The sequence below is a fragment of the Orcinus orca genome, chromosome 9 (assembly GCF_937001465.1).
Source record: "Orcinus orca chromosome 9, mOrcOrc1.1, whole genome shotgun sequence".
NCBI classification, from domain to species: Eukaryota; Metazoa; Chordata; class Mammalia; order Artiodactyla; family Delphinidae; genus Orcinus; species Orcinus orca.
In genome coordinates, this window is record NC_064567.1 from 27,492,853 (window position 1) to 28,646,285 (window position 1,153,433).

General features: G+C 38.5%; 9 protein-coding genes, 1 non-coding gene and 2 pseudogenes across 42 annotated transcripts; 8 read left to right on the forward strand and 4 right to left on the reverse strand.

The window, feature by feature from the left end:
- Positions 1–48,370: 48,370 nt before the first annotated feature.
- TAS2R16 (taste 2 receptor member 16) lies at positions 48,371–49,265 on the forward strand. Its single transcript, XM_012531481.1, is given in 5 exon segments — positions 48,371–48,387; positions 48,389–48,693; positions 48,696–48,907; positions 48,910–49,015; positions 49,018–49,265. Coding segments are annotated over 5 exon segments (888 nt in total).
- A 40,681-nt stretch (positions 49,266–89,946) lies between these two features.
- Positions 89,947–90,053, reverse strand: LOC117199781 (U6 spliceosomal RNA). Its single transcript, XR_004481120.1, has one exon. It is a non-coding gene; the product is annotated as a U6 spliceosomal RNA (small nuclear RNA).
- A 28,958-nt stretch (positions 90,054–119,011) lies between these two features.
- On the forward strand, positions 119,012–127,791 carry LOC101274805 (testis-specific Y-encoded protein 1-like). The gene is given in 4 exon segments (XM_033420189.2): positions 119,012–119,075; positions 119,245–119,295; positions 126,766–127,038; positions 127,041–127,791. Coding segments are annotated over 4 exon segments (948 nt in total). The 3' UTR covers positions 127,601–127,791.
- Positions 127,792–134,887: 7,096 nt separating this feature from the next.
- On the forward strand, positions 134,888–630,114 carry CADPS2 (calcium dependent secretion activator 2). Of its 26 annotated transcripts, none has more exons than XM_049714516.1 (30): positions 134,888–135,393; positions 240,197–240,310; positions 297,068–297,400; positions 320,567–320,647; positions 326,679–326,915; positions 332,229–332,350; positions 371,732–371,843; positions 396,718–396,857; positions 436,606–436,672; positions 458,303–458,411; positions 459,454–459,663; positions 470,729–470,865; positions 473,140–473,327; positions 497,972–498,073; positions 507,582–507,645; positions 510,857–510,980; positions 513,047–513,067; positions 532,530–532,640; positions 546,924–547,082; positions 559,521–559,662; positions 559,788–559,907; positions 564,507–564,662; positions 566,033–566,180; positions 566,907–566,921; positions 573,790–573,864; positions 590,846–590,929; positions 591,036–591,068; positions 604,344–604,451; positions 623,546–623,650; positions 629,154–630,114. In XM_049714516.1, exons 1-30 carry the CDS (start codon positions 135,052–135,054, stop codon positions 629,325–629,327), a joined length of 3,933 nt encoding a protein of 1,310 aa, XP_049570473.1. In that variant the 5' UTR covers positions 134,888–135,051; the 3' UTR covers positions 629,328–630,114. The 26 variants fall into 26 exon arrangements, with proteins under 26 accessions (XP_049570473.1, XP_049570474.1, XP_049570476.1 ...); XM_049714517.1 differs by having other exon boundaries at positions 134,913–135,393; positions 573,793–573,864; XM_049714519.1 differs by having other exon boundaries at positions 134,913–135,393; positions 532,530–532,633; positions 546,926–547,082.
- RNF148 (ring finger protein 148) lies at positions 271,815–274,091 on the forward strand. The gene has a single exon (XM_004265505.4). It carries the CDS (start codon positions 272,997–272,999, stop codon positions 273,906–273,908), a length of 912 nt encoding a protein of 303 aa, XP_004265553.1. The 5' UTR covers positions 271,815–272,996; the 3' UTR covers positions 273,909–274,091.
- On the forward strand, positions 276,089–278,018 carry RNF133 (ring finger protein 133). The gene has a single exon (XM_012531470.3). It carries the CDS (start codon positions 276,468–276,470, stop codon positions 277,593–277,595), a length of 1,128 nt encoding a protein of 375 aa, XP_012386924.1. The 5' UTR covers positions 276,089–276,467; the 3' UTR covers positions 277,596–278,018.
- Positions 630,115–645,393: 15,279 nt separating the features above from the next.
- FEZF1 (FEZ family zinc finger 1) lies at positions 645,394–648,766 on the forward strand. Of its 2 annotated transcripts, XM_004265507.3 has the most exons (5): positions 645,627–646,128; positions 646,279–646,500; positions 646,754–646,888; positions 647,145–647,277; positions 647,716–648,761. In XM_004265507.3, the coding sequence occupies exons 1-5, from the start codon at positions 645,700–645,702 to the stop codon at positions 648,051–648,053; spliced, it is 1,257 nt and encodes a 418-aa protein (XP_004265555.1). In that variant the 5' UTR covers positions 645,627–645,699; the 3' UTR covers positions 648,054–648,761. The 2 variants fall into 2 exon arrangements, with proteins under 2 accessions (XP_004265554.1, XP_004265555.1); XM_004265506.2 differs by having other exon boundaries at positions 645,394–646,500; positions 647,716–648,766.
- A 90,516-nt stretch (positions 648,767–739,282) lies between these two features.
- AASS (aminoadipate-semialdehyde synthase) lies at positions 739,283–813,423 on the forward strand. 4 transcript variants are annotated; one of them, XM_004265509.4, is made up of 24 exons: positions 739,283–739,397; positions 748,239–748,460; positions 751,434–751,610; positions 754,345–754,429; positions 757,265–757,332; positions 757,441–757,587; positions 758,505–758,583; positions 758,718–758,845; positions 760,255–760,403; positions 762,649–762,771; positions 763,158–763,269; positions 779,045–779,104; positions 779,294–779,361; positions 781,795–781,916; positions 782,104–782,230; positions 786,397–786,507; positions 786,601–786,709; positions 789,109–789,249; positions 796,064–796,231; positions 803,620–803,715; positions 805,864–805,979; positions 806,644–806,732; positions 807,244–807,420; positions 809,100–813,423. In XM_004265509.4, exons 2-24 carry the CDS (start codon positions 748,254–748,256, stop codon positions 809,216–809,218), a joined length of 2,778 nt encoding a protein of 925 aa, XP_004265557.1. In that variant the 5' UTR covers positions 739,283–739,397; positions 748,239–748,253; the 3' UTR covers positions 809,219–813,423. The 4 variants fall into 4 exon arrangements, with proteins under 4 accessions (XP_004265557.1, XP_049571153.1, XP_033276285.1 ...); XM_033420394.2 differs by lacking the exon at positions 739,283–739,397 and adding an exon at positions 748,778–748,913 and having other exon boundaries at positions 748,357–748,460; XM_049715196.1 differs by lacking the exons at positions 754,345–754,429; positions 757,265–757,332.
- LOC117199725 (alpha-N-acetylgalactosaminide alpha-2,6-sialyltransferase 5-like) lies at positions 800,160–800,543 on the reverse strand (annotated as a pseudogene).
- A 4,304-nt stretch (positions 813,424–817,727) lies between the features above and the next one.
- On the reverse strand, positions 817,728–978,730 carry PTPRZ1 (protein tyrosine phosphatase receptor type Z1). 4 transcript variants are annotated; one of them, XM_004265510.3, is made up of 30 exons: positions 978,285–978,730; positions 926,411–926,476; positions 891,094–891,273; positions 888,791–888,942; positions 885,420–885,515; positions 884,877–884,943; positions 880,478–880,635; positions 880,160–880,310; positions 871,041–871,225; positions 869,478–869,604; positions 863,205–863,251; positions 855,446–859,019; positions 850,325–850,469; positions 843,665–843,756; positions 840,614–840,699; positions 837,695–837,715; positions 837,432–837,528; positions 835,148–835,230; positions 833,678–833,812; positions 832,999–833,133; positions 831,799–831,962; positions 830,056–830,191; positions 828,496–828,642; positions 826,120–826,213; positions 825,723–825,796; positions 823,560–823,688; positions 822,963–823,109; positions 821,215–821,357; positions 820,282–820,417; positions 817,728–818,692 (listed from the first exon to the last, which is right to left on the reverse strand). In XM_004265510.3, exons 1-30 carry the CDS (start codon positions 978,340–978,342, stop codon positions 818,552–818,554), a joined length of 6,966 nt encoding a protein of 2,321 aa, XP_004265558.2. In that variant the 5' UTR covers positions 978,343–978,730; the 3' UTR covers positions 817,728–818,551. The 4 variants fall into 4 exon arrangements, with proteins under 4 accessions (XP_004265558.2, XP_004265559.1, XP_033276286.2 ...); XM_004265511.3 differs by having other exon boundaries at positions 858,020–859,019; positions 978,285–978,725; XM_033420395.2 differs by lacking the exon at positions 837,695–837,715.
- A 54,234-nt stretch (positions 978,731–1,032,964) lies between these two features.
- Positions 1,032,965–1,062,570, reverse strand: LOC101275314 (glutathione peroxidase 7-like; annotated as a pseudogene).
- Positions 1,062,571–1,130,169: 67,599 nt separating this feature from the next.
- On the forward strand, positions 1,130,170–1,130,602 carry LOC101286254 (40S ribosomal protein S26-like). The gene has a single exon (XM_012531501.2). The coding sequence runs from the start codon at positions 1,130,170–1,130,172 to the stop codon at positions 1,130,467–1,130,469; it is 300 nt and encodes a 99-aa protein (XP_012386955.1). The 3' UTR covers positions 1,130,470–1,130,602.
- Positions 1,130,603–1,153,433: the final 22,831 nt, after the last annotated feature.

The following is a 1,153,433-nucleotide window of genomic DNA, read 5'->3' on the forward strand; positions in this document are numbered from 1 at the left end:
CCTAGATAACCATGGTTTGAAATTGGCTTATCATTTGTTCATGTTCGTATATGTTTCTTCAATTTCTGTATTTCCCTTAATATGTATTCAAAATATAACACGATAATACACATATTTCATTCATTTCAATGAATGCAGAAAATTTCTTTGTAAGAATATACCATGAAGTGTTTGTGTCTCCTCCACTGATCTACACTGAGAACATTTGCCGTGTTTCCTTATTATAAATGATATTGCAATGAAAAGCCTTGCGCACTTGTGTGAGAATTTCTGTTCTGTAGACATTTAGTGCTATGTGCTCGTCTTCATCTTCACTGCATATTGCCAAGTGACCCTTGAAAGTAGTTACATCAATTTCAACTCCCACCAAAATTATTGGTAATTTCCCTCTCATTCTTTGCAACAGTTAATAATTGCAATTTTCCAATAAGCCTAGCCAATCTGATGGGTGGATAATTAGTATTTCATTATTTAAGTCTGCATTCCATAATTACTAATAAGAATGAATATTTTTAATTTCTTCTTCTATGAATTGCCTGGTCATATCTTTTTCTGATTTATTTTTCTATTGAGTTGACTTCTACTTGTTAATCTGTAGAGTTTCTTTCTATATGTATATTCTTGCTTGTAATTCTTTGACATTTGTTTGAGTTGCATATGTCTTGTCCTGGTGAATGACTGTCATTACCCTTTGCTTATTTTGTTTTTTATCATATTGAAGTTTTTAGATTTAACCCCTCATTTAAATTAGCTTTAAATTCCAGTTAATTTTTATCAAATTAATCTTTTTCTTTTGTTTTATTCCGTATGTATCTAATTTAAGAACAGCCTTTCCTACTCCTCTATTACAAAGTTATTCCCTACAACTTCCTTTAAAATATTTGTTTTGCTTTTCGCATTTGTTTCTAATCCATTTGAAATGTAATTGTAAATACTGAGACTAGGAAACCTGTTGCCCCAGGAATATTACTTAAAAGGTCTAACATTTCCCCCAATGATTGGTAAAACTACCTTTTTCACATGCCAAATTCCATTATGAGAATAATCCCTGTGTGGGGACTGTATTCTCTTTCATTGATCCTTTGGTCCTAGTTGTTTAAAATAAAGCTTTAGGGGCCTTCCTGGTGGCGCAGTGGTTGAGAATTTGCCTGCTAATGCAGGGGACACGGGTTCGAGCCCTGGTCTGGGAGGATCCCACATGCCGCGGAGCAACTGGGCCTGTGAGCCACAACTACTGAGCCTGCGCATCTGGAGCCTGTGCTCCGCAACAAGAGAGGCCGCGATAGTGAGGCCCGCGCACCACGATGAAGAGTGGCCGCCGCCTGCCATAACTAGAGAAAGCCCTCGCACAGAAATGAAGACCCAACACAGCAAAAATAAATAAATTAATTAACTCCTATCCCCAACATAAAAATAAATAAATAAAATAAAGCTTTAATACAGGTTTTAAATAAGCTTTATTTTTAGAATAGTTTTAGATTTCAGAAAACGCAAAAATAGTATAGAGTTCCCATATGGTTTGCACATTATACATATATATATATATATATATTCTTCTGTTATTAACACCTTCATTAGTATGATACATTTGTTACAATTAATGAATGAATATTGATACATTATTTACTGAAGTTCATTCTTTAGTCAGATTTCCTTAGTTTTTATTTAATGTCCCTTTTGTGTTGCAGGATCCCATAGGGAGGACCACATTACATTAAGTTGTCATCTCTCCTTAGCCTCCTCTAGTTGACAGTTTCTCAGATTTTCTTTGCTTTAATGATTGTGACAGTTTTGAGGAGTACTGGTCAAGTATTTGGTAGAATGTAACTCTACTGAGATTTGTCTAATGTTTTTCTCATGATTAGACTGGGGCTCCATAGACTTTTTTATCTACTTGGGTGCTTCACTGTGTGAGTAATACAACTCTTCATACCCCATTGGTGCTGGTGTGGATTATCAGCCGGACATGTGAACCAGATTTGGGAGGGAAAGGGGTGAGGAAAGAATTAATCCTGCTTCAGTGGTGTGGTCACCACAATTATATTGTTCATTAAAACAAATTTAGACTTTGAATTGAGGTTCTAAACTGCACTCCAGTGAATGTTTACAGAATAACTTAATATTCCTTCAAATTTCTCAACAGGATATCAATTATGAGCCTGTGCTGATAGTTTCTGTGTTTTACCTGTCTGGCTTTCCCCTATGGTCTAACGTGATACTCTCCCTGAGATCATAGCTTTGCTTTTAGTATCTTGGTATTCAATGTAGCTTGAATTTGTCTTGTGCTGCTCTAAGTAAAAGATATAATTTTATTTTTTTTCTTTATGGATAACCAATTAATTCAATCCAATATTGAATGTTCCTGTCTTTCCCCCCTGGTTTGAAACTCTGTCATATAAAAATATTTCCATATACACTGGTGCAATACCACCCACGGACTCCAAGAAGAATTGCCTCTAGCTTAGGATCCATGTTTTAAGGGTCTTTTCTGGTTCCCATCCAGCCATATCCCTTTCTATGGTGAGAGGAGGTGGCCAGGCAAAGGATCTGCCCACCCAGAGCCCATGTTCCAAGTTTAAGCCTATCTAGTGGTAGATATTTTGGATCCCAGAATTTTCTGCCCAACAATTCTGAGCCTACTTATGGGGCCTGCACAGTCTGTTTCCCTCAAAGGCAGACCATACCACCAATAAGCATGAGGCTGGCCAAGTGGAAGCTGTCTTGAAGGATTTGTGGAAAGATCTTGGATGTACAGGCTAAGGCCCTGCTGTCCACACAGATGAGTGCATGAGACCTTTGGGAATGGGAAGAGAACAGGGCTGGGCAAAGGCTTAGGAGCTGGAGTCTGAGGCCTGCTTTTCCTGTGCCATCACTTTCTTTCAGAGAACTCCAGGGATCCAAGAACCATAAATTTAAACTTGCCTTTCAGGTCATTATGAAGGTTTACATGTCAAGGTAAAAATCTAAAACATTTTTTCTTTAATTGTTTGCTAGCTTTATTAAATATTTAAACGTGATATACGGACCTCCATTTGCACCCTCGTCCTAGGTCCCACAAATGTTAGGTGTGTCTTGTGTGTGTTTCTAGGCTTTCTATCATGTTTCATTGGTCTATTTGTTCTTATTCCAACAGCACACTGCCTTAATCAAAATAACAACTAATCAAAAGAGCGATTCCTGTACCAATTTTGTTCAAAATTATCTTATTCTTGTCTTTTTGTTCACCAATAGGAATCTGGGAGTCAGCTTGTAAAGTTCAAAGAAAGCCTCCTTTAAGCTATCACCTTAAAAAAATAACTGTTTTATTCTCTTTTAAATGTGAAAGCTTCCTTTTAGCCAAATTTATGAATTTTATCATATTCAAACTCCCTCACTTTAGTTCTGTCATAACCTGTAAGTCAGTGGTTTTAGATCAGAGGCGATTCTGCCCTCCAGGGGACATCTAGCAATGTCTGGAGACACTTTTGGCTGTCACAACAGAGTGAGGGGTGTCGCTAGCATCTATTGGATACAGGCCAGGGATGCTGGTAGACATTCCACAGTGCACAGAACAGCCCTCCACAACAGTCAGCTTGACCCAAAATGTCAGTAGTGCCCAGGTTGTGAATCTTTGCTCCACATAACACAGGGACATGTAGCGCCCATCACACACACACACACACACACACACACACACACACACACACACACAAGTGTGTTTGTGCGTATGAATGTATTATAATCAGTACTTAGCTAGCTACTTTCTTACTCAATGCCCTTTATCTGAGAATCTCAAAGCAATTTACCAACATTATCTTGGTTTTTTTAAAAGGGTGATTCTATCCAAATTTTGAATTTTATTTATTTTTTTGTACAGCAGGTTCTTATTAGTTATCTATTTTATACATATTAGTGTATATATATCAATCCCAATCTCCCCCAATATTATCTTGTTAATCCTGATCCAATGCTCTAGAAATAGGTGACAACTTGATTATGCTTGTTTTTTTAATTCAGAGATAGATTATGTGTTTTACCAGTGTTCATTACAAAAGAAAAAGTAGTGAAAAACATATTTCATGAAGTTCTGTGTTTCAGCTATTTTGTGGTAGTTGATCGTTTCTTCCTTTCTTCTGCTTATAAAAGTTGGACGACTTTTTTTTTCAGGCAAAAATACTCTTCCTTCTTTTTAACATGCTATTGAATTCTAAGTACCTAATTCTCAGCAACAGAAAGGAATCTAGTTTTAATACACATTTTAAAATTTTATTTGGGCAGGTAGAAATATGTTCATGCTTTAATGAAACTCTAAGGAAAACTTTTATTAAAAAAACTGTAGTGGTTTTAGAATCCTCCAAACAAACTGATATTGTAAAGGAATCACTAATCAGGATAAAGCAATGCCATTAGGCTTTAGACTTCATTAGACTTCATTTCTAAGCTTAATGTTTGAAAGCAAAGCATTTTGCAGTAATTCTGAAGGGATTATTATGAAAGCATTTGATGATTCTCAAGGAATCATATATCTGGATGTGGCTATAAAAGAATATTTCATGCTGAGGTTATTGGTCATAAGGGCAAGTCCATCATCCTTTCTCTCATAGCTGGTAGGTGGAGTTATACTTGAGAATATGTCATGGTTAATTTTATATGTCAACTTAGCTGGGCCATGGTGTCCAGATAAGTGGACAAATATTTCTCTGGATATGTCTATAAGGTCCTTTTGGATGACAGTAACATTTAAACTGGAACTCTGAATAAAGAAGATTGCTTTCGATTATGTGGGTGGGCCTTGTCCAGTCAGGTAATGTCCTGAATAGAACAAAAGACTGACCTCTTTTGAGCAAGAGGGAATTCTACAGCAGATGATCTATACATTAGAACTGCAAAATCGACTCTTCTCTGGGTCTCTAGCCTGCCAGCCTACCCCACAGATTTCGGATTTGCCAACCTCAATAATCACATGAGCCAATTCTTTACAATAAATTTCTTTCTAAATTACATTCACACATCCTATTGGTTCCATTTCTCTGGAGAACCCTGAATGATACAGTATGTAAAGAAATGATTTATGATGTATCAGCAATATGTAGAAAGATGGATTGATAAACATATACCTTGATCTAAGCAGAATTATACACAGTGTTGAGTAGCCAGTTGTGTTTTCTTTTATTCAGACTATTATTTTACACACTTTTTCATCTTCTCTACTCTCAGATCCCAAATATGTGCTGTGAGTATCACAAACATGCTGAGATAAATACTACATATTCAGCCCTCCTTCCTTCCTGGACACATGGGAAACTAAACTTCCTAGGAGTTCTTGCAGTTAGGCAGGCCAGTGTGACTAAGTCTTGGACAAAGAAATGCGAATGGAAAGGACTATGTCACTTCCAGGGTGAGGGAGTGAAAACCTCCCTGTGCAATTCTCCAGTCTCCCCCTTCCTCTACTGCAGCAAACCCTGAAAGCTCATGTCGAAATGTCAATGCCCCCCCGCACTTAATCAGAGTTTTTGAGTGGCTCAGTGGAGCAGATCCTGCCTCTGTCCAGCTTTGAACATGTAACTTGATGCAGAATAAACCTTTATTGTATTAAACCACCAGAATTAATGGCTAATGTTTTACCACAGCATAACCTAGTTTATCCTGACTAATATATATGCCAGTGTTTCCTTGCTGGCATTATATAAATACTGCAAGGAAAGCTGATTGCAACTATATCCTAATGAAACATGGTTGGATTCTCTAAAAGAACAATAAGTTGAATACAGAATTAATATAATAAATAATTAATATAATAAAGTTCTAATATTAATATTACCACTGTTATTTGATGCTTTGACTGAATTCAGATGTATTTAAATCAGTTTTTGAGTATAGACACAACTCTTCTGTCTCATACTTTTTCTGACATTGTCCAAGTAATTTTAATTCCCTGTGCCACTATTTTCTTACCACAATGGTGTAAAAATTAGGAAGATAAGTTTTTGAACAGTGTAAGCTTCTCAAAAGAAAGTACTTAACAAATAACATCACAAGTTTTATTTGAGGCTGATCTTCCAGCACACATACAAATAAAATAGTGGTAGTTACATAATTTTAGACCCATAAATGTATCACAAGGTGACACAAATTGACATTACATACCTGACTTATCTTTCTTCTACTTCCTCTCCTTCTAGAAATGATAAAACACAGATATCACAATATTTCTCTAGTTCCTGAACTAGCCTTGCCACCTACATGGAAGGAAGATTTACTTCTCGGGGGGGGAAAAAAAACACACTGTTAAGCTGAAACCTAACCTAGCAACAAAAGGTCTTAGTCATTGGCACTGCCGGAATAAACCACCTTCCCAAACTGAAAAGTAATGAGAAGGGTGCTGGATTCATCTTACTCTCTGGGTGCAAGCCTTGGATCTAAAAATTATTCTTTTGTGATGCTGAACTAGTCATTTAATCTCCCTCGCCTTCAATTTCCTCAATCCAAAAATACATTTATAAATATGTAGTTATATGGTTTCATCTAGCACTTAATAATTACTCAAAATTATATATTGATTGAAAAAATACAAAAATGCATGGGTGGGTGGTAGTTGTGAAATAAGGTTGAAATAATGTTTGTATAAAATATTTTCTAAGTGATTAAGTGCTGTAGAGATATAAGGTATTATCAGTAAATAAAGTGTTTTGAAAACAATATTTTTAACACTTGTTGGATATGAGTCTAAAAACAGATGGGTTAACAATGTAGAAGAATTCTTAACGAATCCTATAAGCATTTAGTGAATTTGCTCAGAAGTTGGGGAATTCCCTTCCGTAGCAACCTGAGCAACAGAGGCTCCCACGCCCCACCCGCACCTATCCCTGGCGATGCACGTTCACAACATGTTTGAACTTCACAATGGAGTTGGAGTGTCTGCACTAGGAAGATAAAGGTTGGTCTTTTTAAAAATAATGAATCAAAAGAAGTTTGAGTGGGACCAGAGGAAGGATGCCTGTAAACTTCAACCTTCTACACTCACCTCTCAGAGAAGCTACATTACCTTGAAAATTCCCAGTCCTGTGGGGCTCCTGGAGATCTTTCTCCAAGACAATGAATACGTGTGAAAGACTTTTGACCTTGAAGATGTGCCAGGGATTAGGTTTAATCTGTGATATAGTTTAGGGTCTTGAAATCACAGGAACCTCCAAAAGGGGAAGCAACTGCTTCAAACCAGATCTTCAGAGAAAGCCTCTGACTGAATTTAAGCTGAAGTCCTTCAAAACAGTTACAGCTCTGACATCTACGAGTTCTGCAAAAGATCAGTGTGCATCTGATTCTGCTTTGCTATTGATTTAGGGAAAACTGTTTAGTTTGGGGGGGGCGGGATCAAAGTTTGCTTTTGTCATAAACAAGAGTCTCTGGTATCTTATTCCCCCTCAAACCCACTTTATAGCCTCCCTCTGTTCTTCCCAGAAGTCTGAAAGTATTTCATCACCAAGAAAAACTGGCTTTAACTCAGGAGCTTTACTTACAACAGTGGAGATGTAGGCAATTTCCTAGTTATCTGTGAAATGGATCTTCGACATTCAAATAAAGTTATTAAATCATGCTATCATCAATTCCAAGAGGGTAGGACAGCCTAATTAGGCAATGACTGGGGATTACAGTTATACCACTTTTTTTCTTTGTATTATTCTACACTCCACTCCTCTCCCAACACCAGTGCCTCTATCGCCACAACCAAACTCCTTTTTCTTTGGTATAAGCATGTTCAACAGGGGATGGTTTGTAAGATAAACAATACTTTTAAATCTCAAAGCAGAAAGTTCAATTATTGATATATTTAACATTTTAAAAAATCTTTAGAGTTTTAAAAATTTCAAGGAGCTGAATTCATAATGGACAGCTACCAGATACCTACAAATTTGTAGGATGAGCTTCTCTAAGTCCAAAGATGTTTTCCAAAAATAACACTCCCTAGGGTCACTGCCTTAAGTCAACATTAACACAAGGGCAGGAAGTGCCCCCTGGTTTGCAACTTTCCTTGCTCTGGTCCCTGATTTTTGCTTTCAGGGTTCCCCATGACTCTGGCCTGATTTCTTTTAAGCATGCAAGAATGAGGGTGCACCAACACAGCTTGCTCGCTCTCTCTTTCAATCTCTCTCCAACAATCAATAGGATATGGGGGTACAAACACTCTTCTAGGCCCCAGACAATAATGTTCCTGAAAGAAACTAAAACAAAACAATAAATTATTCATACCAGAAACTGTCAAACTACTTGTGATAAGATAGGTACACAAATGTAATCCATGGTTTTATTGTTATTTTCAGTAAAACTGAATAGATGAAGAAGTGGTAGAAACCAATCACTACATGCAAATAAATTTTTCCCTTAACTCAGCCTGTTCCCCATCCTCCACCAAAAAACCTGTTAACCACATGTTCCGTGAGGCAGCTTATAGGGACATCAGAGGCCTTCATGCCCACCACAGACATTCACATTTGGGTGTCAAAGCAAAAATCCCACCAAAGTTAAACAAGTAAGGACGATTTTATTCCAAGCTATTGAAACGGGGGAGCAAGGCCAGAACTGGGTTTGAATTCATCACTACTGAAGCAAAAGGCAGGAGAGTTTTTAAGCAATGGGGTGAGCTTGTGGAAGAGTACTGGAGGACACTGGGGGAAGGTCCCCAATCAACCAAGGGGAAGGTTGGTTAACTTGATGTCTGAAGCCATTGAGTTATTCCTCAGTTTGCAAATATATGTTTTTCTCTGTGATGATGCCACCAACAGGCACCCATAGATGTTAGAAGTCAGGCTCCCACTGTCCAACAGAAAATGAAAGATAGGGGCTTGATCTCCGTGATGACTGCATTTCAACGGGATGACTCCCAGGTCGTGGAGAAAGGCATTCCTGGGTTGTAAAACTGGCAAGAAGCTTCTAAAAGTTTTGTATCTCAAAGGAGCAGAGAAAGAATTTAATGTTTTCTAAAGCAAAAAGGAGGTGAGGAGCCTGGAGTTAGGAAGAAGCCTGTCTAAAGTCAGGCCAGTTTAGGGGAATGTTAAAGCTATTTTAGGTACTGCTGAACGATATGATTTTGACAAAACACAATTTGGTGGAAAATGGACTTCTTTTAACTCTATACAAGAAGGTTTGGCCAGGGGTGGGAGAGGGAGGGTGGGAGGGAGATACAAGAGGGAGGAGATATGGGGATATATGCATACGTATAGCTGATTCACTTTGTTATACAGCAGAAACTAACACACCACTGTAAAGCAGTTATATTCCAATAAAGATGTTAAAAAATTAAATTAAATTAAAATAAATTAATTTTAAAAAAAGAAGGTTTGGCCAAAGAATGACCTCACTGGGGGAAGTTTCTCCTGTAAGTCAGATCTCCACCCAAGTACCTGCTGAAAACTACATGATGTCAGCATGGTTTTCCAGAGCCTTCCTGACTATTGCGATTAAAGCACAAAACTATACTAATCAAAATGATACTAATAAAATAACAAATACTAACAAAAAGTATCTAGTCCCAATGTATCTGAGTTGAGACTTAGCTACTTTGTAGCTAAGTCTATCAATTCTAATACAAATATAGTGCAAGCTACATGTGTAATTTTTAATTTTCTATTAAGATAGTTTAAAGAAATGGAAAGAAACAGATGAAATTAATTCTATATATTATTTAATTGAAAACATTGCCATTTCATCACGTTATACTATCCTCCTATCACATTTCAAGTATGTGCTCAGTCGTCACAGGTGACTAGTGGTTAGGGAACTGGGTATTATAGATCTATGGCAGACACTGTGCCATATTTAGATGTATATTCTCTCTTGCCCAACACAGCAAGTACTCGATAAATAGTAAATGAATAAGCACTCAATAAATACTGTTGAATCAGTAGCCGGAAAAATATCTTGCTTTACATCACTGGGCTTGATCCATTTTTACGTTTTCATCAAGTGTGAGGACTTTTGGTCATTGTCTTCAAATATTTTCTTCTACCTATTCTCATTTTCTTATCCTGGGACTTCAGTAGCATGTATGTCAGACTGTTGGCTATTGTCCCACATATCTCTGAAGCAGTTTATTTTTCTCCAATCTTTTTCTCTGTATTCTTCGGACTGGAAAATGTTTATTGATATATCTTCAAGATCACTAACTCATTCTTCCACTCCCCTAAATCTGTTAAGCCCAGTCAGTGAATTTTCCATTTTATTGATAGTTACCGTACCACTTTTCAGTTCTAGAATTTGCAATATTTTATAGATTCCATTTCTCTGCTGAGATTTCTTATTTGTTCCCTTATGAAGAAAATATTTTTCTTTAGTTATCGGAACATATTTTCCATATTTTTTTTTTGGTAATCTTACTTTAAAATATGTGTCTGATAAATCCAATATGTGGGCTGTTGGCAGGGGGTGTGGGTGGTGGTATTAATGACATTTTTTCCTTGACTATGAGTCATGGCTTCCTGTTTTTCTTTGCACGCCTAATAATTTTTTATTATGTACTGGTCTCTGAGGATGATAGACTGTAGAGACTCTGGATTCTGTTATCTTCCTGTGAATAGACAGTTCAATTATAGGATGATCACCTTGAACTTGAAAAGGTTTGCTCTTATGCTTTGTTTGGTGTATATACGGAATGCCCAAAATATTTCCCAAGCCCCTCTAATTTGGTGGGTCTGAAACTCCAAAGGCTATCTCCCTGATTCTACTCTTTCTACCCTATCTGGGCAACACCTAGAAGGACTTACTTGTTAAAACATAAATAAGAATGTATCACTCCACTGCTTCAAACTCTCCAGTAGCTTCTATTGGCTGTGAAAATAGACTCCTTCCTCCTTATAACTGAGTGGCTTGACTTTTCCTACCTCTTTAACCTCAACTCCTCAACTTTCTCATTAATTTCCTCCTCTCCAGAGGCTTCTCTCAGTTCCTGAAAAAGGCCAAGCTCAATGCTGCCTCAGACTTTATGCACATCTGTCTCCTCCAGACACCTGTATTGTTGGACTCTTATTATTCAGATTTCAATAAAAGTTTGCTGTGCAAGGTCTTGCCTAACCTGCTCAGTTCACTCCAGACATTCCCAATTATATTGCTCTGTTTTAATTTCTTCATAGCAATCATTATTACTTGTAATTAATTTATATTGTTATTTGTTTATTTTGTGTCTCCCCAAACTTGAAAAATAGATTCCATGTGAGGAAGGACCTTGTCTGACTTATATTCCTGGCACCCAACATAGTATCTGAATCACTGTGAGTGTTCAGTGAACATCTGTTGAAAAAAATGAATAAATTCTATTACCTTGAAAATTATCCAGTTTACATATATATTATGTAATATATTATTATATATAGCAAAGTATACAGACATTTATTACAGTGCAGATGCACAACACACATAGGTATGAATACAGGTATAGATAGTCTATATTTGAGTGTGTGTGTACTTGTGTGTTTAGAACCAGCATGAAAATGAGCCTACATTGAAAGTCGTAAATATCCAAAAACCAACATAGCAACATCAGAATTGAATTCTCTCTTCCCACTGCCCCATGGGTCCAGCTTCTTCCAAGGGAGAATGACAGGGTATTTGCCTTTTTTTATCCTATGACTTCACTCTGCCATCAGTTTTCCTTTCTTACTGCAGCTTGAACAAATTGGGCATGGGATGAAGAGATATTTCCTCTCTGGAGTCTTGGTGTTTCTGGATTTACTTCTAAATGTCTCAATCACAAAGAGGTCTGAGAAGTCCCAAGGAACTCTTGCTGAAGCGCTATCAACAATCTGATTTGGAAAACATCTTGCTATTAGGAAAGCAAATTTGGGGGTACCTGGTAGGACCCAGATGCTGAATAATGAGGGGGTGGTGACCCAGCGGAAGGTCTACCTCTCTGCTCACCCAGCACTTGCTGGCTAGGGGTCTGGCTTCAGCAGCCCAGCTTGTGCCTGCCTCACCTCTCTGCCCTCAAGTTCACACCAAAGCTCTGGTCGTAATGGCTCTGTTTAGTCTGAGGCATTGCTTTTATGTTTGTACTTCATTGGTAACTTCACCTGTAGCAAGAATTCAGAGGTTTTGAGGAATATCAAAGTTTGGTAGGAACTCCCGGCCATCTTTGAGACCCGCCTTGGCTGAATGCAGATCTTTCAGTTTCACTAAACTGCACTTCACAACACGCGGTTAACTGGACCCCTGTCAATTTCTCCTAAGCCTAAACACATAGGTCGGACACATCCTGACCCTTCTGCAGACACTCAGGTAGGATTTCAACATGTGAACACAGGAACTACACTCCTTGCTTCATCCTCTGTGGCTGATGAGCATTCTGCTACAAAAATCGAAGTGGACATAATTATTTCCTAATACCTGTTCCTGCGGACTATCCTATTAACCTAAGTCTCTGCTTAGCCCCCAAAGTCTGCAGACCCTGTTACAATTCAATACATTTTCTAAGCATGAAAGAATGTCCTCTTGCCTCAGACCTGATACAGTGATACCTGTGAAATTCCTGAGTTTGGGTAACACGGCAAACAACTTATAGCCGTGTTATCCAAACCTTGACAGCTGAGTCTCCGTAGGATGGTCTCGGCTACTGACAAGGTCCCGGTGTAATAATGAGTGTCAGAGACCTCGGTTCCATTTCCAGGAAAGACTCAAATTCCTAAATAAATTGTGTGTATGAGGGAGGAAAGATAAACATGTTTCCAGCCTATAAGTTTGAAGTAGAGTTTCTTATACTCTTTCACTCTGGGTATCTCACATAACACTGCCTAAACGTAATTCAGCTGTGTGGGGGAAAAATAGACCAGAAACTTTGAAATACGGCAAGGAGGAGATCATCAACCAGAGACCAGGGACTGCCAAGTCTCACTTCTTGACATACCAGTGTACAATTCAACCCAAGATTCCCCCACAGGCATACTCAGGAATTGCTTTAGGATCCACAGTGGAAGGTGAGCCTTTAATGAAAGAGAACAAACTTCATAAGGCCATTATATTTCAAAAGAGATTCAGGTTTGTATTTGAAAAGAAAGTGAGCCAGGAAAATCAGAAGACCAAAGATGAGGTCTATAAAAGGTTTTGATGATTATTCAAGGGAATAAACCATTCAGAACATTTTTCATTGCGATTTTTATGTTTAGAAAGTGTGACAAAGTTCTGTTGATGACAAGAGGGTTGATTTCCTCTTCAGTTCTGTCTAATACATCAAATTCCAGACATTGCATTGTCACAGTGGTCGTAATTCCTATTCTAGACTGGCTTTCATAATCTTCCTCTTATTCTAAGGTGGTTGCCTTCTTTTAAAACCACAAACCAAGCAGCCTGGAAAATGTGATGTTAGAGGCTACCGATTCTATCAGAGTTGTAGGGAGGCAAAGCAAATAATATATCTTAGATTTTAATTTGACCACAATAAAACTTGGTCCCTTGGGGATGCAACATGATGATGCATCAGAAAAACATACACACCACAGAGGTGTGTCTAGCTATTTCTCCTTAAATTTCTACTCTTGGATACAGCTGGTCAAAAGTTGATCTTATTCTCTTTCCACATAATCCTTTTAAAGGCCTGATCTTCCTCTCTCATTTGCTTTCTTTCTTTTCAGGACTGCTACTCAGAACCCCGGCCAACCTGTAGGCCATCCTCCTGCAACAAGTTCTTGCCTTGGGAGGAGAAACTCTCTCCCACTTGGGAAAGAAAGAAAGAAAGAAAGAAAGAGAGAAGGAGGGGGGGGGAGGGAGGGAGGGAGGGAGGGAGGGAGAGGGAGGGAGGGAGGGAGGGAGAGGGAGGGAGGGAGGGAGGGAGGGAGGAAAGAAAGAAAGAAATAAAGAAAGGAGGGAGGGAGGGAGGGAGGGAGAGAGGGAGGGAAGAAAGAAAGAAAGAAAGGAAAGAAAGAAAGAAAAAGAAAGAAAGGAAGAAAAAGAAAGGAAGGAAGGAAGAAAGGAAAGAAAGAAAAAGGAAGGAGGGAGGGAGGGAAGAAAGAAAGAAAGGAAAGAAAGAAAGGAAGGAAGGAAGGAAGGAAGAAAGAAAGAAAGAAAGAAAGAAAGAGAAAGAAAGAAAGAGAGAGAGAAAGAGGGGGGCAGGGAGAGAGAGAGAGGGAGAGAGAGAGAGAGGGAGGAGGAAGGAAGGGAGGGAGGGGACAAAAGCAGGCTCTTTGGAATTCCCCAGCTTGAATGTGTGAAGCAGAGTTTAGATTTTGGCCATCTTGAGCCAAGTGTAAAGACTCATCTTACTGACCTTTCGGGCAATATGGAGAAACCCAATCACTCCCTCTGCCTGGAGGCCACCCCAGATGGTCCTGACTGGGAATATTTTCTCTTCATTCAACTGGGCCTTATAACGGCATATTTGTAAAGTAATGCTCTTCTTTTTTATTTTTTGCAAAATTAATGCTTTCAGGAAGTAATTCTCTTCTTTTATATTTGTTGCAAAATTAATGCTTTCAGGAAATTGGATAAAGTAAATGCACAAGGTAAGTGCAAAGATACAAAACTAAATTCTAAAGTTTTACCGTTGGTCCTGGCTCCTGAGTGGATTTCAAAGTTCAGTTCTAGACTTGGGCTTTCTAGGCTCCCTGTAGGCTTTCCTGTTATCTGATTCTGGCTCCCTGAGACTTGGTGGAGAGGCAGTGTAGCTCAATGGTTACGAAGGCAGGTTCTGAGACTCCCAGCTCCATGCTCCCTGGAGGTTACTTAGCCAGTGCTCTGTGCCTTATTTCCATACAAGAGATGATGGTCAGTTGGACACAGTGGCATCAGAATAACTGCTCAGCTGCCTGTGATGATATCCTGAGGTGCCACTCTTCCCAATTTGTCTGTAGATAAGACCTCATTCCTAAGTTAACCCGACCACATCTCTTCCTTGTAAATATTCTAAGACACTATTGTTCATGTGAAAAAATCTGGAATGCACTCAGACTCTAGATTATTTTTTTAAATGTATGAAACCACTGTAATTTTACCCAGAACAGTTCCAAAAAATGATCAGAAAGTAAATGAACTATCCTGAAAATAATTCTGATGCTTCATAATAGGATTTATTTTTTTAATTTAAGGATACATTATAGATTTCTCTAAAGAACTAGAAAGTGACCTTCTCTCAATTCCAGTGGTTTTGAAAGTGATTTTCTCTCAATTCCAATGGTTTTAAAATTTTATTCTCTAAGGAATTCTAGGCACCCTGGAGGAGAAAGTTATAATGCTTTCATTTAAAGTATCCATATTAGTTAGAAGGAACTAATATAACTTTCTTATTTCCTGAGATTTTTTTTTTTGGTAAATTATCCTTTTTATTACATGAAAACTTTGTTAAAAAAAAATCAAAATATGTAGCAACTAGCTCACCTACTTTCCTTTCCAAAGCATACATTTTTAGTGTCTTGCACAATATCTTCTCTATTCCAGATTATTTTTAGCAAAAGGTTTTTCAACTTGATGTATAATTCAAGATAGGCTATGAACTATTTTCACTGTTAGATTACATATGATTAGGCTTTCAAAAAATTATCATTAACAAATGGTATTTAAATGGCAATTTTAATAGTAAAATATAAGGCTGTGATTAATAGCCATTGTTGAAATGTCAAAATATGACATACTCTTTTCACATCTTATGCTTGTGATTAGCCCATTTGCAGGAAAAGTACATTCCTAATAAGTCGTCTTTGAATTACAGATTTTCCAAAGATTACTTTAGATCATATTTGTTCCAACTTTCTGCTTAAGTGACATTGTCTCAGGAATTAGATTAACTAAAATATCAGATGCCTGTCTGGTATGGGACTTTGCAAAAGCAATGTCTATTCACTGTGCCTTTTAAATCAATCAAACTCAGTGCCATATATTAATTAGAGTCACCTGGGAAGGTTTTTCTTTTTTTTTTCTTGTATTAATAGTGGAGGAACCTAAAGATTTTAATTTAATTGGACAAGAGTAGGCCTCCTAAAAAGAACCAAGAATTGATGAATTGACCACTGATTTTCCCTAAAAGGGAACATTAAAGAGTCAGGAGAAACTGTAAGACCAGGAGTCTGTACATTAGTTTATATCTTTTTATTCCATAAAGGATTTAAGGCTAACCAATGGCACAAAAATCCCTTCTCTCCTTTCATATGTTTGCTATTCCTATAGCCTATATATTCCTACATATTTTCTTAAATTTCATCTACCTGAATTCATGCAGGGCCTTTGTTTTTGACCGAGCACATGGAGACAGCAAATTTAACAGAGAAACTCAGAATGAGCCATCTTACTTTAGATGTGAAACTGACAGACAAGCTTCCTTATGTGGAGATCTGGACCAGAGCTCTTTATACAGTCAGCTTAGGACTTTACCCAGTAGAGTTTAAGGCCTTGTAAACGGTGACAAGCCACAGAATACACTATGCTTCTGATTCTAAAATGGAAAGTCTGGAGAGGTCACGTCTCATCCTCTGCTGATGCAGAAGAAGATAGAAGATCTTAAGAAGCAGGAGATCTTAATTATGCCTGGAGGTGTGGAAGGCCTGGGCAGAAATATAAGAACCCATACTCCCTGTTTTCTAAAGTGTTTGAGTTTGGTGGCATTTTGCTCAGCCAAAGAACACATTTCTGGCAACCTACCCAATGCCTGGCATGTAACAGATGCTCTGTAAATACTTGGGGAATTGATTAGAAAAAATGGCAATTATAAAATCCTTGAATCCACAGGAAAAGAAGTCCTCTTCTGAGCCTCAGATAAAAGCCCACTGGTTTACAATGATTAGGAAATAAATTTTTTTGATTTAACAAACTTGGTCATCTGTGTCCCTAGATTACAGAAAAAAATCTTTTGGAAAGAATGACCAGACTGTTGTGCTAGAAGCTCACGCTGAGAAAAAAGAGCTTATATAAATAAGACCCACAGCTAGAAAAATAGTGTCTCATTGTGTTCACAGTAAAACTGAAACAACTGAAATTTATCCTTGAGTTGCATAAGAGAAGTTTATATTTTGTTTAGAATACTGTGCTTCAGAAGACAGGAAAATATCTAATGTACATTAAGAAGGTGTGACTTAAATATCTAAGCAGCTTAAACATTTGAATAAATTCTAAGCCTCAACTATTTAAAAATTTTAATTATGGGAAACTCATTTTCTGATAAAGCTAAATAGATGAAATGATAGTCTTTTTTTCTTTTTCTATATGAAATTAAGACTCCTGATCCCAGAGCAGATATAGACTCTTCATGTTCCCACTGAGACACAGTAATTGCCACACTTCTTTCTGTTACTGTTCTAGCAATGGATTGAACACCAGTCAGTGTTAGCTACCAACTCCTGGGGGCTTCTGAAGCTTGCATGCTGACTCTGTAATTAAAAGCCTGTGCAAGGAAGCAACTGTCAGCTCAAGCCTTCCCTCCTACTGTTGGATGTCTGTCAACTCAAGGATTTGTTTTTTTAATATGAGGAAATGTCAGTTGCCATCTGAAATAAATTTTTTGATGATTCAAGCAAACATTGAATGCCTGAAGGTTAAATAAGAAAAATACAAAAAATACAGCATTGCTTTGAAAACAAACCCTTTCACATTGTAAAGAGAATTTTCCCCAGGAACTCAGCAGAGATCATAAATGTTACATACTCCCAATTTGTAAATGAAGGAATACACACACACGTTAAATATATATATGTGTGTATAGTATTTTTTAAAGCTTTTGTCTTTATTGAGGAACTGAGCAACCAATTACTGTAAAATTATAAAAATGTGTGATGCTAATATGGTCACTGTTGGATTTTAAGTCAAGAATTCCATTGTCTTAACTGAAGCCCAAACCTTTGAATACCACCCTTTCCTAGTGTGCTAGGGAGTTGGGTAGGGTTAGTATTTTTTAATAGAAGAACCTAGAAGAACTCAAGATCTCTTATCACTACATCTGCTCCTTTGAACACAAAAACATTCTTAGTAGGAAAACACCATGAAGTTTAGTTACAAAGATGATATTAATTCATCATGAGCTTTAACACTCGATTAAACAACAGAAAGCTTATCCTGATCTATACCAAAATAACAGGTTAATATTTTTTAGTTCAGAAAAAACAGTTAGTTCACATGTTATGAATATATGCCCATGGTGGCATTTCTTTACCAAATTCACTCATGTAAGTTTGAGTATATGACTTATCTACATTATTTTTATAAAAGCCAGACCTATGATTTCGATAGAGACAAAGTAATGGTAATAGCTCATTTCATTCTTGTTGTCCCATCAACTAAAACTTAGCCACGCAGATTCCCATTAATTGCTTTTTGGATTTCCATGAATCACAGATGTTCTCAAACAATTGTAATTCTGTAAGACATCACTCCTGCTCCACCGCTTTTGTTCCGCTCAAAGCCTTCTCTAGGAAGGGCCAGTGGGGTCATGTTCTCACAGTGCCATGGCTCGGCCATTTCACGTGTTCTTCCTGAAAATGGGTCATTCTTCTCTCGTGCACATCCCTTCTCCTCTCCTCCTTTTCTTTTCCTTCCTGCCTGGGCCCTTCCAGCCCTTTTTTCTCTAATGTCATAAACAGAAGGCTGCATGCAAAACAGCTCACCCAGGTCAGTTCCTTTAGGGTCTGCCCAAAAGGGCTTGCTGAACTTCTAAGTCACAGGTAGAGTAGCTGGTACATATTCATTTCGTCAACAAGCCTTTGTTGAAACTTTCAAAATTTTCAGTGCATCAGTAAAAAACCAAAACAAACAAACAAACAAAAAACTGTACAAGATGAAGAGTAATGGCAGGATGTTAGGAAAGATAAGCACACTAAAGTACGGGGAGTTATGCTCATTCCTCTTCTTAAACTAGATGAGTAGCAGTAGGGTGTCCATGTGTGGTTATATCCAATACCTGCTTTTATGAATTGCCTCTAGATGACTTCATTATAAACCTTAACAGCAACAATTCCATCTTTATTTCATAGTTGTATGAATATATCTAGAGGCCTATTTGAGGAGTACACTCCATAAATCCAGTTAACAGCTAATAACTCTCTAAGATCGCTCAGTTGTTAAAGGAGGTGGCACATGCTAAGTTTTCATTTGCAGGCACTGAAATAAAATTACATTTTGATTTCACACAGCTAGAGGTAAGGATTACTAAAGATGCTAAGCCCCATTACTCATCTCTTTACTGCACAATCAATAAATACATTTTTGACCTCCTGCCATATAAGAAACTCTGATAGGTATTTTGATGCATTAAAAAATAAAGTCACTGGGCTTCCCTGGTGGCGCAGTGGTTGAGAATCTGCCTGCTAATGCGGGGGACACGGGTTCGAGCCCTGGTCTGGGAGGATCCCACATGCCGCGGAGCGGCTGGGCCCGTGAGCCGCAACTGCTGAGCCTGCGCGTCTGGAGCCTGTGCTACACAACAAGAGAGCCCATGATAGTGAGAGGCCCGCGCACCGCGATGAAGACTGGCCCCACTTGCCACAACTAGAGAAAGCCCTCGCACAGAAACGAAGACCCAACACAGCAAAAATAAATTAATTAACTAATAAAAAAAACTCCTACCCCCAACGTCTTCTTTAAAAAAATAAAAAATAAAAAAAAAAATAAAGTCACTGACTTGAATATAATACCTAGTTTGGGAAGAAAACCATATATATATAAATAAATATAAGACCACATGCTGTATTCCAAGTCTGTAGAATTGATAAAGCTATGGAAATTTCGAGTTTTTTTTAAAAACGGGCACAACATGCCTATATAAGAGCATAGACCCTTGATTACTAACTGTTCAGAGATAAATTCTGTGGTCTTAATCTTTTGCCATAAAAATCTCTATGTTGGGCTTCCCTGGTGGCTCAGTGGTTGAGAGTCCACCTGCCGATGCAGGGGACATATGTTCGTGCCCCAGTCTGGGAGGATCCCACATGCCGCGGAGCGGCTGGGCCTGTGAGCCATGGCCGCTGAGCCTGCACGTCCAGAGCCTGTGCTCCGCAACGGGAGAGGCCACAACAGTGAGAGGCCCGCGTACTGCAAAAAACAACAAAAAAAACAAAACAAAAGGTAAAATATAAACAGTGAAGGATAAATCTCAATTTCTTTTCTCTTCCATAGTTACCAGGCCCCCCTTCTCTGAGCTAATACTTTTACCATTCTTGCATACCTTTCTTGTGTTATGCCTTTGAAAACTATACATACCTACTCTGATTTTAGATATAAATAGCAGCATACTATACACACTCATTTGTACCTGGTTTATTCACTAAATATCATAACTTAGAGTTATTATGATTGTATATTTCCATATCAGTTCATGTAAAAGTGAATATACCATAATGCACTTAATCAGCCCCCACCGAAGGACGTTTAGTTATTTTACAACTCTTGCTGGTATAAGCAATGCTTTCATGAATATCCTTGTACACACATTTCATACATGAAGTGGAATTGCTGGATTAAATGGAGGTGCATTTTAAATTTTGATACATGCAGTCAATTTCTCTCCCACAATAAATGTCTTTAACGGCAAATCACTTATAAGAATAGCAAATCCATAGAAAGTATCTCTACCTTGACATAATGAACCCTCTTGTTCTTTAGGGATGTAAACATCCTTGTCTTAATGAGAAGTGGCACTTAGGATGTGGTAAATTTGTTGAAAATTTATTTTTTAAAAACTATGGAGGGGGAGGGGAAAAGAGAGTTACTTGCTCCCATCTATTCTATAAAAATTAATTAACTCAATGTGCAGATGTTTCTGTGGAGCATCAAACTCTTCTTGCTTTTACTCTGATTCTAGAGTTATCATCTTTCTTGGGATAGGCTTTAGACTTTAAAGCACTGCCAAATGATTTTTGCAGAGTGTCAACAGAAAAGCTCATGACGGTCAAGAAATACCAGGGACATGTAGATCTTCAGGCAAGCTGAACATCTGTTTTCTTATGCAAGAGCCGGGTGGTTTGAAGCCTTACATTTTCAGGTTACATCTATAGCCAGAGTGGTAAAGCCAAAATTATTCAAGACATTTTAAATGTAGCATTTGTCTTTAAAATTAGCCACAGTCCATAAAGTATAATTGTCAAGGGACAAATTTTGAGGACAAATTTTTTGGCTTTTATTTTTAACTAGCACTAAGATCTTAAGCAGGGTAAAATGGGAAATTTTTTGTCAGCAGGATCTATAAATATGGTCTAATAATTTTTCTGAACATTTTTTCAAAGTATTTTTTAAGTCAAGAAGCAATATTTGACAAATATCTACTTAGTCATGAGTTGGGCACTGTTGTAAATAGATACTGGGTATAACAATGAATATTTCATGGCCTCTGACTTCTATTTGTCTATAGCCTTGTACAGGGAGAACAGTATGTTAAGGAAAAGGCGGTGAAGAGTTACAGAAGTGTTAACAGGGATCAATGGATATACAGAGGAAAAGATCAATTACATAGGAGAGAGAAGGAAAGACTTCACAAAGGAGAACACTTGAACTGAGTTTGAAAGGATGAGTTGATATTCAACATGCCCATTAGAGATGGGGATAATGCAAGAAGTAGAGGCCAGGAGGATGAAAACATCTGGCATATTCCATGAAGAAAATTCAGAATAGCCAGACAGAAAGAGATACAGAGACAGAGATAGATATAGATAGATACAGAAACGCACAAACACATATATTAGTATGTAAGTATACACATATGTATTATACACATATATAATTCATCAAATATCTATGATATTTGTGATATATGTGTAATACATCGTGTGTGTGTGTGTATATATAACCATGTATTAGGAAGGGAAGAGCAGAAAAGGAATGCAGCTTGAGATAAGCTTGGAAGGGAAGTAAAGACTGGGAGAGCTTTGTATGACACGTTCAGATATCTTGACTTTGTTTCTTCTAAGTCAGAGTTTCCCAAACAACATCCAATTCATAGACTGATTCTGTTACAGGTACCCATTCCATGAACAACTCAGTTCTGGAGTGTCTGAGGGTGTAATAAAATCACTCTGGACAAGTACTCTCATCCATTTACCCCAAGATACCATCATTTTTTTTTTTTTTTTTTTTTTTTTTTGCGGTATGCGGGCCTCTCACTGTTGTGGCCTCTCCCGTTGCGGAGCACAGGCTCTGGATGCACAGGCCCAGCGGCCATGGCTCACGGGCCTAGCCGCTCCGCGGCATGTGGGATCTTCCCAGATTAGGGCACGAACCCATGTCCCCTACATCGGCAGGCGGATTCTCAAGTACTGCACCACCAGGGAAGCCCAACCATCATTTTCTATGTGTGATGAAAAGGGAAAAATAGAGACATACTCCTCTAGATAGTAAGGAGCTATTTAAGACTTATTTTTTCAAAAATTTTTTATTGAAGTATAGTTGATATACAACGTTGTGTTAATTTCTGCTGTACAGTAAAGTGATTCAGTTATACGTATATATACATTCTTTTTTATATTCTTTTCCACTATGGTTTATCATATTGAATATAGTTCTCTGTGCTATACAGTAGGACCTTGTTGTGTATCTAGACTTTTAAACTAGTAAATTACATAGTTTAGAAGGCTCACTAGCAGCTGCATAAAGGATAAAGAAGATTTAAAGACCAAGTACAGAGTTAAGAATTGCTAACAAGAAGTTACCATTAATATCTCCAAGAAGGCAAAAGGATGCACCCACATTCTGGCTTCACTGACTAAGAGAATAATGATGCCTTTCACTGAGTTGAACAATAAAGATAAGAAAGGGCTTTTGTGAGAAGGATGAGTTGAACGTTAAGAGTCCTCGTATGTCAAATGCCAGTGGGACATATAAGATATATTTGCAAGGTCAAAAGAAGTATCAAATACTACTACTGGGTATATGTGTACTTAAAATCAAGTAATAGAAACTACAGATATGATTATCCTGCTCCCGTTAAAATCTGCGTTTGATCGTGAATAACCAAATATGTGAAAACACGTATTCAACAAGATAGAGATTTTTTTCGTAGGTAGCATGACTGATCTGGAGTTGGATATTCCAGGACTGGATGCCTCAGCTCCAGGGTATAAGCAATGACCCAGGCACCATGGGCTTTTCCACTGTACTATGCTTTCTGATGGTTTCCAGCCTTAAAACCATAAGTTAATGTCATACAATGACCACTGTATTTCTAACCAAAACATTCACCATCCACGAAGGAAGAAGAGCAAGAGGAGAGGATGAAAGGCACAAGTCAGCTGAGTCTAGTCACTCTTTTAAGATTTCCCACAGATCCTACCCAATAACTTCTACGCATACCTGGGTGATGAAAGCTGTGGCATGTTAAAAAAAAAAGGACAAAAAAAACCTGTGACACGTGGCTGACTTTATATGCAAGGGAGCCTGGGAATGTGATTTTTTAGCTGTGCACGTTACTATCTCAAATAAATCTAAGTTCAGTCAGAAAGGAAAAAGGGGAGATTAAATACTGCCTGCATTACTAGTAGTTCCTGGCACTCAGCCTACATAGATTAAAAAGAGGAAAAAATCATTTGAATGCTTATCTTGAAAACATGCTACTCTACAATGACATAAGGGTTTTTTTTTTGCACTTTTCAGAGCACTTTCTCATACATTATCGCATGTGATCCTCACACCACCCAGTAAAATAGGTGGGAAGTAATGCTTTCTCAGTTATTTTAAAGAAGCAACAGAAAAAGCAGAGCTAGTAAGCAGTGAAAATAAAATGAGAAGCCAAATTTTGTAAGATTAGGATTTCTGCCATGGGAAAAAGGAAAAAGACTGACTGGTTTTTAACTGGATTGACAGGACATCTTTAATATTAGGTAGTCTCAGTGTCTCTCTCCATCCTTCAGAAGGTACCGGAAATTACAGTAGTTTATTTTCAAGTTGATATCAACTTGGAAAAAAAAGAGTCTACAATTCGCCTTAATAATTCAAGGGCCAACCCTAGGGTGGCATCACAAAGGCCCTTCAAATGGACGCTAATCAAGTATGAGTTGGGGTAAGGAGCCATCAGGAGAACTGATGATCAGACCGTTTGTTCCCTCTTGCCTTTATTCTTATATGCTTCTTACTGTGACAGGGAGGGGCTTCGGTAATGCAGACTTTGTTCGTTTAATAAAATGTTACCATGAGACACAACTGAATGTGTATATTGTAGATGGTCCATTCTGAAGAGACTAGAAAAAAGAAGCCTCTTGCTTTGAGAGGATGATGAAAACCCGTCACAATCTGGCCATGGGAACTGTCAGTCACCCTTACCCCTAGAGACGTTGAAACTTGCCTCTAGAATAAAGGTGCACCCTGTAAGGGTGACAGAAGTCTAGAGAAGTCAGGGGAGACTCTAGAGGAAAAGAAGGGCAAGAGACTGGAGAAAGAAAGTATCCCCACAGGAGGCAGGCTTAGCATGTACAGAAAGACAACTTGGTATAAAATGTTAACTTTTACCCACCTGTGGGCCTTCATTTTCATCTGAATCAACTTGTAATGGATTTGTTTTCTATCAAATTATTTTGCTACCTCTGAGATTAGAGGTTCTTTCCAGCTGACAATTAATTTAAACATCTTGGTATAGATGGGAGAGATCTTCAAAAAAATTAGGACTTGAACACATGACAACATAAGAAGGTCACAAGATGAGAAATAAAACTAGAACAATCTCCACTGTCTTGATCAGATTAGAGCTCCGATATTTTCTCTGGAATTTTTCAGAAGCTTGCCAACATTTATAGAAGGTCAGAGAAATGGAAGAGAAATAGAATAAAGAAGTGTCGCTTGGGAGCCTTTTAATTCCAGAAAGAAAAAAAAAAATAAAGGTGACTTCATTTAGGGGCAGTCTTTTTCCCAGTGATACTTTCTTTGCTTGTGTCCACTTGCAATGTTTGTTTGCTGGTAAACATGCCTTATAAATCAATTTTTGTAGTTTGTACTCTGGTGTTCCCACTGCCAAATGTTATTAGTACAATGACAAAATTTGCTGAATGTTGCATATCCTTCCAAAAAACCTTTTCATATTCTTTGTCTAAGCAATTGCCCATTAAATAAAAATCACTTATTATGGTCATGATTATTATATAAACAGACCAACTTTTGACACTTCTGCTTTAAAAACATCATATCCGCCAATCATCCTACTCCCTTCAACATTTTTCCTTCAGTGACTCATAAGTTTCTTTTCAATTACCATCCTATTTACCTTTTAAATTAATACTTAGAGAATTAGCGAAAAATGTAAGTGCTATGACAGTGTTATGAAAATAATCCCACACAAAACCTTTAAGAATTTTGTTTTCCATTTACCTCCATTGTGAGAGTGGTTTTCATTTCTTGTGAAAGGCAAATTTATCAACCAAGAATTAGAGCAGTTTAGGAAATGGAGTCATTCCTTATATTTGTGTGTATTCTCTCAGCTCAGAGATATCATGTTCAGACTTCTCTGAGCTGACCACATCTCAATGGTCAGTTGGGTGCTTCACACCCTATGGCTTTCTGTAGTTCCTTAATAATGACGATTGCATTTTTTAAGTGGTAAATATTCTTGGCAGCTCAGGTAACCTTTTTGGGGTTTTGTTTTTGTTTTTGTGTGTGTGTGTGTGTACTTTTGGCAGAACTTGTATCATCTTTTTTTGGGTTTATCTGTTCCTTCTGCCTTCTATTTTCATCTCCTACTTCTGACAGCCAGGAAATATAGAACACGTCTTTACTTTCATTCTCAAACATTCAGTCCTTCACAAAAAGTGAAGAGAAAAATGTCTGAAGTTAATGAAAGGCAATTTTTCCTTCACCCATTGCGGAAATTGAAAATACGACCTTTCGAGAGACAGCTTAAAGTATGATAAAATCTATGACAAATTAAGCGACCCCCCAGCCCTATAATTGCTCATCAAGCTGTTGAACTCAGTCAGGATTACTCAGGAGCCACTCAGTCAGGGTTCCTCAGGAGCCCGCGTATCTTGTACAATTTACAAATACTCTCTCCTTTTCCCCTGTGAATTACCCCTTAGTTTCAGCCCCATTACTTCTCTCTGTCCTTTTTCAGCTTTCACCCATTTGCGGATCAAATTACACATCAGACACCAGTAACCTTGAACACGAATTTCAAAGTAAGTTGAAATGAAAAAGCTCATAGAAATGTCTCCTTTACTTGAGAAGAGCATCTTCATTTTTATGCTGGGAAGAAAGTCTGTGTCCTATTCTGGGTTTAGATATGACTAATAATTTAACCTGCATCTAATCTCATTTTTAAATTATAAAATTATAAAATTATAAAATTTAATTATAAAATCTCATTTTTAAATTATAAAATTATAAAATCTAAAATCCTTTTAGAGTGGTTATGAGAGTAGAAAAAGGTCCTATTACATGATCAATAAAAGAGGTTATAATAAGAATAATAACAGGAAGCCGATGATTGTCTAGCAGTTTCAGCAATGCAAAGGGGTTTCACGTGCAGGTTTCATATATATATATTTTCTAACTTGACCTAGGAAGTAGATAGCTAGTAGATCCCACAGATGAGGAAACTTAGAGACTTCAAGTAACTTCATCAAGGTCATAACTTAAGAAGAACAAACTTGGACTAAAATAGTCATCTGATTCCACTCCCCAAACTGTCTTTCTATGCATTTAAAATAAAAATGAAATAAAATAATATTTAACTAAGTCTATATCTCTTCATTCATAAAATGCTATTGTTCTTTCTGATCATTGAAAAATAAACTCTAAAAATTAGAAAACTCTAACAGCCAGTCTCTCACTCTATCCATAAATCTTTTCCACAACGTATCAGATCCTCTGGATTCTTCTTAAATACCAATGCCAGAGAGCATTCCATCTTGTTTATGGCAGCCTGGTCCAGTGTTAGTTTGAGCTGTCCTATCTTCTACGGAGTCAATATTTTCTTCCCTTCAGCTTCAAAGCATCTATAGCATTTACCCTCTCTATGTAGGGCAATGTGCCAGCATTTGGTTATGGTCTCCAGACTCATTTACCCTACCCCACTGGGTAGACTATGATGGCTCTGCGTATATCGTTAAATGTTTCTTTTCTGTTGTCACTTCCTTCAGATAAATTTCTCCAAATCCTCATATTAGACAGTTATCTGGTTCCTCTCTAGCCTTGGCATCTCTTTTTGGACATTTCCTAATTGTCAAAAGAGCATCTTGTTGAAATCCCAGCTGTCTTCCCTCTAGGGCATTAGAGGAGTAACTTAGACGTGTGATGCCTCCACCACCTTCTCTTGCCCTCCACTGAGGGATGAGAAAACTGCAGCCCAGAAAACTAGGTGATTTGCCTACAAACACAAAGGTCATGGCACAGGATTCCTACACGGCCTCTAGGAGACACTATTCTATTATAATCAAGAGATTAATGATTCTTCCTTCTTAGATCTGCAAATATGAAATACTGAAAAGTCACTAGAATGTTAAAACAATCACCAAAAGAATGCATTCTACTTCCAGGGAAAATTACTTGCGAGACTATTGTAGAATTTCTGCTGCTGACCTATGGAATGACTAAAGGAAATGTCTTCAGTGTCTTCTAGTTACTAAAATTAGGCTATCAAAGGTATTGTAACGAAGAGTATTATATATTTGTACTGTATTTCTAAGATCTTGGTACAAAGAAGTATTAAATACACAAACATTTATTAACTGGTATAACTGAGGAATCGGTTGTTTTAATTACTCTTCAAGCTTTTTGGCTAACTGAGCATTCATCTTATGTAGTAAGGTTGCATAAGGTTTTGCCACAGAAATTTTCTTTTATGTGTGTATAATTATATGGTTTTATTTTTAAACAATGTGTTTTTAGAAATATGGTAATTCTATAAACTCAAACCTGACAGCAAGATAACCAATAACAATATTAATACATTTTAAAGGGAGTTTAATTAAGTAGGGACACAGGAAAAATAAATCCTCTAAATTTTAAATAAATAGAAAGCTTAAGGAATTAATAATAATAATACCAAAAAAGCAATCAGAAAAATAAGAAGTCTGAGGTGTTTCTGAGAAATAACAGAGACAAGTATTTGTGATGGTCACAATTAAAATGCTATAGTTCATCCATCATCCCTGCTTTATCATCTTAGAAGCTACTGGTATGCTTATATAATTAAAATTTACTTCTAAAAATTCTTTATCCCCAATGGGCCAAGACCACTGAAATTTCTAAGAACATATTTACTTTCCTTTGTATCATGGCAATAATACAGATTCAACTTAGAAAATTGGGAAATGTAGAGATGCACATCCACAAAGTTTTATTCAGACTCCATTACTCAAATGTGAACAGTAAAATTTTTGCTATATATCCATTTCTTCCTTTATATATGCCTATAAGTAAATATTATAATATGTAAATTTGAAATTTTAGGGCCATATGGTATATAATAGAGTGTAACTTTTTTTCACTTATGAAAATAAGTTAAAGGCTTTTCAATATTTTTGAGAATCCTTCAAAAATGATTTTACTAAAGATACTGTTGGTATATTATTATGGATATATCAAAATATGTTTAATTCCTCTAGGATGCATGTTTTTCATTTTGTAATTAAATTCCTTTCTGATAAATGTGTATACAATGTCATGTATACACACGTGATACACACGTGATACATGATATATATTGTACACACATATGATACAATCCTTTTGGGTGGGCCAAACGGATATAGCTATTCTGAAGCTCTTTGGCGAATATTACTAAAATGCCTTACAGAATTTAAGGATTTACACTCCCAGACAAGTATGGAATGTGTGTATTTTTTTTAACATCTTTATTGGAGTATAATGACTGTACAATGGTGTGTTAGTTCTGCTTTATAACAAAGTGAATCAGTTATACGTATACATATATCCCCATATTCCCTCCCTCTTGCATCTCCCTCCCACCCTCCCTATCCCACCTCTCTAGGTGGTCACAAAGCACCGAGCTGATCTCCCTGTGCTATGCAGCTGCTTCCCACTAGGTATCTATTTTACGTTTGGTAGTGTATATATGTCCATGCCACTCTCTCACTTCGTTCCAACTTACCCTTCCCCCTCCCCATGTCTTCAAGTCCATTCTCCAGTAGGTCTGCGTCTTTATTCCCGTCCTGCCCCTAGGTTCTTCATGACCATTTTTTTGTTGTTGTTTTTTAGCTTCCATATATATGTGTTAGCATACGGTATTTGTTTTTCTCTTTCTGACTTACTTCACTCTGTATGACAGTCTCTAGGTCCATCCACCGCACTACAAATAACTCACTTCCGTTTCTTTTTATGGCTGAGCAATATTCCATTGTATACATGTGCCACATCTTCTTTATCCATTCATCTGTCGATGGACACTTAGGTTGCTTCCATGTCCTTGCTATTGTAAATAGAGCTGCAATGAACATTGTGGTACATGACTCTTTTTGAATTATGGTTTTCTCAGGGTATATGCCCAGTAGTGGGATTGCTGGGCCATATGGTAGTTTTATTGGAATGAGTGTATTTTTTTTAACTCTCATTGTTTTAGCTTGTATCTGTTACTACTGGTAAGACTACTGTGGTAGGCAGGAGAATGGGTCCCCAAAGATGTCCTTGTCCTGATCTCCAAAACTTGTGAGTATGTTACTTTACATGGCAAAAGGGATCTTGCAGATGTGATTAAGTTAAGCATCTTGAGGTGGGGAGATTACCCTGGATTATCCTAGTGGGCCCAATGTAAATCACAAGGGTCCTATAAATGGAGGCAGGAGGAGTCAGAGAAGGCAATGTAACAACAGAGGCAGAGAAGAAGACGTGGTGACTGAAGCAGAGGGGAGAGAGAGACTTGAGGACTCCACACTCTTGGCCTTGAAGACGAACAGTCTACACGACAAAAAAGGCAGGCAGCCTCCGAAAATCTCAAAAGGCAAGGAAATGAGTTCTCCCTGGGAACTGTCAGAAGGAACACACCCTGCAGGCTCATTCTAGCCTTCTGACCTCAAGAACTGTAAGAAAATAAATTTGTGTTGTTTTAAACCACTAAATTAGTGGTTTGTTAAAACAACAACAGAAACTAATATGGCTGCTTTCATTAATTGTGGTTATTATTAAATTATCACATATTATTTGTATTTTCTGATTTTTGAGTTGCCCAAACCAAGAAATATATAACCTAACTCTTTAAGACTATAAATACATTTGTTTTTTTCACTTCTACATTCATGAACATGCAAAATGCTTGACAAGAGTCTGAGGCCATCTGTGGTTACTACCCAAGGGAATAAAATCATAGGTCTTACATCAATAGAAGAAATAGATTTTCCTTACATATCTGGAGAAACAGAGACTCAAAGACCATTAGCTCTCCAAGGGAATTTAAAGCCTATATAGTCCCACAAAAACTAAACCTTTTTTTTTAATAAGGAATACTTCAAGTTTTTGAAGTGATGCACATTTAGGTGAAAGTTTCATTTCCTTTAACTTTAATCCAAATCATAGTGACATTAAAATGGGTTTTAGCTAGCAGAATCATAATTGTCTGCTATGATAGACATGAAAACAGAAAAATTGCATCTAAGCATCTCCCAACTCTAGGACAGGTGGGAAAACTGGCCAGAACCTAGGATAGAGTCACACTAAATAAATGACTAGGGGAAGAAAAAAACAGTACTTTTCAGGCTTTCCTTGTGAAACAGAAAGGACATGGGGACCATCCCTCCTACAGTGTCCAGCCTCTATTTCACAGATACCGAGTGTAGCGCCCAGACAGATACACCTGAATCAACTCCTCTGCAGAGCTGATGCTGCTTTGGAATCAATCAGTACCTTGCAATGCCCTGCACCAACTTCTTTTAGGACTTTTCCAAAATGGGAATGACACCCCACTTTAGATAGGTCCAATTTAATTGATTTTTTTTAACATCTTTATTGGAGTATAATTGCTTTACAATGGTTTGTTAGTTTCTGCTGTATAACAAAGTGAATCAGCTATATGTATACATATATCCCCATATCCCCTCCCTCTTGTGTCTCCCTCCCTCTCTCCCTCTCCCACCCCTCTAGGTGGTCACAAAGCACGGAGCTGATCTCCCTGTGCTATGTGGCTGCTTCCCACTAGCTATCTGTTTTACATTTGGTAGTGTATACATGTCCATGCCACTCTGTCACTTCGTCCCAGCTTACCCTTCCCCCTCCCCGTGTCCTCAAGTCCATTCTCTATGTCTGCGTCTTTATTTCTGTCCTGTCCCTAGGATCTTCAGAACCATGTTTTTGTTTTTAGATTCCATATATATGTGTTAGCATATGGTATTTGTTTTTCTCTTTCTGACTTACTTCACTCTATATGACAGACTCTAGATCAACTATGGCTGAGTAATATTCCATTGTATAGATGTGGCACATATATACAATGGAATATTACTCAGCCATAACTGATTTTTTAAAATAAACAATGAGATGGAAGCTTTTGAATACCAGGGGATGGAATTCCATTAAAGGGATTTGTCCACTTATACTTTTCAGTACCTACTAAGGCAATTCAGGATATCATTCCACCCTCTGCCTGTCTCAAATTTTTGAGCAAACACCAAGTAACTATGTTAGTCTAGGTTCTCTAAGTAGATATCAAGGTGGGACTAAATGTACAAGGAATGTAATGTAAGAAATAAGTGCCTATGTGAAAAAATAGAGAGGGAGTTGGAAAAGTCTAGGAGAAACTAAGGTGGAAGTCTGACTTCAGGTGAAGGAGAGAACCCACTTTTCTCCAGCCTGCCAGAGACCTCTCCGCACCCTGGAAACAGGAATATCTGGTTCTATATCCCACTAATCTAGATCCCGCTAACTCCACTCCGCTAATTAAAAGTTGTGTGACTGTGAACAAGTGACATCTCTAAAACTTAGTTTGTTTGGCAGTTGAACAGGAATACTAAGAGTGTTCCCCTGCTAGAGCTGTGCTGGTAAATGAAATAATGACTATAATTCAGTGCTTGGCATATGCTAAACTTTCAATGAATACAGCTATTGCCACTATAGCTTGATTAGCTCACTTCTCTTCTAGGTAAAAAGAAAATGGGTTCAAAATAGTATTTCTCTTTTGAGATGCAGCATAGGATAGTGAAAGGTGACATAAAGATATTTTAAAAACATGGGCCTTACAATCCTAGAGACCAGAGTTTGAATCACATTTCAGCCCCTCAAAGTTTACCGACACATTGCAGTAAAATGTCTGAGACCTTCCTCATCTGTAAAATAAGGGTGATAGTAATATCTATAGCACATGGTTGTTACAAGGATTAAATGAGATAAGAAATGTATTCAAAATGCCTACCCAGTGCCTAGCACTTCGTAAGAATTCAATAAATGTTAGTTATCAACAATTATTATTCTCTATTATATAATAGGTAATATACTTTGATGCCTGATGAGTTAAGTAGGGTCATCAAATTCAAAGCTAGGCACTGCAAATTATTATCCTCAAGGTCTAATCATCCCTTTTAAAAATGTTTTTCAATCTCTTGTTATTCGTCACTCATGTACTCAGGAGTCATACTTGGCATCCCCGCCAGTGACAATGTGACCATTGTAGGGCCTTTGTTCCTTCTTCTTAGGTTTTGCTTCTAATCTGCTAGGTGCTTGGTAACCAGAGATTCAAATTTAACCCAATACTGTATAAAATAAGAACAAATATACTGTGATGAGGGTCTGGGAGATTTTCCTTATGGAGTGTTGAGCTTGCATTCCAAGATTTCAGTGAGAAGCATGTTACTTTCCAAAGGCCATCTTCACATGCCTCCTGACTGCACCACTTCCCCATCAGAACTGAGTCTCAGGCAGGTTGCAGTTGCTAACTGCAGTCCTGTGTACATAAAAGATGCCAATAAATGGCCACTAATTGAATGAAATGGATTAACCTGAAATTCAGTAACATTATGCCCCTTCTTTCAGTGTAAGAGTGTTAGACTAAAAGGTCTATAAATGTTCACATTGTTTTATTTCTATCAATCACTTCATATATCTAGTCATGTGCCTTTAGTAACTTTGATTTTCTACCTTTTATACCAACAGAAGAATGAAAACTGTGCTAGTCCTGGCACTTCCTCTGTGAAGACCCATTCCTGTGTCTGATTAGACAAGTATTGGCATATGAACCTGCCTTTAGTCACAGCAAATATTCAATATCTCTCTGCTTATTTGGCTTTAAAAAGTTTATGAAGTGTACGGCTGGGTATCCTCAGCACTTCATTTTCCTTCTTTTCCAAGTGGCATTTAATTCTAAACAAAAACTGATCAGAGGTTTAGAATTATCCTTGGCCCACTGTGTTTCCATGGTTACGGGTCTGTGTTGTTCATCTTCCGAATTCAGCCTCAATGACTTACATTGCCTTTGTGACCCGTGCTTATTAAATCTTGATTACTATGTTCTCTCTGTGTCGGCCTCTTACTTATACACTACAATTGCTTTTAAAGGAGGCAGTCTTCCCACATTGTGATTGAAGCACCTGAACACAAACAACCGTTTTTCAATATTTCTCACCTCTCATGACAAAATCCACACTAAAATAACTGGCCCCTTTTCAAGTTACTCTCTGAGGAAAGCAACATTTTTTAAAATCTCTTTTAATGATGTTATTCCTTCCCTATTCTCTCCAACTGACAAGTAACCACCCATTGTTCTACTTTCTCACTTAGCAAAACTATTTGTTTGTTTGTTTGTTTCTTACCAGGGTAATGAATGGATTAATGTAAAACAAAAAATGAGATCATGTTACCAAATTAGTAGAATATTACAACACTAATTAATAGAAAATATTTAAAAATAAAAATGTATTGATAATTCAACTAATTTGGAGTGCCTGCCATCTTTTGTATGTTTTAGAAAATCTTAGATCAGAAATATAAGTAAAATAGAGAAAATTGAAGTAGATTATCAAAGGAAGGTAATTGAAAAGCAGTCTGTGTCAGAATTAGGCACAGTTGCACATAGCAGTCATAACAAAAATAAGAAGAAAAATAATATCATCTTAAGGAAAATAGAAGTTTATGTTGCTCACAAAAGGATTCTAAAAGTAGGCAGTCCCTGGAAATGAAAGCAGCTCCACGGCCATGAGAGACTTAGGCTTCTTTTACCTTGCTGCCTCAGAAGCCTTAGTGGGCTGATCTATGATCCATTGTGGCTGCTGGAGCTCCAGCTCTCATATCCACATTCCAAGCAGCAAGATGGAGAAAGGGAAGGACTCCTTGATACTCCACACATCATGTGGGCTTACAACCCTTTGGCCAGAACTTAGTTACCTGGTTACATGTAGTTGCAAAGGAGTCTGGGAAATGTAGTCTTTTAAATAGAAACAGTGGTCCCCAACCTTTCTGGCACCAGGGACCAGTTTGGTAGAAGACAATTTTTCCATGGATGGGGGTGAGGCGGTGCATGATTCAGGCGGTAATGCGAGCAATGAGGAGCAATGGGGAGCGGCAGATGAAGCTTCGCTTGCTTGCCTGCCATTCACCTCCTGCCATGCGGCCTGGTTCCTAACAGGCTGAGGACTGGTACTGGTCCGCAGCCCAGGGGTTGGGGACCCCTGGACCACAAGGTAACCAGCTAAAAATCAAGATTCTGTTACTACAGAGGAAGAGGGAAATGGATATTGAGAGCAACTAGCAGTCTTTACCACAAATTCCAAATAATACAGCATTAAAAACATAAAAGAATACAGTGGACAGTAGGTACTACTGACATTAATCATATTAAAATAAGCTCTGTAGCACCACACACACAAAAACTATTTCAAATTCCTTAAAACAAAAGAATATTTGAAAAATTAAATTTAAAACTTTTTCCCCTTCTCGTCTCTCATAGTGTCATGGTATCTTTAGTAGACCACTGACAGTAAAGATAATTGATATTTATTGAGCATTTACTAAGTACTAGGCAATGAACTAAATTCTTTACATGGACTTTTTTTAAACCCTCAAGCCAACCTTTTGATGTGGCTATAACTGTCTTCCCATTTTATAGAAAACAAATTTAATGAGGTATGTAATTTGGCCAAAGTCACAGAACTATTAAGTGGGGAAGCCAAGACTTTAACCCAGTCAATCTAACCAGGGAATTCTGTTCTCATTACACTGTGGCATTCTTCACTTACTGTTAGTTATCATTTGTCTCTTGTGCTACTTCTATTTACAATTCTTATTTCCCTTACCTTCTGCTTTTTACATCCAATTACCTTTTCCTGCTCATTTTCTAACCAACACTCAGTAAATAACCTAAACTTTCTGCATAGAAGCAATCTGGGGTGAGTTAGTGTGCTCACTGTCTAATCCAGCCTCCATACTTCCTAATACAGTCCCTTGCAGAAAGAAGGTGACACTAAATAATTAGGGGCAGAATAATAGAAAGTAATGGATGATATAGTTGTGAGTGGTTTCAGGCAAATGGTGCAGAAAGAAATAGATGATAAAGTGTGAACAGAAATAGAAAACAGAAATTGGGCAAGTCTACACCCTGGAGTTTTGCTTTAAACCGTTAGGGGTTGAAAAAAGGCTATGAGGATTAGCAGGATTTTGCACAATTTTGATTCTGATTGTTTAATTTTTGTTTGTTTTGATTTTGTCACCTGGGAATATTGAGAATGTTTGAGGGTATAAAAAGCCTGAGGAGACAGAAAGATAATATTGGTAAGGGAGAGGACAAAATGTGAAAGTAACTCCAAAGGAAGTGGGACAGGATGAGATGAAGGGGTAATGTGAGGAGCAGAGTCCCAGCAAGGAGAGAAAAATCCATTTCCCTGAAGGATAGAGACATAGGATCAATGAAAAAAATCTCCTTTACAAAGACTTGGTTAAGCGCTATTGTTAGTTGAGGAATCGAGATTAGGAGGGGAAATTAAATAGGAAGGAGGGAAAATGTTGGTAGAGCTATGAAGTGACCCAAGACCTAGACATGGGAGCTTAGGCAGAGAAAAATCGTCAAAGAACATTACTACTGATGGGCAAGTCAGGATGGTGGCAAGAGCAATACTGAAGGGCTGATGAAGTCACCAGGGAAAAAGGAGCAAGTGAAATGGGTGAAAACAAAGGGTACTGAAAACCAACACCAACTGGGGCAGGGTATCTGGAGGAAAAGACTGAGGTATGTCGGGGAGGTGAGAGATAAGTAGACTTTTCCTCTGATAAACATTCTCTAGTCAGGTCACTGCATTCCAAGGTAATTTAAAAAAATGTGCTATTTTAGCACATGACAACAGAAAAGGAAAGGAACATTCTGTACATATCTAATCTTTGAGGATATTCAAAGCAACAGCATATTGTTTATTATCATATTTCATAATCACAGAGTTACTGTACCCAACTGACATTTTTCTGAAGTACTCCTTTTATTTTCCTCACCACCTCTCCATTCGACTTCTGATACTGTTTACAAATTTACCCCTTTGGTGAAATGAAATCTTGGACTATTGCTCCATGAAATAATTAATGAAACAGTACATTCTCCAGATACAAGGCCAAACTGCCACCAGTGGCAACTTTTAGCTGTATAAATGCAGATGCTAGATTTCTCCATGAAGAGACCCCTATGGTTTCAATACCATTATAGCATTCGTGTTGAATTGTTTCCGCAACATGAGATGTACTTCCAATCCACATTCCTTCATCTGCTCCTCTTTGTTATAATCAGCAAAATATTCTCAAGAAGTTAGGAATAGCTTTAGAAAAGCTTAGAGTAGCATTAGCAAAAAATCTTTCAAGAATATGTTCACTGGGCTTATTTTGGTCCCGACACTGTTGTGGGCACTGGGCATACAGCAGTGCTCAAAACAAAGTTTTTGCAATCATGATGCTTACGTTCTGGTGCAGAGAGCAGACTCTAAACAAATAATTTAGTACATGGTATATCAGTTGGGAAGAAATGCCATGAGAAAAAAGGGAGGAGGAGAGGATAAGACCGGTGACATAGGGCTAGGGAAGGAGAAAATGCAATCTTAAAGGATAAAAGAAAGTCTCCTTGTGAAGGTGTATTTGAGCAAAGACCAGAAGGGGTTGAGACAATAAACTAGATATCTGGGAGAAGAAGTTAAGTGAGACTGGGAATAATAATGAAAAGACCCCAAGAGACTCTGCAGTTGGAGCCTGCATAGTCAGAGAAATGATGGAGTTGGAGAAAGGAAGATCTTGTAGGGTCTGGTAGACCATTATAATATGATAAGCTATTGGAGGATTTCATGCAGAGGAGTAGCATGGTAGGGCTTACATTTTTATTTTTATTTTTTAACATGTTTATTGGAGTATAATTGCTTTACAATGGTGTGTTAGTTTCTGCTTTATAACATAGTGAATCAGCTATAGTATACATATATCCCCATATTCCCTCCCTCTTGCATCTCCTTCCCACCCTCCCTATCCCACCCCTCTAGGTGGTCACAAAGCACCGAGCTGATTTCCCTGTGCTATGTGGCTGCTTCCCACTAGCTATCTATTTTACATTTGGTAGGGTGTGTCTGGACACTGTGTTGAGAATAAATAGTGGATGGCAACAGTGGAATCAGACAGATGGTAGAAAGGCTATTGCAATATTCTTGAGGTCAGGAACAATGGCAGCTCACTCCAGGATATTAGTAGCAGAGGTAATAAGAAGTGATAGGTTTTGAATACCTGTATTTGTTAATGGATGGGATTTGGGATATGAAAGAAAGGAGTCAGCAGCGACTCCAATATTTTCGTCATGAGCAACTGAAAAGCTGGCATTGTCATTTGGAGCCATGGAGGTGACTGTAGGAGGGGCAGGCTTGTTGCTTCTCTACGGCTGTTGGATCTAGGAGGTTCAAAAATGATAAATTGGAACATAAGAAATGCCATTAATTCTTCCAGATGGCTGGATTAGCTAGAGGAATGAGAAGGCGGTTGAGGATCGTTTATCGCAGTCCAGTTAAACTGAATATTCATCAAACCCAGACTCTTGAAGCAAAGCCCAATTCATTTTGCTCCAAAGAACAAAGTAGGAGGGAGAGGCACCAGCCCTTATCTCCCCGTACCTGTCACTTGTGAGAGGTTCCTCTCACCCAGGGCGTCCTCCCTCAGGCTGGGAGATGGGGGGGTGGGGGGAGAAATGGCTATAAGGCTAATTGCTCCTCTTGCCATGGGGTTTGATTAATGGTGAGGTCCAGCAACATTTTCATAGCAACAGTGGATGGGTAATAACCAAAACTTGGAAATGGCGCTTAAATTTTTATTGAAACAAGGATGATGCACAGGTCTTTGAGTAGGACTCAGAGTTTCTTACAATCTTTTTTTTCTCCTGCCTCAACCTCAGGAGTAAGAATCTGTACCATGCCGGGCCCATTCACCATCATCCTCCATCCAAGGGTGTTCCATCTGTAGCAAGGGCTTACTTCTAACTTGTTTATTGATTCCCAAGAAAAATCCAATCATTATGGATAACTTTTTTTTATTGGATCAACTAAATTCTCATACTTAATTAAGCAAAGTTAAATGATTCTCAAAACATTTGTTGCTGTGTAAAAGGTGTTATCTACTTTTCTTTACCTCAAATACTATATTACTACCATAAATATCTTTATTTTTTTCCAGTTTTCTATTTCCCCATTTTCCGAGGCAAAACAAAATTTTAAATATCCTATCAAAAAAAAAAAAAAATCTCAGCCTTCATGTTCACTCTCTCTGTTCTGTTTCCTTTTTCCTCACCTTTACTCCAACTGCAGAGTATTATAAGGGATAATAGTTAGGTCAAGCAAAAGCCCGAAGACTCTGATCTGGATTTTGATTCCTCAGAAAACCTGTGTATGCTACCATGAGAATAAAGGTTTTTTCAATAAATTACTAAATGACCAGCTAGTTGACCTAATTCACACATTTTTATTCCTCATATGTCCAGAAAGGCACTTCCGCGTGTCTACCTAGATTGAAAGGAAAGAAATAAGCTGATGCATCATATCCAAAATAATAAATTACATCGTGAAAAACTGGGAAGGGATACTGAAACTGGCATGCTGTATGTTTTAACATAATGTGACTATCTTACATATACATTATAATATTTGAATTCATGTGAGTCTTTCTGTGCCCACTATCTTTCTCTGGAAGGAGATTAAAGGAAGATCTAAGAGACTAAGTTGAAAATATACATATATGTGAAAATGAGAGAGAATACAAATAAGTGAAAATGTAAGCAACAGACTAATCGTCAGAATATGTTATTTACTGGATACAGTCTCCACTGACTTATGTTCTACTTGCTTCGTTTTCTGTTTGTTAATAGAAATATTATAGGATTCACAAGCAAACCAAAGATTGCAAATTACAGTTGGGAAATTTTGCCCTCAAAATTTTATTAGACATTTTATAAGTCTTTCTTTTACTAACCAGATAGAGGCTGAAAGGCTAGTTTGCATATCACTAGCATGCTCCTGGCTGGGCCCTTTGCTAACTGTAAGAATTGGCTAGCTCTGGTAGGGCCAGTCTCTCCCCAGCCAGAAAAGTTTTTCAAGATGTCAAAACATCATAATATACAGAAATTGTATTGTATAGAAATACGGTGTAAAATATACACAATATAAACACAAAATAAATTCCTAAATCCATCAAATGAGAATGTCCCAGGAAGGGGAGGGAAGAGACAAAATACTTTTTCTTGAGGTGAGCAAGTTAAAAAGCTTATGTGGCCTCTTAAGCATGATTTCTTAACAGTAAAAAGAATTTTTAAACATCTAGAGGATCCCAGGAAAAACAAAAAAGCCTTCTGTCTCTTAAGCTCATTCCCCACATGGTTAAAACAAGACCAAGGAATTACATGCCCCAAAACAAAAACAAAAAAAGAAAGTTCATGTTACAAGTAAATCTCACTTCATAAAACAGTAATTTGTGGTATGTCAACAAATGAGTATTCTCTAGATAAGTTGCATGTTAGAGCTTTTAACTTTCCATTTTTTTAAACTTTCAATTATGAAGGTCTAAAATGAGCAAAGATACTACGATAACAAAAATAAGAAAAAATTTCAGATACTTAGGGTAACCCAAAATGTTGGGGTTTTTTGTTGTGGTGCAAACATATGTTTTCTTTCTCTTGGGTAAATAAATACCTAGGAATGGAATAGCCATATCATATGGTAGGTGTATGTTTAACTTTTAAAGAAACCGCCAAACTGTTTTCCAAGTGTCCCAGCATTTCACATTTCCACCAATAATATAGATGAACTCCAATTTCTCCATATTACTGCCAGCACTGGATCTGGTCAGTCAGCTAAAGATGAAACCTTTCAGCTTTCATATGCCTGAAAAAGTATTTATCTGACCTGAATTCCTGAAAGATATTTTTGTGGTTATAGAATTTAAGGTTGAAAGTTTAAAATTTTTCTTTCAGTGTACTAAAATTTTGCCCCACTACCTTCTGGCTTTCATTGTTTCCTACAAGAAGTCTTCTATCATACTTACTTTTCTTCTGTATCTAATGCATCTTTGTTCTCTGGCTACTTATAAGATTTTCTCATTAGCGTTGGTTTCAAGTAATTTTGTTATTATATGCTTTGGCATAATTTTCTTCGTGTTTCTTGTGTTTGGAGTTTATCGAGATTCTTGGATCCGTAAGTTTATAATTTTCATGAATTTGGAAATTTTTCCAACCATTCTGTTTTAAAATAGATTTTATTTTTTTTAGAGGAGTTTTAGGTTTCACAGCAAAATTGAACGCAGAGCACACAGAGTTCCCACATACCTCCTGTCACCCCACCATCAACATCCTGCTCCAGAGTAATACATTTGTTATAATCGGTGAATCTACACTGACACATTACTGCCACCACCCAAAGTCCATAGGTTACATCAAGGTTGACTTTTGGTGATGTATATTCCCTGGGTTTTGCCAAATGTACAATGACATGTATCTACCATTACAGTATCATATGGAATAGTTTCATAGCCCTAAAAGTCCTCCACACTCCCCCAACTCCTGATAACCACTGATCTTCCATAATTCTGCCTTTTTCAGAATGCCATACAATTGGAATTATAGACTATGTAGGTTTTTCAAATTAATTTCTTTCACTTAGTAATATTCATTGAAGGTTCCTTGATTTATTTCATGACTTTATAGCTCATTTATTTTTAGCAGTGAATAATATTTCATTGTTTGGATGTATTACGCTTTATTTTTCTATTTTTCTACAGAGACTACCTTATTTTTCTAAACATATCTTCAAATGTTTCTCTGTTCCTTCCCTTCTCCCCCATCTCATCTCCTTCAGGGATGCCAGTTGCATGTATATTAGGCTACTTGAAGCTGTTCTACAGCTGTGTCCTCTCCCCCTCCCTCTCCCCCTCCCCCTCCCCCTCTCCCTCTCCTCTCCCTGGCTTACCATTTTTTCTGTCTGAGTTTGGTTTCATATACATTCTATTGTTATTTCTTCAAGTTCACTGATCTTTTCATCTGCAGAGTCTAGTTTGTTATTTTTTCCAGCCTTATTGAGACATTATAAACATATACTTAAGTTTAAGGCGTACAACATGATGATTTGATACATGTATATATTGCAAAATGATTACCGTAATAAGGTTAGTCAACACCTCCATCCCTCACATAATCACCATTCTTTCTGTGGTGATAACATTTAAGATCTACTCTCTTAACAACTTTCAAGTATGTTAGATCCCCAGAACTTATCCATCTTATAGCTGGAATTTTATCTCCTTTGACCAACATAACCCCATTTTCCTCACCCCTCAATCCCTGGCAACCACCATTTTATCCTTGTTTCTATGAATTTGGCTTTTTTAGATTTCACATATGTTATACCGTATTTGTCTTTCTCTGACTATTTCACCACTAGTGAAATCTTTAGCAACCAGGCTACCATACTGTGCTAGGGACAATCTGTGCCCTAAATAACCCTCATATTGAGGTCCTCTTTGCCTGCTGGGATATGAGTTTGTCAGTCCAAACCCCATCTGATCACCTGTTTCTCAGACCACTCCTGGTATCACTTATGTTTGTTCAGACTTCCAAAAAGCAGATACCAAAATAGCATTAGATATGCAAGAGATTTATCGGAGAAACGTCTGTGAAAAAAAAGGAGGATGAAGCTGGAGAAGACAAAGATAGACTCCAGACTGAGATGAGACTTGACCTCTATGAAGGGGTGGAGGGAAGCAAGAGGGTCAGGTAGGAAGATTCCTGAGCTGCAGTGCAGTTTTAAGAAAGTCCCGGCCTGAAAGAAGAGTGTCCTTGAGTCAAAGTCACAGTTGATGAGTCCCCCATCTCACGGGAATGAATCAGCCTTATTCCTCCTTCTACCTCTGCCATGCTTAGTCACTAGGTGAGCCCAGCCCATGGGAAGCATGGCTCTTATTGCAAATGTGGTTCTGGATCCAGAAGCTTGGCTCACCAATTACATTCCCAGCAGCAGACAATCTGAGCAGCACATTTTCATAGCCACAGCCGCCACAGCTCCTTGCTGACTAGTCCATGCAAATACTGCCCTCTAGAGTTCTGCAAAGCACAACCCCGCGACGTCTTTGTCTCCTAAATACTGCACAAACTCGCCTCTGTCTTTAAATTTCAATATTCCCATCGCTTCCTCACTCTCAACTCACGGAACCTTGTTTCCCACCTCACTGAAAAACACGCGTAAGAAAGGAACTTCTACATGTTATCACCACGTGTATGCTTCTTTTCCTCCTGCTACTAAGGGAAAAAAATCCTTGCATGCAGCAAAGGCCAACTCCTCTACTTGACTAAGCCCTACCATCTCTTGCTTGCTAAAGACAACACTCCCAGAAGTTGTTTCCCCTCTCTCTCTCTCTCCTGCATCATCCGTTTCCCCTCCTCTACTAGATCATTTGCACCATACAAAAACATGCTGTTACTTATCTTTTAAAAATGTATGTATTTATGTGTATGAAGGTTTGGGGGAAGGTGACTGGCCCTAGACTAGCAGGATAGTCACATGTGGTTTATCCTTGAGAAATTGTTTTCAAACTCCAGGGACATAGTCCCTGCAGAACCTTTCTTGCCTCTACAAATAGGGTTTAGGCAGCCCATGAACAACTCCAAATTCTGAGATGGGACAAAGACCAGGAGGTTTGAGAATGCTTGTCCTCTTTCTCTTCAATTCTTATTCCTTTTTTCTTCATCTTCATCTCTTTCTATCTTGCTGTTTGCACTTTCCCTGTTGTTTTTTTCCTATGCAAATGCTTTGGTGGTACAGAGGTATCCAAGTCATCCCTTGGATGCACAGAGTGCACAGAGTGGGCACCACTGTGTGCACCCAGCACTGGCTGATGAGTTGCTGACCTTGTAGTTGAGAAACATACAGAAGGTAACCAAGTGACGATTTCTCACAGCTCTTCCATAGCCAACCTCTCACTCCCCATCACCACATATTTTTAGTAAATCCCTCTTTGCAACATCTGAAAATTTTATTCTGCCCCAAAACTACACCAAAGAAATTTTCATAGTAGGACATCATTTATTAAAAACAAAACCAAAGATCTCACTTCTTTTATATGTTGAGAAAGTCTCAGCTTGGGCCAAAGTTGGGCCTTCCATTAGAGACTGATAAATCTATTTAAACTGGAGCTTCCTGAGGAGTGGCCACAGGGTAGCCTGTACGTACAAGGACCTGAGTCCTCCCCAGGCTAGAAGGAACCAGATATGATGTGTTTCAATCAATGATTTTCAAACTGAATCAAGCATCAAAATCACCTAGAAGCCTGGTTAAAATTCAGATTGTTGGGTCTCACTCGCAGAATCTCTGATTCAGTAGGTGTGAGTAGGGCTCAAGAATCTGCATTTCTAACTATTCTCCAGGAGATGCTGATGCTGTTAACCCATAGGAATCACAGCTTTAGACACCGCAAGAGAGGAATGTCTCTGAGGGTGGTGTTTATCATTCAATTGCCTTAACCCCACCCAACCTCATGGACTTGTGCTATGTCCTAGGGAGAGACACAAAGTAAAGAAAACATCTCTGAGGCTCTGGAATGTGTTTGTGGCTTTACTTTTCCCCCCTCTCATTGAATATAACAGGAGAGGAGGAGTGTTATTCTCCTCCATGTTACCTCAGATCACCAGAGGCTCTGCACCTTGAGTGTTGAAACGTTCTAAGGCAGCAGGGCCAGTGCCTGGGAAGAGTGATGAAAACAGAGGCAGTGCTGAATGGAGTTCTGTCTGTCACCTGAATCACAGTTGTTTTGCTGTTGATGGTGGGGATGGTCTTTAACTCCTTTTGGCCAGAATTTCGCCTAAGGCCTTTGGATAGCATCATTTTAGTATTAAATTATAGTTCTTGTATTTTCTACAATTTGCAGTTTGCCAACTGAGTGGGTATATGCTCCCAGGCTTTCAGTAATGCGTACATTCAATAAATTGGAGACTAAACAAATTAATGCTATGATTCTTAAAGAATGAGATAAAAAGCAAGAAAAAAATGAACTTGCTTCAGGCTGCACAGGTTGATGGCAGAATTAAAAATAGAAGAGAGAATGAGTTTGGATCCTGTGCTTGGACCACATTAGTTACTATTAGATATTCTTTTCAAATGCTGACCCTTTGGGAGCCATTGCCACGTGAAAAAGATCGATTCTGACTGTTACAGAATTCCAGTAACACAAGGAAGAAAATGTGTTTGGCTAATTGGGAAACATCTGATTCCACTATTTTTTGGTCAAATTTGGGATTGGTTTAACAAGGGTCAAAGGCAAAACTCCACGACAAGCCTGTGGGGAAAATTCTATTTTTCAGGAAAGGGAATTATAAAGGGGAAGGCAGGTAAACAGAGTGTGTTCTTCATTTTAAGGTGAGGATGAAATCATTTTTCCCACAACCTTCAAGGATGAATGCCATCTTCCTCCACAGAACAAATATATCCTGAAAAGTGAGACTAAGCACAGACTGAAAAGAAGCTTCCTGTGCACCACCTGGCTCATGACTCTGATCTGTTCCATTGTATCATCTCCTTCTCCTTCTCACCCTCCTGCCTCCTCTTATAAAGACCTTTGTAGTTACATTGGGCCCACCCAGGTTTTCCAGGATAATCTCCCCACTCAAGGTCGTTAATCACAACTGCACAGTCCCTTTTGCCACATACGGTAACATACTCACAGGTCTGGGGCATTAGGATGTCAATATTCTGGAAGGGGGACATTAACGATGTAAATAAACTACCACGTTGTATTAACAATTGTTGAAGTCACATTGTTGAGTTCATATTGTACTAACTTGGGGTCCATTTGCCAGCCCCACTGGTCCAAACACTGATCAATAAATGCACATTCACAGCAGTGCAGATCATGGGAACCACCCTCCACAATGCCACATATGATGTATAAGAACTTATAATCACCATTTGTCTCATTCAATTTTGAAGCATTTGTTCAAATTAAATGCCCAAGCCACAAGTTTTTCCCTAAAAAATTGTCAATTTGGGCATACTTATATTTTAGCATCTTTGTCAATTTCAAGTATTTGAATGACATAAGAGTATAATCACATGTGTGCATTTCTCTATTATACTAGGAGGCTAGCTTTATGATTTTCAAGGCCCTTACACTTGTGATATAGTAGGACACATGGTCTGCTCTCCTTGTACTCATCATTCATTCAACAGCTATTTTCTAAGTACCTACTAGGGGCTGTTGTGTTCTGGTTGCTGAATCAAGGGACCCCAGAGATTGCTCTGCAGGATTCACAGGCCCACACAAGAAAAGAGCCAGCCTTTGAACTCCTAACCCCAGGGAACATCAACCACCAGTTAGGGACTCAATTTATATGTCTCACATTCAAACTTTCACAAAGAGAATCTGGGTTATTCGATTGGTCACTATCATTATGGAGAGTGCCCCTGTGGAGTGCAGTAGAGCCAGGCCTTGAGGGTTCTCAGAATGAGGCAGTGAATACCGGAGGCAACATGCCTAGTGTATCCAAGACAAAAGGCAGGTGTTAATGCTATTATTGTATATTTCACGTCATATCATTTCTTATTTTTCTCCCTTTTTTTTTTTTTTTGCGGTACGCGGGCCTCTCACTGCTGTGGCCTCTCCCGCTGTGGAGCACAGGCTCCGGACGCACAGGCTCAGCGGCCATGGCTCACGGGCCCAGCCACTCCGCAGCATGTGGGATCTTCCCGGACCAGGGCACGAACCCGCGTCCCCTGCATCCGCAGGCGGACTCTCTACCACTGCGCCACCAGGGAAGCCCTCTTTCTCCCTTCTTATACCTGGATACATCTCAACCAATTCACCTTTTAATTGAAAACTAAAAGGTGCCATCTTCCTTTTAAAATTTCCTGATTCTTGCATTTTGTTGAGAATGCAGATCAGATGCTTTCTAATATTGTTTCCTAGTGTAATTTTTAAGTGTGGTTTACCTTTGCACCATGAGTTCAGTGGTTTCTTGTTTTACTTTCAAGGGTTCTATGACTTTCACTTTGTCTCCCTCATCAACTAGTAATTATCAGAATTATCCTCTCAATTTTGAAGGCACTAATTAAATATTTGGTGTCTATCTGGTATAGCTTTCCAGAACCAATTTCCTGAATTCATTTTCTGGTCTGCATATATAGCTCTGGATTCCTAAATACTGAGTTATTTAGAAGTAATGTGCAGTTTGTCCCTTGTCTAAACCAGCATTGAAAGTCTACAAAATCACAAGCGTCCTGCTTATAGGGATCTTTGTGTCTCTGAGGATTTCAATTACCATCTTCATATTCCAAGGTACCACACACCACCACGCATTCACTTCCACACCAGTGACATTGGATACTTGGAACTGTGGTCCCAGAATCGAGGCAGAAAGAGGGCTTGCTTCAAGAGGGTGCTATTGTAGTTGTTTGGGCAACTGCACGTCAAATTTGCCTCTAGTGAGATTACAAAGAATAGAAGGACTACGGGTTAAGCTTCCAAGTTTCCTCAAACAGCTCAGAGTGTGAATACTCAGCTGCTTCCCCACAGACATCTGGCTGCTCAGCTCGGCCTCAGGGCCTATGGGGTGGAGCTGTGAGCAGCAAGAGCACAGACGGGACGGTGCAGCCCAGGCCAGGCTACACAGCTGGACAGGGAAGCAGCTGCCAAGTGCCTATCCTCAGCAGGTGCCTGACGGATCCGCCCATTCCACATCCACTGGGGTCAGACTTGCTTGTGAGCCCTCATAAGACACTTCCAGAAATACCCAGTGGGGACTTGACAGAGGGCTACAACTTTACAGAACCAGATTACAGCAGGGCCAGGGACATCGAAGTTACCATCAACAGCGATTACCTTTGTCTCCACAGGCTGGTTAGAGAAGGGAAAGCTTGAAGACAATAATACATACACAAACAAATAAAGAGAGCAAGGCTTCTACGCTTCTCTATTCAGTAGACCCCATGCTTCAAAATGGTTTTACTAGTGGTAAGAGGGCCCTCTTTCAATTCATCTTGAGCAATGGGAGCAGTGACAAACAGAGCCTCGCCATGTAAGGGGGAAAAAACTGGTGATGATAATGGAACAAGAACATTTCCCAAACATATGTAAAGCATGAGCTCAAGGCACAGGAATCGGCAGAACAACAGCCAGGGAGGCCACACCTCAATTGTAGGGAGAGTACTGGGGGCACCGTGCAGTGATTTCTCTGAGTTGAGAAATTCAATGGGCAGTAAAGAAAGTGGCCCGTCTTGGATGAGGACACTTGAAGGTCTCAGCTTCCAGCAATTTTGTGGGTGGAATCTCAAAGCAAAGATTTTCTTTATTGTTTTTTCTATGCATTCAAACTTTGATTGTAGCATCCACGCCCAGCTGCTGTAGAAGCTGGGGACACACGGTTTCTGAAGTTGACATTGTTACAGCACTCAATGAGCAGAAATGTTACCCAGGATGTGAATGGACAGCGAAGGATTTATCTATCCTGTGGTTCAAACTTTAGGTTAAAAGACTGAGGATATTCTATTTAAAAGATGGGGAAATAAGCTAAAGACACCTCAGGCAGATAAAGAAGAAATAAACAGCATGGTTACGAAATACGGATGCTTTTTTTTTTTTGCGGTACGCGGGCCTCTCACTGTTGTGGCCTCTCCCGTTGAGGAGCACAGGCTCCGGACGCACAGGCTCAGCAGCCATGGCTCATGGGCCCAGCCGCTCCGCGGCATGTGGGATCTTCCCGGACCGGGGCACGAACCCGTGTCCTGCATCGGCAGGCGGACTCTCAACCACTGCGCCACCAGGGAAGCCCTAGGGGTGCTTTTTATGGGAATAATCAAATCACCTCAGGAGCAAGAATCCACACTCAAACCACATTTCCCTGCATCCAGGCCTGATAACAAACCAGCAGGCAAAGCATAAGCAAATCCTGCAGATAGGAAAATGGGAAAGTCAAAAATAAGCCCAGAAAAATTTGCATCCAGAGGGAGATATTTTCTTGTGTGAAACACTAGTGGGGCCAGGAATCTGGTCCCTACCTGGAAATTGTTGCAGAGATTCTGAGTCTGTGCCCAGGAAGTTTCTTTGGAATAGAAGGATGATAACCATCCAACTCTGTCTTCTTCATGATCATCTATATGCTCAAGCTCTTGACAATAATTATGCAGAGCAGCTTAACTGTTGTAGTGCTGGGCACAGAGTGGGTAAGTTTCCAAAGGCTGTCACCTGTGGAAATGATTCTCACCGGCCTGGGTGTCTGCTGCTTCTGTCAACTGTGGTCATCAATGCTGTACAACTTTTGCTCCCACTTCTACCCTAGTTACGAATTTTGGTACTTCAGTATCGTCTGGGAATTTACTAACATTCTTTCATTCTGGTTGACCAGCATGTTTGCTGTCTTCTACTGTGTCAAAGTCTCCTCCTCAGCCACCCCATCTTCTGGCTGAAGTGGAGAATTGTGAGGTTGGTTCCTTGGCTGTTGCTGGGTTCTCTGCTGACTTCTTGTGTGTCTATCATCTTTGCAGCTGTTGGGCATTACAGCAAGATTCAACTAATCTCCATGAGGCATTTCCCTAGAAACAGCACCATGACTGAGAGACTTGAGATATTCCTGTGGGATTCTTCCATGTGTCACAAGTGGTTGTGTTGATTATTCCTTTCCTCCTGTTCCTGGCCTCCACCGTCTTGCTCATGGCCTTATTATTCCAACACCTGAGGCAGATGAAAGATCATCACACCAGCCACTCTCCAGCCTGAAAGCTCACTCTACTGCCCTGAGGTCTCTTGCTGTCTTCCTCATTTTCTTCACCTCTTATTTTCTGACCCTAATAATCTCCATGTGGGGTGTCCTTTTTAATAAGGGGTCCTGGTTCTGGGCCTGGGAAGCTATCATCTGTGCTCTGGTCTCTATTCATTTGACTTCACGGATGCTGAGCAGCCCTAAACTGAAAAGGGTTTTAAAGGTAAAGTGCTGGGACCTAGAGGCTGCCTGAGGCACAGGGGACAAGAAGACCCCTGGGCAAATGGGTGTTTGCACTGATACAACTAATATCAATAACCTAACCTGCAGGACTCTTGACAATCCCCTGTGTGATGGTGACGCACCATAAATGCAAGCCTCAATCTCTTTCCCTACAGCCATCTATCTCCAACAAGCAATCCCTTCTCTATTCTATGCCACTCCTTTCTTTTCCTTTCCACAGTCCCCAGGTTGGCCCCAACTTTCTCATGACATCTCCATCTCTCCTTAGTCCTCTCTACCTCTGAAATCTTTCTCCCAGTATATTCAACACAAGAGACCCAAAGTCACGGTATCTGCATTTTGTTTTAATTTGACCCATTCCATGATTGCCAATTCTTCATACTAATATGAATCCCTTCCCCACAAGAATTTATTGCCCACATCCTGAATGTTCTCCATGCTAAGCCCTTGATTTACTTTCCATATTTTAGTCAAGAAAAGATCTTGTATCTCTCTCTCCGTTGCTTCTGTACTTTTATTCAATAATATGATTTTCCTTATTTGTGTCTCTTCCAAATACTGTGCCTTTATGCTTTTAATATTCAAGTCAAATTTTAACTATTCTTTTTCTTGCCAAGACATTACTTCCCCCAGAATAGCAGATGACTTACCCAATCTAGGGTCATCCTGGAACCTCTTCAAATATTGGCAATTTAATTTGACCAACTGCACACAGTTTCCATTGGCTGGATTCTTGCCTCTTCATGGTACCACAAGTTGGAATGGACTTTCTAGAAATATTCCCAGATTGAGGCTTAGCTCATTCTCTTCCATACATAACCCAGATATCAGCTGGGAACTCCTCTTTGTAAAATCTGAGTGACATTGGCTTAAGTTTTCTGTAATTTTCTATTCTGTATTCTCTGACAATCCAAAGTCCTTCCCAAATGGATAAGAATACAGGAACCACACAGGAATCGAATTAAAATCACGTATAGGACTTTCCTGTTTTTTAGAAGTCCTTTCAACCTCCCAATCCCACAGGTTTCTCTCACATTCTTTTCCTTATAGGGCTAAGTCCTACCTTATCCCCACGGCATCTCTCTCCTTATTTCTCTCCTCTTCACCCTCACCCACTAGCAACAAAGTGCCTTAGTAATTGCCAACCTCTGGACCTTTGAGTCTCAGCTTCCATCTGTTCCAGGCACTTGTCAAGGTATTTTTCCTAAGGACAGCTTCATCTCTTAAAGCATTCTGATGCCAGAGTTTATGAATATAATTGTTTTCACCTTTTATATATATGGGGCATGTCTGATGAACTGAACTTCTGGTTCTGCCATGAGAAGGCTCAAACACCTCCCAAGGAAAAAACCATCCTACAAGAAAAAGAATGCAGGTATCTCAAGTTTTGACCACAAAAGAAAGCTGAGTCCTGGAAAGGAATAGAAATTCTGATCTGGTCTTGGGTCTATCACTCTGACTTGTCTCCCAGTCAAGTCATCCCTTGAATTCATATTTGAAACTGAGGTTGTGAAGTATAAGTACAAACTGAAAAAACTTTTTCCAAAGACTCTGTTCCATTTGATATATCTCAGCAGCATTTCTACTGTTACATAGAAAGGGGAGTAAAGCGTATTTTCCCACTTCACCGTAGCACCCCATGCAGCCTTAGCATTTCCCAAGCTCCAATGGTTCAACTGGAGTAGAAGGTGGGACAGAGCCTGGTGAATGCAGTAATGTCTGGGGAGCAGAGTCATAACCAGATGAAATGGGACTGGGTAAATACAGGAAAATAAAACATAGATAACAACCGTGTGTTATCTGACGAGATAATCCCAGGAATGCTTAGGAAGCTGGTGGGGTGGCAGGTTGCAAGAGTTTGGGAGCCTACCAGAATAGGTGAGACAAAAAAGCAACTGGAATTTGAATTACTGCTATTGGTCATTTGTATCCACATATTGCATGTTCTAAAAATCTCAGAAAGCTGAAAGAAACAGAAACTGCATTCCACACATATGTGTAAATAGAGAAGAGAGTCAAAAGAAAAACCTTCCCCCTCTGCTCCCAACTATCAAATACACAGATACTCTTCCAGAAGTTGTTAAATATTTGTAATACTCTCGCTGTCTTATTTTGAGTAAGGTGCAATGGAAAAGGTATCCAGGAAGGATATGCATGAGGTAGGGATGTTAGAGCCAGTGGAAGGTATCCAGAACTTAATAAAATAAAATGTAGAAACAGAAATAATAACTGCCTCTTATCATTGTGGTATCTAATAGTTCACAAAGAGCTTCCACGTACATTTAATCATTTTCAACTGGACAAGTTAGGTCATGATCATCCACTCCTGGTAAACAGACCGACAAAAGTCATATGAATTACCTAAGTTCATACTGTTTGTTAATACCAGACCTAAGAAGCAAAGGAAAAGGAAAGGAAATGAAGAGATAAATTTTAAAGAAGTGAAGAGTTTTTTTTGTTTTGTTTTGGTTTGGTTTTTTAGATTATACATCTTTTTTTATTAAAGTGTGTTGATTCAATCTCAAGTGTTTTCAAATGGATGTGTTTGTGGCCCAGGAAATTGCCTTTTGGAACTTATGGCCTGCATAAGCAAAGTCAAATATGGTATTACACACTAGTGTAGGGAAAATAATTATTAAAATAGTGGTTATGCACTCACAAGTTTGTTGTAGGTAGACAGAATTATCAAAAACCCAGATGCTTATAAAAAAGTTTGCATTATTTAGAATTTCTTCCTTAGGAATCAAAGCAGTTGCTTTCTGGAACTACATTTTTCAGAACTGCTCAAAGCACCTCATCTAGATGAGTGTTTTTTAAAAATATATATAAAAAGTCTACCATGAGACTTCAAACATCACATATTTCACCTTTTATAGGCTTTTTATCATGCATCCCTCCCTTTAAAGTCCTTCAGAATAAAATAAACCCTCACATTCCATTAGGAAAAAATGGAAACATTCATGGTCTGAAAATTTTCTGCATTCCCCCAAATCTTGGGTACTATGTGCAATTTCCTCATATACAAGTTTTGAGGAAACCCCTGATCATCTGTTATTGAATATTCAGCTAATGGACATGCCATGGAAAGCTGACATTAAAAGTAGTAAATAGATTAAAATCTATTCCATAAAATAAAAATGTTCTATGATTAGAAGTGAAAAGTTTTAATTTGGATTAAATTAAATCTGGTTAGGATTTAAAAGGAAGATACTTTAGAAAGAATAACAGAGATGTTTGGGCTAAGAACAAGGAAATTCTTTTGAGAGCTTGAGTTAGCTAGATATGAGATTCAGGCACCAAGGGCCTAAATACCTGTATTGTCCAACTTGTAAGCAGTCTACCCTACATAACTCTCATTATTCATAACATCTATTGAGATGATCATTTGAATTTTATCTTTCATTCTATTCATATGGTGTATCACATTTATTGATTTGTGCATGTTGAATCATCCTTGCATCCCAGGGATAAAGTCCTCTTCTTGATCGTGGTGTATGATTCATTTAATGTACTGATGAACTTGATTTGCTTGTATTTTTTTGAGGATTTTTACATCTATGTTCATCAGTGTTCTTGTCTAGCTTTGGTATCAGGGTAAGCTGGTTTCATAAAATTAATTTGAAAGTGTTCCCTCTTCTTCAATTTTTGGAAGAGTTCAAGAAGGATTATTGTTAATTCTTCTTTAAATGTTTGGTAAAATTCACTAGTAAAATCATCTGGTCTTGGGCTTTTTTTGTTAAGAGGTTTTTGATTACTGATTCAATCTTCTTAATCATTGTTGATCTGTTTATATTTTCTATTTCTTCACGATTCAGTCTTAGATACTTTTATGTTTCTAGGAATTTATCCATTTCTTCTAGGTTACCTAATTTTTGGCATGTAATTGTTCACAGTAGTCTCTTATGATCTATGTATTTCTGTGGTGTCAGTTATGTCTCCTCTTTCATTTCTGATTTTATTTGTGTCTTCTTTTTTCCTCAGGTTTGTCCATTTTATCTTTTAAAAAGCAGATAACAGTTTCACTGACCTTTTATCTTTCTAGTCTCTATTTCATTTATTTCCATGCTGATCTTTGTTATGACCTTCTTTCTGCTTACTTTGAGCTTAGTTTCTTCTTTTGTTTCTAGTTCTTTGAAGTGTAAAGTTATGTTGTTTATTTGACATCTTTCTCTTAACATATACATTTATCACTATGAACTTCCCTTTATGAACTGCTGCTGCAGCATCCCATAGGTTTTGGTTATTGTGTTTTCATTTTCATTTATTTTGAGATATATTTAAATTTCTCTTTCGATTCCTTCTTTGACCCATTGGTTGTTCAGGAGTATGTTGTTTAGTTCCCTCATGCTTTTAAATTTTCCAGCTTTCCTCTTGTTGATTTATAGTTTCATACTATAAATCAAAAGGGAACTATTTGTAGAAACCTGTGGAATCTATAATACCCACAAGAGGTGGCAAATGATGATCTCTAGAACATGTCTGAAGGCAGAAGTTGGAGAAAAACTTGTTTCTTTGGAGCTCAGTCTATTCAATAAAATTTTTACAGGAGATGTAAAAGTCAGTAAGATGTTAAATGTGCCTACATTTTCTCTGAGATTGCTTGTCAGGCACTGTGCATTACATTCTCCTTATAAATAGACCCTGAGATAAATTCCTTTCCCAGAAGGAACCAAACCAAAGGCCAAGGTAAAGGTTCACCTCTGATGATCCTTAGTCTTCCTGCCACCACAAACTTCACAATTCCCTCTACTTGAATCCAGACAGAGTAGCCTTAAAGTTTGGACTTGATCACAATAACTTTCAGTGTCTGGTAAATCTTGAGCAGAACATTGAGTTCTGCTCTTTTTCCTGTTTTGGTATTTGTGTTTATATTTTGTTAATCGCGTTACTGTTCTTGTGTTAATGGCCCTCACTGTTCTTGTATTTGTATTGTAAACTATGGCAAGTTCTTTCCAAAAAACTGGTCTTGCTAAAGATAAAGAGCCAAAAGAGAGAGAAAGGCTACCAAGGATAATAGTATGAGTAGTATTGTAGCAAAAAAGCAATCACAGCACACCTGCAATTGTAAACCTTTTAAAAAAATTATCCAGACTTACTTTAATTCCAGAAATGCATATTGAAGGAGAGATTTGGGGGAACTCTTTCTTATAAAGCCTAGAGGAGCATCTATAGTATATTTTACAATCAGTATAAAATAACTTATTCCTGTGACTATTCATAATGTCAAAATGCTTCCTAATAAGAGGGGGAAAGGCATCTTCTTTGATTTTTCTAGACAGAGTTTTTAAATAGAATCACCATTTTTAGCCATGTCTCAAACTCCCCAAACATTTCTTTAAGATGATGTTCTATTTTTAATAAAACTTACAAAATTGATCCTAAGTGTGAATTGACTTTTTGCTAGTTTTGGTGGCTAGTTTTGCTAGTTTTGGTGGCAAAGATATAGTTGTATTAACTATATTGCAGTGCCAAGTTTCTTCAAATAATTTTTTTAGATAGAATATATCAAAAATGACAGGTCACACTGGTTAGAGTATGTAAATTCTAACCTATATCATGACTGAAGTTTTTCTTTAAATTTTAAACTAAATGCTAGATTTTTAAAAATTAACTTTTATTAAAATATGCTAGCTGTAAGTAACTCAAACACAGCCAAGATACAGTCAAAATGACTGGGAATAATCACTTGCATTTGCAGGAAAAAATAGATCTTAAAATTTAAGTTTAAAATTAGAGGGAAGATAAATTTCACAAGCCTTCATTCTTAAAGTCTAAAGACAGACTGTGTAGGTAGATATTTCTTGAGAATATTGGCAGACTGGTGTTGTCAGTATTTGATGGTTTGAATGAGACCCACTCCAAGAATTTGGAAATAAGATTGTCTTCTGAAGGGTAAATCAAGAAATCAACTTTTCTCCCTACCTCTGCTCTAAATGTAGTAACCTAAGAATTAATCAGAAAAAGGGTGGGTAGAACGTACTCCTATCAAATCTCAAGATGTATGTCTAGACAGAGTCCAGATTGTAACATATTACACAGAGAGGTAAAACATGTCTTAAAATAAACTAATAAACACACATAAAAAGGTAAGAAATTTGAATTTCATGATGTTCATCCAGGTCTGCCCATGGTAGGGGGACGTTTTGGTCAACCAACTTGAAGCTTTCTAGTCCTATTGACAAGTCCTTCAAGCTATTATCTGAGAGGTTTGTCACAAGGTCATATAAATCCCTCCAGTTTTTGCTCTATATTCTCTCACTCACTCATTATGATTTAGCATTTCATGTTATGATAGTCTATAACCATGCCGCTAAGTAGACATAAAAAGAAAATTCCTAGGTCCTAAAATGTGGGTACAAGAAAGAGGAGAATCCATGACATACATGAGTATAGCATGGCAAGACTTCAGGACAGATCCTGGATATTAGGACAAGTGTCTGATACCCCACACTGACTGCTCTGCCACCTTTACCACCACCCTGAGACCATCCCCTGAGAAACAGAAGAGAGACTCTGCAAAGCTTGCACTCTTTGTTCCATCTTTGCAACTCTTTTGTAAATCTAAAAGTATTTTTAAATCAAAGTTTATTGTTAAAGAGCAATTAAAATTCCCTAATACTTATAACATTCTTGGTCATTTCTTTGTCTCTTGAGAATGATTTCATTATTCTTCTGTGTTTTTTAATTTTTTATTGAATGCCACGCATTTTGCATAGACTTGTAGAAGCTGAGGTAAATAATATTTGTGTCTAAAGACAGGCATGCCATTTCTTCTGTCAGGGTGTAAGTATGGTGGCTGGCATCTCTTCCTGCCTTGCTCTACATAGCTGATCCATTCCACACATTCCTTCTCTTCTTGGAGGAGGTTGTCCCTCCATCAATTTAAGATTAGTGTCCTTAGTTCTCTGATGGATTCAGGGAAAGTTGTAATTTTTTCATTTATCCAGCTCTTTCTCACTGATAGATGGGAGCATGTTTTTTGGTTTTAGGTTTGTTTGTTTTTCAGCTTTCTACATCCTAGGAGTAAACAGAACTCCAGGGTTTTTTCTCCTTAAGTCTGTCTACACTACAATCAAACATGCATGTAGGAGGAATGAAATTGAGCAAAGTGATCAGAATAATATTTTTTAAAGCAAGAGATTCTGAATGTTTGAAAAATCACAGATTCTAACATTGGAAGGAATGTATTAGAAGGCATCCACCCTAGTTTTAAAATCTTTTGAACCATGTCTTCTTTTGTTAAAATTAAATTTTCACTTCTCGTATTTCCTCCAGGAGAATGCTTCTAGTTAAAAATTACTATGTCTTCTGCATATCTCCATCAGTCAAAAAATACCTGTTGCAATTTTTTCAGCTGATATGAAAAGCACAGAAATAATTTTTTTTATTTTACAAAAAAAATTATATTCTAATATTGAGAATGTTTTCAAATTGTGTACCCCTTTCCTGATTCTGGTTAAAAACACCATATGGAATCTTCCCCCTCCTCGGTTTGAAAATAATTTACTGTACCAAACACTCACCAAACAAATATTTTTCTTCTGTATATTGCCTAGAGAGAGAAGTGTATTATACATCAAATTCTTTACACTGACACATCAGTATAGTAGACACAAGGATGGGGATCTATAAAATGGGCAGAGTGGGGGAGGTCAGGGCTATGCTTTTTTGCAAGGAAGTTAAAAGATGGGCTGGGGCTTCCCTGGTGGTGCAGTAGTTGAGAGTCCACCTGCCGATGCAGGGGACACGGGTTCGTGCCCTGGTCCGGGAAGATCCCACATGCCGCGGAGCGGCTGGGCCCGTGAGCCATGGCCGCTGAGCCTGCGTGTCCAGAGCCTGTGCTCCGCAATGGGAGAGGCCGCAACCGTGAGAGGCCCGCGTACCGCAAATAAATAAATAAATTTTTAAAAAGATGGGCTGTATAAAACTGGGCTGCCCCATCTAAGGACTCAGTGCATCTAAGCCAAACATGGTTAAGCACCGAACAGCCAAAGAACTGAGGTGATGGAACAGATTCAAATCAAGCATCTCTATTCTTCGACCAGAGGCAGAAATCTATGTGAAGAATAAATCAGAAGCATCCACAATGTGATGCCTAAAGAACACAGCACCTCTTCTTTCTCTGTAATTCCTAAATGTTAAAGAAAAAAGCCTGTAATGTTGACAATTGATCAGGAAAATCTAACCTTGTAGCAATGTCCTCTAACCTTTCTTGATCTAAAAAATGACCTGGCTTCTTATTAAAAACAGAGATTTCTGGGAACCATTCCAGATTAAGAAATCAGAATCTCTAGGAGAGGCTCCTCAGAATGTGCACTTTTAACCAAAGTTCATGGGATTCCTCAGATCAGAATTATTAGGGAAACGGTGTTAGAATATACTCTCTTCACAATTTCTTACCCTCAACAGCATTTTTGTATTACTAGCTAATCACTTCTGATGATCAAGGCGTGATAATCCTGACGCTTAACACTAAAATATTAAACGCTAGGAGCTGCTTGTGTGCTTGTTAAATTATAATTTCCTTTCTGGAGGTATAAACAGAAGAAACTCAATACTGAATTCACCTTATAGTAAATTTTAGTGAGAAGCTGGCAGCAAACAAGTATTTTATTTATTTTTTGCCTGGATAATATCCTTTAGAAAATTATTCAAGGATAAGAGATAACCTTTTTAAATTTTAATTTAAAATAACCTTTTAATTTTTAAATGAATTATTCCAATGCATGTAAAATTATATGAGCAGGAACAAAGCAAAATTTATTCACGAACACATGACTGACAGAGGGTAGAATCATCTCTGCAAACCTCTTGAGAGTACATCTCAGACTAAACCTACTTTGAGAGCCTGTTTGTGAAATATCCAGGGCTGTATACTTCAGTGGAAATGTATTTGTTTTACACAAAAGGGAGAGTTTCTAATGAGGACAACTTTGTCTTTTGTAGGAAAGACAAAAAGCATTGAGGCTTGGTTTTAATTTGGGGGAAAGGGATGAAAAGACTGCAGAGAGCTCTGAATTTTCCTGCAAACTACCTCTTGAGCTTTTATTGGTGACCGGAGGCAGTGTTACTTAATGTTTGGCTCAAGACTATCCGAGTCAGAACTATTTGATGAAAGTGTTTAAAATGCTAATTCCTAGGCCTCTGCAGATTTACTGAATTAACATTTCAAGGATGGAACCCAGGAAGCTACCTTTTTAAAAAAGTATTCCAAATGATTTAGAAGAACATTGAGGTTGGAAAATTCGTGCCCTGAAGCAGAAGTCAGCAAATCTTTTCTGGAAAAAAACCAAATACTAAGTATTTTATTTTCTTTTTAAACCACTTTTTTTGAGGTGCGATTGACATGTAAAAAGTGGTACATATTGGGCTTCCCTGGTTGAGAGTCTGCCTGCCGATGCAGGGGACACGGGTTCGTGCCCCGGTCCAGGAAGATCCCACATGCCGCGGAGCGGCTGGTCCCGTGAGCCATGGCCGCTGAGCCTGCGCATCCGGAGTCTGTGCTCCGCAACGGGAGAGGCCACAACAGTGAGAGGCCCGCGTACCGCAAAAAAAAAAAAAAAAAGTGGTACATATTTAATGTACACAGCTTGGTTAGTTTGAGGGTAAGTATACACCTCTGAAATCATCACTACCATCAAGGACATAAACATATCCATATTCAACCTCCCAAAGTTTCCCCCCTCACCTTTATTATTATTATCATTGTTTTTGTATGTGTGTGATAAGAACACAACATAAGATCGATTCTCACAGCAAATTTTGTGTATAATACAGTATTGATAGCTTTAGGCACATCTTATTTATCTTGCTTAACTGAAACTCTGTACCTTTGACCATCACCTCCCCCATTTTCCTCTCCCCCCAGCTCCTGGCAACCACCTTTCTATTTTCTGCTTCCTGAATTTGATTATTTTAGATTTCACATGTAAATAAGATCACATAGCATTTGTCTTTCTGTGTCTGGCTTATTTCACTTAGCATAATGTCCCCAAGGTCTGTCCATGTTATCACAAATGTCAGGCTTTCCTTTTTTTTTAAGACTAAATAATATTTTATTGTACATATATACCACATTTCCTTTATCCATTCATCTGCAGACAGACACTTAGGTTGTTTCTGTATCTTGTCTATTGTGAATAATGAACATGGGAGTGCAGATGTCTCTTCAAGATCCTAATTTCAATTCTTTTGTGTAAATATCCAGAAGTGGGATTGCTGGATCATATAGTAGTTCTATTTTTTAATTTTTTGTGGAGACAATATAGTTTTAGAATGCATTTAGCTAGAGGGATAAACCAAACTCTACTTTTATCCAGAATGTCTTTGTGTTGTCTACTTTAAAAAAAATCTTAATAACTAATTGCATTTTTAATAAGAAAACTCAGAAATGCTAGTCATAATTAAGTGCCTCTTTTTCTTTTTAGCTTATTTAGAAAATGACTATGACTTTTGTAGCTCTGGGGACAGTGTATTATTCCCCTCATTGAAATCTTCACCAATAACTTTTTGGCTTAATGTCTTTTCACCTTATTCTTTTAACATTGTTAAATGAGAGACAGATTAATGTACTTTGATGTTTACAAAATTTATTTCATACCAAATTTCTATAATTTTCTAGATCCAGTATCAAACTTTAGCATCAGCTTTATTTTCATTTCATAGTGAAAACTCACTATGTCCAAGAGGCATAAAGTTCTTTTCAAAGATAAACTTCCCTGCCAAAGGTATTCCTGGATATGGCAGGTTCCCAGCCATCATCTGTTTTCTTCCTGCCTTCACTATTCCCACACCCTCATCCCCATATCCACCACATGTACGTACACACGCTCAAACACACACTCACACTGACGCACTGTACACCCTCCCTTTTGCTACAAACACCTAAACACTGTTGCTTTGCCTATTTCCCAGCAGAATGCTTGCATAGGAGAAAATGTGACTGATGATAACAGAGAAAGAGAATGAAAAAGAATGGAGAAAATGTTTGGGGGTAGCAATGAAATGAAGTGGGAGCTGCATATATATCTCTGCCTTCATGATCTTGAAATAATCTGACAACAGGTATCAGCTGATACAAAATTGGAGAGCTAGAAGAGAACTTCGAGTCCTCTAGTACAAAGCCCTTAGTCAGCAGATGAAGAAAAAAATAAATAAATAGGAGTAGAGAGTAGGTGACTTGCTTCAGGAATTTAAGTAGTTGGTAAGGAACCTAGAATTAGAAACTGTATTTTCCAGTTTTTCAACTGAGATGCTATTTTTTTCTATTCATACATTCTTTACAGAACATACTCATCTTAACCATGTAAGGCAAGACTGACATTTTCAAACTCTCTCTTTCAGGATCGTTCTCATCACAGTAATAGTGGCAGTGTATTCCCCATTGCTCAGGATTATAAGGATCTAGTTCTTTCCAAATTGCACAAGAAACAGAACTATGATTAGCTTATGCTATTGAATCTGGGTTTATTGGATAGACATAAAGGAAGCAAATTAAACAGTAAACGGTATCAACTATCCCATAAAAAGGCTTCACAGAGCACTGGAATGTAAGTACAAAGCAATTCTTTCATTTTCAACCAGCAGCAGACATCCCTTGTTCCCTATTCCAGTGTTCTGATATGATGTTGACTCAGTTAATCTCTATAACTGATGCTCTTGTTTTTACTAGTAATAGATTCCTTTTCCTGTGTGTGTGTGTGACTAATACTAATACCTTAGAAAAATGGCAGTCACCATTCAATATGGAAAACACATGTAAGATAGAGCACTTGTGTGTGGCCATTTCAAAGGTCACAACTTAACCCAAAGATTTGGTTACTCTGGATCAGAAGCTCATCCCTACTTCAATCAGCTCTGGCCATGGTGGTGGCACAAAACATGGCATCATATGACCTAAAGATTCCTCACTGGGGCTTCCCTGGTGGTGCAGTGGTTAAGAATCCGCCTGCCAATGCAGGGGACACGGGTTTGAGCCCTGCTCCGGGAAGATCCCACATGCTGCGAAGCAACTAAGACCGTAAGCCACAACTACTGAGCCCACGTGCCACAACTACTGAAGCCTGCGTGCCTAGAGCCCGTGCTCCGCAGCAAGAGAAGCCACTGCAATGAGAAGCCCACGCACCGCAACAGAGTAGCCCCTGCTCGCTGCAACTAGAGAAAGCCCGCGCGCAGCAACAAAGACCCAACGCAGCCAAAAACATAAATAAATTTATTAAAAAAAAAATTCTGGGCTTCCCTGGTGGCGCAGTGGTTGAGAGTCCGCCTGCCGATGCAGGGGACACGGGTTCGTGCCCTGGTCTGGGAAGATCCCGCATGCCGCGGAGTGGCTGGGCCCGTGAGCCATGGCCGCTGGCCCTGCGCGGCCGGAGCCTGTGCTCCGCAACGGGAGAGGCCACAACAGTGAGAGGCCTGCATACGGCAAAAAAAAAAAAAAAAAAAGAAATTCCTCACTAAGGCCATAGGTATAGCAGCACTATGGTTTCCAGAAGGGCTGTGGTACTGCAAACACTTCATGTGACCCAGTCTGTGCCGAAACCCAAACTTTGAAAAAATAAACATGCAAAATGAATTAATATACAGTATACATGTGTAACACGCATAAAGCAGTGAGATTTCTGGTTGGACCTGTGTGTACACAGTAGTAACTCCTGAAACACATTGATGATGATGATAAAGGAGGAGCGGTGGGGGTGAGGGCAGGGAATAAATCTATACAGACAAAGAGAAAGGGAGAGGAGAGAACAGAAAGATTTTGGAAGCTGGAAAGCAGATGTTTGGTAAGTGACTCACCGTTACTGGGAAAGTTGAATCCTAAACTGGTAATATGGAAAGCCAAGAAGCAAACCAATTTACATCACATAACCCATGAAAGAAATCAAGGCACCAGTCACCTTGGAAACGGGAGTGAAAGTGGAGTAAGAAGAGATTTTGCTAAAGTCTACTGAAGAGAGCAATGGAATCCACAGTTCCTCTGCCAGCCCTGGCAAAGCCTGTAAGTTTATTCTCTAAAGAGGATCAAACAGAGGGTACCTGAAACAGGGGCCATTAGCACAGCCGAGATACTAAAAGCAGACTTGCATCAGGACCCAGGATAGAGAAGCCCAGGAGCCAAGTTTATACCTTCCAGGCAGGAGATTAGACACATTTTCCTGGGAAATTTGACGATGAGGGGTTCCCCCAACAAATGGCCCAGCTAGATCACCAAGTAGTGAACCCCCCATTCAACACACCCCAATCCTGTGCACAGAGCTTCCCGTCAGTGTTTTAGTGCCATGTCCTTTCATACGATTGAATAGCATCTCCAGATATTTGAAAGATCTCCAAATATTTGAAGAAAGCTTCTAATAGGATAATCAGAGAAACAAGAACACAGGGAACAGTAACTTGGTGGGAACCAAAATTAAAAATGACTTTGTGGGGCTTCCCTGGTGGCGCAGTGGTTGAGAGTCCGCCTGCCGATGCAGGCGACATGGGTTTGTGCCCCGGACCGGGAAGATCCCACATGCCTCGGAGCGGCTGGGCCCATGAGCCATGGCCGCTGAGCCTGCGCGTCCGGAGCCTGTGCTCCGCAACGGGAGACGCCACAACAGTGAGAGGCCCGCGTACCGCCAAAAAAAAAAAAAAAAAAAGACTTTGTGGTGAACACACCCCTAATACATCACAGCTCTTCGTGGCCATGCTCTTTGCAAGGATGAATTGCTCATTCTCACATTAGTGTTAAAGTTCATTTCTCCACCCCCTTGAATCTGGGCTGGCTTGTGATGTGCTTTGACCAATAGGCCAATGGTGGGGTGAGAGTATGTTTAAGAAGCCTAGAAGCCTCTGCTCTTGCCTTCTTAGAACTCAGGAACTGCCCAACCTACCCAGGGAATCATGAAAAGCAGTATATTGAATTGGTTTTTTAAACCACTAAGTTTGACATGTTCATTTTAAGACTGCTTGAGATTCATGGCGCTACCTTTTTAAAAATTATACTTTAGCAACAGCCAGGTCCTCTCCTCATCTTTCTCAAGGCAAGAGATAATGCCTAAAACTAGAAAATTTTAAAAAGGCAAAATAGTATGTTACTTAGAAATGAAGGTTAGTTTCAAAAAAATCCATTAAAACTTGAAAATTCTGCTTTTCCCAAAAAGCTTTGCAGAACACTTGTTCTCTTAAAGCCTTACGCATGCATAACTTAGATAAAAACTGAAACTATATTTCAAAATATAAAAGCCAAAGAAAAAAGATTAGGAAGAAAATGCACCAAAATATTCATGATGTTATTGGTTGTCTGAATGGTAGATTGCAAGTGATTTTTATTCTTCATGCCATATATCTATTTTCCAAATATTCAAAAATGAGTACATATTGCTTACATAATCAGAAAGAAAAGAAAGAAAAAAGAACTTGGAAAGACAGAAAAATAAATAAATAAAAGAAACATGGAGATGACCATGTTTCATCCCCAGACTGTCCCATGCCCCATAGCCCTTATTCTCTTTTCAGTTCACTGGCTTCCATCTCTTTCCTGCTCTCATACATGATGAGAAAACAGTCAACTCTTCTAGAATAGTTCAACTCATTCTAGGTTCTTGGTTCCTCCTGAACACAAAGCTTCTCTGAAAAATAAACTGGCATATATATTTTAGCTTTCTTTGATTTCTAACAATCCTCTGCATTTCCCCATAACTCTTTTTTTAGATGGCTTATTTATTTATCATTTAAATTTTCTATTGAAGAATAGTCGATTTACAATGTTGTGTTAGTTTCTGGTATACAGCAAAGTGATTCAGTTTTATACCTATTATATATATATATATATTCTTTTTCATATTTTCATATTCTTTTCCATTATGGTTTATTACAGGATATTGACTATAGTTCCCTGTGCTATACAGTAGGACCTTGTTGTTTATCTATTTTATGTATAGTAGTTTGTATCTGATAATCCCAAACTCCTAATTTATCCCTCCCCCACCCTCCATCCCCTTTGGTAACCATAAATTTGTTTTCTATGTCTGTGAGTCTGTGTCTATTTTGTAAATAAGTTCATTTGTATCATTATTTTAGATTCCACATATAAGTGATATTATACAATATTTGTCTTTCTCTTTCTGACTTACTTCACTTAGTAGGATAATCTCTAGGTCCATCCATTTTGCTGCAAATGGCATTATTCCATTCATTTTTATGGCTGAGTAGTATTCCACTGTACGTATATATACACCACAACTTCTTTACCATTCATCTGTTGATGGACATTTAGGTTGCTTCCATATCTTGGCTATTGTAAATAGTGCTGCTATGAACACTGGGGTGCATGTATCTTTTCAAATTATAGTTTCCTCCAGATATATGCCCAGGAGTGGGATTGCTGGATCATATCGCCAACTCAATTTTTTAGTTTTTTAAGGAACCTCCATGCTGTTTTCCATATGCTGCACCAATTTACATTGCCACCAACAGTGTAGGAGGGTTCCCTTTTCCCCACACCCTCTCCAGTATTTGTTACTTGTAGACTTTTTCATGATGGCCATTCTGACCTGTGAGAAGTGATACCTCACTGTAGTTTTGATTTGCATTTCTCTAATAATTAGTGATGTTAAGCATCTTTTCATGTACCTATTGGTCATCTGTATGTCTTCTTCTCCATAACTTTTGTCTCTACCCTATCCTACCCCCTAAGACTACTGGTTCTGCCTACCCACTCTATCCTCCCCTCCCGCATCAGGAGACACAAACTCTGATCCTCATATCAATGATTTGATTAGCAGTTTAAACATTGATTCAACATATCTGTGTTGAATTACAATCCATTTTCCCAGCCTATTCTCCTCACAATCTGATCCAGTGTTGGCCAGAGGAGTAACAGAAGTTTCATGGTCTCTGGTTCCACTCCCTGTGAGCTCTTTCCAAGGGGAGCTGTGACACTGAATGTCTTCTGTTGGTCACCTTATAATAGCACAGCCCAGGCTGTCTGCACTGTTGCCCAGGTTACCGGTTGATTTGCATGAGACACATATAATCTCCATGAATGGAAGGATCCTACAGAGCTGATCATTTCAGGAGACAAATCATATAAGAAGGGTTTTTGTAGAGTGCTCATTCTTTCATTCTTAGAGGAAAGGCTAATTTCACAGCTAAAACATCATGGAGACAGGGGAAGCCAGGAGGAAAGCACAGATAAGAATTTACCATTCACTAAAACATAAATATTTTATATGTGAAAACTGAGATTAACTTTTGCTCTGGTGTTTGGATTTTATTCTCTGGCTAGAGTTTGTTTTTTCAAAGTGTAGCAGGAAGGTTATAATACAACAGCATTTCCTAACATTGTCACTGTGCTGCACTCAACGTCGTGGCTCACCTCTTTAGATTGTGCTTCAGATTACACATAGAGGTCGTTATTAATACTTCAGATATGTGCTTTATAAATTATGTTCAATATTTGTATTCTTAGTGGAAAAAAGTCTCCCTAGTCCTCTTTCCCCATCTACATGGGGGAGGGGTGGGATTGGAGAAAATGATTATAAACTAAAGACAGGACCATGAATAAAGTATTCACCCATCTAAAAATACATATTTCAGTCATTTTAAATAAACAACTCTAAGAGCATGAAAAGGTCCTTGTGTTTACATGGAGTACAGCTTGTACTTATATGCAATGTAATGCCTCGGTATATAAACACTAGAAGTTGCTGTAGCCTCTCCCTCAGGAAATAATACCTACTTCCTTTGTGCTGAGGGCCTAGGAAGCTCTTTACTGTGTCAGGGAGAAATCATCCAAGGGGAAGGAAGGAAGGAAGGAAGGAAGGGAGGGAGGGAGGGAGGGAGGGAAGGAAAGGAGGGAGGAAGGATAGAATAAGGAAGGAACCCTACTTGTTTAAACTGGATTAACCAACTCGAAGCCACAGCTTAGATTAAGAAAAACATTTTTAGCTTAATATTAAGAGAGCAGGGGAAAGCAAACATAAGATGTCTGGTCACATCAAAAAGAGAATATTAAGTTCTATCTTATGAAACTATGAGCAATAACTATCTGTAATTGAGACTTTGTTTAAAGGTACTACAGAAAATAAAAAGACTGAAAAGAAAATTAAGTTTATATTATATCTCCCTGAGTCTGTGAACACAGCCTGCTGTGCATGGAGTAGTAGCGGGTACTGCAGTAGATGGGCACCAGTCACAGCATACTTGATTTTAGAGAGCTTTTGAAAGAGGACAATCTGTTTTTTTTGTTGGGGGGGTGTGTGTGTGTTTGTGTGTGTGTGTGTTTTCTTAGGGCATATTGAAGTCTTTTAATTTTATAAAATAAAGAAAAAGAAGTCAGAGAGAGAGAAAAATGAATGTGATAGAAACTAAAATACTAAAAGAAAATCCACAAAGAATGGAGATGGGAAGGATGCGCTGCTTACCAGCCTCCATTCCAACTCTTCTGCCTATATTTTATCAGAACTTTTGGATCTCACTTTAAACACAAACTTTATCTTTTCCTGTAGCCCCATTCCAAATTTTCCTTCCCTTCCCTCCAACTTTCCATATCTATCCCTCCACTCTTCTTGATTCTCTTCACTTCTTTTCTTCCTTCTCTTGTCTTTCTTCCTCCAGTTCCTATTTTTCTTCTCCTAATCACCAGAAATATGTGATGTACAAAACACAATGGAAGGACCATTTTTAATGATGATGGAAAAATTTACAGACACATACAGAACATTTGGGAGGTTAGTTCAATTCTACTTCTCCTCTCCTCTGCAAAAGCAGGACAAAGAAGGAAAAAGTGGGGAAGGAGGTGAAGGAAGATGAGGGGGAGGAGGAAGAGGAAGAGAAGGGGAGAGGGAAGAAGAGGGAGGGAGAGGGAGGAGGAGGAGAAGGAGAAGGGGACTTCCACAGAAAATATCCAGTGACCTTTGCGGGCAATTGGACGTAAGCTTGAAGCACTAAGTGATGAAGACAAAACGTGGGAGATCAACAGAGAAAAATAAGAGAGGGTGCCAATGAAGAGAGCAGAGATTAGGATTAGTGGTGAATACAAACAGGAAAATGTGTAAATTGGATTGTTAAAATATATATTCAATGCTTTGAGTGGTTAAAGCAAATATGATAATCCATTATGAAGGCTTTTATTCTAATAGTATCAAATGGCATAACAATTATGAAGTGAAAGTGTGGCTAAGTATGTTGCTTTAAAAATATATTAGTAACACTTAAATGTACAGCATATATAAATTCTTAATGCTGCCCACTCAAAACTATGAATAACTCAGTTTAATATGTAGCTGCTAGTTCAGACAAATGGTTTCAGCACACTTATTTAAGTAATGAAAGACCTCATTAATTATGAAGGTTAGTGGTGGGATAGAAAGGCATTCAAATCGGTTTCTTTCCACGATATGTTCTTATAGGGAATGTTAAAATCCTCTAAGTTTAAGCAAAACTGAGATTTGCAGCCTGTTAGAACACCAAAAACTAAGGGCTGTAATACTGCTAAATATTTATTTGTACTCAATATAATACTATACTATAAGACTTTACCTTTTTTTAAATTTGATGATCATACCCAACAGATTGTGTGATTGTTATATGTCTAATTATCTTGTGAAATTTTTAAAGAATAAATTTTCAGATAAGTGGTAATACAACCAGGTAATTTTTTTTCATTAAATAAAACATACTTTAGGATACACAGAGAGGTTAGCAGTAAATTTAATTTTTATTAATAAGACAACTATGTTAGTGTGAACTAATTCAATAATCTGTAAAGAGTAAATGTGTTTTAAATATATATTATCTAATTTAATTCAGTCAAAATTGCTGATCATCTACTGTTTGTTCAAGACCCTGTATTAGGCACTAAAGTGGACCAAATATTTTAGGTGAGAAACAAAAACATTAATAATTATAAAACCACATTTGCTTTTATGTAGTTCAACAGTACAGTGGAAGAAAAGATGTGGGAGAGATGGGAATAATAATAGGAGGATCTGGAAAATCCTATGGATTGATGAGAATAATGCAGCACCTCCAGCAGATATCACAGGATTAGGAAGTTTCAAGAAGGTGAAAAACAAGAGCTAAGACCCAGAGGTAGGCATGCTTTTACTTTTGAAGCTTCTTCACTGTATCAATTTGAAATCAGTCCTCCTGTGATTTCAACCCACTGGTATTTCTCCTGTCTCTGGGGTCACACACATTAAAACTATTCATTGTGCTAACAGAAAGCTTTTAATAATTACTGATTGTATCTGAGTCTTCTAAAGGTAAAGACCTTCTGTTCCTTTTTAAATGACATTTTTAAAGTGTTTCTTAACTGTCAAAGTTTTGAATCACTTTATTATCTCCCTTGTTTTCTTCTACATAAGTTCTAGATTGATAATACTATTTCAAAAGTGTTGTCAAAACTCTTTTTAATGGTGACAAAGAAAAACTGGATTACAAGATCTCCTGCTCCCAAATGCAAGTTAACCAATAATCAAAAATGACAAATATATTACAATGAAATTGATGAAATCCTAAGAATTCTCACTAATACGGTTAATGTGGAGAGAGATGTACTATAAAGTGCGTGGCAGCAGAAGAAAGCTTTGAAAGTAGAAGCCACGATAATTGACATCAGGCTCTCAGAAGCTCAGGAGAGGCAGAAAATATTGTTAAGGATCATACTGTCTAGGGGTTAATTCCAAAACAAGGGAACAATCCAGGGGTTAATTCTAAAACAAGGGAACAATCTAAAGCCTGAAACTATTGTCTCTTGAAAATGTAACATACCTTGGACTAGATAATGTACACTCTACAAAGACAGGAGTGGGTGATGAACAAAATATTAAACAAGAACTCAGCTCTCAAGTCCTGTGAAGAAGGCTCCAGCTCTCAGATATATTTCAAGTTTCAGAAAGGAGATAAAATACAGTTCCCAGTATTCAAGCAGAAGATAAATCAATCTTAGGTAAAGTGTTAAGGCTGCCAAAAAGAATCCAACCACTTTACATAAAAACATTGAGAATCTGGATAAAACTGCCCACATTAAATATGAGTAAGCTGAGGAAAAAAAGCAAAAAACCACCACAAAGAAAAAGCAATCAAAGATATTAGGGAGAGAACAAGGAGGAAGAGAGGATGAGAACAAAGCATGTAAAGACAGATGAAGAACCCTATATGGAAGAAAATATTATCCAAGGTAAAGAAAAGTCCCCAAAAGTGTTTTGAACCATAGAAAAATAAAATCTGAACAGTAATTCAATAAAACATAAACTCAAAAAGAAGATGATAAAGCAACTATATAAACAGCTTGAGAAACAACATTATTTCAGAACTAATCACTAACTTGGAATCAGCAAGGAACAAAATTGACATGGCTGAAAATCTATTAATTATGCAGAGGAAAGGCTTGAGGTAATCCCAATAAATACAGAAGATACAAAAGGGATTAAAATAATTAGCTAAAACATAATACATATATTACATTAGTAAAAATTAAGACCTGAAGAATAATTTCCCTGAAATGAAAATGCAAATACATAGATCAAATGGGTATGTTGTAATCTAAGAAAAATGAATGTAGGATTATCTATATAAATATGTCCTACTTAAATTGCTATACTTCAAAAATAGAGATTTCTTTATGTATGCATGGTTGGCAGGAAGTATATGGGAGATCTCTTTACCTTCTTTTTAATTTTGCTACAAATCTAAAACTGCTCTAAAAAAAATAAAGTCTTAAAAAATGAGTTCTTCAGTTACTATACACACACACACACACACACACACTCAAAGTCAACATAAAGGGAAAATATTATTCAGTAACAAGTCAGTGAAGTTCTACAAATTTCTGAAATAAGATATATATAATCACAAATTTTATGCTCAGTTTAATTGTCTGCCTTCAGGTATATGAAATTTTTTCCACATAATTTTCTATGAATCTATCCTTGCATAAATCCCTTAATCCTTGAAGTCACCTTTTTTTCCTAGTAACCTGTGTACTGTTTGGAGTGATATTCACCTAAAGTTACAATGGTGATTTCTGAGTTGTGAGTAAAGATAATTTTTTGCTTTTTTCTTTGTACTTCTCTGTATTCCTTGAATAGTTTTAAATTAGCATGTATCTTCAAAAAAAGATTCCACCTGAGATCTGATCAATGATATGTAATTATTATCTACATCACTCCAGGCCCTATACTTCTAATAATGTGGCCTAAAATGACCTACCATTTTGAGGTTGTCGAATCACACTGTTCCTTCATTTTCAGCTAATGCTGGAAAGAGGGGACAGCCTAGAATCCATCAGCATCTCGCGGTCACTGCATAACCACCGTGATCTTCAGAGAGAAATGACCACTGCTTCACTTTTGCCTTTCAAACCTTGTACAGATTCATCCTTTGCCCAACTCTAACCATTGAACCGTACAGTGAATGGAGATTCTGGGAAAAGTAGTTCCCACTTAACCAAGTCAATATGGTTTTAAACCACCTCGTGAGTAGCCTACTGAGTCAATCAGAAGAAATAATGAATACTACAGTGAGAGAGTACAGAAGGCTGAATAATGGCCACCCAAGGATATCAGGTCTAACTCCTTGGAACCTGCAAATATTACCTGAGAAGGAAAAAGGGTCTTTGCCGTTGTGATTAAGGATCTTGATGTGGGGAGATTATCCTGGCTTGTCCATTGGGCCCTAAATCTACTCATAAATGTCCATATAAGAGAAAGGGAGAGGGAGATTTGACACACACAGTAGAGGAGGAGGGAAAAGGAGGCAGGAGGCAGAGGCTGGAGTGACACTGCCAGGAGTGAGGGAACCCTCATGGCCGCTAGAAGAGGCAAGGGAAAGATTCTCCCAGGAGCCTCCAGAAGGAGGACAGCCCTGCTGACACCCTGATTTCAGTTCAGTGAAACTCATTTCAGACCTCTGGCCTCCAGAACTCTGAGAGAATACATTTTTGGTCTTTTAAGCCAAAATGGTCATTCGTTAAGCAGCCGCAAGAAAATAATAGAGAGAAATGACTGCTGCTTCGTTTTTGCCTTCCAAACCCTGCAGAAGTTCCTCTTTTGTCTGGCTCTAACCCGAAACGAGAGGAAAGGGGATTCTGGGAAAAACAGTTCCAACTTTACCAGGCTGATGTGGTTGGCAAACCAACACATTCGCAGCCTAGTGAGCCAACCAGAGGGAGAATGTGTTATGAGGATTATAGTGAGAAACTAATAAGCAAGGAATAGGGCCAATGTTTATGTTTTATTTATTATGTGCCAGGTAACATTTTAAGAATACTAATTCACTTAATTTCCACTATAAGGTAAGCATTATTTTTATCCAAATTTTACAGACTGGGCAACTGAGACACACAAAAGATCATACAATTAGTTAATGGTGGAACCAGGATTTGAACGCAGGAAGACTGGCCTCATTCCACATTTTTAACATTTACACTACATACTAAAGAGAATACTTCATTCACTGGGCATCCTATTCATCTATTGCTGTGAAACAAATTACGGCAAAATTTAGCTGCTTAAAGCAACCATCATTTTCTGTCATATCTCATGATATCGTGGGTCAGAAATCCAAGAGGGGCTCAGCTGGGGAATTCTCTCAATTTGTGGTTTTCAGCTGACAAATGAGCTGATCTGAGGAGTCCAAGGTGGCTTTACTCACAGGTCTGGCACTCACAGGGGTGGTGGGAAAGCTGAGGTCAGCTGGAGCAGTTGGCTTGGAGGCCCTCCACGTGACCATTAGAGCTGGCAGGCTGAGGGTAGTCAAACTACTTAAGTGAAAACTCAGAGAGTGTTCCAAAAGAACCTAGTGGAAGCTTCAAGGATTTTTATAACCTAATCTTAGAAATCCCCTCTGCTATATTCTCTTGGTCAAACAACTTGAAAAGGCCAGCCCAATTCAAGAGGAGACTTAGACTCTACTTCTCAATGGAGGAGTAGCTAAGAATTTGAGACCATTCTTCATCTACTTTTATTTTAATCTACAGATACTGACTTGCCTAAAGTCAAGAACTAGTTCCTTGAACTTTATAGCTCGTAATTATCTTCATGCATTTCAGAATAAAACTGTTTTTAATGACCTATAAATATGAATTACCTCAACGATGAGTTAGGGGACCTAGTTTACAGTCCTCATTTAATAAGTAAGTCATTTTGAGCAAATCACTTAAACACTCCAAGTCTCAATTTTTTTCACCTATAAAAGAAGAATGTTGGGCTATTTTAATTGAGTATTTTCTCTGGAAATCTTGAGATTGTTGCCTGGAGGGTTGCTGGTGCTGAAGTCCTGGAGCAGTGTGTGGAGTGGGCACTGCTCTCCTTCCTGCCCATCTGGAACAGCAAGGGGACTGTGTGTTGCCTGGGCCATGAGAGCATCTGTCGAGTAGGTGCCTGGGTTTAAATGGTCACTAGGTCTGTTTCAGCTTTAAAACTATCATCTGTTACCTGGTACTTTTGATCACATCAAGCTGCATTCATTTAGGGATTACTTCAAAAAATCAGTGGATTAACACAATAAAAGTATATTTCTTACTCGCAGGAAGTCCAATCAGCAGGGCCTGGGGGCAGGGGCTAATTTGCTCCATGAAGTCATCCAGGAACATAGGCTCTTTACATACTATACTCCCACCATCTGTTAGGAACTCACAGACCTCCACTGAGTTCTCCAAAGCCATTTGGCTGACAGAAGGAAAGAGAGAAAACAGGGAAAATCACACAATAGCCCCTTCTGCACTAGCCTGAAAATGGCATATAACCCTTCTGCATTCCATTGGCTAGAACTCCACTGTATCCACTACACTTAAGAACTGGAAATAAGATCTGTGAGGCCAGAAGAAAAAGGAAATCGATTATGGTGAATACACAGCTGTCTCACACAGCTGTCTAATCTTTGAAGCAGGGATGCACCATGGTGTTGTGCAAATCCAGATGAATTCATCCAGTTGTATTTTAGTATGAAAAGAGAATAATTTTTTTCATGTTTCCTGCCTAAGGGATACCTAATATCAAGTGCTAAATGACAACCTGAACAAATGAAACTCTACTTGTTTGATAAGCACTATAAAAAAAGACTTTTTTGTGTGAATGCAGAGGTTTGAATTAAAACTAGAAACGTTCATAAGATGTACTATGGATGGAGAAAATGCTTCAGAACATGCTACAGTTCCTGTTAATGGCAAATTTATGCCAGTAAAATTATCAACCCTTTCTCCATGACCCAGCGCATAAGAGAATTCCTGTTGGGAAGCTCCTATAACGTCTGCCCACACTGCACTTTGCTTTCATAGGCAGCACTCTTAAGCTGCCACTTCTGTAGGCAGCACATTTAAACACTGTTTCATCAGAAATGCATCATTGTGTGCTCACAGTTTTCAAACAAGAACCTCAAAGATTGCTCTGTAATCAGAAGCCATCCAAATTAAACAAATCTATATTTGCTTATAAAATGACCCACTCTCTTTTCATCTTGTTCCTTAGTGAAGCTTATTATTTTCATGTCCAAGGTTAAACGTCCATTCAGGCCTAAACAGTTTGCTCCTGATGTTCATTTCAGATCTGGACCTCAATGAGGTCGTGATTTCACTCTTGGGAACACATATTGGTAAACTGAAGTTACTTTTTAAAAGTACTTAATGCTGGGGCTTCCCTGGCGGCGCAGTAGTTAAGAATCCGCCTGCCAATGCAGGGGACACAGGTTCGAGCGCTGGTCCGGGAAGATTCCACATGCCGCGGAGCAACAAAGCCCGTGAGCCACAACTACTGAGCCTGTGCTCTAGAGCCTGTGAGCCACACCTACTACTGAGGCCCGCGTGCCTAGAGCCCGTGCCCCGCAACAAGAGAAGCCACCGCAATGAGAAGCCTGCGCACCACAATGAAGAGCAGCCCCCGCTCGCCACAACTAGAGAAAAGCCCGCGCACAGCAACGAAGACCCAACGCAGCCAAAAATAAATAATAATATAATAATTTTTAAAAAGTATCTAATGCCTAGCTCAAAAGAAAAATATGAGATGATATAACAAGTAGCAAGGACTTTGAGTCTTTAAGTAGTTGGCTGTCTTCTTATTTACTTTCAGAGCAAGAGACTGACATAGAAACAGAGAGAAACTATACTACATACTGGAATATACCTGATACCCCACCACCCAACATTTTGTCTGATCATTGCTATATTTTATTTATTGATAAGAAACAGAATCAGAGAGCAGAATTTTCTGAAGTGCAAGAATGATTGCACTTGATTGTACTCTTGAATGATTTTGTTTCATGCAGCATTATATAAAATTTAGTCACATAGAGATAAAGATTTTCCCTTTTCAATTCTCTTTCACTTAATTATACGAAACAGTTTCAAGTTCTTGCTAGTGTGTCTTAAACATACCTCTAAATCTAACTGATCTCTTTTAATAAATAAGGATCAGGTCTCGGGTCCAGGGCCTTTGGCAGGTAATAATATTTTGCTATAATTTTTTTAATGCAGTTATTTTTGTAATTACCCTCTACTTACTCTAAGTCACATCAATTTCCATTTACATCAGTTATAAAAAGTCAATTTAAACAAAATGTTAAATAATTAATATTAAAAGTGGACATGAATATGGCAAGTATTATGAAGGTGGTACAATAATGAATGAACTTTGGGGAACAGTGTATGGGGAAATTATGCAACATACATTCCACCATATCTATGGCTGTCATTGCCATAAATAACACGCAAAAAGAGGCAATACCATCAGAGGTCACTTTTTGGTACTAAAGCTATTATATTTATACTTTGTATTGTTCTTCACAGGGGACATTCCATGCTAAGGAATAGTTATTTACACATGTAAAACCAGATTGAATTATCTATGACATAAGTTCACCTGCTATTACTGATCACCATATTAAAAGTGGCTCAGATAGGGTAGAGTTTCTTTCTTTCTCCTCTAACAGTCATACTACAAGTAGTCCAGGAGGTTCCCATGTTTCTTTTTGTTCCTCTTGCATCCCTGGAGCAGCTACAGGTGCAAAGATGCCTCACCACCCTGTCTACATCCCATGTAGCAGGAGGAAGGAAGAGACCAAAAGAGAGAAAGCTCCTTTTCTTTAAGTTCTATATCATTGTAGAGACTAACTCATAATGGCCACATTTAAATATAAAGGAAGCTAGTTGGTTGGCCATATGGTTCACTGAAAATTCCATTCAGATAGAAGAAGAAGAAGAAGAAGATGTTGATGGACAAATAGCAGTCTGTTTAAAGATCCAAGGGATTTCTCAGGACAGAAAAGATGAAATTACATTTAGTACTATTTTATCAATGCAGCATTTTATAATATTTTACTGTTCCATTTCATACCAAATTACATAGAAACTCCTTGGCCTACAGTTCAAGGTGCTTCACAGTTGTCTACAATATAAAAATATGGCATTAAGCTGCAAAAACTGTTTGAAATGGCAATAAGTTAGAGCTGCTTCTTTTTAAAAAACTATACAATGTGACTGACTTTATCTGGGTGAATCTGATAGTTAAGCAAGATGGGAATTTGAGCATTTAAGAGCATGTATATAGGATTTATTTCTTAAAGACAGCAACTGACACTAAAGCCTGGAAAGGTATTTTTATGTTTTTAGCACTGCTAAACGACCAGCAGGTCACAGAAGGTAAACTTAAGACTCCCACAGAAGAGGCTGACACTGACAAATGAAAATGAGGTTAAACAGAAGCTTTATAAAAATCCCTCTGGTAAAACTTCAGAAAAATAGAAGTTAAAGCCAGATGCTTCTGTTACCCAGCTCATCCAATTTAAGTCTACATGAGACTCTAAAAAGCTCGATTCTGAGGCCTCATAGCAATTGCTCAAGGTTTGGGGAGCAGCAGGAGGCTTGGTTAGCATTTGCCCACACTGGGGAATTTTGTATGAGGCCCCAAAGTCATATAACTTAATTTATGGGAAATCCCTAAAATCTGTCCTAGAGATAAGAATTAAATAATATTCATTATCATGATACCACCATTGGGAAAATAACTTCCAACCTCACAATATCCTGGAAATAACTGTGACGTGTGATAAGCAGAAAGGTTAGCCAAATTCTCCGAAGAGTAGCATAGCTTTCATTCCAATATAAAAATGAACATAGCATGGAAACAATGTTTAATAAAGTAGTTACATTATTTCTCATTGCTCAAATGGTATCTGAATATAAGAATGCACTTAAAATTGGTATAGTAACTATGGAAAACAGTAAGGAGGTGCCTCAAAAAATTAAAAATAGAACTACAATATGACCCAGCAATTTCATTTCTGGGTATTTTTCCAAAAAAAAAAAAAAAAAGAACACTAATTCAAAAAGATATATGCACCCCTATGTTCATTGAGCATTATTTACAATAGCCAAGATATGGAAGCAACCCAAGTTCCCATCAATAAACTAATAGATAAAGAAGATGTAGTGCATATATTTCAATGGAATATTACTCAGCCAGAAAAAAGGAGTAATATCTTGCCATTTGTAACAACATGGATGGATCTAGAGGGTATTATGCTAAATGAAATAAGTCAAATAGAGAAAGACAAATAAGATTTCACTTATGTGTAGAATCTAAAAAACAAAACAAATGAACAAACATCACAAAACAGAAATAGACTCATAGATACAGAGAACAAACCGTTGGTTGCTATAGGGAAGAGGGATGGAGACATGAGTAAAATAGGTGAGGGAGATTAAGAAGTACAGACTTCAAGTTACAAAATAAATAAGTCACAGGCATGTAATGTACAACACAGGGAATATAGTCAATAATATATACATATATTTTTGCGGTATGTGGGCCTCTCACTGTTGCGGCCTCTCCCGTTGCGGAGCACAGGCTCCGGACACGCAGGCTCAGCAGCCATAGCTCACGGGCCCAGCCGCTCTGCGGCATGTGGGATCCTCCCGGACCGGGGCACAAACCCACGTCCCCCGCATCGGCAGGCGTACTCTCAACCACTGTGACACCAGGGAAGCCCTAGTCAATAATATTGTAATAACTTTGTGTGATGACAGACAGTAACCAGACTTATTGTGGTGATCATTTTGTAGTGTATAAAAATTTCAAATCACTATGTTGTACACCTGAAACTAAAAGAATATTGTAAGTCAACTATACTTTAAAAAAAGATAAGTACTAGGGATGTAATGTACAACTTGATGACTATAGCTAACACTGCTGTCTGATATATAGGAAAGCTGCTAAGAGAGTAAATTCTAAGAGATCTCATCAAAAGGAGAATTTCTTTTTCCATTTCTTGTTTTCTTTCCTTCCTTTTCATTATATCTATATGAGAAGATGGAGGTTAGCTGAACCTATGTGGAAATCATTTCACAATATATGTAAATCAAACCATCATGTTGTAAACCTTAAACTTATACTGTGATATATATCAATTATTTCTCAGTAAAACTGGGGAAAAAAAGAATTCACTTATATATCAGGACAGAACATGTTCTCATTCAAATGTATGTGACTTAACACCATTTATCTTTCAAATGTAACAAATTGTGTTTTTCCATACTTAAAAGTAATGCTGAAAAGAAGATGTGGTACATATACACAATGGAATATTACTCAGTCACAAAAAAAGAGCAAAATAATACCATTTGCAGCAACATAGATGGACCTAGAGATTATCATACTAAGTAAAGTAAGTCAGACAGAGAAATACAAATACCATATGCTATCACTTATACGTGGAATCTAAAATATGATACAAATGAACTTATTCACAAAACAGAAACAGACTCACAGATTTCAAAAACAAACTTCTGGTTACCAAAGGGGAAACATGGTGGAGAGGGATAAATTAGGAGCTTGCGATTAACATACACACCCTACTATATATAAAACAGACAACCAACAAGGACCTGCTGTATGGCACAGAGAACTCTATTCAATATTCTGTAATAACCTATATTGCAAAAGAATCTGAAAAAGAATGAATTTATGTATATGTATAAATGAATCACTTTGAGGTACACCTGTAACTAACACAACATTGTAAGTCAACTATACTCCAATAAAATTTTTTAAAAAATAATAGTTTAACTGGTATTAGGTATAGCTCTAAACATAATTGCAGAGCAAGCAGAGCCTCTGTCTTCACTTCCAGCCTAGCCGTTCTGCAATTTCCTCTTCTTGCTGGCCTCTTCTGCTAATCTTTCAAGTTCCTGGTCTTCTTACATGCCTGTCTACTCTACCCGCTGTCCCAGCCTCTGACCTGCTCCATTCTAGTTTTGCTCTGAGAAGGATCTTCTAAATAATGACAATAGTACATTACATTTTATATTCAACTTTGGAGAGAAAAGACCATCTATGGACAGGGTGTCCAGATATTTGTTTATGCTTCCATCCCTACCCTCTCCCATCAACAGTACCCTGGTTTCCCATGAAAGAATTCCCTCCCCACTCATTCCTGGTCATGCAGTTTGGGTTGGATAACCCCATCCTCAGCTCTTGGGGTGAGGCATGAGATCACCTCTTGTCATTTGGAATCCAGTGTCTACAGAAGCCAGGTTTTTAGTGAAAATAAAGAGTATAACAACTGTGGGGTTGGTTGATTGCTTCTTTAAAAACTTGAAAAAGGAAAATGATGAGCTAGAGCTTTACATTCCCAGCTCAACGTCAAAGGAATGAACCAGAAAGCTTCCTTAGGTCCTATAGCTAAATGGTTGATATTTCTGAAAACAAACCCAAAGTCCAGTCCTGCAGGCAGCTAAATGATAATGTGCATGGAATTCACAACCATAGATTCTCTTACGTTAAAGTTGAAGCATTAATTGGAAAAGAGTAAGAACCATGAAAATGGGAATGGGCACAACTGGCTAGATTCTAGAGAAGCTGGGGACCATGAACCTCCAAATTCTGCTTTGCCACATTTGCCAGTGGAAGCAGCCCATTCTTGCTGTCTAAGGAGGTTCAACTCTCCTTGCCTAAAGAACCAGTAATGATCTTTCCAAGAGAGAAAATTTTAATCTTCTTCTTGTTACTCCCGACCGATAATTATATTAAAATCCAGGAAATCAGGCAAAAAGTATGACCTGGGAGAACGTGGCATATACAATATTGCAAGACTTTGCCAATATACATTAACTAAAAGCTGGGGAATATTTATCATAATGCATTCTAAGGGGCTGGAATCTGGTAGAAGGAATGCAATACTGGATGAAGCCAAATCTACTGATGCAGGAGGATTAAGCAGAAATTTTGAATTTAATGCATTAACTAAAGTAACTTGGATTGGCTGGTTTGATTGCTTGGCTAAAATTTGGAATCAAATATGGTTTATGCTAACTGGGGTTGAAAAATCAGAACTAACCTAGTGTTAGGGTATCAAATGTTTAAGGAAATTGGAATGTTTTAGTGACTTTATAATCACGTCTTCTATTTATGTCCCTAGGGAACCTCTGGAGGATACCTCTTTTATAAAGGCTCTGAGAAGCACACTAGGGGCTGGGAGCACCAGCACCCTTGAAGACCTCTGTAACAGCTATTCTTTGGAGGCCAGGAGTAACAGAGTGGCAAATGCTGCTATTAAAATAGATTCTCTGCATTCAGTGTGGTATACAAGTGTTGAACAGGTGATTGTCTTTTTTCTCTATACTTGATAGAAAACATCAAGAATAGCTTGCTTTCAGCTCTCCATCACTGTTATATTTAGTTTGCAGGGACTTTGATACCCTATCTATCCCATAGCATATAATGCTGATCTAATGCAATATTATCACATTGATTGAACCTTTCTGGTAAACAGGAAGTAGAAGCCTTTGTATGTCACATGAGGATCAGTGGGTAGGAAATACCCCCCAGGAAAATTCAGGGGTCTGACACCTCAGTGAAATTTATAGGAGTCCAGTGGTCTGGGGCATGTTGAAATAGCCCTCCATGGTTAAAAGTCCTCTTCAGCTACTAAGAAACGGGCTTATTGGCTTCTCCATAATTTGGAGGCATCATATACTTTATTAGAATGTACTGCTCCAAATCATCTACTGAGAAACCAGAAAGGCTGCAAGTTTTAAGTGGGCGCAAAGCAAAAGATAGCTCACCAATAGTTCCAGGCTGCTGTGCAAGTTGTTCTGCCACTTGGTTCAAACAACCCACCAGACCCAGATATGTTTGAAATGTCTGTAGCAGATAGGAGTGCTGTATGGAGTCTTTGGCCAGACCCTATAGGTAAAATACATCACAGACCTTTCAGATTTTAGGGCAAAGCTAAGTTTTCATCTGCTGATAACTATTTTCCTTTTGAAAAACATCTTATGACTTACTAGTGAGGGTAAATGGAGATTGAATGCTTGATCATTGGCCCTCAAGTTGCCATATTTTCTAAGCTGCCCATAATGAAGAGGGAGGTGTCTGACCCCAAGCCAGAAAGTTGAATGTTCACAGCAACAACCTTCATCAGGAAAAGTAGTATAAATGAGATGAGAATTAGGTAGGTCCCAAGACACAACAGCAAATGGCTCAGATTCCCATAAGTCCTACTGGAGCTACATCTTCTTTTTTCTCTCATCCTGCACCAATATCTCATGGGAAATTCACAATGACCAGTTAAATGATGAGGAAAATATCCAGACGATTTTGCACAATATTCTGGCACCACCCGTCTGAAGAGCTGCAGCACTGCAGCCCCATTCTATGGGTAGCCCTGAAGGACAATGGTGAAAGGAAGTTCTCCCTGTTGGCAGAATTTAGAACAGTACTTTTGATTTCTCATTTTGCCTGGAAAAAGAAATGTTCTAATGTGTGTATCTACATTGATTTATAGGCAATGATAATGGTCTGGCTAGCTGTCAAAAATTTGGAAGAAACATAATTAGAAAATTGATGACAAGAAGGTCTGGGGATGAGATAGTGACCTCTCTGAACGAGCACAGAGTGTAAGGATATTTATATCACATGTAAATACATGCGAATGAGTAACTTCAGCTGAAAAGGAACTTAATGATCAATGGAGCCGATAATTCATTATGTAGATGTCAGTCAGCCTCTTTTGAAAGCCACTCCAGCCTTGGCAATGTGTTCATGCATAAAGAGGTCATGACCGCAGGAATAGAGGTTATGCTTTCACTCGGTATCATGGACTTCTTATCACCAAAGCCAATATGTCTATACTACTGAGTTCCCAGGCTGCCAACTGCAGAAACCAAGACCGATTCCCTGAAACAGCATAATTCCCTGGGAGATAAGTGGCACCACTCCCTTATGAAAAAGGAAGCATTTTGTTCTCACTGGAATAGACACCTATTCTGGATATGCATTTGTCTTCCCTACATGCAATGTTTTGATCAAAACACCATCCAAAGATTTACAGGGACTTCCCTGGTGTTCCAATGGTAAAGAATCCGCCTTCCAATGCAAGAGACATGGGTTCAATCCCTGGTCTGGGAACTAAGATCCCACATGCCGCAGGGCCACTAAGCGCAAACATCACAACTACTGAGCTCGCGCGCCTCAACTACAGAGCCCTCGTGTCACAAACTACAGAGCCCACGTGCCCTGGAGCCCATGCGCCACAACGAAAGAGAAGCCTGGGTGCCACCATGAAGAGCCCACGTACTGCACCAAAAAGACCCTGCGTGCCTCAACGAAGATCCCCCGGGCCGCAACTAACACCTGACGCAGCCAAAAAAATAAAGAAAATAAACAAATAAAATAACAAAGATTTACGGAAAACTTATTCATCACTGTGGTATTCCGCACAGCATTGCTCCTGACCAAGGAACTCCCTGTAGAACAAACAATTTCATCAATGGCTTACGCTAATGGAATCCACTGAGTTGGCCTCAGTGTAATTGTAATGCAATGGCCTTTTGAAGACTCAGTTAGTTACAGTGCCACCTAGGTGACAAAACATTGTGCGCATGGCTGATATCCACCAGCATGAGGTAATGCTCTAAACGGCAATCAATATATGGTGATGATTTTCTTATAGCAAGGATTCCTGGGTCCAGGAATCACTATGTGGAAATGAGAGTGGTTCCTCTCTCTACTACCCTTAATGATCCTCAGAAAAAGTTTTGCTTTTCATCACCACAACTTTGTAGTCTGATAGTTCAGTGGTCTTAGTTCACAAAATATGAGTGCTACCACAAGGGGACACAACAATTGTTCCATTAAATTGGAAGTTAAGAGTGCCATCCGACCATGCTAGACTACTTGTACAGCTGAACCAACAGGCAACAAAGGTTACAGCTCCATCTGGAGTTATTAATCCTACCTGTGGAGGACAATTTGGGAGTTTTTTTGTTTGTCTGTTTGCTTGTTTTTTATACAATGCAACAGGAAAGGATGCAGGAGATCTTTAGGGTATGGGTCAGTTTCAATCATTCGGAAAGCATATACTAATACAGTTAGAAATGCAGAAGAATTAAAGAGGGTATTCCTTGAGAAAACTTAAGGAGAAAGGAAGCAGGAATCGGCAAGGAAAGGCTTCAGACCATAACTCAGATCTGATATCTGTGAGTAGAGACTGGTAAATCAAGCCTCTGACTGTGAGACAGCTTGGAAAAGTCCTGGTTAGTCCCGTAAGGATCTTGAGCCAAAGGTTTCCCACACAGAAGTCCCTTATTAGGCCAAACAGTCAGGCCCTAGTACCCCCAGGATGCTCAGTTATTGGCTGGGAGTTCCCTGAAAGCGCATGACCTCAGTCTGAAAGCTGTAGCAGATCCTGAAGGTGCTACCACTGTCAGCTCGCTGCACTCCTTTTGGCAGGCTGTCTCTTGAAGGAGATCAGAGTGGTGCACCCCTATGACTGAAACAGCCCACCCATTAAACTGTGCACACTCATTTCTTCATACACATTCAAGAAGAGATCTTCTGTGGTTCTGCTAAGCCTCTCCCTTTGAGAGGAATTTATTAGAGGGATGAACTGTAGCCCCTATCACTGACGCGGGCCTTGGGTCTGCAGCTGGTACTCAATATCTTCTGTCCCCACTGTGTATGCTAAATTCTTTTCACTCTTAGCCATCACCTAGACAGTTCTCTTATGTACCTGGTGATATGACCTATACCTCCTTCCTAAGACTTCTGGGCCCCTGTTCGCATATGCTTCTCAGGCATAGATTGCTTCATTTGCCCATCTGTAACCCAAGTGGCAGGAGACATCCAAGTGGAACACCTAAATTACATAATTATTTCTACCTGCCCCCACTGTGTAACTGCAGTCCTCCTTCCTCCTTCTGATCAGGGTCAATTATCTGTGCTAAGATATTAGCAACTCTTCTCTACTTGTCCATACACACAAGGAATCCAAAGTGATCAGGTGGTAGGCACGGTTATAGCTCAATGAGACCTTTGTTTTGTCTCATAGAAACAGTGACCATCCTTTGCGGACCAGGACTTCTGATCCTGTAGAGCCCAGAGTTGGGATGAGAGGCAGAAAGTCTCCCGGCAGGTCACTGTGTTAGTAAGTGCAGCCAATCCTGCCTCTATCTCCTGGTTTCTAGACCTATGTGTCCATATTATTCAACTCCTATGCCAACAGGAGACAACTGGACCCAAAAAAACTTAAGTGTTTCAAGTTCCTTAATCTTCATAGGACTTATCTCCTACACTCTGGAGGGTATGTGTCTTATTAATGCTTCTGGCAAGCTAGCCCCTTCTTGCTCATTCTGTCCAACCAGCATGATGTCATCAATGTAACAGATCAATGTGCTATTTTATAGGATGTCCGGATGGTCCACATTTCTGCCTGGGAGGAGTTGGAGTCTCTCACATGGCCTCCACTGACACCACAGGAGGGGTAACCTCAATAGCAACGAGCAGTGGTGAAAGTCATTACTGTCCACTAGGCCTTCTCTAACACTATCCCAGGAAGAGATGCCTCTTTACTGCTGGGTGGTATGGAATCTATTTTCCCCATGAGGTCTTCACTGACACCTTGGGGTGGGAGGTCTCATTGCTCCCAGTGGGAATAAAGGTCCTGGCTCCCTGCTTGGCCTTCTCTAACACTATCCCAGCAAGGGCATTGGAATGCCTCCTTACAGCCTGGCAATGGTAGAATTCTAGGCCTTTGCTGTTGTGAGAGTGGGGGGGATGAAACCATAGCTTTTTTCTCTGTGGTGTTTAGTCAGAGTAGAACAGTTATTGTCTAAAACTTTTCTGTCTTGCTAGCATACCCCTTTCCTGGCCCTTTAACTAGGTGGAACAGGCTTTTGTTGGAGCTATTATTGTCTGTGCCTGTTGGCATTTCCAGGTGTGGATTCTTTAAGTTTGGGATACCTGGGGCAAACATAAAACCCAGAGAATTCACCACCATGTTATTCCTTGAGTACCAAGGTCCCTGGATAGTTGGCCTTCTCTCCACCTTTCAGAGTCTTCCTATGTTTATTTTACATATAAAGGTCAGGAATTTTTAGTTATTAGCAGGAGGAACAGAAAAAAAGCACATCTGCTCCATCTTCCTGGAAGAGGAAGTGCCGTTTGTGTCTTTTAAATTTTAGGTGTGATCGTAACACTCAATGCATTAAACTCTCCAATAACCTCTCTTAATATCTAGAGTAAAACCCAGAGTCCTGATAATGGCCAACTAGGTCCTATACGAATTAGCTACCTGTTTGCCTAATATTTTCCCCCTTACTCAGTCTCCAGTACCTAGAAGAGGACTGGCCCCAAATAGGTAATCAATAAATACTTTTTAATTAATGAATTGAGTAACGTATCTCTTTTTAATACTGAAAACAATCAGTCGAGCACCACATGCCCAGAGGGACAAGTCCCTTGTGTCTCTCTTTGGGCCTGCATTCCCTGAATTATCCAAGAATCCAAGAGGCTTGCTCATTCCAAAGGGGCTGTAGTAGAAAGAATTATAAAAATGTCCCCCCGAGATTTCTTGCCCTAATACCAGGGACTGTATGATAAAACAGCAGGCCCGTGAATACAGCAATGTTGCATGGCAAAAGGGACTTTGCCAATGTAATTAAGGTTACTAATTAGTTGACCTTAGGTTGCTAATTAGTTAATTGACCTTAAGATAGAGAGAGTGTTCTGGATTATCCAGCTGGGCCTAATGTAATTACATCAGCCCTTTAAAAGCAGAAGAGGAAGGCAAAGAGACGGGAAGCATGAGAAAGCCCTGACATGCCATTACTGGTATGAAGATAGAGGGGGGCCAAATGAGAAAAAGGGTGAATTAAGGAGTTGAAAGAGGCCCCTTGGTCAATAGTTAGCAAAGAAACATGAACTCAGTCCTACAGCTGCAAGGCACTGAATTCTGCCAGCAACGCTAATGAGGTTGGAAGCAGATTCTTCCCCAGAACCTCCAGATGAGAGCCCAGCCTTGTTAACACCTAGATTTCTGTCTCTGAGACCCTGAGCAGAGAATGCAGCCATGCTGCACTCAGACTTCTGACCTATAGAACAGTGAGCTAATAAATGGATATGACTTAAACCTCTATATTTGTGGTGATTTGTTACACAGAAATAGAAAAACATATAGGGGGCATTCCTGTGTCCAAGTGACAAACAGAGAAAGTGCTAGAGGAGCTAATTAGTTCCTTATTTCCTCTACACATATTAGTTTTCTGCTGCCATTGCTTCTGTTAATATGTTTACACTATTGCTGTTGAAAACAACTCATCTTGCATGGTTAACACATCCTTGTCCACCAGTGTGGTGAAGCATATGTTGTCCAGCTCTCAGAACAGTGTTATTATTCCTAAAGGAAGCTTGGGTTCACAAGGTTACCATTAAAGAATTACAACCAAAGATTGTACTTACTCACTGGCTCAGTCGTTGTTTTTCAAAGAATGCTGCTACACCACGGTGGCTTGGTCCAGGAGTCCTTCTAGCTGCAGCCATGACTGTGCTGGAATCAGCCTTCCTCAAGAACAGTCTAGGCCAGTGGTAAGAAAATATTGGTCACACAGGATGCAGAATGGTTTTGTTTTGCCATCACACTTAAATACCGTTTAATATGAACGGCAAGTACTGAATTCTGTTCCCCCCGCCCTCCCCGAATCCATATGTTGGAGTCCTAATGATTAGTACCTCACAATGTGACCTTCTTTGGAGATAGCGTCTTTCTAGAAGTAAGTTAAGGTCATTAGGTTGGACCCCAGTGCAATATGCCTGGTGTCCCTTTTTATAATAGGGCCGGGACGGGCACGCTGCCATTACCTTACGGCTGCTAGTGGGAGGCCTTCCTCTCGAAACCATTATCGCGAGACTGTTAGCGCGTGATCCTTAGCGCGAGACTGCGAGACCGCGAGACCGCGAATCCGCGAGACTGCGAGATCGCGAGACTGCGAGACCGCGAATCCGCGTGACTGCGAGACCGCGAGACCGCGAATCCGCGAGACTGCGAGATCGCGAGACCACGAGATCGCGAGATCGCGAGACCGCGAGACCGCGAGACTGCGAGACCTGCAGACCATTAGCCAACGGTTAACCTCGCAGTGGTCCTTTGGGCGGAGAGTGCGGTGAGAGGTAAGTGGCTGCCTTCTCCCCTCGGGGCCTTCGAGGCCCTCCGTGCTCGGGCAGGCGGGTGAGCTGGAGGGTCCGGGGACAGGCTGAGAGCTGTGTTCCGCAGGGCTCCAGAGCCCTCGCCACGGCCGCCCAGTGGCCGGGCCCAGGCCTTGGAGCAGCAGCATACTAATTCTTTACTAAGCTCTCTGAGGTTGCAAGGAAAAGACAAGCCAAGTTAGATGATATTAGGTTATTATAAAGATATCCTAGAAAATAAAGAAGCATGGAAACCCATCACAGCAGCTATATTTATTCAGAAGTGCATCATGACATTGAGGTCCATGAAGAACCAGAACAAAGGCCCATTTTCACCCAGGATATTTAAGACCGAGGCCTAAAAACCCACCTACTATTGGGGCAGCCACCCATTAGTGAGACTATCCAATATGGAACACCCCAATTGGGCTGAATTTTGCACCGAGCTATCTCAGTAGCAGATGACATACCGTTATGTCCATAGCATATAAATTTACATTATGCAGGGCACCTAACCATGGCTGGATCCCTGGGTGCTGTATCTATTTCATTTTATGCACCTGGAATAAACCATGGTGTCTTAGTCGCTCATTTCCTTACAAAGGGTCTGAAAGCTGTACTTGTCTACTATTCCTCTCTGGTATCACTGCTTCTGGAGGTAGGTGCTATCTAAATAACAAAACGTTGGTTCTCAAACATGAGTTTGTAATATTAACCTGTGATGTTTATTTAAAGTGTAGATGTCAATCCACAGTGCCTAGGTGTTTTGACTGGATAGATCTAGAGGGAAACCAGTACGTCCATTTTTTAAAAACACTGTCAGTGTTTCTGATGAAGATAGTAGAGGATCACGCTTTGAGGAATTCCATATAGAGAAAACCCAGGAATAGATGTATTCTTAGTGTGCTTTGCTTTGTCCAGAGCCACTTGAAGTTATTCAGAGTTTAATCTGGTCATATAATCTTGCACTAAGTTTCTTTTAAAGTGTAACATTTCAGAATAGGGCCAAGATACCCATAGAATGAGAAGAGAGCTCCTAAGAGGAAAAACAAAAAGGGTTTTAGATGTTACCTGTCACATCAATATTAGAAAAAAATCTGGGGCTTCCCTGGTGGCGCAGTGGTTGAGAGTCCGCCTGCCGATGCAGGGGACACGGGTTCGTGCCCCGGTCGGGGAAGATCCCACATGCCGCGTAGCGGCTGGACCCGTGAGCCATGGCCGCTGAGCCTGCGCGTCCGGAGCCTGTGCTCCGCAACGGGAGAGGCCGCAACAGTGAGAGGCCCGCGTACCACAAAAAAAAAAAAGAAAGAAAGAAAAAAATCTGTGTCAGAAATGATTCTGTGCAAAGTGGCCGTAATTCGCAATCATCAGCACCTCTACACTGTTAGACGCCATTAGAATGGGAGCCATTAGAAGACTACACCAGCTGGACTTGGAAACTTGATGAGATTGTAGCCCAGTGACAGATGGTAACAGGGAAAATAATGCAAAACACAACTAAATGATAGCTGGAAATGAGGGTGCATATTGAGAGGTAGCACACCATAATCTTTAATGAGAAATTAAGTTCATTTAACTAAGCTTGTCTAAGCCCTCAGTATTAGGTTGTGTGAGATTTTAGGAAAAAAACTTTGCCAAACAAGAATAGACCATTTCTTTAATAGAGAACTTAAACATAATCATTTGTCTTCTTATATTGATTGTTAGATATTTCCATTACCAAGCTTTGTTTGAAATACTTTTTAATTGATTTCTTCTAGGTTTAATAATTAAGTGTTTATAAAGCATCAGTGGGAAATTTTGCTGCTAGGTAGCAGTGTAAAACTTATGAATCATTTGTTAGGAAGCAATAGAGGTGATCTCTCCCCTACATGTAACTCTCCTGAAAAGATTAAATGGGTAATACTTCTAAAATACTGTGGAAGATTTAATTAAAACTACATAATTCAGCATATAGGATTTGGAGAAGCAGTGTTTGTCAGCAAGAATGGGAAGATGGGCTCTGGAAAATAGATCAGAAAGGCTAAGCATGAAAGAAGCTAGGGTCAGTTAAGAGCTAAGACAGCACAAAGGACCCAAAAACAGAGTGGTTGAGAGCATAGGTCATATTTCTCTCTCTCTCTCCCCCCCCCCCCCGCCAAGTTTATAATCCTAACTAACTCTATCTGTTAAGCAGAGATAATAACAATATCTGTTTCATAGGACTGCTGCAAATAGTCAATGAGTTAACACAGGTAAAGGACTTTGGACAGTGCCTGACACATAGTAAGTTTCAAGTAGCTCTTGGCTTTTATTATTAACAGGAGATCCATGCTACTCTAAGACAGAGGGTTTAAATAATAAGACCTTCCCCACAAGCAAGCCAAATCCCTTCTTCTCTTTCAGTTTAAACTCATATTCTCTTATTCGGTCATTATGGCAATAGGGACTAGCCGGCCACTTTTCTCTACATGATGACCCTTCGCACTCTGAATGATTTCATGTAGTCAGAAACATTTGTGGATGTAGAGCTCTTCAGGGAAAAGCGTGTCCCAATCTAATTTCACAAAGTAGTGTCAGGAAGGAAACAATCAATGAGGTTACTCCAAATCAAAGCACTTTAGGGAAACTCTTTTAATCCATCTTTAGGCCAGTGAAGCATGGAGAGAGAATCACTGATGTGCAAAAGATGTGTAAGAAAGGTGTTCTTACAGCTATATTTTTTACTATATGTTGAACTAAAATGTGGGGAAAGGTCTAATCTTTTAAGTAAAAATAATTTAGTGTCTGTTTCCATATTAAGATATCAGAGTATTTGTTTTGAATCTTGGACTTTATAATACATGATTTTAGTTTTTTCTAATCTTGTTTTTAGTCTTCTATTTTAAGTAACAACTTGAAGGCAGAGGACAACACTTACACATATTTAGATTCTCACAAACCCAGGAAATCTTCTACGTATTATAAGTGTTCATTAAACATTAGTCCTCTATGAGTCCATAGTAGTCAAATTAGAAATTTAGGAACTAACTTAATTATTTCTGAGTTGTTTATTGAAAGTAATGGCAACTGGTGAACATCACATGGTAATATAAATGTCCCATAAATATGTTACTTCAAACCATGCAGACAGATAGTAAATAAAATGTAAACCACATTTTTTTTAACATCTTTATTGGAGTATAATTACTTTACATTGTTATGTTAGTTTCTGCTGTATAACAAAGTGAATCAGCCATACATACGTATACATATATCCCCATATCCCCTCCCTCTTGAGCCTAAAATATGGAACGCTTCACGAATTTGTGTGTCATCCTTGCGCGGGGGCCATGCTAATCTTCTCTGTATCGTTCCAGTTTTAGTACATGTGCTGCCGAAGTGAGCACCACATTTTCTTTAATAAGCACTGAGAGTGCTCATGGGCCAGTTGCGGGATCCGTGGGTGAGGCATCCCAGTGCCTCATGGGTGGGGTTTTTGGTGGAGTCTGTGATGCATTTAGTAGGACCCGAGTCCCTTTACTGCCCTCTTCGAGTCCTCTCTCTTCGCCTCCCTCTTCCCCCTAGTCCTGCAGCTCCTGACTCAGTGCTCTGTAGGGAACGAGAGAGAAATGTGCCTCTTTGGCAACATCCCACACAGGGGGGAAGCTAAGTTCTGACTCATGCACTCACTTTCCCTCATGGGAGAAATCACAGGCCAGAAAGTTCCCACTTGGCACTAAGCTGTGCCACTTTTTTTTGGCGGGGGGCGGGGGGCAGGTGACACAGGTAAAGTTCCTTGTAACCTCTGTAATGCATCCTGACTTGTATTGTTTGGCTCCAGTGGTGTGCTGAACTTCTCCACTGGAAACCTGGAAAAAAAAGGCTCTCTCATCCACAGGTGATTGTCTAAGGCACTGTTCTCCCGGGACTCCCAGGCTGCAGCCTAGAGAGGCTGGAGCCCATTCACAGGCCACTGCTGAATTTGTAGACAAAGGCACTTTTGCCTGTGGATTGATGTCAAGTTGTTGTTGTTAGGATGGGGGATACGACAAAGGACGTCTTACTAGCGATGACGCTGACGTCACCATTGAACATGTACTTAACTCATACAGATTCCTCCCTAATGGAGCAATGTGCTTTGCTCCCTTTGTTATATTGTCACATCACCTGTCTCCCTGGAATCAATACCAGCCTCAGGCCTTCCCAGACTTCTTTCATTGTCATTGAGTTCTGAGGTTGTTTCATTAGACTACTCAGATCCCTGTAAGAAATAAATCAGAGCCTTTGACACTACAGACCCAGAGTTCTTCCTTTCAAGTAGTATCAGGATAAGTTTTACATATTAAACATTAATATGTGTAATTCTTCTGCTGTTTCCCACAACACAGAATTGAAAGATATATAACAAAAGAGAATCCGAATATTTCAGGATGATTTTTTCCTAAGAAGTCTAGAATATTTAAAAAAAAATTTTTATCATTCATGTCTTCTCACCCATATGTACTTGGGAAATGGTAAAAGCGTTGCAAATTACAGGAGATCATGTGATGTGAATCTAAATATGAGAATCCAATGAGTACAAACTGAATTATAACTTTGCAATACTCTTCCAGTAATTGCATGAGATTAAATGTTTCCCTTGCATTTTGAATTCTTTTAACTGTAAGGTTAATCTGTTATTTCGTGTTCTATAGAATTTTACTTTGCTTTTGCTCGTGTTTGTTTTCATCTTCTATGTTTGTAGTTTAGGCAGTTCCTTACTAAATTGTCATCTGCCCGTGAGGTTGGTGAATAACTGCTGATATCATTTAAACTGTGGAGAATATATAAGCGCCCCAAATATTCCTTACTTACTGAACTTTCCACTCTTTTAAAATTAAAACATTTCATGTCCCTTAATCTCCTATTAAAATTCAGATGTGATACTTGGAATAAATAATGTTTTAAGTCATTATCATTCACTAACACATCTTGTAATCAACTTAGTACATATACATAGTTCATTGAATCTTAAGTAGGTAAGTTTTATAAATAATTCAATTACTCTTTTCATGGATTTATTATTTTTAGTGCTATTTATTTAAAAACTATTTTAACTTTTGACCAAATTAGAGCAGTTTAATATACAATTCCTGATAGGTTAATGAATACTTATTTCAATGATAGACTTTTTTTTTTTAAATAAAATAAGAGATTGAGATGAGGCAGAGATATTAGCTTAAACTTCAGTGGTACTTACAATATAAGTGTAATATGAACTTAAGAAGTTTATAGGTCCAAGAATCAAACACTAAAACCTAAAATGGAAGTTTAATAAACTCTTTTCAACTGTTACAAATGAAAGAACAACTCTATAGAAAGGGAACAACCCACACACACACGACCAACAAATGTTAAAAATCTTCCAATAAATATTTAAAACTAAAGTGTACATTAAAATAATAATGTGATATCAGAGGGTTTTACCTCTCAATTTGTCATACTTTAAAAGTTGGTAACAACGATTGTACCGAGAAAAAAACAGGTAATCCCTTACATTGATGGAGGCAACGTTAATTGATACAGCCTTCTTGGCAGTTGGATGAGAGGTACACAAACTTTCTGGCAATTAAAAAATACATACCAAATATCTTGAAATACATGTTTATCAGGTCAGAAATACCTCTGCTAAAAAGTTGTTCTGAGAAAATAATGTATCTGCAAAAATTAACTGTATAATTAAAGGCTGTAAGTGTCCAATAATCTGGGTGAAGGAAGTAACTGTGTTTCTTAAATTATTGGCTAACCTTTTAAAATGATGTTCTAGAAACATGTTTATTGACATAAAATTATTTAAAATTATTGCTTATGTGAAAACCCATTTTTTGAAAAGAATATAAATATCAGTGCATGTAAATATATTCCCCAAATTACATACCTGTGTGGTGGGAATTTGTGTAATATCTATATTTTTTACGTTGGTTCATCTATATTTATAATTTTGTTCAGTGAATATGTACTTAAAGTTTTTTAAAGTAATCTAATAATTATTATATATAAATGGAATATGCCTTAAGTATATCATCCAAAAAAAGAAAATCTCCTTAAGCGGTGATCCTTTCTAATGAAGGAAAATCAGAAAATGTATTAGAAACTCTTCGAGCCATACACTCAGCACAATGTCCTCATTTCTGACAAATATTTTTCTTCACCTCAGTGGTAGAGCCCATAGCTGTATTTATAATGGCTAATGCTGGTGGTACGAAGTGAGTACATTTGTGCAAACAAAGCCACTCAGGGTCTCTTCCTCTTCCGGAACTGGAATTCATACTGATCCCAGAGCCAAAGGTAGAGAAAATAGGTTTACTGAGAGAGCTAGAAAGAAGGTGAAGAAAGAGTAGAGAAGATGGGAGACCACAAAGTACCTTTAGAAAGACAAAAAGGACTAATCTTTTTTTTTTTTTTGGTCCGGTATGCGGGCCTCTCACTGTTGTGGCCTCTCCCGTTGCGGAGCACAGGCTCCGGACACGCAGGTTCAGCGGCCATGGCTCATGGGCCCAGCCGCTCCGTGGCATGTGGGATCTTCCCGGACCGGGGCACGAACCCATGTCCCCTGCATCGGCAGGCGGACTCTCAATCACTGTGCCACCAGGGAAGCCCAAAAGGACTAATCGTAGTTTCAGGCTGTTTTCTAAAGCTGACCAGGCCTGATTGTACTTCCTGTCCCAGGATTCCAGGAGAAACCTATATGGTCTGTTTTGTTCTTAACCAGTTTAAGTAAGTTTCTGTTATTTGCAAAGAAAAAGCATAGATTAAGAAATGGTCTATCACTTCAGAAAAAATAGAAATCACACCAACTATTTTAACAAGAGAATGTAATAGAGTTGATTTAGATACTGGAGAGCTGAAAAGACAAAAAAGAGAACACTGAAGTATGGTAGAGGAATCTACCACCCCTAGGGCTGGGATAATAAAGAGAAGAGAGTGGGAATACTAGAAGAAATAGTAGTTTGAGGACAGATTGCCTGGCTGGGGCTTGTAACTCAAAATCCTAGAGGATAGGTGTCAGGGAGCTGGGACTCAGATATGTGAGGAAAGGATACCAGCCAACTGGTGCTCGTCTCTGAGAAGGCAAAATGAGACAGGTTTTTTAAATTTTGGGAGGAGAAGTGGAAACTAGAACCAACTGCTACTGGACCTACTGCCCAGGTGAAAAGTCATTGCTCATATGATGTTGACAGTCACAGGAAGCAAAACAGGAAAGAACATGTCCCTTTTTCCTTCTCCAGGCCTCCAGTCTTTCTTTAGAATTCTCCATTGTCAAAGTCTAACAGGGAGACAACTGGCAAAACAGAAACGTGATTTGCAGAGTCCCAGCCCTAGTAAGATAAGGCAGAATATAAAAGAGTCGGTTTGAAACAGAAAGAAAATGGCTTAATAACAAGTAAATATGGTAAAAGTAAATTTTATGTTACTTCTAAATTTTATGTTTATGCCAAATACACAGTCTAAAAATACTTTCAAAATGAATGAAAGCACTATAGAGAAATCATAGGAACCACTCAACAGATAAATGAACAAATTCAGGGGAAATTTGCTATTTTGGCAGCTTGTGTCCTACTAAAAAGTCTTTTAATTAGCTTTGTTTAGCCCTAAATATAATTTAGTTTGTGAATTTAGAAGCAATTTTGTATGTTTCAGTTGAACAAAAATGAAAAATTCAGTTGGTAATATTTTTGTTCAAACACATTGTATTTCAACAGTACCAAAATGAATATAAGGCCAGAAAGTGATGGACCAGAGGTGATGGATATGTTAATTGGCTTGATTGTGGTAATCATTTCACAGTGTATGCATATATCAAAACATCCATTGTATTCCTTAAATATATGCAATTATTTGTTAAAAAAAAGAACAGAAAAAATTAAATACTCCTAAATCTATTGAAGAAATTGAATCAATTATTTAATTATTTTTATAAAACAAAGAAAAGCACATTCTTCAAAAGCTTCACCAGAGAAAATTTCCATACATTTAGGTAAGAAATAATGCCAATTTTATTCTAAGAGCTTTTTATGCTTTTTTGGGGGGGGGGGTGGGGTGGCCACACTGCGGTATGCGGGATCTTAGTTCCCCAACCAGGGATCGAACCCGTGCCCCCTGCAGTGGAAGCATGGATTCTTAACCACTGGACTGCCAGGGGAGTCACCAATTTTAGATAAACTTTTTAAAAGAGTAGAAGAAGAGTAAATACTTCCCATTTCACTTTATGCCAACATAGATATTACAAGAAAGAGAAACTACTGACCACTCTCTAGATGCAAAAATCCTTTTAAAAATTGTTAAATCAAATATAGGCATATATGAGAAGAATAAGGCATCATAACTAACTGGGGTTTATCCCAGGAGTGCAAAGTTGGGTAAACATTAAAAATTAATCAGTGTAATTTTCTACATTAACAGAATGAAGGAGAAAAGATGATCATTTTAAGAGGTGTCAAAAAGGTATCTGATAAAATTCAATACCTACTCATGATTTTAAAAAGCTGTTAGCATACTGGGACTAGAAAGGAATGTTCTTAAGCTTATAATGGTTGTCTATGAAAAACCCATAGCTAACATTGTACTTGATGATGAAAGAGTAAATGCTTTCACCCTGAAGCCAGGAATAACATTCAAATGCCCACTCTCACCATGTCTATTCAACATTGTACTAGAGGTCCTGGCATGTGTAACAAGACAAGTAAAAGAAAGAAAAGGTACAAAGATCGAAAAAGAGGAAGCAAAACTTTATTTGCACGTGACGTGTGTGTATATTTTTTTAATCCAGAAAAAATATACAGGAAAACTATTAGAACTAATGGGTTTGGCAAAATGGCAGGATTAACAAGGTTAATACACAAAAATCAAGTTTTTTCTGTATACTGGCAATAAATCAGTAGAAAGTAAAATATTAAATGAACATCATTTGCAACAGCATCAAATATCTAAAAGTAAATCTAATAGAAAATACGAAAATCCTCTACAGTGAAAATTTCAAAACTTTATTAAGAAAAATCAAGTAATTAAATATAGCATTCACCACATTTATAGGTTGGGAGCCTTAATATTTTTAGGACATCAATTATCCCCAAATCAACCATGGTTTCAATGCAATCCCAAGCAAAAATCCAGAAAGGTGTGTGAGTGTTTGTCAGAGTGTAAACTGGCAAGACGCTCCTAAGAGTTATATAAAAATTCAAAGAAACTTGAATAGACAAGACAAACTTGAAGAAAAACAAATTTGGAGGACTTAAACTATAATATTTCAACATTTATTATCATGCCACAACAATTAAAACTGTGGCATTAGTGCAAGGACAAATAAATGGAACAAGGGAATCAAATAGCCAAGGCACCACAGCAATTCCGTGGGAAATGAATAGCTTTTCAGGAAGTGGTTCTGCAGTAATTGGATATCTGTATAAATTTTTTAAAGGACCTTGACTCCCTACTTCATACACTATACAAAAATTGAGATTTGTCAAGGGCAAATGTGAAAGGTAAATAAATAAAGCAAATAGAAAAAAATAGTAGTATCTTTAGTAAATATTTTGGGATAGGCAACTATTTGTTGTACAGGACACAAAGAGCAGTAGCAATTGAAAATGGATTTGTTGGACTGCTTTAAAATTAAGAACTTGCGATCATCAGAAGACACCATTATAGGATATGAAAACATTACTGGGAAATGATATTTGCAGTTTATATAACTGTCAGGGGCTTGTATCCAAGATATTTAGGAACTCAAGCAAATCCATAAAAAAAAAAACAACGCAAGAAAATATTGAGCCATAAACTGAAACAGGCATTACAAAAAGAGGAAATCAAAATGGCTAATAAATGTATAAAAATGTGTTCAATTTTATTGCACTACCAACTCCATGAAAATGTCAACATGAAAAGAACAGACAAAGATGACAAGGATGTGGAACAATTGGAACTGTCATACACTGCAGTAGACATTTACATTGATATTATCACTTTGAAAAATTAGCAATACCTACTAACGTGGAATTTACACACACGTTATCAAGCTTCTATTCCTAGATGTGTTCCCACAATGTTTTAAATGTTAATATGAAGAACATATACAAGAACATGCATAGCAATGCTGTTTTAATAGCCCTAAACTGGATAAATATAAATGTCTATTTGCAGTAAAATTGGTAAATTGTGGTATATTTTTTTAAAAGGAACACTACAGAGCAATGACAGTGATCAAACTACAATTTCATGCAACAGCACAAATATACTGTTGAAAGAAAGGCCATAACCAAAAGAATATATGCTAAGGTCCTATTCATAGAAAGTCAAACAACAGACAAAACTAACCAATTCTATTAAGTCAGGATATTGGTTGCCCTTAGAATGGGAAGAGGGGCTGGATGGGGCATAAAGAGGCCTCCTGAGGTGCTGGTAATGTGCAGGGTAAGTGGGTGTGTTCAATTGTGAAAACACATTAAGCCACTCATGATTTGTGTATTTTTAAAATGTAATAATCCAATCATATTTACATTAGCAAACCTGAATGGAAGGACTAAGTAGCTAATTAAACAGAAATGAGGAATAATGTGATAACTGGAAGATAGATCCAAAGAAATGTTGATAAAATCAGAAGAAAAAGATGAGGGATTAAAAGATGCAGAAGGTAGAATGACACGTGCTAATATATAAAAAATAGTATTCCAGAAGGATAGAATGGAGAGAATCAGGGAGAACTAATATTGGAAAAGGTAACGGTTAATCATTTACTAAAACTGATGAAAAACTAGAATGTTCAGTTTGAAGAATCACAAGAAATCCAAATGAGGATAAATAAAAACCAATACACACTAAAGTGTAGTGAAACACAAAATACCAACACACCACACATACACATAAACTCAAAATTTAAGAGAAAGAAAAATTATCTAAAAAAGGAATGACAATTATCCTGGAAGCCAGAAAACCGTGGAAAATATCTTCAATCTAGACTTGTATACCACATGCCTGTACCCTAGATGAAAGTAAATCTGGCTATGTGACTTTACTTGCTTCTTGGGAGGGCTTAATTTACAATGTTGAAAATTACCGAAAAGTAAGAAGAATGTTCAGAGATGTTGGACAGCTCCATCTGATGAATATCCTCTAAATCCCATCCTTTGATTGCCCACCAACAGCATGCTAAGCTTCCAAATATTAATTCTCTCACCCCAGCAGAAGAATGCTGCTTCAGTAAAGGCAAAGCAAAATAAAATGTGTTCATTTGCTCCCTAAAGGGGTTCAGAATGAGCCTCCCCACAAAGTGCCACATTAGCATGTGGAATATTTTGAGCTAAAGGCACCTGAGACCCTGTGGGCTCAAGCGAAACTTCTGTTCCTCCCTTAACTACCTAGAAGAATTTAAATTGGGGGTCTTTCCCAGAATGAGAATTATTACCAGAGATAAATTTTATCTGAGTGACCCATCTGTCTTTCAGGGCAAACATCAGATTACTATACATCTGCTCTTATGGTCCTGTGAATTGCCTTCCTCCCCTTTGAAACCCTAGGCCCTTTTCCCATTCCTTGACTCAGGATAGCATACATCCCTCATTTAACTCCTCTGTCTTGAAATAAAATAAAATTTGTTTTTTTTTCCTGTTAATCTGTCTCATGTCAATTGATTATTAGACCAGCCAAAAGAACCTTTTAAGGGTAGAGGAAAATTCTTTCTCCCCTACACTCCCTAAAAAGGAATGATCCATAAATTTCATCAGTTACTGCATCCAACTCCAATTTCTATATTCCTAGGCCACGTGCTCTTCTCCCCTGGATTACTCACAATGCTGGTTTTGTTTTTTAAATTTTTTAAAATTAAGATTAACGTATAACATATTAGTTTCAGGTATACAACATAATTTTATATTTGTATATATTGCATAATGAACAACACAATAAGTCTAGCTAGTATCCATCACCATGCATAGTTACAATGCTGATTTGGTATTCTATAATTTATCAGCTAAATTCTAAGAATAACCACCAGCCACAAGCCCTATATAAAATCCTAGACGAAGTGGGGGAAATAAAACTTGATTAATACTTTAAATACCATTTTCATTTCTACAAATAATCACTAGACCATAGTTGGTATAACTTCCATCCTTCCACACTATTCATTATTTCCTTTGTCCTCAGCCACCTCAGCTCATTAACACTTTTTGACTGGCAAGGAGAACCAAACTTCATTCATTAGAGTAGTGAACATGTGATGATCCTGCCTGGATGGATATGCTGTAGTGTTCCATTAATTCTAATGAACATGATAGTACAAGAGGACACTAGGGGATCCCAAGGTTCCATCTTACTCCTTCCAGTCCTTATTGTTTACTTTTGTGCAAAATGCTCTGCAAAATGCCTTCTGCTGCTTTTTAGTATCTTGAGAATAGCTACCATTTGTTTGGCACTGCAGCTGGGAATCTTTCGGAAACTTGAGGCCAAAAATACATATAGACACCCCAAATTATCTTTAGACAGCATAAATAATATACCTTCTCCATCTATGTATTGCTATTTTTATAATGTATAGATGCATTGCTGATTAGTAAAGTACAGTTTATTTCATTATTTCACACATTTAACTTTTATTGAGGGGATTTGGTCCATCTCATCACATGAACCAAGAGTAGGGGTGGAATGGATGCCCCTGGGAAAAATTTATTGTTACCAAAAGAAAGGTCATACCTTTTGAGCAGGGAAAAGCAGCAAATAGTCACATGTTTTATTTTCAAAAATCTATATAAGCATGGAAAAATGGGAATGAGAATTGAAGTTTTGAAAATTTGCTAATTCTTATCTCTTCCTCTTGAAGCTCTGTATGCAAATACAATGAAGAAAATGGCCACCATGATAAAGTGTCAAAAATCTTAGATTTGGTCTTGCAATATCACAACAAAATTATTTAATATCGGGACTTCCCTGGTGGCACAGTGGTTAAGAATCTGCCTGCAATGCAGGGGACACAGGTTCGATCCCTGGTCCGGGAAGATCCCGCATGCTGCGAAGCAACTAAGCTTGTGTGCCACAACTACTGAGCCCACGTGCCACAAATACTGAAGCCCATGCGCCTAGAGCCCATGCTCTGCAACAAGAGAAGCCACCACAATGAGAAGTCCGTGCACTGCAAAGAAGAGTAGCCCCCGCTCACCGCAACTAGAGAAAGCCGGTGCGTAACAACAAAGACCCAACACAGCCAAAAATTTTTAAAAAATAAAATAATTATTTAATATCTATGGACATGAGTTTTCTTGTTCTAAAAATGTGGGGGAAGGGCAGGGAGAGAAAGAATTGAATAAGATGAGCTCTAAAGTATCAAAAGCTCTATCACTACCAAAATTCTATGTTTCTTTATCTCTCAAGAGTCTTGATTAGAAAAACCTAATTTTTCCTTTTTCTGTTTAAGAAATTGGCATTTTTAGTATGTCATGCTTCCCAATTATTCAGATATGCCACGGGAATAATCTTATTGTCTGGTATTAGGGTTTGAGTGAAAACAGAGCTGCACTATGTAATGACAAATATATAATGAAAATTTTTTATGGAAGTCTGGTTACATATTTTGTTGGGATTGTTTCTCTGATCTGACTAACACATGATTCGGATGCTTTTGCGGGAAAAGGATGGTGTGTTAGGAATAGATTAGAGCTCATCATTAAAACGTGTTGCACTAACACGAGGTACAGAAATCATGCATTTGAGTCCAGGAGAATAGTGCCAAACGAATTATAATTGTCATTTTTTCAGTGAACCCTAAAAAGGATGCTATAGAACCCTGGATAGAAAGATAATAATCACTATCCTTTATTGAACATCTGCTATGTGACAGCTGTTTTGTATGTTTTCTGTAACACTCTATTATAAACCATATTGAAGTGTTGTATGTAGTGACCACCAGGTAAAATATATGTATGAGGAAATGATGAGATTAGGGCTCAAAGAGATTAATAACATACGTAAACTCACAGATCTGATAATTGGCAGACATGGATCCATTCTCAGGTCTCTTGGATTTTATGAGACCTTTGTCTTTTCCACTTTGAGACCATGACCTTTTGTAATCTCCAAAAAGGGAACGCTATGTTCCCTGTGAAACATCTCTGCCACATTTGTGTAAGGTCGGATCTTAAGCACCGCGAAACAGAGGAAAGCTTCAAGTGAGCTTTATTAGGGAGCGCTCCCGGGCGAGGTTCACTGTTCCGAGAGAAACGGGCCAGAGAAGTCGCACCCGGGCGAGGATTGGGCAAGATTTTATAGGGGAAGAAGGGAAAGGGGTGTGGTGAATCTGGGAGGGCGCAGGGTATTCCTTATTTGGTGGTTTTTTCGGGTATCCTGGGGGACCGTTAGTCCCGCCCCTCGAAAGGCGGGAAGGCTGGGCCGGGTTCAGAGTCCCCAGGTCAGTTCCTGGAACTGGGTGGTCCGGAAAGTCTCCAGGTCAGTTTCTGGAACTGGGTGGTCCGGAGAGTTTCGGTCTGATGCAACCTGTGAATCTGATTGTGTTCCCCTGCCTCGGGCCAGTTGGCCTTACAATTTGAATCTCAGCAAATATACACCGAATGAGGGAAAGTTTATAAAAATGCAGAAATAATATTGAGGGGTTTGGCTTTTTAAGAATTGTTATTTATTATCTGGTGGAGCATATGAAATCTTGACATAAAAAAAGAGCGAACTGGCTCTCATTTCTAAATCCATAAGTGCATTTGATAGTGGTCTTATAGAAGCTGCCTTACTAGAATATCTAGCAGAAATATGACATTTGGTTACAAATTTAGGAGCTGTTTAAGGATAGCAGTTTAATTTCTCTTTGTTTTCCATGGTATCCAAAATAAATGATCTTATTTGGAGGAAGATGCCTCAGAAGCAAGAAGCACGACTAACTCAGCAGCTGAAAGTTTCTTACTCTTAAGAATGGTGATTGTTCCTTATTAAATCATTGGACATGGATCAGCAGAGCTGCCTCCGAAGGTAATTTTGGACAAATCAAGCCCTAAGGGAACTAAGGCAAAGGTTTCATGTTAATTTGAGTAGGCCTCACAGTGCCAAAGGCAATAAAAGAACCCACAGCAATGAACATGTTAAAGTAGCTGGATGTACAAATTGGAAAAGAAAAGACGAATAAGTCACTAGTCCTAGTTCAACCTCAAGATTTTTTTCTATTCTAGATTTTCACAACAAAGTGATTATACAAGCAGAGGTAAATCTCAAGAGGTTGAATAAATGATTCACAAGCCAATTGGAATGTTTCCATTTTAGATATGGTCATTGTTTTGATAATGTCACTGATTGCTTAATTCTGCCGGTTTCTTTAACAGCAAAGGGAAATGGAAACCATTCCTGTAATTGTTAGTCCCCAGCTTAATACAGAAACCAGTTGAACTGGAATGAAAGCAATGCCAGCCTTTCAGTTAACGAGGTTTCTCAATCAATCAGCAATAGTTGCTGAGCGCCTGCTCCGGGAATACTACTCCAGGTAAACTCTGGTTGTTACATTTTCTATGTAGAGCTACAAAGAGTGCCTCTCAAAAACTTGGAAGAAGGGGAAATGAGTTTGCTTTAAGAGCCAAACTTTGAAATCAATGTATTAAGCAGCAATAAGCAAATTTGTCTCAAAGAGGCAAATGGCTCCCCTGGCTACTTGTAACCTGATTGAATGACATAGCAAGGTATTTAAAGGAAGAATGTATTAATGAATGGAGAAATGAGTTTGCTGGCAGGGAAGTGGAGGAAACAAAGTTAGGAAGTGAAAATCCAAGCATCTAGAGGAAAAGGAATCTGGCCAAAACAAGTCTGATGCAAATTAAACATTGGAATATTGTACCTCTAAGGACAAATACAAATTAAAAATAAGAGGCCTAATTCTTCCTGTTGTAGATAAGAGAACTTCTTTCTTCCTTCCTTTTTCTTAGGGTATTTACAAAGTCTGTAAGTTCTTTCTCTCCTCTTCAAAATGTATGTCTTTTCATTTTTCTAATTTTTAAAAAAACTTAGATATAATTGACATATAACATTATATTAGTTTCAGGTGTATAGCATAATTGTTTGATATTTGTATATACAGTCTAGTGTCCATATCCACGGGTTCCACATTTCTGAGTAACGAAAATATTTGAAAAAACATTCCAGAAATTTTCAAAAAGCAAAACTTGAATTTGCCACACTCTGCCAACAATTTATGTATTTTCAATTATTTATAGAGCATTTACACTGTATTATGTATTATAAGTAACCTATAGGTGATTTAAAGTATACAGGAAGATGTGTGTAGGTTATATGCAAATACTATGCCATTTTATGTAAGGGACTTGAACATTCCTGATTTTGCAATCCACAGAGTTCCTGGAACCAGTCCCCAGGATACCCAAGGACGACTGTATTGCAAAATTATCACCACAATAAGTCTAGGTAACATCCATCACCATTCATAGTTACAAAATACATGTCTTTTTTCCCCAGTTTTATTGAGATATAATTACATACAGCACTGTATAAGTTTAAGACATACAGCATAATGGTTTGACTTATACATACATTATGAAATAATTACCACAATAGGTTTAGTGAACATCCCTCATCTCATGTAGATACATTAAAGCAATACAAAAATTTTTATTTCCTTGTGGTGAGAACTCTTAAGATTTATTCTCTTAATAATTTTCATTTACAATGTACAGCAGTGTTAATTATCTTTATCATATTATACATTACTCCCTAGTACTTATTTATCTTTTAACTGGAATTTTGTATCTTTTGACTGCCTTCATCTAATTCCCCTTCCCCCCACATTCCCACCCACCCAGCCCCAGCTCTGGTAGCCACAAATCTGATCTCTTTTTCTATGTTTGTTTGTTTTTGAAGTATAATTGACCTACAACACTATGTTAGTTCCTATTACACAGCATAGTGATTCGATATTTCTATACATTTCAACAGGTATGATCATGATCACTATGGTAAAGTCTAGTTGTCTTCTGTCATCATACCAAGATATTATATAATTATTGGCAGTGTTTCCAACACTGTACACTTTTTCCCTGTGAATCATTTATTTTGTAACTGAAAGTTTGTACCTCTTAATCTCCCTCACCTATTTCTCTCCTCCCTCCACCCCCTCCCCTGTGGTAACCATCTGTTTGTTCTCTGTGTCTATTACTCTGTTTCTGTTTGGTTATGTTTGTTCATTTGTTTTTTAGATTCTACATATAAGTGAAATCATACAGTATTTATCTTTGTCTGTCTGACTTATTTCACCTAGCATAATACCCTCTAGCTCCATCCGTGTTGTCATAAATGGCAAAATTTCATTCTTTCTTATCCTGAATAATATTCCACTCTGTGTAGACACACATACACACACACACACACACACACACACGCGCGCATTCATCTGTATGATAGGCACCATTCATCTATTGATGGACACTTAGGTTGCTTCCATATTTTGGCTACTGTATGTAATGCTCAATGAACATAGGTGTACATATATCTTTTTGAATTAATGTTTTTATTTTCATCAGATAAATACCCAGGAGGGGAATGGCTGGATCATATGGTAGTTCTAGTTTTAGTTTTTTGAGGACTCTCCACACTTTTTTTCATAATGGCTATACCAATTTACATTCCCACCAACACTGTACACGGGTTCCCTTTTCTCCACATCCTCACCAACACTTTTTATTTGTTGTCTTTTTGATAATAGCCATTCTGACAGGTGTGAGGTGATATCACATTGTGGTTTTGGTTTGCATTTTCCTGATGATTAGAGATGTTGAGCATCTTTTCATGTAGCTGTTGGCCATCTGTATGTCTTCTTTGGGAAAATGTCTATTCAGGTTCTCTGCGCATTTTTTAATTAGGTTGTTTGTTTTCTTTGATGTTGAATTGCATGAGTTCTTTGCATAATTTAGATATAAACACTTGTCAGATATATTGTTTGCAAATATCTTCTCCCATTCAGTAGGAGGCTTTTTCATTTTATTGACAGTTCCCTTTGCTGTGCAAAAAGCTTTTTAGTTTGATGTAGTCCCATTTGTTTACTTTTGCTTTGCTTCCCTTACCTGAGGAGACATATCCAAAAAAATATTGCTAATATCAATATCAAAGAGCATACTGCCTATGTTTTCTCCTAGACGTTTTATGGTTTCAGGTCTTACATGTAAGTCTTTAATTCGAGTTTATTTTTGTATATGATTTGAGAAAATAATCCAGTTTGATTCTTTTGCATATAGCTGTCTAGTTTCCCCAATACCATTTATTGAAGAGGCTGTGTTTTCCTCATTGTATATTCTTGTTTCCTTTGTCATAGATTAATTGCCTGTATAAGTGTGTGGTCATTTCTAGGCTCTCTGATCTCTTCTGTTGATCTGTGTGTCTGTTTCTGTGCCAGTACCATATTGCTTTGATAATTGTAGCTTTGTAGTATGGTTTGAAATCAGGGAGCATGATACCTCCTGTTTCGTTCTTCCTTCTTAAGATCGTTTTGGTTATTTGGGGTCTTCTGTGTTTCCATACAAATTTTAAAATTATGTGTTCTAGTTCTGTGAAAAATGCTGTTGGTATTGTGATAGGGATTGCACTGAATCTGCAGATTTCATTGGGTAGTATGGTCATTTTAACAATACAGATTCTTCCAATCTATGAACACGGTGAATCTTTCCATTTGTTTGTGTCATCTACAATTTCTTTCATCAATGTCTTATAGTTTTCCCAGTACGGTCACCAGAACTGTATGCTTTAGTGGTGTCCTCTCTGTGGGCTGCATGGGCCCTTCTATTGTGGTGGTCTGACTACTGTGTGAGATCTGGTGGATGTTGTTGGCCCCTGGTCTGGTTTGTCATCATGCACTGCCTTGTGTGAAGGCTGCCAGCCACTGGTGGGCAGAGTTGGGTCCTGGCGCAGCTGGCTGCATGGCCAGGGGAGTCTGAGTCCTGGTGCCAGCCCTCAGGTGAGTGGGGCCAGGTAATGAGATGACTGGTATATAGCCCCAAGGTTTTCTGGGGCTACTGTTGGCCCACTTGTGGGCAGAGCTTTTTCCTGGGGTGGCTGGCTATGGTGTCCGGAGTGACCCAGAGCTGGTGATATACCACTGGTGGTGGGGCCAGATCCTGAAATGGCTGGCTGAGGGGCCCAAGGTGTCCCAGAGCTGGTGTTGGCCTGCTGTTGGGTGGGGCCAGGGCCCAGGGAGTCCTGGAGCGATTCCCACCTACCAGTGAATGAGGCCAGGTCCTGGGGCTAGTGCCAGTCCACTGATGGGAAGACCAGATCCTGGGGTTTCTGGCTGCAAGGGGAGGGGTCCCAGAGCTGGTGTCAGCCCACTTGTCAGCAGTTTTGGGGCTCAGGGGGACCCAAGGCTAGTGTTGCCCACTGATGGGCAACTGGTCCCAGGGTCTCTGGCTATGGGGCCCTGGGGGGCTCCCAGTTTTGATATCAGCTAGCAGGTGGGTGAAGCCAAGATCCAGGGGATCCAAGGGCTAGTGCTGGCCCCTTGTTGGGCAGAACTGTGTCCAACGGCTAGCTGCAGGCAGCCCCAGGAGTCCTGGGGATAATGCCGGCCCACTTTTGGGTGGTGCTGGGTGCTGGGCCTTCTGGTGGGTGGGGCCAGGTCCCCGGGAAGCTATGGGCTCAGGGGGTCCTAGGGCAGCTGGCCTGCTGGTGGGTGAGGTTGTGTCCCTGCCTAGCTAGCTGCCTGGCTTAGGGCATCCCAGGACTGGTGCCCACATGCTGGTAGGCAGGGCCAATCCTGGTACTAATAAGCTAGAGAAAGGATTTCAAAATGGTGCTTACCAGCTCCAGTGTCCTTGTGGTGGGATGAGCTCTCCAAACTAGCTATTGCCAGAGTCTGCATCCCCAGGGTGAGTTTCAATTGCCTCCTGCCTCCCCTGGAGGCTCTCCAAGATCAGCAAGTGGGTCTGATCCATGTTCCTTTCAAAGTTCCTTTCATGGCTTCTGTCATGGGTCTCAGAGTGTGTGAGATTTTGTGTGTGCCCTTTAAGAGTAGGGTCTCCATTACCCACCACGCTCTTGCTCCCCTGAAAGTAAGTCCCACTGGCTTTCAAAGCCAAATGCTCTGGGGGCTCAAATTCCTGCTACAGAACCCAATGTGGGGCTTGGATTCCTTTACTCCTTGGGGAGAACCTCTATAATTATAATTATTCTCCTGTTTATAGATCAGCTACCTGGTGGTATGGGTCTTGACTGTACTATGTCTTCACCCCTCCTACTCCATCTCGTGGTGGTCCCTTCTTTATATCTTTAGCTGTGGAAGATCCTTTTTGTTAGTCTTCAGATTGCTATCATGGATAGTTGCTCTGTAAATGGTTGCAATTTTGTTGTACCCATGGGAAGAGGTGAGCTCAGGGTCTTCTTGCTTCGCCATCTTGGCCACGCCCCCCACTCCCTACATAAGTCTTTTCGGAAGTTAAATTAGCCTCTTACCAGCTTAAAGACTCAAGAATGTCTTTCTCAAGAACCTGGGGACCATCTCTTGGAAATGTACTAATCAAGGAAGACATCACCCTATCTCCCAGTTTCTGTGGGAGAATCGTGGCCTAACTTCAGTGGGAGCCCCACTCCAAGTTGCATAACTACCTCTTGCCATAAAGATGTAAGAAGACATAAGGTTATTTTTCTTTTGGATAAGGCCAATTAGCTAACACTGCCGGTCACCCCAATTACCAGGTGAACTGAGGATGAACTATGTGTGACAAATGGTGCTAAGTTATTTTACTTCTTAAGAACTTGTCACTGTACATCTTGAGAACAAGTATGTAATGGATTTTACCTGCTTGTCTATATAAAACGGTGAGGATTTTTTTTGTATTTGCATTCTCTTTAGCAGATTGTCTGTGATGTGCATCACATTGTTGATTAATGCTTATTCAATAGTAAAATTGGTTTCTTTCTCTTCTATCTTTGTGGTGAGGTTTACTGAGTTGGGAGGATTTTGTTTCTAATTACATTTTTCTGACACAAATCCCTGTGCTCTGATTCCATGCTCATTCCAAATTCTTGATTATAAATGGTTTTCCCTAAAAAGTCCGAGTTTAATGCCTTAAATAGGTGCAAGAATGTTGATTTGCAAGATTATTCTTATAATTATAAAATAATAAGGATTTGATTATATACTTCAGTCTCTATGAGTTTGATTATTGTCAGCACTCTCTCAAAGAAGAGTCCATTCTTATACGCTATCAAGATTTTAGATTTGTAAATCTGAGACCCAACCTCAAATTCCTGATGAATTGCCAAGATTAATGCTATTCTGTGAGGACTCTTAACAAATAGCCAACAGGTCTTCCCTAGTGAATTCCTTTAGACGTGCAAAATTTCTTCAGAAAGAAGCAGATATTAGATTGGAAAAAATTGTCTCCCTAGCACAAATTGCTAAATGTTAAAATAAATGTTGTCTGTTCAGGTCTTGCTCTTGACTTAAAAGAGGTACCTATTAGGAAGGCTTCAAATTTGTTTCTGTGATAGCCAATTGAATTCATCAAAGCAGAAAGAAACAGGTATTCAATTCAGGAATTAAGAAAACAACAACAACATTATGTTACAGTGTCCCTATCCTAACATCTCTCACATACAGCTGTCTAGCTGATGGAGGACACCAAGCAGGCCTCTTTATTTTGACCTTAGCATGAGGGTTCACTGCTTCCCATATACAACAGTGTAGAGATTACATTTTTGTTCTTTAAGTCAACAAGTCCACCATTTGGAGAACCTGATTCTCTGTGATTTATAGAGATTATATTGTAGGTATCTCTGGAAATATTTTTAGTTCTTGAAAATTATTGTTGAATATTTATATTCTTAGGAAGCATTGAAATAGAAACAATTTTCTGGGAAATTTCAAAATACCATTGATTATCTGGAGTTGACCTTTTACCTAGATAACATATCTGGATCCCTGTTCCTTTGCTTGAAGTTCCAATAACAAGCTCTCATTTCTATCTACTCTTCCCATGCTCATTTTGTCATCCAGCCTCTTAATATGCCAGCACATTTTCTCAGAGCAGCTCATCTTAAGTATATCAGCTTTTCTCTGGACTATGTATAATCTAACACTATGGATATATTTCACCAGGCTATACCCAGGCTGGACATCTCTAAATTGCTTAAGATATATAATCACTGAGATTTATGTTCACTTGAAGTTTGAGGTACTTAATTTTGTTTCTAGATAACCTTACTCTCCAGTTTTTCAATCATTGTTTGTTTTCTAAGAAACCTTTTAGTTTTGAGTCCCTGATTTTGATGTTAGCTTGAATTTTGATTATGATACATTTTGATGGTATGCCCTTGACTAAATTTTATTATTCAAAAGATGAATATTCAGTTATTCACCTCAATATCATCCAAAAACTAAAAATATTTATGAACATAGCACCTAGTTACATTTTAATCTCATCCCTAGTTCCCATGTTTTGTAAGAAAAAGAGTATTAGATGAGTAGGCTACTAATCTGAAAGCCTTATCCCAACTTCAGTCTCAAAGTGTATAAAACATATAATCATTGTCTGTCATACTCATCAAAAGTGAAGAACAACAAATGTAGAAAAAAATGGGCATTTGATAATGGCAAGAATAATTAATTCATAGACTTTTTTCAAAATCTTCCTAATATTTTTTAATGGAAATTAGGCAGAGAGAATGAAGGAGAATAAATATTAAGAACTCAGTTATATAGTTCAAGTACAACTTAAATAGTACTTCTGAACCTAACTATCAATACATATATCACATGCACACATATATAGACATATACATGCATATACACACAATATGATTTATCATTAATTTTCTGAATTCCCCATAATATTTTGTACTCCTCTTAGGATTGAGATCAATGTCTGAAGTTTTCTACCTACAGTTTTTTTTTAAAGCCTTACTAATATTGTTTTTCACTTGTTCAAAAATGTCCTATTTCATCCTATGTTACACATAGTTGTTTACTAAGCCAGCTTTTTGCTTCACTATAAAATTTCATATCCCCACCTCCACTTCCAAACAAGCCCAACCGATTTTTAGTTATTCTTCAAGTGTAAGAACTTGTAATAATGGCCTTAATTATCTATCTTTTCTCACCTTTTTCAGTGCTAATCAAGCAAATTATATACAGAGAACATCATTCTTTCTGGTAAAATAAGATATTTACATTATTACATCATAAGAAATGTGATTTTTTCAAAAAAAAGTATAATAAAATTTTGTGATTTAAATAGGTAATTATATTTGGCAGTTAAAATGTCGTTTCATTTCATATTGTTTTAGAGGGTGTTGAAATGCTATATTCAAACATCAAGACAGGAGGAGAAATTGGATTTAAACCGATAAACAGCAAGATTCTGACAAATAGCAAGATTCACTAGCACTCAGTAGAACCTGACGTGCCATGAAAACTAAAATAAAAATTATTTTCCTCTCTTGTCTTAGTAAACCTGATTCTCAGTCACAAAGAATTCAAATAATCATGTCTGATTACCTCAGTTCTTTTCCAGGCTGGCCGAGTACAGTCAGAAAAAGTTCACTGAAATAAACAGGAGCGCTGATGGTGTCTCTCTCGGGGCCGGGACCTCTGCTTGGTCATGCCCAGCACCAGGGAGTGTCATTCACATTAACAATTGCTCTGGACTTGTGTGTTTATCACCACAGTTGTCTGTCGGGTGGCTGTACTTGTCTTGAGGAAGAGAAGGTTTTCTCCTAATGTGAACAGAAACACCATTCAGGCTGCGGCAAGGCTAGTCTCTGACTAAATACACACTGAAAGTGGTAACACGATAAGCCAGGATCTCTATCTGATTACATTACAGCTTTGACCAAACCTGTATCCTTTGTGAAAATATGTGGAAATTCAAATGTAATATTTCCTTAGGAAAACTAGGGACTTTAATGAGGTTACCCTATTCTGAAATAAAATAATAAAAATGATTAGCTTTTATGGTATAAATATAAATAGAAGTCTAATGAACATATTATTGGTTCCTCCCTGTTGCAGTCAATAGTTCTAGTTTATTTCATTTGAAAAATGCCTAAGAACTTTGGACATCATGATTTGAAGTGGAATACAATTAGGAAATATATTGGGAAAATGTTAATGAACTACATATTTAAAAATAATATAAGAAAGAAAATGAAAACAAATTATAATGAGAAAAATAATGGTACATTAAAATACTTAAGACTATTACAGAGAAGGAAGCAGTTGCCTATTAAATGTTATTAAAAATAATAATGTAGCAAATAGCATGATCTTGAAAGCAATATGTTAATATAAAGCTAAGAGGGAAAGTAATTCCATGCATTAACTCTTATGCACTGGTTTAGAAAATACAAGGAAATAACACTTGTAATAAACTCCCCAAAATAGGAGATCAAAAATTAATATGGAAGAACAGTTATAGGAGCTTGTAATAGAATCAAATAGATGGGGAAGAGACCTTGAATGACACAAAACTAGTGGAAAACTGTCCCATGGTCAGGAGATCTTCAGGGAACTCACAGCAAGAGGAGAGTAATAAAGGCATCAGAATAAACCCAGAAGTAAGAGGAAAGGAAAGAGTGGGCAGAAAGAAAAAAGGGTAGCCCTCAAAGTGAGGAGGAAAATATTCCATGAGGCAGTAGGTATAATCTAGAATAAGAATACCATCTCCGAAGGCTAATGGCTTGGATTTTATCCCAGCTCTGCTGTTCAACTAGCTATGTGACCTTGGGCAAGGTAGTAATCTCTATAAGGATTAAATATGTATATGTGTGATTATTATGGTTTTTGTCATAATAATGTACAGTATGTCCATCCATCCATCATGAATATATATATATATATATATAGAGAGAGAGAGAGAGAGAGAGAGAGAGAGTTTTTATATATAGTATATTATTGTGGAAAAAAACAATGGGAGAAAATATAAATATGGCAACCAGTTTTAGTGTTCAAAAGAATTTTAATTTGAGCCTGCAAGTTCATAGATATAGAAGAAACAGAAGATCCTTCTTACCACACTATTAATAATATTATTAATTATGATTCCTTTTCATTACTATACTGTGCAGAGAGGGAGCCATTCAGAGCTCTCTGTTGACTATACCTACACTTTCTCTTCTTGGGAGTTAGTTTTTCCACCAATTTCCTCAAAATGTCACTAACTATTTAGTTTGTTATATTGATGGTTTTGTAGTTGATGATGGTTGCTTGTCCCTACCATCTGGCCCTTTTTCTCCCTTCCTAATAGAAGTTCATCTTTGATCATAAGACTATTCCTTCTCAAAGCTCAGGTACCTCAGGAGAAACTGACTTTTCCCCCAGCTCCAAGAGTTGGCCTGATTGGTCTAAGAATGCAGGTGAATTGTAATGTATAAAAACATCTAATCACTATGTTGTACACCTGAAACTAATATAATATTATAAGTCAATTATACTTCAATAAAAGAAAACAATAAAGATGAATTCCAGTGATTGGTTCAGGGATCCAGGCCTAAGCCAATCAGCACATGGCACGTCTCTGGCTACAAGATTCAGTCACAAATGGGTATGTAAACAAATTCTGGCTAATTGGGAGAGATTTGCTGAAGGCTTCTGGGGAAAAGAGGTCTTTGATATTTTAAGATGTCCCCCGGAATCCTTTCTACCTTTCCATGGTATGGAGAGAGGTGATGTGCTATAGCATTTTTGCTACCATGCGGGGAGCAGCCTAAGGAAAACCCCAATACTTAGAGAAAGGCACAAGACAGGAAGCTGAAGAAACAGAACTAGCATTACTGAATTAAACAGACCTAAAGTCTGTTGGCCTCTGGACTCGCAGTCACATAAACCTATACATTTTCTTACTGTTTAAGCCAGTTTGAACTGAATTTTGAGATACTTGTGTGTTAATTGAGTATACATATCCAAAGAGCTTCTTGTTCATTCTCCTATCAGAGTGCCCTTGATCCAGTTTGGTTGGCTTCATAAAATACTGTATTTTAGCCAGAAAGACTTTTAGCCATAAAATCTTGAGGGGTCTCCTGTTCAATCACAATCCTACCATAGCGGGGTTGGAGACTGTACCGAAAGATTCAAAACTTCTTAAAGACCATTCTCTTAGGAAAATCTTCCACTTGTTTGCGCTAATTTTCCTTTTTCTTTTGTTCCAGATTAACTACTGAAAACATTAGATTTATTTCTCATGCTTTCTTTTGCTAATGTAGGTAAAGCTTGAATGTGGTACAACACCAAGAGATGTACCCAGTGATTTTCACAAGTCCTTCATCTTTTATATTTGTGTATGGCTAACAGAGGATTTCCATTCAGAAATGTCATTCATAGGAAGCAAGGGGCTGAGAGAGATAAAACAGATGATTCTGACCTGAGACAATTCTGTCTAAATTTAAAAATATGACAAATAAAAATTAAATTAAAATGAATACATTATGAAATTTATACTACTTTTTAAATGAATAGAGATGGTACACATTGTATGTCATGTTAAATATTCTGAAATTCTTACCATTTGAATAATACAAAATAATGTTTGAAATTAATATATACTAGAGGAAAAGTAATGCAGAATTAATGTGTATTTTCGAGTCAGACTCATCATTTTTTTGTCTTTGATCTTCAAATCACTGTCCTTTCAAAATGTATTTGATTTCTAATCCTTGTAAATGCTACAGTCAGCCTTCGTATCGTGGGCTTCACATCTGCGAATTCAACCAAATGTGGATTGAAAATATTCGGGGGAAAAACTTCCAGAAAATTCCAAAAACCAAAATTTGAATTTGCCACCCTCAGCAACTGTTTCCATAGCATTTAAGTAGTATTTATAGTTATTTACATAGCACTTACATTGTAGTAGCTATTACAAGTAACCTAGAGATGATTTAAAGTATACACAGGTTATATGCAGATACTACACCATTTTATGTAAGGGACTTGAGCATGTATGGATTTTGGTATCATTGGTTGTCCTTGAACTAATCCCCCACAGATACCGAAGAATGACTATACTCCTTTTCTTTTACCTTAGTGGGATTTTTTTTCTTATTATTTGTTCACCAGTTCTTAGGTAATTTACTCTCCAGAAATAAGCTTTAGGTGAAAACATTAACAAATTCCAGACTACTAAGAATTTACTTAGTTGCTCTGCCACTGAACCATGGGTTTGATATTAGAACCAAAGGCTCTGCTTACTAGTAATCTTTTGCCTCTGTTTTATTTCTTGTTTCACGGGTGTCTGTTCACATCTTACATATTATTTGCCACGAAAATCATTCACTGATGAATGCTGAGTTCAGATATTACCTCTTCTGGGAAGGCTGTATGGATTCCCCTAAAGCCACTCAGCCTTCCCCTCCTCTGTGCTCCCCTAGTGCTCTCTTCATACCTCTATTGACATTGCATTTACCAATTTTCTTTTATTTAATTTTTTATATAGCTGTCTCCTTCACTAATCTGTGCTCTCTTTGACAGTAGACTCTCAACCTTATAGAATTTTGGGCCTCAATGCCTGCCACAAAAGCTGCCACAGGTGCAATCAATGTTTCTTGTACCCCTGATTACATTTATGTCTTCTAAGGAATGTACCTAGTTTCTGTCATTCTATTTAAAGATTAGAGACAGTTACCTTTCACCTCCTCTGTAAATTGCAACTATTTGCAGTTCATAGTGGCTAAGAGACTGTGTTCTGGAGTAGACTATTTACATTCAAAATCCAGCTCAGCTGTTTACTAGCTGAACAACCTTGAAGAAGTTACTTAACATCTCCAAGTCTCAATTTCTGCAGCTGCAATGTTGATATAATAAGAGAAACTACTTCATGGGGGTTTGTACAAATTCAGTGAGAAAATTTATATCAAGGTCTTAGTAAAATGCTGGCTTACAACACACATTTTCACCTTTATGTAGATGGCAATGCTTCTGGGTGTAACTTCAGCTGTTATTATTACTGTTGTTATTATTAGCTCCTCAAATTTTTTACTTCCAGTGTGATTAGATATTACATTTCCAATAATAATGGAATTTTATTATGGGAAGGAAGGCTATGGACTTGTTAGCTTTGGAAAAATTCCAGGTCATTTTACAGCTGAAAATTAACATTATCAACAAGAAGCATTCATGCCAGGATTGTACTTTTGTTGTTCACAGGCTGTCTGTTTGCAGGAAAGCAAGTTTTATATTTCCAGTCGGTCTTCAACCCATCATTTGAATTCCCTGGTGTCTATTTTCAGGGTATTAGCAAGTGGTTATATGATTACACAAACTCTAAAATTCAAATAAAGAGTTGGCAGTGATAGGGAAAAAACATTAATAGTATTTTGCTGTATATTCAAAATACTGCAAACTTCCCCATATTTCCATGCATGATATATCATTGTGGATAGGTCAGGATTGTGAAAGATTTAGAAAATTGATCTTTAACAAAAAATGCTGATTACTTACTATTGTTCCACTAACTTTAATTTTTTCTTCCCAGTTCCAGCTCTTGAAAATTTGTGAGTGTGATGGAGATATGTGTAGGTGTATGTTTGCCAGAGGAAATATAAATGGCAATGCTTCTAGGTAAAAAGATAATCCCCAGATATGCAGATCCCATTAGAATTCCAAAGAATCTCACTTGACTATGTTTATAGCTCTTTAGCATTAGCCCTCTGAAATCAGGTTGAAAAAATTAAATTAGTTGGAACTTATAGAGACTGTCCTGTTAAAAAAAAAAGTTTAACTGGGACTTTTGGTTGGACTACAGAAAAATTGAGTTTACTTTGGAAATGGACCCATAAACTCTGTTCTTTGTAAATGTCATATTTAGGAAAGAAAAAGCAAATGTAAGATCAACTTGCAGATTCAAGTGTGTCAATTGTGAGGGGATAGCGACTAAAAACCAGCAACTGTCTCCTCAGATATACACTAAACTAGGTCTGAATTGCATGAGCTTTGGTAGGCACTGAATACTGTACCCTGACTTGGGAGTACTTTCCCTGAATTCTGGAGACTGCATGTGAAATATTTAATTCATTTTTTTTGCGTATGAGTACTTCCAATTGCTTTAATGGGAGTACATGTACTACCGCTAGTATTTTATTTTTACACTCGAAAATTCTCACTCCTCCCCCAAATTAACGCTTTTGTGTGATTAGCATTAATCACACAAATAATAGATCTTTTTTCAACATGGGAAGAAGAGCAGGATGAGGAGAGAGAGGGAAAGAAGAAGGGAAAGCAACGTCCATCTGTTCAGCTAAAAGTGGGGAGTAGAGATGAGGCAGGAGGAAGAATTCATAGACTCAGAAAGTAGGAGAGAAAAAATTTTATATTTGATTCTGTGACCCTCCATCTTCTGTGATGTTGATTTTTTAAGCACGAAAGAATTTTTTTCAAGTGTTCAGCAGTATTACTTTTTTTCTATTTTGCAATAAATTATCTGCTAATAAAATGTTAATTCTCTATAGGTCATTTCATCCCATGCCTTTTGGAAAACTTTTATTTTTAAAATCAACTTTATGGAGATATAATTTACAAACAATGAACTACCTACTAACTATAAAATTTTTGAGTTTTGACATATATATATATATATATATATATATATATATACCTGAGAAACTACTGCTACAAATCAAGATATGGATTGCTTTCATAACCCTCCACATATTCCCCATGGCCCCATACAATTCATTTCTCTCTCTGCTTCTGGCTCCAGGCAACCATTGATCTGTCTTTTGTACTGATAGATTAGTTTGCAATTTCTAAAATTTTAATGAAATAGAATGATGTGTACTTTTTGTGTCTGGCTTCTTTCACTCATCATGATATTTTTGAGGTTGATCCATGTTGCATGTATCAGTAGTTCATTCCTTTTTATTACTGAGCAGTATTCAACTATATCAATTTACCACTTTTTTTTTTTTTTTTTTTGCGGTACGCGGGCCTCTCACTGTTGCGGCCTCCCCCGTTGCGGAGCACAGGCTCCGGACGCGCAGGCTCAGCCGCTCCGCGGCATGTGGGATCTTCCTGGACCGGGGCACGAACCCGTTTCCCCTGCATCAGCAGGCAGACTCTCAACCACTGCGCCACCAGGGAAGCCCAATTTACCACTTTTTTTTTTTTTTTTTTTCAATTTACCACTTTTAAAAAAATCCATTCACCTGCTGATGAACGTTTGGATAGCGTCCAGGTTTTAACTTCGTGAATAATGCTGATCTGAGCATTCATATACAAATCTTTGGGTGGACATAGCTTCTCATTCTTCTAGGGTAACAAAATACTTAGGAGTGGAATTGCTGGGTCATATGGTAATTATATGTCTAACTGTATTAGAAACTGCCAAATAATTTTTCAAAGTGGTTACACCATTTTACATTCCAATGAAGTGTAAGCTCCATGAGTTCCACATCCTCACCAAGCACTGGTATTGTTAGTCTTTTTAACTTTAATTCAAATGGGTATATAATACTATCTCACTGGGGTTTTAATCTGCATTTTCCTTAATGGCTAATGATGTAGAGCATCTTTTCATGTGCTCACTTGCCATTTGTATATCTTCTTCTGTGAAGTATCTGTTCAAATCTCTTGCCTATCTTTATGTTGGGTTATTTGACTTCTTATTAATGAGTTGTACAAGTTCATTATATACTCTGGGAACAAGTCCTTTGCCAGATATGTGTGTTTTTGCTAAATTTTTTTCCAATCTGAAGCTTGCCTTCTCACTTTCTTAATAGTGTCTTTTTATGGAAAAAAATGGTTTTAATTTTAGTAAAAACCTATTTATCATTTTTTTCTTTTATGATTTACTTTTTTTTTTGCATCTAATCTAAGAAATCTTTGCATAACTCAAGGTCAGAAAGATTTTCTCCTATTTTTCCTTCTAGAGATTTTATAGATTTTAGCTTCTCTCTTAGGTCTACCATCAATGTGAGTTAATGTCTGTGTATGACATGAGATGATGGTTGATATTTATTTTTTGTATGGGTATCCAGTTATTCTAGCACCATTTGTTGAAAAGATTATTTTTGTGCTACCTTTCCTATTCTGTCCAATGCTGATTTTCTAGTACTAGCCAAAGCTCATTTTTAAAGTATTCAGCAATATTATTTTATACCCATTTTATAATAAGTATCATTATCTGCCAGTAAATGGTTGATACTCCATAGGGCATTTATCCTTTGTCTTTTGGGAATCTTTTTTTCAAAAATCAACTTTACTGAGGTATAGTTTATAAACAGCAGACTGTATCTTTTAGTGAATATCACTTTTGAAAGTGGGTCAGAAGTGAAATCAATGATCTTTTGCTAGGTTCCATTGCTGGCTTCTCCCCAGTTCTATCTAGTGAAAATTATGGATCATTTACCTGTGTCATGCACTGTGTTAGGAAAGAGACAAGAATAAGAAACCATTTTCTAGAGGATTTCATTTTGGGAACTAGGAATAAAAGCATGTCACATAGGATCCAGTCACTGCTGTAATAAAGGTTAAGAAAAAAATATTGACAATCCCAGAGGAAAGAGGAAAGAGTTACAGAAAACTTCACAGAGGTGGCATAGCTTGAATTAGGTTATCTTTATTATAATTCCTTTCGCGTTCTTTTGAAAAAGAAACATTCATCACAGAAAATTTAGAAAATATTTACCTCATTAATCTGGATTTTGGATGTTAGCAATCTCATCTGGATCAGAAAGCTCAGTGACGAGGTGTGCCTTAAATAAAGAAGGGAAACCTGTATAGAGATCTTCCCTATAGAGTATTCATTTATGAATACTCTATGGTTTATGGTTACTAAAGCTAGCTGGACCTAAGTGCAAACTATTTGCCTTGGGCTAAACAAATGTGCTTCCTTGAAGAAAAGGAATAGATACGAGAGGAAATGGGATAGCTGTAAGAGGCCTGGAGGTGGGATTCCATTAAATGAAAAGAGCCATATAGAAATAGCAGTGTCTGTGTTTCCTAGCACTCGCCCTTTGCTAAGCATCCTAAGTGCTTTATTGAATTCTCACAGCAACCTTAGGAAAGATTTACAAAGAGAGAAATTAAGGCAAGAAATGTGAAGGTCTCCGTGGTAGATTACTGTTCAAAAATATTCACCCTCCCTTACTATCACTTCCCCATCCCACTGATCCTTGGTTTGGTCATGTGACTGGCTTTGGGCTCATGGTGGACAGAGTGTACTTCCTTGTCTCTTTACATAGACTTTGGGCCTGGCCATGTGATTCTCTTTAGCCAATTGGATGCTAACAGATATAACACAAGCAGAGGCTTGAAATATGCATGTGTGGAGGGCTTCTCCGCTTATGCCTCTGCCATCACTATGAGATGAACATGCCCTAGGATAGCCTACTGGTCCAAAGAGGATGAAAGACAGGTGGAATGGACTTGGAACCAACCTGTAATTTGGAGCACAGCCCAGCGTGGATCAGGCGACCCACAGATGGTGAGAGAGAATAGTTGATTGTTGATTATTCCACTGAGTTTTATGGTGGTTTGTTATTCAGCCACCTAATTAAATGGCAGAAAGAATTTGAACTCTGACAATATGGGTACAGAGTCTGTATCATACTGCTACTTGTACAGGAAATAATGAGTTCTTTTCAAATGTCTAGGTAAAGATAATCAGTTGGAGGATGAAGAAAAGGTCTATAACTCAGGAGAAAGTAATGGGTTTGGAATTAAGAGAATATTTCATCAATTAAAGAACTAAACCTTGGCAAATTGTTTAATCTCTCTGTACTTTCCTTAAAAGACTATTGTGAAAAATAAAGTACTAGCTGTCAAAGCTCTTTAAAATGTTGAAAGTGTTATGGAAATTCTAGTTTTTCTTTTAAGTCTATTTTGTTTCCTGCTGTATCTCAGTGCCTGGTGTGTCATAGGTGCTAAGTACATATTTGTTAAAATAAATTGAAGTGAATTATTTTCAAACAGTATTCTTAGTTAATAAATAACAAAAGCACAAAGCATATTTATCATTAGGAAAGTAATTAATTTCTATTCTTGACAAGAGTAGGAAAAAATGTCAAGGAAGTTCCTTCCTCTTACAGCAGTAGACTGATATGGAATATACGGAGGATGTTCGTTTCTTATCTCTACTACCCAACTAATGGTACCAGACTGATGTTCTGCAAATCCTAACACTAATGAGAATGTTGCTGCAGTCTTCTAACAGGATACTTTCTGCCCCAAAGAGTGTTTCGTTAGTGGGAAAATATTTGAATTTAATATTTGTTCTGCAGTTTAAAACATTAAGTTTTATTTATAAAATACAGATAATTCAGAAAACAACCAAATGAGCTTGTGAATTCCAAAGTTAGGTCACTATGATAGGAAGAAAATGTTCATTTGTCCTTTTTCCTTCTCTGTTTACCATAAAGCAAGATATAGCCAAATAAGATGTCTCCCTTTTAATACATTTTGCATTTAATTCATTTAGGATTCTGGTCAAGGTTATGCTTAGTTTGGGTTCAGGTTAGGGGGCAAGTTTGTTCCTCACATCAAATCACAGAGACATTAAAGGATTAGAGGTGTTATATAGATTGTTCTACTTTTTATTATAGCACAGGTTGCCTTTTTATCCCACAACTTCTCCCATGATAACCTGAAAAAAATTTTGGTGGTGTAGATAAGGGTTACATCAGCTCTAAACTTTCCTGTTAAAATATTAAATGGGAACATTTGGACAGTATTGCATCACCAATGTGAAACTAACAGTCTGGAAGCAGTAAATTTTACTTAAGTATATTTCATTGTAGTGAGTGCTTCATCCTGTGACAGATATTCTTCAGTGAAGATTTTGGGTGGAGACTTTCTGTCCCCGCTAAAATCCTTTAATAGCTACTCCTAATCCTGAACCAGTTCTGGCCTCCTGTTCACATGTGTTAGGAATGTAATTACATCTATCAGTGTCATTGTTATATTAAGAGTTATAGACTAACCCTAGTACTGAAAGAAGGGAGGGAAAAGTTCAATCTTCTCATTATTTTTGCTGCAGATTTTCATCATAATGATTTCTTTGTTTTATTTATTGTAAATCCATTGTATCTGTGCAAAGACCATATGTTTGCAATTCTTGACTTGGAGATGCCAGAAGATAAAAGGAGGGAAATAAACATCAGAAATACAAATATAACTGATATCCTAGATTCCTTGACAGGATCCAGGGTATTAAAGCTGGTTTTACCCTACTCACAAAAGTTTATCTAATTTTATCGTCCCCACACTCCAGATGAAATAGAAATTAAATAGGAAGAATTTAGCACTCTAGTAGGGACTTAAATCTTTTAAAAGAGACAAAAGGGATTGAAATGCTCAAGATTTCATGGTATAAGAATGATACCAAGACAAAAATGTTATTTTTGAAATGTAAAATTCAAAAAAAAATTCAATTAAAAGAATTTCTTAAGCCCAGTGTTGCACAAACTCCAAAATTTGGGAGACCTTCTTAACATCTTCCTCTCATTTTTGCCTAATATCTATTTGTTCAAGTTATTTCATTTGTACCGCCTATATTTCTTTCCAGTCACTTTCTTTCTGACATTTCCATCGCCCTCAACTATCTTGCCATTTTCTAATCTCAACCTGGCTGATTTTTATTGTAAAAAATAAAATATATGACTATAACTCTGGTGCCTAACACCCATCATTGCTCTTAGGATAAAGGCCAACACCTTTGGGATGGACTACAGAGCTCTTTTCTGTCTGGCTTCAGTTCTCTCCGTTCCGGCCACCCTGGCCTTCTTTCCAGGGTTTGGAACAAACCAAATTCCTTCTTGCCTCAGGGTCTTCAAATATGTTCCTCCTTCTGCCTGAAATACTATATAATAAATATATATATTTATTACCTATAAATATATAAAGTATTTCTTTTTTTTTTTTTTTTGCGATACGCGGGGCTCTTACTGTTGTGGCCTCTTCCGTTGCGGAGCACAGGCTCCGGACGCGCAGGCTCAGCGGCCATGGCTCACGGGCCCAGCCGCTCCGCGGCATGTGGGATCTTCCCGGACCGGGGCACGAACCCGTGTCCCCTGCATCGGCAGGCGGACTCTCAACCACTGCGCCGCCAGGGAAGCCCAAGTATTTCTTTTTGAAATTATCAAACATATTCATATTAATAATACGTGTCTAATCATATTTCATCTATGGCACCACCCACCTTACCTCCACCCCAGATAACTTTGAAGCAAATCCCAGGCATGTAACGAAAGACTCTTTCTAACTCACACTTATCCTCAAGGTCTCTGCTCAAGCGCCACCTGTTTTCCCCATCCCTCTGCCATCTAGGTCATACTGCCTGGTCATATGGTCTCATTGTACCCAGCGCTTCTACTTTAAGAAATCATTTCAGTATGTAATTATATATTTATGTGTATGGTTTTTGTATTAGTGTCTATCTTCATCCTATACTTCATGTCCTATGAGAGAGAAATGGTGTCTTTTTTGCTCATCATTCTACCTGTGCCTGGCTCAGAGTGAATTCTTAATAGATATCCATTAATTAAGCTGTGGGGATTTTCATAATAGAACCCTGCCCATTGCTGCCTTCTTAGCATTCTTCATGGTCTTTTAATATCAAAAGATTTCCTGCATATAGCCCCTGCCCTGTGGTACCTTTAGTCTCTCCAAATAGAGACTTCTATCCTCTCTTTGATTTCTTCTGAAGCACTTGATCAGGTACTATTTTACCAACAGGTGCAGTTGGTCCTATTTTCAAAATGAATGTGCAGGCAAAACTTATAATTAATATTTATCTTCTCAATCTTTTTAATAATCATTAGCTATTTCTTTTACATCATAATACTATTTTCTCCCCACTAAATACAAAACAACATTGTCATAGAAAGCAGTCTGTGGGAAGGTGCCTTCAACATAAACGTTTATTATGTATCGTATAACCAACACTATGGTCAAGTGAATGGAAAAATATTTCATTGAAAGGCTGATAGATTATCTTAATGAAAATGGTTTTCAACAGCATTACTTGATTTTAGTTTCTTAATTTTAAATCACACAGATTTAAGTTTTGCTGTCTTTTATTTATATAAACCCCAATATTATTTAGAGTTTCTATTTCAGTATGAGAAAAATATATATATTAAGGAAAATTAAGAAAGTTAAATTCTGGGAAATTTTTGAGAAGGTGAAAATGTCCCCACAAATCTGGTATCACATATTTCTTAGAGTTATTTTATAACTTTTTAAGATAGCAGTATATTTTGATATTTTGTTGACAGAAAATTTTAGCCTAAATGTATAAGTTCTTAATAACTGGTCACTAGGTTTTGCTATTTTGCAATATAATGTTATATAAGATTCTGTTTATCACTACTTCATAATGACTACTAATCTAGTCAAAGTTTTCAGCAAAATTACAGCATCAGCTTGGATTAAGAGATGTAATGATTGGGACTATCCTGGTGGCACAGTGGTTAAGACTCTGTGCTCCCAGTGCAAGGGGCCCAGGCTTGATCCCTGGTCATGGAACTAGATCCCACATGCATGCCGCGACTAAGAGTTCACATACCACAACTAAGGAGCCGGCAAGTTGCATCTAAGGAGCCTGCAAGCCGCAACTAAGGAGCCCATGAACCTCAACTAAGACCCGGCACAACCAAATAAATAAATATTTAAAAAGAGAGAGATGTAATGATGGTGTAATTCAGAAGATGACACTGTTCAAAGGAAGAGAAAATTATGAGCCATTGCTAGGAAAGCAAATCTATAAAATTAAATATGTCCCCAAATCATAGCAGTAAATTTTTTTTTTTTTTTTTTTTTTGCGGTCCACGGGCCTCTCACTGTTATGGCCTCTCCTGTTGCGGAGCTCAGGCTCCAGACGCGCAGGCTCAGCGGCCATTGCTCACGGGCCCAGCCACTCCGCGGCATGTGGGATCTTCCCAGACCAGGGCATGAACCCGTGTCCCCTGCATCAGCAGGCGGACTCTCAACCACTGTGTCACCAGGGAAGCCCAGCAGTAAACTTTTTATTTGAGATTTTCATGTGGTTATGTGGTGAGGATTTGGTTCTTGTCTTGGACACACCCATATGTTGGTATTATCAACCTTCATGACTCCAAATATTTCCTTTCATGAACACATTTTCCCTTGTCACCTTGTCACCTCCACTGCAATGGCTTCTATTCCTTTGGCATAAGATTGTTCATCTTAAAAATAAAAGATCCTATAACCAATTTTAAGCACTCTATTAAATCTGTTTATAAGTGATAATTAAATGGGATATGAAATATTACTTCTCCTAACTGTATCTCCCTGAATCAGAAATAAATTATATAATTAGCATGTCTTAAATTACTTTTCCCTCACTAGGTAAATAAACTTACTAGAGAAGATTATTGAGTTAATTCCTCTACAGTTCTTTAGCATTTGAAAGGAAGTGCTTACATGCAATGTCATTTCTAATTTCCATCAAATTGGATGTTTCAAAGGACTTTTAAAGACTATTATTGACCTTGGTAGAAATGGATACTGTATATAATTCAACTGCTTCATTTGTCATATGTGGTACGTGCAAAGTGGCTATTATTCAGAAAATGTCAGTTGAAATGAGAATTTCAATTATTTTTTTCACCTATAGTTGGCAACTAAATCTGGGGCAAAGATGCTTTAATAATCTGTGATATATGAAAAATAAGTTATGCAAAGATTCTGATTATACTTATACTGACATCTTTACAGCATAAGACTTTTTAGAGATTAAACTCTAACCTAGTCTTTTAACCACATGTGTAATAGATATATTTTAGCGTTCAAGTATCTGACCAAATTAAAGATACAGCACCATCTTATGGATATTTCTATATCTGTAAAATTTATAAATATAAAAATCTTTTCGAGTTTGGGAATAGAAAGGCTTTATCAGTAAAAAAAAATGTAGGAGGAGAATATTTTACTGTAACAAGGAAAAATGTTGCAATATTGAATAACTTGAATGTGTATGTGTGCGTGCATGTATGAATGTGCGTGTTTGTGATGGCAAGGTAAATAAGAGATTTGTAATTCTTTTTTCCCTTCAAAATTAAGAATTTGAAGAAGACAAACAACAGTTATTACAATACAAATTCATAACTTTGTGAAATAAGACATGTAGCTCAGAATACTGTCAGTCTCTAAATGACTCTGGGACATCACCGATTATCACCTTGCAAAGAAGTGTTCTTATAAGACATGAACCACACTTTATAGAGAGTGATGAGAAATTTAGGTATGATAATAAACCTATTTAACTATCTGCTGATACTATAGAACTGGTAATCAAGTCTCCTTATATTTATCTAGAATTTAAATGTTTTCATAAGTGATTTATGCCCATTATTTGTTCTGATTTTAGATACAGATTTTTCTTTTTTTTTTTTTTTCCTGAGGTACGCGGGCCTCTCACTGTTGTGGCCTCTCCCGTTGCGGAGCACAGGCTCCGGACGCGCAGGCTCAGCGGCCATGGCTCATGGGCCCAGCCGCTCTGCGGCATGTGGGATCTTCCCGGACGAGGGCACGAACCCGTTTCCCCTGCATCGGCAGGCAGACTCTCAACCACTGCGCCACCAGGGAAGCCCAGATACAGATATTTTTGAATAAACACTTCTTAATAATCCTTCTTATTATTTTAATATAAAACACATAGGCAATTTAAGGTGATTATAGAAAGATTGATGAACAAAACTCCGCAATTATTAAGGTGTAGTTACATGGGTATGGTTCATATCCTTCATGCTTAGCTCACTTTAGTTATCATATATAGACCTGAGGCTCTACAAGATTTACCCAGTTTATACGGTGTAAAATTATCCCACTTCTAACCAAAGCACAGATTCAGTAGTTCTTAACTTTTTAGGGTCTTGAACTCCATGATAAAAGCTTTGGAACCTCTCTTTTTTAAAAAGTCCATAGATACGATACATTTTGCACATAATTTTAGGGGCTTCTGGACTCCCTGGAGCTCATCCATGCTCTATGATTTTAAATAGTATTCACCTTATTTTAACATTTATTTCCGTAGGATGTGATATTGACAAGTAAAAGCCAGGAGCTTTATCACAAAAATGCAAGGTCTTCTTGTGGTAGAAGCAATCCATAATTTTTACACACACACACACACACACACACACACACACTCCTATTTGGCTTTAACTCATGTTCTTCCACAACTAAATTATATTGAAGGACCAGTGTAAATAAAGAGGTTATTAGTTTATTTTTATACAGATTTTATTTTCATGTTATTTACAGTGAGATGTAAAAATATGACATTGACTACAAACAGTATAGAATTTTTGGCTTTATCCTCACAGAATACTACAGGTTCTAATAATGTCCTATTATGAATAGTTTTCTATATCATGTAGACGACACTAAATTTCTAATTTTTGTTTCAAATGTAAACTTGTAACTGATTTAATAAAATTAAGTTATTCCTGGATGTCCATATTAATAGAAAAAATACAACATAAAGTTGAAAAATTCTAAGCATACCATATACATATTTTTATGTTTACTTCTGAGATGTAGATAGGTATTTTATAGCTTAATAAGAAATCCAGGGAAATTTAATAGATTTATAATAGTAGCATTATGTTTAAATGCAGATCCAAGACACTATATTAGATGTTAACTTAATTTTTCGTGTTATCAAATGCAGAATTATCATAATGTAAAAATTATTTTATTGATACTCTAGAACACTCGCTAATTTAATAAAATGCTTTAAGTTGTAAAAGCAGATTCCATAAAAATTCATGAAAAATTTAGATATCTGATCATTTAAAACGGTAATGAAAATATTTCCACCACCTATACCTTTAACTGTAATACGATCCATGGGATGGATATATCTGCTGTACGTAGTGTAATACTTACTTTGTCCTTAAAGTGGGAGGAAAGTAAAATGATGAATTAGCCCCGCCCCAATCGGCGCCCCGCCCCCACCCCGAAGTCTGAGGAGGCGCAGGGGGGCTCTAGTCGCTGGGCTACTCTGCAGACCACGTGCTGTGCTCCCACCTCCCGCTCCTTTGCAGCTGCCCCAGCTCAGGGCCAGGGCCACGTGGCGCCGCCCTGGGGACCCTGGGTCATCCTGCGTGTGGGAGGGGGTCCTCAGGAAGCAGGGGCCTGAGGGTCCCCAGATGCGGTGGGGGAGGTGGGTGCCGTGCGGGCACTAGCTGGTGGGTCGGGCAAGGAGGCCACCATTTTCAGGGTGAGGGTCGTGCGGCAAGGCGCGGCCCTGGAGGAGGGAGAGGTGGCGGGGATCGGGGAGGAGTTGGGGCTGTTGGTGGAAGACATCATGCAGGGGGTGGAGGCGGGGGCGGAGGAATAGCAGGAGGAGGTGCAGGTGGAGGAGCCCCAGGAGCAGGGGCAGGAAGAGCCAGGGCCGGGACCCGGGACCCATGACCGCCCGGCCCCTGCTGGTTAGAGCTGAGCCCTCTGAATGCCCAAGCCAGCAGGGCCTACACTTGGCTCAAGCGCATGATGGGTCAGACGCGGAAGCCTCACTTGGATGGAAGAAGGGCCATCATCTGGGGCATCCCTGGCTTCTGGGCCAGAGCCATCATGAACCAACCCCAGATGTCGGCCATGATCAGTGACCAAGATGAAGACATGCTTAGCTACATGATCAGTTTGGAGGTGCAGGAACTGGGCCATCCCAGGCACCGCTGCAAGTTGATGTTTTTCTTTTGGAACAACTCCTACTTCTGGAACGACGTGATCATTAAGGAGTATCACCTTAGCATCGCTGGATATAGGGCGTCTCGTTCCACTCCAGTTCAGTGGTTCTGGGATTATGAACAAGGTGACCCCAGCCGCAGGCAGGACACCACCAGCCTTAACTTCCTCAACTGGTTGTGTGACCACAACTGCCCAGGGTCTAACAGGATTGCTGAGATCATCGGTGAGGGCCTGTGGCCCAATCCCCTGCACTACTACCCCAGGGAGGAAGGCCCCACCGGGACAGACCCATAGATGAAGGCTCTGGGGGAGCCTCAGAGTTTGGCCAAATAGCACAAGAGGCAGGAGGCGTCTACAGATGTGGGGGACGGGTGGATGTATCTACCTATGCGGTTCTGGTGCCCAGGGGAGAAATGAGGAAAGGATGGCCAGTGAAGGTTCCAGAGACCACGGCCCCACGTGCCGGGAATGACACCCAGAGAGACATAAACAAGTTAACAAGTGGAAAAAAAAAAAAAAAAGAATTAGTGATGCAATGGTAAAATTAGAGACCTAACCTTGAAAACTAGGGATTCTCAAAATATGGTCCTCAAACCCCTGGTTGGGGGTGTTCCCTGAGACCCTATCAGGGAGGTCTGTGAGGTTGAAACTATTTTTATAGGAATCCTAAGATCTCCTTTGTCTTTTTCACTCTGTTGATATTGCATAGATGGTGCAGTAACAAAGGTGGATTCATGCCGGAGCTTTAGCATGAATCAAGGCAATGGCACCAAAATCACTTAATAATCATTGTGTTCACAGGCACACACTCACAGAAAAAAATAAGCCAGATTCACTTATGAATATTTCTGATTAAGCAGTAAAAAATATTATTTTTAAAAATCTCAACCCTTGGGTACACATTTAAAAAATAATGTGAAGTGAAATGGGAAGTATACATAAAACACTTCTGCTGCATAACGAAGTACAATGATTGTCTGGAGAACTGAGCTGCAAGCTGAACTATCTGCTTTTTTCATAGAACGCCATTTTTACTTGAGAGAGCAACTTGACAAATTATAGTTACTCAGATATTTGACAGACTTTTTCTCAAATGTGAGTGAAGTGAGCTTGTCACTTTAAGGAAAACAACTGACAGTTTTGTTGTGCCAGTGATAAATTCAAGCTTCCAGGTGAAAATTAGAATTTTGTAAAACGTTATCTGCCAAAGTAAACGATAGTGTTCCAGTACTTAATGACTTTTTTGATGAAATTATTGACAAATGTAATTTGTTGGATACTATATAATAAAATAAAATGTGTCAACTTTTGGACAATCTACATTACCCAATGAACCAGTGTTTTCCAAATGACCAATGAGTGACATTATGAAATCATGCATCAGTAGAAGATCCATTCAAAGTTCAAGACAGACTAATGGATTTTTTAAAATCACAGAGTAAGAAAAATTTACTGATGTGTTTATAGATTCCACATTGCAACTAACCTTAAAGAAACTACCACTCGTTAAGTTTTGGTTTAATATCAAAGAAGAATATCCATAATTACGTGAAACGCTATTAAAATACTCCTTCCTTTTTCAACCACATATCTATATGAGGTTGGATTTTCTTCATCTGTTTCAAACTAAACAATGTATTGCAACAGACTGAAGTAGAAGCAGATATGAGAATGTAGAAGCACGTGAATTCTACTAAGCCAGACATTAAAGAGATTTGTATAGTGTAAAATAGTACAACTCTTCCCACTCAACTTTTTCTTTTGGAAATAGTGTTTTTTTCATAAACATATATAACATGTTATATAATAGGTTATTATTAAAAGAATTAATAGTCATTTCTAAATTGCCTTAGTTTTATCTTTCTAATATTAGAAATACTAATAAATATAACCCACATAACCAAGAGAACTTTGGGGTCCTTACTAAGTTTTAAGAGGGTAAATAGGCCCTGAGAACAAGTGTGTTAATCACTGTTACAGACCAGGGTAATAGTAAATAATTAATAAAGACATATCTTCATTTTCCCCACTTAATATCATTTGACTATCCCTTATAATTTTCTCTGATAAAAACTCTATTTCAATTTAATTTCAGTTTACTTTTCTATTTCAGTTTAATTTTCTTGAGCATTATTGTTGAAATGGTCTAGCTTTTTGTTTTGTTTTTTTAATAGGAGTAGAATTCTCATCTCTTGAGACGTTGGTTGAATTCCTGGTCAATCAATGCAATGCTCTCTTTACAGTGTCCTAGTATAGTGCTTAATATAGACTAGGCACTCAATAAGTGTTACTGACTGGCAGAACATGTGTTAAACAACAAAGTCAATAAAAGTGCAAAACAACTGTGAAAGCTAGAGGGAAAAAACTCCATTTACTGCTTTATCCATTTATGAACATAATTAGTAGATTTTAATCCATTCCCACAAAAAGCGCAGTTTGTGTCTCTATTACCATTTAAAACACAAACAAGCTCTTGCAGGTTAAGTACCTCCTTCTCTAGGAGACCATAATTATCATCACATATATTGTACATCTTGAATTAAGGCAAGACTTTTCTCATGAAATTTTAGGCTCAGAGGTCACAGTATGCTTTTACCTTTCTTTACTCCGTGTACTTTACAACAAACTCATTTCCGTTACCTTCTCCAAATTTCTTAAAAAATGGAAATTGAAAAATGGAACGGTAATCAATCATTGATGAATGCTGACAGATTGAATAGGAACAGAAGGAAAGTAGCTTCGTATTGTGGGCTCAAACCATCTTATAAAAATTATGAAATCCTTAAGATTTTAATAAAACACCTTAACGTATTTGGGAGTTCTTTTAGGCTGGCTGTTTCAAGGCAAATAATTTAGAAACACAAATTATAAGCTATGTAAAAATCAATAAATAAATGCATTGAACCATTTACTAGTTTATCTACAATTTATTTCTATAGTTCTACAGTTAAAAATGAGCTACATAATAAAACAATTACAATAACAATAAAATACTTGGCATTTACTGAGAATTTACTCTATACCAGACAATCTTTTAGTACTTGAATACATTATTTTATTTAATCTTCACAACAAACCTTTGACTGTATCTTGTGTGGGTATCGGTGTGGATTACTCATTTTTCCGGTCAATTTGTGCTGATCATCTGCATATATTTTTACCCTTTATCTGTAAAAGGTGGGGTCACAGAATGATTCTTTCTAGGATTCAAATTCTAACTTGAGAGGCGAAAAAGAAAAAGCTGAGCAAAGTAAGGAGAGGGATTTAAATAAGGTTGCCAGGAGGATTATTGCCTCATAAGATATAAATACTCATCTTAAAGTTTCAAAAAATGTTTTTATCTTACTTTTGCAAATGCATACCCTTTTATTAGCTGGGCTTGTGAGTTGACATTTTTCTCATACATATTTGCAAAACTAGTCCTTCCATTTGACCTGAGAAAGATTCCTCTGTCTGTTTTTATATAATTTTAGCTATAACTACAAAAAATAATAGACTCCCAAAACACTTAAGGGATATTTTGTGAATATTTTTCTCTATGACCACAAGAGCATATATTACCATAACTTCTTATTTTGCTCATGTTTGTTTCATATACGTCCCCTCAGCGACTAAATTCTACTGTTTTTATCTACTCAGAATAGTGCATAGCCTAGAGTGGGTGCCCCCAAAAATGTCTGTTCAATGAAAGAATGATTTCATCTGTGACTTGAAAGAGTTAATACCTTGCTTTCCGGTCAAATGCACAAATCAATTCTCAACGAGAAAACAGACCACCTATAGCTATTCAGGTCACACACCTGTTTCCTTAAATATCATTGCCAAAACACATTTTATATTCTATTTTATTATTGTGCATCCATCGTTCCCTAGCATTAGAGGTGTTTCATTAAAAAGCAGTATAACTTCAATTTGTTTTTATGCTCACCTTGACGAAAATAAAAATGAATCACTGAATAAATTCAAGTGTATTTTATGTATTTTTGAAATGGTACAGACCAATCATAGTCTTATGTTGGGCATCATTTACTCAATTATCCCAGAGCATCAACTGAAGTTATAATTACCTGAAAAGGTAATATTTAAGGTAGAAATTTGGCAAGAACATTAGTATAAGCACAAAGTTGAAAATGTTAATTAATAATTATTAGGGCACAGTTAATGTTTAATGATCGGGTTTTCCTTTCAGATCCCTTTTCTTCAAACCATCTCTTTTTGGAGAAGAGGAAGGGAGGGTTCCTCAGAGACACATCATTGGCCCTTTTCTCAGTCTGAAACATGTTTTATGGACCTCATTATCCATATCTGTCTGTAGCTTCAACTACCACCAATATGCTGATGATTCCTTTATCCAGATGTGAGTTAACAGGTTTGCATTTCCAAATGGGTCTAGGAGCACTCTGATAAGCTCCTCATAACTTGATGTTTCTCTATAGCTACATGTCCTCTAGAAGTTCATATTTCTTCTATTCTCAGTCAAGTTACCCTATCCTGGGAATCATATTCTACCCTTGACCCTCTTCTTCAGCTCCTCATATATGTTCTATTAATTCCTTTGTCCACCTCTTAAGCTTTCTTCCCCCACTCCCACCCCTTGTCCTCATCTTAAATTCAAGCCCTCATTGTTTCTCTCCCAGATTTCCTTAGTAATCTCATTGGTATCTTGCATCTGGTTTCACTGCCCTTACATTGCTCCAGATTGACTCTTCAGAGTTATAGGTCACCTTATGTTGTACCTTACTTAAACCTTTATGTGTATACCCATTTTCTTCAGGACATAGTTTAAATTCCAAAGCATGGCGTACAAGGCCATGGACACCTGCCCACTGTTCTTCTGCTCAAGGCTGAATTTGACTCTGTTCTCTAGCCTCATCTTCCCCATCTTCACATGTAGCCTTTATTTCGGGCATGCCAAGTTTACTTGCAGTTCTCCAAATGTGGCAAACAATTTCATACCTTTGCAAATGTGGTTCCTCTGGTCTATAGTGCCCTCACCCAAACAGCTATGAATCATTCTTCAAAACATATGTCAAGCATCCTGGAAGCCTTCTCTTACTCTATCTTGAATAAGCTACTTTTTCTCTGTATAACCATTATCTCCCAGGTTATTAGACTGATCATCAGATTGCAATACCAATATTTATTTTCTGGGTTTTTTTAGTAAGTGTTTTTCTCATCTGTCATTCTTTAAACTGTAATCTTCTAAAGGTCAGAGACTGTATCTTGTTCTTCTAAATATACCCTGCATAATGTTAACAATGTTAGTTTCTTAACCAATGTATGTTTAACTAATGAAATCCTTAAACATTCTCTTTGTTGTTTTGGATATTTCTTTAATTTATGCCCCTTAACCATTTTCATCTTTATAGAGAAAACACTGTATGTATTATTCTACAAATTATTAGATGTTTTCCAGTGGGATTTCCAAGGCTTGGAGAATCTTTGATAACCTTTTTTTAATAGTAAGAGAATAATAAACTATCACATCAAGCAATTTTAACTAATTAATAAAGGAAGCTGAAAAGATACCTTTCCTTGGCAAGAAAAGGAAGGGCAATAAAGCTGCTGTATATAAATTATACTTTTATGTGCCTAGGAATTAAATTCTTATTTTAAGTATCAGTTTAATAAACATCATACATTTAATATACTGATTTAAATCAAACAAATTGTAATAGTAAAGCTACTATTTGGAAGTAGAGAGGATTCAGTGTGTTGCGTCCTTGTTCCATTAGTTGTTCCTTCTGTAGGGAAGAGGATTCCCTAAGTCTCAGGTTCCTTATCTGTACAATGGAACTAAAAATAAATAGGATAATGTATGTAAAGGGCTTAGTGCGGTACCGGGTACAAAGCATGTAAATGGTAATCATCATCATTATCATCATCATCACTACCTTTCTCAAAAGTTTACTTTGGTGACATTATTCGACAAGCACGTTTACAAAACTTTGCAAAATGTAGAGTGCTATGTATATAACATTAGATACTATAACTTAAATGAATAAGCTTGTTATTTATGGTTTACCTTGCCAAAAAGTGAAAAATATTGCCTTTAAATACATCAGTTTTTGAGATTTGTGTTCCTTGGCAGTTGGAGATCAGCCAGCAGTCACGCCCTCAGTGAACACCTTTCATCACCGTGGGCACCTGTAAGGATTGATAAATAGGCAAGTTTCCCCAGGAGTAAATGCTTCTTTGTATTTCTACATCTTGGGAGACTATGAGTAAATGCAGAAGGAAAGCCTCCCTCATGTGTACCTAACTGCGGAAGTGGCTTGAAAAAGCTACAGCTGCTATTTGGCCACGGGGTAGACGAGCTCAGAGCCGGTAGTTTTACCGGCCGGGTGATATTTGCACTGAGCTTCCATCGCCTCCCTGCCAGTTTGGCCACTGCGCACTGCACCTTATGTTGAATGCACTATTTTCCCTATTTCCTCCTTTGTCCGGATTAACAATACCGGAAAAAACACAGAAAGAAACTCCTAGGTGGTTCTGGTTTGGGACTGAGAAATCTGCGCAGATAAGACAGGCTTCGGATGCAGCTACGAGACGCCCACTTGAGGCCGGAACCGATAGTGACCAAGTGTGTGTCCCAGGGCGCTGCGGGCTCGTCCAAACGCTAACAGTGCTGGACACCGGGCGTGTGCTAAAAAATCTGCTGAATAAATGTCTACACTGCACAACCTGTCTTGAGTCAACCGCATCCTAACCCAGAAAATAAAGCTATGTGTGAGCTGAAGCAGAGTGCCATTTCGCAGATATAAAACCGGTCTCACTCATGCATCTACAGGAATAAAGACAGTTTAAAAAGAAAGCCTCATGTATTTTGTTTTTGCTTTTCTTTTCAAGAATGTTCCTCTGACTTTTACAATTTGGACTTCAGCATAGCGTCAAACAGCAGCAGAGCAGAGCGAGAGACTTTTTAAAGTCTCTTCTCCACGTTATTTGGCGGTAAACGGCTCTGGCCCCACTTTTCCGTGCTGGGGTTCAACCCTGGGTATCAAATTCGGGTTGGAGACTCACGTTCTGGCTGTTCCGCTCACCCGGGGAGGTGGAGAGGGCCAGCTCTCCTGCCCCACGTCCGCCTGTCCCTCAGGAAGCTTGCAGGAGAAAAGGGGATAGGTGGTGGTGGTGGTGTCACGGCAGTCCAAGCGTCCCGGGTGGACGCACACAGAGCCACTGCGCTCAGCGCTCCGCATCTTTGCAAACTACGCGCCTGACACCCGGGCACTCGGCCAGGGTCGCGGCGGCGCCGGCGGCGCGCGCACGCGCACTCCGCGACCCCGTGCCCGCTCCTCAACCTTCCATTCCACGTGTTGCTTGTTGTAGGCGCCACAGGTTCCCCACCTGCACCCGGGCGCTCGGGCGGCTCCGCCTCCGCCGGCGGACGTTGGAGGACTACGGGGCTGGCGGGGCCCGGGCCAGCCGAGCAGTTCACCAGGCGCTCGGGCTCACCCCCGACGCTAACTCCGCCTATTTAATCCCGGCGGCTCCTCCACCCCCCCACCCCCCCCCCCCCCCCCCCCGCTACCAGTCCTCCTCTCGGCTCCCGCCCGCCTCTTTCGCCCTGGTGGTAGGAAACACTCTTGGGTCTAACTCGACGTGTCCGGAAAGCCTCGGCCAGTTTCCCTTTCGTTCTGCGGCCGCTGCGGCCAGCCGCGCGGCTCCCTCAGACCCGCGGGCGCAGCGGCAGTGGGTGAGCCGCCTGGGGGCCGCGGGCCGAGCGGCGGGGTGCCCCGAGCACTATGCTGGACCCGTCTTCCAGCGAAGAGGAGTCGGACGAGGGGCTGGAAGAGGAGAGCCGCGATGTGCTGGTGGCGGCCGGCGGCTCTCAGCGAGCGCAGCCGGCCCCGGCTCGGGAAGGGCGGCGGGACGCGGCAGGGCGCGCGGGCGGCGGCAGCGGCGCAGCCAGACCCGTGAGCCCGAGCCCCTCGGTGCTCAACGAGGGGCGAGACGAGCCCGAACGGCTGCTGGACGAGGAGCAGGAGCGGAGGATCCGCCTGCAGCTCTACGTCTTCGTGGTGAGATGCATCGCGTACCCCTTCAACGCCAAGCAGCCCACCGACATGGCCCGGAGGCAGCAGAAGGTGAGTTGCCGGCAGGACCGGGCGTCTCCAGCCCCACTTCTTCCTCCCTGGGCTTTTCTCGGGCGCCTGCCCGTTGTCCTCCTGCAGGACACTGTATTTTTGTTAGTCTTGGAGGGCAAGGGAATCTTTGGAGGGAGGACGGTGCTTTAGCCCGCTGGGTATCAGGTTGCAATGGACGCATCTTCTCCCCCGCGGTGGGCAGAAGCTGTCAGCTTGGTCGGGACCGAGACCGACCTGACAGCCCGGCGGTGCGGCCGTTGCACCTGGCCGGGTGAGAACACACCTCCCATCAACTTTAATTTCGAAGGGTAGTGGTGCATTCCTGTGCGCTTGGCCCTCCTGGAGCTGGGCTTTACCGTGGGTCTGAATGAGTGTGGAATCTGAACACTTCTGATAGCTAGGGAGAAGTCATTTCTGGGGGGGAAGGTGTAGAAATGTTCCACGAAACAAAGCTAACTGGACAAGTTTTCCTGTATTGCTGGGTAACTAGGACATCAGATCCTAAGGAGGGAAGGTGTGCAGCTTTGGAGAGTTGCTGTGGGTTAGTAATTAACCGGTCTCGGCGGGCCTAAGGAAACACGCTCTTGATGAAAAATAAAGGACTGGTTCATAACTACTTCATCACGAAAGCGCTTTTGTCCCCGTCCCCAAAGAGCTAAAGAGTTTCAGGTGAAATACCTGCCAACTTTAGTTTTAAAACAAGACCCCAGGGTCTAATAGTCTGTAGCAGACGAAAGTGATGACTCAAAATTGCCCGAATTGGGTGAATGTTTTCAATAGAAACTAAGAAATCTTGATAGAATGTTGAACCTAGACGATTCACCAGAAATCTGCACTAGCCCCCTTAGTTTGGGACAGGATGTGGAGACCCAGAGAGATTGTATTGTAATTTGTCCAAAGCATACCTAGTTGCACAGATGTTTGTTAGTTTTCTGAACCATTAACTTAAGAATGTGAAGCATTTCTTAGAAATTTGGAGCATTTCTGAATTGACTTGTGAGAAGCTGGTATTTCAGAGAAAATGCAGTCTTCCCATCACCCTCCCACCCCCATTTACCCAACCTCTTAAAACAGGCCTAAACCAAGCAGCTGTTTTGAATTGCTCCCTGGGAGTACTCAGGGGATGATTCGCTACAGTTGGTGGCTAATTACACAGATCCTTCAAATGCCTAACCCTCTAGGTAAGTTAGTCACAGAATGCTAGAGCTGGAAAAGACCTTGGGATCCAGGCAGGCCCTTCATTTTGGAGGAGAGAAGGATTTCTGAGTAACATTTTCTATTCCCTAACCAATTGGTATGATTGAAGCCACCATTTGTGAGGTCAGTTTTGAGTGCCCTGTGGAGTTTTTGTGAGCCTTCCATTTTGTTCCTAGGTGAGTACCACACTGTGTTATCCTTTGATTGCATTGGGTTGTATTACAGTCACCCAGTGCCTCTTAACTCTGTAGGTCAAGAGACTTTCATCTTCAGTAGTCACTCTTAAACTAAGTAAGTTTTTGTGTATGTTGTATGTAGTCATATAAGTTTATGAATATCATCCAGTCTCCAGTTTTAATATTCATATTGCATTTAAGTTTATTTTCGGTGTGTTAAAGTATAAAAATAACGTTTGGTGAAACTAAGAGTCTATTCCTGTCTGGAATATGATCACTGAAGATGCTTTTGCAAAGAGTCGCTTACTGGTAGCTGATTCTTACTGTACATACTTGTTGCGTTTTGTTAATGAAACAAACTGTTGCTTGTTCAAATAGGGCAGATTTCTCTGACACTCTTGTTTAAATAGAATGTTTCTCCAGAAATTATTTGAATAGGCAAACAGGTGCATTCACAATACCACTGAGGAGACCATTGTTATAACCTCCTTCAGGCATCACCAAAAATAATTCCAAACTGCAAAAAGGAAGCAAAACATTGCGTATGTTCTGTACAAAAATACTTACGACTGCTTGGAAATTTCTATTTTCTAAATATTGAGAGCATTAAATGCTGTGAGATGAAGTTTTGTGACTTATTCTTATATTTTAAGGGGGAGGCCCCCAAACAACTTAAGTGTTTCCCTTATTCAAACTTATTCAAAAGGCCCCCCACTTTTTTTTTTTTTTTTTTTTTAACAAGTTGCTTGTTAAAGGGAGCTGGAGCAATTCTTGGCAGTCGGGTTTCCTCCCAGGACAAAATGAAATGGGAATTTAACTGTATTCCTCCGGATTTGATGCACAAGCCAATAATTAATGACAAAAACTTTGTTCTTGAAGTATACAGTTGGGTTATATAAAAGAAGTAACAGGATAACTAATCCATTATATATATATATACATATATATATATATATTTTTTGGCGGTACGCGGGCCTCTCACTGTTGTGGCCTCTCCCGTTGCGGAGCACAGGCTCTGGACGCGCAGGTTCAGCGGCCATGGCTCACGGACCTAGCCGCTCCGTGGCATGTGGGATTTTCCCAGACCTGGGCACGAACCCATGTCCCCTGCATTGGCAGGCGGACTCCCAACCACTGCGCCACCAGGGAAGCCCCCATTGTATATTTTTATTCTGTATCTTCAAGTAGTCAGACATCTAGTAAAAGGATTTAATAGCTTAAATTGTTGTAATTGAAATGCATATTGCTGCTTACTCACTTCTAACTTTAAGAATTTAGAAACTCAGAAATTGAGATTTGAAAGGGTCCTCATCTTATAAATGAAGAAAATTAATCACAGGAAGATAAAAGCCTTATCCTGGCAGTCAAAGCTGTCTAACTAGTAGGGTTGGTGGGTTTCTGTGAACCAACTGAGCTGCACTGTTTTTTTGTTTTCCCACTTGGCTAAGATGGCCCACAAAGCTAGTAGGAGGTTGTATCCACGAGTTGAAAAAGCTTAATAGCGTTAAGCTCAGTTGACTAAAACATGTCTGTCTTTGCTTTTGGCTGGAAAATTTCAGCTTAGAAGAATAATGGTGGTTAGCTTATGCCAGTCTGATAACTTCAGGCTTTACAGAAAACTCTGGGAGGAGTGTAGACGAGGCACTGACAACGCCTTGTACCGGGTGGTCACACCACCTAAACGGTTCACACATGCTACCAATGTGGAGTAACAAACAGCCAATGGCAAAAATGACTTCAGCTGTGAATAATGCTTAAGCCTCTGATGCTTATTTACGTCGATTACCTTTGCACCATCAGCTAACAGTGATAATGATGAACCTTGGATGATTCTAGGTCATTGGTTAAAGGTGGGATCAGCGTTGAAACTAGGAAACAACAATGATGCAGTTAAAGCTAATCAGTTATTGCTTAATAAAGGCAATTTGTCGAACCTTTGGAAAACATTGAGACGCTGAAGGAAAAATAAAGTCCATGGTGGTTAGAAGGTAGGGAGAATCTGAGAAACATAATGACTACCATAGAAGAGGTTAAGTATGTTCCATAGATGTGGTTTACAGATTGCAGGTCTCAGTTTATAACGATTTCAGGTGTGCATGACTTAAAGCGCTCACGGTTTTGGTTGGCTGGTCTATAGGTTTCTAGTCAGTAGCTGCTTTGTTCATTATTTGTTTTATTAAATTTAGTAAGTCAGATGTTGAAGCCAACTATCTTAAACTAGAAATAATGAAGAGGGAATCAAAAAGACTAAAATGGTATCTAATAACTTAACATGTGATTCATCTGCCCTTGTTCTTTGCATTTTTATGTGTCACTGTAATCTCACTAAACTGCCTTAAACCTGCTTATATAATCACTCCCACCACTTTGCATAATTTTCCACACTAGGTTTGAGAAATGTATACAAATAATGTGAAATTGCAGACGGTGGGGAAGTAACCTCCTTTCAGGAAGAGAGCACTGTGGGGAAATAGCATTGGGTGAAATAATACACAGTGGGTTCTGCACTTGGCGCGTCTGAGTGTTTATACTGCAGTAAAGTGGCCACTTTTATCCCTCTTTGGAAACGGCAGTACTTTCTGTAGCTTAAAAAAAATGTTCTCACTGCTTAGGTGATCCCCAGGCTCAGAAAAGACAATTTTATGAAAAAATGAGCTAGATTTACAAAGGCCAGGAATCACTTACCTTATGCTAGGGGTCATTGTTCCTCAGTGCTATGTTGTGCCATCTTTGGGGCCTAAGATACGACTGTGGCCTGATGTATTCTCAGCGTAGTGCATGATGTAGAAGAACCTAGTTAAATGCTTGTTGGATAGGAAGTGTCAGATTTAGTCCCTGTCTCGAGGAATTAGGGAGGTATAGGGTGGAGGGAAGAATATAAAGGCAAAGAGTCAACCTCTCTTCTGTGGAAATTAATGTTCCTAAACATGTTTTGAGACCACCAGGCCTCACCCCACCCTCTGTAAAGAAAGCCGTAAAAAGGGTAATACCTGTTGGTATAGAACTAATGACTTCGAAGAGAAGACGGTCCCAATGCCACAACCGAATCCGAGAGACAAGCAGTGTAGAAGCCCCACAGCATGCCTTGCTCTCTTGCTTGCAGGTTTCCAGGAGATGTGGTGATAGTCTAAAAAGCCCACCCTCTCAGGGAGTTAGGATAATTCATGCTTTGCTCCTTGCGCTTTGGTACTTTATGATGCAGAAGGGATGGGTTATGTTGTTGGCTGCTTTTAATATGGAGTACATTGTCCTGTGGGGAGTGAGTTGGAAACCACACATTAGAGTGAAACCTCAGACTGGACTTTATCTCAGAGAAAAAAATGCTGCTTGTTTCAATTGATTCATCTATCCCTCCGCAGGGTGTCTTGAGACCACGGCACTTAATTTGGTGGAATGAGTTGTGCTAATGAGAACTGAAATGGATTAAGCGATATTGGAGTTCGCTTCTTTCAAAAATGAAATCAGCTGTAATTTTGGTTTACGTTTACTGCTTATAAAGTGAAGTAAAATATTGTTATGCTGTGTGTTCCCTCTATTAAATGGAAGCAGTTCCCTTCATTTCTACACTCACAAGATAAATGGCATAGTTTGTAAAGTCATGAAAGACCTTCAAAACAAAATTAAGAAACCCAATTGTCAGGCTGTTAAGTATGGGAATTCTGAATGGAAAATTCTACCAGTTATTGTTTTCTAGTGAGGCAGGCCTCTTTTGAGTTATTGTGCTACTTTTTATGCATTTCAGATTAGACCTTTCTTTGGCAAAGAGGGTGGGTTGCATAGTCATGTGTTATTGCCATTTCAGTTTTTAGGCCAGGAAAAAAACTAATGATTGTGAATAGAATAGCATTGGAACAAATGATATTGTTCCAAAGCTTTAAGAGTATTCAAGAAGCTAATCATGGAACTGTCCCAAATCTGTAACATGTCACCTTAGGACCAGTGTTTAAGTTACCTAAGGATTTTGATATGATTTCCTTTTTTTAAAGAAAAAAAAAAAAAGAAAAAAAACCCCCTGGGATTCTTATCCTTAACTGCACATTAGAATCACCTGGAGAGCTTTTAAAAATCAGAGTGAAGTGAGTCAGAAAGAGAAAAACAAATATCGTGTATTAACGCATATATGTGGAACCTAGAAAAATGGTACAGATGAACCAGTTTGCAGGGCAGAAATAGAGACACCGTTATAGAGAACAAACGTACGGACACCAAGGGGGGAAAGCGGGGTGGTGGTGGTGGTGGGATGAATTGGGAGATTGGGATTGACGTATATACACTAATATGTATAAAATGGTTAATAAGAACCTGCTGTATAAAAAATAAATCAAAATTCAAAAAAAATCCCATTATCCAGGTTGTACCCCAGACTAATTAAACCAATCTCTGGGGTTAGAGTCGTAAAGCTTCCCAGGTGATACCAGTGTACGATCAGACTTGATAATCCCTGTTTTAAAGGGAAACTACAGGAAAATGACTTAGTTTATGGCTTATTTTCACCTAGGCAAGGTGAAAGTATAATATTTGCAATAATGAGTGAGATTACTGAGTAATTAAACCCGTTTTACATATTGAGGAAAAGGTAATAGGGGTGCTCTATGCAAGGAACAAAAAACATCTAAATATTTTAGACTCTATTGAACCAATACAGTGGGAGGACAGTGCGTATTTAGACTTTTAAAAGGTCTTTAATTTGGTGATATGCTGGAGGCTATTGAACTACATTATCAATTGTGTAATTTATTCATTACAAAACCACGGATAGATCACAGTGTTTGCAACGGGAAATACAGGAGGGTAAGGCTGAGCGTTTACCATTACAAAATGAACTGGAAAGGAGAATCTAGTGAAATCTCGAAGTTGGAGTTGACCCTGAGCAATGCCTAACTGAAGAGTGAATTTCACAGTGGTCTGGTCTTACAAGATCATTAGCAGGTGGAATGTTTTTTCAGTGTGTGCAGTAGGAATGCATATGGGTTTTTCAAAAAGTAAACCTTGGAAGTCATTCTCTAGTAATTGTTTTAAGTGAAATAATTAAAAACTAAGGACTTACCTAAGAGTGTCTTTATTTTTGTGCTGTTTCCAAAACTCTAATGTTAGGTTAGACAGTAAGGAAAGCCCCTGTTTTCCTCAGATTGCATAATGGGTTAAGTCCTTTGTATTTGGGAGCCTTCTGCTTTGTAGAGCATCCTTGATGCTTTGCTTTGCTTCTTGAAATTTTATCACATTGCTTTGTAAACTTTATGGTTTGAATATTTTCATTTTATAACTTTCGAGTTAGGAATGAATTTTTGTGATGAAAATGTTACTGGGACAAAGGGTATGAATAATTAAAAGGCTATCCTTCTCAGTCTGATAGCTGAGGTGGTATTTAATTTGCTCACTTCTGATTGCTTGGGAGGATGAATGTATATGATCTAATACCCTATTCCTACTTCTTTATTTGAGATTTAGGTGTCACTTATTAATGTGTCCCCGTCCTCGGTATGTTGAAGGTAGCATTCCTTTGTGGAGGGTGTTTCTATAGTCTGCCTTTCTGCCTTTCGTTTCGTTTTTTAGATATAATTCAGTTGATCTTAAAAACTTATTTCTTATTTATATTCTTGGCTAATAAGTTTCCCATCTTGAATTAAAATTTGAATCAAGGAGTTGACTTTTTTCCCCCAAATAGCTAAGCAATTCTTGAAGCCTAACTTTTGATTAAGCTCTACTTCAATTACTAAGGTGTTAGACCAAATCATTTATATTCTTTCCTTCATTAATTGATTGATCAAATATTTATTGAGCCCCTAGTATGTGAGTTTAACCACAAAATGTTCTGAGACTAGAGAATAAAACAAGCAGAAAATTTCTCATGGGATAATGTTCAGTGATGTATAGACTATTTGTATGTATTTCTCTTTATATCTGTTTCTAGGCTACCTATTCTAATTCATTAATCTACTACTTTTTCCTACCATAATTATGATCTTACCATATTTTAATATCTGATGGAAATCACTCTTTGGCTTCAGAGGGCCTGGGCTTCATTATTTTCTATTCATTCACTGTGTGAGCAAGGCATTTCATGTCTCTGGGCCCTGGGTTTTTCATTTGTAAAATGGGGATAATGACCTCGTAGTATTCCTGTTCTGATTAAATGAAGTGATACATATAAAGTGCTTAGTATAGTGCCTACTGCATGGATGTGCTCCAAATTAGGTGCTATCATTTTTAATTTAATCTTGTTTAGGAAACTATATTTTATTACATTCAGTCTTCTAGGAACATAGCATATCTCTTTTTTTTTTTTTTTTTGTGGTATGCGGGCCTCTCACTGTTGTGGCCTCTCCCGTTGCGGAGCACAGGCTCTGGACGCGCAGGTTCAGTGGCCATGGCTCATGGGCCTAGCCGCTCCGCGGCATGTGGGGTCTTCCCGGACCAGGGCACTAACCCGTGTCCCCTAACTGCAGGCGGACTCCCAACCACTGTGCCACCAGGGAAGCCCAGCATATCTCTTTAGTTAAGCTTCTTATGTCTTTGTGATGGTTTGCATTTTCATTATATAGAACCTTTGCATTTATAATTAAGGTTATTTTTAAGCATTTTATAATTTTTGTTTTTACTGTGACATCCTTCCCTGTTTTATTATGGATAAATGTAAAACTCTAATTTTTGTTACAGCTGGTTATATTACAGTACACTACTGACTGAGTAATTAGTACTTTATTCTTCTAGAATTTCTAAGTAGGTGGTTGAATCATCTGCTGATAGTTATAACTTTTGTCTGTTTCAGTAGCTGTACCTCTTTTGATTCACAGGGCAACTATCCTAATACAATGTCTAGAAGAGTATGTGTACTTGTTGCCAATACCTTAGGCTTGGTCCAGGCTTTCCTGGGAATGCTTTTGGTATTCTACCAGTGAATATAGTGTTGGTTAGTGTTTTAGGATAATTTGGTTTTTATTACGTTAAGAGGATAAAATGTCAGGAATGGACTCTGAATGTTATCAGATTTCTGCATCAGTTGAGGTGATTGACTAGTTTTATTTTACTGATGTGACATATTTCTAGGTTCTTATTAAACCATGTTTGCATTGCTAGGGTAACCCCTATTATACGTGAACTTTTGAAACAATTGACTCATGAAATGAACTACATCCAGAACCTATTTTTGATTTTTTCCTTTCCCTAGCCTATTAGATTTTTCTTCTTATTCCAGATTCAATTGTGATGATTGCATAATTTCAGGAAATTGGCCAATTCTAGATTTTCATATATATTAACATAGAGTTGGGCATATTTCTCACTTATTTTCTTAATCTTTAATGTTAGTTTTAAGTCTTCAGATTTTTTCCTTAAAAAAAAAAACTTCACGGGAAGACCTTCAAGATGGTGGAGGAGTAAGACGTGGAAATCACCTTCCTCCCCACAAATACATCAGAAATACATCTACATGTGGAACAACTCCTACAGAACACCTACTGAACCCTGGCAGAAGACCTCAGACTTCCCAAAAGGGAAGAAACTCCCCACATACCTGTGTAGGGCAAAAGAAAAAAGAAAAAAGAGACAAAAGAATAGGGATGGGACCTGCACCTCTGGGAGGGAGCCGTGAAGGAGGAAAGGTTTCCACACACTAGGAAGGCCCTTCACTGGTGGAGATGGGGGGTTGGGGTGGGGGGAAGCTTTGGAGCCACGGAGGAGAGCGCAGCAGTGGGGGTGCAGAGGGCAAAGTGGAGAGATTCCTGCCCAGAGGATCGGTGCCGACCAGCACTCACCAGCCCGAGAAGCTTGTCTGCTCAGCCGCCGGGGCGGGCGAGGGCTGGGAGCTGAGGCTCGGGCTTCGGAGGTCGGATACCAGGGAGAGGACTGGGCTTGGCTGCGTGAACACAGCCTGAAGGGGGCTAGTGCGCCACAGCTAGACGGGAGGGAGTCAGGGAAAAGGTCTGGACTTGCCTAAGAGGCAAGAGACCATTGTTTTGGGTGCGCGAGGAGAGGGGATTCAGAGCACCGCTTAAAGGAGCTCCAGGGACGGGCGTGAGCCACGGCTATCAGCATGGACCCCAGAGACGGGCATGAGATGCTAAGGCTGCTGCTGCAGCCACCAAGAAGCCTGTGTGCAAGGCCAGGTCACTATCCACACCTCCCCTCCTGGGAGCCAGTGCAGCCCGCCACTGCCAGGGTCCCATGATCCAGGGACAACTTCCGAGGGAGAACGCACAGCGCGCCTCGAGCTGGTGCAAAGTCATGCTGGCCTCTACTGCCTCAGGCTCGCCCCGCATCTGTACCCCTCCCTCTCCCCGGCCTGAGTGAGCCAGAGACCCCGAATCAGCTGCTCCTTTAACCCCATCCTGTCTGAGCGAAGACCAGACGCCCTCAGGCGACCTACACGCAGAAGCGGGTCCAAATTCAAAGCTGAACCCCGGGAGCTGTGCAAACGAAGAAGAGAAAGGAAAATCTCTCCCAGCAGCCTCAGGAGCAGAGGATTAAAGCTCCACAATCAACTTGATGTACCTGCATCTCTGGAATACCTGAGTAGACAACGAATCACCTAAAATTTGAGGCAGTGGACTTTGGGAGCAACTGTAGACTTGGGGGTTTGCTTTCTGCATCTAATTTGTTTTTGGTTTTTGTTTATCTTAGTTTAGTATTTAGAGTTTATTATCATTGGTAGATTTGTTTATTGATTTGGTTGCTCTCTTCCTTTTTTTAAAAATATATAGATTATATACTTTTTTTCCTTTTTTCTCTTTGTGTGTATGTGTATGCTTCTTTGTGTGATTCTGTCTGTATAGCTTTACTTTTACCATTTGTCCTAGAGTTCTGTCTGTCCATTTTTTTTTTTTAGTATAGTTTTTAGTGCTGGTTATCATTGTTGGATTTGTTTTTTGGTTTGGTTGCTCTCTCCTTTCTTTTAAATTTTTTAAATTTTTAAAAATTTTAATAACATTATTTTCTTTTCTTTTTTTTCTTTTTCTTTTTTTCTCCCTTTTCTTCTGAGCCTGACAAGGCTGACAGGGTGACTGACAGGGCCATGGTGCTCTGGCTGGGTGTCAGGACTGTGCCTCTGTGGTGGGAGAACTGAGTTCAGGACTTTGGTCCACCAGAGACCTCCGAGCTCCACATAATATCAAATGGCTAGAGCTCTCCCAGAGATCACCTTCTCAATGCTAAGACCCAGCTCCCCTCAACGACCAGCAGGCTACAGTGCTGGACACCCTATGCCCAAACAACTAGCAAGGCAGGAACACAATCCCACCCATTAGGTGAGAGGCTGCCTAAAATCATGATAAGGTCACAGACATCCCAGAACATACCACCAGACGTAGTACTGCCCACCAGAAAGACAAGATCCAGCCTCATCCACCAGAACACAGGCACCAGTCCCCTCCACCAGGAAGCCTGCACAAGCCACTGAACCAACCTTAGCCACTGGGGGCAGACACCAAAAACAACGGGAACTACGAACCTGCAGCCTGCGAAAAGGAGATCCCAAACACAGTAAGTTAAGAAAAATGAGAAGACAGAGAAACACACAGCGGATGAAGGAGCAAGGTAAAAACCCAGCAGACCTAACAAATGAAGAGTAAATACGCAGGCTACCTGAAAAAGAATTCAGAGTAATGATAGTAAAGATGATCCAAAATCTTGGAAATAGAATTGAGAAAATATAAGAAACATTTAACAAGGACCTAGAAGAACTAAAGAGCAAACAAACAATGATGAACAACACAATAAATGAAATTAAAAATTCTCCAGAAGGAATCAATAGCAGAATAAATGAAGCAGAAGAATGGATAAGTGACCTGGAAGATAAAATAGTGGAAATAACTACTGCAGAGCAGAATAAAGAAAAAAGAATGAAAAGAATTGAGGACATTCTCAGACCTCTGGGAAGACATTAAATGTACCAACACTCGAATTATAGGGGTCCCAGAAGAAGGGAAAAAGAAAGGGAGTGAGAAAATATTGGAGGAGATTATAGTTGAAAACTTCCCTAATACGGGAAATAGTCAATCAAGTCCAGGAAGCACAGAGAGTCCCATACAGGATAAATCCAAGGATTTATTCTACTCATTCTACGGGGCTGCCATCACCCTGATACCAAAACCAGAGAAAGATGTCACAAAAAAAGAAAACTACAGGCCAGTATCACTGATGAACATAGATGCAAAAATCCTAGGAAGTGATGAGTCTGGAGAGGTAGGCACGGTGTAGCTTATGTAAGTTCTTTAGGCCATGGGAAGATCAGACTTTAAGCAGGGTGGGGAGCTATTGAGTATTGAGCAGGTTCAAAAAGTGATCTGATTAAGATTCTAAAACAGTCTGTACCTGAGAAGATCCAGTGCCACTACATGGCAACTCCAGGGGCCACCATTTACGTGGAATTTAGGGCAACGCCTGAAGCATCGTCCAGCCTTGAGAATAGATTGTCAAGGCAAGAGTGGAAGCTGGAAGACCAATTGAGAGATTGTGGCAATGGTTCCGGTCTGAAGAGGGTCGTAGCCTTGGGTAGTATAGGATATAGGTAGTATTTTCTCACCATTTAAGTTCGTGAATGTATTATAAATGGACCATATGGTAATAGTGTTATTTTGAAGATGATAATGTGCTAAATCTATTTATGCTATTAAATAAAACATATTCATGTGGTTAAAAATTGAAGCCTTGCAGAACTTGGAATGAAAAGCTGTCTCCTGTCCCATTTCTCCCCAACCCCAGTTACATTTCCTGAGGGAACCCTTTTCACTCTTCCCTATGTTTTTAACTCTTCCGGTGAATCCTTTGTAAGTTGAAATAAGATGCACAAACCACTTTTCGTCCTCCATCCTCCTCAGACTCCAGCCATTACTTCCTGTAGAAGGGGCAGGGTGGGGAGATCAAGCCCACTTACAAGCGTCTGGCTCCTTTCTTCTACTTGGAATGTGGTTAGTTACCATTATTAGTCTGCTAGTTGACCCCAGTATGTTCTCCCCTCCTTACAAGCCACAGACTTTTTAGTTGGGAGCATGGTTACCTTTTCTCATCTTCTCCCCGCTTTTTTTTGTTGTTGTTGTTAACCGTGGGACTGGGTGTGCTTGTCTGCAGAGAATGTGGGTCGAGAGCACAGCCCAGGGGGATGTCGACTTTATTTCTCGCACATGAGTACAGGACTGGGTCTGTTCTCACGACGAATTGCACAGGCAATGTCTCTGTTCTTAAAGAATTCAAGAAGACAGGCTACAGGTGGCTGAGATTTTGCTGAGAAGAGCAGAAAGTGAGTCTTGCCAGGCTAGGAGCAAGTATGTGGCAGACGGACTGTTGCCCCAGATTGTTCTCCTGATGGCTCTGAACAATATGTAACAATCAGGGTCTGTTGTCTTTTCCAGCTTCTTGTGGCTGGATAGAGCTAAAAGACTAAGTTCAGGCAAGTGGGGTATGAATGGAAGTGCCCTGTGCAAACCTTATAGGCCATTCCTTGGAAAGAGGGGCACATCCGCCCTTTTTCTACTGGCTGGAATCCCCACGTCAGTCATTAGAGCAGCCATTTGGATGAGGACATGCTGCCTGCTGAGAGCAGAACATGTCTGAAGGAGCCTGGCGCCCTGATAGCTTTGCAGGGGAGAGCTGCCACATGCTCAGGTCTCAGAGAAAATGAACTTCTGTCATGTTTATGCTAATCTTAAGTGATTTTAATTATAATCTGTTATATCCACATCATACCTACACTTAGCTTTTTAATTTACGTAATATACTCACCCCTTTTATTTCTCAGTTTCTCCTCTGTAGACCTTCTAGTTGTACTATTTCCGCTATGAGTGTTAATTACTTGATGCTCATTTCCCCTCCTCCTCTTTGCTAAGTTTTCAGCTCTAGCTTCCCTGGCAGCTGTGGGTGGCCATGTGACATACGTTCTGGTGTATGAGACAGGAGACAGTCATCTTGTGACTGAGGAAGATGCTAAGGGAATTAGAGATGCTGGGTCAGACACACTTGATTCTGAAACCATTGCCAGTCGCCCCTGCATCCAGACATTTGTGTGAGGAAAATACCCTCCCAAGGTTGCTAATCTACTTTATGTTTAAGAATCATTAAGTAAGAATGATTTTTATGGTAAGAATCGTTAAGTTCTCTGCTCTTTGAGTAGTTGCTTCTAGAAATTCAAGGCCATTTAATGGAGTTTACATCATCAAGACTATTTTTCACTGCAAAACCACATAATGTACTTGGTTGCATTTCTTAAAATTTTATTTTTCTTGGGGTCTTTTTTTTCTTCTTTACCCATCTTGTCTCCCTTCATTGCTTCCTTAAGTTGTCCAAAATTATATACCGGTGCCTATCAACGGTGATGGTAATAACCCCTAGCAGACATTTTAAAAAGTATGGGGTGTTTTTGATTTTCTTGGTTGATTGGGGGCTTGCCACTGGTATTTAGGGGGTGGGATCCAAGGATTCTAGAAATCCTGGAATGCATGCTGTATTGTCCGTCACACATGGCATTTGAATGCCCTGTTGGACATTTCTGTAGTTAAAGCCGGTTTATATTTATAATTATTTGAGCCTAGAGCATAACTCTTCATCTACAAAATGCAAAGTTTTTTTGCATGGGTTTACTAAGTTATTTTTCTAGTGCAACAACTTCTGGGTAAATTGAAGGAAGATTGAACTTTGTCAGGAAGTTTCCTGAGAATTGCTTTTTTTTTTTTTTTTTGCGATACGCGGGCCTCTCCCTGCTGTGGCCTCTCCCGTTGCGGAGCACAGGCTCCGGATGCGCAGGCTCAGCGGCCATGGCTCACGGGCCCAGCCGCTCCGCGGCATGTGGGATTTTCCCGGACCGGGGCACGAACCCGTGTCCCCTGCATCGGCAGGCGGACTCTCAACCACTGCACCACCAGGGAAGCCCATTGCTCACTATTTTGAAAAATGTCACCAACAGTAATGATGCTTCTGATACTGTGTTACCAATACAAGGTGCTTGTGTCAGCCTTCATTTTCAGTTTTCACATTCTCCTTGATTTTATGGATACATATATAAAAACTTCTTAGCCCTTATTTCAAAATGTCAGCACTCTGTTTTTGATAAATTTCAGTTAAATATCGCCTAACTTCCCTTAAGTTCTGACTTCTTCATTATATAAGACTAGATGCATACATCCACTATCTTGTAGACCAGCTACGCCTAAGCATTTACATACTAATATACATGTTATTTCAGTTACTTTGTTTCTGTTCCTGTTAGGATGTTATATTTTTGAAAACGGGTCTGGGCAGGTAATATACCTAGGGATAAATTTCATTGCTGCATAGCAAAAGGGTTATTGTTCTGTTTTTTGCATTTATAGGGGGTTTATTAGTTAGGGCCCAGTAGGAGATAGCCTGTTCCACTCCAAGGGACAGTTCACAAATGAGAGGGTCAGGCAGGTTTAAGGGAACCAGTGACGGGATGGTGAAGCATTCAAGAGTTGGCTACAGAAGGAAGAGCCCTTACTACCCCTGGGTCTCCAAGAGCGGGAGGAGGGAGCTGTGGTCTGAGCTGGGCGGGAGAAAGGCTGCCTGACAGAGGCTGTGGAGAGTCTAGTCACTGAGACTGTGCATGGCAGGGAGGGAGCAAAGGGCACGACTCTGCTGGCTTTGTCTTCCTTCGCTCCGATTCCTCTGATGCTGACCCTTCACCAGAAGGGAAACCCAGAGAGAAGCTGGAGAGCAGAATTGCTTGCTGTTCTAAGTCATTAGTCCCCCAAGGCACAGAACAGGGTAGACAACAGGGGGAAAATAGATCTGGAGGGCAGAGGGGAATAGCTAGCACAGGGGATGTCGTGTCTGATTAGGGTTGAGAGTCACTATTCCAAAGGATAGCATTCATCTCTCTCTCTACCTTTCCCCCCTCGTTTAGCCTTCCTCAGGCGTAACACTAATCTGAACTGGTGTTTGGACAGCAGGCGGAGTTGTCTTTCTCCCTTCTTAGTTCTTTTGAGTTGGCAACACTTTTTTTTTCTTCTTGTTTGAACCTTTGCACATGTGCCTTTGTAAGAGAGAGTGTGATAAATTTCCCAAATCCATGCAAGTCTGTAGTTACCTTTATTTTGGTAGAGAAATGGGCTGGCCATAGAAGTCTGGGTTGAAATCGTTTTCCCTCAGACCTTTGAAGGCATTGCTTCACAAGTGTTGTTAATGAGAAGTTTGAAGTCTGGTGTCGTTTTTACATGACCCAGTTTTTTCCTGTCTCATATGCTTTTACTGTTCTTTATTTTTAGGGGGTTCTAAAATGTTACAACAATCCTTTTGGCTTTTAAAGAATTTGTTGCGCTAGGCACTTATTTACACTCAATATGGCTATAGGAGTGTGTCTTTCAGCTCCTGGAAATTCTTGTATTTTTGTGAACTTGAAAGGGAAGGAGGTTGGGCGGTAAAGGGTGGTATTTGCTTTTCTTTAGGGTGAGACAGCTTCTTAAAATCATCCTGCTGTCTTTATTAGAACATTTAAAGATCTTGGAACGTTCTATTTGGATGAATTTTCTAATCATAATCTTCAGATTGATTGTCATTAACAAACAAGTGTTTTCCTTTCATCTGCCTCTTGGCTTTACTTTAGGAACACAGAGTAATGTACAATTCAGGAGAATCAAAAGATATAACAGTGTTCATATTATGTGCATATTCCCTATTATGTTATAATTTTCTGTGACTTAGTTTTATGCTTGACTCCCCTGTGCATTAATGAAGCTATTAACTGGAATAAGACCCATAGTTCCTAAAATGACCTTGATATGATGGAATATAAACATCTGGTTGGAGAAAGGAATTTCAAAAGGACCGTGCTAGTTCAGCATTTTGCCTCTAGGCATTAACCAGTAATGGTAAAGGTAAGAATAAAATCAAAGGTTCTCATCTAATTAGTTACCCAACTCTTTTCAATCTGTGTGTGTGTATGTGTGACTCCTATGTCCATGAAATTTTATGAGTCTGTTGGGCTATTTAATGTAAAATAGTATAAACTTTCAATTAAATAAAACCCAGGTAAGTTGAATATTTTAAGCAGTTTTAGGAGGAAACCAATAAGGGAGTAATGAGGGGAATCAATTTGTGAGGTATGTGTTAAGGTCAGAGGGAGACCTGAATTCCATTAGTAACTTTTTAGCAAAAGTTACTTGATTCTTTTTATAGTACAAGGCCCTCAGGCCCTGCTCTCTGACCATATCAATAGATAATGGCTTCAGTAGGTAGTACCGTCTGTGTCTTTCCCCCACCAAGAGACAAGTGCCTGACAATGAGAACATTTTAACTTTTTACAAAGCAGCTTCTTTTATTCTCATGAAAGACTGTTCTCTTCAGCAGTATTTGCTTAAATACTGCACTTTTGACTTGGTTTTTTTTCTCACCGAGGACCTTCCTAGGCCCCCAATGTTTTCATTAATTTCAGAATCACTGTACTGCTGTTCAGAGGCCTCTCAGCAGAATAGTCAGTATCTTCACAAAAATATAGAGTCTAAAAATGTCAACTATACATAATGTGCTTGAAATATTAATGTTTACCAGGTTCTGAGATGTTCTTCAGAGCATGAAGGTTAAAAAGGGATAAAATGCACGATGGCTTTTTAAAAGAAATGAGAAGGATTAAATGACATTTTTAAGTCTTGAAGTTTCAGCTTATCTTATTTCTATTTCTGTGTTTGCTCAGAGAATGTAAGCAATCTGCTTAAGGTCATTCAGTTTGTAAATGATGGTGTTTGAGTTCTAACTCGGATCTCTGTGCCTCCAAACCCTTGGATCTTTAATTCAGGTGTCTTTTTAAATTTTTTCTTGCAAGATCAGAACTACTTTGTTTCTGGTATAAGAGCTCTTGTTTAAAATTGTTTTATTAGGTTATACTGAAGTCAGGAGTATGTAGGTATATTGTAGGACAAATCACATGCCCCTAAAGCATTGCTACCTACGATTAAAGGCTAACAGAAGGAAACTTGAGTATTGTTGTGGTCTTCAGCAGTGGCTTTATAAAGGGAGTTAGTTGGGATTGTATGGGAAACTGTTTGAATAGGAAATGTTAAAATGTCAGGACCTCATAATGGGAATTCTGAATTCTCAAACTGTAAAAGAGTCTGTCAAACTGCTAAGGAGGTTATTGATCTTGATCCCAGGTGCCTGCTCTTTGGGCACCTATGCTCAGGGCTTCTCGTTCTGGATCTGGCTTGGGAAAGTTGTCGTTTAAAATAGTTCAACCCGGGGCTTCCCTGGTGGCGCAGTGGTTGAGAATCTGCCTGCCAATGCAGGGGACACGGGTTCGAGCCCTGGTCTGGGAGGATCCCACATGCCGCGGAGCAAGTAGGCCTGTGAGCCACAACTACTGAGCCTGCGCATCTGGAGCCTGTGCTCCTCAACAAGAGAGGCCGCAATAGTGAGAGGCCTGCGCACCGCGATGAAGAGTGGCCCCCGCTTGCCACAACTAGAGAAAGCTCTCGCACAGAAACGAAGACCCAACACAGCAAAAATAAATAAATAAAATTAAAAAAAAATAGTTCAACCCAATTTTCTCTTTTACTATTTGTTTTTACTATCTTTTTCTCTATTACTCATCAATCTCCAGAATTCTTTATATTCTGAATATAGAAATAATATGTGCTTAAAATAAAGTCCAGAAACATAGAGAAATTGGAGGGAAATACTTACGCTCTAACCAGAGGGTAAGGGCGGTGAGTGCTGAACAATTCATCCTTCTCATTTCCATTTCTGTCTTCCCCTGGTGATTATGCTATAAACACAATTTGGTATCTTGCCTTTTTTTTTTCCCCCACTTAGCACTGTATCCTGAAAATTTTCCTATTCAAAACACTCTTCCTGATACTTTTTAATCTTTGTATACTCTTTCCTCATATATACATATCATAACATTTATGCTATGATGAGCATCTGAGTACGTCTTATGGGATGAGGGATGGATTTCACATTTCTAGGCTGAGTATAAAGAATGTGCACATATTGAGATTTGTAATATGTATTGAATAATTCTTGAACAAATGTACATACACATGCCTATGAATAGTTTGTAACAAATATACTTATCTCACTGTGTCCTTGCTAACTTTGAACATTGTCTTTAAGTTGGTTTTTTATTTTTTAACAGACATCTGGTCCTTACTGTTGCTCCATAGCTAGACAGCTTTGTATATTTGACACACATGGTATGTTGTTTTACTGTTTAAAATGCTAACTTTAGTTAAAATGCTAACTTTTCACGTGTTTTTTAGCTATCGTTGAGCCCCACACTGTGAAGGCTCTTGAAGCAGGCTAGGAGCCCAGAACTCGTGTTGGTGTGTCTGAAAAGCCTGTAAATAGAGGTTTGTCTGTCTAAGAAGATTGGCGGCTTGGTGACGGGGAGAGGAGTTTGGTGGCATTTCAGTAGTGTAGGAGAGTATGATTGAAGGTGGTGAATGTAGGGATGGATGATGGAGAAACAAGACAAGGGCTGTAAGAGACGTGTAAGAAATAGAATGAGAAGCCAACAGGGACTGATTGAATGAGGAGGATGTAAAGATGATTCTTAGGATCTTGCTGGTGCCACTTGTGGGATGAGGAACCATTACCAAGATGGGAAACATGAGAAAGATTTGGGTATATTCCAGTGAGGATTATGTTGGCTCTGAACAGAAAGCCTAATAGCTTAAACCACTGGGCTTTATTTATCTCACTTTACAAGACGCACTGGCTGGGATGGTGGCTCAGTGATGCCATCATAATGCAGCCTTCTCCTGTTCGCTGCTGTTCCATCCCTGGCATGCAGCTTTTGTTTGTTTGGTTTTTTTTGCGGTACGCGGGCCTCTCACTGTTGTGGCCTCTCCCATTGCGGAGCACAGGCTCCGGACGCGCAGGCTCAGCGGCCATGGCTCACGGGCCCAGCCGCTCCACGGCATGTGGGATCTTCCCGGACCGGGGCACGAACCTGTGTCCCCTGCATTGGCAGGCGGACTCTCAACCACTGCGCCACCAGGGGAGCCCCTGGCATGCAGCTTTTGCTTTCATGGTTGCAGCTACCTGCAGGTCAGGTATTTGTTCCAGGTAGAAGGAAAGGAGAAGGAGCTGTGGAGAGACTTTATTCTGGAAAGGAGTGTCCCTCCCCACCTCGACTTCTTTCTGTACCTTATTGCCAAACTATAGCTGCAAATCAGGCTGGGATAGTAGTTTTTTCTTACTGGTCTCTGTGCTGGAGGAAAGCAAAGGAGAAAGGGATTTGGAATGAGAGTTAGTTAAGCCATTGACAGTCTGGTAACAAGAGGGCAGAATATAAATATAAATTTTGGCCATGTTTCTAGAAGAAGCTTTTATGCAGTGGAAAATAGCATGTAGATTTCAGAAGTTCTCGGGATTCGGGGACAGATGTAGATGCAGTCTACGTTTGCTTCATATTCAGTCTTGTAACTGAAGGACTTCAAATTCCTGTTTCTAGGTTTTTTTCTTCCTGAGGACCACACCCTGGACCTTCCAACTGCAAGGCCAGACTCCCCATGACATCCCATCACTCTGGTTCCATTTACTGTTATTTCATCCATTGCCCTCAGAATTCTCTTGGATGTACTTATAGTGTTAATGGTAGGGTCCTTTGTCCATGTTTGGAATTCGAATTCCAGTCTGTAATTTATCAGATATGACAATAACCACATTTTTCAACCCCTCTCTGTATACCTTTTCGTATCTGAGGAAATGGATTGTTAGGACTAAATAAATGTATCTACTAACTCACTTCCCATGATTGTGCCCTTCCTGTCTCCCCCTCCACAATTTTGAAAAGAGGCCTAGCGTCCAGGCAGAACACTGCTAAGGAATACTAGTAATACCAATAAGGAAGTGATCCCTCCATGAAATCAGCAGCCCCTTTTTCTAGCATCATGCTTGTTTTCCCATCAGTCTTCCTCTCTTGCAGATGGGGATCAAAGTCACATTTTAAAAAGCTTTCAGACTCCACCACAAACTACTTCCCCTCCAGGGAGAAAGGCTTTTAAGTCATTCAAAGCTTTTATGGGTTATATTTTCATATATAACAAGTCAATAAACATTATCTAATTTTTTTTAGATCTTATGTAAATATAGTGATGTCCCTTTTATACTATGATTTTCAAGGACATGATTCCCTTTTGAATTAAACTAAGTGGTGACTAACAGTTGTAGTGCCGAAGCCATTTTCTCTGTTCACTGAGGGTTTTCCCCGGGTTCAGTTCATCATCCCCTCATACCAAACGGTTATGCAGCACAATATAATCTTAAGTGTCTTTCTGTAGAACTTGTTGCTCTCTGCACATACTCGAAGCCAAATTTTCTGCTGTTGTTGATGCATACATTTATCTGCAGTGATAATAAGTGTTAGCCTTGAGGTTGCTCATGGGAGTTCTCAGCCCTTGCATGTGTGGAGCACGCCTTGTTCCAGCACAGCTAAGCAGCGTGGTGGTGTGGGGTGTCTTGTTTGGCGATGTTCTGTAGCAAACGAGGGTGGCATCTTTGTCTTGACGCCTTAATGGCTTGAACTTCTCTCCACTGACTTTTCTGTGCATACATGTCCTCTTCTGACTTTCTGATTATTATATGCTGCGTGCAAGTACGGAGCTGGTGAAAGCAAGACCCTCTTTTCTGGCAGTTCCTAGGACATTGCTTAGGTAGTGCCTGCAGCCTCCTGATTGTGTTGACTGATAGCAGGCTCTCCAGAAGGACGGGGATGGGGTTTTCTACTAGAGTTTTATGCCAGGAGGCACCTCTGGGGCTTTTGCCTTGGGCTGCAGAGAAAATGTTTGCAAAGCACTGAAGCTGGCACATAGTGCATGCCCTCCACCTCTTCTCCTCCCACCCCCCTGCCACCCCCCTCCCACCCCCCTCCCACCCCATGTCTCCCGCCTCTCCCTGTTTTTTTTTTTTTTTTTGCGGTACGCAGGCCTCTCACTGTTGTGGCCTCTCCGGTTGCGAAGCACAGGCTCCGGACGCACAGGCTCAGCGGCCATGGCTCACGGGCCCAGCCTCTCTGCAGCATGTGGGATCCTCCCGGACCAGGGCACGAACCCGTGTCCCCTGCATCGGCAGGCGGATTCTCAACCACTGCGCCAACAGGGAAGCCCGCACCTCTCCCTTTTCTTCCTTCTCCCCTGCCATCCCTCCAACGTGATTTCCTTGGGAAGGATTGGATATGAATAGCGTGGATCATACGGGATGATATATGATATTGTCAAGGTTATAACACAATAGGAACATTCGTGTATCTTTTGATGGAGGAGTTTATTAGTCAGGATCTAGTCAGAAAAACAACTGTCACAAAGTGGTTTAATAGAGGGAATTGAATATAGGGAACTAATTATGAAGGTATTGGAGAGCCAGAGGGCAAGTGTGGATCTGTCATGCAATGCCTCAACTTCAGGAAACTGCTATCATCGCTTGGGCTAAAGGGATACAGGAAGGAATGGGTGTTGTCACAGCCAGGGAGGGGAGCTGCCTGGTGAGAGCAGAACCCAGGACGTAGGGCTGCCTACACAAGAGCTGGAATAATGAAGGAGATGTGGTGACCGCTGGAGGTGCCACCTGAAGTAGAGGAGGTAGCGGGGGGAAAATACCCTGAACTTCTCCCCCTTATGATGTCCATTCACCTGCTAGGCTCTCAGCAGCCTAAGACACCAACAGCCAATCTGTCAAGGAAACCTGAGCGCTGAAGTTCGTGGGGTTCAGTCATGTGAAGGGGAAAGCTGGGGAGTCTATGGGAGAGCAAACAGAGGACTGGCACGAAGGCCACGGCCTTTTCCTTAGGTGTGGTTGCAATGACTGTTGTCATGCCTTATTTTTCTAGCATAAGGCACATCCCTAATGCACCTTCTATCATTTCCATTTTAGATTCTTTAATTCACAAAACTTAATTTGTGGGATTTTTTTTAAAATAAATTTATTTATTTGTTTATTTTTGGCTGCACTGGGTCTTCGTTGCTGCGTGCGGGCTTTCTCTAGTTGTGGCGAGCAGGGGCTACTCTTCGTTGCGGTGCGCAGGCTTCTCATTGCGGTGGCGTCTCTTGTGGAGCATGGGCTCTAGGCACGCGGGCTTCAGTAGTTGTGGCACGTGGGCTCAGTAGTTGTAGTGCACAGGCTTAGTTGCTCCGCAGCACGTGGGATCTTTCTGGACCAGGGCTCGAACCCGTGACCCCTGCATTGGCAGGCAGATTCTCAACCACTGCGTCACCAGGGAAGCCCCCTAATTTCTTATTGGGTTTTCTGGAGTGGAGATTGCAAAGCAGTCTGCATGCAGGATTCTGCAGTAGCCTTCTAAACTTGTTTTCCAGCTTCCAGCCTTACCACCCCCAACTCTTTACAAACAGAGATTCCTTTACAACACAGGTCAGATTGTTTCTCTGTTCAAGACGCGCAGCGGGTTCCATGCATTCCCAGTACAGGTGAGAGTCTTTCCAGGGGCCCTCGAGGCCCTGCGTGGTCTGCCCACCTCATCTCCTGCTCCACCCCCTGGCACTTTCCCCACTAGCTAAACTCACCTCCTTGCTGTTTGTGGAGCGTGTTCGCATGTTGCTACCTCTGCACCTGTGTTCTTACTGTTCCCTGAACCTTGAATGCTCTTCCTCCAGCTATCCTTCCCTCCTCTCCTTCACTCTTGCTTAATCATCAACTCAGCAAGGCTTTTCTTGACTTCCCTGTATTTTTGTTTTGTTTTTGTTTTTTTTTGCGGTACGCGGGCCTCTCACTGCTGTGGCCTCTCCCGTTGCGGAGCACAGGCTCCGGACGCGCAGGCTCAGCGGCCACGGCTCACGGGCCCAGCCGCTCCGCAGCATGTGGGATCTTCCCGGACCAGGGCACGAACCCGTGTCCCCTGCATCGGCAGGCGGACTCTCAACCACTGCGCTACCAGGGAAGCCCTGTCATTCTGCTTTTAAAGTAGTATCTCATGATCACAAGTAGGTAAAATAAAAGTGTTATGGACAGAACAAAAGGGCTGGAAGGAAATAAATGAAAACGTTATAGTAGTTGTGCATGGACAGTGAGGCTCTTTTTCCTTCCCTAGATTGTTTCCGCAATTTTTTGGAAGGAAATAGATGTCAAAGTACCATACTGCCATTCTGTAGTTAAAGAGGAGCAATGTATTCACAGAAGCTAAGGGAAACAAAAGTAAAGAGAAATGCATTATTTCACAGTCATTAAACTGTTTTGTTTTGTCTTTAGATAAAGACTTTATTATTATTATTTTTTTAGAGTAGTGTTAGGTTCACAGCAAAACTGAGGTGAGGGGAAGGTACAGAGATTTCCTGAATACCCTCTGCCCACACATATGCCTCACCATTAGAGCGGTACATTTGTTAACTGTGAACCTACGTTGACACATAATCATCCCAAGCCCATAATTTACCATAGGGTTCCCTCTTGGTATTGTACATTCTGTGGGTTTAGACAAATGTGTAGTGACATATCAACCGTTACCGTATCACACTGAGTATCTTCATTGCCCAAATTGTCTTTTTAAAAATGCTTAGCTTCATGGCAAAGGGGACTTTGGTGCTTTATAGTCTCAACTATATTATGGCAGTTTCCATACTGTACTGCGATTTCTTCTACAGTTTCGCCAGCCGTGGTTTTGAATTACTCTTACTATATCTATAGCAGCTTTTTAACATTTGTTCTTTTACATATGTGGTGATTACCTCACTTGTCTTTAAACGGCAGCTGGAACCAGACAGTAATACTGCTGTCCACTCCCATGGATATGCTGGTAGATTTCTAGTAACACAGGCAGAAGAGGTCTATTTATGTTCCATCTCCCCTTAATGCAGATGGAAGACTAGACTCAGGGAAATACGCACTTACATCTCCAGATGACTTCGGTACATTTGTGGTAGGATAAGATTAACTTACGGGTAAACAGGCTTTGACAATCTGTATGTCACATTTTTCTTGAGCAAGTGGTACAAGCAAAGGGCCACCTACAAGACCAGATTTCCACATGCTAGTGATTCAGGATTCTTTTGTAAGTTTACACTTTTCTTTAGTATTGTGTGTATGCATACATACGTGATTTTTTAACATTTTTTATATTAGTTTATCGAACTGTTGTACTTAAGACCGTGATTTTGCAAATGGTGGCTTTGCCAGAGATTTTTAAGAAAGTGACTTGCTGATGTTTTTGAGGGAATTACATTATTTGTTTACATGTCATCCTCCACTGGACTAGACTAGAATTCCATGAAAGACAGAACCGACATTTCATGTATATATTTTAACAGTGCTTGGCACATAGTAAGTACTTATTTTTGAATGACTTCAGAGTGAATGAAATACACATGTACATGAACAACCCTATACACTTACAGTGAAGGTATTTTATAGCATAGTTTGTTGCATTCACATTCTCTAACCAGGATGGAACCATTCTCTTATCTTTGGAGTGATGAAATACACTTATACTCTGATAGCTTTTCCCTTTTTCTAGACAGATTTTCATTAGTTTTGAAAGGGAAAGGTTATCATTTATTACAAACTTCAGTCTATTTTATATTTGAGAGCTAAAGTGGTAATCCTAGTGTATGCTTTTCTTCTCTGTGGTGTCCTCTTATCAGCATCTTTGTGCAGCACTCAGTAAAAAGGGATCTCCAATGTTTGGCAAAATTGCTTTAGTGTGACAGTGAGTTTCTTCACAAGTTCAGGCTTTGGCCTGTGCTGAGATGGAAAGTTGGGAGTGATTGAAATTTTACTGGCAGCAGTTCCAGTGACTTAATGTAAAACAACAACCGCCCCCATCCCCACCACAGCAGGAATTGTTGAGGTATTGATACTTCCCCATTTGGGAATATAACTCCCAGATCTGAAGTCCTTTAAAAAAGGAGCTTTATTTGTATATATCCCACTGAAATACAAATGTGATCTTCGGTTACAGATTTTCATCAAAACTTAAGATACTGATGCTTTTGAAGACTGGAATGTTTGTTTTTCAGGTATGAATGACATAGTTACATTTCTATTTTACTGGGCGGGGGGACCCAAAATCACACCAGTAAGCCATCATCATATTTTTTTGCTTAAGGTGATGATGTAATATAGGTCTGAGTTGTTTAATGGTGTAATATTGAACTTGATTTCCCTTTTGCAGTCAGGAGAGGAGCCGAATAACAGCCCCAATTGATCCTACTCAAGGCGGTTGGGGGGTGCGGGGAGTGTGGGGGTGCGGGGGGTGTGGGGGGCGGGGTGGGGAAGGAGAGGGAGGAAGCCTACTTTCTACGTCTTATTAGGACATTGAGTTTTGCCTGGTACTTCCTCCAGCTTCTAAATTTCTCGTGGAGTAGATTAATAGAATGGCCCTTGAATGTTTAATTTCTCCATTAAAAAGAAAACTTTCTAAAAACTTTCTGATGTTAGATTTTTCTTCCTATTTCCACTTAAATCTTCTGGTTTTTTTTTTTTTAATTCTGTTCAGTGAAAGTCCAGATTGCTTTCTTTTAATGATGACATTTTAAAACTATCTTCTTTTGAGTTTCATGGTTTTATAGCTGGACTTTATAAATGGAAAACGTCAAATGACTTTTAAAAATTAAATACAGTAGAATGAAGTTATTTTATAGCTGAAGGGGATATTTAGTTATTGAACTTAGAACTGTCTTTAACCTTCTACTTTTGCTGTCTACAGACTGTTTGCCTTGTGATCTTTTAGCTTTTCTTGTTCTTTTGTCTGAATAACCTATTAAATAAAAATGGAAGATTCCGCAGTGTTCCGATGCAAATTTTTTTGCAGTTATTACAAATCGAAAAATCAACTTATTGAAAAAATATCTATTAAGCCTGTTTTTTCTGTTTGTCCTCTGCTAATGCACTGTATATGGGAGCAGTTATATTTGTTTTTAGTTTATTTTGGTACTTACTGCTTATTTTTAAATAGTTGCATATTATTCTGGATTGTTATCTTTGCAGGCCTTTTGAAATCAGTGGGATTTGCATCCTTTGATTTTAGCAGCATCAGAATAAGAAAGTTTAACTGATTTCATGCTATTTCTGTAGCAGTGTCAGTAAATGGAATGCTATTTATCCTTATTTCACTTAAAATAGAATAGAATCTTATAGACTTTATATTTACTTTACCTGTTTAATCTTGCAATAGACATGCTCCTTTGGTGATTTCCCAGGACTGGAGTGTCTCTGCAGTGTAGTGTTAGGTTAGGAGCCAGGGACTCTGAAGACAGACTGCCTGGATTTGAATGGTCGTCTGCCTCTTACTAGCTGTATGGCCTTGAGCAAGCTAGTTAAACTTTCTGTGTCTAAAGTATTCTCACTTTGAAATGGGGGTAATAGTTCCTATCTGTACTGTTTTATACTATTGTGATCACGGCTATGAAGTATAATGGATAGTTATATAGTATGCCTTGTTTTATAAATTCATAAATATTCTTGCTCTGTGTCACAGTGTTCACACATTTGAAAAGGTGGCTGCTCTTATGCTATTTTGAATGAGGTTGGCCTAAATGAATTTTAGTTATTTTATTGGCAACTTCTGAATTATAAAGCCATCTTTGAGGCCCCATAGATGATTTCTGTTGTTGAAGATTTTTATAAACATAAGCTTTATCTTTTCTGCTGGGCTCATTGTTTTAAGACTTACAAGTTATATATATATATTTTTTGTTTGTTTGGTTTTTTTGGCAGTACGCGGGCCTCTCACTGTGTGGCCTCTCCCGTTGCTGAGCACAGGCCATGGCTCACGGGCTTAGCCGCTCCGCGGCATGTGGGATCTTCCCGGACCGGAGCACGAACCCATGTCCCCTGCATCGGCAGGCGGACTCCCAACCACTGCGCCACCAGGGAAGCCCTCAAGTTATATTTTTAAAGTGGTTCTAAAATACATTTAATACATGAAATGATAAAAGCTGATGGCTTGAGCTTCCCTGGTGGTGCATTGGTTAAGAATCTGCCTGCCAATGCAGGGGACACGGGTTTGAGCCCTGGTCCGGGAAGATCCCAAATGCAGCAGAGCGGCTAAGCTCGTGCACCACAGCTACTGAGCCCGTGCTGTAGAACCCGCAAGCCACAACTACTGAAGCCCGTGCTCCGCAACAAGAGAAGCCACCGCAATGAGAAGCCCGCACACAGCAACGAAGACTCAACGCAGCCCAAAATAAATAAATTAAATAAATAAATTTATATTAAAAAAAGCTGATGGCTTAAGGTTATTTATGAGTGAAGTAGACCATTTAAGTAACTGAACACAATTATAAGCTTTTCCTTCAAAACTTATATGATGTCTTCTTCACATAAGATATAAAAAATAGCTTACTCTGTCTACCAGTTTAACAATCATTCTTCATTCATAGGATAGTTTAAAAAGTTGTTTTCAGTGTGGCTTTTGCATGCAAGGGTAGGAATCTGGGAGGCTCGTTTGGTAATGCTGTTCGCAAGATTTCTTTTGTCTTGAAAAACATTTGTCAAGATATTTGATCTAGTATCTCTTCCTTTGAAATGTGAAAGGAAGAAGATTTAAGCTTTGCTTTTGGATTTTCTGCTTCACTTTTGTGTTGAAGAAAAATAAAACACGTTAAAATTGATTAATGCAAGTAGTATAAATTGCATATATAACCTTAAAATGTGGGTAAAATCAATCAGGTTGGAGAGAGTGGAGTGCTCTTTGACCAAGAGAATACCTGGGTGTTACTACACTGACCTCAGGCAGAGCCCTCAAGGTTGTAATGGCCCTGTTATTTCTTGAGGAAGGACACAATAACGCCATTACCATATGTTTGCTGTTAAAATTGTGGTTTGGAGATGGACGCTTAAAAACTATTTAAAACTTTTATACATTTTAGTTCCAGAAAAAATGGTGTAGGAAACAACCAAAGGAGAACTGTGATAAGGTGAGCAAGATTGGAACAGCACAGTGGCAGGGGGTCTTGTGTCCCTGGCACCCAACAGAAGACCACCCACACTTAGCATTTCTTGACCTGCAGCCCTGAATATTTTCAAGTGCTAGTAGAACAGAACTATCAACTACAAGTTTTATGTTCAGTGAAACTATCCTTCAGGAAAGAAAGGGCAATAAAAAGCTTTTCAGATGAAGGAAAACAAAGAAGTAGTTGCTTAACAGACTTTTGCCCAAAGATTGGCTAAAGTTCTTCAAGCAGAAAGGAAATAATGTAAACAGAAATCTTGATGCATCAGGAAGGAAGAAGAAACAGCATAAATGTGTACAAGAGACTAAGCTTGTCCTCATGACTTTAATAAATAATACTTGATTGAAACAAATCATAATATCAATATGCAAAACAATGATGTTTATAAGCAGGGGAGGTAAAAGGACCTAAATGAAAGTGAATTCTCCACACTTGAGGTGTTAAAATGGAATCAGTAAATTGTTATAATTCATATATATAGTACCCACAGCATCTATTATGAAACTATACAGAGAGATACACTGAAACACTAAAGAAATCAAGGAGTTCTAAAAAAAAAAAAAAAGTAACCTGAATGAAGAGAAATAGGATGAGATCCAGAGGAACGAAGAAAACAAATAGAAAACAAATAATAACATGAATAACATGATAGACTTAAGCACTAACATATCAATTACCTTAAAATTAAGTTCTAAATGCACCGACCATTTGCAGAGATTGGCATAGTGGGTAAAAAAAGAAAAAAAAAACCAATTCTGCTTACGCGAAACTCACTTCAAATTCAATACCAGTGGGTAAGTTGAAAGTAAAAGGATGGAAAAATTATACCCTGCTAACAGTAATAAATAATAGAAATGGCTATATCAGTACCTGATGAGTTAGATTCCAGAAAGGAAGAAAGTTATTAGTTGGACGTTACCTAATGATAAGAGGGTAAGTCCACCAGAAATATATCATGATCCTAAATGTGTACATACCAAACAACAGTGTCTCACAATAAAGCAAAAATTGGTAGATCTGCAAGGAGAAAGAAATCTACAATTTCAGTTGGGAATGTAAACACCCCACTCTCAGCCATTGGTAGAACTACTAAACAGAAATCAACAGGGTTATAGAAGATCTGAACAACACAATCCACCATTGAATGTTGAACTGTTTAGCATCCTTGAACTTTACCCCACCTGATCATAGTACATACTTTCTCTGTATTTCTGAATGCTATCTAATATTTTAAGGATTTTTGCACCTATAGTATCAATATTTTTTGTTCTTTGATATTGGTGTCAAGGTAATGCCAGCTTCATTTTAAAATGGGAAACATTCTCTTATTTTCTGGAAGAGATTATATAGAACTGTGGTTAATTCTTCTCTAAACATTTGCTAGAATTCTCCAGTGAAACCATCTAGGCCTGGAGACTGCTTTTTTTTTTTTTTTAAAGTGTCCTTAAATACTAATTCAATTTCCTTGATAGTTATAGGGCTATTAAGATGATCCATTTCACATTGGGTGACTTGTGGCAGGTTTTGTGTTTTGAGGAATTGGTGCTTTATTTTTGATAAGCTGTTAAACTTACAAAGTTTTTCATAGTATTCCCTCATATTTTTTATGGCTGCAGAATCTCTAGTGATATCTTCTGTTTCATTCTTGACAATTGGTAATTTGTCTTTTTTCACTTTATTTTATTATTACTAGGAATTTATCAATTTTATTTTTCTCCCAAGAATTAGCTTTTTTCATTGATTTTTTTCTTTGTAGATTTCCTATTTTCAATTTCATTGATTTTTTTTTTTTAATTTTCATTTCCTTCTTGCATTGAGTTAACTTTTTTGTAGGCTCTCAAAGGGAGAACTTAAGATTTTTAAAATCTATACATTTCGTTCTATAGCTTCTCTCTCAGCAGTGGTTTAGCTGTGTCCCTCAAAACTAGATATATTGTATGTTTTAATTCAGTTAGATGTTTTTTTTAAAGTGTGTTGCATAGTTTTCAAATGTCTGGAGATTTTCCTGTCGCCTTTGTTACTTATTTGTAGTTTGATTCTTTGTGGTCAGAGAACGTATTCTGTATGACATCAATTCTTTTAAAGTTCTTGATGTTTGTTTTGTGGCCCACGATGTGTTCTATCTTGATGTGTGCTCTCATGACACTTGAAATGAATGTGTATTCTGCTGTTGGGCAGGGTGTTCACAGATCCTGTTAGTTGTTGGTGTTATTCTTTTATAGCCTTGCCTATTTTGTGTGTTTGCTCTAGTAACTGTTGAGAGAGGAGTGTTGAAGTTTCCAACTGTAGATTTGTATATTACTTAGTTTTATGAGTTTTGCTTTACATATTTTGCAGCTCTGTTTTTTTTGGTGCATACACATTTGGGTTGGCTGTGTTGTCATAGTGGATGGACTCTTTATCATTATATAATGTCCCTCTCTGTCTCTAGTAATCTTCTTTGCTCTGATATTGATATCACTCCTGACTTCCTTTAACATTTGCATGGTCTTTTTCCTTACATTTACTTTCAATTGCCTGTATAATTATATTTGAATTGAGTTTATTGTAAGCAGCATATATTTGGGTCATATTTTTTGATCTACTTTGCCAGTCCGTCTTTCATTGATATATTTAAACCACTTACATTCAATATAACCATTTATCTGTTAGGGCTTAAGATTGCTATGTTTTGTTTCTGTCATCTCATTTCATTTGTTTTCTTTGTCTTGCCTTTAATGTTTTTCAGAGTTCTGATTTATCTGTAGTGAATATATCTTTGTATAGCTTTTTTTTTTTTGAGGTTCTAGGTATCACCTAAATACACATAAATTATCACAGTCTACTGGTATCATCCCTTTACCAGTTCATTTGGAGAATAGAAATCTTACCTTCCTTTAGGTCTTAATACTCTCTTTAAAATATTGTTGTAGATATTTCATTTAAACCACATGAGACGTTTAGAAGCGCGTGGGACAATGTTAAAATTTTTGCTTTAGACTTCAAACATAGTTTAGAAAACATACGAAGGCAAGCTTACTGTATTCACCCAGATTTTAGTTTATTCTTTTTTGCTTCCTGATGTTCCGCGGGTTTTTTTTGGCTGGGGGTGGGAGGGGTGTTCTTTTCTGTTTAGAAAACACTTAAGCCGTTATCTTAGAGTAGGTTTACTTGTGAAAAATTTTTCTAGCTTTTCTTTGAGAGCGCCTTGATTTCACCCTTTATTTTCTAAGGATATTGTGCTGACTGTGGGATTGTAGGCTGACAGTTTCTTTGTTTCAGCACTTGAATAACATTGTGCCACTTCTGGCCTCCTTGTTTTCTGATAAGAAATCAATTTTTTCCTATAGGTAAGTTGTCAACTTTTCTTAGCTGCTTTAAAGATTATTTTCTTAATGTTAGATTTCGGAATTCTAATTATGTTGTGTCTTGGCATGGGTTTCCCTGGCGTTACTCTGTTTGGGGTCTTCTCGGCTTCTTGAATCTGTAGATTTGTCTCATGGAAAATTTGGAGAGTTTCTAGCCATTACTTTTTTCAGTACTTTTTCGGACTCACCCTTGTTTCTCTTCCTCCAGTGACCCCAATGACATGAGAGTTAGATTGTTACCATCCCACAGGTCGCTGAGGCTGTGTTCATTTTTTTTTTTTCTTCAGTATTTCCTTTGTTGGTTTTCTAGTCTGTTTCCTAGCTCACAGATTCTTTCCTCTGTCCTCTCCATTCTGCCATTGAGCCCATCCATTGAGTTTTAAACTTTGCTTATTATGTATTTCATTTCTAAAATTTGTTTTTCCTTTATATCTTCTATTTCTGTGCTGAAACTTCCCATTTTTTTGAGGTTTTCTATTTTTTTTCCATGGGTTTTAAATGTATTCATAGATGTTCCCTGAAGTACTTTTATGATGGCTGCTTTAAAAATCTTTGTTAGGTAAACCTAACATGTCATTTCAGTATTGGTGTCTGCTGATCGTCCCTTTTTAGTTTGAGGTCTTCCTGGTTTTTGTTTATGATGAGTGATTTTTCTGTTGAAACTTAGATATTTTTGTATCATGTTATGAGAGGCTCTGGGTGTTGTTTAAATCTTGTTTTAACTGGCTGTTTCTGATGCTGTTCTGGCAGGAGAGAGGGATACTGCCTCATTCCTGCCGCTGGAGATAGAAGTCCAGGTTCCTCACTCAGCCGCAGTTGACATGGAGTAGGGGAATCTTAATCACTGCTGGGTGTGGTGGGATTTCTGCCCTCCTTCTCCCTCACCACGGACCCATGGTGTTCCCACTGGATGATGGTAAAAGTCCGTAGTCGCCACTAGGCCTCCTCTGCCTCCTCCTCTGAGGGGGAGGGGGCCGCCTTGCTGTTTGGGGGCTGAAGTGCAGGCCCCCCACGTTGTCTCCACTGACATACAAGGAGGGCGTGCCATTACTGCCCAGTGGGCATAACAATCTCCACTCCCTACTTGGCCTTCTTGGGCACCACCCAGGCAGGGGTACTAGGGGCCTTGTTAGTCTCAAGAGGGTAGAATTCTAGGGTTGCATTTGTCCTTTGCTGGCACGAGGGGGGATAGTGGTAAAGGCTTTCTGTGGTGACTGGTGGAATAGAGTGGCTGTTGCCTACATGTTTTCTTTTTTGTTAGGTTGCCCGTTTCCTGGTCCTTTGGCAACATAGAGAAGCCTTTTATCGGGGCTTTTTTCTTTTTTTTTGGCTTGGGCCTGTTGGTGTTTCTAGGTTTCCTACATCTTCATCTCCAAATCAGGGCTAATACGAGGTGGCAGATACAACCACCATGTCCTTCCTTGGTTCCCACAGCTTCTAGCCTGTCTACCTTTTTTCTCTTTTCCAGTCTTATGCTTGTTTTACATGGTATCCAGTGTTTTCAGTTGTACTTAACGACGTGAATAGTGAAAAGTATGTCTAGTCAGCCTTCCCAGAAGCAAAAGTACTGTATAGCATTTTTGAAATGACACAGTTTTAGAAATCAAGGACAGATTAGTGTTTGTAAGGAGCTTAGGGACCAGGTGAGGGGTGGCAGGAAGGATATGGATGATATATAAAAGGGCAACTTGAAAAATCCTTATGGATTTTGTGTCTGTAGAGTGGATATAGGAACCTTAACAGGTGATAAAATTATATGCAACTTACTGTGCGCACACAAGGAGTACAGATCAAGCTGGCAAGACTAAATAAGGTAGATGGGTTGTCTGTTACAACCCTGGTTGTGATATCGTACTCTAGTTTTGCAAAATGTTTCCATTGAAGCCAACTGGCAAAGTGAACATTAGATCTCTCTGTATTCTTTCTTACAACTGTGTGATTCTGCACTTATCTCGGCAAAAATTTGAATTAAAAATAAGTTAATGATTTAAAATAGAAATTTTGTTTCCAAAGCTTAAACTACATAGTAAGGCCTAGTCACAGAAATCTTGTTTCCAACCCTGTGCCCTCCCTCTCTCTGTAGGTGACCATATTAATAGTTTGTTTTATCCTTCTGTTGTTTCTTTGGGAAACATTTTCTATTAATTTTGCACCCTCCCCCGATGCCCCCTCATGAAGAATCATGAAACATTATTCTCACCACGCTTGTCATTTAGTAGTTTTTGTTGAGATCACTCTGTATATAGACTAGTCTCTGTAGGGAGCTCAGCTCTTCATCAGTGCATCGCATGGACGAACCATAGTTTGCTCTTACAAGTAATGAGACAATATCCTTGTGCTTGAGTCATTTTGTATTCTTAACAGTGTATTTTGGAATACACTAGAGACAGGATTTTTGGATTAAGTGTGAACGTATTTGTAATTTTGCCAGAATTAATTCTAGAGAGGTTATAAGACATTTAATATCTGCTATGGCTGGACTGCCTTCCTCTTTATGCAATTACTGTGCTTTTTCTGGCTGTTCTTGCTATTTATTTTTCCACCTTGAACTTTTAAATCAACCATTAAAGGGCATCTTGACTGTTTAGTTTTTGGCTATTGGATTGCATCTACATTATTTTGTTTTATTTGTCAAAATTTAGTATCTGAAAAAGATGGCATATCAAATCAGTGAGGAAGAGATAGACTTTAATAAATAGTGTTGGAACAACTGGATAGCCATATGGAAATATAAAATTAGATTTGTTCCTCACATAATACACAAGAATAAATTCCAAATTCAGAATAAATTCTAAATACTGAAAATGAAATAGTACAAGCGCTTAGGAGTGGTGAAAATGTTCCAATACAAGATTCAAACCCCAGAAATGGTTAAAAGAAGACATTAAAACATTTACATGACCAAAGACATCATAAGCAAAGTCAACATACTCAAACTAAGAATTTTTGCTACGTGTCAGACGCAGAATAAGGACTAATCTTGATTTTTAAAGAGCTACCAACTGAAAAGAAAGGGAATAAAACCCATTAGAAAAAAAAGACAAAAGAGAAAAGTGCAAATCGTCTTTAAACATTTGCAATTATATGTCATCCTTAATTAGAAGGGTCTTTTCTTCACTATCGGAGTAGCAAAATTCAAAAGTTTAACATTTCTTTGCTGGCAAAGCTTTGAGAAAGACGGTACTCAAAGACATTGCCTGTGAGTTCAGATTCACCAGTCCTGGGCAAGAGTTGTTTCGGGGTGCAGTGAAGAGCATGGGCATCGTAACTAGATGGGCCTCAGCTCTGTGACCGTGCACAAACTTCTTATCCTCCCTAAGCGTTAGTCTTCTTGTCAATGAAGTGGGGATGGTAAAAATATTTACCTTGGGTGGTTGCTGTGAGAGTTAAATGTTACATGGAAACACTCAGTTTTCATCACTGTTTCCTACCTTTTAGGTTAAACTATGGATATTAATCATTAAGGGACCAGGAAAGTTAAGAGTACTTCATTTAGCTGAAGAACAAGGAGCAAGAGGGTACTTTGAGGTTGAGATTCGGTAATTGCAAGCCAGTGCCTTTTGCCTGAGCGTGTTACGCGCTCTGCTGAGGGAGGTCCAGCAGAACTTCCAGAGAGCTTTTTAAAGACACACAAGCACCACCCCCTCCACCCTTAGTCTGATACTCACCTACTGGAGTAGGTGGTGAGGGACCTGGGTAGAAGAGGAGAAAGAGGAGAGTGGACCCAAGTGCATAATGGTAAACAGACTTTCCTAGAGGCCCAGCTCCAGAGTTAGGTCTCTTCCAGGTTATGCTTTAAGTTTTCTGGAGTGGACTCAGAGGAGTCTCTGTTCCTTGCAACCAAAATAGCCCTTCTAATTGCAGGCAATCTCCATCCATAGTCAATTACAGAGCCCTGCTACTTAAAGACCATGGACATGCAGGACCAGTATCATCCAAGCTTGTCAGAAATTCAGAATTGCTAGCCCCACCGCAAGGCTCCTGAATTAGAATCGGCATTTTAGCAAGATTTCCAGAAGATTTATATGTATATCAGTGTCAGAAGCACTGTCTAATGGATACTTCTACAGTAAAGCTATCAGAAACTCTATACCTAATTTAAATTTTTATTACGTGACTTGGCTACCTTTTCATTCTCAGTATTGAGACACAGGTATATCAGAAATGATCTATTAATCATATAATATGCTAAGGTTGTGTTAAATACTGTATATACATTGTCATTTAATACTTCAAACTTAGGAGTTAGGTTCTAGTCTACCCATTTTGTGGAGGGGGGAAACTGAGGTAAGGAGGTTTTTCCCCCTAAAATGGAATGGCATTGTGCAAATAAGAAATTTGAGATGAGCATCAGATGTTTCTCTACTTCATAAGGATTGAATTTTGAGGGCGCACACTGCTTGACATGAAATTTCTTAAATTTAAATTTTAACCTTTGTGAAAGTAGAACTTCATCTTTTCTTTCAGCTAACAATAACTCAGTTAATTTCTAAGCAAAATAATTTCAATTGGAGCTGCTTTGAGAGGTAAAAGGCAACATTTTTCTGTCACTAGTTTAGAGGCTACTAGTTCAGAGGTAATAACTGAAAGTTTTATAATCATGTGGGAACTCATACAAGCTTATTTTGTATTAACCTCATCAAGGTCTAATGATTCTCTGGAATAAAGCATGAAATTTTGGGTAATCTTCATTATTAGCCATGACTGTTTTTTTCTTCAGATTTATTTGTTGTATTTCTCCACATTTCCACTCTCCTATACCATTTCTTGCTTGAGCCCAAGATGGAATAACTTTTAGAATTGCATATTTTCATTGACTTTTAAATGAGGGTTAATGTTTTGATCTTTGTTACAAATTGCAGTTTTCTGGGGTACAGCTTTGTGAAATTAGCTATATTAACAGTTTTTCTGGATGTGAGGTCAAACCATAATCATTTTAATACCTTTATTAGTTTGGGCATTACTCGGGACCTTGAGCACATTTCTTGCTAGAAGGGAGTTAGCTAGCATTTTGGGTTAGTTAGGAGAGCATCTCCAGTAGGTGAGCTTTTGCAGATCGATGAAATTACAGTTTTGATTAGGGAAAGCAAACCATATGTTCTGTGTAGGATAACTTAATGAGTTGCAGGAGTAACATACTCAAACCACTTTCTTTATTGTAGTTGTGTCGCAAAGTCTGTGCACAACAGGCTCTTTATTTAGCCTCCTCTACGCCTTAACTGCGTCTTGGCTTTTACCTATAAAACTGCTTCCATTTTTTTTTTCCCTTCGTGCTTTATAATTTGAGTTTTGAGCTTTGCGTAAATGCTGTGGGACTGACCTAGGAAGGATTTGCACCCAGCCTTTTACAGTAAGTACGCAGACCTTGAAACGAAAGTGTCTGAAGGAGGTTTTTGGTTAACCAAAATATGACAAACTTAGTAAAACGACAGTTCTGTTTGATGGTTGACATAGTTTCTTGATTCACAGTAATTTCTTTTACTATAAAAATGTTTTTTTTTTATTCCATATATATGTGTTAGCATACGGTATTTGTTTTTCTCTTTCTGACTAACTTCACTCTGTATGACAGTCTCTAGATCCATCCACCTCACTGCAAATAACTCAGTTTTGTTTCTTTTTATGGCTGAGTAATATTCCGTTGTATATATGTGCCACAACTTCTTTATCCATTCATCTGTCGATGGACACTTAGGTTGCGTCCATGTCCTGGCTATTGTAAATAGAACTGCAATGAACATTCTGGTATGACTCTTTTTGAATTATGGTTTTTTCAGGGTATATGCCCAGTAGTGGGATTGCTGGGTCATATGGTAGTTCTATTTTTAGCTTTTTAAGGACCCTCCATACTGTTCTCCATAGTGGCTGCATCAATTTACATTCCCACTAACAGTGCAGGAGGGTTCCCTTTTCTCCACACCCTCGCCAGCATTTAGTGTTTGTAGATTTTTTGATGATGGCCATTGTGAAACTACCTCATTGTAGTTTCACAGCAAGATCCTTTTTGACCCACCTCCTAGAGAAATGGAAATAAAAACAAAAATAAACCAGTGGGACCTAATGAAACTTAAAAGCTTTTGCATAGCAAAGGAAAACATAAACAAGACGAAAAGACAACTGTCAGAATGGGAGAAGATATTTGCAAATGAAGCAACTGACAGAGGATTAATCTCCAAAATTTACAAGCAGCTCATGCAGCTCACTATCCAAAAAACAACCCAATCCAAAAATGGGCAGAAGACCTAAATAGACATTTCTCCAAAGAAGATATACAGATTGCCAACAAACACATGAAAGGATGCTCAGCATCACTAATCATTAGAGAAATGCAAATCGAATTTTATGGTTTTAGTGCAGTGATATTGTGAGAATGCCCCTTTGAGGCCTCCATGCATTTCCAGGCATTTACTTAAGTCCAGCTTTTTGACAAAATTCGGTTTTTAAGAGAATTTCTGCACCTTGATAAGGCATAAGTAAGCAAGGTAATTTACAAGTGATGGTGCTTCTAAGTGTTTTTTGACTAGAGAACTATAAACACTCCATTTACGTTTAATAAGTTGAAATGAGTTATATAATTTCACAGTAACAGTGGCAAAAAGACTTAAATGTAATCATTACAAATTAGCATAATTAAGCATTATAATTCTTACAGGCTGTTGTATAATTAAGTCTAAAAATTGGACTTGTATAGAAAATGAAAGTGTTTCATGATTTTACTTTAAGTATGTCTTTAAATTGGGAGTGGGAAGAATATAAAAATACATAAATGCAGGTACTGACTTAAGATCTTGCAGGGAGGGGCAAAAGGGACTTGGTACAGATAAAGACATAATTAGCTTGCATGTTTCTCTAAGATAGTAAATAACGTTGACTTTTAAAGTCTTTTCTGGCCTATGTTGCTTTGAAATCTGTGTGGACAAAGAGGAATGGGCAGTGGTAGGTCCTTGCCCCTTGGTCCTTTTATCATAGCTTTTCCTGCTCCATTCCACATTGTGTATAACCTCCCGAAGAATTTGCATCCTAGCTTTACGAGAGCCAACTGAAAATAGGTTTTCAGTGTGCATTAACAAGCAATAGCATTGCCTCTGTAACTTCATAGTTAGGCACTATATCAATATTTAAAAAATGACTATAGTAATAGAACTAGGTTTTATTTTTAGCATCTAATTTACTGTAATACCTGGAAGATAGTAAAGACTGAAATACTTAATGAATAAATACTATGTGCTGGGTGCTGTGGAGAAATTCTGAAGGTAGGGCCAATGCCTTATTATAAAAATAACTCCTCACCCCAACCCATACAGCGTTTTAACTTGTAATTCCCATGTTAGAAAGTTCTTTTATACTAGTTTTCTTTTTTGTTTTCTACAACTAGAAGTAAATGCTACTTACGTTTTTTGAAGTTCTGTTTTGTATCAGTGCCATGAAAATCCTTCAGAATAATGCTTTTCCAACACATAAAACCTCCATGCATATATCACTTCCTTCTTATAGATGAAGAATTGATTGCTTAAGAAACCACTGAGCAAGATACTGTTACAAGCAGAATATGTAGTCTTTTGGGACTTCAGTTTCTAAGTTCCTTGAAAGGAGGTATACAGGAGGGAAAGAAATCAGTGAAATCTCCAATTAACTGGGGACCAAGAATACTGGAATCTTAGGAGAAGAGAAGGTAACAGCAAATGATTTAAATGACTGAGTAGATAGATAATGTGCTAAACTCATCTTTTATTTCCCTAATCAGTAGTTAGTCCTGCTTATTAGCACAGTGTAATGTAATAAAATGTTCTTAGAAAAAATTATCTTGCTGTGTAAAAAGCCACTTAGTAATACACATTTAAGGTTTCTCCATGTCTTTTCATGGCTTGACAGTTCATATGTGGATATTTTAAAATACCATATTACAAAGCTGTGTTGTTTTTTTTTTACAAAGCTGTTTTATACTAGGATGTGAAGGAGCATATTTTTATCTCAAAATGTGCTGTCTTTTTAATGTTGCAATTTTAGTTATTTAAAAACACTTTTTAATGATATGAAACAACTTATTTAATATACATACAGAAAACCACATGAAACAAATATAGAGCTTAATGAGTTATTAAAAGCAAGTGTCCCTGTTTTGGTGACAAGGTGATAGGGCCTTGCCAGGTACCCAGAAACCAGCCAGTGTCCTCTCCTACTAAGAAGATAAGCAACTGTAGTCCTAAGCTTAAATTGGAATTATCAGTATGAACTTCCATATATATGTACACATATACATACCTATATATCTGTCTATATGAAGTTAAAGGTATTTAATTAAAGGTAAATAAGCCCATATTTTCTACTTTTTCCTCTTTCTACTGAAAATGCATAGAAACAATAACCTAGTAATAGTGAGTATGCCTAGTGCCAGGACTGAGGTCTTGAAATACTGCTTTCCATAAACTCATCCAGGATCTTAATGTTATTGACATGTATTGTGGCAAATGCTGGAGCTTCAGAGCGTCAGGTGGATAGTTTGCCTCTGTTCAGAGCTATCTGAATTTGGCTTGCTTTATGTTTATGATAAAAACATCAGTTTGGATCTAAAAAGTTAGTTTGACATCTCACTGTTAGTATGCCTTAAAGCGACACTTAACGTATTTGCATGGGTCTTCTGTAGTATCAAGGAGGTGGTTTACAGGTATCTTGTCACTTTAGCGGTACTTTAAGCTGCTGTTACCCAGTTTCTTAGTGTTGTACCACAGGACCTCATGGTCTTGATCAGTAAAGTGGTCATGGTGGTTAAGAGTAATTAAGTGCAGAGAATTCAACAGAATTGTACTATAATTCTGCGAAACTACATTTTACTTTAATTGTAAATCAGTAAAGGTACAAAACTACAGGAATGCTGAAGTTACAAAAATGTGAACTTAGAATGTGAGGGGGTTCCCAGTCCAAACAATGCAACTGCACCATCACTGTGTATCAGAAGGCAGAAACCACAAAGTAATTTGAAGACAAATTTAATAAAAAGGCAACTATAACGGGATTACCCACAAAGGGGTAAAAAGAACTTGAAACAGTGTCTTCATTGGATGAGTGAGAGTACCTGAGTGTTATGGGCCTCATTGTGTCTGTACTTCCCCAAATTCATATGTTGAAATCTTAATCCAAAGGACCTCAGAATGTGACTACTTGGAGATAAGATCTTTAAAGAGGTGATTAAGTTAGAATGAGGCTGTTAGGGTGGGCTCAGATCCAGTGGGACCAGTGTCCTGACAAAAGGAGATGAGGACATAGAGCCAGGGACGTGTACACACAGAGGAAAAACCATGTGAGGACACAGCATGAGGGTGGCCATCTATAAGGCAAGGAGGGAGGCCTGAGAAGAAACTGAACTTTCTGACACCGTGATCCGTGAACTTCTAGCTTCTGGAACTGAGAAAATGAATTTGTTGTTTAAGCCACCTAGGTTAAATTCTCCGTTTCCTATAAACTAACAGTCTGTAAAATTCTTTAGGAATCATTTAAAAAAAAAAAAAAAATTCCAGCTGACTTACTTTGGTTCTAATATTCCCCATCTTCAGATCATAGGCTAAGCTAACAGATTTCTAGACTTGAATACAATTATGAATACCACAGAGGGAAGGATTACGTAGGTGGTAGGTTTGGTAAAAATTCTTAGTGCTGATCTAAGTAACTCATGGTTTGATCATTATGTTCACTGAGATTGCCATATTAGAGTATTTCAGGCTACTTTATGGTAAGCTGTGAGAGAAAGAGAAAATCATTAGGGTTGCTAATGATTAGAGTCTAATGACAAGACTCTGGACGATCAATTTGTTTATCTAGACACATTAAGTTATTTGTCAGTGTTAAAGTAGCATTTATAAATCCACTAAGTGTCCTTGCCAGTGTAGTGAAGTTACTAGAGAAGGAATTAATTGGGCCATAAATTCTAGATCCTGGCCTTTATTTCCAATCAGAACATTGTTAGATGTGTCCATTTTTAGTTTGGGTGCAGGAGAAGGGAAAAAATAACAGGTCAAACTATTCTTTATTGCCAGTTCTAAACAACTTTGTTTCAGTGTAGACCTGAGATCACCACAAAAATGATTTATTCCTTCAAGAGAGAACACTAATATTCCACAGCCTCAGAAATAAGAAAACACTTATGTAGAATCAATTTTTACAGTTTTAAGATAATTTTGTAAATTTGCCTACATTATGAATAGCTTCTGACAGCACAAGTCTCAGGTCTGGTGGCTCTGCCGCAGCAAAAATATCCAAAAACCTGAAGATGCTAAGGTTAGTACCTTTTATTGCTACTTTTAGAAGTGATCATGCGGCAAAGCTTTGCATTTCCAGAGCACTAATATAAATATTAATATAGTCAGAAAGGCATGACTCCTACTTAAACGAGAAAGTACTGTTTTGTTGGAGAAGTCACTTGAAAAACTATATAAAACATCCATGAGGAGCTAGCGTCGTAGGTCAGTGTGCCTCTTTTTATCACCCTATTGAAGTTTAAGCACCGGTAGGAAATTAGTAGTGTCTGTGCACATTGTTTCCCTTTTCCTCTGTTGTTGGCGGAGGGGTTTCTCTGAGTTACAGGGTGCACGTTTCCTGGTAACTGCTGTGTGTTGTAACGTTATCACGGTCACTCTTGGCCTCTCACCGGCCCTTCATAGTTCTGAGAACCTCAGTTGTGGCTTCTCCTGATACTTGTCCTGGTTACCAATCTAATTGCTTGAATTATAACCGGGAAGGACGTTTGTGTGACATGTCAGGGTACATAGAAGCAGTACAACTTACCTTACAAGCTAGTAAATATGGAGGGTTTTGATCTTTGCTTCCACTGTTGACTCATCTGGACCTAAACTATCTAAAATATAAAGGAAGTAAACAATAAGTGTGAGACTTCCTTCATTGTTAATCAAAGCACTCTGCTGGGTGGTAGCTTTGGGAATACAAGGAGGTACTGTGTGGCTTTTGCCCTCAAGGAACTTGTAGTTAATAATGGAAGATAAGACACAGCTAATATTAAATGGGTAACCTATTGCTAACAGTAGGTATAACATAGTCCTCCCACTGAAGTACACAGCTTGTGATGGATAAGAATGCTCCTTTCTAATCCCCGAAGTTTATTCATTGTTTCACACATGGTTCTAACAAACTCACTTACCTAGTTTTTCAGTGTATGATATTAATAATAGCAAATAGGTGAGGATAAGAGATTCTATAGGCAGCAGTAGTGATTAGAATGAAAAATGATGGTTGACTTCAAGGCAGGACCTAGGAACTTAAAAATGTGTCAGTCTAGAAAATCTAGGGAACAATCCAGGAGCTCTAGGGGAACAGACCCTTTATGGTATATTGTGTCCTGAGGGCATCTCTATAATGATTTAGAGTAATAATTGCCATTCATAATAATTAAGTTTAAGAAAGGGTTAAGTATTTTCTGCTTCATCGCCTTGGTACCATATACTCTGGTTATACCAAAATCCTTGTCATTTCCTTAGAATGCCATCGAAGAAAATATTCTATGAAAATAGTAAACTAAATGATCTTTTGTCTTTAAACACAACTCTCAGTGATTCTAAAATTGTCATTCACTTGCACAGTATTTCAGAGACACTAGATGTTTTATTTTATCAAAACTATTTTCCTAAAAGAGTAAAGGTAACTAGTACAGAGTTTATACCTGTGGTTGTGAAAATGCAACATGATAGTCTTCCATGGTTGTAAATACTTATATCCAAATCACAATCTATATACATAGGTCTTGTTCTGGCTTCTAAGAAGTCACTTAAAAACAAACTCACCAGTTTTCCCTTCTTTGAGGGACACTGATTATGCCGGTGGCCTGGCACTGATGTGGGGAAAGGAAACTGCAGGGGTCAGGATTAAAGCTTTGCCCTAAATTTGTCCAAACAAACCAGAGTTGAGGTCCAGTCCCCTCTTCTATCAGGGAGCACAGAGGCAAGAGAATTGATGGCTGGGAATGAACGACCACAGTGGATTACCTCTCCCAGGCATTGACCCAAGTGTGGCTGTCAGTTACTTGAAGCGGTAAGCCTCAATGCAAGCCTGGCAGTGGTTCCTTCCATTTAAGATGGGTTAAAAAAAACACCAGTACAGGTGGGAAGTCAAAACTAGAAAGCCTAAGTATAAGAATTCGCATTTTAAGTAATCCATTTTCCAGCCCCGCTTAAATTTGAGTATAAGTGTATACTAGAAAAACCAGGACTTAAGCGTGTCATTTTGGTTATTCTAAAGCAGCGGTCCCTAGCCTTTTTTGGCACCAGGGACCGGTTTCGTGGAAGACAATTTTTCTAAGGACAGGTGGCACGGGCGGGGTGGGGGGACGGCAGATGAAGCTTTGCTCACTTGCCGTTCACCTCCTGCTGTGCCACCCGGTTCCTAACAGGCCACGGACCAGTACCGGTTTGCGGCCCGGGGATTGGGGACCCCTGTTCTAAAGAGTGTTTTGATAGCTGAGTTTGAACTGTATAATGCTCAGTTGCAAATTACTTGTTAACTAATTAAACCATTAAAGTTTTAAGATGAATTGAGTGTCTAATTTTTCTCTTTGGTTGATGATGGCAGAGGCAAGAGCGACCAAGACACAAGATCACCATCTAGTGGTGAAAGGCTGCTGTGAATTAGGGTTTGTGTCCCATTTTTGTACATGTTTCCAATAGGAAACACCGTGGAAAATGACAAACTCTGTGTTACAGTGGTAGCAATCTAACGTTCTTCTAGATCCAAAAATGAGAGATTCCGTAACAACAAAACCCTTTCTCCCCCGCTCTTCTTTGTACATGACCAGGGCGGGAATTCAGAGGTTTTGTTCTTGTTCCTACCTTGAAAGGGAAGAACTGTATCTTCCTGAACTGTGACTACCCTTTACAGAACAAACACCGGCAATATTTACTTTTTTTCACTTACAACTTGAATTTTTTTAAAGCAACAAGGTACAGGAGAATTAAGTGGATTTCTGTAAACAGCACGGAGCTCTGTGGTATAATTAAGCTCACTGGTATAATTTTCTTTAATATTTTTTTCTTAGTTACATACATTGGGACAAGGGTAATGGAATTGGGAAGTAAAGAGGTCTGTTTCTTAACCATACATATTTACGCATACAGTAACACACCTATATTAGCTTTTCCTTGTTAAAAATCATGGTTACTTTAGAAAACATAAAACATTAAAATAAAAAATACAAAAAAACCACTTGATGTTATTAACCTGAGGTTAGTTGTTGTAAGAATTGTGTGCATCCTTGTTCACATGAATTTGATTACAAAAATGGGATTTTGCTCTACATTCTGTTTTATATACTTTGACTAACAGTCATCCTTATTCACCAACATCACTTTAATGGTTGTATGTTATTCCATTGTACACATGTGGAATTATTTAACCAACCACTTAGACATTGTGATAGTTGATAATAGTGAAAAATGAGACACTGTGTTTTGAGGAACATGCTCAAATTCTTTAAGAACAGTAAGCCTGAATGTCAGTATGCCTGACTGGCATAAATTTATTATGCCAGTCCCTGGAGACGACGGGAGAGACACGATTGCTGTGCTGATGGAGCTTATGTTCTAATGGGAGTGCCAAAGAGTAGGCAGGTGGATGGGATGCCATGGTTATGGTTTGAGATATATCATGGGATAGACCTACACTGGGGGTTCATGTGGGCACGTGTGCGTATCTACATTAGACAAAATCAGAAGGCATTTTTGAGCTGAGGTCCAATGAGTGAGAAGACTTGAGGTACAACGTTTGAGACAAAGGGAGTGGGATGTGCAAAGACTGAGGCAGGAACGTACTCAGCTTGTTGGAGAAAGGGAAAGATCTTTTATCGTCTCTGGTTTTTTCCTCTTTGAACATGAATTATAGATTCAGTGTCAGTCTTAAAAAACTTTTTTTTGTTGTTTTTGCATTTATAGTGTAATTTGGGAGATATTTGACATATTCACAGTATAGGTTCCTCCATAATAGAAACACAAATTTTCACTCCATATATTCAGGTTATTATTATGTCCTTCAAGAATTTCTTTAAAAGATGGATTTTTCCCATATTGTGATAAGTTTTAGACTTTTAAAGATTTTTTCTAGAGATTTAAAATATTTTTAGTTAATTGTATGGTTTATATTTGAATACCTACTGAAGTCTTATTAATTATAGTAGTTTAAAAAAAATTGTTTCTCTTAGCTTTTACATGTAGACAGTTATAGTTTCCAGTAAAGACAACTAAAATTTTTCTTCCTTTCCTGTGTATATTTTTTGATTAGCATTTTCACTTTATTTCATTTACTTAGTGTCTAGCATGTGTCTTAATAGCAGCAGTGATAATAGACGTCCTTGTCTTTTTCCTGATCTAATGAGAGCATATCTAATATTTTACTATTAACTGTTATGTGTGGGGTTTTATGCTAGATATACTTTGGCACACTTTACTAAATGAAGAACCTACCTTGAGTACTGTTCCTTGCTTGCTAGTACTTTTTGTTAGCAGAGGGTGATGAAATATCTGGATCAAATCTTTTCAGGCATTAATATTATCACATGGCTTTTGTCCTTTAATCTGCTAATGTAACAGATTATTAGGACATCTTTTCCATGTTGGACCACCTATGCATTCCTGGCATAAACCTTAGTGGATTTAGGCAGCATCATTATCATCTGGGAGCTTATTAGAAGTGCAGACTCTCAGGTCTCATCTGTGTCTACTGAATCAGAATCTGAATGACTCCCAGATGAGTCCTGTGAATGTTCAAGTTCAAGAATCACTGCTCTGGAACTTGATCGGTGTTTGTAAAGGTTACATGGGTGTTTGGGGGGAAAAAAAGCATTATCTGTGAGGTAAAATTTTCTCTCTAATTTATTTTGACAAGTTGTTAGGTTGAACACTGCGCTCTTTATTTTGATAATCCTGAGATGTGTTAAATTTCCAACATGACTACATTTATCAAAATATTTCTCATAAATAATATATTGTGAATCAAATGTCTGGTAGGAATAAAACTTGTACTAGGACTCGATGTGTTCGCGTATTCATTTATTGAATGCATAATATTTCCTAGTTACTGACCTTGACAGTAGATAAAAACCTTCCGTGTAAATGCCATTTGTGGAGCACCATTTGCATATGATGTTGTATACCTCCCGGGATAACTTGACTGACAGGGGTTACACTTCTTCTTCTGAGGAGCTAGGTGCAGCCTTTCTAAAGTCTTTCTAAAGCTTCTAAATGACACAACCAAGATGTCAACTCACCTCCTGATTTTGTGGTTCAGTAACTTTTCTCCTACATCAGCAAATGTGTTGACTGAAAGAGGTATGACTACGATCAGGCTTTGAACCAAATCCTCCAAAAGAGAAAGTGAACAGCTGACTGTTCAAGGTTCAGTTGTTAGTATATAGTCACTAATTGGATTGTCAGTGTTAACATCTTCATCTCCTTGTCCAGACTCTTTTTGGCACTTACATAGATTTTGTCCTACAATTTGGTTCCACTTTTAATTCCTTTTTTTTGTTTGTTTGTTTTTGTTTTGTTTTTTTGCGGTACACGGGCCTCTCACTGTTGCGGCCTCTCCCGCAGCGGAGCACAGGCTCCGGACGCGCAGGCTCAGTCAGTGGCCATGGCTCACGGGCCCAGCCGCTCCGCGGCATGTGGGATCTTCCCGGACCGGGGCACGAACCCGCGTCCCCTGTGTCGGCAGGCGGACTCTCAACCACTGCGCCACCAGGGAAGCCCTCACTTTTAATTCTTTAGGTTAATTATATATTGTATATTAATGAGCTGCACTCACTTATAACATGCTTCTCTCTTAATCTAAAAAAAAGAATATTGTTTTGTGTTCGGTTTCTTGCATTCACCACATTTTACAGGTAATAGATAAATTGGCAATATTTCAGAGCTGGCACTTAAAGGGAAAGTGCAGTATTCTTGAATGGTAGGAAGATAACAAACGTGAATCTATTTAAGATTTTGTATATAAAGCCATTTATGATTTATGTACCCTGTGACTGTGTGAACATGTGAATAGCATTTTCACAATGGAAGACCACTTTTTTTTAGATAAATTTATTTATTTAATTTATTTTTGGCTGTGTTGGGTCTTCGTTGCTGTGTGCGGGCTTTCTCTAGTTGCGGCGAGCGGGAGCTACTCTTCGTTGAGGTGCACGGGCTTCTCATTGCGGTGGCTTCTCGTCGCGGAGCACGCGCTCTAGGCACGCGGGCTTCAGTATTTGTAGCATGCGGGCTCAGTAGTTGTGGCTTGAGGGCTCTAGAGCGCAGGCTCAGTAGTTGTGGCGCACGGGCTTAGTTGCTCCGCGGCCTATGGGATCTTCCCGGACCAGGGCTCGAACCTTTGTCCCCTGCATCGGCAGGCGGGTTCTTAACCACTGCACAACCAGGGAAGCCTGGAAGACCCCTTTCTAAATGTGAGGTACACCTGGACAGGTGATGCATCTGTCCTCCTTGCAATGCATAGAGGCTGTCTTTTGACTGGATCACACCTAGCTGTCCACAGTAACTGTTAACAAGTGCCTTCTGCAAAGGGAGATTTCTCCCCCTCCACACTACCTGTCTTGGAAAAATTGAGTGGATCAGGCAAATTTGCATAAATAATCTTCTATGAGCTCAGGAAGCCTCAGACGTTCCACCCATAGTATAGTGCTTTTATTTTTCCTCCTGGGACAGAACTTCATGAAGTAGAGTTTATAATAAAACAGAAGTCTCTCTACAATCGAGTTTACAAAAAAGGTCTGTGATGGAAGCAATGGTAAAGTTTCCTGTAGTGATTTCAATAAGATCTTCGTGAAGTTTTTAGTCAAAGATTCTTCTGTATTATTACACATGGAGACTAAAATAAAATTAGGCTTTGTGAAGACTAATCTTTGGTTGGCTTTGCATTATTTGGGATAATAGAGGACATGTGTATGGGTTGATGTAGACAAAGAAGCAATAAACAAATGTCTTCTAGGTATTGATAGCTGTGTTTCCAGTTTAAATAAAAAAAATTATCATTGTTTCAACTAATACTTCACATCTTAGATAACCTAGTTAGTCTATGGGGAAGCTTATATGCTTATTTCGGCTTTGCATCAAGGAGGGTAGCGTTTTTACGGTGACCCAGGGCCTGGGTGAGCTGTAGCCCTGGGCAGGCAGCGATGGTTGGGTCAAGTAGGAAGACAGTGTGCTTTTTTTTTTTTTCCTTGGTAATTGAAATAAGTAATTGGGGAAGGAAAGAGAACTCTTTGGTTAGAGCTTCTCCATGGTGTTAGAGTGGTTTTATTAGACATACTTGAAGGGATTGTGAAAATGAGAATGCTGTGTTTGAACTTCAAAGAATAATGTTCAAAGGGCAGGGGTTGGAGGGATGGACTGAGGAGTTTTAATCAATGGAAGTGGCAATGAGGGAAAATTTGTGAAATCATAAAGCCCTTGAGGGCTTTTTTTTTTAAAGGGAGGATTTTAGCCATGTAACGGTATGGCTGAAAGGTACAGCTTTTTATATTTCTTCATTTGCACTCAGTATTCTTTGAAAAACAATCCAATAGGAATATTATAGTTTCTACGTGAATTATATTAGAACTGCACAAATCCTGTCCATGATGTATTGGACTAGAAGTTAACATAAATAAGCATGATGCTGTTAGGTAAACAGTTGATTTTGAGAAACCAGATGCTTTGCTGTTAGTTGTTTCCTGGCCTGGAATGAGCCATTTACCTTTATTTGTTCATTCTGTTCTTGTTTAAAACAGAACATCTTGTAGCTGGTTCGCTTGCTTTGCTTTGCTTTGCTTTGCTTTGTAAAGAGAATAGACTGTTTGAAAGATCATCAAATCTAATTCACTTAAAATTCAAAATGCCGTGCTGTTAAATACTTTCGAGAATCTTAAGGGTGCTTCTTTTAAAGACTTGCATTTTTAATGAAGTTACTTTAAAATGGTATATTTTTATACACTAGCTTTTTTTTTCCCCAAACGTAGTATGTTACCAGAATAATCATCTCTGTTCACCAAAGGGTGTGCTTGAAAAGTACATTTTGCTTGGTATAATATGTTGGTTTGATTGGCAGATACTGAGTCTGCCTTTTGTTTTAGGTTTCCTCCTTTTCAGTATTCAGCACAGAAAGCTAATGTGATATGTGGGAATTGGTCCGTTGTTTACAGACTGACGTAGCCATTTGATTTAGTTACCTTTAAGGCATCAGCATTAGTATAAAATGTATTTTCTTTGACAGTGATGATTTTGAGACAGATGCATATAAATCATTTAATTTAATGACAATTGAGATAAAGACGCATTTGTCATTTAATCAACCTACTTGGTAGGTTGCCTTTATACTCATACTCATGCCTTTAATTTTGAACAAAATTTTAGGATTATAATTAGATCAAGTACATTTGGATTATAATTAGATCGAGTACATTTAGAAACATTTTTAAATTTACTCTGAAATCAAAAAACCTCCAAGATAGACTGTTTTTTTTTTTTTTTTTTTTTGCAGTACGCGGGCCTCTCCCTGTTGTGGCCTCTCCCGTTGCGCACCACAGGCCCAGCGGCTATGGCTCACGGCCCCAGCCGCTCCGCGGCATGTGGGATATTCCTGGACTGGGGCACGAACCCGCGTCCCCTGCATCGGCAGGCGGACTCTCAACCACTGCGCCACTAGGGAAGCCACCCCCCGCCTTTTCCTTTTGAGTGTTTTCCAAAGTCAAGATAAAGTGGCTGAGGCAATTAAATAGGAGCTCTCACTGCTAATTACTGGGGCTTTGGAGTCAACGAACCAATGAGAGGCTAAACCTTCCTTGAAATGTTTGGGCCTTGGGGAAGTTGGGTAGTAGAGCAATAAGCCTTCCTTTCTGACAGATAAGAAAGGGGTTCTGGGGCTTCCCTGGTGGCGCAGCGGTTGAGAATCTGCCTTTAATACAGGGGACACGGGTTCGAGCCCTGGTCTGGGAAGATCCCACATGCCGCGGAGCAACTAGGCCCGTGAGCCACAACTACTGAGCCTGCGCGTCTGGAGCCTGTGCTCTACAACAAGAGAGGCTGCGATAATGAGAGGCCCGCGCACCGCAATGAAGAGTGGCCCCCCGCTTGCCGCAACTAGAGAAAGCCCTTGCACAGAAATGAAGACCCAACACAGCCAAAAAATAAATAAATTAATAAAAAAAAAGGAAAAGGGTTCTAAAAACACTAAGCCCTGAATATACTCTGGTGCTGCTATAGTTGGCCTTTCTTCCCATCTGAATGATACACTAATAACGAAACCTACCCCCCCCCCCATCCTTCTCGCTCACACGGTATCCAGTGCAGCCAAGCTGAGGGCCAGAAGGAGCCACTAGCATTGCCTCTGCCATCTGACACTTTCCATCTCTGAGGACATATGGATTCTGAGCTTCTGGGATCAAGAGTTGGAGAGAGCAGGGCTTCCCTGGTGGCGCAGTGGTTGAGTGTCTGCCTGCTGATACAGGGGACACGGGTTCGTGCCCCGGTCCGGGAAGGTCCCACATGCCGTGGAGCGGCTGGGCCCGTGAGCCATGGCCACTGACTGAGCCTGCGTGTCCGGAGCCTGTGCTCCGCAATGGGAGAGGCCACAACAGTGAGAGGCCCGCGTACCGGAAAAAAAAAAAAAAAAAAAAAGAGTTGGAGAAGGCAAGTACTATTTCCTCCTTTGTGGTCAGTGTCTGATAGGAGCCAGGGTGTTCTGAGTGTTGAAAACAGTAAGGGTCAGTGAAAGGGAAGTACTGAACTGTTTCTACTGCTGAAGCAGATAATTAATCCTAGCGACTGGCTGAGGACTGATGTCCTGGGGAGGACGAGACCACTTAAGCTTGATTGAACACAGGTGACAAAGTAGAGCCCTGTCATCTCAGGAGACTGGTTTTATTGCATAAGGCTTTGCTTGAGTCTAAACTCATCTTGAGTCATGGAAAGGGTGGTTACCAGACGGCTTCTAAAAAGTCTTGCTGTAGCCCAGTCAGCCTAAGATCATCTGGGACAAAGCTGTAGTCCAACAAGATCACGTGTATTGACTCATTGCAGTGAGGGTGACCACACACCAGAGGAACCCTTCATTGGACTTCTCACCAATGAAAGGAAAATACAGAGTTGTTACAGGATTTTGGAGAAGGAGGGAGTTTAGGTGAAATTTAAATGAAGCAACTTTTTGATAGGTTCGAAGCAGAGCAGAGCTGTTTAAAATGGGTCAGCATCACTGCAAAGTGGACCATGGTCCTGTTTCCTTGGAAACTATAAATCTAAGAGCAATGTGGAATGTTGTATCCAGAAACCTCTTTCTGAAGCTCTGCACCTGGGTTGTAAAGCAGGGCTACTTCTATGTCTAAGGGACTTAGCATTCTTGCAGGCAAGAGTGAAATGCTTCATTCTGACTATAATTTCAAAACAGCAAAGTTGCTGATTGTTTGAAGTTAGAGAACTAAGTTTCTCCATGAGTAAGAAAACAGTAGACACTCAAAGGGATTATTATGGCACTCCACAGTAGCAGAATGTCCTTGAGAAAAATATAGCTTCCTGTTTGACGCCGGTTCTGTCTACGTCTGTTATTCCAGCCTGATGAATGGCTGGGCAGGTTTTTCCTTTGAGTTAATATTTACTTCTCAGTCTCCTGTGGCATGCTGTGTCCTGTGGAGGACATTTATGTTGTCTAGTCTCGTACTGTTTGTCAGGGACCCTTTTCTCTAATTTGATCATTTAAGTACTGCACAAATACCTCTCCAGTTTAAGCTGGTGTTGGACCTTGGGAGGTGTCTTGTTGAGGGTAGGGGATCAGATGTTTGGTAATACTTTGCCTCATTCCCTGAGTAACGTGAATTTTTGCCTGTGATTAAAGATACTGTGGAAGGCTGCCCTGCCTGCTAGTGCCATCCTGGAGTGCAGTTACTTCGCTAGATTTGTATTTACTTCCCAGACACGTAACTGGGAGCCTGCAATGAGCTGTGCCGTGTACTAAGCGCTTAAATTAATTACTACTATGAATACAATGTTGATTCTCTTTTTCAAGGAGCCAGCCTGTACTGGGGTTGATGGATATGGAAGCAGATGGTTGCAGTGTACTGCGGTTAGTATCAAAGATGAACCACCTGTATTGGGGACACAAAGCTGGTGGTGATTCATTGCCCATTTCCAAATGTCCATTCGAACTTTAATCTTCAGTCATCTGGAATGTGGGCTTCACATTGGAATGTATCTGGGCTCAAAGACGAGAGTTACTGTCAGTTTACAGAGTGTGTGCGTCATTCAGAAAGTTTTGTAATAACAAGTAAATAGCTCATAGGCCTGTGGTTTTTATAGTCCTTTCTGCTGTGCCCCAGGGAAGTGTATGTACAAGTTCATGATACTTTATTCTGCTGTCAGATGCTGTCACATGGCATGAAACACAGGTGACCAAACTTTCAGATCTTTTTTGAGGGGGGAGGCACCTTGTAAAACTCTCATGAAATGCAGGGAGGTGAGATATCTTGTCTCAAATCACTCAGCTGGGAAGAGCATGACCTGTTCCTTGTGCTTTAAGTTTTATTCTTTGTGGAATGGCTTACCCAGAGACTACTTACACAAAGGAGTCAGGAAGGATGGTTTCCAAATAGTCCTTCATATTATTAGGGGGTTTAGTTCTTAAATATTAGACAAGGCCTACTTTCGCTAGCAATGGGGATGTAGCTTTGAGAAACATAAAGGCTTCATTACCATGGAGCTTGGTTTCTAGTGGGGAGATGCTTAGGGCTGGGAGCATTGGGTCATAAGCAGGCTTCTGTTTGCCAGTGTGAGCTTTTATTTAAACCCCTTTGGGAAAAAGAATGGTGGGCAAAACAAGTTTGAAAACTACTTTTATAGAAGAAAAGAATGGAATCTGGTGAAGCTTTACTGTCCTTTACTTTTCTTATAATGGAGAGAGCTCTGAAAGTACTATTTGCAATCCTGTCTTGAATATAGGACTCACAACATTAGTAAAAACGCTCACATCTCAAAATTGGAAGGCAACATTATTCACAAAAGTTGTGCTATATATTTCTTACCTAGTGGGTACCATGCACTCACTGTTAAATCTATGAATATCAAAAGTTCTTGATAAATTCTTATAAGCAAAATTTCCCAAGATTGACAGATAATAGAAGAGGTACAAGAATGTCACTCCCCGTTCACTCACTTCTGGCTGAACATCTTTGTTGTATAAACCTAATCTATAAATGTGCTCCTTGTCTATTTGTCTATATCTGTGTATCATGTTGACTTTGCTTCAGGCGTTGTCAGTCCTTTCTCCCAGTCTCCTGACTGCTTAATCCTCCTCCTTCCCTTTTGAAATTTGCTGTTGGCATTCTAATGCTCATTATTAGCTGACTTACCATTTTCCCTCTCGCCCATCACCCAGTGATGCTAATTTGCCACGTACAGCAACAAAAATTGTATTTAGATATTGACTGTAGACGTGGAAACATAAAAGACCAAAGTCCATCTGATCCTTTCTAAGAGGTATAGTTTGAAGGTCTGTGTACGGTTTATTTCTTCTAGAACCTTGTTGCTTGGCTCTTCTGACCAACCCAGGAGGATCTAGAGGCAACTGGGTTAAGCGAGACCTTGTGCCAGGTGGGGACTTCAAGGAAGGGAAATAGTTCATGTGTTTGGGGGTGGGGGGCTTGCTCTAAATGGTGTGAACCTCGCTGGAAGAACACTGTTGGAACCCCAGGATAAAGAGCTTTAAAGAGGCAGATCCGGGGGGAAGAAACCTGGTCTCAGACATCCTGGCAGTAGGGGTATGAAGGTGTGCTGGATTTATTATTTGTAGACCTTTTGATGATGGCCATTCTGACTGGTGTGAGGTGAAACCTCGTTGTAGTTTTGATTTGCATTTCTCTGATAATTAGCGATGTTGAGCATCTTTTCATGAGCCTTTTGGACATCTGTATGTCGTCTTTGGAGAAATGTCTATGTATTGTAGATCTTCTGCCCATTTTATGATTGGGTCTTTTTTTTTGATATTGAGCTGTATGAGCTGTTTGTTTATTTTGGAGATTAATCCCTTGTCGGTTGCAAATATCTTCTCCTATTCTGAGGGTTGTCTTTTCATTTTGTTTATGGTTCGCTTTGCTGTGTAAAAGCTTTTAAGTTTAATTAGGTCCCACTTGTTTATTTTTGTTTTTATTTCCATTACTCTAGCGACGGATCTAAAAAGATATTGCTGCGATTTGTGTCAAAGCGTGTCCTGCCTATGTTTTTCTCTAGGAGTTTTATAGTATTCGGTCTTACATTTAGGTCTTTAATCCATTTTGAGTTTATTTTTGTGTATGGTGTTAGGGAGTGTTCTAATTTCATTCTTTTACATGTAGCTGTCCAGTTTCCCCAGCACCACTTATTGAAGAGACTGTCTTTTCTCCATTGTATATCCTTGCCTCCTTTGTCATAGATTAATTGACCATAGGTGCGTGGGTTTATTTCTGGGCTTTCTATCCTGTGGAGGATGTGGAGAAAAGGGAACCCTCTTGCACTGTTGGTGGGAATGTAAATTGGTACAGCCACTATGGAGAACAGTATGGAGGTTCCTTAAAAAAAACTAAAAATAGAGCTACTGTATGATCCAGCAATCCCACTCCTGGGCACATATCCAGAGAAAATCATAATTTGAAAAGATACATGCACTGCAGTGTTCATTGCACTACTATTTACAATAGCCAAGACATGGAAACCACCTAAATGTCCATCGACAGATGAATGGATAAAGAAGATGTGTATATGTATATATATATATACACATCTATATATAGATATATATACACACACACACATATATACACACACACAATACATATATATGTATATACACACACAATGGAATACTACTCATCCATAAAAAAGAATGAAATAATGCCATTTGCAGTAACATGGATGGACCTAGAGATGATCATAAGTCAGACAGAGAAAGACAAATATCATATGATTATCACTTATATGTGGAATCTAAAAAAAAGATACAAATGAACTTGTTTACAACACAGGAACAGACTCACAGACGTAGAAAATAAACTTATGGTTACCCAAGGGGAAAGGTGTGGGGGAGGGATAAATTAGGAATTCGGGGGTAAAATATACACACTACTACATATAATAGATAAACAGCAAGGACCTACTGTATAGCACAGGAAACTATACTCAAGATTTTGTAATAACCTATATGGGAAAAGAATCTGAAAAAGTATTTACATATATAGTGTGTATACATATATATATAAATAATGTGTATATATATATATATATAAAATGTATAATAGAATCACTTTGCTGTGCACCTGAAACTAACACAACATTGTAAATCATCTATACTTCAATTAAAAAAAAAAGGGTGCTGGATATTTGACTCTCTGAAAATCCAAGAGGAAGCTGAATGGCTAGACTGAATCACCTCTGCTCCTGAGCCCAGGAGAGGACAGGTAGACCTGAGAACAAAGAGGCTTCCCTTTGCAGAGACAGCAACAGGCTGGAATGGGTGAGATTCAGAACAGCATTAGAGCTTTAGTCTCTTAGCTTGACTTACCTGGGGAATTTACATAAGTACTGATGCCTGAGTACTTCCTTCAATTCTCATTTTATAGGCCCTAGGCATTAGGAGTTTTATACTTCCCACTACCCAGGTGAATCTAATGTGCAAATTAGAGCACCAACATCAGACTGGAGCCAAGATAGCAGTCTACATAAAACCTGTAGCTGGAGAGAGGAAAATCAAAGCAAATGAAGTGAGGCAGAAACGTTGGAGGAGACATGTTTGTTAAACACTAGGGAGAAAAAAGTGTACCTATGAAGATTTAATTGTGGCACCTAAAAAATCTTAAGCATGAATTCCCAATTAAAAAGTTTCTGTGTAAAGGGGAGGAAGGTTGGTCATTGTTGAGACCTGATTTAGTGTCCTGGAAGACTAAGTGCAAAAAATATCTCAAATCATAGAGCAAAAATATGAAAAGATAAGATAGAAATCATGAGGAGAAAAATGTGAGTTGGAGAGTAGATTTGAGACCTGAAATGAAAATAACTGGAGTTAGTGATGTGAGTAAAGGACATAAATAGGAAAGGTGATAATTATACAATAGGAGACAATCTTTCTGACCTGAGCTAAAGAAAGAGCTGGGCCTGCAAATTGAAAGGGCTCAGTAAGGTCTAGGCTCACCTGGTGAGAAAGCTCCACAGTCTAGGTATATTCTGGCAAAATTCTTCATTGTCTAACCATATAAATCCAAGAAGAAAAAAAATAATAATTTTAAGAAAATGGTGGGAGGTGGGATCCAGCTGGCCTTGATTTTCTCATCTGCCAGTAAGTCAGAAAGAGATGAGATGGGGGTATCCACACATTATATAGAGAAATGGACCACAATCCAAGAATTTTACTTCCAACCTACATCATTTACCTGCCTAGTTTGAAAGAAACATATTTGAGGCTATGCAGAAATTCAGAACATCACCCACATACCCCATCTATGGCCAGTTGCTAACCAAATAGTAGATGAACTAGAACAGACTTCAAGATGGGAAAAGATAAAGAAGTATTCACAGTAAACCTTAACATTATTGGTTCATAGCTATTTAAACATTAAACCTAAATGGGTGGAGATAGCTGTCTGGGGATTTATAATTTAAGTGCAAAAGAAGGACACAGTAAGCCTCCCTAAAAATATTAAAAGTAAACTTTATCAGACAACCTAACTGTTGGAAGTGGTAGGCAGAGAAGAAGCATTCTAAAAAGATTTTAGGGAGGAGAGTGAGAGGAGAAATTAAAAAAAATAATTATAGAAGAGTGAGCTTACTACGGGATACAAGAGGGTAAATAGAGGGTCATAGTTGGAAAACTCAGTTTCTTAAGCAGAGTAGTTGTATTCTTGTTTTCAAAGAATAGTCATCTGATTATGAGAACAGGGAAAAGGAAGATGGCTACTAATGGAATGGAAGAGTATAGCAGAATTTCTAAACTAATGAGGGGGAAAATAACTTGATCAGCCTCTCAAAAATAAGGAAATGGAACAAAAATAGCAATATAAAATGACTAAAACACAAAGTAAGGTGGAAGGAATAAAACGACTAAAATACCAGTCATTATATTAAGCATGAACAGATTAAATTATAAAATCAAAAGCCAGGTATGAAACTGGGTTAGAAAAGTAAACCCAGCTATATGCTGTGTTCATTGCTTTGTTGTTAGTATGTTTATAAGAATGTTTGAAATACAGAGATGCATTAAAGTGATGCTAGGAAATGTAAAATATGTCAATAGAGCAGTATTAATATTAAAGAGACTCTAGGACAAAGAGATACAGAGTGAAAATGCAAGTTTATCTTGAAGGTAAATTAAAAATGTAAACGCACCAAAAAAATCAGTTAAAACATAAAACAAAAAAAATAAAGATGTGAACAGAACAGAAAACTCATATACATAATTGATTACATTAGCACATTTGGTGCAGATGACCAAATACAAAAGGTAATATGAAAAGCATCTGTTGATGTGTGGTAACTTCATCAGTCATTTCCAATGAAAACTAAGAAAAATAGGAATAGAAAGAAACTTAAAACCAATCTTCAAAATTTAGAATAGTTGCTGCTAGTGTTGTTTCAATACCAGCCAAGTTATCTAGTCATGCTATATTTAACATGTTCTTGAAGATTTTAGTAAATGTTGGTAGTAAAATAGCCTGCAAAGGCATTGAAAGAGAAGATTATCCCTAATACTGATAGATGTTATTTTTTTACCTGGAAACCCAAGAGTCTAGTTAAAAAAAAAAAAAAAAAAAAAAGACAGTTTGATAAGGTTGCTGGATATAAGGTAAATGCACCAAAATCAATAGCTCTTCTTTACACTAAACATCTAGAAATACAAATTTAATTTAGAAGAATGACAAAGCTAAATTTAGTAGTAAAGTCAACAAGATCAACCTAAGACATGTGAGAAGAAAACTACAATTTTTCTGATGTAAAATCAAATCTGAATAAGTAGATGGACATTTCTTATCCTTAGATGGAAGGTTCAGTAGCTTGTAAATATCAAGTCATTCAAAATACACATATTTAAAGACTTTTCATTTCAGATCCTATCCTGTTTTTTTTTAATTGGATGGAATAATTATAAAGTTTATAGAGAAGAATAAGGGCTTGAGAATAGACAACTTACTGAGGAGGAAACTGGCTACTCAAGTTGAAATATTCTCTAAATCCAATACTATAAATTCATTATAATCAATATGGTATTAAGAATAGTTAAGTCAGTGGAACAAAGTGAAATCTAGAAATATATTTTAGAGAATTTAACATATGATAGTGATAGTTCATTACAAAAACAAGAGGATAGATTATTGAATGGTACAGGTGTAGTTGAAGGAAATGTGAATTCTCTTGTGTATTAGAATAAAATAAAGCACAAAGGGGATAAGACATAATATAAAAAATAAAAGCCTAGAAGTAGAGGAGACCTCCTTAACCAAGAAAAGAAATACAGAAACTATAAAAGAACATTTGACTTCATGAAATCTCTTTTGATTAGCAGAGGATACCATAAACAACGTCAAAAGTCTCCCCCCTCTGCAAATATGGTATAGATGATAAAGTATAGCAATTCTGTGGAGAAACTTCTTACTAAAAGACAAGGAAGACAGCAGGATAATGGTTAAAGAAATGAATAGACACTTCAGAGGAGACCAAATTAAAATGAACACATTTATGAAAAGGTGCAAATTAAAGTGGCAAACATGTTGCTTTCTATCACTGCTTTGTCTTTGTCTCTCATGGATGTGGCAGGAAGGGTAGTCTTATATATAACACTTTTTAGAGTGATCTGTCAAAATCTATGAAAATTAAACGTACCTTTTAACTCAGCATTCCCACATATGGGAGTCTACCCGGTAGAGTAAAAGCACTGTTAAGTAAGGGTATACGCATAAGAATGGTTTTTGGTGTATTATTTATAATGTTATAAAGCTGAAAAGAATGTAAGTGCTGTCGGGGGGAGTGGGAGTATGAATTGTGGTGCAGCCGTATATCGCGGACTGTTATGGAGCCCCTAAAAGATGGTTCAGAGCTAAACCAGATTACTTGGAGGAAGGGAGGTTTCCCTGGAGGTACAGTTGAATGAGAAATGAAGCCTACCAAAAACTATACAATTACCCATTTTTGTAAAACCAAAACAATAACCATGATTTAACACATCTCTGTGTGCAGTTCATGTAGTTGTGTGCGTATTTGTATCTGTAGTATGATGAGTGTAGGGAAAAATAGTCAGTTTTATCAGTTGCTCTCACTTAGGGGTGGGGTAGCATGCAGATGGTGTTCAGAGGTTGTTTATAAGACTCAGTATATAAAGAGAAGGCTTGTGAAGCAGTAGTGTGGAATTAGGCAGAAAAGGAAAATAAAAATGATTGTGATATTCATGTATTTATGTAAAATTATGTAATGTATGAAGAAATAGATTAAAATTATCATAGTCTCTCTTTTGGACTTCTGATGTCAAGATAAGTTGAGCCTACACACTTCCCTCCTAAAAATGTTGAAAGGACCAACAAATACATAAAAATTAAAAAACTTGGCAGTAGTGCTAGAAAACATGGAAGGATGCCACCAAGTAGCCTGAGACGTTGTGGAATTTGTAGCAGTTCTGCAGCAGACAGGATCAGATAAAGAGAAATGCTGACTGGCCCTTGAGTCAACACATGGAACAGATGGGACTGCCTAGCAAGTAACCAGTAAATGGATGGGTTTCACCCCAAAGGCTTTAGTCAGTCTGTAGTTTCAGAGTAGCAGTGTATTGGAGCATCATGGGAAGGGGATGAGGTAGTGCATAGGGTGACAAAATGAAGGCTTTGGACATGTATCAACAAATTCTGCACATGTGACTCCTGACTTTGCTTACTGAAGACTGTTGAGAAAATAAATGGGAGATTTGCTGCAGTGGGCTTTGCTTTCCTTTGACCCTCGAATCTTGAAGACCTTGAAGGACTAGTTACTGGAGCCAGGGGAGGGATAGGGGGAAGACTTGACCAAGGAGTCTATACTCGGTTGTATAATTGTAGATGAGTGTCACTTAGGTTGTCCAGCAAATGCTCACTTTGGGCAGAGTGTAGTCCTACCCCTTCACTTAAGCTTGGCCTTTTGACATGTTTTAGCCCATGGAGTATGTGTGGGTATCATGTGAGCAGAGGCTTGAAATGTGCTGTCGAGCTGGGGTTGGCCCCCTGAGAGCTGCTGACCTCCACCATGGGAAGACTGTATCTTCTGCTCCTTGAGCCTGGTCCCAGAATGAGACCAGTGGAACAGTCACCCTGGTCTACCTGCAGCCTGAGCAGAGCTGCTCCAGCTGAAGACCAGTGAGTGTAAGAATAAATGCTTATTGTATGCGCTGCGTCTTTGGCTGGTTGTCAATAGCAGTAGCTGAATGAGACAACTCCAACAGGGGGAAATTATTGTTGTTTTACAGGCCTAGGAACTATCAATATATGCTCATCTAACTTCAGTAGGAAAAAAATTTTTGAACTTGTGGAAGTACCCAAGTGAAAAAAAGAATCATAATGAGGAACAGGAAAGAAGTGGAATGGAAGAAGTAGCAGTGAACACTGAAACTAGTAAAAACATGATTAAGTTTAAATAACCATTCATAAGAAGGTTGTAAATCTTAATGCAGTTAGGAAAAGAGTTTCAAAATGCACAGGCCATCCTATTGGGAAGCACATCAGGAATTTAATGTCAATAAAATTGATGTTGGCCTGGAAGAGAGATTAAAAGTTTGTTTACTGTCGTGTTTTATTAGGGGAAAACATCATATGTGGTGTTTAATTCTTTTTTTAAAATAAATTTACTTACTTTTTAATTTATATTTTTGGCTGCGTTGGGTCTTCGTTGCTGCGCGCGGGCTTTCTCTAGTTGCGGCGAGGAGGGGCTACTCTTCCTTGCAGTGTGTAGGCCTCTCATTGCGGTGGCCTCTCTCGTTCCAGAGCACAGGCTCTAGGTGTGCGGGCTTCAGTAGTTGTGGTGCGCAGGCTCAGTAGTTGTGGTGCACGGGCTTAGTTGCTCTGCAGCATGTGGGATCTTCCTGGACCAGGGCTTGAAGCCGTGTCCCCTGCATTGGCAGACAGATTCTTAACCACTGTGCCACCAGGGAAGCCCTATAGTGTTTAATTCTTGATGGTGATAAGGAAATGTGGGTTAAAATATGCTAAATTAAAGGAAACTACTTGTGAGAAAGACATACAGTATTTAAAAAAAGATATAGTATCTCTTTCTGGCACAGAGGGCAGGTTTGTTTCCTAACTGGGGTAATAGATTGCCTCTCTCTGGGACAAAGTTTGGGTAGATGTGCTTAGTAGCACCTTTAAAAACAAAGAAAAAGTGGCATTCCCTAAACTCCACTATTCTTCAGCTGTAACTCAAACCTACTGTGTGTGCAGCATCCCGTTGAACCACTTTGCGTCACCCTTTGGGGCTTGGGCCAGGGAGAACCCATGAAAACGTGAAGCTAATGCTGCCGTCTGTGTTGTGCATAATAATATGCTTTATCTTTGATCCAGGAGTCTCATGTCTTGCTCCGGTATCTGTAAAGCAGTGGCAGGCTAATTTGTTAGCTTGCAGTTAAGTGAAATTTCACTCTTCACAGACATCGTGCTGTACTGTTCGTTAAATTTTTTTCATATCACACCTGGATAAAAGGTACAGTATACCGAGACCAAGAATAATTGTCCTAAAACTTTTATAATGCAAAACAACGCAGTAACTGAAATACATAAAAGTGAAACTTCTAGAAGGTAGGTTATTTTGTATTTTAAGTCATAGTTGAGAGACTTTAACCAGTTCTTTCAAAATTTAACAACTAGTCAAATCTCCCAAAATTTATATTTGCCTATTGCCCTCAAAAAGCTTGAGTGAGTATATACATTGAATATTTATGGATACATCTGCACCGTATTTAAAAAGTAATGTAGGGCTTCCCTGGTGGCGCAGTGGTTGAGAGTCCGCCTGCCGATGCAGGGGACACGGGTTCGTGCCCCGGTCCGGGAAGATCCCACGTGCCATGGAGCGGCTGGGCCCGTAAGCCATGGCCGCTGAGCCTGCGCGTCCGGAGCCTGTGCTCCGCTGCGGGAGAGGCCACAACAGTGAGAGGCCCGCATACCGCAAAAAAAAAAAAAAAAAGTAATGTAAATTAAGTGCCCGTGAAACAGTTTAAAACATTAAATATAGTTGGTTTCAAACAAAATTTCAATAAAAGAGTAGAAACAATTCAGTCCTTTTTTGCTTGCCTAAATCCATTTAAATTGGGAATTTGAGACAAATAAAAATTCTAACAGAAATTAAACATTCTTCTGAATCACTTGGGGATCAAAGAGGATATCAAACATGAAGTTAGACTGTGGGAATGATAAGAGACATGTTCTGTAGCAAAGGTTATGGTAAGTGGATAAACTATAGTTGGTAGAAAATCTCTACAATGAGGTATCACCTCACACCGGTCAGAATGGCCATTATAAAAAAATCTAGAAACAGTAAATGCTGCAAAGAGTGTGGTGCAAAGGGAACCCTCCTGCACTGTTAGTGGGAATGTTAACTGATACAACCACTATGGAGAACAGTATGGAGGTTCCTGAAAAAACTAAAAATGGAATTACCATATGACTCAGCAATCCCACTACTGGGCATATATCCTGAGAAAACTATAATTCAAAAGGAGACATGTACCACAGTGTTCATTGCAGCACTATTTACAATAGCCAGGACATGGAAGCAACCTAAATGTCCATTGACAGATGAATGGATATAACCTATGCTTTTATTAAACAAAATGACCTGAAAATAAATGAATTCAGGTCTAGAAACCAGGGAGTCTACACTAACTGTTCCTTGGAAATGGTTCTGGTTCTTATTGCTAAATATAAGCCTGTGCTAACACATTGTTCCATTTTTGGAAAAGAAGAAAATATAGCTCTTTCACTTTGAAGGAAATAAATTGGCTTGAGGTGACTTTTTTGTCAGTAAGTATGTTTCCAATGTGTATTTTTTTTTCCAAAAAAATTTAGTAGATTAATTTCTTATGTTCAAAAAACAACTTTCAGTAACTCAAACCTACTGTTAGGGATGAGTGCTTATGTCGCTATGCAGTGGTTGAAATTAAATGAAATTGAAAAGTTATTCTTTTCTCCTTTAAAATCTTAAAATGCTAACAAGACTTTAATTCAGTATCTGTGAACTACATTGATTTTTTCTGGCTGTTTCTGCCTTTTTACAGCCTATTACTAATAAAAAATAGACCTATAATATGCAAAGTTTACACAAGACTGAAAACTAAGCAGACATAAGTTTATAATCTATATAGCATGCAGAGCAAACAGGGTTTCAGAAAATGTGAATGCTAAACAGAGCAAAACTGGTGAGATCTAGCTGTCTTCATTGCTTTAAAATGTAAAAAGTAATTTAAGGAAAGCTTCGTAAGAAAAGTGGGATGAGAATTTGAAGTGCAGTTATAGAAAAATAGTTTGGTTTGCTACAAGTAGAAAAGAACGTTAAATGTTTTGTATGCCAGTCTTTTGCTGACATTAAAGCAATGCCAGTAAAAGTAATACTTGTTCACTGTATTGCATTTAGCATGTGTCTAAACATATAAAAATGTTTTCCTAGCAGAAGCCTTCCCCAAACTTTTTTTTTTTGTGTGTGTGTGTGGTACGTGGGCCTCTCACTGTTGTGGCCTCCCTCGTTGCGGAGCACAGGCTCGGGACGCGCAGGCTCAGCGGCCATGGCTCACGGGCCCAGCCACTCCGCGTCATGTGGGATCTTCCCGGACCGGGGCACTAACCCATGTCCCCTGCATCGGCAGGCGGACTCTCAACCACTGTGCCACCAGGGAAGCCCCTGAACATCACAATTTTGAAGTTGTTAATCTAATCAATAAAATCTTATTGTTTAGTGTGCTTTTCATACTAGAGCAGTTGAACACTTAAAAGTTTTCATTCATATGAATTGTTCATGTCTTTTGTTTTATTCAGTGCTAATTCTAAAAGTTAACTTTTGCCCGTTTCATACGGTGCAGTTTTCTTCCAGTTTGTTTGCTTTTTAGTTTTCCTTGGGATCTGTTTTGACATACAAAATTTTGTACAGTTTTCCTTGGGATCTGTTTTGACATACAAAATTTTGTACATTTAAAAGCATTGATTTTTATTTCCTTTGCTTGGAAAGTTCTTTGCTATCAAGAGCCTTGATTTTTATGTTTACTTTCTTATACCTTTTATGGTGGAGGTATCTTGTCTAGAGAGTCCAGTGTAGTTACTGGATTTCTATTAACTATGCATGCGGATTTGTGAAGAACTGACATCCAGCTTCCCATCCAGAAACATATGGTATGTTTCTCCAATTATTTAAGCTTTCCTTTAAATCTCTTAGTAAAAACTTGGGTTCTCTATATAGATCTTTGAACCTTGCATTTTTTTTCCTATTTTAGTTTGGTTAAATTTTCCAGTGGAATTTTCTATTACATTAAAAAATTATTTTCTTTTCCCACGTAAGTTATTAAATTCATTGCATGATCTGCATGATGTAAGGTAAGTTAGAGATGGGACAGGAAAGAAGGAAAAGAAATGAGCATCTCTTTGTGTGGCTGGCAGCGTATGAACGGACTTGTTACCCATGGCATTCTCAGTAAGTGAGGCAAGGCCCTCTGTGGGTTCAGTTATGCAGACAAGCCTGAGTTCCACTTGTTGGCTCATCAATTCTATGCCCCAGTTTTCTGATTTCTAAAACAGATACTAGTTTCCACTTCCTGGGTAGTCTTGTGGATTAAGAGAGTTAATTATGTAAGTGCTTAGAATACCTGACATACAGACGTGCTTAATAAATGTTAGCTCTAACAGTAATTAGGACAGTTATATTAATTTCACCCGCAAAACAGCCATTTGAGATTTCTGTTGCCATCCCTATTTTAGAAGAGGAGTAAACAGCCTCTGATGTGAGTTAAATCACTTGTTCCAGGTTACCCAGTTAACAATTGTAAGCTTCAGATCCACATCTGTCTCACTCTGAAGCCCACACCTTTCATGGACAGCCCATACTGTGTCTGAAAAAAGATGAGGGTATTGAAACCGTTAGTATTTTGAAGTCTTTAATTAGGAAGGTTTTAGTTTTATTTTATCTAAGAGACCATTGAGGATATTGACTTCTGGCAGAGGGATTGATAGCATTTCAAGAAAAATTGGCTCCATGTGTAAAATAAGTTAGATGAGGAAGGGGCTTTTGTAGGGCAGAGAATGGGCAATGGTGAGGTATGATGGATTTTGAATGAACAAAGTGATGGAGTCAAGGAATCACAGACGCTGTGGCCTGGAGATGTCAAGGAATCCTCAGAATTTTGCCCTTGCAAGCTGTGGATCCAAGGGCTGCTTTCCCAAGGCATGGAGGGCTCTGCCGTGCTATGAATTTGGAGGCAACAGAAATGCTGCCAAAGCCCTGTCAAAGGGAGAGGATGAGATTTGGACTCTATAGCTATGCATTTTAAAACCACGTGTTGGCAGAAGAATAGAGCTAAGTGCCGTCTATCCAGTAATCATAAAACTAAGCTGAATTGTCTGGAGGGGAGTGCTAATCAAAAAGCAGAAAGTCACATTAATGTCTCACTCTTACTTATTGAGGTCTCCAGCTCTTGTGGTATGTATCTCATTAAATGTAGACTCACTTTGACGGTACAGTTTGAATGGCAGCCTTGCTGTGATCTGAAAAAATACATACTTATGGCAGCTGTGACTTTTTTTGGATATTGGCACTTAGCAGCATATGCTGTCTTTCAGGTTATCTGCATTTTTCCATCATAAGCTCTGTGTTTTGCAACTTGGTTGTTATTCCTCATTTGGGTTTTCTCTTTAGAATAAAATATATCTTCTGTGCTCTTGTGACTTTATATGCACGAGATCTTTGGGCTATTCAGTACTGAAATACAAGACATAAAAGGGAAAATATTTGCTTATAAGTATAAACATATGGCTTCCAAAGGAACTGTTATTACTTATATAACTATCCACAATATGATTTTCTTCACATCTAAGCAGAAACTTTAAAAATAGCGTCCATTTTCTTTCTGCAAAACGGAAAACATTATTTTGTCCTTTTTAGGCATTTTGTTTTCAGCTCAAGCAGTTGCAATTCTTTGTGACTGATACAGTTTTAAAGATCACTAGTGAATGTCCAGTGGGTTAGCTAATGTGACACTTCTGAAACCTTTCAGGTTCCTCTTTTATTTGACCTTAGGATTAAGTAACCATCTATTGAGCTCCTATATTTGCTTTTAAATAATTATGGGAACAAAGTAGGAATTGAAAGAAAAAATTCCTATTTTCCTGACAGTATGGTCTGTCTTAGATTTATAATGACTTTGTTGTATGTTTCAGATACGGGCAACTAAGTGGCTCATGTTACCTTCACCCTCGCTACTCAAGCACACCAGAGCCATAAAGAGCAAATGAAGTTCATAACCCTGGATCTGGGCTTGCCAATATAAACTGTTTTCTGTGACTGATATGTCAGATGCTTGTCTCACTCAGCCAGGTTGGCAGTTACAGACACTCAAAGGTGCCTGCTTTAAGCCCTTCTTTATTAAGCGACAAGTTTGGCTTTAATTATCACATTTCCCTTTGCTAATTTGTGATTGACAGCTGGCTGCAGACTATAATAAAAGCTGTATATAAGGCCAGAAACTCATTTTAGCTATCTCTTCCACCCAGTCTTTACCTGTTTTCTAGATTTGTGAATAAAAAGGAATGTGCGCTTATTGTCTCTGCAGTGAAATAACAAAATGAGAGGCAACAGGCCAGTTACAGTACAGCTATCAGGATTCCAGAAGCTTAACTTTGCAGTATAGATTATCTGCGTTCCATTGTGAAATACTTCCTTCCCCCTTTTTAACTATAGTCTCACGAATAGACTGAAAACCTGGGGGTTCTTCCCATCAGTGATAGCTTCCACTGTCATATTGTCCTAAAGGTACTTGGAGTTAGATTATTTGGAACGTCAGTAAGTGACTAATTTACAGCCACTAGAATTGTTGACACACCACACCGTCTAGGGTAAGGCAGAAGGAGTAAGAAAAAGGCACAGTGGGTGTGCCAGCTGTGGAGCATTTAAGCCTTTGTTGGTCTAACTGCATGCCTTTGAATGTGTCTCTCAACTATTGACTTTTCCTTTTAGAAATAACCATACGGTAATCCCTCCCCAACTGGGAAGCTAAACTTTCTTGAAAAGCAACATGGGTGGCACAGCCATGGGCTCTGAGGAAACAGAGAGTTAGGGTAACATGACATTTAAAAACATAGACTTCGGAATCAAACAGACCTGAGCTTGGAATCCCGGCTCTGTCATCTGTCTGTGTGGGCAGTTGCCTTAACTTCTTGAGTCCACATTTTCTTGTCTGTAAAATGGGGGTTATAACGTCTTCCTCACAAGAGTCATGAAGGTTAGATGAGAAGAATGTTTAGCGTGGAGACCTAGGAAACATTCAATCCAGGAAGATGTCTTAACTTTCTAGGAAAAAAGTTAAAAAGACATTAAATGCATATTTAAACTCACTAAATAAAATTTCTAAAAGTGTCTGCTTGGAAACAGTCTATGTTTGATAAGCACTGAAAACCTGCTTTGGTAGGCAGCCTTTTCCTGAATCTTTTCTTACATTGCCTAGGGAATAATGATTTTTTATTAAGTAGTTAACAAGTGCTATACATTTATTTGGCTTTTTTACTTTACATGTATTAGTTTACTTCATTCTTATGTCAGTCCTGTGAAGTAGGTGCTATTATTATCTCCACTTTCCAGATACGAAAGGGAGCTGTAGAGCATATGAGAATGAGTTACTTTCCCGGTAGCTAGCAAATGGTGGAGCTGGGATTTAGCTTCAGCTCCATCAATAGGGCCTGAGTTGTTACCTGTCACTCCTTATCCTGTAAGCTAGGATATCATCTGCTGACTCACCTTCTGCCACATTTCTGTGTTCTGAAAAGCCAGTTTAAAAGCTTTTAAATTGCCCTTACTTGCTTGAGATTTATTGTCTCTTGCACTGGCACATACCCTTGCTAACACTTTTTCTTGGGTGTTAGCAAGATAGCTTTTCAAAATTATCCTGGTGTTAAGGGACATGTTCTTCTTAGCTGAATCTGTCTGTATATGGAAAGGGAAAGGAATGAATAGTTCGCCTTGTTTCCCTACCCTGAGGTCCAATGAGCATGGTCTTTGGGACATGTAACAGTAATTGTTGGCTTTGTTTGAGGAGAGTGAACCAAATGGCATATTGGTAAAATGATCAGTTACAAGAATATTCTTAAATCAGTGTAAGATATTTCTAAAGTATAGCTGGCTAACAAGCACTCCTTTTGTATTCACATGACAGTGGTTCAAATACTTTTTAAAAATCTTCATATTGTTTATCTTTCACGAGAGAAATAGGTGCCCAGAAAACAAACACCTGGGATTGGCTCCACAGTCATCCAACTCTGTGGTTGCCCTTGGAGACATCATCTGCCTGGAGTATGTCTTTCTCAGCGGTAAGACATAATAAGGGTTACCCTATAGGTTTGTTTGGCTGAGCAAGTGGGTTTGCATTTCAGCTCGCAGAGCACATTCTGTGCTGTTGATCGACAGTTGCTCCTTCAGCTATGAGAGTTTTTGTTATTTGATACCTTTCTTTACAGAGAGGACACGTTGTATCCCAAACAAAGAGTATTTGCCCTTAGTTTTAGGAATATTATAGACAGCTTTATTTTTGAATAGACATCGAAGTGGGTGCTGTAGGAAGATAGTCTGGTCACTAGCGATCCATGACTTCCTAACGGCTGCCGCCCTCTCCCAGTGAGTAATTGGTCAGTCACTCATCTGCGCTTATCAGATATTTAGGTTCTTACATCTTCTGTGCACTATTTTTAGCTGCCAGGGTTTGTTTATTTTTTACACAGGTCAGAAGTAAGCAGTGTAAGATGACCAGAATTCTTTGGCCATATTAATTGGTTGTCTTCCATAAGGAGGAAGAATTGTATAGACTATTAGGCTTGAACTTAAAAATCCTTGATTTAGAGATATTGAGGTTACTTGATATCATTCAGATTGGAGCCCTGACTTCTCGCTGGAGTGGAATCCAACCGTGAGCCTTCTGAATCCTGATCTGGCCAGTGCACTGTTTGGCGCGTGTGAACTCTGTTACATGCCAGAACACGTAGCCTTCAATTGGTGTGATCCATCAGTGTCAGATGAACCCCTCCATTTGGATTAAATTCATGAGCGAAAGAGTCAGGGAGTGACTCTGTAAGTCTCAGAAAGCCAGCACGCTTGGCCAACCATCTGCCCCAAGCTGAGCGGTGGTAGGAGGCGCAGAAGCAGTGAAGCCAGGTAGTAGGCTGCCTAGGCTGCAAGTGTTGCTTTTAGTTTAATAGACTCCAGACTGTGCAGATGGGGGAAATAAGGCTTAGAGGGGTGAGATTATTCCATGCCAGCTATTTAACCAGTGAGCGGCATGCCTACCTTGAATGCATCAGGTACATTGCCTTTTCTGGGCCTTGGTGTTTGGCGGTTTCCTCTACCTGGAATAGTCTTCCCATTGATTTGAGTGACTTACTCTCACTTAGCTCTCTAGCTTAATCCTTAAAGAGTTCTTCCTTCTGTCACCATTCTAAAATAGTGCTCTTTCCTATCCCTCTGTATCCTTTGACCCTGCTTTATAACACTCAGCACCGTCTTCCGTTGTGTTTTGTACAAATATTATACATATATACAGCCATCCCCCTGAATCCAAGGAGATGGAGGGCTGACTGAACTATATACCATTTTATATAAGGAACTTGAGCATCTGCAGATTTTGGTATCTGTGGGCTTCCTGGAACCAGTCCTCCACAGGTACCAAGGAACCACTGTATTTGTGTCGTTCCTGTCTCTCCATTTAGAATGTAAGCTCCACAATGGCAGACGATTTGTGCTTTTTACAGTTTTAGTCGCAACGCCTAGAAAACGCCTGACACGTAGTAGGTGCTAAGTAAATATTACTTAAATTAATGAACAAACGTATTTGTTAATCAGACATTTATGGGATTACCAAGTATTATGCTGGTTGCCGAAGGTACGATTATAAGTAGGGTACAGTTACTCTGATCAAGATCTTATTTTCTAGCGGAAGAGAGTCAAAACCAGGAAACTTAGTGTGTTCTATTCTGTGATAGGGATGTGAACAGGGTTCTGTGGGAACACCTAGGATAGGGTCTCCTGCCTTAGGGATCAGAGAAGGTATCCTGGAGAGGTGTGATAACTTAACTTACTGAGTCTTAGAAGCAGCTGAGGAGAAGCAACTTGAATGAAGCAGAAGTGTGGGAAGGGTAATAGGGGAGGCAAACCAGGCAGAGGGAATTCTGAATGGAACTGTCAGGAGAAGGAGAGCTCAGAACATTTTAGAGATTATGTGCCTGAAGGAGTGGATCTTCAAGTTTTTCGGCCGAGTTGAATATATAAATTTTTAGATACACTGATGAAATAAATATATGCTCATAATACTTACTTGGCTACACTAAATCCCATATCATATAAAACAATACATGGAAAATCCTGCTTTTCCTTCTTTAATAATTATCATTTATGCCTTTAATGTGTATTTTCCACGTCAGTATTGTCATAAATAGAACCCCTTTGGTGTTTTCTAACAAAGTTCTCCAGAGCTTGTCTTATTTACCTTACTAGGGCCATTTGTGTATTCATTGAGTAATAAGCATTATAGAGCAACTCCTTTATACCAGGCACAGTGAATAAAAAATTGACAAAATCCCTTATTCTCAAGGATGGAGTTTACATTTTGGATCTTGGCTATACAGTACTTTTTGAATATGGTTATGGTATTACCGTGTTATCTCCATCTACTTGCATAACATTAAGAACGATTTTTGTTTTTTCCTCTTCTGACAATTACTCATGCCCATATTTCTAAATAATGCCCATATACTGGTGTATTGATCAGTTTTAGCCATTATCTCTGCTGATTTCCTATTATCATGGTTTAGGATTTAGTGTTGTTATCCCACAGTTTCCTTTGCTTCCCTTCCGTCCCTTCATTATTCCCATAGAGTTGTGTTCAATTTTTTCTCAAATCACTGTATTATTATGTATATGCAAATACTATTCAGCTGGGAATTGTGTGGTATGATCATATTTCCTATTCTTTTCTCCTGAAGCTAACGGCGACTTGCTTGCTTAGTTTTCACTGCACCAGTTGCAGATTTTCCCCCATGATCCAAAAGCCTCTCAACACAGCCCTCTACAAGGTTGGTCTATGTTCAGGAAGACATCTTTTAATTCAGTTTTTGTGGTTTCATCTCTCTGGAGACCTCCATGTAACTAGCTGGACTGGTTGCTCTGTAGGCAGCCTCCTAGGTCTTCCTTCCTAAAACTTTTCCTTTGCTGCTATTCTAGATACTCACTTTGCCTCTTCTCTGAGTTATTTTTCCTGTTACCTAGATTTCCTACCTTTTTCTTTGTCTTTCCTTTAAGGAGGGACCCATTCTCTCATGGCTTCATCAGATTGAAAAGAAAGTATGACAGCAAAGTGGACGGTGGTGACAACCCTTAACAAATCTGACTTTTAACTCTCTCAGTGCTTCAGTCTGGGCAGGGTAGCCCTCTGGGGCTGGTGCATATCTTTCATCCGAAGATTTCCGCATCTTAGTTGAAGCCTCTGTTTCTACGACCTTGTCCTTCTCTTTCTTGGGAGAGTATCTCATTTTGTTGAAGCACATCCTCCAAAATGTGCTTCAACGAAGCACATTTGGGGAAGGAAGCACATTTGGGGAAGGAAGCACATCCTTCCCCAGAGATGGTGGTGCATGGGAGGAATATTTTTAAAATCCTTGAATATTGAAAAATGTCCTTTTTACTCACCCACTCAATTGATAGGATGACTGGGTAAAGAATTTTAAGTACAAATCAGTGTCCCCCCCAGTTTTTGAAGCCGTTGCTCAGTTGTCTTAGTTGCCAGTGAAGAGTCTGAAGCCATTCTAATTCTTCATCTGTTTATTACAGTGATGCGCTGGATTCGTGTTTATTTTACCCTTTGTGCTGAGAACTCAGCCTTAATCTGGAAATTCACAAGTTTGCTTTCTGGGAGATTTTCTTGAATTAAAAATGATCTGTTAATGATTTGCTTTTCAATTTGCTCTATTCTTTTTTTTTGGATTTCCGATTAGCCTGATTGCCTAGCTCGTCCTCCAGTTCGTTTTCACTTTGGTATTCTGTATCGCTTTTTTTCCCTCTGCTTTCTGGAGGATTTCTTGAACTTTATCTTCCAGCCTGTCTGTGGAGTGCTTCATTTCTGCTACCATATTTTTCAAGAGCATTTTTTGTTGAATATTTTTCATAGCTTTATGCTCTTTCATGTTGTATCTTTTATCTTTTAGACAGTATTAGGGATAGATTTGTTACGATCTTTCTGCATAGTTTGTTTCTTCCAAATTGCCTTTTTCTATTTGTTTTTATTTTCTTTTATATTAGAGGCTTTTCTAACCTCTCTGGCAATCCTTGGTTGAGTATATGTAATTATATATTATCCAAATATATATATGCATTTACAGATATTCACAACTGAGAATTGTTGCGCAATAATTGTATTTCCTTTTTCCCGAAACTAATGATGACTTGTTTGCTTAAGTATACAGTACTTAATAATACATTGATATATACTGTTGATTAGTTAATTATACAGTTTCATAATTATACAGCATATATATATATATATACACCTGTAAATACCTACATATACAGTATGCATATACATACCGATTCTGTTATATTCTCTGTAGGAATTTATTCACTGTACATATGTACCTATATTCATATATTTGCCAAATGTATACATACATACACACACAAATTAAACTTGTGACTGAAATTCTGAATTAGTTGGATAAAGATTCATATGAGCTGTCTTCTGTTTTATATGCTCACTTAAGGAATTAATCTTATTTAGATTTTTCATTTGCTACTAGCTTTAAACGTTTGCCATATGACTTGAATAGAATTAGACAAAGTAATACTAAAATCAAATCACAAAGATAAGTAGCTTTCTTCAGAAATGGTGACAGTTGGATTAATAGCAAAGGTCTAGGCAAGAAGGAATTTTCCATTCCTTCAGTCTCATTTCTGAATAATCAGTTAATCCATTAAAATCATTAAAGTCCGTCTGTGTAGTCTAATGAAATTTCTTCTACAGAATTCAGATGTTTCAAAAGCCTTTTTGCAATGAAACCCCAAATTTCTGAGAATTCAGAAGCAATACCCCTATCATTTTCCTTTAATTTACACTGTGATTTGCTTAATGAAATGTACCAAGGTAATAATTCTTTTCTATTCGTACTTTTGAAAAATTAGAAATGTAACTTCATTAAAATGGTATTTCATTTTCTTTTCTAACTTTTGCATTTCAGTCCATCCTTTGTCTTGTGTTTTAATTCTGCTTTTTGTCCACTGACATCTGCTTTATCACTTGGAGTGTATGCCTTTTCAATAAAATAACTTACTCAATAAGAACCCCTGTAATGCGAATGTTGTTGTGTTTAATGTTGTCCCAGAGGACTCTTAGGCTGTCTTCATTTCTTTCCAATTTTTTTTCTTTATTCTGTTCCACAGCAGTAATTTCCACCATTCTGTCTTCCAGTCACTTATCCGTTTTGCCTTAGTTATTCTGCTATTGATTCCTTCTAGTGTAGTTTTCATTTCAGTTATTGTATTGTTCATCTCTGGTTGTTCTTTAATTCTTCTAGGTCTTTGTTAAGCATTTCTTGCATCTTCTTGATCTTTGCCTCCATTCTTTTTCCGAGGTCCTGGATCATCTTCACTCTCATTATTCTGAATTCGTTTTCTGGAAGGTTGCCTATCTCCAGTTCATTTAGTTGTTTTTCTGGGGTTTTATCTTGTTCCTTCATCTGGTACATAGTCCTCTGCCTTTTCATTTTGTCTTTCTTTCTTTGAGTGTGGTTTACATTCCACAGGCTGCAGGATTGTAGTTCTTTTTGCTTCTGCTGTCTGCCCTCTGGTGGATGAGGCTATCTAAGTGACTTAAGCAAGCTTCCTGATGGGAGGGACTGGTGGTGAATAGAGCTGGGTGTTGCTCTGGTGGGCAGAGCTCAGTAAAACTTTAATCCAGTTGTCTGCTGATGGGTGGGCCCGAGTTCCCTCCCTGTTGGTTGTTTGGCCTGAGGTGACCCAGCACTGAAGGGTACAGGCTCTTTGGTGGTGGGGCTAATGGTGGACTCCAGGAAGGGTCATGACAAGGAGTACTTCCCAGAACTTCTGCTGCCCATCTCCTTGTCCCTGTGGTGAGCCACAGCCACCCGCCGCCTCTGCAGGAGACCCTCCAGCACTAGCAGGTAGGTCTGGTTCAGCCTCCTCTGGGGTCACTGCTCCTTCCCCTGGGTCCCGATGCGCACACTACTTTGTGTGTGCCCTCCAAGAGTGGAGTTTGTGTTTCGCCCAGCCCTGTCGAAGTCCTGCAGTCAAATCCCACTAGCCTTCAAATTCTGATTCTCTGGGAATTCCTTCTCCTGTTGCTGGACCCCCAGGTTGGGAAGCCTGTCGTGGGGCTCAGAACCTTCACTCCAGTGGGTGGACTTCTGTAGTGTTACTGTTCTCCAGTTTGTGAGTCACCCACCCAGCCGTTATGGGATTTGATTTTATTGTGGCTGCTCCCCTCCTACCCTCTCACTGTGGCTTCTCTTTTGTCTTTGGATCTGGGGTATCTTTTTTGTGAATGCCAGTGTCTTCCTGTCGATGATTGTTCGGCAGTTAGTTGTGATTCTGGTGCTCTCGCAGGAGGGAGTGAGCGCACGTCCTTCTACTCCGCCATCTTGAACCAATCTCTCCCTAAGCCTTTTCTTAACTTTTAAAATGTATTTCTGTTCTGTGTAAACAGTATCATGTGGGTAATGGCTACTGTGAGTTTTTTTTACTTCAGTTAATTATAATTTCTTTTTCTCCTAATCTGCAAGTATTTAATAGTTGCTACTTGTTTTTAAAAATTCAACTAGAGATTGAATCCAAAGAAGAGTGTTACTATAAGAGGATTGTTCAGTACTTTCAAATTTCAGCCAGTTTTTGGTGACAGGTATGTCAAGAATGTCTAGAATTGTAACAGAAATTACTACAAAGCATCTAGACCAGGAACTGGAATTCTGAGTTTGGACAGGTGGGCCACAACCAGGGGCATTACCATCCCCTTCTTATGTTGCCACGTAGAGGTCAGCGATGCCAGATGATAGTCCAGAGAGCACTTCGAAAAATAATTGTTTAACTTATGTTAACAGAAGCTGAACAGCAGTGTTTGAAAACATTGCCCCTTGGCCATGTTTCAGAGCTTTCCCACCAGTGTGCTGGAACACACTGAAAAGGGACATTTATAATACATACATATGTATAAATATATGGAGAGAAGGAGAAAGGGGGAGGGGGGAGGGCTGCTTTGCCGCACAATTCCAGGAAGTACCGTTCACATTTATTCCATACAAAGGATGCTCCCCGGAGGTTTGGATTATGGCAATACTGTCTGTACTGCACTGTGAGGCACAAGGTAGAGGGGATTGGGACATGTGAATGGGGTTTGAGGAAAGAATTCATGACTTGATAATATATGATTATGACATGGGAAAACATCCATGTGTTTGGAAATTCAATTACATATTAAAGGTATAAGTTTTAAAACCTAATCTTTTGTTAACAAATGTGCATATTTCTTTTGTAACATGAATGAACTTTCTCATATCAAGATTTCAAAATGACTCTATGAGCATACATAGGTGCTGTTTTACAATGTTAGGATACAAATGATAACAGCAGCTGTACAGGGCTTAGTGACTTGTTTTAATCTCCCTTTCTGACTTTGGATTTTTATTTTGAATCCATTAGCTGTGTCAATATGTGTCAATATATATTTATGGACTCCTTGTAACTTTCAGTTTGTTCATTCTGGTGCTGTCGTGTCAATTAAGTTAGCCATCTTTTGAAGCCAGTAATAATCCAACAGCAAATCTGCAAGGTGGAAATAAAGCATTAACAATTTTCTTAAAAAAACCTTTAGCTTATAAACTCTTTATTAAACCTTTTTGTACCATCAGTATGCTGTGGTAGGAAACAATAAATGATGCTCTGATCCTGTTTCTTCACATAAAAGCTGAAAACAGATGGGACAGTAGCAGCTTGGATTATATTGTACTCACTATTTTGTTAACATAACTTAGTGTGGAATTCAGGCAAACTTCTATAGGAAGCCTTCTTTGGAAGAAAACGATGTGTTAATTGCAATGTTTCCAGAATAAACTCTTGGTGTCAAAGCCTTTACATATTCCTGTCAGTGCAGAACATAAACATAGGCCCTGTTTGTATAATGTCTTATTGGTTTCCTGGTTTTCTTCTACCACACAGACTATTTTATCCCCAGTAGTTTGGATATTTCCCTACAAAACAAGTAGTGTTATTCCAAGCTTTACTTTCCAGTGATTTAATTTTTTTTAAAATAAAATATTTTTAACAGCTGGGGATTCGTTAATATGTAATGGAAATTCTTTTGATTTAATAGTTTGAATTAGTGTTGTCTCTGTCATCTGACATCTTTGTACTAAAAGTTTTGACAACTGACGACTTTCCAGTATCCTTCGCTTCGTTGGTCCCATGTGCAATACAGGGTCCATAATATCAGGTAAGCTGATAAAGTGACTTTGCAGTGTATGTGAGAGATTTTGGTTTTAGCTCTTAGTTGCATGACCTTGAGTTCTTGACTTCAGTATGATACTCTTGTAACCTAACTCGTGAAACAATTGTCAAGCTATTTGAATTTGTAGTTTTTTAATATTTAAGATGGATGTATTCTAGGAAGGTATCAGCCTGGTTTGCTTGGTACTTTTGCTTAACTTGATAATGTTTACATGAAATGAGACATTTTGTTTGCAGAAAATTGTTGGAACACAGAAATCTAGATTTTGTATCGTCCTCATCATATTGCCTAATTAGTGGCAAAACTTTGTGACTGTTACCGGAGGACATTCTGGATTAAAAAGAAAAGTTGTGCGTTTTAGTGGAAAGATCTGTAAAAATTAAATCAGTTTAGATAAAAACTTCTGAAAGAGACTGAGCTGTTAGGAGTTTAGAAACTTGATTTAAAAAATTAAACCTGTTTTCTTAAGAATGTGTAAATAGAGACTTCAAAAAATTAAAAATAGCATTAGGAAATACTGAGATATGAATTTGATCTAATTCAATAGTTAAAATTTAGAAATTCACATATAGATATTACAATCATGAGATTAAAAAATTGAAATATATATTTCAAAATTCTAAAGACCCTTTACTTAATCCTTTTAATTAAATTGCATTAATTATTTTAAAGGCAAACATTTTTCCAAGTTATCAAATTCCTTGGAGTCACTTTGTTTTTGTTTTATTAACCAATTGTAGATAAATTAATAAATAGTTGATAAAATTCACACAATCCTATTCAACTTACAAATACTAATATAAGAAGGTAATGACAATAACAAAATAATAATAGTGATAGTAGTAATGGTAACTTCTTTCTGTGTTAGAAGGAAGAATTGTGAAAAGCAGAAGCAAATTAAATGGAATAAGAACTAAGTACTTCACATGTGTATGTTAAAAAAAAATTTTGATTATAAAGGAATTGTGACAAAACCTTTCCTACTGACAGATTTGGCCAGAGGTCAGGGAGAGATGAGATTTGTGTAGGCCTGCACCTCACTTGGTGGGGGGACTGCTCTACATCAAGTTTTATTTGCCAAAATGACAATTACCTCATTAAGAAAGTTCATGGAGGGAGCTATTTAAATAATATTTAAATGTTATTCAATGGTTTAAAATTTTTGCATAGTGGTTAAAAATTAAACAATTTTTTTTTTTTGTTCACGACCTGCAGACGTTGATTGGAACGCTCCTCCCTGTAAAATATTACCCCCAGTAGGTGGGTAGGGGAGTATATATGCCCACAAGTACATGCAAGCATTTGTGTGTGTGTATATACGCAACTGAGTGTGCTTTAAATTACTCATTATTTTTGACAGCCATGGCTGTTGGGTAATGTGTACTATATTATAAACCAAGATCGTAGGAAGAAAAAATTTTGCTTTCTTCAATCATAACTGTATTTGAACACTCCATTCAGAGTATCAGGTTATTTTACAAAGTATTGGAAAATTAGGATATTTTCCCCCAAAATATCACTAAACTTTTATTTGAAGGTAGGCTTATTTCTTTGTCTTTCCCATCCCTATCACAGTGCTTGGAATGTAATAGGCTCTCGATAAATACTTGTTGAATTGCTCATTTGCTGAATATTTGAAGAAACGTTAAAAGCAACATAGCCTTTCTGAATAAAAGTTGAGACAGTGAATGCTTCCTAAGTATGTAGCATAAAGTGCATCTTTTTCCTGGAAAAGTTCTTCGACTTAATTATACCCTATCAAATTTTATTTCAAAACCATGCTTATAAGATGTATTAATAAGAATCTAACTTATAGATACTAGTTGAATTTAGTGACAAGTAGTCTCTTACCTGAGGACTTCTGATGAACTTGCTGTACTGTAGGACTATCCACTGGGTACTCTGTCCAGATGTCTCTCTTCCGAGAGTGGAAGTGCCAGTCTCAGCATACCAGGCACTCCCACTCATCTTCCCTCCTCCTCTTGCTTCCTTCCTTCCGCCAGCCAGCCCTTCTCTTCTTCCTCCTCTTCCTTTTCCTCTACCTCTCTCGATTCCCAGTCAGCAGGGAAATTTTTTATTTGGTGTGCCGTACCCTTTTAGGAGCAGGTTGTGTCAGCTTAGTCAACTAACATTAAGCTGCTTTTGTGTTGTAAAGGACTGATGGGTTTGCATACTAACCTATCGCAGGAATCTTAACAAGGAAAGGGTCCTGGGAAGAGTACAATACCCCAAAGAGTTTGCCTATCAAAATGTCTGGCATTCTATAATGACAAAGGTAGGGTGTGTGACTAACATTTGGAAAATAAATCACAAAACTGTCACGTGGAAGCTTTTGAATTTGTAAAATTTACCCATTGTCTTTTTCACTTTACCTCATGTAATTCCTTGTGATATACTAATGATTTTGGTGCTAAATTATATTCGTGATTGTTAACATATTACTCTATATTGATCCCTGTATTGATGTTATAATTATTCACCTCCCCTTGTAGCCAAATTTCTCCATGATATCCAGGTACATTTCAGGAATTTGCAATACTCAGGACTTGGGAAAGCTTGTCCACAAAGTACAGAATATGCTGTTCTTTGCTACAAAAAAAATTGGGGGTTGTTCTGTAACTTAGCAATGTAAATAGATAAAGGATAAGTGAGGTTTGTTAACGGAATTTTTGTGAGAGAAATTAACTGAAAAGAACTAACACTAGAATAATGTCTTTAGTGTGAAAAATTTTCGGACCTGCTGTAGCACAAAATATTTAAGTTTTCTGTTCTCTGTATTCACATCCTAGAATATCTTTCAGTTTTTGGCATCTTGAATCACTTTTGAGTTGTTTTGGACATCTGTTTTGTGAATTTAAGTTTTCTCCTACAAAATGGAGCTGATAGTATTTCTGAATATTAATGAATTAAGTAGCGACTCTCCTTTCAAGCTGGTTTGGCTCAGTGTCTCCCACTAGGTGGGCAGCAGATGGACTGGAACCAAAGGCACCCCTTGCACCAGTAGATGGGGTTTTAGGACCAAAATGCATATGTCATGGCCAGAATTACACAGCATTTCACTGTTTTACAAGCCTTTATTTATGCATATTTAGTATAGTGTAGGTTTCCTCTCTAGACCAGTGCTATACGTGGGACATCTGGTCAACAATGAGTGGCACTGTGCAGTGGTCCTTCTCCACCTTTGTTGTATTTGGAGGTTTATTCTGTTTGTGTAGCCAGAGGCTTTCCATGTTTATTTGAATTGCTTTAATTTCTTAGGGTATGGCCAGGATATTAGGGTATTTAAAAATAATAATAATAAAAGTTAAAATTAAAAAACAAGCTTGTGGGTTTAGTATAAACCCACCACTTTTTGTAAGATCCAGACAAGTTAAGGTTAGGTTGTTCCTAATTAGAAATTTGCTTCAGATGTAAGCATTTCTAGGTTTTCCTAGCAGATAAGATGTAACATGTAAGAAGTACTTACGTCTTAAAATATGATTTATAATTATACTAAGCAGAAGATGAATCTGCTCTTATTTCTTTGTCATGAGTAAAAGCCTAATTTAATAATTGGTTTTAGTCCTATCCTGTGTATCGTGTATCTGTCATTCCACTTTAGGTTGGTCAAAAATTAAAATTCTGGAGTTACAGCCAAGTATTATGGTGTGAAAATCTAAATCAATTCATTGATACCTCCCTACCCTTTGATTTAGTTGGGTAGATTTCTTTTAACTAACGAGTACCAGATCCAGCCAATCCCCTAACCTAGCTGAACATCAGACCTCCAGGAACTTAAAAATTGAATAGCTTTCTGGGCCACTCTGTTCAGAATTCAGAAGTAGTAGGTATAGGTAAGGTATTCGCTATGTACATTTTTGAAAAAGCTTTTCAAAGTTTGTGATTAGCCAGATTTGGGAAACTTGTTGGTTTTTTGTTATAGAAAAATGATCAGACTTTCCTCTTCGTGGCATCTCATCTGTTTGCCTGGATTTAATCTTACACAGCAGGTTGAGCTCTGCTATGGAAATTTCCTTTGAGCTTCCTTTTCAGGCAGCACTGAAAAGATTAAGGAGTTTGACGTGACTGGGACTATGAGACAGTATCAAGTCTGAAGAGGCAAAGATAAACTAGGCAGAAACAGTGCAATGAATGAAAGAATGATGTTATCAAAGACTTAGCGTGAAGGTCGAAAGCTATAATACAAATGAAATATAGGATGACCAGTGACATTTTAATTTTAGGTAAATAATGGATAATTTTTACTACAAGTATGACCCAAATATTTCATGAGATACACTTACAGTAAAAATTATTTCAAATTTTTAATGTAAATATTTTATCATTACCTATTTATCTGAAATTGAAATTTAATGGGACATCCAGTATTTAATTTGGCAGCCCTACCTTGGAAGTCCATTAGTGTGGAAGGAGGATATGGCATACTGCTTAGATGCGGCAGTGTACCACAAAACAGCCTTTCAGCTTAACTAGCCCCAGGAGCAGGCTTTATTTTAAAACACCTGTTTTTTAATCTAAAATGAAAATACTACATTTTTATTGAGGTATATTTAATTTATAATATATTCAGGTGTGCAGTGCAGTGATTCTAAATTTTTAGACTTTATACTCCAGAAATTGGCTCTATTCCCTGTGCTGTACAGTATATCCTTGTAGCTTATTTTACAAATAGTAGTTTGTACCTCTTAGTCCCCTACCCATCCTGCCCCTCTCCACTTCCCTCTCCCACTGGTAACCACTAGTTTTTTCTCTATATCTGTAAGTCTGTTTCTTTTTTGTTATATTCATTAGTTTTGTTTTTTAGATTCCACATATAAGTGATAACATACAGTATTTGTCTGACCTATTTCACTAAGCATAATACTCTCTAGGCCCGCCCATGTTGTTGCAAATGGTAAAATTTCATTTTTTATGACTGAGTAGTATTCCATTGCATATATGCACCACATCTTCTTTATCCATTCCTCTGTCAATGGACATTTAGGTTGCTTCCATGTCTTAGCCGTTGTAAACAGCGCTGCAGTGAACACTGGGGTGCATGCATCCTTTTGAGCCATGTTTTTTTTCATATATATGCCCGGGAGTGGGTTTGCTGAATCATGGTAGCTCTAATTTTAGTTTTTTAAGGAAACTCCATACTGTTCTTTATAGTGGCTGTACCAATTTACATTCCCACCAACAGAGTAGGAGTGTTCCCTTTTTTCCACACCCTCTCCAGCATTTATTATTTATAACCTTTTTGATGTTGGCTATTCTGACTGGTGTGAGGTGATATCTCATTGTAGTTTTGATTTGCATTTCTATAATAGTTAGTGATGTTGAGCACCTTTTCATTTGTCTCTTGGCCATCTGTATGTCTTCTTTGGAGAAATGTCTATTTAGGTCTTCTGTCTGTCTTTTGATTGGGTTGTGTGTGGTTTTTTTTTTTTTTTTTTGATATTGAGCAGCATGAGCTGTTTATAAATTTTGGAGATTAATCCCTTGTGGGTTGCATCATTTGCAAATATTTTCTCCCATTCTGAGGGTTGTCTTTTTGTTCATGGTTTCCTTTGCTGTGCAAAACCTTTTGAGTTTAATTAGGTCCCATTTTAAAAAATCTTTGTTCTTATTTCCATTACTCTAGGAGACTGATCCAAAAAGATATTGCTGCGATTTATGTCAGTGTTTTGCCTGTGTTTTCCTCCAGGAGTTTTATAGTATCCATCTGGTTTTACATTTAGGTCTTTAATCCATTTTGAGTTTATTTTTGTGTATGGTGTTAAAGAATGTTCTAATTTTTTTTTTTTTTACATGTGGCTGTCCAGCTTTTCCAGCACAATTTATTGAAGAGACTGTCTTTTCTCCATTGTATAGACTTGCCTCCATTGTTGTAGATTAATTGACCATAGGTGCATAAGTTTATTTCTGGGCTTTCTGTCCTGTTCCATTAACCTATATTTCTGTTTTTGTTCCAGTACCTTACTGTTTTGATGACTGTAGATTTGTAGTATAATCTGAAGTCAGGGTCCTCCAGCTCTGTTTTTCTTTCTCAAGATTGCTTTGGCTATTCGGGGTCTTTTGTGTCTCCATACAAATTTTAAGATTTTTTTGTTCTAGTTCTGTGAAAAATGCCATTGGTAATTTGATAGGGAGTGCATTGAATCTGTAGATTGCTTTGGGTAGCACAGTCATTTTCACAATATTGATTCTTCCAAAACAGTATCGTATATCTTTCCATCTGATTGTATCATCTTTGATTTCTTTCATCAGCATCTTATAGTTTTCTGAGTACAGGTCTTTTGCCTCCTTAGGTAGGTTTACTTCTAGGTAGTTTATCCTTTTTTATGTGATGGTAAATGGGATTGTTTCTTTAATTTCTCTTTCTGATCTTTCATTGTTAGTGTAAGGCCAGTGTTGCCTTAATGACTTTCTGTCTGGATGATCAGTCCATTGATGTCAGTGGGGTGTTAAAGTCCCCTCATATTATTGTGTTACTGTGGATTTCTCCCTTTTGTCTGTTAATATTTTCTTTATATATTTAGGTGGTCCTATGTTGGGTGCATATATATTTATAATTATTATATTTTCTTCTTGGATTGATCCCTTAATTATTATGTAATGTCCTTCTTTGTCTCTTGTAACAGTCTTTGTTTTAAAGTCTGTTTGGTTTGATATAAGTACTGCTACCCTGGCTTTCTTTTTATTTCCTTTTGTATGGAATCCCTTTTTCCACCCCCTCACCTTCATTCTGCATGTGTCCTTAGATCTGAAGTGGGTCTCTTGTTAGCAACATATGTGTCTTGCTTTTGTATTGATTCAGCCACTCTCTTTTGACTGGAGTATTTAAGCCATTTACATTTAAAATGATTACTGATATGTATGTACTTACTGCCATTTGCTTAATTGTTTGGGGGTTGTTTTTGTAGTTCTTTTTTCTTCTTCTTCTGTTCTCTTCCCTTGTGATTTGATGACTACCTTTAGTGTTTGGATCCTTTCTCTTTTTTGTGAATCTATGATAGAATTTTGGTTTTTGGTTACCATGAGGTTTATATATAGCAATCTATAGATATGTATCTCTTAATTTCCAATGTATTTTAACAACCCTCCATTTTAAGTTCTCTTCCTTTCACAATTACTATTTTTGTTTACATCTGTTTTGTGTATGCCTTGATTGCTTATTGTGGATATAGTGATTTTATTACTTTTTAAGAAAACTTTCCTGTGCTAGTATTGTACATAGTTGACTTACTACCTTTACTGCATATTTGCCTTTACTGATGAGACTTTCCCTTTTGTAACTTTTATGTTTCTAGTTTCGGCCTTTTCTTTTTCACCTACAGAAATCCTTTTAACATTCCTTGTGAAGCAGTTTAGGTGGTGCTGAACTCTTAGCTTTTGCTTGGCTGTATACTTTTGATCTCTCAATCAAATCTGAATGAGGGCCTTGCTGGGTAGAGTAATCTTGGTTGTAGGTTTTTCCTTTTCTCACTTTAAATATTTAGTGTTGATCCCTTCTGGCATGCAGAGTTTCTGCTGAAAAGTCAGTTGATAGCCTTATGGGAGGGTTTTTTTTTAAATCTAATGTTGTTTTTCCCTTGCTACTTTCAATATTTTCTTTTTCTTTAATATTTGCCGTGTTAATTACAGCATTTTGGTGTGGCCGTCTTTGGGTTGATCCTGTTTGGGACTCTGTGCTTTGTTTCCTTTCTCAAGTTAGGGAAGTTTTCATGTCTTTAAATATGTTCTCTGCCCCTTTCTCTCTTGCTTCTCCTTCTAGAACCCCTATAACTTGAATGTTGGAACATTTGATGTTGTCCTGGAGGTCTCAAACTGCCTTCGTCTTTTTTTTTCCTAGTTTTTTTTTTTTTTTTTTTTGGCTGCACCACATGGCATGTGGGATCTTAGTTCCCTGACCAGGGATCGAACTCATGCCCCCTGTATTGAAAGCATGGACTCTCAACCACTGGACCGCCAGGGAAGTCCTGCCCTCATTTCTTTTTCTTTTTTCTTCTGTTCAGCTTCAGTGATTTCCATGACTGTCTTGCAGCTCAGTGATCTATTCCTCTGTGTCACTTAGTTTACTGTTGATTCCATCTAGTGTATTTTCCATGTCACTTATTATATTCTTCATCTGTTTGGTTGTCCTTTATAGTTTTCCTTTGTTAAAAAAAAAATTCTAACTTTCTTGCCCTGCTCATCCAGTCTTCTTCTCCTGTCATCTTCAGTCATCTTTACACCAGTACCTTGAACTCTTTCTTGGGTAGATTGCCTATCTCCACCTCGCTTAGTTCTTGTTCCTTCATTTGGAACTTGTTCCTCTGTTGCCTCATTTTGCCTAACTTGTTGGGGCTTTTTTTGTTTGTTTGTTTTGCGGTACGCGGGCCTCTCACTGCTGTGGCCTCTCCCGTTGCGGAGCACAGGCTCCGGACATGCTCAGTGGCCATGGCTCACGGGCCTAGCCGCTCCGCGGCATGTGGGATCTTCCTGGACTGGGGCACGAACCCGTGTCCCCTGCATTGGCAGGCGGACTCTCAACCACTGCGCCACCAGGGAAGCCCTAACTTTTTTTTTTTTTTATTTCTATGTATCTGGTAAGTTGGTTACATTTCTGAACCTTGGAGAAGTAACGTTTTGTAGGAGACAGCCTATGTATCCTGCCAGTGCATTCTCCTCTAGTCACTAGAGCTATACACTCTCGGATTGCCCTCCAAGTGGGCTGTGTGGATCCTTCGGTTGTGACAGGCTGACTGCTATGGGTGGTCTGGTAGGCATGGCCAGCTCCTGATCTGGTTGGCTGCCAGGTCCTGCCTTCTTTTGAGGCTGCCAACTGCTGATTGGGGGGCTGGTTCATGAGGCGGCCGGCTGGGGAACCCTCAGGGTTCCCGGGGCTAGTGCTGGCTCACTGGAGGGCAGAGTTGGGGTCCAGGTGATCCTGAGGTTGGTACCTGCCTACTAGTGAGCAGAGCCATGTCCTGGGGTCTGGCTGCAGGGCCCAGATGTCCCAGAGCTGGTGTTGGACCACTGGTAGGTGGGGCCGCCCCCTAGTTGTTCTGTAAATGGCTGTAATTTTGGTGTGCCTGTGAGAGGAGGTGAGCTCAGGGTACTTCTACTCTGCCATCCTTGAAACTCCCTCTACCTGTTGTTTTTTTTTCCGTTTATCACTTGAAAACTAGCTTCGTAAGTGGTAGAATAGACCCTCATTTTGCTTTTCTCTCTTAATCAGAAAATCATTATATATTCTCCTTATTTGACCTCACTTGGTGAACAGATGTGCTAAGCATTTGCCTTTATTTATCAGCAGTCTTCTGTACTTGAATTCAGAATTGGTTTTAGAATCCAGAAGTCTAAAGCAAATATTTATATCATGCTAGTCTAGGTGTTCAGTTCTTTTAATGTTACTCTTGAAGAGGATTTTTATCTGTTTAATCTTCACAGGTCCTTGAGTTTTCCAACATATATGATGTCTTAGAGGTAGTATAGCATTTTTTTGCTGGATAAATTTTGTAAAGTTAAAGAAGGAAATAAATACGAAATAATTTTCATTGTTAAGGGAGCAATGTGACCCTGGCATTTTTTTTTTTTTTTTTTTTGCGGTACGCGGGCCTCTCACTGCTGTGGCCTCTCCCGTCGCTGAGCACGGGCTCCGGACGCGCAGGCTCAGCGGCCATGGCTCACGAGCCCAGCCGCTTCGCCGCCTGTGGGATCTTCCCGGACCGGGGCACGAACCCGTGTCCCTTGCATCGGCAGGCGGACTCTCAACCACTGCGCCACCAGGGAAGCCCAACCCTGGCATTTTTGTCCCTAAGTATGTAGATACAAATGCAGTAGTCAATATGATTTAACTTATTTTGAAAATTTTAAAGTTGTTGCAGCTAAGATTTCTGTTCTAGGTAGAGGTAGAATTTTGTTATTTCTTAGGGAATTTGTGTTAGACATAAGGAGATATTAGTCTTGATATTTTGAGTGTGGTTTTCCAGTTCAGGCCTCCTTATTGGACAGGTCAGGACAGAACAGCAGTGTGTTGCCCACACAGTAGCCATGCTCTAGCTCCTCTTCTTCCTTAGCAGGCCTTTGGTTTTATTCAGATATATAGTCCCTATTTTTCTACAGGAGTGGCTGGATTCTTCTTGTCTCTGGGTGACTTTTCATTGGTCGGTCATGATATTTCCTTTACTTTCCCTCCCTGGTTCCTTTAGGAATGGATGCATGAATCATTTCTGGCCAGTGACCTGCGGGGGAAGATCTGCTGGAGGGTGTGCTGTTCCTGGGAAAGTTTTCTCCTCCCTCTTTCCATTTTTCAGAATGAAAATATTTTCTTCAATCTTGGTTATTGTTGTGAGGATGCTTTGCGTAGGGTTAATATGGAATTCTTTGGAGGCAGTAGATCTGAGAACAAGCCAGCATATGGAGGATATAGACTTACTGATAAGGCTTGGGTCCTTGGTGACTTCATCGAGTGACCAAGTTAACTGACTCTGGAACCCTCTTACCTTTGGACTTGTTGAGAAATGTGATAATCAGCCTTTTTATTGTTTAACAGGCTATTTTGAGTTGGGGCTTCTGCAACCTTCAGTCAAATGCACCCTCACTAAATTAAAGGAGGAAGGTAGACTTAATGCTTTTCTTTTTAGATTCTACCACTGTGTGTGTCAGAAGGATGGGTCCACAAAGATGGCAAGCTGAAAGTTCCTTACCTTCCTTCCTATTCTTCCGTTTTCCCTTTATAGCGAGACATTTCTCATCCATGACATACCTACTTTAGAATGAAAGTAAAAACTTCAAACGCTTCTTTGGAAAGCAAATTTATATCATGTTTTCTTCTTTCAAAAGGAACTATTTCAAACGACTTAACTGTCTACTGGAAAAGGCCGTTGGGCTTGGAGCTGGTCAGTGTGTCTGAGCTTTTAGGCCAGCATGTGTCTACTGCTGAGCCCGTCTGAATTCCTTATAATGAATATAAAATCACTGTTTCTTGCAAATATGTTTTCAGCATACAGAACATTTTCATGCAATACCAGGTGGTTCTGAGGCACAGAGTTCTTCCTGCCTAAGAACAATATCATCTGCACAACAGAACCACTCACACTGCAGCTCAACCAAGAAATCCTTTGCTTTTTCTTCAGGCTTCACCGAGTCTGGCCAGGAACTTATTATTTGGACAACACATAAGCTATCTTGGAATTCTTTTCTAAGACTGTTTGTTCCCTATTCCTCACTCAGTTATATCACTGCTAGTGTCTTTTGTCAATGGCTGTGACGGGATACATTCCCAGAAAAGCAGTATTGAATGGTGATATTGTCTTCCACTCTGGATTTTCTTCACCAATAGATAAATTCATAATCAACAAACATTGTGCTGAGTGGGGAAGGGGGATATAGAGATGACTGGCATTGCTGTTTAAGGGGTCTGTACCCTAGTAAGGAGAAAGCCACGTTAAGCAAATGATAGATGAATGTATGAGGTGCAGAAGTGACAGAGAGGATGAGATGACTTAATCTGGGGGGAGCTGAAGGAAGATGATTTCTAGGCGGTTTCATCTGAGTTATGTTCCTAAAGGATGAAAGGATATTCCAGGCAGGAGGAAGTGTTTGCAAAGGCTCAGTAATGTGGATGAGAATGAGATGATGTTTTGGAGGTAAATGGGAAGAAGGGGAGCTTTTACTTGCCTCTTCAGTCCCATCAAATCCCACGGTCAGCTTCTCCAGGCTCTGGTAGCCCCGTGTCTTTACCTGGGTATGGAGATGTGATTTGGGGAGTTCCAGAAGAAACCCCAAGGGTAGCCAGTGGCTAAGAGCATGCTAGTAGGTGTACCTGTCCCTGCCCCTAAATCGCACGAACTGGACCACTTTATTTATTTCTCCGGGTCTTCGCTTCCTCCTATTTGAAACAAAAAACCCACCTTCTAGGAAGTTTAAAATAATACTTGTAATGAGGTTAGAAATGTGCTTCTTATGTAGTAAGTTGTCAATTAGTATAACCTATTGGGTATTAGTATAAGCTACTGGGTATTAAATTACACATTAAGTTTAGTCAGGGGGAAATTATATTGTCTCAAAAGGGCAGTTCCCTCATGATGTACCTTGACATAATTCACTAGTGTTATTTGTAGGAAACCATTGACTAGAGTTTGAAAGATGGCTCATGACGACAGACTCTTCTGGCTTTGTAGGACTATAAGGTAGCAAAGCTTGTCCTGAACTATCTCCTATTCCTGTCTTTTTTCCATAGTAAACTTCCAAGACCACTTGGTTGAGGAAGGCTTATTAATTTTTGTCAGACCTTAATGGGGGAAGGAGTGACTTTTGATTGTAGTAAGAAGTTCTCAGAGTAGCTCCTAAGGTTTGTTTCTCTTCGAACCTTCTACCCTGCCCCCCATTCCCAGCCCCCAGTTATCTCTGAATTGCTAGATTGCTAAGGCTGTTATTATTTTTGGTGATTGGTGTATTAGTCAGGGTTCTGTAGAGATAGAAGCCCAATAGGAGATTATATATGTAAACATCATATAGGAATTGGCTCATGCAGTACGGAGGCCAAAAAGTCCCACAGTCTGACCTCTGCAAGTTGGAGAAGCCAGGAAAGCTTGTGGGTTACTTCAGTCTAAGTTGAAAGGCCCCAAGAAGCAGGAGCTCTGATGTCCCCGGGCCAGAAAAGATTGACCTCCCAGCTCAAGGAAAGAGAGAGAATTTGCCCTTCCTTAACCTTTTTTGTTGTATTCAGCTGTCAGTGAATTATGTGGTGCCTGCCCACGTTGGTGAGGGTGGATCTCTTTACTCGGTCTACTGAATCAAATGCTAATCTCTTCTAGAAACACCATGATAGACACACTCAGAAATAACTTTTTTACCAGCTTTCTGGGTGTCCCCTTGTTCAGTCAAGTTGACGCATAAAATTAACCATCACAATTGGTTTTGCTTTTGATGAGGTTATGTTATTAATGGGGACGATTAGAAGTTACTGTCATAGATCTGTTTCACTCTGGTGGGTGAAACAGATGCTAATGAAAAAGCAGGTTTGGGGAGGATAATCACCAACAAGACTTGCCAGTGTTCTCTCTCACCTACCTATCGCCATGTTCTGGAGTATGAGACAGTTCTGTTGAATGACTCCTCAGTACTTAGCTTGATTGTCTTTTGTAAGAGTAGGCTGAATGAAGGCTCAGTCATGTAAGGACGTGCCAGTGGGATGGGGGCACGCAGGGTCAGGTAAAAAAATGTGGGCTTGGATTCAGGAGAGACCTAGGTTAGGGTCCTAGTTCTGTGAGCTAACTGATTTTGTATCTTCACCTCTCAGTTTGTTTTCTTATCCATAACATGGGACTTAATAACACCTACTTCACTGTCTGACAGTGAAAAACGCTAGGCAAATACCTAGGTTTTGCATTTTGGCCTTTGTTCCGTTTCTCTTCAATCAGTTATACCACAGACTTCGTCACAAGCTTTATACTGTGGGGCCTGCTGCTGTGAGTGAGGCCACCCCTGTTTTGCATGGTGCAGCGAGGCTTTGTTCACTTGTGTCTTCAAGGGACATTTCACCATCTCGCACATTTCTCTATACCGGTGCTGTTCAATTGAAATATAGCGGGAGCCACACAGGTACTTCAGAGTTTTCTAGTAGCAATATTAAAACATTATGAAAATGATAAAGGTCATGTTAATAATTTATTTTACCCCATGTATCCAAAACACTTTTTCAACATGTAACCACTATGCAAGTGTTAGTGAGATGTTTCGTAATCTTCTTTTTCTTGTGTAGAGTATTTGAATCGAGGATGTGTTTCGACATAGAGTGTGTGTTGAGTTGGGCTGGCCACGTTTCAAGTGCTCAATAGCCACGTGTGGTTAGTGGCTCCTCGATGGGACAACCCAGCTCCGGACAGTCTATTGTTGATTGTTCATCTGCATCCATCTTTTTTTTTTTAAATTTAATTTTATTTATTTATTTTTTAGACAGCAGGTTCTTATTAGTTACCTATTTTATACATATTAGTGTATATGTGTCAATCCCAATCTCCCAAATCATCCCAACACCCCACCCCCACCCCCTAACTTCCCCCCTTGGTGTCTATACATTTGTCCTCTACATCTGTATCTCTATTTCTGCCTTGCAAACCGGTTCATATGTACCATTTTTCTGGGTTCCACATATATTTGTTTTTCTCTTTCTGACTTACTTCACTCTGTATGACAGTCTCTAGATCCATCCACGTCTCTACAAATGACCCAGTTTCGTCCCATTTTATGGCTGAGTAATATTCCATTGTATGTTTGTACCACATCTCCTTTATCCATTTGTCTGTCAATTGGCATTTAGGTTGCTTCCATGACCTGGCTGTTGTAAATAGTGCTGCAATGAACATTGGGGTGCATGTGTTTTTTTGAATTATGTTTTCCTCTGGGTATATGCCCAGTAGTGGGATTGCTGCATCATATAGTAATTCTAATTTTAGTTTTTTAAGGAACCTCCATACTGGTCTCCATAGTGGCTGTATCAATTTACATTCCCACCAACAGTGCAAGAGCATCCCCTTCTCTCCACACCCTCTCCAGCATTTGTTGTTTGTAGATTTTCTGATGATGCCCATTCTAACTGGTATGAGGTGATACCTCACTGTACTTTTGATTTGCATTTCTCTAATAATTAGTGATGTTGAGCAGCTTTTCATGTGCTTCTTGGCCCTCTGTATGTCGTCTTTGGAGATATGTCTATTTAGGTCTTCTGCCCATTTTTGCATTGGGTTGTTTATTTTTTTAATATTGAGCTGCATGAGCTGTTTATATATTTTGGAGAGTAATCCTTTGTTAATTCATTTGCAAATATTTTCTCCCATTCTGAGGGTTGTCTTTTTGTCTTGTTTATGGTTTCCTTTGCTGTGCAAAAGCTTTTAGGTTTCGTTAGGTCCCATTTGTTTATATTTGTTTTTATTTCCATTACTCTAGGAGGTGGATCAAAAAAGATCTTGCTGTGATTTATGTCTGAGTGTTCTTCCTATGTTTTCCTCAGAGTTTTATAGTGTCTGGTCTTAGATTTTGGTCTTTAATCCATTTTGAGTTAATTTTTGTGTATGGTGTTAGGGAGCATTCTAATTTCATTCTTTTACATGTAGCTGTCCAGTTTTCCCAGCACCACTTATTGAAGAGACTGTCTTTTCTCCATTGTATATCTTTGCCTCCTTTGTCATAGATTAGTTGACCATAGGTGTGTGGGTTTATCGCCAGACTTTCTATCCTGTTCCATTGATCTATATTTCTGTTTTTGTGCCAGTACCAGATTGTCTTGATTACTGTAGCTTTGTAGTATAGTCTGAAGAAAGGAAGTCTGATTCCTCCAGCTCCACTTTTTTCCCTCAAGACTGCTTTGGCTATTCGGGGTCTTTTGTGTCTCATTACAAATTTTAAGATTTTTTTGTTCTAGTTCTGTAAAAAATGCTGCTGGTAACTTGATAGGGATTGCATTGAATCTGTAGATTGCTTTGGGTGGTATAGTCATTTTCACAGTATTGATTCTTCCAATCCAAGAACGTGGTATATCTCTCCATCTGTTTGTGTCATCTTTGATTTCTTTCATCAGTGTCTTATAGTTTCCTGAGTACAGGTCTTTTACATCCTTAGGTAGGTTTATTCCTAGGTATTTTATTCTTTTTGTTGCAGTGGTGAATGGAATGGGATTGTTTCCTTAATTTCTCTTTCTGATCTTTCAGTGTTAGTGTATAGGAATGCAAGAGATTTCTGTGCATTAATTTTGTATCCTGCAAATTTACCAAATTCATTGATTAGCTCTAGTAGTTTTATGGTGGTATCTTATCTATGTATAGTATCATGTCATCTGCAAACAGTGACAGTTTTACTTCTGCTTTTCCAATTTGTATTCCTTTTATTTCTGTTTCTTCTCTTATTGCTGTGGCTATGACTTCAAACTTATGTTGAATAATAGTGGTGAGAGTGGACATCCTTGTCTTGTTACTGATCTTAGAGGAAATGCTTTCAGTTTTTCACCATTGAGAATGATGTTTGCTGTGGGTTTGTCATATATGGCCTTTATTATGTTGAGGTAGTTTCCCTCTGTGCTCACTTTCTGGAGAGTTTTTATCATAAATGGGTGTTGAATTTTGTCAGAAGCCTTTTCTGCATCTATTGAGATGATCATATGGTTTTTATTCTTCAATTTGTTAATATGGTGTATAACATTGATGGATTTGCATATATGGAAGAATCCTTGCATTCCTGGGATAAACCCCACTTGATCATGGTGTGTGATCATTTTAATGTGTTGTTGGATTCTGTTTACTAGTATTTTGTTGAGGATTTTTCCATCTATATTCATCAGTGATATTGGTTTTTTAATTTTCTTTTTTTTTGTAGTATCTCTTTCTGGTTTTGGTATGTTGGTGATGTGGCCTCATAAAATGAATTTGGGAGTGTTCTGCAATTTTTTGGAAGAGTTTGAGAAGGATGAGTGTTAACTCTTCTCTGAATGTTTGATAGAATTCACCTGTGAAGCCATCTGGCCCTGGACTTTGATTTGTTGTAAGATTTTTGACCACAGTTTCAATTTCATTACTTGTGATTGGTCTCAAATTTTCTGTTTCTTCCTGGTTCAGTCTTGTAAGGTTATACCTTTCTAAGAATTTGTCCATTCTTCCAGGTTGTCCATTTTATTGGCATAGAGTTGCTTGTAGTAATTTCTTACGACGCTTTGCATTTCTGCGGTGTATGTTGTTACTTCTCCTTTTTCATTTCTAATTTTATTGATTTGAGTCCTCTCCCTCTTTTTCTTGATGAGTCTAGCTAATTGTTTATCAATTTTCTTTATCTTCTCAAAGAACCACCTTTTTGTTTTATTGATCTTTGCTATTGTTTTCTTTGTTTCTATTTCACTTATTTCTGCTCTGATCTTTATGGTTTCTTTCCTTCTACTGACTTTGGGTTTTGTTTGTTCTTCTTTCTCTGGTTCTTTTGGGTGTAAAGTTAGATTGTTTATTTGAGTTTTGTCTTGTTTCTTGAGGTAGGATTGTATTGCTATAAAATTCCCTCTTAGAACTGCTTTTCCTGCATCCCATAGGTTTTGGATTGTTGTGTTTTCGTTTTCATTTGTCTGTAGGTGTTTTTGGTTTCCTTTCTGAGTTCTTCAGGGATATCTTGGTTATTTAGTAACGTATTGATTAGCCTCCATGTGTCTATGTTTTTTACGTTTTTTCCCCTGTAGTTGGTTTCTAATCTCAGAGTGTTGTGGTCAGAAAAGATGCTTGATATGATTTCAATTTTCTTAAATTTACTGAGGCTTGATTTGTGAACCAAGATTTGATCTGTCCTGGAGAATGCTCTGTGTGCACTTGAGAAGAAAGTGTAATCTGCTATTTTTGGATGGAATGTCCTATAAATTTCAATTAAATCTATCTGGTCTATTGTGTCATTTAGAGCTTCTGTTTCCTTATTAATTTTCTGTCTGGATGATCTGTCCATTGGTGTAAGTGAGGTGTTAAAGTCCCCCACTATTATTGTGTTACTGTGGATTTCCTCTTTTATAGCTGTTAGCAGTTGCCTTATGTATTGAGGTGCTCCTGTGTTGGGTGCATATATACTTATAATTGTTATATCTTCTTCTTGGATTGATCCCTTGATCATTATGTAGTGTGTTTCCTTGTCTCTTGTAACATTCTTTATTTTAAAGTCTACTTTATCTGATAGGAGTATTGCTACTCCAGCTTTCTTTTGATTTCCATTTGCATGGAATATCTCTTTCCATCCACTCACTTTCAGCCTGTCTGTGTCCCTAGGTCTGAAGTGGGTCTCTTGTAGAGAGCATATATATATGGGTCTTGTTTTTGTATCCATTCAGCAAGCCTGTGTCTTTTGTTGGAGCATTTCACCCATTCACATTTAAGGTAATTATTGATATGTATGTTCCGATGACCATTTTCTTAATTGTTACAGGTTTGTTTTTGTAGGTCTTTTCTTCTCTTGTGTTTCCCACTTAGCAAAGTTCCTTTAGCATTTGTTGCAGAGCTGGTTTGGTGGTACTGAATTCTCTTAGCTTTCGTTTGTCTGTAAAGCTTTTGACTTCTCTGTCGAATCTGAATGAGATATTTGCCAGGTAGAATAATCTTGGTTGTAGGTTCTTCCCTTTCATCAGTTTAAATTTATCGTTCCACTCCCTTCTGGCTTGTAGAGTTTCTGCTGAGAAATCAGCTTTTAACCTTATGGGAGTTCCCTTGTATGTTATTTGTGTTATTCCCTTGTTGGTTTCAGTAATTTTTCTTTGTGTTTAGCTTTTGTCAGTTTGATTAGTATGTGTCTCAGTGTGTTTCTCCTTGGTTTTATCCTGCCTGGGACTCTCTGCGCTTCCTGGGGTTGGGTGGCTATTTCATTTCCCATGTTAGGGAAGTTTTTGACTGTAATCTATTCACATATTTTCTCTGGTCTTTTCTCTCTCTCTTCTCCTTCTGGGACTTCTGTAATGCTAATGTTGTGTTTAATGTTGTCCCAGAGGTCTCTTAGGCTGTCTTCATTTCTCTTCTTTCTTTTTTCTTTATTCTGTTCCACAACAGTGAATTCCACCATTCTGTCTTCCAGGTCACTTATCTGTTCTTCTGCCTCAGTTATTCTGCTCTTGATTCCTTCTAGTGTATTTTTCATTTTAGTTATTGTGTTGTTCATCTTGGTTTGTTCTTTAATTCTTCTAGGTCTTTGTTCTTTAATTCTTCTAGGTCTTTGTTAAACATTTCTTGCATCTTCTTGATCTTTGACTCCTTTCTTTTTCCAAGCTCCTGGATCATCTTCACTATCATTATTCTGAATTCTTTTTCTGGAAGGTTGACTATCTCCATTTCATTTAGTTGTTTCTCTGGGGTTTTATCTTGTTCCTTCATCTGGTACATAGCCCTCTGCCTTTTCCTTTTGTCTGTGTTTCTGTGAATGGGGTTTTTGTTCCGTAGGCTGCAGGACTGTAGCTCTTGCTTCTGCTGTCTGCCCTCTGAGGGATGAGGCTATCTGAGAGGCTTGTGCCTGCATCCATCTTAAGATTCAGCTTTGTCTGGTGCTTCTTTAAGTTGTTGAAATAATATCACCATGTGTTTCTTTTTAAGACTTTTTTTTTTTATGTGGACCATTTTTAAAGTCTGTTGAATTAGTTACAGTATTGCTTCTGTGTTTTGTTTTTTTGGCCCAGAGGCATGTGGGATCTTAGCTCCCCAGCCGGGCATCAAACCCTCACCCCCTGCAGTGGAAGGTGAAATCTCAACCATTGGACTGCCAGGGAAGTCCCCACCATGTGTTTCTGACAACAACCCTACTGAATGTGCATTATTACTCTCCTTGCTGTCTCGGTGAACAACTTGAGGTTAATGACCTGTGGAAGACCCTACAAATTGTGGGGGATCCTGGATACAGACAGTAGTCTTAAACCAGAGCCTGTGCTCTTACTCACTCTAATGCCCTGTTAGTCATATATAACCTTATGAAATAATGAAATGAGTAAAGATATCCATAATAGACTGTTTTCTCATCCATTGTAGTGGTTTGAGGCACTATTTTAGTATGGGATTAAGTGCTGTGAGGTACAATGAAGTTCTTATCCTAAAGTTAGTTTTATTGTAGTGGGAGGAGTTAAATAAGCAAATACATGCAGGAATTACATACCTCTTATTGAAAAACAAAAAGCGTGGCTGTGAGGGAAACAGAATAATATGGAGGTTGGAAAGAATATATGCTTTAGATCAGGTTACTGGTTGAGATTCTGCCCTTGTCACTTCCTGGATGTGAAGTTAGGTGAGATGCTTAACTTCCTCATTTGTGAAATGAGGATGAACTTTCTAGAAGATTTAGGGAGATTTAATGAGACATGCGTGAAGTGTGCTCAGTACAGTGCAGCAAGGAAATTCATGGAATCATGGATTTAACTTCCCTAGTTTCAGTGTTCACCAGCAGCTCCCCTCCCCCAAGCCAGTCCCCTGTAGTGACTTGTAATTTTGTGAGGCTTGAATTCAACTAGGAGGTCAGTGAGAGTGTGGATAGAAGTCATACTTAGCAGCTGGGCAAGCCTAGCCTGGGACCCATTTGTTCACAGTGCGATGGGATTTTTCTGCTCTGTACTCATCATTTAGTATAGCTTTTATTATAAAATATGTTAAAGCAGTATTTGCAAATCTGGGGCTTTCTAAAATTTCCCCTTTTCAATACTGTGGGACAATAGAACTCAGGCTGTCAAACTAACTTTATTTTTAGTCTACCTCAGGCACTTAGAATCTGGTGTTCACTGTTCATTGGGGCAAGTTCACTGGATGAGGAGTTTTTCATATGAGATAACATATGGAAAGAAGATTTTGTTGTAGAGTAAATTGAGATAAACCTACTAGCCAGGGATGGTAGTGCTGTGGCATTTTCTCCCTGACGGGGTATCTCATTGGGATTTCTATCAGTTAGGATTTGGTTCAGTCACATATGACCAGTGCACCCAAGCCCAGCTCCCCCTGCCCCCAAGAGTGATCTGTACCTATAGATGTTTCTCTCTCTCTCACATAAAGCAAGTTGGGAGGTGGCAGTCCAGGGTTGTAATGGCTGCTTCACGTTTGGGAGAGTCTCAGGCTCTTATTTGTTGCTTCACCATCTTCATGGGCAAGCTTACATTCCCAGCTAGCACATCAAATTCCAGCCAGTGGGAAAAGAGGAAAGAGAAGGAGGCAAAAAGTGCTTGCTTCAGCTACCGTTTATGGTTTTCTGCAAGTCACATATACTTTTGCTTACATCTTGTTGGCTTTAACTTAGTCACTTGACCATGTCCACTGTCAAGTGAGGCTGGTATTTGTAGTCTTAGGCATATTCACTGTCCCAAGTATCTGCAGCTGTAGAAGAGAGTGAGAAATTATTTGGATAGGAAATTTTTAATAGCAGTGACTCCCACAGGGTATTATAACGTGTGAAATGGGCCAGAGGCTCTTCGTTGTTCTGTTCCGACATGCAGTTTGGGGACGTCTGTTTCAGAAAGGCTCTGATGATTTTGCCTCAGTGGTTTTATGCAGATCTTTCTGGTAGAGTGTCCATAGGAAGGGAAAAAGAAAACAATACCTATCCTATAGTCTTTTCCTGCTGATGTCTTTTGCTATATCTTATTAACGGGTGTTAAAGCTATGCCTTTGTGCATTTCAGAGACTATCTGTGCCTGGAATAAATCCTTTTACCTCCTTGAGAAGTGCTTGTCTTTCTACTTTCTTTAAGGTTTGTGCGTACACCGACACCCACCCTCCCGGAGGAGGTACCTACCCACTGGTCACCTGCCACTGTGCTATAGAGTCTGACCTTGGCCTCCTTCACTTACCAGGAGGTCATGCAGCCCCACCATGAGTGTTCAGACTCATGACGGGGCTGCAGGGCCAGGTAGGCTCTGCACAGCAGTGGTTGCCAGGTTCCTGAGTAGCATAATGGGTGGTCTCCTGCTGCAGTCAAGATCCAGGCATAAGGCTTCAGCTGATCATGACTTAGAATGGAAAGGCTAGGATACAATTTGAACAGGGACAAAAAAAAAAAACCCCAAAACAAAAAACGCTCTAGGTTGCATAAGACATCTCTGAACTCAAGAAATTAAGTATTTTTTCTGAGGCCACTATTATTATGGATAAATTATCACTGCCAGCCAAGATTTATGAAACTTAGCTTTTACTGTCAGTAATTGAAGTGTTCTTTTTATAAGGTAAATCTCTTGGTTGTATTTAGATGTTTGCAAGGATATTTATGTTCCAGTTAAGTTTTTGCAATTTGGTTTCATATAAAAAGCTCTTCTTAAAATTCCCATTAGATAATTTCTGGTGGTCAGTTTTTTTACTTCTGAAAAATATTTTCTTCATTCATTAGTAAATATACTAGGGTGAAGACAGTATATGGGCAAAACTAATATATAGGCTGACTAATAAAACCAGCTGCCCTCCAAAATGTTAATTGGTTGTGTCAGACAGGAGGTATGCATATGACAGGTTTCCCTCTTGCTTAATCCTGAATTGATGAATATTTTTATAATGATCTGGACGATGAAGAATATGGATAGCACATTATTATGTTAGTGGTATAACAAAACTAGGAGGGTTCTTTGGTCACAGGGTGAAGGAATCAGAATTCTAAAGAAAAAACTGAATCAACTGGAACAATGGACCAAATAAATCTAGCCAGGATGGAAACATGGCTCAATGAAGCACATGTAAGAATGTTTTAGAATTTTTGTTGATCATAAGCACGATGTGAGTCAGTTGATGTGACTGCCAAGAAGAGTTAATTTGTTTTTCGTTTGAATTAATAGACATAGAGTACTTAGAATGTGAGAAGTGGCCCTCCCACTTGTCTCTGTGTTGGCCACATGATCCTAGGAGAATCATCATCAGTCTGTTGAGTATATTTTGGAAGGGACATGGCTGTTGTAATGAGTTTCATGATGTTATAGCTTTCAAAGTACTTTCTTATATTTAGTTTTATGTAAATAAGTTTTATTTAGCTATGTAATGCTTTATTTATGGGCAAACTGGAGAGTACTCCTAGGATGCTGGGGGAACTGGTAAAGTTTATTCTAGAAAAGAGAAGACTCAAATAATCTAGTACTTGTCTCCAACTTCCTGAATTGCTATGTTGAAGAAGCAAAGTAACGTTTCGTTTGTTTGGTCTTAGGTAGTATAGAACTAGGATTTATGCAAGGCATAAGGAAGCAGGTTTCAATCCTTCATAGTTGTCTAAAATTAAAGTAGGCTTCATTGCAAGGTATAAAGGTAGGGTGTGTATGTCTGTGTGTATTTTAGTTTCAATAGGCTCAAATGGAGACCGAGAGATCACTTGGTATGGATTTTGTAAAGATTAATGCATTGATTAGAATGTTGAGTAGCATGATTATTATGGTTCTTTTCTGACTCTGTTTCTTTGAAATCCTCAACCTTGAAATGTTAAAAAAAAAAAAAAAAAAAAAAAGGGGGTGGGTGGGTGGATATACAGTCAAGTTCAAATCTTATACCTGAAAGGAGAAATTTAAAAAAGTCAATTGGTTTGTTCAGTCTTTCTGCAGGATGATCAGATTTAAGCTGTCTGCAATGAGTCATAATTGTTCTGAGTTTAAAAATGTGTAAAGTGGCTCTTAAAGCTTAATTTCTTTCTTTCTTTTTTTTTTTTTTTTTTTGCGGTACGCGGGCCTGTCACTGTTGTGGCCTCCCCCGCTGCGGAGCACAGGCTCCGGACGCGCAGGCTCAGCGGCCATGGCTCACGGACCCAACCGCTCCGCTGCATGTGGGATCTTCCCGGACTGGGGCACGAACCCATGTTCCCTGCATCGGCAGGTGGACTCTCAACCACTGCGCCACCAGGGAAGCCCTAAAGCTTAATTTAAATGTAAATTAAAATTTGAGTATGTAAGAAGGGTCCTGTGATTTAAAACTTAAAATGAATAAAGTGATATAGGTTGAAAGATCTTTTTCATCCTTATTTTCCATCTGTCCAGTGTCCAAGGCCATCCTTCTTCCATAGTTTGTCTGTATATGGAAGCAAATACATGTTCTAATTTTTGTCCCTTTTCTATGGAAGTGGTGGCTTATTTTAAATACTGTTCTATACTGTTTCCTTCCCCAAGGTATTTTGAGGATATTTTCACATCAGTACATAAGAGAACTTTGTCATACTTTTTTATAAAGCTAATAGTATTACCACTGTTTGGATGTAGTAGTATTTACTCCTTTATTTATGAAAAGTTAGGTGGTCGGCATTTTTTTGTTTTGTTTTTTGCTAATGTGGGGTTTGAGGGGTGGGAAGTGCTACTGTGCAGAGCTGAAATTGATTAGAGTTAACTGCAGTTTCCAGTCAAGCCTCCCCTTTCATGTTGCAAGCCTTTAAGTATACTCCAGAGTTTCAGAATATTTACATCAGATACATACTGCGGATGCACCTGTTGTCTAGGGTGGGAGACAGATTTCTTTTTTTTCTTTTTTTAAAATTTTATTTATTTATTTATTTATTTTTGACTGTGTTGGGTCTTCGTTTCTGTGCGAGGGCTTTCTCTAGTTGCGGCAAGAGGGGGCCACTCTTCATTGCGGTGTGCGGGCCTCTCACTGTCGCGGCCGCGCTTGTTGTGGAGCACAGGCTCCAGACGTGCAGGCTCAGTAATTGTGGCTCACGGCCCCAGTTGCTCCGCAGCATGTGGGATCCTCCCAGACCAGGGCTCGAACCCGTGTCCCCTGCATTGGCAGGCAGACTCTCAACCACTGCTCCACCAGGGAAGCCCCTGGGAGACAGATTTCTGGTGCTTCCTGCTCCACCATCTTCCCAGGAGCCTTCTGCTCTCAGGTAGACTTCATTTGGAAAAGAAAAATGTAAAGTAAGTTAGGCATGTTTTCATAGCTTGAGTCATTTCTCTGAGTACATCCATGTTGCCTGTCTTTCTGTTGGCTTATAGGTTAGACTCTTGTCAATTTCTAGGATCTATATGTTTGAAAACTAGCTCTTTAGGGTATGAGTTGCAAGTTTTTTGTTTTTTTTTTCTGGTAAGTCTTTTTTTCCAATGATTTTATTTATGGTATGTTTTGCCATGCTAAATTTATTTATTTATTTATTTAAAAAAGGATATATTTGACATAACATTGTATAAGTTTAAGGAGTATAATGTGATGATTTGATACACATATATTGCAAAATGATTACTACAGTACTAAATTTATTTTTAATGTTTAGGCAGCTAAATTTATGACCTGTAGATGTTGATTCATGCTAAAAAAGATCTTTCTCATGCCCGTGTTTAAAGGAATTCTCCCATTTCTTCTAATACCTTTACGGTTTGGTCTTTTTTTACATTAGAAGTTTTCATTCATTTGGGCTGTAACCATGTGTTATGGTCCAACTTAATATTTTTCTCCATGGCTACCCAGTTATTCTAACATCATTGATTGAAGAAACCATCTTTTACTACTGATTTGAGGTGGAATAAAGGTATTTTATAGTACAGTTCTGGTTGTATTTGGATCTGTTTCATGGGTCTATTACATTGGTCTCTATCTGTTGATGTGTAGCATAGTTTATTTTGATAATGCCAATAGCTTTTAGGAAATTCTTTCTGACTGCTTTCCCACTGCTAGATTCTAAATTGCCTTTTTTCCTTCCTATCTCTTTTATGTAGAATTGTAGACCTTTTCTCTGTACTAATGGAATATCCATTTATTGACTGTTTGTATATCGTTATGATATGGCTGTCATTTTATGTCTTAAATGTAACTGCAGTAATTTTTATTCATAAAAAAGTTGAAGCCTGGGCTTCCCTGGTGGCGCAGTGGTTGAGAGTCCGCCTGCTGATGCAGGGGACACGGGTTCGTGCCCCGGTCCGGGAAGATCCCACATGCCGTGGATTGGCTGGGCCCGTGAGCCATGGCCGCTGAGCCTGCGCATCTGGAGCCTGCGCGTCCGGAGCCTGTGCTCCGCAACGGGAGAGGCCACAACAGTGAGAGGACCGCGGACCGCAAAAAAAAAAAAAAAAAAGTTGAAGCCTTATACTTAGCCACGTGCCTCTGGCATGTTTTGTGAACTACACCACCATTGTTAGAGTTTCCAAGAAGATGGTTTGTGCACGTCTCCTTCTCTTGATTCATTTGCTTGAATTTCCCACACCATAATCACCAAAACATAACTCACTGCCACAATGGCTGAACTTAAACACTGGCAGACTAGAAATTGAAAAGATTTAGTTCTTAAAGAATAAAATGCCTCTGAAAGAAGAAAATTGAAGGAAGATATCCCTAGGTTGTAGTTTTTGAACAATATTTACTTTATTTATCGAATGAGGGAGTTGGGACAAATGATCATGAAGGTCCCCTCCAGGTCATTGTCATTCCCCCCTGTACATTTCCATTTCCATTATTTTACCTGGACAGTTGGTTTGCAAGTTGAAGCCCTTCTTGGCGGTTCCCAGGGCTTGGCAACTAGACTGCTCTCAGCCATTTCGTTCTCAGCAGTTGCTGTCCTACTTTCATCTGGTCCCTTTTGTGAACCATGTTTAGAGAGCTAAAGGCATGGGCTTAATTTGCCTTGCTAGTACACATACACGACAGGTTCCTGCTTTCATTCTCTTCATATTATAGAAATGGAGAGTGTAATATAGTGGTGACATTCCTGCTTTTCAGCTTGGTTTAGCTTTCCCTAAAATGAAGAAGGTAACCTTACTAAAGAAATGGAATGGTCTCCTCTCTCCACTGCTCGGGGCAAGGGGTGTTTTTTACACTGCGGCACAATAGGACACTTCTTCATCAGTCTGTTACTACCAGCAGCAGTTTCTTTACAGGCTCTCTTGTTTATTAGACTCCTAAATAAAACCCGTGTTTTGAAAGAGCTTGTCTCATATTTGAATGGCATTTTAGTAAGCCTTTTGAACAGTTTTAAACTTACTTCATATCGGCCTTCTTTTGGAAGCCAAATCATACCAGTTTGTTTAGTCTTTCTAATCCTTTAATCATTTTATCCTCAGCATGTTTCCAAATGCTTCACATCTCTCCGTAGAATCCAGAACTGGGCTGAGTTCTTTAACAGTCTGATGAGGATGACTGAAATGGAAAGATCAGTCCTTCTGTTCCTTATATATCTCAGGATTTGTTGTTTTATCTGCAAGACTATGCTGTCTCCAGTTAAGCATTAAAAAAAAATGCTTCTGCTTGACCTAACGCACCCTGCCTCTAGTGAAGTGGATGCCTCTGTAGTCGGTGCTGGCTTCGTGGGGATGAGCCTGTGCAGCCACATGGGGCTCCTGCTGAGAAGGGTCCCATGCTTTGTTTAATGCTCTTTTGCTGCTGTATTGAACTTAATGTTTTCAACAAGGAGCTTCTCTTTCTCGTTTTGTGGTGCGCCCTACAAATGAAGTAGCTGCCTTTTCTTGTAGTTGATAACTAGAGGACATGGTTAGTAAGTCATGGTTCGTGTCTAACCCACCCTCCGTAACTGTGATGGGTAGACCCAGGGTGAACAAATCTGGTTGTGAACTTCCACTCCACTCCCTGCGTCACGGCCTTCCCCTAGCCTGCCTCCAGATGCACTCACTGCCCCCTGTCGCCTCTCTGTTCGCCTCCTTATCATTCCTTTATCTCAGCTCAGGCACTGAGGTGTGTTTACTCATGGAATCCAGGCTTTTGGCATACAACAGATGTCTTTTCCAGATGATTCTTTCTCTGGGTCCCTCGGTCTTTCCTGTCACCTTTTGTCCAAAGCTGATGGTTGGCCGTTCACCTCCAAGAGCACTTGTCCCTTCTGCTCTCTCTATTCAGGACAGCTGCCAGTTAGTTTCTCATTCGAATTTTAGATTTTTTTTTTCTTCTCTCTACAGAGGGATTAGAGTGTAGTAATAATCACGGGAATTCTGTTTGGGGCAGAAATTTGGATTCCATCGCAATATCAGGTATCGCAGAGTATGTGGGGCAGTGACCTACATTTTTAAAATGACCCATAAGTTAATTCTAGCTATCAAATCTTAGACACAAGTAGCAAATGTAACTTTTAAAAGTCATTATGTTTCATGGATTGGCTAGTTTTTGATCTGATTCCCTCTTTTTTCTTGCAGCTTAACAAGCAGCAATTGCAGTTACTGAAAGAACGGTTCCAGGCCTTCCTCAATGGGGAAACCCAGATTGTAGCCGATGAAGCGTTTTGCAATGCAGTTCGGAGTTACTATGAGGTAAGTTTGAAGAGTCTGATGCCTTTTAAAAGACATTTTTAATGGCTTTCCCATTTTAAGAAGCTCACTGGGATGATAGGATGGCTGTGAATTTGCCACCTTCCTTGAAAGCATTGTCAATTCTAGTTTGCAATTTAAAAACAGATTCCACAGCCTGGTTTTGAGAGATAAACAGAATTGGAAATTATTCACATCCTTTGAGGGAGAAGTAAGCTGTTTAGAAAAATCTTCTGGCAGTGATTGATATAGCTGAGTGTAGCTATCTCTGGGTCCACATGTCTAATTTATCCTTTTTAATCAGGATTTCAACAGTAAATTGCTATCTTGTGCCATTCTGTTCACTAAACTTTATAATATTTAAGGCCAGGAACTAATTTCATGAGGATAAATTGAATTCTTTTCTTCCCGGGGAGATAATACTACAATACCACCTTTCTCTTTCTTCTGATTTTAGTTTCTGAGTCATCAGGAATTCTCTGTGGACTTCCTATGGGCACCAGTTTTCACAGTGTCATTAACCGCTTCAGTGAGTGGCCAGTAGATGTTAAGAGTTCCCTTTTTTCCTGAGGACTTTTAGAGTCATTTGGTGCATGGATTCCTTCCAGTGTGAAGATAGTCTACATCTCTCAGCTGAAGAACAACATACAAAGGTGTATTAGGCTAGTACAAATTAAAAATATAGAGATGCAGCGTGTCTGAAGTTTTCTGAGGCAGGGAAATATCTTTGCAAGAGTAACAAAGTAACTGGATGTACAGATACTTGGTTGGATTAGTAATTAATTGATGGTGTGTATGTATCAGAAGTGGCTTAATGCAACCCGAGGGAGGTGTATGTTATCCCGAGCCTAGGCCTGTCAAACAAGATAAAAGTATAGAAGTCTTACTCACCAGATGTGTGTGTGTGGCAAGAATCTAGTGGCAATAGTGGATGCTGTCTAACTGAACCTTGACTCAGAATATCTTTTTTTTTTTAATTAATTAATTTATTTTTGGCTGCGTTGGGTCTTTGTTGCTGTGTGAGGGCTTTCTCTAGTTGCGGCAAGTGGGGGCTACTCTTCGTTGCGGTGCACGGGCTTCTCATTGCAGTGGCTTCACTTGTTGCGGAGCACGGTCTCTAGGTGCGCGGGCTTCAGTAGTTGTGGCTCGTGGGCTTAGTTGCTCTGCAGCATGCGGGATCTTCCCAGACCAGGGCTCGAACCTGTGTCCCCTGCACTGTCAGGCGGATTCTTAACCACTGCGCCACCAGGGAAGCCCAACTCAGAATATCTTAACAAGTATAGGGTATCCAAAGCTTGAGTCTTTGAGTCAAAGTTTTGCAAGATGAAATCTTGCCTTGAATCTTAATAGATGAAATGTAAGGGCCTATACTTGCATCATGTAGTAAAAGAAAAGCCAAACGTCTGTGTTCAGGAGGAAAGAAATGGGTTAAGTAATTTGTGTAAAAAGATGTAATTAAGCAAACTCATTTTTGGTTCAGTACTGTGGTATTGTACATGTTAACATTAGGAAAGGAAACCGGGTGAGGGGGGCATGGGGGCTCTTTGTACTACATGTGCCACTTTTGTGTAAACCTAAAATTACTCCAAAATAAATATATTCCAAAGTAAGTGTTTTTCGTAAGGGTATTACAAAGAAGTAAGCATAATATGTTGTCGTCAGTTTAGTAAAAGGCACACTTAAGCTGTGTTAATGAGAATATTTTTCCTGTAATAAAGGAGTATCACCATTTGGTTTCTAAACGAGGCTGGTGTGCTCTTCTGGGTACAAACTACAAATGAAAAGATGTGGATAAGTTTAGTGATAACAGATTTGAAACATACCATAACATAGATCACTTGAAGGGCCTAAAGACAGGTGAGGCTTGTGTTGTGTGTGGCCCCAAGGATAAAACTAGAATTAACATGGAAACTGAAGTGGGGGAGATTTCAACCTAATACTATTGGAGTTTGGTTGCACCGCCCAGATACAGAGTGGACTGGAGAGTGCAGCATCACTGGCGGCCAGATTCCCGCCCACTTCACAATCACTTGGGAAGCATTTTGCACAGAGGGGTCCCAGAGCTCTGCCCTGGGCTTACTGAATCAGAATTTCAGAATCTATATTTTTAAAAGCTTTCCAGGTGATTCGCTTACAACTGGTAGATTGCCGACCAATGGAATTAGATGATCGCTTGCTGGGATTGTTACAGAGAGTGATATAAGTACTGAAGAGTGTTCAAAATGGCAGCTGGGAAACGACTGCGGCCTATTAGAAAGTCAGGAAATGTGGCTTCGCATTGAACTCAGATGCTTACCAAACACATAACAGACAAGTCATTGAACCTCTGTGAGCTCCAGTGTTTCTATTTCTATTATCTAATTGGTGGGTAGTAATGTTTAAGTATTGGGCTAGGTGATCCAGGGTTTTCTATTCTTTGGGTAGTATTTCCAACAATTGTTGGCTTGTGAGACTGTAGCTAACTTGTCTTTGTGAAGTTCTCAAAGGGGTTAAGATTTATATTAACGTCTATGGAGTCTATATTCCTGATTTACATTTGGGGAGTTACCATTTCCCAGGTGGCACACATTCGGTACTCAAACTCTTGATAAGTAAATTTTGTTGGAAAAATAAGGTAAAAAAATTGCTTCTCAATTTTTCCTACAAAAGTCTTTACCCTCTTCTTTAAGGATTATACTTTAGTATACTTTGCTATGACTAACAATGCTGGTAGTCTCAAGTGAAGTAAGTCAGAAAGAGACAAATACCATATGATAATCACTTATATGTGGAATCTAAACTATGACATAAATGAACATATCTACGAAACAAAAACAGACAGACATAGAGAACAGACTTGTCATTGCTAAAGGGCAGGTGGTTGGAGGGAAGGACTGGGAGTTTGGGATTAGCAGCTGCAAACCATTATATATAGAATGGATAAACAACAAGGTCCTACTGTATAGCACAGAGAGCTATATATTCAATATCCTGTGATAGACCATAATGGGAAAGAATATGAAAAGAATATATGTTTAACTGAGTCACTTTACTATACAGCAGAAATTAAACAAAACATTGTAAATCAACTATACTTCAATAAAATTTAAAAAACCTGCTTGTAGCCTCTACTATAATTACCTCTGTGGTACTTCTTACAGCTTACCAAAAATATCTATTTTTTCTTCTTCCAGTATCTTTATGCTAAACAGTGAAAATATTACTACCCACAAATTCCGTAAATAGAAACTGAAGCTCACAGAGGTTTCAATGACTTGTCCACTGTTGTATATTTGGTAAGCATCTGAGATCAGCGTGAATCCAGATTTTCTGACTTTCACGGTGCCATTTGAATACACCTGTGCCACGTACTGTGCAAAACACTTCGAAAATGTTTTTATTCTTCAGAATAAACCTTTTAAACAGAATTATTCCCATCTTAGAGACAAAGTTAAGTGACTAGTGCCCAAAGCTGCATAGCTAATAGCAGAGCTAAAACCTCACTCTTTCCACTAAAGCTTATTAAAAACAGATCTTGGGTTCTACCCAATACCTATTGAATCATAATTCCTTGGGATGGAGCATCTGAATTTTGAACTTGCACCTGGGGATGACTTTGGTTCAGTCTGTATTTTGAGAAACATGTCGACCTAGATCTTAATGACTTCTTGAATGTATGTTCCCTGAAGGAACCATTTCTGCCCTGGTTATCATCTTATTCCACAAATGTAGCAAGTATTTTGTGGCACACAAATGCTTTCAACAAAAGCTTGTTGACTAAGTGGATGAGTATTGGAGCACTTATTGTTCTGTGTAAAATTGTATATTTGGGGTTTTTTCTCCATAATTTTTAAATTAAAGTATCACTTCAATAGTGCCATGGAATTTCTTTCCATCATGATCTCAATTTCATGGCTTTGTGCTTCCGCAAAGACGGCAGATGCTTCAGAAGCACAGTTGGGCTTTATTGTTCTTTCTAACCTAGTATTCTATGATTTTATGATCTTTTTTGGCTTATGTATTTCAAGGTCTCCCTTTTCAGGGATGTTACATGTTGTTTCCTGTATACAGCTGTTTTCAACAATTAATCCATCAGTAGCGATTTTCTAATATATTAGATTTTTGGTAGCCTTTAGCTGTGATGGACATTTCTAACCATGGCAGTATGTGTATGTGTGTGTGAATATATCCATATATGTGAAAAACCCTAGTAAACCTGTATCACCAATTAAATTGAAAACATATCTTTATACTCAGGGCTTACAAGTTCTCCAAAGTCTGTCTGCTATTAATTTTTTTAGCTCCATAAATGGTACTCCTTCAGTGATTTTATGAATAGTCTTTTCCATCTTGGTTGTATGTCTGTTTTATATAGACAATTAAGAATTATCTTTTTTTTTAAGCTAAACTTTGTTATTATTATTGTTTTTTGGCCGTGTGGCATGTGGGATCTTAGTTCCCCGAGCAGAGATCGAAATCGCACCCCCTGCATTGAAAGCTTGCAATCTTAACTACTGGACCAGCGGGGAAGTCCCTATCTCTCTCTTCTTAAACTGGTCGTACCTTTGGATATTTGGTTTACTTTACCTCTCTTTAATACTTGGGATCTTGGTGTGCTACTCAATATATTTCTTTTTCTCCACAATATTTGACCAAAAGCATTTCTTCAAAGTACGTTCATTATTTTATTTTATTTTATTTTTATTTATTTATTTTTTTTGCGGTATGTGGGCCTCTCACTGTTGTGGCCTCTCCCGTTGCGGAGCACAGGCTCCGGATGGGCAGGCTCAGTGGCCACGGCTCATGGGCCCAGCCGCTCCGTGGCATGTGGGATCTTCATGGACCGGGGCACAAACCCGTGTCCCCTGCATCGGCAGGCAGACTCTCAACCACCGCGCCACCAGGGAAGCCCACGTTCATTATTTTTAAAAGTATATAATTTCTTTCAACTAGATCGTGACAGGATTGAATCTTTCTGGGTTTTTAAAATGTGGTGCCTTCTTGGGTGTTTGTTCATATGTCTTTGTATATCTATATCTATGTCAGTATTAAATATTTACCGTGAATTTTTTTTTATTTTTTATTTATTTATTTTAACATCTTTATTGGAGTACAATTGCTTTACAATGGTGTGTTAGTTTCTGCTTTATAACAAAGTGAATCAGTTATACATATACATATGTCCCCATATCTCTTCCCTCTTGCATCTCCCTCCCTCCCTCCCTCCCTCCCACCCTCCCTATCCCTCCCCTCCAGGCAGTCACAAAGCACTGAGCTGATATCCCTGTGCTATGCGGCTGCTTCCCACTAGCTATCTGCCTTAGGTTTGGTAGTGTATATATGTCCATGCCTCTCTCTTGCTTTGTCACAGCTCACCCTTCCCCCTCCCCATATCCTCAAGTCTGTTCTCCAGTAGGTCTGTGTCTTTATTCCTGTCTTACCCCTAGGTTCTTCATGACATTTTTTTCCCCTTAAATTCCATATATATGTGTTAGCATACGGTATTTGTCTTTCTCTTTCTGACTTACTTCACTCTGTGTGACAGACTCTAGGTCTATCCACTTCATTACAAATAGCTCAATTTCATTTCTTTTTATGGCTGAGTAATATTCCATTGTATATATGTGCCACATCTTCTTTATCCATTCATCCGATGATGGGCACTTAGGTTGTTTCCATCTCCAGGCTATTGTAAATAGAGCTGCAATGAACATTGTGGTACATGACTCTTTTTGAATTATGGTTTTCTCAGGGTATATGCCCAGTAGTGGGATTGCTGGGTCATATGGTAGTTCTATTACTGTGAATATTATTCAATATGTTATATATTGTAGAAGCATATACTGTGAAGATCATTTTTATATGACAATGCTACTTCTATCTCATCCACTTTTACAAGATAACTTTGGTTTAAATATTGGCCTATAAAATAATAATAATAAACAAGAAATCTGTTTTTGAAATTACATCAGTCTTTTTCCTCATAAAGTTAGCATAATTAGGGGAAAAAGAATGGACCCAAGTGCTAAACCACCTAACTAGGCAAACTTGATGATACAGAAGAACCAGAACAGGAAAAGAAGAAAGAAATGGTAGACAGAATACACAGCTATTGATACTTAATAAAAGTTTAGCAGTTACATTCTTGATAATTTTATGGTTGCTAATTGCTGTTAGATTCTGCAGTACCTTCATCTTTGTTTTTCTTTCATTGAAGTTTTCTTCTTTCCCTTCACGCTCCCCCTGCCCCCCAAAGTAACTCACTGTCTGGAGGAAGACATACAATGGACAGTAGTCCTACAAGTATCTGCCGTTTCTTTCTAGCCATATCTTTTTGCTTGTTCTGTTTTTCAATTTAGGAGACTTCAGCTGATTCTGTGGATGGGTAAACATACGTTTATTGTAGTATGTTACTTTCCAAGTTGTCCTTCCCATCCGACATTGACTTCTGTTCACAAAATTCAGGTGGACTTCATCCAAATACAACCAGTGACAGTGTGATTTATAACAGATACGTGGAAAAGAAAATGGCCTTTCTTTGGAGATTTCCAAAAGACGGTATATAATTGCTTACTAGCTGCTTTCAGCGTAACAAACATTCAGGTTCTGTTATTGTGCAAAAAAATGGATGTTGGAGTCTCTCTTCCCCTTTTTGGTGGGTTGGCTTTGTTCACAACTTTCCGGAAAGGATGTGTATTTTTCTTACTACCTCCATTTGTTTATATTCTCTTCTGGTTCCTGAGAATGGATGAGATGAGAGTTAGAAGTTTTTAATCTTTAAAAATTATCAAAGGAGGACTAAAATAAATCTTGCCCCACCATCACCACCAAAATCACTTGCTTTTCAGATTTTCTACTTGTATAATGATACAAATGGGAATTCCTTCAATAAAGAAAAACTGCCTTCAGTGTGAATTTACAGGTTTCATACAAAAGGAAAAATTACTCATTTTCATCTCAAAATATTGAGCTCCAGTTTTGGCCCTTTTATTGCATACTTTTATTCAAAGTACATTATTCTGGGATTCAGAAGTTTTCTACTTTGATAGTACTTTAAGAACACTTTAATAGAAGTATACTATGACTGTTAGAGAATTTTTACAATATTAAAGAGGAAAACTTCTGTAATCTGAAAACTGCTCTAAAAATAAAATATTAATTATTAAAGAGGAAGTTAAATATCCCCTATAATTCCAATGCCTATAGACAACTGTAACAGTTTGGTGTTTCTCTTTTGTGTATACGAACTGGAATTATTTCAGTTTTTTTACATATGTCATGAGCATTCTTTAATATTAACTATTTTTCAAGAGTGTGGTTTTAAATAGCTGTGTAATAGACCATTGTCTGCCTGTATCTAAATTTTATTCAGTTTCCTTGTTTCAGACGCTTACGTTTTCTCCATTCTTAACTGTTAAAATAAGTGCTGAGATGATCATTTATATTGTTAAATAGGTTCATCTTTAAATTTCTGCAAGTGGTATTACTGGATGATAGAAGATAAACATTGTTTAAGCTCTTATAATACAGATTACCAAATTGTCCTCAAAAGTACTAAAATTTATGCTACCATAACAGTATATGAGAGTGTCATATTTTTTCCCTTCACACTTGGTATTATCATAAAATAAATGCCAAGTGATAGGTTCACTTGCTTTTATTTTACTGTTAGCGAAATTCAACACTTCCATACTGGCCATTCATATTTCTTTCTTTATGAATTACCTGTTCATGCCCTTTGTCCATTTTTCCATTCAGATTTTGGATGTTCATCTTTTAAATACTGATTTATAAGTGTTCTTTATACACTAAGATGACTATTAACCCCTTTTTATGCTGCAATTATTTTCAGGGTTTTTTTTTTTTTTTTCATTTTGCAATTTTAAGTTTCCTTACCTCTGATACTCATTTATTTCCTGTTCTGATAGAATGAAAGACATATTCTCATTCCAAGCAGAGACTGCACCACGTTTTATTTCCTTTGAATTTTCTTTTCTTGTTCATAGGTTATTCGTGCCAGTGGTTTGCATCATACCTTTCCCTCCTCTCCTCATTCCAGCTACGACCCTTTTTGGATTAGTAGCTCTCTGAGTAGAGTGTGTTGGTGTAACTCAGGTGTTTGCTGTGGGCCTGTTTCCCTACCCGTTGAAGGGGGAAGAGGATTTCTAAAGCTCCCTCCCTTTGTGCAAGCCTCTGAGAGTTAATTTGTTTCTTTATATTGCTGTTTCTTCTTTTCCTTGCCCTACACGCTCTCATGTCTCCAAAATGTAAAGAATAAAAAAAAACATGGCTTGATACTATAGCTAATGATACTAGATACTCTAGGACTAATGTCCAGGCCATGGTGTTTGAATTTTTATACACATTTATGTTGGAAAAAATCTATATATCTTCCTAGTCCAGAGCATCAGGAAACTTGACCTTAGCTGTCAGTTTCTTCCAGGGAAATTGGGAATGTCTGCCTTGGCTTCCCACTGCCAGCAATCAGTTTGGTATCATTCCTTTTCTTTCACCTACTTTCTTTCCCTGACGTTATATCCTGACCTTTAATATTTATTTAAAAAATAAGTGCAGTTGTTTAATGGTTGATTTGTGAAAACTGAGAGACTTTTAAGGCTTTTTTGATTTGTTTTATAAAATTACCTTTTTTAGAATTAAAAGGCACCATCCAAGTGTGTGTGTGTGTGTGTGTGTGCAAGCTAGAGGGAGAAGGGCTGGCAGATCTGCATTTAAATATTTTGATGTCAGTTTCTTGATAGCACTTTACTTTGGGATGGAAAGATTTACTGTTCATATTCCAAGGGATGTTTGACCTGTCAAAATCTCTTAAACTTTGAAATAATCCCATGGAAAAGACCTATTTTTCCATAGTGAATTGATGATCGCTAAGTAAACCAGGATTGGCATCCTGTGTCAGGAGCGTATGAAAAATGTCAGCACATTCATAGATGAAATCCAATAACCAGTAATGAGAAGTGAGGTTTTAAATTTTCATTGAGCTCTGCAGATCACATTGTATTTGTTATTTTTGATATTAGCCATTTTATTTCACATCACATTTTCTTAAATTCTAAGTATGGCATTTTAAATTAAGTATTTGGAAATAAAAGTGCTACAGATTTCCAGTATCAAAAAAACAAACAACCCAATCCAAAAATGGGCAGAAGACCTAAATAGACATTTCTCCAAAGAAGATATGCAGATTGCCAACAAACACATGAAAAGATGCTCAACATCACTAATCATTAGAGAAATGCAAATCAAAACCACCTCACACCAGTCCGCATGGCCATCATCAAAAAATCTACAAACAGTAAATGCTGGAGAGGGTGTGGAGAAAAGGGAACCCTCTTGCACTGTTGGTGGGAATGTAAATTGATACAGCCACTATGGAGAACAGTATGGAGGGTCCTTAAAAAACTAAAAATTGAACTACCGTTCATAGTAGTCCAAAAATGGACTACTCTGTGCATTTTGACATGGTTTGTACATGCTTCTATTTTTAAAATTACAACAAACAATTGTAGAGAAGAAATTTTTCTTTCTCCAGTGGCCTTTAATCTCTACATGTTTTGATGAAGCAGTAAGTGATGATTTTCTGCTTTTGTGATGTTTTTGTCCCATTGGAATATATTTAATCCTTTGTGTACTGCTGAGATTGAGATTTTAGCTTGAATACTAAATTCTGTGATCTAAAACTTTCTGTCACATAGAGGAATTTAATTTCATTCCTAGTTTACCTTCATTTCTTATAAAATTATGTGCACATCTGATAGTGTAGCATAGACAGAAGGTGTTAAGCTAGTGATTACAAGTGGATATGAAGGGTCCTTCAAAAGGTAAGGTATTAAATATACTTAACTTTTGTTCCATGTGTGTTGGGAGGAAAGGAGACCAGCCTTCCCTCTTTCTTCCTGTGCCGGTAGCCTTTGTTTTTTAAACTGGCTCTGTTTCATGCTGTAGTGCACTCACAGGTGATAGGCGTGATGTGCACCTGGGCTTCTTTCCTTAGCAGGATAGCCAGAGAAGGTAGATGGTTCTAGCAAGCTAGGGAGCAGAGAGGAGGGCTGCGTTAGGGGACTTGCAGCTTGCTCCCCGCCATGCAGAACTCCACATACGAGTCAGGCTGGCCCCTTCTCGCTCCCAGCCCCTTGTCCCTTCTCTTGCATCTGCTTCCCTTTCCTCCTTTCCCCTCATCCTTCTTCCCCTCTTTGCAGAACTCTCTGCACAGTCAGGCTGGCCCCTCAGGGCCCTGCGAAGTGACCGGTGGTTGGAGGTTGCCTCCTTGCACACTTGAATCCTGACTTGCCCATGGCTAGCGAGAATACAAAGGGAGTTGAGTCTATATAACATAGATTTATATTTTGGCTTTTCCTTTACATGGCTCTTCCGAATTGTGTACATTTATAATGGCATAAGGTAGCAGTCCCTGAAAGTTTTATTATGGAAATAGTAAGTGGCCAGTGATCATAACAGAAATGCAGCAGCATTGGAGAAAGCAGGATAGAGTCCGCCGTGACCTTAGATTGTTACCCTGTGATTGAGAAACAGGTTCATTTCATTGCTTCCGTTCCCTGTTACACCAGACCAGCTGACAGAGTTCTTGGCTTCCCACAGGGTCTCTGAGAAGTAGTCCGTGGTCACTGTGTCAGCTTCTCTGCTCCACAGCGCTGTCTCCTTAAGTGTTGTATTGCGTCCGTTCCTTGCCAGCTCTTACACCTTTATGTCTTAGTCCATTCAGGCTGCTTTTAACAAACCATCAGACTGGGTGACTTATAAGAAACAGAAATTTCTCAGTTCTGGATTCTGGGAAGTTCAGGATCATGGTTCTGGCAGAGTCAGTGTGGTGGCTGGCAAGGACCTACTTCCTGGTGCATAGAAGGTACTGTCCCACCATGTCCTGACACGGCAGAAGGGCTCTGGAGCTCCATGGAGTCTCTTTTTATAAGAGCTCTGACTCCATTCGTGAGGGCTCTACTCTCATGACTTAAGCACCTCCCAAAGACCTCACCTTCTGATACTCTCACATTGGGGGTTAGGATGTCAACCTATGAATTCTGGAAGTACACAAACATACTATAGCACCTGATTTCACTAAACTTCCTCATACATACTTGACTGGTGAGTGATGGGGAGCAAATGTGATTACCTGAATATAATGTACACATCTTGCTTTTCATTACCCTGTGACCTGTTTAAAAGGCTCCTGCCACCCTTATCTACCCAGAGAACCCTTTCTGTCTTGTGAGACTGAGCTCCCCGGTTACATCTCTAGGTAGCTTTCCCTGGTCCCCCAGCCTCCTCTCTCCTTCTACGCCCCCCTCCATCCTCCTTCCTTCTTTTCCCCACCCTCCCCTCCCTTCCTTTTCCCCTTACTCCCTCCCATGATTTTTCCATGTCAAAAAATTTCTAGCTGCGTAGGAATATAATGGAGAATGATGATATAAAATGCTTTGAGTAGTCAGTTTAAAAGGTAATGGTTGAAGTGCTTAATGACAGTCACATAAACTACACATACAAAGTTTCTACTTAGCAAACTCTAAATATGACTTTTTTTTAAAGTAAAGAAGGCAGGATATACTATGTTGTGCTGAGATAATTAAGTAGTATTTCAGTATTTTCTGCCCACTAATTTTACTATGTGGGGAAAATGATTATGCCCTCTCCAGGGTACATTCTTAAATTTAAGGCCTATTAAGCCAAAAGATGGAAGGGTTGGAAAGACTGCAGTTGCTAAATGTTGTGTAAGATTTTCTACAGTAGAGTGTTGTTTCCTCTCCCTAATCTTAAGCCACTTCTTTATTACTATTAACTTTTGGGTGTGAAAGTTATTACCTTTTCACTTGCAAGATATCTTCCAAGTGGGAAATCTAAGCAGTATTATCTGTAAGCTGTTTGTAGCCAATATTTATTGGGAGAAAAAGGCTCTGCTTTTTTAATGTTAATGTACCTTATTTTTGTAAAAAAATTTTACATGGTCTTCTCCATTTAATATATTGTTTATTCAAAATTTTAAAAAGTCTTGTCAACAAGAACTATTTATGGTCTGTTTTTATGCCTTCATACCTTCAATTTACACATTTTTGAAGTTGCAAGGCTCTTCACGCATTCTGCTACATATGTGTCATTCTTGCTTGTTTGGTGCGACCAAACTGAGAAGAGGAGAAAACTTTGTAATTGGGTTCTGACAAGCCTATTTGGGAAATTAACACAAAATGGTAAAAAGTGATAGGTAAATATGAGAATAAGGTAGGATCAGTCATACCCTGAATTCAAAAGTATGAATATTGGGATAGATTAGATAATACAGAGTAGATAATGTTGGGAAAGATTATTTATACTATGAAGTGAGTCTTTGTTTTGCCTTTTAGCTAGTTATAAAGTTTCCTTAAGCTGCAAATTTTGTTGGCATATTGAAAATCAGATATGATACATGTGTTACAGAGTCAACATTTGAAGTGTTACTTTCTGTTGTAGTACAGTGAAAGGTATGTTCATATTCCAAGTAAAGACTCAACTCCATTTTACTTCCTTTGAGCACTAAGTGACTATAAATAGACTCACACTACTTCAAGTCAGGTTTTTGCCCCCAAATGAGTTTGCTGCAAACTTATGAAAAAAAAAAATTCTTAGGGGTTTTCATGTTGAATTGTGTGTAAAAGACTGTGGCCCTTAGTAAAATCTAGGGGAACACAATCATATGTTTTTGTCAATGTTTCTGTTAGGTCCAGGGCAGACTTTAAGCTTTGATGGTACCTTACTAAGAGTAGAACAAGCAGGGACTTGACTTTAGAGCTTTGCACTGTGTTTCGTTTTTATAGGTGTACAACTTGCTTTCTTTCTCACAGATTATGTTCATTTTTAAGCCTTATATGGTGGAGAATTTTGACCATGGCAGATGATTATAGCTGGTTATGTCCATGGGAAAGCATCCCTTTTTTTAAATGTAGGACCAGTACTACACTCCAGACCTTACTCAAAGGAGCATGAACTCAATTTGAACTGCAGGTGGGCCATGCAGTTAGCCTTGGTACACAGGCCTGGAATGACACCGGTATTTTCCTAGGAAAAGGTGTATGGAAGAGAATCTTTTCATATCCTTTAGGTGTAGGCGGAACCATATCTGTTGCTTTGAAATTGCAAGGAACAGAAATCCTGTGTGGCTTATAGAGGAGCCACACTTGGATTCATGTGGCTTGCCCAGAGGCTCAAATCGCCCCCCACCAGTTTGGCTCAGGAAGGAGAAACCTTCTCCAGGAGGAAGGGTTGTGAGGACTGACCAATCCTAACTAAAAGCAGTGGGAAGTCCAGTAACGTTCACTCACTTAAGAGTTGTGTCCTGTCACTAGAGAGAACTCCCATGCCGTTCAGTACTGGAGAGATGTAAGGTTAAGAGGTTTGGTATATGGTGGAAGAGATCAAGAACCTCACATAAAACCTGAAAACAGGGGCGGTCATCCTTGTAAGGAAGGAAGCGCAGTCTCATGCCATTTCAGAGGAGATTGTGTGTATAGGTGGGTTCTTCCACCACCCAGACTTGGTAAATTCATAGTGCCAAAATTAGCCTCTTGATGGGAGTGTTTAGGTTCATAGGTCATGGATTCAGAACAATCCTGTGAACTGACTAGCATTTGGCAAAGCTAAAAGCAAGGCTGTTTACCTTTTTAAACTTACACTCTTCAGTCTTTGCTGTAGTGTTTGCTGAATATACTATTGTCTGAGATAACTGAACTATTGCTGTCTGAGCCTGGGAATTCACAAACTTATGAGGAGTGGAAAGAAATAAACATGCCAAAAACAAAGATAAAATAGAAATTTTAAAATAATAAACAACTACTTAAAGAATTAGTTACATGAGAAGACTTGAGACAAATGCTACCAAGATTGATGAAAACATGAACAAATAAATGTAATTAGGAATATAAAAATGAGATTTAACTACAGATAGAATAATTTAAACATCATAAAATTACTTTAAACAGTGTTATGCCATTAGATTATGAAACTTAAATGAAGTGATACTTTTGTTGAAAAACAAGACTGACCCAAGAAGAAAGAGAAAACCTGAACTGTTGTCCATCAGGACAGTGAAGTGATAATCCAAGTCTATTCTACCAAAAGAGACTAAGCTCAAATAGTTTTACCAAACCTTTAAGGAAAGATAATTTGTAAGAACTGTTTCAGAAGTTAGAAAGAGAAAGCTTATTTGAGGCTAGTATATCTTTGCAAATAACCAAATTGGGAAAATGTAAGAATAGAAAACTAAGGACCAGTCTCATTTTGCATGGATGCAGAAAGCCTTAATAAAATATTAAATTTCAGGGATATACATGAAGATGAAGTATGTCTTATCCTATGAGTATGTGAATGATTCAATATTAGAAAAACTATTAATATCACCTACCACATTAAGAGGTGAAAGAAAAATCATGTGGTTACATTAATGTAATAGAAATGGCATTTAATAAAATTCAGTACAACAAATCTATTCAAGATAAAGCACTTCTAGAAACTTCTTAAACATCAGAAATGTACAGAAAATATCACTTAATGGGGAGTGAAGATTTTGAAGTTTTTGAAAAATCAGGAGTAAGACAAGAATGGCTGTCATCACTTACTATTACATACAGGCATACCTCCTTTTATTGTGCTTCACTTCATTGCTCGTTACAGATATTTACATTTTTATAAACTGAAGGTTTGTGGCAATCCTGTTTGGAGCAAGTCTTTTAGTGTCATTTTTCCAACATCTGTTGCTCACTTTGTGTCTCTTTCACGTTTTTGTAATTCTTGTCATATCTCAAACTTTCATTATTATATTTGTTATGGTGGTCTGTGATCAGTGATCTTTGTTACTATTGTAATTGTCTTGGGTGCCACAAGTCATGGCTGTATAAGATGGTGTGTGTGTTCTCACCGTTTCACCTACTGGCTGTTCCTGGTCTTTTTTCCCTCTCCTTGGGCCTCCCTGTTCCCTGGGACACACGAGTATTGAAATTAGGTCAATTAGTAACCATGCAGTGGTCTCTAAAATAGTCAAATGAAAGGAATAGTTGCACATCTCTCACTTTAAATCAAAAGCTAGGTGTGATTAAGCTTAGTGAGGAAGGCATGTTGAAAGCCACGGTAGGACAAAAGCTGGGCTTCTTGCACCAAACAGTTAGCTAAGTTGTGAATTCAAAGAAAAAGTTCTTGAAGGAAATAAAAAGTGCTAGTACAGCGAATCACTCCTTGTGAATGATAAGAAAGCAAAACAGGCTTGCTGCTGATAAGGAGAGAGTTTGACTGGTCTGGATAGAAGATCAAACTACCCACAACATCCCCTTAAGCCAAACCTAATCCAGAACAAAGCCCTAACTCTCTTCAATTCAATGAAGAGGTGAGGAAGTTCCAGAAGAAAAGTTTGAAGCTAGCAGAGGTTGGTTCATGAGGTTAAAGGAAAGAAGCCATCTCCATAACATAAAAGTGCAAGCTGAAAGCAGCAAGTGCTGATGTAGCAGCTCCAGCAGATCCATTCATTGGCCTAGCTAGATACAGAAGATCTCGCTACGATAATGAAAGTGGCTACAGTAAACAACAAATTTTCAGTATAGACAAAACAGCCTTAAATCAGAAGATGATGCTATCTAGGACTTTCATAGCTGCAGAGGAGAACTCAATACCTGGCTTCAAAGAACAGGCTGGCTCTCTTGTTAGGGGCTAATGCAGCTGGTGACTTTCAGTTGAAGCTAATGTTCATTTACCATTCTGAAAATCCTGGGTCGTTAAGAATTGTGCTAAATCTACTCTGCCTGTGCTCCACAAATGGAACAACCAAGCCTGGATGACAGCACATCTGTTTACAACATGGTTTACTGAATATTTCAAGCCTACTGTTGAGACCTACTGCTCAGAAAATTCCTTTCAAAATATTACTGCTCATTGACAGTGTACCTGATCACCCAAGAGCTCTGAAGATGTACTACAAAATGTTTTCATGCTTGCTAACACAACATCCATTCCAAGAGAACTAGAATTAGAAGTAGAGCCTGAAGATGTGATTGAATTGCTGCAGTCTCACGATCAAACTTTAATTGGTGAGGAGTTGCTTCTTATGGATGAGCAAAGAAAGTATTTCTTGAGATGGAATCTACTCCTGCTGAAGCAGCTGTGAAGATTTTTGAAGTGACAACAAAGAATTTAGAATATTACATAAACTTCATTGAGAAAGCAGTGGGAAGGTTTGAGAGGATTGACTGCAGCTTTTAAAGAAGTTCTGTTGTGGGTAAAATGCTATCAAACAGCACTGCATGCACCAGAGAAATCATTTGAGAGAAGAGTCAATTGATGTGGCAGACTTCATTTAAGAAATGGCCACAGTGACCTCAGTTGTCAGCGACAAACACCCTGATCAGTCAGCAGCAAAAGAAAACACATTGAGGAAGACCCTCCATCAGCAAAAAGATTATAACTCGCTGAAGCCTCAGCCAATGGTTAGCATTTTTTAGCAATAAAGTATTTTTAAATGAAGGTACATACATTTTCTGACGTAATGCTACGTAACACTTACTAGGCTACAGTATACTGTAACCGTAACCTGTATGCATTGGGAACCCCCCCCCAAATCTGTATGATCCGCTTTATTTTGGTGGTCTGGGACCACACCCACAGTATTTCCAAGGTATGCCTGTATTGTAATGGAGTAAGAAAAAGAGCATCGTTAAACTTGTAGTGGTAAAGTTATACCATCTGCATATATAGAGAGTTTATTTTCCATGTGGACAATTTTAAGGGGACCTATAGAGAAACTAGAAAAAGTAATGACTTCAGGAAGATTATCTAGTTTTTACCCAGCAGACGTACAGAAATCTGTAGCAGTTTTTTTTAACAAATAAAATATATGTTTTTAAAACAAAATTACAATACTGAAAGTTTATCTTGCTTTTTCACTTACCAAGAGAATTTTCTTAGGTTGGTAGATAGACTTTATAAATTGAATTTTATAGAGAGATTATTTTATTTTGAAAATACATCATAATTTACTTAACTGTTCACATATTTTGGGCTAATTAGATTATTTCCATTTTAATTATTATAAATAACATTGAAATCAATATAAACAACCCTTTTTAATTTCTTAAGCTAGATCAGAGAGGTAGAATTTCTGGTTCAAAAAAAAACTTTGAAGTTTTTTTTTTTTTACCATCTTTATTGGAGTATAATTACTTCACAATGGTGTGTTAGTTTCTGCTGTATAACAAAGTGAATCAGCTATACGTATACATATATCCCCATATCCCCTCCCTCTTGCGTCTCCCTCCCACCCTCCCTATCCCAGCCCTCTAGGTGGACACAAAGCACCGAGCTGATCTTCCTGTGCTATGCAGCTGCTTCCCACTAGCTGTTTATTTCACATTTGGTAGTGTCTATATGTCCGTGCCACTCTCTCACTTGGTCCCAGCTTACCCTTCCCCCTCCCCGTGTCCTCAAGTCCTTTCTCTACGTCTGCATCTTTATTCCTGTACCACCCCTAGGTTCTTCAGAACGATTTTTGTTTTTAGATTCCGTATATATGGGTTAGCATATGGTATTTGTTTTTCTCTTTCTGACTTACTTCATTCTGTCTGAGAGTCTCTAGGTCCATCCATCTCACTACAGATAACTCAATTTTGTTTCTTTTTATGGCTGAGTAATATTCCATTGTATATATGTGCCACATCTTCTTTATCCATTCATCTGTCGATGGACACTTAGGTTGCTTCCATGTCCTGGCTATTGTAAGTAGAGCTGCAGTGAACATTGTGGTACATGACTCATTTTGAATTATGGTTTTCTCAGGGTATATGCCCAGTACTGGGATTGCTGGGTCGTATGATAGTTCTATTTTTAGTTTTTTAAGGAACTTCCATACTGTTCTCCATAGTGGCTGTATCAATTTACATTCCCACCAACAGTGCAAGAGGGTTCCCTTTTCTCCACACCCTCTCCAGCATTTATTGTTTGTAGATTTTTTGATGATGGCCATTCTGACTGGTGTGAGGTGATACCTCATTGTGGTTTTGATTTGCATTTCTCTAATGATTAGTGACATTGAGCATCCTTTCATGTGTTTGTTGGCGATCTGTGTATCTTCTTTGGAGAAATGTCTGTTTAGGCCTTCTGCCCATTTTTGGATTGGGTTGTTCGTTTTTTTTGATATTGGAAATCTCTAGCACTTTTATTAAATAACAATAACTTACTAGAAAATGGCAGTAGGAAAAAATAATTCATTTTCAAAAACATCAACACATAAAGTAACTCTTAAAATCAAATCCCACCCTAATACTCAAGGCCCCTGGGGAGAAATATTATGAAATATTACTGAAGAACATAAAAGAGAAATATATCTTGTTTTTGAATGGGAAGAGTCAATTTCATAAAGATAGCATTTATCCTCAAGTTTGTCAGTGAGTCATTACAATTACAACCCCCTAGCAGAGTTTTGCTTTACATCACTTGATAAGATGATACTGAAATTTATATGGGAAAGCAGAGGGTCAGCAATAGCCAAGACTATATAGAAAAGGAGGAGGAGTGACAAGGGGCGATTTGCCCTACCAACGTTCCAAGTTACTGTAATTGAGATAGACTGGTATTAGTAGAGGGGCAGGTCAGAAATAAACTCACACATGGACATAAACTTGATATGCTTTACAGGTGGCATTATACATTTTTCAGAAAGTATCAGTAGACTGATGAATAAACGTTGCTAGGATAATTGGCTACCCATATGGAATTAAAGATAATACTGGAGTCTGTCTTCGCATTGTGCACAAGTATATTCTAAATATATTAAATACAGAAATGGGAAAAGCAAAAATTTAGAAGAAAAGATGAGAACATGTAAAGAATAGAACAGGATTTTTTTTAAAGCCAAAGAAAATACAAATCATATGAAAGGTTGAAAAGTTCTCCTAAAGTGAAGCTGAAATATTTAATGATAAGCAAAACAAAGTGGGAAGATAATAAGACTGAGATGATATCACAATGCCTATAATTAACATAGGCTTGATATCTAAAATGTATACAGAGCTCCTGTATAACTGTGTGAAAAGGCAAACAATTCTTGAACAGATAAAGGATAAATAATTCAAAGAATAGGAAACCTGAATGGCCAATAAACTGTTAGTTTCATGTAGCTGCTGTAACAAATTTCAGCAAACTGGGTGGCTTAAAGCAAATCTATTCTCTCACAGTTTGGGAGGCCAAGTATCTGAAATCAAGGTGTAAGCAGGGCTGCACTCCCTCTGAAGGCCCTAGAGGAGGATCCTTTGTGTTTTTTTTTTTTTTTTTCTTGCGGTATGCGGGCCTCTCACTACTGTGGCCTCTCCCGTTGCGGAGCACAGGCTACGGCTGCGCAGGCCCAGTGGCCATGGCTCACGGGCCCAGCCACTCCGCAGCATGTGGGATCCTCCCGGACCGGGGCACGAACCCGTGTCCCCTGCACTAGCAGGCGGACCCTCAACCACTGGGGGAGGATCCTTTGAAGCCTCTTGCAGGTTTGGCTGTTGGCATTCTTTGACTCCTTGCCTTAGGACCACGTCCCTCCTGTGCCTGCCTTCGTCTTTACATTGCCTCCTTCTCTTCTGCCTGCCAGCTTCCCTGTGTCTCTTATCAGGACATTTGTCCTTGGATTTGGACCCAGCTGATAATCTAGGATGATCTTTTCATGTCAAGATCCTTAATTTCACCTGCAAAGACTTTTTCCAAATAACATGCACAGGTTCTAGGAATTTGACATGGACATATATTCTGGGGAGTCATCCCTGAACTTGGTACAGTATAAAGAGATGGTTAACATCCCTTGTGATCAAGGATATTCACATTCAAATCCTGAAATACCATTTGTCTTCTTTCAGTTTTACAAGTTTGGAAACATTAAACTTGAATAAGGATATAGAGGGGTAAGTACTTCCATGCTTCTGGCCAAAGTGTAAATCTTCGCAAACACTTTGGACAGTACTTTGGTGCTGTCTCTTTAGCTTGAAGATGCCTAGCGCCTCCACCCTGTGACCTAGGAAGTGAACTTCCAGGAGTATACTCTAGAGAAATTCTAGCACAAGGAAACCTATTCAGGAATGTCCACTGAAGCATTGTTCAAAATATAAAAAAAAGTGAAAACAGCTCAAATATCCATCAACAGATGAGTGAATAAATATACAGTGTGACATATTCATAAGATAGAATGCTATAAACGAGTGAATCTCAAAAACAATGAGCAAGAGAGAAAAGCTGCAGAATGATTGGTGTAGTAAAGTTCTATTTATATAGAGTTTTATAACATGCAGCGTAAATTTTCTATATTGATTACGAATGCATGCACATGGAACTTCAATGGAATCAATACCGTCTTCTGGATACGGTTTATCTCTGAGGATTCTGGAAGGATTATTGGTTTGGGGATTGGTGTATAAGGACCTTCGACTATATCTGTAATTTTCCTTAAAAAAAAAAAAAAAAAAAAAAATCCTCCCCAGAACCTTAGAATGTGACTTTATTTGGAAATAAGGTTGTTGCAGATGTAATTAGTTAAGCTAAGGTGAGGGTGAGTCTAATCTAATCGGATGAGTATCCTCATATAGAGGAGACTGAAACACAGGGGGGGAGGACACCCTGTGAAGATGAAGATGGAGACAGATGTGGAGCGACTCATCTGCAAGCCAAGGGACGCCGAGGATTTCTGGGAACCCCCAGAATGTAGTGGAAAAGCATGGAGCAGATTCCCTGAACCTGTGGTAGGATCCAACCCTGCCAGCATCTTGAATTTTCGATTTCTTGTTTCTGGAACTGTGGGGAGGGGCGGGATGGGGAATCCCTGTCATTTCAAGTCGTCCGGTTTGTTTGTTACAACAGCCCTAGGAACTGAATACATATCCAGAATGTTCAGATTTTAAGTTGGGTGATGAGTACTGGCGTGTTACAGTATTCTCTGTATTTTTCTTTCTTATATTGTGTCTTGAAAATATTTAAGAGCAAACAGACCCACAGTAATCTGAATTTTTGTAATTAACCTTTCTGATGGAGTTAAAGAGTAAAATAGATGTGTGAGTAATTGGCAAAATGAGTAGTGCTCCGTATATTACAGATGGAATCAGAGATGATACCTGTTACAAAACCCAAACAGTATGTTTCCTAGGGTCAGTTAATGGTCTTAAATTAGAGTGGGGGACTAGCTCAGCAGTGAAAGAGCTGCTCTTGTCCAGTATCCAGTATGGAAAATAAGTATGTCTGGACCTAGTTATAAAAACAAAAAACAAAGGTAATTGGGCTATGAGACATCAAACATTGGGATAAAATCCTGGTTCAGGGCTTCCCTGGTGGTGCAGTGGTTGAGAGTCCGCCTGCCGGTGCAGGGGACATGGGTTCGTGCCCCGGCCTGGGAAGATCCCACATGCCGCGGAGCGGCTGGGCCTGTGAGCCATGGCCCGTGAGCCGTGGCCCCTGAGCCTGTGCGTCCGGAGCCTGTGCTCCGCAACAGGAGAGGCCACAACACTGAGAGGCCCGCGTACTGAAGGAAAAAAAAAAAAAAAAAAATCCTGGTTCAGCTACTTAATAGGTTACTTGCTTAGCTTCAGTTTTTAATTTCTAAAACAGCTTCTCACAGTGTCTACTTCATTGCATTATTGTGGTTATCAAATGAGCTAGTACATAAAGTGCTAAACACCAAGCATTCAGTAAAGACTCAGATTGAAGCTTGCATCGTCAATAGCAATAGCATTGTAAGTTACTATAATTCAAATTATAAAAGTACTACACTTGAAATATCAGCTAGGGTAGTTTGTAAGGACACTGCACTAATCACCTTGGGAGTAGTTTTACTCTTGTGTATGGCAGTGGGTTTTGTTCTAGTTTGCTCCCAATCTGCGCCCCACACCTAGTAGTCCATTTTGCATATATGTATTTTTTTTTGAGACATAATCATAAACCAGATTTTGTGTAGTTCAGTCTCTCCAGTTTACTATTGATTCTTCCTGTAATTGTGTCACCTATGGCCCTATGAATGAATGTTCGATTTTACTCAATTTTTGATGAGAGAAAAGTATTAAAGAAAAAAATTTACCAAAGAAATTAAAGTGACATGTAGAAAATCAAGTTAAAAATTTAAGACATCTAGTCTAGAAACAATTCAAAAGTTGTAGAGAGGATGGGAACAGTAAATTCCATGTCCACTTTATATACTTGTAGGTTGGGAGACTGTCACATGTATTTTTTGGTTAACTGTATGACTTTTCCTCTCGATTTATGTAGAATATCGGTCATTTAGTTTTCCCACCTGCATAATCTTTTAGTGTAATCTCGATCAAATGGACATTAGGACAACAGTAATTGAGTTCTAGGTCTTGCCCGGAACCTAGTGTTATATGTGGATATTACAGACACTTTTGCTTTCTCACATGATAACCTTTTTGTCTTAAGTCTCAAATTAAACCTTGAGTCACTGGTGACATGAATGCTCTTCTTGCAGTTTGACATGGATTACTAATGTAACAATTACTTTGTGAAACAAGGCTCTTTTTCAATGTATTGAAAAATATTGTGCCAGGAGAGCTAATCAAAAGCTTTATTTTGTTTTGCTCTTGTTTTCATGGGAGGTCTGTGGGTGTGAAGGAACAAAAAGGACCTGTTTTTGTTTTGTTTTGTTTTTTTGGTGGTACACGGGCCTCTCACTGTTGTGGCCTCTCCCGTTGCGGGAGCACAGGCTCCAGACGCACAGGCTCAGCGGCCATGCCTCACAGGCCTAGCCGCTCCGCGGCATGTGGGATCTTCCCGGACCGGGGCACGAACCCGTGTCCCCTGCATCGGCAGACGGACTCTCAACCACTGCGCCACCAGGGAAGCCCAGGACCTGTTTTTTGAAGTTGGCATATACATTAAGAGGATAATATTCATAATAAGCAACTCTATTATCATGCATCCTTTATGAATCATGAAATACTTTCTCTAATGGGCAGTCACTGTTTAGCTGCAGATGTTAACAGGCATTTATGCAATAGATCAGTAGTTATGTATGTTATATATGGAAAAGTGATACTAAATGTTTTATGTCAATATAGAGACTTCCTTAGAATTAAAGGATTGAGAAAGTCCCTTAAAGACCCTGACATCACTCTTATCTAGTAAAATAAGTGAATAAGACTATAAAGATGATGGTAGTGGTGGTAACACTATCGGTCTGTGTATGAGCCAAGCAGTGTTCTGAATGCTTTAGATACTGTACATTTATTTGTTTAACCCTCATAAGAGCTCTAAAACTTTGGTACTGCTAATTTCCCCACTTTACAGGTAAAGAAACCAGGGCATATAAGTTCAAGTAAGCTGCCCAAGGTTGCAGAGCTAGTGTAAATACAGGATTTAAACCCAGGCAGCTTAGCTTCAGAATTAATTAAACCTGTGAAATTTAAGTAATTCCTATTCCTGTTAAAACTAATGAGACCTACTGTGAAACATGATACGAAACAAAGATTTGTTTTTAAATATAGAAATTTAGCAGCTCCATGAGCTTCATGAACCTGAGTCAAGGAAGCTTTGTGATCACATGTGCTGTTTGGCCTGCTTTATTGTAAACTGCATGAAACATACTAGTGAATGTGGTACCTTAGCTTAGGGTATCCGGACAGTGTGTGAATAAACTGCTCCATCTTAGGGCAGGAATTATCCTTTCCTACTGCTCTGCCGTTTACTTCACATTACTTATTTATCACATCAGAGTTCTTGGGTGAGATACAACCTTGACCTCATTCATCTTTGAATCCCCAGATACACAATAAAGATTGATTCATGAATATAGAAAATTGGTTTTTTGACCACTGCTGTAGCCTCAGCACTGAGAACTGTGCACATAGTAGGTTCTTGATAAATACTTGGCGTGAATGAGTGAGAGAATCGTGTAGGTATTGAGTAAGTGGTTCTTGGATTGTCATCCTGGAGCGTATGTGAAAAATAGGACTTGCCAAGTTCTTCATGTCAGAGAATCACTTTTATCATGGAAAATCAAATAAGTAATTGATTTTACACAAATCAGTGTACTAGGCTCTGTAGGAAGACAAAGGAATATAACAAAATCCTACCCTCAAAGAACTTACAATGGAGAATCAAAAAAGCCTTTATTAGAATGAAAAGTAAATTAATGTTGTTTCAACACCTGTGGAAAAATATCACCAGGTAGTATGTAATTTCCTAAGAAAGGATGTGGAAAAATGAAGAATAGTATTTTTTTCTTAAAAATGTACATAGTACTTGATTTATTTTTATTTTAAAAATGTATATATATGATATATACTGCTTTTACTCTAAAGTATAACTACAAGTTTTTTTAGTGATAAAAAGTTAGAGGCAGTTCACAGTAGAAAGAACATGATTTGTACCTGGTTAGTCAGATGGTTTCTAGGGGTTGCAGGATTTGAGTGTGTCTTGGGCCGGGAATAGAAGGCCTCAAGGGTTGTTGAGAAAGTTAGTTGCTTTAACTATTACTGCTCATATGATGATAGGGCTTTCTTTGAGGCACTGAAATGAACAAAATTATTCTGATACTTTTCTCTGGATAATGACTATTTGGCTTATGACTTGATACATATCTATATAGGTATGTGTGTGTGTGTGTATATATATATATCTTGATATATAAAAGATAATTAAAGGAGCATTTAAAATATTGGAGAGTCTAGTTGCTTATATATTAGAAATAGTTGTTAGTTTATGGCCGTAACTCAGTTTTTATATCATTTTTCAGATACAGAGATGTGGATGGAATTCTTGACTTTTAGAGAGAAAATGTGAGACACATGGCCTCTGATCCTGTGATGTTAAATAAGCCTTTTTCTGGACAACTGTTGTCAAAGTAATTCTTAGCTGAGGGATGACATGGCAAATCATTGCCGGTTCTATTTTTTTTAATGGATGACTGTATAATGCAGAGGTTGCCGAAAGCTGCTGCTATGTCTTAACATTTTGAAGAATAAGTGCTTGAAAAGTCACACATTGGTTGGGGACCCTGAGCAAATTTTATTGTGCTGGGAACAAGGGAAGGAAACAGGATTTACAGAAATAAGATGACATTGCTTCTTCCAAGACATTCTAAATCAAACAAAAGTATAGCCAGACATATAAGCATCTAACTACACTATATAATATATGGCAAAATTAAATGACTGTCAAATAGACACAGAAAAATGGGAGCACGTTGTTTTGACTGGGATGATTGCAAAAGGGAGATGGGGATCAGCCTTGAAGGATGAGAAAATATTATTAGGTGGAAAACAGGAAAGAGCCTTCATAAAATTGGAAGGGGGAAAGGGCCCCTTTGCTGAGCCCCTGCCATGCTAGCCGTGTGCTTAGTGAATTACAAAGAGATGTGAAATAGGTCATCTGATACTCACTGTGTACCAGAGAGGCGGTCATTTACTTCCCCATCTTACAAATGAGAAAACTGAGGCTCAGTGTGACTTACGTCACACAGCTAGCACATGGCAGAGACTGGGTTTCATGGCAGGTCTGTCGCACGTAACTTTGTGTTTCAGTACAGTTTCTGCTAGTGTGATGACTCCATATTCTTGTTTTTTTCTTCTCTGCTGCTTCCCAGGAGGGATTAAATTACCTAATAAATGAGTAGGGTTTTGTGACCTGTGAATCGGAAAAACGTAAGGGATCTGAGTGGGAAAATCTTAATCGCCGCTGCCTTGCTATTTCTGACTGCTAAGAGCTCACTCAGAGTTAACCGCACTCCAGGGGACTGGTGTTAGGAAGACAAAGCTTATAAAAACCTTCAGTGAGGGCTTCCCTGGTGGTGCAGTGGTTGAGAGTCCACCTGCCGATGCAAGGGACACGGGTTCGTGCCCCGGTCCCGGAGGATCCCACATGCCGCGGAGCGGCTGGGCCCATGAGCCATGGCCGCTGAGCCTGCGGGTCCGGAGCCTGTGCTCCGCAATGGGAGAGGCCACAGCAGTGAGAGGCCCGTGTACCGCAAAGGAAAAAAAACAAAAAAAACCTTCAGTGACCCCGATTGTGGCTTAAGAAGGTCTAGAATCTAAGGGTTTTAGGGCAACTTTGAAATGACAGGGCTCCAAAAGCAGGCTCCTCATCCTTGGCGGTTCTTAACTACAGGAGCAAAATAGTCTGTTCAGAGAACAGGGCAAGTTCTGGTGGTTATTCAAAAGATTCTGCTTTTATTTATTTATTTTTTTTCCGTTTTTGAGTATGTTGCCTTCTCTCCGCCCTTTCGAACAAAAATCCAGTCTAAATGATTGAGTTAATACTAAGATGTATTTTGTCCTAGGCTCAAAGAAAGAGAACAGTACCACCAATTACCGTCCTTAGTCTTTAATCTTGTGTTTGCTGAGGAATATTCAGCTACTTTCCCTGTCCTCTGAGTGCACAGGCTGTGGTGTGAGGTTTTGCCCCCATTACTTTCCAAACTACTAGTAATGTTTTTCTACTCTGTTGATTGCCATTCTGTCTTGTAGCTTGGCAGATTGAATGAGAAGGAAAAGTTGTTTTCAATTTAGTGTTAAAGTTTTGTAGACCTTGAGTTGAATTCAGAATGTGGAAGAGAGTGCAATTTATGTAGTTTGATTTATACCCATTAAAGTTTAAGATAATTTGGTCACATTCCAAGTGCTCATTTATCTTATTAGAATTCAGGTACAGCTATAAGAAATTCAGTTTTATGAGTATTAAATCTGTGGAAGAATTAAAGGTTAAACTTATTATGTATATTTAACTATTGCTCTAACTAGAATGATCACCCTGACGAAGATAAAATTAAGTAGATGCATTATTGCATGAGTAATATTACAGGTTAGAATTTGGAGGATAAGACGCTATCAATTTAATTAACTTTCATTGAGAACTTAACAATGTGCTGGAAACTGAGTATTGAAAGAATGAGAATAAGATTTAGTCCCAGACCTGGAGACTAATGGAGTAGATCATTTTGTAGAGGGAACTATATCAGCTGCTGTATAAAAACTCACTGTATATAAGGGCAGTATTCTTTTATAAACTACTTTTTTCAAAGGTCAGTATCTGTCATTGCTCAGGAGTCTAGATAGGCTAAGCAACTGAGGTCTCAGCTGTACTGAGTCATGAATGTGTGGTCACCTCAGGATTATGGAGACATCTCTGCTCATCTTGGGTGCTCGCATGTTTGCCCATCTGTAGGTTGACTTAGGGTAGCCTCAGCTGGGGCACCTGCGTCCTTCTCTGTCAGGCTGACCTTATTTGTTGGAGGACGGTGGGGTCCCAAGAGTGAGGGGAGGAGTGCAAGGCCTCCCGAGGCATAGGCTCGGAACTCGCACATCATCACGTCCGTGCCAGTCTGTTCACCAGCTTGAGTTATCAGGCCATCCGAAATCAAGTGGTATAGAGGTAAATCCCACGACCTGATGGAAGGACCTGCTAAGTCACATTGCAGAGGGCATCACTGGGAGGGAAGTAATTGGGCCATTTTCTGATTACTGTTCCTACCGTAGGGACAGAGTTCTGTAAAAGGAACAAAGCCTGTCTAAGGGCTTATATAGTGACTGCTGCAGTAGGAGCCCAGGAAACTATAAGCCCTTTGAATTGAAGAAGCATACATTTCAGGACTGATAACAGGTAGAAAATGAGGCTGGATTGAAGGAAAGAGGACCAGGTTGGAGAGGCTTATATTTGCATTTCTAGAAGCTTGGGTGTTACCCTTTGGATAGAGGGAGCCATCTAAGGTTTTAGGCAAACAGGAATGCCATTGTAAATGTCATTTTTTTCTGTAGGTTGCTCTGGCAACAATGAATTCAAGGTGAGCAGAACATTGATGGAAGATTAGATGCTGTTGCAAAACTCTAGATTGTGGAAAGATTATGAAGGCCAAACTAAAGCAGTGGAAAGAATTCAAGCGTGGTAAACCTGATCATGTTAATCATTCATTCAGACAAACTTCTTTGAGCCAGGTGCTGTGTTAGGTGTTTGAGAACCATCAGTGAGAATTCCCTTTCTTTAATGTTGCAAAGGCTTCTTGGAGCTTTGGACTTCTGGAGCTCTTACACGAGTTACCCTTTCATCATCCATCCCACTGTTAGGCGTGCAGATAAGTAGAGGGGAATAGTAATCCTGGCTTACATAGCGAAGAAATCGTGGCTAGTGATATGGTGATTTAAAATGTCTGTCTTGGCTATTTTTACTTTCTAGTATACTTAGTTACCAGAGATTTTAGTGATATTGAAAGTTATTTTATTGGTTAATACAAAGAATAATGAATAGGAGCCTGAGTAAATTTTGTGACTTTCACACATCTGTACCTGCCTCTAGTATAGTGTGTGATTGTGAAAGTAATTCAAAGATTTATTAGTTTTTTAATTTACTGTATTTCATTTTAGCATATTCAGAACACTTTCCTGGGTTCAGAAATATTAAGTGGAAAAAGTGTATTTGTATGTGGAGAATAATTTTTTTATTGCATATGTCTGGGAGAATATGTGGGAGTAGAGACTAATTTACAGGAGAAATTTAGAAGAAATTTTTATAAGGATTTACCAATTTGCAATCAAAGATAATAACGTTTTAAAGTAAGTTTTGCCTTTAAAAATCTTTAGAAATAAAGATATCTCTTTCACAGAATATCATTAGCATTACTTGCTATTTTGTTGTTCTCAGTGAACTACTTAGAGTCAGTGTTTTTTTCCTGTCAAATCCCATTATGATGCATTTAATTACTCACAGAAACCCTATACAGTTGTTTTCTCAAGATTAAATGCAAATCCAGTGTGCTTTGTGGATTCCTAGAGATCTCTAATAATATCATAGCCCTGGATACGGTGACTTGGGAGGTAATTTATTGAAGTCTCTTCAGGGTTCCCTGCATTTAGAGATACAATTACAAAGCATTGCCCAGAGAGTTTTTGGCTATTTTTCTTCTCAAAGTAGAGATTTCTGGACTCTTGAGCATTCTTAACAGAGGTTGATGAATAGTGGAGGGATAGAGATCTGCTGATTCCCACCCCCCCCCCCGCCAAGTTAATGAAATTGATAACCTTCTTGAATTTTAATTAGAACCTAGAAGTTAAGATATATATATATATATATATATATATATATATATATATATATATATGCATGTACCTAATTGGTGTATTACTCTCTTCTTCTACCTAGATGATGACCCCTGAGAGCAGGGCCGTGCTGTGTCCCTGGTAACATAGGCTCCAGCTCATATCAGTACCTTGTGTATAGTGAATATTATGTGTTTGCTGTGGTTAATGGTTATTTAAGTATCATTCCTTTGGGTAAACCTCAGGAACTTTGTTTACCTACTCACCTTCCAGTTCATACCTTTTCCCTTTGGGGGCAGGGCACTGATTACCTTCGTGTTCCCTCCTGCCATGTGCTCAGTCAGGGAAGAGATTTTCCATAGCAGGATAAATCGTGGTTAACCTTAGCTGATCATGATAATTCTGCTCTGATTTCCAGGGGTTCCATTAAGCATGGGTCTCTAAAGCACTGCTAGCCAGAGAGACCTTGAAGGAGGTCTAGTAGGTTTCTGGAAAAGAAAATTGCCTTGCTCTTATATAGAGAGATGGGAGAAGAAAAGTCTCTTTGTGCTTCTGAATGTGGTCTGCCTGGAACAGCAGCAGCCACCTTGGGGGATAATGAAATGGGCCTGTGTAAGAGAAAAATCAACATACTGTCCTTAAAGAGGCAGAGCGGCAAGGTGGGACAGGCAGGCATTTTTGAACGTGATCAGCCAGCCTTAGTATATTTCAGTCTCCTTTGGTTGAACCTGGCAGGTAGGCTAATGAAAACCTCTTTAATACTTGGCTGTTAAGAAGATAGAAAGTCTATATATTGAATAAATGGTCTAAAAGTCACAGATTAGAGTAACACGAGTTATCCAGTTTCCACTCCTTCTCCCACCCCCACTGCCCACTTCCCTCCTTTCCTGTTCAGACATCCTGGCCCCAGCACAGAAGACTCTTGGATCTGGTCCTGATCAAATGGATGCAATTTTTAATCAGGCTTCATGGACTAATAGGCACTCATGCAGGTGTCCACTGTTTCTATTTCAAAGACAACAGGAAGTGGAGACTGGTTGAGGAATCCTCCTTGATGGATGTTTTGCCAATTATAAACTTTGTGATAAGAGCTCAGGCCTCATTTCTCAGGGACACGTGAGTTTGGGGATGATTCCTCCCTCCCAAGGCTATTATTGACATTTTGGGTCAGAAAATTACTTCCTGCACAGGGCTGTTTCGTGCATTATAGAATATTTATCAGTGTCCCTTACCTCTACCCACTAGATGCCCATTGTGATGATCAAAAATGTCTCCAGAAATAGCCAAATATTTCTTGGGGGGTAAAAGTATCCCCCACTTGAGAACCACTGCGTTAGAGATAAAGGATTGTTTTTTGTAGGTGCGTTTGTCCTAAGACTCAGGTGAAAGAGAGGGGGGAAGTTCTAACTTCCATTGCCTTAACTGCTTCCTCATATGGTGAGAAAATACAATGAATTACTACGTTTTTCAAACTGGTCTTTTCAACTATATGAAGAACCTTTAGATTTGAGATGTTTTGAGCTGACATATAGTTACTGCTTAAACTCCTTCAACCTTGAAAATCAGCAAACCAGAAAAGCAAAGTTAGGATTTAAAAACTAATGTAATTCTATCTTTAAATGTTAAATAATCGTATATTTAACAAACAGCCTCTGATATGATGATAACTGTCGTCGTGGTAAGGCTTCACTTTGCTAATAAATAAGCCAGGATTTCACACTGTTTGAACTTGGGAAAAGTCTACATGTAAAGACAGTTCAGATGTGAACTGAAATGTTGCCTGCATAAAATTCTGTGCATGGGGCAAGTTGATTGGTTCCAATTTTATTTTTAACAGCAAATGTTAACTAAAATATTACAGACCAGGGAGTACAGTAATTCCTTTTGTGAAAATGACAGAATTCTTAACATGCCTCTGATTTAAATGTTGCTGTCTATTTCACACACAAGCAAATGGAGGCTGTCTTTTCTTTTTGACATGCGTAGCATGTGTCCTGTATATAGTAAATAATGTTTGAATGAGTGTTGCCAATTTATTGAATCCTTGAGTGAAGTCAGGTGAAGATTTAAAATAAACGCAAACAAGCATTAAAGCAACTTTAAAGCAGTAAAGATTCTACAGTTTGCATCAACTAAGTAATGTAGTGACTTGTGATAGCTGTGGTCATCCTTTGCTCTGCCCACTACTACCCTTCCGGTTACCACGTATGTTAATTCAACCTTTAAAGTAACTTGATTTGTCTGTCTCTACATCCTTACTGCTATTTCAAGAGTCCCAGCCACTGTCTTCTTTTGCCTAAAAGAAGACACTCATCTCATCAATTTATTCTCCTCTTCCTCCAATCCATTTTCCACTTCAGGAAGCCAAAGTGCACTTTTAAAAAAGTGAACATTTTGAAACACTTAAGTCACCTCCCCAGGTTGAAACCCATCAGTGTGTTTCTCTGGTCCTTGGGACATAATCCAAAATCCTTAGTCTATGGTTCATGATCCTGAACCTCTGACTGCTGTTGGCCTTGCCTCCCCTCATCACCTTAACTTTTGCCTCTCTTGCTTTGCCAAACTCATGTTCCTTCAGATCCTTTAACTTGCCATGTCCCTTGCTATCTTAGGGTCTTGAAATTGCCGATTCCTCTGCCCGGAATCTTCTCAGCTCACACTTTGCTTGGATAATTCTGATGTATCTGTCCAGCCTCAGACTGACTATCACTTTCTTAGAGAGCAATGCCCTGGGCCTCTGGCCTCGAATCAAAGTTTGGATCCCCTTTACATTTGTTCTTTCTTTTGATACTCTGTTTTCCTTTCAGAGCTCTTATCACAACTTGCAGTTACACATTTGTGTTTTTGTTTAAAATCTGCCCTCACCAGATAATCTCCACAAAGTAGGTGTACGTGTCTTCTCCAACATGTGACCCATACTTAGTACTTGCTCAGCACATAGTATAGGTTCTTGGTAGTGATTTTAGTGAATAAAGTTGAATTCGCCTTGCAAGATGGCAATATATCAGACTAACAGTATAAGTTTATATTACATTACCCTCTTTAGGCCTGGGATAAGCATTTAATGTTGGAAGAGAGAGGGAATGATTTGTTCCTGCTTCCAATGGAATGGCATATTGGGTAGCACGGAACCATATCTGAGAACTGGTGACTGGACAGGGACGTACACTTATACATGAACGATTTCTCCTTTGCCTTATATATAGGAAAACAATGAGCAAAAAGTGTTGAGGCAGATTTTCAGGCTATCCAGAAGTAGAAAAGAAACTCGAGGTATTTAAAAAAATTATTATTTTTTTGCTTTAGAGTTTATTCAGGTTGGTACATGAGTCATTGCTGCCTAGCTTTTTGGCCAATAGGATTTCAGTATGCAGTGCACTAATATAAACTCTTGGATTGGCTAACTACCTCTGATGTCACAATTTCCCCATTAGGAAGTCACAGTTTTCTTGAAATAACATTGTACCAATAGCAAGTCTTGTTATTCTGTTTCATTATGAGAAAGATAATCTACCAAAAGTAAAAATGCTAGAAGGAGCAAGATAGAAGGCCTTTTCCATTTATGTGCTTTAATGATCTACTGCCAACACTTGAAGGTAGCTTCTTGACTTTCTTTTACAACGGATGGTTTTTTTTCCTTCATGTTTGTCAGTAAATAGGCAAATGGAGGAATGAGCCTACTTAGAATTACTCCTTCAATTCGTATTTCTGTTTCATCTCAACTGTGGAGGCTTGGCATCTTTCTACTACTTAGCCTTCCTGACTCAAAAGGAAAAGCCATTTGGACAGCCCACCTGAATATAACGTTTCAGGTGGGAAATCAGAGTATATCAGAATTAGGAGAGAGTGGCGTGTTTGGGAATCATTCTCCTCTGGAAAGGGTGTCTGGTGTGGTGGTACTTCCCGAAGGATGGAATCAGAACGCTTGTAATCCTATGACCAATTTCAGCAGGCCTGAGCGAGCAGACTCTTGGCTGGCCCTCATTGAAGGAGGAGGCTGTACTTTCACACACAAAATCAACGTGGCAGCAGAGAAGGGGGCAAATGGGGTGATCATCTATAACTATCCAGGTACGGGCAACCAAGTATTTCCCATGTCTCACCAGGGAACGGAAAATATAGTCGCAGTGATGATAGGCAACCTGAAAGGCATGGAACTTTTGCACTTGATTCAGAAAGGAGTCTGTGTGACGATCATCATTGAAGTGGGGAGAATGCACATGCCCTGGCTGAGCCATTATGTCATATCTCTGTTTACCTTTGCGGTTGCCACAGTGGCCTACCTGTTCCTGTACTGTGCCTGGAAACCTCGAGTGCCCAATTCTTCCACCAGGAGGCGAAGACAGAGAAAGGCAGATGTGAAGAAAGCTGTTGGACAGCTTCAACTGCAGGTGCTCAAAGAAGGGGATAAGGAACTAGATCCAGATGAAAACAGTTGTGTTGTTTGCTTTGACATATACAAGCCTCAAGATGTAGTACGTATTTTAGCTTGCAAACATTTTTTCCATAAGGCATGCGTCGACCCCTGGCTCTTAGCCCATAGGACATGCCCCATGTGCAAGTGTCACATTCTGAAAACTTAAGAAACCCAGAGAATCTCCTGAAGATGTAACTGAGTCTTACCAAAGGTTACAATGAAGATGAATTCTCTTTTAGCACTTTATGTAGAGAGAAAATTCAACTGCAGCTTGTCTATGCAAGTACTAAAGAGGGTGACATTTGTGTACTTTAAAAATAAAACTCCATATCATCTCCATCTATTTGAACTTGTTTTCCTAGTGTTTTGTTATACATTTTTGCCTTTATCTAAATAAGGATGTTAGTATACATTAAAAGCAATTTAGTCTTGATTTTCAAATTACAATGATTGTGACATTGATGCCACAGAGAGTTAGTCATAATATTTTAAAGTTTCTTTATACTCATTTTTATACTTTGCTTCCATATGTTTGATTTTTGATATCTAATAATACTTCTGTTCAGTAAACTTCATTATAGGTTTAGATCTTGATTTAATTTTCCGTGGTTAATTTTATTAATACCCAGAAAATCTGGTTGCCAAAGCTATTGACTGGGTAGGTAATGTGTTCCAAATAATTATTTTAGATGGTAGCACTTCTGGTTATGTATCTAAAAATATTTTAAATTACTATAGGCCTAATTTAGGGCAGCATTATAAAAAAAAAGACACCTTTGTTTGCCAGAGCCCTTTAAATCCTAGCATAGTGAATCGGCTGTGGTTGCAAATTTTCCTTCTAGAATTGACTCTAGTAAATGCTCCTCTTAAGATGGTGGTATGTCTCTATTTGGGACGTTTTGATAATATAGACCTAGAGCAGAACTGCAGTTTTGTTCATTTGCCTTTCCAAATTGTATCTCTTGCCTTATTTTGCCTCTTCCTTTTTTCTGGTAGATAAACACCTGTATAGCAATGAGAGGCCTGAAGACGTGGGTTTTGTTGTTTTGATGAAAATCTCTCTGGATAATATGCTAAAGCATTGATGTCCAACTCCAGTGGCAATTTGTGAGTCAACCCACTGTGTGCCTCACTGTCTTTTTTAAAGAGTGGGTGTGTGGAAATCAGATTAATGGTCTTTGGGAAAGAAAATCGACCACTGTGAGCCAGAGGTGTCACATCAATGTTCTTTTCTTTTAATGCCACTTGGTGTTGGGCCTTTAGGTACCCTTCCTCCTTCCTCTTTTCTACTTTGAGCTGTCACGTTGTTGACTGATATTTCGTAAGAATACACTAGCTCCCGTAGTCCTGGTGAGACCCAACCTGAAGTGTCTCTTAGTACCCTATGCATAGAGGTCAGAGACATTTATGTCCAAGGTCAAAATCCTTGGCTTTGGTTTCCTAGCTGGTGAATGAGAACCACTGAGAGATACCCCTGAGAAAGCGTATGGCAGTGCCAGTGACTGCCCATATTTGTTAGTTCACATGTCATTCTTTGGCTTTGAAGTCATGTTGTGCCATTGGCCGAAGTGTAGCAGCATATAGGCAGAACTGACAGTGTATGCGGGGTCTTCCACCAACGATGTTTGTCGATTTTGGCAAACATTTTGTTAAAAGCATCTATGACCTTTAACAGTCACTGCTGTCAGTGGTTAAATTTAAGTGAGGACCTTGAAGTTTTTCTTTTTAAAATCTATAGCTACATTTTGGATCAAAGTAAATTGTGCTAAACTAATATTGCTCTATTTAATCTTTTCCGCTGTACCCGTCCTCCTCTTCCCTCAAAATATTGTGAGATTACTAACAGATGTCTCTGCAGACCCAAGGTCTGCAGAGAAATGAGATTAGGCTTTTTTGTCTTTACTGCTGTCATCCCTAGGTATAATCAATGTAAGAGTGAGGGTAGTGAGGCTGAAGTAGTTTAACGGGATGCCCTGCTTTTAAAAGTTAAATCAAAACCAAACCTGTCCAACAAATTTCTGAGCAAGCTTTATTAAATAAATTCAGTTCAAAAATTTACATGATAGATAAATTTGCACTGTGACCAAATGTGAGTTAAAAACAGTGTTACTTACCACTTTTATCCCATATCTGGTCATAGTGCTAATTTTTAACTCTCATTCATGGTTTTGAAACTTGCCATTTTGTTACAGATACTTACTTCACTGATTGTGAAGGAGAGTGTTAATCGTATGGTCTTTCTTGCATATGCTTTCAGGTTTTAAAACGCGTTGCATTATACAATTTTTAATATTCTTTAGTTTAACGTGATACCAGGTAACATTACATGTAGTAGCTCAAGGATTGAATCCATCCTGTAACAACACTGAAATTACCCATAACAACATTTGAAACAGTCAAGCCAATAAAGGTACAGCATGCTCTAAGCTCTTACCTAATTGGCCGTGTTGTCTTTTATGTCATAATCATGCCACCCAACAGTAAGCAGTATGTAGAGTTACAGTAGTGAGACTGGGATTTTTTTTTTCAATCTAAAGTTTTTCTCTTTCTCTCAAAAAAACATCTGAAACTCATAAGACATCTTTCTTACAAAAACATGCTGGAAGACAGTGGAACTTGTTTTCACCCAGAAGGTTTTTTTCACTTTAATATTTTATGTTGATTGTCAGCAGATGTGGAAGCCACATCTTTTTGTTGGGTTAGTCCTTCAGGCAGTAAGAGAGAGATGCATCTACTCAAGATTGGCACTCAGAGAAACAGCACTGCCTCTTCCTGGCTCATGAAATTCAGTTTCCTTTGGCTGCTTAGCCAGCACTGTTGCAGAGCCAGAGCTGTTTGGACTGCATACACGAACATATCATTTCACGTTGGGAATCGCATGTTGTCAGAGTTGGGGGAGACTGGAGTGTTTGGAAGAAGCTCTGCTCTCAAGAGAGTGGCGGGAGTTATCGTGCCTCCAGAGGGAAAAACGCAAAACGCATGTGCCCCCGGTACCAGTTTCAGCACATCGAAGAACTCGGAGACATGGCTCGCACTTGTTGAACGGGGAGGCTGTACCTTCACACAGAAGATCAAGGTGGCCGTGGAGAAGGGAGCCAGCGGAGTGATCATCTATAACTTCCTAGGAACTGGCAATCGGGTTTTTCCCATGTCTCATCAGGCGTTTAAAGACATCGTCGTGGTGATGATTGGTAACTTGAAAGGCATGGAGATTTTGCATTTAATTCAGAAGGGAGTTCACGTTACAGTCATGATTGAGGTGGGAAGAAAACACATCATCTGGATGAATCACTATTTTGTCTCTTTTGTGATTGTCACAACCGCTCCGCTAGTGTATTTCATCTTTTATCATATTCAAAGACTTTGGGTAGCAAGGATTCAGAACAGGAGATGGCAGCGGTTAACAAGTGATCTCAAGAAAGCATGTGGCCAGCTTCAACTTCGGGTACTTAAAGAGGGGGACAAGGAAGTAAGTCCAAATGGAGATAGCTGTGTAGTTTGCTTTGAACTCTATAAGCCTAATGATACAGTTCGTATTCTGACTTGTAAACATTTTTTCCACAAGAACTGCATTGACCCCTGGATTCTAGCCCGTGGGACATGCCCCATGTGCAAATGTGACATTCTTAAAGCTTTGGGGATTCAGGTGGATGTTGAAGATGGAACAGAATCTGTGCAAGTTCTAATGTTGAATGAATTGCCTGGTATCCTGTCACCTCATGAAGAGGGCACAAGTAATGAACTTCCTCCTGCGGGAAGGTCAAATAAAGGGACACACGTGGAGGAGTGCCCTACTTCTCAGAACGATGGCCCGTCTAATTCAGTAGCAGCAAACGTTCATCGTCCACCTTGACAGCATGGCCTTTGAGGAAGTGGATTAAACCTGTCTGTGAAATCAGGTCCTAAGTACTAACAAGCAGTTTGTCTGAAGTGTGGTTTCTGTGTCTTTTTTTTTTGTTACTTCGGTAGTTTTCTACATGCTTTGTCCAGTCTCAGAGACAGAAGAAAAGTACTAGCAGGATTTTTTTTCCCCGTTTTTCACCTTTACTAAATGTAACTTTTTGTCAGTGTGTGTTACTCCTGTGAGTATATATGTTTATTTCTGTATGCACATGACCAAGGACGAACTTTGCTTTTTATTTTTTTGGCCACAACATGCAGCTTATGGGATCTTAGCTCCCCGACCAGGGATCGAACCCAGGCCCCCCGCAGTGAAAGGTGCCAGGTCTTAACCTCTGGACCGTCAGGGAATTCCCAACCAAGGACAAACTTTATTCCCTAAATTTGTGTGTGTGTGTGTGTGTGTATATATATATATATATATATATATATGGCTTTATTTTGGTAAGAAAATTAACATATTTACACATTCCTTATATTACAGAAACTATCGATGAAGTTTGAAAAACATAAATTACCTTTTATATACTAGGAAGAATAAAATGTGTCTTTTGATATTTATAGTACAGTATACTAATTTTGAGGTCATTGTGCTGTGTTTTCTTCATTCTTGGCATGAAAATTTTGTTGTATAGAATTTTAGTATTTTGACAAATAGTTCTGTTCAGCCATGAGTACATCTTATGTGATCTGCGTATATATAATGATAGAAATTTTAATAAAATACTAGCACTCCTTAAGTGAATAGGAGCGATTTCAGTGCCCAGTATTGCTTATCATAATTGTTACATGTTCATAATGTATAGAAAGACTTAAGTGAAGAATTCCTATATTTAGTAATTGTGTATTTATTTCCCATGTGTCCCACCCTACTCCCTAGCAATTAAATAAGGCACTTTAATTATGTCATATTATTTTGTAGATAAGTACCACAATGTAGAAGTTATTATGACATATTGGGATTGTTTGTTTTGTTCACTGTATTCTCAGGATGCAGCACAGTGCCGGACCCTCAAATATTTGAGTAAATGAATAATTATTATCTTTTAAATAATGTAACTATTATGTGTTAATCTGAAAAACTGGACAGTTTTATCCCAGTCATACAAAATAATGGGAACATAATCCTGAAAATTTTCATCCCAAATCGCTTTGGAAAATATAGAAAATTACAATTTTTAGCCCAGAACTCAGTATTACAATTTAGCATGTGTAATTTTAACAAAGGGCTTTGAACTCTCCAGGGCTGACACAAGGATTTGATTTCTTGTGCAACCCTAGAGAGAGCTTTATTAAGAGGAATTTCATGAGTTGCTCGGTGCTAACGATACTGGAATCCAGAGACTGGCAGGAGGGCAGTAGTTGATTCTAACTGCAGTGCCAGAGAAGACTGTTTAAAGGAGGAAGGACATTCCTCGAAGGCCAGGGAGAACTGAGACACAGCACAAACTAGGCAGACGGCCAGATGGGGGTGATGCCTTGCTTGGTAGATACAGGGTTTTTTTTTTAATACCCAACCGTGGAGAGGTGTTTTGATGAAATTAATCCCAAGAGCTGCTCTTTGAAGGACTTGCGTAGCACCAAGGCTGCTGAAGGGTTTAGCAGGAACACTGTTTCATGTGTCTTTCTGAGTTTATCTTCAGAGTAGAGTCCTTTCCTGAAGGTCCACAGATCACACTGAAGAGACAGGACACGGAGGACCCCATGGGAGCCACATCTGGTAGGATTCCCAAGCCAGAATAAGCTGTCATTCTCAGACTGGCCGCTGTTGGCATCTCTGCCACGAGGGGCTGGCAGCTTATAGGGGTGGCTAGACTGACTTTCTCCGGTTACCTGCTGGAATCATCGGAGCAGTGGAAATGAATGCATCTGGTAATGCTGGCAGTCCCCAAGCCCAGGGTTCTCAGGTTATTATAGTTCTGTGTAATTTCAGCAGATTCATGTGGGGTACATGTTCCGTGATAGACCCAACACTTGAGGAATTTATTTGCTCTTCACACTGACACCAACATTGTTCTTTCCAGCCTTCCTCTGCACTCTCGTTGCTTTCTCCTTTTCTTTCCCTCCTTTTCTTCCACTTTGTTCATCATTGTCAATCTTAGACCTGACTTAACCCTCATGTGTAAGAAATTCGCATGTAATGTCTCTTGTTAATGTGAACATCAAACATTGAACACAGTGTGCTTGTGGTCTTGATTTGAGAATTTTCAACAGATGTTCTTTAAAGGGTAGTTAGAATCTGTGTTTGAAATGGGGAAGGAAAGCTCACATCAGTGAACTTGGGAACTGTCATTGCTGAGTGCCTACCATGTAGCAGGCAGTGGACTAAATTCTTTCCATAGCTGTTTCTTATGTCAGAACAAAACAGCAGTTTTAATCCTTGTCTTTAGAATGCTGTAAACAGATCAATAAACCGCTTTCACTCTGGGTTTAATAACTAGAACCTGGAAATAGCACTGCTATGTCAAATGTTAGGTATTATTCATTGTAATAGATTTTTACCTATTTTGTGGGCTACACCATTTTCTCTTGTACCTAGTGATGCAAATGTATTTTGCCATAATGGCATGGGGCTATAATATGAATTATTTTGCCCCCAATACCAGTGTCATAATGGATTTCCCTTGCATTTCTCCTTTGCATATATTTTTGCATTTCTCTGGTAATTGATTCCCCCTGCTCACCTCACTAGGTAGGGGTTTGATACTCCTTATAGAAATTAAACTTTTTTCCTTATAACTGGGATAAATTGGATTTACTATCTACTGAAGTGAAAATGATTCTAAAGCACTTGACCACTGATTGGGCGATGCCATAGGTGAAGTTACCTGTATAGTTCCTCGTATTATGTGACACTACACTGATCGTATTCCTGTCTCTTGCTATAGAATTGTTGTAACGCAGTTGTCCTGTAGAGATGTTGGTCAGCCATAATATTTACAATAATGTATTTCAAAGGATTTAGTGAGCCAGGGTCTGGCATTTCTGATGGTATTTAAGCTTCGTATATACAGTTAAAGTGTTTTCTCCTTCTGCAAAACTCACTGGTTTTTGAAGCAGCATGCAGGAATCAAGTGGGAGAAAGGATCAGAATTTGAAGATGCATTGAAGTACAGAGGAAGCCTTCACACGTTGAAACTGCGAAGGAGTCCATTTAATGGCAACTCCATGTTCCCACTCCATCATTTACTGTGAGCACTGGGGTTTTTTGTTTTGTTTTTTTAGAATTTATTTGGTTTTGTACTTCATTTTAAAAAATGTTTAGTGCTTAGTAATGAAAAATAAGGATTATTACAATTACTGAGACAGAAATATCTTAAGATACATACCTGGTTTTCTAAACTGTAAGAACTTTTTTTTGGGGGGGGTGGGTAATGTACTTTAAGTTGGAGAGATGAGCTGGTCCCTGGGCACAGGTGTTAGAGTTATTCCATCACAATCTCTCCAAAAAACATCCCTTTTTTTAATAACTACACCACAGCTTATAACACCTCTCTCTGCAACTATGCTGTCATCTTCGTCAGACCTCCAAGATATGCGTTCTTTGACTTCAGCTGCTGATAGGAATTTTCCTCATCACTGTTGATAAGCAGGGTAACCCTGATTTGGAAACTTCCCTACATCTGAAACATTCGTTGCTGCCCCAGAAGTTCTGTCGTCTTTGAACACCTCCCAACTTACGGCGCCTTTTTCAGAATTCCTTCTCTGAATTCACTTGACCTCATTTCCACCACTTGCTCTTTGTTCTCATTCCAAGCCTAGTTTCCCTTAACCATCCTTTCCAAGCCCATCTCATCTTCTCCAACTTCAGCCTACAGCCAGTTGTAAGCCATTTTAGTCCTACTCTGTCTACGAAGTGCTACTGAATTCCTTGACTTCCAGACTTTTTTTCTGCAGTACCATTTGCCTACCCTGAGTCATCTCTACTGATTTCCACCAGATCTTTACTGCTATTTAAGAATCCTTTATTAATCTCAACTCCTTTTTATATTCCCCATAGAGCAGTACTTCTCAGCGTTGGCTGCATGTCAGAATCACGTGAAGGGATTTGAAAATGCTCAGTGCCCTTGCTGTACCCAAGACCTCTGGGGTGGGGCCCAGGTACCTGGTATCCAGGTGTTTCCAATGTGCAGACAAGATTGAGAACCACTGCCATAGGGCTCTTCCAAAGAGTCTTTATGTTAGTCAAGTTCTAGTTTTATCCTCTGATTCCTTCAGCTTTACTGGTTTTTACTTTCCTGAAAAATACAGGTAAAAATCTAAATGTCAAGTTATAAAGGGTTACATTTCATGGAGAGGAATTGTTAAAGGCTTCTGGGAGTATGAAGGAGTGGATTTCAACTGGAAAGGCAAGGAATGCTTAAATAAGAAAATAACATTTGAAATGGAACTACTGGATTGGGACAGAGGGCATGCTCCTGGAGGGAACAGTGAATAACAGTGTTTTTTAAAGAAGTTTTAAGTGTAATGTAGAATTTTGGTTTAGGAAAATGAAGACCGGGAATTTTGCGGGTAGTTGCAATAATCCAGGCGTTGATAAGATGAAAATATGAACGAAAACAGTGACGGGTGAATTGGGTGAGATGAATAGAAGGTGGGTCATGTCCAGGGTAATGTTCTTTGATCTCATTTTCTGATAGGAATTTTCTACTTCATTTCTTACTGACCACAGTCACAGTGGTTTGAAAACTTGCCTATACCTGTAGCTTTCATCTTCAGTTTAGCAACACATAGTGGATACAGAAGAGAAGGGTATGGGTCAGAAGGAGTTGAGAAAAAGAGTCAAGGATGACTCCTTGGTTTCTGACCTGGGCCAGTAGGAGGTGATGGTGTCATTCATTGAGGTAGAAAATAGTTAGATGAAGCAAGTTTAGGGTGGAAGGTGAGTTCAAATTTTTAGTATGCTGGATTTGAGGAACCCAAAGAACTTATAGGTGCTGTTCATTACATAGCTGAAAGTATAGGTCTGTGCTAATTAAATGAGATACTTGGAACAGTATAGCAAAAGGCAGTACATAGTTGTTGTAATTTATTAACAAGACAATTCACATTAATTGTAATTTACCATTATGTGAAATTTAATGTTACTATTTTGGACCCGTATCTCCAATTACAAAGTTGTATGACTTTTTCTCTCAAATGTGTAGCAGCCTGAGTGAAGCTGATGATTGTGAAGGTGGCAATGAGGTGGCTGTGAAAAATAACAGCTGCAGTATACCCGTTATATGCACTTAACAGCTGCAGTATACCTGTTATATGCACTTAACAGTAGAAAGCCACTTAGTCCTAACAGCAACTCTGAGGTAGATGTTATTAGTACCCCCATTCTTTAGATGAGGAAACTGAGAGCCAGGCTAAGTAACTTGCCCAAAGTTAAACAGCCAGTATGTGGCAAAGCCTGTATTTGAACTTGGTCTGGTTCCACAGCTCCTGGTCTTAACCACTACACTGCAGGTAGCTTGGAAAGCTACTTTTTAAGTAAAGGAGAAAGTGTTTAGGTAAGTCTCGTGTTGAGGACTTCAAGGATGAGGCCTTGGAAGAAAAATCCCAGCTAGAGGTGTTGAAAGTGCTAGCAGCAGGATGGTTAAAGCAGTAACTCCTGAGATCTCAAAATAAATAATTAGGAAAGAGGAGTGTGGGCAGGGGAGGGTGTGGGGAGGGTGTGTCTGAGTGAGGGAAGAAGGACAGTCAGGCTCTAGGAAAGGATACTTCCATTTAGGAGGTACTGATTCTGGAATTGGTAGTTCTCTTGTGTAAAAACTTCAGTCAGAGGGGTTTTATAGAGCCTTCCTTTCCTCTGAAGTTGGAAAGGGGCAAAAAGTAATTTTTATAATTCTCTTAATAATAGCAGTTTGTTTTAAAAGTTCAGGCCTAGGAAGCACAGTTGCCTATTGAAAAGAACACCAAGCCTTTACATCAGATGGCCTGCACATTCATATCCTTGCCCCAGGGCAGAGCATCTCGGAACAGTGGTCCTCAGACCGGCAGCATCAGCATCACCTGGTCTTGTTGGAACTGCACATTCTTAGACCCCACTGCAGACCTGTGAAGTCAGGAACTCTGGAGGACCCAAGAGTCTGTTTTAACAGGTCTTCTAGCTGATTCTGATGGACCTTCCAGTTGAAGAACCTCTTCTGTCGCAGAGGGTCAGTTCATTTTCACAGAAGGATGCATCATACGGTTGTCATCAGAAATAGCGTAAATGAAAATAAGTGTGAATTTTAAACCATGACACAAATAACAGTTGCTGTTAAGTTTTCTAGAGACACATTTAGGCATATTTCAGGTATCCAGCTGCTCTGTTATGCATGGCTTGTGCATTAATGCTTGCCCCTTTTCTCTCCCGGTTCTGGTTTCTCTGCCACCATTATCACATTGCCAAGGGAGTTGTGAGGAGATGAATAGATTTTAGACGGTTTATGAATTTCAAAGCATAAGGATAGAAAAAAACCTGAGAAGCAGAAACAGCTTAGGGCAATCCATGCACTGGACTGAGCAGTCCGCGCTGGCAAAGGATAGTGTTTAATACCACCTGTTCACTAAAGGTCTGAAAATAACATACTAAAATGGTGGGCTGTAGATGAAATTCAAAAAAAGAATCATGTAGGGGCTTCCCTGGTGGCGCCGTGGTTGAGAGCCCGCCTGCTGATGCAGGGGACACGGGTTCGTGCCCCGGTCTGGGAAGATCCCACATACCGCGGAGCAGCTGGGCCCGTGAGCCATGGCCGCTGAGCCTGCGCGTCTGGAGCCTGTGCTCCGCAACGGGAGAGGCCACCACAGTGAGAGGCCTGCGTACCGCAAAAAAAAAAAAAAAGAATTATGTAAATTCCTCGGTTTGGATCCGTAAAACCAGCTTCACAAACACTGGAGGGAGACTCAGTTTACTATCTTTAACATTGTAGCTGAAAGTAAGTACAAGAGGAGGACCATCGAGCATCTAAGCAGGCCATCTTAAGGTGTGTGGCCTTTCCTACTGCATTAATAGTAGCGTTGCTTCTGTAACTAGAATTGCTGTCCTTTTCTTCACATTAATGGTGAGAATTTACTTATGTGGCAAATTCATTGATGAATCATTTCATGCGTTCATTCATTAAATATTGGTTTGCCCTGGAAATACAGGGGTGAATAAACCCAATGCCCTCATGGAGCTTACTTTCTACTTTCTAGTGGAAATAAATTATATTAAAAAAATTTAATTTATTGAATAGTTATAAGTGCTGTGTAGAAAAACAATACAGGATGGGAACTTGTCAGAGGCAGAGTTGCAGTTTTAAATAGAGAAGGCTTTGTCAAGAAGATGAACAGCTGGACAAAGGCCTGAAAGGAGCGAGGGCCCTGTGCTGGAACACAGAGAAAAACTGGGCCATGTGCCAGGAGAGCCCTCACGTTGGTGAGGGCGCCCTGTCATCTGAGGAGTGTTTAACCTGGAAGGTTGAAGACAGCGTTAGCTGACTTGAACACCTGAAGAATGGCCTGGGGAGAATTTAGATTGTCTTTTCTCTTGCAGGGGTTACAAGTAGGTAAGAGAGTGACAGCTACAGGGAGAGCGTTGCCCCTTGGAAACAAAGAACTTTCAGGTAGTGGGTCCTGCCCATAGACAGGCCATTGCCTCCGAGTGCCGAGAGTTTCTCTTCCCTAGAGGAGTTTGGTGGTTTGGATGTCGTTTTGATGGTGGTGGCAGCAGCAGTGGTGAGGGAATTCAAGCTCTGGAAGGGTGACTGGATTTATACCTTTGAAGTCTTGCACAATCCTGAAAATCACATGTGGAGATTAAAATCATTGTTATTCCACCCATAGTTGCCATCTGGTGGAAAAACAAATAACTACAAGGTATCGTTCAACAGATATTTAGTGAGAGTCATTATAAGCCAGGGAAATGTAGTTCAGAAGGTTTGGGGTTTATTTTTCTCTGACTTAACAGAATGTTTGCTTTTAAGATTGATTGACTTTCCAGAAATTCTTTTTTCATTTTGGAACTTTGTCTGCTTGTAGGCTCTTGGCTTATCCGGAGCAAACCCCTCGCAATCCTCAAGATGCATGTTTTATAAACCTTCCATCTGAAAGGACAGTAGCTCATTCTCTGGTAGGCTGATAGTGTTGTGGAAAATATAATTTGGTTTTTAGAAATATCTGCTCCCAATTTCTGTGTCAACATTAGGACATCATCCATCTTCTCAAAAAAAAAAAAAAATTTTGAGATGATGTATCTGCAGCAAAGGACCTGTATTATTTTCAATCCATTGTGGATTATTTTGTAAAAACACAAGATCATGCATTTCACTAATTCTGAAATGTATAGTGAAAATAATTTGGACTGATGGAGGGGACGGATAGTTATGTGAAAGAAAAACTTGAGTAAAATGTTATTCGTGGAATCTAGGTTGAAGGTCAATGTCGGAACAGAAGAGATCGTTTGCTGTGGGTTTTAACTTAATGATTTCTTCACATTTGATAAAGGAAGGAATAGGATCAGTTAAGTCAGTGATTTTCAAACCACTACAAACTTTTTTCAGCTTTTCTGTATGTTTGGACATTTTCATAGCAAAATACTGGTACAAAATCATGTATCAGGATGTCATGGCAGTGTCACATCACTGCAAGTTTCTACAGACATACTCTCTGTACTTGTCGGGGGACAGGTTACAATCCGTGGCATTGGTCCACGGATCACACTTCGCATAACTGATGAAAAGCTTATTTTACTGTATTATGTCATATAATACTCAAAAAAACTGTTTGAAAAAAGGGATATAATTCCTGTTCCACGAGTGGCAAAACTGCTCGAGAACAGTTGAGTCTCTCAGCTTGTGTCACACCTTGAAGGCTCTTGGCTTATCAGGAGCAAACCACTCAGGTCTGATTTCCTTCCAGGTTTTGGTACATTCTTTCCTCGTCGAGAGGAGAGCAGTGCAGCAGACGTGAGGGTGAGGTGAACAGCATTACACAACCGGGGTTGGAATATTGTAAACGTGTAAACAGCACATTTTCTTCCATACAATAAAGATAAATGATTTTAGGGATTTACTGAACATTAGATAGTATAAGACTGTAAATGTAATATACATTTAAAAAATTTACTTTCTGTATCATTATAATGAGGACAAACTGCGCCCCCCCCCCAAAAACAAACAAACAAACAAAAAACCTCTTCATAGAAGAGGCAGAACAAGGCAGCCCAACCCAGGAACTTGTAGAGTTTTCTAAAATTTTCTATAATACCATGAAACATCGAATGAAATAGGGGAAGGGTGAGGGGATTGATTAGGAGGGGGTGATGCCTTCTTTCACTTTATGTATGCATACAGAAATTGACTTCACAAATTTACATTTATCATGCTCCCTTTTCCACTGTGAACATGATCTTTTTTTCCCGTTAAGACTTTCAGTCTGTGCAGATTGGAAGCCTGGCCAGTGCTCAGTGATCCTGCTTCTCTGTTAAGATTTGTGCTCGGAGTGAGTGGTTTGGTAAATTCTTCAGTTTCTGGCTCTGTAGTTACAGGGTTAAGGAGAGTTTGCCATCGGCTTAGGGAGATTTAAGCTAATCATTGAGTTGGAAGATATCTATAAAGGAAGACTAAAGGATCTGCTATTAGCTAGTATTAGAAGAAAAAAGCTTTATAAAAACCTTGTAATATTGATGATGGGAAGAGCATGTGTATTCTTTTTTCCATAAAAATAGTTTTATACTTCTCAAATCACATTTACGTTCATTTGGATGTAAACTCGCCTCAATTCCTACCCGCAGATAATGCGAGAAGCCTTTGGTAGTTTAGGGGGTTTAGGTTTGCTTTAAGGGCTTTAGAGTTGATATAAGGGATTTAGGTAAGTTATAAGGCGGGGTCTTTTGTGAGCACCTGCTTCCTAGTTTACACATAAAGGTCTAGACATATCACAAAGGTCTAAACACATATCATATGTTTTTTTTTTAAAGATTGCTATCAGTTTTAAGGTATGATTTCTTAACATTTGAAAAGGGAATGGGATTGGTTAAATCAGTGGTTTATAAACCTTGGGAATTCATGGATTTAAAAAAAAAAAACACCAATGTCAAATATAGCCTCTTAGTTTTTTGCCAAGAAAGATCATTAACCACTACAACAAAAAAACTAACCCACAATCTACTGTTAATAACATTGTATTACATAGAAGTGACTTGCACATACGCTTTCTACTGTTAAAATATGGAGGAAATTTAGCTTTATTAGAATTACTTTGTAATCTTTATGTTCATTTCTTTACATTGAATCAGTGAAAACCTCATTCCACACTGGTCAAAACTACCCCCCCCTTTCGGATTTAATAACTTTCCAAAATCCATTACGACTATAAGAACCTCATTATTTTCTGTAAAATTTGAATATCCAATGATACCAGACCCTGCAGAGGCTTTAAAGGTGCAGTTCTAATGCAGTTCATAGTCTAAGCAGGGGAGAGATACAGTGATGCTGTACAGGACTTGCTTGCTTGAGGACAGGTATATTTCATACCTTCAGAGAGGATGGGAAGTGCTAAGAAGGCACAGGATGAAGACCTGGCATAAGCTGGGGAAAGTGTCACAAAGGAGCAGAGGATAACAGGAGTGCATTCGGCCTCCTCATTCTCTGCATTCTCCCGGCTCCTTGCTCTGTCCCACTCAGTTTAATGAGCCACGAGTTGATCAGTCACCACACTTGATTGCATGGTCTGGGCTTAGATTTTCACTCCTCTGCAATCTGGCTGTGTGACCTCGGACAAGTGTCTTTACCTCTCTATGCTTTTGTTTCTTACCTTTAAAACAGATGCTAACACCTACCTTATGTGTTTGAGGGTTAATATAAATAAAGCCCCTAGAGTAAATTTTAGCTGTTTTCAAAATGCAGTCTTGATCATGTGACTCTCTGACAAATATTTGGGTGGCATTCCCTGCTCTGGGGATAAAGACCAGATACCTTTCCAAGGCTTATAAAGACTGTCCCTTCTCTCCAATCTCTTCTCACACCACTATAGCCTCATTCCCTTTACTGAAGCCCGCTGAGACCAGCCGTGTCCCACCCTACCCCATGGTCCCTTGGTCTCCCCTCGTTTTCCAACTGATTCCTCTTGGTCTTCATGCCTCCATTGACCTCCTCAGATAGATTCAAAGTCTTGCTACAGACTCTTACGGTGCCAGAAATGCTCAGTAGTATACATCAGGCTGCAGTCATTTTAGTTCGTGTAGTTTGTTTCTTCCACTATAAGTTCTGTGAAGGCAGCAAACCCATGTCATTTTGCTCACCAGTAAATCCCCAGCACTGAGCACATTGCCCAGCAGGGAATATGTTTTGCTAAATATTTATGGAACAAGTGGATAAGGTACGGTAAGGGGGAGGAAGCTTGTAGAGAATGTCAAAGGCTAAACAAGCGGTTCCCCTTATCGGAAGAGAAAATATGTTCTCAGGAGCAGTGGAAGAGAAGGCTGGAAAGGTAGGTTGAGGGGGACTTGGATGGGTGAAGAGACTGGCACAACAGGGTGCCAACAGGGAATATAAGCCATTGACTGGCTTTAGGCGTGAGACGTGAACAATAGGAAATACTGGTATTTATGCCGGTAAACTGGGAATTATTTGATATCTAGTAAAATCAAATTCATCATTGTTACAAAAAAATTGATCATGAATTGATAACACCTGAAAAACAGTTTAAGAAACTGTTTCTCCATGGGCCGCATAGAGTATTCGAATCATTAGCCAGTATTTTATTTGTCATTATTCAGGAGAAAAAGGCGTCTCTTTGAAGTGGGGCTCTTGTACTTTCTCGGCGTTTTCCTGGCTGAACACACCTTGGCGGCCTTCCCGGGAACCATGTCATAGATGACCACAGTGATTTGGCAAGCAGATAATGTTTTTCTCATCGTATACAATCCTTTTGAGTCAAAGAAGCAATGCATGTTTCAGATCAAAAGCAGTATGTGAACAATAAGTACTTTTGTAGAAAAGTGCATTTGAGGTTTTATTTGGACAGCTGAGCAGACTCACCCTTTGCAGACACAGCTGCTCGTTGCAGTCACCACATCTCAATTGTGTTATCAGTTCACCATGACTTTAAGCTCTTCAGTAACTTCTTTGGTCTCTAAGCTGAGCAGGTGAATGGGAAGGGTGGCAGTTGGTGGTTCTCAGAGGGCCCACGTACAAGTTAAATCCCAGTAAAATGTGGAGAAAGGTAGCGTGTGTGGTGTATTATTTTTCTGATGTCCGGATCGTAACTCCCCACCCTCACCCTGCCACGCCAGGTGTGTATTCAGTTGGTTGTATATTCAGTGGCTTTTTCACAGGGAGGTCACTGATGGGTAATTCCACATGTGTTGGCCAGCACCCAGCAAAATACACGGTGTGCAGGGGTGAACCCGTGGTAGGAATGGGGTATGGTGGGGTGGAAGAGTGCGTAAGGAGAATAAAGAAATGTTGCTTCTGGGTTCCAGAGGCAGGGATTCAGTCTCTGTTCTCCCAGTAACTTTGTGATCTTGGGCTAGTCACTTCTCAGCCTGACCACTTCATCTGTAAAAGAGAATGATAATGGAGAAAGGGACAGGGTGATGATGAGGATGAAAGGAGATAATATATGAAGAGCTCTAGGGAGACAGAATATCTGCTCATTGGTGGGTGTGTTGATATACTAAGTTCCCGTGGCCGCTTCTGCACCAGGATGGCCCCCTGTTATGTGTTCTCCGGACAGAAGTTCACTGAGGATCCTGGGGCCTAGAGCAGAAAGCTGGCGTATGTGCACGCTTGGCTTGGAGAGCGGCATCTAGGACTAGCCTTTGCACGTGGTCACACTTTACCCGCCTTTAACTTGCTAACTGGTCTTATGAAAGGACACAGGATTAAGACAGTTGATATCTAATGAGACTAAATCCATCATGGTTACAGTTTCATAACTGATAACATCTGAAAAATTAAAAACTGTCATCTCTGCAAGAACAGCACAGATGGAGAATTAGACAGTATTATGTTTTTAGACAAAAAACATCTTATTTTTCTCACAAAACTAGTTCTCTGTGGCATCACTCATCGTGCCTCCTTCCCTCTGAGATATCTTTCCCTCTCCCGTTCATATGGGCAAGGTTCATGTCCTATACTTTCTTCTGTAAGCAAGTAACTGAAACTCAGTAAACCATACTGGTTAATTGTTTAAATTATGCAGTTGCATGGAGGGGGAGATACAGTGGTGAATGAAACAATCTTTGGCTTCATGGAGCATACTGTCTAGTGAGTAAAAAGTAAGACGGTAATAGAATTTGCAGTTAAGTATTACAGTTACAAAGTGACTTTAAAGGAAAAAGAAAGGGTGCTAGGATTGCATACAAACAACATAGGATATGGCCGATTCAAGGTGATTCGGGGAATCACTGAGGGTCGACTGAGCAGGGATCTGAATAGTTGGTAGGAGGTAAGTTGGTGGTGGTGAGATGGACAGCGTGAAGTTTTTGAAGGAAGGATGGTGGAGGGCGGGGCATGGAGATTGAGAGAGAGAGAGAGATTTGTGATGAACCCAGAGTGATAGGTAGTTTGGAGCTAGTTGAAGTGTAGGGCCTCAGAGGCCTTGCTGATGACTTTTGGTGGAAAGTCAGCAAAGAATTTTTAAGCTGGAGAAGAATTTAAACGGCCAGATTAAAAAAAAAAGATAGATACCAGTGAAGAGGATAAGTTGGGGAAAATGAGAGTAGAGTGGCTATCAGGGAAATTTCTAAGGCAGGAAGACCACTTAAGAGGCTGTTGTTCTTAGCCAGCTGAGTCACAGTGAGGGGCAGGAATGGCTTCTGTGGGGTGTGAAGAAGTGCGCAAGGATTTCAGAGGAATTCCAGGGTGAGCAGGACCAGCAAGGTTTAGGGACAAGTTGTATGTTGGGAAATAAACATGGAGGAGATGGTGGAGTTGAGAATGGTTTCCAGGTCTCTCCAGGAGGGAAATAGGTTTTGATACTCATTGAAGCAGGTAAGCAGGGGGTCGAGCAAATAATGGGACCAGTCATGAATCCCGTCTGAAATTTGTTAAGTTTAGGGTGTCAGTGGGACGTGTCAGGAGAGCTGATGGGTGGTATTGGAGATGCAAATCTGAAGCTGAAGTGAGATTAGGAGGGGTTGGTGGATCACCCTTTGTGATGGTGTTGGGATTGGGAACACGTGCAAAGTGGAGCCCCTCAGACCTAACGATGGTTGGGATGGAACCTTAGCGAGGACACAGGGAGGAACAGCCTTCTGATGATGGTAGGCCTTCCTTTCTCCTCCACATCTAGGGCCAGGAGGGCTGTTCCTCATTCCTGCTTTCAGATCATTGCTCTTCCTCCCTCAGACGAAATCTCTTTTGCCTTCCGGAGTGCATTCCTGTTCACTGTTACCACTTATTACACTTGCAGTTTTTTGGTGTTTGTCCATCTCCTGGTTCCTCTCCCATGGGCATCCGTATTTGAGGAAGCCTGTGATCCAGGTGCCTGTCTAAATTCTCTTCTTTAGCCTGAGAGGATTCAGTGTCTATAGATAGTCATCACTTTTTTCAACAAACCTTTATTGATCCCTTACTATAGGCAGGCACTGTGTTAGGCGCTGGGTTCACTAGAAAACAAGACAAAGTCACTGCTCTGGTGGCTCTTGTATTTTGGGGAGACAGACCTACAGTAAATACATATGTGGTAGTGCTGTGTGCTAAAAAGAAAAACAGAGCAAGATGAAAGGATGTGATGGGGCTTCCCTGGTGGCGCAGTGGTTGAGAGTCCACCTGCCGATGCAGGGGACACGGGTTCGTGCCCTGGTCCGGGAAGATCCCACATGCCGCGGAGCGGCTGGGCCCGTGAGCCATGGCCGTTGATCCTGTGCGTCCGGAGTCTGTGCTCCGCAACGGGAGAGGCCACAACAGTGAGAGGCCTGCGTACAGCAAAAAAAAAAAAAAAAAAAAAAAGGGTGTGATGATGAATAGGGGGAAGGGCTGGGGCTTCCTCTGAGGAAATGATGGTACTGACGCCCATGTGAAGTAAGAACGTAAACCATGTGGATATATGACATGAATATGATAGAATACAGTGTAAACCATGTATTATCTATTGCTGTGTAACAATTTATTCCAAAACATAGCAGTTTAAAACAGTAAATGCATGTGATCTAACATGCATTTCTCAGGATTAGGAATCTGAGAGAGGCTTAGCTGGATGTTTCTGCTCCGGGTCTCTGAAGTTGCAGTCAAGCTGTCTGCTGAGATCACCCTCGTGGCTCAGTTAGTCATGAATTTGCTTTCCAGTCCACTCCCCGTGGTTCTGGGCTGACCTCAGTTCATTGAGGGCTGTTAGACCGAGGGCTTCAGTACCTTGTGTCACAGCAGCTTGCACCCCCCGGGCATGTGATGGGAGAGTACACTGCAGGCTTCCACATACTAATCTCAGAAGTGACGTACCATCACTATTTTCTGTAATCCACACCATAAGCTGCCTCTCTTTCCTGACCTGTCTCCCTCGTTGCCTACATGTCGTTTCCCAGTTCAGCTTTTTGCCTTCCTCTCATTTCCCTTTTCATCCAAGCTTTCTAGAAGAACAGTTTATATCGGGTTGGCCATTCATTTGGGTTTTTCCATAAGACGTTACGCAACATCTTATGCAACGTCTATGGAAAAACCCAAACGAACTTTTGGGCCAACCCAATATTTGCCGTCTTAACTTTATTACAACTTGTCCTTTCCTCCTTCCGCAGATCAGTTCCTACTCTTTACCACTCTACTATCTTCTCTGCCAAAGGTGACCAGATGGTGGTAGAGACAATCAAATTTCTGCTGATTTCGCTTGTGGTACTTGATTCTCTTTCTCTCAGGACTGTCTCCCCTCTTGATTACGAATGTGTCATATTTTTCCTTCTGCTTCTGACGCTACCAGCCTCCCCTGGATCCAGTTCTTCTGCCAGCTTTATAAATATAGGTATTTCATGGAGTTTTGTTCCTCACTCTGTTTTTACTATACTTGGTCTTCAAAGCTGACCTCTACCAAAACTAAACTAGTAATCCAGGACCATGCCCCCCACATACCCACCACCATTTACAAGCAACACACACGCGCACGTCATTCCACCTGTATTCTTTAATTATTTTTAGCTAGTGGAATCCAGACACCCCAGTAAAAACTGTGAATCATATTTTCCCTGCCTTTACACATCCTGTAACTCAGCAGGATATGTTGATTGTCTCCCAGCTGTCTCTCCTCTGCCTCTCTCTCTTTAGCCCATGAATTGCCCTAGATGAGGCCCTTACTGCTTTTCACCTGGTCTCCAGATAACTGATCCCAATCTCTGTTCTGGTCAGTCGTCATCTACCCTTGATGCTGCTACCAGTTATTTGTCTAAATCTTGCTTCTCAGTATTTCAGCACCCAGGTTACCTAGCCATCGTCGACTCCTGACCCACCGGCAGAGCTCAGATTCCTTGCTTGGCACACACTGCATTTGGCCATCTGGTCTCTGTTGGTCTGATTGGCACAACTTGTGTTCCATTCACCCTTATATTTGACGCTCCTGAAGTATAAAAATTCTTATGTTTCCTTCAAAAGGTCATGCGATTTGATGCTTCTTGCTTTTTACCTTTTATTTTCCTGAAATGTATTTTCTTCTCCCTTTTTCCCCTTGCTCACCCCACAGGTCATTCAAATCATGGGTCCTTTGTCCTGTTCCCCTCTCCTCCCTAACCTTGTCCCCCAGATAACAGAGTTAGTAACTTCCTTTTCTTTCCCCCCACCTTTGCATAGGTCTCTATGATTGCTCCTGCCCTCTGTTTCACTGTGTATCCTGTCTCTCTCAGGTGGTGTGAGCTGTTTGAGGGCAGGGTCTTTGGCTCATTTGTCTTTATGTCCCCAACACTTAGCAGAATGCCTGACATGTTGTTACCACTTAGTAAATGTTGATTAAATAACATGCAATTGGACTGAGTTCGTATGGCTTTAGGTATTGTTTTACAGAGGAAATTAAGACTCCAGAAACCTAAGTTCATCAGCGCCCTTGCTTCAAAAACACTGTTGGGTTACTTGGTAGAATTTAGCACTGACAGAAGAGGTTGAAAAAAATGAAATGCCTCCTAACTTAGAGTATTAGATATCAAGCAATTAAAAGGTTTTCTGAAGCCAATTGTAAGGCATTTATGTTGTGCTTTAAAAACATCTTGCCGTTCCAGCTTTATACAAATACCAAATTTTTAAAAGCTGTTTCAATTTCAAATATTTTCTCTTAGATATAGTGTCCCATGCAGCATTTCAGTATTTCTGTATCACGGTGCAATCTGGAGACAGAAACCACACGATAATCGATCAGGGAAAATTTGTTATGAACAATGAGGGGTTGGCTACGATGGGCGACTAAAGAATATAGGAGTAGCAGATACAGGGAGCAGAGCGCCCAAGGAAGGAGCAAATCTGGAAAAGCCTGGGATCCAGACCTCACCGGAGAAGATGTGGCGTATCCTACCAGATGGCAGACAAGTTCACTGCAGTGCCGCACTGGCAGGATTCACGGGAGCCTGCCTTCTGCAGTGCTGCACTGCAGAACTGCCCGGGAATCTGCCAGTGTGGGTGCGCCCTGCGAAGCCATCCTTGGGGTCTGCAGAGAAGCTGCCCCGGGGGTGGGTGCCACGTGCCTCCGGGTATAAGAAGAGAACCGGGAACCAGGGCCCTTCCTCCTCCAGTGTCCCTCCAGCACCCTCTAAAACTATACCAGTGGCAAGGCCACAGGAAGACAGCCCTGGAAAGCACTGGACTGACAACTGGCGCAGTCCGCCCCCTCTGACTCCTGAGCCTGCGTACGTTCCCATTTAACAAGATACAGCTGTAACAGAAATGAGAAAAATTATGTCCGTATAACATTTATCTTGAAGCCTAGTGCCCAACGAGAGTAGTGCAATTAGATGAGGATGAGAAAGAAGATGGAGAGACCCCTGTGTGTTTAGAGGTAGTTAAATGGCATTTTTAGATAAAATATTAAATACCTAAACTTTATTTTCCTTCATCTAAATAAATTAAAGACACTATTCTTATACTTGGGGCTTAAGAATTAGTTTTGGCTTAGAAACATAACAAATAAGAGTCTTTTTGACTGTAATCAAGCCACAGCTAGTAAAAAGAGAGGAAGCGCTGTGTCTATGTGTCATGCATGTTTGCCTAGTGTAAAATTCACCACTCCTAATTCAGTACGTTAGTTAACCAAAATATTCAAGAGTCAGGAATCCCCTCTGGCCATTGAGCAAAGATAGGAAACAATATTTTGTATGCATGGTCTGAAAAGAGGAGAAATTAAGTGGGGAGAAGGTTTGGGACCTGGTAGCTGAGATGCCAGTCGCTGGGACAAATGAGGCTGCTTTGCACAGACCACACATGCTGTTTGCCCACATGCAGACGGACATGGTAGTAGCATTAGAGCAATTAGTGGGGTCATAATTTGGGAGTACCTCAGTATCATGAGTCAGTTCTTAGGGAAAAGACTGACACGAATTTTTGTTCCATAAGCCTTAACAACGGATATAACTCATGGGGGCTGCATTAAATAGTCCTACGGGTTCTTTGGAAGGAGTTTTTGTTATTATAGGAAGAAAACAGGAATCAAATCAGTCTCATATGACCCCTAGAGGCTTCTTAGGAATATTGATGACAGAATAGATGTTTCATGAATCTTGGCCGATACTTGTTGATACTTGGGTCTGTGACTTAGAAGAAAGGAGAGATTCGAGGCCAAGTCTGATGTCCCTTGCACAGTATGACCTTATTACTTATTACCCACCTCTTCCTACCCATTTCAAAACTGTGTCTCTCCCTGGTTGTCATTGTTTGTGCTTTATTTCTTACTTGATATTAGCGGACAGCTAAAAGTTTTAGAGTTTGCTTTTTCATCATCGATTTTTTCCCAGCTACAAGAAGTGTGTGAGAAGTTGGGGAGGTAGTGAAGTCAGGGGTGGGGACAGGTGTACCCCCCAGCTCTGGAGTAGTTTTGATTAACGGTTATACTCGGAGGGTATTGACTTGGATACTAGACTTAACCACGCTACTGGCCTTCAGATTTTCAGACAATAAGGGACCTTCCCCTTGCTGAAGAACTAACCAGAGCTCCCAAGGACACATAGGGAAGTTGGGTTCATATCTCCAATTACCTTTTCAGTCGACTCTTAAGGGTTTCAGTTGTAGAGATCCCCATGACCTTCAGGTGGGGAACGTGTAGGTCAAGGTTGGGTCATACAAGTTCCTCAAGACTCATTATTTTCTCTCCTAAACATTTCAACATTTTAAGAGAGATGATTCGGAGCCTCCATTTCGTCATTAGTTAGTGCATATTATGAAACATTTGAACCGTTGTGAATGTTTGGTGTCATGACTCTTGGATTGCTAAAAGCAGTTGGTGTTAGTGTCCACGCCTAATTGTAAGTGGGTTTTTGTTTTCTTTTGCTTTTTGTTTTGTTTTCAGGTTTTTCTGAAGAGTGATCGAGTGGCCAGAATGGTTCAGAGTGGAGGATGTTCTGCTAATGACTTCCGAGAGGTGTTTAAGAAAAACATAGAAAAACGTGTGCGGAGTTTGCCAGAAATTGATGGCTTGAGCAAAGAGACAGTGCTGAGCTCCTGGATAGCCAAATATGATGCCATTTACAGGGGTGAAGAGGACTTGTGTAAACAGCAAAACAGGATGGCCCTGAGCGCTGTTTCTGAACTTATTCTGAGCAAGGAACAACTCTATGAAATGTTTCAGCAGATTTTGGGAATTAAAAAACTAGAACACCAACTTCTTTATAATGCATGTCAGGTAAGTGATCATGATATTTCCTATTCCCCTGACTCACAGAATGAACACCGAGTCTTTACAAGCCTATGAAGATGTACTTTACTTTCTCTAATCACTTTGTTTGAAAAGGTGAGTGAAATTGAATTTTAATATGTCAAATAATGACATTTGGAAGAAGCTTTGAAAGAATTATTCGATAGGAGAAGAATATCTGTGCATTTTATTCAGTAAGTAATTTGTTCCATGTGCCCTATTTTAGGACATCAGATTTATACCTATTGGGTATATGTGTATGGGGCATGCCCTGAGTAGTAAAGTGAAAATCGTCTCTTATCTGAAGAAGCTTGGCAATTTATAATAAACAGGTATTCCTCACTGCAGAATAATTTTTCATAAAGGTATGATACTCATCTTCAGAGTTTTATGGAAGTGACTGAAATTTCAAAAATTTTTTCTTTAACCCAGCCAGATAGAAATGAATTGAAGAAGATTGCTAAACTACATAATTTAGAGGTGACAGAGTAAATAATATATTTTCTCTTCAGTTGTTATTTTAATCATACATATGAAAAACTAAATATAATATCATGTTTGTTCCATGTCTTTCATCTTTAGATCCTATGATTTGTCTAAATGTATTCCTCCCTTAGTTGTATTTTGTTTGCTTATTTTAGAGCTATAAATTATTTAACTGTGCCCTAATATACAATTTAAATTGCCAAAATTCTGGCATTTTAAAATTCCTGTGTTCATTAAGAGTCACACTTCTATAATGTACATATGTTTACATTTATTTTAAATCTTTTTGCAAATCTACTTCTCAATTTCTGTATTCTATGTGTATCATTTACTTTGCATTACTAATTTGTGAATCATTTCCAATGAATAAATTAACAGAGTTAATTAATGGAAAAGCAGTGTGGAACCTTAACCCTGTGAACAATTCATGCTTTCACTATAATTGATTTTACTGCATTATTAAACCAGGTGGTGGTTTTGATAATATTGGAGGATGACTGTACAGCCAAAATCTTCCATTGTAAAAGAAACACAACTGGGACTTTCTGTTTTTAATGGAGCAGTAGCTCACTTGTATAGTTAAATATTGATGAACAAAATTTATTAGTAAAATTCAGATTCAGACATTGAGTAAATGTTTACCAAGTATTCAAGCCAAAAACTTTGCTAGGTGTTGGGGAAACCAACCTTAACTAAATAAAATATTTGTTCTCTATGTGCTGAAGTCTTAATAGAGCAGGTAGACCTCTAAAATAAGTTATTACAAATGCAGTAGAATTTATCCTGAATGTTACAGGGTCATAACATAAATTCCTGTGGACCTACGAGTTTATTTACTCAAAATGTACTAAAATTAATCTTTTGTTTACTTTTAAAGATCACTTCTACAGCAAGGGTTTTGACCTCCTGGTTTCTGTCCTCTGTGATTTGGAACATATTGGGTTGGCCAAAAGGTTCATTCGATGTTTTCTGTCAGATGGCTCTAGTAGTGCTTAGTTGTCTTTAACTTCATTCAAAACAGTTTTGTTAGATTGTATTATGACAGCTGTCATAGCAGCACGCATTTAAAAAAAAGTATCAAAATTGGTGAATTTTTGTGTAGCCATTTTAATATTGAAGATGGAAGAAAAAACACATTTTCGGCATATTATGCTTTATTATTTCAAGAAAGGTAAAAAAGCAACTAAAATACAAAAAAAGATTTGTGCAGCGTATGGAGAAGGTGCTGTGACTGATAGAACGTGTCTTTCGTGCTGGAAATTTCTCGCTGGACGTTGCTTCACGGTCGGGTAGATCAGTTGAAGTTGATAGCGATCAAATCAAGACATTAATTGAGAACAGTCAATGTTATACCACGCGGGAGATAGCCGACATTCCCAAAATATCCAAATCAAGCACTGAAAATCATCTACACCTGCTTGGTTATGTTAATCGCTTTGATGTTTGGGTTCCACATAAGCGAAAGAAACCTTCTTGACCATATTCCCACATGTGAGTCTCTACTTAAACGTAACAAAAACATTTTGTTTTTAAAACAAACTGTGATGGGTGATGAAAAGTGGATACTGTACAACAATGTGGAACGGAAGAGATCGTGGGGCATGCGAAGTGAACCACCACCAACCACACCAAAGGCCGGTCTTCATCCAAAGAAGGTGATGTTGTGTATATGGTGGGATTGGAAGGGAGTTCTCTATTATGAGCTCCTTCCAGAAAACCAAACGATTAATTCCCAACAAGTACTGCTCCCAGGTAGACCAACTGAAAGCGGCACTCGACGAAAAGCATCCAGAATTAGTCAACAGAAAATGCATCATCTTCCATCAGGATAATACAAGACCGCATGTTTCTTTGATGACCAGGCAAAAACTGTTACAGCTTGGCTGGGAAGTTCTGGGGTTTTTTTTGTTTTTTTTTTTAGATTTTTTTTTTTTTGATCTGAACCATTTTTAAAGTCTTTATTGAATTTGTTACAATATTACTTCTGTTTTATGTTTTGTTTTTTTGGCTTCAAGGCATGTGAGATCTTAGCTCCCCGACCAGGAATTGAACCCACACCCTCTGCACTGGAAGGCGGAGTCTTTAACCACTGGACCACCAGGGAAGTCCCGTGGCTGGGATGTTCTGATTCATCCGCCGTATTCACCACACATTGCACCTTTGGATTTCCATTTATTTCGGTCTTTACAGAATTCTCTTAATGGAAAAAATTTCGATTCCCTGGAAGACTGTAAAAGGCATCTGGTACAGTTCTTTGCTCAAAAAGATAAAAGGTTTTGGGAAGATAGAATTATGAAGTTGCCTGAAAAATGGCAGAAGGTAGTGGAACAAAAACAGTGAATATGTTGTTCAATAAAGTTCTTGGTGAAAATGAAAAACATATCTTTTATTTTTACTTAAAAACCGAAAGAACCTTTTGGCCAACCCAGTACTTCTAGTTCAAATCTCTATCTGTAATAATGGATTTATTTTTGCCTTCAGTTCTATCAGTATTTGCCTCATGTATCTTGATGCTTTGTTAGGTTCATAGACATTTAGCATTGTCATGTCTTTTTGTGGAATTAATATATAAATTTGTGGACTTTATATAAAGTCCCTCTCTGTCCCTGATAATCTTTTTTTCTTTTTTGAAGTCTACTTTGTCTCAAACTAATATGGCTACTTCAGCTTTCTTTTGATTATGGTTACCAGGGTGTATCTTTCTCCATCTGTTTCTTTTTAACCTGTCTGATTCTTTGTTTAAAGTGGGTTTCTTGTAGACAGCTGCATATTACCTCTGGTTTTTGTTTTTGTTTTTAATCCAGTCTGACAATTTCTGTCTTTTAATGGGTGTGTTTAGACCATTTGTATATAGAGTGATGTAGTTGGATCACATTCTGCAGTCTTTTTAAGTGTTGACTCTTCTTTGCATTTGTTCTTTGTCTCCCCTCCTTTTTCTGCCTTCTTTAATTTTAATTGAACATTTATATGATTCCATTTTATATTCTCTTTTGATGCACTACTTATCTTTTTTAAAAAGTGTGTTTAGTAGTTGCCCTAGGGCTTACAATATGTATTTTAAAATAATCTAATCTAAGTCTACCTTCAAATAACACTATAAGGCTTCCAGTGTCGTCCAGCTCTCCCATAATAGAGAATTCTCAATTCCTCCCTCCCGTCCCTTGTGAAATTTCTGTCATTCATTTCACTTATAATATGCTCTGTTCACCAAACATATTGTTACTACTCTTGCTTTAAACAGATAATTTTTAGATCAATTAATAAGAAAAGTAAAAGATATATATATGTGTGTGTGTGTATATATAATTTCACCTTCATTTATTCCTTCTCTGACACTTTTCTTTCTTCATGTGGATCCAAGTTTCTGACCTACATCATTTTCCTTATCTGAAAAACTTCTTTGAACATTTTTTGAAAGGCAGGACTACTGATAATGAACTCCCCCAGTTATTGTATATCTGATAAAGTCTCTGTTCTTTATCTTTAAGGGATAATTTCATTAGATGTAGAGTTAGCTTTTTTTCTCTTTTAACATATTCTAAAGATTTCACTCCATTTTCTTGCTTGTGTGGCTTCTGATGAGCAGTCCGATCAAGCTCTTTTCCTCGATTCTCTGTAAGGTGTTTTGTTTGTTTTCTTGTCCTCTGGCTTCCTTTAATAATTTCTCCTTGGCTTAGTTTTCTGCAGTTCAAATATGATACGCCTGGGTATGAGTTTTTTGATATTTCTCCCGCTCGGTATTTTCTGAGCCTCCTGAATTTTAGGGGTTGGTGTGTGTCATTACGTTTGGAAAATTCTCAGCCATTATTAATTCAAACGTTCCTTATATCCTATTCTCACCTTCTCCTGCCAGTATTTTAGTTATATTTGTTATGTCTACTTATGTTACTTGTCACAGTTCTGGGATGTTCCTTTTATTTTTTTGTTTGCTTTTTAGTTCTCTTTCTCTGCATTTCAGAGAGGGTAGTTTCGGCTGACCTTCAAGTGTCCTGATTCTTTGCTCAGAATCAGCAAGTCTGCTGATACGCCCGTCCCGTCTGTTAGTGTTTTTGATTTCTAGCATTTCCTTTGATTCTTTCTTAGCGTTTCCACCTCCCTGCTTATATTATCCATCTGTTCTTGCCTGTTTTCAACTTTTTCCATTACAGCCCTTCATATATTATTAACGGTTACTTAAATTCCTTGTTAGTTAACTACGTCCGTGTGACATCTTAATCTGGTTTGGATGCATGATTTGTCTCCACCGACTGTGTTCCTTTTTCTTCTTTTGCCTTTTGGCATGCTTTGTATAACTTTTTGTTGAGAGCCAGACATGTTGTATCAGGTAAGAGAAACTGCGGTATACTCGCCTTTAGTGTGAGGATTTATGTTAATCTGACCGGGAGGTTGGCTGTGTTTAATGTTTGTTGTAGCCACAGGCGCAAGAAGCTTCACATTCTTCTAGTGTCCTTGTCTTTTTCTCCTGTCTTGACTTTGGGCTTCCCGAAGTATTCCTCTTCAGAGTCTGTATCTGCGGCTCTTTAGCCGTGATCAGCTGTTTTTCTGGAGCGACGCTGGTGTTGTGGTAGGGTGCTGGGGAGAAGGGAGTGTTCATCCTACCATTTGGTAAAGTCTCAGTCTTTCCATGGGCCTGTGTCTCAGGGCTGTAACTTGCACAAGTGTTTCTTGTTTTTTTTTTTTTTTTTGCAGTACGCGGGCCTCTCACTGTTGTGGCCTCTCCCGTTGCGGAGCACAGGCTCCGGGCGCGCAGGCTCAACGGCCACGGCTCAACGGCCGTGGGCTCCGGGCCGCAGGAGCCGCACGGCTCCGGGCCGCAGGCTCAACGGCCACGGGCCCAGCCACTCTGCGGCATGTGGGATCTTCCTGGACCGGGGCACGAACCCGCGTCCCCTGCATCGGCAGGCGGACTCTGAACCACTGCGCCACCAGGGAAGCCTTGCATAAGTGTTTCTAACCTTTGTCCCCGAGTATTGTTTTCCTCCTCACCCACACCCCTTATTTCCTTCCCTGGCTAAAGCATCCCCCATTTGTTTCCTTGAAGTCTTGTCTCCTGTTCATGTTGGGTTTTTTGTTATTATTTTTCAAATAGACAAGACAGAAAGGCCGCAAAGGACTGCAGAGGGCAGCCTTCTCCTCCTCCAGCTAGAATAAGTTTTCAGCGTTTTCTTCTAACAAAGTCCTTTCCCCTTTGTTAGGGAAAAGAATCTGGGCGGTATAACAGTGGCTTTTCTCCCCCTCTTCCGGCCACGTTCCCAAGGGGAACCTTCTTGGATCCTTACCATGAGAACTTGGTGGGGTCACTGGAAGAAAGCCCAGGAAAGTGTGGAAGCCCCTTTATGATTACAACCCCAGGAGTTTCTCACTCTCTGCACTCAGCTTCCAGTAGGTTGTCCGAATTACTAGTCAGATAAGTGGTTCTGTATTTCTGGCACCCATTGACTTCTGCTTTAAATGTAGTATCTCTGTTTTTCCTGTGTCTCCAGATATTGGGTTAGTGGTTTGCCCTGAAAGCTCAGTTCCCTGATAAGTGCGGAAAAGTCATTGATTTTCAGCTTGTCCAGCTGTTTACTGTAAAGACAGGAGGCATGACTTCTCCTAAGCTCTTTACATGTCTGAGCTGAATCTAGAGTTCTCTTCAGCTCTGAGATTTGAAAGAAAAGCTTAAAGATTTTTTGATTAACTTAAAGAAATTACAGAAATACTCATAAGTAAGGGAAGAGCTTTCCTTTGGAATAAGAATCATTTTACAGAAATTAAGGAAATGGATTGTTGAGAAAAACAGCTGAGGTTCTTCTTTTACCCTCAAGGACCTGTCTATCTTGTTTGTTCCTTTGTTGTCTTTCAACAGAGTTTTAAAAAGAAAAGGCTATAGAAATCACAGAAGATAGCCTGCCCTTTATAGGGAAGGAATGGTGTGAGGAGAGGAATTAGTAGAGCAGGGCTCGGGGAAACGGCTTGGTCTAAAGCTAGCCAAGCTGCGGGCACCTGGCTCCAGGTACATGTTGGTGGAATTTACTCCACTTTCCCTGTGTCTCAGGAAAGGCTTTGAGGCTCTTGCTAACTGTAAAATTCTTGCTTCTGTATTTATTTACCCTGTCTGGTCCCTTGTTCTTGCCAACAGTGTTCTCCTAGGAAATCTCAAAGATGTTTTGTTGCTTCAGGGTCCGAAGCTCAGGATAGGAAGCTGCTCTGCTGAGATGTGCAGGTTGGCAACGGCCAGACAGCTCTTGGGGACTCGGAAAGGAAAGGACGTGAATGAGGAGGGAGCAGTGCCAGGGCTGCCACCTGAAGCTGGCAGGAGCCTCACGTGGTTTTGTAGCCCTTGTCCCAGAGCTGTAGGTTTAGCATCCATAATGGAAAAACAGGAAGCTGTCTTCTGAAGAAGCATGGGTGTTGATATTGCTTCCGGTCAGAGCCAAGAACTTAATTTCAAAATTAAGGCATTGAAGAGTTTCCTCTAGGAAACTCTTAAAAGCACTAATTTAGAAGATAGCATGTGTAACAATTAAGTTATGAAACCAGGGATAATTGAAAGAAAAGTTATTTACATGTTATCAGAAAAACATAAGAACAACCCACATATGTCATGGATTAGTTCTTGTGCTACTGAAACTGCCTGTCAGATTTTGGATTCTTTGCTTTGAGAATATCGTGTTTGCATTGGTGCACATTCATAGAACAGAACACTAAGAAAAAAGATGAAGAAAAGAGCGCAAACTGTACATTCTACAATGAGTAACATAACAATACCAGAATCTGAAATTGTTAGCCATCATTTACTTGAATCAGGATATTAACGGGGTGAAAGAAGCCTAGTCTGTCAGTAAAGACTTTAATTTCAGAATAACTTGAAGGAAATGCAGTGAATTTCAAATAAATACAGTCATACTTTTAGAGAAATGAAGTTAGTTGATATTAAAGCTATGTGTTTTATAGTCTTCAGAATAATTTTGATTTCACATATTTTTGAATTAAAATATTGTTACTTAAGTGGTACCGGTAATGAATCAGCTTTCCTTGAACAGAAATGAAATGTCTTTTAAAGATTATTTTAAAATACAACAAAGCGTGGTACACTGTGTTTAAATCAGTTCGTTAACCCATTCTCTGTAATCATGTAGAGAATACAGATGGTAACATAGAAAGGAGATCTAGTTATTTGCTAGCTTTAATTTTTTTCAAAGGAAGCACTCTTGTAAATGCCACAGTGGCGTGGTAAGTCCCTGGCTCTACCTTCTCGAGGTTGAGGAGAATTCAGTATTGGGGAGAATTGTGTAATCTTCAGGTGTGTCATGAAGAGGGTTACCAGGATGAGAAGATGCTAAATATTCTGTGGGGGGGGGGAGCATGTGCCAGTGTGGAGACGTGAAGCAGCCCCTGGCGTCTGGGGGGAGCTGCTAGCATAAGGAGGGCTGGGTTGGGGCTGTGGGTTGAGGTGACATTAGCACGTATGTGTGTGGCTCTTGTAGATTGCAGAGACACACAATCCTAAGTGACCGGAGTCTGAGTAGTGGAATACATAGTACCATATACACTGTCATTCTCCTCCTTTTACCTTTTAAGAGGATTAATTAACTGAATTTTACAGCCACCTAGATCCTGATCTTTTCTGCCGAAAGCAACCTTCATTAATCTTTCATAATCTCCTTCCATTAACTGAAGAAAGTTTCACCCATGTTTACCCAAGAGTCAAAGCAAAGTGACCTGGAACCTTCCTCTCTAAATACCGCTCCCACCTGCCCTCACCAAATTCTGAAGACTGTAAGAACTGTGTTAAGTAATATTACAGAACTGGTTGTGTGTTTGTAAGGAATAAGCAGGAATATTTATGAATGGTTAAAAAGTACAGTGTTCAGGTTTATGATTCCCTTCCCCTAGAAATCTCAAGCTTTGGAGATTAAGCACTTGAGGTCTAGGAATTTTAAAAAAAATCAATGGAGGCAATTGCTGTGCTTCCTGCCCCTCTCACTGTGAAAGTCTTCCCCCGGAAGTGCAGGAACCATGAGGCATTCTGTTCTGAAGACCCCCTTTCACGGTGTGTAAAGGGAAAATAGGGAGAGACGTGTGAATCACTCACAGGAAATTGGTATCTGCCTTTCACTGCCGTCATCTTTTTTCTCAACTAGTATCATGTGATTGATAATACATTTTAACATAATTTGTCTACTTTAGCAGAAATATAAAAGCACATTCTACAGAGACAATTACATTTGATAACAAAAATCACTTGCAAATCAGGAAAATAAAGCTGAGGAAATGATTGTTAGCAAGATATATCTTTCCTGTGTGTATAATTTTAAATCTCAAAATGTCTGAGGAAAATATTCAAGTGAATGTCATTAAATAGCAATTGTTATGTTTTAGGAAACAGCAAGGAGCAACTGAAGACCTTAAGACTGATTGGATCGTATAATATCTGACTTTTGAAATTCTGGAGTTAATAATTAGCTATAATATTTATATAAATATTCACTTCTTTTTTAAAAAATAAATGTATCATGATATATAATTGATGAATCTGATTTCAGTTAAATAAATGTGAATCTGATTAGTAATATTGAATCAGTTTCCTCTCTAAAAATTGTTTTTATTTTTTAAATATCTTTATTGGAGTATAATTGCTGTACAATGCTGTGTTAGTTTCTGCTGTATGACAAAGTGAATCAGCTATACATATACATATATCCCCATATACCCTCCCTCTTGCGTCTCCCTCCCACCCTCCCTATCCCAGCCCTTTAGGTGGACACAAAGCATCGAGCTGATCTCCCTGTGCTATGCGGCTGCTTCCCACTAGCTATCTGTTTCACATTTGGTAGTATATATGAGTCCATGCCACTCTCTCACTTCATCCCAGCTTACCCTTCCCCCTCCCCGTGTCCTCAAGTCCATTCTCTACATCTGCATCTTTATTCCTGTCCTGCCCCTAGGTTCTTCAGAACAAATTTTTTTTTTTTTTTAGATTCCATATATATGTGTTAGCATACGGTATTTGTTTTTCTCTTTCTGACTTACTTCACTCTGTATGACAGACTCTAGGTCCATCCACCTCACTACAAATAACTCAATTTTGTTTCTTTTTATGACTGAGGAGTATTCCATTGTATATATGTGCCACATCTTCTTTATCCATTCATCTGTCTCTGGACACTTAGGTTGCTTCCGTGTCCTGGCTATTGTAAACAGTGCTGCAGTGAACATTGTGGTACATGTCTCTTTTTAAATTATGGTTTTCTCAGGGTATATGCCCAGTAGTGGGATTGCTGGGTCGTATGGTAGTTCTATTTTTAGTTTTTTAAGGAACCTCCATACTGTTCTCTATAGTGGCTGTATCAGTTTACATTCCCACCAGCAGTGCATGAGGGTTCCCTTTTCTCCACACCCTCTCCAGCATTTATTGTTTGTAGATTTTTTGATGATGGCCATTCTGACTGGTGTGAGGTGATACCTCATTGCAGTTTTGATTTGCATTTCTCTAGTGATTAGTGAAGTTGAGCATCCTTTCATGTGTTTGTTGGCAATGTGTATATCTTCTTTGGAGAAATGTCTGTTTAGGTCTTCTGCCCATTTTGGTGTTGGGTTGTTTGTTTTTCTGATATTGGGCTGCATGAGCTGCTTGTGTATTTTAGAGATTAATCCTTTGTCAGTTGCCTCGTTTGCAAATATTTTCTCCCATTCTGAGGGTTGTCTTTTCGTCTTATTTATGCTGTGCAAAAGCTTTTAAGTTTCATTAGGTCCCATTTGTTTATTTTTGTTTTTATTTCCATTTCTCTAGAAGGTGGGTCAAAAAGGATCTTGCTGTGATTTATGTCACAGAGTGTTCTCCCTGTGTTTTCCTCTAATAGTTTTCCTTGGCTGTGCAAAAGCTTTTAAGTTTCATTAGGTCCCATTTGTTTATTTTTGTTTTTAGTTTTTATTTCCATTTCCATTTCTCTAGAAGGTGGGTCAAAAAGGATCTTGCTGTGATTTATGTCACAGAGCGTTCTCCCTGTGTTTTCCTCTAAGAGTTTTATAGTGTCTAGCCTTACGTTTAGGTCTGTAATCCATAAAAATTGTTTTTATAATTGTGAATACAACTGTATTATATTCTTAAATCAAGTTATAACTTTTATCAGTGTTGCTTCATTTGACTATGCATTATTTTTTTTTTTTTACCTTTGGCCTACGTGTAGAGGAACTACATAAAAATATTTCTAAGTAAGGTTTCTCCTAAAGATGTTTTAACTTATTTCTGCTTTCTCCCAAATCTCATCAGATAAAAATATAGGCTACAGTCAGATATTCCATGCATTTATTTTTAGACTTTTCTTCTTTACTTAGATCTAGCCTATAGAAATTAGGGTCTTATCCCAGCATGTCCACATTTTTTTTTTTTCTGAATGATAAGAGAACACAAATCTTCAGAGATCAGGCATTTTTGTAATAGTAATGGAAGGGAAAAGTGTATTTGCCAATGCACTTCATGACCTGTTTTCATCTATTAATGAATAAAAGATTATATGAATCTACTGTTCCAACTATAATAATATGAATATTGTTCTTAGGTTTTTCATGGTTGTTAATGAAAATATTCTGTCAAAATGACATATATGTGATAAATATATTTTATACATTGAAAAATGCTTATTGAATGCCTTCTAAAAATATCAGTTACTGGGCGAAACAATGAAAATACAAAAATGACAAGATTTTATTCTTTCCCTCAAGGTGTTTGCATGTGGTCAGGAGACAGATATGCAAGTAAAATGTGATGAATGGTATAATTAATCAGCGTCTCTCTGAGGGTGTGTATAGGGCGTAATGTGAACACGTGGATGACAGTCTCTTAATTTGATACTGGATAGTTTGCGTGGATTTCTTTAATGCTCCACCCTGGCTCCACATTAGAATGACCTGAGGAGCTTTACAAACCACTGGGTACTTGGGCCCCCACCTCAGACTAAGTGAAACAGTCTGTGGATGTGGGGCCTAAGTGTCTGTTTTTTAAAAGCTTCCTACGTGATGCTGAGGCTTAAGGACCCCTGGTCTGACAGTTCATCTGAGGTCTTCATGCCATGGTCATATCTAAGTATAGAGGAGGCTGGGAAACAGTCTAGCTCTCTGCCCAGAAGAAGAAATGATTTGGAAGTCTGGAAGCTCAATCCTCTGTTGGAACTTTAATGAAGGTTCTAACAAGGACAATTCCTGAATTTTGGAAGATGCGTAGAAATTCAGCAGACTGGAGGAAAACAACGCTTACGAAGGCACGAGGAGAATGAAATGGCTTGAAGTCTATGGGAGATTCATTGTGTGTTTTGGTGGAGTAGCAGATGAAGCTAGAGTTAGGGAAGGACTTGAATGTTAAGGGGCCTCACATGCTAGCTGGAAGAGCTTGGAACTATCACAAGATGGGGAACGCTGTTGGTCTGTGAGGCAAGGAATGACAGGAACAAGTTGGGGTTCTGGAAAGATCACTCTCTGTGGTCTAAAGAATGGATTACATGTGGCCCATCCCCTGCCTCACCCCACCTGTGGGCATGGCGCAGCATTATTAAAAAAGAAGTGGAGGACTTCCCTGGTGGCGCAGTGGTTGGGAGTCCGCCTGCCGATGCAGGGGACACGGGTTCGTGCCCCGGTCCGGGAAGATCCCACATGCCGCGGAGCGGCTGGGCCCGTGAGCCATGGCCGCTGAGCCTGCGCGTCCGGAGCCTGTGCTCCGCAACGGGAGAGGCCACAACAGTGAGAGGCCTGTGTACCGCACACACACACAAAAAAGGAAGTGGAACAGGACCTGCATATTAATGTTTTGAGTAGTCATGAGGCTCTGCTCCTTGCCCTACTGTGGTCCTGTTTTCCTGTGTTGCCTGTGAAGTTCCTAGACTACTGGATTTCACCTGGGTGTCTCGTCACATCCTCTTGGATCCATGCCCTGTTTTGTGCTTCGGAATTCTTCTGTGCTCCCGCGCTTGGGAGCTTTGGCCTGAGTCAGAACACTAGACCACCTACTTGCCTTAAAAGGGACATGATGAAAGCCCAGGAATTCAAGCAGAAAAAGTGATCAGCTGGAGTCTGTAGTTTAAGACATACCATTCTCCAGAACTACGGGTAACATCCACCTATTCCCCTCACTCACGTTTTATAGAAAAGATAGTATCCTTTGATGGCTGTCTCCCATTTACATTTCCAGCATTTATCTGATGCAGCATTTCTATTAATTGTGCTCTGATGGTGCATCTTTGATGAGGGTGTTGTTTCAATATAGCACCTACTCTGGTCAGCCACTGATCAGGGCTCTCCATATATTGCGGTCCCTCTTCCCATGGAGCAATATTTTGGGGCAGGGGCATATGTGGCAGGGGGCGGGGGGAATCAAAAGTTCTGTTGTGTACCTGATGAAATAAGAATGTTAGACGTCCATGTGATGGCAGGTGGTAGTTGAATATACAAGTCTGAAATTCCAGTGAGAGGTCAGAGTTGGAGATAAAGATTTGGAAATCATTTTGATAAAGTTAGTGTTTTAATTTAAGTCATGAGACATTATGAAATCATACTGGGAGAGTCTGGGGCTCAGGAAGAAAAAGGGCCAACGACAGAGAGGCCTGGGGATGCCAGGATTTAGAGGCTGCACAAAGGCAAAAGAGCCAGAAAGTGTGGTGTCAGGAAAGCCGTGGGAAGACATTGCAAGGAGAGAGTTTACCTATGCCACACAGCAACGAAGTGACCCTTGAGCTTGTGAAGTGGAAGCCACTGTTGGCTTTGACAAGGGAAGACTTTTTGGAGTGGTTGGGAGTAAACCTGACTGGAGTGGGTTAAAAGAAGAACCAAGAGGGCTTCCCTGGTGGCGCAGTGGTTGAGAGTCCGCCTGCCGATGCAAGGGACACGGGTTCGTGCCCCGGTCCGGGAAGATCCCACATGCCGCGGAGCGGCTGGGCCCATGAGTCCAGTGCTGTATAAATTCACCTTACTAGTCCTGATGAGGCTAAAGTTCTAATCTGCTCTGACAGCGTCCTCTAAAGTCACTGATAGTGTCTGTGTTATTTTACTTAGTGCTAAAATCTCTCCGTTTCATCATTATTAATGTAAATGTATATTCAATTATTTTATTGAGGGAAGTATAGTTAGTAAATAATTGCTTGAAAATGTTAGCTCATGACTTCTGTCTAGAAGGTAAAATGTTAATACCAAATGGAATCCTAAGGAAAATTTCATGATGTGCAAAAATTTGCGAAGTTACACCTACCATTTTAGGCAATAATGTATGCATAGTCTCCAGGCTATCGAAGTCCCCTGGTTTTCGTGTTTGAGGTTAAAGTTCTTGCATTCTTACTTTTGAACATTTTTTTCCATTACTTAATATAGTTTAGTTCAGTTCACATAGGCTAATTTTATATCTCATTAACTTGTTCATCTTTTCCCTACTTTTAAGTAGTATTCAAAGGGAAGTGTGGTTTGGGAAATGCAATTTTAAGACTCTCAGAACTGTTCTCTGAGAAGCTGCGACAGAACTGCTCTTTCCGAGCCAGGTTTCTTATGCACAGTTTAGCAAGTAGACGTGAGAGTGATCTTTACAGGCTCTGCCTTTAGCAGCCGAGTGCTCCCTGACTCAGACGTAACAGCATCCAGGCAATGCGTCCCTCTTGAGAATACGGGGATCACTTCACTTCCTTGTGCTCTTTGTGCTGCACGAAGTTGCAGAAAGAGTTTTAGTTACCTTGGAGTTGCTGGCTAATTGTCAATGATCAGGTAGTGGGGAGGAAGGACTTTTTTGTTTCTGTTTTTGAGGGAGGTTGCCTCATGGAAGATGGGTCAGTCTGGAGGGATGTTAGGGTCCAAGAACCTTTCAAATACAGGTGGAATTATTCCTTGCATTTACATTAAAACTGGGACTGGTTACGGAAATCCCACCATTGGCGATGGATTGGTTTAGGCCTCTTGTTAGGGTGGTAGGGTGAGCTAACAAGGGTCATATATTGCGGTGTGAGGTAGGGGTCATAAATATCTCAGAAGTTGAATAATGAGAAGACTACTATGAAAGACATGTTGTCAGATAGTACCTGCTTTGTTACCCAATAGGTAGGCAGGTAGTCTTCTCAGAAGATTTGGAGATTGATCTGGACAATGAAGGTAGGTAAGAAGAGCATCCCAGGCAGGAGAAACACAAACAAGGTATATGATTGGGGAAATGTAATATGTTTTGTATATAATGAGCAAACTAATTTGTATACATAATGCAAGTATCCAAGAGGTTAAAAAGTGAGATTGGTACAAAATAGGGTGGACCTGAAAACTAAGCTGAGATGTTTGAGTATCATTCTTTCTCATTCATATCCACTTATTTTCATTCACTTCCACCCATCCTTCCATCCCCCTGCCCTTTACTCCTCCTCCTCTTCTAAGATGTTAGCCTGATCAAGGGTAGTGAGAATCATGTGTAGAAACAGGGCAGCCATGAAGAAGAGTGGATTGTAAAGAAGGACACTTCAGTCTTAGCTGAGGCCATTGTTGGATGCCTGAAAGGAAGGACCTTGCCTTCAACTGGAGATAGAGAACTGGGACTCAGGAGAAGAGGCCAGAGCTATGTGCTGAGTTATGTCATGACATCATGTACAACAGCAGACACTCTGTCTAGAACAGCTAAGGACCAACTGTGTGTGCTTATGGGCTGAGAGAATGAGGGGGCTCAGCACAGAAAACAGAGCAGGAACAATCAGTACTCTATCTTCACGATAAGTAATTTGATTCAAGTGATGGTAGAAAATTAACAAATTTATTGATGAAGTAAATGAATTTGCTAATTCTTAATACAGCTTTTGATCAGGGTTTTTAGGCTGTGTTACAAAATCCATGCATATTCGGCACTGTCAAATAAGTCAAACGCTGGGCTATGAGAAAATTATAATGTTGGGTGGAGTGTTCTTTTGGAATTGGGGTTAGGTTTGTGCAAATTTCTTCTCATGATGTATTATCTCTAGATCACCAGATTTATAGATGATATAAACAGAATAACCAGCAAATGAATTAATCTCAGGGAAAACACTATTTATGTAACAGTGCAAATCTTAGTCTACTTGTATATTTCATACTAAAAGGTGAATGTTATAAGAAAGTAACAGAATATAATTTGTTTGAAAAGAGATATGCCATAATTGGACTGGGGACTCAGAAAAGAACTAATTTTTTTTTCAGTGGGAGAAGGGCACAATTGACTAGGGTTAGCGCAAACAAAGGCATCATTATGGAAAAGCAGAGCTATTAATCCCCATTTTTAGTGATTGACAATATTAATGTGAAGACAGTTATCCTGGTTCTAGAAAATAGATTAATCATAGAGGGCAAGGATGCTAAACAGTGCTATGAAAAGTGCTTTTTTTTTTCTTGAAGATATGAGCAAATTTAATGAATTTGAGTATTTGATGTTTGTAGTTTTTACAGCATTAGAAGAATGATATCAGATGCTATAAAATGAAGCTGTTGGGTAAAACTTGGTAAGGTTGTTCTTATGCGGTTTAAAATTTTCTTACCTGTAAGATAGTTGGCTACCAATGAAGTCTTTGGGTCTTCCCAAGGACTTCTGCAAAGGGAGATTTGTTGATTTCTGAGACCTTCTCTTTTCAGAACTGTTTCCATGGAACTTGAGAGGACTGGGACCCAGAGAGCCCAGGGTTTGAGATTTGCAAGTCAAGACTAATAGATGCGGCATCAGATCAGTATTTTCTCTATTCCTCAAAGTCCATTTTTTAATATTTCCATTTTAGCAAATTCATCCTGATATTATCAACCAGGAAAAACATCTCTTCCATCACTGATTTCCCACACTCCTTGATCAGTAGCTTTCTGGTGGCAATTCTGGTCTGTTTTAAATGCTGTTTTTACTGTTTTCTGTATGAAATGTGAACTCCTGGAAGGCCACTACTTCTGCAGCTACAGAATAGCTTTCAGCAGTGCTTGCTGTACAGTAGGTGTATAAAAAACATAGAGTTAGTAAAGTAATTGTGGGCCATTCAGTCAACATTGTTCAGAGCCTTTGTCTTAGTGTCCTTTTATGAAGAATTTAACAAATCTTCGAAAGGGTAAGGTTGATGTAGGCCTGTGGTGGCCATTTTCCATTGCTTATGTTTGAGAAGCCAGACAGCCTCTTCTAGAAGAAATGAATAGAGACTTCTATAAAGAAGATTCTCCTAGAGCCATGGTTCTTTACCTCTTTTGAGTTAACCACCCCTTTGGGTAAGCTATGAAATTCAAACAATTCCTCAAGGAGAAAAGTGCATATCTCTCCAAATTTTGCTCCCAACTTGAATGGTCCAGACTCCTGAAGGTCCAGGTTAAGAACTTCATAGCCAAGAGAATTCTGAATTTGGAAACAGCAATCCCTGTGTAATGAACAGGAGGAAAATAAAAGTACTGAATATTTGTCAAGACATTGAAATATTTTGATAATTAAAGTGATAAAATGTTCTGTATAATAGATACTCAAGGCATTGCAGAGAATAAAGATACATTTGGGCATCTGCTATTGTCAGGGTTGAATGACCCTCTTTGAAAGACCTGGAAAATATTCTGTGCCAGGAAAGGATATCTGTGAGGTATAAGTAATCTATTGTCATATAAAGTGTTGTAATCAGGAATTTAAAGTAAAAGAAAATGAAATTAAAAGATGTCCTTGTGGAGTGTGAGGACTTGTCTCTGGCCTCTACCACCAACTCCATGGTCCCCAAATTATCCCCACTGTCTTTATCTCACAGCCCAAATCGGGCACTAGAAATGGATACGTCACCAACATTTTAAAGTCTGATGTCCCACATCTATTCAACCATCCATATGGGCTTTTTTCTACTTTTTTTTTTCTTGAGGGGAAGGAGGAGAGGAGGTAGTGTGCAAAAACCAAGTTTTCAGAAAAGAGAAGATGGTTTTCACCGTAATGGTGTGTGTGCAAGTGTACTGCCAAAGTGAAATGCACTTCAAGTGGCTGGAGATGCACTGCACCACGCAGAAGAAGAGTCTTGGCCAAGGAGTAAGAGTACCTGGGGGCGTCCCTGGTGGCGCAGTGCTTGAGAGTCCGCCTGCCGATGCAGGGGACGCGGGTGCGTGCCCCGGTCCGGGAGGATCCCGCGTGCCACGGAGCGGCTGGGCCCGTGAGCCATGGCCGCTGAGCCTGCGCGTCCAGAGCCTGTGCTCCGCAACGGGAGAGGCCACAGCAGTGAGAGGCCCGCGTACCGCACACACACAAAAAAAGAGTACCTGGATTTGGTCTGCCTTCAACTATGTGATTCTGGGTTTCACTACATAACTCTAATTGGATTGGTTGTGGGCTGTGAAAGAAAGAGAGAGGTCAAAGATGAGACCTAGGCTTTGGGCTTGAACAAATGGTAAATAGGTGTGCCATTTATATGACATGGCATTGCTCACGGAAGGAGTGATTGAGGTGGGGAGATGGCAGTCAAAATTCCATTTGGGGCATGTTAAATGCAATGTGCCTTGTCTTCATGCAGGTTGAAATGGTAGGTAGGCAGTTGAAAATAACAGACTGGCCCTCTGGTGAGAGGTTGGAGCTATAAATACATACTTGGGAGTTATCAGTGAATAGATGCTGTTTATGGCCATGCGCTTTGAGGAAAGCACCTAGGCAGTGAACGTGTAGATTAAAGAGGTCTGTGGCCCCAATCCATTGTTTATAAATGTTAATCTCTCGTGCATGGGAGCACATCTCCAATTTAATAATGGAAATTAAAATCTATTTGCCTTATTAAATTTATTTTTAAACATTCTGAAAATGAGGTACATTGTATAAAACTAACCAGCTGGGGATTGGGTGGAGGAAGTGGGTGTGGTGATAAAAGGGCAACATATGGTGTTAAAACTGTTCAGTATCTTGACTGTGGTGACTGAGTGAACCTAGACAGATAATAAATTGTATAGAAATCCATACAAATGAGTGTGCATAAAACTAAGGAAACTGGAATAGGATGGATGACTGTATCAATCAGTATTCTGGTTGTACATGATGGTCTAGTTTTGTAAGATGTTACCATTGAGGGAAACTGGGCAGTGTACAATGGATATCTCTCAATTATTTCTTACAACTGCATGTGAAACTGCAGTTATCTCAACTGAGGAGTCAACCTTTAAGAAAGCATTCATAATCCTAAAGATGCTACCAGAAAACTACTAGAGCTAATCAGTGAATTTCGTAAAGTAGCAGGATACAAAATTAATGCACAGAAATCTCTTGCATTCCTATACACTAATGATGAAAAATCTGAAAGTGAAATTAAGAAAACACTCCCATTTCCCATTGCAACAAAAAGAATAAAATATCTAGCAATAAACCTAAGGAGACAAAAGACCTGTATGCAGAAAACTATAAGACACTGATGAAAGAAATTAAAGGTGATACAAACAGATGGAGAGATATACCATGTTCTTGGATCAGAAGAATCAACAGTGTGAAAGTGACTATACTACCCAAAGCAATCTACAGATTCAGTGCGATCCCTATCAAACTACCAGTGGCATTTTTCACAGAACTAGAACAAAAAATTTCACAATTTGTATGGAAACACAGAAGACCCCAAATAGCCAAAACAATCTTGAGAAAGAAAAACAGAGCTGGAGGAATCAGGCTCCCTGACCTCAGACTATACTACAAAGCTACAGTAATCAAGACAGTATGGTACTGGCACAAAAACAGAAATATAGATCAATGGAACAGGATAGAAAGCCCAGAGATAAACACACATGCACATATGCTCACTTTATCTTTGATAAAGGAGGCAAGAATATACAGTGGAGAAAAGACAGCCCCTTCAATAAGTGGTGCTGGGAAAACTGGACAGCTACATGTAAAAGAATGAAATTAGAACACTCCCTAACACCATACACAAAAATAAACTCAAAATGGATTAAAGACCTAAATATAAGGCCAGGCACTATCAAACTCTTAGAGGAAAACATAGGCAGAACACTCTACGACATAAATCACAGCAAGATCCTTTTTGACCCACCTCCTGAAGAAATGGAAATAAAAACAAAAATAAACAAATGGGACCTAATGAAACTTAAAAGCTTTTGCACAGCCAAAAAAACCATAAACAAGACGGAAATACAACCCTCAGAATGGGAGAAAATATTTGCAAACGAAGCAACTGACAAAGGAGTAATCTCTAAAATTTACAAGGAGCTCATGCAGCTCAATATCAAAAAAACAAACAACCCAATCCAAAAGTGGGCAGAAGACCTAAATAGACATTTCTCCTGAGAAGATATACAGATTGCCAACAAACACATGAAAGAATGCTCAACATCATTAATCATTAGAGAAATGCAAATCAAAACTACAATGAGATATCATCTCACACCAGTCAGAATGGCCATCATCAAAAAATCTAGAAACAGTAAATGCTGGAGAGGGTGTGGAGAAAAGGGAACCCTCTTGCATTGTTGGTGGGAATGTAAATTGATACAGCCACTATGGAGAACAGTATGGAGCTTCCTTAAAAACTACAAATAGAACTACCATACGACCCAGCAATCCCAGTACTGGGCATATACCCTGAGAAAACCATAATTCAAAAAGAGTCATGTACCAAAGTGTTCATTGCAGCTCTATTTACAATAGCCAGGACATGGAAGCAACCTAAGTGTCCAGAGACAGATGAATGAATAAAGAAGATGTGGTACATATATACAATGGAATATTACTCAGCCATAAAAAGAAACGAAATTGAGTTATTTGTAGTGAGGTGGATGGACCCAGAATCTGTCATACAAAGTGAAGTAAGTCAGAAAGAGAAAGACAAATACTGTATGCTAACACATATATATGGAATCTTAAAAAAAAAAAAAATTCATGAAGAACCTAGGGGCAAGACGGGAATAAAGACACAGACCTACTAGAGAATGGACTTGAGGATATGGGGCGGGGGAAGGCTAAGCTGGGATAAAGTGAGAGAGTGGACATATATGGACATATATACACTACCAAACGTAAAATTGATAGCTAGTGGGAAGCAGCCGCATAGCGCAGGGAGGTCAGCTCGGTGCTTTGTGACCACCTAGATAGGTGGGATAGGGAGGGTGGGAGGCAGGGAGACCCAAGAGGGAGGATATCTGGGGATATATGTATATGTATAGCTGATTCACTTTGTTATAAAGCAGAAACTAACACACCATTGTAAAGCAATTATACTCCAATAAAGATGTTTAAAAAAAAGCATTCATAAAAATTATATAAACTTGCAACTGTGTTTGAGTTTGGTAATACTCAAAAGAAAATAAAACATATGGCACATGGAATGGTAAACTAAAATTCTTACTTATAGTTAACCAGCTGATTTACCTCCTTGAATTCTGTCTAGCATTACATAAAACAAAGACAACCAGTAAAAAGTTTTATTGGTTGTCTTTATTATATTAGCTTTTCCTCTTTTTTTTGTAAACATGTTTGGGAGTATGCTTTTCTAGTTTCACAGAAATGGCACTGCAGTCATCAGTCACATTTCAGTCTCTGATTGCTATTAACGGACAGTTTAGTACAGTAATGCTCTGCTTTTCTTTGTCTATATGTTTTCAGACATATGCAGTTAAGGCATTAATATTTTTTTAAAGTAGTAGAAAACTCTGAGAAAGAAAACACTTGCAGACTGCAGAAGTGACTGAAACAATTCCATTTAAAGTTAAATAAGAACTGTTAATCTGAAGATACAAATAGTTAAAGATGTTAAATAATATTTTGTGGTGAAATATGAAGGAGAATTTTTAAGGCTTTAAGATGTTAAATGCTATTTCTTGGTGGAAGTGTAACTCTTCACTGCAAGTAACCATTTTATTTTTTGTGGAAAAATATTTATCAGCATTTAAGCAAAATGAGAAGATACCCCATATTACGTTTACTGTATTTGAGGTATTGTAGTTAGGGTTCTTACACATAATTTTTGTTTTTAGGACCTTGATTTCGGTTACCTGGAATAGGCATTTATCATCTATTTTTTTCCTTAATAATTTTGTTAGTTTTTAATGTAAGTCATTTTGACTTCAGATGCAGTGAACAGAGAGACTTGTTTCTGTTTGATTTTGAATATGAATCAATTAAAATAAAAAGTGTATTTTTTTTTGAGATGACATAGCAACTCCTTTACAACAAGGATTTAGTTTAAGAAAATCTTGGCTATTTAAAAACTTGTTTTTAAATAGAGTTGATTTTTTTATATAAACTTGGGAACGTATTTTTTGGAAAGGTGACCTTAGATCTGTTAAACAAACAGATAGATGGATTGATATAGAGGGACAGGTAGACTTCCTTGTGTCCCTCTTAACCTGTTTGTGATGGAGACAGGCACAGTGACCTTTCCGAAGTCCTGTTTGAAACCTCTTGGTGAAATCCCGGTGCTATAGGAACCAATTCCAACCTCCCTAATTTGCCTGCGAAGAGTAGGCTTATAAAATAGTCCCACCTCTCTCTCCAGCCCCATCTCTCATGAACCTTCCCTTCTTCCCCCTCTCCCCCCATTCCATTCCCCAAACCACTGTCTGCTCTCACCTCCAGACATTTGGCGCCCTCTTACTGGAGCACCTACCCTTCTTCTTGACCCTTCGTATACATTCCGACACCACCATCCTACTGACCTGCTTTGCCCCTACTCATCTTTTTCAGAATTTTTCTTATTAAGGCTATTTTTTTTTTAATGTAACATGGTAAATTTGTAGTTCTTCAGCAAATGGACAAGTTAATCTTTTTCTTCTGGGTGTTTAATGTTGTACTCAGTACTAATCCAATTTTTAGATGGACTTTTACTAAAGTATGGTTGTATTGTGTGGTCTAGGCTTCTTAATGAGGGAAGTGGGAGAGGGGAAGGAATTAAAGAGAAACATTGGCCTTGTTCACATCTGTAACCCACCCAGTGCAGCCCACACTGTGCATGGCCCATAGGACTGCCTCGATTTAAGAGGTCTTAATGAACTAATACAGGGAAGTAGAAGGAATCATGAGGAAAAGTTAAAAGAGGTTATAGAAAAAGTTAAGGATTATGTCAGGAATTCTAACGTGGTGCCGGTCTATGAAGGGATTTCTTGGCAGTATGAGCCTGTTGGTACTAAAATGAGGAGCATATGAAGACCTAAATGGTAGAAAGTTATAGCAATCAATCAAATAGTGCCTTGATAGTTTAGCACAAATAAAAACTTATTATAAAAATGAAGGAAATATTTTTTGAAAGATCAAGGAAAAAAGTGAAACATTACTCAGTATCTCACTATCCAGAAATGCATTCTGGGAATTTGAAAGAGCAAAACAAGAGATTTATCTATTTTGAACTATTTAGGACCGACCTTAATGAAGGCAGAAGGATGGCCTGAATAAACTTAATGACAGCTTAATGCATCCTCAAGGAAACAAGGACTTCTTGGTTTAGCTCTGTTGTGGACAGGTTGGGCAAAGAATTATTATAATTAGATTTTTTGGTAAGCTGAGCTATTAACCTTAGAGATTTATTACCTTTTTTGTGAGCAAACCACAATGAAAAGTGCCCAAGAAATTTAATTAGAGTGTCAATCTAATTAAACAACTTTCTGTGTTCTCAGTAGGTAGTTGAGAGAATTTATAAAGTTTTTTCAGAGTCATTTTGTCTTTGCTTTAATCTGTAGGTCACTGCCATTAAGTAATCATGTATGTGTGATTTCTGTTTTATTTTTAAGTTGGATAATGCAGATGAACAAGCAGCCCAGATCAGAAGAGAACTTGATGGTCGTTTGCAATTGGCAGAGAAAATGGCAAAGGTAAATTGTTAACTTTGATATACTGTACCACATTTCTTTCTGTACTTAGATTTCTGTGAGCTGAAAGAGTTTTGTATAGATAAAGCCAGCATAATTTTATTTTCTCATCTCCATGCATACCTCTTAAACCCCGGTACCTGAATGTATATTATCTAAAATGGAGCACATTATGTATTTTACATATCCATCCTTATATAAGATGTTTAAATTCAGTGGTAACTTTTATAGATTATTCTTAAAGCAGTGCCTGAATTTCTCAAACTGCCAGACTTAGAAGAATTTTAATACTGCACTAAGCATAATATAATCATGCTTAGTGCATGAGAGAAAACCATCCTGCCTGCAGAATCATACAATGTATTCCGAAGTATCTAGCACAGTGCTTGGCACACAGTGGTGTCAACTAATATTTGAATGGATGAAAAATATAATTTGAAGTTTCTAGTACAGAGTCTCATAGGGCATATTGAATACCATATTTTGTTTACTTTTATTTATACAATCGTATAAACAGAAATAGATTTCAAACAAAAGCCATGAGTTTCTTTTTAATTCTGAGAACTCTTTGTCTAAATCATTCTCTAGTAAATTGATGCATTAATTTACTTCAGTGGTAAAAATAAAATTTTAGTCTCTTAAAATAGACTTGAGGTTATAATGCTGTTGATCTGAGAATAAGATTTTTTTCCTTTTGCTAAATGAAAAATGTGAGTATTTGATAGACTCTCCCTCCCTCCCTCTGTGTCTGTCTCTGTCCTGTCTCTCTGAAGAATCCTCTCTGTTGGGGATTTTTCTTCTTTTTAAAAACTTTAGGCATAACATGTATATAGCAAAGTGCACAGATTTTAAGTTTACAGCTTGATGAATGTGTATATGCCCTGTATTAACTACCTCCCAAATCAAGACAGTGAACTTTTCCAGCACTTTAAGGAGATATATCCCATACTGCATGTGACTATTGAAGTTTTGTGTTTTTCAAAGAAAAATGTATTTATGAATATGTAAGTTTTAAGACTAGTACTGTGTTTATCTAAATGTGTATGAAATTTAAAAGTAGCCAAGTTGTTGAGAAATAGATATAAATAGAAATACATAGAAAATTGAGAGAAATTGGGTAACAGAGATGACCGTAAGTTGTGAGAACCAAGCCAAGGGCAGAGAGTGAAAAGACAACACACCTTGTTACCACCCTCTGGAGAGGTACTACATCATTCTAGAGATTCAGATGTGGAATTCATAGGCTAGGAATCAAGTATTAGCTTGAGGCTTTTGGAAGCTTTAGGGAGAGAAATGCATTCCCCAGAATCCTAACCTGAGTTGGAAGCTGTCTGTGTCTGGAAGGGCACTGCTCTTCTTGAAGCCCTGAGGCTAAGAGAGAATCCAGAGAGATGTGCCCAACAGTGTGGGCAGGACTCTGGACCTGTGATCAGCATTTTTCAGTTGCCTACTTGTATTTAGATTGTACCTGAGCTGAACACACTGTCATAAGTTGAACTTCTTCAAGGGTCTGGCTGAATATGTGATAGTTTAGATGAATTTCTAGAGGGTTACAGAACAGGATGGAAAGCCTTGGGTGTGTCCCCGAGCTCATGTCTGTGGAAGAGGATGTGTGGTGTGTGTGTAACCTCTGGACTGAGTGAGAGGAGCAGGGTCAGTGATGCACATACAGCAGCTTCTCTTTGCGGGGACCTTGATGATTTCATCAGAAGTGCTGATAAAGTAGAAAAAGCGTGGAGACAGGTGTCTGGGAACTGACTATACTGCTGAACTGAATGAATAAGCATTTTCAGAACTCTAATGGAAAACTGATGAATTCATAAAAGTGCTAACAAAAAGATCAAGATAAAGAAAATTACATGGGACTGAGTGAACTGATGAGGATGATTATAATTTTTGTGACTTTCTGTTCGAATTAAAAAAAAAAATCCCACAAGGACTCAGAGGCAAAAAATATACAAATCAATTTTCACTTAAAGTAAAGGAGCTGTTACAGTGGAGGATTCCTGGACTGAATGTCAATATTATGACATAGTATGAGTGTGTTTCATGCTTGATAATTACAATCATTGTTGCTTTTGTTGTGGTCATCCATTTACAATGCTTGGTGTCAGTAAAAATAAAATACAGTGTGTGTGTGTGTGTGTGTGTGTGTGTGTGGAAAAAAAAAAAGAAAAAGCGTGGAGAAGGAAGGAATTGAAACTGATGGGATTGGAACAACAACAACAGCAAAAAACACCCCAAAATATAATGCCTTTTGGTAAATATATTGACATAGCAGATAGAGCATGTTTAATTGCCTTCTACTTCAGTTTCACCAAATTTAAGCCACCTTCATAAAATATAAGGCTAATTATAATTTACTGACCTTGTTGTCTTAGATCTCTACAATAATCCTGTGAATCCACAAGGGCAGATGATATAATGAATTTATTTTATAGACAAGGAGACTGAGGTTTAGGGAAGATTACTTAACAAATCAAAAGACCTCAAACGCTGGTCTTTGGACTCCAGAGCTTAGGTTTGCTCTCTTAGGCCCTGATACCTCTTCAGTCTCATAAATCCAGAAGTGCGGTTTATTCATAGTTTATAGTTTGCAGTCAACTATTAGTAGCACCTGTCATGCTTTACAACACAGTGTAATAACACTGAAGCCACAGGGCAGAAGTCTGTTTCAAGGGATGTAAATATTGACTTTAATATTTTAGCCAAGGCATAATTAGGAAGTAGTAGGAGAAAAAAATATGGCTGGACTGGGCCAGAAAGACCTGTGGGCCAGATCCATGATTGCTGTTTCCTCGATATAGGCAACTTATTTAACCTTTTGGAGCCTGAATTTTGCTATTCATAAATTCAATGAATAAATATTTCTTGAACACCTGTTAAGATAACCAGGCACTATTTTAGGCACTTGAGATATATCCAGACAAATGTAGTTCTCTTAGGATAAAACCAGACAAAAATATTCCTGCCATGCCCTCAGAGAGCTTACATTTTATTTGGGAGAGACTTACAGTAATTACTGTAACTGAATTATGGAAGGTGAACATTTGCTACTTAGAAAATAAAGCAGAGAAGGTGGAATCGGGAATGTGGGAGGGAAGGAGAGTGTTGAAAATTTCCAGTCAAGTGGTCAGGGTAGGCCAGTTCTTGGCAGTACTGTCTTTCTAGTACATCAGGGTCAGAAACTTGGAATCATCTTTGACTCCTTTTTTCCTCATGCCAAATTTATCAGGAAATCCATTTCTATCTATCTTCAAAGTATTTCCACGATCTGACAGTTGTCACCGCGTTCATCCTACCACTCTGGTCCATGCTTCATCTACTGGAAAGTTAAGAACTCTTACAGTGACTAAAGTTGAATAATGGAAATTTTATGGAGCAAATTTTTTTTAATGTATATAGTGCGTTAGGGCTGCTAATGGGCTAAGCTGTACAGAGGACTAAATTAGAACGTTGAAACTGTGGTTTATAGGAACAACTCACAGGTAAACTACAGAATAACCCTATTTCTGATGCTGTTCTAATTTAAAAGATCAAATTTAATATGTACATTAATTGTACAGTTGGTTTTGTTTCCAAGAAAGAGGCAACATAAGCAGGCTAAATAAAATTTATGAAATATTATCGACAAACCTCAAAGCTTTAAAAGAGAGTTGTTGGGGTTTTTTCCCCAGAGAGAAAAAGAAAATCTAGTATAGTCTATTTCCTGAAAAATTTGAAAATGCTGATGAAACAGTCAATTTGGGTGATTCCTGCCAGTCTCCTCCTTGAAAAATGATAATGACTGAAGTGTTTTTAATGAAAGCTAAGTAAGAATAGATTTTTTTTTCATGTGCTAATGCTAAGTTTTCCATTAAAAAACACCTTAAAAATTTGGAGAAAATAACTGGTACATCCAAACTTTCAAACATGTGATATGTTTGCCTTTTGCCTTGCTAAAATGTTTCTAAAAGGCAAAAGTGTGACTGTTACATGAATATAAAATGAACAAACAATAATGATTGTACTCAGTGTATAATTAATGAGCACACTGGTTAGATGTCAAAACTAGTCTGAAGGGCATTTGAAAAGTAGGTGTTTTTAGGCAAAGTTAAAATAAGATTCAAGTATTAGATATAAAAGTGGTTAAAAAAAACCAGTGGTTAATTTCCAACAGGGATTTAAACTATAACCATTGGATTATCTTAGTCACCAGACACACATTATTTATATCTTTACCACACAAAATTCTACAAAGTAACGTGTGACTTCACTTGTAAACAGGATCTTTAATCAATGTAAACAGTAAATTGAACTAGGTACATTTCCCCCACATGGTCGGTCCTTGGATGGCCTTTGCTCACGTATGACATTGGAAGGACCTGTTCCCTCACCTTTTTGCCTTATATCTGAGTTTTGGATGCTTTTTATGATAGCTTTTAAAATTAGTCCACAAATGTAAAAATGTTTTTATGCTTTATTTTATCTTTTTCCTCTTTTGCATGTATTGAAAAACTATCCAAAACATTATTCCCTGCATCCCCAAAGGAATCCAAGTTATTATATAACTGAGTAGTTATGTGTTTTTCCTGAGGATGCAAACTTACTGTGTGGGAATGTTGCTTCAAGCTATAGAGGAATATTAAAAGGATACTTAAGAATCTTCCTTGGGAAAGTTTATTATGGATGTAGATATTTAATCTCTCTGTGATATAAATACGCAATTTTAACATTGATTATATGTAAATTATTTTAAAAGAAATATGTCAAGATTATATTGGGGGAAAAGGAAAACAGGTGGTCCAGGACTCTGGGACTGATTCATGAGGTGGTGCCAGATGCTCCTTTCCAGCCCATGAACAAACTGGTGCAAGTGAGTCAGACCAGGGGCAGGTTGATGAATGCATTGTGGATGTATTCCATTCACCCTGGAGATGGGGATTTCTTAGGTAACAGTTTGAATGATGCCAAAGGAGACAGTAGTAAAGGCATTGATTTTTCTGGAACATTAGGCAGTCATTCATTTGAATGATGGCAGCTTGAGGCTGTCATCCCCCAGCCAGTTTTATACCGCTGTCATTACATTACATCGCGTTTCCCATCATAAAGCTGTATACCCTCTACCTTTCAGAGAGAAGACCTAAGTGCCAGGCTGTCAGAGGTTAAAGAAAGAGCCAAGAGTATGAGGAAACCTCACTTGCTATTTGTGGGAATGTAAATGGGTATAACCTTCTCCAAGGGCAATTTGGCAATAGCTGTTAATATCTATCTAAGTATCAATACTTGGAATGTCCTTTTAACTGAGTGAAAGAAACAGAAGTCTGATTGCAGAGGTCTGAGGACTGAATGGCAACACTCATGTAATTTGGGAAGAAAATCGAATCTCCTAATTTGATATTACTACTTTTTCATGTACAGCTTTTATCATAAATTTACATTAGGCTTTAAACTTAATTTTTTCTAAACCTTTACTAAAAAACTGAATTTATGGCAATAAGGGATCTTGATACATTTGTATGACATGAAAGTTAACTAATTTTAGAAGTATGGCCATATTTGTATTTCATAGTAAATGTTTTTCAATTTGAATGCCTAACACATCAGTGGTATGAAAGAGAGATACTGTTAAAATGTTTGTTTCTTAACAGTCAGAGCAGTATATACTGAACATTCTTCTTATAGACCAGTTGTTCCAAGTATTTCAAAGATATCAGTGGCTAATTAAGATTCATCTATACACTAAAACTTTTTACATGTATGTTTTTTAGAGTTGGTTTTTCCCTTAAATAAATACCATATCAAAAATAAAGTTAAGCTGAAAATGTATATCATGTGATTCATTTTTTATGATAATGATCCTCCATAAGGTAGATAAGGTACAGTTAAATATAATCAAAATTGCCAAAGCCTGAGGCTTTAAAGCCTAGAGACTAAAGTATCATTGAGCATCACAATTTCTAAGACAGTCGAGTATATATCCACCATATAATCTTTTACGATAAAATTGAAATATGACTTGTGTAACATTATTATTTTAAAAATTATTTTCAAGGAAAGAAAATTCCCCAGATTTATAGCAAAAGAGATGGAGAATATGTATATAGAAGAGTTGCGGTCTTCGGTGAATTTGCTAATGGCCAATTTGGAGAGTCTTCCAGTTTCGAAAGGTGGTCCAGAATTTAAATTACAAAAATTAAAACGTTCGCAGAATTCTGCCTTTTTGGACATAGGAGATGAGAATGAGATTCAGCTGTCAAAGTCCGACGTGGTGCTGTCATTCACCTTAGAGGTAAGTGGCTTTATCCCACATTTGCTTCCGGCAGTGTAAATGAGGCTACAGGGTCATTTCTGCTGACCTTGGTGGTAACGTTTCAAATTTAAAGCAATGTAATATATTTTGAAGAAGTTAAATTATTCTTCATCTGCTAGACAATCAGAGTGTGAATGCAAATTAACGCAAATTGTCCTTTAAATGTAACAGTGGTGTTAGGGTTAAATAATAAAGTAATACAAGTTTTGAGGCAAGTGTTCTTGGCGCCACCTAGGCTGGTGGAAATTTATTGGTAGAGTAAGCACTGAAACACGCTTGAGTGGAAATAGGATTTAAACGCATAATTGAATTCTCTGTAATTTGGAAACTCCTTTCAAGCTTTTGGTTATTCTTGTTTTTAGTCTGCTTTAACTACGAGATCATCTTTCTAGAATCAAATCGCATAAACCAGCTGTAATGTACAGTACTGGGTACTATAGATGATGAGAAGTAAAGACTTCTTCCTTTCTAGGGTTTGCCGTTTCATTACAGGTACAGTAAATATCATTAAAAAGAAATGAGAATAGGGCTTCCCTGGTGGCGGAGTGGTTGAGAGTCCGCCTGCCGATGCAGGGGACGCGGGTTCGTGCCCTTGTCCGGGAAGATCCCACATGCCGCGGAGCGGCTGGGCTCCTGAGCCATGGCCGCTGAGCCTGCACGTCTGGAGCCTGTGCTCCGCAACTGGAGAGGCCACAACAGTGAGAGGCCCGCATACCGCAAAAAAAAAAAAAAGAAACGAGAATAAATGTTGTGCATTTAAAATTGTGTTCTCCAAGACTTCAGAGTTTCATCCCTTTTATACAGATCACTGGAAACCACAGACATTGATCACTGACCCCTACTGCTCGCTGTGGATATTTTTCATGATGGCATTTCCTCACTGCTAAACTCTGTATAGGGGCTGATCCATGTACATGTATATGGGTTTATACCCAACACCCGCACATACACTTGCAATATCCAGCTTAAATTCTTAGCCTCTCAAAAATTCAAGCTTGTAACTCCTTTCTTGCATTGTTATGTACTCTCTCTGCTAGGTCCCAGTACTGCTGTTTGAGTTTGCTCGTTGACAAAGCAAAACATGTGGAGTCTTAGGAGGTACAGCTTTAGATTTTTTTGTTGATGCCTCTTACACTTGACTTGCTTCGTTTATGGCAGAAAAAGCAAATGTCTGCTTCTGTTCTTTCCTCCACTTATTCAACTCTAACAGAAATTCAAGCTTGAGGATAAGACAACTGCCTGTCTTTCTTCCCTTCCAAGCTAACATTTTCTTTGTAGGCTAATAGATTCAATTCAGTGTCAGGGTAGAAATAGGAGATTTTCTTCTGACTCCATACCCAGTTCAGGGATTAGCTAATAACTTTGCCAAGTGGCTTTGTTCCTGGGTTTCTTCTCAATCTCTTTAACCTCATAACCTCACGATGTTTAATTTGAAACTACATAGTATCTCAGGTGTAGAATTTCCCAATTATTCCTGCGTCAGGTTTCCTGCCAACTAAAATGAAAACTGCCGACTCTTTTTTTCTTAAGGTTTTGTACAAAACAAAGTCAATTCTTTAATTACAGTCTAACTTTTTCTAACAAGAGTTTGGCATTTAAATTCATTAATAATAAAAAATAATTTGGAAAGCAAATGATTTGTGTAATGTTTGAACCTACTGTTATCTCTATAAGCATGCAGAACTGAAAACAGTTCAAAACACTTTCTCTTTTCTCTATTGTTTAAAAATCTTACACCATTGTTAAGTAATTAGCTTTTATGAATTGTCTTTCCCGTTTGAAAACAAAATTATGCTCATGAGTTAGTTTTTTTGTGAAACTATGAATTGTTATTCTGTGCTTCATTGCCAGTATGTTAAACAGGGTTGTTCAGTTAGCAATAAAAGGGTGTTAGGAGGATGAAATGAGTTAAAACTTCATTTTGCCATGGTCTGAGAAGCTTCCATATTTTTACAGTCGTTTTGACATCCTCTGTTACTAGGTCTATATGAGGCAGATATTTTCCTATCATGGCATAGTACAGATCTGTTCCATGTTGCCTACGGTATTTTACAGAGGAGTTGTGTCTCACAACAAAACGAAGTCTCTTTCAGGGCAGACTACACAGTGCTTGTCTATGGGACACCTGAGGGAATGGACCAGGTACCTCCTCCAGCCCCAAGGCCTCTGACCTCAGCCTAGCTAAACTGAATAATTATCTCTCGCCCATTATCCAGGCCTCGCTCACCAGACACCAGATTTCAGCCTAAGAAAACCCTGAAGGGCAAGCAGTTAATCCATTTTAAGGGTTTCACATTTCATCCGTCAGGCTTAGAGCTGGCCCAGTGGAGAAGGAGTTTTTCTAGGAACTGAAGCCTGAGTCAAATGAATAAGTGCAGATTTGAAACACTGCTAAAAATTTTATCATTTCTTTAAAATTTCTACCCACTCCTCCCTTCTTGCACCACACCACCTACCATATAAATCAGTTACTTATTGTATTTATCATTCATTGTCTGGCTTTCTTTACTAGAATGTAAGCTTTAGGAAGTTAAAGTCTTTTTTTTTTTCTTTTTTGTTTACTGGGGTATCCCAGGAGCCTAAAACAGTGCCAACAGCCTAAAACAGTTGACTCAATAATTGTTTATTGAATTGGGAACTTTGATGGTATCAAAACACAGCAGTTAGCCTCACAAGATTACTCTTATGTCTCTTCATTTATGAAGCCTTCAGAGAGACTTATAAAGCAAGAGACAAGCTAACTCACAAAACACTAAGCCAAACAACGGTCTGCTACAATTTAATATTCAAGTAAGGTTAGGAAAACGTTCATCCATGAAGTTATGAGTCTGTTGTAAGGGGAATGGTGTCAGTGGCATCAATATAGTTGATGTTCACACTGAGTGTTTTAGGGCCGGCAGACCCTGTGACCTCCTCTGTGTTTGGAGGTACGTGTGTGGTCCCCCTATTCACCATACTGCTCAGCTGCCTTTACCCACAACCCGCACATGCCTGAGTGCCATGTGACTCTGTGGGCGGACAGTGCATTATTCAGAAGCGTGTTATCTGGTTTCATATTTTGTACATGCCTCCCTTCTTTATGCTTCTAGGATGACTTTGTTTTATCCTGATTACGTGAGTTATCCAGAGATCTGGGAAGAAAAGGCAGAACACAGATCAGCTTTATTTTCTGTAGTTTCATTATCAAGTTTTACTGGCAATTGGTTGAAACAGTTGCCTAAGATAACTTAGGTTAGTTGATGGTCCATGGAATCCTTAGCTGCCTTTATCATTAATGATTGAGACTAGCTGCACGTTTCAAATTCCTTTTGGAAGTCAGATCTGTAGAACTGTGTTTTATTTACTTATATGTGTGGATTCATAACAGAAGTTACGTCTTTTGAAAGTGGCGATTCTGCAGGATAGAACATTCCCGGAACAGACGGGAGCATTGTTTTGAGGGACAGAAAACTGTTTCACAACTCGTATGTTTTAGGAGGTCCTGTTTATAGTAGCTTTGTAGTAGAGGTGACAGACATAGTGTTAAGCAGATGCTTCCTTTCTTCTCTCTTGCACTTTGGCTATTAAACACGCTACGGAAAGAGATGCAGGACAAACAGTCATATTCCCATATAGGAACCAGTGCCATCAGGATTTCTAGATTTATCTTGTGTACTCAATTCTGCTTCCTGTTTAGTACTTCATCTAAACTTCCTTGAGTATTAGAGCGACTGTGAAAACTGTTACTATTATCTATTAATTCTCATAGTCTGTTTTCAGTTGTCTTCATTTTAATTCATATGTTGGTATGCGTTTCAGTGTGACAAAATGACAAAAGCCTTGATTGGGGGAGGAAAATGGTTCTGAATTTGACCCGTATTTTTTGGTGATCAGTTTCCCATATGTTTTTATGAAAAAATGCAACAAAAATAATAGACGTTTGTATTTACAAAAAAAAGCTATTGTACCAGAACTGAAAGGAAGAAAACTTCTTTTAAGATGGTTTGTTCCTTTGAGGCTTTTTGCCTGAACTTTCATATCAGAACTCTATGAAGAGTGTAATGATTTTCATAATGTATTAAAAGATCAATAAATGACACACATCTTTTTTTTGTTTTGTTTTGTTTTGTTTTTGCGGTACGCGGGCCTCTCACTGTTGTGGCCTCTCCCGTTGCGGAGCACAAGCCCCGGACGTACAGGCTCAGCGGCCATGGCTCATGGGCCCAGCCGCTCCGCAGCATGTGGGATCTTCCCAGACCGGGGCACGAACCCACGTCCCCTGCGTCGGCAGGCAGACTCTCAACCACTGCGCCCCCAGGGAAGCCCTGACACACATCTTTTTAGTGGATATTTTGGTAGCTACATGGCATGAATGATGCTATTAATCTTGTTTATACATATACAACAGGAGATCAATACATGTGCACGTATAAAAAGGTCACTGAACATATTTTATTAATTTTGAGAATTTAGGAAACTTCATGATGCAAGTTTTGATTTTAAAAAACTATTATAAATGGTATTTAGTAATAGTTATATTTTATGTGTACGTCCAGTAAGAATGTTAGGTTACAGTATTTTAAGATTGGCAGTCTTTTATACAGACATAAAAAGCATACTTGAAAACTATGTTTCCCTTTCCCCCAGGAGTTACAAATATATAAGGTAATATCAGTCTTTCCACCCTTTTCCAGTAGACTACATCAAATTGGTATATACCTTTAATGGATGGGGAAAATTGTTTTCCTTGTCAAGTTAATAGTAAGATATTCATTGCCAAGTTATATTTTCCATATTTTCATAAGGTAAACAGTGGCTATGAAGAAAATTCTTTTATAAATGCTAGTAGTCATATAAAATAAGTGAACATAGAAATTTTCTGACGTCATGTATTGATATCAATGAATTGGTGTGATGGTGACAGTGTCTACCAGTCGCCTTATGTGGAATTCAACCTGAATCCTTTTAACACATGCACTGAATTTTCATTAATAATTCTGCTTCGCCTCATGCAGACCTGCCATAATTTCTTTTCAGGCTCTGAGTTTATCTCTCACTTACTTCATTGTGGCTCATATTTAGAGACTTGAATCTCTCATAACTGGCAGGAGATGCGTCTTCAGATACCAGACTTTCTCAAAATGTTACTTGCCTTCCATGAATAAAGGTGGATTATAAAGAAGATAAAATACCATGATATTGCCAGATAATGTTATCAGTTGGTCTTCCTAATCGTATGTAGTTCATACTGCCGTCTCTATTGCTAAGTGTTGTCAGCTTGACGAATCAGTGAAACGTTTTTCTTATCCTTAGATTGTCATAATGGAAGTGGAAGGTTTGAAGTCAGTCGCTCCCAATCGAATTGTTTACTGTACAATGGAAGTGGAAGGAGGAGAAAAACTGCAGACAGACCAGGCCGAAGCCTCAAGGCCACAGTAAGCCAGCTGAAAAAAATGTGTTTTTCTTCCCTCTTTTTTTTTTTTTTTTTTTTAGCGGTACGCGGGCCTCTCACTGTTGTAGCCTCTCCCGTTGCGGAGCACAGGCTCCGGATGCGCAGGCTCAGCGGCCATGGCTCACGGGCCCAGCCGCTCCGTGGCATGTGGGATCTTCCCGGACCGGGGCACGAACCCACGTCCCCTGCATCGGCAGGCAGACTCTCAACCACTGTGCCACCAGGGAAGCCTTTCTTCCCTCTTGAAGAAATGTGCTTTATCTCTTTGAAGAATCGTATGGTTTTACACTCTGAAGCTGTTATTTGGCTGGCTTTGTCTCAACTGTGTTAGAATCAGTGTGTGCCTTTCTGGATAATGAGGCTATAATTAGAGCTATGCAGAATCCCTGTGTAGCACAAACAGAAAATCCAACATGCAAATGTGGAGCTAATTATTAGGCAATTAAATGTTTGTAAGTCACTTGTAAGGAATGCATGTGTTGTTGTCATGTGTTATTTAAAAGGCAGTGCTTGATCCTATTTCAGTTACTAGAAATGTAATCTATAGCTTTTCCATTTCTGTGTATTATAGCTCTGTGGTGGTGCTGAGGTAGATACTAGACAACGTCTTGGGATACTTTAGCGAGTAGGCTTGAGTTAGAGAACCGGTTAATGACTACCGTGCAGTAACTGGAGATGCTAAAGCTGTTCTTTGCTGGCAGTTTTATGTTTCAGATTCTGGGAGTGAGTTTAAGTTTGGAAGATGTTCTTTTTAACTGATTCAAACGTGGGAAACATCACAGTCTCTGGTAGAAATAACCACATGGGCCAGGGGAATTTAAATGAAAATTGCCTGGCCTTCATTTGCACACTGCCTTTCGATAACACTTTTTCTTCCATTTAAACTTTATTTAGAATTTCGTACAGGCCTTAGGATTTTTGCCTTATAACGGTGTCAATATGTGCATTCTTCATTCAGGAAACCTCAACTTCTGAGGTTCTGGCTGAGCACTGGCTAGATGGAGATGAACGAGAAACTTTGATTTTCTTTGGGGCAAAGTCTAAGGAGGTATACAGAGAATTAAGTGTAACAGGACAGATGTGCACAGAGTGTTATGGGATTGAGAAGAAACAAACTGAAACTTCTCACCCTGCCTTCCAAAGCCCTACAGGTCTCCCCTGACCAGCCTCTCATTACCTCTGGGACCTCACCTTGTCTCTCTGTTCCCCCGGTCAGTTACTATTCCGCCTCCCTGGACCTCTTGAAGTTCCTCTCAGCCTTCTCTCATCATTGCACTTGCTTTTCCCTCTGCCTGCAGTTGCTCTGCCTCTTACCTTTTTTATAGCTGGATCCTTAGTACTGAGAAACTTAAACATCACTTGCTGAGAACAGCCCCTTCCTTTAGACAACGCAATGCTAAGGGGATATTTTCTGGCTCATCACTTGATAATTTTTAGATTAATCGGTTCCTCATCTGTGTATCTTGTACTGTTTCCCTTCCTCTGTCCTTTTGGACAGAGCTCTTGTCCTGTTGATCTTATGTCTTAGCACCTCGTAGGTACTCAGTCAGAATTTACTAATTCACGGTGAAATGAAAATAATGAGGATAAACAGCTCTTTAAGAGGTTAAAACCTCTCAAGAGGAGGCTGTGTGAGACAGAGAAACTGGGACCATTTCTAGCAAGGCATATGGAGCCAAGGGAGGGGTTTGGTGTCTGTTTTAAAAGTTAGCTGGTTTAGTATATTCACAGTGTTATGCAACCATCGTCAATTTTAGAACATAGTCATCACCTCAGAGAGAAACTCTTTACCTTTTACGTATCAGCCTCAAAGCACCTCAGCCTTAAGCAGCTACTAATTGACCTTCTGTGTCTATGGATTTGCCTTTTTGGGACATTTCATATAAAAGGAATCATATATAACAATAATATGTGCTCTTTGGTGACTGGCTTCTTTCACTTAGCATATTTTCAAGGTTCGTCCATCTTGCGGCATGTGTCAGGACTTCATGCCTTTTTGTGGCTGAATGATATTCCATTGTATGTATATACCACGTTTTGTTTATTCATCTAGGCCAATGAGACTTGGGTGGTTTCTACCTTTTGGCTACTGTGAATGATGCTGCAGTTAGGGCTGGTATACAAATACCCATCTGAGTACCTGTTTTCAGTTGTTTTGGGTATACAGCTAGGAGTGAAATTGCTGAATGATATGGTCATTCTATGTTCAGCTTTTTGATAATCTATCAAAATGCTTTTTCACAATGCACCATTTTATCTTCCCACCAGCAATGTATAAGAGTTAAATTTCTTCATATTCTCATCAGTGCTTGTTGTTTGACTTTTAAAAACATATAGCCATCCTAGTAAGAGTAAAGTGGTATCTTGTGGTTTTGATTTGCTCTCCTCTAATGACTAATGACGTTGATCATCTTTTCATATGCTGTAGTAGCCATTCATATAGCTTCTTTAGAGAAAGAAATGTCTATTCAAGTTTTTTGCCTATTTTTTGAGTTGTTTGCCTTTTGGTTGTTAAGTTGAAAGAACTATTTATATATTCTAGATACTAGACCCTTATCATAGATATGATTTGCACATGTTTTCTTCCATTCTGTATATTATCTTTTCACTTTATTGGTACTGTCTTTTGAAGCACGAAGTTTTACAACTTTAAGTCCAGTTTACCTAGTTTTTGTTTGTTGCTGTGCTTTTGGTGTCATGTCTAAGAATCCAGGGCCAAATCCAAGGTCACAAAGATTTACCCCTGTGTTTTCTCCTAACACTGTCATAATTTCAGCCCTTACTTTTGGGTGATTGACCCATTTTAATTTTTGTACATGGTATGATGTAGGGTGAAACTTCCTTCTTTTGTGTATGACAGTCCAGTTGTCCCAACACCATTTATTGAAGAAACTACTCCTTGTCCGTTAAATGTTCCTGGTACCCTTTGGAAACTCATTTGACGATAGATACGTGGGTTTATTTATGGACTGTCAGTTTCATTTCATTGATATATCTATATGTCTATCCGTATGCTAGTACCACATTATCTTGATTACCATTGCTTTGTATTGAGTTTTAAGATCAGGTGTGTGAGTCTTCCAAATATGTTCTTTTTCAAGATTATTTTGGCTATTCTGGTTTTCCATATGAATTTTAGGTTCACTTTGTCAATTTCTGCAAAAATTTTGTAAATATCACCAGCTTGGATTCTGATAGGAATTGTATTGAATCTGGGGTCAGTTTGGAGAGTGTTGCCAACTTAACAATATTAAGTCTTCCTACCCAGGAATGTGGGCTATCTTTCCGTGTATCTAAATCTTTAATTTCTTTCAACAATGTTTTGTAGTTTTCAAAGTATGTTTTTTACTTCTTTGGTTAAGTTTATTTCTAGTATTTTTATTCTTTTTGATGCTATTATTAATGGAATTGTTCTTTTAAATTCACTTTTGGATTGTTCATTGCCAATGTATAGAAATACAGTTGATTTTTTGTATATTAATTCCATACCCTTGCTGAACTTGTTTATTCTAATAGTACTTTTTTACTGGATTTCTTAGACTTCTTACTATATGTCATTTGCAAATAGTGATTGTTTTATTTCTTACTGTCCAATCTGAATGCTTTTTATTTCATTTTTTGCCTAATTGCCCTGACTAGCACCTCCAGTACAATGTGAAATAGAAGTGGCAAGAAAAGACATCCTTGTATTCCTGATTTTAGAGGAAAAGCATAGTCTTTCATCATTAAACGTGATGTTACCTGTGCCTTTTACATAGATGCCCCTTTATCAGTTTGAGGAAATTCCTCTCTATTCCTAGTTTGAGTGGGTTTTTTTCCATGAAAGGGTGTTGGATTTTGTCAAATGTTTTCTCTGCATCTATTGAGATGACCATATGGTATTTGCCTTTTATTCTATCAATATGGTACGTTACATTATATGCTTTTGGCGGGGGGGGGGGGTGTTAAACCAACCTTGCATAATTGCCACTTGGCCGTGATGTATATAATTTTTTTTTTTTTTTTGCGGTACGTGGGCCTCTCACTGTTGTGGCCTCTCCCGTTGCGGAGCACAGGCTCCGGACGTGCAGGCTCAGCGGCCATGGCTCACGGGCCTAGCCGCTCCACGGCACGTGGGATCTTCCCGGACCGGAGCACGAACCCGTGTCCCCTGCATCAGCAGGCGGACTCTCAACCACTGTGTGACCAGGGAAGCCCCTATAATTATTTTTGTTACTGGATTATTTTCTCTAGTATTTTTAAAATCTATATTCATAAGAGATTGGTCTATAATATCCTTTTTTTTGTTGGCATCTGTCTGATTTTATATTGGCCTCATAAAATTCTTCTACTTTTTGGAAGGGTATGAAGAATTGGTATTAATTATTTTTTATGTGTTTGGTAGAATTACCAGTAGAACCATCTGGAGATAGATTTTTCTTTGTGGGTATTTTCTGGTTACTAATCCTGATTATATAGTGAACCGTAATAGCCCTGCTGGGTTGGGTTCTTGGTGAGAGCCCTCTTCCTGCCCTACAGATGGCTGCCTTCTTGCTGTGTCCTCACATGGTAAAGAGACAGATCTCATTTCTCTTCATCCCATAATAAGGACGCCAGTATTCTCATGGGTCTCCACTCCCATGACCTCATCTGAGCCCACTTACCTCCCAAAGGCCCCGCCTCCAAATACCATCACATTGGGGATTAGGGCCTCAACATATTAATTTGTGGGGGGGGGGGTGTCACAAACACTACCCTACTGTAGTACTCCGTGATTTCTCAAGGGAGTGCAAATGCCCTTAGAATCTCAATGTCATGATGTTTTTACAGAATCTTTTCTTAAAGTTTTACTGAGGTATAGTTTATATAGCATAAAATTCTTTTACTGAAATTTAGATGATTTTTAATGAATTTATACACTTGTGCCACGATCATCACAATTCAGTTTCAAAACACATTATTTCACAAAGTTGCCTCATTCCCATTTGCAGTCTTACTGACTTCCAAGAAAACACTCGTATGCCTTCTAGCTCTGTCATTTTTTTTCTGAACACTTCATATAAATGATATGCAAAATGTAGTCTTTTGTATCTGGCTTCTTTTCACTTAGCATAATCTCTACAAAGTCTTTTATTTAATTGATACTTAAATATTTGGTCAATCAAATGAGTTAATTTTTACATAAGTAGTTATTTTAACAATAATTTTTTCCACAAATAGTAAAAGTTTTCACAGAATACGTCTCATTTTATTTCTAATAAACTCAATGTATTCATAAAGAGATGCTACAATAGGGAACATATACATGCATAATTTAAATGAATTAAAACACTTGTGAGTTAGAGAGAAAATATTACAGTTAAGCCTCCAATACGCTTTTGATTACTCTTTTCACAAGGAAATTTGGCTAAAATATCTTACCTGTTTCTTCAGGCAGACTGAGTTAACTTTTAAAAAGAATTAAAAGATTTTTGTTTTTCATTGTATCCCAGGGGCAGATTTCCTTAAAAATGTATCTCCTGAATGCTGACCAACTGCAGCTTTTCAGCAGTGGGGTGACTTTTATCTTGAACTCATCTTGCACAACAGGAAAGAGATTCGTCTCCTCCATCATCATAGTGAATTATGCCTTGGACACGTTTTCTAAATCTTATTGCTTCAACACTTTGTGCTTTGTTGGAGATCAATTCATTCTTCTGTCTGATACTAATTAAAGTGCCTTATTTAGTCCATATTTCCAATAAATGTAATCACGATTTCTAGCCATTGCTTATTTCATTCTTGTAATTCAGATTTCCTGCCAGCAGTTAACGTGGAAAACAGCATGTGAGGTTGGTACATGACTTAGAATATGGAACCTGGGATCTAATAAAAGTGGTGTTTAGAGACAAGTTTGATTTGTGAAGAGTGGTAGTGAGGTCATCTATTAAAGTTTTTTTTTAATTTTGATTTTTTAATATAGGGAAAGGAATGTAGACAAATGGTATTTTCAGTGGAGAAAATTCTATTACTTCTGAATTTTTAAGTCATCGTTTCATAGTCTCTCGGTCAACCAGGGAAAGTTTTGTTCTCTATGAATGAGGTACAGAAGCATTGTTGCTCCACTTTTATAGCTTCCTACCATTTCCAGACGTTTCATTATTTCAGTTTTAGCCCATACCCTTAATGATACCAGCTGAAAGGAAGTGGAGGGGTAGTCAGACGACAGCTGAAGCTGAAAGGGGGGTAGGGAGTGACTTGTCATGGTCATGTAGTGGTCACCAATCTCCTGATACGTAGTGATCTTAAAGCACTTTCCCTGCAGATGATGAGCATCCTTTGAGTGCCTAAAAGCATAAAAGCTAATAATACCCTGTGGAGGGCCAAGATAGACCTTGGTTCTGGGGAAGTAGAAGGAAGGAAATGCGTTGTTAAAAACAAATCAGGAACTTGGGGGAGCAGGGAATGGGGAGTTGCTATTTGAGGAGCTTAAAGTTTCAGTCATGCAAGATGACTAAATTCTAGGGAGCTGCTGTGCAACATCACACCTATAGTTAACGATGCTGCATCATACTCTTAAGAATTCTTTAAGACGGTAGATCGCATGTTGAATGTTCTTGCCACACACAAGAAAAGATCCTGGGGAAGCAACGCTGTGTTTTGCTATACTCTCTATCTCGTTCATCCACAATGCTGTTTTATTAAAGACCTTTGAAGGTTAATTGGTCTCTGTCCCCACCCCCCCTTCAAAGTAATAAAACAGAAAGGCAGGGAGCAGTAAGAAAAACTGATGAGTTGCATCATTAGAGAAATATATTTATGGTTTTTAGGATAGAACATTCTTCTACCTCATGAAAATGATGGGAAACACAGGCTTCACTACCCGTTTCTGGAAACTTTAAATTCTGAACCATAATTGTAATAATCTGTGAAACTATTGAAAGAATATTGCCGCTATAAATGGAAAGCTTATCAGAATGACAAGCTACTAGGACAAGTGTTTAAGAGAGATTAAATACAGATTTCAAATAAACCAATAGAAAGGTAACCGTGCTTTTTAAAAACATAGTAGTTTTCATTTTAATTTACTAATACCAGCATTAGTTTTGAAGTGTAATTCATCAGCCAGCTACTCTTGCTGATGAGAGAGAGAATATACTACATTTTTAAATGATCTATCAGAAAGTTTGCCTGTTTTTAATGAATCAAAAGGAAAACACTCAAACAGCACACAAGTTTCATCTTTTATCATTTCCATCTTTAAAAATATGAGGTTCCTTCCTCTTACATAAATTCACCAGAAATAACATTTCTCTAAAACTCATACTGCTGGTGCTGAAGAAAATGAGGCCTAAAGAGACAAACACTGGCCGTATACAGAAACTACATTCATGGAGAGTTTATTTGCAAGTAAAGGAAGCTAATGTGTGGATCCTCATAATTCGTGGCATCTGAATTAGAGGGGAAAATGTGATCGATTAAGATTCCAGATGCTTGCTGAAGAGCACTGATGGAAAACAGCAGTGAGAGAGCTTGGGAGAAAGTGTATGTAACTGTGATTATCAACATCTCGAGGATGGATTTGCAGCTTGTAAATAACTGCCCCTTATAATCCGTGACTTTTCCAGAGCAGTGTTTTGCAGTTGCTTTCATCATTATTTTATTTGATCTGGATAGCCAGTTTATTGCACGGGATAAATTTGGCAAAGTGTAAGTAGCAAAAAACTTAACTTCTCTTCTGGTACGGCTCTCAAACGTGCTCCAGGATCACCCTCCCCTGCCCTTGGGAGAGATCTTGGCAGAAACCATAGCTTTGCTGCCCATTTTCAGGTATTAAATAACATGTTCGGGTATTAAAATTTCAGACCACTTTAAGTCAAAACCTACCCATTTCAAAAGGGTAGGGTTTTCCTTTCCTTCCTCCCAGCTTTCCCAGAAACCTGCCCGGGGGAAAGGGTACTGCTCTCTGTTCCTCACATGCTTCTTGTTTTGCCTGCTCGTATGCTCTTTCTACCAATTTTGGGTAGGGTGGAGGTGGGGATGAGGGGAAGAGGTGAAGGGGCAAAATGTCTTTTAATGTAGGTACTCTTTGTAATCCTCTCTTGGGTAGCAAATGCCTTCTGTCATGGGGAATGTACACATTTAACTTTTCTCTGGTGCACTTCCTGGGAGACACACCTCGTGCTGCCCGGAACTGCTGACATCACACCCTTCCGTCCTAGAATGATGCGTCCTCTAGCTGCCTTCCTTCTGCTTCCCCTGAGCTACTGCTTTAATAACATCACCCACATATCCTCTTCCTGCTTGAATTTAACTTTCTTAGCAGATGGCTCAAGTAAATTGGAAGCTCCTTAAAGACAAAGGCTCTATAATATACTTCCTGGTTCCTGTCTAGCACCAGCCCCAAGTAATATGGCTCATGGAAGTTTTTTTCTCTACTATTTAGAGTATTAAAAAATACAGTCTCTCAGTAGGTGGACACTTGAGCCAGTACCTACCCTGATTAACACGATGTTTAGTCCTCATTCTCACACCCCAAGCTCCCATTTTTCTAGAAATTCCTTGGAAAACATATTCACTTTAAAGGGCCATTTCTTCTGCTTCTGTGTGGTAACTTGAGGCTGGGATTCAGAATCTCTTCCAGATCCTTGCTGTGCTGACTACCCTGAGATGGGGGACCACCTGCGTAAACAAGATGACTTGCCAAGGGATAGACAGGCACAAGTTCAGTTTTAATAGAATTGATATATGATTCCTCTAGTTCATAAGTCCTCTCCCCTAAAGCCCTTCTATCTAGGAAAGAACCTGCTAAATGCCAGTTCTCTCTCAAGCCACTTTCCGTCTCCCTTCCTTGACTTTACACAAAAAGGTACACCTCTAACCCAACTTGAGTCTTAACCACGGTGTGTTTGTTCTGGAGTGGAAAAAAACCTCCACATCACCTTTCAAAAGGAAAAATTTAGATGTTCCTGTTAGTTTTGGGAAAGCAATTTACCTGTGATGTAATAAATCCTCCTGTAAATTAGATGGCGTCTGTTTCTCTGCTTTCAGCAAAGTTGCTGAAGGATTTATTCAAGTTTTCAGCTGCTGAATGATGGAGAAATAGTTTTTGCTTATCCATCACTGTATTATTTTGGGACAATCAAATAGGACGGAAACAAACAAATTGATAGACATTGCTATAATAGTGTCCCATCTACTTATTTTCTTAGAGCTTACAACAGAAAGAATGAAATTCTGGGTTAAAATTGACGCTGAACTGTCTCAGTGTATCAGTAGAATTAAGCTGTGGTCACCCGTGGGTATGTGTAGGCTTAAGCCTTTTTTAACTGAAAGTTTGTACCCTTTGATCAATATCTTTCCTTTTCCTCCACCCCCAAGGCTCTGGTAACCACCATTCTACTCTGTTATTATGAGTTGACTTTTTTTGTTTTAGATTCCACATATAAGTGAGATCATGCAATATTTGTCTTTCTGTGTCCGGCTTATTTCACTTAAAGTAATGTCTTCCAAGTACTTCCATGCTGTTGCAAATGACAGGACTTCCTTCTTTTGTAAGGCTGTGTGATATTATATTGTATGCATATACATTTCCTTTCTATGATGGATATTTAATTTGTTTCCCTATGCTGACTACTGCGAATAATACTGCAGTGAACATAGGAGTACAGATATCTCTTCCAGATGCGGATTTTATGTCCCTGAGTATATACCCAGAACGGGGATTGCTGGATGGTTTGGTAGATCTACTTTTAATTTTTGGACAAACCTCAGTACTGTTCTCCATGGCAACTGCACCATTTTGTATTCCTACCAACAGTGTTAACCAGGCTTCCAATTTTTCCAAATCCTTACCAGCACTTGTTATCTTTTATTATGTAGAAAATAGCCATCCTTAACGTGTGTGATGTGACATCTCATTGTGGTTTTGATTTACATTTCCCTGATAATTACGGATGTTGACCATCTTTTCATATATCTGTTGGCCATTTGTATATCTTCTTTGGAGAAATGTCCATTTATGTCCTTTGCCTATTTTCTCATTGGGTTTTTTGTTTGTCTGTTTGCTTGCTTGCTGTTGAGTTGTATGAGTACCTTATATATTTTGGATATAAACTCATTATCAGAGATACAGCTTGCAAGTATTTTCTCCCATTGCATAGGTTGCCTTTGCACTCTGTTGATTGTTTCCTTTGCTGTGCAGACACTTTCTAGTTTGATGTAGTCCTGCTTGGATATTTTTGCTTTTGTAGCTTGTGCTTTTAGTGTCATATCCAAGAAATCATTGCCTAGACAAATGTCAAGGAGATTTTCCACTGTGTTTTCTTTTAGGAGTTTTATGGTTTTATGCCTTATGTTTAAATCTTTAATCCATTTTAGTTGATTTTTATGTGTGGTGTAAGGTACACCATCTGCATACGGATATCCAGTTTTCCCAGCACCATTTATTGATGAGATCATGTCATGTGCCAACAGACGATTTTACTTTTTCCTTTGGGTTTGGATGCTTTTTATTTTTCTTGCCTAGTTGTTTTGGCCGGGACTTCCATTATTATGTTGGATAAAAGTGGTAAGTTTGGCACCCTTGTCTAGTTCCTGAACTTAAAGGAAATCTTTCAGTTTTTTGCTACCGAGTATGATACCTGTGGGCTTGTCATATACGACTATTATAATGTTGAGGTATATTCCAGAAGGAAATACATGTATTCCTCCCTCTCTCTTTCTTACTCTCCACCCCCCATGTTGAGCCTTACAATGATTAAAAAAATATATAAAAAACATGGTCAAGCATTAAAATATAGTAGGCTAAAATTCTAAATTTATGAGGGGTAAGTAGAATCAAAGTATAAAAAAATAGTGTCAAATTTCTGTTAAAGAGGAGTTGTACAGGTGTGTTTTTTTTTAATGGACGATGGTGGAATCATTTTGCTCTGATAAATTCCCTTGGATCCACTTAAGAATGATATCACTGTTTCAAGTTAAATGTCAATGTTTCCAACACACCAGAAATTATACCCTTTGCAACTCTTTAAATTTATATTTAAAAATTCTAGATGTCAATTTAAAAAATGTGTGAAGAGGGTACATAATTTTTCAAAATTATTTTAGGAAGTTCATGAGAAAAAGGTTGAAGGCCACTTTTCTAGGACATGTCGTCTTCTGGAGCCAGACCAAGTCCTGTGGTCAAAACACTTTACTGTTGCTGTGTTTCAGATGCAGACTGCTTAGCCCAGACAGAAGAAATGCCTTTATTCTTAGCTGCTCCTGTCCTAGAGTACAGACCGGGAGCCAAAGAGATATCTTTGGGGCTCACTTCCACCAGTGCACATCTTCACCCAGACCAGGTCCAGCACCTGGTGGGCAGCAGTGAAGGACCTATGTTCTCTTGAGGCACGTGCACAGTAATCACTACTTAGAGCATCGCTGTGAAGAGAGAGTGGGAGTAGTACATGTAAAGGATTTTCCAGGATCCTCAGAACAGTCAAGGAATGAGAAGAATGCTAATAAGTAGGAAAGACATTTTATGAAACCTGTATAGCATTTGGTGTGAGTTCGTAAAATAAGTTCATATTTTCAGAATTTCAGCAGAATTTATAATATTTAAAAATAGAAAGAAATACATTAGAAATGAAATAAGTTGGAAAGGGAGTAAGATATTTTAAAATTCAGATTTCAGGATTTTAAAATGTTAATTTCAGGGTGATGATAGTGGATATGTAACATGGCTCGAAGCCAAAGAAGGAGACAAATCAGAGGGTAAATCTCAGCTTCACCCCAGGTTAGCCATGTTGTCATGTGTGTGTTTCCTCATTGGTAAAATGGGGACAGTAGTGCCTATATCAAGGATTATATTGTGAGTTAATTGACATGATGTATGCAGGAACACTCGACCATGTTCTCCTGCTTTTACCTCTCCCCATATACTCACCAGTTTTTGTTTTAGCCTTTGCTTTGTGTCCTGTGCTTGTTTTCAGTTTTTTAAATCTTGTGTACATTTTCTACTTTCTTTAAACCTTTTCTCGTAGCACCCTGCTTTAAAGTTGAGAATTTTCAGGAGGGGGCTCATAGTTGAAGAAAGGTTCAATGCTGCTGACAACATGAAAGAACATTTTATGAAGCGAAATTTGCTTTTGTCTCCTGAGTCCCGTCTGAGATTTTTGGCTTGGGTGTTTTCATTGTCATGCAATATTTATTTGATGAGAACCCCATGACCAATTTTTTTTAGATTTGAGAGTTAGTTTCAATCAAAAAGAGGTCGTTTTCAACATGAATAATGCTCCAGTGTCAGTTTGAAGGAACAACATTCTTCGGTTGTCATCTATTTACTATCAGTATTGGTTTTGTTTCTCAGTTGATGTCATTGAAGATTTATATCTGCTCTGGTAAAATGCAGCTGTCACAGGATCACTAGCTCTGAGCAGCAGAGTGTTCTGCCATTGTTGACGGTGACTTTGCAGCCGCGTCTCCCATGTTGGCACCGTGTTAATACATTATGTGCAGGGCACTCAAGCGTGACCTGTACTAGAGCTGTGGAATAGAAATGCAGCTGGGGACTCCCATTACAACTGACGTGTGCATCAGTAAAAGAAAGCATAATCCTAAATTCAGTGCAACTTATATAACTGGGATTGTTTCAGATACAGGGAAATCTAGAACAGTTGGGAAAAATATCCTGCAACCCTTTGCAGGCCCTCCCTGGAATGAAGGGAATACAGAAGGTTGTTTCTGCAAATCAGAGTGTTCAGATGGCCTTGGTGACCGGGAGATGCACGCAGAGTCAGGGTCAAAAATGCGGTATGGTCATGCCTCTGTACGTGAGAGCAGGGTGCTTCCCCTTGCCTTTCTCTGCCCAAGAAATGTGAATGATGTTCTAAGACCAGTTCAGCTTGGTGCAGGTTTTGCACCCAGGTTGATCTCAGCACACTCTCCTTTTATTAGCACTTTTTACTTAAACATAGTATAATACATAAACATAGTATAAATATATAAACATAATACCACATATAATATGTATTTTATTTTTTACATTCATCCTAATGCTGGTTTTATATTCCTTCATAGGAAAACTCATTTTGGGGTAATATCCATAATATGTATGTATACATTATTATATATAGATTTTTTAAAGTTAGGTAACTGTATGAAATATAATTGCAGTAGTTGTAATGAGATCAAGACTGACATTCTTTGCAAGTAAAAATTATTTTTTATTGTAAGAATACACACACAAAAAAAACATGAGATCTCTTCCCTTAATACATTTTTGAGGGCCCAATACAGTACTGTTGACTATTGGCAAAATGTCATACAGCTGATCTGTAGAATTTATACTGAACTGAAAATGTCTATTGAACAGCAACTCCTTTTTCCCTTCCCTCCAGTCCCTGGCAACTACCTTTCTATTCCCCGTTTCTATGTATTTGACCATGTTAGATACCTCATATAAGTGGAATCATGCACTATTTGTCCTTCTGTGACTTAGCTAATTTTACTTATAATGCCTTCAAGGTTCATCCATATTGCCACATATGGCAGAATTTCATTCTTTTTTAAGGTGGAATAATATTCCATTGTACATATATAAAACGTCTTTGTCCATTCATCCATTGATATACATTTAGGCTGTTCCATATCTTAACTATTGTGAATAATGCTGCAGTGAACATGGGAGTATATCTCTTTGAAATCCTGATTTCGGTTCTTTCATACACACACACACACACACACACACACACACACACACACACACAGAAGTGGGATTGTGTTGGGTCATATAGTAATTCTGTTTTTAATTTTTTGAGGAACCTCCATACTGTTTTCCATAGCAACTACACCATTTTTTATTCCCACCAGCAGTGTTCCAAGGGCTCCAATTTCTCCACATCCTCGCCAGCACTTGTTATCTTTTGGTTTGTTTTAGATAATAGCCATCCTAACAGGTGTGAGGTGATGTCTCATTGTGGTTTTGATTTGTATTTCCCTGATGATTACTGATGTTGAGCAAATTTTCATATACCCGTTGGCCATTTGTATACATTCCTTCGAGAAATGGCTGTTTATGTCCTTTGTCCATTTTATGATCAAGTTACTTGGTTTCTTTCCTACTGAGTTGTATGAGTTCCTTATATGTTTTGGGTATTAACGCATTATCAGATATACTGTCTGCAAATATTTTCTCCCATTCCATAGGTTGCCTTTTTCACTCTGTTGATTATTTCCTTTGCTTTATAGGAGCTTTTTCAGTTTGATGTAGTCCTAGTTGTCTCTCTCTGCTTGTTGCTTATACTTTTAGTCTGATATCCAATAAATCATTACCTAGACTAATGTCATGAAACTTCTTCCTATGTTTTCTTCTAGGAGCTGTTTAAATTCAGACCTTACATTTAAGTCCTTAATCCATTTTGACTTGATTTTTGTGTGTAGTGTAAAGTAAGGGTCCAGTTTTATTCTTTTGCGTGTGAATATCCAGTTTCCCCAGCACTATTTGTTGAAGAGACTACATTTTCTGCATTACGTATTCTTTTTTTTTTTTTTTTTTTGGTGGTACACAGGCCTCTCACTGTTGTGGCCGCTCCCGCTGCGGAGCACAGGCTCCGGACGCGCAGGCTCAGCGGCCATGGCTCACGGGCCCAGCCGCTCCGCGGCACGCGGGATCCTCCCGGACCAGGGCACGAACCCATGTCCCCCGCATCGGCAGGCGGACTCCCAACCACTGCACCACAAGGGAAGCCCAAAGTTACACTTTTTTTTTCTTTTGCAGCATGTGGTATGTTCCTGGACCGGGGCATGAACCCATGTCCTCTGCATTGGCAGGCGGTCTCTCAACCACTGCGCCACCAGGGAAGCCCCTGCATTAAGTATTCTTGACACCCTTGTGGAAGATAAGTTGATCATACAATATATGTATGGGTTTATTTTTGTTTTTGCCGTTCTGTTCCAATGGTCTATGTTTCTGTTTTTATGCCAGTACCATACTGTTTTAATTACTGTAGCTTTGTTATGTGTTTTGAAATCAAGACGTGATGCCTCCAGCTTTTTTCTTCTTTCTCAAGATTGCTTTGGCTATTCAAGGTCTTTTGTGGTTCCATTTGAATTTTAGGATTTTTTTCTATTTCTGTTCAGAAAAATGCCACTGGAATTTTGATAGGGATTGCATTGAATTTGTAGATTGCTTTGGATAGTATGAACATTTTAACAATATTGATTCCTCCAACCTGTGAACATGGGATATCTTCCCATTTATTTGTGTTGTCTTTAAATTCTTTCATCAGTTTTATATCATTATCATTCTGTAAGTCATTCACATCCTTGGTTAAGTTTATTCCTAAATATTTTGTTATTCTTGACACTGTTGTGAATGGGATTGTTTTCTTAATTTCTTCATGGATAGTTGTTAGTGTACAGAAATGCAGTTGGTTTTTGTGTATGTTGATTATGTATTCTGCAGATTTATTGAATTTATTAGTTATAACAGTTTTTTGTGTACTCTTTAGTGTTTTCTACATATAAGATAATGTCATCTGGATCATTTTACTTCTCCCTTTCCCATTTGTATCCTTTAAAAAATTTTTTTTCCTAATTGCTCTGGCTAGAATTTTCATTAATATGTTGTATAAAAGCATTTTCACCATTGAGTATGGCATTAGCTGTCTGCTTGTCAAATATGGTCTTTATTATATTGAGTAAATTCCTTTTGTACTTAGTTGATCTTTTATCATAAAAGTATGTTGAATTTTGTCAAACGATTTTTCTTCCTCTGTTGCAATGATCATGTGATTTTTATCCTTTGTTCTATTAATATGCTGTGTCACATTGATTTGTATATGTCAAACCATTATTGCATCCTCGGAATAAATCACACTTGGTCATGGTGCATGATCCTTCTAACATCCTGTTGAATTTGTTTTGCTGGTGTGTTGTGAGGACTTTTGTATCTGTGTACCTCAGGGATATTTACCTGTAGTTTCTTTTCTTGTAGTGTCTTTGTCTGGCTTTGGTATCTGGATAATGCTAGGCTTTTAAAATGAGCTTCAAAGTGTTCTCTTTAATTTTTTGGAAGAGTTTGAGAAGTGATTAGCATTAGCTTTTCTTTAAAATTGTGGTATAATTCACCAGTGAATCCATCTGATTCTGGGCTTTTCTTTGTTGGGAGGTTTTTGATTACTACTTCAATCTCCTTGCCAGTTATAAGTCTGATCAGATTTTCTTTTTCTTTATGTATTGGTCTTGGTAGGTTGTATGTTTCTAGGAATTTATCCATTTCTTCTGGTTATCCAACTTGTTGGTGTATAATTGTTCGTGGTAGTCTCATATGATTCTTGTGGCATCAGTTGTAATGTCCCCTCTTTCATTTCTAATTTTGAGTCTCTCTTTATCCTACATAGTCTAACTAAAGATTCATCAACTTAACAAATCTCTGCTTAAACCACCTATGCAACATTTTTTTCCCCTGCTAAGGCACTTTTATTCATGACAGTGACTCTCCTTATTAAATTTTACTTATGAGATATTTTGTCACTAGTTTATTTAGTAAGATTAATTACAAGCTGATTATTTTTAAATTAATGTATTTTCAAAAATCATAATTTCTAAGCCTTTCTGTTTAGAAGGAAGCAGACACTTAAATAAATCTGAAGTAGTGCCAATTATCAGATAACTTTTGCTGAATGAGACCCCTTGTTCACGGTATGTTTTCTTCTTTCTGAAATTTGAAGAGAACTCTTTATGCATGAGAACCCTATGATCTAGAAGATGTGAGAGTGTTTTTCCTTAAGCTTTCTTTTGTTTTAAAGAAAGAATAAGTCTTACGTAAATTTCAGGGCATTTTTGTTTGTTTGTTTTGCACTTTCCATCTTCCCAATTAAAACTATCAGCTCTGGAAATATGGCATCAAAGATATTGACATCGCATCATTTAAAGAGAGTTTTGAAAGATGGGAAAAGAAGCCTATTCTTGAATTTCTCTTGTTCTCAGAAAACACTTCATTGACTTAAGATGACCAAAGAAACCACAGTGACAGTAAGTTTGGCAAAAGAAATGTACGTGAAGAATCAGTCAATTTTTAGACAAGTAACACTTTTGTTATCCTGGCACAAATTTCCTTATTACATAAAATGCAAGATGAATTTGGTTGGCAAAGATTTTATATCTTTGGCTTATAAAATAGCAAAATTTTACCTGAAGCAACTTTGTGAAATTCTCACTGTGTTCTAATGTTTAATTTTCCTCTTCTTGCCGTAATATAGCTTTGCTGGCAGATGGCAACATTTGGATCATACTGAAATTGGCAAATTCTCATAAGAATCTTTAAAATTTTTAATATTTGTATGTGGAAAAAAAAATCACAATTTTTACATAGCTCTGCCAGAGTGGCAAAGACAAATTCTTAGGCATTTTTCTTCTTTTCGTGCCCTGTGTTACAGTTAAATAGGATTGATGTCTAGGGAAAAAAAGTTAAACTATTTACTATGAATATAATCTTAGAGTTGTAAAAACTTAACCTTTTATCTTCCATATTTAAAAACTGTGTTCCTAAAGTAACAACTTGTGTTTTTATTAAAATATTACCAGTAGCTGAAAGTCAACATTTCTATCAGGGTCAAACACCTTTTCCTGTAGGTCCCCTCTAAAAATTCAAAATGTTCTCATCCAATTACTTATTCTACAAAGGGGCAGTGTTTCAGGTTACCTCCTTCTCATGTTATTTCTCCGCAAATACTCCATTCTAGGTGAAAGCTCCAGCATGAACTTCTAGGGGAGAGACTCGTTAGTTCTTTAGTAAATAAGACCCTTGGCAAGTTAGGACCAAAACACATGTTTTTCTAAGTTTGGCTTCAAGCAAATTCAGGTCATAGCAGGAACTTGGTGGACCCCAGTATTTGTTTGAGCCCCTTGCTTAAGTGCACATCCTACTTATAGTGGGACTAGAATGGTAAATGGCTTAGAGTAAGGGTCTCGATTTCTGCTGCAAACCCATTAAAATTGCAGAAGTAACTATTTCTGGAAGGCTCAGAGCAGGTTTATGAACTTAATATGATTAGTCACTTTTGTGATGAGACCTGCTGACAGCTGGACCTGTTTCCCTCATCATCAGACAGATAAGTGATTACATTAAATTTTCATGATTAATATTTTCTTGGGCATATCTGTGAATGTTTCATGGCTCAGGTTTTCAGAGAAGGTCCCCAACCTAGCCAGTGACCTTTGCTGTTTTCCCTCAGTTGGTGGCATCTTTAGAAAGAGAAAGCTTGTTTACACCAAGCTGAGCCTGGCTTTGTTGCTTTGACTCCACAGGGCTGCCCTTTCTGCTTGCAAAGAGGCTAATTCCTTTATTTAGCTACTGCATGTGTTGTTTTGCTTTGTTTTCTTTCCATCATGTAGCTTGTGATGGCCTGGACAAAAAGTGTACGTCCGTTTTATAATGATCCTTTTCTTAAAAGCAATCAAAAGATGTAATACTCCAACAGCACATTCTTATAAAGTGATCAAAATTGTTCACAGTTTTATAGCACCACTTATGTAAAGTAAGATATATTACAAGGAGGATAATTAATTTGATCTAGGAATATTTATCCATATGGCATGGATGAGCAATAATTTCGCAGTAGAATATAATCACTCTCTTTTATTAGATAGGCAACAGATACAGTTTATTCTCTCTTACTTTAATAGGTGAGTAATTCATATTGTGTGCAGTATTGTTCATTCTGAAAGAAACTTTTATAATGGGCCAACCCCTGTGGTAGAATACAAAGAAAAAAACTTCCAAGTTGAGAAAGCTGTTACTAAAAGTAATTCTACAATCTAGAGTCTTCTTTGTAGTTATGCAGATTAATACTGGACAGCATATCCTTCTCTTGTCTGGATATCTTCAGCTGGGTATCTTGCAGACTCTGAAATTCAACATGTTCAGAATAGAAACAATTCTTTTTCACCTTTAACAGACTCCTCCTTTCTGCTTACCATCTCAGTTTGTGGTACCTTTATATTATAGCGGTGGCCAAAGCAGAAATGGGGGCATTCATCATTTCTTTCTCTTTCTGATCCCCACAACTAAATCCTATCGATTCTGCTTCCGTAATGTCCAGCCAATCTCACTCTCTTCCCACATCTTCATTGCCAACACCTCTGTTTGGGCCGTTGCTAACATTACTTCAGAAGCCTCTATTTGGTCTCCCTACCTCTGTTCTTTCCTTTACTTCAGTCCAATTTCTAAAACGCAAATCTGATTATGTCCTTTCCCTCAACATTTTTTAGTAACTTTCCTTTGCCCTCAGGATGAAAGACTCTACATTTACCTGACTGCCACTTACCACTCCACCCCACCTCTTACGTCTTGCCAGCCACAGTGTTTCCAAGCAGGAGCACTGTTGCATTTTTACGGGAGCAGTTTTCATCAGTGGAACTATCCCTTCTATCACAGGTTAGTTAGCTTTCATAGCTTCTGCCCATATGCGTTTTAAAATGCCCCTAACAGGAGGAGGTACCATCCCTGGGGAGAGCCACTGTCTGTTCTCACCCATGGCCTGCCTACCTTTCGTTCTGCACCTAGCTGCCTATCTTTTACTTTTCTTCCTGGAAGGCTCAGTTTAGGGTGCTCTGCTCTTTGAAGCTGTCCTGAACCCCTGTCCCCCATTTCCCTAAGGCAGCTTCCTTAGCACCTGTGTATAGTCTGGAACTCTGTGTTGTAATTGCCTCTGTATGCTGCTCCCCCAAAACTGTGAGCCCCCTAAAGGCAGAGGCCAGGTCTTGTTCAGCCTTGTGTTCCCAGTATCCGGCTCAGTGACTGACCTCTATCTGATGAAGCATTTGACCTCAAATAATTGACGACAAAATTCTCTTGACTCTATTAAGCATCAGTGAGAGTAATTCATCCATAAGAAGGACACTTTTAACAAAAATAAGACATGCAAATAAAACCGACAGCCTTCTAGTATTCATGCATGAGAAAGTTAAACCTGAGTCTGAATGGACTTAAGAGCAACTGGGAGCCAGTTGTCACCTTAATTTCCACCCACTACACAGTGAAATACAGTCTTCTGAGTGACAGTGTACAAATCACTTTCTGTGGCCCAGATCTTCACAAATTACAACTAACACAACACTGCCGTCCCATCTTGCATATCCAGAACGTTGGTGCAGTGACAAAAATGTTGTATATAAATAAAATCTCCTCTGTAAATCAAATGGAATTTCTCGGAGAATATGCCCCTTAAATTTAAGCTGGAATTGTAAAGTTCTTTAAAGCTATTATAATATTCTAATTTTTTAAAGCATATATGGGTACTTTGCAAAAAGACATCTTTGTACCAAAGGTAGAATATTTTTACTTAACCAGATACACAACTGTGCTTGTTTCCACTTAAAAATTTTCCAGCCACTTTGTTTACTTCTAACTTTTGCATATGTAAATAAGGATTAACAAAGCAGCAGCTAAAAATATATGCATATAGGTAATAAAGAAAAAGGAAGTTGTAGTTCCAAAATAATTAAATATCTAACCAGGCAATTAAATTCCACCTGGTTTGTAAATACATATGATTTTGGTGATCAGAGGACCCAGGTATTTCATCTTCTAAAATCATATTATTCCCTTTAAAAGTGTTAAGAGTAAGCCAAACCTGGCTTTACACAAGTTCTGTGTACTTCCACTGAAACTGTGACAGATGTATTTTACTGGGTTAAATTGGAATATGATCCACAGTTTTGTGATTCTTCTTAAGTTATAAACATATCAGACTTATGATGTGATTGGTTAAGTTAGTGTTTGTGAGGTATTCAAAGGGAAATTGGAGTCAAGTCTTTTTTGATCTTTAGTATTTGCTTTTATAATATGTACAAACAGACTCTGCCTCCGTATTTCATTTTTGTTTCAGGGGAAGACTTTAGTGAATAAGTGCTCTATCAGATTCACCTCATAGAGAAAATTATGATTACTACTTAAGCAGTCAGGTAGCATTTAATTCTTGTGACATATTCCGTACTAATTCTCTACTTAAGCAGGGCACAGGTGCAGTGATGATAGGATAAGAAACGTGTACCCAAAAAGACAAGTGGAAAAATACCACAAAATCATTTCGTTCAAGCACCAAAAAGAGCTTAAATAAATTTAAGCTCTTAAAAACTAAATGAAATGTTTATTGAATAAATTAGTAAAACACACACGTTACTCATTAACAAATTTTGCCTAAAGGAAGTTCCACATCTTTACAGTTGGCTAAGACAGAGATTGGGTAAGAAATGGACAGTAGTCTCAGGTAGACACTTAAAAAGCGTACGTGTGTTGTTTATCAGCCGTGACAGTTCTGATACGTAGAAATTCACTTATTTGAGAATCTTTCTGAACCACTATAAATATATTAAAATTACTGGCAATATTATTTTAGTTAAATGTAATGTTATATTTTAAAATACAAAAGTGGCTTTCAGATTCAGATGATTGCTCTTATTTAACACCATCCCCCCACCTTGAGTTGGTTGTGTTATCCACAGAACTGTGTGTCTGTAAACATGAAATATTTTCTATATTTTTTGTATATATTAATGGAAGTCTGATCTAAAGCTCTGGTGCATGCAACTTGTGCAGTTGTCCGATGTGGCAGTAATTAAAGGAACTCAGCTCCTGATCTCAGTTCTCCTTCCATGTAAGTTGGCCCTGCACATCTGTGGGTTCCACATCCACAGCTTCAGCCAGCAGCACTAGGTCCGCATTTGATAGAATCAGCTTATGTGGAACCCACCAGATACCCAGGGCCGACTATACTTATGACATTGTATATGAGGGGCTTGAGCGTCCATGGATTTGGTATTTGAGGGGGATACTGGAACCAATCTCCTGCAGATACCAAGAGACAACTGTATAGCTCAGTAAAATATACTATCAACCAAACTTGGTCATTCAACTGCTGTGAATCACTTCATAGTCCTTTGAGGACTGGTTAGAATAAAGTATATGGTGTCATTCATTCATTCAACAAACAGTTACTGAGTCGCTCTGTGCTAAGTGCCACACAGGTACTGGGTTTGAAGTGATGACTAAAATCAGAAATGGCTAGTAAATAAAAATAAAATAAAAATTAAAAAAAAAAAGAAAGAGCTATTGCCAATGGTGCTTGAAGTCTAAAGCAGGGAGACACCCTGTTACATGTACAGGAACACATAATTACAAACTGAGTTAACTGCTTTGAAGAAAAGGAATCTGATCCTAGGCAAATATATATGTCACAGTAATGTTACTTACTTGGGGGATTGTCCAGTGCTGCAAATGGAGTTGGCTAGGGAAGTCTTTTTGAGAATGTAACCCTTGAGCTCTCAACAGAAGGACAAGTAGTAGTTAATCGGATGATGGCAGAGGATCATGGGACAACTAGGAATCTATACTAATGAAGGAACAGGCAAGTTCAGCTGCCCTATGGCGGGAAGCTTCTGGATGGGCATCGACTGGGGTTAGGATGGTTGACATGAGGCCTGAGGCATAGCTAAGGGCCGGATATGCCCAACCTTGAGAGCCATGGTAAGGATATTAATCTTCATTCTGGTGTCTTTGTTTCCTTATCTTAAATTTTTTCTTTTACCCTTTCCCATCTTCTATGGTAGAAACCTCAGTGCACGTCAGAGTTTTTGCTTCTGTTCATAAACATAGACTTGCTTGCTTAGTACGTCTCAGAGTGGTAGGATTTTTCTAGGGAAAATAAAAAGGAACTGCTTTCATATTGTGGAGTTTGGTGGGAAAGAACCATTTGTAAGGATAGCTCATGTGTAAAGCAGCGGTATCTTCTTCTCTCATCATTGCGGGAAGCGAGTTAATCGTTCACAAGTAGTTATTCCAGCTCTGTAGCTGGGTAAAGACCACCACAGATTTTCTAATCATGCTTCTCAGGTTACCTTAGCCCTGTTCTCCTGTACCCTTTTTCCTGGTTTATAGTTTTCTGATTTTCCCATCCGTAGTTGACTCTTTTGGCTGGCACCAAATCTGCATCATCTGGCCATTCCTTCCAGGGCCATGCGCTGCTCTGTGTGTACCACCACATCCCTACTACTTGATTTGACCTGTTTCTTGACTCTGTCATTCTGGTCAGCTCACCTCTGTAGCCATTCTTTACATTTTACCATATCTCCACCATTTGAAGGTAAGACTCTGTTGCTAACCGTAGTAGCTCAAGGACAGAATGAATGAAGGAAAAAAACAAAAAATGAAAACAAAAAATCCCAAGCCTCCCTCTGCACATGCCAACCAAAACGGGGGAGAGACCTGCCACCTGGTTTTGAATCTTAAGAAATTCTTCTCTAGGCTAGATTTCCCACTGATATGTTGATGACAGAAGCTCCACCTGGACTATCAGGTTCTTAGCCTGACCAAGATGAGCACCAGCTTTGTACTGTTACAAAGTACTATAGGACTGGAATTTTCATTTTATTTTGTTTCAGAATTTCCTCCAAGTGGCACCTGTAAAGATTTAATAAGGATTCTAGGAATTCCAAATATCTATATCTTAGACTTGGATGCAACGTTCCTCAAAGTGCTTCCTGCCTCGAAATTGGGTACCATGACTGTGTGAAAATAACTGTGCCTTACTCTCACAGACCAAGGGGCACAGAAAGCCAAAACATGAATCAGCCGTGTTTTCTGGAGCTAATTCAGCACTGATGGACTTCCCAGAAGTCAAAGAGCTATCAGCAAAACCTGCATCCCCACCTAATCTGGGTAAAACCTGTGGTGTTTCAGGACCTGTCTTCTGTCCTACTTGATGTATTCGCTGCTGCTTTCGGCTGAAAACAGAATGTACGGTCACTCTCAGGGCTGCTCTCCCTTCAGAGAAACGGGTATGAGGAAGCAGTCAGGAATTGCTCACTTGGATCTCTATCCTGACATCAGGAGAATAGGGTGCTCGGGTGAATTGAGAATAGTCATTTATTTAGTATGCCCTTCTAATTTTCAAGACATTATGATAGGTGTTTTCTTACTGATTTCATTTATTCTTCTGAATCCTTGTCAGGGAGGACTTACTACTATTCCTGTTTTCTAGGTAGGAGAGTGTATCCTCAAAAAGTTTGACATACATGATTTAACTCAGCTTTTCAAGCCCAGTCCTCTTAGACTACAAATTTTGTACTTTTTTTTTTTTTAACACATCATCATCTTCTCTCTTGAATATGTAATGTATGCTTGTTACGTACAGAGCACAGTGGTGGTTGCAGTGAGGGGTCTAGCTGTTGTTGCTGAGACAAATCATAAACGTAGAAGGATAATGCAGTAGGGGGGAGACTTTGGTCTTAATGTGGAGGCCACTATGTACCTTTAATCTGTACTATATAGTATTTGTTTCACGCTTCTCCCTTTCCCACAAGCTAAGTCCCTGGATGCCGTAGTCTGTTTTCTTTCATCTTCGTATTTTAAAACATTCATCACTACAATGGTCACATACTAGGTGCTTATTAAATATCGTTCTAGAGGTTGCACAAATGAGGCAAGAATTAAAGTGTCGTTATTAAAATGTTTCCTCAAGTGCCAATTAGGTAAGTTATGGAGAAACATAAATCACTTTCACTCCTTTAAAACCTTAACAGAGTTCCCGTTGTCTCATAAGGATCAAACATTTTTTTCAAAAAAATCAATTTAAATGTCCTTAATTTTTAAAAGCGTGTCTGCGTTGCATTTACGTTCTAAAGTATCACAAAATTAAGTAGTCACCGGCCATCAGAAGTCCCCAGCTAATGGGGATTTCTTTTCCTGAGTAACACAGGGTAGGTCTCATAGGATCTAGAAGCACCAAGGGCCAGCAGTGACTGTGTCCTATGAAAATTACCAGATCCGGCTCCTTGACCGGATTCCTCCTGCGTCTTCCTGTGATGTCCTCCGGGCAGTGGACCGGAGTACAAGTACCCTACTGATGCTCTTGGGGCTGGTTTGGGCCCTGCCATGTTTTGCATGCTTTAGATCTGCTTGCTTCAGCTCCATACATCATGCTCTTGTTGAGTGCTTGTTGCTTTTGGCTGTCTTCTTAACCCCTTCAGGATGGTCCCAGGTGACTCCGACCCTCTCTGGAATCTGAGATGTTGGTATAATTCAGAGACTTCTCCTGTTGTTCCCAAACTACTCTGCATGTGGCAAATCTTTTTATTTCACATAAATAGTCATTTAGGAATGAAAAAAAAGTAGTTTTATCTGCAGGGAGACCCCAGGAGGGATTTTTCTAGGAGAAAACAGCCTGTGTAGATGATTCAGTCTGCTGTTTCCCTTTCAACCCCCCTGCCCCCCACCCGATGTTACTGCTTGAAGACACAACCAAGAGTCTTTTACCTTTGGAGCAGCTAGAAACAGCTGAGGAGCATTTGCTTTCAAATGTAAGTCATTAAGAATGGGATGCACTAACATTGTATTACTTTAGCAATTCCAAGGCCTTCACATTAAAAAATATATAAAGCAAAATATTTTCATGCCCATATTGTCTAGCCCCAAAGAACATTAACCCCTGCTTGAAATTCTGTCAAATTAAAGAGTAATCATTGGAAGATCTGGTAAAGCAAGCACCAGCTGACCCTTGAACAACATGGGTTTTGAACTGCATGGGTCCACTTATACGCGAATTTTTTTCACTGGTAAATAGTACAGTACTACGCCATCTGAGTTGGTTGAATCCACAGATGCGTGTATAGGGAGGTCTGACTGTAAATTATACTTGGATTTTCGACTACGCAGAGGGTCAGCACCCCAACCCCTGTGTTGTTCAAGGGTCACCTGTACTAGTAACTGATGGACACTCCAACTTACTAATAACAGTATGCTATTACTGATTAGTGATAATTATAACCTAGTATTTGGAAACAGTATAGTTTAAATTTCTTTTTATCCTTAAAGGATAATGCATGAATTCTATGACATTTGAAAGTTTTTTTTTAAATTCCAGTTTATATAACACATCCACCTTTTATTTTCATGTCAAAAAAAACAGGAAAAAAATCAGACTGATATTCTCACATAAGCCTCAAAGTTACGGGTATGAGAACAGTATGTACATACATTGGTAAATTTCTGTAGTGGTTTATGCTCTCATTTTTACACCATTGCATTTTATTATTTAAATCCTTTTCTAGGGATTTATATGTGTATAGTGGACTTTATGCTTTAAAGTTAAGTTAATTTATCTTATGTATCAATTATTTAGCCTGTCTTTCTAAATGTAAGTTCTTAAAAATCTTGATTTCCAGCTTATAAAAAGTTACTTTTGGGTGCTTTCTTGACCAAGTAAAATTGTAATGCAAGATGTGACAAATGGTTCTCTTTAAAATTAGATGCATCAAGCTAATGTCTCTGAACTACCTTGCTCTGAGGGAGAAAAAGAAAAATGCGTATGAGAGATTATATCTTCTGTCGTTCCTGAAATCCGATTTTGTGCTAACATGCTTGTTAGACTTGTTCAGAAGAAAATGGTTCAAATATAATGATTTCTGTACTCTGGATATGGAAGTTTAATGGCATTGAATAACTTCATAAATGAAATGCAGACTTTAGAGGAGAATTTTATCCTATTATTCTTGAGGCTTTACCAATCTTGAGAGCAACAAAATGGGGCTCTTTGAAGGCTAGCGGAGACATCATCGAGTAGAGGGTAAGAGCCAGAATGAAGGTGAAGCCCAGAGCGTTTTTCTTTCATTATGAAAGTGATCATTACCCATCCTGAGTCATCCCCAAATATTGTTCTACCTTAAACTGCAAGATACCATCCCAGGATTTCTTCATTGTCATGTTGAAGAAACAGATAACTTTGTATTGTCTTTTCATCATAATAAAAAGGTTTTAGTGTGGTGTTTTTGAAAGCTCCTCCCAAAGCTTAGAGTGATCAAACTTAGTCACTTTAAAGGATATTTTTTATTTCTTCTATTAAGATTTGCATCATGTCAGCATTTAGACTGCACATTGTCTTTAAAAGAAAGATTAAAGATAATGTGCAAATATGGGTTAAGATCCAGACTACTCTCTCTCCTTTCCAGATTGGTCTTTTATTAATCCTCCTTTCTTTTCTTCCCCCCTCTACCCTCTTTCTCCATTGTTCTTCTCTTTTTCACCCCTACTTTCTTTCTCCCCCATCTCTTTCTCTTCCTGTTTCTTTTTTTCTCCTTTGTCGTCTTTTGCTATTAGTTGATATCTCTCTCTAGTTTCTGATATTGTCTGGATTTTAATGTTGCCGTTTTATGAAACAGATTAAAATCTTAACGTTCAAATCTATCAGTTTTCTTCCAGGTAGGTATCACTTTGCTTAGTAAAGCTAAAGGAATACTACTGTGGATCCTAATAGTAATAGTTAGCATTCTGTATGCACTTTCTGTGTGACAGGTGCTGTGCCACTATGAGCATTAATATGAATTGTCTTCATTTATACCTCAACAGTTTTATGCGGGAAATGTTAGTTATGACAGAGTTGCTTGCCTGGAGTCCCTTTGCACATTAGAATTGGTATTTGAGCCCACAGACTGTCTCTGGGACCTGCACTCTTTAGCCCTGTCTCACTACCACTGTTACTCCACTGAGGCAAGGGCTCAGATACTGGTTCGGATTTTTTTTTTTTTTAGTCAATCTGTTCCCCCCCACACACACATCTTTATATGAAACTCTTTAGAACAATGTTGTGACACTTGTCATTAATTTCATTAAGGTTGTTGTATTTCACAGATAGCTATGCAGAATAATTCCTTTGGTTTTGTTGAAAGGATACAGTAGTATACTATGATGTCTTAAATAGAAATGTGATTTGTTGAATAAATGTTATCCTCATGGCCTAGGAAGTTATATCATCATTTTATTCATTACCACAGTATTGCCCTGGGCATATCATTAACCTCTGCATTTCAATTTAGATATCTCAAATTGAAATTTCAAATACTTTTAAAGTATGTCAACTGTTACAACAATAAGTAAGGCAACTTTTATAAACATTATTGATCACCTAACTTAAACTAGTTCCATTAAATATATAGAAAATTGTTTTAAAATATACTCAGTATATTTTTAAGGGAAGAAATTTAAATCTGCTCTACAGATTAACTATTAAAATTGAAGGGGAGGGGTGTTTGTTTGTAATAAAAGTTTGAAATTCTATCCAGTAATCTTGGGTTTTGTATTACAATGCATTATTTTCAAATCTGGAGTTTTAATTACAATAGCTATTTGTGACAAATGTTATGTAATACATAGATAAATTTCTTATGAATCAACCTTTTTAATTACTTAGGAAACCTTTAATATTTAAGAACATAAGAGATGTCTTGGAATTCTGTCCTTGATCTTTTGTTTTTAATATTGTTGTAAAAACAATTGAATATATAGAAAGACTTTTTTGTAGTATTTCTTGTAATAGTTAAAACTGGGAGCAACCTTAGGATCCATTCACAGAAGAGTGGTTGAATAAATGGTGACATAGCCATATAAGGGGAATGCTTTACAAGTCTTAAAAATTGTGTAAATCCACGTACTGATGCATAAAGAATACGTAGTGTTAAAGTACAAGTTATGGAACAATTTAAATTGTTAGAAATAAGTATGCACTTAGGTACACACACAAGCATATGGATACATATATGGACCTAGACTTGTAAGATACAGGTCCCCATTATCATTGACTTTTAATGGGCACCTTTCACAAGCTCATTCATTGTCATAGCTTCTACCATCTCTATGTTAATAATTCTCAAATCCGTATCTTCATTTGCAGCGTTTTAGCAAAAGTCCACACCTGAGTTTCCAGCAGCCTATTGCAATCAGTTAAATTTTTCAAATAAGTCCCTCTGATAGTTTTGACCATAGTTTTGATGGGTAAATGACATCACCAGTCATCCAAATTCCCATGAAAATGTAGTTATCTTCACCATTCTTCCATTAATCTTTGGCATAAGTCCATCAGTTTTGGATAAAACTCTGAAACACTTGGGCCCTGGGAAATGACTTAGAAATGTTGAACTTTTTAAATTTGAAGATCTGTTCTTCCAAAAATGTCTTCTGTTTAAAAAGAGCTTTCCATGAAACTGTCTTATTACTTGCTCATATTAATCAAATGCTATATTTTAAAGGATTTATACAGTGCTTAACAATTTTTAAAATGCTTTCAGTGTTTTCTTATTTAATTTATATTCATGTAATTAATAATCAGGCTATTTGTAATGCTTTTTAAATTAATCCCCATTTAAAATAATTCAATTAAAAATATAGTCCTGTGTATTTGTAATAGTGAGGTCTTGTATCTGCTTGGTATATTTTATACGTCCTATTAATGTACCTATTTTACACACACATCTATTTCAGAGTGATTTTAGAATACTCATGGCCATGATGAATGGGACAATGGCTGACAGAAATATACCAACAGATTCAGGCAAGGGTTATAGGTTTCTTTATGTAAGTAAAGCATGCTAGAGCTCAGCTGCATAAAGACAGCTGCACAAGCAGAGACACAGCTGTTTGCCCTCAGTCAACCAGGCAAACTTCCCTGGCATCCAGTCCCCAAGAAGGCACATGTCTGTGGATGATAACTCTTTGAAACTCTTGTGGGTACAACATACCATCAGGCCTTCCTCATGAACTCACTGCATCCCATTCTCAAGCATCTTATTCCTTCTTGGTCCTTGGAGCTTGTGAAGAATGCCCAACTACCTTGTCACCAAATATGAGTAATTGAAAATAACTCAAGACAGTCCTGACTGTTCATCATGAATTGGGTGAATCCAAATATAGTTTCTTGGGCAAATTCCCTGTAGGACAGCAGAAAGAGACCTCAGACCTATTTGAAATCAATTGCAGAAAACTTGGAAGTGTTTTCTACTTTCCAAGAGAGTATCTAAGTCAGTGCTACCAAATATCTGATGTTTGGATGTTTATCAACCGAAACTTTTATTTAGGCAAAGATTGTTGGATGAATGTTGCATTATTTTAATCTTAAAATGCCTAAATTATGAAAATGATAACTTATCTATAGTTGGATTGTTTGGTTAAGTAATTGCAGCATGGAAGATCTTAAGAATTACATGTGATTCTTTAAAGACTGATCTCTACCTCTGTAGTTGGATCCTTATTTAATGTTTTTATTATAAAATTAGTGATGTATTTGAATTATGTCACTGAGTTTTGATCATTTTAATAACTCAACTTGTGTAATAGAATTAAAGATAATTTGGTGAAGACTTTATTTTAAAAAGCAGTCACTAGATTGGAAATAAGGGTTTGTAAATTTCCTATATAACAGCAATAGTCAGACAGTATAAAGGAAATAGATTCCGTAGAATTGCAAAATGAATACAATTGACCCTTGAACAACATGGGTGTGAACTGCATAGGTCCACTTACATGTGGATATTTTTCAACAGTAAATCCTACAGTACTGCACAGTAAGTGGTCGGTTGAATCTGCAGATGGAGAGGAGTTGCGGATACAGAGGTCAACTATAACTTACATGGGGATTAACCCCCATATTGTTCAAGGGTCAACTGTACTATGAAATGAGTTCAACAAGGAATGCGTGAGACCTACATAGAAGAAGAAGAAAAAGTCTTCACCAAGAAATATCAGAACAGATTTTAGTTCATGGAGACCTCCCTTTTTCTTGAATAGAAATATAATTTGAAAATGTCTTTTTTCTGTTCTAACAGATATCTTATGAAGCTGTAATAATTAAAACAGAATAGCACAGCTCAGGAGATAGATATTTAGGACAGAAAATTCAAAACCAACCTCAAGTTTATATAATAGTAAATGCATTTGACTTTTAAACCAAATGAGATTGGGATAAAAGGAAAAGTGAAACTGAAATTTAATATCACTACTAAATTTCAGACAACTTGACGATTTAAACAGTGGAAATGTGTGAAATAAATATAGGTTAATATTCATCTTTGGTTAATCTTTGGTTAAGAAGAAACTTTTAACGTCGGATGTCAACATCAGAGACTATAAATCAAATTGATAGAATTAGCTACCTAATACTTTTAAACTATACATTTTTTAAACTTATTTTTTATTTTTTTAAAATTTTTATTGGAGTATAGTTGATTTACAATGTTGTGTTAGTTTCAGGTGTACAGCAAAGTGAATAAGTTATACATATATATGTAGAGCCACTCTTTTTTAGATTCTTTTCCCATATAGGCCATTACAGAGTATTGAGTAGCATTCCCTGTGCTATACAGTAGGTCCTTATTATGTGTTTTATATATAGTAGTGTATATATGTGAATCCCAGTTTCAAAGTCATATATGAGTTAAATAGAAAATAACCAAGTGTGACAATATTTGCCATATGTATGGAAACAGTTAATGTCTATCTTACAAAGAGTTTTTAAAAATCACCAATTGATAGAAAGCCTGCTAAGAGAGAAATGGACCGTGGTAATAAAAAGGCAAGTCAGAAATGCAGATGACTAATAAAGAGAAAGTGCTAGACCTCAAAAGTAATTTAAAAGTACAATTTAGAGCCCTGTTCAGTTCTGTATGATTTAGTTTATTGTTTATATTTGAGTTTATATGTCTGTCTCCCCTACTACTATGAGTTTACTTAGTACAGGATCTGTTGTCTTGATTTTTTTTGAATGCCCACTGCCTTTCCCAATACCAGTCACATAGTTGGCTAGATAAAACAATGAAGAGATAAGATGATGGATGAAATAATTTTTTGAGTTACATATATCTTTAACTCGTTACTGCTGGTTATAATGAGGAATATAGACTGAGACTGCTTTTAAGTTCTTAGCTTCTGTAATCATGGTGCATTATGTGGTCACAATGAATAAGAATTTTGAGTTAAGGGATTTGAATGGTTTTTGACATAACTGTTGTACTGCTCATGGTTTTCAACATACTTTAAAACAAATATGCTATTAACTTCTGAGAATTCTTTCCGATCACAATATAAATCTAGTTCTCTAACTTCTCTGAGGCCATGGGAGGTATCTAGCGGTTAAGAATGCAGGGCAAGGGTGGAGAGAGATACGTTACAGAATAGAATAATAAAAATGTTTATTGTCTATAATCTTCTGTTAGAATATGTTTCAAGAGGCTAGACTTTGGTTGCTGACACTAGAATATGTCTGGCACACACAAGGTACTCATCAATTTTTTTTGAATGAATAAAAGTCCCTGATTCAGTTTTGTGTCCCCTCTTTTTTTCTCTTTTTTTAATACATCATGCATGGCTGTACATCACCTTCATAGCTGTCATAGGTAGCAGCAAAATATTCCATTGTGTGCCATATAATTGACATAATCCTTCCCCTAATATTAGACATTTAAGTTGCTTGCTTTTGCTATTATACCTAATGCTATAGGGAATATGTTCCTGCTTATACTTTTTTATTACACATTATTTTGTTAGGATAAATTCCTAGAAATAGTCTTACTGGATGAATAAATTGAACATATATTTTGGCTCCTGATACAAATTTCCAGCATACTTTATTTATTAGCAAATACATAAATAATGTCAGTTATTTCAGTTGTATACGAACTACCCTGTTTTCATAGCCACGAAGACCTGCAGGTGCTTTGTAGATATTTTATTGATTGGAAGATTTGCATTGGAAGTCTTAATCCTCATAAATAATACATTCATAGATGTAGAAAAAGGCAATGCATTTTGAAACAAAGCAAATTGACAGCAAGGGTAGTGTATTCTTTCATCACATAATACAGAGAAAATAGTAAGATGATAACTAGTATTAATTCCTGAAAGTGTTTAAACATGCCAATTAAGTAGAAAACAAGGAAATATCATGGTGAATATTGAAGATAGGCCTGTTATCTTTTTCCTTTCTTCCCTGACTTTTTTGGTGGGGGGGGGAGACTGGTTTTTAATTCATTCGTTACAGAATTCATAAGCATGTTTTAACTGTACATATCTTTTTAACTTATTTTTCAGAGGAGAAATTATCAAGGTGATGCCAGTTTGCTTGTATCCTAGAATGTTGGAATATATAAGGACTGTTAAGTGTCACCATATTTATATTCATGCACCCCTTAAAATTGCACATTTTTGTCAAATGTCCATAAAAACTTAGACCTCTGGCTGTTAGTTAGGATCTGCCAGTATCCTTGTGCCTCAGCTTCTCCCTGCCTGAAAGCTTGTTGTGTAAACTTTCCTCATTTCACAGGAGTTGGCCATTAGCAATCCATACTCTGCATACAGAGTTCCTGGACCTGGTTTGTAGGTAAATGTACTCTTGTGGATCGCCTATCAGGCCTCTGATATTCATCTATTTCCTGCCTTCATTGGCATACTGGTTTTGAGAATGGATACCCTGGATTCCCTTCCAAGTTATAGATTACTAATGATTTCTCATAAATTTTAACTCTTTGTTTTCTAATAAATTACTGTCTCTACTTGGAATATATTGATTAGATTCCTTGTCTGACTTCTCTAAGCTTGTCTGTACCTTATCACCATTCCTAGCATAGTGTTAGTTCTCTAATTTTACAAAAGTCTGATGGTTGAAAAGTAATCATGACCTTGGGATCGTGAAAAAATAAACTGTTCATACTTAAAGGGCATGGTTACTATGGAACACTTTATATCACCAAAAAGGACACCAAAAATTGACAAAAATACAAAGGGAAATTGACAAAAATTTCAATTTTGGTGGGAGACCTCGATACTTACACCTTGCTATATAAGGGATACCAAAAATCATCAAGGATAAAATAGATTTAAATAGCACAGTAGAGGAGGGACCTTCAACATGGTGGAGGAGTAAGATGTGGAGATCACATTTATCCCCACGGATACATCAAAAATACATCTATATGTGGAACAACTCCCACAGAACACGTACTGAACGCTGGCAGAAGACCTCAGACTTCCCAAAAGGCAAGAAACTCCCCACGTACCTGGGTAGGGCAAAAGAAGAAAGAATAGAGAGACAAAAGAATAGGGACGGGACCTGTACCTCTGGGAGGAGCTGTGAAGGAGGAAAAGTTTCCACACACTAGGAAGCCCCTTCCACGGGCGGAGACTGCGGGTGGCGGCGCGGGGGAAAGCTTCGGAGCCGCGGAGGAGAGCGCAACCACAGGGGTGCGGAGGGCAAAGCGGGGAGATTCCCGCACAGAGAATCAGGGCCGACCAGCACTCACCAGCCCGAGAGGCTTGTCTGCTCACCCGCTGGGGCGGGCAGGGGCTGGGAGCTGAGGCTCGGGCTTTGATCGGAGCGCAGGGAGAGGACTGGGGTTGGCTGCGTGAACACAGCCTGAAGGGGGCTAATACACCACAGCTAGCTGGGAGGGAGTCTGGGAAAAAGTCTGGAGCTGCCTAAGAGGCAAGAGACCATTGTTTCAGGGTACGTGAGGAGAGAGGATTCCTTCCCTGTCTGCCCACAGAAGGCAGAACACCGCCTAAATGAGTACCAGAGATGGGTGCGAGAGCCGCGGCTATCAGCTTGGACCCCAGAGACGGGCATGGAACGCTGACGCTGCTGATGAAGCCACCAAGAAGCCTGTGTGCAAGCACAGGTCATTATCCACACACACACCGCCCCCCCCCCCCGCCACCCGGTAGCCTGCCAGGGTCCCGTGATCCAGGGACAATTTCCCCGAGAGAACGCACGGCGTGCCTCAGGCTGTTGGAACGTCATGCCAGCCTCTGCTGCTGCAGGCTCTCCCCACATTCCAATTATAACTACCGTACTCCTCCCTCCCCTGGCCTGAGTGAGCCAGAGCCCCCGAATCAGCTGCTTCTTTAAACCCCTCCTGTCTGAGCGAAGAACAGATGCACTCAGGCGACCTACACACAGAGGCAGGGCCAAAACCAAAGCTGAACCCCAGGAGCTGTGCGAACACTGAAGAGAAAGGGAAATTTCTCCCAGCAGCCTCAGGAGCAGCAGATTAAATCTCCACAGTCAACTTGATGTACCCTGCATCTGTGGAATACCTGAGTAGACAACAAATCATCTCAAGTTGAGGAGGTGGACTTTGGGAGCAACTGTAGACCTGAGGATTGCTGTCTGTGACTGACTTGTTTCTGATTTTTATGTTCATCTTAGTATAGTTTTTAGCGCTTGTTATCATTGGTGGATTTGTTTGTTGGTTTGCTTGCTCTCTTCTTTTATTATTTTTAATACTTTTATTCTATTTTATTCTTTTATTATTTTTTCTTTCGTTTTTCTCCCTTTTGTTCTGAGCTGTGTGGCTAACAGGGTCTTGGTGCTCCGGCCTTGTGTCAGGCCTGAGCCTCTGAGGTGGAAGAGCTGAGTTCAGGACACTGGTCCACCAGAGACCTCCCGGCCCCACATAATATCAGGCGGCAAGAGCTCTCCCAGAGATCTCCATCTCAACGCTAAGACGCAGCTCCATCCAATGGCCAGCAAGCTCCAGAGCTGGATGCCCCATGCCAAACAACTAGCAGGACAGGAACACCACCCCACCCATTAGCAGAGAGGCTGCCTAAAATAATACTAAGATCACAGACACCCCAAAACATACCACTAGACGCAGCCCTGCCCACCAGAACACAGGCACCAGTCGCCTCCACCAGGAAGCCTCCACAAGCCACTGAACCAAACTTACCCACTGGGGGCACACACCAAAAACAATGGGAACTATGAACCTGCAGCCTGCGAAAAGGAGACCCCAAACACAGTAAGTGAAGCAAAATGAGAAGACAGAGAAATATGCAGCAGATGAAGGAATGAGGTAAAAACCCACCAGTCCAACCAAATGAAGAGGAAATAGGCAGTCTACCTGAAAAAGAATTCAGAGTAATGATAGTAAAGATGATCCAAAATCTTGGAAATAAAATGGAGAAAGTACAAGAAATGTTTAACAGGGACCTAGAAGAACTAAAGAGTAAACGAACAGTGATGAACAGCACAACAAATGAAATTAAAAATTCTCTACAAGGAATCAATAGCAGAATAACTGAGGCAGAAGAAAGGATAAGTGACCTGGAAGATAAAATATTGGAAATAACTACCGCAGAGCAAGATTAACAAAAAAGAATGAAAAGAATTGAGGACAGTCTCAGAGACCTCTGGGACAACATAAAAATGCATCAACATTCGAATTATAGCGGTCCCAGAGGAACAAGAGAAAAAGAAAGGGACTGAGAAAGTATTTGAAGAGATTATAGTTAAAAACTTCCCTAATATGGGAAAGGAAATAGTCAAGTCCAGAAAGTGCAGAGAGTCCCATACAGGAAAATTACAAGGGGAAACACGCCAAGACACATATTAATCAAACTTTCAAAAATTAAGCACAAAGAAAATATTAAAAGCAGCAAGGGAAAAGCAACAAATAACATACAGGGGAATCCCCGTAAGGTTAACAGCTGATCTTTCAGCAGAAACTCTGCAAGCCAGAAGGGAGTGGCAGGACATATTTAAAGTGATGAAAGGGAAAAACCTGCAACCAAGATTACTCTACCCAGCAAGGATCTCATTCAGATTTGATGGAGAAATTAAAACCTTTACAGACAAGCAAAAGCTGAGAGAGTTCAGCACCACCAAACCAGCTTTACAACAAACGCTAAAGGAATTTCTCTAGGCAGGAAACAAAAGAGAAGGAAAAGACCTCCACAAACAAACCCAAAACAATTCAGAAAATGGTAATAGGAACATACATATCAAGAATTACCTTAAATGTAAATGGATTAAATGCTCCAACCAAAAGAGCTAGACTGGCTGAATGGATATGAAGACAAGACCTGTATATATGCTGTCTACAAGAGACCCATTTCAGACCTAGGGATACATACAGACTGAAAATGAGGGGATGGAAAAGATATTCCATGCAAATGGAAATCAGAAGAAAGCTGGAGTAGCAATTCTCACATCAGACAAAATAGACTTTAAAATAAAGACTATTACAAGAGATGAAGAAGGACACACTCAGAGGTAAAATGCTGAAAATATTCCCTTTAAGAAGAAAGTAGGGGACGAGGGTTTGTGCCCCAGTCCGGGAAGATACCACATGCCGCGGAGCGGCTAGGCCCGTGAGCCATGGCCGCTGAGCCTGCGCGTCCGGAGCCTGTGCTCCGCAACGGGAGAGGCCACACAGTGAGAGGCCCGCGTACAGCAAAAAAAAAAAAGAAGAAGAAGAAGAAATTCTAGCGAATTATTAACATAAAATCCAAAATCCTAGCTACTTTGGTGGTAGTGTGGAGTAGGGGCGAGAGGAAGATGTGACCACTGCAGACCTGAACAGAGCTCTTCTAATGTCCTGGTACATTTTCCATCTTAACCTGAGCTGTGGGAATATCGATTTTCTTTTTATTATTATTTACATTGTATCTCACTTTTAGGCAACTTATATAGGATGTTCACAATAAAATGGTTTTAATGAGTAAATGAGAGACGTACCACAGTGAATAAAGATTGAAGAACAGTTGTTGAAGATGCTTGTTTGTCAAGGATCTGAGTTAGTAGGCAGTTTTCCGGAAGTTCGTGCGATCATGGGTGAGCACAGCTCTTTACATGTGCGACGTTATTTGTCTTATTGTATCCAACAAAGTGGAATTGGTAACACATTTCCTTTCCTTCAGGTAAAATTACAGGAGGATGAGGGTAAAAGACAAAACTCACCAAGTCCCTCAGTGATGGTTAATAGGGTCAGTCAATATTTTTCTCTTTGGAGAACTGCATATTGGAGTAGATTAGGAATTTCAAATAATCATCTAAAACTGTAATAATAGTTTCAAAGGATTTTTGACATTAGAGGAGACAAAATATCATTGATTTAATACACCAAAGAATTTTTATGAAGAGAATTTAATTTAAAAGATCAGCAAATTCTGTGGAAAACTATTAGGCTGTGTCTACATGACTACTAAAAATCATTGATTTCAGTTATAAGAAAATGTCTCCAAAAGTTAGTTTTCCAAATTTAACAACATGTTACTCAATAAAGAGAAGGGTATGTCATGGGCGTCAACTCCGGAGTTGTTATCCAGATCGGCTGACTGTATTCAAGGCTTAAGATTCCACACTCTAAATTAAGAATTGTTCTCTCCTTCCTTATTTTGGTTCTGAATCTATTTTTATTTTTATTCCTATTTTAGCTCTACTTTATCTCAGACCATCTTAATTCTATGAAATGGCAAAAAGATTCTTTGCTAATCAGTTTCTAGAAATCTAAAATAGAAATTAAGTTGCTTTCCATCCTGAATGAATCTCTCCCTTCCCTCTGAAGTATGACTTTAATTTCAAAAGAACAAAGTGCATCTTGAGGCAGGTTTCTTCAGTCATTGAAATGGCCTCTGCTTTTACTGTACATGTATCACAATGTTAAAAATTAAAACGGCTGTGATCGGAGAAGACATCATGATTATTTAGTTTTTGGTATACTTACGTCAGTTTTCTGTATTTCAGCTTTCTGAATAAGGTTTATAAAATAAAGTTTAGACAGTGCCAGGAATGTGGTAAACTTTTTTTTTAAATAAGAAATTGGTATTTTTATTTGATTATTTATTTTTAACAGGAATCTTATCTCATTAAGCCTCTCTTTTTCTTCCTGTTATGTCTGTTTTTCTCGGTGGTGTTTTCTTTATGCTGTGCTGAATATCACGTCTGATCTCAGAATTATGAGAAACATTGATAAGATTTTTTAGTATCAGGTGTGTGCTATCTGAGTCTGCAAATAGACTAGAATGAGTTGGTATGTGGTAAAGATGAGATGCTATTAATTAAAAGATAAGCCAAGGGAGCATGTTATTTTGTTATGATTTGAAAAGCCAGATATCGACAGACTGACTTCCTTCTTAGCAGAGTGTACTGGGAAATTAATGGCAAAACACTCCTATCTTTATGGTGCTTGTTTCTTTCCTTTTGACAGAAGCTTTAAAAAATCATGTAAAGTAAGGGATGAGATGATTACCTCCACTTTTAAAAATATAAATAAAATATCTAGTGAAGACTCTGTAAGAAGAGATGGTGTGAAATCTTCAGCATGCAAAAATAATTTCTGAGAAACGACCTCTTACACACTCCAACCGTTAACAGTTTTCCCCAGCCATCCATAAAAATTGTGTTGTGATTTGTGTTTGAATTAATAAAATAGGTTCCAATAGCTCTATCTATAATGCTCTACCTTTCTTTTAAAATTGAAGTATAGTTGATTTACAGTGTTGTGTCAGTTTTAGGTGTACAGCACAGTGATTCAGTTACATATATATATTCTTTAATGCTTTACCTTAACCTTACGGCACACTGTGCTTTGTACTCTAATGTGCTAATTTTTAGAACAGCTGAAAAATTATTACAAGCTGTAAAGCTTATTGTTATTTTCTTTCTTGACTGTGCCATCTGTCAGAAACAGAAGCAAAGATAAAAATCTCTGAGCCATGAAAGATTCTCCACTGCTTAATCTGCCTTCTAAGGAAACACATCTACATGGAAAACAAAATTAATGCTGCATTTCAAAGAGAATCTTTGTTACTTCATTGCAGGTGGGGAACCCAAGGAGATTTTACCACTACTCATCCACGGCCTGTGGTCAAAGTAAAACTCTTCACGGAAAGCACTGGGGTCCTGGCCCTTGAAGATAAAGAACTGGGAAGGGTGAGTTATGGTCAGCTCCGTGTTTCCCAGAGAGCACAATTTTAACTTCTCTTGATTTAGAGTTAAGGTGGACCAGTATGCAGTGTGTAAACCTTCTGTTCGTACATTAATAATTTATTTGTAATTTCCCACGAGCCCAGCTTACAGCTCTTGATTTACTAAACGTAATTGCTGTAATGGAGAAAGTGTTGTGATAGGCCTTGGGTGTTTAAGGGGAACACCTAAGGTCCTAGTCACTGACTGAGTCATTCTTGTCACACGTACTCCACTGGCCAATGAGTGAATGGTATAGGCCAACTTGTCCTTCTTGGCGAAAGGTAACCCTAGTTCAAACATTTCTGTCCGTGGGTTACAAGCATCCTCTTTATATTTGAAGTCATCTGCTCTTTATGTTCGTTGTGATTAGATTGATTACAGAATATCTCTTAAGTGTATTTATCTCTTGTACCTCTCTCATTTTCCCTGTGAGAAGGTCTTCGCCACACATCTTTTAGCATAGAATTGTTTTTTTCCTATAGTCACCTCCTCATACCTATAACATATTTATCCTCTAATCCAGTATCTCTCAGCTTCTTCTGACATTATGGTAGATGTGTGATCTTAACACCTCTCTGTGAAAGATTATCTGCAGTTTTGCTTACGAGGTAGATGTGTTCCAGTGAGTAGACTATAAAGTTATCTTCTGTAATGTGGATCTGTTTTACCCAGACCTGAGCACTGCTTTCATATATATTTTCCAGAAAATAAAGCCTTAAGAAATCTTACCTGAAAATTTCTGGTAATGGTGGATAGCTGGCGTGATGCTAGGTGTCGAAGGATGCTAGGATTCGTGTGTATGTTGGATTTTTTTCCCCCTAAAGTTGGGATTTCTATTCATTTCAACTCTTCCTCCTTTTCTGTATCCTTTTCACCTTTGAAGTTTTTTTCATTTCTAGGGATTTTGTGAATCGATACCCACACTCCAGAAATTGTGAGTCTGCATTCATATGCTAGATTTCCTCTTCTGTTTCCCTGTTATATGTATTTCTTAATACCTAAGAGAGCTAAACCATAATGTTCGTTCATTCATGTGCTTATATATTTGTGCATTTATTCATTCAACAAAGGTATACAGGTGGCATAATCTAAGAGCAGAACCCTGGAGACTGCACGTGGTCTGATGGATTTGTGAATCACGGTTTCTCATTTAAATTATTATTACATTCATTTTACCTTGTTTCCTTATTGTAACTATTTTTCACTGTGTAATAGCAGCCATTTTAAGTCTAAAGCTATAATGTAATTTAAGGTATTTTTAATTTATTTTTCAGCTCTCTAGATAGATATAGATATCTATATATATAAAAGCAATTTTTAAATTATGTACATGAGTGGTATATCTTCCAATCAGTTGTATATCTGAGAAAGACCTCATGCTCCCCTGTTCCTGTGATACATGAAAGACAATTTTTCTATCTGTATAAGAGTTTCTCAACCTCAGCACTATTGATGTTCTGAGTAGGATAATTCTTCGTTGTTAGGAGCACTCCTGTGCATTTTATGATATTTGGTAGCATTCCTGACCAGTCAATATATGCCAGTAGTCTCGTCCCCTCTTAAGTAAAGATGGTAAGAAATGTCTCCAGACATTGCCAAGTGTCCCCTGGGAGCACCCCTGCTTGAGATCCATAGATCTATGCTAATGACCTCAGTAGGTTCCATGATTATAAATGTTTTTTTGGGTTAATAACTTCCAATTTTTAAATTAGTTTTTTGGAGCTTCAGATTTGTATATCCAACTTGCCTACTTGGTATTTCTAATTGTGTATTAACAGATATCTCACACTAAATATTTTTGAAATAAGAACTTTTGATTAGCAACCCCATCAAGTCTTCCATAGGGGCCATTGTCAAGCAAGTGACCTCAGCATGCCCTTTTTTTCTTCTTCTTTGACTCTAATACCCAATCTGTTTGCAAGTTTTGTCAGCTTTTTCTTAAATTTATACTGAGTACGTTCACACTTTAACATTTCCTTGACCGTGATTCAAGACATCATTATTTCTCACTAGTAATAGTCAGCTTACTGCTTCCTCATTTGTCATCTCGTCCCTTCTGATCCAGCGTTCACACCTCAGCCACTATGACCTATTTAAAATTCAAAACAGAATCACATCATTCTGTCCTTAAAATCTTCCACTGTGTTCTCAGTTATTTGGAACAAAGAATCAGACTCCTCATCATAGTGTCGTATGACCAAGAAGGGTTGTCCAAGTGAGACCCTGGACAAGCAGCATCAGCAACACCTGGAAAATTGTTAGAAATGCAAGTTCTCAGGCACAACTCTCCATCTGTTGGCGCAGAAACTTGGGGGTGGGGTGCTGCAATCTGTTCTAACAAGGCCGCCTCATAATTTGGACACACACCAACATTGAAGAACTCTGCTCTGCCTGAACTGATCTCTCTCCAAATTCATCTCCTATTACACACTCCTTGCTTACTATCATTCTTCCTTCATGTTTGGCTTTCTTTCTGTTCCTCAGACATATCAGACTCCTTCTTGGTTTACACTTTGGGTCTTTAGATGTGTTATAATCTGACCACATGTGTGCAATTAGAAGAAAATTAGAAGAGAATGGTGGTCATCGCTGGAGGGTAGAGCTACTGGTAATGTTTTCTATATATTTACCTACTTTTATACTTAGAAACAGTAACAACATTTTAATTTGAAGAAAAAGGCATTACTGAGCTTTGTAGTCTAAAATGATATAACTCTTGTATCTGGGGATCTTAGTTTAGTGAAGTTTTTTAATTAAAATTTTGTGCGGTATTTGAAAGATGAGTAACACAGCCTTTAAAATAGATGTATAGCACAAGAAGATACACTAAATGGATATAACACAAGAAAACTGACAGTAACAAAAGCTGACAAGGATTCAAATCAACAAACTTAATCTTTGCTGGCGGAAATGAAAAGTTGTACAGCTACTGTGGAATACAACTTGCCAGTTTCTTATAAAGTTAAACTTAGACTTACCATATAGCCCAGCAGCTGCCCTCCTAGGTATTTACCCAAGGGTTTATACAGTTCATGTCCACACAAAACCTGCATGTGAATGTTTGTAACAGCTTTATTCATAATCACAAAAAACTGGAAGCAATAACATGTCCTTCAACAGAGTAATGGATAAATTGTGGTACATCTATGGAGTGGAATCCTATTCAGCAGTAAAAAGAAATGAACTACTAATTCATGAAACAACGTAGATGAAACTTAAATGCAAGTGAAGGAAGTCAGACCCAAAAGACTACATAATGTATGATTTGTTCTAAAAAAGGCAACATTATAGAAACAGAAAACAGATGAGTGTTTGCCATGGATTGACCCAGGGGGGAAGTGGTTGGCTGAAAAGGGTGTACAGGGATCTTTCAAGGTGAAGGAATTTTTCTGTGTGATACTGGGTATTGGATGTATGAATGTATGTATTTGCCTAAACACATAGAACTGTACGTCACAGGAGGAGATCAATCAAGATGGAGGAGTAAGAGAATGTGGAACTCACATGTGTTTGATAAATACATCAGAAATACACCTACATGTTGAACAGTTCTCACTGAAAACTAACTGGAAACTGGCAGAAGGACTCCTATACAACCAAGGCTGTAAGAAAGATACACATATGATCAGGTAGGAAGGGAAGAAAAACCATCAGGTTGGGACTTGTGTGCCTGGAAGGGAACTTAGAGGAAAAGGGAGAATACACGGCTGGACGCCTGCCCTGAGGAATGAGCAGTGAGAGCCACAGATTAGACATCCCAGTCCCAGGGTCCTAAACAGGGGACATGAACCACTTGGCTGGTTGGAGGCTCTGGGAACAGGAGGGCTAACAGGAGGGCTCTGGGAACACTGGGCTCAGCTTGTGGGCAGCACGAGCACACTGGCTCGCCCCCCAAGGCAGGGTGAAGAGAGGGCTGCTCTAGCAGCTGCCAGGTTTCCCAAGACATGGGATCTTGGGCAGCCGTGACTGGGGAGAAGACTCAACTGTGGGACACGGAGACTACCAGGTACTGGGGCAGAGCCTGGGTGAGGGGGTGGCAGCCATTGTTGGCACTTACTTAAGCAGCCCATCAAAAGCAGCCCAGATCTCTATGGCAGCCGCTCCATCACAGCTCATCACCCCCATACATGCTCAGAGTCCATGTGGGTCCCCCCCGCCCTGCAGTGTTGCTCCACCACAGGGCGAGGGTGGCAGAGGCTGGGGAGAGGGATCAGCTGTTAGGGACAGAGGGATTTGCACCTGAGGCTGTGTCTGAGCAGAGCGAGGGAAACTGTTGTGGGTGCCTGCACAGGCAGCATGGCAGAGAAAGCTTGAACTTCTGTCTGAGGCAGACAGGAGCAGAGAGCCCCCAAGGGCCCCATTTGCTTCAGCACTACCCCCTCTGGGGCAAGGGTCCCCAGTGCAGGGAGAGGGATAAACACATACTTAAACGGAATAGAGCCAGCTCAGGCCTGACCCTCAGGGAGTCTGCTCCAGCAACTTGGGATCAGACCACTCCCCCCAATAGGGTGTTGCTGGCCACTGAGCAGAGGGGAGGTCCTGCCTCACACCTGGCTCTAGCCCCTCCATCTCCAGCCCCACCCCCTACCAAGGTCATAGCTGCCAGAACACCCTGAGGAAAGATATGACTTGCATCCTCATCAAATCCAGCTCTCCTACCAAAGGCATTAGACACAGTCTATATGGGGACTCTCCTACATAAGAATACTCCTTCAGGACCACAACAGGTAACTGTTTCACCTAAATTCATAGAGGCAGAGAAAGTTCACCAAAACGAGAAGGTAGAGGGATTGCTCTCAATTGAAAGAGCAAGAGAAAACCTCAACAATTTGCAATTGAAACAAACAGTTTGCCAGATAAAGAATTCAAAATATTGGTAATAAAAATGTTAACTAAATTAGGGAAAAGAATAGATATACACAGTGAAAATTTTAACAAGTTAAAAAATAGACCCAATAAGAAATGAATTCAATACCTGAAATTAAAAAAAAAACACACACTAGAAGGTATGAATAGCACACTGAATGATACAGAAGAATGAGTAAGTGATCTGGAAGATAGAATAATGGAAATCACCCAATCAGAGCAGCAAAAAGAAAAACAAATTTTAAAAAATAAAAATAAGAGAACTCTGGGATAATATTAAGCCCACCAATACTTGCATTATAGGGGTCCCAGAATGGAGAAGAGAGAAGGGGATTGAAAATGTATTTGAGGAAACTATGGCTGAAAACTTTCTAAACCTGAGCAAGGACATAAATATCCAGGTATTAGAAACACAGAGGATTCCAAACATGATGACCTCAAACAGACCCACACCAAGATATATCATAATTAGAATGGCAAAAAATAAGGAATTATAAATGCAGCAAGAGAAGAAGAGTCAAATACAAGGGAATCCCCATAAGGCTATCAGCTGACTTCTCTGCAGAAACTTTGCAGGGAGTGACATGATATATTCAATATCCTGAAAGGGGAAAACTTGTAACCTAGGATACTCTACCCAGCAAGATTATCATTTAGAATACAAAAGGAACTTCTCAGGCAAGCAGAAACTAAGAGTTCATCAGTACTAAGCCTATCCTAAAAAATGTTAAAGTGTCTTTAAGTGGAAAGATAGGAATCTATAGGAGAAGGAAAATTCCACTAGGAGAGGCAAATATATAGTAAGGACTGAGGATCAACCACTTACATAAGCCAGTACAAAGATTAAAAGACAAAAATTGTAAAAGCAACTATAACCACAAAAAACTGTAAAGGGATACGTGTGAAAATGTAAAATATGACATTAAAAATGGTGCAGAGGAGGGGAGTAAAAAATGTGGCTCTTTTAGAGTGTGTTTGAACTTAAAATGACTACTAGTTTAAAACAAGTAGATACATGAACCTCACAGTAACCACAAATTAAAAACCTACCAACTAAGAAAAAGGAACACAACCATACTACTAAGGAAAATCAAACCACAATGGAAGAAGCAAGAAGAATGAACAGGGAAGAGCTATAAAAACAACAGAAAAACAAGTAATAAAAGGCAATAAGTAGGTACCTATCAATAGCTGTTTTAAGTGTCCATGGACTAAGTACCCCAATCAAAAGACATAGGGCAAAAGACATAGGGTGGCTCTTTGGATAATACAAGAGACTCACGTCAGAGCTGAAGACACGCAGACAGAAAGTGAGGGAATGGAAAGAGATATTTCATGCAAATGGAAACAAAATGGGGGTAGCAATAGTCATATCAGACAAGATGGACTTTAAAACAAAGTCTTTAACAAACCACAAAGAAGGGCATTATATAATGATAAATTGATCGATACAAGAGCAGAATATTACTCTCATTAACATGTATGCACCCAATACAGGAGCACCTAAACATACAAAGCAAATACTAACACATAAGGGGAGACATTGACAGTAATGCAATAATGATACGGGACTTTAACACCCCACTGACATCAATGGACAGATCATCCAGACAGAAAATAAGGCAACAGTGGTTTTAAACGACACAATAAACCAGTTGGACATAGTAGATATTTACAGGACATTACATCCAAAAACAGAATACACATTCTTTTCAAATGCACATGGAACATTCTCCAGGATAGATCATATGCTAGGCCACAAAACAAGTCTAAACAAATTTGAGAGGATGGAAATTATATCAAGCATTTTTTTGGACCACAATGGTATGAAACTAGAAGTCAATTATAGAAAACAAATGAGAAAAGAACAAAGACGTGCAGACTTAAAAAACATGCTATTAAAAAACAATGGATTGGATTTCCCTGGTGGTGCAGTGGTTAAGAATCCACCTGCCAGTGCAGGGAACATGGGTTCAATCCCCGGTCTGGGAAGATCCCACATGCTGTGAAGCAACTAAGCCCGTGTGCCAAACTACTGAGCCTGCACTCTAGAGCCTGCGTGCCGCAACTACTGAGCCTGCGTGCTGCAACTGTTGAAGCCCACGCGCCTAGAGCCTGTCCTCAGCTACAAGAGAAGCCACTGCAATGAGAAGCCTGTGTGCCACAACAAACAATAGCCCCTGCTCACCGCAACCAGAGAAAGCCTGCGCACATCAACAAAGACCCGATGCAGCCACACAAAAAAAAAGTCAATGAAGAACTCAAAAAGGAAATCATATGTGGAATCTAAAAAATAAAACAAGCGGGTATAGCAAAACAGAGACAAACTCATAGGAAACAAACCAGTGGCTACCAGCAAAGACAGGGAAGTGGGGAGGGGCAAGTTAGGGGTATGGGATTAAGAGATACAAATTATTATGTATTGATATAAAATAGATAAGAAGGATATATTGTATAGCACAGGGAATTTTAGCCATTTTCTTGTAATAACTTATAACCTGTAAAAATAACTGAACCACTATGCTGTACACCTGAAACTAATTTAATATTGTAAATCAACCATACTTCAATAAACAAAAAGAACTGTACACCATAAAGCATGTACTTCAATGTATGCAGATTAACACAGATGAACTTAGTTGTATTACAAGGTACAACATAACTGCACTGAAAGGAGTGGTGAGAAATGTACACCTAAGCAATATAAGAGAAAAACAGTAACCTGCAAACACTACCTTAACCAAGTAATGAAGATTAACACTGCCACTGATGCCACATAGCTATCATGTACTCCTGTTACGATGTTATGAGAACGGCACGTTTCACCTCTGTGATATTCTTTCTGAAAACCCCAACTTAAACCCAGTTTAATTATGATGAAAATATCAGACAAAACCAGACTAGGGGACACTGTACAGGGTAATTGGCTAGTATTTTTCTAGTCTGTCTAGGTATAAAAACAAGACTCCGAAACTGTCACACACAGATCAGAAGAGACTAAGGAGACATGACAACTAAATGCAACGTGGTGTCTTGGATTGGGTCTTGGAATAGAAAAGACTGATGGAAAAACCCATGGAATCCAAATAGAGTCTGGGGTTTAGTTAAGAGTAATGTAACAATGTATGTTTCATGGTTTTCACAGAAGTACCATGGTATCATATGTTAATTATGGGGGAAACTCTGAGAGGTATACAGGAACTTTCAATAATATTTTTGCAACTTTTCTGTAAATTTTTGAAATTATTTCAGAATGTAAAGCTTAGTTTTAAAAAGATTTGTAATAAAAAAGCCTTTTCAGCATTGTTTTCCCAAAATGCTTCAGCTTATATTTTCTAAGAGACAAACATTTTCTTATATCAATTCCATTATTGCACCTAGGAAATTTAATACTGATGAATATTAGTATGTGATATATAGTCAACATTCAGAGTCCCATAATTATCCTAGCATGTCTGTAAAAGCTGGATTTCCCCATCCCCCAATCCAGAATACAATTCAGGATCATATATTTGGTGGGCGGGGCGGGGGGGTTGTCTATGATGATGATTTTTTTTTTTTTTTTTTTTGCGTTATGCGGGCCTCTCACTGTTGTGGCCTCTCCCATTGCGGAGCACAGGCTCCGGATGCGCAGGCCCAGCGGCCATGGCTCACGGGCCCAGCCGCTCCACGGCATGTGGGATCCTCCCGGACTGGGGCACGAATCCGTGTCCCCTGCATCGGCAGGTGGACTCCCAACCACTGCGCCACCAGGGAAGCCCTGATGATGACATTTTTAACGAGTTTAATTTTGTAGAATGTTTTCCCTTCTGGATTTGTCTTACTGTTTCTTCATGATTGGATTCAGCTAAACATTCTTGGGAAGAACCCTACATAGGTGATGTTTTGTGATTCCCATAGCATCATATCGGGAGTCATATAGTAGTAGATTTTCCTGGTATTAGTGAAGTTAATTAAGCTTGATAACCATGAGTCTTTGTTTTTTTGGAGCTTGAGATGTTGATTGACTCAGCTTGTACTCTCCCTATCCCGGGGCTATAATCAGCACTGATTCTTTTTAGTGATAATGGAATTTAGAAATCAACATTCTGTGTATCATCACTTATGGTTAAGGAATATATTCTTTTTAAAAATCATGAGTTTACAGGTTCCCTGCAGCATCAATATGTTTACTTATCTTCTGTCTTGTAATACATACAAAATTGTTCCAGAAATACTGTACCAGTACCATAACCAACAAAGAACTTACCAAGTAATGGTCAGTATTTCTTTGTAGTTCTTTTTGTCCTTAGAACGTATCTCAGTAAGGATGTATGTGTGATTACTTCATTAAAAGTAACCTAGTACAGGGCTTCCCTCGTGGCGCAGTGCTTGAGAGTCCGCCTGCCGATGCAGGGGGACACGGGTTCGTGCCCCTGTCTGGGAGGATCCCACATGCCGCGGAGCGGCTGCCCCCGTGAGCCATGGCCGCTGAGCCTGCGCGTCCGGAGCCTGTGCTCTGCAACGGGAGAGGCCACAACAGTGAGAGGCCCGCGTACCAAAAGTAACCTAGTACAATAGAAGATAAAGCTTCTTATTTATATTCTAAATGGTAAAAATCACTGAAGATACTACAGGTTCAGTCATTATGGAGATTTCCTTCAACAGGTCTATCATAATAATTCTCATCCAAGCAGCTCACTGAAGGATTTATTAGATCAGTTTTGCCATACTAAGTAAGGTTAACTCCACTGACTTTTTATTAAGCGTTATCTGGAGGCATTTACTCTCTGGATCTGTGACCCCTTGTCTGAAATACACACTGTGTTGTCATTTCTTGTTCTCCTTTTCTATGATTATATTGATTTACTGGTTGCTATTACTGCTTACTATTCACATATCCCATTTAATCCTCTTTGAAGATGCTAGTAGCAGTCCATATTTAGTTAAAGAGTGAGAATCAGAGGTTAAGACCACTCAGTTAGCAACTGCGAGAGTCCTGATCTGAACTCCAGTTTTCTGACCCCAAAGTCTATGCCCTAAAACAATCATTAAATGCTACGTTTCATAGATGAGGTAATGTGACTGTTTTACAAATCTTGGTGTTGGTGTGGACCAATTTAATTTCATGACTTAAAGCAGGAACTGAATATTATTTAAGCTAAAGCCAATTCATGCATAATCATTTTATACAGTGATTTGAATCTTATTAGGGTACTGTCTGGCTGCTTTTATTACTGTCATTTGTGATGGTGCGTCTCAACTTGATGTTCACATAAGAACTGCTTCAGGGAGTGTTTGAAAAGACTCAAGTTCTGGGCTCACACTTTTAGTTGGTTTAGGGTGAGCCCAGGAAAGAGAATTCTAAGCACTTCTCAGGAGCTGATAATGTGCATATAGGGTCGAGAGGCACTGGCACAAATAGCATCGCCGATACTAAGGTGCAGCCAGGGTTGAGAACTAGTAACACATAAAAAAAAAGATCTGTTGTAGCACATAGTTCTGTGAAATGATAGCTCAAATTTAAATCGGCATTAGGCACTTAAAGGATATATTCTTTGGCAAATGCTTGGCCTGCAGATTTTGTTTGTAGATGGCAACTGCAAATACCTATTTAGGGAAACGGGGGTGGCATATGGAGATTTTTCATCCAAGTTGGTGGCCAGCCCTCCACCGGGTGCTAAGGGAATACCTCGAGACAGAACAGGGAATTTTTCTTACTATGGGTATGTCCGAGAAGGTAAATAGTAGACCAGTTAAGCACCCAAACTTATACAGTTCATCATAATCAATTGTCCCCGCAAAAATTTAAAAGCGGGGCTTTTGTAACATAGCCATATAAAAATCTAAATGATCCCACAAGGCATCTATTTGTGAGCAATGCAGTTTGCATTGAGTCTTTCAGAATGAATTAATGTACTCCTGGGTACTATTTAACCTGCCAAATGGTGTTCTTGAGTCCAAAATGGATTTTTTTTTTCTCTGCATTGGGTCTTCGTTGCTGCATGCAGGATTTCTGTAGTTGCGGCGAGTGGGGGCTACTCTTTGTTGCAGTGCGCCGGCTTCTCATTGCGGTGGCTTCTCTTGTTGCCGAGCACGGGCTCTAGGAGCGCAGGCTTCAGTAGTTGTGGCACACGGGCTCAGTAGTTGTGGCTTGCGGGTGCATGGGCTTAGTTGCTTCGCGGCATGTGGGATCTTCCTGGACCAGGACTGGAACCCGTGTCCCCTACATTGGCAGGCAGAGTCTTAACCACTGTGCCACCAGGGAAGTCCCCAAAATGGATTTTTGAAGTTTCTACCCAAATAACTTTTTAGTTTTAGAGTGTTGCTGTAAAGACATTCTTTCTGACAGTTGTTAGAAAAAGAACCTATTGTCTATTCATACACTCTAAGTCTGTGGCCTTGGTACCACATCATCAGTATACACAGGAGGGTGCTGGTTCTTCTGCCTCCCTGAGGTTGGAGAAGTGTATAAATCAGGATCTATTTTCCTTTATGGTGCAGTGGAGCTAGAACGTCATCTTTTTTTCTCATTTGATTAAATAATATTTCAACACCTGTACTTCTAGTAAACATTTCTTAATATGGAGATGTTCATAGCTAATAATGCAGAGTGACAATCATTATGCATGTTTTACAAATTTAAATATTGATATTACATGGAAATTTCAGGTACATTTTAAATATTAAGATAAATTAGCCTTGCTCAATAGATTATTCCATTAAAATGTACTATTATCTTTCAAGCACCTTGGTTAGGACCTATAGAGTTTAAAACATGTCTCTAATTGCCTGGTTTATAGGGAGTCATCACAGAACTTATTTCAACATACAAAGTAATAGATCAGGAATAGACTACAGATGTTTTATTGACTAATTAACAATTCTGATTTTTCACAAATAATTATAGAGTTAAATGCATAAAAATCACTTTAGGCCTTCCCTTCACTCAGACAAAATTTATATTTGAGGATTAAACTTTCCAGCATTATATAAATTTGATTCATCTATATATGTCAAAAAAGCGTTAAAGAAGCTGCTAGTGAAATCATAATCATAGGCATTTTACTTCAATTTGAAAGCAGAATTTAAGGTCCAATTTCATTGAAATAGCCAGTACTCAATGACTGCTGTCTTAGCCAGCAAGTTAATATCATTTGCTGCAAAATGGAATGGAAATTCATTTGCGTTTCATATATGTCTAATTCACCTCCTCAAACAGAGCAAACTTTTATTTTTGTAGTTCTAACAAGTGGTATTCCTTTTCTGAAACTCAAAATCACAGAAAAGCTCTCCTCCCTCCTTTAGTCCTTTCATGTAGCCATTTGTCACAAGCCTTTGTTGTCATATCTCAGAAGCCATTCCAGTGACAAGAAAGGGACCACAGACAGGTGAAGGGCCAGAGATCATTCATATATGATGCGAAGTCTTTCTAGATATATTTTCTAGCAGCAGTTGATTACATCTGTGTCATTAATTACATGCTGTGAAGTGTTAGAGGAGAGGACTTACTACCATCCTGAGTCTGACTTGGAAAGGAGCCTTTGATAATGTGCATCACTTGTTCCTCAGTGAGTTTCCCTCAGACCTTCTCTGAGGAGTTGGCTGGCATCCTCACTGTAGAGGTAGAGGAAAGCATTTCCTTACATTCTCACCACTAAAAGAGCAAGTTATAAATAGGCATCCTCCATGATGGGTCCATGTGGGTGATTATAGTAGCAGAAGTTGACATTTCAGTTTCCTCAGAAAAATAGAGGGCTGCCTCAGTCCCAGATAGAACAAGTATTCAACGTACACACTGTACCAATTCCTTATTTGTAATAGGCGTGTAGTGTTACTTCATTATGGTTTTAGTTTATACTTCAGTAACAGCTAGTACTAATCATGTTAACATCTTTTTGCATGCTTACTTTTCATTTGTACCTCTTCTTTGATGAAGAATCTGTTCAGACATTTTTCCAGTTTTTAATTGGGTTACTTGTTTTCTTATTCTTAAGTTTGGAAAGACCATAATATATTGTTTACACATCTTTTATCAGGTTTATGATTTGTAAATATTTTTCTCCCAGAATTTGGCTTGTCTTTTCATTCTGTTAACAGTGTGTTTCAAAGAGCAGAAGTTTTTAATTTGGATGAAGTCCAATTTTTTTTCTTTTATGGCTCGTACTTTTGGTGCCATATGTAAGAAATCTGCATTGAATATGTAGATCAGTTTGGGAGTTGATCAACAGAGTTGAGTTTTCCGACCCATGAACACAGTATATCCCTCCATTCATTTAGGTCTTATTTCATTCCCCATAGTGATGTCTTAATAGTTTTCAATGATCAGGTCTTGCATTTCTTTTGCCAGATCTATCACTGAGTATTTCATATTTTTGTTATTTTAAATAGCATCATTTTGTTAGTTTTAATTTTCTTAATTTAGATATTGTTAGTATATTCAAATGTAGTTGACTTTTCTATATTGATCTTACATCCTGCAACCTTGATAAACTCACTAGTTCTACTGGTATCTCGGTAGATTGATTGTTTTTCCATAGACAATATTGTTGTCTACAAATAAAGACAATTTTACTTCTTCTTTCCAGTCTAGATGGTTTTATTTATTTATTTTGGTTGTCTTATTGTACTTATTAGGATGTCCGATACAGTGTTGAATAGAAGTGGTGAAAGTGGACATCCTAGTCTTATTCTTGATCTTAAGGAAAAAACATTGTCTTTGAACATTAAGTATAACATTAGTTGTAGGTTTTTGGTAGACTCCCTTCATCAAGTTGATAAAGTTCCTTCTGCTAATTTTTATTTAATCTATTTTGGCTCTGATCTTTATTGTTTCTTCTATTTACTTTGAGTTTAATTCATGATACTTTTTCTATTAAAGCTGAAGCCAATGATTTGAGAAAAATCTGTTTTTTCTAATATAGACATTTAGTGCTCTAAGTGCCACCCTCCCTAAATATTGCCTTAGTGGCATCCCACAGATTTTTTTCTCATTTTCATCCTGTTCAAAATACTCTCTAAGTTTTATTTTGATTTCTTTGACCCATGGGTTATTAAAACTGTGTTAGTTTCCACATATGTGAGAGCTTTTTTGGAGTTCTCTATGTTATGAATTTCTAATTGCAGTCTATTGGCCTTAGAGAATATACTTGATATGACTTGGATCCTTTATAAATTTATTGAGGCTTAGTTTATAGCCTATAATAGGGTCTATCCTGTGAATGTTCCACATTCACAGTTTAAAAGACTGCATATTCTTTTGTTCAGTAGAGTTTTATACATGTCAGATAGTTCAAGTTACTGTTATTTCCATATCCTTACTGAATTTTTGTATCTACTTTCTAAAAAGCATTTTTTTTTTTTTTTTTTTTTTTGCGGTATGCGGGCCTCCCACTGCCGTGGCCTCCCCAGTTGCGGAGCACAGGCTCTGGATGCGCAGGCTCAGCGGCCATGGCTCACGGGCCCAGCCGCTCCGCGGCATGTGGGATCTTCCCGGACCGGGGCACGAACCCGTGTCCCCTGCATCGGCAGGTGGACTCTCAACCACTGCGCCAGCAGGGAAGCCCTAAAAAGCAATTTTTGAGAGACTGTTACTAACCTGAGTATAATTATGGATCTATTCTGTCATTTTTTGCTGCTTGTATTTTGAAGATATGTTATTAGGTGCACAAATATTTAGGATTCCTATTTCCTCTTCATTAATTGACCACTTTGTTACTATGAAATAACTTCCTTATCCCTGGTAATATACTTTGGTTTAAAATCTTCTTTTTCTTAGCTATCCCAGCTTTCTTTTAACTAGTGTTAGCTTATTATATCTTTTTACATCCTTTAATCTATTTGTTTCTTTACATTTAAAATATGTTGATTGAAGCAGCATATGATTGGGTCTTTATTTTTTATTCAATCTAACAATCTCTGCCTTTCAATAAGTATTTAAACTGTATTTTAATATGATTACTGATATGATTAAATCTGTCATTTAGCTATTTTTTCTGTCTTATATGCTATTTCCTTTTTCCTCCTTTTTTTCCTCTTTTAGACTAATTGAATATTTTTTATGGTTCCATTTTTTCTTCTTTGCTTATTATTGGTAACTGTTATTTTAAGGGTTGCTTATGTTTAGTCTAACTTCAACTGATATTATAACACTTCATGTGTAGTTTATGAGCCTTACAATATTGTATCTCCATTTCCCATTGAAGGTAAGACATAGAACATATTATTTCAGCAATAGTATCTGTCTAACAGTTTCTGATATGTAATACGTGTCCAATTATTGTTGGAAGGATGAATGAACAAATGAACAATCTCCTGAAGTTTCAGTTTCATTTCTCCTTTGCAGAGTTATCGTAGACAGTTTTTGTTTGAACACCTGAGCTCCCTAACCAAGTGATAAGCTGAAACAGCAACTGTGGAATGATACATGGTTTGGATCCTATAGCAAGAGTAAGGTTCTAGGATGTTCAGCCCATGTCCTAGTTACAATATATAGAAGAAGCAGGTTGGAACATCCTGACATCCATTACTAACTTCTTCTTTTAGTTACTGCATGAAGAAGTCCCTGTGCATCTGGGAGCTATACAAAGCCTCTTAGGAATAGCCACCTTTATTGTCTCTAGCACTGATACTGAAAAGCTAAGTACTTTATTCCCTGCTAGTTTTTATTATATGTATTGTATGAGTCAAAAATAAAGTCTTTAGGTCAAAGGTCCAACATTCAGATTAGTTGGTTGTTGAGCATCACAAACTGAAAGTTTGAAACCTGCTTCCGTAAGACGTTGATTCTGGTCTTGGCTCTGCCGTAATAGCCAAGAGGGCATGAACAGGTCACTGAACCTCTCTCCCTTGACCTTTATTCCCCACTACTTCCATCTTATCATATTTCTCTAAATTCATGCAATTCTTTGGAGCATGTGAAAATGGAGCACCGAGAATTCTTAACCTCCTACTCTCCTACCTTCCTTTTCTATTCTTTAAAGGATTTCTGACTAGTTTGTATACATATAGAATGACAAATTGGGAAGGTTTTCATGAATCTTATCATTTTGGCAAATTGTTAGCTTGTAATTATTAGACCTTGCTTTGATTCCTTATTCAAATGAAGAATAATAATTCACGTTCACTCTTCAGGGTGGCAGTTGGTTTTTAATAAAAATACCAACACTTATCTGTAAATTATTCAGTTCCCAAACACTTTGCTATAATTGTCTTCAGTTTAAGGACTGCAACTGAAGTAATCCAAGTTTAGGCATTAACATAACTTCCTCCTTTCCATCCTACCATCCTATGTATGGATTGACAGAAATAAAATTGATTTGGGCTCTAAGAGTTCTTATGGTTCTTAATAACCAAAGAATGAGAACAAAGCTAAATTAGTTATTATAATGTATGTGAAATTATGAAGGGAATGTGTTGGGGAGGGTATGTAAAATTGGAAGTGTCTATTGTTATCTTGAAGTAATTTCCCTTAGGTATTCATTTAACTTCAGTGTCAAGTTATTTACACAGCAAGAGCAATGCCTATCTATTAAGGGTGATGTGAGAATTAGTTTAAATTTCACAAAGCACTTTGAGGCACTGAGTTGAAAAGTTCTTTATAAATGCCAGGCATTATTATAACCAGACTAGTAAAAAGAAACATGATAAAGCTACTCATGCAGTGTCCTCTAATAGAAACTTTATTGGTAAGGAAATATAAAGGTTACTGCTATTCATAATTTATGGCTGAGGGGAATAGATCAAGAATAATAATGCTTTCCTGTCTAGATAAGTCTTAAAGACACAGATGTAGCTGGGATGGAATATATTGCTCCACTCAAGGAGAAGAATGAAATTGAGAACTTACAGGCAATAAAAGTGATACATGAAGATTAGTAAAGGCCAGTATCTTTAATTGAGCCATGAAAAATATCTTGACAAATTTGACTATGTCTTTCAAAGTCTTTCTTGAAGACTGAAATAGAAGATGTAATCCTTGATCATTTGGGTATATGGAACTTGAAATTTGTTAGAAATATTTGCATGATGGTCTTCATTCTAGTAACCAAAATAATCTGTCTCATTGTGAATCCTTTTCAATTTTTTCTTTTGTTTTATGGTGAGGAAAATGAAAACTTTAAGTTAAGTAACACTGAGTATTTTTCAAAAGATTTAATACAAGCAGAATGCATCAGGAAAGTGAGAGAAATAATCACACCCCAAAACATCTTAAAGTAATCAGAGATTATGATAGAAATCTGTCTGTAAAAATCTTTGAATGACACAGTTAGCAGAAGAAATTTTTTAAAAGGTAAATTTAGTGTTTTTGTAATCAAATCGCAGCTTTTATTGGCTGTGTATTGGTTTCCTATTGTAACTTTAACAAATTACTGAAAACTTAGTGGCTCAAGACAACACAAATTTATTATCTTACAGTTGTGCTGGTCAGAAGTCCACAGCGAATCTTGGTGGGCTCAAATTAAGGTGTTGGCAGGGTTGTGTTCCTTTCCAGAAGACCTAAAAGGGAGAATGCAGGTTTTTTTTACCTTTTCCAGCCTCTGGAGGCTGCCTGTGTTTGGCTCATGCATGGTCCTCTTCCATTTCCAAAGCCAGCAATGGCTGGTCAAGTGTTTCTCACATCACTTTGCTTCGTCACTCCTCTGCCTTCCCCTTCCACCTCCCAGAACCCTTGTGATTGCACTGGGCCCACCTGGATAATCTCCCTTTCTTAAGGCCCACTAGTTAGTGACCTTAATTCCATCAGCTACCTCAATTCCCCTTTGCCAGGTAAGTAACATAGTCACAGGTTCTGGGGATTCGGAATAGGCATTTTTGGGGAGACTAATTATTCTACCCATTACAGTCCAGAAATGGAAAGATGAGAGTTTCAGAAGCTTTTAGAGACCGGCAAGTAAATGGCGTACCAATTCTGCCTTTGCTACTGTCATTTTCTGTTATCAAGTTTTGGCAGTACTTTAGTTGGCAAGCCTTTTTCTCTTTTCACCTCAGTGAAGTTATCAATGTTTGGTTTGCATTTTTATTTCTAATTTCTCTAAGCATCCACCCATCTATGCAACAAACACTTGGTAAGTGTCTAGTTTAGGATGTGAAGCAACATGTATGGACCTAGACCATATTACCCTTAGTGAAATAAGTCAGAAAAAGACAAATACTATATGATATCACTTGTATGTGGAATCTAAAAGGATAATACAAATTAATGTATATGCAAAACAGAAACAGGTTTACAGATGTAGAAAACAAACCAGTGTTTGCCAAAGGGCAGAGGGGAGGAGGGAGAGACAAATTACGGGTATGGGATTAAGCTACAACTATTATATATAAAATAGATAAGCAACAAGGATATACTGTATAGCACAGGGAGTTATAGCCATTATATTATAATAATCTATAATAGAATATAATCTGCAAAAATAGTGAATCACTATGCTGTACATCTGAACCTAACACAATATTGTAAATCAACTGTACTTCAATTTCAAAAACAAAAGAATGGCTTAATTAAAGATACTGGCTTAAATTACACTAGCAGCCACAGGTGAATTACTCTAGGTATCACTATGAGCCCTTGCCCTCAAGGAGCATACTCTGCTAAATGCAGTCCATGAGCCCCTTCATACAGTGGTTCATTATTAAGTAGTGATGCCAGAAAAGATTTAGGAAGAATTTACACACCTTGATGTTTGTTTTTCATGCTCTCTCCAACCCCCATCATGCAAATAACAAAGCTTATAACCCCTATTTTTTTAACAAGCAAATGCCAAGAAAAAATATATAGTTCAGATAATACTTTCCTTTTTCTTCTTTTACTCATTTTTTTAAAGGCTTTTCTTATTAAAAAAAAAAAAAAGTACTATATAGAAGGAAGGAAATGTGTAATTTCCTGTCGGGCCATCAGCACATTTTTAAGGGGTTGGGAGTTTGATCAGTTCTATATTGTAAATTCCAGGATTCTTTCCAGCTTTGAAAATAAAGGGAACTGGATTTAGCCTACAGACAATAAGGTTCACAGAAGACTTAATGCTAATTTTTCAGTATACAGAAGGACCTTGTGTTAGTGAAAGTGAGCAGGTGTTCTTTGTTTCAACCAAGTAGGACAGGAAGCAATGACATTAAAGGAGAAATTATTTAGACTGAAAAACCTCAGGTGTATTAAAACACTGGAAAATGTTACTAAGAAGGATGTATTGTAGATTTCTCTCAGAAGTCATCCAGTTCATCTTCTCCATACAGTGAAAATACAGGGCTCTGATATTGGAGAAAATACATGCTAGTTATTAACATGTGCTAAATAAAAATTTATTGAAATGAAGTAAATTCAGTTGGTCCTTTTCACTGTACATACTTTCTCAAGGTTCTAAGCTCTCAAGAAGGTACTTAAAAGGTTCACAAGGCATAGTTGTCATGAATCTTTGCTAAACTGAAAAATTTGTCAGTTGAAAGAGAAAGTTAGAAAAATGTCAACTGAACCCCAAAAGTCAAGGTTTCTCATAGAGATAGCTCTACTTATCTGGAGTGATGATCCCTTGGACATTTCCTTAAAATACCCTATGCCTCAAGGACATCTGATTGTCAGCAAAAAAAAAAAAAAAAAAAAAAAATTTTAATCACAAACTGAAACATTCCAGCTAAAAGCATTTTCAGTCCCTTCTTACTCTGTTTTAAAGATGTATTTCTAAGGCCATTTCGTTTCTTAATTGGATGTTAGACACTTGACTACACATGACTCCTCTCTAGAATGTATACAGCTGGATAGACAGGGATTATCCTTTACACAAGAGTATGACGTTTTGATCATGTCGTTCTCTGGTTTAGAAGCATCTTTGGATTACACGTTATGGGATAACATACAAACTCCTTAGCAAAACCTATGCTTTTACAGCCTATCCCCATTCTTCCTTTCGGATCTCACCTATCAGCACAACCTTCCCATTTCCTTACCCTCTTCAGTCTACGTGGCCATATCCTCACCACCCACCCCGCCCCCGCCTTTGTACACAATCCCCCTTCCAGCCAAAACGATCTTGCTTATCTCACCCCATCTTGTTCATTTAAGAATTAAGTGATGTCTTCCTCCATTCCTCTCATAGACTTTATCCCTCAAGCCATTATAGTCTGGCCTCACCTAAACTTTCTCTTGCTGAGATCTCTAGTGACCTCTCTGTTGTTAAACCAAGCAGTAGCCTTTCCTTCCTTGCCACGCTTGACCTCTTGAGTGTCATTTGGCACTGACGGCCACTTCCTGTTCCCCGAAACACTCCCTGCCTTGAATGTCGTGCATCCCACCCTTCTGGTTTTTCTTCCGTCTCCTTGGCCTCTGGTCTTGATTATAGAGTTCTCTTCCTTTTCTTAACCCTTAAAAGTTACTGTTCCACGGGGCTCTCCCCTTACCTTTTGATAAGGTAGAGAATTGACGTGGCAGAAAATGTCATGAACGTTTGTACTGGTTGAAGTTCCCTTGGTGGCAAGCAATGGAAAGTGACTAAGGATAGGCCCCTGGGAACAAAGAGCTGACCAGTCACGCTTGGGGAAGGGCTTGAGAAGCAAAGGTAGTGGTAAGAATGTCAGCATCGGGATTGTGTGCCTACTTTTTAAGGGTGGGTCAGTTCCAATGGCCTCATGTCTTTATCAGTCCCTTCCCTGTGTCTTTTATTGTGTCTTGTATATTGTATCTTACAATATCTTAGAAATCTTATGTATTCTTTTAGACTCCAAAATGAAGCAGTGATTCCTCTATGAAGTCTGTCCTGATTCCTTTAAGAATTGTTGATGGCACCTATCTCTGAGCTAGATTCATACCAAAAATGTAACTGTATTATTTTACTCAAAGACCACAGTGCAATTGCTGCAGTCATGTGGTCTTTTTTTTTCTTCCTCTGGACTAAGAGAGATTTATGGGACAAGGCAGTGAATTCTTTACCTCACCCCAGAGCCTATCTAGCTCCCTCTCAGTTCTTCTAGATTGTTCCTCCCAGTTTTTAGGTTTTTAGTTTTGAAACAGTTTAGAAATTTAGAAAGTCGTGAATTCATAGGCCACAAAGTTCAAATAATGTATATGTACAGATGCACATGGCTTGGCTTTAATTAATGTATTTTAATAGAAGAAAAATAATGTAGAGGTGTCAGTTTGTACAAGTATATTTTAAGAGAAAGACCCTTCTGTACCCCATATTACTCTAGATGTTATGTACATATGTATTTTTACACTTCATTTTAAGTTTTGACTCTATTAAATTTGACAGAATTTTAAACAAAGCCTGAAAAAAACATTTTGTGTTTTCCATTACACTTTAGCAAAGATGGAAAGTAATGTTGACGTTTTATTATGAAGAAGATACATTGGCTTTATATTTAAGATAAATCATAAAATGTGTTGTGTTATGCTAAATGACAAGGCATTTAAAGTGTTGGTGACAAAAATAAACTAAAAGACTAGAAGCAGCAGAAATACGTGTAGAAAAGTTAAGAAATGAATAGCAAAGAATAAGCTACTTTGCTAAATTCTGTAAGAAGCTACCTATTTTGTACAGAGCTACGATTTAACTTATGTGTGAACCTAAAATACAAGAAGAATCCTTAGTAAATTATGTCTCTTAAGTATTCTAATTATTGTACCATCAACATCAGACATCCCTCTCTGAACGTGAACTAAGTCGTGTTGAAGTAGAACTGTTTATCTGCTTATCGTGAAAGAAAATTCTTCAAGCACTTACTACCTGTGCAAGTCTTATGCAGCAAAACTCTGTGTTAATGTACTAGTTGGTATACTAAATGCTGTAACAAATGACAACATTTCAGTAATTTAAAACGATAGTGCCTGTATAACAGTTTATCATGGGTGTTCCTGATGGATGGGTAGATTTCCTCCGTGTGGTGATTCAGGGCTCTAGTTTCTTCCCTCTTATGGCTCTCTTATTTGCTAGAGCATTGGAGTCCTCTGCATTTGGCTAGCAGATGAGTGAAGACGGCATACCTTCTTCACTTCTATATCTTAATCATCATTCCCCGAAACGATTTACCACTTTTCTTCATATTCCATTAGCTACAATTTTCATGTGCCCCTACTTAGATGCCAGGGGAACTAGAAAATATGGCTGGCTAGCTGCTTCTTGGCAGCAGTTCTATACTAGGGAAAGCGTGAATCCTGGTGAACACGTTAGATCATCTGCCATAGCTCACCCCTATAGCCAAGGTAACAACAATTCTGTTACCCTTCCAACTACCCACAGAATGCATTTACTTCAAGGGAGACAACCCAAAGCTTCATCCTGTCCTTACTTCCAGTTCAAGGTCCAGCATCTCAATCAGGTCCAGCTGTGGCTCTTTGCAGCCTGGTGCCCAATGAGCTAGGGTTCGTGTTCACTGCCTGCTGTTCCATCTCCCCTCCCCACCCTGCTCAAGCACAAATCCAATATATAGCAGTGGAGCAGGGAGCAGGAAAGCTACAATTAAGCTTCCCATTCTAAAAAAAGGTGAAGTGGGAAATACAGAGCAATACGTGTCCAGGGAGAGCAGTGAGATGCTGTCATGGCAGGCACTGTGAAGACACCCTGCCTGACAGTGTTCAGGATCTCTTGATTAGACCCTTATTATGCATCTGAAAAGAATTGTTTTGTCCTTTATTCTCCCTGGCCCTTTGGGCTCTACACATTTGGGTGCTTCTTCCTTGTCTGTTATCATCCACGGCTGAATCATGGAAAGGAGTATGATCGCTTTCTGCTTGTACAATTTGGGAACCTGGTAACAATTTAACAGAGTTTGTTCACCAGTACCGTTTTTAGAAGTAATAGATTTCATATCTCTGGGCCTTCATTTGTTACATATGGCAGTGTTTACACCTTTATTAGAGTCTGTCCAGAAAGACAGAAAATTCCAGGTCATTCAAATGGTGGAAATTTAACACAGGGAGTTAGCTACATGTGTGATAGAACAGAGAAGCCAAACAAACGATGGTGAATGAACCCAGAGACTAACAATATCGGAAAACTGCTGCACACCCTAGGGATAGAAGGGCAAGAGAAAGAAGTGATACTACCAGATATCATCTGCGTTTTTAGCTTTGATAAGAAGAAACCATCAACTCCTTATGGAGTCATCCATATTCTTTCACCTTTCTGTGTGCCCACAGAGTAAGCACTCAAATGTTTAATTGAACAGAGATACGCAGGAAATCCTTCCACCGACTTCAGTTAGAGGTACCCATCAGAAAATGAAAATGTGGCAGAAATGATGGTGTTCAGTACTGAGATGATCCTTAATTGGGGATAAACTGCAGTTATTTGGGGACCTTTTTTAGTAACCCATTATTGGCATTTAGAGAATGAGAAATTGTCGAAAGTTTTAATTTAAATATTCTCTTCCTGTATACGACATTTAGAGTTTGGAACAATACCAGTGTTCATATAAACATAGAAAGAAGAATTAAAAAGGAATAAAGTCTGTAGGTGGTTCGTGCCAAATTCTTTTTAAAAGGATGGGGTGCGGAGAAATAGAAAAAGCTTTTCAGACGTGCTGGGAAATAGCAGTAAAAGCTACAGAGGATGTATAGCTCTTTAGTCTTTGACTCTTCTTGTGGAATCACCTTCTGAGTTGAAAATGATATACCTTTGTCTGCTGGTTTGAGCCAGAAATTACTAATCTATTTTCCTTTACTGTTGTTTAAGAAAGAATCTGTAAAATATTCCATTGGCTATTTCAGCAATCACAAAGAACTCTTTCTAGAATCTGATCATAATTTTTGAAAACGTCACAAATGCCGTTTAATCTGCTTTGGGCTGAGCCTTTATATGCTGACGTGTGTAGATACGCTGGACTGAACCTGGCTATGGATGGGTTTGAGAAAAGTCTCAAAATAGTAGATATATTTAACAACTTGGAAGTTGGAGACTGTGACTATGTTGTTTTTCCTAGAGAGAGAAAGAGCCTTGCCTGAAGATTTCTCCATGCATATTTTCACTCATACATGGAAATGAAGGTTTTTTTTTTTGACAGAGCATGTCAAATTCAGTTGCCATGATGTGCTCTGAAAACATTTTATCATACCTGAACATGTTTATAGTTCTTTCATTTTCTTAGAAACTTCAAAGTTTTTTACTTTTCACGTTGCTTTAAAATAAGAAATGGCTTAAAATATGATGTGCTGCATTTCATATCTTCATTTTATCCTTCAGAATATAGTGCTCCCATTTAAAAATATTCATTAAGGCTTGAATATAGGCTGTGTCTAAGTAGTGTCATGACTGACTAAAAGGGGAAAATATTTTTTTTTTTCTTTTATCTACGTGGTACGTAACATCTGAAGAGTAAGCTTTTCTTTCCTGTGTTGGCTCTGTGGAATGTGGGATTGTGAAATAACGACTTGATAATTTGGCAGTTTTATTAAAAATAATTACTTTGTTTCAGTCATCATAATATCATCTTTATAGTTTTGAGAACATGTAGTCAGGAAAAAAATCCTTCTCTGATATTGATCTAGAGCAGAAAATGCGACGATCCGTCTTTTCCATCTCTTATTGGGTTGATTTCCTTTAACACTACTTTGCAATGAAAATATTAAAACATGAGGTATATTTTTGCTGCTTCAAATAATTGGTTTTGCTTTTTGAGCATGCTATTTGTAATTTCAAAGAATATTTCTTTCTGAACTTCTTTGCTCTGAGGAGTTTAGAGTGGTCTTGAAATTATAGGTGTCTATTAAGTATTTTTCAACTGTCAATTCAACCGTAGCCGCCGTGCTATTAATTCATTATGAAGTGACACAGGAAGAAAACTCGTTATGTGATAATGTGAAAACACATTATTTGTCAAAAAAATAAATAAATAAACCAGTCTGTATTGAAAACCCATCTGCTGTGGTGGGAGTGAAATGGTTTATTAGACACATTTGGGCATGACACCACCTTTTCAAACAGGAAAATGTATAGAAAAGATTTCAGTTCTACTCCTTAGACGTTCTGTATTCACCTAAATGTGTTATTTTTGTCCCTTACAGGTGATATTATACCCAACTTCTAATAGCTCCAAGTCAGCTGAGTTGCACCGAATGATCGTTCCAAAAAATAGCCAGGACTCTGACTTAAAGATCAAACTGGCAGTGCGAATGGATAAACCACCACACATGAAACATAGTGGGTGAGTGTACTTGGAGATGTTTTTCTCCTGAATTATTGGATTTCATTGTATCACTTCTGTCATTTTACTGAGAGCCAGTATATCAGACATTCCCATGGAGTTTTTCCCCCCAAGTTACGTTAATAGGTTAACTTAATTTTTTAAATCTGTAGACATCTTTATAGCTGAATACATGGGTACTTAGTTAATATAACTGATTGCATGCTAACACACTATTGGTACTTGATTGTGTTGGTATTGCACATCACTTATATTGGTAAAGAACAGTGATGTATGGAGATAACGTGTAAGATATATTTCAAAATACAGTAGTAGTTGAAACAAGCCTAGAATTCAGATCCCCAGAAATAGTTAAACCTACATAGACTACATTAGAGTTTAACGGTGGTTCAGATATAACCCAGGAGGCTGTACAAGTTTTGACGGGAGGGGCGTGAGTGTTCATTGCAATATGTGAGTGAGAAACTAGATCAATACCAGAGGAAACTGATGTTGGTGGATAACCAGAAGTGCAGGGGCTGGCCCCTGGGGATTGCTGTGGGTCAGAGTCAACTTCCATTTCTGAGATTCTTTTTCCCTTGTAGCTGATGAGGAAACAGGTCTGAACTCCTCAATACAATTCAATGAGTTTTTAAAAACCCAGGTCTTTCTCAGATTAATACTTTAGGACTTGCTACAGCCAAATTCTAGCGTAGGGGTGTTAGCCGCTAGGAAAGAATGTGAAGACTTTTCTTACTAAGGAGAGAAGCAGTTGCTAAAGTGTCTCCTCCCAAGTTTAGCAGCAAATCTAACAGTCTGTGCGCATGCCTGTACAGAGGGGCATCTCTGCTGGCTTTGGAGCCAAGTCACTAGCACTGTGCAGAGTTAACTGGTAAGTCCACAAGGTAAGGATTCTTTAGATGACTGTTAGGGAAAACCAAGTTAGGCTCTGAGCAGGAGGCAGCCCAGATGTATCTGCTAGAGCTGGGATGAGACTCTAAGGACCATATTGCTTCCTTGGTTTGGGTGGGCAGTAGTGTATGCAGTGTCAGAACTAGTCTCACTTGGGGGAAGAAGACCTCAGCGGGTGGGCTCTTAGAAAGGGAACAATAATTTAGGTATCCCACAGTATGGCGTCTTTAATGTAGTAATGCAGAGTCTAACTATGACTCATGATGCAGATGGAGTTCCTGGGATTTAATACTGAGAGTTCTTTCTTCCCACTTCCATCTACCTGCTCACTGTTGATTTATGCAGCAGACATGGATTGAGCACTTCCTCTGTGCCAACCAGAGCAAGCCTCAATGAGATACCATCCCAGGCCTGAAGGAACTGGCTAGCCAGGGATTCAGGCTTGTGTACGAATAATGATAATAGTGATAAGCGCTACAAGAGAGGAATGGGAACGGGTGGAAATAACACCTGATTCTAGCTGGAGTCAAAGAAAGTCTCACAAGGCAACTGACTTTTGAGATGAAGCTTGAGGGATGAATTCAGCAGGTGGGCAGTGGGGAGGAAGGGCAGTCCAGCCACATGGCATAGCCTATACATGGCATAGCCTATACATAGGCAGGAGATCTGGAAGGGCTGTTAGCCACATGGCATAGCCTATACATAGGCAGGAGATCTGGAAGGGCTGTTAGCCAGCCATGACAATTTTGGTATGGCTGGAGAGTGCTTTAAGACTAGAGAGAGTACTACTGCTCTAAAGTGCTTAGAGACTAGTAGAAACTAGAGGGAGATAAAAAAAGAACACATTATGTTCCAAACATTGTAGTTATTTCCCTACTCTTTTGAACTCAGTCTCTTGATGAATAGTACAGCAAGAAATGGGAACCTATGCACTGTAACGCCAAGATGGCCCCTGATTTACACATGGGCAGCACTGTGATGAATACCTTTGAGCCTTCAGATTGACCCAAGAACCAGGATTGAATATGAAGTTGGGCACATAGCAAGTTCTGAAGCCTTCAGCTCCCGTGGAAAGAAAGCTCTGCTCTAATCCTTGGCATTTTCTTGCTCTAAAATGCTTCAGGGCAAGTGGTACAATCTAGCTGCTTTCTAAGACTTGATTTTTTTTTTTTTTTTTTTTTTTGCTTTTTTTAATCACTCCTTTGCAACGAAGGAGAATTGGTTTGTATCACATCTCAGAGACCTTTGACTAAATTAGGACCCCCAGAATGGTTCTGGTGTTGACTTCTGCCCAAGACTATGGGTGAAAGAGCTGACTAGAGAGAATGTCTCATAGTCTCTGAATTTAATCTGTAAAGCTCGAGAGCTATTGTGACCTGCCTTTACGAAGATACTAGCAGGCATTGCCAGACGTTTGGGTAACTGCAGTTTGTGGTATGTAAAAGGAAGAAATTCTAGAATTGAAAATATCTGTGACGTTGTTCTGCTAGTTGGTGTGTTATGGAGCATAATTAAGAATATCATATTTCCTAATAGTTATTCAAAAAAGCTATGTAAGACCGTTATTGAATGTAATAATAATGATCAACCAGAATTTCAACATTGCTATAATAGCAATTTATCACTATGGGCAGGGACCACAAGCACCTGTCTAGGTTTCTCAGTGCCTGTGTGGTAACAGTTTTAAATATTTTGAATATCACCCCTGTGTTTAGATGTATATGGGAAAACATGACTTGACACACACATGACAATCCTAACCTTATACATCTTTTTCTGTGGTGCTTCACAGATGGATTTTACTGAAGCCGAATTGTTGCATTTTAAAATGACCTTTTTTTGAACCAGAAGGAAAAATATAACCAATCTAAAGCTCATGCTTCTGGTAATTAATCAGTCCATGACTATACATTATAAATTTTTAATAGGACTGACTACATGCAAATGAAAATAGATATTTAATTTGGATAACATAAGCATAATGACGACTCATTCATTCAAAGCCAAACTAAACATTACTATGTGACATCTAGCTAGTAAAAATTTGGGTTCATAGGCTTCCCTGGTGGCGCAGTGGTTGAGAGTCCGCCTGCCGATGTAGGGGACGCGGGTTCGTGCCCCGGTCCGGGAAGATCCCACATGCCGCGGAGCGGCTGGGCCCGTGACCCGTGGCCGCTGAGCCTGCACGTCCGGAGCCTGTGCTCCGCAACGGGAGAGGCCACAACAGTGAGAGGCCCGCGTACCGCAAAAAAAAAAATAAAAAATTTGGGTTCATTTGTTCTTTGGGGGTATGTCATATAAACTAATTACATAAACTCTTATATAAATCTGTTAAATGAATTTCCAGCTAGGTTTTAAGTGGTGAAATAATTCACATTCAGCTTTAGAATTTATCTTCCTTCCTTTTTTGGGTGGCTGGAAGACAGAAGTGTTCGTGAACAAATGGACTGTCCTTTAGCATAGCCTAGTGGCTGAGAGGCAGTATTAACTTAAATCTCAGAACTACCGTCGTCGTTTTTATTAAATCATGTTTTCCTAATTCAAATGTTATTTTCTCAGCCCAAAGAAAGGCAAAATAAAATGGGGCTAATAAAACAAATGACTATTATGACAAATCTACAACTGAAAAGGAGAAAGATGAAAATTCAATTGCCACAAATATGTAGAAGCATTATGACCGGGATCTACATAGTCTGCATGAAGCTGATTACTTTTACAGTTAAAAGAAAGAAAGAAAAAGAAAACTTCATGAGTATATAACTATAGAAGGATTATTTCACAGTTAAAATCAGTAAGATAAAATTTTAGCCAAATCACTACCATATAAATCTCATAATTCTCTGTGTGTAAAGTCATGCTTGGCAGTTTGAACATTTATTGAATGAATAGATGTTTTGAAATACTTTGAGAGTATCGTATATAAAACTCCCTAACTTACATCATAAAGGTAGAAAAGGCCCTGGGCCCATTGCTTGCTGCAGGGGCAAGACAGCATGTGAGCTTCCAGCAGGAAGAACAGCATAAGCCCCAAGCTGGCTGCTTGATTGGTTTCGTGTGCTTCCCTGTAGAGAGGACCGGCCACGCATTCAGGGTCTGCTGTGTGATGCCTACGGAACCTTTCAGTCATACTCTTAATGTTCAAGTGTGGCATTTGCTCTAAAGTGAAATGACTGCACTCTAATAAAGTTGAATTATTTGGTTTATGACTTAGGGTTTATTATCTTCAAGTAGTTTAGGGGACAGTCTGAAGACCAAAAGGAGGAAAATCTTATTTTTGGCAAAGTGGTGCTTACTTAGAGGGTCTGGACCTTCCAAAAAAAAAACAAGTCGGGGGTTTTTTTTCCAAGGAAAATTGATTCCTCATTTTAAATCGACCTTTTAGCATGACTTTTCTACATGTCCTTGTCTAAAATAACCATGTTTTGACATCTCTGCATTCCCAATTTATTACCTCAATCTGGCTTACCCCAGTTTCATAGAAATCCCACTCCTTGTAGCCGTGCCAAAACTTCTGACAAAGTGTTTGCTAGTTTCTTAATAAATGATTGATTCTTTTTCTGGATACAGTTTTCAGGAGAGAAGCCTGTCTGTGGTCCTTTATAAATGTTGATTTAGTCATTGTAGAATGATAAAAATATTCCAAATACCTTAATTACTCATGTCATTTTATATATACTAATATAAATCATTGAATTATGGTTTTCATTTTAATTAACTAGTGATTAATAAATTATTATAATGTTAGAAACATTTTCAAACATAGCTTTAATAATTATTAAGCTAAATGTCTTAACTTGTTATACTCCTTTGCAAAACTTCTCTGATTTCTCCTGTGACGGATTAGTTTGTCTGCAACTTTAAGCTCAAACTGTGGCTTTCTGTTCAACACAGGATTTTTCTCTAGGAGGCTAACATCTTAACCTGTGTTATTTTCTTCTACTTTTTATGCATCAAATAACTATTCTCTTGCTTTTAGACACCCTTCAGTATCACATTTGGGCATCTTAAACAAAGGTACTTTAGGTCAAATAATTAAGGGTAGCAGATGAGTTCCTTTTTTTTTTATTATCTTTCAGAAACCACAGACCATATTCATTGGTTATCTTAATTAATTTGGAGCACTTTTCAAGAAGGTATCGTGAAAACTATTTAGGAATACTATAAAATTTTATAAACAGTTAATGCACATAATTGTAATGGAATGGTTTCCTCTTCTTAATTGATGCCTTGCTGTAAAATTTTTGTACTATACACTTGACACAGTGGTACTTTTTATTTGTGCATTTGTGCATATCCAGAAGTTTGGAAATAGTAACACTGTGTTAATAAAGCAAAGATCTTGGGCTGGTTAAAGGCCTGGGCATTGTGGAAGGTCAAGAAAAATGTGTACGTTATTTGAAGATATTTATTTTTAGTTCATTTCTCTGGTACTTGTAGCTGAATAGTGGCATAGATGGAGGACAGTACTATAAGAGTTTGAAGAGTAAGCACTAGTTTAAGAGCCAAGATGCTTGTATTTTGGCCCCAGTTCTGTCACTAACTTTGGGTAAGTCACTGCATCTTTTTTGGCCTCAGTTTCATCAATTACTGAAGGAGACAGTGGGCTACAAAATTTGAATGGCTCCTTAGACCCCTGGAAAATTATAACTCAGTGAATCATTTCCTCCCTGACCTCGCCAGGTGCATATTTTACTCATTCCATAGTATGTCATCAGAGAGAGGGTGTAAGGGTTCAGGGGGAATAGAAGTGGTAAAAGCGAGGGCAACATGGAGGGATGTGGCAGATTTGGGGGTTTATTTGAATCCTCTCAAGGCAAGGAAAGGAAGTATCATGACTGACTTAGAAACATCAGGCTTCTGTTGTATAAGATTAATTTGAAAAATGCACAATATAGAATTATTTGTACTCTGATGGTGTTAAACAAATGCATATGAAAATTCAGAAAGGATATATACTAGACATACTAAATAGAATACAACTATGGGTGACATTGTTTTTGTTTTCCAAATTTTCTGTGATGTCATCATACTTCTTTTATGATGAAAGAATGAAGTTTATTGAACTGAAAAAAAAAAGGAAATAGGTTTTCTTTTCACTAAAAACAGTTAAATTTGTTTTACCAGAAATCTGATTGTTAGGGAGACCTTTGAGAGGATGCCTTCAGGAGAGCCTGGGAGGAGTCCTGCCCTTCCAGTACTTAAAGGGACAGTGTCATTTAGGAGTGTAAATTCTGGAGCCAGACTGCCTGCCTTCAAATTCTGGCTCCATCACTTAGTAGCTAGGAGATCTTGGGCAAGTTATAAAACTTTCATAACTTTGCCTCAGTTTTCTCATCTGCAAAATTAAAATGTTGGTAGAACCTACCTCATAGAATTGTCTGGAGGAGAAATATTTAATGCGTATAATGTGCTTACAGGGGTGGCTGGCTAGCTCACAGTAATAATATATTTAGCTATTAATAAAACCCTAAGGCAGGTACATCTTTGAGTTGAGATACTAGTAAAAGAAGGAAAAATATTAAATATTTAAAATATGAAACAGACAAAAACACTTCAAGAAATAAGACATTTCCATTTCACCCCCAACTTCTGACCCCCTGCTCTACTCCTCTCCAGCACTCAGGAGGGCTGCCGCTGGGCAGTAGGGGGCCAGGACTGGGAGACCTGGGCTCCAGCCAGCTCTGCTTTCAGGTAGCACTGAGTCCACAGTCATGTGCCTCCTTGGTTTCTTCATCTTTATACAACATATTGAACTCATTAAATGATCTTTAAGTTTCTTCCCGCTCTGAAATCTTTTAATTCTTTACGTCGAAAATTAGGGTTCCCTTAAGGAAAGAAAGATGGAAGTGTTTATATTCCTGGGCAGGGTGGAAACAGTTAAGTGATTTTCAATCCGCATTATTCTCTCTCTCTTTTTTTTTTTTTTTTTTTTTTTTTTTTTGCGGTACGTGGGCCTCTCACTGTTGCGGCCTCTCCCGTTGCGGAGCACAGGCTTCGGACGCGCAGGCTCAGCGGCCATGGCTCACGGGCCCAGCTGCTCCGCGGCATGTGGGATCTTCCCAGACCGGGGCACGAACCCGTGTCCCTAGCATCTGCAGGCGGACGCTCAACCACTGCGCCACCAGGGAAGCCCCCACATTATTCTCTTTGAGGACATTTCCATAGACATGAAGCAACGTGCAGAGTGACACAGAACACAGACTTTGAAGTTAGACCTGGGTTCAAATTCTAGTCCTGTCACTTTTTATGCAAACTTGGTCAGGTCTTAACTTCTCATAGCCTCACTTTTCTCCACCATGAAGTTGGATTGTCCTGAGCATGAAATGAGATATACTGATAAAGCATGTAGCACAGTGCCTGTTCCATAGTAAATTCTCAGTTAACTAGTAACAATCATTAAAATAAACATTAAAAAATGTATAATTCCTTAAACTATAATAAAACCTTCTTCTAGTTTTAATCACATCATTTGACTTTATTTGGAAGAAAATGCTCAAAGACAGATGGGAAAATAGTGCACAAATCCTCACTGATTCCTTGAGAGTATAAAAGTTATATCCCCATTAATCCCCCATTAGGGCCTTCTGCTTAATTGTTAGGCTTTAATTTACATTTTTATTTGACAGCTGTTATGGCTGTAGGTGGTGGCGGTGGTTTGTTTCTCTTAGTGTGTACGTTTGGGTGCTCACTTTATTTTGTCTACTGTATGTCCAAAGGAAGGAAAAGGAAAATACAGTTGATTCTTGAACAACATGGATCTGAACTGTACATGGCCACTTATACTGGGATGTTTTTCAGTAGTAAATACTGCAGTACCACACCATCAGCGGTTGGTTGAATCCAAGGATGCGGAGGAGCCGTGTATACGGAGAGCCAGAGTTATAGGAGGATTTTTGACTGAGTGGAGGTTCAGCACCCCAGTCTCCACGTCGTTCAGAGGTCAACTGTATTGCCTAAGAGCTTTCAACTGTGTCTGAGCAACTGACTTGAATGATTTATCTAAGAAATAAGCTCCAGTTCTAAGAAAGAACACCTGGAGATCGTTTCATAGCAAGTGAGAAGAATCTGATAGAATTTCTCTCTTTATTTTAGTCCAGTGCAGTCTAACTTCTTTGAAAAATGGCATGTGCTCTCAAAGTGTATTATTTTAAATAACTAGTGTGGTGCCTTTTGTAGGTTTAGTGCAATTGCTAGCTTTAATTTCCTTAAATCATTAGACAAAGTATTACTTGACCGACATAGGTCTAAACAGTCTATCAGATCTTTCTCTTTGTGGTATTAAAATTTGTTCTCTTTTCAATAAGTTGTTGATCTCAATTTGTATATACCAAATAAGTTAGTTTTAATTTCATCTCAGGTATTTTTTTTGTTTTTTTAAATTAGTGTTGTATATGTGCTTTGTTTAAGGAGGCATTGGTAAGCCTGAATAGCTTATGCAATACTTATTGAGTAAAAGACTTTTATTTTGTAGTTAGCATAGTACCCAAGACATTCAGGTAATTGAGTAGTCAATTATATATGCTGACATTTTATGAAAATAATCACTGGGAGTGATTGGTGTCTTTGAGATTAGAGTTCTACAGCTGCATCTTGGACATTCTTAGCTGGCTCCTGGTAGAGGACTGTAGCATTTACTGATGTTACTACAGAATACTCTTGCTCCACATCCACCCCCGCCTCACTTCTGCCAGTTTTCAGATCGGATACCATCTCTGCAGTGAGGCTCATCTTGACCACCCTGTATAGAACGGTGCTCTTCTTTCCTTGCTGCCAGCTCTCTTAACCTGCTTCAATCCTTAAAACTCTTATTACCTGATATTATAGGTAGTGACTATTGCTTATAGACTGTCTCACCATCTACAATGTTATCTCCATTTGGGTGATTTGCTGGTAACTAGCTCCCCAACCAAATCTAGTTTCTGTAAGATAAGTACCTTGCCTTATTCACTGCTATTTTTAAACCCAGTTTTTAGAAAATTGCCTACCACTTATCAGAAGCTAAATAAATATTTGTTGAATGAATGAATGTTTTCTTTTCCAAAGAAAGAGGAGAATGCAGAACTTAGGTTCACAGATCTTTTGTATTCAAGGTTTTGGATTGGTTGTTTGGCTATATTGGTTATAAACTTCAAATTATAATGCTGTCTAATTGGTACCACTGTAATATAAGTTTATTGGAGTGTGCTTCAGAACATTATTGCCCCAGACGAAGTGCAGGAAACTTCATTAGTCCACAGATTTCTATATGAAATCTAAAAGTTATATTATGAAAAAAAACTGTATTCTTGTCTAAAAACTTTGTTATTCTCTATAGCGATGCTTTCTTTTTTTAAATGGCTTTTTTGTCTAAACTATGATGGAGGAAGTAAATTTCTAATATCTATTATCTGCAGACATTTATATTTAGACTCTTCCTGTGATATGTGGTTGGAACGTAGGAGGAGGCTTTAGCAGCATTTTGTGTGGGCAGCATTATACCTCAGGGTTCGTATATAAGAATGACGGATCACATAACCCATACTTATTAAGGGCAAAAAAGAGCTAGACTTGAGCTTTGTTCATACTATGTTTGTGGAATCAATAAGTTACTCACTTTCTTTCTCCTACAGCGCCTCCTGATTTGAAGTAGTCCCATTTATTTCAGGAGTTGTTCTGTCAGTTCTGTTTGGTGAACACTTTTACTCCATTTACATAAGCTCAAAAATACTTCATGAAAATATTCTTCCCGACAACTGCCGAAGGAGAATGAAGAGAAACCAAAAAGGAGCCAGCACTTTGGCCATCAGTCAGATAGGAAGGGTCTTGGATACATTACATGGGAGAGGAGTCGAGGGGACAAGCAAAAGAATGGGCTGATTGCTACCAAGATTTGTAAAGATTTCAAAGGGTCCAAACATGGCCCAAATCATCAAGAAATGTAGGCACCTGAAGATTACATAAGTTAGGAAGAATGAAGCATGGCATCAGAGAAGGGCAACAGTACTAAAAGAACTTGACCAACGTATGTTGCAGCAAAGCTGGCCTCATTGGGAAGCCCCAAACAAAAGGAGGAGTAAAATAGCTTAGGGGCATATGAGAGAGGTCCAAAGGGACGAAAATGAGTGTTGGTGGGAAGTAGTGATCGATAGGGTAGTGTCTAGAAATACAGAATTGATTAAAAAGAATCTCTTCAGAAGTAGTCCCAACGTGTCTAGTAGTGTACTTAATTCGGTAATTCTTTCAAATAACACATGATCATTAGGAATATTTCCTAATCTTCTCTTTATGATCAGAGCTGGAGTTTAGCAGGTTTGGGTATTGGTGACAGGAGGTAACATCACAGCCACAGTTTCCCATCGAGACTGTGTTTGAAATGCCTGAAAATCGTTGTAAGCCCATGATCGTGGGGAAGATAGCAAATGAGCTTGTTTTAGTCAGATAGACGTGTGTTCTGATTATAAAAAAGAATCATCACCACAATTTAAATGTTCATTAGTACCAGTGTTGATGACATGAATGAGCATGAGCAAAGGGTTTGCAAGTATTAACATTTCTAATCATTCATCCTGGAATCATTGATATCCTTAAGGGATAGTACGCTAGTATTAAATCAGAGGAAAAGCACATCTTATTTTCATAATTTTAAAAAAGGAATGTTTATTGCCTTTATAAAACTATGAGTATCTTTTAGTGTCTTTGTTTATTTCATGTATCAGAACTTATGAAAAAATTTTTTTAAATTTCTTTTGACAGTAGATTAGAAGGGCATAGCAGTAGAACAAAAGTCAGAGAAAATTTGAATGTCAGCTCTTTCCAGCTTTGTGAAATTTGGAGCCTTATCCTTTCTGCCAGTTAGACTGATCTTTACATTTGTCTTTAACCACTTCCTCTTCACCCATTGTAGTTAATACCTCTCTCTCTATAGTCTTTCCCACAGATAAATCCATTCGTTCTGCCAACCCCAATTCAATGTCTATTCTAACAGCAACAACAAAAACAACCCAAAAAGCTGTTCAGTGACTTTTGTACTGATTTTCCTGTTTCACCTGTTTTCCAACGCAGTCAGGAATTTAGGAATACTATTTAATGTGTCTACTAAAAAACTTCTTGTGCTTCCCCATTGTCTGTAGGATTAGAGTTACATTTTTTAGCCTAGCATTCAAATTCTTCAAAAACCTGTCCCCATCTAGTCTTTACAACTTTTTCTCCTTTCCATACCCAACACAAACCCCCAGCTTCAACCAAATCGATCAGTTTGTATACACTGAACATGCTTTTACTAACACAACCTTATTATTGCCACTTTTTTATCAACAAACCCTGCCAGTCTGATACTAGGTTACACATTTTCTCACACTAGTACAGATGTACCAAGAAAGGTCGTTTGTTAATCTAACTTCCTCTTGAGCAGAAACTCAGCTAACCCTCATTGCTTCATCTCCATGGCCCTGGTTTTGAGGGAACTGCTGGAAATCACTCAGATGTCCATTTTGATAAAATGAATAAATTTATAGAAAGGTTTAACCATCAGATTGACTAAGTATATCTGAGAGAGTGATAGTGTTAGGTGTGTTTGTAGTGAAAGATGTGAATAATTGATGAAATGTCTTAAGGCATAATGAAAACTACTAAAGGACAATGTAATACCATAGCAGTACAACTTTGTTGCAGTGGCTGGGAGTGTACAACCCGGCTGTAGCCCCATCACTGTGTACTCCTGGTGTAAATTTCTTAACCGCCTTGTGCCTCAGTTCTTCACTTGTAAAGTGGAATAGTAATCACCTATTTCACAGGGTTGCTGTGAGGGTTAAATGAGTTAGTATCACTAAAGTGCCTGGCACATAAATGTTCAGTACATTTTTAGCTGTTCTCAGTAAACAATAATTAATTCAAACTATGATTTACAAATAAGTGCCATGTTTGTTCTTAATGAAAGATTCTTTAAATTTTATAGTGCTTTACAATTTTCAGAAGTTTCACACATGTGAATGCCATGTTTTAATTTTATGATATAGTATTATATAAAAATAATTTCTGTGACTGAGATTTTCCTATTACTGTAATAATATATATTTAATATAAAAAACTGGAATTATAAGAGAATCAACATAGAAGTCACCTCATAATAACAACTTTTTAAAAAAATCTTAGGTATAAACACAACATTGTAAATCAACCATACTTCAATAAAATTTTTTTAAAAAATAAAGGAACTGGAGAGAGAAAAAGAATCTTAAGTATTTAAAAGTTAAAAATAAAAGTGCTTCTCGGGCTTCCCTGGTGGCGCAGTGGTTGAGAGTCCGCCTGCCGATGTAGAGGACGCGGGTTCGTGCCCCGGTCCGGGAAGATCCCACATGCCGCGGAGCGGCTGGGCCCGTGAGCCATGGCCGCTGAGCCTGCGCATCCAGAGCCTGTGCTCCGCAACGGGAGAGGCCACAACAGTGAGAGGCCCGCGTACGGCAAAGAAAAAAAAAAAAAAAGTGCTTCTCTTTATTCTCTGATCCCACCAGCCGTATCAGCAATTTTGTGCATGTATCTTTGTTATGTTAATATATTCAATGTACAGTAATTTATTTTAATATTTATTTAATTGGCTGCATCAGGTCTTCGCTGTGGTACGCGGGATCTTCCTTAGGGCACTCTTCGAAGCGCGCGGGCTCTTCGCTGTGGTATGCGGGCTTCTCTCTAGTTGTGGCGTACGGGTTTTCTCTTCTCTTGTTGTGGCACAGGCTCTGTAGTTTGCGGCACGTGGGCTTAGTTGCCCCGCAGCATGTGGGATCTTAGTTCCCCGGCCAGGGATCGAACCCACGTCCCCTGCATTGGAAGGCGGATCCTTTACCACTGGACCACCAGGGAAGTCCCTACAGTAATTTTGTTTGGTTTTTTTTTTGGCCTACAGTAATTTTTGATGTCTCATATTCCACCACTGTTATTTTCTGCCAACATCAACCCCTCTATGTATTTAATGTTCTGTTAAAGTCATATCATGAATAAATGTGTTAAAAATTATTTCTTAATTAAAATTATCCCTACTACCTGCATTCCTACAAAATCAGTTGGTTTTAATAGGTTATGTAAAATGAAAAGTTGAACTTTGTGAGACAGAGCACAAGTTGCATTAATGATTGAAGGGTAATAAGTGAAATGAAAAATTACTAGGCAAGGAGGAGAAAGTGTTTATCCTGCTACCGAATATTCAGTGAATGGATTATAGCTGTGATCTTGCCTTTAGTGTTTCTTGTGGTAATTGTCAGGAAGAGGTATGAAGAATCATGGGACCTTAATAGTATGCCTTGCCATTTTAATTGCTGAGAGAATCTAAATTGCCAGGAGATGCATTACTAATTAAAGTGTCATTCTACATTCATTCTGAAATAATTAGTTTGAATATCTGTAAGAGCTGAGATATAAATTTACTTCCAAATTCAAGAGCATACCCACAGCAGACTTTGTTAAAGTGATCTGTGGTTGGGAAAGGTTAACAGTCATAAAATTTTAAATGTTACTTTAATTTGGTACAAGTTAATTTTTTATTGGATTGATTATGGAACTTGAACAGATAGAGTTTATAATACTTTAAAACTTAGTATGTTTTTAAAATTTTTGTAACACTGAGTACCTAAATTGTTTTCAGCTTCCTTGAGTATTGATTTTTTTTCATTTTTTTGTTTCAGCATATTTCACCATTTGGGAAAAATCTTCTTTAATAAATAATGATGTCAATATTATATGAATTACATGTTCTCTTAACACTCCACGGCAACTTATAAATGTAGTCATATTCAATGGACTCTTAAAATTCTAGATTATATCTCCAAAACTTCTGGTTAAAATAAATTCACGTAAAAGGACGTGTACTTGAGAAGAGTTTAAACAATTCCATGTTTCTCTAGAATTTGAGGCACAGAAATTCACATACTCATATTCCTCATTTCATGGCACACTGTCACCAGCTCTTCCTCTGTTTTACTTTTTAGTCCTTTCATCCCTTGTCCCATCTCTTACTCTGCTCCTACCTGCCTAGGTGTCCATCCTGTATTGGAGAGTGTATCTTTGAATGTTAGGTAACCTTATAGATTATGTTTTGTATGTGTATGTCTTTTAAGTTTATATATTTTGTGCTAAAGATACTCAACTTCTTATGTTTTCATTAAACATTAAGTATTTAAGACCTATGTACATAATTATGCTTACATTATTCTAGGTCATTGCTTCTTGATATTATGTACATTCCGTAGTATTTATCATATTTTACCTATGCAGTCCTCTTATGATGACCACCTACCCGAACTGTCTTCTCCAGTCCATCACCATACACAGTGCCCCCTTGATTGTCCTTGTTCATGTCCACTTGTAGGCCTATGTCAGAATTTCTCCACCATACATAACCAAGAATCAGACATACACATACTTTTGTTGGTTTTAGCTGTTACAGATACCCTCTTGATCTGTTATCTGACGGATAACCTTGTTGAACAGAAATGCTTGGTAGTCAAATCCATCAATTTTCTTTCTGTGTATTTGTGCTTTTGGAGTCATTTTAAAAGTATCTTTTACCCCTAAGTCACAGAAATAATCCCTTTTATTTTCTTCTTTTAGGTTTAAAGATTTATCTTATACTTTTATGTCTTTAACCCACATAGAGCTCCCTTTTGGAATGTTGTAATAAGAAAGGCCTCTAACTTTGTTGGGAAGGCAAGCCATCCTTCCACCTTTACTTTTGTGGGATAGAAGCATAGTACTGATTGTAATAAGCTGACTTGATCAATTCTCTTATTCTAACAGTTTATTTTGTTGTAGTTTTTCTGTAGGTGATTGTGTCACCTGCAAATAATGGCAGTTTTTTCCTCTTAATTTGCTGTCTTTACTCTCTCTTTTTCTTGTCTTATACAATGGGCCTAGGCCTTGAATGCTATGTTATTTAGAAATGACAGCAGGCAAGCTTGCCTTTTCTCAGTTTTAGAATAACTAAATCTGTGTTATGATTCTCCAGAGAAAAAGAACCGGTAGGATGCACACACGCATACACGCATGTGTGTGTGCACTAAGAGACTTATCATAAGGAGTTGGCTGTTGTGATTATGGAAGCTGGCAATTCCAAAACCTACAGAGCCAGTGGTCCAGTTCTAGTCCAAAGACCAGAAGCTGCTGTAGAACCAGGAAGAGCCAGTGTCCCAGTTTGGAAGGTTACAGACAGGAATTGCCAGTGTTCCAGTTTGAAGGCTGTCAGACAGGAGAATTGTCTCTTACTCGGGGGAGGGTCAGCTTTTTGTTCTAGCTAGGTCTTCAACTAATTGGATGAGGTCCACCCACATTAGGGAGGGCAGTCTACTTTATTCAGTCTACTGATTTAAATGTTACTGTCATCCAAAAATATCCTCACAAAAACACCTAAAATAACGTTTGACCAAATATCTAGGCACCCCATGGCGCAAATTGACATAAATTAACCATCGCAATATCTAAAATTTCTTTTATTAAGCACGATGATTGCTTTATGTTCTTGATATACAGCTTTACTAAATTGTTTATCAAACCATAAATTGTTCACCTTTATCAAATGCTTTCTGTGTGTCTATTAAGGTAGTAATATTATGTTTCTCCATTAAGTCATCAATATAGTGATTTTCATTGGTAGGTTTTCTGATGTTCAATCATCCTTACGTTCATGGAACACATGTTTTATTATTGAAACTATTTAAAATTAAATGAAATTTAAATATTCTCATCAGTTTATCTGACTGCTAATGAGTTTGAGTAAATTTCCATTTGCTTTTTAACTAGTTGGGCTTCTCTTCTGTAATTCATATATTCATCTCCATTGCCAAATTTCTCATCTCTGTTTATAGGTGAAATTGGCCTACACTTTTTTTCTTTTAATGTTTTCATTTAGTTTTAATTTGGGGAAACAAAGTTATGTTAATCTCTTTAAACCTCTCGGGCAGTTTTTTTCCTCAATTCTTTTCTTTTTCCTTTTTATTAAAATAACTTGTATAAGAGGGATTTTCTGTCATTGGAAGTTTGTTAAAAACTTATCTTACAACATACCAACTAGAATGGCCAAATTCTGGAACACTGGCAACACCAAATGCTGGAAGGATGTGGAGCAATAGGGACTCTCATTCATTACTGTTGGGCATGCAAAATCGTACTGTTACTTTGGAACACAGTTTAGCAATTTCTCACAAAAATAAATATATTCATAGCATATGATCCAGCAGTCATGCTCCTTGGTGTTTACCCAAAGAAGTTGAAAACTATGTCCACACAAAAGCTGAACATGGATGTTTATAGCAGCTTTATTCATAATTACCAAAACTTGGAGGCAACCAATATGTCCTTCAGTAGCTGAGTGGATAAATAGTGGTACATCCAGCAACAGAATATTATTCTGTGCTAAAAAGAAATATCAAACTATGAAAAGACATGGAGGAACCTTAAGTAAACTTAAGTGAAAAAGTCAGTCTGAAAAGGCTACATGCTGTATGATTCCAACTATATGACATTGTTGGAAAGGCAATATTATGGAGACAATAAAGAGATCAGTGGTTGCCAAGAGGTGGAGGTAGGGAATGCACAAATAGGCAGAACACAGAGGATTTTTAGGGCAGTGAAAATACTCTGCATGATGCTCTAATGATTGGTATATATGTATCATTACACACTTGTCCAAATACATATAATGAACAATACCAAGAGTGAACCATGTCCTAAACTATGGACTTTGGGTGATTGTGATGTGTCAATATAGGGTCATCAGTTGTAACAAATATACCACTCTGGTGTAAAATGTCAGTATTGGGAAGAATTTGCTTGTATCAAGCTAGAGAGTCTAAGGAAATTTCCATACCTACCTTTTAACTTTTTCTGTGAGCCTAAAACTCTTCTTAAAAAATTAAATTAAAAAAACCTTATTTGAATATAAATATATTCTTAGTTGATTATATTTTTATGATGTATTATTTCTTGCAACTCTGATATGTTTATATAACTTATGTATTCATGTATCATTTGTATAATATGATTGATATCACTATTATATCAATTTACAGAGATTACTGAGGCATAAAGAGGCTAAGGAATTTGACCAAAGTCTTATAACTAGTAAGTGACCATGATTTAAACCCAATTTTGTCTCGTTCCAGAGCTTGTTCTCTAAACCACCAGACAACATTCCCTAAGAATATAGAACACTTTTCCCAAGTGATAACCAGGTGTTCACAAAACTCAAATGGCACCATAGGCCAGGCAAGCCAAACGAAAGTGTGAAATGATTAAGTTTTAAGGTCAGGAAGAGTAGAATAGTCAGGGTTAGTGGAATCAAGATAACATGCCCTACAAAAAGAAATTCAGAATCCCTTTTTGTGATGCTGGGCTTTCAGAGCATATCTGCAGCCCCATTTGGCCCATCAGGTCACCGTGTTGGATCTCTTGGTTACAGGAATTATCCCTCACTATTCTTACCTTTGAATAATTGCTGAGGCTTTGCTAGTTGCCACATACTCAGAAATAGCATTTGTTTATTTTCTTAATGAGTAAGGAACCTTAGACAGTCACATATTTTGAAAGTGATTTTAAGAGAATGAAAAGTTAATGCACTTTCCTTTTTTTAAACCTCCTTCATATGTTCTTTTAAAATAATGAAGTCCCCATTGATGTACACTGCTGTTATTCTGCCATCTAATCAGATGATCTTTTTCGTTGTCTCCTCTGTGATTATCTGACATTAAGGTTTTAGAGGTATGGCCCTGCTAGTTATTGAATAACTAATTTGCAAACTCTCAATATTAGGGTCTTGATTTAGGACATAATTCAGCAGCAGTCTGGTATTTATTCATACTCTCAGAATTGTGTCAGTCTACAAGCTTGGCATGGTGAATATCTTAATAAGTAAATTTTAAGCCTGTGTCTTTGTTGTAAATTATATTCAAAAAAGCAAATCTTTTAGCCAAGTGAATATATTTGGCCCCTCTATGTGGTTACTTTGCTACAATACATTTAGATACCATGTTGAGAAGGCTTTGTTGAAATAGGCTTTACATGTTAAAAACTTCGAATATTCTTAGTTCAAGGAATTTACCTTAGTACAAAAGCAGCTGGTTTTGATTGTTTAAAATGTAATATTAGGAAACAAAATTGCTCATGTTAAAGTGCTCTAGAGTTTAGATAAAAATCAAAACATCCCTTTAAAAGAATCCAGATACAATAAATAGAATTTAGATCACCAAATATTCAAACTCCTAAATCGGTAGCAAAGTAAGTAACACACAGGGCTGGAGATGTGAATATTATATAATGAAGATAATAAAGGAGTTGAATGTGATGTGCCTTGGGTGCATGTTAGTAGCTAATTCCAATATGAATGCTTTGCAATCACTTGCCGGTTGAGATGCGTGTGTTCAGCTAAATGGAAGTCTTGGACGTTCTCTCATACACCCCATTATTTGTAATTGAACACCTGATTTCTATCATGCAACAAATTAACATCTGCACTGGATCTTTTCTGCATATGGATACAATGATTAGAATTTTGCAGATAGGCAGATACTTGAAAACAAAAAGACAACATTGTGAAACACTTCCAGCCATAATTTTTGATTACATATTGAGAATCGTTTAATTATCTTACTCCATTTAATTAGCCCTTCTACTTAGGTCAATTGCTTTTTTTTATTAACATGACATGTTAACAGTTTGTTAATTGGCATGAAATAACATGAGACTTTTCAGGGTATTTTGTACGAGAGGCCTGAGGAAGCCAGGGGAAATGCGAAGAGGTAAATGTATGCATTAGCCCCCCTCACAGCATGTACCAGTGCCACCGAAGCCTGTGTTCCTCGGAACCCTTTGAATTTCTGTCCTTCTATTAGGCAGAATGAGTTTATGTGAGCGGTTTATGAAAATGTGAGACTGTGGATATACATTTGAAATAGATGTCACTTTTCTGAAATTAAGAGAATGATGAAAAATGACGAAGAGATGGAGATACACATGTATATAAATAAATGCTAATAGGTGGGAGGAAGGTAGGCAGAGAGATACATGCATGTAAGAAAATTAAGAAAAACACTTAGTCAGTATCAAGCCTTTAAGCCCCAAGCCTCTTCACCAGAGTTTTATGTTAGAAATAATTTTAACCCATCCACAGTATCCCTTTCGTGGCATTGACTAAGGTCCTTTAATTTATTGATTCCGCATATGCCCGTTGAAGTAAAAGAATATATGTAATTCAGCTGATAAGTTTTTAAATGAATTAGAGTGCTACAAAATGATATACAAATTGCTATGGAGTGTACTGTAAAGATACTGTTAATTACGCCTAGGAAGAAAGATTGATTTTCTTCCTAACAATTCCTCCAGGGTTGTGGCACAAGTAGCCGCACTGGGGAGGCAAGTGTTTAGCCAGAGCCCATTTAACCACCTTGCATTATATTCGATCATTTAAGTACAGATATTTTCTTTCTAAACCCTAAATGAATGCTTATTGCAATCCCATCACAGCTTTGAGGAGCTATGTGATGGTGAGAATAAAGAGCATAGAATAATACTGGTTTCTCTGTTACTTCTTTATATTCTACTTGATTCTAAATAGGTTTTTGTGCTTACTTCATGCCAGCATAGAATTTAAGCACTAAAAGAGATCTGGGGATTACCTGACCCAACATTAGAGTTTTATAAATAAAACACTGAGGGAAAGAGTGGTAAGCCTTTCCAAAGTATGTGTGAGTATTTATTCCGTTAACCTGTCCTGAATGTATCCTGGCAAATACAAAGATAAATTTACCTAACTCCCTCCCAGTGAGAATTGTTTTCCTTTCCCGTTAGTAACATTTTCATGCACTTGGGGGCACTATGATCAAATTTAAGAAGAAAAAGGGAAAAATGTTATTTTGTTAGGTTTATTTCAGTTAGAAAAATTGTTCCTAATACTACTATAAGGAAACCTTAACTAATTGTATACTTTTAGGTAAAATACCTTTTAAACATATACTCGAGGTGGCTGAAGTTTTTGTTCGAGCTTCAGAATAGGTATAGATTAACCAGTGGTTAATGTGGGTTGCCTGGACCAGGAGTATCAGCCTCACCTGAGAACTTGTTAGAAATACAGATTCTCAGGCCAGCTGCAGTGGATCAGAAACTCGGGACGTGGGACCCAACAATGTGTGTTTTCACAAGCTCTCTGTGCATGATTTCGTTGCTTGCTAATAACACTTGAGAAGCACTGGATTAGAATAAGTGAATGTCGACATACTTTAAAAAGTTCTAACTGTTAAAAATCATTAGGTTAAAAATTAACTTATCAGATGTGCTTGAAATGTTGTGAAAATGTTTCTCGGGAAAGTTTTCTCTCCTACATTAACAATAAATGAGTCTAAATTTATTTTTTTGCTCGTGATTATACAGCTGGGTCCATATGAGTCACAACAGTTAGTTGATGAGTCACTTTCATCCCCCCTCCCAAAAAGAAACCAGGTTTTTTTTGTTTGTTTGTTTGTTTGTTTTTGCGGTACGCGGGCCTCTCACTGCTGTGGCCTCTCCCGTTGCGGAGCACAGGCTCCGGACGCGCAGGCTCAGCGGCCATGGCTCACGGGCCCAGCCGCTCCGCGGCATGTGGGATCCTCCCGGACCAGGGCACGAACCCGTGTCCCCTGCATCGGCAGGCGGACTTTCAACCAGTGCGCCACCAGGGAAGCCCAAGAAACCAGTTTTAATCATCTGTTTTATATTATGTAAATAAATAAGCCAATTAATGGAATTTCTCATATTTAACTCCTTGTGATAGTAACAAGACATGACCTAGATTTTAATGTAATACTGCTAACAGTATTACGTCTTAATAGTATCTTTATATTTATTATAAGGGCTATTATACCTATTGGGTCATTTGATCCTAATGATAACCCTTTAAGGCAATTAAGAACCAATCATTAGCTCTATTTACAGTTAAGAAAAACTGAGGCTCAACTGAGAACAGTTTCAGAATTCTTATCTAAGTGTTATATTAGTGTAGGGACTATGCTAATTCTCTTTTTAATAAATTAATTTTGTTCCTCGTCTCTGAGAGTTAGTGGAAACTACTGGGAGAGAATGCCTCTGCCCTTAAAAGAACAACTGCAAACCTCCAACGATTTGAGTCAGGTAGGAGAATCTTCTGGAAATACGGTGACTGGACTGTGAGGTCGGGACCGAGTTTTCCCCTTCTGGAGATACTCTCTCACATCCTTCCTCCGTCCTGTGCTAGACCTCATCTCATTCTCTTTCTCTCCAATGATAGACTTCCCTTCCTATTTCTCTTTGGTCAGCTAGAATAAGGTAGAGCTTTTGAAAGTCTTCATGCTAAGGGAGAACAAATAAGAAAGTAATCACAGAGAATATAAGAAACTACCAGTAAAGCTTGCCATTATTCTATAGATTCTGACCTGTTTATCTACTGTCCTGGGATACTAGGGGGTCTATCCAAAAAGCTGGCCTGAGTTAGATGGCATTTCATGCGGGTCCCCTGCTATTTTGCTCTTAGTCTTTTCTCCAAATGAAGACTCCTACGTTAACACCCAGAGCCAGGGAGCGGCCTCCTGTTTAAGTAAGTAAACCCCTCCCATTCACAACCAGTCCAGCAACTAGGACAGGATGTGCCTCACCCAGGGTACAAGGAGCGGTCTTGATATTCCTGTTCTGAGCTCAAGACCACCTTCTCCATATATGAGAGGTTAAACCTTAGGTGAAGAGAAGCGTTTTATGTATATATCAGTAGAAGCTGGGGCCTGTTCCCTCACAATTAACTACAACTGTGAAGTGAATCTTGTAGCAAAATCAGAAAGTATATTCAGTGAGTGTTGCTAATTAAAACTTAAAGGTGGTCCTTAATATATAGTTTCTATAGTATTGAAAGTATTGGAAGTTGGTTATAAACTGTATGTTTCCTGTCGTTTGTAGCAATAACTATACCTACCTAATAGGATCGTTAATGAGTATTAATCAAGATAATATATGTAAAATACAAAGGACAATGCCTGGAATTCAGTAAATCTCAAAAAATGAAATGTAACCTGTTATAAAGAAAACAATGATGAAATGCATTGTGATTAGTTACCTGATACGAAGAATATCAACATAGGATGTGTGCTATGACCGGATATATTCTGATGTAATATTATAGTCTATCATTTTACTCACTTTTGTTGGTTTTTGTTTTTGACTTTTTTTAAATTTCAGATTGATTCAAAAGGTTAACTTGAATGCTAGCAAAATAAGTCTAACTTATTTAAACCTTTTTAAATTTCAGACTTTATTGTTTAAAATTGCCTTGATGTTTACGAGAATTCTGTGTTTCTCTTTAGAGTTCATAAGTACATTTTAATTTTATTTGACGATTAAGGATCCTTTATTCACCTCTGGTCATCTGTCTGATTCTCTCTGACTTATAGGTACTCCCATGGTAGTTTATCTTCACTATTCATCGTATTTTCTACCTTTTGTTAATGTTTATGGTGATCATATCTTCCGTCCTGAAATGCACAAAGTAAATATAAATCAATTATCACTAAGGAGCAGCAACTCCAGGATATGTCTTATAGTCTCTGCAGTGCGGGTTTTTTTTTTTTTTTTTTTTTGGTCTATTTCCTCTAATTATAGAGAGAGGAAGGGGTAGGGCCTCTCATAAATTGAAAATTATTTGGATTCTTAACAATTACAGTTACAGTGTAATTTATGTTGACTTTCCAATAATCCATGCATCCCACTAAAAAGCAGATATATATGTGCCTGCAACTGAATCACATCCCACACCCAGAGATGTAATTGTGATATGGACCTTCAAACAAGATTCTCATTTCTTTTGCTAGGAAAAAAATAGCCGGCCTTCTTAATTGAAAATGAACAGATCTTAAATTCTTCTGCTTTAGGTGGTGACCTCATACGGAGAGAGGGGAAAAGAGCTATTTAGAGATCATTGTCTTCTGTGTACTGATTTTTTTACACTCCATATTATTATGGTTGTGGTTATTTAATAAGAAAAACCCAGAGATACCTTCAGAATGGTTTCAGTTCTCTTCTGTGAAGTAATCTTGACATTCTACCAATTCATCTGACCATTCTAATCTTTATCCCTAGCTGTATGACTAAATGGAAGAGAGCCTCTGCTTATATTCATTTTAAAATTAGATGTTTGTATACTTTTTAAATAAATAGTAAAATGGTTGTATAATCTCCTTTTCTCCATCTGTGTTTCTCTCTCTTCCACATCTATTACTTTTGCTGGTGGATTAATAACTCTGTCAGATTAAGATGGAAATATTGACTTACTTGAACTAACGTATATTTGCGTTGTTTTACGGAAAAACGTGCTGATTTCCTCTACTGACACATGCAACAAAGAAAAGGACCAGATTTTGTTCCAGTGTTGCACTTTGGAGGGAAGTACCTCACAAGAATCTTTGGAAATGGTGTTAAAGTTGTCCTTTGACAAAAGTAGTAATATATTTCTCCAGTAGATGGTGCAAGCATCCCCCCCAAAAAACAAAGTGTTTTTATCTACTGAATGGAGAACTTGATAATAAAGGTGGCATTATTTAAGTAGTATTAAGTAATCTTCAAGACGTTTTCTTTTTCTAAACAATGTAAGAAAATGTTAGGTGAAGTGGTAGTTCATTTTGGACATATTAAACTTGTCAAGACATTTTATCACATTAATACAGAAAAACTTTAATGTTTAGCACTATATGAATAATCAAAGACGTCAGTAATGTCAGTTTTAACCAAAAATATCTGAGACTTGAAATTCTGAATATGTTTCATTAAATGTCAAAGGTTTTTTTTTCTATTGACTATCTTTTTTTTTTTTGAAGATGTTGGGGATAGGAATTTATTAATTAATTTATTTATTTTTGCTGTGTTGCATCTTCATTTCTGTGCGAGGGCTTTCTCTAGTTGTGGCAAGCGGGGGCCACTCTTCATCGTGGTGCGCGGGACTCTCACTATCACGGCCTCTCTTGTTGCGGAGCACAGGCCCCAGACGTGCAGGCTCAGTAGTTGTGGCTCACGGGCCTAGTTGCTCCGCGGCATGTGGGACCCTCCCAGACCAGGGCTCGAACCCGTGTCCCCTGCATTAGCAGGCAGATTCTCAACCACTGCGCCACCAGGGAAGCCCTCTATTGACTATCTTGATTTCATTTTTCTTTGTATCCTGCATTCATAGACAGAAGCATTGTGTCTATAGTTTAATAAGCAAGTAAGTAAATAAGTGGAATTCTTAAGCTTTAAGTTAAAGGAGAAACATTTTACAAGTGTAGCCCAATGAATCCCAACCTGATTGTACATAGCCCTCATATTACTGTTACCTTTATTTTGTTATTCATTCTCCTCCAAATAAATAGATGCATGTGAGAGAGAAACTGAACATCGAAGTGTACTTTTTCATAGCAGTCTAGAGTTTTTTAGTAGGTGGTTAAGTAGCAATTTCTTAAGAACCTAAGGAATTCAGTAGCTGGGAAAGATAATACATGCACTCTATAGAAATATTGCTTTTATCTGATGAATGAAAAGAACTAGGTGTTTTGTTGTAACTTGTGTGATATTATAGTTATACTTCATTGTAGGAAAATGTATACTTAAATTTTTGTGCCACTCTTCAAAAGTCTTTTTTTCGTAAATGGGAAAAGTTGAAGAATTCATTGCCACTCTCCCCAACCTTTTCCAAAGAGTCCTTTAAAAAGTTAGATTGAAATAGTTTTCAGTATATACTGCTACTACTAATATCATAAAGATGATGATAATGCCTTCATTTACATTATGCTTTATAATTTCAAAGGCTCCTTTACACACATCATTTAACTAGATTTTTGTAATGACACTGTCTGTTATAATCAGAACAAATATGGCTATTTCTATTTTACAGGTGAAAAATAGTGGAGGTCATACCAGGCACATAGCAGTTAGAAGTTAAAGAGACTTAAGAAAATCATTCATTCGCTTTCCCTCTCTCTCTTTCTCTGTCATTCTTCTCTCTGTCTCTCATATTTTCACTCTTTCACCTCTATTTGGAAAAAGCTCTTATTCTGTGCCCCAATATTTGCTTCCTGTGGAGGAATATCCGTGACAGTAATACTCCTGGCTTCTCTCTACCTCCTTTTTTTTTCTTTTTTTTTTTTTGGCGCATCTGATTAGGTAGCTTGAGAGCGGGGACTGGGCATGCGTAGATCAGCCCTTTCCACTCCATTTGTCCCTGGAACACCTGTTCAAGCAACTGCTTGCTGCTGCCCCCTGTGTGAGTTTGTCAGGGGCGGGATCTCCACGTGGACAGGCGTGGCCTGACCAGCGCTGTCTGTCACTGGAGTGGGGAAAGTATGTCTGATAATAATACTGAACCTCATAAGGGAGCCCACTTCTTACAGAAATAAGCCACATTCTTCAGTATTATTGTTATCACTAATAAGGAGATCTTTTAACCCTTGTTAACAACTCTTTGTCTTTAGCCAGTTAGCTCGGAACTCAGGCAAAGAAAAGAGGTACTAAATTATTGGGCCTTCTCAAAAACTCCAACCATGTTTGTATATCATGAAAGATAAAATATATATATACACACATACATTTTATATATATATATATATGAGGGAGTTAGAAATCTTTAGACATAGAATATATTCTATTGCGTTTTAACTTAAAGGCCCCTGTGATACTGTGACCTTGGGGCCATCTCCAGCTGTGGTTCAAACTGTCTTGCCAGAAACCCTGGGAGTCCTTTTCGTGACTGATGGGCTTGTAGGCGAACTGGACTCCTGCACCTCGGTTCCTCCTTTCCCAGCAGCCACTTCTTCTTTCCTCTGTGTTCTGAGCTTCTATATTAAGTTAAATATCAGGATAAAATTCTGCTGCTAAAACCTTGAATACTCTTGATTAGATAAATATGAAAATACCAACTTCATGGAAAATCCAAAGTCTGTCTAAGGCTTTTTCTTTTACACTTGTACATATTATATAAATTTTTGCTGAAGATTTACTTTCTTCATTATGTTCTTATAATCATTCCTAATGACAAGACTAGAAATAGCCATTCAGTCATTCCAAAAACGCTTATGGAATATCTGCTGTATAAAGTCACAGTGCTGAGACAGGGTGGTGAGTGGTAACTGATGAATGTGGTCCTTACCCTCACAGACCTTAATGTGTTGTGTTGGAAATAGACATTCATCCAATGTGCCATGCCATACACCATGGCAGGGCTGTGGAAGGAATGTCCACATCTCACCAAATACATGTAAGAAGGGCATATGACCTCATTAGGGATGTCAGGGAGGGCTTCTCTGAGAAAGTGATAGTTGAACTCTGAGGGATGGGAAGAAATTGGAAACATGAGAGGTGAGAACTAAATGAATTTAAATTGTTGGAAATGGATGGAATTGTAAGATATGTGGGACTGATGGGGTAAGACAGCCAACACACAACCAGGGGAGCAGCAAGAACTCAGAGTATTGGTACAAAGGAGCACTTGGTGTCCAAAAAAAAAAACAACAAGAAAAGTATCAAAGGGTCTCAGCACAGAAATGTTCCAGATATGAGCTGTCTTGGAAATGTCTGTGACCAACTAATAAGTCTAGAATTCAAGAGCAGTGTGTCAGAGAAAGATTTGCAAGAACAAGAGCAAAGCTGCGTCCTCAGCCTGGAGTATTGGGCAGCTTATCAAAGCAACCACTTAAGCTCAAAGGAACAGGGACTGAGACACTGAGGCCAAGGTACAGGTCAGAGCTGGCAGGACAGCAAGGGGATCTCACAGCTCAGTCCAAATCTTGACCCAGAATTCACAGTCCTCCTTGATGGCAGGTAAGATTGGTCACAAAGCACAAAAGTGAAGTTCAAGTGATACAGTTTAGGTAAAACAAGGCTGTTGCAGAATGCCGAGTGTCAGGAGGAATTCAAATACCTTTACAAATAACTCACAGGAAGATAAGTTAAAGATGGACGTAGACAGTTTGTTTTCTAAATTTTCAGAGCCCTCCAAAAATGTCCTCATTAACTAAGACCAGAGAATAACGTTACAGAAAAAGAGACCTTTCTGGAATCAAACATAATCCATGGCGATTATGATCCAAATTATACAGAAAACTTTTTGTTTTCAAATATAAATATTTATAGATCCTAAGTAAAGCAGTGTCAGAAGTGAAGAGGATTTTTAAAAAATATTTATTTATTTGTTTGCTTATTTATTTTGGCTGTGCAGGGTCTTAGTTGCAACATGTGGGATTTTTTTTTTTTTAGTTGCAGCATGAGGCTTCTTAGTTGCAGCATGCATGTGGGACCTAGTTCCCTGACCAGGGATCAAACCCGGGGCCCCTGGGTTCGCGGAGAAGCGCGGAGTCTTACCCACTGGACCACCAGGGAAGTCCCTGAAGAGGATATTTTTCATCATGATTAGGATATTAGTTAATTCTGAACAGAATGCAAAAACCAAGTTATATGGTTGTAGTGCTTAAAGACTCATCAGCAGTCATCTAGTCCAGCTAACTTCCCAGAGTGTGTGCTGGAGAGCGTGACTCCTACATGGTCTTCAGTGAGAGAGAGTCTGTAATTTTGGAGAGGCTGCCTGCACTATTCTCCCCCCTCCTGTCCTCACTCCTCAGCGTCTCATTTCCCAGGTCTATTACAGGCTTTTACTAGTCCTCACACACACACACAGCACTTAGCTTTGTTTAGCTCGGCATCTCTCACAGTTATTTGCTTGCCAAACTCGTTCTGTCTTTGTGTACTACTTCTTTCTATCCAGATGTCCTGAGACACACAGTGGAAAACACGGAATCCCAAATTATCTTCTCGATGATTTTCTTTTTAGAGTGTGTGCAGTTTGTAAAATGGGCATTTTATGTACGTATTTCACTTGAATTTAGCCTAAATATGAAGCAGGTAGAACAGATATATCCACTTACAGAAGAGGAAACTGAGGCCTACCATATCTGTGTTAACTCAGGATTACCTGTACCGTATATACAGTTTAAAAGTGTGTGGCCATTTTGCATTGCTTTAGGAATTTTGTGCCCCCAAAGGGAAGGTAGTTCCAGTACCTTCCCATACCTTATAAATAATATGTACTATGATACATGCATAAAAGCCTTTGCTAAAACTTTTGTTTCCTGATTTCCAAACCATTTGCATTTTCAGGGAGAAGAAAGCTTAATGGATTGTATCACAAAAATATCTAGGAGCGCCTAAGTAAATTATTTCATTTTCATCATCACGTGTGCCAGAGTTTTTTGCTAAATGGTGCGGGGCATCCTTCCCTTTGGAATGTGTCATAGCCCCTAGAGAGTCACATCTTCATAGTGTCTACCCTGCACCCTTCTCCCAGGAGATGCAGGCATAGGCTTGACTCTAAGCAAGTTTGCCTGGTTGGGGTAGGTTACTCAGTACATTCTTGTGACATTTTTTCCCTCTTATCCTCTTCTGAGACATTTTATAATCAACTTGGAAAGGTCACTAATTTTAACTTTTAACAAGGCAGTAAAGTTTCTGCACATGCAGAAAAGTATTATTATATTTCGAAGGACATTTAAACTGAGGAAAAACATGAAACCATGCCTACAAAATATGTACTCTGTAGTAGAGTATATTAGAATGAGACCCTAAGATATTTGTATAACTTTCTAAATATCAGCATTGGTAAGGTCATGAACCATTCAAAAATATGTATTGGGGCACTTTTTCTGCTAATTGAGATATAAAAGGGTACTGATGATCAGTTATCAAAAAATATAGGAAAAACTGCCTGTATAACAAAAGATTTCTCTGTACAGGTTTAGTTCCATGGTTTGGCTTGTGTTTAGCTGTTTAAAACTGCTTTTTGTAGAACTGCTTATAGTATAATTTACCCAGATCAGTTTTGTTTCTAGGTGGTAGTGCATTGCCATTTATATTAGAACACCTCCTTTAAGAGTGGTCACTTGTAGATCTTGATGTCTTAATCTGAGGGTGGAATAGGGCTTTATGGTCTTCTCATCTTGGCAGTTTGCCTATATTCATATTCTAGTTTGTGAATAGCAAGCCAATTTTTAAAAAAATATTTATTTATTTATTTGATTGCACTGGGTCTTAGTTGAGGCTCGAGGGCTCCTTAGCTGCAGCATGCGAACTCTTAGTTGCGGCATTCATGTGGGACCTAGTTCCCTGACCAGGGATTGAACCTGGGCCGCCTACATTGGGAGTGCAGCGTCTTAACCACTGCGCCACCAGGGAAGTCCCAGCAAGCCAGTTTTTAAAGGATAGCATTTATACCTTACACTGTTAGACTGAATCTGAAAATGCTGATATGAGCTCAAGTTTAACTCCCATCTAGCTGAGATTAAACTAGCAGAAGATGACACTTCTCAGAAAAAGGGTGGGGGGAGGCAGTTCATGTTGCTGATTCTACAAAATGTGATACAGAAAAGGAAGAACTACATTTTATTCCTTTGCTGTTACAGGTCTCCTGCTGACATAGCACGCGCATTTTAACTTCTTACTGAACAATAGGAGTTTCTGATTTTTCATCATTCATCATTTCTTTCAAAATGTTCTGTGATTTTGTTTGGTGATGATCCTCTCCTTGCAGCCTCACCTCTTGTTCTCTTTCCCATAAGAATTCAGGAAGTATATAAAAGCCAACTGGAAAGTATTTACTTCTAGGTTTCTTAATGCCCAGGTCACACTGTTGTTTTGAATCAGTTTCTTTTTCTCATCCTTAGCTGAAAACAAAACCAAAAAAAAAGAAAAAAAAAGGCTTAATCTTGTGGGGTTAAATAAAGGAAAGAATGTAGTGAAAGAAGGAAGATTCCTTTTATGCGGGGAAGCTGTGAGCACAGACTGCAGGGAATGACTGAAAGTGCCTGAGGGCATTTGGTCCCTATTGGTTTTCACATCAAATGCAGTGATGCCCACGGATAGCCTGTATTGTTGTCAGTTAAATGGGATCATGAGTGTCTGAAAGGTGTTTGAGAATGAACCGAAAATCATTTTCACAAGTGGATGATTACTTCTGCCACATGTTAACTGAACTCTATCAGAATGGCCCAGATTTTTGAGCCTGCATTAATTGCTCTTTCAACCTTGACTGAGGTTTCTCTTTAAGAAAGCCCTTTCCAGGACAAAACTACTCTATATATTGATTTTTTTTCTTTCTGTATTTTTCCTTGAGAAATGAAGGCTTGTAGAAGAATAGGCTTTATCATTCAACATGTAGATTGATTTTTCCATTTCTTTGAATAAAAAGCTAGAGTCATAAGTGATCTGCCAAAAGTAATAGTCTTTTTTTTCAAGCACCGCATAATTCCCAGTTTCTGTATACAATTATGTTTTTCAAATATTCATTAGTGATGATTTTTCACCATAAAGTAAAACCATGAACTCCCACACCATGGACTCCGTGCAAATAAATCATCATATGCTCCTTTCTATTAGAACTGTATGCCACCACCCTAATTGAAACTAAACTACAATGTTTAGTAAGATGTCCGGAGAATTTGTGTGTGTTGAAGTGTTCTTTGAACAATCTTCAAGTTAGAAAGGTTTTATAAGGTGCTTTTAAAGCGTTTGGATAGATGAGTTCTTTATTTCATATTACCATTTTCTATTTCAAATATGGCATAGAGAATATTAGCTGTTTCTTTACTATACTTGAAAAATATAGGGTATATTGTAGTTTAGACATACTGTGTTATGAAGATGAGTTGAATCTCAGTTTTTAAAACTAATCAAACTGAGCTCTTGAAATTTCATTAACTTTTGTGACTATATATATTAGCAAATAATATATAGCATTTCTAGAAAATGGCTTAATTTATTACTAAGACTAATTTCAGAGGTTTTTTGGCTTAAAGGAAGGCAAATCACAGAATGTTATATGGGAATCTGTTTTTTTTAAAAAAAAAATACTCAAGGGGTACTGAATAAAAAACAAGCATTTAAAGTAATTTTGTTTTACAAGCATTGCAATGTGAACATGTGATGAAATGTAAATATCTATTTGAAAATTCAGCAAAAATAAGCTTCATATTTTACTGATTTTTGTTTTGCTTGAAGATTATTTTTACCAAGTTTCATTTTACTCCATAAATATATTGAGACCATTTTATTGGTAATAGAGTAATGTATGTTGTTAATGATCAACATATCTCTACAGAAAAGTTTTTATTCCTGTTGTCACAGAACATTCTGATGGATTTCATTAAGACTCTGCTTTTGTTTGTCCACAAATGAAAACTTTTAGAAGCAGCTGTGGTATGTGTTCCAGCTGGCTTCTTAAGTTAACAGATAACTCTTTTAAGGATCACGTTGAGACCATAGAGGTTGTATAATTTTTAATGTTAAGTATTGAGATTCTCTAATGACATATATAAATGTGATGTAATAGATGAAAAATAATGACCCGTTTGCTTTGTTGATAGTAACTGTATTGACTTGAGGTTTGGCTATGCCAAAACTTTTATTTTCTCTTCTTTTTTTTCTCTGTTTTCTTGACATTTTTCCTAACAGCCTGGTACATAATCTATGTCCATATCATATTTTAAATATACAAGCAGAAATTCATAAAGTTCATTGTCTCTTAGCTTTGGTATTTGAGGATAGAGCACGACCTAAGAATAGTTAGAAAGAAATACCAAAAAAAAAGTCGTAGGTGAGTGGATCATTGATAACACGTTAGTTTGTTTTGTGCCTTGTTTCCTAGCTGATTCCTATGTTTCTTTGGGGGAACTAGTACTCTCAATTAGAAACAGCCCTAGAAGAGGGATTAATACTTTAAGATTATTGCTGTATTTATACTGATTTATAAAACCAAATGCTTCAAGGCTTTACTCTTATGTGTTAAATCCGAGCTTTGTGTCAGGGCTGCTAATTTCTTTGTTACCTAATCCCATGTAAGAAGAGAAGATTTTAAAGTTAAGCAGGCAATTTTTTGTTCAAAGGGAACAGCTTCTTAATACCTTACTTAAGTTGGGTGTATTGATGAAAGTAAACACTTTAAAATAGTATCTGAGCAGTTATTTTTAAATAACCCAAAATACTCTAGTTACATGAGTATTGTGATGTATTGGAAATATTTCGATGGAAAAAGTGTTATATTTAGTATCAGTTTAGCATTGGAAATATGTGCTTTTGAACTGTGTTACATACATTAGAATATATCTTCTGTCCTCATTTAAATAATCTTGAATCAAATTTAACTCCGATTAGGGAATTTGTTTCCTAGGGTCGTACTCTAGTATAGAGTACTGGAGAATGTAATATGACTACGACTGTGAAAACTGCTGGTATGTGTTCCTCTTCCATCCATTTCTTTGTTGGTTTTTTTTTGGCCATGCCACCCGGCTTGTTGCATCTTAGTTCCCCGCGATCGAACCTGGGCCCCCTGCAGTGGAAGCTCAGAGTCCTAACCACTGGACCAGCAGGGAATTCCCTCCATCCATTTCTTAGTAACTGAGATAATTTAACAAGGGTGAGAAAACATGTTTTGTTTAAAATCAGATTCTGTAGGTTGATGAAAACGAATCATGTTGAAGACCCCAGCAAAACTAAAACAGAAGACTTGCTTTTGGTTTGCTCTTTAAAACCTTTAAATAAGGTGACAAAAATTCACTCATTAGAGAATGTTGGTCTCATGCTGTGTGATAAATATTTATTTTATTGGGTAACATTGTAAATTGTCACACAAAACCCAGTTAAATGTGTGTTCCCAGTTTGCCTGGTATTTGGCAGGTCTAATTTACATACTCTGAAAAAAAACTTTTTTAATTTGAGATAATCCTACAATTGAGAGGAAGCTAGTAATGACTCAGCAGCTTACTAAATATTCAGGGAGAATACAGTTGCAGAGCAGACAGCACCCCCTTAACAACATTACCATACGAGCCAAGGTATTCTTTCTGTCCCAGGTGACAAATGCACTTCTTGGAAGATGTTCTCTACACCTTTATGGGGTAGAATCAGATTTCATAAAGCTTTAAAAAAATGAATTTTTCCAGAGTTCAGACAGCAAGAAAATAATATTAATAATAGATTTCTTAAATTCTAAACTATTTTTATGAAACAGAAATAAGTGACAAGTAAATAACTCTCAAGGATTTGTTTAATCATCACTATTGCCACTGTATGTCAAATAGATTTGGTCCTACCAGGTGTACCTTCTCCTTTTACAGAACTACGCAGTTACAATTGAAGTTCATGGTAATGACCCCAAGATGTTTATAGGATCCTTTTCTAAATCATTAAAGAATGATCAAATTATATTTTATGACTATTTGAAGTCAACCTATTGTATACAGATTCTTTAAAAATTCATTATAGATGAATATACAGTCTCTATACAGAATAACTCATTTTTCAGTAATCATTGCTGTGTAAGTATAACGAAATGAATCTATTGCCTAGTATAACATGTTAAATGTAACTTTAGTGTATTTTTCTGAAATTAAAAAAAACTTACTGGATTTTTATCCATAAAAGAGATAATTTATAACCTAACACTCAACATTAAAAACAACAACAAAAAAAATGGAACTCTGAATTCAGCAGCAGTGCTAGGCATAAAGATGAGTTACGAGAGAATGTATCTTGAGTGATGAACTAGGCGATTGGGACTGACATGTATACAGTGATGTGCATAAAACTGATGACTAAAGAAAAAGAAAAAAGACCCAACGCAGTCAAAAATAAATAAATTCAAAAAAAAATGCATCTTGATTTTTACAGGTGCTTTCTAATAAATGGATTATCTGATTGTAACCAAATATTCAAATGATTTTGGCTCCTTTCTCCTTACTTTCTTTACACTTTAATCGTCCCCTGATAAGACAACCCACCTACAGAGAATTTAGACTGCTCTAAATATCAGAACTTGAGAATAGCTTTGAAAACTGGAAAACCCATTTAACCATTAAAGTTTATAGGAATTCGCCACTGTACTCAAGATAAAGTGACAAAGATCCTCATCTTTGGTCTATAGATATTCAACTTAGTCATGTCAGAAGTATTGTTTATGGAGCTGTAATGCCCACATCCTTGAAATCCTTAATAAAAGTGATTTTTTTTCTAATGATAAAAGTAAGATGAGTTCTCATACATTGTTAATGACAATGAAAAATTGTACAGCCATGGAAAGCAATCTGGCAGTTTCTTATAAAGTTAAACACACTTTCACTGTAACTCAGTAATCCCAATCCTAGATATTTACCTAGGAGAAATGCAAACATGTGCCCACACAAAGACTTACATGTGAATGGCTATAGCAGCTTTATTTACGATAGCCAAAAAGGTGGAAACAACTCAAATGTCCACCAACTGGTAAAAGGATAAACACATTGAAGTCATACATTGAAATAAAAAGGAATGAACTCCTGATACAGACAAAAGCTGAATCTCGAAAACTTTATACTAAGTGAAAGATGCCAGACACCAAAGGCTACATACTGTGTAATTCCACTTATATGACATCCTGGAAAACAAAAAACTATAAGGTCAGAAATCAGATCAGTGGTTGCAAAGCTGCAGATGTGAGGAGGAGATGGTTCATAAAAAGGCATGAAGGAACCTTTGGGTGGGGGGGTGGGAGTGTTCTATAAATTCACTGTGGTGGTTACATCCCTCCTATTTCAAGTTTCGTCCAATTATATACCTAAAATGGGTGAATTTTACTTTAGGTAATCTACCAGTATACCTTACTTAAATGACAACAACAACAACAAAAAAGGAAGACATGCTCAAGATAGAAATTATGAAAATGGAGAAAGGCGTGAAGAAGAAAATAAAATTTATCTTTAATCTCACCAGCCAGATACTCACTTCAGGTTTCCCATTTTGATACATCTTTCTGGATTTTTTTCCCCATGCATACAGTATAAGTTCATGTGACAGCTTTTTAAAAACAACATTATTATGATTTTTCATTATCATTCTTTCTGGCCTCAGTCTTTTTTTTTTTTTTAACATCTTTATTGGAGTATAATTGCTTTACAGTGGTGTGTTAGTTCCTGCTTTATAACAGAGTGAATCAGTTATACATATACATATGTCCCCATATCTCTTTCCTCTTGCATTACCCTCCCTCCCACCCTCCCTATCCCACCCCTCTAGGTGGTCACAAAGCACCGAGCTGATCTCCCTGTGCTATGCGGCTGCTTCCCACTAGCTATCTGTTTTACATTTGGTAGCGTATATATGTCCATGCCACTCTCTCACTTTGTCCCAACTTACCGTTCCCCCTCCCCATGTCGTCAAGTCCATTCTCTAGTAGGTTCTTCAAAACTTTTTTTTTTAAATATTCCATATATCTGTGTTAGCATACGGTATTTGTTTTTCTCTGACTTACTTCATTCTGTATGACAAACTCTAGGTCCATCCACCTCACTACAAATAACTCAGTTTTGTTTCTTTTTATGGCTGAGTAATATTCCATTGTATATATGTGCCACATCTTCTTTATCCATTCATCTGTTGGTGGACACTTAGGTTGCTTCCATGTCCTGGCTATTGTAAATAGAGCTGCAATGAACATTGTGGTACATGACTCTTCTTGCATTATGGTTTTCTTAGGTTATATGCCCAGTAGTGGGATTGCTGGGTCATATGATAGTTCTATTTTTAGCATTTTAAGGAACCTCCATACTGTTCTCCAAAGTGGCTGTATCAATTTACATTCCCACCAACAGTGCAAGAGGGTTCCCTTTTCTCCACACCCTCTCCAACATTTACTGTTTGTAGATTTTTTGATGATGGCCATTCTGACTGGTGTGAGGTGATAGCTCATTGTAGTTTTTTTTTTTCCAATCTTTATTGGAGTACAATTGCTTTACAATGGTGTGTTAGTTTCTGCTTTATAACAAAGTGAATCAGTTATACATATACATATGTTCCCATATCTCTTCCCTCTTGCGTCTCCCTCTCTCCCACCCTCCCTATCCCACCCCTCTAGGTGGTCACAAAGTACCGAGCTGATCTCCCTGTGCTATGCGGCTGCTTCCCAGCCACTCCACGGCATGTGGGATTTTTCCCGGACCGGGGCACGAACCCATGTCCCCTGCATCGGCAGGCAGACTCTCAACCACTGTGCCACCAGGGAAGCCCTGGATTCCTTTTATTCCTTTTTCTTCTCTGCTGTGGCTAAAACTTCCAAAACTATGTTGAATAAGAGTGATGAGAGTGGGCAACTTTGTCTTGTTCCTGATCTTAGTGGAAATGGTTTCTGTTTTTCACCATCGAGGACAGTGTTGGCTGTGGGTTTGTCATATGTGACCTTTATTATGTTGAGGTGAGTTCCCTCTATGCCTGCTTTCTGGAGGATTTTTTTTATCATAAATGGGTGTTGAATTTTGTCAAAAGCTTTCTCTGCATCTATTGAGATGATCATATGGTTTTTCTCCTTCAATTTGTTAATATGGTGTATCACATTGATTGATTTGCCTATATTGAAGAATCCTTGCATTCCTGGGATAAACCCCACTTGATCATGGTGTATGATCATTTTAATGTGTTGTTGCATTCTGTTTTCCAGTATTTTGTTGAGGATTTTTGCATCTATGTTCATCAGTGATATTGGCCTCTAGTTTTCTTTCTTTGTGACATCTTTGTCTGGTTTTGGTGTCAGGGTGATGGTGGCCTCGTAGAATGAGTTTGGGAGTGTTCCTCCCTCTGCTATATTTTGGAAGAGTTTGAGAAGGATGGGTGTTAGCTCTTCTCTAAATGTTTGAAAGAATTCGCCTGTGAAGCCATCTGGTCCTGGGCTTTTGTTTTTGGCATCACTCTTAATGGCAACGTAATCATTTTAACTGCTTGATTCTTAGATGGTTTTTGAATTTTTACTCTTAAATGACATTGATGAACGTCTTTTTTCTTCATTCTCCCCTCAATTTTAAATGTGTCTTTTACACCAAGAATCTGCTTTTATACAGTGAAAAAGCAGCTAGATGGTGATATTGATGCCTGATTCCAGAACTCATGCTTATAGTGAAAAAACTCAGAGTTGTTGAAGTTTAATCTGTTCTTATTCAGTATAGTTAACTTTTCTGATATCTTTTATATATGTTCAAAAAAATTTTATGTAAAATTTTTGTCTGGCTAATATGAAAACTAAAGGGCAGGTGCTATCATATTTTTCCTACATAGCATTTGTAACATTTCCTTTATGCAGAAATGTTTACTTTTGTTGAATGTAATTTTTTTCTTCTATAGAGACTAAAACTCTTATGAGCAATTCCTTTCTAGAAATGTTTGATCAATTGTGACTTCTTCTGTATATATTCTGTTGAATTCTAGTGCAATAGTCCATAATACCTCAAGGCCCAACATTCAAATGCTTACCTTGGTTCCAGTCTTGAATTGTCTTTTATTCTAATAATATCTGTCAGTATACACGTGTACATCCACCCACCCCTCTGCTTTCTGTCTTCACAGAAACCATACCTTTTCATTCCAAATGTGGTGAGGCATCATTTTTAATGAGGTTGCAGATGACAGTATTATCCCTTATGCAGAACCTTCACTGTCAGCAAGACTTACACTTGCTTGTGGTGTTGATGGTTTGTGTATCCCTATTCACTTTCACTTATGTCTGACCTAGTAGCCCAGCAGCATGCTAAGTGAGACACGTTGAAGAACCAGCCTGTGGTCACAGGCAGAGGTTATTCCAGATGCCCTCTTGGCTCCTCAGCAGCTATTTGGTGCACTCCTTGCTAGTGAACTTGTACAGAGAGCATCTGTCGTGTCCACAGTGTATAGCTCCTGAGGTCATTGCTGTTAACCCTGTAATAGGAGCTTGGGTGTATGCCTTTCAGCAGAGGAAAATTACATAGGGAAGACAGAAAGAGAGCAACTAAACACCTATCACTGGCACCATAGAAGAGAAATTAGAGGCTAGAGCAAAGATGGGGCAAAGGGTTTCAAGGGGCCCTCAGGAGGAGATAGTGAACAGGTGAGAACAGTAGCGGTAGATATTTCTGATAGACTCTAAATGCATTCGCATTACATCCACAAGCGCAGACGATAGGTCATCAAGGGTATTGTGAGAACCAAATAGAAGTTTGCCAAACCCTTCAGCTAGCTGATGTGTCTGAGAGAAAGAAAATATATAATTAATTTGGGCAGTTTGGGGTGATGTTTTCTAGGCAAGAGCCTAGGATTTATGTCGACTTTTAGTAACCCCATGTTTGTTTGTATGTTTTTATTCAGAAAATTTAGAAATACAGGGAATAAAGAAGGCAACTTAAATCTTCCATAATCCCACCACTCAAAGGCACTATTACTAAAATTTTGGAATATCTATTTTGTATATTTTTTACAAATTTCAAATCACTAAGTATTTATGTATCAATAGTTTTGAATCTGCTCTTTTCCCATAATATTATGCAATGAAATTTTCTTTGTTATTTTATCAAAAATATTTTTTCAGTGGCATAGTATTTCTATGCATTTTCTAGCATTTATTAAACATTCACCTACTGTTGGACATTTAAGTTGTCACCTTTTTCATAATATAAATAACGCTGTTCTAAGTATCCATGTAGCATACATCTTTGTGTATGTATCTAATTATTTCCGTAATTCCATGGTGAAGAGGTGGAGACCGTTTCTATATACTGCCATGTTATCCTACAGGAAGGTGGTCTTATGTTACACTCCACTAGCAGTGAATACGAAATCCCATCATTTCAGCACACCTTAGCTAATATCCCATATTTTTTTCAAAAGGGGGCAAAGAGTATGTTTGTTTTGTTTTACAAAAGAGAATTATTTTCATAAGACAGAAACTAAAAATTCAAGCTAAGTTTTCAGTTTTAAAAATTGAGAGAAAGTCTGAAGACTTTAAACCCCTAAACAAACTATTAGCTGTAGTCCTTTTTTTAAATCACTCAGAATTGTTTATAAATTAAGTTAGTTTGAATAGCCTCAGCAGTGTTAAACCTCCACATTAGAAAAAGGGATTGTGATAAAATACTGAAAAGTCTTACTTTAATTTAAAAATTAGCTCTCTATTTGTCATATTTTAAACTTCTAACAATGTTTCCCACTTTTGTAGGAGGTATGTGGTATAATTTTAAATAGCTCTCCATGACACACTCATACCTGATTAATTTTTAATTTCTTCTCTTTCCTCCTTGATACTTAAGCTTACATCTGTATATTCAGTAAGAACAAAAGTTCTCTTCTACAATGATTGACTACTTGAATCATTTCAATTTAGGTTACTAATAGCAGTGCAAAGTTAAACAAAAGCCTTGGTTGAAACTGTGTTAAATTATACAGTGTCAACTTCATTAGTATCTAAATTTCATAGTTAGGAAAATTTGCAGTAAGAAGCTTGCATAAGTCAGGCAAATCTCCAAATTATGGAGCTGGCAGGGACCTCAGAAATCATCACATCCAGTCCTTTCATTTGATAGTTGAGGAAATGGAAACTGAGATTGGTGCAGGCACATCTCAGGAACCCTCAGCTGAACAGCGACCCTTCTCCATAGGTTCTGGACTCTGCAGCCAGCTCCCTGCGAGGCCACACTCCTCAGCCCCGGTCATCTGAGAGCTGAAACATTTGGTACGATAGCCTCAATTCGTAGCCTTTGTCTCTCCTAAGAAATATGTATAAGAATAAAATTCCTACTGCTTCTTTGATTATCCTTTCTAACTCCAACTTCGCTCAGTTTGTGGGAAGAACTGACAGTTGACAAGCCACATAAATCAATTCCCTTTCAAAAGCCTTAGAACAGGCTCAGTCATTTTGTAACACAGAAGCTGCGTGCTGTCACAGATTCCAAATGAACTAAACTTTGCCTTTAGCAGGTTCGTTGCAAGAATGAATACCTATGGAAGAAATACGATTACGTGGAACCACACCATTATTCATGTAAAGTATTCTTTTACTTGTTTTTCTTACCAGATATCTGTATGCCCTTGGACAGAAGGTTTGGAAAAGATGGAAAAAACGTTACTTTGTTCTTGTTCAGGTAAGTAGACTTTTTTCCTGTCACATAATCACTCTAAGCCATTCTCAAGTTTTTTGTGGGTTGTATCTATCAATATTTACTGTATCAGAAATTAAAACTGAGAAATTTAAAAAATGTTTTAATTCATTTTAAAATAAAATTGGTAAGCCCATTATATGCCAACGCGAATAACCTTTTTATTTAAAATAACTATTTTTCAGGCCAAACATTTTAGTGATATGAGTGGCATTACTTTATGCTTTTGTACCCCTCTTTAATATTCTGGCTTAATAAAATAGAATGCAGCTGCATTTTCACATCAGCTTCTGCCTTCAATCTGTTGCAATCTCAGGTGAAATTTAGCCTCTGGAAAACTCCGCTATACGCTCTTGAGAGAGTAAGTGTGAAACAGGCAAAGATGTTTGAATATTGTTAGAAAAATGTTTTTGACTTCCCAAGTCCCTGAAAGGATCTTGAAGAGCTCCGGGATCCCAAGAGCATACGAGAGTCACTGCATTGTTCGATAGTTCATAGATAAAACTTAATACATAGAAACATGCATTTTTATAAAAATGTACCATATATATCACTTATTCACATGTACAGGTCTTTAAATTACCTTGACTGGTAGATCTGTTTGTGATAGGATTCTGAATGTAGACAGGATATTGGAATGTACACTTCAGTTGACTCTTTTTTGTTTTGGTTTGGTTTTTGAATCGTGGATGACCTTTGCTCATGGAATATACTCATTTAGTTAAAGTTACATTAAAGAATAAATTTGAGTAATAGTCATTCCATTTCATGATAAATCCAAGCTGTTTTGTTCCCAGTGAATATATATGAAAAGAGAAGCTCTCTTGGGATCCTTAACACAAAACAGTCTGTAAAATCTCACCAATTCCTATTCACACGTAAGTAGTTTAAATAGCCCAGATCAGATTAACATGGTGAAATTCCAAGGAAAGAAAATTATTTGCTGTCTTCCAGAAATAAAGCCATCTATCAACTGCTGGATAAAATTATTTTAGTGATGTGCCATAATAGCGTGGTAACTTCACGAAAAGTATAACCTTTTCATCAAAAGTGCTTTTTTTCCCCTGGGTAAAGTGTGACTTTTTCTTATGTAAATAGAACCAATATTTGGTCAACGAGTTTAATAAAAGATGCACACACATGTGGGCACACACACTGACAATCTTTTGATATAAACCCCAAGCACTTGCTTTGAGAAAGGGCTCCCTGTTGGGAGTTCTCAGTGATCCTCCTCCAAAAACCACACCTATAAGCCATCTTCTTTGGTTTCCAGGTTTAATTTCTTGACATTGGCACAAGAATTGAAATGCATTTACCAGGCAGTTTGAGTGCAGATCTTTCTCCAGTTATAGAGTCTCACCCACATCTAATTTGACAAGTTTGTGTTAGTGACTTGTCTTTGTCAAATCTTTCCAATCATTCAACTGATTTTTTTGTAGGAAGTGCAGCTTCTTTTTCATAGTCATATGTCATTCATTTACATAGAATCTCATAAGTTCCCATCCCATAAGTTCAATAGCTGATGTTATTGGCCTAATAAGCAAACCCTACTGACTCTTAGCAAGCCTGGAGTTTAAGTGGTGGAAATATGTATGAGAGCACATGAGAATGTCACCCAGTAACCACAGATGTTCAACATGTCATACCTTTTAGTCGATAATTTTTTTTAGAGCAGTTTAGGTTCACAACAAAATTTAAAGGAAGGTACAGAGATTTCCTATGTATCCTCTGTCCCCAGACATAGCCTCCTCCACTGTCAACATCACTCACCAGAATGGTACATTTGTTACCAAGGATGAACCTACGTTGACACATCATCTTCATCAAAAGTCCGTAGTTTTTGTTAGGGTTCACTTTTGGTGTTGTACCTCTGTGTATTTGGACAAACATACTCTTCATTATTGTAACATCATACAAAGCATTTTCACTGCCTTGAAAATCCTCTGTGTCCTGCCTATTCATCTTCCCCTCCACCTCTGGCAACCCTTGATCTTTTTACCGTAGTTTGGCCGTTTCCGGAAAGTCATAGAATTGGAATCATGCAATACGTAGCCTTTTCAGATTAGCTTCTTTCACTTACGAATTTGCATTTAAGATTTTTCCATGTTTTTTCATCGCTCAAAAGCTCATTTCTTTTTAGCACTAAATAATATTCCATTGTCTGGATGAATCACAGTTTATTTATTCCTCTGCTGAAGGACATCTTGGTTGCTTCCAAATTTTGGCAATTATGAACTGAGCTGCTATACACGTTTGTGTGCAGGTTTTTGTATAGACATAACTTTCCAGCTCCTTTGGGTAAATGCCAAGGAATGTGATTACTGGATCATATTCATTATTTTTTTAAAGAATGAATCAGAGAGTGTTTGTTGTGTAGAGATCCAGTGAAGTGACAGTAGGCTAAAGAGTTTCTTATATACTGACTGTTTTAATATGAAAACTAGGCCTCAGCAGATCAGTTTTGAGAGGTCAAATGGACACCTCATGCTTCTGGCCAGGTAAAGTTCAAGGTAATCCTTTGCTTCTTACCTTATTTTCTGGCATATGATCACAAGAATCAAGTTATAAAACAACCACGTATACTTTATCACCCCATAAGAGAGTTTAGAAATGAAAGAAGGAAGTTGAATACTTTTGAGATCATTAATTGGTATGTCTTTTAGGGACATTAACCATGTCTTTGGAGAGCTAGAAAGTTCTCCACGTAACAAAAATGTGTTTAACATTTTAAAGGCAAAATTCAGTTTAAACCAAAGGAGGTAAACCTCTATACCCCGTAATTAAAATTTAGGAGAAACACCACCAAACTATCATGAATTCAGATTTATTCTACCTGAGGTATCATTTTAAAATTTGAAGTCATATTTAAGCATTGTATCTTTACGCAAATATATGTAAGTACGTGTACTCACACAAAGAATCCCATGCCCAAGTGTTTTGAGATTTACACGCCAGTAGTCTGGCAACTTTTTGAAGTTTTAAAGACAATTGAATCTTCCTTTCAATTCCAAATGTAATGGGAAGACAAATTGAATGTACCCACTTCAAAATCAAGATGGGTATGTATGGAGATTGAGCAAGAAGGACTCATTGGGAAGAGCCAGGTAGTTTTATCAGTATTTTTAAAGATAGCTCTCATTCTATTGGCAAATAGTTCGTAGATCTATACCTGCAGCCTGCACTATTAAAAGGTGAAGGAGTCATTTTCAGAGAGGACAGTATACCCCTGCTGTGTCTGCTGCCGCCATCGTCAGAATGGTGCTCTGGTGATAATGTGAATCTCATCACCACTTGTGAGTGTGTATTATATGAGTGATACAGCTGGAGATCTAGCCATCAGCCCAAGAATTTGTACTCATAAAAATTGATTGAGAGTCGGGTTTGGTCAGCTGCAAAGTCATTGTTCAAAGGGAACACTTGCAGAGCTGTTGAGGTGAAGAGACTTTTCAAAGACTCTTGTATAAACATTTAAATCAGAGTTGAAAATGGGAAAATGAATTACTTATCAATGTGGGGTGTTTATTTAGCTTCTAAGTAAGATTAGTTTTGGACCCCATTTAGATTCTGAAGCCAGTATAGTGACAGTATTAATTAGATCTTTCATGTATCTAAGAGGCTGCATTTGTTTTTCATGAAGGTAAATTTTGGTTCAAGCCAAACTGAAAGAACAGTGATTTTGAGGAATATGTTTGAACTCTTACCAAAACTTACATGTGTTTGTGTTAAACTTATATGTGTTTGTTATGCTTATTCAGTGTTTTAGTATTACATTTGGAGGATATCATTGGCATAAAGTACTTATGACACTAATATGTTTTAGTTCATTATAATAAACCATTCAGTAGCTTTAAAATTCTATACTTGTATTTATGATTTAACCAAACTGAATTATTTCATAATTCTGTATTCAGCTAATGCCTATTCAAAAAACTGTATGCCCCCAGATATTGCATATTATGTGGTAATATACAAATTCCTGAATCACTCACCTATTAATACAATTATTGCTATATTTAATCTAATATTTATTATGCAAATGCGGCAGGCATTTATGGGGAGCACTTTTACTACATTATCTCTTTTACTCTTCAGAAAAGGTTTATTTGAGGGTAGGTATTATCCCCACTGTACAGGTTAAATTGATGTACAAAGAGCTTATATAATTTGCCCAGAATTATACAGTTAGTAAGTGGCAGCGTCAAGTGATTAATCCAGTTCTGTCAGTCTCTAGAGGCTAAGCTCTTATGTCCTCTGTCACGGTGCCATGATCAAATTAATGCACACAACTACAATTGATCTGAAGACAAACAGAAAAAACGAATAATCACTGTAGATCATTCATTTCACGAAGTACAAAACAGTGTCACTCCATTAAAGAAATGGCCAGTGACTGATGGCATAAAGAGTCCCATGCTCATGAAGGCCACTTACCGTATGACATGCCTGGAAACTGAAGAAGATAGACATCTGTGTTGCTTTGGCCCTGTATCAGAGTGTTCACTGCTTGTTGTCGATGTGTCAGAATCATGACTTGAAGTTGCTGCAAACAGCAGGCTATCAAGACATAATGTTAATTACACATCAGCTGAGTTGGCACAGGATATAAACAGTCAGCCATGCCCCTGAGTGATCATTACATGCTGCAAACATACGAGAACCACTCTGTTAGTGACATGCCATCAAAATCTGCTCTAAGCTTAAAGAAGTGGCTGCCCCAGCCTACTGATATCTGAAATATTCAGCACACCTGGAGAAGCACTGCAGCAGGCTACTGGCACAGTTCTGAGAACGCCACTAACTGCAGGAAATTATATGGTCTAGGTTTAGTCTTAGGACATAAGCTGATGTTTGCTTATAGTAATGCAAAGTGAATAAATATGCTTCTGTCAAGTCAAGAAAGTCATAGGGTAGTGGCTCTCTGGCTTTATGTTTTAAACTGATTTAAAATGTACAAACCCAAGACATACTCAGTATAGGATAAAACCAAACCATACACAAGTATTTATGGCAGCAAATGAAAGGCCCTCTTCAGCACCCCTACCAGCACGGCCACCTTATTCCAGTCTTCCCCCCCAATAGCCAAATAACCATTGCTAGTAGTTTGACCTTTTAAACTTGTTTCAGTCTAATCCAGCCCTAATGGAATCATTCCACGTATTGATACCTTTGTGAATTGTTTTGATCCTCCTATTTTTTTACTGGAGTATAATTGCTTTACAGTATTGTGTTAGTTTCTGCTGTACAATGAAGTGAATCAGTTATGTGTATACATATATCCCCTCCATCCCACCCCACGCCCTATCCCACCCGTCTAGGTCATCACAGAGCACTGAGCTGAGCTCCCTGTGCTATACTGCAAGTTCCCCCTAGCTGTCTGTTTTACACAAAGTAGTGTATTTATGTCAAACTTGATCTCCCAATTCATCCCACCACCCCCTTCATCCCCTGTGTCCACGCATCCGTTCTCTATGTCTGCGTCTTCTCTATTGCTGCCCTGCAAATAGGTTCATCTGTACCATTTTTCTAGATTCCACATATATGTGTTAATATACGATATTTGTTTTTCTCTTTCTGACTTACTTCACTTTGTATGACAGACTCTATGTCCATCCACATCTCTACAAATGACCCAATTTCATTCTTTTTTATGGCTGAGTAATATTCCATTGTATATAGGTACCACTTCTTCTTTTAAAATATATCATAAAGTTACCATGTCAGTATTTTAAAATCTGTTTTATTCTTTTTAATGGACGATTGGATCCCATAGTGTAGATTAAGATAATTTATATAACAATTCCCCTTTTTGAGACATTTAAGTTCCTTTTTTTAATCAACAAATAATGCTGGAATCAATATATATGCATAATCTTTAGGTATATTGGGAGTATTCCTATAGAAATGAAATTGCTGGGCCAAGGGCATAGATACCTATAATATGAAGTAAGATTTATAAAGCTCTAGCTGACTCATGAATGCTTAAATACTCACCAAAACTTTTTTTTTAATTTGTCTTTTTTTATAGTTAATGGTCATTATGTGTCGAGTTGCATGTGTTATCTTTCAAAATGCACGTGTGAAAGAAACTCGAAAATTCTTTTGGTTGTGGAGCTTATTTGGAGCAAAATCTCAGAGGAAAAGAATTTTTTTAAGTTTCATTTTTAAGATAACTTTTGCTTTGTGATAATTGAGTTTTCCATAGCCAAAAAAAAAAGAACCAAAAACAAGAAAATGGCCATATTAATTTATACAGTTTACCTTTGGGCATTAGCGAACTAATGCACTTACTCTTCAAAATGGTTCTAAAATATCATTTACCTATGTCTCAAGAGCTAAAACTATATAAGAAAGTAGAGTGCGAGTAGGGCCGAATTTGGTAAGGAGTATCTCATACAGATCAGGATATGATCGCAAATGCAAAAATTCCTCTTTTGCATATACCCTGTGTTCCCTTAAAATTTGTGTTGTTATTTTCATGTTTAGACTGCAAAGAAATGTCTATTTCTCTTCTTTTCTAGCTCATATCTATATGAAAGAGCAAAGGCCCTATGAATGAGGAATGTGCAATATTGTGACAATATCCTTTATCTGAATTAAATTTTAATGGGCTTAATTTTTTTGTTTTATAAAATCAACTTTAAAATGCTGTATGTGTATATCTTTACGTATATGCATGCATTCGTATGCATATATATCTTTACACATACATGTGTAGTGTTCCTGCCACATAATTAAGACTTGGTAAATGTAAGATAAATTAATATCTCACCTTTAATTTGGGTTCCTTCTCAAACCTCTATATGGAACATAAAAACTGACTTACATTTGAGCATACTTGAACCAAAACGTTGGTGTCGTCTTTGATGACTCTTTTTTCATTGCCCCCATGTCCGTCAGAAAATACTGTTTTATCTACAGCCAGAACAGTATCCTGCTTACATTCAATTCTTTCCAGCTTCTCTGCTCCTGTTCTAGTTGAAACCACTATTATCTTCACATGGATTTTCACAATAGAATCCCAGCTGTTCTCTCTGCTTCTACTTTCTACCATTCTCTTTACAATCTATTCTTCACATTGCCAGAATAATCTATTTGAAGCATAACTCAGATTTTGCCAATTTTCTGTCTAAATCCCTCCATGACTTCCCATTACACTTAGAATAACCTCTGACTCTAACCTAGAGAAGGTCCTATATATTGTACATATTGTGGCCTCTAGCTTCCTCTTTGATGAGTCCCTGCCTGTGTCTGAGCAGCACCGTGACTTGTAATGCCCTGCGCCCAGATTAATCGCAGTGCCAAGAGCTGGAGTTTAGCACCTCCAAGTCACCAGCCCCCTCTCTCAAATATATGATAATATGAGTTTATTTCTAAAGTGTGATTCCTATGCAAATATGCCTTTGAATTAAGTCTCCCTACCTTTCTTCCACTCAGTTGTTGCTTGGCTACCCCTAAATGCATCTAAAGAAATTCTGAACATTTTTTCTACTGCTTATATTTCCTCTGTGACTGGCTCATTCTACCTACCCACTTAGGTATCAGGTCAAATGTCACCTTAAATAGGTCTTTTTTACCCACCCAATCTACAGTGACTCCCTGTCACATTACCCTGTTTTATATTTTTCAGAGCATTTTTCTCTAATCAAAGTTGTCATCCTTATATATCTATTTTTTAATTATCTCTTTACCCCTTCTAGAATATATGCTCCATGAAAATAAGGACCTTGTCTTTCTTATAATCTACTGTGAGTAGAAACTGCCGAAATATTTGTTCAATAAAAGAGTATATGTGAATTGGTCTGAGCACTGTTTTAAAAAGACTGCCTTTCCTCTTTCTAATTTATGCACTGATTGCTAAATCTTTTTTATGCCATTTGGTCAAGACAGTAAATATATATTTCCTTCAAATCCATCATGATCTTGAAGATATATTCATTTTCCTTGATTAAATTAAGCTCTGGGATTTTTTTTTTTTTTTTAAATAACTCTAGCAGCACCTTTGGCCTCTGCCAAGAACATTTCCAGCTAAGGATTTTTAAGCCTTAATCTTTCCTGAAATTAGACGGTGGCAGTTGCTAAGCTGCCAGCTGTTAACGTGATCCCTGCGGTAGGAATACAGCACGCAAACCTGAATGCTGCGGTGTCTGAGAACTCACCGTTAGCGTTTACACGTGTGGACACAGACAGGTGTGAAACAGGTTGGCAATTGAAAATAAAATGGGAGGTTTCCCAGACCAGATGCAGGTACCTCGTGGGACCTCAGCGACTCAGGTGCCCCATCAGAGGTAATGATGCCAAAACCTGATGTAGCGCTGTCCTCAGATTAAAGTCTGTTTATATCCCTCAATTCTCAACAAATCCATTCTTTATGGAGTTATTAAGAGTGGATTGGGTTAAGGATATTGAATGTTTATCATTGCTCTGTCTCTCCACTGAATGGATTTTCCATTGCAATTATAGTATATAAGCTTATAAGTAAGCTTATACATGAAAACAAATGCTAGATCAGAATAGGTCAGACCACCTGTTTCTATCTAACTCCCTGGTATGCGAAGATGGAGCAGAGTGGGGGCTGCAAGACTGCCTTCAGCTGGAAGCATGGGGAGCATGGTAAACCCCTGGCCCCTGTAGCTTATCCTTCAGCAGCATACATTAACTGTTAGTGCCAACTGATACTGACAGTTCTTTTCGTTCAGAGTGCAACTCCTCCAGTTTACCCTCACTCTGGAGACTGGCGAGCAAACCAGTAGCTACAAGGTGTTGACACTATTCTGAAGGATTCACTTGAATATATCCTACAGGTTCATTGTAGGGTTTGCCTCTGGAATGTGATTTAGCATGACCTTGCAAAAGAGATGGGCAAAAGTGAAGGTGCATGGGGACGTTAGAGGAATCAAACGCATAAAACACAGCATCATTTTATGGAAGCGGAACCAGGAGCCAATGAGTCGTAGTTAGTTGCTTCCTGAGCCAGAGTATTCGAAAGCCAAACTGCACTTTTTTCAGTTGTCTCCTGGGTCCGATTTCCTAATTGTCAGTGACAGCTTCGTTGGTCGTTGGTATTTTGTTACTCTTCCATCTGTACTCTTCATTAAAACTCTGGGCCCAATTATCTGTGATAGACTCCAGGACTGTTAGGGGACTTTTGAGATATTAGAGTAAACAAAATATTAAAAGAAGTACAAAATAATACATATTTAATACCATTTAAATTACCATGACTTTCAAAAGTAGGCGATCTCTCTAAAGCTGGAGGTTTTTTTGGCTTTGGGTTTTTTTCTTGGTATCTCTAAAGATTTTGAAATTGGTACTTAAACATATCCATCATGTTAAGAGAGAATTGTATTATTTAAAGGTAGCTAGAAATACAATATGTAAAGCAGAAAACAGCAACTGAACCTGTACTTCAGGTTATATAAAGAAAAGAGCAACGTTGATGTAAGCGTTTTACACTGACTGAAAAAAACAAGTAGCCTTTTGGCGGGTAGTTTTTAAGGCTAGATCTTAAATAGCAAGCACATTTTTAGCACTTTAGGTGCGTTATGCATATTAATTCTGGATTGTTTAATGTGTGACAACACGAACATGATTTATATAAAGAGCTTTAGAGATTAATCTTTATTGTTTTAAGAGAATAATTTTTTTAAATATACATTGAAATATGTATTCAAGATAATGTCCATTAGAAATGGAGGGACTAATATCTAAAACTACATTTAAAAGCATCTCCAATTTTTCTTCTCCCTCAGTTTCTTGTTCATTTACATATTCATTCAACAGGTATCTTCAGTAACATAGTCACTGTCTGCTTAATGGAAAGAAACAACGCATGAGACTGGGGAGAAATAGAAAGCTAAAGGGGGAGAGAACCAAGTGAGGCTGGAAAGCAGAAGGCTGAGGCGTGAAAGTCAACAGTCCTTAGTCATTCCCAGCATTGAAGCATACAGCCCCCAAATCGGGTCAATCCCCAAGTCAGTCAGGTATCTTCACACCTGTTGCAGAACAAACTGCATCTCTAACCTACAGTGAAATGACACTAGAAAGACACAAAAGCATAGAGAGAAGGTTGATGGTTCCCTGACAGTTGGATTTGATTTATTGGGAGACCACTGCATAACAGGCAAGCATTGTGCTAGGTGCTCTATGTCAGTATCTCCAGTTCTCTCAAAGTTGTCTCTGTTTTACAGAAAATCAAACTGAACTATACAGGGCTTAAAGTAATTTGTCCAGAGTCTTGTCAAAGATAAGTTGGAAAGAATAAGGTTAAGCAGTTGAGGGGGATATGAAACTGGGACTTGGATTTGAAATGGCAGACTCATTTGTTAAGCCTGGCTTATCCCCCTTCACTTCCGATTGAAATGCTTCCAATATTGAAATACGATTGTCTTCAGAGAGCCCTTTTCTGGCCACATTATCAAAAATAGACTCCCTTCAATGACATACTCTTTGCTTTATTTTTCTTCAAAGCAATTCACCACCCAAAATTGTTGTAGGTATCTCCTTGTTTATTTGTAATTCAGTCTTCTCCACCTCACTATGTGAGATTGATTTTATTTTTCTAATTTTTTTTTCTGATTCTGGTGCTGGGGACATTGTTGTATCCTCAAGGCCTAGAAAAATACACTGTAGTTATTCAGTAAGTATTTGTTGAATGAATGAATGAATGAATAACAGGGGAAAAACGACCCATAAGAACATGGAAGAAGATAATAAAAATTGTAGATGTACATGAAACTACAGCCCGTTACTTACCATTCTGACTAGTAAGGAATGAAAGACTAATTCTCACCGTTCTAAAAGGTATCAAGGAAGGACCAGATGTGTCTTCCGAAAAAAAGACCAGTTAGGCAGGAGCAGTCACATCAGTCTTCAAACTGTTTTCCTAGTATGTCCCTTAAATTAAATTTTTTACAACTATAGATCACTGTAAACTTTTTATCATAAATTTGAATAGTTGCAACGGATGCAGATTCTAAAATAAAACCATTAAATTAATCGTAAAAATGCTCAATAGAATTTACATGCTGTTGTGATTTTATATGCACCTGTAACCATTGCAAATTGTTTATTATTAGCTTTTTCTCCTTGAATTCTTATGTCCATGGCTGTTCCCCAAAAGAATTTTATGCTTAGGAAATAAGTATTATGCATCAAAAAATTTTTAGCACTCTATCACACTTCTCTGCAGTTAAAAATGTGTACAGGGCTTCCCTGGTGGCACAGTGGTTGAGAGTCCGCCTGCCGATGCAGGGGACACGGGTTCGTGCCCCGGTCCGGGAAGATCCCACATGCCGCAGATAGGCTAGGCCCGTGAGCCATGGCCGTTGAGCCTGCACATCCAGAGCCTGTGCTCCGCAACGGGAGAGGGCACAACAGTGAGAGGCCCATGTACCACAAAAAAAAAAAAGATGTGTATGTTGCCTCGTATTTCCTTAACACTCAACTACTGAACTTAATAGAGTATATCTACAGAGATATACTGTAGATATACTCTATTTGATGGGAAATAGAGTATATCTACAGTATATGTAATTTGATGGGAAATTGTGTGACTTGAGAAGTAGTATACATCCAAGAAGTTGTTCATGAATAAAAGCACTAGAAAATATTATAGTATGGGTGGAGATTCAGAAAAGATACAATTCACCTTCCTGAAAATATTTAAAGTGGAGTTCCTGATATTTGAAAGGTGAATGAGTGTGGTATCTCAGAAATATCAAACTTAAAATATAAAAGAATTAAAGAGCATAATGATAAGAAATAGCTAAATCTAAATTACCGTTATAAAATATTTTGACTCAAAAACGTGAAAGATGATTCCTAAAATACGTTATAGGTATATGAAGTAATTAAGTAATAATAACAATATGTGAAAACTAAACTCCAGATTTTGTGAAAGTTAATGAATGGAGCGATAAAAATAAGCTACATTTTTCAAGTTCTATAAGACACAGTAAAAAATGATTTGTCTTTCAATAAATAGAGAAAAGATAGGGTCAATGATGTCTTTGAAAACTTTTAAAGTAACTAGTATAGATTAAAAATAGGATGCCAAGGAAATTGTAGTAGCCATATTACAGAAGACAGCGATATATACGTATATATATGAATTTTTAGTATAAATGAGTTAAATGGACCTAGTAACATTCTTGGAGTGGGATAAAAACCAAAATCCGTGTGTGAGATACACCACAAACAAAAGGCCAAAACACAGAGAAAGTAGGATGACAGTATTAAATTCAGACCAATTAAAATTCAAGAGAAGTATTAAATATATGAAAGGATTATAATTTTATATTGTTTAAAGATATAGTTAACAGTACTATAAAACAAATGATGGTGATTTATTGAATATGTACCTGAGAGAAATGCCTCAGCTTGCTTGCTGTTCAACTCACTTTTCTTTCTCTCCCCTACCCTTAGTAGTCTTTGATTATAGTTTCTTACAGATACCTAACTAAATATCTTATAGCTCTCTTAAATAGTAACTTTGCCAGAAATTAAGGGGCAATTGGCTTGTTACTTGGGAATACAGTTTTTAAGTTTCAGAGTGTGAATTAGAATGTGGTATATCGTAAGGAGTACTTACTGGATTGAGGAGACTTGTGTTCTACACTCAAGATGACCATCTCCTTCTGGGTGACCTCAGGAAAGTCAGTTTCCACATCCGTGAACTCTCAAGTTGAGGTCACAACCTCGGGGATCCATAACCCTCATCCCTCAATACCAGTATGTTTCAGAGGATAATCATATGTTTTCTTTTCAGTGAAGTTTAGCTCTGAGAGTAACTATTTGTCACTTAGTGAGACTTGAGTCCTCTAGGTATCACAGCCTCTAGTTTCCAAAGTATTAAAAATCCTCACCACATGATTGAAATCTGTAATTCTATCAAATGTAACAATATTTTATTCCATTGGTGAATTTTTACTGATTAAGTAAATACCTTGTAGAATGTTAGGACAATACTATCAAAAAGTGTTGCACCCTGGTGGTGCAGTGGTTAAGAATCCGCCTGCCAATGCAGGGGTCACGGGTTTGAGCCCTGGTCCGGGAAGATCCCACATGCTGCAGAGCAACTAAGCCCATGCGCCACAACTACTAAGCCTGCATACCACAACTACTGAAGCCCACACACAGCAACGAAGTCCCAACTCAGCCAAAAAATTAATTAATTAATTAATTAAAAAAGTAAATCTATAATGTTGAGGAGTACAATCCCATGTATTATTATATAATGTGTATCTGATATATGTGAGTAAGATCTGGGATTTTGAATGAAATTATACATTTTATGATGTTCCACTACAATTTTAAAACTGCTTACTGTTTTTTTCTGATCAGTTTTCAGTTTACAGTACATTTTATTATTTTGGCCTTGTTTTTTTCTCTAAGTAGAAATACATAAAATATAGACAGATCTCTTTACTTTTATGAACCACTTATTTTTGAGAGAGTTAAGAATTTCTTTTTAATATGAATAGTCACTCCCTAACTAGTTGTTTCCCATATTATTTTTTGCTATTTTATCTGTTGTTTCACTTTGTTTTTCCTGCATTTTCTTAGCATTTTGATGGCTTTATGACTGTGGTCACACCACAGCTGTGTATCCTGAAGGAGTAAGATCTGGGTCCCCGTGGCCCTCACAGGTGTGCCCATCACATAATGGGTACTCAAGACAGGCTCTTTAGATGAAGGAATGAATTTGGCCTCATGTTCATTATTTCCTGAACATTTTAAGTGGAGTGTTCGACATTCAAAAAATCAAATATCATTTGTATGCCAAGTAGTGGAGGAGCCATTTAAGTACACGTTGGGTAATTTGGGCTGCTGGATTATTAGTATTATTTTTTTTTAACAAGATAAGTATGTGATGTGTACTTTCAGATAGAATACATTTTCAAATGTGGCTTCATAGAATATTTATCGAACTGAAATAAGTTGGATTTCGTGGAGAAATTAAAAGGCAGGGACTATATGCCAGACAGTGTAGGAGCCAGTGAGGCAAAAACAGGGAACAACACACAGAAAATGCAGTTAGAAAGGTAAAGGGGACACGTTTGTCAGGGTCTTGGAAGGGGGAGTAGGGTTTTACTAGATAAAGAAATACATGGAAAGTGGGATTTTAAAGGCGAAGGTGATATTTTCCTGCTCGGCAGTTCAGGTGAAGAAATGCATAGAAGTGGGCGAGTCTTGCCGGAGAGCCTGTCTGGAGTAGCAGATGCAGTGGTTGCTTGTACTCCAGCTAGTAATTACTGGAGATTGTTGCTAACCCTCGCAAGGAAGGCAGACCTCTCTCCCAGCGGGTTCCAGATCGTTCCTGTGGTGACTTGTCAGGAGACTTTCTTTTAGTCAGGTTTTGAAGACTCTCCAAAAGAATGAAATGGAAAACATGAATGATTTGCTTAATAAATATTTCTATTTTGTTAATAATTGATCACAAAATGATGACTTTGGAATAGTCTCTGGTGGCTAATAATTATGTTTTAATTATAAGACAAATTTGAACATATGTTTGGTTTTATATACTATCCATCATAGATTTTTTTTTTCCTGGAATGTGGTGAAAAAGACACGTATAGTCTCTCTCATGCATATAAAACTTAGACCTACTATTCAGAAACTCCATAAAACAAAATTAGAATCAAGAGTTAGCCAAAGGGTTTAAATTGATGGTGTTGGCTAGTCATAAAAATAATGCTAAGAATTATTTTATGGCAAACATCTAGAAATATGATATAATACACATCTTTTTACATACGTAACTGTAAGAAGAAAGGAAAACCTCAGGGACCAAATAGTGAAGCTTGTGAGTTGACATTGTGGCTGTCCTGGGGCTGGGGTATGGGACAAGGGATATTGATGTCGGTCTGTCAGGGGCTAGGGATTTTATTGTTCACTCCAAGAGAAAGAAAACATACCCTGAGGCGTTCTCAAAGTGGGAATTTGGAACAGAGACTTTCTCCTAAAGAACTTAAAAGAGTTAGATTTCAGGGAAATGGTAGACTAGAAAAAGCCTGCCCTCAGGCTGGTAAATTTCTGTTTGGCCTTAGGTTTGGAATGTGGAGTAAAATAGATGCCTGAGAATGTAACTGTTAGCCTTGACTCAGAAAGTTTTGAAGTTCTAATTTATTTCTCCAAATATAAGGGAAACATCCAAGTTAAGAAATTAACGTAAAAAAATACTTCTGGATTGGTGATACATCTGAGGCATTAAAAAAAAATTTTTTTTTTTTAGAGAAATGATCCCTTAACCTAGGCTTTATAAGAGATCTACAGATAAAACTGTGCTGGATGTGAGCTCGTAATTTAAAATTATAGAATAATAAACTATTTGCACCCCCAAGAATTTCAGTAATAGAAATATCACATATATAAACTATAAAATAATTGTATTTAAGGCATTGAAACTTACAAGTGGGTTCAGAAGTATAAGAAAAGAACAAAACAACAGAAAAGAACGTTAACACTATGAAATAATAAACAAGCAGGTTTGGAAGGGGACTATGCACAACTACTAACTAAAAATGTAAAGCAGTCATTGAAATTACACCCTTATTGGACATGTTAAACAGTAGGTTAGACACATCTGAAGAGAAAGTTAGTGATGTAATTAATGATAGCGTATTAGTTATAATCTGAAGAAATAACTCAGAATTCAGCATACAGAAATGCAGAAACATGAAACATGTAAAGAGGTTAAAAGATGTGGAGGAAGGAATCTACAGTTTCAAGATACTTCTGATAGAATTGGAAGAAAAGGCAGTATACAGGAAAAATGGGACAGATTCAACCTTTGAAAAAATACTGAACAAGATTCTAAAATTGATACAAGTCATGCATTATCAGATATAAGAAGTACAACAAATACTAACTACGATAAATATAAAAGTAGAAATTTTGCAGCGCAACTGCAGGACAACAGAGATAAAGAGAACATTTAAGAGAAACCAGAGAGAAAAGGCAGATTAACTACAAGGGAACCACAACTGGATTTCCATCAGACTTTTCAACTTAGATATATAAGCCTTCTGACAATGGGGTAGTATCTTCAAAGTGCTGAAAGATTACTAGCCTAAAATACTATATATAACCAACTAAACCATCATTAATAAGTAAGGGAGAATTAAAGACATTTTAAAAGAAAAAGAAAAACTGACTCAGGTTTTGCTAAAAGGAAGGAAGAAGGAAATTGAACTCAGAATGATGGAGTGTAATTCAAGAAATAATGGTCACAAAAAAAATATGGGTAAAGACAAGGGCGAGGGCCTCCCTAGTGGAGCAGTGGATAAGAATCTGCCTGCCAATGCAGGGGACACAGATTCCTTCCCTGGTCCAGGAAGATCCCACACGCCGCGGAGCAACTAAGCCCGTGTGCCACAACTACTGAGCCCATGTGCCTAGAGCCCGTGCTCCGCAACAAGAGTAGCCCCTGCTCGCCGCAACTAGAGAAAGCCCACAGACAGCAAGGAAGACCCAACGCAGCCAAAATAAATAAATAAAAATTAAAAAAAGAAAAAGACAAGGGCAAATAAATATTGACTAGATAAGATAACATATTTGATAATGAATATTTTCTGACTAAATGTTAATATTAGTATATTAATAATAGTATTAGTACAGTAATATTTAGTATTACTTAATACTTAGTATTAAGTATACTTAGTATACTTAAGTATAATTAAGTATTACCTTATTTATTACTAAAATAAGGTAGAATTAGCATATAATGAGCACTGCTTTGTAAGATGGGAGCTGGTGATAGAAGCAAAGCACTCAGTTTTCTACACTTAGGAGATGAGTTAAAAGCAAAAGAAACAGATATCTGGCCATCATCCCCATTCTAACACAGCTTCTAAAACCCTGAGAGTTTCCTAAGTAATGAGAGTGATAAAGGTGTTATGTTGATGCAGTGACTTTGGGAAGCACCTTAGGCTGGTTGTCAGGAGAAACAACCACAGGATTAGAGGGCTGGAATTTTCAGTCCCACCCACCCTGACCTCTGGGGCAGGGAGAGGGGTTGGTGGTTGAATAAATCTCCAGTGATCAGTGATTTAATCAATCATGTCGATGTAATGAAGCTTCAAAAACCCAAAAGGAGGGCGTTCAAGAGAGCTTCCAGGTTGGTGAACACATGGAGATCTGGGGAGAATGGAGTGCTGAGAGAGAGCATGGACACTCCTCACTGTTTCTCCATACCTCGCCCCATGCATCTCTTCTATCTGGCATTTCCTGAGTTATATTCTTTTATAATAAGCCTGTGATCTAGTAAGTAAATGGGTTTCTTGAGTTTTATCAGTCTCTCTAGCAAATTAATTGAACCCGAGGGGGTGTGTGGGGCAATACTGGGAACCTCTGATCTATAGCCATTTGGTCAGAGGTACAGGTAACAACTTGGACTTGCAACTGGCCTCTGAAGCACAGGAGGGGGTCATGGGAACCTCCAGTCTGTAACCGGTTGACCAGAGCACAGGTAAACAACCTAGGCTTGCAACTGGCATCTCAAGTAGCGGGAGTGGGAGGGCAAGCTTTTCAGACTGAACCCTTCACCTGTGGAATCTGATGCTATCTCCTGGCAGATAGTATCACAATTGAGTTAAGTTGTAGGAAAACCAGCTGCTGTCCAGAGCATTGTTTGGTGGTGGTATAGAAACCACCCCTCACCCTCTCCCCACACACAGGTTGGAGCTAGGTCCAGGAACCTACAAGAACTTACATGTAAAATAAAAGTTTTAAAGCATGAGTGGAAATAATAAACACAAAATTCAGCATAATGATTACCTGTGGGGAGAGAGAAAAGGAAATGGGTTTGAGTAGGTGTAATATGTAGGCATTAACTTTTTCTGTCCGGAGGAGCCGGGGTCGGGGGTGGGGGCTTAAAGCATATATATATATATATATATATATATATATATATATATGTATATATATATATATACAAGAAGTTATGATTGAACAAAGCTGAATGGGGGGTATATACATGTTAATATATTATCATGTTTTTTACGCTTGAAATATTTCATAATATTTTTAAGCTAACACTATGTTAAATCACTTTATGGAAGAATGGTGGGATTTTGGACTAAGTTAAGTAAGAGAGTGAGTTGCTTTTCAGAATAAATAATGGAAGTATAATGTTACAGTTTACCACTTACCAACACCCCCTAAAGAAACACCCACAGTCATACCTTTTTACACAAAGAAACTGAAGCTCCGATGGGAGCCAGTGGGTTTCATCTGTAAGCCTTAGGCATGTGCAGGTGAGAAAGTGAATTCATTGGCCATCTATAAGATACGGAAAGCAAAAAGAAAAGGAAGTCTAAGAGTAGTAAGAACTGCAAGTGTCTCAAGTTATTGGACTCGCTGTTCCCAAAAAAGCTTTGGTTTTTTTCCCAAAATAGAAAAAGTCTCATTATAAAGTAATTAATATTCTTAAAAAAAAACTTTAAACACTGAAAAAAGTAACTTTAAATGACCTATAATTGTACTATCTAATAATAATCACTATTTATAGTTTCAGTATACATCCTTCTATTCATATGTATATAGAGTGTTTACCCAAAAAAGCACACTCTACATTTTTAAAATCCGCTCTTCATGTTATCTTAGAAATAGTTTCATGTCCAGAAAAAAAAAAAAACCGTCATATTTCTTTCAGTGGCTGTATGGCATTATACTCCTGTGTGGTTATACCATAATGTATTTAATCAAACCACTGTTGGTTTTTCCAGTTTTTTCTCATATGCAATGCTGCCGTGAACACACTGCACATGCATCTTTGAGTATTTGTCCATTTGTTTCCTTGGGTAAGTTCCTGGAAGGAAATTAGCTGGATCAAGTGTTCATAATCCATCATAAGTCTTTTGGTATCAGTCAGGGTTCTCCAGAAAGGCCAGCAGGCTAGAAACTCAGGCAGGAGTCAATGCTGCAGTCTTGAGGCAGAATTTCCTCTTCTCCAAGTAACCTCAGTTTTTGCTCTTATCTACAAATCACCCCACATTGATATTAGTTCTTTGTTGAATATATACTTTGCATACACCTTTTTACTTTCTTCAGGGTATCCTTTAATGAGGAGACGTTCTTAATTTTAGTGTTAGTTCATGTAATCTATTTTTTTCCTTTCTTAATTAGTTCCTTTTTCAGTCCTCTTTAAGTAATCTTCATCTACTGAAAGGTGTGCTTATGTTTCCTTAGTTTTAATTTCTGTTCAAAAGTGGGAAAGGGAACTCTCATTAAGCAAAGTGTCTTCCCTGGAAACCTGTGTTGTAGGAAATTTTGCAATTAGGTATCAATCCACCAGACATCTTTTTCTCCTGCTCGGAGCAGCACCTCCCCCCCACTGCTTTGGGGGAACTTCTAAGAGCCTGCCCACTGTAGCATTCAGTAGTCTTTGCCACAGACCCAGACTGGGCTAACAGTGGTACTTTTGCCCCTTGGCCACAGTGAATGGTCCACATACGGCCTTACACCTAAGCTGAGGCAATCAGAGGTGGCTGCGGAGCTGTTGGCAGCTATGGTTCTAGCCCGGTGAGACTTCAGGGTAAGAACATGAAGCCAGTTCCTCAAGAGAAGCAAAGCAGAGAGACAGCAGACCTTGGCCATGTTGAGTCCCTGGCTGCCTAAAACCTTAACTCCACCCTGGACCTTCCTGTGGGGTTGGCTATGTGGCCCAATAAATTTCCAACACTTATTAAGATCTTTCTTACTTTGGTTAAGTCTTGAAATATGTGTGCTTGAAAATGTGGTTCCATGATTGTATGTTTGAGAATGCTCATAATATGTCTCATTCTTGGAGATTCACAATGTGTACTAGCATATTAAAGGCCGTAAAGAACCTGCAGTAAAAGAAGCCTGTTTGTCTTTATTTAACCTGATGATTCCCCAACTTTTTTTTAATTGAAGTGTAGTTGATGTACAATATTATGTAAGTTACAGGTGTACAATATAGTGATTTACAGTTTTTAAAGGTTATACTCCATTTATAGTTATTATAAAATATTGACTATCTTCCTGTGTTATACAATATAACCTTGTAGCTTATTTTATGCATAGTAGTTTGTACCTCTTAATCCCCTCCCCCTCCCCCCTTCTCTCTCCTCACTGGTAACCACTAGTTTGTTCTCTGTATCTGTGAGACGGCTGCTTTTTTTGTTATATTCATTAGTTTGTTGTATTTTTTAGATTCCACCTGTAAATTGTATCATACAGTGTTTGTCTTTCTCTGCCTTATTTCACTTAGCATAATGCCCTCCAAGTCCATCCATATTGCTGCAAATGGCCAATTTTCATTCTTTTTTATGGCTGAGTAGTATTCTATTGTGTATATAAACCACATCTTCTTTGTCTGTTCATCTCTTTCTGGACACTTAGTTTGCTTCCATACCTTGACAATTGTGAATAATGCTGCTAGGAGCATTGGGGTGCATGTATCTTTTTGAATTAGTGGGTTTTTGTGTGTGGGGTTTTTTTTTTTCGGATGTATACCCAGGAGTAGAATTGCTGGGTCATATGGTTGTTCTATTTTTAGTTTTTTGAGGAACCTCCATACTGTTCTCCACAGCGGCTGCACCAATTTACATTCCCACCACCAGTGCACAAGGGTTCCGTTTTCTCCGCATCCTCTCCAACATTTTTGTTTGTGGTCTTTTTGAAGATAGCCATTCTGACAGGTGTGAAGTGATACCTCACTGAGGTTTTGATTTGCACTTCCCTAATGATTAACGATGTTGAGCATCTTGTCACGTGCCTGTTGGCTCTCTGCATGTCCTCTTTGGAAAAATGTCTATTCAAGTGTTCTCCCCACTTTTTTAATCAGGCGGTTTGGTTTTCTTGATATGGAGTTGTATGAGCTGTTTTTATGTTGGATATTAATCCCTTATCGGTCATATCATTTGCAAATATTTTCTCCTATTCAGTAGGTTGTCTTTTCATTTTGTAGATGGTTTCCTTTGCTGTGCAAAAGCTTATGTTTAATTAAGGCCCATTTGTTTATTTTTGCTTTTATTTCCTTTGCTTTAGGAAACAGATCAAAAAAAATATCGCTGCAGTTTATGTCAGAGTGTTCTGCTTATGTCTCCCTCTAGAAGTTTTATGGTCCCAAACTTATTTTTAACACAACTATTTTTTTTATGGCTCTTCTGTTAATAAATAGCTCATGGAATCTTGGCCAGCAGGTCATCAAACTGGGAAATGCTGGGTCATAGGCATGAAAGGCCTAACTGCAAGTTGATAAATGAAAGGTGCTTAATCTCTGAGCAAGGTTTAAAAAATGTGAACATTTAATAATTTATATGCAAATCATATGTTTGGGGGTTTTTTTGGTCAAAGAGTCTTCTGATAAAGAAAAAACTAGAAGATAAATTTAATGTAGGGGCTTCCCTGGTGGCACAGTGGTTGAGAGTCCGCCTGCCGATGCAGGGGATACGGGTTCGTGCCCCGGTCCGGGAAGATCGCACACGCCGCGGAGAGGCTGGGCCCGTGAGCCATGGCCGCTGAGCCTGCGCGTCCGGAGCCTGTGCTCCGCAACGGGAGAGGCCACAGCAGTGAGAGGCCCGCATGCCGCAAAAAAAAAAAAAAAAAATTAATGTAACCAATATGTAAACTTTTTTTCTCATGCAGGTTAGCCAATACACCTTTGCTATGTGCAGTTATAGAGAAAAAAAGTCTGAACCACAAGAATTAATGCAGCTTGAAGGATACACTGTGGATTACACAGATCCCCACCCAGGTAATTCTTAGTTGAATCACTTTCCCTGCCTCTCATGTATTCATGAAATTGTCATAAATATCCTGTGTCTACTCTCCATTTCAAACTCCATTCAGTGAATGGTACATATTCCATTTATATACCTAGACAAGATTTGATAGGATTTGAATTATATCTTTATGAGGCTACTTAGTTTTAGCCATAACTCATTATCTCTGTTATCTCAGTACAAGGATGAAATATGTGAAAGTTACTGTAACGGGGAAATTATATGAGAAATATCAGCAGTGCTTTCAGAAACTTCTTTACTGAAAAGCAAAAGGTACAAGAGACAGAAACAGGGAAAGAAATAGCTAATGAATAACTGTATATTATATACTACTAATTTTCTCCCCAGCATCACATTCTTGTACTTCTCTCCCTCCCTCCTAATATATTAATGCTGTGTATAGTACTGGACACTCAGTGCTTGAGATGAGTGAGTGAATGAATAAGTGAATGAATGAATGAATGAATATATGGAGATTAATGAAATTAATAAAGTGAGGTTAAGAAATATAGAGATACTAATGAATAGATTAAGAAATTATTATAGATTAAAAATAGAAGTCAGTGATCACATTCACCGATCGATCACTTAAAATGCAAAATATCTTCTCTGTGAAAGAATTTTGCAAAAGTAAAATTCCATGCAACGTAAGTATCATTTTTGTCTTGCCTGTATTTTTTTTACTGCTAAACTGGTCATATATATCTCCTGCATATAGAATGAGGAATGTGCCGGCAGATAATGACTTTCTTCTCCGACATGGAATATCAGACTTTGCTATGCATTCCTTTGGGGTAGGTTTGTATGTCTTGCAGAATGCTGCTTTGTTACGAACGGTTCCCTAAGCTAATTTTAATTTCCAAAGTGATATAGAAGTGTATAGCGTCGCCTTATTGTTTTCCTTCAATTCTTGGATTCTGGATTTGATCCTCAACTGAAAATGATTCAAGGCATTGAGCTCAAAATCTGCCAATTGTGTACATTTTAAACAATGTCTTTGTTTTTCCTCCACAGGCCTTCAGGGTGGTCAGATGTTCTTCAATGCTGTTAAAGAAGGAGACACTGTAATATTTGCAAGTGAGGATGAACAGGATAGAATATTGTGGGTTCAGGCCATGTATAGGGCCACAGGTCAATCGTACAAACCCATTCCTGCAGTTCAGGCCCAGAAGCTGAATCCTAAAGGAGGAACTCTCCATGCAGATGCTCAACTTTGTAAGTTTGGTTGAAAAATAATTTGATTATCAATTAATAACCTTAATAAGATATAAAATTGCCTGAGTCAAATTTGTTCAGTATTATAGTTTACATCATTAACTGATTCCTAATTGAATAAGAATAGTTCATTTTAGTAGTCATAGAATCAGTTATCTAATTTTTCAGACAAACCTGGAATAAATGGTGCCTATGATTTCCAGTCGTGAATTTGCCAAGCACTGGGATGTCTCTGGGAATCTCAAGAGCATAAAAGAAAATTGATTTTAACTTACTGTAATTTTAACTTAACGTGTTCTATTGAAATGGGAAAAGTATTGCAAAATCAAACTGGCATTAAGATTCCAGAATACCAAAATGATGGACCATAACTTTCTAGAGTTGTTCCTAACAAACCAAAAGGATAATAGGCCTACTTTCTGTTGTAGGTCGGAAAAAAAAAGTCATCAAGGCAACTTTCTTTTTCTAGATACCTTTATATTCATGCCATTTTCTCGATGCTAATGTAAATCATTAAGAACTAAATTTTTCATTTTAATTTACAAGTAATTAATAACAAATTATGTAATAATGATAGAAACATTTTCAAATGTAGCTTTAATAATCATTAAACCAAATGTTTTCACTTGTTATACTCCTTTTTAAAACTTCTCTGGTTCCTTCTGTCATATAATAAATCAGTTTGTCTTTAACTGTAAGCTCAAATTGGAACTTTTCATTCAACACCCTTCTACTCTCAAGATTCTTCTCCAGGGAGCAGCATTTTGACATTCATTATTTTCTTCTCTCTTTAGTTTCTTCTCTCTTCTCATACTTTTCCTGCAGCACATAACTATTTTCTGTTCTTTTTTAGACACCCGATAGTATTACATTTAGACATCTTAAACAAAGGTACTTTAGGCCAAATAAAGATGGAATATGAGCTCAACTCCAGATTCCTGCCTGCTTTAGGCTTCGAAGTGTACACCTTTAAACTTATCCCGATCCATCTTCAAGTGATGCTGGTGCTTCATACGTAGTATATGCATCTCACAATTGTATACGTCCATATCTCCCTTCCTGGCCCCTGCACACTTCTGGTCATACATCTTACTTCTACAAATGTTGTAAACCCCACAATACGTTGATATTATTATTATGCCTTAAACAGTCAATTACCTTTTAAAGAAATTTAAATAATAAGAGAAAATGTTGTATACTCAACCGTGTAGCTACCATTCCTAGCAATCTGTATTCTCTTATAGAGATAGTTCACTTCTGAAAGGACTTCCTTTGACTTTTCTGTAGTGCTTTCAGCTTTTTTCTATATGAAAATGTCATTATTTTACCTTCACTTGGAAAGATGCTTCTTTTCAGTACTTTAAAGACTTTGCTCCACTCTCTGCTAACTTGCTTTTTTTTCTCCTGATGAGAAATGTGCTATCATTTTTGTTTCTTCCTCTGTATATAATGTGGTTTTTTTCTCAAGCTGCTTTAAAGATTTTCTCTTAATCACTGGTTTTGAGCAATTTGATTATAATGTGCCTTGGTGTAGGTTTTTTTTTTTTTTTCGGTACGCGGGCCTCTCCCTGTTGTGGCCTCTCCCGTTGCGGAGCACAGGCTCCGGACGCGCAGGCTCAGCGGCCATGGCTCACGGGCCCAGCCACTCCACGGCATGTAGGATCTTCCCGGACCGGGGCACGAACCCGTGCCGCCTGACTCTCAACTGCTGCGCCACAAGGGAAGCCCAGCCTTGGTGTGGTTTTGGTTAATTGTCTCCAGTTCTGGACCAAGACTATTCTTAAAGACCCCAACTGCTGACCAGTGAACTTTGAGGTTTTATTTCCTGGCTGTTGGGAACAAGCACTGCTCCAGGCTCTGTGTGATGCTCCAGGCTCTGTGAATCTGGGGCATTGGCCCGTCTAATCCTTTAGGGTGGTTCTTTCCCCATCCTCGTATTGTTGCCTCCCTTGCGTGAGGTGGTCAGTATTCATTTGAATACGAAACGGGGCAGCGAGAGGGAACAGTAGTCTTTCCTGCGAACTCCAGCAGCCTTGGCCTTCCGGAACTGTCAACTCCATCTTTTCAACTCAGGGAGACCACTGGCTCTCCCTGGGTTCTCCTTCCCTGAGCCACAGCTTTGAAAGTTTCTCCTGGCATTAACCTGGGGCAACTAAAAGGCTCATCTCATTTGTTTCCCCACCTCTTAGGAATCACTCTCCTATGTTGCACGATGTCCAAAATTTTGAGAACATTTTAAAAAATATTTTTACATGAATTTTTAGTGGTTTCAGGTAGGAAGTTTAATCTGTTGTTCATGACACTGTCTTAATCAGAAGCAGAGTGATTGTTTTCTTCGTTAGAGCAGTGTTTCTCAATCTCAGCAAGAGTATCCTTTTGGGCCAGATAATTCTTTGTTTCAGGGGTTGCGGGGAGGGCTGTCCTGTGTATTATAGGATGTTTACCATCATCCCTGTCTCCTACCCACTAGCTGCCTGTAGCACCTGATCGCACTGCCCCCCCACCAGGTCTAACGACCAAAAATATCTCTAGACATTGTCAAATGTTCTAGGGGACAGGGGAAAAGGTGGAGAAGGTTTACCCCCATTTGAGAACTGCCGAGTTCGGGTGACTTGAAAATTATTTTTGTGAAAATGTTTCCCTCATTCACTTGTGTTCCAGTATTTTTTCTTTACATCTTGTGTGCAAGGAATACCCAAGGATTGTGCTGGTATCATAAAGGATATCAACCATCTTACACACAATGGCAAGAAAAGTGGACAGGAACCACTGGTCTAGAACATTGATATCATGACTACATGATACAGAACTACTGAGTAAAGGATCTAATAATCAGTTTATTCAGATAGCCGTATAATTTCTTTCTAGCAAAACCTTTCTATTAGATAACAATGTGTTGTCAAGGCAGTGTTGATCAGGCTAAGTGGAACTGAATTTTCTAGCCCCTTGATAAAATTGTTTTAAAAAAGCTAAATTTGTTCTAAAAAGCCAAACTGTTCCAGTCGCGTTAAGAGCTTTCTTGTATTCCAGGCTCTTAGTAAAGTTTTCTGTCAGAGCAGACCATGCTGTTTTACCTTTCTTGAAAAAAGAAAAAAGAAAAAAGAAAAAAAAAAGAGAGAAAGAAAGAAAAGGAAAGAAGAAAGAAAAATCTGTTTCTATCTCATCCAAATGAGCTACTGACCATGACCTTCATCACAGATGCGACTTGACTGCCCCAGAGAGTAGTTTTCCCTTTAGTATTTTCCTCCCTTCCTTGGCTTCTGTATTATTTATTTTTCTCTTTCTTGATCATCTCTCGGAAGAACAACTTTTAGAGTCATTAGTGGAAACTGAGAAAATAACATGAAATTAAAATGACTCGAAATAAACGTTTCTAAACATTTATTTAAATGTTTAAATATGTTTTTCATTTCTTTGCTGACCTATATAGCTGGTAAGGGTAAGTATTTTTATGATATTTTTTGCTTCACTATATTAAATTTTTTGTAATGATGGGATTTTTTGTAACATCTTTATTAGAGTATAACTGCTTTACAAAGTTGTGTTAGTTTCTGCTGTATAACAAAGTGAATCAGCTAGATGTATACATATATCCCCATATCCCCTCCCTCTTGCGTCTCCCTCCCACCCTCCCTATCCCACCCCTCTAGGTGGTCACAAAGCACCGAGCTGATCTCCCTGTGCTATGCGGCTGCTTCCCACTAGCTATCTATTTTACGTTTGGTAGTGTATATATGTCCATACCACTCTCTCACTTCATCCCAGCTTACCCTTCCCCCTCCCTGTGGCCTCAAGTCCATTCTCTATGTCTGTGTTTTTATTCCTGTCCTGCCCCTAGGTTCATCAAAACCTTTTTTTTTTTTAGATTCCATATATATGTGCTAGCATACAGCATTTGTTTTTCTCTTTCTGACTTACTTCACTCTGTATGACAGACTCTAGGTCCATCCACCTCACTACAAATAACTCAGTTTCGTTGTTTTTTATGGCTGAGGAATATTCCATTGTATATATGTGCCACATCTTCTTTATCCACTCATCTGTCAATGGACACTTAGGTTGCTGCCATGTCCTGGCTATTGTAAATAGAGCTGCAATGAACAGTGTGGTACATGACTCTTTTTGAATTAAGGTTTTCTCAGGGTATATGCCCAGTAGTGGGATTGCTGGGTCGTATGGTAGTTCTACTTTTTCAGGAACCTCCATACCGTTCTCCATAGTGGCTGTATCAATTTACATTCCCATCAACAGTGCAAAAGGTTTCCCTTTTCTCCACACCCTCTCCAGCATTTATTGTTTGTAGATTTTTTGATGATGGCCATTCTGACCAGTGTGAGGTGATACCTCATTGTAGTTTTGCTTTGCATTTCTCTGATGATTAGTGATATTGAGCATCCTTTCATGTGTTTGTTTGCAATCTGTATCTCTTCTTTGGAGAAATGTCTATTTAGGTCTTCTGTCCATTTTTGGATTGGGTTGTTTGTATATTTTGGAGATTAATCCTTTGTCAGTTGCTTCATTTGCAAATATTTTCCTCCATTTGGAGAGTTGTCTTTTCATCTTGTTTATGGTTTCCTTTGCTGTGCAAAAGCTTTTAAGTTTCATTAGGTCCCATTTGCTTATTTTTATTTCCATTTCTCTAGGAGGTGGGTCAAAAAGAATCTTGCTATGATTTATGTCGTAGAGTGTTCTGCCTATGTTTTCCTCTAAGAGTTTTATAGTGTCTGGCCTTACATTTACATCTTTAATCCATTTTGAGTTTATTTTTTTATATGGTGTTAAAGAGTGTTCTAATTTCATTCTTTTACATGTAGCTGTCCAGTTTTCCCAGCACCACTTATTGAAGAGGCTGTCTTTTCTCCATTGTTGCCTCCTTTATCAAAGATAAGATGACCAGTTGTGTGTGGGTTTATCTCTGGGCTTTCTATCCTGTTCCATTGAGCTATATTTCTGTTTTTGTGCCAGTACCATACTGTCTTGATGACTGTAGCTTTGTAGTATAGTCTGAAGTCAGGGAGCCTGATTCCTCCAGCTCCATTTTTCTTACTCAAGATTGCTTTGGCTATTCGGGGTCTTTTGTGTTTCCATACAAATTGTGAAATTTTTTCTTCTAGTTATGTGAAAAATGCCATTGGTAGTTTGATAGGGATTGCATTGACTCTGTAGATTGCTTTGGGTAGTATAGTCATTTTCACAGTGTCGATTCTTCCAATCCAATAGCATGGTGTATCTCTCCATCTGTTTGTATTGTCTTTAATTTCTTTCATCAGTGTCTTATAGTTTTCTGCATACAGGTCTTTTGTCTCCTTAAGTAGGTTTATTCCTAGGTTTACTCCTTAGGTAGGAATAAACCTAGGTTTATTCCTAGTTTTATTCTTTTTGCTGCAGTGGTAAATGGGAGTTTCTCCTTAATTTCTCTTTCAGATTTTTCATCATTAGTATATAGGAATGGAAGATATTTCTGTTCAGGAATTTTGTATCCCACTACTTTACCATATTCATTGATTAGCTCTACTAGTTTTCTGGTAGCATCTTTAGGATTCTTTATGTATAGTATCATGTCATCTGCAAACAGTGACAGTTTTACTTCTTCTTTTCTGATTTGGATTCCTTTTATTTATTTTTCTTCTCTGATTGCTGTGGCTAAAACTTCCAAAACTATGTTGAATAATAGTGGTGAGAGTGGGCATCCTTGTCTTGTTCGTGATTTTAGAGGAAATGGTTTCAGGTTTTCACCATTGAGTATGATGTTGGCTGTGGATTTGTCATATAATGATAAGATTTTTTAAAGTAATATCATGATCTTGTTTATGGGATCATGATACTGCTTTCTAGGCAAACCTGGAATATTTACATTAACTTTACCATTTATGAAACAGAAATGTTTATTTTTGCCACAACAGGAAAGTAGAAACAAACTAATATCTATCATTCATGTGGGCATAAAGGAAACGGCTATGAAGGTGTTAACAACAGCATGCAAAAAATTCTCTGTAATGTTTAGTGGAAAAATGCTAAATTATATATGTGATGCTCTTTTCACTCTATTAAAAAAGATTTTTAAATATATGTAGAATGATACCTAAAATATTTACATTGGATGCGTTTAATTGGAGGGATTGGTTGCTAATTCATTGCCTCTCTTGCCTGAATTTCTACAATCTATGTTATAACTTTAAAAAGAAAAGCTCATTTTTAAATCCAAGCATACCAAATGGTTAGGGATAGTCAGATCAAAATAATAAATTTATGAAATCTAACTTATTAGGATACAACCTTATTATCTTTTAAAAAGTATATATAATGGTGTGTATTTATAGATTTATCCAGTAAGTGTATCTATTCTACATCCATATTTCTTTGACTTTCAAGGTCTACAGAAATTCTAAGGAAAAGGGTAAATTGGAGTGTGGTTGGGGGAGTACTGTTGAGTTTTTCTGCTTCCGTCTGCCTCTTGCCAGATAGATGACGTTGTTTAAACTGTCCTTCTTTGCTGTCCCCAAACAAAATACTGTGCAAGCACCTTTTTCTTTTTTACATTTTCCTCTCACACATATAATGTGTATGTTACATAATACAATACAACACAGTACTAGTTGACTTTCAATAATAAGTCAATGTCAAAAATGAACCAGAGTACTTACCTTCTTTTCAATTTTAGCCAAACTTTTAAAAAATTCTTAAATCAGACTGTAAACTTATTTAACTTTATAAGTTAATTCTCCTGATTGATCTAATAAGTTAAATTTCACCCTTCATCAGTAAAGTATATCCTACTTTATATTGAATATATTATTTCAAATAAATGTTGAATATCTGTGTACTTTGCCTATGATTATAGGTCTGTATGTATTGATTAAGATTGTCATCATATATAAGTATTATTTATTTGTTATTTGCTGCAGAAAGTAAGATGTGTAAATCCATACATTCATTTTTAATCAATTAACGAAAACAAGCTAAGAAATTATTTGGGTCAATAATAGAGGCATGAACAGACCCCTCATGAATATATCTACCAACCTTTATTGTTAGGTCTTCAGCGTAAACCATATGTATGTGAACATACCAACAAGATAATCTACATAAAATTTTAAAACATTTAAACTTTTCCTATTGAAGTCTATATGGGTGCTCTAAAAAGAGAAGTGGTACTTCTCTGTGCCACTTTTAACTTGCTGTAAATTTTCAAGCTCAGTGAGAGTTGGTGCTAAAAGGAAATTCTAATTGGGGTGGGTAGTGGTAAATGCAGCTACAGGCAAACTCCTGAACATAGGATAATTTTAAAACAAGTTATTGTATTTCAAAGGTTCATTTGCTGCTTAGTTGAGCTCAAGGTTTTGCAGAGAAGACAGGCTCTTAGCTAGCAGCACCGTCTTCTTAGTCCTTTTGGTACTGGAGTCCCAGGCCTGGGACCAAGCACCTGAGTGGTCTCAGAAGGCTGATAAATGACCTCCTCTTCTACGGTGCCGTCCTGTTCTTGCCCCTTCCTCCAACTCTCTTTTTCTTCCCCTTTCCCTTTTATATCCCTAATCTCTCACACCACCAGGAACAGCAATAAAAAAAAGAAAGAAAGAAAGAAAGGAAGGGGAGGGAAGGGAAGGGAAGGAAAGAAAAGGAAAGGTAAGGAAAGAAAAGAAAAAGAAAAACATGTAGCATCCTTAGAATTAGTTGCAAAGGAAAGAGAAACATTTCAGTTAATTTTTACCCTTCTCACATTCTGATTTCTGACTTAGGTACCCTTCCTGGGATTTGGGTTCCTGAGCACATAGGAGCTGGCTGTGGTCAATGCCCACCAAATAGCCCTCCCACCACAGTGGGACCTGCCAGCTTGCTAGTAGACCTCACATGGTTTTCTATGCTAGCTATTTTCAAGTCGTTGTTAACTGTTTAAATTGATACTGTGAACCTGCTAATTATTCTTTTCTCTTGACTTCCAATAGCTATTACCCTAATGAAAAACTTAAATTTTCAGGTCCCATTTGAATAAAGCCTCTATAATTTCTTAAATCTATAGCCAATAGTAATCCTTCTCAATTTGGGTTTTATTCCACCCACTTTTACCACACCTGGTGAGAGTACTACCTAAAGACGCTGGAGCATGTATCCAACTGTTACCATAGAAACTCTCCACCAGTACCCTCATTTATCATGTCCAACATCTGTACTTAGTCCGCAGGTTAATCATCACAATATATGACAGTTTTACAGTACATTGTTTTAGCTCTTATCTTGTTGGCTTCTTTCGATGATTTCCTTATATTGTTTCAGAAGACAAACTGAACTGAGCTGAGTTGTCATTGAACATTTGATTAGTGCCATGAATAATTTTCCGTTTAAGACTCATCACCATAATTCTGTGTTATGGTGAACATGAATTGAAGATGATCGAGTGTAACTCAGTTTTAAAGCAAGTCTCCAAGCCTTGGATTTGGTTATGTAATTGATTGAAAGCATGTTTTCCATTTGACCCAGATGATAACTCTGTGTTACCCTCACAGTTAATAAAGACATGTTATGCTAAGAGAAAACTTTATGAAAATATTCTTTTATAAAAATAAGACACTAGCTATTTTAATGATAATTATTTTCCTATTTTACTTTAGTTCATGAGAGGATTTTAAAATGAAAGGTTTCCCACACAGGGAAACCTTTCTAATTTATTGTCTTTCTAATTTATTTTTATTCATAAATTCATGGAAACTAATGGTAAAATAGTGCATGGTGAAGTTTATTTACATAAAATATTTTGAATTGTGCTGATCAGATGGCATAGAAAGTACATTTCACTATCATAGAATTTACAGCCCTGAAGAGATTGTAGGTTGTTGTTGCTGTTTTTAATAAAAATTTTAGTAGGTTTGTTTGCCTGTATGTTTTTTCACCGTCAATGTACATTCTATGTTTGTGACTTAAATTGCTATCATAAATATTATTTTTATCAGTAATACTGTTTGCTAGAAAAGTACTTTCCTTTTATGTGTGTGATTTGGAAAGGTTTCTCACATTAAATAATATATGGTTTTGAGTTATATTTCATAAGGAAGATAATTCATAAAATACCTTTATTTTTGAAAATATGGTTTAATTATGGGAATGAACTATAGACTCAGTTTTTTTCAGAAACTTGTGTATCTTATTTAAAGACTGTATACCCATTATTTTAAAATAAGAATTTTTTTCTACAAACCTTTATAGTAAAAGGAGAATTATGGATTTTTTTCTCTGAAGTTTATTACATATCCTTTTCTCAACACATAAACCATTAATGGGTGTTATTTTTAACTTCTTGTTATGACCTTCTCTGGTGAAAAAAAATAATGAATAAAATTCAGCAGATGTTTTATAAAACTAGTAATTTAATTTCATAAAGGTGATACTAAAAGATTTTTTTACTCAAATGAAGATTCTAAGATCAATTCTTTAAAATACAAAATCTTCTGATTTTATATGTATGCCTTGCATTTTTCAATATTCTTCCTCCACATTTGATATTATTTCACATTATCATATACTTAACTTTATATTAAAAGACGACTATCAGACATAAGAATAAAATACAGGAGAAGTTGGATTATCTCATTTCTCAGTTCAGGAAAAGCAGTTTAGTTTAGTGTTCATGCAACTAACACTAATTACAACATGTAATGTCTTTAATCATTCAGATAAGTAATTACTAAATGCAAAAGAATACATATGCTACTTTCTCCAGGGACCATAACTGTATCCCTTACATCATTGATGAATGGCCATTCATTGCTTGCTTGCTGCATTCACCTCTTGATATCTGTCACTGATGTGAGATATAAATTAGTTTGTGTATCTTTTCTTTTTACATGTGATTCTGAAGACCCTTCAGCTTGAATTATATAGTTCTTCCGTCCACAAATATGGCTGAAAGTTGAACTTGACATGGATCAATATGATCTGGGCTAAATATCTAAATGTGACTGATTATGTTAGCATCATGTCCACAGATCAATATTGAGTTTTATTATGAGCCTGACTCTATAATTGGGTTTAATCAATAAGCTTTTGTCTCCTTTCCTTTGCAGTTTTAGGGTTGGACCATATAGATTTTTAAAAACTGCATTTAGCTTACATTTAGGACTCTGCTTCTTGTGATGACCAGTAATGAGATCTATCCGTGAATTTTAAGGAACAATGGAGCCTCAGCTCTACCACTGTGAGGAGAGCCCACTTTTATCTTGATAACTGATTGCTTGCCCAATATGCGCGATATCTCTAACAGAGCTAATGTAGTAACACCCCAGCACTCCTTTCGGGTGGTGTGTGGCGCTCTCTCTCTCTCTCTCTCTCTCTCCTTAGTAAATAACTCACATTGAAGACGTTGACAAAACATACCATTAATGAAAGCAATCATAAAAGCTTGCCTTTTGATAAACCCGCAGGGTCTATAGGCGTTGAAAGATGCAATCTGTAAAGAACAATAAATTTGGGCCTTTGATTGAAGGGCCATTTGGGACGTTGTGCTTTGTCTGCATATTTGCACAAACATGATGCTCCCTTTTTCATGTCTCTTAAACTTGAAGCCTGAGAGCATTCATTGCCATTTCTACATTAAAGTTGGTCCCATTAAAAGCTCCCTACAAAAAAAAGACTGGAAGTGATCCAGCTGAAGCTAGTATGTTCATTTCTGCCCTAGTTTGCCATTTGGAAAGCAGGCTTCTAGCCATCGTTGTCGGTTTTTTTTATAAATAGGCCCGGGTTCTTTTCCAGGCAGTTCCTTCAGTAAATGTATACTTCAAATGCATCAAGTTTTCTTAAATTAGGGGGAAAAAAGATGATTCCTGTGATGGATATTTGAAGTAGCTTTGAATGTGAATAGAATTTCCTCATTCCAAATGATTGGCAGATTTTTCCCTGTCGTTTTTATTTAGGCTCCAAAAAATGTTGCATTTTATGGTTATATGCTGAATTTGTGGCATCATATTTTATGTAATGGAAAGTAGTCATCTGTTATCATGAGACATACATTTTGTGTTGTTCAAAAACCGCATTTGCCTGTTATTAAACCACAAAAATAAATGTACATGCCTTTCTGAATTTACAGATGCAGACCGTTTTCAGAAACACGGTATGGATGAGTTTATTTCTGCGAATCCCTGCAAGCTTGACCACGCCTTCCTTTTTAGAATACTCCAGAGGCAGACTTTGGATCACAGACTGAACGATTCCTATTCTTGCTTGGTTAGTACAAATCTATCTCTCCCCTATAGGTTAGAGTGAAAGATTTTTTAAAGTGAGAAATACTTGTTATGAAGCAGCCTTTTATTATCCCTGACTCATTTAATAACTATAGTTGGAGTTAGGGATAAAGGATTCCAATCGATTGCTTCCCAATTTGAAAATTATACACTTGAAGACCACTGCTGTGCCACTCAATAGACAGGAGAATGGACTCGAACAGCCTCTGAACTGTGGTTTCTCAGTCCCTCCAGAGAAGGTGGAATGAAAATAGAAGGCTTTACTAAAGATAAAAAACCTCTGTGATAGAATTTACTAACACCTGTACAGACATTTTAAGGTTCAAATTCTGCTCACCTAATGGTGATACTGTTCATGTCTCTCTTTTGTTCCTAGAAAGACAATCTAAGTGACAGGGAAAAGGAACAGTGCAATAAATAATACGATGACAGGGGCTGTATGTAACAGAGGAAAGCTTTAGTTTCATCTAACCCTCCAAAGATAATTTGAATTTCCTTTAAAAAAAAAAAAGCATTAAATCGAGTAGCTAAACTGCTACTTTGTGTTTAAACCAGCCAAAATTTGGGATACAAAGTATAATTTACATTTAGAAGGAATGCTTGACTCCTTAGAATGTGGGCATTAAACTATAGCCTAAAAATCGTATGTACCTTTAAATCCAAGGATTTTTGTTCATGGCAGTTCCTCTGGAATTTCTCCAGCTGGAATATCCCTATTTCTATCACCACTTAGTCTGTTGGCTACTGAGCATGGTAGCTGCATGCAGTAAAGTTACACTCTCTTTAAAATAAGATTTTTGACAGGATGTGCTGTCAGCTCATCAGAGATGTTTCAGTAGACAGGAAGAAATTAAACAATTTATTGCCATGATCATGCTGATGGTTCATTAATTCATTTATAGACTCTTTTTTAAGTACCTATTATTCAACAAGTAATTGTGTAGCTTAAACCCAATCCAGCCCAAACTTTACAATTACATGGAGAGTAAAACAAGTCATCACAAAACCCTAATGTATCTTTCTGTGGACGAGCACACATAGACTGATCATCAATAAAACACTTTCCTCTGGGATTCCACTCTGTGGGGTTAGTTCCTGAACTGTCAAAAGTCGTTTTCATTATGTGGATGACCTCACGTGCCATATGAAGTGTGAGGAGAACACTACAGTGTGTCTTCAACTGCACCTAGAGGGTAGGTGTGATTAGAAAGAGTGTTTGAGCGCAAGATGACCCTGGATGTAAATCATGGCTCAGCAGCGGATTTGCACTGTCGTCTTGAGCAATTCACTGATTACCTCTGAACTTTAGTTTCTGTATCTGTAACATGGAGTCATAGTAACTACTATGCATGATGGTTCTAAATATTAAATATTTACATAGTATGTCTGGTACAGTGCCTATACTATCACCACAGTAAGTAGTATTCTGGTTTTCTTTTTTCTCCTCTTCCTTTTTAGTTATTTTTTATTGCAGTCTCATCTTTCTGTATTTCTCACTGTTCTTTTCCTTCTCTTGCACAATTATGCTGCCCCCTTTGAAAACTCTCCATTCCCCCTTCTTTTTCTTTTTTATCTTAAATTAATCCATAGAATCCCCTGAAATATTTTATAAACCAGCTCTACCTAACCTGGTCCTCTCTTGTTAGCCAAGCTTACACACCCATCCTAACATCTCATTTCAAGAGAACCAGAAACTACTGCTGTAAAACATTAACTTTGTTGTATTGGTCATAGAAAGACAATAGAATGAGAACAATATCCCAAATATTTAAATACCCAAGTAGTACATGTTTATCACTGCTAGACTTACTGAAATTCTCTTAGTTCACTTTATAAAATGCTTTTGGAAACTAGGCAATTTCAGTTATCAGGTCTGCTTTACCATTCTCTTTTTAATTGATTCATATAGAGATTGAAGTTTTTTGTAATGTCATTCTTTGTGACTGACAGTTTAGATGCTGTGAATAAATTTGACTAATTGTGAGTGACAGTGGAGGAGAACAGGTTGCCCATGCCTCACTGTGGCAATAAAGACAGGATGCTTTCACGTTGTCAGTGGCCCAGATCAGTTCCAAATTGATGACATTCGCTCTTTAGAAAACAATAGGAAACATACTACTAATTTTAAAAATATTGTCAAAAGACACTGTAACGCAGCTTCTGCTTATAATGCCTAAGAGTGCCTACAGAAAAGCAAATCCTGGTACAGAAAGAGAAAAAAATATATATATATATGTTTCTGTTCTTCCTTTTGCAGGGGTGGTTTAGCCCTGGCCAAGTCTTTGTGCTGGATGAGTACTGTGCCCGTTATGGCGTGAGGGGCTGTTATAGACACCTCTGCTACCTTACAGAACTGATGGAGCATTCAGAAAACGGTGCTGTCATTGACCCAACCCTGCTTCATTACAGCTTTGCGTTCTGCGCCTCTCATGTGCATGGCAACAGGTATTTTTACTTGCAAACACACAGTGAAATGTGGAGGGGTGACTTGGGAAGAGAGAAAAATGCTATTATCACCTAGTTACAGATTTTAAATAGCAAATGCTTCTTGCAAGAGGAAAAAAAAAACCCACAAAGGAAAAATGTACATCAATATGCCGGTGATTTAGGCGGGCTGCACTTTATGTTTCTTTTTGCCATTAAAGCCACTTGAAACAGAGAGAGAGAGAATCTGTGAGATTAGAAGTCGCCTTTTAGTTCTTATGTACCACCTAGTATTAGGGTCTGCCCAGCTTAAGTGTCATCTGTATTTCTGTTGTAATGCATGTGGATGTCTGGGTAGGGTTTGTTGACAGGTTTGTGTATACTTAACGATCCTTGCTTTTCCGCTGTGGAACAAGTGTTCATCAATAAAGCGAGATAAATACTGGGTTTATGTAGAGTCTCCTCCCAGCCCCTTCCCTAATCCACACTTGAGGAACAAGTATCCCCTTTTAGCACTCTAAGCCAGTGACCTCACCTCTTGTTTTACCAAAAGAGCAAAATATCACCTAAGGCAGGCCCCCGCAACGATGCATCTCTGACCTTAAAAATCTCTCCACCTTGCTCCCTCTCTCCTCCCCATCTTGTTCCAGGGAACCTTCGCTAGGTGGGGCTCCTCCCATAAAGGAGATGCCCTTTATCTCATCCCCTTTGTACCTTGCCTCACCCGTTATTCCATCTCCCCCCTTTATATTTCCTTTCTTCCCACAAGCCTAAGTTTCATCTAGCCGCACAAGATAACAGAGTGGTAATACTTGCGAACTAGATGAGGTAGGGCAAGCTTCTTCATCGAGTTCCGTCTCTATTTCTCCATCTTTAAGAAAGACATAAGATAGTATCTCTCTCAAATCATAAGTTGTGATAGGGATTAAACGCATTCGTGTGTATCAAGCACTTAGAACAGTGCCTGGCTTGTGAGTGGTCAAAAAAATGTGAAGGGATAGTTTACATTGTCTTAAGTACTATTGTCCCGTCAAGCTACCTCTCCATGGTTCTCTTTCTCCTCCCCACCAAACTCCTCTCACCATTTCCCCCGTTCGGCCCCCAGCTCCGCACTTGCCGGTGAGGCTGCTTGAAACGGATTGCCTTCTCCAGCTCCACCCTCCTTACTCTCATGGGAGAGTTGACGCTGTGGAATATCAAGTCCGCGTGCTTCTGTAAATGCTTCTCATTTTCCCTGATGCAGCTATCTCAGCGCTCCTCTTTTTATTTTATTCTATTATCTTCTTTTTTTTTTGCCGTCTCTTTGCTCATAGTTCGTGTTTCTCCAGACCCCAAGTGTGGCATTTTCTCACGTCTGTTCTTGAACTTGCTCTCTTCTTTCTGAGAATTTTTTTCTACTTCAGTGAAAAATTCTGTGTTGGTGATCTTGCCACTTTCCACAGCTTCAAGTATGACCTCTCTTCATACAGATAATTCCAACCCAACTATTCTCCTAAGCTACAGATCTCTGTCTACAACTGGCAGCTTGAATCTTCTGCTGATGCCTTAAACTCTCCACATTTAAAACTAAATCCATCATCTCATGAAACCCGCTCCTGTACCTCTCTGAGCTCCTAGCAGAGTGCCTGACAAGAAGTAACACTCAGGCACAAAGTAAGTGTTCAGTAAATACTTGATGAATGAATGAATGACTTTGTTATTTGTATTAATATCACTTCCAGTAATGGCCATTCATCTTTCATTTATCTTTCCCTTTTACCTCCTAGCCCCATTTTGTTGCCAATGTCAATATTCTGTCTTTACAGTACTCCTCAGATTTGTCTTTTAGCATTTCCGTTGTGTCTACCCTAATTCTGGCCTTTATTTTTTCTTGCTTATCTACCTTTATTCATCTCTCTACTGCTTTTTCCTCCCCACATTAGTCTAGCAATCACCTTCAAAATTACAGGCTAACTTTTACCATACTCCTTTGCAAAAGCCTTCGGTGATTCTCATTTCATTAACAAATTAAAAATAAATTACAAGTATCGGGTTTTTCCAATATCATCATGTTCTGTCTACCTCGTTTGAAGTCCCGGTATTCTTCGCTACATAATCTTTACCCCAGACAACCTGTTTATCCTCCCTGTAAGATTTCTTTTTTCAAGTTTTTAAACAGTCAGATATCACAAAATTCCTCTAAGAAGACTTCTGTTAACTCAGGCAAACACTACAAACCTTTTACCTGTAGTTATAAACTTTATCATGTATACTTGTATGCACACACACACTCGCACACGTGCACGCCTGCTTCTACTGCACTAGATCATATTTTAAAAGCAAAAACTACTTCTCATTCCCCTATTATCCTCTGTAAACCTTAACACAGTGCCTTGCATATTGTGGGTGTAGAATAAGTACTTGCTGAAGTCCCCACTGCTGCCTTTTCTCATCCTACAATAAAGTAAGACCGATCCTAATCTCAGAATCTCTTCAGACTTTCACCTCATTATGGAACTCAGCCTTACTTGGAAATTAGGGGAATGTTACAGAGTTTAGTCGCTTTTCCTATTACCCCAAGCTAAACCCTCCACACTCAGCATACTTTGTGGGGGGGTGGCTGTTGGGTGGGTGGCAGGGCAAGCAGGGGACCGTGAGAATAACCAGATGGCTAACCTTTGATAGTCAAAGTGAGGGGCTGTTGTACAATAGTAGAAACTGTCTCTTATCTCTCTGGGCACTGTCTTAATTCCTCCTGACCAATGGATATCAAAAGCTCGGCCCCCCCAGTGTTAGGCAGCACTCTGAAATGCAAGAGGGTAAGAAGGTTACAGTGGAACAGACAAACCCAGAGAGCCCTGTATGATCAGATTATTTTAGTCATTAACACAGAAAGGTAAAATTAAATTTGAGAACATTAAGTGGAAAATTCAGCTTATGTGCCCCCAAAATGTATGTGTTTGAGACACATTTTAATGGAAAGTTACTGAGGCCCTTGGGAGCTGCTGCCACCACCTGGGAGGCAGCCTGATTTGAACCTGTGGGTTGCCATAGTTACTTCTATTCTGTAAACTATTGTTTTCCTTATGATGGTACACTGTAGAATACCATGTAAGGTATGTTTCTACGTTCGTGCATATATTATACTTAACATTACACATTAAATTCATTTTCCAGGTTAAAATATATACCTATGAAGGTATCTCTGGGTGGTGCTTTAGAATAGAAATTTGAGTCGGTCTCCGATTCAGCATTTAGGTCATATGTAACTTAAGAAAAAAAGAAAGGAAGGAGTATAGGTTTTAGGGAAATTTGAACCTCAGTTAGGGTAGAAATATTCCAAGATAACCCAAAAGGCATAATGTTTCCTATAATGTTTAGAGTCTAACAGATGTCACTCAGAGATGTCGTGCTGTCTCGATGAAAGAATTAAAAGAGGCAAAAGATCTCTACTTGCATCTTGCCTCTGAAATTTGCAGGCTGACCCATGTTGGGCAAATCACTTAACATTTCTGAAATGGGCGTTCTTATATGGAAAAGGGGAAATATTAAGGTGAAGGTCCTGGATAATGATAAAATACTCTGTCAGTATTGATTAGTCATTATTCTAGTATGTTCCCCTTTGTCAGCCAGCCACAAGCATGTAAATTGTAAGAGGAGGAAAAACGTGAAAAATAAGTAGTTGCTCAGTGGAAATATTTCAGCGTGCAAATAATTATATTCTTAATTTCTTTGCTAATAGAATATTCTGGGTTTTAGCAACCTCCCTCTGTGAAAATAAGCTTCTCTCATCCCTGTCTGTGGCATCTCATATTTATACAGACTTCCGTTAAAAATACCGTCAATGTCAAGTCTGACTTTTCTACAGTGTTTGCCGTATTCTCTTGTTAAGATCATCTTTCCGTCTGTCAAGACACACACTCAAAGAGTCGTTTTGCTCATTACCTGAACCGCCTCTGTCAAAAATTCAAAAGAAAAGAAGACTGCCTTTTGTTATGGATGGACACGAAGGACAGCAGTGCTGTCTGGATCTGAACCGTTTCCAGGAGCCCATCGTGTCACATGGCACTGAGCGCGCTTAGGCGTGTGCCTTCCCTGCAGACACAGCGTCTCTGAATAGCACTCTGAGTGTTTCAGGAGTAAAAGAATAGAGTTAAACAGAAAAGGTCTGGCTGGTACTAAGACCAAGGAAGAAAGAGAAAAGTGAGTCAAGGACAGAAACCGACCCACTCGTGCAGGATGCTAGCCACGGACGGCCGTGAAGAACACAGCCCCGCACTCAGCGTTAGCGCAGCTCAGGGCTGTCAGCGAGGAGAAAAGAGACTTTCGGAGACGATACCTGTAGGGCAAGGTTCCAGGTTGATGTGCATGGTTAGACATCTTGGTTTTGTGAGTCAGGCTGATGGTGGAGAAACTAAAGCAGCAACACAAAATGGCTTTTATGTCACTGTTTAATGTAAGGGATGCAGTGGAGTCGCTGACTCTTGTAAGGTCTAGCAGGGCCATCCTAGAGCTGCTACACACCCGGCAAAGACCAGCTCAGCTGTGCGAGCTTTCGAGTACAGGGTACAGGGAGTACAACGTGACTATAATTTATATGGAAAGTAATCCCTACTTTCTGTGGATTCCAGATCATATCACAGAGTAATAGGCAACCTTCACGGGAATCAGTCAAATCATCATATCACAATACCTCCGTCTTCAGAGATCATAACATTTCCTCTTACCTATCACTTCAGAAATCATGCCTCAACTTCCTGCCTCTCATTTTGGAGACAAGGTTGCATATTTTGAGTCACATCATAGAAGACTGCATCAAATAGGCTCATCAAGAATTTTCATTACCAGTTCTTAATTCTAGTCTTTGATAAATGACTTAGAGAAATTAAGTCTAGGTATCACACCCATTGTGAATCTAGAGACTCACTTCTGGGACAGGGGAGCAACCAGATACAGTGTCATCGCAAGGTGAAATTTACACGGTGTGGCTAACCTGACAGATTTTATCCCAGGTGATATGTGTGCAGAGGTGGAAGAGATAAGTTACCAATGAGGGCCTTTTAAATATACACTGAGGAACCGTTTTTGATTCTATCAGAAACTATAGTACAACCCAAATGCGCCTCAATCAGACTTTCAAACAGAAATATCTACCCCTACTCAAGCTGGAATTCAATACTAAAGATAATTATGCTCTTTAAAATAAGGCAAAAACAGAAAGTGAGTGATGTGGGTAGAGACTGACTAAGTTGGAAATAGCACGGAGCTAGGAGTCAGCACAACTGTCTTCCTGCCGAGGTTCCCCCACTTTTGAGCTATTTCATTTGGAGCAGTTGGTCCTGAGCCTCAGTTTCCCAACCTGTTTCTTGTGAGTAATATCATCGATGCTGCCTACCTGATGAGGTTCCTGAATAGGTCAAATACTATTATGTAAGCACTTTGTAAATGACAAAAATATCACGTAAGTATCAAGCAGTGACATTTTACATATGGTATGGTAGTTAAATAAGCTTTGGGGAATTGCTCTGTAAAAGACTGACAGTGCAAAGGTGAACTTGATAGTGGTGTTACAATTTACACAAGCCTCAAGCAGGAAGATGAGACTGGAAAAGCATTGAATAGGTGCCTCACTTCAACTACCACCCATAAGCATTAGAAGGAGCCATGGGGAGGTTCTGGGATCACCCCCCTTCCGTCCCAGCCCCTCGGGTTGCTGGAAAGCATTGTGGGCCTAATGGGGCAGCAGCATAGACACAGCCAGAAGCAGGAGCCTGGTATCCCATCATCCAGAGTAAGGAAGTTGCCAGGCTGCAAGCTGGGGGGAACGGTTACTAAGGTCACCTAGTCAATTTTCTCTCTTTTCCCTCCACACCATTCATGCACAGCAAACAACTCCTGGTTTTTTCTGAAACAGTGCACGAAAGAGCCTACTGAAGGTAAATTACTGAGGAAGAGATAAAGCAAAGGGATTTTTTCACTATGACTTTGAATATAGATCAAGTTAACGATGAACAGAAGCAAGAGCTACTTTTCTGGTGTAGCCTTTCTGAAGCTTGGGACCTTTAAAGCCTCTTAGCATCTAAAGTGTGGAAAGGAGTTTGGGGTCTTGCATTGGATCTCCATGTAGTTTTCCAACATACTAAAATTTTTAAAGAACACAGTATGTGATGCTGTTGCATAAAAACAATCAAACAAAACCCAAAAGCTGTATATATACATCTGAACCATTTACCATTACTGTTGCCACTCAGTTTGGTACTTTTAGATCTGTGTTGATCTAAACAGGCACAAGATTGGCCTATTATTTTCCCTTCTCATACTGTTTGTGTCAGGATTTGGTATCCAAGGTATTGTAGCCATATAAAATGAGTTGGGGAGCTTTCCCACTTGTTCTGTTCGAGATTCAAAAGGTCTATCAGTAACCCATTTTTAAAACCATCTGGGAGAGGTACAAACCACTAGGTATAAAATAAACAAGAGATAAGCATATAACGTATAACAGCAAGAATATAGCCAATATTTTACAATAACTTTAAATGGAGTATTATGCATAAAAAACATCAAATCAGTATATTGTACACGTGGGACTAATATAATATTATAAATCAACTATACATCAATATAAATAAAGAAATATTTTTCCTATTCCAAAAAATAAAAGTTACATCAAAAAATAGGAAAACAAAACCATCTGGCCTTAGGGACCTATTTGTGAAAAGATTTTTAACCCTGCATCAGTTTATTTTATAGTTAAAGAACTATCAGGTTTTCCATTTATTTCCTGAGTTAATTTTGTCAGGTTATGATTTTCTGGGAAATAGTGCATTTCATCAAAGTTTTCAAATGCATTGATATTAAGTTATTCAAATTGTTCTTTTTATACTTTTATTCCTGCCTATAAATGTCTTCCCTTCACATTCTAATAGTGTTCATTTTTACCTTCTCTCTCTCTTTCCCCGTCAATCCATCTTATCAGAAGTTTGTGAAATTTATTGGTCTTTCCAAAGAAGCAATTTTTGGCTTTGTTGGACTCTATTGCTTCTGTGTTTTCCATTTCATTAATTTTTTGAAAAAAATAAACTTTTTGATTTTAGAATAATTTTAGATATACAGAAAAATTACAAAGATGGTACAGAGAATTTCTGTATTTCAATTTAGTCTAATGTTACATACATAATAATGTCATACATTCCTACAGCACATTTGTCAAAACTAGAAGACCAATATTAGCACATTACTTTTTTTTTTTTGGCTGTGTTGGGTCTTCATTTCTGTGCGAGGGCTTTCTCCAGTTGTGGCAAGCGGTGGGGGGCCTCTCACTATCGCGGCCTCTCTTGTTGCGGAGCACAGGCTCCAGACGCGCAGGCTCAGTAGTTGTGGCTCACGGGCCTAGATGCTCCGCGGCATGTGGGATCCTCCCAGACCAGGGCTCGAACCCGTGTCCCCTGCATTAGCAGGCAGACTCTCAACCACTGCGCTGCCAGGGAAGCCCGGCACATTATTCTTAACTAACCACAAGGCCTTATTTGGATTTCACCAGTCCATTGGGGTATTTTGTTGTTGTTTCTTTTTTTTAAAATGCCCTTTTTTCTTTTCCAAGGTCCAACTCAGGATACCACATTACATTCAGTCCTCAAGTCTCTTCTGATCTGTGGCAGTTTCTCAGTCTCTCCTCCTTGTTTTTCATGACCTTGACAGTTTAGAGGAGTACTGGCCAAATATTTTGTCAAAGTTCCCTCAATTTGGGTTTCTCTGACGTTCTCACAGTTAGACTGGGGCCACAGGTTTTTGAAGAAATGAAATACCCTCTCATCTCATCCTTTCTGGGAGCACATGGTATCTACAAGACACAGCTGGTCATGGTAACCTTGATCACTTAGTTAAGGTAGTGTTTGCCAGCTTTCTCCACTGTAAAGATATTGTTTTGCTGTCTCCATGTGCTATTTTTTGGATGTAGGTCACTAAGTCCAACTCATACTCAAGAAGAGAGGAGAATTAAACCCTACTTCCTAGAGGGAGGACTAGCTACATATAGTAAATTGGAATTCTTCTGCAATGAAGATTTGTCTCTTATCCCCTGTGTATTTAGTCAACCACTTATTTATATCAATATGGATTCACGTATAGTTACTTTGTACTTTGGGTTATAATCCAATACTACTTGGTTTTGTTGCTCGAATTGTTCCAGCTTTAGCTGTTGAGAGCTCTTTCGGACAGACTCCCTTTGGTGTGTTTTTTTGAGCACTTTCTTACTCTCTGGTACTAAAACATGCTTGTAGTTCATATTGGTTTTTCCCTGCCTCAGCCCTAGAATCAGCCATTTCTCCAAAGATCCCTGATACCTTTTCTTAGAGAACGGTATATAGAAACCAAGATCAGGATGATGGATATGCTCATTGCTATTGGGATGCCATTGCTTCCAGGCCCTCTGAGTGGACACAGCTAGGTGATATGTATGTATGTGTGTATACTAACCCATGAGTTCATGCTGATGTCTCCGCCTCTAGTCCAATACCACAAAGCTCATATTAGCCACCCTCTCTTGCTTATTCGTAACTTCTCTCTTCAACAGTGAGAAATCTGGCTTCCACCATCCCATCCATTTACTTGTTTGTTCAACCCCAGTATACATGTAAAGCAGTTTCAGAATTTGCCAACTAGAGTACACTGTGTACAGGGCCTTTAGTTCCTTAGAGTTTCCAATCAAAAATGTTTTCCGGGCTTCCCTGATGGCGCAGTGGTTGAGAGTCCCCCTGCCAATGCAGGGGACACGGGTTCGTGCCCCCGTCTGGGAAGATCCCACATGCCGCGGAGCGGCTGGGCCCGTGAGCCATGGCTGCGGAGCCTGTGCGTCCAGAGACTGTGCTCCGCAATGGGAGAGGCCACAACAGTGAGAGGCGCGCATACCGAAAAAAAAAAAAAAAAAAAGTTTTCCAAAGTTCAATATGACACCTTCTTTTTTCCCCCACGCTATTTAATGAGGTTATGTCATACAATACAGGTAGAGTCACTTGCACAATATGCATTCCATCCTGGGATCCCTCAACGTCCTAGTTGATATAGAATTTTTTTTTTCTTCTTTAAGCTTGTATACAGTAAAGTTCACTCTTTTTGCTACACAGTTCTTATAGTTCTGTGGGTTTTGGCAAATGCATAGAGTCATATATTCACCACCCTAGTGCTAGTTCTGTCACCCTAAAAGTTCCCCTGTGTGCCCCCTTTTGTAGTCAACCATTTCATTACACTTAGTCTTTGATTTTATTATTCCATCCTTCTACTTTCTTGGATTATTTTTTCTACCTTCCTAAATTAGCTATTTAACTCATTACTAGTCATCTTTTCTTCTTTTCTAAAATAAGTATTTAAGGTTAAATTTCCACTAAGTACCGCTTTTCCTACATATATGCATTTTGATAATGTATTTGATTCAAATTCACTCTAAGCAATTCTAATTTCCATTATAATTTCTTCTTAGACACAGGATTGTTTATAAGTATATTTTAGAATTTCTAGGAAAGTGAATTTTTTTTTTGGTTATATTCTTGAAAATTGATTTCTAACTTAATTTCTTTGTGTTCAGAGAATGTAATCTGTATGATACTGATTCTTCATAACTTGAGACTTCTTTATGTCCAGTTATGTGTTAAATGTTGTAAATGTTTCATGTCATTTGAAAAAATATGTATATTCTGTAGCTTGGTAGGGCAAGCAGGAGTTCTGTGGTTGAAATCTTCTAAATTCTTACTGGTTTTTTTGTCTGCTTGACCTGTGGGGTTATGACCAAGGTGAATGGAAAGCTGCCACTGCAGTGGTGTTTTCTTCCTCTACTTCTGCAAATTTTTGCTTTGAGACTGTTTCTTAGGTGTGTTGAAGTTTAAAAATTATTAAATATTCCTGGTGAATGGAAATTATTATTAGATTTAGTGACCCTTTTCATAATTAATAATGCATTTTACATTAAAGTTTATTTAGATGGTTATTAGCGTAGCCTTCTTTTGGCATTTGTCTGATATATGTTTATTCTTACTTTTAATCTTTCTGTATTCTTGTGTCTTATAAATAGCATACTAGAAGGGTGAGCTGTGACAAAACGAGAGAGAGGCATGGACATATATACACTACCAAACGTAAGGTAGACAGCTAGTGGGAAGCAGCCGCATAGCACAGGGAGATCAGCTTGGTGCTTTGTGACCGCCTGGAGGGGTGGGATAGGGAGGGTGGGAGGGAGGGAGAGGCAAGAGGGAAGAGGTATGGGAACATATGTATATGTATAACTGATTCACTTTGTTATAAAGCAGAAACTAACACACCATTGTAAAGCAATTATACCCCAATAAAGATGTTTAAAAAATAAATAAATAAATAGCACACTAGATTCTGATTTAATTATCCAATATAACAATTTCTGTTTTTTAATTAGTTTAGTCCATTTACAATTATCATGTGTATTGATATAAGTAAATTCATTTCTACTATTTTATTTTGGACTCTTTTTGGCTCATGTCTCTAAGCTTTTTGTTTCTTTCTTGCCTCCTTTTTGTTTCACCCAGTGTATTTTCTTTTTTTCTCCTCATTTACATTTTTCACCTTTTGAAGATTTTACCATGTATGTGACTAAAATTTTAAATCTTATGTTAATCAGCAAATTTTCCCCTCCTTCTGCCAAGTGCAGAGACCTTAGAACATTTCCCTCCAGTCACCCGCTTCCTGGCTTACATGCTTATGTTATCTGGTATTTTAACTGTATCCTTATTTGTTTTCTAATCTTACACATTAGACATTATTTTTATTATTTTATACTCAATACTTGCTTCAATTTAGAAATTACTTTTTTCCTAAAATATATTCTTTGGAATTTCATACAGTGGAATACCTATAGATAATGAATTTGGAATTTCTTTGTTTCATTCACATTTTTGAAAGAAAATTTTGCTTGTTATACATTCTACACTGACAGTTATTTTCTCTCAGAACTTTGCAGATAGTACTCCATTTTCTTCTGACTTCCTGGGTTAAGAAGGCTTCATTGCCATTCTTTTGAGGGAGATTTGATTTAATAGTTTTAGGATTATTTTGTTCTTTTGTGTTTTGTGGGTTCACTGTTCAGTGTGGATTTCTTTTTAAATAATTCTGTTTGGGAATTTTGTGGCTTTCTGATCCATGTGCGCTGATATTGGGTAAGTGCAAATTCCTTTGAATTTACCTTGATTGGGATATGAAGATCCATGTTTGTCATCAGTTCTGGAATATTGTAATCTCTTTAAATATTGTCTCTCCTCCAATCTTGCTCTCTCAAACTCCAATTACCTATATATTAGGTATTTTATCTTCTATATCCCTTAATGTCTCTAAAACATATCCTATCTACTTATTTCTCCAGCTGCATTCTATATAATATTTTTAGTTTTGTCTTCTACTTCAGGACTCAGCAGACCTTTTCTGTAAAGGGCTAGACAGTAAACATAATAAATATTTTGTACTTTGTGGGCTATATGGTCTGTCACAACTACTTGACTCTTACTGTATAGCAAAAGCAGCCGAATGGGCAGTATGTAAATGAATGAGTGTGGCTTGTGTTCTAATACAATTTGATTCACAAAGACAGGTGATAGACTATCATTTGCTGGCCCTTGCTCTACTTCCACACTTCTCTCTTCAGCTATGACACCTGCTTTTCTAACCTACTCATTGAATTGTTAATTTCAATTATTAAATTTTTTTAGTTCTAGAAATTCTCTTAGGTTCTTTTTTAAATCCATTTGGTAATTTCTGAGTAGCTCTCATTCCTTTCTTGGCTTTTATTTCCTTTTCTGTTTCCTTAGACCTTTTATAATTAGTTATTTTGTATTCTGATCATTGCAATAGCTAAAATTTCTAGGTGTTTAAATAGATCCATTGTTTCTGCTGATGTTTTTGCCATGGTCAACCATTTGCTTATTCTGCTAGCAGTTTTTGTAGTAAGCACATATACTTGGATTAATCTGTGGAAATTCTACAAGGCCAGGGTGGAGAATGCTTGCTTCGCAAAAGGATCTGCTCTTGCTTTTACTTGGTGATAGGAGGTGCTACTGGAGCTGCTTTATTTTCCATCTTGGAGATTCCTCGATTGCACAGGTGGTACCCAGTTTAATGAGGTCAGGCAAGTGGTGCATATTCTCAAGAAAGACTCTTTTCACTCAGTCTATAGATGTTGTACAAACAGACAGATTTCCTTGTTTGTCCTCCTTGGCAAGGATATTGATTTTCTAGCCCATCCTTTCACTGATAGTATAGCCCATTCAAGCGTCCCATTTTTTGCAGGCATCTCAAGTTTAGCTGCCCATGCAGATTCGGTCTCTGAGCCCGTGGTGCATTCCCTTGAACAACACAGCTACAGAACCTCCTTGGAATCGACATTTGCCCTTAAGGCAGCCCTGGTATTCACATGCACCCCTACTTTGATTTCAGCTCCTAATTCATTTTTATTTTCCTGCTCTTGGGAGATTTTTTTACTTTCTTATAAGTACAACATAACATTTAACTGTATTTGCTATAATTTATTCAGTGTTTAGGAGTTTTGTAGTGAAGAGGGACTTTTGGAGTACCACATCAGTCTACTATAATAGGAGCAGAAATCACATGATAAAACTTGCATTTTGAGAAAAACATTTGGACATCTCAAAGGAGAACTTCCTGGGACTCTCTCCCTAACCCCTCTGCTTCAAGTGCCCCCTGGTTAACTGCTGCTCATCCATTGCATCTCAGCTTTAATATTCCCAAACTGAATCCTTACCTGAAACTCAAACTACATCAGAGCTTTGTACTTTCGCCCTTCTTAAATGTAATGTACACTTACTCTCTAATTTTTCTTTTTTATGCCTTTCCCTATTATAAATTCTATTAGGGAAGGAGTCATTTCTGTTGTGCTTATATTGTATCCCCAGGACCTGGCCAGTACTCGATAAATATTTGTTGAGTAAGTAAATGAATGACATTGGACCATATGTTTACAAATTTTATAGGTGACATGTTGGGGCACTTCATAAATAGATCTCACAATTACATGTTCTTCATGAGTTAAATGCAGTGAGTTTTATGGCCCGTGGAAAGACCCCATGTAACCAGCAAGATTGTGCCATTTTACAACATAGAAATTAATATATTGAAACAATGAAATACCCTTTTTATATATAAAATTGAAAATGATTATACCACATGATAAAGACCACAGTTGATGAGGTTAGAGGGAAATTGATAATTTCACACACTGTGGGTCAGAGTATAAGCTGGTAAGTGCTTTCTTAAGAAGCAGTTTTGTGATATGTATCAAATGCCTGAAAGTGTCCTCTCATTTGTCTTAGCTCAGGCCACCATAACAAAATACCATAGATTAGGTGGGTTAAACAACAGAAATTTATGTTCTAACAGTTCTGGAGACTAGAAGTCTGGGCGCCAGTGTGGTTGGGCTTTGAGGAGGACTCTTTTCCTAGCTTGTAGATGACTCCCTTCTCTCTGTGTTCTTACAGAAGAGAGAGAAAAAGATCTCACTCTTCCTCTTCTAACAAAGCCACCAATCCTATCAGATTGGTGTCCTAGCCCTATGACCCCATTCCACCTTAAGTACTTCCTAAAAGCCCTGTCTCCAAACACAGTAATATTGGGGCTTGGGACTTCAACATATGAACTTTTAGGGAAATACAGTTTGATCCATAGTACCATTTAACTTAACAATATACTTTCAGGAATTTATCCCAAGGAAACAATCAGAGATGGGTTAAAAATATTTAGTGTAAGATTGGTTATCACAGCAGTGTTTATGGTAGGAAAAACATGGAAAAAGTCTAAATTTCTACTAATAGAATATTGGATTAATATATTATGGTGCTAAAGACTGTCATACAGAGTGAAGTTAGTCACAGAGTCACTCTATATGATACAGTATAATATCGCTTATATGTGGAATCTAGAAAAATGGTACAGATGAACTTACTTGCAAAGCAGAAATAGAGACACAGATGTAGAGAACAAACATATGGATACCAAGGGGGGAAGTGGGCGTGGGATGAGCTGGGAGATTGGGATTGACATATATACACTACTATGTATAAAATAGTTAACTAATAAGAACCTACTGTATAGCACAAGGAACTCTACTCAGTGCTCTGTGGTGATGTAAATGGGAAGGAAATCCAAAAAAGAGGGCATATATGTATACGTATACATACTGTATACTGACTCACTTTGCTGTACAGCAGAAACTAACATAACATTGTAAAGCAGCTATACTCCAATATAAATATTTTTTAAAATACATGGTACATCCATATAATGAAATATCATTCTTCCATTAAAAAGCATATATTAGAATATGTAAATGATTTGAGCAAATGTTTATACTTCACTAAAAGAATCAAATTATACGGTAGAGTGTGCAATATATGTATAGATTTATAGAAAGAAGGCTGGATTATATTTACAAAATGGTATTACCAGTTATTTCTGATTGGGGCATTTAAGAAAACTTTTGTCTTTGTATTTTTCTGAATTCTCCTCCCAAATTATGATGTGTATATAGTTCTTTAATTTTTTAAAAATGTTATTTTTAAAAATATTAGGCAGAGATGATACTTATATCAGAGAACACTATCAACCTTAATTCTCTTTATTTTTTAAACTCCTCTTGATATTTTATTTTTCTTGAGTTCTAGAATTTTGTGCAGTATTTTAATTGGTTCCGGGAGAGGACAGTTATGAGACACCTTGATACCTGACCTTGACCTGTCTGTCCATCATTACTTCACCACAAAAACTAAGTCACAAGATCACATATCTTCATAGTGTCAGATTCCTGCCTTTTTTTTTTTTTTTTTTTTTTGTAGAAGTATCTAAAACCTCCAAAGAAAATAGAATACAGATGGAAATTCAAATATGGAAAGGATCAGGAGGGAGGAGGGTTTGGAAAAAGAGAATATGATTTTTAAATTTCATTTCCAAGATATTTTCTCCTAGAAAATCTGTTTCTTCTATTTCAATGAATGTATAGGGGTAGAATTAATTTCTTCTTCTGTATATTTGAAAATTTTAGGGGAAGTAAAAGGACACTGATTATATATTATATGACCATCCAAATGATACATCATTTTGTTTGAAACAATAGGAGGTGTTATAGATTTGAGAACAAAAATGAGAGATTATTGTTTTCTCCCTCATCTTCCACCATTTCTTATTTTCTTGTGTCCTGTGTCTTCCTCTGTTTTTTTTTTTTTTATTCTGTTCACAAATGGATATTGGTGGGAAATACATGAAGTGCAAAGTGACTTTTACCTGCTGTGCTGTAGGCAGAATTGACAATTCAGAAATACCACCCTCTAGGTGCCTCCCGCCTTCTCACTCTCTCTGGAGGAAGCTAAGATGTCATACATTCCTCATCAGAGAGGGCAGGTAAAAGAAGCCTATAAGAAACTCAAAAGCACCATGAACTTTGTCATTTGCCCACTCATTGCTTGCAAAATATCTTTTACCACAAACCACCAAACTTCCAGGACAAGCAAACCTACCTGAGGAGTTTGGGGAGGGAGGGAGTATGAGGCAGGAAGGTAAAGGAAATCTCATCAATTTACAGGACTTTTCTATATGTTAACTCCTGGTGTATTTATTCAACCCACAAACTTCCCAAGCACCCTGTTCCAGGCGGTATGTCCACTCCTAGAGATTATAAAGCAAAGGGCACATTTATCCTTCAAGTATCTAGAAGCTGTCCCACTGATAAAAGTGATTAAGAAAATAACCATAGAAGATGTTATAGTTTTCATTGAGTAATAGAATAAAATGCTCATCAGCACTAAATAGTGCTTTTTAAGTGGGAATTGTAGGGAGATACCATGACTAAACAATTCTCGGATGTGCTATTAAAACAAATTAAACCCATTTCTTTACTGTCAACCTTCTCAGATCTCACTGTTGCACTAAGAACCTCCAACAAGGTCTCATGATTCGTGGTGTTCAAAAAAAAAAAAGATACATGGGGCGTTTCACCCTTTTTGTTGGAGTGAGTCACAGAACCATTACTCCTTAAAGTATGTTGGCAGCCAGTAAATCGTCTTTACCTAAATTCACCCAGATGAAATGGATGTTAAACATGCCAGAATTAGTCTGTATTAGTCTTATGGGCCTCTGAAATGTATGATACTGAAAAACACATGAACTGTCTACTGTCGAGCCAAGGGAAGTGAAGTTACTGGGTTCGTCCACATCAGAACATTTAGGCAGATCCCCTCCTTGATATTTTCTCTTCTGCTCAGATACCCAACTCTGCAACCCAGTTGTGTACTCTTCTCCTCAGACCTTTCTTGAAATACAGTGAAATCATCATTTCCCTTCATGGAAACTGTTCTCTGAACTACCCCAAAAGCCATCAGAGATCACAGGAAATGGATGGGTAATACTGTGCTTCCCTCTTGTTCTGGAGTTGTCTTTTCAGGACATCTTCCTCACTTTAGAGCTTATGTTGTACTCATTACAGAAGGAATTGGTAATCATGACAAGATGTCACATGTACAGAAAGGATTCTGTTTGCTTTAAAATACCTAATATGCCAGATTGATGAATAGCACAAATTATAAAATCCCTTAGTTCATGGAGGAATTGATTAAAATTAATTTGTACAGGCCTTAATATGTATAGGAACTATTTTTTGGAGGAATCCGCCTTTCAGAAAAGGTGTTCTCTATGTGCGTGTGTGTGCATGGGTGTGCGCATGTGCACACATGTGATGGTTTCTGTGAAAACAGAATATGACCCGTAGGCAGATGTAAGATCAGTCTATTCAGTATGAATCAGTGGCAGAAAGTTGTGTTGTATGATCCTGTTTGTTAAGAATCTTTCAAGTATAATTAACATAGACACAACTGCATGTGGTGTTCAATTGCTTATTATGTAATACTGGAAGGAAGTTCTGTGTCATAGCTCGTTTGACAGTATCTATAACTAAAGGAAGTGTACCTGCTTTATAACTTGTTCATATTTTAAATTTATTTCACAGAACACTCTATTTTTATTAAAATCATGTAACTTCTGTAACTACAAGCCTCAGGAAAAAATGAAAATGTTAACTCTTGGTACAAGAACATACACTTCCTTCCCATTGGAACCGCTTTAACGTAATAATATAATAATATAGGCATAGAGTTAAACCCCAGTTAACATTCAAATCAGAAAACTGGTCTTCTTTGTTAGAATTTTAAATAACCACATTTTAACATCATCTTTTTATGAATGTCAAAGAGGTATTATTATTTTTGCTTTTACTATCTCAGGAAAACTATTCTTGAGATTAAAACCAGTTCATTTCATGGCAGGTACACACTAAAAATTTTCTGCTAAGTGTAAATACATGCAAATTTTTTGTTAGAGATCTTTTTAACCAGAATTCTTAACTATAATTCCTGCTCTAGCTTGCTTTTCAAAAAATTTTCTATTTTACCTACTGTTACATAATAAAAATTTTCCAAATAATTCATGCCATATTAATACTAATACGTAATAATATTATGTGATATTACTAGTTCATGAATTCTTATAATCATATATAACTGATACTTTTTATTCTATATAGCACTCATTCATTTCTTTAGCATTTATATATTGAATATTAACTGTATGCCAGCTACTGTTCTATGCACTAGGAGTGCAGCACAAAGAGACAGATAATAAACAAATAAATATATCATGTGTTGGACGATGGCAGTATATACAATGGCAAGTAATAAACAGGCCTGTGGAAGTGGGAGATAACACTCTTACACCAGGTGGTTAGAGATAACTTCGCTCATCCTGAGTCATGTCGGTAGAGATAAGAAGGAGGTGACCATAAAAATTGTGAAATTTTTTGTTCTAGTTCTGTGAAAAATGCCAGTGGTAGTTTGATAGGGATTGCACTGAATCTGTAGATTGCTTTGGGTAGTAGAGTCATTTTCACAATGTTGATTCTTCCAATCCAAGAACATGGTATATCTCTCCGTCTGTTTGTATCATCTTTAATTTCTTTCATCAGTGTCTTATAATTTTCTACATACAGGCCTTTGTCTCCTTAGGTAGGTTTATTCCTAGATATTTTATTCTTTTTATTGCAACGGTAAATGGGAGTGTTTTCTTGATTTCACTTTCAGATTTTTCATCATTAGTGTATAGGAATGCCAGAGATTTCTGTGCATTCATTTTGTATCCTGCTACTTCACCAAATTCATTGATTAGCTCTAGTAGTTTCCTGGTAGCATCTTTAGGATTCTCTATGTATAGTATCATGTCATCTGCAAACAGTGACAGCTTTACTTCTTTTCCGATTTGGATTCCTTTTATTTCTTTTTCTTCTCTGATTGCTGTGGCTAAAACTTCCAAAACTGTTGAATAAGGGTGGTGAGAGTGGGCAACCTTGTCTTCTTCCTGCTCTTAGTGGAAATGGTTTCAGTTTTTCACGATTGAGGACGATGTTGGCTGTGGGTTTGTCATCTATGGCCTTTATTATGTTGCGCAAAGTTCCCTCTATGCCTACTTTCTGCAGGGTTTTTATCACAAATGGGTGTTGAATTTTGTCGAAAGATTTCTCTGCATCTATTGAGATGATCATATGGTTTTTCTCCTTCAGTTTATTAATATGGTGTATCATGTTGATTGATTTGCATATATTGAAGAACCCTTGCATTCCTGGAATAAACCCCACTTGAACATGGTGTATGATCCTTTTAATGTGCTGTTGTATTCTGTTTGCTAGTATTTTGTTGAAGATTTTTGCATCTATGTTCATCAGTGATATTGGCCTGTAGTTTTCTTTCTTTGTGATATCTTTGTCTGGTTTGGTATCAGGGTGATGGTGGCCTCATAGAATGAGTATGGGAGGGTTCCTCCCTCTGCTATATTTTGGAAGAGTTTGAGAAGGATAGGTGTTAACTCTTCTCTAAATGTTTGATAGAATTCACCTGTGAAGCCATCTGGTCCTGGGCTTTTGTTTGTTGGAACATTTTTAATCACAGTTTCAATTTCAGTGCCTGTGATTGGTCTCTTCACGTTTTCTATTTCTTCTTGGTTCAGTCTCGGCAGACCCCAAATAGCCAAAGCAATCTTGAGAACGAAAAATGCAGCTGGAGGAATCAGGCTCCTTGACTTCAGACTATACTGCAAAGCTACAATAATCAAGACAGTATGGTACTGGCACAAAAACAGAAATATAGATCAATGGAACAGGATAGAAAGCCCAGAGATAAACCCACGCATGTACGGTCACCTTACCTTTGATAAGGGAGGCAAGAATATACAGTGGAGAAAAGACAGCCTCTTCAATAAGTGGTGCTGGGAAAACTAGACAGGTACATGTAAAAGTATGAAATTAGAACACTCCCTAATACCATACACAAAAATAAACTCAAAATGGATTAAAGACCTAAATGTAAGGCCAGACACTATCAAACTCTTAGAGGAAAACATAGGCAGCACACTCTATGACATAAATCACAGCAAGATCCTTTTTGACCCACCTCCTAGAGAAATGGAAATAAAAACAAAAATAAACAAATGGGACCTACTGAAACTTAAAAGCTTTTGCACAGCAAAGGAAACCATAAACAAGACCAAAAGACAACCCTCAGAACGGGAAAATATATTTGCAAATGAAGCAACTGACAAAGGATTAATCTCCAAAGTTTACAAGCAGCTCATGCAGCTCAGTAACAAACAAACAAACAAACAACCCAATCCAAAAATGGGCAGAAGACCTAAATAGACATTTCTCCAAAGAAGATATACAGATTGCCAACAGACACATGAAAGAATGCTCAACATCATTAATCATTAGAGAAATGCAAATGAAAACTACAATGAGATACCATCTCACACCGGTCAGAATGGCAATCATCAAAAAATCTAGAAACAATAAATGCTGGAGAGGGTGTGGAGAAAAGGGAACACTCTTGCACTGCTGGTGGGAATGTAAATTGATACAGCCACTATGGAGAACAGTATGGAGGTTCCTTAAAAAACTAAAAATAGAACTACCATACGACCCAGCAATCCCACTACTGGGCATATAACCTGAGAAAACCATAATTCAAAAAGAGTCATGTACCAAAATATTCATTGCAGCTCTATTCACAATAGCCAGGACATGGAAGCAGCCTAAGTGTCCACTGACAGATGAGTGGGTAAAGAAGATGTGGCACATATATACAATGGAATATTACTCGCTATAAAAAGAAACGAAATTGAGTTACTTGTATTGGGGTGGATGGACCTAGAGTCTGTCATACAGAGTGAAGTAAGTCAGAAAGAGAAAAACATACCATATGCTAACACATATATATGGAATCTAAGAAGAAAAAAATAAGGTCATGAAGAACCTTGGGGTAAGACGGGAATAAAGACACAGACCTACTAGAGAATGGACTTGAGGACACGAGGAGGGGGAAGGGTAAGCTGGGACAAAGTGAGAGAGTGGCATGGACATATATGCACTACCAAACGTAAAATAGATAGCTAGTGGGAAGCAGCCGCATAGCACAGGGAGATCAGCTCAGTGCTTTGTGACCGCCTGGAGGGGTGGGATGGGGAGGGTGGGAGGGAGGGAGAGGCAAGAGGGAAGAGGTATGGGAACATATGTATATGTGTAACTGATTCACTTTGTTATAAAGCAGAAACTAACACTGTTGTAAAGCAATTATACTCCAATAAAGATGTTAATAAATAAATAGATAAATAAATAAAAAGAAGGAAGTGAGTGAGCAAGCCATACGTGTGCATAGGGAAAGGCTCCTGGGCAGTGGAAGCTACACGTGCAGAGGCCCTGAGGCAGAGCCTGCTTCCTATGTTTGATGACTAGCTAGGAGACCAGCATGGCTAGAGTGGAGGACTTGCCATGAGGGGGCAGAGGAAATCAGAGTGGGCTTTGGCTTTTACAATGAGTGTTACCACTACAAGGATATGACTCACACTTGAAAATGGCTCACAATAGTGTGTAGCCAACACTCTGACAAAGAAAAGACTGGAGGAGAGAGAGACCAAGAAGGCTACAGCCATACTCAGGGAAGAGCTGATGATGACCGGAACCAGGGGAGCAGCAGAAGTGGTCAAGGGTGGTCAGGTTCTGAAAATGTTTTGAACATATAGCTGACAAATTAATTTATAAACTGAGCTTATAAAACGATTATACTTTGAATCTCTATTACCCTGAGTCTACTAGGCAAATGTTCATCAAATGAAACTGGTTTAAATATCTCTCCAGGATTCTGCAAGTACCTGTGTCGTAATGCACGAAAGCGCAAATTTTAGGATTTCCTTTGTTAGGGTCTTTTTTAACTGAATCACTGATTCAGTGGTAGGTATTTTAAACTGTATTGGTATTTAAGCTCTCTGCCTTACACAGGTAACATAGAAAATGTGTGATGTGAGGAAGTGTATTTAAAATAGTTCCACCATTGTTGCTTCTCAAATATAGCTTCCATTTTTTATTAGGGATTTTTCGTATTGTTCTTGATTTTCTGTTAAAACACAGAGGAAAGACAATAAGGCATGGGCACTGAGAGTCTCTGATTTGGAAGGCAAGAGACCTAGATTCAAGTCCAGGCTCTGTCCTTACAAGCTGTGTGACCTTGGGGAAGTCACCTAACCTCCCTGAGGCTCAACAGACTCCTCTCTTGGAGACTAGAGAAAGGATTGCTGTGGGCACCCTATGTTGTTATACATATAAAAGAGAACAGTACGAGGCACGTTGATAATTGCTGTGTTTGTTTTAATAGCAACCATGCCAAGAAGATATTGATGAAACGGAAGTATCTGCAGTTACTAGGAAGAATGATTTTACAAGGAGCTGTTACTTTTAGGCTTGACTGCAGCACAGTTGCCATTTAGCCTCAATAATTTAGATACAGAAGGCCACTTCATATACCTAATATAGTCTGGTATACATATTAAAATAAAGATATGTGAATAAGGGCAAGTCCAAAATATAAAATGTATTTAACCTGTCAGATGTATACGTAATTGAGTAATAAGCTCAGTGAAGTGACAGCCCTTCACTGTGTATAACAGTCTTTATCTCAGTGAAAGTGACACGAGTGACATTCCCCCCGACTGACTTTTCTCGCTGTTCATTGACTGAACCCCTGGCCTCATTCAGTCAGGTAGGCGATGTGCCCCAGCGAAGCTCCATATGACCCACCAGTGTACTCTGTCACTGTGGATTACAGTCTCCTTTGACAGTTGAAACAAACAGTAAAATTCACTCAAATATAATTGTGTGGCATCTGTCAGAGCGCAAGGCCAAAGGACCATGTCAATCATCAGAACAATAAAGAGAAGTTCTTTGCTCTTTTTCATCAAGTTTGCATAGGTGTATTTAGTGAATTGACCACTTGCAACTTTGTGGTATGGGATGTTTTGCTGTCTATGTAATAGCATAATGTAGTTATAGTTCTTGTCTGCCCAAATTCCCAAATTAATGATTTATATAGAACTATCCAATTCAACTTTTGTGATCATTGGCAATAGTTATGCTTAGGTTACAGTCTGGGTTTTGTGCTATTGTTTGCTTGGTAGGAGTTGACTCTGAAGTAATATGTGAAAAAAAATCCATTGTTAAATTATTCTAAAACATTGGGGTTAGTTCATAGTTCATTGCTCTAGAATTTAAAATCAGACTTTCTTTTTTCCTTCCTAAAAATTTTGAAAGACCAAATATTTGCCCTTAGTTTTTCTGCAGTTAACATTCAAACTGCATTCTGATGGATCAGAATGAAATGTAATTGTAAGTAGTATTTTCAAAGCATAAATTCAAGCAGGATGCAAGTTTCTGAAATAACAAATTATTTACTCTGTTTTAGAAAAAACTTCTCAGATTTAAATGATGCTTTTTTTCTGGGAAAAATGATGCTTTGATATGAATAAAAGGTCTTTAAGCCAGTATGATTCAGGTATAACTTTAGAATTAATTGCTTTTATCCTAACTGACTAGTTTACAAATATCAAAAATGCACACACACACACGTCTAGATGTCTAGGTAAAAAACAGTGGGAACAGCAAATAAAAATCTTGTTGGGAAAGTTATTTTAAATACCCATTTTTTTCATAATCCTCACTTGTACCTATTTTATACGTAAACATTAAAAATTCGTAAGTTCAAATGATAAATCTTTGGAAATTAAAACAACCTTCAGAAAAATAAGTTAATTTGAGAAGATATGATTGGTGTTAAGAAATGCAAAAGATGCATTTTGTTGAAATATATAAATATTTAAAGTAAATGTGAAATTAATGTATCTTTTTCTCTGTTTTAACAGACAGTGAAATTCATATATTCAAAATTTTAGATGACTGCTATACTACCAGATACTTAAATTGATATAGAATAAATTCTGAATGCCTATTGGATATATTTTATGGTTTCAATCCTAATCTTAGTAAAAGAAGACTTCTGTTCAATCTTTGTTGCTACTGTTTTTTTTTTTTGGTTGCGTTGGGTCTTCGTTACTGCACACAGACTTTCTCTAGTTGTGGTTTGTCCCAGTGTGCGGGCTTCTCGTTGCGGTGGCTTCTCTAGTTGTGGAGCACGGGCTCTAGGCACACAGGCTTCAGTAATTGCAGCACGCGGGCTCAGTAGTTGTGGCTCATTGGCCCTAGAGCACGTGGGCTTCAGTAGTTGCAGCTTGCAGGCTCTTGAGCACAGGCTCAGTAGTTGTGGCACACGGGCTTAGTTGCTCTGCGGCATGTGGGATCATCCCGGAACAGGGATCGAACCCGTGTCCCCTGCATTGGCAGGAGGATTCTTAACCACTGCACCACCAGGGAAGTCCCTGTTGCTACTTTTAAAGGTACTACTTTATTTATAAAGTTGATACTTTACTTCATAGGCATATTTGGTTAAGCACAAAAATCTTGAAACATAGGTGGTCTTTCTTCTCTGTATATTTTTATTCAAGTATTCATGTTTCATTTATATTTAAACAAAAAAATAGAGCAGTACACCACTGCATGAATTCAAAATGTCTGTTCCTTACAACAATTAAAATTAAATCTCCAGTTTCACATTAGCTTAATTTTTATTTGGAAGAGAAGGAGTTAAGACATTTTAGCTTACATTCAGTATATTTTTTATAATAATTCTATTCACGATATTTAATTGGTCAAATGTTTGGTATCACTATAAAACACTTTTCACTGCTATTCTCAAGGACTAGTCATTGTTTTCTGTAGATCTGAAAAATATTTATTTTAATCCTTTACCTTGAAGGCTGTCTAAAAGAGAATAATTCTGTTCCATTCATTCCAGGTCGAAACATGAAGCAAATGGCTATATATATCTCCAATAAATTTCCAGTGTAGACACAAGTAGTATGTATACTGTGAACCAATATGCATTTTCCTTAATTATTTGGATTTTTCAGGGAAATAGAAAGATATAAAATATATACAAGTAAATGTTCAAGGGCCTGTTGGTCCAGTGGGTAAGACTCCACGCTCCCAGTGCAGGGCACCCGGGTTCAGTCCCCAACAGGGGAACTAGGTCCCGCATGCACGCCTCAACTAAAGATCCTGCACACCACAACGACGATCCCGTGTGCTGCAAATAAGACCCAGTGCAGCCAAAATAAATAATAAATAAATAGATACTTTTTAAAAAAGGTAAATGTTCTATCACAATAAATTACTGACTCTTTTTTTCCAGGCCTGATGGAATTGGAACTATTTCAATGGAAGAAAAAGAGAAGTTTGAGGAGATAAAGGGAAGACTGTCTTCCCTTTTAGAGAATCAGATAAGCCATTTCAGGTATATACTCCATTAGTACAAGTGTTTGTTTCTTTAATTCACTCAACCCTCTAATCCCCTACAAATGTTTATTATGTCTTTCTGCTACTGCTCAAGCACAATCAGTAGCTTCTCCTCCTTTGCCCGCAAGGTATGATCCACGTTCCTAGGTCTGCGTTCTGCTTCTCGGCCTGCCTTCAGTTTTTGCTCTACTCATTCAGTAGTGCAAACCCGCCCCTTGCAGTATCCTTTCCACTGGCCCTCTTGCTAGCCCTGTGCAGTTCTCAGCCTTGCATAGCCTCTTCCCCCAGCTCTGGGAGCTTTTCCTCCCTCTCACTGCATAGCCAGGCAAGGAGACTCAAGCCCCACCTTCACAGGGGAGACTTTTTCATTTATTCCAGCAGAGAGTGGAAAAGCTGAAGTCTTCTTAGCATTCATCATCTGTACTATGCCCTGGCCACCTATCATATAGTCCTTGGTTATCCTTTTATTTACATTCTGTGAGAACAAGGACCACAGTGCGTCTAGCACAGTTTCTTTATCAAAAAAATTAAGTATTGATACTAAGAAGCATTTGCAGGGTGAAGGATAAATATCTTGATAATATTGTTTCCCCTGATTACAGTTAGCTTAATAGAACCTAATGGTTAAAAACAGAAATATACCTTTTTCTATCAGTCTCATCATTAGATCCTATAAAATGTTGCTATGTCAGTGTATTGCATCTTATAGCATATCTGTCACGTTACAGGTATGTCATTTCATGCGAACTTACTGAAAAATAAATTCAGTTAATATTCCCCCTCAACAGTTTGAAAACACTGTTGTTTAACCATATGAATAGAGTATGGCTGCTCTGGGCCTCAGTTTCCTTATTTGTAATATGAGAAGCTTAGACTCTTACTTTAAAATGATACTGAAGGAAAAAATTATCATAGGATATACTATCCATCTGTTTCTCTGCATTGGTGTTTTCATCTGGGGCTGGTACCACTACCTGAAGGTAAGCGAATGAGGGAGGATTTTCTTTGTCATGATAACTGGGCATAGGGGCAGTCATTTAGTGCTGGATTTAGAAATGCTATTCATGGAACAGTCTCACATTGGAGAACTGTTCTTCCCAAAAGGCCAATAAATTCATATTAGGAAACACATTTGCAGAGGATGTTTCTGCATTTGCTGCTAAGAGTATTGTCTTTTAGGTTGTGTAGAGACCCTTATATTCATTGTGTTTGTCACTTAATGAAAGTCAATATATAATTTTCCTGTTTTTGACATTATTGAGACAGAGCTGATCATTCAGTTGACTATATACATCAGTAACTATAAGTCTCTATGGTTATTTGTAGTAGTGCTTTCATGTGCAAGTAACAAATCCTATCTCAAAGTGGTTTAAACAAATAAATGGATATGTTCACTTACATGCAGGTCTCAGATGGGGTGGACTTGAAGACAGGCTGAATTTAGTAGCCGTAGCTCCATTTCTTTGTAATTCTCACACGGCTATTCTCCTTTATGGGATGGCTTCATCCCCAGATGGGTAACAAGACCACAGAATTCCTTGGCCTCACATCCATACATGTTGGAGTTGAAAGGGAAGGTAGTAGAGGCTGTCTCTTTCTGTGATTCTCTCTTAAGGTGAAAAGTTTCCTTAGAAGATCCTAGCAAACCAGCCCTCATATCTCATTTGCCCTAGATAGGTCATAGGCCCAGTCCTGAACCAAACCCAGGGGCCAGAGGAAGCCCACATACTAGGTCCTCAGTCACTGACAAGCCATGGGACCGCCATGATCGAGTTAGCTTGGTAAGAGCCAGCCCACCAGCGGGTCCTGTCCCCCACAGTGCTTACAGCTACACAGTAGAGGCGGGGAATGACAGTTGTCCACATCATTTATTGTATTAGTATTCGCTCTCTTACAGTTTTGTTTCTCTGTTTCTCTTAATAATGTCTGTAAAGATGTACGCTAGAATTCTTTTTTGTTTTTATTTCTTTGATGTACTGTAAAGAACTGAACTAAACTGGTCTAGACATTTTAGGCTGACTTTTATATTCCCTTTTGATATTTGTAGAGTTTGTATAAATTTTACCAGTTTTATTTTTCCTGAGTCCATAGAAAACTGGATAAGAGGAAATGGGATTAAAGTAAAGCAGAGGAAATTTTAGGTATCCATATAGGCAAATATAGAAAAATGTTTAAATTTTCCATGAAGATCTTCCTAAGGATTCTGCCAAGTGATCTTCCTTAGCCACTTACATTAAAATTTAGAAAGAACGTAAATTACTTATCAACTCACACTAAAGAAGTAACCAGAGTACTGTTAATAACTCTTGTATAGAAATTTATTTATTCAGGCCCAACTGTATTTCAGAAATGGATTTCAAAGATACAGGTAAAATAATAAGGCAAACTAAATTAAACAAAAATGAGGAACTTCTGGTTAAAGACAGCAGATTAAATGCATGTCTGGCTCAGTTTCCTCACAGAACCTAACCAAAACAACAGAACAGTATTTTTCAGAAGACATAAACACACAAGGACAGCAAGAGTAAGAGGGAAAAAAATGGAAAAAATAAATTAAAAATGTGGAAGTCAGATGGATGGATGGTATCTAATTTAGCCACCCAGGAAAAACTGGATCATAAACGGGCAATGGGGAATACAGAGAAGCAATCTGATTTATGTCATACGATCACCAAAACGTTCGGAATTGCCAGTTGTAAGCCCTCCTGGAAATTAAGAGTAAAGGATGATTTGTTGTAAATCTGCTTAAGACGCACTTAGATCCCCAGATCTCCTTTCCGCCTCATCAGCCAGGCCGCTGCCCCTCCCCTTCCCTGGAAGAGCGCTGCTGGTTTATTCCCTGGAGAGGGTAAAATTAGAGGGTACCTGGGCTGAGGTAGAGGAGGGGAGGAAACATCAGGCACAGTTGGAGTTTGGGATTACATAGAAACATGGGGATTAGATAAATGGTTATTCTGAAATCTGAGAATCACAGCCTTCTCCTTCCAACTCACACACTTGACACCCAAAATGCTGGCGGGCAGGCTTACACTTTCCATACATATTGTAAGTACCTTCCCCCGGGACTCTGACTAGCCCAAGAGAAAAGACCTAAAGCTGTGGAAAAGAAAGACTCCCACCGAAACAGCCCAGGTCTATTGCCCTTCAGCAAAGACCACAGTCTGCACGTACCCACCTAGGTGCATATAGCTTCCGTTCAATTTTTTAATAACGTAATTTTGAAAATGATCTGACAGCCAAGGTAAGGCATCAGATATTTGAGGAAGGTATTTACTGTGGGAGACAGAGCCCAAACAAGTAATACAAAAAAGCAACTTGGGGAAAAAAGAAAGATTATGTGGGAAGAAGGAAATGGTGGAGGGGGTGGTGGGAATCTATTATTAATATGCTTGGAGATTTGAGAAAATAGAGCATCCATAAAACAAAAACAAGATGTTGCTTAAAAAAAGAAAAAGAAAAAATCTTAGGGAAAAAAAATTAGAACTCTTAGAAATTGATGCAAATGACACAAATACTTACATACTATTGAGAGATTAAGTTAATGAAATCTTCCAGAAAGTACAGGGTGGAGAGTGGCAGGGATAGGAAAATAGGAGTTCAGTTGGCCTTTCTTATCCTTGGGTTTCACATCCCTGGCCAGATCGATTTGGATTGGTTGAATCTGCAGATATACAGGGCCAACTGTACTACCCCATTTTATATAAGGGAGTTGAGTATCGGTGGATTTTAGGATCCATGGGGGTCCTGGAACCAATTCCCCACAGATACTAAGGGGCAACTGCACAAAGACAGGAAAAATGAAGGATCTGCTTAGGAGTTTCATCATCATAAATAATAGGAATTTCCAGAAACAGTTAAGGTTGAAGATAGGAAATTATCAATAAAGTTATTCAAAACAATTTTCCAGAATTAAAAGACATAAGTGTTCAGATTAAGAGAGCCCATTGAGTACCAAGCACAAGGGATTAAAATAGATACTCATTAGAGTGCATTTTTATGAATTTTCACCATCTTGGAGATAAAAGGGAGGATGCTGAAATACCAAGAATCAAGAATCAGAATGGCTTCTCAACACTGACTTATTCTACAGTAATTTACTGAGTGCCTACTATGTGTCGGGCAGTGAACAAAATTTTTAAAAAGATCCTCTTCTTCTGCAGCTTTCATTTTGATGTGAGGAGCAGTACTGATATCCAGAAAACAATGCATCAGTGGCTTCACAATTTTGAGGAAAGATTATTTCCAACCTAGAATTCTACACTAGTAAACGTCTCCATTAAGGGTAATGGTAGAATAATGATATTTTCAGGCATACTGGACATCAAAAGATGTGCTTCCCATATTCCCTTTCTGGGGAATGCAATTTACCAAGACAAAGGAGAAAACAAAAGAGGGAGAGTTAAGATCCCTGCAACAGGAAATCATCATGAGAGAGGAGGGAATCTTCGTAGTGGTAGCTAATAGAGACCCCAAAGTGGCAACTGAGCCTAGAGAGGAAATAGTTCTAACCAGAGCAGGTCAGAAAATTCTTCAAGTAGATCAAATTGACAAAACACTGAGCTATTTTAACATATTGAGAGAAGTTTCACCCACTTGGAATAGAGTTTGGAATTATATTAATTGTGTTAGAGCTTGGAATTGTATTAGATTAAGTACATAATAAAAAGAAGAAATTAAAACAAATATAGCAAAGTATTATAAACAAAATAGTGACACTAGAAAGTAATCATATTGGATACATTTCAGTTATCTAGGACATTTATGTAATTAATGTAGATACTGAATTTCGGTCTAACACACAAAAGTGATGTAACTGCATTAAGGGAAGGAGGAACAGAAATTATGTCTAGGGTGGTGGAAAGTGGTCTTAAAAAAAAAAAAGCAACTTATGTCCAAGATGGAGTAATGGGATGATATTTACCCTCCCACCTGAAACAATTTTTTAAAGACAAAATATGTGGGAAAAAAATGCTTTTCAAGATATTAAACATAAGACAATAACAGTAATTCCTGAGAGATGGAAAACAATGGATAAGCCCTTTAATTGCCCCAGCTTACTGACAGCACAGTGTTTCTAGATCATGGTCCAGGGAGGAGGAATCTGGGTGGATCCCCGTGGACACCCTGACTTGAGGAGACAGAGCTGAGAGTCCATGGAGGGTAAGGCTGCCAGAGTTTTCAACTCCAAGTTCTAAAGGAGAGAGCAAAGAGACCTACAAGTAATATTTGCTGAGGGTCCTCCTGGCGTCTTCAACTAAGTATTGATTTGTGCATGGATGTGAGGAAACTATTCAAAGTTGGGCAAAGAACTATGTGAAAGGATTACAGGGGTTTCTTTACACAGGGCTAAGAGTAATTCCAGTTTTCAATATCTAGAGTGGAAACCTAATTCATGAGCATCAGGTAGAATACAGAAGGTTTTGCCTCAGTAGTGGAAAAAAATTAGTCCTAGAATAAACACTGTCATGGTCTCTCCTAATGAGACTTAAAACCAAGATTCATATGAATCAAACTATTTTCAAGTAATTTAACTGCATTCCAGAACAAAATTCAAGAATATTTAAAGAAATAACAAAAGTGTTCAGCCTCCAAGAAGGTAAAATAACAATGTCTAGCATCCAGTCAAAATTTTCTGGGCATACAAAGAAGTAGTAAAATACGACCAATGAAGAGAAAAAAAACAAGCAAAAGTGAAAATGACAGGGAAGATAGAATTAGTAAACAGTAGTATCAAAATAATTATTATTACCACATGTCATATGTTTAACCTGTTAAGGGCATCATGGAAAACGTACAACTAACATCATACTTAATAGTAAAAAAGTAGGAAAGACTGAATGTTTTCCACCTACAGTCAAAAACAAGGCAAGACTATCTACTCAGAAATCAATAAGCAAGGTAGTGTAGTATAGAGAGTCCAGTAATAGACTCACATACATATGGTCAATTAATTTTCAACAAATGTACAGGTAATTTGCAAAGTACACTTTATTCAACAAGTGGTGCTGGAACTATTGGATATCCAAATGTAAAATAAAATCCTGGATCCGTACCTCACACTTGATCCAAAATTTAACTCAAGATGGATAGCCATGGAAAACAGAAAATCTCTGTGTCCTTGGACTAAGCACAGATGCTTAAATAAAACACCAATATCGTGATTCATAAATGGAAAAATATTACTTCCAACTTCATCAACATTAAGAACTTTTGATCTTCCAAAGACATTATAAGGGAATCTCAGAATGGGAGAAAATATTTTCACAATACATATCCCACAAAAGACTTCTATCTAGAATATATAAATAAATTTATTTATTTTTTGGCCACACTGCATAACTTGCAGGATCTCAGGTCCCCGACCAGGGATTGAACCTGGGCCGCAGCAGTTAAAGCCCAGAATCCTAACCAATAGGCCACCAGGGAACTCCCTATAAATAACTCTTAAAACAATAAGAAATAAAACAGCCCAATAAAAAGTTGTTTTGACAGATATTTCACTAAAGATATATGATGGTGAAAAGGCATATGAAAAGATGCTCAACATCATTACTCTTTAGGGAAACATAAACTAAAGCCACAGTGATTGATAGGAATATAAAATGGTACAACTCATTTTGTAAAATAGTTTGCAGTTTTTAAAAATGTAAACACCTAACGTATGACCCAACTATTCCACTCTTAGGTATTTCCCCAAGAGAAATGGAAGCATACATCCACACAAAGACTTTAATATGAATATTTATACCAGCATTATTCATAATAGCCCAAATATGAAGACAAGTCAGATGACCGTCAACAGGAATGGATAAAAAAATGTATTAGAATACTTCTGAGAAATGAAAAGGAATGAATTGTTGATACATTGCAATAGCATGAAAGAATATCGAAACAGCTATGCTGAGAGAAATCAGACCCAAAAAAGTTCAATACTGTATGATTCCTCTTACGTGAAATTATAGGAAAACACAAACTCATCTAAATGACAGTAAATCAGTAGTTGCCTGGGCCCCACGAGTCGGGAGGAATCATTTGAGGGGCATGAATATGCATATTGCCTTGATTGTAGTGATGGTTTCACAGGTGTATACATATGTCAAAACTTATCAAATTGTATACTTTAAATCTGTGTAGTTCATTGTGTGCCACTTACACCTCTAAATCTATTTTTTTTAAAAAGCTAAGAACTCGTCTTCCATAGTGGAAAGTTAGTAGGATAATATCTAAAACTGGAAAATCAAGAATTTGAAATATTATCATGTAGGTTAGGGATATGACATTTAAATACCAAAAGAATCAGCTAAAAGTTAAAAACATCTTTTTCTCGAGAAATTACTTGGGAAATGGGGGTGGAACTGACATAAAGGATTTACGTTTTTCATAAAAATCCCCTTAGGAAAAGTTCCCTTTCAGGCTATGTGCATATATAACTGATAAAAACAGATACTGTATTTAAAATTTTAATTTAAAATTCAAAGAAAACCAGTTTAATCATTGGACAGGTCTATGCAGGCTCACTTATCTGTGTAATTAATTGACTAAAGTGAAAATCAGCGTGACTTTGATTTATTCAGATTAGGTATTAAACTTGGTTGAATTTTATTTGTTAATTGAGTGTTTTTCACTTTGCTTAGCTATTACAGAGCTATCCAAGTGGTAAAAACCCAAAATATTTATCCTGAAAGGCAGAACAAAATGATTCCCTTCTTTTAAAACTTGTTTTGTGAAGATTAATTAAGCTGCTGTGTAGTTATTTTCTGTATTTTATTGATTCAGGATTACTTGTACTCTGTAAATGTGTTGAATTATTTACACATCATGGGCAGCTAATGCTAATTCAGAGCATACCCAGTGGGACCTCAAAGCCCTGAAATGCTAAATGTAATCTGGGGATCAGTAACATTCCATTCATAAAATGTGTCACCCATAGGTTAATGGAAATAAACAATAGGAAAGACAATGGGTGGATTATGCAGAAACACTGAAAAGATTTAAGCAGGAGGAGGGGACTACAAGAACCCAATTTGTGTTTTATTTAAACGTGGATTAAGGTTTATGGTATACAAAATGACTAAAGCTACTTTACTAATTTGCTAATGCTCTAAAAAGCACCACTGTGCAGGAAAAACTCTTATCAAAATAAATTGGCCATGTTTTTTTATGTATGGGCGGGGGGAGGTAGTAGGGGGGGATGCATAGAGGCAAGATTAAGTGAAGAAAAGTTTTAACAGTAAATGGAATGATAAACAGTGCTCTGAAGAAAAACGTGAGTGGCTAGATTTATAAGACGCTTATTTGCATTTATCTGACGCGAATGGAAGTTTCGCAAAACTAAAAGCTAATCCGAATATAGATTCAGCTACTGCTTTGTGAGGAGTCCATCTTTCTCTTTCTCTTTAAAATTAGGTCCAGTAAAGTTTCTCTTTAAAATTTGGTCCTGTAAAAGAACGTGAGCTTAAACTATATGTGCCTTTGAGGGAAACCTCTTCAAATTACAGTGTGGAAAAAAAGAATTTCTTTGTAATTACGTCTTAGAAAATACGTCTACTTAGTCCTTGGATAATGGCAAAAGACATGGAAATAAGTAAACTTTTCAAGTTATTAGTTTGAAGATGTCTAAGAGCAAAATGTCAGTCCGCGACAGCCCAGCTGCCTGCGTAGCACTTCATCTTGGGGCTGAGGCAGCGGTCAGGGAGGCTTTGCTGAACCTGGTTGAACAAGCGAGGCGCACCCGCAGGATGAAGTGGCCCTGACATTCTGTACTCTCTAAGTGGAAAGTGACCTGAAGAGGGACCCTCTTGTAAAGAGCAGTAAACCTGTCACCACCATGTGGCAGCTAACTTTTGAGGGGCCTACGCATCCTCCCAGCTCTGACTCTGATTTCAGAATACCTGCCCTCCAGTTGTTGGTGTGTACTAGGAATACATGGGACTAGAAATACTTTGGATAAATGACTGCGGGCAATAGAGCTGCAGAAGGGTTACGTGAGGGGATGGGGAGGTTGGAGAGCTAGACACCAGCAGAGACAGGCAAATGTAAGGACAGGAGGGAGCCGGAACCTTGCTTCTCCTAGAAGTTATGTATGCAGTGTGTGTTTCCATCTTAAATCGCACATAAATATAGGAGGAAATAGGGGGAATCGTTTCATTTTATCATAGAGCTTGAATAACAACACCTTAAACAAGAAATTAGTAGGAAATGCATTTTAAGTCTCTCTTTACTTATAGGACCCTAGAGATTCCTTTTTGATTACTGTATTTTTGTACATGTATCATCGAAACTCGAGAACCTTTTTCATCACAGTTTATACCTTTACTGTTTAAGACATTTGAATCATGGGACTAGGTAAATTTCAGCATTTAAAAATTTCCTGCATGGGTCAATGCCCTTTTAACCACTTTTTACAAATGTTCTCCAATAACACCAAGTTATAGAAGAGGGAATTATTTAGCAGTCTTGGATATTAAATGTTTGACTTTTTTGTTCCTCCTTTTTTTTTTTTAAAGATACTGTTTTCCCTTTGGACGACCTGAAGGTGCACTGAAAGCTACACTTTCATTACTTGAAAGGGTATGTTTGAACATTACTTTTTAAGTACTATTTGCATTCTCAATGGCTGTGTATTTCAGTGTTGAACTAGGCAGATGGTCCCATTCCTCACGAGTGTGGTGTCACCTGGGTCTGTTGCATTTCATCAGTTTCTCACTTTTTCTTGCTACATTCAAATACTTCTATATCCTGCTTTTTCCTCTCCAAAGCCTTTCTGAAGCGTACCACTGCCATCCTATGCTGAGTTAGGGTTAAAGTTATCATCTTTTTGGTAGTATCCATTTTTCCCACCTCTTTTTTTCCCCTCCTTATTTCAGATAAGTACAATTATCTGTTTTTCAGACTTTACAGTTGTCTTTTATTATCCCCCTGACTTATTTGTACTTCTGTCTGTCATATCCCTCATACCTATAAGAGTTTAACATTTAATATTCACAAACATATAATTTCTTTCATTCTAAGTTTATCTCAGAATTTATTTCAGTTCAATTTGTGTTACTTTGAAAGAATTCATGAATTACAGAAATTGATGATTATAGAAGTCATGAAATTATAGAAATATACGAAAAGTAAATAGCAAATAAGGTGTTATACCCATGCTAGAAATCATTTATTAATGAAAGTCTCTTCTCCACTGCTGTTTTTGTGGTAGATTAAGTGTAAAGGGGGGGGGGGGAGGAAGGTCCAAGAAGGAGGGGATATATGTATACAAATAGCTGTTTCACTTCGTTGTACAGCAGAAACTAGTACGACATTGTAAAGCAATTCTACCCCAAACCATACCCCAGTAAAAAAAAAAAAAGGGAAGTATCCTTTCACCTGTCTATAAAACTATTCTTGTGCTAGTTGGAAGCTAACAGCTTAAGTAATGTGAACAAGTTTTATTCCTTATCTGTATTAAAAAGAATATCTAGGGATCATCTCTATCTCTTGATTTGATTATTCTGGTCCTGATTTGTTGACTTTAAGCACTTGGCTCTTGTTGATTTTTCTGCCCAAGGAATTGCAGATAATATATTATTTATTCGCACCTCTGAAAAGCAAAAAGGGGAGACATTGTTCAGTGATTTAAGGATTTGGGAGAGGAGGGCTAGAACTGATGACTAAAGTGAGATCTTTGGATTATAGATTGGTTTTATCTGTATATCCCTGTCTTATCCTTGATTACTGTGAATGGTGTGATAGAAATATTATTGTCATAATTATCTGTTTTATTAGAATTTTTATAATATTAAAAGCTGCATGTAACTCAGGCTTTTCAGAGTTTTCATTTCATCCTATCCATTAAGGTATGATCAATGAGATAAAAATCCTTAAAGGCAGCTTTGCTTTTTGGAACGGCATCCCATCTTGGGTACGTAGTACAGCCTCTCTATATGCTGGTTTCCATGGCAGAGCTCCCATCCTCCCCCCGGCAGGGAAGAGTTAGTAACAGAAGAGATGCCCTTGTGCCCTGTACTGACAGGTGGCAGGATGAACAGTGATCTTTATTCCAGTTACAGTAACTAATCATGTCTCTTGCTGAATTGAAAGAGAAATGGTAAGGGCTATTTCTTCATTTTCATGTCTCTGTACTTACTGAAATCTTAGAAAAATAAAATCTACATGTGAATTCTTGATACAAATGGTATCTTGGAAGAACTTGGGGCGGAAACATGAAACAAATTGTGTGTCTCCCTTTTGGCACTTGCTAGCCCTTTATCTGTGCTTCTCCAGGAAAGGGGATTTAGTTTCCCCACACACACTTCAAATGAAGTGTCCAGCTCCTAGATACTGTGAAATATTGCCTGATTTCAACCCTAGACTCACCTCTGTAATAGATACAGACATTCTGATTTTAACAGCTATTTCTATTATTTGAAAGTTTGGCACCATGGGAAAGCTTAATAGTAAAATTAATCTTAAATTTTAGTAATAATCACCTTAAAAATGATAGTGCCTGTTAATGCTTATATGTTTTTACTCTAAACACAAGGATTTTTCTGGCAATAAAAAGTCTAATGTGCAGTTCTAATTAAAGTGCCAAATATACATCAGTGTTGAAGATTTTTAATGTGAAAATATGAAGAAAAATTTAATTTGTTAGGGGAGGAAATCTTTAAGTGATAAAGTTTGCTGTTTTCAGAAGGAAACCTTGTCTGACAAAATGAAAATATGTTGTCAAGGATCACCAGTGCTAGAACGATTGAATGAATTTGAGAATATAAAATCCGCAGTGCCGAGGCTGATCGAAATAGAATGAAGTAACAAACCATGAAATGGATGTCTTCATGTTCTTTCAATATTTCTTTCAAAGTAAAAGACTAATAGGATAGTCAGAACACTTACAAAAGTATTGTCTTCTTTATGTTAAGATTTTGCTATACCTGTATATTGTAGAATTTGAATGTAAGCAAAGCACGGAAAGCCACATCAATTATATGGAAAATAGCGTTTGACTAATTGTATAATCAAAACTTACTGTGAGCAGTTTTATCACTAGGAAAGTTTTAAGGAAAATTATCAATGAGTAACTATAAAAGTACTTAAATACATTATATTTTGAATTCTGGATACAATTGTATTTTCCATTTGCCAATAGTAATACTTCTAAGTGAAAAATCCAAAAACACAATTTAGGAGCCCAACAGAAAATAATCCGTTTTTTGTGTTTTTTTTAATTTCAGAAAGTTTTCCTTGTGTTTTAACATTTGATACTCCATTCATTTCACTAAGACAAAGAAGTTCCCCCTATCCCCAGCAGATCAAAATAACTACAGTATAATTAGTGAGAGTAGTGGTCTTGATTTTTATAAAGCCCATAAATGATGCTTATTTTAATGGAATTTATGTTTTCCTATATATTGCTCAAAAGATTTAAAGCTTTTAAATCAGGGATATGCAAGGTAAACTTTATTACAAAGTATCCTAAGGACTGTAATCCTCCTTTGAAACAGCTGCTCTAGTGGCGTTGTGGGTCCCTGGAGGAAAAGTGACAGTCACACTGAATGGTGGCTTGGGCAAGGGAGGTTTTGATGTGCCTAAATGATGCTTAGACAGGCGGAGCCAAGACTGGGAGAAATTACTTCCCGGTTGTGGAGTGCTGACTCATCACCTCCCCCAGTGTTACCTAGGACCCCTTCCTACCAATAGGTCTAGGGCAATTTGTGTACTTGTGTTTTAATATGTTATGCCGTCTCTCTCTCTCTCTCTCTCTCTCTCTCTCTCTCTCTCTCTCTCTCTCTCTCTCTAGGTTTTAATGAAAGATATTGCCACTCCCATACCAGCGGAAGAGGTGAAAAAAGTGGTCAGAAAATGTCTTGAGAGAGCTGCCTTGATCAATTACACGAGACTCACAGAATATGCCAAGATAGAAGGTCAGTGCAGTGAGCGATTGCCGAAATGGCAGTGAGAGCCAACATTGCCTATTAACTGCATTTTCTGTGAGAAGTCCTTTCCTTTCTTGAACAAACCTGTGCCATGGCAAAGGGAAATGTCTCATTAAAATCTCAGCTGGTGAACTGAAGAGCTTTTTCCTATTCATTGCCTTAATATGCCTCCTGGGACTCTGCTTGAATGAAAGACCCAGGATTCATGCTTAAGTTGTCCTTTGTTCTTACTTTGAGTTTTGAAGAAACCAAAACGTGTTTTCATGGGTTGTATTTTTTGACATTACAGTAAGTATGTCTAACATTTAAACTATGGGCAGTGTATTCTTTCCTGATCAGTAACAGTGTAGTATTATTTTATTTTATTTTTGGTTCTGCAGCATCTCTCAGAGAAAGCGGAAACTTGTTGATTGTCGTGAGGGCTGAAATAAACTGATAGAATTTCCTGCAACTTTTAATTGCTTACAATATATTGAGGCATTTGTAAGATTAGCTCTCTTGAGAGGACTGTGCATTTTTTCTCTTTCTTCAGGTTTTATTCATTAAGGATAATTATTTTATTCATTTAAGGTTTAAGATAACTTAGAAATACATAGATTGAAATTTGTGGCAAAGTCACACAATCAGCTTTTATCTGACAATCCTTTGACTGATATAATTAAAAGTAATAGAAATGACCTCAGGTTCTTTAATTATCATAAAACTAGCTTGTGTAATACATGTAGCATTAACTTAGGGAGGAAAAAAGTTTATAGTGTTAAATACTTATCTCTAAAAATAAAAAGTAAATCATCTGTTAGAAAAAATTTAGTAACTTTTAATATAAAATTGTATTTAATGAATTATAAATTTATTAATGAGTTGATACTGTGATAGATTCATCAAAATTGGGACAATGAAAAAGATGATTATAACTGGCTGTGTTACATCCTTTTTTCTCTCCAAATCTGATCAAGCTTTCTAACAAGCACGTGATAGCCAGCCTCCTGAGTGATTAACAAAAAAGCCATCCCATCACTATAGCAACCAATATTATATCACGAGAGTAACAACATGCAACCTCCTTAGATACCAGTTTAACATCATTAATTATGATATCATGTTGTGTTAAAGCAGAAGCAATGAATATTAGGTCATTTGGGGAAAGTGGAAGATAAACAGATTGGTTTTCACGTTTTGAATACTCCTTCAAACAATTTTCATGTTTTGGGAATGTTGGGTATTGTGAACATGGATTGAAAGAATTGATATAAAAATAGACATATTAAAACCTTTCAACTCTGGCAAAGAGAAAAAATTGTAGGCAACCTGAGTAAACACAATATTGTTTTATCTAAATATTATGAATGCGCTCCAAAAAACTATGAGAATCCTTTTGGTCTTAACTATTTTAGCTATTTTTGACCATTACCTTATCCAGCAATACTGAAAAGATATGCAGTATATTTTTTGTTTTATCTCTGTATTTATTTTCTAGTTGTAGAATCCATTTTAATATGGACAAATGAAGAACTTTCTTTTATTTGTACACAGCCATGGGCTCCTCTCGTTAATCAGCTAGATAAACACGTTAACAATGGTGATCGGAAAGGAATAGTTATTCTTCTGGATCACACACAAAAACAAGTCTGTGTTAGAGAAAAGCCTAAAAGAGGACCCAATGGAGAGTGAGCAGGGAACTCTCCCACCTCTTCCTTTCTGGAGTCACCCCCTCTCTTATCTCGAGTCCAGTGTGAGAACATTCTAGAAAAAGGATCCTAGACATCTAGTCAGGTAGGACTGCTGAGCAGTCTCTTTTCAAAAAAAAAATAAAATGCATACTTACTAGATAAGAAAAGCTTTTATCCTTTTCATTTTCTCCCTTCTCCCCCTTTTTTTGTATCTTAAAAAAATCAAGTGCTTTGTTTTATGCTCAGACCAAGACCAAAGTCGACTTTAAGTTAGAAATAGGAAATGGGCTACTTTTCTTTGCTTGATTGGTCTTTTACGTTACGTGAGTGAGCAACACGTGTAGAGTTTGTTTTTCTCCTAAATTCTCTTCTCTTGTGTTTTAGGCCCAGCAGAAAAGGAAACAGGTAATTAATGTTTGTACATGCATGTGTCATTATTTCTAATGTGGCGGTGTTGTGTTTTGATATGGATGAATAGCTCTTTCCTTTTCAGGGCTCCTGTTAGATCACTTTGACTAAGACACTGAAAAGACTTTGATTTTATTGGAACTGTTGCTAATGCTTTGTATGGAAAATATAGGCCATTTATCTCTACAAAAGTTCAGCAATGTTTTTTTGATATGAATTCAAAGCAAAACACCTGAGGCTGTATTAATGTTATGCATTAGGTTTTAACCACGTACACTAATCTTATTTGGAAGCTGTTGACAATATTTGAAGTACTCTTACAACTAGAAAAGAGGACCATCTTTCTTTTATCACTCCTGGAAGATAACCTGAGAGTAAAAATGCATAAATGCTATTAAGTAAAAAGTAAGCAGCTCTTAACTTTGAAAGTTGTTAATCATAGTAATGAGCAGAGGTTATAAAATCCCCTTCTCAAGAAATTGCTAGGAAAGAGTTCTTCTCTGGGTCTCTGAGATTTTAAAGATTTTGTTACTTTTGTGTGTGTGTGCGCGCACGCCACTTATCACAGTTGTAATTAATTTATGTATGTATTTATTTTTGTCTGCGTTGGGTCTTCGTTGCTGCGCACGGGCTTTCTCTAGGTGTGGCGAGCGGGGGCTACTCTTCATTGTGGTATGCGGGCTTCTCATTGCGGTGGCTTCTCGTTGCAGAGCACGGGCTCTAGGCGTGCAGGCTTCAGTAGTTGTGGCTCACAGGCTCTAGAGTGCAGGCTCAGTAGTTGTGACGCATGGACTTAGTTGCTCCGCGGCGTGTGGGATCCTCCCAGACCTGGGCTCGAACACGCATCCCCTGCATTGGCAGGCGGATTCTTAACCACTGCACCACCAGGGAAGTCCCACAGTTGTAATTAATTTAATTAATGGGCCATTATGTATTCATCCTGTCCATCTCCGCTTCAGCCTCTTGCAGGCAGGGTCTCTACTGAACTTGTTCACTGTTGTATCTCCAGCACCCAGCACTGTGCCCATGACACAAAGTAGGTACTTAGTAGTTGGAAAGAGACAAGAGGTCCATGAGTTAAGTTCCATTTGAAATCAGTGGCATGAGAGACAAGTGATGAACCTTTCTAATCTGAGTTTTCTCATCTTAGTCAAATTTTGCATGCAGTCTTATGGACAAGTTGTTTGGGTTGTTTTTAACTGAAGTTTTCCATTAAGGATGCTATTTCTTTTTTCCGACCTTCACTTCTTTCCCAGTATTTGACCTCAAAAAGTGTCAGGAACAAAACACTCAGAGCCAGGAAAAGGGGAAAGAACACACCTACAATGATCGCTGAAGTGCACTTTAGAAAAGATGAATTGGAAAAAAATATTACCATCCCCTCTTATGACAGCCCGCTGTGATAGCAGCAGCCCCATGATCTTTAACAAACTTTTTCAAAACCTCGTATAGCATCTTATCTCCCGCATTTCTGTTGCAAAAATAGTTTTTATATAACTTTCAGACAAGAAGTCTAAGGTTGTTAGTGGTTTTCCCACTTGCCATAGAGTAAATAAGTCAGCCAGCTGGGACTGGAGTCAGGTGTCCTGATCCCCAGCCTACAGAGACTACACTCCTGTCCCTGTGAAATAGGAAGGGGCCACCATATGCCATGACGAGGATGGAGCAGAGGCAGTTGCCCTGCTTGTGACAGTTGCTGTCCGCTGTGTACAGCACTTCCAACCAGATGAAAGGCTTCCCTTCACTTGTGTTTAACACCGTACCATGGCTCAACTGTCTAGGCTGCAGACTCTGGGAAAAATACTTTTTAAAAGTCAAATGCTTGTATAGAAAAGAGAAAAAAATCAGTATAGCCTCAGTAATTTAAGTGAATCGAAGGGAAAGCTACCCTCCATTGAAGACTTCTGAAGTAACAGAAGAGAGGTTTTTAAGAAATGTAGTTACATTCCTTTAGTTGTATTTGGTTGCCAGTTAACAGGGTTACCTAGTAAATGTTCTTGGAGGTGGTTTTAAAAGTGAGTAAAAATGAGAATATCAATTGCATGTGTAAGAGCTTAAATGCTTGATAAGACTTTGAAACAGTACTCTCTTGAGCATTATAATCATTATCCCCCGTTAGTTTGTTCCACATAGAGAAGAGGAAAATTTGGCTCAAGGTTTGTCATCATGTTGTCTTCTGTTGACCTGCCTGTTGCCCCAGAGGTTTTTCATTTACACTGCTTCAGTAGTTCCTTAAACAACTCTTCAAAACAGATATTTTACAGAAGAGGTAACTAAGACTTCAGGAAAAAGGCGGTAACTGGCACAAGGTTGTGCTGCTATTAAAATTCAGCAGACCTGAGATTCGCACCCATGTTCCTCGGACACCAGAGGGCTCCTCTCCCCCTGGCTGCCCTGCCTCCAAGGCTGTCTGATCCAAAGTCATGGCATTTTCTGATAAACCCCTCACACACATCACAAAAGCCAAGGGTTAATATTGGTAGCGTCTCTTTTTCCAAAAATAATATTTATTTAATAATAGGAGCAAACACTTACATGCCAGGCACTATTGTAAGCACTTTACATGTATCTGTTTATTCTTTACAACAAGCCTTTACAGTAAATACTACTATTATTATTCCTTTTTTAGTAAACCAAAGCAGAGAGGTTATTATCTACCAGCCAGTCTCTGGTCACATAGCTAGTAAGTGGGAGATTAGAACCCACTGTCTACCTATTAAGATATCTTCTTATTTTCCTATGTCTTCCTTCCTCTCCATTCTTGGCAAGCTTGCATAGTTCAATTTGCACTCAGTTAAAATTCACGGACATTTAAAAAGGAGTCTGGAACAGTACTGCACATAGAAATATGATGAAAGCCATATATGTAACTTGAAAAAAAATTATAGTCACATTAAAGAGGTAAAAAGAAATAGGTGGAATTAATTTTATGCATATAGCTTATTTAACCCAATATACCCAAAATTTCATCATTTTAAAATGTATTCAGTATACACAACTATTGAGATATTTTACATTATTTTTTTCCTATGTCTTTGAAATCCAATGGGCATCTCCCTCTCCCAGCACATCTCCATTAGAAGTAGCCCCGTTTCAAGTACTCATCCACCACATGTGGCTAGTGGCTGCTGAATTGGACAACACAGGTGTCTGGTTGGAAGGCTAAGAGCTGAACTCCAGAAACGGACTCTTTTTATTTTCCCGGACACATGCTAAGTGTCGGGTGTTGAACGTGATTAAAATGTGCAGCCTCCCCAACCCCGAATGTCTCTTCCCTTTCCCTGCTTTATTTTTCTCCATAGCCCATTTGATCTAACACACAAGATAGTTCTTTCACCCAGCTATTGTCCTAGAATGTTAGCCCCACAAGGGCAGGGCTTATGTATTTCAAAACTGCTGTATCTCCAGTGCCAAGAAAAGTGCCTGGTGCGGTGTTACTTGATAAGTACTTCATTGAATAAACGATTGAGTTAATGGCCCAGAGAGTGATCAGGCTCTTTACAGCAGAGAGAACATCTGTAAGCTGGCAGGTTGGCTTGCAAAAGATCACTCAAACCAATCACTGAATAATTAACAATATAGAGCAAAAACTAACCGCTAAAAAATAACAAGGTTGGAACAATTAAACCAGAATTTCATGCCCTTCACAATGGTGTAGCGTGGGAGTGAGGAGGCACTAACTCTGGATCACAGACGCCAGAAGTTATAGACAGCAGCTGTATTAATGATAGTTAAGAATCTAACCTGTTTCTGTTGTTTCTATAATTCAGCGTGTTGCTCAGTTTGACTCATAGTTCTTGTCTATCCTTGGGAATTCTTCAGATTCTCCACTGGCAGCACAAATTTGCAGAATAAAGGAATTTTACAACTCTGTAATAGATGAAATAAAACAGATGACCTCTCTCTAAATGCCTTCTTTCCTTCTTGGGAATTATTCATATGTGTTTTATGAGAACAGATAGTCCATTTTAAGAACTTGAAACTTTTAGAAAGCAATTTTTTTTTTTTAATTTTAAGAAAAGTTTGAGATTTACACTGTTGTGAAATCAGCTACTTTTCTTCTTTGGTTTAATTTTATCCCTAACTTTTTATGTAATAGTAAGATTATTTTTATTTATAATCCAAGGTTCAAAATGATACTGAAACTTTATGTTTCTCATTGTATTTTTCTTAAATCACATACCTTGTTGATGCAGATTAGCTGTTACTTTTAAAGAAGAATCCATTCTTTAATTCACGGAATTTTTTGTGGACAAGAATAACTCTAAAACATCTAATAACAGTCCCTGTCTTCTCCTGAAAACTACATAACATATTGTGACTTCCGATAAAAGAGGGAGACCACTCCTTAGAGCTTGCCTTGACCTGAGATCTTTTATGTAAATTTGGTACCTAAGCTTCTTGTGAATCTCAAAACGTGGAGGTGCCCTAAACAAAAGGTAGCATGGAATGAACAGGCAGAGGCTTTGTGCAGTGATGATCTCTCTGGGCCCTCTGGTTGCCAGGTTCCCAGGTCTAACCCCCAGTGCTTTCATTTTCAAAGTCTCAGTTGAACAGAACAGAGATGCTTTCCCAGAGGGCCACGCTGCTTGCTTGCTTTGAGTGGAGAAGTTGCACTGTGGCCATCCTTACGTCATTAGGATGTGTTTGCCATCTGGGTGGCATTTTAATTTAGCACTTCATTGTCAGAGTGTAGCAATAAATAATAAATAAGTGAAATCTGTTCTACTGAAGGACATGTGTGTGCACAGAAATGAGTGTATAAACTGCACAGTTGATGAAAATGCTTTTTGTTAATGAATAATTTCATATTAATATTTCTAGGATAACTTAGCAGTGTACTCTCATAAAAGTTTTTTGAGTTTCCTTATAAATTTGATTCTTAAATTTTTTGAGTATTATATGTTACCATGAAGTCAGGCTACAATGCCTAAGTAATAGACCTGAAATTTTGCACTCCCATAGCACTGCAACACTTTGCAGGAGGTAATTTGTATGCTAAAAGAAACAGGGCCCTCACCTTAAAAATGATAAAACAAAATGAAAGAACTGAAGGATTTCTGTCCAGCCTATTTGGACAGTGTGGCTTTGACTCTGGGACTTAGGCCTGAAAGTAAAACCTCTGTGACCATTTCTGCTTCGGATGATTTCACCTGATGATTTAGGGACAAATTGATAGATACGATTTCTGGCTCTGAAACAAAGAGAATGACCTATTGATTTTTATTTAAAATATTTGAGAACATCATATAAATCTGTAAAGTTTTTTCTTTTCTTAGTTTGTAAGGCAATATGTGCATATACAGTAAAAACTCATTGCTTGAGCTACCCTGATTTAGCATCTGTGATTACCTGGATAGGATCAAATTAAAATTTATTTTTGCACTATATACAAAGAAAAGCTGTGAGTATTTTTCAGATGGTCAATGAACTATTTAAGTTACCTAAGAAGATAATTGTTTTCTTTTTTTTTTTTTTTTTTTTTTTTTACGGTACGCGGGCCTCTCACTGTTGTGGTCTCTCCCATTGCGGAGCGCAGGCTCAGCGGCCACGGCTTGCGGGCCCAGCCGCTCCGCAGCATGTGGGCTCTTCCCGGACCGGGGCACGAACCCACGTCCCCTGCATCGGCAGGCGGACTCTCAACCACTGCGCCACCAGGGAAGCCCGATAATTGTTTTCTGATAACCATAAATTACTTTGATTCTATCACCGAGTAGGATACAATTGAAATGCTAATTTTAAACTATTTTTATCAGCATGTTCTTCTCAATATATTGAATAAGATGTCTTTCACATCTCCTTGCCACACCATTAGCCTTATTCTGTATAATGTATGTGCCAGAAAGTATTAAAACCATATTCTCTTTTAAGTACTACGTAAGTAATATGAATTCACTTTGGCTATTTCCACATCTGATCTGGAAGAATGAGGATTTCTGGTACATTTGCCCCAACTTCTCTCCCACCAACTCGCTAGTCCCTCAAGATAAGAACCCCGCACTATATAATTTGTGTTCTTGTCAATTAGTCAGCTCATGACAACGTTGACAGATTCATCCCCATGTATCCAAAGCTGGTTTGGGAATATAACAAGCAGGAGTTGCAGGGATTATTGATTAGAAAAGGCAAGTAAAGGCGTGATTTGCTTATGTCTGACAGAGCTTTCAAGCTCTGTATGTACCTTCTGTCAGCTTAGGACAGAGGACAAGAGTGTGGTGCAGTTGCTCAGTAGCTCTCGGCACACTCAGGTCACTAACTAAGTGAAAAGTCAAATGAAGAGACGAGGTGCACCCTTGTACACCAGTGGCAACCCGATGGCAGTGCTTTCAGCACTTCTGGGACCTCTGCACCCACTGTTTACCCACAGCTTTAGTGACCAAAGGACGAGGGTTCTGTCAACTCCAAAGCATGGAGACATTTAAAGACACTTAGGTCTCTCTCCTCTAAAATTAGTTCTGGGTCTGCATTCCTCTAACATCCTTGCTGACTGATCTTCGTTTGATTCTGGAAAGCGTTAGTATGTGTTACTCTGTCTAAAACAACTGCTGGCCTTCTGTCCTGCTGCCCTCTGCTTTTGGCTTTCTGTCCCTTATACTGGGGTTAATATTACCAGTGCCGAGTGATTTGTAATGCCATGAGATCGTTTGCGACCCAAATGAGCAGAACTTTTCCTTGATCCACAGTCTCTTTGTCAATGAGTCATCCATCATTTCTCTCCATTTTTATGTCATTCTATTTTGAGTGTGAATTACAATAGATAAGGATCATCTCAATCAGAGACAGTTGTAGCTAATTCCACATATAAAAAAAATGAAAACTTGATTCAATCTTGAACAGTGTTCTCCTTCTGGATCAGGCTATAATAGGAACTTGAGCTTAAGTTTAAATGACACCTAAGTTAAAGGTTATTTAAGGGCAGACACTTCTTTCAATCTTGTAAAGTGCATAGTAAGCCTCAGCTTTCCAGCTCTGTACCTTCCAACTTCCTGTTATTTATACTCACCTGTGTCTTCTCTTCTGCATCATCAGGGGATGAGGTATCTTCCTCTTCAAGGCCAACGTGTCCACCTATCATGTTGACCCCAATTCCACTTACCTCTTTCCGGATGTATTTTACTGCATTATATATCTCTTCTTTCTCCTGTGGCTTGTACCTCTGTCTTCTTTTACATGTTTCCCTTCCATTTATAATCATGGTATCTCCCTAAATAATGCCTTATCTTGAGCGCTACACCTCCTTTCAGCTGCCATCCAAAAAGCAGGCTATACTCTCACCTTCGTTGTACTCACCTTCACTCCACTTCGCCCAAAGAAGTTTGGCTTCCAATCTCACCAGTCTGTCCTGTGGGGAGTTAGTTACACTAGCCTGGAGCATGGCTGGTCAGAAGGAGAGCGGAAGGGAGGAAAACTTTTAAATTCTGCTCCTGCCTCCCCACTACATTGCCTTGAGATGTCCAACTCCTTATCTTTTGTCATTGGAATTGGTAGCAGTAGGTCAGGTGGTGTCTGTGGTATTATCAAAACAGGGCCTCAGCTGTGCTGCAGTGAGATGTTGATGAAGATAGGAAAGGGCTGAGCCACACCTGCTCATCCCTTCACTCCTCTACATCCAAACCCTGTAGCCTGGTGAATTACAGGACTGTTGACCAAGTGCTGTTGCTTTGAATCTAACAAATTAATGGTGAATCCCTGTCCACAGGAGTTGTCTAATGACTTAGTAGGAAAAGGAAATTATCAGTGTTGGTTCTGTGTTGCCTGGAACTCTCTGCTCCAAAGCTTAAGCTTCTGTCTTTTCGAAGTCCCTGCAAAGGACACAAGCCTGCCCATCATCCCATTCTTTGTGCCTCCAAATGATCGTGAGCTCTCAAACTAAAATTACTAGACTCCTAAGGAGTGCAGCTCTTAGTAAAGACGATAGGTGATATGTACCACCTGGAACTGATGGAGCAAGAATTTAAACTGAGCATAATACTCTCAAGGTGATACAGGAGGATGCTAGCTTGTCCCTTCTTGCTGCAGGGACAAGAAGTCGTGAAAAACCAAGTGGAAGTATTGGGTATGAAAATAATATGGTTGTAAGAAAAACAGGATACAGGATGAATATAGCTGAAGAACTTGATAGTGACCTAGGAGATCAGAATGGGGGCTGCAGGGAAGGAGAAATAAGTAGACAATACAAAAGGAAAGCTAAGTGATATGGAGAATAGAAATAGAGTAAGACAGACTTCCATCAGACTGGTTAAGAAAAAGATGCAGATAAATATACTATGAAAGAGAAAAAGTAACTAGAGACACAAAACAAAATAATAGAGTATTGTGAACCAATACAAAATTGAAAGTCTCAAAAAACTGTATATTGGTAAAGTCAGCACAAAAAACAGAACTCAAGTAGGCCAATAAATGTTAAAGAAATTGAAATAGTTGTCAAAGATCTCCCATCCCCAAATTCCTAGACCCAGTTGTTTTAGGAGGTAAGTTCTACCAAACTTTTAAGGAACAAATAATTCCTATCCAAAATAGGTTCAGTAAAATGGGAAGTGAGGGGAGTTCATTTCATGAAGCACGTATAATCATGATTCCCAAATCTGATCAAGACAGTAGAATAAGAGAGAAATAGGGCTTCCCTGGTGGCACAGTGGTTAAGAATCCGCCTGCCAATGCAGGGGACATGGGTTTAAGCCCTGATCCGGGAAAATCCCACGTGCCACGGGGCAACTAAGCCTGCAGGCTACAACTACTGAGCCTGTGTGCCACACTACTGAAGCCCACGTGCCTAGAGCCTGTGCTCTGCAACAAGAGAAGCCACCGCAGTGAAAAGCCTGTGTGCCGCAACGAAGAGTAGCCCCTGCTCGGTGCAACTAGAGAAAGCCCACGCACAGCAACGAAGACCCAACGCAGCCAAAAATAAGTAAAATTTTTAAAAAAGAATTATTATAGGTCCATTTCATTATAAGCATCTATGCAAAATTCCTAGATATGATATTAGCTCACAAAATCCAACAGTGTATTTGTAAAATAATATATCATAGTCAATGGGATTTGTTCCAAGAATATCAAAGTGATTGAACATCAAAAAAATAAAAAACTTAAAGATCAAATGATCTCAATAGATTTTTTTTTTTTTTTTTTTTTTTTTGCGGTACGCGGGCCTCTCACTGTTGTGGCTTCTCCCATTGCGGAGCACAGGCTCCGGACGCATAGGCTCAGCGGCCATGGCTCACGGGCCCAGCCGCTCCGCGGCATGTGGGATCTTCCCGGACCGGGGCACGAACCCGTGTCCCCTGCATTGGCAGGCGGACTCTCAACCACTGCGCCACCAGGGAAGCCCCTCAATAGATATTTTTAAAAGGGTGAAACAGTTTAACACTTAGCCATAAAATAAAAAAAAAAAAAATAGACTGTTAGTCTAGATAGACTTCCTTAGCTTTATAAAATCCATATAGGAAAAGACCTACAGTGAATATTTAATGAAGAAAGTTTAAAGGCATTCTCTAGGATTAGGAACAAGACAAGTACATAAACTTTCATTTTTCACAGTACTGAGAGTCTCAGACTCTACATAAAATGAATGAATAAAAGGTGAATCAAAAGAGTGGAAAGAGAAGAGATAAAACCATCATTGTTTGCAGATGAAATGATCATCTCCCTAGAATATTCTACAGGATCTAAATAGAGCCTATTAGATACAAAAGTTCAGCAAGGTTGTAAAGCCAGCCTGTTAAAATCAATAGCCTTTCTCTACATCAGAGGTCCACAAACTTTTTAGTTTCAGGACCCATCACACTCTTAAAAATTAACACAGATCCCAAAGAGCTTTTGTTTATGTAGGTTATATCTACCAAGATTTACCATACTAGAAATAAATTTATAAAATGTCATTGTTTAAAAATAAATATAAACTCATTACTTGTCAACATTTTTATGAAAGAAAAAATTTCCAAAACAAACAAAAAACTATGTAGTGAGAAGTTTACAGTGTTTTACCTTTTCGTACATCTCTTTAATGGCTTCCCTAATAGAAAACAACCAGATTCTCATACCTGCTCTGCATTCAGTCTATTGCAATATATTATTTTGATTAAGACACGAAAAACAAATCTGGGCTTATATGTAGTTGAAAAGGGAGGAATATTTTAGAAAACTTTTCAGATAATTGTGGGTTTTCTTCTTTGGTATTATACCAAAACTCGGCAACTGGAAGTTTGTTACAGTTTAATTGAAATGTGAAGTCTGAAAGTACATCAATGAACTTTTCATGCTATTACATTAAATTCCACTGGTTTATCATGTATTTTGAATAGATCTTTCACCGTGCATAATTTTTAACATTATGTATTGATTATTTGAAAAATATGCAGTGAATTGCAATCTTCTTAATGTTAACAAATATTATGTAATATCAAAAAATCACCCTTGTGAATATCACCCCGACTCATCTGAGGAGTCTTAAAGTATTAGGAAGCTGTCAAGCTCCTGACAGATACAAGTTTTCTAAAATTCTACTTTTCCTTAAAAGCTCCCATTTTATCATTGGCAACAAATACTATCTATTGTTTCCTTAAAGTGAGAGGTTTACTTCATTTTTCAGAAAGTGTCTACCAAACTTCCAAGTCTGAATAACCATACTTTGCCAGTAGTCAAGTGGTTCTCTGTGAAAGAAAACAAAAAGCAATTAGCTCAGCCCTGGACTCAAACAGTCACACAAACAATTTTCCTTGAGATAGTCATCATACTTCAGTACACAAAAGTGCTTTATGCAAATTTCTCATTTTGTCACAGATGATACTTTTTTAAATGTATACTCAAGCGTAGAGATTTAATGAAATTAATAATTTTTTACTCTTTCCTCAAGGACATTCTTATGTAAAACTAGCTGTTTTTCTTGAGTGAATGGTGATAAAGAATACGTGATGAGTATAATTTAGCACCATAACCTTGATTCATGCTGAGGTAACAGTTTTGCCCACTAGTGCTTTTGCATCATTACTGTAAATGTCAACAGAATTTAAAAGGCAAAACATCTTATTATGAAAGTACTTTTGACTATGCAGGCCCCCAAAAGGTCTTAGGGATCCACAGTGGTCCATGGACCACACTCAGAAACACTATTCTGCACCGTCATTCAACTAGATAGATAGATAGATAGATAAATAGATAAGGTACCTTTCATAGTAACCACCAAACTATAAGGCATCCAAGAGTTAACTTAGCCAGATTATACAAAACTTCCTAGACCTCTATAAAAAAAATTTTGAAATTCAAATAAAGATCACAGAGAGTAATGTAAATAGATGTAGAGGCAGTTCATGCCCTTAAGAGAGATGACTTAATAATATATAAACTCTCCCCCCAAATTAATCTATAAAATCACTGCAATGTCCATCAGAATTCCAGGGTTTTTTTTTTAATTTGATAAAGTTACTTCAAAATTTAAGTAAAAGAATAAAGGATACTGGAAAACTATATCACCTTAAGGAAAAAATAAAACAGTGTGGAGATTTGCCTTGCCAGATACTAAGACAAATTACAAAGCCATCACGAAAGCCCAGGATCAGGCAGATACTCAGAAGAGGAATGTAGAGACAGAGTCATGTATAAATGGGAGACTGGTATGCTTCATCGAGAATAAAGTGGGACCGCAAATCAGTATGGAAGGATGGGCTGTTTCAGAGATGTTAGAAAGAAGGGCTCACTAAATGGATTAAAATAAACTGAAGCCCTCTCTGATAAAAACGTGGTCTCCAGAGAGACCTCAAAGTATTGAAGAAAACATCTATCACTATAAATGCATCATTACTCTTTATTGTAACTATCTTCAACTAATATTTTTACCTTTTCACATCCTCAGTTTTCTAAGTGTCCAATTTACTTACTTCATTTTCTACATAGAATTGTCAACCAACCATTTATGCTTGAAAAAAATACTTCACACTCTGAAATGAAAGCTCCGTGAACCACATTGACTCTCAGAGTTTCAGAAGAAGATGTAAAATAATGAGGTAAATGCACAAGATATTGTATCAGGAGTACTTACTTAATTAAGTATATCCCAGATTCCTCAGGATCTGGAAAAATTATATTCTTCCAAAAGCTTCTCTTGTGTGAACATTTGCCTTCTGCGAAAATTCTTAAAACATAAGCACCTCCTGAGAAAACCGAACGTTTGTGTAATATCTCTTTCAGTTTGTTCCTTACTGAGAACTGTTCCCTCAGCCATGATCTGTAACACTCTGAACAGCTCTTGCTAGAATCCTATCTCCTTCCTCTGAAGATGCATGGAAATCTCATTACAAGTGTTCAACACCTGTTCCCTAAAAGGTCTCAGAAATGATGTCAGGTTATTCAGCTCACTTGACAGTGTGTCATGTATTTTTTGTGTTTTTGTTTTATTTTTACTTTTATATGGAATGTGATTCACAGATAAATGCAGTCTTGAAATAGCAAGCTTTCCTCCTTTCCTGAGCAATTCTGTAGAATTTATCATTCTCTAAATCCAGGGTTTGAAACCAACTGATTGATGACCCTCTTATTTATTTACTAACACATGTCAACAGGTAACCAAGTGACATGCAGCAGTGTGGCTTCTGCAGCACCTTGTTAATCCGAGTAGTTTAGATGTATTAAAAAGTCTTTTCACTTGGACAAAACGAGAGTAATGCAAACTGACAGATTTCACCTCTTTATTTCTCAACAGAGTTTGTAAGTACTCAAAGCCTAGACAGATGACTAGTTTGGGAAATTAGGGAGATTTCTTATAGACCAGAGCGAAGTGGACGTAGAGCTTCAAGCACTCAATTTAAAGACCTAATTGAATAATTTGTAATGCCGGATTTTTTTCAAAAGGGAAACCTATAAAATATCCCTGAGGCATCATCGGTGCATACACACACATTCACAGTGGCAGGCAGACCCACGATGTTCAAACCAACCATAGAAATCCTCAGGAAGTCACCAAGCCCAACCCTACTCTCTACACTTGGTCTTTACACTTGTCCAGCTAGGAGACTTTCTCCAAATCTTGGCATCAAATACTTTATCACCATTAATGCATGAGCTGGCTGCCCTAACAGATCTTGATTATGTGTCAAAGGAATCAAAGACATATGTACAGACGTCAAGATCTTTTGACTAATTTCTTAGCACCCAAGGCTACAAATCTTCAAATTATCTCTTTCATATTGTAGTTGCTGTGTCTGGGAAACTTCTCGTTTCTTCTCCTTCAGCTTGCTACCCAGCTGGCAAGCCTCTGGAGTGCCTTTCCCCTTAATCACTGCTCATTCCTGAACAAACCATCTTCACCTCCATTGCCTCACTGGATCCTGCTTGCCTAACCCCCACTGTTCACAGGCAGACTTTCTCCCTGAGAATGGAAAAAAGAGCATAAGTGGCAGGAGAAGTATAAGTGTGGAGGTGTAAGGGTATTATTCCCTTTCTGTGGGAATGTAACAAGCGACTATGGACAGGCTGCTTGTTTCGGGTAAATGTAATTAGAAGACAAGAAGATCTAGGCATGAAATTTAAGACGCTATAGGCTTTAATTATATGATAATTTAGTATCGGCATGGCATAATTGAGATTATTCTGATGGTTTTCAATTTCTGAATCTGAATTATATTGGGGAGAAGTAAATACGGTATATATATATATATATATATATATATATATGAAGAGCAATAAACCAGGGAAGGGACCATTTCTCAGTTTCAGCTGCTGAATGTAATCTGTGTATGTGAAATACAGATATAGCTATCATGGCTAAAGCCCAGTCTCTAGAAAAGCCCCTGTTATGCAACTAGCTGACAGAACTGCCAGTGGAAGAAAATTTCTGCTGTCATTAGAATCCTACCACATAGTTCTAGCCAGAGCTAACCAGAGCAAAGTAAATATGCATGTAAGAAAATTTTTTTCTCTTTCAAGCCTTCACAGGCTCTGCAGTCAGCAACACGATGCAGATATTTTCTTCCTGTGAGATCTTAGATCTTCTGGTTTCACAGATTTAAGGAGAGCCAGAATCTCAACAGCTAAAAGGACTAAGTTAAAACTTTAATAAAACTCAAACCAAGGTGTCTGTTGGTAGGTCATATGTATATGTATAGCTGATTCACTTTGTTATAAAGCAGAAACTATATTGTTAGTTTCTCCAATAAATTGTACTTCAATAAAGATGTTTAAAAAAAAGAAATCTTAGCGCATATATAGGAATTATATGTTGGTGCACTCTAGCTGTTATCATGATGTAGATGCAGAGGAGAGTAGACGAGGCAGTATTGCAGTGGGATTATCACCATAGCCCTTCAATCCAACACCATCTTGAATTCTAGTCCTTGTTTAGCTGCAGGTACAGATACAATCAGTCTGTTAAAAGTTAAGGTCAAATATATTTCAAATTTCTTTGTATCTTATATGGAGAAAAATGGACTGAAATGATTTTACTGGTCTTCTCCCCATATCCCCTTACAGCCTTCACAGTGAGCATCATTGTGTATCCAATGTTACAGGCAGTGGCAGGAAAGGAGGCAGCCAAGGAGAGGATGCTGAGAGTATGCACCCTCTTTGAAGCAGGGGAGCAGAGTTAAAGCCTGCTAACACACAATGGTCAGGCTGTCTTCTTACATCTCCCCACCTCCGACTTTTTTTTCCAGTGAGATCTCTTCTTAAATGTACACAGGTGCATAATTACAAGGGGTTGCTTGGAGGAGCCTAGCAGTGTTGCCATAGAAAAGTAAAAGTGTTCCAGAATGAAGAAGTATCGTAGCCAAGAGCAATACATTGAAAGTCATCAAGAAACCTTGCTACTTTGGGGGGTATTTGTTTTAAATGCCACTATTTGAAATGCGTTACCAACTACCAGCAGCTTGGCGTGAAGCTTGAAGAATACAGAGGCATCTGTAATGCTGTAGAAATGTTGCAAAAAGAGGGAAAGTGGACATTTTAAGGGGGAATTCTCAAATATTCACAGTGCTCAGAATTTTAATGGAGCTGTTGATAACCTTGTTATCTAGTAGAGTTCTAGCTAAAAAATGCATTAAACTTCTTGGCTGTACTCAAATGGGTGGCAGCCAGAGATGGCATACACAGTGTACTTGATAAAAATGCTGTTTGTTTAAAGTATTAGAGTGGTCATTATGTTCAAGTACAAAGTTTTGATCCTCTCAGTAAATTTAATCTAGAAAGAATAAAGGGTTTCAGACTGGTTTTAAGTTTCACTAGAACACAGGGTACTCTGAGTGTTTCCGTAAGAGAGTGTTAAATGTGAAAGCTGGTTTTGATATATTCACACATAAACAGAAATACGTTTTCAGGTGCTTCCTTGACTCTTTCCCATTATTGCCTACTTGTGGCTAAGGATATGGTGACTTTATAAACTCAAGCTTTCAGCTATTTCAGAAATTTATATTGGACCTCTATATTCAGTTGAGTGTATGTGTGTGTGTGTTAATCCTATTCAGAGAATTTGAAAATGGAAAAGAATTCAAGGCACTGGATTATCCCTGTTTTAACCTCTCCAAGACACTTTTCCCTAATCTGGAAATGGGGCTCCTGATTCCCTAACTTTCAGAATGGTTTTAGGGGTAGAGTAAATATTGTACTAAAGTATGTAGGAAAAATAAGTTTCTCTTCTGTGATCAAAACCATGACATTTTGTTGCCTTTCCCTTTCCTCATGAAGTTGAAATGATATAATCCAATATAGGTAAAGCCCAAAATTTATAGGAAGCATAGCCTCTCTTAGCTAGAAGGAATCTTAGCGCATATATGGTTCAGTGATGCTTACCACTTGTTTGGCTCATAGACTACTTTGAGAATCTGAAAGTTGTGATCCTTCACTGCCCCAAAAATGCCTCTATACACAAAAATTAGCATATAATTTTAAGGGGTTCAAGGACTCCCTAAAACCTATTCCTAACCCCTAGGGTTAAGAATCCTCAACTTAATTCAACACCCTCATTCTAAAGATGGAGGGACTTCCCTGGTGGCGCAGTGGTTAACAATCCGCCTGCCAATGCAGGGGACACGGGTTCGATCCCTGGTCTGGGAAGATCCCACATACCACAGAGCAACTAAGTTCGTGCTCCACAACTACTGAGCCTGCACTCTAGAGCCCACGAGCCTCAACTACTAAGCCCATGAGCCACAACTACTGAAGCCCCTGTGCCTAGAGCCCGTGCTCCACAACAAGAGAAGCCACTGCAATGAAGAGTAGCTCCCACTCGCCACAACTAGAGAAAGCCCATGCGCAGCAATAAAGACCCAATGCAGCCAAAAAAAGCAAAAACAAAAAAATCTAAAGATGGAAACATTAAAGAATATAAGTGACACGCTCTTGAGAATTAAAAATTATTTTGAAAACTCTTCCCCAAAAATCTCTAATAATTTAAGAACACAGCTTCATCAATTACTTGAGCAGTATCCTTGGACTACAGCTGCATTTCATTGGTGGACTTGCTGTCACTCACCCTTGGTTTGTGAGTGACAGAAGAGCTATTTGCAATCCCACACAAAGTGAAATGAAATAATTTGGGCATTGATTCTATTTTTAACATGCGCTTTCCCAAAAATTATACTACTGCATTCTCAGTAAACATTCATTAAGTACCTGTCATGGTCCAAAGCCTATTCAAGGTAGGGAGAGCACAAGATCATGAGACCCAGTTCCTGATTGATCTGGGCCTAGTCTAGTAACAGCTCATGAGCTGGTAATAGGGGAACCCAGAGGGAGGAGCGACTCACCCAGCCCCAGAACTTTGAGAAGGTCCTACATTTAAGGTAGCATTAAAGCTGTGTCTTGAATGATGAGTAGGAGTTTTCCAGGCAAAGGATCCAGATATCCTAACTCCCTGTGCATGCAGATTTTACAATGCACCACTTTCCTTTTAGTTTAGAATAATTTGCTTGCTTTAAATTTTATGTACATGGTAATTAGGTGGGGTGGCCCACCGAAGACCCATTTGGTGGTTTCATCAGCCACGCATCTCCATTCTCCGAGCTATGCAGTCTCCAAACCTCAAGGTCATTGTCCTCTCTGACCCGCAATTTCTAGTCACTCACAAAGGCTTGCAAGTCCTTTCTTCAAAGCGTCCCTTCTACCTTTCTCTTCTTTTCTGTTCCCATTACCGTCTTCCCATAGTTTTCCATACGCTAGACCTGGTCCCCACCAGTCCTTCCTTGTACTACACAACCACAAATACGTTCTCCCAAAATTAATTTATTCTGAAGCCCGGCAAAGAAACATTTGCTCCAGGTTACCAGATAGGATATAGTTACTGAGTCTATTTATTTTCTTACTTAAAGCCTCAGAGAAAAGCTGAGAGAACCCTGCTCCGGACGCGCAGGCTCAGCGGCCATGGCTCACGGGCCCAGCCGCTCCGCGGCATGTGGGATCCTCCCGGACCGGGGCACGAACCCGTGTCCCCTGCATCGGCAGGTGGACTCTCAACCACTGCACCACCAGGGAAGCCACGATCCAACCTCAGGCTCCTCACCCATCATTTCCCAGAACTTTTTTACTCCAGCCAGGCAAATGCAGAGTAGAGATGCTAAGAGCCCACACCAAGTCAGGTCTCACCTTTACCACGTGTTAGCTGTGGCATTTCATCTCTCCAAGCTTGTTTCCTCATTTACGACTTACATGAATAAATAACCAAACGGCTTAAAGCTGTTAGGAAAATTAGTGTGATGACACATGGGAAGTGCCTGGTGCCGGGTCTGACACGTAATTGGCTCTCAATAGATGGTGACATTTGTAGCCACCTTCATCATCACCTTCCTCTGAAACGCACCACATCTCTGACATGCAAGCATTTCTAGAAACCCTTGCTCCTCTTACCCAGGTCATTTGCTTCTCCTTTAGGACCTGCTTCAGGTTCTGCTTATCTTCCCCCTGATATCCCGCCCCCCCCAAATACACCTGCTCTCAGCAGTCTCTCCTAACATCCCCTGCCTCCCCTCTGTTTGCTTTACACTGTTTCCAAACTTTGAAGTTTCCTCACTGCAATAGCGAGAGCTGCCCCCAAGTGGAGCAGACTGTCGTGCAAAGTCACAAGCCTTCTTGACTTCACCCTCGTTTGAGGATGTTGAAGTGATCATGAAACAGACGGGAGGTTGGATAGTGGATGTCTGAGGGTCCCAGCAGCAGTGATTTTTGGAGTCTGAGTGGTTTAAGAGCAGGGACGTGTCATCTACTTCCTCCTACTTCCCACAGCTAAGATTATTGTAGGCACACTCAACTCTGTTGTGTTTGGCGGACTGTTTTCCTGAAGAGTCATCCTACTCTTTGATCCCTGTGACAGATGAGCAGTGGCTTTAATCCTGCAGGGGAGTTTGGGAGGATGTGTATCAGGGTTGGAGGATGGGAAACCCCACGTGCATCACACTGTGACCCATAGTGAGCTTATAAAAAGTGTTTAATGAACAAGCACCAATCATAGGCTGTTTCACTGAATCGTATGTCCCTTGGGAACAAATTAAGAGCAAATGGAAGTCTTCCAAAGTTAAGGCTGAAGTTATAGGGAGATGTAGAGGGAATAGATCTCTTGCCCTGCCCCTGCCAAAAAAAACAAAAAACAAAAAAAACTCCTTAGGTTCCACAGAAAAAGCTCTTTATCTAAACATTTTATTTCTCTTCCTTACCATCTCCATACAGGGGCAAAGAGAGAGTCCAGAAACGTTTATCTTTAGTATGCTTATTGGAAAGTCTATTCCTCACAGTTGTGAAACAGTTTCATCACACAGGGCACCTCTAATTTTTGCCAGTTCGTTTTATCTCTGAAATCAACTGCTTTGCCTTCTCTGTTGCTGAATTTCAGCTGCACTTAATCTCATTGTGGCCTGGCCTTTTTATACCAGTTTGCTGTAATGCTGAGAGAACCTTCAACCTCAAAGAATGGCTCTTCAAGCCCTCCCCGGTTGGAGGAGAGGAAATCAGTTAATTGCAGCCTGTCAGAGCTGTTTTAGGTGACTTTGTACTTCTTCCATTTAAGATCAACATGAACCTTAGACATTTCAGGCTGGAAATCTAAATAGCAACAGAAAAGCCTGCGTTTCACTAATGCCAGGAATGACTCATCTCGTGAGAATGGTATTGTATTGCTAATACAATACAGAGAGAAGGAAAAGACTGTGGTATCTGCCTTTCTTTGTATTTCTGACCTTGAGGAGAATTATAACTTGTTTGTTGCAGAAGTTGAGCATCTAATGTGCTGATGCACCTGTTAGTTGTAATATGTTAAACGGCAAAGCACTTGCAGTTTCCCATGATTGCTTTGTGGGTGAAATATTTTGTGCAATCTTGTGAACTGATTTTTTTTAAAGACTGTATTCATTTGTATTTCTTGTCTCTCATTTCTCAAAACTATGCTTTCTCATTCTATTTCAACACCCTGGTCTCATCATTAACATCTTAGAATCTGCTTGGCTTTTTATTTTCAAGGTAACATTATTATGATCTGTTTTTAATGCAGAGACCATGAACCAGGCGACTCCTGCTAGGAAGCTGGAAGAGGTTCTTCATCTAGCAGAGCTCTGCATAGAAGTCCTACAGCAGAATGAAGAGCATCATGCAGAGGTGATGGCTTGTTTTAACTGTCACATAAAGCGTCGCATAATGCTTCACCATAGTGGGAGCAGCACTGAAGAAGTGGCTTTTGATACACATCTGGCCATTTATCTACAGAAAACTGAGCACGTGTGTGCATTTCCTGGAAATATAACTCCTATATGTTACAAAGGAATTGTATATGTATATAATTTAGTATCCGTTCCTGACAACTGTCTTCCTGTGAGGAACGTGGGAGAACTTATGGGATCTGCCTAAGGTGTACAACTAGTAAGAAGCAGAGCTGGAACACGAACCCCCATCTTGTGATGCCAGATCACTTGCTTTTCCCCCGTGCCCTGATTGCTTTAGTTTCGAAATGTAAGTTAATCAATGTGCAAAAGGGAAAGTAGTGATAAACTATAGGACACCAAAATTGAATAGAAGACGTTCAGAGCTGTATGATTGATAACTCCAGTCTTTCACTTTTACCGTCAAACTTTTCTTTAAATTTTCACTAAACTTTCGTTTTTAAGAGATTTTTAAAAGTTCTAGTACTAATTATATACTGACATTCACTAAAAATATAGAATGGTATTTCATCAGGCAAACTGCTTATTCTGAGACTTAAAAGTGTCATTCTTTCTAATAGCCATGAGTTTATTTTAAAAAACAAGAGTCTTCTGACTGAATTAGGTAGGGGAAATGTGTAGGATTAAATAAATGTAATAAATTTCAGTGCCCTAACAGTGCTTTTATTCTTGAGGAAGCACGTGAAATGAGTAAGTATGAAAAAGACCAGGTACAGAAGAATTTATAGAATATTTATATTTAATGAAGCCTTGTTCTCAAAAATATAAGAAACTACAGGAAGTACGTTTTAAGCAAATTCTCAGAAAAGAATATTCATGAAACCTTGCTATAGATAACTAAGATTTATTGTATCTGGTTATAAATATGATCATTCAAAACATCTGCTTCTAGCTCACACTATGGAATCTAGCTTTTACCTTGCATCTGTCATGTGTGAACTTGTTATGGATATTTTATTTTAAACGGAAGAAACAGCTGCTTCAATAATTTGAAGTGAATTCCCAGGAGGAGCTTTTCTAGGCTAATACTACCGCTATGTTACGATGAAAATGATTATATGATAAAATGTATGTATGTGTTGTCTTTTGTTAAAAGGCATTATCATCAGAGTATTAGACCTTTTTGAATTAAAAAAAAATTCTGATTGGGTATCCAATTTCATCTAAACAGGTATATCTAATATTCCTGTACATTTCATAAAAATTACATTTAATTTTCCTGCACTAATAAGGGAAATAATAACTCTCCTGTCTTTTAAATGTAATTAGCATTATATACTCCCTGCAACCACTACATGCTTGTTAAAGTACAGTGTATCCAAACACAATTAAAATGTAAATATTACTTAGTTTCTAATCCACAAAAATACAGTTGACTCTTTTGAGCAGAGGTAATCAAAACTCATAAATGTAACTCAACTATATGCCAAAATATAGAAGTGTTATGAGGACCTCTTTTTAAAATGCTTTGTAACACTATGACATGTCTTCATTCCACAATGCTTCCAAATTCTTGGGATTCTTCAGGGAAGAGAGGTGAGTAAAATTGTTTTCACCATTTTTCTAGCATGGAATGACTCTTTTATGTGAAGATAAGATAGAACACACTCTGGTTACACTTTTAAAGCCACCTTAGTCCCTCTCCTTGGAATTAAAGACTGTATCTCTTTAAATGGGCAACTCTTTGTTGTACTGGTTCTGTGAATGTGTCTTATTAGTAATTGCATGCATAATTATTGCTGGCCATCTAAGTACAGGCCAGCTGAGAGCGTTTTGCCATTTTGGTTTTGGTTTTATCTTTTAGCGGGTTTTTTTTGGCCTTTTCTTTTTTTAACCAGGAGATCCAGCTTTTCCTTTGAACAATATTGGGGGTTGAATTGATCTGATTCCAAAGTCATTTCCACAGTGAATTGATGGACTGCATTGTACACTGATCTTGATTTTGCTGAATGTCCAGGCTAGATTCTACTGCACAAAAGAGGACCCGGCCCGGCTCCCTTGGTGAAGGTTAATGCGTCTGCCTCAGGGACCTTCAAGTGGCTGTGTGTCAGCTCCTCTCATTTCCCTCTCCTTTCCTCTACAGAGGCGGTTCACTTCACAAGGCCAAGAGGTTGTTTCTGTCCTTCAGCAATTTCTCAGTTAAGCAGGTTTCACGTCCTTCAGATCTTTGACAGTAACTTACTCATAACACAGTCCTCCCTTCTCTCTGAAGGCCTCTCCACCTCTCCCCTCAGGCTTTTCTTCCGATTTTCTGTGTTTTCTTTTGAGAAAGACAGTTCACACTCCTTTCCAGAAAATCTTGAAGGACGTCTTCCACATTCCCGTGATGAGACTGTGTCTGACCAGAAATTTAGACAAACTGATCTGACAACTGTCCATCCAAGGCCACTCACTCTGACAAAGGCGGCAAGTCCCAGATGCCGACCAGAAAGCCTTAGGCTCTCACCAGCCCACCCCCTCCACACACACGCAGCACTTTCCTGCTAAGAAAACTTGCCAGGTGCACAGCTGGTCAGTGACGGGGTGAAGACGCAGGCCAACTCCAGACTCCACACTTTCCAGGGAACCACATTGTTATTTCTTGGTTTCAGTAGAATGGCAGGTATGGGTGCCTTGTCCTAGTTTTGCTGGCAGGTTTGGCACTTAGCATCGTAGCAGGGATATAAACGCAGAGAGGAGGAGGATGGTGCAAGCCTGGGGATGTCCCTTCTGTTCTGTCAGGCTCTTCTCCTGGCATATCTTGGGACTCTGCTATGGGGATGGAGGGCTGGAAATATCCCTCAGTGAAGGCAGAGAGAGCGGCAACATGATCGATATGAGCACAGCTCAGGTTGTTACTTTGTGATTTATTGTTGCAGCAGAATCTTAATTGAGGGTCCCTGAAATATTTTAAATATGATATTGTCCACCGTATCAGTGACACTGTAGGCAAGGGGGATGTCTGGCGGTAATTCGGTATTTGCAACTTAGCTCTCGGTTCACTGTAAATGGTTGATGCATCCTGCCCTCCAGCTGGCTGGGTCCCAGGCTGCTCCAGCAGCAGAGTCAGGGCAGGGAGAGGAGTTCAGTACGGACACACATATTTGTGCATGTGGTCATTCACATGAACATCGGTGTCTGGACCAGATTATGCGTCTGGATGGATTCTAACATAAAGAGAATGGATGTTTGATTTTTAAATTTTTTTTCCATTGTTTTTACTTCCTCATATCCTTATTCCTCTCTACTACCATGCGTATCTAAGGACCATCTTAAAGTGTAGTTATACAAAACTTGATCATAGACAACCTACTACTACTACTACCTACTACTAACTAAATTGCACTCATCTCAACAGTTGAGTTCATCTTATTTGCCTAGTATTTATATCTGGATAGCCAGTGAGATAAATCGATATTTTCTTTTTTAGGACGGGTTTAGGGTTAGATTAGCCTGTGGTCCAACAAATGTTCCTCTTTTTGGAAGAAGATGACCAGTAAGTGGCTTTCATACAACTAAGCTACAGAGGCAGAATTCAATTTGCAGCAGTGACTCTCAAACGAAACTGCATCGGCAAAAATATCCTATCAAAAATGTTTGTTAGTCACTCACTGACTTATAAATGTATAATATTAAGAGTAGCACTTTACCCCAACATGTTTTGAAGCATTTTCAGTTCTTCATCTCACTTGGTTATTTCAGTATTTATATTCATCTATGAACACAGTTAGGGAAAGATTTTCGTGAATCAGGAGTGCAGGAAACTTATGATTCGTTTGGCAGTAGTTTAGGTGTCACCAGTTTAGTTTAGTCCATTCTGCTGGCTCCTCAAAAGCACTTAAATATTTCTAGAATATGACCCCTTAGCCTTATGTTGCTCTGTGTGTATGTTGGGGGTTGTGGTGATACCCTAGACACTGGGGTATCCTAGCCACCAGGGCTTTTAGGATCATCTACAAAATACAGGATTGCAAGCTGATCTTTTCTTGGGGGGGGAAAAAAGCACGTAACACATTACAAAATCAGACACGCTATTTTTGCTCATTTATGCAGCCATATTTTTTGTGGTATTTTAAATTATGAAATGTTTACTATATTTTGAGGGTAAAAGTAATCAAAAGCCTAAGACCTCAAAGAAATTTGAAGAGATATAAAGAAATCAGACCGTTAAAAGGTGCTCCGGCAAGAAAAAAATCAGAGGACATTAACATTGGTCTGATCTGCAAAACTAGACCGACAGACAGACAGGCCCTGTGCCATGTACAGTTAATTAAGAAGAGGCTGTATGTGTAAGAGCTTGGTCTCTACACTCCAGCTGACCTGGATTCAAATTATTGCTCTGTTACCTACCAACTTTAGGCAAGTTCTTTAATCTCTGAGTTTGCTAACCTGCAAGATAAGGATAATTATACCATCTACCTGAAAGGAATAAGTAAGATAATGTATAAAAAGCCTTTCAAATATTACAGTAAACCCCCTACATATGAACCTTCAAGTTGCTAACTTTCAAAGATGCGAACATACTTTCTCACGTCCAGTCACGTAAGTTAGTTCACCTGTCTGGTGTACATTGTCACATGCGTGCATCCTCTACAGGTGGTTGTGCTTTTGTGTACTTTACTGTACACAACTGTATAGAGTACAGTAGTACAGTATCTTTATTTCAAGCTAGATCTACAAGAGGACAGCTTCACCGAACTCCTTCCTGTGCAGACCAAGGAGCTTACTAATAAAGACCTGATGGAATTGGAGGCCCAGAGAAAGGACAAAGAGAGACAAGAGGAAGAAGAAGTAACTGAGGAACTAAGAGATTCATGATGCAGGAAATGGCAAGGGGATTTTCTTTAGTTGGGAGGCACTGTTAGTTTTTGAGGCACAGGACCTGAATGTAGAATGGTACACGAAGGTTGCAGCAGCTGTTCAGAATGCAATCCAGTGCTACCGTGTCATCTATGACGAGAACAAAAGAGCTACTACCCAGACATCACTGGATTGTTTTTTCAAGAGGGTAGATAGACTTGGATCCAGCAAGGAACCAGAACCTGTGCCATCAGCGTCAGGCGTGAGTGAAATTGCAGCTTGCCCTCCGTCTCCTATTGCTGACAGTCCTTCACCTCTACCATCCCCCACCTCTTCTCCCTCCTCCAGTCACTAACTCTTCTTGCCTGTTCACTCGATGCCAGCCCCTGTATGCCAGCTGTTGTACTGTACTACTGTACTTTTCAAGATACTATACCGTAAGATTAAAAATGTTTATTTTTGTTTGTTTGTTTTTTATGTATTATTTGTGTGAAAAGTATTATAAACCTATTACAGTACAGTACTATATAGCTGATTGTGTTAGTTGGGTACCTAGGCTAACTTTGTTGGACTTAGCAAACAAATTGGACTTAACGAACGCACTCTTGCAACAGAACTCATTTGTATGTAGGGGACTTACTGTACTTGGCACATAGAAACTATTCCATTCATGTTGGATATCATTATTTTAAAAATATCTAAAGTCACAATATAAGATTCGTGTGAATTTTGTCTCATTTTTATGTTACTGATAATGGTTCATTTTTTTACTTTTGTACAGCAAGAGATTTTCATATTCCTTGACTTTTCCAAACAGCCCTGGAGGAGGCTGGTACAAGTATCGTTATTAGCAATTTGCAGATGAGGAAATGGAAGTCCACTGAGGGAACTGATTTGCCCATCATCACTTAAATCTCACCAAGTTCAAAAGCTCAGTACTCTGCTTCCAGTTTCAGGGATAGTCTTACCTGCCACTATTTTCAACTACTCTGAGTAAACAGACACGGCTTTCAAAGTATTGTCAGCCTGCCACAAATATTGTTCTCACTGTACAAGATTTATTTACTGTTAGAACTTTGATAGAAATCGTATGGCTAAAAGATTACAATCAAGTTTTGTATTTCCTTCTTAATCAAGTTAAACATTGCCTTCTGCCTGTGCCGTCTCATTTACAGTAATTAGTGGCTTAGCTTTAGAGCCAAGATAACGCTAACCTAGGTAATCGTGACTTTTGATTGGTGCCCTACAGATGGGTGTGTTGCTGAGAAGGGTTTTCTCCTCCCTGGTGGAGCCCCTCATGCTGTGGAGCCTCAGCCACTCCCAGGAAGTGGCGCTCTAGGACGGAAATTATATAGCCTCTGCTCTTACCACCAACCCGGGGTGCGAGGACTGCCACCCAGAGGGATGGCAAAAAGCAGGAGGGGACAGGTGGGAGAACTGACCCTGTGTTCTCAAGGTAACAGCCTGCAACCCTTGCTTTTCGTTTTCAAGGACAGTGGTTCCTTAAAGCTTTCTCTGGTCATCATTAGAACAATAAGCATTCGTCACAGATTGGCTTACGTTCATTAGGAATAACATCATCAGAGATACAATTTGAAACATAAATATATACTTCGGCAAAACATAATGAAAATTTCCAGTTGATAGCAAAGTCTTGCCGACCTGAAGCTGTTATTTTAAAGAAAATTATCTTCCATCGTGTTCCATTCCCCACTGCGACTCTGTCTTCCAAGTAAACTTTAAAAAGAGCTTTGGAAATTTTTCTCAGAGTCTTGATACAATCTTGACCTAACGTGGCTGTTATTGTCTTAATTTTAACCTTTCACAAAGGTATTGGTTGTGAACTGGAAGTGAGACTTTGAAAATGTCTCTCTTTGCAGTGCTGCATTTTCAGTAGCATTTCTATCCTGCTCTACTCAGAGGGAGGAATCTCAGATTCTTCTTATCTGTGTTACCAACACAGCTCTAAAAGACAGGAGCAAGGTATATGCAATGAAATTGTGTATGCTATTTTATTTTTTTCCTTTTATATTATTGTCATATAACCATTCTAGTAGAAATTTAAACAAAAATTATTCAAATATAATATTTTCAAAGAACAATAGATTGGTTTACGTAGAACATACCACTTCCAGCAGGTTTGCACATTCACATGTTTATACAGCAAAGTCGAAGTTATATGCTTTGAGCCAACCATTAAAAATGTTCCTACCTCTGTAGTCTGTGATTTGTACTACACCACTCTTTTTTTTAGCCAGTGTTTTCTTCAGTTTCCATCTGCTAATTAGTGACACGGTAATGTTTTTTATAAACATATTGAACATTATTATTGTGACAGAAGTTTTTAAGAAAATACTCAATATGTCAATATTTTATAATCCATCCTTTTTTGGTTTGACTCTTTTTGTTATAATCTAATTTATACTGGAGGGAATTGAATGGAGTTTTGCAACCACAAATCTCACATGTTCTTAGAAAGTTCTTGAAAGTAAATATGGACTTCTCTGAGTATATAGTATGATTAAACATTTATTAAAAGTTACTTTTAATTGGAAGAATAACAAGAACATCTGTATCACAGAAATGTGTGTGCTTTGTAGTTATTTGGTTACAAAATTGTAACACTTATCAAAAGTTAAATGAAAATAAGGGGGAAAAGACCTGAGAGACATTTCACTAAAAACAGTATAAAGAGAGCCCTAAAACATATGTAAAATGTTAAACTCATTCAAAATTAGACAAATGCAAATTAAAACAAAACTGAGATACAACAGCCAGAGAAGTCCACATTATTTTTTGTGAGTGTGATAAGAACACTTAACATAAGATATACCCTCTAAGCAAAATGTTAAGCATACAATACAGTGTTGTTAACCAAAGGCACTGCGCTGTATGTAGACCTCTAGGATGTGTTCATCTTCTATAACTGAATCTTTGTACCCTTTCACTAATACCTCCCTTTTTCCCTCTTTCCCTCTTTCCCCAGCCATTCTACTCTCTGCTGCTATGAAATTAACTATTTTAGATTCCTCATATAAGTGGGATCATACAGTATTTGTCCTTCTGTGTCTGGCTTATTATACTTAATATCCTCCAGGTTCAGCCATGTTGCCGCAAATGGCATGATCTCCTTCTTTTATCAGACTGAAAAATATCCCATTGTATATAAATATCATACTTTATTTTCTATTCATTCATTTGTGGACATTTAGGTTGCTTCTGTGTCTTAGCTATTGTGACTAATACTGCATTGACCATGGTAGAATATGTATCTCTTTGAGATCCTTATTTCAATTCCTTTCGATATATACCCAGAAGTGGGATTGATGGCTCATATGATAGTTCTATTTTTAATTTTTTGAGGAACCTTCAAGTGTTTTCCATAGTGACTGCACCAATTTACATTCCTACCAACAGTGTACAAGGGTTCTCTCCTCTACATCCTCAACAAAACTTACCTTTCGTTTTGTTTTTGCTAATAATAGCCATTCTAACAGGTGTGAGGTGATATCTCATTGTGGTTTTGATTTGCATTTGAAAATCAAATGATGATTAGTGATGTTGAGGACCTTTTCATATACCTGTTGGCCATTTGTTAGTCTTCTTTGGAGAAATGTCTGTTTGGTCACATGTCCATCTTTTAATCAGGTTATTTCTTTTTTTGCTTTGAGTTTTAGGAGTGTATTATATATTTTGGATACTAACCCTTTATCCAGTATATGGCTCACAAATATTTTCTCCCATTCCTTTGTTGATTGTTTTCTTTACTGTGCATTAGCTTTTTAGTTTGATGATTTGCCTGTTTTTGCTTATGTTGTCTGTGCTTTTCGTGTCATATCTAAGAAATCGTTGCCAAGGCAAAGTTAAGAAGCTTTCTCTCTATTTTCTTCCAGGAATTTCACAGTTTCATGTCTTAAGTTTAAGTATTTAATGCGTTTTGAGTTGATTTTTGTATATGGTGTAAAACAAGGGTCCAGTTTAATTCTTTTGCTTGTGGATATCCACTTTTCCCAGCACCGTTTATTGAAGGGACTGTCCCTTCCTCGTTGTATATTCTTGTCACCCTTGTTGAAGATTAGTTGACCATATATGTGTGGGTTTATTTCTGGGATCACTATTCTGCTTCTTTAATCTAGGTGTCTGTTTTGATGCCAGTGCCAGATTGATTTAATTACCACAGCTTACTAATATACATATTTTGACATCAGAAAGTGTGATGCCTTCAGCTTTGTTCTTCTTAAGAACACTTTAGCTATCTGGGATCTTTTGTGGTTCCATATGAGTTTTAGGATTATTTTTTCTATTCCTATAAAAAAAAGTTCAATGGAATTTTGATAGGGTTTGTGTTGAATCTGTAAGATTGTTTTGGGTAGTATGGACATTTTAACAATATGAATTCTTCCAATCCATGACACCAGATATCTTTCCATTTATTTGTGACTACTTTAACTTCTTTCATCAGTGTTTTATACTTACAGTTTACAGGACTTTCACCTGTTTGGTTAAGTTTACTTCTAAGAATTTTTACGCTTTCTAATACTATTGTAAATGAGATTGTTTCTTAATTTCTTTTTCAGATTGTTTGTGTGTAGAAATGCAACTGATTTTTGTATGTTGATTTTATATCCTGCATCTTTGCTGAATTTGTCCATTAGTTCCAACAATTTTTATAGAGTATTTAGGTTTTTCTACGTACAAGATCACATTATCTGCAAAGATAATTTTACCCTTCCACTTTGCATACCATTTATTTCCTTTTCTTGCCTGATTGCTCTGGCAAGGATTTCCATTACCGTGTTGAAAAAAAAGTGATGAGAGTGGGCATCTTTGCTATATTCTGGATTTTAAAGGGAAAGTTTTCAGTTTTTCACCACTGAATATGATGTTAGCTGTGAGCTTCTGACATATGGCCTTTGTTGTGTTGAGGTAAGTTCCTTCTATACCTAATTTGTAAGAATTTTTATCATAAAAGGATGTTGAATTCTGTCAAATGTTTTTTCTGCATCTACTGAGATGATCGATCATGTGATTTTTATCCTTCTCTCTGTTAATTTGGTGTATCACATTGACTGATTTGTGTGTGTTGAACCAACTTTACATCCCAGGGGTAAATCCCACTTGGTCACAGTGTCTGGTCCTTTTAATATGCTGTTGAAATTGATGTGCTAATATTTTGTTGATAATTTTCACATCCATGTTTATCAAGGATATTGGCCTATATTTTTCTTTGCGTATGGTGTCTTTTTCTGCCTTAGATATCAGGGTGATACTCTCCTCATAAAATGAGTTTAGAAATGTTCCCCCTTGGGCTTCCCTGGTGGCGCAGTGGTTGAGAGTCCACCTGCCGATGCAGGGGACACAGGTTCATGCCCCGGTCCGGGAAGATCCCACATGCCGCAGAGCGGCTAGGCCCGTGAGCCATGGCCGCTGAGCCTGCATGTCCGGAGCCTGTGCTCCGCAACGGGAGAGGCCACAGCAGTGAGAGGCCCGCGTACCGCAAAAAGAAGAAATGTTCCCCCTTCTATTATTTGAAAGAGTTTAAGAAGACTTGGTTTTAATTCTTCTTTAAATGTTTGATAGAATTAACCTGTAGTGCTATCTGTTCCTAGGCTTTTCTTCTTTGGAGGTTGTTGATTACTGATTCAAATTCCTTACTTGTTTCTGGTTTGTTCAAGTTTTCTTGTTTCTTCTTGATTCAGTCTTGATAGATTATATATTTCTAGGAATTTATCCTTTTCTTCTAGGTTGTCTAATTTGTTGATGTATAATTGTTCATTCTAGTCTCTTATGATTCTTTTTTCTTTCCTGTGGCATCAGTTGAAATGTCTCCCTTCCATTTAAATGATTTTATTTATTTGAGTCTTCTTTGTTTTTTTTCTTTTTAATCTAACTAAAGTTTTGTCATCTTTTCTAAAAAACAGCTCTTAGTTTCCTTGATTTTTTTCTATTGTTTTTCTATTTTCTGTTTCACTTATTTATACTCTAACCTTTATTATTCCTTTCTTTTTCTAACTTTGAGCTTAGTTCTTCTTTTTCTGCTTCTTTGAGGTGTAAAGTTATATTGTTTATCTGAGATTTTTAAAAATTTTTTAATGTAGGTATTCATTGCTATAATCTTCCTTCTTAGTACTGCTTTCACTGCATCCCATAAGTTTTGGTATGTTATGTTTTTTGTTTGTCTCAAGATATTTTCTACTTTCTTTTTGCTTTCGTCTTTGATCTGATGTTTGTTCAAGAGTATCTTGTTTAGTCTCTATGTTTTTTCTCTTTTCCTTTTGTTATTCATTTCAAGTTTTTTTCTACTGTTGTTGGAAAAGATACTGGGGATGATTTCAATCTTCTTAAATTTGTAAAACTGTTTTTGTGACCTAGCATGTGATCTTTCCAAGAGAATGTTTCATGAGTACTTGAGAAGAATGTATAGTCTACTGCTGTTGTATGGAATGTATGTATGTGTCTGTTAGGCCCATTTGGTGGTGTTCAGGTCTGCTGTTTCCTAACTTCCTGTCTGGGTGATCTCTCCATTATTCAAAGTACAGTATTGAAGTCTCGTATTGTAATTGTGTTGCCATCTATTTCTCCCTACAGAGTCAATGTTTGGATTACATGTTTAGGTGCTCTGATGTTTGGATGCTTATATATTTATAATTGTCCTAGCTTCCTGGTGAATTGACCCTTTCCCATTATGTAATAACCTTCTTTATTTCTTTTGGCAGTTTTTAACATATACTGTAGTTTGTTTGATATAAGTATAGACACCCCTGCTCACTTTTGGTTATCATTTGCATGGAATATCTTTTTCTACCCCTTCACTTTCAGCCTATGTGTATCCTTAAATCTAAAATGAGTTTCTCATAGATAGCAAACATATAGTTTTATCTTGTTGTTTTACCCATTCAGCCACTCTGTGTCTTTTGATTGAAGATTTTAATCCATTTACATTTAAATTAATTACTAATAGGTAAAGCTGACCTCTCAACTGGACTTCAGAGCTTTTAACTGTCTATTTTAAACCTATAACTCCAATCATATACAAAATCCTGCACTTGGACTTCCTACACATACTTTATGTTATTCATGTCAAATTTTACCTCTTCTGTACTATATATCCAGTAACAAATTTTTGTGGTTATAGTTATTATTACTACTTTTCTCTTTTAGATTTTATACTAGCGTTAAAAGTTATTTATGCACCACCATTACAGCATTACAGTATTGTTTGTCTACATATTTACCTTTACCAGTGAGATTTATACTTTCGTATACATTTGTGTTGCATTTAGCATCCTTTTGTTTCAACTTGAATTTTCTTTCACACTTTTTGTAAGGCAGGTCTAGTGGTGACAAACTTCCTCAGTTTTAGTTTGTCTGGGAAAGTCTTTATCTTGCCTTCATTTTTAAAGGACAGTTTTGCTGTGTATAGTATTCTTGGTTGGCAGTTTTTTCTTTAGCTATTTGAATATGTCTTACCACTCCCTCGAAGCCTCTAAGGTTTCTACTGAGAAATCTGCTAATAGCCTTATTCTTGTATATGATGAGTCACTTTTCTCTTGCTGCTTTCAAAATCCTCTCTCTGTCTTTAATTTTTGACATTTTAGTTATAATGTGTCTCAGAGTAGACCTCTTTTGGTCAACCCATTTGGGATCTTTTGGGCTTCATCAATGTGTATATCCATTTCTTTCAGATTTGGAAAGTTTTCAGCCATTATTTCTTTAAATAAATTTCCTGACCCTTTCTCTTCCCTTTATCTTTCTGGAACTCCAGAAATATGTATTTGATACATATTGATACATACCATTGATACATACATACATACAACTTGATACATACCAAGTTGTATTTGATACAACTTGGTTCCCTTGAAGATGTACCACAAATCTCATAGGCTTTTCTTCACTCCTTTTCATTCTTTCTTTTTGTTCCTCTGACTAGATAATTTCAAATTACTTGTTTTCAAGTTCATTGATTCTTTCTTCCACTTGGTCAAGTCTACTGTTGAAGCTGTCCTTTAAATTTTTTGGTTATTGTGTTCTTCAGCTCCAGAATATTTATTTGGTTCATTTTATGGTTCTCTTTGTTGAACTTCTCATTTTTTTCATATATTATTTTCCTGATTTCATTTAGTTGTCTGTCTTTGTTCTCTTGTAGCTCACTGAACTTCTTTAAAAGAATTTTTGAACGTTTTTAGGCAATTTATAGATCTCCATTTCTTTGGGATTGTCTATGGGAGCTTTATCTTGTTCTTTTGTTTGGTGTCCTATTTCTAGATTCTTCATGATCTGGTAATCTTACATTGGTGTTGTGCATTTGAAGAAACTGTCTCTTCTTCCTTTCTTTACAGACTGACTTCAGCAGGGAAAGCCTTCACCAGTCAGCCCAGCCAGATATTCCGGGTGGTCTGGTTGGTAGGATCCATAGGCAGGCTGGCTGGTGGGCCTGCTGCCAGGTTACATGGGCAGGCCACATTATTTTTGAGAACCTCCTAAAAAGTAAATACTCTTTTCACCCATCTAAACAGCAGAGATTTTTTTTAAGTGATTATTGTTACTACCTAAAAGGCATTAAAAAATGCCCAGCGGAGTATAAAGTAATAAGCAGGACATACACAGCCTTGCCCCTGTGGGGTTTACAGTCTAATTTAAGAGGCAGACATTAAAATATTTATATGTGTGGTCATAGACACAGTACTAAGTCCTGTGAAATGAAAATACTTGGTATCAGAGAGACTATCTAGGAGGACATAATTTACACTGGAGGGTCAGGAAATCCCTCTCTATGAAAGTGTGTTTTAGCTTTAGACCTTAGATTCATAAAAAATACTACAAATAAAATGTAATCTTTTTTAAATGGGAAATAATTTTGTAGATACGTGTATTTAAATAGTAAACAAATTTGGCATTGATAAATAAAATATGAAGTCTAATGTAGAACTAAAATGTAAAATGACATTTATTGCTTTATTTTTTAAAACACATTTTTGATTTAGAACATTTGAAAACTACATAAAACAAAACAAAAATTCCTTATATCTCATAATTTATACATAACTACTATTTTTTTTTTTTTTTTTTTTTGCGGTACGCGGGCCTCTCACTGTTGTGGCCTCTCCCATTGTGGAGCACAGGCTCCGGACGCACAGGCTCAGCGGCCATGGCTCACGGGCCCAGCCGCTCCGCGGCATGTGGGATCCTCCCAGACTGGGGCACGAACCCGTGTCCCCTGCATCGGCAGGCGGACTCTCAACCACTGCGCCACCAGGGAAGCCCCATAACTACTATTTGGCATATTTATTTCCAATTCTTTTTTCTGTGACTAGAAATATTAAAACATTTGGTATCATACTCTACAATTGTGTCCTACCGTTTCACTTTTAGTGACATATTTTTACAGTATTTGTGTATGTTTCTAACAGGTAATGTATGTTTACATTATTTCTTTATTTGTTTACAGGCGTTTGCCTGGTGGCCTGATTTATTGGCAGAGCATGCAGAGAAATTTTGGGCTTTATTCACAGTGGATATGGATACTGCACTGGAAGCACAACCACAAGACTCCTGGGACAGTTTTCCTCTTTTCCAGCTGCTTAATAATTTCCTCAGAAATGACGGTAAGCACTTGCATTTTCTTTGGGGTAGAAATGGGGAGGAGGGGAGAACTTTGTGTGTGTGAGTCTGGATTTACGGAGCTCTAGCGGTCACCCAACAAGAATCAACACGGGTAACGTTAACATTTGCTCAGTCTCCCCCGGTGTATCCGGCCCGGGTCTGGGCGAGACCAGCAGCACTCTCACATTGCTCCACTGGCCTCTAAAATTGCTCTCATTCTACCCTCCTGCTTCATCAGGCACTGACAACATAGGTCCCTTCTCCGTGTACCTGGGAATCAGAAAATCTTCAAAGGTTAACATTTCTAAAGTACCTGAGAATTTAAGATCTCTGAAAGGCACCTTAGAAACTTATTATTCTAGACATCATGCCATGTTAAGGCTTCTACTAATACACACTGTGCTAATATTGTTTGCCTGAAGAGATTCGGTTCTACAGATGATAGGAATATTGCCCTGCGGTATTGCTTGCTCTCTCAGTATTTAGAAATTGAAGAGAACGTAAAGGTTCTCTGTTGCGATATTTTTTTCCAATGCAGTAATAACTTTTATAATTATTCTGGTACATGGTCTTCTAGCAGCCAGTATAAACATAGTTTTCAGTCAGGATTTTTGGAGGCATTTCTTAGCATACAGATTCCTGTGGGCCTTTCCTCTGATGATTCTTTTTGAAGTTTCCCTTCAACTCAGGTTTGGTTTCTACTGACAGCCTTTTGCTTCAACACTTGCAGTGGTCTTGGGGTCACTAATTCCCTATTGTATCACACTACTCTCAGTATAAACCAGGTTGAACTCTGCCTCTTTCTAACCTCTGGTTCTGACTTGTTCTGCCGGATCCATGGAATGGCCTTCTTTTGTTGCATAAGTTCTTCTCCCAGCTATTATTCCCAGTCAGTTAACTCTTTCTCATGTGATAGCGTTTTCATGCCCATCACATTTTTATCACCTTCCTCTAAGAAGGTCTCACTCCGGTTTTCAATATTGCTCTGGAGTGTGATGCTAAGAAGTACACGGTGCCCACAACGTTACCTGGGTAACCCAGGCCCCAAGGAGAGCTGCCTGCCTTCTGCCCTGTCTTCCTGCAGCCCACGGCTGCCCTCTCTCCCAGGAGCTTAGTCACACTGGTGATACAGTTCACACTTGCTGTCTTTTAAAACTCCAGATCTCTTTGCTTCTCTCTTTCCAGGATATCACTACTCTGTATTTCCAGGTTTAAATTTAAATCTTTTTTTTTTTGACATTTATCTTTGTTTTTTTAAAAATGACTCTCTTGATTTTGTTCATCACCTTAGTCTATCATTTCTTACCTTCCTTTGGTTATTCATCCCTTTGAGTCTATGATAAAACTATAACTGTTTTACTGGAAAAAAACAGCTACATAGATATGAAATTGTGTGTAATATTGGACTGCCCGTGGACATCTGGATTTGGGACACCAGGGTAAGAACCTTTGTTATACTAATTAATAACATGTTATACTAATTACATAAGAGAGAGAAGCATCATATTATGCTAATTAATAACATGGGTTTTGGTGCCAGACAGATTCACATCTGTCTCTGCTGCTCACTACTTGACCTTTGACGATAGCTTAACCTCAGTAAACTTTAGGTTCTTCGTCTATAAAAGAAAGAAATAATAGTACCTACAGCGTCATTGGTGGTGAGGATTAAAGAAGGTAATAGCTCATGTATAATGAATGCTAAATAAATATTATAGATATTAATCAGTTACAATTTCAGTCTTGATTTTTTTAGCCATCTTATTCATTCTCTTATCCAATTTCATTTCCAAAAGGCCTTATTAAAAAGCCAAAGAACTAAGCTACAATTCCTAGTTCAGATTCAACAACAATGTCTTCTCTCAGGGGTTGCTGTACCCATAGTTATCCGTCTGTGAATCGTTTATTCTGCAAATTGTCCTCAGACAACTTTTACATTCCAGTTTGGTTCCCTCCTGCCAGCTAGCAGACCTCAAATGACCTTCTTCTTTCCTAGTCTCTTATCATCATTTTATTTTCTGCTAAGAAATTACAAGTGAGGTTTAATATTTTCTTACGACAAATATATATCAATAAACTTGCTGCCAAAAATAAATACATGTACAGTATTATACATTTAGTCCCTAAATGAGAATAAATAAACATAGGATTATTTCTAACATTGCTCTTTTCCACTTGCAGGAAAACTCAAGAATTGACCATATTTAGATTTATTTGGGGGTTTGTTCAAAGATGAAAGTATTTATTAATATTCTCAGTGAAGTAGTAAAGATGTTGAATCATTTAACTTATTCAATATATTAGAATTTATTTATAAGGAAAATAAATATGCTGTAGATTTCTTAGAAATTGGGGAACCTCTACTATAATGCCAATGAATTAACATCTTTTAAAATTTATTTTTAAGAAGAGCTCTTACATTCAAGTGTAATTTTATGAGTCATATCAAAAAGAACACTAAAAAGAGTATAACAGAAATGTGATTTTTAGCCAAATATTTAATTCAAAAGAATATCACATTCCTCTCCTGTTTTAAACCATTTTTATAATATTGGCTACTATTAAATGCATAAAGTATTGTGTTATGTCATTTTGGTATACATTACTCAATCACACAAAAGCATTGATTAATGATTTCTTTTGAATGTTATCAATTTGGGGGGGGAGTCTAGATCTAGGCTTTGATTTTGCAGTGATTAACATATTTTAGAAAACATCAATTATTTCAGAGAAAAACAGCTCCTCTATGTAGTGAGGTAAATAGAAAAGTTCCCCAGTGCTGTAATTTCCTTTTGGTACTGGGAGAACAGTGTGGTCTGGGTAATTGAAATAGAATGCAGTAACTTTCAACTCAAACTCACAAGTTACCATCCAAAGCCAAGACCACTTAGTAATATCTCAGTAGTTGGTAAGACATATTTTTTTTTTGGCTATTAATATCACCCTTGATAATAATGAAGAATATTGTTAATAATTATGTTTGTTTCATTAAATTCCTGAAATATTCAGATGGTGATTTAGTGAATTCAATTCAAGTGTTAAATGTCAACCTGTAGCTGCCCCCAAATTGTCCTTTTGGAAAGCTTATAGGAAAACATAAAACTTCTGTCCTTTACCACCACCTCCCAAAGAAAGAAAGATTCTTACATCACTGGCCATGGCCTGACAGTTTTTACCATATTGACCCAACTAGAGGTATAGTCCAAATTCTAATTAATTTAAACCTCAACTAGCCAGGGGTAAAATAGGAACAGATTGCTCCAAAATGTCCAATCTTGTTAAGGGAGATAATTTGCTGGATAACAGTGCTTACTATTACCCCGCACGTGGCATACCACTAATTATATAGAGATTTTAAATGGTTGTGATTTATTACTAATAATGTCACATACTTATGTCTGCTTTTCCAAAATAAAAATTACTAACACGTCTCTAACAGAAATATTAGTTAGAATCTGTGCTTTATTTGTGCCTTGAAAGCTTTATAGCTGAGTTGTTTTGGGCTTTTTTTTTTAATGAATAATTTAGATGTTCCTGCTGGATGTTTACCATCTTTATTTTGTTAAAATATTTATGCTTTGATATTTAAAAATAAGTGTTTATCTTTAGGGGAGCGGGGAGGATCTTAGACAAACGTCTTCATTTTCCATCTGAGTAAACTAAACCCCTAGGAGGCGAGGTGCCTGGGCTGGGGCTTGCTGGTAGGAAACCAAGGCAGCGGCAAGTTGGAACCTGATCACTTAATCTCCAGCCCACCTCAATCTGCAGGCGCAAATGCAGATTCTGGGGCATTTATAAAATAAGATCATATTTTTAAAGAAGATAGGAGATTCCTTGAACTTTTATTTTTACCTCATAAAACGTTTATAAGGGCCTTGAATTATGGGGGCAAAGGAAGCAGGTTGGTTAAAGGGTGCAGAAGGGACGAGATAAAGTATTGTCTCAGCATGTACCTTATAAAACATCCATGACGAGATTTCCAGGGACTGAACTAATTAGAGGAGGAAAGAGATTCAAGACAGTGAATTCGGTTGCTATTTTAAGGAGGGAAAAAAGAACTGTGTCTGGGGTAGGTGTGTTTCCTTACAGTTGGGCGTGATTAGGGAAAATCTTAGCCTCAAGGATCCTTGGAGATGAAATGTGGTTTTCCTCGAGGGAAGAGTACCAGCTGCACCACAATTGTAGCAACTGTCCCCAGTCTCCCGCCCCTCACAGGCTCACCCATTGACTCCCAGAGAAGGACTGATGAAGACAACAAACTCCGGCTCCCTCATTTCTGTCCAAAAAAGACTGAAGTCCTGCTTACCTCTCCATCCTTCCTCCATACATCCTGATCCACTCCCCACAACTCAAGTCTTAATTAGATGGGTAATCAGTTTAAATGGTATCTCAGGAAACAGTTTTGAAAAACAGATGTATTAAAATTAGGGAAAATAAATGTTTTCATAATGAAGCAATAAGCATGATAGTTGAATGATCCTGAATGACTATGAAGCTGGTACAAATAGATTCTACCCTTGCGTGCCGTTTTCCACAACTGTCCTGTCCTGTCGATAATCCGTATGGCAAGTGACTGCTTCTGACAAATGAAAGCCATCTGCAAATGGCACAAATCATCTCTTTCAGTACTGCCGAAAGACAGACTCTTGGAGCTAGTCACCTTTTAATCTGTGGATATGCTAGCAAGTGGCAAATGACCATTCTGTTGGGAACTGATTCCCAGCTGAAAAATACCACGGTGCTTCTTCTTTAATTAACAGCCTTTTCACATTGCTAGCACATTAAAGCCATCCTTAAGAACACCCGTGCTTATATAATCAATGTCACAGCGTCTCTACCTAAACGAATAATAAATGTTCAGGCTCTACACTAAGTGAAAACCTATCCTCCAAGACTTTCACCTTCATAAAGATGGGCTCATAAAAATGGAAAAAAGAAAAATTGGAATGTGGTCTCATGAGGATAAAAAGGCTAGTGTTAATAATTAACAAGGAGAGTGAAGTGGAGTCAAATTAGCCATAATAGAGCCCAGAGTGACTGGCAAAGTCACCTCTCATTATCAAAAAACTCATTAAGAAATGAAGAGGTGGAAATCCTGGTGGTTATTCTCACACTTCAGCTGTATCAGAGATTATTTTTTAGATTTCTTTCAAATGAAGAACAGTTAGGTCACCGTATTGCATATTAGGTTAATTTTCAGGCTTTGAAATATGGAGGGCTGGCACCTGCGTGTCATTCTACCTCAAGAGCTTAAATGAGCTGTACATCTGAAATTCACAAATTGGTGTTTACAGTTATATCTGTATATACATCTACTAGGAATAATGCAGAAAGGATATGACTTCTAGATTATAGCAGAGCTGTGTGCCAGGTTAGTTTTATAGCTCTTTTACAAATGATGAAATGACCACTAGAACTCAAAAATGTATTTAACACCAATCCCAAGAGCTGATTGAATTCAGAATTGTGTGTCAGAACTTGCTTTACTGACTAATATAGTAAAAGAAACGAAAAGGCAAGGAGTCACTAGCTTTTTCTTAAATGGAATGCTGCAGTACTGCTCTAGTATCTTTTTACTACATGTAGACATTTTAAAATTTTAACCTGTATATTTTCTTAGAAATTAGTGCCTTAGAGAAAATAACCTAAAATGCTCTAACAGTGTTCTTCACTATAGATTTGTAGAAACATCTTTAACTCTTGAAGGCCATGAACGTCAGGAACCCCACACTTGAGGGCTATTGATCATGTTACAGCCGTACTCAGTTGTTTCCATTACTGGGACGGTATTGTGGGACATAACCCCAAAGATCAGAAGATTGTATGTAACTGGAGTAAAATTTCAGACATTTCCATTTGGCTTTAATACTAGTCTCATAAAATCCAGCATGAGAATTGCTAGACCACGAGACTTTGCTTATTTTTGCCCTAAGCCTTGCTTAATGTTTATATTGATTTTTTCCTGAATTAATTCTGCAAGAAACGGGGGCTGAATGCCTACAATTTACCAAATCCCAGTCACCTTACAGATACATGGGTAAAAAACAATTCCTGCCCTTGAAAAGCATATAAGCTAGTGGAGGATATGGGCATATATGCAGTACTAACTATAATGCAACAGATTGTAAAACTGTAATTCAATTATGTGTACTCTGTGCTATGACTTTTTTTTTTTTTTTTTTTCTTTGCGGTACGCGGGCCTCTCACCGTTGTGGCCTCTCCCGTTGCGGAGCACAGGCTCCGGACGCGCAGGCTCAGCGGCCATGGCTCACGGGCCCAGCCTCTCCGCGGCATGTGGGATCTTCCCGGACCGGGGCACGAACCCGCGTCCCCTGCATCGGCAGGCGGACTCTCAACCACTGCGCCATCAGGGAAGCCCTGACATTTTTAATTATAGTTTTAAACTTGGTTTTGTTTGATTTGGATTTGTTGCCCCCAAAATAATAAACATTATAACGTCAGTGCTCTCATTCCTTGTTACCTCCTATCTCTAGATAGATAGATAGATAGATAGATAGGTAGATAGATAGATAGATAGATAGATAGATAGGTATTTTTTAACAAGTGCCCTGAGAGGAAAGGAAGAGTTGGGTGTGGATTTAGGAGGTTATCATTCCAGTATAGTATAAATTAAATATTACCAAACTATGTAAAATTGCTTATCAAATTTTTAGTTAAAAGGAGAATAAATACTGAAGAGTTTTCTATTTTACTTAAACCTCAGCAGGATGCTCTCAGAGTTTCCTTTAGGGGGTGGATTATTCAATAAACAGATATTTATTGAGTGCCTGCCTAATGTGCCAACTTCTTGGCTGGGCGCTATTCCTAGATCTGAGTGGGGAGGAAGTTTGGTTTGGTTTGTGTGTATGTGTTTTCTTTTTACATACTGCTGTTCTAGGCTGCAGTCCTCCAGGCTTTTCTCCTGAAGCCCATAGTCATATTTCCTGTGATGGGGATCCCATTATATGTATTTGTCAACATAGAGAGTGATCTATTAATTTTATATCTTAGTCCATGGTGCTTGCATTGTTAAGGATTGGTACAGTTTGTAGTCCCTTGAATAATTGTTGTTTTCTGGCAAAATCTATTGTTTTTATTGTGGTTTGTGTGGTTGGGTATTTTTTGTGGTTTTTTGCTGGTCATAAATTACTCATTCCCTTCTGAAATGCCTAATTAGAATTAGAATTTTAGGGGGGAGTTTCATTCTTCCTAGTAATCCACTAATGCTGACTAATTAGAAGGAGGAATGCAGATATAAAATTGGATTATATGGTCTCAGGAGTCAACAGCGTATTTTTACCCTAAACACAGTATGTGAACTCTTTTATCTGCTTATCCTTAATTTATCCAGTGGTTATTGTCTCAGTAATCGTTATTAATTGGATTGTAGTTTAAATTCTGTGTTGAAATCTTACTATTAAAAGCCTATGACAAGTACTTTTGTAAATGTAAGACTCTTCTGGGTCTGTAAAGAATCAACACTAATTTATTAATTATTGGGATGCTCAAAATAACTGGGCACATCTGCCCCCCTAGTTTACCTTTTATTTAAGCCTTTTGCTTTCTTTTTGCCATTTCTGATTGTACTGTTGGGCTTGATGTCATTGATGCTTCCCTATTTTCTGACAAGGTGATATTTGGAGATATAGAATAGAATCTTTTGGAAAAAAATATTTTTATCCACCAACTAGATGCTAATCCTCCACTTACGTTCTCGTAACCACTATTTGAGACTCCTTCTGAGCAGTTCTTTCTACTTCCACACCTCTGGTATAATGTCAGAAGCATTCTTGGATGAGGCCACATTGAGAACTGGCCTCTTCCAATGAGCTTTTGCAATGGGAGCCTTGTAAAGGCTTGATTTGGACGGGTGGCAGCCCCAAATCCTAATCTATCCTTATTAAACCATATGGAGAAGATAGAAGCACTCATTCTGATGCCTGGGGTTACATATTACGATGGCTTTTGACAGTGTCTGATAGGAATGGGATGCAAACTGGCATATGGACAACTGAGAAAAGGAGCATGCGTTTACATACACAAGTATAGTGTCATCTGTATTCCAGGAGTCTTGCCTTTTGAAACCGGATTCTCCCTTTTCTTTCTTTCCCTTTCCGTGTGTATTTTCTCTTCATTTCTTCTCATTTTTCCTCTTCCTCTTTCTCCCCTCCATCCCGTCTCTCCCTCCATTCTTCCTCGCCTTTCCTGAACCTGATTACCAAAGAAATACTACCAATTGCCAATTTTCTAAAACTTTTGAACATGGGTTTATAATTGGATTGACTTTAATGAAAAGGAAAGCTCTGCTGAAACGTAAGCAAACTTTTGGCCAGAATTCAATATTTGTGACCATTCTTAGGAAATACAGGAACTCTCCATTTTCTCCTCATTCTGCAGGATGTAATAGTTTGCTATCAAGTCATGACTGAACAGAGAAAATCCTCCCTTTGGTACATTCATTAAAATAAGAGACATAGAATTCCCTGGTGTTCCAGTGGTTAGGATTCCGGGCTTTCACTGACGGGACCCTGGTTTGATCCCTGGTCAGGGAACTAAGATCCCACGAGCCACGAAACCCGGCATGGCCGAAAGAATAATAATAGTAATAAAATAAGAGACATAAAATAGACAACATTCATATCCAGTAGAACTTTTAGCAGCATGATCTTGGACGTATGGGTCTAAAAATAGAATTTCTCATAAAAATATTTAGTACTATATATTTTATAGAAAATATGAAGAGCTACACAGGCCTCAGACGTTCTTATATAGAATAATAATGTAGTAACTATGTAGTAATCTTAATAGTGTAGACAGGTAGTCATTCATTCAACAAACGTTTGAACACTTGCTCTGAGCCAGGGACTTTGTTGGATACTAAGAATACAGACATGGTCCCTTCTCCAAGGACCTTGCACTCTCATAGGAAGAAAGAGATATGTCAGTCAGTACAGAAGTATGACATGGACTACAGTAGAAACCTGTGCAGGGTGGAGAATAAACATGGGAAACCAGTAATCAGGGAGAGGGACAGCAGAATGAAGCATTTCAAGGAAGACTTGGAGGGGAAAGTGTATACTTGAACTGAAACGTGAAAATCATTATGTCTGGACCACAGGAAGTAGGGGGGTCAGGCAAATGAAAAGAGCCAGAGAGGTCATATTAAGACACCTCATAGGGACTTCCCTGGTGGTCCAGTGGTAAAGAATCCACCTTACAATTCAGGGGACGTGGGTTTGATCCCTGGTCAGGGAACTAAGATCCCACATGCTACGGGGCAACTAAGCCTGCGCGCCACAACTACTGAGCTCGCGCGCCTCAGCTAGAGACTGCGTGCTGCAAACTACGGAGCCCACACGCTCTGGAACCCACACACCACAACTACAGAGCCCACGCGCCCTGGAGCCTGTGTGCCACAACTAGAGAAGAGAAAACCCGCACGCCGCAACGAAAGATCCTGCATGCCTCAATGAAGATCCCGCATGCCGCAACTGACCCGATGCAGCCAAAAATAAATAAATAAATAATAAATAAATCTTTAAAAAAAAAAGAAAAGACATCTCATAGATGGCTTTCATTCCATGCTAAGGCTTTTGAAGTTTTTCTTGAGGATCCATTAAAGAATTATAATCTTTGGGAGGTACATTATTTGTTTTACATTTTAGCAAGCCCCTCTGCTTGAGATTTTAAGAAGATGAATGGGCAGAAGGAAAATTAGGAGTCTAAGACCAGTTAGGAGATTATTGCATTAGCCCAGGCAGGAAATGAGAAGGCTGGAACTAGGACAACATCAGTGGTGATGAAGAGAGGGATGAGAAGTGTTAGAAAGATAATAAAGATATAAAATATGCAGGTTTTGACTACTGATTGGAGGTAGGAAGTGAAGGAGAGACCTCTGGTGCAACTTCCAGGTTGCTGGTATAATGATCAGGTGGACAATCCCTATTTTCACTCCTAGGGTGAGAATAAGAGAAGAGAAGTAGGCTTATTTAACAAGATAATGAATTCGGTGCTTATCAAGGATATCAAAAAAGAGAGCTCTTGCTAGAAATACATTCCAGTCAACTGCTACTTAATCTTAGAATCATTATAACATTTAATAATAACTGAGTGTGATTCTCCTTATGTGCTTCATTTTAACGAACTAAGTATGACTTCATAGCCAACATATCTAATCTCTAAATGTACAGTAAAGTAGCATTTGAATTGATGAGGTAGAGTGCTCATTTGTAGATATAATTTGTTACATAAGAGAGCTCTTGCTAGAAATACATTTGAGTCAACTGCTACTTAGTCTTAGAATCATTATAACATTTAATAATAACTGAGAGTGATTCTCCTTATGTGCTTCTTCATCTTAAGAAAGTAAGTACGGCTTAATAGCCAACATACCTAATCTCTAAATGTATAATAAAGTAGCATCTGAACTGATCAGGTAGAATGCTTATTTTCAGAGGTAATGATTTGTTAACATTAGCATATGTTTTGGCTTTGGTGTACTTAAAAATAATGACAATATTTAACAGTACCTATCAAGGTGCAGAGCCTAAGGTTCTTTATACTTTTTATTAGTAAGCCATATAAATGAAGGCTTAGGCACACAGTCTAGCTGTATAGCAATGTAAAATTATCCAGCTTTCAATGCGTATTATAAGCGCATTGAATATTTTCACAGTGTTCACTTTTTTATTGAAATATAGTTGATGTATAATATATAAGTTACAGGTGTACAATATAGTGATTCACAATTTGTGAAAGGTTATACTCCATTTATAGTTATTGTAAAATATTGGCTATATTCCCTGTGTTGTACAGTATATCCTTGGAGCTTATTTTATACCTAATAGTTTATACCCCTTAGTCCCCTTCCCCCTTCCCACTGGCTCTTTTTTGTTTTATTCACTGGTTTATTATATTTTTTATATTCCACATATAAGTGATATTATACAGTATTTGTCTTTCTCTGTCTGACTTATCTCACTTAGCATAATGCCTTCCAAGTCCATCCATGTTACTGCAGATGGTAAAATTTCTTTTCTTTCTTTTTTTAATGGCTGAGTAGTATTCCATTGTATACGTATACACCACATCTTCTTTCTCCATTCATCTGTTGATGGACACTTAGGTTGCTTCCTATCTTGGCAATAGTAAATAATGCTGCTATGAACATTGGGGTGGATGTATCTTTTTGAATTAGTGTGCTTGTTTTTTTGGATATATACACAGGAGTGAAATTGCAGAAAGACCCCAAATATTCAAAATAATCTTGAGAAAGAGCAGAGCTGGAGGAATCATGTTCCCTGAGTTTAGTTTACTTTTCAGTTCATTGAATATAATCGTTTTGGTAACCTTTTCACTTTTTCATGTTGTAACTGAGTTGTTTTTTTTTTTTTTTTTTTTTTTTTTTTTGCGGTATGCAAAGCACTAGCAGATTCAGTGTCTGGGGAGAGCTAGATTTCCTGGCTCACAGACAGCTGTCTTCTCACTGTATCTTCAAGGGTGAAAGGGTCAAGGGAATGTTTCTGGGGTCTCTTTGATAAGGTTCCTAATCCTGTTCTTGAGGGCTCTGCCCAAGACCTGATCATCTCCCAAAGATCCCATCTCCTAATACCATCATACTGGGAGTTAGGATTTCAACATATGAATTTGGGAGAGACACATTCAGTCTACAGCACTGACCTGTGTTCTAATAAAACTATGACCTGTGCATAGAAAGCAGCCATCTTTTAGTGGAGGTAAGTGCATCTTGTCCAGCAGTCCTGTCCCAGTAGTGCAAATTCTTAGACGTCTGCAACAGCTTCAGGTTGGATGTCCTATATCATAATTCAGTGAAGACTAACGGACAACTTAAAAATGCATGTGATATGCTGACTTTTTTAATACCCACGTGAAAAAGTAAATGCCTAAGAAGAAAATCCACAAATAACTAAAAAGTTCATGAAGCAGAATAGACATTCGCAAGGCCACAGTCACCCTCCTGCTGAATTAAACTAGTGTATCTCTTAGAAGCAATCAAACTTATCTCTCAGAATTGAACAGGTTTAGCTCTTCTGTGATACACAGCATACCGCAGGTATTCTAACTCTGTTTAATTGCTGTATTTACACGTGTCAAGACCTTCAGGGAATTCGGCAGCTCCCTTGAATCTCCAGCAAGTGGGCAGATGCCTTGTGTGCTAAACCTCTTTGAAAATAAAACCATACCACCTGGCAGGAACATTTTATAGAGATATAATCTATCTGTGGTTTTGACAGCCATATATAGGAGGTCAATTGTACTTCTTGATCAATTTTCATGACACGATATCCAATGTGAGGGGCCAGACCTCTGTATTTTATTGGTTCTGTGTCAGACTCTTTCCAGAAAAGTTTTTCGTCCATATTTTCCAAATGCCTGATATTATCCCTCTGACAAACACTGTTTCTGCTTGACTATTTCAGCACTTCTGTGTAATGGAAAATTTCATAAACACTTGCAAGAAATCTTTGTGCCCTTGGTTGTCCGCTACGTGGATCTCATGGAGTCCTCCATCGCCCAGTCAATTCACAGAGGTTTTGAGCAAGAGACATGGCAGCCTGTCAAGTAGGTATCTTGCCTAGTGTCCACAGAGCCCCTGTCTCTTCTATGCTGACCTTATGACTTTACACGTGGCCATCTGTAGTTATTGCTTATGGTGGTCCCTTCCCACGTTGTTTGTTTCTTTACAGGAATATCGCCAACAGTCTTCCCAATGTAGCTCTTCCAAAAGTTCCAAGTCTGCCTCTTAATCTTCCACAGATTCCTAGCTTTTCTACTCCTTCGTGGATGGCTTCTTTATATGAGTCCACGTGTGTATCCCTCACTTATTTCCTGGTGGTGTGTTAGCTGGTGCATGGCCTGGGCTGTATTCTGTGCAGATGTGTTTAGATTGCATGGCATTTATCATTGGTTGAGGAATACTATGTTTGATTTTATTTGTTTTGAGTTTTTGAAGCTATTAAGCTAAGCTTAGCATATCAATGATAAATAATATAGATTTTTAAAAAAAAATACTCACTGGTTTGATGTCGTTCATATGTAATCTGTGGGGCAAGGGTCATTTTGTGACCCAGGTTGTAGACTCTAGTCTAAGCGGTATAACCAGAGTTCTTCGTATTCAGACAAGCAGTGTGGTTAACGGTTGGTATGTATCTCCAGGATCCTTAGTTGGCTCCAGCTTTGTTACTGCCACTTGATTTATCTTGTATATGTAGAAAAACCTTTGTAAGAACAGTTTCAAGAACATAATCTTTTTCTGCTTTAATCTTAGTCTCACCTTTAAAAGAAATAATAATGCAGGCTCCAGAGAATGGGTTGTCCTTTGTTTCTCAGTACCAACAAGTTCTTCTTTTGTCCTTTCATATATCATTTGATGCACCTTGTTATTTTTAAGTAATCTTTTTTTTTTTTTTTCGGTACGTGGGCCTCTCACTGTTGTGGCCTCTCCCGTTGCGGAGCACAGGCTCCGGACGCGCAGGCTCAGCGGCCATGGCTCACGGGCCCAGCCGCTCCGCGGCATGTGGGATCTTCCCGGACCGGGGCACAAACCCGTGTCCCCTGCATCGGCAGGCGGACTCTCAACCACTGTGCCACCAGGGGAGCCCTAAGTAATCTTTATATCATTACAAACCATATTTATTAATTCCACATTTTGCTGAGCCTACCTATTGCAGATTCAGTAACCAAGAGTCATTAAAGTGAAAAGGACATGGGCTTTGAAATCGATCAGCCCCACATTTAGATCCCAGCTTATTCATTGTTAAGTCTTCCTTTGCCTCAGTTTCCTCAACTCTAAAATGGTTATGACACCTAACTTAAAGACGTTTTTTGTGAGAATTTTTTAAAAAACTGAAAAGTGCCTGGCACAGCATAGGGTCTCGATAGATGATAGCCACTCCTATTCTACATTATGATTGTTATTACTATAATTATTATTACATTATCGTCAATCATCATTATTACTCATAACTGTATGGTTGTCAAAAGTATGAGCCTCACAGCAATCAAATGGACTCAATAACAGCCCATGCTTTGCACAAGGTCTCTCATGAAGTCAGCTAGAAAGAATAATAATTATAAGAAGAAAATTAGCTACCATTTCTAGAGAATTTGTTATATAAAGTGCCAAATTCTTTATCTCGGTTAAGCTTTGTAACAACCCTGTGAGGTAAATGTCACTTTCCCTATTTTACAGTTAAGGAAACTAAGTCACAAAGAAGTCAAAAGGCAAAACTTACGAGTGTCTCACAGTAAGCAAATGACAAAGACAAGATTTGGACCCAGGTTTGCTTGACTCCAAAGCTCTCACTCCGATTATTAATATATTTTGCTTCCAGAGAATATACTGATTGAAAAGTTGTCCAACATCCAAAACCTATCCCATCACCACATGTCAAATCTATTCCCAGTCTAATCTGCATATAATCAAAAAAAAGAGAGAGAAACAAAGACCAAGGAAGAGAATGGTAACTTGCAAAATAGTTTGGCAGTTTTTCTCCAAATTAAACATCAACACTATACTCATCATAATTATTAAGGTATTAGGTTACATGTGAATCTTTTTCTTACAAGCAAATGCTTTGGGCTTTACAAGTGGTGTCTGTGTGTCCTCAGTTATCTAGGAAGTGTAGTGAACCTTTCTAAGTTTATGATTTTTTTTTGTACTTCTTTACATGGTTTTCTAATTTAACTCTTCTTCCTCATTTCCCATCTGTTTAACATCCTTGATTTTAATGAAGAACACTATTTTGGGCACTGCCTTGTGAAATTTAGTGGGGTTTTTTTGTAATTACTCTATTAGCTTTGAGATATATGTGAGCCCTAAATCTCATTATTGGGAGCCCCTTTTTAAAAATAACCTGTCTCAGGACAGGAATGTCCTGTCTTTATAACAAATTGTGACTTTGTAAATAAAGTGCTTCTACTTTCATCATTCTGGGCAAATAAAAAATTATGTTTTACAAGTTAGTTACCATTATCTTTACCTGCCAAGGTTTTCAACACTAGGCTTTGTGTCAAGGTGGCCAGAATTACTGATCATGTTCTGATGTCATTGCAAAGTTTTTTTTAACTTTTCTTATAAAGCATTAAATAACAAGAAAAAAAATCCCATTTCACATATATAAGGAGTTAAAAATACAACTACTGATAAAGTAAAGAGAAATAATACCAAACTAGCCATGAGTCTGAAGATGCATTTCTACATACTCATGTATAAACCACCTTAAGAGGTGCTCCTCCAAATCTCTCGCTGTATGTAAAATCTTCATTCTGGGTTTTTTTGCTCTAGAAGTGAATGCCAGTCAGGTAAGTTTACTGCTGGCGTTTTGAGAAAATTATCTCAGACTCCATTTTTCACGTTTGAATTCTTTAATCTGTTACTAATACTTTTAGGGATAGGTCACTGATTAGAAATAATTTTAAAATGAAAAAGCTCTGAATAAATTGTGGGTTATACGTGCCAGCTTGAGAGAAAACCTATTTACATTTTTTCATCTATTTGATTATAACAAACTCTTGTTATCTTAATTACATTCCCAATTAAGCACATGTATCATTCAGAATTTCACCATAACATCAAAGAACAGAAAAAACATGTATCCATCTTCTCTATAAAGATTTAATTGTCACATACGATGAGAAAGTCCATTTTTAATAGAATTCTACCTTTACTATTTGGGGGGTTGTTTTGATGGTGGCTTTTGTTGCTGTTGTTTTGTTGTGCTGTTACTTATATTTCTCCAAATTAGAATATTATAAGAAGTAGATTTGCTTCTTTGACAATTATATTCAATAGCTCTTAAAACATAGTTCCTCTATCTACTAAATTGTACACTACAGATGTACAGGAGGATTTTGCTTCAGGACTTTTTTCTCTTATTTTTTATTATATAAATGGCAAAATGGAAAATTGACTATAGTGTTTTCTCAAACATTTTTTGCAGCAACGTCAGCATGGTTGTCTGGTTCTTTTGTTTAATGATACATTTGGGGCACTGAATATTAAGATTTGGAGATATTAAGTGAGGGAAGTGCTATGGGTAGTGTTCACTGCTTTGCTGTGATCGTTCCCTTGAGAATTTAACTCTGAGGACATCTTGGCTAGACGAGGAGATCATGAGGAATTACTGGCAAAATGGGAGGAGGAAAGCACAGTAGATTGGTGATGGAGCGAAGATGCTGGGCGCTGCAGGGCAGAAATAAGCTTTTAATTAGCCAGAGCAGGAGGTGATTGTTTTTACGCTTGGCTAATTAAGATATATTTAGCTAAACAATGTGGTTATTTAAAAGACTTTTTTATAAAATTTTTCTACCATGCTCTTGTGATAAGTTAGTTTATTTTATTTTAATATTTTTCTTTTACAAACCTAAAATATAAATTTTAGGTTAGTGTATGTTAAAATTTTGGAAAGCTAAGCAGAAATGAATCATACAGCAGTTTTTGGTTTTTTCTTTTTCTTTTGTTCTCTTTTACAATTAAGTTTCAGTATACATAGGAATATTTTATTTTCAAATCATCTATTTTCCTATTAGGCTGTATACTTGCTTAATGAAAAGTAATAATATTATCCTTTACTCAAATATGATATACTCTGACACAAATTACCTTCTCGCATGGTGTGAAAATATGGTCCCTAGAGTAACTTTACCGTAGTAGTGAATGCATAGCAGACCTTGGCTCCATGGTTAGATAGATGGAAGGACCTGAAATATATGATGGTGCTCCAACTTGAGAGCACCTTGAATATCTTTTCTCTGTTAGACCATGCCTGGTACTAAGTTAGGTTTGATTATGAACGAGAAAAGGCACAAAGCATTTCAAAGTAAAAGTAAGATTTGCTTCCCTGCCCAGCCTGTTACTTCATTCCCAGTACCTGTTTCACCTTTACCTGTAACTGAGAAATTTAAGGCCCTGAAGGCTACATACCTACAGATAAACAGAAGCCATCATCATGGCTGTCATCATGATGACAGAGGCACATATGCATGAGTTAAATAAAGCTGCTAGTTGCTGTTATATGAATTTTCTTGCATAAAACATACTTTTCTGAATATCTAGGAGGAAATGTGTATTTTATCTTTATCCTAGAGATTGGTAAAGAACGATTTAAGATATTTGTTCCTATGTATATAATTTGATTTCCTTAGTAAAGAGTCATTATTCATTTTACCCCTTTTTAATGAAACCCTACTACTATATTTCCATTTTGTTCTCCTTGCCTTATTCATTAAGAAGAAGTGAAAGGGGAAAATTAGAAGGTTGAACAAAGAAAAGTATTGATCACTAGGGGGTTTACATAGTATTTTTTCACTGATGGCAAGTGATACAGAAAAGAAGAAACAATGTATTGGTGACGCAGCTAACAGTGGAAGTTCACGATGTTCTTCATTTTTCCCTTTTCTTCTAGCAATGGCTCAGCAACATCAGAAGACCTTTTTTGGAAACTTGATGCACTGCAAATGTTTATATTTGATCTTCACTGGCCAGAACAAGAATTTGCCCATCACTTAGAGCAAAGACTTAAACTAATGGCCAGTGATATGATAGAGGCCTGTGTCAAAAGGTAGACATGTATTTTCAAGTTGCTGCTTACTCTGCCAACCCCCAAAATACCACTTTTCACCAAGTCTCTTCTATATAATTGTCACAAGGAAGGTTTCAACATGTACCACTTTTCCGAAATTTCAAGGACATGAGGTCCTTTGACCTGAATTCTGGGGACCCGTGTAATTGATAAAATTGGCCTGCTACTTTTTCTCGGGTCTCCTAACCATTACCCTCATCAATAACACCCGTACCGTATTAATCCTTTCTGTTGTGCTTATTATCCTCTGGGAATACTGTGCTTTAAATTCCCAAAGCAATACTTCCTGAGACATATGGAGGAGATCTGTTAAGTACTTTATGCATTACTTACTGTGTCTGTGTGCTGTGAAATGACATGGCAAACTCCATGGGTGATCATTGCCATCAGTTGTTCTGTTTTTCTGGCATTCTCTATCCACATCGGATGAATTCCGAGTATCTATTTACATTCTTTCAGAACTTAACCAGAAATAAGTTATGAGGCTTTGGATTCTTCCACATGTGCTTTCCTTTTCTTTAATACTTTTTAGAAAATCAGTATTGCATCCTAATTAGCATTGTTTTCCCCATCGCCCTTGTTCACAACATGTGCAACAAAAATGAGGGCAGCATACGGGAATAACAAATTCTGGTTGGAGCAATTAATAATCCTGAATTCTTTAAAGCAAGAAAAATCCTGTCTTTAGAATAATGTTTAATGGCTTTGTAAAGCAAGGCCATGAATTAGATTATTTAATGTTTAAAAAAATTCATGTTCGTCATCTGTGATTCTGGTGTATCAAATCTATGGATATTCTTTGGATACTTTAGCAAAACCATTTCCAAACTACCTGTTATGCAGTTTCTTTAAAAAACCTAAATGCAACTTCAGGTATTTGAAAGAGAAACCTAAATGACATAAAAGAATTACACATTCTCCATTGCACACTGATGATGGTGTTTTAGTGTTTTCTAGACCCTTTTTTTGATGTGGTGAACACTCACACAGAGGATTTGTTCTGCTTTAACATAGAGAAGCAGGTGATTTTTCTACTTGGATATTCATTCAGACAGTTAAGCGCAACTATGAAGTTTTTCCATGAAAAGTACACACTAGATGTAACAAATAGCTTCATTTGGGTAGAAATATTGTCTGAGCGACTGCAAAAGCTATGTTTAATATAAAATACCACAGTCTGATCTTTCATACGAGACACCTGAAAAGAAGAGCATCCTAGCTCCCAGGCAATGCCACACCCCATATTTGCATGTTTTAAATTAGCATCTTGTAGTTTTGATTTCACTTTTACAAAACAGGTGGGACATATGTCAGAAGTTCTTACTCTGAATTCATGTTTTAATGAATAGAACAAGAACTGCATTCGAACTCAAGCTGCAAAAGGCAAGCAAAACAACTGACTTGCGCATCCCAGCCTCTGTGTGTACAATGTTTAATGTATTAGTTGATGCCAAAAAGCAAAGCACCAAACTCTGTGCCCTGGATGGAGGACAGGAGGTAAGTGGAGACTGAAAGTCCCATGTGGAAATGCACCACTGGGTGCCCTGGTGGAGGAGGATGCTGTTTCTAGAAGTCTCTCACTTGACTAGATTAAAAAGACCACGTTCCCCCATACAAGTGTTTGATCTTTACTATAATAATGGAATGCCCCTTTATCCTTTGCTCTTGTCAATTTCTTCTTTTTAATATAAAGACTGCCCAAAATTTTACAAGTGGCCATTGAATTTCAGATATACCTTTTAACGGCTTAGGTGTTGTGTATTTACATAAACCTTGCTTTTCACAAGCAAATGAGAAAGCTAGAAAGCTACTTACTTTGTTTATACAAATATAGAGTATCCAGAGTTTGCATACAAAAAACAGGCCACAGAAAATAGCGCATGAAATATTTTATTTACACAAAAGTTCCCATTTCTTTTAAAGATCAAGTAGAAATGTACTTAAAGATCGGGCTTTGCTTTTCTTCAATAAATACCCCGTTGTTTCAATTTGATTTCTATTTTGTTTGATTCTATACTCAGAAATACAGTTTATTTTACCCCATGATTTATTTTTGTTGAGAGTGGTGATTGGGTGAAATGGATCTCTTTTTCTTAGATTATTTGTTTAAGTAGATGTTTTATTGCATCTTTTCCCATGGTAATTACCTTTTCATCATTTCTTTATTTTTCCCTTATGTTCTCCTTCATCATCTTTTCATTTCCCCCCCATGGCATGATCCAGTTTGGTAGTCAGTGGGTAAGTTTCTTTTTTTTAAAAAAAGCACATTTTCATTTGAATTATTATTTTCGTATGTGTACATTTTTTATTTTCGTCTTTTCAAATTAAAATAATATAATTAATTCCATTTTCAGGGTTTTGGTTTCTGCATATAACACTACATAGCAATACCCAATGACTCATTAAAACACGTGTAGATACTTATACCTTAAATAGTGTCAAGGGGAATGTTTCTTCCCTGTTAAGCTGCAGAATCAGCAAACTACTTTAAAATTTTTAAAGATAAGATTATTTAAAACCAAATGAATTCACCCTCCTTTAAATTCTAAATAAATTCAGAAGCAGAGTGATAGTTAACATTTTCAAGATGCATATACCTGTATTATGTACTTTCATTAATACTAGAAGAATTTAGAGTTTGGGGCTTTGGATGACATATAGCATATATGAGGGTGACCTCTAAATTTGAGGACCAGGAGGCAACTCTTAAGGTCACTTCATACAGAAGAACCCAGATGTGGATTTCAGTGAGGGACATGCCCACCATGATAACAGCCTTTCCTCCCACTCATGGTGTGGGATGTAACCATCATCAGAGGCAGGGAAGAGGCAGGCCTGTGTCAGGAGCCTTCTTCCTCCCTGACACAAGGTTTTCTTGAGGTACTACCCAGAACCTCAGGAGGAACACAGTTTGAAAACCTTTTAGAAGTAAACAAATGAGACCTAATGAAACTTAAAAGCTTTTGCACAGCAAAGGAAACCATAAACACGATGAAAAGACAACCCTCAGGATGGGAGAAAATATTTGCAAATTAAGCAACTGACAAAGGATTACTCTCCAAAATATGCAAATAGCTCATGCAGCTCAATATCAAAAAAACAAACAACCCAATCAAAATATGGGTAGAAGACCTAAATAGACATTTCTCCAAAGAAGACATACAGATGGACAAGAAGCACATGAAAGGATGCTCAACATCACTAATCATTAGAAAAATGCAAATCAAAACCACAATGAGGTATCACCTCACACCAGTCAGAATGGCCATCATCAAAAAATCTAGAAACAATAAATGCTGGAGACGGTGTGGAGAAAAGGGAACCCTCTTGCACTGTTGGTGGGAATGTAAATTGATAAAACCACTATGGAGAACAGTAGGGAGGTTCCTTAAAAAAACTAAAAATAGAACTACCATATGACCCAGCAATCCCACTACTGGGCATATACCCAGGGAAAACCATAATCCAAAAAGAGTCATGTACCACAGTGTTCATTGCAGCACTGTTTACAATAGCCAGGACATGGAAGCAACCTAAATGTCCATCAACAGAGGAATGGATAAAGAAGATGTGGTACATATATACAATGGAATATTACTCGGCCGTAAAAAGGAACAAAATTGGGTCATTTGTAGAGACATGGATGGACCTAGAGACAGTCATACAGAGTGAAGTCAGAAAGAGAAAAATATCATATATTAACACATATATGTGGAATCTGAAAAAATGGGTATAGATGATCTTATTTACAAAGCAGAAATAGAGACACAGACATGGGGAACAAACGTATGGACACCAAGGGGGAAGCAGGGGGTGGTGATGGTGGTGGGATGAATTGGGAGATTGGGATTGACTGTATGATACATACACTATTGATACTATGTATGAAATAGATAACTAATGACCTAGAAATAGATAACTATGTATGAAATAGATAACTAATGACCTAAATGAGAAGGAAATCCAAAAAAGAGGGGATATATTTATACATATAGCTGATTCACTTTGCTGTACAGTATAAACTGACACAGTATTGTAAAGCAGCTATACTCCAATAAAAAAAAAATCCTTCTCCAGAAGGATTCACGCATTATGGATTTCTCACTGATTTTTAATGCACCCAAAGTTCATTGTTCTGTAGTGTTCAGGTATTTAGTGAACACAAGTTGCTGAACCACTTTGTTTCTTGTTCAAACCAGTCATCTTTAAAAAAAAAAAAAAATAGAACTATATCTTAATCATGTTCTTATCAAAAAATTACATCTAATGAGACAATAAAATCTAAAATTTTCAAAAAAAAGAAAACCTTTTATACCTACAGGATTGACTAAATATTTTTTAATAGGTCAAATGCTTTTGTGCTCTACGAATATGTTAAATCTTACAAGTCTTACAGTTGACACCTGGGAATCAAATTCAGAACCAACTCTTCACTGGGCTAACAATTCTCATCCAAGCAGAAAGGCTTAAGTAACCGCTAAGAGGATGAGAAGGCCCACTATTTGTGAATTTCATACTTTTTAGCCCAGAGATAAACATTAGCTATTTGGCCATAACTTATGTGTGTGTACACATCTTTCATTCTTTGAGCAGTTCAGGGGGAAAAGATGTGTTTCTAATACCACAGCATACAACCATACAGACACATTAAGTAGCTGGTATGTGTTATAGAGTGTTCAGTAATTATTCTCTGATCTCTTATGATGTGATTTATTATCTCTAAGTACCTGAATGAGTAGGCAGCTGGCTTGGCTCTCAATGGCTCATAACCACCTTCTCTTGGTTTTCTATAGCCAGATGTAAGCCTTTGATTGTCTGCTTGGGAATATTGCCTTAAGTCTCTTTATACACACATCCATTTCTCATCAGGTTGATAGAATGATCTTGCCTCTTCCATTAATACTGAATTTATCCATTTGTTCTTATTTTTACATACACTGCAGTACCTGATACTGATAGGCACGTAATAAATATTTGTTGAATGAGCAGACTGATTTTTTTTGCTTTAAAAATATTACCCCCATTTAAAAAAAAAAAAAATCCTCCTCTGTAAGAAACAACTCACTGTAGGACTCTGAAAGCAAAACAGGCACAAATGACAAAACATTGTTGCATTGTCAAATGATTCTTTACATTAATAGGTTGGATGGTTTTGAAGAGTAATCTGCTATTGTTCATTATGTTTGCACCTGTACCTTCTCACCAGAGACAATTAGTTTCCCACAACTTTCACACAATTAATATAGTTCAAAATGTGCAGGTGTAAAACTCATTAGCAACCCTGAAAAGTGGTAAACAAGAATTTCAATGCAAAAGAAGTATTTTGTACTTTGCTTTTAATCTCCAGGAAATATATGCACATAATTGCACGGGCTTTTCCTCCCTGTACGTGTTTGAGACAAGTTTTGGAATTATGGCAAAGTGGTGAATACATTACATACAGAGGTGAACCAACGGACCCCAGTGTATAGCAAGCAACAAATAAAGTTGTTGAAAAAACTAGATTATTACACAATTTGGAACCTTATAAAAATATATACTACATTGGTAAACCTAGCAGATTTTTTTTTTTTTTTCTAAATTTAAGGGAATTACCTCTCCACAGTCTCTAGTAAATTTGTTATATCGTCATTGCTGGGATAAAACCTTCCCAGCTCCTTACCCACAGTGAAGCCTCTTCTGGGCTCCTAAATTATGATTCTGTTTTCTTACGTGGCACACAATGATGCAAGCACTCTGGGCCACAGCCCAGAACAGCATTTAATGGAGTGATTAGTGAGTGAATGATCTGCTCTTGTGACAGCTGTGTGTAATGAGTCAGCAATCTCAGGCCAGGCCCTCAGGGACAGATGTGGGGATCAGAAAACCACCAGTGTTTAGAAATCCTCCTTATCCATTCCTGCAGAAAAGCAGATGACTGCGTGGGCCTTAGGCAGTCATATGCTCTCAGAGCCACTGTACCTCGTGGTCCGTCCATTGAAGATGGAAGCACATTAATGGAGCTACTCGGGAGCCCCTACTTATGTGGGATTTGTTCTCAGTTGCAGTAAAATACTTCCGTTACCAGAACAATCCAATCCAACAGAAGGACCAAAATCTTTTAAGAATGCTGGATTGCAGTGGCATTTGATTAGTCTTCGTTTCTTGCGTGTTTCCTCATGAGAACAGTCCGGTGAAATAAGAATATTTACCCACATGTAGGGGGGCAAGGATTTCAGACCTGTGCCTGGTCTGAATTCCCTGGGCTCCATGAAGTAAAAATTCCTCAACGGTCGTCTTAATCTAAGTTCGGAGTCATCTGCTGGAGAAGCAAGGCAGCAACGGTTTACTTTTGAGGGCAGATGTGGGGAGAATTAGTCTAAGAATGGTCTGGAAATTACCGAAACCCTGGTCTGTAGAATCATTGATCCAACTTGAAATATCCTGATAGGAATTTTATTTATAGGCTTTTATGGTTGCCGAGAAAAAGTTTGCAAGTTTTTAACAAAAATTTGGTCTGCTAATCTAAATGAAAAACCTATCAGTTTTAGCTTAGGAAATGTAAATGTCTCCAGATAAATTCTCTTCTTACCTGTTTTGTGGTTTTTGTATGTGTCTGTATTTGTCTTTGGAAGCTATCTGGATCTCCTAATGAATAACTTTTTCTAGCTAATTATCTATTATCTGGATGTGGCATTTCTGAACTATTCTCTTTGCAGAATATGTATGTAAACTATGAATTCTCAGGCCACCTCCCCATTTCCACCCACAGTTCTCCTAGACCACCTCCACCAACTGTGCAGCTAGAGCAGACTCTGGAAGTTCCCAACAGCTTTCAGATTTAGAATTAGTGTAAGAGCTAATCAGAGAAATTTACAGTAGCAAAATCTCATATTAAAAAAATCTAGCAACCCTTATACTATTTGGGTTTGCCCCCTGGGTAACACATTTAAGATGTATAGTATATTTTCTTTCTTCCTTTTTGACTTTCTCTCTCTCTCTCTCCTTCCCTCCATCTCTGCTTTTGGCTAGATTAGATATGAAAGAAAACAGCAGTCAAAAGATGTGTATAGTAGGAGAATTTGATGGCTCCTAGAGTCTGTGGCTTTCCCTGCCTTTCGATAAAAAGGATATAAATGGCCTCTTCAGCAGCTCATCTCTTGACTTTAAGAATTGACAAAATCGGTCCAATGCAAAAGTTTAACATGTATAAGCTCTACTATTTTATATCCAATAGCCTTCTGATGGCATTTCATTATTTTTGAGTTAAAAATAAAGTTTATGGCAAAGGGAGATGAACATGGAGGATAAGGCATATTTAAGAAGATGGAACTGTTTGCAGGTTCGGGTGCCTCAACCCCTGAATGTTCTGTAGCACTTTCCATGTGAGAGGGATGAGAGAAGCTTGAAGCCCATCTCCTGTATCCCTTTCTTATTCTACCCCAAAGAGGAGGGAGCCTCAGGCTGCTATTTTAGCTCTTCCTGCTACACAGACAACGAATTTGGAGAGAGAAGGATTTGAAAAGAGTGTGTGCATGGAGGGAGAGCTGCTGTGCTCATTTGCATAAGCTCCTCCACTGCCGAGGCATTGGAACAGTTTCAGCTGGTGGGGGCCAGGGGGAGTGATCTTTTTGTACCTGTATCTGTGGGGGGCTTCCTGGACATCTCAACTACCAGCCAGGTTTTTCAGGTTCTTCCTCTTCTGCCTTGCTTTTCTTTGTTCTCTTCCCTTTCCCTTCTCTTCAAGCTGTTCTGAAAGCAAAAGTGTCAGTACTACAGCAGTAGAAATCCCCCATCTAGGTTTCCGTTCTGTTTGTCCTTTGGGGAGCACAAATTTGAGGATCAGTAAGGCTTTACGTGAGATGGACGCTTAGTATTTTGTTTCACTGAGTGGAATACATGCCTAGAAATTTCCTTGTTCATATATGTGTGCTTAATTTTAGACCACTTGTCAACACACACATGCATACACACACACAAGCAGGAAAAGAAAATAATTCACATGCTCCAAAATTACGCTTCCTTTCTTCATTATTTGTGCAGGTAAATGATGGCTTGTAACTGTCAGAGCCTGTGGGGAGACCTCATTCCTGCGTATTCCAACGCAGACCTAAGTTGATGTTTTGTTCTGTGTAGAAACTTTGAGACATGTTTTCAGAAGAAAAAATAGCTTTCAAAAACTTACATCTTTGGAAACCATTCACCCAGCAGCTGTTAAGTTGGTCTAATGTTTATACTGACCTGAGTACTTTTACTCTATGCATTACGTTAGCTGTTGCAAGAAGCCTTGAACCATCAAGATAGGGTTAGTCTTTACAAGTCACATTCTCTGTGAAGTGTGCCTTCACACACTGTCAAAGCCCGAAGCTCCTGCTAGCTTAAGAAGGGGACTCTCTAGTATTCTCTAAAGAAAGCAAAAAAAGAGTCTTTCAGGTTTATTTTAAATACATCTTTTTTGCATTTACTTAAAGGCGTCTTTTTCAGAGGAAGCAGTAATAAAACTATGGGGAGTGAGTGCCGTTTCATTATACCTTTTATGGCCTATTAATTTGTTACCATCTATCACCTTTGTTGATGAAATTTTAATTTTGCCCTTGCTTGAGCATATTGTAAGAATTGTATAAACTGCGGCTCCCTGTGCTGACAAAAAGGTCCTTTCAGTGTGAACAATTGGGAGCTCATTTTATTTCTAGAGCACATTTAAAATAACTTATGAATGAGAGTTGTCAGACATGAAATGCTGTATTAATTAAATCTTTTTCCAGTCTTTTTGCTTCTCCAGCTAAACCAACCCTTTAGAAAAATACACAGCCACCTTAATTATAGAGGAGAAGACAAAAAGTATTCTTCACATTCCTTCTCCTGAATAAGAATAAGAACTCAATTCATCTATATAATAACCCCATTAGCTGCTTCACTCAACAGAGCACATGGGAAAATTTTCAAACCCCACAATGTAAAAACTGTTGATTGGGTGGATCGTTTTCAAGGTTTTGTTCTTCTAATGTGCAAAATGGCCATTTTGTATAAATCGGATATGCCATAACTAGTAGCTTTAAAACATTTGACTTACGACAAAAGTTTTGTGTCCACATCAACTAATGCATCATTGTCTTTTAATATCCAGCAGCAGTACCATTCGAAAATAGATGATTTGATTGACAACACTGTAAAAGAAATCATTTCACTTCTAGTTTCAAAGGTAAGGTATTTTTTATTTACCTTTTTAAATCACATTAAATAATTTTCAACTGAGAATTTTTAGAAATATCTGTCTTAGGTTTCTAAATACCTAATGGAGAAATAGTAGCTTTAAAGACAGATGCAAGAAAAGTTCAAATTTTAAGAAAAGTTATGAGCAAACTATGAACACTTTGTCAGTAACTTTTGGTTTTTCATTTATAATTAATTTTGGCTTTTTTGCAATTGTTGTCTTTCTAAAAATAACTCTATCTTCCAGTAATACCTTATTCTTTCTCATTCATGTTCTCTTATTGTTTGTCTCCACGGATAAGTTGAGTCATCATCAGTTCTTGAATTTAGCCTATTTTTTTGTGGTGACAGCACTGGGACTCTAGGTCTGGAAATTTGAGGCTTCAGACATCTTTGACAAAAGCTATGGCCTTTAGCTGTATAAGGAGAGATGAAGTATAAGTGAGTGTTCCACTGAATGATTAGGTGATTTAAAATCCCACTAAGGTGGAACAGACTGCCATAGATGACATTTGAGATCAGGGTCTGATAGGAAAAGAGATGAACAACCGGAGAGCACGGGGAGCTGAAAGAGGGTAAGGAGAGAGGATGGATTTCTCCCAAAGAGTCACTTTCATAGGAGCGGGTGCTGAATCAAAGAGCCCTAGACCAGGCTTCATAAGACAATTGGAAGAATGTGCAAAAAACAAAGGAAAAGCCACCCTCAATTCAATAAACAGACAAAGGACACATTGTTTAGAAGAGAAAAAACTAGAGATGCCCAACAAGCATGAAAGCTGTTAAGCCTCAATAGTTTAAGGAATACCAATAAAACTAAAATTTATATAATATTTTTATAGCAAATTAGCATAGATGTTTTTAAGCTATCACCCAGTTTTAGAAAAGGTGAAGTGGGACACTCACATTTTCTATTTATGGGAGTATAAATGGCTACAGCCTTTCTAGAAGATAGTTTGGAACTATGTCAAGTACATTAATACCCCTTCACCTAAAATTCTTTCTGCGTTTCTTTTTTCTTATTACTCAGAGAGATGCACAGAATTTATATACATTGATAGATGTCACATTATTTCTAATGAAAAATACAGGAATCAACTTTAACATGTGAGGGCAACGGTAAAGTAAATTATGGGACATCTATATTAATAAAGTTTGCTTTCAAAGACTATAATGTTAAAGGAAAATTTCATAATATCGTGGTAAGTGGGAAAAAAGCTGACTCTTTGGAAATGTAAACTATGATCTGAATTGTCATCACATAGAGAAAAGACAGATAAACACCACAGTACCAACAGAGCTTTTATCTAGCTGGTGGGATTATAGTTGATTCAGGGGTGGTGGGGTTCAAATTGTTTTGTGCTTCCTAATTCTCTGGTAACAGGTCTTGAGGTAGAAAAAAAGTCACAAAGAAAGGGGATTTTAGAACTGCGCCACCTTCCCAGTTTGTTCTTGCCCCCCAGCTTCTACCCCAGCACTGAACACCTACACTTACAACACAAATTCACCAGCAGGGGGAAAGGGGAAGTGTTAACAGGAAAACCATCTGGGAGGTAGAGGAAGAGGTGGATCACTGGAGAATGAAGCTCCTACAGGGAGAACCATGAGATTCCCGCCCTCCCCGGAGCCCAGCCCAGCAGCTTACAGCACATAGAACAGACATAGTTAACCCTGCACCTTTATTGTCGGCGAGCCATCCAGGGAAATTTTATCCGGGTAGAGCCTTCCCATCAGCACAGTTCTCCTGTGGAAGTTGTCTTCTGTGAGATGGGTACATAAAGAGAGCCACTGAATTGCAAGCATGCAGTTGATAAAGGGTTAAATAGGCAACAAGGCAAAAAGGCTACAATGAGTTTTGGTTTGGGGCGAAGGGGAGGAAGGGTTGCAGAAAAGGCAGGAAGGTCTATACATCATTTCTGCATTTGTTTCTGGCAAAGTAAAAAACTTAAATTTTTCTATATCGAATGCATCTGGTTAATTGAAAAAATAGTATATTTGAGTCAAGCTGGGAAATGGTGTCCTAGAGATCAGCACTATGAAATAGAACTTTCTGTGATGATAGAAATCTTTATCCTTCACCATCCAGTATGGTAACTAGTAGCCACATGTGGTTGTGGAACACTTGAGACGTGGCTAGTGCAACTGAGGAATTGAAATTTTGATTTTACTTAATTGTAATTAATTTTAACTTATATAGCCTAATGTAACTAGCTATTATATTTAGAAATCAGGTCTAGATTATAGTTTTTCTCTCTGGATCCATTCTCCTGCAGTCAAATGGCACTTTTTAATAATCTTTAGTTGAAAAGAATAAAATAAATTAATTTGATAGTTTTGACAACTGTCTTAAGCTTCCATCAAAGATGACAATAAATGGTGCATTTCATTTCATTAAACAAAGATGAATAAGATTCTGTAATACAATCCTTAAATGTTAGCATGCCAAAAAATTGCCTGAGAGCTTTTTAAAATACAGATGCCTTAGCCCTGCTTTCCATAAGTTTTGGAAGAAGGGCAGGAACGTGCATGTTTAACCAGTCACCATGGTGATTTTGATGTAGGAGTCCCTGAGCCAGACTTTGAGAACCACTGCTCTGATGACCCTCCACTCAGATGGACATGCAAACTACCTTAAAACTTCAGTATATTTAAAAACAAGACAACCGCTTAGATAGTATGTTCCCATTTGTCTTCACCAAAGAAATGATTTTTTTAAAGGAGGTATTTATGGAGTACCTACTGTGAAGCAGCTACTATACATATGTTATTTAATTCAAACTACATAGCACCTATGGAATGGGTGGACTTCCCCTATTTCACAGAGAGGAATGTAATCTTCAAAGTAGTGTAGTAAACTGATCAGAGTCTCACACCTAATAAGTGCAAGAGTTGGGATTCAAACCTTTGAGTTTCAGATTCCTAATCCAGTGCACTTGCTGATTCCAGATCTCCAGGAAATCAGTAAAAAGCAAAAGACTAAAACTTAAAATATGTAACTTCTACATTAACTGTCTTTATTCTGGAAAATTCTAAGAGCTGTGTCCTAGACATTTTTATAGCATATTAATTAATTCAATATAGAGTAGATGCATAAAATAGTGAATTCCTTGTATTGTATCCCAAATGTTTCTGCCCATATTTCAATTCTTCTGTGCATATTGAGAAATATGTTTGCTACATTCTTTTCATCTCTTTTCTTAAGTTCAACTTCTGCATCCTCCTTTTATCCACATGTCTTCACAAATATTTTGAGAATGATCCAGGGCTCTTAATCACATGTAACACTCAACAGGATGTGTCCCACCTGCACACACATTTCCCATGCCTAGAAAAGATCTTGGCTTTCCATCTCTGTGTTCTCTCTCCACCTAGCAGCTAAATGGTGGGATTCTTGGGTTTCCATCTTTAGTCTTCTTTTGAATTCATTCTATATATATATCTGTGACTTTCACACTTCTGGTTTAACTACATGCTGATGATTTCTGTACCTGAGAGGTAGTATGGAATCATGGTTAAAAGCCCAGCTACAGGGCTTCCCTGGTGGCGCAGTGGTTGAGAGTCCGCCTGCCGATGCAGGGGACATGGGTTTTTGCCCTGGTCCAGGAAGATCCCACATGCCGCGGAGCGGCTGGGCCTGTGAGCCATGGCCGCTGAGGCTGCGCATCCGGAGCCTGTGCTCCGCAATGGGAGAGGCCACAACAGTGAGAGGCCCGCGGACCGCAAAAAAAAAAAAAAAAAAAAAAAGCCCAACTACAGGCCTGAGGAGTTTAATGTCTTCATCATTAGAGCAATGAGAAGTCACTGAATGGTTGGAGAGGCAGGGAGGAGGGGTATAGAGTTAATCATATTTGCATTGTAAGACAATTCATTTGATTGCCCACAGCAAACAGATTGAGAGGGAGTAGTAAGGAGGCTACAACATTGGTCTCTATTGGACTAGTCCAAAGACATTTAAGATATACAATGGACAGGGTGCCATAAACTGAATGTTTGTGTCCCCCCAAAATTCATATGTTGAAACCTAATCCCTAATGTGATGGTATTTGGTGGTGGGACCTTTGGGAGGTGATAAGGTCATGAGGTTAGAGCCATCATAAATGGGATTAGTGGCCTTATAAAAAACACCCCACAGGAGTTGAGTGTCCTATGAGGAGCTTCAGTGCACATCCCAAGCTGAGGTGTCGGCCCAGCCATTTCACGAGGAGCTCTGGTCTGAAGGCCGGGGGCAAGGCCTCTGCATGGGGCCCATTATGAGCAAGTGAAACAGACTAAGCACAAAGGGAGAAAAGGTGGATGGGCTAGGCCTGAAGTGAGATTGCCAGATTTATGTCCTTCCCAGAAGAAATGCGGATCCTCAAGCAACAGGAGCTACGTGGCTGACAGGGTCGTGGTGCCCCAGCCAGGTGTCAGGCCTGAGCCTCTGAGGTGGGAGAGCCAAGTTCAGGACATTGGACCACCCGAGACCTCCCGGCCCCAGGTAATATCAATCAGCAAGAGCGCTCCCAGAGATCTCCGTCTCAACACTAAGACCCAGCTCCACTCAACGACCAGCAAGCTCCAGTGCTGGACACCCCATGCCAAACAACTAGCAAGACAGGAACACAGTCCCACCCATTAGCAGAGAGGCTGCCTAAAATCATAATAAGTTCACAGATACCCCAAAACACACCACCAGACATGGTACTGCCCACCAGAAAGACAAGATCCAACTTCATCCACCAGAACACAGGCATCAGTCCCCTCCACCACAAAGCCTACACAACCCACTGAACCAACCTTACCCACTGGGGACAGACACCAAAAACAACGGGAATTACAAACCTGCAACCTGTGAAAAGGAGACCCCAAACACAGTAAGTTCAGCAAAATGAGAAGACCGAGAAATACACAGTAGATGAAGGAGCAAGGTAAAAACCCACCAGACCAAACAAATGAAGAGAAAATAGGCAATCTACCTGAAAAAGAATTCAGAGTAATGATAGTAAAGAAGATCCCAAATCTTGGAAATAGAATGGAGAAAATACAAGAAACATTTAACAAGGACCTAGAAGAACTAAAGAGCAAACAAACGATGAACAACACAAAAAATGAAATTAAAAATTCTCTACAAGGAATCAGCAGAATAACTGAGACAGAAGAACGGATAAGTGACCTGGAAGATAAAATAGTGGAAATGACTACTGCAGAGCAGAATAAAGAAAAAAGAATGAAAAGAATTGAGGACAGTCTCAAAGACCTCTGGGACAACGTTAAACGCACCAACATTCGAATTATAGGGGTCCCAGAAGAAGAAGAGAAAAAGAAAAGGACTGAGAAAATATTGGAAGAGGTTGTAGTTGAAAACTTTCCTAATATGGGAAAGGAAATAGTCAATCAACTCCAGGAAGCACAGAAAGTGCCATACAGGATAAATCCAAGGAGAAACACGCCAAGACACATATTAACCAAACTATCAAAATTTAAATACAAAGAAAAAATATTAAAAGCAGCAAGGGAAAAGCAACAAATAACATACAAGGGAATCCCCATAAGGTTAACAGCTGATTTCTCAGCAGAAACTCTGCAAGCCAGAAGGGAGTGGCAGGACATATTTAAAGTGATGAAAGGGAAAAACCTACAATCAAGATTACCCTACCCAGCAAGGATCTCATTCAGGTTCGACAGAGAAATTAAAACCTTTGCAGATAAGCAAACGCTAAGAGAATTCAGCACCACCAAGCCAGGTTTACAACAAATGCTAAAGGAACTTCTCTAGGCAGGAAACACAAGAGAAGGAAAAGACCTACAAAAACAAACCCAAAACAATTAAGAAAATGGTAATAGGAACATACATATCAATAATTACCTTAAATACAAATGGATTAAATGCTCCAACCAAAAGACATAGACTGGATGAATGGATACAAAAACAAGACCCATATATATGCTGTCTACAAGAGACCCACTTCAGACCTAGGGACACATACAGACTGAAAGTAAGGGGATGGAAAAAGATATTCCATGCAAATGGAAATCAAAAGAAAGCTGGAGTAGCAATTCTCATATCAGACAAAACAGATTTTAAAATAAAGACTATTACAAGAGACAAAGAAGGACACCACATAATGATAAAGGGATCAATCCAAGAAGAAGATATAACAATTGTAAATATTTGTGCACCCAACATAGGAGCACCTCAGTATATTAGGCAAATGATAACAGCCGTAAAAGGGGAAATTGACAGTGACACAATCATAGTAGGGGACTTTAACACCCCACTTTCACCAATGGACAGATCATCCAAAATGAAAATAAATAAGGAAACACAAGCTTTAAATGACACATTAAACCAGATGGACTTAATTGATATTTATAGGGCATTCCATCCAAAAACAACAGAATACACTTGTGTCTCAAGTGCTCATGGACCATTCTCCAGGATAGATCGTATCTTGGGTCACAAATCAAACCTTGGTAAATTTAAGAAAATTGAAATCATATCAAGTATCTTTTCCGACCACAATGTTATGAGACTAGATATCAATTACAGAAAAAAAAAAACTGTAAAAAATACAAATACATGGAGGCTAAACAATATGCTACTAAATAAACAAGAGATCAATGAAGAAATCAAAGAGGAAATCAGAAAATACCTAGAAACAAATGACAATGAAAACACGATGACCCAGAACCTATGGGATGCAGCAAAAGCAGTTCGAAGAGGGAAGTTTATAGCAAAACAATCCTACCTCAAGAAACAAGAAAAATGTCAAATAAACAACCTCATCTTACACCTAAAGCAATTAGAGAAAGAAGAACAGAAAATACCAAAGTTAGCAGAAGCAAAGAAATCATAAAGATCAGATCAGAAATAAATGAAAAAGAAATGAAGGAAACAATAGCAAAGATCAATAAAAGTAAAAGCTGGTTCTTTGAGAAGATAAACAAAATTGATAAACCATTAGCCAGACTCATCAAGAAAAAAAGGGAGAAGACACAAACCAACAGAATTAGAAATTAAGAAGGAGAAGTATCAACTGACACTGCAGAAATACAAAGGATCATGAGAGATTATAACAAGCAACTATATGCCAATAAAATGGACAACCTGGAAGAAATGGCCAAATTCTTAGAAAAACACAACCTTCCGAAACTGAACCAGGAAGAAATAGAAAACATAGACCGGTAACAAGTACTGAAATTGAAACAGCGATTAAAAACCTTCCAACAAACAAAAGCCCAGGACCAGATGGCTTCACAGGCGAATTCTATAAAACATTTAGAGAAGAGCTAACACCATCCTTCTCAAACTCTTCCAAAATATAGCAGAGGGAGCAACACTCCCAAACTCATTCTACAAGGCCACCATCACCCTGATACCAAAACTAGACAAAGGTGTCACAAGAAAAGAAAACTACAGGCCTGTATCACTGATGAACTTAGATGCAAAAATCCTCTACAAAATACTAGCCAACAGAATCCAACAGCACTTTAAAAGGACCATACACCATGATCAAGTGAGGTTTATCCCAGGAATGCAAGGGTTCTTCAGTATACGCAAATCAATCACTGTAATACACCCTATTAACAAACTGAAGGATAAAAACCATATGATCATCTCAACAGATGCAGAAAAAGCTTTCAACAAAATTCAACACCAATTTATGATAAAAACTATCAAGAAAGTAGGCATAGAGGGAACTTACCTCAACATAATAAAGGCCATATATGATAAACCCACAGCAAACATCATTCTCAATGGTGAAAAACTGAAACCATCTCCACTAAGATCAGGAACAAGACAAGGTTGCCCACTCTCACCGCTGTTATTCAACATAGTGTTGGAAGTTTTAGCCACAGCAATCAGAGAAGAAAAAGAAATAAGAGGAATCCAAATCGGAAAAGAAGAAGTAAAACTGTCACTGTTTGCAGATGACATGATACTATACATAGAGAATCCTAAAGATGCCACCAGAAAACTACTAGAGCTAATCAATGAATTTGGTAAAGTAGCAGGATACAAAATTAATGCACAGAAATCTCTTGCATTCCTATACACTAATGATGAAAAATCTGAAAGAAGAATTAAGGAAACACTCCCATTTACACTGCAACACAAAGAACAAAATACCTAGGAATAAACCTACCTAAGGAGACAAAAGACCTATATGCAGAAAACTATAAGACACTGATGAAAGAAATTTAAAATGATACAGACAGATGGAGAGATTTACCATGTTCTTGGATTGGAAGAATCAACATTGTGAAAATGACTCTACTATCCAAAAGAATCTACAGTCAGTGCGATCCCTGTCAAACTACCAATGGCATTTTTCACAGAACTAGAACAAAAATATCACAATTTATATGGAAACACAAAAGACCCCGAATAGCCAAAGCAATCTTGAGAAAGAAAAATGGAGCTGGAGGAATCAGGCTCCCTGACTTCAGACTATACTACAAAGCTACAGTAATCGAGACCGTATTGTACTGGCACAAAAACAGAAATACAGATCAATGGAACAGGACAGAAAGCTCAGAGATAAACCCACGTACATATGGCCACCTTATCTTTGATAAAGGAGGCAAGAATATACAATGGAGAAAAGGCAGCCCCTTCAATAAATGGTGCTGGGAAAACTGGACAGCTACATGTAAAAGAATGAAATTAGAACACACCCTAACACCATATCCAAAAATAAGCTCAAAATGGATTAAAGACCTAAACATAGGCCAGAGCGTATAAAACTCTTAGAGGAAAACATAGGCAGAACACTCTATGACATAAATCACAGCAAGATCCTTTTTGACCCACCTCCTAGAGAAATGGAAATAAAAACAAAAATAAACAAATGGGACCTAATGAAACTTAAAAGCTTTTGCACAATAAAGGAAACCCTAAAGAAGATGAAAAGACAACCCTCAGAGTGGGAGAAAATATTTGCAAATGAAGCAACTGACAAAGGATTAATCTCCAAAACATACAAACAGCTCATGCAGCTCAACATCAAAAAAACAAACAACCCAATCCAAAAATGGGCAGAAGACCTAAATAGACATTTCTCCAAAGAAGTTATACAGATTGCCAACAAACTCATGAAAGGATGCTCAACATCACTAATCATTAGAGAAATGCAAATCAAAACTACAATGAGGTATCACCTCACACCAGTCAGAATGGCCATCATCAAAAAATCTAGAAACAATAAATGCTGGAGAGGGTGTGGTGAAAAGGGAACCCTCTTGCACTGTTGGTGGGAATGTAAATTGATACAGCCACTATGGAGAACAGTATGGAGGTTCCTTAAAAAACTAAAAATAGAACTACCAGACCACTCAGAAATCCCACTATTGGGCATATACCCTGAGAAAACCATAATTCAAAAAGAGTCATGTACCACAGTGTTCACTACAGCACTATTTACAATAGCTAGGACATGGAAGCAACCTAAGTGTCCACTGACAGATGAATAGATAAGGAGATGTGGCACATATATACAATGGAAAATTACTCAGCCATAAAAAGAAATGAAATTGAGTTATTTGTAGTGAGGTGATGGACCTAGAGTCTGTCATACAGAGTGAAGTAAGTCAGAAAGAAAAAAGCAAATACCATATGCTAACACATATATATGGAATCTAAAAAAAATAAAAAAGGTTCTGAAGAGCCTAGGGGCAGGACCAGAATAAAGATGCAGACGTAGAGAATGGACTTGAGGACACTGGGAGGGGGAAGGGTAAGCTGGGACAAAGTGAGAAAGTGACATGGACATATATACACTACCAAACGTAAAATAGATAGCTAGTGGGAAGCAGCCACGTAGCACAGGGAGATCAGCTCGGTGCTTTGTGACCACCTAGAGGGGTGGGATAGGGAGGGTGGGAGGGAGACGCAAGAGGGAAGGGATATGAGGATATATGTATACGTATAGCTGATTCATTTTGTTATAAATAACACCCACAGAGCTCCCTAGTCCCTTCTGCCATGTGAAAACACAGCCAGAAGGTATCATCTATGAACCAGCAATTGGGTCCTCACCAGACATGAAATCTGCCAGCGCCTTGACTATGGCCTTCTCAGCCTCCAGAGTTTGAGAAGTTACTGTGGTTTATAAGCCACCCAGTCTATGGCATTCTGTTATAGCAGCCTGAGAAGACTAAGACAAGGGGTTAGTAATGGGGAGAGAAGGGAAAACGTTGACAATTACCTCTAGGTCTATAGCCTGCAGCAGGAGATGGATGTTGTGCCATTCGGTGATGCAGGGTGCCCTGGAAGAGGGACAGATTTGGAGGGAACAACCCATGTCAGAATTGGACATGGGGGAATCGAGCTGCCTCTGAGATACCTGAAGGAGGAGATAGCAAGGGGACATTCAGATATTTAGGTATTTGGGGCTGGAGTTCACAGGAAGGATATGGGATGAAAATACCAATGGGATTATAAGATTTCAGCCATTGAACATGATTCTATCAGTGGCTGCTGTTCTCAGGTATATATGTTATAAGTGGAACTCCTGTGGAAGACATGGAGAAATGAAATGGAAGAAATAAAAACCATTTTAAAGAAGGCAAAAACAAAAACAAAAAAGAAGCTTCTATCCAGAAAAGGATATAGATAATTTTTACCAAGGAAAAAAAAATGAAGACAGGAACATTAACTCTTGCCAAGGAAAGGATACAAGAAATGCTATATTTATTGCTGCCTTATATTAGAATTAATTCAGTCAGATAAACTGTGGGAGGCTCAGGAGAACTGGACTCCATTCCTGTTGCTTCATGTTACCAGCTGGGTCTCCTTGCATGACTCAGTTTCCGCATTTAAAAAAAAGCAGGCATACTGGATGAGAAGAAAACCTACAGCCTTTTCTCAGTCTAAAGCAAAAATTCTGGGGACTTCCATGGAGGTCCAGTGGTTAAGACTTCGCCTTCCAGTGCAGGGTGTGTGGGTTCGATCCCTGGTCAGGGAACTAAGATCCCACATACCTTGTGGCCAAAAACCCAAAATATGAAACAGAAGCAATATTGTAACAAATTCAATAAAGACTTTAAAAATGGTCCACATCAAAAAACAAATAAATAAAGCAAAGATCTTTCTGTATGTTTGTGTGTGGAGGCTTCCAGGGACCTGCATCTTTTCTCTGCAGGCTCTGAAGTCCCATAGCACACACGATGCTAGAGTTGGAAGAGAACCCTGAGATTGTCTAACAGAGACTTTTCAAACACTTCTGTAATGTTTATAAGACATATTTCTGTATACTTTTATGATGTTTATGAGATATATTTAATATCTTCAGATATATCTTAGGTGGCACCCCAGATACAACACTGGTGGAAGCAAAGCTATTCTGATTGAGGAGGGGCAGCAGGCCAGAGCTTACCTGTGTAGCCCCATCTCCCAAGGCAGGCCTGATCCACCCAGAGTCCAGTCTCCTTGTTCACAGATGAGGAAACAAAGGCCCACGGTTTTACAGTGGCTGGCGGAGAAGCCAGGACTTGACCCTGTAGCCCTAAGCCTGTCATCTTTGCACAACAGCACACAGAACTCAGCAAGATCAGAGAGGCAAAGAATGGGAGCTTCACTGCAGTCTTCTCATGTCCCCTTTATATGTCCAGGCTCTGTGGATATTTCCTTCGATATTTGTTACATGCAGGCATACACACTGTGGGACCAGCGTGGGCAGGCAATCATGTGGGACAGCTGTGAGTCAGGTAGGTGAGAGTGGAATTCATTGTGTGTAACATCAGGATGCTGAAGAAAAACTGGGAAGGCTGTGGGAAAGAACTGCTTGGAGGAAATGGTCAACAGAGCAAAGAGTGAGAACGTGATTACTCTCATGATGCACTCCAGTAACAGGGGCTCAGTAAATTCTGGGTATGAATTAAAAGACCAGAGCAGTGTATTCAACTTCCTGAATTCTCAACTATTGCAAAAAGGGATTTAGGAAAGAGTATATACTTTTTCACTAAGTACATATATAGATATATAGGTATGTAGGTGTAAATACCTGTACATACCACAACACCTTTTTTTTTTTTTTTTTTGCGGTACGCAGGCCTCTCACTGTTGTGGCCTCTCCCGTTGCGGAGCACAGGCTCCGGACGCGCAGGCTCAGCGGCCATGGCTCACGGGCCCAGCCGCTCCGCGGCATGTGGGATCCTCCCGGACCGGGGCACAAACCCGCATCCCCTGCATCGGCAGGCGGACTCTCAACCACTGTGCCACCAGGGAAGCCCCACCTATTCTTTTTAATAACCTAGAATATTTTCCCCTGAATTTCTCTTAAGAGGGACAGAGGACAAATCTGACCTGACTGTCTAGATGATGCAATTTAAGTATCTCCTCCACCACCACCAATTCAGTCTGATTAAGTTAACTTGGTTAAATTTACTTGTTTGGATCAAGACAATGTATTCAGAAGACAACTGTTGAAACCCAAGAATGTGCTTGAAAGGAATAACATGCACTGTTAGGAGTAATTAGAAGAAAAGAAATACAAACTAACATAGTTCAGTCTATTTGGGAGACAAGGGAGAAAGGAACAATGAGAGGAATGTGGAGACTTCACCAACATCCGGGCTAGGCGTGCTGTTTTGGAAGTTGTCTGAGATACTGTGCAGAACAAGGCATGTCGTATAAATACGTGCTGTCAGATCCTGTCCATCCTCAATACCGATCTGGATCATCTGGAAGGACCTTTTCGGAGTCATTTGGAACAAAGGTTCAAAGAGGACGTGGATACACAGTGGGAGAAGCGAGGATTATTTTCCATTGTATCGTAACATTAACATTCCAGTTCAGGGAAGGAAACCTGCTTTCTTCCAATCCATGACATTCTGGTTCCAGGTGGATTTTTAACAGTACTAGTCAGTCCTGATTGTACCAAACAAAAATAAAACATCTGATAGGTATCTCCAGCCCTGTGTATCCTCCCCCCCTCCAAAATACACCTAGTTTTTCATGATTAGTCTTGTTTATGGGTGCATCTTTTTTCTGTGGAAGATTTAATAGCTTGCAGTGTAAATGATGCAAATATTCCTTGTTTACTTCCTGAAATTTCACAGTTGAAAAAAGTAAGAACTGCGTGTTTTGAACCCACCAATCTACAGCTGAATCGTTCCTATCACTTCTCAGAATTTGTCGTTCTACTTTCCATACATGTAGGAAAATGAATCCTATACCCTGTTAAAATCCAGCAGGAAATTTAAACCGACATGCCTCGTGGCGTACTTCATGTTTCATTCTACCAGTTCTTTCAACATACCTTCATCTTTAATTTCCCTGAGAGTGTACATAATGAGGTAAAGTTGGTAATGACCCGGACAGACTTTGGGCGCTAAATATTATTCAAACAAACCCAGTAAATGACATCCGCAATAAAAAGCAGGGAAACAGATTACAGGGTTTCATTCCAACCTGACACCCTCAGGAGAACAGGGAGCGCAAGGCAAACCTGTAAGTATTTATATCCTCCATGAGCTGTACAGAGAAAGTTCACAGGAAGCAGTTAAAGACACAGCAACTAAACCCAGCATTTAGCTGGATTTCTTTGGAATCTTGCTGCCTTCTACAATTAAAAGCCAGATGGAAACTACATCATTATTAGTCAATCTTGTTAATAGATTTTGGGTTTTAAGGTAGCTCTTCCACCACGTGTGCCTTGACAGAAATCTTACAAAGAAAACCTTCCTCTTGGAACTGTATGGCTCATGTGGTTGGTCCCAGAGGGGCAGTCACTGTTCACTGCCATGTAAGCACTTAGAGTCCCTGCTGTATTGGGCCTCCCCAGGGACCATTTGGGGTAGGGAGGATCCCAGGGAGAGGCTCTACACTATTGTTAAAATGGAGGCCAAGGGGCTTCCCTGGTGGCGCAGTGGTTGAGAGTGCGCCTGCCGATGCAGGGGACACGGGTTCGTGCCCCAGTCCGGGAAGATCCCACATGCCGTGGAGCGGCTGGGCCCGTGAGCCATGGCCACTGAGCCTGCGCGTCCGGAGCCTGTGCTCCGCAACGGGAGAGGCCACAACAGTGAGAGGCCCGCATACCAAAAAAAAAAAAAAAAATGGAGCCCAAGAATGCTGTGACATGCATGCAGCAGGTGCACACACTGGACTTCGTGGGATATAACCTGGTGCTGCTTCACACTCTAAAGAGAAGACAAGCCAGACAGGTTGTCAGATGCCACAGTGGGGCAACTTCTGCCCTAAGGTCATCTGCTAATGGGCTTCCCCAAGTGTTGTTTTAGCCACTCGATTTCTGCTACCCTGCTGCTCAGCCCCTGTGCCACCATGCAAACGAAGCTTACCCAGTATCCTCCAGTGGAAGTCAGTTTCAGTTACACTGTTTGTCCCTCATCACTTCCTGCCTTGTGTCATGACCAACTGTGTACACGTCTGTCTCTCCTACTAGTTTGTGCATTCCTGGAGGGAAGGGTCTAAGATTCATTTTTTGTTGTTGTATTCCCCATATTAGGTGCTCAATAAGAAGAAGAAAATAGCATTTATTGAGCACTTATTATATGCCAGGCACATTAGTTATATCATTTAATGCTTACAACTCTGTAGTGTGATGGCAAAGAACACGGGCTTTGGAGCCAGACCACCTGTGTCCAAAGCCTCCCTCCTCTACTGTCAGCCACATGACCTTGATACAGATGGGATTCCGACATGGGTCTTCTGACTTACAGCATCAACTCTATCCTGCCTCCATAGATATCATGTCACTGAATTAGACGCATGCGCTGGTAACCAAATGCATTATTTCTCCTTATCACTAAACAATCCCAAGGCTACCCCCGTTAACTTGTGACTTAACATGCGTAGGTTTTTAGACATATAATGGCTAGTGATTTAGCTCATCACACCAATAATATTCATTCTTTATATCTCTTAGTGTGTTGCCATTTTCACAGTCCCTTCACCTAAATCATCTCTGCTGATTTTCACACCATCCTTATTGTGAGCAAAGCAGTGACATTTTCCCCATTTTACTGATGAGTACACTGAGGCTAGAGAAGCTGAATGTCCAGATTGTTGTCTCACCTCCAGAGAGTGGCAGAGCTTCAACTCGAGCTAAGATCTTCTAAATCCATCCACAGGATCTGCCTCTACTTTGCCTAGTCCCTCAGCATCACTCACCTGTGTAAACACATACTCACTTGAAGGCAAGTGAACCAGATGCTATGCTAGAGCCTTCAGTGGTTCACGTTGCCTGGTAACCATAGCAATTGTCTCTCTCCTCATGGCAAATGATATCACCCATCACACACTGGCTTTCAAGATTTGAGTTACAAGAGATGAGGCATTTTCCGCAGAGGGCCATTAAGTTTGGCATTCCCTTCCCCTGGTCATAGCCCTGGAGTATAGGTCTTCTGGGTCTTTGCCAACCACAAGAAGTTGAGTTAGCCAGCTGTGATTGGTAAGAAATCTTAATGGGCAGGAGGAAAGTGCTAAACTGACTTTTAGTTGTGAGCAATTTGTAATTTTATGTTTTTTGCTATTTGTATCCCCTAGGATAACTAACCAACCATACATAGTTCTCATTCTTTAATAAAAATAAAATTTTAGTCAGCAGTTCACATGAATTTGTTTCTGTGTTCTTACATCATGTCTCAAATGATGTGATGGAGAAACCTGCAGGGAAGTTTTTGTTTCTTTTGCATAAACTATTTTGCAGTAATTGACCAGCCATAGAGAAAAGATTATCTCCTGTGCACTCTCAGCGAGTTCTCTGCTCACCAGAGACCAATAAGGTGTGTCCCTAGAACTATTATCCCTTTGTTGAAGAAGCTGCTACGTGAACAAAAACCAGCCTTCATTAATTTCCCTTTTTGTATTTAAAAAACCTTGTCGGTATTTTCCCTTTGGGAAGGTATAATTTGTCAATAGTGCATATTATTTTGCTTCTAAAGAGGAAAGATGTAGGGCAGTAGATCCTTATTAATATTTTTTATTTATCTTCATGCCAGATCTTAATGTTTCTGCTCAATGAAATAAAATTCTCCACATTTTTAATTACATTACAGTATATATGTCTTAACTCTCATTTCATAGAAGTATAAAATTTTAGAAATGTAAAACTCTTAAGACAATTTTAATTCCATACCCGTCCCACCAACACAAACACACCTTTGACTGATGGGGGAACCGGTGCACTGGTTGGCTGGAGCCCACATAGCAGTCAGTCAATGACAGAATCAGGATTTATGTTCTCAGTCTGGTGCTCTTTTCATTGTACTCTGCAGTGCGTGTATCTGTTTGAGCTCCCCAACTACTTTGTAAGCTTCTGAAAGCAGGGATGATCCTTACATGTCCCAATTGGAACTGCTTGGTGAATACTCGTTAGCTGATGTATCATACTTCGTTTCAATGTTACAAGGGCCCCAGATGTTACACCTTTCCATTTTCTGTTCTTTGTGATTCAACCTCTTCTGTAGCTACAAAAAGTTGGGGAATGGTCAAGTGCTATATAATAGAAAGGAATTTGATGAAGCTTGACCATCGTTGCCTCGAAACATCTCTCTTTTTTTTTATTGAGGTATCATTGACATACAACATTATGTTAGTTGCAGGTATACAGCATAGTGATTTGATATCTGTATAAATTGCAAAATGATCACCAAAATAAGTCCATCCCCATACATAGTTACAACATTTTTTCTTGTGATGAGGACTTATAAACATCTATATTGGAGTTGAAAATTATATTAAGGAAGAGTCACAGGGATTTAAAGTTTTTTACTAATGGTTTAAGTCATCTCACACGTAGTAACCAGACTCCTATTACACATTGTTCTTTTATCTTAAAAAATGTGCGTATTTTTTCCAGCAATGTAAAAGGACCTTAGAGTTCATCTTCAAAATGAGATTCTGTCATTGTGTCACTTTATACATTTCAGGTGTTTGTGCCACGGGAGAAGTTGGTCCAAGAGTTGTTTGCCCCGTTATTTGTTTGTATGCACAGTACTATCCTAAATACTCACTATAACGTGTATTCTAGTTTGTTTCAGTGTTGGAAGGGGTGTTGTCTAAGCTGTCAAGATATGATGAAGGTACTTTCTTTTCATCCATTCTGTCATTCACTGTGAGTATTTTGAATGAGTTCTCCTCTGCTGTCTTTTGACTGCTGTCACAGTACTTATCAAACAGTTAAGAAAATAATTCTCATAATTATCTCTCTTCCACTTAAGGTGAAAGCAGCTGCAAAATATGTTGATGTTCCAGTAAGTATTTTTTTATCTGCTTTTTAAAATTATAAATAAGTCTTTAAAAAAATAATTATGGTTCACCACGGGTGTATTTCAGATCTTTAATCTAGCATCATTGCCTCAGGGAGCAGTTTATTTTTCTTAAGCAAGCACTAACCCTCATAGCAAGGCCTGGCAAGGTTATTTCAGTGTACCTTTTCCGTTGTAACTTGGGGAGGTCAATTCATCATGAGAACATATCAGCTCAGTGGGAGCTCTAGGATGGGGGAGAAAATGACTCACATTACTTATAGCAAAAGGTTCACTCTCCTTCCCTTTCCATGAAAGCTCTAACAGGTTTCTTATAGGAGTTAAAGTAACAATCAAGACCTGTTGAATCAAAGAACTAGTTTTCTGAATACAGAAGTGTTATAAATAAATCAATATTCACTTAGTTCAACCTTTGGTTTTTCACAGAATTCTTGGGAAATAATGCGTGACCTGTAAATTTGTTCAACAATTAAGATACCATGAGAGGAAAGTATGAAACCTACTTAGCTACAATGAAAAAAAATTCATGTGATAAATATAATCAACAAGTTAGTACAGCATTTGTAAGTTGATAGTCATTAACAAATTAGCTTTTGCCTTAAATTCTGTTATCACGTATATATGATCAAGGCCTAAGATGTTCTGTTTAATCATGGGTTTTGGCACGTGTATCAATTTTCAAAGAATTAGAGCACAAATGGGAAGAAACTTAAAATTTAAAACTAAGTGGAATATAAGTCATCTCATCTTTGATTAAGGCTGCACTTGAATAGCATCACCATCTCTAGATCATCATTATGAATGTTAGTGGTTTGAGAGCTGGCAAGCGTTGTGTATCAGTTGTAGGTGGCTCTTATTTTTGAAATGCATAACTGCATTTTATACTATGGACTAGACAGTCTCCAGGTTTATTGCTGCTATAGTTATTATAAATGAACATTTTAAATGAAAAGGCCATGGACTTTCCTGCCTTTGCCTGGGGTTTCTTCAGAGTAGTTTTTTGTTTGTTTGTTTTTAGTTTTACAGATGATTCCAAAAGAAGTCTTGGCATACTCCTTGTCTTGTACCTAGAATCAGAAAGTCAGTACTGGGCAATAAGCAGAAATAATCACATTTGTATGGTCCTGCAAAGGAACAGCATGAAAGAGAGAAAGGGAGAATTAAGAGGGAATGGTTTATACTCGCTGTATGAAAAAAAAAGACAAGTAATCATGGGAACACATGAATTTTATTGGAATTCCTAGCAAATAGATTTTTGTTTTTAATTTTGAATTACAAATTTTGAATCACAAATTTTTGTTTTTAATTTTGAATAGGATACCATAATTATTTCTGTTCTTAGAGCTTTTGAAATTCTTTATTTGACTGTGTACTAGACCTGTTAGAGCCCATAGAGCTTCAGCATTGAAAGACACAGAAAGTGGTTCATTCACTCTCCTTCTCAATGCAGAAGCCCCCTCTCCTGATAGCCCTCACAAAGATTCAGTCAAGCTCTTTTAATTTTTTCAGTGATTGCAGGCTCACCATAAGACAGCCTCCTCTTATGTATAATGAGTTGAAATTCTGTACCTCTGTGAATTCTGTCTTGGTTCTAATCCCTTTTCTGCATGATAGCCCTTCAAATATTTGTTGATAATTATCATACATCCTCTTCCCAAGAGATATGGTGGCTATTCAAAGGGATATATTGTCTGAGGAATTCTTATTTTCTGTATTAAACATCCTTAACTTCTTCACTGAATTCACTAATTAAATACTTATTTAACACGTACTAAGTGCTAGACTCTGGGCATGTATGATGAAAATATATATATGTCCTGCCCACAAGCTGTTCAGTGTCTAGGAATAAAAGAGATAGGGAAAGAGACATATCATGAAAACAGCTGTAACAATTGTACCCAGACTCTTTATCATACCAATCGCTCTCTAGATGAATTCCAGCTTACCAATTTCACTATTAAATCAAGTTGCCACCCAGAGCAAAGCATACTAAACCATAGATATGGTCTGGCCATGGCAGATTGCTATAGGAAGAGTTTCTCCCTTAGATCCAGACATTACAGCTCTATTATTGATGTCTGTAAGCATTAACTTCAAAAGCTATGAGGTGCTGTTGGCTGTTACTGTTTTTGTTTGTTTGTTTGTTTATGCTAAAACTCCAGCAAGATACCTTTCTGAAGCAGTCTTTTAAGGAGAACCTTATGAGGAAAAAAACAACAACACTGGCTCACCTTTCACAGAAATTAACTCAAAACTGATCAAAAACCTACCTGTAAAATGAAAACTACAATATAAAACTCTTCTAGAAGAAAACTAGAGAAAATATTTATGGCCTTAAGTTTGGTGATAAGGTTTTAGATACAACACCAAAAGCATCCATGAAAGAAAAACATTGTAAGTTGGACTTAATAATTGACTGCTCTGCACTGTTAAGGGAATGAAAAGACAAGCCACAGACATATATTTGATCAAGGACTTGTATCTAAAATATACAAAGAACTCTTAATACTCAACAATAAGAAAACAAACAGCCCAATTAAAGATGGTCAAAAGATAAGAACAGACATTGCAGTGAAGACATATAGGTATCAAATAGGCAAATGAAAAGATGCTCAACATCATTTGTCATTAGAGAAATGAAAATTAAACCAATAAGATACTATTACCTATTAGCATGGCTAAAATTTAAAAACTGACAGTAGCAAAATGTTGACAAGGATGCAGAGCAGTAGGGACTCTCATTCATTGCTGGTGGAAATACAAAACGGTACAGCCATTTTGGAAGACCGTTTCTTACAAAGCTAAATATAGTCTTTAGCAAACCACCGATTGCACTCCTAGGTATTTACCCAACTGATTTGAAAACATATGTCCACAACCAAAACCTGCACACAAGTGTTCATAGCAATTTTATTCATATTCAAGAATTGGAAGCAACCAAAATGTCTTTCAGTCAGTGAATGGATAAACAAGCAGTGGTATATCCATACCATTGAGTACTAGTCAGCAAAAAAAAAAAAAGAAGAAGAAGAAGAAAAATTAGCTGTCAGGCGACACGAAGACACAGATGAATCTTAAAGGCATATTGCTAAGTGAAAGAAGCCAGTCTGAGAAGGCTACATGCTGTATGATATCATTTATATCACATTCTGAAAGGGAAAACTACGTCTACAAAACTATAAATGAACTGTATAAAGATTACAAACAGGTTAATGGTTACCATAAGTTCAAGGTCAGGGAGACTTGAATAGGTGAAGCCAAGGGAACTTTTTGGAGCAGTGAGACTATTCCATGTAATACTGTAATGATAGATATAAAACACTATGCTTCTGTCAAGTCCTAACTTTATAGCACAAAAATTGAACCTGAATATATGAAAAAAAATTTTAAATCAATTAGGATATCATGGGATCCTAGGATGGAGACTGTGATAAAATAATCTAAACCCTACTGCAAATGTGTGGAATAACCTCACTAAAAAAAGTTGAAGGAAAAAAGTGCTGATCTGAGTCACTTTTGAAATGGGTGGCATATGTAAAAATAAAGGAAAAAGGAACTGTACATAAACACTGTACTCTTGTTGAGAAAGTGTTTCCTCCCAGGTTAACAATTCAGAAACCACTCTACGTGTATAATGGAATTGAACAATTAAGTAAAGGGTGGTGGCTGGTGGGAGCCAAGTTTCCCGTGGAGTGAGATGTTGAAGACAAACAAGAGGAAGAGGCTAGAATTATCCCTGTGGTAATGGATTGGAGTTGGAGCCATCAATGTGAACTTGTCTTTAGCTTAATATAGATAGAGCTGGTTGCATATAGAAATATTTTTAGATATACCTATATGCACGGGTTAGTATATACACATATATTTCCTCGGTTTGTTAGCTGAGAGAGCCTAGAAGCAGTGATATCCCAGTAGCTACAAGCACACCCAGTGCCCAGATCGTGGTCTCTAGTCTCCAATAAAATGAACCAGGATTCCTTGAAGAAATGGCTGACACTAGGACTGGGGCAGGAAACACAAGATGAGCCTGGAGCATCTTGTATATGTGTCAGAGAAAGTAAGGAAGTGTCTAGAAAGAAAAACCCACAATGATAGGAGATATGTTAAAGGGACCCAGGAGACCCCTGAGAGAGCTCCCAATGGCCTGAGCTAGAGTAAGTTCAGCAACCAGATAAATTAGGTAGTGTTAGCTTATAACACAAAGTATAAAATATATATCTGTTAGTCCATACTGACGTAAGTAAATGATTGACTGAATAAATAAATGGGGAGGGGGGCTTCCCTGGTGGCGCAGTGGTTGAGAATCTGCCTGCCAATGCAGGGGACATGGGTTCGAGCCCGGGTCTGGGAAGATCCCATGAGCTGGGCCCATGAGCCGCAACTGCTGAGCCTGCGCGTCTGGATCCTGTGCTCCGCCACAAGAGAGGCCGCGACAGTGAGAGGCCCGCACACTGCGATGAAGAGTGGCCCCCGCTCGCCGCAACTAGAGAAAGCCCTCGCACAGAAACGGAGACCCAACACAGCCAAAAATTAAATAAATAAATAAATAAATAAATAAATAAATGGGGGAAGGACTTCCCTGGTGGTACAGTGGTTAAGACTCGGTGCTTCCAATGCAGGTGGCGCAGTTTCGATCCCTAGTCAGGGAACTAAGATCCTACGTGCGGCGCTGCCAGAAAAAAAAGAAATGGAAAAGATAAATCTCCCAAGCAGAAGAATTCCAAATAAATAATGTGGATACTTTACTTCCAAGGAGACAGTATAACTCCGTACTCCTTAAGGCTGTACATAGCAACTCCCTTCCAAAGAGCACAGTATGAAAAGGAGGGTGAGGAGAATGGATTTATCAGGGAGAAACCTGACAGTATCACCTCAGCCAGTTTACTGAGGTCAACATCAACAGTGATAAATTATATAGATAATATTTATTCTTGATAAATATTCTGTGGTCTCCTTCCAGAAGCCTATAACTCCAGTCTAATCAGAGGAAAAACAACAGACACATCCCAATAAAGGGACAGTCTACAGAATATCTGACCAGTACTCAAATTGTCAAGATCATCAAAAAGAAGGAAAGTCTTATAAATTGACAGGAAGAGGTTAAGGAGACATAATGACTAATTAAATGTAATGAGGTCTTCTGGACAGGATCATGGAACATAAGAAGGACATTAGGTAAAAACTAAAGAAATATGAATAAAGTATAGACTTTAGTTCATAATGTATCATTATTTGTTCATTAATTGTAACAAATATACCATACTAATGTAAGATATTAATAATAGGGGAAACTTAGTGGGGAGTAAATGGGAATTCTCCATACAATCTTCACAATTTTTCTATAAATCTGAAATTATTCTAAAATTTAAAAATATTAAAAGGCAATGGACTAGGACTTAATACCTGAGGTTTAATTCCTCTTATGCTGCTCTATGCCCTTGGATTAACTGTATGACCCTGGGCATTACTTCACTTCAGTGGCCTCAGTTTAGTTATCTATAAAATGGATGAATAAGTTATATAAACTGCATTAGTCCCTCTAACTGTGATATTCTATCATTCTGTGAATTCTAGATCTCTGTCCTATTCCATCCAAGAAACAACAGAGCCCATAAATGTCACTTAGAAGATGATAGTAAGGTAAAGAGCTAGAAAAAAAATTCTTCAGAGAAATGAACAACATCTTCTAGCAAATAATCTCATTTTTGAAATTTTGAAAAAGCAAAAAATAAAAAATACATTTTATGAAATGAAGCGTTAGAAATATAAAATTATCTATGATATCAAGTGGCATTCCTAACACAAAAGAGAAGGAGGAATTCATGATCCTAGTACATACTTGATTGTCAGGTATTCCATATAATTATAGCACAGCTGAAGATGTATAAGAGTCAATAACAAATGGGAGAAAATATTTGCAAATGAAGCAACCGACAAAGGATTAACCTCCAAAATATACAGGCAGCTCATGCAGCTCAATATCAAAAAAACAAACAACCCAATCCAAAAATGGGCAGAAGACCTAAATAGACATTTCTCCAAAGAAGTTATACAGATTGCCAACAAACTCATGAAAGGATGCTCAACATCACTAATCATTAGAGAAATGCAAATCAAAACCACAATGAGGTATCACCTCACACCAGTCAGAATGGCCATCATCAAAAAATCTAGAAACAATAAATGCTGGAGAGGGTGTGGTGAAAAGGGAACCCTCTTGCACTGTTGGTGGGAATGTAAATTGATACAGCCACTATGGAGAACAGTATGGAGGTTCCTTAAAAAACTAAAAATAGAACTACCAGACCACTCAGAAATCCCACTATTGGGCATATACCCTGAGAAAACCATAATTCAAAAAGAGTCATGTACCACAGTGTTCACTACAGCACTATTTACAATAGCCAGGACATGGAAGCAGCCTGAGTGTCCATTAACAGATGAATGGATAAAGAAGATGTGGCACATATATACAATGGAATATTACTCAGCCATAAAAGGAAACGAAACTGAGTTATTTGTAGTGAGGTGGATGGACCCAGAGTCTGTCATACAGAGTGAAGTAAGTCTGAAAGAGAAAAGCAAATACCGTATGCTAACACATATACATGGAATCTAAAAAGCAGAAAAAATGGTTCTGAAGAACCTAGGGTCAGGACAGGAATAAAGACGCAGATGTAGAGAATGGACTTGAGGACATGGGGAGGGGGAAGGGTAAGCTGGGACAAAGTGAGAGAGTGGCATGGACATATATATGCTACTAAATGTAAAATAGATAGCTAGTGGGAAGCAGCCGCATAGCACCGGGAGATCAGCTGGTGGTTTGTGACCACCGAGAGGGGTGGGATAGGGAGGGTGGGAGGGAGACGCAAGAGGGGGGAGATATGGGGATATATGTATATGTGTAGCTGAGTCACTTTGTTATACAGCAGAAACTAACACAACATTATAAAGCAGTTATGCTCCAATAAAGATGTTAAAAAAGAGTCAATAACAGAAAATGATTCAAATCAAGTCATTTAAATATAACATGTTATGAACATAGTCTTATGTATCTTTGTAATCTGTACTTTCATGACACTTCTTTATGAAAGAACAAATATCATACATAAGAGAAAAATCATCACTATGTTCCTGAACAGAAGTGAATTTCATTATCTCCTGCTTCTTAGCAAAGAAGCTAGTAGCCGACCCCTCCCCACCCCCGTGATATCTTTCTAATCAGGGTGATAAACTGTGACCCTCGGATGGTTTGGTAGATTTTTTCTTGGTTAAACAACCCTATTCTGGAGAGCAGTTCCTGTTGTAGGTGCACAGTTCAAGGCTCCATCATAGAACCTTGGAATGTTCATGGTGGCAAAGCCCTTAGACATATAAGAAAAGCAAGACCTCGAGGGCGTGAATCTGTTCCCCCTGCTCAACAGTAACTTAGATGAAGGGAACTCAGACCTGAGAGAGGGGAAGGGAGAATGGCTATAGTAGATGTAGGACCAGCATGAAAACATTCACTTTAGCTTTACAGACGTGAACACTAGGCCCAACCCAAAACTTCAGTAGATTTAAAGTAGAATATTAAAACTAACCACCCCCCCAAAAATATTGCCTCCCTATAAGGTAGGGAGGATATAGATGATAGCAATGTATGTTAAAAAGTTGTATGAAAAGTTAAGTGAGACCATAATGTAAAGTAGCTGCTTAAAAAAACAAACACGAGGTAGCACAACAGAGAAGTTACAAACCCAAACTCAGGAGCCAGACTGCTTGAGTTTGGACCCTTGCTCCATCACTTTTGCTCAGTATCTGTATGACCCTGGGCATCAGTTTCCTTTTTTTTTTTTTTACAGCTTTATTGAGGTATAATTGATATATTTAAAACTGCACATATTTAATGTCCATAATTAGATGAGTTTGGACATAGGCATATACCCGTGTGGACATCAATTACTTTATCAAATGGAAATAGAATCATACCACTTCTAGGCTTGTTGTAAATATGTTAAGCACTTTTCAGGATTCCTGGAATGAAATTAGTGATCAATAAATGTTAGTTGTCATCATACATTATTACTGATTATAATAAATCTAGTGTCCAGATTCTAAAAAATAATCATTCTGCTCTATACTATCTTGTTCACATCTGTGTTATTGTGGGAAAATCCATCTGTAGTCTTTTAAAAACGACATATAATTTTTACTTTACCTCCTTTTGAAGAGAGCAGCCAGCATAGTTAAGGGGATCTGGAAATAATGGCTTATAAAGAAAAAAAGGGAAATTGGAATATTATCCTTGAGAGAGGAAAACGCTAAGAGACGAGAGTCGTGTTTAATACATGGAGTTCCCATTTAAAGAAGCCTCAGTCTATATCAATCAAGAGGATAGAACTAGGATCAGTGACTAAAACCTAGTGGGAAGGGCTTCCCTGGTGGCGCAGTGGTTGAGAGTCCGCCTGCCGATGCAGGGGACACGGGTTCGTGCCCCGGTTCAGGAAGATTCCCACATGCCGCGGAGCGGCTGGGCCCATGAGCCATGGCCGCTGAGCCTGCGCGTCCGGAGCCTGTGCTCCGCAATGGGAGAGGCCACAACAGTGAAAGGCCCGCATACCGCAGGAAAAAAAAAAAAGAAAATTTGTCTCCTTGTTAAATAGACACCATGACAGTGTTTGCATAGTGTATTGTTAACCTCCTGTGGAAGGTTAAACGGGCTTCTTCTGTATCTAAATCTGTAGCTGTGAAAAATGTCTGCAGCATTGCACCCACCCACCCATGAATGGGGAAAGTGAAGACTTGCACCTGTGGGATTAGGTGTAGCAGCAGGAAGTAAGAGCATTTGCAGTGTGTAATTAACAAGGAATTTTTTGCTTTTCTTTTTTTAAACGGCATTTTCATCTCACTGGGTTAACCAGTGATTAGCGCTCGAAAAAAATGTGCTGGAGTCTGCATCCTTACTTAAACTCATTCCCTCGCTGGTGTATTCTATTATGCAGCCAAAGTCAGGAGCTCACCTTACCATACTCCATTCCCGTCCATATTTGATTTCTTTATGCTCGTGGGGGAATGTTTTTAGATATTTGTATCCTTTTACTATAACTTCGTTAGCCAAATTCTGTTCTTTTCTGAATCGAATTAGAAGCAATCCAGGAAGGCTTATTTTGATTTAGAGATTACTACCCTAAGAAACAAGATGGAGAAGTTAGTGCTTAATGAACTGAGGATCTCAAAGTTTTTTGTGTTTTTTTTTAACATCTTTATTGGAGTATAACTGCTTTACAGTGGTGTGTTAGTTTCTGCTTTATAACAAAGTGAATCAGCTATGCATATACATATATCCCCATATCCCCTCCCTCTCGTGTCTACCTCCCACCCTCCCTATCCCACCCGTCTAGGTGGTCACAAAGCACCGAGCTGATCTCCCCATGCTATGTGGCTGCTTCCCACTAGCTATCTGTTTTCCATTTGGTAGTGTATATATGTCCATGCCACTCTCTCACTTCGTCCCAGCCTACCCTTCCCCCGACCCCGTGTCCTCAATCCCATTCTCTACGCTGCGTGATCTCAAAGTTTTAAATGGGAGAATGCAAAACAACATTTGCTCTCTCTTAGTGGTATTTAATACATAATGTGCTCGCTATGTGGTTTTTAATTGTTATTTTCTCGTTCATTAAGAAAACTGTAATTACAAATATAGCGAAGATTTCTAAATGTAGCTCTCCAGAACAAAATATCCTTGATAAAAATTCATCCAGATCTACAGTTGTTGAAGTTTAACAGGCTGCTCCTTTGATAAGGTTGGAGACACCCACTTGCACCAGAATGTGTAGCAATATTCTACCTGGTGATGCAGTCACATGCATGCTTTTCATTTACACACCAGCAAACAAAAACTTAACTGAGTGTGTTCAGTTTTTTGCTTTTTTAACTAAACTTTATTTCCCAATAAGATAACATGTAATAATGGAATGAGACGCAGTGACTTCCAAAATATGTAGATCTTACTGCCATAAAACAGAGTCCTTTGCACAAAGGAGCACTGAACCAGCGATAATGTCTTCTATCCAAACACATTTGTACTGTAAGTAGAAACTGTTTAAAAGGAAAATTACATCTTTTTCAGCAGTTTATCAGAGATAATTACCCTTCATACACCAAAGGAAGTATAAAGTGTTTTAAAGAACTATAATTCTAATTGGTAAATGTCACCAGCTGTTGCAGTTATCCTTACTTGTGTATATTCTTTTAATGATTATAGTCTCATGCCACAAGCTACATGAAAATATATTCACTAGGTGTGAAATTCCCGTATGTCACAGTTGCAAGAATACGTAAACAGCTCAAAGATAAAGGAAGAAATAATGCTAATGAGGAATGTAAGAATTGTAGGTTTTGTTTTCTAGGCAAGTGGATCTTAATTTGCCAAAGGGGAGAAAATGTAATTTCAAAAAGAAAAAAAGAAAAAGACAACACTTAATTTGTTGAAATAAACTTTTAAATGAGCTTTACTTCACACCCTCGACCACGGTTGTGATTTTCTTAGAGAGCTGTAGAACTGTCTCAGCTTACAGATTTCAGTATTATATCCCTCGGGTCTGCGGAAGGGAATAGCACTGAGTTTTCTCTTAGGCTTAAACTGTAAAAGTATTTGTTTTAGATGACAAAAGATAAATTCTTCCTGGACAGTGTTTCATGATGTCTAATGTTATCTTAAAAGTGATCAAGGAAATGGGAAAAAAATTACCTTCGGGTCTGTGGCAAGCGTTTAAAGCCATCATTCTCTATTTCTCCTGGCTGTAACTCAGTTTCCAGTGAGTCTGATGGGTCAAGTGATTGACTAGTTTAAACTTCTAAGCGTACTCTTCTTTTGAAAGGCAGAAATAAAAATGGGGTAGCAGTGGGGAAAAATGGTGGAGGAGGCACGCCTCTCATGTGTTGATTCTTAACTCTCAGTTCCTCTGGGCTGTGCCCAGCTGCCTTGGTATTATATATATCACAGCATTTTGTTTCTAAGCACCTGACTGAAACTCAGATGTGGAGCTGACTTGTTATCATGTATAGAAAGTCGTTCTCCTGTCATTTTCATTCTGCGGCAGTATCCTTTCTGAATGTTCACACTTTCAGTGTCTTGACAAATTTGAGAGGCACCGAGAGAAATCCTTATCTTATGGGCTAGCTATCTTCAACCGTTAATAGTAGTTAGTAATCTTGTACAAATTACCCTGCCTTTTTACTGGAAAAACTTACGTGTAACACCCCTCGCCCCCGAAGAAGAAAATAACCTAGGCTTCTCTTGAGTAGCCTTGTAATTATTTAAACTTTCAGACATTGCTTATGAGAATTATGTAGAAAAATAGTGAAGGCATGAATTTGGTAAGTTGTCTCCATTAAGTTTGGAATATATTTCCTACATTGTGTATGGTTGCTCTGGAAGGAAAGATCAGTGAAGACATTTATATAAATAGTTGTTTCAGATTATAGCTAGTCACGAATTTTGTTATAACAAGGTTATGGTTTTTGTTTTATAAATTTATTTATTTTTTTGGCTGTGCTGGGTCTTCAAATCTGTGCGAGGGCTTTCTCTAGTTGCGGTGAGCGGGGGCCACTCTTCATCACGGTGCGCGGGCCTCTCACTGTCGTGGCCTCTCTTGTTGCGGAGCACAGGCTCCAGACGCACAGGCTCAGTAGCTGTGGCTCACGGGCCCAGTTGCTCCACGGCATGTGGGATCTTCCCAGATCAGGGCTCGAACCGGTGTCCCCTGCATTGGCAGGCAGATTCTCAACCACTGCGCCACCAGGGAAGCCCCCTCAAGGTTATGTTTGAAAGGATCCTTCCGTCCATGTGGTATAAATTTCCCTTTAGGCTAAATACAAGACGTAAATATATAAGAACTTTCTGTGATTTTCATTGCCCAGAAATAACTTTGTTACCAAAAAATCAAATTAATTTTTATTAATGAGATATGCCCAATGTCTATACTGTGCACTGGTTAAGAGATGGGCAGTTTTATCATTGTATCAATACATAAAATACAATCCCCTCCCGGAAAAAGAAGTGATAAGAGCTTTGTCCTTCATTTGAGGAAAAGGCACTACTACTGTCCTAGCATCACTCAGATGTATATCTTGTCTTTCCTGCAGTAGTAATAGTTAAATGATTCATATCCTCTTTCACCTAGTTTCCTTACGTTATTTACTTTTACAAAGAGTCCATTGATGGAGTTTGTAAGTGCATCCTATAGATAAGAAATTATGCACGACTGACATTGACTTATTCGGGCATCAGTTCTACCATTTCATCATTATTATTGTCCTATTCTAATGAAATGACTTACTCAGTACAGACTATGAATCAACCCCAGGTATAGAGTATACAGATCATCTAGTCCAGCTGTGCGAAACTGAAAGAAGAACTAGAGATAAATTTAGAAGGAAAACTCTTTAGGAGCCATTCAGGTTTTTGTCCCTCCCTGGTGCTGATTCTGTAGACTCTGTAGGGAGGAAGAATTCTATTAACTGCCTTATCTTGTCTAATATTAGAAGACACCAAATGTTGAGTAACTTTGGAAACTTATCTAATCCACACCTTTGGCTCTTCATGGGAGACTAGTTCATCAGTATTCTTATTGCATTTCTAAAATAATACAAATCCTTGAGGTAGTATTGATAAATATGGATGAGTAGAAGCAATGGATAACCCACAAAATTTTGATTTGCATTTCACTTTGTAATGCATTAAATATTTTTTGTTCAATATCTTCCTAATAAGAAAATGTATTTTGTATCCCTTGAACACCCATAGTAGTTGAGGAAGGCAAACCAAGGAAAGCTAACATTTTTTAAAATATATATGGATAAACCAGCCAGAAATGATGAAAAGGAAATTGAACTTACAATTAGGAAATGATTATTGCCTGTGGGAATTTTTTTGAAAAATGTATTCATTTATACTGCTTGGCATATTGACCTAGCAAGTTAGCCATTAAAAAAAAAAAAAAAAAAGAGTATCTACTAACTTACAACCACATATTTCTAATCATCTTAATAATGATAAGTAACTATGACCTCAAGTTATAGACCTCAATAATAAACGTTCATTTACTTTAATTATGGAATTTGAAGGTGTCCATTGTTGATTTGATCTTAAGCATATTTTTCTACTGTAACTTTTGAAAGGATATAAGGAATGATTTTCTAGGATGGTGATTAAATACCATTTTCACAATCAAGACGTGATATTGTTTTATTCCCTGTGCTTTTCCCTCACAACAGAAACCAGGAATGGATCTGGCAGACACCTATATTATGTTTGTTCGGCAAAACCAGGATATTCTTCGAGAAAAGGTCAATGAGGAAATGTATATAGAAAAGCTGTTTGACGTAAGTACCCTTGCAAATCATGCTGGCTTTGCAGATGTACTGTGAAGGAAACAGTTACACTTTGATGGTATGTCTGCAAAGCAGACTCTCTTTTTTTATTTCTTTTTCTTCTACGCAGCTAATATAGTTGCCCATTTTATTTCTTTGACTGCTGACAGAAGCCTTAACTGGCTTTTTTCTGTACTTGAAAACTGTCACTATTAGAGTGAGAGTCTCAAAATCCTTCTAAGGTTAATTTTAGCAAGCAAGGTGATATCCAGTTTACCGTTGTGTATAGTTTACATCACTTGCCTTTGCAGCAATCCATAAACAGAATCAGACTGTAATGGATTTGGCCCCTACTATAAAAGTTTTTCTTAAGTCCGTATAATATTCTTCATTTAAACAAAGAAATAAGCTGCAATAAAGGCAGATATCTGCCACTGTACTGTTAGTGTGCATTTTCATCTTGCTTTCCAGTACTGACGTTTGCTAACAGAATACTGCTGTAGTCTCGTGAAGGTCTTCACTGAGGCATGGCAGCTCCTAGAATGGGGAGGTTGTGGTTTTAGATGGCCTGATCAGCAAGTTTCATTCACCGAGTACCTGTAAAAGAGACTAAGAGAGCAGTCCATTTCAACAACAATGTTGTCACTCATTTGTGATTATTCAGCAGTCAGTTCAAAGGAAATGGTACTTTGCTTGTGACATAACTTGGCATAATTCACTACAGTGCTGATTCTGAAATGGAGTATTTGCTTTGAACTGTATTTATTTATGTACATCTTCTCTGCATTTTAGAAATGCTTTTCTGGCAGTTTCATTTAATTATGCAAGTTACTGCAAATGTTTTCATAACAGCAGTTCACGGGCTTCATGGTGACACTTCAGCTGTGGCAGTTACAGAAGGTCCTGCTACGTCATCATCTCCACCATGGTCTGTCATGTCAGTGTTTGCTGTTTGTCAGATTGGGTGGTCAAAATGAGCCTTATCTTTCATATTTTATGCTTCTAGCCTCTACCCAGGCTGTTTTACAATAAAAGTATCATCTGTTTTAATAAGCTAAGTGTTAATATGTGTGAAAAGAATGATTTCCTAAAAGCTTTGATGCCCTGCAGGGGTAGAAAAATTATCATCCATCCAGCTGGCTCCTTTACAAAATACTGAAACCATATTAGCAACTTCTGCTTCCACTTGGTATTGCTCTGAATTTACAAGCATATGTTTCACTTCCAAGTTCTCTTTTACTTTTTTTGCTTATGTGGTAATTTTCAAAAATGTTGAACAGAAAAGAAAAGTTGAGTTGATGTTATTCCCATTATGTTTCTTCTTGGTATAGCTAAAGCACATCTTCTATGGTGAAAAAATGGTAGAATCATTCTGGAAATAGGCCACTGTGTGTGTGTGTGTGTGTGTGTGTGTGTGTGTGTGTGTGTGTGTGTGTTTCTTAACATCTTCAATTTTTCGTCTTGGCGACCTATTTACTACAAAGCTTGCCATCAGATTGTAAGAGGTAGAATTTCTTTTCTTTTTTTATAAATTTATTTATTTATTTATTTTTGTCTGCGTTGGGTCTTCGTTGCTGTGCGCGGGCTTTCTCTAGTTGCGGTGAGCGGGGGCTACTCTTCATTGCGGTGCGCGGGCTTCTCATTGTGGTGGCTTCTCTTGTTGTGGAGCACGGGCTCTAGGCGCGCAGGCTTCAGTAGTTGTTGCACGCGAGCTCAGTAGTTGTGGCTTGCGGGCTCTAGAGCGCAGGCTCAGTAGTTGTGGCGCACGGGCTTAGTTGCTGCGTGGCATGTGGTATCTTCCTGGACCAGGGCTCGAACCCAATGTCCCCTGCATTGGCAGGTGGATTCTTAACCACTGCACCACCAGGGAAGTCCCAGAATTTCTTTCTTCATAAAGTTATTTCCTACTTAAACTCCCCTTCATTCACCAAACTTCTTTTGAAGACCTTTTGTATGGCAGCAGTAACAAACAGAGCTAACTAAAGTGGATGCCAGGAGGCCAACATTAAAATGATGTGCTAGTTTGATTATCCTGGTGATAGGTATATACTTTCCTTTCAATGCCTAAGCATCAGACATGGCTGTGAGTTTGCTTCTAAGGGGAACCCTTGACAAGCAACCATTCTGTTTTGGTTGTGAAGGTTTTGTCATTCTGTGTATCCCCAGTAGAACATTGGACTTGTTATTTGTAAAATAGTTATAATGTCCTTAAACATTCTAATATTTTTAAGTTGCACATTTTTATTACTGTAATTAAAAATAAAAAGTAAACTGTAATTCTATTGATATGTCACCAAGAATAACATATGAAGGGGTACCGAGAGCCCCTAATTAGCCAAGACTGAATTTGCCTCAATTACAGTTAGTAAATGAGAGGTTATCAAGTATGTGTTGAAAGGTAAAGTAGAATGTGTATCTTAAGCAACAGATCATTACTGAGAGACGTTATATAATTACTTGGCTGGAGCTTAAAATAATATTGTTAGGTGTCAAGAAACAGTTGAAAGTAATGACCCTATAAATCCTGTTAGCAACCTTAGCCTATTACAGATAAAAGAATGAACAGTTTTATTCAGGCATCATGACAAACTTTTGCTATTCCAGTTCGCTTCCTGAGTAAGGAAATGGAGCCTCCCACCTTCAGATGCAGAAGAAAATGCGCACACACACACTCACACGCCTGCGCGCAGACGCGCGCACACTCGCTGCAGTGAGTCAATACTTAGTGGTTTTAACCCACCCAGATGAGAGTACAGGGCCTGCAGTTTCTAGTCATGAAATAGGAGAGCTTAACTTCTTACAAAAAATGTGCTTTTTATCCAGATGAAGTTCGCTTCGTTCTAGAACACATAGCGGTATTTCCATATAAAACACTTATTCTACAAAACACCCATCCTGCCACCAACACCAACACTTTAAAAAAGAAGGCATGTGTTTTACTAAAGAATTTTTCTCCGCATGATGCCTCACGCGTGAAAAAGACTGCTGAAAATTCTGTGAAACTGGCCCTGAGAGTAGTAATTAATTACTTGTGGTGTTCCTGGCCTCAGAAACTTTTTGATCCATTAAGCATCTTACTAGTTCCTGGTACTTGTGGCTAAATACCTTAGGGTTCTGATTAAATAACTGTACCAGGGACTAAGGCAAAAAAATGACCGTTGCCCTGGATTTGCATCCATTGTGTTGGGGAGGCACCTGCAGAGGAGAGTGGTACCTTCTACTGTTGTCCACGTGCAGCCCCCCACCCAGCCGTACACCATGACTCTGATTCCTAAGCATCCTGCACTGCTATTATTATTGTTCTAGCCCCTAATGGAAGTTTTCTTATTTCTTCAGTGTGTTAAAGAGGGGGATGACTAAAATCTGTATTATCTGAAAGACCATAGATAGGATAATCTTAGACGTTTACATCAAATCTTGAAATATTAAAACTAAAAGTATCATTTGAAGATCAAAACAGTTAATATTAGGATAAATATCAAGACATTCTGCTTTACTCCACAAGTGGTTAAACTTATAAAACGCTTTCTGCTTAAAACAGAAATAATTTCCAAAAAGTGTAAGTAAATGATGGCAGATCCCCTGTTTAATGGAAGGTACTAAGTTTGATTAAGGTACATCCCTAATCTTTTCAAAGTGTCAAAATAATTATAATAGCCTTCCCTGTCACCACTACTATTCGCAGGGCACCTCCGTGTGCCAGGAAATATGCTAGATACTTGACCTATATCATTTCTAACCTTCTGGGTAGATGCCATCACCCCCATTTTAGCCTTATTTTCAGGTTAAGGAATCTCCCACCCAGAGACAATAAAGGTCTTGTTAAGTGCTAAATCGGACTTTGAAATTGTGTCTCTCTAGTTTCAAAGTCCATGTTACGTCTACCATACTTCAGACTTACAAAATTTGAAGTGGTAAAACAGTGTTTGTAGGAAGAGGGCTAGACCAGGAATCCAGAAACCTCAGTTCCAGCCACAGTTCTGCCATTAATTGGATGAGTGAGCTTCAAGAAGTTATGTCACCTGTTTGAGACTCAGTATAGGTAGTACATATAAACTGAAGAAGCTAGTCTAGAACTCCAGATGGTTTCTGAAATCCCTTCCAGATTTTAAACCAACCAATTAAATTAGTTTTAATTTTAGCAGTGGTGCCAAAAGTTACTGGGTTGGTTGCATGCTGAGTCTTACACCCCAGAGTAGCAATCAATTCTTAAGTTTTTTTGTGATGGCCAGGTGAAAGCAATAAGCAGTAGCAATTACAGTAGATAAGTAGAAAATAGATTCTATGTAAAGACTGTCATTTGACATTCTGTACAGCTACCACCGTGGTTCTGAACCCTACATTTAGAAAAATGGTTGGAACTCATATATTCTGTGTTCATGTTAAGTCTTTCTGAGTGACCAGAATATCTTAAACAGAGGCTGTCTTTGCCTGTCAAGTGGTCATTGGTGGTACACAAGCTGTGTTTAAAATCTATATGTTAATATAATGGTCCCTGCGTCGCGCAGTATATTCTTGTAGCTTATATTGTACAACATGGGGAATATAGCCAATATTTTATAACTATAAATGGAGTACAACCTTTAAATGTTGTGAATCCCTATATTGTATATCTGTAACTTATATAATACTGTATAGCAACTATACTTAAATTTAAAAAAAGAAAAAATTATACTCACTTATTATGTTTTGAATTTAGCCAAAGGAAAAAAATATACCTGTTAAATCTACTTTTTCAATTTAAAAAAATGTGTCTTATCTGGGTAAGAGAAATCTAAAGGAAGTTCTGTAGCAGAAGAGAATATGGATTCACCAAAAGAAGGTGTTCTGCTTTGCAGGCAATCTCCCTTACCTCAGTGTATAAAACATCATTGTCAGTAGCTGTTTAAAAATTTTATCAAATCAAAACCGTCTACAACTTGTCTGATCCCAATATAAAGGCATGGCAATGATTTTCTAATTCTTAAGTTCCATTTTTAATGCCTACTATGGATGTTTCTTCCCACGCTCTCAAGTTTCAGCAAACACAGTGAGAGCCCCAAGTGCCCATGGGTCAGGAGAGAGGCTGGGCAACTTCCCTGAGAGCTTTGGATCTCTGGGTCGGAAAGTGGTGATGTTTCAGAAATCAAAACTGACACCACAGTAATCGCCTCGAGAGCATCCTCTGTGGTCACTTCCTAATGTCCAAGAATATTACAATGCTGAGGCCCATAGGGGTCGACTGAAGTGCATCCTGCTGTCCAGGAGAGACACTCAACCTTCCTACCTCTCTAAACCTTTGTGCATCTATAGGGCGTTTCCCATCTTGTGTCCCTTTGAAACAATTTCGATTTAGCTCTAGTGTTGCTGAAGACACATCAGGGTGCAGTATTTAATTGGTAAATCATGCAGATTAAACATTCTCTTGTGTTATAAACTGATTAAATATCTAATTGTTGAAGAGTTTCATCTCAATGAGATTTTTTTTAAATTGTGTTGTGATGTCTTCTAAAATTAAAAGTAATTCTTTAAATGATAATTAATCAGTGATATTCATCCGAATAGTGTTTTATGAAGGATTAATTTCTTAGGACTTTCCTTGAAAAGAATTCTTTTCAGTAAAGAAACTCTAAATTAAACATTTTAAGTAAAATCGACCTAAACTATGTCAGTGAGTTCAGTAGTCATTTTAAGATATGGTAAGATAAAGAAATGAAACTATTGCAAGTGAATATGCTTTTCAAAATAAAACTAATTTTGCACTTCTATGCTCTTGTTTGTCTCTGGACTCCCAAATAAGAAAAAGGGGGGAAATGCTCAGAATTTTTGAGTTAACTGTTTCACACCAATGCCCAAATTTTTGATTTGAGAATTTATTCATCCTCAGTAAGACTGACACTACTATTCTTAACTTATTTAAAAATTAAATTTATCATGTTGGTTTCCCAAGAATACATGAAATCAACAGGACAGGGGTAAGAATGGCTGCTAGATAGTAGGATATATTTAGAACTGACCATCTACTTTTTCAGTCATATTCCTTGGATGAATCTCTTTGTGTATGTAATCAACCTCATTATTAGAAATGCAGGCTGGAACCCGTTAAGACCCGTTAAGATGACTTCTTTGCCTTCCTGCATTTCTTATCATTCCATGATATTATAGATATATTCTCTTATATGTGAATGTCGATTTAAAAATAGCACTTTTCCTCTTTTCAATGATCTTTCACTTTCAAATGACGAGCAAGTGGTTATACACCTGCCTAAATCAGTATAGCTTCCCGTTACAGCGTATTTTCTTTTTGGTTTTGTCCCTATGTAAAAAGAAGTCAAATGGAAAGCATTAACTTTGGCACATTATGCCCAGTCATGATTTCCCTATCAGCACTCAAATGTTACCATCACTCTCATGTCATTCCATTCTTTTCCTTTTCCATCACTAGAAAAGATGGATGATAGAAGCTCAGGGATGTCCTTGAGACTCTTTGAGATCATTTATTTCTACCCACTGTTAGGTCGTGTACCCTGGGCCACACTGTGCACTAAAGGTAGATAAGAAGTTTAACTGTCTGTTTCTTACTTGTGTTATAGGACCGGCATCTCACATCTCCTACATTTAAACAATGTCTGATTTCGCTGCTTTAACACATTGTTTTCCAGGTGGTGGTTTTTATTTTCATTATATATATTCCTGCTTTGTTTTACCCACAGTATTCAGACTCCCACTGAAGTTGTTGGACGTCTTTTAAGACAGTTGTAGTCAGACTTGTTCTGTATATGGTCATGTCTGCCTCAGTAAATGCCATACAGAGCTTGCCCCTTAGCTGTTTTCTTTTTTCCCCTCAAAGTTTGTTTCTCTTCAAAACCTCTGCTCTCAAATTACAGCCGTCTCGTTCATTTTAGTTAATAATCCTTATTTTCATGTTATCATTTGTAAGTGTAAGGATTTGTGAAAGGATCTACTTTTGATGTACGGTGTGTGCCAGAATAGCTTTGGCAAGTCCAGACGCGGCTCTGCGGCCAAAGGCCCTCATTTGAACCTAAGCTGTTGGTGAATTAAGACCTGAGAAACTTGAGATAAGCGTGCCTAATTGCCTAAAAGAAACTCAACAAGAAAATGTATTGCAGCGTGTTGATCTTATTTCTTTAATAATTCAAAAGAATCTTCCAGAAATATGTGGACTTCTTCCTTAGATTCTTGAAATGTGATCACGGGACACAATTGTCATTTGGCGCTTGCCCAGAAATACACATCTTTGCGTGAGGCACCTGGACATATGTGGCAGGTCTGGTAGAATCAGCTAATTAACAACACAGGCTTAAACAGGCACCTCATCTGGCAGCGCAGTTAGTTGCCTGATGGTGCTCAGCGGGACCGGGTAGTGCTTTTTATTTTTCTACCCTAATGGTCTGCTGCCCACCTAATTTTGCCTTATTGTCAGTCACTACTTACCGCAGCTTGGGGCCCTCCCAGGAGGCTAAATTATTATCAAAGGATTAGGGAGATGTAGCCTTGCAGCTCTGACATTTCTGATTACTTGTCTATGCCCGAACACTAATTAGCTGTGACTAATTAAGAAAAATGTTCCTGCCATAGAAAACCATTTAAAAGAACTGAGAAGTAGAAAAGCAATTCAAAAGCTGAGCAGTGCTCAGATTTGCTGATGCTCTTTAGATTTCCACCAGAGCCTTAACTCACCTTTAATTGTGCTCAGAATTTTAAAAAAACAAAAAACAAAAAAAAAAACCTCACATGTGAACTGATCTGAGGTTTTTGTTTGAATAGAAAAAAAAAAAAATTGTGGTTGATCACCTAAAATCCCTTAGCAATGGTAAAACTCTCTCTGACGAATGGAAAATGTCAAAACTTGCATTTCGATCGAGAAATTTTTCTTCACACCGAACGCATAAGTACGCATTTGCTTTCATTCACCCAAGCCGGTAACAGTGACTTAATAGTCATGGAAGAAATTAGAATATTCTCCCTCCTGATTTTATCAAAGATAGTTGAAATAATTACAGGCAACATGTTGAGCATTTCAAAAGTTATTTAGTATTGATTTCATGCTGCCTTCACATGTAATATGGTCTGAAAACTCTGACTTCTCTACACAGAGCCTGGCTTTTCCTCGGTGGTTTGCATGCTTGCACTGCATCTGGCAACCATTGACTTATTAATGAAAATACCCAGGGCTTCCCTGGTGGCGCAGTGGTTGAGAGTCCGCCTGCCGATGCAGGAGACGTGGGTTCGTGCCCCGGTCTGGGAAGCACGGAGCAGAGCGGAGCGGCTGGGCCCGTGAGCCATGGCCGCTGAGCCTGCACATCCGGAGCCTGTGCTCCGCAACGGGAGAGGCCACAACAGTGAGAGACCCACGTACCGCAGAAAAAACAAAAAAAGAAAACACCCAGGACTCCCCTGAGACCAGCATCTCTTTCAGTTGACCAGTGTGATGTTTTCATAGAAATGATAGCTACCGTTCTTCTCTTCAAACCTAACTTCATTAGCAAATGACACATGGCTTTAAAGCCGTTTTCTGTGGTAGCCTTTTGAACTCCTCCGTCAGACACTCCCTCTGCAAGCTTTCCATGCAGCCCCATCTACATGGTCAGTGCCATTCACAAGTGGGCACAGCAGTGGCAGCCAGATTGCCACTATTGACTACGTCCAACTGCAAAAAAAAAAAAAAAAATCCGTGTAAGGAAACGGCTATTGTAGTAAATCAGCATCATTGTGGCAAAAACATGTGTTTATTGAATGCATTGAAAGGAAACTCTATAAAAGAACAATTTTCACAGGTACTTATAAATACCTAAACTTCAGAGAGCTCGCAGTTTCTTGATCTCAGCCCAGTCCTAATTAAGAGACCATCTAGATTTTGCTCTCTTCATATGGGCAAGATGTTTTGTTTGAAATAAAGCAAGCTCTAACCCCTACATCACCAAAATTCTTCATGCTGTTTTTTAAACCCATTTCCCTTTTTCCTCTCAGTGGAGAACAAAAAGCAGGTAGCCAGCATCTCTAGGGAATAATCCTTCCTATATATAAAGACTATTATTAAGGCACCTGTCATACTTGTCTACTCCAGGATAAATAATCCCTATTTGCTAAACTTCTCTTCATAGGCCCCTTTTCTAGCCCTTTAATCATCTTTGTGGCTGTCCTTTGAAACTTCTCAAAATGTTCTCGGTCATGCTTAGGGTTTAGAGTCAGGAATAGGACGCAGTATTTGAATGTGGCTGAACAATATTTTTTTCAAGGCATATTCCTAGTTATGCATTCTCATGGATAACTTTCCCATACTTTTGCTCTACTGATCCTTATAAATTTGGTCCCATATACTCCCCATATTTCTTGTTGACTTTCCTCTTACTGCCTATGTTATACAGTTAAAAATGTATATGTTTATAGATGTAGGATGGTCATTCATGTGACGTTTTGGATGCATAAGATCTAGAAAACAAATCCAATTCATCCTTCAAGTAGGAAGTGCAAGGGATGGTGGTGAATGTTGGGATTAAAAGGTTAGGCATTGGGACTTCCCTGATGGTCCAGTGGTTAAGACTCTGCACTTCCACTGCAGGGGGCACTGGTTCAACCCCTGGTTGGGAAACTAAGATCCCACATGCTGTGCTGCCAAAAAAAGAAAAAAAAAACGTTAGGCATTTGTTTCCTCCCACATAGTTGGGTATCTCTGTCACAATGACTCGGTAGGATTCTAATTAAAATAGGAAATCAAAACCCCTCTTATTATTTATTCATACAACCAGTATTTATTTTCTAGAGGCCACACACTGCTAGAGGCTGAGAATGCAATGTTAGATAAGATACACCAAGTTCCTGCCCTAAGGAAGCTTACATTCTTACAGCCAAGTGGGTCTTCTGAAAAAGTTGTTAATTTCTACATTAAAATGTTTCATATTTTCGTCTATTGAATAGACATTCATAGATTTTTTCCGAATGGATGTACTATGGAGAATTAAAATGTAGTACCCTTTCAAAATAGATGATAGTGATTATCTAAATCTGACGTTTATTTATTTCTCTCTGTTGCAAGTGGATAGTTGGAAACTTGCCAGAACTTAGGGCCAATGCAAGGGTTGTACGTAGCTCTACTGACTGCAATATCAAATGCCGTGACATTACAACAAGGGCACACTCTCCCTCTCTACCCTTCATGGATTCTTTGCTCAAAAGCCAGGCTTATACCAGCTCCCAGGAGAGCTCTCATGTCCCCTCAGACTCAAGTCAATAGTGCCACACCAATGATGTTTCTCACTTTTTTGTTAACACCTCTCACAAAACCAACAAGCATTGAAAGCACCCAGGACATGTCACTTCTTGGTGTAAATGCTCAGGCAGTGCTGCCAGCCATACACCAGATATGCCCCACAGCCTCAGATACCCCCCAGGAATAGCTACCAATACCCCTGAGCGTATGCTGGAGGGGCAGCTCACTGCGTGCGTGACAGACTCTTGAGGGCCAATCCAGGAGCTGAGCACATCAACCGCTGAGCACATAATGTTATCATATCTTTGTGTATAAGAGTATATATGTGGACACTCATATATGTACATAGACATGGGGGTTTGTTAGTTTACAGTACTTTCTCCTTTACTTAATTCATCACTTAAAACGAAATTAGACTGTCACATTTTCAGTTCTATGTTAAATGTCTTTAGCCAGATGCAGTTGTTTTCTTTTTGATGATATCTACAACTTTAGCATGCATTAAATTATTTTGCTATTAATGAAACATGTTAATTCAAGTCAACAGTTCCTCTGGCTCTGATATTCTTTTATCTTTTTTCTGTTGAAAAGCTGCCCTGCCACTATTATATACGTAACAGTTTATGTTTCCAAATATTTAAAAGCATTCAGTCCTTCAACAATTATGTAATGCATGTCATGTGCCAGACATTCTGCCAAGGGCTCAAGATATCAATAAAAAGACTTGGTTTCTGCCTTATGGATACTCACAGCCTGGTGAGGCAGACATAGGGCACATTGTGCAGTATTTTTATAGACACCTGTACAGGGTTCTAGGAGCAGGAAATACAGGAGCATCTAAGTCTACCTGGTAAGAGATAGTGTTGGCTTCGTAGCAGAAATGATAGTTGAACTGAGTCTTAAAGGTCAACGTGAATCTGGCCAATGAAACGTACATGGGAATAAAAGTCCAGACAGAGGGATTGGCATGTCCAAAAACCATAGCTACAGAGAAACCCAACATCTAGCAGATCAGCAGGTCATTCAGGTCCTGTGGGAGTGCGCCATGAGTCAGAGACTGGAAGGCAGCTATTTATCCCAGTCCCTACCACACTCTGGAAACGGGACTTTGGAATAATTGTTCCCTATTTTTTATAAGGAAACTGAAGCAGAGAGACTTGCTAACCATTAATTCTCAGACCTAGGTTTTATCTCAAACTTGTACCATTTAATAGTCTAATTTATTTTTATCCGGATCCTACATTATTGATTTAAATGCAATATCGACCAAACTTTTATATATAGTACTTAAGATGAGTCATTCAACCAGATGAACAGGTCATATGCCCAAATAAATCATTCATAGTCTATGTCTGCACCCCAAACTGGTGCACACACCATTATAACTGGGTTGACCACTGAGTTCAACCAAACCACTGATAAGTCAAAAGATTAGCCAAACCAGTATGCGTTCCATCATTTGTCAATAAGTAGGCGAGAGGGGGAACAACTGATGATCTGAAATTTTCACTTTGTAATCACTAATCTTTTTAGCACCAGGGAAAGAACCACAGAATAAATTTACAAAGGCACTTGCCTACTTGATGATAATGAATGTGAAGAATAGTATTGATTTTAATGCTCTTTGTCTAGCGTGAGAATAGGTAGGCTAGTTTAATAATATTACTTTCAGGATATTTTGGAAGAAAGGAAATTTGGGGTTAATGAAATAGTAGTGAGTGGAAAAGAGCTTTTGCAACCCCCAATTTGTGGAACTTACCCTGTTATGTAACTTATCCTATTTTATAAGTGAAGAGGATTGAATGCATCTTGGAAGTGTCTTGGTTATTATATTCTTTTTTTTTTTTTAAAAAAAAGGAATGGGGAAAAAAAAGTACTGAACTTCAAGAGCAGGAAAGGTTTTTCAGCATTCAACAAGCATTTATTAGGTACCTACTATATGCCAACCCTCCCATGTTAGTACTTTTTACATTTTCCCTTTCTTAACAGACATCATAGTGCTCATGAACTCTCCTTTGCAGACTTCCTCATAGAGATAAGAAATGAAAATCGCCCTGAATGTGAGTTTATTGAATATGGAAGGAAAAAGGCATGAATCAAGTTCTTCTCTGTTCTGTATTTTTAAAAACGATGAAGAAAACTGCACATATAGATCGAGTCCCCTCGTGAATGTACTAAGGATCTTCTTTCCGCATTGCTTTGTTTTGTTGCAGTGAAAAAAAAATTCTTCCCAGGATTCCTAAGCATTAGGGTATATGGCACTGTAAAACAACTTAAGAAGTAAACACGTGGGAAATGCATAGCACAAGGACCATTTGGTTGGTTACCCTAACAGAGTATGGCTCTTCCAAAAATTTATTACATTATGTAATTACATTATCAGGTGTACAAATATCTTTGGAAATGCAGATTACAGTAACTTGCAAGAAAATGTGATGGACTTCTTTGAAACAACAAGCATCTCCTGTATTACTTCACAGTCCTGGGTTATGATAACTATCAGGGACCACCAGGAATGGTAGAGTTGTTTTCTTAGTTGTTTGCTGCAAGCATCAAACTACTCTTAAAAAATCAGAGACTTCACTGATGGAACAGACTGTTTCATAGAAGGAAATGGAATAACCTAGTAGTCATGAGCACGGACTCTGGAGCATAGATATAAGAAGAATCTTAACCTTGCCACTTACATAAACTTACATAAGTAAATTGCTTAATCTAAACTCAGTTTTCTACCTACGTGAGCTCAGTTTCCCTGCAAAATAGGAATAATAACCACTTCGTCAAGGTTGTTTTAAGAATCAAATGAAAACTGATGCACTTGAACTTCCCATGGAAGATTTTTTAAAAACATCAGATACCTTTATAATCAGAGTATTATTATTATATAATATATTGTATATAACATTATTTGTTATTATAAAATCATAATAAGAATACTTCACAGTTCTTAATAGATTTCATTTATTCCTCATTGTACTTTATTGTTTCATTTTTATAATATGTCTGTACTTCATTAAAAGGCCAAATGAAACTTCTGGAATCCTAGACTTGCATATTTGGATGAACAAAGCTATATTTAAGTAGCATTAAAAAAAAAAACAATTTGGCTTTTCCCTTCTTTGAGGAGAATCACAAGCTATATTGCTTCTAATCATGCCCCTTCCTTTGACAGTCAAATCTAATCTCATAGTATTTCTGGAGAGCATAAAAATCTTATTTTAAAGCTAGTTCATATAATCTGTCCGTCATATCACAGATGAGAAAACTGAGGCATAGAGAAAGCAAGCGACAGACTCAGTCAAGCAAATAGTCGCATCACAGGGGCCGGCACTGCGGCCCCTGCAGCTTCTGTGTTGATGTTCTTCTCTGGTGCGTTCACGGCCAGCCCTCAGCCTCCATGTCCAGATGCGAGTCTCTGTTTCCCTCCTCCTGAGCGCCTCCGGGGCTAGCTGGTTGATAGATGTAGGTTGGGTTGAACACTTCCTGTATTCTTAACCTAATAGACTGGTTTCAGTTTTCCTTAAATATAGCCTTTAATCCTATTCCAAGCCAACACAAAATTCACACTTAAAACTTTCAAAATGCTTGTGGTTTGTTTTTTTTTTGTGGTACGCGGGCCTCTCACCGTTGTGGCCTCTCCCGTTGCGGAGCACAGGCTCCGGACGCGCAGGCTCAGCGGCCATGGCTCACGGGCCCAGCCGCTCCACAACATGTGGGATCTTCCCGGACCGGGGCACGAACCTGTGTCTCCTGCATCTGCAGGCGGACTCTCAACCACTGTGCCACCAGGGAAGCCCTAAATGCTTGTGTTTTGAGGGTCTGTTTTGTGGAACCAAATATAATCATTTTGAGTGGGTTAGCTTGAAAAGAGGGTGGAAATGTTGGTATTATTATATCAAATGTACCGTTAATATAGATCTGCATTTTAGTGCCTAGAAATGGGAAGTGACCACGAATTTAGTTATATTAAACAGATGTACAATTGACAAAAGGAACACTCCATGTATAGAGAAACATTTCTATTTACTTTTTAATGTACTGGTGAAACTGTAGGGCATTAACATTTCTAAATAATTTGTTGCCCTCTGAAGCCACGAAGTGATCCTAAAGGGTGCTTTATATTTTTCAAGCTTTTCAAAACCATTATTCTTTTATCCAATTCAACTTAACATTTGAAAGGCACATATTTCCTAAGATGAGATTTTCTAGATGGTATGTCATTTCAACACGCTGACTTGACTCTGGTAAAACTATCAGCTTCTCTTGAAATAAATGAAGAAATGCACACATACGGTGGAAATGTAGCCATTTCATATCTGGGGGCACTAAAAAGTGTTGGGTTTGTTTTGTTGTTGTTGTTGTTGTTGTTGTTGTTCACCTATTGAGACGAGCCTAGCTGGAGAAGAATGAAAATACATCAGCTAGTTGTACCAAGTTCATAATCAATAAAAAGCTAAACACTTAAGCAGAAAATATATCACAGATTTGTTCCCCAGCAAAGCAACTATTTTTACCCTGCCATCATCCTCAGAAGCCACATTCTGACAGAAATCATTTGCTTGAAGCAGCCGCAATATATGAACCCTATGTGGTCCTGTGACTCAGATTTAGGAATATTAGCCCCAGAAGGTCTGAAGACATTGTGCATTAGTATGTATTGAGACCTCATTCCAGGTGGCAAGCAGCTGGACTTTTTAAAAAATAAAACTTCCAAAATAAAGGCGAAGCGCCTGTTTCCAGGCAGTAAGTGTTATATTTAATTGAATCCTCCTCAAAATGTTATAAATTAGGCAGCAAAGGGAGCCGTGCATATTTAATATATTTGTTTTGTATTTCCACTAGTCGACAGCATAATGAAATTCCTTAACTACTTCTCTTTAACTTGCATGAAGAAAGCACGGTATGTTGCTAAATCTCTTTTCACCAGCACTGCCGAGAAACAACTTTAATCCTTGTTAGAAAATTGCCGAGTCTGGGACTGACAAAGAGCTCATGCTTGTTCCATTGTTAGTGCTCCCCGGCCCCAAGAGCAGAGCCCTTTACAGCTGCGTGGATCCCGCCCGGCTCAGCTGCACTATTTAGGAGAGGAGGTTTGTCAATTTCTATTGACAATGGAGAGAGTTTTTCAGGGCCTGTAGCAGTGCTGACACAGTTGGGGATCAATGCCAGCCATTCAGAATGCACCCTCTTTCATTGCTTTCGTTTGTTAATTCAAGACTAAAGGTCCACTGAGGGGGTTCAGGGTGTTTAAGAAAGCTGATGAACTGTTTAAAAAAGCTGATGAACTGCAAGCGTTTATAGCCCTGGTGTGGCAATTTCCATAGTCAGTGGCAACTCCTGGCACTGAGGGAGCTGTGTCCTTGTTGACCCTCTTGTTATTAAAAATGCACAAGTGCTGCGCTTCTCAATATTTCAACACTCTTTCATTGTCAATACCACCTTCTGAGCCCTTCAGCTTGTTGCTTGCTCTAAAGATCTTCTTAGATTGGGTTTGAAAACTTCACCTTAAACACTAGATTAGACTGATGTTCTGTTTTCCGTGCTCCTGTTGATTTGTTGAACCTTCCCAGGGCTGGAAAGCAAGTAGCAGCTTGATGGGGAGACGGGCTGCTAATATGATTTACCAGTCTACAGTCATGCACAATAAGTGTGAATAAATACAGGGGTCTCACAGAGTCAACCCTAGCCTTTCCTTTTCTTTTCTTTTTGCTTTAAAAGAGATATCTCAAGAAAATGAAGTGAGTAAGGCATGCCCTTACAGGAGTTGAATGAACCACAAAAAAGAAAAAAAAAAAAAAACACATATATTTTGTTAAAGTGGTAGGCTGCTGGCATGGATTGATGGAGAAAAAAAGCGTAGAATATACACTAACTGCTTTATTCTTAAGTAGACCAAGCAGGGAATAAAGCAGTAATGCCATACCCACGACTTGAGTGCAAGCTCCAGTGCCCCTTCGTTGTCATCCCCTGAAAGGAAAAGTGAATAGTCAAACAAGTTGCTTTATAAAATTAACTTTTCCAAAATGCAAGCACATTTTCTAACAGTCACACTTCAGTGCACATTCACCCCTTTCAAATTTTTTTTTCTTTGCTTTGGAGGGTGGTTTGGTTTGGTTTGGTGGGGTGGGGGGAATGATGCTAACTTACCTTTGACATTTTTCTCAAGATGAAAAAAATGGAATCTATGGTCCTCCACCCAGAAGAAGGACATAACCATTCCAACACCAGAAATAGGAAAATGCTAGTGATTTCTGTTTTGTGGTTTTGTCTGTTTGGGTGTGTGTGTGTGTGTGTGTGTGTGTGTGTGTGTGTGTGTGTGTGTGTGTGTGTGTGTGTGTGTGTGTGTGTGTGTGTGTGCGCGCGCGTGTGTGTGTGTGTGTGTCACCATATATAAGAAAGAAGCAGTCCTAATAAGGTTTTTTGTTTGTTAGCTTATTCTTCATAGCAACGTAAACTCTAAGCTAAGCTATTGATTTTTCTTCATCATCTGCTTGATTTAGCTGAAATTCTTCAAAATGCTTTGACTTTGGAACCAAGAAATATGCATGATTAGCAGATGGAATAATTTTTCTTATAGAATGTTCCTTGTAGAATAATTTGTTTGCCTTTAAAGTAAGATGATGATGAAGTAGCTTAAGCACTTTATTAACATTAGTTCTTTTTCTCTGTTTTTATAGTTAACTTTAGATCATTTTATTCCCAAATTATTCTTCATTAAAATTATAATTTTGGCATTGTGTTAAAGAAGTTATATTAAAAATAAATTTCTGTGTTATGTTAGATGTCCTTTCAGTTATCGCTTAATCATAAGTACCACTCATATGTAATGGAAAAATGAAGTTAAATTAATTTTAAATTACCTAAGGATTTTTTAAGAACATAAGATGCATATGGAGTAATTTTAAGAAAGCATTTTCATTTACTTCAGATTCATGCAACTTACCATATATATAGTAACTTTACAGTCTAACAGCCCAATTAACTTGTATGTTATAAATTTTGTACAATGTATCGTATTTTGTCCCCCCAACTAAAAAAAAAAAATTATTCCTTGAAGAAGCACTATAATTTAAGAGTCATAACCATTATGACTACATTTTAGTTTTCAAGTTACTTGGAGGGTGGGCCGGGGGCGAGGGTTTTAATTCAGTATACTCATGTTCAATATCACCAATACCTATGAGTGTTTACCTGCATTAAAATAGAACTCAAGTATTGAGGCTATAACTTGAAATAAGGAAGTATAGAATTTAAATACCAGATACTAATCTATTAAGATTTAATATGTCAGCTGAAGTACTGAATTTTTTAGCAGTTTATTTTTTAAGAATTTAGGAGTATCTCATTTTATAAAACTTATTTCTGATACTTTTACATGTCCTGAAAATTAGGAAAGTAATCATTAGGAAAAAGAAAAACTGGGTACATGAATAATATTTTTTTTAAACAACCATAGCCCATCTCACATTTTAAAAACTTGAATGTTCATTCATCCATTTAATATCACAGTATTCAGTAAATCAGTTATTCATTTTCATTAGCTTATCTCATTTTATGCATGTGTGTCCAGTATGCCAACAAACTAATAGAAATAAGTCTGATGAAATGTTAAACTAATTCATTTTTATATTATGCTTAAACTACCATTCTTTATACTAAATTTTATTAGAACAATGTTAGTAAATACAAGTCCAGGTGAAGTTCAGACTTACTTGTATCACTTGAGATTTCTTTTAGAAATTTGTATTTACTGCTTTATTATGGAAGAAAAATATCTTTTAAGATTTTTTTCTGTGTTTGAATACCTAAGAACATATGCACGTACATATGTGATCTGTAGTGTCACTGTGTGTACACAAGCAAGGCACAAAATACCTTCTCTTTCAAAAACTCTTTTGTCATTTCCTAAATGCTGCGTGGACATTGATATTTCTCACAGTTATCTGAATGACTAGCATTATTTTCTTACAGTATTACCTAAACCTGGCTCTGGCGTGTAAGTACTGAATCCCTTAAAATGCCATCACTAATGGCAGATTGCCCTTTTTTGAAAATAGGAACAAAATTTCTTCTTTTACTATACTCACAGGCATTATATAGGAGCAGGAAAGTACATTAGAGAAGAATTTCCATTTTCCCACCAAGAGAGTTATAATAAACAGAGAGAAAATATGAACCCTCCAAAAACACTTGCAAAATGAAACAGATTGTTTTCTTTTATAATTTGGTCAACTGACATCTGTTTTTGTGATTCTTATAAGACACAAGAATTCCATCCTGATAATGTTCCTTCCTAAGATCTGAAATCTTTATTTTAGGTGGTTTTAGACCATCTTGGCAAATACTTAACAACCGATAGTAGATAAAGTTGTGACTGGGGATTAGAGGTTAGTAAACTGTGGATGTTTTTCACCATCCCTCCTTTAAAATGCTATTTCTAGGTATTGCCTACATGCATGATGGTAATTACTCTGATTTTTACATAACATGCAGGCTAATGGGAAATTTCCCTTTGAAAATAATTTACCTGTTTTTTTCCTGCTGCTTGGCAGTCCATTCAGTCCCATAACATGTATTTAGTACCCATTGTACCTACAAATTACAAAGCAGGCCGCTAGGCTGCAAGTGCAAAAACACTGTTTCCCATGAATATGTTACAGCTAAAAGACTGTAATGTTAATTCATGTAAAGAACAGCCTAGGTCAACTTAGCAGATTTTCTAGCAAAACATACAATTCTGTTAACAGGAAATTATAGCATTATTGACTTCAAGTGCTGATCTATGGTCATTTCAGAGTGTTTCATTACCCCCTCATTACCGAATCTGTTAAATGAATACTGCAGAGGTTGTTTTCTTTTCTGTTTTCTTCCCCCCCACCCCCATCCTTCTTTCCAGCAATGGTACAGCAGTTCCATGAAAGTCATTTGTGTGTGGTTGGCTGATAGATTAGACCTGCAGCTTCATATTTACCAACTGAAGACACTAATCAAGATTGTGAAGGTAAACAAAATGTGTTTAGATGTGTATTGCCCAGCAAGCTATAAAGAATAATGGCAAGATATTGACATATAAGAAAATCGTATTTAATATACCTGAGTGGATGTAAGTACTTTAAAAACATCACTTTCAGCAATGATGTGCTGCTGTTTATTCCATTTTCAGTTAGATTACTAAATAAACATAAATTTATTGTTTTTGTATTAATAAATTAAAAGTATTTTGTTATCAAGTAATTATATTTGAAGATAATATATACATAAAGCCCCTAGCACATTTACCTGAATCTAGTAGGTCCACAATAATTTTGTATTAATTGTCTTAGGTATAGAAATGTTTTCTCCTAATATATTTCCTTCATATTTATTAATTTATTATTAGGAGGGCTTTTGAATTATATTTGCCCCTAGGATAAGGAGAGTCTCCTTTATTTTGTTATATCCTGATATGAAAGTAAAACATTGTCACTGCCTGAATTCTTTTGGAAGCATGCCCCTTCTTATATGTAAGAGATGATCAGTATGAGTGTCCGGGACCATCCATAACCACTAACAGATGTTATATCAGTTCAATGAGGCCATTTTGACGTCTGCTTTTCAAGAGGAAATGTAATCACGTGCATGTTATATTGAGTGAGTAGGGGCTTTAAAGTAATACATTATTCAGCATGATTTCTCACACCTTATAAATTCCAGTGGAAATACAAAATTTACCACAGGTATAACTTTTTCTTAAAATTGAGACAAATTCTACATTATGGCAAAAAACATAACTCTAAGCTCTTGTGAATCAGCTGTTCCTTTAAATAAGTAACTTTTACTTCCATTCTAGTACCATTTATCAAATGGTATACATATGCCATTGATGTATTTATATATATGTGTGTGTGCCTATATATGTGTATATCTATATTTGCACGTACATATATATGTATATGTGTATATTTGTGTGTATGTGTGTATATGTACACACACACAGTGGTTCTCACAATGTCATTCCTGATATAACATTATCAGCATCACCTGGGAACTTGTTAGACATGCAAATTCTTCGGCTCCACACCAGACTCACTAAGTCAGAGTGTCTGAGAGTGGGACCTGGCCATCTGTACATGAACAAGCCCTCCAGAGGATTCTGATAGAGATAAAGTTTGAGAAGAACCACTGTATCACATCATTAAAAGTTTTATCCACATTAAAATATTTTCCACCATTCTCTTGGTTCCTGCAGTCTCATCAGAATATGAATTCTTTTGTGCCACAGACACATAGGTTATAGAAAGATCCACCAAGAGGAAAGTTCTAAAGTCAGAAATCAGCAAATCTACTGGAACATAGACCCAGACCTATAATGTCACAGTAATAGCAATCATGATTAGCCATAAATAACAAGTAAAATTGGTCACCCACTAATTTTAATACACTAAAACATTACATTTCAATTGACAGACTACCTTTGATCTAGAACACTTTTTACCAGGTGTTATTTATTTTACAAAGAAACTGAAAACACATTATGATAACGTTCATGTTTGCTTTAGTTCCTCCATGGTTTCTTCCTTGTTTCTACAAATGTCACTTGGAGAGCTTTCAACTGAAGTTTGTTTTTCATAAAAGAGAATCAGAATAATCTGTGTTTACCTTCTAAATAGGTGTACATGTTAAGATTGCAGTCTATACTGTGACTAATATTGGGATTAGCTTGTTCCCCTTAGGATCAGCCATATTTTCAAGCTAATGTCTACTGTGTTCAGGATGTCAGAAATTACATAGTCGGCTGATTGGTATTAGTTGATAGATTGGTAAGCTCTTTCTTTGTTTTTATAATAATAATCTCCATTTTTTATTAGCCCATCATCTGTTTATTTCAAAGTTATTCCTCTTCTCATATTCACAGTCATAACAGTTCAAGCACCAGTGAATATTTTAGCAGAAAAAATGATTAATAATTTTGTTAATTATAGGGTGACATTTCCATTGTATTCTAAACCAGTCAGTTTATCTTATTTTAATATAGTCTTCATGATGGCTACCAACAGTCAAGACTGATAAATATGAAATTAAATTTCATGTATATGTTTGACTTTCCATGTTTTGTTTTTCGCAAGCAGGTCCCCAAACTCAGCCGTTACTTTCTTGGGCTGATACGTTTAATCAACTCATAGGGCTTTATTTAATAACTAAAAGTGATTATTCTCACAATGAAAATAAGGATGAATTAATTCAGTGTTCTAATTGGTTTTTTTTCTACTTTGAATATAAACAGACTTTAACCAATTTCATACATAGATTCATCGCTCTTCAGAGCCTATATGGCTATGTTTATAATGTTCATTTTCCAGTGAATTTAAGCGGCTATTAAACAGCACATGTATAGAATTGTGCAGGCCCCGAGTAGGCTTTCCTTCCATCCACATCACTTAGACTGGACCTGCATGTTACAGTAGGGTAGTGCATTCTACTCAGGAGCTGAGCCGAGAGCTACTGGACTCTGGCAGCCTAGTCCTTAGAAGCATTGTCATTCTCCTGTGCCCACGGAGACCCAGATGCCATCAAGATGTATACGATAGCCAACTTTGCCCCACAAAGACACTTAGACGCCAGTTGGTTCATTGACGTTGCTCACTAAGAAGAGACAAATTGCAGTAAGATATTCACAGAAGATTTAGGACTAAGAAATTAACAAAGTTTAAACATCAGAATGCTTTATTTGGGGAAGGGAAAAATAGAATCCTCAAATAATCAAAATGGCTGATGGATTTCTGTTCTCCCTAGAGGCCATTTGACATTTAAAAGCGGTTAACATAAACGAGCTGCCTCTTTTACTAGGAGAAAAGATGACAAGTGAGCAGCACCCTGCGGCAGGCACTTGTCTTAAGTAAGAGCCAAGCAGACCTTCTTGGCAGCCACAGAGGATCTCTAAGTGTCAATAACATGTTATGAATTCTAAAAAAAGAGAAAGAGAGAGATTGCAAGGGTACCTGCCCTGCAGTGCCCCTAACTGCTTATTGCTTACTAGTAAAGTAAGGAAGCAGAGTCTTAATTTTATACAAATTAGAAAGCCTTTAGGGCTGCAAATCCACAATACAACTCTGTCCTGGCCAACTTACTGATAATTAAGCTAAGTCTAAGGAAAGTCATTCCAATAAAATAAGAAAGTGGGACTCACAAACTTGGCATATAATTCTCAGTGGAACACTAATACTTTATTTCAGATGTATTAGCTGTAGATGAATGTTTTTTGTGCTTGATATATTTTTAATCTAACTATCAGAGTGTTAGAGGCTTGAACAGAAATCTCTGTGGTAGTAATACCATGCATACTAGTTACCAGATTTTTCCAGACAAAATTTACCTTACAGAGTTACTTCATGGGTTCTGATGCAAATTACCATATGTTTTGGTGTGAAAGTATCACCTTAGTAATAATAAGCTTTAATGGTTTAGAAAGAGAATATGAGGATGGTGGGATTTATGTGTCTTAATACAAAATATTAAAATCAAATTAAAAGGACTACCCTGGTGACCCAGTGGTTAAGAATCCGCCTGCCAGTGCAGGGGACACGGGTTCGAGCCCTGGTCCGGGAAGATCCCACGTGCCGCGGAGCCACTAAGCCCGTGCGCCACAACTACCGAGCCTACGTGCCACAACTACAGAAGCCTGCGTGCCTAGAGCCCGTGCTCCACAACGAGAGAAGCCACCGCAACGAGAAGCCCGTGCACTGCAACAAAGAGTAGCCCCCGTTCACCATAACTAGAGAAAGCCCACACATAGCACCAAGACCCAACACATTATCTATAAATAAATAATCAAATTTAAATAGTTTGGGTCATTTAAGAAAAAAAACACTAAATTTTTCTTGCTGTTGAGATACTGACCTCAGATACAGTACAGTGTTCCTCACCAGTTTATTTTTTGGACATGAGGTGGACTTTATTTATGCATTTTATTTATAACAAGTGAATATCACTTCTGAAACTTGAATGGTACCGTGGGGCATAAGGCAGATGATATAAGACAGGAAGATAAAATGTGAAAACACCAGTGACACCACTACCTTGTAATGGTTCTGTTCCTTCCCAGAAGTCTGTTTGTAGACCAGGTGTGTATATCCAGGGGATTAAGATGCCATCCATCAGCACTTCCTACCTCAAGTGAATAAGCACCTTCAGCTGAGCTGTTTGAATATTATATTTTCCTTCTAATTGTGTTGAGTGAAATCAGGCATTCCTTAATGTTAATTTTCAGCTATTGGAGTTGTAATTTGGGGCCAGGAAGTACAACATTCCTTTTTTTATTTGACTTTTTTCATCTGTTAAGTGCAAACCCCCAAAAAAGTGACTGTTAGCAATCATTTAGAACAAAAAAGTGGCACATTGATATGTATTGATACTTTGGTCCAGTCAATTGACATCTGGCTGTTTAGTATTCTAAATCTAACATAGGACAGTTAAAAAAAAAAATCTTTAAAGATATTTAGCATTTTAATGGCCTTAGAAGTGCCCCTACAGAATGAGCTATCTTCATTTGTGCTTTGTTTCCCCATTGAACTAACTCTAGACTTTTTCTACAACTTTAAAAATCAATAATAAAATACCAGCCTTGTTTGTCATCAAAAACTCATGTGTGAAGAAAGTCTCACTTAGGAGAAAAGTAAAATAAGGAAAGTTTTATAGGTTACATATCTTAAGAGCCACAGAAATGAGAGTTTCGTTGTTATTCTTGTTTTTAAGAATCACTGTATAAACAGTAACATGATATTTGCACTATTTTTGACAGATAATACACCAAATAATAATTTACTGTTTCACACCAAAAAAAGTAAATATGTTTTATTAGCCCATCAATGGAAGTTTAATGCCAGAATTTAACACTTCACATTCCAAGACAATTTCAGAAGGGCAAAATTCATACAGACATTTAGGTGTACACAGAGTTTAACCAGTGTGCATATAAATAAACTTTATAATTCACAAATGCTGAAAATGCAAACTTCTTTTAGTGATAATAGGATTAATCCTCTTCCCTCCACACACCTTCCCCAAAAACCTAATGCATTTTATAAAATGTAATGTATTTTTCAATACTAAAATAAAATAAAGGCTCCTCAATTGGAAAACTAAGAATTCCTTCATATTGAAAATGTACATAAGTACATATAATTTTACCTTTGTTACAGGTTATTCAAATAGTAAATTCTGCACAATTAGTAATATTTTGGGGGGAAAAAGCTCATTTGTCATCTGAGAGTCACAACATTTTGATCTACTCAGAGTGATTCTAGTTTGAATAGCACTATCAAAAGTCTCTCATTTCATTTGCTCCCCAGAACCTACACCAACAGGATGACTGGCCTGGGCAGCTACAATCCGAATCCATTAGTGAATTGTCCAAGATCATTTCTGAAATGCCAACTGAGTATATATACATTCAGACATACACATATACATCCATCCAGACATATAATCCATAAGGGATCTAAGCAAATTCTCTCTCCTTCCTCCAGAAAACCTATAGGGACTTCCGATTGCAGGGTGTGTTGGAAGGCACCCTGAACAGTAAGACCTATGACACCCTGCACAGACGTTTAACAGTAGAGGAGGCTACAGCTTCTGTTTCGGAAGGAGGTGGACTTCAGGGCATCACGATGAAAGACAGTGACGAAGAAGAAGAAGGCTAATAAAATGCAGCTCTGCAGAAGGAAGGAGGGCCTTGACATTGTTTATTTTGTACCTGTCCTTGTAATTACATTGATAGTTTGGACCAAATATAAATGCTTATATTTCACTCTACATTTTAAAAAGTTAACCTGAAGCAGAGTTAAAAGAGAAAATGCCAAGTATTTTTTTGAAGAAGATCAGCCTTTTTTGTGTAGCTTGATCTAAAATGATGACCTTTGGCTCTGTGATTGGAACATGAACCTTTTTTTTTTTAAAAGAAGATTCGACTTTTTTTCCTGTAGTTACATCAAAGTCATGTCGCTTGTATGAAGTGAAATATGTATTTCTCATGATACATTGTGAGAATAAGCCACTTCTCATCATTGCGCCAGCTCTATTGTACGTACCCTTGTTAAAATGGTGTGCACTTGACAGTTTATCATTTACGTGCAAGGTTTGTTTCCTAGTTAATTTATCATTGTTGTGATGTGTGTTAAAACTTTAACCTTGGTTCTTAGTACTCTGAATTGGTCTTCCTGGGCTTAAAGGATCGCCAAACCCAAATATAAGCTAGATTATCCAATGGGCTTGTGTCTTGTTCCATTCTGAACATTTTTTCCTTCAAGTATAAAAATCCCAAAGTGTGGGGTAGTAAGTGTGCTGTCGTCAGCACACCATATTCTCCTACTACTAAGTGTAACAGCTTGCAGGCAATAAAAGTCCACTTGGTCCTAACCACTTATGTATTTATTAGACTTGTATAAATTAAATACAGTAAAATATGTTTGCAGTATTATAACCATCTCAGCAATTTGGCTCTGTGTTTTTATTGTGTTTATTTACAATCAAATGAGTAAAAGGTATTAACACTGCTTTCCATCTAGTAGGCACTCACACTTGTTAAAAGAACTGGTTAAATATGAGAGCATATTTCCATAGCAAAGCTGATGTTGACTACATACTCATAGATTGTGTATTACTAGTTAACATTAGCAATTAGTTAATAATGAGTAATACTAGAAATGCTAGTAATGTTAACTAGCAATTGACATATTAACAGTTTTTCTTCCCCCAAAGTATTTTCTGGCTACAATTTTAAATTGTAATTTATCTTTGAATTTTAATTTTTGTATTTTTTTCAAAAATATGCTGGCACTCATTCATAAGTAGTTTGTTTTGTTTTGTTTTGTTTGCGGTACGCGGGCCCCTCACTGTTGTGGCCTCTCCCGTTGCGGAGTACAGGCTCCGGATGCGCAGGCCCAGTGGCCATGGCTCACGGGCCCAGCTGCTCCGCGGCATGTAGGATCTTCCTGGACCGGGGCACGAACCCATGTCCTCTGCATTGGCAGGCAGACTCTCAACCATTGCGCCACCAGGGAAGCCCTGGTAAGTAGTTCTTAAATGAAGTGAGTTAATGCAGCATAAGTGAAGGTACCCCTGAATTTGTGTAAACATAAGTTCTGAAGCTTTGGAAGTGAAACAACTTCTTGGCCCTCCAAATTTATTCTGGTGCCTGACCTAGACTAGCCCACAAAAACCTATTTAATCCACAGTTATTATATAATATTGTTTGGGCTCAATTCTGGGTCCTAGGGGTAAGAGACCCTGTGCTACAAGATAAACATGAATGGAAATTTCTTCTCCTTTCCTGGATTAGAGACCCACTCTACGAGCTCAGTATTGTTGATAGGCAGTTTGTCTTGGAATGCTTGTCCTTCCCTTTCTTCTCCACCCTCATGCCGATACTATCCTTTCTCAAGCCCTCAGGTGTCTAGTCAGGCTACCCTCAAATCCCCAACGGTACCCTCCCCAAGCTGGCTCTGCACAGCTCAAATTGCTCTCTACTTGGAACTTACCCACCCTTCTTTTCCTTTATATCGAATGTCTATTTCTTTGGTGCAGCTTATCTCAGAGTAATTGGCCCATCTTGTCCTAAAGTATGAATAACTGATGAACCCACCCCCTTAGCCATATATATATATATATATATGTATATATATATATACATATATATATATACATTTTTTTTAAAGGAAATATCTAGCTGATAGAATTCGGAAATAAAGGGGAAAGCATGTGTTACAGGGGAAAGTACTTGGGGCCAGCAGGGTCTCCCTGCTGACCTGACCTATTTAACCTGCCCACTGGCCCTCTTTGCTGGTCAGCCTCTTGTAGCTTCTCTCCAGATTTGGGTATTCTCTGCTCCTTCCCTTAGACACCCAGGAGATTTCTAAACCTGCCACCCCCACTCCAGCCTCCACTGGCTTGCAGGGAGAGGACAATAGCAATCAAGGGCAGGTAGTGGAGATGCTCACAGTTTTCTGAGGACTGTGTGGACTAACCTTTGAGCCACAGAGGGATGTATGGAGAGAAATTTATAAAGTCACCCTGAAAAAGAATGAAAAGTTAGTTTGGGGCTTTTGCCCAGAAATGCTCTTCAACATAACTGCAAATTGCTTGAAATGACTTCATAATTCATCCGTATGTATAGCTGTGAGAGTGGATGCCCAAGCATCTGTCTATTAAAGGATACCAAGTGTTCTTTAAAAACAAAACAAAACAAAAATCTTTTTAAAAAGAATTTAATTGGAAACCTAACAAATGTAGTACAATTTTTGAAAGGAAAATCATTTTTAACTTCAAAGAAATAGTTGTACTCTCCTAAACGGTCTTGGGGAAGGGGGGGAAAAAAAGTGCATTCTTCGGCCAGTTCGGTGAATGTTGCAGGAGAAAATAACTAATACAGTCTAATGTCCAGCCGGAATGAGTTTGTTAAAGAACACACCTAGAGGGAAAGTTTCTCCAAGCTCTTGTTGGAGAAAAATAATAATAAGGCCTTTTTCCCGGAAAGGGAGAGAACCACATAGAGCTTAACGCAAACCTCCCAGCTCCAGCTGGGGGTCGTTCTTGTATTCACGGATTTTTCCACTTGAATTCCCCTTAGTTCTTGTTCATTGTCCCTCGCTGTGGAGAAAGGATTTCCTGCTACTTTTGCAGTAAGCGCCCATGCAAAGTGTCTCGGGGCTCCCCCCGCGCCCCCAGGGTCACAGCCGGCCTGGTCCCGCGGCGATCGTGGGTGAGGGGGTCCGTGAGCTCCGGGAAGGTGCCCTTGGTGGGAAAGCGGCCACTCAGCTGTCGCCATTCCTGGACCGCGAAACCCCTCCCGAGAGGGGCGCGCCCCGAGCCACCCCGCGAAAGCCCGGGGGAACCCCAGGCCCGGCCCCCCGCGCAGACCCGGTCTTCCGAGCCCCTCCCGCCACGCCTTTGGCAGAAGGACCGATGGAAGAAATTAGAGCAAGAGCTCGATCGCTTTCATTTCTTACTCCCAGCACAGAAAATGGAAATTTCCCGGTCCGGGTCCCTAAAGGGAGGTGACAAATCGATGTTCCCGAGAGTTGTTCACGCGCCGCTGGCGGGGCAGCTACGCGGCCGGAGAGCCACCGAGTCGGCCCCCGCGCGCTCGCGCTTCACCGCAACCCCGGCCCCGCCCACAGCCCTTGACCCTTCCCAGCCCCGCGGGGTTTGTGCGGAATTCGGGCCTGGTTTGGGGGGGGGTTCGGGAGGATGGGGCTCATCCCGCCTTTACACTGAGTCCCCATCCCTCCCCGGTACTGTGTAGCGAGACGCCGTGGGCCTGGGTCTCCTCTTCCCTTCAAGTCCGGATCGCTGGACCCGCAGGAACCTTAGGGAAAAGCTGGCGGCTCGTTTGGTCCCGGTATTTAGCTGCAGATGGAGTCAAGCCCAGGGGCCTGGGCAGCAGGCCAGAGGCAAAGAGCAGTTGCGACCCCGCAGCAGCGACGGCTCCAGAGCACTTCACCCCAACCTCGGGAGCCCAGGGCGAGGCTTCCTCCCCCACCCTCCCCGCCTTCCGCCGCGTGGGCTGGTAGATGCAGGGCAGATGTGCCTTCAACTGCCCTTCTCTGTAACGTTGAAGCATGATACTTTAAGGGGCCCGAGGCGAGTGCAGGCTGTGAGCGCAAAGCTCTGAGCCTGGGTTCTAGAAGCCACGGTGACGGTCAGCCACAGCCTCTATCCAGGTGCAATACGTGATCGTTTTAAGGGAGAAGGAGGCACTAGACTGTGAGTGTGTACAGCCGAGAGACAGGAAGTAAGACAAGAATTCGATGTGTTTCCCAAGTTGAAAAAGACCTCGATTTAAAGATCTACCCAGAAACGTGTGAACGTGACACAGCTTGGGGAACCGTAAGGGGCCAGGGCCTTAGAGCCAGGAAAGCCTGGGTGTGAGTGCCAACGACTACACTTACCCGCGTCCGAGCTCTGTGTACTTGGGTAAGTTATGTAACCTCTCTGTGAAGTGGGCGCTCAGTTACGAAGGTGATGCGTATAAGTTGTGGCCGTTGTTGACTCTTCACGTAGGGGTGGATTCGAAAGAAATTGTGGGAGGCCTGCCCCTGCCAACATACACCACCACTCGCACCGCCCAGTTCTCGCCGGGTTGGCACAAGGTGTAGATCACAGTCATCTCGGCGGACCTTTGGCTCCGTCCCTAGCGTGTCAGTGGACTGGCTAGAACTGTCCAGTTTCAAGGTTATTTATACAGCCAGCCTAGTGGGAGGAGAGGAGACCGGGAGGGGCAAGTCGACTGTCTCCCAAAAGGGCCAGTATTCCGAGAGCAGCCCTTGGAGCTGCAGTTAGGAGGGGAGGCGGCTGGAGACGTGTCTTTGGGTCCACATGAGGATATTGTTTGTTGGTCAGGGCCTCCGAAACCGGACGGTTATGATCGGGGGGTGTCGGACCACAAGCGAGGAATCTCAGGCCTCTGCCTGTGACCAGTAGGTTGAGTTCAAGAGAATTTCAAGGGCAAATTGGTGTTCATTAGTGTTTTCCCAGATTTAAGGAGGCCTTTAATGGCGTCCTGCGTCTCAGCCCAGGGATGCGCACACGGCACGGGAAAATGCGAAGCAGCACCGGGAGTGAGGCAGAGGAGACCGAAGGCCGCCCCGGCGCGCCCCAAGGTGACCTCCGCCGTGGCAACAGAGTAAAAAACGGCAGGCTCTGAGGACGACAGCCAGCACGGAGTCCTGCCCCGGAGTGTTGAACTGACCGCCCTTCGAAGCCGTCAGGGAAACGCCAATAGCGTAGAGACCCAGCGCGGGGCCGAGGGCGCGCCCAGGGTCACAAGCCAGGATGTCCGTGGCGAGGGAGGTGCGACCCCAGGTGGTGCCGGGGCCAAGAACGCGGTGGCCTTGAGGAGGGAGAAACTGATCACTCACCAAAGGGAAAGAGATCGCACCCTGCTTTGTGCCAGGACTAGAGCTGCTTTTTTTTTTTTTTTTGCGGTACGCGGGTCTCTCATTGTTGTGGCCTCTCCCGTTGCGGAGCACAGGCTCCGGACGCGCAGGCTCAGCGGCCATGGCTCACAGGCCCAGACGTAGAGCTGCTTTATTAACTGGAGAGATGTTCCCCATCCCCATCATTCCTTTAAGATAGCCTACTTGCAGCTTCCTGAGTTCCAGACCTAGGAAACAGGATTCGTGCCCCACGCCCATCCTCCCACTCCGGAATGCCACGTTGCCTTTAATCTCCCCTACTTTGCAACTTTACACTGCGGGCCGCTGTATTTGTGTGCTTATTTGCAGTGCGATTAAAAAAAATAAATCAGGGCTTCCCTGGTGGCGCAGTGGTTGAGAGTCCACCTGCCAATGCAGGGGACACGGGTTCGTGCCCCGGTCCGGGAAGATCCCACATGCCGCGGAGCTGCTAGGCCCGTGAGCCATGGCCGCTGAGCCTGCGCGTCCGGAGCCTGTGCTCCGCAACGGGAGAGACCACAACAGGGAGAGGCCCGCGTACCGCAAAAAAAAAAAAAAAAAAAGAATTCGCCTGCCAATGCAGGGAACACGGGGAGCAACAAAGCCCGTGCGCCACAACTACTGAGCCTGCGCTCTAGAGCCCGCGAGCCACAACTACTGAAGCCCGCGTGCCACAACTACTGAAGCCCGCGCGCCTAGAGCCCGTGTTCCGCAGCAAGAGAAGCCACTGCAATGAGAAGCCCCCGCACCGCAACGAAGAGTAGCCCCGCTCGCCGCAACTAGAGAAAGCCCGCGCACAGCAACGAAGACCCAAGGCAGCCAAAATAAATAAAGGAATTTATTTTTAATAAATAAATAAATAAGACAATAAACATAGTCTAGAGTTGTCTGAAATCTCCTTTCACGTGGTCCATCCCTAGGATCAGTGGTTCTCTGGTCTGAGAGGAAGTGAAGAGTTGATTTCAAACAAGAACCATCAGGCAGAGTAGATACTCTTTCCTGGCCCCTGGCACAGGCTTGTTTATGGAGCCCCTACACATAATATGTACCTTTGCCAAATTGAAAGTGGTATGTCAAATTATTTCTTTTTCTACTTTAAGTCACTTCTGGTTTGCCTTTTAACACTGCCTCCTTCCTGACACCCAACTGGTAAACCTCTCTTGGGTGTGATTGACAGAAAGAAAACTTTAAATGCTGAAGTTTGTTGTTTAGGGTACTTCCTTAAAATGCCAAGGAAGCAAAACTAATTGTAACCTTGGAAGGAGATTTTGCTAGGGAGGTAGAAAAAGTTTCATTAAAGAGGGGTTACATTAGTAAAAGGTCAGAACCCAATAGGACTGGATTTCAAAACGTGGAAAGCGAAATATGGAAATGCCAGGATAGCAGCAGATTGTGTCAGGGGAGGGCTTTTGTTAGGTGTCCCTGACCTACACACATACCCCAAAGCTGGGTAATAATTTTTTTAAACACACTACAAAGTTGCTGTATTGAAGAAGCTCATTCATTGTCACTCATTCAAACTGCCCAGTTTTTTGTTACATTGGGTGATAGCTTGGTGTGTTCTTTCATATAATCATGATGGTCTATCAGGAAGTTGATTAATTTTAGAAATAACAGCTTCAAAAGAGAAGCTTTAATCAAATTGGGATTTTTGAAAAGCTTTTGTGAAAGGTTAATTCACAAATCTACAGAAGAAATTGTCCCCTGGGGAACTCAAGACTGGACGTGGGAGAGCAGGCCCCCAAGGATAAGGGAAGTCCTCAAGGTTGTGAAAAATAATTTAGCAAATGTGATTTTTTTATGTGTATTTTAACATTTCCATGTATATAACCAGAAAGCAAATCACTGAGCAGAAGCGTTGTTTTTAAAAACAGTTGTCTGAAAAATATTTGGGAAAATTTTATAGCTTAATTTTTTAACAAGGTGATGGATAGCTTTTCACATGTAAAGTAGTTTTATTTTTAAATCTCTTTTCAATCTCAAAGCCTCCCAAGAATGAAGTGGGCTTTGATTTAGTCCCATTTTACAGAAAAACAAGGCAAAGGGGAACTGCCACTATCCGTTCAGGTTAACAAGGAGTCCACTGGCTGGGTGGCCCTCCCCAAGCTGGCACTCCCTGGCTAGAAGGCTAAAGCAGGACAGGAAACTGGCATAATTTATTTCAGCCCTCAAAACTCCTGGGACACATCGGTGGTAGGAGTACTTAATGAAAAAGAAGTTTCTTAGAAGGGAGGAAACGTTCTCAATTTCAATGGATAACTGAAGAATCAAGTTTTAAAAGTATAGAAGGGGACAAAGAGGAGAAAAGAGGATTATTATTTACCCTTTATGGGGCAGCAATTGCGGGGAGGGGTGGTTAGTGAAGGCAGAATTCACTGCATACTTGAAAAAGTAGATGATTTCTCCTCTTAAGTTCCTGCCCATACAGGTTTAACTAAAAGCTCTAGAAATTAATTTAAAATAACTGCAAACTACTGATGGGTTGGACTGAATGAGAGAGAATATGGCCAATTTTGCACATAGGTTTTGGAGAGAAGAGGGAGGCTGGAATAGCAGTAAGATGCAGAAAGGCAGAGATGGGAGAAGAAAGGCCTTTCCTCTTTCCGATTTCCAGTGACCACCACGTCCGCCACTAAACAAGAGGGGAGGGCTCCACTGCTCACCCGCGGGTGGACTGGATGCCAGATGCACTTGGCCGAGGCACAGCACGAGACCAAGGGTACCTGCACTCCTGCAGCCTTCCCGCTAAAATAAGGGGACGCTGGGATCCCACAAACCTTGCCCTTGGATTTCCCCATGCCCGGTGTTCCACAGGGAATCATTGAGAAAACGCCTCCAGCAGGGCTCCAGAATTTGAATTTATTAGTGGTGTCTGAGTTCAAATGCAGAAGGAACAAAACAAAACAAAAATACTAGTCCAAAAGGCAAGACAGCCAATCACGCGTATTTTGTAGCTGCCACGTCTTACTTTTTGATCTTACATTGGAGCTGGCCAGCTGGAGCCCAGTTGACAGCGGGGCCTCTCAGTAGATGTTGTGGCCTTCACTTATCTAGGGAAATAATGAATCGGAATGTCCTATTAATATTAAAGGGTAATGAATTTGCTTTTCAAATAAAAGGTCCATGTTAGCCAAATCAAAGGGGAACAGATCCTTTGGAAAGTGAGGGACCCCAATTACCATCATGCCCACTGCCTTTTGAACACAGCATATGCTCTCAATTTTTAAAACTCTTTTGCCGTCAGTAAGAAATCTAAATCAGAGTCACTAAAGCCATTTTCTCTCTCTCTCCCTTTTTTTCCTCCCTCTCTGCCTCTCCTTTCAACGCTGTTGTGAAAGTTCAGTTACTCTCCGTCATGAGTACAAAGCTCGGGGAATCAGCTACTATGCCAACGCCGGGAACATATCCAGGCCCATGGTGCGAATAATGGAACATGTGCTGTCGAATTCATATTTTTGTCCTTTAGGTTTACATCCACGCCCTGGTATTATGTAAATTTCTGAAAAGCTGTGAATCACAGGGTTAGATCGAGGAGGGTCCCCCCACCTCCACTTGCAACTGGAACCGACCCCATTCAGTCTTTGAATGATTCACAGCCTCGTTTCTTCCTCGCGCTTTTTTCCCGGACCCAGCTTTCCTTCCCACCCTCCACCCCGCGGGTCGGCAGGGAAACAGAGCCGCCAACCCGGGCCCTGGGAGCCGCGGCGGGGCAGCGTTCGTGACATCAGGCGGCCGGCCCTCGAGGTCACCGCGGGCCGCCGGACGCCGTTCCCCTGTAGTCGGCGTTCACACGGACTCGGGCCGCTTAGCTTCGCGGTGTTTCCAGCACCCTCTTCCTCTGTGAGACTGATGGGAAACTTTGAGGGCAGCAGACCCACTGCTGGTGAAATTCAAAGAATCAACTGAACTTAAAGAGGAGACGGTGGGAAGAGAAAAAGAAAAATAACTTCCCAAAACAAAGGCAATGATTTAACCTAACATTGTAAAAGTCAGATTCCTTAACGACGGATCAAGCGTCATCTTGGGATCTCCTCGGCGTGGATGTTACAGCTCAACTCTTGAAACAGGGTCAACGCCTGTAGGATCTGGTCCGAGAGAGGCCTTAGGGAGGGAGGCGTGGGAATCGCAGAAGAGCGTCCAGCGCCCCTGAGAAAAAGGGGCCGGCCAGTGGCTGAGCGATTCCTCCCCTTCGGGACTGGGGCGGTCTGCTGGAGGTGGCCGCGGGGGCATTGTGCTCTGGGGACAGCCGTCCCATCTCCTCCTTTGAAGGGGGGAAAAAAGGGATTGACAGGGAGAGCTCAGGAACCCGAATAAAAGGACAAGTTGGAGGATGGGCCGAGAGGCGAAGGTAGAAGGAAAATGTCTTATAACAGGAGAATCTAGTTAGAAAACTCTCTCTCATCCCCAGGACTTTCAGAAGACTCCAACTAATTGTAAGGACAAGCGAAACGGCTCTGAAAGGATTCGCGGGGTTGGGGGGCGAGGAGTGGGCACGAAAATGCGGTACGGGAATGGACGTGACAGGTTTGGGGAGAACACAGTGGTGCCCCCCCTTCGCCCCCATTTAAAATTGGCTTAAGAAAGTGTTTTCTGGGAAACTCAAAATGACAGGCAAAACTAGTAAAAAAGATGCTCTAGTTCCTTCTTGGGCGTGCCACAGCGTCAGGCCTGTTTTCTTTCACCTGACATCTAGATTAAATGACCCTTCAGTTACACTCGGAGTCGTCAAAGCAAGTCTATTAGCGAATGTTCTGTTCAAAAACTTTTCAAACAGAAGTTCTCTGCCATCTGTTACTGGGTCTTTAAACACGATCCGGCAGCCCCTCCCCCTCCCGAAACTCTTTGGAGTTTTGGAGACTCCCCCCATTCTCGCAGCCTAGGGGAGGACCGAGAGGGAGCCGCGGCAGGAGCCGCGGGGTGCGCGGGGAGGGGGAGGAGCGCGATCGATCCCCGAAGGGGCCGCGGAGCCCGCGGGGTCGGTGGCGGTCCCCGAGGCCCGAGGTCAGAGGGACCAGGTCGGCGACCGCGCGATGCTGGCGGACCCGGCACCCCGGAGGCCCCGCCGGGGCCCGGAGCCCAGCTGGACGCGCACCGCACCGCGCGGCGGGCGGGAAGGGAAGGTCGGGCTAAGCGAGTGGCGCCCCAGGTCCCAGTCCCCTCCAGGCGCCAGGCGCCATCGCCCCCGGGCCCCTCCAAGGCCACAGCACGGAGCCAGGTCGCCCTAGGCCTTGCCAACGTCAGTTTTACTGTTTGGGACTCGGGAGCAAGGGCCAATGAGTAGAGAGCCCGGCCGGCCGGGGAGAGTGGGTCCGCTTTTCTGTTTCACTTCGGGCTTCTATCACCTCGCTCAGCGCGGGCCAGCGCTTCGGGAGTGAGGAGGGCGCCCCAGCTCCCACGCCGACAGCCGGACGCAGTCTCCCTTGGAGGCCACGGCAGGGGGCGCCGAGGCCGCCGCTGTGATGGAGGCCCAGGCGGCCGAGGCAGAGGGTCGGCGCGGGGCGCTGCGACGGCCGGGGTCCGGGAGGAAACTGAATTTATAAACGGCTGTCAGAGATTTCTCGCCCAAAGATTTTGATTTACCTCGATTGCTTCTCCATTGCTCTAAGCTCATTCTTTGCTCTGTGTTATTTGAATGGCCACTGTCGACTTTTATTTCGTGTGAGAGATAAGAAAGTTTGAAAACAACATGAAAACCGCTCTAAATCTTGTGGGTGGTATCAAAGAAAGAGCAGCGCTGTGTTAAATATAGTTTTTATTTTGACCACGAAATGACTTTGAAAAAACTGGGGACTGCGGCAAAATGCTAATCGGCCAATCGCATAACGAGCTATCAGTGTAGGGCAAGAGCGCATACTTGGGGCATCCTCTTCTAATTGTCCACTTCCCGGGTTTCAATAACACCGTTGTAAATTGCAAGTAAAACTTTGCTGGGTTTTGTTGCTTGACTTCGGGGCAGCTCCTCGAATATGTTGGAGAAATTGGGTTGCTTGTTTATAGACTTCTTTTTCCATCAAGTCCAGCCCTGAGTCGGAGCCTGGCAGTCTGGAGGGAAAACACCTCACAGGCCTGTGGGAACGGGTGAGAAAAAGCCCAGCATTAGTGGAGGGGCAGCAACAAACCCAGGGCAGGTGATCGGAGTCTGTAATGCCTGCCAGCTCATTACCAGCTCTCACCTTTGGGGCTCTTCATTTACTTTCACAAACCGATTTAATATGCAAATGCTGTTTTGAGGAGAATAATTTCACTAGGTTTAAGGGAAATCCTAGTATGAAAGAAATACTAACAACAAAGACCTAGAGATAAACAACAAGCCATATTCCCGCCTCTCCGACCCCCAAAGAAAAGAGGGCTCTGCGAGTTAACTGATGCCTCCTATACTCCTAACCTGTGATACTTACTGCCTTTCACGTGCTATATGAAATTAGCAAGAATTCTTTATTTGCTACTAAACTAACTAAAAGCAAAAGCAGTAGCCTTCAGTATGAACTTGTGGCCCATGTATTTGTTAATGTACTGGAAAGTTAGTTCCCACTGTGTATTCAGTAATTAATCAGAGGAACTCAACAAGACTCTTTCCTTGAACCTTGCAGACCCTTCCTATTTGTGTCCTAGTCCATCACCCGCCTCCATCACACACAAGAAATAACAAAAGACCAGTCGGAGATAAAGACTGAGCAAAACTGTAGAAGAATTTAGGAATGTTTTTCCTCCTCTAGAAGGAAGGTACGTTGCCCTTGGTGCTATTTATTAAATAGGAAAAAGTGTGGATGAATCTGAATGCCTGGGAGAGGGGGGTCATCATAATAATAATCTTCTCTCCTTTTTTTTTTTAGCTTGCAGTAGTTAATAAGAAGCAAAAAGAAAGCTGGTTTGTTGCTTTTGAAAAAGAGGCCGGGGTGGTAATGTTGTTGGAAAGGCCTGAAAACCTTAAAAGCGTGACCAGGGATGAATTAGTGCACTTGGCAGAAGGCTGAATAATTCCCAGTCCATTTTTTATTTTTAAAATAGTCAACAGTATTTGATGACATTAAAGAGAAGAGATTAAAAATTGTGGATTATTTGGCAATTGATGGTTCTGTTATATTGTCTTTTATTGCAGTAATCATGACCAGAAACTTCATTTCCTTATGACAGGGATGTAAATCAAAAGCATGTGAAAATTATGCAAGTTCTTGAAAAATATCAAGAACATAGTTTAGGAAGCATTGAGATCAAAATCAGATTCCCCAGGAAAAAGAGAACTTTGAATTACTTTAGCGGAGTAGAACTTCTTTCTTATTTTCTCAGAAAGTCTTAACTCGGAGTTTGTTACCTAGTCTCTTTGTACCAAAGGTTTTTTCTGCTTCCCTTAGGACATCTCATGCAGGATAAACCAAACATTAAAACTCACCTTCCCCAAGGATTTAAAGTAGTAGAGCAAATGAATACTGGCTTTCCAAGGCTGGGAAGGGGAGGGAACTTAATCATCAGCTCTGATGAGAAAAAGGGGGGATTATAGGATTCTCCAAGAAAATCCAAAGAAACGATAACCGAGTTTCTATTTTGCCATTAACAAAACAAACAAGTCTTCTTTGCATTCTTTTAATAAATAATTTTAAAGTGTTGAACTGATTTAGAAGCTTCTAAATTTGTCAGATAAGCTCTGCTTTCATTGGTGGTATTTTCGTTGTTGTTATTTTTCAAATGTATTTGGAAAAAACCCAAAGTACTGGATAGATTAGTTAATAAAATGGAAGACTTTGCTGAATACATTGTGCATTTTGTTTAAGACCATCCTTACTTAATAGAGATTTTTTAAAATTAACATATAGGTTAGGCTTTTATATATATATATATATATATATATATGTATGTATGTATGTTAGGTTTTAAATGGAAAACACTCATCAACAAATGTTGGAATAACAAGACCTGGATTTATAAAGAACTTCCTCGGTCTTTAGGATTAGGAAGCTCGGCACTAGTAAAGGAAGGGTATAATTGCTACTTTGCGCTATTTGTGTTACTCAAATGACACTATACTTTCAAACAACACTTGTCAAAAAGGCAAATCCCAAAAAGACCAGTGGAAAGCAAACTACTGAAGTATTAGCCATACAAAACACGTATACCCCTTAGCCAATAATTTTCCTTTTTAGTTCACTGTCCAACGAAGGGGAAATTTACCGAGGTCAAACCAAGGCTCTTTTGCCGTTAAGGAGGAGGAAGTGGGGGAGGGGAAGAGAGGGAGGGACACGCGACGAACATAAAACAAACTGGTGGCATTCAGTCAATAAGGCAGGTAACGCTCCGGAAGCGGGTGAGTTGTATATGTCAGCTGGGCGCTGCAAAGCTTTCCAGAGTCGGGCAGTTTCGTGCTTCTTTGCTTTTTCCTTTAAATCTGGCCCTGCCTCGGAGGAGGGCAGCAGGAGGGGGATTCTTCGATGCTGGGAAGCGGCAGGTAGGAAAGGAAACCTGATCCGCCCCCCAAAAGGCAGCAATTAAAGTCTTAATCGCGACCCATCTGTGGCGGGACCCGCCCCCACTTTCCCCTAGCAAAGCTGTCCGGCGCTCTTTGTCTGAGCAGGGGAGAAGAGGAGACAGGTTCTGCGGCCCCAGCAGCAAACGGAAAGAAAATTTCCAGCCTGGGAGCACCCTGGGCGACTGCGCCTGGGCCTCAAACCGCCCCAAAGTACCGCTGGGGGTGTGGCACCTCTTCCTGGACCCGGGCCCCGCGCTCTGCGCTCGCCTCATTCTGCACTTCTCTACCGCCGCATCTGTCCTCCAAGCCCGACGCTACCTCGAGACCTGAAACCAGGCACTTGCAGGCTTGGTTGCTAAGGCCGGTCGCAACCGGACCTTTCCCCCACCTGGCCCTTTGGCTGCCTTCAACTTCCAGGCGGACTCGCGTCTCCTCCCCCATTGCCCCAGCAACTGGGTTTCCTCGCCACCCATCCAGCTGCTCTGCTTCGCGGTTGGGCATCGGGCGCGCTCCCAGCCCAGACTCTCTCGGTTTCCACTCCTCTTGGCCCGCCGGGCGGGGGCGGGGCAGACCCCCCAAGCAAAGCTAGAGAGAGTGGTCCCTGGCCTGTGCTGGGCAATGGGTTAGGGAAGAGGGACTGTTTTGAGGTCGATTTCCTCCGTTTGGGGTCCAGGCTTTGCATTTGGTGTGTAATTTGGTCAGCGGCTCAACAATCCCAGGGTTTCTAGTCCGCTTGCATCCAGCCTCCCACTGCCGACCGTTTCCACCGCTCCTGCTGGAAGAGGACGCCCACACCCGCTTGGCCCGATGTCTGGCGCCCGTCACCACCCGTTCTACAAGCACCCACTCGGGGTAACTCACCAGGTAGATGGCACCCTGGGCTGCTGCGGGCGGCCACTCACAGGGGCGGGCAGGCCGCAAGGCCCGGAGCTGGCATCTCTGTGCTCTTCCTCTGCCTCCTGGCGCGGTCTCCCGGCTACCGCGTCCTCCCGGTGTAGCGGCTAGGGCACGCCCGGCACTAGCACACCTGGCCCCAGGGCTAAGCTCCGCACGATTGCAGGCTTGCCAAGGGGAGCGACGAGGACGGTGCGCGCTGCTGCTCCCGGCGCGCTCCGGGCGGCGCCCGCCTAAGCTATGAGAACCCGCGCTGCCGGAGTCGCTGCCGGGAACATTCCTTACTCTCTACAGCTCCTCCCCGGGAGTTTTGGCCCAGGCACCGGACCCGGAGGGCGCCTTGATGGGGGGCGTTGCGGGTCCTAGTCTCCGCGCGCTCTCTGGGAGGCGAAAGCGCGGCTGAGGCCGCGACAGGCATGCAGCCAGCTCGTCGCCCCCGAGCGCACACACACCCTGGCTGCCGCCCGCGCTGCTTTGAGGAGGCGCGCGGACACCAGCAGTCGGGAGGTTGGGGGAGGGAATCAATAGGTTGCTTCCCTTCTCTGCCCAACATTCAGGATTTGAAATGCTCCGAGAGAGCTCTAGCTGAGCGCAAGTACTAAAAGACTCTCTTTCCGGGCTGTCAATGGAAACGCCAAAAAGCGCGCGTGTGTGTTTGGTGGGTGTGGGGGGAGGGTGTCTAGTCCTAGCCGAGGTTTCTTTTGGTGTGACACCCGCTTATTCCTTGCAATTCCTCCTCAACTTTGTGGATGGAGCGTGTCTTTCCCAAGCTTAGGTCACGGCATCGCGCTTACAAAACCACAAACATAAAACAAGCCTCCCAAGGCCTTTAATTCTCAGGGGCTTTGGGGGGAGGCCAGTTACCTGCTGGCGTCTTCCAAATGGTCCAGACTCGGTTCAGGCCACGGAGACTTCGGGATTCCAGGAGCCCTCAGCCCCAGGCTCTAGAGGAAGAAAGAGGACTGCGGAGGAGGCAGCGGGGCTCCGACCCGGGCCCACCTCGGGCCCGGCGGAACCATGCCTGGAAAGCTCGGATTTCTCTTGCCGGAGGCTTTCTGGCCGCGGCTTTCTAGAGCCTGGCGTTTGATAAATATAGCCTGGTGTTTGCCCCTGAATTCGAGTCTGTTTCCTTATTTAGCCCTTGTACAATGATTTTAGATGATGTCATTTAGAGCTAAACGAGAAAATTGATCTCAGATTTGCTTGGCCTCTAAAGCCCGGTTAAGCAGATTGAGAGTTAAAAAGACAGGAAAAAGCAAAGGGGGGGGGGCCGACGCGGAGGGTAGCGAAGTGTCCGCCGGCGAGTGTGTGCGCGGAGGCGACGGTCCGCCGCGCCTCGGAGAGCGCCCCCGCCTCTTCTGGGCGGGGGAACCTCGCTCACCAATGAAAAGTAGTCACTGACTGCAGAGGAAAAAAAAAAGTTTTCCTGTTGAGTGTTGGAAGCGAATTGAGCAATTATCTAGTTTACCTTCTCCTCTTGGAAGTTAACGATTGGCGAGATCTTGGCTGCGTTATTGACACAACACTTTCTATTGATAGAAATAAGTAGTGATTGTCCCCGAGTCATTGGTGCGCCAAGAACTCTGCGATGGGCTGGCAGGAGTCCATTGGGCTGGGCAGGCAGGTTCGGCTGGTGATGCTGGGGAGGAGGAGGAGGCTGTTGGTGGTGATGGTGCCCGTCCCCCTCTCCGCAGGTCTGTGACAAGCAGGGAACAAGGCAACGACGGCGCAGCCCGGCCCCGGCTGAGGGACGCTGGAGACTCAGACATGGACAGTAGCTGCCACAACGCGACTGCCAAAATGTTAGCGACCGCTCCGGCCCGGGGCAACATGATGAACACCTCCAAACCCTTGGCTTTCTCCATCGAAAGAATCATGGCACGCACCCCCGAGCCCAAAGCCCTGCCCGTCCCCCACTTCCTGCAGGGAGCCGTGCCCAAGGGGGACCCCAAGCACTCTCTGCATCTTAACTCGTCGATCCCCTGCATGATCCCCTTCGTGCCCGTGGCGTACGACACGAGCCCTAAGGCGGGAATGACGGGCTCGGAGCCGCGGAAGGCGAGTCTGGAGGCTCCGGCTGCACCTGCAGAAGCGCCCGCGGCGCCCGCGTTCAGCTGCAGCGACCTGCTCAACTGCGCGCTGACTCTCAAGGGCGACCTGGCCCGCGACGCGCTCCCGCTGCAGCAGTACAAGCTGGTAAGGCCGCGGGTGGTCAACCATTCTTCCTTCCACGCCATGGGAGCCCTGTGCTACCTGAATCGAGGTGACGGCCCGTGCCACCCGGCGGCCGGCGTTAACATCCACCCGGTGGCCTCCTACTTCCTCAGTTCCCCTTTGCACCCGCAGCCAAAAACGTATTTAGCCGAAAGGAATAAACTGGTGGTCCCGGCGGTGGAGAAGTACCCCTCGGGAGTAGCTTTCAAAGACTTGTCCCAGGCTCAGCTGCAGCATTACATGAAAGAAAGCGCCCAGCTCCTGTCGGAAAAAATAGCGTTCAAAACCTCTGACTTCAGCCGCGGCTCTCCTCATACCAAGCCCAAAGTTTTCACTTGCGAAGTGTGTGGAAAGGCAAGTACTGTGTAAGGGGTGGGGGGTGGGGTGGGCTTCCTTCCTTCCTTCCTTCCTTCCTTCCTTCCTTCCTTCCTTCCTTCCTTCCTCCCTCCCTCCCTCCCTTCCTCCCTCCCTTCTTTCTTTCCACATTTAATTTTATTTTGTAATTATTTGTATACACTTGTTATAACGTTATCACCTCCCTCCCCTCCCTCTGCCTGGTTTGATCTCCAAGGGCTTGTTGAGCTAACCTGTTGTACTTGTGTTTAAGGTCTTTAACGCGCACTATAACTTAACCCGTCACATGCCGGTGCACACAGGAGCCAGACCCTTCGTTTGCAAAGTTTGTGGAAAGGGCTTCCGGCAAGCCAGCACCCTGTGCAGGCACAAGATCATTCACACCCAGGTGTGTTCGGCTGTCTCAATTTCACCTGGTTTATTTCCGAACGATTTGTTTTTTTTTTAATGGCCAATAAACTCTTACTCTTTAGCGTAAGGTTTGTTTAAAATGTGCCGGGTGTGAGAGAGAGAAATGCCAGGTATTGTTTGCCTTTGTTTTGCTTAAAAGCATGTGGAAGAGCATTACAGTGTTTGTGAGTTTTTCAGACTCCACTGAATAGCAAAATACCTTAACTTCTCTGCTTTTTCTCCTTTCCGCTTAGGAAAAACCTCATAAATGTAACCAGTGTGGCAAAGCATTTAATAGAAGTTCTACTTTAAACACGCATACCCGAATACACGCAGGCTACAAACCATTTGTGTGTGAATTCTGTGGCAAAGGATTTCATCAAAAAGGTATCGAACCCAGGAGGCGTTGTCTTTCGCAGTAGTCTTACCAAAAGCCCTCAACTTTGGGGGGTATTTCAGAAAACGATTTGTTAAGTGCAGCTAGTTACCAGCGCATGTGTTGCCATTCCAACGTCGTACCCTCAAGTGTGATGAGTGCTAGAGAAAGGCATGGCTCGTATACAGAGGGGGCATTTCTTTTTAACCGCTTGTCCTCGTTTTATAGAATTGGATTAATAACTGTTGTATTAAAACGTGGAGGGAACGACCTCACTGTTGATGTTTAAAAATAAATTTGGGGAGCGAAGTGCAGGCGGGCAGCATAGAACTGCACCGGCCCTCCGCGCTGTGGCCCCTCTTCTCTAGACTCGTTGTCCTTCAATCGTCTGCTCCTCCCGTTCCAAGCTTTCTTTTCAGATCCACGTCCCTGTCATTTGTCTGTTTCAGGGAATTACAAAAACCACAAGCTGACCCACAGCGGGGAGAAGCAGTTCAAGTGCAATATCTGCAACAAGGCTTTCCACCAGATTTACAACCTCACATTCCACATGCACACCCACAATGACAAGAAGCCCTTCACCTGCCCCACGTGCGGCAAGGGCTTCTGCAGGAACTTTGACCTCAAGAAGCACGTCCGCAAGCTGCACGACAGCGGCCTGGGGCTGCCCTGCACCTCTGCCGGGGAGCCGGGAGCGGACCCGTCCCCCCCTCTACAGCAGCCGCTGCCCGCGCCGCTGCCGCCCCCTGGGCCCCTGCAGCCTGGGCTCCCCCCGGGCCACCAGTGATCAAGGCCGAAGTCCCTTCCCAGCCCCAGCCGGGGTCCCCACTACTGAGACAGCGGCGGAATAGAGCTGGACCTCTCTACCCAAGCTCACCTGTAGAACCCAGGGCATGTTGGGCCTTACACATTAGCGCCAACCAGAAGCCTCTGAATTCCCCGGCCTTTCGCCTCTTGCATGCACCTGCTAAATGGTTTTGTGTATTATATCCTATATAGGCACTAACAATTATGAGAAAATTTGGGGGTTTGTTTTCTGATTTTTTTTTTAATTTGCAAAGAATTTTCATCTCGGGTGGAGAGATCGTGTTTGTTTTGCTTTTTAAACACAAATTTCTGCTGTATTTATTGAGATCTGTATTATCCTACCCGGGAATGCTGCACCATTTTAATTTTATTATTGTATATACTTCCATTGTGTGGATTCTGTGGTCTCGAGATGCCTGCCGATTGTTTATTGCCAGTTCCTCTTTCCCTGAGGTTAAAAAAAAAAAAAAAAACCCAATTCTGTGTGTATGTTATATATACACGCGTAGATGTGTGTGCCTGTAAAGGCACAGTCCACACTCATCAGCACACACACACATACAAACACACACGCATTAGATAAGGACGGTTCATTATGGATGAATTTGAATTTTGGGTTTGATTCTCGCACGTGAAAACTGATTCATTGACTGTTGGAAATAAATCCTTGGAACATGCTTATTTAATCAGCAACCTTCAGGGCTCTGTTCATATTATTCAGCCAGGGATCCCTGATTCTGACCCCCTCAGCCTTCTTTCTTCCTTTTTAAAAAGTTCAACCCTGGGTTAGTATCACCCAATGTTTCATCTGAAAAATTCACCAGGAGCCAATAATAGTCTCTCCAAATAGTTACAACTTTGGTAAAGTAATGAAATTCGATAAGTTCAGAGACAGAAGATGTGGAGCTTTCTAACAGAAGCACGTCTTTGTCGTGGACCATCTGATATATTTGTAGTGCAAAGTTAAGTGGGAACAACATATCTATAGGCGCTGTGTGTAATATACGTCCCCACACAGGTGTTACAATGATATCATGTGGACGGGGATCTATTGTTTGCCTCCTGAACGCACATACTGACTTGTACATAGCTGGCAAAGGGAGCCTGCATGTTTTTATGTGTGTGTATATGTTTATAGACGAATATACTTCCGTTCAAGGAGGAAAAATGGATGAAAACCAAACTGTGGCGGGTGCCAGGTCCTTGAAATGCTTCAAGTGTTAATCAGCATCTCCGCTGTGAGCTCGGGCTCTGGTGTTTTCTAACTGCAAGTCTCTCCTGTTTTCTTGCCAAAACAGTGAAACAACTGCTAAAGACTTTAATTAAGAGGGGTAATTAGTTCAGATTTATCAAAGCCGGGTTGTTATACTATTAGCTGCTCAGTAGAAGCTGCCAGACAAGCTCCCAGCCCAGCCACCCTGCTGCAGCGGGGCCACATCCAGGGAGAGAGGCTGGGGGGAGTGGGCCGCAGGGGTCCCCGCAGCCCCGCCTGCCTCGGGGGTGCGTCTCGGCCCCTCCCTCGGCCTCGAGCTCCCGCCGGGCCTGGCCGCTGCGGAGAATCCACCGCGGATCCGCACGGCGGGCACAGGATCCCCTCCCACCCGGGGCGGCCTCGCCGGCTCTTCGAGCGCCTCGACGGTCGCAAGAGAGGCGTAGGGAACGAGTTTAAATTTGCTCTCCTGCCTCACTTTTGTACGTCTTGGGGGGCGCTCAAGGAAATGCGGAGCCAGGAGGCGACAGGCGGGACGAAAGGGAGATGGGTAGGGGGCACCGCCGGGGCGAGGCGGCGATTTCCTTGGCAACCAGAGCCCGCATTTCCAGGTGGGGGAAGGATTGACCGCTCCGGGCGCCGAGAGCCGACGACCCGAGGCCCTCCTCGGCGGCCCAAGTCAGAGAGGTGATAGACACCCTGGGTGAGGCGACCGCGGACAAGCGGGTGAGCGGGCCCCACGGGACATCCGAGCCAAATTCCACCGCGGCCGCTCTCGGGTTGGGGGACCCCAATATCCTGGGCACGGAGCTGGACGGGAGGGATCCCGAGAACAGGGGATTCCTGATTCCACGTGCAGGCGTCGGGTCCAGACTTCCCAGCTCTTGCCCCAGGACGCAAGCCCTCGGGCACTGGGACTTTTAAGTCCCAATCCAGCAATCAGTAGATCTAATCCCTACTTTTCTCTTTTCCTGACGTCCCCATACCCCACCTTATCCTTTGCTGAGGCTAGATCCGTGTTAGATTTGACTTCAGAAAGAGATAGTTTTGAAATTCCATAGCTGGGTAAATTCTGAATCTTCGAGGCTGGCAGAAGAGCCATTTCTCCTGAATATCACAGCCAAGTGGAAAAATCTTTTTCCAGGTGCTTGTCACATTCCCTCACAGCTGCCTGTGCCCCAGGGAGCTTGGGGGAAATGTCTGGTAGCTTATGGGTAGCCACCTTTTCGAGGTAACTTAGTCGAACCTTGAAAGCGTTTGTTCTCTTTGAGTAAACAGAATGAGGTCAGGGGTAATTATAAAGGGCAGAAAATGGCTTTTGTCTCTTGAATTTATTCTCAATCAGTATTTGAACTTATTCTCAGAACCCCAGGATGTAATTCTCCCAGACTTTCAAGGTGACACAATTTCACTGGTGGAAAAGAAAATGAACATTGTTGAGGAAAATTACTAAGCCATAAAATACTTACAGTTAGGAAGTACTTATATGTGGTACTCCCACCTTTTAGCCCCTGCCAGTGTGCTTTGACATATTGAAAAAGAAGTCTTCTATGGAAGGATAGAATTGGTCTGTTTGGGGAGGTGGGAGCATATAGGGGATCTGTTATTGTAATCTGGAGAGACTTTGCGCAGGTCTGATTTGGGATGGGGCAACAGTTCCAGAGAAGGCAGGCAACGGAAACAGTAGTCTGTCTGGTCACAGGTTTGAGTAATCTGAAGTAGTGGTGATTAAGTAGGAGAAGCCAAAAGGAAATCCTCTAAAATAAGCACTCAGGAGGACTACTTGTCAGGAGGTGAATTATCGATGAACTTTGATTTATGACAAAGCTGTTAGAGCTCACTAAACATCAAGGAGAATCTCCTTAAAGATAGGATGAGCTTAGAGATTAGTTGGAGTGGCGGTGACTGGGAGGGGGGTGTTAAAAATTGATGAAGAAGGATACTTAGCTAATAGTCAGTGGAAGACCTTACAATTCTCCCACCTCCAACAAATGTGAAAAGGTGCCCCTTCACTCTCTAACCTGTATGTTTGTATTTGTGTGTGCTTATATAAATGTTTATGTTCATTCATGAAATAGGCACCCCAATGGTATGAATAGCAAATTGGCTCATCCCCATACACCTTCTCTTTACTTGAAGTTAGCCAGCAAATTCTCTCATGTTTAGGAAGAGTGGCCAGTGTTCAGATCATCTGCAGAGGGAAATGTTTTATCTCCAGCTGTCTGTTGGAGTTAACTTTTGGTACAGAGGAAGGTGGCCTATTGGACTGCAGGAACCAGTTTTAGAAAGTTCCTGACCTGGAGCCTTGTGTTTTGTTCAGTTTTGGAAATCAGAATATAGAATGGAATTAATAACGTTAAGTAGTTAATTCCTACCGATTTTATTTTAACCCAGATCCCAAATTCTGATTTCTAATAATCTCTTCCCAAAGGATATAATATGTTCGACTTTAAAAAAAATTTAGTTTGAGAACATGTTATTATCATGCAAGATTAGGAGTGAAGTGTCAATTTTTCAATAGTAAATGAAAGCATTTTTAGGGGCCTCATCAAAGCAGTTACTTGTTCATGAAGTCTGAAGCTTAGTGAGCCTATCATAGAACTTTGCTCCTTTCCAAATATGGAAGAAATGAACCCACAAGGCGCAATGGACTCCTGAGTCCCAGAACTGTGCACACTGTTTGATAGATGTCCCTTATGTTAGTGGCAGGTAACAATGTCAGACATCATAATTTTGTTAGATTTGGTGACAGCTCAAAGCAGTGACTAAATTATAACTGTGATGGGATGTTTTGTCTTTGCAAAATATTCACCCCCAAATATACGATATAAAATACAAATGATCTCAAATTCAAAATTAGGGTTTATTTCTTACAGAAATTTTTTGGGTCACTTTATAAACACTTTCAATGGGTAGAACCTTTATTACACATAAAGTTTATGATTTTAAGGGATCATGATCATGACTTACTCTGTTACCAAACAGTACATTTTTAAAAGCATAAAAATTAAAGACAAACCTAAATCTCAGTGGGTAAGAATATGAAGTTGTTGCCTGGCCCTGAAAAGCATTGCCTTTTTGCTATGTTTTTGCCAAAAACACATATTATTTCGCACAAGAAATTATATGTTTCCATTAGGTTAATTAAACACCAAAAAATAAATCATATTTATAAGTGTAAGCAGATACCTTATTATAAATTTCATTGTTTCTAGAAGTCAGTGCATATGTCCATTCCAGCTCCAGGCAGACTAACTAAAAACAAAGCTATATTAATCTACACACTGGTCATTTGTATTCTCTTGGTGTTGAAGCAATTGGCAGTTCAAACCAGGATAGGTTACTCACTCCAGGCAATAGAGAAGAGGAAGCTTGGTGTTTAAATGACCCTGATAGGAAAATCTACCTCTGCTATTATATTATTTCTGCTTGTATTGTGACATGCTGCCCATAATGAACTTTGAAGAAAAGTCAAAATCCATCATGCACTTGAATGGGTACAAAGTTATCACAAATAACTGTGTACATTTTCTGTTCAAGTTCGAGGTGATATTGGTGCCAAATGAAATCATGTTGCTATTGGTCGTATGGAGATCAAGTTACTAAATAAAGATGAAGTAAAATTCTGTCAGTACAAGTCTCCAGGGCTAATATTTTGCTGTCAAACAAATGTTGCTCATGGGTACAAAGGTGTGGGAGTGGGGAGAGAAAGCATCACGTACCAGTTCCTAACTGGAGCTAGAAATCTATACTCACATGAAGAACAGATCTTCAGGTTGATTTAACTCTATTCTTCTTGATAACAATAATATACACTTTTTATGTGTGAGAAATGCAGAGCCCTTGAATCATAGTAACAAATATAGTGATGTCTTTTGATAGCTCACCATAGAAAGGTAATTTTTCAGTTAAATGTGAACCAGATCTGGAGTTGGTGAAACATTCTACACCTGTAAATTGTTTACACAAATTTCCGAATAAGATTTGCATTTTTTAAAATGTCAGCTAAAACCAAAGTTTGGAACAAACCTCTGTGGAACAAACAACCCAGTTTCTTCAACAAACAGTAGTAAGGGAGAGTGGCAGAGGGAGAGCTAGAAAAAGAGAAGAGAGTGGAGGGGGAGTGGGCAGGGGGAGGGAAAGAGAGGAGGAAGGGGACCAGGACGGCAGAACAAGAAAATTTACCAGTTAAAAGAGATTTTAAAGACAGTTGCTATGTTTTTAACACAGCTATTTATTTTAACAGTTGCTAAAAACAGTTGCCATTAATAATCAATTGCTACATGTAAATCTTATTTCAATCCCAAGTCAATAAAATAAACTATAAAAATGAAAGTCATTTATGACATCCAAGACTACTGGAAATTTGAACACTGACTGGGTGTTTAATAAAATTAAGGAATTATGTTTACTTTTTAAGATATGAAAAAAGCATTGTGATTTTGTTAAAAAATAGTTCTTTTAGAGCTATGTATTCAACTGTTTTAGGGTGAAGTGATAAGATACCTAGAATTTGCTTAAAAATAATACAGAAGAAGGGAAGGGGTGTAAGTACAGATCAATAAAATTGGCCATGAATTAATCATTGTTGAAGCTGGGTGATGGTAAACAAGATTGTATTATACATTCTGAATACTTGGATTAAATTTAAATTTTCACTTAAAAATATTTTACAGTAAGTTGTATCATATCAGAAAACATTTCCCCCCTAAACATTCATAATCCTATCACCATAAAGCATTAATTGCATTGTTTATACTGTTCTTTTTAGTCTGATTCCAGGACTAATCCCATTACAATATAGAGCTTTAAACCTTTTGTAGAATTAAATAATTCTACAATAAAACAATTAAATAATTGTCAGTTTACATAAAAGAATGTAAAGGAAGAGAATCAGTGAACCTGTTACTCTCTTGAGAAGCAAAATGTTGAGGGTAAAGGACAATTGAAAATTTATATTGGCTAGGATATTTCAGATAGTGAGAAGAAACATATATGTGCACGGGTTAATCGGAAGGCAATACATAAAATGGAGACTACCTCAGCATTGTATAGTCACTCCAAGTCCCAAGAAAACCAGAACTAAAACTCAATATTCATTCATTATTTCATTGATTCATTCAAAGTGCAAGGCGCCAGCTTAGGTGGAGGGTATGCAATAGGAATTAACACCCATATGTTTTTTTTTTTTTATTTTTTTTTATTTATTTTTATTTTTTTTTATGAAAGAAAAAGAATATTCATTTATTTTTAATGACTTATTAGAACAAATACCTATAGATATCATTATATATATGATATATAAATTAATTATACAATATATCATGTATTAATTATTAAAACATACTCTGGTAAATATTATATATTCAATATGAAACAGGAGGAAAGGGGGCAGGGCACAACCTTCAAAAGAACTACATAGCCCGAGGACACAACATAAACTGATTAGAACAAAATAGGTCCAAGATGGCGGACGAGTCTACTTCCACTAGACCTTGAGCCTCAGTATACACTCATTGTAACACATCAGCAAGCTAAGCGACACACCCACAGGTGCCACGACAGTTCCAAGGATGACCATAAAGGTCAAAAAGTGGGCGGTGGCTCAATTCCTAGAAATCCCCACCCCTTCCCCAAAGTAGCTGGAATACTCCTCCCACTCATCAGCGTATGAAATTACTCACCCCTATAAAACTAACAACCCCATACCCTGGTGCTGCCCTCCCCTTCTTTTTTTTTTTATTTTTATTTTTTAATTTTTTTTTTTATAGGTATACCTGGATTTAATTCTCACTTCTACCGCTTGGTAGCTGGATAGCCTTAGGCAAGTTTCATACCTCCCTGAAATTCACTTAATTCAGTCTGTAAAATGGCATAATAACTTATTATAGCATCCTTTTAGGAATTTTAAATCAGTTCTTGAAATAAAAGTACACAATATATAGACAAGTATGGATTCCTCAATAGATGTTTGACCTTTCATTTCTCCAGTATCCCACCCGCATCAAATAAAGAAAAATACTTTTTAAAATTTACGAATATTTCATTGTTGTAAAGTTAAAGCCATAAAAATAATCAAATGGCCTACTATCATACCGTTAGAAGAAAAAAAAAAAGGTGTTCATGAGAGTTCCATATTAGAATACAAGTTTTCCTTAGGCACCTGTTTATGTATGCTATTCTGCTCTTTACAATAAATAATTAAATTTAAAAGACTTAATTCCTCACTTTTAAGACCTTATTAGTTTACAAATTACATATTGACCTATGCTAAATTTTATACCGACCCATGCTAATGAATTCAGTACAGAAAACAAAAAACACTGCACTCAAGCAAACTACATATATATATATATATATATATATATATATATATATATAACTTATATGAGAATTGCTACTCCAGCTTTCTTTTGGTTTCCATTTGCATGAAATACCTTTTTCCATCCCCTTACTTTCAGTCTGTATGTGTCTCTAGGTCTGAAGTGGGTCTCTTGTAGACAGCAAATATATGGGTCTTGTTTTTGTATCCATTCAGCCAATCTGTGGCTTTTGGTGGGAGCATTTAGTCCATTTACATTTAAGGTAATTATCGATATGTGTGTTCCCATTCCCATTTTCTTAATTGTTTGGGGTTTGTTATTGTAGGTCTTTTCCTTCTTTTGTGTTTCTTGCCTAGAGAAGTTCCTTTAGCAGTTGTTGTAGAGCTGGTTTGGTGGTGCTGAACTCTCTCAGCTTTTGCTTGTCTGTAAAGGTTTTAATTTCTCCATCAAATCTGAATGAGATCCTTGCTGGGTAGAGTAATCTTGGTTGCAGGTTTTTCTCCTTCAACACTTTCAATATGTCCTGCCACTCCCTTCTGGCTTGCAGAGTTTCTGCTGAAAGATCAGCTGTTAACCTTATGGGGATTCCCTTGTGTGTTATTTGTTGTTTTTCCCTTGCTGCTTTTAATATGTTTTCTTTGTATTTAATTTTTGACAGTTTGATTAATATGTGTCTTGGCGTATTTCTCCTTGGATTTATCCTGTATGGGACTCTCTGTGCTTCCTGGATTTGATTAACTATTTCCTTTCCCATATTAGGGAAGTTTTCAACTATAATCTCTTCAAATATTTTCTCAGTCCCTTTCTTTTTCTCTTCTTCTTCTGGAACCCCTATAATTCGAATGTTGGTGCGTTTAATGTTGTCCCAGAGGTCTCTGAGACTGTCCTCAGTTCTTTTCATTCTTTTTTCTTTATTCTGCTCTGCAGTAGTTATTTCCACTATTTTATCTTCCAGGTCACTTATCCGTTCTTCTGCCTCAGTTATTCTGCTATTGATCCCATCTAGAGTACTTTTAATTTCATTTATTGTGTTGTTCATCGTTGCTTGTTTCATCTTTAGTTCTTCTAGGTCCTTGTTAACTGATTCTTGCATTTTGTCCATTCTATTGTCCATTCTATCTCCAAGATTTCGGATCATCTTTACTATCATTATTCTGAATTCTTTTTCAGGCAGACTGCCTATTTCCTCTTCATTTGTTAGGTCTGGTGCGTTTTTATCTTGCTCCTTCATCTGCTGTGTGTTTTTCTGTCTTTTCATTTTGCTTATCTTACTGTGTTTGTGGTCTCCTTTTTTGCAGGCTGAAGGTTCGTAGTTCCTGTTGTTTTTTGTGTCTGTCCCCAGTGGCTAAGGTTGGTTCAGTGGGTTGTGTCGGCTTCCTGGTGGAGGGTACTAGTGCCTGTGTTCTGGTGGATGAGGCTGGATCTTGTCTTTCTGGTGGGCAGGTCCACGTCTGGTGGTGTGTTTTGGGGTGTCTGTAGACTTATTATGATTTTGGGCAGCCTCTCTGCTAATGGGTGGGGTTGTGTTCCTGTCTTGCTAGTTGTTTGGCATAGGATGTCCAGCACTGTAGCTTGCTGGTCGTTGAGTGAAGCTGGGTGCTGGCGTTGAGATGGAGATCTCTCGGAGATTTTTGCTGTTTGATATGTGCAGCTGGGAGGCCTCTTGTGGACCAGTGTCCTGAAGTTGGCTCTCCCACCTCAGAGGCACAGCACTGACTCCTGGCTGCAGCACCAAGAGCCTTTCATCCACAGGGCTCCTTAATTTGGGATGATTCGTTGACTATTCAGGTATTCCACAGATGCAGGGTATATCAAGTTGATTGTGGAGCTTTAATCCGCTGCTTCTGAGGCTGCTGGGAGAGATTTCCCTTTCTCTTCTTTGTTCTCACAGCTCCCAGGGGCTCAGCTTTGGATTTGGCCCCGCCTGTGCGTGTAGGTCGCCGGAGGGCGTCTGTTCTTTGCTCAGACAGGACGGGGTTAAAGGAGCCGCTGATTCGGAGGCTCTGGCTCACTCAGGCCGGGGGGTAGGGAGGGTCACGGAGTGTGGGGCGGGCCTGCAGCGGCAGAGGCCGGCGTGACGTTGCAGCCTGAGGCGCGCCGTGCGATCTCCCGGGCGAGTTGTCCCTGGATCCCGGGACCCTGGCAGTGGCGGGCTGCACAGGCTCCCCGGAAGGGCGTGTGGCTAGTGACCTGTGTTCTCACACAGGCCTCCTGGTGGCGGCAGCAGCGGCCTTAGCGTCTCATGTCTGTCTCTGGGCTCCGCACTTTTAGCCGTGGCTTGCGCCCGTCCCTGGAGCTCTCTCAAGCAGCGTTCTTAATCCCCTCTCCTCGTGCACCAGGAAACAAAGAGGGACGTAAAAGTCTCTTGCCTCTTCGGCAGGTCCAGACTTTTCCCCGGACTCCCTCCCGGCTAGCCGCGGTGCACTAACGCCCTGCAGGCTGTGTTCACGCCGCCAACCTCAGTCCTCTCCCGGCGCTCCGACAAAAGCCGGAGCCTCAGCTCCCAGTCCCGCCCGCCCCGGCGGGCGAGCAGAAAAGCCTCTCGGCTGGTGAGTGCCGGTCGGCCCGATCCTCTGCGCTGGAATCTGTCCGCTTTGCCCTCCGCACCCCTGTTGCTGTGCTCTCCTCCGCGGCTCCCAAGCTCCCCCACTCCGCCTCCCGAAGTCTCCACCCGCGAAGGGGCTTCCTAGTGTGTGGACACTTTTCCTCCTTCACAGCTCTCTCCCGCTGGTGCAGGACCCGTCCATATCCTTTTGTCTCTGTTTAGTTTTTTCTTTTGCCCTAACCAGGTACGTGGGGGGTTCCTTGCCTTTTGGGAGGTCTGAGGTCTTCTGCCAGCGTTCAGTAGGTGCTCCGTAGGAGTTGTTCCACGCGTAGATGTATTTCTGGTGTATCTCCCCATATGTTTTTTATCTTGCTGGAATTCACATTCTATCATGGAAAACAGAGTGTTTTGCATGGGATCAATAGATTTCCCTTTCACTAAGATTGATGTGGTTTTCATGGATGAATGACCTTCTAGCCAATACTAGAATCTAATGCAGAACCTCTGGCATGGTACTATGGGACCAGGTGACCAGCTGGTGATACTCTGATTACGTTGGACTCCTTCCGCATGGAGGACATCATTCTGTCTTTGCTGGAAGAGATACATATTCTGTACAGTAAGTCCCCTACATACGAACCTTCACCTTTCAAAGTTGCAAACGTGCGTTTGCATGTCCAATCACGTAAGTTAGTTCACGTGTCTGGCCGTACATTGTCACATACATTGTCACGTGTGTGCATCCTCTACAAGTGGTTGTGCTTTTGTGTACTTCACTGTACAGTACTGTATAGGGTACAGTAGTACAGTGTCTTTATTTCAAGCCCAGGCTGTCCGGAAGCAAGCGTACAAGCAGCGGTATACAGCTGATTGTGTTAGTTGGGTACCTAGGCTAACTTTGTTGGATTTATGAACAAATTGGACTTACAAACACGCTCTCGGATCGGAACTCGTTCGTATGTAAGGCACTTACTCTGTATAGATTTGTCTTTCTTGTACGTAGTGTTTTTGCCAGCACTTGCGTCTATGGATTCTCTAAATTCCTCATTTACTTTCATACCACATGAATTTTTCAGACTAAGAAATTTTACAGTAAGAAAATGGAGCTACTAAGTATACAGCGAGTATACAGAAGGTATTTGCAATGCCTAGAATAGCTAAAACATTCAACACATATGATTTGTGTTATCCCACATACATCCAACATATATAAAGAAATCTATAAAACAAAAAGAAATGGCAAAAAAAACCTAATCGAAAAACAGGCAAAAACTTGATAAGGAATTACAGAGAAGGAAATCAAACTGCCCATATACATGTAAAAAGATGCTTAGCCTTCTTAGTCATCATCAAAATATCACCACAGTGAGATCCAATTTCATACCCAACCAATTGGACAAATTAAAATTCTTACAGTAGCAAAGGTGGTGAATACATAAAGCATCCAAGACGTCTATATCCTCTTGATAGCAAAGGAATCTGTAATAATTTTAGAAATCACTTTAGAAAACATGTTGGGGGCTTCCCTGGTGGCGCAGTGGTTGAGGGTCCGCCTGCCGATGCAGGGGACGCGGGTTCGTGCCCCGGTCTGGGAAAATCCCACATGCCGTGGAGCGGCTGGGCCCGTGAGCCATGGACGCTGAGCCTGCGCGTCCGGAGCCTGTGCTCCGCAACGGGAGAGGCCACAACAATGAGAGGCCCGCGTATCGCAAAAAAAAAAAAAAAAAGAAAAAAAAAAAGAAAACATGTTGGCATTGGCTAGTAATTTGTCTATACATACACTATTTCTATCAGCTAGAAATCCCTCTATTAGCTACATAACTTAGAGAGTCTCTCACACACAGTTACCAGAGACATATAGGTACCGGGGTACAAGATTTCATAATAACACTGTTATAATTATAAAAAACTGGGAAAAACTCAAATGTCTATTAACAGGAAAATAATAAATTGTGGTATACTTATACAATGTAATAGTATATAGCAGTGAAAATAAATGGATTACTGTTATGTGCAAAATCATAGATAAATCTCAGGAACACAATTTGAGTAAAAACACAGGTCATTGAAGAATGCACACTATGTGAATCCATTAAAAAGTTAAAAATATATCAATAAGGTCAATAAATGAAGAAAAATGTTTAGAATAGTGGTTACCTATAAGCAGGAAATAAGCCAATGAGATTGAAGGGTACACAGGAGGCTTTGATATTAATAGTTGTAGTCTTTTTAGTAAACTAGCCTGTGTGTATACAGGTGTTTGTTGTGTGATGATTCCTAATAGAATTTATAGCTATTATTTTTATCTGATTAAATTTAATAAAAAAAATTAAACCACTACATTTTAGAACCTTTAGGATACATCTAAATCAGAGGAAAATTCATGTCCTTAAATATTTATAGTAATAATCTGGAAAGAATGAAGAGAAATGTATTAAGCACTTAACTCATGAAGTTAGAAAAAGAACAAAAAATGTTTAGGGAAGCAGAAGGAAATATAGAAATGATAAAATTGATCATTAAAAAAGTAAGTAACAGAAAAACAAGATAACTAATAAATTAGACCATGCTGTGTTTTCAGAAAAATGATAAATCATAGTATAAAACAGTACTGGGGCAGCTGAGCAGTCATTGAGAAGAACAAATACGGTTCATACTGCCTACCTTAACCAAGGTAAATTGCAAAAGGACAAAAATTTAGATGAAAAGTGTGTAACCATAAAAGTCATAGAAGAAATTATGGCATATTTTTTAATACTCACATAATAAGTATAACCTTCTAAGTATGGCAACAAAACTAGAATACATTAAATAGATGTCGATAAACCAACCTCATAAAAATGAAAAAAGTCATGCGTATCTAAAAAAAACTAAGCAAAGTCAAAAGAAAAATGACAAACTGGGGAAAATATTTGCAACTTAAAAAACAAACATAGTGCAGATATCCTTACTGTATGAGAAGAGTTCCTTACACATTTGTTATGAAAAGGATGCACCTTACAAATGTTTATAGAAATAGTTCTTAAAAAAGAAAGTACAAATGTTTGTTAGCCATCAGAAGATGTTCAACCTCACTTATGTTAAGAGAATTGTAGATCAAAACTTCAATAAAGCAATTTTCACCTATTTGATAAGCAAAGATTTAGCACATTTTGATGGTGAGGTTTTGTGGGAACAGGCACTCAGTCATTGCTGGTGGTGTTTTAAATTGATACAATATCAGTGGAGGGCAATTTGGCAATATCATTCAAATCACAGGTTGCAAATCCCCTTTGACACCATGATTCTACTCCTAGGAATTGATCTCATATGTGGGAAATACTCTATAATTTATTTCAGCATAATTTGTAATAATAAAGACTGGAAACAACCTGTATATCCACGTCTAGGGCTAGGTTAAATTCATTGCATTATATTCATATAATAGAAACCATGCAATCACCAAAAAATGAGAATGTGGGTAGAATTTTACAAAGTTAGGTTAAAAACACACACACACACACAACAAGGTTTTAAAGCAGAGTAGCAGTATACTATCACTGTGAGAAGAAAAATGCCATCTGCTTGTATATGCATGTAATCTTACTGGCAGGATGTGCAAGGAACAGGTAATTTTGGTTACCCAGTCAGAGAACTGGCTGACTGGAAGGGCGGGAAAATGGAGAGAGGTGGGAGGAGAGATTTTACTGTGTATCCTTTTGAACCAAAACAGTACTATATACTCTTTTGAATTGTGAGTCTGTGTAAGTGTGTGTCAGACTGTTACTAGCCTATCCATTAGTCATTTTCCTTTCTCCATGCTGGAAGAGACCTAATTTGGTTCAGGTGTTCGCATTCTGACTTGTAACTCAGATGTATTTTCCTTAATTTATGCCTATCATTGTGTTTTGTTTTCTATGTCAGAGGTTTGTTGAGAGTGGGCAGTGGTGTATTGGTAAATATTTAACAACTGGCTCTTTTTAAAAAAAAGTCCTGATTTGGAGCATTCAACAATTTCTCTGGTGTGAATACTCCCTCTGTAGTGAATTCAAACTCCAACGTGACATCAACTGGTTCACAAAATTCCTGAAAATTTAACAATTGACTCTTGCAAGCCACAATGAGCCAGCTCTAAGATACCACTCTTCCTGCAAATGAGAAATGAGGGAAATTCTTCTATCATTTGGGGAAAGGCTTCATTGCTCATAAAGAGAGACTCAGAAGAATAAAACTTTTTTTTTCTTCTGGGCCTCTTTCCCCAGCATTTTATTATGAAACAATGTTTAGCAAAGATAAAGGATTTTTGCAGTAAACACATATGTGTATCACCAAGATTCTACTACTAATATTTTGCTGTATTTGGTTTATCACATATCTATCCATCTATAATTCCATCAATCCATCTTATTTCTTAATGCACTTCAAAGTAAATTATAGACATGCCTACCCTTCTCACTAGATAATTCAGACATGTAATATTAACTAGAGGTCATTATATGTTTATAATTTTTTCTTTTGAAGTAAAATTTTCAAATGAGATGTAAAAATCTTAAGTGATAAGTGCATACAATCGTGTAACCCAAATCCCTATCAACATACATTGCCGTCACTCCAGAAGTTTCCCTCATTCCCCGTCTAAGTCAACCCTACCTCTTCCCCCAAGAGGCTACAACTGTTCTGTTTTTTTTTTTCTATCATAGATTAATTTTACCTATTCTAGACTTTTATATAAATAGAATCATACATCTGTGTACTCCTTCGTGTAAGACTCTTTACATTCAGCGTAGGGTTTTTGAGATTCATTCATGTCCTTGCATGCATTGTAGTTTCTTCCTTTTTAATTACGTGGTAGTATTTCATTATATGAATATATCAGAGCTGTGCATTCATCTATGAATGGACATCTGAGATTTTTCCAGTTTTCGACTATTTTTAGTAAAGCTGCTATAAACATTTTATGCAAGTCTTTTTGTGGAAACTTGTCTTTATTTCTCTTGAGTAACCACCTAGAGGTAGGATTGTTGGGTTATAGGGAAAGTGTATGTTTAATTTTATAAGAAAGTTTTCCTGGGTGGTTGTAATATATTACACTCTACAAAAAAATATATGCAAGTCTCTGTTAGTCCAAATTTGGCATTGTGGTGGGTATACAGTGGTACTTCATTTCCTTGGTGACTAATAATGTTGAGCACTTTTTCATGTGTTTATCAGCATTTCATACATTCTTTTTTGTGAAGTATTTATTGAAATATTTTACCTATTTAATTGAGGTGCTCTTCTTTATATTATTAATTTGTAGGAATTATTTACACAACCTACATACCAGTTCTTTATCAGAAATATATTTTGCAAATATTTTCTCCCAGTCTGCAGCTTCCATACACCTTTTCTTAATAGTGGCTTTGGATAAGCAGTTTTAATTTTGATGAAATTTAATTTATTAATCTTTTTCTTTTATTCATTCTCTGTAGGAAACTTACTATTACTCCAAAGTCATTAAGAATTTCTCCTGTTTTCCTTTAAAATTATTATTGCTTTAGCTTTTGTGTTTAGGTCCATAATCTATCTTGATTTAATTTTGGACTATGATATGAAGGGTTGAGAATCATCTCTTTTCCATATACATATCCAGTTTTCCCATAACTATTTGTCAAAATACTATTCTTTTTCTCATAGGATTTCTTTGGTGCCTTTGTTGAGAATATAATAGCCATATAACTGAGGATCTATTTCTGGAGTTGGTATGCTGTTTCATTAGTTTATATGTCTATCTTTATTCTAATAGTATCTTGATTACTATATCTTTAAAGTACATCTTTATTATTACTTTTCAAAGATTCCTTTCAATATTTTAGACAGTTTGGATTTCTATACACGTTTGAGAATCAGCTTGTCATGTTTGATGCAAAATCCTCCTGGAATTATGATTATAATTGTGCTGAATAAACTTAGTGAGAATTGACATAGTAGCAATATCGTCTTCCACTCCATGAATATGACTTATCTCTTCATTTATTTAGACATTCTTTAATTTCTCTGAGACATGTTTTATAGTTTTCTGTGTAGAGGTCTAACACATATTTTGTTGAATTTATTCCTAAATATTTTTTGATCCTACTGTATATTGAATTATATTTAAATTTAATTTTCTAATCGTTTGCTTCTAGTTTATAAAGACCTAGAGATTGTCATACTGAGTGAAGTAAGTCAGACATAGAAAGACAAATATTGTATGATATTGCTTATATGTGGAATCTAAAAAAGGGTACAGGTGAACTTAATTACAAAACAGGAGTCACAGATGTAGAAAACAAACTTAATGGTTACCAGGAGGTAAGGTGGGGGAGGGATAAATTGAGAGATTGGGTGTATTGAGTGTATACACACTACTATATATAAAAGATAACTAATAAGGATCTATGGTATATGTGTAAAGCACAGGGAACTCTACTCAATATAATGGCCTATATGGAAAAGAATCTAAAAAAGAGTCGATATAAATATGTATATGTATAACTGATTCACTTTGCTGTATACCTGAAACTAACACAACATTGTAAATCAACTATACTCCAAAAAAAAATTTTAAAAAGAAAAAGAAAATGAGAGTGGTCCTACGTACTATTCAAGATTTGTAAAAACAACCCACAAAACTGGATCTGTGGATCTGAAAAGAAAAGGAGGGCTTCCCTGGTGGCGCAGTGGTTGAGAGTCCGCCTGCCGATGCAGGGGACACGGGTTCGTGCCCCGGTCCGGGAAGATCCCACATGCCGCGGAGCGGCTGGGCCCGTGAGCCATGGCCGCTGAGCCTGTGCGTCCGGAGCCTGTGCTCCACAACGGGAGAGGCCACAACAGTAAAAAAAAAAAAAAAAAAAAAAAAAGCCAGTGAAAAGAAAAGGAATTTCTTGAGTGGGAATTATTTGGCTCACAGACCCAATTGCTCACAGTTTGGATTAGAGATTTGAAATGAACTCAGACAGAAGCAAAGGGAGGCAAGGCATAGCCAAGGTCCTGCCTAGGATGCTGCCACAAGCACCACTGCACTGGACACATGACTCCATCACAGCCATGGGTCCTAGTGCTGATAGCTCAGAACAATGAGTCCTGGCCAGAAATACCACGTTGGCCTCTCAGAGAATGGTGTTTGGATGTTTACTCCACTCATCCGCCTGAGCTTCCCCAGATTAGAGGTTCAAGGCTCATCAAAAAGCCTTCAAAAAATGAGTTACAGGGCTTCCCTGGTAGCGCAGTGGTTGAGAGTCCGCCTGCCGATGCAGGGAACACGGGTTCGTGCTCCGGTCCGGGAAGACGCCGCGGAGCGGCTGGGCCTGTGAGCCATGGCCGCTGAGCCTGCGCATCCGGAGCCTGTGCTCCACAACGGGAGAGGCCACAACAGCGAGAGGCCCGCGTGCTGCAAAAAAAAAAAAAAAAAAATGAGTTACAAAAGATCTTTTCTTTCTTCCCTCACAGCGACATTCTATATAGGCTGGTAAAGTAGGTTGAAGAGTAGCATTTAAAGGAGGACCCTTGTGATGAAACACAATGTTTTTTTCTACTTGGCTACCTGAAATGCCCTCAGAATTTTCATTTAATTTAGCAGGAAGCACATTCCAAGAAAGGTTTCTTTAGGGACATTAGAAATTACTCTCTTTGTTCCAGGAAGAATTTAAAACAGATTACTGAAATACATACATATAATAAGAAAATAAAGTTTAAATTAACAGATGAGAAGGCAGGAAAGATAAAATCAAGCCTGGATTAGGTTTAGTGCATGGAACAGTGCTGCCGGATCTTGTTGGTTTCCTGTCACCGAGACACCAATTTTGTTTTACGCTTTCAAAAAGCAAACATGAAAAGGGAGAAATCATCAGTGGTGTGATTGACTGTACCTATAAAAAGATTTGCTGGGAAGAATTATAACTATGCTGGTAGTGAGACACGGTAGCAATTTCCACAGGTAGGTCTTCCTAGAGAGAAGACACTGAGAGGATGCAGAGAATTTCATCCTCAAAAATGTCTTTATAGTAAGCACTAAACTCTTCAAAATTGTTTTGTGTAGCTTTGCTCAGCCTGGGCTATTGGCAAAATGTCCAAGTACAACTGAGGGGCCTAGCAGTTTGACTCAGAAATGTAATTCTCCAGTTCTTCCTAAACATGGAGATTCTGCAGGTATAGCTAGACTGTATTTCAGGTACTTTTTCATGAATATTGTGTTTCCCCTAATGGAGATTTAAAAAATTTTGAGCATCAGTGAATTAAGGTAATAGAACCCGTAATGTACATTGCTAACTAAATCAATGAACAATGTTTTAAAAATCAATAGAGATGGAAGATAGGATTAAAATCCTATTATGGGGCTTCCCTGGTGGCGCAGTGGTTGGGAGTCTGCCTGTCAATGCAGGGGACACGGGTTCGAGCCCTGGTCAGGGAAGATCCCACATGCCACGGAGCGACTAGGCCCGTGCGCCACAGCTGCTGAGCCTGCGCTCTAGAGCCTGTGGGCCATAGCTACTGGGCCCGCGTGCCACAACTGCTGAAGCCCACGCACCTAGAGCCCGTGCTCCACAACAGGAGAGGCCACTGCAATGAGAGGCCCGCGCACTGCAGCGAGGAGTGGTCCGCGCTCGCCAGAACTGGAGAAATTCCTGTGCGCAGCAGCGAAGACCCAACACAGTCAAAAATAAAAATAAATAAAAATTTAAAAATCCTATTATGAAAATTGAGGAATTAGGCTAGGTAATGTGCTGGAATAGATTGCTACACCACAATACCATAGATGAGGCCCAAGGGATACCTTTATACAGGGCCAAGAGTCCTGTGAGACATTAATATTGACTCTGCTCTTACTTACAATGAGTCATCAAATCGAATTTTCTATGTTATAGGACAGGGCTGCAATGAGTTTAGCCTGCAGAAATTTTAAGGCAGTTGTAACCAAATACTCATCTCAAAAAAAAAAAAAAAATCTCAAGCTATCTTGTAACATATAACATTGAGCCATGTAACTTTACTCACTGATGAAATTTCCAAGATAAACTGGTTGTAAATATATAGCCAAGTAGGACAGAAAATTGATTATACTGTTAGTTTGGGCGGCGGGGTGGTGGAGAGGCTCTTCGTCTGCAAATTGTAACAATTATTACCATATGAGGGAGGGAAAACAAATCCTTATTTTACCAGTTAAGCTGTCGTTTTGCTGTGGAGCGGGACTTCTGAACTCTCTATTCCCACATTCTGGAAGATTCAAACAATTTTTTTTTGTCATTCTTAAGACCATTCTCCAACAGGTCAAAGGTGAAATAATTACACCTAAAACGTCCGCCGCATCCTCTCTCATTTGCACCATAATCTCCACGCTGGTGTTCTCTAAGCCTCTTCAACACGAAGACAAACAAGATAACACACCAGTACAGGGGTTCCTCAAAAAATTAAAAACAGAACTACCATATGATCCAGCAATCCCACTTCTGGGTATATATCTAAAGGAAATGCAATTACTATCTCAAAAAAATATTTGCACTCCTATGTTCATTGCCACATTATTCACAATAGCCAAGATATGGAAACAACCTAAGTGTGCATCAATGAATGAATGGGTAAAGAAGATTATATATATATATATATATTTATATCACAGAATGGAATATTACTCAGCCCTAAAAGCAGGAAATTCTGTCATTTGCAACAGCATGGATGAAACTGGAGGACAACATGCTAAGTGAAATAAGCCAGCCAAGAAACGACAAATACTGTATAGTATCATTTATGTGTGGAATCTAAAAAAAAAAGTTGAACTCATAGTAACAGAGAGGAGAATGGTGGTTACCAAGGGCTATAAAGTGGGTGGAAAAGAGAAATGTTGGTCAAAGGGTACAAACTTTCAGTTATGGGATGAATAAGTTCTGCAGACATAACGTATAGCATGATGATTATAGCTAATAATAATGTATCACATGCTTGAAATTTGCTGAGTAGATCTCAAGTGTTCTCACCACACACAAAAACAGTAACTACATAAGGTGATGGATATGTGAATTAGCTTGATTGTGGAGATCATTTCACGATGTATACGTTTATCAAAACATCACGTTGTACAACCTAAATGTATATAATTTTATTTGTCAATCATACCTCAACAATGCTGGGGGAAAAAGAAGCTCAGACTCATAGTCAATGAAGGACATCGACAATGCTTTTGAGAAAGAACCAGTTCCTCAGAGGTGGATGAACAATAGGAAGTTTCCAATTTCAACTTTTCAAAAGCAGCCAAGTAGTCTCTCACCATCCTTTTATTTGTGACACTAAACAGACACAACGTGCTTTGTGGGGTTCCAGGATAAGGGGAGTACAGAGGCTGACACCCCTCAAGGCTTCCTTCAGGCCTGCTTAAAAACTTAGCCTTAAGACCATTCAATCCTGCCGTCCTGTCACGCCTCACCCCCTGCCATAGTCAAAATGCAAGTCTCCCTGGTCCATTTTGCACTTACACAAAGTCATCGTCGTCTTTCAAGCCATTCATCAATTCCATCGCCAGCTGCTCTTCAATACACTTCTCGGAGACCTCCTTCTGTTTCATCCAGGTCATTGCCATTCTCACAGCCTCGCCTCCTTCCCCAGTTAGACTACACTTTACAGTGCATGACGTCAGCCACCCGCTTGCAAGCATTTTCAGCATACTAGTCTCCTTCTATTTCTACTGCACCCCAGCTTCAAGCCTCAACCTTGAATCAATTCATATACCTGTTTTCTCTCTTATTACACAGTTTGCTAAAGTGCTGTTGGAGAAAACCACAAAACTGAGTGGATTTATGCCACTATACACGCCTGGTTTCAATCTCAGCGGGGGAGTTCTACCCCCCTTAAGGCAAAGTGTCTACATAAATTATTTGGAATTTTTCTGCACGAGAGATTTTTTTCCCCATTCATTTATTTATTTAATCATTTATGTATATCAGTATGGACTGATGGATGTTTATTTTCTACTTTGAGTTATAATAAAATACTACTTTATTGCTTTGCTCAAATTTTTTGCAGCTTTGGTCATTGAGAGCTCTTTCAGTTGGCTCCTGTGTCCCTTTGACACATAATCCCAGCATTGTCAGTGTGTGTGTGTGTGTATGTGTGTGTGCGTGTATATGCGAGTGTTTGAGTACTTCCTTACATGCTGGCACTGCAAGATGTTCTAGGCTCATCCTATACATTTCTTGCCCTAGTCCTGGAATCAACCATTTTCCTAAGGATCTCTCATTCCTTTTTTTGGAGAATGATATAAGAAATCAAGATCTAGGGGACTTCCCTGGCGGTCCAGTGGTTAAGGTTTTGCCTTCCAATGCAGGGGGTGGGGTTTGATCCCTGGTCAGGGAGTTAAGACCCCACATGCCTCGCGGCCAAAAAACCAAAACATAAACCAGAAGCAATATTGTAACAAATTCAGTGAAGACTTTAAAAATGGTCCACATCAAAAGAAATTAAAAAAAAAAAAAGAAATCAAGATCTAGGCACTAGATGTGCTCTTTGCTACTAAGCTGTCATTGCTTCTCGGCCCTCCAAGCTGTCAGAGCAGGGATAGGTGTGTGTATACTAACTGGTGTATATATATGTACTTATAACTATTTCTATATGTATTTATATTAAGCTAAACATGAGTTCATATTGATGTCTCTAACTTGAGTCAAAATCAACATGGATCTTTCTAGCCCTCCCTTCTTTCTTATCTGTAATTTCTCACTCCAACAATGAGAAATCTGGTTCCCACCATCCACTATCCATTTATTTATTTGTTCATGTATAGTGGTTTCTGAATTGGTAACCTGTACACTCATGGGAAAAGGTTTCATCAGCTGGAGTACAGTGCCTGTGTACAGTTCTTGTGTCATACCATGTCCACTTATTTCCAACATTACTTAAGTTAGCATTTTGTATCCCATCCCATCCCACTCAGTGAGGTTGATGTTGTATCATACATTTGTAATATAGTTAGAGCCTCTTGACAGTCTGCTTTCCTTCCTGGGATTCCAAGATCTTCTGAGTGAAATTTTAAAATTTGCACACATTAAGGTTTACTCTTTGTGCTATAAACTTTCATGGTTTTGACAAATGCATGGTATCATATATCCACCATTATCGTACCATGCAGAATTATTTCACCATCCCCCCAAATCTCCTGTGCCTCACATGTTCAACCCACTTTTCCCTTGAGCCCCTGGCAAACATTTATTGGTTTTCAGGCAAACTATCTCTCCATTTATTTAGATTTCTTTCATCAGTGTTTTATAGTTTTCCACATATATTCTGTATAAATTATGCTAGATATATACCAAAGTATATATTTTAGTGTTATTGTAAATAACATTAAAAAAATTAAGATTACAGAGGACTTCCCTGGGACTTCACTGGACTTCCAGTGGTTAAGACTCCACACTTCCACTGTAGGTTCGATCCCTGGTCAGGAGACTAAGACCATGCAGGTTGCGTGGTGCAGCCACAAAAAAAAAAAAGAAAAAGAAAAAAATTCAGGTTACAATTGTTCATTACTGGTATATAAAAATTTTTTTTCCTTTTGCTCATTGACCTTGTATCCTGCCACCTTGCTATATCAGCCTTTTAGTTCCAGAAGTTCTTCATAGATTTTCGGGCGAATTCTATATAAAAATCATGCCATCTCTCACTAAAGGTAGTTTTATGTCTTCTTTTCTGATCTGTATGCCTTAAAAATTATTTTATTTTATTTTATTTATTTTTGGTTGGGTCTTCATTGCTGTGCACGGGCTTTCTCTAGTTGTGGTGAGCAGGGACTACTCTTCGTTGTGGTGCACAGGCTTCTCATTGTGGTGGCTTCTCTTGTTGCGGAGCATGGGTTCTAGGCACGCAGGCTTCAGTAGTTGTGGCACACAGGCTTAGTTGCTCCGTGGAATGTGGGATCTTCCTGGACCAGGGCTGGAACCTGTGTTCCCTGCATCGGCAGGCAGATTCTTACCCACTGTGCCACTAGGGAAGTCCCAATCTGTATGCCTTTTTATTTCTTTTTCTTGTCTTCGTGCATTAGCTAGAACTTCTAGAACAATGTTGAAGAACAATGTGGTAAAACAGAACATCCTTGCCTTGATTCCAGTTTTAGGGGGTAAAGCATGCAGTTGCTCATCGGTAAGCTTGATGTTAGCTATAGATTTATTGAAGATAGTACTTGTCAAGTGCAGGAAGTTCTCCTTTGTTCCTAGTTTGCTGAGAGCTTTTATCACTGATGAGAGTTGGATACTGTCAAAAGCTCCTTCTGCATTAATTGTTATGATCATATGATTTTTCTCTTTTAGGCTATTGATATGGTGGATTACAATAATTGATTTTTTAAATTTATTTATTTATTTTAAAATTTATTTTAGTTTTGACTGTTGGGTCTTCGTTGCTGCACGCAGGCTTTCTTTAGTTGCGGCGAGCAGGGGCTGCTCTTTGTTGTGGTGCGCAGGCTCTAGAGCCCAGGCTCAGTAGTTGTGGCGCACGGGCTTAGTTGCTCCACGGCGTGTGGGATCTTCCCAGACCGGGGCTCGAACCCATGTCCCCTGCATTGGCAGGTGAATTCTTAACCACCGCACCACCAAGGAAGCCCGATTAATTGATTTTTGAATGTTGAATTAGCCTTAGATACTTGGAATAAGTCCCTCTTGGCTGTGGTGTATAATTCTTTCTATCCATTTTTGGATTATGCAGATATGAATAAAAATGTCTCCTGGGGCTTCCCTGGTGGTGCAGTGGTTGAGAGTCCGCCTGCCGATGCAGGGGACACGGGTTCGTGCCCCGGCCTGGGAGGATCCCGCATGCCGCGGAGCGGCTGGGCCCGTGAGCCATGGCCGCTGAGCCTGCGCATCCGGAGCCTGTGCTCCGCAGCGGGAGAGGCCTGTGTACCGCAAAAAAAAAAAAAAAAAATGTCTCCTGCCTTAAAGGATGTTATAGTCAATTAGGGGGAAATAAACAGGTACACCCTTAACTATAATCCAAGGTGGAGCACAGCAAGTATTCTAAAAGAGGGGAAAATCTTACAGGTTTTTAATGCAGGGAAAGGTCATATCTGGTTTGAAGGAGTTAGGAGACACTGCTATGTAAAATGTGGCTAATGTAGAATCAGAATTTGAGAACTGGGAGAAACCTTTGGACCATCTAATTCAAACCCTTTCCTTTTCTTATAAATGAGGTAGTGCATAGTGTCCCTAAATTAGGAGGTGGAATCTGATCTCACTTACCCCATCCTTATGTCAGTAAGCTTTCCTGTACCTCACACAGCCACCCACTTAAATAGGTAACAAAAGTCTTGACTTTTAAGTCGCCTGTTTAGAAAATAATCATGGCTGTTCCTTTGAATTTCCTCATTCCTTTAATAAAAAGAAAACTGGAGGCAGTAGGTGGGTATGGAATTGCCTAACTCTGCAATTGAGTAACTCCATCGTGTTCTTGTGCCTCAAACCCTTAAAGCCAAACAAAGAAAACATAATCCCCATCTGCTACAATCTGTAGCTCCCTGCTCCTCCCTGAGGGAGGTGATTCCCTGGCTGATGCAGCCATTCCTGTATGTTCTCTGCACGGACTTGCCTTTAACATGTAAGTTATTTCTTTTTTCTAGACTTGGGCCAAGTTTTTCCCACAAATAGTTTACGGAGAAACTTAAGTTGAAGTCCACCTGTGTTTATTCTTTGCAATTTAAAGAGGTAAAATTCGCTTTGCCCTAAGGATATTTTAAATAAGGAATTTATAACGGCTTGTTCCAAGAAATGTAGATTTTTAAAGGCTGTTCAAAATGAAAACAGCCTCTATCTTAGTTGCTTTATAGTATTGCTGAGAATGGGGTTCTTTCCATCAGAGCCATGCGCAGTAGTGGAATGATATCTCTACTCATCTCATATAGAGAATTAATTTTCCTGAAATAATAATGATAATAACGAAGATGATAAAAATGATAATGTCTAATATTTATACTTCGTCCTACAATGTGTCCAGTACTTTATAGAGATGATTCTGTTTAACCCTCTCAAACAACCCATGGATTAGGAATTGTTAATATCACCCCCATTTTGGAGAGGCGGTACCTTGGCCTTAGATAAGTAACTTGCCCAAGGTGGCAGAGTTAGGAGGTAGCCAAGCCAATATTTCAGCTGTGGTAGGTCTGACACAAGTCCTTCAGTCTTCATTACGGTGCTCTAATGGTCTATTGCCACTGATGGCTATCCCTTATTAGCCAAAGTCCTTGGACAGCACCCATTCCCTGCACACACACACACACACACACACACACACACACACACACACACTCACCCCAGTGGCCTCTGCGGCTTCCAATTATCCAGACATTAAAATTCCTCCACAAAGTGCCTCCTCTACAACCACTTTCCCATGTGAACCCTTCAGTCCAACCAAAGGAGTCACTTCATCTTTTCCCTTTGGGTGAAGTCTCACCTCTGCTCAAGCAGCTCCCTTCAGCTGCAATGCCCACTCCCACCTCCTCACCGCCTGTCTGCATTCCAGCTGGGTCAGCTCAAAAGAAAAATTTCCAAGGATGGAGAGAAGCTAGGCAGTGGGTGGTTGAGCCCAAGGTGAAATAAAATAATGTTTTCTTTTATTGATTTACTGATGTTTGTCTTTTCATTTCCGGAGAGCCTCAGTTGTACGCAAAAATGTTAATAGGAGTTGAAGGTCTCTTATTCATAGAGTTCCAATCTATTCTGCAAATAAAAAGCAGTGAAAATGATTCAGATGTGAATAATTCCCCCAAACATTTGCTTATTGAAATGGATCGGAGATAATTACCAGGTTGGAGAATTTGCATCCACGCAATTTTCTATTCTCACAAACATAATTTTCATTAGAATGAATAGAAAATATTTGCTCTTTTAAAAGCTGTTGTGAATGGCGGAACTGCGTTCTTTCTGTCTCTGCAGAAATGTGGCTGCACCATCCACTGTTGCTACTCCTCAGAGCGAGGGATCTCTGTCCCCACCCTGGCCTGTCCAGCGCTGTGGGTCTCAGCATGTGTTAAACTCTCACCTGTATTCATCTCAGTGTGGTGATCTGTACGTTCTGTCGGTCATCATGTCCACTAGGAAGAAGTCAGTGTGATCACAGTCGTTTGGGTGTTTGTCATTTTTTCTTGCAAGACGACTTCACATTCATATGCAAGTTGGAAGGATAAGGATAACCTGTCCCATCTCAGGCATTTATTTAACCACTTAACTTTTCGAATTTAGCTGAGAGTAGGAGGACATTTTCATTGGAGTTGCTCTGAAAAGGGGGTAGAATGAATGCTTTTTGTCTGTGAGCCTTCAGAACCATCTGGAATACACATGAGATTCATTTTCTGCCATTGTCTCTCCAAACCATCAGGCTGTTGTTCCAGGTGTGTGAAGTGCCTGTATGGCTTAGGTTTAATACTTGATTTTCATTATGCCCAACAGCTTGGTCCTTTATTCTTTGAGGGATGTTTTTTCAGTACCGCAGGAGATTTCTTTATGCCCAACAAAATGAATCTTGACAAACAGCAAAACTGTTGTAAGGCCTCAGGTAGGCTTAAGGGACCCACAAAAACAAGGTGGATGTGTAGGCGCAGGGGGTATTCAAATGTGGCATTATATTAAAGGCATTTTGAATTTCTCTGTTCTGGTTTTCTAGGAAAACAAACACCCCTCTTCCTGAAACTAAACAAGAGATGCCAGGGTTCCTTGAAACTATGTTGGAAAAAGAAGAAGCAAGGCATGTATGAGACACACAGTAAAGTAAACGAGAATGTTGTGGAAGAGGAGGGAGGAAATAAAGAAAAAAAGGTTTTAATGTTTTTTAAGGAAAAGATAAGAAAAAAAGGTGATGTCTATAGATGAATTTCCAGAAATGGATCTTGAAGATAGAAAAAATTCAGTAAACACGACGAATGAACATAGCTACATATGACACTATGGGTGAATTTTAGGAATATAATTTTAAATGAAAAGTCTCCAGAGATTACATCTTGCATGATACCTTTAAATAATCCTTTTCATTGTGAAATATAATACAGTAAAATTGGTTTGAGACCCTTTTTTATAAATTTAAAAACGACCAAACAAAAGTATATGCTGTTAAGAAACAGAGTTAAGTGTAATATAATTATATCAAAAGGAAAGCAAGACAACGTGAACTCAAGTTTCAAGGTGAGACCCAGGGGGATAGGATGGGTGAGGCTCTCATGTGAATGTTATTGTCCCATGAGATCCTCACCCAAGGAGAATTGTTTGGATCCCAAGGAGGATAATATTGTCATCGTTTAAATTTTCTCTTGGGTGGTGATTTCACAATTGTTTATTTTGTTATTGAAACCAACAAATGAACAACAAACAAATAAAAGAGAGCCTTTTATATATAGATGATGGAAGCCTGTTCAGAATTTAGGATTATGGTTAGTGCAGTTCTGTGCACCCGATGCCCAGTCAAAAAAATGTGACAAAGGAAAAGAGGAAAGAAATACATATTTTGCCCTTTGAGTAACATACTCTAAGCATGGCTGTTCCTATACTGTAGTATGTGTCTTTTCCCCCAGTACTGGACATTAATTACCCACCTTGCCTTTATATATATTTATGTATAGATAGATAGAGCTCTAGAGAACTCTCAATTCCACCAGCAAGCATTAGCCTTTTGGGAGCTACACTCCCCTTGCTGCAGAAAAGTAACGAGAAAATAATTTGTTCTCACATGTTCCAGGCAAAAGCGCCCTCTGCTTTCGGGTAGCGGTGTGGCAGTCCAAGTCTATATTCTGGTATAGCTCTAGCCAAGGTGTATGTCTCCACCATCAGAAATAAGAGAACTAAAAAAACAAGTATCAAAATTGATAACTTGAATTTCCAAGCAGAAATAACATCCCTCCATGCCTCCCACAAACTTTCTAAATGTAGAAATGTTAATCCTGATTTATTTCACTGGTTCTTTTTATTCATTGTTTATTCATTGTTTCCTGGGAAACAGGCTGAACTGGAGATAATTGAGATGTGTTTTTGGGCATAACCTCTATAAAGAGTTGAGGGAAGCAGGGCTGGGCAGAGGGAGAAGTTGGACTGTAGTGCAGCCTCAGAGAAGCCTGACCCGACCCCACAGTGTACTATGAAGCTGGGATAATTCTTCAGACATGTCCTGAACCGAGGCGAGGGGCTAAGCCTTTGAATACCGCTTCCCCAGGGGCAGCCCACATCCAAGACTGCCTTTGGGGAGGATTTTCCTGTCACTATTTTCTTTCAGACACCTCCTCTCCCTCTGAGTGAGGAGATAGTGAAACTGCAGCCAGTTTTTGTTTTGCACATATATATATACTGAGCCAACTCACCTGTGAATGCAGCTTGGCCTTTTTTCACCTCTGTCCTCTGGGCCTAAGGTAGCACTCCCTCCGGGTGTGAGCTCAGCAGGAGGCATCATTGCAATACTAATGTATGTCACTGGAGTCTGGGCTCATGCAGCTTACTGTGCCTCTTCGTCCTGCTCAGGACCGACCTCCAATGTACCACGTCCATCTTATTATGGCTAATTCTCTGCTGCAGATGCCATGGTCTCACTCCAGAACCTTACTTGTCTAACGTTATGATTCTCCTACAGGAACTTGCCATAAATCCACGCAACATCTTTTTCATCACAGATTCCTTTAATATCATAGGGTCTGCTGGGTTACACAGCCCAAGTGACAGGGCTGCTTGTCCCACAGCCTAATCCTGCCCCAGAGCCCTTTACTTCTCTGGATCTCATTAAAATCTGTCAGCCTTCCATGTCACTCAGTAAAGGGGTTGGAGCAGTATTTGCAAGTGTGAACTGTGCTGTCTCCAGAACCTAATATGGGATAATCCTGGCATACCTCAGACCATTAAAATCCTAAAAAGTTTTTTACTGATGTGTTTGACTTCTGAGTCTTCATCAGGTTTATTTTAAACCCTCTGGAACACAGGTACTTTACCAAAGGCTTCAACATATTAGCTTCTTTTGCTCATCTGTTTCAATTAGCACGATAACATTGCTATCACGGCCAATGTTATGTCACAAGGGATGTCCAGATGGTCTATACCTCTTTTAGGAAACTTTGCAAACAATTCTCCAAGGAGGTTATACTAATTTTTCACTCCCCCTGGGACTATATGGGAGGATCAATTGCTCCACGACCTTATTTGGTACTGGCATACTTTTTGACTTTTAGCCACTCTTAACAGGTGTGAAATGGTACCCCATTGTGGTTTTAATTTGCATTTTCCTGATGATTAATGATTTTGAGCATCTTTACATGTGATATCAGCTATACCTACATTTTCTCTTATTAAGTGTCCATTCAAGTCTTTTGCCCATTAAAAAATAGGGTTGTTTTTATTGTTGTTTTGTAGTAGTTATTAAAAATATATTGCAGCCATGAGTTCTTTTTTTTTTTTTTAAGAAGATGTTGGGGGTAGGAGTTTATTAATTAATTAATTTATTTTTGCTGTGTTGGGTCTTCGTTTCTGTGCAAGGGCTTTCTCTAGTTGTGGCAAGCAGGGGCCACTCTTCATCGCAGTGCACGAGCCTCTCACTATCGCGGCCTTTCCTGTTGTGGAGCACAGGCTCCAGACGTGCAGGCTCAGTAGTTGTGGCTCACAGGCCTAGTTGCTCTGCAGCATGTGGGATCCTCCCAGACCAGGGCTCGAACCCGTGTCCCCTGCATTAGCAGGCAGATTCTCAACCACTGCGCCACCAGGGAAGCCCCATGAGTTCTTTTTTAAGCATATACTGTGAATATTTTCCCCAATCTGTGGGCTGACTATTCATTTCTAAAGGTGCCTTTGATGAGCAGAACTTTTTCTTTTAATAAAATCTAAATTATCTTTTTGTTTTTTAATTATCTTTTTTTCTTACATGATTAATGTTTTTTGTGATGTAAAAAAAATCTTCCTACCACAAAGTCATGAAGATATATGCCTATATTTTCTGCTAAAAGGTTATGGATCTAGTTTTACATTTAGGTCTATGATCTAGCTCGAATTAATTTTTGTGTATGGTTGCACAAGTGTAGAGGTCTGTTTTTTTCCATATGTTTTTCCAGTTCTGGAGTCATTTGTTAAGAAGACTTTCCTTTTCCCATTGAATTGACCATATGTGTGTCGATCTATTTCTGGACTCTCTACTCTGCTTCACTGATCTATTCATTGATGCTTAGGCCAATTCAATGTTTAATAAATGTCTTATTTTTGTAGCTATAAAGACTTTTGAGTCAGGCAGAGAAAGTCCTTTACTTTGTCCTTCTTTTTCGATATTGCTTTGGATATTCTAGGTCCTTTGTATTTTCATATACATTTTAGAATCAGCTTGTACATTTCTATAAAAATCCTTCCTGGAATTTTGACTGGGATTGCACTGCATTTGGAGAGATGGGAAATATTTATGATATGGAGTCTTTTAATCCATGAATGGGGTATGTCTTTTCATTTGTATATGTCTTCTTTAGTTTCTTTCAGCAATGCTTTGTAGTTTCCAATGTTGATGTATTATGTATCATTTGTTGGATTTATTCCTAGTTATACGGTGTTTATGATGGACTTACAAATTATATTTTTTAAAATGTAATTTTACAGTGTTTTGGATTACAACTGATTTTTGCATACTGACTTTGTATTCAACCAAATTAATAAATTCATTAGTACTGGTATTTTTATTAGTAGTATTATTTATTAGTATTTTATTTTATTGGTTTTATTAGTACTTTGGGAGAGATTTAATTAGGTTTTCTATGTGTATTTGCATGTTGTTTGAGAGTAGTGTTGATTATGCTTCTTCCTTTCTAATAAGTCTTTTATATTTCTTTTCCTTGCTTTGTAACATTGGCTAGGACTTATATTACAAAGTTGACTGGAAGAAGTGAGATCAGACTTCCTTGCAATGTTCCAAATATAAGTGAAAAAGAGTTTAGTGTTTCACATTATGTATAACGTTAGATATAGTATTTCATGGATGTCCTTTATCAAAAGGAAATTTCCTTCTTTTTATAGTGTGCTTAATAGTTTTTATCACTAATACATTTTTTCCATCTACTAAGATGTCAAATAGTTTCTCTCCATCTATTAAGATGATAATATGATTTTCTCCTTCATGTTGTTAATAAGGTGAATTACATAGATTGATAGAAAAATGTTAAGCCAATCTTAAATTTTTGAGTTAAATCCCACATGATCATGTGGTATTATCCTATATATGCACTGCTGAATTTGATTTGCTAAAAATTTGTTAAGATTATTTTTTGCCCATGTTCCCAAAGGATATTATCCTGTAGCTTTTATACCTTGTTAATGTCCTTTCAAGTCTAACCTGTTAAACTGATTTAGGAAGTGTTCCCTTCTCTTCTATTTCCTGAAATATCAATAGTTTTTGTGAGATTAGAATTATTTTTTCCTTAAATGTTTAATAGAATTCACTGGTGAAACTATCTGGACCTGCAGTTGTTTGTTACAGTATTTTGGTTACAAATACACTTTCCTTAATAGATAGAAGGCTACTTGACTTTTTGATTTCTCTTCTGTCCATTTTGGAAAGTTGTATTTTTCAAGGAATTTGTTCTTTTCCTTTATTTGCCAAATTTGTTGGCATTGCAGTTGTTCATAACATTCATTTATTATTGTTTTAATATTTGTAGCATCTGTAGTGTGGTCCCCTTCTACATTGATATTAGTAATTTGTCTCTTCTGTTTTTTTGATTAGTCTTGCTAGAGGATTATAAATTCAATTGAACTTTTCAACTTTTGAAAAATTTTGTTGATTTTTCTCTATTGTTTGCCTATTTGCTGTTATATTGATTTCCATTCTTTTTATTGTTTCTTCCATTCTTTTGGATTTTATTTGCTCTACTTAAAAAATAACTTCTTATGGTGGAAGCTTAAATAATTTATTTTACACTTTCTTTTCTAATATAGGCATTTAGACCAGTACATTTTTCTCAAAACACTACTTTTTTTGCTCTATCTCACAAATTTTGATATGCTAACATTTCATTATCTTTTCATGATCTTTCAGTACAAATATTTTCCAATTTTTTTAGTAATTTTTCCTCATTGGACTCATGGGTTATTTAGAAGTGTGTTGCTATATTTCCAAATATTAGGGATTTTCTAGATGCCTTGTTTTTACTAGGCATGTTTTAATCTAAAACCATCACGGTTAGAGAACATACTTTGCTTTATTTTTATCATTTTAAATTATTGACTTGTTTTATGGTCCAGTATGTCATTTATTTTGACAATTGTTCTTATACACCAAGTTATGAAACTTTGTGGTTTTCTCTCAATGTTAATTAAAGTTGGTTGATAATGTCATTCAAAAGTTCTATATCTTCAGTGATTGGGTGGGGTTACCTTTTCTACCAAATATTGAGAAAAACCCATTAAAATCTCTAACTAACAAGTGGATTTGTCTACTTTTCCCCCCTCATTTTACTATGTGTATTTTATTCCCACATGCGTTGCTGCCTTATTGTTGATGAAGTGAGTACGTTTTAAGTATCCTATCTCCTAGATTATGTTTTAAGCTATATCTCTGTTTGTTTTATCTCATCACAATGTGCCTTCAAATAATATTCTATTATCTCATGAAAAAGTGTAATAATCTTAAAACAAGTGTTTTTATTCCTTCTCCTGACACCTGTTCTCTTATTCTTTTATATTTTACTTCTGTATATTCTATAACCCCTACATTATCAATGTGATTGTTTTTCATAATCAATAGTCTTTTAAATAAATTTTATATATATATATATATATATATATATATATATATATGGTTTTTTTTCACTTCCTCATATCCAATGTTCCATTTGACAGTCTTTTTCTTCAGCCTGAGAAACTTCTTTTAGTGTTTCTGATGGTCTTCTGGAGACAAAATCTCTCAGGTTGTCACTAATGAGAATATCCTTATTTTATCTTCATTTTTTTAAAAAAAGTTTATTTATTTTTGACTGCGTTGAGTATTCATTGCTGTGTACAGGGTAAGCTTTCTCCAGCTGCAGCGAGCCGGGGATACTCTTCGTTGCAGTACGTGGACTTATTGCGGTGGCTTCTCTTTTCAAGGAGCACGGGCTCAGCAGTTGTGGCTCGCAGGTTCTAGAGCGCAGGCTCAGCAGTGTGACGCACGGGCCTAGATGCTCCGCGGCATGTGGGATCCTCCCAGACCAGGGCCCGAACCCGTGTCCCCTGAATTGGCAGACAGGCTCCCAACCACTGTGCCACCAAGGAAGTCCCCATCTTCATTTTTGAAGGACAATTTTGCTGGAAAAGGGATTCTAGGTTAGGAATTTTTTTCTTACAGCATTTTAAAGTTTCTTTTTCATTTTTTTTTTTTTTTTGCCTATTCCACTAACTTTTTTGCTGTTTCTGATGAGAAGTGAGCCATAATCCATACCGGTTTTCCTCTGTATATGATGTGTTTTTTTCTTCTGGCTGTTTTTTTCAGATCTTCTCTTTGTCTCTGTTTTTCAGCAGTTTGACTGTGTTACACGTGTGTGTGTGTGTGTGTGTGCGTGCATGTGTGCTGTACTCCACTTGTGGTTCACTGAGCTGCTTGTGTCCCTGAATTGATATATTTTATGATTTGAGGAAAAATTACCATTATCTCTGAACATTTCTTCCGTTCCATTTTATTACTCTCTTTCTGGCACTCCATTTATATGTATATCAGACTCCTGGGTATTGTTCCAGACATTTAAGGTTTCTGTTTCATTTTTCACCTTTCTTTCATTTCAATGTGAATAATTTTTATTGATTTATCTTCAAGTTTACTTATTTTTCCTCTGCAGTACCCAGTGTACTGTTAAGGCTATCGCTTGAATTATTTTAAAAAATTTTTAATTAAATTTATTTTTATTGAAGCATAGTTGAACATTTCTTGAATTCTTAATTTTGATTTCATATTTTTCATTTCTAGCAATTTTATTTAACTTCTATTTAGTTTCTATTTCTCTTCTAAAATTCTCCATCTATTAATTCATGTATACATGTTGTCCATCTTTTACACTACCTCTTTTTAACATTCATCATAATTACTTTAAAATCACTATCTTCTAATGATGGGGTATTTTCTGCAATATCTCTTTTTTTTTTTTTTTTTTTTATTCTTTTTTTGCAATATCTCTTAATCTGCTTCTATTCATGGTTTTCCTTTCTTGGCTGCAGATGTCTTTTTCTTGCTTCTTTCTGTGTCTTACACAGTTTAATTGTATGGCCAGACATTACATGTAAGAGAATAATAGAGATTGAAGTAAATAATACGATAATCCTTTTTTTTTCTGGCAGGCTACTGGTATGGGACACTAAGGTAATCTAATCTATAATTGAACTGAATCTCAACTTTGTTGCAGCTTTAGTTAAATTCAATTCACCTCTGGTTTAAATATTTTGGGGGAAACATCAGGACTTTTCTTCAGTAGTGCTTGGTTTTTGAGCTGTGCCGAAATTTGCCAAAGATCTGAGATCTTTGTGCTCCAAAGCCTAGTTACCAGCTTTTCGGGTTGGAGAGCACTTCAGGGGGTATTTCTCTTGGCTCTCCTGCACTGTAACCATTCTTTTGTGTATCTTCCCTCTGCACTCCATGAAAACCTGTAGGAAAGTTCGAGTAGGCGCTCTCTCTTGGCTTGGGCTTCTCAGGGTTCCAATCCCCAGATGCTGCTTCCAGAAGCTTGTTAAAGGTCAGTTGGTTTCCCCTTACCACTACCAAGGGTGCATTCCTCCTCTTCCCACTGCCTTGCAAGAGATGGAAGCCTCTCATCACTTCACGTTTTTCAGTTTACTTTGGTTTCTTTGTGTCCTCAGCTCTCTGGTTGTTAAATAAAGCTGTGATTTAAGGTTTATTTTTTTTGTGGGAAGGTTAGCTTTTTCAACTTGTTGGCAGTAGGGTTGGAACAATCTCTTGTTACTTTCTGTATTCTAACTGCAAGTGGAAGTCTCTTGCTTTTTGTTCACTATCTCAGCGAGAGTAAGGGAAGATTCAGAAGTTTCCACCTGGTCTTCTTCACTGCAGGGGCTCTTATCCTACATGTCAAGGGATTATTGTATTAATTCTGCCCAAATACTAAGTACTCAATATGTACATTGAGGCACTGGGTAAGTCCATGATCGAAGTGGGTTCAGTGGACCTACCATGAGTCAAATCTAGGCCAGAGCACCATTTATTACTTGGTTCCCATATTTTTCCACTCTAGCAATTGGGCTCTAATGGTACTTCAAGTTCCTGAATATCAATTTCAACCCAGACCATTTGTCCAAGAGTCCTAGAAAAAAGCAAAACGACAACAAACCAAACTGTGCATTCCCTCTCCCCAGTAAGCAATTACCCAAGTAACTAACTATAGGACCCTTTGGGGAAGGATTGGAAGAATTATTATGAAGTATACTTGCCAGAATTTGCAAGCCTCTTTCTCACAGCACTTCTCTCTCTGGGCTACATTATTCTCTAACTCTTTAAAATGACAATAAAAGGGAAAATTGCAGGACACCAAGAGACAGAACATACTAAAGAGCTTTTCAATCCATTTATTTCCTGTCAAATAGAATACTAAGCAATACTGAGATGTTTCACTGCTACTTCCGGTTTTTTGCCTAAAGGGATTCTGCAATTATTGAAAGATTCTGGGCCATGAGATGACATTATCTTCTCAGGATTGGGGATAGACTACAAGAGGTTCTTGAAACTTCCAACTTAGTCTCTGATGTGTTGAAGTGCTATCTCCTGAAGGAGTGAGTATGACCCCCTTTTGTTAACTTTCTCTGGGATGCCAAATTCCAGCAAATGCTTTACATAACCTGGAATCTAGTCATCACTCATTTTTTCTTGATAGTTTCTATTAAACGGAATGCTAGAGGGAAAGTTTCTCCCTATTGTCCAGAAGAAACACAAAGACTGGGTTTGCATAATTTCTAAACAAAGAAGGACTTGTAATAAGAAATTTGCAAATATTATATGTTCTCTTCCCTTGTTGCAATATATGTCCTATCTTCTGGGAAAAGAGCCCACAAAGAGCAATGGACCCTAGTCCAGTCCCAATCTATTAATTCCATCTCCTCATTCTGTGAGTAGAATGTAGTTATATATTGCTTGCTAACAAATATTCATTGAGTGCCTACATCACCATGCATTGTTCCAAACGTTGGAAATACTTTTGTTAAAAGAGGCAAAAGTCCCTGATTTCATGGAGATTACATTCTAGTGAGAAGAGATAGTAAAAAAATAAGTTAATATGTGAAATGGTGTTAAGTCTTATGGAGAAAAATAAAGGAAGGACGAGGGAGAGGGTTTCTGGGTTGGAGTTGGTAGTGGCTGTAATTTTAACTAAGTTAGGAGAGGCCTCTTTAAAAAGGTGACATTAAAGGTTCTCCGTGGGAGGATATCAAAGAATCTGAAAGCCCAAAGAAGGGAAGTTTTCTGAGCATCTTCCACAACACCTAAGTTAGCAGCAAACTGGGACCAAAATCCAGGTATTAGAATCCTCTGTTCCCTCCTTTTTCCATTATGTGACACTGTTATAAGGACTCAGAAGGGATTCACTGAAGCACTATATCAAGCAATGCGGTGTAGCTGTGAGCTGTTGGCAAACAGGAGTGGCAAACAAATTAGGCTAACGAGTCCTTATTGATTACCCACTGTTCAGAGAAGATCACCGGTTCCCTAGGGATCACAGAGGAATACACACTGGATTTCCTGCTTCCAAGAAGCTGACAACATGGGGTGGGGCTGGGGGCAAAGTGCAAACAAATAAGGCAAATGTTTCGAGGATACAATCTGAAGAGTGCAGACGCCGAACTACACCTAGGGATGCTCTTAGGGCAGTGTCATTTGCCAAAATTCAAATGACTTTCTTCACAGGCTTGCTGTGAAGAAAGAAAATTCTGCTCCTTCGTCTTCTTTTCAGCCCTGCTCGCGCACATGGATCATCATGCTGTCACCTGCATAATCTAATAAGAAGGATGGCAATATATTGTCTTCTGTTAGCTGGCTGAAACCCAAAGGCTGTGATTATTGAACACAGAAGGGCAGACAGATGCAAGTTTCACGCTGTCCTGTAATTGCAAAGTAGGCTTCTCTTTGAGAGTCTTTTCGAGAACAGCATCTATTACCTGTGGTTAAGTTGGGATGGTACACGCTAAACTAATATGGAATAGACCTACCGGTGAAATTTAATTGTCACCAATTAGATCTGGCAGGAGAATGTATATCAGATACCATGACTTATCTAATCGAACTACAGAAGTAAAGCTGTCATGATACTCAGGAGAGAAAGTACTTGTTTAAGAAAGTACTTGTGAAGTACTTTCACTGCATGAAAAAATCGTGGCTAGAGGGGCTTCCCTGGTGGCGCAGTGGTTGGGAGTCTGCCTGCCGATGCAGGGGACACGGGTTCGTGCCCTGGTCCGGGAAGATCCCACATGCCGCGGAGCAGCTGGGCCCGTGAGCCATGGCCGCTGAGCCTGCGCGTCCGGAGCCTGTGCTCCGCAACGGGAGAGGCCACAACAGTGAGAGGCCCGCATACTGCAAAAAAAAAAAAAAAAAAAATCGTGGCTAGAAACCAGGCTTTATATTGCCCCCCTATGCTGTGTACCATGGTGAGGAAAATAACAAACAGGCATTTGGAAAGGTGTTAAAAAAATAGGTCTTGTAAAAATCAGAAAAATTCAGAAAGTCTAGGATATATCTGCTTTGTAGCAAACCAAGCTATTTACTTGATCAAGCAAGTCCATTAAGGACATATTCAGCCAAACCAGCTATTTGTTCTTGCGTTGTCATAAAAGCTTATAATTAAAATGTTCTAGTATTTGCCTTGATACCTTGAAAAGTCTCAGTTTTAAAAAAAAAACTACATTGCTTTGACTTTACTTTTTCCCCTCAGTTTAAAAATATATATATACAACAGTTCAAGTTTTATTACACATTTAAATAGTTCCCCTTTCATCCTGTTTAATAGGAATTATCAAAAGAAAAAGAGTACAGGTTGTGGGCTTCCCTGGTGACGCAGTGGTTAAGAATCTGCCTGCCAATGCAGGGGAAACAGGTTTGAGCCCTGGTCCAGGAAGATCCCACATGCCGCGGAGCAACTAAGCCCATGCACCACAACTACTGAGCCCGCGTGCTGCAACTACTGAAGCCCATGTGCTTAGAGCCTGTGCTCTGCAACAAGAGAAGCCACCGCAATGAGAAGCCTGCGCACTGCAACGAAGAGAGAGTAGAGGGAGATGACCTGGTCAACAAGCCAGGGGTTGATTAGGATTAGAAGTAGAAGTAGAAGTAGAAGTAGGCCGTGTTGTAATTCACAAGTTGTAACCAACAAGTTCAGCTGTGGCATGTCACCGGTAGAGAATATGGTATGAATTGGAAAAAAAAAAACTGTTGAGTATGGTGGTGGTGGTGTGCAATCTGTGAATTGATTGGAAGAAGACATCAAAATTATTGCCCAAGACAGCTGGTGATTGCCTAGCAACCCTCTCTGGCCCTTATTGCCCCCTCACCCAAATATCATCTAGAAGGGATGATACTGTAGGCATAGGACACGGCCTATGGGATCACAGCAATGAAAGAACCTTTAAAGGCTCTGGAGAATAAGTGGTGGGTTTAAAGTAATCCAAAACACCAAGCACCCAGCTGAGGCTTGAAAGAAATGGTGCTATACTTGTTTGAGGAAATACATGTGAAGGGCTGAGAGGCTGAGCCATGGCCAGGACGGATATGAAGGAACATCCATGAGAGGGAGATACTGGAACCGGGGAGTTTTAGTTTCTGGTGGCAATAACTAAGTGTTGTTATTTGTATTTTCTCTGAATGAAACCTTTTGTGTTCCTAATGAGTTGTGATCGTAACGATAGCAGGAAAATCAGGCAAGCTCTTTCTATCCCATACTTTAGATCTTTCTGGGATGGCAGGGTAAAGGTGGAGATAGAAGAAGGTTTGTAAAGGCTAGCAAAGTAATCATCCCACAAAGCTAGTTACTTTGGCGGCTTGCAGACCACATTTGTGTGGTTGGTATAGGTTTCGGGTCCCATAAGCCACAGGAGAAGTGTTATCCCAGCACCATGAGTGAAAAGGTGGCTTTGGCAGATAGAGAGAGCTTCATGTGTTTTTCATCACTAATGCGCTCACAGAATCTGCTATATTACCAGCATCATGATATGGTTTAGTTCAAGAAATAGGCCTTTGAAAACTGTTTTTACTTTTGTTACTCATAAGATGCAACAGGGGGTTTCCCTGGTGGCGCAGTGGTTGAGAGTCTGCCTGCCAATGCAGGGGACACGGGTTTGAGCCCTGGTCTGGGAAGATCCCACATGCCGCGGAGCATCTAGGCCCATGAGCCACAACTACTGAGCCTGCGCGTCTGGCGCCTGTGCTCCGCAATAAGAGAGGCCGCGATAGGGAGAGGCCCGCACATCGCGATGAAGAGTGGCCCCCGCTTGCCGCAACTAGAGAAAGCCCTCACACAGAAACGAAGACCCAACACAGCCAAAAATAAATAATTAAAAAAAAAAAAAAAGATGCAACAGGGGAAATTGTCCAGATGGAAGAGTAACAGGGAACAGTCTTGATTATATTGTGGGTCTCCTTTCCACACTCACACCCACTCAAAGCAGCACTTTGGTCAAGGTCACGAGTGGGTGTTTGTTGGGGGAAAAAGAAAATTGAAAAAAGCAGATAGGTGTTATGGAAAAGATTAGAGGCCTAGGATACAGAAGACAGAGTATGTATGAGGTAATAATTGCCAATGTTTACGAAGCACTTATCTGCAGGTGTTGTTAAGTGTTTTACATAGAGTAACATTTAATATTTGTAACAGCACTATAATGTCTGTTTTGCATATGACAAAACAGGCAAAGAGAGGTTACCTAACTCATCCATCACCACAGAGCTAAGGGTGGTAAATTGCAGAGTCAGGGTTGGATGCCAGGAAAGTCTGGTTTCCAAGTCCAGGCTCTTAGCCACTATACTGCCCTGCTACAAAGCAGCAAGGTGCAGATGTGGGGTGAGAGGGCTAAGGCACTGGATATATACTAGGAGGAGGACAATGGGGGATGTGTCAGATTATCTGTCTATCTAATGTATAGATTATTCTAGAAGCATGGCTTGTGTTGGCTCACACTTTTCAGATCCTTCTGCTCTAAGGCATCCCTGTGCCAGCAGCGCTAAGAATATAATGAAGGATAGAAGTTTGTGTGTGTAGTGTTTCAAATAGCATCTTCACATCCAATTTCCTGAAATGTCCTTTCAACAGTTTGCAATGAAAGAAGTAAACTTCACTTAAAAAGAATGTATTATACAGAATGTATTTCTAAGAAACTTGAATTTATTTAAAAATTTTTGTGGGTGCTCAATTTGCTAATGAAAAACATTATTTCATGTAAGTAGCGTCCTCAAGAATTGAAACTTCCCCATGAAGTGCTAAGGATTTCACATGGTACCAGGTTTTAAAGGTTTTTGAAAGACCACCTAAAAGCACCAATGACACAACTTATTCTGCCTGTGTGTTCAGAATTATAAAAAAGCTTTTGACAATATCGTCAATATGCTGACATTATCGTTAAAGGTCCTTAACCTTATTATGGAGCAGTTGAACAATACTTGTTTGTTTGTCCCAGAATCATGTGGGAAAGATTGTTGGGTTTCAAGGTTTTCAGGTGCTTTTTTCTTTTCTTTTTTTTAAACCAAAAGTGATGTCGGCAAAGACAAAGAGTACAGTGACAAAAGCTGCTGGTAACAGCAGAGATGAGTTCTCATACTACCCTTAATAGTGTTAAGAGTCTCTAGCTGCGGGTAGTTTTTTCATACACTTATTATTTTTAAGCGACGTACTTGCATAAAATCGCTTTTCTTCCCCTTTGGAATTCACTTCCCTTTCAGAGGTTGTAAAATAACCTGTTATATAAACTTACAATGGATATTTCAATAGTGTTTCACATTGCCTCACGTCAGATACACATGGGTTTAATCAAGGGCGTTGGGAGGCTTAATGTGCTGTCACATCCCTGGGTGTGACTGGAACTCACAACCACTACATTTTTGAAAATGTAACATTCTGATTCACCTCCCCACTTTACTGTTTGATTTCTCAAAAAAATATTTAGAAATGTATAAAGAAGACAAAAATGCTACTGACCCTCCCAAGTCAGTACCCAACAAGGGTCCTCCTGCCTGGTGCCTCTCTCTCCAATAGGAGACCAAGGTTGGTTCAGAAGCCAAGGAAAGCTTTATTCTTTGATCAAAGAATGGAGAAGGGTGAGCTCAGCTGGAGCGCACACCGTCCAGCTCTTGTAGCTCATGGGCAGGGATGGTTTGAGGGTTCACATCAGCGGGGAGGGAGAAGGGGCCGAGTTCTCGCCGGTGGGGGGCAGGTGCAGCATGCCGTTCACGGACCCAGATCGCAGGGCCAGGTGCAGCACCTCTGCACACGGCCTGCTGCCCACCGTCCTGAATTGCAGTGTTGTGTGCAGTGCTTCAGCGCATAGCCTGCCCAGCTAAGGTGTTTCACACTAGGAACTCTGGTCTGAAGCACCAGGTTGGAGGCCTCTGCATGCAGCAGACACGCTTTGAGCAAGTGAAATGAGACTGAGCACAAAGGAAAAGAGCAAATAAAGGTTAGACTTCATTTTATTATTAGACTTCATTTTATTATCCAGATTCTATTTTTATTTCCTGGGAATTGTTAATGGGCTTTGCCAGTGAGAAAAATGGTATAAGTTGCCCCATCAGAATACTTCTAGTTGAATTTTTTAATTAAAAATTAAAGTGCTACATTCACGTGATTAGGAAGTTACAACAGAGGTCTAAATGTAATAGCATTGGTCATGTTTGTGTTTCTAAGATCATGATTCACAGGGATTCATTTCATTGTTATGCTTCAAAATATATGCTTCGTAATATATGTTTCGTTTATTCTTTTGGGTGCGTGATGATTTTTAACCCTCCCTCCAAATAAATTAACAACAAAAATAGAAAGATTGAAAGGAAGAAAAATATCTCTTCCCTCCCAAGGCACTTGCCTTAAATGGAACTACTATTTTGATCATTTCTAGTTTATTTTTTCCCAGAAAATGTTCTAAGCATATAAAAATACATGCTTTAAAAATGCTTTTTTTGGACTGTAGTTAAGACAGCATAGGGCTGCTAGGCAACCAGGCTCTAGAGCCAGAAAACCATCAGTCTCCTCTGATGACTAGTTCTGTGACTTTGAATAAATTATTTGATCTCTTCATGCTTCAGTTCCTTCATCTGTAAAATGGAGCTAATAAGCCTCAGAGGTTGTTTTTAGGATTGAATGTGTTATTTATGTTACATACTTTCCTGATATAACACTCAGCAAGTGTGAACTCTAATTATTATTTATGCAAAACAGATATTTATTTTTTCAGTTTTACTGAGGCTGGATTGACAAAAGTGTAATATATTGAAAGTATACAACATGATAACTTGATATATGTATACATTGTGAAAGGATTCTACCCATCGAGTTAATTAACACATCCATTGCCTCACATAGTTACCTTCTGGGATTTTCTGGGTGAAAACATTTAAGTTCTACTCTCTTAGCAAATTTCAGTTATATAATACAGTGTAATCAAGTATATCACTATGTTACACATTGAATCCTCATTCATTGTACTGCTGAAAGTTGGCACCCTTTTTACCATCTTATCCATAGTTCCCCCACCCCCCAACCCCTAGCAACTACTTTTCTATTCTTTATTTCTCTGAATTTGACTTTTTTTTAGATTTCACAAATAAGCAATAACACACAGTGTTTGCCTTTCTCTCCCTGGCTTATTTCACTTAGCATAACGCCCTTCTGGTTCATCCATGTGCAATTATGCATCCAGTTCCAACGTGTGGCGTTTTTTTCCACACCAAGCAATTCTCAGACATCAGTCAGGTGTCCCAGTATTCAACTAAATCCTAACAATATCTACCTGGAGGTAGCGACAAATTCCATAGCTTTAGGGCTCACTCCTAAAGACTGCACCCACTCCACCCCCAGCCAACCTCCAACCACTTAAGATGCCAATTGCAAGTCCAAGTTGTCACCTGTGTTTCTGATTGACTGACTATAGATTAGAAGTTCCAATGACCCATGGCTCAGGTTCCATTAATCTGTTAGAGTGGCTCACACAGCTCAGAGAAACATTTTACTTACTAGATTACCTGCTTTGTACAAAAGGATATAACTCAGGATCAGCCATATAGAAGAGATGCTTAGGGCAAGAAAGGGGGAAAGGATTTGGAGCTTCCATGTGCTCTCTGAGTGTATCACTCTCTCCAAATCCCCACAGATTCACCAACCGGAAGGCTCTCCAAACCCTGTCCTTTTGGGTTTTTATGGAAACCTCATTACAGAGACATTGGTGATTAATTCAACCTTCATCCTCTCCCCTCCCAAAGATCATGGATGTGGGACTGAAAGCTCTAACTCTCCAATCATGTGGCTGGCTCCCCTGGCAACCAGCTTTCCAAAAGCCACCTCATTAATATAACAAAGACACTTATATTGCTCTCATCTCAGGAACCTCCAAGGGTTTTAGGAGCTCTGTGCTTGGAATGGGGATAAAGACCATATATATATATATATATATATATATATATATATATATATATATATACACACACACACACACACACACACACATATATATATATATATATATATATATACTTTTTTTGCCGCAAGGCATGCAAATCTTAGTTCCCCAACCAGGGATTGAACCCATGCCCCCTGCATTGGGAGCACAGAGTCCCAACCACTGGACCGCCAGGGAAGTTCCCAAATAAATATTTCTTATAAATCACGTCACACCATGTTGTCGCAAATGAAAATATTTATTTTTCATGACTGAATATATTTCATTGTAAATACATGCCACATCTTCTTGATCCATTCATTCATTAATGGACACAGATTATTTCCATTCCTTGACTATTGTGATTAATGCTGCCAATGACTATGGACATACAGATCTCTTTGGGCAAGTGGTTTTTATTATATTTAATAAAATTCAAAATTAATTGTTAATCCCCAATCCAGACAAAGAGCTTGGCACATCTTCATTCAGATCAATGCTGTCTTAGATTTACGTACAATCACAATTTTTCCCTTCGTTTCCTTTTGCATTTACACCTTCTTTCTGGACTTGTTTTGCTCTTCCTGAAGTACATCTTAAGAAGTTTCTTAGTGGGGCTCTATTGTTATGTGCTCAGTTTTTCTTTATCTTCCCACAAAAACACCACCAGGCCCAGACATATATTAAAGGAAATTTTTGTTCTTAAAAGATAGTTCTGGTGGCTTTATAATTCTAGTTGTTAGTTGTTTTTTTTTCCTCAGTGACCTCTAAATATATTATTTTACTGTTCTCTAGCAACAATGGACACTAGCATAGTTGCTTTTGATCTATTTAGTCCTTTCTCTCCAGCTGTTTTACAAATGCAAAGTTTTAAATTGAAAAATGTTTGCTTCAACCTTGTTGTTCTCCAATTTCATTACAATATTTCTATAAGCAAATTTTTATATATTATGCTTTGGTTTTAATGTTTTTTGAAAATGAGATGATATCTTTTATCAGGTCTGGAAAATTGTTAGGCATTACCTCTTCATATTTTGACTTTTCTCCATTCTCCCTATTGCCTCTTTCTTAGACTCCAATTAGACCATCTTATTGAACTTTCTCATCTCTTAAATTTCTTTTCCTATTTTCCATATTCCTGTCTCTTTGGGTTGCACTATGGTAATTTTTTTCTTTTTTTTATTGAAGTATAATTGGTTTACAGTGTTGTGTTAGTTTCAGGTATACAGCAAAGTGATTCAGTTTTATATTGTATATACATTTTTTTTAAGATTCTTTTCCCTTATAGGTTATTACAAGATATTGAGTATAGTATAGTTCCCTGTGCTATACAGTAGGTCTTTGGCATAAGGGTAATTTTTAAGCTCTCTTTTTTTGTTCTTCAATTTGCTTTCAACCGCATTTAACAAGCTGTTAACCTATCCACTGAGGTGGTATTACTAGCAGTAGTAAATGTAAGTTATTGTTCATATTCTAATTCTTGCATTAGGTGGTGAATTTCCAAATGTTCGTTATGTTTTTAAGATGAAATAAAGTAAAAAAGGCCATTCTTGGGCAAATAATTCTAATGTGCCATGATTAAAGGGTTATGATTAAATCAATTCTGTGCACCAAATTTCCAATACAAATTAAAAAAATTTTCAAATCATCTCAGAAGCTTTAAATAGTTTTTCCTAATTCAAAAACTTCTATTTTTTATTTTTAAGTGTTTTCTATCTAATAATTTTATATTACGCATCTTAATTTCAACATCTAAAGCCCCAGTCTTCTGAATCTGTTATTTGTTTTTAATGCTATTTGTTACTCATATGACCTATAACTAAAAAAGAAAAGATTGATAAATTAGACCACATTAAAATCAATAATTTTATTTATTAAAAAAGTCATTAAGAAAGTAAAAGTAAAGATTTAGAGGGAAGGAAGTTTTTTGCATTCATGTGTCTGATTCAAGATATATCCTGAGTATAAGAAAATCAACCACCTACAAATCAAAAAGATAATGACAAACCATTAAATAATTGGGCACAGAACTTGAACAGGTACTTCACAAAAGAGAGTTTCCACTACTATATACAAAATAGATGAACAACAAGGACCTACTGTATAGCACAGAGAACTATATTCAATATCTTATAATAACCTATAATGGAAAAGAATCTGAAAAAGAATATATATATATATATCTATATATATCTGAATCACTTTGCTGTACGCCTGAAACTAACACAACATTGTAAATCAACTATACTTCAATTAAAAAAAAAAAGAAAGTTGAATGCCACCTCACCATACACACCATCAATTTATACTTCCACAGATATATCAACCTTGGAATATTATTTTCCTTATCACTGATATCAAGAATGTCAATCACTTAAAATTGAATGTTAGCTCTTTTCTCTCTCAATTTCCAGTTCCATAAAATTTTTATGGGAATTTCATTTCTCTTAATGAGTTACCATTCACTATAATTTACTTGCAATTGCTTTTTATTGTCTGGACGTTATGAAAAAATGAAAGAGTAACTATTGTAATACCTATGATATGGTGTTTCTCTTTTCTCTTACCTGATGACTTCCAGGCAGCAGGTTTGGCTTTTTGTTTGGTTTTGGGTCACTTTTCAATAAATTTCCATGCCTATGAAAAACATTAAAGAAATAAAGGGGCAAAAAAGAGAGAGTTTCCAAATGGTCAATAAGCCTATAATAAGGTGTTTAACATCATTACAATTCAGGGAAATTAAAATTAAAATTAAATATCATTACACACCTGACACAGGGCTAAAATAAAAAAAGAGAGGTAATACCAAGTGTTAGCAAGCATGTGGAATTCCCATACATGACTGCTGAGAGTGTAAATTGATGCAACCTCTTTGGAAAAATTTGGCAGTATCTACTGAAAATAAACTCGTGCATGCGCTATGACCCAGAAATTCCACTCCCAACAGAAATTACACCCAACATGGACTTATATGCTACCAAATGTGAAATAGATAGCTAGTGGGAAGCAGCTGCATAGCACAGGGAGATCAGCTTAGTGTTTTGTGACCACCTAGAGGGGTGGGATAGGGAGGGTGGGAGGGAGACACAAGAGGGAGGAGATATGGGGATATATGTATATGTATAGCTGATTCACTTTGTTATACAGCAGAAACTAACACACCATTGTAAAGCAATTATACTCCAATAAAGACGTTAAAAATTTTTTTAAAAAGAAAAAGAGGGCTTCCCTGGTGGCGCAGTGGCTGAGAGTCCGCAGGCGACACGGGTTCGTGCCCCGGTCCGGGAAGATCCCACATGCCGCGGAGCGGCTGGGCCCGTGAGCCATGGCCGCTGAGCCTGCACGTCCGGAGCCTGTGCTCCGCAACAGGAGAGGCCACAACAGGGAGAGGCCTGTGTACCGCAAAAAAAAAAGAAAAAGAAAAAGAAAAAGAAATGTATACATATATGCACTAAAAAGCATGTACAGAGAATCTTCATTGTATTATAGCATTATCCTATACTATGTTAGGAATCTTCATAATAGCATTAACTCATAATATAATAGTTCCAAGAATCCATCAACATTAGAATGGAAAAGTAAACTGTGGTACATCCATACAACAGGGCAATGAAAATGAAGTACTGTGACACATACAACAACATGGATTAATTTCAATAATGTTGAAAGACAAGAAGCCAGACAGAAGAATGCATATGGTATATTCCATTTATATAAAGTTGAAGAATGGGCAAAACTAATCTATGATGTTAGAAGTCAGAACACTGATTAATTTTGAAAAGGGAGTAGAGACTAGGAGAAAGAACAGAGGAATGGGCTTTTGAAATACTGGTAATGTTCTATTTCTTGATTTGGTTACCTTGTGTGTTTATGTGGTACATATATACAATGGAATATTACTCAGCCATAAAAAGGAACGAAATTGGGTCATTTTCAGAGATGTGGGTGGACCTAGAGACTGTCATACAGAGTGAAGCAAGTCAGAAAGAGAAAAACAAATGTTGTATATTAAAAGGCATATATGTAGAATCTAGAAAAATGGTATAGATGATCTTATTTGCAAAGCAGAAATAGAGACACAAACATAGAGATCAAACATGTGGATACCAAGGGGGAAAGGGGGGGTGGGATGAATTGGGAGATTTGGATTTACATATATACACTATTGATACTATGTATAAAATAGATAACTAATGAGAACCTAACGTATAGCACAGGGAACTCTACCCAGTGCTCTGTGGTGACCTAATGTGAAGGAAATCCAAAAAATAGGGGGTATATGTATATGTATAGCTGATTCATTTTGCTGTACAGTAGAAACTAACACAACATTGTAAAGCAACTATACTCCAATAAAAATTAATTTAAAAAAATATTGAGCAATGTACTTATTACTTGTGGACTTTACTATATGTATTCATTCATCTTCAGTAAAAAATTTACTTGTAAAAACAACCTGTATGTTCTCTATTCTACAGTTAGATGCTAACTTACATAATTTTTTTTCAATTTTTAAAATGGCTCAAATTGGCCTTAGTGGGGTATATTCCATATAACGTCAAGTGTTTGTTAAGAAGTGTACTAAATATTTTGCATTCGCTATCTTATTAAATCTCCTCAATAATCCTGTAAGTTAGAAATTACGTCCCTTAGGTATATGAAGAATTAAACTCAGAGAAACTAAGTTTTTTGCCCAAGGTCACACAACTAGTAGTATAGCTATACTCTCCTACCCTGACAGTATATATATATATATATTTTTTTTTTTTTTGCGGTACGCGGGCCTCTCACTGTTGTGGCCTCTCCCATTGCGGAGCACAGGCTCCAGATGCGCAGTGCCCAGAGGCCATGGCTCACGGGTCCAGCCGCTCTGCGGCATGTGGGATCTTCCCGGACCGGGGCACGAACCCGCGTCCCCTGCATTGGCAGGAGGACTCTCAACCACTGCGCCATCAGGGAAGCCCTACTCTGACAATATTTAAAGCTACAAGTTAATTTTAGAGCAGAAAGAGTTTTCAAATTGGAGTCTTAGGCATGGAAGACATAGTCAAATCATTTAATCTAGGTGTCTTTACTTACTAGCTATAGTATAAATTACCTTCGACAAGCAGAGCAGTACCACTATCTTTTTTCCTTAGTTTTTGAGTTCCTGTGAATAGAGGGAAAAGTCATAAACAACCACTATTAATACTAAATATTTCCTTTGAACATGTTCACCTGAATTGCTTTCTAAATAAAATGCTTGGAAAATTAACATTCATCTCTCTGTATCTGTTGTTGACCAAAGAATTCCAACCAATCACTGGACATCTGAGGCTGTGATAAATACTTGCTACTGTTTGTCTTTTGATAGCTTATACAGGGAGGCAAACTGCCTAACACTCCAAAGGGATACTACTATGAAACATATTGTCTGACATTACATTAAATAGCTTGAAAATACCATAACCATTGATGCAAGGTTGTTGTTAAAGTATCTTAGAATCAATGAAAGAAATTAATAAATAGAAAACGCAGTCCTAAAAGAGATCTTCTTATGGTTTTCTAGTTAAGAAAAAATAAATTAACACTCTCAGCAGGAGTGAAAGCAGTAGATTGTGTGGGATTCTCTTGAAAATGAAGACTTCACTCCCAAAGTTAATTTAATTTGCATACATTTCTAGGGAAGTCATTTATCACCTTACTTGAATAATAAGGTGACTATACCTTGAACAATATTTATACTTCTATATAAGCATATACCTTGAATAATATTTATACTTCTATATAAGCATTTAATAAAATATACTTCTATCTCTGGACGACCAATTCAGAATCGGTTAATAAAGACAACAATTGAAGGAAAATTTCGATAAGAATTGAGTATAACCCCTTCACATACCTTAGGGACATTAGTGTTATGATCAAAGACTGATAACAAGGAAGTTCTGGTTGTATTTATCCACTGCTTGTGCTATTTATGACGCCCTGAGCATCAATTCTTTGATTCATATAATGCAAGTTACCAGTATGCTGACTCCATTTTCAGGAGTCATGAGTTTGGGGAGCTCAGGTAACAAAAAGAAGACTACAGCTGATTTGCCTTACAGAATCTGAGCTATATTATTGACATCCACATGAACTAGGGTATAAGTATGCATAGCTTAGCTCCAGAATGGATGTGCTGGGCAAATAATTATATCAGAAAGTGAGAACAACTCCGCCATCTTGCCATTGACTGTTGCACCCCTAACCTGGACTTGCTGTTGGGAGGCCCCTTCTTTCTTGCCCTCTTCATGCCCCTGTGAGCTCTCAGCTCTGTGTTGCTCCTTGCTGAGAGGACAGAAGAGTCCAATCTTTACTAGACATCTTAGTGTTTTGGTTTCCTCACTCGTGTAAATTAAGTCCTTCTGTCCTTGCCCCGACATCCTGAATAATAATAGATCAGACTACTAAAATCACTTCAGTCTTTCATTAAGAAAATGTGAAGACCAAATATTTGAAGACCAGAGGGGTTGCAGATGTTTACTAGATAAAGACACAGCAGAAAAAAGAAAAAGGGCTGTGACTCTGCTGCCAGCAGTGTAACAGCTAAGAAGGACTTGGACTCGGTGGGTTCAAGCCCCCATACCTCCGCTCACTACCAGTGAGACTGGGAAATTACCTACCCTCTTGAATCCTCAGTGTTTTTGTCCATGAAGTAAGAATAACACCTAATTCTTAGGGGGGGATGGAAGGATGAGAAGCAATCCTATAACTACAATGCTTATTAATTATAATATTTATATAAGTATAATTATGTTACATATTATATTATAATATAATAGATAACATTATAAATATATTTAATGATTAATATATATGTTACATTTTATATAATGTATTTATTATTATATTTTATATTTATATAAGTGTAATTATAGTAATTATTTTCATTTCAATTATAATGCCTTGCACATTTAAAATACCCACATTTAAAGTTGAACACCTCTAGGTCTGTTTAGCAGCCCCCTCCCCTTTCATCTGGGAAGCACATGATTGGAGCACATGATTTGAACACAGCCAATCAGAATGTCTGAACCCCAGTCACCGTGATTAGCCTAGGCTGGGCAAGGGACTGAGTTGAGTCAGTTACTCGAGATCTTTTTTATCCCTCCTTATCAATATAGTAGTTGCTTACTATAGCTTTTATCATTACTAAGTTTACTTAATATATGCCATAATGATAAGTAATTAGTCCACATGTTTATAGAAAATTCTGGTAAATAATAATGAAGTAGCTTACGACATTGTATATGTTAAAGGAGGAAAGAATGGGAAAGTGGGTCCAGTAGTAAAGTGAACATTAGTTTCTAATGATTCTATGATCCCGTATATTTCCTTTCTATTCCTTAAGCTGGTTGGAGTAAGAGCTCTGTCACTCACATTCAGAAGAGTCCTGACTAATATTAAGAAATAATAGGAGTCCTCCATGTCCAGAGACGTTGTTCAGTGGGCTCTGGGAGCAGTGCCCAGGGCAGCTTAACCATAGAGCTTCGTGAAATCGAGCTGAGGCCAGAGTTGGGCCCTTAATAAAACCATAACACTCTGGTCACTTGGGGCAAATCAAATTTTGGGGCAGATTCTAACAACTTTTACAAGTCAGAGTTGATAAATCTCAAATGCCTGGTTGATAGGATAATTGACAGTAGAGCTAAGACATTGCAACCTCTTCCCAGCACCCCTGCTCTTGCTTCAGACCACCGCTCTCAAGGCAAATTGTCCTCTTTGATCAGAGAATTCATCATTTTGGTTAGAGTCCCTTGGTGTTCCTTTAAAATTCTGCCTCAATTAACTAGACCATACTGTTTCACAGCTCCTTAATTTTAAATCTCATTAATATTTTGCATTTATTACCTGAAGCTTTAAACAAAAATATAAATTCTAACTCTAGTTTTAAAAAATTTAGGCATAAAACAGTTTGAACTGATGAGTTGATTGACTTACATGAAGAATTTTAAACCTCCTGAGTTTTCTTTCTGTCCAATTTTATCCAGTGGTGATCGTCTTCATCCAATCAGCTTTCGGTAGTTGATTATATAAACCAAGCTTCCAAAAAATCTGATGTCCTAATGATAATGAGACTGGTCAGTGACATTTAATTATGTCTTTATCCTTTAACTAGTTTTCTGTCATCCCTTCCCCACCCCCTCACTGCCATTGGTCATCCCAATAGATGGTCCATTCATGTTTTGTCTCTAGGGCAGAAAATTGCCTGTATTAGAAAATGTTTTAAGTAGCCATGGGCTCTGGGCTCCCAGCTGCCATTTGAGTAAATAATGCTTTTTTAATAAAAAGATCATGCAAGTTGAAGGTTACATTATAACGATTTACTTTAGTCTTTAATATGATCAGCCATCAGAGATGGAGTTAGCAGTGAGATTTGGATAAGAAAGGTTCACAATTCCGGTTTTCATCTGTGTTCCTTGGCAACACTTCCTGAGAACAGTGTGAACGAAATTCCAAGACTAAATAGCCAATGGCATAATACACTTTCCAGCAGGCTGAGAAACAGAAAGTGAAGAAAATTAAATCTCCAAAGGTTTCCCATGAAAGATTTCATAAATTATTTTCTAGTACAAAAATGAGATTGAAAATAGCTCTCATAACATTTTTTATACTTGTACCAGGTTTAAAACTATGACAAAAATCCAAAATTATGTGGGCATTGATACATAATATACTTAAATATGAATGAATATAATTTTAATTATAACTAAATGTATTGAATACTTACTATCTGGCAGGCACAGGACTGAGTGCCTTACAGGAGTTAGCTCATTTAATTCTCACGGTATCCCCAAAGCAATAGCTATTATAACGTCCATTTTACAGATGAGAAACTGAGGCTTATGGGTTAAGGAACTTGCCGGGACCTGCCTAGTGCAAGGACTTCAGGGCAGCTTTGTTGGCTTCAGAGCCTGGACAGTGCTGACAGTGCTATTCCATGGAAACCTTAATCTATTTGCTTATTTTCTCTATAGATACCCTTATGTTTATTACTTCCCATGAAACACAAGTTAAAAAAAAAAAAAACTTGTTCAGCATGCACGCATTTATTTTTTAATGTATTATTTTGAAATAATTATAGTGTATTAGGGTCCTCCAGAGAAACAGAACAAATTGGAGATATATGTATATATATCTCCAGGACATATATATATCTAGAACCATGTGGGGTTAAGGGCACCAATGCCCCCATGCAGTAAAAAATTACGTTTTTCTCTGGGTATATGCCCAGCAGTGTGATTGCTGGGTCATATGGTAGTTCTATTTTTAGTTTTTTAAGGAACCTCCATACTGTTCTCCATAGTGGCTGTATCAATTTACATTCCCACCAACAGTGCGAGAGGGTTCCCTTTTCTCCACACCCTCTCCAGCATTTATTGTTTGTAGATTTTTTGATGATGGCCATTCTGATTGGTGTGAAGTGATACCTCATTGTAGTTTTGATTTACATTTCTTTAATAATTAGTGATGTTGAACATCTTTCCATGTGCTTCTTGGCCATCTGAATGTCTTCTTTGGAGAAATAGCTATTTAGGTCTTCTGCCCATTTTTTGACTGGGTTGTTTTTTTGATATTGAGCTGCATGAGCTGTTTGTATATTTTGGAGATTAATCCTTTGTCAGTCGATTCATTTGCAAATGTTTTCTCCCATTCTGAGGGTTGTCTTTTCATTTTGTTTATGGTTTTCTTTGCTGTGCAAAAACTTTTAAATTTCATTAGGTCCCATTTGTTTATTTTTGTTTTTATTCTCATTACTGTGGGAGGTGGGTCAAAAAAGATTTTGCTACAATTTATGTCAGAGTGTTGTGCCTATGTTATCTTTTAATATTTTCTTTTGGTATTATTTTTAGAATTTACTTTTTGTATAGTGTGAACAGAATCTAATTTAATTCACCCCCCTAAATGTATAGCCAGTATAAATATCATACTTTAACAAGGAAATAATACTGATGGGAGCCTACGGAGCATGAATGGCTTAAGTCCATCATGGTCCTGTGCAGTTCCCTCACCCACGTGCTTCTGGAGACCATGCAGGTATCACAACTGTGTGATGAAGTCAGCTGTAAGTCAATAAAAATTGGTTTATACAATAAACATGTGATTAATGTCTCTCCTAAAAGCATTCCATTTTAATTTTTTAACATCCATTTAAATTTTTTAACATAACTTTCTGTCCAAACACATCTGTGGTCTCTAAATGTCCACTTTTGGTCTGGTGCAAAGAATGCCGTCGAATCAAAAATCTCTCCAAGCTTCACCATGTATTAACTTTAAGACTATGAGCAAATTACTTAATCTCTCAGAAGTTCAATTTCCTCATTCCGTAAAAGAAATAACAATACTTCCCCACAGGGTTGGACTAGTTATTACATGCAATAATATGCATAAAATACTATATATAGTGCCTTGTAAATGATCTTTGCTCAATAAATATTAATGGAATTTAAACAGTAACTTATTTAGAGAGGGAAATATTGTATCTTTTGATCTCTATAGAGTCCCCCCACCTTTTTTTAGCAAAAAAAAGAGAAAATACTTTTTATTGTTTGAATTTCACATATTTTTGTTTTGGTGGGCATGGTGATGTCACCATCTTTGGATAAAGTCCCCTTTTAAGCCATTGTATTCAGGCAGCTAGAAACTTTGTAAATAAAAATTTATTTATGGGCTCTCATGTATAGCACTGTTTTGAATACTATCTGGGGAATACAAATAATTATCAGATGTAGTCCTTGCTCTTGATAAGCTTACAGTCTGATTAAGACACAGACACTGTAAAGACCTTTTTTTCCGCATCCAACACCTCTTCTTACTCTGTGAGGACTTGATCACCCCACTCTCAATTCATGTGTTGGATTGGGGTTTACCTAGACATAGGCATATAGGTCCCAGGCCTGGCCTTTTGGACAGTTTCACTTTTCAACTATGATGATTGCTTCAAATCTGGGTTTGGGACCCAAGTCAGTTAATTGAATTCTGAGATTTTTGCTAGAGCTGTTGCAAAATAAAATCTTTGAATGAATAGTTATGCTAGCAAAATTTAAGCCTGAAGCTGCTCATGAGTCATCTCATAAAAAAACAAACAAACAAAAAATGCCTGAGAAGAAAGCCAGTGTAGAAGGTAGCAAAATTAAGACACGAAGGGAAGAGACCAAGGTTGATGTTATCATTGGAGCCTCTGAATTCAGATTTGTCTGTGTGTTCATCCCTTGAACTTCCTAGTTACCTTTTTGGTTTACGCTAGTTTGAGCTTTGTTTTTATTAATTTCAAGAGCTGTGACCATATAGGAATAAAATACAGATATAAAAACCATGCAAGGAAGCTTACAAAGCCAAATAAACTATCAATCATTTTCTTGGGAAATCTGAAACTCCATTTCTCTTTCTAGGCATAACTGTTCCAAGTTTGGTTCATCAAACTAGGGAGGAGTTTTGGGAGGAGATCATAGGCATTGGTACAATTTTTAAAAGTATCCTTAGAAATACTTTTACGGAGCATGAGCGTATGCATTGATGTTCAATGTATGTTAGCTGTTATCATGTCATCTTCATCACCATTGTCATTGATTGGTTTTATTACAATAGGAAAGATAGGTGCTTTAAGGAAAGCAGCATGACTCACTTCCCAGGTTTGCTTCAGGCAGGTATGTTCTGTGAGAGCAGCACTGTCCACTGGAGACCTGCTGGGGATTGGGTAAGGAACATAAAAGCTGTGTATGCTCTGGACCTCAGTAATTCTAGAAGAATTAGAAGAGAGACTCCTACCACAGGGAAACAAATGTCTGCTACCATAAAGAGTTCCATACAATGCAAGGGAATAAGCAGCCTTATTCTTTTTTCCTTATCACTATAAGCACATACTGGATTATAAATATCAACAATATCTGAGTGCTTTATCAGGTCCAAATAAATGAATGTTTCTATCGCTAGCAGTTTTCCTCTTTCCTTGAATCACAAATGCTGCAATTAACAGAGCATCTCCCTGTGAACACTGTGCTTAAACACATTCTGTTGGTCTCTATAGTCCCCACACACCCAGACAAAATATAAAACATCCAGTCCGTGGTTTATTAACAAAACCCAAATATCAGGAGACCTGGAAGCTTTGACGTGTGGTCCCGTGGAGTCAGAATATTTAGATGCCAGGGTGGAGATTTCCCCTCTCTTGTTGCTTAGAAAACAGCACAAACCCAACCAGGGTCCAGACCCTGAGTCCCAGAGAATCCACTTAGCTTCTATATTCAGATGGTTTTCAACAGAATTCCTTATATTTGTATCAAAGTGCAGCATAGGAAAATGAACACAGATTTGGAGTCATGCAGACTTGGGTTTAACGTTTATTTTATGCACTTACTAAACATGTGAGGTCTTATCATGGCTCTTTGAACTCATCTGTCTCACCTGCAAGGTGGAGATGATCATCTGTGTTGTGGCCAGGGGAGGTGAGCGTCATGTCAAGGCATTGTGATCTCAATGTAGAACCCTAGGAGAACTGGGGGGAGGAGGCACTTTTCCTCACAGGAAAGGGTAGAGTAGGGGAGTGGCAACTAGGAGAATCAAGGCTTTGACACCAATGTATGTGTCTTATACCCTATGACCCAGTAATTCCACTTCTAGGACTTTACCTACAAACATACACTCACATGCATGCAAAAATGCCTGCACAATGATGAACACTGAAGTATTAGTAAAAAAAAATGTTTTGAAAATGACCCCAATGTTCCTATATCAATTATTGTTAAATAAACCATGGCAGAGCCATTCAATATACTATTGAATTGTGGTACAGCTATTTAAAAGAGTGAGGTAGGTCTAGATATATTGACATGGAAAATTGTCCAAAAATATAAGGTTAAGCCAATAAAGTAATTTGCAGAAAAATATTATATTATGATCCCACCTGCATTAAAAAATACCCATCAAAATGTCGATAGTAGTTTTTACTAGGAAGAGAAGGGTACTCGGGAATTTCACTGTCTATAATACTCATTTTAGAAATGATGGACTTTATCACATTGGACATGTATAATTTTTGGTGTAAGGAAATATAAAGATTCACCTTAAAAATTGCAACCTTTCCAATCAATGAAGAAGAAAAATCCATTGGAGAATTTTAAGCAGCCAAGTAATATTTCACATTTAAAAGGATCATTGTGTTGACAGTAGACTGTAGGAGGGAAGACAGTGACAGCATGAGCAGTCGTGAGTTTATAGAAATAATTGAAGCAAGAAATGGTAGTGGCTTGGAACCAGGGTTACAGGAGAAGGAGTAGGGTGAAGTGAGTGGGTGTTTGTCTTGGTCTGTTCAGGCTGCTATAAAAAACTACCGCACACTGGGTGGCTTATAAACTGCAGAAATTTATTGCTCATGGTTCTGGAGACTGGAAGTCCAAGGTCATAGTGCCAGTCTGGTAGGGCTCTGGCAAAGGCCCTCTCTGGGTTGCACACTTCTCATTGTATCCTCACGTGGCAGAAACGGTTAGGGAGCTCTGTGGGGTTTTTTGCTTGTTTTGTAAAAGCACTGATCCCATTCGTGAGGGCTCCATCTTCATGACTTAAGCACATCTATAAGGCCCCACCTCCTAATGTCATCACAATGGCTGTTAGGATTTCAACATAAGAATTTTAGGGGCACACAAACATTCAGACCGTAACAGACCTGTATATATTTTGAAGGTAGAGAAAATAGAGTTTGGTAATGAATTGAATCTGCAGTGTGAGAAAAATAGAGGCGTCAAGGTTAACTCCAAGTATTTCTGGTCTGAGCAACTGGAAAGAAGGAATTGTCCCACAAGACTTTTCTCTTGCGTTCCATGCACTATCTTTTTCTGGTTTTCCTCCTTCTCCTGTGCATATTTTTTTCTTGGTAGTATGTGGGCTTCTGGTTACGATGCCCAGCCAGTCAGTATATAAAGTACATTTTTTCCCCTGGGTTTCTTGAGAGACAATTGACGTATAACACTGTGGAAGTTTAAGGTGTAAAACGTGATTTGATATACGTATATATTGCAACATGATTAAAGTACAATTTTGGGTCGGATGTGTAAATTACCATCAGAGGGAAGAAGAAAGAGGAAGCGTGAGACGAGAACATCTTGAAGGTTCAATCCCTTTAAGAGAAGGTCACTTTGATAGGGAAATCAAAGGATGACTTCATAGACCACAGCAAGACTGAGAAAACCCACCAAGGGGATGAAACACTGGAGTGAACTCTTAGAGCAGATAGTTCAGGAAAACAGATGGTTATCATAAGCTTTGGATAGTCTCCAACTTGAATTCATGTGGCTGGAGCATATTTGCATTACTTTCTGTCTTTGTACTGTGAGTTTGTTAAAGTTTATTGTGACTTATGGATTTGAACAGTTTTCCTTTGGATTAATCTAATTTCAAGGTTAAACATTCGTTGGTGTTGTTACATACAATTTACTTTGAGTCAACACTTTTGAATTGTAATGCTCATTTATACACATATTTTGTTTCTTCACTTACAAACATGTGGTGCAGAAATGTTAGTTTTTAGCGTTGACTTGAGGATTAGGGTGTGATTTTACCTGATTGAAGTATTTCGTTCTTGATTAACTCCTGTAACTTAAATATTTACTTTACTGCTGTGCACTAGTCTCAATTTCAATTGAAAAATCAACTTTAAAAGATAAAATCTGGTGCCGTCCAGTGGTGAAATTGTGAATTGCCGCATAAGAGCAATTGTGAGGAGAATTTCACGTTGGAACTGTAAACTAGTTCCTTATTATACCCTACAGTTCACAGAGACACCAATAACTATAAAAGAAAAATGGCATAAGTTTGGAATTACATTTAACTGCAACATGATATAATATAGAAAAAATATTGAATTAAGAGAAGGGAGACAGATGTTCTGGAGTTGCTTCATTTATAAAAAGGGACTATGTTGCCTACATTATGGCTGAGAGCTGGAAAAATGTATGTATTTTTTAAGATCTAAATTGCAAATACATATTATACTTTGGCATCAACTGCATTAGACAAATAAGATTTTTATATTACACTATGTTAAATAAAATCTTTATATTTGTGTATTTGAAAAAAATTTTTTAATGTTTTGTTCAAGTTACGAGAGCCTTGGAAAAGTCTGAAATATTCAGTCGTTCACAGGAAAAATATGAGACCCATCTCTCCAGGGGCCAAAATGAAGAGTGAAAATCCTCACTGTGTAGGAAACTCTCTGCCTGCTGACAAATGCATTTTGTTGAAGTACCAGGAAGTTTTTGGTCATCCAGGTTGAGGAACAGCCATATGTATTCACATTTCTTAAACCAAAGTTAGTCTCAGATTATGACAGTAAGAAAGTCATACTTCCATCTCACTTGCTGCAACTCTATCACATATAGCTGAAAAACCATCTAAGCCTTTCCCCAGGAGAGGTTACATCTCTTTTTTGTCTTTGGGTATTCATCCTTCTCCCATCTGATTTACGCTCTCTTTTTGATAACCTGATAAATACTTAGCTATCTACTATTAATACAACCTATATTAGATAATAAAGGATGAAAGAGGTAAGAAAACAAAAATGTTCATATAAAAATAAGTAAAACCACTCATAAGTATTGCATTCCTCATATCTGCAACAGGTCACATGGTTGTAGCTAATATTTATAATGACATCCTTTCACTAACCCTCTATATTTCCTTTGCCCCGAGGATTTACCTCAACTGGTCATGACCCTTTGCCTGGTGAAGTGACCCTAAGCTTCATTCCTGAGGGGTCTGAGCCATTAGAAGTTCTGCTTGAATTAACTGTTGCCATTTTCCATGGACTTTACTCACAGGATATGAGAGTAATAAGAGGTGTCCCAGGGATCGTTTCTCTCATTATGCACTTGCAACCTCAATTTCCCCCTTTTCACTCAGGATGAATCAACCCCTAGCAGTACAGTCACTGCTTCTTCTGCCTGTTGATTCAGTGTCATGAGGAGCTCAAAATGTCCAGGTGCCAGTCTCACCTCCCAGTACCACGGATCCATTGTTGCGCCCCTAGAGAGTAAGTTTATTTTTTATTGGGGTAGCATTGGTTTATAACATTATATAAGTTTCATGTGTTCAACATTGTATTGCTACTTCTGTACACACTACAGTATTCTCACCACCAAAAATTTAGTTTTGTGAAATGAAATTCACAATTTATGGCAAGACGAGAAAAATTTAAACAAAAAAAATGTCTCTGCCTTTTGGCCTCCTCTCCCCCCTCTACTGTGTATTGTGTATCTGAATTATGCATCAACCAAACATCCCCCATTGGCAGAAATACCTGCTCAACCATAAAGAGCAACCTTCTTCTAGCATCAACAAGACAATTCCTTAAAAGATAACATTCCTTCTTGATCTTGTAAGGAGTCATGATGACCCACCACTTTGCACTTACAGATCTGAGATTGTGTAAACTGTCAAAAATACATTGCTTAAAGTTCAGCTCTCTGTCTCAAAAAACTTAAATAACTGTGCTTTGACTTCTAATGAGTGGGACAGTTCTCAAAGTTTTCTGAGAGCTGTTTCTGGGTTATAATCACCAATTTGGCTTGAATAAAATTTCTCCTTTCTTAGATTGACTGATTAATTTTTTATTGACAGTTTCCATCCTTTGACAAATTAGAGGGTCTAAGTTTAATACAGTGACAAAGTGTTAGGAAATCTATTGAGACTGAACATTTAAGCCACATCTTCCTTCTACCTTTTATCAATAATAAAGATTATGCTTTGATCTCTGTCAGATTCCTGCATCTATTGGGGTATGGAAAAGCGGAGTGCTATTTATTGGCTCTCTAAAACCACAATCACAGGGTCCAGAAAATTGAAATAAAAATATTTCATTTTAAAAATGATACCCAATCAAGCCAGTATAGATGTTTAGGGAGCTGTCCTTTCAGGACTTAAGCTGAGCTCACTGAAGTTCTGAGTTTACAGGACTCTGTTTGCACATGCCTGTGTTCTATATGGGGGTCCAGTTGGACCCTTACAAAGATATCACTGCTGAACACTGGGAATCTTGAACCCTCAAAGTTGCCAGAACTCAATTTCCTCATGGTTGATAGGTATAATCTTTCCTAATTTTAGTTCATTGCTAAGGGTTTTCTGGTTTCACACAGTGTAAGTGGGGTTGTCCCTGAAGTATGTTGTGCAAAGAGAAAAGGTGATAGGTTAAAAAAAAAAAAAAAGTACAGCAACAGCAGTCCTTTGAATTCAGCCTGTAAAGTGTTTAGTATATCTGGAATATTTCGTTATATTTTTTTCCAGTTATGCACACTCTTTCTGCTTTCAGAATACTTTGACAGTTGTAACCAGAGAAAAGGAAAAGGTGGACGTTTTAAAATAAAATTGCATTTATAAAGCATTTGTATCACAATACAATAAATCTCTTCAAAGTCACTTATCACCTGCATTGTTCAAAAGCAAATGCATGTTCTAATTGCTAATAACAAGCTATACAACTGAAGAAAAAAAAAAAAGATCACCTAATCCAATCTAAATTCCTTTCCAAGATAATCAATCAGTGGTGCTGCTTAGAAAATGGAATAAAAAACACTGTTCACCTTGTAGCCGTTATTGCATATTCACTGCTGAGACTTCTGGTTTGGTTGCCTTTGAGGGATTTTTCTTTGAAAATGTGAAAATCAAGGTAACAGTTTATTTTCAGACTTGTGTTACTATGGAGGTATTCATTATCTTGGAACACAATGCAAAGGCAACAAATAGAATTATTGGAGGCATAAACGGATATGAACCTGTGACCCCCTCCACTGAAGCTAGAACAAGTCTCTTTCCTAACCTTTCTCAATAGATCGTCTGAAACGGATCTGTGAGAATGTGGGGAGGTAGCTGAGGGAGTCCCTTAAGCAAAGTCTGGGGGAGTTAAACCAGGACCCTACTGCCTGTTAATGCTCACGCAGGGTTTCAGCCTAGGGAGTGGGGAGGCAGAGAAACAAAAAAGGTGAAAGGTTTGTGTGTTTAGCGTGGCACTGTTGATATGACTAGAGCTCAGCCAGTGGGTCTTTAGGAAATTCAAGTGAATATCTAAGTCCTAGTTTTGGTCATTTTCTATGTCCTTTGGATCGAGGCAACAAATGAGACACGTTATAAATGAAAGCCTGGTGGCTCTCATTTAGTGACCATCTCCTAAACAATTCAGACAGCATCTCGTTCTTGCCTTCTAACTAATTGGGTGTTATCTCATCATCGACTCCTGGTCCTTGGCTTTCAATACCAATCTCACTACAAATCTTAAGTCTTATCTCCACTCCATACTTCCCAGGAGGCTTGAAGTGAGTCCTTCTGGCCTTCCTTTTTTTCCACCCCATACTCATTCCTCTCCATAGGAGGGAGAGTTGCAAGTCTGACTCAGTGGAGTCTAAGTCCCTGTGCTAAATCAATGCCGTTTGGTGGCACAGTCTCTTGGCTTTCCGACGTGCTGTTGGATTTAAACAAAAGTTAGATAAATTGGACAGTGTCTTCACGACAAGCAGAAGACTGGGTAGATGCAGTAGGCCTGCCCCTTCTAATCTTTGTTGCTGGTTGCGTTAGTGATTAGATGTATGCTCTGCACAGTATCCCACCCTCTACCTGCCCTTCCCTCCCCGTAAGATCTCCAGAGTAAGAGATCTCCCTTCAACTGAAAACTAAACTGTATCTTCTTATCCATCCTTTACCATTGAGATATAGGGTACTTGCCCTGGTGTTCATAAAGCTGGCAATAAATTCTTGCTTATCTATTTGATTTTTGATAATATAATCTCTCATCAGGCAGCCCCAGAAAGGAGGAGAGGCAAGTTACAGGAACTAAAATGTCACTGAGAACCCTCCAGTTTACCTTTCACCACTTTTTCCTCCCTATCTAGTTCAGTCTAACTGTTCTTGTGCCTCCAGCTCAGGCCTGTATCTCCTTGAAACTTCCTCCTGACAACACCTCTCCCCTTCCTTTCAACTGATATTCTGTTGTCAACAAACTCAGAAATACTCCAAACAATCCCTTTATCTCCCTTCTCAACCAAATCCCAACTTTCGTCTGATGAAAGCACAGTTATATTTTACAGTACCCCAAGTGGAGACCATTTTCACCCTTTATATCACAGGATAAGGAAAAAAGATTATTAAGTTATGATTATTATTCCCTCTGACCACCTCCAGCAGAAGTTTGCAGCCCCTCAGCTTTAAACAGCAATTCCAATTGTTAATGATTTTCAGACTAGAGCACAGGGAGAAATCGTGGGTGCAACAGGTGGGTAAAAAGTTGATATTGTGGAATAATATGCTAAGTTAGGAGAAAAGAGGGACAAGGACACACATGTGAACGGCACTCTGCTTAAGAGTGAAACTGGTCCATGAACACAGGGTGTCTTTCCATTTATTTGTGCTTTAAATTTTTTTTTCAGAGTGCTTTGTAGTTTTCAGTATACAAGTGTTTTGCCTCCTTAGTTAAGTTTATTCCCAAGTATTTTATTCCTTTTTTTAATGATAAGATTTCACTTTTATTTTTATTACTATTTTTTAATATGCGAGAGTTATCTTTAAAATCTTTGATTCCACCTTACTGATTTAAAACATTTTTTATTGATATATAATTGACATATAACATTTTTTTTTCTAGTAGGTCTGTGTCTTTATTCCTGTCTTACCCCTAGGTCCTTCATGACATTTTTCTTTTCTTAAATTCCATATATATGTGTTAGCATACGGTATTTGTCTTTCTCTTTCTCACTTACTTCACTCTGTATGACAGACTCTAGGTCTATCCACCTCATTACAAATAGTTCAATTTCATTTCTTTTTATGGCTGAGTAATATTCTATTGTATATATGTGCCAAATCTTCTTTATCCATTCATCCGATGATGGACACTTAGGTTGTTTCCATCTCCAGGCTCTTGTAAATAGAGCTGCAATGAACATTCTGGTACATGACTCTTTTTGAATTTTGGTTTTCTCAGGGTATATGACCAGTAGTGGGATTGCTGGGTCATATGGTAGTTCTATTTGTAGTTTTTTAAGGAACCTCCATACTGTTCTACACAATGGCTGTATCAATTTATATTCCCACCAACAGTGCAAGAGGGTTCCCTTTTCTCCACACCCTCTCCAGCATTTATTGATTCTAGATTTTTTGATGATGGCCATTCTGACTGGTGTGAGAAGATATCTCATTGTAGTTTTGATTTGCATTTCTCTAATGATTAATGATGTTGAGCATTCTTTCATGTGTTTGTTGGCAGTCTGTATATCTTCTTTGGAGAAATGTCTACTTAGGTCTTCTGCCCATTTTTGGATTGGGTTGTTTGTTTTTTTGATGTTGAGCTGCATGAGCTGTTTGTATGTTTTGGAGATTAATCCTTTGTCAGTTGCTTCATTTGCAAATATTTTCTCCCATTCTGAGGGCTGTCTTTTGGTCTTGTTTATGGTTTCCTTTGCTGTGCAAAAGCTTTGAAGTTTCATTAGGTCCCATTTGTTTATTTTTGTTTTTATGTCCATTTCTCTAGGAGGTGGGTCAAAAAGGATCTTGCTGTGATTTATGTCATAGAGTGTTCTTCCTATGTTTTCCTCTAAGAGTTTGATCGTGTCTGGCCTTACATTTAGGTCTTTAATCCATTTTGAGCTTATTTTTGTGTATGGTGTTAGGGAGTGATCTAATCTCATACTTTTACATGTACCTGTCCAGTTTTCCCAGCACCACTTATTGAAGAGGCTGTCCTTTCTCCACTGTACATTCCTGCCTCCTTTATCAAAGATAAGGTGACCATATGTGCGTGGGTTTATCTCTGGGCTTTCTATCCTGTTCCATTGATCTATATTTCTGTTTTTGTGCCAGTACCATACTGTCTTGATGACTGTAGCTTTGTAGTATAGTCTGAAGTCAGGGAGCCTGAATCCTCCAGCTCCGTTTTTCGTTCTCAAGATTGGTTTGGCTATTCGGGGTCTTTTGTGTTTCCATACAAATTGTGAAATTTTTTGTTCTAGTTCTGTGAAAAATGCCATTGGTAGTTTGATAGGGATTGCATTGAATCTGTAGATTGCTTTGGGTAGTAGAGTCATTTTCACAATGTTGATTCTTCCAATCCAAGAATATGGTATATCTCTCCATCTATTTGTATCATCTTTAATTTCCTTCATCAGTGTCTTATAATTTTCTGCATACAGGTCTTTTGTCTCCTTAGGTAGGTTTATTCCTAGGTATTTTGTTCTTTTTGTTGCAATGGTAAATGGGAGTGTTTTCTTGATTTCCCTTTCAGATTTTTCATCATTAGTGTATAGGAATGCCAGAGATTTCTGTGCATTAATTTTGTATCCTGCTACTTTACCAAATTCATTGATTAGCTCTAGTAGTTTTCTGGTAGCAACTTTAGGATTCTCTATGTAGTATCATGTCATCTGCAAACAGTGACAGCTTTACTTCTTCTTTTCCGATTTGGATTCCTTTTCTTCTCTGATTGCTGTGGCTAAAACTTCTAAAACTATGTGGAATAAGAGTGGTGAGAGTGGGCAACCTTGTCTTGTTCCTGATCTTAGTGGAAATGCTTTCAGTTTTTCACCATTGAGGACGATGTTGGCTGTGGGTTTGTCATATATGGCCTTTATTATGTTGAGGAAAGTTCCCTCTAGCCTACTTTCTGCAGGGTTTTTATCATAAATGGGTATTGAATTTTGTCAAAAGCATCCTCTGCATCTATTGAGATGATCATATGGTTTTTCTCCTTCAATTTGTTAATATGGTTTATCACATTGATTGATTTGCGTATACTGACGAATCCTTGCATTCCTGGAATAAACCCCACTTGATCATGGTGTATGATCCGTTTAATGTGCTGTTGGATTCTGTTTGCTAGTATTTTGTTGAGGATTTTTGCATCTATGTTCATCAGTGATATTGGCCTGTAGTTTTCTTTCTTTGTGACATCCTTGTCTGGTTTTGGTATCAGGGTGATGGTGGCCTCGTAGAATGAGTTTGGGAGTGTTCCTCCCTCTGCTATATTTTGGAAGAGTTTCAGAAGGATAGGTGTTAGCTCTTCTCTAAATGTTTGATAGAATTCACCTGTGAAGCCATCTGGTCCTGGGCTTTTGTTTGTCGGAAGATTTTTAACCACAGTTTCAATTTCAGTGCTTGTGATTGGTCTGTTCATCTTTTCTATTTCCTCCTGATTCAGACTTGGCAGGTTTGCATTTCTAAGAATTTGTCCATTTCTTCCAGGTTGTCCATTTTATTGGCATAGAGTTGCTTGTAGTAATCTCTCATGATCTTTTGTATTTCTGCAGTGTCAGTTGTTACTTCTTTTTCATTTCTAATTCTATTGATTTGAGTCTTCTCCCTTCTTTCCTTGATGAGTCTGGCTAACAGTTTATCAATTTTGTTTATCTTCTCAAAGAACAAGCTTTTAGTTTTATTGATCTTTGCTATCGTTTCCTTCATTTCTTTTTCATTTATTTCTGATCTGATTTTGATGATTTCTTTCATTCTGCTAACTTTGGGGTTTCTTTGTTCTTCTTTCTCTAATTGCTTTAGGTGCAAAGTTAGGTTGTTTATTCGAGATGTTTCCTGTTTCTTAATGTAGGATTGTATTGCTATAAACTTAACTCTTAGAACTGCTTTTGCTGCATCCCATAGAGTTTGGGTCATTGTGTCTCCATTGTCCTTTGTTTCTAGATATTTTTAAATTTCCTCTTTGATTTCTTCAGTGATCACTTCATTATTAAGTAGTGTATTGTTTAGCCTCCATGTGTTTGTATTTTTTACAGATCTTTTCCTGTAATTGATATCTCGTCTCATAGCATTGTGGTCGGAAAAGATACTTGATAGAATTTCAATTTTCTTAAATTTACCAAGGCTTGACTTGTGACCCAAGATATGATCTATCCTGGAGAATGTTCCATGAGCACTTGAGAAAAATGTATATTCTGTTGTTTTTGGATGGAATGTCCTATAAATATCAATTAAGTCCATCTTGTTTAATGTATCATTTAAAGCTTGTTTCCTTATTTATTTTCATTTTGGATGATCTGTCCATTGGCGAAAGTGGGGTGTTAAAGTCCCCTACTATGAATGTGTTACTGTCGATTTCCCCTTTTATGGCTGTTAGTATTTGCCTTATGTATTGAGGTGCTCCTATATTGGGTGCATAAATATTTACAATTGTTATATCTTCTTCTTGGATCGATCCCTTGATCATTATGTAGTGTCCTTCTTTGTCTCTTTTAATAGTCTTTATTTTAAAGTCTATTTTGTCTGCTATGAGAATTGCTACTCCAGCTTTCTTTTGGTTTCCATTTGCATGAATATCTTTTTCCATCCTCTTACTTTCAGTCTGTATGTGTCTCAGGTCTGAAGTGGGTCTCTTGTAGACAGCAAATATATGGGTCTTGTTTTTGTATCCATTCAGCCAATCTGTGGCTTTTGGTGGGAGCATTTAGTCCATTTACATTTAAGGTAATTATCGATATGTATGTTCCTATTCCCATTTTCTTAATTGTTTTGGGTTCATTATTGTAGGTCTTTTCCTTCTCTTGTGTTTCTTGCCTAGAGAAGTTCCTTTAGCAGTTGTTGTAAAGCTGGTTTGGTGGTGCTGAACTCTCTCAGCTTTTGCTTGTCTGTAAAGGTTTTAATTTCTCCATCAAATCTGAATGAGATCCTTGCTGGGTAGAGTAATCTTCGTTGCAGGTTTTTCTCCTTCATCACTTTAAATATGTCCTGCCAGTCCCTTCTGGCTTGCAGAGTTTCTGCTGAAAGATCAGCTATTAACCTTATGGGGATTCCCTTGTGTGTTATTTTTTCTTTTTCCCTTGCTGCTTTTAATATGTTTTCTTTGTATTTAATTTTTGACAGTTTGATTAATATGTGTCTTGGTGTATTTCTCCTTGGATTTATCCTGTATGGGACTCTCTGTGCTTCCTGGACTTGATTAACTATTTCCTTTCCCATATTAGGGACGTTTTCAACTATAATCTCTTCAAATATTTTCTCAGTCCCTTTCTTTTTCTCTTCTTCTTCTGGGACCCCTATAATTCGAATGTTGGTGCGTTTAATGTTGTCCCGGAGGTCTCTGAGACTGTCTTCAGTTCTTTTCATTCTTTTTTCTTTATTCTGCTCTGCAGTAGTTATTTCCACTATTTTATCTTCCAGGTCACTTATCCATTCTTCTGCCTCAGTTATTCTGCTATTGATCCCATCTAGAGTATTTTTAATTTCATTTATTGTGTTGTTCATCATTGTTTGTTTTATCTTTAGTTCTTCTAGGTCCTTGTTAAACGTTTCTTGCATTTTGTCTATTCTATTTCCAAGATTTTGGATCATCTTTACTATCATTATTCTGAATTCTTTTTCAGGTAGACTGCCTATTTCCTCTAAATTTGTTAGGTCTGGTGGTTTTAATCTTGCTCCTTCATCTGCTGTGTGTTTTTCTGTCTTCTCATTTTGCTTAACTTACTGTGTTTGGGGTCTCCTTTTCGCAAGCTGCACGTTCGTAGTTCCCGTTGTTTTTGGTGTCTGTCCCCAGTGGCTAAGGTTGGTTCAGTGGGTTGTGTAGGCTTCCTAGTGGAGGGGACTAGTGCCTGTGTTCTGGTGGATAAGGCTGGATCTTGTCTTTCTGGTGGGCAGGTCCATGTCTGGTGGTGTGTTTTGGGGTGTCTGTGGACTTATTATTATTTTAGGCAGCCTCTCTGCTAATGGGTGGTGTTGTGTTCCTGTCTTGCTAGTTGTTTGGCATAGGGCGTCCAGCACTGTAGCTTGCTGGTCGTTGAGTGAAGCTGGGTGCTGGTGTTGAGATGGAGATCTCTGGGAGATTTTCGCCATTTGATATTGTGTGGAGCTGGGACCAGTGTGGACCAGTGTCCTGAAGTTGGCTCTCCCACCTCAGAGGTACAGCACTGACTCCTGGCTGGAGCACCAAGAGCCTTTCATCCACACGGCTCAGAATAAAAGGGAGAAAAAGTAAAAAGAAAGAATTAGTTGAAGTAGAAAGAAAGAAAGAAAGAAAGAAAGGAGGGAGGGAGGGAGGGAGGAAGGAAGGAGGGAAGGAAGGAAGAAAAAAAGAAAGAAGATAAAGTAAAATAAAATAAAGTAAGATAAAATATAATAAAGTTATTAAAATAAAAAGATAATTATTAAGAGAAAAAAATTTAAAAAACCCAAAAAACCAAAAACCAAAACAACAACAACAACAAAAAAACGGGCGGATAGAACCCTAGGACAAATGGTGGAAGCAAAGCTATACAGACAAAATCTCACACAGAAGCATACACATACACACTCACAAAAAGAGGAAAAGGGGAAAAAAATCCTAAATCTTGCTCTCAAAGTCCACCTCCTCAATTTGGGATGATTCGTTTTCTATTCATGTATTCCACAGATGCAGGGTACATCAAGTTGATTGTGGAGCTTTAATCCACTGCTTCTGAGGCTGCTGGGAGAGATATCCCTTTCTTTTCTTTGTTCTCACAGCTCCCAGGGGCTCAGCTTTGGATTTGGCCCAGCCTCTGCGTGTAGGTCGCCGGAGGGCGTCTGTTCTTCGCTCAGACAGGATGGGGTTAAAGGAGCCGCCGATTCGGGGGCTCTGGCTCACTCAGGCCCAGGGGAGGGAGGGGCACTGCGTGCGGGGCGGGCCTGCGGCCGCAGAGGCCTGCGTGACGTTGCAGCAGCCTGAGGCGCGCCGTGCGTTTTCTCGGGGAAGTTGTCCCTGGATACCAGGACCCTGGCAGTGGCGGGCTGCCCAGGCTCCCCGGAAGGGGGGTGTGGATAGTGACCTGTGCTCGCACACAGGCTTCTTGGTGGCGGCAGCAGCAGCCTTAGCATCTCATGCCTGTCTCTGGGGTCCGCGCTGTTAGCTGCGGCTCGCGCACGTCTCTGGAGCTCCTTTAAGCAGCGCTCTTAATCCCCTCTCCTCGCGCACCAGGAAACAAAGATGGAAGAAAAAGTCTCTTGCCTCTTCAGCAGCTCCAGACTTTTCCCCAGACTCCCTCCCGGCTAGCCGTGGCGCACTAACGCCCTGCAGGCTGTGTTCACGCCGCCAGTCCTCTCCCGGAGCTCCGACCGAAGCCCGAGCCTCAACTCCAGGCCCCGCCCGCCCCGGAGGGTGAGCAGACAAGCCTCTCGGGCTGGTGAGTGCCGGTCGGCCCTGATCCTCTGTGCGGGAATCTCTCCGCTTTGCCCTCCGCACCCGTTGCTGTGCTCTCCTCCGCGGCTCCGAAGCTTTCCCCCTCCGCCACCCGCAGTCTCCGCCCGCGAAGGGGCTTCTAGTGTGTGGAAAACTTTCCTCCTTCACAGCTCCCTCCCACTGGTGCCGGTCCCGTCCCTATTCTTTTGTTTCTTTTATTTCTTTTTTCTTTTGCCCTACCCAGGTACGTGGGGGGGGGGGGGGTTTCTTGCCTTTTGGGAGGTCTGAGGTCTTCTGCCAGCGTTCGGTAGGTGTTCTGTAGGAGTTGTTCCACGTGTAGATGTATTTCTGGTGTATCTGTGGGGAGGAGGGTGATCTCCGCGTCTTACTCTTCCGCCATCTTCCGGAAGCCAATACCGTTCTGACATATAACATTTTTTATAAATTTATTTATTTTTATTTTTGGCTGCGTTGGGTCTTCGTTGCTGAGTGCCCGCTTTCTCTAGTTGCAGTGAGTGGGTGCTACTCGTCGTTGCAGTGTGCAGGCTTCTCATTGCGGTAGCTTCTCTTGTTGCAGAGCATGGGCTCTAGGTGAACGGGCTTCAGTAATTGTGGCACGTGAGCTCGGTAGTTGTGGCTCTCGGGCTCACTAGTTGTGTCTCATGGGCTCTAGAGTGCAGTCTCAGTAGTTGTGGCACATGGGCTTAGTTGCTCTGCGGCGTGTGCGATCTTCCTGGACCAGGGCTCAAACCCGTGTTCCCTGCATTGGCAGGCAGATTCTTAACCACTGCGCCACCAGGGAAGCCCAGTTGATTTATTTTTGACAATGATGCAAAGGCAATTTAATGTTGAAAGGGGAACCTTTCAACAAACCATGCTGGAACAATTAGACAACCATAAGCAAAAAAAAAAAAAAAAAAAAGAACCTTGACATAACTTCACACCTATGCAACAGTTAATTTAAATGGATCATAAATCTGAATGTAAAACTTAAAATCATACAAATTTTTAGAAGTAAACCTAGGAAAAATCTTTATGACCTGGGCAAGAGTTCTGGGCAAGGCATCAAAAGCACAGTCCACAAAAGAAAAATATTAATACATTGGACTTCATAAAACCTTTTCCTCTATGGTAGACACTTTTCAGAGAATAAAAAAGAGAATTTACAGATTGAAAGAAAATATTTGCACTCCAGATGTTCTACAAAGGACTTATATCCAGAATACATAAGATATCTCAAAACTCAAGAGAAAGAAAACAAACAATCCAATTAAAAATGTGGGAATACTTGAAAAGACACTTCGCTAAAACAGGTTATGTGGACAAAAAATAAGCAAATAGTCACATGAAAAGATATCCAACATCATTAGCCACTAGGAAAACACAAATTAATGCCACATTTTTAATACCACTACTGTATATCTATCAGAATATCTAAAATTAAGAAGAGTAAACATACCAAGTCCTGATGATCATACAGAATAACTGGAACTCTTTTGGACTCCTGGTGGTAGTAAAACATGGTAGAGCCACTCTGGAAAACAGATTGTCAGTTTCTTTTCTTTTCTTTTTTTTTTTTCTTTTGGCCACGCCACGCGGCATGTGGGATCTTAGTTCCCTGACCAGGGATCAAACCTGTGTGCCCTGCTTTGGAAGTGCTGAATCTTAACCACTGGACTACCAGGGAAGTCCCGATTGGCAGTTCCTTATAAAGTTAAACTTCCTAAAACCTAGTAATCCCACTCTTAGGTAGTAAAATGAAAACACAGCAACCTGTACACAAATATTTACAGCTCTATTCAGAATTGTCAAGAGCTGAAACAACCCAAATGTCCTTTAGTGAGTGAATGGATGAACTGTGGTACATTGACACTGTGGAATATTATGCAATGATAAGAAGGAATGAACTATTGATACACACTATAACTTAGATGGTTTCTGAAGACATTATTATGGAAGAAGCTAATCTCAACATTATAGACAGTATGATTCCACTTTTATGTCATTCTTGAAAAGACAAAACTATAGCAAGAGAGAACAAATCAGTGATTGCCTGGGGTTAGACATGGGAGCAGGACCTCACTACAAAGGATGTTACCAACATGAGGGAGTTTTAGGGATGATATAACTGTCCTGTATCTTAATTGTGGTGGTGGTTACATGAATCTGTACATGGGTTAAAATTCATAGAACTGTATTAAAAAAGGTAACTTTTACTCTATGTTTATTTAAAAACCAAGTCATGATTATACGTGCTTATTTTTATTTTTTCCTTATCAGTCAGATGAAAGACCCAGTGATCTCATTTTACTTGCTGACAAATTTCTCAAAAGAATGTTGGACACCAAAACTTCTCAAACTAGTTTATTCAGGGAAACAGTTCCAGGAGAAATTAATAGTTTTGATGGGAAAAAACTTTCCCAACTCAAATAGGTTTTTTTCCTTTTTTGTTATAACAAGGTATTTCCTAGATTCTTTAATGTGCTATTGTTTATTGTGAAGTTCTGAGAGAATAACTTATGGCACAACATTACCCAGCTTCTAGGACTAGAAGATCTATTGTTCTTGAAGTACTGATTAACATCTCACTAAGATTCCAGTTATCTTAGTCAGTTTGGGTCGCTGTAACAAAATACCATAGACTGGGTGACTTAAACAACAGAAATTTATTCTTCATAGTTCTGGAGGCTGAGAAGTCCAAGATCAAGATTCCAGCAGATTCAATTCCTGGTGAGATTCCTGGAGTGTAGAAAGCCTCCTTCTTGCTGTGTCCTCACGTGGCATTTCCTTGATGTGTTCTCCTGGAGAGAGAAAGAAATCTCTCTCTTTCTTCCTCTTTTTCTAAGGGCACTAATTCCATGGGGGGGGGGGGCGTCCTACCCTCATGACCTAATCTAAGTATAATTACCTCTCAAAAGCCACAGTCCCAAATATTATCATACTGGGGGCTTGGGCTTCAATATATGAATTTTGGTGGGGACACAAACATTTAGCCTACAACGCTGGTTTTCTTTCAACCACAATTTGGGAACAGCTTCTGCCCACTTTTTTGGAAATCATCTTTATTGAAGTTTAATTTACAAATGATAAAAGTTGTTGATTTTAAGTATACATCTCAATGAGTTTTTACAAATGTATACAGTCATACAACCACAACCAAAATCAAGACATAAAACATTTCCATCAACTCAAAACATTTCTTGGTGTCCTCTTAGATTATTTTTTTCCACAATTTGTTTTTTCCCTCCCTTTGTTTTATTATCTCTTTATTATATTGTTATTCTTTTAGTGGTTTAGTGGTAGCACTATTATTTTAGTGCTCTAGAGTTTACCACATACATTTTCAACTTAACAGTTTTCCTTCAAATGATACTATGCTACTTCACATACAATGTAATCAATGTAAGAATCCTATAATAGTATATTTTCACAATTGTTGTCATACATTTTATGTCCACATTCATTATAAATTCATAATACATTGCTATTCTTTTTGCTTTAAACAGTCAATTACCTTCTAAAGAAAGTTAAAAAAATATATTTTATTTATTTTTTTAAGAAATTTACTTATTTTATTTATTTATTTTTGGCTGAATTGAGTCTTCGTTGCTGCATGGGGGCTTTCTCTAGTTGCAGCGAATGGGGGGCTACCTTTTGTTGAGGTGTGCAGGCTTCTCACTGAGATGGCTTCTCTTGTTGCAGAGCATGGGCTCTAGGTGTGCAGGCTTCAGTAGTTGTGGCACATGGGCTCAGTAGTTGTGGCTCACAGACTCTAGAGTGCAGGCTCAGTAGTTGTGGCATACGGGCTTAGTTGCTCTGCAGCTTGTGAGATCTTCCCAGACCAGGGCTCGAACCCATGTCCCCTGCATTGGCAGCGGATTCTTAACCACTGTGCCACCAGGGAAGCCCTAGAAAAAAAATTTTATATTTACCCTCACATTTGTCATTTTCGTTTTTCTTCATTTATTTAGGACTTCTTTCAATATTTCTCATAAGGCAGAACTGCTGGTGACAAATTCTCTTAGTTTTTGTTTGCCTGAAAATGGTTTTATTTCACCTTTGTCTTTGAATGATTTTATTGGCAGGGGAGGGCTGAGTATATAATTGTATTCTGATAGTTTTGTTGGTTTGTTTCGGTACTTCATTGGTATTCGTGGCAGCCATTAACCCACCAGTCTATTCACCTGTTTGGGGGTTATTCTCTTTGGCCCTGGTTCCCCCATGACAGTTCATGCAAGGTGACAAGATCCATGTTGAGCCAGGGTGGGAGCAGCCCTGGCTTAGGAACCTCATGTTCCACATGAGCCCATCTCTTCTAGCAACTTCTTAGCCATCTCTTCCAGGGTCCTTGCAAGTCACTGCACTCACTGAAGGCCAAAATTATGGCTCCTCACTAGGTGTGTATATTCATACCTAGAACTGTCAGTCCAGGGGCCATCCTTCAAGCAGAGTTCGCTGTGTTGCTTAGTATCAACATGACATTTCACTGTATCACATTTCCAAAAGTTTACAAATTATCAAATTTCCATGCAACATAAAACAGGTTTAAAACCATCTACCCACATCCACATTCTCCTTGAAGCTCCTTCTTCTCTTGAAGTCTCCTGCGTCACACTCTCTTGGCGCACTCTCTTCTCATGCCTTGCTTTCGTCTTCCCCTTCCATGTAGGCTTTTACAAGGCTGTGTCCTCTCTTTTTTTGCTGTCTATGCCTACAGATACCAAATCCTATCTACAACCTTAACTTTTCTAACTCTAGTCATTAATTCCTAGCTTCCTACTATACATTGTCATTTAGATGTCTTGCCAGAACATTGCATTCAATTCATCTAACCCAGCACCTCAACTCTGCCTACTACTGTATTGGTCACTATCCTGCCATTCTCCCGTTTCCAGTTCTGCCATTTCTATCTCCTCCGTTTTCCAGGCATCTTCAATGTTCTATTGATTCTACCTCTGTACTATTTTTCTCATCAAGATAGGTCTTCCTTTTCACGTCTATGTACTTTTCTTCTGCTTCTGAAGTGCTCCAGGCAGTCTCATGACTACGTCCATGCTGGTAGTCATGAGAACTGAAAAAACATCTCTTCAACTGTCTATGCTTTGATTTGGAAACTTCTTCAGGCCTGCTTTTATTTTTCTTACTTCAAACTTTCTCTTGTATTGGATCCTACTGGTTTCAGATCATACTCTGTCCCTTTTTTCTTCTCTACTACTCCAACATGTGCTCCCCAGGGTTCTCTACCATCTACACAGTCAGACTCTAGTCCCATGCCAATAATTTTATAACTAGGCGATTTATGATAGGTATCAACATACCCCAAAAGAGTTCCAGAAAATTATTTGTCATCGCTAGGTTACTTCATCACATGCTTTAACAATAAAAATTCTGTCAGTTAACTCTGAACATTCACCAAGGAGGGGAAGGAAAGGAGGTGTAACTGGTAGCCTGGCATTGAAACTGAGTCCTCCTAAAACCAAGTTCCTCTGCTGAGTTTATAATCAACGTCTCTATCCAAATGTTATTCCCTTTTTTGCCTAACACCTGAACACCTGTTCCCCTCAAGACTGAGGATTATCAAATAAAAGGGGGATTGAAACCAAGCTGGACCCCGTGGGACCCTCCCAGGTAAAAAAGCCTTTCCGTGTCCCCCATTTTTAGTTTGTAGGAAAAAGGTTTCAGCCTCCCAGACCTTCCCTGATTTCGAAAGGGTAGAGTTACTAATTAGGAAAGGGAGGAAATGCAGAAACAAAGGAGGAATAGTCAAGAAACAATAGTGTAGACAAAGCAGCCCTCACCCCCAATTTTGCCTATAAAAACACTTCTCCAAAAACCAGTGGAGAGTTTGGGGTATTTTGAGCATGAGCTGCCCATTCTCCTTGCTTGGCCCTGCAGTAAAGCTTTCTCTGCTCCAAACTCTGATGTTTAAGGTTTGTTTGACCTCACTCTGTTGGACAAATGAACTTGCATTCGGTAACAGTTGATGTTGCAGTATAAACATACCATCTGCTAGGGATTGAATTGTGTCCCCCTCAAAATTCATGAGTTGAGGCCCTTAACCCCTAGTACCTCAGATGTGACTGAATTTAAAGATAGGAACTTCCAAGAGGTAATTAAGTTAAAATGAGCTTGTGAGGTGTACCTTAATCCAGTTTAACTGGTGTCCTTATAAAAAGAGGAGATTAGGACTTCTCTGGTGGAGCAGTGATTATGAATCTGCCTGCCAATGCAGGGGAAACAGGTTCGAGCCCTGGTCCAGAAAGATCCCAGAAAGATGCTGAGGAGCAACTAAGTCCGTGCACCACAACTACTGAGCCTGTGCTCTAGAGCCCATGAGCCACAACTACTGAACCTGCATGCCACAACTACTGAAGCCTGTGGGCCTAGAGCCCATGCTCCGCAACAAGAGAAGCCATCGCAATGAGAAGCCTGGGCACCGCAAAGAAGAGCAGCCCCCGCTCGCCGCAACTAGAGAAAGCCCCCATGCAGCAACGAAGATCCAACGCAGCCAAAAATAAATAAATAAATCTTAAAAAATAAAAGAAAGAGGAGATTAGGACATACAGAAAGATACCAGGGATGTGCTTGCACAGAGGAAAGGCTACATGAGGACACAGCGAGAAGTTGGCCATCTGCAAGCCAAGGAAAGAGGCCTCAGGAGAAACCAAATCTGCTGACATTTTGACCTTGGATTTGCAGCCTCTAGAAAATTAATTTCTGTTTAATATATCCAGTCTGTGGTATTTTGTTTTGGAAGCCCTAGCAAACTAGTACAACATCAATAAAGGCAGTGGAATGCATTCATTGTGCAAGCTGTAAACTAGTATAAATACTAAGATCAGGCTCCAGGTGAAACAGTAGACCCTGGACCAATTTGATAATCATAATGAATAGGGAAAAAAGGAAATTCCTCTTCTCCACTTTCATCTCTTTTTTCCCATTTATTGAGCCAATAATACACATAAGAGTTAGGTCATGCTAATGTTGTTTTAAATATACATATGTTGGAATAAATCTGTTTATCTTTGTAGCAGCAGCAGTAGCCTGAACACAAGCCCCCTCTTTCCTGCTTTCTCTCCCTCACTTCAAATGGACAGTTATGGGGAACAGTAGTAGGTGTCGCTGGTGAGAGGCCGTAAGAGAGATGCAGGAGATGAAGCTTTTTGCCCACTCTTCCTCAAATTTTTCTTTGGCTCTGTGAGATGGATATGAATGGGTGGGAATAAATCCATCCTGGCTGGGTGATGGGAATCCTCTGCAATCTCTTAACATGGTTATTAAACCTTTAAAGTCAGCTGTGTGAGAAGCTGGCAGCCAAGAGCTAAAACATATCTTGGGATGGCTTGTCCCATCCTTTATTTCTGAACTATCACAATCAGACCTCTGAATTTCAATCCAGTGGTGTTTCTTCTCCTTCTTCTTCTCCTTCTCCTCCTCCCCCTCCCCCCTCCTCCTTCAATTTTGACAAGAGCTGCAGATATTCCTTCTGGAGGGGATGTCAGGTTTGGGGGGGGTGAAGGACTAGGGAGAAGTCCCATGAGCAGTGAGTATCTTTATTCTATTCTACACACATCTCATCTTGATTATGTTCATTTAGGCAAAATTAGAGAATTGGTTTGCTTTTACCCACTTTCTCCAACCACTTTGATGGTCCCCAATCTCCTTCTTCCCAAGCATTTCATCTCTTCACAATTTTATATTTGATATGCCCTAAGTATGACCCAAACTGTTACTTCATCTGAGCTTTTTCCATTCCCCCCCCCACCTTTTGCCTCTTAGAACTTCAATTTTACTTTCATCTGTGTACTACTGGTAATCTTCAAACACCTCTGCTCTTTTCCCACATTTTTCTCCAAAGGTCCTTGTTGACAACTTATAATTTTTCTATTTGTCCATCTATAAATAATTCCTTCAGGATGTTCCAAACACAGCTTCTTCTCCACCCCTGACCCTGGATCTACCCATTTCTTTCAGTTAAGACAGCATGAAGTCTACAGCCTTGGAAATAAATAGATCATCTTGTATAGATGGACTATATTTTCTATTGATTTTGAAGATGAGAGAAGCAAAGTACCCAGAATCAGAGAGGCTGCCACCCCTAAAAGATAAAAGCTTTCATGCTTCAGGGCCATTTGTGGCAGGCAAGTTCTATGACAGGAAATTGTATAGAAAAGCAGTCACCTTACTAAAACAAAACGAAACAAAAAACCCCCCACTAGTCCCGGTTCAAACTCACAAATTATTGTTTTTCTGAGAAGAATCATAGCATAGTGGTTAAGAGCATGAGCTTTGGAATCCACCAGGGAATTGACCTAAGTTTAGCTCCTCAGCAGGGATCTGAGTGTCTTCACTTAACTTTTCTGAGCCTCAGTTTTCTCAAATAGATTGCAACTACTATTAATATCTACCCCATGTGATACTGTACGGCCTGCATGAGATATTATAGGTTTAGCACTTTTCACAATATCTGGCATATAGGTGTTCAAACATGGTACTTTTCTTATTATCATTTTATTACCATATAATTACCTAATTGTTTGTATTTTATCCCTGTATACATTTATACTTTTAAATTTCTTTCTTGTGTCAGCAAAAACATCAATTGGTCAATCTAAGAAAGAAGAGGAAAATTTTATTCGAGCCAAATTGAGGATTATATCCTGGGTACAGCCTCTCAGAAGCCTCTGAGAGCTGTCCTGTCCATTAGAAGTCGAGGCACAGTTATAAAAATTTTTTTGAGACAGAGAGCTGAACTTTAAATGATGTATTTTTGACAGTTTACACAATCCCAGGTCTGTAAGCACAAAGTGGTGGGTCGTAGTGACCCTTTACAAGATCAAGAAAGAATGTTATCTTTTAAAGAGTTGTCTTGTTGATGCTAGGAGAATGTTGCTATTTATGGTTGAGCAGGTATTTCTGCCAATGGGGATGTTTGGTCAATGCGTAATGCAGATACACAATGCACAGCAGAGGGGAGAGAGGAGGCCAAAGGACAGAGAAAAGTTTTTATGTTTAAATTTTTCTTGTCTTGCCATAAAATACGAATTTTACTTCTCTCTCAAGACTTTCAAAAATATACATTATATTCTTAGATTCTGACCTATACTTTCACCACTTTTATTTCACCGCTCTCTGTTGTTCATACTTCTTTTTTTTCATGGAAACCTTTAAGGTTATGGTTTTCATGTATTTTAGGATCTTTGCAGCATATTTTTCACTGATACCGTATAGAAAACATTTAGGAACTCATTGATTTCCTGTAAGAATCCAACATTTGTGTTTATATAAATAGCTTTCCTACATTCCTGCTTTAAATACATCGTCACAAGAATCAGTGTTCTCCATGGAATGAAAGTAACGTAAGCCCATCATCAAAATACTGTTAGGAATACTATGCCAAGAGCTAAAGTAAAAGAAGTCAAGTCCCTAGAATTTTATATTGGGATATTTCTACAAATCTACATATTCTCCATTACGTCTGAGTCTGGAGAAGCAGGTCCTGTGGTTAATCAAAGTCCACATTTGATTATCCAGATAAAATCATTTCAGTGGAAATGGTGGTTCTTCAGCCAGGATGCTGAGTCTCAATAAGATCTTATGTTGGTGATTCTTTAGCTCCTTCAATCACTTATCCTTCTCCTTTCCAAACATTACTCTTCCCAAGCTCTCTACTTCCCACTTCTCCACTCCATTTCAAGGCAAAGTATAATCAGTGCTGTTAAACTGAATTTCCATCCATCAGTAGCAGAGCTCTATAAGTTCTCCAACTGAAACACGTTAGCATCCGTAAATATTCCTTAGTGTTTACATTACACTGTATTTTAACATTATTTACATGGATAACCCACACCCGTCATTCCCAGTTTTACAAGCCATCATAACAGGTCACAAAAATTCAACAAAGAGAAGAATGTCAGTTCCAAGGGCCGTTGACTATTATAAGGATAAGAGTTGAGTATCCGTTAGTGCCAGGAGATAAAGAAAAAGTCCAGATATGCTCTGGTAATTTTGTTTGCTCCAAATGACATTAGCAAACATGTAGAGTATTATTGAAGAATATTTCTAGTTATAATTATATCAAATATAATTTATAATAAATTATTTCTAAAACTGATAAATTCCATTGTAACAAAATTGCATCAGCAAGCTATTCAAACTCATTAAATCTCAGAAGGAAAACACAATCAAAGTAAAATAATTATAAGGCATGTTGGCATTTGCCGAGTAATCTTTCCATTGAGAAGTAGATTTAGATAGTGGTGTCCCAGGCCTCTAGAACAGAGAGACTTACATACACATGTTCATTTAGCCTTTTATGTTAATTGATTTAGAGGGATAAATATTGATATGTTTGCTCTGTAAAGAAGGTTTTAAAAGCTTCTCAACCTTAACTGATATAATTCAGGAGTTATAACTTAAAAAACAAGTTGTTTTTTAAAAGATGTCAGTGTGACCAAGTATGCTGATTATTATCTGAGTGCTACATCACATCCATCCTCCAGGTTTCTAACTTGTTCTGTGCCACACCCAGGAGGCTGACTTCTGTGGATTGCAACCCTAGAGTTTGCCCTAAGATTTCCTGTTGAGTTGGGTTGATGAGATACTCTGGCCAAAGCTTGGAGCATGGGAAGAAAACTATGCCAAGGGACTCTGAGTGAGCTATCTTTTTTCCTGCTGTGACCCTGGCTGATACTGGTCTCAGAAGTGATCCTCAAAATGGGAAGCTCAGGTTGTGATGGTCACGTATTTGAATGCATAGATACCCTCCTTGTTGGGAGGAAAGGAGGTGTGATAATATCACATTACTCAGATTATCGTTAAAGGCGGCATGTGATGGAGTTAGAGGGAGAGAACAAAGTAGTGAGGGATCAAATAGTCTTTCACTTAGTTGCTATGGCAACCATGGGGTGGATTGAGGAATGGACTGGACACTGTCTACTCTGGAGAGTATACATAAAAGAGAAACCTAAAGTCTAGAATTCCCAGTTCAAAACACTAGTCAATGGAAAACTCCAGTAGCTCAATAAATCAGAAACACCAAGGCCTCAGATTCTGTAGGCAAGAATTTTTAGGTAACCCTACTAGATAAAGAATTCTGTTCAGTCAAGATGCTGGTAGAGAGTGAGGGAATGAGTGCTAAAACATGGAAGCTCTTGTTATCAGTTTAGATCTCGTAACCAGCTACAAAAAGCTTTGCAGCAGTTTTAAATTAATTGTCTCCCCCCTTTCCTTCTTACATTTTATGAAGAGTGCTAATGGAGGCTAACATCACAGTTTAGATTCCAGTGGTGGGAAGTGTGACAGAACTGACATCACTCAACAATGACGCTATGACTGATGATATTTCGTGTTTCTCCTGTATGGGGGTCACAAGTTCTTCATCTAGGCAGAGGTCAAGAGTAAAAGCTGTGTAGCAAAAGGAATGGACTGTATAGGTTATTCTCTGTTTGCATACCCCCACGTCATACCTTGATCCATACCATGCCCTTTACCTTCTGTGCGTCAGACACTGACCTCTATGGATTACATTACCAGACTGCCCTTGCCCTTTGGCTTCCAGCTGGGTTTAGCCAAAGGGAGACAGCGGCAGGGTATTGGCAGATGAAAGGAGAAGCATGTTGGGTTATTTATTCCCTCTGCACTCTTACATTTGCTTGGCCACAGTTTGGGCAGTGGCTGTGTTCTATAGTTAGAGCCTCTGTCCTTCAGTTCCTCTTCTATGGCTCCAAACTTTTTCTAGGCTCTGGAAACACTGTTTCCCATTCTTGTGCCTTCAGTTGTGGCGTAGCAATGATTTCTCACTCTTGCTGATCCCTGAGTGTTTCACCAAGACTTGCCCATACCACTTTCATGGAACTCTCTCAGTTACAGCCTTTGTGTTTGCCATTTCTTTCCTGCTAGTACATTGATACACCACGGAAGGAAGGACACATTGAGAGGGACTAGGTAAGGACAGCCATTGGCAGTGGGATGCAGCTACAAGTAGTGGAGAAAATGCAGCTAGGAAGGCAGAGTAGAGAGTACAGAGAATATGGGCACAGATAACGGTATTCTAGATGAGCAATCAGCATTACACAGTCATAGCAAGGGGTAGTGGTGTGAATTGCTAAGCATGAAGGGTAAGGGAGCCAAGAATCCAAGAGAAGGTAGTCTTTGGGAGAACCCGCTAGCCAAGTGGACAAAATAAGGGAATCAGGATTTTCAGGTGTCAGGGCTTCAGGCACCAGAATTTTCATCTCTCTTTGGGACTTGGCAAGTGTACAGAAAAGCTTCAGTCTCGATGACTCAGTTCCTGAACAGATTATCAAACACTGGTTCATTTACTTCATATAGTAGTTTGTTTGTTCATCCACTCACCAAATGTGTATTGAACTCCGTTTATACTGTAGGTCCTGAGTTGGATACCAAGGATATAAATGTGAATAAGATCTATTATCTGGCTTCATGGGGATCACAACTTACCAGGAGCTGAAGACATGTGTGAATGTAATTGTAGTACATGGTTACTAAGCATCTTTACCTCGGTATATGCTGCAGGTACCTCACACCAAATATGCATGAAACTTTACTCATTATCTTCTAAAAAAGCACAACACTCCTCCACTCCGCATTTCACGACCAGCACTGCTACCACCTTGTCTCAGGGAAACATGATGTGGCTCTTTTTAATTAAGGCATTCGTTTATCCCTTGGTCCATTTGACTTGGTCATTCTTTTTTTTTTTTTTAATTTATTTTGTATACATTCTTTTTTTTTTAAAATAAATTTATTTATTTATTTAATTTATTTTGGCTGCATGGGGTCTTCGTTGCTGTGTGCGGGCTTTCTCTAGATGCAGCGAGCAGGGTCTACTCCTCTTTGCGGTGTGCAGGCTTCTCATTGCGGTGGCTTCTCTTGTTGTGGAGCACGGGCTCTAGGCGCGTGAGCTTCAGTAGTTGTGGCAGTGAGCTTCAGTAGCTGTGGCACGCAGGCTCAGTAGTTGTGGCGCACGGGCTTAGTTGCTCCGCAGCATATGGGATCTTCCTGGCCCAGGGCTCGAACCTGTGTCCCCTGCACTGCACCACCAGGGAAGGGAAGCCCTGTATACATTCTTACTGGAGCATTTTCTTGCTTGTAAATCTGATGAACAGCCAAGGTTGAGCACTGCTGCAGAAGATATAAATTCATCTTAAACTGAGATCAAAATTGATCCTGAAAGAATGGAGTGAGCTGTATCTTGTGGGGGGTGTGTGTGTGTGTGTGTACAATTCATCTTAAACTGAGATCAAAATTGATCCTTAAAGAATGGAGTGAGCTGTATCTTGTGGGGTGTGTGTGTTTGTGTGTATACAATTCATCTTAAACTGAGATCAAAATTGATCCTTAAAGAATGGAGTGAGCTGTATCTTGTGGGGTGTGTGTGTTTGTGTGTGTACAGGAAGGCGAAGAGTCCAGTATTTCTTGCTAAGTGTATTTATGGAGCTGGTGGTCCTTGTTGGAGATGTCAGAGACACAGTGTGACTAGTTGTTCAGCCAGGGATTCTCAGGATGACGTTATTTGCTAGAGTCTCCACATTCAAGCTCCCTCATTGTTATCAGCCCTTTGGGTTCTTAGGGACTGATTCATGCAGGTTGAACTCAAAAGCCAAAATGTCAATTTATTATTAATATTTGATAAGAAATTCATGTCACTGCTTGACAGTACATTCTGTCCTGGACAGGGAAATCTCTGTTACAGCTGGACACAACCCTCTCTGCAGAATTGGATGTAGCATAAAGTAAACAGGTTTCAGCTTCGACCCCTCCCTTACCTGAGTCCTGTGAGTGCTGGGCGTGACTGGGAACTGTAGAGTATTCTAGGTAGAGAGGGGAAGCCAGAATTGCAACCAGGAAGTATTTCTATGTAACCATTTTTAGTAAATTGCCTAAAGAGATCTCAGAAGAATGAGACCTGAATTTTCAAGGCTCTAATAATCCATCGTGAATTCTTTTCTTAGTATAAATAAGAATTTATTCTTGTACTTAATTTTGAATTTATAATTTTGTCTTTTTTATTGAAGGAAGTCCAACAGATGATATCTCGGGCTCCCCCACATCTGGATCTTCTCCTGTGTCTCTAACGCAGGGATATGGACACTGCTGGCCTGAGCAGAGGATTCTCCTTCATAGGTAAGACTCTGTTCACCTTTTTTTTAGATTCCATGCATCTCACAGCTCTGGGGTTACCATATCATTGCTTCAGGCAGAAAACAAGCAATTAAGTTACAGTTTGTCTACATTACTGTATCCCATAGAGATCTTGAGAGGACAACAGGATCTCCTGAAAGAGACCTGGAAAATTCCTTAGTACCTTCAGCGATTCATTTAAAAACAATTTCTAAAGTTGGCCGCTCTTCTCTCCATTTTGGTGCTGGTCATCTGTTTCACCTGAGGGTGATACTTTTCTGACTTTTTTCTCACATTGTCAGATTAGTGTGCCATGTACCATGTATAATAATAACAATAATACCATTTTCAAGATAGTACTCACCAATTCTCTGATATGCTTTTTATCAGTCTACCTAATGAAGAAACATGGGTTACAGAAGACTTGTCTGAGATGAAGTGGTTAAAAATGTTTGTTTCCACCATTCTCTTTTCATATAGGCATTTTTGTAAATGAAGTATTCTTGCTAAATGAGTCTGTAGAAACTGCAGGTATAAGGGTGTTTCTCCAAAATCCATAGGCGTAGGTCTTTTAAAAGTAGAATCAACCAGCTTCAGTGTACCTGTATTTCAAATTGATTTTAGAGCTCACAGTGAAGCTGTAGCTCAGCTTCATTTTCTCTAGACCTTTAGAGCAAACAGTCTTTGGAAGATCAATCTAAAGAAGTGACCTTGACTTTGAATTCCTGCCTATGCAGTTATGGTATATTTCTACCTTCTTTATTCATTGCGTGATTTTATTTTGTTTTGTGTCCTAAGACAGTGATACATGAGCAATCACCACAACATTGGGGGGCAATCTAGCTCTTTGGTGGATTAAGGCTGTTCCTAAGGGCTTCCGTAACAAAGTGCCAATGACTGGGGGGCTTAGAACAACAGAAATGTATTGTTTCATCGTTCTGGAGGCCAGAAGTCCGATATCAAAGTGTTGGCAGGGCCATGGCCCCTCCGTAGGCGCTGCAGGGAGAATCCTTCCTTGCTTCTTCAAGTTCCTGGTGGCTTCTGGGTTTCCTTGGCTTGTGGCAGCATAACTCCATCTTTGCTTCTGTCTTCTTCCCTTCACGTGTCCTTTTCTTTTAAAGACACTTACAGTGAGTTTCCCACCGGAAACAAATATGATCTCAACTTGATTCTTTCCTTCGTTATACCTGCAAAGGCTCTACCTCCAAATAAGGTCACATTTCAAGGTTCTGGGTGGACGTGAATTTTGGGGGACATCGTTCAACCCATTACAAAGGCCACTGAATTCCATTAGGTGGTAGGAACGCAGTTCCCTTCCTGACAAGGGAGATGGTATTTCGCTGTTGTGGGCTCAGCAGATGGCACAGCCAGGCTCCCACCAGCCATGGAGCTTTCACGGCAGCCAGGATGCTGACAGGAAGCCGAAGATGTAAGCAGGCAAGGCAGCCTGTGCCCAAGAAAGAGGGGGGAAGAAGCAGAAGTGGTTTCTAGCAGGAAAAGATTTCTTGAACTTAATTTCTTCTTAAAATTCAATAGAGGTGTTCTGAGATGTGGGTGTTATTCCCCAAACCTTTGACATATTTGTCCTTTCTGAAACCCTTTTGTGTCCTCTGTGGCAGCTCATCCTCCTGTCTCCTTCTCATGGGACTTGCATGCAGTGAGTAAACTTTGCTGTAACCCTTCTGCTGCTGGCCTCTCACCTTCCACTCACTTCATTCTTTATCCTTGTTTTCTCCACTCTTCCTCATTTTATTCTTTTTTTCAGTTGCCTGTTTCATCCACGGTCTAAATCTATTACTTTCACAAAATTGCACAGATCCCTCAGGGCCTAGTGGGTGTAGGGCGGGCAGGGGACACCTGAGATTCCAAAGACAAAGCACAAGTCTTGGACTCCTAAGAGTTTATTCATTGTTGTGGTGTTTGTCTCAACACATCCTTGGCATTGTAGGTATTTAGCTTCTTAGGGTAGGGAAAGTGGTTATTTAAACTATGTTTATAAAATAGCTAACAAATATTTGGGCTTAACCTGTGTATATAGGCCCAGGCAGTACTCTCTTTACGGAGTAAATTCTTGTCTTTCAGGCTTTTGCCTTTGTTTTGTTTTAGGGGGTTGGGAGTCGTTCGTTCAATAATGATAAATAATAATGCCAGACAAGCCTGTGCCTGTCATGGGCAATGTCCATATTATTACACCATTCAGTGAGAACATCTTCCTTTGATATTCTTTCTCTCTTCCTTTCCAATTCTATTACCTTTGTTTCCGAGGAGCTATACAGATGGCAGTGATCATGAGAGTCAGTTCAATGTCAGGGATACTTTCTCTACTTGACTTCCTGCTTCCTGATGAGACCTTGTCTATGCTGAGATTATTTTTCCTATCTGCTACTTCTTACACTGCAAAAAACAATTTTTATATTCTTTTCTCCTTCCTATGTCTATAGTGAGATGACAACAGTAAAAGATTGGTTTCGTTCAGTCCCTAACCCAGGTTAGGACTAGAGTGAGAAAGTCCTGACTCTCCTACCTCCTCCTCCTGGCCTGCTGGTTGTCTCCAGCTCAATTACACTTGCAGTTACTCCAGAAAAACTACACTTGTATTTTATTTTTGCTTTAAATACTTCCTCCCTCCTTTCTCCAATCTTTTCTCAGTCCTTTAAGACATCTTCTCTTTTGAGATTTTCATGCAAATGAGGCTGAGAGGAGGAACGCTGGATTTTCTTCCTCGATCTGAATATATTAGATCCATTATTGGTCAGGGAGATATATTCCACAATCTGCATCCCCAGTACAATGCTTGTATTGTCATGGCATAAAATTGTCACTCAATCTATAAAATGCATTGTTGTGTAACTGAAAATTTAGAAGTCCTGGTAGACTTACAATAACAGTTACTAAGCAGGTGATGATGGACAGCAAACCTGTCCAGTGAGTTATGTTTGCATAAGTAACTCTCGAGGGAGATCATGGACGCTTGGGGACTTTGTGAAACCAACAAATGTTGACCCTGGAAATGCCAGGGGGCTTGGGATTTTCTTAAAATTTTTTTTCAGGAAGGCTCCCTAAGGACTGGTAATGGTAGAGGAGGTGAACTAAAAATTAGTTTTCTCTGCTTCTTTCTTCTGAGGGTGGGGGGAAAATACAATCCCCCAGGACATCACTGTCTCCACCCAGAACCTGTTTGCAGGAATTGTGATTTTTCTGTGGGTGGTTCCTGCTCTTATCTTACCTAATCAGATTTTTAAATTCCTTGATAGTAAAGAAGGTGTGTTTCATTCCCAAGATAATTTGGGAGTTAGGCAACAATAGTAATTGTCATTTAGAAACTTTTCTTTCCTAAACTACTTCTTATTTTATACAACATGACTTTGTACTTCCTGTCTGTAAGAAAGTTCTATTTATAATAATCAAATATTTTATTAGGGTGGGCTGATATAGGTGATATTGTGAAATTTGCTGTTCATGTGAGAGATATAAAGTCTTGAGAGATCAAGAGAACAAATGTCCACCTCTTGGGACTTCCCTAGTGGCGCAGTGGTTAAGAATCTGCCTGCCAACACAGGGGACACAGGTTCAATCCCTGGTCCAGGAAGATCCCACGTGCCGCAGAGCAAGTAAGCCCATGCGCCACAACTCCTGAGCCTGCGCTCTAGATCCCACGAGCCACAACTACCGAGCCCACGTGGTGCAACTACTGAAGCCCGCGTGCTCCGCAACAAGAGAAGCCACCGCAATGAGAAGCCTGTGCACTGCAACGAAGAGTAGCCCCCGCTCACCGCAACTAGAGAAAGCCCGCGTGCAGCAACGAAGACCCAAAGCAGCGAAAAATTAAATTTAATTAATTAATTAATTAAAAAATAGAACAAATGTCCACCTCTTTTCTCTTTATGGCAAAGTTCACTTAAGATTAAATATGGGTTCTGCATACAAAGAAAGGAGAGGGGAGGAGGAGACAGAGTAAAACAGTAAACCCCAATGATAGCTCATGTATCCTGAGAATGTGCGTCACTTAATCTTCTTGAGAACATTATGATGTTTGCCAATGTCCTGGTGGGGGAAAATGACTTACTAGGGAGTTGGCAAAGGAGGGATTAAGTCTAGGTCTGGCTCACTCCAGTGCTCTCATGCCTGACTACTACCCTCATGGCCTCTCAGGAAGAACAAAACCAAAGTAAGGAACAACGAGGGGAGAGAGAAAGCCAAAGAATGTGGGAGAAAGAGAGGCAGCTTGAGTGGCCTAGAATCAACTTTCCAATTTCAGGAGTATTGACTCAGCACCCCACGTAGGTGGAAGAAGAATTCTCCTATATTGAAGGAGTCTGAGGGGTTGACTGCCAAAGTTGACTGTGGAAGCACTTGGGGTGTATCCAAGACTTGTTTTTCTTGCATCTGTTGTCTCTTTTCATTGTGAAGAAATTTCTGAGAACTGTCACACTTATTACAACAAATGTCACTACGATGAAAAACATTTGAATCCCTCATTTTAAGGAACAGGTTTTCTCATGTGCATATTTTGCAAAATTCTTGAATGCCATAAGCATTTGAGCGGTAGTTTGGAATTAAAAGGAAGGATTCTTTTTGCCAGGTTAATGTTTCATCAGCAGGTCAGGAGTGCATGGGATTTCAAAATAAAGCAAGAGAGAGGCTAACGGAGCATCCCAGTCTCTCGGTGGAGTCACCGTAATCCAGGACCCTTTCCTGGCTTTGCCCATTAAGGGATGTAATTTTGATAGTTTTCCTACGAGTGTTCAACCATTTGCAGAGTAATTCACAGTGACCAATCATTCATTTAAACAAGCATTTGCTGAATACCTTTTGTGCTGAATACGTTCCTTTGAACCTTGTAGAACTTCTGCCCCTTTCTGTACCTGCTCTGTCCTTGAGGGACTGACCTTTATGGACTGTACCAAGCCTCAGGCTTTCCTTGGGCTCAATTTGTAGAAGGCACTAGTAGGAGAGGGGAGGGCAGGAGAGGGAAGTAGGGTTATTCATTCCATAGGCGGGGCATCTGCAAACTGTGACCCTCGATCCAAATCTAGCCTGCAATTTATTTCTATAAATAAAGTTTTATTGGCACACAGCCATGCCCATCCATTTAAGTATTGTCTATGGCTGCTCTTACTCTCCAAATGTCAGAGTTGGGTAACTGTGACACAGACGTAATGGTCTGCAAAGTCTAAAATATTAATTTTCTGTCCTTTACAGAATAAAGTTTATTGACCTCTGCCTTAGGTAACTCCCTCTCTGGGCAGGGTTATTGATTCCTTAGGCATCTCCATGCCTATCAAAAGTCACCACTGTCAAGTGGCCCTCCTATAGCTTCAGCTACACCACAGCTAGAGCTCTTCCTGAGTTCTGGTAACTGTCTCTTCCCCTGGCCCTATCAAGGCCTACAGGTATTCTCACTATGGCTAGCCCTGGGGTGCATCACCATCTTTTGTTGCCCTTTTTTATCCCTGTACCCACTCTCTTAATGTCTCCTAATTTACCCCGTTGGAATTACAGAGAACCACAGATAAGTAAACAGCATGAGATTCTGGGAAAATGAAGAATAATTGCCTGTTTCTTTAGCTAAACACTTGGCAGAGCACTTTGGCCATCATCTTGCTTTATCCTCATAATGACCCCATGAAGTAGTTCCTATTATTTTCCTATTAGCAGGTAAGGAAACCGAGGCCTTTTTGAAAACTGAGTAACTTGTCCACGATTTCTACCTTGAGGGGAAAAAGTAAGGATTCTGATCCAGGCTCTTAATCCTTAGGAGATAACAAAGCACAGATTGTGGTTCACTGTTCTTTTCAGGCTGGTGCTGCTGTTGAAATAAAGCTGAGATGGCTGATTTTGGCCATATCTTGAAGGAACTCACACATTGTGTGAAAGACTTTGGGCTAAATAGTCTAGGCATGACTCACTAAACAGATGTGTGTATCTCCTGGAAAAAAGTTTTGAGTTCACGACTATCACACTTGTTTAGTGATATGCACTTTTCAAAGTGTTTTCACAGCCTCATAACAAGCCCGTGAAGCCAGATGACAGTTCTTAGAACAGTTTCAGAGTCCAGCAAACCGAGACTGAGATGTAAACTTACTGTATCCACATCCAATGAATATTAAGAATTCATGCATATGTGACAAAGTCCGATGTTCTTTAAAAGTCCTGGCTAAATGGCCCTAGAGGGTCAGGGGGAAATGCATTTTGTGAAGACTAGCCTCAGCACTAGAGGCAGAAAAAACACTTGAAGTCCATCTGTGGGCTTCCTAGGGAATCAGTGGCCAGAGGATAATATTCCTTTCTGTTTTTGTAACTTTCTCTAACACATACTTTTCTCATACTGCCACAGATGTGTTTAACTATTAAATGCTCATGTCAACGATCTTGAACCTAGAACATTTTTATAAACTCCACTCATATCTCCAATTACAGAGAAAATGAGAAGGTTCTCTGGAAGCTGGGGTTTTCCTCTGTATCTTTAGCTTTACACATGCCAAATCATATTCCTAACCACTCCTCTAAAGCCTTCCCTTCTTGCTGTGTTTTACTGCACTGTTCTTGATATCACCAACTTCCTAATCACCACTTAGCCAAGCCTGAAACACCAAATTTGTTTCAGTTCTTCCTCTAGCCTGTTAGTCTTACTGGTGGTGTTGACTCTGTCCTTTTAAATCCCTTTACTATCACTTTTACTTGACCCCCTTCTATACACTATCTAGACCATATTCCCTTAAGTGCACGACTCTGATCATCTCATTGACTTGAGCAAAAAGCCTCTGGGGCTACACACTATTCATAAAAATGAAAATTCATTATTCAAATTAGTAAATTCATTAATGAACATTAATATTCATTGGATGTGGATACACAACACTTAATTTCTCAGTCTTAGTTTGCTGGACTCTAAAATGGCCTTAAGAAATGTCATCTGGCTTCACAGTCTTGTTATGAGGCTGTGAAAATGCTTTGAGAAGTGCATATCGCTAAGCAAGCGTGATATACATGAAACGGAAACTTTTTTCCCAGGAGATACACGCATCTGTTGAGCGTGTAATGTCCGGACTATTTTCGTCCTTCTCCGTCTCCGCCTGTCTCCTGCTATGGACAGTTACAAACTTGGTCAATAACAGTCCTGGAAGGACGTGACGCCCCCAGCTAAGGACGTAGGTCAGAGATCTAAAAGGCAGGAGGATTTTCGGGGAGGAGCAGGGGCAGGGCATGACCTAGCACCTAGCAGCGCCGCGGATTGGTGGAGGAGAAGGTTGTTCCCTCAGGGCGGGCTCTGATTGGCTGCGGAGGAAGAGGCATGACTTCCGAAGTTGAGCAAACACCTCCTCCTCAAGGCCCTCATCCCAATTTCTGCTGGGAATTCGGATCCTACTCAGCCCGGCCCCGGGAGCGCAGAGGCGGCGGGGACCGGACGAGGTGAGCAGGGGGAGGGTGCCCGGAGGGGCTGAGCAGATGGGCGGTGGGCTCAGCCTGTGAGAAGGATTTGGAGATCGCCGGCGGGGCTCTGCCAGTCCGCCGGGCGGTGCTGGCGAGCTCTGCCTCCCCCTCCCCGCGCCGCTGGGGACCCGGGAGCTCCGCGGACTCCGGCCTTTGCCGGGACGAGCGTACGGAAGACGGTGGCGAGCGTTTGGGCCTCCTCGCCGGGCCTCCCCGCCTAGCGTTTCTCTGCACGCGAGGGCTGGGAGGTGGGGCGCAGCGGGCGCGGCTCCGGAGTTTCTGTATAGGAAAGAGAAGGCAGGGGATGGCAATTCGGATTTCTTTCTTGGCGAGGGCTGAGGTGGGGAGCGGTTGCTGGGGAGTAAAGCATTGGTATTGAAGCTGTAGAGCAAACCCTCTGTTAATTCTTGGACTGTGTGCTTATTTAGATAGGCAGCTGTGGGAGGTGGTTGACGGAGAGGGGGGCCTCCCCGCGCCCCCCGGTCCCCCCCACCCCGATTTCTTTCGGCGCATCTGAACTGCGGAGACCCCGCAGGGGCTGTGCGGGCCAATGTGAGCGTTTGCGCGGGGAGGAGGCGCTGTTAGAAGCAGTTACCTACCCTGTTTAATTCAGTGGGACTAAATGGCCTGACTACTTCTGGAAGAAATATGCTTTTTAGGCACTGATTTTAGGAGAGCGGGAGTGGGTGTGGTGAGAGGGAGAGAGTGTGTTTAGTAACTCTAACAAAGATGAACATTTTTTGATATTGTGGGTCGTCAGCTATCTTAATGTGGAAAAGGCGTAGCTGTTATTACGCCGACCTAGCTATGCACGGGACCGAACCATCACTGACTTTGACACGTGGCTTTCATATACTTTATATTGGAAGAAAAAAAAAACCAAGAAACCCATGGCACTTGGTGTGGACGCTTCTGTGTGTGTGTGTTTTGTAACTTGAACTCCCCCCCCCTTTTTAAAAAAATAAATTTATTTTTGGCTGTGTTGGGTCTTCGTTTCTGTGCGAGGGCTTTCTCTAGTTGCAGCGAGTGGGGGCCACTCTTCATCGCGGTGCGCGGGTCTCTTACTACCTCGGCCTCTCTTGTTGCAGAGCACAGGCTCCAGACGCGCAGGCTCAGTAGTTGTGGCTCACGGGCCCAGTTGCTCCGCGGCATGTGGGATCTTCCCAGACCAGGGCTCCAACCCGTGTCCCCTGCATTGGAAGGCAGACTCTCAACCACTGCGCCACCAGGGAAGCCCCCCCTTTTTGTTTTTACTATAAAGCTGAGTGAACCTAGGGCCAGACTACCTTCTAGCCATGTAACCTGGTGGCCCTTCTGCAAAATGAGCTAGGACGACAAAGGTGAAGCCAATGTCCCCAAGTGACTTTCCCACTCTCCAGAAAATCATATTTGTTATCAGTCTCACTTGTTACTGGTGACAGCGTCATCAGAATTTTGATTTATTTGTAATTGAAAAATTTCCCCCTTTACTAACTAATCTTCTATTTAATCATTAGCAGATTTTGGTTCAGGACTTTGGAAGTGATCTTTGGTATGTAACCAATGCCAATTTAACAAAAAAGTTTTCATTTTTCCGAATATTCTTTTTCTAATTTTCTCATAGAGATAACATTACAAACAGTGGCAAGTTTCTTTGATGAGGCCACAAAAAAATTCTATGGAATTCATGGAATCACGGAAATGCTGTACATTTGGAATGGGAAATAACCAACAACATTATTACCGTGTTCATAGAATTAAGGTGCCACCAATTATAAGATGCATCCCCATTTTGGGGATGCTAAAATGTGAAAAAACATGTTTTAAATTTGGTGAAATACAGTATTAAAATGATAACTTATTTTTCTTGAACACTCATGCCTAAAGGGTGAAGGTAAAGAGGAGGTTTACTGGGCTTCTAAAAAAATAAGAAAGGGGAGGGATTAATATGGAGCCATTGTGAAGGCCTTCCCACGGTGTGGCCCAGAGTATGGAAAAGTGGTGTCTTCTGTCAGTGGTGATGGTTGTGCTCACCTTATTTTAAAATAAATTTATTTATTAGTTTATTTTTGACTGCATTGGGTCTTCGTTGCTGCACGGGCTTTCTCTAGTTGCGGCGAGCGCGGGCTACTCTTTGTTGTGATGTACAGGCTTCTCATTGTGGTGGCTTCTCTTGTTGCAGAGCATGGGCTCTAGGGCACTTGGGCTTCAGTAGTTGTGGCACGCAGGCTCAGTAGTTGTGGTGCATGAGCTTAGTTGCTCTGCGGCATGTGGGATCTTTCCGGACCAGGGCTTGAGTCTGTGTCTCCTGCACTGGCAGGCGGATTCTCAGCCACTGCACCACTAGGGAAGCCCCTGTGTTCACCTTTGAGGAGTGGGCAGGCTTGCAGCCTTTTTGTTAACATTTACTGAGTGTTTATGGCATGCAAGGCAGTGCTCAGCACTTTATGCCTACTAGCGCAAATAAACTTCACAATAGCTCTAAAAGGTAGATAGTATGATTCCCATTTTGCCGATGAGGCACAGACAGGTTAAGTTACTCACCGAGGTCATAGAGTAAGTGGGAAGCTGAGGAACCCAGGCCATTTGTGGAAGAGAGGAGTCAGAATTCCTTTGAGGTACCCCCTCCTGTTTTAAGCTCTGGGCTCCTGGTCACTGTAGTTAATCCAGGTAATTTAAGTGAATATCCTGTCTTCCTCCATAGTGTTTTTGGTATTTTTGTCTCCCTGTTACTGTACTTCACCTGGATCTTCATGAGTCAGAGTGCCTATTTATGTTCTAAAATTCTAATGCTTTTGTAATGCACAGTGCCTAGTCACTACTATCCTTAATAGAATCAGTACATCAGAGCTGAAAAGGACTTTAGTATTATATTCCAGTCTGGATTAGGAAACTGAAGTCAGGTAAGGAGCCCCATATCTAGTTAAATGTCTCAGCAACCAGGTCTGGATTTTGCTACCATTTTTATTTGTATTTCAAAATATTCATTGGTTTATGAGATTTCAGCAAGAGATTAGATCTTTTGTGGGGCATTGTTGGAGGGATGGGAGATATGAATTCCTGTTCTTATTCATCAGTCTATTTTGTTTTCTCTGCTACATTGGTCTTTATGACATTCATTTAAATTTTCTCATTTATTTCTTCATTCTTGCGCAAAACACTTGAGTTCTCCTATGGGGCAGTCACTGGGAATACAGAGCTGAGGAAAACAAAATTCATTTCTTCAAAGAATTTAGAGTTTAACAAAGAGACAGACAAATATGCAGATAAACATTTTGGATCAGACTCCAATTCAGAACTAACTTTGCATTCCATCTCAGTGAAGCTACATTTGTGGGCTAGAGACCAGGAGACTCATAGGTCTTATGTCTTTGGATGACTTTGAGTAGCTTATAGGCTTGAGAACAGATGAATATTCTTAGACCAGATTACTTAGCACTAATAAGCACTCCCCAAGTCTGCTTGTTTTTACTTCTAGCTAACTGTTTTGTAAGGAGTTTAATATTAAAAGAATATAGCTATGCAACAGGAAATAAAAGTATGGAGGACAGGGTTGCTGCATACCCAAGCCTCGTTCTAGCAAGCCTTGGGGTTGGGAGGTATTTGGATTACTTCTAGGCCATCACTGGGTGTTCTATTAATTTGGAACTCTTTTGGACCTCTACAGGATTATTATGGTCTGGATGCCAAATATGTTGTGTAGGCCAAGACTCATGGCCATGCAGCTGCCTACCCTTATTTATAGTACCAAGGCTTCCTGGGAAACCATGGCTTTTTAAATACACTTGCACTTTTTGAATAAACTGGAAGTGTGGATATAAAACATTTGCATTTCTCACTCATTATTTATTTTAGTCAGCTCAAGGCTACTCCATCCTTAGTGTCTCAATATTTAACCAAGATGTATGCCTGATCATTTGCAAATAACTTGGCATTGAGAAATCTCCCCATGTAATTGGATGGTTTTAGTGTGAGTCACTGAATTATGTTCTAGTGGAATTATTTCAAAGATCTAAAATATAAGGACAAAGAGCACATCTCTGACTTTGGGGGCTAAAGACAGATGATTTGGCCTTAAAATTTCTTTAATACTGAATGTGTAATCCTTTTGACATGTCTCAGTGGAAGCACCAGAAATTAGAAGGGGCCAAGCCTAACCCTTTTTTGTACTTAAGCTCTTGTGTTTGCTTGCACATTGTTCTGGCTTTGGTAGGTGGTTTGTAGGTTTAAAAAGCTTTCTGTTTAGGTTGATAGTATGGAAAGGATTGAAGAGACTTAAAAGATTTTTGAACATTCGATGGAAGGATAAAAAGCTCTCTGTAGATCTCAGCTTTCTTCATCCACCTACCACTCTAACCCGTGAAAACCAGCGCAAATCAAGTACTCTGTTTTCTGGCATAAGTACTACCTGAACAATAACAGATAAATGTAATCTGATCCAGTTACATTTAAAAGTTATACCAACCAAAGAGCAGACTGTTTTATTATGATTCATCCATAGATGCTTGGAAAATGCTGTTTATGAAACATGGGAAATCCCATATTTATATGAGGCACGCTACCTTCATTTGTATTATCTGGTTTTAGATGATCTTTTCTCCCATCCACTCTGACTCTAATATTCAGCTATAATTAGTGATTGATAAGTCACCAGCAGATACTGCTTGAGGTCATTTAATTAGATAAAATTGTTTCATGCTGCTCCTGTTGGATCTCATGAAAATGAGCAGGGGACTGGATTGCTGCTGCTTTACAAGAAACTAACATCACGCTATGCATACCTTAAGTAACCCCAAATTTATTTTTAATTAAAGAAAGAAAATCAAAACACTTCTCCCATAATCAATGGGCAAATTATAGCTCATCAAGAAAATGTCTGGCTTTTATTTATTTATTTATTTATTTGCAGTACGCGGGCCTCTCACTGTTGTGGCCTCTCCCGTTGCGGAGCACAGGCTCCGGACGCGCAGGCTCAGCGGCCATGGCTCACAGGCCCAGCCGCTCCGTGACATGTGGGATCTTCCCGGACCGGGGCACGAACCCGTGTCCCCTGCATCGGCAGGCAGACCCCCAACCACTGCACCACCAGGGAAGCCCCGTAGTGCTATTCTTGTTTTACAAAAACATACAGAAGAATCTTTTTTTTTTTTTAACATCTTTATTGGGGTATAATTGCTTTACAATGGTGTGTTAGTTTCTGCTTTATAACAAAGTGAATCAGTCATACATAACAGAAGAATCTTTTTAAATTTTATTTTAATGCCATTTGAAACATTGGCCCTTCATGTGTTGAAGGGAAGACTGTTTAGAAATTGTCAGGGAAAGGGTCTTTTTCTCCAACCCTGACTGGGTGACACTTCTCATTCTCCCCTTATTTCTCACCTCCTCTTCCTCCTCCTTATTTTTCCTCTTTCCTTTCCTTCTCTTGCTTTTCCACATTCTCCTTGCTCATGCCAGAAGCTGTTATCAGCACACAACCCTGTCAATTAACCTCACTTGAGCCAGTGAATAAGTCCGGAGTCTTACTGCCTTGCTTCCACTTGAAGGCATTGCCAGAAATATACATGACATTTACTTCACGATATTCTTGGGAAAGCCCATAAAATACAGGACAGGGAAGTCCAGAATAACCCACTTGGGCATTTCCATGAAATGTCAGACACCTGCAGTGCCATACCTCAGAGTAATTCAGAAATTCTCACTGTTACATATTTCTTGATGACCTGAGAATGAAATGAATGGCGGTCCCAGAAAGTTCTATGCTGAGACCAAGTTTCAAGGTTCAAGCAATTGCTAACATAATCAGACCTGCTATAATCATCTTTTTTCTAAGCATCCAGAAACTTAGAATTTACCTTGGCAGGGACTCAGGAAGGATTTTTGGTGACACATAGAAGGGGTTGATGGAGGAACCCCATGCTGTGCGAGAACTAATAATATGCCATATGGATCTGATCTATTTCTGAATTGAGCTGGCAGGAGTAACATATGTCAGATGTACGAGGTGTGGATCTGCAGGCTTTGGCAAAGAAGAGAAAATCCTGAGTGTTGAATATTACCCTAGGGATTCTGCTTCTGCTTAAAAGCAACAGCTCTAGTTGGATTTCACTTCAGTTTCTTCATCTGTAAAATGGGGCTAATAATAGTATCTACTAAATAAGATTTTCACAAGGAGGAAATGAGATAATGTCTGTAAAGTGCTCAGTATAGTGCTTAGCATATGATGTTAAATCAGTGGTGACTATTGTTCTATTTCTTTGAAAACAAAGGGTCAGGAATTGTGATTCAAGAATTCCCTACAAAAAATGAAAGTGAAAGTAGCTTCCCAAATAAAACGCAGAAGGCCAGCCTCTGCTACTTTCCTTTCCTAGGTCCCGAGGAAGGTCTGCCGCTGCAAACGTGTATGTGTGTATTACATGAGTGTATGTGGTTATGTCTCTCCTCCCACGCTGTACCCCCGACTCCAGGCAAAGGAGGTGTGGAAGAGGAGGGAGTGTTGCTGAGAAAGGGGAAGCTGTGGTTATAAATCAAGCTTGGGCTGAGGAAAGAGACTGAATTATTTGGACATGTTTCCTAATCTTTGTGCCAAGAACTGCTACTAAGTATAGAGGATGAGGGTCACTTGGTCAACTATGGTATGTGAGATGCAGCCCCTGCTGAGAAGGTGGGACTGTTTCTGGGCTTCTCAGTGTGTTTAGAAGACTCATTTGTCTTTGGAATTGATTTCATTTACAAACATAGGGATTCAAGTTCTATGGGACGTTGCAGATTTTCCTTTGGCTTGGGGGAGAATAAATGTTATGGGCTTGGGCTTGGATTTGGGCTTAGCATAGTCTCTTTTAAAAACGAAACTATATAAGTAAACCAAAAAGTTAGATAAAGTATATAACAGACTTTTACTGAAATGTCGGTCATCCGTATTTTGGCCTGAGTAAAAGTTAGCCTGAACTCCTCATGACCGGCATGTTCATTTGCTGTGTGCAGTGTTTTCTCTCCCTGCCCCTCTTCTTCCTAAAGCCTTCTTAGCAGGACTCTTTGCTGTTTGCTTTATTCTTTTAGTCTGTGTTGTGAGTTATCCTACAAGTTTTCTATCTAGGGTGATAAGTAGTTTGCCCCCAGGAAATAGTACTTGTACATTCCATTGTTGGACAAAACTTCCCTGTCTATAAGGTGGGTCTGATTTAGAGATTGTAGTCTGATGTAACAGAAATGTGTTCCATAAGAATTGTGCTATATGCTAGGGAATTTCTAGAAGATGTAAAATCATTTAGTCTCTATATTTTCATGCCAACCTTAAACATAGAAAACTAAGGTTCAGCATCCAAATGACCAGCAAATTATCATCTGAAATGACTTCTGACTACTACATTTATGTAACCATTTGAAGAGGCACAGAATACTGTTTGATACTTATGCTTTAAAATTTTCTGTAAAATTTATTCTGTGCTGACACATAGTAAGCCTCTTGTAAATATTTCTTAATTGAATTAATGAATAGGGTTACAGAATCTGGAATAGCAGTTAGAAAACTGAGACAGGTCTGGGTTTAATATAATAGCAGGGGGAGGTGGTCTGGTAGAGGAAACTCTGGAAAGGGGAAGAGCATGGTTTTTTTTTTTTTTTTTTGGGCTGCATTGGGTCTTCGTTGCAGTGCGCGAGCTTTCTCTAGTTGCTGTGAGTGTGGGCTACTCTTCGTTGCGGTGCGCGGGCTTCTCATTGCGGTGGGCTTCTCTTGTTGCAGAGCACGGGCTCTAGAGTGCAGGCTCAGTAGTTGTGGCGCATGGGCTTAGTTGCTCCGCGACATGTGGGATCTTCCCGAACCAGGGCTCAAACCCGTGTGCCCTGCATTGGGAGGCTGATTCTTAACCACCGTGCCACCAGGGAAGCCCGGGAAGAGAATGTTTAGAGCAACAACAGGGTCAGAGAAGTGAGGCTGGGGGTGTCAGGTGCTTCTTCAGCTTCTAACACCTGTGGTGATAAATTGTTTGTTTGTTTTGTTTTCTTAAATTTCCAATCTTCCAGGACCAATGCTTTTATAAAATTCAATACCAATGAATTACTAGAAAAATGATCCTGTCATATAAAGGTTTCTAAGTGCTTACTTTCTATTTCTGTACATATCTCATTGTGGACCAGTACAAAGCAGTCACTGACTGACAACAGGCTATAAAACACACTGAGTAGAACTAGTTTAGGAGATGGTCAGAGATGAAACTCGAAAGAGGTTGGAGCTAGATTGTCAAGGATCTTGTACATTATGAAAGGATTCTAAACTTTAATCATCAAAATTGGCATAAATTGGGCTTCCCTGGTGGCACAGTGGTTGGGAGTCTGCCTGCTGATGCAGGGAACACGGGTTCGTGCCCCGGTCCAGGAAGATCCCACATGCCGCTGAGCCTGCGCGTCCGGAGCCTGTGCTCCGGAAAAAAAAAAAAAAAGGAAAAAAAAAAATTGGCATAAATTATCTTCCTGTATTTGCATTGTAGATTAACTTGCTTAAAACTTTTGTGCTGAATGTGTGTTTGATAAAACATACATTAAAAAAATGAGTTCAACTTAGCAGATATTGATTAGTGTCCCATAAGTTGCTTGGGACATTTATTGTTTTTTTTTTTTTTTGAAGTAACTTCGTTTGTGGAAGTTTGGGTTTGTTTGGGTAAAGGAACAGCATCCCAATGACCAGCAAATTATCATGTCATCCAGGTTTTCACTCTCCCTTCTTCATCTTGAATCTGTTACCACCCGAGTTGGTTGGATTTTACAGCAGATTTCTCAGGAGACCAGAACTGACCTGTGAGTCTTCTTGCCTTTTGTTGTCCTGCTCTTACAATTTCTTTACAGTCACCAGGTTTCAAGATGCTGCGAGTACCTAGGACCAAACTGGGCAGGCTGGGCCTCAGCCTCTCCAGGCTTCACTATAAGGCGGTGATGGCATTGAGGCGGGAGGATGTGAACGCCTGGGAGAGGCGGGCTCCCCTGGCTCCCCGGCACATCAAAGGGATCACCAATCTGGGGTACAAGGTCTTAATACAGCCTTCCAATCGGCGGGCCATTCACGATAAGGTAAATATTTCCAATTTTTAGAAATAGGTGGGACTGAAATGACCCTGTGTATGAAAAATAAAGAGCATCTGAGTGAAAATAAAATGTTTGCTAGTGTCACTTAAAGATCACATGACAATATTTCTTTACTTCGGTTATAATGAGATTATATAGTTATGAGATTTCTAGTTAGAATCCTTTCTTGAGCCCATAATTTAGCCAGTAAGTATTATTTTCACCCCATTCCATGCTTTCTTCCAGCTGAGGGATAAAATGATTGCTTTTAGGAGATGACATCCTTCAGTCATTCTCTCCTTCATGTGTGACCCTGGTTCTAGGACTGGAAAGACAAATGTCTGCAGGAAATGCTTCACTGAGTAGAGTTTGTTCATGAGTGTTTACCTTGCCAGCCACCAGGTGAAGCCCCTCGTATTCATCATTCTGTTTATTCTTCACAATAATCTTATGACACAGGTTTGACTTTTATTTTTATTTTAGATACATGCATGTGTTTTTCCTTTCCTGAGCCGTTTGAAAATATGCTGCAGACAATGCCACTTTGTTTCTAAATGCTTCAGTATACATTTCCTAGGAATAAATCTCTTCCTGCGTAACCATTGTATCTTTTTCACACCTAAGAAATTAATAATTCCACAATATCATCTCACATCTCACATTTCAAATTCCCCATTGTCTCAAATGTCTTTTATGGTTTTTATTTTAATCAAGGCTTAATTAAGGTTCATTATTATGTATCTTTAGTTCTTTTAATCTAGAACAGTACTGGGCTTATTGTTAACTAGGCTTATTGTCGTGATCATTTTGCAATATATACAAGTGTCGAATCATTTAGGTGTATACCTGAAACTAATATAATGTTAATTATACCTCAATAAGAGAATATTGAATGGAATTTAATATTTCTTAGAAGAATTTTTTTGTTTTTGGCCTTTAGAATACATCCCACAAAGAATATTCAGAGTGCTGTGTTCAAAAGATATCTGAATGAGTTTTTCTCTGTGGTTACATGTCAATGTGATATCCAGTTGGATTTATTTTTGTTTCTATGACATTTTAATATTTGCTTTAAATCCTTTTTGATTTAATTTTGTTTTTCAAATAAGTTAAACATTTACAAGCTTCAAAGATTAAAACTGTATAAAAAGATGCGACACAGAGAAGTCTTGCTCTCATCTTAATCCCTTACATCCCATTCCCACCCACCCTATAGGTTACTATTTTCATCAGTTTCTGATCTATCATTCCTGTGTTTCTTCTTGCAAAAATAAGCATGTGTATGTGTGTGTATGTATGTGTTTTCTTATTTTCCCTTCAGTCTTATACAGAACGTTTTATACTGTATATACTCTTTTGCACCTTGCTTTGTTCTACAGCATACCTGGAAATCACTTCATGTCAGTTCATAGACATCAGCTTCATTCTATTTAATGGCTGCTATAATTACTCCATTATTTATCATGATTTATTTAACCAGTCTACTATAAATGGGCAAATAGATTGTTTTCAGAGAAACCAGGTATGAACCATATGTTCATTCTTTTACTTTCTTTCCTATTCATTTGTACTTTACTTTGAAGTAGATTCCTAACTAGATTTATCTTCATTTTATTCAACTGCCATCTAAGATGCTTTAAAAATTCTGCCTGGATCATGCTACCCCTTTATTTAAAAATCTGAAATGATTGTCTATTGCCTCCATGTACTAGCTATGAAATCTCAGTTTAATGTGTAGGACTCAGGTTTCCCATTGATAAATTGGGGATAATAATAGTACCTACCTCATGGGAGTTTTGAGAATTAAATGAGATAATTCACCCAAAGAGCTTAGCAAAGCACATAGTAATTTATTAATAAATATCAATGGGGCTTCCCTGGTGGCGCAGTGGTTGAGAGTCCGCCTGCCGATGCAGGGGACACGGGTTCGTGCCCCGGTCTGGGAAGATCCCACATGCTGCGGAGTAGCTGGGCCTGTGAGCCATGGCCGTTGAGCCTGCGCCTCCAGAACCTGTGCTCCACAACGGGAGAGGCCACAACAGTGAGAGGCCTGCCTAGCGCAAAAAAAAAAAAAAAAAATCAATGATTATTTTTATTTTTATCCAATAAAGCTCATATTCACCATAATAATATTCAGTCTATTTTTCTAAATTGATTCACTTATTATGCCCTAAACATCTCCTTACTTTCCCATCTCCTTCACTATCTCTTACTGATATTACCACCTTGTATTTCCCATCTCCATCCCTCCAAATCCTACCCAGCCTTTTAGATTAATTTAAATTTCCACATTTCCTTGATCATCTCACCTGGGAGTTATCTCAATATCCATTAAATTAATATATCACTTAGATTATGCTAGTCATAATGTTCTTTTGAATTCAGCCTCATGCACTGTGCCTCTGACTTCTTTTTACAATATTTTGTGAGCTCCTTTACAGGGGAGATCTTGTCTCTGTTTCTTTGTGTCCTATCTCATCTTTAGCACAGTCCATGGAACAGAGTAGGGCAGTAATAAATACTAACTGAACAACAAAAAAACAAAAGAAAAGAAAATATTGCATATATGTCTTTCCTTTAAAAGTATACCTGTATATAAAAGTATATATATTTCCTTTAAAAGTATAAAAGTATATTACTATTTAGCATTTAATGTTTCAGGGCATTGTTGGCACAAAATATACATTTTACATGTATATTTAAATCACATGTGCTAGCAGTTATGGTCAAACTATTAACAGTTCTTAGATTAAAGTATGTGCTGAATTCTCTAATTTTTTGTTTCTGGTACAAAAGTCAAACATGTTAGATTGATCTTTAGCCAGCAAGTAAGAATATTAGAAGTAGTTTTTCTATGATTTGTTCCTTATATTTGTTTCCTTCAAAAGGTTGTGACTTTAATTGCTACATTTATTTATTAAAGAAAATATGAATTCAACAAATCAAGAGAATAACTTTTAATCAAAATTACATTCCCAGGAATATGTCAAAGCTGGTGGCATTCTTCAGGAGGATATTTCTGAAGCTTGTTTAATTTTGGGAGTTAAAAGACCCCCAGAAGAAAAACTAATGCCTAAGAAGACCTATGCATTCTTCTCCCACACCATAAAGGCTCAGGAGGCCAATATGGGTTTGTTGGATGAGATCCTAAAACAGGTAATTAGTGGCCAATATTCATAAATGTTAACGTAGAAACATTTTTTTTTTTAACTTTTAACTGTCAAGTGGAGTTTTAGTTTTCTTTCAGCATCTAGAAAATACATCACGTATTCACCTCAGTAGGAGAGGTGATCTGCAGTTAGTGCTTGTATAGTTCTGCTACTCTTCGGGCTGCTCTGCTGGGCAAGTTTGGAGTTTGTGATAAGAGGAACCAAACACATTTCATTCCTTTGTATTCTGAAATGGGAAGAATGATAGAAGCATTTGCTCCAAATGATTATTAACTTATAAGGTTAATAGTTCAAATATTAGCAAGTAGAATTTTAGAGCTAAAAGGAACCTCAGGGATCATATAACTTACCACCCTAATTTTTCAGATGGAGCCCAGAGAGGTGAAGTGACTTGACTGAGGCTGCACAGCTCTGTAGTACCAGAACTGTACTGGAAACTATTTTTACATTTATTAACATTCATAAGGAAAAGAAACATTTTTTGAGATATAAATACTGTGGAAAAACTATCATCTATTTAAAATACATCTATTTAAAATACTCAACAAATATTTACCAAGTGCCTACAATGTGTCTGACACTGATCACTGCAATGAACATAGCTTACATTCTAGTACGAGGAGACACTAGAATAAATAAACAACACCTCATATGTCGCTTGGTGATATGTGTAATGGAGATAAATATAATACAGAAGAAAAAAAGGAGTGCTGGGCACTAGGGGAGGTGATAACGCTACTTGAAATAGGATGACCAGGGAGTGCCTCATTGCAGTATTGGCATTGAGCAAAAATTTGTAAGAGGCAAAGGATCAAGCCATATCCATCTGGGAGAAGCCTTCCAACCTGAGAGAATAGTAGTGCAAAAGCCCAACAGACAGTCTTTTTGAATGGAGGATTAGAGTTAATCATATTCTAAGATGCTTATTCTGCCTGCTCTGTGAATAAAAGTTGGAGACTGGAGAAGGAGAGCAAAATTGATAAGAAGATTGTTAGTCTAGACTAGTCCAGATGCTAGGCTGCAAATGATGTTGAGGGCGGCGGGAGTGGAGGTCGTGACACATGGACAATCTTGGATGTATTTTAGAGGTCTGATCCTGCAGGATTCATGGATGAGGTGAATGTGGACTATGAGAGAAAGAGAGGAGTCAGAGGCGACTCCAGGATTTTGGTTAGAGTAACTTAAAGGAGTTGCTTTAGATTGACATGATGCTACTGCACGAGGAGCAGGCTTGGGAGGGAGGATGAAGATTTGAGCTTAGGGCCTGTCGAGTTTAATTTGCCCATTAGACATGTAAGGGGAGATGCTGAGTGGGCCATTGGATGTGAGTCTGTAGCTCAGGAGGGCAGCTTCTCCAGATACACATTTTTCAGTTGTCAGAGACTAGATGGTATCTAAAGCCATGAGACTGGGTGAGGGTAAGGAGTGACTGTAGATGGAGAAGTCCAAGGTCTAAGTCCTGGGGTAAGGATGTTAGAGCATTAGAAACTAGACTTGAATCTGACGATAGGTAGAGGACAGGAGAGTTTCACAAACAGTAAAAGTAATGGAGGAAAATTTTACATAAACCTGTAGAATACATTCTTACTAATTTCAGATTCACTAAACAGACACTGTAGTTAATTTACAGTGTTTCATAAGAACCAATTCAAAAAGTAATTAAAGGAAATAGTATTATAGAAGAATGTTTCACTTTAAGCAGATAAAACTCCTCAAAAAGTACTTTAGAAACATTTTTCTTTTTGGTTATATGAAGTTTCGTTCATTTCAAGAAAATTAATGAAAACAGACCCAGCAGGGCTGCTTTGGGGCAACATTTTGTAACAAATTACTTGGAGTTGGATTAATATTAAATATTCTTAAATCCAAGCACATGGCAAAAATTATATCATCTTTGAGGAAATAGACTATTTAAGACATTCTGTAATTCCAATGTGTCAGCAGTTTTTAAGCATTAGTTAATAGGACATTTCCAAGAGAGAGGGAAGATTCCCAAGGAAAGAGGAAGGACAAGATTTTAGAGAAGGTGAGGAAGTGAAGAGCAAGCAGCTTGTGCTACTTTTAAAATAAAGTTCGCTTGTGAAAGGTTGGAGAGAGAGAAAAAAGAGGGAGACAGAGAAACAGAGAGATACTAAGAGAGACAGAAGGAGAGAGAGAGAGAGAGAATGAGATAGATTCGTGTGTATGGACTTGAGAGGGTGTATAGTTGTTATTTTTAAAGTAGAAGAGAGACCTGGGTGTATTTAGAATGGCTGAGGGAAAGGAACAGTGTAAAGAAGGAAGAAAGAAAAGAAAGAAAAAGTTTGAGAGGTCTTGGAGGACATAGAATAAAGCTGGCATCTAGCTCACAGGGATTAGTCTCAGGAAAGACTTGTGGTTTTTGAGACTAGAGGGAAGGATGTGAGGATGAGTGGGGGCAGTATGTGGATATATTTGTCAGTGGTGCTGGGCTAAAAGTTAAAAGAAATCATGCCTTTGTTATTTTATTGCCTACCATCAAGGGGTGTTAGTACCCTGCTAGGACCATTCTTTCATCTCTCATCACAAACCTATGATTGGTTTGTGACCCAGCATTTTCTAAATATTTCATGGTGCACTTGGCAAGTCAAGATCTATTTTATGAGGGAATACTGTGAAATAATCACTTGCTCTATATGTTTTGTACTCATTCAAATTAAGCTGGATGGGTCTGGTTGAGAAATTTTTTACTGTTTCTTCAGGAAATCCGACTTATTGATTATGAGAAAATGGTGGATCATAGAGGAATACGGGTAGTGGCGTTTGGACAGTGGGCAGGTGTGGCAGGTAGGTATGCCAAGGCTGTTACATCACCCATTTTCTAAATTTGCCTGGGGAGTAACTGCGTTCTGTCTTTTTTGTGGCAAGGGGATGGGAGTGTTCATTTCCACCAATAAAAATAAACATGGGGGTGTGACTAAGGGTGATGAATATCAGGGGAATAAAATAAAATCATTAAACTATATGTATTACAAAAATTAAGAAAAAGAGAGCAGGGAGAAGGACAACAGCTATGCTTAGGCTCTGAATTTTTACTGTTTGGAAGATTGGAAAGAGAGGTCAGTTTGGTGATGAGAAATTGAAGAATGGAAGAAAGGGTAAAAGAGGGAGAAAAGGTACGGGGACAGGAGCCAACAGAGGAGCAGTCTAGCAAGGATACAAGCTGGAGTTTGGGGAAAAACAGCACTTGATTTTTGTCCCAGTTAGTACTTTGAACCTTCTTTAGTTGAGAAACACCACATGTTATAACTCTATATCAGATTAGACTACTTGAAGGTGTATAATTGTCAGAATAAGTAGACAGAAAATTTGTAGGGATAGAGGACACAAAACACTATCAACCGCCCTGACATCAGTGGAAGTTCTTGAGCACCCAGCACTCCACCCAGCAACTTGCAGAATAGAACACATTCCTTTCCTGTGGAACATTCATCCAGATGGTCCATATGCTAGGTCACAAAACAATTTTTAATAAATTTAAAAGGTCTGAAATCATAGAGTATGTGCTCTGACTATAATAAAATTGATTTTAGAATTATAAAACAGAGATATATAGGAAACTTCCAAATATTTGGAAGATAAACAATGTATTTTTGAATAACCCATGAGTCCAGAAGACATCACAGGAAAAATTAGAAAATATTTTGAATTGAATGAAAATTTAAAACACAGCACACCAAAATTTGTGGAATGCAGGTAAAGTGGTGCTTAGAAGGAAATTTATAGCATTTAATGCTTTCATTAGAAAAGAAGAAAGTTCTTAAATTAGTAATCTAAATTTCCATCAGAAGAAGCTAGAAAATGAAGAATAAATTAACCCATAGCAAATAGAAGGAAGGAAATAATATTGATAAGAGGGAACATCAATTAAATTAAAACAGGAAAATAATAGAGAAAATCAAAAGCCAGTTCTTTTTTAAAAAAATAATCAATAAAATTGATAAACCTCCAGTTAGATTGATTTTTCAAAAAAAGAGAGAGAAGCCACTTTTTACCAATATTAGGAATACAAGAGGAATCGTCACTATATATGTCACAGATATTAAAAATGATAAGGGAATATTATGAATAAGCCAATAAATTTGACAACGTTGACAAAATAGGCAAATCCTTGAAAGACTCATCTCAAGAATAAATAAAACACTTGCATATCAATGTACAAAATAAATTCCACTCATAGGCATTTATCAAGAGAAACAAATTATTTTTTGTAAAGAATTATTTATAGTAGCTTCATTCATAATAGCCCAGACAATCCGCAGAGGAATGGATAAATAAACTGTGGTACATCCATAGAATGGAGCACTCCTCAGCAATAAAAAGAAGCAAACTACTTATACGCACAAAGTATGCACGAATCTCAAAAACATTTTCCTGAGTAAAAGCAGACACACAAAGAAGAGTAAATACTTAAAATTTCATTTGTATGCAACTGTAGAAGAAACGAATCTATAGAGACAAAGAAAATCAGTTAGTTGTTTGGGGCCAAAGTTTGGGGAGGATTGACTGGAGTAATGGGAATATTCTGTATTTTGATTATGTTGGTGGTAATATGGGTGTGTGCATTTGTTAACAGTTATCAAACTATAGACTTCAAATTGGTGTGATTTGTTGTATATAAATTATTCCTTTAAAAGTTGACATCAGAAAAAAGGTCAAAGAAAATTTGTCAGGGATATGGAGAGGGAAAGTTCCCTTCCGGAAAAGAAGGGGAGAATGGATGCTGAGGTCTTCGTTACAGGCATGCTAAGTTTCTGCTACGTGAAGGACATCCAGATTGAGAAATCCATAAGGTGGTTGGTTGGGTCTTGAAATAAAATATCTGCGTTAGAGATACAGACTTGGAGTCATCATCATACAGAGAGTACTTGAAATTTAGGAATGCATGAGATTAGCTAAGGGAAAAATGTAGAGATTGAAGAGAATAGTGCCTGGGACAGAATCCTGAGAGTGACCAATACCAAGCAAAGGGCAAGGCACTAATATAAAAGGAATGGGCATGGGAAGTGGAGCCTGCAGAAATGTAGGGTGAAAATGTTCAAGCCAGGCAAGCTGAGGGAAGAGAGTCCCAACAAAGAGGGGCTCTACATTGCCAGATACCTCTGACAAGTAAGTCAAGATCTGAAAAGTGTCCACGAGTTTAGCTGTGTAGGTCACTGAAATGATGGGGGGAGGGGTCGTAGTGTCAATGGTGACTTCTTTTTTGCTTATTCATTTGTTTTTGGTATGAGAGAAATGGAGGCGTGTTTAAATGTTGATAAGAATGAACCAATAGAGAGGGATAGAGAGAGGACATAATTCAAGAGTAAATTCCTGAGAGAGACAGGAAGGGATGGGATCTGGAGCAAAGGTGGAGAGATTAACCTTAGAGAAAAAGAGGGGCACTCTTTCCGTTTTAGCAGGATTGGATGTGGAGGGGACAGGTCGGGGTGCAGCTGGGTTAACGCTTTCGATGGCAGAAAGTTGAGGGAATGGATAAGATGACTACTGGGGCCCCTTCCAAATCTGAGATGCTGTGGTCTGTGCTTTCTCAGAGCACGGAGCAGGTTGGAGGACAGGTAGAGAAAACAGCTTCAACTCCTCCCAACTAATGGTCTTTCTGTTGGTCTGATTCTGCAACAGGGATGATCAACATTTTACATGGAATGGGTTTAAGGCTCCTTGCTTTGGGACATCACACACCTTTTATGGTGAGATGTTTATTGTGTCTATTTTTTTTTGAAATACATGTCACATTTTAAGAACAGAAACCTGTCTCAGGTGGTAGACTAATGTGATCCACGTGTGCTTGCTTGCAGCACATTGGCATGGCTCATAACTACAGGAACAGCAGTCAGGCTGTGCAAGCTGTCCGAGACACTGGCTATGAAATATCTCTGGGATTGATGCCAAAGTCGATAGGGCCCTTAACATTTGTGTTCACAGGGACTGGTAATGTATCTAAGGTATGCTCCAACTGTCTTCTTTCTGTAAAGCAGTCTGAAACTCTGACACTAACCCAAAGGATGTGGGCATTTTGTGTAACATTTCAGAGCCCTTCTTTTCCACGACTGGGCATTCTGTTCTTGGTACTTTTCTTACCTATGTACTTTTCCCACAGTAAAGTGCAGTACTGGTCCAAACTTAGTGTCTTTGCTTTGAGTTGATTCCAAGCTGTCAGAGGCTTTGAATGGTTTTTCTTTTCTTTTTTTCTTTTTAGAGGGATAACTCCTTGTTGTGTAAAGGTCTATTCTTAGGGTGCTCTGCTTTACCTCTATCACTGAGATATCCCAAAATTTGGAAGTGACCCCAGGATGTAAATTTTACAAGATTTGGAGTTTTGCCAAAAGATGTTAAGAGGCTTAACTCAAGACTGCTATTGTTACTTTCTTCCTTCTGGGGTAGTTTCGAGAATGTCTTTTTGATCCCATAGAGAAACTTGTAATTGCAAAATAGATCTTTCTTCAGCGAAAATATTTTACAAACAGGACATCACTATTTATATTATACTGTGAGATAGCCATCTGATATAAGTAGGAAATATAGTTTCCCCACTTGAAATAATTTCTGCAATGGAGCAAAAATTAAATAGAAATATTTTTATTGTACTGTCAGTTCTTAAACCCCCTTGCTTCTATGCTGAATAACTTTAAGTAAAAAAATTAAAGCCCCTTCCAATGAGTGGTGTTTAAATGGGAATAAAAGTTGGTTCACAGGCTGCATGCAAGAGGCTCATCTGTGCCTCCGTGCTGTGGTCCCAGTTGCAGGGCAGGGCAAGTTGAGCTATAAAATTCTGGGGAAAATGAGTTGGAACCTTTGCAGGAAATCGTATTGGCTCTTCTCTGATTGATTTTTAGAGTTTTCACTCATGCATTATTTACAGGGAGCCCAAGAAATCTTCAATGAATTACCTTGTGAATATGTGGAGCCGCATGAATTAAAAGAAGTTTCCCAAAATGGAGGTAGGGAGGGCGGGGAGGGCGAGTGTTTGTGTCTTTTACTGTTTTTTTTTAACAGTTTCAGTGTTATAATATTTTATCACCATAAACCTTTATCATTTGTGACCCACTTGACTAATTCCTTTCTCCTCTGCAAGACCTGAGAAAAGTGTACGGGACAGTGTTAAGTCGCCATCATCATCTCGTCAGGAAAACAGATGGTATCTATGATCCTGTAGAGTATGACAAATACCCTGAGCGCTACATAAGCCGTTTTAATACTGATGTGAGTATCATGCCTCGCTTTTGAGTTGGTTGCTCGTGATACGCTATAGTTAGGCTGCTTTGAAGGAGAGAGATTGTGATTGTGTACATTGGTTTTCAGTTCTCCATATTGACTTGTGGTGAGTCCTTTGGGTATTATGAGTTGTCCTTAGGTGGTGTTGGCTTTTCTTGGTGTTTGGAGTGGCCTTTGCTTTGTGGCTTTGGTAGTTTCTATGGGTATGCACATTGCTTCACTGACTGTGTTTCTCCTTCAGGTCTGCCTGTGCCCAGTTGCTCTAAACCATTTCCTGTGGGTTACTCTTTTCTGTATTTACCCTGAATTAGTTAGTACTGTTGAGAAACCATAGTGTCTATGAGAGTTGTTCTCAACATAGTTCTATCCCTTCTATGGCCACAAATTGCAGTCAACCTCAGCCAGCCATCTTGAAATACATGCCATTGATTACAGGGGACCAGAGTGAAACAGTATGGCTATGGAAGACCCATCTCCACTGTACAAAAGTTACTTCCAGTTCATATCCTCCTTCTGATGGGGACACTCTGGTCTCGTCTTATAAGAAGGATAATATATTTGTGTGTTTTGTAGTCATTGGTCATGCAACAGTCCTTCTCAAAATAAACCAACAAAAAAATGCATGCATCTAATTGTGAAAAGGAATATTTTAAATAATTTTAAATGTATTTGAACAATATAACACTTTTAGATTCTGGTATGAAATTTAGTGTTATAGCATGTAGAGCATATTATAGAAGAACTCTTACCTGTGGCTTGAAAATGCTTGAGATGCTTGAGAAACAGGAATTATAAAACTAGTTTCAAATTGAAAAATTTTGAATCCAGTAAGTTTCCATCCCTTCTCTTCCCCAGTCACAGAAATACTGGTGATTGGATGCATCCCCAAACTTATAATGACCTAGTTACCATGTATGCATGCATGTAGCGCATTTGCCCATGGGGCTTACAGATGTTATCTGATTTAATCTTCGCAGCATTCCTTTGAGGAATAGGGTACGCATTATCCCCATCTGACAGGTAAGGAAAACAGCCCAGAGAAGTTAAGGTAGCATGCTTTAGATCACATGCTACTAGAGGCTGAGCTGGAAATAGAGCACTTGGTCACTTGAACTTCTGTTATTTCCTTTTTCTTGGCTATGCAAGGCATTATAGAACACAAATATTAATGTATTTATATTCATATGTTTTTCTATAATGAGATAATTTCCCACTGAAATCTGGGTGGGTATTTATCGTCTTTGCTTCGAAAGGTGGCCACTGACTTGGCAAATAACGAAGTCAATTAGAAATAACGTTAAATTATTTCTCATGAACTTTACTGATAGCTCTCTTTCAGCACACTGCTTTGAAAAAGGCTATTTCCTATCTCGCTGACCTTGGAATCTGCTTTACAGATTGCACCCTATACAACTTGTTTAATTAATGGAATCTACTGGGAACAAAACACTCCTCGCCTACTAACCCGCCAAGATGCTCAGAGTCTCCTGGCTCCAGGCAAGTCCTCAGTTGCTGGTGTTGAAGGCTGCCCTGCACTGCCACACAAGTAAGGACTTCAGCAATGATGGCAGTTTTCAGCAGCAAGGCCCACTGTGAGGGTATCACACATAGGGGACCCACATAGCACAGGACTTGACTAGTAATAACCAGTTGTCTGACTTATCTTATTTAATCTCTTGGAAATATTTGACAGTTAACCTTCCCTCCTTTTTTTTTTTTTTAATCAAAGTATAGTTGATTTATAATGTTGTTAGTTTCAGATGTACAGCAAAGTGATTCAGTTATATATATATGTATAAGGTGACATCCCGAAAGTTAGAAAAAGTGTTCTGGGCTTAACTGTGTTAAGTGATCAGCTGGACTCGGTGATAACATGTTAGGGATAACTGAGATTGCAAAGTTTCTTTTTTTTGTTTGTTTGCTCTAGGGAGCAAGTTTATTTTTTTTATTGAAGTCTAGTTGATTTACAATGCCCTGTTAGTTTCAAGTATACAACACAGTGATTTAGTTACATATATATATATATATATATGTATATATATATATACATATTTTCCTTTTTCAGATTATTTTCCATTATAGGTTATTATAAGATATTGAATATAGTTCCCTGTGCTATACAGTAGGTCCTCATTTTTTATCCATTGTATATATCGTAGTGTATATCTGTTAATCCCAAGCTCCTCATTTATCCCTCCCTCCCCCGCCTTTGCGCTTTGGTAACCATATGTTTGTTTTCTATGTTTGTGAGTCTATTTCCTTTCCTCCTTCTTGAGATTCTCTTCTCTTATGGGACTCCACACGTAGCTCAAAAGTAAGCTCCTCAGAGAGGTCGTCTCTTGCTTCCCCATTCCCATCACTCTTCAGTCTGTTACTATATTTTTCCCTGAAATTCATGTGTTTATGATTTTTATTTTCCTGTGTTTATGATATTTCCTGCCTCACTAGAACTTACTAGAACTTAATCTCCTTAAGGATAGGGGCCCTATTTGTTTTGGCCACAGGTACCCAGTACGTTGTTTGACATATAATGTTCATTCAAATAATTACTAAACGTTGAATGAATTCGTTAATAAATAAATATTTGTGGAGCACCTGGTCTGCCTGTCACTCTGCTAAGCTGAGAGATAAAGAAAAAATGTGGTTGCTACCCTCAGGCATGTAGCTGGCATCAATTCAATTCCAAAGGAATGCTAGGAGCAATCAATATCGCAAGAGTTTAGAAGAAAGTGGGAGCATGGGCTCGGCAAAGTCTCTAGGGAGGAGTGAGAACAGGGATTTCAAGTGATAGGATTGGTGCTTGATAACTATGGAGCCACCAAAGCACAGTTTAAGACAGTGAGTGGGACACTGTAGCCCTAGTATAGGGTTTATATGGGCAAGTGGAAATTAGAGATTGGGCAGGAAAATTGGGGTCAACTTCAAAAGGATTTCGAATCCTGGGCTGAGACTTTTGTTCATAATTCCAGAGATTTCTATGTAATAACACATAAAATGATGTATTACTAAGCGGGGTGGAGGTAGTGTAGTCGAACTTGCTAAGTTATTTAAAGTTGGCTGACTAGCTTAACTTTAGGCTGTTGTCAATGATTTCTCTAGGGAGGGTTTTTTTTTTCATTTTTATTGGAGTATAGTTGATTTACAATGTTGTGTTGTTTCTGCTGTACAGCAAAGTGAACCAGTTATATATATATATCTCCACTTTTTTATTTTTAATATTTATTTATTTAGGCTGCACTGAGTCTTAGTTGCGGCATGTGGACTTCTTAGTTGTGGCATGCATGCAGATCTAGTTCCCTGACCAGGGATTGATCCTGGGCCCCCTGCACTGGGAGTGTGGAGCCTTACCCACTGAGCCACCAGGGACTTCCCTATCCACTCTTTTTTAGATTCTTTTCCCATAGAGGCCATTACAGAGTATTGAGTAGGGTCCCCTCTGCTATACAATAGACCTTATTAGTTATCTATTTTATATATAGTAGTATGTATAAGGAGGGTTTTTTTTTCTTTTACTTCTATCTCTTTTCCTTTCTTATCTTCCTCTATCCATCTCCTCTTCCTCTTTTTCTTTTTGCTTGGGGAGACTAAAACTCCTATTAGGAAGATTCTCTGTATCCCAAAAGAACAGTTTCCTGAACATGTGAGCTGTAGGAAAAAGAGCTAAGGAGCCTAGGAAATATTTAGCATCTACATTGAAAATTGTTCAAGCACCTTTCATTTTTACTCATTTTAAATTCTGTCGGAGACTTCAGAGATCCATGTTCACATCTAAGTATTGATGTTATTTACAGACTTGTGGCAATATGTGACATTTCAGCTGACACCGGAGGATCTATTGAGTTTATGACTGAGTGCACGACAATAGAGCATCCCTTCTGCATGTATGATGCAGATCAGCATATTATTCATGACAGGTGAGTTTGCTAAAGCTGATAGATGGGGAGAGATACATAATAATGCATCATTTACTTCCTTTGATATACTACTCTAAAATACTCAATATTTCACGGCTTTATGAAGGCTATGCAAATTTCCAGAGATACGCTCAAGCATATTAAAAAATTTGGTAGAAAAACCACATTCAGATTTGAGCACTTAAATACACACACACACATACTACATTTCCATGGGTTGTGAAGAAGGGAAAAGTTTTATTTGAAAAGTCTTGTTTATTTTCCTATATACTGTGGTAGAAGATTACAAATGATTATGAAGTGTAAATAATGGAGTAGACATCTGCAAAAGTTAGAGCTTACACATAGATTTTGTCCATCCGAATAAAGCACGTTGCTTCTCCTAGTGTCGAAGGCTCTGGGATTCTGATGTGCTCCATTGACAATTTGCCGGCACAGCTTCCAATCGAATCTACCGAATACTTTGGAGACATGCTTTACCCTTATGTTGAAGAAATGGTAAGCGGACTGGTAGCAACACCTCTGTGGCTTTAAATAGGACTTTGGAGTGATCTTATGAATGTTCTGGTCTTCTGTGTCTAAGAAATCTGTTGTAAAATGAAATGCCAGCGCTTCCCCGAAGTACTTACTGACACTCTTATTTTTACATATTCTGCATAATTGTTTCATGGGAAATATGTAACTGCCTTCATGCTTAATTACAATTGCATTTGCCTCTCATTATGCATACTTTATTAAGAATGTTCCTGACATGTGAAATAAGATTTACTTTATTTTCACTTTTTCTCTGCTTTTCTAGGCCAATTCATATTTTGGGGCATTCTTACTATGCTGTGATTAATAGATTGGAAAAATCAGAAATACAGAAAATTTTGTTGGATTTTACTCACTCATGCTTGGTTAATTGACAGCCTATGTTCTGGTCATATATTATTATTATTATTTTTTAACATCTTTATTGGAGTATAATTGCTTTACAATGGTTTGTTAGTTTCTGCTGTATAACAAAGTGAATCAGCTATACATATACATATATCCCCATATTTCCTCCCTCTTGCGTCTCCCTCCCACCCTCCCTATCCCACCCCTCTAGGTGGTCACAAAGCACCCAGATGATCTCCCTGTGCTATGCGGTTGCTTCCGACTAGCTATCTATTTTACATTTGGTAGTGTATGTATGTCCATTGCCACTCTCTCACTTCGTCCCAGCTTACTTTTCCCCCTCCGTGTGTCCTCAAGTCCATTCTCTACATCTGCGTCTTTATTCCTGTCCTGCACCTAGGTTCTTCAGAAACTTTTTTTTTTTTTTTTAAGATTCCACGTATATGTGTTAGCATACGATATTTGCTTTTCTCTTTCTGACTTACTTCACTCTGTATGACACACCCTAGGGACATCCACCTCAATACAAATAACTCAATTTCGTTTCTTTTTGTGGCTAATATTCCATTGTATATATGTGCCACATCTTCTTTATCTCTTCATCTGTCGACGGACACTTAGGTTGCTTCCATGTCCTGGTTATTGTAAATAGAGCTACAGTGAACATTGTGGTACATGACTCTTTTTGAATTATGGTCTTCTCAGGGTATATGCCCAGCAGTGGGATTGCTGGGTTGTATGGAAGTTCTATTTTTAGTTTTTTAAGGAACCTCCACATACTGTTCTCCACAGTGGCTGTATCAATTTACATTCCCACCAACAGTGCAAGTGGGTTCCCTTTTCTCCAAACCCTCTCCAGCATTTATTGTTTGTAGATTTTTTGATGATGGACATCCTGACCGGTGTGAGGTGGTACCTCATTGTAGTTTTGATTTGCATTTCTCTAGTGACTAGTGATGTTGAGCATCCTTTCATGTGTTTCTTGGCAATCTGTATATCTTTTTTGAAGAAATGTCTATTTAGGTCTTCTGCCCATTTTTGGATTGGGTTGTTTGTTTTTTTGATATCGAGCTGCATGAGCTGCTTGTAGATTTTGGAGATTAATCCTTTGTCAGTTGCTTCGTTTGCAAATATTTTCTCCCGCTCTGAGGGTTGTCTTTTTGTCTTGTTTATGGTTTCCTTTGCTAGGCAAAAGCTTTTAGGTTTTATGAGGTCCCATTTGTTTATTTTTGTTTTTATTTCCATTTCTCTAGGAGGTGGGTCAAAAAGGATCTTGCAGTGATTTATTTTTATTTATTTATTTTTTTGCGGTACGCAGGCCTCTCACTGCTGCGGCCTCTCCCGCTGTGGAGCAAGGCTCCGGACACGCAGGCTCAGTGGCCATAGCTCACGGGCCCAGCAGCTCAGCGACATGTGGGATCCTCCCGGACCGGGGCACAAACCCGCGTCCGCCACATTGGCAGGTGGACCCCCAACCACTGCGCCACCAGGGAAGCCCTCTTGCGGTGATTTATGTCATTGAGTGTTCTACCTATGTTTTCCTTAAGAGTTTTATAGTGTCTGGCCTTACATTTAGGTCTTTAATCCATTTTGAGTTTATTTTTGTGTGTGGCGTTAGGGAGTGTTCTAATTTCATTCTTTTACAAGTAGCTGTCCAGTTATTCCAGCGCCATTTATTGAAGAGGCTGTCTTTTCTCCCTTGTATATTCTTGCCTACTTTATCAAAGATAAGGTGACCATATGTGCATGGGTTTATCTCTGGGCTTTCTATCCTGTTCCATTGATCTATATTTCTGTTTTTGTGCCAGTACCATACTGTCTTGATGACTGTAGCTTTGTAGTATAGTCTGAAGTCAGGGAGCCTGATTCCTCCAGCTCCGTTTTTCGTTCCAAAGATTGCTTTCGCCATTCAGGGTCTTTTGTGTTTCCATACAAATTGTGAAATTTTTTGTTCTAGTTCTGTGAAAAATGCCATTGGTAGTTTGATAAGGATTGCATTGAATCTGTAGATTGCTTTGGGTAGTATAGTCATTTTCACAATGTTGATTCTTCCAATACAAGAGCATGGTATATCTCTCTGTTTGTATCATCTTTAATTTCTTTCATCAGTGTCTTATAGTTTTCTGCATACAGGTCTTTTGTCTCCTTACATAGGTTTATTCCTAGGTATTTTATTCTTTTTGTTGCAATGGTAAATGGGAGTGTTTACTTAATTTCTCTTTCTGATTTTTCATCATTAGTGTATAGGAATGCAAGAGATTTCTGTGCATTAATTTTGTATCCTGCTACTTTACCAAATTCATTGATTAGCTCTAGTAGTTTTCTGGTAGCATCTTTAGGATTCTCTATGTATAGTATCATGTCATCTGCAAACAGTGACAGTTTTACTTGTTCTTTTCTGATTTGGATTCCTTTTATTTCTTTTTCTTCTCTGATTGCTGTGGCTAAAACTTCCAAAACTATGTTGAATAATAGTGGTGAGAGTGGACAACCTTGTCTTGCTCCTGATCTTAGTGGAAATGGTTTCAGTTTTTCACCATTGAGAACCATGTTGGCTGTGGGTTTGTTATATATGGCCTTTATTATGTTGAGGTAAGTTCCCTCTATGCCTACTTTCTGGAGAGTTTTTATCATAAATGGGTGTTGAATTCTGTCGAAAGCTTTTTCTGCAACTATTGAGATTATCATATGGTTTCTATCCTTCAATTTGGTAATATGGTGTATCACATTGATTGATTTGCGTATATTGAAGAATCCTTCCATTCCTGGGATAAATCCCACTCGATCATGGTGTATGATCCTTTTATTGTGCTGCTGGATTCTGTTTGCTAGTATTTTCTAGAGGATTTTTGCATCTATATTCATCAGTGATATTGGCCTGTAGTTTTCTTTCTTTGTGACATCTTTGGTTTTGGTATCAGGATGATGGTGGCCTCGTAGAATAAGTTTGGGAGTGTCCCTCCCTCTGCTATATTTTGGAAGAGTTTGAGAAGGATAGGTGTTAGCTCTTCTCTAAATGTTTGATAGAATTCAAACATTTGAATTCAAACATTTGATGGCTTTGAAGCCATCTGGTCCTGGGCTTTTGTTGGTTGGAAGATTTTTAATCACAGTCTCAATTTCAGTACTTGTGATTGGTCTGTTTATATTTTCTATTTCTTCCTGGTTCTGTCTCGGAAGGTTGTGCTTTTCTAAGAATTTGCCCATTTCTTCCGGGTTGTCCATTTTATTGGCATATTGTTGCTTGTAGTAATCTCTCATGATCCTTTGTATTTCTGCAGTGTCAGTTGTTACTTCTTTTTCATTTCTAACTCTGTTGATTTGAGTCTTCTCCCTTGTTTTGTTGATGAGTCTGGCTAATGTTTTATCAATTTTGTTTATCTTCTCAAAGAACCAGCTTTTAGTTTTATTGATCTTTGCTGTCGTATCCTTCATTTCTTTTTCAGTTATTTCTGATCTGATCTTTATTATTTTCCTTCTTCTAACTTTGGGATTTTTTTATTCTTCTTTTCGTAATTGCTTTAGGTATAAGTTTAGGTTGTTTATTTGAGATGTTTCTTGTTTCTTGAGGTAGGATTGTATTGCTATAAACTTCCCTCTTATAACTGCTTTTGCTGCATCCATTGGTTTGGGGTTGTTGTGTCTCCATTGTCATTTGTTTCTAGGTATTTCTTCATTTCCTATTTGATTTCTTCAGTGATCTCTTGGTTATTAAGTAGTGTGTTGCTTAAGCTCCATGTGTTTGTATTTTTTACAGGTTTTTTTTCCTGTAATTGATATCTAGTCTCATAGCATTGTGGTCAGAAAACATACTTGATACGATTTCAATTTTCTTAAATTTACCAGGGCTTGATTTGTGACCCAAGATATGATCTATCTGGAGAATGTTCCATGAGCACTTGAGAAGAATGTGTATTCTGTTGTTTTGGATGGAATGTCCTATAAATATCAGTTAAGTGCATGTCATTTAATGTATCATTTAAAGCTTGTCTTTCCTTATTTATTTTAATTTTGGATGATCTGTCCATTGGTGAAAGTGGGGTGGTAAAGCCCCCTACTAGGATTGTGTTACTGTTGATTTCCCCTTTCATGACTGTTAGCATTTTCCTTATGTATTGATGTGCCCCTATGTTGGATACATAACTATTTACAGTTGTTATATCTTCTTCTTGGATTGATCCCTTGATCATTATGTAGTGTCCTTCTTTGTCTCTTCTAATAGTCTTTATTTTAAAGTCTATTTTGTCTGATATGAGAATTGCTACTCCAGCTTTCTTTTGGTTTCCATTTGCATGGAATATCTTTTTCCATCCCCTCACTTTCAGTCTGTATGTGTCCCTAGGTCTGAAGTGGGTCTCTTGTAGACAGCATACATATGGGTCTTGTTTTTATATCCATTCAGCAAGCCTGTGTCTTTTGGTTGAAGCATTTAATCCATTTACATTTAAAGTGATTATCAATATGTATGTTCCTATTACCATTTTCTTAATTGTTTTGGGTTTGTTTTTATAGGTTTTTTCCTTGTCTTGTGTTTCCTTCTTAGAGAAATTCCTTTAGCATTTGCTGTAAAGCTGGTTTGGTGGTGCTTAATTCTCTTAGCTTTTACTTGTCTGTAAAGCTTTTAATTTCTCCATCGAATCTGAATGAGATCCTTGCTGAGTAGAGTAATTTGGTTGTAGGTTTTTACCTTTTGTCACTTTAAATATGTCCTGCCACTCCTTTCTGGCTTGCAGAGTTTCTGCTGAAAGATCTGCTGTTAACCTTATGGGGATTCCCTTGTATGTTATTTGTTCCTTTTCCCTTGCTGCTTTTAATATTTTTTCTTCGTATTTAATTTTTGATAGTTTGATTAATATGTGTCTTGGCATGTTTCTCCCTGGATTTATCCTGTATGGGACTCTCTGCGCTTCCTGGACTTGATTGACTATTTCCTTTCCCATGTTAGGGAAGTTTTCAACTATAATCTCTTCAAATATTTTCTCAGACCCTTTCTTTTTCTCTTTTTCTTCTGGGACCCCTATAATTCAAATGTTGGTGCTTTTAATATTGTCCCAGAGGTCTCTGAGACTGTCCTCAATTCTTTTCATTCTTTTTCTTTTTTCTGCTCTGCAGAAAATCCTTTCCTGCTCTGCTCTTATCCTTTCTTCTGCCCCAGTTATTCTTCTATTGATTCCTTCTAGAGAATTTTTAATTTCATTTATTGTGTTGTTCATCATTGTTTGTTTGCTCTTTAGTCCTTCTAGGTCCTTGTTAAATGTTTCTTGTATTTTCTCCACTTGTTTCCCAAGATTTTGGATCATCTTTTCTATCATTACTCTGAATTCTTTTTCAGGTAGACTGCCTTTTTCCTCTTTATTTGTTTGGTTTGGTAGGTTTTTACCTTGCTCCCTCATATTTTGTGTGTTTCTCTGTCTTCTCATTTTTCTTAACTTACTGTGTTTGGGGTCTCCTTTTTGCAGGCTGCAGGTTCGTAGTTCCCGTTGTTTTTGGTGTCTGCCCCCAGTTGGTAAGGTTGGTTCAGTGGTTTGTGTGAACTTCCTTGTGGAGGGGACTTTTGCTTGTGTTCTGGTGGATGAGGCTGGATCTTGTCTTTCTCGTGGGCAGGACTGCGTCTGGTGTGTCTTTTGGGGTGTCTGTGGACTTATTATGATTTTAGGTAGCGTCTCTGCTAATGGATGGGGTTGGGTTCCTGTCTTGCTAGTTGTTTGGCATAGGGTGTCCAGCACTGTAGCTTACTGGTCTTTGAGTGGAGCTGGGTCTTCACATTGAGATGGAGATCTCTGGGAGAGCTTTCATCGTTTGGTATTATGTGGGGCTCTGAGGTCTCTGGTGGACCAATGTCCTGAACTTGGCTATCCCACCTAAGAGACTCAGGCCTGACACACAGCCAGAGCACCAAGACCATGTTAGCCACACGGCTCAGAAGAAAACGGAGAAAAAAAAGAAAGAAAGAAAAAAAAATAAAATAAAGTTATTAAAAATATATATTATTAAAAATTTAAAAAATAATTAAAAAAAAAGAAAGAGGGCTTCCCTCGTGGTGCAGTGGTTAAGAATCTTCCTGCCAATGCCGGGGACACGGGTTCGTGCCCTGGTCCGGGAAGATCCCACATGCCGCAGAGCAACTAAGCCTGTGTGCCACAACTACTGAGCCTGTGCTCTAGAGCCTGCACGCCGCAACTACTGAAGCCCGCTTGCCTAGAGCCCATGCTCAGCAACCAGAGAAGCCACCGCAATGAGAAGCCTGCGCACCGCAACGAAGAGTAGCCCCCACTCGCTGCAACTAGAGAAGGCCCTCACGCAGTAACAAAGACCCAATGCACCCAAGAAGAAAAATAAAATAAATTTAAAAAAAAATAAAAGAAAGAAAGCAGAGAGCATCCAAACCAATAAACAAATCCACCAATGATAACTAACGGTAAATACTATACAAAACAAAAAAACCCCAAAAAAGTGGACATATAGAACCCTAGGTTAAATGGTAAATGCAAAGCTATACAGACAGAATCACACAAAGAATCATACACATACACACAAAAAGAGAAAAAGAAAAAAAATATATAAAAAGAAAGAGACTAACCAAATCAATAAACAAATCTAACAGTGATATTAAGCTTTAAATACTAAACTAAGATAAACATAAAACCAGAAACAAATTAGACACAGAAAGCAAACCCCAAGTCTAGAGTTGCTCCCGAAGTCCATCACCTCAATTTTGAGGCGACTCGTTGTCTATTCAGGTATTCCACAGATGCAGGTACATCAAGGTGACTGTGGAGAGTCAATCTGCTGCTCCTGAGGCTGCACAGAGAAAATGTTCCCGTTCTCTTCTGTGTTCGCACATCTCCTGGGGCTCAGCTTTGGGTTTGGCCCTGCCTCTGCGTGTAGGTCGCCCTCAGGTGTCTGTTCCCACCCAGACAGGACGGGTTAAAGGAGAAGCTGATTAGGGGGCTCTGGCTCACTCACCTGGGGGAAGGGAGGGGTACAGAATGAGGGGTGAGCCTCTGGTGGCAGAGATCGGCATGATGTTGCAACAGCCTGAGGCGTGCCGTGTGTTCTCCCAGGAAGTTGTCCCTGGATCATGGGACCCTGGCAGTGACAGGCTGAGCTGCACAGGCTCCCGGGAGGGGAGGTGTGGACAGTGACCTGTGCTTGCACGCAGGCTTCTTGGTGGCTGCAGCAGCAGCCTTAGCATTTCATGCCCATCTCTGGTGTCTGCACTGATAGCCGCGGCTTGCGCCCGTCTCTGGAGCTCGTTTAGGCTGTGCTCTGAATCCCCTCTCCTTGTGCATCCCGAAACAATGGTCTTTTGTCTCTTAGGCAGTTCCAGACTTTTTCCCGGACTCCCTCCCGATTAGCTGTGGCTCACTAGCCCCCTTCAGGCTGTGTTCAGGCAGCCAACCCCAGTCCTCTCCCTGGGATCTGACCCGCGAAGCCTGAGCCTCAGTTCCCAGCCCCCACCCACCCTGGCGGGTGAGCAGACAAGCCTCTCGGGCTGGTGAGTGCTGGTCAGCACGGATCCTCTGTGTGGGAATCTCTCCACTTTGCCCTCGGCACCCCTGTTGCTGCGCTCTCCTCTGTGGCTCCGAAGCTTCCCCCCTCTGCCACCCGCAGTCTCTGCCCGCGAAGGGGCTTCCTAGTGTGTGGAAACTTTTCCTCCTTCACAGCTTCCTCCCCGAGGTGCAGGTCCCATCTCTATTCTTTTGTCTCTGTTTTTTCTTTTTTCTTTTGCCCTACACAGGTACGTGGGGAGTTTCTTGCCTTTAGGAAAGTCTGGGGTCTTCTGCCAGCGTTCAGTAGGTGTTCTGTAGGAGTTGTTGCACGTGTAGATATATTTTTGATGTATTTGTGGGGAGGAAGGTGATCTCCACGTCTTTCTCCTCTGCTGTCTTGAAGGTCCACTGGTCATGTATTATTTACTGTGATCAGCGATTGACTGCTGAAATACGGTGTTATCTAAATTCCATTTTCTTTTTCGGGAAAAGCTTTCTTGTTTCAGTATTTATCCTAAGCATTTATACCCATCCTGCTTTATTTCTATTGCTTATGGCTGTCTGCCTCAGGCAATGGTTCCAAAGGTATGAAGAGTGGCTCTTGTCCTTTTCATCCATGGTTTCACTCAGGAGCTCTCATACTAATGGGGCAATAGGTAGTGTGGTATTAATAAGGGCAACTTCCAGCCCATTTTCTTCTTTTCTTTCACAAATTATTCTATTTTGACCCTTTGTTTTTCCTCCTGGAATATGTCAGCAGGGAGATGTAACAGGCTTTAGAAAATGATGGTGGCAGGCATTATCATGGTTGGAAACAATATTATATAGCACTTACTATGTTCCAGACAGTGTTCAAATTACTTTATATATTTTAATTTTTAAATACTCGTGATCACCCTTTCAGGTAGGTACCATTATCAACCCATTGTACTGATTAGAAAACTGAGACACAAAGAAGTTAAGGCTGAGAAAGCTTGCTGATGCAGTACTGGATCTGCAGTGTGTCTGGAATTGGTGCTGAGGGATTAAAGTAGCCTGAGAAAGAGAGTATAAATGCCAGGTTTTACTGGAGACATCACTCGCTTTATGGCCTTGAGCCGGGCAGTCACTTCCTTTCTGAGCCTCAGATGTTTCACCTGTAAAGTAAGGTGGTTTTAATATATAATCTTAATGGTCCCTCTAGTTCTAACATTCTGTAATTGTAAATGTTTAAGTGGTGAAAAGCATGTGTATATTTAAAAAGTAATAATAAATTTACCTAGATGTTTACTATTTTCAGTGATGTTCATTCATTTCCCTCTGGTATCATTTCCCTGAAGAATCAATAACTTCCTTTAGCTCTTTACTTGAATTTTTATTTCAGATATTCTCTTTTAGTTCTAAACTTTCCATTTAGTACATTTTTTTCTCTTTCTCTCCTGAGAATTTCTATCTTTTTATTTATTATGAGTGTAGTTTCCTCTATCACATGGAGCACAGCTGTAAAAGCCACTTTACAGTCTACCTCATATTTCCAAAATTCTGGGTAAACTTGGGCTTGACATATATTGATTGTCTTTTCCCTTGAGAATGGATCACGTCATAGTTTTCTCGTTTTCTTAAGCTGAATAGTTTTGGAGAACATCCTGGATGAGGTGAAGAGTCATGCTGTGGAGATTCTGGATTGCTACATTTCTCTGAAAAGTGTTGATTTTGTTTGGTTTATTAACTTGGCTAGACTTAAACTGAAAACTCTGTCTCACCTGAGACAGGTAGCTCAAGTTCAGCTCTTTCATCTTTATCTGGATTGCTTGTAATCTGACCTGCACATGCTCAGTCCTTCCAGACTTGGACCAGAGTTTACATGGAAGTTGGGCTTCACTTTATCTGAATCTGTCCTTTTTGGCATTTTCCAGTCATACTCCAGAGGCTGTGGTGCTGTGGGTTTTAGCCCTGTTTCCTCAGATCAGAAAGTCAGTGAGCTTGCTTGCAGGTTTTTAGCTCTTCACACTACGTTGCCCCTCCTCAGGGCAATGCCAAGAGAACAGCAAGCTCAACTACGGCACTGCTGATTTCTTCCGAGTTTTGACACTCTCCCCAAACCGCCTGCTATTCTTCATTCTCTGAAGCCCTCACGTAGTTAGTTTTGTTTGTATTCTGTCCAGAGTTTATAGTTTTTATGCGTAGAAGGGATGGTCTGTTAGAGCTTAGTCCCTACCTAAAAGAGAACTCCCCAGTCATAATACATTAATTAAATCAGCTTGACTCCAGCAGAGCTTTGGAGTAGCTAGAAGAGCTATCGGTGAGCCTTTGGCTTTAATTCATCTTTTGAATCTTACAAGTATGCATTTCAGTGCAACTCTTACCTTGTTAGGCCAAAATATGGAAAATGTTGCATGCTAATTTGCCTTTGTGAATGGATTTGCCTGTTATTTCTTGAAATGGCTTTTTGTTTGGCTGCTCTAAAATCATTTGCCATTCTAAGAAGCTGTTACTAGCCATTTGCAAGTCACAAATTATTATGTTTCAAAATTTCAATTACAAGTTTCTTTCTTTTTTTAATTAATTAATTAATCTATTTATTTATTTATTTATGGCTGAGTTGGGTCTTTTGTCGCTGTGCGCGGGCTTTCTCTAGTTGCGGTGAGCAGGGGCTACTCTTCGTTGCGGTGCACGGGCTTATCATTGCGGTGGTTTTTCTTGTTGTGGAACACGGGATCTAGATGTGCAGGCTTCAGTAGTTGTGGCACGTGGGCTCAGTAGTTGTGGCTTACAGGCTCTAGAGCACAGGTTCAGTAGTTGTGGCCCATGGGCTTCGTTACTCCACAGCATGTGGGATCTTCCCAGACCAGGGTTTGAACCCATGTGCCCTGCATTGGCAGGCGGATTCTTAACCACTGTGCCACCAGGGAAGCCCTACAAGTTTATTTCTTTTGAACCTTAGATCACAGTTTTTCATTCCAATTTGTCCTTAATCAAAATTGCCATTCATTCAGTACAGTTGATCTCATACAGATGTTAGGAGAAAAGCAAGCCAATTCAATGAAATCCTTAGTAAAGTGTGTTTGAGGGTTAGCCCATGTAACTGATGAGGGATAAGTAAAATTTAAATAAAATTTTTCTTAAAGAAGAAAATATAATTTTTTTACATTATATAATAGCATAAAATATTAAAGTCTCACAGATAAGTGATATGTAAGTATACAGCATGATAAATTATCACAAAGACACCCATGTGAACACTACATAGGTAAAAAAGAGAACAATGTTAACATCCCAGAAATCCCCTTGTGCCTCTCCCAGCACCGTTCCCACTCTCCTTCTGAAAGGTACCTACCATCTTGACGAAAAACTATGGATTAGTTTTGCCTTTTTGGGGAAAATTTTATTTTTTGAACATATTAATCCGAGTTTAAACTCACTTCTGATAATTACAGTGAACGTTTGGGTCTGTTTATGTTCTTTGTTTTACTTCTTCTTGGTTTTCAGTCAATTCTTATCACTTACTATGCCTGTTTGGTTTTGATTGAATGTTGGATATTGTGTCTATAAAATTTTAGAGATGATTTGAGGCTCTGGATTTTGTGTATTTTTTTTTCAGAGAAGATTTCCTTTGTTTCTGGCAGGGGGATAGGCTAGGAAAAAAATCACCTCAATTGATGATTCAAAGGTGGGCTTTGGTCCTTTGGAAAACTGATGTTTTTCAATTTACCATTTATTTAGAATATAGTCTTGCAGGATCGCAAATGAAAATCTGGCCTTTATTAGGATCCCCTTCAGAACTTAAGCTCCAGTTTTTGTCGCCGTATTGTTTAAGGTCAGCCGAAAGCTCTTCTCAGTTTCTCTCTGCTCAGCGTCCCAGCCATTGCTTCCACATTGGTGACTACATCTAAGAAAAGTGCTTCGATGTCTGTTGACAAAGCCAACTTCCCTAAGTTGTCACAGCTCCTTCCTTTTATATGTCACTAAGGTCTTCCAAACAGTAGTTTGGAAGTAGGTGGGATTGTCTTGGAGACATCTATCTCAGCCTATCTTTGAGCACTGGACATTTTTGAAAACTGATGAGTGTCTCTATGTAGTTTTAATACTATGTGTATCTGCTTACCACTAAAAAATTAAGTATATTTTCTGTATTCTTTTCTGATAATGGTATGGGAGCTATACTTAAAGTACCTCGGAGATATTGTGGGTTTAATTTCAGACCACTGCAGTAAAGTGAATATCACAATAAAGTGAGTCACACAAATTTTTTTGATTTCCCAGTGCATATACAAGTTATGTTTAAACTATACTGTAGTCTGTTAAGTGTGCAATAGCATTAAGTCTAAAGAAAATGTACATACCTTAATTAAGAAATACAATATTGTATATCAACTCTACTTCAATTAAAAAATACTTTATTGCTAAAATATGTTAACCATCATCTGAGCCTTCAATGAGTCATTATCTTTTTGCAATAGTAACATTAAAGATCACTGATCACAGATCAGCTTAACAAAAATAATAATAATGAAAAAATTTGAAATATTGGGAGAGTTACCAAAATGTGACACAGAGACATGAAGTGAACAAATGCTTTTGGAATAATGGTACTGATAGACTTGCCCGACACAGGGTTGCCACAAACCTTCAATTTGTAAAAAAAAAAAAAAAAAAAAAAAAAATCAGTACCTGTAAACCACAGTAAACTGAACACAATAGAACAAGGTATGCCAGTATATGCACTGTCCTATTTCCCACAGATTTTCCTTTTTGACTTGAGGTCCCTATGGACCCTGTAGCACTGCAGGGCACAAGATATCATTTTGAACCAATATGGAAGTTTTGTTTCAGTTGAGTTCAATAGATATTTCTTGTCTGTTGGAACAAGGCACACATATAAGTGAAGAGAATTAAAACACAGTTTCTGACCTATAGGAGTATGAGGTCCAGGAAGGGGATAAGATGAGTGTGCAACTCTGCCATAAGATGGAATGTGACAGCCATCAGAAAGATGCCAATGATGTTGTGGAGGGAGAGGATCTGCCCTGTTGGGAAAGTCAGGGAAGGTGACATTTGAGCTGGCTCTTGGTAGATGTATAGGATCTGTTCATTTGCATAGGTGTGGGAGGCATCCTGTGTGATGGAGATGGCAGCAAAGGTGGGAGTAATTTAATGTAAGCTTTCTGTGCGTTGTCTGGTCTGGTGGAGTTAAGGTAAATATGTTGGTTTTGTGTTAAAAGGGTCTTAACACCAGGATAAATAGCTTGAAATTAATTTAGAAAAGACTGATGAGGGACTTCCCTGGTGGCGCGGTGGTTAGGAATCTGCCTGCCAATGCAGGGGACACAAGTTCCAGCCCCCGTCCGGGAAGATCCCACATGCCGGGAAGCAACCAATCCTGTGGGCCACAACTACTGAGCCCGCGTGTTACAACTACTGAGCTCGTGTGCCACAACTACTGAAGCCTGCACACCTAGAGCCCATGCTCCGCAACAAGAGAAGCCACCGCAATGAGAAACCCACGCACCGCAATGAAGAGTAGCCCCCGCTTGCTGCAACTAGAGAAAGCCCGAGGGCAGCAACGAAGACCCAACACAGCCAAAAATAAATAAGTAAATAAAATAAATGTATTAAAAAAAAAAAGAGTGATGAGCCTCAAAGGTGTTATATGTGGAAGTGACAAGACATACCACATGTTCCAGGAGGCTTGTGCTTGCAGTTTTGTACTGGTCAAATTCTAGCAAGGGAGACAGTCAAATGCAGTAATCAAACAGCCTTTTGTTGTCTTTTATGTTTGCCTTTCTTTAGGTGGACTCAAGACAATTATTAGGGACTTCACCGTTGGTCCAGTGGTTAAGTTCCGCGCTTCCACTGCAGGGGGCACGGGTTCTATCCCTGGTTGGGGAACTAAGATCCCGCATACCGTGTAGCATGGCCAAAAAAAAAAAAAAAAAAAAACGAAATGAGGATTGGCATCTCTGAGGACTGCAGTTCAAGACAATTATTAGTTTCCTTGGGGAAAAAAAATCCATTGAACTTTAAGTAATTATTGCATGTATCCACTAAGGTATTTATTGAATATTTACCATTTTATAATGTAGTAGGCATACAGCAAGATGCCAAGTGCAGTTCCTACTTTCCAGGTCTGCCTGGGGGCAGATTTTGGTAAAGGCTTTTCAGAGGAGGCAATTCTTCAGCTGCATCTTGGAGACCAAAGAGGAGGAGTTCCAGGTAGAGGAATAGCATGGGAAGCGTCTACATGGTGTGGCACAGAGGCAGGTGAGGGTGTGATGCAGATACACAGCTCCACGCTGTTAGCAGGACTGAAGTGTTGGGTGTGAGGCCAATGGGAGGGTTGAGGCAGGAGAGGCAGAGCCAGACTGTAGAGGAGCCTGAGACTAACTTGAAGGCAACGGAAAGCTACTGAATTATTTTAAATAGGCACAGGAGAAATAATCAGATTTGTGTTGTAGATTGGAGATAAATGGAGGAAAGAGAGGTGGGAAGTAGTTCCCATGGTCCCAGTAAGGCCTAAATAAAGCTGTGGAATTAAGAGATAAAGAGCAGAGAGAGAGTGAAAAGATACACAAGAGTTCAGCGGTTTAACCATATACTGAGTGAAATGCGAACTCATTTCATTGTCTACTTACTGATGGCTCCTGGCTTGTAGACAGGGTTGGTAGGTGGAGAAGTCAGCTTGAGAAGGAAATACTCCAAAGGTGCCTGGGAGAAACAAGCAGTGGGGAGACCCCAGGTGTGTCCATTTCATCAGTTTCCCAAAGAATGCCCTGGCTTTGCCATTATCCCAGCAATAGAGAGCCTAGGTGCCTTATGTTTTAGACACATGGAAGTAGTTTTATATTTATTTTAATACAGTAAACAGATACTGTCTTGCCAGCATCTGGTAGGTACATCTTACACTTTCGTAGTTGGATGAGTGCTCTGGACCTTAACCTATGGATAAAGAAGGAATGATCGTCTCATTGGCCATCAGAAGCAATCATACTGACTTATATGACCTTTACCCTTTAGCAGTCTATTCAAGGATTCTATACCTTGGAAGAAAAGAGGAGGACTGGGTTGCTGGGATGTTAATATGAGAGATGTGGCCTTTGTTGTTGGCCATCTGACTCATTCTTGCAAGATAATGGGAAGAGTGTGAATGACTTTTTGAGTTTACTAGGTCAAGTCATTTTCCTGGACACTTTGGAAATGCTGATATGCCTATAAACAGAACTAATATTGACCCGAGGGAGACTTTCTATTGTAGGGTTGGTGGCTCTTTTGTCTGCAAGACCCATTCTCTACTTCTAATAGAACAGCCTGAACTCTTTTTTTTTTTTTTTTTTGCGGTACGCGGGCCTCTCACTGTTGTGGCCTCTCCCGTTGCGGAGCACAGGCTCCGGACTCGCAGGGTCAGCGGCCATGGCTCACGGGCCCAGCCGCTCCGCGACATGTGGGATCTTCCCGGACCGGGGCACGAACCCGCGTCCCCTGCATCGGCAGGCGGACTCTCAACAACTGCGCCACCAGGGAAGCCCCAGCCTGAACCTTTTGGGAAGGGGTAGAGTTCCTCAGAGGGAGGACTATGGTTATAAAGCGTGTGATGGTATTTACCAGCACGCTCAACATGACACATTTAACTGGTGGGGAAGCGTAAGTTTTTTTGTGCTTCCAGTAAGCAAACATGATTAAATTTTGGTTTTAGAGTTGGAAATTGTACTGAAATAATTGTACTAAAATAATGTTTTAGGGGGGCAGAATTCATTGCTTATAGAAAACTTCTTTTACCAATTATCTATACAATTCAGTGATTTTCAAAAAACTGTTTTCTAAACTATTTTCTTTCCTTTGACTAATATTTTCATATGGATAAAATAGCAAGAAGCCTTCTTTGCAATGTCATTTCTCTCTTTCCAATCTCATTTCCTTTTCAGATATTATCAGACGCGACACAGCCTCTTGAGAGTCAGAATTTTTCTCCTGTGGTGCGAGATGTAAGTTATGAAAAGAATTTCTTTTCATGAATGTCTTTTTCCACCACTCTCCTTGCTCCCCATTCTCCCCTTTCCTTTTTCTCTCCCTGTCTTTCTCTGTTACTCTCTCTTTTCTCTATTAGTCATGAGCCCATGTTTGTGGGACTAAATGTGGTGACTAAAGAAATGTCTTGTATCGTATATATTCAGGCAGTGATTACATCCAACGGCACATTGTCTAATAAGTATAAATATATCCAGAAACTCCGGGAGAGCAGGTAAGCATCATTCACATCCTCTTGTTTAATACATTTATTCTTATCATGGATCTCATGAGTCCTTTTTTTTAATGCTTCCATGTGAGTTCGTGATGCTAGGATTATGCAATATGTAATTTTAAAAAATGTCTGTAAATAATAGGAAATTCAAACGAAGTGACTGCCTGGAACCATTGTGAATTATTTTCCCTTAAACAGTAGTGTAGCATCGTTCTGGCTTTCTGTTATCCATGTAGACTTGGGTGTAAGTAAGCAAAACTCCAAAAGCTCTGTCCTTGTTCCTTCTCCAGCATTTTGCATGTTGTAATGTCTCAGCTATTCTCTCAGAGGAAAATGAGCTTGCTAACCCTTTCTGTGGTGCTTTCAGGCTGATTTTTGGTTGAGGATTTGGACTCTCTTTTGTTTCGGATAATACTCGGAAAAGTGAGCTTTTGGTTAGAAATTAAGGAAAGTAGTGAAGAAAGAAAATCGTGAGAGGTCAGTTTCCCCTGGGGATTCTTACTAGGAGGAAAGTGTCAGGAAGTAATGTGGCAAATCTACTGGAGAGAACAGTTCTCTTAGGAAGACACTTAGCTAAGGCCCTGGTTTCTATAATTGGTTTTACTACTAAAAGTTTGGAAACATTGACATTTCTTTGGAATGTTCTGGTCTCCAACTGATTGCACTTGATCCGTGTTTATATCTGCTCCACTGGTCTATTCACATTAAAAAAAAATAACCCATGCACTGACTTCTCAGGAGAAGCCAGAGTGGGAAAACTAAAAACAAACAAACAAACTGCCTGGTCTTCTTTCTCGGTTTTTCCACCTGTAAGAAGTAACTAAGAGATATGACCAGATCAAGTACTACTGTTACGCCTTTTCCAAATGTGTTTGTTAGCTTACAGTAATTTTTTGTGCATCAGTGAAATATTCTGGCATGATACAAGAGTGTATAATTTGTTTTTTAAAAAAGCAACTAGTTCTGTAACTCCATAGGAGAGTGTCTTGTAGGGGAAACTGCACATATTTGTTTTTCATAGTTCTGTGTATCTTTGAATTGTCATCATCAGATGATCTCTTTCTTACATTACTAATCCAATGACGTGTCTACCATGACCAGTCGCTCTTTACACGCTATATTTCACGTAGCGGCAGGTCTGCTGGCCCCAACTGCTAGGACTTCCTGCCCTCCTTCCCAGGTAGAACCTTGTGCCAAGAGACTGAAAATGAAGATTGCATTTTGGAAGGAAATTGGAGTTCTCTTGAATCCCTGCCTTGTTCTTTTGTTCTCTTCGTTCCTTAGCACAATGATTATTAACCTGGAGCGTTTTGGGGTTGCTGATGGGGTGGAGAGTATTAAAATCTAGGAGCGAGTTCTTAAATATGTATTTTGAACATTTTATTTTTTGGACATCAAAATAATGTGTTTCAATTACACAAACTACAGAAAGTGCTGTTAGAGAGGATCTGTAATAGTGTTTCTTTCTGGGAGGTGAAATGGGATGGGGGTGGAAGTTAAAGGAGTCGTCCCCTCATCAGTAATATGAGTTCTGGGGGTGAAGAGGGGGCAGGAACATATTACATTTAAATTTATTTTTATTCACTTATAATTAATGAAATGAAGTGAAGTTAAATAAAGGTTAAGGTTTGAGAGACATCCTGTCCTAAAAGATTCCAGCAACAGAGCCTTCTGCTTAAGTCCCTGTCACCAAGCCATTCCATGGTTATCTGGGACTCTGATTCAAAAGACATTTAATGAGCATCTTCCATCTTTAAGGCAAAACACAGTGAGCAATAGTGAGTTTATAAAGACAGCTAAGACTCAGTCACTGTCTTGGAGGTCAGAGTTTGCAGGAAAGACAAAGAGTTAGCTGTCAGGAAGGCACAAATTCCAACAACAGAAAAATTCAAGAATTAGAGTTCTGCCTAGTGACTCATGTAGGTTTCTATGTTTAACCCATGGCGTTTGTGATTTCAAAATTATGGTTTTAACTGTTTTCAAGTGACCCTGAAGATAAATCACAAGACAGTGTCTAATATGATAATAATCTCCTCCTCAGATCGTTGTCTTCTCGGATTGTTGCGAGGAGTAAATAAGGTTCGATGTAAGGCCCCCAGCATGATTTTGAATCATGTCCCCCGGAAGGATAGAGTGTGACACCAAGTTACTCAGTTGTGAGTAGCCAGGCGCTGGGCCAGCATCTGCACCTCACTAGTGGTATAGGGAACTCATACACCTCAAAGATCTCAGGGTCTGTTGTTCATCATACAAGATCTAAAATAATGAAAAATGTTGGTATTGGGAACTCCTGTTGAGGTTCTTACTATAAGAAGTGTGGGAAAAAATAATTGCTTCACAGTCTAAGTTTTAGTCTGGTTTGGGGACAGCAACATTTTGTTACTTGAAATGTTTCTTTGTTCAAATTCCCTCCCCCCCCCCTTTTATTTATAGGGAACGTGTTCAGTCACTCTCAGCGAGCACCAAGAAAAAGGTCTTGGTTCTTGGATCTGGTTACGTATCTGAGCCGGTGTTGGAATACCTGTCGAGGGACGACAATATAGAAATAACAGTAGGTAAATAAGCCCCAATTTTTAAAGAAGAGGAAGTAAAATTGATTTCAAAACATGGCTACTCTGTGAATGTTAGATGACTATCTTGTTTCTAAACTTTGAAAAATTATTTTTGAAGATGTTAAAATGTGTTTTACTCTCTGACTAGTGGAAGGAAATCTAAAGATTGGATGTTTTGATTCTTGAATAGGGTCTGACATGGAGAATCAAATCGAACAGTTAGGCAAGAAGTATAATATAAATCCTGTTAGCCTGTACGTTGGTAAACAAGAAGTGAAGTTGAACTCCTTGGTGGCAACGCAGGATCTTGTCATCAGGTTAGTAAATAGTAAGAAATGATTGCCGTATATTTTGTTGTTGTTGCTGTTACTTCTCTTTCCTTATTTTCTCTCCTCTCCACTCTTCTCTTCTCCCCTCCTCTCCCCTGTCCTTCCTTCCCCCTTCTCTCTTCTTCTCTTCTCTCAGTAAACTTTTACACTCACATGTGCCTCCAGGAAAGTGCACAAATCATAAGTTTGTAGTTCAAAGAATTTTCACAAAGTGAACACATGGTGTAACCATCATCCACATCAGAACCAGAATATAATAGTGTCCAAGAAGTGCTCCTTGTGCCCCCTTTTATTACCAGCCCCATCCTTCAAGGGTAGGCACTGTCCTGGCTTCTAACACAGAGATTCGTTTCTGCTAGTTTTCCATTTGTACAGTCGGAATCTTTCAGTATGTCCTCATTCGTGGCTGCCTTCTTTCTTCAGCATTGTGATCGTCATTTGTGTTGTTGTCTGTAACTGTAGTTTATTCTCTTTACTGTGTAATATTCCATTACGTGAATATACTATTATTATCCATTTGACTGCTGATGAGTGTTTAGGTTGTTTCCAGAATTTGGCTATTATGAATAGTGCTGCCATGAACAATGTAGTGTTTGTCTTTTGGTTACCGTATACACACACTTCTGTTGGATTCACCTAGAAGTGGAAATGCTGGGTCATGAGGCACTAACGACGTATTTGGGTGGCTATTTTTTCCTTTGGACTTATAAAGCTTAAATGAAAGTGAGTAGATTCTCTAGCCCTATGACCATTTTTAGCCTTAGCAGAGGAACATATCTTGAAATATATCATTCATTACTATCTAATACAACTGCAGATCTAACTCTAGATACAGGGCTACAAAATGAAGGCTAGATACTTCACTTTGAAAATACCAAAGTGATAAGAATAAGCCATTTATTCTTAGAATATAATTTTTCCAAGATGGAAGGAAGAAAGTTAACCTGCTTTTTCATAATTAGATCACTTTCATAGTTAGATCAGATTCAAATGGTATCTTTGGAGGAAGTTCTGCAAGTTCTGTGATTTCCTCCTTAAAAAAAGGGGGGGGGGTGTTGGAAAACAGACGCAAAGAAAGGTAATTCTAAGTGGGAACTTTTGCATTATCTCTTAATATAGGCTCACTTTGGACACTTAAAAACATTATTCAATTTATAAAAATTTAATGTGAATTAATTATTTTTTAGCAAAAGTTTATCAATAACCAGTAGACCTTGTCTGTCAGGTTATAATTATGAAAGTAAGTCCTTCAAAATGTAATATTCTAGCCTACTGAATAAAACAAAGAGAATTTGTTTTGCCACACATAGGTACCTAAACATAACATTGTTTTTTGATTAAAAAAAGAAAAGAACATAACAAAACACATTTTGAACAAAATCAGAAGCAAAATATGACAAGATAATGGACACGATAATAATCTGTTAACAGGTGTAAAATTTAGAATTCCACGACTTGGTGACCTGCAATAAGATTTAGCATGAGCAAAATCTGTTTTATATTTCATTTTTCTCAGTTGGTTGAATTTCTGTGGTGAATAGTGGAAATGATGTTAAACATTCCTGTAGTGTTTCTTACATAGGTTTTCATTTTTAAGTTGGAGAAAGAATGTTTTGATGTAAACACAATGTTAGGGACTATCAAAGTAAAATGAGTGAAAAATATGTTTCACAAAAATTTTATAATATGTCAAATTCTCATGGTTTTATTTTGCAGTTCTGGTTTTTAACGATTTAATGCAAAGTAGGAATTGAGTTTAATAAATTACTTTGAAAATTAGATGTGTATTTTGTGTATGTTTTCACAAGTGGCATTTCCAACTATTTGGGTTACTTATGTCCTCTTGAGTAGTTGCTATATTACATACACAATGAATTATGAACTCTAATCCCTTTGTCTAAAATAGGCACCATCGGGCTTCCCTGGTGGCGCAGTGGTTGAGAGTCCGCCTGCCGATGCAGGGGGCGCGGGTTCATACCCCGGTCCGGGAAGATCCCACATGCCGCGGAGCGGCTAGGCCCGTGCGCCATGGCCGCTGAGCCTGCGCGTCCGGAGCCTGTGCTCTGCAACGGGAGAGGCCACAGCAGTGAGAGGCCCGCGTAACACACACACACAAAAAAAAAAAAATCTAAAATAGGCACCATCAATGGAAGTTCTATCGTTCTAGTTCTCAGCATATTATTAGGTTAGTGCTGATAATGCCCAAATTTAAAAATATTATTAGATCTGGATAAAATTTTTATCAGACAGGTTTTCAATGTGGAGAATGCGACAAAAAATCCCCACTAACCTTTAAGATGATGCCACTGAACATTTTCTATTAATACTTTTCCAACTAAGAGTTTTGCAAGTATTTCATTCATTGGCTTTTAAAGGGCTACCATATTTAGTAATAATTATTTTTGATTAAAAAAGCCAAAAAGGGCTTCCCTGGTGGCATAGTGGTTGAGAGTCTGCCTGCCGATGCAGGGGACACGGGTCCGTGCCCCGGTCCGGGAAGATCCCACATGCCGCGGAGCAGCTAGGCCCGTGAGCCACAACTGCTGAGCCTGCGCGTCTGGAGCCTGTGCTCCGCAACAAGAGAGGCCGCGATAGTCAGAGGCCCGCGCACCGCGATGAAGAGTGGCCCCCGCTTGCCACAACTAGAGAAAGCCCTTGCACAGAAACGAAAACCCAGCACAGCAAAAATAAATAAATAAATTACTAAACTCCTACCCCCAACATCTTCTTTAAAAAAAAAAAAAAAGCCGGGCTTCCCTGGTGGCGCAGTGGTTGAGAGTCCGCCTGCCGATGCAGGGGACACGGGTTCGTGCCCCGGTCCGGGAAGATCCCACATGCCGCGGAGCGGCTGGGCCCATGAGCCATGGCCGCTGAGCCTGTGTGTCCGGAGCCTGTGCTCCACAACGGGAGAGGCCACAACACTGAGAGGCCCGCGTACAGCAAAAAAAAAAAAAAAAAAAAAAAAAAAGCCAAAAAACAGAGATCAAGGGCTTTCATATTGTTCCTGGCAAAATATGTACCCAATTTTATTCTGCATGATAATAAATCTAAGTAAGAATACTCTGTTCTATTAACCTGAAGAGGAATAAGTGCCTGAGAGGTGGTTTTATTGTTTTGTTTTATGTGAAATAGAGAAAATATGAAATAAACAGGAGGAATTTAACAAGTACAGTGATATACTGTAATAATGTTTACAAGTTTGTATTTATATTTTCATTGGTACTGTGTAGATTGCTTTGCCAAATAGGCAATAAGCTAGTAGAACTTAAATATTACTAAATGATTGACAGGATGCTTGTTATTTCTTGGTAGAATATGAATATACTCATTTATATGTAAATTTATGGAAATTCATTTTTTTGTGATTGTGTAGTCCCAGCACCAAAGTAAAACACCAGAGCCAGATTCTTAGAAGACCCAAAGTTGAGTTTTGAGTACAGTTTCAGTGTTTGCTTACCATATAGACGTTTAGCTGTTTCGATAGCTTTTACACCTAACAATACCATTGAAACTTATTTCTTCCCCTGGCCTTTCCTAGACTCTACTCTTTAATGTAACGTATGGGTCACTTTGACTTAGTTTAACGATAGCCATTTAGAGGATGTGGAGGTAAAAAGAATAGCAACGTTACCTTTTACTAAGGGACCCAAGACAGAAAATCATAGAAATATAAGGATGAGTAGAATAAAGTCCATTAAATGTTACAAAAGGATAGCTGAGTGCATACAGAGGAAGATCTGAATCTGGGAAAGCTTCTTGGAGGATTTACCTTTTCAGACATTTCTTTGAGAAGGTATGATCTGGATGGGGGTGGGTGGGTGAGGGACTATTTCAAGTGGAAGACACGGTGAGAGTAAAGGTTCACAAATGGAAAAGTAAAGACTGTGAGTGGAGAATTACAATAGCTTCTTTGGTCCCCATATTATGGTTTATGAAGGAGATGCAAGGAGGAAAAATAGAAAGGTTAAGTGAAGGTCATATTGTGGAGAGTTTTAAATATGATAACAGGATGAATTTATTCTGTAGTCTTCAAGGAGTCATTGATCATCTCTGAGAGAATAATCAGTGTGATATCTTCACTTTAGTGCAGTTCAAGGTACATTGGAGGGACGGTTGGCAAAGAAAGTTTCTGATTAGTTTCTCCTGTTTTTAAGCTTGTTGCCGTATGTATTGCATCCTCTTGTGGCCAAGGCATGCATCGCAAGCAAGGTTAACATGATCACTGCAAGCTACATCACCCCAGTGCTAAAAGAATTAGAAAAGAGGTAAGTTTCTGTAGGTTTTCAACAAAATAGCTCCATGGAATTGTTTTTATTTTCTATCCAAATTTTCCTTCCTTCTCTTTCCACCTCTTTCAGTGTGGAAGATGCTGGCATCACAGTCATTGGCGAATTGGGATTGGACCCTGGTCTTGATCATATGTTGGCAATGGAAACGATAGATAAGGCCAAAGAAGTGGGAGCCACGGTGAGCCCAACTGACACCCAAAGGTCCATTTAGGAAAATATTAAGAGGTCCCGATTTTTGTGTACAGAAATACTCTTTCTATAATTCTGATTAAAGAAACTACTGTATTCTTTTTTTAAAGGTTATACTCCATTTATAATTATTTTTAAATGTTGGCTATATTCCCTGTGTTGGATATATTCCTTGTAGCTTATTTTATGTCTAGTAGTTTGTACCTCTTAATCCTCTACCCCTCCTCCCTTCCCTCTTCCCATTGGTAATCACCAGTTTGTTCTCTGTATCTGTGAGTCTGCTTCTTTTTTACTGTATTTACTAGTTTGTTGTATTTTTCAGATCCCACATATAAGTGATGTCAGACAGTATTTGCCTTTCTCTGTCTGCTTATTTCACTTAGCATAGTACCCTACAAGTCCATCCATGTTGTTGCAAATGGAAAACTTTCATTCTTTTTTATGGCTGAATAGTATTCCATTGTATATATGTACCACATCTTCTTTATCCATTCATCTGTTAATGGACACTTAGGTTGCTTCCATATCTTGGCAATTGTAAATAATGCTGCTATGAACATTGGGGTGCATGTATCTTTTTGAATTAGTGTTTTTGTTTTTTTCAGATATATACCCAGGAGTGGGATTGCTGGGTCATGTGGTAGTTCTATTTTTAGTTTTTTGAGAAACCTCCTTGCTGTTTTTCACAGTGGCTGCACCAATTTACATTCCCACCAACAGTGTATGAAGGTTCCATTTTCTCCACATCCTCACCAACATTTGTTATTTGTGTTCTTATTGATGACAGCCACTCTGACAGGTGTGAGGTGATATCTCACTGTGGTTTTGATTTGCATTCCCCTGATGATTAACAATGTTGAGCATCTTCTCATGTGCCTGTTGGCCATCTGCATTTCTTCTTTGGAAAAATGTCTATTCAGGTCTTCTGCCCATTCTTTAATCAGGTTGTTTGTTTTTTGATGTTAAGTTATATGGCTATTTATATGTATTTATATATATATATATATTTTTTTTTTTGCGGTACGCGGGCTTCTCACTATTGTGGCCTCTCCCGTTGTGGAGCACAGGCTCCGGACGCGCAGCCTCAGCGGCCATGGCTCACGGGCCCAGCCGCTCCGCGGCATGTGGGATCCTCCCGGACCGGGGCAGGAACCCGCGTCCCCTGCATCGACAGGCGGACTCTCAACCACTGCGCCACCAGGGAAGCCCTTATATTTTGAATATTAACCCCTTATCAGTCATATCATTTGCAAATATTTTCTCCCTTTCAGTAGATTGTCTTTTTGCTTTGTGAATAGTTTCCTTTGCTGTGCAAAAGCTTTTAAGTTTAATTAGGTCCCATTTGTTTATTTTTGCTTTTATTTCCTTTGCTTTGGGAGACAGATCCAAAAAAACATTGCTGCAATTTGTGTCAGAGTGTTCTGCCTATGTTTTCCTTTAGGAGTTTCATGGTTTCTGGTGTTACATTTAGGGTCTTTAGTCTATTTTGAGAAGAAACTGCTATATTCTAACTCATACTTTGACTAGAAATTTCAAGTAAAATTTTGAAACTGCAGAAATATTTGTATGGTAAAAAAAAAGTCCAAGCCTTAACAATAGATTTTTAGAGAAATAGATGCTACTATAATATATATTTTGGTTTGATAAAAGATTTTAGACTGCTTTGGAGATTCTATGATAAGGTTTGACTTTTAAAAGTGGGAAAAATTCTTTGTAATATTATCAACCTGTTGGTATATAAAGTATCTTTTACACATAAGAAAGAACTATTGGACATGAAAATGTGATGACTCAGATTAAACCTAACCTAACATAATATATATATAACCTAAAACAGGTTATATATATTTTATATTATATATATACACACACATATGTAATATATATAATCAAATATAGAATCAAATTAATTAAATATCATATCAATTAATAATATTTATATTAATTACATATTAATTAATACTAATAATTATACATATACAATCAAATTATAATGAAGTATATAATTTGAATTAAAAGTCAGGAGGCACTGACCAAGCAGAATTGAACTAATGGTTGGATTTTTAACGGAGCAAAATGTTAGCCACAATCTCTAGATGATTAAAAAAAAAAAAAAAATATATATATATATACACACACACACACACACATATATATATATATATAAATATAACTGACTTAATCTAAATATAACTGACAAACACCAAATGGTGTTTGGCTTTAAGGATGTATTTTTGAAAGCCTTTGTAACTTTAAGAAAGGAGAAACTGTAACAAGTTTACCTTATTTGTGTCACTGTACTCAATTAATTACTCGGATAGATTTGGATAGATTATTCTCCGTAACTAATTGTTAATTTCCCTAATTTATTGATTCTTTATCTTACAGATTGAATCTTATGTTTCCTACTGCGGTGGCCTTCCAGCCCCTGAACATTCAGACAATCCCTTGAGATACAAATTTAGCTGGAGTCCAGTGGGAGTTTTGATGAACATAATGCAGCCCGCCACCTACCTGCTCAATGGAAAGGTGAAGGCTCATCATCAAAGCTTTAGAGATACAAACCTGCAGTAACTGCCTAAGAAAGGCCAAACACTTTCTCCCCAATACCAACGCCCTTTAACGCTGGCTGTGCTGCTTGCTCTCCATTCTCCTCCTGCACTGTTTCCCAGTGTGTGTTTACTGTTCCATTCCGTGTGGTCTCCTCACGGTTCCCAGCAAAGCCCAGGCTCATTCTTTCCTCTTTGCCCTCTTGCAAGTTGTTTCTGCCGTTGAAACACTCACTTCTTAACTTCTCTGCGTGCATAACTACTGGTCATCTTGCAGTTTATTTCAGCCTGACGAACATTTACTGAATCCCTACTATGTGCTAGACTTGGGCCAAGGCACTAAAGGTTGTCATGCTGAATGAAGTTTCTGATCTCAGAGAACTCACAACTAGAATGGGGGTAGCTCTCGGGATGGAGGGTGTGATGGGTCAAGGAAGGAAACTAAGATTTCTTCCCGGCTGCTGTGTGGCAGAACGTAAGAGTGCTCTGAGTTTAGTACTGTTTTCATCATTTTACTATAAGGAAACTATGGCGCAAAGAGAATGTTCACAGTCATGCAGCGGGGATTCAAACCCAGATCTAACTAACTCTAAAGCCTTTTTTTCCCCTCTTTTACCAGATCGCTTCATGGCAGGAAAGGCAGACAGTAGAATAAATAGGTATAATTCAATGAGAGTTCCAAAGTATGCTAAAGTGCCACAGCGATGCAGATGAGAGGCCAATTGACTTTTTTTTTTTTAACATCTTTATTGGGGTATAATTGCCTTACAATGGTGTGTTGGTTTCTGCTTTATAACAAAGTGAATCAGTTACACATATACATATGTTCCCATATCTCTTCCCTCTTGCGTCTCCCTCCCTCCCACCCTCCCTATCCCACCCCTCCAGGCGGTCACAAAGCACCAAGCTGATCTCCCTGTGCTATGCGGCTGCTTCCCACTAGCTGTCTACCTTACGTTTGGTAGTGTATATATGTCCATGCCTCTGCCTCGCTTTGTCACAGCTCACCCTTCCCCCTCCCCATATCCTCAAGTCCGTTCTCTAGTATGTCTGTGTCTTTATTCCTCTCTTACCTCTAGGTTCAATTGACTTTTGACCTGACCTTGGTGAGGAGGTCAGGGAGAGGAAAATTAACAGGGAAGAGAAGATGTGCTCAGCCTTGAGGGATAAGAAGGCGCCAGCCTGGCAGAGACACTGCCACTCATGACTGTGCTCAGCAGTGTCCAAATCACATCTGTCTGCTTTCATAGTTTATGCTCTTGACTGTAAGGAAAGACTCGCATTTAGGAACAAACATAACTAGACCAAGGCTTCCTCTTTATATTTTGGGCCCTAAGCACCTCACTCACCTCACCGTAGTCCCAGCTCTGCAGGGAGTGATGAATGACTTGATCAGATGTGGGTCTTAACAAAGATTATTCTGGCAGCAGTATTATAAGTTCTCAGTGTATCTGTGATCTAAATGTATTTCGTGTAAAAACCGGAGTAAATTGAAAGAATCTCTTAAGGTGAATGTCACTGTCAGCCATCGACTTCTGTACCTGTGAGCGCGGCTCACAGCCATGGCCGAACACTGGAGTCACCAAGGCACTTAAAAAAATCCTGATGTCTGGGCCTCATCCCCAGAGATTCTGATTTGCTTGGGCTTGGGGATCTTTAAAAACTTCCCAAATGGTTCTAATGTGCAGCTGAATTTGAGATGGACTGACTTAGTGACCAGAGGACCACAGCTGCACTGAAAACACTACTGGACAAGCAAGACACTTGACCTTGATTCTGGAAAGACACATTCACATGGTTCAGGATATGAAACAGAATCCTTGAGTTGTGGTCCAAGTGCTGACATCCCTCAGTGTCACCAAAGGCCAGGCAATCTAGTTCTCCAATTCTAAGAATCATGAAGGTTTGGGTCTCAGTCTCACGTTCTACCAGACACACGCCCTTTTCTATGCCACTGCCGATCTCCTCTTCAACTGCCCCTTCTACCTTCTGCAATCATGGAACAGAGACTGGCCTATGTTTGGTATAAACTCACATGTGAATGCAGGAAGAATTCTTGCTTCAGCTGGGTAAAATGCTTATTCTCAGGAGGCCATATAAAAGATAAAGAGGGCTTCCCTGGTGGCGCAGTGGTTGAGAGTCCGCCTGCCGATGCAGGGGATGCGGGTTCATGCCCCGGTCCGGGAAGATCCCACATGCCACGGAGCGGCTGGGCCCGTGAGCCATGGCTGCTGTGCCTGCATGTCTGGAGCCTGTGCTCCGCAACGGGAGAGGCCACAACAGTGAGAGAACCGTGTACCGCAAAAAAAAAGAGATAAAGATGATAACAAGGAGGTCAGTGGAATGCAATGTGCAACAGAAAGAGCATGGAACCTGATACCAGTGTGTCTGACTTGGTCCTCTAGCTCTGCCATGGCTGGCTGGGTGGCACTAGAACAATCATTTCATCTCTCTGAGCTTTGAGCTCCTTGCCTGAAGGTAAGCATAATCACACCAGCCTTGCAGGGTTCTTGCGGTAGGGCTCAGTGGGGTCATATAGATTACAATCTGCCACACAGCAGATCTCTGGGCGTGTCCTAAGCCCCTAGCAAACATCAGCTGCATAAAGAAATTAATGGTGGTAGGAGCTCAGGAAAAGCAAGAGGTTATTTTCAGGCAGCAAAAGTTGTATTTGTTGAATTTGAAGTTTTTCCCTTTTATCCTGAACTCCTTTTGTAAAAGAGGAGTGCTTTTTGCATCTCCCTGACACTGTGGAGGACACCCAGAGAAAACACGATGCTTTTCTTCTCTTTGCTAAAATCATACTTTTTTCAAGGTCTCCTCTTGTGGACGCAGCTCTTCCTGACCACTCCAGCCCCTGTTCACTATTCTTTTGTCTGAACTCCCACACTTTGGTTGTCTGTGTCTAACACTTTTTCCGGATGCTGTATTATTCACTCAGTAATTCAAGTGTGTCGATCTGTCTTCTCACCCATTGTTAAACATCTCAAAACCTCTCTTGTTCCTCCATTGCCTCTGTCACCATCACCCTCCACCATGGAGCAGGCCTTATGTAATGCACAGAATCATCATGGGGGAGCCAGGTGACTTCTCTGGCTTCTGCTTTTATTTATTTATTTATTTATTTTTTGCGGTACGCAGGCCTCTCACTGTTGTGGCCTCTCCCGTTGCGGAGCACAGGCTCCGGACGCGCAGGCTCAGCGGCCATGGCTCACGGGCCCAGCCGCTCCGTGGCTTGTGGGATCTTCCCAGACCAGGGCACGAACCCATGTCCCCTGCATCGGCAGGCGGACTCTCAACCACTGCGCCACCAGAGAAGCCCCTGGCTTCTGCTTTTAAGTTGAAACCTTAAACTTTTCCAGCAACTCAGGCAGTAGCCTAGGAATTAGGATGTATCTCATTGGAAATAACTGCAAGGATGTAGGACAAGATTTACCTCTGGTTCTACTGCTAACTTCTAACTTCTAATCCTGTTTCTAATGCATCTGATTTCCTTCCACATGTTTGGAGACAGTGACTGTGTCTTCTCTGAGTTCTGTTCCCTCCATGGGTGGTGGGACATTGGTGACACCTGGGGGTGACATGGCAGACCTTTGCCATCATCTCCTTCAGCCTCCTATCCCAAGCCACTCCCAAGCTAAACAAATACACTAAGTAAGGATCGTGCTCGCTCTGCAAACACAGATTTGAGATAGGTTTTCTGGCTCTCTTCCTATTGCCTTCCCCTCCCTTGACTGTAGCACCCAGCCTTCCCTCTGTAGCTGCTGCTCTCTATTGCCTGCAGCCATTCTTTTTTTTTTAAATTTATTTATTTTATTTATTATTTTTGGCTATGCTGGGTCTTTGTTGCTGCACATGGGCTTTCTCTAGTTGCGGCAAGCGGGGGCTACTCTTCGTTGCAGTGCACAGCCTTCTCATTGCAGTGACTTCTCTTGTTGCGGAGCATGGGCTCTAGGTGCGCAGGCTTCAGTAGCTGTGGCTCATGGGCTTCAGTAGTGGTGGTTTGCGGGCTATAGAGCGCAGGCTCAGTAGTTGTGGTACACGGGCTTAGTTGCTCCGCGGTATGTGGGATCTTCCCGGACCAGGGCTCGAACCAGTGTCCCCTGCATTGGCAGGCGGATTCTTAACCACTGCGCCACCAGGGAAGCCCACCTGCAGCCATTCTTAACTCAATTTTCAGGAGCATCACTGGTGACATGATCAGGAATGCTGTACCTAGTCAATTCACATCCTTTTCAAACTACTGATCCACAGATGAGCACAATTAAGGGGACGGTATCATATAGTAGAAAGAACACGGACACTGGAGTCAAATAGACATGGGTTTAAATCTGCCCCGGGGTGACTCTATCAGCCTCAGTTTTCACCTCTGAAAAGTGGGTTATTGCGTGGATTAAAGGTAATGTATATAAGGCACCTGGCACACAGTGGGCCCTCATAAATGCTTGTCCGTATATTGCCTGTGTTAAATGTCTTGTTGGTTTAGTAATCCAGCTTATTGTCAGTGGTTCTCAGCGGTTGGGGGACGTGTGGGTGTGGACGCATGTGTGGGGAAGAGTCACACTTAGAGCAGTCTGCACCAGCAGCGAGTACTGAGCCACTGTTTCTGCTGGGAGTGGGTCTTGGATGGAATCATTGTTGAGTCAGAAAAAAAATGCATATTCTCTGGCAAATGGATAAATATGCCTCTCTTTCTTATCTGTCATGTAGGGGGGAGCTTATTAATGAATCCCATGATAGGACATTAGAAATACGACTCTGAATTGATATCAAAGGACCCAGTGATTTTGGGGTCAGGTTCCTTTAGCAGCCGTCAGTCTCTAAACGGATCGATACCATTCAGCTTATATTTTCCCTGTTTTCTTTACAAGGACCTCGTGATAGACTTAGGAACCAGCTGATTTATTTCTGATTAGTACAGTGCTGGAATATAGCGGTCTTTATTGAATTTTTCTTTAAAAATCCCTAACCTGCAAACAAGTAAACCAAACTTTAGAATTGCCATAGGTTGTAGAAGAGGGATAGGTGGGAAGACCCTAAAAGTCAACATTTGCCTCTTTATTAGACTTTTAAAAAAAATTTAGAATCCTGATGGAAGAAATTTGTTTTAAAGAAAAAGTACAGAAATGGCTCTTCAGGAAATGTTTACTGTGAAGTTCAGAAGAGTTTGACAAGAAACTTAAATGAAAAGCATTCCTCACTTTCTTCTGATTCCCACTCTTGGGATTTTTTTGTTTTGTTTTGTTTTGTTTTTTGCTGTACGCGGGCCTCTCACCACTGTGGCCTCTCCCGTTGCGGAGCACAGGCTCTGGACGCGCAGGCTCAGCGGCCATGGCTTATGGGCCCAGCCGCTCCACGGCATGTGGGATCCTCCCAGACAGGGGCACGAACCCGTGTCCCCTGCATCGGCAGGCGGACCGCCAACCACTGTGCCACCAGGGAAGCCCCTCACTCTTGGGATTTTTGATGGTCCTTGGTGCTCTTCAGAGTGAGCCTTTGACTGCGGAGGCCCCTCCAGGCATGACTCTGTGGTCAGCACTGCCCGTTTCCTTCTGGGGCTTCAGCTATACATATACATACCTTTCCATTTTCCCTTTCATACCAAGACATACGCAGAACCTCCCTACGAATAAACCCTGTGAACCATTAAGTTTAGCCGAAGACTCCTTTGAGCAAACTGCTCAGACTCCGCCAGAAGGTACGTCACCAGCTCCCTTGTGCAGTGTTTTTTCGTGCAGCTTTTAGATGTGGTCAGAGATTGTTTCCAGTGGTGCAAGCAGGACAAAAAGTCTAGTTCCACCAGGATTCTCAGCCCTGATTTTATTACTCCAGAATGTTTTCCGTGATCTCAAGGATGATCATCAACATCACAAACTGAAAGAAAAATTTAGCCCTTTAATCAAAATTAACAGGAAAAAATGCTTCACTGCATTTTGATTGTGTATGATGGGGGGAGAGATGTAGGAACGAGGATTACTGAGAAATCAGAAGAGCTTGGGAATCGGTGACATAACTTCTCAGAGGCAGTAAGATCAGGAGGTAGTATTTTTTTTTTGAGTTTCACTGTATGTTCATTGCACTGTCCTTGTGAGAGGGCATCTCCCCCGCTCCATTTCCCAATGTACACATGTTGGTTGACTGGTCCAGGCTGTAGCACTTTATTGTTGCTCTAGTGCAGCTCCTGGGTCTTGGTAGACATTAAGTAAAGGTTTGTTCAATGAACAAAGGATTGCACGGAGGCAGGAGTTGAATCTTATCCATCACTGTCCTTATTCCCAGGTGTGATCCTGGCACACACGGAGCAGGTGGTCCGTAAATGCTAGCTGTGTGAATGGATGTGCAAGACTGGTGCCTGATGTAGCGAGGGGATGGGAGCGAAGAGAAAGAACAGAGTGAGAACGTGGCCATTGCTGTTTGAGCACAGAAGCCACTTTGAGTATCTGTTGCTTATAGCGTATTGTTTATTTAAAAACAAAACAAAACTCTACTGAGACATAATCCAGTGCCATCTCATCCAGGGGCAAGGAAAAATCAGAAACAAGATCTGAGTAAAAAACAAAATGCTTTAAGTCAGATTTTAAAGCTTGGGAGAACAATGGCCTTGTGAATTGTGATATTAGTAGAACAGCTTGAATATGGGATGTTGATTAGCGTAGTTTCATTACATTTTTTTTTTCAAATCCCCTATTGCTTTCTTGTAAAACCTGGATTTCTTCCTTATGAAACTAATGCAGGTAAATCCAAAGAGGAATGCACTTTCTTAACCCCACGTGTGCCTTTTCCATGTTCCTCAGGTTGTGAATGTGGTCGGGGGTGTCTCCTTCCTGGATTCGGTTACTCCCATGGATTATTTCCCTGGATTGAATTTGGAAAGTTATCCTAACAGAGACAGTACCAAATATGCTGAGATTTATGGCATTCCGTCTGCTCACACTTTATTACGGGGGACGCTGAGGTACAAGGTAAGTGGCTCTATCTGAGATGATCATGTTGCCTGTTTTGATATAAGTGATGTGAACACTTAATTTTTCTTCATAATTGAAATAATTAAGATGATAAACCAGACTGGCACCCCTATGCTTACTATTTACAATAACCAAGATAAGGAAGCAAGCTAAGTGCCCATCAATAGACAAATGGATAAAGAACATGTGGTGTATACATACACACAGACACACACACACACACACACACGCAGTGGAATATCACTCAGTTGTAAAAAAGAATGAACTCTTGTCATTTGCAACAACATGGATGGACCTGGAGGGTGTTATGCTAAATGAAATAAGTCAGAGAAAGACAAATACCATATGATTTCACTTATATGTGGAATTGAAAAACAAAATAAATGAACAAATGTTAAAAAAGAAAAAAACAAAGTCATAGATACACAGAATAAACAGGTAGCTTCCAGAGGGAAGGGGAAATAGGTGAGGGCTATTAAGAGGTACAAATTTCCAGTTACAAAATGAATGAGTCAGGTATGAAATGTACATGTCACGGGTATGAAATGTAGTCCATAATAATGTAGTATCGTTGTATGGGGACAGATGGTAATTGACTTATCATGGTGATCATTTTGTAATGTATAAAAAACAAAAATAACAAACCAGATTGGCATCTTTTTTCTCAGGGCTCTTTTCTTTCTTTCTTTTTTTTACTCTATATGTAAATATTTTACTTAAAAATTGGGTTTTTTTAAACATCTTTATTGGAGTATAATTGCTTTACAATGGCGTGTTAGTTTCTGCTGTATAACAAAGTGAATCAGTTATACATATACATATATCCCCATATCTCCTCCCTCTTGCGTCTCCCTCCCACCCTCGCTATCCCACTGCTCTAGGTGGTCACAGAGCCCCGAGCTGCTCTCCCCTCAGGGCTCTTTTGATTGACCATTTCAGGAGACAACTCAACGTGGCTGGGGCAAAAAGGGAATTTTTGACTCAGGAGAAGGGGGGCAGGTGAAGGGTCAGCTTCAGGTGTACTGAGGTTTGAGGGTTGTGACCTCACTGGCACGTAGTAATTTCTCTTCACCTCTCAGCTCTTCCTTCAAGCATTGGCTGCGTCCCCTGTTTCACAGGGATGGCAAGATGGTGGCAGCCTCTTAGGTTCAAATCCAGTGAGAAAGAAAAAGTACTTCTTCACAGCCAGAAGTCGAGTTTTTGTCTCATTAGCCCCTGAGGTCAGTGCAATAAAAGGTGCCAATCAGATTTGGCCCCTGTTTTATGTCCCCAGTGCTGACGATGTAGTCAGCGTCACTTTCCCCAAAGTGAATCTGAAATGTTTTTACCACAAAATGGGGTGTAGCTACTAGGACCATAAATATGAATGTCTAGTACACATTTTTAAAAATGGTTTTATTTTTTATTTTTTAACATGAGAAAGCTTCTTTAATCACAAACCAGGTCATGTTTTGTAAAACAATGTCAGTCCCCATACATAATGTTTGCTGACGCCTTCAAATTTGGCATTAGAGAAATTAATGCCTCCTAAGCCATGTGTAAAGAAAACATTGGTATATTTTTTAAAGGCTATTTTTGAACAATGTTACTTGCATAAATGAAAATTTGTCATACTGTTTGATCTTGGTTCTAAGTAAAATGAGTCGTTTATGCTCCTGAACGCCAAGGAATGGCAGTGAACATAATGTAAGATTTGCAGTGAGTGAATCTGAATAGTTCATAGGATAAATGAGCAGTATAATGGGGAATCTCCTTATATTCTCTTCTCCTCAAAAACTCATAGAAGTGCAGTTCCTTATTCTTGTCACCAAGGAAAAGCATGAAAATTCTCTCCCCCGCCAACTCTTTTTGGTGCAAGAAGCATCAGAGAAGCAGGGGATGGATTTCTGCCAATGGGGTCTGGGGAGGAGGTATGCTTTTAATCACAAGAGGGGGATAGGTAGTAGGGGGATATAAAAGACCCCCTAAAATAAGGCTCCTGATACTGTGGGAGCTCCGTCATTCCAAGTGCAAAGTCCTTACATGGGTCAACGAGAGGCTTGTTGAGAGAATTTCAGATCTGGAATGAAACTTAAGAGGTCCTCTGGTACAGTGATATCATTCTGCAGAAGAGGAAACTAGGGCTTAAGTGAAGTGACCTGCATCAATTATTACTAAAGCAAATTGTCTTTAAGTTTCTCTTGTTGGTATCTTTTTTGTTTGAATGACAAAGTTTTTGGTTTTCAATTTTGTCATTTGGAGCATTTCTGCACTTTGGAAAACGTCATAGCTGTTCTTGAAGCCTGAGGGTTCAAAAAATGCAACGCAACATTTCCAAGCCAAATACCATCACATGCTAACAATGAGCACTGTGAACACGGCAACTCATCTCCCTGTTCTGGGCCTTTTCCAACCATCATTCAGGATTAAAGAACTAGGAAGGATAAATTACCACATAATCATAATCTATAAAAATACTGACCTAGAGCACACTAAAAAACTCTCAATAAATAAATATTGGGCAGTTGCTTTTGAAAGTCAGTAAAGATGTACTCTTTTTTTTAAAATTTTATTTATTTTTATACAGCAGGTTCCTATTAGTTATCTATTTTATACATATTAGTGTATACATGTCAATCTCAATCTCTCAGTTCATCCCCCCTAACTCCCCGCTTTCCCCCCTTGGTGTCCATACGTTTGTTCTCTACATCTGTGTCTCTATTTCTGCCTTGCAAACCAGTTTATCTGTACCATTTTTCTAGATTCCACATATATGCATTAATACACGATATTTGTTTTTCTCTTTCTGACTTACTTCATTCTGTATGACAGTCTCTAGGTCCATCCACATCTCTACAAATGACCCAGTTTTGTTCCTTTTGATGGCTGAGTTATATTCCATTGTATATAGGTACCACATCTTCTTTATCCATTCGTCTGTCAATGGGCATTTAGGTTGCTTCCATGACCTGGCTATTGTAAATAGTGCTACAATAAACATTGGGGTGCATATGTCTTTTCTCTGGGTATATGCCCAGGAGTGGGATTGCTGGGTCATATGGTAATTCTATTTTTAGTTTTAGTAAAGATGTACTCTTCAGAAATCATGTCCATACTTTCAAGGCTGCTTTTTACAAACCACACAGAGTCCAACAGATGACAAAGGTTCAGGTTAGGATATAATCTGATAGAAAAATGACTCAACGTGATATTTCTACAAAGGAATACAACTAATGTTGAGTTGCTCATGTCTCAGTTTCAAAGGCAATACTTAAAGAGATCCAAAATGTTTTTAGCCACGGCAGCATCATTGAAATGAGTGTTCAGGTCCTAAGGTCACCCCTCTTGAAAGGGACAGCACTCATTAGGGTGTATTAGTTCTGGAATTTTCCCTTGTAAACCAGCTGCACTGCTTTGTAGTCAGGCCTCAGAGGCAGCTGTACATGGTACTACTTGAGGAGTGCAGCTACCCCTGCGACCAATTCTGTTCCTCTTCCATGTCTGGTGACTCAGGAAGTTCAGGGGCCCGATGTCTGATACAGAGGGTACTTGGGATTTCAGTCTGGCCACACACTTTCCTCAGAACACAGGTTTGTTCTCAGGATGACTTCTAGCAAGCGATTCTGGTTTCCGGTCTGGTTGAGAAAAGTGAAAATTTAATGTCTGTGCCCAGTTCTTTCTCGTTGCGGAGCACAGGCTCCGGACGAGCAGGCTCAGCGGCCATGGCTCACGGGCCCAGCCGCTCCGCGGCATGTGGGATCTTCCCGGACCGGGGCACGAACCCGTGTCCCCTGCATCCGCAGGCGGACTCTCAACCACTGCGCCACCAGGGAAGCGTCGCGCGCAGTCCTTAAAGGCTCATTTCTCTGTGATAAAGCGGTGATGACTACCCTTCCGTCCTCACTCACGGGAGAGGTCCATTGCACATTCGTCAGGTCCAAAAGGTTCATAATAGTGATAAGGTACTGAAGGGTGATTGGGATCCCTGCAGAAGTCTTGGGGATCCATGCCATAAACATTGGTCCTGTCGCAGAGCTCCAGGGCAATCGTCATTGTGAACCAGCCAGTGCTGAGCCAAGTGTTGGAGATCTTCCTTGTGGTCCGCCACGCCAAGGTATCCTTGCAGTGATCGCGGTCGCGCGGGGGCCTCGGGGCGCGGCAGGGGGCTGCTCTCTGCGGACCGCTGCGCGCTGCGGGTCGCCGCGGCCGGCTGCTGCTGCGGGGGCTGCTCCTTCTGGCCGCCAAGACCGCTGTACACGAGCGGCAAGCTGGTGCACGTGCTGGTGAGCGCAAATCACATTGCCAGCCCCGGGCGCGTCAGGGTCTTCATTTTGGGCACCTCTTTCGTGCGGAATACTCAGGCACACGCGTCTGGGACCACTTTTTCTTGGAGGGTTTCCGTCGTGGGTGATGGGACAGAGGCCGGTCTGATTTTTGCCCAGCAGCCAGCCACGCCTGACTCACCAGGGAAGCTGCCGCGGGACCCAGGAAGCACCGCCGTTGCAGAGATTCCAGCACACGTTTTGTAATCACAAAAGAGTAGTTACAAGTGTGACCAGATTAAGACAATCAGTGTAATTGTTTCCTAGGGTGGTTATAATAAATTACTACAAACTTAAAACAACAGAAATTTATCCTCTCACTATCCAGGAGGTCACAGTCTGAAATCAAAGTGTGGGCAGGGCAAGCCTTCTGGAGGCGTCGAGGGAGAAACTGTCCCTTGCCACTCTCGCCTCACTTCTGGTGGTTGCTGGCGACTGTTGATGTTCTTTAACTTGTAGACATACTGGTCCCATCTCTTTGTCTCCATCCTCATACCACCTTCTCTTGTTTATATCACTGTGTCCTCTCCTCTTCTTATCAGGACACCAGGCACTGGATTTAGGACCCCAAATATAGGTCGCTTCATACTGAGGTCCTTAACTAATTATCTTTGCAAAGAGCCACATAAGGTCATACTCTGAGGTTCTGAGTGGCCGTGAGTTATGAGGGATACACTACTCAACCCACTACAACCAGCGTACCTAAAATACATAGATCTCTAAAAATTAGAGACCTGATTTCAGATCTCGATGCCCTGTGAGATTCCACGGTACCTGTGCTCTCATGAATGCGATGTCCTCATTGTCTAGGAATTAAAGGAATTGTCAGTGACAACATCCTAAGGAGATCGAGGAACCATGGATGCTTCAGAAGCCTTCAAGCACAGCAGAAATTCTAGTGTGAATTGCAGCCACACTGTCCTCGGATCTGACAGATTCTTGATTCTGTTTCTTTTCCCCAGGGGTTTCAGGAGTTAGGATTTTCCAACAGATTTAGGCTCCTGCCAAACATATAGACCCAGAAATAGAGGATTTTGAGATTTAAGAATTAACTAAAGCTCTCAAGGATGTGCATGGATGAGAGCCATCCCCACAGAACCCCAGAGGATGGAAGATGTCATAGAGTTCACGTCCTGAGCAATGTCAGCAACCCTTCAGTAACCTGAAGATTCTTTCCAGCGTTAGAGATGAGACCCTGTCACCCAAGTATGACAGGGAGACCTTGACTTCTCTCCTGCACCTGCCTGTCACCTGAGTCCTTCCAGACCCAGCTTGTATCACCTTACAGGATCTTTCTTAATTCCTCTCCTTGACTCCCCTCCCCGACATCTACGTGAGTTCCCCTCCTTGTGTACCCACAGCTCGGCGTTTACCTGTCATAGCACCTGTGATAGCCCAGTGTGTCGTAGTCCTCAGTGGTCGTGGTTTTGCTCACTATGGGCCAGGCCTTATTTGTTGGACTTATCTGACCCTTCTCCTGGACTGTAGTGTCTTCATGGGTAGGGACTGCATTTTTCGTCTCTGTGGCCTCAGCCCCTAGCACAAGTCTCACACATGGCAGCACTTTGCTAAGTACTTAGTGATAAATGAATACACATAATAAATTCATTTCTAGAGGTCACCATAAAATTATTTCTGAGATGAAGAAATAGCTGAGAAATGTCTCAGTATTTGAGATGTTGGAAGAAGGGGCCCCCAGCATTCATCAGATCCTAGAAGCAGGCTCGGGGTATTGCTTTTTTGCTTCTCCTCTTTGAAGTATATTTACATTGGGTTAGAGCAAATGAATTTTAATTCTTTAATTAGTAACTTTGGACAGTTTGAATAATACAGCCGTTCAGACGTGTGAGAATTCACACATTAAACTGTGAAACATCCAGTGGCAACAGGAACTATTTTATATCTTAATAATTTTACTGCTTCCTGAAATAATTTCCTGCCCTTCTTCTCTTCTTCTTCTTCTTCTCCTCCCCCCACCTGCTGTCTCTCAGTTGCAGTGGCTATAAAGCTCCTTATTTTGGCTTTCCAATCCCCCCTCCCTCCCGGCCCCCAGTGTAACTTGCTCACAGGAGAACATACATTATGATCCTCCTTCACTTCATCTTCATTCAGAATCTATTCATCCAGTCATTTGTTCTCTTTCAGCATATTGGAATGATGGATAATGGGGTGAGGACATGGGGTTGAAGGACACACATACACATACTTTCTATGCCTGCTGTTCAGCAGTTGAATAGACAATTAATTACAGTTTGTGTTAAGTGCGTATGTACAAAATGCTACAGGAATACAGAGAAGAAGGGAGTGCCCACTCACCTAGGGAGCTCAGTATGTGTGCTGAGCTGGGTCTTAAGAGAAAAGTAAACATTTCATAGATGAGAAAGAGGGGTTACCATGTTCCAAGCATGGGAGCAGCGTGCACCGAGCCCCAGGTCTCTGGAAGAGCACAGCAGCTTGTTTGGAGGATGGTGAGTGGTGGAGAGGATGATTAGTGAGTCAGGCTGGAGGGGTTTATTGGGATGGGTTCTACATAACAGTGCCAAGAACCTCGGCCTGTCCTGTAGAGAATGAAGGACATGTGAGGAATTTCTATCAGCGTGATGGCATTTTAGAAATACCTCTCTGATGCCTGCCTTTCCCCCTTGCTCCTTATATACGTTAGGATAATGGCTCTTAATCAGTAGGATGGATTATCTTCGTTGGGAGATATTCTTACAAGCTCCTTCTTCCATTATAAGAGAGAGAACAACTATTCTGTTAAATACAGTTTTGCTGACCTGAGCATGTAACACAAGATGAAACTTTCCCTTATGCTGTCAGAAAACACCACTCGCATGTTACCCAGAAACAAAAGTAAAGACCCACGTTTTGCAAGGGCTCTTGTGTAAACCAGTGGAATTGTTGTGACGCTGCTGATTTTGGTTTGAACCCGAGGGTGACTGCATCAATACTAGCAGCACAAATGGCTATTCTCAGCCTGTTTTCTAAATGAACTACAAAAATAGGTCCTTATTTTCAAGAAATTAAAAAATGTTTTTCTTTGAAGACAAATTTTTATATATTGCTTAATAACTCTTGTTACAGGGATATGCCAAAGCCTTGAATGGATTTGTAAAATTGGGTCTTATAAACAGAGATGCATTTCCTGCCCTTCGACCTGATGCCAATCCGCTCACCTGGGTGAGTGACTCCGGAATTATACATTGTCTGCTGCTCTTCAGAAATGCCTTCTGAGGGCTTCCCTGGTGGCGCAGTGGTTGAGAGTCCGCCTGCCGATGCAGGGTACACCGGTTCGTGCCCCGGTCCGGGAAGATCCCACAGGCCACGGAGCGGCTGGGCCCGTGAGCCATGGCCGCTGAGCCTGCGCGTCCGGAGCCTGTGCTCCGCAACGGGAGAGGCCACAACAGTGAGAGGCCCGCGTACCACAAAAAAAAAAAAAAAAAAAAAAATGCCTTCTGAAATGGTCAGGTTTGAACGTGGGTTTGGACCAGCAAAGAACCCATTCTGTGACTTATGTGCAGGAAGTTAAGTCCTAGCCCCAAAGCCCCCCTTTCCACACTTCATTGTTTGGGGAGGATGGAGAGCACACGGAGGCTGACTCTCGGGGCCCGTTTCCTGCTGCAACTTCTACCACTTGATTGCTCCCTCAGCCCTGAGCAGAGATGCGCTTGCTCTCTGCACTGTGCTCTGGGCTCTGCCGCTTGTCTGAGTGGTGACCCCATGACAGGAGTTAAGCTTGGGCCTCCTGAAACTGAGAAAGCAGGAGAGCTCCGGCTGGTATCGCAGAACTAGATTCCCAACGCCCGAATCCCATTCGTTCCTTTATTTGACCATTTGTAACCATGCGTAATCTGAGTTTTTAATTACTGAGTTTATGCCCGTATCTGTGTTGTATTAAAATCTAGAGCTTCCACTAACTGCCAGGAATTAACTTGTTACCAGCTGGTCATTCAACTTAAATTAATGTGCCCATATTCCAATAGAAATGCTAGAAATTTATCACAAAGAGAAAAGAATCAATACTGCTAATCCCATTAAGTGTCCCAAAGAAACTTGGATCTTGGGTATTCTGGTTAGCCAGTTGCTTTTTTAAAAAATAATTAATTAATTTATTTATTATTTTTGGCTGTGTTGGGTCTTCGTTTCTGTGCGAGAGCTTTCTCCAGTTGCGGCGAGCGGGGGCCACTCTTCATTGCGGTGCGCGGGCCTCTCACTGTCGCGGCCTCTCTTGTTGCGGAGCACAAGCTCCAGACGCGCAGGCTCACTAGTTGTGGCTTACGGGCCTAGTTGCTCCGCGGCACGTGGGATCCTCCCAGACCAGGGCTCGAACCCATGTCCCCTGCATTGGCAGGCAGATTCTCAACCACTGAGCCACCAGGGAAGCCCACCAGTTGCTTTTAAATTCAGTTCTTTTGTGTATCTGAGAGTCTTTTCAATCTAAGTTTCAGATTTCATAAACTTACTTGTTGGACAGGAGTGAATAAATACCCATAGTGAATCTGACATTGAGGCAGTTTGATGGGAAGGCTGGTGCAGGCATTCTTGGGGCTGGTCCCCTTGTCTTGGTAGCTACAGTCTAGAACAGGCGCTGGCAAACGTTTTTTTTTTTTGGTAAAAGACCAGATTGTAAATTTTTTAGGCTTTTATGGGTCATGTGGTCTCTGTCAGGCTACTCAGTTCAGACTGCTCGTAAACAAATGAGCATGGCTATGTTCCAATAAAACTTTTTATTTACAAAACCAGGTGGTGAGCTCAATTTGGCCTGTGAACTAGTTTGTTGATCCTTAATCTAGAGCATAACATTTTCCTTGGGAGCCTGGAAAAAGTCTTGTTTAGAAATTAGAAAAAGCTATGACCACTGTTTAAGTGCTTGTCCTTTGAGATTTTATTATCTGCACAATTTTCCTCATTTCTTGAACCTACAAAAGAACTCTAGTTGCTACTAGCAACCACAGCAATAAGCCCCTTTCACTCTATCCTGGCCAAAATTGACTTCTAGACGGTGAGGGATAATGAGGGATAAGGTGATAGAGAGGACCTGCAAAGGTAGTCAATGTGATGGTAAATATGGTATCACCTTTTTGGTATTAATTTGGTGTCATGACTCTTTTATTGCTGAAATATCATTCTGAAATACCCATTTATTGATGTGTGGGTGTGCAGATGTGTGTATGCACATGTGTGTGCCACAATTTACTATTTCTCATTATTTCTAATTTAAAATTTGAGGTCCTTTTGAGGTCCAATGTCTTAATAGGATACTTTCTCAACTCATTTTTTATTTTATTTGGAGCTTAGAATTTGTATCTTTGTTTTTCTAATAACCAGAAAGAACTCCTCTGTGATCTAGTGGGAATTTCACCCTCCTCCAAGTGTGATGTGCTTAAGGAAGCTGTCTTTAAGAAACTAGAAGGAGACAATACCCAGCTGGAGGCTGTTGAATGGTAGGTACCCACCAGTCAACCTAGAGCAAAATACTGGATCAATGATTACTTAGTGCTTTCTAGTCAAAGAAAAGTCAAGATAGAAGCAAACATTTTACATTGTCTTTGATTAATTTGCTGCTCTAATGTTGGCCTGTTGTACAGAGATTACCACGTACCATGTTCATGTGGGGATGAAAAGTAGGTAAAGCGAGAAATTCAATGGCAATTATAACTTGGGAAATACTTATTTTTGAGCAGCTTCACTACTCAGTTCCTGAGAAAGGTGGGATATTTTTTCTCTCCTGTAGGGCATTCTCCCAGTCTTCCTTGAACTACTTTAAAACACTTATTCATGTGGCTGTGGCCCATTCTGCTGGTATCCTTCATGTCGGAGAACTAACCTGTAAATTAATCTCATGAAAAGCTTTGCAACAGTGTGTACTTACAGTGCATCAGGTCTAGCTCCAGGCAACACTCCTGGGAGAGTCTGGGGATGATTCTAAAGGTTAAAACATTACTCTCATTATTATTATTTTACAATAACTTGAGAGTCCTATAACTTGAACTGTCGTCTTGTGATTCTGCCCTTTCAAGATAAAATCCAGTGAGCGTTCCCTTCTGCTTCCCAACTGAGCATATGTATAGGACTTGAACTAATGCAGCCATCTCTCGTGCTTCTCAGGTTGGGCTTGCTTGGGGATGAACAAGTCCCTCGGGCAGAGTCTCTCGTGGATGCACTCTCCAAGCATTTGGCCATGAAGCTTTCCTATGGTAGGCTGTGGGCTATTGGCTAAACATCCCAGCAGAGGAATCATAAGAACCAGTGAATTAGACTGAAGGGCGGGAGCTACACAGTGGGAATGGGGAAAGAACACATGGACTGTTTTTCCAGAGGGGAGAATAAGAGAACTATTAAGTAAGAGTGAACTTGGGTAATATGACAAAGGAAAAAATCATTAGTTTTACTTTTAATTTTTGACACATTAAGGAAAATGCTGAAGGAGCGTTTTGGGGAGAAGCAGGGACGGCCTCTACAGCAGTACCCTCGTGTCTGTAACCAGGTTATAGTGATACCCACCTAGACAGAGGAACCTGGTTAGAGTTACCATTTTCTTGAATTTTTAATTTGGTCTTTGGGCTAAAAAGCAGTATACATAATTGTTTAAGGATATACATAATGGGAGGGGAAACGAGAGCAGAAGGGCAGGCGCAGGGGGATGAAGTACGATACTGGAGTTGTAGTGATAGTGACATTTTAAACTGTATGTTTATTTATTTTAAGGCCCTGGAGAGAAAGATATGATTGTGATGAGAGACAACTTTGGAATCAGACATCCTTCTGGACATTTAGAAAATAAAACTATTGATCTTGTGGTTTACGGGGATGTCAATGGTTTTTCAGCTATGGCTAAAACTGTGGGGTTACCCACTGCTATGGCAGCCAAGATGTTACTTGATGGTAAGTTCTTTCACTGGGGGACCAAGTTTGTCTCCATATTATCTCCAAGTCATTCAGGGCCTGGATATCAAATAATTAGTCTTGAGTATGACACTAGCTTTCACTAAAAGTGAGCCAGTTCAGAAGATGTAAGGGCTGGCTGACTGGGAGATCACGTTGTGATGAATAAAAAACCTTGGCTTTGGAGTTAGACCTGATTTCTGTCCCAGCTCAGTCGCAAGATGACTGAGTGATGGGGTGCAAGTTACTTAGCATCTCTGAGTCAGAGTTCCTTCATCTTTAAAGTGGGGATTGTCATGACTAGTTCGTAGGGTTGTTGTGACACTAAAGTGAAATCATACATAAAGCTCCTACCACATAGAGGGGTTCCCCAGGGAATGTTAACTGCCATCTTTTCTTTCCTTATTTTTTTGTATTTTTGGGGTAACACTGAAATAGCAGAGGGTATTCATTTCCAGATCTTCAAAAATATAGGCCACATTTTATTAATCCTCATGTCTCAACATACTATCAATACTAAATATATATTTTGAACTAAATGAATTCAAATTTCAACTCTCCACTCTCCCCTTAAGATGATGTTTGCATTCAATAAGCATCAGCTCTGAATATGACACCCCATTTGGCCCCTGTGAAGGTGTGAGGGGAGTAAAAAACATCAAAACATAAATGGGAAATAATGGGGAAAAAACGTACAGTATCATATTAGCTAAACCACCTAGGGCTTCCCTGGTGATGCAGTGGTTGAGAGTCTGCCTGCCGATGCAGGGGACACGGGTTCGTGCCCTGGTCCGGGAAGATCCCACATGCCGCGGAGTGGCTGGGCCCGTGAGCCATGGCCGCTGAGCCTGCGCGTCCGGAGCCTGTGCTCCGCAACGGGAGAGGCCACAGCAGTGAGAGGCCCGCGTACCGCAAAAAAAAAAAGAAAAAAAATTAAACCACCTACTTAGTTATTGAGGAACCAGAGTGAAGAAGTGATGAGGGATGAGGGCATCATAGTCTTTAAGGAAAGTGCCCAGACTTACTCTTTCAGCCACCCTAACAGATGCCAGTGCCCAAATAACCAGACTGGTTTTAATTTCATTCTGTTGGTCTCATGCTTTTTAAAAAATGACATCAGCAAATAAAGCAGACCCGTTAGGTTGACTTTACTTTCTTACTAGACTTTATTCTCTGATTTGGTAGTTAATGCAGTTAAGTGTATAAATTCAGACTCTGTCCCTAACTCCAGCTGTGCTTTCAATTAACTGCTTTTTCTTACAGTGTTGATTAAGTAATAATTTAAAAAAATATTTATGTATTTATTTTGGCTGCGCCGGGTCTTAGTTGCGGCACACAGGATCTTCATTGCGGCATGTGGGCTCTTAGTTGTGGCATGTGGACTTCTTAGTTGCAGCATGCGAACTACTAGTTGCGGCATGCATGTGGGATCTAGCTCCCCGACCAGGGATCGAACCCAGGTCCCCTGAATGGGGAACGCGGAGTCTTACCCACTGGACCACCAGGGAAGTCCCAAAGTAATAATTTAGTAGGGGACATTTAAGCTGCTATTTTGAAAAATCCCTAGGCCTCCAACAACTTGTTGACTCACAGTTTACTGCTGTATGGAGACTCTTGCTGTAGAAGTTAACCTTTCATACCACCTTTAAAATGGTAACTACAAATTTATTTTCTTCTAGGTGAAATTCAAGCTAAAGGCCTGATGGGGCCCTTTTCAAAGGAGATCTATGGACCAATACTGGAGCGAATTAAAGCAGAGGGCATTATGTATACTACACAGAGCACAATCAAACCGTAATTGAGAATTATATTTTGTTTTTATCTTCCCAGCCAACACAGCTCTGAACTTTTAGGCCACAAACATGCTTGCTAATGTGATATTTTAAAACATAAAGCATGATATGTTTTGATTAAGTCAATACAATGGTGTTTTTGAAATATAAATCTCTATTTTAATATGAAAACATTTGGAACAAGAGATGCCAGTAATTACCAGGGAACTTTAATAATTCTATCATGTATTTTTTCATGTGTATGTAAAAGTGACAATGATTATACTACTTGTTAATTTATTATGCAACTTTTTTCTTACAAGAATATATTTTCCGATAATTAGCAGATGAAGTTTTCTCTTTTTAGTAAGAAAAAAATTTCTTCATGCAGCTTTATTTTTCTAACGGATTCAGTTGGATGCTTTTAGATCACCAAAGCTTTGCAATAATACTATTTTATGCCTTTTTGTAAAATGATGATTCATTTAGAAAGTGACATTTCTTATAGCTTTCTTTTAATGTTTGGAGAAGGAAATAGGTAAGACTAAATCAAAATCCACATGGTCACCTCATTAGGCACAGGAAAAGCATTAACAAATCCAACACACTTTTATGATAAAAACACTCAACAAACTAGGAATAGAAGGGAATTCTTCAACCTGATAAAGGGCATCTATGAAAAAACCATAGCTAGTATCATAGTTAATGATGAAAGACTGAAGGATTCCCCCCTAAAATCAGAAACAAGACAAGGATGTATACTCTTGCCATTTCCATTCAACTTGTACTGGAGGGTATAGCTGGGCAATTAGGCAAGAAAATGAAGTAAAGGACATCCAGATTAGAAAGGAAGATGTAAAACTATCTCTAATGTTATACAAAGAAAATTCAAAGGAATACTCTAAGAAAACATTAGAACTAATACATGAGATCAGCAAAGTTGCATGATACAGGATTAATATTCAAAAATTGATTGTATTTGTATACAATATCAATGAATGAAGCAAAAGTAATATTAAGAAAACAATTCTAAGAAAAAGTGTAAAATAGGAATAGATTGAGAGTCCAGAAAGAACTCATATTTACAGTCAATTGACTTTTGAAAAAGGTGCTAGGACAATTCAATTGAGGAAAATAATCTTTTCATCAACTTGTGCTGAAACAACTGGATATCCACATACAAAAGAATAAAGTTGGACTCCCTACCTCACAGCACATATAAAAATTATCTCAAAATGGACCAAATACCTAAATATGAGAGCAAACACTATAAAACTTTTAGATGAAATCCTAGGTGTAAATCTCTATGACCTTGGATTAGGCAGTGCTTTCTTAAATAAATGACACCAAAAGCACAAGCACTGAAAGATAAATTGGGTATCATCATGATTAAAAACTTCTGTGCTTCCAAGAATACCTCAAGAAGGCAAAAGACAACCCATAGAATGAGAAAAAATGTTTGCAAATCATATACCAAGTGAGAGAAGAACTTGTACTTAGAATAGGTAAAGAACTACTGTATTCAAGAAAAAGTCAAAGAGCCCAATTAAAATAAATGGACGAAGGATCGCAATTAACAGTTCTCCAAAGAAGACATACAAAAGGCCAATAAGCACATGAAAAGATGCTTAATGTACATTAGCTATCAGGGAAATACAAATCAAACCTACAATGAGATACCACTTCAAAGTCACCAGGATAGCTACTGTAAAAAAATAATAACAAGTGCTGGTGAAGATGTGGAGAAATTGGAGCCCTCATAAACTGCAGGTGGAAATACAAAATGGTACAACTGCTTGGAAAAACAGTTTGGCAGTTCCTCAAATGGTTAAACATAGAGTTACCATATGATCCAGTAATTCCACTCTTTGGTATTAGAGAAATGAAAATATGTCCACGCAACACCTTGTAAACAGATGTTCGTAGCAGCATTATTCATTACAGCCAGAAATCAAAACAAGTCAACTGCACATCCAATAATAAATGAATAAACAAACTGTGGCATATCCATACAATGGAATATTATTTGGCAATTAAAAAGAGATTAAGTACAGTTACTTGCTACAACATGGATAAATATTAAGTGAAAGAAGCCAAGCATGAAAAGCCACATATTGTATGATTTCATTTGTTTGAAATGTCCAGAATAGTCAAATCTCTATATGGAGAAAGTAGATTAGTGGTTGCCTAGGGCTGGGGGGTTTGGGGGCAAGTGGGAGTGACTGCTAATGAGTTTGGGGGTTTTTGGGGGGAGATGAAAGTGTAGAGTTGATCGTGGTAATGGAGGTGCAACTCTGTGAATGTGCTAAAAATCACTGAATTGTGCACTTTGTGTGAATTGCATGCTGTGTGAATTAGGTACCAAGATGTACAAATAAAACTTTGTTTCTCCTTGGAGGAAAGGAATGTTTCTCTTTAGGGATAAAAATTAAACTTTCTGAGGGACTGTGCTCATATTCTGGCATATGAAACATTCTGCCATCGAAATAAGCAGGTGTTATATGTGGGACATATGGCAGTTGAGAAAGCATCTATGCTTTTGGAAAAGGATCAAAGTTGATTACGACCTGGTCCCACCTGCCAAAAATATCAATAATGGAGATCAATAATCTATTAACAAGTAAAGACATAACTGTTATGAAAGTTTTTTGTTTTTAACCACAACATTGATTTTAACATAATCAATTAGGAAATAACACTTGTGTTGCGTTGATTCCACCCCCAGTCTGGATGAGCACCCAGATGGCATGGGAACTAGGGAACTAGCACCTTGGGTGGGAGCAGGAACCCACTGAGATAATATAATAACTAGTTTGGGCTTTAACTGAGTGATAAAGGGGGTATGATTGAAGGGGGGCTGTCTAACGTTAGTGCTAGAATAGGAAATGTCAGTAAACTTGAGTAAAGATATATAGAGTGAAACACGGCATTGGCTCTCAGTAACAAGTTTTCTACCAGAAATTTCAATAGTAAAGGTGGTGGTGGTAGGATCTGGGTATGGATGGGTAGATTATACTGTACTTAGAAGCATGTGGCCCCTGAGCCACAGTTTGGGAATCCCTGGTCTAACCATTTCGGTAGACTTAATGCTCACATCTTCCAGGTCTTTCTGACTTTTTTGGCTTCCTCCAGATAATACTGATATTTATATTTCCAGCTTTCCTCAACCTAGACTCATGAGACAGAAGTTTCTCTGAGAAGTAGTGTGATTAGTCCTACAACATACTAGCTGTTTCCTTTTCCATAAACTGAAGACAGCAGTAACTCACAGCATGGTTATAAAGGGAACCAGGCAGATGCTGTGTTACGACTTAACCTCAGAAATCACGTAGCATCACTTTCATTGTAGTCACAAGTCCATCCAGATTCAAGGCAAGGGACCATAGATCCACCTCTCACTGGGATGAGTTTCAATGAGTCACATGTGGGCTGAAAGCTATTGTTGAGCTATTTTTGGAAAATACAATCTGCCACAGGAAGGCACCCCAGAAGGAGAGTGGCAGGTAGGTGGATTCTGTGAATATACAGTAAATGACCCCAGTTATCAATGTTTCCTCATTGGCCTTAGTTATTGTCAAACCATTTCATTTTTTTTCTCCAGGTGGTTCTTTGAACATTTTTATGTATCCTGTGAGATTAGAACTAGACATACTGTGTAAACAAAATGTGGAATGTTTTTCATTTACTCTCTAAAAAGCCCAAGAAATGTGCTTTTAACTTCCCGAGTCCTTTAAAACACTTACCTGAAGTAAAAGTGCTGTAAGAGACTTCTCTAATAGTTTCCATTAGGAAACTTAATGCTATAGTTTTCAATACATACCTTCATTAAACAATTTAGCAGCAAGGAAAAAATTACTTGCATTGGTTCATTTCTCATGTGGATAATTCAGAACTAAAGCAACTCCCCTAGGATTGAAGCAAGATAATAGGAATCTGAGAAAGTCATGTCCAAAGCTTCAGAGGAAAGGATTACAAATTAGCATATCCGGGAAGTTTTTCAAAGGTCAGGCTGTGTGTCTTGAGCGGCTTAGAATGTGTCCCAGGTGACAGGCTGATTAGGAGTTTGTTGTGTACGTAACAAGAAGTTTCAATCTCACACACAATTTTTCTTACTCCCACTTCCAAATCTTAATTTTTCTTTTTAAAAATGATTACCTTAAGAAACTTGTTAACTTTAATGCCAAGGATGTCCAGATTTGTTTTATATATATAAATTTATTTATTTTTAAAATTTTTGGCTGCGTTGGGTCTTCGTTGCTGCATGCAGGCTCTCTCTAATTGCGGCGAGCAGGGGCCACTCTTCGCGGCAGTGCCCGAGCTTCTCATTGTGGTGGCTTCTCTTGTTGCAGAGCACAGGCTCTAGGCACGTGAGCTCAGTAGTTGTGGTCCACGGGCTTAGTTGCTTCGCGGCATGTGGGATTTTCCCGTTCCAGGGCTCGAACCCGTGTTCCCTGTGTTGGCAGGCGGATTCTTAACCACTGCGCCACCAGGGAAATCCCGGATGTCCAGATTTTTAAAACCAGTGTAGTGTGTTTTATTTATATGCCTTAACATTTAATACCACCTACCCTAACACACCAATATTGTACTAATGAGGAGGAAACCTCTAATATACAAGAATATTTTGCAATTAGCCAGTGAGTGGATGATAGATAATCAATCATGATTTATAATAATAAAAGTGTTTTTGTTTATTTTGACAAATGTGTACATTTTTCCCACTTTCCCTAAAAAGTTCACTTTAATTAAGTAAATACTTAGTATTTCTGACTCTATGTGCTATTTATGAATGGAATTCAATTCTAAGAAACTAAAATGTATCTGCTTATAAAGGGTTCTTATTTTCTAAGTTTTGTCTATTAAAGTCATTTTGGATGCTAACAAATTAGGGGATTTCAGATGAGAAATGTGAAAATTAAGTAAGAGTCCTATGGTGTAATATTGAGTAGAACATGCACATATTAAATATTTGTATTAATTTGATATGAAGGAGCAGCTGCCATAAATTCTCAGGTAGTATCAGGCTGAGACCCATGATGGACTATATAGAGTCCCATGCATTTCGCTAAATAGGTGGGTCATGCTCATCTTTAATACCTCTCTGCAGATTGCAAAACTGCTCTACGTGATTTAATATCGGAGATAAAGTCTGTATAGAACACCATTTCTCAATTGGGCTAATTTACAAAGGTGCTGCAGAAAAAGAAAATGGGTCAAAATTGACACATTTATTGTATGTTGAGGAACACTACCTATAGAGTGTCGGGTTTCCCAGGATCACTAAAGAGCATTTTTGTCCTAGGTAAAGCAAAACAAAACAACCCCAATTCATTCATTAATTCACTCCTTATTCATTCATTTATCTAAAATGTAGTGAGTGTTTTTAACGTGCCCAGTCCTGTTCTAGGTATAGAAATACAGAGGTTTACAAGAGCCAAAGTTCCTCTCCTCATGGAGCTTATATACAAATGGGGGGGACAGACAACAAATATAAGATACGTCAGGAAGCAAAATGTGCTCCGGAGAAAAAGCAGGGTAAGGAGACGGGAGGGCCTGGGGTGAGGGGCTTGCGGAGAGGGGGCCCCACATTCGGCTTGCACACGCGGGACACTGAGGCAGCTCAAGTCCCTTCCAATGATCAGCACTAAATATTCTGAAGATCTTCCTTAGGAGGAGGGGGATGCTGCTTCCAACAGGCCGATTGGGGAATGCTGCTCAAAGAGATGTTTGAGCAGAAGCCTGAACCCAGGAGTGGAGCCCTAAGACTCCAGTACCTGAGCAGTGGGAGTGTAAACTGTACAACTCTCGGAAAGCCAAAGAGTATTAAGACACATAAAAATATACAATCTTCTCACCAACTGGCACTTACAGGAATTGGTACTAAGGAAACATCCTAAATATGGTAAAAGGCTTTTACATAAAGAAATGTTTATCATAGTTTTGTAGTTTAGGAAGAATTTGAAAAGAGCCTAAACAGCTGACATCACGAAAGTGATCACAAGAGCCCCGGTACACCACGAGGGCGGGTTCCTCCACCCTGGTACTACCGACATGCTGTGCTGTACGATTCTTCGTTGTGAGGGCTGTCCTGTGCATTTCGGAATGTTTAGCAGCATTTCTAGCTTCTGCCCAGTAAGTGCCAGCAGCACATCCCCTTCAGATGCGAAAACCAAAAATGTGTCCAGACACTGCCAAATGTCCCCTGGGGCGCAATACTATCCCTGTTTGAAAACCACTATACAAGGTAGACTATTACACAGTAACAATGATAGGTTTATAATTATGTGTAATAAAAATGCCTATGTAACAACATGAAAGGCAGCATAAAAATATATTCATAACAAGGCCACAATTATGTAATAAAACAATGTGTGGATAAAAGCTGTGAATGCAATAAAACTCTATGAAATTTTGGTAAATAATTGGGTAAGACTTATGAGGCTTACTTACGAGGCTTCATTTATTTTCACTTCTCATAATTGATTATTGTCTCAGAGTTAAGCTTCATAAGATGAGGAAAGATTGCTATATCTGACAGGATCGTCTTTTTTATTGGTTTCAGGGTATTTTTATTAGAATTTGTCTATAAAATACTTGGTTATCATACCTGCACTTGCAACATTACATTCTCTTGGAAGAGACCCTACAAGGCACCTCACTAATAAAAAAAACCATGAAGGAAAAAAATTCTATATCCCTTCAAAGGCCATTTGTTCCTGGGACAAAGGCAAACAGAAAAATAGAAAAAATAATTGTGACATGGACTCCTTGTTCAGATTAGACTTTGTGGGTTATGGGGAAACAAAACTGTAAAACAAGAGGTGTAAGAGACAAGGCTAGAAAAGCAACCAAGGAATCAGAATTAACCTTCTGGCCTTCCTCCCTGGGAGGGTGAGAAAGAAGCATGTTAATTGTTTTATACCCTGTAGGTCAGTACTTATCAATATTTTGTGATTTGTGACACTATTTGTTGGAATTTTTTTCTATTTCAAAACGCTTCATGACTATTGCTTTAAAAGGAAAGCTAAAAAGGTAGAAACATAGGGCTTCCCCGGTGGCGCAGTGGTTAAGAATCCGCCTGCCGATGCAGGAGACGCGGGTTCGTGCCCCGGTCTGGGACGATCCCTCATGGCTATTGCCTTAAAAGGAAAGCTAAAAAGGTAGAAACATAGGGCTTCCCCGGTGGGGCAGTGGTTGAGCGTCCGCCTGCCGATGCAGCGGACGCGGGTTCGTGCCCCGGTCTGGGAAGATCCCTCATGACTACTGCCTTAAAAGCTTCCCCGGTGGCGCAGTGGTTGAGCGTCCGCCTGCCGATGCAGGGGACGCGGGTTCGTGCCCCGGTCCGGGAAGATCCCACATGCCGCGGAGCGGCTGGGCCCGTGAGCCATGGCCGCTGAGCCTGCGCGTGCGGAGCCTGTGCTCCGCAACGGGAGAGGCCACAACAGAGAGAGGCCCGCGTAGCGCAAAAAAAAAAAAAAAAAAAAAAATGTATAAGTTTCTATTTTTTTTCGCGGTACGCGGGCCTCTCACTGTTGTGGCCTCTCCCGTTGCGGAGCACAGGCTCCGCACGCGCAGGCTCAGCGGCCATGGCTCACGGGCCCAGCCGCTCCGCGGCATGTGGGATCTTCCCGGACCGGGGCACGAACCCGCGTCCCCTGCATCGGCAGGCGGACGCTCAACCACTGCGCCACCGGGGAAGCCCAGCACCTTGCGATAGATTGCTGAGTTCCAACCTCAGAGTTTCTGATATTTTTAGATCTGGGATGGAAGTCCAGGATTTGCATTTCTAACAAGTTCCTGGGTTTTTCTCATGCTGCTGGTCTGGGAACCATACTCTGAGAACCACTGGTTTCAACAAAACTTTTCCTGGCCTCCCGCTTTAGGCACTGACCTGGGCATTCTTGGGGACTGGTGCCCCCTTTGCGGGCAGTGTTCTAAAACACTCCTGGCTGAGGCAGGGGACTGCTTCCAGTATCAGAGCAGGCTTGCTACCCATGATTCCCTGTTTTCCTGCCCTTCACCTCCACATAGCTCTTAAAACCTGACAATAGGATTGTCACCTAGGACTTACCTTTTTCCACTCTTGGAGTTAGGACCTCCTGGTCCTTGTCCATTCACCCACTTGTCTCCCAAACCAGCTTAGCTTCTCCCTCGCTGGCAAATCTGCCTGCTTCTAACTCCCAGCTTGGTTCTAAACCAGTTTCCCAACATTTCTTGGTACATCATGCCCTCAGCTTCTGAGTAACATTTTCATAGCTCCCCTAAACCAAAGGAAATACATAATGGTTCTGTTTATTAAGTAGTTAGATCCAAATAATTTAGTAGTAGTAATTGTGTAGTGTCAGTACACATTGCTGTGTTGTCCTCAAAAATCTTCAGTTTTGTGAGTTTCCTGTGTGCCTTAAGGCACAGTTTGGGAATCAGCTCTATACACTGTCCCATCCCATCAACCTTCTTTCACGTCCATAATCTCAGAGGGAACATGTCCACAATTTTCTGCTACACATGCCTCAGCACTCCACAAGCAAACACAAATTGATGGCAATATTTATATTTATTTTTGCAATGCCTTGGATAAAAACCATTTAAACAATGTCGGGTAAGGTGTTATTCTCATAAAAACATCTTCTTTCAAAACAAATGTATTTTTATTTTCCATAAAAGTTAAAATTACATGCTAAAACAGAGTTAACCACAACACAAAACAATATCAGAAGACTCACAGAGTAAGACCAGATGATGAGCTGCAACATTAAACTAAACAATTACACAGAACTAGAAAACTGACTCAGTAGTAAAATATAAAAATCTACAATTATAAATATAAATTTGGTCCATGGAGATGCTAGAGCAGTATTTACAGTAAGTATCAGATTATTTCTACTTTAGGTGAATACTGTGGTTGTAAAATGTTGAATATCATAGGGAACAGAGTGTTTTATTTACAGTATACTATATTAAAAGTTATATTTCTAGCAAACCTGACGATTGCTACAAATACAGCTAAAAATTTGACACTAAAAACAAACATGTTTTCTGTAGTTGGGAATTCCTAATATCTATAAATTGAAATTTTCTGTTAAAATCAATATGAAAAAAAGATACCACAATTCCATTCTTAGAAATACGGTAAATTTCAATCATTTTAGTTTAAACACAATAAGTGAATCACAAGAAGTTTTGCAAAAAGGCACACATTGTTAATGATGTAAACTTGGCAGCAGAATCCTATGCCATGATAGTTACTGTCAGGTGATGTGAAGTAAACAGATAACAGAAGAACTGCACTAATTTTCCTGTCTAATTTTAGAAAGAGGAAAGCAATGTCCAGATGTGGACTCTTCTCACCCTTTTCCATGTTAAACTAAAGACTCTAAGCTCTCGGCTATATTTCCATCAGGCAACGCTGCGCCATTACTGTCCAGAGAGGTGGACGGATTCTCTTCCTGCCTGGTGCTCACAAGGCTGAGGACTGCTTTGTAGAGAAATTGATACTGCTCCTGGAGAACAGAGAATGGGAGGTCAGAAACAGAAAGCTCGCTGAAGACATACGTTTGTAAAAAGAAGCAAGGTTTTTAGTCACCCTTTGCCACTGTCATAGAAAGGCGTGTTAAGGGCTCTGTTATAATCAGCAGAGGCACCCCATCCGTATTAATGTCTCTTTCTGATTAAATTTAAAGTGGCTCTATAATTAGCCAACATTCATTGACCTAGAACACTGGCCCACTACATTTGCCAATGGTAAGCACTCCATTCTTACTCATTTACTTCATGGAATCAGAAGGTGATGTGATGAGGTTCTGATACTGATTTATCAACTTGTGTGTAAACCTTTTGGCACTAGGCTCCTGTAACCCACTAAGTTATTCATTTTCCTTTCTCCTTTTGTTACAAAATCTGTTGGGTTTGTCTATTTATGAAGAGGTCTCAGGACTGCACTGTCAGCCCAGGAACTCATGAGGAATGCAGGCCTTTCACAAGACCCACTGTTTACCAAGTATCCTTCACACTCTACCAGCCCGACGGGTCTTATGTCCTGCTTGGTGAGAAGGAGAGTGTGTGCCTGTGTACCCTGCTGTGGTCTCATGGTAGAGACACACAGAAGAATAAAGTAGTTGTTCTCTTACAGATGCCAACTTGGGGATGGTGAGGTGGGGGAAGGTAGTTGCAAAGGACATGAGCAAGTGGCTGGCTCCATAGTAGAAAATCATTAGGACCACATGTCTCATTAAATGCATTTGTGAAACCTGGGTATAAGTTTAGTCCGCCGAAAGCAATTTCATACAAGACAAGCTTGATACAACTCAACTCTCCTGAATGAGACTTTCAATAAGGGCTCCTCTGAAGTGCATGTGCACAAGGGTTACCTTACTCTCTGGCAGCTGGTCTGGGCTAGAGCTTTGAAGATGGACCCTTTATAAGGCCCTTACACGTACCCAGACTAGGAAGCTGGAAGTGAGCCTATGACCTCTGCATCCACCTAAGCTTCTCCCACTGGGGCATTTGCACAAAGTTCCCTATTGTCTTTCTAGCTCTTGTTTCTATAATAAAAAAACTTCCAAATTATTCTCAGAGTTGAGACATTTTTCCAGATGTGCTATGCTCTTTCTTGATTGTACGAGTGTCTCTCTCTCTCTCTCTTTTCAAAACTATCCCCAGAATTAGCTACTTCTTAAGTTCAGAAAATGAATTTGGCTTGAGAAAAAGGTGAACAGCTGAAGTCTATCTTCTGACTCTTCTTTGAGGCTATGTAGAGCCCTAACCCTGGGAAAATAACTATTTATTTTGTTGGATAAATCAGATTAGTTGGTGCTTCTACTGAGGATACGTTTCAGAATTACAATAAGTCTTGCAAAAGGCACACAATGAAATTTTAAAATTTTGATCCATCAATTTTCTGGAAACTAAACTTCAAATGTTTATTGTTCCAGTTCTATGGATTGCAAACTGAACATAATTCAGCTTGAAAACTACATGCTAACATTATCAATGTGATCTTTTTTGATACAGGACAAAACGATTTTGGTAGCCTCTAGAAAGTGACTTGTGCTCTAAGGAGAAAAGTTTGGTTCGCTGCTTTATTACTTACAGCATCAGCAAAGACTCCTGGCCTCATCAAATTGATCATCTTGGCTACCTGGTAAACATCCACTGAATTTTCTTTTTCTAGTTGGTGCATAAGGGTTGTCAGAGCACAGAAAGTTCCTGCTGTCACTCCTCCATGCCTGGAAACAAATGGAAGGAACAAAGACTCCATTCAGATGCAGCACATGTTCACATTTGAAACTCACAGAGCACATGGCCTTGATAATTTTGCAGTAAGAACACTGAAATTTTTAATAAATTGTCTCATTACTTTATAGTGCATGGAACTGTGGTCTACTTCGAATCACTGGGGAGTGTTCATGATATTACTAATGAGACACTTTATAGAAGTTCAATATTTGGTGATACATTTCTTATTTTTATACTATGGAAGGGGTTGGCAGTAAATCAAAATGATCTGACTGAGGTTATAATATATATTATGTAATATTATCATATGCATCATATATAATATGGATTGATATATAACATAATTCCAGCATATGCATTTTTTATTTGTTCACAACTGAAACTTGGAAAGATCTATTGGATAAAATTCCTGTTTCTGGTAAATAAAAAATATATCAATTTTACTCCTATCCCAGGAAGCCAATGGCTGAGAGACGCCTCGCTGGTTAGCACCTGAAAATTCAGGTTCTAAAACACTGACTCATCGCACAAAGTGTTCTTAGTGTAGAATGCAACAGCAGATGCTTGTGATCAGGCACACATTTTCTGCCTTCAACAGGAGCTCCCAGAGAAGCGGAAAAAAACCCCAAAACTATTTTGTGTTAATCCTGTCCATGAGAAGCAGATAAGCCACCCTGGCTAAACAATTCACGATTGGTCCAAAGTATTAGGTTAGTACAAAGACAACAGAAATATACATACACACAGAGAACGTCAGGTGTGAATTGATTTAAAGTGTGGAACTTACTCATCATGAACAATCATGGGTCCATCCCTGGTGGCAGCTTCTTCTTTGATAATACTTATAAGTTCAAAAGTTTTACTAATGGGGCTATCTGGATTTGGCCATTTGGGACACTGAAAATGCCGCACTTCAAGTACATAATCATCCTATAAGAAGAGATAAAAATTACTGTTTTAGAAAGTGTCATATTGGTTGGTGAGTAGATGAATTGAGGAAAGTCAGGAATTATAGGAAGGCAATAAAACCAAGAAACACGCTGAGTGAGCAGCAGTAGTTGCAGCCTGTCCTCCACCTTGGAAGGGAGAAAATGCCGCGACACCACATTTGCCAGGTACAGAGGTGATCTCTTTTTTATTCAAAAATAAACCTTGTTTGTGGGCTTATCTTGCCAATCAAATCATGAACAAAGATGTATCTGTGCCGATAAATTTAAACTTACAAAAAGAAATCTTCAGTTTTAAAATTAGTTTTAAAAATAACATAGACTTCTTCCTCTAAAAATTGTGAATCACTCTATCGTACACCTGTAACATAAAATATTGTACATCAACTATACTTCAATTTAAAAAAAGAAAAAAATAGCATAGACTTCTTCAAATACCAGCATTACTCAGGTTTAACTAAGGGAAGAATAAGATTGCTTGACACGGTGTGGGAAATGCTGGTAAGGAGGATGGAGACATGGTTTCCACTCCAGTCTCAGTTCTGATCCTTGCTTATTAAGTGACCAAACCAGGTTGTGTGACTTTAAATCTCTTAAATCTCTGATCCCCAGTCTCCCAAAGTGGCTTATACATATATAAAAATTTGATTTATGACTGAACTGGTATTGTTGATCTATAAATGATACTGGAACAATGGTTATTCACACAAAAATAATAAAATTGGACCCTTGACTCACAAAATATAAAACATCAGTTTCAGGCAGAACTATAAAACATTTAGAAAACAATGTATTTGCATCATCAGTTTTATAAGTTTTGGTCAAATATTCTAGCGAATACTCAATCTTCTTATGTACCCTATATGTTTTACCAGTTTCAGAATTAGGGTAAAGTGAAACATTTAAACCATCTAAAACATGATTTATTTTTTTTCTGATTGAGAAAGTCCTCTGAATTTCACATGCTTTACTCATCACTATTAGCATCTTTCAGTCTTTCACAGGAGCTGTGCAATAATTTATGAACTGTGCTGTAATCATAGAAACAGTTATTGACAAAGAATTAAAATTGGTGCCTTGTAGGTAATCAGGAGTCTAGTAAAACAACACTAGTTCATTGCACTGCATGTTTTCAAAGCAGTTCTTCACTTAATAACCCTCTGTACATGAGTAGAGAGCAGTAAGCTTTTTTTGGTAGGTAATATTTTTCCCATTTTATTTAGGAGAATACAAGGTAAGGACTTGCCTTAAAACATGAGAATTAGGATTAATGAAATTATTTTTTTACTCTGTTTATTTTCAGCTTAACTTCTATCAGCAACTGCTTTGGAGTAAAAGACAAATCTTTGACTTCCTGTGTGTGTAGAAGTCAGGGATGGTGGAGTTTAGTGATGGCTGATTGTTTAATGATTCTATAAGATTTTGCAAATGAAAATGACAAGTAAGGTAAAATTTATTATTTGGGTAATCTGTCTCAATTTGTAAGAAATCAGATTCCTTCTTTTTAGTTCTAGGAGAGATTCTTAAACTGGCATATATTTAACATGTGCTTAAGATGAAAGGTTTGTCATTTAAACTATGTCCATACCTGGGTAGCTTCTAAGATAAAATCTTGCATTATAAGTTTTTCTTCGTTAGACAGACATTTGTGTTCTTCAGCCATAAGAGTGACCTTAAAACTCTCACAATTTATGGGCTCATCCTTATTTGGCCAGTAAACAAATTCATCTTCTGCCTGGAGGATTAAAAACCAAAGAAGGTTCTAGATTTTAATAAAATGTTTAAATCAGACTGCGAAATGAAGTTAACTGGTTGCCATAGACAATTCAACTCAAATTTTTCTTTGAATCTCAATATTTACTCTTAAAATATCCTAACAACTTTTATTTTAAAAAATGTAAATAGAAACATATGGGCTGACTTCCTTCATGATTGCAATTCTAATTTCCTTAACAGTGTAATAAATACTTAAGTTAATTTCAGCCTACTTTTATTTAAAACTGTCATTCAACAATTTCAGACCTGGGATATAGTATCCAAACCAAGTCCAATAATAGACAAGGTGCAATTTCAATATTAGTTTATTGGTTGAAAAAAATACATTCTTTGTATGCTGGACTTCTGGTGGTTGTATCTTGATACCTACCCTGTAAAGAACATGCCAAAAATGACCTGAGGGACTTACCATGTTTTGACCATCTGGAAGCATAATGACCAGCTGGGCGTTATGGTCCCAGATCATCCTCCAGAAATCCTTGATGGTATGGAGAAGGGGATGTTGGGTGATGATGAATTCATTGCTCTGATAATAACCCTACAAAACCAAAGAGAACATAGAAAGAGCCTTGGCATGTGACTTTAAACATTCAAAAAACATTTATAGGTTAATGGTTACTGTCTTTTTATTTGTGGATTGTATCTATAAATAATAATGTGATTATTATAGCCAATGTTACAGACACCTCCTATATGCCAGGTATAGCACTAAACATTTTCTTCCTTTATTCCTCACAGTAGTACTATGACAAAGGGAATGTGATCTTCATTTTATAGGCGATTAAACTGAAGCTTAAGAAATTAAGTGCTGTGCCCAAGCTTACCCAGCTATCACCTCTAGGAGGAGACAACAAAAATGGCTTCTGGACTATGTCTCTCACACTAGATAGAAAGGAAATCTAGAGATTTTATATTTCTTACTTTTCACAAGTCCCAATGGCAGAGTGCTAAATTTCACACCTACTGGCAACCGGATACCTTTACACCCTGGCTGCCTCTACAGGAGAGGGGGGGGGGGGTGGGGGGGCGGGCACCTTGCAAATGTTGCTGCAGAAACCTGAAAGCTGGTGCCATTGAATTAATCATGATTTCCACGTTACTGCTTACCAAAATCAGGGCTCAGTTAGCCCCTTCTGCAATGGAATCTCTCAGATTGCATTCTTATCCCCCATGGGCTCATATGAAGTGTGGAATATTTTCATTTTTTATTTTTTAAGCTTTAGCTTCATTTATTCATCAAGTAGAATTCTACTCAATTTACTTTGTTTTGGTTACAATCTTGTTTAAGAAGCAGAAAACTTTTAAGTTCATATATTCGGATTTGAATGAGCAGGTTGTACATAATTAAATGTTTTTCTGGTTACTTGTAGATTCTTTGGATGCGAAGAGACCTTGAAAGGACTCTAGTTTATCCTGCAACTTCAGTCAATATCCCACTTAAGTCATTCCAGGTAAGTAAAAATTCATCCTATTTTGTAAATCTTCAGATGTAATGTGGCAAGCTTTGTAGGTAATATTTTCCAGCATTTAATTATTTTCTTGACAAGAACAGTCTGTCTTCTATCTAACCAGCACACAATGCAATATTTATATTTGTTCTCTTAACCCATTCTCAATTTTTGAGTAAAAATATCTGCTTCCTATAGTATTAAGATGCCCCTATTTTAAGTGTGGCATGCTTTTAGATGCCACCTCCACTCATCTCCCTGTTTCTTGCATGGATATACCTTAGTATTTTCTAGATAAACAGAACAGTGATTTTGGCACGGGGATTAGGACTCTCATCTGAAGGCAAAGTCTGTGATTGATTGACCTAAAATGGAAATGAAGGTCACACAACAGCTACTAAAGCACTCATCCCTCTGATAGTAGATCTAAATGCAGAAAGAAAGTATTGTATCTTTAGAAATCCAAGTCCCCAAATGAGCCCAGTTTGCAGGGTGAGAACCGTGCTGCAAACCTGGAGTGGTAATGTGAACGAGACTGGACTTTGCTAACGCTAGTGTATCCTGGGTCTGCAGGGAATCTGCTTTGGTGAATGAAATGGAGCTGCTTAGAAGGGTGAGTGGATGTTTTGTATCTACTCATGGTGAGTTTGGTTCCCACATCTACTCATTGTCTTGATTAAGAGTTCTCCAGTCCCAGCACACATAAAAACATCAAGGAATGCTATGATTCTATTGCTGCTGTGGGCTGTGAGTCTGTAGTCATCAGATACGACTCATGTCCACCTGTGGTGCCTCCCGTATCTGCCAGTCACTGCTTTGGGCAGCCCACTCTGGTTTTTTTTTTGTTGTTTGTTTTGTTTTGTTTTTTGTGGTACGCGGGCCCCCACTGTTGTGGCCTCTCCCATTGCGGAGCACAGGCTCCAGACACACAGGCTCAGCGGCCATGGCTCACGGGCCCAGCCGCTCTGCGGCATGTGGGATCTTCCCGGACCGGGGCACGAACCCGTGTCCCCTGCATCAGCAGGCGGACTCTCAACCACTGCGCCACCAGGGAAGCCCCCCACTCTGGTTTTGATTCTGATAACGCAAGCTGCAGCAGTCTCCCCAGTGGCTCTCTGACTTACCATGATGTAGGAGGCATTGATGTAGTCTGTGCCTTCCCCACTCAGGGATGAAATGCCAACTCTGGATCTTTCCACTGGGAATACAGAACATTCATCATAAACAAGTAAGCTCTTAGCACTGTATCTCCTCCCCGCCCCTGCAAATGGCAAAACATAGCTGCATTTTGCAAGTAGAGTGTGTTTGACTTTTAAGCTAGTTTTTCTATGTATTTTGCACTTCTAGACGAAGACCTCAAGGTTTAAGAGTCCTTGTTAAGTTATATTATCTGGCATGATTAGAAAAATATGAGTGTATTGTTTTTGTTCCAAGGTGTACAACTATTGTCAAATTATCTACAAGGCTTCTATTATTTAAAAAGTGGGGGTTTTTTTTCTTCCAAAATTCAACATAGCTTACCAGGGATGATGGAAGATGTTCTGTTCTTTTCTCTGTTGCATTGCTTTAGGGCTGTAGAATAGTCACTCTGCTGTATATTTGATTGACTCAGGAGCTGAGAAAGGGTGTCAAGGAAAAATATAGATTATTTCATTTAAGCCCCTCAAATACACACACACACACACACACACACACACACATATACACAGGAGACTCAACAAAGATAAGATACTGAATATAAATATATCTGACTTATTTTCCAAGAATTCCTTGAATTAAACTTGTTCTGGGGGACTCCTTGGTACATCTATGTTCTATATTCTATACCAGGAGGGTTAAAATAAGCAGAGAAGACTTGATGTCTAGCTTGACTTGCAGCATTAGGAACCTTCCTCTATGGTGTGTGCTCTCCATTTTCTCTACCTAAATCTCACACTGCAGCTGGGAAATAAATTGCATGTGAGTGTGTGTGTATGTGTGTGTGCACATATATATGCATATAGTTGGATTTTATTCATTATTTTAGTACTCAATCACACGAATTATCTACTTGTTATTTACCTATTCCCCAGTTAGTGAATGTTTGGGTTATTTCCAATGTTTTGCTATTTCAAACTTTGTAGCAATGAATATCCCTTGTATATTTCTTAATGTGCACACATGTGAGGGTTTCTATAAAGAATTAGGAGTCACTGGTGTTTAATTTTTGACAGGCTAACAGATGAAAAAAGTATATCCCAGTTTGTGTTTTTGTTTTTTTGGGGGTTTTTTTTGCGGTACACGGGCCTCTCACTGTTGTGGCCTCTCCCGTTGCGGAGCACAGGCTCTGGACGCGCAGGCTCAGCGGCCATGGCTCACGGGCCCAGCCGCTCCGTGGCATGTGGGATCTTCCCGGACCAGGGCTCAAACCTGTGTCCCCTGCATTGGCAGGCAGATTCTTAACCACTGCTCCACCAGGGAAGTCCTGATTCTTTACTTTTCAATGCTGAGGTGGGTTTCTGATAAATATTTGTTGAATAAATAGACATGCAATTCATTTCAAGGACATTTTTCTATGGGTAAACTTGAATAAATACGTTTTCTTATAGGACAGTATACACACACACACCCCTCCAAATTTCCCTAGTTAGGATGTTAACAGGAAACAGAGTCAAATGTCTCTGTTTTTAAATTAGATTCTGATCTCATAATTGATATTTCCATTTTGATCCTGAATTATCCAGTATAAGCGATATCAATTCTTTTATTAATTTAATTGTGTATGGGGTAAATCATATTTAAATAAGAAAACGGGTAATAGATGTATATTTTTAACTTAGAAAAAAGCCATCCTAGCAACATCACATTAATGCTTTATAGTTATTATCTGTTTCTGGAAGCTGTATTGTGCACTTTGTCTTCCTTAAAGTGTTCCTTTATGACTCAGATAAGTTTGGCTGAATAAAACATTTCTGTTTTCCTGTCTGCAATTTCTAAGTTCAGCTTCCACCCCTCCTCTGTCTCTTACTCCTCCCAAAGCACAAAAGGTGCTGAACGAGAAGGTAAAAAGTCAGAGGGAACTCATGACTACATCTTCTATGTTGTAAGCCGCGGAAAAGAAAGAAAAAACTTCAATCTTGAGGTTTGTTAACTCTCCTGGGTTTTTCCAGGGCCTTCTGAATTCTTCCTAGACATTCCTTCTTCAGAAACTGGCCCTGTTTCTCTAGCAACCCTGAGAAGTAAGAGGTTAGTATAGAAATAATGGGGAACAAAATAACGCAGCCTTCATTCCTCTGGAAGATGACAGCTCTGCAAATCCCTCTATCTCCGCAGGCAGGTCTGGTAACAACTGCTTTCTGAATTCTTTGCTGACTGGTTTCTGGAAATCAGAGAGCTAAGCTGTGAGAGGTAGAACGTTGAACAAACCACGCTCCCCTGTCTAGCCGACGTCCTTGTGACAGGGTGGGTGGGAGAAACTGGGGTTGAAGAAGCTATTCTTGTGGGATGGCCTATTCTAGTCTGGGGGTTTCAAGTGAGACAGACTCTTCCAAAGAGCAGCACAAGCAGCCTGAGCACAGCACTCGTGGTTAAGTGGTCTGGTTTTCTCAAAGCGAGAAGAGCACTTACACCGTCTGTGTTAGAAGTTCTGCCTGTTCCTCCTGTTCTGTTCTGTGCCCTCCTTTCCTGGACCACGTCTGCATTTCTAGGGTTTCTGAGAACCTTCCCTCTCGCTACTCAAAATTAAGGTTCTTGAAATTTGCCAAGTGGCTTTGTTGCCTGTTGTAAAGAACACAACAAAGCCACTGGGCCAACAGAGCGCTCTGCCTGTCCACATGGCTTTGTCCACTCAAATGAGGAGATGCAGGAACATTCCAACCTGTGGTGACACCCAAGAGAGGGGCTTCCGAGAGAACTCACCTTGAATTGTTTGTCTAGCTTTGTTTTGCCTGTTGGTCCAGGAATGAGGATCCCATTAACATAGGCATGGATGTGGCTGTCCGGGACCTCAGTTTCTTTACTAAGTATCGCCTCGACCAGTGCGTCATGAATGAAGACATACTGTTCCTGGCAAAGCAATGACAAACAGGGATATCACCTCAGGTTCTCCTTATATGTATTGAGGTACAAAAGTAGTATCTTCCACTGATGGACAAAAAGCGTTTTACAAAATGGAAGGGAGGACCCACGGAGATTGCTCACCAGTCCTGGCAGGAAGTCAGATGGAGGAAAAGGTGGTCATCCAGAAACAATACAACTCTTTCCATCCCTCATCTCTTTATTTCTTGTGCGTTGGCATTTAGGGAAGGAGATCACTGGAAGATTTGGGGAGGCAAAGCAATGCCCTCTCTGCTCATCCTTCAAACCTGAGACCCTCTTCCACATTTTGCACTGACTTCTCTACTTCTGATGGGTCTTCCCTTCTTCCCATTCCAGTTCTCCTTTTAGCCGGTCATATATAATTTAGTACAATTATCTATACAGTTTTTAACAGTTATCTTCCATTTCACGTATGGGACTCTTCCCTCGTCTTATCTGACTAGAATGTCATTTCCTCGATGGAATGATGTTTGGTTGGTTTGGTGTGGAAGCCCACTCAGTCATATGTTTCTTATTGCTTTCAAGCTGCCATACATAGTTTTCAATTTAAATCCATTTTTATTTAGAAATAGTGAAAATAAAATACAGGTATGCAGAGCTTGTCCTGTGTCATATAGGGGTAAACGATCTGGGCTTAAAAAAGGGAATAATTTGAGCATAATTCATACTATTTAAATATAAGAATAAATCCATTCATTCATTACATGCAGGAAAAGCTTGAGGATTCAGCACGAGGAGATGAGGGTTGACTGATCCACTTACTCTTTTTCTGAATCTCGCCTGTGACTGGTATCATTTTAAAGATATTCCCCATTTGGTCATAAAATAGACAAAAGTTAGCTGGTCCATCCATGACTTACGCGCAAGTACCTGGTGTTATAGTTTGAATTATGCACGCCTCCCGCCCCCGCAGAAGATATGCTGAAACCCTAACCTCCCAGGACCTCAGAATGCGACCTTACTTGTAAATAGAGTCGATGCAGATGTAGTTAGTTAAGATGAGGTGGGGACTGGTGTCCTTCTAAGAAGAGGGAAATTTGGACACAGACACGGACACAGAGGGAAGACAGCCGTGTGAAGAAGGAGGCAGTTAGGCTGCCAAGTCCAGGGAAATACGAGGCTATCAGAAGCTTGAAGAGACAGGGAAGGATCCTTCCCTAGAGGATTCGGTATGGCCCTGCCTACCCCTTGATTTTGGACTTCCATCCTCCAGAAGTTGGGGACAACACGTTTCTGTTGTTTTAAGCCACCCGGTTTGTAGCACTTTCTTACAGGGAGCCCCATGGGACGAACGCACCTGGTAATACAAACGCTGGTCTATCCAGCAGTTTAGGGACACTTCCAACCCTTAGCTAAAGGACATTATCCTTTTTATCATACCTCGGTTTGCACCAGGTAATTTCTTTGTGAACGAATGTGTTTTAAAAAGCCGAATATGTTGACAGTTCCTTCGTGTTGAATCTGCTGCAGCATACTGTCTAGCACGATGTATGTGCCTGTCCTCCCAACGCCAGCACTGAAAAGCACACAGAGAAAGAGACTTCAATGTCAACATAAAACACATTTGAGGATTGGTCACTCCCGGCTGTCTTGTAAATTAATATCCTTCTCCAAGCAAATGAGCCACTTAGTAAGTAATTCAGCAAGACAGTAAGCAGCTTAGGAGTTACGCATAGTGCTTCAAATAGCAAACAAAGTTTTCTTTTTTCTTTCTTGCTTACAGGTCAAACTCCAAAGCAATCTGATTATTCCTGTTGGAGACGTTTTTATTTTCAATTACAGTTATTATTCGTTATACATTATACAGTGGAAATACTATGTATCAGAGTATAGCAAATAGACATTTAATTTGAGAAGAATGAAAGCGTCAGCCTCACCAGACTCTGAAAAGACAAGGTCTCTGGGTCTGTATCGTCAGGTAAACATGTTTGTAAAGGTTTCCACATTAATGGAAAAAAAGAGTTTGCGAAGGCTTTCAGCTGAAAATATCATTTCAGTGAGATGGTGAGGAATAAAGAATAACTTCAGTCATTTCTAAAGGGCCATTATCTAGCAACTTCTTCAAAGCCTCTACTGGAGGGACAGAATTCAGAGACAGGGATTCTTTTCAAATGCTCTGACAAGTAGGAAGTACTAGAGTGAAGAATTAGCACCTGCTCTGCACAAGGCTCTGGGCCTTTTCCATTCGCTAGGAAACAATCCCTGACCTTCACAGCTATTTTTCCTGCATCTTCCTGTTTCCCTCAGCTTATCGTCGGGCTCGCAGATAAAAAACTCAAGATAGGTCTCTCAGACTTTGAGGATAACTCCTGAGATAGGTAATTAGAATGTGTGAGATACTCTGCATATCAAAGGAAAACAGTTGTTTCTGTAAAAACACAGACGCTGCTTTGACAAAAGTACTCCACATAGAAATGAATTTGACTTTTGTGGTCGGAAAGCTTGGCACAGGAGTCAGCACGCAGTAAACAGTAACTGCTATTTTTGTTTTAACTGAAAAATATTAAATTAAAGCGTCTAACGCATTTTTCTCCTTCTCTGAAATATCATTATTTCTATTCGCTCACCCAGTCTTGGAAATTAAAGTACCTGGGCAACGATGAATTGATTACACGTTCAATAGGCTATATTAGACAGAACTCAGGAAAATGAGAATGGGGTTTTGACCCCAAACTGTTTAAAAACAACTTGAAATATTTTGCTAAATTCCCCATACTTTGTGCACTTTGGTTTTTCTAACGTAAACCTGGCATATTAAGTCTACAATAGACTATTAACTCCTAGGAACAGGGGTTGTGTCTTAAGCATTTTTATCCCACGACGTTATGTTGTAACAAGTGCTTGTTTAATGACAAAACGTTGTTCTGCCTGCTTCACACAGTTAATAAGCTGAAATCCAATTAACCAGTCAAATAGAATATTATACATCATAGAAATACCTGGTGCTTTGAAATATTCAGCAATCCAATCCTGAGTCTGGCACACTCACTTCCCAGTAACCAACGTTTCATGCCCCTCAGTTTGTGAAATCATTCCCACTTTGGCAAAACCTTTGTTCCACTGATTCCCTTTTTGTTAGCATAAGCAATTCTATGGGCTTGGAAACCTGGCGCTGAGACTCACCTGCAATGGACAACAACAGGGCCTACTGCGTGGCGCTTGGCCTGGGATGCCTTTCTCACAAAGGTCAGTACGGGCAGCGAGTACTCTGGCACTCCCATGTCAGGCCACTGAGTGTAGTGGTACTGGGTGACCATGCGCCCACTGGGTCTTCCTTTCTGGGAACCCTGGAAGAGACCAGACAGCTAATCAGCTAATTATAGGAACACACACATACGGGGTCCTTAAACATCAACTCAGGATTCATAGCTTGATGTTGGTGGTTCATAATGAAGCTAAAAAAGTACACTGTCATTTGTGATGGTCAATGTTATGTGTCAACTTGGCTAGGCTATGGTGGCCAGTAGTTTGGTCAAACACCTGTCACACCAGATGTTACTGTCCAGGTATTTTTTAGATGTGATTGACGTTTAAATCAGTAAGACTTCCAGTAAGGTGGATTCTGCTCCATGATGTCAGTTGAAGGCCTTAAGACCAAAGACTGAGGTTTCCTGAAGAAGAAGGTATTCTAAAGACTGCAACGTAGAAATCTTGCCTGAATTTCCAGCCTGGAGTCAATTCTTAAAACACCCTCTCTCTCTCTTTAAATATATGTATATATACACACATACATATATATCTACATGCAGATATATGTTTTTCTAAGGAACCCTGACTTATAACTTGCTCTTTTTCTTCTCCTCCCCTTTTTCAGTCTCCACTATTTTCAGCTGGATGTGCAGTTATCACATGGGGCAGGGACTTTTGTTCCTGTATAACTGCAACCATTGGCACCATCACCAATATGGTGCTAAAGCCACACCTGGCATTAAGAAACTTGGAAGAAACTTTTGGGATTGAGGCGTAGCTGTGATAAGAACTCTTTTTTTTTTTTTTTTTTTTTGCGGTACGCGGGCCTCTCACTGTTGCGGCCTCTCCCGTTGTGGAGCACAGGCTGCAGACACGCAGGCTCAGCGGCCATGGCTCACGGGCCCAGCCGCTCCGCGGCATGTGGGATCTTCCCGGACCGGGGCACGAACCCGTGTCCCCTGCATCGGCAGGCGGACTCCCAACCACTGCGCCACCAGGGAAGCCCTGTGATAAGAACTCTTAACGCCTTTAATTATTTGTATTTTTACCCTGTTTCGGTTATACCACCTGTTTTCTTAAAAAAGGATTGAGATGTATTACTCAATGGATGATAGCCATCATTTGTGCACTCACCTTTTTGATCTTCGTGTTTCTTAGAGTAAAAGTCCTCACAGTGTAATATGCAAGCATTTGAACGCTCTTTTGAGTGACCAGAAAGTTCCCATACTCTTCATTCCCATCGGCAGGCCAGTACTGGTCACATTTTCTCTGCAAAAGAGAAAGTCAAGATGCTCTTTTCATATTTCAAATGCTTAGTGTAAGTCATCCCTGAAATCAGTAAAGATTGGATACCATGACTCCCTCATTCTTCTAAACACGTTCTTTCTGTTCTAAGTGATTGCAGGTTTGTTGTCGAGGAGAGCAGAGAGAGAATTACAGGGCTGAAAGAGACTTGAGATGATCAGATTCAAACTCCCCCCTTTCAGATGAGGAAAGTGAGGCCAGATGTACTGAGTTGCTATAAAGCCAGGACTAGAATCCAGCTCCCATGAATTAAAATCTACTTCACTCTGCATCGCTTTTCAATGAACCTCATTTGCTTTTTCTTACGGAATGAAGAATGCATTTAAATAGCAGGTAGCTTGAGTTACAGCGAAACTTTTTGACCTTTTAACAGTTTCCCTTAAGCTGTCATACTTACTTGAAAGGAATCCTGATTAGCTTCCCTGACTTTAATGCTGACTCTATCAAAAGCAACTTAAAGCATTTCTAATCACTATCTCGGGGATGGCATAATAGATGACCTTCATACCCTTCCTTTCTCCACAAGGTTTGTTATCATGACAATAACTTCCACATTATGCTCCCATATCATCCTCCAGAAATCTTCAGCTGTAGATTTCAGTGGGCCTTGGGCAGCAATGTAAGCTTTTGGTCTGTTGTAGCCCTGAAGAAACAAATGACAAATGTTTCTTACTGACAAATTTGTATGCCATTTTTATCTGCTCAGCTTCTAAGATCAGGAGATTTTTGCTATAATAGAAAACCATAAAAAAAAAAAAACTTTCAAAGCTAGAGAAACTTACTAGTACTAGCAAAGACAGCAACTCTTCTTTAGTTATAATTTTTGTAAAAAAAAGAGTTCTTTTTGCACTGACACAACCACTATTCTCTGCACCTCTAGTCTAAGTGCATTTAATCCAAGTCTGTTTACTATGCTTAACATCTGGTGCTTAATTGTGCTGCTTTGAAATATGTTTGAGGCATTAGGGCTCAGCTGTTTATAATAGTCAGGAAACCTTTGGTGTTTTCTCCTTACCCTCTCCTTGGTGGCACTGAGCAACGCTAATCATTAATAGCTATCCTTCACTTATTACTCACTGTTGGCCAAGATAGTTTACAAACATTAACCCTAATCCTTAATTTATATGCAAAATGGAAGCATCATCCCTGATTTGGAGACAGGAAACTGAAGCTCAGAGGAGTTCAGTGGCTTTCCAAGCTTTCACAGTTAGCCAATGGCAGAGCTGGGATTCAGAACCAGTTCTAACTCCAAAGCTCATATTCAATCTGACATGCACACTTCCTACTATGGAAGCCTGACGTGGTTGCCTACAACAAGCCTACTGTATACTTATATCTGGTACTCATTTCTTTGAATTAACTGTTCCAAACAGCATAAACCTGAAGGCTGCTAGACTGCAAGGTCAGTGTCAGGAAAATAACTGAGTTCCATTGGCATTCAACTGACCACAGGAAAAAAACCAGTAAGTTAGTCAGTGATCTACAGCCCCTGGAGATCTCCAGTAAGTTTCACAAAGCTGGGTATCCTGAGAAGGGCCCAGGATGATAAAGGCTGGTAACTGGTTTAGAAATCATGTGTTTGCCTTTTAGCCAGTACTACCCTGAGAATTTTTCAGTCAAAATTTATTTATCAGCTGCTACCCACATAGTAATGGGCTAGGAGCTATGGGACATTCCAAATAAGCACTGATCCTACCCCTCTTATTTAAGGAGCTATAAAACTATCAGAATATATACATCCTACCTTGAATGTAATTTCTCAGCCTCAATTCCCTCTCTCACCCAGGAGATGAACCAAGTACAATAGCTTGAATGCCATTCAATCTGACAACCTTTAGCTACGGGATCTCTTACTACTAATTTGTATTTTTTATTATCTTTCATTTAATACTTATTACTATTGTATGTACAATACCATGGTATAATAAATTCATAGTTTAACATAATTTTCATAAAATTTCAGTTGAAACATGCTTACATCCACATAATTGGCATTGATGTAATCAGTCAGTTTGCCATCCTTTTCAGCAAGTTGTGCAAGCTTAACCCTACTATGGTCATCTGTAATAAAAAAAAAAGAAAATATTTCACTATAGCATGAACTGCTTTTCAGCATAAAGTTCATTTAAATTTGCATAATAATTTATCAAATACAATTAAAATCAGTGCAAACATCATTTACTTTAGTCAGCTTTCGGAGGATACAGAGATGACAAAAATAAAGATAAATACAACAAAATCCTCTTTCAAGGTTTCCAGTGTGGAAGGTGAGAATTGACATATACACAGAGAGGAATGTTCCGGTGTCAAGAGAGAGGTGCAGAATCCTAGAGGGACACGAAGACAGAAACTGTATTGGTTTGGGATGAAAATAAACCTTTTCATAGAGGTTGAATCCTGAAGTTGGCATCTTAGATGGGTTTCTAAAGGTGAATACTGGGGCTGTGAACACTGCAGAGCCAGTGAAGGGGAGAGAAGAGTGACGGGGGTGTCAGAAAGCTCAGGAAGGATGGCAGCAGGCATGCTCTGAACAGGAGGCTGATGGTGGAAGAAGAAGTAGAGAAGGAAGCAGAAGGGGTCTAGAAAGTTTCCGTGAATGGTTACAGCAAACAGCTCTTTCAATGGAAGATCTCAAAGAGGAGCTATTGCAAAGGGAGGCAGGGCAATGACTGCCCAAGAACGGAGGACACGGATCCTGTACTGTCAGTGAAGAGGGGATGAAAACCGTGGTAACTTATACATGGTGCACGGTCATAATTAAATGTGTTGAAATGAGGCATTTGGGATTAAATTCAGTTCTACAGAGAAACTATATTTGGAGGAATTGCATAGTAAGAAAGGAAAGTGTCACTAGAAGGACACTTGGGGATTTCACTGGGCAGACTATTTTTTTTTTTCAAGGATGAAGAAATGAATACAGACCAAACTATGACAAGTTAAAGAGACGTTCTGGGATAATAATACTTTGGTGACATTAGCAGTTCACAAAGATGCAGGAAAGGTAGGCAGAAATAGATGTGTGGCCATGGAAAGAAGGGTTTGGATGGCAGGCTACTTTTGCATTTTGGTTTTCAGATTTTCAGAAGGGTATTACTGGGTAAGTTTTCCAGGTTGCTTTTCTTCATCTCAGAGTAGGACTGTTATTACCTCTATCTTGCCAGGTTATTTCAGGGATGGAATGAAATGACGAATTCACAGTGCCAGGCACATAGTAGGTGTTCAACAAATGTTAATCTCTATCTGCTTCTTAATTAGCCGGTGGGTATTTTCTATTTAGCTTGTGGAGAGAATGGTCTAACAACGACTTCACCCTGTCCAAGAAGCAACTGAGTTTTTATGTGCAGCAGGATAGCTGCTTCTGTTGAGAAAGACAAACATGAAGCAGAACGTTCTATCAAAATGCAAAGACTGGTGTAAACCTTGTGGGGAAAAAAGACAGCATCCATGCAAACTACCTAGAACTGTGATCATAAAAATTCCCATTCCAGAAACTAGAATGGAACCAGAATTTAAATAACCGAGCTGGTAATACCATGTTCACATGAATCTAGGAAGGCCCACTGAATACATAAGAAAGGATATAAGTTGAAGTTTTGGGGAAGAATGAATTTCAAGAAATGGAGGGGGCTATAAAGGAAAATAAAAGCGAACAGATGTAAATAAGAGGTGCTGCAAGAAGATGGAAGAAACATGCTAATTTCATACAAAAAAATAGGTAAACTTGTCCTAAAGAAAAAAGCCAGAAAGCTGCTCATGGAGGAGAAAAAGAGAGGTCAGCTAAGGCAGTAAAGGGAGAGAAGAAATAAAAAGAATGAATCCAATTAACCCTTTATCAGACCCCAGGGGAGAATGGCAAGAGAGGAGGGAAAACGGTAGAAGGAAAAAATAGAGTCTAAAGAAAATCCCATTTTAGAAGTAAATTCACATCAAGTAGGGGGATCTCCAGTGAAAATAGGACTATGGAGTATAAATAATGACAGAAAACCATAAGAACAGATTTACAGGCCGTGGGGTCTGAAGAAAGGACTGGATTAAAATACGAGTTTATTTTGTTGAAAAGAAACAGATGTCATTCATTGCAGAATGTATTTAAACTGGAGTGGTAAAACACTCTGTATTATCTAACGCAAGTCTCATCCCCTGATACAAAGGTCCTGAAACAGCTACACCGAGGTCTGCTGTCAGAGGACTTCAGGACAGTGAACTAAAAGCAGCACAACGACAATGATAACAAGTCAGAGTTGAGTGAAGGGTATACTTACAGGCAACAATATTTATGTATCGGTTCTTGTGCTTATTGTCAGGGTGATTGGAGCTGTCTGCTGTGATACCTAAATCAACAGTACAGCTCTGCACCTCCTGTAAAGAAATTGTACGCATAACGTTTTAACACACATCCTTTCAAACAAAGTGCCTTAAAATATGCTACAGAAGACAAAAACAAAACAATCTATCCAAAAATTTTTTTTTTATATGTTACAACTATTTCTTGGCTAAAAGAAAATGCAGTGAAATAATGCCTTACCTGGTAAAACTCTTTCAGTGTCTAATGAGGGAATGAATGCCAAAAAAGTAAAGAAATCAAATTCCACAGCACACGACAAATGAGAAAAGAAAGTGTTCATATTAGGTTTACAATGGAAAACCATGATCATGCAATAAATACATCTGTCAAATACTAACAAAACAGAATGTTTCAAACAGTTGCATGCAAATCAAAACTTCTAACAGCTGGGAACCTTAACATTATGTAAAAGGAAAAAAATAACACTTTTAAAAGGGGACAGTGGGATAATAATATGATGAATTTTTAAAATGCTGATGAGAAAAACCACATACTTGATGACACATTTTAACATTCTAGGCAGATTTACTAGTATTCAAATATAATTGTATTTGATCATGATAGAACTATTTAACACTGAATTAGTAGTACATTTTTTTTTGTTTGTTTATTTTGAGTAATTTTAAAGAGTAAACAGTTTCCTATTAGGTGGTCTGTAGAGCTGTCAAAACATTAGAAATCTCCTGAAATTTTTTTTTATCATATATACTATGTCTTTTGAAACAAAATTTAGATAGTACTACTTTCTACCTATTTAACTAGTAGACCTCTTTTTAATTAAAATAAAACTTCAATGGGTAGAGAAAAATTATTTCTGCCATTTCTCTTTTAAAATGAATTAAAATCCTTCCCAGGGATGTCTTCTATCTAAATATATTAGTTCGGAATTTACAATTATTTAGTACATATTAAGGTAATAACATGAAAGCTTTATAATTTTTGAGAAAGTATGTAACTTAAATATAAATCTGATTCGTCAGCAAAATGGCTCAGCCTTTCACTAAACAAGCTTTTAAGGCCTCTTCTGGAGCAAGTCATTCTGACTCTAGATTTAAAAACAATTTAATATATGAACCACTGAAAAGGTGTAGCATTATTAGTTATTAAGCTAATTACTAAGTTAATGAAAAGTTTTCTTTAATCAGACTATGAGTTAAACCAATGGAATTAAGAAAATACTTTTTGAGTAAAAATGTGAAGTTATTTTATTAATTTAATCATTATGAACTGCTTAATAATATTCAAAATGATTTTATAGTGAAAACTGTGAATCTGCCTTTGTATATATGCTTATCAGCAACTTTTACAATAAACTGTCTATTTTTCCTTATGGCTTTTTTTTTTTTCTTTTTAAAATTTATTTATTTTTGGCTGCATTGGGTCTTTGTTGCTGCACATGGGCTTTCTCTAGTTGCCGCGAGTGGGGGCTACTCTTCGTCGCGGTGTGTGGGCTTCTCATTGCAGTGGCTTCTCTTGTTGCAGAGCACGGTCTCTAGGCATGCAGACTTCAGTAGTTGTGGCTCGCGGGCTCTAGAGCGCAGGCTCAGGAGCTGTGGCGCACGGGCTTAGTTGCTCCACAGCATGTGGGATCTTCCTGGACCAGGGCTCGAACCCGTGTCTCCTGCGTTGGCAGGCGGATTCTTAACCACTGCACCACCAGGGAAGCCCCTCCTTATGGCTTTTAACATCTGGAAGATTAGACACATCCTTAGCATATTCTCCCTTTTGCAGCTATGATTTTGTTTGATGGATGCCTGATAGTTTCTACAAGTTAATACCGCACCACCCAGTACCCTCTATTATGGTAGGAAAAAATAATTTGATGTTTTAAAAATATAATTCTTCATATTGTTCCACTTTACTTAGTAGTCACTTCACACTGCTTTCTTATTCAATGTAGCTATGACTTAGACTTCTTTTAAGATTAAATTAGCTGATTTCTACTGTTTTTAATTTAGTGAAAACATATATTTCATTTCTCTTTCCTTTGGTTTCTTAAAGCTTTCTAATCTCTGGCATTTTCCTTCCATAAACATGTTCTTGTTGATCTGATTCATGGGGAGCAGTTTCTGCGTATATTAGGGATGGTGGTGTATCCTCTGATCAGGATCAGACCTCAAAGGGCTCCAAAGAGGGAGGTCAATTGAGCACTTGGGTCTGAGGTAAGGCGGCAAAAAAGCAATGTGATGCTTCCTAAAGGGGAGAGGCTGGGGAGGGGGTGGGGATCCCTCAATTCCTAGAATGGAAAGGACATGAGTGTTAAGTTTGAATCCCAACCCTGCTATTTATTAGTTGTTAATTAACTTCTGTGGAAGTTGATTTCATCAGCAATATGAATAGAAATAAAAACAAATAACTTCCAGAGTTGGGTGACGGTTGAATGTAGAAGCATCTAGTACAATGATCGGCATATTAGGGAGCGCTCAGCAAGAGTAACTTTATGTTTCGTGGTTTTTATTGCTAACGGTTGGTTTATGGCGCCCTATTTTGGAAAAGCTCTTTAACTGACAGCTCAGTGGGCCATGATAAATTTGCAGTAAATTTCTCTGCCCCTACCATCTAAGAGTGTTTTACAGAATAATACTAGAAAAATTTTCACTGATTGTGAAGTTCAAATGTTTTTTAGAAATGCATATTTTCTTGAGAAGATGGGGTTTTACCTTGTATATTTATTATGCCTTGTATAATAAATGCTTCTGCATTTACACTGTTGTAGTCCTTACAATTAAGAACTTGTATGTACTTTGGCTGAAAATTATGAAATTTACTAGTTTACTATAATTTATATAATTTAGGAAATTAAAAGGAATCAGTGTTACTAGTTCAGATTTAAAAAAGAATACTAGAACTCTGAGTTTATGGGAGAGAATTAACAATGTTTTTGTTTTTTCCACTTTTACAACTTGAATTTTAAAATGGAAAACCAATTTTCTAAATTGTATGATAAACATAACACATATCTTAAACACATAATTGATTACGGAACTAATAATCTTGCTAGAAGTGAAAATGGTTTCAATGTCAAGAAATAGCCTATTGCTGAATTTTAAAAATTTACTATTTTCCATATTATTTAAAATAGACATATTAAAATCATACCTCAAATTCTTCAGTAAACCCACTACTTGCATGTAAGTCTGCAACATGCTTTGGAAAGTGCTTTACTGGAATTGCTCCAACATCATCTAAGTGAATAAAAAAATCATGTTGGAAAGGATAATTCAACAGAAATAAATGTGCCTCTCATTTATAGAGATTTATAAAGAGGCTTCTTCTAAAACAACTTCAAAGTTCACTTATTCCTATAATCCCGACTGAATTTATGTTCCAAGAAACATTCAGCAACAATTATCAATTTTCTCTATATTTACTTTCAATCATAACCTGCATTTTAGAATTCTGATTTGATCAGGAATCTCTTTTCCTTTCATACTCTAAAGAGAAACTTAATTTTCAATGTTAAGTTATAAATAATATCACAGCCTCACTTCTTATCAATGGACTGCATCTCTTTATGGATAACTTTCTTTAACATGAGTGGGAGTTGCCTGCAAATTCTGGGGAAAAAATGCAGAAATAATATATTTTCAATTTTACCCTGGACTAAACATAATATATTGTGCAATTTCAGTTTTATAAAATTGTACAGTTTAATGCCTCTCCGTTAAATAGTCAGATGTTTACATTTGAAAACATTTTTTCCTTCTTTCTATAAATAATAGAAAACATTTATATGCAGACTATTCATTAAGGATAATGTCAAAAACCTTTGGGACTTTTAATCTGTAAAATTTCAAGAATTCTAACTTGAAAATATGCTATGTAAATAAAGTCATTGGATCTGTTAATTAATTGTGAAGGGGCCAAATTATTTTACCTCGTTCTGTTTTTTTCTTTTTTTTTCCTGGAAAGACTTTCTTAGATTAAACATATTACTAGTTCACAGTGTGCAATTTCACAATTTCCTTCCTCTGACAAGGAAACATCAAACACATTTCACTAGAACCAGTTATCTACATCAACAGATGTTCAGCATCTAGGCCATTTAATATTTTTAAGCTTCAGTTGCCAAGAATTTGTTGATTTAAAAAAAATTAGAATCCATCTGTTCTCTTTTAGATGAGTATACCTGAATACTAAAATTGCATTAGCGAGTTAACCTTAAGAAACACTAGACAAAGGTGTAATTTCACCTTCACACCTACAGAAGGATCTTGCCTAGAAGTAGCTTTTATAATTAGACAAGAAAACAGAAATAACTTGTCACATCTAAATCGTTAGTTCTCCTAGTAAAGCTTCGTCAAAACCACGGATATTATCCTGCACAGCTAACCTCTTTCCACAAGCAAACTGACTACTTCTCATTTGCCATCATGTCTTTTGGTAATTCTTTTACGAATTGGTCTGCAAGTAAAAGGAGGAGATGCCCTTGAGCACCTTTCTTCTAAGAAGTAGAACAGGGGATTCTGGATTTCCTGGACAACCTGATTTTGGATTATTTTATTTACTGTTAATAATAAACTGTGTTGGACTTTGGATAATGGTATACTTAATTTGCATACCCATGCTGACAGGATATGTAGAAGAGGTATGTTTGAAAGTGAAGGGAACTAAACACAACAGATCACCAAGAGCAACTGGTCTCAAAATTCTAAATATGTTAATGAGAAATTGTGCTGTACTAAAAGAAAGAATTTTAATATAAACTAGAAAAACAAAACAGTGGTGGTTAAAGACACAGAGTTTATAGAGTTGATAAAAGAGGTAAAGGAGCAAAACACTTCTTATTCCTATGCCTGCTGCAAATTACAAGAAAAATGCTTCTCTTCTTTATTTTTGTTTTTGAAATCATGAGACTTCAGGAGATAACTTCATGTAGAATTTGAGCCTCAAGCAATAACATCTGGCATCTCAGACAATTTAAAAAGAGGCTTCTGTACAAAGATGTAGAGTGGAATGTTTCCATTTGCTTTCCCTGGTTTGGTGACTCTCCGTGTCCTCGTCTTGTCCTCTGTCCTCCAGTTCTGCTTCCTTAATTCGCACATTTCTAGTAAACTTTTTTTATTATTATTATTGTTAGCACTTTTCATTCTGAAATGTTATAAAATGTTAATTCATAAGTGTCTGTGACCTTAGTTACAGTGTGAACTCTAGGGTCAGTAAGGGTCTTAAAATGACCCTGGTTAATTCTTGAATATTGTTAACTAGGTAAGTTCTGATAAAACAGTTGATGTTTTCCCAGGGACACAACTGACATTTTCACTTAAAGTATTTCCGGCAACCATGCATTCTTTGTGCTCAAGTTTTTCTTGTACCCTCACCATTTTAAAATTTCTTTTTTTCCCCGTAATGTAGTTAAGAAACCTTTTCTCACATACACTCAGATAATCAGAAGGGAACTAAACGTTATCCTTACTTTTGTGGGTTTTGTCCTGTCCATCCTTACTGCAATGATTTAGTCTGACTTTTGTTGTTTAGGTTTCCATTAAAGGAATGCAAATGACTGAAAGTCGGCATTATTCCTTACTGATATCTTATCGCTATAAATATTTATGTTCTTTAACATATAACATCTGAACAGCTATAAATTATTTTGCCACATTACCTGTATGGTTAACACTGTTCAAAACATTTTTTTTATTAATTACTTTAAAAATTAATTAATTTATTTATTGACTGTGTTGGGTCTTCATTTCTCTAGTTGTGGTGAGCGGGAGCTACTCTTCATTGCGGTGCGTGGGTTTCTCATTGCGGTGGCCAATCTTGTTGTGGAGCACGGGCTCTAGGCGCGTGGGCTCAGTAGTTGCGGCTCACGGGCTCTAGAGCGCAGGCTCAGCAGTTGTGGCGCACGGGCTTAGTTGCTCTGCGGCATGTGGGATCTTCCTGGACCAGGGCTCGAACCCGTGTCCCCTGCATTGGCAGGCAGATTCTTAACCATTGTGCCACCAGGGAAGTCCCAAGAATGTTCAAAATTAACAAGAACGAGTTATAAACCTGAATGCCTGATACATAATATTTTGGGCAACACAAACATTTAACTAATCTACATTATAGCCATTTGCAAAGTACTCCAATAAGGAAAAACCTTCCAACATCACGCTTTTCATTTAACATCTACCAGCTACTCAGGGTCACACTTTAAGCTATTACCTGAAATTGGAAAGATAGGTGTTGGAGGTGTGGATATTACTCGAGGGGATGTACTGTCCTCTAAGTAAAAGTGTGCAGTCTGGAAACATTTCCTGGAAAGAAAAGAAAGCAATTTATACTACTAGCTGGCATGGTCAGCAAGACAACTTCCAAGATGCTTAAAGATTATGACAGAAATCTCCAGAATTAAAACATAAGTGGAAATCATCTACTTATCACCTACTTTTACAAAACACCGTTATTAGAGAATTTTATAGCCTCCAAATTTATCTCAGCTTTACCTGTACCAGATGAAGAAGACTGAGCAGATATCAGACATGGTAGAAGCAGAGATGACACTTGAACTTGGCAGTTGGTGCCAAGGAGTCGGACACCTCCATGCCCTAGTTACTCTTCCACTGTTGCCGTATACCAGGATGTCTTGCCATCTTGGACAGGACCAGAGTGGAAAAGAAAGCCTGTCCAAAGCTATTTTCACTCAATATTTAAGGGACCATGCCGTTCTGAGGATATTCAGCTGCTAGCAAAAGGCAGCAAGCTATGACCACGTAGAAATGAAATTCTAGTGTGGTAACATTTTGATGAAAAAAGAAGGCAGCTTTATATTATAAGTATGATAATGCAGTAATAACAAAACGAGGTGAGGAAATAGTGAGCATATAACCAAAAACAGGGGTGATTTTCTCTCCAACAGAGCTAGCCTTGATGAGAGTTTTGAGAATGAATATATTTGGAATCAACGACAACCGTGACCTAAAATGTCACCTGAATCTATTTTCATTCAGGTAATAAGAGTAACATCTCTCACTACGAACAATTGAGAAGAGCAAAGAACCAACTGCTACTGTAAACTAATGCAAATGATCCTTAATTTAAAAAATTTTTAAATTAATACTGCTAATGACACTCTTTGATGTGGGTCATTTAATTTATTTGAAGCATTACTCATGAGTGGTTAAGTTTAAATGGAAAGATCTGTTTAGGGGAAAATGCCAATCTCATTTTCCATTTAAAAGATCCAAGCGACAGGATATTTATCCTAATGAGCTTTAACGTAACATTTGTTCTTACATGACACACTTCAATTTGTGATATTTTTTTCAATAATCATTTTCCTGCACATAATTCTTCAGTGGCTTCCCACTGGAATTACAATGATATTCCATTATTTCAGCAAGGGCTATAAGACCCTCTGCCACCTGGTCCCCTCGAACCCCAGCGGTTTCACCTCCTACAACTCCTACCTGCACCCACTAGGCTCTAGCCCACTGGTTCTTTCTTTCTCCCTCTAAGAAACCCGCCAGGATCATCTCAGGGCCCTGGTTCTTGATGTTCCCTCTGGCCACTTGCCTCTTTCCCATCATTTATGCATTGGCTAAAATGCCACATCCTCTGAGAGTCCTTCTCTGACCACCTGAGCTAAAAGTACCAGCCCTGCCAGCCAAGTCACTATTCTTCCCCCTTTTGTTTGCTTTGTGGCCCTTATCACTATCTGAAATACTTTATTTATATATTTGTTTATTCATGTTTCATAATTTTAGTTGGTCCTCCCTCACCAGAACGTAAGCCCCCAAAGGGCAAGGTACTTGTCTTAAGGCATTGTTAGTCCTCAGTGCTAAGAATAATGTCTGGCATGTTGTAGGTGCCCTGAAATATTTGCTTAATGAATTCACTGCTATAATTATGAATAGTACAAAATTATATAATGTCACAAGCCAAAAAAAAAAATTCAAAGGCGACGATATGCATAGCAAAAAACTAGCCCTCTGCTGTGATGTTATAACCTTTAATAATCAAGCCTGTGAGAGCATAGATAACTGACAGAACACAGGAATGTCTTCAACAGAGAAGAGGTGATGTAGGAGGAAGACGAGTGGATGTAGAATCAACTGCAATGTGGGGTCAAAGGGACCCTGAGCGAGGTTCATATCCTGGAAAGGTGAAAGAACATGGCAGACTAATGAGAAATGGGAAAGATGAGGGTCACAGGTCTCATGATAAAGAAACTATCCTACTGAAAGTCCACATTTGAGCAGAATTGACACCAGACTGGAGCAGGAACTACAGGGAAAGTGTGGCTTACCTGTGTAACCACAGATGTAGTATTTCCTGACACACTGATATGAAAACACTGGATTTGATACACCTGCTTTTAAGATCACTGAATTAAAACCTCCTTGATTCCTCTAAAATACGGTTACACAAGCCGGTTGAAAGGGTTTCTATTTATTTTTCAATGAATCTTAAAGTTGTAAAATACCTTAAGGGACCTAGTGCAATATCACAGCTGATACAAGAGTCCCTTCCCTAGCATCTCTGACATATTAAAAAGACCCAGTTTGAATACCTTCAGTGACAAGGAGCTTACTTCTTTATGAACCATCTTTAGTTACTAGACATTTCTTGTACTAACTCAAAACTCAATCTCTTGTAAGTATCTCCAAATGGTACCCAAAGAGGAGACTCTCCTTTTCCAATGTTATGCCTCCTACTGTTGATATTTTTTTTGTATCGAGCCCCAAATCTATCTCCCTGTTACTTTGACATATTGTCTCTAGTTCTGTGCTTTACAGATTTTTAGATTATAGTACCCCAAATCTTTTAATACCTAAACCCTACCTATCTGCGGTCCAAATCTTTTTTGACTTTTCTCCTTGAAGTTTATATCCAATAACACAAACATGTTGTAGATCATTGAACATGTCTTTTCCTGCTCTAACTCAGTATTTCTCCTCCCTGCTTTAAACATGGTTCTTCTGACCAAAATGCCTCAGTCACTTATGTGCCATGCAAACACTTCCTTTTTAGAGAAAACTCAGTGGTTTCCTCCCTGTGAAACAGCCTCTCATTTCCTAAGCAGACTCTTGCACTCCAGTTTCTGTTTCTACTATACCCAACGCAAATCTCCATTCACACTCACCTTAAGACTGCTTTGAAAAGTATGCTTAATTAATCCAAGGATGACCTTCACTTCCTGGACATTATTCTCCATTATTTTATTTTAAATATTTTAATTAATCGGTGGTTATAGTATTTTGCAGTATATTTGTTTTGTGCTTTTATGCTCATTATGTTTTTTTTTTAAAGATGGGGCCATGTCTTTTGATTTATGTAGACTCAAGTTTTAATGCAATGCCAGGAGTACAATAGGTATTAAGTGTTGAATGATTAGACAGATTTCCAGTAGTAAGTAAATTCCACCAACCACAAAGTATTCGGCTGCATCCTAGACTCTCTTGCCTACCTGAGCCTCAAATGAGATTAACCTAAAATTTCAAAACATTTGGGAGAGGTGGAATACATAGCTAGAGAAAAATGAATGGATAGACGGATGGATGGATGGATGGATAGAGGATGTGTCTGAGAGAATGGGAAGAAGGTAGCATCTCTTAGAAGAGGAAAAGGTAAATTAAAACATATAAGTATAGCGGTTTAACATGTTGCTAATATTCATCATAGTATCTGGGTATATACCAGCTCTATACTTTTCAGCTATGTAATCAAACATTCGTTGGTTTTAGAAAATAAGTGGTCTTGTAATGATACTTGCATTAATAAATAACAAAAGAATCTTATAAATCATACCAATAAGCTTAAAAGTGGGAAAAATTAAAATAGTACAGGATAAATTCTGGATGAAGATCATCTGTACATGGCCTAGGTACCCTTTATAGTACAGTCTTACCTAGGAAGTGACATTCTACTTAAAAGGCAGCATGGTACTGGGAGGCCTCCATTCTGGGTTGGTAGCTACTAGTGACCCACAAATTTAAATTTAAGATCAAGAGAGAATTCATATTGCTTCTCTTCCCACTCTCCCCAGCCAGAACAAGTGTGTCTACGGAAAGTTCTGTTCTATATAGCTTTTGATGGAGTGCTGTTTTGTTGAATATAGCCTTGGTATTTTTCAGATTCTAACTATTAAAAAAGCTCTCCAAAATGTACCCTTTGTTGTCTTTAAAAAGAACTTTCTGAAAATATTCCTTATGGAAGTAATTTTGCGTTTTAAAACTTATGATTTGGCTCACGTAAATTATACCTTAAAATATCTGGAAAATAATTTCAAGGCATATTATTTAATGTATGACAAGATTCAATATCTAATGGTCCATCTGTTCTGTATCAGCAGTGAATGTCTTCACGTCTATGTGCTAAGTGTTGATAACTATGTCTCCTGCTAATTTTCAGTCAGCCATGAGGAAAAAAGTGATGACTGTTTTAAACTTATAGACATAGGTCTTATCAATCAATGTTGATCTGATTATTTAATTTACACCTTTTCATCACAGTATTTAGAATTAAAAGCTAGAAATGTGTAATTATGATTCCATTTTTTTGGATCCTTATACAAAAATGAAATAACATTCATCATGCTGTATTCATCACAGAGACCCTAAAGAAAGTCTGACAGCAATCTTAAAGATGATCTTTCCCCGCAAATGGTAAAAAGAGGAAAGTTTCATTCCTAGATGGGTAAGTGACTTGTCCAAGGCCATATAACAAATGTCAGGAAGAACTGGGAAAGGGATCCAGATTTATCACCTCTGATTTGTTCTGTCTTCCTGCTACGACATGCTTCTTCTCAAGGTTTACACAAAACATGAGAGACCGAGTTAGATAAATTAGGCAAAAGAGAGGATTTATTATACCACTTTGCGATTATTTTTTCTCCTCAAGAATTAGGTCAGAAAAGTGTTTTAATATATAAACTGGAAAAACGTATAAGGACCATACACCTATTAGGACTCTTGTTGGTATGTCATTAGATTTTTAAGCCTTTCTACAGGCTGTAGTTTCCACAAAGGTCGAAAACGTTTCCATATTGGATAGTGAAATCATATTGCTCACAAATGCAGCTACACTGGAATTTGAATAATTCACACAAACCTTGAAGAATGCACTAACATTGTCATTAAGTCAGCAAATACTACCCCTCGTGTATTCGTGTTACTGATCTAAAAAGTTACATTTGGAAGTGAATCAACTTCAAGTGGTTGTCAGTTGGATAGATATGTGAAATTTGTAAATTGGTAAGTAAGAATAACAAATCTTATCAGGACATTTGATAGTTAGATATAAAATACATACATAAAACCCTAAGAGTGCTTATATTTTATTTAATTAATTAATTTATTTTTTTGCGGTACGCAGGCCTCTCACTGCCGTGGCCTCTCCCGTTGCGGAGCACGGGCTCCGGACGCGCAGGCTCAGTGGCCATGGCTCACAGGCCCAGCCGCTCCGCGGCATGTGGGATCTTCCCGGACCAGGGCACGAACCCGTATCCCCTACATCGGCAGGCGGACTCTCAACCACTGCGCCACCAGGGAAGCCCGAGTGCTCATATTTTAAACTAACACTCTGTACTCAAGTTACATAAGACCCTGACTGGAATGCCCTTCTCCTTTAGCTCCTGTTTCTGAATCCTATCCAGCTCAAGCCTGACATTTTACATTCACCCTGCCCATTCTGGCTTATCAAGATCCCTTCTTCTCTGACCTCTCTTAGCATTAGAGATTTCAGCTGCCATGCATACACTTTTGTGTAATTTTTTATAAATTTGCATGGAAAATTCTTTCCCCTCAATAAGCATAAATTTCTTGACAGTGGTGATTCTCATTCATTCATTCCTTCTTTTATACTTTCCCATAGTAGTTCACAGAGTACTAGGCACATGGGAAACAGTCAATAAACATACTAAATATTTTTGAATAAACTGAGATAATATATTTTGGAATAACACAAAGAGTGGTGATATGAACTTACAGACAGAGGTTGCTAAAAAAAAGAAACTGATTATAAATCTTCTGAACAAAATTCTCTTTTAAAACAAAAGTATAGAGTTCTAAGCTATATCCTTTCTTAGTTTACAGATATGATTCCTTATATCATCATAAAGTTCTTGTTTTCCAACAGACACAGTTATAACAGTTATACTGATTTACATGTGTCCCTAGTAATCTTATCACTTTGCAGTGTGTTCTGCTTGCTGTAGGATGGGAAGCTTACAGTGGGTACAATTTTCCTTGTCCTTTAAAGGTTTCAAGAGATTATTGATAAGAATGAAGCTATATCTCATCTTCAAGGCAAATTACAATGAATTTAAAAATCCCATCCATCTTAATATAGTCATTTATTTTCAAATTATATTTTAATGCTTAATTTTTACTTTTGTGCATGGGTTATCATTTTTTGTATTCGTATGCAATTGATATGTATCTTGTACAAAATCCGCTGCTATATATAAAAGTATATTTCACTATATCAAAAACTATGTTTTCTAAAATAATAACTTTTAAAGTTATAACAGCTGGAGCATTTAACTGAGAAGCTTAGATTTATATTAAATGCTATGATAATGTTTGAATGCTAATTAGATGAATATGAAAGTGCAACTGTCAAAATGCTGTATTAAATATTAACTGAAACCAAAGTTCCTCCATTTCGCCTTTAATTGTTTGACAGAAGTATGAAGAACAGTCAAATCTTTTAATATTATGTCTTTGGATTCACAAATTCACCTTACTCATAGTTACCTGGATAAATTAATGGTAGCTCTCAAGTAAAGGGAATTTTGAATATGCTTTGAAAAGCATTCAGGTAAAACAAAGGCAAAACTCTGAGCTTTATGAAATGCATATCCAAAACAAACACTCAACTTACCTCCAGTAGATGAGAATACCCACAAGAACCACTAGACAGATAAAAGTCAGGGCTGACACGATCACAAGGGGTATAACTGCCTTCTTCTCGGATTCCAACCCCTCAGCTAGACCAATACGAGACTCATGGCTACTATTACTGGCCTCTGTAGTCGGAGAAAATTGAGAAAGTTGATATTTAAGCTTAAGGAAAAGCACATTTTTCAACCGAATAACTGCAATCTTCACTGCTGTTGCTTACCTTTAAAATTTCGACTCTATGAGACAAGCAAGGTCTATGATCACAAGCTAATTTAAGTAACACAAAGCTTAAAAAGTAAGGCAGGCTATCCAGTTGCAAAATAAGTGAGTCATGGGAATGAAATATACAGTGTGGGGAATTCAGTCAATAACTATGTAATATCTTTGTATGGTGACAGATCGTAACTAGACTTATTGTGGTGATCAGTTTGAAATGTACAGAAATATCAAATCACTATGTTGTGTAACAGGGACTAACATAGTGTTATAGATCAATTATACTTCAAAAACAAACGAATAAACTCACAAAAAAAGAGAAAAATAAAGTAAGGCAGCCGATCAGAGCTGAAGAACTATAATATCCCAACAAAGACTGGCAACCTAGAGGTGCCATGGCAAGAAGGATAATCTTGCCTTGAAAAGCTTAGTAAAAGGGACATGAAAATATTAAAATAAGAAAACTATTCAGCTTCTAAATAAAATGATCAGGGAAAACAGTGCTACTTACTGAATCACCACATATAATCTTGATTTCCCAAAATTAATTGTAATGGAAATACTTTTAATCCCACAGTTAGGTAAATAATTAGGAGCAGTTAATAATTTCATGAAGAGAGGATCTTAGGATAACCCTCCTTACATTAGCATAACCCTTCAATCCAGCAAACTGTTTAACATTTAAATGTAGGTTGCTTTTAAGATGTTATTTTGAATGCCCTTCTTACCAACTGTTTTTCTTTATCAACAATAAAAATACTATTGCATGTAAATTGAAGGAATGCACAGATCTAAGAAATTCTTTTTAAATACTCAAGTGTAAATTATGAAAATGTCTAAATTCTGTCCTTTGGTTAATTTTAAAAGATGGCAAATAACTATCTTTGTGACCAATCAGGTACATTATTATTCTAGCATTTTCAAAATCACTGCAACTGAAGCTATCATTCTGAGTTGTTAAAAAAAAGTTTCAGAACTGCAGGGTGTCAGTGGCCAGTCACAATTCTTCCCTTTTACTCTGAGGTGTGTGCAGTGTGAAACCAAGATGATTGAACATTAGAACCATTCTACCAGGATGATACGCTGACACTGCTACAAAGTAACAGCCCTTATCCTGTCTACCTGTAGAACTTCTGGAATAACGAAGTTTAAGGCCCTCATCAGAGTCTACATTGCCTCCTACACATTTGGTACGTTTGGTGCTTTTATACCAAGTATCTTATTCTTAGTGATATGAGACAACAGCAATCTATTTAATTGAAAATATTATCAATTTAGTTGAAAATATTTGAGAATAAATTTGATAGTCACAAATTCATAAATATAGCATTGAAATATATCTAACTGGAGAGAACTTAAGAGTTAAAATGATAGCTTCCTTCTGTAAGAAAAGATGATGCAGAAAGGGTCAAGAATTTAATCCACTCATATAGGAAATGCATCTATAAGTGACAACCAAATGTCCCAAGATGTTTGTTTTTATAACTATGGAAGGATTTGCTAGAAAAAAGCAGAATTCAAAGTTGTGCCTAGAAATAATAAAGCTGTATAAAAAGTGGGAATATTGTAAGTCAATATTGTAACCCACCCCCTTAGCCATATATATATATATATATATATATATGTAAGTCAGTAATCAGTAAGTCAACTGATCCCTGAGCTGTAGTTAATATTCTAGTGAGAGAAGGCTGAACTTTACCTTTTATTATGTTAATCATATGCTCTGGTCATTACATATTGTAGGGAGACTCATCTAGAAGCCTAAATAATCTGACGCTGAATGTACCGGTATTTTTAAAAGAAATTTAGGGAAGCATCTTGCTTTATACACAATTGTCTTTACATTGTTTCCTATTGTAATTATTGTTACCTAAGTAGAAAGTTTGTGGTTAACAAAGGAAATAAGCCACTTAGCAAAGTCCCTGGTACCTAGAAATTACAAATGCAGGTTAGTATTATTGTCTATTTCAGTCATACTTGAAGTGTGTCCCCCAGAATAGCGGCATCGACATCACCTGGAACTTGTTAGAAATGCACATTTTCAGCCCCTCTCCAACCATCCCAAATCTACTGAATCAGAAACTCTGTGGCTAAGACCCAGCAATCTGTGTTTTAACAAGTCCTCTGGGTGATTCTGATCCACATTAAAGTTTGAGAACCAATGATGTACATTAACTTACATGCAGAGTGAGGTTATATAATTATACTGGTCTTCAATGACCACAAATATTCACTGCAGTGTGTATATAGGTGTATGTGTATATATATATGTATCTAGATACATACATATCTCATTTATATAGATGTATGTGCATACATATATATGAGATATGTCTGATCAAATATGTGATACATATGTAAGATATATAACACATAAAACATATAACAAATTACCACATATATATCATACACTCTATATACATGCACTATACACACACATGCACACACACAGAGTCCTGTATATAGACTTTTCTCATAAGTTCTCTGGGATGTCTGATTTTAAAACAAACCTTTTAATTAGGGAGTTAGAATGATAAATCCATGGTAATTACATATAATGAAACTTAGATATTTTATATAAGATGAGATACCACATGAAAGTAGACAATCCCCTGGCTGCTTTGTATATACTATAATGAGGAACAACTAGTTATACTGATTTTTATATTCATTAGTTGACACTAAATATCTTTTTGGATATGGCTCCGTAGTGTATATGAGTTACCTAAATGATAAGACAAAAATGTGCTAACAGACAATTAGAAAACAAGAACTAAGATTAATATTTTAAAATTCACTTTGAGAATAAAACACTAGAATTTTGGTATTACAAATTAAGCATTATACATATTTTATTGTTCTCAATCATGAAAACGTAGTCCCTAAGAGACAGACACCAATGACACATGTTTCCAGTCTCAGTTTTTTATTAACTCCCTATGTGACCTAGATCAAGCAATCTAGTATCTTTGGGACTCAGTTTATGCATTCATAAATTGCAGATACTAATATCTGCCTTATCTATATTATTTTGACGAGCATGTCTTGTAAATTATTCTACATTCTAGAAGTAGGTAATAAAATGATAAGCTTCAGAATTAGTCTATATGCATTTGATAAAGAGGCATATTCAATTATTGGATAAGACAGACTACATATTTTTTTTACAGATATGTTTTAAAAATAGGCAAGAATTTTCCCCTAATCCTGTATGATCTTATTTACTTCATTAATTATGTTACTTGCTGCTGTCAGATGTTATATTTGTATTGTTTTCCTCATCAGTGGCAGAACACACTCAAATTAAATAAATCTAATTAGTGTATTGAAGAGAAATTGCTAAGTTTTAGTCAATAATTTAAGGTTTGGCATTTTACAGTATATATAGTCTTTCCATAACAGCATAATCTAGCAAGAACATACAGATGATGTCACTACCTAAAAAGACAGAAAAATGGATGGGTTCCTGATGTTTTATTTCTAAATAAATCTAATAAAAATTAAAAAACACACAAGGACTATATTTGAAGCCAGATAACAATTCATATACATGGCAACACTAATGAAATATGGTGATTCATGAATTCCTTACTCATTTTCACATAACAGAATGTAAATGTTTAAACTGGAACGAAATGTTAAACAGGTATTAAGTCAGAATGTAGAAAAACTTCTCTATCAAAATGTACAAACTTTTAATTGCTGCTGCACTGAAGGAAAAGTAGATAACTAATTCAAGGGATGGAAATAACAAAGAGGAAAACTATACTAATGAGATTGTTGTCTATGTTTTGGATTTTACATACCTACTTTTATGCAACAAGAGTGCAAGATTTACTTTAGCCTATCTTTTGACTTACTGTTGAGATTTAAATATTTTCATTGTTGATTTAAAAAATGCCTTAAAATGTAACAAAAGCAAATTATAAAACTCTTATGATCAATGCAATGAAATTATCCAGTATTTCATATTCTTAATGGTTTTGAATTTCCCCTTTTCTCCCCCACTGGCATCTAAAGCAAACATCTGTATTTTATATGCTGCAAGTAATCTGCTCGAAGAAACATCTGGCTGATAAATTAATTTGCATAAAATACATTAACAAATGAAATGCATTTCTACAGAAAATGTTCTAGTGTTGTACATCTTGTCATACAATACCTATACACACTATGCATATTAATGGCCGTTATTTAACTTCTTAGAAAGGTGTATAACAGCAAGTATAAAGTAGAATGTATTTTGTTAGTTCACACTGCCCTCTTTAGGCAACATTAAGGTAATCAAACAAAGACAATTTTTAAAAATTAAAATCTTAAAAAAAATCTTACCATTAACTCTCAAAACTTAGCAATAGGACTTTTTTTTAAAGCCCCCAAGCTGATGTGGATGTGCAATTATCTAACTCCTTTCCATTGGGTGGGTCAGAGAGAGGTGATACATATATCGTATTATTATCAGTTTATAATTCGTTTTATAATTCAATAGAATTAGTTGACAACTTATTTTAGAATATGAGTAAACCTTAAAATTAAAATCATCTAAACACACTCCAATCTATCATTTAAAAAGCCGTGAACTGAAAATGTATTATGCACACAATAATTGCTCTCACATGTAATAGGTATCTTGCAGAATACGAAAAAATTGACAATAAATAAAATCACCTTATTTTGGAGAGTGTTAACTTAAGGATCGAAACACATTGAGTATGCATTTGAAATAATGAGTAAAATCATATTTTAAAAACTGTAAATTGATTTGTGAATATCTTGATTTTAAAAAATGATGGCCATTTTACCAAACTTCTCTTCCCATGATTTTTCTATTTTTTGAGGTAAAAGGCCACCACACCTCAATCTATCCCTTGGATCCATAACTAACCTGCCTCTGAAATGTTGAATACTTCTGAGTGCCTGCTAGTAACAGTCGGTGTTGAGGGCTGTGGGGATCCAGGAGTTATTTCTGAGTCACCTGCTTCCAGGACCCCATCACCATCTTTTTCATTAATATCTGGAAAACTGAAATCTGTGGAAGTCTCGTTATCATTAAGGCTATCTGAGGTGGCTTGCCCTGATCCACTCTCTTCATCACTTGTAGGAACTGCCCAAGCTTTCGATTCTGGGCTGAAAGGAAGCAGGGCACTACCAGTCTGAATGTCATTTTCCTGTTTTCCATCACTGCGCTTCTGGGGTGGCACATTTGTTGGTGGTGATCTATCAGGACTTCCGTCCACATCAGTCTGACTGTCTGATATTACACCTGTGACTTTATTTCCTTCTTCAGAATTCTCAGATAGTGAGTATGAGACTGGGTTATTCAGATCCACAAGACTGTTTTCCTGGGTGTCTGAATCATTCATTACCTTTTCCTGTGATTCTCTATAGGAGGAGCACGACATACACTTATTTAGGGATAAGCCATCTCTATCTCTGCCATCATAACCATCATCATCGTAATCATCAGTATCACCATCGTCACCACCACCCACTAAATCAGCATCAGATCTGGCACTTTGAGTCAGCTCGGAAGTTGTTCTAGAAGGAAACAGCAACTTGGTTGTGGTTACAGAACCATCTTTGTTGGGAGAAATAACTGAAATGGAAACATACACGTTTCCTAAAGGGACAGAATGATCAGCAGTTACAACTGTATCAGAAACAACTGTTGGAATACCAGCCAATACCTCATCAGACATAGAACCCTTGGCAGAGGTGAAGACTTCATCAGAGTAAACAAGCTTATTTATAAGCGTATCTGGTGGTGCATCAACTGATAAAACAGGAGTAGCAAATGCATGCCTTCCTTCCCGGGGGGTGGCCTGGTTAAGCTCCAAATTGGCAGTTTGGAACGACTCATCATTACTGTACAATGAAGGTACCGCTTGCTGGGAACTTTCGCTTTTAAGCAAAACTGGTTCAAAATATTTCTCACTTGCGTAAGAAATGGTTAAACCTTGAAGTGAAGCAGCGTGCATATTAGAAGTAGGCGATACATCAGAGACTGGTACAGATGTAGCGTGCAGCGTGTTTTCCCTTGAAGCGGAATTTGATGCCATGAGATGCAATATTGTAGAACTAATGTGATCAACCTTGGGGGTTTCAACCAATATTGGATCACTAGGCACAGCTGGAAGAGCAGTTTTAAGCAACGTGTCAACATCAGAAGCCTGAAAGGAAGGTTGCAGCAATACTTCAGTATTAAAAGAAGCTGAGGGCTCATGAAATAAGAGCTGAGTTGAAGGAGATAACATTTCACTAGAAGCAGGGTCAGAGGATGCTGGCTCTGAGCTTGCGCTAAGCACAGGTTTAAGCGAAGTATCACCAAATGCTTGAGATACAGCGTGTGAAGACTGAACTGGAAAGTTATTTTCTGGAACTTGACTAATCTCATGATCAAAAACCTTAGTAGCAGTAAAAGCAAGAAGCCCTGGGAGGATGCCCTTTGCGCTAGAAGTGCAAACAGGGGATTCTTGTAAAGACGCATTCAATTTATTTACATTATCATACAGGTCGGGCATGACTGTGCTTTCAGAAGGGTAAATCAGCTCACTGAAAGAAGAAATGTGTGGTTCCGTCTCACTTCCATTTATTATGTCACTTTTAGAAAGCAGCTTGTTATCATCCCCAAACATAGACGCTGGATATGTAAATTCAGCTACAGAAACAGGTGAAGACACGTTAAGGGCTGTCAGACCATCTGTGTCAGATAAAAGAAATTCACTATCAGAGGAGGCTCCAGACCACTCCCCATCACCAGAGAGGCCATGAGTAGGCTGCGGCAACGGTGCGCTTGGGGTTACTAAGGGAGACTCAGGCATCGGTACGTGGTTAGGGCTGCTAAGGAAGGAACCCTGGATAGACTCATGCACAGGTACTGCAGAACTGTAAGGAACACTGAAGAGGTATTGGGAGCCCTCATCATTAGTTAAGGCATAAGAAGGTTCAGGCCCTGAAGAACGTGCATGCATCATAACGTCACTGCTGGACGGTTCAGCTTGAGAAAACATAAGCGTTTTATAAAGCACACCAGGTTCACTACCACCGAATTCCAAGGTCTCTGAGGCAGCACGAGTAGTGGTCTGATGTGACACCACATCAGAGTATGGAGCAAGGCTGGGCTCTAATAGCAAATCACCCCCAGCCACTGGCAGAGAAGCATGCAGGGACACCTTATCACTCTCAAGAGCTGAAGTAACTTGTGGAAGGATTTGAGAAACATGGTGAAACAATTCACTACTGAAGGAAGCAGAGGAAAATGGAAGCAAAGGCGCATCATCATAGGAAGACAGGATGGACTCAAATGACACACCGACACTGGGAAATACAGGCGTAGCATGCAAGGCCGAATCACTACTTGAAGCAGCAGGGGTAGTGTTGAGGATCTGATTGTCAAGCAACAAAGGGGTGACTAGAGGAAAGACTTCACTACTGTAGGAAGGTTGGAGAGGTGTCTCACCATTGTATACTGGTTGAGTTGTCTGCGGGTGTGCCAGGTTGATGGTGGGGACCGAATCGGGTTGTCCAGAGGATGGAGTAAAAGCATGAGGTGTTACCTCAGTTGGGAAGTACGCAAAGGTAGAATAATGTGGCATTTCCATATCTGTGACCAAGGGACCCTGTGACACCAGTGGGCCTGGAGGAGAGGACTCAGCTGTCTTCTCAGATTCATCAATATCCATCTCGGTGTAATTAGTCTGGAGAAAGCTCTCTCTACCTGATCCAACGTCGGGCAGTGTTGTCACATCTGTAGTACTAGGAAACCACACATTTCCACCAACGGAAGGATCCTTTAGAGATTCTTCCGAACCCGAGGAGGCTGAATCTTCTGAAGCATTTCTCGTAGATTCTGGTACAAGGACATCGTATGTGACTGCCTCTGGGATTTCTGAAGAAAACACAGAGCCATGGGATATGCTCTCAGAAACGAACGGCACAGCGGAAGTTGCGGGACTGGAGCCTGAAGAATCATCGGCTTCCGTACTGAGCTTGAAATTGGTCAATAAACTCTCTTCCCCACTGATATCAGTAGATACCTCTGGAGATTCCATTACAGAAACTGTATTTGAATATTCCACAGTCCCAGACAAGTTCATCTGTGGAAATCTGAGAACAGTTTTAGAGCCATCACTTAAAGAGACTGAAGTGTCTGCCAGAGTGAGAGATGGTAGCTGGGTCGCAGTCTGTGAAGTCAAAGGAACATCTTTTTCTGGGTCTAATTCAGTGACTGGTTGGGAAGTGGAATCTAAGGATGTGTTGGGAATATCCCCCTTTCCAGAGAATTCGCTTCCTCCTGCTGGGGACCGGTTAGTCTTGGCCTCATTGTATTTCGTTCCTACTTGGTTGTAGTTTGTTGTGGTAGGAATCTGGGGTTCCTTTCTCCTGATCTGGTTTGTGGTACCGTCTCTACCAGGATTCACAACAGTGTCTTCTTCAGTGTCCTTTCCCTCTTCTTCCTCCTTTGAAAAACAAATAAGATTTAATGGGACATAAGGAAATAAGAGAAAAATGGAATCTTAATAATATCTTATACTGCATTATGCTGTGAAACTTCACTTGTGGGATTTTGGGAACGTCACATAAAGCACCACCCCGTAGAAGCCATGACTATCCTATAACCGTTATTATCCACCCTTGAGGGAGAGTAACTAAACTTAATGAAAACATCTTATTTATGGCTACTTTATTTTATTTTATTTGATGAAAGGAAGTAAATCAATAAATACCACAACTTTGAAGACACACTGTAGTGGTATTTACTTACTGAGAGTGTTATGTAACACAGTATTTATTTTCTTGTGTTTATATTTCTCTGTTCAGTTCATCTGGCAACAAGCTAAATAGCAATGAGCTTCTTGTGCTGTGAAATGGCAATGAAACAACTTACTTCAAAGACAAAAGCAGCTGTATATTCAGAATATTTCATTGTATATATTAAGGATAAATCACAATTTTTAAGCCATCATAAGAGGAAGGTTTAGGACTGGAAGAGGTTTTTGGTTTTGTTTATTATTTTGTTTTAAATACTTTTCCCTGAGAATTTCATCTTAGACGGAGGCAGACATTTTAAAGACAACTTGTCAAAATATGGTTCTAGTACTGGTCATTAAATTTCGTGTCTCCTTTAGAAACACTATTCAGGTGACCCAGTCTTTCATGGACACTTAATCACTATAATGGCCCAGGAGTTATCTGGCTAGAGGTCAACCAAAACCCATGCTTTCTTTTTTTCTTTAAACTGTGCATTTTATAAAACATCTAATCATATGTTTAGAAAACTAAATTGCCAAACGTATCAAGATATGATATTTTTTGTCTACGTGGGACATGATTCTGTAAGTTTGTTAGCACTGCCATCTATTAGACCTCTTAAGGCCATGTGCCTTAAAAAGAGAAAAAAGCTACCGAGTACAAATTAGTCAGTGAGAACGTGACCAATATCAGTAGAAAGAATCTGAATCTTTAACCACGTGTGCTCATGAGCTTTTGTCTCATACACATGGAAAGTGGCCCTGTATGAAACACAAGCTTTCGAGCTTAATGTCTGCATCATTATCCAGAGCTTAATTATTCAGTTGGTTTTAAGTATTTTTTTATTTTAAGGCACATGTGATAACCCTGAGAAGTGAGTCGTTAAAAATGGATATTCTCTTAGATTCCCCAGATACATTTCCTCACCAGTGGTATTTCTTGATAAAATTTTGCATTGTGTTTGATGCCTTGTTCGCAAGGACAACCAGGAGATTTTATCAAATAATTTCCTGAATAAATATTCCCCTAATCTTCAAGCCCAGAAACTTCATGTAAAAGGAAATAAGAATAGTTTGTCTTGACTCACTCTTGGTGAAAGATACTCTTCTTTCCTTAGAAGTTCTCACAAACACTTGTTTCATAATCTGATCCAGAGTTTCTCTGAGGATCAATGTTCAACTTAGCAATATGGAGTTTCTGAACTCTTCCTCATTTTTGCAAATCTGCATATTTGCCTAGTTTTCTGGTATCACTCCACACTCTTACCCTTTATCAAGACTTTCAAACTTTTTCTCTGCTCTATTCAAATCTCCATTTCCTTCTCTCCTCATTCTCAGCAGATGGCTTTCCTGGCTATAGAGAAAGTAGAAGCCACTAGACAAAAACACACCTCTTCCTAATGTTAAAACATCAAAAACCGGGACCAACAAAATCCACCCCTGCCCCTCTCATCCTGTTGTAACTGAAGAGATGTTCCCCTTCCTTTCTATTTCCTACATTTGCGCTCTAATCCATTCTCTATCATCTTCTCGGGAACTGAATACAACTATTTCCCTCTATTTTGTATTTTAATTTTTTTGCTTTCTTGAATAGATCATTCTCATCAGCTTAAACTCAGATCTCTCCTATTTAAAAGGAACATAAAGGAAAATCTCTAATTCAACGTCTAGTATTCATTTTACCTCTCCCCTTCTCTTCACAGTAAAGTTCCCCAAACACATGTCATCTATCTTCTCTATATGATCTGACAATTTCTATCAAATCCCACAGTAACACTGCTTCTCTTCCTCTTTTCTTAGATTCCCACACAAACCTCCTTTATCATCCTCCTATCACAAGCTACGTAGATGTCTATAAAATTGTTCTTAAAACATAATGCCACTCACCTTTTCTTCGATTCGATCTTTTGGAAAAAAAACTATACACACATTAAACACACATATCCCTTTCATTGCTTTCTTTTCTAGCAGATTTTAGACTGTGAGGTTCAGATACCTCTTAGAATCTGATGAAAGTGATGGACCTTTCATTAATCCCACCCAACTAAGTCTTGTACATCTCTATGAGGTCATATTATCTCATGTCAACATTTCAAGAAGAATATATGATTCATGTTCTAAGATTACTTTATACATATCTGAAACCACAAATATTTTAATGGACACTGTTTCCTATAACTTCTTATGGAGTTATTGTGAACCTCTCTTTCACTATGGTTTGGACTACTTATATTATAAAGGATCACACCTGTTATCCTTCACAACTTCTATTAAAATTTTTTTATTGTAAAGCCTTGATTGTGCTGGAGGTACTTTGTCTTTCAAAGTCATGCATTCCTATTGGAAGAGAATTTGAGGAACATCTCCCAAACTATTCATTTCCATATTCAAGCTTAGAACCATCACTGATACATTCCAGATGTTTGCCAACCTCTATCATTCATTCCTGCATGAATCGATGAAAGTGAATAGTGTTATGAACTGTGTTTGTGTCCCCCCTAAATTCACATGTTGAAACTCTACACCCCAAAAGTGATGGTCTTAGGAGGTGGGGCCTCTGGGAGGTCATTAGTATTAGATGAGGTCATAAGGTAGAACCATCATGAATGGGATTAGTGCCCTTATATTAAGAGTCATGAAAGATTGCTTCTTCTGTTCTGCTCTCCACCATGTGAAGACACAACAAGAAGTCTGTAGTCAACAATCCAGAAGGGGCTCTCATCAGAACCCGGCAGTGCTGGTGCCCTGATCTCAGGCTCCCAGGTTCCAGAACTGTGAGAAATACATGTTTGCTGTTTATAAGCCACTTAGTTCATGGTGTTTTGTTATAGCAGCCCAAACTGGCTAAGACAAAAACCAATGATTTGTAAAGATAATTTCTTTTTCTTGCCTTTGACTTGATTCTGGTAATCATTTCTAGGTATATTCATATCCACATGCATGTGCACACATGCGTGCATGCAAACACACACAGACACACAGAGATATCTTTAGCTGAGTTCTGTGAACTCTTGATGAAATGCGGACTGGTCATTTTGGTAAAATAGTCCTTTGTAAGAGAGAATTGCCATAAGATAAATAAATTATTGAGGTAATTATATCTGTGAAAACACAACCTAATTGCTATTTATTACTAGATAGTGGAATTAGTTTTCACAAGTTACCAGCTCATACACACATATGTACTTATGGACAAATTCATACTATCATTAACAACAGAATCTGGCTTTAACATATAGTCTCAGTTATAATGAATAGCACACTTGGGCTTAGGATGAAATATTGAATATAAGACACAAACAGTCATTTTCTCTCTATTTCAAAAATTAAGACAATGTCAAAATTTATAAATATCCTTAGATGCCCATTTACTTAAAGGACCTTGTGCTAGCAACTGACATTTATAATATAAGTAGTCCAAACAAAAATAATCAAATTAAATGGGCAAAAGAATATATACAATTTATACTTTGACTCATATTTATTATCAATCTGTCAATCATTGGTTAAGTTAGTTAAAAATAAGCTGTACTAATATTAAGGATTGCTTAAATATTATTTTAGTCTTTTAGAGACATTTGAACATGAAAAAATTTCAATTTGTGGCTATAGTTCATAGCTATCATTATTTTCAAAGTTCATTGTTTTTCTAATTATCAACAAACCTTTTCTATTTCTTTTTAAAAATTATACCAATTAAAGTGTCTTCCAACTTCTTCATAAAAAAATCATGTATATTAATTACATGTCTATCTACAAAGTTCAGCAACTAATCCCACAAACAATGAATAATGCAACATGAACTTTTTATTAATGCAACATCTGAAACCTAACCGGTAATCCAAACCAGACTTCTTAATTTTAAAGCACTTGAATAAAAAGTAGCTATGATACCTTAATTATTTCTTCAGTTCCAATTAATTCAGGAAAGAGGTCAAGTTCTACAAAATTAAAAACAAAATTATTAACATTTTTATTCAACGATTTCAGCCTTATGGGTCAACCGTTGGATGAAAGAGGGAAAAGGGAAAAGAAAGACTGTTAGTTTGGAAAATACAGAATTGCCCAAAATAAAAATTTCGAATTTCAGTTTTCAAGACTACTGAACGTTACATAACACAACACTACATAAATGTACAGTAAACTGCACTCAAAACCTTCATCTCTATCCTCCACGCCAACTCCCTTCCCTATTCTCACCATAACTGTGATTGAAGCTCAGAAGGGAGAAGGGGACAGTGAGGCTGATATTACTGGGGGTAAAGAAACCCAAGTAATTTTTCATCAGTGTAGACTTACTTTCATTCTTAGCATGGCTGATAAAAGCATAGTTGGGAAAATGCCAGGGGAGAATTGACGGATTTATTTTCGTATTCAACTACTTATTCCTCAAGGTCCACTTCTGACTGAAGCTCAAGTAGGTCTTTTTATTCTTCAGATTTGGGCTCATACGTATTTGTACACAGGGTACTGCACCAGATAAAAGGAAGAATGTTTTCCAGCAGGTCCAGCCTGGACTGGCAGCAGGAAGGACTGACCGGGGTTAGCCCCACACCTTCTTCCCAGGGATACTCAACTAATGCCATCTATGCGAGGAATATAATGACCAGGATCATTTAAGTCTGATTTTCCCAACTGGCTAGAATCAGCGTATTTCTAGTCCCTGGCTATCTCAATCCTAAAACAAGACCCGTCAGTAAATGCTAGGAAAGATAAGGAGCTGGTTCCCTCTCTCCAACAAGGAATGTAGCCCCACTGCCAAATTACTGAGGAGCTCGAGGACCACTTTTCCTCACTCTTCATCCAAGCTGCATCAGGAAGATGGGAGACAGGGTAACTGTGAGGGCTTGAGCATTATTACAAAGATGCCCTTCTTATGCCTATTATTTTAGAGAATCTCATTCCATCTCCGAAGTTTATGCTCTTCACGATCCTACAGCTGCTTATATTCTATTTTTTATGCTTCTATAGATCCTCAAAGGAAATGCATAGTCTATAGAATTTTCAAAGGCATAACTGAACTAACATTAAATATGTATCACATCCAGGCCTGTTTTACAATATAGACTTTCTTGAGTTTATTTTTATAATAAAATTTCTAGGTATTAAGAAATGTAAAACTATAAAATATAGTTACGTGCCCGAATTCTATTTAGATGAGAACTCAAGTAAAACATAGAAGTAAGCCCAGGCCCCATGAAGATTTAGATAAAATTAATACTCTTGACTATTTAATTATTTTAAAGTTACTTACCCTGAATAATTTTCGATGCTATAAAAATGAAAATATTCATGGGAAACAATCATAGTCTTAAATCTTAACTCTCAATTATTATTTTTTTCTTGTTAAAAGAAGGAATTTGAAAACTTTCATTTGGATCATTAGTGTTCTCCTTTTTCTATTTTTGTCTCTGTGAAACCCCTTCCCACCCCGTTTTTCATGCTCTTTATTCTTTATATTTTTAAATTAAAGTGATTTCAATAGTCTGAAACTGTGTCTCTATAACCTCCAAGGAAACCAGTATATGTGAATTTTAAAATGGGTGGCAACTAAACTGTGAGAGAGAAATAAAAAAACCTTTAATATGATTTTTAAAAAACTACAATTAGAGAAGTTCATGCATGTAAAAATCTCCCATTTCGGCATGTAAAACAATACATAATTTTATGTATCCTTACGTATCCTTTTCATGTACTTTTAAAATACTTTAACATTAATAAGGGCAAATCATAATTAAATGCCTGTTAAGTGATATATATATTATACAGATTTTTCTCTGTTAAGAGGCTACCGAAAAACATCTCAGTGAGAGTCCATTCTCTTCAACGTTCTTACAGAAGTGTTTTTAAAAACTGGTCTAACTTCACCTAACTTTATTCTTTTAATGAGCAAAGATAATTCTCTTATTTATTGTCAGGGTTGGGGTGGGGTGTATATAATTATTACATTGAGGACTGATTTTCTTTTCTTTCAGTACTCTCTGTGTGTATTGCATTTGATTAATTTTTATCGTTTGACCAGAGCATAACTTAACTGTATAGATTATGTTTCCTATTAAGTTAAAATACATAATTCTACTCAATCATATCCTCTAACGAGTATCAGGATCAGTGAGTTCTACTATAACTGGCTTTGCTGTTTACCGCAATAAGAAGCAAGAAGTTTCCTTTGGGCCCCTTCAGGCCCTAGGGGCAGAACCTATGGGTCCAAGCAGCGCTTTGATCCTTTATTTCATGGCACATTCATGGGTGAATATAGCACCCAAGTATGGGTGCCTTCGTGTTGGTACGTAAAAACCCACTTTGAAGGATCTTCATTTTGGTTTCCTACTAGACTCAGATCATTTGCATTGACCGAAATTCTGGGGTTGCCCAGGAACACGTTAATAGCCCTGCCCAAAATAATCTACAAGTGTTTTGCTGAGCCTCTTCAGAACAATTTTGAAATAAAATAATTTTGAAAGGTTGTTTCTATCTCCCTGGAGAATCCGAGCCATAATCCTGGGTCTGAGAGCTCATAGCACTCAAGGTCTAGCGCTGCTGATTGGCACAAGGTCTCAGAATGGGTACACTTTGGCCTGCTGTTTTCTTGCAAATAATAACTAATGTTTTAGTGGCCACTGGTCTGACTCAGGCACATATATTAAACAGATAAAAAATTATACTGGTTTACAGAATCTTCTCACTTCATCAAAACAGACTCCATGAAGGATACAAAAAGTCCGATAGTGAAGACTGTCAATATATTTTTTTGACTGAACACTTAAAATTCACATTTATGTGATAATAGAACAAAACCTATTGGTTCGTTCTGGTTTTGTTTTGAGGCACATGCAATGTTAGATTTTCTAAAAGAGCATGTTAGTCACACGTTAACATTCCATAACACAGAAAAGCAACACTGATGTAGGTTGGCAAGCAAGGCTTATTTAATTGTTTGAAGGTTTTAAGCCAAGTTTCACAGTGCAAAAAGGCAAAAGCAATGTCAACTGCAATCTCTTTGAAGTGTGATTTTTAAATATCATTATATAATAACTCCTGTAGTGTAGTATGGTACAGGCTGAATAAGGACAATATATAGTGATTTAACAAAGACAATTGTTATACAAATGAAAAGCACACAATACAGGAAAATGTGTTGACCTAATTCACCATGCATTTAACACATATAATTATCAAGGCCCTAAAACATGTACTTAAATAATGTCCTCTATAACTATTTCATAATTAGATCTACATTATAGAAACGAGCATTAGTTTAGTTACAACCAAATAAAAAAGAAATAATTCTAAAAAAGTTTTTAAAAAGAATATCCATTTTGTTTAACCTTAAAAAGGTTTCCTCGACAAATTTAAATTGTTTCTGGACATGAGTTTATGCATATATCTTAAAATAGCGATTTATAATAAATTTAATGGACACTAATTTATGGTGATACTGTTGTACACAACAACAAATGTAATTAAAATGCATTTTAAGTGATAAATTGTGATAAATTAATCAAATTAGCCAAAGTTAAATGCACAATTTGGAAGATTGAGTTTTCCTTCACAGATATTGATTAGAATATTTAAAATCTGTGACTGAAGGAATGAGGGCAATTATAAGTGATCTCCTTCATTCCTTTTAAACAAAAGCAACAAACAGTACAGTATTTAGGAAACAGCTTACCCAAAATAATAGAATAATTCAATAGGGTACATTACAATGTTACTAAGGTAATGAAACAACATGATTAACAGGATGAAATGGTACTAATAAAAACCATGAAATAAGCAGCAAACTCAAAAGCCACTTACATCTATATTAGCCACATAAATCATAAAATTTACAAATCTTGTAAGTACCATCACACTAAACCACAGGATAGTACTGCTGTCAAGACTTTTACTGTGATATATTTACCAAAGAAACAATCTTTAAGGTAATGTAATTTCAATGATGAACTGAAAATATATGGGCTGAAATGCCATCGTAGTCTTCACAATCAGAAAGAATGAGTTCTAAGAAAGAACTAATATTTTTTTATCAAAATAGGAAGAGCCCAAACTTTGGGTAAATTGGTTTTAGACAAAGGACTTTTTGGTAGAAATAAACTAAGTTTTTAACCCTTGGCTTTTAAGAGTAATATCATACTAAAATATCAAATCAAATACCATCTTTTACCAAAACATGTACAAAATGCTCTAAGGGACTGGGATATCCATGGAGATTAAATGATGTGTCCAAGCTAGCACCTCATTAGTTCAATGGTGTCCCGATCCTTTGAACAAATAGAAATTAAGTTATAATATGTATTATTTTGTACAAATGGTGTAAGTGCTACAAATGATACAAGTACATTATACTTTGTGCCAGTATAGACTCAGTCTAAAAGGATCACTCAGAAATCACCTCTGTAGAAAATAGACATTTGATCTGTTTTTCCATATGCAGTAAGCTTCTCTCTCAAAAATAAAAAACAAAAAAATTCAGAAAGTCTAAACTTTTAGCATAGTGGCTAGAGTAAGAAAGTGTACAACATAAATAGCTAAAATTATTTTTTGTAAACTCCTGGGAAATTTTTTTATGTTCAGAAATTAGAGTGGTATAATCAAACCAAGATAGTGAAGTTAAGTGAATGCATTCAATATATTAGAGGAGATTTTTATATATCACATTTAAACAATTCACATATGATATTGGCCAACATGGTCAATGGTGCACTGCTACTGATGTCATTTTGGGCGTGGATCAATATGGGGAACTTTGGTGAAGGATGACATTCAATGGAGGGGCATGATATGGTACAGTGAAACCACGGTCAGTTAATTTGATACTCACCTTTCAATAAGACTTAGAGCTCACATTCCATTTAAAACAACCCTGCTTTTGAAAAATAATGCTAAATAAAAGCAATAGGAAAGATGGTTATACCCAGGACATGAGGCAGATTATAAGAAATATTATTAAATAATGATTTTGCCATCATGAAAGTAGTAATATTCATTAGCCATCAATGCTCTAACTTGGGAAATATCTTAGCAAGTTTTGTAGCCTGTGGTTTGGAAGGATCCATAATCTAACATCTAACGCTCTGACATATATTCTTTAACTTAAAAGTTCAACTAATGAGAACAACTATGATGAGGTCATCAATGAATGAGCCTGTAACAGATTAAAGCCCTGCTACAGCATAGAGACCACAAAGGCAAATCAACAGACATCAGTTTTCCTTCCATATTTAAAAGTAAAATACGCTACAATTAATATCACTTGTAACCATCGCCATTAAAAACTTGTGAAAATTTCAGTGAGTAGCCTCAAGATAGGGATGAGCAAAGAATATTGACATTTGTGTATGTATGTATGTTTGCATATATTTATGAACATGCATGTGCATGATGTGTATGCATATATATATGCACACACATATATGTACACATATAATTCCATTCTATCATCACTTTAAAAATGCTTATACTAACAAAAGGAAGGCTTTAATTTAGTTATGTAAATTTGTAAATTGTCAAATTATGATGGTCAGCACTTCATTCAATTATTGCATATGCCTTGAGATCAAAGATTTTCCTGTAATACTTAGAGAAGATGCATGCAAATGAAATACAATTAGAAACAACTTTTTTGTTTGCTTTTATGGAATAATACTGGCAAATCTAAGAGGAAAGCTCCCCCTCCCCCACCAAATTACAAAAAGTGGATTAAAATATCTAAGATAAACTTTTGAGATGCTTTGTATAGATATTTCAAAGTACCTCACATGATTCTTGAATCACGTATATACTTACTACAAAATGCTTTGGGGGCTGAAAGAGGAAATAAACACAAATGAAACCAACTCTTTATTTTCCAAAATCAAAGACTTTATATTTACTTAGCTATTTTCATTTGGTGGCCAGTACAGACGTTACCATAGGTTTTGCTGTTCTTATTTTACAAATAGAAAACTTCAATATTAAGAATAAATTTACTTATTGTGCTGTACCATATCTGCTACATGAAAAATGAGTTCCATGCTTTACAAAATTACCTGATGATCCAGACTAAAAAGGAAATCATTTTGCCTTTTGGCCAAAAGAATATAAAGTCAGAGAGAAAGCACCAATGCATTCAGAAATTAAACTAGCCTCGTTTATTTAGATAAGGCATATCAGGGGGTCACTTACCAGGGTCATTGGAAGGCATGTCCACAATCAGCTGGTCGCTGTATTTTCCATATAAGCCATTAGTGCATATGGCTACTATTTGAAGAACGTAACTCATATTGGGTAGTAAATTATTAAGAATAGCACCCTAAAAGAAAGGTGGCAGTAATTGTACAAATGTATTATTCTCATAGGAGTACTAACATGCTAGACATCGGTGCTTAGAAAAGATTTTCTCATTTGTCAATAGAAAAATTTATATTTTATTAGCCTGAGAAAAAATTCTATGCAATGTTGTTAAGTTGAACTTGTGATATTTGTGAATTAGGGAGATACTGGAAAACTACACTTTTTTTTCTTTTACAAATCAGATCTAGTATTAGAAAATTTCGTATTTTAAATATTTATTTAAAATTTCTATGTAAATAGAATTATTATCTTCACATCATTATGGAGTGAAAAATAGTATATTCTCATAAATCCCTCAACTTTCTCAATTCATAGTGTCTTTGTTCTAGACATCTGAATTAAAAAGTTGTTACAAATCTCATTATTTTGTTTATATAATATTCAACACCAGCTTTTGTTTAAATGCAGGTTCCTAGGGCTTGAGTGACACCCCAGTGAGTGTCTGTATTCAGAGTTCAAGGTCTTGGACCTACACTGGGGGCTTTCTTGAGGGGTTTTCTCAGCTATACCTCAATACCTCCCTTCCAGGGCAAAGCTTAATACTGAGATGTTCAGGTCACAGAAGGAATCTGTACTTTATTTTCTTTAATTCTTGTGCATGGGTGGGGAGCAAGAGGACATGGATCCTTTACTAAGGATTACCTGCCTCATGTCCCCAGAGTTCTATCTCAATTGACTTCACATCTGTTACTTGGAAATTTTTTTTTTTTTTGGCGGTACGCGGGCCTCTCACTGTTGTGGCCTCTCCTGTTGCGGAGCACAGGCTCTGGACGCGCAGGCCCAGCAGCCATGGCTCACGGGCCCAGCCGCTCCGCGGTATGTGGGATCTTCCCGGACCGGGGCATGAACCCCTGTCCCCTGCATCGGCAGGCGGACTCTCAACCACTGCGCCACCAGGGAAGTTCTGTTACTTGGAAATTTGATGCAAAGAAAAGGACTTTCAAGACCCCTACTCTATTCCCTACTCTATTTCCCTTGTGCTGATTCAGTATGATGGGGAAACAACATACGATGGTATCAGAGCACTGACATTCCAGGCCCAGTTCTTTCCCCAACGGTGAGAGCATAAAGTATTTAACTGTTCTTTGAGTCCTTTTCTTTGTAAAGAGAGGCTGCACTAGATGATCTCCAGTTCTAAGTCTTCCATAAGTGTCTACTCTACAATGTTGCTGTTGGCAAAGCTGTGGTCTCCACGTAATTCAAAACATTAGTAAGAACCCAGTGTCAACCACTGTAAGTTCTGACATAGTTAAATATAGCTTCTGTGTCCCCTTCACCCCACTAGAGAGCTTCATACAAAGTCTAAAGTCATGAAAGGCAACAATATACAATCATTTTAAGCTCTTACCCTAAAAATTAAACTACAATACATGAAACAATTGATTTTATAGTTACCAAGTCTTGATAGCCATCTGTCAAAAACTCATGCTTGGTTTGGTCTTCTCCCTCTAACTGCTGGTACAGAACTGCGAATTTCTCAATCATGGTATCATAAACTACTCGAGGTCTCTCCCACGTAACAAGAAGGCTGGTATAATTCTCTGGGTCAGCTTGAACATTTTCTGGTTCTGAACTACAAACTTCAGAGAAAAAAAAAGTACAGTTATCGATACAACTGTCACCCTCTAGGATTTCAACAAGTGAAACATATTCTATGAACATTTTTGTTGTATTTTAATAAAGGGTAAAAAGTTACACTTTCCCACTGTGGCACTTTTGTTCATGCCATTTCCTGTATCTGAGATACTTCTTCCTTCCTTCTGTGAATGAAAAATATTGCCTGCCATATCAGTAAACAAAGGATGTTGCAGCCGTCAAGCCATCACATTACAGCTGCCCCAACAGTGCCCCCTGAGGAAACTCAGGATGACAGTGTACAGGAAACTGACCCCAGACAGCTGAGGTGCATATCAAAGGAATGATTTCAGTGAGCCCACACTCGTGCATCCTCCGATACATAGAAAAATGCTAAATTCCTTAACTTGAGATATCTGGTTTCCTTTAATTAACAGTAGGTAATCTTTTGATGTTCTGACTACCTGGTCTTTGTTGCAAAAACTCCTATATATCCTGGCTCCCCCTTTGCCTCTTCGGAGCAGTCCCTCAGAGTGATCTGAGAGTCCTGTCTCCTGGGCTTGAAGTGCTTAGAATGTCTGCCGAATAAAACATAACGCTCAGCTTTTAGGTTGTGCATTTTTTTTCAGTCGACACCTCCTATCTCTATCTGTTGACGTCTGATCTTCCCACTCAGGAAATGTCTTGATCAAGCGCAACCTTCTCTGTCATGCATGCTTTGATCTCTGCTGAAGTGATCGCTGTCTTTTTCAATTGTCTGTTTTGTTTTACCACTATTATTTCATTATTATTTCATTGCATTATTATTCATTATTATTTCATTGCATTATTATTCATTGCATTATTATTATTTCATTGCATTTCATTGCATGTCTTAACTCCTTTAGTAGATTATAAACATAAGAACCAGAGCTTCATATTTCTGTATTGCCCAGAACACTGTCTTGAATATATCTGGCATACTGATTCATTTTCAAAAATAAAGGAACAAAGTATATCTTCAAGTTTATGGTGTCTTTATTACACTTGTTGGGTACCTGACAAATATGCTTAGCTCAGGATGAGGAGAATTTCAATGATAAAAGACGGTCTATTATCAGACGTTTTATTGTTTGAAAATCCTTAAACTAATTAAAAATTCCCTATGACAGAAAACCAGAGAAGAACTAAAACTATTATTTCAATATTTTTCAGACCTGCTGACAAAAATCCCACTTTGGCATCATAAATAGATTAAGCAATTAATTTCAGGGAATTAGAAGATTTGTTTGTCTTAGCTGAAAAAATATACTGAAACTCATTCAGGGACTTCTTAAAATGAATTGAAACCCATGCTGGGAATCATGCCAAAAATGTAGTCCCATCAGAAAGGAAACTCTGATACTTTCTGAAATACATTCATAATGTGATAATTTGGACTAACTGTGAGGATAAAAATGACAAAATTCATGATACTGTGCTAATAAAGCAAAGTAATGAATATAATCTCTTCATAGACCAGATAGATTTGCAAAAGAGAGGGAGAGAAAGGTCTCTAAGGCCAAAGATTATGCTCGCAGAGCATATTATGCTCACAGAATCCAGGCTTTGCTTTAAAGGGATACCAGAAGTTACAAACCACTAGACAAGACCACGCAGTTTACTTAAGTCAACCAATCATTGCTACTGCCAAAACTATTTCCAGGACCCAATGAAAACATGCAAGCAGCAGCATCAGAATATGACCAAAAAGCCTTTTTGTCTCTCTCAGTCTGCAGTTTTTCTCGTGAACATGGGAGGGCACCCAAAACTAACAATTGACCTTATAAATTGAAACAAATTTTATTACAGTATTTAATAACAGATATTTTGGCATATGTATGCTATGCTAGCAATGGTATATGAATGATTCAGAGAAATATAAATATATATAAACATAAATATATATACACATATACTCTTTAAATCAATATATGAATAACTTTGTATGAGTTAGAGACAGAAGTTTTCACTGTTAAAACTATATACCATTTTTTGTTTATCGAGGATGTAGGGTGGGGTGTTCCTTTGGGAACCAGAGGACAATTCTTCCGTTATCAAAACCACGAATTCAGAATAAGAAAATGTATTCTAATTCAGGTCTAGACTCCATCATCGTTACTCTATCTAGTGACAATTCTATTAGTGTCCGCCAGATGGCAGAAGACCACCAAAGCATCTCAGAAGTAAGCTGCTAACAAACTATACAGGTGGAGGAACAGGACTGCCTCAGCCTAGATTCTGATGAATCCCAAGTCTGTTTTTAAAAGACGGAAAGTGATTCTGGTCAATATCATTTGCAGATTTTGCTCAAAAATCACTCCCACTTTGTACAGAGTGAGAATGACTTAAAGTGAACTACCTCTTCCTCAAAGATGAAACTATCTTAAAATGCATTAGAGTTTTATGCATGTACATGAAACATAAAACTCTGAGAAACTGAGAAAAACATAAAATTATTAGCTGCAAAATACCCAAAGGACTACTTCCTAAATAGTGCAGGCAATTTTGGTCAGACGTCTATGTTTATCTTGCCTTAATAGTAGAAATCAGTGGGTACTTCATCAGCATTAATATAAAGTAGGACTCTGAAAAGAAATTCACATTTCCTTGCCATCAGGTTTTCATTCCTTTGTTTTCTTCTTTATACTTCTGTAAAAGCTTATTAGTAATTTGTTTAAGAGTTTAAATTTACATTGTAATTAGAAATTTATTTTTAAAACATTCCTTTTGCTTATTGATAATCATAGCTTAGTAATATGTTATAAAGCTGCCGCTGAATCTTATCTTTAGATGCTGAAATACAGAATTTTATGGAAAAAAGATATATACTTTAGAATGTATTCAAGAGAAAGACCAGTACTTCCGTATATAGTCTATGACCTTGCCAAAGGGTTGCCCTTCTATAAGGTAGGACGGGAAATCTAGTTAATTTTATATACACTACTTGGTGTTCAGACATAAAGCTGCGTAATGACTATGGAATAAGTTATTAATCTGCACTAAGTTTTCATTATATTTTGTATTGAAAATAGTTTATCTTATTAGAAGGACATATACTCCATAAAGCTCATTATCTGGATTGAAAATCAAGAAGTGTCTTCCAGATCAACATATAGTCAGACACCAAATACAAGCTACCAATAAATGTAATAAAATAGTAACAAAAATATAATTTCCTTGATTATGGGGAGTTCACAACTACAATATGTTGAGGTCCCATTTCCTTCCTTAGGAATGAATCGCATGCCCTGGTTCCTTTCTACAAGCTACACGTGACCTGGATCACAGTTACTGATCCTTTAAGGAACACTGGCCAAGGAGGAGAATCGGGTTTCTGCAAGCTTGTGGCTATGAGCCAGGCTGTGACAAATCTGGAGTCCACGTCGAGTCACACAGAATACAAGTAAGCGCTTCAGTTCACATGCAAGGGATCCTCACATATAAAGAATGAGAATGTGGTCTCATTTTAAGGGAGTGGTAAGTGTTCTTACTTAAAAACTTATTTTTAACATTCACTTCTCATCTACTTGGTTCCAGGTACTCTTGGACATACAAATAAAGACGGTGTCATCCCTGCCTATAGGAAACTCACTCCTCTAATCCTTAAATTTAGTAAGGTATTAAATGTAATGGGTGCTTCTAGTTTCCAAATCCTAGACTCCATTTACAGAGGAATGCAAAATAATCTTTTAAAAATTCTGCCATTTAGATCAAATTAGGTTGTGCTTTTCAAAAGTACACGTTTTTCTCACTAAAAGTTGTAAAATCTTCACACGCTTAGCTCACACGAAGTCCTTTCCCTTCTCATCACTTAAATGACTGGACATGGAGAGTGAACACCTCCTACATAGGAATGCGTATGCCTTGCAGAGCAAATTGCAAAAGAGTAATAGGCAAAGCGCTGAGTGTCATGAGGAAAAAGGAAGAAAAGTGGGAAAAGAAAAGGAAGTAAATGAAGGAAAAGCACAAAGGAGGCGAACATGACACCTCTTTCCCTATGACATGTCTCGTGATTGACTAATCACGAAAGCCGGTGCCGATGGTCGAGGGCAGGAGATAGGAGTTTTCTTCTGCCTTTGCTGTTCTATGTGCCCATCCTGGGAGAAGGGACACATGCCCTAAGGGAGAAGGCCCAGTCTTACCTTCACGGATTATGAGTAAAAATGTAGATGGAAGTGAAAAGACAGCGTGGTGATTCTTGGGGAGTGGCAGAGAAAATGTCACTAGGTTTTTACCCAGTATTTCCCATTGTTTGAGGTTTGGTACCGTTTAACACAGCCCGTGGCAAAAGTACTTCCGTGAATGCGCACTGATAAATCCACCACTTCCTCGTTTGAGGTTCATGAGCCTCATTTTAAAAAGTATTGAGACAGGGAATTTGATGACTACCACGTGAGGAACTTGAAGACTGACAGACTCAGAAGACAATCAATATTAAGGTTGTGATTTCCCCTCACGGAGTAGCAGATCTTAATAAAACGAATGTAAAGATTGCCACAAATGTTAAAACTAACTAGAAATGATCTATCACTGCTTTGCACTTCTCAATGATTATATGCCATTCCCTTTAAATAACCAAAAGAAATTTTTCGAATTCTACCTAATTCAGTCAATCTTCTCTAGGAACACACAGTCATTTCGTCAACAGTTCAATTTGTAACATATAATCTTCCATGAAGTAAATAATCTCCACATCACTTTTCTGCAGATGGTTAGAGCACAGAGTTAATATACATGTGACCTTAATGAATGCTATTTACAACTACTGACCTTCAGGAAGGTAGGTCTACTGATGCATAATGCATCATGACATTTCTCAGGAAATTACAGAAAATTTCTCATAGCTCAAATACAACACTAAGCTATGAAGACACTCTTTTCATGCTACCCTGCCTTGAAAAGCATTTTGTATTTTATGGTTTTTTTAAAAAAGTTTGCATTAAATAATATTACAATGCTAGCAAATGAGATTTAAAGTGCATTTATAATTCTACTTAACAAACAAAAGCCTTAAGCATGGAAAACTTGAATAGCATGCCGTACTAGTGAGAGCTTGCCCCATTCTATATATACAAATATATAAATGCATACACACACATATATACATGAGTGTATACATACACACAAACACATACACTACAGTAATAGGAGCTATGGGTCTGGAGCATATTATGTTCAAGGGAATGGACTGCTTTGCAAACTTTAGTTCATTTAAACCTCACAACAACCCTACAGGGTGGCCATTTTGAACTCACATTTTATAGGTGAGGAAACTGAGCTCAGAGAAATTAAAGAACTTGACAATTTTTATATAACGAATAAGTATTTGCACTGCGGTTTGAAACCAGAAGTCGACTGGGCTTTAAAAGACCCAGCTCTTTCCTACTGTGCGTCAGGAGGCCCCTGCTTCTAGGTGGAGAGCCTTGCTAGTGGGATAAGAGGGCAGCAGGGAGGCATCTGTTGCCTGGAAGGCAGGGGGCAAACCTGGACTTCACCTCCTCTACACACACGTTATGTTTGTGGTTACTGACACGTATTTCTCATTAACTAAGAGACAGCTGGTACTAACTCCTTCAAGATCAGATGATTCCATTAAATTCTGTGATTCTTAGAAGAGCCACCGCCCATTCCTTGAAGCCAAAAATAAATGCCTTTTAATAAATGGCAACGCTAGGTAAAAATGCAAAAATAGAGGACTGAAGTTCTGGTAAAATATGGATTCATTCACAAACATTGAGTGCATTTTCCTATGAATGCAAAAATGAATAAGGCTTGATTTCTACCCTCAAGAAGTTTGCATGGATATGCAGACCTCTCATGGGTTTTGCAATTACTTATAATGTATTGATATTTTGCAAAATATGTTTTTCTACAATGCATTTACCAAGAGCAGAATTCTAACAATTTTCACACCACCTCTTACTTTTCTCATGGTCAAAGTGAGGATGTTCGATATTTATAATAGCAAAACATAGAAATATAATCTGAATGTCCCAAACTGAGAAACTGATTTAATAAGTTGCTATGACTACACAATGGAATAGTACATAAAATTAAGAATGTGATTAATGAAATATTTACATCATTAAGCAAAATCAATAAACAGATAAGTGTGGTACAGCCTGATTTTTGTGAGATACAATAATATAGTTTTTTTTTTTTTTTTTTTGCGGTACGTGGGCCTCTCACTGTTGTGGCCTCTCCCGTTGCGGAGCACAGGCTCCGGACACGCAGGCCTAGTGGCCATGGCTCACCGGCCCAGCCGCTCCGCGGCATGTGGGATCCTCCCGGACCGGGGCACAAACCCGTGTCCCCTGCATCGGCAGGCGGACTCTCAACCACTGCACCACCAGGGAAGCCCACAATAATATAGTTTTAATTTAAGAGACAGACCTAGAAGGATATTCCTCAAAATCCTCATAGCAGTTATCTCTGGGTAATGACAGTATAAGGCATTTTTATTTTCTCCTGTGTGCTTATCTATATTTTCTCCTTTTTTACAATGCTCATGTAATAAAAACATTTTCAGACTAAATTTAATAAAGATTAAATCCTGAAAATAAATGCAATCCTCAGTTCTTATTTTCAAATTCAGTTCGAGAAAGTAGAAGGGCAATAGTGTATTAAGGGAAAAAAAAATCACAGGAATATGCACATGGAAAATACGTGCTTGGTGAATGCAAATACTCATAATGGAAAATGCAAGAATTCAATTGTCCTAGTTTTTGAAAAGAGCCAATACTATGTTTAAAAAAGTTTCATGTCATTAAAGTCATCAGTTTTTATTATAAAATTATGTAAGCATAAATTATGTTCCCTTATAAAGCATAGTGGAGAGAGCTTTGAAAGTCTGTAGAATTAGGAAGACCTGGGTTCAAATATTGACTCCAGCCTTTTACAGTTCCATGAACTTGGGTGAGCCACTCAGTATCAGCTTCCCAAACTATAAAATGAGGAAAATACGGCCAATGCTTGTTTGAACACACTGGTCTATTACTGTTTTTGTTATTATTATTTTTAGCCTTCATCCCTTAACTGTGAAAAACAACAATGATGTACATTAAAACGGAAGGGTTTACATAAGGGTTTACATGTTAAACGATGCAAGAGGCACCCATTGAGCATAGCCTGCCATATTTTTATTATATATGCAAATGGATTTTTTCAGTCATTTGGTGACTATTTGATGAGTGAGAGCTTTACTTTAGCCCAGCAAAGGAGGTAAAGTGATAAAAGACTTAGTTACTTCCTTCTTGGAGCTCAGACGGTGGTGAGGGACAGATAAGTAAACAGACAATATCCTACAATGGCAACTGCTAAGAAGTGTGGCTGCCCAGCGTATAGGAACTCCAGACGAGCATCATTCATCTTGCACCCTATGGGCACGGCACCTTCACGAGGGCACAGTCCTGTGCCCCCGGGCCAGAGCCAGGCTTGGTAGGGGTGGAGGTAGAGTCAGAGATGGCTCCCCAGTGGAGGCAATGGTCTACCTGAGTCTTGAAGAACAAGGAGGAGACCAGCAGGGAAGAACATGCAACCTGGGAGAGTGTGGTCTGCCCCCTTCAGGGACCTCATAGAGGTCGGGATGAGGGAAGGAAGTTGGCCAGGGACGGGTAAGCACCAAGGCCAGTAAGTGCTGAATAGGACCTACCATGTAATGACAAACTGTTTGGATTTTATTCTAAAAGCAATGGGAGCCACTGAAGGGTTTTAATAAAGTATAACTAATAAAAGTACATGACCAAAAAATCGTATTTATTTACTTTGTGATTTGGTCATTTGCATTTTGGAAAAGGAGATGGGTAAATCTGTTTCTTTTTTCTAATCAACTGTGTATTATTTACCAGACAGGAAGTTTTAGTATTTACTATTTTTGGTAGAAATATAATTAAATGTCCTCACTTTGGGGCAATTTAATTTGAAACAATGTCACATTAAGTGCAGCTATTCATCACTGTTGTCTTGTGCTCTGTCGTTGTTAAAGGATAAACAATTCCCCAAAATATCACATTGAAACAATAAAAACATGCTGTTTTAATGCCCAACCTTCAAAAGCAGACAATTATTGAATTAATATTATACACGGCCAAAAATTCATTGCAGGACGGGGATCAAAGAAGACCATGTACTTGGAAAGGTTTTCAGTGCCCAAAGCAAAGGCCACTTCAACTCTTTCTTTCATGAACCAGTGCACCCTCAGTGTGAACTGAAAAGAACAAGTCAGTAGATGCAACTGATTGTGTCCTCTGGACACTTTCAAAGGCTTCTGACTGCTGTGTCAGCTTCAAAAGACTCCAGAGACTTTCCCTCCTCTCCATCGCCTGGACTTGACAAGGACAAACTTCTTTTCTTTCAAAGAAAGAAACTGGGGGAAAGACTCACTTTTTATTCATTAATAATTCAGTGCCTTTGGTTTCAATCCTTACTAGGTACTAGGCTTCTCTGGGAGCTGCCAGCACAAGGATGAGTACTTATTTAAAACCCAAATCACACATCAAGACTCAGGTCAAATGTGGTTCTCCCACGGAGATTCCCTAGTCATCCCAACCAGAAGTGATCTCCCCAAGCTCTGAACACCTCACCCCTTATTCATCCCTCTCTTATAGCTGTTAGCTCAGGCAAATGACACAAAGAATGTGGAGGTGTGTATGTGACTTTGCCACCTATTACTATGTATTTTAGAAAAATTACTTTCCTTACTGAATCTGTGTCTCTTGTCTGCAAAATGGGGTTATTCATGTTGGAAAGACAGATATTTTTAATTGCCATTTTATAAAAGTGGCAACTGAGATTCAGAGAAGTTAAAGTGCTTACCTAAAGCTACAAGGCTATAATCAAAATATTTCCAAAAATCAAAGCCTTGTATATTTTCCACTATACCACAATTACCTCCTACAAAATTATATTTCAATACACACCTGCTTCATGAATCTCTTCCTTTCCAGTATATGAGGAAAACACCTGCCTGGAGAACTTGTACTGTTGTTCTCGAAAATTATTTTGTAAGTAGTCCATCAGCATGACATAACCAGACTGTTGCATTGTAAGAACTTCACAAAAAACAGCCAGCTGGAAAGAAGATAATTTAACATATAATAACACATAATTTAACTGTGTATCTGCTTCAAAGGCATATCGGCAAGTGCTTTAAAATAGATATTCTATAGTAAAGCTTAGAAAATAATGCTTTCAAAATTGCTTCAAATTACTTCATTTGTGTGAATTTCCAAGATTACCTGGCTTTCAGAGATGCTAACTGTATCTTTAAAAACAACCCAGTCAACGGTGTCTGTGCAGGGAGGAGATGTCAGGGAGCCATTGTAAGTGTAATACTTGTCAGTTGAGTTTGGCAGAAGGTTCAGCAATGTGAATGGATCCAACACAGCCTGTTTCCCTACAAAGGAATCACACACATCTCAGCTGAAGTCCCAACAGTGGAACTTAGCTGCTCAAAGCTCCTATGAAACAAAGACATATGCTTTGGTATGTATTTAATCAGAACTGAAATTTTAAGAACATTTTAGATTTATTTCAAAAATGGTGATAAAACTGGCATATTCTAAATTTTCTTGCATATATCCCTACATAGTGCTAGATGCTTTATCATTACATGGGCAAGATGCTGGAGAGATTATTTTTACCTATGAAAGATATTCAGAAATCATATGGCCATCTGAATAGATACAGTAAAACCATTTGATAGGATTTAATACCAATTTGTGTAAAAGAAAAACAAAACCTTATTCTGATGAAGATATCTTCAAAAGTCTATAATAAACATCATATTTAAAAATGACTTATTGAAAGTTTTTCCCTTAGAGATAAAGAATGAGACAAGGAATCCTTCTACAATACCACCATTTTTATCTAACATTGAACTGGAGGACTGGGACCATTTATTTACTTTATTTATTTACAATAAGGTATGAAAAAGAAAAAAAGAGTCATGAAGATTAGGCAGGAAAAAATGATGTCATCATAATTTTCAAATAACTCAGCTGAGCATGTGAGATATTAAAAATAATTTACAGACTATTAGAACTAATAAGTGTGTTTAGCAAAGTCACTGCATGCAACACCAATATATAAAACTTAATTGTACATCTATTAACTGGTAACAAACAATAGAAAATGAAATTTCAAACAATATAACATGATAGCAACAAATATCAAATACAAGTAAATCTAACAAGTGATGTGTAAAACATCTACACTGAAAATTTAAAAACTTTGAGAGAATTAGATAAAACCTTAAAATGGTGGGAAATATCATGTTAATGGGAAGATTCAGTATTGTGAAGATGTTAATTTTCCCCAAGTTGTTTTATGGAGTCAATGACATCTTAATCAAAATTCCAGATGGGTTGGTGTTGGGGTGTGTGTGTGTGTGTGTTTGTGTGTGTATTAATTGACATTCTGTTTTTAAAATTTAAATGTAACCACAAAAAAAGTTAAGACAATCTTGAGCAATAACAAAGGTAGGGATACCAAGTAGGAAGACCTACTATATAAGGCCATAGAAATCACGGTAGTGAGATATTTATGCAAAGATGGAGAACTATGGAAGAAAATAAAGAGTCCAGACACACACATATATGGTTACTTGATTTAAGACAGAAAAATTACTATGTAGTGAATGATTAACCTTTTCAATATGCACTGCTGTGTCAACTGGACATCCTTATAGAAAAACATGAATCTTTATTCCCTACTTCACACCGTAAGCACAAATCAGTTCTAAATAGAGTGTGGATCTAGATGTGAACAGACTAATAAGGCTTTTAGAGGAAAACATAGAAAATTATCTCCATAACCTTAGGGTAGGTTGAGATTTCTTAAATAGCATGCAAAAAGTGTTATTCACAAAGGGAAGAATGATGTACATGATACTCAGGATCTCTTTATCAATAGTCACCATTAAGAGAGTAAAAAGGCAGGACAAAGAGTAGAAAATATATTTCAGATTTTATATATATAATAAAAATATTGATTTATTCCTGCTATATTTACAAAGATATATAACTTGTATCGAGAATAGAGAATTCCTACAAAAAATTGGTAGACCTTTCCTAAGTGTTCCATCTAGTCTTAGAACCTTGAAACAACCCAGCTAAATCCATCTCCTTGAAGAGTCCCATTTTTGATCTTGCATCTTTCCAACAGCACTTACCAATGGCACTGCCTTGGCCATTTTGCTCTTTGTGTACCAGTCCTCACTCATATGGGCAGCAATCTGCTTACCAGTGAGATCTGTGTTTAACTTATTTTAACTTATCTGTGTTTAACTACCCAGTCCAGTACATGTCCTCTGCTCTGTCTTGTAGATTTAGGTCATTAAGAAATAGTCCCTGGGCTTCCCTGGTGGCACAGTGGTTGGGAGTCCGCCTGCCGATGCAGGGGACACGGGTTCGTGCCCCGGTCCGGGAGGATCCCACATGCCGCGGAGCGGCTGGGCCCGTGAGCCATGGCCGCTGGGCCTGTGCATCCGGAGCCTGTGCTCCGCAGCGGGAGAGGCCACAACAGTGAGAGGCCCGCGTACCGGGAAAAAAAAAAAAAAAGAAATAGTCCCTGACGCCAATTTAATCTAGCCTAAGTGAGATGGTACGGTACAGAGTAGCAGTATACGAATTATCTGGGGAGCATTAAAAAAAAATCAATGTCCCAGACCCCACCCTAGGCTGTTTTAATTTAAATCTCTAGTAGTGGGACCTGAGCATCTATATTTATTTTTAGGCTATAATTTTAGGTGCGTCTACATTTTTTAAAAGACCATCCCCAGGTGATTCAAACATGCAGCCAGAGTTGAAAACCTTAAGTAGAGTAAAGCTTTTGCAAGATTTTAGTCTTCTTGAACCCCAAATTCCTCATTACAAAATGAAATAACTGGACCGGATGATTTTTTTTTAACATCTTTACTGGAGTATAATTGCTTTACAATGTTGTGTTAGTTTCTGCTGTATAACAAAGTGCATCAGCTATACATATACATATATCCCTATATCCCCTCCCTCTTGCGTCTCCCTCCCACCCTCCCTATCCCACCCCTCTAGATGGTCACAAAGCACCGAGCTGATCTCCCTGTGCTATGCAGCTGCTTCCCACTAGCTATCTATTTTACATTTTGGACCAGATGATCTTAATAGTGTATTACAGCTCTAAATGAAATGAAGATTGGACACATCCAGAAAGCCTCAAGGAAAAAAACTATTTCCATTTAAAAGTTAGTTATTGAATGTTACTTTTTTCTGCAATACAGGAACTTCTTCAGGAAGAAAGAAGCCTGCTAATAAAGTTATAGATGACTGCTTCCAGTCTGCATTTAAGACTAAATCTTAGAAGTAAAAACCTATTGACAGAATTGATAGTGTCATGTAGATACAACCTAAGTCGTTTTAATCCATTAGAAAATTCAAGTTACATTAGGTTTAATGGGTTAATTAGTAACTTCTAAAAGTATGTCTTCCTCTCCTCCAATGTCAAGACAAGATTATTTAGAATTCAGACTCAGATTCAAGTTCTCAGAAACTAAGGAAACTATTTTGAATATGTGGTCCCACAGGCTGGTGCAAGGCCTGGGAACATTCAGGTTCATATTTTACATCATTTTAAGTTTAGGAATTCAAACTAGCTGCCTTCTTGCAGTCTGCAAAGACTCCACTTTCTGACTAAATGAGGGAAAAATTAAGTGTGGCTTATGGCATTCAATGTTGAATTCTGCAATCTAGGTGGATGGAGGGAGATAACTAACAGCTTTATGCCGTTTGATTGCACCTTTCAAAAAAAAAAGAAAGAAAGCTGCACTGCAGGAGCTCACATATGCCTGACTTCTGAAGAGTTTGGTCAATTCAAGTTCTCACATATAATTGACAAAGATGAATCAACCCTAGGCCAGATTTCTGCTTTCAGGAAAAGGATCTATGTGAGTTGTGTTTCTGATTTCACATTTTGCAGCTTCCCGGAGAGGAATACTCCTCCTTTATTGATAACTCAGGACGACATTAATACTCTGCTTAATAAAAATAAAACAACAATAACAACAGGTTTGCTGTCTCTTGCCAATGTTGTCAAAAGCATTTGCTGTGACCAATTACAAGATCCGTGAGATAGCAGGCAGAACAGTATAAAAGTATAGTGAACCTTGTTCTATGTAGGCATTCACCTTCCAAAAATCTTATCTCATCATATTGGTAAAGCAAAGGACTTATCAAGGAAACCACCAGGGAATACATTTGAACTTGAGTAACAATTCCCTTTTCACTTTAAAATATAATTTTTATAAAATTAACTGGTTTCAGATTATAGAGTCTTTTACAGATGTACAATGCAGAGACAGAATAAAAATACGTTTAAATGCATAATGGGATTAGATTATTTTCAATAAAAGAATTAGAAAACTTCCAACTTCCTACTTACATTAACGTTTTATGATTTTATGTGACAAAAATTTCTGATGAATTGTTCTTTAGTGAGAAGTGTATAAACCGTCAAGTGTAAGATGTGAGAGATTGCTCCTCTTTACAAATGTCTGCCCTTCTTCCTTGGAACAAGTGATTTTTATAACATTGTAAAAACATTGTAAAAATTCATATGCATTCCAGTAAATCTGGAAGAAAGAGATTTCTCCAAATAGCTTACCGAAACGACTAACACTCTCAACTCCATCAATAATTGCTTTGTAATCCAAATTTTCTTCTATTCCAACCTGTGAAAGAAGAATGATGTTCTAAAAGTTGCATAAAATATTTGACTAATTATTCAATAAAATGTAAAGATTAGTAAATTCTATTTTAAGTATTCAAAAGTAATGTCCTAAATGCACACTTTTTTTTCACAGCAAGTTAAGAATAAACCAAACAAAAACCAGATAATTTTCAAATTTTCCATGAAGAAAAGGACATTTTAAAATGTTACGATTCACAGTTACTGCTGTATCATGCTGATGCTTTGCGAATAAGCAAATCTTGTAGTGTACGAGTGCACAGATTTGCTCCAGCTGGAAGTGACATATCCAATTGACAAATACAAGAGTCCCCTTTTAAACATACCAGCCAAGAGGTTGTTCTCTTTGAAAATAATCACCAGTTATCATTCCACTTATGAGCCCTTCTATTTGTAAAAAAGTGTTTTGATATTCCCCATGATTGAAAAGTTAGTGCTAAATCTCTGTATAATGATTACCTCAAATAAAATGGATAAAGCTCTTAACTTCCCTTTTCCTTTAATGGCTTCCTCAAAACTTGAAAATCGGTCCGCATCAAAGCAGTAGATTTGCATCTATAAATGTAACAAAGATGGCTTTATTACATACAAAGACTTCACAAAAAAGTCAGCAAAAAGACAATAAAATGATTTATCAGTTCATTAAATTCTATTTGAAAAATTCTATAAACTATATAATTCTATATTTTGTGAATTTTCAAAATATTTTATCAATTACATGTATACACAACTATCACTTACCCTTCAATGAAGAAAGAAATAAGAAGTTGGACAGATCTAGAACTGAAATGACCACTTTGTGCTTATCAGGGGACACTGAATAATTTACTAGAGCAATTATCAAATGTAATAAATTATCAAATGTTATTTTCACTATTTTGATGGAATTCTTTCAAATATGGTTTCATTCTTTCCTGAATGGACATGCCTTTCTTGATGGTCTGAGCTACCAGTTTTTGGACATTATTGTATTGTGCTCTACTAACAGTGAAACTCTCAAGAACTCTCTGCTTCTACCTAAAAAATACCAAAGGAGTCATAAATTCCTTATTTTAAGTCTCTCCCCCCTGGTGCGAGGCTATCCCTTGTTCATTTCTACTTCAGTCCACACATCTATCTATAACAGCCTCCACTCTCACTTACAAGCTGGTGCTCCTAGGGTCGTGGGCTTGGAAATTTGATAACTCAGGTAGTTTAGACATATAATTAAGGGAAGAGCAGAAAGCCTCTGAAAAGATTAATGTGCAGTTAGGGCTATGGATCAGAGAAATAGCAGGTGTGAAGCAGAGGAAGGCAGTGGCTCCTGCCTTGGGTGGTCACCAAAACCTTTTCAGAGAGAGGATTTCCAAGTTGACCCCTGAAGCATGAGTGGCTTTCAAGTTGACAGAGGAAAAAGCAGAAGAGATGAATGTGTGTTCAGGTCAGAGGGACCGGCTAGGAAAAGGCCTACAGGCAAGAAAGTATGAGAAGTGTGGGAAATGGAAAGTAGTTTGTTAGAAGTTCAGTTGAGCACATGTGAGAGGAGAAGAGAGATATGAGGCTGGAGAAGTAGGCAGGGGCCACACAGGCAGTCCCAGCAGTTTGGGCTGGAGGGCAATAGAAGTCCCTGATGGGAAGGGGGCAGGGCTGGGGAGAAGCGGGGAGAGCAGAAGGGATTAAGACTGGAGAGAAACTAGCTGCAGGGACTTAGATACTCAAGTAAGAGACAAAGGTGGTTTGAACCTTTTTCTGACCTCCCACATCATTTAGGGGCAGAACTGAGGCGCTGATTATAGGATGTGAGAGGCCGGAAAGAAAGAGCAGGTCACGCATACCCCCCAGTTTCCCTGCTTGCACAATTACGTGGAGAGTGTTTTGAAAAACAAACAAGATGGAATTCCCTGGCGGTCCAGTGGTTAGGATTCTGGGCTTTCACTGCTGTGGGCCCAGGTTCAATCCCTGGTCAGGGAAACAAGATCCCGCTAAGCCACGTGGCGCGGCCAAAAAAATAAAATAAATAAATAAAATTAAAACCATGAATGTTTTTAAAAATAAAATAAAAAGGAAACAACAAACAAATGACATCTCTGAGAGACAACTTGAGGGGCTTTTAAATAAGAAAAGTACGTGAGGTTTAGTACACAGATTCTGTATAATTTATTTTGCTGAATCACAGCTTTTGTTATTGTTAGAGTTTTTCTTGATTTTCACCATTGTTCTAAGTAGTATTGTGAGAGAGCTAAACTCTCGGAAGTGAGAATGTTATGTGTTTAATGGGTTGACTTTCGTATTTTTAACAAACCAAATTTGATAAATATGCTTTTCTTTAAGGATATTTAAAAAGTTATAAGTCATAAACTTGAATGTGCTTCTCCACATTAAAATATTTTAATCCTTTATGAAATAACTAATTTATCTTATTTTTATTATCAATAACTATTTTGGATTATAAAAGTAATACAGATTTATTACAGGTAATATTGAAAATATGGCAACTTTAAAGGAGAAAAGAAAAGGCACCTATAATGCCATCACCCAGAGAAAATCACTATTAATGTTTTCTTGGTTTCCTTCAATTATTTTTACAATAGCAATAATTCAATCTTTCATTTAATCCTCATAATAACTTTACAGAGATGTGCTACTACTATTATGTCAATTTCACGGAACAGAAACAGAAGCTTAGGGAAATTAAATAATTTTTACAATGTCATGTCATATAGCTACTAACTAGACGGTGAAGCCAGTATTCAAGCCTCGTCCATTTGACTCAGACTGTACTCTCAGCCACTAATTAGTTTCATGTTTTACAAAATTTGGAATAATAATACTGTGTATATGGGTTCAAGCCCTGGTCGGGGAAGATCCCACATGCCGCGGAGCTACTAAGCCCGTGCGCCACAATTACTGAGCCTGCGCTCTAGAGCCCACAAGCCACAACTACTGAAGCCCTTGCGCCTGGAGCCCGTGCTCCACAATAAGAGAAGCCACCACAATGAGAAGCCCGCACACCGAAATGAAGAGTAGCCCCCGCTCACCGCAACTAGAGAAGGCCCGCGCGCAGCAAGGAAGACCCAACGCAGCCAAAATTAAATACTTAATTAATTAATTAAAAAAAAGACTGTGTATACTATTTTACATTCCACTTTTTAAAAGCACTTATGATGAACTTTTTCTGTGTAAATAAATAGTTGAAAAACATGATTTTTACAAGATCTATAATAATCTATCATAATGTATTTAATCATTTCCTTTTGTTTCAATTTTTATTATTGTAAATAAGTCTTTGCACATAAATTTTTATGTCCTTAATTATTCTTCAGACTAAATTGCTACAAATTGAAATGTGAATATTGAGAATAAAACATTTAAAGTTCTTGATAAAAACAAGTGAACTGCTTCCCAGAAAGTCTACCAATTTATACTTTCTCCAGACATGTATGAAAGTGTTTACATATTTCACTGCACACACACTATTTATTATAATTATATTTATTTTGCGAATTCTAAATCTGAAAATTTTCTCATTTTAATTTGAAGCTTTTTGATTCTCCAGTATGTTGATAAAATTTTCCCCTTCTGTTTCTATTGGGCTATGGAAAGAATTTCATTCATTCACTCATCAGTATTTATTGATCATCTATAATGTGACACTCTGCATTACCAGGATGTGGAAAATCACATATGGATCTTATTGAGCTTAGGCTAGTGAAGAAGGCAGATATTAACTAAGTAAACAAAATATAGCTGTATAAATTATAAAGTTGATTACAAATGAATTAAATTATATGCTAAATAAAATCCCAATGATTTAGAAAATGAAATAGTAACTAGTGGAACCATTGACTTACCTCCAGTGGAAATTTTTGTCCTTCTAAACTATGTTCTGATCCATCAGATGACATATTGCATTTTCCCCAGTGAAAAGTTATCTTGCTTGCTCTGAACACCGTTTCTGAAACTCCTCCACTGAGACGGTAGTCATTTGTGAGATTAATTTCCACTTAAAAAAAACAATAAAATTGCATCTAAGTTTCTGAGAATCAAAATTGCAAATTTAACTAAATTTTCATCTATTAAAGTACATTAATAAAATCATTTATTTGATAAATTTAGAAAAAGTTACCATTTTGGAAGCTGAACTTTGTAACTCTGCATAGTATACTTAATGTATCCTATTGCCACAAATGTAAAATAAACCTAAGACCTTCACTGCTATACAGCACTAAAAGCAGGAGACAGGCAGTCCACTTGCCCTGTCTGTTTGGTGTTCCAAGATTTGTTTGTTTGGTGTCCAAAGCCCTGCTCCCCTAACGCATCAGAGGGTAGTGACGGGATAGTTAAAGGGAGAAGGAACAGAGGAGTGGAAAGAGGAAGTCTTTTCCTGGGGGTACCCCCAACCTTCTCAAGGTCAGCCTGTTGCTACTCTTTAACAGGCTGCTGCTTTTGTCCCATCTCCTTATGCCTCCAAGCATCACTCCAGGCTTCAACAAGCTTCAGAACTTCTGTCCTAGACTGTGGCAAGGAAGGCGGGAGACCCATTCCTATTGAAGGGGTTTAAGCCATCTCAGGTTTGAAGCCTCCGTTGCAACTCTCAGAATCTTAAACTCTCCTATTTCAGTTCTGTAGCAGATACTAACTGACTGTATTTTAGGAGTCATCTGGAGATTAATGATTCTCTGGAGACCCTAATGCAAGATTTCAATGTCTCTCAATCAGATTTAAATAGTCTTTGTTCTATCAAGCAGAAGCCACTGTTGGCATTAGGAACAGAATCCAACACATTGGCCAGTATAAAGTCTGCCAAATAAAACATAATTCTTAACTTTTAGGCTGTGCTTTTTTTTCCAGTGGACACCAGCCAGCTAGAGATATAAACTTTCATGAATAATAGCAATAGCAACAAACACAATAACAATAACGGTCAACATTTATCACTTACGACATGCCATGCATTACACTACTTTACGTGTATTAAATATTTGATCCTCACACAACCCTAGGAAGAAGATACCATTACAATCCCTATTTAACAGATAAGGAAATTGAGTCACAGAGAGGTTAAGTAACTTGCTCAAGGTTCCACACTGTGCTTTAAATGGCCAGTAGTGAACCTAAAAAGTGTGGCTCTAAAGATCAAGTGCTTTACCACATTCCACTAAGAAAAATAAAGCAGAGATTACATGCTTTACTGCTTTGTAACATCCTTTAAAGCTGGTAATTAAAATGTCAAGATTTGGGACAATATACTTTTATGTATTAAATTAATAATATCTTATAACATGTAATAATTTTTCAAATTATTCATTCAGAAAAATACTTACTGAATGCTTATTATTTATCAGGCACTGATGTTGAAAATTCCTACCCTCACGGGACTTAAAATTAAATTACCACATTAAAATAATTATATTAGCAAAATATGGAAAACAGAGAAAAATACCACTAATGATAAAACCACACCAATATAGCTACTATTATAGTGAATATTTTTTCTAATCTTTTTCCTATATTTGTTTTTACATAACTTCCTGATATACATACGATTTCATTTAACCTATAAGATCAGAAAAACAATACTGTTCACTTTTATAAACTATTTTGTCTATCTGTTGTTTACTGGAATTTTTTATGGTATTATATTTTGCATACTAAGAGAAAAAACTTAGAGAGTGCTTCCTAAGGATGGTATATAATTTTAAACTTTCTAATGGAAGGGCTAGTAATTTCTTAAAATTCAATTATAGTAGATTGCTTTTTTCACATCCAAATATTGAACACAGCACAAGGCTGAGCAGACAAGATCAAATAAAATGCCCAAGAAAAAGAAATCCTGATTGACTAAGTGATTAACCAGTGATGGGGTTATTAAATTACAATAGCTATATATTATATTATCTTTAACAGCTCTTCCAGTGGAGGCATCTTTATTGTTATATTACTGGAGAACATGGTATTATGACTTTGGTCATTTAATTTTTTGTACACATTTTCAGAAGGTCTAAACTTCCAATTTCCTATTTGACTTCTTCTACCTATAGTTCCTATCCGGTTCAGAATACATCATTCAAAGGAAACTAAAAGGAAAATAACCTAAACGTACTCTAGGTCTGATAAACATATTAACGTCAGAAACAAAATGCAAATATTTTACCTGTTTTCCCAGTGTTATGAATGAATGTGTTTTCCAAAGATGTTTTATCCCAACCCTGAAATTTAAGTTTCTTAAGATTCACATTTACTTGTGTAAGATCTTCATCAATATTGATAGGAGATTGTTTGGGGCTATTACATGTTGGATATTTCTTTCCCCAATTTTTTTGATTCAATGCTCCTAGGGGGAAAAAAAAGGAAGAAGTTAGTTTTTTAAATTACCATGCAAAAGTTAAATTTTATATTTATAAAGTAGTTAATATGTTACATAAAAGTAGACACAATAGTAGGGAAAATTGGGACATCTTTAAACCAATTCTTAAAATAATTACAGTTGGACCTCTGTATTCACAGGTTTCACTTCTGCAGATTCAACTAATCTCAGAGCAAACACATTTGGTAAAAATAATTCCAGAATGCTCCATAGCACTGGCAACTATTTACATAGCATTTACATTGTATATACAACTATTTACATAGCATTTACATTGTATATACAACTATTTACATAGCATTTACATTGTATTAGGTATTATAAATAATCTAGAGATAATCTGAAGAATACGGGAGGATGTATGCAGGTTATATGCAAATACTACACCATTTTATATAAAGGACTTGAGCATCACAGATTTTGGTATCTGAGGGAATCCTGGAACCAATTCTTCTCCAATACTGAGAAACAACTGTATGCCTAGATTTAGATTCTGGGTTTTAATATGATACCCTATGAGAAGATGCTTATAGAACAAGTGCAGGGTTCAACAATGGCCTTGTTTAGCCATCACGCTCTTCCAAATCAACAGAAAACCTACTTGTCCTATCAGATAGTTAGTCCTAGCTCAGGGTTCCAGATTGAAGCATGTCCAGATGAGAGGAGTTAAGTTCTGACTTCCTTAGTACTCTCCACGGGGATGGGGTGGGGGGAGGCCCCTTAAGACTTTCTCTTATCCCTGCGTTGAACGATTTGGTTTAATTTCCATCTGCTCAGGGCTTATTTATAAAAATGTAATCACAGGCTCTCCTTGAAATATCTCCTTCCTTCCCCTCTCCCCCTTTTTTTTCCTGGTTATAAAGCCTAACAGATTTTATGGTTTAACAATAGAAAGAATAAAACAGGGCTTTCTCTAAAGATTTTTGCTTACAGTGAAGTGAATTTTCATCTGTTCCACAGAATGAATAGTCCTCTAAACCCAAATTGCCCTATGTTGCCTTTATTTCACCACCACCTGAAACCACAAACCATCTCTCATAACCTATTTCACTGGACATTAACTTAGCTAAGCACCCAAGCAGTGCTAACAATGGGTATGTTTTATTTAATGTTCATCTATTAAAATATATGCAATGTTGTGAGTCCAAGTCTCAACCTCTTCTCTGACTAAACTCTAGCATTTCTGCCACCATTCCAAGAAAGAGCAGGTAGCCGCACCGTTTTCAGCTTCTATCCTTTCAAATGCTTTTCTTTCAGAACATGAGTATGGGTAAGGCCAAGATTTCACATGGTTGATGTTCAGAGAAATTATAAGAAAACATACACTCCGTACAACTCTAGCCTATGCCATCTTCTTTTTGTGATAAGGGAATCAGTGAGGATCGACTTACATGCAAGCTCTCATAATGCGATAAAGCTAATTTTGCATAATTTAACCCAGGAAAGAAATAATAGTCACACCATGAAACTGCCTATATAGCCAGGGAAATTTTGGTCATTCATCTCCTAGTGAGGCATACACCAGAATCAATAATAGGTGCTGAAAACTTATTTTATTTTAAAATCTAGCTCTCTGTTTAGAGAGCACTTGAATACAATATGCTTTAAATATGCAGAGTGATGCACATTTTGGCTTCTGGCAACAGCTTTAACAATTTGAGTAATAATACGTTAATTTCACTGTAAAGAACACTGGCATGGGGACAAGAAAACACTGCTTGTTTTACTAGTGTCAATGCAAGAGAAGCAGAGAAAGAAATTGCAGTACGAATCAATAAACCACTTTTTATTGCTTACATTTTTTCAAACAGTACAATAAATTCTGAGCACACTTAGGAAGTCTCATAGTTGTGGTGCATAGAAACACAAAGTTTTAAGTCTCTAGAGCACTGAATATGAGTTATAACCTGTTTTGTCCACAGCATTTAGTGCTCATCTCTACTTGGATTCTAACTTAGCATACCCACAACTGAACACCGGATTTCTGCCCTACAAGTGCCTCCTATAATCACTGCCATCCCCTAAACACAGAAGTCATCCTGGTGCCTCTGTTTCCTCCTCAGCAAGCCCTTTTGCGTCTACCTTCAAAATATATCCTTAATCAGATCATTTCTCATCTCAACTGTTAGCACCCTTAGCCCAAGCCACCGTCATCGCTGGCCTGTTAGTGTTGTTGTTTCACATGCAGCAACACCATCACCTAGGAGATTGTCAGGAGAGTCAGACCTCCACTGTAGCCTTACCAAGTTGGAATCTACAATTTAACCCAATCCCCAGGAGATTCACACACATGTTAAATTTTGAGAAGCAATGGCTTAGACATCTCCAGCACCTTCTAATTAGTCTCCAGCTTCTTCTCTTGCCCCTTTCACAATTTTGGTCCCCACCTACCTGGTAGGCAGGATTCTGAGATGACCCCCCACACTCTAGTGTCTAGAAAAAAAGCCTGGCACATAGTAGGTATTCAATAAACATTTGTTGAATGACTGAAACGGACAAAAAATGATGATGTCTTTCATTTTATGAGTCTGAGCTCACAGGGGTCTAACATAGGATGAAAACAAGAAAACAAGAAAAAAGAAAGAATGAAAACTGACCGACTGAAGAAATATTTCTAAACTCAACTGCAGATCACATCTGACTGTTTGTTATATGACAATTTTGTTGAGTAGTCCCCACTAAACTTCTGCTGAAGGATATAAAGAAAGATCTCATGCCCAAATTGTATGTTGTCTGACCTTGTACAGCACAATGATCCTGAGTCACTGGATCTCTGAAGTGTATGAGTGTAGACTCAGTTTGAAATACCTACTAGATCGTGATGTCAAGTACGGTATAGGTTCAGGAAGCCTCCTTAATTTCTGTGATTAACAGACAAAATAGAAGAACCAGAACAGGCAAAAGGAAATTTTTTAGTGAAAAGGCTGTAAAACAGAAAAAGTCCAAAAAAATAAGACCTTGATGTTCTTTTTGCAGTGAACTCTGAAAAGAGGATGTCTCAGATCATCGTAAGTAGAGACCCAGGGAAAGTAAATTAATAAAGTGTTAAGATTGCACACAAGGACAAAACATAAATCAAAGAAGCATTAAAAATACTTTAGCTGTTTTTAATAATGAACCATTAGGTTAACCTTACGCTTAAACATTACTTTTAAAATTCCCAAATTAATGTTTTTAATTTTGCAGTTGGAGACCTCAGTCCATGTCATAATAAAAACCAGGATGACATACCCAAGGAAGCAGGTGTACAGAATTCACTAGAACTATATTGTATCACTTGAGTGTTATTAACAAATGTTGTGAAGGAAGAAATTAGGATATGCATTGTAGTTGCAGCAGAAGATTATCAGGGTGATTTACCCATCAGGAGGACTGCAGAGTACTAAATGTCAGCTCTAGAGAATTAAAATAAATTATTCATTCACATATTCATCCATTCTTTCATCCGTTTATTGACTCACCTGAACTAGTACCACTCCAATAAATTTGCTGTGCTCACCTGTGTTGGAGCACTTCACAGACTGTATGCTGTTTGTCACCTCAGCTATCGCATCTGTGTCTCATTGCCAAGCTCTGAGTCTGGCACATAGTAGAAATAAATTAAATGCTTGGAAAATAGGCTCTGAACACCAAGTGAATGTATTCAGTATTTACATCCTGTGCACTCCTGATTCCAAGCAGAACGGAAAGTGATCGTAGGCTCTGTAGGAGATGAGCATGGGCTCAAGTTTCTTTGTTTGCTTGTTTATTCTTGCATCTCAGAAGGTTGGGGGCGTGTTCAAGAAAAAGTAGACAAATGCCTGAAGGATTAGATGGGATGAAAGAAGGTAAACGTGGATATCAAAGCACACAATGCAGGCCTTGAGGGATGGGTAGAATCTTGACAGGCAGAGGGGAACTGAGAGCATGTCTGGTTGAGCGATGAGCCTGAGCAAACTCATGGGGGCAGAAAAGTGCGGAGAGTGAATGCCGAGGACTTCTACAGAGGGAGATGGAAAGGCAGACTGTGATCAGACATACCTGGGGAGGCCAGTGGGAGGCACTGAGGCTTTGGAAGGCTGAGGAGCTTACTGCTGCCTTATGAGAGAGGTTGAGCTGGCAGGAATGCAGGATGAGCAGAGAGAGGGAGGCTGCGTAATTAGCGGACATTTCCCTTGGCATCTTCTATTTGTCTTCATCTGATTTGTACATAATCCCTGTGCAATGGACTGAATGTTTATGTCCCTCCAAAATTCGTATGTTAGAATCCTAATCTCCAATGTGATGCCATTTGGTGGTGGGGCCTTTAGGAGGTGATTAGGTCATAAGGGCTCTGACTAACACAAAGGATTAACGCCTTTATGAAAGAGATGCCAGAGAGATCCCTCGCCCCTTCTGAAATGTGAGGTTACAGTGAAAAAATAAGGGTCTAGGAAGCAGCCCTCACTAGATACAAAATCTGCTGGTGCCTTGATCTTGGACTTCCAGTCTTCAGAACTGTTACAAATAAACTCCCGTGGTTTATAAGCCACCAGTCTATGGTATTTTGTTATAGCAGCCTGAATGGCTAAGGTACCTTGTATTTATTTGAACTACAATATGTCTGTTTCTTATTTGTATCGTAATTCCAGAACCTTTGTTAGAACCTGGCACTTAAGGATTAAATAAACATTTCCTGAATGAATAAATACTTCAATAAAATATCTACAGTTACCTACACTTCAGTATCTTTGTACTACACACCTTCTAAATAGGAACACATTCTAAAAACCATTCTGTGTAGGGAAGTGTTTATTACTCCACCAGTCTCTAACATAAAGATATCAAATGAGGAAAACTAAAGTTTAAAATAAAGAAGGAATGAGTAAAAAAAAAATACCAATGAAGATTTTTAATATTTGAAGAAAAAAGTGAGAAAATGATGAAAATGAAAGTCAAAGAAAAAATCATCCTCTCTGTTTTTTGCATGATTCCTGTTGAGTCTTACCTTCTAGTATCAGAAAAATGGATAAAATAATTATAATACAGTGTAAGGTATTCAGCAGACATCCACTGAAATTTCATTTAAATATGATTTTAAAATCCCAATATTTGTTTCTTTTCAAGGTTATCATAAGTTATTGATATTTAACAAACTTTGAATAACAGTAGACTTAGAACTGATTCTTTAAAGACCAAGATATCGTTAAGAAAAATACATACTGCTTTTAATCTTAATGAATTTCTTGTCTAGTCCAGGTTTTGACATAAGAAAATGTTTGTGTCTCTACACATTTACATATAAAAATATTATTATTATTAAGAGGCAAAAATAAATGTCATACTGGAATGTAGACTGTAGTAATGATTGTGGCATTAACTGCAAGTAATTGCTTTGAATAAACTCCGCTCAAGATTCCATATACCATAAATCAAAGCTTTATAAATGACTCTGGACTTGCTTTATGTGTGCTAACAAATATACCAAAAGCCAAAATTTATAAGTCACTGAAATAGCATAAAGCTATCAGCAGTGAAATGTCTTGGATTCAAATTTCAGTTTATTCAAATACAAAAATGAAACAAACCAGTGTTACTTTCAATAAAAGTATAGCACATAACTTAGTACTCCAGCAAACTGTATATATATACTTAAGTATGCACTTTTCAGATAAGGCAATCAGCTGCTTGAGAAAGGGAGCTTCCTCAAAGATTAGAAAATAAACCCCTGAAGTACTGAGTAACAGTCATTGAGTGATTTTATGTCACACCAGTAAGTATCACCATTTGAAAGCAAAGGAAGAAAGATGTCTGAGGTAACTTTCTATGTTGAGAACAAGAATGACGATGTATTTTTACACACACAAATCAGTGTGTCTGCTTATGGTTTTGGTTTAACAGAGGTTTTAGGAGCTAGAGAGAGCAAAGCAGTTGGTGAATATAGATAATGGTTGCTATTAAAACTGTGCTGAAAGTAGATCAAATGCAAACAATTTCAGCACGAGAAGCTGTTTAGTCAAGACTGCATTTTCCCTTATTATCTGCCCTAATGGGACACTCACATCAGGGCAGCAGAAAATCTTTGCAAGCCTGGCAGATATATCCAATTGACAGAGGGTTACAAATGTCAGGGAAGGTAATTATCAACTGATTCAGGAAAATGCTAGCACAAAACTTCCTTAAGCACTATGATATTGAAGAACATTATTAATTGAAGTTCAGTATAAATAGAGAGAGCGATCAGAAACTTACTTCAAAGTTCCTGTTTAAAATTTTATGACTTGGGGCTTCCCTGGTGGAGCAGTAGTTGGGAGTCCGCCTGCCAGTGCAGGGGACGTGGTTCGAGCCCTGGTCCAGGAAGATCCCACATGCCGCGGAGCAACTAAGCCCGTACGCCACAACCACTGAGCCTGAGCTCTAGAGCCCGTGAGCCACAACTGCTGAAGCCGGCTCGCCTGGAGCCTGTGCTCCACAGCCAGGGGGGCCGCCGCGGTGAGAGGCCCACGCACTGCAGCAGGGAGTAGCCCCCAACTCGCTGCAGCTGGAGAGGGCCTGCGTGCAGCGGAGAAGACCCAATGCAGCCCAAAATAAATAAATTAATTAAATAAATTTAAAAAAAAACTTGTTTAAAAAAAAAGTTTATGACTTTTTCAAGTTGGAAAAATCCGAGGTAAACAAATAAAAACCTTAAGAAAACAATAGCAATAAAAATTACTGCTCTATAATGCAATAAACAACTTAAGTTTTTACAGACCACGGGGAAAACAAAAATAAAAACACAAGGTGAAGATCTAAGGACACCGACATAGTAAAAAACTATTACTCTGAAGATAAGTAATTCCAACCTGATAATAGGCGGTGGGTACAAATGAAATCAATGAGCAGAACAAGTAGACTGGTACTTCTAATGGGTCACAATTCTAATGGGTCACCAGTGCTTTAATCAGAAAATGAAATGAATCCTATAGAGAAGTAAAGAAGAATTGAATCAAGGCAGGGAATTTGGGGGGTACAAACTAACACAACAGAATTCAAGACTAAAAGTAGGATGTCATTTCAAAGGATTTAGGAATGTTCAAATGATTTTTATTTGAAAGTGAGAAAGGGATATAGGCAAAGGATGACTCCCAAGATCCTGACTGGAGTATACCTGGGTGTATCATGGTACCCGTTATGTTGATAGAGAGAATGGATAGAAAGAAAGACTTTGCCTCTGGCTTTGAACCTACAGACTGAGATTTCCATGGAGGCTCATTAGGCAATCAAAAATATGGGTCCAAGAGCCATTAAGAAGTCCAGACTACAGATAGAGACTGGGGAACATTAATGAGGGGGTAATTTAAAACCATGAACGTGGATGAAATATTTCAATTAAAGTCAATAAGGAAGAAGGTCAATGATGAGACACTGAAGGGTATTAACATTTAGGGAGCCTAAGGGGAGGAGGGAGCACCCAAAGAAATTAAGAATAAGTGGCCTGAAAAAGAATTGCAAATTTAGAAGAAAACGGTATCCTGAAAGTCATAGAAGGATGGTTCCAGCAATGAGAGATAATCCCAAAGTAAATACCATACATGTCAGAAAGCTTACAGTGTCATGACTGAAGAATAACTATTGGATTTTGTTATTTCTTAACTCCAAATCTTGTATTTCTAGAATAAAACTATCTCAGTGAATGGTGGACCTGGAATTCAGACTACAGTAGGCAGAAGACAACATTAGTGGTGACAGAGTAGCATTAAAAAAGAGCTTTTTTAAAGCTTGTTATGAAGGAAAGAAGATTGATAGGGTAGCATACAAAGACTGATGCAAGCATGAGGAATGCTTTTTTTAAGACAGAAGTTTAAGCATGTATATATATATTGAGGGGAAAAGTTATTATAAGAAGGAGTTTGAATAATGAGAGGTCCATGATCAAGGTTCCCCCAAGGGGAGAAGATAGATCATGGATGGAGGTTTATTAGCCTATGAGAGGAAAAGAAACGTAACAAAAAAATTAAGGAAATATGGATTTGTAAACATTCAGAGATGGGGGAGTAAGAAATCGGATGGTTCATACCACAGAGCTTCAGGTGTAGAGCACGATCACATCCCATGGAAGGAAAAGAGGTTGGGAGTTGAGTTGACTTTGGTTCAATCCCAGCACCACCATTTACAGGCACCACTTACCTGTGCCTCAGTTACCTTCTCTGTCAGAAAAGCAATAATCTCTCTCTCTTAGACTGTGCAAATTAAATGAGATAATACATGTAAATGGGCTGGCAGATAGTATGAATTTTCTTAACCCTTGTGCCTATTTTCTCAGGAAAACTGGAAGCAGGATGCATTAGCTGTGGGAGAGATTCAAGTAAGAGAGGGAGCTTGAGGAAACCAGTAGAGAATGAAACTGTGGACATTCAAGACTGATGGAAAGCACTGAGGACTCCACTGGTGTGGGCGACCATGAACTTGCAGAGGCACCACTCAAAAGTGTGTCTGTGTGTGCTTCTGTTTTTGCTTTTTGTTTTTGTAAGTTCAGTAGTCCTGATGGACAAGCAGAGAGGGTAAGGAGTTGCAGTCCTACAGTGGAGATCAGTAGGGTGGGTGTGATGGTATTAGAAAAGGTCAGGGAACTGGAGATCTGGCTAAAGAGTATTGAAGATCTCCCCAGTCCCCAGTCTCAGATCTGGTGGGGGGAGACAAAGGTAATTTTTTTAAAAAAGCTATTAAACAGTTATGACCACAGAGTCCTCTGTCATCCTTCATTTTGTTATAAAATGAGAAGAGTGATAGTGGTGAGGCCCAATACTACAGTGTTTCTACTGCTGTAGCTTGGTATCAAATATTTAATCAAAATCAGAAAAATCACCGCTGAAATTTAACAATTCCCAGAAACCATGAAGAGGTCTTGCTGCTCTCTCATCACCCTCTGACAAGCCATCACTTCTAAAAGAAAGAAAAGGTTCAGGCTTTAGGTAACTCTGTGATTAATGTTATGTTCTTTATATTTGCCTGTTTCTCTCCAAATGAGTCCACTGTGTTTAATATTCAGGATTGAGATTGAAGGCCATGCCAACTGATTAATCGCAGAACTTCAGTGTAGCATTTGCTGTTAACTAACTGACCTCAACAAAAGGCAGGCAAACTATCAGTGGGAAGATGAGAGAAATACAGAGCAAGATTTCATTGTCGCCGCAATCTGTCTATTACCAATGAGATAGCAAACACAGAACCAAAAATACCCCCTGGAAATTACTCCTTTGTTTAAGGAATAAAATACTCTTCTTGTAGAATAGCTCTGAAAGTTGCCTAGGAGTCACTGTAAACTCCCCTGTGGTCATCAACTTTTCCTCTGCTCCAATAACTGAAGAGCCAAGCTCTTCCAGCAAGGAAGTAGCAGTGCAACAGAGAACAGTGACAGTGGTGGTGACAGTGACACCACCATCACATCTGCACTCAAAGCTTATAGCCCACATACTTATTATCAATATGAGGCATAACAGAGGCTCTGTTTCCTACCTTTGCTGGGAGGACCAGGGATTCAGAGTTGAAGACTAAGACACAAACATAACTGAGATCTTTCTATTGGTAATAGGACTTCTGATAATTTTCCTACAGTGTTGTTTTTTGTTTCGGTTAAAGAACACGCTGCCTATAAGACCAAAGTTTCTGGTTTAATTCCAAAATAGAACTATCAGTTCCTCCTTTCTTGATACACTTATCACAAAATACTCTAAAATCAGATCACCTAGATGCATTCTACTGGTCACATGCAAGGACTAACAAGGAAGCTGTGAGTATCGGAAATCCATTGCTGCAGCTAAGAATACTAAGTTTTATATTATCTTCAGATCCCATCAAAACTTAATTCCATTAAATACAGCTTTTACCTGTTCATTTATTCATTCCTTCATCAAATATTTATAGAGTGCCTAGTGTGAAACAGAATAAAAGTCTAGTACAAAAGGACCTAGAGACTGTCATTCAGAGTGAAGTAAGTCAGAAAGAGAAAAACAAATACCGTATGCTAACACATATATATGGAATCTAAAAAAAAGAAAAAAAACTGGTCATGAAGAACGATTGTTGTATAGAAATAATTTGGGTTAGAAAATAATACAGGGCCCTCAAAAATACATCATTTCATGTGAGCATCCCTTTATTCAAGTCTGCCAGGAATTCCCACTGAAATAAATGAAAGTAGGATGTTGCAGTGAAAATTTGTTTTGTAACTCTTTAAGATTCTGTTACTTAGCCTCCATTAGAATTTTGTTTGCAAGGCCAAATCCAGACTAAACTAAATAGATCTGTCATGGTAACATTACCATTCTGGGTCCTAAATAAGTGTTTCCTTTTAATACACATATTGAAATTTCCTAATATGACAAACTGGGGCACATGAAATGGAGTTTCATGCTCCACTGAACTGAATTCTCTGCAGCTGCTTAGAAATGTTTGGAGAGTTTTAGTGGATTTTATTAATTTTAGTGGCCCTGTTTCCCCTTACATTTGTGAAATACATATTGCTATACATTTTAGTTATTCCAAAAATGTGAATTCATTGATCTGCCTGCTTCAGAAAGCACTCATGAGAACTAAGAGAAATGATAAGTGCTAATAAATACAATAACAAGAATAGTTGTAGGTGATACTCATCAATTTATTTATTCACTACTAGTCTCTGTAAATATAACAGTTGACAGACCAGATAAGGTATTGCTCCGATTAAGCTTCCATTCTATCAGGGAAAGAAAAACAAATAACTAAACAAGATAATGGCAGAGTGTGAGAAGTATTGTCAAAAGAATAAACAGAGTGATGTGATAGGCAGTAGTTTAGCAGAAGTGGGAGGGCCTTTCCAAGAGGGGGACATTTCAGCTGAGATATGAAGGAAGAGAAGACAGCCAGTGAAGAGGAGGTGGGTCAGCTTTTCAAGCAATGGCACAGTAAGTGCAAAGGCACTGAGAAAAAAAAAAGAGTAGTGTGATTGAGAAAAAGTGAAGTGTGGTAATGAAATGGAGAGAGTACGCAACCCGTTATTTTGTGTTAAACACTGTGTTGATGGTTTTCCCTGTACTAGCTCATTTAATCCTCATGATACTTAATTCTGTGAGGCTCATCCTAATATGAACCATATTTTCAAGTGGTAATAGTGAGGAACAGAGAGGTAAAGAGTCCTACCTATAAAATTAGTCATCCGATAGCGGTGAGGACACGATCTTCACCCAGGAAGTCTGACTCCAGAACCCATGCTTCCAACATTATTCTTATGCTATTTCCCAAAGAAAGCACCATACAAATGTAAATTACTGTTGTTATTATCATGATAAAGTTTTAGTTATCTTTTATAGCTTAGAAAACTCACCTATATTTCCATATTTCATTGCTTAAAGAATGTTGTGCCCTGCTATAGATGCCCGGCTTTACAAAGAATGTAGACAAAGCAGAGACTCTTTGGAAGAAGACCCTCTGGTTGGTAAAGAGTCTTGATATATGTGAAGCAAGTGTGAACCTATCATGAAAAAGGTAAGGCTCAGGAGACTACAGTATCAGTATTCACATATTTAGAGGGACGTCCTGAGGAAAAATAACTAAACATTTCACATGACCCCAAGTAGATATAATTTGGAGAGAAATTACTTTTGGAGAGGAACTTATTTTGAAAGAGGAAATGACTTTCTAACATTGAAAACAATCCAAAATTGGAATAAGCTATGCTGGGAGAGATAAAGAGACTCTAACATCAGAGACATTTAAGCATAAGCAGAAAAATCTATTATTAAGAGTGTTGTATAGAGGACTCAAGCAATGATTGGATAATTGAACCAGGGTGGGTTTTCCCATTCCTAAGATTCTATGATGGATAAGCTATAGTCAGAAGCCAGGAGAGTCAGACTTGGCAGAGCACGGCATAGAACCCCGATGCCAGATATAGGCGAAGAAGCAAAGTAAGATCCCAGACGGCGGGGTTGCAATTAAATACCAAAACCCCACTTTCTTCTCTAGTTTCAAGGGAACTAGTAATCTGGCTTAGGCTAGAAAGCAGGAGTAACCCTGTCTTAGTGAACAGGTACTCAGCTTTCTACATTTCAAAACCAGTCATATCACCCCAGGGAATTGACCATGTAAACATGTCTTTATTAAATTACCTTTAATTCTCATTGCACCGATTTGTTTATCCATATGTCTTCTCCTTCTGGACCCTAGACTCACTGAAGAAAAACTTATATTTGTGTTTTCAGATCTACAAATGTTGCCAAAAAAAAAAAAAAAAAAGTAACAGAGACAACCAGTAGCAGACCCCTACAAGTCCAGAGAATAGATCAGAAAGTCAAAGTTGGATTTAGAAACATAACATGTTTGTGGCCAGTGTTCACTTTCCAGTTACCCATCAAGGTCATTGACATGTGCTCTTTGAACATGAAATCAGAAGACTAATTCATAAAATATATTTTTGCCTCACAAGATTATAAAATCCAAACGATTCTATGAAAACCATAATGAGTTATGATGGAATTACATCTTAGACTTGGAACATTTTCTCTATTTGTTGTTCTAGAGATCTACCAAACAGAATCACAGTGAATTCATTGAAAATAAATATTTTGTGCTAAGCCAATATGTCGACCTTTACAGAGATATGGTCTAGGGTCAGCTTCTTTGAAACTCCCAACATTTGGGATAGATTTCTTAAACAAAAGGTAACACTGACTTCTTGGAGTTGAGATGATTACAACTTCAGCTTTCTACCAATGAAGAAAAAAAAAATACTTTGTTTGCAATACCTTTTGGTATTATTAGCATAATTTTTTAAAGTTTGTTTAGGGGCAGTGAAAATGAGTGACTTATTTGAAGGGTTTTCCTAATTTGACTGTCGTGAACACCTTTTAGAAATGTGGTTGTTTATTGTTTGTTAATGGTGTATGCAAAGACATGGATACCACATTAACTAAACCAGAGGAATTTGCTCTTCTGCACATGCATTGTTGACTTTTACCTTGTTCTTAATTTTGGCATTCTTCAGTATTAATTAGTTGAAGATGTCTAAAACGGATGTCAGCTGGGGCATACCAACTTTTCAAAGATCCAGCTTATGTTGGCTTGAAAGCCAGCCTTGCTGCTTCATCCCCTCAAGTTCTGCCACCTGTTGAAGTCCTAAGCTCTCTCCAAGCTTTCTGTAACTTCTCAAGGGGTCTCCCTTCTCTGCCTACTTCATTTCCTTTGCCCCAGCTTCCTGTCACACCATCTTTGTTTAATCATGCAGGGGCAGGGAACCTGCTCATCCAAAACGAGAACCTACTTATATCTATAGTTGCTGAAAAGACTGTTACAGAATCTTTCACTGATCTGGACACAAGGTAGACACAAGTTAAGATACCTTTGAATCCATGCAAATGTATCCTTATTTTGCATACATGATAAAGTCTTGAAGAATCGATTTATTAAAAATCAAATATAATTGACTTGCATGACAATTTTAATATTTTTTCTTTATTCAGGATTGATAGCCCTTTGGCAGAGGCTCATAACATTTGAGTTTAAAGCCTCTAGCCATTTTAGTTTAAAGCCTTTAGTCTTTTATGTATATTCATAAAGAGTAGAGGCACTTGCTTGTTTAATGGACTATTGCACTAAATCTCTTTGTAGTGTAAACTGATTACCACCTCATTTTATCTGATTTATAAATTGTCACATACTGGAATTACTCATATTCAAAAACTCTTACATTTAAACATCACTAAAAAATAAACTAGAAAAAAAATGAAAGAACCAGTGTTCAGACTTGTCTGTTTTCAAGAGTTTCCTGACTTGAGACTAATTAAAAAATAAGTGGAGATTCAGAAAGCAGAAAGGCTAGAGATGCAGCAATAGACTGTGTGGTTCTCACAAGCTGTTTATTGCAACATTAAAACAATTTATTATAATTCATGAGTCAACTTTAAGATTTTTTAAACCAAGCATTAAATTTACTATCTTTAAGTAGAAATTTGGTTTCATTATCACTTAAACACTTTTTATTTTCTCATTTTAGGCTTTAAATTTGGGTAATAATGTTTCATCATCTATTTCTTTTATATTTCACAGGTTCTGTTAGCTTTCATTGGACAGTTTATTTCAAATTGTTTGTGAAAAAATAAGTTTTCGTTATCATTATTTCCCTCAAGTAATAGCCATATGAGTGTCTGTCTATAGAACATTTACCTTGTTTGGAAGGACTGTGATATAACAGCAAGACTGAGCAAAGGTAGATTTATACAAAAGGCAAACAGACCTTCAATTCTTTGGGGGATTTTTTTTTTTTCAATTCTAACCCTTTCTATTATTTTAAGAAACATTTCTGGCTGTATTTTATTATAAAGAGCAATCAGAATGATCACTGATGTCACATAATGTTTATTATTATTCAGCAATATATATGTTTAAGGAATCTGCTACCATTAAATTATTCTTTATGTTGCTCTTCGTCAGACCAATGTTTTATTGGCACTTTGCAAACAAAGGGAGTAAGGTGAAGATAAATTTCTCATGTATGGAATCATCAGTCTAAAATTTTTATGTGATTTTAGTTCCGTGAAACCAGCCACCATGCTCTGTGAGAGGCTGGAATCAATGGTGCCACTCCACTGACATCCATGGCAGAGCTCTGACCCACAGAACAGTTCAGTTAGGCCGTCTTCATGCTATTCCCCGGGATTATCAAGTCTGTAGTGTAGACTGGAGAAAACCGTGGCTCTCCCTCCCCTGAAACGAATGCCTGGTTGCACAGTGGCCATGGCGGATGCCATGGGAGAGAATGACTTGGCAAGCAGTCCCCTGGGGGAATAGAAACTCTTGCTTCTTCATTGCTAGCACTGCTATCCTCAGCCACCCAAGCCAGAGTCATTAAAGCCACCACTCACTACCCCTTCTTGCTAACTCCTACTGCTAATCAACTCCCTGGCCCTGAGTTTTTTCCTTTTTCTCAAATCCCTCTCTCCCTCTTTCTCCCTGCTTCTTTACCCCCTAGTTTCGATCCTTACTATTCTTCAGTTAAACCGTTGCTCAAACTTTTAACTGACCTAAAATCAGTTTTGTCCTCCTCAACTGAGTAACCGTAGTTACCTGCATGAAACTTAAATATGACTCTGCCACCTGCAACTTAAATCCCTTCAATAGCCTCCCAGAAAAGTTCAAACCCTTTGTCATGGCATTCAGAGCCTCAGCATCGGCTCACCCCTATCCATTCCTCTCTCCTCTCTGCCTTGCCTTTTATGTATCAGCACATAACACTTCCGGCTGTGCTTCTCAGATAACCATTCTTTCTTTCTTCTGTGCTCATGCCTTTCTCTCTTCTTGGGTACTTTCAGCCCTAGATATCTTCCCCACCTTTAATTTGGTAATACTTGCCCATCATTGCAGACTTATCTCAGGCATCTTGTCATTCAGGAAGCCTTCTTTATCTCTTGTCCCGTCTGGGTTAGACACCACTCTTTTATGTCCCTGAAATATTCCATGCATATCTCTGCTTTTATCCTTAGTAGACTGTACTATAATTAACAGTTGCTATGTCTTGGGGTCCTCACTAGAGCCTGAGTTCCTTGATGAGGGATGCTGTTTTATTTGTCTTTGAATCTTTTTTTTTTAATATCTTTATTGGAATATAATTGCTTTACAATGGTGTGTTAGTCTCTGCTTTATAACAAAGTGAATCAGTTATACATATACATATGTCCCCATTTCTCTTCCCTCTTGCATCTCCCTCCCTCCCACCCTCCCTATCCCACCCCTCTAGGTGGTCACAAAGCACTGAGCTGATCTCCCTGTGCTATGCGGCTGCTTCCCACTAGCTATCTATTTTACGTTTGGTAGTGTATATATGTCCATGCCACTCTCTCACTCTGTCCCAGCTTACCCTTCCCCCTCCCCGTATCCTCAAGTCCATTCTCTAATAGGTATGTGTCTTTATTCTCGTCTTGCCCCTAGGTAGAATTACCAATTGAATTTTCAGTTAAAACTAGAGGTAATTCAGTAGTTGAAACTAGTGTAATCACATTTCTGCTCTGGTAGGCGTATATGTGTGGGCTCTGTGATATTATCTTTCCCTTTTTTTCTATTAAACAATTAAAATTTGCATGTATTCTCAATGTAAAGGGCAACACATACAACTATAGAGTAAAATAGTAAAAGACTCCATATTAACCTTCTTCACCTTTTATTCCTCTTTTAAAAAGTTAAGTCTTGAGGGCTTCCCTGGTGGCGCAGTGGTTGAGAGTCCACCTGCCTATGCAGGGGACACGGGTTCGTGCCCCGGTCCGGGAAGATCCCACATGCCGCGGAGCGGCTGGGCCCGTGAGCCGTGGCCGCTGAGCCTGCGCGTCCGGAGCCTGTGCTCCGCAACCAGAGAGGCCACAGCAGTGAGAGGCCCGCATACCGCAAAAATAAAAACAAAAACAAAACAAAACAAAACAAAAGTTAAGTCTTGTTAACTAGTTGGTGTATACAGTTATCCCCCAGTATCCATGGGGGATTGATTCCAGGACCCCCTCGAATACTGAAACTGATGGATGCTTAAGTCCCTTACATAAAATGATGTAATATTTGCATATAATCAATGCACACCCTCCCACACATTTAAAATCATATCTGGATTACTCGTGATACTGAATACAATGTAAATGTCATGTAAACAGTTGTTAGTACAATGTAAATGCTATGTAAATAGTTGCCAGCGCCTGGGCAAATCCAAGCTTTGCTTTTTGGAATTTTCTGGAATTTTCTGAATATTTTCAATCTATGGTTGGTTGAATCCAACATTCATACGTGACATTCTCCTTGTATCAACAGGTCTCTGATTCCCTGTGCCAGGTCATCATCTGAGTGGATGCCCTCTTCATCTCACTTAACCCCTGACACTCTGCCTTGGTAAGTCCGCCTTTGGTTGACCATTCCACTGGCACAAACATTTATTTTGCTTGGCCTCTCCTAATGGCTTTAAGACTGAAACATTGAGAAAGAAATGAAATGAAAGGGAAATGAAGGGAAGAGGAAGAAGAGAGGAAGCACTCCAGTTCTTTGTCTATGCATTTGCATTTGTACGTATGTGCATATATCTGGAATCATTTTTCTTCTTATCTTTCTAAATAAATGAGAATCATGTTACACATGTTGATATGACTTTCTTTCTGCAATTGTCTCTAAACAATAATGTCTTGGAGGTCATTCAATATCAGTGTATCTAATTCTGCCACATTTTAAAAAGTGGCTGGATGATATTCCATGGCATGGACGTACTATAACTTATTTACCCACACACATACTTGCATGCACACACACACACACGTATAGCTATTTACTCTCCTATTCCTGGACAATAAGGTTGATTCCAATTTTCTTTATTACAACCAAAGCTTCAATTAACATTATTTGTACACCTATGTTTTTAATCTCACTATAGAGATCTCATCCTATTAAAACGGAGTGACAAATTTTAGAGAAACTATAATGCAGTCATAACTTCTTTGATTTATGGCTTCTAGAAAGCTGTTAAAGCATGAAATAACAAGCAAAATGTCCTTTTCTAATGAAAATGAAACTATTCTTTTATCTGCTATGATTTGAAGGACATAAAAAGGCTTGCTGACCAAAATTATCTCCCTTACAAACTGACACAGTGCCTGCAGTTCTCATGAAATTATTCTTTTGAGGATACAACCTATAAAGGCAGTGTGATAGGTAAACATGGTCCCTGAGAGGGCCCCCGTGAACTCACTTATTCCTATTACTGTCTCAGAGTGCAGTTCATTAGATCAGGAAAACAATATTTGAGAACAAGTACTTAGAGATGCAGTTGTCAAGGACAGACAGCTACACGTTAGACTTCAGATGAAAGGTTGATAAACAGAAGAGCAAATGACTGGAAAATTCCTAAGAATGGGACGCTACCTGAAAGGCAGGTCCTGTTGAGAAAAAAAAAAGATGGCGCTCAGGGTAGTGGTTGGAGTTACATGAGCGATGGCTGAGAACCAGGGCTGCGTGGGAGAAATGATGCCTAAGGAGCAGTTTCAGGGACCCACTTTGAGTCAAAGCACACCTGCTCCACAGTCTCTTAGGGAATGGAGAAAAATCACAAGTTTGAAATTTTATTTATTTATTTGAGAACGAGAAATACATTAAAAAATTTTTTATTGGAGTATAGTTGCTTTATAATGTTGTGTTAGTTTCTGCTGCACAGCAAAGCGAATCAGTTATACATATACAAAAGTTGCACTTTGCTTTCATTGGTTAACCATAACTGGTTTATTTTTTAAATGATCCTTCTTCTATTTTAACAGCTTTGTTATATAAAAATAAGAAATTACGAAATTTCTGTTTCGTATATATATAGTTGACTAACCATGGATAAAATATAATTATAATCTGGTATTCTTCAGTAATGTTACTGGAATGAAAACTTCACGTTATCAGTTTTGTTAGTGCAGTGCAGTCATAAGTCATTTTAGAAACATTAGGGTGTTAATCCCAATATAATATATAAGAATATGCCATACATCATATCATATATATTATATAATATACAAGCAGATGTCATATATCATATCATATATATTATATGATATATAAGCAGTTGTGTTAAGTAACATTTAATGAGTGCTGTGATATCATTCTGTTGAGATCTGAAAATAATACAAGATTTTTAATTAGATGAAATTATGCCCTTGGCAAGGCAATTCTGTTAAGTAACTCTAAGTATGTTTAAAAGTAGAGACATCTCCATTCTTGAAAAATAATTTTACTTAAATTTTATCTCTTCTTTTTACAAGAAAAATTGTATAGAAAAATATGAATCATTATGTGCTCTTATAAAATCCAACACCCTTTAAGAATGACTTAACCAAGGCAACCAGGCTATCACATTTGTAGGGCAAAAATAAAAGGATCCTTTTACACTAAATTCCATCAGCTAATGAGGGGTGGGGTAAGAATCAGTAAATAACAAAGTTAGCAAGACACAGGCAGGTAAGAAGCAAGAAACTGACCTGTGTGTCAGATTTTAGGGATTAAGGCAGACGTACAAGGAGACTAGGGTTAGCAATGATGAACATCTAAAAAACAGACTGAGGTTTAAGCAGGTTAGACTAGGCTCTTCACAATCAAAGTAAGGGAATCATGTTTCCTTGGCAGGCTGGCAACAGACTCTTAAAGGAGTAGAAGGCCAAGCCAGTACATGTATCCAGAGGGCTGGTAAGTGGTAAGTGAGGTATGCAAGATGGGCCTGGCTGTGCTGATGTTGAGGGTTGAGACTGCAGGCTGAAGGTTTGGGAACCCTTCAAGAATAATGCCATCTGTCCCACTAGGCTCCTTATCCCCCAAAGTTGATTTGGCTTGTAAAGATAAACCTGATTCTCCCATTTCTCGGAGGTCCTAGGACTTCTGTATGGGAAATGCTGAGTTATCTACTAGGACTTGGGGACTCTTTTGTCTTGAACAACCTGAGTCCTACAGACTACCACTCAGGGTTAATCCCCATTTTACTCTGCTGGGTTAAGGTGGTCTTTCAGTGTGTAACCATTTTACTATATCCCAACTCTACTAAGAGAATACCCTTAAATCTTGGGGACGGCACCATTTCTAAAGGAGACTCTGGAAGTTTTCTGTACCTTGTTATGTTCAGTCTCTTTTCCAAGAAATGATTACGAGCCATGGCAACTGATTTTAGGATTAGTGCAGAACAGAAACAGCTCCTACATTCCACAGGCTCCCAGGAGGGAGGCTTTGAATTCCCTGTCAGACTCATATTCTCTCTCATCATGTCCTTTGGGGTATAGGCCTTAGAGTCCAGAAGTTCCATTAGAATGACTTTGACAGGGGCCATCACTACATACAGGAATATGGCGGCTAGGGATTGCAAAGATCGTCACATTGCTGAACAGTGGCTCTATACTGTTGAATAGTTCCTTAGGTATTTGTAGGTAAACACTAGGTCCTTTCCCCATTTCTGTGACTAGGATGAAAAGTCTTATTTCAAATTCAGGACCTTCAACAAGCACTGCCCACTCATAATCAGACTGGAGTCCGAGTGTTCCTCAGGCTTCTCTGTCACTAATGACCTAGATTCCTGATCAAAATCTAATAGTACATGCACGGTGGGTGGGATGCAGAACTTTTAATGAGTGAAGGAGATGTCATAATCAGGGCATGGTCCCTACTGAATTCTATTCTGAAGGTACTTGACTAGGCTTAATGATAAGAATTTGACCAAAATGACAAGCTGCTTCTTCCAAACTTTTGAGAAAATGACCCTGTCACTAAGTCTATCATTCTCAGGGTTCTGGAGAAGAAGGTGTCTTTAACCTCGGAGGGATATTCTATGGCTAACAAGGGAGAGAGAATTTCTTCTCCCTGGAATGGACATAGATTGAGATGTTATGCCTGACACACTGCCACCAGGGTATGGATGAATGGAGGCCCAGAATGCAAAGGAGGAGTAGATATGGTTGGCTGCAGACATCAGTAAGAACTAGGTAGTGTTCAGTAGTTTTTCTGGAGTTCCCAACACTGACCATGTCATTACTAGGCAGGGCTTAATTGGGACTTCTCATATCACCTGGAGGTATACTGTGAACGCTCCCAAGTCAAAGGGCAAAACTGAGTCAAAAGGAAATTAAAAAAAATTTTTCCCCAAACTTTCAATTTAAAAAATTTATCAAAAATTAATATCTACTTAAAATAAGACAATGTCTTGGCCTTACAAATTTTGTAGTTATTTATTTACTTGAATAAATGTAATCCCTATAATTTTGCAAAGTCTCCAGAGGATAATAAACTAAAATGACTGTACTCAGTGTTCATGACCATACTTATGCAGCATAACTTAACAGGTCAGTAGGAGTCATTTCCTGCTGTTTTCTGCTGCCAGATACAAAGTGCTCAATTAAAAGGTGTTGAATGAATGAATAAGTGAATGAAGTGATTATCCAACAAGTTCAGGCTCTATCATCCACTGTAAGATTTTCAAGTAAGTTTTCTACTAGAATAATAAGATCTGACAGATCTTTTTTTCTCAATTTCTACATACAGCTATTAAAACTTTCAAAAATATCCCCCAGGGTGAGAGACTAAACTCCAAGCAAAATGCAGCCCAGTGATGGAAAATATGATTTGCATGTGTAGCAGTAAAATAATTTATCCTGTGGAGTTGACATTAGTGACTTGAAAAGTGACAAATACATGAGTTACTTAACTCAAAACAGCTACTGAAGAAAGGAATGAATAACAATGTTTACTTAAAAAAAGAAAATCCGGAAACATTTCAATCCTATTTTTCAACTTGTGAAGGTAGCACTAAATTACATTACCAACAGCCAAAAAATTTAGGAGGAAATCGTTATTAACAGTAATAGTTTAGGAGAACTGCAAGACTGGAATTTGGAAACTAAAAAGAAAAGAAAAAAGAATCAAGGAACTAATAATACCATTTGGATAGCATTGGAACCCAGGCTTTTTTGGAACCAGGTCAATAAAAAACGATTCTTGAAAGGTTATGAAAAAGAACTTTCCTTGGCAATTGCTAGAGATAAATGTGTCTAGAGTAATTCAAGGTAAAGACAGCTTGCAGCCAGACTCACTAGTGAGGTATTCCCACTGGACTCACCCAGGCCAAGAACTTCCTGAGGTAGGTAATGATGGCCTACCTAAATCAACAAATTAATGGAAGTTGTGTTAACTGTTCAAAAGTTTACCTTCTCTCTTTACTGATGCAGATAGCAGGTTTTGAAAATAACATTTACAATGTTATTATATGTTCAATAGAAGCAATAATAATATTTTTTCAGGTCAATATACTACATCCAGAGAACTAAAGCACTTCCATGTGGGTAAATGTATTCACACATATGCTTTCTCTTTTTTACTCTATCATTCATTCATTCCCCAAATTAAGGCAATGTAAGTAGAGACTGATCTAGATTCTGGACACTGCAAGATGAGGTTCCCCAGACCAACAGCAGCAGAATCACCCGAAAAGTGTTAGGTATTAAATTTACGGCCTCCACCTCAGATTTACTGAATCAGAAATTCTGGAAGTCGGACCCAGCAATCCTACTTTAGTAAGATTTATTTAGATAATTCTGATGCACGCTAAAGTTTAGGAAACACTGATTTAGATTATAAGCTCTCTAATGCTCTTGTTAAGCTTTATCATTATAATTGCTCCTTGGGCAAATTCATTTTCAAATAAGGAGCAAAATGTAAAAGCTTAGGAACAATCCAATTAAGAAAATGGAATTGCATACTAATCCAGTATTTTATTATTTTTTAATGTTATTTAAATGCGAAGGAATTTCATATAGTCACAAAAGTTATTTTTAATTGATGGATCATCACATACTGTGAGCAAAAATACACTAATCAACTGTGATAATTTAGCATGAACCTTAACATTATTAAACATATAATAAATTATTTTTCAGTGATAACCTATAACATACAACCCTCCCAAGATGTGTGAATTTCAATGTCTTGTAATCTATTCTAACATAGTCCAAATATGGTGAAAAACTTGTGTGTGTGTGTATACATATATATACATATATATACACACACACAAGTATTATATATATATATAAAATTGACAAAGTTTAATAGTTATCTGACTAATAGCTGCTTGCTGTTGAACTGCTTAACATTAGGAAATTGGAAGGTGACGAGACTATTTAATGTTACTAATATTAATTAGCATCAGATAAATATAGTTCCTTAGATCTCTGTGGTATCTAATCTATATAAACATCTTGCAGTGATAACTCATAAATGATTAAACAAAGGTCAGACACATTAGAGGAATTTGCATCATAAGCCCGAACTTAATTTTCTACTCAATTTACTTTTAAAAATGTTGATGGGATTAAAAACATGTCAATAAGACTTGGACTTTAAATCAAACCTTCTTCCTTGTGCTGAAGAAGCATGAAAAAGCAATCTCAATCACCATAAATGAAAGGCATAGAACAGTTATTATAATTTACCCAAACATGTACTTTGGGGGGTAAAGGATCATAGTTACAAGTCACAGAATCTTCTCCCCAAATCTACTCTGAAGACACATAAACGTATCCCAAACTGGCTTTCCTCACTATCTCCACAGAAATTAAAGATGTAATTATTCTGCTAAAAGGAAACAATAGACGCTGCACTCGGAAGATGAACTGTTCTCCTTCCAAAAGAGAATGAACTCTTTCATATCAATAGAGGCTCACTTAGAAAATGGGGAATTGGAATGGGGGATCCTTTGATCTATAGGTCAGCAACAACACTGTCGATCAATGTGCAAAAGAATGTGAGCTCCAGGAGGGTGACTGCTCTGAAGCACATTCTGAGAGCATATCAAGGCTACACGTTACCTGCATAATTGTTCTGACTTTTTTAAAAAAACTATACTTCCTGGTGAATGATGTAGAAAATGTGACTGAGCTGGCAGTGATTCAGACAATCAACTATGGGAAATTGACTCTCACTGAGCTAGGATAACGATCTCGATTGTGAAACGAATGCAGAGTGGATATACTGCACTGCAAGAGAGAAGAAAATCAAGTTGTGTGAGACTTTAAGTGTGCTCAGTGGAATCCTGGCTAGATCGAGTCTGGGTGAAATGTAAGTGTATAATGATATGGCCATCTTTCTAAGAGAACAGTATCCATTTCCACACTAATTACAATTCATTAGCTACTCTTTAAGGATATAGATGACTACTATAGTATTTTCAACTTTATTGATCAGTAAAGAAGTTCACCTGCTACAGCCAAGTAGGAAGAGACCCAGATACAAGGCCCTCAGATACATAAACCATTAGATCATTATATGAAGTGAGGAAATACACAGAAGCAGAAGACTTTCTGTGATGCAAAACAACTTGTTAATCACACATAGAATAAAAATTAATTTAAATAAATTTATATTATATTAAATAGACGTTTAAGCCCCGTTTGGTTATAAAACAAATATATATCTAGTGTAGACAAGCTAGAAGATATGGACAAGCAGAGATGAAAATAAAGGGCACCCACAATTCCACTTTTTAATAAAAAGACACATGCATAAAGCAAAAAGACCATACCAAACACGATGGCTTGGGAACCAGCATTTTTTATATCTACACGATAATTAAAAAATCTAACAGCTTTGTGTTGTAACCCACATCACTGAAACAAATGACTTAGATGTGGCCATAAGGAGTCTCAGGAAGAGCCCTGGGAGTCAAGACCCAGGTTCAAGTTTCCAGTCTGCTGCTCAGCTTGTGACTCTGGGCAAGTGACTTCATCTGTCTTTCTCCGTTTGTAAAATGAAAACACTATCATGTCTCAGCTTTATTCATTCATGGCATAAGTATTTGCAGGGTACATACCACGTCCACACTATGCGAAAGGAAAGATGAATAAAACATGGGACCTGCCACGTCCTTGTGTTATGTGCACAGGGACACGGGAGGAATGTGAGAGATCTGCGCTGGCCTGGGGGCAGCAGGAATCAGGAAGGCCTCACTTCTTAAAGGAGGCGCAGAGGTTTGGAATTCTGGCAAAACAGTGAAGAATGATTAGAATCAGAGAGACCTGCTTTTGAAAATGCTGGCACAGCAGAAGGCGGGGGGAAGATAATTATGGGGGGCAGAACAGGACAGGTGGGCTGAAACGGATCACAAAAGTCACTCTATGGCACACTAAGGAGTCCATTTTTCATTTTGTAAGTGATGGGGATCAACTGAAGGGATTCAAACAGGAGAATAATATAATCACATCTGTACTTTAGAAAGAGAACAGTGTGATGGATATTAACCTGGTACAAAACAAGTCCTGAGTATTACAGAAAATTGATCTGACTTTAATACCTTTATTGAGCACTTTATATGTACTGGGCACTGTTCTAAGTGCTATGAATATACTGACTCATTTAATCGTTGCTGCGCCCTTTGAGGTAGGTACCATTATTAGCTCTTTTTTTTTTTTTTTTTTTTGCGGTACGCGGGCCTCTCACTGTTGTGGCCTCTTCTATGGCGAAGCACAGGCTCCGGACGCGCAGGCTTAGCGGCCATGGCTCACGGGCCCAGCCGCTCCGCGGCATGTGGGATCTTCCTGGACCGGGGCACGAACCCGTGTCCCCTGCATCAGCAGGCGGACTCTCAACCATTGCTCCACCAGGGCAGCCCATTATTAGCTCTTTTGACAGATGAGGAAATAAGAGGCAGAGCCTATGGAGCCCACTCTGAAGCTAAGCAGTTAGACAGTCTGACCCCAGACCCTGTTACTTATCAGACAAAATAGCAAAGGAAACCCCACTAAAACCTGCTTCCTTAGACTATCATGAGGTTCATAGTCTTTATCTCAGCTAGCACTCCCTGTGAAGTCATGTGACATGGTTAGTCCCATCTCCTTGAAACCCTCTCTCATTTGGATTCTGTAAAACCCTCTCCCTCCCCCTGCCTTCCTAACATCCCCCTCTTTTGGTCTCTTTCACTAGTTCCAGTTCCCTTAGTTTACTAACTAAAACAGTGATGAAAAATCATGCTTAACATCCCTTAAACTAAAAATTTAAGTTATTGCCAATTAAAGTATGCTATAAATTTTATTATCTAGAATTTTGGATAGGATAGCAGTTAAACCAGAATTAATTCATGGGGCCCTAAGAATGTTCTCATCACATTCCTAGCTTTCTGTCCAGAGAGGAAGAGTACTAGAGAGGCTGGGGCAGAGCGATCTTGATTTCTCTCTCACCCGCAGCTTAGCACGGCCGCTCTCTTTGCCTGGAACCATCTTTCACCCATGTTGGCTTAGTTAGCTCCTACTTATGCTTTATCTCAATTTAAAGTCCCTTTCTCTCACTCTCGGGAGCCTCCCCTGAACCCCTTAAGCTCTGTAGGGGCCACAGACCTGTGTCACCACAGTCTACTACTGGGGCATTTGTCACACTTTGTAATCTGTCGTTGGCATGTGATTGCTTCTGCATCCCCGGAACCCGGGAAAGTGTCTGGCTCATGTTATACATCCAGTAAGTATTGGTTCATTAAACTAATGATCTCAAAACTTTAAATTTCGCTTTGTCGAGGAGTATATAATAGCATCCAGGGAGAAGGCAAGTCAAGAAGTGATAAGAACTCAACTCCTTCACATTCTAACACAGATTAACTGAACCTCAGACTCTCCTCAAGGATATATGGGGCGCTATAGGCATGGGTGCAGCTTTGGGGGTTTTAGAAAAGAAAACTATATGTTATTTACGAAAAAAGTGCTGCAAGCAGCTCTTACTTCCTAGAGATACTCATGAAATATGAAAGGAAACACACATGTAAAAAAGCTAGATTAGCCGTTAGTAGCTTAGAGATAATCCAGTTTAGCATGTGCCAACTTTTGAATGTGCTTTGATGCTGATTCTGGGTGGCTCTGCTATTGTTTCAATTTCCAGGTGGTAAAGGGCTATAAAATACAGCTTTTCCTGTTTTCCAGTTCTTTAAGATTTATAGCTATTTTCTATGAATTCCAGCTATCATATACATTTCTATATAAATTTATTTAAATTATATATATATATTTAAGATATTTACATAAATATATTTATAGGTAAATATTTATAAATATATTTATATTGTACTTATACATACTTATATTCATAAACATAAATACATTTATATATTTATACATAAATAAATCTGCACTTACATATAAATCATATATAATATGATTTTTCTTAAATGAACGTGTGTTATTTTTATAATGAGAAATAACTGATTTTTATTTTGGGGGAAAACATATACCAGATTGTTACTCTTGATACTCATCAAGATAATGGCTCATTGACTTTGTCACTGGGAGAAATGAAAGGAGCAGAGAAATGATCAGAAAGGCATCTACAGTCTTATCACACTCAGTCTCCTCAGCCCGGGTACGGTCTCCTCTTTCTCAAAAAAAATTGTCATCAAAAATTAATCTGTTAGGGCTTCCCTGGTGGCGCAGTGGTTGAGAGTCTGCCTGCCGATGCAGGGGATATGGGTTCGTGCCCCGGTCCGGGAAGATCCCACATGCCGCGGAGCGGCTGGGCCCGTGAGCCATGGCCGCTGAGCCTGCGTGTCCGGAGCCTGTGCTCCGACCGCAACGGGAGAGGCCACAACAGTGAGAGGCCCGCGTACCGCAAAAAAAAAAAAAAATTAATCTGTTAAATTAGAGCTGGATAGCATCTTCTAAGGGACTAAAGTTTAGCCGAGGTAGACAAGAACCTGATTTTAAGTTCAAGGTTGCTGCTCCTTCCTAGAGACCGTCAATCACCTCCCTGGCTATGTGCAGCTGCTGGATGGGACTGGATGCCTGCACTTCGGCTGGCTTGCCTGTGAGTCTGCCTGGGAACCCCCAGGGTGGTCTTCTCATTTCGGGCTCTTTGAGAAGGAGCCCACAGTGGAGTTGCTTGAGCTCTTTGTTTCCAGGACAGTGCATACAGGCATTTAAAAGTGAGGGGGCCTCTGGGTGGGGAGTAGCCCCGCAAACAGCCGGGAGCATCACGGGGAACCTGGAAGCTGGTCCCACTGATGCCAGGCTCCACTCTGCACTCAACCTCTGTTGCCAGGTTTCTTCCTCAGTCACGATAATTATTTCTCAGGGGTTCCCAACTGCCTCTCTCAGTCCTGGCTTCCTTCAAGCCCACCTCCCTAGGTTATTAGATACTACTCTGAATTTACCTCTAAATAGGGTTCAAGTTCGCTTCCCTCCCCATAGAACCCTAGGCATATACAGTTTGAGGAATGAATCTGGGCAGCTGTTAAGTGTCCCAGAATGTTCTGTGATAGTTAAGATGGTCCCTGCACAGTCTATAACAGTTTGGAGGCAGGTTTGCCAGAAGCCACAAAGAGCCTCTAAGATCCTCTGCATTCCAGCCAAGAAAAGTCCTAGCTCTGGCCCAAAGCATCTCTTACCTGAACAAAACATACTACATGGTTAAACAGAGACTGTATTCATAGGTAGCAGGACAGAGAGATAGCCATATAGATACATACATACATTCAATGGATAAAGGGGAAGAAAATCAGTCCTAAACATGTCTGAATATATTTCAAAATAATTTTTGTATCAATAATTCTCTGCTTCAGTTAATAAGAAATCTTTCTGAATAGAAGAAATGAGTCATTTACATATTCTTCATCTTTTTGCTCTTTGAAAGTCCTCGGTTTAAAGAGTCAGTTACCACACAGAAAACAGGAAACTAGGTAAATAAGCCTTGCACTCAGCCTTTACTGATTCATAAAATAAGAAGGTGACATAGGTCAACTTAAAATAATTGCAATGGCGGGCTTCCCTGGTGGCGCAGTGGTTGAGAGTCCGCCTGCCGATGCAGGGGACACGCGTTCGTGGCCCGGTCCGGGAAGACCCCACATGCCGCGGAGCGGCTGGGCCCGTGAGCCATGGCCGCTGAGCCTGCGCATCTGGAGCCTGTACTCCGCAACGGGAGAGGCCACAACAGTGAGAGGCCCGCGTACCGCAAAAAAAAAAAAATAATAATTGCAATGGCATTTTGCCTAAATGTTGAAAATATTTAAATGAATTTTGTGTGATTACATAAACTGTGGTCTGATCTTAGATTTTTTTTTTAAATTAATCATGTAATATTCTCTCTCTCAGTGTATTTTGTTTTTTTGTTTTTGCTGAAAGATGAATTTTATGAACCAGGGCACTTCAGAGTAAACACAGAAAGTGAGATAAAGGAGGTCCAGAAAAGGGAGGGAGAACAGTACATCCAGCCATTAAGCCCAGACATTTGAGCACAGACAGAAGGAGAAACAGCCAGATGTTCTCATCTTGAGCTGCTAAGGGACTTGTCCAATCCACTCAAGACTACCAAGTATAGTCAGCAGGGGTGGTTATGAGGCTGAGCTAGAGAATGTGCGCAATTTCAACTCTACTCACGGGAGAATACTACTGACATATTGTTTTACTCTTAGATACATTCGGCAATGATTATTTAATTGTAATGCTAATCTGTAGCCACACGTTTATTTTTTCAGTTCTATACTAAAGTGATGGTTGCAGAGAAATAAATTCTAAGTTTTAGATTATTTAACTGAACCTATTCAGCCTTTACAATGAGGCATGCTCTACTCATCACATTTAGCGTAGGGGAAAGTTTGCTCAGTCATACATCTTAGCTAAACTTTTAAAAAGGTACAATGATAGGAAATACCTGTCTATAATATGCATTTAAACAGCCCCCTCTAATCCTCTTGTGAGATTATCAGATACACCCCGACTTGTTTAATCTGTTTGGGCTCAAGTTAAGACACTGCCATAATAATCACTTGGATTTGTAGCGTAACTGCTCAAAGAGATTTCCTACAACAATGTGAAACACTGATTGATTCATGCACAATCAGGTAGGGCATTGTTAAAAACTATTTACTGAAAGAAAACTGAAATACAGAGCAGTTAAACAGCCTGGTCAGTCTGAACGTTAGTGATGACCAGACAGCCTGACTCTACATGTCCTCGTGCTCTGATTAGATGTCTGTGGCATCCTCTCACTGCAGCTTAGCAGGGACCCTACATTCTCACAGGTGAAAATGCAAAGCTGTGGTCCTTATCCAACTACCTTGCCCTTCTTAGCTAAAACGAAGAGAAGCAAGTTGAAAACCTTTTGTTTCAATATACGTGTTTAAACAATTAGCGAAATACGAATCGCATGCAATAAGATGTGATCGTCTCCTGCCTCCTATGGCCCTCCATAGTCCCGTTCTTCAAGGGTAACCACTGCCAACAGGGTTGTGTGTATCTTTCCAGGCCTCTCTTCTATGCCCATATAAACATATAATATTTTATAAAAATGAAGTAATTCTATACATGGAGTTCTAGAACTTGCCTTTTCACTCTTAAGTTGCAAATGAGAAATGAACAGTCTGTTTTAGATAAGGAGTGATGATTCAGAGGAAAACATAATATGTTAAAAATGTTTTCAGATTCTAGATGTAAAGAGAGGGCTGGGGCTTCCCTGGTGGCGCAGTGGTTGGGAGTCCACCTGCCGATGCAGGGGACATGGGTTCGTGTCCTGGTCCGGGAGGATCCCACATGCCGCAGAGCGGCTGGGCCCGTTAGGAGCCAGAAATCAGTCATTATTCAAGGTAGCTTCAAATTTTCTTTCTGAGCTACCTTTGGCCTACTTTCTCCTAGGTTAGAGAAGAAAAATTACTAAACCTAACTATGGTCCAAAAATAAATGCCAAACATCAAACAAGACAATACACGACCTTATATTATGGTTCTTTTGTTTTCCACAAGTAGCATCTTCTAGTCTATATATGTGTTGGAAATACTGTTTAGACAGGATACTCTATTTAAGGAAAGCAGAAATCAATTCAGCGTTCAGAGACTTTCTCCTTCCAAGGTATTCAGTCAAGTGTCTAATTGTGACTCCTGTGTGGCCTTTCTAACTTGTACCCAATGCAACCCTTTAACTAAAACTTTAAAGGTATCTGGGTTTAAGAACACTTGAGAATATATCAATACAAAATTTTCAGTTTCAAGTTGTCTTAAGGTATGGTGAAAAAGAACCAACAGAATAATTTTTTTTCATTTTCAGGAAATAAAGACTACATTTCAATAGTGACTACTTCTAAGAACAGAGCAGTGAAAGTCCATTCATTTCTGATGATCTTATCATTGCTTGAAGGTGAAAAGGTCTAACAACTCAAATAGAAGGAAAATCTTAATCTCAAGTGATCATTATGGGCTATGTGTTCATGATATTAAAAAAAAAAGACCAAATGACTTAGTTTTTTTTTTTTTCATTGAATTGTCTTTGTTCAGGCATTGTTATAGAAAATTTAAGGTTAACAGAAAGAAACCTTATGTGAAACCTTCAGAAGAAACCTTTATGCAACCCTTACATGAAATGAAGTTACTAAGGAAAGAACTGGATTTTAGTGCTGACGTTCCCATATTTACAATTCATTCTTTCATTGCAGAGTGACAAACGAACTTTGCTCACCTTCTTGTAATAACTTTAAAAATGGGACTGGTGACTGTATTTACCAACCCTGCCATTTCTCAACATAATTATAGAATATATCCTGAATAGAAAAGTTGTTTATGACCTATGTTAAAATAACACAACTGAAAGAGTAATACTTTCTCCTCCCGTTCCACCCTCTATTTCTCCAACCATTTGGTAGCCAGCAGGGATTTTTATTGTTTCTTCACATATTACAATTGTGTAATCTTTCTTAAACAACCTTAGCTTAAATGATTCCATTTAAGTCATGTTTGATGTGCGATATGATATTTTTAAATGGCTTATGGTAAAGCAGTGAGCTCTCTTACAGACAGATGTTACGATGTTCTTAGTAATTTTTATGAATAGAATTCTATATATACAAACATTCAAGGGTAGGTCTTTTCTTCTGAGATTGCAGCTAATCTGACACGTAGCTCAACAAGATAAGCTGCTGTGAACAAAACTAGGCCTATGTGTGGTCAAAACCAATTTACTTCAGCCATTCATCAATTACTTAAATTTAAGAATCTTAAAATTAATTTATCCTGGAACTTTACACAGTTAACACATATAGTTTTTCATTTTCCAGGTGGAATAATCATAGAAATTGAAAAGACTACCAACCTTTATCTACATTTGTACTAAAAAGAAAAAGAGTTAATATACTTAATAGTGAATAATCCACATTTAAAATGCTTGGCTTTGGTGTGATTTGCTTGGGAGAGATATGTTTATTTAGATAAAGGCTTTAGTTTGTTTTCTTTTTGATGCTCTAGGAATTCAGACAAAATAATCAATCCACACTCAGCTTGAGCTAAGCAGCTATAAAATGTCCTCAGCTGAAACTCTTTCTAATCTCTTCCTAGGATCTTTTGGTAAGCTTCCACCCTCACCTCAACTCTGGAACATTCCCTTTTGAGACCTACCACCCCTCCTCCCATAGCAAATGACACTTTTTAATGAATCTATCCCTTTGATCACCAGACTGTCTCTTAAAGGAGCTAAAGCCAATAGGCCTTAAGTTATGAACAGGATGATGCAACTGGATTATAAAGCAAAGAACTGTGCATTGTTTGTGCATAGATCCATCCATGAAAGCCTGGCCACTCTTCAGGTGCCATGTCTACATGCATTTAGCCCATTAAAAGGAAGAGCTCTGTGGCTGCCTCCTAAGATAGCAATATATGCATGGTGGTATTTGCAAGAAGCTACTGGTAAAACTGCCATCTTCTTGTCTTCTCCTGCCCTGAGGAGGCACCTTCAGGAACCTCAAGGACCTCAGGCTGCTGGAAACAGGTGGCATTACCCCTCATACACCTGCCCTTGCTTGGGGTGATGAGAACTGTAACCCTCTCTCTCCCTAGGCTACAGGTCCTCCATTTTCTGATTCTAGGTTTAGGGAGAATGAAGGATGCATTAAAGCTTGTTTTTCATTTGTAAATATATGAGTTCTCTGTTTAAAAGTTCATCAGTTAAAGTAAACCTGCTTTTAGTTCCACCTCAAACTAGGAAGGTAGATGTTAACAAAACTAACCAGCTGATTTTTATTCTATGAACATATTTATGTATCAAGTTTTCTACAACAGTTATATATTATATTTTTGTTCTTGTTTAAGGATTGTTTTATTGTTAATATTATTTATAGCTCTAGTATTATTTTAATAAGGTCAGACTAAAGGAAAGTATTTTTTCTCTTATGTTTAAATCCTTAAATACTTAAAAAAAACCTTAAATATAATTTAAAGATACTTAAAAGATACCTTTTACTCAAAATAACTTAGTTTAAAATCTTTAGGTTGTATGAGTTATGTATATAATAGAGAAAAATTGGTCCAGAACCTGGAATTAAATCCAGACAAACTAAGACACAAATTTATTCAAGTAGAATGTAACACACACTTTTACTGAAAACAAAAGTGAAATTGTTTAGGGTAAATAAATGGATTGTTCATTTTTTTATAGTACTTACTCAGGTGTGCCCTTCTTATTCACTTAACCATTACTTCAGGTAGTATTTATTTACCATATGTCCTCGCAAACTCCTAACCTAAACCCTGTTATTTGGGGTAACTTAAGAAATTAAGTAATTAGATAAAAGCAAATTAAAAATGGCATTTTACTTTTTGTCAAACAAGTTGATCAGAGTTTTTAAATTAGTGTGAGTAAAAATGTGGGGAAATGGATAAATTAACACAATTTTCTAAAATTTGACCATATTTATTTGACCATATATATTAATATTAAAAACAGTAGGCACTTTGATCCAACAACTCTCTTTTTGTTAAAGTCCAATTTTTCTGAAAAACAATTGCTCAAGTAAGTAGAATTTGAGGATGTTCATTACATTAAGTACATAAGAGCAAAACATAAACAAAACTTTTAAAAAAGAATAATTACTTTAAATAATTAAAAATGGCTTAGAATTATGGAGAATCTTTGTTTTTATATATTTCTCAAGATTAAAAAAATTAAAAATAATAAGGCAGAATTCGTTAGATATATAGGTCATAATTATAAATGGGTAAATTAAGAGCAAGTCTTTCTATACAATATCATACAGAAAAACCACATGCCCATCTGCACAGTAATCCACAGGCTAGATATGCCTTAATTTGTTCAATTTTTCCTGCTTTGATGGATATCTTGATTATTTTCCATGTTCTAATTTAACTTATTTCATAGAAAAGGTGATACAAATGACTAATGAAAATTAAAATACTGACTTCAACAGTAATCAAACAGAACAAATTAAAACAAAATGTCATTTTTTAAACATGTCAAATTAGTGAAGATTTTCAAAATGACAGTCATTAAATCCTGGTTTATTCAGTGGGGTAGTCACTTACTTATACTATATGTAAGCATATATATGCTCTCTAGAAAGCAATTAGGTCATGTGTATCAAGAATTTTGAAAGCATTTATTTTCTTCTACTCAATAATGGCATATCAAGGATTCTCTAATAAAAAATGATAAAAATATAGACATATCTATTCATCTATTTGCCACCATTTCTTTAAACAGTGAATAGCTTGAACTGGATGATTAAAAATGAAACATTTATTCAATGGACTATTAAGTACCAGGATGAACAGGAATTGTCACTGCTCAGAACTAATTTCCAGAATAAATTGGATGTAAAACTCTATATAAAAAATATATAAACATAATATAATAAAAACTGGCCTGAAAAGAATATACCAAATTTTCTAGTGGATGTACCTGGTGGGAGTAAAAAATGATTTTTATGTTCTTCTTTGTGTTTGAATTTTTTTTTTTAAGTTTCTACTTTTAAAGTAAGAATAAAAAAAAGAAAGAAAATGCATGCCTTGCTACAAAATTCATCATGCTTCTGCCCTTCATCTATAAAATAAAGTCCAAATTGGCTAGGCTCTTGTTGAAGCCCTTTTAATTTGATCCTGACTTATCAACCCAATCTTATTTCTAATGAGTACCCAACTCTACTATTCAGCTTTATCTCAGATGGTCATGAGGCATGTCATGTTCCCTCTAGGTTCCATCCAGGCTCATCTGATCAAGCCTAGACCTTCTCTTCTTTCCTAAGGTTTCTGATCAGGATTTCTGGATGTAACTATTTTAAGCCAACTTCAGCTGCACATGATGCTCAAAGCCACGTCTGGTAATCACACAAAATCACGTTAGACCCTGATTCCAATTAACTCAGCACAGTAATTCAGAAGGAAACCCCTTTTGAAAGCAAGATTCCCCTCAATATTTGTTAACATTGATCATAACAACAACTGTGATCATAACAAAAATAGCAGCTAACATTTATTGAGAATCTTCTATTTACAAGGAGGCTCTGTGCCAACTCCATTTATCTCATTTAATGCTCAGAAAAATCCTCCATTTCACAGATGAAAAAACTGAACCTCAATTAGGTTATGCATTTTTCCCAAGGAGACATAGCTAGTGTGGATCTGAGATTCAACTCTAGCTCTGTCTGAGATCAATATACTCTACACTACCAACTTGCTAATGGAAAATCACTAGAAATCATTTTGCATATGATATATTTTTAGTGATTAATTGCATACCCATGTAGCTAAGTTAAAATGATGTGTGGAGCTACAAAGTTTTCTTTTACATATAAAAACAGATACAAAAACAAATAGAATTTTCCATTGAATTTCATTATATTCTAATATATTTACCTGTATAGGACCAGCCAATCTCTTCAACAAGTTTTCTCTGTTGTCTGTAGTATCCATAAGCCCAGTCTACAACCAAGAAAAACCAATTGATCAATGCATAGAAAAATATGTGTGCAAATTTAAAAAAATATAAGATGCCCAAAGCATCATTCATACCATAAATGGTCCTTGATTACTCTTTTCTATGTCACCTTCCCGATGTCTCCTCCCAATTCCAACTGCCACCATTATAGACTCCACTGTCCATGCTCTGGTAATTAGTGAGAGTTTTAGCAGGGCACAGTTAAAAACTGCTAAAGTTCAGACAGAGACAAAGAAAATATTCTGTGAAAAGCAGGGGCAACCTAGAGGGTTTCATCCCAAAGTGAGACTGGGGTCAGAAAGGACAGCTTGTCCTATCTTCAGACTTTTCTTACCATTCCCTAAGTTGAAGACTTGAAATCCTATAGATTAGAGATACTTTTAAGGTTACAGCCCAAGTTTTATCTGTAAATGCTTCTAGGAGATCCAGAGGTTACCACGTTTTCAAAATTTACTTCCCTACAAGGTAAAACAAAATTAACTGCCTTGAAGAAATGGAAATTTATATGTGTGTGTGTATGTTGGCTGGGAGAAAGGTTGTGTTAGACGGTGTAGGTGAATTTGTGTCTTGGAGGAACAGAGATGGCTGATGAGGTAATACAGTGGGAAGCTTGGAGTACCATAAAAGTAGTGGATGCTTCATGACCTAGAGATAGAGACTCTACATCTTGAACGTGGGACAAGGGGTACAGAAAAGAAAATGGATGGAAGTCAAAGTCTCACTCCACACAATTCAAAATTTTGCCTGGAGTCATTCCTGTACCCAAGAAACAGGGATGTTATGATTCATCCTCCTCCTTCCTGTGCCGTTGTGTTATTGCTCCCTTTATCCCAGCCTGTGTTAACCCTAGTACTCCATTTCAGCTACATTGTGGGCAGAATAAATCTTCGTGAACTAGGTTTGGAACCTGATCAGTGTTGACAAAACTATTTCTGTAGAAAAGGCTACAGGAGTTCCCTGGTGGCCTCGTGGTTAGAATTCCTGGCTTTCACTGCTGTGGCCCGAGTTCAGTCCCTGCTTGGGAACTGAGATCCTGCAAGCTACATGACGTGGCCAAAAAAAAAAAAAGAAAAAAGAAAGAGAAGAAAAGGCTACAAATAGCTCATTTACAAATGAATGTGTGGAACATTACTTATTCATAAACTGGGGTTCTGTCAATATAGCTTTCATTTGAATGTGAGGACTTATTTATACCATACCATACCATATACATATATACATATTATATAAATAGATAGATAGATCTTTCTCATCAGCTGCGAAGACAGACCCTACTTCCTCTTATTCTCTCTACACAGGTGTTTTTTTCTTTATTGACAGCTCCCAATTTCAAGGAGGCAAAAAACTCAAGGACATTTCAGAAATTATTTTTCTCTCCCATGTTATATACAATCTGATTAGAACACGGTAATACATACTAAAATATTTTATAAAAACTTAAAAGCAGGCCAGCTTCCAGAAATACACATTCTGAATCCACAGATTATTCAAAACCAAAACCTAGCTTGGAGAAAACAAAAAAAAAAATTGTTTTAAAAATTTCATTACCCATAAATATAGGTAAATATTCTACTGGCTGTGGAGCACATTTCAACAAATAATTTGTTTTTATAACAGCTTTACTGAAATGTGATTTACACATCTTACAATTCACCCATGAAATTTAATGGCATTTAGTATATTCACAGAGCTGTGCAATCATCACTACAAACAATTTTAGAACATCTTCATTATCCCAGAAAGAAACCCCATACCCTTTAGCTGCCACCCCCTACCCCATTTCTACCTTCACTAAGCTACTTTATCTCTATAGATTTGGATATTCTAGATATTTCTAAAAAACAGAATCACACAATACCTGGCCTTTTGTGACTGGCTTCTTTAACTTTGCATAATTAACATTTCCAAGGTTTATCCATGTTGTAGGATATATCAGTACTTCATTCCTTTTTATTGTCTAATAGTACTCTATTGTACGGTGACCAAGATGGCCTTAAAATTCCCCTCAGCTTGACTAAACTTTAGACAGGCTACTTCCTAGCTCTAGGCTCTTGACCTCCCTTTTCTTCCAGCATTCAGTTTAGAAAACTTATAAATTTTCTCTCTATTCCTTTAAGATGTAAATCTTTTTTATTAGCCACAGGCCAATTTTACAACTAGGACTGTACTTCTCAAGAATATGGGAATTGTCTCTCTGAAATGTAACCATTGAAGGAAATAAGCACCCTTATCTCCCACTTTCTGTGGGAGGGTAGGAACCTAACTTCCAGCTAGGTGTCTTGCTCCAAGTTGCAAAAACTACCTCCTGTCATAATGATATGAGCTTATTTTTCCTTTGAATAGAGACAATTAGCAAATGCAGATGGCCTATGACTTCCTCTCATGTCCTGCATTACTTTTACACTGGGGCTTAACCTAGCTCGTAAAAAACCTTACCCTCTCTGCCTCATCAGAGTTGAGCTCAGACTGGATTCTGCCTTCTCTCCCCTGCTGCAATAGCCTTGAAGAAAGTTTTCCTTGCCTGTTTAATTTTGTACGCTGTAATTTTTGTTTTGACGTTGGCTATGCCACATTTCTTTTATCCATTCATCAACTGAGGCTACTTGGGTTGTATCCTCTTTGGGGCTATCATGAATAATGCTGCTTTGAATATTCATGCATATATTTACTTTTCTACTTAAAAAATAATCATTAGGTTCATAATTTTTTTTTTACATAGAGTTGTACCATAAAATGGTAGTCATTTAAGGTTAAATTCTGGGGACAAGTGTTTTTTCATGATCAAGGAATATATACAGTTATGGCCTCAAAGGTCATTTGATCCAGACTTTAAAAGACTACAAAAAAATAATTTTAGAGATAAGGTAATTTTTCCCAAGGAAATGTAAGTGGTTTGTACAGGCAGAAAGTGACAAAAACGGAAACAATAATCCATGGCTTCTGCCTCGTACTCACTAAGTCTTGCACAGTATCAAGGATTCCTAACAATCCTGAGCTATTGGTTACTCCCTTAAGTGCTCTGCCTGAGTAGGAACCTCTTCAAGAGAAACAAAATAGAACAAAACAATACACTGGGGTTGAACTTCACCAGCAGGAATTACTTAGACAAATAAATTATAGAGAATTGGGACTTCCCTGGGGTCTGTGGTTTAGATTTCGCCTCCCAATGCAGGGGGTGAGGATTTGATCTCTGGTCGGGGAGCTAAGATCCCACATGCCATGGGGCCAAAAAACCAGAACATAAGAAAAACGGAAGCAACAGTGTAACAAATTCAACACAGATTCTGTTGGTCCACATCAAAAAAAAAAAAAAATTATAGAGAATTGACTGTATACCTAATCTGACCTGGCCATCAGTTGGAATTTTCCTCTGAAACTTTGCACTGACCACAGGGAAAAGATTTTTTTGTCATCTTTTATGTTTTGAATATAAATATTTTTAAAATGTAAAGACATTTTTGTCATATAAGTGCATTTTGATGACTTCAGAAGATCAAATACTACACAAAACCTACATTGAACAAGTATTATGCTGAAACAGATAAAACAACTAAGCTCTTGTTTTAATGGTTCAGGCTAAAGGATGACAGCAAAGTGTCAGCAGATTTAGCTCTCCTTGTAGGGCTTTACGGCTACACAATCAGCATTTGTCCTTGGTTTCTAATTACTTAGGTTAAGAAAGCTTTTTTCAATACAAGATTCCCAGGTGTTGGTAACTCTCTTCAGTTCCTTTTTGTATTGTTCCCTTAATTATTACTTCAAATAATCCGTTACACATTCATATGCTAATTACATAGTCCTTGGGCGTGAGAGAGTACCCCACTTTTAAAATTCTACTTAGAGATCTGATAGATGAGATGTGATAGCTCCAATGAACAAGAAAAAAAGAATCTAGGTTCACTTTTTTTGTTGCATTATATACTTTGAGAACCAGTAAATCCTATATAAAGTAGAATCTATCAAAGTGCTTACACATTTTAAAATCAATTAGAATAATGAAACATAGAATTTTTTTGTTTCTGTGGATTTTAGTTTCTTTAGTTTTTATATTTTGTTTCTCTCTGTTCAAAAGTATTTTCCAGGTCTGCTTCGGTGTGAGTGTTTTGTAGGGATAAAACTAAGAAATAAATTTCAGGAATGAATTGTACACATGATACACAATAAGAACATATACATCAGTATACCTTTTTAAAAGGTAACTCTAAAATTTGTCCTGAAAAATTTTTCATCATGAAGTGGTTACCAAAGTTGAGAGAAATTTGGTTTATACTATTTTAGGTAACCTTAAATGTCTCTGTTTCAATCTATTCCATCCTGTACTTACCTTGAGCACCTACTTATTTGCAAACATGTATATGCCACATATTCCTTTATTTTTCTTTACACTCAAATGGAAACCAAAGTTTTGATAACCACCACATGGATGATGTAGATAAATTTAGCATTTTTTTGCGCATGCTTTATAAACCAAAAAAAAAAAAATAATGTTGCTCATTTTCTACTAAAAATATCATTATAAATATTTTGAATTATACAAATGCCTCTGATTTTGCCCTAAATGCCTAAAGAAATTCTCTGCTTTATGTTGATCAACAATTCATCACCTGTATTCTACCACATAATCTAGCAGCAGTGCTCTGACAGAATACACACACACACACACACACACACACACACACACACACACACATATTTTAATGCTATTAAGAGGCCAAATATATGACAGAGAAGAAATAGGGTGGTCCTCAGAAAAAGTAACTTCAGGTAGAAAATAGCCACAGTTATAAATTTGAAGACTGGGATCCTAAAACTAGATTTCTCAAAGTAGACTTTTCCAAGATAAATGATATTTCACATCCTTTAAAAATATCACTAAGGAACTTCAGAGGAGGGGAAAAGGAAGTCAGTTGATGGAAGAAATCTGGAAAGGCAGAGAAGAAGGAACAGAATTATAGATGAATCTTTAAAGCCTTTGAGTATAGACTTTGATTGAGGGAAGACTTGGGGAGAGGGTCTAAAATGTCTCAGGTAGAGGAAGGGCATTGGGCAAATCATGGAACCAAAGAATTGGGAAGCCAGCTGGGCTCTCCTATAGGGTCTGTGTAGGTCACTAGGGATTTACTAGGGACTTGGTTATGGCTCTCCATGATACAAGGGTCACATCAATCTTCACTTTTTGTTTTCATCCTATTCTCTCCTCTTATCTAGATTTCTTTTAAAAGAGCGAAAGAGATAATCTGCTGAGCTGACTGAAAAAGTGTTGAATACATTTTGTATACTGAGTATATTTTAAAGAAAAATAGTAAATAAATAAACCCACAAACAAACAAATATTTCTAATTGAAGTGAAAGAGGTGGCAGGGGGTGGGAAAAGAAAGGTTAAGTGGCTGGTGACCACTTAGAGAAGAACGTGGAAATCCCTGGAAACAGACTAGTATTATCAGAGTGATTATAACCATCCCCTAAATCATCTGACAGTCAGACATGCATAAGGCTGAAGTGGCAGTGATAAAAAAGGTTGATGGTTACTGTAGTCATAACTATCAATTACTGAAAACAAAATAATAGCAGTCCCCTCTCAGAGAAGAAAAAAATAAAATCAGAAATGAGTTCCTTTAAGGAGAGAATCAGCTTTTGATTAATGAACACCTGTGAACACATCATCTGGCTACAAAAGTCCTTTATTTCTTCAGATACTCTATTGTAAATATCTTTGTTTGATAAGAAAGCTGAGTTTATGACCCAAGTGATCTAAACCAAAACCTTGATCAGCCAACTGAGGCAAACTTTCCAAGTAAAATGAAATCTGCCCATGAGTATGGTATAGAGTCTATAATATCATAATATCATACATGGCAGGTTTTATCTGTGCATTTTCCTGTCATTCAGTGTTTGCTGTCAAATTGTGTTAGCACATACCTCATCTTTACCTATCTGGAATATAAACTTGTATCCAGTATATATGCAAAGACATTTGTGAAACATAATTTAGTTAATTATGGTAATTCAGATAATAGGCTTGTTTAGGATATATTTATAGTTCAAACACTGTACTCACTGTTAATCACTTCAGATGTAACTTTAAAAAACACACATATATTATTTTCCCCAAAACCATTTGTCTTCCAATTTCAACTGCTTTCCAGGGTTATAAAAAAAGAATACCATTAGTTTTCTCCTCTCTGCAGAGGTTTAAAAATGTAAGTACTTTTTACAGTTTCAAAACTTAAATTGCAACTTATCACCAAATACGAGGGCACATGAATTCATACAGTTAAAGATGGGAATTCTGGAAAAATGAGTTATTAGGGTACAGGTTACCTCTTTATTTAATGATAAGGTTAAAGAGATGAAAAAGTAGATCCTTGAGGCACTATACTAAAAAAGAGTCGAATGGTAAAACTGTAAAAGGAGATGGAAAGATTGAACATAAGGGATAAGGGATAAGGTAAAGAAGAGGGGGCCATTTCTTCCATATGCTTGTTTTGGTTGTCAGACATCCAATGAAATACATATTTCTCACAGGACTTAGGGAAGAGTTTGGAGGTGAGCAATTAGGTCTTATTGTTCCTTAGACACTGAGGACTGTGTATGCGTTCCCAGAGAAAGTTTGTACCTTGGCAATATGTCTACCAAACCTATTCAATGAAAGCTCAGAACATTCACAGGCTTGTCTTGGAAAGTCACCAGAGTATTTTCTTACACTTAGATAAACGCGTTTAATCTAATGTGATTTATCTACGTTTATAAAGTTGAGGTATTTACTGTTGAAAACACGTTCATAATTTTATCTTTATCACATAAGTAATAATACCTGTTTCAGATGAATTAAAAAAATAAAGATAAGCAAAATAATTTAAAAAATCACCTATAATCCCATCTCCTACAGAAACTAGTATTTACAATTTCATGCATGTATATATATTTTTCTAGGCGTTATACTATGCAATATAATAATTTTATACTTTACATTAATTGAATTACACTATTTCATTATTTGGTGACTTGCTTTTTCTACATAATAATAAATCACTTCCCAAGTAATAAATATGGTTTTATAGCACCATAATAGTTCACCTGAAGCATTCTTCTACTTTTTGGATATTAAAATAAAAAGTTGATTTAGCTTTGGAAAATTTATTCCTTGGGCTTAAATGATGAAATTAAGCTACTTTGAACTTCCTGTATAAAATAAAGTCTGTAGGAAGTTAACTGCCACTTTTTATCCCCTGTCAATCTTCTTCTACAACACCAAGAAAACACTAAAATGGAAGAAACTTATTGTTATTGTACAGTGCTACAAACATTATAGCTACCTTGTTTCCATAACTAACAGTGAATTTATTCTGCCTTAAGAGAAAAGCTCAATTGTTGATGGAACAGTGATAATGGGAGCAGAGATAGAAATAACATGTGTAAAAATAACTATTAGAAGAAGCTAAAAATAATATTAAAAGCGGGAGAAGAACCAAATCTGTATAAGAAAAGCATATGAAACTGGGAAGAAAGCATGGACTTCATCAAATTACAAAATATAATATGTTATTATATTTGTGTTATGTATTATTATATTATTATGCCATTATATACTTTTATATTATTATCTGTACAATAATAATGTGTTATTATTCAACGATCTAAATAATGGTTCTGTTGTGAAGTCTTACGCCCGTGCGCTCTTACTGAAATCAGGTGTAGAGCAGGAACGCCTGCCATGTTGCCTTAGGATTAGGATTGGTTGGGAAATTCTGGACAATTGACATCTTAAAATAGCCAAGTAGAAAAAAAAAAAAAAAGCCAAGTGGAGAATACAATGGGATTCCATTCACATCTACCATGAAAAGCATAAAACACCAAAAATTGCATAAATAAAGAGATGAACTATTATTAATATAAAAAATGTGAATAAATTAAGAGACCTACTACATCGTTAAATGGGAACATTGAATTTGGGTAAATTATCAGCTGTTTCCATATTAATAAACAGTTCGGGTCTCAATGGGGTATTTTTAACTGACAGATTATTCTAAAGTTCATTTAGAAATATAAAGGGAAAATAATAATTGATAAGAAAAAGGGAGAAATAATGGGGGCTTGGTTAACCAGTTACTAAAAGATAAATCGACAGGCTGATCAATAGAACAAAGCATATGGCACTAAAATTGGACTCAGTATAGATACAAGTTTAATTCATGATAAAGAAACATCAGATAAGAAAAGTATGAAAGTTCAACCCATATTGGGAACACTGGCTTTTTGGAAAAAGAAGTTAAATCACACTTCACACATAGACCAGACCAAAATACATTTCAAGTGGATTAAAGAATGATTTAAAAAGGTTATACAAAAACTATTTTAAAAAAGGTAAATGAATATTTAATTTATTATAAGATGGGGAAGGCCTTTCTATGCAGGAAAAAATAAATCATAAAGAAATAGTCACAGCTTTGATTATATAACATTCAAAGCTTGTAGCAAAATGCTTAGTGAAATGCAAATTACAAATATTAAACTATTGGTAACTGCTAAAACACATTGAACAAATATAATGATATATTTCAAACATATATAATTCTTACAAATCAATAAAGGCAAATATATGAACAGAGAAGTTTTGCTTTTTTTTTTTTTTTTGTGGTATGCGGGCCTCTCACTGTTGTGGCCTCTCCCGTTGCGGAGCACAGGCTCCGGACGCGCAGGCTCAGCGGCCATGGCTCACGGGCCCAGCCGCTCCGCGGCATGTGGGATCCTCTCGGACCGGGTCACGAACCCGTGTCCCCTGCATCGGCAGGCAGACTCTCAACCACTGCGCCACCAGGGAAGCCCCAGAGAAATTTTTAAAATGCAAAAATAATAACGCTATAAAGAACTATTAGACTTCAGTAGGTATAAAAGAAACAGAAATTAAAATAACACTGAGATATCATTTTTCCAGCTATCAAATTGTCAAAGGTATATAATTTTAATTTTTTAAATATTCAATGATGCCCAAAATATCTTAAGATGTTCTTTTACGTACAGGTGGAAGTATGAACTAGTATAAACTTTATGGAAAGTAAGCTGGCAAGAGTTAACAAGATTCTTAAAATACTTCATATTCTTTGAGACGGTAATTCCATTCCAAGGAATATATTTTAAAAGATTAACAGAGATGAGAACAAAGTGCCAGGTACCAAGATGTTTACAGCACTGAAACTAACAGTGAACAATTGGAAAATATGTTCATGTTCAAAAAGTGGGGGAAATTTAAATGTTCATCATGTGAAATGGTGTGAATCCATTAAAATTAAGTTTCAAAAGTTTTATTGATGTGAAGAAATGTACCTAGTATAAAACATCAAGTTATGATGCAATTTTGAGAATATCACATAATATTCAGAAATGTAAATTTCCTCATGCTGTGCCACTGGGAGTGATTTTTACTTTTTTCTATGTTCTTATGCTTTCCATGTATTTTGAGTTTGTATGAGTGAATATTTTAAAAATTTGAAGTGTATATGCACTTCTGAAACAATATCTCTGATTCTACAGCCAAAGAGGTTAGAGACAAATATATAACTATGTTTTGCTTGAAACCCCCAAAAATACTTGAAACCCATTTTTCACTGCTTATTTTGAATTTTACAATAAAATCTTCTCCTTACTCACAAGAGCCTGCATGCATTAGCTAGTGTTAACCGCATGTTTAAGTTTAGGAAATCATAGCCAAGTCTACACATGGCAAGCAATCTGAGCACTTCAGCTACCAAGAAAACTAAAAACAAGAGCCATAGCAAAATAGCAATGCAGTAACTCGCAGATCATCTTATTGGCCATAATGATCACATTGACTGGATCCTTTATTTTTGAGTAGACCTTGAAACAGCCTTATTTTAATTTGTGTCTTACTTCTAATAATACCTTTCACTTACATAAAATTATGCCCAAACATAGGAATCTATCCATTAAGTGGGAAAATCTGGCAACTTGGAGATGGCAACCTCTTCAGAAATAGGTGTGGATCATATGTTAAAACTGCTGCTGGTGTGTGGACTGATTCACCACGTAGTTATGTCTGGGCAAGGCAGAAAGATTTTCTTGACTTCTTTCCAGAATATTGACTAAAAATTCATTTTTGTCATGTTTTTCATCTTTTACTTTTTTCTAGAAAAATGGAAAGCTTTTATTCATAAGAAGCATATTCATTATAATAAAAGACCAATATTTTCAATGGATTTTTAATGATTTAAAATATTTTTGATATTATAATGATTTAAAATATTTTTGTCAATATATTTTATAGACTTAGTAAGCCACATTAAATCTGCTTTGGCTTGGGCAACATTTCAAAAAGAAACCACAGTGAGCACACTGTAGACCTACCTAATTTAAACTATAAACATATATCAATATTTTGTGCCTCTTTTCACTAATTCTTAGGGTTAGAAATATAGACTTTCCCTTTGAGCCCTGACCTTGGACGAGTCACATGTCTTTGCTTGTATTTCTACAATTGTAAAATAGAAAAAGGTATCTCCTGTTTATTAACAAGATGCTACAACAAAAGATATGGCATATATTAAACCATTTTGAGTTCTTTGTAAAAAATGTGTTTTTCAACTCACATGATTTCCTGAATTTATTTTTCAAGTATTTAGTTTTTCCTTTCAATAGTGAAGCAAAAAGAAAAAAAAAAATGACATATCATGGGCACAGCATGATAGCATGTGCTTGTTCAGTCACAAAAGTATTCATTTGTTTACTGTTGCTGTTTGATTTGTACCCTAAAGTATTCTTTAGTCTTAAAGATAAGTATGGACACAGTGCAGATAGAAAATACAAAACCCTGTATTCAAATGTTGAACTGAGTCCCACAAGAGCAATGTGAACACTGAAAAACATAGTATTTAATTTTAATTAAACTTAAAGGGGCTATCCTTATCTAATTTCCTAGCTATATTCCAAAATGAATACATTTTAAAAAGCAGGATTTTTACAACATTCATGCTTTCTTTGTTTCAGAAGGACTTAAGGGGGATTAAGATCATTATTTATTTAAAAGTTCCCATTGTTTACATTTTAAAGAAGTTCCTCATTTTAGAGCCACCTTCCCCACTAGCAATTTTAAAGAATTAAATGCTTTGATGACATCCTTAATTAGTTGGCTTTCCATTGTTAACAAGCACCTACCAATATTAGTCACTGATTTCGCTCTTAATTGTATAAAAATGATTACATCTATTGCTTTATTGATACAGATGTTTCATTGCCACCAGACTACCAAGAGATAATTATTATTCATCATCTTATCTTGCTCTGTTACAAAATGTATTTGAAGTAAGTGGAAACTGCTCAAACCCTATTGGCTCAATTGATTGGTACAGTACAGGGATGCTCCATCTGGCTAGCAGAATCGTTTTATTTGATTTCCTCTGCTTGATACTTTTATTCCCCCCACAATGCCTCTACTCTTCACAAAGCACCCCAGTTGTACTCTCTTATCTTTCTACGGTAGATGTATACATTCTCCATGGAGCTTGGTGCCTCCATAATACTCATTCTGTGAACCAACATCAGTTCAATCATCAATCACAACACACTTATCTTCAAGTCTTGCATGGGTGTCTGATCCTGACCAAAGACAGCATTGGGTCTTACTGGCCCACTGGTGCAAAAGTTTTTCCTAACTTCTGCCTGAAACTTGAAAGCTCTCTGCAGTGGCAGATGCTCAAAGATGCTCATTAGGTTGCCTCGATTATCCAGGTTTATTGCACTCAGAGGAACAGTACCTAAAAAGCATTCTCGTTCAGTACATAATTAATAGCCTTAGAGAACAGTGCTCATTAGTTACTTTTTACACACAATCACAAATGGTTGGCCAGGGGTTGGATATATGTATTTTGGAATAGTTCACTCAATTGGAACAAATATGTTTTCTCTCCAGGTGTATCGTTCTGTTTGTGAGGATGTCAAGAGACCGAACAAGTTAATGCAGTGTTTTCAACCTGGCTTGCAGCCAGGATTCTGCTGGCATTTTGCCCTCGAGTTACTGGGCCACTGAGACACCTTAAGATAATTAACATATTCCTGCAGTGTCTAATATGACAGTGGTGATGGTTAAATGAAAAAGAGCACCTTACAGCAGACCAAGGGTAGCATCTTTGAAACTCAAGGGAAAAGAAAACGTGTTTTTTTATGAAAGGATTTAGGCCTTGCGATTTATATATGATATATCATGAAGACATGAGATATTGAGATAGAACTTATGTTTTCCTTAATATCTTTTTAAACGTCTAAGTGACTTCACACTTTTCTGAAGTTTATGCTTTTCCCATTGATTTCATTAATGGCCAACATTTTTGGTGGAAAATGTTTAACTGATAATCTATCATATGTCTAGCCAAAACCATGTTGATTTAACCTTGGAAATAAAATCTCATGATGCCCATTTGGTGCTCAAATAAATGTTATTTTATTGATGTTTTGAGTTTTACAATAAAAGAACAAAGGAGTGACTGAACAGATCTATGATTAAAAGAATTGCTAAAATCAGCCCTCCAAGTATACTCTTAAATATAAAAATAGTGAACTTTAGATTAAAAATAATGCTTTTCTCTTTTCCCATATTTATTCTTTAAATGGTCATACTGACTGAACAGAGATTATAGGACGAAAAGGCAAGGGCTAAATGCTTAGAGATGCTATGTCTTTATATTTAGCACTAAGATTTCACTAAAAGAGTTCATATTCATGTTAATATGGTTTACAGCTACTTGCCTCCTACAGTGGCTCACCTTCTCCAGTCAAGGGTGCTGCTCACAAAAAAAGGAAAGCTAATTTTGATTTGTGATACTTTGAAAGGCTGTGTATCATAATGGGAAGAGACTGGAACTAGGGACGGAGATGACGGAGACAGAAGAGCTAGGAATGTAAATCCTGGCTTTTAAACTTCCAGTTGTAGACCTCTAGGAGACTCCTTTGCCCCCTCAGAGCCTCAGTTCCTCTATTTGAAAAATAAGTCCCTCCTATACTGGTGAGGGGGTTTGGGGTCCAATGAATTAATTCATTTGAATGTGTTTATAAACACAAGCAATTATGCTTTCATCTGGAAAGAAAACTGAAACTGATTTACACATTCTTTTATAGAATGAACAGTGGTTATTTAATGCATTGTGTAGGACAGGAACTTTCTCTATCCATTCTGTCATGTTCCATGTAAGACATTACCCAATTAATATTGCTTAAAGTGCCTGTTGGATTGCTTACTAGCTCTCTGGGTGAGTCAATGTTTCTAAGTTTCAATTCCCATATCTACAGAGTGGGTAAAACAATCACTATCAACACATGCTTAGGACAAATCACACATGGCTATCAGTCTATAAATATGTATATCACATTTAGAGTTCATCCTGCTATTTTTTTTTCCAGCTTCAGCAATTTCACTGATTCTTTATCTTCTCTGCAAAACAACAAACTTAATTTGCCAACAAATGGGGAGTGGAAAGTCATTTTACATGAAGATTATTTTCAGAAATACGTCCATTGAATTTCAATACAAGAAGTACACATTTTCTACCTATATTTTATAGTCAGTTTTACTCAATAACATACTTAATCTAATTGAAAAGATCCAGAGGAGAACTAGGCTGTTAATAATATACAAATTTTAATTTAATTTAACTGAAATCGATTCATTTAAAAAGCTGAATAGCTACAGGAATAGCTTCAAAGCCAATGAGCACATAGAATTCCCTTATATTACATTAGCAATACCCAAAGTTCAGATTTTGGCATCTTCAACATACATGCAACTATCATGAATCCAGATGAAAGTAAGTCACAAAAACTATGCCACAGTAATGGACCTAATATAGACAACTGTGTCTAATGTAAAGAAGAAAATCTGAGGTAAGAAATTCAAATACCATCAAGAAGTTTCAGTAGATAGTTGAGGAAGTTGACCTAACCACCATTAAAAATCAGAAGGACAACCTCAAAAATAGTAATGAACTATTAATGATGTGAAAAATGGCTCTCATTCAATAGTGTTGCAAAAAATTATTTCAGATAAGAATACTGATATAACATTTAAAAAGCTAAATTATATGAAAAATATTTTCAATAAGGTAGAAAAACCCATTTATAGTTTTTAGATTTCATCAAAATACTGGAGAGATTTTTAAAATAAATAATTTGTGCTTCAAAGGATGTATTTTAGTTACTTAAAAAATTCAGTTGTGCGGAATGCCCTTGCATCACAATGGTGCCAAATGGAATGTTCCTGTAGAATTCACTTAACAGTCATTGGCTTCACATTAAACTCCATGCACTAGGGATGCACAATGTAAAACAGGGCCTCTTCAAGGAGGCCACAAACTAGAAGCATAATGCCTCAAGTGCTTTAACATGTCATTCAAGGTCACTGGCAAGCTAAGAAAATACTAACTACTGAAATACACATTATTTTAAACTACCTTTTTTTTAACCCCCAAAAAAATATCTTACAGAAACTGAGAACCCTTTTAATTTTAACTGATATCTATGTACCTCCAACTAACTGAGATGCTTTGCTTCATGTAATCTTTAAATGAAAGGAATGTTTTCTGTGAGCTTAGAATTCCCAGAATCCTCTCTGGTGTCAGAGTGAGCAGCATTGCTAGGCTTTTCCCAAGAAGATCCCAGCTAGAACCTTAAGGCTCTGCACTCACTTTCTACCTGAACACCCCTAGGCAGTACAGTAGCTGGGGGATGCACTGTTCCCCCCTGAGCAGGGAGAGCCTGCTGATCTGGGGTGGTGTTCCATGCCCGGGGAGCAGGTGGTAATGCCCTGCCCTGCCATGGCTTTCACATCTCACACAGAGCCCCTGTCAGTCAGCAAGGGCATGTGTGCAGTATATTGAGATGCCCTAGTGAGCCTTGCTTATCTTTCTCTCCTCAGAGGGAGAAAGCCCACCCCCATTTCCCTGGCACGTCCAACAAGAATTAATGTAGTTTAATCAGCCTCTTGTACAATGCTGTCCTTAATTCCCAGTCCACCAAATTATTTATGGGAAACCTCGCAGTGCTTTTGGATATAACCAGAAAACCCTGGAATATTTTCATCTGTAAAACTAGCCTGGCACATAAGTGAATAAATGAATGAAAGATGTAAACCTCACACTGTGTTCCGCTCCATACTCAGGAGAGGTACACCAAGTATCCACTAAAAACTCTTCAAGAAGAAAAAGCACTGAGGATTTTATTCCATGGTCTTCAACAATCTTTTATGTTCTGGTTTTAATCGTATTTTTCATTTTGTGCTTTAGAATACCAGTGACCACTAAGGACATTTCAGAAAAAAAACGATGAATAGATGATTTACGATTTTAATGAACTTGATTCTTCGCATTCAAGGCACATCTTGAGGATTTTTCACACAAACAATTGATCCTTTTCATGGCTTAATGCCGCTGTAACTTCCTGCACACAGCCAGCAGATTGCCATGGACACACACTTGATGGCTTTCACACTCTCTAGTCGCCAGGAGTTTACATTTGGGTACAAGAAGAGTGAGCAGTGGGATCTTTTCTATGCATGAAGCTTACTTAGGACCTGAAACAATATGCACTTTTGTAAGTGATGATACAAATCACTACCAGGAATTTACAGTATGCTAAAAAAATTTTCTACACAAATAACAAAAGTCATGCTTTAAAAATTCAGATAATATCAAGCAACCACAAACCGATGATTTAAGACAGTGGTAAACACGTATGCTTTCACAGAGGTGTAACAAACCACAGCTAAGAAAAGCAATGCCAGGTTTTTGCTTCTCTGTAAATAGGTGCTGTATATAGAGGTAAAGAGGATAAGTATGCAATTTAAGAAATATAGTCAGTGGAGCTGGATAATTCCAGGCAACAGTTCCAGTTTTCCCCAAAAACTAAGTTGGATTATTTTTGCCTGAACTTTATGAATGATTTCCTGAATTGTTTATTTAATCTGTCTGTGTAAGTACATTAGGAATTCTTTTGGTTGAATATTAAATAATTTGAAATTCCTCTCAATCTTATTCTATTGTATGGACAGTACTCAATTAAAAAGAAATGAGAGAGGGCTTCCCTGGTGGCGCAGTGGTTGAGAGTCTGCCTGCCGATGCAGCGGACACGGGTTCGTGCCCCAGTCCGGGAAGATCCCACATGCCGCGGAGCAGCTGGGCCTGTGAGCCATGGCCACTAAGCCTGTGCGTCCAGAGCCTGTGCTCCATAAGGGGAGAGGCCACAACAGTGAGAGGCCCACGTACCGCAAAAAAAAAAAAAAAAAAAGAAATGAGAGAAAACTTTCTCCCGTATCAGTCGTCTAAGATAAGAGAATCGTCCCAATTTCTTTGTAAGCAACCCCAAGGTAAACTTTCATTTTACACACTATTGGTTGGTTGGTTTATGATATTTATAAAATTAGCACAGGTTAAATGTAGCATCATTTTATCAAATACATACTTGCTAAATAAATGAATTAATTCAAAGACTGTAAACATGAAATGTAAAAACATCTAGAGATATGCCAAATTCGGGGTACCACATTAAGAGCTGAACAGATGAATATTGGACACACCTGTCACCCACTAGAGGCACCACAGCAGGAAGGGTGGGAAGCCCTGCCCTGCCACCCTCCAGCAACTCCCTCCCCAGAGCCTTTGCTCAGCATTTCCCTGCCTGGATAACTCTCCTCATTCCCTTCTCTGCCTCCTTACCACGCCCAGGCCGTCTCATCCTTCATGTGATATCCTAACACCACTTCTTCACAGAAGTCCTTTCCATTATGACTTTTACTTATTCGTTCTCACAATTATAACTGAGTATTAAGTTGTGTAATAAGTTTTTGATATTTGTTTACTACGCGAGGCTCCGAACTCCTTGAGAATTGGAAATGTGTCTATCTTGTTCTGCTGTGTACTCGGCACTGACCTAGGCACACAGTAGGTATTCAATGAATATTCACTGAGTGAATAAACTACAAATTTAGGATTTAAAATCTCAGAGGACTCTTCCCTGCCACGTTGAATTTATTTATCCTTCTCTGGTAATCAACATTTTCCAGACCGGTGATTGAGCTAAATCTCTGCATTTATTGTTAGGAGCTGACTCAACCTTCTGCCGCTGACAAGAAAACAGAAGCCACTGCACAGGAAGATTTGCAAGTCCCCTCCGCTCCACCTTTTAATCACCTTTTCTCTTCACTTATAGACCTCTTTCAACCCTTGTGTCTCATATAGAAAGTGTTTCCACATGTTCCGCTCCTCTGACCTCCTCCAGGATTTCTTGGGGCTCACTTTCTCTCTCTACATTGGATTGTGTTCTTAGGCTCTTGTAACTCACTCAAGCCTGCTAATCTAAAGCTTCCCCTTTCTTTGACCCAACTTTACCAAATTCACTAAGCATTTGTGCGTCCATACATTCTTCTATGTATGGCAGCTGTCATTCTCCTTCAGTGAATATAGGCTTGTCTGACTCCCTTCTGTCTGGGGTTCATTTTATCTTCATTTTTATTTTTATTCTTTTTTAACATCTTCATTGGAGTATAATTGCTTTACAATGGTGTGTTAGTTTCTGCTTTATAACAAAGTGAATCAGCTATACATATACATATATCCCCATATCTCCTCCCTCTTGCTTCTCTCTCCCACCCCTCTAGGTGGTCACAAAGCACCAAGCTGCTCTCCCTGTGCTATGTGGCTGCTTCCCACTAGCTATCTACTTTACATTTGGTAGTGTATATATGTCCATGCCACTCTCTCACTTCGTACCAGCTTACCCTTCCCCCTCCCCGTGTCCTCAAGTCCATTCTCTATGTCTGTGTCTTTGTTCCTGCCCTGCCCCTAGGTTCTTCAGAACCATTTTTTTTTTTTTTTTTAGATTCCATATATATGTGTTAGCATACGGTATTTGTTTTTCTCTTTCTGACTTACTTCACTCTGCACGACAGACTCTAGGTCCATCCACCTCACTACAAATAACTGAATTTCTTTTCTATTTATGGCTGAGTAATATTCCATTGTATATATGTGCCACATCTTCTTTATCCATTCATCTGTCAATAGACCCTTAGGTTGCTTCCATGTCCTGGCTATTGTAAATAGAGCTGCAATGAGCATTGTGGTACATGACTCTTTTTGAATTATGTTTTTCTCAGGGTATATGCCCAGTAGTGGGATTGCTGGGTCATATGGTAGTTCTATTTTTAGTTTTTTAAGGAATGTCCATACTGTTCTCCAAAGTGGCTGTATCAATTTACATTCCCACCAACAGTGCAAGAGGGTTCCCTTTTCTCCACACCCTCTCCAGCATTTACTGTTTGTAGATTTTTTTGATGTGCTTTGACAAGTGTAGTCAAAACCCTCTGCTACTTCCCATGCCCCACCCAACACCTCCCCTTGAAACGGAGGGAAAAAGCCAACCACCTGAAACACCTTCAAACCAAACTCAGTTTTTGAAAACTCGATACTAGGTCAGGCATCCAACAAACAATAATAACGTTCAACTGAATTATAATTCTTTGTAAGCCAAGAAGCTTAATTTGAATTATGGAAGCCCACCTCATGACACTGTACCAAAAATATTGAACTAAATTTCAGACTGCTGAGATAGAGCCTGGATTGAACAAAACGGACAACATTTTAATAAAAAAATAAAATTCCTTTTATTTAACCTCCAGTGCATTAGTAAGAAGACAATCCACTTAATTTTATAAGTAAACTGCTATTAAGTATAAAAATAACCATGCTGTACATCAGGGAATGATTAATACTCATCCACATGCTGCCATAAATCTGAAATTTATGTTTTGAATCTGAAGGTTCACAAGACAGAAAACATTCCAGATGTAACCTTTCAAGCTCTGATATAGTATTTAGTCAATCACAGACCCTGTGCTTTTAGAATAACTGCTTCCTTTAAATAGAGGAAGAGCCCTTTTTAAACTGCTATTACCAGGCTAACTTCTAAGACCAGAGATTCATCAATAGATGTTTCCTAAAAAAAGTACCACTGAAACATTACAGTGAGGATAAGAGTATTATCATATAGACAGAGAACCATAACTTTTTTTGTAGTGTCTTATGTAGCCAAGGTCCTTGTGCCCTTTGTGTAGCAGAGGCAATTGAAATAGGAAGGAAACCACTTACTGTGATCAGCACCTCTTGTAAATCTGGCTAAAAATCTAGGAGGGATACAACAGGGTGATGGAAAAAGAATAAAAGGGAGAGGTAGTGATAAAATAATTAGGAGAACTACCAGAAAAATAATGCAGATTTACTTGCGGTAGGACCACATAGAAAAGGTAATGTATTTTCAAAACAGGTCTTAATGTGAATTCATATCACAGATCCTTGTTTTCCTTCACACTTTGTGTGTGTGTGTATAAAGACTAGAACAAAGAAATAGCCGCATACATTGAATATATTTATTTGCAACTCTCAGCAAAACCTTAGATTTAAATCTTATGGCTGTCAATTTTCACTTCTTTTTTTTTTAAATTTTATTTATTTTTGGCTGCATTGGGTCTTTGTTGCTGCATGCAGGCTTTCCCTAGTTGCGGCGAGCGGGGGCTACTCTTTGTTGCGGTGCGCGGGCTTCTCATCGCGGTGGCCTCTCTTGTTGCAGATCACGGGCTCCAGGCATGCGGGCTTCAGTAGTTGTGGCACACAGGCTCAGTAGTTGTGGCTCTCCGGCTCTAGAGCACAGGCTCAGTAGTTGTGGTGCACGGGCTTAGTTGCTCCACAGCATGTGGGATCTTCCTGAACCAGGGCTCAAACCTGTGTCCCCTGAATTGGCAGGCGGATTCTTAAACACTGCACCACCAGGGAAATCCAATTTCCACTTCTTGCAGAAAGCCCAGACCTTCCTGAATGATTATCATGGCTTAATCCCATATTTACATGACTTTGTTGTAGGCTTAAGTCAGGGAGTGGGGAGAAGCACCCTTACCGTAGGGCACTGTATGGGGCAGATGTCCTTGATAAGTCACCCTAAGACTCGTCTCTCTCTTCCAGGACTCTGCTCACAAAGGCTAGGAACTACTGTGAGGGATGCCGGGGTGACGGCTGACTGTGGTAGGATTTGTTCTCTTCGTAAGTCCTGGGGAAGGGTGCTGCCTCCAATTGTCGGAGGTTTTCCATAGAACATGGAACTCTTAGGTACTTTGGTTTTCATCCCAAGACAAATATCAGCAATTCCAAGGCAAGAGGAAAAGTCCTCCTCCTCATCATATTGCAGAATTAAATTATCTATAGTTTCTTTAGTTAAATCAACAGGAAAAGCATATCCTGAGGTTCAAATCAGTAAAAGAACATTACAGTTTTAAAGGTAGAGATAGATCTACATAAATATAGTTCATTAAAAATCTTTAAATACACTGAATAACTTTAGTAAATAGCAAAAATGAACTTGTTTTGAATCTGTCAAAGTAAGAAATCACCTATAATTATTAGGTCCATATAAAAACTGAACTATGATAGATTATGTATGTAGTTACTTTTCCAGGTAATTGAGCAAAATTGTTCTTGTATTTATTAAAGTATCACTGACATAAAAGTTATATTTCTATCCAGAGTCAAGTTCTCATTATTTTTAGAAACCAAACCATAGATTCTGGAAACTATAGAAGTTATTCTTTCAAATTCTAGAAACTCTGAAAACTATCCTTTCAAACTTATTGTACAAAATTATCTGAGTACCTTCTGATTATAGGCCCATTCAAATTTTATTAATAAAGAATTAAAATACATTTCCTGTTCATGGGAATGGTGACACAGAGCTAAGATTATTTATTGTGTCAAAATGGAATAATCAAAATGTTAAGACTCAAAATAATAATTATATCAATTATGGTCATCTAAGAACATGAAATCAGCACATGAAGAAAAATACGATACACAGCTGATGTTCTAAATATCAGTTAAAAATGAATGAATATATGATAAATGAAATAAGCAGAAGAAGTTAAATTCAAGGATTTGCTAAAAGTTAATCTGAATATATACAGGACTGTGTCTAAATCACAAAAAAAACAGTAGGTGTTTGGGCCTTAAGAGTTTGAAAAAGGAAAAGAAAATGAAATTCAAGGGAAAGACCTCCTTTGAATATAAATTACTTTTTTCTATATTATTCTGCTAAATAAGTATGCCTTGGAACTTTCACTGACAGATCTCCAAATAACTTCCCATTGTGGTTGGGCAGGTGTTTAGCAAGAGTGTGTGCTGATCTTCCACTTTCTTCCGGGGTAGGGGACAAGGGGACTGGAGGGGCAAGGGAGGGTAAGCCGTTTTTCAGGTATCCCACTCAAGAGGCTGATAGCCAGTTGAGGACACCCCACCCAGAAGGAAGAGATTGTGGGCTGGATCTCTGGTGGTGGCGAGGTCTGAGATGGGCAGAAGACGAGAGTCGGGAGCCAGGTCTCCCTCATCAGGGATCTGTGCCTTGGAGAATGTGTCTGGGGCTCATGCAAAGAGAACAACCATGTGCCCCCAAAGAGACTGAGCTTCTGCCTCCCCCCCACCCCCACGGAGGGTATTATCAGAGGATGAGCAATGACCAGAGTAATCTCTTCTTTTACTTTCCTGCATGACTCTCAAATGAGAGGAGTGTTTAAGAGGGAGGAGGGAAGGAGCTAAATGGCAGACTAAGTTTCTACACTGCGAGCTCCTAAGGCCTGAGCCAAGGGATGGGAAAAGATGAGGTCTACATTGTCTGAGATTGATTTTTTAAACAGAACTGGACTTTTAAAAACCAAGAGTGACCAAAAAGTTGCAGAATCTGCCAAGGATGCCATTCCATGGTGAAAAAGTGGAACTTGACCTCACCTGATCGGACACAATGACTGAGTCAATGCTCCTCAATAGTTGTAATTTTACTCAAAAATGAACAACAGGACCCTTGTTTTCCTTTCACTTGACTTAAAATCTAGTAATCTTTAAGTATGCGAAGCAGAGAAATCAAGTGCTTTAACAACAGAAGTTTATAATAAAATTAAACTCTACCATTTATCATTGTTAAGAAATGAACATGACAGTAGCTTTTTAAATAAATAAACTATATTGTTATTGATAAGTTGCAACTAGAGAATTCCCAGCGAATTCATACCTAGCAGGAAAAAGATGCATTTTTATCAAATTAAATAAATTAATTTTTGCAATCAACATACAATACAGTATATGATACTTAGCCACAAAGAGCAGTTGCCTGACGTTAACTACGTGATGCTATAGTAACTAGCACTGCATTAGCACCAAGCCTGTACGACAGCAGTATCCTGTGGGGGCAAAAGGGACGGGACAGGCTTGCTGTCCTCTGTGTTGCCACCACTCAGCCAGCGCCTGGCACATAACAAGTGCTCTGTATTGAGTGAATGTTAGAGCATTCAAGATACGGAATTTGTGGTAGGCAGCTGTCACCTCTGGTTTTGCTTTCTCCTACGTTAATAAGGAAGTTTGCTGATTTTCTACATTTTTCTACATAGCTACAGAATCCTGAGGAAATACAGAAAGCGATATTCGAAGGTTTTTGCTTCACTGTGGCATAAAAGAAGAATATCACAAATAACCCCTCAGAAATGAACGAGATAAAGAAATTAATAATAACCTTTTTATGATACTAGATTATAATAGGTAAAAGAAAATTCTGGATAACAAATACTGGAACTAAAGAATCTTTTGTGCTCTGGTATGCATTTATGGAATAACTCCTAAAATCACTTCAGTAAATAGAGTCAAAGGCTAAATAATCAAAATTTTCTAAAAACATTCTCCTGCAATAAAATGTCAAAGTCTAATAAATAATTAAATTCTGGTTTGACTTGCGAAATATTTCCTTCATCAAATTTTAGAATATACTAACCTATAAAATCATTTTTTGGTAACTATATAATTCCATAATATTCACTGAATCATTTTTTAAAGTGATCTATGTTTTCTCTTATATCCTGGAATAAATATACAGAAAAAATTTTAAGGCCTCATTGTTCTGTTTCCCCAACTAACCATTTTAACAAAACGCATCTTTTTTGCAATAATATTTACCTAAATTTAACTTTTATTACATTACTCAGGAACTTTACATTACATTGCCTGAGTCCTATTTTTAGTTTTATTTTCTCACTTTGAGTAGGTTGTGAATATGAAAATGAGATTACTGGCACACATGTCTTTGCGTGAATTATGGAAGGGACTTCTTAAAATATTGCTCTCTGTTACTACTTTCATTCTCAAGAAAGAGACACTATTAATCAGAATCTAAGGGCATTCACAGTGGTAAATACCAGAAACAGAGACTTGGGTACACACATAGGGACAAACACTACTGAGATCCTCCCTTTTCTTTGGGCTCAGACACTTTAATGCAAGTTATTCTACTTACCAAGTATATGACATTGGGCAAATTTTTTGACCTCTCCGTACTCCATTTCATTTGTAAAGTGGATGTAACAAACCTTATGGGGTTTTTGTTAGAGCTAAATTACATGAAAAAGAGACAACACGTATCAGTGCTTAGGACAGAGGTCATGTACAAGAAACAGTGGTCATCATGCCCCATAACAGACTTTACAGGTAGGGATTTCACCATCTTCATTTTGTATCCAAACACTGATCACAGTGCCTATCAAAACATACATAACAACTTCTGGCTCCAGGTACATCCTATGTCTTCAACAAATGTAAAGATTTAAAGCAGACAGGGAGAGGTATTTGAGTGAATTGGGGCAATGTGACTTACTCTAATTTATATCCCAGAATGAACCAATATAGCAACGCTATTTGGTTGTTTTTTTCTACAAACAGATACAGGCCCTCAAGATCTTTTTGCCAATTCAACAACACTTATATGATCCATGGTAAGCTAGCTTTTGGCACCAAAGAGGTCACAGACTAGAATGGGAGAAGAAATGTATAAACAATTACCATACAATGGATGCAGGCAATGACAGAGACACCAGAGCAATCTGGTTTCATGGAAGAGAGAGTGGCCCTTTGGAGCAGTGAGAAAGGCGTCAGAGATAAGGTGATGCTTGTATTCTGTCCTGAAGGGTGAGAGGCCTCTCCTGGGTTGACGGGTGTCCTAAGTTGCCAGGGCTTTGACCTTGGCTCATAGTATAACTATGTCCTTGGCATCCAGTATCAGTTCACCCTTTCTATTTAGCCCCTCTGTGGTCATGTTTCTTACTTCTTTTCAGCTCCCAAACTTGACCTCTCCACCCTGAAAACCAAAAATGATTCTTGACACCTGTATCTCAAGTTTCAATACCTGCTCTGTGTCCTGTTCTGCCTTAGTCAACGGCTGACTCAACTCTGCTCAGACTTTGGTCATGAGAGTATCTACTGACTGGGTCAGAATATTCTTCAGGAAATGGATCTGGGTCTCTTCCAAGAGCAATGCAGTCCCCAACACTTACCCACTGAGAACACAATTATCGCTCTGTTACCCAACTAGATCCTGAGTTACAAATGATAATTCCAGAATTTGCCTGTACTTTAAAAACTCTCTGTTATCCGAGACCCCAAGTCTGGTCTTTAACAATCTATAAAGGCACCCTCAATCCATATACTCCATGCAACCCTGCCTCAGGGGACCTAGCAGGCTCCATCTGAAAGCTGCTTCACAGTTCCAGCCTGGCCTACACAGGCTGTAGAGCCTTCCAATCAGATCTGGTCCTGGCGCAGGTCTGAGGTCTGGTCTCCTGCCCACAGCCACCCACCCTGTCCGAGCCTCAGCTCTAACTTTCAAGAGTTCCAGGATCCACACTTTCTCAGGAGGGAGAGAGTCTGAAAGAAACTAGATAAAGTTCCTAAATGATCATTCTGTTAAATGAAATCTGAGCTTTCAGTAACTTTAAAGATGAAACAAAGAACTTCTGATAACATAAAAAACAAGATATGAACTTGTACAATGGCAGAATTTATCTTTCATATATTCAGAGTGTTACACGTAAAAATATTAAGAATATAATGAAGGGAGAAAGATGCTGAAAATGTATTTGAGAGATCTGGAAATCATATATGAATACATCTCCAAGGATTAGAAGTTAGAGACATTTTGAGTCATAGCTGAAAATAACCGATTTGAATTGGGACGTGAACTGCAATGCCTAGTAGGACTGGCAAAGAAGAGGAAGTGAATAGAGACAGGCTACCATAACTTTTGTTTCAGTCCAATATGAGCTGTTAGTACTTTTGGAGCTAAGAAATTTTTAATATCCTGGGACTTTAATGCTAAGACAAGCTGAGAGAGAGAGAGAGAGAGAGAGAGAGAGAGAGAGAAGAAAATGATGGTAGGTTTTTAATTTAGGAAAGTTTTAAATATAGCAATAATTTGAGTCTTTATGATAATAAATAAACAGGAGCATTAGATAGAATTTGCTGGGTTCTCTATGTAGTGTCACCTCATATCAATTCCTCATGCACTCCCATCATTAACTATTCTGTTTTATACCTTCTTTTACTTCTCACAAATACACTCTGTGTTAGTTTTCCCCTGAAGTTAATCAACCTGAGCTGCTTACTAAGAGCTCCCCTGCACTCTCTGGTAGCTTACAAGTATAGGAAAAACTTCTCTTTGTAGCAAGATGTACTTATTGTTAGAGTAGCATCCACCTTGTTCTGATGTCTAAATCAGCAAAGCATTCAGCAGCACTTTTTGGGCAGAATTCTCAGTTGACTCACATTCAAGATATTCCTTCATCTATTCAAAGTGTAGTAATAGAAATGAATTTTCCACTATCCTTGCAGGAAACAACAGCACTGTTTGTTTTTTTGTAAATCAGTAGAGGTTGACAGCAAACTTCAGCTTCTCATGCTCTAGAAAGTATTATTTGAATATAACAGATGCTACCTATTATGTTTATACTATAGTTACCCAAAACAGCAGATGAAAGACTTCCAAGAAATTCTTTTAATAGCAGAGACACCTTCTGAATTGCATGCTGCAACACTATTTTTGGACTGGGGAAATATCTATGTCCTACTTCTTTTGGATTCTTTTATACTGCCACCATACATAGAACATGAGAAAGACCATCCAATTCTTTTTTCCATTTCTTTATTTTATTTATTTATTTTTGGCTGCGTTCCTTCTTTGTTGCATGGGCTTTTCTCTAGTTGCAGCGAGCGGGGGCTACGCTTTGTTGTGGTGCACAGGCTTCTCATTGCAGTGACTTCTCTTGTTGTGGAGCACGGGCTCTAGGCACGTGGGCTTCAGTAGTTGTGGCACATGGGCTCAGTAGTTGTGACTCGCGGGCTCTAGAGCGCAGGCTCAGGAGTTGTGGCTCACGGGCTTAGTTGCTCCCTGGCACGTGGGATCTTCCCAGACCAGGGCTCGAACCCATGTGCCCTGCACTGGCAGGTGGATTCTTAACCACTGCACCACCAGGGAAGCCCTGACCACACAATTCTTCCATGGTTAGAAGAGATCTTCCCAGAAGAGAATTCAGTGAGTGTGCTGAGATTTATGAAGGCTGCACATATTCTTGGATATCTTCAAAGGTTTATATGGTTTATTGTTTCAGCACCAGAAGGGGTCATATTTCTCCTATACATTTTCAGGTTATCACTTTCTGCTATGACAGCTTGAACTATACCACCAAAGGATGTGACTTCCCTACTTTACTGGGAAAAATTCCTCTTCTTCTTCTCTTTCCTCCTCTACCACTTCCTCCTCCTCTTTGCCATCTTCTTTACTTAACCTAGGTCAGCCAACAGACCATTATGACATCATCAGTTTTTAGGGAAACTAATGAGTGCTCAAAAACCCTAGTTAAACGACTGAATGAGAATGAATACAGGAAACGGGTAACTGCATCACACTCCTTGGTATTTCTGGCTGCCACAATCACTTAGTGTTTCTTGATCACCTGCTCTCTTTGCCTGTGGAGAGTAAATGTATTCACTGCATGCTGCTTTGGGAGAGACGCACAGAAAGTTGCTGTGCATAGGAAGACCATGGCTCAGGTTTCCTTCTTAGTGGGGAAAGTGAAGAAGACTTTCCAGCTGGGGAAAGGGAGGGATCTTAATGAAATATGGGCATTAAGACTGGTGACAGAGAGGGTAGACTAACCCACCAGACAGCACTGCACTCCAGGCTCTGGGGAGAGAGGCATGCACAAAGGGAGGTAGGACAGTGACAAACGTCCACACTTCTGAAAGCCCCATGGCAGCACTAAGCCTGAAACCAAAAGTATCGATGAAAAATCTCAATCATATGCTTTCTGAATCATATTACATTTTTCCCCAAAGAGATTAGTTCTTTGAAATGTGTATGCTAAGATGAACTTATATTAAACCTTAACTCCAACCGTGATTATGAATAAAGCCATTTTTCACTGAAAGGTACAGGGGTTAAAAGCAGAGGCTTTGGAATCAGCAGACCAGGGTTGAAATCTTAGCTCTGCCACTTTCCAGTTGTGACTCTAACGAAGCTAAACAATGAATAAGAAAGTGAACAACAATAATGTCTATCACAGCGTTACAATGATTACATGAGAACACAAATATAAAGTGCTTGGTACCACAAATGTCTCAATAAATGGCTACTATTAATAATGAAAATATTAACCAAGCTAGTGTCTCTTTTTACATAGGCAATGCTGGTTTTTAAATAAATCCATTGCCAACCTAGAGATTAAGGCAAATTTCAATGGAGGGAAAAATAGATTGGAGTCATAGGAGGACAGAGCACTGGAAAACATCCCACTCGAGAGAGCCTGTTGCCTCAATCCCTCAAAAATACCCACTTTGTACTGAAAGCAGTTACAGAATCGTTGATGTTAATGTGCTTCTCTTTTCAAATGTACATATGTCCTTATCAATTTTGGTCCTTTACAGTCCAGCATGAATTACATTGATCAAATAATCAGTGAAAAATATGTAAGTCAGTAGCCAAGATAAAGAAATGGAGATTTGATTGGGAAAAGAGGCAGAACAACTGACTAATTAGGGAGTCTAGAGCACTTGGCAAGATGGAGGACCAAGAGAACGTGCAGAAAGCATGGACTGGCCCTTCCAAGTGCAGCTGGACATATTATGTATCTGGGGAGGGTGGAAGAACACATCAAAAAGAGGGAAAGATGCTAAGCAAATCCCCTTTCTGTTGAGATATTCCTGGGTGTCTGAAAGGGCTGGTCTTTTGTATTTCACTGAAGATTATTTTCTGAAACTGTCTTTAACACCTCACTTACACCAATGGACAGATCATCCAGACAGAAAATTAATAAGGAAACAGAAGCTTTAAATGACACAATAGACCAGACAGATTTAATTGATATTTATAGGACATTCCATCCAAAAACAGCAGATTACACTTTCTTCTCCAAGTGCACATGGAACACTCTCCAGGATAGATTACATCTTTGGTCACAAATCAAGTCTCAGTAAATTTAAGAAAATTGAAATCGTAACAAGCATCTTTTCTGACCACAACGCTATGAGATTAGAAATGAATTACAGGGAAAAAAATGTAAAAAACACAAACACATGGAGGCTAAACAATACGTTACTAAATAACCAAGAGATCACTGAAGAAATCAAAGAGGAAATCAAAAAATACCTAGAGACAAATGACAATGAAAACACAACGATCCAAAACCGATGGGATGCAGCAAAAGCAGTTCTAAGAGGGAAGTTTATAGCAATACAAGCCTACCTCAAGAAACAAGAAAAATCTGAAATAAACAATCTAACCTTACACCTAAAGGAACTAGAGAAAGGAGAACAAACAAAATCCAAAGGTAGCAGAAGGAAATAAATTATAAAGATCAGAGCAGAAATAAATGAAATAGAAACAAAGAAAACAATAGCAAACATCAATAAAACTAAAAGCTGGTTCTTTGAGAAGATAAACAAAATTGATAAACCATTAGCCAGACTCATCAAGAAAAAGAGGGAGAGGACTCAAATCAATAAAATTAGAAATGAAAAAGGAGAAGTTACAACAGACACCACAGAAATACAAAGCATCCTAAGAGACTACTACAAGCAACTCTATGCCAATAAAATGGACAACCTGGAAGAAATGGAAAAATTCTTAGAAAGGTATAACCTTCCAAGACTGAACCAGGAAGAAATAGAAAATATGAACAGACTAATCACAAGTGATGAAATTGAAACGGTGATTAAAAATCTTCCAACAAACAAAAGTCCAGGACCAGATGGCTTCACAGGTGAATTCTATCAAACATTTAGAGAAGAGCTAACACCCTTCTTTCTCAAACTCTTCCAAAAAATTGCAGAGGGAGGAACACTCCCAAACTCATTCTATGAGGCCACCATCACCCTGATACCAAAACCAGACAAAGATACTACAAAAAAAGAAAATTAAGACCAATTATCACTGATGAATATAGATGCAAGAATCCTCAACAAAATACTAGCAAACAGATTCCAACAACACATTAAAAGGATCATACACCATGATCAAATGGGATTTATCCCAGGGATGCAAGGATTCTTCAATATACGCAAATCAATCAATGTGATACATCATATTAACAAATTGAAGAAGAAAAACCATATGATCATCTCAATGGATGCAGAAAAAGCTTTTGACAAAATTTAACACCCATTTATGATAAAAACGCTCCGGAAGTGGGCATAGAGGGAACCTACCTCAACATAATAAAGGCCATATGACAAACCCACAGCAAACATGATTCTCAATGGTAAAAAACTGAAAGCATTTCCTCGAAGATCAGGAAAAAGACAAGGATGTCCACTCTCACCACTATTATTCAACATAGTTGTGGAAGTTCTAGAAATCGCAATCAGAGAAGAAAAAGAAGTAAAAGGAATACAAATTGAAAAAGAAGAAGTAAAACTGTCACTGTTTGCAGATGACATGATACTATACATAGAGAATCCTAAAAATGCCCCCAGAAACTACTGGAGCTAATCAATGAATTTGGCAAAGTTGCAGGATACAAAATTAATGCACAGAAATCTCTTGCATTCCTAAACACTAATGATGAAAAATCTGAAAGAGAAATTAAGGAAACACTCCCATTTACCACTGCAACAAAAAGAATGAAACACCTAGGCATAAACCTACCTAAGGAGACAAAAGACCTGTATGCAGAAAACTATGACACTGTTGAAAGAAATTAAAGATGATACCAACAGATGGAGACATATACCATGTTCTTGGATTGGAAGAATCAACATTGTGAAAATGACTATACTACCCAAAGCAATCTACAGATTCAATGCAATCCCTATCAAATTACCAAGGGCATTTTTTACAGAACTAGAACAAAAAAATCTTAAAATTTGTATGGAGAAACAAAAGACCCCTAATAGCCAAAGCAGTCTTGAGGGAAAAAAACGGAGCTGGAGGAATCAGACTCCCTGACTTCAGACTATACTACAAAAGCTACAGTAATCAAGACAATATGGTACTGGCACAAAAACAGAAATATAGATCAATGGAACAGGACAGAAAGCCCAGAGATAAACCCATGCACCTATGGTCAACTAATCCATGACAAAGGAGGCAAGGATATACAATGGAGAAAAGACAGTCTCTTCAATAAGTGATGCTGGGAAAACTGGACAGCTACATGTAAAAGAATGAAATTAGAATACTCCCTAACACCATAAACAAAAATAAACTCAAAATGGATTAGAGACCTAAATATAAGCCTGGACACCATAAAACTCTTAGAGGAAAACATAGGAAGTACACTCTTTGACATAAATCACAGCAAGGTTGTTTTTGATCCACCTCCTAGAGTAATGGAAATAAAAACACAAATAAACAAATGGGACCTAATGAAACTTAAAACCTTTTGCAAAGCAAAGGAAACTACAAACAAGACAAAAAGACAACCCTCAGAATGGGAAAAATATTTGCAAATGAATCAACAGACAAAGGATTAATCTCCAAAATATATAAACAGTTCATGCAGCTCAATATTAAAAAAACAAACAAACAATCAAAAAATGGGCAGAAGACCTAAATAGGCGTTTCTCCAAAGAGGACATACAAAGAAGCACATGAAAAGCTGCTCAACATCACTAGTTATTAGAGAAATGCAAATCAAAACTACAAAGAGGTATCACCTCACACCAGTTAGAATGGGCATCATCAGAAAATCTACAAACAATAAATGCTGGAGAGGCTGTGGAGAAAAGGGAACCCTCTTGTACTGTTGGTGGGAATGTAAATTGATACAGCCACTATGGAGAACAGTACGGAGGTTCCTTAAAAAAACTAAAAATGGAACTACCATATGACCCAGCAATCCCACTACTGGGCAGGTACCCTGAAGAAACCATAATTCAAAAAGAGTCACGTACCACAATGCTCATTGCAGCTCTATTTACAATAGCCAGGACATGGAAGCAACCTAAGTGTCCATCGACAGATGAATCGGATAAAGAAGATGTGGCACATATATACAATGGAATATTACTCCATTGAGTTATTTGTGATGAGGTGGATGGACCTAGAGACTGTCATACAGAGTGAAGTAAGTCAGAAACAGAAAAACAAATACCATATGCTAACACATATATTTGGAATCTAAAAAAAAAAATGGTTCTGAAGAACCTAAGGGAAGGACAGGAATAAAGATGCAGATGTAGAGAATGGACTTGAGGACATAGGGAGGGGGAAGGGTAAGCTGGGACGAAGTGAGAGAGTGGCATGGACTTATACACACTAACAAATGTAAAATAGATAGCTAGTGGGAAGCAGCCACATAGCACAGGGAGATCAGCTCGGTGCCCTATGACCACCTAGAGGGGTGGGATAGGGAGGGTGTGAGGGAGGGAGATGCAAGAGGGAGGAGTTACGGGGATATATGTATACTACAGCTGATTCACTTTGTTATCAAGTAGAAACTAACACACCATTGCAAAGCAATTATACTCCAATAAAGATGTTAAAAAAAAAAAAAGTTTGAGGATAATGCCATCTTCTTCCCCATGTTATTGTGCAGAAAACCAAGCTAGCAGATGGCTCCTAAAGGGAAAAAATGAAACCAAAATTGTCATGTCCTTTAAGTAATGAAGGAGTACAGTAGTTTAAGAAACCAAATAGAGGCTGATAAAATCAGACTGCAAACCACTCAGGAGGCTCATAGTGAGAATGTGCTCAAGTGCAAGGGGAAGGGATGAAGGATTAGGGACCAGTTTGCCACAGGCTAAATTTGAAAAGAGGAAGGTGATCCTGGACCTTGAATTATTACCATCTTTATTTTGGGACAAATCCCAAATGCCTTATCAGAAAGATTGGATTGTTTTCTTAAAAGTCACTGCATGAAATGTATATCTATATCTATTTATATTTATAGATATAGACACACATACACATGAGAAATGCTTGGAGAATTCTAAAATATATCAGGCAGAATGAGTTTGCCCTTTAAATGGTGAAATAGAAAAGCCAAACTTAAAACTTGTGAAAGAATCATGTTAAGTACTACGGTTGCAAATACATGGTTTTAATGTATTTAATTATTTTGACTACGGAGAGAAAACTGATACATTATGTAGGTCTAATGTCTCAACCAATGAGAAGTCTGTGTCCCTTTCTTTTACCAGGCAGGCACTGCATTTTGAAGAAACCAAGATATTGCTCCACTCCCAGCACCCCTGCCTTTTTTTTTTTCTAGCCATTAAATATGTCAATTCTGGCCGAAAAAAGTTGCCTTGGGTGAAATGTTCCACTCTTTTCTCAGTAACACTCAATGTCGTAATATTAAAAAGCAGAGCCGATGTATTTTGTAAGAAAAAAGGTTGTGACCAAATAATTTCATGTCCATCCAGGTTGTCTTTCACATGTGAAGAAGAAAAAGACTTTTAATTTGTGTTGATACAGAAAATGGGTCACTTAAGTATGCTTTAAGCAATTACTTCAAGGAGTAACCCAGCCAAGAATGATAAAATTCTGGTATAACACAACATACTGCAAACTCGAAAGCAAAGAAAGTTATCCATATATATCTTAAACAGCAGGTTGCTGAACTGATTATGAATCTCCAAAGAAAAATGTAAAACATAATAACAATAACAATGTTCTCTATTTAAAATAACAAATCTTGGAGCGAGGGGAGGAGGGAAATAGGTGAGGAAGTTTAAGCGGTACAAACTTCCAACTACAACATAAGTGAGTCAGAGGCATGAAATGTACAGCACGGGGAATATTTTCAATAATTATGTAATATCTTTGTATAGTGACAGACAGTAACTAGATTTATCACGATGATCGTTTTGAAATGTATAGAAGTATCGAATCACTGGGTTGTATACCAGAAATTAACATACTGTCAATTATATTTCATAAACAACCAAACAAATGAACTCACAGAAAAAGAGGTCAGATTTGTGGTTACCAGAAGGGGGTAGTTGGGGGACAGGGAATCGGAGGAAGGCAGTCAAAAGGTACAAGCTTCCAGTTATAAGGCAAGTAAGCACTAGGGATGTAATGTACAACATGATAAATTGAATTTACTCTGCTGTACTGTATTTATGAAAGTTGTTAACAGAGTTCTCATCACAAGGGAAAATTTTGTGTATCTATTTCTTTATTTCTACATCTTATATGAGATGACGGATGTTCACTAAACTTACTGTGGTCATCATTTCATGATGCATGTAAGTCAAATCACTGTGCTGTACACCTTAAACTTATGCAGTGCTGCATCTCAATTATCTCTCAATACAACTGGAAGAAAAAAAATAAATAACCAATCTGTATTTGCAATACCAAGTAACTGAAGTAGCTGGAGGAAGCTGGTTGGTGGACGGTAATGCATTTCATGTCTGCTGTAGTGAAGGACTCAAAGACGCGGCTTCCTTCTCAACAATTAGAGAGAAAAGAAAGCTTTTAAGCATTCTATTAGTTAATGATAAGAAAAATCAGAAATATGGCCAAAACATAAATAAATGCAAAGACTAGACAGTGCATAAAGCAAAAAACCAGAGAGTATGTAAAACAACTAGGATGCATATTTATGAAATCATAAAACAAGATGAAGGAAAGATGTTGAAAAAACATGCTGATTCCAGATGCCAAAAACTGACTATACGATGTTTCAAGGATCATTTAATGAAGTTACATGAAATGTCAAAATTAAAAGCACAGCTTAAGATAGCCATGGCAATGCAAACTAAGGAAAGACATAAACTAGAATTCAAAGAAAATCAAACTAAAAATGCAAAAAGGGGGTTGTTTTATTTATTCATTCATTCAAGAAATATTTACTGAGCACCAATTATGTGTCAATCAGTGTGCTGGGGACTAGGCTAGAGAGTGAACATGCACACAAACCCACATAGGCCTTATTTCTAATGGGGAGAGTCAGAAATCACATAATTTAGAAGTACGTGTAAGTGATAAGCATAATGAGAAAACCGGGAGATGAAGGGCATTTGGGGGTGGGAGGTGGTTACAGGTTTACAATGGTGTGTCCAGCAAAGTCCTCAATAAAAAGGTAACACTAAGCAAAACCAAAGGAGGTAAGGAGGTGGGTCATAAAGAGTTATAAAAGAAGGGCATTTCAAACAGAGGGAATGGCAAGAACACAGCGTGGAGGAGAATGTGCGAGGAACAGCAGCGCACCGAGGTCAGTGAGGCTAGAACAGGAGGAATAGGGGAAGTGAGGGCCAGAGGAGGCAATTAGAGAAGTAATAGGAGGCCAGATTATTCAAGGCTTGAGGATAACTGTAGTGATTTTGCTTTTCATTCCGTGTGAAACAGGAAATTGGGGGAATGACACGATCTGACTTGTATTTGCACAAATGAGTTGGGAAGCTGGTGCAATAATCCAAGTAAGAGATGATGAAGGCTTGAATGGATGGTGGCAGTGGTTGGAGATGATAAGAAAAGATAATCCAGGAGAATGCAGGTTGTGAGAGAGAAGGAAGAGTCAAAGATGACTTCAAGAAGTTTGGCCTGAGCAACTGGAGGAATGAAGTTGTCATTTACTGAGATGAAGAAAGTGCAAGTTAGGAACTGAAGTGGTGGCAAGAGCAGGACACATCGAGTTGGAGAGATGTATTAAATATATGTGGGCAGTTGGATATACGACTCTGGAGTTCAGGTAAGAGTTCTGGTTTAGACCTATAAATTTGGGAGTCACCCGGGTAGAGAATATAGGGATGAGATAGGCAAGTAGTGTAGCCAGAAAAAAAGAAGCATCCCAAGGAATGAGTCTTGAAGACTCCAGTTTTTAGAGGTTGGAGATGCAGACGAACCATCAAACGTAATTGAGATAACCAGTGAAGTAGGTGGTCAATGAGATATCCAAGCGTGGTGTTACCGAAGTCAAGTGAACAAAGCTTCGCCAGAAAGACAAAGTGGTAACTGTCAAAAGCTGCTTGGAGGCCAACAAAATGAGGGCCAAGACCACTGACTATTAGAGGTAGCAATGTTGAGGGCGCTAGTATAATTGCTGAGGAAAGTTTTGTTTTGAGTGGTGGAAACGGAATCCTGTTTAGAGTGGGCTCAGGAGTAAACGGGAGGAGAGCAAATGGAGATGGAAACACTTTACAAAGGTTTACCTGGAAGGAAGAAGTGGAGCAGAAGCCAAGAGACGTTTTTGCTTTTTTGGTTTTTTGGGTTTTTTTTTGTGGTACGCGGGCCTCTCACCGTTGTGGCCTCTCCCATTGCGGACCATAGGCTCCGGATGCGCAGGCTCAGCGGCCACGGCTCACGGGCCCAGCCGCTCCGCAGCATGTGGGACCTTCCCGGACCGGGGCATGAACCCATGTCCCCTGCATCGGCAGGCGGACTCTCAACCACTGCGCCACCAGGGAAGCCCCTCAAGAGACGTTTTTTGATGGCAGAGCTAACAGCATGTTAAGAAACACCCATCATTTGAACCGCATTTACTGATTAATTTGTATTATCATATGTTAAGCTAACAATTTGAAAGAAAATGCCGATGATTTAATTATGAATGGATAGAATGCCAAAAACAAAATTCTGCTGCTAAAAATGTGACCTTTAGCTGTAAGCACTGGCACAGAGCCTTGCTTCAGGATGGAAGTTCTTCCAAATCCCTCAGAGAACTCTTACGTACATTTTCTAATATCATATTGCCCCTTCTGCTTTTGCACAGAAGATAACTTCTTATCAAAAGCTTCTGAAGTCACAGTGAGCTTTTCCAGAAACGCAGGCTACTCATTATGACTAATATTGCCTCCAAAGAACCATAACCATAATGGCTGAATTTTGTGCGAGGATTCTCACACCTGAGCGTTTAACTCAGGTCTCATTTTAAATAACTAAAACAATTAAAGCCTCTTTAAACAACAGGATGGAAATAGTGCATCCCTTAAAAATTAATATTAAATCCACACAATTCTTCTCTGTGCTCAGAATTTTAAAAATTCAACAAATTAATTCCCTCCTTATATAATTGTGTTTTAAAACCTGATTTTTCCAAAGTAAGTCTCACAGGAGCCTTAATCATTGCTTACAGCTATTTGTCAGTTCTTCATCAGATCAAATACTGCTGCTTCCAGCTATTATATAATAATAGCTTTTTAAACTTCTAATAACCTAGTTAATATTCTATCAAGCATCACTATTTATTTAAACAAGTCCTCTGTTTTTTTCAGGGTCTTTTAATTAAACATCTGAATATTGTAATTATTTTCCTCAGACATTGTTTTCTCTTAATTTTGTATTTCTTAAATTTTAATGATTACATTTTATCCTGGACACAGTAAAACATACATTTTGAAATAATCTCTTAAATCGTCTATTATTCAATATTAGTACAATTCACCCTAAGTTGAAACTAACGACTATTTTTCAGTATAAGTGATTATGTATCTTAGTGGGTCCTTTGTCCTACTCTAACCAGGATAAGTTTTCCTGAATTAGATTTTCTTATCATTGCTGTTTGCAATTGGGAAGTTAAAGAACCCTGCAAATAATTTCTATGTGCCTGTTAGCCTCATACATATTTAAACTATTTTTATTGAGCAGAACACTAACGTCTACAGTATTTCACTAAACATTTGCCCCGTCTCGACAGACTTTTGTTTTTAGCAATCTGTTTTTTTTCATAATCTCTTTGTGTTTCCATGTCTTCTTGCAGACTCTCCAGCTATGTCGTAAACAAGGTCAGCAGCCCAAAGAAAAGATACTCTGATTCTTGTCACAAAATGTAGTTTTAGAATGTCCCTCATAGCCCCTCGAGCAGGGCCAGGCATAATTCTGCTATTCTCACATTTTTAAAGACTTTCAGGTATCAAGAATACTGGCTTTTCTTTTCCAAGAAAAACAGCTTTAACTCTACAAATCTAAAACTTAGGCTGCTCAAAAATTTTAAAGCATGGAGCCATGACAAAATGTTGACAATACAGCTATTGACAGCAACAGGTAACCAGTGGCTGTAAAATATACAGTGTTTTTTCTCCATGCTTGAATCAGACAGGATCTCACATATCTCAGATCTTGTTCTTGGTTTAAAAAAAAAAAAAAAAGATAAAAAGAACTGAGAGAAATGCTTTTGGCTGGAACTGCCTGGGGTGTTGGAGGGATGAGGAGGTGTTAGCGAGAGGGATCCGGTATCTTTTTGTTTCATGAAAACCCTAGCTTGACAGGAAATACAGGGAAAACTTAGCCATAGAAATGGTGCATCCGCTGTGCAGGCCAACAAGTAGATTCTCCCACCGCTACTTAGAATAAAGAAACTTATAGTTCTCTTTCTGTCCTGTTTCTGGCCACAGTCATCTTTTTTCCCTTCTTCTGCATTCACTATTGTACTCTATTCCAATCACTTAATTTTCTTTCTTAAAAGTCTGAATGCCAAGAGTAAAAAGCCCTTAGGAAGTTGTCCATGATCGTTTGCCAGTTCAGTTCAAAATCTATATAGACTCTTGGACCTGTTAAAACGAGAATGTGATTTGATTGACCTACTTTTAGTTTTGGTTTTTTTTTTTTTTTTTTTAAATAAGAGGGATTGAGTGAATTTGAGGGTGAATTGAATTCTAATTCTGAATGCTGGGAATGTGATCCCAAGTTTCTTGCCCTGCCGAGGAGTGCACTGAATGAGTTGAGGTGGTGGCAATATTTCCATTTGACTAGACAGATTCTGTTGTATTTTCTGTTTTTAGAATGACTGCTTTGGAAGGAATTTCACTCAATGAGTTATGCCACAAGTATTTACTGAGCACCTACTATACGGGCCAGGGGTCTTTAGAGTCTTGAGACCAGACTCCTTCAAGGCAGGGAGCTATGGAAACAACTGAAATACAGTATGAGTGATGTGTCCCCCTGTCTGGTTGAGAACAGTAATGTGTCAGAGAAGGCTTCACAGAGGAGATGAAAGATAACTAGGAATGCAAGGGGGTACAAGTCACCAAAGAAAAAGGAAAAACATGAGCCAAAATGAAGGAGAACAGGTGAGGAAGTTCAGGACAAGCTGGACAGGTAGGCTGAATTCAGGTTTTGAAGCATCTTGCATGCCCTGGTAAGGACATCATATGACGTCAGGAGTTATATGAACCTATGGGTCCTTCCCAAAAATGAGTAGGAGCGACTCAAAATTTGATCTATTATTTCCTCAATGGTTTCCAGTGATGGAGACCCTCATTCCTGTATTGTGTTTCATCACTGAAGTCAGGTTCAGGAGAATTTCTTTCTGAGAATTACAGAAACACAGTCTGTTAAAAGGAAAATCTTTCTCCTAAGATGCAAGTCCCTACAAGCATGCCAGTATCCATTCTACAAACTTGCAAAAGGCCTTTTTAACATTGGCCTTCAACAAAGCAATGATTTATGTTAAGTAAGTAATGACTATAGTGTGCTTATTGAACTGTATACATTTTGGCAAGAGAGCACGTTGGTGAGGATTTCCTAAATTAATAGGAGATGCATTTGTTGCTATTTTCATGGCTCGTGTGTGTGTGTGTGTGTGTGTGTGTGTGTGTGTGTGCATGTGTGTGTGTGTGTGCGTGCCTGAGAGAGAGATTTAATATAGTGGAACGTTCCAGATGTGTTTTGACCAACTAATATGTGTTTGGGATTTATAAGTGATGGAGCAAGAAAATATGCAAAGAACTTTTCACTCTTTATTATTGGATACCATATAAGAATCCTGAGAAGTTTAATCAGTGGCAACTTAAACTCCAGGCTACAAATCCTAAGTGAGATTATGTGAACATATTTTCTCATTGGCACTTGCATAGTCTGGCATATGTAGCAGAATGTAGCACAATGCAATAAACAAGCATAATTACTTCCACACAGAAAAGTCTATATCAATCTTTTCTTGATGACCTACTTTCAGTGAGTTTTCTCCAGTAATGCAATCACCCAAACAAATCTCCAGCAGACTGTGTACTACAGTGTCAAAGCCTCACATCGAAAAAAGTCAGCACTCCCCATGTATTTAAAAGGGAAAACTCACTACGTGGAAGTACACGTTCTCTGCCAGTATTCAGAGAAGACCCAACCCATCTCACAGTGAAAGGGTTTATATGCCGTTATCATTAGCAGAGAGATTATTTGGCTAAGTGTTTTCTTATCTTCACTTGCCTGAATGCCATTCTGTCTAATATAACTTAATCTCTCATCATGTTTGTAAAAACTAACAGTTGTTTTATTTTTTCAAATAGACACTGTAAAATTCTAATTTTAAAATGTGGAGATGTGGGGGGGCGACGAGAGGGGGGAGAGGAGAAACCAGCCACCTTGAAAAGCTCCCACCAGTAGAGAACAGGAATACTTCCATACAGATGTTTAATTGTTTTGGGAGGGGGTGGAGGGGTTGGTGTAAAATTCTGAATACATTATTGAGGAACAAAGAAGCATCTTGTGTGTTCTTGACTTCTGCCAAGAATACTAAATAGCTAAAATACAATGAAAAGTTAGGAAGAAAATAAGTTGCAATCACAGGCAAGAGAGAAGCATTATGGGATATTCTCTTGTGAGATGGGTGATGCCCAGATTGTGCTGTATTGTAAAGGATTTAAGGGCAATATGTACTAGCCATACTGGCTAATTAAAAATGATTTCATTCTTTGTGCTTCTTTCCAGGAACCCGTTTTGCAGACAGCATTGCTATCTATGTCCAAAATTCTTGCCCCATTCTGATAGAGTTCTAGCAAGAATCATATGCATATCAACTCATTCTTTGAAATTTTAGCACCAAGAGTTTACCTTTGTCACAAAATAGCAGCTGCCACCACCAAAAATTTAGCCTCAAATTGGGACACAGACTTAACTATGGAAATTATGTGGCATTTTCTCAGCAGTAAGTGCGTGTTAAACAGAACATACAAGAAGAGTGCTTTAACCTGCACATTTTGTCCATATATTTTGCTACTTACACTATCATTTTGAATGTGGTAGGGTAGAATATGGAAGAGGACACAAACGATGCTTAAATTACTGAATGAAACAGTAAACACTCCACGTTCAAAAAGAAGAACTGCTGCTCATATGCTCACAGAGACATTTTTTAAAATGAATTCACATCTTCATTTTGTCTCTTTTTCTATGACTTTCCACAGACTTAAAATCTGATTTATACAATCTAACATGTATTTCATTATTCTCTATTCTGGTATGCTCCCACCAGGGTTCATTTTACATCTGTAACCAGATGAACTCCTCAAAGAGAAAAACTATTAAAGTCAAGCACAGTGATAAGCACACAGTGGCTGTTCAATGAGGACCTGGTAAAACGAGTTCCATTGATCTCAACCGGACTCAAGCCCTTTGGTGAAGAACAGCACTGTATTCAGGTCACAGGAAAAGGCAGACCTTCTTCCTCTCCTTTCTTTATGCTGGAGGCAGGAAAAATCAGGCTGATAATATCCAGGACAATTCCCATCATTAAGCTTAATGATTTTCCCATAGGATGTAATCTTTTAATGCTCAAAATACGGCAATATCAATTTTGTGAAGCAGGAATATGTATACTTATTTATTGTGTATACTTATTTATTTATTGTATACTTATTTATTTATTGTATACTTATTTATTTATTGTGTACATATATGCATATCTACACAATATATAATATATGCGTATCACATATATTTATATATAAAGTACTTATATAAATATATTTTCTATATATGCATATTACATGTTATTTCCCCACTCTGAAAACCATCCAAGGAAACTTGACCATAACCAAGTATTACTCATGAAGAATTCATTCAGTCATACTTCTTAAATACAAAAGTCTTGCATCCAACTCATATAGCATAATATAGCTATGTTTCTTCATTACACAAGAAAATATGCTTACATTTCTATCCTTGACAGCTGCCACTTTATCCCTTTTGGAAACTTAATGATTCATGAATTTACAACTTTGTGCATCCTTAATATATCTTAAGAGACAAACAGTAGATAAAATCCTATTGTATTTTTCATGAATTAAAAGAAAAAACTTGCTAAAGTCAATTTTAAAACAGATTCTGGGAAGCCTATTCTATGGATCATCTTCCATTGCACTGTTTTTATGTAAAACACAAGCTGCAAGCAATATACAAAGATATTAGCTTATGTGGTAGGAATATGATGGCCTTCAAGCAATCTGAAATCATGGATATTAAGAAAGCCTACTTATTGGCAGACAGCTGGCTGAAATGTCCAATATACCTGTGTTCATTTTTAAAAAGACAAATACAAGGATTTTCAAGGTGAATGAAGTAAAGAGCTTTGATAAGACTTGATAAAATTAACCCGACACTGTGAATATACTCAAATCCTTCCTATTCTTAAGAAAACAGAAAAGCTTTTTTTAAGAGTTGTGACTACGATCTCTACCAAAATCAAAAAAGATAGATCATTTTAAGCAGCAACATTTCTTCTTGTTACTTCTCAAGGCACTGAGTTAATCAGTTCAGAGGAAATGTTTACCGTCAATTCCTATGTCTTGAGGTAACAAATTTGGAGTCCTACCATTCAATACACAAGCAGTCTTCATGCTACCTTCCTTCTTTTCTTCCCTTCTAATTATCAAATTCTGTATGTATTTGCTGCCTCCACTTTTCCTTCCTGGATATTTCTCTGACTCTATACAGTCCTTACTATATCTTCATCTTCCCAGGGAGGACGTTCCCTTGAGGACCACCAACAACTCACTCTCCAGAGAATGGCACCAAGTCCTGGCAATTATACTAATTACACTTATATCATATGAGGCAATGTATTTGAAAATACTTTTAAACATTAAAGTACTATTTAAAGAGGATGGTATTATTATACCTCCAAATGATCTATCAAATTTCCACTTTGACACAGTGTAATAGCCTTTTAACTGAGCTTCCTGATTCCCAGTCTCACTCTGCTCCAATCCATCCTACACTCTGATATACTGGAGTTACCTTCCTAAAGTAAAGAGATCTACTCGAGTCATTTCACTGCTCAAAACCCTCCACTAGCTCTCCACAATATACTGGATAAATTCCAAACTCCAAACCCTTCAATTAGCCATTGGAAATCCTACCTACTATTTGAAACTTTTCCACTAATACAAACCCCTCCTAATTTTTTTCCTCCCTCTAAACACCACGTTCTCGATCTTATTCCTTGCTTCTGTGTATGCCATCTTTTTTGCCACTAATACCCTTCCCCTCAACAGTGGCCCTTGAAGACCTACCCTCCTCCATCCAGGGGCTCCATCCAACCCATCTCCTCTTAGAAATGTTCCCAGAGGTGAATTTAGCCTACTCACAACTCACGCTTTCATGTTCTGCAAACTCTGCCATGTATGAGAGCTACTTATGTATGGATCTTTCTCTCTTGCAAAGGCTTAGCAGACCACTAGAGGAATATTCTCTCTAGGAGAATACTTATCACAAACAAGGTGCTCAATAAAGAGTCAGTGAATTGTGTGCTTGTGTTCTCACTATTTAATGATTAAGAATATTAAAATAGTTGTTTGGGCCATCTAAAAAAGTTCTTTGTTAACTTTTAAGCAGAGCTATTAGTGCTTTTCAAATACAGTAAAAACAAATAGCCAACACCTGGTCAATAATGAAAATGTAATTTTAAACACACACACACACACAATAAATTGCTGAAATGAAAAAATACAGCTAAATCTTGTATCTACTACATAACAGAAAATAGTAACTATGACTAGAACAAATTATGCATGGAGAAAGAAAATAAACAAGACAAGGGAACAGTAAGAATATGTATCGTTGACAAAACAAAAGATATTATGTGCCCATGTCCTGATAAATGCACTTGTGTCTCCCATCTCAGAGTGGTTCAGTAATCCTCCCATCTGCTGATAGACTTGAATCTTTGGACCAACTCCAAGACTGTCTGGCCTCCTGAAGTTCCTCTGGCTTTCAAAGACTATGAGGTCAACCATTATGGTCCATACTCCTCCTTCTAGGGTTACCCTGAAACTGAAACTGCCTTAAGAAGAGGAGAGAGGGATGGGAAGTTTTCCAGGGCCTTTGTCCTGTGGTACTAGCTTTGTTTTAGAATGGCATGAAACTTGCCAATATATCTACCTTAAGAAAAATGAACTAAGATTAGTAGTATCACAAGGTTGACCTAGATCTGTTGTTTTAAATGGTGGCTGTACTCTGTAATCACCTGGGGAGTTTTAAGAAAATGTTCACGTCTGGGGCCCACACCCACACATGTACTTGATCCAGGGTAGGGCCCAGACATCAGTATGTTTTAAAATTTCCCCTGGTATATAGTCAACTCAGGCTGCTATAAAAACAATACCATAGACTGGATGGCTTAAACATTTATTCTCACAGTTTTAGAGACTGAGAAGTCCAAGATCCAGGGGCTAGCAGATTTGGTTCCTGGAGAAAACACTCTTCCTGGCTTACAGACATCTGCCTTCCCTCTGTGTTTTCACATCAGAAAAGAAAGAAATAGAGTTCTGGTCTCTCCTTCTCTTCTTATAAGGACATTAATCCCATCAAGGGGATTCCACTTTCATGATTTCATCTAAAACTAATTACCTCCCCAAGGTCCCACCTCTAAGTACCATCACATTGGGGGTTAGGACTTCAACATAGGAATGCTGGGGGGATACAAACATTCAATCCACAACACTAGATAATTTTAAAGTGCAGCCAGGATTGAGAACCACTGACCGAGATCAATGGTTATCAACCTCATTTCACACTGAAACAAACACGACAAGGATATCACGTGTGCAAAACACACCAGTGGGCAGACCAAGATTCTGCACAATTCTGTGTGCCAGGTGAGATGCCACCCTTATTACCCTATTCAAGAAAATGTGTCAAAATGCAAAGGCAAAAACATCATTACAGGAATATTTTTAATCTGATGACCAGGTGACTGAAAACTTTGAGAAAATCCAGAAAGTTCCTTATATCTGGCCAGCATTCTGTTATTCCAAGCACACAAGCAGGACTCTGGTGGTGACCAGGATCTCTGCAAAAAGAGGTCATTTTAAACAGCAACATTTTCTTTTATTCCTACTCAAGGTACTGAGTTAACCAGTTCAGAGGAAAGGCCTAGTATCAAGACCCATCTTTAAGTAAATATGTTAGAGCTCTAGACATCAAGAAATAAGCAGTCAGTCAGTGACAGTGAAAGAACAGAAAAATTATGGAGTAGATGGGGAAGGCAGAGAAAAAGAAGGATAGAATGATGCTGCAAGAATAGGAAGGTACATGTGGACATTGTTATGAATATTTTAACAGAAAATCCTTCTTTCTTGCTAATTAATAAATTATTCTTTCTGAATGTATAAAGACTATATTTCCAAGGAATTTGTAAAAAATTTATCTTTTGTCAATGTGTACATAAATTAATGCATGCTTATTGAATGAAACCAGAAAGTTCACATTAACCAGGACTCTGAATAATCACATTTACTCTAATATCTGCATAAGTATCAGAAGCAAAAAAAAAAAAAAAAGATAATCTGCCCATTTTAACACATTAGAATTTTTAGGCAGAAAGATATGTTAACACATACTTTTAAAATTATGTTAACTACAAAGCTCCCCAAATTATATTAACACATCAAAAATATTTTAAAATAATGGTATCAAATAGTGTCAGTCTTCTTCCTATCATAATCTTCATCACAATGCTGAGCAATTTTGAATTTTTTTAAAATCTTAAACTCGTGATTAAAGGAAGTGAGGTGAAAAGGAAATAGAAACCAATAAAAGAAAGGAAGGTGAGTGAGAAGAAAATAAAGCAAAGATCCTAATCGAAGAGCAAATCTTGTTTCTGTTTTTAACTCCTGTGAAAATTTCTAACTCATCCCCTGCCCTGTTCCATCTGAATTTAATTAAATTCAAATATTTGCTGAACATCCGCTATGTGCAGGGCTGAGCCACATGCAGTACCTCATCTCTGAGATTAATGATAAAACTTCAGACAAATTCCAAAAGCATGAATATCCACATAATGTAACTGCACTTCCTGTCATTTATCTGCTTTCCAGAACTGACTTGGGCCACTACCTCTTACGGCCAGCTTGACTACAGAGCACTTAATCTAACATGATGGCTTCTGATTGACTAAAAATACTGTCTTCGTGGTATCAAGATACTTCATTTATCATTACTGACCATCCCCCACGCCCACCGCCCTCTTCTCCCTAACAGGGAAGCATGCTTGCATGTGCACGTGCACTTATATACACACATACACACTGGCTTCATGCCCTGCCCCCGGGACATATCCGAGCTTCATGGCTGCCAACTCAACTAGAATTAAATGTTCACTCAAAACTGCTCCTGCCACTACATATGCAGTAGCTATCATGGGGACTATATTTTTCATGCACAGATAGGATCTAGGTGATGCTTAAGTGCATTTCTGGGAGAATCAAAGAAAGCAAAGGTCTGGTGCCAGAAGTGGCATTAAAGATGGATGGCTAGAGGTCAATGGTGACCGAACTCTCGAATTGAGATTAGAATCAAAAGAAGGAAAGGCCAGAATAAACTGGCTGATCGCAACAGCAAAAACCTACTGCTATCTAAGAATCTTCACAGTACTGTATTAAAGATTTATTAAGCACCTACTACAGGTGCTAAGTCCAAGAATGCTAAGTCCAAGGTTGAATGAAATACAGTCTTTGCCCTCAAGGAACTTGTCTAATTGGGGAGAGAGACAGAGACATTGCAAAGCAACACAGTGAATGCTAGAACAGGTACAGAAAATGAGTTGTGGGAGCTCTCACTCCTGGACCAGAGCTAATCTCATCCATTCAGCCCCAGTCTCTAAAAGGCCACGAAGTGGCCATTTAACTTTCTTCATCTATTGCTGCTCTACCTCAGGCCACCAGAACATCTCTGTGATTTTTGTATGGCTGACACAACACAGGCCAAAAATAACCAACATACATTGATACTTCAAATAATTTTAATGACTCTAGGAGTCTTTTTAGTTGAGTTGAGTTCTCATCAGTACTATCAATCAATACTTTATCAGCTTTTGATTCTAAAACAGCACTGTTTAATAGACTTTCTCCAGTGATATAAATGTTCTATGTGTGCACTGCCCCATGCAGCAGCCAGTAGTCACATGTGCCGACTGAGCACTTGAAATATGACTGGTGTGAATGAGGAACTGAATCAATGTATTAAATAAATTTGAAATTAAATAGCCACATATGCCTAGTGGCCGTGGCACTGCACAGCACAGTTCTAAAATATAAGTGTTTTAAGACTGTGCCATATGATCAAATAATTTTTCCCTTAATTCCTATACATATGTTATACATGCCTCCGAAGAATTAAAAACACAGGTAAAAACTGGTTTCCTTCTGTAACCTGTGGTTGCTGCCAGGAATTACTCCCAACAAGACACTAAAAGTTAAAGCACAATCGTAACGTACATATGTCATGTTTAAATTAGTTCTGACTTTTACCAATGGCCTTCTTGATGAAGTGGGAAACATTTAAAAATATTTAAAAGTTAAGATATTTAACACATTAAGAGATATTTGGGAAAGAATGTTATTTTCAACTAGTTCTAAAAGAAGAAAACACCTTCAAAGTGAGATTTAAAGGAGGTTTCAATGTGGGGAATGATTCAGATCAGCTGGATTGCAGGCATCATGAGTATTAGGACTCTGTATGTTGATGCATTGCTTAATTATTAGTTCCTAGCAGATGCTGGGCACTTAGGAAACCTGTAACGGAAGAGTAGTTAAAACAGTACGGATGGGAATGTTCTATATCTGGATCATGGTGGTTGTTACCTGACTATATGTATTTGTCAAAACTTTCCAGATGGTACACTAGAAAAGATAAATTATGCCTTAATTTTTTTAAAAAAGAAAAGGGGGAAAAAGTAATATGGGAGCACATGGGAAAAATCATGAATGGATATCTGCAAGAAAGCAAATGGGAACGTGAAATGTAGCATCACATCTCATGTGAAACGAGCTAGCATATTCCAAACAGCAAATTCATCTCCCAGGAATGAAAGGAGGAAAAGGCTCAGGCTTGAGAGTCAGAAGGAACACATAGACTGAAACAGGCTGTGCGATTTTAGGTAAGCCATCTAACTTCTCTGTGCCTCAGTTCCCTCAGCTGAAACATGTGTAAAATGAAACACCTATCTGAAACACTTTTGGGGAGAATGAAATGAGAAAATGTACATAAAATGCCCAGCAGTGGGTCTGCACCTGGCAAGCACTGAGTAGATGGTAAATGGAAACAAAACACAAGCTCATCTTCTTAATCAAGGCCTTCCTCTGAGGTCCTCTGGTCCTGAATGAGGGGGTTCCATTTCCATACTACAGTCTAAAACAGTTGGCAAATGAGTGGTCAAGCAACGCTACCAGGTTAGACAAAACTCAAATCTCCTTGGAGTCAGGGGAATGAGGAAATGCAGCGCATGCTTCCAGAAAAACCTGAATTTTTGCCAGAAGCAAAATTCCCACAAGAAATTTTCAACAAGTTCCCAAATGTCTCATGCAGACATGACAGCATAAATGAATTAATCAATGAAATGATTTATCCTGGCAAACTTCCCTGAGTGGAAGCAGCTATAGTCTACATAAAAAGGAGACAGAGATGAAATAAAGAAAATTCCTATTCTGCAAATCAAAAGTAATTAATTTTCTGAATGGAGACTAGTTATTATTTGGGGGAAAAAGGCATGAGTATTTTCTATTCCTGGTTACAATTTGTCTTCGGAAGGTAAACAGACCAAGCTGAGAGTCACAACATACTGGATTCTACTGATTCCATACTCAAGATAAATTAAGCAATTAATTCTTGCAGAGGAATTGGGTATAATTTGTAGTTAATGTGTCCTTTAAAGCAATAATACATGACTTAAAAGTTCAGAATTTGATTCATTACAAATTTAACAGTAATATTTAAACATATTAGTTCAGTGTACCTTGCATGACTGTAACTCAATTCAGAGATCCTGAAATTGACATATACACACTAATATGTATAAAATGGATAACTAATAAGAACCTGCTTATAAAAAAGTAAATAAAATAAAATTCAGAAAAAGAAAAAAAAAAGGATCCTGAATTCTCATTAGTTGAAAGAAACTATTCCTCCTTAAAAGCTCTTAAAACACCTACCTCTCCTCTATGACTCATACTTAAGCCTCCTTACAGGAAGCCACTGCTGATTTTCCCATTACCTGTTCAGTGGGTCACAATTAAATAATAACTAGAGTTATACAGTCATTACATTAGTTCTCCACCTAGCAGAAAACCTCTCAATTATTTTAGAGAAGGTTCAAATTCACTTAGGGAATTCTCTTGGAGTCATCTTTATTTTCTGCCCCTCTGATTAAGAATCTCCTTCAGCTGAATAACACTAAATGTTGTGTTTCTCATGTGATTTTTAAAATTAATATTAAGTCAGGTATCAGAAATCAAGTCCATGGTAAAATCTTGTTAATAAGCCAGAAACTTTATTGACATTTAAATGTCAAACTAGCTCAGCAGTTGTCAAAATGTGGGCCTAGACCAGCAGCATCTGCATATCCTGGGAATTTGTTAGACACTGAGATTCTCAGCCCCACCCCAGAACTACTGAATCAAAACTCTTCAGGGTGGCCCTCACAATCTGTGCTTTAACAAGCCCTCCTGGTGCCTCTGACGTACCCTAAAGTTTAAGAACTGTGATCTAGCTAATTCTGGCAAAAACATTTGAGGCTTCAGGCTAATCTTGATATGATGATCCAAATGGATGAACTCACAGATAGATTTAACCCCCTCCCCCAAAAAACCCATAATGTTCCTCTTTAGTTTCTAGTGATCCCTAGCAGTAATGTGGAAAGGAAGAATTTGTTTCACTCCAAATAATCGAATGAGGATTTTTGTGTTTGGAGAGTTACTTGAAAGAAGCAATTGCTCCTTATGTCCAGTTCAAAATCATCAGGACATTTTGGATACAAAAAGTGATAAAGTCATTATGACATTGCTAACAATGAACACCTTAGTGAATTCTACATCTTGTTTCTGGATAATGGTAAGGATGGTAGCCTAACATTCAAATTGTATCAGAGCTGTCATCCTGCACAGTAAGTCTCAGTGGGCGGACCTTTCCTGAGCATCTATTATATGTGCCAGCTCAACTCATTGGCTCCAAAGACACTGAGAATGAGTAGTAAACACATTCACAAATACAATAGTAGATGTTGAGAGTAAAATAATTGAAGTGGAGACTGAATTTTTCATTGGTAGATAATGTGCCTCAGTTTTTCAAAATGTCCTATCTGAGATCAGGTATTCATTCCATCTGAGGTAGCCAAGGTCAGTCTGCAGGCAACAAAGTAAAAGGCCAACTGTGTTCAAATGGGAAGGGATACAAAAGTATTCACCTGCCAGTCTCAAAAAACCCACATTCTGAGTTCTAATACAAGCTCACATTCAATATCATCACATAAACTTGCAATACTCTTAAACAATTCATTTAATCCTTTCCAGTTAAATTTTACATCATCAAAACATTAAAGAAAATGTCCAATAAACTGAAATCTATAAACCCCAAGCAACAGGCTACTAACAATGCTTTATTGAGAAAAGCCTTTGCAAAACATGGTGTATTGAAATGGAATAGCATTCCACCCAAAAGGAATGAAGTACTGATACATGCTACAACATGGATGAATCTTGAAAACATTATGCTACGTGAATGAAGCCAGACACCAGAGGCTACGTATCATACAATTCTATTTATATAAATGCTCAGAATAGACACATCTATAGAAAAAGAAAGTAGATTAGTGATTGTCAGGGCTAGGGTCAGAGAGAATGAGGAATGACTGTTCATGGAGTTTCTTTTGGGGGTGATTAAAATGTCCTATAATTAGATAGTGGTGATGGTTGCACAACTTTGTGAATATACTAAAACCCACTGAACTGAACAATTTAAAAAGATGAATTGTATGCCATGCAAATTATATATTAATTTTAAAACTTCACAATATACTCAGGGAATGTGGTTTAGATGGCATGCAAATCAGTATTCTCTGGTTTATTTTTATACTACAGTGAGATAATAATCTAAGTACCAAGAGGACCTGGCTTTGTTATTAAAACAGATCTATAACAGAAACATAAATTCAACAGGTATGTATTTGATGACCACAGTACTTTTAAAAAATGTCTTCCCCTCTCCAGAATCAATTGTATGGTTTTAGAGAAAACCAGGACCAGATTCCTCACAAGTCGTAAATGTCAACCGTGTGCATCACACCATCTCTGAGCACTTTCATAAAGCTTTTAGAATTTAAATTATGTGCATATATCTGGCAGGCTATTGGCAATTATCACCATATAGCAATGCAATGCCCATTAGTTACAACACAGAAATGATTTCTTTTTGTAAAGGTTACTGTGCCAAGAGCAGCACCATCTACTGGATAAAAATATAGGTTAATATCTACTTTATTATGAACAATCTATTAGGATCCTCTAACTGTAAAGAGTAAAATATGTGTGCTCACAAACGGAGGTACATTTTCTAACTTTTGGGTTAATGGCTCCAAACCTATTATATGCCATTGTAATAGAACATCTTCATGAAGGATAAAAAGACATTTCTTTAATAGAATACAAAAATCCAGTCTTACAATCCTTCCAGAAAATGCCCTGAACAGTTGAATCTGCATCCCAGGTAAAGATTCTAACTGGCTCTTTCAGAAGACAGTTTCAGTATTAAATGTGTAACCTGGAAGGTGGTGGGTAAAAGATGAATCCCTGAATATGTATATCAACCTGCAGCTCTCCTCTGACTTTGGCAGCAGTGGCAGAATGTTGACAGAAATTCTGATTGAAACTTTTTTTTAAAGTAACTGCCCAGACTTGAATGTGACTAAATTAAAAGTACTGAAAACACTGAAAAGTCAGGTTGGTGCCTGTTCCTCTTACTACCTTTCGGGCGTGTGTGTGCGTGTGTGTGTGTGTGTGTGTTTAATTCGCATCAGACACGTGTATTCCTCATTCAAGCCCATAAATATCCGTAGCACGAACTAAACAGCAAGAATGCGATACAATACGTAGCCCCGCACCAAGGGTGTATTTATCTTTTTATGTATATCTAAAAGGCTCTTTTCCACACTTTGCAAAGAGGAGAAGAGCTGCGAGTACAAGAAGCGTGACGGGCAAGCCCCCCTCTCCCGGCCTCGGGAGCAGCATCCCCGCGGGCAGGTGAACTGTGGCGGAGGTGCGAGGTGGGGAGGGGGCGCGTTCTCCCACGCTGCCAACACCCCGTCGTGCCGCCGCAACACGGTGGGCTCCCCAGTCCGCCGTCCCTCTTGCCTCCTTGCTACACGGCGACGCGGCAGCAAGTACCGAAAGCTCTGAAATCCCCCCACCCGTGTCCCAAACGATCCCACAGGGGAAACCCCGCCGAGGTCTTAACACTCACCCAGGCGGCAAACACTGAGGAGCTGAATACAGGCGAGAAAGCGCTTTAGGATTCGCATTTCCAGACGATCCGGGGGCTCCCACCGCGCGGCTCCTCGGCGTGTCTGAATGGAGAGGGAGGGGACGCGAAGGAAATGTTCTCTCCTCCAGTGTATAGACTGGTGCGAGGCTGTGTGTGTGTGTGTGCGTGTGTGTGTGTGTGTGTGTGTGTGAGAGAGAGAGAGAGAGAGAGACAGAGACAGAGACGGAGAGGGAGAGAGAGAGAGAGGGAGAGAGGAAGAGAGAGAGAGAGAGAAAGGACAGAAATAACCTAGGGGAGGACGCTTGGTGCTCGCGGGCTCGGGAGCCGCTAGCCGAGGCGCATGTCGGGCGGGCAGGACTCGGTCTCCCAGACCCGCAACGGTCGCGGTCTGAGCTCTCGGAGCGCCACGGCGCCTGTGTGCCGGGTGCGCGCTCGGGCCGGGCCGTGCGCGCCGCGGTTCGGCGGGGGCGCGGCGCGGCGGCGGCGCCGCGCGCGCGGGGGCGGAGGGGCGCGGCTGCCGTTCGGGGACCGGGTCCCGGGGTAGCGACTCACAGAGGGACCCCCCCCTCCCCCCTGGCCCCCTGCTAGTAGCTTCGCTGCCCCGGAGTTTGTGGAACCCGCTGGGGTTTAGAATCTTCGTAGAGAAAATGTCTCTTCATTAAGACTCCTTCATCCCTTTGGAAGAGGAGGCCCGACCCCCATTGTCCCGCACAGCCAGAGATTGACCTTTGGAGTTCACCCCTGGAAATGTTTTTCATTTGATTGTTTTCCTGCCCGCCTATGTTAAGTGTGTACAATCAGAAAGTGGTGGAGTCGCCTGGGTAACCTGGGTTCCCCTTTCCACTTTCTTTCCATTTTCCAAAGCACCAGAGTAGTTCCAGACCACATTTCCTTCAGGGCAGTTGACTGCCAAAAATCTCTGGCCCTGACTGTGACCAGTCAGACCCTGCCCCTGTCCCAGACTCCAATCAAATTGTCCTGCTGTGCACAGCTGCCGGGAGGAACTTTCAACTCTGCCGTGGTCCTTCTGGACGCACCGAACTACCCAAGTGCCTCCTTGCACAGAGTCGCAAGGGAAGATTTTTTAATCGCTCGATTGCAGCATATACAAAAGAGATATAACACATGCCTTGTACTGCCTCAGAGCTGTAAATGTCGCGTTGTACGTGCTTGTTTCTATGTGCTTTCTATTTGTATACTTATATAAGACCCCGTTTGTCGCCTTTCAGGAGTCCACTCTAAGGCACAGAAAGTCAAGTTCTGGAATTATCCCTGTATTCTCAGCAATCATTTGATGTAGGTTATCTGTACAGTGTGTACTCCTGTGTCCTGTACTTGTCTCAAAAATAGTATTTTAGCTTTAAATTTTTAAAGAAAGCTTATCACATACAAAATTGGGTTCTGAATGTATTTTGAGTGTTACTACCAGTTCTCCCTAATATCCACAGCCTCTGAACACTAAGTTAAATATGCAGAGCTAATGATGCAATTTGCTGTTGCTTCAGAAATTGATTACAGTCGTGTAATAAATTTCAAATCTATACAGAATGTTTATTCAGGAATACATATAAATATTAAGAAAGTGACCCTGGATCTTATTCTTCCTGTGAATAAAAATAGAAATGCTGCACTTTTTATAAGAATTATGATCTTTTATAAGATTGATGATTGCTCATGTGAGTTTCCACTTTGGAAGAAAAATTTTGCTTGCATAGCAAGTGTGTATATAAACTAGAAATGCACTGAAAGGTCAGAGAAAGTGTTTAATATGGACTAGAGTAGGCAGAGAAATTTTCCTAGAGTTGTGTAGTTAATCCAGAAGGACAGGCTGGAAAACAATTGATGTCAAAGGAGTTGGAGACAAGAAGAAAAGAAGCAGATGTTTCATGCTATAAAAACTACATGAATTAAATTTGAGCAGATTGAGTGGGGTCAGACCCTGGGAACTTTGATTTCCTAGTGGAGGAGCTTATACCTGAAATACTAAGCAACAGGTAACCACAAAAGACGCTTCCAAGAACTTTATCTGTTTAGAAGCTAGGTTTGCTCTGGGGCATGTATGGTGCTCTAGGAGGTCTCGATGATCAAATCTCCCTCACTAGACTGCCAGAATAACCCAACAGTAACAAAATTTACCCTAACTCCCCTCTTACTTGGCCCCAAAGTCACACCACTAGTCACTTTTTTGAGTTAGATCATGAAACAACGGCACTGTTGAAATGAAAGTTACTCTGATAAAAAGGGCAGGTAGATCTTGTGGTTTCTGCTAATGCCATTCTCACAGTTAAAAGTACTGTCATTTACCTGGGAAGGTACAAAAGCCACCATGAGAGAGTAGTCAAGTTGCTGCTGAAGTTTGTATGGGGAGCAGGATGGAAACCAATTCTACACGACTGAGTGATAGCAATGGAAAACTGATTTGCAGGACCAAATCAGTGGATCTAATAGTCCTGAGGAGGGCAATGGAATAGGAGGCTTAGGAGGTTCAGTCCTTGGAAAATAGGGCCTTGCAACAGCCCAGGTGTGGAAGAGAAGCCATCAGAAGGGCGGGAACATCAAAAACATTGTAACTCACATACAATTTTATGGGGGTCATGGCCATTTCTGAGATGTGTTACCTGATCAATATACATTGGCCATTGAAAGTTATAAACCCATAAAATCACATGCCTCCATTCACAGGCTGAATCAATCAATCTATCTACCTATTTATTCATGTATAAATAGATATAGATATATTCTCTATACATTTATACATATTATTTATATTATTTATTTAATATATATTCAAGGTATATTTTGTGTGTAGGTGTTATGGTAAAGTTTATTTACGGTATGCTGTTTCATGTCAATCACATATAAGTCCTGGAAATTTGTATTTACATACAGAGTTCAGTACATTCCTGGAAGACTACTTTTTTTTTCAAAAATAATAACAAAACAGGATACAATTAATATGATATTGGGTAGCTTAATGAACATCTTGCTTCTTGGGGGTCTCATCTAGGACTTTAGTGTGAACTCTATCTAGAGGCTGCCAGTGGCAATTCATGAGAGAGTCATAGAGTTCTTCACTTTTCACCATAAGCTCTTTGTTTAATTCCTCAATGTTCAAATGAAGATTTGGATCTTCCAGTGGGTCTTCATTTTAGTTTTCAGCCAGAGCTGTGGCTTCCTCAAACATAACCAAAGTTTCAGGAAGACATCCAGAGTTCTCGTGTGCAGAAGAAGGTTGTGTCCATTTCCATCTCTTGCATAGCCACAGCTGTAGCCAGAAAGAGAAAAACAGCTGTGCTGTTGCTCATACCAGTTGCCAAAGGGGTAACCCTGGTGGGGCTGGAACTCTGGTTTCACTCTTTTTAATGTCAATGCAAATAAGCAATAAACAATTTATATCAAGGAATAGAAGAGAGTTTTATTTGAGCCAGACTGAGGACTATAGCCTGGAAGACACAGATTCAAGAAGCACTTGAACTGTGTTCTGCCAGACTACAAAATGGGGGAGGCTTTTAGAGGCAAAACCCGCAAAATTACATAAGTTATTTGTCCAGAATTGGGATTGGAACTGGCAAGAAGTAAGGGTGCTTGTTGAGTAGGGACTGGTTGGGGTCTGAGATGGTTGCATAGTTACAAGGGGAGACCTTGAGACCACAAGGTTGCAGCTGGCGGCTGCTAGCAGATATTGTTTTGAAAATGGCTGGTGGTGTCTTTGAGTTTGATACAGTGCAGAAAATTCAAGTTCTCAGTGATGCAGGAACGTGTCTGAAACCACATCCACAATAGCCACGTGGCTCGATTTTGAATACCTGAACCACAGTTACTCCATTTTGATTTTTACATGCATTCTTTCTTTAATGGCTAAAGCAGATGTATAATGCATGTTTGACCGGCCATAAGACAGACTTTTCTAGGTAGCATAACATTCAAGCCAAATCATATGTAATCCAGAATGATTTCCTCCTACCTGAATACGTGAAAATTTCTTCCATTAGCTGGTACCAATAATAAATTATTTTGTTGAGCTATGCCAACAAAATAAACTAGAGAGTAAATATCTATATCTATAATTCTATCTATCTCTATTTCTATTGGTTCTTTAAAATTCATCCTTGACATTCACTCATTCATTCAACATATTTCTATTGCATATCCATTATGTATCATGCATTGCTTTAGGTGATGACCATCCAAGTATGAATTACTCTATTCCTACCATAAAGGAATTCAGTATCAGATAGGAGAGGAAGACATAACCACTACAAAATGCCATTGTAGAGGATTGCCATATAAAATACAGAATGCCAAAGTTAAACTTGAATTTCAGATTAAATGGTGAATAATTTTTAGTACAAAATAATGTTAGTGCATTATAATACTAAATTTAATGAATTAAAATGAAGTAACTTAATGAATAATTTTGAATATAGTAAATAATTTTTTTTAGTACAAAGTAACTTTTAATGTACTCCCATGCAATGTTTGGGACTTATTTCTATTCTTAAAAGTTCATTGTTTATCTGAAACTCAAATTTAACTGGATGTCCTGTATTTTTATTTGCTAAATCTGACCATCTCCCTTTTGTGTGTCTGGGAATTGTCTGATGTCAGGGCTAGTCATCTGTGGTTGTGAAATGTCCATGGTTTCCCATGTGTCCTTACTCAGCAAATTATTTCCAAAGTGTTCCTGACATGAATAAAGATAGAGGCAGATGGTGGAAGGGGGGTGTTTTGTCTGCAGAATCTGTTTGACTCGTAAATTCAGTGGAAGAGCTAGGAAACTACAGAATATTGTAGAGTCACTGAATAAAACATGGAATTAAAGGGAAAGTAAAATATCTGTACTTCTTATACTATCACAGTAATATGTTGTTCCCGTTTGGTTCACATACATTATTGCTTATTTTTATCCATTGTCACTGACAAATGTATTTGAGCAGAAATCATTAGGTTGGATTAATTAAATATTTACAATTTGAGAAATTAATTGTTATTTTTTTAGAAGTAAAATACTTCTTAGTTGTCAGTAGTATTAAGATAATTGTTAGTTGTACTAAGACAAATGTGTTCACCAGAATGGGAGAGGCGATTCTTCTTCTACATTGTGCTGGTTATAAGCTAATGACTGATATTTCAACAGTCATTACACATGCCGATCCCTTTTCCCCACCCCATGACCATCATCTCTATTATAAAACATAATAGAATAATCATAATTTTCTTTTCACCTGAGAACCGTGATCTGAACTCCATTATTCAAAAAGTTCCAGAGGAATGTATCCTCAAATTTGTATGGCATTAAAGAGATCCACATGGCCAAATTTAGGTTTATTGCTACTTTCATTTCCTCGTCATTTAAAGGTGAAAACGCATTTCTCCCTGTTCTATCAGAGACAAGCATGGGATTTAAAGTGTTCCTACAAGCTTAATTTAAAATCAATATTTACCTGCTCTCTAGGACTTTGAAAAATGTCCAGGATAGTGTTAGACTAGAAAGCAAGTGTGTAAAACAAATTCTACAAACCAGAGAATCAGCATTGGACTGGGTTATTGGAATGAGCTGTTCTATCTCAAATGCATAAACATTCCTGATAAATGGTCACTTGGCTGTTTCTTGCCTATCTCCAGTCAAAAATAACATACAGCCACTCTAGATGATCCATTATACTTTTGACAATATTAAAAATCATTATGTTCACCTTTATTTTTAGCCAAAAATATTATCTCTCTATAACTGCCATCTATCTGATTTTAGGACCAGAACAAATCTCATCCCTTGTAGAAAGAACTGCTTTTCTCTAATCCCAGATAATGAGGTTTCCCTTTTCTGGCTAAATGCTCATTCTTCCAAGCTTGATTTGAACCTCCTGACTCTTCTGGAGCCAATGGTCCATCATTTCTTTGAATCTCTCCCTCCTGATTTATTCTTCTCACTAGGCTATTAAAATATTTTTCCATTAAAAAAATCTTTTCTTGACCACATGTCTCATTATAATTATAGTACCGGCTGTGTCTTCCTTCATAATCTTCTTGTAAGAATAGACTATAATCATTATCTCCACTTCCTTACCTCCCATTTCTCTCAAACCGCTAACACTAGGTTTCTGCCTTCCTTATTCCATTTATAGAGGTCTTTAAACGGTGTAAAAATCACATTCTAATGGTCTTGCAAGTGCATAGTATCCGAAACTAAAAACTCATCATTCTTCCTAAGCTAGAACTTTCTAGAGTCCACAAAACTTTAGAAGTTTCCTTGACCTCTCCTTCACCACCCCCATCTAATCAGTCACCAAGTCCTACAGCTTACTCTTAAATTCCATCCTGTCTCTACCATGATTTCTTTACATAATCAATGGGCCTGGCATATATTCTGTACTTAATTAATGTTTAAATATATGAACTAATTTATCGAAAAAGGGCTGCTGTCAGACCAGTACTACCAGCTACTTCTCTTGCCTGCTTATAACAAGGTTCCAGAGAGCTCTGTGATGTTTCCCTGTCAGTTCCTAGATACTAATTTAGATCCTCAGACTCAGGAGGTATCCCATCTCTCTTGACTTACTGGCTGGCTTTTTTGATTACAGACATAGACAGCTCATGACATATTTGCCTTAACTTAGAACTTACTTGGTGGTTTTGGTTCTTCAGCTGACAGCACGGCTAGCAGGCCTAGAACCCCTCCCGTGCATTCCCAGCCTACTATGATCTTCTCTCCCCTTCCTGCACTCCATGCAAGCAGAGAACAGGCTGGGCCTGAGAACTTCAAACTTTCCCTATTGTTTCCAGCGGCAGTATACGGCCATTAGTTAATTTTAAATTTTGAGAGTTAAGAAACATCTGTATTTCTGGGCTGTTACAAAACCTTGACATTTGCCATTGGCCATTCTCTGTAAGTATCTTCTTTTACTTACATTATTTCTAGACAGCTTCTCCTGTTCCCTAAAGTAGGAATAAAAGCTGAGGAGGCCCATAACCCTGGAGGAGTCTCTCATTAATTTCATGAGAAATAATATGACTCAAACAGATAAAACAATTGAGAAGCTGACATAAACCAAAGTTCTAGAAAACTAATTAATGATCAACGCTTTACTGTATCTCTCATCATAATAGTGATTGTAGACACATGTACATGGCAACTATTAGGTACCAAGCATTGTTCTAAAGATGTAGTATATAATTGTCTAATCCTCCAGCAAATCTATGATATGCATAGCTTTACCATCTTCCCAGTCTCATGGGAAAACTGAGGCAAAATGATTTGTCTAGTCACACAGATTGTAAATGACAGACTTTGGGTGTGAACCCATTTATCCAAATATAATGTACACTGCCTCTCCCTGAAGACACTTAAGAGATTGTATACCAACTAATCCCTAACCAAACTCAGTCCAGGTGCCTTACATGGTTGGAAATGTGTTCCTACTTTGCTTTCCTGATACATAGTACACTTTACAAGCTTATCCCATGTCAAATGTCAGGAACATGAACAGTGTGTGAAGTGAGAAATAAATACCAACCCAGGAATTCAAACGTGCTGCCTGCCCAAATAAGATTATTATTATCCTGAGAATAATACTGGCTTGTGTTTCTCTTCAGTTACCTAAGTAGATATATTTTGGAACAAACAAACCCCTGGCAGGATTTGGGAAATCAGTATAGTTGAGCAGAAGGTGACATCAAGATGGAGAACAGAGGGATGCCATTAAGACCCTTGTTTTCATCCCTGAATCCTCCAGCACCTAGTGAATTTCCAAAATCTTATCAAGAAAACAGCATATGACAGTAGTAATATTTATCCTTTACTGACGTGACTATCAACTCTATGCCAAATATTTTTGCATCTACTATCTTTAATCACGCCCAAACTCCAAATTAGATATATCGTTTCTCCATTTTGCAGATGTTTCCCAAGGCTGAAATAGCTTAGCATTACTCAGGGTCAAAGAACTTGTGACGGTAGAATTGGAATTAAAAACCGAGTTTCTCTGATTTCGGTGTGTATGCTCTTCCCATAAACATACCTTGAATTTACTCAGCCAGAGGAAGGCATCTTTCTCAAGCAGCAGTAGCTTGGTACTTACCATATCCCCTAGTGAGCACCGCAGTTCAAACTGAATTGACAAGATTCCTGCTTGCTTTATATTCCAATGAAACTGGTTCTTCATAGCGTTTATGCCTGTCTATCTTTGTATATGTACACTTGACAAGTTAAAATTTGAAGGCCAATGAAGCATGTTTAGTAACATGAAAAAATGCCTAATGATATGGGTAAATTAAAATAACAAAAACCAAAGTGGGGAAATACATAATGAAAAGTGAGTATATCAGGATGGGCTAGGGTATACTGCAGTTAACAAAGAAAATTAAAATATCTGGGACTTGACCGGACAAAAAGTTTATTTCTTGATCACTGGAAGCCAGTTTAGCTGCCTTGAATATGGTTGTTCAGGAATCCAGGCTGCTTTGAGCTTTTGGCACCTCCTTCTCAACATTTTCACAATTTCAAGGAAAGAGAGTGCTTGGGCGTCTTGCACTGTCAACGGAAATATTTCCACACAGATATGACATATATCACTTCTCTTCCAACGCATTGGTTTTCCAAAGTGCCTAGAAGGAAAGGAGAAATGAATATGGGTAAATAATAGATATGTCTTCTACACAGAGTGAAAACGAGAGAGAGAGAAGGAGAGTATAAAATAAAAGGATATAAAGAAATTCAAAATCAATAGAGCACACTGTTTCATGATTGCATAATGGTCTGATAATTGTTTTGCTATCTTTTCTTAGGTTCTGAATGTTAAAAACTATTCTAAAGTCTTTCAGAGAAAAATACCTATGTAAATCTCCACTGTCAGGGTCGGAACAGCTCACAGAATTGTTAACCCATACCCTCCATCAATCTTTGGGGTGTTGCTCCAACCCAGAAAGCTTCTGTAGAAGGTTGAAGAGGGTGGATGGATAAGAGTGAAGCAGCTGACTATGACAGCAAGGCAAATAGCTTGTATTACAAAAGAAAATCACTTCTCTGAATCTTTCCTACCTTTTTTTTTTTTTTTACCTTTGAAAGGAAAAATGTTGATTACATTTATATACTTTAAGATCATGAACTCATTTCTTGTGTTTATAATAGCACTAGTCATTCCAGCACTGCTTAGAAAATGAAAAATGATTTTACCACTTTTAACTTGAGCCTTATTTCCTTCATTTTGTAATAAGAATATAGTTTTTAAAAGAACTATTGCTGGAAATAAGTAAAAGGCTGGAGGAAAGAACATGGTCCTTCAGCTCAACTGAGGGACATCGTGCTCCTGTCTGTTATACTCAGAGCTAATGTAATCTGTTACATACAAATTGAATGGGCTTTCCAGATTTTCACATACCTGTAACAGGTTATTGAAGAATATAGACTCATAGAAGTAAAAATATGAGTTTACATTTTTTTCACTAACTGTCCTTAATAATTACGATGTTGTAAACCGCTTTTCCCATCTCTTATTGCATCTTGGTTAGAGTCTATTCATTTTTCAGGCACTTTGGTCTATTAAAACTCTATATTCAGGGCTTCCCTGGTGGCGCAGTAGTTAAGAATCTGCCTGCCAATGCAGGGGACATGGGTTCATGCCCTGGTCTGGGAAGATCCCACATGCCGCGGAGCAGCTAAGCCTGTGCACCACAACTACTGAGCCTGCACTCTATAGCCAGTGAGCCACAAGTGCCACAACTACTGAAGCCCGCATGCCTAGAGCCTGTGCTCCGCAACAAAAGAAGTCACCGCAATGAGAAGGTTGCGCTCTGCAACAAAGAGTAGCCCTCACTCTCCGCAGCTAGAGAACAGCCCATGCGCAGTAATGAAGACCCAACGCAGCCAAAAATAAATTAAAATTTAAAAAAACCTCACAAACTCAACACTCAAGTCTACAACATCAATATTGTATGGATTCAAAGCTCTTCTTCTTCTCCAGGGATAGACAGACTCAAGCAGCTTGGTGGTGGTGCATTCTTCTTACAGGATTTTCACTCCTAAATCCTCTAAGAGCTCTGACTCCTCAGGGCTTGGGATAGAGCTGTCAGAGAAAAGTGGCAAATATCGCCTCTATTATCAGTATGACGACACAATCCTCTTCTTATTTTTCTTGCCACTTCTCTATCATTGATTGGCTGTCAGTGCCTTTCGGAGGGTATTCAAAGACTAACTCTTGATCTTCGGGCAAATATGTGGATGGTTTGGAGCTTCTCCACGACAAAGTTTTCTGATGTGCATGATCCAGTCCTGGACTATGCCATGGTACATGGCAAAGGGGAATTAAAGTTGCAGAGAAAATTAAGGGTGCTTCTAAGCCTCCAGAGGAAGTAAATTTCGGTTGTTCATAAGCCACCCACTCTATGGTATTTCTGTTATAGCCATTTGAACAGACTACAGCACCTTCTAATTTTTATTTTCTCTCCTACGTTTTTGTCTTTGCTTCCTGGAAGACTTTTCTCAACTCTTCCAACACATCTATTGAGTTTATTGTTTCTCTTACCATATTTTTAAATTTCAAGAGCTCTTTTTGGTCACTAAATGTACTTTAAGAGCAGTATCTTCTTATTCCACGAATGCTGCATTTTACCATCTATTTTACACTCTTCAGAGACTAAAAGTTCCTTTCTCTACCCAAGGAAGAAAAATAAATGTCCAATCAGTAATGAACAATTATAAGACACCATAGAGACTTCAGTACAACATTAACATTTGAGGGGGGAGGACATAATGACATGGAATATTCTAAAGTCCATATAATCTAATTTTCTAAGGATTCTCATTGTAGAGAGATCTCATAGCAGCTATGCTCATATGGGATATACGGCACAAGTAGTTTCTCCTTTCCCCAAAAATAAGACTAAATAAGCTAAAATTTACATGAGAAATCAACAGCTTAGGTGATCATGATAATAATAATGGTGAAGTTTAACACCTTTTTAGAATAGGAAAGAAATTTAGAAATTCTTTTATATTTCAATAAAACTGAGATTACTCAGATATCTAATATAAGCAGTTATTTACTTAAATGACTAAGTTACTAAGTAATCTATCTCGTTAGTAAGAAAACCAGAACTAAAACTCAAGTATATTGATACTTAGTCCTCTTTCTACAACACCAGGCAGCCAATTCTATTATTTACGATTTCTTTTTTTGATAGGACTTTAGAATATAGTGGTCATTGGCAAACATTCTCTTATTAAACATTCTCTTATTAAAATAATAATAAATATTTTCTCCAGAACATGTTATTTCTAGAAATTATGCTTCCTTAAAAGATCCACTGACCCTATACCGCGTGCCTCCTTGGTTCCTCTCCGCCCATCTAATTGTTCAACTCATGCTAGATAAAATCAACTGTTGATTTCCTAACAGTAGTAACAGATCCTATGGATTATCTCCTTCAACATGTATTCCAATCCCTTTTAGCATGCAGAGACTGGAAAGCTAAAAAAACTACATCTCTCAGACTCACTTGAAGCTAGAATTCCACCCATCAGATGACGCAGGGGAGACCTATTTGGAAGTAAGTGCAGTTAGGCATGGGGAACCCCCTTTTTTCACTGGTGCAAATAGCAGTAGAGGTGGCGTAATTCTGGGGCTGACAGCTGTTTTGGAAGTTCCTCATTCTACAGATTTCTTATTGAATCAGAGACAGCATATTTTTGTACTTTACAATCTAATTATCATAATTATCATGTAGTATTTGCATGCCATTCCATTTACTATCCAAATCATAACCCTATTGAACGTTTTTCCTATTATGGATTTTTTATTGATGGCTTCCAATTTTTACTATTATAGATAATATTGCAGTGGAAGTCTGAATGCATAAAGTTGGGCCCTTTAAATTTTTTTTCTCCTAACGGTAAATAGAAATGAGATTATGAGTTGAAAGTCATACTCACTTTTATACGACCTTATTATGAAGATATGCCTGAAAAAGGGCCTTTTCTGGACAGAGGGCAGAAAAATGGATGTATGAACAAACTGGGAGAATTGTTAAGTCATCCTCTGAGACTAGGAAGCAATTGTTTTGTCCTGATTTCCTCTGCAGACCTACAGGCTGAGAAGATTCCTCTTTATGGAATGATGGCAATGAAAAGTAGGTGCAGGAAGGATAGCAGAAGTTTGGGGAACCCTCTCTTTGGATGGAGTAAAAGTGAAGAATAGAACTTCAGCCTGGCTTCTATGCAGCCCCCAAGAAGGGAAATTAGGATATGCAAACATAGTTACTGGATAACCTTTATAGAATTTTAAAAAGGAGAAATTTCCCCTTGTTTTAAGTTGTTAAACTTTATCAATTTTCCTTAGTAATTTTCAGTAAAATAATTAATAAGGATGCATTTATGGTTGGGAGCACAAGAGAGGAAGGAAGCAAGTGACTATGTTTTTCATCAGAACCCCGCTGGAGGAGCACAACTTATTGTGGGCTGCTTAATGAGGTGAGCTGGCTGGGCCCTTCTTATGTGTGAGCCTGGGTTCTAATGCCGCGGTCAAGATGTGTCTGGAGATGGAAAGCTCTCTTATATGAACAGCCAAAGACCACGATGGTGTCTAAGTGGTATACCCAATAGGACTTAAAATCAGTTAACAATATTTTCTTTCTTTGTTCACACTAGTGTTCTTAACTGAAGGGTTGAGTTATTTTATGTCTGTCTACATTTTGTTCTTGGCAGAACAAAAATGTCTAAAATAATATTTAGCATTGGGAACATAAGTAAACACAATCATAATATATATCTCTAACCCAGTTAACACATAAGAAGGCCTAGCAGTGGATAAAAACCTATCAGGGGCTTCCCTGGTGGCGCAGTGGTTGAGAGTCCGCCTGCTGATGCAGGGGACATGGGTTCGTGCCCGGGTCCGGGAAGATCCCACATGCCGCGGAGCGGCTGGGCCCGTGAGCCATGGCCGCTGAGCCTGCGCGTCCGGAGCCTGTGCTCCGCAATGGGAGAGGCCACAACAGTGAGAGGCCCGCGTACCACAAAAAAAAAAAAAAAACAAAAAAAACAAAAAACAAAACCTATCAGATTGAGAAAGAAATATTTCCATAGGCACTGTCAACTCAGTTAAAAGTACTTATTAACCTCCTGCTTTGTGCATTGATACCATGGGGATGCAGGGTGTTCGCAGGTACCAAGAAGCATGAGAAATGTCTGTCCCTGATCGTGAGGAGCTATCAGGATTCAATTTAATAAATACTGGCTGATACTAGACAGTCGGACATTAGGTGAGACATATATATGTATATACATGTTACATTTTGTTCTCTGTAAATGTAGTAGAAAAATGAAGTCTTTAGTGCAAACAATCACACATACAAGCAACCAAGTCTCCTCTTAAGCTGTAATTGTTTTTTGTTTTTTTTGCCATACGGATGCCTCTCACTGTTGTGGCCTCTCCCGTTGTGGAGCACAGGCTCCGGACGCGCAGGCTCAGTGGCCATGGCTCACGGGCCCAGCCGCTCCACGGCATGTGGGATCTTCCCGGACTGGGGCACGAATCCGTGTCCTCTGCATCAGCAGGCAGACTCTCAACCATTGCGCCACCAGGGAAGCACTAAGCTATAATTCTTATAATGCTCTTGTGTAATATATTTTTTAGAAGTGACTGTTGGATATACCCAAGAATGTACTCTTTATTATGGAAATGATTTTTGATTAAGAATTATGGGCCCTGAGCTTCCCTGGTGGCACAGTGGTTAAGAATCCTCCTGCCAATGCAGGGGACGTGGGTTTGAGCCCTGGTCCGGGAAGATCCCACATGCTGCGGAGCAACTAAGCCCATGTGCCACAACTACTGAGCCTGAGCTCTGGAGCTCGCGAGCCACAACTACTGAGCCCACACGCCACAACTACTGAAGCCCACATGCCTAGAGCACATGCTTTGCAACAAGAGAAGCCACTGCAATGAGAAGACCGCCCACCGCAACAAAGTGTAGCCCCTGCTTGCCGCAACTAGAGAAAGACCGCACAGCTACAAAGACACAGTGCAGCCAAAAATAAAATAAATAAATTTATTACAAAAAAAAAGAAAAAAGAATCATGGGCCCTCTACTATCCTGTCTGATGTGTTGATTTTTCAAGCTGTCATTCAGGATGGGTGAGTTGAAAAGTACAATGAGGCAACTCATTGTGGGTGAACAAGAACAAACTTAAATGTGTGTTGAAACGATTTAGGGGCAAATTTCACAATGCTAATTGTACTTCAAAGCAATCTCTCTTGTGATTCAAATCTAACCAAAAAAATTGAATGTCATCCAGTTATTATATAAAACAAATGTAAACTAGATCACAATATAGTACTATGACACAGGGCAATACTGCATAAAATAAGTATACACATCTTTTGGATAAGTTAGACTATGTTGTATAACACAAATATATAAGTTAGGCTACGTTATATAAAACATAAATGATTATCATATCTTTCATAAATATGGGAAATTCGGCAAAATATGTAATAATCTTGTAATATCAAATGAATTAAATATTCATTTAATCTTGTAAGTGAAGATAGGTCCATGTTTTTAAAATATATTTTCCTTACATGAGATATAAAATAAATGTTATGCACTTTCATCATATATGTGGAGGAAACAATGATATTGGTTTCAAATTTAGTTTTTAATGCATGTCAGTATATTTTATACAGATAAAGCGAGAAACCACATATGGTAAGATTATATTTTTATAAAATAACTGTTATTCTGTTTAACAAAAATTTATATGGGAAATTATCAATTAACTGTGCCAATTTTCTATTTATTAAAATTTTTAATTTTAGAATTGTCTAATATACCAACTGAAAATAGGCCCATCTGGTAAATAACAGTATTCCTTTAATTCATTGTACTGTTTTTTTCCGACAAATATAAAGAGCTTTTAAACTATCCTTAATATAATAGGTTTATCATGTAATGATTCATTTTTTAAGCAATGATATGAATTAAAAACAATACTTGACTTGAGCAGAAATTGCATTGCATCCAAAATTAATTATCCCTAAAGTTTCCAATTTATTTCTGTATTTGTTATTATTGAGGCTTTAATTACTTAGAATTAGAATGAAATGAACAAAACTAAGCTTTAGTGGAATTATCCTATGCTGAATGTGCATTTTGTGGCTTGTGTCAATTATGATTTATTATACTGACTTACTTTCGCTTTTGAGAAAAACTGAAGCACATGCCAAAGATGGCAATAAATAAGTGCGGATTTATTGTGGGCAATCACTGCAGTTTCAAAAGTTTTTACACCTTCTGTATCAGCCTACACAAGACCCCACAAAATGAGAAAATTAGTCATTATGCCATAATTTAGTGGTATTTCATACTTTTAAAAACAAAAGTTGTACTTACGTGATAGTTTTATTACTGAAGTAAAAATAACAGACTCTTAAAATTATTATAATATAGAGTGAAGAGAAGAGACATTGTTTATGATTTTTTTTTTTTTTGCGGTACGCGGGCCTTTCACTGTTGTGGCCTCTCTCGTTGCGGAGCACAGGCTCGGGACGCGCAGGCTCAGCGGCCATGGCTCATGGGCCCAGCCGCTCCGCGGCATGTGGGATCTTCCCGGACCGGGGCACGAACTCGTGTCCCCTGCATCGGCAGGCGGACTATCAACCACTGCGCCACCAGGGAAGCCCTGTTTATGATTTTATACACAGACCAAAGGAAATGTAAATTATCCCCTGAGACTAGGGAGCAATTGTTTTGTCATGATTTCTTCATAGACCTACAGGCTGAAAATTCCTCTTCATGGAGTGATAACAATTGAAATTAGGGGCAGGAAAGGTGGTGGAAATTTGGGGAACTCTCCTTTTGAATGGAGTGAAAGTGGAGAAAAATTTCTGAAATGTTTTGTGAAAGAAGAGATCAAGTTCTGAAATGTTCTGTAAAAATAGCTTACTGTCTGTATTAGCTGTCTATTGCTGCATAACAATTTAACCCAAAGCTTAACAGATTAAGGCAAGTAACATAATTATCTCACACAATTTCTTAGGATTAAGAATCTAGGTGCAGCTTTACTGGGTGTTTCTGGCTCAGGGTCACACATGAGATCACAGTCAAGCTGTTGGCTGGCACGCCAGTCTGTGAAGACTTGAGTGAGTCTAGAGGATCTGTTTCCAAGCTCATTCACACAGCTGTTGGCAGAAAGCTTCAGTTTTTCACCATGCGCTACTCATGACATCCAGTGCAAATGATCCAGGATGGAGGCTGCAGGGTTTTATAAACTACCCTCAGAGTGGCACACCTTCACTTCCACTGTAGTCTACTGGTCACACACAGACTAGCTCTGGTGTAATGTGGGATGTGACTACACAAGGATGTGAATACTAGGAGCTAAAACTCATTGGGAGTCATCTTGGAAAGTGGCTACCACACCATCCTTCGTTCAGTAATTTGTTTACACATTCATTCATTTGTAAACATTCATTAAGCCCCCATTATGTGCCAGAAATTGTGTTAGATCCTGAAGATACAGCAACCAAAATAGACATAGTTCCTACTCACAGAGACAAAGAAGTACCAGATATTTAAAGTGATTAAAGCTATGTTAAAGAAGGTCACAGGCTGCATCACAGGCTCCCATAGTACTTCGTATTTCCCCAACACGGTTCTGGTGCTTGTTTGACTCCATGTGTGTAGGGAACATTACCACACTAACTAATAATATACTTCCTCTTCTCTGATAATCTTCATTTACATTCCACCTTACTACCCACTCCATGCAGACCATGGAATTTTTCTTTATCTAAAGCCTCTTCCCTTCCAAAAGAACTAATTTAAATAATATTTTATTTTATTTTTATTATTTTTTTCATGTGGACCATTTCTAAAGTCTTTATTGAATTTATTACAATATTGCTTCTGTTTTTATGTTTTGGTTTTCTGGCCATGAGGCATGTGGGATCTGAGCTCCCCAACCAGGGATTGAACCCATACCCCCGGCACCAGAAGACGAAGTCCCAACCACTGGACCACCAGGGAAGTCCCAAATAATCCATTATTTAATCACAATTGATAGTCCCAACTTCCTTATTTAACTAATTGTATTAGGATTGTGCTTCAACACTATTAAGACTTTTAGTCCACTTATCCCCATACTTTATTCACATCTGTCAGACTTCTCCTGTCTTGTCTTCCCTCCCTATCCTCTTAGTCTCTACAATCCATCATTTTAAGTTTCCTGTTGCCAATATCCCAGATTCACTTCCCCTTGTTTTGCAAAACTTCCAGCTAGGAAGTTATCTGATTATCTGATTTCTTTACGCCTTCTTTATGCCTCTAGGTGACAGCTAGAGCACTGCAAGAAAATTCAAAGCAGGGTAAATGGGTTTGACTATAAATTTATAATCATCAAACTCAAATGTATCCCAAGTATGCCAGAAACCTGATCTCATTTTCCAAGTCAGCTTGTTTTTCCACTATATACCACAATGATTCCATTTCTCTTCCACTTTCCTTAAGTATCTGGCCCATCTCCACCTTAACACCTTCAACTCTCAGCAGAAAAGTTCCAAAGAGGAAATAGATGCCACCATCTGGAGCTGTCTCAACTCCCCTCCACTATATTTCCAAACATAATTCTAGTTACACCCATTCTGTCTTCCATCTCTCTTCATTTAGTGAAGGAAATGCACTGCCCTGTTTCCATCAAAGACTAATGCCGCTACGTGCACAAGGATCACATCCTCAGTCTAGGGTCACACACACATCAATGATCACACACATCATTTCTCATGTAGCATTTTTGTTTCTTCCACCAGATGCTCTTTCTGACACGTTTTGAATGACAAATTATAAATTTGTATCTCTATCCTGACATCTCCTCTGCCTTCCAAAAGCCTGTTTTAACTACCTGCCTGGGTGTTCCGTAGATACGTCACACTGAGCTTCTGATCTTATTCACTATATGCTCTCCTCCTCTATTATTCCTCATTTAAGTATATGGATCTACCATCTACCTAGTTGCTCACTCCAAAAGACCGAGAGTCTTCTTTGAGACTTCTCTCCTCCTTAGCCCCTAACTCCCATTAACCTACCCCCAATATATGTTAAATGTATTCTAACCATCTCTATTAATACCATGCTAAGTAATTTGTCACTGAGTGCTACAATAGCGTTTTACTTGCTTTCCACATTCATTATTTTCCTCCCTAAATGATTCTCTGAAAACTAAGATTTAAATAAGATTGTGGAAGCCTTCTACTTTCAATTATGATAGAAAAACTGGAACCAGACTTACTCTCTTGCCATAAATGCATACCAGTCAAAATATAGGAAGCAATTGTTTTTAGATATTGAACAATATGTAACACAATACTGTGACCCCTGACATAAGGGCAACAAACTAGGTTAGGCCTCCCATAATCATGGTTTTCTGTCTAGAAACATATTCTGGACCACAGTGTAGGAAAGGAGCATGGTGATCCTGTTGAGTCGGAGATCACAGTTTTATGAGGCTGAGTGGCCAGAATCTTGAGGGAAAATTATAGGAGAGAGGGGAGCTCTTAAGAGAAAGAGCTCTAGAAATCTAAATAAGAGTTTACTTGAATCTGTGGGTTAGAACCAATGAGCCTGGGCAAAAAGAATGAGAGAGCTATAAGCTGAAAGCTTCCAGAACTTCCCCATGGCTGGGAGACATTCAAGTTCAATGATACAGAGCTGAGATACCTCGAATATTTGTAGTATTCAGTAGAGACTCCAAAAGTCATATTTTACTAGTAATGTTAACCTATCCCCCAAATAAATGCTGCTCTAAACTCACTCTAGTGAAGTAAGAAACAAGTCTCACTAATGGAAAGTGCAATGTGTAATGTGAGTATATAACACAGCTGCTTAACCTCATTCGAGGGGACTAGAAAGGCTTTCCTGGGACATGATTTAAGCTGAAATTTAAATGCTGAGTTAGAGTTAGCAAGTTGAAGAGGTAGGAGGAGAACTGGACATTCCAGCACACGCAAAGGCTTGGAGGCAAAGAGGACTCAGGTGAATTTAACAACAGAAAGGACAGCATGTCTAGAACATGGGGAGTGATGGGAAGGTGATCCATACTGACACTAGGGAGACTGGCAATGGCTATAGAATTTAAGGTCTCAGAAACAATATTATGGAGTTTATTATTTCATACTGTGCCCTAGTTGCTTCTCTTACTCTTTGGGTGCTGGTGACTCCAGATAACTTCTCCCAGGAATCATGAATGAAACAAAGGAAGAGAGAGAAACAGGACAAAGGGGATATGGAAGAAAGAGGGAAGAAAGCACAAAGGCTGTGGGAGCAGCTTAGACATGGAGGAAATGTTAAGAAGGAAAAAAATAGGCTCTCACTATGTTTCATAATTTTTAAATAATAATTAAGGGAAAATTAATTGTGACTGGAATATTAAGTAAATGAAGGACAATAAATTTTGGCACAAAGAGTGATCTTTATTAATTTGTTCACATAAACTAAATATTTAAGATGAAAATGATAGAAAGTCATTAAGTAGAAATTGCGTGTTGGCACTGATAAGTCATCATCAGTTGAGTACCAAGAAAGAGGTTATAGGTTTTCTCTCTTCAAAATATTTTCTCTAACAGAAAATATTACAGTTTGTCAATGTCACGGAACAATAGAAGTGGGACTTACGCTTTACAATGTACACAGCCAATTTTATGTTCAACACTTCTGGCATGTTTCTTACCATTTTATTTTCCCCAACTATAAAATGATGTGAACAGGGTAGGTGATGGGGGCAAAGACGTAACCATGTCCACTTTGGAGATTTGAGTTTGAGGTGTCTGAAAGGGACTGGAATATGTGAAAAGGCAAAAATACTCTTTTGGGATAGATTGAAAACAATATTGTAAAGATGTCTTATTTCCCCAGATTATCATAAATTGTTATGAGACAAAAAAAAAAAAAAAAAGAACTGTGTTTGGAAACTAGACAAGCCAAATTCTAACATTCATATGAAAAAAAAGTTGTTTAGGAATAACCAAAAAAAAAAAAATCTGAAAAAGAAGAATGAAAATGAATTAAGCTTACCAGTTAACCTTACCAGTTTATAATTAAATGTATTATAAAGCTACATGAATTCAATAATTTTGGTACTGACATAAGAATAGATAGATCAATGGAATGGAATTAGAAATTCAGAAATACACTAAATACCTATGGGAATTCAACACATAATGAAAATGGCATTTCTAATCAGTGGTTAGTTATCCAGTATAAGAAATTAAATTCTTGGCGGTGGCGACCACCAGCACCAATGTCCAAGCGGCAGAGGCAGCCCCCAGGGATCCTGCTGCCAGTATCCATGTCCCCAGGGTGAGCCTCAGTCATCCCCGCCCCTAGCCCGCCTCTCCAGGAGACTCTCCAAGACCAGCAGGTCACATCTAACACTAAGAGGCAATATAAATACAATCCTCTAATGCTCCAGAAGTAGAAGAAAAGTGAATACTGAAGAACAAAATAACTGCCACAACCAAGCCTCTCAAGATAAACGCCCCCAAACCTTTCCATGCTACCCAGAGAGGAGATCAAAAGGCATTGTTCTGGATTCCCGTAATAACTTAAAGGGGAACTTTCACAATGCCCTGAGCCCCTGATGCCCTGCAAATAAAGGAGCAGGATGTCCTCACATTTCTTGCATTAGGAACCCACTTAGGTGGCACCAACTTTGATTTCCAAATGGAACAATCATCTACAAAAGGAAAAGCGATGGCATCTACCTCATAAATCTCAAGAGAACGGAGGAGAGGCTTCCGGCAGCTTGTCGTGTGACACAGCCTCTCCTCTGCGCCGTGCGGACATCGCCATCATCCCGGAACAAGGGCGCTCACTTGCGGGTCCGCCGCGGCACACGCTGACCGGGGGAGTTCCGCGCATGCCCGGCACCGTCTCCTGAGACCGAGGTCCGCCCGATCTCTACTTCCGCTGAGACGCTGAAGAGAGAGTATAGGGAGAGCAGGCCGCTGCTGGAAAGGCTGTGACCAAGGAGGAATTTCAGGGTGCTCCAGCGCCCAAACCTCCTGCTACTCCACCCGAGGTCACGTCTGAAGGTGCACGTGCCCTCTGTGCCCACCAGCAGTTCCCTCCTGAAGACGGAGCCTCAGCCCGGCCGCCGTGGACACATCTGGAGACCCCTCCGCTCCGGCCACCGAATGGGTAGGAACAACAACTGAGTGGTCTTAAGCTGTTCTCCCACAGAGTCTTAAACACAAAATGGAAATAAGGTTGACAGAAAATAATTTCTTTAAAACCAACCTACAAACTAATGAAAAAGAAATTTAATTCTTGGTTGACTAATGTTTACAAGCAAAAAAATTACAGCATAGAAGTATTAGGTTAAATGATAATATACTTATTTTGTGATTTTGGAAATCAAGATCCAAAAACCTAGAATCTACCCAATGAAGCTAAGTACATTTAATATTAATATTGCTAGTTAATTGTTATGGTTAATAAGTATCAGAAAAACAAGATGGGAGAAATATTCACAACTCACGTAACATTCTAAGACTTATTTAAAAATATATATACAGACCTTATTTAAATCAATAAGAAAAAACTAAGAACTCAATAGAATATTGGGCAAAGGATGTAAACAGGTTTAGTCCAAGCTCTAAAGCCCAAGTGGCCCAGTGGACCAGAGTTGTGGGCCAGAAGCCAAGGGAAAAATCGTTTGGGTAGAATCAAATTCTGCCTGAGGTCAAGCATAGTGAGGGTTGAGGCGAGGCCACTGGGCATTCATTTAGGATGTCACTGTTGACCTTTGATCCAAAAGTGTGGATGGGCTTCCCTGGTGGTGCAGTGGTTAAGAATCCGCCTGCCAATGCAGGGGACACGGGTTCGAGCCCTGGTCCAGGAAGATCCCACGTGCCGTGGAGCAACTAAGCCCGTGCGCCACAACTACTGAGCCTGCGCTCTAGAGCCCGTGTGCCACAACTACTGAGCCCATGCGCCAGAGCTACTGAAGCCTGTGCGCCTAGAGCCCGTTCTCTGCAACAAGAGAAGCCATGACAATGATAAGCCCCTGCACCACAATGAAGAGTAGCCTCCCTCGCTGCAACTAGAGAAAGCCCACGTGCAGCAACGAAGACCCAACACAGCCAAAAATAAAAGTAAATAAATTTATAAAAAAAAAGTTTGGTTGGAGCATTGGGGAGTAGAGCAGGATTCCAGTGTGCTGATGACCATAGCAGAGTTACAGAGGCGGTGGCAGGGGTGTGGATGACTGTCAAGAGTTTCAGAAACATCAGGAAGGAAGGAAAGAGCGGGAGACAAGAGGCAGGCATGGTTACTAGAAGGTTTGGGGTTTTTAATCTTTTTAGGACAGGAATAATTAAGCATTTTTGAAGATTGAACAGAAGGAGTCACTGGAGAAACTTCTGAAAAGAATGGATAATTAATAAAGCAAGAATCTGGAGGAGAGGAATAGAAAAACCTTTGAGTTTTAGATAAAGATGAAGGTGCTATAACTTTAAAGCTCCCATTATAAGTTAGAGACTAGCAAATCTGTGCTTTAACCTAAAGAGATACAACTAAATAAGTGCTCCTGCTGTGTTCCCACCGCACCCCCTCCCCATGGGTTCCCCTCTTTCCCCTTTATCCCTGTGACTGTTTCCAAGCCTGTCTCCCCAGCCCCCTGCATCCCCTATCCAGGGGAGGGCCTGAATATTTGAGAAATGGATGAGAATCTTCAATATGGCTCAAGCCCTTAGCATTTGCCCAGCTTAGGAGGCCAGATTTTATAAGTAAATGAAGTTTTAAAGGATCTGGGAGGAGTCAACCAAAATGATGCCGTTTGGGAAAATAGAAACTATGTAAGATTAAAAAAAATTCTAAAAGACAACCCCATCACTCCTCCTCCCCCTCAATAACCAACAATGAAATAAGGGAGAAATAAGTGAGAAAACAAGGAAACAAGTCTTCAGTTTCAGAAAGTTAGTGAGGTCAAATGTTTGGTCCCTCAGGAAATATTTTCCAGATTATTAAAACCATTCCCCTCTATCCCAGTGAGAGGGTTCCTCCTCTTCTTTAAGATAATTGCTACAACTTTCCACATGTGATTTCCTAACTCTGGAGTCAGTTTAAAGCAATCTTATGGGTCCCATTTATTCTTCAGTTGTATTATTGATTTTTCTGATGGAAAAATGGGCTCAGGAGACACATGAGAGGTGGATGTTTGATGACTTATAGTTATCTGTGGTAGTAGATTTGTTTTAACTTTTTATTGCTTTTATTATCTTTTTTTCTTGTCTTGGAGTGAAATGGATGGGGAACCAGAGTGGAGCTGAGCAGGCCTCTTTTTCATTCTGCTGTTTGTTAGTGGGTGCACATGTGTGCACACATGGGTGTGTGTATGCATCCCGAGGGCAGGTTTGATTACTTCTTGCTACCACATTTCTCAAACCAGCCCTTTACTTTCTGAATTTCTGATGTAAGACAGTTGTTCAGCATTAAAATAGAGAGTCAGCAAAAGCACAATAATAAGAACTATTAGGCCCACTTAAAATTGAATTGTAGTCACAAAAGACTGACAAGATCCATAGTTGAAAAAGGCAACATGATAAAGAAACATGAGAAATAATGAAAAAAAGTGGGAAGCCTGGAAATGCACTTAAAATAAGACAAAATCGCAGTGTAATCAGTGAGGGTTATTTGAAAGTAACTGCAATCCAGATCAGATCCAATGAAACCTTGGAGGCATCAAGTTCTAAAATGATCGATATGGTGCATGCTTTTATTACCTATTGAAGAAAAATGCCCTATTGTAAACAAACAAGGTTTAATTGAATTATAAATAATAATGTTTTCAGTGCTTGATTTTATTTTTTGTTAACTGATTTTACCTTGTCCCTAATATTAACATTTTGAAACTTAAAAACTTTGTTCTCTGTCAATAAATCCATAATCAGTGCTAGATTTTCACACACACAAAAGTCATCGTATGGTAAGTAATGAACCATTTTAGAAACAGTATGAGCAAAATTTTGAAAACTAAAAAAGTACAGAGTTGAACTCAGGAAAGACAGGTCAATTTCAGGCTCCCGCCCCCATCCCCAGCCAAAAATGGAGAGAAATCAAAGCAAAGCAATAAACAGGTGCTGATAGCAACATGGCTTGTGGGATTTAGAATGCAAAAGGCTAGAGTTTTAATGATCACATGGGGAAAAGAGGGCTGGGAAGAAAGTGAGCAGGGAGTGAGAACTAATTATTCTCTAAAGCCCACAGTCTCTAAACACAGCCCCTACTATCTCAACCCTGTATCCAGGAGGAACCTAGTACCTATTAGAGTGATTATTCATTATATTATGTGAAGATAAAGCAGTGACAAATATTAAATAAATATTTTCTTTCCAGAGGAGAGGAAAGTAGTTCAATTACGTGGTCTTCACAGCAAGGGTAGATCTCAATGTAAGGCCATATTTACCCCATGAAAAAAATGATGAAGTGCTTTCTTCCTTCTTCCTTCTCTTCCTCCCTCCCATCCTTCCTCCTTTCCTTCCTTCCTTCCTTCCATCCATCTTTCCTTCTTTTTCAGAAAAGTACATATCCCTGGTTGAGGATTATAACTCAAACTTAATTCCTGTGTGGCACAAGCTTGAACATAATTAATGATTAAAGTCAAAGGTGAAGATAGTGATGTTATATATTTAGCAACTTAAGGTACAGCAGGAGTGGCCCCAGTAGAAGATTAGAAATCAGAAGGAAATTAATATTGAAAACAGGACTCAAGAAAACCCTGGTATATGGACATTTCCATAACTCAAGTTCTTTGAGATTCTCTCTCTCTCTCCCTCTCCCTCTCTCTGTCTCTCTCTGTCTCTCTGTCTCTCTCTCTCTCTCTCTCTCTCTCTCTCTCTCTCTCTCTCTCTCTCTCACACTCACACACACACACACACACACACACACACACTTTTTATTCTTACAGTTGAAAACTACACACAACAGAAGAAAACAAACTACTATAGATTATAGTACTTGGCATTATAGGGAGGTTTCTGTGACTGCACTCAGTAAGAAAACCCTCTGTCTGCCTGGCAGAGTAGGATCCTATATATACCATAACCACTTATGGAGGCTTAAGGACAGGTGGGGGGGGAGGGGGAGGGGGGAGGCGGGCAAGGTCTAGAGATGTATCTATAAACATAGGCCAGAGCAAAATGGGAGTATTCTCTGGAAAACTGGCTAGACTTGTGTATGGCTCTATTGTGCTACAGTCATATGACACTGCAGTGATGGTCACAGTGATCAGTGAAACAAAATCTTCACACTCTCTCTTCATGCCTTTGGTTGTTGACAATAGACAAACAGCTACTGCAGCAGGTGGAATTCTCACATACTCTTAGAAGAGATGTTGGTTCCTCTGAAAAAGAAGTGGTTACAAACTAATCATCAGGGAAATTAAAATCAAAACCAGTTTATATCCCCTCACATTTGTTAGAATGGCTACCATCAAGAAGACAAGAGAAAATAGGTGCTGGTGAGGACATAGTAAAAAGGGAATATTTATACACTGTTGGTGGGAATGTAAATTAGTCCAACCACTACAGAACATGATATGGAGGTTCCTCAAAACATTAGAAATAGATCTACCATATGACCTAGAATTTCCACTTCTGGGTATATACCCAAAGGAAATAAAAACAGGGTGCCAGTGAGATATATACACAATTATGTTTATTGAAGCATTATTCATAATGGACAAGATATGTAAACTACAAAAAGGCCCATCAATGGATGAATGGATAAAAAATGTGGTACATATACACAGTGTAATATTATTTAGCCATGAGAAAAGAAGACGTCTTTCCATTTGTGACAACATGGATGGACCTTGAGCACATTATGCTAAGTGAGATAAGTCAGATAGAAAAAGACAAGTACTGTATGTTATCACTTATATGTGGAACCTAAAAAAGTGAAAGCTATAAAAAACAGTAAAATGGTGGTTACTAGAGGAAGGAGGTGGGGGACAAGAGTGAAGCTGTTTAAGGGCACAAACTTGTAGCAAGTAGCAAATAAGCCATAAGGATCAGTATAACGATATGGACAATAATATTGTACTATAGGAAGAAAAGAAATGGTTACAAGTGAATAATAGATTGGTCAATTAAACATCTCTTTTCAGCTGACTAGTTTTATGAAACACAGTGGCTTTGTAATATTTTGCAGTAGAGGATGTTGTAGCAACCTGGTGTTGTAGCAAACAGTGGAGCTTTTGTAGTTCTCTTGTTACGTGATATTTCTTGGGATGAGTATTGTTGAAGTCATATAATTAGAAGGAATTGATGGAGAATGCATTAACATAATATATACACCCCAAAAATATCTTCTCATACTTTACATTTGCTGGATGCTGAAGCACCAGAAAGTTGGATTGTTAAGTTGGAAGTGTCTGCAAACAATGTAGTACATCAGGATTCCTCCCGTAACATTAAAGTGGTAATGAAGTTCACCCAACAAAATAGTCCAGGCCATATAGCAATGAGTAAAGGAAATATTGTCAGATAAGCCAGACACTATTTACTGCTTTCTGATTGTGAAATACAGTCATACAATCACCTTGGAAAGATAATTTCATTTCAATTTTGAACATTTAAAAATTTCCAGAGATAAAGCTATCAGCAAGATAATATTAGATACTGAAGACAACTAAAAGGAAAATTTCTGTATGTCATTACACATGAACAGAATCCTTCAATACCATTTTACAGGAGGTTTTCAGTGTATTATTTTGAACAACTACTAAAGGTATGGTGGCTGAGATATGACTGCACTTAGGTATATAAATTGTAAGGTTGATATGTTTAAAATTGTTCATGGATCAGTACTATTTTAAAGACAACCGTTGCTGGCACTTGGATGGTCACATTTTGTTCATTAGAATTCTCTGTGAAGTCTGATTTTATTACAATAGCTATAAATGGTGATAAAAGGTACAAGTTTTATGTTGCACTATGGGGTTCCTACTTACACACCTAACGAAAATGACTAAGTTATTCATATAAATAGAGGAGAACTTGGACATGGTGCTCTGACAGATAAAGCTTTATATACAATTATTCACAAAGATTTTGTTTTCAATGAAGAATCACACTTGAGTTCCTTGAATCAAATGGGTTATCATCTATAGAAGTGCTCTCCAGTAGAACTCTCTGTGATGACTGAAATGTTCTGTATCTGTGTTGTCCAGTATGGTAGCTACCAGCCATATGTGGCTCCTGAGCTCTTGAAATGTGGCTAGCATATCCGAGAAACTGACTTTTTAATTTATTTTATTTATGTTTAAATCTGAAGTTAAATGGCCACATGTGACTAATGACTACGTTATAGGACAGTGCAAGTCCACAGCATTGACCTATACTGGACGTAAAGAATTAGTGAATGCAGGGGTTCCAACTTCATCTGCTCTTGCAGGTGTGGCAATGTGATTAATTAATCACAAAACAATGGTAAGAAGGGTAAAATAGATGATCATTTGTTGATAGAATTAATGGGAATTGAAGATTAAAATGGTGATTTTAATCTTCAATTAGTTGATTTCAATAAGGGAATAGCTGTAAAGCATCCCAACATTAAATTTCCAGGGACACCAGTAAAATTTTAATGGAAGCCATTCAACAAGCCTCAACAGTAAAGAAGATATAGCAGGTAATGAACAAACAATTCAAAGCCCTGAGCATCTAGAAAATAAAACAGACTTGTTGGAGAAACTGTCCAGATTCTGTTATCAAGGATGATCTGACTTCCTTGGACTGGAAAAAATATATAATTTTTAAAACCTCAGGTAAAAAAGGGAGTAACTATTCATCAGTCTAGTGAAGAGACATTTTCTAAAGAAAATGCATGAAGTGAGAGACTTCATTCCTAATATCTTTAAAGATAATTAGGGGCTGCAGTTATCTGAAGGAATTTACACTAACACAGTAACTGACATCGAAAACATCAGAGTAATGATAAAGCTGTATCCATGCATGATTGTTGTATTACTTCACACTATCCAGCTTGGCCAATCATAGTTTAAGTATCTCACTGTCCTACAATTAGAAATTGGCCAAGAAATCCAGGTGAAAAAATTTGGATATTATCTGGCTGGTGAAAGAATGAAGCATTATTATAAAGTAATTCGGTTTTCTGCTGTAAGTCCTGTCAAAACCCTAAATAATAAAAGTATAGGCATATAAGAGCCATTTCCTTAGTTACTACTTAATTCTTCTACCCCATGATTTCTTAAATAATTATAGGGTAGAATTCACCACACCAACAAAGACAGCAACATTTCAGGAGTATGTTCTAGTGTATGAATTTATATATAAAATAAATATATACTAATATTTTATTAAAAGTGAAATAGAGGGAAAAACAATAATAGAAACAAAATGAAGGACCTAGGCAGTATGAAAATAGAACAGAAATATTTGAAATACAGCAATGAATTTCTACTGGAAAATATATCTGAGGAAGTTTCTGAGAGATTAACACAGAACTGAAAGGATGAAAAAACATGAAACATAGGCTAAGATAAAGATAGGTTACAGATTTTCTTGGAAAAGATGCATGCTCATCTAGAGTACAAGTTTTTTTTAACATCTTTATTGGAGTATAATTGCTTTACAACGGTGTATTAGTTTCTGCTTTATAACAAAGTGAATCAGCTATACATATACATATATCCCCATATCACCTCCCTCTTACGTCTCCCTCCCACCCTCCCTATCCATCTAGAGGGGTCACAAAGCATCGAGCTGATCTCCCTGTGCTATGCGGCTGCTTCCCACTAGCTATCTATTTTACATTTGGTAGTATATATAAGTCCATGCCACTCTTTCACTTCGTACCAGCTTACCCTTCCCCCTACCCGTGTCCTCAAGTCCACTATCTATGTCTGCGTCTTTATTCCTGTCCTGCCGCTAGGTTCTTCAGAACCTTTTTTTTTTCTTTTTTAGATTCCATATATATATGTTAGCTTACGGTATTTGTTTTTCTCTTTCTGACTTACTTCACTCTGTATGACAGTCTCTAGGTCCATCTACCTCAAATAACTCAATTTCGTTTCTCTTTATGGCTGAGTAATATTCCATTGTATATATGTGCCACCTCTTCTTTATCCATTCATCTGTCGATGGACACTTAGGTTGCTTTCATATCCTGGCTACTGTAAATAGAGCTGCAACGAACATTGTGGTACATGGCTCTTTTTGAATTATGGTTTTCTCAGGGTATATGCCCAGTAGTGGGATTGCTGGGTCATATGGTAGTTCTATTTTTAGTTTTTTTAAGGACAGTTTTTTAAGAACAGTTTTCCATACTGTTCTCCAGAGTGGCTGTGTCAATTTACATTCCCACCAACAGTGCAAGAGGGTTCCCTTTTCTCCACAGCCTCTCCAGCATTTATTGTTTGTAGATTTTTTGATGGTGGCCATTCTGACTGGTGTGAGGTGATACCTCATTGCAATTTTGATTTGCATTTCTCTAATGATTAGTGATGTTGAGCATTCTTTCATGTGTTTGTTGGCAATCTGTATATCTTCTTTGGAGAAATGTCTGTTTATGTCTTCTGCCCATTTTTGGATTGGGTTGTTTGTTTTTTTGATTTTGAGCTGCATGAGCTGCTTGTGACTTTTGGAGATTAATCTTTTGTCAGTTGCTTCATTTGCAAATATTTCCTCCCATTCTGAGGGTTGTATTTTTGTCTTGTTTATGTTTTCCTTTGCTGTGCAAAAGCTTTTAAGTTTCATTAGGTCCCATTTGTTTATTTTTGTCTTATTTCCATTTTTCTAGGAGGTGGGTCAAAAAGGATCTTGCTGTGATTTATGTCACAGAGTGTTCTGCCTATGTTTTCCTCTAAGACTTTGATAGTGTCTGGCCTTATATTTAGGTCTTTAATCCATCTTGAGTTTATTTTTGTGTGTGGTGTTAGGGAGTGTTCTAATTTCATTCTTTTACATGTAGCTCTCCAGTTTCCCCAGCACCACTTATTGAAGAGGCTGTCTTTTCTCCATTGTATATTCTTGCCTCCTTATCAAAGATAAGGTGACCAGATGTGCGTGGGTTTATCTCTGCACTTTATATCCTGTTCCATTGATCTATATTTCTGTTTTTATGTCAGTACCATACTGTTTTGATTACTGTAGCTTTGTGGTATAGTCTGAAGTCAGGGATCCTGATTCCTCTAGCTCCGCTTTTCTTTCTCAGGGTTGCTTTGGCTATTCAGGGACTTTTGTGGTTCCATAAAAATTTTGAAATTTTTTGTTCTAGTTCTGTGAAAAATGCCATTGGTAGTTTGATAGGGATTGCATTGAATCTGCGAATTGCTTTGGGTAGTAGAGTCATTTTCACAATGTTGATTCTTCCAATCCAAGAACATGGTATATCTCTTCATCTGTTTGTATCATCTTTAATTTCTTTCATCAGTGTCTTATAGTTTTCTGCATATGGGTCTTTTGTCTCCTTAGGTAGGTTTATTCCTAGGTATTTTATTCTTTTTGTTGCAGTGGTAAGCGGGAATGTTTCCTGAATTTCTCTTTCGGATTTTTCATCATTAGTATATAGGAATGCAAGAGATTTCTGTGCATTAATTTTGTATCCTGCTGCTTTACCAAATTCATTGATTAGCTCTAGTAGTTTTCTGGTTGCATCTTTAGGATTCTCTATGTATAGTATCATGTCATCTGCAAACAGTGAGAGCTTTACTTCTTCTTTTCTGATTTGGATTCCTTTTATTTCTTTTTCTTCTCTGATAGTTGTGGCTAAAACTTCCAATACTATGTTGAATAATAGTGGTGAGAGTGGACAACCTTGTCTTGTTCCTGATCTTAGAGGAAATGCTTTCAGTTTTTCACCATTGAGAACAATTTGGCTGTGGATTTGTCATATATGGCCTTTATTATGTTGAGGTAGGTTCCCTCTATGCCTACTTTCCAGAGAGTTTTTATCATAAATGGGTGCTGAATTTTGTCTAAAGCTTTTTCTGCTTTAGACATCTATTGAGATGTTCATATGGTTTTTATCCTTTAATTTGTTAATATGGTTTATCACATTGATTGATTTGCATATATTGAAGAATCCTTGCATTCCTGGGATAAATCCCACTTGATCATGGTGTATGATCCTTTTAATGTGCTGTTGGATTCTGTTTGCTATTATTTTGTTGAGGATTTTTGCATCTATGTTCATCAGTGATATTGGCCTGTAGTTTTCTTTCTTTGTGACATCTTTGTCTGGTTTTGGTATCAGGGCCTCATAGAATGAGTTTGGGAGTGTTCCTCCCTCTGCTACATTTTGGAAGAGTTTGCGAAGCATAGGTGTTAGCTCTTCTCTAAATGTTTGATAGAATTCGCCTGTGAAGACATCTGGTCCTGGGCTTGTGTTTGTTGGAAGATTTTTAATCACAGTTTGATGGAATTCACCACTATACAATTTTTTAGATGCAGTTCAGGAGAAAAAAATGAAATGAATCAACATTTTAAAACAAGGAGGAGTTAACTAAATTTATTGTGGCAATCTTTTCATGATGAGTCAAACTTTTATGCTGTACCCCTGAAACTCATACAGTGATGTATGTCAATTATATCTCTATAAAACTGGAAAAAAACAGAAGAGGGAATAAGCTACTATGAACAAGGATCAGTAGAAAAAACAAACAGCTAATCTAGACCATCAGGGACCTAGATAGAGTAACAATCAGAAATGGATTATAAAATAACTTATGAATAAAAGTTTAAGGAAATTAAAATATAAAGCCACCAAAATAAGAAAACAATAAGATTTAAAATAACAAAGTAAATTGGAAGAACAAAGTAAATTAGAAATTCAAAAAAAATCACTGATACTGAAAGATAGATCTAAAGAGATTATAAGAATTCAGCAAAGAGACACAAAGAGAAAGAAAAAAGAAAAGACAAGTTAGGATATAGGAAGGCTAGAATGATAAAGAGTAGCATACACCTAATCAGAGTTCTGAAAGGATAAAAATGCAGGAATGGGAAGAAGTAATATTTGAAGAGATAGCAGTTGAGAATTCCCCAAATTGAGGAAAGACATGAAATCTAAGGTTCAGAAAGCATTCCAGATCCCAGAACAATAAATAAAAATAAATCCAATCAAAAATTCCAATTCAAGATGTATTAGTTGACTTTGAAACTCCAAAGATAAAGAGATTAAAAAAAAAAAAACCTAGAGAGGAAAGGTAACTTACCTATAATGCAATGTCAGTTAGATTCACTGCAGGTGTCTCAGAAGCAACAATTAAAACCGGAAGATATTAAAGCACTATCTTAATAAGGCTTGGAGAAAAGAACTATCAACTTAGAATTATATACTTGGCAAATTATTTCTCAAGATGAGAAAGAATTCTTCAAACAAAAACAGATTTATTACAACTACACATACTTAAGATGAAATGTTACAGAAAGAAGGTAAAAAAAAATCTATCTCAAACTAAGTCAGAGATACAAATAGGAATAAAAAGATTAGAAATTTAAAAACATGTGGGTTATCCACAAGTTATCAACCACAATAATGTCTAATTTGTGGGGTTAATAAACAACTAGGTAAAACTTGTTTCTGGACAAAGTGTTACACTAGAAAGGAATTGTGTATAGTCATTGAAGCTCTATATGTTAAGTGTAGGTTAAGAAGAAGGTAGGCACTGATTATTTTTGACTTTCTAAATTAAACGTGCATTTTTTTTAGAATACCAATTCAGAGTAAAAATAGAGTATACAACATTCAAGTAATAATGTAGGCAAAAAAATGCAATAAAAAGTGCCACTAGATGGCAAGAAAACAGGAAAGAAATGAAGGTTAAATATATCAGTACAAATACATGTAAATGGATTAACCTTTGCTTCACTCCTACACACGGAGCTGAAAGATAGAGACTGCTGGGTTGTAGGTTGCCCACAGAAGATACATATGAAGCATAAAGACAGAAAGTTGAATATACTTTTCAAGATGACCATGTAAGTTCAGATGTTTTCCTTTTTTTTCTCCTACAAACCATTCAATAGCAATAAAGAGAATAAAAGCTAAAAATACAAATGCCAGAGTATTTTTTGTAAAATTTGGCAGTAATGAAAATCTTAAACCCCCAGAGTGGTGAGAGGACTGGCAAAACAGTAGCCAGAAGAAGAGTAGAAAGCAGGACCTCACATCTGCCAAGCTCAGAAGGTAGTAAAGAACACACCCTGTCCTAAATCCTTTGTCTGCAGCAATTGAAATGTGCTACACGAACTACTTTATGATCTTTCTTTGATTTGATTTTCTTCCAAGATGGAGGAGTCAAGGCTAAATCAGGAACCACATAATGAAGAAGCCTCTTCTCTAGGAAGCAGAGTGGCCTCTCTAGCTGCAGTGGGAAAGCCGGTATTATAAAAATCCTACATTGTCCATGTCCATTGGGGGTCATAAAGAAAATTCTTGCTAACCTGAAACACTTCCCTTCCCTTCCCTCAAAAATGTGAGGTCTTTTGTTTAGAAATTATTAAAAATTTTAAGATGGTGACAGCAGAGCGTTAAATTAAGCACGGAGCCCTCTGTGCGAAGGACCTTGTACAAGTGCACAGGGTGTGTGTCCACGAAGCCTGTTTCAATGGAATTCTCTTTCCCAGAAAAAAACTTGCCTCCTTAAAATATGAAATAAGAATCAGAAGAGGGTTTAATTGGAGGTACTACAAGAAAATAGAAGGGAAGACGAAAACATTCACAAAAGCAAAACACTCACCAGAAAATGTTGCCATGAAACACTGGGAAATTGTCAAACTTTCACCATGATAAATAGAAAACATTAAAATAAAAAAAAGAGAGAGAACTTACTGAAGCATTTGCCCCTTTGCAGAAGAGTACTGAAAGAAATGATGAGACATCAGATGATGAGAACTGAATCGGCAGAATGCATGAAAACAGTAAAATAAAACACCATGTGAATCAGTGGTTCTCAAGCGTGGCCATATATTAGAACCACCTGTGGAACTCTTAAGTCATACCAGTGCCCCAAACCTGTGCCCATAGATTTTTCTTTAATTGTTCTGGGCTGGAGCCTGCTCAGTGGTATGTTTTAACATCTTTACAGATCATTGAATGGGCAGCCAGTATTTATAACCATACACAACCAAATGAAAAATTAGAAGGCAGGGAAGGAGATGATATAACAAAAAAATTAGGAGGCAGAGGAGAGAGAAAATGGGAGATTGTGTAAATGCAGCAATTTCCTTATTTTTACTAGCTGAAGATAAAAATATAAGACTGTAAAATCAATTAGTATAGGTATAACTATATTTTTCAGCACAAATGAGAAATAAGAAAGATATTAGGTATTAGAGGTAACTAAAATCAGGTAGAGAAAGAAATGAGTTCAGATAAAATGGATTAGTATTTTTAGAAGGAAATTTAGAAATGTATTGACCAAAAATAAAAAAGATAAATTTAATATATGTTATAATTATAAAGGTAACTAGTAGTACAGTATATAACACTTCTCAATTTTCAGAAGAAACATGCATCAAAAACAAAGAAAACAAAGTGAATAATTTTTTAAGATATACAAATAGAAGATATCAAATAATTTAATAAGACTAAGACTGTTCATATCTGTCATATTGATAAATGTAAATTGTTTTAATTCACCTATTAAAATAAAAATAATTGCTCTTTTGATCACATAGAAAGCCCCAACTCTATTTTATACATATATGTATATATATACACATATATATGTATATATATATATATATATAAAGTGATTTAAGAAATTAAAATTGAAAGGATGCATAAAGAAAAACTAGGCAACTGCAAACAAAATGAAAATAAAGATTTTTCAATAACAGACAAAAGTTAATGGAGGTGGTAATATATTTAAAATGTGCACAATTTATCTGAAGAATTATAAAAACTCTTCAGAGACTCACATATCCAGAACGTCTTTAATATTTGAACAAATGGAAGTGTACTACTATGTTCTAGACTATAAAGATGCAATTCATAAAGATGCTCATTCTCCCTGAGTAAATAGATACATAATAAGATACTAATAAAAAATATCAAAAGGTCTCTGTTCACTCATGGTAAATGGAACCTCCAGATCTGCCCATTGTAGCTACTGGTCACATATACACTCTACCCCCACCTCTAAACCCCAAGGATAAAATATAGTCAAAGATCCAATATTTAAAAATACAGACCTTTAATGAAGCCATTATTATCTGAAAAAAAAAGTAAAGCATAGAAGACTAAATACCGATCAACATTGGATAACAAGTTTGATTGTTTACCTCCACCTCATAGAGTAGGACAGCTAGGGCATTTCATGACACTCTTTTACTGAGGTTGGGTCAGGTTTCTAAAAACAAGTAAAAATACTAAGATAATTTAGAATTTTAAAAAGTAGGTAAATAGGATAGGTACATTAATAGCTTGACATTATTTTATATGCTAGATTATAAAAATCATATTTGTGTGAGGACTTAGAAATCAATAGACTTTGCTGTCAGAAATCAATAGACTTTGTTGTCAAAGGACTGAAGGAAAAAATTAAAAAAAATGATTATAATGTTTAATTTTATATATTGTATTCTTTGATTTTTATCCAAAAATGTTTAGCATAGTTTTAATTCTTTTTTCATTTGTTGGGTTTACACTGGTTTTCCTTATTGTTTATGTTGTCTGTTTTAGTCATTTTTCTGTGTACACATTTATTCAGACATTTGCAGAGAGTATTTTTATTCTCATAGAGTAGGGATAGTAAGAGATAAAACAACTATTTGTCTCCTCACCACACTTACAACACTAACCACTTTGAGTTAGTGCAGACCCCACAGGTTAAGGGCTCAGTCTCACAAATTGGCCCCCACTTTGGGTGACAATCAAAAGTCCAGGCCTCCAGAATTTCTGACTTTCTTCTGGCTATAAATCAAGGGTTTCTACAGCGCCCCCTTTGGGTTTGATAATTTGCTAGAACAGTTCACAGCACTCTGAAAAATACTTTACTTACTATTACCCATTGATTAAGGGATGAAACTCAGGAGCAAGCACACGGAAGGGGTGCATAGAGCAAGGTATGCGGAAGGGGCAGGAGCTCTGTGTCCTCTCCCCAGCGAGCCACTGTCCCCTGTGTTCACCAACCCAGAAGCTCTTTGAACCCCTTCACTTAGGATTTTTATGGAGTTTCCATTGCAAAGGAATGATTTGATTGAATCATTGCCCACTGGTGATTAAGTCAATCTCCAGGCCCTTTCCTTTCCCTAGAGGTAAGGAGTTGGGGCTGAAAGTTCCAGCTCTCTAATCATGTTGTTGGTTCCTCTGGCAACTAGTCTCCCAGCTCCCTGAGTCACCTCATTAGCATAAATAGGGGTGGATCAAGAGGTGCTTATTATAAATAACAAAAGATGCCTCTCTCACCCTTATCAGGGAAGTCCAAGGGTTTTAGGAGCTCTGTGCCAGGAACAAGAGGCAGAGACCAAATATGTATTTCTTATTACGTCAAATATAGTTAAAAAAATAAATAAAAGAAGGTATGCCTTGTATATTAAAGGAACATATAAATTAATGGCAGAGGACGGGATAGTTAGAGAATGGAGACAACAAACATGAAACTATAGACAACAATTTAGAATCCAGAAGGAACTTACTCTTCCATTTAGATTAAAATGCACATGCATTAGAATTTATACATCATATTTAATTTATTTACTTTAAAAACACATTTAATACAGTCTTTACAGAATATGCTAAAATTTTTTTCTTAGATTAAAAAAATTAATTGGTAAATTTGACTGCCTTTTTTCAGTACCTAAAATGCAATCTGTTAGTTTGTAGGTGGAACTCATTATTTTATTGTGTCATACTCTGACCAACTGTTAATTTATATTAAACCAGGTATATTTATATAAAAAGAGCAAATTATCTTTAAAATGATCAGAAATATTCCCTATTCCTTCCAATAAAATTCCATCCTAGTGCTTTCTGTTAATTGCCCCTGGCTTTGTATAGGACAACAGATGGACTCCATGGCTGAAAGGAAAAATTCCTGCATTCTAAAGGAAAGTTTAGTAGAAATTCTCAAAGAAAAAAAAGGCATAAAAAGGAGTATTTGAAGGCAAAATCATATGCAATTTATACATTATTCTCTGTAAGCCAGACATAAATATTTTTAAAGTATGTAGATAGAAATACAGGTTTCCCTCGCTACACCTACGTAGTACGTTCCTATGAAAACTTTCATAAGCTGAAAAGGTATAAAGTGAAGAAGCAATTACCTCAGGACACCTTGTTAACAGATGCACAAAATAAATCACAGATGCTCACAGACAGAGTTCAAAGCTTATGGCTCCTTGACGCTGAGATGCTGCTGAGTGTAGGTCCTGGGCAAGGAGCTTGGCGAGGCCATTCTCACTGCTTGGGGTGCGCTGCCTCTGTAAGAGCTTGATTGCAAAACAAATACTAATGCTATTTTCATTTTTCTCCATTTTTCATAAAAATGAAAATCCTCCTTGGATTTCTTTTTGTTAGCTAAAACAAACACTAATGTAGGTCTTTCATAAAAATGAAATGGAGTAAAGTGAACTTTTGAAAAATGGGGAATACCTGTAAATACTTTACAAAACACTTGATAATAGGGGGGAAAGACAATTTTTAAATTTATAACTTATCTATTGTTCCATGCTTTTTAACTGCATCATATTCTCTTTGTTCTTAGGTTTGATATTCTGTTATAAAAAACATATTTGTTGAGCTACATATTTTTCTCAAGGTTCTTGTTCTAGGTTTGAGGAAAAAGGCCCCCCTAGTGCAACCTAACACTTTTGTATTAAAGGATGACTAATTATGTCCTTCTTCTCTTGTTCACACTTTTCGCTAGTCAGATGAAATGTTTTGCAAATTTAGAACATATGCACCATCTGGCTTTGGTGTACATAATTCACACAGTGAAAGGCAGTGTAGTTACATGACTAAAAGGAACTCATTTGAATCCAGAGAGACCTTCTTTTGTCCTAGGCTGTGTGAATATGGACTAATTATTTACCATCTCTGGTTTTCCGTTTCCTCATCTATAAAGTGAAGACAACCATACCTACGGAGCTATGATATAGATAAAATTACATAAGTATAGAAAGTTGGTGGCTTAAAAAACACTTCATATATCTTTTAGAATTGAACAGTCACAAGTAATTGGCTAAATTTTTACCTATGTATAAAGAAAATATAATCATTAAACAAAATCTGTCCTTTCGAAAAGAGAATTTTTTCCCTAGTCTAATATCTTTTATGAACTGGTAGCAGTTCATACAGTGGTGATTAGAGGAGCAAGGGTTGTGGGACACAAAGAAGAGGGGTGTCAGTTTGATTCTGGAGACAATAAAAGGTCTGAGGAAATATAGAGATGTTTCAACTAAAAGAAAAATAATTTGAAAATTTTACTTAATATACCAGTATTTGATGATGTGGACACCAAATCAATACAAAGGCCATGCAGTCGTCCATTTTGGCTGCCTATCTCTCTATCTATCTAAAATTTTAGGCCCTGCCCCAGCCTCAGGACCGTTCTGGTCCTGGAGGCTCTGTGCAGGCTCCTGGAACACATAGAAATTCTGCCAGTGCTCATCTGCCACCATCGCCACCCCGACTCCAGAATCCAGAAAGCTCTCTAATGAGATTAAGGAAGCATGAGTCCGGGGCTTCCCTGGTGGCGCAGTGGTTGAGAGTCCGCCTGCCGATGCAGGGGGCACGGGTTCGTGCCCCAGTCTGGGAAGATCCCACATGCCGCGGAGCGGCTAGGCCCGTGAGCCATGGCCGCTGAGCCTGTGCGTCCGGAGCCTGTGCTCTGCAAACAGGAGAGGTCACAACAGTGAGAACCCTGCGTACCGGAAAAAAAAAAAAAAAAAAAAAAGAAAAAGAAAGCATGAGTCCAATGTTCAGATAATTTTATAGTTTTGTGTGTTACTTTTTTTTTTTTTTTTTTGGCCATGCTGCAGGGCTTTGCAGGGTTCCCTGACCAGGGATTGAACCTGGGCCACAGCAGTGAAAGCACAGAGTCCTAACCACTGGACTGCCAGGGAATTCCCTGGTAGGGTTACTCTTGGTCTCTCTCCTGGAATAGAAGCCACCCTGAAGAGGGAATTGACAGCCGTGGTCATTTCTCAAAAGTTTCTGCTTTTATTCAGATAAGGGGCACTCCAAGAAGGCTTGTTTCCTGCATCTTTTGAATCTCAAGTATTTCTTCAGCTTAAATTGTCTTTATACTAACCATGGGGTTAAAGGAAATGTTTACGTACAATGAATTCCTGTTTTGAGATGTGCTTGTGATCCCAGGGCCCCAAATGCCAGATTTGGGGGTCTGGGAAAGTCAATGATCATGTCCATCACCTAATTTATTAAGGACCCTTCTTTCCTGAGGATTATAGTAGTACTGCCTATGTTGAGGGCCATATTTTGGGTGACCAATGACTCTGCTTAATATGATCCTTATATATTCTCCCAGCAGAAATGTCTCGTAGGCTCCATAAAACATACAAACTGGGCCAGGCAAAAGAAAGAAAAGTGATTTGCTCAGAATTTGCAGCTATATTGACTATTAGCTATAGCTATATAGAGCAGCACTATCTAATAGATACACAATGTGAGGCACATATAGAATTTCAAATTTTCTAGTAGCCACATATTTTAAAAGTAAAAAAGTAAAATCCATTTTAATACTGTATTTTATTTAATACAACATATCTAAAATATCATTTCAACATGTAACATATATAAATACCTTATTGAGATACATTAATTCTTTTTTCATATGACATCTTCAAACTCAGGTGTGTATTTTATATTCATATTGCCTGTCAGCTCAGAACAGCCACAGTTCAGCTGCTGATTGGTCTCTTGTGGCTTGTGCCTACCATATTGGACAGTAGAAGGGCATGTGATTAATCTAACTTAAGGAAAAATGTGGTTACACAGGGAAAGATATTCTCATTCTAGAATTCATGATTAAATTTTTATTTTATTTTTCATTGAAGTATAGTTGATTTACAGTGTTTCACGTGCACAGCAGAGTGATTCAGTTATTTAAGGAATGAGTAATCTAGCACACAGTATTTCACCTCTTTAAGAATCAAAATATGACCACCTAGAGATCCATAGCATTAGGACCAAAGGTCAAATATCAATGTAATTCCAATTGAAATTGATCAAAAAGGAAAATTCATATCCTAGACCTGAGAAGACTCAAGAAAGCCGCATAGCTGTCTTTAAATATCTGAAGGAGTCTCAGAAGACAACCAACATGAATAAATGCTCTTTGTTCAAAGGAAACTAATATTTTAAATGTATATTGAGAACTCCTCTGTTGTCATTTGAATCTGACGGCAGAATCTCATATCTGCTGAGAGCTGGCTTCCTATATTTCCATCCTGAGGAGAAGCTTCAATGTACCCAATTCCCTCATTCTGTAATTGTAAGTCTTGTGTCTCAGCCTCCTTCTGGAAAGAGCCCCCCACCTAAATGTTAGGAAGTCATTAAGAATTCATCTCCATTCAATCTTTCGAATTTCTGCCAAGATTGCTGACAGAGTGCCAAACAGCTCTTAGTTCTTGCGGATCGGGGCTGAGCTGAGCAGGCATGCTTACACTGAATCTTTATTTCCCATTACTCATTCTGAGTGATCTGACTTCCTATCAGATTTAATTTTGATGGCTTCTATTGGTTTTATTAGTGAAAACAGTGGGAAAAATGAATAATAACATATGAAAAAAGTCTACAGTGGAATCACATCACTAACATGGATACTTCATTCCTTAATAGCTGTCCTGGGCACAGTTTGCAACTCCTTGTCAACTGGGCATTGAATTGTTCAATAAATACATGTCTCTCTTTTGTGAAATTAGCTTACTCTACTTCTTTTTTTTTTTTTGTAATTGTCATAAATATGGAAGCATATAACATACGGTAGTTTTATTTCTTCTTCAATATGAAGATGTGTGACATCAGAGAGAGAAAAATTGAACAGTTTGTGTGTCAGCATAATATAGACAATTAATTACTATTAAGATATACTAGGGGATAGTTTTTATTATAAGCAATCTCTGTGTTTTCCAGGGTTTTGAAAAATTGTATCTATGACCATGTATTATTCAAAATATAACCATGATATCCTCCGTTCTGCTTTACAAAAATCAAATTATTACTGTCAAGCAGTGTTTGCCCTGTGAGTTTATCAAGCCACATATACCTAATGGTAGTTGACCTAAAGGAGTGACAGTGCACTTTATAAAGCTGTTTAGAGTAAAAAAGATACAGTTTACTGCAAGTGATTACCTAATCCCCTTTTACTTCCTATAAAGTCGCAGCATAAAAGTAGCTTGAATAAATGCCAAAGGGGCATAGTTTGAGGTGACATATACTAAAAATTTTTACTTTTGAGGACTGCAGAAAGTAATGACTATGGACATGTCTTTCTTTTTCTTTTGCGTTATGTGCGCCTCTCACTGTTGTGGCCTCTTCCATTGCGGAGCACAGGCTCCGGACGTGCAGGCTCAGCGGCCATGGCTCACGGGCCCAGCCGCTCCGCGGCATGTGGGATCTTCCCGGATCGGGGCACGAACCCGTGTCCCCTGCATCGGCAGGTGGACTCTCAACCACTGCGCCACCAGGGAAGCCCGGAGATGTCTTTTATATTAGGGGAATATCTTTTACTGAGCACTTATATGCTTCTTTTGAATAGTCCCTTTCATCTTATATGTCAAAATAAAAGAAATGAAATATACCTTTCCACTATATCAGACCCCAGAAATTGGATATGAAGTGGCATACACACACACACACACACACACACACACACACACACACACACTCTAGAATATTCTAGTGATTTAAAAAATGGAACAACTAGTTTAAAGTTGCACTTTTCTTGTGGTTCTTTACAAAAGAGAAAAAATAAGTCATTGGATAAAAAATACAAAGCCATTTAAAACACTCAACTAAAAATGGAAACAAAGCCATCTATGTATGTGTGTATATATTAAAGGAAAAATCTATGTATATGTTATATATACATATAAATAATACATAATACCTCCTCTCCTTTAAAGTGGCACAAATGATGCATCACCAGCCAACCTGGGAACTTTATGTCTTGTAATGTCACTTTTCATGCAGATTACTTGGAAGATTACTGTTTGCCTCTCTTGTGTGACTTCCATGAAGTCAGCATTCAGTAAGCCTGGCTTCCTGGCAAACAACGGAACATTCAGCTCATATGTGGGGAAAGAGATATCTCCAATGAGAAGGGAGGGCAGGGAGTGGGAAAAGTGGCAACTCTGGTACAAAGGAGCAAAGAACGGTGATTCATAAGGAGGCTGGGAGAGCCAGGCCTGCCACAGTATAGATTCCACAACTGGCACTTACTTGGCGGATGAGCCACCGGGGCACTGGCCTTGGCAGCTTTACAGAGGTAACCTTTATGTGAAGAGGAACTGTTCTTCAACAATGTCTCCAATATGCTTGCCACGAATTTTTTTTCCCCTAAGAGAAAGGGGGCAAGGCATGGAAAAGCATATTGGATTTTTTCATTCCCCGTTTACCCTTTGTTGCAGAGGCAACGACGTTCATGGTTCATTGTGGAAAATTTCCTGTATGCCCTGTGTGTTCTTCATCGTCCTTAAGGACATGTAAAGGACGGTTAATTTTAATTAGAGGACACAACAACAGTGGCTTTTATTAGTTCACTGCATTTTCCTTTTAATTCAGGGCCATACCATAGCTAGTCCTCACTAGTAACCTTTTGTATGGGTAATTCTTTTAGTGCATCTCATTCCCAGTGGGGCAGTCTCTACCTAGAATGTTGCCTTCTGTCCTAGTGTCCCTTCTTTCACCCACAGGCCACGTTATAAAAGTGGCTGTGATGGTGGCCCTCTTGCTTCCATTTATGTGACTGTTAGTCGCCTGTAATTTGTTATTCTTAGTACTCATGTACTGACAATCAGAGGTGCCAAAGTATAGGGTACCTTGTGTTTGAGAAAGAGAAAGCCCTTGCTTAAGAGAGTTGGAGGGAATTTTATACTCTCACAGTTAGAAGCATGAATTCAGTGGGAGAAAACAAAAAAGAATATCTAACCTTGTCTTTTGATGAATATAGAAATACCAGGAACAGTCTCCATACTGTAAAAAAAAAAGGTATATTTGAAGAGTTTACATGCCTGTGCATGCACAGTAGGCTGAGGCTGGTGGTAAGCCCATTCAGAAATTTCAAGTCATAGCTCCTTCGGGAATAATGTGCTATTGTGCCTGCTAGCTCCAGGCCAGAAAGGGCTTTTTCCCTTATAGCCGGCGTCAGGCTTCCTGATGAATCACTTGCCTCTTGATATTTAAGCTCTTCTTATTTTGTTGGAGATTACTGGCCATGACTGACGGCTCCACGCAACTGATAAAAGCAGAAACTAGCTGCTCTAGAGTGAAACAACAGGAAGAAAAAGGCCATACTATACTTCTGCCTGAGGTTTGCAGCTAAGCTAGTCAGTTATGCTTGCCCAAGAATGGGAGTTTGATTTCCTATTTCGTCCCTCAGATATTATAGTCTTTACTCATAATAACCAGATCATGCTGTAAATCAAGAAAAATAGTGTCTTCTAAACTAGCAAATACTTTTAAGCTAGACTGGATATGGCTCCATTTTGAAAGGGTGTTTTGGATTATAAAAACAGTATCATCTTACATGTTTACTTTCTATATATTGGTACTGCATTACGTACTTTTTATTTTTAGTATTTATCATAATTCTAATTGATCAGCTACTTATTAGTCATTTGTTTATTGACAGTCTTACATGCTAAACTAAGCCTCAAGGGAATAGGGACAAATCCATCTTGGTCATTACTTATACCCATCACCTACACATATGAGGTGTTCAGTAAACATTTTAAATCATTGGATGAATAACTAATACAAGGTTGTATAATGTAGGGTCTCACTATATTATGTACTTTGTTATGAAAAATCAGCCAAATGTATACATTCCTATGAAAATACAAGGAAGAGGTAAGAGTAACAAGATAGGATGTGATATAGAAGTTTGTTGCGGGGGGGACATTTACTTTTTTGACTCAGGAGAGGAGATTAGAGCAGGTTACAAGGCAAGGATGATTTGAAAACAGAAGAGCAATGGAAAGTTTGCTTGAAAACAGAAGAGCAATGGAAAGTTTGAGGGGCTGAGAAGCATCAGAGATATTTGGGTAGAACAGATTGAAGCAGAGGGCTGAGTTATGGGAGTTGTTGGAAATCATGCTGGAAAAGATAGATTAGGATCAGTTTGTCAAAAGGTTTGTGTAACAAACTGGAGGATTTAGTTTCCATTTAGTCAGAAAGGGTGTCAGCGAGGCTTTTCAGCGAGTACCATGATCTGAGGCACCGGGAAGCCTAATCTGAGAGCAATGGGAATGATTTGTTTGCAGCGTGAAGAAGGAACTAAGGAGTCGCATTAGAACGCTGTCATTATTGTCTAGAAAGTGGTGAAGGAGGAGCGTTTGAACTTGGGAGAGTGATGACTTGGAGGTTATCCACATCAGTTAACAAGCCAATCATGGCACTGTTACCAGAAATATGAAAAAAACAAACGATGAAAATGTTTGGATGACAAGATGAATTTAGTCCTAATCATGTAAGGTTAGGGGCACTGGTCGGCCAGGTTTAGAAAGTTTGACAATGCAACTGGAACTTCAGAGTTAAAAATCTTAGTGGTAGAGCAGTGCAGGATAATGGAGAATACCAACATGAGGAGCAGTGGATGGATTAAGCGGGTTGGAGGTGAAGGTCATTGGGTCATCGGAGGTAAGAAGGTGAGGTTCTTTAGTGGCAGGTAGTCTGGGGGTAAAGGATGAGCCAGAAGAGAAGACAGATACGAGAGAATTACCTGTTTCCCAGCTCCTGGGATCTGCTTCTAGCTGTTTATCTGGAACTGTGATGAGGACTACAAATGAAGTATAATACCACTAAATACTTAACTGAGCCTTCACTATGTGCCAAGCATGGTCATAGGCTCTGAAGGGATAGAAAGAAGTGTAATTCATAACTTCCTCTCATAAGAGGTTTATAACATAGCCAGCAAGATGTCATTTGTTTAATTACTAATTATTCACAAGTGTGAAGTAAGCCCCTATGTTGTACTAGGTATAGCTACTCTTCTCTCCACTCAGAAGTCTCTTGTCCAGGCTAGATATTTCAGTTCTTTCTACTACTTTTAAAAACGTGCTGGCAAACCCTTTTGCCTACTCCTGTTCTCCCTTTGATTTATCAACATTGCCCTTAAAGTGTGCTATCAGAACTGTGCGCAGAGATAAGCTGATCTGCAAAAGTTGGAGTGTGGCCGTTATTTCACAATGGTAGAATTCCCTGGATCAGGGTGTTCTCTTTCTATTAATGCAAAAGCAAAGACTGCTTTTTTTTTTTTTTTTTGCCATTTTATGAAAATAACATAACATTCTATTATATAAGCAATTTATATTCGTTGTAGAAAAATTAGGAATTAGAGATAAGTGGAAAAAAAGAAGGAAAAGGTAAAAAGGAATTCCACACTCCCAAATTCCAGTTTTTCCACATGGAATCGTCACTTCTCCATTTAACCCAGTTATTTGTTAACTTCTATGTCCAGCAGCTACGTGACTGCAGGACTGTTTCCACTCCTTTCTGAGATTCCTGGGTGGCTCCTCCTACTGTGCCTTCTTAGTCCGTGAGCTGCTACTTGTGCCTTTCTTTTCACTTTGCCCCAGGTCTTAGATCTGAACCCTCCTCTCAGATCTAGGCTGCTGCCCTGTGGGCACTGACCTACTGCTTAGAGCTCACTGATGTTGCAGGGTCATTTCCCTGCATTGAAGAAACTGCCTACAACCCTTTCCTAGGGTCCCATGGCAGTTGCTCTGTCTTCATCAGAGTTTGGCACTGCGGCCACTCTTCTCTAGAATTTCAGTGGATTTCTTGTATACATCACATGCTATCCATATGGCTCTCAGGGTCATATGGTGATGCCCAAGCCATGAGAAAATGTTCTTAATGGAAACTGGCTGTACTCATTGCCATTACGCAGGAAACCTCCGTGCCTGATACATGACTCCATTTGTCATTTCTAATTAATGCCAACTGAAACCCAAATCACCTTCTGGGAGACACTGACCTTGGGTTTTTCCTCTGATCACTTTCTTGCCTCAGGGTCTTCCCATTTACACTTTGCCTCCACTCCCAGGAAAGCTGCTAGAGGCTTGGGCTCTGACGACCACCTTGATATTTCTGTCTCTCTTATTGGAGAATGTCCACCTCATTGGAGGTCCAGGTGACTCTCTTTCCCTTACTGGTGGGTGGGGCCAGTCGTAGGGCACATCAGCATCCTTGATAGTGAGCTCAGAACTACAGTAAACTCTAGATTTATTGTCAGTTCACACCACCATATCATCACAATGCTCAGAGACATAAGAACCTGAAAACCCCATTCAGATAGGAATTTATCAGGGAAAAAAGCTGAACATTCTGGAAAGCCAGAGAAACTGATCCCAGGTAGAGCTGTGTACAGGGACGCAAATGATAGCTTCAGGACCTGGATTCTCTCCGAACATCTGAGCTCTGTATCCTATCGTTTCCACCTTCAGACAGACTCTCTCATACCAGTGGAAACATGGCTACTGTATAGGTTGAACCAACACCCTCCCAGCCTCAAATTCAAGGAAAAAGAAGCCCTCCTAGCTTCCATCAGAAAGTTAATATTAGGCTCAAATCACTCCTTTGACAGTTCCTGAATTGATCATTATTGTAGGGGAATGAAAGTTACTGATCAATGTAGGCTGGATCACATGCCAACTCCTAGAGCTGGGGATAGGGGTGGCCCCAGAAGAAACTAGGTCACTTTTGCCAAAAAAAAAATGAGAAATGGTTGCTTAATTGCTCAAATCAAACACATATGTACCACAACTTCTACCTGCCATTGTCCCGTGGCATACTGGTGAAAATACCATTGAGTGGGATATTGTCAGTCTATACCTGGAAAGGTGCCCCATGTACATACACCTGGAATCCTGAGACAACCTGTTATAGATGCATTTTTATTTATCAATGATGAGTTCATATTAGGTACTGTCTTGTAAAATGGTTTTTATTGTTTTATTTAAGGGGTATATCATGACCATCTTTTCATATGTGTGTCTCTCTCTATATATATATATAAACACTTTTTTGGTTTTATAAGAATCTGTTGAAAAGATTGTCACCATTTATTTAACTGTACCCTTTCCTTATTGTTGAACAGTCATTTTCTTTTAATTTTAAGTAATTATAAATAGCTCAGCAATAAATATTTGTGTAGCTGATACTTAGGAACATATTCTTTATTGCCTCCTTAAAATGAACTACTAGAAGTGGAAATTTGTGACTAGGGTATACAATTTTTTAAGGCTCTTGTTACATATTGATAATATGGTGTTATTCTCTCTCTCTCTCTCTCTCTCTCTCTCTCTGTCTCTGTCTCTCTCTCATACACACACATACATGCACGCACACACATATTTATATTACACTGTTAGTTCATACTAAATTTGAGATCACTATTGGTTTTTCACACATATAAACTGCTGCTAAATTAAGTATTCTCATTTGAGTACAAAAGCAATCTATAAGCCTCAATTTCTTAAGACTTTATTTCAAATCCTGTTTCTGCACTATGTCCAATCCAGGTTTGTGTTATCTGTAAATTACATAAGCAGGACTTCAATATCTTCATCCAAGTCTCTGGTAAAAAGTTTGAACTGTGCAAAGCCAAGGTCTTGTTGCAGTCTACTAAAGTCTCCTTACATGTCGACATCAAATTACTAGAACTTTAGAATCTTTGAATTTAGAGTAGGAAATCAGCTCAGAATAAAATAGCTCAAGTGCTTTTTTTTTTAACCAATTAGGAAACAGACCCAAAGAAATTTACTAATGTTTACAAGGTCACACAGGTAGAATGATAAAGATACATACTGTTATTGTTGTTCATATTTAATTCCACTCTTTTTCCTCCCTACTTGCCAATTGTTTTATCCAAAATTATATCATTGGAGGATTCATTACACACATCAGTGAAATCAAAAAAATTATGTCAATGACATTTTCCTCTTAACCCATTAGCAGAAATGAAGTCAATGTGACATGCCTTGTTTTTTAGTGTTCCATTTATTAATTCAACCTATGTTTTCTCACTGTGCTAAGCAAAGTATATATACTCCCCTTCATAGCTTGAAGATCATTCTCCTTTGTGAACATTGGAAACAAAATTAATTGGTTGGGATCTTGGTGCCCAACACCTTTTCACTTGAGGAGGCAGGAAACTGTCATGGAGAAATAAAATGACTTGCCAAAGAGTAATGTTGAGTCAGTTGCCTTTTCTTTGTCATCTGTGAACATTACATCATACAGCCTGAGACTATTGTTCTTTCTCTTTATTTGGAACACATCTTTAAAGTTCTTTATATTGTGTATAGAATTTTTGAGCCTCATCTTGTTCAGTAAGGGCTTTAGTCTTCCTGATACTACTCATACAAGTTCACGTTAATCTTTTGGCTTGGTCTTGGTCATGTCCCCACATTCCACAGCTTGTTCTAGTCCCTTTTAGGTGTCTTTAATTGCCTCCTTCCTTACAATTTTAGAGCATTTTATATGATTACATAGTTAAGAGTCTTTCCCTCCAGCCCATTCCAGCTTGCCCCTATTATCACAAAGCCCATCCCTTTAAAACGGCATGTTTTTGCCCTAAGCTTTTAAAACACCTTTTCTAAAACTTAAGTAGAACCTTCCATTCCCACACCTTACTGTTACTTGGTAGTAATTGCTGTTACCAAGTCTTGTGTAGCACTGTAGCTTCTACCCAAATTGTTGCTATTTCCACATTGTCAATTTGTCCTTCAGTGATGATTAAGATTAGGTAGAGAGTCTTTCTTCCTCTGAGTGGACTACAGTTGTCTGGAGGATCCTTTTCCATATCCATTGTTTCCCAGCAATGCCTGTGATGGGGTGTGTAAGTCTGTCTAAGTCCGCAGTTCAGTATTGCAAATCCCCCCTGGCTGCTGACATAACACACATTCTCCACAATCTGATTTATTGGTAATAAAGATGGTATATCTATATATTTTTCCCTTTCTATTTGTGTTGTCTGTCTAGCTTTTCTCTCTGTTAGTTCAGGCAGGGAAAAATGGGTGTTAATGCTTGAGTTCCACCAAACCCAACACCTGGGAACCATGTCTGGAAACACTGAATACAACTCCAATGCCTGTGGTAAAAGCATGTTAGCCTCCCACTACGAAGTTCCTTAAAGATAGCTCTGAGGGACCGTGTGGCAGTAAAATGAGGAAAGTTCTGTTTGATGGAGAGAAGAGGAAAAGAAGCTAGCAAAAGAAATAGAAAAAGAAGAAATAGATGGAAAGTGAGAGATGATACAGGAATTTACAGATATAGAAATCACACAAGTTCCCCAAATAGCTTTAGATGTGTTATATGTTGTGCATATGGTGATTTTGATGGTTAAAAATAAGAGAGATCAAAAGGTAGCCAGAAAGGCTATTAGGACGATAAATGCTCTAATATTTTTTTTTAAGATTTTTTTTTGATGTGGACCATTTTTAAAGTCTTTATTGAATTTGTTACAATATTGTTTCTGTTTTATGTTCTGGTTTTTTTGCCGCGAGGCATGTGGGATCTTAGCTCCCTGACCAGGGATTGAACCCGTACCCCCTGCATTGGAAGGTGAAGACTTAACCACTGGACCTCCAGGGAAGTCCCTAATCTTTTTTTTAAGATAAAGAATATTGAAAGAAAGAGTCCATGAAAGAGACTGAAAATGTTAGAAAGGAAGTATTTCTGTGTGTGTGTGTGTGTGTGTGTGGGGAGAGAGAGAGAGAGAGAGAGAGAGAGAAAGAAAGAAAGGGGAGAATCTTATATCAATGTTTCTTAAAGTAATTTTAAAATTCAGATTCTTCAATAAGCTCAGGGATCTGTATCTTAATACCTGGTGATTTCTAAGCACACTACAGATTAAGAACTCTTATCTAAGCACATAGAAAAGGGATGGAATTTAGTGTTTACTGGCAAGAGATTAGCTTTAGATAAGAGGTAAATCTCCTCTGACACTAGCTGGAATGATGTGAAGATAGAAATATGTTTAGTATATGGTAAAGTAAAAAAGGTATATAAAAAGAAAGGCAAGAAAACTGTGTTACTTAATGTTGCATGGGTTTTCACTTCTATTTTTCATTTAAGGAGAGGAATAATTTTCTCTGTGTATTAGCCTATGTGCTGGGTACTTTACTTTTGTTCTGTGACTTAATCTTCAACAGTCACTCTATATAGTAGATATGATTATCTCTCTTTTTTTCTTAAAAAAACTAAGGCTCATAGAAATTGAGTAACATGTCAGGATGACACATCCAGGTACTGGTAGAATCAAGGTCTGGTCTCAGGTGAACCTGTCTCCACATCTCCAGCTTCTTTAGCATAGGGTAAGGGTTATCAAAGTTTTTCTGTAAAAGGCCAGGGAGTAAAGATTTAAAGTTTTGTGGACAGCTACTCAGCTCTGCCACTGAGTGCAAAAGCAGCCACAGATAATAACGTAAATTGTGGGCATACCCGGTTCCAGAAAAGCTTTATTTGTGGACACTGAAATTTGAATTTCATGTAATTTGCATTTATAACAAAATATTTTTCTTCTTTTGATATTTTTTCAACCATTTAAAAATGTAGAAACCATCTCCACCTTGCGGGCTGTACATAAACAGATGGTAGGCCAGATTTGGCCCACGAGCCATAGTTTGGCTTGTCAGCTCCTGGCCTAGGGCTCTGGCTATCAAATTCATGCTCTCCACAGCATCCTTCCAAATGTAGGAACTGAGATTATCCAATCAGAGTAAAAACTGGTGTTTTTACCGGTATGAAGTAAAAGTTTGAAATAATCATTGTTTTTCAGAGGAAAAACATGATTCTCTATTAGTTTCTATATAATTTTGCATCTTTTGATCCTGGACCAAAAAAGGAAAAAGCAGACTATTTGTTTTTCCAGATTCATTTTCCATACTGCTCTGAGACTGGGGAGGCTGGTCTGAATGGATTCCTCCTTATTCTCTGGTTTTGGTTGGGGTTGGTCAACTGGGAGCACCAGTAGGGAATGAAAAGGAAGGAGGAAAGTCCAGTTAGCATCTTTCTTCATCTGCTCCCTCCCTAAAAGGTCCATGTAGGTGGGATGTTGACTCCTAGGTTTCAGGTCCTTTTCAAGCATCCCTCTTTGCAGGTTCCAGGAACCACTCTCTTCCTCTCTACTTCCAATCTAGAAGGAGTGCCTGTGTCCTGCACTACTAGTCCTGGGGTGCTGCACTATCCCTCAGATTTTTCCACATCTTTCTCACACCTTTGTCTCCAATCTTTTTATTGATCTCTTCCCATGTTACACAATTTGATTGTGCCCTGTTCCTTGTGAGGACCCTGTCTAATACAAAGAATGTGATTGCTTGTAGCAATATCTGTTTAAGAGGCTTCTGCAGAGTGTCTCATCCTCTGCAGGAAACAAACAAACAAACATTCTTTCCTTTGTGTCCACACTGTACCCTGTAATATATTTTTAAGAGCTTTACTGAAGTTTAATTGACATACAATAAACTGCACATACTTAAAGTGCCCGTTTTAATAAGTTTTGATATATGTGTGTACCCATGAAATCAACACCAGAATCAGGATAATGAGTATATTCATCACACCTAAAATTTCCTTGTGCCCTTTTGTGATCTCTCCCTATTGCCCTACCTCCTCCGTTGGGCCCCATCCCCAAGCAATCACTGATCTACTTTCTGTTGTTAAAGATTAATTTACACTTTTAAGAATTATATATACCTGGGGAATCATTTCAGTATAAACTCCATTTTTTTTTGGTCTGGCCTCTTTCTCTTGGCATAATTATTCCTTATAATATATTCGGTTATTATATTACTGTTTATTGCCTGTACATGCCAGCATATCTATTTGCCTCTGTTTAGACTTCACAAGTTCTTCAAGGTATGCTACACTTGTCATTGTATCCCTAGAACCTAGCACAGTACTTGACATAGAAAAGATACTCAGTAATTATGAAAGGAAAGAAAGAAGGGAAGTGTAGGATGGCAAGTAGCCTCCATCCCCTGAGAGCTAATTGCTTCTCTAGCAATGAAATTTCTTAAGTACCTCTGTGGACAGTGTTTAATGATCTGTTAGCAGTTGAGGGCTGTCAATAGGACTGGCCCTCAGTCAGAATATGAAGCAGATGAATTTCTTGCTCTTTTACATGGGATCTATTGTCCTGCACCTCATCCTTCCTTCCTCTCATCTCCTCTGCAGGATCCAGAAATCTACCTGCCTGATGTATATAAATGATGCACCAATTTCTCACCACCCAGGCCAGCAGAGGAGAGAGGAGGGGTGGAGAGGGGATTCCGGGGAAGAGTGATTAGGTTAGACAGCATGGGATTCCAGAGCTGAAGCAGAAATAGTCTTGCATGTGTGTGTGGGGTAAGGGTGTAGATCACATACTCTCATACAGGTACTTCCCCGAGAGAAATGAACAGGAAATGTATGTTCATAGTTTCTTTCTCAATCATTTTGGGCTAAATCTGTGGAGTCTGAAGGACTGTGGTAGCCTTTATTGAGAGCTAACTAGTGTGATTCCTTCCCTTTAGGTTTCTGAACTACGAGACAACGAGATTGATTCTGCAGGAAAGCACAGCCCTTGAGAAATCAGCTTTGACTTCAGGCTACAGTGAGTACACGAATTGGTTTGGTTAATGGGCTGAAAATCCTGTGATAGAACCCTCTCCCCTCTTTCAGATCCATGATGTCTATAGATCTTAGCCCATTTAAGTTTGGTGTAGCCTGGAAAAGTCCTTCTCTATGTTCTCTTCTCCCATGGGTTTATTAGCACCTATTAGAATCATGTCTTTATTCTGGGACAGAGATGGACAATAAGAGTCCTATAGGATTAAAAAAGGTAAGAAATTCCACTGCCTCTTCCATCTCCTCTAGATGCTCTGTGGTCTTCTGTCTTCAGCCCTTTAACAGAGTCGAGACTGATTGTGTACACTTTAGTGTGACCAAGTTCTATAGATAAGCCCAGGTTTGCTGAGCCAGCAGCCAGCTTACTCCCAAGGGATCCTGGTGCTGAAGCAATATGAGTAACTGAAATCCCAGGCTATAGATTTCAAGAGTGTTGCCTCCAGTTCTTGACAATTGCATAGATATAACAATTTATCCAAGAACTAAATCGATTTGTGGGTTACCCTGTAAACTTAACTACCATGTATAACATGTTGTAGAAATTTTCTTCTATTCCTGCTTTGTTAAGAGATTTCTTTAAAACTCAGGAGTGGATAGTGCCTTTTTTCAAATGCTTTTTCTGAGTCCTATCGAGATGATCATATTATTTTCTCTTTTGGTTGTTGATATGGGGAATAATGTTGATGGATTTTTGAACGTTAAATCAACCTTGCATTTCTGGAATAAATTCCACTTGGTCATCACGTATTATCCTTATTTTTTGTTTCATCTGATTTTTTATTATTTTGCTGAGGATGTTTTCAGCTATGTTCATGAGGGATACCTTCTATGATCTCTCTTCTGTTATGTTTTTGTCTGGTTTTGCTATCAGAGTAATGCTGGCCTCATTTAGAAGAGTTGGGAAGTATTCACTCATTATCAGTTTTCTGGAAGAGTTTATGTAGAATGGTAATTCTTCCTTCAATGTTTGGGAAAATTCACCAGTGAAGCCATCTGTGCCGGAGTTTTCTTTGTGGGAAGGTTTGTAACAACAAACTCAATTTCTTTGATAGCTGTAGAGAGGCTACTCAGAATATCCAAGCTTATTTTCGAGTGATCTTTTTAGTTTGTGTCTTTCAAGTTATCTCTCCACTTTATCCAAGTTGTTGAACTTATTGGTATAAACTTGTCCATCCTTATTATCCTTTTAATATCTTTAGAATCTGCAGTGATGTCATTTCTCTCCTTCCCAATGTTGATAATTTGTGTTATCTCACATTTTTCCCTTATAAGTCTGGCTAGAAGTTTATCAATTTTATTAAGTTCTCAAAAAAACAGCTTTTGATATCACTGATATTCTCTATTACTTTTTTCCCGATTTTATTAACATATACACTGACATTTATTATTTCCTTCCTTTGGTTCACTCTAACTTACTCCTCCTTTCTAGTTTTTTAAATTGGAAGCTGAGGTCTTTGATTTAAGACCTTTTCACTTTTCTAATATAGAGAGTTAGTACTATAAATTTTCTTCTAAGTTCTGCTATAGAGGAAGACCACAAATTATTTTTTTTGGGGGGGGCCTTCAAGTTTTTATTGATCACAACTTATTTTTTTGTTCATCTGCAGAAAATAATTTTTGAATGCCTCTTAGTTAGCTGTCACTGCCCTAGACACTTTCATAGGCCTTTCATCCTCATCCTCACAACAGCCCTGTGAGGTAGGAATTGGCCCCATTTTACAGAGTTCATAACCGGTAGGAGATTATTGCTTCAAATACTTCCATTTGCCACATGTTTTCATGGACTAGAGGTTCTTACTGAGTCATTTGGTCAGGAGCTCTCACTGGTCAGGGGTTCCTATAGGTTGCTCTAAGATTCAAAGAATCAAACTACTAGAATTTTCCTGCGACAGGAGTGATGGGGTCGGTGGGATAAGAGTGAAGGAAGTAGAGTCAGTAGTCTCTCCCTTTGGAGCACCATTTGAGTTTGCTTTGGTCACTTGTGCACAGCGGGGGGAGGGGAGGGGACAGTGGGAGAGGAGGGAAAGTGATTTTAAGTCTTCTCGCTTCTTCAGGATGAGCTTCCTCCCAAGCGCTGTAATCTGGGACCCGATCTCCTCCACCGACACGGTTGGGTCCCAAGCGCCCTACCACCTTTACAACTGGGGCCACTAGGTACTTACAGAAGTTCCCGGTGGGCTCCTTCCCAGAAGCCTGGGTCAGGTACTTGAAGGCAGGGTGGGCACCAGTGCCGGTGACTGCGATCTTGCTAAACATGGGGAAAGAGACACTGTAGGTGCGGCGGGCAAAGCTCTCCATCTCCTTCTGCTGTCGGGTGCCTGTTGGCCAAACTGGTTGCAGAGGAACGCAAGTACGTTGAAGTGATGGGACCGCAGGTCCCGCTGTAGCTGCTGCAGGGCCCGGTAGTGCTGGTCTGTGAAGCCTCACTCGCTAGCCGTGTTCACCACCAGGGACACCGAGCCGCGGTGCTTCTCCAGCGACACCATCTTGCCCCGGATGCTGACCGTCTTGAAGTCCTGCTGCCGCTGCGCGCAGGCGGCAGCCGCCAGGAGCAGCCATGCCGCAGCCAGTGCCGCCACCTGACTCGCTCCCGGGCAGGCGGCGTGGCAAGGGCAAAGGCAGGGCACGGCCCACAAATTTTTATATGTTGTATTTTTGTTTTAATCAGATCAAAATTTCTAATTTCTCTTTTTATTTCTTGTGACCCATAGGTTATATCGAGGTGTGTTATTTGCTTTCCAAATATTTGGAGATTTTTTCCCCAAATATTTCTATTATGGAATACTTATTTCCTGCTACTGTGGTCAGAAAACATACTTGTATGATTTGAATTTTTTGAATTTATTGAAATATTAGTATGACTTGGAATATGGTCTACCTTGGACGTGTAATGTGTGCATGAAGACAAGAATTTTGTATTCTGTTGCTGGGTATAATGTTCTATAAATGTGAATTATGCCAGTTGGTTAATAATGATGTTCAAATTTTCTATATCCTTATTGATCTTTTCTCTACTTGTTCTATCAATTATTGAAAGATATTGAAATCTTCTACTGTTATGGCTTTGTCTATTTCTCATTGTAGTTTTGTCAGTTTTCATTTCATGTAGTTTGAAGTTCTCTTATGTGTATAAATGTCTAGGATTATTATGTCCTCTTGATGAATTGACGTATTTATCATTAGGAAATGACCTTCTTTATATCTGATAGTATTCTTTGTTCTGAAATCTACTTTTTCTGATATTGATATAAAGATTTCAGCTTTCTTTTGATTGCTGTTAACATGGTGTATCTTTTACCATCCTCATACGTGTAACCTATTTGTGTCTTTATATTTGAAGTGAATTTCTTATGGGCAGCCTATTGTTGTGTCTTGTTTATTTATCCAGCTGGAAAACCTCTGCCTATTAATTGGGGTGTTTAGACCATTTAGACCGTTTAGACCATATTTTGTGGTTTTCCATATGGTTTGATTTAAATCTATCATTTTGCTGCTTGATTTCTATTTCTCCCACCAGTTCTTTATTCCCTTTTCCAAAATGTTCTGGCTTCTTTGGGATTAACTGAACACTTTTTGTGATTTAATTTTAATTCATTTGTTGGCTGAATGGCTGTAAATCTTTGTTCTGCTATTTTATGGATGCTTTAAAGATTGTAGTTTACATCTTTAGCTCATTACACTCTCCCTTCAAATGATGTTATACCATTTAATCAATAGTATACTAACTTTAGAGTGTGCTTCCATGTCCACTGTGCCAGCCTTTGAACTAACATGGACATACATTTTACTTTTACATTTATTATAAACCCCATGATACATGGTTTCTACTTTTGTTTAAACAATTAGCATTGTTTAAGGTAGTTTTTTTCATGCATATCATACCTCAGATTTACTGAGGTATGATATGCAATTATAATTTTCATCAAATTTGGAATGTTTTTAAGCATTATATCTTCAAAATTATTCAGTCCCATCCTCCAACTCCTCTCCTTCTGTGACTCCAATTACATGTGTATTTTTTTATACAGCAGGCTCTTATTAGTTATCTCTTTTATACATATTAGTGTATATATATCAATCCCAATCTCCCAATTCATCCCACCACCCCCACCCCCACCACTTTCCCCCCTTGGTGTCCATACATTTGTTCTCTACATCTGTGTCTCTATTTCTGCCCTGCAAACTGGTTCATCTGTACCATTTTTCTAGGTCCCACATATATGCATTAATATACCATATTAGTTTTTCTCTTTCTGACTTACTTCACTCTGTATGATAGTCTCTAGATCCATCCATGTCTCTACAAATGACCCAATTTCGTTCCTTTTTATGGCTGAGTAATATTCCATTGTATATATGTACCACATCTTCTTTAACCATTCATCTGTCAATGGGCATTTAGGTTGCTTCCATGACCTGGCTATTGTAAATAGTGCTGCAATGAACATTGGGGTGCATGTGTCTTTTTGAATTATGGTTTTCTCTGGGTATACGCCCAGTAGTGGGATTGCTGGGTCATATGGTAATTCTATTTTTAGTTTTTTAAGGAAGCTCCATACTGTTCTCCATAGTGGCTGTATCAATTCACATTCCCACCAGCAGTGCAAGAGGGTTCCCTTTTCTCCACACCCTCTCCAGTATTTGTTGTTTGTAGATTTTCTGATGATGCCCATTCTAACTGGTGTGAGGTGATACCTCACTGTAGTTTTGATTTGCATTTCTCTAATGATTAGTGATGTTGAGCAGCTTTTCATGTGCTTCTTGGCCATCTGTATGTCTTCTTTGGAGAAATGTCTATTTAGGTCTGCCCATTTTTTGACTGGGTTGCTTGTTTTTTTTAATATTGAGCTGCATGAGCTGTTTGTGTATTTTGGAGATTAATCCTTTGTCCGTTGATTCATTTGCAAATATTTTCTTCCTAAACAATTAGTATCTTTTAAAGAGCTTTACATAATAGTACAAAGCTCCTTCATGTTTTGCCCAGGTAGTTATGTATTTTCTGGTGCTCTTCATTCCTTGTGTGGATCGAATTTCCTTCTGGCATCATTTTGTTCAGCCTGAAGGTCATTCTTTAACATGTCTTGGCGTGCAGGTGTGTAATGAATTCTTTCAACCTCTGTATATCTGAAAGTCTTTAATTTGCCTTTGTTCTTGAAAGATATGTTCTAAGTTTTTTCTTTCAGTGTAATAAAGATATTGCTCTACTATCTTTTCTCTTGCATTGTTTCTGGTGACAAATTTGATGTAGTCCTTATCTTTGTTCCTCTTACATAGTGTGCCATTTTTTCTTTGACTGCTTTTAAGTTTTTTTGTTTGTTTGTTTCTCACAGGTTTTGAGCCATTTAATTACAATGTGACTTGAGGTAGTTTCTTTCATGCATATCATACCTCAGATTTGCTGAGGTATGATATGCAATTATAATTTTCATCAAATTTGGAATGTTTTTAAGCATTATATCTTCAAAAATTATTCAGTCCCATCCTCCAACTCCTCTCCTTCAATTACATGTGTATTAGGCTGCTTAAAACTGCCCCACAGATCACTGTTGCTTTTCCACTTCATTTTTGATTCCCTTTGCTCTATGTATTTCATTTCTGATAGATTCTGTTGTCATGTTTTCATTATATTAATTTTTCTTTTTGCCATTTATTCCATCTAGTGTTTTTATTTTAGTCTCTAGAATTTTTATTAAGGTCTTTAAATTTTTAAAATATCTTCCATGTCTCTACATACCTTTTTGAATACATGGACTACAGTTTAATTGTTTTAGTGTTCCTGTTTGATAATTCTAACGTATGTATTGGTTCTGGGTTGGTCCTACTCAGTTGAATTACTTCTTCTTATGAGTCATATTTTCTTGCTTCTTTGCATGTCTGATAATTTTTGATTGGCATTGTGAATTTCACCAGGCATTGTAAATTTTACTTTATTGGGTACAGTTTATGTCTATTTTTATAAATATTATTGCGCTTTGTTCTGTGAGGTAGTTACATTTCTTAAGAAATTGATTATTTCAGGTGTTACTTTTAAGATTTGTTAGGTACCAGAGCAGTGCTCATTTTTAAGCTAATCATTTTCTATTACTGAGGTAAAAGAAACTTGTGTGTACTCTACTACTGTCCCTCAGTTTTTGAGGGTTATTCAATTTGGGTGGTGGCAACAGGCACTATTCCCTGCCTTGTGTGAGCATTGGGCATTGTAACCCTTAATTATTTTGGGTGGTTCTTTCCCAAGCCTCATGTAGTTTCCTCAGTGCATGCATGGATCAGTACACAGGTGAATACTTACAAGGGTGACTTACAGATCTTCAGGTATTATGATATTCTTTCTGTGTGCAATTTCTCCTTTTGCTGCTCTTTCCTGAGAACCCCAGATGCTTCTGTCTCTTTGGAGTATCAGTTCCATCTTCTTGGCTCAGGGAGTCTCCAATCTCCACCTGGTTTTTTCCTTCCTCCACTATGCTCTGGAAACTCTCTCATGACAGTCATAGGGCTCGTCTCTTTGTTTCCCATCTCTTAGTGATCGCTGTCTTTTGTTGCCTGATGTCAGTGCCTTGCAAGTCATTGTCTCGTATATTTTCAGTTTTTTGTTGTTTCAGGTAGGAGGATAGATCTTGTCCCTGTTTCTCCATCTTGGGTGGAAGCAGAAGTCTAACTTTTTAAAAAGGGAAAATATATTAACAATTTCAAACAACTGACTAGGGATCAATTTTGAAGCATCAACTGTTTTTAAGTCAGGTATTGGCTGTATAATCATCTCTTTCATTCAGAATTAGGAAAAAATAAGAAAACTAAGATAACTTTCACTGTATTGTGCAATAAGAATTGTTTATAATGAGACCTTAAGATACTTAAAATAAGCTGAAATATCTTTTTTTTATATAAATTTATTTAATTTATTTATTTACTTGTTTTTGCCTGCGTCGGGTCTTTGTTGCCACGCACGGGCTTTTCTCTAGTTGTGGCGAGCAGGGGCTACTCTTCGTTGTGGTGCGCAGGCTTCTCATTGCAGTGGCTTCTCTTGTTGCGGAGCAAGGGCTCTAGGTGCGTGGGCTTCAGTAGTTGTGGCATGTGGGCTTCAGTAGTTGTGGCTCACGGGCTCTAGAGCGCAGGCTCAGTAGTTGTGGTGCACAGGCTTAGTTGCTCTGTGGCATGTGGGATCTTCACGGACCAGGGCTCGAACCCGTGTCCTCTTCATTGGCAGGTGGATTCTCAACCACTGCGCCACCAGGGAAGCCCTGAAACATCTTTTGAGATATCAAAAACATGTTAGACTATTTTGGCAGAGTTTTACAGTTCCAAATTATCTTGCATTCTAATAAATAGCTCTTATGTATATGGTAACTCTCACATAAAGAGAATACTTGTATCATTTTTCAGCTATTTAGGATAAAGTCCAGGACTGATTGTCCTAAAGGTCTTAATCATTTTATACTGTTTTCTAGCAAGTTTATTTTCTCTTCCCTCTCTGCCTCTCCTGAGTGGTTTTTATTAGCATTGATGGTGAAAGTAAAGATCATAGTATTGAGTTTTAGATTTCCAGTTTCTTGCCTTTTTTCTTTCTTAGACTTTTTTGCTAGAGTATATTTTTAATGTACTACTTTTTTCTAAATGTTTTTCTAAAATATTAATAAATTATATGCTACAATGTTAATATCAGTATGCAAAGAGATATTTTGTGTTTGGAAACGATAAGGTAGTTTATTAAATGGTATTTATTTTTACAAGATTTTATACATGCTTATATATATGTGTATATATATATTTTGCCCCTCTCTATAGGAAGAATCATTATGTTGCTAAGCAACAATGACTGAATACATACATACATACATACATAGAATCATGGTGGACATTAGTTTTTGCCTGTATTTTAGCTTTTGAAGGCAAGATAAAGTGTTTCCTGTTTAATAAAAGCAGCTTGTAGCAACAACATAAGTAAGTCAAGGAGAGATGCAGAGAAATTGGTAACATAAATATCTAAAACAACCAAATTTACCGTTCAGAATATAAGACAAATGTTTATGTGGCCTTCTACATAAGTCAGTGATGAGCAGTCCATAGCCACCCTGTGCAGAGAGACAGCCACTGATTGAATTTTAAGGGGAACATTTAGGCTACTGTCTCCATGTTGCTACTTTGCAAATATGCTCATCGATTCACATTCAACACTAAACATGATGACAACGTTCTCACTGATGATCTTTCATTCTTTTGGAAGTAAGTAATCTAAATTGTAAAAAATGCATATTGTCTCCTTGTGGAGTGCCATAAGGGTATATTCATTTTGGATAAATGAAAAGAAATTAATCATCTCAACATTTTAATTTCTTTTGTAAGTTAGTGTTTATGCAAAAATAGTTGCCTACTGTTGACACTTGTGATTTTACTTAATACTGCAGATACCACCTAATCATCTCAAACCTAATTGTGTACTGTACAATTTCATTTATAAGTTCTGCAATTTCTGCCCTTGTAAACAATGTTAAGTCTAATCCATTCAGATGTTTGAGGATATGTCACTGCTAGCCACATTTTCCTTAAATGCTTTTTATTTTTTAAAAATTTTAAATGTTTTTTTATACAATTTTAAAGGTTACTTTCCATATACAGGTATTATAAAATATTGGCTATATTCCTGTGTAGTATAATACATCCTTGAGCCTACCTTATACCCAATAGTCACGCTTTTTAAATTCTTATGTCAGTAGTCCACCAAAGAAGTAGAAAAACTGCGTGGGCAGTGATGGCTTTTGTCATTCAGTGCCATTTTTGTCATTCAATTATAGCACCATATAGTAAGTTATATGTCAAGTCTAAACTTAATGAATTACAGAAGGACACTTACAAGATTTAAGAATAGTGTAGGAACTGCTCTATGGCTTAATTTAACCCTCTAGGTTGATTTTATTTGATTACAAAAGTACTCTCAAGGGGCACTATTCTGAGTACCGTCAGCAACTCCAAAGAAACACAAGCCATGATTTCTATCCTCAAGGAGTTTATAGTCTATTTGATGAGATGAGACATGTCTAACTTACCACCATTTTTGAAAATTCAGATTTCAGTACAAATTCTTGATCAGGACTCTAGAAAAAGTGTCAGATAAGATTTATGTCTTCTTTTCACCCTTACTACAAACAACACACACACACACACACACACACACACTTCTTGGATTTTTTCTGCAAAACAAAAACAACATGCAAGCAAACATCAAACACTTTTGCAGCAGTTTCATTTAGACAGTGAATAGCATGAGTAATAGGTAAAGTCGAAGCTCTTGTAATTTTTGTGTGTTTTGAGAGGAAAAACTTTGGACTTTCGGGAATGTCAACGAACCATGATGATAGCTGGCAAATATCAAAGGCTTCTGCAGACTGATATAGAGGCTATTATGCAGTGGGTAAGATGTTTAGGAGAGAAAGTCAGTTCAAATGTTGACCTGTGCATCTTCCATGACCTTTGAGACCCAGGGAGAGAAATATCTTGGACGAAGTACATAGAAAAACAACACCTCACTTCAATATTGTAACTTTTAAGAAAAATCTTCTTTCTGTAGAAAAAAGAGAAATCTATGACAAAATTGCTAAGGTAGGCTACAAGCTTGGAATATGGTTTTTTTTTGGCCTTGCTATGCAGCATGTGGGATCTTAGTTCCCTGACCAGGGATCAAACCTGTGCCCCCTGCAGTGGAAGCGTGGAGTCTTAACCACTGGACTGCCAGGGAAGTCCCCAGAATATATTTTTTGGTCCAAGCTCTGGAACATATTTAGGATGAGTAAGTGGTACTGCTTGACTTAAGGCACTACTAAAAGCTATGTTTTGTTCTTAGAGGTTGTTTGTTATCACATTAGGAGAAAAAGCTCTTGAACTCTGGCTGGAGAGTGCTGCAGAATTGAGAAGTGGAAATGCTTGTTGGGAATGCTTGGGGAGCTTGAGTCATGTAGTTTTATGTTTTAAACATTGATAAGCCTTTTATCACCACATGTGAGAACTTCTGGCAATTGGACCCTAAAGCTGGAATCATGGAGGAAGATGAGCAGTTTCATGGCACATTGCTAACTATAGTTCAAAAGGAGGATGAAAATGACTGCAGATAACTGTAGTCTGTAAATGATACTCCAGAAATTGGTGACTGTAACAGTGATTCTCAAACTGTGTTGCAGAGAACCTTAGGGCTCTGAGAAGGCATCTTAGGTGCTTCCTGGTTATGATAGTTGGGGGTAGAAAGGGTTTCAGTCCCGCTGATTTGACTCTAATTAGGAGGCTATACCTTTATATGTTTTATATATGGGGATTCTGTGAAAGCTTTCATTTCAAAAGAAGTTTTGACCTTTCCTGGAATAAATCTGAGAATTGTTCTTTCAGAATTAGAGCATCAGAATAAGCACTTGAGTTAATTCCTAATTAATAGAATTATTATGAACCGTGAAGCTCTTTTGTATCACCCAGCCACCCAGTGGCTGACACAAAAGAAGACAAGAAATCATTAGAATGTAGATAAGTAACTGTATTTTGAATTGAAAAGTTAAAGGAAATTGCTCCATTGTTCTGTGAATTTAAGATAATTCTTGAATACCGGGTACATAATTTTTGAATCTCAGGATTGAACTTTACCAGTGTGTGAGGTAGACAAGGATAAGATCACCCTTATTTCCTGCTGGGTTTTACCAGTTTAAATGTGTATGTCAAAATGTTTCTGGGTCACCAGTTGGTCACTTTCTAGTTGCTCATATAAAACGCTGTATGAACAGCCTGAAGATTCTTGACCTGCTCAAAACACCTGATTGTGTTTGGGATATACTGATGACAAAAAGAGGGAGACTAAATCCAGAGAAGACATCATGTGCCTGATATAATCTCACCTGAAGTCTGTTTAAATGGGATAGGTGTAGGGCTTCCCTTAATCATTTTATACTGGTGGCGCAGTGGTTGAGAGTCCGCCTGCCGATGCAGGGGACACGGGTTCGTGCCCCGGTCCGAGAAGATCCCACGTGCCGCAGAGCGGCTGGGCCCGTGAGCCATGGCCGCTGAGCCTGCATGTCTGAAGCCTGTGCTCTGCAACAGGAGAGGCCACAACGGTGAGAGGCCCGTGTATGGCAAAAAAAAAAAAAAAAAATGGGATAGGTGTAAAACATAGTGTAACTCAATCACAGGCCATAGTGTAGGGCCACACTCTGTAAAGGGCCAGTCCATGATGAAGTAAAAAGCTTGCATGGGAATGCAAATCAATTCACTAGATCCTTCATTGAGAAAGTCTTAATGTGGAAAAAAAATGTCAGAGGAACTGGATGGTGTGCTTAGTGATGGCAACAGACTGAACGCTTATGTTCCCCCCAAATTCATATGTTGAAATCCTAACTCTCAAGGTGATGGCATTAGGAGGTTGGGGCCTTTGGGGTGATGTCACGAGGGAAGAACCCTCATGAGTAGAATTGGTGCTCTTATAAAAGAGACCCAAGAAAACTCCTTTGCCTCTTTAGTCATGTGACGTTACAGCAAGAAGACAACTGTCTAGAAGTGGGCTCTCACCAGGCACTGAATCTCCCACATCTTGATCTTTGACTTCCAACCTCTAGAATTGTGAGAAATAAATTTCTATTGTTTATAAGCTACCCAGTCTATGGTATTTTGCTGTAGCAGCTGTCAGGGAGGAAGAAATTTTCTTGTACCCTTCTAGGTTCTTCTGGCTGGCCTAAAAATTAAATTGGCATGAAACAGCTTCACAGGAGAAAAGTCAAACAAATGTTTAATAATACATATACATGGGAGAGACCCAGGAAAGCTGAGTAGCTCACCAAAATGGCTGAAACCTTCACCTTAACATACCATCTTCAGCTACAGACAAAAGATGTTGAGGGTAGTAGTTTGGGATCTCAAAGGGGAGGAAGTCAACTGACCTAGAGAAGGACAAGCAAATGTTTGGTAAACAGATGTTTGCTAGGCTATGCAGAGACAACGGGACACAGAGGAACTTTAACAGATTTTGCTAGGCTTCTTCCTGTCCACATAGCACAGCTCCTGTCCTGGAACAGGCCCTCTATCTGCACTCTTCAGGCAATTAGGAGGAAGATCCACGTTGATTCCTGAGTCTTTGGGGCTTTGATTGTTTTCAGCACAAAATAATTTGCATGCCAAAGAGACATTTTGGGGTGGGAAAATTTTGCTCCCCTTCATCCCCAGGTGGACTAAGACAGTGACATCGATGATTTACATTCTGACACAAGCTCCTTATTGCATTACATACTGGTAACAAAACAGATCACATTCAGGAAGCTGGTCTACAGACTGCATTTTGAATAGTACTTATGTAAAAAATCCTTTAGAAACTATCTCTGACACGAGTTATCCACAGATCTGGATATTAAGACTTCAACAATGACCTTATCAGCAATATTGAAGAGGCAAGGGTTTCTTCTCCATAAATGCTATGAAGGAAGAAGCTCTAGGAAAAAAACCAGGTTACAGTGGTAGAGGTGATATATAATTCGATGAACATGCCTGGTATGCGTCAGAGCCCACTTAGTTGTCAAGTACCTGCTGGCATAGGAGAGAGTGTGACAAAATGAAGAGGTTAAAGTGCTGGACATCACACACTGTATTTATGTTAAAGTTTTAGAGATTCAGAATTTAATTAGGGGACTAGGTAAAGGGGGACTGCATGGCATGACAGTTATGTGTGGGAGTGTGGGGCTGTACTGCTTGAGTTAGAAAACTAGTGACCACATTTCCCAGCTGTGAAAATTCAGATTAATATAACCTCACTCAGCTTCAGTTTTATTAACTATAAAACAGGAGCAATGATAATCATAGCTACCTCATAGAGTAAGGATGAAATAAAATATTCATGTAGAGCACTCAGCATATAACACACTAAATACATGTTCGCTATTGTAATTTTTTGTACCAAACTAAAGTATTTTCTATAGTACTTGATCAATCATAGATATTCTTAAGTATTATTAAATGAATAGGAAGAAAATGTATGCTGTGGGGGAAAGGATCACCCCAAACTTCAAAGTTTATATCGTGGAAGGATATACATTTATTAAAGGTGATAAAATTCTGTACCTAGGTTTGGTAAGCTGAAGATGGCAGAGAAGCAAACCAATGTGTTTCAGACTCAGTGAATCCTGAAGATTTCTGGAAACAAATATAGGTTCTTCCTTTGAAATTTTCTGCTTGACCATGCAGGAGTCACCTGTAAGAATCACTTACAGGTCACTCATCTAAATCCACTCCTGGATGCTTTTCTAAAAGTTGCAATTTCAGGGAAGTAGTCTATTTATTCATAATAACAATTTCTTCTGTATTGGAAGAGACTCTTACTTTAGATGCTAGTAAAACAGGACTCACTGAAAGAGACAAAGAGTATATAATGTCATGCAAGTCAAGAGGCTATACCACGGAAAAAGTATCCTTAAACATAAATCCCATGACATCAGAGCCATGCTTGGTATCTCTTGGAGGACTCTTATTCAAGGGCCTAGCATGAGATGAATAATTGCTGAACCACTAAAAAGGAAAATACCAACAATATTAACTAACTTTCGCTTGTTTCCATTGGGAGGAGTCTAATTGGAACCAGCCTTAGGTAGATACAACAGGTGCACTAAGGTCCTGACTGCCACTCCTACACCCACAAAGAGAAAAATGGTGCCCTCTTCCCACCATTCAGGTACTCCCGAGACTAGGTCTGGTGAAGAAGGACTAGTGCTCAAAGAGATCAGCTCTTGGAGAAAGTACTTGAAAACCAGGGTGTCGGCAACATCAGGATGACACAGAAGCCTCACCTGGATCCAAGCCCTAGCCATGTCCTAATGCTGGGAGAGGGGCAGACTGCTACAGACTGGAGAGGGCGTCATCACATATGAGACATGTCTGTCTCACTACCTTTTTATTTTGACTTATCATGTGACCACCGTTCCTTCAACTGTGTATTTTACACTGCTCACTCTAATAACTTTTCACTGTGGTCTTAACTAGTGCTGTTAAAAAGGCATCACTTTGAGAGAGTGTGCTCTCTGGAAGACTCGCTCTCTCATTTTATTCCAGACTCTGCCTACGTGTCACATCTTCGAGGACTTCGAGGACTTCCCCACCTCCTTACTCGCTCTAAATCCTCTTCCAACTTTCTATTTCTTCTTAAAATTTTGTCAGTACCCTGTGTTATTTCTGGTCTATCTATACAACTCAAGTCAGCTCCTAGAAAGTACCAGTTCTCCAAAACAAAGATTTATGACTTCAAGATCCAGCGCTTTTAAATCTTTTGTGAACTATGTTTCTTCTTCAAATGTGTTTCTTTGGGCTTCCCTGGTGGCGCAGCAGTTGAGAGTCTGCCTGCCAATGCAGGGAACACGGGTTCGAGCCCTGGTCTGGGAAGATCCCACATGCCGCGGAGCAACTAGGCCCGTGAGCCACAACTACTGAGCCTGCGCGTCTGGAGCCTGTGCTCTGCAGCAAGAGAGGCCGCGATAGTGAGAGGCAAGCGCACCGCGATGAAGAGTGGCCCCCGCTCGCCACAACTAGAGAAAGCCCTCGCACAGAAACAAAGACCCAACACAGCAAAAATAAATTAATTAATTAATAAACTCCTACTCCCAACATCTTCTTTAAAAAAAAAAAGTGTGTTTCTTCTATGAACTGTGCCTCTTCCTCAGATATATCTCTAATTATTCCTCTTACTACCTTCTTTTAGCAGATGTCTTGCTATACATGGGGTCAGAGGAGGCTTGGAGACTGCCTGAGTTTCTATGTCAAGCTCCATAGAAGCTGCTAGTGTTTAAGGGTTTAAGGTTTCTACCACCATTTATAAAGAGCTGCTATATCCAGTTACATAATATTTAGAGGCACGTGTCTTCTAAATCCGGTTCTAGAGCTATTGACAGAGAAAAGGGTGTACAAGTGTTGAGCTGGGAGCTGGTTGCTTTCTTCAACTAAAATTGCCCAAATGGCACTTCCTGATGAGTCACGGAGAGTCTGTGGATTCCCGTGTCATTACCAAGGTTACTGAAGCTCTCTGCTCTCCGAGCACATTTTCAACAGGGCTGGTTCTATAAAGAAACAAACAAGGCAGCTATTTTGTCTAATGTGAGGGCCCTCAAAAGGCTAGCCTGAATACAAATTTTATTCATATTTCCTTGATTTAAAATTCCTACCATAGTCACCTTCTAGAGATACACATCTCCTAAATAAATAAAGATTGTTTTTTTCTCTAAACACTAGAGTTACAAATTACCTACCTGACACATTACAGGGGTTAGTCACCCAATCAATATTTCATCACATGTTTCTTTAATCAGGAGAGCTCAGGTATCTGGCATGCGAATGAAGAGTGGCAGTTGGTTATGAGAATTAAATAAGATATTATATGGAGAACACTCAGCACTTAGAAGATGCTGAAAAAATAGCAGCTTTCATTACAGAGAAAAAAACAGATTGAATAAATGATTATTATAAACCTAATAATAACCTCTTTATGATATTGTTCCTCAAATTCTATGTAATTGTTATGAGAACCAGAAACATTGCTGCCACATGTGCTCTTGTGGACCTAAGATCTTTAAAAAGAAGCCCAGGTGGTTTTCTCTTTATCATTTCTAATTCTGAACTATTCACACCAAAATGTAAATGATTAATATCAAATCAGTCTTCAGTATGGAGAAGAGAACACCAAAATGCCAGGTAACTTATAGGAGGCAGGTGTGCAACAGTAAAAGCAATGCTGCTTTTTTCTTGCGTCAGTCTGACAGACTTTATGTCCCTTTCCTTTTGACTTAGCCTCATGTTCTTCAGTCACTGAGGGCCCTGTCCACTGACTCAGTAAACTCTAGATTTCCTGAATGCTAACATTTCCTCAGATGCTTGCCAAATGAAGACTCCAATTTACTTCTAATGTCAGGAGACACTTTAATTTCCTCATCACTATTACCATTTCTCCCCGTGCTACTTATTTTCTCAAGTGAAGACACAGTAGAATAAGGAAAGCGAATGCTTGAACAATCTCTCCGATGATTTGTGAGATATCAATAGGGGATTTGATTTTCCTTTTGGCTTTTGCAGACTTGGGGCAACAACATTTATCCATAGGTTCTAACCTTTCTGGAACTGTGAGGTTGATGCCCAATGGGGTCCCCTTATGTAGACTTTGTGACCAAAAGTGTTAACAAACATATGCCATTCATAACACTCTGATTAGAGAGGGAAAAACAGTCTCATTTCCTATGACAGACAAGATCCAATTTCCTCTGGAAAATCACCAAAGCAGACCTCCTTCATCAAACCTACTGGTTCGGGACTTCCCTGGTGGCACAGTAGTTAAGAATCTGCCTGCCAGTGCAGGGGATACGGGTTCGATCCCTGGTCCGGGAAGATCCCACATGCCACGGAGCAACTAAGCCCATGCGCCACAACTACTGAGCCTGCGCTCTAGAGCCTGTGAGCCAGAACTACTGAAGCCTGCACATCTAGAGCCCATGCTCCACAACAAGAGAAGCCACTGCAATGAGAAGCCTGTGCACCACAAGGAAGAGTAGCCTCTGCTCGCCACAACTAGAGAAAGCCCGTGCGCAGTAACAAAGACCCAACCCAGCCAAAAATAAATGAATAAATTAAATAAATTTTAAAAAAAGTCACTTGGAAAACAAACTTATAAGACATTTATAGAATCTGTTACATTTTTTACGATTTTTTCCCTTAATCTTTTATTATTGTCTAACCCATATCTCACTCAATAGAAATTTTGCTTAGAGGCGTGCCCACAAGGTAACTTGGTTTTCATTTCATTCATATTGTGTTGGCTTACATAGTAAATAAATAATGAAAGTATTAAATACAAATGACGTAGAGAGTGGAACAAATCAACTGCTGCTTGGTAAGCATAGAGCTCACGGGCAGGGGGAGACGGGCACAGCGCACTGGAGAGATATTACCTGTCAGGAGCTTTGAGCAGGCATGGACAATGGTCCATGTGCTTTCATGGGGAGTGGGAAGGGTGATGGTGAATTCAGCACGCTGCTGCGTTTGTTCAGTAAAGATTGGCTAAAAGACCTTTACCCTATGTACAAAGTGCTTGGAGAGCGGAGTGGAGCTATTGAATATTTCTGCTTGGATTTGGTCTGAGATAGACACCACAGAGAACATGTCATTTGCCTCCAGATCTTAAACGAGTTCAACAGGTGAAAGAAAAAACTCAGTTGAGGAGTTGGCAAAAGGCAAGAGGGCTTTCACAGTGAGGAAACAGTATATGGAAACCAGAGAGGGAAGAACCATGGAAATACGTTTCAGCCACACTTTCCTAATGCCCACTTGGGAAATGTGGCCAAAGAATAGGGTGCCTGAAATGAAGTGAACAGATAGTATGATTTTAATCGCTATGTTCAATTTTTCAATGAGTCTACACTATTCACCCCAGAACATCTAAGCAGCTCTCTGGACATTCAGCTCATTTTTATGTCAACTTGCTAAAATTTCTGAATAGGTTCATCCACTAAACCTCCTTACATTGATGAGAAAGGAGGGAGGTCAAGAAGAACATCAATATGGGCCCCTTCCTGGCCCGTAGGACCCAGGGAGACTTCATCACTAGTAGACTGAGAACATCAATAGGGCGTTTGTACCCAGGGAAAGTGCACGTTTCCACCAGTCACCCTGCTGAGAAATTATGATCACAGTAAAGGTGTTGCATAACACCTTGTAAAGTTAGAAGGCTGACCTTTACCCACCAAGCCTTCCTTTAGGGATCACTCATTACCTAACTCAAATCTTACTCCTTTTCCAATATGGGCTAAAATGTCACCTATCCATGGACAGTGTTTCCTGAACTCTATCCCACTGCCCCTTAGTCTGATAACATTACTCATCCCTTTGCTCGCCCATGCATGTCTCTTAAACCTCTGTAAGAGCACTTATTTCATCCTGCCTTAAGCCGAGGAATGTTGGATGCATATCTGTATCTTAAGGAATTGAGTGAACTTCCTGGACACTGGATTTGTACTTTCAAGACAATTTCCCCCAACAGCACCTTCCACAGTGTAGTCAGTAGTTTCACAGTAAGTACTTATTTGCTCAACTGAAGAAATGAAGATATGAATAAGATGTCTTGATAGCCTGGAAGAGAAGTACAGCTGCATTTATGAAACATGCTCCTAGAAATGATGGCGAGAGTTGGGAAGAATAAAGAATTTGAGAGAGGTCTAGTGTTCAGATACAAGGAGATTAGAGGCCTGGAAAATAGGATCTTTGAGAAAAGGTCAGTGGAACTGGGATGGTTTAGCATGGCAGTGAGAAAATTTAGGGGAGTAATAAGAGGCTTTAATTATATACATTAAATAGCTAAGCAAAGGAAGATTCCCAGCTGCTGTCTTCTGGCTCTGCTGAGGATAAAACCAAGAGGAACACAATATAGTTTGTCTGATTTTCTTTCACATATTACTTATATCAGGGTCTTTTCTTTGTCCACAATGTTTTTGTGCAACTGTAGAAACAAAGTAAGCAATGAGACTCTACTGGCCTAATCTACTCTACTAGGATTTTATTAGGCTTGTATGTGAACATACAGACTGGTCAATGTCCGGGCCATTGTCCATGTGCCTGAAATTCCTCTAAACACTAGTGCGTGTTGATATGGCCCTTCAAGGCTCTCTCTGACTGCCATTACCTGGCCTGTTTTATGTGCAGGGTCCCACCAGTCTCTCAAGGATATGTGCTCTATGTGTAAATGTGTCTAATAAGGCCATGAGGAGACTGGGCCTGGGGTGGAGGTACTCTGTCCTGATGATACTTTATGTTGGCGCTGATTTAGATGAGGAAAAGAGAAATCCAATGGAGTATCGCACAATTATTCAGGATGTGATAAAAGAACCCTGAGAACTTTCTCTTCCTATCAGAATGAGAAGGAGAGTGGGGAAGCAGATGTGGTCACTCTTCCTTAGCTGTTCGGTCAGCCTGCACTGGTACCCATAGAACTAGACGTTCCTGGACAAATCACTTAGACCATAATGTGAAAGTTATTTTTCACATGAGTATTAATTCTGTCTTAAGAAGTGACAACTGCTGTTGAAACAGAGGGGGATCCAGGCTTATATGTGTGGTTGCATGTTTGTGTGTGTGCGTGAGCTGCATATTTATTTGTTGTTGTCAGAAGACAAAGCCTCAGAGCTGCAAAAGAGACAGACTGACCCCAGAGCCAGCCGGTGCAGAAGGAACTCATTTGCATAAATACTTTTCCCTACCCTGGGGCAGATTTGCAGCTCATCACTAAGGAGCTGTGGTGCGGAGAATGGGGAGAGGGAGAGAGGATTATTTCTTTCACTTCCTCAGTAGGTTGACCTCACTTTTCCCTTGAATAAGTGAGTCTGTGGTGGTGCCAGCATTCATGCTTTTTCCACAACCCGAGCCGTACAGAGAACCACAGCTATTTTCAGTAGAATCAGACCCCAGCTGAGTAGCATTTTTCCCTTTTACTCTTTTCCCAGAAGTGAAAAAATACAAAACGATCTGGCACTAGACGTTAAGAACAGACACACTTCTCCAATCCTTGTTTTCCTCTCACAAGCGTATTAAGGATAATAACAATAACAACGCATTACTGCTCCCCTCACTTGAGACTCACTGAAGCACACCATTTACCATCGGCATGATTTACAGATCATTTTGGTTTCTTGGAGGGCAATTAAAATGAACATTCTGGTAATTATTCCTTTTCAATGACAGCGCTATCTTTTTTAGATGAGCATCTCAACAATAACCAAAAAACAAATCAAAACAAACAAACACACAAACCCTCCAAACACCCTGGACTGATTAAATTAAGAAAGAAGATGAGCAGTGAGTCCTTCTTGATTCAATCTGAGTTTTCAAAATGACGAACAGTAGTCATGAATGTTTTACGATTCACTCGAATGAATATTTTATCAACTTTGAATGCATCCACAAATTTCTCTTTTATTTTTGCCTTTTAAAAATAGTAAAACTGAAACTGTCTTGCCAAGATTTAAAGGGATATTAGTTCTCTCCTCACATATTCTGTCTGGCCTTGCGAGAGTGGCCCATTGTGCCCAAAGACAACAGTTTCTTTGCAGTGCTGAATCTTAGACACTAAAGACAGCCTCTCTTCAATGGGGTTACTACAGGGGAAAAAAGAAAATTGCAGTGCATCATAGCAGGGACAATCTAATCCTCTTTGCTGGTACATCTGCTCTGGCAGTTTTGCTCTGCAAATCAAAAGGCATCCCATCAATTAAAGTTTCTCTTCCTTTCATTTTTATTCAGCTTGTGAAATGTGACCAGTATTCACCAGAAAAAAAAAAAAGTTTCAGGCCGCTTTGGTCACAAATATCCACCCCAAGGGTGTGCACTTTGATTTGTTGTCTGGTTTCCGCTGACTGTTCTTCCTCATTTTTTTTTCTTTTTTTTTTTTTAAGAAGGAGCCCTTCTCCTTTGGCAGAGTGCAGTATATTCAGAGAGCTTTACAAAACAAAGCTTTCAGCTCTGAGTCAGCAACAAACTCATCTTTGTTCGCATGGTTCTATTAAGGAAAGAAGGCCAATTTTCTGCAGGTTTCTATGGCTGGCTTCACAAAGGCATCTCTCTGTGTGCAAGCTCTCTGGCAGGAACAGCCGACTCTGAGATCATCGTTTTCCGTAATGACCAGCTGCAATGATCGGAGAAAGAAAATCATAGACTGGTTTATAGAGTGGTTTTTCCTAAGGAGCCTGAAACATAGATTCATTCACTGGGAGACATGAAATAAAGGCAGCTCATTGGTTGCATTCACATATACAGCCCAAGGCCTCCTCCACATTTTCCTTTATCTCCAAACACACTTTGATTGGATATTCACGTCATCTGTTTTGAGGAGGAAGTGAAGCTCATTTGCATTTCCCTGGGTTTCCCAGGAAATTCCCAGGAATTCTTGTCCTTCATTTGATGGTGTTTTCGCGTGTTTGGGATCACATTAAATTATAATCTCACAGTGTGTTTCCAGGTACTGAACTTTTGTCTACCCCTATAGCTAGAGCACTGTTAAGATCTCCAGTTGGCCCACAGGGAGATGGCTTAAGTGTTCTAGGACATATGGCAAACATTCAGAATAAACAAAATAGTCTTAGACTCCTGAAGCAAGGTTTTTCAAAAACATCAGCATAACCCTACTTATCATGAGGTTTAACGGGTAGAGTTTGCAGACATGCAGCTGCGTAGAGCAATCTATGCTAGTGCTGCTTCCGTAAAAGTGTTGTAGGATGGTTTTATACGTATTTGGATTTAAAAGAAAATTTCCAGATTAGAAAAATGTTAGTGGAGAATTCTGGTCTTAACAAAATGAAACTTCTTTTAACTGTACGACTTAGAATCTTAAATATGCTAATGCACGTCGTCATTTTCTAAGAAAAATGCCTTCCCCCAACCCTAGTCCACACAGGAACATCTGCTTAAACTAGTACTTTAAAGATCTCACTTTGGGGGAAATGCTGACCAAATCCAATGGGATGATTAACAACCAAAGCCTTCCAAAACTTAGGCTATCCTGGATGAAGTTTGCAAGAGGAACTTCAGACATTTGTTTTATTTTTATTTTTTTTAATTAATTAATTTTCATTTTTGGCTGCGTTGGATCTTCATTGCTGCACGAGGGCTTTCTCTAGTTGTGGCGAGCGGGGGCTACTCTTCATTGAGGTGCACGGGCTTCTCATTGTGGTGGCTTCTCTTGTTGAGGAGCACGGGCTCTAGGTGCGAGGGCTTCAGTAGTTGTGGCATGTGGGCTCAGTAGTTGTGGCTTGCGGGCTCTAGAGAGCAGGCTCAGTAGTTGTGGCACACGGGCTTGGTTGCTCCGCGGCATGTGGGATCTTCCCGGACCAGGGCCCGAACCCGTGTCCCCTGCATTGGCAGGCGGAGTCTTAACCACTGCGCCACTAGGGAAGTCCCAGACATTTGTTTTAATATGAGTATATCAAATATTTATCGTCAGATGTTATCTAAAACTAGCTATTGAGAAATCAATACAGTGTGAAATGAGAGAGCACTATACCTTTTTCCCTCCAAATGCTGCCTTTTTACAGGTAGAGCCTTAGGAGATGTCTATTGGTTGTGTGACTCTCACTTCCCAGGCTTTATGGCATAGAAAAAGAGCCATAATGAAATTCAAAAGAGAAGCTGGGGCTGCGTAAGTACATGGTAGCAGGTACCATGTTGTTCCTTCTCAATTTATGGCTACCAATAAAAGATTCCAGAAAACATATTATTGCCATATTTAAGTATGATATGTTTTTTGTCATTATATAAGAACTGCTACCAAAGACTTTCTTCATTCTTCTTTTTAATTGTTTCAAACAAGAAACATTGATGGAGTGCTTACTTTGTACCAGGTACATTGTAAATTGGGCAGACGTGATCCCTGCTTTCCTGGAACATACTAGCTAGAAAAGAGAAAGGAGAAACACCATGCTTTATAATTTCTAGACATGTGATGATTTGTTCATTTTTCAGAAAGGATTTCTGTGCATTTAGAACTGTGTGGGTAGGGCAAAACTTACTGATATTTTGAAAGAATAATGCTGAAATAATGTTGGATTCATCCTGAAATTTGCCTGACTCAGAGGCTCATCCTCATAGGCATCAGACCTATACTTTGTTGTTGCAAACACCTTGCACTTAGCATGACTGTATTTTGGGCAGAAATTCATGATGGATAAGGATGTGTCTTCCGAATTACTTGCCCAGCCCTCCTGAGCAACTGTTTCTGTTTTTCAGTGACTGATGAGTCACAGTTCAGAGGAGATAGAATCAGAGTGTCAACTGTAAAAAAACGAAGGTGAATTCTACCTTGGAATCCCTGATACAAGTCTAAACTTATCTCAGGTTGGAAAATAAATCCTCAAGACACATATCTCAGTACTTGATATACTACAACACATAAAGGATTTTTCTGCACTCTTGAAGCAAGTTGGGACTTGGTTGAAGGGTGTTTTTCTTATGAAAGAAGGAAAGATAATGGCTGAACTATGGAACAAGACAGTGATAGAGCAGGTGTGATAAAATGGTTATAAGACTTGCAAAAGTCATAATCTACATGAATTAAACATAGCCACCTCATAGGGAAACATATTACCTAATTGAGTAGTGTAAATTTTTTTTTTTTTTTTTTTGCGGTACGCGGGCCTCTCACTGTTGTGGCCTCTCCCGTTGCGGAGCACAGGCACTGGATGTGCAGGCTCAGCGGCCATGGCTCACGGGCCCAGCCGCTCCGCGGCATGTGGGATCTTCCCGGACCGGGGCACGAACCTGTGTCCCCTGCATTGGCAGGCGGACTCTCAACCACTGCGCCACCAGGGAAGCCCAGAGTAGTGTAAATTTTAAGTCAAGGAAACATGACTTAGAATGTATATAATCTTGGATTCTAGCTCCTGAGTATATGTACTTTCTTCATCTTTTTCTATTGTTTTAGTAAATAAACCAGTCATTTGTACAATTTCTACTGCAATTTTTCTCTTTGCTCTTTTTCTGTATATTTGTCTCTTTTTTTGAATCCAGGTCAGTCTAGTCAATTTAAGTTTAGTTATTTATTCAAGAAATATTTAACTGCCTACTATTGACTAAGCACTAAGGATTAAATGTTAAAAAAGAAAAGGATGCTTTGTATGATGTTACTTGAAAAACCATTGTTTCCATATATAACTACATAAAACCATTATGTATATATATAAAGTGATATATATTTTGTATGATGTATTATATCAGGTAGAAACTGTTTCTCCTCTTTAACTTTTATGCCTTTATTCCACCCACATACTATATATTAAGTGATAACAAGTACTTAAGGTACGCAAATGGCTTTTCCTCCCTGACTCACCACTCTCATTACATTTCTGCAGAAGCTGCACTGTCAGTTGTTTGAAGGATTTTAAATGGATCAAAAATAAACATCACTATAAAAATGTGAAATTCTTTCTATCATTGCCAACAAATACTCTTTGAAATCAACTAAGTAGTACACCTTTTAATTACTGAAAGAGGAGACACTTTTAAAATGTTAAAGCTTGTGGCAATTTACTCATTCTGCTTACCTAAATTGACATCTTGAGCAAATTGCAGATTCATTCGTTCATTCACTTCTGTTATGTGTGTGATATGTTTGTGTGTGAGAGAGGAAGAGAGAGTGTCTAGTACTTGTCAAGAAGTGTGTAGAACCTGGGTGTACTGCAGTAAATAAAACAGATAAAGGTGCCTGCCTTTGTGGAGCTTAATTCTAACAGAGGGAAAGCTATTTGATAAAAGGCCAGGTAGTGCTCTTTTAGAAAAGTGCTATGAAGAAAACTGAAGGAGTGTAAGGGCAGAGAGGACAATAGACGGGAAGCGTTTGATGTGGTGAAGGAGGATGGCCTCTCTGATGAGGCCTCACTTGAGAAAAGACTTCAGTAAAGTCTGGGGCCAAGGCTTTTAGCTATCTGGGGAAGAGCATTCCAGAAAGAAGGACCTAATAAGGCAGAAGCATGCCAGTTGTGGTTGAGTAACAGAAAGGCAGCCCACAGGAGCCAGTGGAGGAGGGAGGGAGTGGTAGGAGATGCATTAACTAAACTAGGAGGCAGCTCGCACCTAGCACGGGACAAGGGGCAAAAGCAAATGGAGGCCCACTATGATTCAATGTCTGAAGATTTAAAAGTTACAAATCAAGCTAACATACTCTTAAATAAAATATGTTCTCTCTCCCTTCTTTAACCTTTATAACACCCAGAAGGCCAGGTTTAAATGTAAAATCCTTGGACTCATGATTCCAGGTTGGTGAATAAGCAGGGCCTCTGTTCCCTGGTCTGCCCCCTTTGCTTCCCACCTTCAGCTCCATTCTATATTGTGAGAGATTATACCTATATGTGGACATCCCAGACCATTTTGTCCAAGCTCCACATTCACCCTGCCAACACCTGCCTCTTGGTTACCTCTTGGGTCTAGGGTGTGCACAGCTGCAGCGAAGCCTGTCCTTAGAGAGGTGGATCATATGGAAGAATAGATTGCAGCCCTGGAAGCAGGCTTGCAGACCTCTGGGCAGGAAATTCTGGGCCTCTGGAGAACCAGGGCATGTTCTATAAGTGGGCTGTATACTCCAGTTGTGCATATTTCAGTGACTTGCAGACGCCTCATCTGGTGGCAGGTGAGTGGGGGCAACTGGTGGTGCAGCTGGGGAGAGGTGAAAACTGGGCCCTGAAAAGTACTTGCTCCAGCCTGGGTTCTAAGAAGGGTACCAGCTGGCTTTGTAGGCCTTGGTAAGGATTTGGCTCTTAATGTAACAAAGCTGGGAAGACACTGAAGTGTTTCAATTTGCATTTTCAAAGTCTCACTCTGCTTGCTGTGTGGAGAGTAGCCTGGAGTAGAATAAGAATGAAAGCTGGGAGCCCAGTTAAGAGGCTGTTGTAGAGTTTTAGACAAGAAATGGTAATTGCTATGGGTTCCTGATTAGTTACTGATAAACATTAGTTACTGATAAACAAAATACCTCACACTCTTAAAAGCCCTTGGAGATTCTAGAAAACATTCTTCTTCGCAAGGAGAGCAAAAGTGAGAACTGAAAGCTTCTATACCCACACAGTTTACCATCTACATTAGCATGTCTTTATTATTCAGCTGTTTTCTCTAAAGCAATTTTACTGTTACACTATTTTTATCAACATGACTTTATTATTTCAGGAAACTCTTGCCCAAAAAGATAGAAATGGCAAATAAGTTTATTATTTGCTCCAGGAGCTACCAGACAAAAAAGTAGAATGCACATCAGACTGTTCAACTTTTCTGTAGGTAGCATCAATCGACTTACTCTGTAAGACCTAAACCTTCCTCTAGAAAACCTCACCTTGCCATGTTCATCAATTCTAATCTATTACATCACGATCCTCGCACAATCTCAATAAAGTTCTCTGCACTGGAAGACTGTCTTAAACAAGTCTCAGAATCTCATAAATCTCCCAACTTTGCCCTCCCTCCTCAGAAAGGCTGCCAAAGTAGTATTCTCCTTTATCTCATGAGGAATAAATTCAGCTTTGTCTCATCCATAGTTTAATTTGGTGATATTTGTAGCGAAGCTGTTACCGAGTCCAAGCTCGCTCTGCTTGCCGCACGACAGGCCGATGAATTGGAGACGAGGTGTTGAGGCAAGGAAGACGACTTTATTCGGAAAGCCGGCAGACCGAGAAGATGGCGACTAGTGACTCTGAACAACCATCTAATCAGGGTCGGGACGCCAGTTTCTTTTATAGAATCAGAGGCAGAGAGGCGGTGAGGAAGTAAAGTAAAAAGGCAGAATAGAGAGGGAGAGGCGGTGAGGAAGTAAAGTAAGAGGGCCATCGGTCTTGCAAAACATCTCCTGGAATGAGCAGCCTCGGTGAGGGGATGTGTCAGTTTCGTCTTTCTTGCAGCCATCCACAGGAAGGTAGGGTCAGATTGTCCCTCTGTGAGCTGAACAGCAGAGGGGCAGGGTTCCCCGAGGCAGGCCATTATGTATGATTATAATAACAAAAGCAACGAAAAGCAAAGGTTAAAGTCAAAGAAACAGATTCCACGTGCAGTCCGATTTAGCTCTTCCCTGTTACAAAGCATCTTGGAGGCCCTTTGAGATCTGATCAAGATCTCACACTTCTGCAGCCCAAGACCACCCATCTGGAAATAGAGCACTTCTCTGAAAGTCCTCGAGCTTTCAACTCAGGGATATTGCTTCGGGTCCAACCTCCTATTTCTTTTTCTTTTCCTTTAGCTCCCCAAATACTGACTTTATTTGCCTTCTAGGAGTAATAAGCCTTTTAAAGGAACTCTTTGGTTATGTAATTAGGTTTGTAAACCTCCTATTCTTGCTGGAAATCTGCCTTATTACTGTGATATTGTGATATATATAAGAAATATATATTTGGTTATTCAGATATATTGCTTGTCTTAATTTAATTTTTATTTTATATTAGAGTATAGTTGATTTACAATTCAGATGTATTTCTTATATATATATTTGGTCTTTATCCACAGTTTCTGGCTCACAGCTCCCCAAACCCTTGGAATTTTCTGAGCTATGAGCAATGGGAGCATCTTCTGTTATAATATCTGTTCTCTTATCCTCAGTTCCTGAAAACACCTCAGAGCCATAAAGGTGAAATAAGTGTCTTGTCATTCATAACAAGTGCCTTTCCACCATAACTGGGTTTATGTTAATGAGGTGACTTTTGGAAAGCACCTAAGTGTGGGTACTGACCCAGGGGAACCAATCAAGAATAGGGGGTTGGAAATTTAAGTCGCACACCCTCCTGATTTCCAGTGAGGGGAGAGGGGGTTAGAAGTTGAATCAAGCACCAATGGCTAGTGATTTAATCAGTCATGTCTATGTAATGAAGTCTTCATAAAAACCCCAAATGAGGGGGTTTGGAGAGCTTCCAAGCTGGGGAGCCGGAATGCTTCCAAGTGCCACAGTACTGGGCCCCAAACTCTATGAGGACAGAAGCTTCTTTGTTTGGTACCTCACCTTATGTATCTCTTCATCTGGTTGTGATTTATATCCTTTAATACCCTTTGTAATATCCTTTTAATAAAAAAATCATGTTGGAAAAACTGGATATCTATATGAAGAAGAATTAAACTGGATTCTTACCTTGCACCATACCCAAAAATAACTCAAAATAGATCAAAGACTTACACATAAGTCCTGAAACTATAAAACTCCTAGAAGAAAACTTACGGAAAAAGCAATAATTGACATTCGTTTTGGCAATAATTTCTTGGATAGAACACTAAAAGCAAAGGCAAAAAAAGCAAAAATTGACAAGTGGGATTATATCCAAATACAAAGCTTCTTCACAGCAAAAGAAATAATCAACAAGGTGAAAAGGCAATTACAGAATGGAAAAAATATTTGCAACCCATATATCTGATAAGGAGTTGATATCCAAAATATATAAGAAACTCCTACAACGCAATAGCAAAAAAACAAAGAATTTAATTTAAAAATGACCAAAGGACTTGAATAGAGACTCCTCTGAAGAAGACATACAAAGGGCCGACAGATATGTGTAAAAGGAAATATCGATGTGATCAAAACTGTTCATTTGAGAAACATCTTAGAATGAAAAGGGAACAAAATTCCAAGTAGCAGATTGTCTGCATTTTTATTGATATACAAATTCACCCAAAAGAAATTAAGTTTCCAAAATTGCTTCCTTAAGAGATTCATTGGTCAAAGCAAAAGAGGACTGGGAAAAACTTAAAACTATCTCTCATTTATTTCCCTTTAAATCAAAACACACACCTCAAGGTCTTTATCCTACTATTCCTCTTCCTCCATCCTATTCTCCTCAATCTCCCTCTCACCCTATTTGTTCCTCTAGTCTGTTCTCCTTCCCTTCTATTCAGCCAGAAGCTCAATTACTTCTTAAAGTTAAACAGCCCTCAGAATAGAAGAATTCCTTGAGGTTGGTTTTAAGCTCCACTCTTCCTCTGAGTTGAGAGCCATTGCCAAAGACTTTCCAAAGCCCATATAGGACAAAAACAAAACAAAACAAAAAGCAAAACCTTATAGAGACATTTAGAATTGTTTTAGGAATTTGTAATTCAGGGGCTCCAGATCTAAACCAATTAGTTCATATATTAGTGGGAACATTAGGTGGAAGAGGCAAAATGGAAAGAGTCTGATGGTGACTTAAAAGGACCCAAATTTCATAAGAAATCAGAGAGATTTAGAAAAGCTATAGATGTTAGACAAGGTCTTTTGAAGGTTCCCCAAAAATCTTTTCTGTGAAAATGAATGGATTCTATTCCAGGCCTGTAAGCAAAGGAAGGATGAGTTCAGAGACTTTATTTTTTTTTTCTCAATCATCTTTTTTTTTTTTTTTTAAAATATAACTTTAAAAATAATTAATTAATTTATTTCTGGCTGTGTTGGGTCTTTGCTGCTGCACATGGGCTCTCTCTAGTTGCAGCAAGCAGGGGTTACTCTTCGTTGTGGTGCATGGGCTTCTCATTGTGGTGACTTCTCTTGTTGCAGAGCACAGACTCTAGGTGTGGGATTCAGTAGTTGTGACACGCGGGCTCAGTAGTTGTGGCGCACAAGCTTAGCTGCTCCGCAGCATGTGGGATCTTCCCAGACCAGGGATCGAACCTGTGTCCCCTGCATTGGCAGGTGGATTCTTAACCACTGTGCCACCAGGGAAGTCCCGGTGAGTTCAGAGACTTTAGGGAAAGGCTCTTACACACCCTTAGACAGCATTCAAGATTAGCTCTTGAAACAGGAGTAACCTTGATTCTCTCTTCACTTTTTAGAAGTGCCCTTAAGCCAGAAATAAAGGATTTAGCATATAAGCAAAAAATAGAGTGGGAAATAGCCCCATTGTCAGATCTCCAGCACTTTGCTGGTGGACATTTTGAAAAAGGTTTTGAACAAAAGCAGAATAAGAATTAAAATAAATTGATGACCTTACAGATAAATAGTCAGAGGCTCCTACCTCAGTCATAAACACCGGAGGAGAGAGTCTTGTGATAAAGGTATTTAAACAGACAGATACAGCAAACAGAAAAGATGTTGTAAAAAGAATTGTCTGGTTATAGCTAAGAAATTAAAGGCAAAAATGAAGCAAGTGATCGATGAAGGTACTCTGAGGAGCAATCATGCACTTAATTCCCTTCACTTTTACAAGGAGAAATTTCTTTACATATTGAAGAGCAGTCTTAAAAGTTTTTGATTGATGCAGGCATATGGTAGCTGGAATAATATTCCCACCAAGATGTTCCTACTTTGGTCCTCTGTCATTTTATGTTACATGGCAAATAAGGACTTTGCAGATTATGGGGTAAGGACTTTGAGATGTGGAAGTTATTCTGGATTATCTTGGTGGGCTTGATATAATTACAGAAAATTTGAAAAACACAACTTTCTCTGGACGGAAGCAGAAGAGATATAACACAGAAAGAAGTTCAGAGAAGTTTGAAGCATGTTAAGGACACTAGAATTCAAATTAGCAAAACTTTAAGAGACTCTCAAACTTCTAAGGCTTAAGGTATAGCAACTGAGATCAACTCCTGGGATTCAATGACTCTCCCCCTATCTTTAATAACAGGGTGACCCATATATATATTTCTAAATATCACATGCAGTTCTGGACTCTGTCTAAGAGTCTCTTAGCAGACTGCTTAGACTCTGTCTCTAAGCAGATATGGTCAAATATTGCAGGTAATTAGGGGAATAATATATCAAGAAGTTTGTTCAGCCTGTTCTCATATTCTTTCTAAACAACCCTTGAATGACCTAAAATCTGAGACCAGGTCTTCTAGAAAGAGTCCTTCAGGCATTGTTCACAAGTAGAACAGCTGTAAAATTCCAAGGGGTTGATACTTGGATTCATATCTTTCAAATAAAAAGGTACAAAATATTCTTGAATCACTGGAAGATGGTCCTTAGCAGAGATCTCAAGATGAGGGTTCTCTGGATCTCTCCAGAAGCAGACAGTATTCTGAAGGAGATTGTTTCATCTCAAGATCTTCAGGCTGAGCAGATGACTAACTGATGTATCTACGTCTATCTCTGTATCTATAGATAGCTTCCACCAAACATCCACAGAATAAGACTGTGGATTGTAATGCTTTAATCTCATTATTTTGTTCTTTATTTTTCTAGACATTTTCTTTCTTCTTTTGCTGGACTAAGACTATCTTTAACTATGTTTTTTAAGAACAAAAAACCTATTATATTCCTAATTTTAATGTTTGCTTCCTTAGTCACTCCATTGTATGGGTCCCATGAATGACTTCAATTTACTAGCCAACTAAAGCATGCAACTAAAGTAACAGAAAGTACACGTTCCTTTGGGAGCCCCCCAGCTTCCCTTGGTACCAATTCCTTATACTAAATCCATTGGTTTCCTGGGTAATTGTATTTGACTGTTAACTAACATTGTATATAGAGAACCCCACAACAGACCAGACAATGAGAAATCTGAAACCCCATATCATATTGTACTTAGAAAAGGAGGTTCCTGTCTCCACTGAAACAACATTCAGTGATCTTTTGTTGGGCCGCACTTCTGAAACTGAGCTTACGCAAAAATAGAACTGAGAAGAGGATCATGGTACAAATGGTATATATTTGAAGGCCAACTAACTTTCAAAGATCTAAGAAAGAAACAATTTTTCTTCTGACTTAGATCTGCTTAAGGATCTTGATACTGCAAACTTCATCACCTGGTACTGAGCCTTTCTTGACAAGTGGTGCCAAACTTTACAACACTGTTTGACAGTCCATTAGGGTAGATTGTCCAAAAACAGATTACTGACAGGCTTCCAGTGACGGGTATTGGATTTGTGTACAAAGGACCACTGATTTCTACCTGCCAACTGGACAGGGACTTGTTATATTGGTAATCTGATTCCTATCTTCAAGATAGTCTGCATCACCCAGGGACCATTTTGGCCCATCCGTTTTTCCTTTTAAGAAAAAGTTCTCCATGTGCGTTAGAATAGGCCTGGGGAGTAGGAAGAAACCTACATGTCACGGTTCACAAACTAACAAAAGAGCTAGAAAGTGCCTCCTAGAGAAGTGTCATTTGAGAAATTCATGAAATTGGACAGGTGCTGGTTCAGAACAGAGCCTCTTTAGATATAGTATTGGCTGCTTAAGAGGAGTATGTGCCGTTTCAGGGGAAGAATTGTGCGTACATTCTTGCAGACTTCTTTTGTATCTTTAATATTACCAAAAAGATTTGGGAGGGAACAAAGCATAAGATGATCAGTTTGGCTAATAAACCTCTATTTGGTATGTTGGCTCTTTGGTTTGAGGATGAGATCTATTCTGACTAATTTGGACACCTTGATTCCTGGCTGACAAGTGAATTGCAAACTCTAATCATAATTCTTCCCTCAGTATTTGTCTGGTTGCAGTGTTCAGATATGTGATCTCCAGATTTTTGAACATGGCTAAGTAGCCACTGGGGCACTGAATGATCCAACAAATGACCATCCAACAAAAGGAATAGGAAAACCTGACACTTGTGGAGGTTAAAACAACCATCTCTGGATACATGATACACTATCATGACAACTCATGTGAAGACAATTTAGGTCCAGATGTTAATGGACCTCTCACAGCCCAGGCTGAAGAATTACCACATGGCAGGACAGTGAGAACTGAAACCCTTTACATCCGTTCTGCTTATGGAATGTATAAGCATGACTTTTATTATTTGGCTGTCTTCATTAATATGACTTTATGGCTCTTCATCAATATGAATTTAACATTCTAGAAAAAAGAGAAGATGAAAATAATTTTGTTTGTTCCATGGACTTTCTTAAAAACCCATTTAAGGGCTTCCCTGGTGGCGCAGTGGTTGAGAGTCCGCCTGCCGATGCAGGGGACACGGGTTTGTGCCCCGGTCCGGGAAGATCCCACATGCCATGGAGCGGCTGGGCCTGTGAGCCGTGGCTGCTGAGCCTGCGTGTCCGGAGCCTGTGCTCCGCAACGGGAGAGGCCACAACAGTGAGAGGCCCGCGTACCGCAAAAAACAAAACAAAACAAAACAAACCCATTTAAGTAAACACCAAACTGTTCAACTGTTCAGTAGAGAGCATCAAACAACTGTTTACTTCCCTAAACTCTTTGAAACTCATGCTTCTAAATCCTCACCTTGCTGTGTCCATCAGTCCTAAATTATAATGATCCAATCTCAATCAAGCCCTGCATTGAATATGCACCTTAAACCAGACTCCCAATCTTCACAAATACCTTGATTTTGTCATTTCTTTCTGAGATGCTATTAAAACTCCCTCAAGATTGTATTCTCTCTTTTTTTAAAATTTAATTTATTTATTTGGCGGCTCTGGGTCTTAGCTGCGGCATGTGGGATCTAGTTCCCTGACCAGGGATCGAACCCGGGCACCCTGTATTCAGAGCACAGAGTCTCAGCCACTGGACAACCAGTGAGTCCCTGTGTTCTCCTCTACTGTGGTAAGAATACACTCAAACTTTATGGTATCCACAGGAGATCTATATTTATGTCTACATCTATACATTCTTTTTAGCCATATTAGTGGGCTTTATGTTATCTCACTTTGATTTTAATTTGCACTTTTCTGACAACTATTGATATTGAGACCCTTTTCATGTACTTATGAAAACCTGTATCAATGCAAATTATAAGAGAAAACCCTAACAATTTATAACAAATAGTTATAATGATGATTAAAATCAACAGTAATATAGAATTAAAGACAAAGAAAGAATAGCAGCAAATGAATCCTGTAATTTACTAAAAGCTACACTGAAGTACACTAATAATAGTGTACAATTCTACTAGAAAATTTCAGGAATTTCAACTCTCTGAAGGGATGTGCCCAGTAGGGCTTTACAACATTGTGAAGCATAGCATGGTAGCCAGACTTCGTAACAGAATGCTACATTAAAGCCCTTAGAAACTTCTTCTAACAGTAACTTTGGTTTACAAACAGCAACTATTAATGAGCTTTTATAGCTCACTTACTAGGTTTCTGTATACTGAGGAGGTCCTTCATAGTAGTCCTTGGATCACACTTTGAATATCACTGATCTAAGCATTGGTTCCCAAAAGGAAAAGCACTGGGATATTTTCTCAAAGAGCAGATTTATTGATATGATTTCCATATCTATATATTAATAAAGTAGAATCCCCAAATGCTCACCTTGGAAAAAAATGTCCTAAGTTGTCAGATAACAATATATGTTTAGAAGGGGTTAGCTATTTGTATCCTATATGTACTACAAAGAATGACATGCTTTTCTATATTTAGGGGGTTTATTCAAAAAGTGGTACAAAGAAAATAATAATAAGTGTATTATCAGTTATTATGTATAGGTTCCTACTGTCTAACAGATAGTAAGAGGTTGATCCATTCAGAAACATACCACAATGTACCTGCTAAAGTGTGCATTATTCTCTTGGGAGGCTAGTTTTTCTAGCACGTTTAGTTGCTAAATGATTAGCAATATATTTGCATAAGAGAAATTTTTTACCTCATTAAACAATTTCCTTAACAGTGCTGCAAGTTCTACAGCTTGACCTCTAACAAAGACAGTGGGGTATTGTTTTAAATTTTCTTTAGAATTATTAAAATTGAGGCAAACTAAATTTTTGCTTAAAAGAAAACGTATTAGAATAAACTATAACAAAAGTACCCAGTAGTTTCTTAATGAACTTCAATAAAGTTGTCTGAAGTGAACTGTCAAAGATACTTTCAGGAACTAGAAATAAACCCATAGAGGCCAAACTCCCAGTCTGAGTCTCTGCCCCAGTTAGTGTTCTTAAACCTGATATAAAATATCAAAGCAAAATTTATTTTCATTATCCTTAGGAGATAATCCCCAATATTAGCCAGAATTGCTATTTGTAGCTCACTGAGAATTCAAGATCTCCCAGTTAATAGTGTGTTTAAAAGTTCTGTTTATGACCAGAAAATAAACTTATGGTCTAAAACATTTTGTAGATGCAAAGGCAATGTAGTTTTTTTGTGAGACTGAGGTATTTTATAAGCTGCTCTATGGTTTTCTAGTTAGAGGATGTAGGAAAACGTTTCGTTTTGCTTTACTATCTGAAATATCTTTTGGAAAGGTTTTTCTTTTGACTTCAGTTGTTGGCTTGTCTTGTCTGCTGTACCACTGGTGCCCCCAGAACCTGAGGGTCTGTCCAAGAACTTAGCACTCTGGAGAGGATGTGGCTCTGAATGTCATGCTGACGTTGAACATGGAGAAGCTCAAGAAAATAAAGAAGGCAGACAAAAAGGTTGAAACCCTTGGATGTCAGTGTGGATGATACAGACTGAAACTGGGAGGACAAAAATGAGGGCTGCATAGTTGTCCTGCTGATCTCTGCGTGATGGGGGATAAGAGAGAATGGTGATAGCTTTGTAGAGATATGTATCCAGTAGTCCCTGGACACCATGTTCTGCATCCTAAATGTTGTTTAATAAAGATGATGATCACATCATAGGAAACCCAGAAGAGGCCAGAAGCTTAATTGGAGAAGGCCAAGGCTAGGACAGAAGAAACCATGTAAAAGAGTATTAAAGGTTTTTTTTTGTTCATTTGTTTGTTTTAACTATGCAGAAGTAAATTTCCCATGCAGCTTATGAATTAAAGCTTCAGGGTACCTCCCCTGGTGAGTGTGAGATTTCTGGGAGTTACTGTGAGTTTTAAATGGAGGGGAGAATCCAGGTTGCTATCAGGAAGCATTTCTCTGTTGGTATCTCTGGTAAATGGCTCAAGAAATCTCTGAAGAAAGGACCTTGAATCTGCAGTAATTTTGGTGGTTGATTTTCTTATTCTAAATAAATCATCACTTTTGTACCTCATGTTGTCTTTGCTTCTGGGTGAAGTGTCTCCCAATATTGTATAAGCTTCAGGTCCAACAAAATCTGGATCAGCCCTTGATTTTGTAGTTTGTATACAATTTCAAACAGGCAGCTGGACTCTTTCTTGACACTTTAGAAACGTGTATCCTGTGAACAGATGATTTATGAAACATCTGTAGTTTTTGCTACTCATGTCTGAGTGATCTCCTTAAAAAGACCCATCTCAGAGACAAGGTCACTAACAGAGGAGAGGGTCTCTAACATGAGACTGCCTTCTAACAGTTTTGGTTGCACAAATGCTCTTATTTAGTCTTCTTCTAATACATAGCCATTAAGAGATGAAACAACCTGGTCATCATATATATTATGTATGAAAAATGAGACACCACGTAACAGGGAGCAGCTGGAGCCATTTGGGTCATTGACACATGTAGTACATTATTATTAAATATGGAGAGTAATTTTTAATGCTTCTGAAAGCAAGAAGTTCATGTCCTTTTGTACTTTGGCAACATTTTTAATAATATAAAATGTATTTTCTCTAACAGAGGATACATACAATAGGATAACAAAAAATTCCCCTACTTGCAGAGTTCACTTATTCAAGCTTTCAGCACCTAGTAGGTACTCATATTTGTTGAATGAAGGAATTCTTTCAACTCTCAGATAATGACTCCTAGATATAAAGGGTATATATTTAAATGATCCAGGGATAAACTTCAAAAAGTGCTTGTTTATGGATGGGAAAATAGTTTTTGAGGAGCTTTTCAAATTACTGAGTGTATTTTGATTTTAAAATATATATCTTTTCATTGCTAGCTACTGGCATAGTTGCTGACATGTGGTAGATGCTCAATAAATGTTGGTTGAATTCATGAATGAACTGGACATATTTAGGGTTAGTTCATTCATCTGAAATTATACGTAGCTTGTACACATTTAGGTTGACGACTTATTTGAAAAATGATATGGGATTGTCAGCAATATATGGAAGCTATCGCTGATGACTACTCTGCATGAGACCCTCAAGGAAAATCCAAAAATAGGTTAGGTGAGAAGTAGAGAAAATTTTATAGTCTTAGACTGGCAAACTTGCAGTAATTAAATGGCCAAAGATAGTAAGGAGGGCCAGTAATAATCATGGGCCAGTAAAAAGGACGAAGGAAGAAATGTGAGGTTGTGAAAAAAACACATAAAAGGGATAATTAAGATATATGTGGGAAGTTATGGTTTACTTGATGAAGCTAAAACAATGGTATGTTGAAGAGTAATGAGATGTTTGTTTAGAAAATATGGGGAATGTGGGCCCCGTTGATGAAGGGCCTTAGATGCCAGCCTCAGGAATTTCGATGAGAGGTCAAAGGCAAGAGAAAGTGATTCTAAGAGACTGGCATCATGAAGGTAGTGTTTGAGGAAGATAATCCTGGCAGCAGTGTGCAGGATAGAGTGATAGGCTTGGAGGCTAGAGATCTAGCAGATAACTGGGGGCTTCACAGTAATCCCAGTAAGAAGATAAAGTTCTGCTCTTGGGAGGTTTCCAGGGAAAGGAAGAGGAAAATACAAATTCACAAAGTGGGGCAGGGACAGTGTTTGATTGACTAGGGGGAGACTCAGGGTGCCAATTAAATAGTAGGGTCATTTGACTGGGTTTGAGACTTCTTTACATTTCAGATATTGTAGACTCCATGAGACATGCCCTCTACATAGATGATGGAAAAAGGATGAAAGACTGATATATAAGTTGTAAACTTTAGGAATTACCAACTAAATATGATAGCTGAAACTGCAAGAATGGTTAAACATAGAAAATATACAGAAGAGAACATAATATCAAAGTAAGCAGCGTGAGTCAAGAATAGGGAAGGAGATGGGAAAGAGGGAAACTGTAGCCAAGGAAATAGGAATATCATGTCTTAAGAGGAGAAGGAAGATTTCAAGGAAACAGTGACCAGTTGGGCCAACTGTAGTCAAGTAGACTGAAAACACATTTGGAGATGTGAAAGCTTAGGGAGGAAATTAATTCATCTGGGGGCAGAGGAGGGAGAAGAAATTATTTTCCTTCTTTTAAAAAGAACTTCTTTATAATTACCCTGAAAAATATGAGGATGGACGTTGTATTACCAATGCTTTCAAAAAGATTAATACAAATTTTAATATAAAGGGTTATACCAGTGATGTACAGACTTGATTCAGTATTGCTGCTGAGGACTTCCCTGGTCACACAGTGGTTAAGAATCCGCCTGTCTATGTCGGGGACATGGGTTCAACCCCTGGTCCGGAAAGATCCCACATGCCGCGGAGCAACTAAGCCAGCACGCCACAACTACTGAGCCGACGTGCCACAACTGCTGAAACCTGCGCACCTAGAGCCAGTGCTCTGCAACAAGAGAAGCCACGGCAATGAGAAGCCCGCGCACCGCAACGAAGACTAGCCCCTACTCACTGCAAGAAGAGAAAGCCCGCGTGCAGCAACGAAGACCCAACGCAGCCAAAAATATAAATAAATAAATTTATTTTAAAAAATAATAAAAAAAGAGTAATTGGAAGCTTTCCTTACTGTATAGTAAAACAGAAGTTTCTAAAGAATTTTTTAAAAACTGATAAAAAAATATTGCTGCTGAAAGCTATGAAGTGAAAAAACTAGATGATTTTTAATCCTCACCGCTGAAGATAAGCAGTTAAAACCAACTCCTAAATGGAAGAATTAGATATACTTTTTTTTTAAAAGAGAGATTGCTTTTATTTTATTTATTTATTTATTTTTGGCTGCGTTGGGTCTTTTGTTGCTGCGTGCAGGCTTTCTCTAGTTGCCGCGAGTGGGGTCTACTCTTCGTTGCGGTGCACGGGCTTCTCATTGCAGTGGCTTCTCTTGTGGAGCACGAGCTCTAGATTAGCGGGCTTCAGTAGTTGTGGCACAAAGGCTCAGTAGTTGTGCCTCGCGGGCTCTAGGGCGCAGGCTCAGTAGTTGTAGTGCACAGGCTTAGTTGCTCTGCAGCATGTAGGATCTTCCTGGACCAGGGCTTGAACCTGTGTCTCCAGCATTAGCAGATGGATTCTTAACCACTGCGCCACCTGGGAAGTCCCTAGATGTACTTTTAACTTTAGGGTGGATGAGTCATTTTTTAAGAGTTTTTTGCTGGACTATTCTTAGTGACTTGATACAGAGGCTTGTGGATATGTTTCTGTTCTCTTGCTTAGTTTTCAAAGCACTGGAAATAGAAAGTAGTAAAGAATTTAACCTTGTGGAAAACATTTAAAAAATGCTTATTCCTAAGCTCACTCAAAATATGTGAGAGATGTGAAAACAAGTCAAAAGTTGAAGTTAGAAGGAAATTGAGACTTGCACTCCTGGCTCTGTGACTGTGATATTTACAAAGGAAGTAAAACAAAAATGGACTTCCGTTTTAAAAGATAAAGGTCTATATGTATTTGATAACAAACAGTAAATTATATTTAAGTACATTTTTGTGATACATGGTAAAACATGAGTTCCTATTAAACTGACTATATGTGGTCAGTTTTCCTACCCAAGCTTATTGATAATGTAAGGCTAACAAGGCTGAAAGTTATTTGCAGTTAATTCTTTGCAGTACTATTGTCAAATATGTACGCAATGGTGCTCAATGCTTATACAGGTAACTGGTTTATTAGGCATGTTCATCCTGGTTGGGTATTAATTATGAAATAATTTTATTTTTTTCCAATTGCTACTTTCAACCATGCTCTGTTAAATCACTGTTTCCAGTACTCTTAAAATTATCTTAGATTGTTTCCATAACTTTTCATCCATTCTAAGACATTAAAAAATTGATCCCATTCTAGAATGACATAAGTTCAGCTACATGCTAGATTAGCACACTTCCTCTCTGTGTCTTGTGCTTGTTTAAAGGTCTAAGGAGATTGCACTGTGGAGTTATGTGTGTGGGTCCTGTTCTTTCATTTCTTCTCCCTTTCTAATTCTGTCCCCTCCTTTTCTGGGTTTACCTTTCTCCTCTTACAGCAGAGCATGGGAAGAGAAATATGATATAGGCCAAATGTTTACACCTGCGTTCCAAAGCTGGCTTTCTTACCTGGGATGAGAGCATGAATTATTAAAGAGTCCTACTCAGATTCCTACTCTAGGATACCTCCCATATTCTCTTGTTGGTATAGTCTTGCTGTTCATGATATTAGTAATGCAACTCAAGCCTGGATATCCTGCCTGCAGTTTCTATCTGGATAAATAGTGGGAGTGCAGACTGCTCCAATAGAGCTTCTTTACTACTGTCTTTCACCAGTTCAACTGTTTTAACCAAATAGATACAGAAGGCATATCCCCAATCCTGTTGCCCAAGGGAAATTAGATGTAGTTTCTCCTTTTTGCAGATAACCCCAAATTCAAAGGATTCTCTTCACTTGGCTTGTGGTGGCTGAAGGGATGGAATCATCATCTTTTCCCTTTTGCCTTTCAGGCAATTGATGGCGATAGCTCCCCACCCACTGTAGCTAGCTCCCTAGATCCTTAATCATCACCTGTTGGCTTCTCTTTATTAACTGTCCACATCCTTGTACAAAGTTCTTTTATTAATCTCTCTTCAATAACCTATTAGAGGGCTTCTCTGGTGGCACAGTGGTTAAGAATCCGCCTGCCAATGCAGGGGACACGGGTTCGAGCCCTGGTCCGGGAAGATCCCACATGCCATGGAGCAACTATGCCCGTGCACTACAACTACTGAGCCTGTGCTCTAGAGCCTGCAAGCCACAACTGCTGAGCCCGTGTGCCACAACTACTGAAGCCTGCATGCCGAGAGCCCGTGCTCCACAAGAGAAGCCACTGCAATGAGAAGCCCGCGCACCACAGCGAAGAGTAGCCCCCACTTGCCACAACTAGAGAAAGCCCAGCGCAGCAACGAAGACCCAACACAGCCAAAAATAAATAAATTTATATATAAAAATAAAATAGCCTATTAGAATACGCCTTGTGTGTCCTGTCATGATTCTGACTGAAATGAATGAAAAACACAATCTCTACAACTGCATACTATAAATATTTTAAGGTGAAAATGTGAGTTACACATATTATCTTATGAACTATTAATATCCAAATACAACTAGAGAGAGAGACAGAGACCTTTGGAATATGCTAATTTGAATTAAAATCTCAGCTCTGACATACATAAACTCATTTGTAAAGTAAATATATACATACCTACTTCATGAAGTTGTTGTGAAGATTCATAAAGGTGAAGATTCAATGAGATAAAGGAATCACCCACCCCCGTAGGTCATATTCAATAAATATTCATTCAGGGACTTCCCTGGTGGTCCAGTGGTTAAGACTTCGCCTTCCAATGCAGTGGGTGCAGGTTCGATCCTTGGTCAGGGAGCTAAGATCCCACATGCCTCGCGACCAAAAAATCAAAACATAAAACAGAAGCAATACTGTAACAAATTCAATAAAGACTTTAAAAAACAATATTTATTACACATCTACTTGATGTCAGGCACTAAGTTCTTTCTATACTGTAAAATGTTTTATAAATACAAGTCAGTGTAATTCTTAATCTGATATAGGAGAAAACCTTGAAGCCATGAAAGCATCCTTCTTTGTGTGGAATGAGGAAGACCAGACTGGAGAAAGTATAACTGGCTCTTTCTAATGTCCTTCATTTGATTCTCTTACTGTAATATCAGTGTCATCACAGATATCCAGTTTTCACCCTCTAGTAATGAAATTTAGCAAAGCAATATGTTTTAAAAAATTGAAATTGCCTGGGAATTATTTTATGAGAGCAACAAAAGTGAGGTAAAAAGTATCAAAACAATCCAGGGTAGAATACTCTTCAAACGCCACTATTAATAAGTGAACATACAGCAATTGTATTGAGTCCGCTTAATTTAAAAATTTTAAAGTAAATTTCAAAGAGTAAATTTGTCATTAATATTTGAATATATTTTATTTCAAAAAACTTTGATTAAAGAAGAATATTGTCCCGAGCATTAGGAAGTTTGGGATTTGAATCTGCCATTGACTGGCTATGGACCTTGGACAATAAGTTAACTCTTTTAACTCTTTGAGGTGTTACTTCTAGTTCTATGGTTCAATTAAAATAGTTTTAACATATAAATTTATAAATAATATATTTAATATTCCCCAAATCACTAATTCAATACAGTTAAGAAAAATGTGTTAGACTCCGACGATGTGGAAAGCAATATGCTAAGTACCCCTGTGAAGACAACAGAATAAAGAAGATACAGTCCTGACCTCGGTGAGTTAGGAGGGAGTAAAATGTCAGTGCCAATAAGGACTAAATAAATTCTGTAACTGAGATTAATAAAGTATTTAATGAAAATGCCAGAAGGAGCCTTTTTTTCCTATTTGAGGGAGGAAATGACACTGCAGAGTAGACAGCTTTTATAAATCAGTAATTTTAGCTGAAAATTGTCTTAAAAAGAAATCATGCATTAAAAGACAGTTCCTCAAAACTACTTGCATCGTTTTTGTGGGGATGAAAAGAAAGTATTAAATTTCAAAATTACTGAAAACTTTTGATATCTAGTAAAAATGAATATTTGTTTTTCTGTCAATAGATTTTGGCCTAGTGCCTGACAAGGCCATTAACTCACTAAAATAGTGTTTTAGAGTCAACACCAAAGTGGAGGCTTCTGTTTTTCCTATTCAACATTTCATAAAGGATCCTAGCTCTGCACAAATACAGGGGAAAACACAGTTTCTACATAGTCACCTGGTAAGTTTGGTGATATGCCAAGATCTGAAATGATAATACTACTACTAATAAACTTTTTCAAATCCTCAAATATTACTCTGCCACTGTGATAAGACTCTAAGCATACATTATAACCACTGATATCAGGGGTTCTATATTCAAATACGTGATCTATAACCATCTGTATTCTTATACATTCAAATACGTGATGAAATTTCAGTGTTTGGAAATTTTTTAATTCCAGAAGAGGTGATCCTTTAACTATAGGAATTCTTTAAAGCTCCATTTATATGGGTCAAGAGTATTATGTGACTGTATGATACATATATTTATAAATTAATATCTTGGAGTTGCAGCTCAATTTTGTTATTACCAGTGTTTCTAAAATCACAGATATATTTATTCTGTATCTGGAATTAAATTATAATTGTACCAGGAAAGCTACCTACTTGAAGGAAATATGTGAAGAACCCTTGTGTAAAGTGAATAATAATATATAATTCAATTTTGAATAAGTGCATATTTTATACATTGCTTTTTGCTTAAAACAAGGGAACGCTTGCGTGATCATTAAATTTCAGGGTGTTAAAAAGCTCTGATAAGGAGTTTCTCCTTTGACATATATGCCTGGGCAAAAGTGGTAGTGGGATGTGTGTATGTGTGCGCATATGTGTGTGTGTGTTTTGGAGGGGCAGTAGTTAACAGCCTTCCCTTCCATCTGGGAAAGAACATATGGGTGTCGCCAGCTCATCTTTTCTCCCTCTCCTGCCCTCTAAAAAGAGAAGAGTGCAAGTGCATTCTCTTGAGTAAAGCTGTTGTAGAGAATGGCTAATTGCATTCCTCCAGAGGGATGAGCAGGTAGAAGGAAATGTGATGTGCTGGGAGCATAGCATGCGAGAGGCTCAGGGTGAAGAGGAGAGAAATGATCTAGGGAAACAGATCATAGAAAAGAGTGAATTCTTTTGTGCTAAGGGTGTGAGAGAAATCTAGGCGTTCCAAGGTGTTAAAATAAGAGGATTCTAATTAGCATTGCCACAAACTCCATGCTGCATGGCATAAATGTTTTTAAAATATGCAAGTAATGATTGGAGTCTGTGTTTGGGCTACGTTGTACTAAATCACGTGGGTCATGGTGACAACTGTTATCTATGTAAGACATATTCCTTTATAATAAGGGGGGAAAAGTTATTCAAAGTACATGGTACACAGTAGGCACTCTATAAATGTTAGCAATTACCATCAAGAATTCTCTTCAAGGAGACAAACATACAAGCTGCAGGGTACCTGTAAAAAGTATCTCTGAAAAAAGATTACTTCATTTCCTTTATAACAAACACTACTTAAGCCAACAAACAAACTTTTTGCATTTTCTGATGTGCATGATTTCCTATTATTTCAAGTAGCATTCTGTACGATAATATTCCAGAACAATAAGATAATTTGGGCAAACTCATGGAATTTGCTAAATTATAATTTGGTCTAAAGCAAACTCATATACATTTCCACTCTTAAAAAAAAACATAATTATTAATTTTCTCTAGAATATATTTTCCCTTCCTGTGAAAGACCTAAACTATTTAAATTATAAAAACTACACAGGTATAAGACATTTATTAAATTTAATGTTGCAGAAAATGTGGGGAAATTTGCACACTGTTGGGAATATAAATTAGAGGATTTGAACGATGTATAACAAAAGCTTTAAAATGGTGCAAATCTTTTGCATAACAATCAAATTCTAGAAATTTATCCTAAGGAAATAATTAAGCGTGAACTTAGAGATTCTCCTACAAGATGTTCTGTATTTATTACTTATAAGAAAAAATTATGGTAAGAAACAAGTAACAGATTAATAAATGTATCAAAAATACATATATATATACATACACAATAGAATTCAGCCACTAAAAAGTATATTATAGGTAATTTTTGTATTTTTTATGTATGTAAATAACACATGAATAATTTCCATGTAAGTGTTTAAATGGCATATAAATAGAGTAAAAATTTAAAGGTGTAGGTTGCTATTTTTTTTTGTTTTTGTTTTTGTTTTTTGCTGTACGCGGGCCTCTCACTGTTGCGGCCTCTCCCGCTGCAGAGCACAGGCTCCGGACGTGCAGGCCCAGTGGCCATGGCTCACGGGCCCAGCCGCTCCACGGCATGTGGGATCTTCCCGGACCGGGGCATGAACCCGTGTCCTCTGCATCGGCAGGGGGACTCTCAACCACTGCACCACCAGGGAAGCCTGTAGATTGCTATTTTCAGTAATTGTGTTCTAGATAGTTATGGCCAACCCTCCCACTAGAGGCATCTATGAAGCTGACAAAAAATTTTTTTAAAGAGCTTAAAAGTATGAAAATATTAACAAGATGGTAAAGATTTATAGAACCAATTTTCAATATAGTTCCAATAAAGAAAAAATAAAAAACTCAATGTGCTGACATTAGGTAATTTCCAAGTTCGAGTTCCATACTGAGAAAAAATATCCTCCAAAATGGAGGCATGAAAAAGACAATTTCAAGAGAAGTTCTAAAACTCTGCTTTGGGCAGAGGAAAAGCTATCCCAGATGGAAGTCAGAAGTCTAAGAAGGAAAGAAAACAATAGTAATGGTAAATACATTACATATATAACTGAAGATTAACTGTAAGTAAAAATAATGATGATCTGAAGGTTCTTAAAATAGAACTAAAATAAATTTAATAATAATAAGTTGAGAGGGGAATAAAAGGGAATTGCTGTAAGGAATTTGTCCAAGGAATTTGTAAAAGTATTGATTAATGTTAAACTATTTTATAAGTTAGGAATGCATATATGAATTTTTAGACTATTAACTAAAAGAACAGGAATTGCATATATAACTTCCAAAAAGAGAATACATTTAAATATTAAAAATTTATTTTAAAAGAATATGTAAAAATGAGAAAAACAAATTGAAAAAACTGCGATAAATGGAAAACACAAAATAAGTGAGTAGACTTAAAGTCACACATTATACACCACATTAAATGGAAGAAGACTGAATGTTCCAGTTAAAAAATGCTGTCTGACTGTATATTTAAAAAACTACAAATACTAAGTTAAATCATATTAAATTGCCAATAATGAATAATTTTTGACCACAGGCATTGAAATTTCATATGATTCAAGCTAATAATGTTATTTGGAAGAGACAAATATAAAACATTAGGATAGAGAAACATTGAAGCTAAAGAAATGGAAAAAATACCTGTGCAAACGCTAACCAAAATAAAGTTGATTTATCTATGTTAATATCAGACAAAATAGAATGAAAAACAGAAAGCATTAGCAGAGATAAAGACGATCAATTAACAATGATCAAAGTTGCATTTCAGTAAGATATCACAATTTGTAATTTGTAAGCAGCTAAATACAGTAGCCTCAAAATATAGAAAACAAATAATGGACAACAATACAAAAAGAAATCGACAAAGCCACAATCACAATAAGGTAGTTTAGAATGAATTTCTCAGTGATTGAAGACAAGTAAAGAAAAAATCAGTAAAGAATTCTTGTGCTTAAATCTTCTGATTTGAGCAATAGAATTAGCAAATAAGCTAAGGGATGGATATAGAACATTGTATTCAGCAACTTCTATATAAGCACTAGTGGTAAAAATGGAAGAAAGGGTTAATGAACTTGAAAGAGATCAATAGGTATTATTCAATTTAAAAAACAAAGTTAAAAAAAAACAGCTGGCACATAAAACTGGAAACAACCCCAAAGAATACACAAACAGTAGAACACAGAATATACTATAAATGTAGAATATACGAATAGCCATATCATATATTAATAAAAGAAAACTCCAGGAGGATATTTACCAAGGAGTGAATAGATTATCAATAGGTAATAAATATTGTTTCTTTTTCCTTTCTTCTATATTGTCAAATTCTCACTAAATATTTAAATAATTTTTATAAATAAAAAACTTATTTTTCATCCATCAAAATAAGGGAAAAATATTCTAATAATTAAAACAAGGCACTATTTCTCCAAGTGTGAGGCAGAGATAATCTGTACAAGAATCATCATAGTTTTCTATTTTAAAAAGGTTATCAGGCACTATGCCAGACCTTTAATCAGAATATTTGGAGAGTGTGCCTGGGAATCTGCAGGTTAATATTTTAGCATTCAAGTTAGAGACCATTGAAATAGAAGGAAAGTGGAGATGGTTTAATACAGGAAAGGTAGCAATAATCTCAATGATTGACAGTTATAATAAATGCCAGATAGATTTCCTTCTCTTTAATCCACTGATACGGCAGGATGAGTCAATTGTGGATATGGAATCTATTATTTTGCTGTCATATTCACAGAGCATTAGAGCTTGGTTCTGTGATTTGAGAAATAGAACCCCTGAATGGAATTAATTTTGGCATTCGCAAATACTGATGATGCTTTACCTTACATACTTCTGAAGTCATGATTTCAAAAGGTTATTTTGTTGTTATTTCAAGCATAAAAGGCTAGACATTTGAATGATCAAATCCTTAACTGCACTCATTTTAGATATACCTGTATATTCCTGCATATACCTAGCTAAAGACGAAATATACTTTTGAGTGGGTTGAGGGATGGTGGTATGAACAGAGGCTCTAAGGAATAGGCACTAAATAAATTATGTTTCCAAATCTGAAAAAAAAAAAAGAAAGCTCAGCAATTTGATAAATGTCTATGAAGTTAGATTTCCTTTCATCCCCAGTAAGGAAATTTACTCAAAGTCCAAATGGCTAATAGCTTTTATTTTGCCAGAATTTTATATAATTCAAGTGAATAGAGTCAGACAGACTCAAGTATAGGAGATGAGACCACACACAACGCAGTTTAGCAGAGATAGTGTTTAAGAACATTAGTTCTGGAATCAGACCTGGGTTCAATTTTAGCTCCTACTCTTACTATCTATGTAATACTGTGCATGTTAGTTAACATTTCTAAGCCTCAGTTACTCATCTGTAAAATAGAGCTTGTATCATCGAGCTCAAAAAGATGTTTACTATCTAGCAGAGTGTCTGGTAAATAGTAAATGTTCAATGAATTATTTCTAATATCAATAAATTTTAGCACATCTGTATTATCGGGGTTCTCCAGAGAACCAGTATGAACCTACCGAGGTATAGATACAGATATAGATACAGATAGATATATATCTATGAAATATGTAGATATGTGTGAGTGTGTATGGAGAGAGAAGAAAGAGAGGGATTTATTGTAGGAATTGGGTCACGCTATGATGGAGGCTGAGAAGTCCCACAATCTGCTGTTTAAGGCTGGAGAAACAGGAAAGCCAGTAGTGTAATTTAGTCTAAGTCCATGAGCATTGATGGCAGGAGAAAGGCAGGAGAAAATGGATGTCCAGCTCAAGCAGAGAGCAAATTCACCCTTCCTGTACGTTTTTGTTCTATTCAGGCCCACAACAGATTGGATGATGCCCACTGGCGTTGGTGAGAATGATCTTTACTCAATCTACAAATTCTAATTCTAATCTTTTTTGGAAACACCCTCATGGATGCACCCAGAAATAATGTTTACTAACTATCTCGGCATCTGTCAGCCCATTCAAGTAAACACATAAAATTAACAATCACAAATTCATATTCCCATTTTCCTTATAATGAAAGTGCATTTATGTCTGTGTCAGTTTTTCTTAAATATCTGTCTTAAAGGCTTGTCAGAACTCTTAAGAGCTCTGTATATGTTGGAAGAAATATTTTGATAAGCAGCTTGGGGTGATGGTGTGAGATCTTTAAGGGATGTTTCTGAAAAATCTCTTGTCTTTCCCCAGAATTCTATCCCAATATCAATCACTTTTACCCACTTCCGTTAATTTCTCTAGCCATACAAACTCAGTCTTTCTTTCGTAAGCCTCTCCTCCACATCTCCTCTCTTGGCATGTGACTTTACTTGTGAAGTGAAATTTGGCTTTCTTTTGGCTTCTATAAGTTTTATTTTCATGCTCATTACCAAATTTGACAAAGGTTTATTCTTGGATTCCACTCCCTTTGGAAGATCTGGAAGGATTAAAAAGTTTTAAATAATTCTCCTGTCACATGTGGTATATATAATATACATATTAATATGTTTATCTACATATATAATTATATAATCCACCCACTATACATATAAACTCACTTGGCCTTACAGGCATAGGATTAAGATAGGTAAATTTAAGAGGAATCTATAAGGTAAGACATTGCTTTGAGAACCCTGAAAGAGCCCCTTGATAACAGCAACCCATGGGAGGGAAAAGATGTCATCAAAATAACAACAACAGTCTGTAAAAACTTATCCTTGGGCTTCCCTGGTGGTGCAGTGGTTGAGAGTCCGCCTGCCGATGCAGGGGACACGGGTTCGTGCCCCGGTCCGGGAAGATCCCACATGCCGCGGAGGGCTGGGCCCGTGAGCCATGGCTGCTGAGCCTGCGCATCCGGAGCCTGTGCTCCGCAACAGGAGAGGCCACAACGGTGAGAGGCCTGCGTACCACAAAAAAAAAAAAAAAAAAAACTTGTCCTTTTTGCTCCAGTTTTCCTTTTTACCATACTTTATTGTCTGAAGTTTAGTAGCTTACATTAAATTTGATTCTGCTGGTTAACTGTGAGAAAGTAAAACAAATCAATCAGGATTTTCTTCCCCATTGAAAATGACATGAGATGGCATCACTAGACAGGAACACTTCAAAGATCCACACGGTTGATGAATTAATGAAGAAGCGTAATCACTACCACAGTCAAAATGTGGCTGTTTATTGTTCAGCGCATACACGCACTTGTAACTATCAATTACTGCCAGTTGCGAAGGAATGACAAGGTTTTATTAATGTCAGCATCTCTCAATCAGTGAGATGTATTACAAGTAATAACATGAACAACATCCTTCAGGAATTCAAAATGCCCCTTTCCTCTTGCCCTCTTTGCAGGTTCTAGAAAAGCCATTCTGGGGAGGACATGAGGCACTAAGTATAAGGACTCAGAGAGAAGGAGCCTCAGAGTGTGGAGATGTGGATGTGCAAGTGGGACTGACAAAACATATCTACTTCATTCTCCCTGGGAGAATGTACAAAAATCATTATTCCTTGGGAGGAATTAGGCCTTCTCAAGGCTGTTGTCAAGAAAATGTATTCCCAGCTCAATTTCCAAGGCCTTAGCCACCATAGCAGGGTTGTAAAGAACTGTGTGGCAAAACCCATGGGAGACTACCTCTTGTTATAAATGCCTTTCCTGCTGGTGTTCCTCTTATCACACCTCCTCCTGTAACACAGTATCCATTAAACAGTACACTCATAGTTTCTTCAAGTGTGCAACTAATCCTTATTAAAAACTGAGGGAGTTTAGGTTTATTAACCAGGCAGGTTTATGACATTAATTGCTCCTTGTCTATTCATGTATGTCTCAAACGTGCTCCTGTTGCATCTGATGGCCTCTGGAAACCTTTTTGAATACCTCTTCTCAGTCCTGCTCATTATGACTTGCGTAGTCTCCATTTCAATCTTTTACCACAGATACCTTTGTCATGGTCCTGCAGTCTACTGGGACGAGGATTTGGATTTCAGTCCCTCTTTACTCAACAACAGAGGTCAGCAGCATCTACTGAATCTAGTCCTGAGCTCTACATTTCTTAATGTTTCCCTGGCCTGAACCTGCTATGTTGATTACACATCTCCTGCTCTCTTCAGTGTTCATGCTTTTTTGTGTGACTTGTATAACAATCCTTGAATCTTGCCTCATAGATGTACAACTATGAGACCGAAGGAAACAATGGCTTAAGCCGCAATTTCTGCATCTATTTAGCATAAACTGATGGTAATGTTGTCTTCTTACTCACAGTGTTGTTAGGAAGCTAAAGTTAAATATGCATGAAAGAATTTGATAAATGAGAAAACCCTGTACAAATACAAGGAGTATTCTGGTGGGCTGGTTCCTAGATGTCCTTAGATTCCTTCTGCTCAAAGAGGCAGTTCTACACACAAAAGAAACAATGTTTATGGATCCATTATTCTATTACTAGGATGTGCAATAAAAGCTTAAAGTGAAGCCTATATAAAAATTTCTGGTTATTATATTTTAGCAGATTTTAGCCATTTCCATTCTAGAAAAAAATTCTCCTTTCAAACAAGGAACTATTTTTGTTGGTGGAATCATGAGCAATGAGAAAAAGAGTGGAATTTGTAAAAAAAAGGGGAAAGCTGAGAATGAGGATGTGGACATGGTGATACTGTGATTCTGTTCCATTGCCTGTTTAACTCAGTCCTGTCCCTGGAAGGTGATAGGCTGCCTGGGGTTCACACTTGATGGGAATCATTATGTCAGGGATCACAGTCTCATGCAAGTGTATGTAATTTTCCCCTCTCACTTCTCTCCCAGGGCTTAAATATTAAATTTTGCTGAAACTACTATTATACTTCAGGACTGGATTAAGCCACTGTTTCTTCATTCCCGTTTCCTTGCTGAAAAATCTGGGACACAATTCATGCTTCCATTATTGCCTGATGGAAGAGTTGAAGCTCCCTGGGTCTTCTTTGAAAAATGCTGTGGCTAATGTTCTACAAATATTTGCCTTGAGTCAAACATAGAACTTATGTAGAATTATATACGGGCTAGTGGTGAGCATTGCTTTTACGAGATAAGGAATCACTTAATATAATTCTCATTTTACTTTAATGCTTGGGATTATTTTATCCCAGCAATAACACTTGACTCTGAAGGAACATTGGTAGAAATGCAAATAAATGGCCCCAAAATGTAATGTTTTGACCTCTAGGAAATTCATGCAAGAGTAGGAAATTATATTCAGAATCAAACATTTCCTTAAGCAGCTATATTACCATAATGTTTAAAAAATTTTAAACTTTTACTTTGAAATGGGCTATGCAACAGTATTCCTTAAATACTCATTTAGCGCAGTTTATGATTTAGAAGTTTTTATTTTTAAAAGAGCAAGAATCCATTGAACACATTGGCAATGGAAATCGATGGTAGGTTTCTCATCACAGTGACATTAGTTACTTTAATAAATTCAGTGGAAAAAATCAATAAAATATGACATGATTTTTCTACATTATATGTTATTCCTTCTTTTACTCAGACCCTTGCATTGACTCTTACTATCTTTAGGACATTAAGAAAATTGTTAATGTCTCCACATCTTAGTTTCCTTATCTGTTGAATGAGGTGGTTTTGAAGATCAAATAATTTAATGTACATAGTAAATATTTCATAAATGTCAGCCATTATGATTATTGAAGACAAGTAACTTTTACATAAAATCTCATGTCTTGGATAGGATAATTCTGTGTTTTTAAGACAGCATAAATGTCAGTGCAAATAATTCTATTTTTATAATCATTATTAGAATGTTTTACTTTTGCCAAATATAATATACTTTTCAATTTGAAACTATATTTCCTATTGTCTTTAGTTTAAATCACTTGGTGTTAAAAGTATAACTAATCAATGTATTTTGAATGCCTGCTATGAATCACGTACTTTCTAAGTTTTTTTGGGAGATTTAAACATAAAAAACACCATCACTTCCCTTAAACCACTTAGAATTTGTTAGCAGAGATAGGTATATTAACAAGCAATTTTAGTATAAAGCAGAGTGGGGAAAATGCTTTAAGAGAAACATAGATCAAAATGTTCAAGAAAATAAATGAGATATAGGTTATACTGTTAGAATATGTAAAAGCATCAGATATTAGTAGAATTTTGGTTCAGGAAGAACATTTCAGGCAGAGGAAAAGATGAAAGCAAAGTCATTGACACATAAATCTGCATAGCACCTGCAGGAAATAAACATTACGCATTTGACCGCGAATCATGAGGTAGGAAGGAACATGATAAACTTCCAAAGATTGGGGCATATCTCGAGACTGGTCAAGTCCAGATGTGAAAGGATGAGGGCAGGAATAATATGCTCATGGCAGCAGTGGGAATGGAGAGGTGGGGGCAGGTAAGGGAAACTTCGTAGAGGCAGAAGTAGTAGGGCTTCATAACTAATTGGATGTGAAGATAAAAGAGGAGATAAAGATCACCCTGATTTTCTAGCCTTATATGCCTGAAATAACGATGCCTTTACTAGGAAAGGGACAAAGGAGGTTTGGCGTATCTGGTGATACCATGTCAGCTTTAGCCATGTTAAGCTTAAAAATACTCATGGGATTTTTTGGTGAAGACATCTGAGAGTAGAAAACCTGGGTGTGGTGTTCAGGAGAGTGGTCAGTCTTCAGTGATTTGGGGGTAATCAACATAGTAATGATAGTGATGATTTAAGAATAAATGAATTAAAGTCCATCAATAATTCCAGCAACCTATGCTGTAGATAAACTAGTTTTGAAAATTGGTTTAATTCTTAAAGTAAGTCATATTATTATTTCAGTTTCTGCTTAATGTTCATGAGTTCTTATTTTCTTCTGTGTGTTTTATTTGTAGTCCATGATTTTTAACTTTTTATTTGTCTCCTTCTGTTTCTCATCCCTCTCCCTTCATTCCATCACGCTAAATTTCTTTGTTCTTTGTGATTCCTTTTGACTTTCATCTTCTAATGTAATAAGAAATGAATTTCTAATTCTTGGACTGTTAGTCCCTTATATTCTGTATGACTCACTAAAATGTTTTGAGTGGTTATGAAAATATGGAAATATTTTCCATATTTTTGAATGATGCCTCCAGAAATGTACAATCTAGTATCCCAGCCAGATTTAGACTGAGGAGATTTTTCTGTTTCTGGATAAGGAGGTCCTAGCTTTTCTCCTTAGAGATAACAGATATTCAACATTCATTGTGTACTATGTTCCAGGTACTAAGGATTTAACCTGAATAGCACACAGTCACCTTCTGTAAGCAGCTCACAATGTAATGGGCTTCCATGACAGAATTTGCTTAAAACTTTTTTCTTCCCCAGAGCCCTCATTTCAGACATTGGTGTTTGCTAATCCATTGTATGCAAATGCATTTAATTCCATAATTAAAATTGTTTTTAATTTATCACCTGTGGTTTGTTGCTTGTTTGGTCAGATTATTCTTGAAAAGGATGACCATACTTTATGTTTTAAATGACCCAGCAAGTATAACCTTATACAACTCAAAGATCATGAAAATGACCAACATATAGAAATGTAAAATTCTTGAAAATTTTCTTCTTATATCTTTTTATCTTAGCCACAGTATTTCTGGAGTTTCTTCTTTGTGCCTGATAGTAAATATTTCGTGGTTTCTTGTTTGATAATCTAAACCATCATTTAAAATCATTGTACTGGAATTTGAGAAAGAGAAAGAAAATCCTGGCTTCTCTGCACTTTTGAAATCTTTACCAGAGATACAGTAGGTGTTCAGAAAAACAGCTTTTACTTTCTTCAAAAAATCAATGTGAAATATGCAGACTAGAGTTTTTTGTTTTACTTCTGCTCTTGTGGGTCCTGGAGGCAAAGATGCAGTGGTGCTTATTGTGATAGACAGAGGTATCTGGGAACACAGATTCCCTCCAGGGTGAAGTGCTCAGGCCCTCACATTTGAACTTGGCCACGTGCACCCTAAGATTCTTTTCTCACTTAGAGTCTCTCCCTTGCAGTTCCCAGTGGTAGGGAGTAGTGAGTCAGGCATTACCCCCTCACCTGATTTTTAAAAGTGTAAGGATTTAAAATATTGCATTTAATTTATAACTGTCATATTAAAAATCTTGGTTTGTCTGCTTTCTTTGATTTCCCTTTTAAATCCTTTGGATTTGAGGATAGCCACGAAGAAAATGAGCAGAATGAAAAATTATCAGAAACTATAATAGTTTGTGACTTTCATTCAAATACATAAAACTTGAGAATTGCAAACTATGCTATGAGATGATACTTGGGAAGAAAATCACTTTTCACATCGGGGTACTAACCCCTGCTGCTAGAACACTTTGTTATTAGTAGTTAGTTTTAACAAGGTTGCTGTGTTGTTTCTCTACCCATCTTACAAAGACTTCAGCCTTTTTCTGGTCCCCTCCAAGACAACAAGCTTTTGCTTGGCTATAAAATTTGAGAATGGATTTGTGGATGCTGGCTAGATTATAACTGGTTTTTCATTTCATGCTCCTCTCCGTTACTAATTGATAAAATATTATTCCCTGTCATTTTGAACTTGAATTCGATTGTACTTTGATGGGATGTATACTAAATAATTTTAATTAGAACATCAAGGTGGTATATTTGAGAGAGAACAGGATTTAAAGCCAGGAGACCTAGTTTCCAGTTCCATCGACTCCATTTGCTGTCTGTTATGACCTTGAACACATATTTTAAACTTTCTGAGTATCAATTATATTTTTAAACATATGAATTATAATGATTACTCTCCTACTTCCCTCATAGAATTATTGAGTGGATCAAAAGAAAATGTATGTGAATGTGTTAGTAACCATATGGAAATTATTCTTAATAGTGAATTTTAAAAGAATACTTTCGACTCTATTCAGAGTTGGGATCTGAACTGGAGCTCACATTAAATTGTACATCATTCATAAAAAAAATGGTAAGAAGAAAAGAAATTAACTAATGTAATGATAAAATTACAGAGGAAAGTTTTCAGCTCAAAAATAGGATTTTTAAGGACTTTACCACATTAATTACTACTTATTTATGCATAATAAATTTCTAAATCAAAATAATGCTGCATATATTTTCATACATCTGTTTTTAGCATAAGAAACCTAAACAAGAGCAGAAGAAAGCTTAATTTAGGACATTAAAAACCTGGTCCTTTGTTTGCTTGTTTGTGGTTTGTTAATTTTGTTTGTTGGCCATTTGGTTCATTGTTCTCTGACTTATCACCAGAAAGATTCGAGAGAGAAAAAGAAGTTAATTTTTGAAATGTTTCCATTTGGGATGAAAATAACAGTGAATTAAAGATAAATGTAAAAGAATTCTAAAGATCTCCATTTCCTTATCTGTAAAAATAATTAGTCCTTCCAGAAATTCCATTAACTTAGCATTTCATGACTGTGGTCCCTAGCACACTGATGAAATGGTTTAGAATATTTGTTTAAATTGTACTTTGCTCAGACTTACTGAATCACAATCTTTGGAGGTGGTGGCAAGAAGAATACTAGCATCTTTCATTAAAGGCAAGCTTTCCTTCTTTTTAAAGGTTGAATAATACCTCATCGTATGTACATACCACATTTTCTTTATCCACGCATCTGTCGACAGACACATATAGTGCTGCTGTACTAACATAGTGCCTCTAGTTAACAATATTGTGTTGTGCATTTAAAATTTCTCAGAAGGGTAGATCTCACGTTAAACATTCTTACTACAAAACATAAAAAACAAAAACAAACAAGTAAACTTTTTTATTGTAGTATAATTGCTTTACAATGTTGTGTTAATTTCTGCTGTACAACGAAGTGAATCAGCTATATGTATACATATATCTCCTTCCTCTTGGACCTCCCTCCTCCACCCCAACCCCCAGTCTCACCCACCTAGGTCATCACAGAGCACCAGAGCTGAGCTCCCTGTGCTATATAGCAGGTTCCCACTAGCTATCTATTTTACACATGGTAGTGTATTTATGTCCATCCCAATCTCCCAATTCATCCCACCCTCCCCTTCCCTCCCTGTGTCCACACGTCCATTCGAAAGGGCACAAGTAAACTTTTGAAAGTGATGGCTATGTCTATTAATCAATTACAGTGATGGTTTCACAGGAGTATGCCTATGTCCCAAACACAGCACATTGCATATATTAGATATGTATGGGGTTTTGTAGGTCAATTATACTCCAGTAAAACTTTTAAAAAACCCAGCATTTGCAATATAAACAAGTATGGTGAATGAGTCTTCAGCACATTAAATTTTCAGATCACTACATTGGTCTATAAATCTGTGCAAGCACGTGTCCATTTTTATTCCCATGCTCATGCAACCTGGAAGAGTGCTAATGGATGGCTGTGGGCGCCACATATTATTAAGTTAATGCTTCTAGGGCACGAATTGTATTTAAAGTTTCATGAATTTAAAATTAAGTCAGTTATTGCTAACAGAGAAGGTATGTTATGAATTAATCTTTGTTTTAATATGTTAACTATTTGCATTTGAGCAGACGATAATTGGGCAAGCTCCACATAGATTGCAACTTTGTGAAATGATCACCACAGTCAAGCTAACATACTCATTATCTCACATAGTTACCATTTTCTTTCCTTTCTTTCTTTCTTTCTTTCTTTCTTTCTTTCTTTCTTTCTTTCTTTCTTTTCTTTGTTTCTTTTTTAAACTTAAAGACTTACTTTTTAAAGAGCAGTTTTAGGTTTCACAGCAAAATTTAGAGGAAGGTATAGGGTTTTCCTATATATCCCCTGCTTCCACACATGTGTAACCTCCCCTATTATCAACATTCCCCCACCAGAGTGGTACATTTGTTACAATTGATGAGTCTACATTGACACATCGTAAGTACTCAAAGTCCGTAATTTACTTTAGCTTTCACTCTTGGTGTTGTACACGCTATGGGTTTGAACAAATGTATAGTGACATGTATCCATTATTATAGTATCATGCAGAGTATTTTCCCTGCCCTAAAAATCTTCAATGCTCTGCCTACTCATCAACCCTCCCACCCCATCCCCAAACCCCTGGCAACTACTGATCTTTTTAGTGTCTTCATAGTTCTTCCTTTTCCAGAATGCCATATAGTTGGAATCATACAGTATGTACTTTTCAGATTGGCTTCTTTTACTTACTAACGGGCATTTAAGATTCTTCTATGTCTTTTCCCAAGTCGATAGCTCATGATATATACATTGATACATGTATACATTGTGAAATGATTATGACAATCAAGGTAATTAACATATCCATCACTCAAATAGTTACTATCCTCCCTCTCTTCTTTCTTCCCTCCCTCTCTCCCTCCCTCCCTCCCTCCCTCTCTCCTTTCTTTCTTTTTGTGGTGAGAACAGTTTGGATCTACTTTCTTAACAAATTTCAAGTAAACAATACAGTATCATTAACTATGGTCACCGCATTGCACGTTAGATCTCCAGCATGTATTTATTTGGCATAACTGAAAGATCCAACTTCAATCTTTTGCATGTGGCTATCTAATTTCCTCAGTACTGTTTGCTGAAGGGATTATTCATTCCCAGTTGAATGATCTTGGCACCCTTCTCAAAATCAATTGGCCATAGATGTATGGGTTTGTCATGTGGAGAGGCATGGGCTGACTCTTGTTTCTTGGAGTTAAAGATCATAGAAGAAGGGCATCACATTTGGCTGGCCCAGGCACTGTTGCATACTTTCCAGCCAAATAGAGTCCACGGTGTGGGACTCTTCTACAAAGTCGCAGTGTCCCTCCTCAGTCAATTCTTGAAGCAGGACCGAGGCCATGTGTGAGCCCCATTCTGTACACCGACTGGCATTTTCTCAAAGCTATCTCAGATTTGAGATTTGACAGATGGTATTCTTCCAAGCTGCTGGGGTCATCCAACAAAAGGAGAAATGTTGTCAAGTGAAACTGTAGATTTTGCTGGAATTTTTTGGTTATTGATTCAATCTCTTTACTTTTTATAGGTCTTTTCAGATTTTCTTTCTTTTTTTTTTTTTTTTGCGGTACGCGGGCCTCTCACTGTTGTGGCCTCTCCGTTGGGGAGCACAGGCTCCGGACGCGCAGGCTCAGCGGCCATGGCTCACGGGCCTAGCCACTCCGCGGCATGTGGGATCTTCCCGGACTGGGGCACAAACCCGTGTCCCCTGCATCGACAGGCGGACTCTCAACCACTGCGCCACCAGGGAAGCCCTTTCTATTTCTTTTTATGTCAATTTTGGCAATTTGTGTGTTTCTAGGAATTTTTCCATTTCATCTAGGTTATCTGTTTTTTTAATGAGCAGTTGTTTATACCATTCTTTTACAAACAGTTCTATTTCCATAGGGCTGTGGTAAAGTCTTCACTTTACTTCTGATTTCAGTTATTTGCACGTTTGCTTTTTTTCCTAGTCTAGCTAAAGACATGTCAATTTTGTTGATCTTTTCAGAGAACCAAACTTTGGTTTTGTCAATTTCGTCTATTGATTTTCTTTTTGATATTTCATTTATCTCTGCTCTAATCTGCATTATTTCCTTTCTTCTGCTACTTTTGGGTTTAGTTAACTCTTTCTAGTCCCTTACAGTTTAAAGTTACATTGTTGATTTGAGATCTTTCTTCTCTCTTAATTTTCAGCTATTACTTTCATTCTGAGCACTGCTTTCACTGCATCCATAAGTTTCTGTAGGTTGCATTTTCCTTTGTGGAGGAAGGCAGGAAGAAAGAGTATGAATTCATCTTGGAATATGTTGAGTTGAGGTACCTGTGAGACAGGTACTGATTAAGGAAATGTATTTGTATCTGGAATTCAGGAAAAATGTGGACTTCAAATACAGATTTGGGAATAGTTCACATATAGTTAGAAGTCATATAGGTGGAGAATAATTAAACCCACGTCAGTGGCGGAGAGGTGGAAAGTATACACAAAAAGGGAAAAGTCTCTCAGGAATGCCAATATTTGAAAATTGGTTAGGAAGACGCCAGCAAAAGAGGCTGAGAAGCAGATGGTAAAGAACTGGGAGTGGGGATGGGAGCAAAAAAATAGCGTTTCAAGAAAGAAGTGGAACATTGTAATGAAAGATGCAAAGATGCTGAAATGTTGAGAGATAGGAAGAGTGAAAAGTACGCTCAGGATCTGATGGCCTGGGATAAATGGCAGTCTTAGAGGGTACAGTGGAGGGATGTGACCAGATTGGATGGTTAGAGATACGGAGGTAGACACTGGTTTCAGAGGTTTAAAGGACAGAAGAGGCATAAAGTGGCAGCTGAATAGTAACATAAGGTTGAAGGAAAGGTTTTTTTTCATGAAGTGACTTCAAAAAGTTTAAACGTTGATAGGAAGAAGCAATATAAAGGGAGATGAAGAGGTTTAAGGGGAAAAAGGATAATCAATATCCTGTCATTCCTAAAAAACGATAAATTATTTATTACCTTGAAGGGTGGTTTGTTTTTTTAAGCATACATCTCATTTCTTCAGCTAAGTATTAGTCCTTTGGTGACAGGTCATTCTCGTATTTGGATTTCCATGCTCTCAATCCCCAAATTCACCCCCTGCCACACACACCCTGCAGACACACACACATTCCCTAGTGGTGATGGTACATAATTGATACTTCATAAATATTTGCTTGTCACTGATAGTTCAAAATATTTAAAGGTTAGTGACCTAGAAAAGGCATTTCTCAGCAACTCTGCCAATAGCTTTCTTCTCTATCGTAATAGAAAATGATAAACCATGTCCTCATTCTCTCCTTAACATTCAGCAGCAATAGATGAATAGTAAATCCTCACTGAATAATTTAGCTTCAGATATTTACCCGTTGATGTACAAGTAAGGTATGGCTGGAAAACACCACGTACTGAATCTGTTTTTAGAAGGTATCCTTTTAGTATATTTAATACGTTAAATGCCAGATGAAACTCTGAGAAACAGAACAAAAAGCTTCAAAGAAAGTTTCAAATTCCTGTGAAGAATTTACACCTATCCTCCCTAGCCCTCCCCTTGCTCCATCTCCATTTTACACTTGCGATTGAAAACCTAACTGAGGAGTCCTGGGCCACTATCTTTGTTCTTCATCCTGGGCTCGGATATTAATGGTCAAGAGGTTTGTATTATATACTTTTTCAACTCCAACTATATTTCTAAGACCTTACGATTTCCTGAGCACTAGGGATTCACCAAGGAGGCATCGATAGTGGCATTGAATTGGTAGGAAGAACGTTGAACCAAAACAGATCCAGGTTCAAATCCTGCCTCTGCCATTTAAAAATTCCCACTTGCGCAAGAGACTTAACTGAGCCTCCAGGTCCTTGTTTTTAAAGCGAGATTGGGTTTACTTACCAAGCTCCTTAACTGTTGTCAGGATTAAAGATAAATGGCCTGGCGCCCTGTGAGCCCACAATGAATGGTTGCATTTTACCGGAGTAATGAGCACAGTTTCTTTCGTCTTGTTCCTACCTTCACCTTCAGCAGGAAAATTTTGTGATTTCAGTTCCTTCTCTCTCCTAGATTGCTTATTTGGGCCAATTTATGCTCAAACCTGTGATGTGTGGAGGGGGAAGTCCTGGACTTGTTCCTGCGTCTGGTGGTAAATGGAACATGATTGAGATTCACTGACTATAATTATGGCGACTTGACTTGGCAGCTGAGCTGCTTCTGCTCTTTTATGTCTTAGAAAGTGACATTTATCAATATTTAGCTTTTGTTTATGTGCCTACCTAGTGGTGTGTGCTGTACCGGTAATGCAAAAATGTCCACTTTTTGGGCTTCAGGAGCTAAAACGATGGACAGCTCTATTCACGCCCTTGTAGGGTAAAAAGTAGAGAGCAGTTGTGTGCGGTCAGGGGTGCCACTCTCTGACCGAGTGTGCTTTTTATCCCAGGTCTATATATACTCTCAGTCTGTTTCATGTGTGCATTCGAGATTCCAAGAGCTCTGCAGGAGAGCATTTGGTCAGCACACAGTGCAGCGTGATGGCCTGCAGGGTCTCTTCCAGGCTGCAAACATGAGGGGCAGATAGATGTCAGGTTAAGTTTTCTCCCACCTGTGATTCCTAAGGGACATAGCTCTAGTGGGCTGTAGGTGAGGGATTCTGCCAGGATCCCAGAATCAGGCAGTCTCTACAAAGCAACTGAACAGAAGGTAGAGAAGACAGGAGTCAGAGTTGAGGACTCTGGGGGACTTAGAGACAAGCCTGACTCCTTACAGCCTGGCTGTGGAAACGGGCCAAGAGCTATTGAGAGCTCGTCGCTTAGCAACAGGACACCAGATAGTAAAGGGGAGTTGGAGGCTTTTTAGTTTCCCAGACTGCAGGTAATTTTTCTAGGGGGAGTCTGGAAAGCAGACTTATATCTTCTTATATCTTTTTCTTATATCTTTTAAGATATATATCTTTTAAGATATCTTCTTATATCTTTTTCTTTTCTGGAGTCTAGCATTTGTTCGGCCTGTCCATTAGTCATGAGAATGTAGTTAGTGAGCCCTCCCTGTATGCAGTGAGATCTGGGGGTTCTGTCCCTTCAGCAGTGTGAGCACAGATACTATATATTTAAAATTGAAAGCCCAGGGGTAAGTGGGTGAGTGCCACTTAGTGCAGAGTAGCAGCAGCCGCTGCATATATTTCTGAATAAGAAGGCAGATAGAAAATAGCAGCTGTGATAAGAGAGTGGTAAATAAAACGTCAGCAGAAGTTCCTAAAAGAAATACCTTATCAAAGAGTGATGGCATCTTCTACTTAGGAAATATTTGTAATTCCTAGGTTTCCTTGTCCTGTGAATAACAAGCTGTCGAAAACCAGGTTATGAGAACTGCAGTGAAAAATACGAGTTATGGGCTTCCCTGGTGGCGCAGTGGTTGAGAGTCCGCCTGCCGATGCAGGGGACACGGGTTCGTGCCCCGGTCCGGGAAGATCCCACATGCCGCGGAGCGGCTGGGCCCGTGAGCCATGGCCGCTGGGCCTGCGCGTCCGGAGCCTGTGCTCCACAGCCACAACAGTGAGAGGCCCGCGTACCGCAAAAAAACAAAAAACGAGTTAGCCATGCTCTTCTAGCCTAAGGAGGCAAATAGGTACCAGTCTGTGATCGGTAAGAAAATTGAGAGCAAGCACTTAAACATTTTTAGCAATTCGACAGAGTACCTGTATGTGTGTTGAATCTATTTTTTTAAAAAATCAAGCCTTATATTTTTATGTCTTTTTGCTTTATTTTATAGTAATTCATTTTTATTGTATTAAAATAAAAGAATTAGTCCTCTATGGATTAAAAATTAAAATCAAACAAACATAGAAAAAATCTGGCCCTTAGACACAGATAGTTTGAGAAGCACTGCTCTAGACCAGGGGTCAACATGCTTTTTAAATAAAGGTCCGGGTACTAAATATTTTAGGATTTGTGGACTGTACGGTTTCGATTGCCACTAGTAACTCAGCTGTTAAAGGACAAAAGCAGCCGTAGACAATACATAAATGAATGGATATAATCACGGTCCCATAAAACTTTATTTATATAGACAAAGAATAGAAGATTTTGATTAAGCACTTATGGGGTAAACCCTGAGATGCTACATTTCTGGCAGTCTCTCAGATGACGCTATGCTTCTGGTTCATGGTCCCATTCTGAGAGGCAAGTCTTGATAAAAGAATTTGGAAGGTGAACGTCAAAAGACACGGGGAAACCCCTCTGCCACTTAGGAGTGGAGTAACTGTGGGGGAAGTTATTTATCTTCCAAACCTTAGTTTTCTCATCTGAAAAAGGGAGGTGATAATTTTACCGTATTTAATTTCCATGAAGTTTAAATAAAATTAAGTATGTTAAAAAGTTTTATAAATTATGCAAAAACTAATGCTAAAAGTTGTAATGTAGATATACAGTGCTCCACGGCCCTTACTTTTCTTTAAACGACTTTAGTTTAAACTACGTGAAGATATGTATGCAAGTTAACGTTTATCTACATAGGGAAGTTCATTTTTACTTGAAGTACCTCAATCACAAATACACACTATGTCTGTGGTTAGTTAGCATCTGTAGGACCTTGATTATGGGTCCACATCACAGAGGTGGCTATGAGAGGCATCTCAAAAAATCCTGTGTAAGTATGCATTAGACACTTGGTTAACACTGGTGTTAAAAACCCAGTATTTATTGTGAAAATGAGTGCAGTTCAATAAATGGCTAAAAAGACCGCAGGTATGAACAAAGTACATATAATGAATCAGCCAGTCCAGCAATCTGGCACCTTAGAGTTGACCTTTAAGCACAGAAGACCTTCCAGTCTTTATCCTTTACGCTACAGAACTCAGTTCGGTCCAACAAGAAATTTCAAGAAGAATGTAGTCAGAACAGTGTTGCATTTTTTCACTGAAAGGATTTTCCTTGCTAGGATTTGTCAGAGTCCCTGAAAGGACAAGAACTTGGGACTTTACCATGCCTACAGAACAGGCTTTATGACACTTTTTGTGTCTACTGGCTAGTAAATATTTGTGTAAGAGGCAAGTTGCAGTATAAGACATACTTTCCATTTCCTAGTAGTGAGGTTGTAGGAGGGGAGACACATAGCTCCATCCAGTTCTAATTTCTCAAACCTAGCAGTGTGAATGGCCAAATTGGCTTCAGACAGTTTGCCACATCTGATGCCATCATTGTTTTTACAGCACATGACCCTGCTAAAGATTATTTTCCTTTTTCCTCACCTTCTAAGGGAAGGTGTAAGGAAGACATCTTGGAATTACTGAGAGAAGCTGTCCCCACGTGGAGGAGAAGGGCATCTTGAGTCACTGAAGACAGCTGTGTTCAGAAGGGCAGGTATACAGTGGCAACTGGTCCTTTTGTCTACAACATGGACTTGTAATGGGACCCTTGGTATGCAGAAACGGTGACAGAGAACAACTTTATCTAGAATGGAATAGGGTATGGTTTTCCAGGCTTTAAAACAGAAAAACTGGCAGATCTGAGAAAGAGAGAACCCTTGGGGAAATAGAAATGAGATTCTGGGTCCGAAAGTGGAAAGCAGCTAAGTTGATTCTGATATAGTGTTCTCAGGGCCAGGGGTCACCTCTGGATATGGCTGTAAGAAAACCTTCCTTATATTTGTAGTAGGAAGCAAGTCCAAGCAACCTCAACCTTGGAGACAAGGTGACCTTTAAAGACTAAACGAGGCATATGGTGTGTTTTAAAACTCTTCTGGGCACTTGAAAGCCCTTAGTCGGAATCTCCATTCAGGGAAGGGGAGGTAAGGGTTCTGGGTGGATGCATTGTTGGGCTCAACAGCTTTCTTGAGTTAGATGGTAACCTGAGAGTGACTGTGTAGGACCTGAAAATGAGGGCTAAGAGCTGCAAACTGGGGAGCTCAACTGGGGAGTCCTCTAAGCTAACTCGGACTAGGAGAATGAGGTCCTCCCTCAGGAAGATCCGCAGTGTCCTGGGACAGATCAGCACCACCAGAGCAGCACCAGTTCTCAAGAGTGACACCATGTGGCAGTGAGAAGAAAAGCAGCCTTGACTGAAGTCTCCAGTATTCTCCTGGCTTGGATGTTAAAGTTGGATTGACTCCTTCCTTTCAACTACATCAGCTGCATGACACTTGATAATTCATGGAGAAGACAAAGCCATGAAAAGGGAGATGCCTGATAATAAGGGAATGGGATCTTATGGGGTCTCTCTCATTTGTGAAAGAGTTCATGGATTTGTTGTAGGAATGAAATAAAATAACCAGTGTATAGATTTCTTGAAAGGAACAAAATAAAATAATATTATTAATCATAAAGGTATCATAGGTAGTACATATTACAATTATTATCGTAGTCTGGCAATTTTATGTCAGATAAAGTAAACGTCCTAGGCAACTGTTGTCCTGCTTGCTTTACTTTGTGCTTTTTACATTTTCATATCTAGAGGGCCGTCATTGGTTGAGTTGTGTCCCCCAAAAGATATGTTCAAGTCCTAGTACTTGCAAATGTGACTTTATTTGGAAAAATACTTGCAAATGTGACTTTATTTGGAAAAAGGATTCCGGCAGATGTAATCAAGTTAAGATGAGGTCAAGTTGAGTGGGCCCTAATCCGATATGACTGATGTCCTTAATGAGAAAGGAGAGACACAGAGAGAAAAACACACACAGGGGAATTCTGTGTGATGCCGGAGGCAAAGATTGGAGTTATGCTGCCATGAGTCAAGGGACGCTGGTGCTCCCAGGAGACAGAAGAAGCAAAAAAGCACTTTGCTTTAGAGGAGTCTGAGGAAGCATGGCCCTGCCAACACTTCCAGAACTGTGAGAGAATAAATTTCTGTTACTTTAAACCACCAAGTTTGTGGTGCTGTGTTATAGCAGCCCTAGAAAATTAACACAAAGCCTAATAAATTGAAAAATGTAGAATTTTCTTATCACTTAGACAGAATGGTGTCAAAAAACCCAGACGAGGTACTGATAAGTGTAAAAATATAAAGACCTTCCCCAGTAGCTTGAGGTTGACAAATGAGCTTAATCAAGGCTGGAATCTCTTTGTAGAAGGTGCGTCTGGCAGCTTACAGGACAGTTAAAGGAGCCCAACAGATGGGACTTTTTTCAGGCATTTGAGGGGAATGGAAATGGAACATTGTTCAACTTCTGCCTTCCTCGAGACTTCCTGCTCTTCCCCTTCTCCTGCCTTTTCCCCGTCTTTTCTCTTCTCTTTCTCTTCCCCCTTGACCCAGTAACCTCTGCAAAGGTTTCTCCACTTTAAAATATCTTTAGTAGAGTACTGAAATAAGAAAGCTAGTTTAAAAACCTTGCTAGCTAAAAGATGACCCACAATTTCCTAGAAAGCTGTCCTGAAACCCTTCTCACCTTGGGATCTGAAGTGTAAGCAAAGAAATTCCCCAAGACCCAAGCGATAACCTAGGACTTCAGCTAATAGGCTAAATCCCCTGTTGTTTCTCAAAGTTAGTTGACGAATATACTAGACAGTTGGTTTCTTTCCCTGAGGAAGCACCTAGTTCTGAGCCTGGATGCATTTAAAAGAAAGGGAGTAGAATAACAGGTGTATCAGTGACCAACTTGTTCTTCCCGAGAATTGGGACATGTCAAGGAAGGGAACGTGGAGTCTTCTGGAAAGAAACATAAACTCCACACCCCCCCTTCACCCCCAAACACACACCCCTCACAGAGCTGCTCAGGAGTGACAGGGGAATCTCCAAGGGAGAGGAAAACTGAGATATACAAGCTCTGAGGCTTGAGATGGAAACACCAGCAGGGGAATCTTCTGAGTTAGTTTCCTAGTAACACAAAGCCAGTGAAATTTTGGCATTTTATTTTCTTTCCTTGAGAATAATGACTCCTGACAAGACTCTGAGCAATAAAAAAATGAGAGAAGGAAGAACTTACTGATGGGTAACCTGTCGTTGGACTCCTGTATCTTAACAACAAAATAAAATTATTATAATACCTGGATTGTCATTAATCCACGTCTGTTCAGTGATTAATTAGAACAGATTCTAGCTCTGTGATGTAAAACCCTAAAATGGGCATATTCTTATTTGGGGCCTTGGAGTTATGAACTGACCTAAGCCAATGAGGCCATTCACAACTGTGAGATATCAGAAGAACCTAAGCCTAGAGGTAGAGAAGTCTCTAGGTGTCCTCTTCCACACCTTCACAATCAGGAGAAATGTCAGATCAAAGCAAGGGTCAGAACAAGTCTATCTGCCACAGAGCAAACATTTGTGAGCAAGCTGGCCCCCACACATGACCTACACTGTTCTTCCCACTCTAGGGAAGTTGCAGTTCTCTGTCCTTTTATGCACACTCAAGTATTTTTCATGAAACGTTCATTCAAGACAGAATGTGATACTATTCTGGAAGCAGTATTCAGCTAGACTTCTAGTCAGAAGTCAGGTCCTGGATACTTGAGTGAGATTCGTAGTATCCTTAAGTGATGAGATCCAGCACTAAATTGAAATCCTTTATCCCAGGGATTTATATGATCTGCACAAGGGAGGTGCTTGTACAATATTTCTAGACAGTTCTCAGATCTTAGAGATCATTTATTTTACCAACTAAAGCTTACTGCTGAATATCCTTTATGCAATTAAGAACCCCTCTAGTAAAGACTTGGATATGGAATACTGAAACTTTTAGAAGCTGCCTCTGGAATCTGATCAGAGCTTTTCAGTTATTAACAAACCATCCTTAAAGTAAGTATATCTGATTAGAGTACTAAAAATATTTGCTAACTTATCCCACCTCCCATCCCCAAGGGTTACATAAGTTAACTTACATCACATTATTCAAAATACATTTAGAGAACTTAACATCTAGCCTTCTTGTTCCACCAGATGTTCATTTTCCTTTGAGTTATTAAAACCTGCTCTGCAATTTTTATTCGCACATAAGAATAAATAATAATAGCTTTGAACATGTGCATGGGGGAGGAGATAGAAATGGAAACCTTTTGTTTTTTAATTTTTTTTAAGGATATTTATTTATTTATGGCTGCGTTGGGTCTTCGTTGCTGTGTGCGGGGCTCTCCCAGTTGCGTCGAGCGGGGGCTGCTCTTCCTTGCAGTGCTCGGGCTTCTCATTGCGGTGGCTTCTCTTGTTGAGGAGCACGGGCTTTAGGCACGTGGGCTTTAGTAGTTGTGGCACGTGGGCTCAGTAGTTGTGGCTCGCGGGCTCTAGAGCACAGGCTCAGTAGTTGTGGTGCATGGGCTTAGTTGCTCCGTGGCATGTGGGATCTTCCCGGACCAGAACTTGAACCCGTGTCCCCTGCATTGGCAGGCGGATTCTTAACTACTGTGCTGCCAGGGAAGTCCCTGGAAACCTTTTTTATATTAAAAATAGAACTGATCCTACAAAATCAGCTCCTTTATGTCACTTAGCACCCTCCCCTGCCACCCTCAGTCAATTAATCAGCTGTCTGAACCAGGATGCTGATAGCCAAAGGGGGAAGAGAAACATGTATCATCTTAAGACAACTCTCTTTAAGTTTGGTGCTGATGTTTAAAAACATTAAGTGATGAGACTGAGCCATCACAAGCAGTGACCACTGCTGTATCTCACCAGGTAATATTTAACCTTGTTGAACTTATTGAAGACCAGAGACTGGTTCTTAGCCTAAGAGGTTCAGAATTTGAGTTTGCCAGTGTTTTAGAACTGATTGGATTTGGGGACGCCCACCCCTGCTAATTAAGCAACCAAGTGACATATACAGACTGGCAATGTTTAATTCACAATGAAAACAACAACTGCCAAGTGGACCTAATACTAACATTCATTTGACCAATATATTTTCTCCCTGTGTGCAAGCCACTGGGGAAATCGAATGATCAAGCTTGCAACTGAAAAAGGAATCAAAAGAGAAGGGCTTGGTTATATGATAGGAATATTTTATACCATTGAGCTCTGCCAGGGTTTCCATTATAGGTACAGACCTGCCAAGGGTACTATTTCCTCATGTTGATTCAACAGGTAGCCTTATGCCCCATCCCCAGCTTGGATGGGAAATGAATTTTGTCTCTGAAAATCTCCTTTTTTTATGCTTTCATGGCTAGAACGCCTCCTTCGACAAAACACATCCCCTCTATAAAGATGAAAGCATCTTCAGTCTGGTTAAAATAAAGACTGGTGGTTCTTGGAGCCTAGGGACTTTGCATATCTGTTTTGAGCTATTAGTCAATTTTATGGTTCAACTCACATGGCAACTTTATTTCTAGCAGAATGAATTATCGTAGGCACATCTTGTTCCTCCATTCACCACTTATAGCTAACGATTATTCTTCTAATCAGCACAAAAGTAAAGCACAGAAGTCTTGTGTTATTAGAAGTGAAATTTTAGGACACTAGCATTTAGAATAGTGATTTGTATAGACATTGGTAAATAACTGTTGAGTTAATAAGTTAGTAAATGCCACTCATATAAGCTCTGGAAAGAACTTTAAAAAGTGGTGAAGTAAAGGCAGGGGCGTCTTCTGATAACCTAGATAACTTGGCACTGCCATCAAAAGCTCGGAGCCTAGGCGTTCAGTCCACACTTGCTGTTCTGAGTGAGTTTCCTTGCTGTCAGAGGGAAGGAATCATATCCAACAACTGGATATGAATCAGCCAGTAAGTCATGGGAAACCTAAAACCATGTGGAATGTTTCCAACAGCCTCAGTCCTGTTCTGCAGAAAGAAATGCTTTGCCTCACCCCTCTCCCCCTGTACCCCAGCACTGAGATCCCACACGTTTGTTCTCTCTCAACAGGAATAAATAAAACAGCAGTCCAGGGTTAATGAGGGGGAGGCATCATGACAAGAGATAAAAGGGGGAGAAAATGTACTGGAAAGAGCTTTGATAATTAATTAGCAAAGAAAGGTAAATCGGTTTGTTAAATTCCAGAGCTCTAAGTAACCTACTTTTGAAATCATGTGTGCATTAGGAAAACTTCTGTTAAATCACTTTTATTCAACTGTGCTCTGATTATTTCCTTTTCCTTTGAAATATGATCTCCTCTTTAGAGGTTTTAGCCTACTTAAAAACTTTACATTGTCAAGATGCATTATGATACCACGTTCTGCTTTGCTTTACTTTGTTTCGAGAAAGAACCATAGTAAAAAAGGAATAAATCATTTTTTACTGTTTTGTTTCTGTACTCTGTTTTTGTTTTGTTTTGTTTTTACGGTACGCGGGCCTCTCACTGCTGTGGCCTCTCCTGTTGCGGAGCACAGGCTCCGGACGCGCAGACTCAGCGGCCATGGCTCACGGGCCCAGCCGCTGGGCGGCATGTGGGATCTTCCCAGACCGGGGCACGAAGCCGTGTCCCCTGCATCGGCAGGCGGACTCTCAACCACTGTGCCACCAGGGAAGCCCCTCTGTTTTGTTTTTGTATATGCTTTCTTCTTTATCAAGATCATTCTCGCCCAAGATAAAAGTTTATATATATATATATATATATATATATATATATATATATATTTTTTTTTTTTTGGTAGTAAAGAGTTATTTTGAGGCTAGCTGGGGTTACCTGGAGTTATACATTAATAACAAAATTTAAAATATTATAAAAATTAACAGCTCTCTAGAGAAAGTAAAAGGGATAGCTTTCTCAATTTCAAATTAAGCCAGTGGGATATTTATAAAGGTGTATCTTATCATTGGTCTCTCTAGCTTTGATCGTTTCAGTGCCTACCCAGGTGGTTCCAAATCAAAATCACTTTCCTGCTTGCCTTTCCAGCCTCACCTCTCACCGTTCCTCACCCCTGCTCCCTTTCTGTGCTCAAGCTATACTGAAAACTTGCAACTTCAGGAATGTGCCACCCTTTCTCTCCCCTTCTAGCCCAGGTACCTGTTGTTCCTGTCACCTATGAGGCTAGTTCCTCATCACACTACCTCCCATCCACCTGGTTAAACATTACTCTCTTTTCAACACTTACCTTACAGGACTCTATCAACCATGGTTCCATCACTTAGGACTGAAATGGCCTGTACATTCTATCCTCCAGAAACATTTGTTGAATGAAATAGTAAAATGATTGAATAAATGAGTACTTCATTAATCCTGTTTTTGAATGGATAGGACTAGAAGTTTCTTCTCAGCCCTTCTACTTCACAAATTTTACTCTTGCTGTCCATGTTGTTGGCACCAGTAATTTCCTTATAAATTTTTAGAATGTTGCTGCTCTGTAAATAATATTTACATAGAATTATGGTCTTAAATTCAGAGGTCCTTAAATTCCTTCTTTGTAAACATGACTTTTAAGCATTCGTTCATTCACTTATTCATCAACTGTTTAATAAAGCTCTTACATAGCCCAGTGATTCAATGGTGATTTTTCAGAGCAATATTTAGGGAATGTCTTGTCCCCATAGTCCCGTTCTTTTCTTTCCTATTATTTTTTATTTTGAGTTACTCCATATTGGGACTCATCCAATACATTAAAAAATATCAGAAAGAGAAAAAATTGTATGTATCAATTTCACTCCTTATTTTCTCTGGTGACACGTATTCTAAGGAGAATGCACTATATTGCCTTTGGGAGAGGTGTGGGGGATAACGAGAGTATATGAGAAAGAGATTATTTATAGTTGGTTTATGGCCACCACCAGAAAATTTAAATGGTATTGAATGAACTCCCCTTTTGGCTAGTTACCCTACATTTTGAAATTTGAATCTTGATCTACAATGTTAAAAAATATTATCAGGTTTGGCTTTTAAAACAAAAATTCCTGTTGCAAACCATTTTCTTTTGATTATAACTTAAAATAATGCTTTAGATATATATATGTTCATAAAGCATACTTTCATTACATAAAACATATATGTGTGTGTATATATATATTATATATATAGTAATCTGTGCCATTTAAAAACTGATTCAAAAGTGAGAGTGCATGGACTTGTATACACTACCAAATGTAAAATAGATTGCTAGTGGGAAGCAGCCGCATAGCACAGGGAGATCAGCTCGGTGCTTTGTGACCACCTAGAGGGGTGGGATAGGGAGGGTGGGAGGGAGGGAGATGCAAGAGGGAAGAGATATGGGGATATATGTATATGTATAACTGATTCACTTTGTTATAAAGCAGAAACTAACACACCATTGTAAAGCAATTATACTCCAATAAAGATGCTAAAAAAAAAGTGAGTTACCATATTTTTTCAATTCTGAGGTCCCATTTCGAACAGAGAGGGAAAAATACTACCTTGTTTAATAAATACACTGATTGTAAGACATACTGTAAAAGGAAAATCAAAATGGAGTTAGTATTGGTAGGACTAAAATGGAGCGAGGAGGCCATTGAGGAAGTGTGACTTATGCACGTCTCAGCTGGGATGGAACCCACAACGTTCCAGAATCAGCCTATCTATTTATCAGACCCTTACCTTAAAATAACTTGCAACAGCCTATCCCTTAAGGACAAATATTTACTTTCTTGAGTCAGGGTCAATCATAATTCTTGCCAGACAACTTTAACAACCTTGTGGCTTTTGCCTTTATAAGGTCCTGACCCATTCTCTTCCCCAGAACGCTCTTTTGGTTTTATCCAAATCTGTGTCTCCTGAATTGCAGTTCCTAAGACTCCAAATAAACTTTTTTCTTATTTGCAGCCTTCTGCATTTTCTTGGTCGACAGTATACCAGTTTTAGAACAGTAAAAGCATACAAATGAGGATTTTGAAATCAAAGATATAGTATGTATTTTTTTATTCAGCCAGAAACCAAGCCTGATTATGTAGTCCTTGCTATACAAGTATATTCTACATTTTTCCATTTAAATGTGTAGAATGGACACAGAATTTCAGCTGGTTTCTAAATATGGCTAAGTGAAAACCTTGATTTCTCTACAATGAAGAAATAGCGGTATTTCATATGTCTCTTGTCAAAGTTGTAATGGTTTTCTGTCTGCATGTATGTGTACAGGTTACACTGCCTCTCGGCTAAGCATTTCAGTATTGGCATTTTGCTGCCACTCCATCATTTGACTATGCGATATTTTCTTTCATCTTTAGTTTCATCCAGAGATATGCCAAAGCTCAAGCATAATTCCAGAATGGAACAAAAGTATTCTTGGGGGCTGAGTGTTATTATTTAAAGCGTCATGTTGATCTAAAGTATGGCTTATTCTCATTTCTGCCATTCATTTTATGTAATCAACAGTTAATCAAATTAGGGTTTGGTCATTACCATAGTCCAGTGTTTTTCAAAGTGTGGGCTAAGGATCACCTGCACCAGAGTCTCCTGGGTTCTGGCAGACATAGTAATTCCTGGACCCCACCTTTGACCTCCTGTGCTTGAATGTCAGAGGCTGGGCTCTGGAATTTGTATTTTTAACAAGTTCTCCAAGAGACTTTTATGCACCCTGAAGTTTGAGAATTCTGTATAGTGCAGCACGCACTCAGAAGCTAGACTGTCTGGGTTTGAATCCCTGTTAAAAGCAGAGTGACCTCAGACAAATGATCTACACTGGGACTCAGCTTACTCCTCTGAAAAATGAGATAATGTTAGTGCCTTCCTCATAAGGATCTTTTGAGGATTAAATGAGTGAATATTTGGGGCTTCCCTGGTGGCACAGTGGTTGAGAGTCCGCCTGCCGATGCAGGGGACACGGGTTCGTGCCCCGGGCCGGGAAGATCCCACATGCCGCGGAGCGGCTGGGCCTGTGAGCCATGGCCGCTGAGCCTGCGCATCCGGAGCCTGTGCTCCGCAACGGGAGAGGCCACGACAGTGAGAGGCCCGCGCACCGCAAAAAAAAAAAAAAAGAGTGAATATTTGTTCAGCACCTAAAACAGTGTTTAACATGTAATAAACACCATATAAGTAGTGTTTTCCTAAATCTGTAGAAACCAGGGAAAAATAACAGATGTTTATTTAACAGATATTTAGCAAACGCCCTCTATGCATTGGGCGCTGATCCCAGGCTGCAAAGGGCTTGCATTCTACTGGAGGGATTTCGTGCAAACACTCATGCACTCTGCATGTGTACGTGCTAAGACCTTCAGTAGAGATCGCATGATTAATCCTTATGGTCCTAAGAAGTAGGTAATGTTATTCTCATCTTATTGCAAATGACTAAACTGAATCACAAAGAGGTTAAGTAATTTGGGAAAGTTTGGATAGCTACTAAATGATGGCGTTGGTAGTGAACATGGGCAGCTGGACTCCAGTACATGTTCTTTTAACTTTGATATCCTGACAGGGGTGTACTCCATTAAAAGGACTGCTCAAGTGACCAAGCCTGAGTTGACTCTTGGATGAATGATGATATATCTGCAGGAGAGAAAAGAACTGGGATACAAAGGTTTCTCTTCCCAGTAGGTATGGGTGGGGTTGGCTCTTGCCCCTTCCTTGGGGATTTGGCTCAGATGCTATTGTAGTCACAGAAAGTGAAGAGTCTCAAAAATTATATTTTTAATAGACACAAGTTTAATTCAGAGTTCAATCTTGTTTAAATGCTATTGGCTGGATAATCAAACAACCTAATTGTTCCAAATAGCTATGTCAACCTGTTTAAGTCTATAATTGGTGTCGCCTGGTGGTCAAGTTGCTCAGCAGGCTTTTTGGGGTTGGGCTCTATATTGTTTTCTTTCTATTGAAAGGAGAAAGTGATTTAAGGTGTGGTATCCATGCATAGTACCTTATATTTACATGAAACCTCTCTCTAGGTGTGGAAAGACTTTCATGGCTACTCCCTTTCAGTTTTTGGATGTGTGGTTAGAGGTCGTGATTATGGATCAAGACTGGGAATTATTCAAGTTCTAGTGTGCCATTTGTTTACATGGGGCATGAGTTTCATGATTATAGACAAGAAGAGATTTTGTGAAGTAATTCACCCCTTTGTTTCCAAAGAGAACCCTTTCCTTCATAACTACATTGGAAATGATTAGGTAAGAATGGAGGAGTGTATCATTAGTAAAACTTTTGGAGTATGGTAGTTGGAGAGGAAGGTGCTTAAAAACCAAACTGGGCCAAGTAGACAAGAAGACTAGAATTTCTATTTGCTGTTTGATATAGGGATTAAAGTATACATTCAGCAATTTTCAAATTTCTTTTAGTATGGATTGTACTAAGCTTAAAAATTCATAAAATAAACATGAGTTTTTTGGCCCTACTGCCCACAATCTTTACTGCTCCACTTTATTGCTTCCTTGACGTGTAGACAAAGCATCATCAAATTTGCAGATTTTTAAAGGGGTTTCAGAAATCTGGATTTCTGAACTGTGAAATCCTCTGAATTTTAAATTTGCCCATTTTATTTTAAACATTGGGTGGGTGGGACAAAACACATTTGCATGCTAGATACAGCCCACTGACCAACAGTGTATTGCCTCTGCTTTAGTCTTCCTATAATTTATTCAAGATGAACACTTTTTAAAAAGCAAATATCGTTTTTACTGCTAAATATGTTCTCCCTCTATGCTCTCTATTTTATTTTTCAAATAAATGAAAATTCACTGAACTCTTCAGTGACTCCTCAATGCCCACAATCAAATCAAAATTCCTTTAATGAAATTCGAGATCTATTTCCTGCTCCATGTTCCACTGCTACCTGTGTGTGTGATGGTCTTTTCACCAGGTTGCTCTTTCCCTCTCTGTCCTACTGATGAACTCCTACCCATTATCAACATGAGCTGGAATGTTGCCTGCTGGCCGGAAAGTTCTAAGTGAATGATATGGTGGTTATACAGTTAACCAGAATGATGTGCAGGAGGAAAAACCTGAATATAAACTATTTTTATAATTTATATCTACTAACCTGGTTTGACTCATTTTCGATATTTTAAAAATCAGTTCAGTAAATACGTACTGAGTCCTTCCTGTATTACAGTCACTCTGCCAGGCACTGGAATTATGAGGATTGAAAAAATGGTCTGTCTCTATATTCACCTTGCTCACAGCCTAGAACTGACATGCCATCAAACAATTGGAATGCAGCATTAAAAATGCTTTATTGGATTTTGTTAGAAGATGCCAAAGGAGAATAGAAAGAATACGGACCCTAGGAACATTCTCCAGAGGAGATACATGAGATGAAATGGAAGGAAGAGAAGAAACTTTACATGGGGCAGGAAGAGGGAAACCATTTCAGCAGAAGGGAGAGGAATTTCAAGCAGAGGGATTAATATGTTTATATGAGAAGGCCTGGTAAATTCAGAGAATGGCATGTTGCTTCCTAGAATTATAAATTCATAACAATGTTTAGGTGACTACTAGGCTTGGGTTATCACTGTTACCCTGTGCTATAGTTTATATGGAACTTGGCTATGAAATCATTTTCCTGAGGCTTCCTGGGATGAGCTATGAGACTTCTAGTGGAAGCCGTTAATGACTCAATAGATAAATAATGCTTTCCAAGTCCCTGGACCACAACCAAATTAAGGAACCATCTTCACATACCCAAAGTCTTATGTTAGAACGAGAATATGTCTTTGTTTACAAGTTCTCTCTTGATCAATTCCTTGGCTCAACCTATGAAAATTTCCGCACCAGCTTCCCTGAATCCTGCTGGATCAAACGTCAATATTTCCTTCAGAAATTTTAAGTAAATTCCGTGAAATTTCATTACAGATAATTTGTGGAACTGAGATCCTTGTTTGATGTTTGCTCCTTTTGCAATATTTCAACTTAAAATCATTAAATTAATAATGATCCCTGGTCACTTCATCTCTAAGAATCATGTTATAATATTATATGATTTGTGATTAGGTATGTGAAATACTCCAGACATTAAAAACAGCCCCTATGAATGAGTTTTTTCACCTTATAAAAAAATAAGCATCTTCCCTCCTGTTCTCCTTAAACAATAGAATGTCTGAGAATATTGCTGTAAAGTACAAAACTTTTGAATAATAAGATTGTGGGATTATATATAATTAAAAAAATGAAACTAGGACTGGCTTTTAGGAACCAAGATTACAAACAGCAAAAGCCTTGAATTTGCTTAGTTCTCAAAAGATCTGGTTTTACCAGGAAAGGAGATGTCCTTGGGGCACATTGAGTCAGCACAGGAAAAGGCAGTGAGCCATGCTGTTGTTATTCATAGTTTCGCCCCCATTAAACTCCCTTTAGAAATTAGATCAAGCATGAGCACAGGCAGTATAAGGTAGTAGATATCCTTGAATGATAGTTGGGATAATAGTTGATGACGTGTTATCAGTCTACCTTTGCTTCTCTTCACCTTCCTTCTTTTCATATAGTTTTTTCTCCACTGAGATACCTTAGGCTTTCCAGTAGAGCCAGAGGCATTAATTCACTCTAATGGTCAACTTGAATTAATTCTCCCCTGCTACACAATCTTACAAACCATTGAAGTCAGGGACCATGTTACAGTGCCTGCCTATCTATGTTTCTAGTATCTAGCAGAGGGCCTGCCTTACACTTAATAACTCAACAAATATAGGTTAAACAAGAATGAGAAAGGTTGTACACCTTAAACTTATACAATGTTGTATGTTAATTATATCTCAATAGAACTGGAAAAATGTGAATAAAAATGCTTTTATTATACACTTAACAAATATTTGAAATATTGAAATACTGACTGGGCTCTGCTTGTGCTTTATTTTTAAGTAATTGTAGTTGAAAATTTATACATTTAACTCAGTATCAAAATGTGTGTGTGTATATATATATATATATCTTAAATGTTCTATAACTGATTTCAAGTTTCTCATGGGCCACAATCTGTAGTAGGGATGAGGTAGGGGAATAGAGACAACTTACTAAATAAAAGAAATGCAGTCTTTTCCAGGGTACACCATCCCTTTTTGTGGAAGGTATAAGTACTCTGTATTTCATAGTTTCTTCCATCTCTTCCTTTTCAAGGGGGCCTCCGGATAAAGAAGCAAGTTAGGTTTTAAGTGTCTTCTTGAAGTAGAGACAGGACTTCATATTGCTGAGCTTTCAGTTATCACAGGCTCTGATGTTGAAGTCCATGGCAATAAAATATTGGCAAGGCTCCCAGGTGGTTTAGCCATCTCCTCTGCTGCCTCAGCCCTACCTCTGCTTTCACTGCGCCATGGACCACTCTACAGCTTGGATGAAATTCTCATTCAGTGCATTTATTTCAGGCATCTCATCATCTAGCCACCATTTTTATTCTAAGACTGCCTCATTTTGGTTTCCTATGAGAAATCTTCTAGCCTGAACAAGGAAGTTGGATTGAAACTTTCCTTGTAATTGCCCTTTTTTGGGAAATTAATCATTGCTTTTCCATTCACAGTTGAGGATTGAACCTTGTGAGTGCACATGAGGGGAGTAGTTTGGAACTTAGTGTCTGACCTCTTGTCTCACAATCTGTTCCCTTTCCCTCTTCTTCCCCTAGGACCAGAAAAACTTCCTTTTCTTTCTCATTATTGTATGTCAGGGACGTCCACCAATGTCATATCCTGTTTCTTATGGAGGTGGCATCAAGGGAACATGATTTATAGAAAGGAATAAAAGCACATTGATTTAATATTTTCCAAGTATTATCTTTATTTTATCCAAGAGAAAGCTAAAGCTCAAAGCGGTTAAAGTAACTTGATTGCAAAGGAACAGAGCCTAGATTCAAAGACCCTCTGTAAACCCTAATGGTGACACGATGCAATTTGAAGTTTTCTAGTGTTTTAATTCAAAGTTAGCAGCTTCTTATTTCTCTTGGCAAGTTTTAGCACCAGATATTGCTTCTTATCAAATTAAAAACATAATTTGTTAGCACTCCTCCAACCTCATATAATGTTCAGCACATGAGACCAGAAGCAATTGCCCTAATTAATTAATTTGACAAAACAGTTTATGTGTGAAAATGAATTAATGATCAGGTGAAATTAAAATCTAAATTAGGGAAGCACACCTTTCACTTTTCACTCATGGTGTGAAGACTTTCTTCAGTTGAGTATTATCCCTGATATAAAAAATAATTGCATAGCTATAATTAGCAAAATTCCTTCCATTTGATTCTAAAGAAAAGCAAAGAAACACTTTTCCATTTAAAACCATGGATCCAGGAGAATAATGAACTAGTATCCATATTGTTTAAAAAAACAATGACTTTAGGTTTTTAAAATAGAAAAATATAATATATAAAATTCATTTTTAAAAACAAATTTTAGAACATGACTTTTCAATACATACTATAGATATGCAACAGTTAGATTTTCCATCCATATATTGCTCCAGCCTGGTGTTACAAATAAGGTCCCCAAGAAAGAATGTCTCTGGCTCTATCACCACCATGTCCAAGGACATACCAATTTTGTCTTTAAATTAATTCTACGTATCCAATTTCACATGTCCTCCACCAGTCAGTCATCTGGGTGACTCCATTGCACTTGCTACTTTCTTGGTGGTAATCCATGTCAAGGCTACCCATGTCTACCAAGCTCTGCTCTCCCTGTTGGTCTTTGTAAAGACACCCCTCTGCTGGGAATGCCCATGGATATGTGAGCCAAGACCCGCCAGTGCCTGATGTTGCAGAGATTTATGCTTGGTCTCATGAAGCTTGCCATTTGTCAGACAGCTTACTCAACTGGCATCAGTGATGCTGACACCCTGATCTCAAGACACCATTGAGCTTTTATTAAAACCACGCTTTTTAGCTATTACATTTTTTTTTTTTTTTGCGCTACGCGGGCCTCTCACTGTTGTGGCCTCTCCCGTTGCGGAGCACAGGCACCGGACGCGCAGGCCCAGCGGCCATGGCTCACGGGCCTAGCCGCTCCACAGCATGTGGGATCCTCCCGGACCAGGGCACGAACCCGTGTCCCCTGCATCGGCAGGCGGACTCTCAACCACTGCGCCACCAGGGAAGCCCTAGCTATTACATTTTTAATACAAACTTTTTAATGTAAAGCTTATGAGAGCTTAGCCAAGTGATGGTTTGAAAACAGACAACATACTAGGCAAAGAACTATACGTTTCCTACAGTACTTACCTCATTGTCCCCTATCCAAATGTACTTCATCTCTTTCTTCTCTGGGTTGAGTACCTTCCCAGCAACTTTTTCATTTCTTTTTGCAAAAATAGCTGGAGTGAGAATATCTTAGGCTTAAATAAGATCTCTGCAGCCTTTCTTCCTGACCTTCTATGTATGTTTACAGCTGCTTACTGGATATTCCTTTTAGATGTCTAACATCTTTCTTGTATTCCAACCTTCTAAATTGAATTCATCACCTCCCCTGATCTCCCATCTGGGTTTCTAGTCTCATGAAATAGGACTACCTTTCATCCTGTTACCTGTATCAGAAGCCTGGGCATTTCCTGAATATTCTCCCTCAATCTTACCACCACCATGTCCACTTCTTCACAGATCTTATTCTTCCCCTAAATATCTCTTAAATCCATCCACTTGTTTTCATTTCCAGCATCTTATGTCAGGGCATCACCTCTTGTCTGGGTTGCTGCAATAGCCTCCTAGTGTCCTCCCCACACTTTTTCTTCCCCTCCCCTCCACTATGCTCTCTACATTGTGAGGCTAAAATAATCTATCTGAAAATGCAGCATGATCATCAATTCCTTGCTTAAAGCCTTTAAATTTCTTCTTATTGTTCTTAGTCCCAACCTGGTCCAGCCATAATGACCTCTTTTCCCTCTTGAAACTGCCATGTTCTCTCTCATCTCCAGACCTTTCCAAATACTGCTCCCCCTGCATGGAATGACATTATTAAATATTTGTTGAATGAATGACTAAATGAGTAATATTTCCCCAAGGCAGAGTACGTTAAAGATGCATCAATAAGCAGATTCCTTGAATCTATTTATCTTCAACTGAGCAATTTTACTACATTTTAAAATCTTTACTGTTTTACAAACTGAAAGTAACACTTAATTTGACATTTCAACAGGCATATTGCAGACTCGTTTTGAGGTTCTAGCAGAATCATTCTACAAATTCTTTTTTTTTTAATTTACTTTTTTATACAGCAGGTCCTTATTAGTTATCCATTTTATATGTATTAGTATATATATATGTCAATCCCAATCTCCCAGTTCATCCCACCACCCCCACCCCCACCACTTTCCCCCCTTGGTGTCCATACGTTTGTTCTCTACATCTGTGTCTCTATTTCTGCCCTGCAAACTGGTTCATCTGTACCATTTTTCTAGGTTCCACATATATGTGTTAATATATGATATTTGTTTTTCTCTTTCTGACTTACTACACTCTGTATGACAGTCTCTAGATCCATCCACATCTCTACAAAGGACCCAATTTTGTTCCTTTTTATGGCTGAGTAATATTCCACTGTGTATATGTACCACATCTTCTTTATCCATTTGTCTGTCGATGGGCATTTAGGTTGCTTCCATGACCTGGCTATTGTAAATAGTGCTGCAATGAACATTGGGGTGCATGTGTCTTTTTGAATTATGGTTTTCTCTGGGTATACGCCCAGTAGTGGGATTGCTGGGTCATATGGTAATTCTATTTCTAGTTTTTTAAGGAACCTCCATACTGTTCTCCATAGTGGCTGTATTAATTTACATTCCCACCAACAGTGCAAGAGGGTTCCCTTTTCTCCACAACCTCTCCAGCATTTGTTGTTTGTAGATTTTCTGATGATGCCCATTCTAACTGGTGTGAGGTGATACCTCATTGTAGTTTTGATTTGCATTCCTCTAATAATTAGTATTGTTGAGCAGCTTTTCATGTGCTTCTTGGCCATCTGTATGTCTTCTTTGGAGAAATGTCTATTTAGGTCTTCAGTCCATTTTTTGATTGGGTCGTTTGTTTTTTTAATATTGAGCTGCATGAGTTGTTTATATATTTGGAAGATTAATCCTTTGTCCATTGATTCGTTTGCAAATATTTTCTCCCATTCTGAGGGTTGTCTTTTCGTCTTGTTTATAGTTTCCTTTGCTTTGCAAAAGCTTTTAAGTTTCATTAGGTCCCATTTGTTTATTTTTGTTTTTATTTCCATTACTCTAGGAGGTGGACCAAAAAAGATCTTGCTGTGACTTATGCCAAAGCATGTTCTTCCTATGTTTTCCTCTAAGAGATTTATAGTGTCTGGTCTTACATTTAGGTCTCTAATCCACTTTGAGTTTAGTTTCATGTATGGTGTTATGGAATGTTCTAATTTCATTCTTTTACATGTAGCTGTCCAGTTTCCCCAGCACCAATTATTGAAGAGACTGTTTTTTCTCCATTGTATATCCTTGCCTCCTTTGTCATAGATTAGTTGACCATATGTGCGTGGGTTTATCTCTGGGCTTTCTATCCTGTTCCATTGTTCTATATTTCTGTGCCAGTACCATACTCTCTTGATTACTATAGCTTTGTAGTATAGTCTGAAGTCAGGGAGTCAGATTCCTCCAGCTCCATTTTTTCCCCTCAATACTGCTTTGGCTATTCGGGGTCTTTCTGTCTCCATACAAATTTTAAGATTTTTTGTTCTAGTTCTGTAAAAAAATGCCATTGGTAATTTGATAGGGATTGCATTGAATCTGTAGATTGCTTTGGGTAGTATAGTCATTTTCACAATATTGATTCTTCCAATTCAAGAACATGCTATATCTCTCTATCTGTTTGTATCATTTTTAATTTCTTTCATCAGTGTCTTATAGTTTTCTTCATACAGGTCTTTTGTCTCCCTAGGAAGGATTATTTCTAGCTATTTTATTCTTTTTGTTACAGTGGTAAATGGGAGTGTTTCCTTAATTTCTCTTTCAGATTTTTCATCATTAGTGTATAGGAATGCAAGAGAATTCTGTACATTAATTTTGTATCCTGCAACTCTACCAAATTCATCGATTAGGTCTAGTAGTTTTCTGGTGGCATCTTTAGGATTCTCTATGTATAGTATCATGTCATCTGCAAATAGTGACAACTTTACTTCTTCTTTTCCAATTTGTATTCTTTTTATTTCTTTTTCTTGTCTGATTACCATGGCTAGGACTTCCAAAACTATGTTGAATAATAGTGGCGAGAGTGGACATCCTTGTCTTTTTCCTAATCTTAGAGGAAATGCTTTCGATTTTTCACCATTGAGAATGGTGTTTGTTGTGGGTTTGTCATATATGGCCTTTATTATGTTGAGGTAGTTTCCCTCTATGCCCACTTTCTGGAGAGTTTTATCATAAATGGGTGTTGAATTTTGTCAAAAGGTTTTTCTGCATCTATTGAGATGATCATATGGTTTTTATTCTTCAGTTTGTTAATATGGTGTATCACATTGATTGATTTTCATATATTGAAGAATTCTTGCATCCCTGGGATAAATCCCACTTGATCATGGTGTATGATCCTTTTAATGTTGTTGGATTCTGTTTGGTAGTATTTTGTTGAGGATCTTTGCTTCTATATTCATAAGTGATATTGGTCTGTAATTTTCTTTTTTTGTAGTATCTTTGTCTGGTTTTGGTATCAGGATGATACCGACCTCATAGAATGAGTTTGGGAGTGTTCCTTCCTCTGCAATTTTTGGAAGAGTTTGAGAAGAATGGGTTTTAGCTCTTCTCTAAATATTTGATAGAATTCACCTGTGAAGCTATCTGGTCCTGGATTTTGTGTTTTGGAAGATTTTTAATCACAGTTTCAATTTCAGTGCTTGTGATTGGTCTGTTTATATTTTGTATGTCTTCCTGGCTCAGTCTCGGAAGGTTTTGCTTTTCTAAGAATTTGTCCATTTCTTCCAGGTTGTCCATTTATTGGCATATAGTTGCTTGTAGTAATCCCTCATGATCCTTTGTATTTCTGCAATGTCAGCTGTTACTTCTCCTTTTTCATTTCTAATTCTGTTGATTTGAGTCTTCTCCCTTTTTTTCTTGATGAGTCTGGCTAATGGTTTATCAATTTTGTTTATCTTCTCAAAGAACCAGCTTTTAGTTTTATTGATCTTTGCTATCGTTTTCTTTGTTTCTATTTCATTTATTTCTTCTCTGATCTTTATGATTTCTTTCCTTCTACTAACTTTGGGTTTTGTTTGTTCTTCTTTCTCTAGTTCCTTTAGGTGTAAGGTTAGATTGTTTATTTGAGATTTTTCTTGTTTCTTGAGGTAGGCTTGTATTGCTATAAATTTCCCTCTTAGAACTGCTTTTGCTTCGTCCCATAGGTTTTGGATTGTTGTGTTTTCATTATAATTTGTCTCTAGGTATTTTTTTTTTTTTTTTTTTTTGCATTACGTGGGCCTCTCACTGTTGTGGTCTCTCCTGTTGCGGAGCACAGGCTCCAGACGCTCAGGCTCAGCAGCCATGGCTCACAGACCCAGCTGCTCCGCGGCATGTGGGATCTTCCCGGACCGGGGCACGAACCCATGTTCCCTGCATCGGCAGGCGGACTATTAACCACTGCACCACCAGGGAAGCCCCTGTCTCTAGGTATTTTTTAATTTCCTCTTTGATTTCTTTAGTGATCTCTTGGTTATTTAGTAACGTATATTTTAGCCTTCATGTGCTTGTGTTTTTTACATTTTTTTCCCATGTAATTGATTTCTATTCTCATAGTGTTTTGGTTAGAAAAGATGCTTGATATGATTTCAATTTTCTTAAATTTACTGAGGCTTGATTTGTGACCCAAGATGTGATTTATCCTGGATAATGTTCCGTGTGCATTTGAGAAGAAAATGTAATCTGCTGTTTTTGGATGGAATGTCCTATAAATATCAGTTAAATCCATCTGGTCTGTTGTGTCATTTAAAGCTTCTGTTTCCTTATTTATTTTCATTTTGTATGATCTGTCCATTGGTGTAAATGAGGTGTTAAAGTCCCCCCACTATTATTGTGTTACTGTCGATTTCCTCTTTTATAGCTGTTAGCAGTTGCCTTATGTATTGAGGTGCTCCTATGTTGGGTGCATATATATTTATAATTGTTATATCTTCTTCTTGGATTGATCCATTGATCATTATGTAGTGTCCTCCCTTGTCTCTTGTAACATTCTTTGCTTTAAATTCTATTTTATCTGAAATGAGTATTGCTACTCCAGCTTTCTTTTGATTTCCATTTGCATGGAATATCTTTTTCCATCCCCTCACTTTTAGTCTATATATGACCCTAGGTCTGAAGTGGGTCTCTTGTAGACATCATATACATGGGTCTTGTTTTTGTATCCTTTCAGCGAGCTTGTGTCTTTTGGTTGGAGCATTTAATCCATTCACGTTTAAGGTAATTATCAATATGTGTGTTCCTATTACTATTTTCTTAATGGTTATGGTTTTGTTTTTGTAGGTCCTTTTCTTCTCTTGTGTTTCTCAATTAGAGAAGTTCCTTTAGTATTTATTGTAGAGCTGGTTTGGTGGTGCTGAATTCTCTTAGCTTTTGCTTGTCTGTAAAGCTTTTGATTTCCCATTGAATCTGAATGAGATCCTTGCCGGGTAGAGTAATCTTGGTTGTAGCTTCTTCCCTTTCATCACTTTAAATATATCATGCCACTCCCTTCTGACTTGTAGAGTTTCTGCTGAGAAATCAGCTGTTAACCTTATGGGAGTTCCCTTGTATGTTATTTGTCGTTTTCCCTTGTTGCTTTCAATAAGTTTTCTTTGTCTTTAATTTTTGTTAATTTGATTACTATTTGTCTCGGCGTGTTTCTCCTTGGGTTTATCGTGCCTGGGACTCTCTGCACTTCCTGGACTTGGGTGGCTATTTCCTTTCCCATGTTAGGGAAGTTTTCAACTATAATCTCTTCAAATATTTTCTCAGGTCCTTTCTCTCTCTCTTCTTCTGGGACCCCTATAATGTGAATGTTGTTGTGTTTAATGTTTTCTCAGAGGTCTCTTAGGCTGTCTTCATTTCTTTTCATTCTTTTTTCTTTATTCTGTTCCACAGCAGTGAATTCCACCATTCTGTCTTCCAGGTCACTTATCCGTTCTTCTGCCTCAGTTTTTCTGCTATTGATTCCTTCTAGTGTATTTTTCATTTCAGTTACTGTATTGTTCATCTCTGTTTGTTTGTTCTTTAATTCTTCTAGGTGTTTGTTAAACATTTCTTGCATCTTCTAGATCTTTGCCTCCATTCTGTTTCTGAGGTCCTGGATCATCTTCACTATCATTATTCTGAATTCTTTTTGTGGAGGGTTGCCTATCTCTACTTCATTTAGTTGTTTTTCTGGGGTTTTATCTTGTTCCTTCATCTGGTACAAAGTCCTCTGCCTTTTCATTTTGTCTGTCTTTCTGTGAATGTGGTTTTCCTTTCACAGGCTGCAGGATTGTAGTTCTTCTTGCTTCTGCTGTCTGTCCTCTGGTGGATGGGGCTGTCCCATTCAACAAATTCTATTTCTTGGATTACAGTATGGTCCTCCTCTGTCTGGGATTATCATCCTCTTTGACTTGGGTGACATCATGAAGATATAGCCAGTGCCTATGGCAGGATGAGAAGTATAGAACAGTGAGGGAATCACTTGACATCTTTCAGCTGGCCAAGTCCTTCAGTTCAAACCTGGCATACAATGGAGTGACAGATGTCACTGTCATATTGCTGTAACATCCCTGATATGACCTACAACTAGATGCCCCTATTTTGTTTCAAAAGGCTAAGTTATCTTTACAGGTTTGGACAGTGAATAAGAGAAAATAATTTTATGATTTGGCAACGCCAATAACATGCAATGCACCTAGAAGCAGACCTAGCAACCTCATCATTCATGAGAGCATCTGGCTGCCATCTACAGGATGCTGGGTACATGCCAACTTTGATAATTACATTCAGCTTACCCACCTTTCCTCATTACTTCTGTTGGATGACACACATTCAATTCTGTTCGGAAGATGCTATGCATGATTGCTAGTAAATTCTACAAGGCAACTGTCTCACTCTAGAAACTGTAGCATTTTATGGGAAAATGAAGTAAAATAATTACACAATAAATCCAGAAATGTGGCTTAAAAATGGCAAATTATGAGATAATAAAATTGTTAATTATATTGCTCAGGAAAATTTAAATATGCTAACTGGCATTGCCTTCCTAGTTTATCAAAGAAGAAAATACTTGTTTTTACCTCATCTGACATTTCAGTTTGGTTTTATGGTAATTAGATAGAAGATCACTGTGATACTAGACACACAGGCACACACACATAGAAGAGGTTTTGTTTGGTGTGAGTTGGATCTCATGAAGTTTATAAGTTAAAAAGCAGACAAGTATTACTTGTACTAGTGTATAACAATAATTATGAAACAGCAGAAGCCGTTTTTGTCTGTATTTCCCTAAGTTTTCTATATTTACAGGTCTTGCATAGTTCTCTTTTGGGGGGTGCTTTAGTATTTTAATTAAAATGTTGATAAATTTATACATGTTGACATTCAAAGTGTTTCTCTCATACACTGCTTCTAGGAGTACAAATTGGTAGGGAATAAAATGAAAAGATGCTTTTTCTTGCATAGTTTTGTTAAGTCTGATATTTTTTTGAAATAATTTCTTTGTCCATAGTTCAGATATTTTTAAAAAGTAGTAAAATTTTCCATGCTATTCTGAAAATTTTTGAAAGTGGAAGAATATTCTATAGTCAGCTGCTGTTTCAAAAGAATCTACTATTCAAGGAAGGGGGAACTTAGGAAAGTATGCTGAAGATTAATAATAGCCAACACTTCCATACACTTCACCATGTGCAGGGAAATGATCTATGTGATTTGACTATATACAGCAATTCAGTACTCATATTAACTCAGTTAGGTGGGTACTTATAATATTCCTATTTTACAAATGAAGGAATTGAATCACAAGTAAGTAAAGTTTCCCAAGGTAGCAGACTAGTGAATGGGAGAGCCAGGATTCAAACCCAGAGAGTCTGGCTCTAGAGTTCATGCTTTTAACCACCATGCCTGACTGCCTGCCACTGAAAACAGCACGAGAAGGAATTCTTTTTATTTTTTTATTTTTTTTTTGTGATACGTGGGCCTAAAACTGTTGTGGCCTCTCCTGTTGCGGAGCACAGGCTCCGGATGCGCAGGCTCAGCGGCCATGGCTCACGGGCCTAGCCACTCCGCGGCATGTGGGATCTTCCTGGACCGGGGCACGAACCCGTGTCCCCTGCATCGGCAGGCGGACTCTCAACCACTGCGCCACCAGGGAAGCCCAGCAATTCTTCTTTACAAAACGAGTTAAACATCTCCAGTGAGCTGAATTTGATATCAGAACATTGAGAATGTTCCTTGAGAAGCATCATTAACTCCAGAAATGAGATAGGGGGTGGAGCTGACCCACTAAAGTCTCTCTCTTCCAGTAAACTTTATCTCTAATAAATTAGAGGAGCACTAACAGATCAGTACAACCTGCCCACTTGAACTAATTATAAAATAACATGATTTGCATATAAACATATAATCCACTTATAGAAAAATCTTGGGTTAGTTGGCAGCTCAGTTGAACAAGCACTCATTTGGAGCTTACTATGAGCAAGGTAATATGCTAAGTGCTAGGAAAAATGGATCAAGTCTAATCCCACTCTTTCAGGGCCTCATAAGCTATGGGAGACACAAGGAATGTACATGATTATCTCTAATGAAAGTTATTCTGTGATAAGTATTAAAAGAGGAGTAAAATAAACATGCAAAGGGAGAACTAAGAGGAAACTTAGGTGGGAGGTGGTGAGTTGGCCATCAGGGAAGTGGTAGCAGGCAGTAGACTTTTGGGCTAAGGTTATCAGAATGAAACTCCAGACATACAATATGAAATTATTCAAAGTCATGAAGCATAGGGGTGGTGTGAGGTATTGGAGGTGAAATTAGAGAGTATGATGGTGCTGGATTATGAAGAACATCACCTGTGTGTATTTTACACAGAAAACACATATGTGTATACCCAGTGTATGTGTGTATTATCTCATTGTGTGTACTATATATTCACATAGTCTTCATTGAAGATAAATATTTGTGTCTGTGTGTTTAGAATATTGTGCTTAACGTACTTAGGTTCTCACTCCAGAATAGTGTGTTAAAAAGGTTGAAATCCCTGTTCAGACAGGAAACAGCTCTGTGACCTCAGTTTCCTGATCTAGAATATGGAAATAATAATATCTATCTCATTAGGATCCCTGCATATAAATGTAGCATCCCTTAGAGAGATCCTAATGAGACAGATATTCTATTCCACGTTCTCAGTCAGGAACTTGAAGTCACAGAGCCACAGCATGCATGTGATCCAAGCAGTGCAAAGGGTGGACTGTGCTTGTTTCCCTAGATGCTGAGAACACTGCTGACAAACAGCCTTCAGCTGTCTGTCCCTTCAGGGGTCACCTCAGCTGTAGAGAGCCACCTTTGCTAAGGTCAGACCCCTTCCCGGTGTAGCTCCTATCCAATGACTGTTTGATACAGGGGTACAAAAATCTTACCATGTTGGCCTAACTAGGTGTATCCTTCAGCTCCAAAGGCTGCTGTGGAGTCAGCTGAGGTCTACTTTGGGCCTACGTCATAGCTTGACTTCTGCCTTTGCCAATCCTACTTCTTTCTCCTGTCTTGCACAGGTGTTTATCTCAAGGACACTTTTTTAAAAGTCTGCATGTTAAACTCTATCTTAGAGGAAACCCAGCTTGGGACATCCCTTGGTGGTGGTGCTTGTGGTGGTAATGGTGGAAGTGGTGGTGACTTCCCAGTGTTTGCGAGATCAATTTTCTCGTGCAGAAATTGCATGGGTGGGCAGCAGCATCCGCAGCAGTTTTGTGTGGTATTCTGTGGACCAGCACTATTTGTGGCAGTTTTGTCATTAAGCCAATTCTTCGGCATAGTCTTGGCCATTCTGCCTAGAAGCTTAGCCTCGTCTTATTCTCTAGCTCTTTCAGCAATTCTGTGTGCTATCCAATATCCTTTAAATAACCTTCTGTTTAATCAGCCTAAACCAGCTTCTGTTGTATGGTAATGTATCTTAAATGAGTTAATGTTAAACAAATTCCCATACATTAGACCCCTAATACCTGATTGATACATTCCCCTGGATAGAACAATGATATTAGTATTATGGATGTAAATTAAATAACACTGGCTTACTGAATATGATTCCCTGTGTTATACAGTAGGTCCTTGTTGTTTATTTTATGTATAGTAATGTGTATCTGTTAATCCCAAACTCTTAATTTATTCCTCCCTCCCTCCTTTCCCCTTTGGTAACCACAAGTTTGTTTTCTATGTCTGTGTGTCTATTTCTGTTTCATAAATAAATTCATTTGCATCATTTTTTTAAAAATTAGATTCCACATATGAGTGATATCATATGATATTTGTCTTTCTCTAACTTACTTCACTTAGAATGATAATCTCCAGGTCCATCCATGTTGCTGCAAATGGCATTATTTCATTCTTTTTTATGGCTCAGTAATATTCCAGTGTGTGTGTGTGTGTGTGTGTGTACCACATCTTCCTTAACCATTCATCTTTTGATGGACACTGAGGTTGCTTCCATGTCCTGGCTATTGCAAATAGTGCTGCTATGAACATCAGGGTGCATGTATCTTTTCAAATTAGAGTTTTTGTCTTTTCCAGATATATACCCAAGAGTGGAATTGCTGGATCATACAGTAACTCTATTTTTAATTTTTTAAGGAACCTCCAGGCTGTTCTCCATAGTGGCTGCAGCAATTTACATTCCCACCAACAGTGTAAGAGGGTTCCCTTTTTTCCACACCCTCTCCAGCATTTATTATTTAAACAACATAATTTTTATCAACATAGAACCAGTTAAATAAATTATATTGTATCCATAATGGAAACTCTTATGTATTGACATGGAAAGGCCTTCAAGAAGCACTTAAAGGAGACCAAAAACAAGTCCAAAACATTATAGTGTATTACCATGTTATAGAAGTGTGTATGTTTTCCTTATTTAAAAAGAAAAAAAAAAGATAAAGAAGAAACTAGTAAGAGTGGTTATCCATAGGAAAAGATGGCAACAGTGCAAATGGTGGACAGGGAAGAGAAGACGAGTTTTCACTGCTTACTTTTTTTTTTTTTTTTTGCGATACGCGGGCCTTTCACTGCTGTGGCCTCTCCCGTTGCGGAGCACAGACTCTGGACGCGCAGGCTCAGCCGCCATGGCTCACGGGCCCAGCCGCTCCACGACATGTGGGATCTTCCCGGACCGGGGCATGAACCCGTGTCCCCTGCATCGGCAGGTGGACTCTCAACTACTGTGCCACCAGGGAAGCCCTCACTGCTTACTTTTTTATACTTTTTTGATACTTGTTCCACGCTTATTAAACAATAGAAGTATATTTAATAAACAGTTTTTAAAACTGAGGTAAATTTTCACAGTCTGCCTCAGTATTGCAACACTAGATTTTTAAAGTGAAATTTAGTTTTGTTACACATTCATGAACTGAAGTGGCACAGCAAGCATGCCCTTTTAGCTTCATGTTCACTCCTTGGCCCTGTGCAATCGAGGTTCTAGTGAAATTGTTCTTTCAAAGCTCACTAACAGCCTGGCCTCCTAATTCCCAAATCCAATAATCCTCCTCTCACTTAAATTCCCTGCAGTGGTCAATGCCGCTGTCTACCCCCTTCATTATTGAAACACAGCGTCTTTGTTTGCACTTTACCAACCACTAGAGCCCTGGTTCTCAGCATCCTCCGAATGCTCAGGCTCTCCTTCACATAATTCTCTCCCCCGTGGGTCCTGGGAACAGTGGGATAAGAAATTTTTTATTAGCTATCTTTCTTAGCTGAATGTTCTACCACCCCTGGCAATGGCCAGAGCCTGTAATGTCAATTGTCTCAAGATTTTAATTATCAAAAGACCTTTTACCAAAAACTGAAGATCATCACTGAAGAGGCAGAAAATGATTGGTAGTTCTATTATTTCATTTCCTAATAGCTGCTATTCTCAGTTTTAAAGGAGACACACATAGTACTTGGAAATAGTAGAATTGGAGGTAAGACTTGAGAGGCAACAGGGGCACAGTCTCTGGAACCAGACACCTGGCTCCAAGTTCCAGCTTCATTCCTCACTAGTAGGTGACCTGAAGTGAGTTATTCAAACTATATCTAGCTGAGTTACTCCAACTGTATGTGTCTCATTTGCTCTTCCCTAAAAGGGAGGTGTCATAATAGCATCTAATTCATTGGGCCCTTGGTCAGTCTTTATGAAGTAATAGATGTAAAATCACTTTGAACATCCTGGCATCCAAGTTCTTGCATCTATTGCTAACAATGTTCCATGTAGAAGATTCTAGAATATTGAATCCAGAGTCAGAAATCTGAATCCCAGTCCCATTTCTGCTACTAATTGGCTTTGTGTTTTGAATAAATTTTGATTTACTGTCTATAAAATGGGAGTTTGAAATATGGTCTCTAAAATTCTTTGTGGGTCTGTCAACACCCAACTGCTTTGAGAAACAGTGTCTTAAGCATGTTTACTTTAAAGCCCAGTAGCCAAAGGGCTGCTTTGTGTATAAACTGGCAAAAGCTATTCTAAAGGTTAGAATTAATAGCTTCACAATATGAGCAACAAACTTGCTTATTCTGTGGAGACGTGTAGTGTTTGACTTACTTTTGATACAATAGCCACTTCTGTTAGGACAGGAAAAGAATCCTACTCTTAAGAGATGAAATGGTCCTATAGTTGAATATGTACCTAATAAACACAGTCTCTAAGAAATTTCTAATACTGGGGAATAAAATTAAAATTGTATAGCTTAGAAATAGGCCAATCAACAGAAAAGCACTTATATTAGAAATAAGGTATTTATTTTGACATCATAAATTGTAATTTGACAACTAGACTTTATCTCAACATTATTTTTGAAAAGAAGTTATCCCTTAAATTTCATATTCTTCCAGTTTCCTTGGTTAAAACCTTAGGGCTTTATCTTTAACAATTTATTCTCATTTACTCTCTATGCCCAATATAGCCCTGAGCCCTGGCCTCTTTTGCTTCATACTCCATTGCCACCGGATCCAAACCCTTTTCACATCTTGATCTGGCAGCAACAGACTGGCTGACTTCAGCCTTTCTATTTTCAAGCTATCACACAGTCCATGGCCAAGGATCTTCTTTAAAGCACTTTCTGCTAATACTCCTATCTCAAGAAATCACATTGGTTCACCACCACCATGTAGTAAGTTTACATTTCTCTGCCAGACTTACAAGCTCTTCAGACTTAGGCCTCAAGGCCTCAGTTAACTGCTCTAGCTATGGCCTCTCCCGTTGCGGAGCACAGGCTCCAGACGCGCAGGCTCAGCGGCCATGGCTCACGGGCCCAGCCGCTCCGCGGCATGTGGGATCTTCCCGGACCGGGGCACGAACCCGTGTCCCCTGCATCGGCAGGCGGACTCTCAACCACTGCGCCACCAGGGAAGCCCAGGGCATTTCTTAATCATAACCCTCTGGTATCCTGGCCATTAAAGATAAACCATGATTCGTCCTAGATTTCTTTACTAGGGAGAAAACATCACAGTTCAGCCACATGAAGACATTGGAGAGCAAGGAACTGAGTTTTGCAAAATAAAGTATCCAAACATTTGAGCAGGTGTCAATTCAGTTGAAACTCTGACCAAAACCAATAGTGTTTGGTGTGTAATGTCCATGGGAGGACTGGGATTGGTGGTGGCTCTGGTTGTTAAAGAGGAAGCAGAGAGTTGGAAACTCAGAAATGTTCTGCTTAAACCTGAGTCCCAGGGAAGGCTAAGAATGAGCTGATGACTCAAAGAATCTTTAGATCAGAAAAGACGCAAGCAGCCTCTGACAAGAAGGAGGGCTGTGCGTAGCTAGGTCAGAATTGTACCCTTTAAAATTCTGGCCCTTAGGGAACAGTTCATTGAGGGTTAGAGTGGATCCTGAGGATAAATGCAAAATTTACCAGGAAATAAATTTTTTTAGTGACGACTGTTAGTTTCAAAGTTACGGGCTATAATAGATACATATTTTGTATACTTTCTCAACCCAGATAATTCATTTAGTTAACATGAATATTTCATATTGCTTTAATGTAACTCAATATGATTATAATATTACTAGGTATGGCCAAAAATGCTTCATTAACTCAGGTACAGGAAATGGAATCAGAACTTTTAAGTGATTTTGTACAAACTTCTAGGCTCCAAATGTATATTTTCAAAATGTAAAGTGTTGATATTAACACTATAATGCAGAAATCTTTTTCAAGTTGATATAATGCAATTTACATTTATTCCTGATGTGAAAGGTAAAGCCTTTAGAGAAAAACAGATTTACCTCACCCAGGAAAAGTAATACTGGATCTATAAATAAATCTCATACCCATTTGCCCAAGTCTCCAACTAAAAGATTCCCAATGTGCCAGATAATGGTTACCCTCTTTTAATCAATATTTCTAACCACAATATTTCGGTGCAGTTGAAAACATAAAACAATTCCTGGAAATTAGAAATATGACTAATATTCAAATACAGATTTACTGTAGATTTGAAAAGATTTACATCTGACTATTTTTTCTTTCAATATATAAGAATGATAATAGAGCCTTTATAGGCTTTCAGGTTTACAAAATATCTTCTTATACTGTGACTTTCTCTAAGTGACTATGGGGATTGTGTTCTTACTCTGATCTTTACTCAGTCATGCCTCATATTTTGACCAGCGGCCCTTTTCAGAATTAACATTTTAACTGAATACCACCCAGGAGATCTGTTCCTCTTCTAATCTTTCTTAGCAGTTTACAAATAATTTACATCATGTACCATTGTCTCTCAGTATGTCCTTGCAGTGTTACTTTTCAAATTTTTGTTATAGCATCTGGTTTGACAGACCACACAGCAGTTGTTTGGGATCCTAGCATCCATCACTTACTCCTCATATCAACTGGACAATGTATAGGAAGCCTTGCTTTGAAGAATTTAAGCTTGTTGTGGTTCAGTACCCAGTTGGTCATGATAGCCTCTGGCTTCTGAGTTAGCTTTAACTTTGGCTGAGCAACAGTGAAATTACTATGGCAGTGTCATATGCAACAGGAGGACATAAATTTGGTGGGAAATTATTCTGCTTAAAATACCAGACATTTCAGAAAATTTTTTAATGTTTTGCTTGGAAGGATCACTAGGGGGAAAAAAATCTAGATTTAAGACAAGTGCAGAAAACAGGCTACAAAATATTTACAGCCAGTGATTAGCTAAGAATTGATCCAAGGTAAATTAACAAAAAATCCTTGAAGGGGGGAGTTATAAATGATGTGTTTGCTCAGGCAGTGAGGGTAACATTTTCACTAAGACTGGATAATCATGGGTTGAACACAAGCATGTGAGTGTATTTTCCTTTGTGATATGGATTGGAGACGTCAAGGCTGTAGGAACAACTTAAAAGAAGCTGTGTTTCTTAGGTATATAATTAGGACCAGAGAGTGGAAAGTTAATATATTCTAACTAATTAGTCTAAATTGGAGCAGACAGAAGTGATAAATTAAAACCTGGCCAGGAAGCTCTGCAGCTTCTAAATCAAACTCTAGAAGCATTAAACACATCAGAGGAGCTTGTAAAATTACAGGCTCCTAGGCTCCACCCCAGATTCTGATGCAGGTTTGGAGTGGAAGCCTAGAATCTGAATATTTGATTTGGAGACAGATGTTCCATGGAACACGCTTTTAAAGAACACTGCTAAATTGTATGACAAATTTACATTTCCTGTTAAAACAAGAAAGGGAACTGGTTTGGAGAGTAAAATGAATGAAAATAATTGTGAAATATAAAATTGCCTTATTTGCCAGAATTGCCAAAGTTCTGCAAGCAAAGCAGCTGTGCCTCAAGAATTTATAAGCAGATATCTGCATATGTTGTATAGTGTATACACTCTGTTTCTTTAATCATTAACTTTTGGTTAGAACCATTGAGACAAGGTTTATATGTACGTATATGACCTGTACATGCCTATAGCGTTGAGTGTGGACGTTGATGACAGACTTCCTGGGTTCGAGTCCTGGCTCCATTGCCTAAAGGCTGTGCAGACTTAGGCAAGTTCCTTAACTTTATTGTACCTCAGATTTCTTCCCTGTAAAATGGGAATGATTATAACATTTACATCATGGAGATTATTAAAGAGTAAATTAGTTAACATATATAAGACACTTGGAAAATTTCCTGGAAGCCTTAAATTATTTCCTTATTATAGTTATTGCCTAATAGAAATCTGCTGCAATAAATTAAATTGATGGACGACGATGACAAACTTCGGATGGATTGAAGGCAGTTATTGCTCAGCCTAAAATGTGAACCCATAAGGAGAGTAAAGTAAATAGAATAAACTCAAGATTAGAGTGAAGCCTGCAATCTGATCTGTCTCCCAAGTTCTTTATTGGTGCATTTTCTCTTAGAGGTTAGTTTTAAAATTTTTTCTTAATTACTTATTTTTAAGGCATGAAAGAATTTACTGGAAATCATCTAGAGATACTAGAACAAACTTTTTCTTTTCTTTGGAATCCATGCTTCTCTTATTCTCTGTTCTTCTCCCCAATGTTGATTTTTCTGAAGCCATGGCTTCAGATATTTTTCAGCTTCTCTCCTGTATCCCAAACACTCAGTATCAATACAATTTTTAAATAATTCTACACATAGTAAAGGAGGAAACTATAAAGTTTGCAAAATATTGTCTTCTTGTTTAATCCCGTGGCCAAAAAGTAGGCAATTTGAGAACAAAAGAGCTAAAAAAAATCCATCTGTGTCTGAGGAAATTAGCCTGGCAATCATCACCTCAATTTGGTGGTAGAGTATCCAGTTAGGAATGAATACTGAACTCACAAGAGAGATGTTGTTCACAAGGAACTCCATTTAACAGCAGCAAAACTCCAGTTTTGGAGCTGGGATCTGGGACAAAATTCCATATGATGGACATTCTGGGGCAGAAGAGCCCTTACACATGATGCCAAGCTTCAGAGTGAGGTAATGGGTTGAAACTAGGAAGAGATACCAGGCTCTCCTTTAACAACATAAAGCAGCAGGAAGACCAATAACAAAGACCTACAGAAATCATCTGTAGATAATTGGATTCCAGATCTAGCAGAGGAACTTAATTGTAAGTCCCATTGTATAGGGCATCGGCAGCTGTTGATAACTTCCTGCCCAAATTTGAGTTGGCTCAGTTAACTAGAGCTGGACTGAGCCTTCAGTGGACCTTTAAACAATAGATGAGTCTAACGAATCTTGTTGAGTAAAATAGAATCAAAGATCATTTCTGCAGTGCTGCACTGCTATGCCACTTTGTGATTCAGGGGATGATAAATGGGTCATGCTGAGTAGAACAGCAAATGGACTCTGGAGAGGATATTGCCAGCAAAGAGCAACAGCCATAGAGAAAGTGCCTCACAAATGAAAGGACTACCTGCACCTTGACAACATGTGTTTTATGCTATGTGACTTCAAATGATTTTAAGAACTGCTTTGTTTTGCTCAATAGAGCAATGTCTAATTGTTTTAATTAACTGGAAAAATGAATTGCTAAGTGAGGTTAAAAAGAAAATGCATTGTAAACATTATTTATGAGGAAAGAGATAAAAATCAGAATGATGGTCAAAAGACTTCTTATTATAAAACTTGTGTTTTATTCAATAGTTGGCCAGTTTCATCTTAATTTTATGTCAGTTAAGCATTGATGTTTACCCTTTCCCTAGGGTATAACAGTTCTGGCATACAAAGAAAATGTACATTATATTAACAATGAAGAATAACTCTAAAATGATACCTTAGATGAAGAACTTTTTCCTTGCTTTCTTGTTTCTTCCTCAAGCTTTAATATTTGTCTAAAAACTTTTATTTTGCACTAGCTCAGTACCTAGAAAAGATTTTTGACTATAGCAATTCAAGGAGAGCACCAAACTTTATAATATATAAAGTATATTAATATATAAAGTATATAACATATAAAGTATATAATATACTTCAGGGCTTGTCTCTAGGCAAGAAGCAGGAATGGTTGGTACTAATGGGAGCAGAACGGTACTGAAAGAAAACCAGCTCATGGCATTATGAATCATAGGGCTCTAAAACATTTATAAATGAGTGAAAAGGCTTGGGGCTGACATGAATTATGAGTCTCATTATGGCACTATAATATCTCCAGCAATGCTTCAGAGGGGCATGACACCTCCCAAGAAAAGTGGTAAGACTTCCATTACATTACTTTTCTACTGGTAGTTGGCTATGGTCAAGGTGGGCTACGATCTGTATCCCTGGAGTACACATGGCAACATATCTTTGCATATAAATGTTGGTCAAGATCCTGCAAGACTCCTTTCTTCTATGTGCCAAGCATTACTCTTGACCTTCAAGAAATATTAACAGGCCCTAGAGTGAGGACAGCATTTCCAATCTTTCCATTTCTTTAAATAGCACTTAGGGAGGCTACAATGCTCCTATTCTTTTCCACATGCCGATAGACACTCAGCAATATTGAAAAAAGATATTTCCCAGAAAAAAAATACATTAGTTACTTACAGTAGTTGTGAAAAGAAAAAAAAGTGGTGAGCTCCTTACTAGTGCAAATATAAAGGCTCTTAGAATTAGCACGTTCTTGATCTTTATCATCTCAGTTCAGCCTAGGCTAACATAACTTCACTAATTATGAAGTGGGTGAATTGAGAGAAAAGACTGTCTGAAGTAATTAAAAGACTGCATTGTCAATCCTTTCCAAGAAAAATTTGTATTATTTTCAAGTAAATAGGCTTATCAAAGCATGGCTTTAAGCAATGGCGTGTGTTTTTGCTTTCCGTTTTTCCATTACATTTTTGTATGCACACAAATATTTCTAAAATAACTGCAAAAAGTGTGTTAGCTTAAGCAGGCAAACATTCTGCTTGGAAATTCACTTATGCTGTTCCTGTGTTAAGAATCTCTACACACACACATACTTCTAGTGTGTATATATTTATCTATCTATCTCCTACCAATTGTGATGATGACCAATTAGAATTATTGTGATTTCAGTGTGTGGCAGGGATACTGCTATACGGTTGCAAAACTTCTTTTTCCTCTTAGGACAAAACGTAGACTTTGAGAGTCCAGCCTCCTTTCAGTGACATAGGGTCATGTTACTGAGTTCTGGTCTTTAAATGTGAGTGGGGGTGATATTTGCCACTTCCAGCCTGGCCTGTAGGAACATCCTGACTGATGCTCCCTTTTTTTGTCTCACCAGCTGAACGGAATATGGTAGAGGACTCCAAGGCCTTAGGAAACTGGGAAGCTACCAGATCAAAAGGATCCTAGGTGCCTGAATAACGCCACAACTCCTTGCTGACCCACATCTGATATAAGGTAAGTGACAAACATTTATTATGTTAAGTCACTGAGATTTGGGAGTTATTTGCTATACGTAGTTGTTAGCTTACCCTAGTGAATTAATAATACATATAGTTTTTAATTTAAAATGTGTGAAAATATGAACTCAAAGTATTCCTGTTTAAGACACACAGCAAAATTGAAGAGGTATTTTCCTCCTTTTGTCATGTGTTACAGGAATGTCTTCTCAGAGATCTGTAGCCTTTCATTTATTAGAAAATTGTGCTATTAGAGAGAGAAATTATTGGACCAAATTAAGCAATTCTTAGAAGAAAGTACATCCAGGAACGTGGTTTAGCACATACTCAGGGGCACAGGTCCTGTCACTATTTGGATCCCATCCTCCATCACTTTATTTATCCCTGGATCCTTGTTTTCTACTGCTCTCTCAGCCTCTCAGCCTTCCAGTCCCATTGCTATTCCTAGGTGTCAGTATTCAATATCTGACCACACACCATCAGAAAATCTCTGTCCTCCACTTTCCTTTCCTTTTCTATTACAACTAGAAAAGGACTTTGGTTAGTTTGTGGAATGACAGCTACAATTAGTATGTGGGCTTTAGCATGTTCATTGGGATTTGCTACACTAATCAGACTAACTTATAGCTTGTAGACTATGAAAGGCTTTTCTCGTAGTGATTAGTATCTACATGTTTTCTGTGTGACTTATCAGTACAGAAGACCTAAATCACTGTAATAACTACAAAAGACGTTACAGAGAAGAGAAAAACAACATTTTTACTTTGAAAACTGCCATAGACTATAAAGCTTATTTTTGTATATTTAAATCCTAAGATATGAATACATAAATCACATACATACATATACAATTAAGAACTTCATCTAGCTCTCTCGCCTCCTGCCAAGATGACCAAGAAAAGAAGGAATAATGGTCATGCCAAAAAGGGCCGCGGCCACGTGCAGCCTGTTCGCTGCACCAGCTGTGCCCGATGCGTGCCCAAGGATAAGGCCATGAAGAAGTTCGTCATTCGGAACAACATAGAGGCCGCAGCCGTCAGGGACATTTCTGAAGCGAGTGTTTTCGACGCCTATGTGCTTCCCAATCTGTATGTGAAACTGCATTACTGCATGAGTTGTGCCATTCACAGCCAGGTAGTCAGGAATCGTTCTCGGGAAGCCCGGAAGGACCAAACACCTCCACCCTGATTTAGACCTGCGGGTGCTGCCCCACGACCTCCACCAAAGCCCATGTAAAGAGCTAAGTCCTTAAAGACTAAAGAAATACTGTCCCCTGGAAAGACAATAAAGTGGAAATTATACTTAAGAAAAAAAAAAGAAATTCGTCTATAATATTTCTAATGATTTCATGAAAGTAAAGTAGGGTTATTTTCTTAAATTATGAGTCCTTATGCTTTCCTTCAGTAAGAACTCTACTTGTTTCCCAGAAAGCTTTACATCTCCCTAAAATTCATATGTTGAAGTCTTAACCCCCCGGAACTTCAGAATGTGACCTTATTTGTAAATAGGGTCATTGCAGATGTAAGTGGTTAAGGTGGGGTCGTACTGGAATAGGATGGGTCCCTATTCCAATATGACTGGTGTCCTGATTAAAAGGGGAAATCTGGAGACAGACACACACACAGGGAGACCAGCGATATGAAGACAGAGATCAGCCAAGGGACAGTTTGCCAGCAAACCACCAGAAGCTAGGACAGAGGCACGGGACAGATTCTCCCTCCCAGCCCTCCGAAGGAACCAACCTCAGAGTGATATCAACAAGATGGTGGAAGTCTCCTGCTTATCTCTCCCCAACTCAGCAACAATAAATTGGCAACCATCCATAGGCAAAAGTGCCTTTGTGAGAGATTTGGGATCCAAGTAAGAGACTGTGAAACCCTGGTAGAGCCCAAGACCAAAGAGGGCTGTTTTGAAAAGGCAGCCCATGTGCAGGTGGCAGACTTTCCAATTGTGGTCCCAGCTACAGACTTGAAAGTAGCCCTGTCTCCCCATGGACTCCTCTACAGCCCCATTTGGCATTGTCCTGCCACAACACCATCTGCCAAAGGACTGCGCAGGAGTCACACCTGCCTATGCCCCAGGTGTCTGGCCAGCCAACCTCAGTCCTGGCTGTGGACCCTGAAGTGGTATGTGATCCAGCTCCAACCCCTCTCAGGATGCTAGTCCTGACTCTCCAGGCAACGCCCCCTCCACCGCCCGGGGAGACATGTCTATCTGTGCTCTGAGGCAGGACCTCCAACCTAGGTCCAGCTGCAAATCCTGAACTAGCCCTGTAATTTGGCTAGAGCCCCCTTCAGCCATGAACCAGGAATACTCCTGCCCATCCAGGGACCCACCAGGAGACACACCCTTGTAAGCACCTGGAGGTAGACCTGCTGACCTGGGTCCAACTGCAGATGTTAAAGGGGCCCTGACACCTGCCTCCAGGCCCTCACAGCCATAGTCCAGGAGCAGTCATGTCTGCCCAGGGACCTCTTCCAGCTTCTGGTGGCTCTTCATATTCCTTGGCTTGTGGCAGCATAATTCCACTCTCTACCTTCATCTTCACATAGTCTTCCTCCCTGTGTCTCAAGTCCCCCATCTCCTTTTCTCTTTTAAGGATACAAATCATTGGATTTACGTAGGGCCCATCTTAAATCCTGGATGATCTCATCTTGAGATTCTTAAATAATCACATCTATAAAGATCCTACAAAGGTCACACTCACAGGAAGTGGGGATTAGGACTTTCCACATCTTTTGGGGGGCCATTATTCAACCCCCCAACTACAACATCTTAAAATAGATGATAACTGGTAATCAATAAACCTTGGGTATTTAGAGAGTGCTGAAAATATGCAGTGTAACTGCTAAACAAGGACTTTTGAAATAGAAGATAATTTTTGTAATACTGCAAGGGAGATTCTAATAATAGTCTATAACTAAAAATACTAGTCTATCTCAGCAAAACTTGGGAGTAGAGGAGAATGGGAAAGTTTAGGGAAATGAAAGTGTTTCAAAACTGCTAACTTGTTGGAGGGAGGATGAAAGCAGTGGGAAAATAGAACACCTTGATGGGGAAATAGTTGAAGGCTTGTTTTCTAACATTAGAGAACTAAGTGCTATATTATGAGATTCAGAAAAGAAAGAGGAATTTTCTGCCTTTTAACAAGGGAGAAGAAGAAATGAGTGACAACTCTATCAACTCCTCCCCACTAAAAAACGAAAGAAGGAAAGCAACATTGCAAACAGGTAATAGCATAATAAAAATGGAAGAAATAAAGTATATTAAGTAAATCATTAAAAAGGCAGTTGTACCAAAATTAGTACATAAGTCTAATATAATTACAGTTAGGATTTCAACAGGGATTTAAAAAAGTATTGAGTTTCAATCATCTTAGAGTTCATATGGAAGAATAAATATCCCAGAAAATCTAGACAAACACAGAAATTGAGGAAGGGAGGGAGGAGGGGAGGCATTCAACTACTCAGCTGAGCTGAGTTGACAGGAAAAAGTGAAGACCTTACACTGAAATTAAATAAATGTAAAGCTACTGTTGGAAAAACTATCAGAGAAGCAATATAGAAAATCCAGGTATAAATCCCAGAATATATGAGAAGTTAATATGCATGCAACAAAGTTGGTACTTCAACTTATTTGAGGATGAGTTGAAAAGAATATCCTCATGTATTCTAGTGTATAGGTGGCATAAATGTGAACTGTTACAATATCTATTGGTATCAGTCTGGTACTATTTACTATTTCCATTGCACCCTTGGAAATCTACCCCGTTAAATAAAAGCCTTGATGTAAGCTGTATGGACTGGATTACATCCCATCCCAGAATTCATATTTTGAATTCCAAACCCTCAATGTGATGATATTTGGAGACTGGGCCTTTGGGAGGTAGAGTTAAAAGAGGTCATAAGGTTGGTGCTCTCATGATGGGGTTACTGTCCTTATGAGAAGGGATACTAGAGATATCTATGCACGGCAAAGATCAGATCAGGGTGAAGATTCAAGGTCTATAGATGCTTTGACCCAACCTCCCTTTTTATGTTCAGTTCTTTGTTGTTTAATATTTATTGTTGTCTTCTCAACCAGATTATACATTTCATTGATTCATTCCACAAGCCTATCTAGAACATCCACCCTGTGCCAAGCACTATACTAGATACTGAATATAAAAGTATATCTTTAAAAAGGTATATCTAAAACATAGGCCTTGACTTTTAGAAAATTTCAGTCTGGAAGAGGTAAAATTCAAATCTGTAATTATTTCAAGGTACAGTACTGTGATGTGTGCTGTCATTTTACCATCAGAGTTCATATATCTTTGACAAAAGTATATCATTCTACACATAACCTGATAGGCATATAGTACTTCTTGATAGATAACTTTGTCTGAATTCATAAATAATTCTTAAATTGTTACTCTATTGAAAGTTTTAATGAAGATATTTATAGATATGTAAAGGTAGCCTATTACCTAAATACAACCACATACTTCACTTGATTTTACATGGTGGCATAAAAGTCACTGAATTGGGGCTTCTCTGGTGGTGCAGTGGTTGAGAGTCCGCCTGCCGATGCAGGGTATACGGGTTCGTGCCCTGGTCCGGGAAGATCCCGTATGCCGCGGAGCGGCTGGGCCCGTGAGCCATGGCCGCTGAGCCTGCACGTCCGGAGCCTGTGCTCCGCAACGGGAGAGGCCACAGCAGTGAGAGGCCTGCGTAATGCAAAAAAAAAAAAAAAAAAGTCACTGAATTGAGAAAGCAAGGCAATCTTTTTGTAAAATAATTTTTAATTGAAGGGTAGTTTATTTACAATGTTGTGTTAGTTTCAGATGTACAGCAAAGTTTCAGATTCTTTTCCGTTATACATTACAAGATATTGAATGTAGTTCCCTGTGCTATATAGTAGGTCCTTGCTGTTTAGCTATTTTATATATAATAGTGTGTACCTGTTAATCCCAAACTCCTAGTTTATCTCTCCTCCCTGCCCCTTTCACCTTTGGTAACCATAAGATTGTTCTTTATGTCTGTGAGTCTGTTTCTGTTTTGTAAATAAGTTCATTTGTATCATTTTTTTAGATTCCACAAATAAGTGATATCATATTATATTTGTCTTTCTCTGTGTGGCTTACTTCACTTAGTATGACAATCTCTAGGTCCATCCATGTTGTTGCAAATGGCATTATTTCATTCTTTTTTGTGGCTGAGTAATATTCCATTGTATATATACCACATCTTCTTTTCCATTCATCTGTCAATGGACACTTAGGTTGCTTCCACGTTTTGACTATTGTAAGTAGTGCTGCTATGAACATTGGGGTGCATGTATCTTTTCAAATTCGTTTTCATCTTTTCTGGATATATCCTCAGGAGTGGGATTGCTGGATCATATGATAACTCTATTTTTACTTTTTTAAGGACCCCTCCATACTGTTCTCCATAGAGGTGGCACCAATTTTCATTCCCACCAACAGTGTAGGAGGATTCCCTTTTCTTCACACCCTCTCCAGCATTTATTATTTTTAGACTTTCTGGTGATGGCCATTCTGACCCATGGAAGATGGTACCTCTTGCCATTTTACTTTGCATTTCTCTAATAATTAGTGATGTTGAGCATCTTTTCATGTGCCTGTTGGCCATCTGTATGTCTTCTTTGGGGAAATGTCTATTTAGGTCTTCTGCCATTTTTTTGATTGGGTTATTTGTTTTTTGTTATTGAGTTTTATGAGCTGTTTGTATATTTTTAAAATGAAGCCCTTGTCAGTCGCATTGTTTGCGAATATTTTCTCCCAGTCCATAGGTTGTCTTTTCAATTTGTTTATGGTTTCTTTTGCTGTGCAAAAGCTTATAAGGTTGACTAGGTCCCATTTGTTTATTTTTGTTTTTATTTCTTTTGCCTTGGGAGAGTGACTTTAGAAAACAGTGGTATGATTTATGTCAGAGAATGTTTTGCCTATGTTCTCTTCTAGAAGTTTTATGGTGTCATGTTTTATATTTAAGTCTTTAAGCCATTTTGAGTTTATTTTTGTGTATGGTGTGAGGGAGTGTTCTAACTTCATTGATTTACATATAGGCAAAGGCAATCTTAATGACAGATAGAATAACAAAAGTTATGTGAGTAGCTTTGAGAAATAGTTTTGAATAAAACTGTTATGGGATTAATAGATATTGTAAGAAGGTCTTAACTTTCCCTATTGACTAAACTTTCTGTTGAATTATAGCCATTTTCACAATAGATTAATACTAAAAAGTAGGTAAATAACCTGTTGAATGTTTTTGCCCACTATATACATACACAGTGGGTGTAACAATAAATATTTTGGTTAATGATGACAGTGGATTTGGGGCTTACAGATTGCTAGCAGTGATTCAGAACAGATTTGGAATTTGCACAAATATTCTAAGGTAACACCTTTCAATTTTAAGAATGATGTTGGGCCCTTGAGTGATACCTACTTTTAAAAATATTTATTGTATTATGAAGATATTTACTATCAGCTCTGTATTGTGGGAGAGGCTGTATTACTCATTTCAGAGCAGCTAAATCATGGATTTAACTTTATTGAAGTCACTGCAAATAATTTGAACATAAAGTGATGTGGACACACCATTCTTTGATTCACATCAGAAATTAGGTCTCATTTCTTCCTTATATGAAGGTATGTGTGTATACACTCCCCTCTGCTGGAAGCTAGGGATTATAGAGACACAATTCCATCACTGCTTGTGACAAATGCTAGAGAATGGGAAAAATTAGAATAAGTAAACTTCTAACTAACCTGATTCTACTCATTGTAATCTCTAGTCCATGAAAAATGGGCTTCAGATTATAGAAAAAATGGTTGAGAAGCCAGCAAGAGAAGATGTGTTTTGAACTATAAGTTTTGGATCATATCACATAAATATTCTAATATATTATAATAAATATAAATTTAGTAATTAAGTATTCTCATTTATAAATTTTTTTTCAAAATGAAATAATTTCCTGGAAACCCACAACTCCTGTATAAATTGAAAAAACTATATTCTTGAACAACAAAGTTAAAGTGTATTAACTTTGGCCATGAAGACCTTCATCATGCCCAGCTAAAGTACTAAGTGATCTCCAACCACTCCTAGAATATCAACCTTTATAACAAGTGAGAATGGAAGAGAAACATGAAATAATTTCCTTATATACCTCTATCAAAAACTCCTTTAATGTTTCTTATTATTTTGTTGGTTTTGGAGCTCAGGTGCAGAGAGTTGGAGTAATCATACTCCTTATTCTACAGTGCACTATCATCCTTGGTCCTTGCAGAGTCTTTCAAAACTTCTCTCTCAGTTTAACCACCCACCAGCAGTGCAAGAGTTCCCTTCTACCCACACCCTCAGCATCACTTGGTGTTATCTACCTCTCTACATTTGTAAAATGGGAGGAGAGCAATTTTTACCTGAAACTAAGATTATCTGCCTTGACCCTGAACAGATTTTATAACACATGGAATTTGAGAGTGATCAATTAATATGAGGAAGTTTTTTTTCATATAATATTAAGAAGATTTTCATGTAATATTCTCTCATTACCTACAGAGAAGATACATAGAGAAAATAGAATTTGAATATTTCCTAGAAAATATGTTCCAACATATCTAAAATGTCCAGTTTTCAACACAAAATTATGAGACATGCAAAAAATGGGAAAATGTGACCTATATATAGGCAATATAAACTGCCTTTAAAGGAGCCCAGATAGTGGATTTAGCAAACAGTAACTTTAAATCAACTATTAAAATATATTCAAAGAACCAAAAGAAACCATGCTTAAAGAATTGAGGGATGACTTCAATGTATCATCAAATAGAGAACATCAATAAAGAGATAGGAATTATTTAAAAGAACTAAGTTGAAATTCTGGAGTTGAACAACAACCAAAATGAAAAATTCAGTAAAGGGGCTCAGTAGTAGACTTGAGCTGGCAGAAAAAAGAATTAGTGAACTTAAAGAAGATATATGGGAATTGTGCAATCTAAAGAATAGAGAGAGAGAAGAATGAAGAAAAATAAACAGAACTTCAGAGAAATGGAAGAAAACTTTAAGTGCATAATGGGAGTATCCAGGGAAGAAAAGGACAGAAATATTCTTTTAAAAAACTGAAAACTTCCCAAATTATATGAAATACATTAATCTCTACATTCAAAATGTGGAAAAAACTAATATTAAATGCACAGAGGTCCACATCAAGACCCATCATAGCCGAAATGTTAGAAGACAAAGACAAAGAACAAATCTTGAAAGCACACACAAGGGAACCAATAAGATTAATGGCTGACTTTCCATCAGAAACTTGGAGTGTTTGATGAGTGGATAATATACTCAAAGTGCTGAAAGTGAAATAATTGTCAGCTGAGAACCTTATATTCAGCAAAACTATCTTTTATAAAAGAAGGCAAATAATCCATTGCCAGATTAAAAAAAAAACCTAAGAGAATTTGTTAATATTAGATCTGTCTTACAATAAATACTTAAAGAATTTCTTCAGACTTAAAGCAAGTGACACCAGGCAATAATTCAAATCCACATTTAAAAAAAACAAGAGTGCCAATAGAAAAGTAAGGAAATGAAAAACATCAGTCCTGCCCTTGAGACACGGTAAGCAGGCTCTAAAAAGATATATATTTTTTGATCCAGAAATTCACAACCAGGAATTTATTTTACAGAATTAATGAAGGCTTCAGAACTTTGGCTACAAGAATGTACATCATCATGTTTAAAACAGTGAAAAACTTCCTACCATGAGAAATTGGTTTAATCAAATGTACAACATCTATACAATGGAGTGCTATGTAGCTATGAAAAAGATGATACAGAACTAGAAACAAACAGAATCTTGATAATATTGCCCTTGAGTTTTATTTTTCCTGGTTGAAAACTGTAGTCTTCTTAGCCTGTCTTCTTAGCTGTTCCATTCTTATAGTCATTTGTGATCCTCTTCATGGTTTTACTAAATCTGTCTCAATTCTGTGAACAAATTAAATGAGTGAATTTTAACCCTATTAATGGAGACAAGTAAACTACTGGTTCGCCGATCTCAACCACGTTTATTAATCTTGATGAGGGATCCACAATCTTTAGAAGACTCAAACAACTTCTAAAGCATAAAGAAAAATCCCGAACATTGACTTACAGAAGGGTAAGGAAAGTAACCCAGAACAGATAATGTTATGATTATTGAAATTTCAATCCCGATTTTGTTTCCTTCATCTCTAAATATGTTAAATTATTTGTTAAACCAGAACCTTAAGATACTTTCAGACATTTTAGAACCTGGAATTAAATGAAATATTTTAATTAATTTTATTTCCATCTTTTAAATGTTTCTGTAAGATACAGGATGACCAATTTTTAAACCAAAACAAAGAGGAGTGGAAAAATACTTTCTTAAAAAAAAGTTCACATTTAAGTAAGACAAATCAATTCAAAAGATTTTACAGAATAGTTAGGTAACAAGATTTAACCTCAAATAAATTTACCTATGGTTCCTTTTACCCCTCAAAGAAATGACTGGACATCCCATTACCATTAATGCCAAAAAAAAAAAAGGGTGTTTATGGGGATAAATGACCTAAGCTCTATTTTAGGGAGGTCCTGCTATGATGAGATTGAGTTATGCCAAAAGTACTTTTGAAACACAATATATATGACACTAACTTGAAAGATGGAATTGAAGCTCAGAAAATGTTGAGAAAGTTGGATTTTAGTGATTATAACCTGTCTGGTTGATTAAGCTAATAAATCTCTCTTCACAGTTGCTTAGACTGAACCTACTTAAAAGTATTTCTGTGATACTTGGCTCAGCATCAAATTACTCTTATCACAAACCTCACTCTTCCTGTTCCATAATTCTTCAATTAGTGGAGCCCCTGGCTAATTCCAATTCCCTTAATGGAAGAATAGTACCAGTGACTGGTTTTCCCGGCTCTGAATCTCAGTTGCTCAGTGACTTTGGCACACATTGTTTGATCTCCTAGACTATCCACTGTTTCCATCTCCACTTACATCCTTTCACTTGCTGGTGGCTCAGCGTTGTCCGCATGGGTAAACAGTCTGAATCCTGGACTTAGTTTTGCCCTGTAGATCACTTACATTTTCTTTCATGGATTGTACCTCAGTTTCATTCTTTTTGCTTGTGTCATCACCTGACCCTTATACTTGAATCAAATAAAGCTCTTGTCTTTTGTTCCCATATTTATATTCCAGAGCTATTAACCAAATCTTTAACATCCCCCAGACTGAGTCTCCAGCATAATTCCTTGATTATCAGTTAGAAACAATGTCTTGCCCAGAATTTTTTGTATGCTCCATAATGACACTGTTGTTGATAAAATACCTCATCTCCATATATACTTGAGTTCCTATTAAAAAGTATTGTTACACTTATCATCAGAAAAGAATAAAGCATTCAGTTGTATATGGCACTGTTAGATGCTATAAAAAAGTAAATTTGACAGCACTGGTTCCTATCGCTCAAGAAGTTGTGATTAAAAAGGAGATATAGGCACACATATTTTAAAATAAGGTTCTACATTAGCTTGAGGAGAGTAATTTGTTATAATTATAGTCCAAGGGCTTTAGTAGGACCCACCAGAGATGATGGATGATGGTTCAGTATCATCCCATTTCAAGAAGTTTATTAAATGTATCTATCAGTGTTTTTATGAGGACAGTGATCCATGGCACAGTGACGAAATGTAATTTTGCAGTAGATCCCTAAATCTGCCATGCTGCTTATCATTACCCTCACTATGTTTTCTTCCCTCTTTCTCACATTTCTGGAAAGTTTATTTCTTCAACTGGTGGTCACAGAATTTAAAGTACATGATTAAAACCAGTAGTCTTAATTATATAAATATGGTCCTTGGGTGCAAAAGAAAAGACTCAGCTCATGTCAGAGATGTTAGAGCACTAATATGGCAAATGTTTACCATTCTCTAGGCAATGTCACTGCTTGGTAAAACAGGACTCTAGGGAAGAACATTCTTTTTTTCCCCTTAGGCTTATAAGGTAAACTAAAGTGCCTGGCTGGACCAGAAAAGAATCAAATCAGTTATAGAAAGAGTAAGTAATGAGTTCCATTAATCAAGAAGAAATAGATGAGAACTTCTGTTATTGCAAAATAAAGAGGTCTGCCAATCCTCTCCACAAAAAATAAGAATAAAACTGGAAAAAAAACTGACAAAAGTAACCAGTGTTCTTGAAATCAACCAAAGGCAGATAAATTGAGATGCACTTATTCCTAAAAAATTTCTAGAGCTACAGGTAAGAATAGTACATGATTTCAAAGCAGCCATTATAAATATGTGCAAAGAATTAAGGGTAATTACATTCAAAAAGTGAAAATATGATACCAATGACTAAATACACAGGGAATTTCAATAAAGAAATTTAAATGTATGAAAGTAAACCAAACTGAAATTTAGATTTAAAAGTATAGTAACTGAAATGAAAGATTCACAAGATGGGCTCAATAGCAGATTTGAGATAAGAGAAGGTAAAAATAGATAACTGTAAAGTAGATCAACAGAAACAATCCAATTTAAAGAACAGTGACAAAGGCTGAAGAAAAATGAACAGAGTCTCATAAACCTATTGAATTCCATGAAGCACATAAAAATATCTGTAAAGGCAGCTTCAGGAGAAGAGGAGAATAAAAGTGGGCAGAATAAATATTTGAAGAAATAATGGCTAAAAATATCCCTAGTTTGATGAAAAGCATTAATTTACACATCCAAGAAGATCATCAAACTTCAATTTAGATAAACACAAAGAGATCCACACCTCATAGTAAAACTACTGAAAGCTAAACACAAAAATAAAAACTTGAAGGCAGCAAGAACAAAATAATTCATCATGTACAAGGGAACAACAATATGATTAACAGCTGACTTCTTATCAGAAACAGTAGAAATCAGAAGGCAGTAAACTGACATACGCAAAGTGTTCAAAGAAAACAAACCTGTCACCCAAGACTTCTATAATCAGCTAAACTTTTCTTCAAAAATGAAGGTGAAATATACACATTCACAGATAAAAACTAAAAGAATTTGTTGCCTGCAGACTTGGCCTACAACAAATACTGAAGGAAATTCTTTAGGTTGAAAGGAAATGACTACAGATATGAACTTGAGTCCACAGTAAGGAATAAGAAATGCTAGAAATGGTAAACAGGTAAATATAAAGAATTGTATATGCATATTTTTCTCTTCTCTCTTTTTTAAAACATAAGATTGTTAAATGCAATAATTATAATACTGTGTTATTGGGATGTGTTTGTGTGTGTGTGACAATTATAGCAAAGAATGGAGGAAGAAATGGCATTATATTGGAGCAAATTTTTTATATTTTACAAATGTTAAGTCAGCATTAAACTCAAGTAGATTGAGATAAGTTGAAAAAGTATATTGTAATACTAAGAACAAACAGATAGATGGATAAGCAGACAGAAAGATTAAAAAAAAACTGTGAAAAAAGGAATTAAAATGGTAAATTAAAACTTTTGCACAAAAGAAGAAAGTAAAAGTGGAACAAAGAAACAAAAACATGAGACATAAAAGAATAAATAGCAAGATAGTAGATGGAAATCCAAACGTATTAATAATTGGTTTAAATGTGAACTGACTAAACACTTTAACGGAAAAGCAGAGGCTGTCAGACTGCATAAAAAGCAGTATCCAAAGATATGTTGTCTAGAAGAGGCACACATTATATTCAAAGACACAAATAAGTTAAAAAGATACACCACACAAACAGTAACCATAAGAGTGGAGTTGAAGTGCCTATATTACCATCAGACAAAATTGAATTTAAGAAAATAAATGTTACTAGAGACAAAGAGGAACATTTCTTAAAAGGGTCAATAACATCTGAAAGATATACAAGTTATAAATGTACTTATACTTAACAACAGAGCCCAAAATAGTAAAAATAAAAAAAAAGATTTGACAGAACTGAAAGGAGAAACAGAAAATTCAACAATTATAGTTGGATATTTTAATACTCCTCTTTCAGTAATTGATAAAATAACTAAGCAGTAAGTATATAAAAGAACTGAAAAACACTATCACCAAATATAGTCTACATAACTTGTAGAACACTCAAATCATCAGCATTAAAATACACACTCTTTTCCAGTGCACATGGAACACTCTCCAGGGTACGCCATATGGTAAGCCATAAAACAACAAATTTACAACAAGTTTAAAATGATTTATAATAAATTTTTAAATGATTGAAATCCTACAAAGTTTGGACCACAGATTTAAATTAGATATCAGTAAGAGAGAGAAATTGGAGAAATTCCCAAATATTTGGAAATTAAACAACATACTTCAAAATAATCCCTTGGTCAAAGAAAAAAACATTAGGGAAATTTAAAAATATGTATCTTAAACTAAATAATTAAAAAGTACAAAATATTAAAGTGTAATACAAAAAATGTTTCTTTTAAAAAAGATCAATAAAATTGATAAACCTTTACTTAGACTGATGAAGAAAACCATGAAGACACAAATTGTCAAAATCAAAAATGAAAGAGGGAACATCATTATAGACCCTACAGAAATTAAGAGGAAATATTAAGAAATATCACAAACTGCATACCACAAACTGAAAAAATTAGATGAAATGGAAAAAAATCTTAGAAAGGCACAAATCACCAAAAGTTTCTCAAAGGTAAATAGGGGGAGAAAAAGTTGAACAAATGTATGTCAAGTGAAGACCTAGAACTGTAATTTAAAATATTCTGATTAAAGAAAAATAGCTCAGGCCCACAAGACTTTACTTTTGAAGAAGAACTAATATTAATGCTACAAAGACTCTCAGAAACTGAAGAGGAGGGACCACCTACCATCTCATTTTATATGGACAGTATTACTCTAATACCAAAGACATCTCAGAAAGGAAAACTGCAGCTCAACATCCCTCATGAAAAGATGCTAAAATCCTTTAAAAAATATTAGCAAACTTAATCCAGGAACATAAAAAGTATTATATACCATGATCAACTAGTATTTATCCCAGGAATTCAAGGAGAGTTTAATACCCCAAAGTAAATATAATACACAATATTAATAGAATAAAGGACAAAAAAAACACATGGCCATCCATCATAAAAGATGCAGAAAAAGAATTTGACAAAATCATCAGCCATTAATCATAAAAACTCTAAACAACCTAATAATAGAAGGAAACTTCCTTAATTTGACAAAGGACAAGTAATCTTGTAAAAATCACCTGTAAAAATCTGTAAAAAAACCTATAGTTAACATCATACTTTAACTGTGAAAGACTGAATATTTCTCCATAAGATTAGGAATAATACAAGGTTGTGTGCTCTCACCACTCCTAGTCAACGTTGTACATAAGATTCTAATCAATGAAATAAGGCAAGAAAAAAATTCAAACTGTCTTTATTCACAGATAAAAACCCTAAAGAATCTACAAACAAACAAACAAAAATTATTAGAATCAATAAGTGGTTTATTAAGTTCACAGGATACAAGATTAATATACATAGATTGATGATACATACATACTAATGACAAATAATCCAAAAATAAAATTAAGAAAACAATTCCATTCACAGTAGCATCAAAAGTAATAAAACACTATAAATAAATTTAACAAAAAATAGTAAGACCTCTATATTAAAACTACAAAATATTGTTGAGTGAATTTAAAGAATAACTAAGTAAATGCAGAAATGTACCATATTCATGGATTTCAAGTCTCGATAAGATAGCAGTTCTTTTCAAAGCGATATGAAGATTCAGTTAAGTCATTATCAAAGTCCCATACAATTTTTTTTGATAAATCAACAAGCTAATATTAAAATTTGTATGGAAATTCAAGGAACTTAAAATAGACAAAAGAATTTTGAAAAAACTTATGCTACCTAATTTCAAAACTTACTATAAAGCATTGTAACGATTCAATGGGAAAAGGATTATTTTTTCAACAAAAGGTGCTGGAACAATCAGATACCCATTTTGAAAAGTGAATGTAGTACCTTTTCAAGCACCATACAAAAAAAAAGCAGAGTTTGACAGTTACAACCCAGAAATTCCACTCCTAGGTATCTACCCAAGAGCAATGATAACATATGTGTGCACAAAGACTTATGCACAAATGTTCATAGCTGTATTATTCATAATAGCCAAAACCCGGGGGAAAAAATCCAAATGTCCATTAACTTGTGAATGGATAACACAGTGCAGTATAACCATTGCAGTATAACCATTATACAATGAAATATTACCAGTGAAAAGAATAAACTGACCATACAACCACAAGAATAAACCTCAAAAAGCATGTTAAGTGAAAGCAGACAAACACAGAAGTCTATGTACTGCATGATTCCATTTACATGAAATTTTTAGAAAAGTCAAAACTAAACTCTATAGAAAACCAGTCAGTGTTTCCCTGGGAGTGAGAGATGCAATCAATTGTAAACAAGTACAAAGGGTTTTAAGTGGCCATGGAAATGTTCTAAAAATGGATTGTGGTGATTATTGTACAAGTATATAATCTTACTAAAAGTCATCAAGCTGTACATTAAGTATAGATAAATTGTTTTTTATATAAATACCTCAATAAATCTGTTAAAAGTGGGGGGGGAAAAGAAGAAACATAAAAATAGGTTCAGTTCTTTCTCCAAAATTTCCTAAGGAGCTCTTCTATTCCAAAGAGATTGTGTGAGCAAGTTCCTAAACCAACTTTCCTCCTTAATTTTTTTCCCCAGCAATAATTCTGTTCCTTCATTTCTCAAAAAGTACATTACCATTCTTAGAATTTCTTTAACATTTTTCACTTCATATAATTTGGCTTTTTCTCCTCTCTATTGTCACTTTTCTAGCTTTTCTGTTCTATTAATCACTCCTTTCTTTGAAAGGAAAATTATCATATGATCAGGTGTTAAAGATCATATTCGGAGAATTACCACTACTTCATCAAATAAATCTACTACTTCATCAAATAAATGAAGTAGTAGTACTTCATCCACTACTTCATCCACTACTTCATCAAATAAATCTCTTCTACCTAGATTCCAAATTGAATTATTTAATCCATTCATTTTTTGTTGTCCATAAAATAAATAATCATGATCGTCCACTACTTCATCAAATAAATCTCTTCTACCTAGATTCCAAATTGAATTATTTAATCCATTCATTTTTTGTTGTCCATAAAATAAATAATCATGATCGTCACATCTGAATCAGCTGTGTGGTGAGTCATATCAATTTTTAAATAATCTGAAGTGAATGAATTAGCTAAAATGAAGCTGATGTACTTCAGCAAACATCAACAGTGCCAAAATTAAGTACCACCATGCAACTTCTTAAAAAATGATGGCTGTCCAGTCTAGCAAGTAATATCTGTGGGGATGCTACACGTTCAGTCTTTTTCATTCAACATTAGTCAATGTGCTCCAACCTGCTGCCAAGTAGTGCACAATGTTCAGGAGATGCCAAATCAGAAGAGAAAGTCCCCAAACTTGGAGAAACTCCCATTCAACTAGAAGCAGATATGATAAGACATAATTTGCTCTACACTATTACTCAGAACTATAGTATGATATAAACAAAATGTTGGAATAGTTCAGAAATAATGGAATACTTTCTCAGTTCTTCTACTGCTCATCCTCAGTGCTACAAACTTCAACCAAATTTTTTTCCTGATTCCTTAGAAACTGAAGAGAAAGCAAGGAAGGGATTATCACAAATGTACCCCAGCAGAATGCTACTTATGGCAGTAGCAGCTACATATCCTTATTTAGATAGATCATTTTTTATGGTAGCTTAAATAAGATCAATATTTATTTATGTTATTTATGTTCACATAACAGTAGATATATAGAGAACTCAGTACACAGTATATATATATATATATATATATATATATATATATATATATATAGATATAGTACATAGTACATATATATCCTCAGGTTCTATAATCTGAAAATATTATCCTTATATACATATCTTCAGATTCTATAATGTGAAAATATCGGAAAGAGAATGGCTGGCCCAAACCACTCAGATTAGTGTTAGTTCTTTCATTAAGAGAAATTATTCAGAGACTATTGGATAAAAAAATGATTGAATACAAGCACCTACTTTTATTTCTTCTCCAGTCTTATTAAAACACTAATAAAGAGACCTTAAAAGGTATACACTCACAAGGATGTGAAAAACAGGAGAAAAGAGAGCAGCAACAAAATTTTGGAAGACCTGAAGAAGAGAAGAAGATTTAGCTGCCCCCCTCCAAAATGAATTTTAAACTGGCTATAGAGGGAGCCAAGAGCAATCTTTAAATCCTTTAAAGTTTTAGGAATTGGTGACACCACTCTCTGAAAGTGGAAAATGGTTGAAAGTCAATTTGAGTAACAGATAGTTCTCCACATCCATTATCTCTGGCAAAATAAATAAAAAAGCAAATAAATAATTGAATTTTATACTCATATAGGCTCTTTAGACTGCCAAACATGAGAAAGAATAATAGCTACACTTGTAAAGCACTTACTGTGAGCCTGTTATTTTCGAAGCACTTTATTTATTGTAAATTTATTTACTCATTTCATCCTTACCTCAGTCCTATGAGATGGACATCTAATTATCCTCAAATTACTAATGCATACAGCACCAAAAAAAGGAGAAACAAGTAACGTACTGGATGCTGAGACATCTGCATCCTCCCCACCCAACCGTCTTTCTTCTCTAAGACTCCATACTACTGCAGCCAAGACTCCACCCTCTAGGAAGGAGATGGAAAGACTCTACTATAGGATCCTGATAGACTCAGTAGGAAAGACTTAGAGTTACTGACATCAGTGTTTCCCAACTACATGGCCCAGCCAATCACCTGCAGTAAAACCCACAATCTGCCAACATGAGCTCAGAGTCTCCAGTCAACTCCTTAGTTCCCCACTGATAAATATAAACAAACATGAAAAGTACCAGGCATCTGAGGAAAACAGCTAAAATAAAAGTTTGAGAACAAAACAAACAAAAATTTAAAAAACAACTTAAAAAAATCATTTAGGAGAAAATAAAGATCTTGCAGATATAAGAAGACAAAATAATTCCTGCCACCCATCTATTACCTATCCATCAATAGGTAACAGAAGATATTTTGATCATGAAACAATAATGCTATTTTTAAAAGTAATTCTCAGATAAATAAATAGACATTTAAATGTATATTTTCAGTAACTAAAAACTCAATAGATATGTTGGGATATACAAATTTAGAAAATTTTCTAGAAAATAATGCTAAAAAACAGAAATAGGAAATGCAAGAGAAGAGATAAGAATATCTGAGGGCCAGTTCAGAAAGTCAAACATCCATATAATAGGAGGACCCAAAAGAGAGAACAAGATTGAAAGGAAATAATTATCAGTAAAATAATTCAAAAAAATTTCTAGAAATGCTGGGTGTGTAACTTTCCAAACTGTTGGAGCCCACTGGTAGAGCTATAATAGCTAAAAACAGACCCACACCAAGGCACATAATTTGGAAATTTCAGAGAACTTCAAAGAGAAGAGCTAAGCTTCTGAAGAGGAAAATAATTACGTTTAAAGGACTGGGAATCGGAGTATCATTAAACTTCCCAGCATCAACATCAGAAGCTAGAAAGGCACCAAAGCATGGCCCTCTTTCAGTCAAGTGTGAGTGTAGAATAAAGATGTTTTCAGGAAAGCAATTTTCAGAAAATTTACTTCCTGTGCATTCTTTCTCAGGAAGCTACTGAAAGATACAGTCCCCTAAAATGAGAGAGTAAATGGATACAGAGGAAGGAATGCAATGCAGAAAACAAGAGAGCCAACCCATGAGAGGTGGAAGGGGTCCAGGATTAGAAATGTGCATGGAACACAGGGGCAACCAGTCTTGTTTGGAGGAGCATGTTAGAAGATGCCTCACGTGATTTCTTCAGGAAGATAAAATCGACTGAGTACTTGATACACCTAGAGCAGAGTAGACACTTGCCAATGAGATTGGGGTGGAATTAGTAAGAAGTACATTTAAAAACAAGCCAAAAAATAGCAGCAGCAAAAAACAGCAACAAAACAATAAATATCAGGAAATAAAAGTTGTGTAAGAAAGAAAAAATAGCATAATTTACTACATTGTTTTATCATAAATTGTATTAGCATACTTATGCTAATATAAACACAGAATATTTATCTATTCAAAATTAAAATGAAATTATATTGAGGAATAGGAGTAAAAAGGGTACTATTAGGAGATTAGGGTAAAGAAAGCAAAGAGAGTTAAAACCTTTTTTTTTTTTCCCCAAAACAGAAGTCAATAAGTGCAGCCTAAAACTGAAACACCACGAAATGACAAATCAAGTATGTTATTTAGAGATATGGAGATAAATACCAAAATAATTACTAAATTTGGTGAAAGGGAGACATCTATGTGTTTGGGGTGGGGGATTCTTTTTTTTTTTTTTTAACTTGTGAAATTTGTAAGTTATTTGACCCTTAAGCTATATGTATGTATAATTGTGACAAAAATCATAATTTAACAAAGAACAGAAAAGAAGCTCTGCAATATCCATGCTGCTCATTTGCTTGATTCTTGACATAACCTGTTCTTTCTTGTAAGAGAAAACTGTTCATTTTCCTTCCTCATTCTTAACTACTTCAAAGGAGTGATTGAATTTTAAGAACATAAAGCATGATGCTCTCTATAGCAGGGATTTAAAATTCATTTCTAAATAGTTTTATATATATATTTTTCCCATAAGCATATATATATATATATATATATATATATGTTTATGAGAAAATTTCAGGTGACAGATGTTAATCCAACAAGCTACAGGAGAAAAGAGTACCAAGGCTTTGATGCCGTAAGAGTTGCTGAAGGTCACAAACCAGCTATGTAAATATCTAGTGGTAATAATACTTTAATAACAGAACTTCACTTTTTTTAATCTTTTATTCTCGGAGTTGGGGGAGGAGGGAAACATATGATAGGAGAAGATAATGAGAGAAGGAATAAGAGTGCCAGCTTAAAAATCCACTAGGAACCCAAAGAAGACCCATAATAACTTCACTATTTATCATCACTGATTATTTCTTATGAAATGTGTGCTACAAATAAAAAGTTTTCTTTGAATTCAGAATCATTTGTTTAGCCTGAAATCAATCAAGCTGAAAAAATTCCTCATCTATGGCAGCCAGAAGTATATGTCACAAAACAGTCCCTTTATGCCAAGGGATGGTAATAAGTTTAGACAAAAGAAAGTCAAAGGTGACTTCCAGAATTTTTACAGCAAATTCACTGAGTGCTGTGGTCTAAGTGTTTGTTTTCCCCCCCTCCACAAATTCACATGTTGAAATCCTAACATCCAAAATAATGGTGTTAGGAGGTGGGGCCTTTGGGAGGTGATTAGATCATGGGGTGGAACCCTCATGAATGGGATTAGTGCTCTTACAGAAGAGATACCACAGAGCCCCTAGCCCCTTCCACCATGTGAGGGTACAATAAGAAGGTGGCTACCTAAAAGAGGGCCTTCACCCGACCATGCTGGCACCTTGATCTTGGACTTCCAGCCTCTAGAACTGTGAGAAATAAATTTCTGTTGTTTATAAGCCATCTAGTCCATGATATTTTGTTATAGCAGCCTGAATAGACTAAGTCACTGGGATTCTGTGTCAGTGGGGATCTTGTTTAGTGCACTGAAAAATAATTAAGGGCAGGTGGGACTCTGGCCTTATATAAAAAGTCAGTATGGGTATCAAGAATATTAAGAACTTGATCACAACACATTGATATATGTACTAAAAAAGAAAAGGTCACTGTTCTCTCTCATTTATGATCTGAAACACAGATACATGAGTGAGAGAGTAAACACTGAATGACACATTATTGATAGTGTCATATTTATCTGACACTATTTATCTGACACTATTGTATGTGATCAGAGTATGACATTTTAGGGGATAAAAAAAGCGCTGAAAACATTGCTATACGTATCTTTTGACCCAACAAATTCACTACTAGGAATCTTGCTTTCAAAAGTCCACATATGTACAAAAATATATGCATAAGAATGTACACTGCAGAATTATATATAAGAGAAAAAAGAAAACATCTAAAATGTTCATTAATTTTAGAATTTCTGAGTGATACATCTGAATTATAGAATATTAAAAATCCATTTGACTGTATATATACACTCATACACAGCCTTGAACATATATATGGTAATATATCCTAGATGGTTTTAGATCAAAAAAATTTTTATAAATATTTTACTGTGATCTCATTTATATTTTTAAAATATCTGCATGTATGTACAATATGAATTTCAATGCCTAGAATCGGCCCTAGAAGAATACACACTGCTTGTTGGTAGTGATTACCTGATTACCTCTGGGAAGGTTATATGGAAAGGATGAGGGTTTAGAGAAGCCATATGTAGTAGTGGGATTAAGGGTATGGATTTTGGGGCCAGACCTATTAAAGTCTGAATCCTGGCCACTTACTGTATGTCTTCTCTAGATCCTTCAGTTTCCTCCTTTTTCAAGTGTATGGGTGCATGTGAGTATTGCTTAGAACAGACGTGGCACGTGATCAATTAGCAAGCATGAAGCAAACTTTCATCAGTATTATTAAGGGAGAATTTTAGTTTTCATTGTGTAACTGCTGTTTTATTTAACTCTTGTACAATAGATCAATGTACTATTTTATAATCTAAAATAAAGAGCAAATTGAGAAATTTTGGTGTAATTGTTCTAATAATGATGAAATTGTACAAAAATGTCTGGGCATCGAGTTCCAAGACCTTCTGCCCATTCACTGCTAAATGAACTAAAGTACTCAAAGTAAATAATTACCCCTCTACTATCTCAAGGGCAGGAAATTATTGCTCTTCCCGCTTAATGAGTCCTACAGTGCTGTGTACACAGTGGGTGTGCACTAAATATTTCCTGAGAATGATAATGGTGAGGATGATGACAGCTGTTACATACTATAAAGCTTAATTTAAAAGCCATCAAGAAAATGTAACACAGAATACGGCCCTTCTGAATTTTGTCTGCATGGGAAACAAATTCTGTTAGATTACTAATAAAGTAATTCAGGGAACATTGTACTATTGATTGCTTTGGTACCATCTGAGTTTTTGCTCATTAGTATGATCTAATTATTATTTCAGATGATTCAGAGGGCATGACAAGGTCCAATTCTATTATTTCAGTATTAAAAGTTGGTCTCCTGTAAGCATTTTCTAAATTAAATGCACAAAAGATGTTATCAACTAAATTATATTTAATCCCTGAAGCAAGACTTTACAGCAGTGTGACTGTTTTCTATTTCCTTAAATTGCAATGCTACTCTGTTTCTGCAGTGACATACTCTTTTTCTGTGTGTTTAAGTAGTCCATGCATGGAGAGAATGACTTTATTGGAAACATGATGATGCCTCTCTATTCTAGCTCCATCTAAGTTTGGGGGGATGGGCCTCCAACTGTTTATTTATAGGTTACACTGCCTCTCTTCTGCAATCACTGAAGCATCAGCCAGGTAGTATATCAATGACAATTATCCCTCCTATCAGCAAAATCTGAAATTAATCTTTAATGATGAATGTCTATCTCCTTGATGCCAGTGTGGTGGTGACTGCAGTGCTGGGAAGAGACACCACAATAAATTTATAATACAGAGAAGATACACTGCAGGGAACAAGAGCCGGGACTATGGAGTGTTGGTGGCCTTTGTCAGTGGGAGAGTCTCCCTCCATAACTGTATCCATTGGCATCTAGTCAGGGGAGAAAAACTACACTAATTGTCTGAACAGGGAAATTTTAACATAAAGAATTGTGAACTATTAACAGGATATGAACTACTTAGAGGGGCAGGGAAAACTCTAAAGATTACGTGAATAGCAGACCTAAGGAGTAGCTGCCACTCTAAGGTAGAGACAGAACAGCCAGGAAGGAACAAGCTGAGAAGGGAATTCTGCCCATGGCTGAGACGGAGACCTCATTGGAGAGGGTGTACCTGTGGCTCACTAGATGGTGGGAAAGTCTACTGAGGTGTCCCAGGTTGGGCCTGGCTGCTGCTGAGACACACTAATAAGCTGCTGCTGGAGCATTAATAAGACTCACTGGAAAATCACCTTAGGTGCCAGCAGACTGAAAACTTGCTGGGATGATGGTGGAATTTGCAAAGAAGTCTACTCTCTGGGGTGCCCATGAAGATTTCCAATGGGAAAGCCAAGCACTGGGGTGCCTTCCTGACTCACCAGACAGCCACTGGCCCAAGTGGTGATAAGATTTATTGAGAGATGAGTGCCACTTGCAGTTGTACACTGAATGATGCAGAAGGATGAATCACACCATATCTGGGACAAGAAGCTCCCTTCCTCCTACTGTATCCCTCCAGTGCCCTCTATTTGCAATACTAATAGCGTGCTGGCTGGCAGAGAAATATTTGCAAGGCTGAGCTTCTTTATCACAAAGCAGGGCAAAGAAGAGTGGATCTGGAACTCAGAGGCAAAAAATTGATAACTGGTACAATAGCCAAGCCTGAGATATTGGAATTATATTTTATTAAAGGACCTCCTAGAAGTGACTCTCCTAATTTCTTGACCATTTATTAACCCAATCAAGAAATATTTATTGATTACATACCATATAACAGGTACTATACTATGGACCAAGATTAGAGTCACAAATGAAAAATATAATTCCTGGACTTGATCTCTGATGGCTGGTCTCCTCCCTGGGGTTCTTAATTCCACCCCCAGTTTGCTCAATATTCTGTTACTCTCTTGATCAGTCCCCTCCCCCTGGCTTTCGCCTCCTTTGTTCCCAGCATGCTCCTCAGCCCTAGATGGCTACACTCAGATAAAACAAATAACACAGTTTAGTCAAATATGTTTACATAAAAATCTAGAAAGATGGTGACTTCCTAAATTAGAACATTGGCAGTTGGAGAGTAGGAATCAAGCAAAGTAGGGAGGATGCTTAGGAGGCAGAATAGGCAATTCCCGGTGAACATTTTGATGGAGAGCAGAAAGAATGACAATCAGGTTTTTTTATGTTGTTAGAAAACTTTCACCAAGAACGGGTCTACAGGAAGGAGAGGTGGCTCGGGGTGG

Bases quoted from the DNA above. Each gene is read 5' to 3' on its own strand.
- CADPS2 (XM_049714516.1), top strand. From the start codon at position 135,052: ATGCTGGACCCGTCTTCCAGCGAAGAGGAGTCGGACGAGGGGCTGGAA. The intron at 513,068-532,529 runs GTAATTAATGTT...TTTTTAATGCAG, and splicing joins CCCAGCAGAAAAGGAAACAG to AGACCATGAACCAGGCGACT. The intron at 547,083-559,520 runs GTAAGCACTTGC...TGACTATTTCAG, and splicing joins TAATTTCCTCAGAAATGACG to CACTTCTGTGTAATGGAAAA.
- RNF148 (XM_004265505.4), top strand. From the start codon at position 272,997: ATGAGCCTACTTAGAATTACTCCTTCAATTCGTATTTCTGTTTCATCT.
- RNF133 (XM_012531470.3), top strand. From the start codon at position 276,468: ATGCATCTACTCAAGATTGGCACTCAGAGAAACAGCACTGCCTCTTCC.
- FEZF1 (XM_004265506.2), top strand. From the start codon at position 645,700: ATGGACAGTAGCTGCCACAACGCGACTGCCAAAATGTTAGCGACCGCT. The intron at 646,889-647,144 runs GTGTGTTCGGCT...CTTTCCGCTTAG, and splicing joins ACAAGATCATTCACACCCAG to GAAAAACCTCATAAATGTAA. The intron at 647,278-647,715 runs GTATCGAACCCA...TGTCTGTTTCAG, and splicing joins CAAAGGATTTCATCAAAAAG to GGAATTACAAAAACCACAAG.
- AASS (XM_004265509.4), top strand. From the start codon at position 748,254: ATGCTGCGAGTACCTAGGACCAAACTGGGCAGGCTGGGCCTCAGCCTC. The intron at 757,333-757,440 runs GTGAGATGTTTA...GCTTGCTTGCAG, and splicing joins GACATCACACACCTTTTATG to CACATTGGCATGGCTCATAA. The intron at 803,716-805,863 runs GTGAGTGACTCC...TCTAATAACCAG, and splicing joins ATGCCAATCCGCTCACCTGG to AAAGAACTCCTCTGTGATCT.
- PTPRZ1 (XM_004265510.3), bottom strand. From the start codon at position 978,342: ATGCGAATCCTAAAGCGCTTTCTCGCCTGTATTCAGCTCCTCAGTGTT. The intron at 869,605-871,040 runs GTAACTATAAAA...CCTTTCTTTTAG, and splicing joins CAGATGGCTATCAAGACTTG to GGTGCTATTCTTAATAATTT. The intron at 823,110-823,559 runs GTAAGTCCCTCA...TTAATCCTCCAG, and splicing joins TTCCAGATGGTCAAAACATG to GCAGAAGATGAATTTGTTTA.
- LOC101286254 (XM_012531501.2), top strand. From the start codon at position 1,130,170: ATGACCAAGAAAAGAAGGAATAATGGTCATGCCAAAAAGGGCCGCGGC.